The 1,106,506-nt window shown below is 38.7% G+C and overlaps 8 protein-coding genes and 10 long non-coding RNA genes across 52 annotated transcripts; 7 read left to right on the top strand and 11 right to left on the bottom strand.

The window, feature by feature from the left end:
• Positions 1-9,276: 9,276 nt before the first annotated feature.
• On the bottom strand, positions 9,277-13,428 carry MNX1 (motor neuron and pancreas homeobox 1). Its single transcript, XM_086868617.1, has 3 exons — positions 12,746-13,428; positions 10,616-10,776; positions 9,277-10,524 (listed from the first exon to the last, which is right to left on the bottom strand). Exons 1-3 carry the CDS (start codon positions 13,347-13,349, stop codon positions 10,189-10,191), a joined length of 1,101 nt encoding a protein of 366 aa, XP_086724743.1. The 5' UTR covers positions 13,350-13,428; the 3' UTR covers positions 9,277-10,188.
• Positions 13,429-55,380: 41,952 nt separating this feature from the next.
• UBE3C (ubiquitin protein ligase E3C) lies at positions 55,381-127,076 on the top strand. Of its 2 annotated transcripts, XR_002862259.2 has the most exons (24): positions 55,381-55,716; positions 66,034-66,087; positions 68,834-68,908; positions 69,556-69,702; positions 70,353-70,468; positions 71,925-72,082; positions 74,092-74,245; positions 75,036-75,256; positions 75,538-75,692; positions 77,558-77,745; positions 84,787-84,873; positions 85,484-85,641; positions 86,192-86,424; positions 90,131-90,235; positions 91,058-91,145; positions 94,450-94,547; positions 97,774-97,906; positions 98,659-98,906; positions 110,616-110,828; positions 118,061-118,249; positions 118,347-118,413; positions 119,271-119,401; positions 119,858-119,985; positions 122,505-125,294. XR_002862259.2 is itself a non-coding variant. In XM_023921917.2 (23 exons), the coding sequence occupies exons 1-23, from the start codon at positions 55,651-55,653 to the stop codon at positions 122,673-122,675; spliced, it is 3,255 nt and encodes a 1,084-aa protein (XP_023777685.1). In that variant the 5' UTR covers positions 55,381-55,650; the 3' UTR covers positions 122,676-127,076. The 2 variants fall into 2 exon arrangements, 1 of the variants encoding a protein (XP_023777685.1); XM_023921917.2 differs by lacking the exon at positions 119,858-119,985 and having other exon boundaries at positions 122,505-127,076.
• On the bottom strand, positions 62,585-62,981 carry LOC111925468 (uncharacterized). Its single transcript, XR_002862262.2, has 2 exons — positions 62,890-62,981; positions 62,585-62,768 (listed from the first exon to the last, which is right to left on the bottom strand). It is a non-coding gene; the product is annotated as an uncharacterized LOC111925468 (long non-coding RNA).
• Positions 97,967-106,752, bottom strand: LOC147655990 (uncharacterized). Its single transcript, XR_015279716.1, has 2 exons — positions 104,301-106,752; positions 97,967-101,994 (listed from the first exon to the last, which is right to left on the bottom strand). It is a non-coding gene; the product is annotated as an uncharacterized LOC147655990 (long non-coding RNA).
• LOC147655989 (uncharacterized) lies at positions 126,229-134,023 on the bottom strand. The gene is made up of 3 exons (XR_015279713.1): positions 133,745-134,023; positions 133,288-133,385; positions 126,229-131,570 (listed from the first exon to the last, which is right to left on the bottom strand). It is a non-coding gene; the product is annotated as an uncharacterized LOC147655989 (long non-coding RNA).
• Positions 134,016-192,659, top strand: DNAJB6 (DnaJ heat shock protein family (Hsp40) member B6). 14 transcript variants are annotated; one of them, XM_086865170.1, is made up of 12 exons: positions 135,288-135,432; positions 138,084-138,292; positions 138,570-138,610; positions 143,138-143,246; positions 143,954-144,063; positions 146,745-146,804; positions 147,158-147,268; positions 158,951-159,085; positions 159,903-160,047; positions 161,484-161,554; positions 182,974-183,180; positions 191,048-192,659. In XM_086865170.1, the coding sequence occupies exons 4-12, from the start codon at positions 143,182-143,184 to the stop codon at positions 191,128-191,130; spliced, it is 987 nt and encodes a 328-aa protein (XP_086721296.1). In that variant the 5' UTR covers positions 135,288-135,432; positions 138,084-138,292; positions 138,570-138,610; positions 143,138-143,181; the 3' UTR covers positions 191,131-192,659. The 14 variants fall into 14 exon arrangements, with proteins under 14 accessions (XP_086721270.1, XP_086721246.1, XP_086721332.1 ...); XM_086865120.1 differs by lacking the exons at positions 135,288-135,432; positions 138,084-138,292; positions 138,570-138,610 and adding exons at positions 134,070-134,279; positions 190,315-190,400; XM_086865206.1 differs by lacking the exons at positions 135,288-135,432; positions 138,084-138,292; positions 138,570-138,610 and adding exons at positions 134,070-134,279; positions 184,610-184,649.
• On the bottom strand, positions 134,626-135,200 carry LOC111925465 (uncharacterized). Its single transcript, XR_002862257.2, has 2 exons — positions 134,922-135,200; positions 134,626-134,839 (listed from the first exon to the last, which is right to left on the bottom strand). It is a non-coding gene; the product is annotated as an uncharacterized LOC111925465 (long non-coding RNA).
• On the bottom strand, positions 176,157-179,230 carry LOC111925466 (uncharacterized). The gene is made up of 2 exons (XR_002862258.2): positions 179,161-179,230; positions 176,157-176,337 (listed from the first exon to the last, which is right to left on the bottom strand). It is a non-coding gene; the product is annotated as an uncharacterized LOC111925466 (long non-coding RNA).
• Positions 192,660-204,231: 11,572 nt separating the features above from the next.
• On the bottom strand, positions 204,232-206,997 carry LOC147655988 (uncharacterized). Its single transcript, XR_015279715.1, has 2 exons — positions 206,872-206,997; positions 204,232-206,480 (listed from the first exon to the last, which is right to left on the bottom strand). It is a non-coding gene; the product is annotated as an uncharacterized LOC147655988 (long non-coding RNA).
• Positions 206,998-232,452: 25,455 nt separating this feature from the next.
• Positions 232,453-280,056, top strand: LOC111925461 (uncharacterized). 4 transcript variants are annotated; one of them, XR_015279669.1, is made up of 6 exons: positions 232,466-232,745; positions 248,459-248,636; positions 253,852-253,929; positions 254,308-254,408; positions 254,928-255,123; positions 278,305-280,056. It is a non-coding gene; the product is annotated as an uncharacterized LOC111925461 (long non-coding RNA). The 4 variants fall into 4 exon arrangements; XR_015279668.1 differs by lacking the exon at positions 248,459-248,636 and having other exon boundaries at positions 232,453-232,745; XR_002862255.2 differs by lacking the exon at positions 278,305-280,056 and having other exon boundaries at positions 254,928-258,182.
• Positions 280,057-282,324: 2,268 nt separating this feature from the next.
• PTPRN2 (protein tyrosine phosphatase receptor type N2) lies at positions 282,325-917,853 on the bottom strand. 2 transcript variants are annotated; one of them, XM_086865041.1, is made up of 23 exons: positions 917,592-917,853; positions 851,582-851,632; positions 757,608-757,721; positions 696,335-696,452; positions 691,400-691,562; positions 678,101-678,575; positions 671,529-671,783; positions 670,177-670,217; positions 668,304-668,677; positions 649,295-649,381; positions 633,657-633,736; positions 520,040-520,104; positions 388,219-388,431; positions 367,710-367,904; positions 344,266-344,413; positions 336,769-336,842; positions 328,555-328,632; positions 316,684-316,803; positions 315,362-315,528; positions 309,655-309,708; positions 307,583-307,647; positions 291,624-291,697; positions 282,325-287,030 (listed from the first exon to the last, which is right to left on the bottom strand). In XM_086865041.1, exons 1-23 carry the CDS (start codon positions 917,710-917,712, stop codon positions 286,959-286,961), a joined length of 3,204 nt encoding a protein of 1,067 aa, XP_086721167.1. In that variant the 5' UTR covers positions 917,713-917,853; the 3' UTR covers positions 282,325-286,958. The 2 variants fall into 2 exon arrangements, with proteins under 2 accessions (XP_086721167.1, XP_086721176.1); XM_086865050.1 differs by lacking the exons at positions 757,608-757,721; positions 851,582-851,632; positions 917,592-917,853 and adding an exon at positions 696,798-696,953.
• On the top strand, positions 427,439-454,672 carry LOC147655987 (uncharacterized). Of its 13 annotated transcripts, none has more exons than XR_015279618.1 (4): positions 427,439-431,300; positions 432,544-432,603; positions 444,725-444,892; positions 453,205-454,672. XR_015279618.1 is itself a non-coding variant. In XM_086864933.1 (3 exons), exons 1-3 carry the CDS (start codon positions 431,009-431,011, stop codon positions 444,727-444,729), a joined length of 357 nt encoding a protein of 118 aa, XP_086721059.1. In that variant the 5' UTR covers positions 427,439-431,008; the 3' UTR covers positions 444,730-448,019. The 13 variants fall into 13 exon arrangements, 2 of the variants coding, with proteins under 2 accessions (XP_086721059.1, XP_086721050.1); XR_015279609.1 differs by lacking the exon at positions 453,205-454,672 and adding an exon at positions 445,040-448,019; XR_015279617.1 differs by lacking the exon at positions 453,205-454,672 and adding an exon at positions 445,037-448,019.
• On the top strand, positions 733,962-736,235 carry LOC147655986 (uncharacterized). Its single transcript, XR_015279670.1, has 2 exons — positions 733,962-734,227; positions 735,418-736,235. It is a non-coding gene; the product is annotated as an uncharacterized LOC147655986 (long non-coding RNA).
• Positions 917,854-933,812: 15,959 nt separating the features above from the next.
• Positions 933,813-976,980, bottom strand: NCAPG2 (non-SMC condensin II complex subunit G2). Of its 2 annotated transcripts, none has more exons than XM_023921908.2 (28): positions 976,594-976,980; positions 975,777-975,868; positions 972,405-972,596; positions 971,293-971,407; positions 970,673-970,830; positions 969,858-969,992; positions 964,073-964,167; positions 963,156-963,225; positions 962,392-962,478; positions 960,119-960,214; positions 955,727-955,852; positions 954,680-954,859; positions 953,570-953,722; positions 951,728-951,950; positions 950,324-950,454; positions 949,683-949,856; positions 947,362-947,432; positions 946,960-947,113; positions 946,617-946,790; positions 946,013-946,123; positions 945,762-945,905; positions 944,887-944,986; positions 944,423-944,607; positions 943,499-943,642; positions 941,558-941,661; positions 938,322-938,419; positions 937,997-938,102; positions 933,813-934,145 (listed from the first exon to the last, which is right to left on the bottom strand). In XM_023921908.2, exons 2-28 carry the CDS (start codon positions 975,849-975,851, stop codon positions 934,094-934,096), a joined length of 3,453 nt encoding a protein of 1,150 aa, XP_023777676.2. In that variant the 5' UTR covers positions 975,852-975,868; positions 976,594-976,980; the 3' UTR covers positions 933,813-934,093. The 2 variants fall into 2 exon arrangements, with proteins under 2 accessions (XP_023777676.2, XP_023777675.2); XM_023921907.2 differs by having other exon boundaries at positions 975,777-975,871; positions 976,594-976,948.
• On the top strand, positions 976,901-980,370 carry LOC147655985 (uncharacterized). The gene is made up of 2 exons (XR_015279666.1): positions 976,901-977,109; positions 977,540-980,370. It is a non-coding gene; the product is annotated as an uncharacterized LOC147655985 (long non-coding RNA).
• On the bottom strand, positions 977,798-986,209 carry LOC111925456 (uncharacterized). The gene is made up of 6 exons (XR_015279665.1): positions 985,605-986,209; positions 984,458-984,672; positions 983,521-983,608; positions 982,953-983,098; positions 980,726-980,888; positions 977,798-978,857 (listed from the first exon to the last, which is right to left on the bottom strand). It is a non-coding gene; the product is annotated as an uncharacterized LOC111925456 (long non-coding RNA).
• A 957-nt stretch (positions 986,210-987,166) lies between these two features.
• Positions 987,167-1,070,176, bottom strand: ESYT2 (extended synaptotagmin 2). Of its 3 annotated transcripts, XM_086864999.1 has the most exons (24): positions 1,067,893-1,070,176; positions 1,037,554-1,037,595; positions 1,036,830-1,036,964; positions 1,035,108-1,035,184; positions 1,029,317-1,029,389; positions 1,028,357-1,028,446; positions 1,017,133-1,017,188; positions 1,012,238-1,012,358; positions 1,011,442-1,011,618; positions 1,010,932-1,011,014; positions 1,009,629-1,009,677; positions 1,008,897-1,008,986; positions 1,008,280-1,008,375; positions 1,005,352-1,005,453; positions 1,000,723-1,000,785; positions 998,756-998,830; positions 998,017-998,103; positions 997,132-997,281; positions 995,742-996,130; positions 993,521-993,619; positions 992,848-992,979; positions 991,417-991,522; positions 990,439-990,488; positions 987,167-990,318 (listed from the first exon to the last, which is right to left on the bottom strand). In XM_086864999.1, exons 1-24 carry the CDS (start codon positions 1,068,244-1,068,246, stop codon positions 990,273-990,275), a joined length of 2,742 nt encoding a protein of 913 aa, XP_086721125.1. In that variant the 5' UTR covers positions 1,068,247-1,070,176; the 3' UTR covers positions 987,167-990,272. The 3 variants fall into 3 exon arrangements, with proteins under 3 accessions (XP_086721125.1, XP_086721133.1, XP_086721142.1); XM_086865007.1 differs by lacking the exon at positions 1,005,352-1,005,453; XM_086865016.1 differs by lacking the exons at positions 1,000,723-1,000,785; positions 1,005,352-1,005,453.
• A 925-nt stretch (positions 1,070,177-1,071,101) lies between these two features.
• DYNC2I1 (dynein 2 intermediate chain 1) lies at positions 1,071,102-1,101,358 on the top strand. 2 transcript variants are annotated; one of them, XR_015279664.1, is made up of 24 exons: positions 1,071,102-1,075,293; positions 1,077,796-1,077,849; positions 1,078,674-1,079,094; positions 1,079,615-1,079,667; positions 1,080,253-1,080,579; positions 1,081,877-1,081,935; positions 1,083,713-1,083,770; positions 1,085,292-1,085,369; positions 1,086,534-1,086,729; positions 1,088,358-1,088,460; positions 1,090,580-1,090,709; positions 1,091,255-1,091,366; positions 1,091,745-1,091,839; positions 1,092,163-1,092,289; positions 1,093,160-1,093,332; positions 1,093,892-1,094,054; positions 1,095,543-1,095,656; positions 1,096,722-1,096,783; positions 1,097,829-1,098,306; positions 1,099,080-1,099,140; positions 1,099,397-1,099,493; positions 1,099,756-1,099,887; positions 1,100,181-1,100,404; positions 1,100,916-1,101,358. XR_015279664.1 is itself a non-coding variant. In XM_086864981.1 (24 exons), the coding sequence occupies exons 1-24, from the start codon at positions 1,075,024-1,075,026 to the stop codon at positions 1,101,085-1,101,087; spliced, it is 3,333 nt and encodes a 1,110-aa protein (XP_086721107.1). In that variant the 5' UTR covers positions 1,071,102-1,075,023; the 3' UTR covers positions 1,101,088-1,101,358. The 2 variants fall into 2 exon arrangements, 1 of the variants encoding a protein (XP_086721107.1); XM_086864981.1 differs by having other exon boundaries at positions 1,097,829-1,097,880.
• Positions 1,101,359-1,106,506: the final 5,148 nt, after the last annotated feature.

The raw sequence follows: 1,106,506 nt of genomic DNA, 5'->3' as shown, positions 1-1,106,506 counted from the left end.
TGGAGTTGTTTATTCTCACCTTTCCTCTGAGAGGACAGGGCAAACTTTAGAGAAAAAGGTGACCTGGGAGCAGAGAGACCTGCTTTCAAAATCCTGGGTTACACTACCAAACAACAGAAGATATTATCCAAAGAACAAAGCAAGATGCTTTTTTTCAGTCTGTTTCATACCACTGTCAAACACTGGCAGCTTTTAAATGTACAAACCTTAAAAATTAATTGTGATAAAATTAATTACAATATTTTCTGGAATTCATGCCAATTAACAAAGTATGGGCAGCAGCAGAATTGATGCTGTTTTGCTGTTTACAAAAGTCACAACTTTAGGGGGTGTGTGTAAGCATCTCCCTTTACAACCAACCATGCCAAACCTTCTACTTAAAGTTTGGAGTATGGACTCAGGAGAAAATCTGTGCAAGACCCTAGAAATAGCTGCTGTGGAGCACATGAGACTCTGTGAGTAAAAATTGTTCCCCCTACACTGCAGCAGCCACTTATTAATTGCCCTTTTTGCAGGAGTTTAGGTAGACCCAGCATGTCAGCATGGTGGTTTAATAACACACAAATGGAAACACATTGCTCTAGCAGGGAGGTTGAGGCAACTTGGCTGCTGCAGATAAATTTTGAATCATCTTCCTTAGCCCAAAGGTGCCAGGCTGCCTGTCCCTGCCTGCTGTGAGGGCTTTGCTGCCGTGGCAGCATTGCCAAGTGTTTTATGGGTGTGAGCATTCACTTGCTGCAGCTGCCTGAGGTGGTGCAATGCAGGTGTTGCTGTGCAATTAGAGGAGATGGTTTTAACCTTACAGTCAGGAATTACTATTGTGTCCCCACACACACACACACACTGAGACTTGCATTAATAATTATTTCTCCCAGAGAGCTCATATGTTTTTTTCAGAATTAGTCTTGTCACAGCCATTTTCTTCATTTCTGAAGAAAACAGATTTTACTTGCCTGTGATTTTACATTCAGCAGGCTTATGTATAAACATCATTTCGCAAAGAAAAAACACTTTTCAAGGAAAGCAGCAAAAATACACTGCCAGCCCAGAGTGCTATAGTCATGTCAACAATGGGTTTTGTGTGATTCTGCACAAGTCCCATCCTCTCACTGTGATTCAGTGAGGGAATAACTGTCCAACAGAAATTTGACAATTCCAAGATAAATGTGAATTCCTGAGTCTTGGATCTTGTCATATTTAACAACTTTTTCCATGGTCCTACTGGCCAGACTGCCACAGCTCAAGAAGGGTGGAAGGACTGGCAGACTCTGCTGTTGATGTACATAAGCATCTGCAAGCTGTTCCTTCAGTGGTCATTACATTCCAAGGATCTAAAGCATGTGTGAAAAGGAAAGCAGAGAGGATTTTGTACTTATTCATATGTGTGTTTATATTAAAATATATATGCATAATGTATTTTATAGGTATTCTACATGTATGATTCCAGTGTCTATAAACATAATATACAATATATAAATTTTTTCATGTATCATACTTCTAACCCTGGAGAAAAAACACTAGTCCCAGCAAAGCTGGCCCTTCCAGAGCCTCTCCTCTTTCTAGCAGGGCTGTAAGGTCTCTAAGAGCAGCAAGACCAAATGCTGGCAGTTGCCTTCCTGCAGGACTACACACTAAGCACTGCCTGCCAGCAGAGGCTGCTGAGGAAGTTACACCTGGCTAGGACACATTTTGCTTTGTCTGCCACGGAATAAGTGTTCAATAACATACACAAAATACAGCCCCTGGAGATTTCTTCCTGTTGAGTATTAGTCTGGCAGCCCATGTCAAGCCCCTGTGAGAAATGGTCCCTGATCTTCCAGTAACGGAGATGCCACTTAAAATGTCCCAAACTCTTCCATCCAGCAGGTTTGGGAGAGTCGCTACTTAACGAGAAGAAAAGGGTTTTGGACTGGTAAAAATACAATATGCTGGAAAGCCAAGCAGCAACGGTTGTAACACTAATCCTTACTCCCACCAGACCAATTGGGAAACACCGTGTGATTTGCTTTAGATGCATTTAACAAAAAGCCGGATGTTTGATTTTTTAGCTGTGTAGCAGAAAATTTCAGTTCCCCTTTTAAACAGCACGATCCACTCATAGCTATTATGGCAGCTTCAATTTTTGTTTTTCTTTTAAGCTGGACAGCAATGTTTTAAACTTTCTCTGTTTTCTGTATCAAAATTAACAGGGCAGTGAAGTCTGGTTTTTAGCTTTGGCCGGAGTGTTACACTGATAAATCATACACAAGTCCTTTTGGCAGGGTTTTAACACGACACCTGAACGAGCCAAGTATCTGCAGGGCTTTTTTTCACTTGACATTTTTCCATTGTCCTGCACGCCGGGGATGAGGGGCTGATGTCAGTCGTGCTGCGAAGGCGCAGTCGCAGCGGGGCTGCCCTGCCTGGTGCTAGCAAAGGTGTGCAACCCAATACTGTGCTCAGAGCACATCTGGGATCGTTTATTTCCCATTGTTCTGCGGGTGAACTTTGCACATGAAAAGTTACAGCCCAGCAGCAGCCGGTGCACGATGGTGATTTCAGCTTAATAAATACGTGAGTGGCAACTCTAATACTCTAATTTTTGTTGCGCTGATCATAATTGCAGCTTTGTGCCCAGCTACATCCCGTGTGTGTGAGTCAATATGCAATTTTTTCCTGCAGTTGATAAAGCAATTTTGTTTTCAGAGACAATTTGCTCCATAGGGTCACTTTTAAAAGGCTGACTGTATGTTTTACCCAAGACTTTTTGGGTTGGACTGATTTCTTGGTAGAGATACGGCTCTTTTACTACATGACACTTTTGGTAATTTCATCTCCTGGAGGAACTTTCCTTCACTCTCCAGTAAAGCATAGTTTAGCATGAGGTTTGCAGGCATGGACATCACAGCTGCCTGTACAAAACAGCTGTGCTATCCCCAAATTCTGGTGTGACCTGCAGCCTTGCTTTAAAGCTAATTACAGTAGCCTTCCCCAAATTTGGATGCATGCACGATTCCAAACTGAATACCACGTGGTTTCCCTAATAACACTTTAAGGAAATTAATGAGCATCTATCAAGGATAAGCTTAGGAAGAGCAAGCTGGCACCAAAAATTCCTTAAAACTTGTGTCCTAGGACAAAACTGTTAACACACCAAAACATTGTGTGAACTGAGTGGAATTCATTTCAAAGTGAATTAAAAATGACTGAATTGTGTGACTAAAATGAGAGGTACAGAGCAAAATTAAAACAGAGACCATTTTTGAATTGTTACTTATTAGTCTTTTATCAGTTACAGTGAAATGTTTCATTTTCATAAGTGACAGATTTCCAAGTGTTACACATTTTTCATTAAAAACTCCATTATGGACCTTTTATGGTTCAGATGATAAGAGTACCCTCAAATCTCTCCTGGGTGCACAGGCCCTCATGGCTCTGGTGTGGAATAGCAGGGAATACTGTTGGAGGCACTGAAGTTTGCTGGGGAGCAGACATTGGTCACAGCCAGGGACAGAACAGTATGTTTTGTAACAAAGAGATAATAAGCCAAGATATGCTTGGTATCACTTTGAGGAAAAATAAGTCACCTTGATTGCATTTTCTAAGCTTGCATCTTCAAAAATTATCTTTCCTCCTCAGCCAAAGCCTTATATTATGAGTGGATTTTTTTTCCTTACTGTGTAGTTCAAATCACCTTTAAAATACTGGCTAGATGGTATTTACTTTGCAGATTTCCCTACCTAAATGGTTTGAAACTGTGTGTTGGTCCCTTGAGAATATTTATTATGCCAGGGATTATGCAGGTACTGTGTGTCAGGGATGGGGAAGCAGTGCAGAAAGGCAGGGACAGCACCTGAGAATCCTGAACTGTTCCTGTGATGATAAAAGCTGTGGAGGGAGGCTCTCAGGAGCTCTTCACCAGCACTTCAGAGCTTGAGCAGAAGGCAATAGATTGGCTCAAAAGCTGTTGTGAGTTTTGAATCAGCTCAAATCTCTTATGTCTAGTCTGAAACCTGTGTGAGAATCAGATCTGCAGAGACCTGGACCCATCCATGCTTCTGGGGTTCCCGGTTCTTGGGAATCCTCACACCAGGTTTGTCAGTTTAAGGAGCCTTCAGACTGCTAAGAACTGGAGAAACAAACCTTTGTTCTGGCCAGGTTTTTGACACACTCAGGGAAGCCAACACTTTCCCTGAAATGGCCTCCTCCAGGGAGGATCCAGGGCTCCCCAAGGCTGATGTGGAGCTGTCAGAGGCACAGGAGTAACAGGTTTTGCAGAAGAGCACATTTATGACTTTTCAACATTATCCCATTTTCATTTGCTACCAAAATCGACCCTCAAATCTAACCTGTAGGTGCAATTATCAGTCCTAGAGATGAAGATCTGGAGGAATAAAGGAGTGTGGGGTTCAGGTATCTTGCCATCATATTGCTGATGATAGAGATTTCTTCCTCCCACCCAAAGCCAGAGGAACCCAGGAGGTTTTGGGTCACTGCAGGAGTGGCACACTTCAGAGGCACAGACAGGGCATCTCACCTCTGCTAAAACTTCCACCATGGGCTTTTCACCACCCAAAACCTGAGTTACACTGAGTGGAATCTGATCACAGGCTGAAGAGTGAAAATGTGGATTAAATTCACAGGTTTTATTAAACAAACCACACAATTATCTGTCATTTCATCTCCTCCACAGTCATTGATTGAGGTTTCCAAGACACACAAAAAGGCAAAAGAAAGTGTGAAGACCAGCCATTTTATGAGGTGGAAGCTCAAGAAATGAGAAGTAGCTTGCACACGTTGTCTGAGCAAGTTACCTGCAGAATAGAGCTGAGTGCCTTGATGCTCTGAACAGGAATGGAGGGGCAGCAGATCACTGCCTCACATCACCCAAATCTGCTTCTCCCAGCACCCCCAGCTCACCCTCACAATACCATGTGAAGTGCTGTTAAACAAGTTAAAAATCCTCAGGCTGTGGTGAACTAGGCTCTTCAGAAAAGCTGGGGCGGGGCAAGAGCATGGGAGGAATGGAGGGAGTGAAGAGATCCCTGAAGGAGGGTGAGAGCTGCAGCAGAAGCTGGGAGGGGAGAAGGAGACAGCACAGGCAGCGGGAACCACTGGCTGATGCTGCTGAAGTGTCATCTTAATTATCCCTGGCAAAAGAACAGTGATTAACATCGATGACTGTGGACAACCTTTATGTAATTACTCATTAACATTTCTAAAATTGCACCTAGCAGCTACAGCAATACATGCTTTATAGATTTATCATTTTCAAGTCCAGAAAGAATCATTAGATGGTCTAGGCAGGCCCCAGCACACTGCCAGCCACTATTACACTGCAGAAATCAGCACCGGAGGTGGCTCGGCAGCTTCTGCTTGGCTTCCACGTCCTTTCCAGAAAGGCCATCCAGGGATACCAAGCAATGGACAATCTGCCCCATCCTTTGAGGTGTTCTAAATTGAGATCACTCCCCTGCCCCTGCCTTACATCAAAATCCTCCCTGGCTGCTCTTTTTTTTTATTATTATTTATGGAAATTGTACCCACAGCCAAGCAGGGCTGGATGGGGACAGGAATTCTCCGTCCCCATCTCCTCTGTGCGGGAAGAGAGGAGGCAGCTGAATCAGGAACTTCTGCATTGTGCATCCATACTCCCTCTTCAGACAAGAGTCCCACCTGCCAAAAGGTACCATTGGCCAAGAATATTAACAGAAATCCTATGAATAATAATTTAAAACTGCGGATTAATTAGAGGAAATTGTGATCTGCTTGCAAATATCCTGCAGGTAGTAAAATGGAGCTAAGCCTTGCAGCTACAAAACTCATTGCAAGCCACTGCCTCTGCTGAGTTTTACTAGAGGAAAACAGCATGTTCTTTACTCATTTTAGAGACCAGTCCCAGTTAGACTTACTCAGCAAAATGTGGGTTTTTTCCAAAAGGAAGTGGAAAACAGATTTTATATTAGCTTTCAATCAGTCAGAGAAAAAACACTCTGATTTCCTACATTTCCTATTGTTGCAGGTGATCCCATTTCCATGCAGGCACTTCCATTTCCACCTAGGACTTGGTTAAATTTAAGTTCTTCTATCCTCTGAGTAAGGAGAAGACAGTAAATATCTCCTGATCCACTGCCCTTGTAGAGAACTGTTTGGAAGAGACATTTACACTACCCTCAAGGCAAGAAAAATGAAGCAAAAGGTCCAAGAAAAGACAAAACCATCTCTTCTTAATGTGGAACAACCTCAATCCACGGTTGCTGATCCTGGTTGCATGAGTATTGGTGAAAAATAAAAAATCTGTGTCACAGTTGCTGCGTGGTTCTCGGAGTAATGTGCAGCTGGTATTTAACTCTGGCCAGACCAGACCTGACCATTTTTGAGGGGCAGAAAGATTGTAATTTGGTCACTACACAACACCCAAGGGAGACTAAGGACCTTGTGGGCTTCATCCCTTCCATTATTTGTCCTGTGTGTTGTTCCTGAGGTTCAAACAGCCGACCAAGAAGCTCCCTGCACATGACAGGAGCAATGCATGGCTCAGGAATTAATAAATTCTGTTCCTGCTTTCACAGATGAAGCACGGTGTGGTTATCTCAGCACCCAGAGCGCTCAAGGAGACGTTTGGGAAGGGAAGAAGGGCATCTACACTAAGATTCACTGTCCTGGGGCATCTCTGCCGTCAGCTGGGAAGCCTTAGTGTAGCTCCCTGGCAGAGGAACCAGAGCTGTGACAGGAACCAGGCTGGAAGCATCCACGGGGGCGAGCTGGCTGCTGGCACCCACACAGGAGCAGCAGACACAGTGTCAGCCCTCCCACGCGTGTCCAGCCCCACTGGGAAGGGAAGGAGTGTGGGAGGAGGAGGAAGAACCGTGTGACGGGTCCTACTGAGAGCTAGAGAAATCACTGAGAAACAGAACATTAATTGCTTAGTTTTGGATGTGTGTAAGAGTTTGCACTCCTGAAATAATCAACAGTCTTTCTGCTAGTGGAGTATTTCATTCGCAGCAGTTGCACGGAGAGTTTGAGGGAGATTATATATTTATGGTTTCCCATTTGAAAGACTTTTAGCAGGTTTACCTCAAACATATGGATCCTGTTTTGGTTCTTTTGTTTTAGCACTTAATGCTTGTGAAATTGCCAGTTAATGACATTCATGCCTAAACCATGTTGCTTTTTAAAGTAAAATGTCTACCAAAGGTCCGTGTTCATACTTACCACTTCTCAAGTACAGCAATGAAAATTTTAAGAGGTTTGTTACCTACTGCGTCTGGGGAGGGAACAGACCGAATAATGAAATTACAAACAGGGGTTTAGATTAAAGCGCTGCCTGTGCTGGGTCTTGAGGCAGCTCAACCCCACCAAAACCAGCGGGGCACCCCGGGACTGGGTGTTGGAAACGGGTGCAGGGAGGCCCCACACTGGCAGGAAGGTTGGTGTGGGGGGAGGTGGCTGGGGGAACAAAGCTCCTGGGGCAGGGTGAGGGGTTCCGGGGGATGAGGCTGGATGCGGGGCTCAGCCAGAGAGCGCGGTCCCTGGCCGGGCTGGCTTGTGGATGATAACGGGGCCCCTTCGGTAGCTCCGGGCCGGGTGCCCCCGGCAGAGGCTTCCCCGGCCGGGGCGCTCCGGGAGCGCGGGGAGCGGCACGCGTTACCGGCTCCGCTCATCACCCCCGCCTTTGACTGCCCTGCACGTGGGGACGAGCCTCCGCACTTCAAAAGAGCGTGGGAAATCCTGATTAAAAGGCTTTTCTCCCCCGTTGTGACCGACGCCTTCTTTGAAGCTTTTCCAAGCGACAGCGCAAACGCACCCAGCGCCAAAGGACCGTATCTATATTTTAAGTGACTTTAATTTCTCTTCCCCCCTCTTGCTCTCTTTCCCCCTCCTCTCCTTTCAGTTTTGGAAACACCTGGTAAGTTGTAAAATGATTTACGAAGTGAAAGTGTTAAATGAGGCCACCAGCTGTAAGACTGACAGAGCTTTATGAGTTTTATTAGGTGTCCTATTATGGAAAATAAACTTTAATCCGTCCATAAAAACAGAATCTGAAAAACATATTTGCCCTTGTAGTCTGGAACACTGAAGGTATTCTTGTGAGACGCTGGGCTTTAAAGAGATTAATTTTATTGAGACAGACACAATACACCGGTAGGACTTTGATACCGAGTCCGTGAATAGCTGCCTGTACCCGCAAGGCTGGTTTTCGTGGGGCTGAGACGAGTTTGGACACACACCTCTTGGGCATACAGGATATTTCTGGCACGGTGGATCACGTCTGCCAGCTTAATTAGTGGGTGTTTAAGTGAAAATTGATGACTGAGGGAGGATCTTTATTGTTGGGGGTGAGGGGTGATCTCAGGTAGTATTATTATTATTATTATTATTATTATTATTATTATTATTATTATTACTGTTGTTTTTGTTGGTGTTGTTATATACACTATGCATTATATTTAATTCATTGATCATTTTTTTGAGATAAGGTGTTGTCCGGACTGGTACAGTTCAGGTGTTTTAAGGTAGAAGCAAGAGGTAAATCCTGCTGCCAGTAACTCGGTCGTGCCGCCGGGATTAGGGCGGAGGAGCCACCGTGGCCCTACGCGGGTCTTGCCCGCTCCTGCCCGGCCGTTCACCCACCAAGATGCAGCCTTAGCCAGAGGTGTGAAAAGCCACAGCGATACCAATGCCTTTATTTTCCTATCGCCTTGAAGTCTCTACAGCCTGTGGCCGAAAGAAAATCGTTTACAGATTTAAACCAGAGTGCCCGACGCGATCGTTTCCGTGCAAGGGGGCAGGTATCGGTCGAGCCCAAATGGAGATTATCCCAATCAAGTGTTTTGCCATACGGGATCTGTTCAGATTTATGATTAATCGTGATTTTTGGCGTGTTGCCCCGTGGCACTGGTGAGCTGGTAACTATCCGCGTTATGCCTGGATGCCACCTCCAGCCGACCCACCTGAGCTCTCCGTGAAGGATAACACTTTTCCTTCATGAATCTCATCCCATAATCTCATGCATCCTCCAGCCTGTGTTTCACGGGGCGGATTTTTACAGAAGCAGTTAAGAGGGGCCACTCTGTGACCTCACAGAACACGTTAACGCGACTTTGTAGAAAACACCTTTATTAAAATTATTATGATTTTATTTTTAAAGTGCAAGGGCGTGGGAAAGCTCTGTATTTCAGAGCTCCTCATTCTCATCCTCCGGAGCTAGGAGGGGGAGCGCTGGGATGCGGGAGCGTCATTCACGAGCAGGGATGAATTACCAGACGTGGCCCCGAGCTGGTGGGGATGAGCCAGTGATTATATTTAAATTCGCTATAATTGATTTGGGGAAGAGCTGCCGTGACAGCGATTAATTGATCTGCAAATTTATTGGCGAGATAAATCGCGCAGTTATCGAAAACGCCGCGCTCCACCGGCGGGGTGGGGAGGGGGGAGGGCAGGGGAGCGCCTCGCTCCTTTGGAAGTCGAGCCACCCCTGGAAAGCGGCGCTACCCCCTCCTTTCCCTCGGGAGGGAATGGCCCCGGCCAGGCCCTGAGCTCCTAAAACATCTCACAGCGGGGATCGCCGCCGCCTCCCCGAAAGCCGCCTGGCACCGGCAGCTCTGTTGCTGGGGGCAGCTTCGCCCCTGCACTGAGACGCTCCTCTCAATATCGGATATTACACGGCAGTTGTGGCACTGGGCTAAATTCGGGTTAGGAAGCGGTGCCCCCTCCCTCCCGAGCGCAGCGAGCATCCTCCCCCTCACACAGCGCTCATACACCTCCAGTAAAAAACGCCGTTTATTTTCCCTCCCCATCGCACGGGTGGGAGGACCTGGGGAATAATTTAGCATGCATAAGTAGAGGTAATTTTTTTTTTTTTTTATAAATACGATATACAAAAATAAAGACAGTATTGAGATTTCCAGCAGTTTTAACGTTCATGACATAAACAGATTTCCCGATATATAGGAAGAACAAAACATCTCCAATACTCAGCAAAAGGAACGCGCTCCCAGGGGGCAGGGATGGGGGGTGGGGTAGCTCAAGTTTTGTCTGGTTTTCAGTCAGTAATAACACTGTATTCACGATAAATCCTCTTCCCCGCCCGGCATGCGGAGGATCCTCTTCTGCATCCCTCTCCAAGCAGGGAGAAATCAGAACAAGGGGGAGCGGCGGGACACCCCCGCGGCGGGACGGCTGGAGGGGGCTGGACGTGCGGGGGGCTCACTGGGGCTGTGCCGGGGCTCCGTGCCGGCCCCGGGGCTGCGTGTCCTCCTCGTCCGCCTCGGAACAGTCGGAGGAGTGATACGGGCAGCACCTCCCGGCCGCCGCCGCCTCCTCTTCCTCCTCCTCCTCCTCTTCGTCGTCCTCAGGTTCGCTGTCGGGCAGCTCCCGCATCCTCCTCCCGGCGCTCTTCTCTGGGGCGGGCAGCAGCAGATCCTCATCCCCCTTGTCCTCGCCGCCGCCCCCCTTCTGCTTCTCGGCCTCCTGCGCCGCCTGCTCCTTCGCCTTCTTGCTGCGCTTCCACTTCATGCGCCGGTTCTGGAACCAGATCTTCACCTGGGGGAGACGGGACACGAACACATCCCCTCATCACCGCCCGCCGGGGCAGCCGAGCCCGCCCAGCCCGAGCGGGGCCGGGGACACTCACCTGTGTCTCGGTCAGCATGAGCGACGTGGCCACCTCGAAGCGCTTGGGCCGGGAGAGGTACTTGTTGAGCTTGAACTGGTGCTCCAGCTCCAGCAGCTGCTGGCTGGTGAAGGCCGTGCGGGGCCGGCGGCACTTCCCCAGGAGGTTGGACTGAGCCTGGGCTGGGAAAGGAGAAGGGGGAGCGCGGAGGTGAGCGCGGGGCCGCGCGTCCTCCGGGAGGGCGCTGGGAAGCAGGAAAGGAGGCAGGAAAGGTTCTGAGCCTGAGACTGAGGCAAGGCTGGACCATTATCCGCCTCCAGGCCCTCTGACTCCGGGCTTTCTCGGCTTCCGCAGTGTCAGGGGATCTCCCAAAGGGACCAAAAATTTAAAAAAAAAAAAAAAAAAAAAAGGAATTAAATGAAATCTTTTAAATAAAGGAAAATATATCTCTTGATTTCCCAAGAGCCTAACAAACGCGAGACAATAAACCGAAGCCAGGGATCGCGGCGAAGGAGCACGGGGCTCTCCGGGGAGCGGCAATTTGCTCTATTTAATGTTTTAGTTAAAGCTGCCGCACTCCCTGCCCGCCCATACCCGTTTAATTAGCAGGATTGCAGGCGGGCAGGAACCAGGACCAGCACCGAGACTGGGGCCCGCTCCGAGCCCGGCGGGCACCGGCTGCCCCTCGGAGCGTAAATCAGCAGCGGGGACTAGAAAACTGTCCTGGAAACGGGAAAAAATAGAAAGAGAGGAGAAAAAAAAAAAAGAGCGCATTTTCAGCGTTAAAAAAATAACTACAACTAAGGGTTTATTAGAGAGGGGAAACAAAACATCAAAACAACAACAAAAAAAGATTCAGCCACGAAAAGGCAGGAACTGAACCTCTTCAAAGGCCCTGACTCCCCTGGGCATCCGAGCGGGCAGCTCTACTGCCCATTTCTCAGAGTATTTAGATGCTTTGGCTTATTTGGTTTAGAAAAATAAAAGAATCTGGGAAAAGGCGGCTCCTGCTCCCCGGCCGCTGATGGAGACCGCTCGCTAAAGCGGCAGAAAGAAAAGGACAGTGTCCACTCCCGGCCGAAGCGCCCGGGAGATTTTCGCACCGCGGTGTGATTTTCCAAGACTAGTTTTACTCGGTTATTTATTCCCCTCTGCCCCTTGTTTGAGAGGCAGGGTTCTGACAGCTCTCCTAATTATTTTTTCTTCTTGAATGTTCCAGTCTAAACAACCCCAATTCGAGAGAAAACAATAGACTTTTTTGTCTGCGAATATGTGTGCAGGGTAGGAGAAGGGGGGGGAGGAAAAAAAAAAATCGCAATTCTTTTCTGGCATGATTTTCGTAAAACTACACCTCCGGTATTGTTAAATCGGCCATTCCCACCGAGAGCTCACACCTCCGAAAATGATCTTTGCTTGAACCAGATGCACACAAGTTCCCCACTGCTGCAAGGCCTAGAGCTCAGCACCGCGCTTTGCTGGGGCTCCTGATTCCATCCAGCACTCCCAGCCTCTTCTGCGCCCAAACCTAAACCCTTCCCACTGCACTTCTTTCCTATTCCTTATCTCCAGGGAACACAGAACCCCAAGCCTTTGGCCGAACCCGGATCCTCCCTACATCCCTTTGCCTAGGAGGCCTGAGGTCGTTACTACGCACTCATTTCCGATAAAGGAATAAAATTAAGAACTGTGAGTAAGTGATGAGACCTGCCACCTGGCTTTTGGGAGGTTACATCAAAACTGGGATTTTGGGCACACCATAAGGACTCCTGCTCCTACCAACCCCCACCTCCCCTCCCCGGCGGTTTTTACCCTCCGCGAACGGCGAGAAAGGGGAGTTGCAAAGGCAGGGAGCAATTTGTCACCTTCCCGTTTAACCTGCCGTGAGAGGCCAGGCCGGCCGGGGCCCCGCAAGGGCAGGGAATGGCGATGTGACCGCACACCCCCGTTTCCCATTGCGGAGCGCTATTTCTTCCTTATAACATTTTTTTTTTTTTTAAAAAAAAAAGCGTCTCTTCCACTTTAAGCCTGCAGCTTGTTTAGGCGGGGGCAGGAGTGGGCTTCTACCCCCTTGGAAGGAGGCAGCTCCCGGTAGGCCTGTGCAGTCGACCCGGGATGGACGCGGCTGCGGTGCGGAGGGAGGCAAATACTCACAGTTAAAGTCGGGCATCTTGGGCAGGATCATGCCAGCAGTGGAGGCCCGCAGCCACTGGTCCAGCTGGAAGGTGCCGGCGCTGAGCTTGATGGGGTCGGCGGCAGGGTGGGAGGGGTGCGCTCCCTGCACCTGCGAGTAGGGGTAGGAGAGCGCCGGGTGCTGCCCGCCCAGCGCCGAGTACCCGTACACCGGGTGCCCGTAGAGAGCCGCCTGCGCCGGCATGCCCGGCCCGCCGGGCGCCGCGGGGTGCAGTCCCAGGGCCATGCCGGCCGCCGAGGCGTGGTGGTGCGGGTGGGAGCCCGTGCTCGCCCCGGGCAGGAAGCCGGGCTTGGGCACCAGGGCGCAGTGCGCGGCCAGGAGGCGCGGCGGAGAGGGGCTGTCGGTGCGCAGGCAGTCGGCGGGGCCGCCGGAGGGGTGCTCGGAGGAGGATGAAGAGGACGAGGAAGAGGAGGACGAGGAGGGCGGGCTGCCGCTCCCGCTGCTGCTACTACCGCTGCCGCCCAGCGAGGTGACCAGGGCCAGCGGCGCGCTCTGCCCCGCCGCCGCCTTGGGGGGGTCGACAGCCAGCAGCGCGTCGATGCGGAAATTTTTGGATTTTTCCATGGGAGCGCCGGCGGGAGGCGGCTGGGGACCGTGCGGCTGCCCCGGGCCGGCCGCGTCTCCCGGCGGCGGCGGCGGGCGGCACTGTGGCCGCGCTCCGCGGCGCGCCCCTTCAAGGGCGCAGGCGGCTCCCATTGGCCCCGCGCCGCTCCGGCCTCGCTCGCCATTGGCCGAGCCGCCCACCCGTCACCGCCGAGAGCCCGCCCCCTCACACACCCCGCGCTGCGGGCGGCGGCACCGGGGAACAGCCCGGGACCCCCGCGGGGCACACAGCCCGGGGGACACAGCCCGGGACACAGCCCGGGACACACAGCCCGGGACTCCCGCGGGGGACACAGCCCGGGACACCCGCGGGGGACACAGCCCGGGGGACACAGCCCGGGAGACACAGCCCGGGACCCCCGCGGGGGACACAGCCCGGGACACACAGCCCGGGACACACAGCCCGGGACACACAGCCCGGGACACCCGCGGGGGACACAGCCCGGGGGACACAGCCCGGGACACACAGCCCGGGACCCCCGCGGGGGACACAGCCCGGGACACCCGCGGGGGACACAGCCCGGGGGACACAGCCCGGGGGACACAGCCCGGGACCCCCGCGGGGGACACAGCCCGGGACACAGCCCGGGCCAGCCGCGGGGACACAGCCCGGGCCAGCCGCGGGGACACAGCCCGGGACACAGCCCGGGCCAGCCGCGGGGCACACAGCCCGGGCCAGCCGCGGGGCACCGGCTGCTCCCCGCGGAAAGAGCTTTCCCAGCCACGGCAGTGCGCGCCTGTCCGCCGCTCGCGCTGGCTCCGCCGTGTGTCCATTGACAATTTTCCACTATTCCCGCACCAGGCAGATATTTGCCGTAAACGCGCCGCCGGCCGCTTTTTAACGAGTCGGAAAGAATAAACACCTGCGGGTCAGGGAGTCACCCTGCCACCAAATCCCGGGTCTGTCAACAGCCTTATTACACCTGCTTATCTAAGGCAAACAGCCTCGGACAGAAAAGGGAAAGAGCGGGGCGAGGGGTCTCTCCTCACCAGGGTCCCGTTTCCCGGGGGGGCCCCGGCCGTGTGAAGGAAAGGTCAGGCTGCGGCACGAAGCGCTGCCAAGCCAAACACCTTCTCCTTTCAGAAGTTCTTCCCGGTGGAGAAGGGTCCGGGCTGCGGGACATGCCCAAATCGCTGCTCCATCGCCGTGAGCCCCCCGTGCTCCTGGGGCGGCGGGGCCACCACAACAAGGGTACGCTGTCCTTCCTGGGCCCTGGCCCTGGGGTGAAAAAGCATTACAAAAAGGTAAAAGCATTGAAAAGAGGAGAGGAAAAGGGAAAAGAAAGGGAAAAAATGGAGAAGAGAAACGGAGTCCAACACAACCAACAAAATATCTGACAATTTTGGCCCTGTCTCCATGTGCGGGAGGCCCGGAGCCCATCTGCGGGGTGTGCACAGGTACAGACAGCGCATCCTTTGCTCGGTGCCCTCGGACTCCCCTTTTTCCCCTGCACATTTTTGCCCACCTTGACCTCACTAGAGCCTCCGGGCACACTCGCACAGCAGACACACAGACACGAGCAGGACAGACGTGTGGACACAATTCCAGCAGGCGCACGGACCTGTGCCCAGGCCCGGCACACGCACAGCAGAGCCACACGCACACCCAGGACCCGCACGGGCACCGGAGAGCGGAGGCTCCCAAACGCCGCGGGGGCCGGGGACGAGCCTTGGAGCCGCACAAGACCGCAATCCCGGGATGAAGAGGGGGACACCGAGTCGCAGGATCGTTTTAATGAGCCGCTTGGGTTTTGTCGGGGCTCTGAGGGGCTGGGGAGACCCCAGGGAATGGACCAGGGATCACGGCGGCCGCCCCGGGCATTCCCCACGTCTCCCATTGACACACGGGCAGTCCCAGAGCGGCCAGTGTCTGTCCCTGTGACAGATTCTGGAGAAGGGTAGTGGACCCGCACCCACCTCCTTCCCTGCGCCCCAGCCCAGCCAGGGATGAGGGCCACCCCCTTCCAAGGCGTGGTGTCCAGCCCGCTGGCCACGGGGACGCGGCTGTCGCCGGCCGGGCGCCCCGGGCAGAGCCGGTGCCGGTTCCCCGTGCCCGGGCCGGCCGTGGCGGGGCTGTGCGGGCCCGCGGCGGCTGCGGAACGTCCCGCACGCAGGAACACTGCTTCGGTACAGCGTGCGGCCCCTTCCCGGGGCAGCTTTGGGGACGAGGGACCGCGCTGCAGGGGAAACTCTCCGGTGTCAGCAGGGAGCCACGGGAGCAGGGCTGCAGGCACCGGTGGGGACGCGTGTCCGCTGCCGGAGGGATGCTCGGCCGGATGGGGGGGGACGAGGACCGGGGGACCTTGCGACCATCACCGCCCCAGGGGCGGGCTCAGGCCGGCCGCCCCGTCTGGACACGCCGCACCTTCGGGCCAGGTGTCGCATCTTTTGGCTGATGGATATTTAGTGCTTGGAGAAGGATATCGATTCTCAGATTTATTTTTTTTTTTTTTTTGAAAACGAGTACATTTTTTAAAACCTTCCTTTCCTTTTCCTTTTCCCTTTCCTTTTCCCTTTCCTTTCCCCTTTCCTTTCCCCTTTCCTTTCCCCTTTCCTTTTCCCTTTCCTTTCCCCTTTCCTCTTTCCTTTCCTTTCCCCTCTTTATTGTTTTTTTTTTTTTCCTTTTTTGTTACAATTTTTAAAGCCTTTTTTTCCTTCCCCCGCACCGTTCCGTTCCGTGTTTGTCCCCACAGGTGCCGCAGGGCATCCGGGCCTGCTGAACTCCCCTCGGCTCCCGCACCTGTGTTGATCCAGTATATTGCCCGGGAGCCAACAATGCGCGGTTATCTCGGCGGAGATAGCGCAAGGAGCGCGCTCCCCCGACACCTCCGGGTGGTCCCTTTCAGCAGAGCCCCCTCTGCCCCGGCCGTGGGCAAACAGATGCCTATCTCGCCTTTTGAAAAGCCGGGGCGGTGCACCGGGGTAAATCCCGGTGGGAACAGCGGAGCGCCCGGAGCCCTGCGATGGGGGTGTCTCTCGTTTTTCTGAATTAACTCCCCCAAAGCCTTACAAACCGCAGGCGCGGGGCCAGCGTTATTGCCAAAAACACATATTACACTGAGACATTCTGTAAATGAGATAATGATACATAAACCTCCCTGATAAATGTGACATCCTCGGGATGTCTCCTCTAAATTAGCCGCTTGCATTGACTGCTAATAATGGTGAGTTTATGAAAGCAATTTCAGTGCAAAAAGCACAGGGTCTTCTCGGTCTAATCAGCTGCCTCTCCTAATGGATGAGGGGGTCAGGCGGAGAATTATTGACACTCTGCTGCCCTTAACCTGTTTCCCAATAAAGCTGATTAGTTTTTGTCAATTCATCAGCTAACCACTCTCACCGGGACTGCATCAAAGCCTTATTTGCTCAGGGGAAATCAACAAGTCACAGATCAGATCCATTATGGAGCGGCCCCGGCTGCCGGCGGCTCCCCTGGGCCGTTCTGGGGGGAAAATGAGCCCCTCCGGGTGCTTGGGCTGGGACGAACACCCTCAGACACTTGGAAAATGCCTTTGCGTTATCAAACTATTTACTTTCGCCCGGTAAAGTAGTTTGGCTTGTCGGGAGGGCTCTGGGCAGGTCCCAAAGGCGATTGGGTCTCCACCAGCACCGTGCCCCTCTCGGGGATTTGGGGGGCGGCCGCCTCCCCCCGTCCCTCCCGGGGAAAGAGCGTTCCCATACACTCCAAAATCTCCGAGCTGCAGAGAGAGGCCGGTTCTGTCAAAAGCCTGCCTTCACCTCAGACCCCACATGCGGACAAGAATCTGGCCATGCCTTAGGAGGCTGGGATAGTTTTTCTAGATGTTTTTTGGTTTTTTCCTTTTTTAATTCCCTACAAGCCATTTTTCCAAAGTTTTGTCTGGATTGCATTAGACTTGCTCTTCAGATAATGTCAACCAAAAATGTTAAATTTATTCCTGCTACCGCCACAATTCCCGCATAGGTCGCGATTTGTCTGGAATAGCGGACTCTGGACAGTTTTTATTCGTTCACGAGAAAACAACAAAAAGCCCACCCAGTGTGCGCTGCCCCTTTAAGCCCGACCGACAGCCTCTCAGTCCACCCCCCTTCAATTTAATTTCATTAAAACAGAGCATGAATATTTCTATTAAACCTAAAATGAAATATGAAGCCATTTAGACTCTGCCTGCACCAATCACCCAGATTTATGACTTTTATTCATCACATCAAGAGCTGGGAAAAATGAATTTTCTTCACCCAGGAAGGAAATAAAAACCCTGCCTTGGTCATTTCCAGAAAGCTGTTAATTTGCCCGTGTGGTAATTACTTTCACAATTAACTAAAATACAAATCAACCTGACAAATCGGGTTAGTTTATATATTAATTAGCCAGTTTAAATTTATTCATTATAAAAAGACAATTTAAGAGGACCTCGGGTGTCTGTTTTATCGCAATAAATTATTGTTAGGAAATAGGGGGGGGGTGCTAATAAAACATCACCGCGTTGGAGGGCACCGCGCGGAGCTTCCGCGGGCCGGAGCGCGGCTCTGCGCGGGGGCGGAGGGAGAGGGGCCGGGGCCGTGCCCCGCCTCCAGCCGCGCTGATTTAACACTCCGTCGATAGGATCATTCGATGCCTTTTAGCTTGTGATCTTTATAAATGTCCCGCTATTAAATTAGAAAATGATTCTCTCCTCGTTTAATTGTATTCTTTCGTTTCTTATTTCCAATTAATTAGTCCTATCGACGTTGCAATATTTTAAGTGACTGGAGTCCGTTTACAGTTTAAAATATATGGGTCAGCGCGTGCAATTTTAGACTAGGCAGAACTATATAATGTGGGTTTTAACTACTCTTCTCTCATACGTCTTGAACATCTGGCTGAATGCATCACTGGGAACCACCGCGCGCATTTTCCGCGCTGGGGACCGGCTGCCCCGCGCTTCTTTCCGCGCTCCGCTCGTGGCCGCGGTGGCTGCGCTCAGCGCCGCTCTGGAAATCGCTTGCGCTGCTCCTTCCGCCGCCGCTGCGGACAAACCGGGCTGTTTGGGGCAAAAGCTGGGGCTTTGCTTTGTTTTGCTTCGTTTTCCGGTGCAGTTCAGGGGAGTGCACGGCGCTTTTGGGGCTCCCCCCGTCCTCCCTTCCCCTGGCAGCCCCGGCAGTGCCGGCAGCTGAGGGGATGTGCAGGGACACCTCCCTCCCCTGCCACCTGTCCGTGCAGGAGCCTGGGCTGGGAGCTAAAGAGGGAATTAAACATATATCAAATATATGTAATGGGGTATTACATAACCAGCCCTCTCCTGGCTGGGGGGATCTGCAGTGCCCTCCGCCAAGCACTGCCGAGGGGTGGGCTGGGGATGGAGGGGGATGTGTGTCCTTCCTGTGGCAGAAGCAGCTGGGGGGGGGCGATGTTCTTTCACCTTCTCCTCTTCCCTGCGTAGGAAAGACCCCTAAGAGCTGCCCCAAAACACAGGTTGGGTGATTTTGTTCAATTTCTTTCCAAGGTCATCCTACCCCTGGCGCAGGCCCCCTCCCTGAGCAGCCACAGACTCTATGCAGCCCCACATCCATCAGCTGGGTTGGCTCTGTCCCCATGCTGTGAGAACTGGGGGGACCCCACGAGCCCACAGGGGCACCTGAGCATAAACAAGGCCAATGGAGCAGCCCCCCAGGAGCAGGAAGGGTGCAGGGAGTGGGCTGCCAGAAGCACTGCATGGGCTGTGACAATGTGGGATTGTGGAGGACACGATTTGTCTCCTGCTCCCCTGCCCCCCTGGGGCTCCCCCTTAGTGCACGTGGACATGAACATCCCTGGTCTCCTACTGCTACATCCCTCAGCTGATACCTCCTCCCTGGTCCAGCCCATCCCATCCTACCCTCCAACACCTGAGGGCTCAGGGGACACCTTAGTGTCTCAGACACCTTGTCTGCACACAGTTATTGGGACATCCTGGGGCTTTCCAGTGCTCCTTCACTGATTTGTGCTTAAACACCATCACAGAGAAGTTCCCTCCCACCCATATCTGAGGTGATGCCAGACCTCTTCAGATAGCTTGGGCAAAGAAAACTGGGCACAGAGTCACTCCTGCAGCAGGCAGAGTTGTACTTTGGTGTCACTGGTGTCACTGGACTCTCCAAACAGGAACGTGCCAGGGTCCATGGGTGGTGGAGGCTGCCTTGAGCTTCCATATTTAGGTGGTTCCTGCCTCCATCTCCACCCCTGCCTCCATGGGACCCTCTCTCCAGCCAGGCAAAGCTTCTTGTAATTATTTTAGAGAAAGTATTTTAGAGAAATTATTTGGAGAAATAAGAGATCAATGTGGATGGAGAGTGGGACACCTGCCACCTCTTCAGGATACACACAAAAACCTCTCTTCACCTTCAGGCTGTTCAGCTCTGGGACTGTTTGGCCTCCAGTGTGCACGTCAGAGGAACAACATAGATACCAGGAAGGATAAAAGATGAATCATAAGGGCAGATTGTTAATGTGACAAATACTATTGTTCCCTGTCCAGGGCTCCAAGGTCCCTCCCATCCATGGTGGGCTCAAAAAAGCACCTAATGTGGTAAAAGCTAAATGTGACCTGCTCTCACTATCGATTGTATCAGATGCCATTGTAGTAACATCAATCACAGCAAGATCCTCCTGCGATTTAGGAGATTGTGATATGTGATTCCATAAGACTCTCATTGTGATTTAGCATTGATTAATGCCCGTTCATAAAATGATATAAAACTTACTTCTCTTCCATTGTGGAGCCCTAAACTGCATTCCAGCCAATAATTCAAAACCTTGTTAACGTAACTGCTAATTTCAGAGGGTGATGGGGATGGTTATGGTGTACATGGGCTTGTGCTGAGGGGTCTGCAGTGGGGGCAGGAAGAGGTTACAGGAATTATTTCCTAAGCAGAAAATTGCTGTCCGATTTAAATTATTTTAGGTGTTACATGGTCATTCTGTTGTGCCTCCAGAACACATCAGAGATCCTGAGGATTTAATCTGCACTTTGAAATGCCTGGCTCTGAATGCTCAAAGAATTAAATTATTTTGATGATAAACCCCACAGTGTTTTTACCTGTGGCTTCTTGATTTCTGCATAGAATTTGGCCATCTTCCACTCCCAGTGAACTGGCTGCTCTGAAGATATTCATAGATACAGTTTGCTTTCACTGTATTTTCTGGAGGTAGGAGGCTCTGCTTGGCACAGGGCCTAGTACAAAATAGCTCATGCTTTTTATTTCCTTTTCTCTTTTTTAGGACACATACCAGGGATTGCAATGTGCATGCATAATGGTATGTGAGCCAGGAATCACGGTCTTGCAAAAAAAAAAATCAAATCAGTGGAGTGGAGACTGAATCACTAGCAAAATGTTTAGAGAATTAAAAAAAAAAGGCTGAAAATTGACATCTGGATGAAAAACAGCATGTAATAGGAAGCTGAACATTTGGTGTTTAATATAAATAATTTAGTTACAGATAATAGACAATAGAAAGTTCACAGGATTACTTGATGGGAAATATATTGATAATACAATCTTTCTTTGCACAATGTATGCAATGATTGCAGTTTTGGTTTAATAATAAATGTAACTTTGAAGAATCATTTGATTCAAACCTCTGCTTTTCTAATGGCATTCAGAATTATTAATATCTGTCTAGCCAGCTAAAGAGGTTTTTAAAAGAGTATGCTGGGTGTTCTGCAATAAGAGTAGCCATCTGCCCTTTATTAAAACTCCATTAACCTTTACATTAAAATACATTTAAAATGCAGACACACTGAAAATATCAAACACAAATAAAATAGATAAATCTAAGTGGTTTCTTTGCTTAAGTGGCTTATTTGTGCAGAACCTAGCAACTTATTGTGGCACCTAAAATTTTCTGGGGACAGATAACAACCTAGAATAAATTTTCCCATGTTAAGGGTAGGAAATAATTACGAGGAGATCATGAAATTAATAACATCTCTGATGAAATTTTCTAGAACATGATCTTGTTTATGGAAGGCTAGAAAATCGTTTAAAGTTCATATTATTAACTTCAGAATAAAACGTTTAATTTTAGGAGCAGAATTAAATTGCTTTGCTTATGCAGCTGATTACAGTGGAGCTATTTTTGTGGTGGAATGCAAACAAAATTATTGAAAATTTTCTGAAAATATTCATATAGTCAATATAAAATCCAACAGTGCTCATGTAGATGCTGCTGCATTGTTCATTGAGCCTCATATTGGTGACTCTCTAAAGTGTGAGAGCGATGCTGTATTTTCCCTGCCTGAATTATTGTTACCATTAGCAGAGCTGCTGACTTTGTCTGTAAATAAATATGCCTAAAATACCCTTTCTAAGACCTGTTTTCACTTGCTTCCGTTTTCACGTATTTGATCAACGTGGACTGAAATTCCTGAATATCTGAAATACTGCCTGCGATTTATTTATTTTTTTCTTTCCTAGCAAAAATGGCTCGGCCATTTCAAAGACCCAGGTTAAGAAATAATCCCGCTGTTTCGGCCGGTTTAAAGTCTTCCCGGTGAGGGTGTTTGCACATCCTCTGAGCCCTGATTTACAGCCCCGGCTGGCCGGGATCAGGCACGGGGCACAGCTCCTGTCACTGATCCCACAAACCCAGCCTTTGTCCAAATCATAAAACTTTCCGAAGCGGCTCCTCCGTGAGCTGCTCATCCTGCTCAGCCGCATTTCCCGGGGGCCGCCTTCGCTCCTGGCCGGGCTCTGGGCAGGATTTCCCTCCCTGGGGCAGGTTTTCCTGCCTCCCGTGGGCTGCAGCAGGGGAATTCCCGAGGGAATGAGGGGCCAGCGAGGGAAGGAGCCGGGGGCGGCCGGAGCCCGCTGGGAGATGCTCCCGAGCACTGCGGGCACCGCACCTGCAGGGCTGGAAGGGAAATTCCGAGCTGGGGGTGCTGGGGGAAGCTGGGGGGACACCAGGGACAGAGATGCTGGAGCTGGGGAAGGGACAGGGTGGTGGGAGGTGAGGAGGGACAGGGAGGGGTGGCGAGGCAGCGAGAGGCAGTGCCTGTGGAACTGGCAAAGGGGCTGTCTGCGAGAGGGAGAGGTCAGCGGTGGTCAGCGGTGGTCAGTGATGCACAGCGATGGTCAGTGATGCTCAGTGATGGTCAGTGGTGCACAGTGATGGTCAGTGATGGTCGGCAGTGATCAGTGATGGTCAGTGATGCTCAGTGATGCTCAGTGGTGCACAGTGTGCTCAGTGATGGTCGGCAGTGATCAGTGATGGTCAGTGATGCTCAGTGGTACTCAGTGATGCTCAGTGATGCTCAGTGGTGCTCAGTGATGGTCAGTGGTGCTCAGTGATGCTCAGTGGTGCTCAGTGATGGTCAGTGATGGTCAGTGATGCTCAGTGGTGCTCAGTGGTGCTCAGTGATGCTCAGTGATGGTCAGTGATGCTCAGTGGTACTCAGTGGTGCTCAGTGATGGTCAGTGATGGTCAGTGATGCTCAGTGGTGCTCAGTGGTGCTCAGTGATGCTCAGTGATGCTCAGTGATGCTCAGTGGTACTCAGTGGTGCTCAGTGATGGTCAGTGATGGTCAGTGATGCTCAGTGGTGCTCAGTGGTGCTCAGTGATGCTCAGTGATGCTCAGTGGTGCACAGTGATGGTTGGCAGTGATCAGTGATGGTCAGTGATGCTCAGTGGTGCTCAGTGATGGTCAGTGATGCTCAGTGGTGCTCAGTGATGCTCAGTGATGGTCAGTGATGCTCAGTGATGGTCAGTGATGCTCAGTGATGGTCAGTGGTGCTCAGTGATGCTCAGTGGTGCCCAGTGATGGTCAGTGATGCTCAGTGATGCTCAGTGGTACTCAGTGATGCTCAGTGGTGCTCAGTGATGGTCAGTGCTCTGTGCAATCAGCTGTCACTGTGCTCAGCAGCTGCTCACAGAGGAGTGAATTCCTGACAGTGCTGGGATTAAATAACCTCATTTTCACTGCAGAACCAACTTTGAAAAAATTTAATGTGGCAAACCATTTCAACCCACACTGCAAGAAAATGTTTCTACTTGCTTGACAGAGTATTCTCAGAGCTCTGTTTTCTCAGAAAGCTGTACAACACTTGCAGTTTATTTTTATTCAGAACAAACATAAATGTCAAAATTATAGAGTTTCCCAAGAACCACAAGTGCTGCTTCCTTTAAGGCTCTGGTCTCAGTGACCACTGGGTATCAGATGGTACAATTTAAGTTCAGATCCCAGTAATTCCCTTCTGATGACAAAACAAATGAGGAATTAAATAATATATATTCTATGGACTATTCTGCTAATTTCTTAATGGTATTTCCAACAGCAGAATCTACATCTCTGTAGACTGAAGGATCATCTCGGAAAAGAATGCTCAGCTTTCAAACATGTTTGTAGTTTTCTTAGCTGGGTTTATATATGGTCTTTATATTGACAGTAGTTTTTGATTAATATTGTGTATAACATTCCTTAATGCATCAGTTGAATTAATTATGCAGAAACATTTGGCCACCTGGACGTACTATTGATGAAATGACATTTTATTGACAAAATGACAATTTAATACTGAGCTCTCCTAAAGCTCTCTGCTGAATAGGCTGTTTCAGCAAGTAGAAGAGGGGCTGTGGGCAACTTAGAAAATCCTTTAGTTTCTCCCAGAGTTTCTCAGTAGGCTGTGGGTACCTCAGGATTGAGACTGGAAGTTAATACTGGGCTGCTTTGTGTCCTCAAGTCCAGGGTGGATGGGGCTCTGGGCAGCCTGATCTGGTGGGTGGAATCCTTGCCAATGGCAGAGGGCTGGAACTGGGTGATCTTTGAGGTCCCTTCCAACCCAAGCCATCCTGTGATTCTCTGATTCCATGACTCTGACAATGGATAATACACAGAGGAGTGGTTTCATCCACAGCTTCTGCTGGCTGAGATCAATGTAGTTTTCAAAAACATAGCTGTGGGCCATGGCTCCAACACCTCCTTTTGGCAGGAGCTCTGCTCTGGCTTTGGACAGTTCAAATTATATTGGTAAATGAGTGGAACTGAGGCCAGGTGACAAACATGGGTATTGAAGAGAAAAAAGAGCTGCCTCCACCTGCATGGCTTACAAAGAGCCCAGGTTTGCTGCCCTATCCACAAGTGAGAGAAGAGTGCTCAAAACTTCACCTTCTCACCACTCTGTGGACGGTATCCTCTTGCTTTGTGGTCTCAAATAAGCTTTTGTTTAGCTTTTCCCATCTCTTTGAATCCCAGAATGTAAAAATCAAGCAGCACTTCAAAATGATAAACTGTGATTTTCCAAGTGACTTTGGCACAGAAGTCCTATGAAATTGCTGAGGTCTTCCATCATTTAGGCAACCTTAAAAAAAAAACCTATATTCTTTATCGAGGCCTTAGTTTAACTTTCTTAAAAAATTGGAGTGTAGAGGTGGTCCTGATGATGGAGAATAATATTGACTTTCTGTAGCTGATAGCAGAGATGTGAGTGGGCTGGGAGTTTTCCAACCAGATGTTTTTCTTTTGGAAAATGCTGATTTATTAAAACTGAAACTTTTCATGGGAACATATCAGTACTGATTAAATTTTGTTGAGAGAGATTTCTAGGGCCTGAGCCAGAATCTCTGACTGTAACAAAAAATGAAATCCTTGAATGAGGAGTGGCCAGCAGGTCAGGGCAGCCATCTGGAGCCTGTCTGGGTCAGGTAGAGGAGCTGAAGGGCTGTAAGTCTCTCACATAACTGACAAAGCCCTTGAGCTATTCCTTACTCCAAGAATCACCTACTGGTTTTTCATAAAGCAAATTTAAAAACCTCTCCAGCTTGTTGCTATATGGAACAGGAAGAGTATTTCTTGCCTAGGTTGTTGTGAGGATTAAACATTTGCAGTTTCTTTGAAGATCTGATCTATCAAATTATTGGTATTGCATTATTAATACTAATTTAGAGAGGAAAATGCATTGCAGGGTACAATGATCAGGAACACTTTGAAGAGGATGGGTGAACGTCAAGTCCAAAGACTTAATCCTCTGGAAGCAAATTACTGGTAACTGCATTATGGTGAGTTAATATCAGTAAATGTTATTAGAGTGAGGATTTGTTCCCATGTCAAAATGATGTTAATACAATATTAGTGATGCAGGTCTTTGGTGTCAACATAAGGATATCAAATGCAAGTGGAGGAAAATTGTATTGGATTGTGGAGATGATGGCAAATCAATGACACAGAAAATCTATGGAGAGCAGTTCCCAGTGACACAAGAAAGCAGTGTCTGCATAAATCAGTGCAGGCCAATGGACACTGAAAGGAAATTTCCATGCAAGATTAAGTGGATATAGTTATCATGTCAGGACTACATGAAATAAGTGCTGCAAAATGAGGATGATACTGTGATACTGGCATTTAGACCAACCAATGTAAACAGAAATTGCTCTCATGAAAAGAAACCAACAAGGCTCCCCCAGTACAAACTCTGAGAGCAGCAGGAGCAGCTACTGGGCTCCATCAGGCCTGGGAGCTCCTGAGGTGAATCAATCCCTGTATCATTTGGTGCTGGGCAAACACAGACCTGCACAACCCCTCCTGGCCCAGAAAGCTGCCACAGATGGGGACAGCAGATATCTGTAAGGGGGACATGGCAAGGAGAGTCCAAATGACAACATGGGAGCAGCAGCCTCTGCTTTGCTGCAGAGGAGAGAGGTAAAGGATGAGGAGGGTGATGCTCTGAGGACTCATGGGGTCAATGAGAAGAAGGGGAGAGGGCTGGAGAACTGGAGTGGGAGCTGATACTGATGGGAAGGAAAAGGTGATGTTGGAGTCACCCATCACTTTTTCTAACTAGGTGTGTGTCTAAGAAGGTAACCAATATGTTTAAGGGAGATGAGTTGATATGTCCCATCACCTTACCTCCTTGCAGTGTGAAATTTAGGGAATATTCTTGACTGTGTCCTGATCCACCTGTCCATCCAACACTGCAGCCAGCTGAGTAGCTCTGTCACATGTCCACATAGTCCAGCCTTAAGCCCAGAAGGGCATCACAAAATGTGGAACTGGATGACAGAACCCACAAATATTTGTGAGGCAGCTCTCACTCAGCACAGGTACTGCAGGCACCTACCCTGGGAAGGGCAGGAATAGACCCTGCTCCAAATATTGCCCTTGTGTAAACACCTCCTCAACGTGCAGGCTCAGCCCAGCCCATGCATGGTCCCATCTCCCAGCAGGTTCCCTGTGTATCTTGGATTCAAGGAGTTCTCTGCTTTGGGTGGAAGTGAGTCTGCATTTCCTACATTTAGTGCACATTTACTGTACATTTACTGTACATTTATTGCACATTTATTGCACATTTCTTTAGTTGAGGCCCAGTGAACCCAGGTCTCAGGGAATTCAGTGGGAATTTTGCCACCAGTTTGACACCGAATAGGACCAGGCCCTGTGTCTGCAGAGCAGTGTAAGTGTCCTAATGTGCTTAAAGTGTTTATAAAATTACTTAAATCAGGCACATATTTCAGCCCAGCCCATTAGCCTTTCACATGTGTTTGTGCAGAGCACAGTGCCCAGGCAGGCTGGCGGCTTGTAAAAGTTAAATCAGCATAAATATCACAGCCTCCACAAGGCCTGTTCATGTGGCAACTCACAGCATGATTAACAAAATGCAGGGAAAGAAAATATTGACATTTTATAAATCTGTATCTCCTTAATGCTGCATGAAAAGTGATATCTGTGATACTAATGGGCACCTAATTAATGTTATTACAATACTTACAGCTCACTGAGAAGCTGATGAGAGAGACTGTAAAAGAGATAAGATTAAAAGAGAGAAGAGTAGTAGTAATTTCAGCGACATTTCTGGCAGCAAGCTCTGCTGCAGCTCTTGCTTCAACTCCTGCTGCAGCCACTGCTGGCATTTATGGCTTTGTAGCTCCTTGCAAGGGTTTTGGGTGGTAAAGGGGAGCAGAGGATGCTGAGCAAGTGGCTTGGGTTGCAATGCAAGATGTAACCAAAAGTATGTATTCCATTACCATCTGTTAAAACCTGGTGGGGCAGTTTTCTTTGTCTCTTCCATGGCCCATCCCTCATAACTGGGGGATCTCTTCTGTTAATGGGCCAGCTGTTAAAACCAAGTGGGGCAGTGTTCTTTATCTCTTCCACCACCCAGCCTCCCTCCAGGGGAATATCTTCTTTTAAGGGGCCATTGAGTTTCACTGCAGGACTGATAAAATTCCTTCGAGATGCTCCCCCCAGGAGGAGGAGTCAAGCATTCCTACTTGGATATAATCTGAGACCTGGAACATCGAAGGCAGCCTTTCTCCACTGGGTTCCCAGAGGAGGGACCAGATCCATCTACACCACTGGACCTTCAGAGGAAAACTACACCCTTCCACAGGATCACTGCTCCAACAGAACCACATCTGTCACTCCAGCAGGACTGCAGCCACCATTTAATGGGACTACTACCAACACCCTGCCCAACAGTGTCAGGTTGTATTCTGACTCTGTCAGTGTTTGGGTTTTTTGTACTAATGTATTTTTATTTTAATTTTCCTGGTAAAGAACTGTCTCTTATTCCCATATCTTTGCCTGAGAGCCCCTTGATTTCAAGATTATAATAATTTGGCAGGGGTGGGGGGTTGGGTTTTTCCATATCAAGGGAGGTTCCTGCCTTCCTTAGCTGACACCTGTCTTTTCAAACCAAGACAGCAAGAAAAGTCAGATTTGGGAATGAATCGGAGAGATTTTGTTGCCAGTGACATTAGTGGCTGCTGCTCAAACCTGCCTTGACAAAGCAGAGGCAAATGGAGAGGAACTCAATGACAACAACTGTGGCAGGAGTGATACAGGGAAATGCTCAAGGAGGAAAATGCAGAGTCCCTTCCTGGCATGGTCTCTTGCAAATGTGAGGTTCACCAGGTTTGTGGGGTCCAGTTAAGTTTCTGTTTTGTTGTCTAGTTAAGTTTCATAGCTGGCTCCCTAGACCTTGCCACCAATCAGCAAATTTGGCTCAATCACAGTGGTGACTAACAAGTATTGGCTTAACCTCATGCTGATCTGGGTGAGGAACTGCTGAGAAGCATTTGAAGGAGCATCCCTGTAACTTGGAACTGTGTTACTCCCTGCCATCCTCAGGGGCTGAGCAGGTGTATCTTGGTGGGCCAGGAAGGCTCCAGCTGTGTCAGCCTGGCCTCCAGGCAGGCAGGGAGGAGCTGGACCTGGCACACACCATCCACAGTGGGAATACTGGGGCCTTACCAACATCACAGGACATTGTGGTGGGGTGAACAGGAAACTCTTGGAAAACATTGAAAGCCATCCTTGGGCTAAAGCACTGGCAGTGGCCAGAAAATGAAAGCTCAGGATGATGCTTTTCTCTAACAGAGCTGCAGGATTTGTAGTGACATTTATTTGTCTCTGGGACATACAGACTTGCATTCTTTTCTTCTGCTGTTTGAAGGATACAAATATTTCCTGGAAGTGTAGCAGGTACATGGATATTGACTGTATTCCAAAGAGGTTCCTCCAGCCTGTGGAGATGTGGGGCACTGGTTGAAATGCTGACCTTGCTGGAAAGCTCTGTCCTCCTGCGGCGAGGCTCTCACGTTGCATTTTCCTGCCTGCACACACCAGCCAGTGTGCCAGTGTCAAAAAGGACTCTGCCAGGCTATTGCAGGGGAATACAAATAACACACAGCAATGCCAGAACTGCATTGTGTCATTAAAGGCAAATCCTCAAGTGAAATTACTGTGGGTACACCAGGAATTCTTAGGACGTAAGGCCTGATGTGTGATTTGCAGATACCTGCAGACACTAATCCTCCACTGCTTGCTTGTCTACAGCCCCAGGGGTGTTGATTTTGCTTCCACCACATTTGAGCAATTAGTTTTAGTGGCTAGGACATCATTTGTATGTTGAATAGCCCAAACTCTTTAATACAAGACTGTTTGCCCCCAGAGAGGTTTAGAATTTTCCTAAAAGATGGCAAAGAGCCACTATGCTATCTTGAGTCACAGTCTAGTTCCAGAACAATCAACTCTAAGTTGTTTAAGAAGGCTGGGTACATTAAAGTGGCTGTAAATCAGCATAATGAAAACAACAGTACATACAGAAATTCATTACATATCTGATATGCTGGGGTGTTATTTTTTTATTTGGTTCATTTTGCTTTATGATTGTTTTGCAGCATAAAATTCAGCCAATGGATGTGAAGTTACAAACTGCTTCCATTTCTCTCACAGTAAACAGAAAGCATCTTAAAAATAAATAAATAAAATAAACATATAAATGTTTTATTATAATAAAGTTTCTTGAGGCCAAGAGTTCAATAAGGAGAATTTATAAACATATCATTTCAGATCTTGGAAGGATTTCAACATAATTTGCTTGTGGTATGGTAAGTGAGGTGAAATCCATCTACAAGTCTCTCTGGAGTAATAAATATATGGAAGTGTCTTTTTATATTTGCTATGAATTTACTGTAGCACAAAGATGCTCTAGACTATCCAAATCAAATATGCATGACTTTTGGGCAAGGAAGAAATTCTTGATGCACTCTACTCTTATGTAAGTTAAATTCTATTTCTCCACCAAACACAAACCTTATTCTCTCTTAACCATTTTGACTCCAGTGGTGCTACTCAGAGGGTAAGGTTTTGAAGAATCAGGCCCCAGGGCCCCAGCTTTCAGCAATATATTTGAATATGTTTTCATCTAAGCTGACAGTGTAAATAAATTATAATAATTGAGACTTCATTTTATGTCCATTTGCAAATGAACATAGATTTTTCAATTTATCTAAGTAATTAACCTTTATCAGCACTGCTGGCTGCAATGCAATGATGATTTTATACACAAATAGACACAGGTGATTATCTGGGGGTATTTTGGGCTTGGTAACCAAGCTGCTTTTGAGCGAATTCTCTGTTGTGCAGGTGGGTATGGCTGAAGAGTCACCTGCTGCAAAACTCCCCATCACTGTCAGCAGCTGCCTCTGCAGGACAGTGAGAGATGGGGTTGCTGAAGGGAGCAGCTCTCCTAGAGCAGGACAGTTTTTCATTCAGTGGCACTGCTAAGATTTTCACCTTTGCTGCCATTCACCACTGGAATTGAATGAACCTATTTATCTAAACACAGGCCTTTTAAACCTTGCACAGACAATAGGAAAAAAAAAAAAAGAAAAAAGGATGGCCATTCAAGGCATCTGGTAGAGTTTTATTTAGGAGAGCTGTTAGTCAGTAGATGTTACATATCCCTTGTCCCATTCCAACAGAAATACTGTCTTCTGTCCAAATATCTGTCCTTAGGCTCATTTCCTAGGCCCTCATTGTCCACTCCAAACAAATTTCCTCGCTTGGGACAGACAGCCAATGCCTCTCCAGTCTCTGCTATGTCTCTTTCCATACCGCCCATATGAAAAAAAGGAGTCAAGAAATGTAGTAGTTACCAAGGCCAGACCTTTTCTTAAGCCTGTAGTCAGAACTTTTGTAGGTGGCTCTTAGGAAGGGGATCTGCTTGCAGACATTTGGCTGGGAGCAAAACAAGCCCCACTTTCCATCTGCAGTTTTGCAATGATCTGGAGGCCTACCCAGGAGTTCAGATATTTTGAGTTTGAAAAGGTTATTGATTAGTTGCCTGTATGGTTTTTCAGATTAAACAAAACCATCTGTTCTGAATTAAAAAAAAAAAAAAAAAAAGCTTGAAAAAAGTTTAAATAATATTTAAGATTAATCTTTTTATACATTCAGAACCCTCCAGTACCAATACTGAACGATAGGGTAAACAATTACATAGCATCAAATAAACATATTTCTGTGACTTACACTTTCATTGAATGAAACCAAAGTCTTACAAATAAACCTTCTACACCAGATATACACTAAAGTTGGAACTGAAGGTGATTCAAATTCTGATCATGGATTGGGCTGTATAAGGAAGGTCATTCTCCTTCATGAGCAGCCTGTAAGGCATGAAGGGATATATCCAGAAGCAGGAGGGGCTTAAAGTCTAATGCAGAAAAATATTTTTTAGTATATCTGGCTAACAAAAGTTCAGTCAGAGATTACATAGATATTTTTGATCACACCCTGGGGCCTGAATCAAGGGCTTTTCAAGGTTTTTGACATCCTATTTTCTAAGATCTGAGAGCAGTTCCAGGCTGAAATGCTGAAAATCTGCTATGTAATATAATTGATTTTAAAATGAACTATGAGTTATTTTGGCCAATCCAAGGGAGAGAAAATGTCCCTTCTGTCCTCCTGGCTTACAAATCATAAGCTAGATAATAAAATACAGGTCATGACAGAATTGCTTTTCCCTCTGTTTTGGAAATGAATGACTTTAAAACATTGGCAATCTCCTCTTGCCTACAAACTCCCAAACCCATGTTTAAGCACATTAGGTTCTTTCCATTGTGTGAGGCAAGGTAAGCATTTAAATGTTTTGGGTTTTGGCAAGCAGGGAAAAAGAATCATCAAAGCCTACTATTATTAAACTCTTGAGAAAGCAAGCAACACAGTCAGCAAAAAGTTGCAGTGAAAAGGAGCCACTCCTCAAGAAGAGAAGCCGTGGCAGGAGAGGATCATTGAACTTACTCTGGGACCACAGGGATCAGGATGGTGGCTCTGTGCCAAACCTTTAAAAGATGAAGAAGATCTGGTGTCCTTCAGACCTGATGTTATCAGGCCCAGAAATGGAAAGGGTGGAAGGAAAAAGAAGAAAAAGTACTGAAAGTATACATGAAAGAAGAAAACTGCAAAAGCTTTGAAATCAAATCCCTGGAGAAGGCTGGTTGCACAGCCCTGTTTACCAAGTTAAAAGGATGAAGTGAAAAAGCTCCAGTTTGGAGTGATTAATGGTGGAAGTTGCTGCTGTCAGTGAGGAAGAGGAACCAGAGTACCTTTTTCTGGATCTCCAGTCTCAATAACCTAAACTTTTAATTTGCTTTTCAGGGACAGGATGGTGTGTGGTTTGTTTCTGTGGAGGAACTGTGTTTTCTGCCCTTGTTCTGAGTCACCACATGATGGCCAACTCTTGCTGGTGGGATACTTCATTTTCTTTACCAAAATTGGCATTTCCTGTGAATCATTACATTTGTCCTGCTCAAAGTTTCACCTTGCCTATCTATCAGCCATGTGGTACATGTCAGAGAGAGTAAATACTCCATGAAAAATTGCTTTATGATTTGTGAACATGAGCTGAAACTGCTGACCTAACTACGCAGTGACAGCTCCCAGGTAATTTCTGAATGATCTTGCAAAAGAGTAAAACAGAAAATTAAATTTATTTAGCAAGAGACTGCCTACAAATTCTAATTTCTCCTGTGCTGAAATACCCTCTTTAAGCACAGTGGATGTTTCCTGTGACTGTGGCAGGCAAATCTCATGGCTGCTCTTTATCCTGCTTGCCTTATCAGCGAATCAGCAGCAACTTCATGATTTGAAGTGACTTGAATTAACTTTCCTATGTTTCAATGGGTTTGGATGGAATCCCATGAACTTAACACGCCTGATGGTCCTCATGCTACCTCACTTGACATTGCAATTGCTTTACCAGTGATTTATGTGCAGCAGTTGCTTCACATATAAGCATCATGTCTTCTCCACAGCCCTTGTTAACCAAACCTGGCAGATGCCAGCACTTGCTTGGGTGAGAGACCTGGACCCTTTCCCCATGTGGCAGGTGAGTCCTGAAATCAATCTTTTATGTTCCTTTTTCTGGCCAAAAATTCCAACCAGAAGTGAGGAAACTTTTTCTTCTAAACTGATGTGTTTCTGCCAAATAATTTGCTAACTGGAAAGGATTTCATTGAAAAATTCCTGTTCGGTTCTGGTGCATCCTCACACGGAACTCAGCAAGAATTGGGGCATGCACAGACCCAAACCAGAAGGTTAAAAACTGGTGCAGTCCCAATGAATATAATCAATTCCCTTATATATTATATCAATTTAGCTAAATAGTTAAATTCAGTTAACTGAGTATAGCTTAATTAGAGCCACTGAGCAAAAGCAGCAACATAACCTGTGCAAGAGGCAGGGGTTGTTCTTTTGTTCTGCTCACGTTGCCTGGGGTAAAGCAGCCCTTTAGTCTTCCTGACAGTGTTAGAAATTAATATAAAGTGAAGACATATGGATTCATTCTCCTCCCAACTATTGTCAAGCAACCTGGGAGCAATTCCACTAAATTCAGTTGTTATGGTCTAAAGGTCAAAAGCTCAGGATTTTTATAAAATTTCGTCTGACAAAGAAAGTATTTCTTTTGTTTCTGGCTGCTTCTGATTTGCTGGGTTGTCTCTGTGGTGCCTACTCCAGTATTAGTGAATGGGTTTCTTTCTAGACATTTTCTCCATAAATTTCAGAATATTCTTATTGGTTTATGTTTTTAATGTGAGCTGAATGTCTGGTAGCTGGAAAAAAAGTCTCTGCTGTACAAGAATGGTGAACAATTGCAGTGGGAACATAAAATAGCCAGCTTGTGATTAAGGAAGTACCCTTGTTCAACACTGGGAAATAACTGACTCTCACTGAGTTTTAATAAAAATCAGTCAGTCAAAAATGGTGACATCTGCATGTGATCAGTGACTCCCATATCCCTGATGTAGTCAAGTCCATGACCTTTCTCTAGTGAGGAAATGGGGGTAACCATTGGACTTGGAAGTGTATTTGTGGATCTTAAAAGTTATGGAGAGGAGTGGTCACTGCTGCTTCTGAAGAGAAGTTATCCAAACGCTCCTGTGTGAAGGATTTATTCAAAGCCCATTGAGTTGGACTGGGAATGTTTCTGTAGACTTCCCTGGACTTGGCCCAGAGCTCAGAGCAGGCAGGATGTGCCCTTCCTTGGGCTCTGTTTCTGAAGTGCCCACACATGGAGACTTCTTGGCACAGAACTGGAATGGGCCTTTCCAAATGTCTCCTGAGCCTCTGGCTTACTGCAGGCCCTGTGCTCACCACGGGCACTCTTACACAGCTGCTTTCTGCTGGCTTTGGGGAGCAAGTGGGAGAGGTGGAGGAGAGACTCAGTGAATGTTCCTGGTGTGAGCACCAGCCTTTGCTCTGCGTTGCTTCACCTGGAGATTCCCTTGCCTGCTGTTATAGCTGTGTATGAACGGGGACACTGCCTCCATGCTGCTTCCCCTGTCCTGCTGAGGTTCTCAGAGGATTTCTGGAAAAGCTGTTGACCTTCAACAGCCAGGAAGGCTGCAAGGAAATGCTTGCACTGGCCAAGGCTTATTCTTTATTCAAAACTGAGCCCAGGACTCCCTGCAGGGGAGAGAGCAAGCTTGCTTGATTCCTAGGTGTTGGTCTGGCCATTTAGCTAGGATGAGTAAAAAATGTTACACCCACCTGGCCAGCATCTACCCTAGGCTTGATTCTGTGAGAATTCAGTAAAGACTGTTACTAAGTCCAAGCACAGGTGGATAGAAATATCTCTTAATGCTCTCAGACCTGGTCTTTACTTTAGGATATGATACAGCTGTACTCCTGGGGACATCGTTCTGTGGGGTCTGGTTCAGTCCTGACATTAGATGCCAAAAAATGAAACCCATGAGGCTTGCCCTCACCCTTCACACCACCTGTGTGATTTAGAGAAGTCAGGTGAACCTTGTTTCAACCTTGTTCTTGGGTTTTAAGTGGTTGTTTCATTTAGGACATTTGACTAAAAGCCCTTTTCATGGAACTAGCTTCTGCAGGAAAGATGCCAGCAATTAATGAAAGATGATAAAATAATAAAAGAAGTAATACATTAACTATATTATCCTTGCACATTTGGGCAGTCTTTTTCATTATATCCTCTTTATGGACATCCTCCAGCAACAATTGAAGAGCTTCTTTATTGCTGTTCTGTGACTGTTTTGGTTTCTAGACGTTAACAAGTTATTTAAATGCAAAAATTCTCTCTTGCTCATCCATTTCTTACTGGCAGATTTGATTCAAATAACAAAAAACCCCTGCAATATGTTGCCTTTATTCAATTTCTCTGTGTGTAGGGATACTCATCAAAAGAAATTTGGATCTTTCTTATGTTCCCCTCTTCCTACAAACACAGAGAGATTCTAATAATCCTCATATACAGGTGTATACTCTTCTGGTTGAGCAGCACAGTACTGTGCTACTCCCAATGTTTTGATTACTGAGACAGGATTTTCTGAGCAGGGAAACCAGAGTGAGCCCACCATCCCACAGGACAATGATTTCTTGGTACCTTGGAAACTGCAACCTCTGTCCCTCCTGGGCTATGTTATCTGGCATCACACTGGCAGTTATGGGCAGGTTCCTCTCACACAAATTCCCAGGCCCACTAACTCCTTTGGTGCTAATTCTTCTAACACCAACACAAACACTAGTTTGGAGGCACCATTCAAAGCTTGACTCTGCTTTTGTACACAGCAGAAATAACTCTTCAGGCAGTTCTGACTGCTGCCATCAAAGCAGGGCATCTGGTGGGACTGGCGGGTTTCGGAGCCCAGATTTAACAGGCAGGCTGGATTACTTAGAAACAAGAAAGGTAGGTATGGTCAAGCCCAATGAGAAAACTGAAAGGGGATTGCCTGGTACATTATTCATTCATTCCATTTTCCCCAAATGACTTCTGATAGCTGCTTAAGAAAGGCAACAGCTGAACCAGGTCTGGGAGGAGAAGATTCCTCTGCTGCCTACTAACCACAGCCCTCTTTGCTGCAGAGTATGTTTATGGCCTACACAAAAATCAAATGCTGCATCTGATTTTTCATTCTGCAATTACTCTGTGGCTACAGAGGCTGTTGAAAACTCCCAATGTTCTCAATGTTATTTTTATTTATTTTATTTAACCTATTATTACTCACCTGCACTTCTTCCAAAGGACTTGTTTTTCCAGATGCATACATGTATTTTTAAATTCTCACTATCAAACGGTAGTTTGCCATCCTGGAAAAAGAATGTAAATGAATTGTCAATTCTTTATGTTGAGTAATTGATGAATTGGCACATTTATCTCTAAATCAGCAGCAATAAATTCTATCATTCTTAATCTTGATCTAAAAGTACTAAACCACTTCTAATTGCCACTGTTGCTGCTGTAAAATGATAGATTAAACTGCATTCATATCATAATCTTTGTTGCTTCTGAAATGTGTAATTGAAGTCACACCAGTGACTCAGTGCCAAGAAAGGAAAGGACCTTGTTTTTGCTTTCTCTCAGGAATTATTTGGGTGGGAAAACCTGATATTTTCCCCTGTCAGTACTGGACACTGGGCTCTGAATTTAATTATTGTTGCAGTGCTATTTATTGTCTGTGTTGAGTCCCAACATGCTGGGTGTTTCACAAACCCAAGACAAGACAGTTCTAAGACCAAGAGTTGAAAGAGAATATGGAGAAGTAGTTAAGCACAAAGTCATGATGAAGCACCACAAAAAATACCAGTTACAGAGTATGAGAACTTTTGCAAAGTTTTCACCAGACATCAAAGCAAATGGGAGTTGTGAGGAGACATTTAATTTTATTTTGCAATTTATGCAATTATTTTCTAGTAATTCAACATCACAAACACCCTGGAAGTCAGCTTTAGCCTGACTTTTGGAAACATTCCTAGGAAAAGGGATAGAGCCCAAAATCCCACCATTATGGTGAATCATAAATCCTGGGGGCCACTGGCAGCTGGGATTCATGAACAGTTGAGTGGCCCAAGGATTAGGAAGCCCGTGTCCAGGTTTCCTTTGTTCTCATGCTTTCTCCATGCTGAACACAGCTCAGCCTGACTGGCTAATCCAGCCCTCTTGTACTGTCATCATGTACAAAAGTGGTACTTTAACCTTGTGAAAAACACAGTTTTCTGACAAAGAAGCAGAGCAGACCATCAGGATCCAGGCAGGCCTTCTTTGAAGCTGGGGAAACTGGGGATATTTTCTGACAGACAAAATATCTCCACCCTTCCTGTGTGAGTTATGTCAACTGCTGAGAGGCTTGAGTGGCAGCTTCAAGTTGTAAAAACCTAAAAAAAAAAACAACCAAAAAAACCCCAAAACCCTAAAAAGAAGTAAAAATAATAAAGGACCCAAATCCTACTGGATTAAGCTGAGGCCCAACTTCTAAACTTTTGGGAACTAAATCGGTATAAAACCCATCTAACAAAGTTACAATGCTTTCCATCCCAGGTTCTTGGATTCTTGTTCTGGTTTATTCATTATCAGCCCAAGTTCTGTAGCTGCAGCTTTATTATCATTCTAATTCCACATATAGTTTGCAGGTGAAAAAAGTTTTGAAACTGTACCAGATGTGATCTGAAAGAAACAGAAAAAAAGAAGCCCAGACCACCATAATTCTCTAACCATGAATTTAAATTTTGTATACTTCAGCTTCCTTACTGCATTTGACCGTGTTACATTTTAAGGGGCTCTATTGCCTCAAATAGAGAGTCTCCAAACCCGAGAAGCCTTGTTGTATCACAAAATTGATTAAATGAATCTGAAACAACTAGAAAAACACCAAACTTATCAAGACCCAGCATGAGCAACATGAGCATTCCTTTTGCCTCCTTATTCCAGCTTCCAATAACCCCAATAATACAACACAGGTAGCAGCTGAGTTCTGTAGGATTTTGGGGACAGGCACTGGCAAGGCAGAATGAAATAGGGAGAGGAAGGCCACGGTTCTTAGCATGGGTTTCTCTCAGCAAATGCCCAAAAGTGTGGATTAGCCATAGGTGTTTTTAAATACAGGGGAGTGAGAATACAGGGGTTGGGGACATGAAGAACAAGGGAATTCTCATCTTATGAACAGCTGAGGTCTGACAGGACAGAACACCTCCTCCCCATGCTGGGAAAAACCCCACATTTTGCTGCTTCATGGCGTGGCTACTGAGTGGAACACAAGTGCACTGGTGCAGTGTAATTCTGCTCCTGGGAGTCAGGACCAGAGTGCCACAGGGCTGTGGGTGAATTCACTGTGTGTGACATTCACTGGCGGCTTTTGATGATTTTGAATCAGTGAAGAATACAGTTAACACTTTTAATAATTATTTTAGGTTTGGGGGCTTTTCTTAGGAAAGAGTTTTGGGGGGTTTCTCCTGTGCCATCCTTGGTTAATTTGCTGGGAATTTCCCAGCTATAGCACTAGGAAATGGTGGGCAGTGACTGAGTGAATGGGGCAATGAGCTCGAGAGGAAATAGGGCTGTGAAGCCAGCCAATTTAATCTCCTCCATGTAAAATCTTGTAGATGAGAAGGAAACTCCAGCTGATTGCCATCTTTCATCAGACATTTCTGTCATTTGAAGTTTCCTCTATAAGGATTAGAAAGCATAAAAGTATGGAGTATTAATCACAACTAATTTGATTGTTAAAATGACCTCTATAATTTTTTTAGGGTTTTCTCTGCTTTAAGAACACCCAGTTATTCCATCTTGTGCTCTAAAAGCAACATGAAAATTACTCTTAAGAACAGCTAAAGAGCACTGAGAAAATTTGTCTTGTTTCTTAAATAAAAGGTTCCTTTTACTTCATTATTGCCTTAAATTAGCAGAGATCGTTGGTCATATCTGTTTTTCCTAGATGGGGCTGGGTAATTTGGAAGGTGTGTGCTGTGATTTCTCTGATCACAGGTACCAGGGTGGGATTAATCTGTCTCTGAGAGAGAGAGAGTTGATGTCTTATATACCAAACACCCGCAACTGCAATGAAACAACTGTGGAAAGCAAACCCACCAAGAGTCCCTGGAGCCATCTGACAGATCATCTCCACAGCTTCCAGCCTCCTGCCTCTGCTGCTGATGTCCTGACTCACCAGCTGCAAGGCACCACGGATTGCTGACCCAGCCAGGAGCTGGCTGAAGTAGTCTGAAAAAAGAAACAATAGCATACGCTACAAAAATTATTTGTGAAGCCCAGACTGCATAAATGCATCAGATTTCCTTCTTGCCATGAAAAAGCAAAGAAAACAAAGAAAGCTACAAGTTGAGTTTAAAAGAGAAAATGTCAGGAAATCTTTGTGTAAAGGGATAATTCCTGGCACTTACTGAGACTGTTCCATCCCATTTCCTCTTTTATTTCTCCATGGGTGCCAGGTAATGCATGGTGTAATGCTTACATCCACAGAGTGATTTGTACAATAGTCAGATATCAAATACAGCTAAAATAGCTTACATAGAAGAAGCCACAATGGGAATATATGAATTTTTGGCACCAGCCCCTCTGCCCCATGGAGTGATTGTTCATGGGAAAGAGTGGGATTGCTGGTGGATTTCCTTGGGTTTATTTAAATGGTGTCAAGTCCATTTCTCATGGTGCTTTTGCCTTCAAACCTGTGGCAGAGCATCTTCACCATGGCCTTGGAGATGCTGTATGAAGTTGCTGTATTGAAGTAGCAATGATGGGTTCAAATTCCTGTGGGAGGATCCTCCCCATGGAAATGGAGGAAGATGTTCCTCTGAGTCACTCAGAAAGATCTTTTAAAAGACTTTGCATGGCTGAAAAATTCTAACAAAATTCATAAAGTGTTGAGAACTTCTGATTGCTAGAAAACAATCATCCTTGGTTGATTGGAATTTCAAGTTTTCTCTAGAGCCATGGGAGCAGTAATTTTGAAACCTGGGAATCACACAGAACCACTCACTCTGGGACAGGGCAAGGAGACAGAAAAAGGGCAAGTCTGGGGCTCAGACTGCAGTGGTGGGGCTGCAGCAGAGGGGCTTCTTTGGCCAAGAGTTTAAAACTCAGTGGAATGCTGAATCATTCAACTGGCAAAGCTGAAGTTACTCCTCTGATAAAATCTGTTATTTCTGCTGTTCTCTGTTTAGTTTGTCCTGGAAGAACAGAGTTCATAGCTTATTCTTCACAAGTAATGAATATAAAACCAATTGTATGAAACAGTATTTGCCATAAAAAAAAAACCCAAAAAACAACTTTATTGCAAACTAATTTTGAAAGTAATTTTTAGCAGATACATTTTTGGAAGACTGAGATATATGGCAAGATCTGAAATGTGAAACTGTGGTGACTCTACGAAAGCCAAAATTTACACATTAGTAAACCTTAAAATAGTCCTTGTCCTAGACTTTAGAATAATCTACAAATGGATCATTTTTCAACCTACAGACTTCAGAAACTACCTTTTGACAGATCCAAAAAAGAATTTTATTTGCCAATAAAATTTTCCAAAGGAGTTGTTTTAAAAATGGTTAGAACATACTGTAATGGCTGTATCTAAAATTTTCATCTAATGGTTTTGGTTTCCTATGACTAAGAATTTGGGACAGAGAGATCTTATTATTCATGTATTAGAAAACACTTTCATTCCTATTTTAAAAACAAATGTCCATATAAACCCAAGTGCTGGGCTGCCTTTTAAATATTTGTCACCAAATCCATTAATCCTCCAAACCATGAGTCCATTTGTGATTAGATTAATCTGTCACATTAGACAGCATCCTTTCTAAAATACTAATCACTGGAACATTAAGTGACAACACCCACATGATGACTGCAGATTGCAGAGTCAAGGCCCAAAAAGATATTAGTGAATGAACTTTCAATCCTTCTCCAAATTTATAAGATTTTTATATTGCCAAAAATTAAAATTAGCATACTGCCATGGCCATGAACATAATTAAAAAGGAACAATAAATCCATAGAATTAAGAGATGCTACATGAGCAGATTCACACAACCAGAATGTACCTTCAGTCTTCGTTTTGCTACAATCCAGTGGCCAGATTCACAGCAGTAAATCTCTAAAATCTTTTCATATGGATCCTTCAGTACAGGGCAAACATGACCAAACCCTCATATTTTTGAAAATATTTTTTATAGACAGAATCATCTAATAATAAAAAGAAAAATAATGAAACCCCCAGAAGAAAATTTTTATTTTTTTATATTATGCAAGCTGCTAGACAAATGCATTTGTAAATTTTCAGCAAAATTACTGTAGTCAACTGCAGCTTTCTGTAGCACAAAAATAACTAAATTCCTGTTTTAAGGGCATATCTCAAATCATCTGTCAATGGAGAAACATCTTGGTGGTTTCACATTAAATGCTACCCCCAAAAATCCACTTGTAATCTTGTCATAAAAATCAATTGTACAAGACAAATAATATGAAAAGTCTTCAAATTTTTTTTAGCACTGTCAAGGAATTAACTGTAAAGGAATGAAATTTGAATAGCTAAATGAATTAATTCAGTTTTAATGTTAAATATTGAAGATGAACATTGTACTTCTTTTGGATGATGAAATGTTGCATAATTTGCCAGCTATGGTCTGATACTAGGAGGGGTCAATGCTCATAATGGCGATGAATTAATTTTATTTTAGCACTGTCATCACTACAGAGGCAACAGAGTTTATTTTCCTGTAGGTTTTGTTTTTAGTTAGCTTAGCTTGAGACAAATGTTCCAATTGTGTCCATACTGTTCTGCATTTATTCATTTGTCCAGCAAGGACAAGTTTTATACTTGTAAAGGTTGATCTGTTGAGCAGCTTCATAGTGAACATGGAAGTGCTTTTCCTTTTGGATTCCTAGAGGATTTGTAGCTAGGCCCTGGCTGAACAGGGCTGGTCTGGGCTCACATTACCTTGTGACCGTGTAAGTATTGAGCGTGGGTTACTTCGGCCTCTTCACCCCAGTAGCCTATCAACTTGGGTTCAAGACATTATCACTCTAAATTAAAAGTTTCTGAGTATGGATTTGACTATGACTAGAAACTACATTTCAATGGTGATGTCACCTAGCTTTCCTCTAAACACCAGTCATCTGTATATTTTCTTTTAATTCTAAAAGTATTTTGTTATTCCATTGCCCAGACACCAATAATCAGAGCTTTTTTTAAGCTTTATTTTCATTGAAAAACAATGAAACACCAATTTCAGGAAGCCTCTAGATGATCTACCACCATCAAAATAACTTGAATTCTTGACATTTCTCCCTCTTGCCTTGTTTTTCCTTAACTGTCACCTTGTATGTTTTTACAGCCATATTTTTTGTTTCCATATTGCAGCATTTGATCCTGCACATTGTAGCAGTGCTGGTCATTGGTGAGCATCACCCTATGCTACAGTGATCTCCTCATCATATTTTATTATCAAATGCCAGGTAAAATAGATTATCTAGGCATTGTAGTCAGGAGACTTTGTAGGCAAGGTTAATGCAAGTACAGCAATAAGTGCTCTTTGAATATAATTATACTTTCTTTGTATTCACTCAGATATTTTCTTTTCCTAGAGACCAGGGTTATGCTGTGGAATATGTTACTCTCCATCAGGCTTTGTTATTTGAGTTCTTGAGATAAATGTTCTTAAAATCAAAATACAATCTACAGAAGATGTCAGGTCTTGGAAAATTGTTGCCAGAGACACTTTATTTAGTAAATTAGCAATCAGCAGTGACACATTGCTGTAGGGTATCAAGTACAGCATAAAACTACTCTGCAAAACTGTGATTGAGTAGGAACAGTCTGAAACTGTTCCTAAGTAAAAACTAAGTAAAGAGTTTTTCTTGAGTTCAAAAGTTAAACATACCCATAAAATTTGGTTCCCTTGTCAGTTTTGCATACTAGATAGCTGGTGTACAGTGCAGGGCCAACAAATGCATATCAAAGGCTGTATAATTTTCTGCATCCCAGGATGTTTTGTCTGCTTCTGTGGCTCCTGATGGCAGGAGATTTACCTAGGAATTATGTCAGTTTGGTGTAGAGTCAGGAAGAAAAATCATCATGGACGTTTCTAAAAATAACTTAATTATAGCTAACAACTAGCTGATATTCAAAATCTCATTATCTCTATAGTCAGGCAAGTAAATATCTGAAGATTATCTGTGGTGCAGTACCTGGTGACTCCCAACCATGTTAAACACATCATGTCATTGCAACTTAAGAATAAATAAAGTGGAGGCAGGGGATTTAGCTGGCTGCCAAATAAATAGCATACTCACCTGAAAATTATTAACACCAGTTCTAAGCAATGAAGAGATCAGATGCACGGGCCAGTCTCCTTTTGAAACAAATTCATGATCTTCTATTCACTGAAAGTTAACTTTTAAATATACTTTTTCCAGGAAGCCTTCCAAAGGCAATCTATCCTGGAAACAAACCCAATTTAAAGAAGCTTCACAAACAAATGAAAATAGCAAAAGCAGTACAGTAATTGACAGCACTTAACCTGTATATTTTTACTTTTTTTTTTTTTTTTTTTCTTTCCCTCTTGTTTAGGCTTTATGGAATTTTGGATGGTGAGGAAAAAAATCAAGATCAAGTCTGACATAATCTGACTGCTTTGCAACATTACATTTTCCTTAAGATTACTGTAATCAGAGTCCAATGAAGAAAAACTTCAGTCAAGCAGAAATTGTCTAAACTGAGGGGTCACCAGAGATGTTCTTTAGTGCCTGTCCAGCCTGGAGCTTGTCTTGCACATTTTTTCTTTTAATGACCGTGACACACATATCAGGAATTTGCCAAAAGTAAAAAGTTGAGAGACACTGTTGATGCTGAAAGGAATCTGAATATTCAGATTCAGGACAAAGTAAGTACTGACTAACCAAAAGCGCTGGAAGCAAAAACTGGCTCCAAATTTCATTGTGCAAAAGTGTCCTGCTTTAGGGGAGCCATCAGAGGGACTTTTGCTGTAAATTGAACTCACCAGCTGAGAATGTCTGAGGAAAAGGAAACCAGGATGTATCAGTGAATACCAGGACTATTAGGAGACAACAATATTGTGCAGAAATGAGAAAAGTGAATGGAAATGCATTCACAGAAGTACTTCAAAGAGCACAAGAAAAGTTTTAATTTGACAAGGGAGATCTGCTCTGCAACTTGTCACCCAGCCCTGGCCAGATATCCTGACAAAAAGTGTGAAGAAGGGTTAATGAGGTGATTCTGGGAGTGGGGAGATGATCTTATAAGACACAGTGGTTCCTAGAGGTGGCCTGAATGAGCCCAGTTTTGACCACCTGTCAAACTGATCCTGCTCCCTAAATCAGGAGAAAACTCTTTGTATTTTCTGCTGGGTTATTTTATTGATTTAATTACCAACATTGAATGGCCAGACAAGAGCTAGAACCAGTTGTGCTGGAAATATGCACATGGACAGGAGAGAAGAGGAGGAGGAGGAGGAGGAGGAGGAGGAGGAGGAGGAGGAGGAGGAGGAGGAAATCAGGCATCATCCCTCCCAATGGCAAGAAGCTGATGGATTGACTCAGCCTGTTTCTGGAAACCTCACCTAACTCAGCAGAACAGGGCTTGCTCAGCCTAGAAAAACTTGACAGGGCAGAAAGGAGATTTTGTCTACCAACTTTCAACCAGATAAGACAGAAGCCAGTGCTATTGCAAGAATAAATGGACATAAACTGGCCATGAACAGAGCTGGGCTGCAAGAAGAACAGTGGTTTTAGGCTCCATGGCAGCCAGATTCTGCAGTTTCTAATGGGATTAGTCAGGCAAATGGGAAAGGCATAAACACTGAGGGACACCCAATAAACACTTAAGTGAAAAACTTAGAACAGAGAGCATTTCTTTTTCACCCACAGAGCATTTATAAGCATGTAGCAGCAGGATTCTGATGTTGGAGGATGGTACAGAGGCCATAAAGATAAATGGCCTCAAACAGGGAATGGCCAAACTCCTGAAGGAGAAACACATCAGTCTCTGTTTCCAACAGTCTAAGTATTCCTAGGATGGAGCTCCATAAATTTGTGGAAAGGATTATATGTAAGGAATGTGTGGTAGCACGGGGCCAGAGTGCATGATGCAGGATGCCTTTTCATGTCCTAGATCCAAAGTGTATGGATCACTGCAGAGGCAGATGAACCAAATTCCATGTTCTGTGTTCCACAAAAGACCAAATAAGCATTCTTATCTGGCCAAAATATTTCCTTGCTTAAGACTAGGGTATCAGATAGTGTAAAACAAACACAGCTTGTAGGCAGGTTTTCCATTTCTCAGTTAAAAACATTTCACTTTTATTCTCCACCATCCATCACTTTGCTATTATTGATTTAAAATTCTGTAAAGACTAATTGGTAAGCACAGAACATTGAACTGATGGAAGTGAGTATTTAATACAAAATCCAGTTTTGTAGATCTTATATCCATTATTTGATTCAAGTAATTTAATTTTAATATTGCAGGTCTGTGTTCCAGAGATGCATAATACACAAGATCTAGCAAATGGTTGTACCTCTGTTACAGAGTTCCAAAAAATACTATATTGCTAAGCCAAAATATTCAAAAATTGTGAATCAGATTCCAATAATCAGGACACATCCTTAAAAAGATATTTCAAAAGGAATCAAGAAAATTCTGACTACATTGAAGTCAATGACAAACCTTTTGTAGAGTCAATGACAAAATCCATATAGGATTAGTTTTAACTGCCTTTTGTTTTTTATGAGCCTTCAGGACTAACCTACTTGCCATTTCCAGTCTCTGTAATCAAAAAATTAATTTTCTTCTTTAACTGACTGATGGAGTTTTCCCATAGTCTAATCAGTCCAGGAGTTGAGGCAATAAGAAGAGGACGAGTTATCATAAGGTTTGTGCTCTAATTGTCTCCAGTCAATTGGAGAACAAATTTTTCTTTTAAACTCATCCTGCAGGAAAAGGGTAGTGTCTCACAGGGTGATTTGATTAATTGGACAGGAGTGCTCTGGAATTAAAGGCTGTGAGTATGGCCCAGACAACCCTGAGAAGGTGGGGGGACCAAGCTAGGAGGAAGAGTGTGGTGCAGATCCCAGCTGAGCTGTCCTCACCATTGTGCCTCAGGGGAGAGGTGGGTGGCAACAGTGATGTCTGCTTTTGAGACTGTCCACCTCCTTCCTTGCTGCTGCCACCTTTTCTGCCCTGCAGAGGCAGGAGCTGCTGGTCCTGTTTTGCAGATGGCACAGGCAGGGGTGCAGTGGGAGAGGAGCTGTCAGATTGTGACTTCATCTGTGCCTGGTGTCACCCCTGCCTGCTGGGCTGCATGTGGGACGGAGGAAAGCAGAGGATTACCCTTGGAAAATGTTTAATTTCAGGCCACTTATGTTCAGTTCAAGCTTGACACCTCAAACAATGGCAGCAGATGATGCAATTTACAGAAGATGGATTTATCTTCTGTTGATGTTCACTGACTTTATCTTTTAGACTTGACTGGCTTCATTCCTGGGAGCTGCTTCATACAGGAATGGTGATAATGGAGGAGTGAAAACCTCTCTTGAGGCTGGAAAAACCCATGGAAAATAGCTGGAAATATCTGCTTGGAAGATAAGAGCTTAGCCTAAGAAGGGAAAAAACCCCACCAAATCTGCAAGAAACAGGAATGACAGGAGGGGGGCCAAGAGGGACAGAAATGTTTTAAACTAAAAATAAACCTCAGTTCTGAAACTTAAATATATAAAGCTGTCTATTAAAAAATAGTACCAGATTACATCTCTACAGTGCCAAATAATTAATAACGTTTAATAATAATCCTTTTAACAATCCTAATAAATTTGTATTTCATCAAAATCTTGCTGTATGTCATTGTTTCAAGCAAGGACTGTGAGTTCTTAAGGGAGACCAGCACCTGGGTTAAAATGTACACTGCTGACATCTTTCCCAGGTACATCAATTATAATTAAAGTGTAATAAGAATGCCAGGATGGACTTCTCAGGCACTTTCATGCAGGAGCCCTAGCATTTAAAATTAAATCCATTAATTGTAACTACTGTACGTTTGTGATCTCTCAGATAGCGTACAAACTAATTCATTGCTTTTGCAGACATGCCAGTCTTTGTTAATTAAGGTTTGTGATTTATTTAATTTGAGCAGGAATGTATCAGAGTGCCCCAAACTGGACTGATAAAAGTTCATTAGTTCGTACTGTTTAAGACAATTTGGAATCTGATAATGAAAAATGTTTCTAGGCGCCTGACAAAAATTGATTAGCAAAGTGGGCTCTAATTGTTTAAAGGAAAGCTCCATATTTTCTTCAACCCACCCTTCTGAAAGTTCATATGTTAAGAAGCTCTTCTCACTGTGAAGTGGCTCTGAAATACATTTGAAGATAAAAGGCTGATTTAAAATTATTGTTGGCATTGCTTAGGGGAGGAGGGAGCCACTGTGCTGTCATCATCTGGAAGGCTTCATTTCTTTCTTCTCTTTCCATACACAGCAGCCAACACCACAGACTCTCAGTGTGAGTCAAATATTAACAAAACTGTTCCTCCAAAAAAGTATTAAGATAGGAGTTTCTCTGCTTTCAAATGTGAAAGAGAGCTGAAGAGTGTGGGACTGATATGACCAAGTTGTGGCTTAGAGGAGACACCCCTTTGTCATCAGAAAGAACTCAGCAATAGAACAATAATCCTGACCACAGACAGGTGAGTCTCATTGTGAGGATGGCACTGGAAGAGTCACAACTGATCCCAAAAGGAGCCCAGAACAACCAGATGAGATGCAAACAACCACACCATAGCCATTAGTTTGGTGAACTTAGTCACAGTGAGAGAAGAGCTGGGGCTGGAAGGGACCTGTGGACAAAGCAGGACAACAGATAGCTCAGCACACTGTGCAGTATAGGTTTGAATGTCCCTAAGCATGGATGTTTCACAAGGTATCTCTCTGGATCCCATCCAGAATGTTTCACCACCAGCAGCATGAAAAGTTTCTTCCTAGTATCTAGCTGAAAATAATCTAAATTCCCTCATTGTTGTGACCTTGCAACTTGTGTCCTCAAGATGATTTTGGTTCCACCTTCACCATACACTCCAATTAGATGGTAATAAAAATGCAGAGAGGTCTTTCCTTCAGCTTCTGATCTCAAGGCTGAACAAACCAAATCCTTTCAGCCTCTCTTTGTATCATACAGTCCAGTCCCTCATTGAGTTGTCAGTCCTCTGATGATTTCCTCCAGTATTTCAAAATCTTTCTTGCCCTGAGGAGTCCAGGTTAGTGAAAGCACTTGGCATTTAAACTACATCCCCTGAATCCTGTGGCACCTTCATCTCTTCCTAATGGCACTTTGAAAATCCAAATTTACCGGAAGAGATCAAAAGAAAAATGTCATTTCTGTGTCTTTTTCTAGAGTAGATGTTAACTACAGTCCTTAGAATTGGCAAAATGAGAATTATTCAGCAGTGTCTGACACTTTTCTCAACATCCTTCTGTGACACTAATAATAATCCTGAATAATTTTATTGCTCATTTGTCATTTAGGTCTTAAAATGTTTAGAAGTGCCTAAGCATCATTGCTCCTACTTTAAAGATAAAGGATAAACTTTTTCTTTATTGTTTTATTTTCCTTATTTCTTTATTTTCTTTACTGGCTTGTTTTCAGTTGCATGGAAAGTGAACTGACTCCAGCTAACTTCAGCCTTGCACATGGCAAGTACCCAGCCTCATAATGAACTTTATCAGCACATCAGTCAATCAGCACATCCAGCAACCTGAACCCTGTATAAGGGAGGAGTTTAGAAGAGGAAGGAAGTGACTGTCTGTGTGGAGACGTCTAGATGAAGAGGTTAGACCAGATGCCTAATATTTAGACAGCTAAAATTAGATTACACTGAGGTCATGTATAAAGAAATATAGGAGTTGGTAAGAGTAAAATTCAGGAACTTTATTCTAAGGCAGCATAAACCATCTTTACTCCTACTGAATTCTGTGTACCCTTGCTCATTTTTATCAATGGCAAACCTAAATGAATGGATCTGAGCCATGCAAAATCTAAAATTAGAGAAGAACCTATACAGCTCATATAGGATTAAGCTAAAACACCCATGCAGAAAATTAATCTGAATAACTTGAATGATACACATATGTAAATCAGAACAATTTTTCAGGATCTCACAGCTAGCTGTAGTAAATTCTCCAGAGTAATTTTAAATATCAGAATACTATTGTGTTTGGGGTTTTGTTTGTTTGTTTGTTTGTTCCATTTTTTTGGGTTTTTTTCTTTCTTGTAATTATTTTCTGCCAGATCATAATTTGTGTCCCTTAAATACCTTTTGAACAAGTCTTCAGAATATGAATTTACTGGCTGCTTTTAATTTCAAGCTGCTTCCAGATGAAGACCACTTCTACCTCATAAGAACTGGTTAGGGAAAATCTTTTAGGAAAATTTTTAGGAAAATTTCTGAGTGGACATGGTACTGACAGGTGTTTTAATTTTTTTTAACTGTTACAGGAGCCCAGGCCTTGTGCAACAAATAACCCATCTGTGTATTCATACTTAATGAACAAAGGTTGGGGTGTACTGGGATCTTCTTCAGACATTCAAGACTGTTAACATTTGTAATTATGAGTAATTTCTTATGAAGGACCTCTTTGAAGTATTTTGTGTATTCCTGCATGAAAACAGATCCATAAATCCTTGTATCAATACATGCACATGTACGAATGCGTGTGTGTATCTGCTTTTCTGGATCTCAGGGAAGCTCAGGTGACCTAATTTAAAGAAATAATCTGGTCTGGTTTTTCTCAAACCACATGAAAGATTTGACTTCGACAAGGTTCTTGTTTACACGGGCACCAAGGGAGGGTGAAAATACTCAAACCAATTTAAATAGGAAATTAAATGGAACATGTTTTAACAACAGCTAGATGTGTACTCACCCATAGCACACATGTTTCTCTCAAGATAAAATCAACATGTTGGAATTGCTTGGAATGCCAATTTTTATAGTGCTTATGTTTAGGGAAAGCTTCCAGGTGTATCAAAGGTGAGCCAAAGATAGTAAGGTAAATATGAAGTTATGTTTGTGTTCACTTGAGGGTAATTATTCTTTAAAATTGGACTTTCAATGATATGTAAGAATCCTGAATGTTGCATTCCTATTAAAATAAATAGTTCAGTTTTAGGCAGACTTGAAAAAGATGATCCTAATCTTTACTATTTAGCTGAACATCTTTGCAGCAATAGTATTCAAATTAAATTTGTTTATATTTTTAAATCCCAGAAAAGGAAATAGGATTTATGGTTAACTAACATTTGCCAAATAACATAATAATGTCTCACAACTATAGCTCTAAAACTATAATGTGCCCTTACCCCCAGTGCTCCTCAGAAGACTGGATTCTGAAAATAAATGATCTTGCTCCATCAAAAGATGTGAGAGAAATGTAGGCACCTCTGGGGTGGAATTTTGTTATGTAAATGTTATAAACAATCTGAGACCATAGGCTAATAACATTTTTCATTTTAGAAACTGTGAACATAAGGTTCCTCATCTCTTCAGCTCAACATGCCTTTAGAGGAATAAGGTGTCAATACTGAGAAAGGTAGCACTTGTTTGACTTTTTTACATCCTTAAGAGTAGAGACAGCAGGCAACAAATAGATATTTGTAAATTTCTAACTGAAACCCCCAAAATCTCACTGAACCAAGCCAAGAAAACATGGAATGGCAGCCCAAGACTGGAATCCAAATGCATCACTGTAGTTTGCTGATGTGATTAGCTTTGTAGTACAGGATGGAGCCTGTCCATTTTTCAAAACTGGGCCAAAGCCTTGAACAGTTGTTTTGGTAATGTAGATGAGCCTTCAGGTCTTAATAGTTCCTACAATTACTGCTGAATCTGGCCTTGGCTCAGGAATAAACTCCTTGTATTGAAAAGATTTACTATCCTAACTATATCTGTATCTCAATTTAATGAAAATGTTAAGGATAATTTGATGGTTTCTTGCCAGTGTAATTTTAAATAAAATGTCTTCATTCCTTGGCAGTGTCTATTGGCATTCAGGTTTAACTAAAGGAAGTGCTTAAGTGAAGTGCTTTTTACATTACAGTCTTGCCAGTATCTTCTCTGATAGAGTAGATTTAATTTTCAGTGTTTTACCCTGAGTAAATAAATTAAAAAAAAAAAATTACCTCCCACTGTCATTCCATATCGTAGCAAACCTTACTAAAAGCATTACTAAAAATCAAATATTGGCCTATCACAGCATTTGGACTAATCTCAAGCCTCATCTCCTGTAAATTAAAGCATTTCTAACTTATTTACTGTTCATTTTTATGCACTCCTGTAAAAAAAAATCTTTCTGTACCTTGGGAAATAGTGTAGCACATAATGAGGCGCTGTCAGTACATCTTAGATTTTCATCTGAGTTCAGCAAGTCAGCAAAAAAGTTTAGGACACCTTATTATAATTGCATAGGGAATGGAAAGTAATGGTAAGGTGCTGACAATTTGGCCATCATACCCTACAGAACTTAGCAATTGCCAAATGCAATCTTGATTGTTTACCCTGTTTAAATCAGGAATGTGTGTACAGAATGAGGCCCAAAGGACAATGCATCAGAACTTAAATTGTTTGGGGATAGTCTGAGAATAGAAAAAAGATTGTAGATATAAAACTGTGTTCATTAAAAGGGTAAAACATGTGTAATATTTATTTTCCTTCTAAAATTTAAGTGCCATTGATTTGTTTTAGTATGTAGAAAGAGCATTTACAAAAATAAAAGAAATCTCCCTGACAGAGACAGACTGTACTGATACTTACATTAAGGTACCAGGAGCTCATAATTTTAAAAGTTCATAAGTCACCTCAGTAATGTTATCCTTGGCACCCAACACAACAACTCAAGATCTTTGTCACTGTTGGGAAGGAACGATTTTTCTTGCTATTATTGCTACCCACCAAATCTTCATTCCTCTTTTTTTTCTGCTCAACAAGAGACATTCAGAAGTGTCAGCAGGAGACTTCTAGAAGATGGCTTTGCTCTGAGCCACTCACAGTGAAAAAGGAGAATCTTACAACAGCCATATGGGCACCACAGATTTTTCCTGTCCCTAGGTAGGTACCTAGAAGCAGGCCCTGGAGACACTCTATAGATAAGTTTCTCTGTAATGTGGTCACACTTTACCCATGTTTTCTACAACTGTGACTGTCTTTGTGTTGCTGTTTTAATTTCTGTGGTGTGCATTTACAAGAAAAAAATGGTATTTGCACACACTTGGGAAACTTGATTTCAGGGAGTGAAGAAAATACTGAAGGATGTTAAAGATGTCATTAAAAGATGACATATTTTAAATAGACTGTGTCTGATAAACAACTGGACCAAGCCACCTGTACCTGGGACCAGTGTGTACACATGTGTGCAGAGGCAGTCACAGGGCACAGAACTGTGACTAGGAGAACACAAAGTCTTGTGGAATGTGCAATAAAGAGATGAGAGGGAAAGATTGGAGCAGGTGAGGCGGGTGGGTTAATACAGCACACACACAAGAGCAGTACTCCTATATCCTTGAGTATGTGTTTGTCAGGGCCCTGTATTGACCTGAACAGCTTCATCTGGGGCCTGCACTCACCCCACTGCTCATCGGTCCATCCAAGCTCAGGTGTACCTGTCTCCAGCCCTTCCTCCTGGAGGAACTGTGGACCTACACCACTTTCTGGCCTCTCAGGACTTGCCCACTCACCCTGCCTGGGGCTGTCAGTGAATCCTGTGTAACCACTGCCAGGCTCTGCCCTCTCTCTCTGGATCCTGTGGAATTATGTTCTGACCTGGGAGGGCATGGCCTATGCTGGGGTCACGCTGGGGGCATCCACTTTGCTTCTTTCATGGAACAACCTGTTCTTGCTGCTCCCTGAGAATATTAAACCAGTCATGGCCTTGAGGGCAAATCACAGAATCACAGGATGGCTTTTGTGTTGGAAGGGACCTTAAAGATCATCCAGTTCCAATCTGCCTGCCATGGATAGGGACACCTCCCACTAGACCAGGTTGCTTGGAGCCCCATCCAGACTGTATTTGAACACTTCCAGGGACAGGGCATCTGCAACTTCTCTGGGTAACCTGTGCCAGTGCTCATCACCCTCACAGCAAAAATTTCCTTCTAATATCTAATCAGTACCTACTATTTTTGGTTGTCCTGTCACTACATTCCATTGTAAAAATTTTCCTTCCAACTTTCTTGTAGGCTCCCTTCAGGTACTGGAACACAAGGAGGTCACTTCAAAGCCTTCTCTTCTCCAGGCTGAACAACCCCAGTTTTTCCAACCTTTCCTCATAGGAGAGGTGCTCCATCCCTCTAATCATCTTGGTGGCCTCCTCTGGACTCAATCCAGCATGTTAATGTCCTTCCTGTGCTGAGAATGCCAGAAATCATCAAGACTTCTCAGATGCTCAAAAGCTGGGCCTGTGTAATTTACCAACCACTTCTGCAGAAGGTAATGGCCAGGGTCAGAAGAAGACCTTGTGTCCTTCTGACACTGAAGCTGGAACGTGTCAAATGTGTATCAGTGAAAACCCTACTTCAAAGAAACTCTGCTCTCTGTAGTTTCATGTTTCTTTGGCTTCTTACATGAGGAGGGATTGAATCACTAAGTTGTCTTTGCTACTGATAAAGATGGCACAAACTCATGACCTAACAGACTGATTCTGTGCTAATCAAAATTGATTAACTGCTAGGGCCACCTAGACTCGTCCTTTTTTGTAGGAGACTTACAAAGTTTATCAAATTGGAAAGAATCTTGTCATGTTTGGAAAAAAAACTTACTATGTACTTCAATACAGAGTGGTGGGATATTTCATCAGCAATGCAATGTGTTGAAACTATGAACAAACATTTGAGTGGTATTTCACAATACCCTAAACCCCATCTGCATTTGTAAACAGTATTTAAGGCAGCCAGGCTTGCTTACACTGAGACAATGTTATCTGGGGAAATCCCAGGTTGATGCTTACTCTTGCCAAGCACGCATTCCCATACAAAAAGTCTGAAATTTTAAAATCTAGGCTCTTCTGAATCATCCAAATCCAATAAAATCTGAATAAATATTTCATTTGCCAATCAACTTACAGTTACAGCAGTTAAAGAGCATTGTGCTCTTGGTATGAACAACCGCAAAGCGCATACATCCTCTCCTGACATGGGTGCTTGCCATTTGTTTGTTGTAATATGCTGATGTGAGAATTCATGAGCTAGAGCTTGTGAAATCAGATTTCCACTGAAGGGAATGAAAGCTGGATTTGGCCACTTATATTTATTTACCACCTTGAGCTTCAGATCGAGTAACTGCTTTTTGTTACTGCTGTTGCCACTTTTGTATTTGGAGGAATGCAGTCACTGTTGAAAAAATGAAGAATGGGCTAAGAAATGTAAAGCAACTTCAGGTGTAGTTTCACCATCCAGATCTGGTGCTTTTACATTACAGCCTTTTTCCACTCCTCATCAGCTGAGGTCCCATTGCTGAGCAAACTTCTGTCATGGATTTTTGGGTGTATTTTCATGTATGTATTGTCAGGACTAGACAGAAGCCTGTATTGGTGTGTTCAGTATCCAGTCTTCACCCTGATCATGAAGTCTCTGCAATGGGGCCATGTCCATCACATGCCCATCTCTTCCTGGAGAAGAGGAGGCTCGGGGAGGACCTCATCCCTCTCCCTACAACTCCCTGAAAGGAAGCTGTGGCCAGGAAGGGTTGGGTACCTACTCTTAACACAGGACGACAGGAACTGGCCTCAACTTACACCAGGGGATGTTCAGCTTGGACAATAGGATTTTTTCACAAAAAAGGGTGATTAAACATTGGAACGGGCTGCCTAGGGAGGTGGAATCACCGTCCCTAGAGTTGTTTAAGAACTAGATGTGGCACTTGATGGAGGTGTTTGGTCAAAAATTCGACTCTATGATCTCGGGGGGGCTTTTTCAACCTTATTTACTCTGTGATATGTTTTTGCTACTAAAAGTAAAAATTACATATATATATACACACATATTCACATATATACATATATACATATATACACACACACACACACACACACATATATATATATATTTACATGCGTGTGTGTGTGTGCAACAAACGTGTTCCCATAGCCAAAAGACGCTGAGGGGGGCAGCCCTATGCCAAAGCCCGGCTGCACCCTCAGCTCGGTTCTCGCCCCCAGCGCAGCCGGGGCAGGATGCGGCACCACAGCGCAGTCCAGCCCCAGCCGCCCCTGCCCACCCGCAGGCAGCTCCCGTGGAGCCCGAATCAGGGAAGTTTCCCGTGGAACACCGGCAGCCGAGACAGCCCGCCCAGCCGGCCGGGCCAGCCGGGCCAGCCGGCGCCGCTGAGGGCCGGCGCGGGCCGGGGGCGGGGCGGCGGGCGCGGCCGTGTGTCGGGAGCGCGCCCGGCGGGCGGCGGGCGGCCGCCATCTTCTCTGCGCGGCCGGCGCGAGCGCTCCCTCTGCCCCCTCCTCCGCTCCCTCCTCCTCCTTCTCCCTCCTCCCACTACGCTCCGCCGTGGCCGCCGGTCAGGAAGAGGGCGACCGGGACAGCGAAGGCCGCGGGGAAGGCGGGGGACGGGGGAGCAGCCCCGCGGGGGCGGGCGGGCCGCGGGGCGCCAGCCCGGGGGGTTCGTGCGGCCCCTCCGCTCGCCCTGCCGGCCGGCCGGGCCCCGCTCCCCATGGGATAAGCTGTAAACATGTTCAGCTTTGAAGGGGATTTCAAAACAAGGCCCAAGGTGTCCCTCGGAGGAGCGAGCAGGAAGGTAAGGAGCGGCGCCCACCCGTATCTGTGTCGGTTCCGCCGTCCCCCGCCCTGTTATCGGTGCTTTTACCGTCGGGCCTTCAGAAATGGGAGCAGCGATGACTAAGGTTTAATCGAGGGGAAAAACCCTCCCCTCCTGATGATGTGTTTATCTCTGATCTCCGTGCCTCTCTGTTATTATTTTTTGTATAATCAGGCCACACAATCCCAGGCTTGTAGTGTAGTAAGAATTGTGGGAAGCGAGGAAATGTCTCCTTGGCTCGTCCCCCGGCAGGCAATCGATCGATCCCGGTGCCGTGGCCGGTGGCACCTCCCGAGCAGTCGCTCTCCAGGTCTTCCCTAGGGAGAGGACTCGGGAGACCTTCTGTCGTTTCCCTCCAGAGGGAATGTCTGGCGTGGACCTGCCTCGCCGGAGGGATGTGGGACACACACAGCCTCAGACAGCCCGAATTTCTGGGGGAGGCTTATCCACGTGAGCCGGGGCTGCCGGGTTGGTCTCTGTCAAGTTTAGGTTCAGTCAATTTGTCGTGCGCAGGGTGAGTAGCAGTTAACTGTCAGCTGTATCAGACTATTTGATCTTCTTGTGTTTATTGATGGGAAAGAAGCAGAACGATTTATTCAGATCTTGCTGATTTAACGTGGTAAGAAATGTTTAGTTCGAGCACTGAAGGGCACAGGACTTTGGAAGAATGACAGAAAGGACAAAGTGTTTTTAGAAGCAGCCTGATCTGTAGGGGTCACTTTAATTCACTGTGAAAATACTGTGTCTCCCCGTTGTCATTGGAGATAACTGTGTGGGAAGCTGATGAGTGTTTCCATTAGTGTTTTTGAATTTTAATGGGGTAAAAAGTGTTTAAGTTTTTATTACTGTGCACTAAAAGCAAGTTTGATTCTTGGAAACCTTTAAGGTTTGGCAGTACAATGAGGAAGTGAGCAAAAATACTGCAGTATGTGATACTAAAATCACAGTGAAGTTTGCATTTGGGCATATTGACTTAATCTGAAGAGGTTACTTACAGAACTGTATTTAGATTATGCAGCTTTTCCTGTGATTCACCTTCAGTTTATCTTAAGACATTTCTTTTCATTAGGCCATGTAAAGTGGCATTACATGAGTCAAAATGCCATAAATACTCCCCAGCTTAAGTAGGAGTTGGCAGAACATGCCCTGGTCCTCAGCTGTACACTTCAGCTACTTTGCAACTTTTGACCCTGACTTGCTCATAGTGTTTCTTGCTGAACATGTTGCCTCCTAAGGAAGTAAACAACTGTCATACCATCTTATTTTACACTTAACAATTCATGAAAATGTATCAGAATTATGTCTATTTTAATTATATGGGACAAATTTATTAATGTTATGCAGGCATAAATTTCCAAGGGCAAATATTAGCATGTAAAGGACTGGAAGCTGAAATTGATGCATAACCTTCACTCTGTGCAGTAGAGGTTGTGGCTCATGATGAGATTGATGCTGACTGGTGCACAGATTTTGTGATTTTACATTAGATCACTGAAGTGCTTGTGCTGCATCAGTGCAAATCAGTTACACGCAGCTTTGGGCATCAGGGTTACATAGACATCCTAGAGTGTCCTTGAAATAGCTGCTTGTTTTCAGAAGCTGTGTACAGTACTAATGAAAGAATTTATTTAAACAGTAGTAAAAACTACTAAATGCGGTTTACCTGAATTTCTGTGAAGACATACTACAACAGAGATTGCTGTGGCAAGTGTTTAAGTGGGTTCCATGTGATGCCTTAAGATTTTAGCTCTTATATTTTTTCAAATCCTATACAGCATTAGTGCATAGCTCTAAACCCCATATAACTGTCTTTACATTTTGGTTAGACAGAATAATCCCTCTGGGCCTGTTATTGAAGGACACCCTAGAGCCTCAGGCCCTGAAAAGTATAAACAAAAGTGATTTCCATGGGGGTAACAAACTAGGGGGAACATGACTTTATTACTTGAAGCTGTAATTGGAGGATTAACGCCTAATATGTAAATAGACCAAACTTATATCTGTCTGAAAAACTCATGACCATCATCCATTTTGGGTGTAGCCCCCTGGGGAGGCTTCATCTGCCCTTAATGTACCTGAAGGCCCTTCAGTAAATAGATCTGCTGTTGTCTTTTAACTTTGTCTGGTTTCTGTTTCTAATTCTGTAAGCCTGAATTAGGCATCACGTGAGTTTCTCATTATTTCACATCATAGGCTCCTTGGGGTCATGTTTCTCATATGTATTGGCTTCATTTTTACAGAAAGCTGAATTATAAATTATTTTCTTTCAGCTTTTGGTACATATACAAAAAACCCTCATTTTTTTGACAGATGCCTTTGCCCTCTCAAAAGGTGTATAATTTTAGAAAGATCCAACACTGTACCTCTGCTATGCTTTCGGTAGCTAGCTGGATACTTAGTGCTGCCTATTGTGATTCCTTTGGTAGAAGGCACATGGTAGAAGGCACAGAAACACTGGGGCCATGCAGGCTGCTTAAGAATAACTGTACCCAGTTTGGGGAAATATCCCAAATGTGGTTGCACCACTGCAGAGCAATGACAACCCCCCCTGTTCAGACATGGGGACGCTTGTTTGAGGAGCCAGTCAGTGCTAAAGATGCCAGTGGAGTCTGATGTGAGTATAACTACACCAAAATAGTGATCAGCAACACTATTAAAAGTGTGGTTTTGCTGATGGAGCTGCAGGTGCAAACAGTAAGTGTGTCGGTCACGGTTCACATGTATTGACACCTGTCTGGCACTGCCATGTAGTGTTCCCTTAGGCCTCACAAGGGACTGACTTCAGTAAGTTCTATCAGTGGAAGCACAATGATAGAAGTAAAATTGGGTACTTGCATAATTGTGACAGGCACTGAATCTAGTGTGCCTTCTCATCACTAGCTTGTATAGCATTTTTGAATTACAAAGACAGCTTTGGGTCTGTTTTTGCACTGTTGGCATTTTATATTCGTGTGTTGTGGTCTGAATTGTGTATGCTCTTGAAAGGCACTTCAGTCCACCCATATCAAGCACCACTTGTTTTTGTTCTAGTCACAGGCTGCAAATTAATGTTCTCAAAATTACTATCTCAGTGAGTAATCCTTTCAGAATATTACTGTAGCATTATGATAATACATTGTACAAAAGTGTGAAATTGTCAGTGGTATTGTCAAGGCTTGGGCTTTTTCTTCCATACCTACTTTCAAGAATCTGCTGATTCATCTGGACTGTTGGCCCTGTGTTTTAGGTTGTAGATACAGAATTTTATTTACACTGTGACAAGCTAATTTTAGAGGAGTTTATTTATTTATTTTTATTTTTGGGGTAGTTTATTGTCATGTTTAAAACATGGTTCTTTGCTTTATGAGACTCTTCAAAAGAAATTTTCAAATTTAGTTTAATTGTAACTGGCAAACCAGTTACAATTACAATACAATATTTTTGTGCTTCCTAAGTAAAGTACCCTCCAAAAATGGATGCTGTTATTGGAGTTCAATACGGGAATGTCTTGAGTTACTCATGGACATTTAGTACAGTAATTGTTGACTGGAAGGCTGTGGCTGCAGAGTCTGTGGTGTGTTAGGCAGGAAATGCAGAGCTGTGGATGGCTTGGGGTGTAGCTCAGATTGGCCTCACAACCCAACTGTGCAAGGGACTGGAGCAGATGGTCCCTTCACCTGGCTGCTTCCCAGCCCATCCCCTATGTCCCGTGCAGTGAACATATTTCTGCTAGGTGGAGTATCACCACGCCTTCTGGGGACAGCTGGCAGCTTTCACTGATTGTAGCATGACATTCAACACAGCACAAAATTGGTTGAGCTGCATCAGACTGATTTGGGACAGTCAAGCCTAGTGTTACTTCATTAATTTCAGTAGTATTAAAAAAAATCTGAGGTAGCAATGCTTTACTACATCCATGTAGGGGATCCCCAGGCCAGTGCTGAGATGTATAAGGGGCTCCACATTGTGGGGCTCCACATTGTTGATCATGTTGTAAAACATATAAATGACCTTGGAAGTCTAACAGGAAAAATGGGTGAAAGAATGTTAAGTCAAATGTATAGTATCATTTGAGCTATTTAAACTATGCTTTTACAAATCCTAAGACTGTTTGAAATATTTTTAAATTATAATGTATTATGAGATGATTTTAAAAACCCTCTCCTTTTTCAGAATTTATAATACAGATGAATTAGCACTGTCATGAAAGTGAAAACAATTGAGTTTGGGGTTCTTTTTGATCTTTGGCTTTTTTGTGGAAGACGTAGAAGCTTAATGAGCTAATGAGCAAATATTGATGACTCCAACTGTATTTTAAAAAGTCTCAGTAATTTCTTTTAATATGGACATTTTTACTAATCAGAGATCTTCAATTTACAAAGTTTTTTATATTTTAATTTAGTAGTTACTGATTTGCTTTCTTAAATTAATAGCGTAACATTAAATATTAGATTCTTGTTTATATTTTCCCCTGCTTTCAGCTGAACTGCAGAGGTAGAACTCCAGAAGCACTTTGTTTGCTCTTTGTTGTCTGTGTTCTGCACATGAAATAACTTCTTGTGGAACTGAAATTATAATTTTACAAACATTAGGCTGTAAAATTGCCAGTGTATTGAGAGATCTACCATGTTTGGATTAGTTGTTGTGGTAGATACCTGTAGGGTGTAAGTATTGATTGGACAGTTAAAAAACAGTTTTGTTTATCTCTTACTGTTTGATTGATTGATTGAGGAAAATAGTTAATAATTCTAGGAAGGAAAAATTTTTAATTTATTATAACTTATTTGACCCTACACCATGCCATAAATGAAGTTAAATGATGCTAAGGATTTATAGCATGGGAATTCTAGATTGGAATTACAAATTGAGTGTTTATTTTTGAATGGTAGAAAAGAATTGCAGTGCTTTGCTCCCTAAGAGCTTTGTTCCATCGCATGGGCACGCACGTAGCTCTGTGTGCAGGTACATACTCATTCTGAGTCAGCCAAAATCTTGCAGTGTCACAGCATAAGTCTTGAAATACTCTCAGAATTTCAGATCTGTGGCATGCAAGTATGGGCAGACCATCATGTTGTAAAATAATGACTGCCTGTCAGTAGGAAACTGCACAGTTAGTGCATCCTTTATTCCTAGGCATTTTTTTCTCTCTGTAACATTTGAAATTCTCATTTGAAAGCAAACTACAACAGATGGAGTTGTAGTTAGCTGACAGCAGTGATTACGCTGTTGTTTTCAGTTACATGCTATTTTTTTACATTCAAAACAAAAAGTTTCTGCTTTTATAAATACATTATCCCTCCTTGTTCCTGAGAAAATGATGAGTCACAGAATGGTTGGGGCTGGAAGGGACCTTAAAGATTACCCAGTCCAAACCACCCTGTCAGGGGCAGGGACACCTTCCACTAGAAATGCTCACTGACAGCTCTGTGTACAATATTCATCTTAAAAATCTTGACAGGGACAAACTGAGCATAAATGTAAAAGCAACTTTCTCGTATTTCAGTTGGCCTCTAGAGCCTCCAGTCAAATTCTGTTTCCACCCTGTGTGGTTTTGTGGGTACCAAGATAGAAGAGGTTCCAGATCCTCCCTACATCCCACGGTAGATTTCAGCTAAAATGCCGAGGTGTTTTCTAGTAAGCATTGTGACATTGACTTCAGCAAGGCCAGGCTTTGCCAGGTCAAATGCCTCCTCCTGGGCAAAGATCAAACTCCCTTCTTCTGCAAGATTGTCTGCTCTACATATAAACATAGCTCTGATTATTTACATCATTATTAAGAAGAATCACAAACTGGTTAAAAGCAAAATATTTCATGCTGCTGAACATACTCAGACATGTTCAATGGAATTTAAATTATTGCGGTTCATTTCAAGACACTGTAAGCCTTTTAAAATGCAAATGTCTTTTACTATTCAGATTTAAAAAAAAAAAACCAATTAGAGTTCATCTTGTCTAAAATAATTTCAGGAAATAGAAGCATTGTTGAGAAGGTGGGGGTTATCTCCCAGTGGCCACATTTGTTCTGTAAAAATAAATGTTAGAAAATTTTCCATTTATTTGCTGGAGTTACTGAATACTTCATTGAAAGGAATTTTATTCCATTAATTGCTTAGGTCACTTCATTTGTTTTGGGAATTTGGGTACTGATTTTTATGTGGTTCAAGTTAAATTCAGCTGTAAAGTTGTGTTCCTCATTTTAAGGGAAGAAAAAAGATTCAGGTTCCTGGAATTTGTAGATGAAGACCATGCAAGTTTTTATAATTGTCTCCAAAAACTAAAAGATGAAGTGTTTATTTGTTTTTTAAAGAAAATTTCATAAAAAGTCATGCATTGTTCTTTGCATGATCTCTTGTAATGTGAAATTCAAAACATTCTCAGCTACTAACCAAAATAAACCCTATTAATTTATAAAGAAGCATCAAACATGAATGAATTATTTTTTTTGCTTCACTGTGTTATTATTAATTTTTTTAAATATCAGTGTTTAGCTAGTACCTGAAAATAATTATTCAGTTTCATCTTTGCATCTGGGCATATTTAGATTTTAAATTTATTTGCTATATGGTAGCTTGATTAACATAGCTGTCCAGGAATGTTCAATTTCATATTATAAGAGACATAAAATATTAAGATGTTGAAAAGGATTTGATTATATACATTTTGTTTTTCTGAATCTGGATTTCGAGCCAAGAGGGCTGAAAGTTTATTTCTTTCAAGACAAAGTGTTCAAATGCAGAAGGAAAAGAATAATAGTTTCTGTATTTGTGTACCTTATTCAGTCTTTGTCTAGGATATGTGAAAGCTAGGAGTTGTGCAAATATACTTTTGCAACCACAGGGTGAATATCAGCAAAACAAGGATAAGAAAACAACTTTAATTCAAATTTATTTTTTTTTTTCATTATGGATTGAACTGCTGTTTTTGAAGCACTGACATTGACATCGTTTCACTGTCAGATGTGGCTGATCTCAGCTGCTGCCTTGTGGCAGTTCTGCCACCAGAACTTTGCTGTGCTGAATAGCGCAATACACGGAAGTGTACATTATCCCCATCTGCAAATTTACATTTCACATGTTACTCAAAATTTCTTTGGTGGCACTCACACGTTTCCCTCTCTGGGTACTGTCTTCTATCTGCTTCCCTATTTGCACCTCTTTCTTGCTTCTGACTTACACTTTGAGTCATCATCTGTAATGTCACACTGTATCGCTGTCACATAGGCTTTCTCTGCTTTCTTGTTTCTTTTGCCGTGCCTCGCAGAAAACTTCTCAAATTGGGTTTTCATGGTGCTGCAGCTCACATGCTAGAGCAGAAGGTCGGCTGTCTTTTCTCTGTTGGAGAAAGCATCAGGCGGGATAAGGACTGCCACATGTCTCCCACATTGTATGAATAAACACATGGAAGGTCTGTTCCTGTTCTGTACTTGGGAGGGCAAGCCCTGAAGGAAGGAAGACCACATCATAAAAAGTCAGGACTATGATTCAGGGAATGGCTTTTCACTCTTTTTAAGGTAGGGGTGGCAGAGTCAGGAGAAGCTCATGCTTTGTTCCCCTTACCTTGTCTGCCTGCCTACCTTGAAAGGAAGACTCAGCACCTGATGTGTGTGTGCCTGTCTGGCAGGTGGAGAAAGACTGTGGCATGAGCAGCACAGGATCAAGGAAGGTGGGGAATAGGAGTGAGCCTGGTGTGATTTTTGGGAGTTCCATCTCCTACTGTGGGGAGCCCTACCTGTTGGCAGCAGGAGAGGTGCTGGAGCTGCTGCTGTTGCTGGCAGCAGTCAGGAGACTCTGGGTGGGAGTTGTCAAACGTGCGTTGTCATTCACAACCAACCACAGAAAAACAGCTACTGAGTCTGGCTCCTTTTCACAGTGCTGGTTGTCACAGGCCGGTTCAGGGAGGGTTTCAGAGGTGACTGCAGTTACCACTCTTTAAGAATTTATTTTGATAGCATGCCCTTTGTATTGGAAGATTATTTCATGGTTTTTTCATCTCTTTCCTACTGCAGGTTTGTTTTCTTTTGCACATGCATGGTTACTTTTTAATTTATGCAGAGACATTGTATTCCAGCTTGCTTTAGTAACTCTTTAAGGGGTTATATTTTTCTTGAATTTAATTTAAATGTGTTCTTCAGTCATAGTTATGCTCTGTATCGTAACTGTGTATATCTTGTGAACATGAGTAACAGTATTATTTTACACATAATAATTAGCTAAAGGTGGGATATGCATACCTGAATATTTTATTGTCTTAGGACAGTTCTTCTATTTAATTTAATTTATACTTTAACAAGTTGGTGTTTTTCTTTACAAGTACTCAAAGCAAGTATGTGGCTGACTAAAAGCTTTTGTTAGTTTCAGAGTGGATTGGATGAAAGACTGATTGCTACAAAGAGACTCAGTTCTTCATTAGTGAAAAGCTGGTGATACACTAAGGATATGCTGCCCTGTTACATCTCCCTCCCTCTTCAAATGATTTGAAATTGTTTCTGTTAAACCCTCTGGACAGTTATTTTCCTTTATCTACTAATAATTTGTATTTTATGTCTTTGCTTGTGTTTTTTCATACCATTCACTATTCACACGTAGCAGTTTATTTTCCCTTACCTGTATTTTGTTCTGCTTTTTCTTCCAATTCTCTCTGAAGTGTAAGGACAAATTACAAAATGTTGTTTCTAAGCAGAAATGCACTTTACATGGTGCTGTCTGCGGAATGATCACTTCTAAACTGGGACATTTCGCCAGCTTCTTTCAGGTATCATCTCTTGAAAAATTCCTGAAACTTTAAGCCATTTGTTGGTTATTAATTTAGTACCTTGTTTTGTCTTTGTGTGTGCCTTTCTGTACTGCTTGAGTGGAGATACATCATCCTTGTGTATGGACTCCCTTACGTTTGTTTGTACTGTGTTTAACATGTGGAACAAACCCTGTCTTTAGAGGGCAATAGCTGTAGTTAGTGGTGTCCTTGGCCATAAATACTGTCTTTAGAGGAAAGATGGTTAACCTTCTTGTGGGAATTTTTTTTCTTTTTCACTCTCTTGGTGGTCTGTGTTAGAGTATTTTCCATCATAAAGAAACAAAGAGAATCATGATTTTGCTTCCTCTTTATCATCAAAAAAGAAATTCAAAAGAGTTTTGCTATAATTTTTTTGTATCTGCTGATAGACATTGAAAGTATTTGAGTGCAGTTATTTCAGTTGTAGTTGAATATTTATAAACTTTTGTTTGCCAACTTCAAATTGATTTTTCTGTATTAAAATACAGTACATTTTCAGCTTAAGTGTTTTTTAATTTCTTAGCTTCTAATAGGGCTATAGGGGCATACAGAGAAAAACGACGTTGTCATATGTGTCATGGTGTCAAAAATTGAAAATAGTTTCCTTAAATCTGCTGTGTGTTTTTGACTGGATTTGGGAAGGTGCCAGGGTGCTTTCATCTCCTGTTGCCTGCAGTGGAAACTGAATACTGTGCATCAAAATTGAATTATTTTGTATATTTCCTTGGAAATTACCCAGAACCATCCAGTAAGAGACTCTTGCAGATAAAGCTTTGATTATATGTTGTAATCTATGATCACTCATATAAGCTTGTGGTTTAAAAGCTAAAGCAGGTTTTTTTTTGTTGTTGTTGTAATAATACTGGGTCTTGAGGCCTCATAAATAGTTCAGTGTTCTTGTCTTGGTGAGATCACTGTCCTGAAAGTTTTGATGCATAGCCTTAATTAGGGTAAAGAGTTCAAAATTTTAAAAGAAAAAAATCCTGCCGTTTATGCTGTGTTTCTCTTGACATCTTTTCTAGACAAGCTTTGAGAAAAATGATAAGTAAATATTAGAGCTTCATGCTTTTCTGCAAGCTAGACAAAAGTGTGGGGCTTTGGAAGAGGATGTGATTGCTCTGAATGTGCCACAGCTTGCTGTGTGCACCTGGGCCAGGGATTTATGTACCTTCCAGGCAAGGAAAACACTCAGACCTCTGGTATGATCTGGTGGGACTGGGACCTTACTGTGCACCAGCTCTGCCATTTGTGAATGGGTGATGTTTGCAGGCATGCTGAGAACACAAACATGGACAGGGATCAGTACAGTTTGCTGCTCTTTGCTGGTCCCTTTTCTTAAGGACATAACTTCCCTCCATCACTGTTCTTTTGGGAGGGCTGCATGTCATGTGTTTGTGAGTTGAGAAAATGATTAACACCGACTTTTCTCTGTGATTTACGTGTTACGAATTTTGAGCAATCCCTGAAGTCTGCATTAAAAATCCTGAACACTGTTGAAGCACGTTTGAATGAAAATGCAGTAGTGTCTTTATTTGTGTCTTATAGGAAGAAAAGGCTTCTCTCCTTCATCGTACTCAGGAAGAAAGGAGAAAACGAGAGGTAAAGTAACCTGTAAGCGTTTGCCTGCCCACTGGATTTTTCTTTGGTGTTACACTTACAGTGCAAAGTACTTCTGCTGCAGTCGTACTTAGTTCAGCAATGTTTTCTTTCAGTTTGCAAGTTCTGCGTAGTCTTAAAGTGTGCTTTACTTGGCAAAACAATTTGAGTGCTTTAAGATGTTGCTTAGAAGTGCTTTTCATCTCAAAAGAAGATAAGCATACACTGGGTATAAGTGTATAAGTAGTGGATAAGCAAAGGGAAATTTTCCTTCTATTTTGGTGTTTATTTGATCTAGTCTTTGTTGAGAAAAGATAAGGATTCAGCTAATAAATTGCAAATTTTACCTTCTCCATAATCTACTAAGGGCTGGTCTCAGCAAACTTGCTTCTGTTCCTGCTTCTGCTATGGTTTCTTGGCTGACCTTTAGTACTTCACTTCCCCAGTGTGTGCCTCAGTTCTGTGAAGGTAAAAATCAGAACAGTGATTCTTGAATGCTTTGAGAAGCTGATGTGTGAGGCTTTAAGCAGCCTTAATACTGATTTGTAATGGAAGCTTATTGCTCTGGAGAATTCAGTCTGGAATAATGCAAAGGAGGAATAGGCACTGAAATGAAGAACCCAAAATTTAGTAGTATGGAATTTGAGTCCATGTTAATTTTGTCATTTTCCCCCCACCACTCCCATATAAATTGAAAAAAATTTAGTGTTAAATACTGATTAAAAAATATAACTATGCAGGTTTCATGCTCACAAAGAAAACAGCTCTTTGGCCCTTAAAGATATGTTTGACCCATGCTAGATTAAGCACAAGTTCTGCAGTGGCTCCTCAGTTTTAGTGGACTGCTTTCTTTTCTCTCCAACTTGGGTGTGCAGTTATGAACTTAGTCCAAGTATGAATGTACCAGGATTTCACCTGTTTATTTAGAATTCTATGTTATGAATCAGCTTTATCATCAACAAGTCCTTAACAACATATGTAAAAGTTCTTCGTTGTGGTCCATAAACCCATTCATTTGCCTGTCTCTCTCCTTGGCAATGCTGATGCAGAGCCATACCCTCATCTCAGTGGAGGTACACATGCGCACTCAGTGATTTGCTGTGGCATGGAGCACATTTTTCCCAAATGAATGACTCCTCTGAGAATAAAATCAGCTATGGCTTTTTAAAACTGCCTGTAGCAGAATCTTGGCAGTGACCTCAGACTTCAAACCTTTGCAATTAGGAGTCTCTAATAGACAGTTATGTGTTCTGAGATAAAATCAGTACCTAGATAGAAGGAAACGTTATCTGTGTTTTAGTTGAGCCTTACATTATGGTTATGGAGAGACACCACCTCTCTGAAACTCTCTTCTGATTGCACTTTTACTGTCAAAACTTTGGAGAGAGAAATACCCTTTGGCTTATCAAAATTTTGATTTTGACCCATGATTTAGAGGCAGTCTGAGTCTTCAGGAATCTGCTTATTCAGATAAGTTGCTTTAAGAACCCAGGCTTTCCAAGAAAAATAAATTAGGCCTTGGGTAGCAATTTTGTCTGGTGTTCTCTCTGGTCAGTTCAGGTTGTGCTTTTAAGTTGAATGTGTCTTTATAGGACAATAAATTGGAAATCGAGGTTTTGGGACTTGGAAGTTTATGTGAACTCTCCAAAAGTATTTTAATTAAATTTATGAAAACATTTTGGTGTTTTGTTTTGCCTGGTGACCCTCAGAATTACAGGTTCAATATAGTTTAAGGATTGATTTGGTTAAAATATCTCTTTTTAAAGCTGGTTTCTTAATCCTTGTACTTTTCCTTTAACCAGAAGTTGAAACCAGCTTTGTAGCTCTATGTTCATGAACAGCTCTTTATTTGCCCTCTTTTATTCCCTAACAAACCATATGGACATTGTTAGAAATATAATTACAGTAGCGATTTCCCATAGATACTTATTGTAATGGGATATGCTTAGGGTGTTGGCAGGGAACCCTCCAAGAACTCTTTCCACAGCATCTCAAGCTGGCTTTCAGTTCCTCCAAGCCATTGTAAAGGGGTGATTTTTGCTACTCTTTCCACCTACTAAGGAAGATGTCATAGAAGGATTCACTAAATATGTCTGGTTTGGAAAAGAGATTAAGAATTTTTATTAATTTCTATATTTTGCTCCTGGGCACAATGACCTTTAAGCCTCATTATCCTTTTGACAGAGGTACTGTCTCCAAATAACTGATTTTTTTTGATGGTTTTCCCCACATCTAATATATATTATAAAATAATAAAAATAATATTAATTTTATTTAATATCTAATATTAATATGAATTAATATGAATTAATTACCATGATAATGCTTTTATATTATTTGAATGAAAACAAATAAGTGGGTTGTCAGTGTTTGCTGCTCTATGCAGAAAGAGGAATGGTGTCACTGAATTTGATGAATCCTTCAATATTTTTTAACATAGTATTAAGACTTTGTCTAATGAAATGCATTAACAATAAAGTGATGCAAAGTAAAAAAATATTTAATTGATTTCTGTAGTATTACAGATTATTTTGCAATGTTTAATGGTAAATTTGCATTTAAAAACATAAAAAGCATTCTCACTGATTTATGTGTATCGGGTACAAACATTAAAATAATGTATTTTACTAATCATTACTGCATAATTTTCATTAAAAGGCCATATTGAATACAAATATATTTGATAAAATGGTAGAAATGAGAGTCAGTTCTGTGGTGTTGATTTCAGTTTTCTTACTTTGTTTTACAGGAAGAAAGGCGGAGGCTGAAAAATGCAATAATAATCCAGTCATTTGTAAGAGGGTACAGAGACAGAAAACATCAAGTCAGTACCTGGTTATTTAATTAGAAAGATGCTAAATAATTTTGCTGAAAATTAGACTTTCTAGTAATAAATAATTTCATTGAAAAATCATTTTGAGTATTTGAGAAAGTGGAAGTTCCTTTTTCCCTCCTGACATTTTCATTTCAAACTCAATATTTTAGTAAACAGATGTATATTCTGCAAAGCATGGATGTGACTGGACCTGAGTGGGATCCTGCAATTTTTTTTAGCTGATAAATTGGATAAAAAACATTAGGTATTAAGGCCTTTCACACACCATTGGAGCTTTTAATTTTTTTTGCAGTATGGCTAAGGTGGTAGTTTGAGTCAAAAAGTTGTTCTAAGTTGGTGTTGGAGAGATTTTTCTAAGAAAGAGTTTTGTTTAAGTTTGTTAATTTGAGTAAACTAGACTAAAATGTTTGATGTGATAATGCTTGATAAGCAACAGATTTGTTGCAACTGTACTTTCTGAGTTACAGAATGGAGTTATGGCTTCAACTATGATATGTGTATATTTTGATCTCTTAACAAATGTGTTGTATCTGTTTTACTACTTTGCAATCTCACTGGATGGGAGGCTGAAATTTTGCATCTCCGTTTTAAATCATAACCATTGCTGATACACTGATGCGTGTTTTGTTTTTAAGTACTCTATCCAAAGAAGTGAATTTGATCGCTGTGCTAATTTGGCCCAGTCTGGAGGAACCTTTTCCACTGCTAATGGAGCAAATTTGACTCTTTTAGTTCGTCAATTACTCTTTTTCTATAGGCAGAATGAGGATTCAAAGCGTTTGGTGAGTACTGTTACATACTTTGGTCATAGTCCTTGCATTTCTTGCACTTCTAAAGTAGTCTTTCACTTGAAAGTGCAATTTTCACTGCACTCTGTTGATTTTCATTTAGTCACAATAACTTAAAATTAGATTTTACAACACATAGTATGTGAAATGAAGTCTTGAAAAAATCCTATGTGTGTTATTCACAGTAAGTTTTAAAAAATAATATACTTCTATTAGGATTTTAATTTTTAGATAGTCTTTCTGCTTAGCCCCATGGTCATTCCCAGGGTGTTAGGGTGATATTTTTTTCCTCACTGTTCAATATTGCTGGCATATCAATTGCAAAGTCACTGCCAGCTTCTCTAATGTATAAGTATGTTTCATAGTGGCTGTTAATAATGGACATGAAAGAATTATGGCTGTTTGAAAACAAAAAAAACAGGTGTTGTAATGCAGTCTTGTCTTTGAAAGTTTAGTACTAGTGGTCATGGAGTTAATAATGAGTAACAATTTTTTTTTCTCAACTGAGCATGATTCAGTCTGAGCTTGTGTTTTTTAAGTCCTCCAAAGGTATCCACAACAGCATTGAAATATTACTGTCTGAATTGCCATAGATAATAGAACTTGTCATTATAAACTGTGAACTTGTGCATATCTTGTTGCAGGTATGGATGTGTCAAAATTTAATTAAACAGAGTTCTCAGTTTGTTAAGCAATTGGATGGTCCAGACAGACTTACTTGCTTATTCCAAATAAAAAGACTGTTGGGGCTGTGTTGCAGGTAATTTCTTTCTTTCTGTGTGCTACTATGTAAAAAGTGTTCAGAAACTATGCTGGGCACTTGTTTGTTTCTTTTTGCAGCAAGTGAAATACTAAGTGCACATTAATTTTATGTGGAGGACTGTTTATATTAAGTATCTGTTGGCCATGGTATAGGATACCTGTTCTTTTGCAGAGCAAATCAAATGTTCTTAGGCTCTGTTGACTTTCAAGTTCAGCATGTTCTTAAGGGATTCTCTCCTAGGATAGGCCTGAGTACGTTCTTAACTGTTTTTGTATGGTGATAACATTGGCAATATTTGTGGAAACCAGGTTTTTGTGGGAACTGATAGTGTTTAGGTATTATTGTCTGAAGTAGACTAATGTTCCAAGGATATGCTTTGGATAGATGTTATTTTAAAACTAATATCATTTAATATGCCTTTCCTCGCTATTTTGAGCTGAGGGCATATTAAGCAGTTATATTATTGGCTTTAGAATTAAATTTATTATTTGTAGTGGGAGGATCACAGGAAGGTAAATCTGTTAAGGTGACTTGAATATCTGGCAGCTATTATTATTATTATTATTATTATTATTATTATTATTATTATTATTATTATTATTATTAAATGTATTTGTTCTTATCAATAATAGGGACTAATTACACTCTGCAGAGCTTTAAAATACTTGATTTTTAGAAAATTGTTTCATTCAAGTCACTGAAGCTTGTGTTGTTATAAGTGTGTAAACTTGCATGTAGGATAAACAGTGACATGAGATACTAAAGAAGATTTGGGTGTGGGCTTTAATGTCCATGTGCAATGGGACACAGCTGTGGTGTACAATGGAATTGTACATTTTCACTACAGTGGAAACTGTGTTTGTAATTGCAGCTCTTAATATGGGTGGGGAAGAAAGCACATTGTTAGGGCAGGTTAGGCCATACACATCTCACACTAAAAAATACATTGAATTCTAAACAGGCTCTTAATCATCAGAATTTCTGTGCTTACTGGTAGCTGTTACATAAGTAACTTGTTAAAAGGGTGGGAATGGTTGTAATTTTAATATTTCAGTCTGTAATCAAAGGTGTATTGTGTGAGTTATGCACATGATGTTCCCTAGCACCTGTTCCCAGCCTGTGTTGCTCTGGGGCTTTCATGGCTTCACTTGTAATATAGTGGTACATGTTGGTAAAACATGTATTACTCTTTGCTTCTCTTCCAGTTTATGCAGTAAACCTCCAAATTTTCGGATTACTCAGAGCAAGAATTTAGTAGGATTTAAAGGTAGAATGCCATATTTGTAGATACTCTTAAAATCAGGAGTTATTATTGTAAAGATGCCATCAAAAAGATGTAGCTAAACCACTGACAGCATCTGGAAACCATGTAGATAGATATAAGTTACTTTAAGGTGAATGTGTGGTGAAATACGAGAAATATCTTGTTAAATAATTGTAATTTCATTTATAGGCTACTGCAGAATTGCAATGATGACAGTCTGAATGTTGCACTTCCTATGAGAATGCTTGAGGTATTTTCATCTGAGAATACGTATTTGCCTGTTTTACAAGATGTCAGCTATGTGACATCATTAATTGAACAAATTTTGCACTACATGGTTCAAAAAGGTGAGTAGCTAGAACCAGAAGTTCTGGGAAAAAATCGAAAATTGAGCACCTGAAGCCCATATTGTTTAATCAAATTTTGTCTTTACCACAGACATGATGAATAAAGTGCTGCATTCACTGACCTATACATTAGGTGGATATTGTCCTTGTAATGAGGTCATGGCTTGAGAAATTACTGCTTGATTTCTTTGGAAATTCTGTTTATAAATTGAATATTCTACTAAGTTATTTATACAGACCTGTAACACAGATTTTGAGAGTAGGTGGATATTGCCGAACAAAAGCTTTATTCCAGTACCTGTATAACACTCTCACATGGACACACATGCTGTGGCAGATTTAAGCTGCAGTTGTGTAGAAGCTGGCCATTGTGTTGCAGTTCTGTTCTCTGTAAATGTTAATATTTGTTATTATTCTAGATTGGCATTACTTTTTCATCCTTAGCAGAGATGTGACCTGGCTTTTATTTCTCTCCTACCATCATCAGCAAAACTGCTTGCTAAACTGCAGTCAGTTTGCACACCTGTGCAAACATACCAAAAGTTAATGAATTGGATAGCTGGTACCAAAATGATGTTTAGTTGCAAAGAAACTTTATTATTCTGGAAATGTCCAAAATAAATTATTTTGCCTTTTTGATATGGTGGCTTGAATTTTCAAAAATTGTGGATCATGAGGAAAGACAAAAACATTTTGAAATAAATCTCTTGGGTCCAGCCTCTTTGGTATAAAATGCAGAAAGAGCATCTTCCAATCATTGGTTATTGGAATATGTCTATATAATATTTAAAGTACATTCAGTGGACTTGACTACCTAATCCTGTTACTAAGGACTGTATGTTGAAGTCACTGTGAGAAAAAAAATTACTGTTTTTGTAGCACATTTATTTTACTTGCCTTGGCATAACAAAAACTGTATATTTATCTCATTGATTTTTATATAATAAATATGTCTTCCAAAATGCATGTTTTTGTTCTTTTAGTATAATAATCTGTCTTCACAAGTGATATATAAAAGTTTGAGTTTATAGAATCATATATGTTTTACTAAAATTTACCTTTCTGATTACTTATAATGAGAACAAAAAGAAATGGTTTTGTGCAAATGCAAACGTTCTGTCTTCTAATTATTTTTGATGCTTGACTTGTAAAGAATCTGTTACCAGTTTTCATTATTGTATGTTTTTGGATGTAATTTGCCTTCCATGTGTTTCTGGTCAGCATTGCTGAGTTATTCCTTTATGGGGACTTCTACTGTGACAAGTTAGGTGGTCCCTGAGAAGGGTTCTTAGACTGGACTCTCAATGTTGTGACACCATTTATGTGTTTACAGTGTTCCTGTAATTGTGGAACTTGTGTCTTAGTTTGGGAGTTCATTGAGCATGAAGGAAGTTGGTTTAAGAAGAATGAAATCACGTGGTTTCGTTTGTACTTCAGTGAGACAAAAATAAATTACTCCCTATGCATGTCTTTATGGCATGGGTGATAAAGCATTTTATTATTGTCTGAGAGAACCCTGTTCTGGAATTAGTGAATGTATTCTTCAGCCTGCTAAGTAAGGCAAGGTGGTCACAGAATTGGGACATTCTGCCAGCAGACTTCTTGCCTGTATGATGCAGTTGTGTTTTGGAGTAGAGTGGAAAATTGTTCATTTCTGGAAGAGTGGAAGGACAGCATGACTAGAGTCACTTAAAGGAGAAAGAGAACATTTTTTTCATAAATCATTATTTTAAAATCGAATTATTCACTTCATCAGCAAGAGTTGATTGATCTTTGAAAACTGACTCTGAATATGGTTATTTGTGAATGATTTTATAATTTGGTGTTTCCAAAGAGATTGCTCATATAGCCTGTTACGTGAATATGAATGTGATTTGGACAATTGTAAAATGTCTTCCTAAGCTTCATATAGTGAATTATAAAGTATTTCTCAACTTAATTTGTCTTATTTTATATTGGAAAGAAGAAAAATAATGCTGTGTTTAAAAATTACTTTTTTTCACTTGCAGGCTACTACAAGTCGCTTTATTTGTTAATTAACAATAAGCTTCCCTCGAGTATTGAGTATTCTGATGTTTCTCGTGTCCCTATTGCAAAAATACTTCTGGAGAATGTTCTGAAGCCATTGCACTTTACATATAGCTCCTGTCCAGAAGGTGCAAGGTAAATAAAGATAATATTAAACATTTGTGTACTCATTTGCTATAGTCAGAGGTGCAGTTTGTTGTTGTCTGGTGTCCAGCCATTCTTTCAGTGCAGTTTGTTGATTCATTTGTACAGTAATTATTTATTGGTAACATTGTGCATCACTGAAACAACGTAGTTTCAGGTGTGTTTAAGAAAAGGCAATAAAATGCTGAATGCTGCAATAAACAGAGCACAGAGAATAGCAAGTATCACAGTACATAGGAATGAGGGTGTGGAAAAGGTAGATGAGAGCAGAGATGCAGCTAAGGGTAGATGAAAAGAATTTTAGAGTTCAAAAGAACTTTGTGACAGATGGGCTGAGGTTTATGGAGAGAAATTACTAAGGTAGCTTACAAGCAGAAAGAGTCAGGTATGTAGACAGAGGGAACATAAATTCAGGTTGTATCACATGCAGTAGTGTGTTTTGTTAGAGTAGGATTTTGTGTAAAAGGGGTTTTTCAAATGTAGTTTTTTTTCAATATTATAAAAGTATTTAACTTCAGAATAGTTTTCTTTAGTTCAATAATTCAATAGTTAATGAAGAGTTTAAAGGATAAAATTGCATCTATGATCATCAGGAGGAGGATTTAGTGTAAGGAGTTAATTTTTGAAAAATCTGATGTAACAGGATGGAATTAATGGAGAACATTTTTGCAGTCCTCTTGATGGATGTGTTCATACTTGCAAAATGATCTATTGTTCCATTGGTATAATTGTAGGAAATTTTGCCTGTATTTTCTATAGCAACAATATTTCTTCCTTTCAGGCAGCAGATTTTTGCAGCCTTCACAGAGGAGTTTCTGGCAGCACCTTTTACAGATCAGATATTCCATTTCATCATTCCAGCGCTTGCTGATGTGCAGACCATTTTCCCTTATGAACTCTTTCTGAATGCACTATTATTAGCAGAAAGTGGATGTTCAAGAGGAAGTGATCAAGCCCCATGGCTCTTCTACTTTGTGTTAACAGTTGGAGAAACATATTTGGGTGAGCAAGCTGGGTGGGCAGTTCATAGTTTTTTTCATATTGGAATTAATATGTTACATATTTTCCCAACATGTCTCACTTCCAAGTAAAAAGGACAGTCTGTGGATAAAAGTGTTGGAGAGATCTGTTCTGTTACCTATTATTACCTTTTCATTATAAAAATGCCCTATTTTGATAAGATTTGGCATAACTTGTTTTGGTCAGGTATTTCTAGTAAAATATTTTTTATAGCACAGTGTCATCTCACTGATGCTCTTTTGTTTCAATGTGTGGTGTTCTAGGATCCCTTTCAGAGGAAGGACTTCTTGTGTATTTGAGGGTACTCCAAACTTTTCTCTCTCAGCTGCCTGTGTCTGCTGCTGGTACAAATTGTCAAGATGCAAACAGTGATTCTGAAGATGAAGATGAAGAGATCAGTAAAATGACAACTACACTGGTAAGCAGTGCAGAATTCCTGTGAATGGATTTGTAGTGCAGCAGCAGCAACAGCAGATAGGAAAAAACATGATCACTCTGAAGTCCACTATTTTTCCATAGGTGTAGAAGGAACCCTGTTTGCTTCTTAAAGATTGATGACTGTACACTGAAAGCAAATGGAACTGATTATTTACATTAAAGCAAACTCCTTACTATAATAATAGACCCTAAATTACAGATAGCATGTCTGTGGAAGTACAAAGCTTTTATTTTAAAAAAGGCTTAAAATTGCATTTTCACATTTGTATTTTACAGAGATTTTCTTACTCTCTATTCTGTAGGTCCATGATGATGCTGAGATATCATGAAATACACTGATACTTCAGTTTAGTATTTTAATTACTTTTTCTTATGGAAAAAACTACAAGTTCAACTAAAGTCTTTATCCCGTAGAATAGGTCTGTATATACCCATTAACTCAAAAGCCCTCAAAGGGAAACACCTGCTTTCTGTAATAATAGACAGAGACACTGTTATAAATGGAATTTCTTCACTATAGTTTAAACTTAGAATAAATCTGTGCTGACTTTAGCCTCCTACTACTCATATCAAGGCTTTGACTAACCAAAGTTGGACAGATGTAAATTCAGTAGTTTCTTAGTGGCCTTTACAATCTTTCAGAGGACACGGCCAATCAAAGGCTGACTTAGTGTGCATGCTTTCCTTCTAGAAAATTGGTGAGAAATTTTTACTATGTTTAAAGTTCATTAAAAAAGAACTTAGGAAGAGCTATGTTGCCAGGGAGTACCTGCAGCACTTTACTTGAGTTTTTTTAGATGCTGTATGTTACTGTCACACCAAAATCTTTACCAGTGTAGTATGAATAAAATACTTTAATTTGCCAGGTACACACACTGTGTGCAGTGTAAATGTTGGCAGACTCTACTTGTGGCTTACAGATTGGTGATGCTTAAAGAGGTGATTAGGTAAAAACAGAGCAGTAATTTCTGTTCAGAGATAACTTACACTAATCCATAAATCAGAAAAAAAAACCTGCTCTGAGAAGGCTTTATATAAATTTTTATATTTATATAATAAAGGCTGAGGAGACTTTATATAAATACTATTTATTGCAATATAGTTTTTTGTGTGTTTTTCCTGTGATTTTTTTGTATATATTCTATATTTTCATGCATGCCTGTCTTAGGAAAAAAAAATAGAAAGTGAGTGGGTGGGGAACCCCTCTTTCTTAAAAATTTATAACTGGTTAACTTATGTCCTTCAGTGAGCCTGACTGCTTTGCTCAGCTGGGAGCAAGATAATGATAGGAAATTAGGAAAAGCAAAGGTTGAGGTGGACTGGGTTGTATGCCAAGAGAAAGCATTCATCTTCACACACTGCTGGTACTACCCAGACATGTACTGACCACCCTGAGCTTTGTCATCATTTGTTAACCCAAGAATTATGAATGTGAAAATACTCCTTGTAAAGAAATTTAGAGTCAAAATCCGTTTCTGGGTTTCATGTCCAATGCTGACTCATGTCAGTGGAGAAGAGATGATTGTTCACATGTTTCATGCCAGTAAATGATTTTGCCTCATTGTATGCAAGTGTTGCAGAGCATACTTATAGTAAAGGCACTGTTTTCACGGGCCTCAGTGAAGGATGGATACCAAAGCACAACAGTTAACCTTCTTGGGGCTTTAAGTTGGCTCTTGGGTCTGATATTTTTAAGACCCGGATGTAGATATGTGCTTTTGTTTCATTTATTGTACAAGAAAACTTCATTCTACTTAAATTTGAAAGTTGTTTGGGTTTTTTTAATAGAAAAGGAGATATCATTAAAAAGAATTAAAAGTAAACTTTCCTTTGATGTGTTTGTAGGGTGATGGGAGAATATCAGTCCAGTACATAACTGAGGAGTGCCTGAAGAAACTGGACACAAAGCAGCAGACAAATACTCTGCTGAACATGGTTTGGAGAGATTCAGCCAGTGAAGAGGTCTTTACCCTGATGGCATCCATCTGCCACACACTAATGGTACAACACCGAATGATGGTGCCAAAAGTCAGGCAAGTAGAAATAATGGTCATCTTGAGCTGTAGTACATACATCTAAAATTAGTTTTCTTAGATAGACTTGTTTTAAATTCCTTGTGGAGTTTTTTCTGTGTTTTCTTTTACAACAAGCTGAAGTAAATTAGGATTTTGGAATTTAAACAGTAATTCCAGGTAAACCGAAGAGTAAGTTCTTTGTTTCTTACTTTTCTTACTGGTCACTGTGCCCTCTCAAGATTCTTGGAAGCCTTTTATTTGTTCTCTTGCTCAGAGGCAATGTTGAGTATCATTCTAGTAGAAATTTGACTACCTTGTTTTAAAACATTCAGTGCTATGAATTACCCAGTCTCTCTGACTAGCTGAGCACTGAAACCAACTTGCTCACACCCTTCTTTAGTATATGGCAGAATCTCTTGCTATGAATTAAAATAATTCCTAGCTATTGGTAATCACTATTGCTTGGGGAGGGTTTGGCACCCGAGATGAAAATAAAGGACGTGTTCATTTGTGCAGTATTCTTGTACAAAGATTGCAAACCACAAATGTTGGAACAACAGGAGAAGATTCTTGACCTTTTTATTATCAAACTGAGACCCATAAGTATTAACACTGTTCTGGTGCAAGTAGTTTTGAGTACCTATGTCATTGCTGGTAGTAAAGTAAGTATTTAGGGAATGTTGTAAACATAATTCAAACTGCATTGTAAACAGCAATACAGAAAACTAATTAGGTGCTATCTTAGCCCAGTGGTGTTTATAGCTGCTAGAGGAAGTAAGATGTCAGTGAAACTGTGATTGCTCGATTAGGGTAATTAGTTCTTTGTAGACTAATTGCATTAGAGCAGGATGTGAGACCTGAAGATCATAGCAGCAGTTGAATTAGTGTGCCAGCTTTATTGTTGCAAGTAGTACATTGCCTTGGATAGTAATTACTGAGCTGAAATGCATCACTGCTTTGACTGGAGGCTTGCTGGTGAACTGAGTGGAAAAGGGTGTCTAATGAATAAAGAAGTCACCGAACTTTAATTGTATGAGTATGGCATCTATTTCCTCTGAGAAGCTGTGTTGGGTCTTTGCAGTTATTTGTGATAACAAGCTATTTACACATTGGATAAATTCAGTAGTTATGAAAGTCCTGCTCAGTATCTTCTAGTAGAAAATAAATGACAATTTGTAACCTTTGAACAGCTGAATTTTCGAAGTAGGTTGTAGATAGCAAGATTTCTGCAATACCAGTGCATTTACTCCCATGGTCAAAATGAACTTAATTTACACAGATATTTGGTAAATCAAAATAGGCATTTAATTACTGGTTCTGACTTAGAAGTCAGCTGTAAGTGCTGGTTTTGCCAGGGATCATCATTTTAGCAGATGTCAATCTTTTGTCCTATTTTCAGTGCATTTTAGACGTGGCCTAGCTTACCAAGTGGCTATTCTAAACATAATTTTTGACTGTTTTTTGAAAGACAGATAATGATTATTTGTGGAATTTAAAAAGATAGTTAAAAGACTTTTTGTCATTAAGCTTCATTTTTCTTATTTGTCTGGTGATTTTTTTTAATGCCCATATTTTATCAAATTTAATTATAGTCTTTTGAAAGAAGCTACACTTGCTTTGAAACTTTTACATTACTTAATATCCAGAGTGAAGTGTATCTACTAATAAAACTATGTAGAAATATATTTTATTTTTAATAATTTCAAATTATTTTTAATATATTCTAAGAGCTTAGTAGTGCTCTTTTATTTCATGTTTGAAGTCATACTGGATCAAATGGCTTAAAATAGGAGTTGTTAAAAAGACTTAGTTTATTTAACAGCATATACATCTGTAATATAAAATAATGATAAAAACATAGGAGCTTCAAGTCTGAAAAATGGGATGATAAATAGAGTAATAATTGAAAATAATTTTTCAATAATAAAACTGGACTAAGATCAACACAGGCTTTAGAAGGGAGCAAATGACAAATATCTCAGTATTGTTTTAATAGTTCTGTGGGTTTTTTTTACCTTCTTAGACAAAGATGAGATTTTCAGAATATAGACTTGTGTCACTCTGTTAAAGCTGAATGCTTTTTTTTTTTCTTGAGGTTTCTCAGTATTTGTATAATTTGACTGATAAAGGTGATATTGTGTGATATTAGGAACATTGGTGGTCTTGAGTCAGCTTGGAATTTTCCTTAGATTTGCAACAGAGACCAAGACTGGAAGAAGATACCCACAAGTATAATGTAGTTTTGAAAGGAGCAAGCCTGTAAAGTTACTTTCTGATGCTCTAGACAGGGTGGTGAGATCCAGAGTTGCATAACTGAAAAAAAACATTGCTTTGGGTTAATTATTAGGAAATTTGGTGGACACTGAATAATTCAGGGAATATGCAGTCCAGCTGAATTAAAGAAGGTCACAATACAAGAGAAACCTGACTGTAGCCTGTGTGCAGTAACCTGGATTGGAGGTGTAAAATAAATCCTGATTGTAAAGAGCCATTGGGAGTTCTGCTTGTTTTTAAAAAGGATGGGGCTTTAATCTTTTTACTGTGAACTTGATACATATTACGGAAAACAGTTAGTAAAAAAAAAATCCAAGGAGAAAACTTTTGTCTTGGACTGTAATTCTCATAGAAACTTGCAAGACTTCTTTCATCAAAACTATACTTCAAATAAATAGTAAGTTCTGTTTCTGTAAAATATTTTTGACTTCATCTTCGTTACAAATATTAGACTTCATCCTTGTTACAGCTGAGTATTAAATAGTGATGAGAGCTGTACTGATACTGAGCGTCGGTCACTGTCAGCTGCCTGATCAGTGCCCCCGGGTCTGCTTGCCTTGGGTTAACAGTTTCCTAGTCACTGTTCATCACTACTGCTTCCTTACTGTAGCATTGCTCATCTTAGCCTGTGGTTCAGAATTGTTTGGCAAATGCCACTCTGGTGTGATCTGAGCAGTCTGTCTTCATATGTGTGCTGAGATACCCAGGCCTTACATGGGGCTGGTAGGGTCATTCTTTAGGCAGCGTTCTGACACTGCTGTGTTTTGCTTAAAGCCAAAAATCATTGTATATGCAGTTTTAACCTTCTTTTTTTAAACTTTGCTCTACATTCTTGGTCCAATACAAAAAGAGATAGAGGCATAAAGCAGCCTAAAGGGCAAGCCAGTTCATTTAGCAGTGGCTGTGCTGCTGTCTCATACCTGTGACACCTCACAGTTCTGCAGTGACAGAATCTGCAGCCCCAGCAGCAGTGACCTGTCGCAGGCTGTGTGAGCTCCTCTCATTCTGCTGTATTCTCTTCATTAACTTAAATGGTCTCAGTGGGAAACAGGGCCCAATTTATGACCTAGACTGAAAATCTTGCCTTTAACTAATTAACTTGTAGTGGTGCCTCAGCTAAATTAAGCTTAATGGGTCATTTAATCTGTCCCATTGCACAGGAGGAATTTGACACTTTTTTTAAACCAGAGGTGCCCAAAATGCTGTTCTGGCAAGTACACATAAATCATATGGCCTTTGTGGACAATTAGATACCTAGAGAGAGAAACAAGGTTCTAAATAAATGATCGTTATGTACTTTTGGGAGCAGATAATTTAATTTGGTATGATTAAAACTGATACTTAACAGGAATCACCAAAGTGAATTTAACTCTATCACAGCCTGAGGCAGTGTGTGTTTTTCCACTTGAAAGTAGAAGAGAAATAGTTTTTTTTCTGAAACGATCATGCTAAATCTTAATATTGGGCTTTATAGAAAATCTATTAATGAATCCATTACGTAAAACATGTATAATGATTTCATAATAAAGAAATTGGTGGCATTCAGTGAGATTTTCAAGAAAATGCAAAACCTCCCGGTTGCAATGAGGAATTTAAACTGCTTGGCTTGTTTTTAAAATAATGCAAATATTGAAAATGAAGAGTTAGATTTTGCAAGCTTAGATAAAAATCAAAAGGTCTGTAACCTTTTTTATTTCTAGTGCTGTTTTTTTTTTTGTTTTTTTGTGGGTGATTTAGTTTTTTGTTTGTTTCTTTTTTCCTTTAAAGGAAAAAGTGGTCAAGACTGTATGAACACTCAAGCTTTATATTAGCTGATCTCTAAACTTTGTGGGTTCATAAGGCTTTTTCCCTAGGATATATAAGCCATCCCTATACTCTTCTGCAGTTTATCAGGAATTCTTTTACTCTATCATTTTAATGTAGCTCTACCTGGAAAGGCTGTTTTTAAGCACATGAACATCTTTTCTCTGCCAAGGAAAGAAGACAGATTTTGACCTATTTTGATTCTCCAGAGTTTTTTTACTTTTTTTTTTTCTTTTTTTTTTGTCACAGTCTTTTTTTTCTGTCAATGTGAAACCAAAAATTTTGAAACTTTATTACAGCAATTTTGTGTTGATACAACTTTTCAAAGCCATCCTTGCATTTTGGCAAGGAGGTGGTTTGTTTTTTTTTTGGTATTTTTTGGTTACAGTTGTCATTTTCAATGTGGAAAGCCAATTTCTGTACTTGGAGTGGGAAGGTAGCAGTTTTTTTCTGCCATCTTTACTTTTGCAGTGGATTAAATTTCAGGTGAATCTAGTGATACAAATATCTTTTAACACATGGCCCAATTCACCATTCTATGTTCAGTTTGCAGTTCTGTGTTTGTGTTCCAGTCACAGTGCGGAAACTTTAGAATGGAAGCTTTAGAACTGATGAATCAACTTACTTCATATTTACAGTTATTTCATACTAATGAAACAGGCTTTAGGTACCATCTCCTACCAAATGTGCATTTTTGTACTTAACCAGATTTTCAGGAAAGGGAAATGTGAAAGTTGAATGCATTCAGTATTTCTGGAACTGAGCCATGAAACAGAGCAGTTGCTGCAATTGACTGCTTGAATCACAGATACGGAATAAAAATGTCTAAAACTCAGGCAAAGGTTATTATTATAAGCTCTTAAGGTTTGTCCTTTTTTCCCCTTCATTACTGCTGAATATTGCTAGACTGAAAAAATGAATTACATTATGATAGGTTCATTGTCCATAATGTTTGTTCATTTCTGCTCAAACTGTTACATAATTTTCAGGGATGATTGTGAAATTAACAAGTTTTTACTTGGAAGCTGCATGAGACCTGAAGGCAAGGTGCCAAATTACTTTTCGTTTCAAATATGAAACTGAAAACTGAAGGTCACTGAGGAAGTTTCTCATTTCAGAAACCAAGACATCTCAGTTATCGTTCAGATACTTCAACATTAAAATACAAATCCTTATTCTAAATTAGCTAGGATGAGACTGTCCTTACATTTTAATGCATAATTTTCACCAAATGTCACAATAATGTGACTTTAGAAAGGAATAGAATTCTCATGTATCAAATTCAGGTTGAATTTTTTCAAAAAACCACATAATTAAAGTAGAATATAACAGCAGAGCTTATCTAAAACTGGCATTAGCTGCAGTTGCTGAAAATTTGATTCGGACTTGGTAATGTCCCCAACGTGCAATTTCTTTGAAACAGGTGAAACTCCCATCTCTTTTTAAAGGTGCTGATGATCTATGCATTTTAAAATTCAAAGAGGCACGCTGCAAACTCAAGGTTGCTTGTTTCATTTCCCATTTTTCTGCATGGCCTTACTCTATTTTCAAAAGTCCCTGTACCTGTACAAAGGGTCCTTTGTGCTTAGTGAGGAGTTCTGCCCACCTCGTGCTACTTTATCCTGGCACAGATCCTTGTCTGTGCAGCTGGTTCTGCTGGGTGCAGGTGAACTGGGAGCCCGAGGAAGGGACCAGCTGTGGGGTCAGGATTGAGACTGTGCTTGTGGGAAGGCAGCAGGAGGAGCAGCCAGCGAGCCAGGGGTGTGTGGCACTGTGCCCTGGTTTGTGAGAGGGTGTGTAGGTGTTCTTGTGTGGGTGTTACACCATTCTCCAATGTTTTTAAGTCTTTATTGATACTTCACTTTTTATCCTTAATGAAATGTGTGCTTCTTTTCCTTTTGCCATCTGGCAAATTTTAATTTCCATGTGGTCCACAATAAATTGTTTTCTGCTCCCTGCTCACACTTCCCAGCCTCCTGTCTCTTGTATGCCTGGTCACAGAGAATTTTGATGCTGCAAAACTCTTGACCACTGAGAGATGTTGTGTGTTTTACTTACTTCCTAATAGCAATTAGGAGACCTAGGAAGGTAGCATCTCGAAAAATTAACTGAATACTGTTCTTTGATACCTGAAAAATGACTGCTTGGTCATTTGAAAATCCAGTTTGGTTCCTAGAACACATTATTTCAAATGATTTTATCTTACATGTTGTTTCCTGCAGTGGGAAGAAAATACACTAGGGGTGACTTAGTTTCAGCAAGCTTTTTCTTTCTCATTTCTATAAAAAGTTTATCATACTGTAATCATGTCTGAAATAATGTGGTTAAGGTCAGTTCTTTATATAACTAACTGGTGAAATTATATATTTATTTTTAATAAAAATTAATAATTAATATTAATTAATAAATTAAAAATTTCAAACAATAAACAATTTTCATTCTACATATGGGTTCATTTATGTGTAGCTGTTCTGACATTGTTCCATTTATGTTTGATTTCTCTCTGCCAAGCTGAGTATACCAGTAAAATTGTTAGTAATTCTAACATTAATGAAGGTATTTTAATCTGCCTTTTGCAAAAAAATTTCTGTGTTTCTTACTGTCAGAAGAACGGCAGAAGTGACTTGTTTACTAGTTTGGTGTAATTAAAATAAAAAAAATCTCAGATCATTAATTCAGTGTTACATTATTTCTATTAATATCTGTTGAATTATTTGAACAACTGGAAATGTGGGTTTATATTGTATTATTTGTTGTTGATTTAATGAAAATTGTTGTTTTTGGTATAAGGTTTTGTGTGGCTGGTTTTCAGCTTTTGGGGCTTTCACCAGATTTAATCAGAGTAAGGCCTGTCATCATGAAAATGTAAATTTAAGTTGTTAATTTCTGAGAGATGCTTGACAGAAAAGTTCTTATAGGAACATTGTGTTTTGTGAATACAGTATTTTGGAAGACACAACTTAATTGAACTTCTTCTTCCAGGCTTCTTTATAGTTTAGCCTTTAATGCCAGATTCCTGAGGCATCTTTGGTATTTGATATCTTCAATGACTACACGAATGATTACAGGGTATGTATTGTACTATTTCTGGAACTGATTTTTTGTTAAAATAGAGCATATCTAGTGAAAAGGTGATTGCTAGTGATTACTTATCTCCTGTGATTTCATAAAACTGAGCAAAATCTTGGGAATAGTACAGACAAATACTTCTTCTTTTAAATGAGTTGAACATTTTGTAGTTCTTGGAGTGATTACAAAGACTGAAGCCCCAGGTCATTCATCCCAAGTGTGTGAGTTTTATCTGACACGCTCTGACTACTTCAGAAAGAGATGGTGGCAGAACCACTTTCCTGGGAGCTGAGGTACTGGACCTACAGATGTGTTCAGTGCTGACATGCAGAGAATTATTCTTTTTGCTTTGTGTCTCCAAAGTATCTGCAGTCTGTATTAGTTAATGCCTAAGTTTATTTGTCATGGAGACACTGAGGTACCAGTGACAAGAACTTGTGAAAAGTAACCTTATTTTCCAAGAATTGTAAATAATAGTTATTTAACTGAAAACACCCTTGTTATATTGCTGTTGGAGCTACTACCACATTATTTTACTAGAATGCTGAAGGTAGAACTTTCTTAAAGTATTTTATTAACCCTCTCTTTTACACTGCATTTGTGTTTTAAGGTCTATGGTGCCACTCCTTCAAGTGATTTCAAGAGGCTCTCCAATGTCGTTAGAGGACTCTAGCCGAATTATCCCTCTCTTCTACCTTTTCAGTTCTTTGTTTAGTCACTCACTTATTTCTATTCATGATAATGAATTCTTTGGTGACCCAATAGAAGGTGAGTTTTGAACATTATGGCAGTGCTTTGTAAAATGTTTTTGTGTGAGTCTGGAGAGTTCCCTGGGCAATGATTTGCGGACATCTGGGAGGAAGGATCTTCTGGGCTGGCTTGCTGATGGTCCCCTGAGCACTCAGCTGTCAACTGGCTCTTTTATGGTGATTGCACTTAGGAAAAAGAGGGAAAAATTAATGGTCTGCACCTTGGGAATCCTAGCTTTACACAGGGTCTGATATGGAAGTTCTTAATCATGATAATTTTAATCAGTTAGTGAAGAAAGTGAACTTCTTCTGTACTGAACCTGTAGTTTAACGTATAAATTTAACATAGCAGGAATCACAAAAGAGATCAAGGGGATATAGTAATTAAAATAATTATGACTACAAACAATCTGAAGATTTGATCTCCTTTCTAAATGTTTATTCATTCTCTTTTTGGGTGATGTTTCTTTTCTCTACCTTTAGATTGTGTGTGTGAATATTAAAGTTTAATTAAACAAGTGGGGTTTTTAAAAGTCATTTAAGGAAACTTAAGCTTGTGTTTCATGTAGTTGTAGGTCAAAGACAATCATCAATGATGCCTTTTACACTAGAAGAGCTTGTAATACTCTCCCGCTGCCTTCGAGATGCGTGTCTAGGAATCATAAAGTTGGCTTACCCAGAAACAAAACCAGAAGTTCGTGAGGAATATATTGCAGCCTTTAGAAGTGTTGGAGTTACAAAAAACACAGAAATGCAGCAATGTATACAGACAGAACAGAAAAGGTGGATTCAGTTATTCAAGGTAAATTGTGTCAATTTTCAGAATGTAGCTGAATAAAATCTTCATGATTCTGCTGAAGATACAAAATTGGATATTTTTTCTCTAATTTTATTGCTGTTGCAACAAGAAATGTGGATTTGGGAAGATTGCTGTTTGGCATATGTGCTAAACTTCAAGTAACAAATTATTTTTTTTCCTTCTGTCAACTCTTAATTTTCTTCTTGTCTGTTCATGAAACAGTTACTGTGTAAAATACAGGGTTTGACTCAGACTCCCATTCAGCAAGGTGCTTAAGCATGTAGTCATAATTTTGTATAGGTGTGAAATTCTAACAAAATCTAATGATTACTCAGGTACTTCTGTATTAGAAGTATTACTAGTCTGTAGAGACTTCACTGTATTGGTACCATGCTGTATTAGTTTTGTCGGTGTTCTAAAACCTTTTGGTGTCCCCTCATTTTGGGTTTGCTGGAATACTAAAGGGAAGGTGACTCTAGCTTAGCAAATGTGAATTTAATGTATATTCTTTCTGGATCTCTACCAGTGTGTTTCTGCTGGTTTCATCCTAGCTAAGACATGCATTAAGAAAAGCTGAAAATGTTGGTGGGAAAAAAAAAGCCCTAATATAACCGTTGCTGAAAAAAAGGAGTGCTTGACTTGTCATGAAAATTCTGCAGCAAACACATCTAGTCAGCTAAAATTGCTCATTAAAGAAGTGGGAGCAGAAGAAATGCATTTTCCAAATTGAATGCTAGATTTACAGTCTGTTTAATACTGGCGACCTCTCGCACACTAATGTTCAGTTCGAGTCATCAGCTGTCCCTTTAGGTCTTTTATCACTGCTTTTGTCAAGCTATCTATTTAATTGAAAGAAGTTAATTGAATGAAAATGATCAACTAAGCTTGTATTAATATTGCTAATGGAACTTTCTTCTTGGCCATGTTTGGAGAAAGATGTCATGCTAGACTTTAGGAAAGGCCCATTAAGGCTTGCACTTAACCTGATGGGCTAATTAAGGAATGCTTATTCATTCTACAAGTCTAAGGTAGCCTCTACCCAGCCTATTCTGCCTGATTTTACAACACATTTCACTTACGAGCATAAGCATTAATAGCAGGGAGAGTAACTGATAATGTTTTGATTGCATTGAATACAGTCCTAATGCACCACTGAATTTGTAATTTGCACAGATTTATCTAATGTATGTTTGCAAAATATAATTTAATTCCTTGTCTTTAAATTGCCAAATAAACTTTTGATTTAAAGGTCACTGATGAAACCCCCAATATATCTTCTTTTCTGAGAAAGATGTCAGATTGAGGGTATTTTTATGCATGCGGTTCATATCATGCCTCCTTCTTTTCACTTGCTTTAGTTCATTATGCTTAATCAATCTTCGTGTAAATTGGTGGATTTCAGGTGAATTTGATTATATTTTGCTGCCATTCAGAAAGCTGTAAATTCCTGAGTTACTTTGTCCCACTTTGGCTGTCAGAAATTATACTTGTAGTGGAACTGTCAAAACTGGGTGTACTCTTCCTATGTTCACGAGCCAGGGTTGTCTTCCATCATCTGAATTGGAAATAAAAGTCATGGGGGTATCTGGAAGGCTCCAGTTCTACCCAAAAAATACTACCAAAGCTTCCCTTGTTTACTTCTTCAGAAGAATGTTTGTTGTTACAGATAAAAATTGAACGTGGCTAAAGTTAATGTCATTGAGAAAACTGTTCATAGCACTGAGTCTTTCCTGAGGGCAGCAGCAAAATTGCTTCCTGCCAGTAAGCAGGCAGCAGTACCTTCTTCCAAATCAGTAAAACAAAGCTAAAGTAGTTAGTTATAAATTCAAGTAGAAAATGCTTTTTCTTTCTTTTGCACTATATCAAATATATCTATCAAATATATAGGATTGATCTTTGCTAAAGCTTTTGCAAGCTGCTGGCCAAAAAAGGGCACATGCCTTCCTTATCAGTTGTGCTTTTAATTTCTTTTTCCTTTTTTCTTTTAACTCCTCACTTCTTTAGCTTATTTTCCATGTCTCTGGTGTTTAGTGAAATATGTATGTGTATATATGAAGTGAATGAAATCTATATATATATGTAGACACATGCACATATATATGTGTAAATACAGGCTTTGCTTCTGCAAGGTAATGGTAAATCTGGAAACAGGCTACTGACAATGATGTGCATATTTGCTAACAGCTTGGAGGTCTTTGGTAAGATTTACATGTGCAGATGTCTTCATTCACCAGAATCACCCATTTTTGGCTTCGTAGAGTGATGAGTAGTGTCAGCTGTTACAGATTCCATAGAAAATCTTAAGTTATGAGTACATGAAAATGGATTTAGTTGAACAAAAGAATTATTTCACCAATATTAAGCTAATCCTGTGAAATCAAGTTTCTAATTTTGTTGAGTTTTAATTTTAAATGCTGCTTGCACTGGACACTTTATTGGAAGGAAATCTCCATTTTAATGTTTTTTATTGTAGTGCATCTTCTCTTTCAATGGAATACATACTTAGGAAAATTTTTACAAAGAATTGCTGGGTGGCAGCTGAGTTAGAGTTCTCAGTACCCATACATTCTGCAGGAGAAACTTCAATCTCACCTACTCTGATTCAGCTTCCTTTAGGGTTTCTTTTAGCTGCTTGCAAAATATTGTATTTTACGTGGTCTTCATGTGAATAGTCTTTTCTGACCTTACTTTCCTCTTTAAAAATGTTTGCCTCACTTACAGTGGTAATGAGACCAGAGAGCTTCAGTGACTCATGTAACCTACACTGAATTTTATAAGGGAAAGGTGATGAAAATTCCCATGTAATCAGACAGTTCCTTTAATAGCATTCTTTGTTCTGTCTTGAATAAAGACATTACCTTAAAAACTGGATGTTAAAAGCTCTTTTGTGTAGCATCTAGACACAGAATCCTTTAGAAGACCCATTAAACTTTGTTACTCTTGACACCTGTCTATTAAGACTGTCTTTTAGCAAGATTATTTCAGAAAAGCTCTGTGTACATTTTTTTCTTATTCATTTTTCAAGTGCCCTACTTTAAAGTTGCCAAACAGATGGCTGTTCATTGTAGCAGTGATAATGTCTTTTTAGCTTAGTAATTTACTATTCTATTGATTGCACTTAATTATGTTTTATGTAGTGGTGAGCGAACTTCTGCTTGAGGTGGAGAACTTGCTAGCTTGGTTTCTCTACTTTTATTTTTTTTTTCTGGGTTGGAGGAAGCTGCCAGGAAAAACACTAAAATCACAAAGATACCCTAATGACCATGATAACAATTTTTCTCAGCCTCTCAGTTTTGCTAGGAAGATAAAAGAACATTATATACATACATAATATACATTGTATGTATACTTGGTTAGGTGTTATTTTTTTTAAATAAGTAGTTTAATGTTGATAATGATTTGTTTGGGCTTCCCTGAACTGGCATGCAGCACTTTAGGTGTGCAGTGCTGCTAAATCCTATGTAGTCCCAGTTTCTAAATTTTGGAGTGAGACTTTAATAAGCCAGTTTTTTTGATGTCTTGCAAGTGAACCATGATTACTTAATTTCTCTCTAAGGTATTTAAATCTAACAGCAAGTTTTTGTGAGTTAAAAATAAGTGGCAATTTTATAATTTACTGATTTTTTTAAAAGAGCTTTTGCTTTGTGAATTATGTAATTTCATGCACAGTGCTAAATGTATATTAAATGTCTATGTTTTTGACACCTAGGTCATCACAAACTTAGTGAAAATGTTGAAATCTAGGGATACAAGGAGAAATTTCTGTCCACCAAATCACTGGCTCTCAGAACAAGAAAACATTAAAGCAGATAAGGTAAGGGTCATATCCTTTTCCACAAAGCCTTACAGGTGACAAATCATCAGTGGTGAGGTGTTTGATTCCTGACAGTATTAGTGATGTTGATGTTGCACAGATTGTATGGTTTGAAACATACAATGTTTGAAAGGAATAGTGTTGCTTTTCTCTGATGTAAGAGTCTTGCATCTGTTAAGAAACTTGTATGTTAAACCATGTCTCCAATCCATAAAGGGGAACTTGCCCTACAGTGCAAGAGTGTAAATCACTTGCATTTATAGCAGAGGAGAATTGGAAATCTGGTAGCATTTAGTTGCATCTTCTCATAATAAAAATGCTGAATGAAGGAATAGCTCTGTAGTGGGGAAATTTCTCTTCTGAAAATTTGGCAGCATTTTCTGTACTTACCTCACCTAGAAATTACTTTTTTTTTTTTCTAGAAGCTTTTAAAAAAAATGACATTGATCCCAAAAAGTGTGTATGTGTGTGCAAAAGAAAAAGCTAATACCTGCTGTGGATTAGATTCCTTTGAATCGTGACACATCCTCAATACAAAATAAACAGAATATTTGAAATCTCAAAATTCAAAGTCAGCTTCTTTAGTGTCCTAAATATCAGCACTGAATGTAACATTGTGAGGTATTTTTAAATGATCTGTGGGATTTATATTGTTGTTAGTTGTGCAGTTTGCCTGTAAGGCACAGGGAGGGATCAGCAGAAATGAAGATGTTAAGGTGTTCAGACAAACTCCTGCACGTACTCCATATACTTAGCATGCAGTAGTAAATTGTAATGTGTAATTAGGTCCTGTTTAACTGTGAAATCCTGTTAATTTGTGAGGTCACACAGCTGTATGTGCCATCAGCCAGACACGTCTGGAGAGTCAGGAGGATGGGGAGAATAGGACCGCTGCAATCTACTTTGGATGGTAAGACACTGTCTATGCAATTTCAGCATTGCTAAGTCAAAATAAGACTTAGCCTTATGCAAAGAAATCTGTCTTTCCTAGAACTCAGTTTTGTAGTGAAGTCTTGGCAGCCAAAAGCAAGACAATCTTTCATAGTTTTGGTTAAGATATTTTAAAAAATTGTGTACTTTTATGCATGTGTGTATATATCTTTAGAATATTTAATGTTATTAATTTAATAATTGCTTTGCCCAAGCTTCTGCTGGCATTGATAAGGGAAAGGATGAGGTGAAGAAATTATGTGTTTTTAAAATAATGTATTAATATGTATAAACGACAGTTGCACAAAATAGAAAATTAATATGGTTGCAGAAGATGTAAAACATAGAGATTTTGCTTTTACTGTATACTATAAAGAAACATTTTCATTATGTATTAAACTGTAGCAAACAGGCTTTGCACAGTAAATATTGATTCCCATTTATAAATATTGTCTCTAATTAGATAAGGCAGAAACTTAAACCTCTGAATTACTCAAAATATCAGAATTGTATGGAACTTGCAGAGATAGATTAGAGAATGGGACAAACTCAGCAATCAGGGTAAATTTACACTAGATTTGTTGTGCCAATATGCTTTCTCATGTAGACAGTCTGTTTTTGCCAGCTTTTCATACCTTTTCAGCTTTGCTATTCTAGAATTTTACCTCTCTGTGATCAGGTAAAATAATCATTAAATCACTGGCACTTGTGAAATATTAAGAACTAATTAAAAATGGGGCCTTTAAGTGGCAGAATGATTCATCTACAAGGGTCCTTACTTTCTTTCAAGATGATGCAATCTGCTTGAGTTAGTTTAGCCAGATACAGTAGATCATGGAGCGACTCTAGCCTTTGAATGCTGCTGCAGAGTTGTACAGAATTAAGAGCTTTGTCCAGGGTTGAAACCTAAAGACTTCTAGTGATAATTTTTATTTGAGTGTCTATGATGGTGAAAGTTCATTTTGATTACCTTATTAGTGTAGTTGCCAGATAATAACTAGTTGGCACAGTTTAAGTGCTGCTGAGAATTTTTAATTACATATTTTTTCAGTTTAGTTTCTTTCTTTGGAAATCACCTCTTCTTCACATCAGCAATCCTTGTTTCTTCCACTCACCTACCTACATGACTCTCCACAGCTGTTCATACTGTCTGGATATCCTCCACTGTCAAACCTATTCCACATTTATCACATTCTCCTGGTGTCCTTGCCCTCATACCTACAGTACCTTGAGCTCTCTACTGGGTTTTCCTTCCCCAGATGTCCCCAGTTCCCTCCATTTTGTGCCTCCCGTGGTGTAGGCAGTTGGGGGATGAGGAATGCCTGTGCTGTGCTGGTGTGAGCAGCTGTGTGCCCTCCTTTTCCTGGCTGGCTTCAGGTCAGCTGGCACACTGAGCACTGCTCTCCTGGCTGTGCCTGTATTCAGGGCCCTAAAAGACTTTCTCCTCTCTGGCCCATTGAAAATTTTCTGGACTTGGTATTTTTGAATCTCCTCTGTCAAAGTTGAAGTTCAGCTGATGAACTCAAGAGGTGTGTTGGAAGCAAGATGGTGAGGGGAGGTGACAGTGTGTTCTTGTAAAGCTCGTTTTCATATGAAATCAGGCTGAAAAGAAAGTGCAGTCAACATGAATGTGTGAAAACAAGCAGGTAACCTTGTGCACATGACTTGTTTAATCCCTCTTGACTCCATATGGGTTAAAGCCAATTAGCATGAAAGTACTGCTGAATCACATATGGTCATGTTTATTTGTGCTTTTTCATTTACTTAAATGGCAGACTTGTGAGTTCTAAATGCCCTCTGTATTGATGACTCCATCCCATATTTCTCTTTAAAGAAAGAAGCTGTGATGGAGAAATGCAGATAAAATTGACTAATTGACTGAAATAATTGAACTGTCGAAGTCATGTAGTAGTTTACCTTTGCTGTACATGCACTTTTCATTTAAAATGCTTTTAACTGTTAGCTTAATAGGCTTCATACATTGACTTTAATTAAAAATGTTTACTAAGTAAACTAAAGGTAATCACAAATAAGCATTTTATCAGGAATTCCAAAGGCTTGCGATGTTGAAACGTGCCCCCAATGAATATATATCAAGAATAGGGATGTTTAGGGTCATATCCTATTAAATTGGTGCTTAAAATATCCCTCCTTAAAGTGCTTTGTGAATTTATAAAACAAACAAAAAAGAACATTGAAGTGGTCAGTCCATTTGCAGAAGGGCAGCAAGATGCTTGTCACCATGGCTAGAAGCCAAAGAAAAAAATCTTGAAACTGTCATCAAACAATTCCAGAGAGGGTATGATCGAAGCATTTACTCATTTTGTAATACATTCTATGAGTAGTCCAGATTCTGGAGTCTTTTTTTCAGAGAGGTGGTTATTAAACATGAAAATTAAACAGCCAAGGAACTGTGGGTGGTGTTTCTTCTGTAGACTGAAGCCAGGTGGACCTTGGCCACAGTTACTTGTCAGTGAGCAATACTGACTGCACTTAGTTAATTTACAGTCAGATATGTGCTCACCAGCTGAGTTTCCTCCCATGAAGTTGGAGCAGGATTGTCTTTTCTACTGTGCATCACCAGAAGTTGAGTTGTTTCCTAAAAATGCCCTCTGTGGGTTCAAATGAGCTGCACAGTAGTTTGGGAACTGCATGAATGAGCCTCTCAGCTGTGGCTTCTTGAATTCTTCTCCAAGATTTTTGTCTTAAGTACATTATACAGGTTCTTGGTGATGTTTTCTGCAGTGATTGGGATTTAATGTGGTTACTGTGACATTGCTATTACTGAAAATACTGAAATTTTATCATTGAAATAAATATTATCTTTCTGTTGGTTTCCTTAGATTATTTTAATTCTTAAGGTTTTTACCTAAAACAACTTGATTGAAGGTAGATGACATAGTAGGAAGCACAATAACTGTAAACTATTTTGAGCATGGGAGTAGGAATATTGTATATTCCTGCAATGAAAATTCTAAATCATCACAGTTAGGAATTGTCTTCTATCATACATTTTTTCTTAATTCCTAAGCTAAAATGTCAATAAAAAGTATTTTTTTCTAAATAAAATACAGGTATGGAAGTATGTGTTTTTATCTGCATTTTGTTGTCGTGTGTAGCAACTGATGTTTAAAGAAAGGTAAGGCTTTGAGTGAATATGCAGTAAATAAACTATTTTAATGTATGTATTTCTGTACAAAGTAGATTGAGTCACTTGATGCAAAATAAATTGTTTAAAAAAATGTTCTTTCCAAAATTTTTAAAATTATTATTTCTATTTTAAGTGGGTTTGGAACCAGCACCTCTTTCTGTATCTGAAGAACGACAACTTGCAATTCTGACAGAGCTACCTTTTGTAGTTCCTTTTGAAGAAAGAGTAAAGGTACCTAATTTCTAATTTAATATGCAATTGGTTTTTTTAGCTTTTTGTTTTGAGTAAGAAGAGCACTTAGTGAAGTAGAAATTGGGTTGATTCCCTACAGAAGGATATGGCAGTCTGCACTGTTTTTCTTCAGCACTCATGCTACAACTGAACATTTGAAGTTAATGACTTCTCCCTTACTTACTTATGTTGCCTTTAATAATATTTGCATTATAATCAGAAACATTTATTCCAAGACAGATGAGAGCAGTTTGCAGTCCCTGCTCAGAGATGGTTCTGCATGATTGCACCCTCTTGTGGTGGCACAGCACCGGCCAGTTGTGTGTCTGTACCAGAGTGCAGGGTCACAGCTGGAGACTTGGGAGCAGCGAGTGGGCTTGCCCCAGATGAGATAATGGATCTCCATTTTGGGAAATTAACATCTAGAGATTAAGTTCCTGCATTCATAGCTGAGTAGCTGAAGTTTAATAGAGTGTATAGTTTAAAACTTGCAAGATTCCTGTACTTGACTGATTGAATTTGCTTTTAAATGCTTTTGAGATTTTATAAATGTAATTGTTAGCTCTATTACCTATTTCAGTTTTCATCATGAGTATTATTAAAGATTTTTTTCTGTTAAGCACTTTTAAACTGTTTTAGTTTTCAACAGTATCAATTATTTAAAAACTGGTCCCTAAATTGTCTTGGAAATGCTACATTTCAAGACACTGTCAAGGGAATGAAGAGTAATTCTATAGGGAAAGTCAGTCTTTATTTGTCGAAACAGATAGAGGCAGCTTTGGTAGATAATGTGTGGGTTTTTTCTCAACCTTCTGTGAAACAGTTGTTCTAACAAAACATCTTACTGCTGAATGGCAATCCGACACTAGGATTACAGGGAAATGATAGGAACTGACCTCAAGCAGGGATCTCTGTGTCATGGCTTAGTCACTGCCTTCCAACTTACGGACTTCTTAAAGCTGTGTTGAGATGCATACATGTTATGTTTTTGGAATTTATAAAGCCTTTTTTTGTGCAATTGGAATTCATAGAACCTTGTGTGCTTTTATCACAAAAACTGAAGTAACAATGTCTTGAGAGCTCTGAGATAAAGATGAAGCTATAACTGAACCTCTGTAGTTCAAAGCGGAGATCCTGTTACACTGTGTTTTGGAATAAGTGTGTATGGTCCTGTCTGTACAATAGTGTGAGCCAGCATTCCTTTGGAGTCTCCCACTGCCTCTACAGAACAAGTTGCAATAACTTGCATACAACCATAATAAGTTGTGGTTTTTTTCCCCTTTTGGTCAGTTGCTGTCTATTTCTCTGTAATTTAATATGGTAAGATCAATGCTGCTTGTGTGTATGGGTTGTTCCATATGCCCTTTCATTTTCTGAGGTCCTCATGCTATATTTACCTTGACTTACCAGATAACAGATACTCCTACAAGCAATTGCAGAGTCGAGTTCCATGGCAGGCTCTTCAGCTTTCTGGCCACAGGGAGTGTTTTCCCCTTCAGCCTTAAGGCACATTGGGGTGCACCTTTCAGTCTGTGGGAGATAATGAATCCAATTTGTAGCAAGTGCCTTAGTTCTCACCTCCTTAGGCCGTATTTTAGTCAGCTTGCCTATGGTGATGCTACTTCCCATGGTGTGTGCTTCAGTCAGTTCAAATCAGTTGCTTGTTTTTGTGTCTGTCTGAAGTTGTTGCAAATGATTCAGTTGTGTATCAGAGTTCTCATTTCCAGGACTAACATATCCATGAACATTGGGTTCTGTAGGGAGTCAGTACCAAAAATAGTTTTGCTGTGAGATGTAATACCAGGTGATGTTTTGCATCTAGAGTTGGGTAACAATAATTAATAAACTGTATCTAGTCCTGCTTCAGGAAGGAGAGTGGTGCTGAGCATACTCTCATGCTCTGTACATAAAGAAAGGTACCTGTGGCTACATGTCTTGATGCTACAAAACTGCAGAAAAATTTAGGCCAGAAGGGACCTCTGGTGGTACTCATTCCTCACACATGAATAACTTCAGACTCAGGTCAGCATGCACAAGGACTTGTCCAGATGAGTTTTGTCTATCTCCAGAAACGGAGATTTCTCAAAGTCTCATATAACCTTTTCCAATACCTAATCACTTCTCCTACGAACTTTTCTCTTTATGTCCATCCCTTGTTTCTCTTTCTGCAGTTTAGGACTATTTTCTCTTGTTCTCCTGCTGTGTACCTTAGGAAAGATTCCTGCTTTGTCTGTACTGTAATCTTCCTGGCTGGAAAGCACCTTCTCCACTAGCAACAGTTGCCCATAAAAACAGTAGATTTGAGACCTTACTCTGCCTTTGTTTGGTGTGGTCAGATTTCCTGTTTCATGGTAAATTTGTTGCTTTTAAAAATCGCTGCAGACTCTTATTTAATCTTCTTCATTATAAAATGGCCTGACATATAACTGGAAATTATATCCCTTGGAAAATGTACTAGACTATTTATTGAATGATGCCAAGAGAGCATATAGTAAACATACACTCCCTGGATAGAGGGAATATTATTATACATTGGGCAACCCCCTCCCATGCCACATCTTGGCATAGAAGCACAGTTAGCTACAGTTACCCTTCAGGGGAACAGATTCCTGTTGGGAAGATTTGAAATTGGACAGTGTTAAGCCCAATTTGTACTTCACCTGGCATAATTGCTTTGAATTTTTATGATGTTCTGGTTCTTTTTTTAATATGGCAGTAATATCCATGATTTTAGCCTGAATTATTTTTTCACTGCTTATGGAAGGGGAACTAGTACCTATTTTCTTATTACTGAGAATGTTCCTCAGCATTTCAAACAGCAACAAAAAATTATTTACCGGTATTGAGAATAACTTCTGTGTGTGTAAAATACTCATGGGACTTTTTTCCTTTGTTTTTGAATACTTTGCATTTCAGAGCTCTGAAAGTTAGGGAGAGGAAACTGGAAGCACTGGCACAATGTCTGCAGATGTGCCTCTTTATGTAGAGAGAACTGAGGATGGTATCTTAGCACAGAAAAGTTCTTCGCATTTCTGTCCCCCTCCTTCCCTTCCAGGGGTCTCGGCTCTGTATTAAGTTTCTGCAGCTCAATGAGAGAGAAGACAAATCACTTGAAAGTGAGTGCCAGAGGCAGCTCAGAGGACAGTAACAGTAGTGAATAACCATCTGATGTTGAATATTTAGATCTGCACAATTATGTGATTGCTCTTTTCACTCATTTTAACAGATTTTTCAAAGACTGATCTATGCTGATAAACAAGAAGTTCAAGGAGATGGGCCATTTTTGGATGGAATTAATGTCACTATCAGAAGAAATTATATTTATGAAGATGCTTATGATAAGCTTTCTCCTGAGAATGGTAGGTTTACAGTTATCAGCTTGTTATAACACTTCATTGTTCTTACCACGTAGTTCTATATTTGTTTATTTGACTGGTATGCTATAGGTGTATCAGCTCTGAGATGTGAAAGTTCTTAAAAGTTAAATTTCCTTGTTTTTTACAGAAGTAATTCTCACCCATATTCTTTATGATTATTACAGCCTAAATAATCTCTTTACAACCTATTTTTATGGTGCTTTTATTCCCATTTGCTTATCCACATAATTTTAATTTGTATATTTTTCTATGTAATTCATTAGATATTATCTGCTTTGGTAATCTTTGCCAACAAATACATATGGACTGAACAGGATTTTCTAGGTACAGTGTGTCTGATAATAGTGCAGGGCTCTGTTTAATGATGGGATGTAGTACTATGAATTTTACTACATTGAATTAAATCACATGTTCGTGTGAATCTTAAAATATTTTATATAAATAAAATTTTCAAGTTATTCCTGAGTTTCTTTTAAATATTTTGTAGGATTTTTTTCTTCCCCTACCTATGGTCTTATCCCCTTCTGTTTTTTACAAGTCTTAAAACAAGACTTTTTCTACCAAGTGAGTGTTTCACAAACTGAATATTCCAAAATTCAAGCCAGCAGTAGGAGTTCTGCTGCTATTTACTAGGTCAGTTTTTATTCTAGCATATATAGTTTGTGTGTAGTTACATGTGTTTTTATGCATACAGAACTGAGGCAGACAATTGCATTTGTCTCGTTTCTCTGCAGAACCTGACCTAAAAAAGCGCATTCGTGTTCACTTGCTTAATGCACACGGCCTTGATGAAGCTGGTATTGATGGTGGTGGAATTTTCAGAGAATTCCTGAATGAACTCCTCAAATCAGGATTTAACCCCAATCAGGGTTTTTTTAAGACCACCAATGAGGGACTGCTTTACCCTAACCCTGCTGCACAGATGCTCGTTGGAGACTCATACGCCCGACATTACTACTTCCTTGGAAGAATGCTTGGAAAGGTAAAATCAGTGTTCTGTAATACAAAGCTAAAGCAGTAATGAAATTACTCAGTGATGTTTTTTTCTGATTAGGAGGAGTGGATGGGAAAAACAAAATATTTTCCCAGACTTGAGAGATAGTAACTTTCAGATGTTGGGTATGAACATTACTACTAAATTTCTGGTTGATTTTAATAAATTATATGCTTGGGAAGTCCAGGAAATTTGTGTTATCCTGACTGCCAGTTGAGCAAAGTTTGCATATGTTTGCTTCTGTGTGCATCCTCATGCTTAAGGTTAAGTTGATTGAAATCACCAGCTCTACTCTGCATGTAGTGATTTTCAACCTGGAGCTTTTAGGAATATGACTGCAGTTGCATTTCCCTCATTTGGAATACAAGAAATGAATGTTTTAAACAGTTGTATGAGGTATGCAATTCTTGGTAGCATTTAAAATTTGCCATCGGCATTTGCCATATTTAAGAGCCACATGCAAATTACTTTTCACAAATTCTGTTTGGTGTTTTGTAGATTTTGCATATTTCTTGAGTTTTAGTGCTTGATAATTTGGTGATATGAATGTTCAAAGGCTAATAGATGCTTGTTGAGCTAGATGAAAAATGAAGGGCGAGGAGCAAGGAGAGAAACCATTACAAACATTAATTACATTCAATTTTCTTTTATGGTCAGGTTTAATACTGAGGCTATTTCATTCTAAGCACTTGAAATAATTTTTATAAAGCTAATAATTGTGAAACAAAATTTGGAATACAGATTCCATTTCAGAAAAAAAAAAAAAAGTATTAACTGCTACTTAGCTGTCTAATACTGAAAGTATTGAAAATATAAAAAGTCACATTTAACTGCCTGAAGTATTTTGGAGACTAAAATCCTGCTGCTGCCTTGCAGTGAGGTTTGATGTGCAGTTGGATGTCTCTGTAGTGTAGCTGGAAGCAGTTTCAAGGGATGTTGTTGGCAAACAGTGAATTGTTGAAACAGTGCTGTGCTTGGGAGTTGCCAGTCAACTGATATAAATAAAGCTGCCTCTTTGTAAGCAAATTCCTTGCTCATGCACCCTAGCTACTGCCATATCCAAACTTCTTAAATAATGGAAATTAAGAAATTGGCCATTTCAATAAATAACCTTTGAGTGATGTTTCCACTCCTGTTGGGAGATGGATTCACTACTAATACAATAGTTGGTAATTATGTCTGATACTACATATTCAAGCTTCATTTTCTTTCTGCATGTATAGGTTTTTGGAGTGGGATAGCAAATAGTTGTGGTATTGTTAAGGAAGTACCTTCACCACAAAAATGTTTTGTGTATATCTAGGAAGGAGGCAGGGTTCAGCTGTCACGAGAAGTTTGAAACATTATTTTAAAAAAAAGATTGTAATTTTGAGTCTTCAGTTTCCTCTGTCAAAACAACACATTGCCTTCTGTAATTGAATTTCAGATATTAGCATAGAGACAGAAGTTGCAAAATGTGTTTTATCTCACAGAGTACTACAAGTAAAGTTGTTTGTCTTTTTAAAATCAGAGAATCTATTATTTAACATTTTGAAAGCATAAATTGTTTTTGTATTTGCAGTATGTTTAGATAAGGTAAGAATTGACAGTGCTACTTAATAATTACCCTTGCCCAGGTGCACAGACACCTTTTTAGTAGTGTATTTAGAGACTTGATGAATTAAACAGAAAGATAAGGCACGACCACACTATTCAAAACCTGCCAGCATTGTGATCTTGGTTAGGTTATTGAATTCCCACTCATCTGTTTTCAAAAATGTGTCCATTTTATGCTTTGCACAGGGCTATTTGAGAGTAATAGTGAGTTATTAAAAGCCCCTTTGCAAACAAAATAGATATAATGCAAAGGAAGTAATTTGGCATCTGCAGCAATTTCTTATTTGTGGAAACCAGTAGGTAAAGAGTGCTGCCACCGAAAACTCTCACGTAAGAAGCTTTGATGTTATCAGAAAACAAATACATTAAAATATAATAATTTATAGAAATTCTCTGTCTCTTAGTAACCACTTCATACTGGTATCCAAATGCATTTAACTTTCAGCACCACAAAGTTACACCTAATTCAATTTTTCTTCTCATTGGGAAGTTTCTAACAGCTTGGCATCTTCTTTGTTAATTAGTCAGTTCAGAAGCAGAAACATCTGAAAATTTAAAACATATCTTGAAAAATGGCACATCAGAAAATATAAATCATTTTAATGCTGAATAAATTACTGACTTTTGCGTGTATTTTTCTAGTTAATGAAGAAATTTAAATCTGTGTACAAAATGCATAGCTTGTTCATGCAGCTTTTGTAGTCACTGGATGAGCAAAAGGTCTTGTAGAAATAATACCGTGTGATCATGTAATTGCATATATTGTCTGAAATCATCCTTAAAATAAAAAAAAACAACCAGAAATGAGTTTGCTTAAACAGCAGCTACTCAAACACTTCCAAAGTTTACATTTCTCAACTGTCAGTGACTTTACTCTGAAATGTAAATATTACCTTAGCACTGGTGCCTTTTAAGCATTTTCCTTTCTTTTCCTTACAAGTTAAAGCTCAGCTTGCTGTGCACACCTTTGGTGAGAGTCTCCTGCTGCCAGAGGGGTTAGGAACTTGAACCTCTCAGTGGTGCCTGCTGGAAGCACAGCTGGGACCCTCTGAGTCCCAGGCTTTGCTTGAGGGCCAAGGCTGTCCTGGGCTGTCAGGAATGCTCAGGCAGAGCTGCTCTAGCCCCAAATCCTCTCTGGAAAGTGAAGTTTTCTTGTCCCAAGTGGTGTCCAGAAGGGTGGATAGTCCAGATGATGTGATCCTTTTGCTCTCCTGGTAGTTTTGGGCTGTGGGTAGGCTTCTGGTTCCACTTCCTTTCTACATGCATTAGTTGTTGTTCTGGCTGCACCAAAAATCTCCCCACGTGCAGACTCTGCTGCTGCAGGTTTGGCAGTGTAGTGGGATTTGCTCAGGAGAACACAAAAGGTGCTTTTTTTGTCAGGCTGTCAAGAAACAACAAAGCAAGGAAATTTGGAAGCAACACCTGAGAATATTAAATGAGGGTTTTCTCCATGATGATTCTTGAGTGGTGTGCTGCAAACCTGAAAAGAGGGAAACACCAGTTAACCATCCAGCTGAAACAGTGCTTGGTAGAACAGTGATGGAGAATTAAAATTTGGATTTCACCATGTTCTGACCTAAACTCAGTCTAATATGCACCATATTTCTCCATTTCCAGTTTACATTTGCATTTATTCAATGATGTTACTGTGACAGATGTTATGGAAAAGGACATTATTTGCATTTGGAATTCTTTGACATCAAGCTGCTAATTCTTAGGAAAATTTACTTAAATTTCATGAAGTATCAGCATTAGATAAAGAATATGGCAGGAAATCCATAGATAGACTAGTATGATAATTTTTATGGTTTCCTCTTCTTCCCTTTTGACATAAACCTGCTAGTTCTTGCATTTATTTTGTTTTGCAGTGACTGTTTTTGCATGTTAAACAGACTGACTCTGACAGTAGAGATTTTTGTATAATACACTCAGTGTCTTTGAATTTACTGAATTCTACCACCTCTTATTCCAGAATATTAAATACCAGTTGTGAGTCACACATTCATGTTGCTGAAGAACATCTATTTTTGAAATATAATATTAAGCCCCCTTTTCTAAGCAATAGAACCTGCAGTCCTTGGAAGACACTAAGGTTTTCTGAAAAGATTTAGATTTATTTTGCCAAGACCCAGCTTCTGTCATAAATGATTGGGAAAGCAATATGGAGAACAAAATGACTTTTGAGTTGTTTTGAATTGAGTCCTTTGTGGAATCAAGTGAAGAAGTTTCATAGACGAGGCAGGAAGGATTGAGAAAAACTAACATTATAATAATAACTAGCGTTATTTTGATGGTGGATACAATCTAGGTTTGGTTCTTTGACCATTAATTTTAATGGTATATAGGAGGTCAGTAATTTACATGGACTTGTGGATATTATATTGATGAAAGTCAGAGTTCATTTTCCTATGAGTTTTTGTAGTTTACTAATTTAAGATCTAACAGACTGTTCTTTGCACATATCTAAATGTTATTAAATATATATAATTGGAAAAAAAGAGTTATAAAAAAGTCCTTGGTTAAAATGAAGGTTTAGAAGAGCAATAGTAGATCAAATACAGATTTTATAAGTGTGGGATCTAGTTATTGATTATTTTTCTCTGTATTAGAGAGTGTGCCTTATGGTTACTGATTGTAACTTTGAATAGTATGCCTTTCTGGAAGGTACAATTCTAAGATGAGCAGTGTCTGTAGAATCCCTTCTGCAGAAAAACTAAAGTAGTTCTTAATCATTCTCAGGCTTTATCTGAGTATTGAACCAGGGGAGTCTATTCACAGCAAGATCTGCATTAAGTCCTAAACTCTTAAATTATAGATAAGCTGCACATATGGAGTCAAAACATTGAAGGAAACGTTCCTAATAACATATTTGAGTGCTGTTTGTGCACCAAAAGCTTGTGGAAAGAAAATAAAGCAAGAAAACTGCGCAATGAGAACTGAGTTTCACATACTTGATTATTTGGTGGGATGGTGTGTCAAGCACTGCACTGCCACTCTGACTGTTGGAGGGTGGGGTTTTTTCCTTCTGATTTTTAGACTGCCCTTTCCCTTTTCTTATTGTTCACTTAATTAGACCCACTTTGGCTTGGTTTAAATCAGTATATGCTTAATTGGTTTGTGCTGCAGCCACAGTTGATACTAGTAGTACCTGGAATGGTAGGTATGGGATTGGTGATACTGATACAAAGAGGAGGTAATTGGTATAAACTCTTTGTTTTATTAATTTCAGTTACCTCACACATGATTTTGTAGATTCAGCATTTTGCTTAAAAGCAAATTAGCTGATGATCATTTGTCTTAGGAAGTCCTGAATCATCTGATATGGAATCAAAACAGGAATTGACCGTAGAAAGTGAGTGGCATGGTCCTTTAATAATAAACTTACAGTGTGGAAACACAATCCTGGGAGAGCAGAATTGATACCTTATGGAAGTTATTTCATGATTTATGAATGCAGATGTAAACTAATCAGAATTTATTTTCTGACACAGATCTTCAGCTTGACAATTCCTTTGTGTACTGCTGCATTTAACAAAACCAATTATCTTTTGATTACAAATAGCAGTGTTAGTAGTAACCTTGTAAATATATGTCTAGTGCTAAAAGACTACTGAAATGTGGTATTTTAACTCTAAATCTTGAGGGAGGAAAAGTGTTTATTGATGGATTGTGATATTTATTGGGTCATAATGTATTTAAATTTTCTTTAATGCATATGTTAGTGATTGTTTACCGTGATAAAGTGCATAGAGGTCTCTGCAAGGAGTTCTGCATGGAAAGAATTACCTCATGTCAGTGGTCACTTCTCAATTAAAAGTTCCATTAGCAGATGATTCCTGCTTCTGGTTTGTGTACTGATTGCATTTTATTGCCTCTAAATCAGGTTCCTAGACAGGGAATAAATAAACAGTTAGAGTGTGTGGTAATGGTATCCTGATCTTTTTTCACAGTTAGGAACACCTACGTCCATTTCAATCAGTTAGGTCTGGAATATTTACTGAAATTCTTAAATTGGTTTGAGCTTTAAAAATTGCTAGTTTCACTGCTATTAAAATACAGATCTATCTTAGAAGCAAATCCAGGGGTTAGGTATGTAGTATTAAGTGTTTCACTATGTAAGAAGATTAAACTTAAGTAAGGAGGAGATGTTTTTCTTCTACCTTCAATTCTTCCTAAGTTACATTTAAATTTGAGACAAGAAAAATCTATTATGCCTTTGGTGGAACTTTAGTAATGAGTGATAACTATCACTTATCCAGTGCATCCACAGATATCTGTAGTGCTTTCCTCTCTCATCCCTCAAAACCCCCCAAATGACATCGATAGCAATTTATATCCTAATTATGACATAAGTTACAGAGGTAGCTGTTCCTATTAAATGAGAAAGTATCAAGCTGATGAAATGGTAGTTTTCTGCATGTGCTGGCATTTCTGAAGCACTCTGTTTTGGTAATAAATGTTAATGTAATTAAAGACATCCTAAATTCCTAGAATAAAAATACTAGCATGACCTTTCATTTTTAAATTAAAAATTAACTCAAGGTTATTAAAGAGGATATTGATATTATTGATGATACTGATATTATTGATATGATCCAGTGAAGTAGTTGGGAATGGATCCTTACATTTTCCTGGTCCTGTGCTCATGAGTTAGGAGTTTGGTCTGTGCTGCCACACCCCTGTCATCCATTTCAGAGATTTGCACCAACTGCAGCACCTGAGTCTTGCAACACCAAATCTCTGAAACTTCTATGAACTTGTACTTACTGGCCTTCAAATTCCCATTGAGTGGGAAATGTGAAGTAAAACCAATTTACAAGAGGCATTTTCTATAAAATTAATAAAAATAATTCTAAAATCTGATGATATTCACACTGTTGCAAGGGCTGTTAAAGCTTGGAGAAGCCAAATTACAGGCAACAAGCTGTGGAATTTTGGACTCCTGTTCTTTTAAAAGACAGAAAAAAGGCAAGCTATTTTCACAGTAATATAGGGAAGATAATGCACCAGATTTTCCATTACTATGGTGATACATATGCATCTAGACATCTGCTATTGCTCAGAGGCTTGGGAACAGTGACTTAGAGCTCCCAGGTAACAGGACACATTGCATTGAGACACACACCTAGGAGAAATGGTTGTTTTACCAAAATGGTTTTAGAAACAATGTAATTTGGGGTTTGTTCACTTTAAAGCACATTATTAAGTATATATTAAGAAATTATTTCATCTAGAGATTGCTGAATGTTAGCTCTAAAAATTCTTCAAAAATATGAGTACATGTTCATTTTAATTTAACTTAAATTTTTAGTTTAATCTTTTTCATTAGGGTTGAAAAAACTCTGCTGCCCCCAAAGGCTTTGTGAGTGTGATGAGATATTTCTAGGATATAAATAATAAGGTAGAAGGAAGTTCTAATGGTTTTGCTATTTTTCGATCATTTTTATTAATGGTTCTGTTACAGCTTTGAAGATCTATTGCACTCTGTAAGTGCTAAGTATTATTTAATAGTAACTGTTTAAAATTACGGAAATAGAAAGGGTTATGGTCTTGGAGGCTGATTATGGAAATAACTGAATTTAAGTCTGGTCATTTATTGCCTTATCCCAAAAGCAGTGCATCTTTCTAGGGATATGACTTTAGCATTGTTTTGCTTTAAAATACAGATCTGGGTTGTGAAGGATTAATGGAAATTAGAAGCACTGACAGATTGTTTTTCTTAAGGGAGATTTTAGTTTAAATAATAAATGAGAGAATTAGTTGTAGACCTGAAAGTGTAAGTAAAGGCTCTAAAGCTGCCTTACAAGGGAGGGAAGTTTAATTAGTTCATCTATTAATTTGTTTACGCATTTTGGACCTCATTCAGCACATTGTGGTGCTGTTGTAACCTCTGCTGTGTATAGCTAGTCTGGCTGAAATGACTCTAATACTTACATTTTGTCCAGATTTAAAACATGGTGTGAAATCTTTTCTTTCTGAAGAGCAGTTTCCTAAATCTTGGGGTCATACCTGAACAATACCTTGTGTGACTACATAGTATTTAAATGATACCTTGGTAATTACCATCTCTTATCCCTGTCAGGCTTATTCTTATTTTGTTGAAAGAAGAAAAGTCCTCATTGTCCACAGAACTGTCATCCTTCTCTTTTTGACACTATGTAGAGCTGTCCTTCAGCCCAGATCTTTCTTCCATAATACATTACAGATACTAATTGCATGCCTGTATTCTGAAGGGTGCTTGCCTTAAAGAACTGTTTCTTGTTCCTCCACATCACAGATGTGTAGTGAGTGCATTCAGTATATTTGTGTCTGAGCATCATACTTGTCATCCCTTCAAATGCCCACACTGTGATCTGTGTCACCAGACTGAGTAAAGGCCAGTCCCTGTAGCAGTCAATTACTGTGGAACTATACTGTAATCACAGGTAGCTGAGATTGTTTAAAAGAGGAACAACAGACTTCAGACAGTGTGTGAAGTGAAAACTTATTAACCACAGTAGGCTTTCTGTTACTTTGGTGGTTTTTAATATTCTGGTGTATTCTGCAGGCATTCACACAAAGGGGGAGACAGGTGGGTGAAGTTATTTTTACTGAATGCTACCTTTTCTGAAGTGAAATAATTGCTCCTGGCCTATTAACCAGAAAAAAAACCACCCCACCTTATTTTAACCATCTCTTCAGATTTGTTACTAAAATATAACTTTTTTTTTGTTTAGTCATTTCAGAAACTTGTGAAAGAGTGAGAGTACTTGAAGTTGGAGAAGATACTAGTTTTAAAATAAACATTGGTTAAGCTTGCTGGCTTTGGTCTCCTGAAGCAGTATATGAACAGAAAGCTCTGATTTAGCCAAACAGAAGTAGACATCTCTGTCCAAGAGCAAGCCAGTTTCTCCCATCAGTGTTGTTGCTGATTTGCTGTGAGAGGAAGGAAGAGGACAAGTTGTGTGTGGAGAGCACGACCATATATTGTATTAAAGGATCATATAAGTATACTCTAATGATGCAGCTTCACGCTGCACTGATTAATCTGGCAGCTGCTTTCCTCTGGTAGAGGTGGTCACCATTCCCTTGCCTATTGCTGACGCTGGGCTCCTGCCTCCTTGATGCTGATGTTGCAGAAAGCCAGTTCAGAGAGTTCAGACAGGCAAAAACCCAAGCTTAAAATAGGGTAACTTAGAGTTCCCCAAGGCAGTTCAGTGTGGAAAAAGAAGGAAGGAGAGAAGTCTCCCTCTTGGCAATTAGATTAACTTTAGTAAGAAAAGTCCCCATCAGGGTGGGCTTCCATGGGCAGCTGGCAGCTCCAAGGTTGTGCTCCTAGTGAAACAAATGATCCTGCAGTTCTCACCCCGTTTCAGCCATGGCTGTGAGCTGGATCTTACTCTAATTTAAAAGAAGCTTCAGTGTCCATACTGTGGCCACCAACACCCACCCACCCTGCAAACCCCAAATCCCAACAGCCCAAACAAAGCATAGCACAAATAATGTGCAATTATGAACCTTATTCAGGTTGTAAGGACCTCTGCTGTACAACTGCTCTGCTTGCAGACAAACTCAGGGGAATCAGCAGCTGATTGGTTTCAATGCCTTGGCAGGAATGTGTGGAAATTACATTTTTTAGCAACAACAGGTAGTTTGGTCAGTGTATGCTGACTGAGAAACAGAAAGGTTAGATGGAATCCAGAAAATAAAGTTACAGTTTATTTACTCATATTGTACACAGCATTTCTCAGCATCTCTGCCTGGTGCTGGGGCTGTAATGGTGGCATTCACCTCTTTGAAACAAAACCAGAGTTCATCATGACTTTATTCACCATAGTTTTAGTGCATTTTTTATTAAACTTTATTAGGATAGCTTGACTTTCAAACTAATTAAAATACTACTGTTTGTCTTCTTTCCAAAAATACTTTATTTTGAATATTGCAATCACTTAGCTAATAGAAGGAGTAATTAAAGTTATTCTCAAGTTGCACAATTTAGTTTATTTAAAAATGCTTTATATAGTTTTTAGATGAAGTTATAAATGTTCACTTTGGAACTACCTTAAGATTAATAGTGATGCATTTGAAATGCATTATTTTTTTATTGATTCTTAATGTAGTAAATTACTGAAGTTATTTGGCAGCAAACAGAAATAGCCAGTGATGTTGTTCACATTTATTTTCCTGATAGCATCACAATTTGCATTAATTGCATTGCAGCTGCACTCACTTATATTAAAAAGCTTCTACCATAATTAATCCTTTTTATTTCAAATCATTTTGGCACAATTTCTAGCAATAAACACTCATAAAAGACAGACACTTGAAAAATAGCATACAAGTTTCTTCAATATACCTATTGCTGTTTTTTCCTGACAAGGAATTATTGATAGGCTTCTAGGATCAAGTGTTGCAAGTGGTGAAGACTTAAGACCAGTTTGAAAAATGCTAAGTGGATTATTTTGCATAAAAAATAGACAGGTTTTGAATTTGTGTAATTAACCTGTGTTTAGAAAATACCTTGATTTATGTCTACATTTGTATTTCAGTTGCATACATTATGGAAATTTAATTTATAATCCATTTAGCTGATGTGATCATAGTTTTTAGTGCTATCATTTATTAGTCCTTGTATATTAAATGCTCTAAAGGCTTAAACCTGCCTTGTGTAAAAAATTACACCTCTGCATTTACATTTTATGAGTCATAGATGGAATTCCATTTTAAATTCGGGTAGCTTTGATATATTTAAGGAATTACAATAGCTTTATTGTTACTAATGCAGGAACAGCAAACAGTGACCTTACACATTGCAAATTAATGATTTATCCCTCTAGTTTGCTTTTAAAGTCAACTATACAAATGAGGATTTTGACTTCTACACCTTGAATAAATCATATGGCTCTAAATATAAAGCCCCCTTTGGCTTTGAACTCGTTATTCTCAGGTTTTTTTGCAAGGTCTAACTCACCTCATAGAAAAACGTTCTTTCAAAAGTTTAAGGAATTGCGTATATTTTTCTTAAAGTCTTTGTTGGAATATCATTGAATGATTAGAGCTACATCTATTTGTCTTTTTTCAGTTTTGGATTTTTTTACCCTCAGTGGGATTCCTTCTCTAAGCTTGCAGCAGATTATGGAGGAATTAAGCAACACTGCTCTTGGGGAGTTAAAAGGGAGCAAACAATGATGTTACAATGATGTTATGTTGGTTATGCTGCCTTTTCTGATCAGCCTGACAGTGATATTAATGTTCTGTAAAGATTCAAAAAGTTGGTACTGACTTAATAAAAAATATTGCAAAGATAACTGTGCATTTCATGGAAATGTGCTCATACAGTAGATGAACCTAGAATGGTGTTGCTAAAGTTTGAAAATTCTTGAGGATAATTTGAAGTTGCAGTCAAAATACATCTTTTGTGAGTGCTGCAAATGTAGGTCAGGTATGTGTTTGGTTCAGTAATTTTTTGACATCTGTAGCAGTGTCAAGCATAGAAAGGATTGGACCTGTGATACAGTCTGAGCTGCTAAACTCTTGGCTTGGAAATGAAGATGTTTTGATTAGAGCAGTAGAATTCACCAAAAATGGGACTCAGCAATGAGTCTGTATAATATGCACAAGATAGTTTTTATTAGTTTTAAATGTACTGGATTTACAGAATTATTTTTAAGGGGATGAGGGGGGTGACAGTTCTACATGTAGTGATTGATATGAATGGAATAATACTGATTGTGGTGGTGCTAATGGAAGTAGAGATGTAACTTTCTTGTAAGACATTCTTGATGTAGTTGCATTGTCCTTTAGCAAACATTGCTTTTCCTGAAAATCTGCAATTTGTATAAGAAGAGTAATGACAGATAAGCAATGACCTGATTTTAAATTGCATCATAATTAATTTGTGATATGTGAGACCTTGATATTTCACAACAATATTCATATTTCAAATTTCAGATGAATATTCTTAAATTTATGCAGCATCTGAGCTATTTCAATGCCAGAAGAACCTACTCAGGCACCAGATTAACACAGAATTACTCAAGATGAGAAGTAGACAATAACCTTCTGAATTCCTTCATGTACAACAATAAAATCTGATGTGCTTTTAATTGCTTTGTTTTTCAGGCTCTTTATGAAAATATGCTGGTGGAGCTGCCATTTGCTAGTTTTTTCCTCTCAAAATTACTAGGGACAAGTGCTGATGTCGACATTCATCATTTAGCTTCACTAGACCCAGAAATGTACAAAAATTTGCTTTTTCTCAAGAGTTATGAAGGAGATGTGGAAGAACTTGGACTAAACTTCACTGTGGTAAATAATGACCTTGGGGAAGCGCAGGTAAGAATGGCTTTGATTTTTTTTTTTCTTTTATCTATGACAGAGGAATCTTTACTGTCCTTACTAATTAACTTTTTAATTTAAATGTGATACGAAATAACTGTTAAAGGTGCTGTGAGGCATGAGTTTGAATGCTGACTCAATATTTGGAGTAGAGAATAACTGTGTACTTAAAAAAACATTTTGATGATTAATTAAAGGTAAACTGCAGTGATTATTTTCTAACAGTTATACATATAAAGTTCTATTGCCTGAGAATGTTTCTTGAACAAAAATGTCACTTCCTCAATTGCACATGTAATATTAAAAGTAAGAAGCAAAATTTAGATTATATGTAAACTACAGAAGTACTGCCTGGTTTTAAATTGCAGTTAGCTGTTTTAGAGGTTTTAAATAATAATAACAACAACAACAACAACAACAATAATAATAATAATAATAATAATAATAATGATGATGTTAGTAAAGACCCTTTTATTGTGAGATAAGCATTGTCTCCCTTACCTGTAATTTTCTAAGGAAGAGAGCTTGAAGTTTGACCAACCTTAATTTATTATTTTTTTTTAATCCTTGCCCTTTTTTTTAAGGGTTGAGATACCAGATTAGTCAAAGGTGATAAATGGTGTTCAGTGCTTCTGAAAAGTAGTTACTTAAGTCCTTAAATCTAAATTTTTAACACAGTTGCACCATGTAATTTGATTACAGCTTTTATTTGCTCAGTGTACTAGTACTACCATAGTAGAAAATAAATGTCACTAGAGCTCTAAAAGCCTGCCTTAGGATGCTAATGCAGGTTACCTCCTAGGTTACCTCCTAGGTAAAGTCTTCTGTTATGCTTCCTTTTTCATTTTTGAGAATTTAAAATTGAGGATTTCAAATTTACACTTGATTATGGCATATCATTGGATGAGAAAAGTAGACCTGACCACACTGTGATGAGCAGCAGCATCTGGAATTCAGCTTCCTCTCGTGAGGAAGAAACAGAGATTCCAGAAGGGGGTGAGCAGCACTCTGGGGTTTGCTGCTCAGGGAAATGTGCACATCTCCAGCACAGTAGCACCACTGAGATGCAGTAACTTGGCCTGGAAATTCGTAGCTTGAATTCTCTACTGCTGTTTAAGTCATAACAAGTTTGCTGGCCAAGACTTCTGCTTGAACAGTGTCAGGCTTGGATTTTATCTTACTCTTCTGTATCAATTTCCTGCCATTTTGGAAGATTCTAAAATTTGGATTGCATTAAATTTTAAAACAGTACCTTCAGATTTGGGGTTCCTAAAGCATACTAAAGGGGAGAGGCAACTGATGTAAGTAGTGTTGAATATTAAACATGTACCATATGTCATTTTCCTCCCTGGACTACACTCCCAGTATGAAAATATCTGACCTGCACTCTCTAGAAAATAACTCAAACACTTGAGATAAAGATGTGATCCAGAGGTACCCAAAAGCACATTCTTAGAGTGCCTGCTCAGGTACCGTGTGCTCTGCGTGGCTGGTGCTGAACTGGGGTCTGTAGCAGCCAGAGGTTGGGTTCTGGGGGGCAAACCACACCAAATGGCAGTTTCCAGTATTACCAGTTATTTACCAATTATCAATAATCCAGTATTACCTGGGATTTTTAACAATGGGAGGAAAGTCTGAATTCTAAAACTGTTTATTTAACTCTGCTTAAAGTAATAGCTTTGTTGGTCACAGCTAACACAAATCCAGTTTAATATCTAACTAAAATGAGGGCTATAGCTGCTGTTTTCAAGACTTCTGATTTGTAGTTGTTTGGCATAACTTCAGAAGGAAGTTTTAATATATTAGTGAGTTACTGAGTGACTAGATGAAATGTAAGTTAAAATAAATATTCTGATGCTGATTTGCTGTTTTTATACTTGAAAAGAGAACATTTAACCATGAGGTATCGTCCATCTTTTTATGAGGCTCAGTACATGTTAGTGTAGTTCAACAGAATCCTTTGGTTCTTGTCACTGTCTTCTGCCTTTCAATGCAGCAAGTGTCTTTTTATACTTCATTTCATTACTTTAGTAAACCTCATATGGATAAAGACATTTTGTCTGCTATTTGACTTGTAACCATTGCATACTAATTGACTGTGCCAAGGTAAGGCTAATTCACTTTGGGAAAAGAGCTTAATTTGCACTCTTTATGTTGAATGTACATTATATGTAGTTTTCAGCTAAACAGCCACTTTAGTGTTTAATGAATTAGTGCCTAATAAATGCATCATAAATCTATCATTGTAAATAGCTGTCCTCATGACAGTGTCCATCCACCAATTGTGGCACAAAAGCATTATCTGCAATGAAAGACACATTCAAAAGGGGCTCTATTGCCTCTGTCAGTAGTAGAAGGTAGAAATTCTATTATCAGTGTATTGATTCCAATCCTGTAATGTGCTTTTAGACCCCATTAAACTATTGTCAAAGTGCATTCACCAGAAGTTGAAAAAGGTACTTAATAATTTGCACATTAGACCTGCTAATTAGGGGAGCTATGCCATCAACATATCTTCCAACCCCAAATAGCTTTTGATAAAGATCTATCTAATGCAGTGATACCAGCCTGCATTTCAGCTCTTGGGTCTCCTGCAGAAAATGGTGGCAAAGTTTCAGAGGAGGTCAGCCTGTGGTTACAGGTCTGTATATTGATTTAATTTTTCCTTCTGTCTTGTAGATGAGATGGTTATGAAAAGTCTGTAAGAATAAGGTTAGCAAATTCAAGAAAATACTTTCTCAGACCTTCTTCCCTCCCCTTTTCCTGTGAGGAAGGAGAGTTTTGTAGCTGTCCAGGGCAAGAGGGAGATGCAAATACTCATTACTCTTCCTTCAGAAATGTGGGATGCTGTACTCCAGAAACTCTGTTTGAGAGTATCAGTGTCAAACACTGATACTTGAGAGTACGTGGATCACAAGTTGACTGTGACCAGAAGATTCCATAAATAAAATTTTAAAGCACAAATCCACAGATGAGCTTTTTAAACAGGTGTAAATGCCATTGCTATCACTGAAAATAGGCTGACTCACCAAAGGGGAGTTCTTTGCCTTTAAATTTCTTTGGGGGAATATTTTGAAGTCTTAAGAAGAGTTTTGAAGGTTTCGGTCTTGACAACCTCTTTACTAGGATATAGTAGCCTAGATGGATGACTTTAGAGGTTTTTTAGCAGCAAAGTAATTAAGCTGAGGCTGAGCCTTCTCAGGCAGACTCATAATACTTACAGAAAATGCATTCTTAAACATTCATATGCAATCTGATACCTGGAATTCCTGCATGAACATCTAGAAAGCAAATGACAGGGCAAGGAAAAAAAAAACTTCATTGACTTCTTTTCAAAATGAGGAAAAACTGTAGGGGTGATGTGAACAAGAGTGATCAGAAGCCAAGAGAAAAGATAAAAGATTCTTATCCTCTAGGAGTTCTTGAATATCTATAAAAGCTTTATGAAATTGCACTGGAGGTTCTGTGATTTGGAAGAGATACAAGTCTCATGTCTTCATACGGGACTTTTCTGGCCCCTTTTGGTATTTCCCTTCATTTTGAAGATGCACTTTGTGAGTAGGGAATCCAGTTTGTCTGAATGATCTGAATACTTACATAAATGATATCTATGGTTTTATTGCCTTTAGTACATGTGATTTTGATTACAAACCAAGTTAAAATGCTTTTTGTTTGTTTGAACTTAGATGTACAGGATAGAGACAGATGACACAGGGCTGCAGTTTCCTGTGGGGCCCGTCCCGGGTAACCTGGGTTATTGTCTTGCCCCATCTAGTGGCCAAAACTGGATGGATGAAAAATGAAGCTGATAAAGCATTTAAGATCTATTAAGTTGTGCTATGGCCGTTTTGGAAAGGAACTCTTCAACAATCATTCCTAACTCTTAGAATTAAGTGGGAATTCTACAATAATTCCTTTAATGCCATGAAAATACTGAGCGCATCTACCTTTACTTTAGTACTATGCTTACCAAATGTTACTGTTTTCTGTTTTACATCCTTCTTAGCCTTTTTGGAATAATGTATTTATTATTTGTGTTCTGTTATCCCTTTTGTTTTGGTCTTGGATGATACTTTGACACAAGAGTGGTAAAATTAACCTCACACTGAGTTCAGTCTCTGGAAAACCTCAGGAAATGCACTTAACTGAGTGCTGTACTTGTACCTGTGGCAGTGCAGGGCTCTTGGGACAAAGGGGAGCTAAAGAAATGTTGCTGGATCAGAAATCAAGATTTGCTACTTAAATATATATATATATATATATAAAAGGAATAATAGGATTTAAAAAAACAAACAAACCAACAAACCAAAAAACTTTGTCCTGTTTTCTAAAAATAGGAGTCAGAAAGAGTGTGACATCTTTTTTCACTTTGTTTTGCTGGAATAACTTTATGGGGAGAGAACAGCTTTTTTTTAATAGAATGAATACAGGTTTCCTGAAATCCCTAGAACATTGTGGAGCCAGTGCTTTTACAATGCAAATGTAAATTAATCTGTGTCCTGATTTCTGTTTGCTGGCTTGTAGGGAAGTTCTGACATTTTACTTCACCTAGTGCTGGAATGAATCTTAAAATACAGGAGTTTTCTAGAATGCCCTACCAGTAGTTCCCTTTGGCTGTTTTAGGAAGGAGGTCAGTTCAAGTATCTTTTAGTGTAAATACTAAGCTCAGAGAAACTGTTGTATGTACATGGAGTGATATCTATTAGTGTATTGTTGGTGACCATATTCTTAAGAGATGCTTGATGAGTTAGGTGATACAAATGTCCTTTAATGTACTTTAATGTGGCGTAATTCAGTGTGTCCATACCTCAGAGAGAGGGATTGTATTAAATGGTGTCAAAAACCCAAGGGATTCTGCAGTTCTGCAAAACAAGTGGAGAAGGTTTGTAAGTGGGCAGATAGTGAAGCATTAGTAATATTGAGGTCACAACACTGATCTCTTCATGTGGAACACCACTGGTTGCTCTGATCTTGTACAGCTAAAGAGGACAAGAATTTAAGAAATAACAGCTTTCTGGCCTTGTTAGGCTTTGTGGAAGGTATTTTATAAGAGGAAGTTAGAAAAACTTTCTTTAGTTCTGTGTAAAAGTCTCTGGAAGATTAATGAAGTTGCTGCCCATAAGTAATACATCATGGATATATTTGAGGAGAAAGGAAAGAGCCTGTTAAGCTCTTCAACACTGAAATAGGGACAATGGGTGTGAACAAACTTTACCCAATTGCCATTGGATTTGAAATGAAAATGAGAATGTTTCTTATAATAATTGGATTAATCTGATGATTAACTTTCCAGTGTCAGTAGTAAAATTACTACAGTGGGATGAACATAGCTCAGCAGTGCAGGGGCCCCTTCCCATCAGCTGTTTCCACTATGTTATGGAACATGTCCCACATTTCTATTAATATTCCATGTGGACTTTACCAGTAAAAATACCCTCACCCTCAGGCAGCCGGTGGCCCCAGGCACTGGCTGTACTCTCTGGAAAGGGTCCTTGGCTGTTTCCCATGCCAGGCTCTGCTGTGGGTGGATCCCAGAGAGAACCCTCCTGGGTCTTGTGTTCTTGTTGAAGGGAGCAAGATAATGTGTACAGGGTGTGAAATGTGTCACCTACACTGGCACCTTCCTTTTGCTTGATTCTTGCAGGAGTAGGGTTTAAGCATAATCAGTACCTGCATACAGACATGGTGGATTATTGATGAGTTTTTTTTCCTGTAGGCTCTAACAAAAGCCAGAAGCTTGCAGCTGAAGGATTAAAGTGGGAAGTAAGACATATTTTTAACACCTATTGTAATTCAGGTTGTGGTAGCTTATCAGAGAAAGTGGTAGATACTCCATCACAGGATTGCATGTCTCTAAAAATGTGCTTTAATTCATCTGTGGATTTATGGAGTTAAATCCAGGAATCTCTAGACAGAATCCTCTGACCTGTGTTATCTGGGAGGTCAGAATTCAGAGATCATAATGGTTTCTTTTGCCTTAAAGACCTATGAATCAAGAAAAAAATCTGAATGCTCAAAAGCACTGTGAATTTTTAATCAAACCATTTTGCACATTTTGCTTAGTAAAAGAACAGCTCACATTATTAGATTATTAGTGTGTTAGAAGAAAAGCTATTCATGTGTTTAATTCTCTGTGCTCTAAAGATGTCAACATTACCACATACTGAAGTGCACAGTTGGTTTAAATGCAGAAATTGCTGACTGTCAGAGTGTATAAAAAAAAGAAACCGTTTTTGGAAGAGTTCAGAAGGTGACAGTATCTCAGCTTTTCAGTTTTTTTAATTCTTCTCTTAAGTAGTCTAATAATACCTTCCAATTGGGCTGCTGCTTAACAAAATTAACCTCATGTAGTAAAGAATAGAATGTGTGAAGGCCTATAGTGTTCTAATAAGAGCTATCTTTGAACCTGGTTTATATCTTAATGCAACTACAGTATCATTAGTTTGGGGGGGTTTTCTTTTAAAATTCTGCCATACTGAGGTACCTTGGTGTGCTTGAAGTAAAAAAGTTGAGCTTTGCAGTAGAAAAACAACACTTGGTACATTCAATTAAAGTAATAAAACCAACAAACAAATCAAGCCTAAGTATGTATAACAGTACATTTTCCACAGGATGAATTGTGAATGCTAAGCATTCTGCAAATCAGGCTTGTGTCAGACTTCGTGTTTTGACTCAGGGGACATTGCTTTTACCATCAAGTGACCCTGCAGAATTCACCAGCAGCAGTTAGGGAAGAACCCAGCCAGTCAAGCACAGCTTCCCTAATCTATCTGCAAGGAGAGTGTTCTTTTGTGAGCACTGTGGTATTACAGGCTACTCTCCCTTCTGGGGCACTTAGTGAAGCTGGGGCAGGCTTGCCAAGGAGGGTATTTTCACCTCGGTTCTTGTCTGACTCGCATTGGTGAATTTGGTGTTAGAGACAGCTCCTATGGAAGAGCTCTGACTGTGCTTAATCTGCTTTCTGGTGATAAACCGTGGGGCTGTGTGATGGAGCTGCACTGGCAGCTGGAGGTCTGGGTGCACAGAATGTGCTCTTACACATAACCAGAAAAATCACCTACCTTTTAACTCCTCATAATCTTCTGTCTTCCTTTGAGGTGAATATTCCTGAGTGTATTCTAGTCAACTTCAAACGGATACATCACTTACTAGAACGTTTTGCAGCCCCATTTCACGGTTAGAGCACAGAAGTGCAGTTTGCCAGGTGATGAGAATGGCTGTGTTTGTAGGTGGTTGAGCTGAAGCCAGGTGGAAAGGACATTCCCGTCACCAGCGCCAACCGGATCGCGTACATCCATCTGGTGGCAGACTACAGGCTGAACAAACAGATCCGGCAGCACTGCCTGGCTTTCCGTCAGGGGCTGGCCAACGTGGTGAACCTCGAGTGGCTTCGAATGTTTGATCAGCAGGAAATACAGGTACTTCTGCTTACAGCTGCACAAAACAATTGCTCTAAACAGAGATCATTGCTGATTTCTGCCTCTAACCTAACGGTCTAATTTCCTTTGCCGTTAGGTTTTGACTTCTGGTGCACAAGTTCCTATTAGTTTGGATGATCTTAAATCTTTCACAAACTATTCAGGTAAGCGTATTTTGCTTAAGTAAAAAAATCTATTATGGCTGACTTGGGAATAACTGAACTTGCTTTTTAACCTGCCTTTTAAGAAAAAGTTGCAAGGTCATTCTTGTTACCTTTGGCCAAATTTGGTGGATGTGCCTGAATTTCAGGAAATTGGCTAAAATTTGAACCCAGTTTTATAAATTGTGGGAAATGAAGATTTTTTATTAAGTTCTGCAGTTTATTTTATTCACATGCTTAACTGCAAGTTTATAGCCAGGTAATTCAAGGGTGTTTCTTTTCTAAATTAGTCACTGACAGATTGTTCTGAAAATAAGTCTGCAAATGACTTTGGAATAGTAGTTTCTACTACCCCATTTAGATATTTACCATTTCTCAGATAGTCTGAATAGAGAGATCGTATATTTTCCTTGTGAAAAACACAAGGAATCTTCCTTCATTTGTCCCCTGCATTCATCCTGAATATAATTAAAAAGTAGCTACCAAATCATCAGTTCACGTCTGGGCTTACCTCAGGATAAGCAGATTCATTCAGTAACATCCTGGGTCTTGCACACTCTTGGAGCGAAAAGCAATAATCTGAAGTTACTGTCTAAATGCTAAACTAAAAAAAAATTAATTTTAAGTAGGATTCAGTGAAGAAAACTGCATTTAAGAAGCTGAGGGGTATAGTAGCCATAGGTAAGCAATGAAACTGAAATTGCAATGATGACAGATCTGTAGGCATTGGAAGTTAGCAATACAAGCCTGCTGGTTACATTATTTTCCCCAAACCTTCAAGATTGATGCTAGATTTTTCTGAAGAATTTATATCTTACATAAAACTATTCTAGCTGTAAATCATTTAAATCTCATTGTAGGTGGCTACACCGCAGACCATCCTGTAATTAAAATATTTTGGAGGGTTGTAGAAAGCTTCACTGATGAAGAGAAACGCAAACTACTCAAATTTGTAACGAGCTGCTCTCGACCTCCTCTTCTAGGGTTTAAGGTATGTCCTCTGACTTCCTGGCAAGCTTTTTGAAATGCTGCAGATGTTGGTACGAGTTTTTCTTGTCTAGGAATCTACAGTCTGGGGGTACTTGTCCATGACTACAGAAACAGCTTCAATGTTTGCATTTGCATGTATAATAAGTACAGTTTTAAAATATGTAATGAAGTGTTCTGTTGCTTTCTATTTTAACTGCGAAATTTGATAAGCCTGCAGATCACTGATTAGAGCAGTTGCTGTATGTGATGGAAGGTCCTTGCTGCCATTTCATGTTGTGCAGAGGCAGAGTTGCTACCAGTTTCAAGCAGCAAGTTAAGTTACACCTAGTGCCTCCTAAGTCACGCAAAAGAGAATTTAGGATATAAAGGCAGTTACAAAGTTTTATTGTCTTAAATTAACTACTTGAACCAGGACATGTATTTTTTTTTCTTCTAATTCTTGTTTATCTGCTTATAGCTCACAGCTCATTACACTTAGCAGCAAAATATTTAGCTGCAGTCTCCAGATTGCTATTTACAAGGATGCTTAAGTATGAAGAAAAATCTGCTGTACTGCTGATAAAACTAAAGAGAGGCCGAGGCAAGGTGAAGACATTTTGAAACTAAATTCTGGGGTTGTTCTACCCATAAATTACAGTGGACTGCAAAATTTTGGCTAAAAACCAGCCATCACATCATTTCCTCTAAAATATGGGAACATTCAGTGCTGTGTGGTGGTGTTACCATGTGGATGGGCAACATCCTCCATCTTCAATATCTGTAATCTATAGCTCAGCTACGCTCCTTTTATAGACATGTAGGATTGGAACTGGCACTTTCAGTTGGTAATTGGTCTGACTGTTCCATGTGTCAACTTCAGGATGAAATGAGTCATGTCTTAGACTCACCAAAAAATGCTAACCAGATCCCCTTTAACAGTAAAGAGTGTCCACAGATCTAGATATGGAGACAATGGAACATGGCTGTTGAATCACATGAATCCTCGTATTTGTTGATTGATTTATGTGATTTCTTATTAAAAGTCTGCAGGCTTTTCTCCTAAGCCCCCCCAAGTCCATGCAAATATCACTGTACAGTACTCTAGCAATGAATAGGATTTTACAGAACAGCAGGAAAAGCGACTGGAAAACTCCAGCATGAGACCAAGATAGAACAGTGCACATCAGTCACATGAGGGAGAATTGGGAAACAGCTGGGGAAACCAAGTAAGCAGAAGTTCCCATTTGTTGTCATCCTCTTTAATTACAAAGGGAGAGGAAGAAATGCAGATGTAGGTACCCAGCTTTGAGGTAGCCAGTGTGACATTTGAAGAGATGGAGGAAGTGAATCAAAAGTCTAAAAATATTAGGGCTGACAGTGACACACTCGAAAGAACCTAAATGTGGAAAGCTGCAGTTTGTGTGTTCACCTGGGACATGGGCCACAAACTGCCTATAACATATGTGGCTAGGAAAAAAATGAAAGCAAATTAGTCACCCAATTTTCAGCATGAAAGCAGAAGTTAAAAGGTGAGTTCACTGTACAAGGGGCTTGCATGCTCAGCCACACACTGCAGTGTTGGCAGAGGAAAGCAGCTGAAAGGGCATTAGAGCCGCTCCGCTGAGCAGGGACCTCAGCAGTACCACAGGGTGGCTGCAGCAGGACCTGTTAACAGGGATTCTCCAAACCAGGGGCTTGCCAGGAAGTGTCTGCCAGAAAAGGCAGTGGGTGACTGGTATTGTCATCAGGAATGGCTTGGTAGCCCATGACAGTGCATTGTTCAGAGCTTTCAAGGTGCAGAGTGTGAAGCCACAGGAGTGCTGAGTATTACCAGCCAAGTATGCATGAGAAAGTGTTTATATTGATGGGAGACGTGAACGCAAACCATCTTCAAAAATTGTTTGCACTTTGTGCGTGTGCTGAATTTTTCTAGGAGAAACCAAATTTCTGGTTCTCACTCTGAAATTATCTGTTTATGCATTATACTGTGGGACCAGCATGTATTCTTCAAGTTGTTGCATGATGATTTAAGATTAGGAAATATCTTGACAGTATCTTATAGATAACATAGTCTAGCTTTGCATCATTTAAAAAATTTAAACTTTGATTGCCAGAGTCAGGTTCAGAATAACATTTACTAAAGCTAATTAAAGTTTAATAAGTTTAATAAATGTAATTGTTACAGACAAAAAAAAAAAATCATTAAATAGTGGTTGAAAATTGTTAAGTTCCAATCAGGTCACATAATAAATTGATGATACTTTTCCCTTCCAAACTATTGCAGTTTCCCGCTGTACAGTATTTAATTATGCAACAAATGGTGCCCTTGGCATGACATTTCAATTTAGAACTCAATTTTCCCATTTTTAAAGCTAGAGATGGGGAATTCAATTAGCATTTTGAAAGGAACACTAAAAATGCAACATTTTAGCTATGAAATACTTTTAAGGCCTCCATTTGAACAATAATTTAGCTTAGAATCTCATTGACCTTCTGCTTTTGGAGCTGGAATTTTTTTCCAGTTTCTAAAATCAAACTTTTTTACCTTAGGCAAGCATTTGATAAAATGAATACTGTCTTGCCAGCCAAAGCAGTGCTTTGGAGGTAACAAATATATTTTTCACTAAACTACTTCTTGGAAGAAGATAAATGGGTATTACTAAAACAATTAAATATTACATACAAAATGTCTTTAAAGTGTGTTCTTCAGATCAGTAGTTAACATATCAGAAAAATAATCAGGGTTTGACAAGTTTATATCATTACAGACTCAATATGCACATTGATTATGCTTTTAAAGCAATTTACAATGTAGCATTGTAAATTTGTACCACAGACTGTATGAACAATAACAAGTCATTGTATTTTCCTTAGAATCACATAAATTGCTTTGTGTATTCCAAATTAGTGGATCTTGTTGGGAGGAGGCAGAGGGAATCACTGCACAATTCAAGAGTGGTTTTGGTGCTATGAGGAGTGAAAGAAATGCCATTTGATGTCATTGTGACAGGGTTTCATCTAGTGATTTTCTTCATGGAAATGTGTGACAGCTGCTGAAGGGTAGGTTTGGCTTGTATACCATTCTTTGATATGTGGTTGTTTTTTGTTTTGGTTGCATCTTCCAGGAGTTGTATCCTGCATTTTGCATTCACAATGGAGGATCTGATTTAGACAGGCTGCCTACTGCCAGTACCTGCATGAACTTGCTGAAGCTTCCTGAGTTTTATGACGAGAACCTGATGCGAAGCAAGCTCCTCTATGCCATTGAATGTGCTGCTGGATTTGAACTCAGCTGAGTCCAACTGATGCTTATTTGGATGATCTGCAGAAGAATGAACCAGTGCCTACTCTATAAGCAGCACCCATACCCAAGCAGTTTTAAGGGATTCTATCTACATTTTTGCAGCTCTTGTGTCTTACCAAATGCCCTCAAATAGGTTTCATTTCTAAACACGGTTTCTTAGTTAGCATCCATTACTGAATATTGCATTGACACTGCTTTATGACTCAAAACAATGAATGCTGTGTGCAGCGTGGCTGATTTCTGTGTTTATGTGAAGAAAGAGCACATTTAAAGAGCAGTGACATCTCAGTGAAATTAACCAAAGATGAAGCTTTGGCTTTGTGCTGTTCAAACATAAATAATTTTGCAAACTGGCAATAAAGTTGTGTACTGTGCGGTGCATTGGGATGAGACAGGGCTAACATCCTGTAATTAATCTTTTAGAAAGAAGGCAAGCAGATGTTTGCAGATATGCCATAACTGAGAGGATGAAAATGCTCATTACTGACAACCTAACATATTAACTTACATTGCAGAGTTGTTTACAAATCTTAAAGAGATGGGCAATCACCAACCCCATGAAGTTCAACCAGGGCAAGTGCTGAATTCTGCACCTGGGACAGGGCAGCCCTGGCTGTGTGGACAGACTGGGGAATGACAAACTGTAGAGCAGCTCCACAGAAAGGAATCTGGAGGGTCCTGGTTGATGGCAAGTTGATGAGCCCTGGCATCCAGAAGGGCCAGGTGTGTCCTGGGGGCATCAGGGACAGCGTCGCTAGTCAGGCAAGGGAACACTTGTATGGAAGGATTGTCCTGCCTCACCTTGAGTCCTGGGGGCAGTTTTGGGTGCCACAAGGTAAAGACATTGAGCCATTAGAGAGCATCCAGAAGAGGCCACAAGGACGGTGAAGGGCCTGGAGGGGAAGCCATGTGAGGAGTGGCTGAGGGCACTTGGTCTCTTCAGCCTGGAGGAGACTGAGGGGAGACCTCAGTGCAGTTACAACTCCTCGTGAGGGGGAGAGGAGAGACAGGCGCTGATCTCTGCTCTTTGGTGAGCTGGGTCGAGACCTGAGGAAACAGGATGGGACTGGATTGGGGAAGATTCAGGTTGGGTATCACAAAATGGTTTCTCACACAGAGAGTGGTTGGGCTCTGGAACAGGTTCCCCAGGTCAGTGGTCACAGCCCCAAGTCTGCCAGAGTTCAAGCATTTGAAGAATGTTCTCAGACACTTGTGACTCTTGGGGTGTCCTGTGCAGGACCAGGAGTTGGACTGGATGATCCTGATTGACCCCTTCCTCAGCACTGTCCATGATTCTATTATAGTTGTTGCAGAATTGATTTTGTTTCACACTACCTTCCCTCAAGATGGTAGGCACTGAGATAGATAAAATTGGTGTAATATTCCATTTGTGCTTTCTGAAACACTTTGAAGAAAATGGATTTGCATTATTTTAAGTTCAATCTTTGCTGCATCATTATCACTTGGATACTGTTCTGAATGGATGTGACTTTCCAGGTTTTTTCTGTCCTGCTTCTGTCTTTTGTGCCTGTACAGGTTTGTTGATTGGTTGGTTGGTTTTAAATGAATCAGTCTCCTATTGCATACACAGTACATACAGAAACCACCACTTTGGAAAAATATACATGTAATAATTATTAAAGTTATTTGAACCAAAGTTATCAGGCTTTATCTTTTATATTTGAAGCCTGTGGTGTTCACATTCCTTTTCTCTGTCATTTCTTTCCATCTTAAATGCCGTATCTGTGCTGTAGACACTAATGAAATTAACTTTTTTTTGTGATTAAACAGCTTTTATATACATTTCCCTGCAGTATTTCTGCTGAGAAAAGTAAGTGGGAATATGCTGCTTAATATAATTTGATATCTGGGGAAAAAATTGCTCTTGTATGGAAGGAGCTGATCCTCTAGTAGTAGGCACATCGTAGGGTTTCATATGCAAACTCTAGCCTAGAGTTTAAAAAAGGAATTATAGTTCAGACTGTAAGATTCATCAGTCCATCCCTCTGAACTTTACTTTTATATTTTAAATTATCAGAAAATACAATCAAATTTGTATTCATCTCTTATGCAAAAAAATACTTTGCTGTTACTGGAAACTCTGCTGGATTTCCTATTTAATAAGCAGTTACCAGCAATATCCTTTTAAATGTGGGGAAACGGAGTGGTTTTAAGATGTTTACTAGTAATCATATAAAAATGTATAATTTCCTAATTTGGGTAATAAACGAAGTGTTAAAATACTATTTGTAGTCTTGATGTACAGAAATAAAATGATTGGTTTTCTTTTTGGTTTTGCTTTAGGCTTTTTATTTATGTTAAATGTTACATACTTAACCTATTCTTTATCCCAAATTCTTTTCTTGTATATTTTTCTACATAAATTATGAAACTTGTAAAGAAGTTGAAAAAGAGATCAGTAATAGTGAAACTGCCTCCTCCTAATTGCAAAACCTGAACACTTCTTTTAGATAGCATTATTTATTTTAGAACCTAATGCTTTAAATATTTTGAAATTATTTTTCAATTCCATTATTTTGCTACATTGGGTAGTGTTGTATTTGTATTTTGTAAAATTAAATTAAATTTTTATATTAAATATTTGTATTTTGAAGATTGTGTTGGAGTCATGCCAAGTACTGGTGACTGGTAACGTCCACTTTGTACTTCAGAAAAGGAGCCAGTGCCCACTATTGCTGTCTGTGGCCAGGGAAGCAGCGGGTGCCACAGAGAGGGTAGGCTGGGGGAAATGTGACTTGCACAGAGCTGTAATTGCAGGCATCACAGAACTGCAGAAACCTTCAGGAGAGAACTTGAGTTTGCTGAAAGTACTCTGATGTTTTATTTCTTCCATCTGCAGCGCTTGGTGATGTTTGTGTATCCTGTACATGAAGTGTGATGCTGGCACAGGCAGGGCATCAGAGCAGCTGTAGCCCAAATTTCACTGTGCTCAGGCTGGAGGTCGGTGCAGCTTCACCACCTTCAGAATCCAGGCTGGAGTGAGAGGAGAGTGGGGCTTCCCTTTGGCAACCAGTGCTTCCAACTCTGCCAGCTGTGTTCAGAGAGGCAGGATTAAGCACGAGTACCTGCTCAATAATATTTCAAGGCACAGGAGATAAAGGTGTGAGAGGTGATAGTCATGTCCTAAGAAGCGAGGGGTCAAAAAGATCTCTCATAGCACTTAAGTAGCAAGAATTGTTTCTATATGAAGCTGGATTTTCTGGATTATAAAAGAAAAGTGAACTGTCCCCCAGTGGTGTCGGTCCCAGAGTTTAGGTAGGCAGGGGCAGGAGCACTCTGCATGCAAGCAACCTGAAATATTGTTGTAGATTTTATCATCAGATTTATAGCCGTAATAGTTATGAGTTCAGGGTTAGTTTCTGTAAAAGATAACCCTTCCTTAAATAAGTTTCTGTACTACAGTGTTCTTCCTCCTAGTTCAGTATTTGCTTTTTGAAAAAGCAAGTGATTTCTGATTGGTTTTTGTTTTCAAGTAAGCTTGGGTTTGTAATTTTGTAACCTGTTCTACAAACATTTTTGTCAAGGTCTGTGTGATGGAAGAGTTCACAAATTTTTCATCTCTACAAAGTTCAAAGGCGTTAAAAGTGGAATAAAGAAATAAAGTTAGCACTTGGTCTCTTTATTTCAATTAGAGTTGAATGGGGGTTCAGTCCTATTAGGTGGATAAAAGAAAATAAAGCACAGCAAACCAAACCAGGAGTTTACTTAATCTCTGTTGTCTTCCATCATGGTCTTGAAAGCCAGACTTGTATATAAGTGTCACAAAACTGATTTCTAGGGAACATTAATATATCTTCAAAAGAGGAAAGATTTTCCTCCCAGTTTAATGCCTAAACACTGAGCTAACAAAGTTTGATTTGAATAAAATATCTTCAGGTATTTTTTGGGGGAGGTGCTCCATAAAAATAATAAAAAATGGGCTTCCTGATGCTATTAGAAGCAATGTTGACTTTTTCTTTTTTTTTGTATCACTTGAATAATAGAGCACAAATGTCCTCATTTTATTCTATAAAGGGGTTTGGAATTCAGAGAAAACACTTTAAATTCAATGAGTTCATACATTTCAATTTTGACCAAAACCTGCTAATTAAATACCAGTAAGCACATATTCTTACCACCACTGAAAAATAGTTGTGCACAAAAGAAGTGAAAAAAGAGCAATGTTCGTTGGACCTGTAATATTTGCTTATATACATTAATCTGTGTTAATAATGGTTTGTGATGTAAATGCTTGTTACTTTTTTTTTCCATCATGCTTTTGCCTGTCACTGAAGGAGAGAAGAAATTAACATGTTCTGTAAAACTGATTAGGATATCTATATTTTTATTGACTTCTGCTTTTGTGAATAAAATAATATGAGTTTTCTTGAAACTCTGCAGAAACACTCTTTCATTTTTGCAGCAAATTGGGCATTCTCTTGTTGAAAACTCATAGTACTGAACAGGTTCTAAAAGATTCTGGTATTACCTGCTTGTTGGTCTTGAAGTCGTTGGGACTGGCCACCCATGGCAGTGATGGAGTCACCATTCACAAAGGGATTTAAAATTCCAGGAGGTGTGTCACAGGGATTTGGTTCAGTGGTGGGATTGGCAGTGCTGGGTTAATGGCTCGACTCAATCATCACTGAGGTCTTTTCCAGCCCAAACATTCCTGTAGTTCTTCTGCTTAAGGATGGTTATACCTTCAGCTTTTGAGCTGTGATTTCCCACTCTGCCAGGGAAGCGGCAGCTCTGAGGTTTACCTTTGTTTCAGGGTGTCTTTCAAAGAATGCACTTGCTCTGCTTTTTAAAGACTTCTATAGAATCTTTGGAAAGAATAAAACTCCATGAATAGAAGTCTGAGAAGCTCTAATTCATAGTGAAGGATGCCACTCTGTCAGCAAACACAAAAATTTCTCTTTCAGCTGCTTCTGGAATTCTGGCATATGTGGGCCCCTTTGAAGGTGCAATTTAGTTTTTATCTGCTTTGATAATTAGACTTACCTGCTTCTCTTTGCCTATTTATTATTTTCATTGCTAAATACAGTTTTAGTTCTACTTTAATATTTATAAAGTTAGTATTGTGCGCATTTATTTTTGAATGCTTAGAAATCAATATATAAACTTCAGTTTACCTACTACTAAAAATGCAATAAACACAAAACTACAGAAAACTCCTCTGGTAGGGCATTTCCTAATTTGTAACATTAATAAAAACACAAATGTTCATGTATCTGACCTGTTTTTCCATGTGTATCTGGTAGTCTGGAAAGGACATTCAGTTTCTCTTGTGTGTAGAGAGACAAAACAAGGCAAAAAGTGATCATGAAGTTACACAAGTTGAATCCATTACAGAGAACACAGAATGGGTGAAGTCGGGAGGAAAGTCTGGAGATTACCCACCCCCAACTCCCTGCTCAAAGCAGGGTCACCTTCAGCAGGTTGTGCAAGACCTTCACCTGTGGAGTTCTGAATGTCTTCATGGATGGAGAATCCACAGTTTCTCTGGGCAACTTGCTTCCAGTGTTAATTAACTTCATAAAACCTTTTAAATCAGATTTAAACACATTTCTTGTATTCCAGTTTGTGCCCATTGCCTCTTGTCCTGTGGGGCATCTGATAGGGAATCTGAGCCTTCTGCAGGCTGAACAACATCAGCTCTCAGCCTCATATGACACAGCATCCAAAACCTTAACCATCTTTCTCTCTGCCTTGCTTGTTAGTGAAACCAGCAGCATCTTCAGAATAACTTTTGTGGACTTTGATGTCTTTGATGGGGTCTGAGTTAAGTGACAGTAAATCTCTTCCTTGTCACATTTCTGTGGTTGTTAATCAGTGGCACTTAACAGGTAGGGTTGGATTCAAGATTTTGTGGCTTTGCTTTTTGAATTTCCAGTGCTGCTTTGACTTTCCAAAGATTTTGCAAATCTCTTACCAATGCAAAATAGCAGACTTGGTAAAAACTGAGCTCTGAATTATTTTCACGATTTTTTATAGATAGGATGCTAAACTTTGATATGAAAACCATAGGACTAATGTTAAATCACATAAATATATATTTGCTTCTGTCACCAACAATATCAAATACCCAAGTCCAAGCTCTTGTGCAAAATCCTATATTTTGACTGTCTTCTGAAGGTGGAGTAGCCCAGAATTCAGCAAAGCACATCAGACAGTCAAACAGGAGAAACATGGGAATTCTGACTGGCAAAAAATGGGACAAAAAGACAGGCGCAGATGTCCTGCAGCTTGATTTCACACTGTCAAGGGATAAGCTCTTGTGTGATGCTTAAATCATTGCTACATTTATTGCCAGAATAGGTGCACTCCAGTCTGGGACTAAGCTTCCCTGTCCACAGCTCTGCAGAATCATACATTCTATTTGCAAAGTTGGTTCATGTATTTATAGGAGCAGCATGCTCGAATTTCCTACTATATTTAACATCATTCTTTTCTGCATTCCCAGAGCAGCTGTTTGTTCATTCTGTGTAACATTTAACTGAAAAGTAGTTTTACATGATTTCTATTTTATTCTTTGTTGATAGTTACACATAGTTCTTGATTGCTGAAGAAAGAAACAGGCATTCACCAGATGGTGTTATTTCAGATCCTCCTGCTACTGCTGCTTGCCCAAATGTTAGACCTGGGAAAAGCGTCTCTCCTCAGTTGCTATGTAGTTTTGCTGTATGTTGTCAAACAAACCTTCTGAAGGAATTGTTTCCTCCTAGCCGTTGTATCTTTACTTAAGAATAATTATTTTCATTACAGCTCTGTTCTTTTTTTCCCTCTTCACTTTCAGACAAACAGCAGCAGAGCTCAAAGTTCTGCAGAGATATTTTAGGTATAATTATCTGGTATATCTATCTGGCTATTGATGAAAAATTACATAGAATTAACTAATACTTGGCGTTTTTGCATGGACAAAAAAGCATATCCCTGATCAAGTTAATGAACATAAATGCTGATCAAGCTGTCTTTGCAAAGAATAAGCACTTGGCATAAGCTGTGAGATCATCTGACTGCCCCAAATAGTTCCTGGGTTGTTGTGTGCAGACCCCAAATAATCAGCAGAATACATCTGATATTTCAGGAGGAATTAGCGAAAACATCAACTATGCTGAAGTGGTTTAACCACTTTCAAATGCATCCACTTAGCTCAGGCTTCTGCACACAGAGGAGTCCAGATAAACTTGCAGTCTCTAGATTACCTAATACACACTGTACTGATGAAAGCTGAGGTTGTGCTCGGCAGGAAAACACTGGAGAATGCAAGTGAAAATGGGTAATTTTGTGCTTTGAATGCTTCTACTGAAAGTTTTAAACTCTAGGTGTATTGCCCGTATTTCAAGTCTAATTGTTTCTGATAAGCTATCAGCAAAAAGTTAATGCTTATATTTAATTAAGTGGCACTTTCCAGAATTACTTTGCCAGCAGTACTATAATTAGATGACGTGAGAATACTTTGATACATACGCTCATATTCTTTGTTAACACCAAAAATAGAATCTGTAAATCTGTAAATAGAAAAACTGGATGCATTAAGCAGCAGGGCAGAGCAGCAGGCTGGGAAGGCTACAGCCATTACCACCTCAGAAGGACTAATATTAATGTCTCTCTAATGCAGCATTTTTAAGTGTTTCTTGTGTTCTGATGGGCTTTATATAATTGACCTCCATAAATCATAAAAGATGGTTTAAAAAAAGAATCTGGGAACTATGTGAATTGCTAATACCTCCTGGAATGCTGCCACATTATTTCCATCATTAGGTTATAGCTACCAGTTAGACCTGAATTCATCTCACTTAACTTCAGGCATCTGTGAGGTGGCTGCCGAGGTGCTTGGGGAGAAAAGGGAGCCCCGGGACAGAGCTCTGGCAGGCTGTTCCTTCTTTATTGAAACACATCTCCAAAGAGGGTGGAATGAACTGTGCCCTGCAGGTGCCCTCTCCTGCTCTTTCTCTTCACAGTCAATGGGCTCAAACTGGATGTCTGAGACAGCTGAAGTTAGGTGAAGTGACAGACCTCTCCCTCTTGTTCCAGGAGGAGAGTTGAAAATTCTTAAACAATTAAGATTCTTTGATTGCAGCATTTATTCTGACTCAATGATTCAGCACTTGGATATCAGCCTGGATCTCTGATACCAGCTTTAACAGACCCACCAGACCTTCTTTTGTTATTGGAATGTTGATGCTCTGCCAGCAACATCAGATTTAATGCCCCTTAACACAGTACTCCAGGCTTCTGCTACAAGCAGCAAGCCATAAAAACATAGGACACTTCATACTTTTGCAAATACCTTTGAAGGTTTTCTGAATCTATAAGCTTTTCAGTTTTATTAGTCCTATAAATAGATGTAATTAGAAATGTTCATGAGGCCAGTTATGTAATCCTTTTGGATTTCAGTAAAACTTTCGATACTGTCTCTCCCAGGACCCTTCTGGACAAAATGTCCAGCACACAGCTGGACAAACATACCATGGGATGGGCGACCAGCTGGCTTACGGTCAGCACAAAGGTTTCCAGTGGATGGGGTTACACAGGCTGGGGTCCTGTCACTAGTGGGGTTACACAGGGCCCCAGCCTCAGCCCTGTGCTCAACATCCTCATAATGACTTGGATGCAGGACTGGAAGGGACACTAAGTATGTTTGCCAAGGACACTAACGTGGGAGGAGTTGCTGACTCCTTTGAGGGAAGAGATGCTCTGGAGACACACAGACAAATCAGGGGGCTGGCCAATCACCAACCATGTGAAGTTCAACCAGGGCAAGTGCTGGATTCTGCATGGGACAGGGCAATCCTGAATGTATGTGCTTCAGTATCCCCTGCAGTACCTCTTCTGGTGGACTTAGCCACATGCTATTTTAATTGAAATCACCTGCTTTTCCCTGTAACAGAGAAAAAAAAATTAAATATCATGTGCACAACATAAGCAAACCTCTAAAAAGTAAATAATTCATGTTATTGTTCAGTGTTAGAGATAATCTGAGCTATCAAAGATCCTAAGTTAAGAAAAAAAAATAGGTGCCCTAATAAATATTTGTAATTGGTGGCTCTGTAAACTGCCTGTTCTGCAAACTCTTGGGAAATATCTTCATATCTTCTTCAAAGACAAGCATAAACAAATATATATAAAAAAATAAATATATATATAAAATAATTACACAGTCCTCATCTATGACTTTGTTAGGAAACATTTATTTGCATTCTTAGTATTTTGCTGTAAAAAATGCCAAACTGCCCTGCCCTCAGCTATGAGCAGGCACTTCACCTTCTCATACCTTCCTTTCTCCAAATGCAAAATTGGTCTCTAAGCCTTCCCAAATATTATTCCTATATCTGAAAGATGCTAAAGCAGGCTATGCTGTGTAGAGTCAGAACAGTGTTAGAAAATCTCCGGGCAGATTAATGTAATGGTAACAATTGTGTTAAAGAAGCCATGGTCCTGGTTGCATTGATGCAGGCAGTGTTTTGATTCCAAGCCTCTAGATCTACATGGAATCGTGCTTCTTTGCCATGTTCTGTTTGCTTGGATAAACAGAAAGTTTTATGGTTGGCATCCATCATACCTTAATTGTAAATATAAGATCTGCTCTTTAAATTATTAAACCAAAGAGACTGCCTTGAGCAACTTCAGTCTTGCTTACTGCAGCTCAGGTTTTAGGACTCTTCACACTTTTTTCTCCCCTGGAATCAGTTATGAAAGGTTGGGGAAAAACCTTTCTTTCCACATCAATAAATGTTTAAAGGATTAAATCAAAATTTTATATGGTCTCCTCTCACACCACACAGTACTGACCTGCCTTTGCATTTACCAGGCTGCGAAGCCTCTGAGGTCTGAACCTCACCCATTAGGAAGAGCCAGTCCAACCTACTAATCCTTTGAGTTTTTTTCTTTCCTAGTGGATCAACAACTTGGACTTAACAGCTTCTTGCTGATGAGAAGCTAATAATGGAGTGAGGCATCTCTTTGCTCTAATTTTGAAGAAATGTTTCCACAACCACAACTTAGCATCAATAATCAACAATATTTCTTTTGAAGCTTGCGTTTCCCCAAAGCACCAAGCCTATACTTAGGGTTGTCCTACTACTTGTCCTGCTGATTTGTTTTAGGTTTTCCTCTGCCTTATTTCAAGCTGGCTTTTGTCTTTTTAAACTGACCCCACTCCCACACAAACACTTCCTAAATAATGAGTAGCCTTTTAATTGACTTTATTTGGGAAGCGTAAGTTTTAGACATGGAAACTCTCTAACTTCACTTTGGTGATCTAGAAATTAATGCCTCCACTTTTTAAATAAGGGGCAAGAAATATAATTTTACAGCAATTTAAAGCATGATAAAGTCCATATTTTAAAAACAGAATAATAACTTTGCTGCCCTATACTTTGTTCTCAGCCATGGCACTCAGGAAAGCATATACTCGAATATAACACAAAGGATACCCTAATGCATTCACCCAGTGCAGGGCTCTGTCGAGGTGCCACATGCAGGGAGAGGAATCTGACCTCAAAGGAACTGTATGCCAGTTACAGTTTTTGAGACTACAAATTAAATACACATGGGGGAAAGTATTTTGTCATCTCACCTCTAGCCACCTAACTCACCTATTCAAAGAGTGTTTCTTAAAATTATTTGTTGTTTTTTCACCTTTTCCTACAGCACCACGCCCAGGCATCACTTTTTGCATTTTTCTTCACAGAACCTAGAACATGTCCGGTCAGAAGGGATCACAGTGGGTCATCTGGTCCAACCTCCCTGCTCAAGCAGGGTCATCCCAGAGCACGTGGCACACGATTGCATCCAGATGCTTCTGGAATATCTCCAGTGAGGGAGACTCCACAGCTCCTCTGGGCAATCTGTTCCAGTGCATGGTCACTGCATAGTAAAGTTCTTTCTTATGTTCAGGTGGAACTTCTGTGCCTCAGCTTCCCCCGATTGCCTGGTGTTGCTGGGCACCACCGAGCAGAGCCTGGTGCATCCTCTTGCCACCCCCAGTTTTTGACAGTAAAGATACAAAAGAGGAAGAAATTTTATCATCTCACTTCTACCAGCCAAACTCACCTATTCAAAGAACGTTTTTCAACATCATTCTTTTTCCTTCTCCTTTCCCCTTAGCTGCACACCTGGGCAGCTGCTTCACAAAATCACGTTGTCAGGTTGGAAAAAACCTCTAAGAGTCCAACCTAGGACTGAACACCATCATGCCCACTAGACATCGTGTGATTCTACGGAGCAGGGAGCAGACATCGCTCGTTGGAAACGTGCGGCTGCAGAAACACACACCGGCCCCGCGCCGCCCGCAGCCACCTCCCCTCACGAGGCCCCGCCCCACGAGGTCCCGCCCCCTCACGGAGCCCCGCCCCATCCTCGGCCCCGCCCCCGCCCCGGCGCAGCGCCTCCAGCCGCCCGCAGGGGGCGCCCTCCGCTCACACGGGACACCCGGCGAGGCCGTTCGAGAAACTTCCGGAAGCGGCGGGGCGGAAGTGACGGCGCGCGCTGGCGGCGCTTCCTGTTTGCGGCCGCTGCCGTTTGTCCCGGCGGGAGCCGCGGGAGGGGACGGGCGCGAGCGGCGGCCGCGCTGAGGAGCCACCGGCGGGTGAGTGCGGGGCAGGCGGGCCCGGGGCCGGCTGGCCGGGGCCGTGCGGGAGGTAGGGACAGCGGGGAACGGGCGTTTGGCCGGGCCGCGGTGCTCGGCAGCGGCGTCCCTAGTACCGGGGCCTCGCGGCGCGGCCGGCGCAGGCCCCGCAGTGCTGGAATGGCCCCGGCTGCTGTGGCGGCTCTGCCTGGCCTTGGCGGGGCTCGCGGATCGCAGGGAGTTCGGGGAGGGGGCGGCTGTCCAAGGCTCCCTCCGGGACTCGGAGCGGGACAAATCCCGGGACCTTCGGTCCCTGCTCCCACCGCCGCTTGTTTGCCGCAAGGGAGAAAAAAAAAAACCAAACCAATCCGAATTTCCATTTCTTGCTCACAGTGGTGTCAGTTTCCAATAGGTGAGGGCGAGCCTTGCTTCATTAAACAGGCCTTGTCCTTAAAGCGCTTTTCGTCGCAGGATACTGCCTTGGCGGCTTGTGGGCATTACCGTGCCCTCCTTTTTTCCGTTCTCTACAGCTCCGTGAAAGGAGGCTGTAATGAGACGCGGGTTGGACTCTTTTGCCGTGCCTGCAGTGAGAACCAGAGGAAGTGGCCTTAAGATGAGACGGGAAATTCAGATTAGATAATGTAAAAAATATTTCACATTTACGATGGTCAGGCGTTGGAATAGGTCGCCGAGGGAGATGGTGGAGTCACCAGTTTAAGGAGGTGTTTAAGGAGCGCCTGGATGTGGCGCTGGGTGTTGTGGTTTAGTGGTCAGGGGACACAGTGGCGGTGTTGGGGGAGGATGGTTGGACTGGATGATCTCAGAGGCATTTTCCACCCTTGATCCTAAGCCGAACGCTGTTTTTCTCCCCCGATGGAAGCGGTTTAGTTACGTTCTGCTCGGTGTTTGTTACTCGCGGTAGGGTCGGGGGAGGTTTGTTGTGGGTGAGGTCGGCAGAGGTCGGTGTTTTGAACTCGCTGTTGCCAGGTTCCGGGCTGAGTTGAAAACTGACGCTGCCAGGTAAGGAACATTGTTTGTCGTCGGTATTTGCTGCTCTTCAGAGGGGGCAGCGGGCTGGGTTTCCGATCCGCGTTCCTGTTTGTACCAACACTTCTTGTTGTGTTGCTGTCGGAGCTGAAAACATGTGCTACAGCGTTCAGCCATGTTAACAGAGGTGTTAGAAATGATTCAAAATACTGAACAAATCTGGTTTAAATTGTGATAATGATAAATTGCTACTTTTTTAGACACGGTAACATAAAAGTTAATTTTATGACCGTGTTAATGTGCAGGTGGTCAGGCTTGTGACGTTGTGTAGTCAATTGATCAAACCCAAGAGTTTTTCGGGTATAAAGTGTTAAAAAGTGGTTAGAACAAGGTGTTGACACAAAGGGAACAACTGGGATGAAGCAAGGCTGTGTCTCTCCAGTCGTACAGCAGAGGTTGCAGTCACTGCTGCCTGCTGACCTTAATTTCTGTTTACTCTTTGGAGATCCTTGTACTCCAGTTAGGGATTTTATGTTCAGCTGGTGATCAAGAGCCTGGTAGTTAAAATACCATTTAGTTTGATGGATTATGTTGTCAAAGAAGATTTGTTTGGACCAATGCGTAAATGTATTTACAGATCTTGTCTCTCTGATTACTTTTTTTTTTTTTTTTAATTGCACGCAACCAAAATTTTAACTATTGCACAGCGCTGGTCTAACTTTGTGTACTCCCCTTGGCTCCTGTGCTGACTTCTCAGCAGAGAATAAGAGTGTGTTGAAAATGGAAGTTAAATTAGTATTAAATTTTCTTAAATAATCTACTGGATAAGAAATTTAAATTGCTACTTTTATTGGCAGCACTGTTTAGGCTGCAATACTACTAATAATGTCTTTATCTGTAAACTGTAAAGTGTTCCCCTTGTTCTCCATCAGACTTGTCTTTTTACTCCTTATGCTTTCAGACTACAGCAGATCCTACCCAGACAGCTTCTCTCTCTGGTGTTTTCTTTGTCCTTCCCAGATCCATGCAGTTGGCTGATTTATCGTGGCTGGGCTTGGGCAGAAGGCGTGCAGGGATTTAGTTTTGTGTAACACTGAAGTTATAGTTAGAGGGCTAATACGTTTTGCTACTGATTTTTTTTAAATAGATAAATACATGTCTTTACCGATTGTATTCTTTCTTTTATCCATTAGAAGTTTCGGAGTGTATGTGGGGAGAGGGAACGACTTAGGTTAAATCATCATCTTTTGTAGGAGTTCCTAACAGTACACGGGCTGTCCTGAGGAAATAAATAGCAGAGTTTTGGTTTGTTCTGCATCTGTGCCGAGCTCATTGGCGCTGTGAGGTCTGTGAGCCGAGCTTGTGTGGGACGAGGCCGCCGATTGTCGCCAGTCCAGAGGCGTCGCGGTCGCGGCCTGGAATCGATGGAAATGTCAGCGCGGGTTGAGCGCCGGGCGCAGCCGGCCGTGTGAGCCGGAGCCGCGCTCTGCCGCCGGCTGTGGAGGACGTGCAGCCCGGCCGAGCCAGTGCGCTGCACTCGCGGCCTTCCAGGGGCACATCCACTGCTTCTTCACCGTGGGCTGATGCTCTGAAGGGAAATCGTTGCAGTAATTTTCAACTTAGCTGTGTGAGGTTTATGTTTAAGCACTGTGCTCCTTAAGTAGGAAGTGCTCCATTTCTCTAATAGTATTTGTAAAGAACCTTGTCGCTTGTGTCCTGGAAACATTTTCTGCCAAAGCTTTTCCTTTGTCTTACTCAAGTGATGGAAGGATTAGTGAGAAATTAATTAGCTGTGTCAAAACTTGCTGGATCTTGCGTATGAGGATTGTTTCTTTCAAGATAGATTAAAAATAAAACTATAGTTGAGGGTATTAGTTGGTTTAAATTATATTTTCTTTTGAATGGATGTTAGATTTTCCTTAATTTAGAATTAATGAACTCATTCTGCTTTATTTATTTAACTGCTGGGGAAGAAATAATTCATGCATATGCATTTCACTCCTACAGTTACTAGTAGTAGGTTTTATGTTTTCTGTTTGTTCTGAATAGAAATCCGACTGATATGAGTGAGGACTCAGTACTTAACAAGAATCTTAAAGGCCATATAATAAGTCTGAAGCCACTCATAGCTACATTGCAGCCAGTTTTTATTAAAACATTAATTTTTCTGATTAGAATTTTTTTCTGTCTTAAAATGTAGTCTGAATCTGTGACAGCCTGCCAACACTCTGAGAAAGAACTTGCTCTTTGCTTTAATGAAGATTTTTTTTTCCCCCCCTAATTCAAGCTATCATGACTCCAAAAACACTTCAGGGGTAATGTGTAGAAACTTTAAACTGTTTTCTTTTCCTTAAAGGATCATCTGATTATATGCAATTATTTGCCTAAAACTTTCTGGGCCTTATCTTTCAGTTGAGGCATTCACTGTTTTTAATTTCTTAATCATACACAGATCATACTTTTTTAAAAATAAGACACGAATTTTACTTTGAACAAAATAGCCTTTTATGGTTAGTTTTAGGAGAGTGACAGTGTTCCAGATATTTGTGACACTATTCCAAATTTGGACACCTGAGTTGTCGTGTTTTGGAAAAATGCTCCTTTGCTTTAAGGAAAGATCATGAATAAGTCCCCCTTTATCAGAGATCAGATGGATAAGCTGGAGAGTCTCAACCAAGGGAGTGCGGGTGCCCTGTTGAGTGATGAGCATCCTCCTCTCCTGTTTTCTGTTAGCCAGTTTACATTTCTTTCACGGATGAAGATTTTGGATTTCTTCTATTAGCATTTTTGGTTGGTTCACTATTTTTTTAATAGTTTCTTACTTGTTGCCCTCTACAGGCTCTCCACGTGCCAGGCAGTAATACAGACCAAGTCCTATAATTTGTGCCAGTGTTGTGTCTTGCTGCCCTTGGGGAGGAGAGCAGTGGACAGGGTTCTTTGTGATTTGCTGCCCTCAGGGGTGAGGGTGTCCTGTACAGGTGTCTCTTGTTTGGCTGTGCTGGAGTTTTGTTGTTCTGGCTTTTCTGCAAGGGAACATGAACTGCAAGGTAAAGCAGTCACCCCAGCTGCCTTCTCCCTGTATGAGCTGGTATAATAATAACAACTGTATCCAAATACACTCTGCTGTCTGACATACAAGCAGGATGTTTGCTGTAAACACAAGATTAAACTAAGCTTTTTGGAATGTTCATTTTATTAAATTCATCTCCTGGGGATGCTGAGGGAGTACTAAAATAATGAGCATAAACACGGCTATTTAAGTACATTTTATTAATTTTAATTATATGGTAAATTGACATTTTTCCATGAAACAATAAATTTCAGGAGCCTGTGAAGTTAAACTGTGACAGATTTTCTAAGCTTAGGTAAGTAAAAGCTAAAAGTATTGAAGTTGTTAATATGCTTTAGTCTGCACTGCACTGTGCATGTATAAGCAGGAGGAACAAATTAATGCTGGTGCCTTGTTTAAATGTATTTGTCAGGTTTATTAATCTTAAAACTTACACAGGTTTTCTTGCTCTGTGTTCCTGCACTCATAAGTAACTTTATTTGCTCCTTAGCATTCTTAGTCTTAGAATTTTTTTTGTAAACTGTGGGAATTTTTATGTTAGCACAGTGGGTTTTTGTGAGTTCAGTCAAAGTGAACTGAGATTCAGAGCAGGGTGTTTGTTCCTCCAGAGTTGCCAGCAGATGCAATCCTTTAGGTAAGTCCATGGAAGGCAGGCAGCTGCTAGGATCTGCGTGGCTGTGGGACTTGCAGAGGATGTTTATGACTGCCTGCTCTGTGAACTGCATGAATCAGGAGTTTGGAACTCCATCCGCTCTCCAGGTGACTGCTGTAGTCACTGAGCTCAAGCTGTTGTGGCATCTTTGAGGGCTCTCTGTGCTGCCCATTGCTTCATGGCCAGAAATAGATAACTTTTTCTGACTAAGCTGACTGCAAAGGTCGCATGCCCCTTGCTGTCTGAATTCCCTCCTGGCTGCTCTAAAGAATTTCTTGTTTGGATGCTTTCCTCCGTTCTGTATTTAGTTAGGAGTGCTGCTCTGTCATCCCTGCTGGTTGTTTGTCTGATTACTTGCTTTTCTCTGTCATCTGTTCTTATAAAAGTTTAGAGCTCTCTACATGTGTTTTCAGTAATACTTCTCATGCTTTTTTTGTAGCTGAGGACTGTGCTGTAAAGAGAGTTTTTGAGTCAGGTTTTGGGTAACTGGCCGAGTGCTGGGCTGAGCTGTGCAAGGAGGGCCTGAGCTTGGTCATGTGGCCCTTGTCACTGGCCTTGAGTTCAGGGCCACTGCTCCATAACCCAGAACACAGCTGCCTTCTCCTGTGATGACTGAGAAATCTATAAACTATGGAAACCTTTCATATAAACATTTGCCTGTTTGGTTTTCATGCCCCAAAGAAGGAGTTGGAGTAGCTGATAGCACACTGTAAACAGTGCAGTTCCCAGCTCAAGGAACTATGGATTTTTGCAAGCAGACAAGGCCATGAAACATCTCCTTTCAGCTGTTTTTGGTTTTTTTTTTTGCTTCTTTTCTTCTGAGATTGTGTAGATTTTCTGTGGATGGAGGGAGGACGTCAGCCAATGTGGGCTAGATTCTTCATGGCTTTAGAAAAAACTCGAAGTGCCTAATTAATGAGCCTTGCTTGTATATTTGGAGACAAATTGTTTTGACAGATTGGTTGTTCGGAGAAGATTTTTGTCATGTCATTTTGGTTAGGACAGTTGAGTGGTTTCTTGAAGGGAGGTATATGGTTTGCATCTTTGAAACATCTAGGCATTTTTACCATGCATCTTCCTACTAGCCTTAAAACTACTGATTTATTTGCTTTTAATTTGTCATCTTCTATTTTCTAAGTCAGTGGTTATCCATATTCTGCTTTATTATAAGCTGATGGTGGCTGTTTTCTTGAGTGAATATTTTAAATAATTCCGTCCTGAAAAGACTGCAGATTGAGGTCTTTTTTGTGAGTATTGTTGGATTTTTTGGGGGGAAGGGGTTTTGTGGATATGTGGTGGATATGTGTGGTGTTTTTTTGGTCAGTCTTACTGGCTGTTGAGGGGCTAAATATTAGCTGAAACTTTTTCTTACACTGGACAAGAAAAGTTGCAGATGATTTTTTTTTTTCTTGTAAATATTTTTAAAACCTTTTTACATACCAAAAAAGTTCCTATGATAACTAAAATTTCAGCAATACAATTTATGTTTTATGATAACTAGCAGATAGAAATAACAGTATATTAGAGATGAATTCTTGCTGTCACCTGACTATGGCGATACTTTGATTAGGAGAAGGAGAATATTAAGAATTTTTTTTCTTTAGATAGTTTCTGGCTTGTTTTAATTCCAGACTTTAAACTACTGGCAAGTAAAAACTGAACAAAAGCACTTACTAAAGACAGAATATGCAATCCCCAGACTTTTCTTTGAAACAAATAATTTCTGTCTTGAAGGAGTTGCTTTTTAGGGTCAGAGTCGTCTGTTAAGAGGTGGTCGTGTTGCTTCAGCTCTGTTTTTTTGTCCCAACTTCAGGCTTCTGTCATCTAGGATATATGGTGTTTGTATTGTGTTTAAACTTAATAGCTCTGCAGCATTGCTTTTAAACAAGCAAGAAAGTTTATAAAAACATACTTTGTTGAAATCAATATGACTACCTGTGTGCACAAAGTTCTCTAGGAAAAAAGTGACTTATTTTTTACATCTTAATTGCTTTTCCTACATGCTTTTTCTAATTAGAATCTTGATTTTTTAATTTTCCCTCTAAGATAGGTACCAGAATTGAGAGGAGAGCTAATGAAAGTCTTGTATGTAAGAAGAGGAGAATATGGAAAGAACACTTAGTGTTATGCTGTACGCTCCTGTCCTGCTCTTGCTGTTTGCTTACTAGTTTTAGGCTGATACCTCTTGTTAGAAGGGACTATGACCTCCAGCCTTAAGCTTTACTCATACTGGATTCCTGCTTTCTGATTTCTTTTTGTAAACAGTACCTTCCATATATTCTATTGCTCATAAGGGTGGCTATGGGATTTGATAACATACTTAACCCATACTGACTTTGCTCCTCACATCTGTGTTCACAGAGCCGTTCTAATTGTTGTGTGGGAAACAGCAAAACTAGAGAGGGCATCTGATAGCAAATATCCTGGGATATTTTTGGTAATCTGTATGTGTACATACTGAACCCTGCCATTAGTGTATTATTACTGGCATTCTTAATGTTAATTTTGATCCACATCTCCCAGCTTCCTTTGGTGTTGGTCACAGTATTAACTATACCCTTACGGTTTTTTTGATGTACAGATTTCTTCAAAGGGCTATTTACTTGCTACAGTTTAATTTTGTGTTTGTGGGACTGTGTGGTTAAGTAGATTGCTAAAACCACCCAAGTTTTAAACACGTGGGTCCTCCAATACGTTTGCTTCTGTATGTAGTTTGGAGGGGGAAGGAAGCATGCCAGGGTATCACTTAAACTGGTTTTGCCATTTGAGGAAATGTATGTATGTAACCACAATCCATAATTAAAGTTAATTAAGCTTTAACCTACAGCAAGAACATATTTTGAAGATGTACCAATTTATTTTAAAAGGAAGTCTTTTTTTCAATGTTTATATCCCAGGATGTTGAAAGATACATGCAGAAGTACAATAAATTAATTTCAGAATATTTAACTAGGCTACATCATACTTGGTTCTTCCCGCATTTATGGGAAAGAAAAGGAAACTGAGACTTTGCCTAGGCTAAAATGAAAAACACTGAATGACTTGAGGGGGGGCAGGATATTTCAATGAATTTTTGTTCTTGCTGCATGAGATAAGAATATGTGACTAATACATTGCTGTATTGTTATGTTCTGAGTGTATTTAGGTGACTTTCCCTGCAACAAGTTGATAAGTACTGGAAAAAGTCACTTGTTGAAAAGTTTCCTTGTTCATTAAACTTGAAACAAACCAGCAGTGGTAGGATGGAAAGGAGGTTGGAAATTTTGCCAGAGTGGAGACTTTTTACAGTAGTGGAGGGAAAGGCAGCATTGCATGAAGACACAAAACATTTCTTGAAACTTTTTAGAAAGGTACTTTCATCTTAGTGGTCATTTAGTTCGAGTAGGGGGTCAGTGTAACTGTACCTTGTAATTATTCTCTAATGTTGACAAGAAATGGTCAGTATTCAAATTGCTTTTTCAACTTCTAGGTTTCCCAGGACTCTTTCATACTAACAAACACTAGGTGCCTCTGCACTTGAGTTGGTTGGTTACCTTGCAGTTGGAGCTAGCTTGCCTAGTTATGTTCTTCTCTTGGTAAACATAAAGGAGGCAAATGGTATTCAGTAGCTTTGGCAACATGCACATTTTTTGTCAAAGTCTGAGTGCAAAAAAGGTTTATTGGACTCAGTAAGGTTGAGTTTTAAATTTGCAAGACTTGCACATGCGTTGCTTTTCTGAAGGGAGCATCTCAGTGTAAGTAACGTACTGAAGAACAGATGTGAAAGATGGGTCCCTTTGTTTATGCCCATTTGTGCTTAAGATGTGACAGGCTATAGATAACAGGTGAACTTTTGCATTGAGTTACTAGTATCTACATCAAAACTGATCCAGATACACTTATTAAAATACTGATTGAATTTAGCTTATCAGTATAATCTGTTTCAGGAACTGCTGTACATCTATGTGTTTGTGTACTGTGTTTCAGTGGGATTAAAGAACATACAAATCTGAATTAAAGTAATTGTTTGATCTCTTGACATAAAGTGGTTTTATTTTTTTGGGGTTTGGAACATTTGAACTTTGTCTTTCTTTGATCAGGTTTGGTATAAGGCAATACCAGGCTGTTACTTGACTTTTATGAAGTAACAATAGCTGGACAAGCTTCATTTACAAGTTGTTGCTGTTGCAGGACTTGAAAGACTTGGCTGCTGTTACCAAGACAACTCCTGAAACATGGTGGATTACTATGAAGTTCTGGGAGTGCAGAAACATGCCTCAGCAGAGGATATCAAAAAAGCGTGAGTGTCACTGGTGTAGATGTTACGGATTTTAAGGGACAGATATAATTACATGGTTTCTGGATTCACACTTTGTTCCCACGTTCTTTTGCAAATTCCTGCATGCTACTTTATCAACTCAAATGGTTGAACTGTGATCTTGGATGACTGCAAAACACCTCAACCTAAATGCAGGCTTAGCTTTCCCCCTCTAAGTAAGAAGTGATGAACACTTTGCCTAAAATGTTTCATTTGAGGATAGGAATTGTGTGCAGGTGTAGCTGTCAAGGCATTGATGTGTTAGGATGTCACAGTCAGTGTATTCTTGGAGCTTTATCAACTTCTGGCATACCAGATCGTTCTTGATACTTCCCTTGGTTGGTTGTAGTACTGAATAATTGTAGAGCTCTATGGAGAAGCCCACAGCAGAGATATTTTGGAATGTTGTGCTTAGGTCTTGCTGATGTTCATCATCAGAAATGCACAGGAGTAAGTAAATTCAGAGTAAATAAAGAACCCCAAACCTACTTTCTAATTTAAAACACGAGTAGGTTCTTGGTGTACCTGCAGGATCTGTTGATCCTGACATCTAGATGCAAGATACAAAGCATCAGGAATTTCTTACTTCAATCCCTGACAACCTGTTGAACCTGACAATATTGTGTTTATCTGTATAGCATATCCCATTATTTCAGAGTAAAATACCCTTTTTATTTCCTTCTATTCAGGTACCGTAAATTGGCACTAAAGTGGCACCCCGATAAAAATCCAGACAATAAAGATGAGGCGGAACGGCAATTTAAGCAAGTAGCTGAGGCCTATGAAGTCTTATCAGATGGTAGGTATTTTAAAAGGACTCTTGAACTGCCTGCATCTGTTCTGGGGATCAGAGTGAAAACGTTGATCAATGGTGCTTTGAAGGGATATTGTAATTTTGGTTCACCATCCAATTTGACTACTTCTTTTCAAAAGAAAGCTGCAAGCTTCTTTCTCTAAGACAGAAAAATCAGAAATTTTGAAACAAAATTTCAGGATTTCCCTAGATATGTAACCAAACTACTAGAATCTGAAAATCAGTGTCTGCCAAAAATTTCTGTAGAAATTTCTGTGATTCCCAAGATAAAATTAATCTTAGCAGGTGTGGCCAGTGTTACGATCAGTATAGGGGTATTGTGTTTATGCTTTAAAGTCAGGCTGGACCAGCTCTGAAGTATCCACCGTTGGGCCTATAGCTTCTAGTTTTTGTTACAGTCAACTACTCGTGACAAAGCCCAAGCATACTGTAAACCTTGCTGAAAATTTGAATTGCCTTTGAGCGAGTTCTGTAAATTCAGTCAGCTGTGACACTAAAGATAGTGTTTATTTTGAATTATTCTGAAAGAGGTGTTTAACCTGACCCATGCAGTGTAGGAATGCATTTTACAGTTCACCCATGTCTTCTTGCTTGAAGAGTATCATTAACTTTTGCCAATGTTCTGACAAAAGCAGCCTGAATCATAACAAAGCGATTTAAGCTACTTTGATTATTTTCCTCTGTAATTGACTGCAGCTGTCTATATGCTATTTCTGAAGTGTCCTTGATTTCACCTGAGACAGTGAGCATGGGAAAGCTATATTTAAAGCACTAGCAGCATCTAGATTACCTCTCAGAGTTCAGCCTGATTTAGTGAGCTGCAGTCCTGTACACTGTGTTTCTTTGCTTGGTTTTGATACTTAATTGACAGGGGAGAAAAGGAACTTAATTTATCATTAGTTCATTGTAATGCTTACCTTCTAGAGTACTTTATCCTTCTTAAGCTAATTTTTTTGAGCAGGATAAAAATAGGATACTGGTCTGGTTGTTATATGGATCTCTAAGTTCTTTGGAAACAGTACACGGCTAGAATTTTAGAATATCTTCTAAAAGGGCTGCCAGGTTCTAGGTCTAGGCCAAATACTAAGTTACTAGTGTCTTAACAGTTGTTTGTGCAGCAGGGATACCAGAATCATGAGCCCAGTGGTTAAGAGGCAGTCAAATATTCTGCAAACTTAATGAAATTTTCTGACACCATTACAGGCTTGAATGGTGACAGATTTTTGGCAGAAAAGTAGTTTTGTAAGGGATTACATAAGCAAAGAACACTGAAATTGGGTGATCATTGAACACACTTCCCGTGTGGGAAACCTTGTGATTTCAAAAATGGGACATTTTTCTAGATGAATTTTGGTTTTTGTGAGCCTGCAAGGCATCTTTGCTGTTTCCTGCCCATGACAGTTTATCTGCTTTCTTGCTTCTTCATAATTTGATGAGTAGGTTAACTCCTTTCTTTAAAAACTGGTTTCTAGAAAGTCAGTACAGATAATGTATCAATCTTGGGGGATTTGTCCACTTGTGAACCTATTGCAAGCTCCTATTATTTGAGATGATAACTATTATATGAAATTTTACTTCCTGTTATTCAGAAGTATTTTAATTTCCAGCATCTCTTTGATGTAACTGCATGTTTTTTTCAGTGATAATCTTTAAATTTTAAAAACATCTTTCACTGAAGAGATTCCATGGGAAAAGCATGATAATATTAAGAGACTAAAATCAATAACCTGATTGGTTTTTGACTAATACTTCCACACCTTTTGCACCTTTGCAAGCAAAGTGAGCTGTCTATCTGCCTCTTCAAGGTCTTCAGGTTCCTTTCAGTACTGAAGTGCCATCTGATCTTGTGCAGTAATGTAGACTTCATTTTTCTCTGCTTTCTCATGAATACTGTAAGGCTGGTCTGCAGTGAAATTAGCAGTCATTCCATGCCTTCTAAAATAATAGAGAGCAAGCAGTTTGAGTCACATCCTTCCGTGGCATTTTGGAGCATCACTTCATTCTCCATTATTAAGTTAGAAGAAGAGATTATAATTAATTTTAGGGGTTTTGCAGTTATTCATGTAAACACTAGTCTTCTGTTCTCATAACTCTCCCACAATGGGCTTGGTTTTGTGCAATAAAAGGAAAAGAGGCAATGGCCAAGGTTTGCAAGTGGGATAGAAGGAAGGGAATGCTTGAGCAGTGGAACTGTTCTCTGGAGAGCCTGTCGAACCTTGCCTCAGAAGTTGATGCGATTGCAGCTTTATTCAGGCAAGATGTGACCAGCTCCACAATTAGGCTTGTGTGGAGGAGCAGGTTGAAGTCCAGAGGTCTTTCACAGCCTTAAAGCTTTTCATGGTAACTGTCCAAAGAAGAAAACTGCCATATTCTTCCTAAAGGCAAACTTTGATGTGAAATTTGTCCTTAAACCGAACTTTTTCTCACACATCAGGACCAGACCGTGTACAACTTAATGGTAGTGTTTTAAGTTCAGTAACTGTCCTTTCTGAACTAAACTGCTTTGGCAGTCCTTGTTAAAGATGTTCAGCAGTTACGTGCCAGAACTTCCTGAAACTAGCTTCGAGAAGATGATTAACTGAGAATACCTTTCAGAATACTGAAATTATTTTTTCACCAAACCAGCAAACTTGTTTACTTAAATAATGTACAACTTTTCCTTTCAGCTAAAAAACGTGACATCTATGACAGATATGGAAAAGAAGGCCTAATAAATGGAGGTGGAGGTATGTTGACAACCAGCAGTTCTTTGCCTTCTCTGTTTTCTGTAGCTTTCTTTTCAAGACAGGACTCTGGAAATGCTTGTACTAAGGCCTAAAATTCAGTCTTTTGAAAATTGAGATCACAATTTTTTTACAGTTCTTCTAGTTATTACAAAAAGTTACTGTTATCTGAAAACAGAGAAACTGATTTAAAAAGTAGTGAAGTAATGTGTGTATTTAGGTTGAATGATATCTGAAAGAGAAATTTTGAAAATAATTTAAATTTTTAGATGATTCAAATACCTTATAGGCCTAAACTTTCTTATTAGTAAGAATATGTGAAGGTAACCAAAATTTAACGTTTTGTTTTGTTTTAGGTGGAAATCATCACGATAATCCATTTGATTTTGGATTTACATTCCGCAACCCAGATGATGTCTTCAGGGAGTTTTTTGGCGGACGGGACCCCTTTTCATTTGACTTCTTTGGTAAGTGATCCCCTGGTTTCTAGTTCTGTGTATCCAAAGTTTGGTTAAAACTTTACTTGTACAAAACAAACATAGCTAGTGTACTTGTATTAGAATTAGTTCTGAAAATGAGGCAAACAACTGGTATTTTGCATGATATTTGAAATCTTTGTTTCATACCTGCTTCTTGATTAGTTTTATAGTACAGAACAGAGATGGCTTGCCAATTCATGTTTTGTTGGAAGGCCTGGTTTGCCAAACCATCAAATGATATCTTCAGTGTCTCTAAGTAGAAGTAATGTTCAACAGAAAAAATACATACTAGAATTTCCTCTTGAGAATTTGAGCAGGCTAACTAAGTCCGTTTGATTTCTCTTTTTTGATCTGTAAATAAATTAAAAAATAAAACTTTGAGAGCTTCTGAATGGGACAGCTTAACTGTAACTGTTAACACCATAACTCTCAGTGTGAACTTGCATGTGAACTTATATCCTAGAAGGACTGATTTTCTTCTATCAGAATAGGAGCAGTTGCATACGTAATCTAAACATTCTCCCAAATTCATGTCACTTGTTTGCTTGGGCTGTAGAGCTCATAGAGATTCAGATAAAATAGTTCTTGAGGCCCGAATTCTTCATGTATGAAGCATTCATTAAAGGAAGCAATATGTGATAAAAAAATTGTCAAAGTAATATTTTTACCCTCATGCTGAAGGTCTTCTGGCTTGTGACATTGCTTGCTCTAGTGAAGGTCTTTTCAGGGGTGCTGGGATTCTTATGCAATCTCTCTGTGTACGTTCAACTCAGCAAAATGCTGGCCTATAAAGCAGAACAGATCCTGTGTTCAGTATTTACTGTGAAAAGGTTTCATACTGAAAGCTGCAAGAAATGTACTTGAAAAAGCAAGCTTCCTTTCTGTTCAGTATGTAGATATAGATTTATCTCTGTAATAATGTTTGTAAATGTTTTAATATTTTTAAAAGTAATTTATTATCTTTGGCAACATTATGGGGTAATTCAGCTCAGCTTTTAATTATATCTTTATATATAATCGTTTGCTATTTCAGGATCATCAGCTGTTAGATGACTAATGAAGGATTAGAAAAGAGGTTGAAGGGCTAGAGGTTGAATGCAGTAGAATGCTAGTTGGTGAATTAGATAAGTAGCTAGAGGAAAAGTCTGGTAGAAGATAGGCAGCTGAACTGGGCAATTTTATCTAGTGTGAAATCAGCTGAAAGTAGGAAAGGGAAGATTGGAGGAAGCATCTAGCAAAATACTGATGAGTGAAATGGGTGGGTATGGATGCTGAAAGCATGCAGGGAACACAGAGCCTGTGTGAAACTAAGTCACACAAGGTTCTCACTCTGGCCTGAGAAAGCATTAGAAGGAATCCAGACAGTCCTTAGAGAAGGACAACGACTTTTGCAGGTGTTGTTTGGATCCTTGTTGTTTACTTGCAAGAAACAGTCAAAGGGTGTAGTTCCTATTTGTCCAATAATAGTGATGTGTTGGTTTAATGACCAATGAGAGTTTTAATTCTCTGAACTGTCTATAAAAGAAGATCTGGAATAATAAAACTTGCTCTCTTGGGCAACCCAGCTAAGAGAGTGTGTGTCGTACTTTGCCGTTCCTAATAGAGTGCGACGGGTGGGCTCTGAACTGGGTAGATGCAACTTCTTCACTGTATGCAGTAAAATAAGAATCTTAGGAAGTACTAGAAAAAAATTTCAGTTCAGATGAGTGATCTCAGTACTTGTTGGGACACATCTGGAGTACTGGGTCCACTTCTGGGCTCCACAGTAAAAGAAACAGAGCTACTGGACAGAGTCCAGTGAAAGGCCACTAAGATAATTAATTATAAGAGCTTCTCTCACATGAAGAACAGGTTGAGAGATTTGCTGGAATTGTTCAGTATAGATAAAGTTCAGGGTAGGAGTCTCATCAGTGCGTTGGGAAGGGAGAGGAGAGATCAGAGGCAATGACCACAAATGGAAGCACAGGAGTCTGCCTGATCATAAGGTAGCACAGCTGTACTGTGAGGGCAACAGTGCTGGAGAAGGTTGTCGAGAGAGGTTGTGGAATCTCCATGTTTAGAGATAGCCAGAAGGCATCTGGAGTGGTTCTGGAAGTCCCACTCCAGTTGATCCTGTTTGAGCAGGGGATTGGACCGGATGAACTCTAGAGATCCCTGTCAAACTCAGTTGTTTTATGATTGTGTGATAGAAAACCTGGAAAAATCTGAGCAAGATGTTGAGTAGGAAGCTAGTGTGAAGATGGGAGAGAGCGTTAAGTTCTTTTGTTTATCTTTGATTGAAAATCTATTAAACAAAATAGTTGGTTCTCAATCAAATATCTTTATCACAAATTGTATACTTGAAATGTTCTAGCTGCTAGTGGGAGACTGACATTGACTCTGTTTGATTTTGATTGTACTTACTTCATCAATACTGGGAGCAGACTTAACTTGCTGTCTCTGAAAATGTCAGTATTCATGATTAACCTTAAAGCCACAAAGTTTAGTTCTGCTGTTAAATAAATGATAGTCTTAAAGAAAACTGAGGCCCTGCCCTTTGGGTTCCTTAGAAGTAAGGTTGCACAGTGCACAGAGCTATCCAGCTTATCAAATGGAGGTACCACTGCTGCCAGTGTTTCCATGGGATACTGCAGCTGCCATAGCCCCTCCTGTAGAGGCAGTGATCCATCTTGCCTTGGGGCACCAGTGGACTTAACAACATACCTCTGCACTAATGACCTAGAGAGACATTCTCCCTCTGCTTAACACCCAGTTTTGTTTATTTACTCAAAAGCAGATTATCTACTTCATGCACTGATTGCTGCCTTTGTCAGCTTGAAGTTAAGAGTATTGAGCACAGGCTCTACTTCTTCCCAAGGTTCTGGCAGTGTCAGCAGTGTTACGTGCATGCCAGTTAATGAAAACTAATAGTTCCTATGCTGCCTCTCTACTTTGTGGATAGTTGCAGTGTCAGTGACCAGAGGCCTAAAACCTGCAGTTAAGCTTTGGATTTGAGCACAAGTTCTTGAGTTTTTTCTAGTCAGAAGGTTTCAGAGTAAACACTTTTTTTTTTTTTCTGTTTTTCTTTAAGATGTTTAAGACATTCTTTCATGGGTAATTGTGACTCCAAACTATTTTTTTTCACAAATTCCTGTAAAAAGTATTTGAATTGATCTTTGCTCATACATGAATATTTCAAGATAGTACAACATAAAAATACATGTGCTTTCAGCTGAATGTAATGCATTTTATCATTCCTAAAGCGGGCAGTAGAATTGCGTGTATAGCATGCACATTTCTGTTGCAGCCCTTGTAGGTTCTGCTATGTTGAAACACTAGTGGAACAGTTCTGTCCTGAATAATAAGAGAATTTATCTTCTAAAATGGCAGTGTTTTCAACTTGTTGCTGAGTTTTCTGTGGAACTAGTAACTTCTTAAGGAGCTACTCAAGTTGTAATTGATATTTTAAGCCAACTAAGGACTGAGGTCATGTTTTCTAAAAATGTGCGCTGGTAGAATCAAAGATGAAATTGAATAAATACTTTAAAACATTGGTACTTTTTATACAGTTTGAAGTGGCACGTAGTGAAGCCCACAGAATGCAGGTGGGACTCTATACCCTGATTGTCATTGAGTATGTGAAGAGCAGCATTCATATGCATAATTCCTGTAAATTTATGGATGTGAAGAATTTTTGAAATTGTGCTATGAATTGAGTCTGTTCAACTCTACTGAGCTATACTGCACTGCTCTTGCAGTTACAGAAAGTTTTCTTTATAAACAGAGGCATCTTAATTCATCCGTAGAAAAGAGGAGAATGTATTAAGACTTCTGTGGCTGTTTTAAAATGATGAGTGCTTTCAGACTTCAAATGAAAATCTGTAATACTGTTGGAAACAGCTCTGAGCACTTCCAAATGGAGCAGAGTTAATGTTATGTGCTGTGTGTTGCACTGGAGACAGTCACAGTTTCTTTTCACTGTTTTTTTAAGGAAAATTCTTTGTAAAACTAGGGGTGCATGAAGGCAAGTACTTTTTAGAACTTGATCTGATATTATGACAAATGCTTGACTCTTACTCTGGGATTTGTGAGCTTGCTTTTTGTTAAATGCATGGTTACAGCAGAGTGTATATTCCTGGTGAGCTCTCCTAGGGGTAGGTTTTAGCCTCTAACATACAGATGAATGGTGATCCTTGTGACAGGAAGAGAAGCTGGTGCTTCCTATGCAGCACTACAGTTTGCATTGCAAAGTACTGCCTTGTTAAAGCAGTGTCTGGTGATCTGGTGTTCAGCCTGTCCCATGGCTCTCTGACCATTCTTTGACATTGGAACTCACTGTTTACTCTTAATGTAGGCATTGGTTTCTGTCCTGGGTTGATTGATACATGTCAGTATACTTAAACTTTCATACTTCAGCTATATCCTACTCCATTTATATGTAGTGCTTGCCTTGATTTGGTTTGAGTTCCTTGTTGTGTTTTATTTGTATTTTACTTGTAAACTTTTCAAGAACCTCTTCTGTACTTTAACGGGAGGGAAGGATCCCAGTGTTACCACTGGTAATGGAGGTGTGTTGATTAAAGACTGCTGTTTCACACTGAGGAACAGAAATTGATGTGCTTTGGTGTCGGCTGGGCTGTGTTTCTGGGCTGTTAAAGAATTTATTTGGTTTTGGTTTAGAGGCTTTTCAGATTTTCACTTCAAGAGTGGGTTTTATGTTGGAAGGTAGTGAGGAGTTACTCTGAAAGATGGAGTTGGTGTAACAAGATCATAACATTACCCAACAGAAACTCTTTAAGGAGTTAATTGTTTGGTTTTTTTTCTAGACTTGACTTCATGCACACTTCAAACCATGTCAGCTCTCTCTAGATGTATCAATGATGCTCAAGTAACTTGTGTATGGGCTAGGAAATGCAACTCAGGGCCTACAGCAAACCAATATCCTCCTGCAGCAGTATCTAAAAGCTTGACAGGATGATTTAGGGCATTTCACAATGCTTCCAGTGCCTGTGTGTGTAGTTTAATGAATCCCACACGGAACCAGGCTTTTCTCCCTGGTAGAATGTGTTACTAATGTGACACGATAAATTGCTCCTGGTGGATGCCCCCTCTAGACTTTGGTGTCCCGAGAGACATCTCTTTGTGGGATCTCTTTAAACAATGGTTATCGTCTTGACAGTTTTGCTGTGGTTCCTAAACATTCTATTTTTCTCAGTGTACATTTGGAGATGGTAATGTATAAATGTCTTAAATGTTTCTTTACACCGTGAAGTAGAATTCATGATGTACTTTCACCTAATGCATATAAACCCATAGGGATTCTGTGGAGTTTTCCTTTGAGAATTCTGGTTACCTTGTTTATGTGATACTTCAAAATCAATACTTTTGGAAATGAAAGGTACAATGAAACTTAACATCTTTTTACAGTTAGTTAGATACAAATATTTGTCACAGAGAATGTCAGCTAGCTAGTTACCTTGTAGGTAGTTTGGTTCCATCAAAGGTTAGAATTACTTCAGATTGACTACTGTAATATTGATTACATAAAAAGAAGCAGGACTGTTCTGGAAAAGTCCAGTGAGTTACTTTTAGTATCCAGGCAAGAGTCTTAACCTGACAAGGGAGGGGAAATTTTATGTGCAGTGATCGTTGCAAACTCTACATGATACATATTTTAGGATGTTTTTCAGGAATGGGACAGCTTCATCAAACTGTTTGTCTCAAGGATAGAAAGTTGTCTTGCTGTTGCAAAAGATTCACATAAGAATCAGATCATGGTTTTAATTCACATACTGTCCCATTTCTGATAATTGGTTGTTTAAATGTTCTAATGCAAAATGCATTTGTTAGTAAAATAGGTTATTAAAACTAATAATGGAGGTGGCTTTCAGTTAAAGTTGTCTTAAACAGCAGTGCTTTTTTTGATAATTATTCTTTTTGTTGACGTAAATTTGCTGCTTTTGGTCCAATTTATGAAGTGCTCACAGATTTGTGTGTGCATTCATTGCTTTGGTATGAATGTGCAGTTTTATTTCATAACCATCAGTCTTAGATCATAATTATCCACTGAATGATCCAAATCTCCCTATGAATTTTTCAGAAATAACTTGATAGGTTGAGGAGGGTTTTTGAAACACGGGAATTGTCTTACCCAGACAGCATTATCAGAGAGGAGAAGGTAGTGCTGTGGCTCCTTGGCCAAACTAATAAGAATCCCTGCTGAAGGAAGGAGGCCTTGCTTCAAATTCACATGTCTATCTTAAAAATTTAATCATTTTCTAATGTCCCATTAGATAGACTGAGAAACTTTTTGATAGCATACCAGCAAAAGTTTGTCTTGGGAATACCAGTCTAATTGAGGATGTTAGTCCCCAAGACAATGTTTTGATTTGGTTTTCTTGGACAGGTAGCTGGTTAAATTGGTCAGAGCAAAAATGCTGAACATTGCCTAAGGAGTGCAGGTCATATAGAGGTAATGAAAATTTCCTCCATTTTTAAGGTGTGCCTGAACATTTGAGCATTCATTTGATAAGTATGAAATGCTGATTACTGTACTCCAACATCTCTGTAATTACCATATAGATGTCATGCAAAGGTGATGTTTTAGGTCTCCTTTCCTAGAAAATAACAAATCCCAAGATCTCTGCTGTGTATCATTAGAAGGACTTCCAAATGCTTCTTCTGGTAATTTATTAAATGAGTGGGGCAAACAGATCTTTTTGATGTATAATTTATGAAAGTGAGCAATTACAAAGACCGTGCTGTAACATTAGGCTGGTGAGGCAACAGTGCTTTCCACACCATCTTAGTGTCTCCCCTCAGTAAGGGGCATCATCAGTGTGCTTACTTTCTAAGGAAGAAAATATTTACATGGAAAAGTGCTTACAGGTTTCTGTGGCCCCTCCAGTTCTGACAGTATGTTTTTTTAGTGCCTGAATGCTCTCCAGAGCTGTAGCATGAGGTTCTGTGTGTGTTTACTGCAAAAACATCTACTTTTTTCAGACAAGAATACAAGGTATAAAACACCTACTCGAAGAATTCTGTTGTATTGTAGGTATTGTATCTGTAGCCCTTTGCATAAACGCATTATTCAGACCTACATTTGAGACTCTCTTCTGGCAGGACGTATAAAGTCATTACAGGATGCTTTTGATATAAAGAGAGGATGGGACAGGCAGCCCTTGCTTACTGCAGCAATGCTTGATGCCATTGTGTTTGGCTGTGCCCTTCCATGGTGGCTGCACAGTGTCCTTTATCCTTTCTCCCTAATCCTGTGTTGCAGGGAGTGCCACCCTCCTGCATCTGCAATAGGAGCACTTGGCTCAGGTGCTGTGTTTTGACAGAGGCAGTAGTGAGGCTCTGGTGGCAGAACATAAAGGAAAGAAGGTCCACTGATTGGGGAGATGGTTCAGTGAGTGGGGCCTGAGCAGTGGCCCTACTGGGGCAGGGTAATTCCCTTTGCACACTGTCCCAAAAAGATTACCAACATCTGATTGTGACAGTACATGCACTGGAGAGCATTTGCTGACAGCTCACCTTTTATCTCAACACCTTTGATTCGTGGAGGTGAATGATGGCACTGCAGTGGAATGTGGTCAGCAATAGCATCCCTTTGTGACTGAAAGAATCTTCCTGACCTGCCTTTGTCCCTTGGGCACTTCTGCTCCTGCCTGCCTTGTAGCCAGCACAGTTGCTTTTATAGCCAGACTGTGAACTCTAGCAAAGAATTGATGTGGCTGAACTTGCTGTCATCTGGAGTTGCTCTTTTCAGCATTTCAGTTCCTGATCGAGTTCCCCAAGCAACAGCCAGGATACAGGGGTCTTGGTAGAGGTGACTGCCATCAGAAAGATAGCATAGTGACTGCCATAGGAAATGTGATGCTTGTAGTTTATCATGTATTGTAATTTCAGCTAATGTCTTAGATTGCTATAATGAATTTTGAGTTTTAACTGCATTGTGGTCTGCTTCAAATTGTAGGGTTTGCCTCCTTTCCTCCCTTCCCCTGTTGTACGGTGCTTTCCTGCCCATGTTTTTCCCGAAACACCAGTTGTTCCAGTGCTGAAAGAGATTATTAGCTCATGGTGCAACAGAAAGTAACAACTCAGTGTTTTCTTTTGGATCAGTGAATTAGTGCAACTTGTTTGGTTCCATGATCACAAGGCAGGAAAGGAAAACAATCACATCTTTTAAGCAGTATTCTGCCATGAGCTGAAAGGGAAAAAATCCTGTTTCTGTGTTACAGCTGGGGGCTCCTCAGAGTGGAGAGATCATGACCTGCCTTATTTTGAGCTGCAGTGAGATATTTATTACAGTAGTTGTTATTTGACCTGTTTAGAGGTGAAATTCTTTTCCTGTGGTTACAGAAAAGCAAGATAATACTCCATGGTTTGCAGGTAGCAGGTTTAATGTTTAACCCAGAGGAACAAGATAGTTGTTGCACTTGAATTAGCAATGATTTTTCTAAAGAAAGTAAATTTTCCTGGAAACATTACCTCCAATACAATTACTTCCAGACAGGTTTGTTAGTATACAATCTTTTGTATTGCTGGGGGTTTTCTGTTCCAATCTCTACATTAACTTTTTGGCTTCTAGATCTTCAGTCTTCCTACCTAGTAATGGCAAGAGGCCTGAAGTCCTTCATTTTGCCTGGTGTTTTGGTAATGGGCTACCATGAGTTCTTTGCTTAAGCATTTGCCTTTTTCCAAAATGTTTTCTGTCATCTGCTGTTGTTGATAGATAAGAAGTCTTTCTCACTGGCATTCTGTATTAGAAGTGTACTTCAACATTTTTATTGAAACTGAATCTAATACTCTGTCCTCCCATAAGCTTCTGGTAATACCTAGATTATTATATGCTGAATTTATCTCCAACAAGTAGTTAATAATACTCTTTAAGTATCACTGGTTTAGCATTTTGATTTTGTGAATCTTGGAAGTTATATTTATGTATTTATTTTCACCTTTTTAGATTAGAAACGGCTTTTTTTTTTTTTTTGTATTTTTATTTTCTTTTTGCTGCTTAGGATTCTTAATCTTACATGCTGCTCACAAAATGGACTGGAATTAACAAAATGACTGTAATAAGAGGAGTAATTAAGAAAAAACTCCAACACCTTGCATTTGAACTGTTTGGAAAAGGCCTTTTTTGTGCAAAGGTTATCAGGGATGCAAAGGTTCTGCTAAAATAGACGTACAGGGCTGAAATGTTATTATTTTGCTGATTAATCATCCTGACTTAGGAAGTAAAAACATAAACAGGGTCTGAGTAGCTGTGAGGTTGTATTAATGTGTATTTGTTGCTAGAAACAGCAAATGATAGTGCAGCAGCCTTCTGCTGCTTTCTCTCAATGTGTTTGATACTTTTTTTCTTCTGCCTGCTGTACTTGGCTGTCAAAATCATAAAGGAATAGTTTCTCTGACAAGTCCTGCCCCTTCTCCTGTCTCGGCATAATCCATCTTGCTGAGCATTCTGCAGTGCACTGCGCAAGAGTGGTTGGTCTGTCTCACTTGAGCGAATTACAGGAGGAGCACTGGAGGATGTTCCCAGGGCTGCTGACAGCAGTCACCTGACGTTTGAACACGTGCTGATACCAAGTGCTGACATCTTCCTTTGCTGTGCGGGCTGATAAGGCATGGCCAAGTCTTGGTTAGGCTTTGGTGTGGCAGTAATCCACTGAGAAGCTGGGTTGATATCAGGGATCTTTAGGAGAGTCCGTGATCTTCCCTTAAATAACTTTGTTTCTGCAGCTGTTGTGCCGGGGAGGAGAGATTCACTTGCAGAATAGGCTGATACACGGTGGGAGATTAAAAACTCAGAGCTTATATGACAGCTTGTTTTGTTTTTATTCCAACTCCAGGTAACGAGAAAATTTGGATTATAAATAGAAAGCTTAACAGTGGGAGTAATATACTATAGATCGCTTGTACACGTGAATGAGTGACCTTCATAACTAACCTATGAGTCATTCCTGTGAGAATAAATTGGACTACAAAACAATTAACTGCAGTGGTTGTGCTTGCTGGTTGATATGCTCGACTGACAAAACTGGCCTTTTTAAAAAATGGACATAGTGCTTGTTTTGGAAATTATAATAATTCCCATATTTCCACGCTCAAGTGTTGGTTAACTTCTATAAAGGTACTAACAGGTCATCTTTAAATTGGGAAAAACTTGCTTTACTTGGGAAAAAAATAGGTTACAAAAAGTGTCTGAGGCAGGAAAAAATCTTGCTTGCCAGTGCATTTAGGATAAAGGTTTGGTCCTGTGTTGTTTTAATAACTATGGATGTTAGGAGAGGGGTAGGGGTATTTTTTAGCAGCTGCCCTTGTTCAACATAAATACATTGTGACATTTCACATTTAAGTAATTGCACATAAACCAGATGGTAACTTATATATTTTTATTACCATATTGATTGCTTAATGATGCTTAATTCATATTGCATTAACTTGGTATAAATTGGATAAATTACTTATCATAAATCAGCTTGGATTTTTGTGGAGGTACCAGAAGTGCATTCCGATACAAATACTGCATTTCTGATCTTCTCTTTGTCAGTTGTAGTTCTGAACAGTCAGGCAGTCACAAGTCTCTCCTTGCTTTCATCCCTGTATTGCTGCTATCACCAGGTTCTGCATTTTTCTTTAAAAGCTTATTCTGAGCTTTCAGTACTGAGTCTCTGTGTGCAAGACTTGGTGAAGTCATTTGTGTTCTCAATAACACTCATTCTGGGAGAATTGCGATTGATGAAGAGAGTGGTTGTAGTTCCTAAACTTTTCTGGTTTTAATCCAAGTATTATGTTTATTGACTTTCTGGTTTATGATTGCAGATTTTTTTCTGTTGTTCTTTGTCTCAAGAGAATTAGAAAAAAGCAGTTTTCTGATAATTCTAGTAAATAAAGACTGCTTGTATAGGTGCTGGTGTTGTACCCCGTGGCCCGACACCTCCCCCATCTTATTTGTCCTTTTTGGAAAGAGACTATTGTCTTCCTGGTGGGATGGAACAATAGCTGTTCTGAATGACATAACAGTGGAACTTGAATTTGAAATAACATTTTATCCATGACCCCCTTTCTCTGTTTTTGCCCTCTTCCTCCTGCTTGGTACAGACTGAATGTCTCTCTGGGACACTGTGTGTAAACCTCCATACTTTGCTGCTAAATGTGCATCAGAATACGTGTTTGGAGTATCTAATGTGTCAGGTGCTAAATTAAACACTTGGAACACTTTAGGATTATGAGTCATCAATCCCTGGCTGCTGTTTTTAGATTTCAATAATTAATACAACCGATCTGGAAATTACTTTTCAGATCATGGTGATCCACAATAAATCTTGAATAAAAATAAGCTGGAAAGTTCAGGTACCTGTATATTGCATTATAAATAATGCAGTATTTTCCATCAGGTTTACTAGTTTTTAATGCTAAACAGATAAAATAAGGAAATCAACTATTTTTTATATATAAAATTACTTTTAGGTCCAGAAGCAAGCAGAATTTAGACCAGAAGGAGCATAGGAATTACCTTTGGGGGAGTCTTAGTTCAGTAGCCTCAAATATTTTAAAGGAAGAATCTTACCTGTTAAAGAAAAACGTTTTGTTTGGTTTTTTTTTAAGTAAAGAATCCCTAATGATCAAATACAGAATCACTCAGTAATATTAACCACTTAAATGTTGTCTTCTGTTTTGTAGAAGACCCTTTTGAGGACTTCTTTGGAGGCAGGCGGGGTCCAAGGGGAAGCAGAAACAGAGGCGGCGGAGGATCATTTTTCTCTGCCTTTGGTGGATTCCCTGCTTTTGGAAGTGGTTTCTCTCCATTTGATGCAGGTAAATATAAAAACATTTAAGAAAGAATATAGTGTGAGCTCACAAAGTATTGCAATATAATAACCTATAATAATTCTCCATTCAGGCAATTCTATGACTGATTTTCTTTTTTCCCTTTTTTTTTTTTTTTTTTTTTTTTTGAATTAAACTGTTCTCTCTAAGGTGTAAATGTAAATAAAGCCATAGTTAGAGTATTTGGTATTTCATTTCGTTTTCCAATTTCATTTGGTATATGAACTGAAAGTTCTAAGAAATAGAGCTTTCTGTTTTCTTTATTTTGGTGCTACAGTTTCTTTATGGCTTTGTTTTCAGGAGTGTGATGGCTTTTATTACAGGTCCTGAAAAACATGTGCCTAAACTCCATGGTACTACTTAGTTTGAGTGCTGGGAATCTGGATATTGGTTGGGAAGTTACTGACACAGGACTTGTTCTGCCAGCTCGGGGCATCCCAACGTCTGCACTAAAGCTGATGATCAGAGTCATTAGAGATGCTGGCTTTCCCCTGAGTGCAGAGGGTGGATAAAGGTTGAATGCCTTTTCAGGGGAGGAGTTGACAGATGGTTTTTTGGGCAGTGCTGTGCATTTGGAACTTGAACTGTGGGTCCATATGAGAGAAATGGATGGGGCTGGAGCTGTGGTTTTATTCTCATAAATAATGTTAATAATAACAGTGTAATAACTCATAAATAGTGTTAGTGCCATCTAGTCACTGATGCTGTGTGAAGCTGAGGGCTTCCTTAAAAGTAGGATGTAGTCTGAGTGGATCCCACAGTCATGTAAAATTACATTTTATTCAAATGCTTTCTTTTTCAATAGGTTTTACTTCATTTGGCTCACTGGGACATGGAGGCCTTACTTCATCATTCTCCTCTACGTCATTTGGTGGCAGTGGGATGGGAAACTTCAAATCAGTATCAACCTCAACTAAAATAGTTAATGGCAGAAAAATTACTACAAAGAGGTAAGTGATACAAATGTTTATATGAAACCATATTTATATTCATATAAATATAGTGTATCTTTACACACACACAGTGACGTGTTCTTGTTTTTTTTAACTTTTGTTACTACATTCATCATATTATTTGGATTCCTCTGAATGCTTGAAAACATTTTGAAATATTTTATTGGGTTCTCTGTCTCTTATTGGCATTGTTGAATTACTTAGTGTTGGAGCTCTTTCAGGCTTCAGAGCCTGCTGTGTAGTGCTGCACATTTTACTATGACTACTTGACTACTGTCTGCCCAGTCAGCTTGAGCTTCTGGAAGGAAAGTGTGCTTGGTGTCTACTGATTGTGAAGCTTTTAGCTGGGAATTGGGAAGAATTTTAGTTTTCCAGACATGAAAGAATTTTCCCTAGCATCTGCTTAGTGTACTTTCCTAGGCAGTGTTTGAGTGAAGTAATTTTTTTCTGTCTGTTAAGTGAAATAAGCAACTGAAGCCTGCTTTGGAGAAAAATGTGCCTGTTTGTTGGAAAGTGAATTTTCAAGTCCTGTGCACAATGTACTTTCTCTCCATTTCATGCTTGTGATGGGGAAATCATTGCATTTGGGAAACCCAAGTCTTAGTGAGTTATAGAATAACCTACATGGAATATTATAATCGATATAGGAGTACTGAACAAGTAGTTCAGTGTAATTTCATTACTTAATAAAAAAATTATGGAAAAGCAAGGGAGGATGAATTTTTGTTTGTTAACTTCTGTCCCATACCTTTAAGTGCAAGGTTCTTCTGTGAACTTCTGTGCTGGAGAGCTCCTATCATCTTGACCATTTAAAAACAGCCTCTGGATCACATGCTGGTGTGGTCATGTTATTTTTCTGTGAGTGTATTCCAGAAAAATCTGAAAACTCAAAAGCTCTTTAACAATCTCTCTTTCAGTCAAGGATACTTGAATTTTATAACATACATGCTGGTCATAACATTCGTGTATAGTTGGCCTACAAATCACTTGATCCAATCAAATTGAAAGTGGATTAAAGACTGTCTTGTGTGCAAAATTGTGATTAGTTCTGCAATATCATACATTTAACAAATGGCTAGGGACTAAATGCACTGACAAGATTGTGCAGTTGATCTGTCAGAGCATTTAGGCCTAGATAAAAGTGTGTAGTGTGAGCACAACTGTGACAATGTATGAGATGGCAGCTGTAACTGTGAACTCTACATCCTGGAGGATTCCAACTTCCAGAAGGCAATTTTCCTGACTAAGCAGTGGGAAAATGCAGATGGTTACTGGTGACAGCTCCGGCACTGGTAGATACCAAAGCTTGCCAAGTACAGTTGCATTAAGCAGGTGGTGCTCCCTTACAGTTTGTTATCTAAACCCAGGGCTTGATGTGTGTTTCAAACTGTCAGCAGCGCTCTAAAATGGCTCATGGTGTTTTTGTCCTGCAGAATTTTTGAGAATGGACAAGAGAGAGTAGAAGTTGAAGAAGATGGCCAGTTAAGGTCGCTAACAATAAATGGTAAGGAGCAGCTGCTACGCTTGGATAACAAGTAATTCAACGCACGCATTTAACAGAAATTTTAAGCTATAACAGCCACCATTTGAGGATTGACAGGAACATTTTTTGAAGATTTCAAACGAATTCAACTTTCTGTATATCCGTATTCAATCTTAAGTAGTGTAAGTAGCTCACAGAAGCTCATATTTGTCATAGACTTTTGAGTTAATTGTTGGGACCACATCAATTGGACCATTTTTTTGTCCTTAAAATTGTTGTAAACTTCTGTATGCACTTTTCTTTTCTTATCTGTGATCAAGGTGAACCATGATCCTTCAGTAGTGCTAGGGCAAGATGTACACTAACACTAGCATGAATCTTGCTTTTTCCAATTTGAAATGTGAGCCAATTAGTAGTTCAAGTCTGCTGTGAAGTTAACAGTTCCAGGATAACCTTTTTAATAATTTCAACTTTTATTTTATTTTATTTTTTTTTTTTTAATGTTTAGTAGTGAACAATGTTAATACATTTCTGGTAATGCATTTCTGGTTTAAATAAATTAAGGATGTTTTCTAGTTGTGCATGAATGCAGACAACTTTAGTAAGTTTTGACAAATGTTTAAATGTGTAATGTAAGCAAAAGGTAAACAAAAGTGAAGCCAGTGAGCTGAGTCTTTTGTCATTTGCTAAAAAAAAAAAAAATTCAAAATGAATAAATGCTGATGTTTGTGGTGCATTCTTTCATGAATGGCATTTGTAACCTTCCTGTGTCTGTGTGTGATTTGGGCAACTTGGGAAAACGGTGCTTTTTTTTTTTTTTCTCCTTACCATCTTTTTCTTCAATCTTAAGGATGAGGGCCTTTTTTCTTCACAGATGTTTTCTTCAGTGTGACTGAAAACATGGTTTTTAATTTCATTTCTAAACCTGTATTCAAAGCACCTATTTTTAAGAAGCATTCAGAGGCTGACTCTCTAACTCCATCTTTTGCCCTAATACGTAATTATCTTAGGTCTAGCCCTAAAGCATCTCTATTTTAAAAAAGCTTTCTGAAGTTGTTCTGAGATTTGCTTCAAAAAATAATCTGTAGTAAATATAAATATACATTTGATAAATTTATTTAACATTTAATAATTACAAAAATGCTTTGAAAATTATGAGATTTTTTTTCTGTTTTGAAAACAAATAGTAATTGTTTTGAAGATTTGGACACAATCATTAGGATTATGATATCTCCCTCTTATTTTTAGTCCTTAACCAAAAATCAAAAGATGGATTAATGCCCTTTGTTAAATTAATGGAGTGAAGTAAAGTGTTTATTTTTAGCTAAGACCAGATTTTCAAAGTTTAGTGAAAGATGATTTGGTTTTGATGTGAGAAAGCATGCAGATAACCAATGGTGTATGATAACACCTGCCAGGTTCTGGATAGTTCCATGCAGAGATCATGGATGTGCAGTTTTCGTCTGTGCACCAGCTTTGAACATCTGGCCTTCACAAAACTTCAGGGTGGCTTAGTGTTTTTTTTTAAAAAAAAAAAAAAAAAAAGCAAAAAAAAAAAAAAAGCATGGTGTTTTCAAATGATCACATAATGCCTTCCTGCTGAACACCATCTGCTTTGTACTAACAAATGTGTTGATTATTAAATACATTGAAAAGATATGCTCTTGTTTTTCATGCAGGAGAAGCATTTCAATTTAAGCCAAAACAAGCTAACAAACTGCTACAACAGAATTTGTATTTGCAGTAAAGTTAGTATATTGTACTTTTGTCCCTCTACCATTAATGCTAATTTGATAGAACTGAAAAAAATAACATGTAGAAGAAAAAATAAATATGTACTTTGGTTTTGGGACTAAGCAGTTATATACCTTTTCAAGTTCTTTGCAGAGTTCCTGTCACTTCAGTGTTGTGTTTTTGATGTAGAAGCACAAACTTAGTTTAGAACTAAACAGTGTTTTCTTGTTAATGCTGTTTTTTCCCTCCCCATGTATGTTACTTCTTGATCCAGATAACTAAACGTGAAATTTATTTCAAAATTTGGCTTTGTTGTGATGTCTTGAGTTATTAAAAATGTTAATTTATATTTATAGGATGCAGTGTGCTCCTTTAAATTATGTAAATTGTAAAAAATGCTTTAAAATTGATTAACCAAGTCAAATAAAATTAGGACAATCTGGAGTTGAGTTTGAATGCCTTCCTCTGGATACCCATAGGCTTTATATTAAAGTGCCAAACTTCGCCTTCTAGTTTTATTCCAAGTCATCTTCTTTAGCATTTAAATTATCTTTCTCAGGTTAAGAACACAATTAGGGTGGCAAATCTGTACCCACATGTTTATCTTCTTACCTAGGAAAAGTGTGGTCCTTCTCACAGTGTTATGCACAAACAGGTCACACCAGGGTTCTACAGTGAAATTTTTTTAACATTGAATGTGCTCAAGATCCAGTTTTTTGGATAGTCTCTCTTCTGCCTTCAGGTCCCCAAAGCTGCTTTGGAGCTGGCCAAAATGCAGCATTACAATGGCAGTGCTGCATTTCCTTGGTAGGAAAGCAAAACAAGGAATGAGTCAGCAGAAGGCAGAATTTGGCAGTAGATTCCTGCAGGAGTGAGATACCCACACACCAGCATTTCCATAGACTGGTGGTTAAACTGGATATGTGGTCTTGGTCCAAATACATCATTAGACCAGCAATTCCAGTTCCAGGTTCAAAAAATAATTCCAGCTCCAGGTTCCTGTCATCATTCACTTGACCTAAACCTAACAGTCTCCATCTCTTTCAGTGTGGTTTTTGAAATAACATCACAGTCAACATTTTTTTTTTTTTGATGCAACTTCTTGCATCCAGCTCCTTTTCTTAAAACACAAAATAAATCCACACTCCATGTTATATTCAGAATTTCTTCTGATTAATTTAGTTATTTTCTCCTTAAAACCTACTTGCTAGGTTGCTTTTAAAAAAAATTCATGTTGTTCCTTTCTAATAGATAATTTGCATGGATGTACGAGACCTGTTTATTGGAAGTGATAGGTCATCAAGGGCAGCACATTTACTTAAACTTCAGTTTTGGCTAAAATAGTAACAGAAATAAATAATAAATAATAACAGAAAACATTCTTGATAGCAAGTGCTAGATACAAATGTACAGTGGGATGAGGCAGCTTTCAAAACCAGGTTCTATTGGATTAAAAGTGCCATCTTTTCATACAGGAGGGATTAATTTTGTATGTTTAGGGACACCATCCCATTTAAATTAAGCTTCCTGGAAAAACAGCAGTTTGGAAAAACCAAGATGGAGTTTTTGAAGCTGCTAAGTCATTTACTCTTTCATGCTCTGCTTCAAAGTTCATTGGTGGATACAAGAACTTTGGAATGCTTTCTCCTGGTGCAGCCTCTTTCGGGTCCCTTGTGCATGGCAGTAATTCCAGTACAGCACACTAACCCCAGTTTCTCTGTAGATTGCATGGCACCTACCCCTTCCACTTGGCTTTACTGAAGGAGTTTGGAATTTTGTGTTAGAATGCTTCACATTGTAAAATGGCTGCACTCCTGCAGTGCTCAGCTATCACAGTACCTTCTCTGCTGAGAATCAGAGGGGTTGATTTGTGGTGTAGGTGGCAAAGCTGCTCTGCAGAGAATGTGTACGTAGCATTTGTAAGGTGGATCCTGTATCAACTTGTGATTAATTGATGAGCTGAGTTAGAATGCTGAGAACAAGATTGTAAAAGATTTAAAAACCCATCATCTCTAAGCCCAGAGGGTTTGTATCTCTTCTCAGTGTTTGTGTTTGGTTATCCTGTTTCCTTGACTCCTTCAGTGTTTTGGCATTAGGTGTTACTGGAGGTGTGTCTTTTGTATTTAGCTGTGCTGTGTTTCAGACCATCTGTGGGATGGTCCAGTGATAAAGTTAGATTATTTTTTTTATTTTTGGAAATGTGAGTTCCTGAATATGCTTCTGTTCTGAGAAGTGAGCTTAATACCTCCTTTGCCTAAGTTTAATCTGTGATTGTAACAGGATAGTGCTTCTGAAGATGGTTGTGTTGCAGAATGAATGCTACAGCTGTTTGATGCTTGTGGTAAGAGAACCTTTGAAAAGGGTTCAGTTCTTAAAATACTTGTTAACCTTTTTGTGGAAGTGTTTCTTAGTATTTTTGGAAAATCTGTCTCTTTGGTTATGATTTTTGGATGTTCTGGTATTTAGGCTTATTTTTAAGTCTTGGTATTCTCATGGGCTAGTGGCAACATGGACATCAGTAATCTGCCAGTCAGCAGTAACCAAGAGTTGGAACTTTGCTTTTTCAACATAAGAAAGCTTGTTTGCATTATCTGCTCCCTCGGGGCTTGTTTACTTTAGGATTGAATTGTGATCACAGACTTGTTTTGCCTAGTACTCAACATAGACAGTTTGGGTTTTCTTGTTATTATTTGTCAAGTGGTTGTTGTTGGTACAGAACTTCTTATCTTCCACCTAAATGCTGAAATGGTCCTTACATTGCACTAGGGATGGAATGAAGAATGTTGACTTTGTAAGTGTTACCCGTTGTACCTTTGAATTTATAATGCTGATAGGTTTCCTACTTGGTTTTGAAAAAAATACCTTGGCTAGAGTTGGTTGTTGAGTGAAGTGCGCTGCTGAAAGGTTAGAGCTGAGCTCTGCTGTATAGGTCATACATTCACAAAATAATAAACTTCATGTTTGAGATGCTGCTATCAGATTAAAAAAACCCAAAAGAATTAAAATTCTGTGATGATCAGAGCCATAACCCTGAACCTCTGCAAACTGTGCTGATTTAAACTCATGGAAACTTGTCTGAAAACTCTGTTCTGGCAGACTCAGCGCTGCATTAGGTGTTATCTCACTTACAACAGCTGGTAGAAAGTTAATCAAAACCCCACATGAGTACTCTACGCTCTGTCATGCTGCTGTGGCCAAAAGATACACAGGAGTTTGGAGGTGATAGTGCCCAGGCCTGAAAGCTGGGCTCTCCTGGTGTGAGGTAGTTGCACTGATGGCCTGACTGCTAATTACCTTTTAAATAAGGGATGTGAAGGACTTTCAGATGTTATCAGCTTCAAAATGTTGTGGTGGGAATTAAAGTATGTTTAATTGAGAAGATTAGTAAAACATTTTACCAGAAGGACACTGTTAAATAGAATTCTCTTTCATTTCTCTGGCTTGTACAATAAAGTTAACTGCAGCTAGGTAATTTTTGAACCTGACTTAAAACTGACAGTCAAGAAAATATATTTCTAGAGGCTTCTGGTAATTACTTTTAAAATTTAGCTTTGGCCTATAGCTTATCCTTACCTCTGAATCCCAGATGAGGACTCTTCTCTCTCTTCAATGCAACCAACTTCAAGTGAATTTCATAAAAATAGGCAAAGCAAAAGGCTGTAGCTGCCAGTTTACCAGAAGTGAAAGTAAAGCTGAATCTGTTCATTCACCTGCATGTTAGGGAGAGATTAAATTGTAACACCTAGTTTGTAAAAGCTCATGTGAGGTTGCTGGCCTGTTACATGATGAAACAGATAACATGGTACATTGAGAACCCTTCAGTTCCTCCTTTTTTTGACTGTTAAAAGTCAAATTTGAAATTTCCTGTGTTGTTTCTTACTTGTAAATTTATTTGAGTTACTAGAATGAGAGAGGAATACAGCCTGGGTGACTGGTCATAGAATTCATATTGTGGAACACACATTCTTGGTGGCCAGAAAGGAGAATTACTCAGCTGTGTCTGTAACAGTTGCTTGAAGGTGTTACTAAACCAGCTGAAAACGCAAAGAAATAGCTCTGGAATCTTCTGTCTTGGTTCCAGTCACAAGTTCAATTGAATTGTGGTGCAGGAGGGGAGTTTACCTCCCAATAATAAAAAAATTCATCAGGCTTCAGAGGCTTAGAGACATCTGAGAGAAGCAACCCCATCCATCTTTGGGTTTCCCTTCAGAAATATGTGCCAAGTCTGTTTTAATATTTGTAACTGATAAATAGAGTAAGATTAACTTGCTTATTTATCACACATTTGCATAACTGTCACCATAGCCACCTCTGGCAAAGTTTTCTCCTAGACATGTAGTTGGAGGCTGCCTTTTACTCTTTACAGGAATATTTTTCATCCTGTTGTGATACTGGTCATACTGAGCAACAGAAATATTGTGCTTTGCTTTTGTGAGAGAGCATTCTGCAGTATCAGTCCCTGTCATTCTCCTTCCAGGGAGAGCTAGACTGTGGATGTTCTAAAATTGTTTTGAACTTCTCTGTGAAAGTATTTTTGGAGGAAAATGGAGAAAACTCACATGGCCAAGGCTCGGCCTTTCCTGCAGAGTTTCTTAGCCAGAGGACTAGGCCTTCTGTCACCAGAAAACTTGGCCAGGCTTTCTGTAATAACACTGCCTCTCATCAGAAGGCACTTTGGTGCTTTGAGTTGTTTGGACATCTCCTGTTAAGTAGTCTCTCGGACACCCCTGAGAATTACTTTGCTCATCTCATTTCTTACTGCTGGGTGCCTATGGAAATACGGTCAGGTCCTTATCACCAAATGTACTGCACTTTGATAATGAAAGGGCATTATTCATCTGTTCTACACAAAGTGGGAGCTGGGTGTCCAGGAGAGCAGTAGAGAGCTAGAAATTCACTTAGAGCTATTTTGGGTGTATCAGGTACTGTGTGCAAGCAGGAGCAGCATTCACAAACCTCCTGCCCTCAGTTTTTGACTGAGCTCCTGAGTAATTGCAAAGAAGTAGATTTTTCTCTTGGGGACATTCACCTTGAGAGTTAGGACAACCATCAAAATGTTTCTTTCGTTAAACACCTCTGTGCTACTTCTGTCTTTTCTGGAATTGGATGGTTTATCCCTGAGAAGAACAGCAAATCTTAAGGTCCCTGAAACCAGTAAGGGAGAAGCAGGAAAACAATGCAGCTTGTTTTGTGCTGTTGACATAAATTTCAAGGACTTTTCTCCTCATTTGGCTTTTGCCTTTCTCATCAGGAAAACACGATCACAAGTTACCACAGTGAATGCAGAAGTGGTGGGTGTTGGTCTGTGTCTCCTCCTCCAGTGAACCCTGCCTGTTCTCTGCTGCCCAGGCTCAGGGCTGCTCTGGAGGCTGTTCCCCTGCCAGCACAAGCAAGGGAGGTGCTTCTGCAGCCTGAGGATGGTGTGCCAAATTCCACTTTGATTCTAAAAAAATGTGTACACCAGTTAGAAAAAACTGTGCATATCAAAGGTTGCCTTGTTAGGAAGAAGAGTATAAATATTTGTATCAGGCTAGACAAATTCAAATGAGAAGATAAACATACATTTTTAACACATGGATGATTAAACGTTGGAAGAAGTTGCCAAGAGCAGTAGTTTCTCTGGCTTTCAGTGTCTTAAAGACCAGCTTTCTGAAAAATACCTCCTAGTGAGAAGGGAGTGCTTGGGCTTTACAGGGAAGTAGTGGGAGCTCTGGGAGCCTGGGGTGCTGGGCGAGATGCACCATAGAGCACAGTGTTCCTTCCAGCCCTCCTCCATGATCTGCATCTTGGCTTCTTCCCTCCTGATGTGTTGACATTAATGCACAGGTCATGTTCCCTTACTGTGGTTTTGAGACTGGGGGATGCTTTTGTGATGTGGGGGCCGCTTTGCCTCTCAGGAGGTGCTGAGGAAGCAGGGCAGCTGGGAAGAGAGGAGTCAACACCACCTGCATCTGGGGCAGCCTGATGACTATTGCCCTAAAGCATCCAGTCTGGGATGTGTAGGTGCCAAGAGTGGACTTCATGTGGGAGAAGACATTCTGGATCTGTTCAGGTAAGTTGCTTTATTGTAATGAATGAATTGGATGTTAAGTGAGAAGGAAGATGATGATGATCCAGGGCAAGGTCCATGATGACTGTGCCAGGGAATTTGCAATACAGTGAGCCCTTGTGTATGTCCTGTCTTCTCACCAACTGCTGACTGCACACCTTGAGGCAGCCTAATTCCAACTCCTGATTTGAAGATTAGGAGGTCTCTTGTTAATCAGTGTAATGATACAGCAAAGATCCACATTTCAGAGTAACCTTTTCTTTTACTTGAATGTGGGCAATGTTTTGATGATAAGAAGTTCTTTATTTTTAGTGTGCATTAAATCTCATGGCTAGCAGTATGTGTGTTTTGAATTTTAAGTGACTGGTGAAAAGAGCTGGCTTTTTGTTAATGGAATCACCTTTGGTAGTGTGCTAAATGCCTAAGACTGCTTTATGTCAGATAAATAGTTCTACAGAATAGCCAGGGAAGTATCCTGCAGGGCTTATATGTGTGAAAAACCTCTTTGTGGATGCTTTTTGGGTTTTGTATATACCCAGAGCTGTGTTTGTTAGGTTTATGTCTAAGAGAAACTTAAGGAAAGACAACTTGCTAGAATTATAACTTGGCAGCATTTGGATCATATAAGCAACAAACATAGTTTGTAACAAAACTAAAATGTAAGCTATTGTGTGGTAAAATCCTGGTATCCCTTAAGGTTCTTCCAGATTTTCTGGGACAGGTATCCTGGTTGAAGAGTGCTGAGCTCCAGAACATTGGTTTTCAATGGATAAATGAACCATATTTTGTGATCTAAGTATTTAGCCCTGAAAATAGCCTTTGTGCAGTCTCCTTTTTGAGCAAGTAATAAAAACTGTAAAGCTTTTTCCAGACACCAGCAAGGACAGAACCAGCTATAGTGACACAAGGAATCTTGTTAATGGAAAAGCAAACAAGTGTACGTGCTGTACTGCTCTGCCCTTCTCTGGCCTAAAAGGAGGCTTGGACAGAAATATTTCTGTAGTTTGCAAAGTGTGTAGCCAGTGTGCACCTTGAATGTTCATTAGCAGTAAACAGCTTCAAAACTAATTGTTTTTAAATGTACCAGAACTGGAAGTTGTCAAAGCAAATTAATTTTATGTATATTTTCCAAGGACCTTCAAAGACTTGAGTTGCATTCTGTGTGTAACCTATTTCAGAGGTGGAAAATGTAGTTCTGATTGCTGCACTATTCAAGTCCTCTGTTACATCACTGACAGAGTCACTGCCAGGTGTTCATAGACATTCATAAATGCCGTTTTCTTTTGAGAAGCAACTAAAAAATGACAACTAGATGATTGGTTTTACCACTGTTAAGTAAAAAGAAAATGGTGTGTGCTTTACTGTGTATTTTCATATTTTAGAGGTGTTACATATCAATGTCAGCTACTACTATATAGTATCTAAATTGCAGGATCTATTGCAAGGGGGGGGCTGTATAAATAATTTTGAAAATACTTTCAAAACATGGCTGTTGCCCTACTTTTGATCTATATTGAAAGGATTAGCCTGAAAGAATTGGAAGAAAGCCATATTGGTTAAAGGTTAAAAGAAAGTAGAATAATTTGTCCTGGAGCTTTCTCATAGCAGTTTCGTAGCCGTTAATAATTTATTTATTAATAGCTATAACTGTCTTGAAAATGTCATAGAACAGAAAGTGACTTTTAAGTGGCTTCTAATGCAGTGACTAATTGAGAAGATGCTTCTTGTAATCACTGCTAAAGACAAGAAGCTCAGCTTAGGGAAATAAAACATTTTTCTGAGAAGACACAGGTGTTTAAACTTCCCTGCTCTTCTTGATGAACCAAATTGAGAACCTAAGATTAATTGATTACTCTTACGTGGTTTCCACTCTTCCCTCTCCTCTAGCACTTGCTCTGAGATCACATGTGCTTTTGCCCTCAAAATGTTTATAGGAGATGGTGACTACATCCCTGGTAACCCTTTTTGTGGAATAAATCACAAAGCCAAGTGCATGCTCATGCTGCTCTGTTGCAGGGGAGGTGCTTGTTGCCCTGCACAGAATAGTTTCCAGTAGTGGAAAGTTCTTTTATGAGAGCTGTTTGTGGGGGGGAATTTTGCTTTGTGCCTCCCAGCTCCCTCTGAAACCAAAAGCTTGCCCTTAGTTCACGCTGGCCTCTAGACTGAGCTCACTGTTGTTTTCTGGGTGTGGTGGCAAAATTACCCAAATTGTCAGTGTCTCTGGTGTTGAGTTTGGGCCTGTAAGTGGCACAGAGCCAAACTGGCAACTTGCAGTGCAGCTTTCATGTAGGTTAGATGATAGATTGTTAACAGAGGTCAAAGCCTCTTGGGTTTTCTATTTTCGTGACAATTTTGGCTAACCTTTCCTTAAAATACAGGTCCTCCAGATTTTCAGTTGAAACTGGGGTAGAAGTGGACACTCAGGTCCTAGCTGAACTATTGATTGCTGTTACAACAGTGTGGTTTTATTTATTAATTTATCTTCTCTATTGAATTAAGTGCTTTGAAGGCTTTTGCAAGCAGATTCCATCTCCTGGAAGGGAATATTGCTGCCCTTTTGGCTCCAATTCTGTTTCCAGTCCACTATTCAGTCTTGACTAAGCAAATTTCTCCTTAGAAAAACAGTTCATGATTCTTTTATTTAATATTTTTAAATATTACTGTAAAAGGAGATTGTTTCTGTAGAGATATGAGGCTGTATCCAATACCAGCAGTTTAAGCAAGGTCAGAATTTTAATTGGAAAATGATGAAATGTTTTCAAATGTGCAAAGTCTGGGACTATTTCTGTCAGTCACTGACTTGCATGATAACAAGTGTTGGGTGAACATCAGCCTTACCTGTTGTGCATCTGTTCCAAGTTTCCTTTCTCTGTCACAGTGCTGACCTCAGGACATTTCCAACCTGCAAAAGGAGCCACACTGGTTCACAAGGCTGAAGAGAAATTCTTTCATGTAAATGAAATTTGACACCTTCATACTTTGTAAAACTCCTGCCAAATGTTTCTGAGAGGATTCTGAGTTTGCTGGTATTCAAGGAGGAGGTGGAGTAGCTCTGCTGGATGCTGCACTTTGGGCTTCCAATACAAAATTGTACTTAAACAGCTCAAACCACAGCAGTTTTGATACTTGTTTTTACAGTTTTTCAAATATTTCTACCATGATATAGTGAGCCCACTGACAAATAGTCACTTAAACATTCTATCATAAAGCTTTCACTGCCATTAAGGAATTACAGGAGATGAGGGTACATCTTTATCCTGGGTGATTTTGAGCAGAAGCTGGTTATGGCAACTTCAGGTATCAAGCTGTTGTTCAGCTGTGCAGTTTTGGTGGGTGCAGCTCTCCCCAGGTCATATCCACCTCTCCAACAAGAGCCAGTGGGCACTCCAGTGTGTGTTCTACCCTTCTGGAATGTGGAGTGCTCCACCTTCACTGCCTTTATGGTAGTCCTTAAGTACCCCTTTTTTTGCTTATTGTGGTTGGAAATGGTTGTTACTGTCCTTGGTGCTTCATCCCGTGGATCTCAAAGGTGTGGGAGAAGAGGAGAAGGTGGGATGGTGCCACTGCAGCAACACAGGATGGGAGCAGCCCTTGCTCCAGGCATGGGCAACCCTGGGGTGGCCTTTCTGGGAGATACACAGCCTTCCTGGGTGCCCCAAAAGTTACTAATGTCGCCCTTCAAACTCATCTTTCCAAAACTCACAAAGCTCTCTTGGTAAAATCTTGCCTGCTCCCAGTGGATCTCTGCAGAAGGAGCGTATAAACGATACTGCTTCCAGGCACAAAAGAGAATTGTAAGTATTGTTAGTGTTGGGTGGTAGTCATGTTCCTGGTTTGGTGTTTGGGGTTTTTTCAATTGAGAAAATCTTTTTTTCTGTGCTCTCTATTGGCTGTTCGGGTCAGAAGTTCAGTTTGAGAAGCATACATGGAACAATTAATTTTTGTCTACTTAAGTACATGCATGTACATGTGTGTATAGATTTGTATTTATAAGCATTGTTATTGATAGGATTTGAAAAATTAGTTGTATTTCTAAAGTGTGGTGGGTTTTAAGGCATAGATCTTGACTGTGGGTGGGAAAGGAAGAATGTTTGAAAACTTAGAGAGTTTTGTGATGGATTGGAGATGCCAAACAACAAAAGGTGGTGCAGCTTGGGAGTCATGTATCCTCTAAGGTAAATTTACAGGTTTCATAATTAAATATAGTATTTAGCCAAAATTACCATGAAATGTCAACTTGAAACACTGTGTTCTTAAATTCAGGCTTGTCATTTTTGGGTCAGAAATTGAACAGCAGCTAACAACTTAATGTTCCTGTTGTTGGGAAGATGTCAGAAACGGGACTGCGTTTTGTAGTGAAGGTTCATGAAACACTTTGAAACCTACTGAGCTGTCAGAAGGGATGTCCTGTTATTGTGAGCATGTGATGTTTTCAGGGTCATTTAAAAGATTATGGTCTCTGAAGCTCTGTAAATCAGGGATGTGTGCTCACACTGGAAGATGGGATTTGCTTGCTGTAGTCCTAGTATTACAGGAATAGATGGATGAAGAATAAATTGCATGTTGCAGGGGGATAATTGGAGACAGCAGGTATCTCTTCTTATTTTTTGTAATTAATACATGGAACCCTTAGTGTCAGAGCCATAGTGGCATATTTAAGCCTTAGGGTAGAGAGGAGAATATTTTTCAAATGATTAACCTGAAAAGATGAGACCTTGCAAACTGAGTGTGGACAGTGCAATATGAAATGTGGAGCTTGCACTTACTGTCTCATGTCTGTGATATTTCAAGAGCACTAATAGCCATTTGATGAAAGTATAAACTCTGTGATTTTGTGCTTTTGCCAAATTACTATGGAAGTGTTGACAAAACAGCTGGGGAAGTCATTCATCACATTTTTCTGAAGTCACACATGAGATTCTTTTTAAATTTAACTGCATGACTTCTTCTTGATGTATCTTCTTTTCTTTTAGGGTGATCTGGGTTTGCTGTGCATTAAGGCTTTGAAGACTGGTTTAAAGCTGATAATCAATGGAAAAATGTGTCACACAGCTGTACAATATGCAAATTAGGGTTTACTCAGAACTGTTCTGGAGATGATCCTTTAGTGGGGGCTACTAATGGGAACAGAAGATCTTGATACTTTGACTCATTTAAGAGTTATAACGATCTGTTGCAAAAGTAGAAGAGCACTTTCCCTCTGCTTGTGCTGTTTGAAGAGCTTTTTAATTAGAAACCAATTTTCCTTGACCTGGTGGTGGTAATTCCTAGAAGGGCTGAAGACAAGAAGCAAAGTTTTGTCTTTGGAGGCAGTGAAGGAGCTGGAGAAGAAGTGTGGGAGGTGTGAAGGTCCATGGGGCTCTGCTTGGGCAGAGGAAACACTGGTGGGGAGGCACCTTGTGTCTGGGCACACTGTGGAGGACCTGGCAGGGCTGCAAGTAGTTGCACTGTGGAATTTTTTTTTTCTTTGTTTTCCTCTAGTAGTGAGTATTAAGTTTCATTATAAGGACTGGTTCCTTTTTTTTAATTTTTTTTTTATTTCTCAGTAGGATTTTGGTTTGCCCTTCAAATACAATTTCAAAGTGAAACTTGGGCTGTGAGGCTTCCTTGTGGTAGAGATGAAACCCACAGGGATTTCTGTCTGAGGTTGAAATATAGCTGAGATGGAAAACCCCTCTTTGTTTCAGGACAATTTGAGTTGGAAGGGACCCTAAAGATCAGCCAGTTCTGACCCCCTGCCATGGGCAGGAACACCTTCCACTATCTCAGGTTGCTCAGAGCCCTGTCCAAGCTTGAACACTTCAGGGACAGGACAGCCACAGCTTCTCTGGGCAGCCAGTGCTAGGGCCTCACCACCCCCACAGTAAAGATTTCTAAATATCTAATCTTAACCCGCTCCCTTTCAATGGTTTAAAGCCATTCCCATTTGTCTTGTCACTATCTGCTCTTGTAAGCATCAAACCAAATCAAATAATTTGATGTCAGTGATACAATTCCTGGAGGAAGAGGAGCCGTTTTAGAGGCAGGGACAGTGCAGTGTTCCAAGCTCCATCTCAGTTACTTGTGTGAGGTGTGTTGGAGAGAGAAGCCCCAGGAGTAGGAGCCCCTGGTACAGGTTGTGAAAGGGGTCTGGTCACTTCATTGTAGTGCTGTTCAATGAGACTTGCAGGAAACTGGGGTAGACCTCTGACATGACCCTGGAAAGTGTAGAAAATACTATGTTTTAAGTAATCTTGATTTCTTTTTAAAAATCAGGTCCATTAGGTCAAGCTCCAAGCTTGAAATCTTGCTAATTTGTATTTATATACATCAAGCTGTGAAGCTCATCCCTCATTCTTTGCTTCCTTTCAAAATTCATGCAGAAATGAATAAAAGGCCCCTGCTTGATAAAGTCTTTTAAAATTAATAAAATTCCCTTTGAGCTGCAGCATGCAAATTGGGTCATCTCTCTGCTTGCTTGAAACATGAGGATTCATGTTACCTCCTGCCATTTGTATCCCAGATCTTTAAGATGAGAGCAACTGGCATTATCCAAATGGATGCCCTGGTGTGCTTTAACAGAAGGAAAATAGCTGCAGAAACCTGGATGTGCTGAGCCTGTGCCTTCTGTCTTGCTTCAGAAACAATCTAGGACCGATTCATTGGGCTTTAAAAGGTTCTGATGAAGTTTTTCAGGGAGGAGGTAACTCCAGACTCTCCCAGCAGCTCCTTCTCTTTAAGCCAGGCTCCAGAGCTCGATCTGGTCCAACAGGAGTGGCTGTAGCCATTGATCCCTGATAGCCACCATGGGGAACAGCGTGATCACATTTCCTTTCAAAGCAGCCACGTCGTGGTTGATGTGTGCTGAAAAATCACTTTATTTTACCAGTTTGTTGCAGATTGGGGAATCTTTGTGGTAAAATGTTGCCTTGAGTAGTTTGTGATGTGCTGGGAATGCAGGATTCTTGTTGGTACACGCTGAGCTGAATGCAGGATATAATGGGGTTCTTGGGTGTGGATGGGGGTGGAAGGTAAAATCCACCTAAAAAGAAAAAAGGAAAATCAAAAGTTTGAACTTTCTAAGGGAGCTACTGGAGGGCAGGGAGGGTGAGCAAACCCAGCGTGGGGCCTTCCCTGCTCTGGTCTGTGCCGCAGGGGTACAGCTGGGCAGGAACAGTGTGAGCTGGCACTGGAGCAGATGAAAATGAGGGCAAAAATAAAAGGAGCAAGTCCATTGCCAACTTTTAAAGCCAGAAGGGCAGAGGGTTGCTCTGTGCACTGAGCAGAAAGCATTGAGCCCTGCCCTTTCCTGGACACTGGACTGCTGCAGCCAGGCCTCTCCTGCGACAGAAATAGCACTCCATCAGTCTGCCCCTTTTCCCAAATCCCACACCCTTGTTTTTTCCATCACTTCCCAGGACTTTGCCACCTCCCCTGCCGTCTTCTGCCACTTCTGGATTTTTCTTCCCCCCTTGCAGGAAATGCCTGGCTTTCATGGCAGGCGAGATAGCTGGTCCTGGCCTGGGAAAGGCCAGCCCAAATCCCCTAATTATAAACTTATTATGTGTTTTTGGGTTGAAGTAGGGAGACATTACCCATTATTCAAGTGCAGTGCCATCGGTGCTGAGAGAGCTGAGCTGTTAGAGCCAGTGCAGGGTGTGAGATAGGGAGAGGAGGGGGTGGGACACTGGGAGCAGTGCAGGGCATGGATTGGGAGCTGCTGGCACCTTCATTTTCTACCCAGCTGAGCACTCTAGGGACCACTTTGGATAAATATTTCCTTGAATCTTGCAGGACAAGAGTCTCAGACAAACACCCTGAACCACCTTGTGTTCTCTGCAACCCTGAGTGCATTTGCTCTGGAAGGAAAATGATTGCCAATAATTGGTGAAAGTCACTGATCTATGGGAGCTGACTCAAAACCTCATTGTTTGTCCTGTGCTTTGGCTGATAAATCTCACTGTTAAAATAAACTCCCTTTACAGTTTACAAAAGCGATGGTGCAGATGGGGCAGCTGCTCCAGCATTCCCCGGATAGTTTTGGAGTGATTTCAGGCTCTTTCAGCTTTCAAAACTATGTGAGGATTTTAAAATGGCTGCTTTTTCTTGTAAGCATCACATCAAATAGCAAGAGAAGGAATTTTAAGGGTTGTCACTGTCAAACTCAGAGACGTTTTCCAAAGAGGGCTTGATGCAAATTTTGGTTTCTATCAAGTCTGATAAACCCAAGTGAGCACAGGCTGAAAGAGGATTTTATAACTCCTGCTAAGCGTCACAGTGTTAGTGTATCCTGGCATTTAGAAACAAGTTTAAGAACAATTAATCAGAAGAGCTTGCTCAACATAGCCTCTAGTCATGGTGAGGGAGTATTTTCTTGGCTGAGCATGTTGTCTACAGTTTCAGAAGAGGTGAGGGGTGTGTGTGCACACGTGGTTTTGGAAAATACCCTGGGCTGGGTGTTTTATAATGAGCATCCGTCATTTCCAGCAGGAATTAAAAGAAAGTGATGATTTGGCAACTTTCTGAAAACAACTTTCAAGGTGTGGCCCCCAAATTAGACCATTTGTGTTTTTTAGTAGAGTCACTTGGTCTCCTGCTGTCTTCTCTGTGCTGTCATACATTAGATATGAAGCTTTCATGAGAAGAAACAAAAGATCCAGTTAAACTCCAGGATTTTTTCAGCCCAGGGTAATTCAGGCCTGTAGACAGATCTGTTAGATGAGCTTTCAGATTGAACTGGTTCCTGTAAAACATAAAGTTTCTCAGCAACTGTTGGACTTCAGTCCAGGAAGAACCCTGGTAGCTTCTGTCAAGGTAAATATTAATATGGGAGCTGCTGTAACAATGGAAAAGTTTATTGGTAGAAAAATCTTATCAACAGGTTACAATGACCATAGTGTAATTGACTTCAGATAAATGTCTTTAAATGGGGATTTTTTTCTTTCTCTTTTGATTGCTCCTTCCGTTGCAGTTCAGCTCTCTGCAGCAGCAGCGGATATAGTTGAGTCATCAGAAACTCCAGTGTCCTCTGTAAGCCCAGGGTAAATTCCAAACCCTTGGAACAGGAAGGGTTGAAAAATTCAAGAAAAGTTCTCCCCGTCCCACTCTGCTTTCTGCACTGTCTGTGATGTCAGTGTGCATCAGGAACCACTCAGGTGAACCTGAGACTTCCAGCTGAAGCAGCAATATGATGCCTTGCTCTGAGTTTACACTGGCCCTTAGTGTCTTGGAGTACTAGAAAGACACTTTGCAGGCCATCCTTCAAGGAAGATTTGAATGGAGGAAGTTTCCTGCAAGCCATCTGTGAATGACTGGGTGGCAGGAGCTTAGCTCGGAGCTGTTGTGTCATTAGATACAGCCGGATGTCCCTCACCAGGTGCATCTCCTGATGCTGCTCACGGGACCAGGGGCTCTCTGGTGTTTGTGGCCTCAGGGATGTGTTCCTTTGGACTGAGCAAACTGGTGCACCTGCTTTTTACTTCATAGTACAGGGGAAAGCCCCGATTCTAGGTGTATTTCTTTGGTGAGGTGTGTAAGAACAGCAGTAGGGCTGCCGTGCGGGAAGTGAGCTGGTAAATGCAAATGAACAGCTCCATCTCCTCAGGATGTTTACCCTGGTTTGTTCTGCATAGTTCTGTCATTGCTGTCTTACCATTAATTACTGCCAGTTCCTGCTAGGATTTCAGTTCAATTCCTGGACATACATGGAAATTACTTCAATGTAACACTAAATAATAAAATATTTAATAATAATTTAATTTAATAATATATAATATTATATATATAATTTAATAATAATAATAATCTAAATAATAATGGTAGCCCGTGCAGCACTGCTTTTGGTGTGAAGTGCTCCAAGACTTACCTGTCCCAGCTCACCTGGCATGTCTCTGCCGCTGTTTTTAATCCAGTGTGTTATCTTCATTTTCCAGGATGACGCACAGACCCTTTGGTGTAGCTGGTGGCTCCCCTTAGCCCCCACCTGGTCCAAGTGTGGACAGCCGTGCAGAATGGCTGTGTGACCGCCCAAGCCCGGGCTGGCAGCGGCTGTTCGGCCAGGACAGCTCGCCACAGCCAATATTGCCCTCTGCTGGTTTACTCCAGCTCCAAGGAGCCCCGTTTCCCACTGCCAGGCAGCACCACTTTGCTAGAAATTGTTTCCCAGCCCTTCTTGCTTGGAGCAGAAGGCAGCTTTTAGCACTGACACAGCTTTTCAGAATGCTACAGCTCATGTTTGGTTTTTTCTTCCCTGGGAGCTGCTGATCATTTTGGAGAACCTGGTGCACCAGAAAACCAAACCTTAATTATTGTTTTTAAATGTTACGGGTAATACCAAATCTGTAATTTTCAGAACTAACCTTTAGAAATATAACTTCTCCAAACTGGTTTTGCAATTGAAAGAACTGCTAGGTTTTTAATTATTATTTGCATTAGTAGAATAAGTTCTTTTGCATAACACCATAACCTGGATGCTGATTCCAGCTGCCCTCGATAATTTCCCCCTTCCCTGCCCCAGCTGGGGTGGCTGCACGATGAGCTGGCTGCAGGCCCCGAGCTGGGTTAAAAATAAGCTGGCAAAAGGAATTATTTTTAGCTGGGGTCAGTCCCTGCTTGGGGTCATGGCGTGGCTGCCCAGGCTCTCGCATGGGTGTGCTGGCGTGGGGGCACAGGGGATGGCAAGAAGGAGGTGTTGGGGGAACTGAGGGCTGTTTAAAGCCAGAGCACTCCTGGAAGGTGCTCCTTGGGTGGATATTCAGAAAACTCAGGTATTCCACACCCAGCCCCCACCCCCAATACCAGCTGTCTTCCTGAAAGCCATTTCTAGGACAAACTTCACTGCTGACAGAGCTCTAGCAGAATTTAAGCACTTTTTGGTGGTGATGTCCTTTGTGGCTAACTTGTCCCAGAGTAAATTCTATTCAAGTTTTGTATTTGCAGTGGGATTGTCTGGCTCAAATGTTTCAATTATGTAGAACAGGAGAGAATAACTAACACAAATCACAGTTTAGTTTTGCTGTGCCAGGTGTGCTAAAGGTGGAGGATCAGAGGAAGATCTGACAGCTCATGCCATGCATAGCACTGGGGTTGATTCAGTGTTTAAATCACAGCTGACATGATATTAGATCATTTAACTAATTTCTGGTGCCATCCTGCTTTCCCACAACTCATAAAGGGGGAAAAGTTTGGGAAAATTTTGTGGTCTACTTGTTGAACTAAAATTTGCCTTTGCTTTGGGGATATGGAAGACTGAAGGATTCTTACATGATCAAGATGGATCTCATCCTTCCACATACTTGTAGAGAGCTAATAAGAAGGATGGAGACAGACCTTTTAGTAGGGCCTGTAGTGACAGACAAGGTGTAGTGGTTTTAAACTGAAGGAGGGTTGACTTAGATACAAAGATGAAATATTTACAATGGGGGTGGTGAAACTCTGGCACAGGTTGTCCAGGGAGTTGGTTGGTGTCTCATCCCTGGAAACGTTCAAGGTCAGGTTGGCTGGAGCCCTGAGACATCCTCATCTAGTGGAAGATGTCCCTGCTTATTACAGAAGGGTTGGACCAGCTGAGCTTTAAAGGTTCCTTCCAGCTGAAGTGTTCTATGATTCCAAAGGTGTGCTGGTTCCCTGAGCCCAGTACTGAGGAGCTGCGCGAGTGTGCCTGCTTGGGGTATCTCTGTGGTGCACAAACACACCCTGAGTGGCCTCAAGACTGGCCCCAGCATATTTCCCATTCCTGTGTCTGTTTGCAAATATAAATTTTAAAAATGCATTAAACAAAACTTCGCACATGAAAAAGAAATCCATGCACTTTGTGTTTCCGTGGGAGAGGAGGGCTCTCCTATTTCTGGTGCACTGTAATTTGTTAGGAAGTGAACTCTCCTGACTAGTTTTCGTATGTGCAGCTGTTGTAAATAGGTTCCATGTGCCTTGGCATTTTATAGGCTTACCTTCACAGACCTGGTATCATCAGCCTGAAACCTGCTTCAGTGCTGTTTGTATTGTGTATAGAATCCTGTAGCCTCTTAAGGGTAATGATGACAGTTCTTCATCTGTCATTCCCTGAGCTTTTCCTTGCCCTCTGCCTCTTGTAGCTGAAGTCCTGGTGCTGTCCTGGAAGCCCTCTCCTACTGCAGGAGAGCCATGCACCCAGGGTTTTACACTGGCATGATGCAGAGACTAAATGCAAAAATCCTTGTCTCTCGTGTTTTTGTGGCATTTGCTTGTTCCTTTGGAAGTGTGGGGGACTCCAGGTTACAAAAGCAGGAGCGCTGAGGTGGGGATGGGAATTTAACCACTCGGGAAGGAGCATCCTCTGCTAACACCCAAGCACAGCCTGTCGGATGCTCGGGCAGACAACACGAGGCACATCCTGGAGTCCTCCTCTGCTGCAGGGCCTCTGCTGCCTCACTGCACTGTGAAATGACTTTTTAAACATACCTTGCCTCCTTTTCCTCATGCCCTCAGAAGCATCTCCCCGTGTACAAGGTAAAGACAATGCAGCCCGTTGCGTTTGGAAGCGGCGGTGTGGCGCACACACAAAGTGGGTATTCCTGCTCTGTCCCGTGTTGCGTACGTGGTGCCTTTTTCATCTTCAAAGCATTTTCCAGCCATGAACTAAGAGCACACGCCAGAGCTGAGAGCACACACCCCTCCCTGAGCAGCTGATGCTGGGCACATCCCAGGAAAAACTTCCAGAATATGACACACCACTTTTGATGAAAATAAAATGATGCCATATTTCATCAGCTCTATTAGATGTACTTAAGTAATTGAACTAATGAAACTTTAAGAAGCCTTTAAGAGACAAATGTGGTACACACCTTTGTTCCCAGTCTTTCCCCCCTACCCCCCTTATTTTCCTTGTTGAACATTTTTTGTTGACTTTTTGGGATCTGTTTGTTTTTCAGTGTGTGATTTTGCTGAGTTTTGTGTGTGTTATGGTAGTGATTTCTCTGCTTTGCAGCAGTGGTACTATTACAGTTTCTGCAGCAAAGGAAAGTGTTCTCTGCAAAACAGCATGAGTATGATGGGAGTACCTCATCTTTCATACCGGTTTTTGCAAACACTGGGTTTTATTTCCATTGTGTTCATTGGCCTGTGCTGTGTGTGCTTGCCTTGCCTCTGGCATGTGTTTACCTCTCACAGTTTCAACATGATTTCTTGTCTTCATGTGTTCCTTCACACATTTCTACCATCCTTCCAGCTGTGATGGCCAACATCCAGCCCCTCTGAACCCATGTTGGCTTAATTCTTGTCCCACCACCCCTGTAGCCAGCTTGGGCTTATCTCTCCTTTCCCTTTACCTTTTCCTTGAGCGGGACAGTCCAGGTGAGGTGGGATGTGATGACATGCTCTGCACAGGACAGAAATCCTGCCCAGGGCCATGTGCTCAGCTCCCTCATCCTGCCTTTTGGAAAAAAGGGAACAATGGCCCCCGACTCATGATATCTGGTGGACTTTTTTGGGTGGTTTCAGTGTAGTGACTGGCCACTGATGGAGCTTTCTGCTCCAGACACTCCTCAACCTGCATATACACAGGATTGTCTGTGACCAACCACAGCCAAGACATTAGTATTGTGACCCCTAACATCCAGCCCATTTCTGAGGCTTTTTTTCCAGGCTGAATTTATGCATTCTGGGTTAAGCTTACTTTTCTTGCGTTTTTTGCTTTTTGCAGGGGAGGCAGATGAAGAAGCGTTTGCCGAGGAGTGCAGACGGAGAGGACAACACGCGCTGCCCTCCCAGCCGACCACCCTTCGCCTGCTGAAGTCTCACAAGCCTGCCAGCTGCCCCCGCTTTGCCAGCCATTACAATAGTGATGAGGTGGAAGAACAAGATAAAAGCCGGGTTACGAGCAGCTTCGAGGCCCCTTTTTATTTATCAGGTGTGCACAAGCGTGTTGGTGAGAAACATGCAGAGAAGGACCCATCACATAGTCAAAAGCCAAACCCAAAAAGCCAAGCAAGCAGTTGGTGCTGTGTGTTGACTTAATGTTAGTTCCCTGGTAGATAATAAATAGCAGCTTGTTTGCCTTCATCCTGCTTTAGCTCTGATCTTCCATTTAGCCTAGATTCACTAACGCCCTGGGATATTTAAGGATCCATGGCAAACACTGTTGTGCTACTGAAGTGTTGTTTGTTGTTAAAAGTGAAGGCATTTTAGAGGTTAACTCATCACAAGACTTTGCACATTCATTTACTTAAATTGTGCTTGGCTTCATTGTCCAAGGAGAAGTTCAGCAAGTTGATAACTATTTCTGGAAGCTGCAATTTTAGGCAACTAAATCCTAATAGAGGAGGCTGAGAACGTTCAGGCTAACGTAGCAACGTGGCAATTGTTCGGGTTATTTTTGGAAGTAATTAGTCCTTTGATATATTCCCAGTCTGTAATTTTTTGGCAATGTAGTCCAGAGGCTATCTTGGACAACGAAGTCCTCATAACTACTTGGTTTAATTGGAACCTGTGGTCAGAGATCATCCAGGACTGTGAGGACAGGTTTTTCTGATACATGAAGGATGCCTTTCTACTTGGATGCCCCAACCAAGGGCCCTTGTCAGTAGTGTGAAATCAGGTGAAGTGCTGGGAGGTGTGAGTTTATGAGGCTTCTCAGGGTAAACACAGCACATGAAAAATACTCACTGTATCCCAAAACAGGCGCCCATGCACTCCCAGTGCTGCACCAAATTCCACTGTGTTTATGAGCCTTTAAACCTAACCCTGTCTTTTGTATGGAAGACCTAAAGGTATTATGATGGATTACAGATTGAAAAAATTAGATTATTGTCTTCCTGATAAATTGCTGGAAGCTTTGTGTGTTTAAAGATGGCCAAGCTGAATCTTCTGTTTTAGAAAAAAAAAATAAAAAAAAAAATAATAAGTTACAGAGGCCTGAATGTAACCTTTGGGCTGATGTCATGTGAAGCCTCCCATGCAAGGGTTACAGGTATGGTCTCCTGTGCCTGTGGCTGGCAAAACAAAACATTGTCTCTGCCTTTGGACACACAAGGGTTTCTGCAATTGCAGTATTTTGCAATGGATTCCAAGGAGCAGCTGAGTTTGACACACACCGTGCAATTTTGGAGCAATTTTTAAGACTGCTTAGGACTTTTTGCTGTGAATTTATTTATGCTCCAAGACGCACAAGTTTGCAATTAAAATTAATTTCCAGAAGTATTAGTGCAATCACAAAATGCTCTCTTCTAGCAGTAGATTGTGAGTTGCCAAAAAAGACTCAGGGTGAAAATTTGATTGCAGTTAGACTAAGATTTCACTGTTGCTTTAAATATTTTGCCTGCTGTTCCTCTGATGGACAGGGCTGCTGAAGGACTGGTCGAGTCAGTCATAAAAACCTATGTGAGTGTCTTAATCCCTTCCTGGGGAGTTTGTGCACGAGGCCTGGCCAGTAATGCCATTCCCCTTCATGGGTGTTCACCTCTGCTGACTGCCTTGCCCAGCAAGCAGCTTCACCAGCACAGCTCTGTAATTACTGAGACCACTTTACTCACTCGGCTTCTCATCGATCGCTGCCGTGCGTACACGGGCCGGCGTTGGGAGAGAACAGCATCATTTCTGCCTTGCTCCAAAGGCCTCTTAATTCTCTGGGAAATAGCTAAGTTCAATGGCCTCAAACCAGGTGCAGTTCCACCTTGAATCAGATGTTTTTGCCATCACCAGCGTGGGTGAGAAAGGGTCCCCCTTGACAGCAGTACCATGCAGCAGTTTTAGATATCCCAGCTGGAGCATCTCAAGCAAACCCTCAGTCATTAATGATTCACCTGCAGTGATGTGGTGTCCTTTTCCCAGCTCTGCAAATGTTTGAATTTTGATTTTTAAGTCCATAGGAAATTTAAATGAAGGAGGAGGAGATAGGTTTCAACTTGACTATGTGGTGGGAGTCCCTCTGGAAGTGGCATCTTTCTGGTGTCCAAGAGGAAAGGCTGGCCAACTCCTTTAGATTGGCAATATCCAGAGGAGAGATGAATCCTCTTCTTAGTCAGGATTGCCAGTTATCACAGTGGGTATTTAACAAAAAAATGAGAGTTTAATTTAATTCTCCATCTACCATTGACACTTTGTGTTTTAGTGGAAATTGCTCTGGAAACTGTTCAAGGTTTCATAATGGCCTTTTAGAATAAAACTTCACCTCTTGTGCTCTGAAATTGCTGCATATCTCAAACAGTTCTCTAGCTCCAAACAAGGAATTTTTGAAATAAGAACTCAGATACTGCCAGTGATGTGCTCCCTGATAGTGTGATACACGGCTGACTGGTGGGATCTGAGCTGTGTCAAAGTGCTGTTAATGCCAGCAGAGAGCTGGGCATGGCAGCTGTTAATGCCAGAGGTAGTGGTAACTGCTCCTTAAAAACTACTGCTTTGGATTTGAAAGTTTTGACCTTTATCCAGCAAGAATGATTGAAATGTTTAATTGTTAAAATAGTGAAAAAATATACAAATTTCATTATTTGGAAGATAATATTGCAAGGTTTGCTCTTCCTTTTCAAAGAAATAGCTTTCATTAACCTATAACTTACAACAAAAATAATTAATTTTTTGCTGCATTTTCATCTGCTGGCATCTGTTTGCATCCAAGAGGAAACCATTCTAAAAGAACTAGTTTAACTAATCTTGATCCTTTCCTGGCATGGATTCCTCTGCTGGAAAATTGAGCTGTTTGTACTTAATTTCATCTTTAATTCAGTCTCTGTTCTTTTTACCAACATGCAGTTTCCTGAATTACACTTTACTAACTAGTAACAGTGATGTGCTTTGTTATCCAAACTAATTACTTTATAATTCCATTATAAACTTCCTTTTTGGGCATGTTATGAAAAGAGAAAGGAAAGCAAAGCCACTGTTTTTTGTGGAAATCTAATACGTGAGGAATGCTGGAGGTGATGAATGATGGAGTTCTCCCTCCCTTTGCTCCACATCCCCTGGCTGTAACTGTGCAAGTGGGATGTACCTGTGTGGGGCAGGGGCTGGGAAGGCTGGCTGGTGGATTTGGAGACTGGCTGGTTGCCCCCAGGCTCAGCCCAGAGCTGCCTTCACGCACGGTGTTCTGGCTGCTGGTACAAAATCATCCTGTTACCCATCAAAGACAGCTGGGCTGTGTGTGGAAGGGCTTTCATGGCTGCATAGCCTTGCAAGCTTTTGCTTGCCATTTGGGAGTAAAATCTTGGAAATCTATTCAGTGCTGGTGTTACTCTAATTAGCAGGAGGCAAACAGCTGCTATCTGGCTTGGTATGTTCTTGGTATGCTAGGCAGAACTGGTAAAGGAAACGGCATGGTGAGCAAGCGTGAAGGAGGGCCCCTGCAAGTTGCTAAAGCTTTTCAGTCCCCTAAAACATCAAAGTTGGGATTACATCACTGGGCTGGCCAGTGAAACTGGAGAACTCACCCCTTAGATTCAACAGTGTGGATAATTGAACAGTGGAACAGCATACCTAGACAGGGTGGGATGTTTTGTCACCCCAGTCTTGACTAAAGGCTCCCAGTCCATGATGCTCCATGGCACAGGCAGGAGCTGTGGATGAAGAGAGGGAAGTAGGTCAGGTTGTGCTGTGTGCAGAGCAGTGGCTGGGGGAGGGGATGTGAAAGTGTAAAGTTGTAATTGCAAATTGAGTCACCCATGAAATTATACTGAAGCTGTGATCTGGGGTGAATTTTTACAATGGCATATGTGAGTGTGGTCAGTCTAAAATAACAGAGGGTGGCTGCAACTTGGAAATAAGCCAGCTGTCTTTGAAACACCAGTTTATTGTTTTGACTAGAGAGATGTTTCTAAGAGCAGAAAATTAGAAAGAGCACTGAAGAACCCAGCTTGAAAGTGCCTCACTGCCCTTTTAAAGCTTTGTGAATGTTGGGGCCATGGCTTTGAAGGAAGGCCACAATTTTAGCAAAAAGTTGGTAGATCTTGGAGAATATTTTCTCTCAGACTTGTGAAGAAATGTGAATCCCTCCTACCCCCAACCTCAATGTTTCACTCTGAAAGTGGAGGGAGGCTCCTTCAAAGTCTTCACCTTAGCAGATCTTGTATAAAAATCAGGCTGTGGCCTTTATTGCTCACTGATGTGGGTCAAGCAGCAGCAATGCTGTGTGTTAATTGTCAGCTGTGCCTGGACACTTGTTTCCTCCTGCTGACTCCTACGCTTCCCTGTGCCAGCAGAAGGAAGCTGGAGCAGACCCGTGGCCGCTCTCTGCATCCTGGTAGAGCGGGCAGGAGACAGGCAGGGCAGGAAAAAGCAGGATACCAGAAATGTGTTGGGTAGGAGTGTCTTCCCAAGGGACACTTGTGCCTTTGGATCGGCCGCCTGATGTGCACACCCCCCTCGCAGCTGCCACCCAAGAATGTGATGAGTTTCACGGTCAGTGACTGAACAAACTCGTGACTTTGCCAAGTGCAGATGGCAGGGAAGTAGAAAGCCAGAAGGAAAGTCAATCTGGGACGCAGCAGAGAAGCTTCCCAGTTTGTTTGGGTCCTTGCTGAGTGATGGTTGAAGGAGCTGCACCTAAGTGTTTCTGGAAGTTGTTTCCAGCCTTCAGCAGCTTTATGAAAGCTGGAATAGCTTCTGTGCTCCCTAGAAGTAGAAAAGAAGGGGATGAAATGGAAAGAGTGGATTAGCTGATGCTGTTTGTTTTAGACAAGAATTATCCTAGTAGTAAAGCAGGTGTAATTCCAAATGGTGTGGATTCTTGCTTCACCCATCTCTGCTCCTGGCAGCTGACAAAAGCAAGAAATACCAACTTAGGGAGATTTCTATCTGCATTTGAGTGGATCTGTTTTCCAAACGTCACAGCTTGGGGAAGCTCTTGGCAACCTGTTCTCCCTCTGCCCCGTGAGGCATTTCTAGAGTTTGGGTGGCTAAAGATTGCTGCTAAGGGTGGAAATTTGAACAGCCTTCTCCAAGGCCAGCACTGTTTGGCTGAAGCCAGTTCAGCCTGGCGCTTGCCATGGGAAGTTTCTGTGGATACTTTGGGATGCTGGCAACTCACCAGGACATGGGCTCACTGCAGTGATCAGTCATGGGGCTGCTGCTTTCTAATTCAGATTTTGTTGTCTCATGACTTTGAGGCTAGTCTTGTAACCAAGGCAGCTAAATATGCTTTTAATTAGTGCTGGTTGAAGTATTTGAGTGAAATATGCACCGAAGGGTTACATCTTCAGTGTGCAATTCTTATTTATGTCAGGAGCTGCTTCACTTGTTTGGATCACGTTTTTGGCTGTTATCACCCAGCATAGCATCGCTGGAGCAACAGACTGGCAAAGTTTGACCTATCCTTTCTTCTTAGGTGGGGGTAGAAAAGGAAATGGCAGACAGTGAAATTATTTATCACAGCAGGCTCAAAACAGAAAAGACCTGGCAGTTTTCTCTTGAGGAATACTCTGTGTTTGTGTGTTATCTCCTACTTTGGGCAATCTCTTTCTGTGTGTCAGTGATAATGCTTGAAAGATTTCCACTTTTCAGCCTTATCATTCCAGAGGCTGGTAGGAGACCATGTTGTCAAATGCCTAAATATCTTCATACCACAATATTTTAACATTTGAGTTGTTTCATTTATAACACAATAGATTATGTGGTATTCACTTCCAGTCATAATTTATATTGACTCAGTTTTTTTAAGAAATAGTTGCTAGAATTGCTTTCAAAATCTCAAAAATTTGAATAAAATGGACTATTGCAAAAAAAAAAAAAAAATTAGATATAAAATAGCAGCATCAGATGCTATCATGCCTGGATGTGGAAACTTTTTAGACATGCTGACACTGCTTTAAGAATGAAAAATTAAAAAAAAATTATGAAGTTAATAACTGCTAGGGTTTAATGATCCTTTCCCAAATATCTGTGTTATTGTTTCAGAGTTCTTACATGAGCTGGTTCAGATCAGCTGATATGATGATGTTTTTCCCTCCAGTAAAGGGAGGAATTCTTTGAATAACACCCCCCAGATGACTGATTCTCAGGAGTCAGCATGTCTCTTCCACCTCCATTGACCTCTGTGGGAAAGCAGGGAGATGCTTGAGCCCTTCAGAGATGGGTGCCTTACTCAGTGAATTGAATGCAAAAGGATCCTATTTTTGGTGATGTACAGGGCTGACGTGGAAGGAAACTTCCTGGATGGAGTTCTTAGTGAGGAGATGTTCACACAGTGACTCCAGGGACAGGAGTGTAGCTCAGGGGGTGACAGAGTGCAGGGAAAACCCAGCATCATCTGCAATTCTGCTAAACACTGCCAGTTTTTCTCTTCCTTAAACAAGAAAACTGGTTTCCACTCTAACTTCGTGCAGGCTGATCGCTCATGGCAGAATTTCTAAATAAATATCCTGCCTCTTGACTCAGATGATTGCAAAAGATGAAGTCATGCTGTGGGTACAGCACAGGAGCTCGAGTGATAACCTAGAACAGTTTCCTGTTGCTACAAGTGAGTGTATTTCCTCTAAGCTTTTGATAATGTCTCAAATGGTTTAAGCTGAAAGACTTAGCTCGTGGTTCTCCCCAAGTCTTAGACTGAAGAACTTCAGCTCTGCTGTGGGCACATGTCTAACTGTGCTTGGGAGGAGCTCTGGTGAGGAGCAAACTGCAGCCACAGTGTGGCTTTGTGCTCCCCTGGCCTCCCACCACTTCCTTTTCCCATCTTAATTTTGCTATTGATAAACTGATGGAGAACCAGGTGCACTGGTGAAACTGCTTCCTTGGGGTCATCTCTGCCTGCCCACTGACAGAGCAGAGGAAAAAAAGAGATTTCCATCCAGGCAGAGCTGTGCCTTTCCAGGGCCATTCCTCTGATGCCAGCCCTGCCTCTCAGCTGGATTCAGGGGCTGCTCCACTCTGTGCTGGGCCCGGTCACTGGACTGTGCTGATTTCCAGAGACAGAGCACCACTGAGCTGAAAGATCCTTCCAGCTGTCTCAAAACATCACAGGATGATTGTCTGAGGGAAATGTTTACTGGCTTTCAGTTTAGATTTATGGGTGCACCTGGGTAGATGTGGTGTTTCACACAGTTCACTGCCCGTGCAGGCTGCCAGCAAGTTGGATTTTACTGCAGGTTTGGAGGAAAAGGTGTGATGCCGAGCAAGAACTGCTTTTCACACATCTCCATGGGGGTAATAAACCATTGGAATGATGATCACGTGGCTGGAAGCTTGTGCCTACTGAACTTGTAGCAAATAATTGTTGCTTGAACTCAATGCTTTCATGCACCATTGGGGCTGCAGTTGAATATAACCTGTGGTGCATAGTTAAGCATGAGCAGGCTGATGACCAGCTTATAAAATATATATTGGTAAACATTGAGCACCTTCTTATTTACTCAGGATTCTTGGCATTCCCTAGTCTTAAAATGGAAATGCAAATATCGTGGTAACTCTGACTACCGTGAGCAGGAAATGCCAGTACTTAAATTGCTCCTGCTGCATAAGTCTTATTTATTGCTTCCTTTTTGAAAATTATTCTGGTTTTGCATGTGCTCTAATTTTGAAGCTTTTCCTGAATGGCTTTGAAGGATTTTGAAAGTTCTCCAGATCTTTTCAAACTTCAAAGTTTGGTAGTATTTTCTTTCTATCCTATGTAAGGGATATAGTAGAATTGGGGATATAGTGAAAATGGCAATTAAAAAAAACAAACAAACAACACATTAGGAAGCCAGACCTTTCTTTAATATTCTTTAAACCATTCAGAGAACAAGTGCTTTTGCTAGAGAGAAAAGTCCATAAATGCTGTGAAAAGTGTTTTACAAGCCATGTTTCCTCAGGATACAAAGAAGGCAGCAAGAGGAGGAAGCAGAAGCAGAGAGAGGAGCTGAAGAAGAAGAAGTCAACCAAAGCGAGTTACTAAAATGGACTTCTCTGCTATGGCAATACCTTTATAATAATGACAACTTCATGTTACCTTCAAGCACACCTCTTTTGTGTATATTTTTTGATTGTTCACACTGCTACCAAGGAAGTGACTCATGTTTAAAACTGTACTAAAATTGCACTATGTTATTCCTTTTAGTTTCACGGAATGGCTTTCTTGCCCGTTCAGGTTAGGGAATTCAGACAAGGCTGGTTGTGGTTAGAAGTGTGTTGTTTGAAGATTGGAAAGCGTTACAGAATTTCTTACCTCTTCCTTCCCTGGGACTAAGACAACGCTAGTTTAGTATTTGTTATGTGTCCTGTAGGATATAAAAGGCAAATGCCTGCTTGTTTGGTCACTGGCATCAACATCAGGCCTGTTGAAAGCAGAGTCCTGTTCACTCATGCCATTGGGAGTGGGACTGAGACATGAGCTCTTTTAGGGTAATTTATGCAAGATTAATAAGTGACTTTTATGGTTGGGTTTTTTGGGTTTTTTTTCCCCCCAGGCTGGGCAGTTCTGCCCCTGCTTTTATAATGTTCCCTCATATTAAGTTGTATCATGAAGTTATATCCTCTGATTTTAAGAAATGTAGTGTAATGATGGTCTCCTGTAAGCACTCCTACTGATTTCTCTAGGCTTAGTTGACTCCTGATGAATCATTTAGTGAAATCATTCCTTATTTTAAAAGTTTATTTTCAGAACCTAGAGACAAATCATCCAAGTGCTACTTTAAAACTGCTCTTTGTTTCTTCTGAGTAGGTTTTAGATAACAAACATTTTTTCAGCATCCATTTTAGATTTCATCAACTTGTTTCTGCAAAAAACTTATACCTTTATGTATGAAAGCATTTGACATCGGTTTTCTTGCAGGACTAATTTTTTTTAGCTTGAAAAGATGTCTTGTCTAAAATAAATACACATTTCCTGGCAAGATGACTTCCTTGCTTCCCATACTTGTCTCATGTGCATGACACATTGCTTCTCTTAACCTTTTAGTGTGTACAGAGCCCCTCTGTTGCCTTAAGCATTTACCTGCATGTTTCTTGTCAGTGTGTTGTCTCCTTTTTTTAACCTCCAGGTAGGAGTTAGCAGCTTATGGTTTTGTTTTGTTTCTTTTGTCTTCTTCTTGCCAATATGTTGTTGATGTAACAGCCTTAAACCTGGCAATATTGAAAGTCCACAGTTCCTGGAGAAGCTCACTCATCCTAACGTTTCAAAGATGTAGGAATGCACATAATTGTGTAAGAGAGGAGCTAAACAGAAAAAGCCAAGTCTGCATTCTAGCATGGTTTGATATAACAAATCCTGGTGTCTCTGGTATCTGAATGGTTTAGCTTCAATTCCCCAATGTAACCCTCTGCAGGCACCACATAACATGCAATAACCATTTCTGAACTCTCTTAGGGTCTGTAAATTACGGTTAAGATCAAATAAGGACCGAGTACCGGTTTTCTGTCACTTAAGTACCACTTTTTTTTTGTGGAGTGTTACTAATATTTAAAAATAAAGAAAATCTTCCTTTATACTTTGTCCTCTTGCACTGTACTGTAGACTGGCATTTGTTTTTTGTGGTTCATTTCCATTAAAGTTCAGCCTGTAAGCGCAGGGGGGAGAGTCCTCATTCACACAGCGCTCACAAGCATTCCAGGTAATTCCTTTTGTTAAATCCATCAGCAAGTCAATACAGTCCCTGTGTCAAATGGCTGATACTGGAAAATGAGGGTTCTTTCTGGCTGGAAACATCACTGTGATGAGAGTATACTTCAAGCAGAGCTTGCACATTTGCCACACAAGGAATATTCATCCTGGATAATGCAAAACATTGAACTGCATCCTGGTGAGGCTGCTCTCCATACTCTAGGAGAAATGCCCCCCATCCATATGTTAGTTCAAAGCTCTTGCACTGCTCAGTACTTGCTGGGGACATGGTGCAGGCTTTGGAAAAGCAGCAGAGGTGGAGGAAGGGAGAGGTGACACCAGCACAGGGCTGTCCCTGTGCTGTGAGCAGCCCCACATAATGGGACAGAGTGGCTCCAGGTCAGGAATGTGCCTTGAAGAGTTAGAGCAGACAGGGATTTGGTACATAAATATCTCCTTGACTCAATCCCTGTGTTAGGCTGGATGGAGGCGGGTAGAGCATTAACTAGGAGACCTGCAGGCAGGCCCTAAATTAGTGAGGAAAAGCCTGTTTCAACAAAGGCATCCCTGTCCCACTGGAAGGGTGCTGCTGTGCTTGCAGGTGGCCTCCTACACCCAGCACCTTCCACTGGGAGAAACTCCTGGGAAACAGAGTCCCCAGAGGAGGGAACCACGGGCGTCACCTCTCCCACAGCTACCTAGAATCTGTCCAAGCTTGCCCAGAAATTAAAGAGATGTGGGCCCATGGCCACTGAGCCTAATTCCTTCTTTCTCAGCCTAATTATTTCTGGATTTTAGCTGAAGGGGAACTGCTCAAGCATAGCGTGGCTGTAGCACTGTGTTCATGGGGCTGTGCTGCTTCCAGGACAGCCTGGAGCTGGTGCTGTGTCTGCAGGAGCAGGCACATGGTTCTGTATCCCAGTGCATCCATCTGACACAGGTGAAGGCTGCCTGATGATGTGGGTACTTAAATATGTGTTGGGGTAGGAAAAAATGCAGGTGGGTGTGAGACACCACAACTGATAACAGATGATGCTGGCCCAAGGGTTGCTGTGAATAAATGTATTGTGAAAGTTGGGAAATGATTCCTGCCCATCCCACAATACTCCTGTGGAAGAGCTGAGAACAGAAACAGAGCTAGTTTAAATATGGGGCCTGGTGTGATGTATAAAATGTACTGCAAAGTTATTCTTTATGGAGAAGATACCTGGGCTCCAAGACCTGAAATGTATCCAATAAGAAAATAAATTTACTAGGGTAGATAACAGTGGAGTGTCAGGATAGTTAGAGATACTGAAAGGTATCCCTTAAAAAGATAAACTGAAAAAACCCCAATTTTTAGAGAGGACACAATTGCAAACAAACACAATGCTGACAGATAAATGTTCCTGCTCCTTGGAAGCTGCCACTATGAAAATAGTTTAAATTCAGTTGTTTTTCCACACCTTTGAGAGATGTGCACTGTCTACTCTTTGAACCAAGATTTTGTAAGACTTTTATTTGAAATAAATTATCTCATCGTGTGTAGGTGTCAGAACGATATAAAAGTATTTTTCAAGTTTTTCCCAATCTCTGCTCCATGCTGGTGCCACCTTCATGAGCAGCTTGCAGACCTGTACATCCTGCTCCTAACAAAGCTCTGTTTCCTTCTATCAGCTTGGCTGCCTTTACAGAGACTTCCCTTTTCCCCAAATGTCAAACTATCTCATGAGCCTTTGTATGTATTTCTCGAAATAACACACTGAAAAGATGATGAGTCAATATCTAAAAAATGCACAGTAATAGTCAGGTAAGCACTAAGCTGCTTGTTTCCCCAGCCACATCTGAAATGTGTGATTCGTACCCACTTACTCTTCAGGAATGTTCCTCATCATGTGCCACCAAACTGGTGCCTATCAAGTGGTGGGATTAGCTTGTTACTATATCAAATGTCATTGTTTTATTCTACATGTAAAGAATTCTATTAATTCCCATTTTTTCCCTTTTGTTTTGTGTGCTAGTTGCACAGGATTCCCTGGATGCACAGGTTAGTGCTTGCTGCATTTCAGATCCTGCTTATCTTGTGCAGTTCTGCTCTTTTTTGTCCAAGCTGAGCTCACATTTTAGGGTTCTCTCACATTTCCTTGCCCAGGGAGCACCTAGATGCCCTGTAACCCACACATTGATGGGAGGGTGGGGGTGGCATATTAGCCCATGATTAGCTATATTTAATTATCTTCTTTCCAAGTGGGAAGTTGATCTTAAGAGACTTTTTATCACTCTTTGCAGAACTTTTCTCATTGCTACCTGTTGCACTAAAAACTCTAGGCAAGGCAATTTTCCTCCCCTCTGGTGAGAATTAAAAGAGGGCACTTACAGCCACATACAGATCTCAGTAAATATTCATGTTTGGAACTATGGTCGATTCACCTGCCCTGTGTCAGCACACTTTGTCTCTTCTTAAGATCTTCTAGCCAAAAAGGATTAGGTGGGGTGTTAGGAAGCATCAGATCTGTTATGTACCTTGGTGCCCTCTTAGCCACCAGCTGTTAACTCCTGACAGCAGGAGAAACACAAAGTGGCTGAGCTGACGTGAGATGATGACATTTCCAAGCATGGGATAAGTTACCTCGCTGCTCTCATCATGACAAGAGACTGACCATGTCATTTGGCATATCTTGAACTACAGTTTCGAGTATCCCAGACTTGAGATAGACAAGATCCTGCCTCTTGCTGAAGGCCTCATGCTGTCACTGAGAAACCAGCCCAAAAAGTAAGATGTGAGTATGAGAGGGAGATTAAAACACTTGCACTGATAATGAGTCTGAATGCTTTGATTTCAGGGAAACGCCTCAATATCTGCCTGGAAGCGATCATGGATTTTCTAGGATGTCTTCAAGGAGGGAATGGGACCTCACTGTGCTGGCTGGATGTCTGATTGCATCTCTTCAATGCCTGTTTCCATTGGCACACACATGCACCTTTCTACTGAAATAGCAGTTGTCATTTTTTCCATCCCTTGCTTGGGAAGTGCTCATCCTTTGGTCAATGCTGAGGAATTTGCCTGTTCTTTAGGCTGCTGGTGGTTGGAATTTAATGAAGTCTTATATGGCAGGTGTTATTTTTACATTATTTCAGTGTTTGCAGCTAGAAAAATTTCCTTTAACTTAAAAAACAAAGCTTACTTTTAGGCTTTTGAGATGAAAGCTGAGATGGCAAAATCGTGGATCGCACCAAAGCTTTTATGCACATACCTTACATGTAATGGGGTTAAACCTACAAAATATGTGTTTCTACCTTTTTTTTGAGTTCAGATGTGTGGCATTTTTGGACTGTTTAATATGTTTAGATGAGCAGTGCTATTGCTATTGCTACCTCAGACCAGGAGGCTCTTTGCAGCCTCTGTAACAGGCTGCACACTCAGAGCCAAGGAAGGGAAGGAGCACTGAGGAGAGGTTTTGGAGCACTAAAAAAAAACACTTCCCACGGTACCTGGAAGGGACATTCACCACAGGTGGTTGACTTGATCCTGGCAGCAGGGACAAGCTAGAACCTGCCATACTGGTGGAGCTGTGACAACATGGGTTTGAGCGCTGCGGGATGCGAGGGGAGCAGGTACCGCGCTGGAGCCTTCCCTGGGCTGTGAGTCATGCTTTGTACCCATGAAAAGGATTTGTCAGCTGCCTGGCCCACTGTCCTGTCTTTGATAGTGACTAATGGTGGCTGCCTAGGGGAAAGCACACGAACAGGCTAAACGTGTTGTACCTCACCAAAATGTTTTCCCAGCCGTGGCACTTTAGGGGTCAGAGGCTCCTGGATCCAGAAATGGCCTTTTTGTTACCCAGTATTTTTTTCCCCATTGACTTGTTAACCTAGAAAGCTTCTCAATACTCATTGTCCTATGACAAGGCATTCCTCATGTGACTCCACTGGGTAATGAGATAGGTGCTGTGTTTTAAAACTGTCTCCTACATCTTCCTTTGCTCCCTCCCCTCCTCCATCCCAGCATGGGAAGAGATGCTGCCCACCACGTCCTCACTCACCTTTTCCATGGCACTCATGATTTGACACATCTCACTCATGCCAGCCTTTGGTTAACTCTTCTATGGCTCAAGAGGTTCAGCACATTGAGCCATTCCTTGCAGAAAGCCTTCCCTACCTTGGATCACCCTCTCAGAATGGGGAAAGATGGTTAAATAGTGTCTCAGCTCCATGAATTGTGCTGACCATCTGGACAAGCATGAGTAGCAGGTTATCAGCTTGCTAATACTCCACTGACAGAAAGAGAAGTGGGCCATGCACAGGCTGGAGTGCAGGGAGGGCAGACCTGGGGCCCGGCTCTGCTGTCCTCAGTCTCACCAGGCTCTCAGAGGCTCTGGGGTGCGAACACATGAGCTCATGGCAGTGATGGTATCTCCAGAGCGTGGTCCCACGCACCTTCCCTCCCCCTCAGCTGCAATCACGTCATGGGACATTCCTTGGCAGCATTTGGGATGTGCTCCTCCTGACTCAGGCTCGGCTCCTGCCGCCACTCATTGCTCCTCCAAGCCTTCGCTGTCCGTGCCTCTGCCCAGCCTGGGGGTCTGTGGCCACTGCCAGGCCCTGCTGCCACAGAAAGCTGGCACTGGCTGAAGGATCAGCCAGGGAGGTGGGCCCAGTAACCTCGGGAAGGCACCGTGCTCCTGGTGTGACACATCCCTGCAGGCAGCGCTGGGAGCCCTGGGCGGTGTCACCCCACGTGTCCCCGATTTCTGCAGCACTGCCCGTGGCACTGCAACAGCTTTTCCACTGCCAGCCCCTTCTTGTCCAATATGCAGAAGGTAGTATTTCCCATCTGTAGCAATCTGGGCTGTGAGTTTCCCTGTTCCTGTCAGCATCTTTTGTGCAGGGACAGCTGCATGCCAGTGTTCACTTACTGGGTTTTTGGGTCATCCACGTCATCTGGGAAATCTTAAATGTCTGAGGAAATAGTTACGAGGAAACGTCAGCGATGGGAACATCCAGAGAGATGGGAGGGTGCAGGACAGCAAACTGATAGTTAAAGTGCAGAGGCAAAACCAGCTCACTGATCTGAGCCCCCAAAAGGTTGTGCCAGGACCTGTCAAAGCCCAGAACGTGTCTGGCTCTGCAGTTCTGGGTCAGGTCCAGTTTCACTGTAAATGTGATTTTGCCCAATATGTTTTTGCCCTGAGTGCAGACAGACTCAGGTGCTGGGTGACCCCTGCATGCTCTGCTTCTGCTCCAGCAGACAGCCCTGCTGGGGTGTACAGGGAGGAGGTGTTTGGGTGCACCTGAGCCTCTATTTTCTCAGCCAGACTCAGGTTTGGTGGTGGCATTTTCTTTAATCAAAAAACTTCCCTTAGAACCACAGATTTTTCTATCATGATTTCTTAGGAAAATATTATTCAGTTCATGTAATGCAAGTCTGAGGTTGCATTATGTGGATGTGATAGAACACGATGGTAATGAGTCACCTCATATCATGTTTTATTGTGATGTGTCAGCTGAGAAAGGTAGAGAGCTAGGTGTTTCCACCAGCCCAATTATGAAATAACCACTGGTTGCAGGAATTAGTAAGTTTTTCCTGGGTTAGTTAGCAGATAGGTTTTGTTTTTTTAATGTGTTTTTTTAAGCTGCTAACAATGAGCTGCCTCAGAATCTATTTTCCACCCATAAAAGTCTTTGGTCTCTTGCTAGAAAGGGCTCAGAAAATCCTGTCATCAGGATGAGACTGTCTCTCTTGGCAGAGGGGAAAGGTTCTGAGATGGCCTTTATTTTAGAACTACCTTCTGCTGGCATTGACAAGAAGGGGGTGATGATGCCATCACCTGTTGCTGCTGAGAAGTGAGACTACAAAGGTATTATGTGGAAATCCAGGAGGTTACAGAACAGGACCTGTTCTTCTGAGTTTAATCCAGAGAGTGACAGACACCTGCACGCAGGCAGAGGTGTTCAAAGTAGGCTTTGTATTTCTGTCCCTGCTGGCTGTGCTCTTGGTGGTCATTCACAAGAACAAAGGACATTTCTTCAGGACATTGCAGAAGTCTGAGTGTGAAATCATGCCTGTGGGATGTGGGTGATGGAAGTGGTGGAAACCAATAGTTCTCGGTTCCTCTCCACCACTGGTCTGGTGAGACCTTCAGCCAGGTGTTTTGCTTCCACCCGAAATGCCTAGGCTGCAAGCAGCCTCTCAGCTGGGCAGTCAGGAAGTATCTGGTCATAGTGGAGAAGTATTTATTTTTGTAGAAGTTCAGGTAAATGTCAAGAATAAGGATGTGTATATTCAGCTTTTCTTGTTGTGCTATTTGTTTTGACTACTAGTGGACTCAGTGTAGTCTCCAGCCCCCTATTCAGGGGACAGGTTTGGGGCAAGCATAGGTGTCTTCTCTCCCACAGCCCTGTGCCTTCTCCTGACCACAGCTCTTCTGCAGACCCCCTCCCTTCAGCTCTGCATCTTTTTGCAAAAGGTCAATTCAGTGAAATGCTCTGGGGCTTTTGCTGTGACAACAAACAGAGGCCAGGGCAGGACCTTTCCCTTCATTTTTGTACTTTGAACTCCCCTTCTAAAGTGTTGGTCTCACACCATTAACCCCTTACAGCCCTAGTTTGAGGAGAAGGTTTCCTAGTGGGGTCATAAATGCTTCAGAGGAGGCATACAGGGAGGGAAGCTGAATAATGGAAATGTTAACAGACCTTTCATTACACACCCAATACATTATTACTTAATTTCTTTGCTTTTGGCTCCTGTTTTTATATTTTTTTTTTTCTCCCTGATCAATAGCATTCATTCTACTCAGTGAACAGTTTTGCTACTGTTTTTATGGCATGAAAATTACTGTTGCTTTGACTGGCTCCTATTACCAGGTGACACTGCTTGGCAGAAAACAATGAATCTTCCCATTATTTGGAAAATAAATGTGATTTATGGGAGCAGCAATTGATAGTGGTCTGTGTTTTGCCATCAGCCTGCTTGCTTTCCTGAAATAAGGCTTTTACCTTTGGAGCGTGAAGGCTGTTTGTCTAGTGCTGCAGAGCAATTATATATATATATATATTTAACCTCAGCTTTCATGAAATTTTTTAAAAAATATGATAAGGAAAACATCTGTTGTTGTTTTAAGGGTTGGGTGCCTGTGCAGGAAGCAGAGGCACCAAACCTGTGTGTAGGTGTGTAGGTGTGAAGATAAGCAGGCTGGCAGGGAAGGACGTGTTGTGGATGCTGGAGATGGTGGAAGGAGGAGGACAAAGGGGAAAGCTGACCTGAGCACCTGCTGTTGCTTCCTTTCTCTCATGGTAAAGATGATGGCCAGCACTGAGGATTTATTATTAAAATCCTATAATACTGATAACAAAAAATGGATGAATGTAACTGCAGGGAAGGAGAACCTCTTCCCTTAAGAGCTGTGCAACACATTACCCAGGAATGTCTGGGGAGATCTGTAAGGCTGTTTTTGTTTTTTCTTTCATTCTTGCCCTTTTCAGCAATCTTTGCTGCCAGCTGGTTGGCCTTGGCTGTCCTGGGCCAGCTCTCCCCCAGCCAGAACAGAAGGGGGCCCTCTCCTTGTTAATTCTGAAAATGTCTTGTTCTTCTTGTAGGACAAATAAATAAGGGTCTCACCTATTTGGGAACACATTTTTTACCTTTCATAGGGCAAATGAACTAAGAAATCCCCTGCATCACTTTGGAGTTTTCTTAAAATTAAAAATAGCCATGGTGTCATGGGTTGACCCTGGCTGGATGCCAGGCACCCACCAAAGCCATTCTGTCAATTCCTTCCACAACTGGACAGTAGAAAATATAAGGAAGGGCTCATGAGTTGAGATAAGGACAGGGAGAGATCACACAGAGATTAACAGCCAGGCAAAACAGGCTTGACTTGAGGATGTTAATTGAATTTACCAATCAGAGCGGGATAATGAGAAGTAAAAACAAATCTTAAAAACACCTGCCCCTCTCCCTCCCTTAAAGTCCCTCCTCCTGCTCCTTCTCCCTGGGCTCTCTCTTCCCCCTGCCAGCTCTCAGGAGATGGACAATGTGGGTTACAGTCACTTCATCCACATTGTTTCTGCTGCTGCTTAGGGAGAGAGGTCCTTCCCTTGCTCTTGTGTGAGGTCTGTCCCAAGGGAGAAGGTTTTCCATGAAATGCTCCAGCTCTTGGGTCCCTCTTCCATGGGGTCCCCCACAAGGTCACGAGTCCTACCAGGAAGCCACTCCAGCGTGGGCTCCTCTCTGCACAGGTTGTCAGGTCCCTGCCAGGGGCCTGCTCCAGCACTTCCATGGCTTCACAGCCTTCTTTTCAGGCATGGGTCTCCTCCTCAACCTCTGCACCCCGTGAATTCCATGGGCTGCAGGGGCACAGCAGCCTCACCCTGGTGTCACCATGGGCTGCAAAGGAACCCCAGCTGTGGTGCCTGCCGCACCTCCTGCCCCTCCTTCTCCACCAACTTGGTGTCTGCAGAGTTGTTGTCCTTACATATTCTCACCCCACTCTTCTCTGCCCGCAGTTACATCTGCCCAATAACTTTTTTTTCCCCTTCTAAGAAAATATGTCATCCCAGAGGCATTATTGTCATTCCTAACTGGCCCAGCCTTTTCCAGTGCCACGTCTGTCCTGGAGCCATCTGGCATTGGCTCTGCTGGACACAGAGGAAGCTTCCAGCAGCTTCTTACAGAAACCCTCCCTCTAGGGTGGGAATTTTCACCTTATAGGAATCAACAAATCAGAACACAACTTCTGTTCTACAATGCACTGCATAAGGGGCCACATTTTTTTGCAAAATTACTCATAAAAAAGCTCCACATCCAAAGAGTTTCATCTGCATGTTTGCACAGGAGAGGCTGAACACTGAACCCATTACCACTGCACAAAGGAGCAAAGACACAGGGACCAAATTATTCCCCTATACAGAACTGAGCTACACAGAAAAACAGTTAATCAAAATATTTTCATTAAGGTATTTTGACAAAGATGAATGTTCCCAGAGGAAGCAGGTACATCAGACAGGAAGAGTTTGACCATTAATTTTAACAAGTCAATTTTCTGTCAGGTAAAGTTGTATTTTGGATTGGTTTTACTACTCCTTCCTGCCTACCTGCTTGCTCTGCTTTGGGATCAATTTCTGCTCAAGCTGAAGTGAATACCTTAAAGCTGTTTCTTTCTTCACAGAAATAAATATTCAAGCATACACATCCACATGTAGATGGACCTTAAGCATCATTGGGATGTTTTTACCTACTTTCATTAGGCCAAGAAGGTGGATACTGTCCTAGTATCTAGGAAGCTGAAGCAAACTGGAATTGTCTATCAATCCTAAAGCAATAGAATCAGCAGTTTTCTGAATATCTTTGAGCAGAGCCTTTATTTTTCAGGGTTCTGAGTTTATGTTCAGTTAGTGCTAAACACTGGCAAGATCTAAGACTGATTTGGGATTCCACAGTGAAACTCCTTTGTTTTATGGTCAAGAGGAGAATATTATGAAAATCTGATCTACTACATTACATGGGACCAGATTATTTCACTTAATGATTCCTGCATTGAAGTTATGATCTCATGGCAAGTCCAGAGTGTATTTCAAAGAGAAACACTCATCCACAATTGGAATACTTGTCTCTTTTAAGCATCATCCCATACAGAAGGCACTTCAGTTTGCCCTGTTCCTCAAACAGCAGCTTCTTCTACACAACTGTCAGACACAAACAGTATCTGTCTGGCTGCAGGGGCTTTGCACAGGTAGGAGCATCTCTGGCCAGGACTAAACACGGGGTTTGTCCTGAGTTAGCTACAAGGAATGGGTTTTAGTGGGGGAAATAGCATAAATACAGCTTCCAGGGTAGCTGTAATTACACAGACTTTGATAAATATAATTACACTGTTGTTAAGGGGATTTTGGTGTATTTTATTTCTTCCACTTGCAAGAGCTGGATAAGAGATAGAGAGCTGTCAAAGGGAGTGCACAGTTTTGTTTCCTTATCTGAAATTAGAGCCCCAGGACACAGCTGTATTCTTGCACTTTGAAGATTAATTTAAAATAAATACCATGCTTTTTATATCAGACCCTTCCCTTCTGTCTGGGATTTCTGTCACATGGATGCATTTCCTGCAGGTGCAGCTTTTCCCACTTTGCTGCCCCTTTTTGGAGGGGATGTATGTGTGTGTGTATTTGTGTGCTCACCTGGTGCAGGACTCAGCACTGTGTGTTTTAGCACTGCATTTCTAGTGATAAATACCTTTACTGGAATAATGACACGTGAACTTAAAGGCGTGTTCAACATTAATTATACCAACACAGATTCTGGAATTATTTAAGGCTTCTTGTATGTAACATAAAGTATTGTTATGTGCATCATTACGTTGAATCTCACTCTTAAAGGTATTTTATTTTGATCAGAAAACAGAGAAGCCAAATAACAGAAGTACCATGTTGCAACCTCAGAATCCAGTCATAATCTGGTGACATTATCAGGATGTGTCCTCTATAAAAGATCCCCAAAAGGTCTTCCTATTTAAATTAAACCTTGTGGAGTGCACAATGCTTTTCCAAATGGAGCTAACCATTGCTTAATTCAGTCCTGGCAGCTGCTGTGTTATTTGCACTAATATATGCTGATATTCAGTGAATTAAATCTTGATGCAGCCCTTCCAAGTGCAGTGGGGAAGAAATCCCATCAAGGCACTTTACCCTAAAGCAGCCTTCACTGCTGATTTGTATCGCTCCAAACGTGGAGCACTTTGCTGTGATGAGTGAACTCCAATACCCACAGTAAACCCCAAATCCTGACACCATTTATGAGCCTATAAGGAGCTTTGCTCCACAAAGCTTAACGTACTCCAGTCAGGTTCCTGACTTCATAAATAAAGCAGAGGTCTGCCTTCCCCCTGGGAAGAGATTTCTGTGTTCCTGACTCTTGTCAAACAGAAACCAATACTGAAACAGTTTTTTTGGCATCAGCCAAGTGCTTTCTGCTTTGTAAGCTACTACCTCAACCTTGTTTTTGATACAGCTGAATTTCCCAACATATTGGCCTGATTTATCAGCTTAGTAAAAAAAAAACAGTATCTGTTTCTTTAGAGTCTTTCTGGTTTTCTGCAATTCCTGAGCATTTGGGGTTGCTGAACATATTACTCTGGAAAAAGCTTTTTTTTTTTTTTTTTTCCTGGAGCAATTTGCCCTTATAGACATGAAAACAAAAGCTTCAAATTTGCTCGAGTGAGGCAGAAAGTGACTTGATGTGTGATGTGCAGCCACTTTACAAACTCTGTCCTTAACAAGGTGGGGTTCAGGGTTAAGAGACCAGGACTCAGAGGATTTTCATGCAGCTCCTGACTCTGCCCCTGATCTCTTGAGCCAATCTTAGAGTGGTTACCAGTCAGCCTCTCTGTTCCTCCTATTTATCTCTTGCACTTCATTCAGTGCATTTAGCTAATTAAGTTTTCAGGAAACCAAAAATGCTTCACAAGGCAAACAGACAGGGAAACAATGTGGAATAATACAGAATAAACAGCCTTGTTTCAGCTTATAAAGATGAAATTAAACCCTACAGGGTATTTTTCCTTAGAGCCAGCACTGAGACAGCACATTTCTCCCTGTCCCTGAAATCTAGAAATACCGAAGATGGAGATGGGTGAGGTCTGCTAAGTGCCCTGCTCCACCCTGAGCCTGTGGCTCTCCTTGCATCCCCTCTCATTCTGAGTAATTGTATTTGCAGTGCAAGTATTTGTACAACCAGTCACATCCGAGGGCTTTCCCAGAGATAAGGGGCTCTATTCCACTTCCATCCACAGCTATCTGCAATATAATGTAATTAATTTATCTCTTGTTTGTCAAGAGAAAACAAAACTGAACAGCTGAAATGGTATTTGGAGGAGCAGCACATTCCTGCCCTTTGGCATAATTCAGCCTGTAACCCTTTGTCCAGCTGCTCCTGTGCTGGGATGTCCACCACTCTGGGATGTGACATGGAGCAGCACAATGGGAAAATATCATCTTGATTCACAGGAAAACTTCAGCACATCCATTACCTATAAAGTTATTAAACTCCTTCAGTTACTTATCTTCTTTATTTGTGACCTGTCCTTTTGTAGGCACACACATTCTGGGGGCATGGGTTAGTGCAGAGGCAAAGTACCCAGTTGTCTTCTGTCACTCCCTCAGCTCTGCCCCAGCACACTGGAAGTCCCACTGGAGTGGAACAGACCCTGGGACTGTTCTTTCTGAAGGGTTTAAATACATTTTCCTGCTTGTTAGACAAATGTAATGGAACTCTAACTATCCAAGCCAACTAGTGTGGTAAAAAGATGTGTAAAATCTCAAGAATCCAGAGCAAAAGGCGGAATCTTTAAAAAGACCCTCAAAGCAGCTATCTTTAATGGAATTAGATATCTTAGCTAAATAAATAAGAGGCTATTGCTTGTAAAAAGCCCTCAAAACCACAGTGATTTCCCTTGAGGTAAAATCAGTAGAGCAAAAGAAGGGAAAAAAAAAGGACTAAAAAAATCCCTCACCATAAACCCCAAAGGGACTTGTCAGCTCTACAGCAGAAATTGGAGAGACTACTCAAGCAAGAAGAGGATTAGGCTATCTCCTATCAAAGCACCCAGGGACTGGATTTTTACAGCAACTTAAATAGAAAGTGGTGGACTTTTGGGTTTGGATTTTTTTATCATTTCCAGCTGTGGCAAAGACTGGAAGAAAAGATTTACACAGTATTACCCCTAAAGTGATGTCTTTCCAGCAGGACCAGTGCCTGTGTCCTCTTTCTAGGTCCATCAACTTTAACCATTTTAAAAGTGCTTTGCTTTGTGCAGTGACCAAAGGCAGTGTGAAACATTTACACCTTTGGGTAAATCTCTGAGGAGCCACGTCCCACGCTGCTGAACACGAGAGTGAGCTGGCCTGGCCGTGAGAAGGACAGGACACAGTTGGTGATGAAGGGTCCTGGATGCTGCCTGCTGCAGGAGAGCTGGAGGCAGCCACGAATCCTTCCTCCTAATCCTCTCTGACCTCGGCTCCTGATCCCAGACACATCAGCATTCAGCTATTTGAATATGCTCAGGCTTCCAAAAATACCAGGCATGGCCCAAGCAGACCCCTCTAGCACGGATCTGCCTGGAGAACGTGGTCCAAGCTTGTTTGCTCTGTGCAGGAGCCCCACGCTCACCCCCTGTGCCCTCCCTGCCCCACAGGACAGCCTCACTGCATTTACAAGTAGCAAAATTGGGCAAATTATCACCTCAGTGTGAAGAGATTATTCCTTATTAAAGCTCAACACTTTTTCACTAAGCCCTCAAGCTGGAGACCGTGCCTCTGCTCATGTGTGTCCTTGAGCCCAAGCGGAGGGAGAGCATTGGTTACATTGCTGCTGTGGAGCCCTGCTCTGCCCTGGCACAACTCCCCTCCTTACTCTGGTCCTCTCCTTTACAAGGTGCTTCCTAGGACCATCTCCTCTAGGCTCAGCCCAGCTCCAGCCCTCTCTTCTTCATTTCTGCAGCTTCTCAGGTTGGGCTGGTGGCAGCTTCCAGGGACACAGAGAAGCTGGTACATCCCTTGTCTTTATTGTTGTATGGCTTCTGCTGTGATCTGATTGTAAACTGTGCCAGGGCTGCATAACTGAGCATCTTCACCTGCCCATCCTCAGACCTGTGTGTTCAGTGACCAGTCCTTCACCATCCCTCTGTGGTTCAGTCCTGCTCCCATCATCTGCTTTATATCTTTAACCAGTTTTCCCCCTAAAGAGAGAACAGATAGGGTATTAATTTGTAGTCTACTTCTGGGATTTCAACTTGCTCTTCTAAAAGTTATTAATTCCAGGACAAACACAATTTTCTCTCTCTTTTTCAGCCTCAGATTCTGGTGCTGTCGAGGTAATGTGTCTCTGTCTGTCTAGCCTTATATAACTGTCTCCTTTTCTCTTTCTTTCTTTGCTTTTTTTTTTTTTTTAAATTTTCTTTGCCGCTTTATCAACAGCTGGAGAAAAAACTGTTATCTCTTTCCTACGGGCAGGGCACGAAAGAGATAAAAAAGCAATTCCAAAGCCAAAGCTCGAAGTCTACCTGCCTAGCCTTCAGCCACCAACCCTCCTTGGCTAAATCTGACAGTGTCCTAAGCCTGGGGCCTCACCAGGTTCTCCCTGGAGATTTCCTTCAACACACCCCTACACATTCTGCATTGAGAGACACAGAGCACCAGGTGTGTGCAGCAACCTGTGCTCCTGCTGGGGGTCACCACTGAGGTGCTCTGTGCCCATTCTCACCTTCAGAGCCGCCCTGAAAAGGCCACACACCTGAAGGTGGTCTCAGTTTATGCTCTGGGGATGAAACCTCCTGCTGGGGTGGAGTAGCTGCAAGTTCACCTCCCTCAGCAGCCTGAAGGCTCCAACAGCATTATCTGCTGCCCACAAGGCTCTGCAGCTGTAGGGAAAAGAGCAGTTGGGCATATCTCAAACAGCAATTCCAGGATTTCATAAACGTGGGACAGCTTGACCTTAACATCTGGCATCAGTGGAGTCCTCTCCATAGGAGAGCTTCATATGGAAGTGGGGTTTATAGCCCCTTCCCCTGTACCACTTTGTGAGGGCAGTTTACCTTATCTCAACGCCATTCCTTAAGGTGTTTGACTTGCAACAGTGCTCTTTTAAGGAATTGGAGAGCTCAAGTTTTGCTCATAAATCTAAGTAACTCATCCAAGTTAAAATAGGAATTTATTCTAAAGCCATCAATCCAATTTGAATTTACATCACTTCTTTTTAACCTCAAGACTTCTAAAAACAATTGCCTCAGTATATGAATATTATGTTATCAAATAATTCTCAAGGATGCTATTGGTCTAGATAGGGCTGTATCAAGGCAAACTGTACCAAAGAATTCACTGCTCATTGCTCAATGTGTGATTAAAATGGATTCCATATCTTTATAAGTTTACATGTTTAGCTCCAGGCATTTTATTATGACTGGCACTAAGGATAACCTTCCAAAATAAACATATGTGTATTGTTCCATATTGTTAGTAAAGTGATTCTAATCCCTACTGCTCCTAATTTTCCTGTTTTAAAAATCCTTCTAACTGGGATTTTGCAGACTAGTACTGTCATCCTTGAATTATTTCAGATAAATAATTTTGATGGCAGGGAAATATTTTACTCACTCTCTGGAAAACCCATTCATATTTTAAAATCTTAGAAGGAAACCAGAAATTTGCCAGTTCCCAACTGTCATTTGCTCATTATAGCCTACTTTTGGAGTGTTTCCAGAAGCTCTCATCAGTCTGCTCGTGATGTATATGTGGCTCTGTCAGCATCACGTAGGGCTGGGGACAAGAAATAGAGAAAAAAAGGATGGCTGCTGATTCCACTACAGAAATGCTCTTTGACCTTGACCTCTGCCTGGAAACCACAATATTGTTAATTCAAGTCTCATGTTGTCTAATCTGTGTAGGTTTTATTACTAAATAGAGTTTACAGATTTCACAAACTTAGAATGAAATCACGCTGTTAGCAGGACACCCCCAAAGTCTGTCTGCCAGGGTTCCCATGGGAGCTACTTACTGTTTCCACGGCCTTGGAACCTTCCTACTGACCCAGCACAGCAGCAGAGCTAATATTAGAAAGCCCTAAATTCACTTTTAGTGTAGAATAATTGTACTTAAAACCAATAACCTGAATACCAATTGAATTAATTTGGCAAAACATGTGTCCTTGGAGTAGCACAGATACCATTATTTTGTGTGTGTGTGTGTGTGTGTGACAGCACAGATCCTTGCTTAGGAAGATTTATCTGATATAATGACATAGCTGCATTTAGATTGTGTGAAGCAGTACGTGTCATAAACTGCTTGAACACTCGTTAAACCTGATGAATGAAATAACCCTCCTGGGCTGGAGAGAGATGTTGCTGTTATAGATTATGATACATCATATATCACATCTGGTTGTTATTGTTCTGCCCAGGTTATTTCATGTATAAAAGGGATAGCACCAGCAGGAATAAGTCCTGCTTATTTTGGAAGAAACACATGCTCTGCAAACAGGAGACAGAGGAAAAAACTTAGAAATTGGGAAATATGCTGGGAATCTCTCTGACAGAGGAAATGCAGGAGGACTTGGCTATATGGAGAAAGCCTGAAAAATATTATTATAGATCTGCTATTATATTGTGAGTTGGTTTTATCCTGAAGTACACCAACTCATATTCTGATTTTAATTCCTTTCATTCTGAGTGCTCAGCCTCTGGAAATGTTGCCACAGGGGCTGCTTATCCCTTGCTTGGGTCTCTCAGGCTGGAGTCTGGTACTCGATGCTGCTGATATGTGTCTCTTCTTCTGTCCCCAGGGTGCACTAGACCGGGGCCCACATCTGCATTTCAGTGTCTCTCTAAACTGTCTAAGTCTTGGGAAAAGGTAAATCCTCCTAAAATTGCAGGCCAAGCACTGTTCTCTTTGTGTAATCTGTAAAAACTCATTTTTTTATTAACTGGTAGCACAGTTCTTCCAGTTCTCAGGTTTACACTTTTGGTTGGCTGTGTATCTGTTGGCAGGCAGGGAGCAGCTTCTTTCAGCTGGAGCCAATTCCTGATGGAGTCAACGGGTTCTGAGCCAGGCCAGCTGCCCTTGGCTGTGAACTGTAAAATAAATATTTCTCTTAAACACAGAGCATCTTGACTATTCCAAGAATGTCTCAAAAGCCGATCTAAGCTATGTCAGCTCTTCTTCATATGCAAAGGGGAAAAATCCCTTCAGAACTGAGGCATGGGAAGTATGTAACACTGAGATGTGTCATTGTCTAAACTCTGGGCAGGGTGGGATGTTAGGGAAGGTTTCCAGGGAACCAGAAAAACTTTCACAAACTTACTGGCTGACATCCATGGCAAATGTCATTCCAGATATGGCAGAGAATTAAGCAGCTCTAAAGCAAAGTAAAAGCACATCCAAAAAAAAAAAATCATAAAATTTATATATTAATGTTAAAAGCTAAAATATCAAGTGCTATAAAAGTTAGTGAGTGTAAGGAAGAGACTTACAATATCTGGTAGTAATTAATTGAGTAATTTTTGTGGTTATGATTAAAAATAAGTTTTTAGATGCATTCAAATGTATGAATTATTTCCTGGCTTTCAGAGGGACCAGTTTTTAAGTTGCATGCAGTGTGCTTCGCTAAACTGTGTTCAAAACTTCTCTCACCTGGCCAGTGATGGGTCATGCTGTGATGTGAAAACAATGTCTCTAGCTTAAAGTGTCTGTTTTAAATCTAATAAATAGATAAACAAAGCAAGCAAACAAATGAAAGCTGCCTTTCAAAGAAGTCTACCTCGGACTCAAAAGCTTCTCACTCACGCTACATAAAATTTTAGAACTAAACATTTTCACTTATTGATTCTTCTGTTTTACATCCATTTGCTCCTTCATAACCTCTCTTTATAGTCCTCTCTGGGGCATCACTGGTTTTGATGCCAGTACCCTCTCAATGCTGACAACATCTGGATTACTGGGTTCCTTGGGTGGAAAGCACCGTAGATAGCTGTGTCCTTGGAGCTACTGCCTAAGCACCCACAGCAGACAGTGGAGCTCTGGTCTGGGCAATCCACTGACCCACAGGAATATTGGAGATCATCCTGAAGTTCTGACCTGCCTTTGGCCACATGATTGCCCCTCTGGGCTCCAGAGCTCACACTGCCAGTGACTGTAACAGGGCCCTACACACAGCCACCCTGGCAGATCCCTTGGATTCTGTGTCCTAAGCAGGATCTGAATCTTACATTTGCTGTCCAGACTAAAGACCCTGGCACATCTTTGTGATTGGTCAGTTGCTTTTTGTTCAGTTTTTAATCTTTCCTCACCATGTTTCCTTTCCACATCCCTTCCTAATCATGGCAGGTGCTAAGGCTGTTCTGCCTGTCACTCAGGCTCCCAGCCCAGCCATTGTATGAGCTGGGATTTGGCTGAGCTGTGATTACTGAAATCTCAATGCTTCTTCATTTCTGACTTCTCTAGCAGCCAACCCTTCCCAAACCTCTCCTCCAGGCACCACATTTTCACACTTAGATCCTTGCAGGTTTCTTTCTGTTAGCCTTGAGAAATTCAATCCTACCCTGCTCCTACCCACAGGCTACAAAAGGTCATTCTCCAGCCTGGGCTGCTTCTCACCTTTCTTTTTCCACAACGACACCTTTTTCTCAGACACTGAACATCAGCCTCTTGCCTTGGCTCTCTGGGCACAGCCTGGCTAGCTCCTGACCTGCCTCAGCCTCCACTGCCTGCCAAGGCACTTCTCCCTGCCAGGGTGCCTTCATTCCTGCTTCACTTTTCCAACAAGAACATGGATACTTTCTTCCATAGGCCCTGAGGCTTGGGAGAGACATCTTGCAAACAGCCACAAAATGACATCACTACCTGCCTTCAGAGCTCTTATTTTAATTATACTTTGCCATAAGGCTTAAGGAAAAAAACACCACTTTTGACATAGTACATTATATAAATATTTTATTATACAGAATAAATGTAGTTGTTCATGATTTCTTTTGTTTCCTGTAGATTTTTGATTATAACCTCCTTGGGGTATGAACTGCATTCAGGAGTTTGTTATCAGAGAAAACCAAGGTACACCATTAGGATAACTTAAGGGGGGGAATAACTTTTTCATTCAACAGGACAGGCCTAAATTTCCTCTTAGTTGGATACTTTGAGCTCCCTTTGGACCCGTGAATGTTGATAACAGTTTGCCTCATTCATTGGGTTTTTTTTCTAGGGTCACAGAGCATGGGGTTAGCTTTGGGAGATGTGAGAACACCTTATTTCACTCAGCCTTATTTCAGCATAAAATCCCAGCTGCTTCTTCAACGCTGCACTTTTTGGAGAAGCCACTGGAGGGAAACCTCCACTACAAAACCAAACCCAGCTGCAGCCTGCTCCAGCTCTTCCAGCCTCGTCCCTCCTGCTCCCTCTCGGATGGAAGACTCCAAACAAGGTTGTTATTTTTCCGGTTGCAGATTACTTGTGGTTTAAAAGCAAAGAACTTACATGGTATATAGTTATTAGTTCTATAGACGCAGGAGTAAAACAAAGAAAGAAAGGAAAAATATTTCTGTCACTTTGGACCAGCGCTAAAGCAAACAACTTTAACAATGGGGAAACAATGTTGGAATTCCTGCTCTGGCAAAGCCCTGCTTGCAAAAACCTGTGCTGACACAAAAAAAAGAATCCAAGACTGAGTGGAGAACAGCCATAGCTTGAGTCTGCAGCCACCAGACACATGTAGGCAACCAAATAATCTCTGATGGCCAGGCTGCTCCTCCTGCCGCTGCAGGTTTTGTGAGTGAAAGCCACAGCAAAAGTGAAATTGTCTCATACTGGGTCCCTGGAAGCTGCAGAATTTCACTTTTCTGCACCAGGTCTACTCCTGCTATTGCAATCACAGTTTCTCTAATCTAAGTGAAGTAGTATTTATGGCTATCTGCTACTTTTCCAGAAAAAGTAATAGTCACCGAGAAAGTGGCAATCTGGGGAAAATATGCCAAATGTGTCTAAAACATATCTCTGTGCAAACATGATTCTATTTTTGTCTGAAACAGAAGGCAGGAAGCATTTATGTTCCTGAGTACCTAAATTTATCTGAAAAGAATATTTATTAAAGTCACCTTAGAAACAGAAATTTGGAAGTATTAGACTTATTCTAGTTGTTGCAATTACTATTTCCTCCACAGCAGGATCTGTTATATTACAAATAATGAACAGTTCAAGATCTGTTATAATCTTATTCTAGAAATTTTTGCTCTTTAATTGGAAAAACCCCAACTTTTTTGACATGAAAAACTTCTCTTCCATGTCCCTGCTTTAATTCACTGATCAAAAAGAGGAAAAAAATCTTGAAATGTTTACTTGGAAGCAAAGATATAAGGAAGAAGTTTGCATGTGCAGTGCACGATTTTTGGGCAGTATCCAGGAGTGTTTTTCAGATTTAAAAATGCTATTTTTTTCTGATTGATAAGCAAGGTCCATGACTGACTGTACACAGAACAAAGAATGTGCTCAGCCTGGTGGCCCAGTGGTCACTCTAAATTGTGTCATCAGTTGTCACAGCTGCTGCTTGCAAAGCCATTTTAAAAATGACCCCATTGCTGGCTTGCAAAGACCATTTTTGTAGGCTGACTTCTTTAACCACAGCATCCCTCAGCTGACCCAGCCATGAGCTGCAGCCCACGCTCTGGCCATGCTCAGAACATTCCCTCTGGTTTTCCAAGGGGATTACACACCCCCACGTTCCTGCCTGATTGCCTCACACTGACCACAGCTCCACAGCTCCACAGCTGGAACCAATGAGCTCCATTCTGGAACTATCCATAAAGAAGCATCCTACAAATGCCAAACTCTGAATCAGCTGGTTCTGTGTGCTAAAAACCAACTTAAACCATGAAACATGTTAAGTACAAAGCAGTCTCTGCCCTCATCCTTACTTTGTGCAGCTTTTCACACCAGCTCCTCAGTGCAGTGGCTACTCCAGAGTTTCATCATTTCCAGTATGGATGTCACAAATGTCCTGTCGTGGAAGCTTCACCTTTTCTCACTGGATGTATTTTCTAGAAGCGACAATGTAATCCTGTATGCACAGGTTATATTTATCACAGCTGGCTTAGACAGCGACAGAATTAATTAGGAAGTGTCTCAAATGTCAGATCATTAAATGAAATTGTAAAAAGGTAAATTGTAGTCTTCAGCAAGCAGAGATCTCAGAAAATGATCCTTGAAACAAATTGCAGTTGCCGTAAAATATTAATTTCTTCTTTATAATAGGGACAGTGTATATGGTTCCACATAAACACTATAACTTTCTAATTTGATGTGAAGGTCAGTATAGAGGTCATGATGAAGAATTTCTTTTAGTCTCTGAGGAATAACTAAACACCGAACAAATATTTAATTTGCATTTTACATTACTATTGAATAGACTTTTCTTCTTCAAAAAATCCCTGTAGAGCTTATTTCAGTTCCTGTCAAAAATTTACAGGATTAAAATGGAAAAAAACAAGATATACAACAGCTAACAGTTGACAAATTCTTCGTTTTTTTACTATTTTAATAACAAAAAAAGAGAATGTAATAGTCAAAAATGGGAAAATGCATCATATTTCTCTCTTTTTATACTAACATGCAAAATTTTCTAGCCTGAAATCAATATTTAGACTCAGTAGTAATACATTTTAAATGGAGAAACTCTTATAATATAGTTTTAAAATCATGGATGTAAGGTCCGTTATTTAATGCACTCTTTGATTCCCGGGACTAATAGGAGATTTCTGTATCAGGATGCCAATTCTCACCCACATTGCTAAAGGTAGCAAATTAAGACAGAAAACAGCATGTGGGGAACAACACATTATTTTCCTCCCTTTTCCCTCTTCCCAAGTCAATCTGTTTGGACTGTGTCAGCTGTGGTGTCAGAGCAGTGTGTTATGAAAAGGGATGCTTTGAAGGGGCAGCCTGTATTATATTAAATTTTAACATAGCTCCTGTAAAGCAGAGGTCTGAAATATGGCAGAATTTATTAAAGGGTCTTGTTTCTTCTTAAGATTGCCCCCATATCCACAGCTTCTGTGTGGGCACCCATCTGCCTGGCCTCACTGTGTTAAAATCTGTGGTGCTCACACCTCCCACACTGATAACTGATTAGAGGGTCTTGAGATTGGCCAACCTCACGGGAGCCCTTCCCTGGAATTTCAACTCAGTTGTATGGTTGCAGGGTTGGTCTCTACCCCCTCTCCTCTGCAGAACAGTTTGGACAACCTGTTCCTGAACTTAGTGAGTGCTTGGAAAGTGATGCCGCTTAAGTGGAAGGCCTCCAGTATCTTTTCCCTATAAAACATTTTTGACAGCAGTGTTGCTGATCCCTCTACAGTCCCAGAAGAGTTTGGAAGAAGGGAGTTCTCAGCAGAAAAGTGAACATAGATACCTGTATTGCTGTCCCTGTCTCCTCTGCACAGTGATGGAGAGGGGAGCTCTTTTCCATCTGTTTTCCCAGCCCCAAATTCAGTAAGCGAGAGGTGAGGATGGCCTGGAGCACAGATGTGCCTCTCCACATCACTGCCTGGGACTGTGCTGGAGATGGCAAGGGACAAAAGCAGTCACACTTGCAGATATGAACCTGGATAACTTTGAAATTCAGGTTTCAATGCTTCCCTTGTGACTCATCTTTGTTAAACTGCATCAGCAGATGAACATTCTGGAGCAAGTCCAGAGGAGGGTGATGAAGATGATCAGAGGGCTGCAACACCTCTCTCATAGACACAGGCTGAGATAGCTGGGGTTGTTCAGTCTGGAGAAAAGAAGGCTCCAGGGAGTCCTCAGGGCACCTTCCATTTTCTAAAAGAGCTACAGGACAGCTGTAGAGACTGCTGACATGGACATGAAGTGATAGGACAAGGGGCAAGAGGTTCAAACTAAGAGAGCAGGTTAAAAAGAGGTATTAGGAAGAAATTCTTTACTGTGATGGTGATGAGGCACTGGCACAGGTTTCCCAGGAAAGCTGTGGATTCCCCATCTCTGGAAGTATTTGAAGCTGAGTTGTATGTGCCTCTGAGCACCCTGGTCTGAGTGGAAGGTGGCCCAGCCCATGGCAAGGACTTCAGAATTTGGTGGTCTTTTAGCATCCCCTCCAACTCAAACCACTCTGTGCTCCTGTGATATTGGTACCCACAGACATGAATGGCAGGTTCACCTAAGCTATGACACATCCACAACCTGCTGTAACAGACAAAGTGTTCCCACCTAGAACTTGGCAATTCTCCACTGCACCACCAGACTCACAGAGCTCAGTGAGGCTGGCAGAACACGGCAGCCAAAATGTCTGCATCCCTAAAGGAACCCAAAAGTGACTGACCATCAGTCTCTAATCCTCCACCAGTCCTGCAGAATTTCCTTCATTCAATCTTCCTTGTGTCCTTACCTGGTATCACATGGATTCCTTTATGCATGCTCCTCCTATTGAAAGCACAAGCCTTGGTCATCTGTTGGGAGGGCACAGTGAATGTTACATGAGTAAGTTCCTGGATTTTGTTTTCATTGTGAATTGTTAAAGTTGCCTCTGGAGGACTTAAATGTCTTTTCTGATGCCTCTGACCTCATTTTTGTCCTCTGAGGACATTCAAAAGTACAGGTCATGTTGCATAGGATGTAGGAAGCTTAATGCACAAATCACAGACCTGTTTCACTCATAAAGAAATAATAGGAGATTTTGTTGTCTCTTAAATAAATCTTTTGATTAGCAGGAGGATGATGGGCATTTTTTAAAAGGAGATAGCCATAATAATAAAAGGGTCTGTTTGCTTTTTGTTTCATATTATACAATGGTTTTCCTGAAAGAGATATCAATTATATTTGTATAAGAACATTTTTTCCTCACTGGTTTTAGTCCTGTGTGTTGCACTGATTAAGGGGAATTGATCTTTGCTGCCACAAGGAAATGGGAAAACAAACATGAGCTCAGTGGTTGTATAAGATGTGCTCGAGGGCCATACTTTGAGCCAAGAGGAACACTTTGTGGCTTAGACCACGCAGACAAGTCTATCAAATGTACAACGTGTCATATACAGATTTCTGTTTAGTGGACCTTTCTGTCCCAGCCTCCACATTTATCACTGTCTCCCTGACAGGAGCTCTGCCCTGTTATCCTGACTTGTATGTCATTTATCAGTGTTAAGTACAACAAAAGAGTATCTCTTTAAACCCCCTTTACCCTTTCACATGCTTCTACCCTTGAATAATGATATCTGTCTCTGCAGCCACAAATATTCCATTTCACCCTTTCCTTTGTATTACATTAGTTGCTCAAAAAATGATTAAAATGACATTAGTGCACTGTAAAATGAAAATTATTATATTATTGTTGGAGTCATGTGTAAGAGAAGAGATAAAAGCATTTGGGTGCTTTTGCCCCCTTTTTAGGCCTGTCAAGGCAAAAGAATTTTGTATATATATGTATATACATAAAACCCCCATCCACAAAGTCAAAATTTGCAATGCCACTTCAGCCCAAATCACGTAGCCCCAAGGCCAAAGCTGAATTTTCAGATGTGGATATGAATACTCTGTCCAAAGGAAAAAACATAAATTATGACATAAACACAGACATTAAAATAACATTAACAGTCTTTGAACATACTTTCACATATGACTGTTGCATTTATTTTATTCAAGAACAAAGACGAAGGAGATGAAAATGGGCCACAGAAACCTTACAAAGGCTACACAAGAAGTGTAGCAACACTGAAAACAGTTGCTAGAAGAGATGTTTTCAAGCAGCATTTGATAGCCATGCCTGCTGCCATGTTTTATAACAGACTGCTTTTATAGGAAGTTGGTAACATGCTGGGAATCATAAGCTTCACAAAATTTATGTTTAGCTACTGCCTTGCTAGACATTTTATAGAGATGTGTTAGCAACTCTCTATTACAGGTATGGTTCAGGCTCAGGTTATTAATTACAGCTTGGAGATTCAATTTATAATCAATAAAAAACCCAAATGAATTGCCAGTTTGAAACTTTACTTCTCATTTTCTTGTGTGTACATACGCATAAATCATCCAGTTCTCACACCTCCTGCTCTATTTCCCAGGCTTATTTCCCAGTTCTCTTTCTGAAAGGCAGAAAACACCTCATCCTTCATGTTTTTCCCAGCCTCCTCATGCTCCTGCACTGGTTGGATGTGCTCCCTGGCACTCCTCATCACTGTGCTGGATCCTTTCAGACACCACTTACAGGACACTGGGACCTGCAGTCTCGGGCACAGCAGTGAAGGAATATCTGCAGGGGGAGAGAGCACTGCATGGCAGCTCCTGCAAAGTGATGGCATGGGAAAGGATGAAAGGATCCCTCTTGCTACCCCAGATCCGGATCCTGAGACAAACATCATTTGTGTAACACATGGCAAAGCCTCTGTGACAAAGAGGGGTAAGTTGCTGATGCTGAAGGAATTCCCAGGAAAGAATCATTGGATAAAAAACAGGTCACCCACTCCTGAAGCTGGTTCAACACCTGAAATACAAGGATACATGGAAATATGGGAGAAATTTTGAAGGGAGGGTGTCTCCAGGAGCTCTTCATTCTCAGGTCTGGTAGCTGAAAAGGCTCTTGGGGTGTCTAGGAGCTGGAGGTTTATTGCTATCCCTGAGCAGATTTGTCTTTTGTAGTTGTATCCTTGTGACCATTTGCTTTCAATGCAGTAATTAAGAGCCTGGACCTATATCCTGCTAATTTCCTTCTCTTGTTTTGCTATTGAGTTTACTTGATCCCTTACGTACCCTGGTCTTAAATACACTTAGCTGAAAATCACTACATTTCTACTGTGTAGAGAAGGCAGGTTCTGGGCCAGGTTTTCAGCTGAGGGGAGAAAAAACCCCAATAGGTTTACAAAAAGGACCCTATAATGGTGTTTGCAGCAGTTGTGTGCTGGCATGGCAGACTCTGGATTCTGCTTCTCATTGATGAGATCTGTGAGGAAGACTCTCACAGAGTCTGCCAACTGGCACAATACATTTTCCAACTGGCAAGCAAGTCCCAACACCTGACTGACCCAGGAGCAGCTCTGGAGAGGCAGCCTGAACCTCCTTTCTCTGGCTGCTCTGCGAAGACACCAAAAGATCCATCCTGGTGTGACCATCACATGTGTGCAATGCTTCAGATGAGCTCCTCTCAGACAAAACCTTACTCAAAACCACTATGGTAGCAGTTTTCTAAAAATGGGATAAACTGACCTAAGAGCCACTTCCCAGTAGATTCAGTGCCTACTCCTTTCTCTTTCCCCTGTCGCTGCTCTCTGTTACACACTCTTGTCATTAACCAAGTGGTAGGTATGTGGCTCTCTGAATGCCTCTGCAAATAGATGCAGCTCATTCACTCAGAAAAACCCCATTTTTTGTTCTTTGGTTACCAAAAAGTGCAGGAGACTGGAATGACAGGCAGCAGTAGACCATGAAAAGGGACCAAGAATAATAGAGAGTGCACAGGAGATAGTGGGAACAGTGTCTGAGTGTAGGAAAATGGCACAAGACTCATGTCTGTTTTTAGGGCAGGAGTGAGTCATTAGACCAGCCCAGAAGATCATGACTTTTACCTTGATACATCCTTAGCTCTCCTAGGAATTTCACTCCTGGTACAGCTGAAGGCAGCCTTCTCACAACTAGGGCTGGTGGCTCACGGCTGCCACACAATCAGCTCCTGACCTTTCAGTCATTGCCAATGATGAGCTCCCATCTTATGGGAGCTATTTTCTGAGTATTAGTTCCAAATGTATCAGTTCATATTTTGCACCTTGAATGAATTTTACTGTTTCCATTATTTCAGTCTGAAGCACCATGCAACCCCTCCTTGTACCACGTATCAGTTCTTCTCTGTTGGGAACACCTCCCAGCTTTGTGCCATCAACACACACTATCAAATGACATTTGTATCAACTCCGTGTTTGCATTTAGGATATGTTTTCAACAAACCACATGCTACTTCACATACCCTGATGGAGCATGGCTTAACCCCATGTTGTCACTTAGTGAAGCCTTTGATGCTAACACCCTCCTGGCAAGATTGTTATAACTCCCACTGAAATCACATGGGGTCTTGGCAGGGATGAGAGTGCGTCAGGCCACTGAGCAGAACAGGCTGGAAAGTTTAGGACCAATAAGTGTAAGTTGTGAAGAAAACAGTTTGAATATGCCAGTGTTTTTTTAGAGTAAATTTTGAAGCTTTTTATTGATCGATACAATGGAACACACCCCCCCGCCCCTCCACACACACACCCTGTGTTTAAACAAAATTACAGTGAATTGCTCAAAGGCAAAACAAAATTCTCTGCTCAGCTGTTTGGCTCACATTCATCTCCCTTTACTCCTATAGAAGTGACATTTTAATTAACTGTGTCAGGTGGATGTGTAACATCTCTGCTGAAAAGCCTGTATCTGCTCAGCTGTGTGTCATAGTTTCTATACCACCAAGATCTACTAGAGGTCATGCTTTTGTGGCAGGAGTATCCAAATTCTAAACAAATACTTCCTAATACATAATCTGTCTAAGCTTTTCTTCTACTTGAACAAATGTATGGAAAGTAGTGATTTACATACACAATTTTTTCTAAAAGCAAGCAAAAAAAATTCTATAGCAGGATCAAAAACCAGTTCTTTGTGGGTAATAAACAGTTTTGCATGGGACTGGCTGGTTAAATGGTAGTGATTTTGTTCCTCGAGTGAGTGCTTTTAGCTATGAATACCTAAGTGTGCAAATGTAAACCGCTGCTTCTGCAAATATATGTGCAGCTCTGGGGTTCACTTTCTGTGAATGTTAATGGACACAGAATTCAATCACATGAATATTCAAAGAAAGTGAACACAAAAGCAGCACAAGGGTGGTTGAAGCAAACAGATGTAAAAATGTTAGCCCAGAATCATGGTTTCCCCCCCACTGCCAGTGTGAGTGCCTTCAACTTTGAGAGCTTTACAGTATTGACCAGATTCTGAATTTTTCAGGTAAATATAATGCTGTACAAGCCATGACACTCCACAGAGTCTTGTGAGGAACATATTGGTTGTGTCAGGAAGTCTGATTTGGATCTGAAGCTTTCCTAGTCAACTGTCAGCTTAAACCTACATGGGAACTCTGTGGTGAAGGAAATGATGACAAGGATATGGTCAAAGAAGAGGATCAGTAGCTTTATGAGAATCCCTTGTCAACCAGGAGTGAGGGAGATGATGTTTGTAAAATTCTGTGAAAGGGAAGGGATGAAGGTGAGCAATATTTTTATTATTTTTACAAAATAACAATGTATGGTGGGGTTTAGATTGAAAGTGTGTGATTTTAACATCAGCGAACAGGAGGAAGAAAGAAAGGAGGAACGTAAATCTATATATACACTTATACATGTACTCGAACATATATTAACAATCTATCACCTTTAGATGTGCCCACTTAGCTGCAGCTGTGAGTGGGAACCTCTGAAAGAGTCACTGAGGCAGGAGTGGGCATACAAATAGAGTAAAACTCCAGGTGGCTGGAGTGCTGCATTTTGTTATTCAGGAACTTTCCTGATGCATTTTAATTTTACCCATAAAGAAATCACACACGGACGCAATCTACAGGGAAAGAACATTGGAGGTTATGAACGAAACCAGTTAAAATTAAAGAGAGGCAATTCAGACCTTTGCAAAAGAGAATGGCATTTTCCCAAGCACACCATAAGCACACAGTCAGTGGGAGCTCACCACGCATCAGTAATGTGAGTAAATGGCAACTCCTCTGGGGAAACTGAGGAGAAACTGAGGCACGTAAGTGACTGACTGGAACCCTGATTCTGCAAAGCACTTAAATATATGCTTCAAACACAGGCAGTCCTCACTGATGGCAAATGCTGTTTTCCTGAACTTGATAAAACTTCAGCTCACATCCCTTTTCCTTAAGAGAAGGATGATGTGATGTCTGTGCTTAGAATCATTTTATGGTTAGAAGTATGCATCAGTTTAGTTTGGTGAGAAAAAAGCTACACATATGGCTGAAGGCCAGAGCAGGAGAAGGTCAGAGCTGGGCTTGAGACAGAAATATTGAGAACACCAGGCACAACCATCACTGGGTTTTGATGGCAGTAGGAAGTGAGGAAGAGCGAGAACTGAAACTGGAGGTGACAGATGAAATACAAAAGTATGCAGGAAGCCTCAGGAAGATGCACTGTTGAATCTGTGTTGCTGTTTCAATGGAAATTAAATGTAGTGTGCTTACTTACCATGCAGAGTACACAGGAACCAGCCTGGAGGTTCCTAGATAGCCTTGTACTGCACCATCAGAAGTGAGGAATAGTGAGAAAGGCTCATCTCCCTTCATTCACTTTCCAAGATGGGAAACACTTGGCAGGGCAGAAATCAGCACATTTCTTTTCAGTATATTTCCTTTAAATCCTCTCCTTAAAAACTAAGACAAACTTGCTCAGTGACTCATGCAAGCTCTATGCTCAGAATCTTCATTTCTTTGTGACACCTTCATTTCTGCCACATAGCAACTTGTTTCTTTAATAGCTACAGAGGAATATGGATTATATTAATTTATTTAGTTAATAGGAAGGGTTTGGATTATGTAGTCAATCTAGTAGGTCTTGAAGACTGTTACAGCAGCTTAACAGCTGATGACAGACCCTCAATAATCAAATCTAAATTAATTTTCAAGGAAATTAAATACTACCTTTCATGATACTATCTTATTGCCACCATGTCAACTGCTATTTTATTGATATTCCTCCAGAAAAATGAAATCTGTTAAAAATTTGCATTTCAGTTTACATTATTTATCAGAATTTTAGTTTAGACTTTATAAATGTCTCATAATGACAATAACTGCAGCTCCCAGCGCAGTTGCATGAAGACCTACCAAAACTGTAACACACAGCATCACTTATTCTCTGTGGTTCCAACTCCCTCTCTACTCCACCCGGTGTCAGCACCTGCCTCTTCTGGAAATGACACCAAATGATTTAGAGATGGTATAAACATGACTGAAATCAATTTAATCAAAATGATTGTGCACACTGAAATATAGGGAGATCCTCTGTGGTAACTTCTGGAAAATTGTGGGAAAGGCTGGTGCTGCCTGAGTGCTTTTCCTTTTTTGTTCAATGAGACAATCTGGTGAAAAAGCAGAATTTGAGTAGGTTGCAACTCCCCTAACTGGAGTCATTTAGGAAGCAGGCACATAGTCTACACCAGCCACGTGGGGTCCCTCTACATTCAGTGGAGAGACACCTTCATCCCTCTTAATGTGGCCTCTCAGAGCTTATGCTGAGGGGCCACTGTGATTTTGGACAATCCTTTCTCGGGAAGACTTAATTTTCTTGGCTGGGGTTTGCCAAAAATGCTGCCTTAAAAGAAAAAAATCTCTTTGAGTGTATTTTTCACAAAAGCCCATGGTCTTTGAAAATTTTCTGATCCTTCACTTTGAACAGTATCCAAACTGAAATAAAACCTAAACAATATCTAGTTGCTGGATTTCTTTTTCCATATTCCAATACTCTCTGCCTTCTCTCCATTTTTCTCTTTATTTTTCTTTGATTTTCCAATGGAAGGAAAATAGAACAGAAAACACAGGGAGTGTGAGGATGATTAAGTCTATTTAACTAATCTGTTAAAGGCTTTCTAAACATACAGCCAGAGATCTGCTCAGGACTCTCAGGGCAAGTATGGCTTCACCGTAAGATATTCTCTGCAGAGCTGTATGGGATTAAGTGAGCAGGGTTACCTCTTCACTTTCTTCTGAGCAGCAATCTGCTCTCCACACTCTCAAGGCTGCTCAGAGTTGAAGGGACATGAGAGAATTTACAGTAGTGGCTCATTTCTGCCAGGTCTGTGCCCTGGTAGCAGATAGCTCCTCCTTCCATCAAGGAAGCTCAAAGCAGGCAGAGTGCTGCAAGTCAAACAGAGCAGCCTGGTTGATTATTCTGCAAATATTTTGCTTTTTCAAATTTGCTTGCATACCAAAATATGGGTTTAGCTGATAAAAGCCAACAGCTCCATCAGAGGCCATTACAATCTATCAGGTAAATACTTGGTAATTTCAAAATTAGTCCATGGACTACAATACATTCAAATCATCTTCATAATCTCTCTTGTGAAAAAGGCCCACCGTTATAAGAATTACCTAAACATGGATTTACCAGACAGATAGCTTGCTATGTAAATGACTTGTGTTTGGATAGGTAGAATGCATATCAAAGTGCATGCTCAAATGAGAGACCATATTGACTCTCTCTGAGTTGTTATGGTCTATTAGATAAATATTATCTTGGTTCAGGATAGTGTTAGTTTTCTATATGCACAGTTTCCTGATAAGCCATATGGACTCTCAGATAAAATTGTGCCTTCAGATTTCAAAAGTGATATGGCTGAATAGCTGTAATGAGTATGAGGAGACTCCTGTTAACCAATTAATCAGAATGTGTCACTGAATGCCTCCTCCCTGTTTTGTGTTAGGATGTGTTACAATATACCCACACAGCAAACATGCACTGTCCCGTGGTATTTTGGCAAAAAACACATGCCAGGGGCATGTCAGCCAATCCCTGTATGAGAATGGTGGTTATATTAGTATCTCTGCATTTCTGTGATTCCAGTTATCTTTTTATTATTTTTCTTCCTGTTCATACAAATGAACACAGACTTAAAACCACTGCTCATCAATATTAACAGAAAGAATTTTAATGGTGTCAAAGACATAGATTTCCATCACACATTGCTTTTTCTCAATAATAATGTACTAAACACATTTTTCATCATCAGTGGCAAAAACTCAGTGGATTTACATTTCATCTACATGGATTGTGAGCTCCGGGGATGTCTGCATAACCTGTAAAGTGTTCACATGAACTAAACAAGCCTGGGACACAAACCAAGACAAAAACCATTTGCTGAAGCCCAGTCCAAGCTTTGTAGGTGAAACTGCAAGCAACTTCTCCCTCCTTAATAAACATGGGGATTTGTCCAGTGCATTTGTACACTACACTGACGTGGAAATTTATGTGGTGAATTCTAGTTTATTCCAAGTGAATGTGTTTCTTAGAGCTGGCTGGTTTTTTTTCCTTCTGGCTACACCTTACAAGAGATCTCTTGCTACCACATAAAAAGCTGTGACTTCAAGAGGACAAAAAAGGAGATTATTTCTGGATAAATCAAATTTTGTTCAGCTTTTCCTCATCATTATGGAGTAAATTTTCTCCTGAAGAGTAACACAAAGATGTGCCTATACAGCATGGTTCAGCATTATGCAGAGATAACCGAGGCAACCTTAGGGTATCACAGGCCTTATAAATCACTCCTGGTATGCTTTCCCATAACTTTGCCTCAGACTGGGCAGCACACCAATGCATAAGTCCCTGGTAAAAAGTTTTTTAAAAAGATGTTAAATGGTCTCCCAGCAGAAGCCGGACATGGCTCCACATGGCTGCTGTGCTGGATGCTCCCAGATGGCTGCAGAGGGTGAGTCTCACTTTGGGAAAGGGATGGTCCAGATACAGGCAAGGCCATGAGAACCACGACATTATTCCTCACAAATGGGCTAAGTACTTTTGGTTTAGACCACTGCTTATTTTATCTGCAGACCTCAGAAGCTGAGGCAGCAGACAGCATATTATAAAAGTAATTTTAACAGGTGAGAAATGTAACTTCATTTGGTCCTCTGTTCCATGACTTCCTTGTTATCTTAATATTATTTAAAAGTAGCTCTGCTTTGAATGGCTAAATTCATTCTCTGAAACATGCTGCTGAAATGTAAACATCATACAACTTTGATTTCCTCTGAATAGAGAACACATGCTGTTCCTGCAAAGAACATACGAGATTGCCACACTTTTAGAAATCAAATGTTAATTATGACTGGGGATTGGAGGACACAATACCATTATTGTCCTAAAACACAGTTGGAGGACATTGTGGCCAAATATAATTTCCAAACCTCTACAAAAATTGTATTTTGCAGGTCTGTTTGGACTCTTGTATTTTATTAGGAGAGAAGTACTTCCAGCCTCTAGTCCTGGCAGAGGATGCTGTGGCTGCAGGCACTGTCTAATGCTCTTGCCTACCTTTGCAAAGAGGACATCAGCATCTTGCCTGTGCTCATGTTCACAGCCATCCTCCCATGAAGGAGTGTTAAGATTTTCCACTTTAAACAGCTTTACTGCGCTGTAAATGTGCTGTTGAATCTTTCATAGGCCAAGTTACACAATGATGTTCTTCCTTCTGTGTACATTAGTTTGTATGTCAAACTTCCAATGTGAAAATAACACCACTGTAAGCCTGAAGCATAAAGAGGTGTCAAAAGAAAACCAACTGCAATCAGTTGCTTTATCTTCCCAATAAACTGACCACAGGCAAATGAAGATGTGGCCTGGGTTTCCACTAAAACATGTAACTTACTAAACCAAAAGCTGCACACTTTGTAGAAGTTTTGGATTCCCTTTGCTTTTCCAGTTTTTAATAGTTTATGCAGCTCATTTTAACAATCAAAGAAAAAAAGTGGGAAAGAGCTGAGCATTGACAGTATTTCAAAATTTTGTTTCTGCACCCTGTGCTTCAGTGCACCTTTGTCACTGCCAGACACTGTGGCCAGCCCTTCTGAAGGTAGCTCTCCCTTCCATTCTCTAAGGAACGCTGCTCTCAGGAGATTTCCAGTTCAGCCCAGGCTCTGCTCAAAAGGCTCAGATAGGCTTGAATAAACATCTGACGCTCTCAAGGAAGAAAATGTAAACTTCCCTCCCCTCCCACCCATGCTGGGATTCTTTTGAGGTTCTTTTCTACTATTTGTCTTTATTTATCAAGCAAAGAAAATACGTTTGACCCTATATAAGAACAGAAGATTTTCACACTTGAAGAAGTTTTCAGCTATAATGGGAACAAGTAAAGAATTCAAATTTTTGAATAGATATAAAGTTTGTGGGAAGGAAGTTTTAAAGTTTTTTCTATAGTTGGAAGAGTAAAAAGAATAAATAAGCCCCCAGGTACACAGCACATGATGAGCCCCATCGCCAGCTCCGGGTGACAACTGCGCTTGTAATTATATTGCAGGTTTTGTGGAAAAAGTGCAGAACTGTGTAGCTTGATCAGCCAGGATTTCATGTTTTTATTTTATCAGAGCACTGCTATTTTCAGTGAATTTTAATGTGTGCCATCAAACCCCAAAAGTAACTTAAGCAGATGTCGGTTTTCTTTTTTATTAAATGCATACTTTTTCTCTTGCCTTTTTCACTGAACACTTCATGTCCTCCTCCAAATTGTTCTAGGTTCAGCCTCCAAGAGAGTAGTGAGGGAAAATCAGGCCATTTAAAAATAAAATAGATTACTTCTGCACAGCTTTCTTTAATCAAAACCATTATAACTGAAGGCTCAGAGCCTTGATTACACCTCTTCAGAGGGCACCCCTTGATTTTTGCACGACATTCCTGATTATTTTATTTACTTATTTATTTATTTATCAGCTTTTACTTTCGACATTGATTTCTAGGTCACCGAGTTGAGGCTTTTTTATGCTTTAAATGGACTTGCTTGTTTCTCAGTGGCAGATTATTTTTCTTACAGGGACTGTGAAGTAAACATGCCTCTTTTTCAGAAGACGACAGAAATTCCCGTGATCACATATTCCTGGAGTTCTTTCTCTTTTGCCTTCTCCTAGCCCCTGTGGTGAGCAAGATTGGACCAAGAGTCATTCCTCCCGACCTCTCCCGAGCCCCTACAGAGCTAAGGGCCAAAAGGTCATTTTCTCAGGTTCCCTCTGGAGGGAGAATCCAAAGGTCATTCCCTCCCCAACTAACCCCAAGTGCATCTGAGAGACATTTAAAACTCCTTTGAAGAGGGAGGGGAGAGACCGAATCCACGTGCTTTACCTACTGCCCCTCAACAGCCAGGAGATGTGAACCAGGGCTGTGCATGAAATGTTTATCATACAATCCCAGATTGTTTAGGTTGGAAAAGACCTTTACACCATCAAGTCCAACCACTGGCCCAGCACTCCCGAGTCCACCACTAAACCATGTCCTTAAGTGCCACATCTACATGTCTTATAAATATCTACAGGTATAATGATTCCACCACATCCCTGGGCAGCCTGTGCCAATGCTTGATAACCTTTTCATTGAAGAAACTTTTTCTTAATATTCAATCTAAACCTCTCCTGGCATAACTTGAGGCCATTTCCTCTTGTCCTACCAATTTTTACTCGGGAGGAGAGACCAGCCCCCATCTGGACACAACCCCTCCTATTGTAGAGAGCTATAAGGCCCCACTTTCCTTCAGGCTGAACACCCCCAGCTGCCTCTCATGGGACCTCAGGATCTTGATGCTCAAACCTACCCAGGCCTGGCCTTGGGTTCAAAGTCAGGCACTATGAACTTCCGCATGGATGGGCAGAGATTGATCACACAGCTGTGTCATGGGCCTAACCACTTCTGCTTCCTTTCCCCCAAATCAGCCTTTTCCTTTTCACAGTCCCCAGAATCCTTCTTGTCCTCCTAGATCTGGGTTTCACTTGTAATTAACCAGATGCCATTGGGGAGTTCTGTTAAACAGCTCTGAACATCCTGATGTTCCTGGTTCTTGGGAATGGGGCCACAGGGAACATTTTATGAGTCCCCTTAGGAAACAACCCCTGAGAGACTCCCACAACCTCACCCAGAGCTCCTGCTGCTGCTGCCTGCTGCCCTGTCATCCGTGAAACCCTGTGGACCAGTTTTGGATTTCCCAAGACAGAATAAATAGTTAAGGCTAGCTCCTCTACACTTCCTCCTCATCCCTTTCAAGGAAAAAGTCTCTTCACTGCTTGCTCTTTGAATGATGAAGTAAAAGCAAGCAATTTCTCATCGTTAAGTTCTTTGAGCTGCCTTAGGAAGGAAGGAAGAGAAGAGCAACACTTATTTCACAAGGTCCCCTGCAGAAGGGGGGCACCAAGGGTCACTTCCTCTCAATCTGTCCCCTCCGAAGGAGAGCAGTCAGGCTGTGTCAATGCCATGGTCCCTTTGTGGCGGGTAGGCAGCCGGAGGTCATCCTGTGCCCCAGCCCCGCTCTCGCTGGGACGCACACACGCTGCTGAGCCCTGGCTTTCTCTCCCACATGGGGGGCAGGGGAGATTAGTTCTTTTTTCCTCTCTCTGCTTTGTGTAGAGGGAACTCACAAGTCACTACCTGGGCCCCTTTCTGGAAAGAGACAATAGCAAAAGGGCAGTCCTTAGGTTTTTTTTTTTCCTGGGGATTTTCCAGGCTGCTGGGACACAGTAGAATTAGCTGAGCAAAGCTTTAAAATCCAAATAAAAGTGAAGTGCTGAAGTACAGGTTTTGAGCCACTTGGAGGTTTTGGTGACATTCTCAGTGCAGTTGGAAATCCACAGCAAATCCACTGACCTCTCCCTACACATCAGTCTGAAATTTGGAGAAAACACTGAGCTTCCATGAAGTACTTTAAGAAACCAAGGATCATGTGAAATACACTGGAAAATTCAGATTCTGTGTCACCAGACAGGAAACAATAAATAAAATTACCTATCCTGCTTGTTGTTTGGGGTTTGAATTGTTGCATGTGGCTCCTTTGGAGCCTGATCTCAATCTTTTGAAATAACTCAGGTATTCTGGCTGAATGGACTTTGGGTCAGGCCATGATTGGGCTTCTGTCCTTACATTAGTCTCTGGGCAGGTCTTTAAGGAGCTAATGTGGAATTCAGAGTCAAGAGCTACCTTTTCATAGATGTCTTCTGCTCTTTCAAGTCTCTGGATCAAATTTTGTTCAGATAGGGGCTTGCAATTCCCACTGAACTCAATGAGAAAGATTTTCTGCTTCCAAAGCAGACCCCAGAGAAATAAACATTGTTTAACTGCTTACTTTGGAACAAGAATTTGGACCTAAGATGTAACTGGTAAATATTTTTACCTTGTTAAGGTATCCTACAATTTCAGCCCTCACTATTTTAAATGACACAAGCAGCGAACTACTGAAAAGAGATGTGCAGACTCTATGTACTCCTAAGACAAGAGTAGAGAAAATAATTATCCGTTTGCTAGGCAGAGAAACTAATTCAGCAACATGAGTTAACACATGCCCAGAACCTCCATGTGAACTCATTGGCAAGATTCAAAACTCCTTTTGAAACTCCAAGAACATTTACAGGAGAAGAAATTGTAGTCAAGGCTTCCTTCCTGCCTTCCTGCCTTCTTTCCTGCCTGCCTGCCTGCCTGCCTTCCTTCCTGCCTGCCTTCCTGCCTGCCTTCCTTCCTGCCTGCCTTCCTGCCTGCCTTCCTGCCTTCCTGCCTGCCTTCCTGCCTGCCTTCCTGCCTTCCTTCCTTCCTGCCTGCCTTCCTGCCTGCCTTCCTGCCTGCTTTCCTGCCTGCTTTCCTGCCTGCCTTCCTGCCTGCCTTCCTTCCTGCCTTCCTTCCTGCCTGCTTTCCTGCCTGCTTTCCTGCCTGCCTTCCTGCCTTCCTGCCTTCCTGCCTTCCTCTCTTAAGGCACCCCAGCCTTGGTACTGCCGTCTGCACATCAAAGTCTGCACTGAAATAAATTAGGACTTTCTCTTCCAGCTCCTTAGATTACACAGAGTTTCTATAGGATCAGTAGCACTTAAACATGGAACAACACAGTTTTTATGGCCTAGGTGAAATATATCTCTCTCTGATGCTGCAAGGTGTGAGCAGTATATGGTTACAAAATGCTTCCAGATCCCTGTCTAAGTGTGCAATATTGCTGCTCTACAGCACATCACCATTGTGAAGCTCAGGACTGATGTTGTTCATGAGTGCATCAGAAAATCCCCTTACAAATTCAGATTTTAGCCTTTGCACATGAAGTGACAGATTATTCCACACACTGTGTTGCAGTGACACAGCTGGGGGTCCTCTGCCAGCACTGAGCCTTCCTCCTCACACACAGAGTCATTCAAGGATGTGAGGGGGACAGGGTCCTCTCTCCTGCACAGACTCACTTGACTCATTCAAGCGTGAGTTCCTATTTCCACCTGTGCCTGTGGATCCATGTCTTTGCCTTGAAGCATTCCACACTTCAAATGGAGCCACACAGCGCTGTTTGTTAAGAATACAAGAAATTTCACTCACTGCAGTATCCTTTCCTCCCCTCCCTCCTGAAATGCAAATACAAATCCACTTAAAAAGAGGGGATCTTTTGACTTCTAACAGAAACTTTTATCCACATAAGAGGATAAAAAATTCATTAGCTTAAGTTGTGTGATTGTAACAGCTCATTAGAGCACTGTGCCTTTCACAATGAGCATGCCTCCAGTCCTACGTGGAATCTGTCAAAGTTAAGGATAAAGGTATGGGACAACTTCACCATCTTGGAAGAAAATTTCTGATTTTTAACTATGCAGACCACAGGGTTCATGAAATGATTTTAATTAACAGTCACAGGCCTGATGTTCAAATCTTCATTTGTGTCTAATTGCAAGCAAAATATGAAATTGCTAAATTGATCATTCTTGACAAGAGGAAAGAATTATGGTTGTTAATTATGTTTTCAGACTATTTGTTGTTGCAGTTTTTTAAGGTAAAATAAATATTTTGATCTCAAGTTTGTCTGCTGCAAAATACAGTTGTGAAAATCCTAACACAGCTTCTCTTCAAACAAGGGGGAAGCTGCCACTTCTGAACAGAAAACATAGTAATTAGTCATACTAATTTGTTGAAAGAAAGGAAAGATAAAGAAGAGTTCTCAGCCATTTATCAGATCAAAAAAGTTAGTGATACAGTATTTTTTAATCTGCGGAATCTCAGAAAGCATGGCCTTGAAAAGATAGGTAGTTTGCAACATTTTATAAAATATATGAGGGGAGATTGGAATGTATTTTTCAATCTTCCCCTGGCAGCCTTCAAGGCTTTATTCAATTTATGCATCATCTCTTGAAGTTCAATACGGGGCACTGGGTCCCAAAATGTACTTTGAAGCATCCATAGCAAATCTTCTGATCTCTGCTCTCACCATCTGAGCAATATATGCATTTGAGTGGAATTTGGGATCACCTTTCAGGTTGAGGGGTGAAGCGCTTACTTAGATAACCCACAGTATCTCAGCTTCAATTGCAATGTTCAGGTTTGGATAAATGATTGCTTTTCATTTTCCCTCGAGATAAAAGATACAGTTTTATACTAGGATTTACAGACCTTTGTACCCACATAGACATCAAGTATTTCTTTTAAAATGTATGTTAAATACAAATATTTCAAAAGCAACTATTTCCTTATGCCATTCTGAGAAAAATGATACACCTTTACAGAACACGATGGTTGCAGTAAACTACCATTGTGTGCCTTTAGTAATCAACGAGCTTTTCTGCCTTCACTGCTCTTATTTAATCTAAACCAAGCTCAATCCTTTTCCTCACCCTCAAAGAAGGAAAATTACACATTTTTGTGTGTGTAGCAGTACTACAACAAGAGTTAACAAAACTCCACAATGCAATTGCATGTGGTGAGGCTCAACGCTTTCAGCACTTTTTTGTTTCCAGGTACAGCTTCTACTACAGCAAATTTTTGGGTTCTTTCCGCCACTATTCTGTCACTTGCATTTTTGTTCTGTGTCACCCGAGAGCAATGACTGTGTCGTGTGATAAGACAAGCCACGGGCTTGGAAGGGCAAAGCCACAACACAATGATTATTGCTGGAGGGTGCAGTGGAGGGAAGAATAATATGATTTTTAAGATGATTCTCTGAAAGTGATGTGTCATTTGTGGAGTAGTACAGCATGCTCTCAAGGAGCATTTCTGCCTCATGAAGACCAAATAAAAAAAATTCTGTTTTCCCTAATTACACAGCGATTTGCACTTAAGACCGTTAGCCTAAAAAAAAAAAAAAAAAAAGGGAGAGATTTACAGAGGTTTTGTGCTAGGTGCATTCACGGCGTTTTCCCTCTGAAAAATCCTCAAGGTGAAGGTGCTTTAGAATACATTATAAAAAAATTCCTAAAAACAAACAAGCAGATAAATAATACGCTTGCTACTGCTGAAAGCCCTCAAGTTTCTCTCAGTTTTACAGAACACTCAGAGCTGAGGATTGTACGGACACGCGTCCCGAACCACGCAATTCCCTCAGAACCCGCCCCGCCGCCGCCACCCGCCCTCCTCCTTTGTGTCCCGCCTCCTGATTGGCCCGGTTGTGGCTGTAAGGCGCGCGCGGATTGGTCGGGCGGCGCGCGCTGTTGCCATGGCTCTGTTGCTAGGGAGGCTCTGCCGTCTCCAGGCCCTGCAGGAAACATGTAATGAATTATGGATGCTTGCTTTGCTCAAAGAGGGCCTGATCTGTAATGCAGATGAGCTGCCAGGCCAACCCCCCCCACCTGCCCCACCCCCCTTTTCTTCTAGGTTCTTAAAAAAAAAAGTTTAAAAAAAAAAAATCGGGGAGGGGGGGAAAAAAAAATCAGTTTTAAATCAGAATCTGCCGTTTGCGCGTCCCCCACCGCAACAGAGGCTCCCGAAGCCGATGGCAATTCTCATGCAAAGGCAGGGCCAGAGGTCAGTATCTATTATTTGTTCAGGAAAAGCTTGTAGGATTTTTCACTGAACTCTGTGACCTGCTGGGGTATTATTTTTTCCCCCCTCTTTGGTTCGGAGACAAAATAGGATACAAACACCAGAAGTGGTATTTTCTAACAGTTGGAGAGGAAATTGTCCCCTCGGTGCGTGAGGAACGCAGCAGCCAGGCTGGCTTTTCTTGCCTCCTAAAAGATATCTTTGCCCAGACGTGACCCAAGACCTTCCGTCGGCGTGGTTGATGTGGCTCAGGCCTCAAAAATGGTGCCAGAAGCCTTTGGCTGTAGAGGTGTTCCCTGCGAGTGCCACAGCTGTAACATGTCTGCTTCACTTTTCTGCAAAACTGGATCTTGTTACCCACAGAGCGCTCTCCAGCTGGAGCCCCCCACCCCAGCCTGCTTGAACAAAGCCTCTGGTGCTTCATACCTGAATACACAGGTTGCTACAATTCATTTAATTCCCCTTATCTTCTTCGAATAAGAAGTACAGCGGATGTTATGCTACATAAATGATAATAATTTCCTATACCTGATGAATACTGGCGTCAGAGAAGACACCTCTCTTGTGCTCATGCATTTTTGTCTTGGTTGGGGTGTTTCTTCAAACTAGTGAGAAATTGTTTCAATCCTTTCTGTGTCAAGCCTCCATGGACAAATGTAACTTGAAAAATTCTTAATTTTTATAATATATATATATATATAAATATATATTATAATATATATATATATAATTATTATTATATATATAATAAAAAAAATAATCAACCTGATCCTTGTTTTGAATCAGATGGTGTAATTTTGGTCAGACTCAGCTGAGAGTGGGCACCCTTAGCTGTCGAAATATTGACCTCAGCAGAGAGGTCCCCTTGTACCTTGAAGATTCATCACTGATGTGAGAGATGAGATAGCCCTGCTCCTCCTCAGAGCCCTGTTTTTCAGAGAATTCCACACTAAACAATTTACTCAGCCAGGAAATTACTGAGCAATTAGATTAATTTCTACATATTTTTATTGTGGAATTTTATACCTTTTTCACCTCAGATCCCAATGGATTCATGGTGGTTCTTCTAGGAGAAGGAAATACTTGAGTAAGAGCTCTGAGATGAAGATGAAAGTTATCTGACCCTCCTGTTATTCAGAATAGAATGATGTCTTGTTTCTTGGATTGTTAAACAAAATGTTCTGTTGTGTAAAAACCAATGAGCACTTAAAAAATAAGAAAGTCTGTGAAACACTACATAAAGGAGAAGAAAACACTTATGGTTAGCTCTAGCAATCAGACAGTCCATAAGAGCTTCAGCTGCAATGGTCCTTATGTTTTATTATTTTCTATTATTAAAATGTTTTCTATTGAAGAAAATGATTAAGGCAAAATTTTAGTGTCTATCCCACCCTTTTTTGAAAGAGCTATTGTCAAATTCCATTAAAATAAAAATCCAGGCTATAGAATTAGAGAACCCACAGTGCTTAAAGCTGAGAAATGTCTGAGATATGTTTAGCTGAAAATGCAGTATTAAATTTTGTATATATGATTTTTTTTTTTCTTGTGGCATGGCAGTGGTTCCCTGTGACATACATTAAAACAAAAGATATGTTAGCAGTTTGCACTTGCAGGAAGCGTAGGTCATGTTTTTGTGAACCAAATAATTGTAGCTTACTCTTTTCATTTATTGATCTTCATTTTTTATACAATAATTTATGTCCAAGGCATTGGAAGATGATTATTCCCACACCTATACAAATAGATGCTGCATATACCATGAGATTTGGGATAACTAATAGTCAGCAGAGAGGCAGCAAACGACTTCTTAAGCACATAAGCAATTTAAACAAATCCATATTTCAAGTGCTTTAGCATCTCTCCCATGCTTTCTACTGAGGAATCACGAGAAATTCAACCACCAGCAGCCAAGCTCTTTCTGTAAGTCTGCTGTCATGTTGTGGAAAGCTCTTGTAATGATGTCTGCAGCAGAGCATGTGCCTTCATGCATTGGTCCAAACTTCACCAAAATAGTGCTTGAACCTTCAGGGCAGAAGACCTCAACTCCAGCAAGCCTTGCATCTTCCCCAGGACATTTTATAGGCTGCTCCTCAGGAGGAACCTTGCTGAGTTCTCCTGATTAAGATTTTATAATTCCCTTTGCTGTGTTTGTGTGCTGAGGGGTGAAGGAGGGGCTGGAGGCCTTTGGGGTATGGACCTAACAACCTGACTAAAATGGATACAATAAATACTGGACAATAGTTCAAGTGTGAGAAGGTCTGGAGTCACCAACAGGGAGAAAAATGATGCAGGAAGCTTTCACAAAAGAAGCAGCTCTTAAGGAAAGAGCTGAATGAAGAAAGGGAACATTTTGGTGCATGATGAGTGAGAGGTTGGTGTGTGGCCAGGGTGAAGCAGGAGGGAATCTTCAGAAAGCAGGAGTAGTGAAGAGAAACAAAGGAAAAATAGTAAACTGTATTTTTTTTCTTCATTTCTGCAGCATCTGATTGGAAAAAAAAAATTAAATCTATTTCCATGGAAAATAACAAATTTACATTTCCCCCAAAATTTTTAATGTTATTGTTTCAGTGGAAGTTTCTTTCTTTTAGAAACAAAGGGCTTCTTTCAATTTACTTTAAAAAATGCAAACTTTCTAATGCTCCTTTTCTATTAGGACTGTACAAACAAAAAAGCTTTGCATTTTTAACAATAATAGTTTTAAAACAGTGCTTTAGCACAAACATATTCTTCACGAAGATCCTTTTTTCTGAAGTAATTTCAACCAGTTTATGCTATCAGTAATCTTTATAGAGTTTACATTAATCCACAAACATTGTATAGTGTGATGAAGTTGATGAGAATCAACAAAGGATAAAGTAGAGTATTGCAGCCCAGATAAAGAAACCCTCTGTTTAATGCCAGCTGCTCAGGAAATGTCAAAAGTAAAGTGAGCTTCAGGTCAAGGGCACTGGGAACAGTCTGTTAGCAAACCCTAAGACAGGCAGCTCTTGTTATTAGTATGAACAAGGATATGGTGAGTTCTTTTTAATCTATCCCCAGGCCTCCTTCTGGCTTCCCAGACATGAATTCATCCCATTTGGGCTCACCTCTGTGGCATTGCTGGGAGTTTTTCAAAACATACCCTCTTTGCTCTCTCTAATGTTCTCCATCAGGTTCGCTAAAGGCCAGGATTTCAGTGAAAATCCTGCTCCTAGGAGACCTGTGGGCTCATTGCCAGACCTTGAAAGGGAACAAAATTGTGGGCAACTGCTCTTTTTTTTCACTTGTCTTGACAGCAAGGATTTTCTTCACCCCCTGTTTTTTTGCCATGTACCTGTGAGTGCACCTTGTTTATCACCACTTAAGGGAGTTTTATCTCCTAATACAACACTAAGTTGACAGGTGGAACATCTGAGGAAAAAGGACCAAAGTGTGGGAAGGGTAATAACTGGATGAACCTCTCTATTGGTAGCCCCTTCATGGAGGATGAGGCACTCTTTCATGTGACTAGGAAGCAGAGGGGCTGGTTTGAGAGAATGAACATTGTATATGCTGATACTGCTTGACAAAATGTCCCCAGCAAAGTATTGACAACCACTCTGGAATGAACAGCAAAGCAGCTTGGCTCTGTGAATTCAGAGCCATAACAGATACTTTGCTGTAGATGTCCCATGGATGTGCACCAAAAATATGAGGAATTTTGCAATGATTGTTCAGAATTGTGCAGGTTAACAGCACAGAATGATTTTTTTCCCTGATGATGTTTTTTGATCTCTTCAAATTTTCAGGGATCCCTTAAAATGCATGTTTAGTTCTTGAATGCCGTGTTTTGGACCAGAGGAAAAATCCTAGTACAAAACTTTCTAATGTATTTTATAACATGCAAACTGTCAGCATGCTGTGGGATATGACTTGTGCATCTTTATGATACAGCACTAGGTGAAAAACTTCTTCAGTACAAAGTATGTAAGCTCAGCCAGAGCATTAGTCAAATTGATGAGGCCTACTCATTTAGAAATTGTCATAATATGCAAATATGTTCTCACATTTTATTGTTTGAATAGTGGATATTGGGAGATATAGATTGGGAAGAAATAGATGAGTGACTCAGAGGCTGCTGGTGCCATAAAACTTTATGATTATTAGAGCCAGACAGTCTTTCAGATTTGGTTCTGTTTGCAGAGTAATTGTCCTGTGAGAAAGAACAGCCAATATGATGCAATCTACTACGGATCCAAACCTTTGTCTCCACAGTGACAGCATTTATTTCATCATATGTTAGATATTTAGAGAGGAGGAATTTACAGCAGATCTAGTGAGTCCAGATTTATTGGAGATAAACATTTTTTGGCACATAATTTGCTTGATCTATTTAGTTCTATCTTCCTTAGATTGTCCATGTTCCAGATGTAGGTGTGTTGGGATCACAAGGCCAAAATGAATATTCTGTCAGTGTGCTGTGGTGATACAGGCTCTCTAGGAAACTCACTTTATATCTGCTTCAAAAGATCTCTGTACATAGCAGCCAGGGTATCAGGCCCAGCCAGTAAGGGTTTATGAAATACAGGCCTTGCTTGATCAAGCTCCTCCTATGGCAAGGTGACCTAAGTGGGTGAGGGAAAGACTGTAGATGTTTACCTGGATTCTTGTAAAGCCTTTGACACCATTTCCCATAGCATCCTTCTCCAGAAAGTGGCTGCTCGTGGCTTGAATATGTGCTCTGTTTACTGGATAAAAACTGGCAGAGAGTGGTGGGGAGTGAAGTTACATCCAGCTGTGACTGGTCACAAGTGTGTTCCCCAGGGCTCAGTAGTGGGATCAATTCTGCTTAATGTCTTTACCAGTGATCTAGGTGAGGGGATTAAGTGTGCCCTCGGTCAATTTGCAGGTGACACCAAGTTGGGTGGAAGTGCTGATCTGCTGGAGGGCAGGAAGGGTCTGCAGAGAGATCTGGACAGGCTGGACTGATGGACCAAGGCCAGTGGTCTCAGGTTCAACAAGCCAAGTGCTGGGTCCTGCAGTTGGGTCATAACTGCAGGGAGTGCTGCAGGCTGGGGCAGAGTGGCTGGAAAGTGGCCCTGCAGGAAGGGACCTGGGGGTGCTGGTCAACAGCACCTGAACGTGAGCCAGGTGTGCCCAGGTGGCCAAGAAAGCCAAAGGCATCCTGGCCTGTGTCACAAATGGTGTGGCCAGCAGGACCAGGGCAGTGATTGTCCCCCTGTACTGGGCACTGGTGAGGCTGCACTTCTAATCCTGGATTCTGTTTTGGGCCCCTCACTACAAGAGAGACATTGAGGTGTTGGAGAGTGTCCCAAGAAGGGCAACAAAGCTGGTGAAGGGTCAGAAGCACAAATATTATAAGTAGTTGCTGAGGGAACTGAAGTTGTTTAGCCTGGATAAAAGGAAGTTCAGGGAAGACCTTATCTCTCTCTACAACTGCCTGAAAGAAGGGTGTAACCATGTGGGGTTCAGTCTCTCCTCCCAAAGAATAAGCAACAGGACAAGAGGGCTCGGTCTCAACTTGCACCAGGGGAGGTTATTAAGAAAAATGTTTTCTCCCCAGGGGCTGTCAAGCACTGGGACAGGCTGCCCAGGGAAGTGGTGGAATCAATACCCCTAGAGGTATTTTAAATATATATAGATGTGGCCCTTAAGGACTAACCAGTCTTAAGGGTGGACTTGGCAGTGCTGGGTTAAGGGCTGGACTCAATGATCTTAAAGGTCTTTTCTAACCTGAACGATTCTGTGAAACATCTCAGCCCTGCTACTCTGCTGTCTGCCACACAATCCTCCTTCACACAAAACTTGTTCACAAACCTGGAAAGAGCCTTTTTCTGAAGGAGCCAGCAACAGTTACTCCAAAGCAACTGGTTACTAGCCTCCCCACTCTTTGAGCAGCAGCTGTTGGTAGGATCACAGCAAGTGTAGCCACAGAATGTGCTTTAACAGCAGCTTGGTAGCTGCTTCAGCTTTCCAAGACAGCTGGCAGCTGAGTTGTGAAGCTGCAGCCAGCCGGCAGTGAGATGTCTAATACATGTCCAGAAATCACTGTGTATTTGCCATGATTACCATAGTGATACATCCCACTGTTTTGTCCATGCTCTGTGATCAAATAGAATCAGTCAAAAGGTTGCCATTTATCCAAAACTGACATAAAACAGTGAGATAAGAGGAGTAACAGCACTTTGGATGTGGATACCACATGCCATAATTCTACTAGATTGCAAATAACTTCTGTTATGTATAGCCTGGGAAGAAAAGGTACCATGATGGATAGGTTCCTTCTGGAGAAAGGACTATGGTACCAGAATTACGGATGTTTCATAGGGAATAAGTGCCTGTGTTGCAGAGATGTTGATATGGTAACAGGTTTTGTGAATAAAAGCTGCATAGATAATTGGAGCATAATAGTTAAAGCATGACTCAGCTTATTTGCAAGCAAAAGCTCCAATTTACCTTCATCAGTCCCTGTGAAATGCAGTGGGCTGCTGCATTGTGCATTATTTGAACTTTTCAAGCAGGCCTGGAGCTCATAGCTACTGACACAGGTGGCAGGTTTGAATAGTCCTGTGCATACACAGGAATTTTGTTGGTATTGGTATCAAAAGGCCTGTGATAAGGGAGAACAACATTGATCCTTGATTCCTTAAGAGTAATTTATTCTAAGATAGGAAAGAGCCATAAGATCCTCCAGTTTGATCTCCTGTATAATATCGTCAATTCGATTTCAGTTGATATGAAAATATTTTCATGGTTTAAATGATGGTTTAGTTAGATTAAAGGATTTAAGTCTTCAGGGGTAGCAGTTGCATGCCACAGGCATAACACAGAAAGAACAAGCTGTAGTGATGATGGAGAATTTATTAAATGGGACATGCCTAATAGATCACAATTAGCAAAAGTAGTGGTTTCTCCCATCTTTTAACTAATTTTTTTTTTTTTCCAGTTTGACCTGGGAAATTCTTTCCAACATTTAATCAATATGTTTCTGTGCATTTAAGCCAAAAATACATATATAGTATCTAGGAACATTTGTCTCTGTCTGGTTAGAAGCCAGATCTTTGGTGCCTTTTTGTCAGTTATGGCAAGTCTGTGAGTTTGAAAACAAACCCCAACCCTCAAACAGTCAAATAAATAAAAAAATTCCAATCTCCAAGTGCCCAGTCATCTCCATCTGGCCAGTTGAGCCTGAGAGGGAGAGGGGATGCCCAGACTTGCTCTGAGGATTTTAGGAAGGTGTGTAGTATTGCCTTGCAACCACCAGCCAGTAGAGAGACCCTCACCTTTATTGACAATCTTTTAGTGTTTAATTACCCTGTCTGCTGGAAAGTTACATCTTGTTTCAAGGTTGAATTTGTCTAACTTCCAGCCATTCAATCTTGTTCAAGCTTTTGTCAACAAGATTGAAAGCCCTTTATTAGGTATCTTTTCCACCAGGGAATGCCTATGTAAACTGATAGAGTCATTGTATAACTTACCTGATGTTCTGCCTCTAAAAATCCCTTCCCAACTCTTGCTTTCCCCACATCTTTCTGCCAGAGATTTCTTCATTCTATATGCTGGATGGTGAGAAATCAACACTGTCTTTTAATAAGAGATGAGGAAAGTCAAAGAAATTATCTAAGAAAGAAAGAAAGAGAAGAGGTTCAAAAGGAATTTCTTGGAAGAGGCATTTTCTCTTGATTTCAACTAATTTCTGCAGTACTGATAAGCAGTGCCATGTCCTAGGGCATAAACCAGCCAGCCTCCAGTGGTGGGGTCAGCTCATATCAGCAAAGCTGTTGGTCTTTATAGCATTTGACTATGTAAAAAGTGCTTTACAAAGAAGCACATGGATATTAAGGAGCACTGGCTATAAAGCAGGGATAACCTGTAGCATCCTGTGTGGTGCTCTGCAGAGTCATGGTTGCAGAAAACTCCAACCACTTAATTTAGCAAGTCATGTTATACAGGAAGGAACAGTTACAATTTCACTGCCAATTTGCTGTCAGTAAGTTGTTTGTCACCCTATCTCTCCAGTTATTAATTTATATAATCACTTACCTTTCATATTATGAAAACATTAAGAGAGACCTGCCACTGTAGAACATCACTAGATTAGGACAAAAATGTAATGCAGTCCCCATAACATCAAAATGTTGATCTGTAATATTAGCTATTTATACTGTAATATTAGCTGTTTATAGTTGACCAGGTCAAAGCATTTTGTGTAAAAGGAGAGAGGAGTTCAAAATAAGAAGGTGAATACAGCTCTTCCCCAAGGAGGAGTCATGATCAGAATTCAACCTTTGCTGGTGGTGTAGTTTTTGTGTGTACCCTTGGTGTGTATGCTCTGCAGCAGCACTTTATTTCAAACATCTTCATTTTTCCTCTCAGGATGAAGCAAATGTTTTAAATTACAGCTATAGCATGGAAGAGAGAATTCAACTGAAGCACAAATATGAGTCATGAAAGTGTTTGTGCCTTATTTTCAGGGTAATCACTAAACACCTGCTAAATTACATTTTAAAAAATTACCCAGTATTTCACAGTGGGTTTTATCCTCTTGTTTATTATTTTCTCTCTTAAGCCCCACTCTCAATCCTTGATCTGCATGGAAAGATTGTCTCATCCATGCAGTGCTCCCAAAACTCAGCAGAGCTCTGAATGTACTGATGTTCTGCCCATGCAGGGCTGATTATAGGACAAGGACTGAGGTTTGTGCTACAGGGAAAGACCTTGGGGCCTTTAGGCAGAGTTCTGACACAGCCCTGGGTGCACAACACAGCATGAGAGTGGAAATCATTACCCAGAAAAAAAACATGGATTTTTTTGAAAGCTAGAGAAGCAGAAATAAAAAAATAAAAGTGACTCATCCACGTTGATTCTGTCTAAACTTTACTTTCTCACATGTTGCTGTTTTATTGTGTTAGCAACTTTAGTGCTGTGAAAGTGCCTTGTGGAGGAGAAGAATGTTGTACACGGGCACTCTCCCCCCTGAGATGTGTAGCATATACTTGGTTACTGAGCCTCCTGGGAACATGGTGGAGGGCACATGCTCAGTTGTCTGTTTCACTTTTTATGTTTTCTTTAGTTGTTTTTCAGTCTGGCACTGAGTGGGCAGACAAGACTCTTGAACAATCTGTAATTACATCGTGTCACAGTTGATGAGGTTACAAAGGAGTAAATATCTAGTTGGTTTTAGAGAGGATATTTTTAACAATACTCACTCTACATCTAATAGAGTGCATCTGTGTCCTCTGTGGGCACTTTGCCTTAGATAATATAAAAGGAGAGCAATGGGGAAAAGAGCAGCATAATTATATCTGCATAGTCTTCAGCAGAATCAGTTTCTGCAAATACACACTTGACATTTCAACTATTTCATACCAGTGTCGCTCCTATTGATGCCAGTGGCATCTCTGCCCTTGAATAGGAATAGGGTTGAATTCTGACTGTTGAATCTCTTATGACAAGAGAGGTGGAAGTTTCCCAGCATGACCTGATTGCCATAGGGAAAGAGAAAAGTTTTATTAGACCATCATGTCAGTAATTCTTGACCTGGGGTCGTGACTGTGTCTTGAGAACTCTCCCTTCTTTTGGGTCACAAGGAGACACCAGAAATCCAATATATTTTTCTGTTGTAACATGGGTCACAGCACAGAACAGAATAAAATAGTTCCATCAGCCTGCCTCTGCTGGATTGTTACCTGCTGTGTTTTCACTTCTGCTAGCCAAATGTTGGCATCTCAGTGATAGAGAGCAGCCTGCTCCAGACAGTATCACATGTCTAAAGTCACATCATGAAATCATATTGCATTTATACCACTCAGACCTGAGGGAAAAAAACCTTTCCCTCAGAGAGTCAAGGGCCACTTTCACTTTATAATGGCAATGTAGAAAGATTTGTTTAAAAGGCTCATATACTGATGCTTGAGGTTCTTTGTTGAAACAGTTACTAGACATACTCTTGGTCATATTTATTAATTATTTGTGTTCCAGCAGCACCTACTAATGCACATATCTGGTCTAAACATACAGAGTGACATTGCTTGAAAGCCCGTCATTTCCAGCTTTCAGGGCAGGTGTGGGAACAACCAGGCTGACTTCCATGAAACAGCATCAGCTCACTTCAGCTGTTGCTGTGCCTTTGCAACCTGAGGATGTGACTCAGGCTATTGGGAACATCCCCTGCCTCTCAGCTTCAACATTCAAGGTTTTGCAAGTAGATTGACCTTGAGCAATGACAGACTTCTCTCTGCAAATTATGATGAAATTGCAGAACTCTCCTCTATAGAGGGATATTATCCCCTGGTTTATAGGTCAGGAAAAATAACCTTTAGGAAAATAAGATAAAATTGAGAAAAAGCAATAGTACACTTAGTTTGCTAAAACTGGGACTTAAGTGCAGACCTATTTTCTAGAGTCACTTGCTGAATTTTTGAAGAGATTACTAATAATTTGTTTTTGTTTTCCTTGCCTTGCTCTGTCTCTCCAGCATCTGACAATAGCACCACCTATGCAGTACAGCAGAAATGCTCAAGAAATCAGGGGAGTGGTAAGGTGATCTGCCTCTTGAGCGGCCTGCTAAGAACCATCTTCTGAATGAGAAAATTCAGATGCAGTGTAGGAGAAATCCATCAGAGCTTGCTTGCTTTTTCCCTCTTTCCACTAGCCAGAGGAGACCAAAGCAATCTCTATCCCCTGGGCCTGTTGTCCTATGGAGGGATTATCCCTTCCTCCAGCATGAAGGGTTATTTGTGTCTTCTTTTCATCTACCATTTACTCTATTTTCCTTGTCTTGAAGTTTTCTCCTCTCTTATTTAAAGTGTTGCTCTTTTTTTGGCAGTAAGGAGTGCAGGACACAACAGAGCCAGAGCCAGGCCTGCCTTCATCTAAAGGGCAGAAAGAAGAGTCCTTTTCCTTCTGGCTTTAATATACTTTGTGAGATCTCTGCCTAATCCTCACCGTTCTCTTTATCTCCCTCTGCTCCTCCTTTGGCTGCCCACTCAAACACTCCTCTTGCTACTCTTCCCCCTCCTTGTGATGTAAAACCTCAACATCCAAGTAATGAATGCCGTCTCACCTCTTTCTCTTCACTCATATGCCTGCAAGGTGAATGCATGCCCTCACAATGGAAGGAGGAGATAAGAAATTCCCCATGGAAATATCACAGATACTTAAAATAATTTGGAGCAAAAATCCCTGCAGGTTTATTGAAACCACCCCCCTCGACACACAGAGATTTATTTATCTGCTTTACTGCATTTTGCTTACGTCAAGAGCTGGATTGCTCCTGTACAGCCCCCTCGCCAGGCAGATAATTGCTACATATTCTTTTGTACTGCTGCCACCACCTCCACCATCGGGCGTTTTCCCAAACAATTGCCTGTGCAGCCTCGGAGCAATCCATCTCCCTGCCGACACTGGCATAGCAGTGCTTTGGTATTAGGGGTCTCCCTGGAGCAGGTGAGAGTCTTGCCTCTTTTCTTGAAAATCAAATGAAGTAAGTGTGGTGCATGTCTCCTTCCTTTTCCAGATAATTAGCAAAGATGTTAAATAAAGCCAGGGTAGCTCTCTGACAGCTCCAGCCTCTCCTCGATGGTATCTTGTTGGCCGTCACTTCCATGCAGACATCCGACCTGATGTAGTGTCATTTATCTTTACCTTTTGTTTACAGCCACTCAGCCAGTTGTCACTCTGTGTGACAGTGCCTGTATTCAAGCCAATATGAATTTATTTTTCAAGGAAGACTTTCTGAGAGCAAAGCTTATGCCTCACTAAGGATCCAACTAAACTGCATTTCTGGCAAGACCTTTTCCTTCACCGTCATCCATTATATTCATGATTAAACAAATGATAGTGTAACCTGGCCTTTTTTTTTTGTTATTTCCTGCTCAGGGTTTCTTCCATGTGCTGATACTTATCTTTTCAGCTGAATAGTCATTAAATTCTATTGCTATGCACTTTAGTAATAACAATTTTTATGCATTTTTGATTTCCTTCACCTGTCTCCAGCTCCTCAAGACTGGTTTCCTTCTGAGCTTCCTGGACTGTCAGAGCATGGGACTGTCAGACTCCATTGGCTGTAGGCAGCTGGAGACCCCAGGAGTGCCAGGACTAACCATGGTCCCATGTTTTGTCCTAGGAGAAGGGCACCTGACAAATGTGCTGTCAGCGTGTGCAAGGCAGGGCATAAACAGCTTTTTGTATGTTGTTGTAGTCACAGCAGTGGGTCTTGGTTTTGGGTTTCTTCTTTTTTGTCCCTTCCCTTTTCCCTGGCACCCTGAAGGTGAGAGGAGAAGAGCTGGATGCAGGGGCAGCATCCCAGGGCAAGCTGAGCCACATCTCTTTAGTGTGGCAGTGTGTAGGTAGCAGCCTCTTTGCCAGGGCCTTGGACAGAGGCAGGAGGATGCACTCACTCGCTGGGTTTCCTGCACTGTTTCCTTCTGGACAAAGGCAAAGCTGGATGGAGACAAAGTGCAGGGGTTTGTTTTCTATGGTGCATACCAGAAGCAGGTTCAGCAAAAGAGTTTGCAACACTGTGGACAAGTAATGACTCTCTCTTTTTACTCTTAATGTATGCATTGCCAAAGTAAATATTTCATTTTCCAGTACTAATGCAGCTCAAGAATCAAGAACATGTGTATTCCCTTCCCTGATGTCTCTTACCCCAACAGCACACAGTATGTAATTGCACAAAAAAGGCTGGGGCACTAAGGGGATACCTTAAACACCTTCCAGTCTGTCTACAACTTCAAAACTAGGAACCATATACTGAGCCCAAATACACAACTGGACTAACTATTTCATGCAAAACTTCTGGTGAACCAAGAAGTTTCCATGATACTAAATATTTACTTGTAAAAAAATGTTATCTCACTGTGAATTTTGCTTTCTAATTTCATAGGAAGTATGCTTCATTGTAATATTATCAGGGTGGTATAGCTGGGTTTTTTTAATTGGAAAGTACATTTTAGCTAGAAATTACATGAAAATTTATTCCAAAAAAGTTCTAAATTCTTAACATCAGATGAAAAATAAAATATTTTGGTATATGATGCATTTTTGTTTTACCTGATATAATGATTTTAAAATATTTTTCTGTTTGCAGATAAGTAACAAAGTAGTTTGAAATGAGACAGTCATTTCAATGTAATTTTTTCAGAGCCACTAGTGAGATAAAAAATCCATTCTCTGTAAAGCTTAGAGTAGAGAGATCTGAGTCATGAAAGTTATGTTGAAAGCATCTTCTGATCTTTAGATGGTAGATGCTGGCACATAGATATAGTGTGTGTATATATAGATATAGATTATATATGTGTATATATACACACATATATATTTAGATATGTATGTGTGTTTATATATGCACCTATATGAAAGCATGAGCGTGTGATTATAAACAAGGGCATTGTGCCACAGGGGTTTTCCCGCAGATGTAGTGGTTGCATATAGCTCATGGAGAGGTGTGCCGTGAGCATTATTTGGGATATTATTTCTTTACAGCTTTGGACCCAGGCCAAGACTTAAGCACACCGTTATATTTCAGTATATCGATACTTGCACTGAGCTTTGCATGAAAGTTTTCCTTAAGTCTTTCCCAAAAATCTCCCATGAATACAGTGTGGGTTTTTGTTACTAACCCTTTTAATAGTCCCCCAAATCCCTCATTGTTTTCTCTTTTGGAAGCCATCCTAATGTAATACATGTGTGTGCTGGCAGTGGTATATAAGATGCTGAGGGCAGTAGTTACACAGCTCTTGGGGAAGGTGTTCTTGCTGCCATCCTGGCAATATCAGGATAGGTAAATTCAGTTCCAAGCCTTCTATGGTAGGCATGGATCCATCAACCTGGCCCTGATCCTTCACCCTGATGCCGTGTCTCAGTTTTGCCTGCCTTCTGAGTCAGGTTGAGCTGCCTTTGCCTTTATCTATGGGCAGAGTGTATTGAGCAAGAGGTGCAGCAGGAGCAGCACAACCTGCTCAGCGATGCTGAACGTGAGCGCTCCATTGGGGCGCAGGTGCCGCCTCATGCTGTAGGTGAAAGGAAAGCCAGGGAAAACAAGCAGATCAGCCTTTGGCTGCACAGAGCTGCAGATCAGATCCCCAGTGCCCTGCTCCCCGCTGATGGACAGCAGCGTGTTGTGGAGGCAGTGTAGCATAGCTTGTTTAATGCTGCATTATGGTAATGAATACCGGGGAGCCATTAACACAGGAATCTCAGATTTCAAATATAACAAACCACACACTTCAATGTTTTCTAGCAGTGTGTTCTTTGGAACAGTAAACACATGATTTTTTTATCAACTTTCTTCCCGAAGCAAATTTTCCCAGCTATGTACCTCTTTAATCAACCAATACACAAATATATTTATTTGTTTTTAATAACATTTGTTAATATTTGCCAGAAACGTAACAGCACTCTTATTTTTACCCATGGCATGTTCTTTATCTATTTAATGTTATACAACCTTTCTAAAGCCAAATTAAGCAATAACATTAGCATCAATCCATTGAATTCAGGTGCTATTAAAATAAAGTAGATGTTTTCAAACACTAGAATGAATGGAAAAATATTGCCTTGATTGTCAGATTGCATTTCTTTCCCGTTGAAGCTAAGTGGGTTGAATTAAGTGATTAATTAACTATGCATCTGCACAATTAGGTGGACATTTTTATTTTGTTTAACTTACATATTTATTCCCAACTTGGGAAAAAAGAGCTGTAACAAGACAAAGGGAAAGCATTCCCCATAGCACTACTGTAGTGTGTGTTTTACTATCATTTCCATTGAAGTGCTGTTAATTACTTGGGTTTATAACTCAGGCATAAAAATTTTCACAATGGTGAAATTTCTCAGAGAAGATTTTGCTGAGTTTTATTAACTGTTGGTTTTAGATTAGAAAAGCTGAAACAACATCCAACAACAATAACCACCTTTGTTGCAGGTGCTCAGTCTCTCCTTGTGAACTGACTTGGTCCAGGCTGGCATTGGGGTACCATTTCCAAAACAATCTCTGGAGCTGTTGCCTGGACCTTTGCCTGTGGTTTGCATGAGGGCAAGGCAGGTGCTGCTTTGCAGCTGAAGAACTACCCAGATGCCCAAGCCAGTCTGGAGCAAAAGCAGCAACCACAGTTTCTGCAGTTCCCCTTCCAAAGTGCATGTGGAGGTTCATAAACCCCCAGCAAACATTCAGAAAAAGGGCACCCAAGGCTTCTCCACTCAGAATGAAACTCTTCCTATCCTTTACACTGCTTACCCAAAACTGCATCTGGCTGCAGCATTGTTTCCTCTTGCATTGGAAAACCAGCAGTGCTTTTTAGTGCTGCCATTATCCAAAACTCCTTTCCAAGATGCTTTTTATCTTGGTTCTTGCCAGAATCCTGGTCACTGGATGGTACAAATGCTGTAAATGGACTAATGTGGGCCCAGCAAGCGCTGGGACTGCTGCTTTGAGCTGAGCTTTTGAAAATAATGAGCTGGGTTGTCAGAGCCCTTGGTCAGCAAGGCGAGAGAATGAGAACCCTGCTGCTCCCCTGCTCAGTTTGCAACTCCAGCTGCCCGCAGTGGCAACTATTCAACTGAAATTCCCTCCAGTGAGAAAGGTCTTTGGCAAGATGGAAATGTTGGGATTTTTTTTCCCCTCCCCTGTAATTTTTGTGGGTTTTTTGGCATCCGAGTCTTTGTGTCTTCATACAAAAGTTCTTTTCTTTTTATTTTTTCCTTTATTTTAGGCTGACATTTTGATTCTGCCTTAATTAAACCACTTTGGAAGCAGCATGACTCTGTTTTGGAATGAGTTGAAGTGGTACAAGTTTTGTGCAGAGGCATCTCTGTTTCATAGTGACTACATCCCTTCTGACAGTCCTCCCACAGCTAGCCCACCTTGCCTTGCTTCAGGCCTGCATCAGGGTAGGTGTTTTTTACCTGCATGAATCCTACCGCTCCACAAGCATCCTGACCAGATGTCACAGGGCACTTTGCATGCTGAGAGAAAACTGCTTTTGCTCCTTTGCTTTTCTGCTTTCCTGACAGCCCTCTTGCTCTTTTTCCCCTCTTCCATTCAATTACTGACCCAGTGTGTAATGCCCCAGGATTTCTCAGGGCTTTTTCCTCTCCCAGAAAAAGAGCATGCCCAGTCCTCACTAAATCTGTTCTTTGCTGTGACCTGTGTCTGGTGCAGAGAATGCAGGAGGAAAGCACTTGTGGGGACAAGGGCCAGCACCCTACTGCATCCGAGGACATGTATGGCTGTACTGTGATACTAAGATTCTTTCTTGCTATTCCCTCCACCTAAAGTTGTGCACATGATTTTGCAAAGTTTTAAATAGTAATAAGTAGTGGTCGTTAAAAAATAAGAGATTCTTTTTTCTGCTGTTGCCCTTCAAACCCACCCTCCTCCTGCCCTGTTCATATGGTGCTCCTACAGCTTTATATTTTAAACAGCTTTGTTTTGTTCCAAGTGTCTAATTTTGCAGGAATTGGTCAAATATCCCACCTCTCCCTCATGGCCATGTGCTTTATCTTTCTCTGTCTTGCCTCTTCATAAAGCACTGTAGACGTTCAAGTATCAATATTTTGTTTACCAAGTTAAAAAAACCCAAAACACTGGATCAGAAAAGCCATGAGTGAACAGGTTTTTTAACTGTATTTATAGTAGAGGAGGTAAATTGCCAAAATTAAACCATGACAACATGACAAAAACCCATGGAGATGATAAGGCAGAAATTCCTAGACATCCTCTCTTGTAACTCCACTTCCAAGCCTATGAACTCATTCCCACCAGCTTGGGATGTGTTTCTGACTGGAAAGCACCTTCATAAGGAATTGCTGGTTATTTTTAGTAAAATCTTTGGAAATTTTAACATTTCAGATTCAAATCTGTTATTATTAAGTCTAGTTATTTGAAGGTGCACCTTTATGATCAAAACCACAAGGGAGAGTATTTAAAGAAAGAAAATTAGTGCTCAGTTTTAGGGCTGGGTGATGGAATGATGGACAGTTCTTCATGGGGCTGTGTTGATTCAGTGTTTCCTTCATACCCCAACAGGCTGTTCTGACCACCAGCCTGGTACATGAGCATTGCACCATTTTCCAGGTTTAGAGAGCCTTTTAAAGCAATATCTATTTCTGTTTTGCAGCCCAACATTTCAAGAAAGCATCCACTTACAGAAAAGAAATCCGTGGAGGTTAAGAAATAATTACAAATCAGCTATTAGAATTACAAATATTTTTTTCCCATGTTGTTGCTTAATGGATTGAAAATTGACCCCACTTGGACAAATTAAATGAAATGTGAGAAGAAGACTTTTGGGTAATGATTAGTTGATCCCTGTGTCTTGGAAGTCCGGTAGGTCACTGTTAGAAAATTCATAGCACCCCTAAAGCCAAACAAGCAAATACTGGATTCACAGGATGTCTTCCTAGGGCCTGCACAGCAACTTTAAAAAAAATCCAGTTGAACAATAAGCATTAAAATGGTCTTAAACTGGCATTAAAAATATCACTGAATGTGTTTAATAAAAACCTTCTATCAAATGCATTCTTTTAGGAGTGGGACAGAACTACATAAGGACATGCCAGGCAGAACTAGGTAATTTCTGGAAATCTGGCTCTGTGATCCCTCTCTTGAAAGAGAGACAACAGAAGCAGTTTAATTCCAGGAAAAGAAGCAGATCAAATGTTTCTCCTTTGAGCAAGCAAAGAGAAGAGGCAAACTGTGATCATTCCCAGTTCTGCCTGGGCTGCAGGGCAGCTCGAAGCTGTCTCCTGTGCAGGGCAGGCAGTGGAATTACAGCCAGCATAGTCCAGTGGGGTACTCACTGCCCTACCAGCTATGTTTAGTGGTGGGTATTTTCAGCAGCAGGATTTTGTCTTGTAATCTACGTCACACAGCACCTGACTGGCAGATGTCTGGATACACAGGGAAGCTGGGAGGAATCTGTAGCTGAGAGTGCTGGAGTTTTTTTGGATGTGACTATTTTGATCATATTGTCTTTATTCCAAAAGTAATTTCTAACTACACCCACAGTTCTGGGTGAGTAAAAAGCCAGACCTCATATAAAAACAATCAATTCATTAAAGTTGTTGAAATGGCAAGATCTTTAAAAATCTGTCAGTTCATTAATATATAATAAACCTACTCCAGCTTGCCCTGAAATAATTTAGTAGATAAGATCTCATTTTGCTGAAAAATGAGTTTTAGAACATTCAGGGTATTTTTTTTTAAATATCTTGTTTTCATTTACAATTGCTTGTAACTGTTTATATCCATTTAATGACTAAAAAAGCATGTCCACAATCTGTCCCTGGCTGAATTCCTCTGAATAGTTCACTCCTTCAGAGCAGTATTGGCTTAGTGTGTTGGTTCAGTGACCAGCGTGATTTTTGCATCAATGTAACACAGGAGAGGGCTTACATTACTGCTGCCACAAAATGTAATCAACTGCCTAGCATACTTGTCTGAAGAATTATTAAAGCATAGAATGCAAAGTGGCAGAAATAGAAGTATAATTCAAGTAAAATCATCAAAGGATGCAATAACCGAGTTAGAAAATGCAGTGACAGATCTAATTAACGAACTAAATTACAATTCAGTCCAAAAATAATTGTCATTAGAAGTAAAATCACATTTCTGTCTGAAGCGTCTCAGCATGTTTGCCATAGTGATTGCTAAAACTAGAAAGAAACCCACTCTCATTATTTTTTTAATGCAATTATTACACACAAAAATCAGTCATGAAATCGAAAATGCCAGTTTAGTAAACGATTCTCAGCTAAGAGCCTTCCCTCTCACACCACAAGGTACAGATTCAGGCTGGGGCTGCTGGCTTACAGCACTTTGTTTTTGTGCTCATGTTGGAGACAACATTATTTTTGGACTGACTCCTTCCTCCCAAAGACCTCTTTGTATTCTGACTTAAAACAAAAGACCATTTAATTTTAATATTGACCTAATTGCACATCGGAATCTGTTGGAAGCTGTCTGAAAAACAAAAATACTAATAGGACATGTGCCAGTTGCAGTTTAAGTTGGGCTGCTTTTAATATGAGCTGAAGAGCTTTTGTATTAAGCTCTAACAATGGCTAATACAGCTGCTGAGCTGATTACTTAAGCAACTTCTGGATATATTCACACATCAAATTTGAATTCCAAGTATTTTGCATACTGTTTCCACCTATATAATTGTCTGCTGGCCCTTATCATTATTTATTATGCAAAACTGATTTTTTTTTTGAAGCGTGAAGAATGAAGTGCTTTAGTATGCAAACAGTTAAAACTCTCATGTGGATTCCGATTTCGTATGTGTTGATAAATTCACTTATGATGACTGACAGTGTGAGATTTTTTTGGGTCATATCGGTCACTCTTTCCATGACACTGATGAAAATGATAAACTAAATGCCAGAAGTGTCCCTGGCGCATCATAGGATGAAATGTGTAAAATGTCAGTGTCTAGCCTGTGTCTATTAATAACTAAATATGATTGTGTGTAATGAGCAGAGATTTTCATGTTGATTGAAGTATGATTTCTTTTGATCTTCCAGATGTTGCTGCTTAGAAATTCATATTGCTCTTTTGCTGCTAAATGCATAATGACCTTTTAAAACCTTTTAACTGTTAAAACCCCTATTATTTTCAACAACATCGTCAAGTTTCCATCTTTTTTTAATGTTGATTGGAAGTTTCACTTCCCATTCTCACCTTCCCTGTTTGCTTGCTCTGGTCTCCTCTTCCTCTCCCTTTTTTATACCCTCATTTTCCTCTAATACAATTCTCTAGCAAAGCTCCTGACATCACACAGACTCCTGTGGTCAGAGGGGCAGTCAGCATAAGAGGGCAGGACCCTGTTGCCACTTGTGTCACTTCTACCCCCTAAATATCCCAGGCTGTTACCCAGCATTGCTGGAAAATTTGTCCTGAGCAACCATTTCAGGCAAACACCCAGGTCACCTCGCTTCGAGGTAGAAAAGGAACAAAGGCAGGTGTCAGAAATGAAGAATCGTGTAGCTGACGTTGATAGTGGAGTGATCTGCTCTGAAGAAAGGAATTGTGGAGCATTGTAAGCTTTCTGCATGAATAATGCATTTGTGTCGCTCATTTTTGGGCTTAGTCACACCCTGCCTTCCACATTTGGCCCCTTTATGGTTGCACCTGTGCATGAATGGTGACTGCCTGAGAGCCTGCAAGAATAAAACGAGTCCCTGAGTAAAGGCAGCAGCAGTAGCAGCAGCAGCAGCGTAAACATCTCTTCATTATTCAGCTTTTGTGCCAATCCCACATTGGCAGAAGGCTGTCTCTGGCCTGTGTGACTCAGCCATGTGAATGCAGGAGCTGCTTCCGCACCCTGAAGGTGTTTCAAGCGCTTGACTGATTCGGTCAGCAAGGAAAGGAATCTTTACTCCCTGCACTTCTGGCAATATGGGTTTAGGATGCTTCAAGAGCTCTGAAGGGGCTTCAGAGTGCCCAGGTTTCCTCCTCATCACTGCACCACTGCAGCACTGTTCACACCAAAAGGGCCTTGGGACACTACCCAGTCCAAACTCCCATTTCAAGCACTGGCTTGAGACCTATTTCACCCAACCCATTTCAAGTATTTAGGAAGGGTCTGGAAGGAGAGCTGCACCTGGCTTGTTATGTTTGGAATGGTGTATGCTTAATGGGTCAAGGGCCAAATCCTCTTTATTGTCTCATTCCGAGTAAATGCGGTGTCTTTGAGCAGGGCTCCAATAAATTAGCATGAGGATGAATTTACCTGAAACAGTTTGACCAATTCAATGTAAAAGGACTGTTCTATCGAAATACTTCCAAACCCTCCTTTGGGCCCACTGCCATCCAGCTTAGGAGTTGTTTCAGCTCTTCTCATCACCTGGATGCTGGCACAGGGCCATGCCTCAGGTGTTTTGTGCTCTCTGAAATGAGGAGATGGCTCATGGATCTGTTTAAGCTGTTGGTAACAGCAGGAAAATGTACCACTTCTGCTTGAGCAGTACATAGGTGAAAAAGACTAGAAAGAAAAGTAAAGCATCTAGCAAAAGAAATCCCATTTCACCAAGTTTTTTACACCTAGATCTGCTTCTGGAAATATTCAACATTAAAAACAAATTATTTTAATTTTAATTGTAGATTCTGTGGCAAATATGATACACAGAGCCAAAGAAGATCCTATACCCTTGAAGGCCCAGACCAAATCTACCATGACAGGTAAAGAGTGTCTGTACCAGATGATTATTTAGTGATTGAAAATGCTGTCTGTCATATGGCATCTTTGCAATGTCCTTGTGAAAATAGATGCATTTTTACTGGTGTCCCTGTGGTTTTGTTTGTCCCTAATGCAATGGTGACAGTCCCGGGGCCCTATTGCTCTCAGCTACCTCTGGTTCCTGTGCAATGTACTGTGTCCTTCATTATATATTCTGGTCCCATCTGGTCTGACAAGCCTTCTCCATCCTCAGAAGCGATTACAAATAATAATGATGACAAAACCCAGAGAATTTTTGCTTTATTTTGAAAATGATTGTTTTGTGTTGCATGGTGGTGCTTCCTGCCTCTCTCTGGGGTCGCCTGGCAACCATTTGCTAGCCTCCTGCCATCAGATCCCTATCGAGCAAGGGCATCTGGAAGCTCATTTGGGATGAGAACTGCTCCCTTTCACCATCCCTGCTGGCCTTCTGTGGGCAGAGGTGAGGTTACTGTGCATGCAGTGGATTCATGACCATCACTCTGATAGAGGCTGTTTAAGCATATTGTAGCAGTTTCATTTGTGTGTTGCCAAAATATTAAAAGAAAAGCTGGTGATAATACAGTATCAACCACCAACACTGCATAATTAAGCATGCATTATTTGCAGTTGATGTTTGTCTGTTTAATAGAATTAAGGATAATTAAGAGGAAGCACTGAGGAGATATCTCTGCACAATATAGCAATCTACCAAAGCAAGTGAAACAGGGAAAGCAATGTCTCTGAACAGGATTGCTTACCCCATGTGGTGTTTGCTCCTTTGTTTCTTCAATGGGTCACTTATTATATATCAAAATTACATATTTGTATATGTGCATGCATATATACGTGGGTTAAGTGCAAAAGTGACAGATCATGGCTAGGGCACATTAGGATTTTATAAGGCTGTGCTCAAATTTTGCGAGTAGAGGCATTTGGTACATAGGGCTAAGATGGACACAACCCAACTTTCTCTCATCAGGCATCATTTCCTTTCGTTTTCTTCGAGATGCCCTGTGACTGTTCCTGTCTGATCACATTCCCCACTCTCCTCACCCTGAAGCTAACATCTCTGCACTGGCTGGAGTAAGCCCAAAGGTTGTTAAACTCTGGTTTGGCTACTGGGTTTTGCTACAGGAATGAAAGTGGAAGAATGCCTTGTGCTGATCCACACCTTGGTAAGAGCACCTTCTTCTGACATCCCACCTTGGGGTTAAGCCTCCTCCCCTGGCTGTGGTGCTACAGATATAAATCACCTTTCTGTAGCTGGATAACCCTTTACTTTAAGGGTCTTTTCCTTTAACTGAAAGCAGTAGGGACAGTGGAGAGACTGTGGCTAAAGATGTATTTACTTGAAACATCCAGAGCTCTGAATATATCACCAGCATGGGCCAGAATGGCCTGGGGAACATCTGTGCTTCATCTGTGCTCAACAAAGACAAATACTTCTCACTGGGTGCTTTGTTCTTATATAAGTTTCCATATCAGTAGAAATAATTCAATGTATCTTGGTAATTCTGTTAAGGCAGGCTCACCAGTTCCCCCACTTCGGATTCAATAGTAATTACGTTGATATTACCTGCAGGTATCTTTGTAAGATAATGCTGTTAATGTCACTGCTCCAGAAGCTTTATCAATACATTAATTGGTACAGGAAAGTTGACAGCCTGCCCTTACAAGTGCTTGGCTTTGAGCAGCCTGAAACTAAAATGATTATTTGAAATTATTTTCATTTTTGAGGATAGTGCTCTGCAGAGGGACAGCAAGAAGCAGCATCCTTAAATGGCACCCAGGTTTGATGAATGGAAAAATAATGCAATCACTATTTTTGTTTGTTCCTGTAGTGAAGGCACATCCAAGGGCTTTGGTGAGGATTAGGGTCTCTGTGCTCAGTAACATGTTACAAACATTTTGCAATCAAATATGGATTCCTGTATAAGAAAATGAAACTATTCCCTTTCAGAAAAATTGAATTCCTTTCCCAAGAGGTCGATAAGCACCCTTAGACAGCAGTGGTTGAGAAGCAGCTGCCATGGTGTGGAGCAGAGCTTTCTGATGAGGATCCTATACCTCTGAAAGGCTGCAGCAAGTTAAGTCCCAGCATTAACAGAGAGCTTTGGGGGAAAAATGTCCTACAAGATAGAAACTTACATCTCTGTCTTCATTCCTCCAATGCTGCATTTGCAGACAGGCAGAGTTGGTGGTTCCCTGTGGCTGGCAGACTGCCTTGCTTGGGCAAGGCACGTGGCAAAGCTCTCCCCAGTCCCTGTTCCCAGTCCCTATTGTGTCTGGCCAGTCTCTATCATGCAGATGCTGGCAGATACTGTTTGAGACAATGACTACTAATCTCTTTCTTCCTCCTCAGCAACAATGAAAGAAGCAAGTCTAGTTCTCCTTCCCAGGCTTATGCCTTCCCCCACTCACCTGATCCAGCATCTCCTGTTCCCACTCACAAAGTTTTCCGGTAGATAGCTCAGGGACAACTTAAAAAAGCAATCTTCCCCCACACTAGTGTCTCCCAGCCTTTTTAAGTCTTCCTCTTTATATTTTTTTTTGGTTTTGCAGAATTGAATTTTACCTGTAGTAAGGATCAGCCTTGAGCTGACTTTGCACTCTTAAGCTCTGCTGAGAGCTGATCCTGAATTGCAGATTTTGCCTGGATTTTGCAGAGTTCTCTGAGGTCGAGACCTCCTGACACTGCACAAAAAAGCCCTGATGAGGTACCACAAAGGGGTAATGAACACTACTGCCTGGAAAGGTGGTAGAGGCCCCATCCCTGGAAACAGGGATGTTGATGGGGCTCTGAGCAAACTGATTTAGTGGGAGATATCCTTTCTCATTCCAAGGGAGTTGGACTAGATGAACTTTAAAGGTCCCTTCTAATCCAAACTATTCTATGATTCTATGAATCTATGAAAGTGGCCTGAATCCAGCTGGTCTAGTTTCATGTATGGTTAAAATTTTAAGGGCCTGGGCAGAAGGAAAAAGAGACGGATGCAGCTACCTAAATCTTTTTGGCAGTCAATGCAAAGGTGTAAGCAATGATAAAGAATTCCAGAGGTTGTCTTCCTTATTTGTGATGTGTGAGGAAAGAAGAGAGGACTCACTGGAAATGTTAGTTGTCTTCACGCCTTTGAAATCTGCTTCATCTGCCCTTTCCATAAAGGCAGGATTTTAGTACTGAATGGTGCCATTTGTTGTGCTCTGAATTATGTGGCAGCAGTTAGAGCACTAATTTAAGATGGGGATTATCTAGCTCTTAGCTTTCCTCTGATGCAGGAAGAAATGTTCTCCCATTTCCCAGATCTCCAGCCCTGATTTGCCGTATCCTGGTTGATAGCAATCACCAACTCTTCTTCCCAAGCCAAACCAGGGTACAGCCTGTGGAAGAGACAGCAAGCAGGAGGGAACCATGCGTGATCAGTCATCAGGCATGCACAAGTTTTGCTATAGCTTTCTCCTAGGTTTTATCCAGTCACACTGAACTCCACCAGATCTGCCCCAACATGGTGCAGCCACAACAACAATAGGGAAATGTCTGCTCCACCCTGGTGGTATCAGGGGTCCTGGCTCATATGGAAGCTGAGAGAGGGTGCAGGTGCCTCTTGTTTTATGCTTGGGTTGCTTTAGGATCAGTAGCCTCAACCATGCTGCCTGCACCAGCACTGCAGCAAAGAGTGTGGGCAAAACTAAGCCTGTGTGGATTTAGCTGTCATCATCCAAATGTGAAACTGTTGAAAAGGAGCAGTTTTGACAAACTGGACCAGTGTCTGATATTTGTAAACCAGCATGTGTCTGTGTTCATATTTATTTGCACCATTCTTCAATGCTCTAGTTCTTAGATTGGTGTGAGGATAGTTCCTTGGAAATTAATAACTGTTAGAGCTTTGTGGCTCAGTGAGTTGTTTACTTCCTTACATCATTAATACTATCCTTGTAGGGAGGAGGAGTGTTGAAAATAATAAACACTCTTTCCTTCATTAACATGCTGAAGGCTGTGGAAGCAAAGGCAAGACATGACTGCTAGTTACTGTGGGGCCTCAAAATACACCAGCCTCAAAGCTGGTGCTTCAGTCCATGCTCAGGTCTCCTCTTCTTGCTGTAATAAAGAAATGATATAATCACACAAGCCCAAGTTTCTATCTTTTCTGGCATATTGATTGTTCTGCTGTTCACCTGTCTATCTGTATATGTATTGTATGTACATCACTTAGAAAACATGCTGGATTTTACACATTGCGTGTGGGTATTATTCACTACAGGAATTCACCCTGAGCAGTGGTCCTTGGTGGGGTGCCGGTTCAGTAGGTGGCACTATTTCCTCTGGATTTAGGACCAAATCTGAATCCCAGCACCATGTGTGGGAACCTTAAGGCCCAGTTTGAGTCAGTTATCAGGGCTGGTTGCTTCTGCAGGACATGAAGCAGCATTTCTGGTTATGGGTGAGAGGGGAACTGGCTTTGGCACTGTAGTCAAAATTAATTTCTGTAGTTTCATTCTGATTCTATAAATCTCTTTTGCACATTCAGATGGGTATTGCAATTTTTTTTACTCTACAGTCTAAAACTGCTGTCTGCTATTGAATATGTTGTAGTAACTCTCTTAAACTAGTTATTTACTAGCTATCCCAGAAATGGCTGCATTCTTACAGTGGAAAATAAATGTCCCTATACATTCCTCCCCTCATAATGTTGAATCTTAATTAATTGCAGCTTATAAAGTGCTTTCAGATCCCCAGAGGGAAAAAAAATTGTATGGAAGTGTAAAGCATTGTTAATTGTTATTTTAGCACTTTAAAAGCATGAACCTGGCCCTGAAAACCAGCCAGAAAATAATACACTAATTCCAAATTCTGCATGAGAAAACTCAAGGCCACCAGGGAATTTGAAAGGTTCCTAATTAGGCAGAACTCACAGAGCAGACAAAAACTGGAAGACAAAGGTTAAACAAAAGAGGCAAGAATATATTTCATAGGAATCCAAAACACAAGTAGAGAAACGCAGTGACGGACAGATAGTTGGTGTGGACCCGAGGCCAGGTGCAGATGCACCCGGGGAGATGCCTGCACATTAGCATACATCACTCTGCTAAATGTGCTGGGCAAACCCAGGCCTGAGGTAACTCCAGCAACTTCCTTGGAGTGACACCAGGGATTTGCTTGGCCCCTTTTGTTTTGCTGATATCACAAGAGTGGAGACTGGGAATTAGACTGACATTGATAACTGCCTGCCATGCAGTCAGGGGAGAGGATGATCATTTGTGTGCTGTTGGCTCTGCCCTGTAGGGTTTTTTGATTTTGTGGTTTTTCCACCCATATTATTATCCTTACTATTTTTAGAAAATTCTGTAGAGAAAGAACAAGTTGTTAAAAATACTAATTTAAAATAAAAAAAGTGAGTAAAAGCCTTGGGGCCGGATTTACAAGGACAGATCAGGATGCTAACAGCCATTTTATGCTCTAAGTCTAAATATAATTTTTTTAACTGTCACTTCCTCCCTTTAATTAAATTTATTAAGATTGGAAATGTTTAATTCCCTGAATACAAAAGTTTCCACCGGTAAGTTTTGCCAGGTGTCATGGCGCTAGGCTCACACAGATAGAATTTCACCTGCAATTTGATGACATCTGTTTCACTGAAAAATTTTCACTCTTTCCCAGAGTAGCAGATGCTGAACCTATCCTTTCATTCCATATCCCTGCATCTTCTCACAAAACACAGTCAAACACTCCTTCCTGCTACACACACAAACCCCAGTTCTTTTGAGTGTCCCTGGGACAAAATCCCTGCTTTGTGTGTTTTGGGACAGAAACTCACATCCAGATCTCCCCTCTTTATGGAAACTTTCTGCCAGTGGGGTGCTGACTGAGATAGGATGTGGCAGTCTCGGTCAATCCCATAAATTATTCTCAATGTAATAGAAGCCCTTTCCTTTGCATTTGCAATTTAGTATGTACAGATTAAGGCATCCAGCCCTGCCTCTCCTCCAGTGCAGGTATGGATCCAGCCCTCAAGGCTGCAGAATCAACCCTTTATAGCTTCTTGTTCCCTGTGCCTTAATGAATATGTATGTTTTTATTGCAGCATGGAATAGCTCAGGTCCCATGAGCACAGCAAGCAGGGAAATGTTTGATTTGTGAGCCTGAGATAGGGAGCAGCAGTAGTTGAAATTCAGGTGCCACAGGGATTTCTGTACAGGAGGAGAGTGACGGTATCTATATAATTTAGGTACCAAGGAGGTCTGGAAGAGGGCTGGTTTGGAAGTTAGCACATAGACCTGCAGTTAGACACCTCCAGCACCCCAGTAAATCAAGTTCCAGAGGCTTCAGCACAGTATGCAATCCATATTCACATATTTTCATTATTCAGAAAGGTTTTTACCTTGCCTGGAAATTAAGCACAAAGGGCACAATTCTGGATGTCGCATGGACATAACCCTTGGCAACTATCACTGAAGTTGATCAGTAAAACAGTGTTTCACTTTTGCCTCTTTGAGAATGAGATTTGTTCCATCCCTAACCAGATAGTTGTCATCAGACTGATCTGATGCCTAAGAAAGTGTCTGCGTAAGAAAGTGTCTCTTATTTTACCATTGCCACAGCATTTCCTCTTTAGACATTCACTGCATATCTGAAGGCTCCACAGTTTACACAAAAAATTAAGAGCTACTCTTTCCTTGCTAGTCTTTTACTGATGTTGCCTGTGCCCAGGATGCAAAAGTCAGTGTTCATTTTCGATCCCTGGAAGTGTTTCAGGCCATGTTGGATGAAGCTCTGGGTGACCAGGTCTAGTGAAAGGTGTCCCAGCCCACAGCAGGGATTTGGAATTAGATGTTATTTAAGGTCCTTTCCAACCCAGAACATACTTTGATTCTGTAATGAGGCTATGATTTTCTTGACATAAGATATGGTGTAAGATGTAAGTGTAGTACCCTGAAGAGAATGCCACAAATCATCAGCATCTCTTCTTGGACTGATCTTTGCTTAGTACATGCACGTTTTTAAGGCTAAATATTCTCAAGAAAAGGTTAAGACCAGAGTCGGTTTTCATTTGTTTTCCCCCAGTCAGTCACAGCCCATGTACTTAGAATAAGTTTTTGTGAAGCAGCTCAGCCTTCAGTTCACAGTCTGCAAAAATGATATGTCCTCCCATACAGATCCTGTGGTCTAACTGCTTCCCTCGCATTTACACTGAACTTTGGACCTTGTAGCAACCAGTCTGTATCACTACGGAGAAGGAAACATTAACATACAGGAAGAAAAGCAGAAATGGATGTTTAGTGTCCTAGCTGAGCCAATATGAGGAGCATGGTGGGCCAGCACTGCCAGCAGCAGGGGGATGTGCAGGGACAGGGGCCAGAGCAGTGAACTGTGAGCTTCCCCTCTCTGCCTGTAGAAAAATCCCCCTTAGAGGTGAAAAAGTGTCATTCCTCTGTAAGATCTACCCCACAAGCCTTCCAGCACAGCTCCCTATCTAGTATGCATGCAACAAACTAGACCCAAATGCTTTAATTAGAGAATGCTACCATTACACACACCACACAGCAATCTGAGAGGGGACTGGGAGAGAGGACCTAAGAAGTGATGCTAGCTGTGACAGGAGAAAATGGATTGTTTTTCTTCTGTGTTTCAGCCTAATTATTGTACTGAGATTCTGTCTTCACTGGTGTCTTAGAGCTTTAGGGCTCAGTGTTGAAAGCAGAATAAGTGCCAGTAGCCAGGGAATGGAGTACTTGGTGCAGAACAAAAACATCTTCATGAAGGCAGTGACCTGCAGGACTCTAATTAGCTCTGGTAGCAGCAGGGCCCAGCTGTGATGCTGAACATAGATCTGAAGCTTGAAGAGACTGGCCAGCCACAAGCAGGCTCCATAGCTGTGCCAGAAGAGAAGGGAACAGAGGAAAATTCTGCCACAGTGACATGAAAGAATGCTCAGAAGGTGTCTTGGGCTCCTGTGCCAGCTGGCTGCATGACTGCAGAGCCTGCATATAAAGACCACTTTCTGGGAAATGGAAAGACATCTATGTTTAATATTAGAGCTTGTGACTCATTTTCTCTATTTGCTACCCCAACTGCATAACCAAACAGAGTCTCCAATCTTCCTTCCTATGACCTTCAATCATCTGTTGGAAAGACACGTCACTCAGATGAAATGGAGAGAATTTATTCAGAAATTTCACTAACTGAGATGAAACAACCTCTCTGCTGCATTTGTCCATCTTTCCTTGAAGACCAAAGATGAGGTAGGTCACACAAAAGGCAGATTTTTCCATCAGTCTGACCTCACAGCACAGTCTCCATATTTTGTTGAATGCAGGAAGCTGATAACCTTATCCTTGTCATGTTTTCATGGATCTGTGCTTCTTTCATCATATTCCTCCAGGCAATTCCATATCTATTTTGTAGTTAACCTCATAGTTTTGATTTGCATAGCAGGTTGCCTATTCCTTTGCTTTTGCACATTTCTTTTGTTTAAGAAAGAATCCCATCCTAATCCCTTGAATTTGCCCATGATTCCAACATTAATCCCTCAAAAGAAAAAAAAAAAAAGGTGCAAAATATACATAATCTCTCAGAACCCAGAGAAAAGAGTATCCCAAAGAACATCAGTGTTAAATGCTGTTGTTTACCCATGCACTCCAAATGCGTTAATAGGTTAGAAAATGGAGATGAGTCTAGGTTAAACAGACAGCTTTGTCACTTTGCAGATGACAGGCCTTTAGACTTACAAGATATATAAGCCAATTCAAGCATGGCTTTACCACTCAACATACTCCTCCTTATGTTCTTACAAAAGCTTATGCAATTGTGTATTGATGTAAAAGGCACTTTCCTGCCTGTGATTATTTATGCAATCAGTAAGAAAAAAATCATGATGAACCAGACTCTGCAGGTCAGCCTCTGATCATTCTAATTTGAATGTTGGATGAAGAAAAAATGTCACAGGCAGCCAGTATCCTGGAAAAGAGAAGATCTGTAGGGTCACTGACAGGAGACTGGCAGTGAGTTGTCACAGTAGATTTAGCTGGTTATTTGCTGCCTTTCTGTGAATCATCTGGTCTTTTGCTCCTTGATCAAAGGCTTAGGCTACCCTGCATGCAAGACAGATGCCTCATTTGTGGGTACCAACAGGAGTCATGTCTAAGATGAATATTGAACTGCTCAGATCTGTTAAAACTGAGAAACTTCTGGGCACAGCTGAAAATACAACATGAATTGCCTCAGGAACACTGGTGTTCAAGACTGTGATGCCTGCAGATTTTTAGATGCCCCTTGATTTTTTGAAGAAATGGGGAGAAATCAGTGTTTTGATGTCTGGCTGATAGCTGGCAGTGAACAGAGTTCTGGGCTCTCATGAAATCCCATCTATGCTTTTGTGTCTGGTTTGGGCTCCAGCTGAAGAAGGATAGGAAGAAACTGCAGGAAGTGTAATGGAGGATTACCAAAATGGCACGAGGCTGGGAGCTCATGGCTCACAAGAAGAGGCCAAGGGATTTGAGTCTGTCCTCCCTTTCTGGAGACAAGGCTAAGGGACAAACTTGTAACTGAAAGGACCTGGATGGGCAGCTACAATGACAGAAGTCACAAACCCTTCTTGGTAGTGCCAGGCACTTTATAGTGCCTTCTTATGAAGTGCTAAAGACATAGAAAACCACAAAATGAGATTTGGGATTTCAGCCTGACCATTAACAAAAGATTTCAGTAGCAGAAGAGCTCATCAGAAATGTTTTTCAACCTCCATGTTTTGAACTTTGCACATCTCAGCAACAAAAACCACAGGCCTGGTCCCTTGTGGGTGATGAGTAGAATGATGGAGACTAGAGATCTCCAGATGTCCATTGCAATCAGCATTTCTGTGATTCTGTGATTTAAAGGATTTTTAGCATATTTTGTAGCTGAAATGCAGTTCCAGACTTCTCAAGTGAGACTAAGTCAGAGCAGGAGACTAGAACACAAAGAACTGAGAGCAAAAGTTTTGCTCTAAAAACCAATGCACCAGAAAATTGAAAGAATTTTATCCATATGCTATTGTAAGCTGAAGAGCTGCGTGTTTGCCATTACATTGAATGGGCTGACTGAGTTTCTCATCACAGTGTGAAGAGTTAGGGTAACTTCAGAAGGAGCCTGCTGGAAGGAAACTCTGCTTGCTGGAGTGGTGAAAAGCTGCCTCTCAGCTGACAGCAGAACAAAGTCTTTTTATAAAGCTCCAAAATTATTCTCACAGAGACCAAATAGCGAGTGTGTGCATGGGGCCCCTTCTATCTCTTGGCAGTGGTTGTGCTCTGGATTAAAATATTGGGGAGAGGGAAGGAAATGCCTTGGGGAGAGAAGTCCACATTAATTTTACTGTTACTGTGTTTTGGAGCAAGCAATACTGAAGTCTTAGGCTTGCAGATGTGGTGATAGCTCCCAATTTAGTCTGCAACAAAGAAGTCTGCTGTCCACACACACACACACACACACACACACACATCTACATCTTTCAAATACCCTCTAGCATCAGTCAACTCATACTTCCTATGTGATTAACACATTCCTGTTGAGTGGGAAATAGTAGCACTTCCAGTTTTTGCTGTACTCCAAGTCTTTGACCGTCTGGGCTGGCAGCTGCACAAGGAGCACAGAGTGCACTCCATGTCACCTAATCCCATGTGTCAAACTGAAGAAGGAAATTGCAGCTATGGCAGGCACACAGCGGTGTGCATGAGTATGAAACCTAAAAAAGAAATAAACTTGTAGATCTCTGTGGATCTATTTAAATACAATATTTTATTCCATTCTGTGTAGCTTTTTATACAGTTCTCGTCACCATAGCAACAGAGGTCCAGCTCTTCAAATGGTATTTAGGTATCCTTCAGCACCCAAATCTGTCAGCTGGGTGCTATTGCAGTCACAGAAAGATTATTAAGCTTCCACACACTGTTGTGTTTATTCAGAGTTCCTGGATACAGATGCTGCCCATAGCTGAGAATATGCTAAATGTTCCCACATAAGCTGAAACAGGACTTAAAGATCTCCAGATGCATAATTTTCCTACTTCACTATCCAGTATTTTTGAAAACCTGGGAAGATGGTTAAATGAGCTGTGGTTCACCCAGTGGACAACCTAGGGACACATATGGTCCTATATTTTTACCTCTGCCAGTCTTGCCACCCTGGCAGCCCCCTGCAGCTTGAACTGATGTGAGTCATTTGATACAGAGAAATACGACTCTTCTCCCACATTCTTCTCTAACCCTACTGCCAGCTCCCCCTGTCTGAATGAACATGCTCAAGCAAAAAAATTTCCTCTGCAGAACACCTTCCCCTCAGGGGGATGGTTTGAATTTTGCCTCAAATGAAGCAAAACCAGGGAACTGAGCTGGAGTTTCCTGCAGCGCAAGATTAACAATCATCTGTCATGGTTTGGTTCCATTATCTTTTTGTAAAGGGAGATATGTACGCACAGGGATTTTTAAAATATACATATTTCTGTGCATATAAATTGTGTCCCTCTTTGTGCTCTTCTACTTGGATGAATAGTGTGGGTATACTTAGCAACATTGCACAGATTTTGCATGCATAAATATTGTTGTGTACATTTTTTATTCTCCCTCTCTAAATAGCTCGATATATGTGGAATGCAGTGAGGTTTATGTCCAGGCAGTGTGCAAGGCTGTGTGTGGATGTGCCCTGTGTGATGGGGGAAGGGGATCTCCTTGACACAATACTTATTAGTATCATCAATCACTAGGGATGTCATTTCCAAATTCCCTTTTCCTTACCTAATTTGCTAAACCTAATTCTTTATCACACTACAAAACCCAGCATGAGAGATGGAAGTGATAATAAGAGATGGCTTGCTCTACTGTACAGAGGCAATGTCAGCCTGGCACCTTCTAGAGGGATTTCCCATTTTCTCTCTCTTTCCATGTAGGGTGCTCTGTATCTGCTCAGCCCAGAGTAATTAGAAGCTCATTGTGTCCCTATTTTACTGTGGCTTTATTTACTTCTGGCTCCTCAGTGAGCTCTTCAGTTGCTGGAGTCCCTAAGTCAAGCATTTTGCTTGATTTGTCTGCTGGTGCTTTCTTGGCTTATTTGCTGATGCATCCAGCTCAGGACACCTCCAAAATGGACTTCATTAATCTCAACAACCTAAGGCTATATATTTTTTTTCCAAGTCTGGCACTAAATTAGCCAAAGACCTTTATCAAAAACTTGCCTTATTGAATTTGCCAGTCCTGTCCTACTTGTGCAAATAATTGCATGCCTGTAAAACTTGGAGAGAGGAAAACAGCACGCCATGTGTGGAATCTAAACTACTGACTCAGAACTCCTATCCTTGACATGGACAGTGCCAGGATCTCATCCTATATGGGCTGTCACTTCCATTCCATATGCAAGTCCTCTTCCTGTCAGTGAATTTAACTCACCAGGAATCATTGATTTCCCTGGGTTTGTTCACAGGACTGTCCTACACGTGGACTCCTAATGGAATTAATGGATCTGCATCCTGCCCACATAGATTTTCACACTGGATTTGGGCTCAATTATTCATGGACGTGACTTTGTTTCAGCAGACCTTAAAAATACACAGTGTCTTCTCTCAGTTGTTATAGAGAGGATGCCAGAGAAAGAGAACAGAAACATATGAAAACTGTAATAATAAGGCAGGTCAGAAGCCTTAGGAGGAGATGACCTTCAAAATTTCAAGCACATTAAGGAAAAAAACAAAGCCAAACAAGCTCTGTTTTTCATGAAACAGGGAAGGTGCATCCAGTGTGTAAAGCTTTTAACACCAGCATAAAGAATCAGTGAAGCCTGACTCTTACATTTGATGAGAAACGAGTAAGACTCAGAATACAAAGTTGTCACCAATTAGCAGCATCTCTGCTAAAAGTGTGAATATTTTTAGAAAATTGAAAGGATTTGAGATTTATTTTTAAAGAAGAGGTTTTAATCAGATAAAGAGATGGGTATTATGAGAGATGCTTTACAAAAATCCTTTGGGAATCTGGTTGCTTGCCAGGAGGAATGGTGCTTAACTAATTTTTTCTTTTTTTTTTTCATTTTGAACATCTGTAATTTCCCAAGTGACAACACAGTCCCTCTAGCTAGACCATTGGGACTCCCTTTCAGATGTTGTCATGATGACATCAGTCTTGGTGGGAGCATAGGAAATAACACTGCGGATCAAGGCACGCCATGCTGAAGATGCACCAAAACCAGAGTGTTTACACAAGTCCAGCACAACTGACCACACTGGGAAGGTTCCTACTCAAAAGATGAAAATTCACCAACTCAGGCTGAGAGCAATCAGGATTTGCTAGAAAACTGGGAGAGAATGTTTTTGACACAGAAGCTGCAATGACAGGAGATGTGCAATGAAAGGTCTGCTTTGATACCTGGATTTGTGGTGCTGCCCCTCAATTACCCTGAGTGCCACCCCAGGCAGTCAGGCACAGAAAGCTTTGTTACTTGAATGCCCCAGGGACAGCAGCAAGAATTCCAACATGAACTCTGCTATTTGCCCAGAGGTTCTGAGACCCCCAAAACTGCTATTTCTTTGCATAGGAGGTACCTGTTTGCTCAGCTTCCTCACTGAAAGCCATGCTCAAACAGCAACAGCTGAAAAAAAAAAAGGCTTAAACAAGGTATTTGATATTGCAAAGGCTTTTCTGAGCAGGGAGCACTTACCCAGTGCTCAGTACTCTGTTCTTGGTTAGCTTTTAGGCAGCTCTGTAAAATTTATTCTCCAAGGAAAATATAAAATCTTTAAAGGCTAGAAAATTTCAGTATTTCTTTGTAAGAAGCATCTAATAGAAGAAAAATCTCTGCTTGCTGCAGCCCAGATATTTATGGTAAATGTGCTCTGATCTTGTGATTTCACACCAAAAGGGATTCATACCACTGCCAAATGTCCAAGGAAAGGCACCATAAAACTCCTTGTGTCTCATTGAATACCCATAAACAAATCTACCAGATTAACTCTTCCCTTCTAGAGCTGTAAGTACCTAATGGAAATGCCTTTTAGCACAGGGAGGCTACAAGGAATGCAGCAAAACTTTTGCACTGAAACTTCAAGTTGCTTTTCAATGACTGTTTGCCTTCCCAGATCCAGAATACAACTCTTCCCTACAGTAAATGCTCCAATATTCATGTTGTCTGAGGAGTATGGGCATTATTTTAGCTTTTTGTGGAAGGGCTAAGGAGTAAAATTTTAAATAAATTTTAAGTGTAAAATTATATGTGATTAAACACAGATAGTAAACTTCAATTCTTGCATATTTCCTGAAGGCTGGGAGAAGTTTTTTTTCCACATAAAATCTGCTACGAGAAAACATTTAAAAACATTTCACTAAGTAATGTGGCCTTTTCTGCCAGAGGCAGAGGAACAAGCCCCATACAGATGATGAATTTGAGAGCTATTTGTCTTAGCTAGACCATAACAACCAACTGCAAAGATGGGTAAAGCTCTTACCCCCAGTGTCTGGGTTTCCACTCCTCCAGGGCAGGTGGAATTTAGCCAGTTCTCTGGGTTTTTTTCAATCTGTAGAATATTAAAGATGCCAAATTGTTGCAAAGATACAACTTTCTTGCATACTTTGAAACTAAACAATATTATACTCCATGGCATAGAAATTTTTGGCAGTTAAATATCTTATTATTCACATTTGGCCTTCATCAATCACTGTAGTCCTGTAAAACCATTTAATACTGTGCATGCTAAATTTTCTCAACAAGTCTGGAAGATTTGTTGTATTTAGATCAATACCACAGCCGTTTGGTTGGTCTGTACTAAGAAAAATATTATTTTTGCAAATCCACCAAGTCATGTACTGAGGTGCCATTCAAGCTAGGAAGGTTATAAAGGCAGTTGTCCCAATCTTCCTGCTCCTCAAAGGGCTGTGCAATAATTTTGGCCCAGGAGCCAGCTGCAGGCTTATTTTAAAATATCAGCAACTTTCACCTTGGTAAGGTTTAGTGAAACTCATTGTTTTTAATTTGCAGCTTTGAGAAGTGTAACCATCTATGTTTTATAGATTTTTCTTTTCCTGTGAGGAAACTCATCAACTTTGATGTCTGTAACTATTGATTCTCTGCATTAAGGGATTGGTAAAACAGATTAACCACAATAGCATGTTAATTAAGACCATGTTTCAGCTTTCCAAAATTACTCTCTTTTTGCAGAAAGCTGATGAATTGACTGGCATTAGAGACCTTGTAGCCCAAGGAGCTAGAAGGTACAGATCACAGGGGAAATCATGCACATACCCAAGAGATGGTTTGGAGAGAGTGCAATCCCATTTTCACAATGTCCTGTTTGGTTCTGCTGTATCCAAATCTTTGGTGATGCTAACAGCATACTCTGCATATGCAGAGCCTGTCAGATCTTGAGCCAGGTTGAGACAGGATTTGTGATGCATGAAAATTCCAGGATGAGGGGTCAAGACTAGAAACAAGACCTTGTCCCACAGAAAGATGTTCTGACACACAAAGCCAGTCTATCAGCCCAGGAACCTCTTCAGGTTTTCTGTATTACCTTCAACTAAAGCAATATTTTGCCTCCTTCCATCATTAACTTTCATGTCTCTTGTGCAGTTAGGCTTTAATCTTTGGAGCAGAGCTTGTGCTGGCTTTGTGCCTGGTCCACAGGGTGCTTAACCTGAGCTGGGACATCATGGTAAATACCTGGGTAAATACCAGTTTTCAACTGAAAGGAAAATCCAAATGCCTTTGTGTTGTGTTCTCCCACCTTGGTCCTCTCAGAGCCCTGCTCTGGAGATTGGATCCTCTGCCTGCCTTTCACCCCAGCTTTGCTCTGCCTTTTCTAAGCCCCAGTTTCTGACTGCACTCTAACCAGTTGTTTTTTCAGAGGCTTCAAACTGCAGGGCCAGCCCAGCTTGCATTAGTGTCAGAGAAGTATCTCTTGGCAGTTCACAAAAGAAAAAAATGTGAAGTTGAGTATCATTTAATGCAAAATGTGCCAGGGTGCCTATGCTGTACTTCTCTGAGAAGCCTGAGGCTCCAGCTCCAGCTACCTGAAGAAGCTGATAAAAGCTGCTGTCATCCAGTGATTCAATTCATGTGTCTACAGTGGCTCTGGCCCTGCTCTGTGTGGACAACTCACAACACACAGGAACTTTTTCTTTTATTTTGCCTTAGTCTTCACTGGCAATCTCACTTCCCAGACCTCCCAAGTGGACCATAAGACAGGAACTGGGGGAGCAAAGTCCCTCCCACTGTGCTAGGAGATCATGAGATCACATGAATGTACATGTGTCTATGGAATCTGATGAGATGCATCCCAGAGTCCTGAGGGATTTGGGTGATGTAGTTGCCAAGCCACTCTCTGTGATATTTGAAAAGTCATGGCAGTCAGGTGAAGTCCCAGAAAAAGGGAAACATTGTACCCATCTTAAAAAAGAGTAGAAAGGAGGACCTGGGAATTCCCAACCTGTCAGCCTTATCTCTTTGCCTGGGGAGTTCATGGAACAGATCCTCCTAGCAGATGTGCTAAGGCACATGGGAGACAGGGAGGTGATTTGACATAACCAGCACGGCTTTGGCAAGGGCAAGTCCTGCCTGATCAATCTAGTGGCCTTCGATGGTGGGGTGACTCCATCAGTGGGCAAGGGAAGGGCTGCAGATGTCATTTATTTGGACTTCCATAAAGCTTTTGGCATTGTTCCCCAAAACATCCTTTTCTCTAACATGGAGAGATATGCACTTAATGGGTGGACTTTTGGGTGGATGAGGAATTGCCTGGAAGTTTACACCCACAGAGTGGCGGTCAACAGCTCAGTGTCCAAACAGAGATCAGTAACAAGTGGGGCCTGTACTGTTATCTGAAGTCTTCACCCATGACACAGACAGTGAGACTGAATGCACCCTCAGCACGTTTACAGATGGCACCACTTGTTACCTGTTACTTATTACAAGCTGGAGAAGTGGCCCATGGGAACTTTGCAGTGTTGAACAAAGGCAAGTGTAAAGTGCTGCACCTGGGTCAGGGCAACCCCCAGCATCAGTCTGGCTTGGGGGATGAAGGGATTGAGATCAGCTTTGCCCAGACGGACCTGGGGGTGATGGTGGAAGAAAAGCTGGACATGACACAGCAGTGCACACTTGCAGCCCAGCTGGGCTAGAGCTGCATCAAAAGCAGTGTGGCCAGCAGGTGAAAGAATATGATTCTGGCCCTGTACTCTGCTCTCGTGAGACCCTACCTAGAGTGCTGTACCCAGTTCGGGGTTCCCCAGCCTTGGACAGACATGGGCCTGTGGAGTGAGTCCAGAGGAGACCACAAAATTATCAGAGGGCTGGAGCACCTCTTCCACAAAGACAGGCTGAGAGAGCTGGGGCTGTTCAGCCTGGAGAAAAGAAAGCTTCAGGAAGACTTTAGAGCTCCTTTCAGTACCTAAAGGGACGTATAAGATGAGGACAGAGGTTTATCAGGGTCTGCAGTGACAGGACAAGAGGTAATGATTTTAAAAAATAAGGGTAGATTTAGACTCAATAGAAGGAAGAATTTTTTTATGGTAAGTGTGGAGAAACACTGTCACAGGTTGCTCAGAGATGTGGTAGATGCCCCATGCCTGGAAACATTAAAGGTCAGGTTGTACAGGCTTTCAGAGCAACCTGATCTAGATGAAGTTATCCCTGCTTATTGCAGTGGGGATGGGCTTTTAAAGGCTCTTTCCAATTCAGATTGTCCGACAGGTCAGTGATTCTGATGCAGGCTGGTAGTTAGTGTTGCTATTCATTCAAGTTTCATTTGCATTGAAGTGTTAGTCCTGCAAATGCCTAGTGCTCTTCTGAAGTATTCAGTCAGAAAAAATGATGAGAGTTTGCTTTTTATGAAATGATGTGGATTGCTTTTTTAGCTATTCTGTCTGGGAGCAATAAAAATTGAATCAATGTCCAAGGGGTGTCTCTGGTGGTAGATCAGGCTGGTCTGATCCACTGCCAGAAAGAGACAGTACCATGTGGACAGAGTCACCTCCAGCAGCAAAATCCCCTCTCCATTTCTTTCCCACCCTCATTACCTAGTGCAAGGATATCCAGCAGACTCTTACCCCTCTTAACATCATGCATGATGGAATACCTTTTGTCAAAAAAAAATAAAATTACTGTTAGCACAGCACTTCAAGGTCATGTACCTTGCTGTATCCAGTTAATTTCATTTTCATTTGAGTGTGTAAAAAAATTGAGGAACGTGAGCTATACAGCTTTTGAATATTGTTTAAAAATACACCTTTCCTGGGTAGATGGGAGTATGCTAAATGTGTGTATCTTTTAGAAGAAGCCTCAGTTTTATTATTGCTATGATTTCCCACTTTCACCATTTTCTGGAAGGAAGAGGGTTATTTTGTTCAGAGATTATTTTAGCTGGTTCTATCCATTTTTCTTCCCCCCTCCCCAGGAAGCTTTCTTTTAATAACAGTTGTTATTTCTTTGCAACTGCTGGGAAGAGAAGTCCAATAAACCCCTCCTTGGATTCCTTCCAGAAATTAAAAGAAAAAAAATCTCAGCTGTCATTCAGGCCTGCCTTTCCATTAATTCTATTTCAATGTATTCTGTGTGACCGTGTGCCTGCCTTTGCAACAGCAAGGAATCTCAGTGGGACGGAGCAGCTTAATCGATCAGCAATCCTGGTCACCCAGAAAGAGTGTTAATTGGCCTCGGTACTTGAAGCATGTGACACTGCCTGACCTAATCATCAGAACTGGAGTAGTCAATAAATTAGAGGAGAAATGCAGATGGATAAAATAAAGACCCAGCTCTATCCAACACGCCGTGAACGTTGGTCCTGAATAGAGCTATATGGAAAAGCCAAGTCAAGCATTTTCTGGATAAGGCCCAGGGGAGCTAAGAGCAAGAATAATTTCATGTTTTCAGAGTTTCACCTTTTAGTCTTCCATCACGTACACTTGATATGTCTCAGCAATTTGTCTGAAAGCTCCTAACTGAACCTGTGAAAATTATTCATTCTCCCACTCTAATCACCAGCAGTGTAGCTTGCCTCTCTCCTGAGCTCCCTGGGGATGGATTGAGGCTGGCCAAGCCAATGTGACCTGGTCAGGGGTTTGGCAGGGACATGCCCAGGCTCACCTCCCTCTGAGAGAGGAGCAGTGTTCCCACAAAATTTGATGTCTGGGTTAAATACTACAGGTGAGATCTCGGCTCCCTCTGCCACCATGAGAGCAGGTTTGCTTTGCCACAGGGTCCAGCATTTAACTATTGATGAGAAAACTTCAGGCTGCTAATTTAGAGCCATGAAGAAGCTGGTGTGAACACCTCCCACAGAACAGTGAAGGAGAGTGGATTGCCCTCAGAGACAAGGCAACCCGCTGTCTGGGCAGTGTCCTGTCAGCCTTTTAAAAAGTGCTCCCTTCCCTGTGCTGCAGGCAGAGGACTTTGCTTCCTGGAGCCAGCAGGGGTGATTTTCCAAGAGCTGGCTGCAAAGGAAGTAGCATATGCAAGCCCAGCCAGTTCCAGTAAACATGGACAGGACTGAAGCATGTGGAGTCTAGGCCTTCTGGTGGGACAGAAGGGTCCAGAGTCCCAAAGCTGCTCTCTTATGTGGAATGGCTGTGTAGGGATAGGACCCTAAACACCCTTTCTGTGGGACTAGGCAGTGCCAGGATTGGATGTAGAATAACAAAGCTCTTCATCCTGCCTGCTCCAAAAGCAGTGAATACTGTAGTGAAACCCAAACCTTCTCTTAAATGTTTAGCAAAAGAAGGAAATGAATATAAATGCCCAGTAAATGCATCTGCCAGGCAAGGAATTAAAGAGAGAATGGTGTAAGGTGTATCACTGTGCTGGTTTTGTCTGGGATAATTTTCTTCACAGTTCCTACTATGAGGCTGTGTTTTGGATTTGTGCTAAAACCAGTTTTGATAATGTAGAGATGTTTTTGTCATTGCTGAGCGGGGCCAAACACAGAGCCAGGGCCTTTTCTGCTTCTCATACCATCCTGCCAGCAAAGGTGGCTGGGGGTGCACAAGATATTGGAAGGAAATACAGGCAGGACAGCTGACCCCAGCTGGGCTAAAGGCTATCCCACACCATATGGCATCATGCTCAGTGTATAGAGCAGAGGGAAGATGGAGGGAGTGGAGAACATTTGGAGTGATAATGTTTTTCTTCCTGTGTGTGGTGGAGCCCTGCTTCCCTGGGAATGGCTGAACACCTGCCTGCCCAAGGGAAGTAGTAAATTCTTTGATTTGCTTTGCACGTGTGTGGCTTTTGCTTTACCAGTTAAAATGTCTTTATCTCAACCCATGGCTTTTCCAGCTTTTACCCTTCTATCAAATTTTCAGTTTCGTACCAGTTAGAACCACCTTGTGTTGCTGGAATCACTGGAGGGGACTGGGGGGGGAGGTACTGCTGCCAGCCAGGTGTGGGGATGCCAGCAGATCCAGAATAACTCCCATATCCCTGTAGAGCCAATGTGATAGCAGAGGGTTGGATGTCTCCTACACCAAAAATTATAGACGTCCAACCATGAGTAATTGAACATGTGCCTGGTAGGAGTGCTGTGATGCTATTTTATCCAGCACAAATGTCTGGAGGGACATTTATCCATCTGTTGGCTGTCCACATAGCTGTGCTGTTATTTATTCTCTTTTTTTTTTTTTTTTTTTTTTCTGCTGTTTATTTACATCTAGATCTGTGAGAGAGATATATCTCTCTAAAACAGCTCCAGAAATAGTTGCACAGATAAACATCTGTTGCAAGGTATGGTCTAGGGGGAGAAAATACTGTGTTAGCAGAGAAACCAACACAAAATTGCAGTCAAAAGTCAAAGGCACAGTCCTATTGGTTGCAACTGGTCAACAGAATGCATTTTCAAAAATAAACCAAGCTTAGAAAAAAATATCAGAGAGAAAGTTAGCAAGGCACTACAAACTCATTTAGTTGCCCTTCATGTGCCAGAAGATGTTCAGAGACAGCAGAGCTTCTGATGTTAAGTCAAATATGAAAGAAAGGTAAACTAGATTATTGTAACCTGGCAGACATGAAGGAACTTAAGGAATGGGAGCAAAAAAATCTCCAGACCAACCAGGTGAAAAGTGAAAACCTGTTCTGTCCCCTCTGTCCACAGCTTACTTTTTCCCAGAGCCAACAAAAAGAATCTGTACCATATCCCTTACCTGCTGGCCTTTCAGTGGGGGAGACAGTATTTTAAAATAAAAACAATAAAGCTTGCCATTTGTATTTTAATAAGGCAATATTTCTCCTTATCAGATTACCAGGCCTTTCATGATTCACCTCTGAGCCCTTTTCTTGGCTAATGAATTTATGCCCCTCTCTCGGGGAAGAAGAACTTGTCATTCACAAAAGGATGCCATTATCAGCATATCTCTTGCTGAGGTGATGCAGAGAAAGAAATCCCTGTTCATCTTCCTTGGTGCTGGTCTCTTCTTCTTCCTGTGTTTGGTGCTGTAAGAGGGCAGACCACTGTTTAGCTCCAACCCTGTTCTGCTCAAGGATCTCAGAGCCTTTGAGGTCAGGAGACAGCACAGTATGCAGTGGAATACCTCACACTTTGTCCCTTCTCAGACCAGGAGCTGCCTATTCTGTTACTGCACAAAAGCTCCTTCATTGACTCAACTTGGCACAAATTGAATGGAGTACACTCCCCTATCCTTCACCAAAAGGTTGAATAAGAGTGAAATTTTGGCTGAAGCATGGTGAAAAGAAGGCTGGACTATGGGCCAGGAGATGATTCTGCATCTCTGGAATGGAGAAGGTGCTAACCTATATGGCAAAATCCCCCAGATGGCTTCAAACTTTGCTGAAGATAGTTTGCCTTCCATCCCCATCTATTCCTGAGCCACTTCACACCATGCCTAGGCAGCTTCTCTGCTCTGGTTCAAGATCCCAGAGCTGCTGCCTACCACCTTTACTCTCTTTGTGGATAACTGGTGAATTAAATGTGAAGATGGCTGAAGAGCAAACCTGTGTCACAGTACAAGGGGAAGACATAAGTGCTGAAACACCATCTGGTATTGGTTTTATAGTCTCTGGATAAAAAAGAAAAAACAAATGTCTTTTTTTCCCCTAACTTTGAAGTGCCAGCTATTCATAATCCTCACACAAATCTGGCCTATGCAGGGGCAATCCCCACTCTCAGCTCTGTGCTGCAGTCCTGGCACACCAGTGAGGATTTGTGGGAGCTGGGTCCAGCAGCTGCCTGTTGGCAGTGAAACGTTCCCATAAGAGATGCAGAGTCTGTGATCAGAGCCTTGAACATGCTGGGGAGGGGAAACTTTCAGGGGAGACCTAAAGCCCATGGCCAGGTGGGAGTCCTTCCACATTTTATGATGCTTTCCTTCTGCAAGGGAGGCTATTTCTGTAATGTCCTGCCTGCCTAATGCCCAGCCTGTGTTTCCTCTGGGAATAGTATTTTTCTGCTCTTAGCCCACAGATAATTCTGGGCTAAGTAATTTACCACTGTTTCTTTCTCTCTGCTGATTTGGAAGAAAGCTGAAAGGATTATCTGGGACTACTACTTAATTTTTAGCTGTTTGGATTAGAGGAAGCAAATCCTACCTTCTATACCTACATTACTTACTGAAGAGTAGGGGAGCAGATGGTATGGGGAGAGGAAAGTGTGTAATAAGTAAATACTTATTAGAGGATTTAGAAAAATATCTGTTAGTGGTACACAATGCTCTCACCTCTTGTCTCCTGGAAGGTCTAACCTGCCAGTGCATTATCCTGACCCTGGATATGGGCAGAAGTTTATCAAGTTTATCCTTATGTTTCCTTTCCTTCTTGCCCAACCCTCTATATCTCACTGTGCATTAAAGGGGAACTCAGACAAGTAATTAAATTACTTTTCCCTGACTTAAAATACTTAATAATATTAAATGAGGTTTCACGGAAGCCAAATGTAAAAGCTATAATGGCATTTTCAGCCAGCATTAAATTGTTAATTAATTGACATACATTAGAAATAGTGTAACTCATGCAGCTTCAGCCATCTATTCTGAAGAAACATTTAAAACGGGATGGTCTCAGTGACTCACACTGGTAAGATACAGCTACAGGAGTCTGCTTGAGGAGGGGGGACCAGCACTGGTTATGTATGGCAGGGCTGCTTGTGTCTGCCATTTACATAAGTCTTGCTTTTACAGGAATTCACCAGAGAAAATTGAAAAAGCTTTTTCAAGCCAGCATTCTGAAAAAAACAAAAAAAATAATTTTGTGGACATTTATGTGGTTCTGTGCATGTTAGATGTTGTGCTGGTAACCTACAGAAAAGCAAGTTAGATGCAGAAAAAGAAGATCTGTGAAGATCTTCCAGGATAAATACCTACAACACTGACAAAAAAACCACATTCTCTTTTCTTTTACTGAGAAGAACAAAATTATTGGAGACTGGGACTTGCTCATCAGCAAGATGACTGCTCTGGCAGATCACTACAGAGATGTCCATCCGTTCCATTCCTTGGTGAATGTGATGATACAGGAACCTCTGCTATAAGCTCTCTCCTGCAGAGCAAGCACCCACATCTTTCCTGCAAGATTCTATTCTTGTGCCTCACATCCTCCTATCAGAGGGGGACCAGCCTACAAATACATCCATCTCCATTTGGCCACTTGGCCATGGAGGATAAAGGAGGTGGAAGTTGAGCAGGGCAGGAATTTGGCACAACTGAGACTCCAACAAGGGTCTGGTTCAGCAAACAGAGCCATAACAAAATCTTCCAGAACAAAATACATGGATGTCTACGAGCCAGTAGTCCATCAAGAAACGTTTTATTTCACAAGTCATCTCAGCTCATCCTGTTGCTATAGTGTCTTTATTCTCTGAACTGCAGAGAAAAAAATAAAGAAGGTAATTTAACATAAAAAACACAATCAAAATGTTTCTTCAAAAATCTCAGCATTTAGTGCTGTAACTGTAAGGAAAGCCAAATCCTACCTAACTACTTAGGAACACAGTTTGGTTTGGTTGCCTGTCTTGAGGGTCTTTGCAATGGAAATATATGGCATGGGTAGAAAGGTAATTAATTTCAGATGAATCCTAACAGATCCTAGCTTGTTACTTCAGCTTCTATATTAGCATATTTAAATGAAATATAATGAAAATACTGTGTCTTAGAATGAAGAGTAGAACAGATGATAAAGTCAATGGTAAAGACCTTCTCTTTCACAAAGAACACCTCACTGAGTCAGGTCACTTACCAAGCTCCTTCAACCATGCACAGCTAGACACTCCAGATGTTAAATGAATCTCCCTTTTCATAAAGCAAAGTGTATTTCCATTTATGGAAATGTCTAAATAATCAAAAGGTTTTTCTGGAAAAAGTGGAAGTTTGTTTTTCCCCTTCAGCCACTTACCAGAGCTCTGGCTTCCTTTCAGCCTCGGCAGTGCTTTTCTCAGGATCACAAAGCTGTGGGTCCACTTTGGCCTCTGCTCAACAGCTCAGGTGGAGCATCAGGAACACCTCAAGAACTGCTCTTGCTGAGGCTCTCTGTTGTAATATCCACCTTCAGGAACCAACATTTCTAACTTGGACAACTGAAACTTGCTGGAAAACGGAGCAGACTTCCTGTGTGAAGGAAATGGATGCCACATATAGAAACAAAAGTTACTGGAACACTGCTGTACACTAGGTTTTATTTTAAGTGAACTCATGCTTTTGGCCAGTTTTCCCTTTTTTGCCCTCTTGTACTGGAAAGCAACAGTGCCCCTGATCCCACACAATGCTGTCACTGGCTGTGAGGTACACAAAGCCTTTTAGTGCTACCCAGCACAAGGGCTGCTCTCCAGCTGTGCCCTGCTGTGCTCATTGCAGCACCTCATGCCTGGGCTTGGCACACACTCAAGTAATGCTGCTGAAGTCACAGCCCTGCCTTGAATCCAGCTCTGACAACAAAATGAGGGTTTTCAGAAGCTGCTGCCTCTTTTGGAGTGGTGAGTTATCTGGGAAGCTGCTGTCCTCTCAAATTCCCTCCCATACCTTCAGTTTTGGTAGAAGATAAGAGTCCAACTACTGGACATGGGATGTGGGATTCAGATTCCTGTACGTAGGCATCCAACATCATTTGAGGCACTTAGGAGATTTAAGCCACCAGCACAGGGCTGGCAAACAAACCACAAACCTCAGACTCCACTGTTTGGCTGGAGTGCTGCAGGCTGGGCAGTGGACCCACAGCATCTGCAGTGACATCAACCACTCACCAGCAAGCACCAAATCCTGCCCAGAGGGTGGGATTCAGCTCATGGATTATGAATTTATCTATAAATCCTTCCATGTGTGCTACTTTCCTGAGTGTGCTCCACAATGACAACCTTGGTGGTGGAACCTAGAGAGGGATTTGTCTGCACACGGCTTCCAATCAGCATCAAGGGAAATTTCAACAAGATCTTCAAAAGGTATTTTTGACAAAGAAGACCCAGAGGAGTCTGCATCTCTGGAGATACTCAAAATGTGCCTGGGAATGACTCTGAGCTATGTGCTCCAAGTGCTGAGTGGGGGTCACACTAGTTGAGCTCCACAGCTCCGTTTTTAACCCATGCCATAGCTCTCCACTGACTCCGAAAGGATACCAAAGCTATTTTATTGTGTCCTACTCTATAAACTACATCCACACCCCTGTGTCTAGATCCTGCATAACTGATGGTGTAAAGAGGGAGAAGCAACAAGGGTTTTTCAGGGGAAAGTTGTGTTGCAAATGCTCCTAAGAGACTTTGAAGGAATCACTGCGTTTGATGATGTATGTGATTATTTTGCATTTGCCTTTCCTGAAAACATTTGGCAAAAGCTGTCTCATGAAAGGTTCTTACAGAAACTGTGGCCATTGCATTAGGGGGAAGTTTTTTGCTAGTTAATGAAAGATTGAAAGTTAAGAAGAAAGGGACAATTTTTGTAGTGCTGGTGATTCCCTACTTTAAACAATAGGAAAAAGGAGGAGGTGATACTGAGGTGGCAGAGTGTGAATGACACAGTATTACCTACCCTTATAAAAACAAAAGTAGCTGTGAAGTGTCATGGAGCGACCTTTTTTGCTACTGCAGGACTGTAAGGATGGCAGATGACACCACTGGTGATAAAGTAATTCATATGAAACACACCTTAACAATAAAGATATAAAGATGACCTGAAGAAAAGCATTTGGTATTGCTGCAAGTAAATGTCTGTGAGCAGAACCTCAGTGGTCAGCAGTGGAGAAGGGCAACAAAATGTTAGACATTCCAAAGAAGAGAAAAATATTTAAAATATCTGAAAACATCACTGTGACACTGGACCACAGCCTGGGCCCTGTGTACCTTGGAATGTAATACAAACAGAATTGGACAAGTTAAGGAGAAGGGGAGCAAAGGTGATCAAAGGCACAGGACAGCTTCTGTAAGAGGGGACATGAGTCATCCTTGTGCAACAGGAGAAACTAAGAAGGAATAGGAAAAGGATGCCTATAAATTCAAGGTTTATAAAATCAGAAATCACTTCCCTTTTTTTCACAAGTGATCCAATGAACCCAGTTTTGAGGGAACAGGCTTACAATATAGAAAGGAAATTCTTTTGTACTTAGCACATAGTAAAATTTTGATGTTCCCTTTTTAAGGGTATGGGGTGAATAAGATGAATCACCTCATGGTGAAGTGGAAGCCAAACCAGGTAATTCCCACTCTAAAAATGCTCTGTTTTCCTTTATTGACCACAAAGGAAGCTTATGATGAACCATCACAAGCGGTGGTTTGTAGAAGTCCATGAAAAGCTGCTGAGAAGCTGGTTAAGCTGAATCCCACCTGTACTATATGCTGTAAATGATGGGAGCAACACAGTCCTCTATCTTTGAGTAGTGTGACCAAAGCCACTGCAGGAAAAATCTGGGGCAGGGCAGGACATCAGCCAAATAGCCCAAACCTTACTAAGTCTTAATTCCACATTGAATCTATCATCTGTATTGCTGATTTACCTGCATGTGGGGGTTTTAAATGGTGCACTCTCAAGGGGAGAAATTAATTTTTGACCTAAGAAAAACTTCCCCAAGGACTCAGTTGTTTCAAGCACACTGTGCTTTAAAGTTCCTATGTGTAGGCCAAGACTAAACCCAGCCTACTTGCTACCCCTCCCTGTGGGTGTGCAGTTCTTTGCTCAGCATCCAAAACAGGAATACCAGTCCCATCAGCACTTGTTTTACAGCTTTGTGCACCTGTGCAGTGTGAGGCCAGAGCAGCACTGCCTGTGTGAATGAATGAATGAATGAATGAATGAATGAATGAATGAATGATGCACAACTGATGGCTCTGGGTCCACCTAGAAGATCCACAATGCTCCAGTACTTATACAGTTAAACACATTTCTCCTTTTGTTCTCCATCTGATTTTACCAGAGTTTTCAGAAAGCTGTCTTGGAGATGAAAGACCTCCTAAATTACACCAACAGGAAAATAGCTGTAATGGTGCATATATTTTGCTTCCAAGATGAAAGTCACCTTCTTACACTGAGAAAGGCAGAGATACTAAAACATGCAACTACATAAACAAGGTTAAAGAATGTAAAATTTGATTCTTCTGATGGGAAGGAAGCGAGCTGGACCAGGATCACTTTACATTTCTGTTTACATTTTTCTAGTGATTTCCAGGTAAGTGGCATACATATTTTAAGTCTTCTTCAAAACACTAGTAAAATTTTAACACATTGCACAGGGCCATGAAAACTGCTACGCCAGGACTACCTAAACCCAGACTGCTCTGACAGCTAACAGGAGGTATTTCATGGGAAGATATAAACCCTTATAAAATGGACAGTGCTTATGGGAAAATGACCTACTATGCCCCAGGTAAAAGACCCTTTATTGAATGCCGTGTTTGTGTGGTAATCTTATACTTTATTCCTCTTATTTAATATAAGTGAGAAGTTTGCATTACCTGTTCAAATGCTTCTATGAACTTCTACTGTTTTAAATCCTTGGCCATTTTGGTAATGGTCTAATCCACCAGCCTTTCCTTCCCAAAAACATTTTCCTGCCTTTAATTTTCCTGAAAGCAGGTAGTATTTAATCTGTTAACTTGTACACTCTATGACACGGGCTCTAGGTGATTTTTTTCCACTTCCTGGCAGTACAAGGAAGGTCCCTGTAATTTAGGGATTCTTTTGCCTGCTTCACTTTTGGCCTGAACATAGGAACCCACCTCAATCAAAATCCTGTAAGGTGCAGTATTACAGGCCACACACCTGAGCCAGAGCTGGCTGAAATCTCTTTTCAGAGCAGATGAAATGTGCATATCCAAGCCATCAGCAGGGCACTTGTGCTGCTCCCTGAGCCTCCTGTTCCCACCTCGGATTGTCAGACCCCATCCCCCCAGCAAGACCCACCCCCCCAAAATAAAAGCAAAGCACCAGCTGTTAATGCTGTATTCACAATACCATACTCCACAGACAACGTGACTTTATTCACAAATATGATTTTTACAGAGGTAGAACAAAATACTTTGTATAATCTTTTTTTTTTTTTAACTATATACATATAAAGAATAGAATAGAATGACGAGAAAGAAAAGGTTGTAAACAAAACAATATTATGCCATCAAATACAGTACAAACAGCATGCATGAACAGCTTCAAATGAAATCTTGCTGGTGTAACTTTATTTTTTTTTCTCATGTGGTAAATGAAGAGCAGTAAAGAGTCATGCTCTAATTGGATTGAGTATGCCACAGCTCTGCAATTTTGTTTTAATTATTTTTTTTCTTTCTTTTACAATAAACCAACAGGATCACTTTCTTTTCACTGTGGTGGGGAATGCTTTTGTAATGCCCAATGTAATATTAACAGAAAAATATAATAATCAAATCTACAAAGTGTACTCTCATTTAAAAAGCAAAACCATAGAAACTGTACAGTTTTAAAAAGCGAATTATCGCAAATGCTTCTTAAGAGAATTTTCTAAAGAAAGAATAAAATATGCAGAATAAAAATGAGGAGAGCTATTGTTCTGTAACAAAGCTAATCAAATACTTGTTTTCTGTTCCAATAAACAGTTTTTTTAATTAATGACTATTCTGGAAACTATGAAGTGGGCCAGGTTTTATTAATGTTCCACTTGACTAATAAAGCATGAACTCCTTACAGGTACTATAGCTGTCATTCCCCTGGGAATGGATGGGGATTGGTTCTGCATGCATGCTGGAGACAGGGACAAGGTTTAGTCATGGGTGTAGATTCTAAAAATATTTTGAAATGTGTTAAACATTTAGTAGCTTATATAAAAATAATCTGGCTTGTTTTGCTACTGGATTGGGACTTAGATTTGTGATTTTCTGCTGAAATTCATTCCTGGCCAAGGACTTCCACTGGGATGGGTGTTACCTGGGCTGCAGCAGGTCCCACAGCTGTGGCCAACAGCAATGGTTACAGCTCACACCTGAACACCTGAAGCCAACAGTAAACCCCACACTGTTGTTCAGCCTTGTGCCTTAGGCTGAACCTTGAGCATCTGGGATTTGGGGAATTCAGACTTAGTATGGGGAATGGTGCTGTCCTGCCTCTCCATTCCTCTAAGTCCCAGCCCATGACATGGGAAGGGCAAAGGCTGGAGAGAGCAACTGTGCTTTTATTCTTGCAACATATCAACTCTGGTGACAACCACCTTTCTGTCCCTCCTGTCTGGACACACTGACTGCATCAGCAGGGGTCTGATCAGGTCCCTGCCCTGCTCAGGGACAGCAGCTGTGTGCTGCCTGTGGGAAAACAGGGATTTCTGCCTCTGACCAGTGAGGAGCAGTGGGGTTAAACTGCCTTCCTGCAGGTTGCCCCCTAAAATGTCATTTAAAGATTCAACCACACAAACAAAACCCATACACACCGTTTGTCTTTGTCAAGAATGTGAGCGTGTCCAATATTAAACACATGCTGTTTGTGGCCAAGAGTCATGCACCAGCCCCAGCTTCAATCACAATGAGTTTACTAAAGATCAGCAGAAAATTGAACAGAGAAGGATGGGTCTCATTGACTTTGAACTCTCAGGTGATCCCTGCTTCTGGCAGAAGCTCAACTCAACCTGACAGTGACATGGGGTGCATCCCATGTCCAGTGCAAGTGACTGGGGGTTGGCCTGAATAACATCCTTCACCAGACCACAAAGATTAAATTAACTTCAGTGAAAAGAAATACCTGCCCTGTATGGCAAATCCATCTCTGTGGCTTCATCCATGGCTTTGGCATCTTCCTGGGAAATGGATAGTCAGACCCCTTTAGATTGCCCTGGTGCAACTGAAACCTGCATTTCACTAATTGACCCTGCAGCAGATTATCACCCCCAGAAGCATGGTATTTATTGAGAGGTGTGAACAGTGTGCTGTGCACAGATGAAGTATTCTGTGTGGTTGTTTACAGTCAACAGAATAAGCCTTGCACCTCTTTGTGGAAGAACTGTACAAAACATGGCTGAAATAACAAGATTGTCAATGATGGTCAGTGGGAGATACTCTAAACCTCTGAGTAAGACTGCATCTTTCTGCTGTGTAAACTGCTGTACAAGGATGAATAAAACAATACATTCCTGCCCCATTAGCCTTGGGGAAGATTAATGCCCTCTAATCTATGCTAAATAAACTCTGAAGCATGAAGTCCCACACTCAGCTGCTTGTGAATTAATAGGGATCACCCTGAAATTGCTATTATGAAATGCAAATATTTGCAAAAGAACAATTAAGAAATATTCCTGAAGTGCAACGAAAGGCTCGTCAGTCATGTTTGTGGTATGCACAGGGACAGTCAGGAGGCAAACACTAATGAATCCCAGGGCAGAAATCTGTGGCAAAACCCCATTAGCCCATTGGAGTGGGTGATGGCACAGCATCTCACACTGGGAAATCATTCCACCCAGTAATCAGAGGGCTTGGCTTAGGATGCCCCAGTTTTGATTCTTTGGACAGTTTGTTTGCATACAACTACCTGTATTTTCAGAAAGCTGCAGTACGTGGCTCACAGTAAATCTACTTCAAACACTTGCTGATACAGCTCAAACTGATCTCATCTGCCCTGATCTGCAATTTTGTGTTAGCTAAAGTAATAAAAGAATCCTGTTAAACCTAAATTATCAAATGAAAAAGGCAATTTTCTCATTTATACTCCATTAGTTTTTTTAGTTATTGCTAGGAAAGCTCTAAAATGCTTAGGCCATAAAATAAACATGTGGCTTAATGTACAGTATGTGTACTTAAGAGGATGATGGCATCTGCAGTAACTGCTCTGCACTGCTATAGTAATGGGATGCACAAATTTTGCAACAGCATATATCAAGTAAAGCATACAAAAATGTATGGCAAAAAGTAACAAGCATTCTGCTTTTTCTTTTTTTTTTTCCTTTTTTTTTAGTAACTCTTTAGTTGCTAAAAAGAAGAAATCACCAATATCCACACCTACAACACAAAATTGCAACATGGTTGATTTTGATTGATGCTCATCACCTCTGTGCCAGCAAAACTGTGTGATACTGTTGTTTTTAACATTTCATTGATTAGAAGTTTATAAAAGCTCCCGCTCCCAAATTAAATTCAATGATATATTTTCTATTGTTGAAGTCAAACAATTAGCCTAATATGGTTTCAAGCACACAACACTCGTAAGATTTTGGGAAAAAAGCATCCCCGATTCTCAAGTCACAGAGATGTAGGATAGCATATGAAAAAGCATCCAAATATTCACTTTTGAAAATGAAATTAATAGCCTACATCACTTAGGTACCTTCAGTATTTATACTCTCAGGCCCTTCATTCAAACATATCAGAGTACTTTCTATTAATAATGTAAATTCCTTTAGAAGAGTACCACAACTAAACCTGTGAAATCACAGAAGCAAGATTGCATATCCAAACCATTTACAGACATATTTTAGTATCACTTTGCAACAGTAGGCATTAGGCTTTTGAGAACACATGAATCTCTGAAATTCAATCTTTGTGCTGCTTTACCCCTTCATGCTCAGTTCAAATAGGTGTCCTGCAGAACAAGAAGTGAGCAGAGCCTCTGCAGAGAGCTGCAACAAATGCCTGGATCAGACAAACTCAATGAGAGTCATAAAATGCAGATTGAAGATTTCTTCTTCAGCCAGGCTTTTACAGAAATACACTTTCCTGGCTAAAAAGGATGGCACAGTGGAGCTTTACAGAGGGAAATGCAAAGATATAAAGGGGAGAATCCCATTTTCTTCCTCAGTAATCCCATAAAACCAACAATCTCTTTTCATAACAGCTCTGGACAATTACCTGATTGTTGACAGGACCTTTCCCATCACCTGAGGAGAGCCATGCTCTCCTTTTCTGTGCTGTCAGTGCCAGATACATGGTCAGAGTTGTACTCATTATCCCTTTAATTCCCATTAATGTGACCAACATGTTTTCTCCCCAGTTGCAACAACCATGCAAGCCTCTTTTACTCATAGTTCAGATTTTCTTCCTCTCATGGCACAAAGCTGAAAAGTAAACAACAGTTAAGAAAACATTTGCTTGCCAAAGCCTGGCATGAGAAGGTGCAAGCTCTCCTTGCCAGAGCCTGGACCTGTGTTTGCTCACACCCCCAGCACCATTTCATGCTCGAGCTTGGCACAGTATGGGATCAATCACCATCCTCTTCAGGCCCTCACTCTTATTCAGCCTTTGAGAAGTTACAAAATATAACAGAACACTGTTTTCTGAGACGATATTGACTGCACTAATTACCCACAATATTGTATATTTGCTATTAAGAACATGGATGTGTGCTTTCAAAGAGTGACATTCAGGGCTTCAAGGATGTGGGAGGAATTAGATGTGTTGTTTTGTCACTTAATCCGAGGCTTTGATGTACTTTAAAAATTCTGTTTAAAACCCCAAAAAACAGAATACATATTTTAACTGTTGAACTTTTACCAGCTAAAGGAGTTTGCAAGGACCCTATCACTATGTGGTTACAACAGAAGATACACAGTTAAGGTCAGGTCACGGTTTCCAAGAACATTCACAGGGACTGAGGATGAGGAGAACGAGGGATGGATTCTGCGGGAACCTTCGGGAGTCTGAGCTGCTCACTGGGGAAGGGCCTTGAGTATTGCGTTCACTTCCTCTGCCACCGCTGTCAAAGCAAACTCAAACTGCTCCTGCAGAGAGAACAAACACACACCCTGAATAATAAAACAAAACACTTTCCAGAAAGCCTAGTGCTCTATTCTGCTGCTGAACGTCCTCAAGACATTGTTAAAAATATGAATATGCAGGATTAACTGTATACTGCAATGGAAAGGAACAAAATGTTCTGGGATTATTGATGTCATATAACATGTTAGACAGCATCTCAAAGCCAGAGTCATTTTAATGGAGAAAAATGTTAGTAGCAGAGCCCAAGCTATCGGGACACGATGATATATTGCCATTGCATGGTCAGAAGGGTTTGGGAGTCACTGATCACCAGCCATTTCCCTCTGACACAGAAATGGGAACATTACTGAAATATGAAGTAAGTGAGATGCTGTAAAGCAGAGACTTTGGCTTTTCTCAGGACTGTTTCTAGTTGAAAGAATCTGAAATAAATATCTCCTCCCCTGATATCTATTATACAGAACAATATCTGCTTTTTGGCTTACCTGTCACTGATCTTTTCAAGCCTCTCTCTTTAATGTCCTTCCCACACTCACAAATTACTCAATTTTGTTAAGACCACTCCTATATAAGAAATATTTGAGACAGCTTTTCTCTGCTATTAATTTACTGTAACCTCAGCACCAAAATGATTTACAAGCTTCTGTGCTGGGTTGGCAGAGGTGTGAAGGACACAGTCATGAACTCTAAGAGTAACCCTAGCACACTCCTGAACTGTGTAGTCCTACAGAAGGACAAAGCAGTTTTAAAGTTAACCTCAAGGTTAACAGGTGCTATATTTTCCAAGCAAGAAATTTTTTTCTCCGTAATTTAGCTTACTGAAACAACTGACAGGGTGATTTGGAGTTTGAGACTTTTCAGTGAGAAGTTTTCTCAAAATGCAGGCAAATCAAAGACCAGGTAAGAACTGTGGAAAAACTCCCGGATTTTCTGGAAGTACTCCAGAGGTTTAAGGCAGCTGGGTTCAAGAGCTGCTGAGGAATTGACTCTAAGGATGCAGGTTTGAGATGATCACTGCTGGGATACTGTCTGTGTCTCCCATTAGGAAACTGGTGGTCTGTACCTCCAGCCCCTCAGCTGGTGCTGCCAGGGATGCTGTGGGATGGTTACAGAACACAAACACCCCCAAAACCAGTAACATTAATTTTCCACAGTGTTTCATTTAACCACAGAAATGTACAGGAAGGATGAAAGAACAAACTACAGATGTACAGCTCATAGTTCAGAAAGGCAGCTGACTCTTAATTCCTGCAATCCAGTGCCAGTCTTCTCTGCCTTGCTTTACCCGACTGCAGTCAGCTCCCATGTGGAGATGCTTCAGAGAAGCAATGGTGGGAACTGTGCCAGGGCAGAAAAAGCAGAACAAAACTCAGAATAATTTCTCAGCGACACTGCCATTCAAGAATTTTGCTGTCTGCTTGGTGCTGTCAAAGTGGCATCCATGTACACTTGCTGGACTGCAGCCAACAGCTTTTAATCAGACATCAATTCACCCTAAAGAGTAGGACTCATCCCTAGTAGGCACTGAACATGGTGTGCATGACTGCCTAAGGCTCCCTGCACTGTCTAAGGTCTCTGCAATTAAAGGAAACACTGGGAATGCTGGGGGCCATCCAGGAGCATCAGTTGTATTTTAACTGGAGCACAATGAGTGTGTGAGAGAAGCTGGAGAGCAGCTGGGTCAGAGAGGGCATATATGGGACATGCTGGGGCAGAACCAAACTGGGTGCTTGTACCAGTTCAAAAAGCCTGAGGAAGAGTGTCTGCTTCTCCCTGGGACTGAGCAACAGGAGGTGTGACCTTAATAACTGAGGCAAAACAATTTACAGAGCATAATCTGCACAGCCAGAGCTCAAAACTGACTGCAGTAAAGGGGATGGGAGAGCAGACACAAGATGTGTGGGGACATGGCCTGTCAGGGATGGTGCAGCTGAGCTCTTCCCCCTCCATCCTTCTGCATAACACACCCAGGTGAAAGGCAGGGAGATCAGATCCACTGATGTGCATCACCACCCTCTCAGGAAAAGCCCCCCCACACCTTCCACACTTCTCCATGAGGACAACTGAAAAGTTAGAGCAAATTAATGTCAGTAATTTTTAAAGGAGCTTGGTTTGTTGTTTTGTACCGCTACAGTGCCATTCACATATTCTATTTGCAGATGCAAGGCTGCCTAGAGATGAATTTTAACATCTAGCTTTGCCTAGAAAACAGAGCTGGTCAGACATTCTCTGTTGTCAGTTTATCTATAATGCAGAGGTGACAAGAATATACTTAATAAAAAAATAACCATTGCTATGTTTCATTAAGTCTACAGATAAAAATTCCCTGGAAAACAAAGTGAGTTTATCTAGGATATATAACACAGTAAGGAATCTATCTACTATTATAGATTGTGAGAGGATATAGGAGACAGGAAAAAAAAGGAAATATATATTTTTCCCATCACAGAGAATATACTTCCTCCTTCATTACTTTTTCTTCTCACATGTGACATATCAATTCTATTTTATGATTCCCCTGCAAAAAAAAATCCAACAAACCCACAAACCGCGATTACACTTCTCAGAAATGCAGAATGTCGTTATGATAATTTCATTACAATTTATTATATACAGTGCTTTTGAATTAAAGATCTCTTCCAGAAGACAAAATGCTGCAAACAAATCTTTCCCGTGCCTCTTGGAAAGGTGGAGCGCTGCCTGCTGGAAACACAATAACATTGCTGAAGGAAGTTGGTGTTTATTTTGCCTAGGGATATTCTGTAATTGGCATTTCTAACCTGACTTTTAATCCATCGTTTTAAATTACTTCAAGAGTCTAATATTCCTCATTTGTATTCAGTTGGGAAAGCACAAGGGTTTGTTTAAATCCATCAGATAAATTCTCTGGGGATCGTGCATTGCTAGCATATAACCAGATATTTATAATTTGCAAGACATTAGCTTGAATAAGTGAATTGGGTGGTTTTGAGAAAATGACAATGATGGAAGAAGGAGCAAGAGGAGAGATAAGCAACATCCTGAGAAAATTTTTCATCCTGGATGAAAACACAGGATACATTTGTTTTCTGGAGCTCTTCCAGACAAATGTTTAGAGGGAAAAAACATGTCTTGAGGGAGATTTTCATGGAACTCAGGTAACTATTGCTGAGCTAAGTAGGAGAAGTTGTTCACATAACCTCATTCTTTGGTTCTGGAGTGATGTTTTATCCTTCTGTTGAAGGCAACAAGCCATAATTTCTCTGCCCTGAAAAGGAAACTGGAATCTGAGCTCTATGTTGCCACAGAGCTGCTTTTTGAATGCATTCTCAGAGTAGTCCAAAATTTGCATCTTACCTCAGAGTAAATACAAATGACATTGGATACTGTGTGCTATTTGCCTTTTTTTTCTCAGTCTGAATAATCAAAGCAGAAGAAAGACTTGTGCAATTTTCTGTCTTCCTTGCAGATAAAGATTAATTTTGACTAGCTCATCTTTATTTTTCATGCTCTTACTTAATTTGTAAATAATAATTAACACTCCCCAAGCTGTTCTTCAGCAGTATTTTCCCCTAGTATTAATGGGAAATAGCATGATTGAGAAGAGATTCAGGAAAAAATTATGAACCTATGATTCCTGCAACACACATTTATTTCACCTTTTCCCCTCAGCAATTTCAACTCCTTAAACACTGCAGAATTTCCTATCAGTTCCAGCCTGGCCAAGACACAGTGCTGTCACACTGCTCTTGGTACTCAGTTTGGAATTATAACTATCTTTTGTTATTTTATAAGGCCATAAACAGATTTATTTCACTCCATACCATGAAAGAGTTTCTTTATTGTCATATTTGCAGCTCTTAACTTGCAGCACATATCCCAGAATATCATTCTATACATCACTGGAACTGTTAATAACAGAAAGTTTAATTTCTAATTTAAGGGACTAGAATTACACCATCAGCTACTATGTTTAGAAGTTTTACATTGTGGAAAAATGTCAAAACTATTACAACTGACAGGAATTTGAGAGTATGGCATTCATCTCACCAAAGTATAAGAATATAGTTACCATTTTACATCCATAAAGGCTGTAGGCATGATAATTTCCATTCAAAGATACTAAAAATTACTTGATTCCCTGCAAAATTTTATTTTCTTTAATTCAAAACTTTTGGGGTCTTTTTTCCAGGAAAAAAGTATCAAATGCAGCAGTTACATTCTCTTTAATGAGTAGAAGCTTTAAAAAAAATATTACATGCACAGTTCAGCACAGATACTCTAAGAAAATAATCCATAGTTCAGGATGAAAGCAAGAACATTTTTTCAAATGCACATTTTCTTTAGCAGGCTATAGATTGTTGTCTTGACTGCCCTTCATATATGGTAATCAAGATAGATGTTGGAGATGTTACAAGAAAGAACAGTAAACACCAAAGAAAGTAACCTAGATAAATCTTCAGCATAAATAAACCTCAGTTGGTAGGGAGCCAAACAGAGTAATCAGCAAGCGACCTGCGTTAAATTAGGTCATACCCTCTCTCTTCTGTCATGAAAACAACTACTGTGAAAGACCTTTAATGTATTTAAAATCCCAGTGGATTTATTGACAGTACCTTTGTCTGGACCATGCCTGGTCTCTGGTCCCTCAAGTGCTCCAGGGTAGCAGCAATATCAATCTCTTTAGCACCTGCAACAAACCACAAATTGGGCTGAGTTCAGAGCACAAGATAATCCATGCTGCATCTGTCAATCTCTTGCTATCGGGTTCCCTTTGGGCTAACAGTCCAATTGAAAATTATTACATCCATCTCTCAGCAGACTAGGCAGGCAGCTGCAATTTTTGTCTTCATATAGAAAAATAAGAGGTTGGGGCACCTTTTACTAACATTAATTCAAGAGAAGCCAGAGAAAAACAAATTCTTAAAAATGTCTCTGCACCTAGAGCAGAATATATTCTGTGGAACCTGAGTGTATGTCACAGCAATGCCACTGAGCATCCCATTGTCACCCCTAAGAGTGTGCACTGAATTAAGGGCCTGAACCACACAGAGATTAATGCTGGAAAAACAAGATTTAGGTGACCTTTTGTCACCTGCAGCTGACATCCATAAAGCCTGTCTGTGGCTTCCTGGTTCAGAACCTGTCAGATCACCTTGCTGTGTGGTCACAGTTTCACCTGGCCAGTCTATGGCATTTTCTTTAGGTTCTTCTCCAGGTGTCTGGACATGGCTGCCCTGTAGCTGTCAGCAGCACCAGGGCACGAGAAACAGGCACAGACAGCCTGACTGGTGTGGGACTTGCTCCCTGCCCCATGCACACAGAGGAACTTTCTTTCAGCATATGAACTATGGAGATCAAAATGAGCCCTTGAGCCTCTTCCCTTTCTTATAATCCACAAAGACTAGAGCACTGAAGGGGACAGGGAGATGCTGATTTCCTCCTCAATTTCCTCCAGTGACTGCTATTTCAAGACTACCTTCTTAATTTTCCTTAACTGCCTAATCTGATGTTTTATGAAGGGATTGAGAAGGAATTGGGATTTTGGTCCTGCAGAATTTGGCTTTCTTGTACCTGCTCCCTTCTGCACCTTGCGGGAACATCTCACGGTACCAAAGCACCAGGCAGATGGGCAGAGGGTCATCCTAATGCAAGTGTAACTTCCCCATCTCTGCTCCACTATGTCCTACTGCCCTGGCTGGCTGTTCATTCTCCTAGGGCTGATGTGGGCCCATAACTACAGGAACTTGGAAACCTGTTGACCTACAGTCTCTCCTCCTTTGTCCATTCACTTTTGTCACTGGATGGTTTATCAAGGGCAGGGATTTGCCACAATTCTGGAATCTTCTCCATTTTAAGGGATACTCAGTGGTGTGCTATCAAGATTTGTCAACTGCTTCCCATGGCCTGGTCCTACAAATTTCCTGGGTCACCCTCTGCCAATCTGGGACTTCCTTCTGGAGGCATGTAAATATCCCCAAATATTCACGGGGGTCTCAGTGGCCAACCTGTGGGCCCTGGACCTAGAGCATTGCTGCTGCAGTGTAACATGTCTAGAACACATACTTGCTGAGTTCCCAGAACAGGATTTGGAGAATTGGACCCAACACTTACCACTCTTCCTACAACTCTTATAATTTAAGGGCTTATCTACCTGTAGTTGGGTTCATATCAATGCAAACATCACACAAACATCATTTACCCAATTCAACTTTATAGCCCAGCATGATCTTTTAAAAAATTCAGAAAAGCAGTGAATAGTGAATGATTTCATTTGGTTTCCTTGATAAAATATATGAAATTACATTTAAAAATAACATCAACTCTACAAGAATAATTGATTTGGAATATATTCTTCAACTGTATCATAAAAAAAAAATGGAATTAATTCATTCAGTAAATATAATAGCAACAACTTAGAAATGGTATCTGACAGACAGTTTTGCTAATTACCATGGGTTGGGACATTGCATGCCCTTTGCTCCCCACTACTCCCCAGGATTTACAGGGATGAGCTTTGAAAAAAAATAGAATGTTTTATTTTAAAATTAAAACCCCCCAAATCTTCTTACAACAGAGCAAAGCAATACTTACATATGCTGTAAAGTCTGATAACAGTGACAGTAATTATACCTTAAATCTGTTGCAGGTTTTGCAGTGGCAATTCATCTGGAAAGCTTCACTAAAGGAACCCTCATCACAAACCCTAACACTGGAGTAACACAGTAGCTCTCTTCAGTGTTTACTCTCACACATACATGTGCAATTAGGTGGGATTTTCCTGTTCCACCACAGCTATGGATGGAAGCAGAGTACTGCAGAGTACTGCAGCCTCACTTGTAGCCTTGTTTGATTACCAGGAAATAAAACATTCCAGTAGCATCTTGGTTCAAAGTTAAGAGGAATTCTCCTTTCAGAAATTGAGATATGAAAAATATTTAAGACACTGTCATCCATGGACAAGGTTAACCACAGTTCTGAGCTTCCCATGTGTACCCTGCAAGGGTGAACCCAGAGATCCTCCCACTGCAGCTGGCACGCTCAGGTACTCATGACTGTAAACATGTATGGCCCCCCCACCACTGAGGAATGATCTTTATTTATAGAGAAAATACTCTACCCACAGGACAAAAAGAGAAAAGGCTTATGACAAGACATAGATACACTCTTCAATGGCCAGACAGGCTTCTGAGTTTACTTTGAAAGAGTTAATTCCTCCATTTCTGTGATGCAGATTGCAGGCATTTACTAGTGAACCGACGTCTGCTTTTTTATCATCATTAAGGGAATGACATGACTAATAGTATGAACAACACTTGATTAAAAAATCCTGATTTAGCAAAACACAAAAGCATATTCATGCTCTGGAATGTAAGAACAGTCCTAGTGGGCTGTTGTGTTTAATGGGAAGCTCGTTCTGAAATGTTTTGTCAGTAAAATCCCTAAAACACCAGTTTTACTGACTACTGTCCCCAGTCCATGGGTTGTGATCAGCAGGTCACCCAAAAGCATTTGTAATATCCTCAGCCATAGGTAATTTTAAGGAAAAGCAGAGCAAATCAAGGGTCTTGTTGAGATGCCATTAGGTTAGAGACGATCCAAAGCAGGCACACGGATTGGTTTGCTACACCATTTTTATCACCTCTGAATGCCTTGGATACTATGGTGATGGGAAATACGTAAGTGCCTGGAGAGACTGATCAATGAAACTTAGTGCTGCAAAGGCAGGACACTGTTTCAGAATAAAAACATCTCAGAACAAGAAAATTCACAGGACAGGAGATGAAATCAATGGCATAGGAAAAAGCCAGCATGAGTTATTCTCTCTCTACATGAGTAAGCCTCTCTTCCTCCTCTGCATCTCCATGTTCTGCATCTATTCCCTTTTTGTGACTAAAACAAATGTGTTTAAATATATATTGTTAGTCCTCTATTAAACCTCATTTTGTGATGAGGGCTTTTTTCTATTCAAGCTTAGGATACTCTGCTGCTGGATTATGTAAATTCAGCTCACTACCACTGGCATGTGCAATAGTCTGTAAAAAGTTTTCTGGTGACAGACACAGACAAAGAAAGAGATTTTCAAGGCACAAAGGGAGGTCTGAACCCAACCTGCCTTCACAGGTGAGAAGAGCTCAGTGTTTAAGTGCAGCATGAACTTTCAACTCTCTTTGGAATTATTTTGCTGAAATCTGACACAAATTCAACACTTTCTGTGCCATGCTGAGGCTTTCCCTTTAATCTGGGAGTATGACAATATGGCATTACATTCTATAGTACTCAATAACAATTTATTTATGCTTTTGAGCCATTTCAAACATACAGCATATGCTACATGACTTTGGGAGAGAGGATATTGCATCTAAGGACATTAGGGTCAAGCCATGCTCTTACTGAGATGGCCGCAAAATATCCACACACTGCTAAGGCATTTGAAACACTGCTTATCTGGGAAGCCCACACACAAACTAAATTTGATGCAGTGGTTTAGAGCAAAAGCTGGAAGAGCTTGATCCACTGATTCCAAGGATATCCAATTATTGGAAGTGTTTTGCTTAGGCTTCTAAACTATTAAGTCTGGTAATAGATGCAGATGTCAATTTATTGTCATACAACAAGTAATCTACAGGAAGGGTTAAAAATACTAGGCTGGAGTAAGATCTGGAAAAGAAAACAAAATATTTCAAAAAGGCAGCATTTTCTATCTTTTATTTCTATCTTTTCTTCCCAAAAGGGTCATAACTAGGGGGAGTGTAACACCACTTCTTCACTTCCCACCAATCTGTCTGCTACTGGTTTCAGAAGCTAAAGAGAGGGATAAAAGAAGAAGAATTTAAACAATAAAGAACTGCTTTTTCACCTTTTGACTGTATTTTACTCTGCAGGGAATAAATATGGCTTGTATTTGTGACAGGCTTTTTCACAATGAATTTCACTGCTTGTTTTAAATGAACATACAAATGTAACTTAGTGTGAGACTGAGCTAATACTGTACCATCAGTATTGTGAAAAATGGCTGTGCAATGTGCTATTTTTTTTTAACAGAACATACACTTGCAGTAATTCACCGTGAGCCAGATACTGCCAGCCTTCCCCTGCCCCTAGCAGCTCAGTGAGCTGGCTGAGTAAATACCTCTGAAAGCACTTCCACACCAGTGCAAGCCAGATTTTAACTTCAGTAATTAACTATCATCTTCCTAAAGGCTTGAAGCATTCACAGTGAGTGCACAACAACTCACATCAGGAACATTAACTGGATAAACTAAAGGAAAACAAGAGAAGATGCAAGCTGAATGATATTTTGCCCCCAAGGAGAGAAGCGGTTTCTGAAGTTTAGGGTCACATCCTTTGCAACCCTCTCTCTCCCTGCAGGCATGAATGCTGGATGCACGCTGGCACTTAACAGCTGGTGCTCCTGATTAGCAGATCTCAAGGGGTTAAAGTGTTTGCCCTTAGACAGTTGTGTAAGTGGAGTATCCAGCATGTCATAAAAACATGGGTAAATTCCCCTTTTCTCCTGCAATAAATAACAACCCAGCCTAATTCTGCTGCAATAGGCTCCATGAGGTGACCAGCAGCTCACAATATTTAAAATCACCATTAATTACCTAATGTTACTTTTATGACTATAATAATGAAAGCTTCCCTCTTTTCTCATTCCCCTAGACATGGCAGGGGTCCTATTTTGCTAAGCACAAGACACATGAGAAATACTCCGTGGAGGATGGTCCCTTCCACATTGTAGCAGTACTGCTGTCACTATGATGGCACAGAAATATGACAATGTTTGTCAAGAGGAGTAAAATCTTTAAATGTATCAGCTGGGAAGAAAAAATGAAGGCATATAATTAAAAAGTTTTTTTCAGGTTCAGCAAACTACAGAGTTTGCGCATCAGAAAATGTACTGGCTTTATTTTTTTCCAGTTACAAGAACAATCAGCATTTGTTACATAAATGCATGAGAAGTTTTAGCTTAATTAAGGTAATCTTTGAGATTTTTATGTAATAGACTTGAACATACACTGAAAGCAAAGTCAAATGCTCTATTTTATTCAGTACTAATGAAAAGTGCAGTGTAGATTCTGTGAGACTGATAGAATTTTATATTAAAGCTCTGTCTTAAAAGGAATATTTTAGATTCTAGATGCTCTGAATTTTCTGTGTATTTATAAAAATAAAATGATGCTTAAATACTTCATCAAAGCAGTTATTTGTGGGGGGTTTCTTTTTAAATAATCCAAGCTGAAGAGTTTTCTTTGTGAATGTTTCACAAATACATTTTGCTCATAAATATTAAATTAAAAAGGATTTTTCTAGTTGGGAAAAACTTCCAGATCTACTGGCATATATTCTCAAAAAATATGATTATAACTCTGCAGAATGGCTATAAATTTGTTACTGTGACTCCTAAAGGATGGCTTGGTCATTAGGGGCTATGTTTAGATAGATTTCAGCTCTCTTCCAGACTGAGACTTTGACTTCCTGCACCACTTGGACTAAATCATTAAATTCACCCTGTGTTTCACACCATCATTTATAAAATGAACCATTTTTTTTCCTATCTAATGAGTTGTTATGAAAGCAAATCCATTAATGATTATAAGGTACTTGGACACTAGAGGGGTGAAGACCTAGATAGAGCCTCTTACTTTTTTTTCCAATACCCTTTGCACCTTTCTCAGCCCTCTTTCTGTTCTCCTTGATCATAAAGTGATCACAATACTGAATATACGAGGTAGGAGTTATGCTGAGCAGTTATAAAGGGGGGGCTCTTAGCACCTCTACCATTTCTCCTTAAGGAAATTATGATGATCAGTGTGGGAATAAGCATTCATCCCAACAGAAAAAAATTGAGTACTAAGGGCAATACAGAAATGACCTGTCAAATGTCTTTCTTTTTGTAGCAGAAAGTATTCAGCTTCATTCTAGTCAGATATTACCTGCCTAATGCATCTTTTTATATTTATTATATTGTATAGATTTTGAATTAGGCCTTGAAGGGCAAATGGACTTGTTAGCTATGATTAAAAACTGGCTTGTTAAAATCTTGAAGGAACAGTGCCTACTACAGTTCTTTATGCTGTTGTTGCTAGAAGCTGAAAAAGAACCAATTAGTGTTTGCAGCCTTTAGCCTCGGATCCTGCACGGCTCAGTATTCCCAGGCAGCCGGGAGTGCTGTGGAAGATACACTTGTAATAATGTGAAACAGCAAAAATACACTTGAGAAGGAAAATAAGGGCAAACAATACAGTGCCAGTGAGGACACTAAGCTGTCTCATCACAGTGTGCCTGTGTTTAGGAAGAATGCAAGTGTTTGTCATGTTTGGGTGATGGCTGCATGACTCATGTCTAAAAGCGGTGCGTCATGGTCAAAGCAAACTCGCGCGCAGCGGCTTTGTGCTGCCTTTCTTCCCTCCCCACCTGAAGCCTGACAAAGAGGCTTTCTTTGCTACTGGATTTTCTGGGCCTTTTCTGCATTCAGCTTTGCCACAGGAAGGGGATAGTGAACTGTGGAGACAAAGGGACAGACAGTAAATAGATCCAGGTCTGTCAGGAGCCTAATACACAAACATACCCATCTACACTTCTGTCTGCCACAGTGTATAGAGACAGAAGTGGCCTCTCTGGTGAGTTAAGAGGGTAAATCAGCACTCATGGACTATTACACTGTCACAGCCACTCTGTTTCCAATGTCTAATGTAGCTGGACATAGCACAGATATGCTGTAGATTTGCAAATCTCCTAAAGTCCTACATGCCTCCAGCTTCCCACTGACAGCTTCTAAAGGAAGGCTCATGTAGCTGCCCCAGCAAGTGTTTGCCCCATTGAGTACTTAATGTTGCAGCAAAACATTTAATCACACCATATGAGGGGCAAACTCAATCTGATTAAAGAGAAAAGGGTCATAACTAGGGGGAGTGTAACACCACTTCTTCACTGACCATTAGTTTTAATAGCAAACCGGTAATATTTACTAACTAGCTTAGTCTCAAAGGCCCAACCTCATCTCATCTACTCCAGCCATCCTTGAAGTTCGAATTGGAGTTAGTCATCTCTTCTCTCAACAGCTAAGAGAGAGAGGGGAAGCTCTGATGGGCAATTCATTTGCCTGAGAATTATCCTCCAGAGGTGCTTATCGTTCTCCTTGATGACTGAGGAGACCCAGACAACTAGGTTAGGTGAGGTGCTTAACACTAGATGTTTTATGTGCCTAAAGTTAGCTGGAATGAACCTGGGCTGAAAAGAGCTGAGTTTCTGCTCTTCATTTCTGAGCTCACAAGTGCTAGAATATGCTAAAGCTTATGGTGTTTGAGATCTGTGCTCCCCTATTTCCCTTACCTCCACATTTGGTGATTTTGAGGGAACTGACAGAAGAAAGACAACATGGAACCACCATGAAAAGATAAACCAGCAGTACAGTGTAGTGAAGGCCATGGAAGTGAAAAATGTGTCCTAAGAGTAACTGCTGCATGTATAGCACTCTGCTGCAAAAAAAAAAAAACAAGAGCATTTTCTTCCTTCAACTTGCATTGACTAAGTGGCCACTAAATAAAAAACACTTGCAAGTATTAGAGATAAAAAAGGGGCCTGACCATCAGCTAGAAACTACAAAATTAAAAGCAATTTTCATTTGTAGTTATCCAGATGCCTGCTGCTGTAGCTCTGCTCTTGGCCAGGAGGATCATTTGATGCTTTTCATGGAAAGAGAAAAGTGTCAGCAAAATCCTAGTGAGGGGTACACTTTTAAAGATAACAAAAAAGATTAATGTATTCAGGTTGGCATTTTCATGATATTCACTCTTTGAGCTGAACAAAATCTGTGTGCATGTGTGTGTAGTCAGGGATGGATCCAGCCTATGCCTGAGTCAGTGAATTGTCTGTAATTTCAGACAATTAGGTGCTTCTATGCACCTAACAGTAACCCAAATTAAAATTTCATTACTTTTATTAAAAAGAAAACCAAACAAAAACAACTTCAACAAAAGTACCCAATGGGCAAAGCAAGCCTGTAAATGGAGAAGGGAGTGCTTAAAGTAATAAAAGTGAAGTAATTAAAATTATTGTGACAGTCATGCACACAAAGAGTGTACATTACATATATGCATTACATAATGTGTTACTGTTTACACATTTTGTATTAATACTTGAAGACTGCATGTAATAAATGTACAAATGTGATATGGCTTTGTCAGTACACAATGCAAAGGAAGCTGACACTGAAGATGGAAGACCTAGGCACAGTCTAATATTTTAAAAAATGATACAGGAAAATAATGCTTCTAAAGTTTTACACTGATTTTAACAGCCTTGCAGGGATAGAAATTCACTGCTGACATGTCAGTTTTTAAGTTAATATCCTTTGTCAATTCAGAAAAAAAACATGCAGAAACCACTCACTGTAACTGAATGCAAATGGATGCTAATTTGAGGACCAATCCTTCCTCACTTCCAGTGTGTGAGAATTGTCACATTGCACTCTGTACATGATAGGAATTGTTTCTCTTTTACAATTAGATTTCCTCCACCCTGCCCACAAGTTAAAAGTAAAATGAATATGCCTAAATTACTACAGAAAAATTGCTAAAGAAATGGATGTTAATGAGCTTTATCCCATATGGGGTAAAATATCCCATAATCACTTATTGTCACTGTAGAAAATACCAGTGCACACATCTAAATTCAACTTACATGTTGAATTTAGACACGCACAGCACATACAGAGCAAGTATTGTGGATGTGCTGTTACTTCCTGCTAATAGATGTTTTCCAGGATCAGCTCCCATGGAGTTTTACACGATTTGATTCTTTTAGTAAGTATCTCTTCCAGAAACTCTTGGTACATTACCTGAAATGAAGTTGATCTCCATGTGACGAATCAAACATGAACAAAGTTAAGATGCTTATTGCAAAAATGACATTTATGAAAACATGTCTCACTTGGCCTTAAAAAAAATCTTGCAGTCCCCTTTGGAAAATATGCATTTTCTTTCCAGGAGACACAGAAGTAGCTCGCCTACATAAATCTATTAAATTGTAAGAACTACATTTTACATTACTTTCATTTTACGTTGCACGTAGGTGGCAAAGCTCTCACGAGACAGTACATGGAGTGACCTGAATAAAAGATGCAACTGTTATGGATTCATTCTTTAAACTCTTTTAAACAGAGTTTATCCTTAGAAGTGACTAAACTGGTCCAGCTATAGAAACTGTGGAATAACTACACTTCAGGTACCAAATTGTACCCTTTACAGCCAGAAGACCACCACTGGTCAATTGAACATTTCTCTGCTGCATGAGATTAGCTACCAGAAAAGAAATGGTTTTACCCTCTATATATAAATTTCTTTTTCCAAACACGTGCCCAGCTGCCTTCAAAGCAGTAGCACAGTACTTCTGTGACCTAGCTTTTTCACTTTTCCATATCCTAACCTACCCATTTGTGGGAAAAAAAGCCACACAAAATCCTTATCTGCTTGTCTCCTCCTTAGTTTCAGTCAATGACCTCTTGTTTTCAAATTAGTCACTATCTCAAGCTGCTTACTGACATCAATACATTTCTTTCAGGGTCTTCCAGTGCTCTATGGGGACCCCCCTTCGTGTTTCCTCTCCCAAGGAACAGCCATGTCTGATCAGTCTTTCTTCACAATTCATTTGCCCCTAACCCTGGATAATTAGGATTGCTTTCTACCATACTTTCCTACTCCCAGATTGTTTCCAATAAAATCCCCAGAATAGCAAACAACTCAAGAAATATGGCTCTTTTAGGGTAATCCCTGAGCACTAAATTAAAAAAAAAAGAAAAAAAAAAAGAGCTAAAGAAATTGTATCAATAACATGTTTAATTTCTGCTTGAAATCTTTATATTCTGTAAAGGAAACCACCTGAAAATGCAGAACATACAACATAGAGTGGGAAACATCAACCAAGAACACCTTCCCCATGGTCACTAATTCATTTCAGAACAGAAGCTTGTAGAACATGCTACATTTTTATCTTTTATGAAGTACTAATTGATGACTCCATGAAGGCAATAACATGCAAAAAGCTTTAAAGCATCATATATCCAAATGTGTTTTTTGAAGGAAATAAACACTGTTTTAAACAGCTTTTTCTAAATAGTAAGAGTTTGCTGAGCATCTCAGGCTGGATTGTGAAAAACTGTCCTACACATTCCCCATACACTTGTGCATGTAGCTGGGGGCCCAGCTCTCATTGTGATTAATTATCTGCAGGGAAAGGCTGCAAGAACGAGCACTATTTGCCTAATTGTGTTTCCAGGGTAACTCATTACATAAAAGTTACAATACATAAATGCAGCTCATTCGAAAAAGCGGCCTTATAACATACGATACATTTACATGGACACGAGCACCTTCCTTTGGAAACTGCAATAGCAGCATTTCAGATTTACATGGTTGGCACTACTGCTGCTGAGAACTGAGGCTGTCTTGTGGACAGCACAACAGTAAACAATGCAAACCCTAATTTTTTGGCTCTATTTTTTTCCTGTGTTCCTAGAGATAATAATCTGCCTCACCCAAATCTCAAAGACCAGCCATGTAATTAATTCAAACTTAGAATTCAAAACAAATTATATTTTTAAGTCCTGAATTTTTCTGCTGCGATTTTTTTTCCAGAATACCACCTATTTCTAATCCCACTTTTTGACCCTCTAACCATTAACTACCTTAAAAAAAGCCAGAAAAAATAAATCTCCCATTTACACTATACATTTTATCAACCCTTATATGAAATGTAGTATGTTAAATTTCGTTTTCATGGGAGAAGCTTGATCCTGGGCTGAGGAAATATTCCCTCATTCACCAAAAGCATGTCAGAAATAGTCAGCTCTAGACTTGTATCGGCACAACAGAACAATAGAATTTTCTCAGACTTTGCATAAGGACTCAAAAATAAGCAGATTGAATCCATTTTAACACGAGTATGGGCAAGCATTTCCTTTCATAAAATCCTTTCAGAGAGGAGCTAACCCCACAACTTCATTATGATTGTTAAATCCAAACAGCAGATAAGCAAAACCTCAGCAAGGGTTCAGATTAGCCCAAATCATTTGATCATGATGAGTCAGAAGGCGAATTAAGGAATCTTTTGTTTTGCCTTAAAATGTCACGGTATAAACTGCATCTGCTCAGGAGCTGACTCACAAGACCCTCAGACAATAGGGTAGCAGGGGCAAGGAAAGGACTTGGGGAGATAACCTCCATAGCCAGCCCCAGCCAGAGTGTGTGTGCTCATCAATTATAATCCAAGCTTTTGAATGCAAGAGAATAAACCGTTGGTTCAGCTTTGCTAAATCGAATCTTTTTTGCCGGGTTTTAGAATTTGGAAATCAATACTTTAAAAGGATTTTAAAATTCATATTCGCCTTCCCTTTGACTCATCTCGTTTCAGCTAGTTCAAACACAAGAAAATGGATGGTCAGCAAACCCTAAGCAGCTGCTGGCTGGATGAATATCTAAAAATCAAACTATTATCTACACTATCCAAGCCTCTCAGTTCAGAAAAATTAAAGTGGGAAGACTCTCATAATCTCATCTTTTTTTTTCTTCTTTTTTTTTTTTTTTTTTTTCGGTGCCAGAAACACTCAATAAAAATGTCTTGCAATATATCACACTTTTAGTCACTACAATAAGCCTGCGGGAAAGAGATGAAATGAGAAAATTCTCAACTTTTCTCTAGATCACAAAAAAACCCCAACCTGATCAGCTCAGCATTAGTGTGAGTTTGGAGTGAAGAAGAAATATCAAGTAGACTAAATCTAAATCATCTTATCTTCCCTAGTAACAAAGGATAAAACTTGTAAATACATCAAGAATGCTGAAATTCTTAGCAGAAATCAGCCTCAGAGAAACAGTCCCTATCAAAAAATCCAGCAAGCATTGTTATCTACAAAAACAATCCATTATCATTTTCTGTATTTATTTAAATCATGAAAATGCACATGGGCTGAACTAAATCACTTTTCAGCTTCTAAATCAAAACTAAAGCTTGTCCAAAGATGGCTGTCACAGAAATGAGAGGTGATTTGGTAACTGTCTTAAAACTCTAGCACCCATATACAAATAGTCATCATAATTAAATAGGTGTCATAGTTGAAACATGTTAAATAGTATTTAAATATGTTACTGTAAGGCCAGATTCAACACTGTTTCATTTTTCCTATTGCCTTGATGGGTACAGGATCAGGGTCTCTGCATATCACAGAATCACAGAACACCAGGTTGGAATGGGACCTCAGCTGGTCCAAACTTTTTAGGCAACAGCATATGAAGCTAGGAAGAAAAAAAAATAGTAATAACTGCACAATAAATAACAATGAAACAAAAGGATATGCTTTGCATTGAAAGCTCCTGCTGACATGACACAGGAATGACAGCACTAGATAGACACTGCTGCTCTCTGACTATTCCAGTATCTCAGATTATTTAATGTGGATCTTAGGAATAAGTGCACAGATGCAGTCATTGAATTTATGGCACTGAGGACAGTGAAATTCATTAAGAACCTGTCCCAACAGCAAATCTGTCCCAGTGCCCCTGTGAGATTCTGCACATCCTTCCACCAGCTCAATTCACCCCCCAAATACACCACAGGAGAATTTCTGCCCTTGGTAATAACTTTTACTGTCCTCCAAGTGCCCTGAGCTGAGACGCTTTGCTTCTTTAAATTTTCATTCTTTAAAATTCACTTCCTCAAAGGGGTTGGGGCCATCAAACTGATGTGGCAGATGTCAAACACAAAATTCTCCCCAACTTCATTTCTTTTTCCCTGCTTGAGGTTTTAGGAACAGGTCCCCTGTTGGTGGTTTTCAGCATCTAAAATAATACGAGGGCTGGAAACAGCAAGGTAGAAGATATGAATTTATAACGTGTTTAATAGACTAAGTGTTAGCACTAATTCAATGAGCAGTAGAAGGAATTGTAAATGACAAAGGCATTTACAGTTAACTGTCTAAGAGAATGCAGGGAAGTAAATCATTACATGAAAAAGGAGCTCCTTTGCCCAACCTATTAAAGACCCCACTAAAGAGCCAAGGCATTTATTGATTGCTTTCTACTTTCCCACTGCTGAAACTAAGTACTCCTCTATTTACTTTGATTTAAAAATGCATTATTGTCTACTTTCTAATAAACCAGACCATGGAACAAGAAACTCAAATTATTCTAAGTTTATTCTTAAAAGTCCATGGTGGTGTTTTTTTTTTTTTTTTTTGGTTGGGTTTTTTTTTTTTTGCTTTTTTTTTTTTTTTTTGAAAGACTGAAGACCTTAATCCTTAAAAGCCTTTTTGAAAGAAGGGTTCCTCGATGCTGGCCCTGCAGCTGGGCCCAGATTGAAAGTGCACTTACATTTTTATGTTCAGTGCTGAAGGACTCTGAAGTTAGCCCTCGCACTGCGCATAAAAGCTTTGGAAAGGGCATTCTTTGCCACTCGTGCAATTCATTCTCTAAGAAAAGGAAATGGAAAGAAAGATTTCATGTCCAGGGCTTCAGGCCTTTGATCATTTGATGAACATTGGATCCTCAACCTGGGCCTCCAGCTTCTCAGGCCAGACAAAGAGGGCCCCGGCCGCACAGGCTGGGCCGCGGCTCCCGCCCGAACAAAACCTTTGGCGGCCGCACAGTGTGACAGCCTGGGAAAGGCCCACCTCAGCAGGGCTGAGATGCCCGCTCTGCCCTTTGATCTTTCATTTAAACTCCAGCCAAAGCACCAGGTCAGGGGATTTCGCGTCGCACACCCCCACGGGCAGAGGGGAGCAGGTCAAGAACAAAATGGGGGTGACCGATCTCCAAAAAGCCCTGTGACGCCTTTCTCTGGCCAGTTTCACATGACTTGTCTGGCATTGTGAAGCGCTAAGCCCACACTTAAAATGGAATTTGACATTACATGGTACAATGGAGTCAATAAATGGCATTCTTCAGTGCTTTTACAACAAAGTCAACCCTCCCTTAAGTGGCTGAAAGCCCCGAGCTAGAAAATACTCCTCATTTACTTCTATATGCCAATAAATTGCACATACTTTAAAACCAGTTTTCATTATGGCTTCTCACTGCTGATGGCCGAAATGAGTGAACAAACACTTAACAAAGGTCTACGTTAATTTTACTATGTACCATTGCTTCTATTTTTAAAGTCTAGGTTGTCATGTGGCAAGTAACAAGCATTGGAAATATCTCCATATTCCTTCACAGAGCAAAAACCTATTTTCCAACGAGCATGAAAAACTAATCTCATCCCACTTAAAAATTTATTTTCAGTACAGCGCAAAGGAGAAGGCAAACATACAACTTCTTTTAGCATCAGTGGCAAGTTCCACATGATGCTTGCGGGCAGAAAATTCAGTCCATGTTTGATGAGACATGTTAACAGAATCTGGAGGGGAAAAAAAAAAAAAGCTAAAATCTTCTTTCTAACGGGACCGGATGCCACCATGTCCCAGAGGACTGGAATATTCAGGATGCAGCAGCAGATGACTGCAAAGCATGGAGAGTATTTTTAAACTACATATAAAAATATGTCTGTGTTAGAAGATATTAAACGAAAAATGTAAAGTGATTAGAATTCAAAGAACTGAATATTGTTTCTCTCTATAAATGAGTACGTTTTTACACCTAATCCTTTCTCATTAAATACACGTGTGCATAATGCCAGATGTGGCTTAAGAACTCAGGTTAAGAATCAATGAAGGCAAATTTATTTTTGTTTATTTGGTCAGATTTACATGCTCACTCTCACCCTCCTTATTAAAAATCAGTATTAAAATTTTTTTCAGTTCTAACAGATTATTTCAGAGCATCTCAAGTACTTCCCACCATGAACAATTTTACCAATCAAGAAAAAAAAACACGAATGGTCCCAATCTCTAGAGAATCTATAGAATGCTCATTTTAACAAGCAAGTTTATGTTCAGCTGACGGGTTATTTCCCACTTCATAAAATTACATACCACAGATGAGACTTTTAAGAAACAGAAAAGTTAAATACATTGTTCAATATCCAAAAGATAGTGCTAGAATTGGAAATTGAGATTTATTTTCTCAATTATTATTTATATATATATTATTTATAGTCCTCTGTCCTGTCCACTACAGCCTTTTTCCTTGTAAGAAACAAATCTGTGGCAGACATGAGGCCCTGTCTGGCACCACCACTTCGACACACATTGGTGGCAATGGGCAGCTCCAAAAAGGAAAATAATCACATCTGACTGTTGTGGTGGGGTAAGTGACAGGGGACTGGGCAACAGCCATGACACAGCCCAGGCCCTAAATGAGGGTTGTACAGCCCCAAGGCATCTCTTGAAAAAACTGAAATAACTATTTTAAATGATAAATTTAAAAATTCAAATACTTCTCAACAGCACAAACACACCTCTCATTCACAAAGCATTTGCGTTAGGTATGAAAATAAAACTACAGAACATTCAGGAAAGAGTACAATTTGCCTCTAATTTATTCTCAGATTTTCTGTGAATATTGCTCCCCCACTGTTGTCATGGCAACACAAGCACATTTTTCAGTACTGAGGAAGTAACAAGCCTTTCAATTCTCACCTTTGGCCATTTTATTGAGAACCATGTCAATTAGAATGTAGGTTCCACTTCTTCCCGCACCATCACTGCCAACAGAAAAGGGAAAAGAAAAAATAAAACCTATCAATGTGCATCTAGACTCAACATGAAGATACCTGCCCTTAATGTCATAGTGTCACACATGGTGGGAGAGGAGAGAATGAGGGGTTAAAGGAGGGTACTGAGAGGGTAGAGAAAGCTTACACTGAATAAACACAAGCTGGTTGTGGAAGATTAACTACTACCCTGCATGGATAACAGGGCTTTGTTTTGATTTTTTAAGCCAAGTTGTATTTATGCAAGAAAAACATTTTAAACAATAGTGGAAAACCCTAAACCTGAATACCATTTCTATTCAAGAAGTGTACAGATAGTGACCTTACACTCACTTATATATGAGATGAAAAACTCCCAGTAAGTTTGACAAGAACATTATCCAGAACAGTAAAAAATGCTGCACATTGTATTTGAAAGCAGTGGTCAGAGGGAACGCATAAATCTGCTCAAGAACAAATATTTGATTACTGAGGGACTGCAGTCTTCACTATATATGAGTGGTTTATTTTTTCTCTGTACTTTTCCCTTTAGTTCTTCCCTAGTAGCAATGGCCAGAAAGAAATATTATCTTGTAATTCCTAAGAAATAGCCTTAAATTTTGTGTATCAATAGCCCTTCCTCAGAGATGTGAGACCCAAGCCTCGGGAGGGGGAAAGCTCCCTAATCTGAATGCAGCTTGTGTCCCTTTCAGAGAGCAACGTGTAATTGCCAGCGTGATGCTCTTTTAGAGCTGCTGTTAGCAAACATAATTAAGACTTTAAGTAAAAGCTTTTTTTCTTTCACTCCCCAAAATTTTTACAAAGGTGCATGTGTGACCCATTAGGCTGGTATGTAGTTTTATTAATTAGGCCATTATTTTTATTGATAGCTCAATTTGTGTACAAGAATTAACGAAAGAAAAAAATAATAGAACAGCATGAAGCACGTTATTGCATTCTTTTTACGGGCAGACTATGAAACTTAATTTCTGTAGACAGAGATTTTTTTTCTTTCAGTTACTAGATCACTGTTTAGAGAAAAGGAGCTAGTGGTAATAATTTTTTTTTCTCTGTCTATGAAGGGAACAAAGACACAATCTTATTAGTTAAGCTGAATAATGAGAGACAAGACAGCAATCAGGCCCAATGAAAACAAAAACTGCTGAGCTCATGGTAGATATTTCCATCCATCACAGTAAGGAAAGAGAGAGCAACTTGAAGGCTGTTCATTGTGCATCAAATAGTTCTTTTCTCATGTTTCCCGAAGGCAATGCCCACAAGCCCCCTCTGGAGCATTCAGCTCCTTGCATCCTCACTCGGCTGAGCCACATGTGAGAAACACGTCCCCTCCCTCCTCACTCCCATCCAAAGTGAAGTGCCACATGGCAAACAACCTGCCTCTTAGCAGGGCTGTTTCTCTGTCTTTATTATCTACAAGGATATTTTTGGTAAATAAGAGAACCTCCAATGGCAAAACTCAACATTAATGTTATTATGGCAAACTTTTCCAATGAACTGCCCGACAGCTTTCGTGTGCATCTATCACATTGTCAGGCCTAAAAATACTCTGTGCTTAAAAAATCGCTCAGTCTTTGGGCAGGTTTCCACTCCCTGACATTGCCCTCTTACCCTGATCACTAAAAACAAGCAAAGAAGAAATAAAACATAATTGAGTGTTAATAAAATTAAGCAGACTAAATTAGGAGGGCATGCAAAGAACATCTCTAATTTTGAAGGAGATGTATGAAATTGAAGTGCTACTTATACTAGAAAGCAAGGCCATACATTGTTAAGTCATGGCTCAACATCTAAAAAAATCATATGGAAGGATAATTTTATGATGAAAACAGATCCTGAGTATTAAATAGTATTAACACTCAGCTGAATTATACTTAAAACTTTTAGCCTACCTTACTGTAGTGATTCATGTAAAGCTTTAATTTGCCCACTTCGCTTATATCTATGTTAAATTCTTACACATACAGATGTCTCTAAAGCTATTTTAGAAATTGTACTTGCCTGCAATGAACAACTACTGGACAAGAGCGACCCCTGTAGCACTTGTTTACTTTTCTGAAATAAAACAGACACAAAAAATTAATTAAGCATATTATATAATGTTTCTTTAGCCAACTATTAAAAATAAGCAATAAGAAAATGCATATATTGATGTCTTTAAAGAAATACTCAGGTTGATAGTTTCCTAATATAACAAGCTGTTAGACAGATAATCTTGTTTAAAGTTTGATTCTGGTTTGGTGCCTGAGAAATCCCAGAAAACATTCCATTATTACTGTTGTCTGGGCAAAACAAATGAGCAATTTTCTCAAATGGTTCATGTCTTAGCTCCAAAACTAAGATTATCTTGAGATCCCTTGATTTTGAGGCCAACTTTGAGTTCATAAGCTTGCTCAAAGAAATATCAAGGGACATCAAACTGAATACAAAATTAAAAAAGGCGATTCCACTACACTTTGTACAACGTGTGCTGATCTGTAACACCACTTCTTCCCATAAAGGCAAATGCCAAATCTCCTCAAACACTTCTTAAAAATCCTAAAATATAATCTTATTGTAGTAAAGATAACTAAACCCATCAGTAAGCTTTGGTTCTATTGCAAAAGTGTTATATATTTAATGTTTACACATTGTTGTCTTTGACAGCTTCCTGGTTAAACATTCTCAGTGGCAAGAGAATATATGTGAAATCAATCAATAAATGTGAATATATGTGAAAGCAATCAATAAAAGTACAGCCACAGAACAGGTCAGCTGATATGTAAACTCAATGAAGGAATTAACTAGTGCTGAAGCAAACCAAGATACTCAGTCTAAGAATAGAGCCTACAAAATTGGTTTAAATCTATTTAAATTGCCTTACAAAAACCAAAATCCCAAGCCCTCTCTTTTGCTCTAGGATGTATTTTGCATGTCAAGTACGTTACAGGCCAAAAACCTATAAAATATGCACACATATGTTAACAAGGCAAGATGAATAAAGGCTAAAATGGGAAAGCATTGCTTCAAGAAATCAGAACCTTTCATTCAAATTATTTGATGAGATGGTTGAGTTTACTGGAGCTAGGTCTCCTATGAAATAATTTCATAGGGCAGCTTCCAAGGGGTGCTCTAATAGTCCCCTAGCTCAGTGTAAATGCTACACAGGATCCTGATTAACTAAACTAAAGGGAGCTGCTGAAATTTGACAACAGTGGTGTGATGTTATTATGAATTTTAAAGCATAACTAACCTACTGAATCATTTAGTTCTTGGCTGTTCATCTATTCACTAACATCTGTGCTGTGAAAACATGCACATATCTTTAAACACTGCTTATAGTATAGCCTGAAGATGCCTAAACTTCTGACAGGGTGTTGGGATACCTGGAACTCAACCCAAATGGGCTATGGAGGTACTGGTGATATCCCATGAAACCATGTTTTTACATTCTTCTTTTTGTTACTGAAGATTCTAACCAAACCTGAGAATAATATTAAGTTCTTGTAGGGTTTTCCTTTAAACATTTGAATTCAAGGACTTTTCACAATTCTTACTCTCTTGCTTACTTGTGTAAATCATACTTGCAGAAACATTCTGTCTCTATTTACAATTCCCTGGATGTAAGTAATTAATGCAGTAGAACAATGTTCTTATTAGATGAGTGATAATTCATTGAGTAGCACGTGACTTCAGAAGTTAAATGGACCATTTATATGTCCATAAATATATCTTTTTGCAGGCAGTATCAAACAAAACTTCAATGATTTGGGCTACAGCAGAGTTTTCACATGAATGAACCATTCAATTCCTGATGGTCATATCTTGAGGATCAGCTCCTTCTATATGATATAAAGCCTGGTCTGGCAGGGGTTTTTTTGTGTGTTTTTTTCTTGTTTTTTTCTTTTTTTTTTCTTTTTTTAATTGTACAGTTATATTTGGAATGTCTGTACCAACATGTGATACAGTCAGCCTGCATTCCCCAACTTGCAGCTGGTCACTCTCCCCCCACCCCCATCATGTGCATTAGTAAAGAGTTGTTTTTTCCATTTCAAGTATTAAGTAAAAGCTAATCACTACAGAGGGGTATTTACCGTTTCTCTTTCTGCTTGTGTGGTTCCTTTGTTCCTTGCGTGGCACCACTAATATGATATTTGCATGTTGTGACTAGCCATCTACCAAAGTCCTAATATAATTCCAATGACAAACTCCATCTAAATCTATCAGACCTCTCAGTAAATCAGACAGCCAGAGACACATGTTAGGGAAAGACACCTTATGTTTGTCAGTTTTATTCAAACATTTTCATTATCACACATTTCAGAAAACACATTAAAACAAAGGGTTTCAATCCAGCTGGTTCATAGCTTTGTCTATATATAGCTCATGAAAATATTTAGAAGTGCAATAACATCTCATTTCATTCTTAGTTCTGGCTAATGAGAGTGAGCTGAAAATTCATCAGTAAGCAAAGTTCTTGAATGTTGAAGAAAATATATATTATATATATATATACATATACAGGAAGAATTAACTTAGAAAGAATGATTAGTAATACAAACCAACCCTTGGCTCATTGAGTGAAAAAGAAATCATCATGCAAACCATCAGCAAGCAAAGGTCAGAGGTCGTTAGAGGCTCAGAAAAGGGGTTTCCCACATTGTCCCTGCAGCAGAGTCACAGTTTCCAATGATCACTTTTGTGACTATGCAACTGGGCTCATATTACTAGCTGCAACATCACAAAAATGACACTGGCAACCGCTAATTAGCTGGCAAAATAAGAATTTGTCCATTTTTAAAGTGAGCAGTGTTAGTAAATGCCATTGCACACAGCGAGAAGTGATAGCATAATAGATATATATTTTAAGCAAAGCCCTCACATGTGATGCTAATTATCTTTTAGCTTAGCAGTCCCTCTTTAAAGTGTAAATGTGCTCCCTCTGGGCTCAAGAAATATTTAATGACACATATCAGTGCATGACTAACAAGCTAGTCCAGAGCAATAATGATTGGTCTATTGTTCAAAATGAAATTAGGACTCCAGAAGCATTTAAAACTGACCAGTGGTTTCCGTAGTAGCCTCACCTCTCAGGGACTGTCTTTAGTACAGATTTGTAAAGTATATAGAATAATCTCTTTTTGGCAATTTATTCCTACATTATGAAAGTATGATAGATTATTCAGCAAGGTTTAATGTATGTGCTAGATGCAAAATCATCTAAATCACTGTCTGATACAGAATAAGAGAAATGTAAGCTTTCAAAGAGACTTGCAAAATTTACTTCAATAAAAATGTTTAAGTCCATATTTCCGCAGACTCTGGGCAAGGTAATTTTGGGAATCCAATTTTTCTTGGTGATGAGTTATAAAAAATAGAGGGTTGGTTATGTATATGCTTAATTTCATATATGTATGTGAATATATAAATATACACACATATCCATATATATATATACAAACACACTGAATGCACATAAAAACATAGATAAGATTAAAAGAAATGAGAGCAGCCCCTTCCTAGCACTACCCTACTTAGAGTATGGTAGCACTGTCAGACATTTTTCTGGGGGCTTTATGACTCAGCTGTCGTAATCCAGCACAGCTTGTACTTTAAATAGAAAGCTTCAGGTGCAAAACATGTATTGTATAAATGAATTCCAAATACATTATTTTAGCAATAGTGCATTAGTTTTTTTGTCATTAAGAAAGAACAAAAAAAACCCAAAACCTGAAGATCAGATGACCAAGAAAACTGAGATTCATAGACCAGCTATTGTGCATGCCAAAATTCCTTTTCAGGAGGAATTTTACTATGCATTCAGCACTATGAGTTCATTGTACAAAATCCGCACGTAGCAAATGATTACAGTACCCTACACTGGACTGTGAATACATGTGAAATGAACACTCAGAATTCAATTAAATCTTAACAGGTTCATTCCCATACTGGCTTAAAATACAAAGAATGGCAGCTCTGCTACTTTTCTCATCTAGTTATCATTTTTCTTTTTCAAAGTATTGCACAACACTTCTTCAACACGGCTATTTAACCCTTACACAATGTCGCTCTAAGAAGCGCTTTCCTGGCGATGTGAACTGTGACTTACTGTAGATCTAATCCTGCAGCTCACGCAGGGACCTCAATCCTTACTGAAACAAGTCAGAGGCGAGGTGCTCTGAACTTCAGAAGCCCTGGCTGTACAGGCTCATTTATGCTCTAGTTAGAATTGCTAGCAGATTTCCCACTAACTTTGAAAAGAGCAAAGCCGGACGCTGCACTGGCTCTGTGCTGCAGCCTCACACAGCTTAATGGAACCGAGTCACAATTCTCACTACAGAAATGCGCTACAGGCAACTTCCTCGGTACCACAAGCAAAGGGAAATCAACCTATAAAAAATCATATTAAAGTTGAACCCAGGAAAGAAAACCTTGAAAATTCAATTACAATTTCAGCTCCATCCTATGGCTGTGCTTCCTTGCTCCACTACTGCTTTTGTGTTGTGACTCTGTAGTGTATCCTTACATCCTCACCTAGCCATAGCTCCAGGTGACTCAGAGCAGCTGCACTCCATTACCTGACCTGCACCGTGTGAGATATCTCTCTGCCTTGAAAAGCCTTGTATTACGTACAAGAGTACTGAGTGGATGAAGGGTGGCATTTAGTCCTACATTTTTAAGGGTAAAATTTTGCCAACAGACAACGGCGCACCCAGCTCCTGTTGGCTGTGTGCCAGCTCCTCCCCTCAGGTGCAGATGCACAACTTTGACTGGCATCAGTCCGAGCTCCCAGCACTCCTTGAAAGAAACAAGTTTGGACCTTTTGAGCACTGAGCCCCTCATAATCACTTTGGGGGGTTGTAGATAATATTGTAGAGCAGAGAGAACAGCACGCGATCCCACAGGCCGCTGGCGGATTGAGCACCAACTCCCCAAACCTCCTGGAGATTCTTTTCATTAGTCGTAAGCGCATCGCTGTGGATTAGCTGGTACACGCTAACACCTACACGTGATGCACTGGGCACGGTTTGCAATCAAATGAAGATTATTTCGCTCCAGTATTTATCATGCATGGCTTTAATTTTCAAATTAAAATTTAGATAGGCACAGCAAACATTAGAGAAGATGGTAAGGACTTTCACAGCTTTTGCCTTTCTATGTTTGTATTTTAAAGCCATACTGACTTTTTTTGAAGTTCCAAAGGGTACGCTTTGTCAACATTTTCATCTGCTTTCTCAAGCTTCCACCTTCTGCAGCCAAAGGTCTGCAGACCTCGCTGTTGGATCCTTATGAGCAAATGGTCCCATGGGAATGATGCTATCGTCATATGACTCCATTGTGATTCTTTTTTTCAAGCATGCTCACACTTCCTAATTTACTTGTGAGAGTCCTGATATAAGGATCTTGGGGGAGCCACACAAAAAGCCTGGAAGTTGCAGAATGGATAAATACTTGAAAAACAAAGAAATACAGAAGCACTGAGATTATACAAACGGAGGAAAAGTATTGATCTCTAAATGGGAAATGAATATGTCTTAAACCAGGGCAACATCTCTGTGTGAGGCAACCCTAAACATCAACCTACTGAAGATATTTCTCTTAGTTTAGCATTGTGGCATCACAGGCTGAGGATCCTCCTTTCAACTCAAAAATCATTAAAGGACAAAAAAAGCACTAGGTTCCTCAGACCCATACAGTGTTAAAAGAAGTGCCATACTTTGTGCTTTACCTGCGGAAATCCAGAAGCGATCTGGTGGAAGCAGGAACCCTCTGATCGTTCCAGCTGAGGAAGTGGAACTGTGTCACCGTGCGGGTCTCGTTTGTCTGCAGGTTCTTCAGGTAGAAGCTCCTCACGAGGAAATCCTCACACCAGATGTGCTCAGAGACAAGATTTACCTACACCCACAGGAAAGAACAAACGGAAATCAGCAATTTTGGCTGCAAGTCACATCTTCAGGATTGCAGGTGTAAGATTTCTGGCATGAAGGAGTTGCATGAAAATTTTATTTTTATTAGCAAATTGGCCAGTAATGGGGGAGGGGGGGGGGAAATTGATGTAGCAATCAATGTAGCTGTCAAAGGGGTTAGCTGCCATTGGTATTGCATTGAAAACATAAGAAAAATCTTGACAATTTTAATGCAAAAGGCAAATTCACTGAATTTAATCTTTATAACATTATGTGAATACAAAAGATATTTTGTATTGAAAATGTGTTAGACTGGCAGTTTCTTTCTTTTCAGAAATGTCCACAAATGCATTGCCCAGGATACTCTCAGAGGTCTTAAAAATCTGAGTTGAATTCACATGAGAAGCGATAATTCAGTTTCTTTTGCTATAAAGAAAAATACGCATTAAAAAATGCAGCTTATTTGTAGAGCTCATCTTTTCAGAAAATGACTTTATTCCCATTTTAGTTTAAATAACAGGATTTCTTCATGATTTCTCCACATTTCTTCATATTTGGCATTGTGGTATTATTTTCTTCCTCTACACAGCTGGACCACTGGAAAAATATGACAGTTGTTGTCAATGCTGCATTGCAACACAACTCGTGATATGATATTTTGGGCTAGAAATGCAAAGCAGAAAATAAAAATATATATTTGTTGTTGTGACTGAGGCAAGAGATAAAAATAGATAGGATTAATTACTACAGCAATATAGAGGTTTTTCTACAAAGATTTACATATGGCTATCCTAAGGCAAAATTCACTTGTTCTAAAAATGCTATTTTCCAATAAAATATAAATACATGCTTTCATGGACCAACCACTTGCAAAACCATTCAAGATGCAAAAATTATTGTCCTTTTTAATATTGCAATATTTCACTCATTATTTACTGTATTTTATTCGGTGGAAACCACCTTGCTGTTAAAACTGAGCTCCAATTTTTTTGCAAACGCGAAACTACCCGAAGGCGCGCCAAGCGTATTTCAGAGTCCGCAGCTCGACCTCCAGGTTAGATCGTCTCCAGCATCATTCTGCCCCGTAAGGAATCAGCCCCTGCACTTACTGTCACGTTTGCAACCAGATATTTTGTGCAGGTACCTCGTAGATGTGGTAGAGGTTTGACCCTTCGTCTGGCCAATAGTGGTAGCACTGTTTGACTCCGTTTTCCACGAGGGGTGTCAGCATGACAATAACGACACAGCCGTTCTCCCAGACCATCTGCAGACAAAGAAAGACACCGTGGCCACATTGTGACTGCCTAATTACTGCGTGACATGTATAATTACTGCACTCAGACACACAATCAAAATTTATTCCATTCACAGGAAATTTATTTCATTTTCATTAGACACTTTTACTCTGCAGCTGCTTTCAAATCCCTGAATAAACTGGCACCATATTTTGCAGGCGTCCATGAAATATTAAAGAATTTCCTGTGATTTCAATTCAGGTCATCCACAAAATCTCTCCTTGTTCCTGGTATCATGTTCAACTGCTTTTCTGTCAAACTTTTAGATCCACTAAAGGAACACTGAATGGTGCTTGCAGAACACTCATCTATTTAAGAATTGATATTTAACACTGAAGCTGCACACACCTACTAAAGTCACATGTACTGAAACCTGTTTATTTTCTCAACCCCATATCTTTTTTTGGTTTGCCAAGTAGTGAAAGCCACTAAAGTGCTGCATTGCTGAAACAATCATAAAAGTTGCACCTGAACAACAGTAATGAAGAAATGGCAGAAAAAATTCAAAGCAAATCTGTTTTTTCCAGGAACAGTTTGGATGGGGAAATCATTCCTTCAAATGCACATTTATAAAAGATTTCTTACAAGTGTGCATTACTTTCTTCTTCCTTCTTCCTTTCCCTCCAGCTTTCCTTTGTTTTCTTTCTTCCTTTTTCCTTTTTTGTCCATTTTCTTTTTCTTTCCTTTCTCTTTCCCTTTTTTCTACTTTATTTTTCATTATTTTTTTTCTCTTCTTTCCTCCTTCCTGTTTTCTGTTATGTTTTCTCCTTTTCTCCCCACCCCTTTTTTTTTTTTCCTGGAGGTAGAATGAAAGTCCAACTTGAGCTGCAGACAGTGCACTCACAGAGGTACAGCAGAAACAGAGGAAAACAGAGTGTCTTTGCTGTCAGCATGATCACTTAATAATTTAGACCAGCCACAGAGTAAGATACAAGAATCAAGCACATCCTCAACTAAAGGATTTGTGGCTGTCTCTCACAACAGCAAACAAGCAGAGATGCTCTGGTCTGGCATATCTCTGTTCTAAACGCAGCCCATGACTGAACAAAAAGGCTCCTATGAATTAATACCAAGCAGCATAATCACTAAAAACTGTTATTATTATGCTGTACATTGATGTTATATTTGCATACAACTTTCATTGTCTTTTTGCTAGCATATAAAATTACTAAATGAAGAGTAAACTGCTCTTTTTGTGAAGGGTTATGTTTATTTCACAGAAATATTTATAAGCAACTGTATTGACATGTAAATTTTGTCAACAAAAAAGGCCTTTGTCTAAACTGTGCAAAGATGAGATGATACATTCAATTCAAGGATTATTTTTTTTAATTACATATCAAATAAAAAGGTTTCCCATTCATGGATAATGATGTTGTCTTCTCTTTTAAGAATAGCTTGCATATAGAGAAAAAAATAACGTTTTTCTTCCCTTTTTTCATTTTGCAACATAATTAAAACTACTTTTAAAACCAGCTTAGAATTATTTAGAGAAATGAATCTAGGGTTTAAACAAAATAGAGTTATTTATCATTTTGAAAAGAAGTGGGTTAAAAAAATTACAGTGGAATTTAAGAATAATCTTTTTTTTTTTTCTTTTAACCCCTTCAAAATGTTTTTTTAAATAAAAATGTCTGCAATTTCCTCATAAAACCTCATAATGCCACAAAACCACTTAAACATACTTTAAAATTATAGATGCTTTACAGACAGATATATATTTATAATTTGTATCTCTTCTATACTGTGTTTCAGGCCACAGCTGGAAACCTTCTTTATATGTAAAGAAGATGATACAGATTTCATTCATTCTAAAGTAGTTTCACCTTTTTCAGCCAGCAATCAGACTAAGATAAGAATTCAAAACATGCATCTTACTTTAAAACTAGCCCCACTAAATCAGTACTTTCATCACATAACAATTTAATGTGCCTCTAGAAGGTATAGAAGCTCATTGAAGCCATTACGAAAATGAGGAGAAACACAGTTTTTATGAGTGTAATAAAAATACAATGATCTAGACCATAAACTAATCATCGAGCACTCTGCTTGTGCCACCCAAGTGTAACATTATAAAAGCCCACTCATTTAGAGAGGAATCCTTACAGTTTGGCAACCCTGTTCATTGGTTCAAAGACAGAGCATTTCATTAGAGAGGGGCTGTCTGCATCTCTGAAGATTTCATTAAGCATAAATCCAAATGAAAGTTAATTTAAACAAACAATTTTAAAGTTACTCTGGGGTATAATATTTCTTTTAGGTCATTGTGTGAAAAGTAGAAGTCAAATCTACTAAATCAAGAAGGCAATACAATCTAGTGCCTTCATTCGTGTTACAAGCAACTGCCTCTGCATCTCCTGTGCTTACCATTGAGATGGGATTTCCACTAAGGCTCACAGCCTGTGACTGGAGGACTACAACATTGTTTCCTTGCTATTTTAAATATTAGAACATCAGGCTGGGTATCTACTACCCTATATTTCCAAATAACTTAGAAGCAGGATGAGTCAAAGGCAGCTCACAGAGTTTTGCACGTCATCTGTTCATCTCCCCACCTTTAAGCAATTGATGGGTTTTTCAGAAGCTGCATCTCCCAGCACTTCACACTTGGCTGTGCTCAGTGTCCAGACATACCCACAAACTAGATAGTGGCCCCAAGAATGTGTCTTGGTAAAGAAAGAACAGGTAAGCCCAGACCTGGTCTGCACAATCCCAGCACAGACTCTGGAGAAGCACCTGTGGTTACCAAAGAGATTTTTCAGCTGGCTTGGAGAATGAAGAAAAGTTCAATTGTAAATATGCAGTAATTCACATATATCTGAACTTTGTATGTTGGTACAGTGTAATAGAAGAATAAAGGGAATAATCAGGTCCTCAAGGCAGAGGCTTTACTTTTTATGTAGAACCCAGCAAAATTAAGCCTTAGACTCCAAGTGTCTATAAAAACTAAATACATTTATATAAATACATCATATAATACACACATGTATATATTTGCAATATATAAAACTAAATTTCTTTAAATCACCTAGCAGAGGCAGGCTCATGTAATTGTAATTGTAACTGCAATTCAAGGCAATACTTTCAGTAAAGAAATGTTGAATGGATTCCTGTGAATGGGAGCGATAAAACCTGAGTTCTGTACAGGAGCTGACTGCAGAGCCTGCAGTGTATTCTTTGCTGAAAAGAGAGGACACTGCATGGTTTTGTGTGACACATCCACCTTCAGCCTGTAGGCCTAGAGAGTAACATGTTAATGATCTTTAATGAGATTCTGCTGTATGCATCATTCTCAGAACACTTCTTGGACAAGAACAACACCATCCTGTTCCATTTGTGGCAAATTAAAGGCTGAATCCTGCAACCCAAAGATGAGCAGAGCATCTCAGATCCTCAGAATTCCCTGTTTATGAAACCCATCAAGTGTAGAGACCTCCTGCTGTGGTTACCCAGCATTGCCAGCCTCATATAAAGGTCTCCCACACTGGGATAAATTATATTTAGTAAGAATTACTTGAAAAGGAGCACAGAATTGGTTTTCCATGTAGTGAGAAAAACAAAGTCACAAATAGCAGAACCAGTGTTACAACACTGCCATAAATCTGATAAAACATCAGTTTTTGATAGCTTCTACTTTCAAATGTCCTTGTTTACTAGCTTGTAAATAAAATGGTTAACATGAACCCCCTTTTCTTTTTCAGGCACTTCATCACTTTGAAGTTTCTTTTTATAATAAATGATTCTCCACAAACTCCTTTTTCAGCCATTTCTGTCATTTTCATGATGGGGAAATGACAAGATAGGAGCTCTGTCCAGACACTGTTTATTTAATGGAGACTAGTGGAGAAGTTTCTAAAATGCAATGATCTAAAAGTAGAAAATAGATGGGATAATCAGTTAAATGCAGCCAGTTCACTAAATATAACATGTTAATCACACCAGCTGCTCTCTGGGAGAGACCTCCAGCAAACTACAGAATTTTCCTTTACAGTCTTTTTGACTTCCCATACAACTGGTATAACTGGTAAATGCAAAGACTTGGAAAAGCAGATGAATCAGCAAAGAAAACCCAAATAATTTCTAAGGATAAACAAAACTCAATACGAGTAAACATGACTCCTAAAAAAACAACAAATCAAGGTGCTAACCCTTGCAGCATCAGATAACATTAATACCATTACATATTGTGAAAATAATTAACTGTGATGTCTTTCAAGCTGTTAAAAAAAAAAGGGATCTTTTAACTGAAGGAAAAATTGGGTTGAATTTAGACTTTTGTTACCAAATAGAACTTCACAATGCATGCCAGCCAAAAAAATCATACAAACTTTTTTTTTTTTTGCAAAATATTTTGTTTGTAAATAACATAATTTTAATATGAAATGGGTCAAATCTGGCAAGGTCAGAATTGCCATTTGCAAAATCATAACTGTGCCTGGCAGTTCAGCAAACCTGTAGGTTGAAAGATTAATGGTCAACAATCTGTATTTCATTTAAAAAGTATCTGACTGCAGCTGGAAAAATGTCTTCAGAGAGGACCACATATAAATACATCTATGTCGTATTATGTCCCCTGCTGTTGCAGCAACACTTGTTTGGAAGTCTTTGGGAAAGGCAAATTCAAGATGACTGTATGCATTGCAATAATTTCTCTGCCTGCTTTCTCACAGAGACATAAACTGCTCTTATTCTTCTCAGTAGACTCCTAACTCAAGCCTTATTATTAAATAATTTAAATATGAGCTCTGTCTAGAGTTGTACTGCTGACAAAACCACATTAAGGAGTAAAAGTCCACCAAAATCATCAGAAATTAACTTTTCCTTTAGTACTGAAAATACTGAAAATTTGGAAACTAAACAATGAAGGGATACAAATTTCTAAGTACCTTCTCCAACCTGAGCCATAATTAGAAGGGAGCATGGTAAAAGCAGACTCCTTCACTGAACGCCTCTGGAATTTTTAATGCTGTATTTATTTCTCGTGGCTTGACAAGTTACTAGAGCTCTAGAGGCTACTGTTCTGTGCCTATGTCTCCCTTGCTGTTTTTCCTTTATTAAATTAAAATATGCATATTTTACACATTGAATTGCTTTCTGTTGCTTTTCATCTGCTCTTCTTTCTGAAGGTGAGAACTGATTAGACATGCAGGAAGTCCCATTCCAGGCAAAGAAAATAAAACTTGGGAATCACAACTGCTTGAAAGCACTGTGTGTACACAGAACAAAACGCAGAAGAATAATTTAGTCTGTAAATGAATTTCAGCATTCACAAAACGTGCTGAACTGGGAGCACAGAAACCAGCATTTAGAGCAGAAAACAAGGCCTTGGTAGAGTTGTTCCTACTCAGCCCATGGGCTTGGAACACTGATTTTGCTGGAAGACTCATTCAGCTATGGGGACATGGTCCCCTGCTACTGGGATTTGCCCTTGGAGACTACTGTTGACTAATCCTTTTTACAGAGGAAACAGTCAACTGACAGTACTTTGTATTTCTTTTGTTGAATTCCAGAACTGGAAGAGAGAAGCAAGTGTTGCTGATTAGACATGCAAAGATTTATTATGTCCTCAAGACTGTGATTCAGGAATCAGTTCTTAATATGCCATTGTGATCTGGGAGGAAACCAACAGTCAATTTTTTTTACTGATGCTGATAACTTACTCCTGAACAGGGGTAGAGAAAAGTAGAAATAGATTTAGATTAAGAAATGCCGGACTGGGGCAATGAAAAGCAAATGGCAGCTGAACTCTCTGGCTCATATTAGGGACTTTACTCTTGGGACCCTTTCTGCATTTAAGTCTTGCAATAAAAGTAAAAAATAATCAGGGGAACAGAGGTGAAGTTTCCCCAATCACTACAGCCACAAACCTCCACTCCAGTGTGGTCTCTGTTTGTCAGCAAGAGACGGGCAGCATTAACAAGGAGGCTGAAGAGCATTTCCAGTTTCAAGACTATTTCATGTACTGACAAGTAGTGGAGGAAAGATGGGGTAAGGAACAGCACAGGTGTGATTCAGAATGTGTGGGATGATGAAGCTTTTCCTCGCTTCCTAGAGGAGCATCCCAACCACAGAGGGGCAGCACTTGGAGTCTGACACCTGTCTGACCTGGTGCTGCTCCTGAGTGGTGTCTGCTCTGCCCTCCTGCCAGACTAAGGCATTGGGGGAATCTCTTTAGCCTCAGCTATGGATCAGTTTAGGCAAAACCCATGGAGTTTTCTGGTCTAAACTATGAGTGTGCCCACTATGCGTGTGGACTGTATTTAACTTACTGTTACAGGTGCACTGTACCTCACTCAGCATTTGCAAAATGAGGAAAATCATATTTCTCTACTCCTTCCTCAGAATTTCTATAATGTTCAGATAATGATTAATTATGTTCTTCATGGAGGGAGGATATTACAGGAGCACAACAAATGCTTACAAAAGTACATATATCACATATTACTTCATTTTCTAAGGCAACTAAAGCATGGCAGGAAGTGCTTGTTCCCTCCCCCTATTTCACTTAATGTGGTAAAATAAAAAAGAACCATGAAAATAAAATTTCCCTCCAAAAAGAAGGAGGGGAAAGAAGGGTAAACATGGCTAGATTCATGAAAGGAAGACATGATACAGGGTATTTTCTAGAGGGAAAATTTATGGCCTCCTACAGAAATCTCTATTTGGAGATGATGAATCTTAGCAGATATGCAATTTATAAAACCAGCATAAATAAGAACAATTTTTCAGTGAAAGGACAGTTGGTTCTAAGTATCCCAACTCTTAGAAATAGTTTCTTGCATATTATCATCCCTTGCTACTTAGAATACTGCAAGTTAAGACATGTACTTCATGTCAAATATTTTGTGGAATTACAACCCAGCACATACTGAAAATAATAAAATTTTATGCCTCCAGAATTATTCACAACATGGAACTCCTGCTGCGAAAACTTGTTATAGATCAGAAATGTTCTACATCCTCTTTCTTTTGAATTATGTTCAAAGAGATGTTGAATTTTAATAGCGCTATGTGAAAGAGCTGAGTGAAATCTCACTGAAGCTGCTGGACAAAATCATCACCTTTCATTCAAGATAAATGTAAGAAACAAGCAAACTCTTTTATGAAGTCTGATAACTGAAATTACAGAAGTTATCATCAAAAACAAGAGAAACATAAAGCATATGGACCCGTGAGTTTCTCTAGAAACTGATATGCTTAATGCAGAGAGAGAGCATTAATCAAGGCAAGATGATTAATCCCGATAAGCAGCATAAATGTGTAAAAGGAATAAAGAAATAACCAGCACAGCTTGACAAACTAGCATTGTGATCCTGGTAGAAGAAAAGCTGAAAGAGAGGTTGGGGGTAAAACACTGGGTGAATGAGGTTTGGAAAAAATAAGTTACTGACTGTTATTTGATTCTGTCTTTGTTCAAGGAAATAAAACTCTGTTCTTTCTTTGTAAATAAAATAGGACTCCATCAAAGCAAAACCCTGTCCTGAGGATGAATTTTCTTTCCAACTGAGAGAAAACAACCCACAAACCTGACAAATTGTTTAACCACTCAGGTAAAAATGGATTAATACCATGTGAGGACAGTCAACCAGTTTTCGAGAAAGAGAATCGTGAGGTGGAATTCCCACTGAACAAAAATAGAATCAATGAAGGATGTATTTCTCAGAAACAGTAATTGGTAAAAAGAGATGAAAACAAGACCAGATAAAATTAAAAGAAGACAAATCAGCTGGAGGCTTTTCAAAATTAATTAAAGTAGTGGCTGGAAGATTTCCAGAGTGGTCCAAGAGATGACAAGTGGGTAGAGATGAAATCTCTGCTTGAGCCGCAAACACAGAGCATCCAGACAGATTAGGAAGCCCTGTGGCAAAACAGATCAATGAGATGACTGACAACACAACTCCTGCAGGCTAGAAAGTTTTCAAAGAAATAGGTAAGCCAGGAAAGTTGGAATGAACTTGGCACTTGCTGACTTAGAGAAGCTATGCCAAGAATTGAAGGAGCTGGAGAAGTAAAGTGGAGGGACACAGATAAGCATGGAGGTTTTTTGCCATTTGAAAAGTCAGTGTAAGACTATTGCCTTTTTTATCATTATTTTTATTATAACATATACAAACACCATTTGCAAATGACCAATATCCAGGCATTTGGACCATCTCCAGCTCAAACACTGTGCCTTTCAAAGAAAAAAACTTCCATCAAGTTCCAGTCTTCTTGGGAACCTAAATTAATAGAAAGTTTTACAGAAAATTCTGAGACTAATGGCCAACTCTAGTGGCTGAAGTTAAATGGCACTGAAGAATGATACCTGCTCTTCTCCACCCTACCAAAAAGACACAGAAGTGGTCACTAGTGAGATCAGTGGAACTTGTGCCTCTTCAATCCCATAGTGGTACCAGGCTTGGATCTGCTCACCTGTAACTAAAAATGCTAAACTACATGAGCCTGGACCAAGCACCACCAGTGTTGTGTGAAAAAGCTCTGCCTAGTTTGAGAAAGCAAAGGCACTGAGCTAACTCTGATCTTTGTTTGGATCTGGGCAACTCAAATACAGTAAATGTGAATTTGATTGCTAAGTGTCTAATAGCACTTGCACTAAAATTCTGGGCACTGGATCAATGTAACAGGTTTTAGAGGGGCCTGCCAGTAAAACTAGAAAAGAAGATTGCCCAAAACTAAATTATCTGTTTGGTAAAACCTACAAAGTACTGTGACATTCCACAAATCCATTCATAGCAGGCCAGACTGCTTGCTACTGTAGAGGTAGTCACTGATTGGTGGGAGAATATAATGAAAGTTTAAGTTAAAGCTAGTTTAGAAACTATATCTGAAATGAGAGTATGACATGTAGACAGTCAGCACAGATCAGAAGCAGTTTGGATTTTGTTGTGGGTATCAGCTGTGTTATAAATGCCAAGAAAAGTGCTTTACACTTTCAAGTAAAACAAATGCTCTGTAGACAAGAGTTTTCTAGGAGTCAACTTGAAATACCCACAGGAGTGGAAACAATTACAACAGGTTCTTGCTGGGGCAACCTCTCAGCCAAGACACAACAATGTGGCTGATGCCCACTGTGCACCCTGGCTCTTGGGAATCTCAGCAGCTAAATCTCTGCAAAAACAAGCAATACATCCAGTAAATATTGCCATGGAAGGTGATGCCAAGCTCCAAGAGCTTCTGTTGGACTTGCTAAAGCATGACGTTGTGCATTTAGACAAGGAACAGCAGAACAGTCCCAGATCTCTCTGGAGTCAGTCAGAGAGACTGACTATCAGTCAGATAGCTGCTGTCTTCTCACTATCAGTCAGAAAACTGCTTCACTGAGCTCAAAGCAGGGAAAACAGCAATGCAACTCTGCAACTGCTGGCATTGAGTGGAGGAGGGAGAGGGAGGAGAACCACAGAGAAGATGTATCAGGAATGAATAACTGAATCTTTAAACAATCCCTGGTGGCAGCATCATTTTTGGTAGCACCAAAAACTACAGAAAACTGCATCCAAGTAAATATTAACTGACTGTGCCCTGACAGGAGCTAAGACTATTTTCCACAGCAAGTTCAAGTTTCCCATGCTTTACATCAAAATAGGTACTATTATGTGAAAAATAGAAATAAACTTTTCTCCTACAACTGGCCATGAACTGCAACATGTTCAAGCCATGGCTTTTGTACACTGGGTCTCCTTCATTTCAGTGGTTGTGGATGCAGTGCTCTGCAAAGAGCTCATCTCTCTTGGCCTGTTTATTACATCTGGTTGATACCCTGGGCTGTGTAACAGGTTTGGGACAAGAACCGGCACATTGAAATGTGATCTGCAGGAAGTTTAAGAAAAATGGGTAATAGATCAAAACAGGACAGCAGCATAGGTAGATTGTTATGTTGAAGTGACAGATATCATCAAAATAAATGTCATAAAACACCTTTTCTATGGAACCTAACAGAAGAAACCGTAAAAGAGCATCACATCAGAAATGCACACAGCCACACCCAAACCAAAGCAGAACCACATCTCCCAAACAGTTTCTGAGGAGACATTTACAGCAAATCTGGTGGGGAGCTGGAGTGAACTTCCACTGATTACTGGAAGAGAAATAGCAAAAAGAGAAGAAGGAGAGTGAAGACTCTTCCACACAAAATAGCATGAGGAAAGAAAGAGATCTTTTAAGTATGAAGTAGAATGAAGATGGTGCCAGAACAAAGAAACAAAAGTGTAGTCTCTGTGACCATGCAAACAGGTTGCCTTACTTTTCAAACTGGCGTGGCAGAAGAACAAAAGATACCTATCATACTATGTATACTATCACACATATAGATTCTGACTTCTGCAATGCTTACTCAAAGTGAGCTTTTTAAACGCCTTATTTAAAAATGAGAACATAGATTTTTTCAACACGAAAAGGGGCATTTACAGATCAAAGTATACACAAAGTAGATGTACAAATATGAAAAAATAAACAATTAAAAACCTGGACCACAGAAATCATAAAATATCTTTCAAGAATAGCTAGCATACTATTTGATTTTGCATGTGTAACTTAACAAATGCATTTTCAAGTATCATGCCTGTTAGAAGGAATCCATGTGCCAAGCAAAAAAGATCAGTCTTCTCAATTCTAGCTAATTACCAAACAGTGAAGACAAAAATCAAAGTTACTTGAAAATTTAAGCCAGACCAAAAGCTCACCTGACTTCAAGCAGAAAACACTTGCTCTGCCCCTCTAGAAAACAGCCCCAAAATATCTTGGACTGAGCACTTCAATATCCACGCACCCAAAATTCAACAACTTTCTTGAAAATGTCCTGATTTCTCATCAGAAAAATTGTGACATGAAGAGTGTTCATTAGGGATCAGTTAATACTTTCTAATGGTAGGTCAAGTGATGCAGATGAAGAGATGATTTCAACTGATGCAAGCTCCTAAAATACAGTGACATTTCTGAAACTGTCACACAGACATTCTCTTCAGAACAAAAACTTCTAAATTCATAATGCAAAACAAAAAATAAAAGCATATGTTCATGTTGATAATAAGCCCCAGTTGGCCTCCTCCCCAGGCAGCTTCTGTAAACTTTCAGACACAGTTCTGCACTTCCAAAGGAATATCTAACACTCATATCTATCACACCACCACACACATCTCCCTGGCAATGTGTGTTGGTCCAAATCTGCACCAGCACTGAAACACCTGCATGCAAAGTAAGCTCCTAATTAGGCATCAATAACTACTCCATTTAGACCCAAATCCTGCAAAAAATTCTGCCCCTACTTAAATTTATGCATCTGGGTCCTAACTGCCTAGTAGTTAGGAAATGCATAAGGATTTAAGAATAGTGGAGAACTGGGACATGTGTGGAATAGATTTCAATGGAAAATGAATGGCACTCAGTCTTAGGTCCTTTCTGATCTGGAGAATGACAGTGAATTCTGGATACACTCTTCAAGCCCTCTGAAAATCACTGAATCTTTGGCAGTAATTTAATTACAGAGACCAGGCACTAAAACATGAATACTTTGCCCTAAGGTTTTCAGCATAATTTTCAGATAAACTATTTCTTAGCAGGGCTTGTCTTATACATAAATGGCTTGAATATCCATGTACTGGATTTTAAAAATATGTTTGAATTTAGGTTATTCCACCTAGAGTCACTCAAGCACAACATACTTTTACACCAGCACAGGAAAACTTGTAACATAAATGCAGTTTTTAAAGAGATGTTTAACTTACCTGCCAGAAGTCAGCAACAGTAGCAGGGAGAGGGCCCTGGGTGGCAATATATGCAGGGTTTCGGGGGTCATGGTCCATCTGGAATAAGGAAGAAGAACACAGACTAGATTTATTTAAAGGAAATCCCTTGCAGTGTTAGAGACAGAAGGTATATGAGGGCAGAACAAGGGACTTCCTAAAGGACTGTCATGTCCCTCCATCCTCTATTGGCAAGCAAAGTGTTTTATTTCTATTTGTAAGCTCAGAGGAGAAGCTTTCCTCCAAAAGACTGATGACACCAGATGAGTATCAGCACATGTGATGAGCAGTGTCCCATGTCCTCAATATGCAGAGTAAAATCATTTATGGATCATTTATGGTGGCTGACAAAGGCATTTGAGATCAGTACTCGTGGTTTCATAGCAACCTAGGAGCCTTTTGAAACATTTTTCTACACTGAATGTTAAGAATGCTCCACACATCTAAATATGTTCTCCATTTCCACCATGCCAGTCAAGGGCACATGTAACTAAAAAACAGCAAAAATGGGGAACAAATTCAGTTTCTGGCTTTTTCTGGTTAGCTGATTTATCTAAATGCATGGATTTGGCATCAATGGAGGAAGTTCTGCTTAAAGACCTTAATGATTACGTTTAATTCAAGGAGCAGAAAATTCACTGAGCAGAAAAAATAAAGAATCTAAGAAACAAAGCCATCAGGAGTAAATAGGATTAGCAAGTTACAATGAATGTTTTCTAACTGATGGGTGGTTTTCTTGGTTCTAAATCTTAGGACCCATTCTGCTGAAAAAGAAGATCTCCTGATAGGATTAGAAAACAAACAAACTCATTCTAACCCTGAACTGGGCAGGACAAAACTTTGAACATAAAGAAAAGAGACCCATTTCAGCTCTGAGATGTGCGGGTGTGACTCGGTGACACCGAAGTCGGGGAGAGTTAACTTATACCCATGTAGCTGAAGGCAGAATTTGTCTCAATACACAGTTCTGTTCTATAAGTAAAGATCTGAATAAGAATGAATGTGAGTCACATTTGCATTAACAGGCATCTCCTGAATTTATTCATAGCCTATCAAAATTTTCAGTGACGGTACATGTCAGCGTAAAAGAAGGCACCTCATAATTATGTGCAACATAAAAGAGGGAAGAACCATAAAAGAACAGATGTAAGTTATTCTAACGGAACAACAATATGATGAATGTTGCAAAAAGGAAGAGAACACTTTTATGTTTCTAATTTTCTGATGTATAATTAAGCTGGACTTCATATTAAAATTCTCCATGACAACACAACACAGGTAAAAGTCACTGAATCCATTTAGATTAAAGCTTACTTCTGATTCACCACCCATAGTTACAAAAAACCTTGACCACAATGTCTATAATACCATCATTTTATTCCAAGTTTCACTGGGATGCTTCTCATCAGCAAATAAATCTTCCCAACAAACAATTGCTCACAACAAATTTCAACTTTGCTTTCTTTGCCTTTTGACAAAAGCAGTTCTGATAGCAGGACATTTACCACTGTGGTATTTTGAGACCCAAGAAAAATAGCTTTCTACTGAAATCAGTATTAACAAAAAAGCCCTTAGGAAACATTTTAAAATAGGCATCTTTTTTTTTTTTTTTTTTTTCTTTGTTTTGTTTTGGAAGATACTGAAATAAACACAATTGAAAACAACAGCAAATGTGATCAAGCAAAGTCAAACTTTTTATTCTCCATTACAGTTGAAATGATTTGTTGTTGTTTTGTTTTGAGTCCCAAAGATCTACAGGATTTAAACTTGTGGTGAAATGGTTCCCTATGCCAGAACTAAAAATCTTAGAAAAATTGACCCACAAGGAGGATGTGCTACTCCCAGTGGAAATTGTGTGCTGCATCCACTCTAAAATGACATCACTTCTCCAATCACTCCTTCAGGCTAGAGCTTGGCTTGGAAATGTAACCAATAGAAAATACATCAAACTTTATAAAAAATATAATTTACTCTGTATTCTTCCTAAACGATTTTTTTTTTTTTTTTATGTAGACATGGCAGAAAACAAAGGCAGAAGAAATCAAGGATGATGCAAATAGTGCTGTCATGGAGGAAATACGTCTCAACATTCAGCTGATAAATCAGGAATAGGCCAATCTTGGCATTTCAGCATTAATCAACTTCTGTCACAAAGGTGCTTGCTGGAACGTGGCAAACATTGCAATAAGCACAGAATAGGAAAGTATATCAGCAGTTTAACAATAATTCAAAAGACAATTACAATTATTACATTCCAAGCACATTGTGTTGCACAAAAAACAATTATGAGCAGAAACTCTTCTTGCTTGGAGCAAATAGAAAATGGCAGAAAATGCTATCACACTATTAAATGATCTTTAACTGAACAAAAATAAGAGCAAAGTTTAAACTAATTAAATGAAATTCCTGGTTTCATCACTTTTGTATTAAATGCACTGTTTAAAAGACCACGTATTTCAAGAAAAGTGTGAAAAATCCCGTCTGGTCACATTCAATTTAATGTGAGTAGGTGATAGCAAGGGACAGTTCTTGAATGTTTTTGCTTTGTTCTTTTTTATTCTCTCAAGGTCACCAAGAACACCAAGGGCATCTTAATCTATCAAAGTTAACAGAAGTTTGAATAAAGAAATAAAGTCAGTAATGGGTTTTAAACTAACTAATCAAGGATCAAGTAAAAGGTTTTTTTTTTAATGTCAGTAGTCATTACCTTCTTTCAAGGATCCCTCAGATTTCTCACTTCATGAAAATAAAATAGAAAATGTGTTCTCCAGAGAAGAATGGAGAACTCCAGACTCCATACAATCAAGTATTAAAACAAAAATTGTTTGCTAACATTTTACATCAGAACAACCTTCAGAAATCACCTTAATAGTAATTGTTCAAAAAGAACTTGTTTTTTCCCTCTATTTCCCCATTAAAGCACCAAGTTCACAAGGCTTACATCAGAATGGGATCAAACCATTGTTGGAAAGAAAAACCTACAATTATTACAACTGTTCTGCTATGGAATTCTCATTTTCTGCTGCAGTACAGCAAAAGCACGTCTGGTGATAATGTTTCAATCTATTTTTCCATGATTTTATATTAGGGGTCAAGGATTACTGTAACTGGCCATGCAATTGATTGTACTGATTTCCATCACTAACAGAATCAAAAGCAAATGAAAAGAAAAAGGAGGAACACTGAGATTTCTTCTCAGAAAAGAAAAACTAGAGAAAACTTTAGTGGCACAATTTGTGTTTTCCTACAGGGCTTTGTAGTATAAGCTGACTTACAGTACCTTAAAGTAGGAAAATATGTGAACAACATTATCATAATTGGTTGAATCTTGTTAATACCAGACCAGGATTACACCTTTGCATTACTAAAGAATAAAAGCTGGTTCTTCCTTCAAGAGTTCTATTATCCAGCTGCCTTATTCTAAGACCTGGTGAGGATTCCCTGAAGAATGCTGAATTTTGTTGAGTTTTTGATAGAGATTGTGCTGCTGCATGATTTCACTGATAATGCTGATGAAATACAGAAAAATCAATACATTGTGGGAGTAAATCCTTGAGAGTGGTACATGTAGATTCTTGTTAAGCAGTCTTGTAAATTGCAAACTGAAGTAGAAGTGTCAATAAGCATCAATGACCATTTTGAAATTTAAAGTAAAAGATAGTACTGATTAATTCCTTCCCTTTTTCTTCCCTTTCAGCTTGTCAGATCTTTACTTTCTGCAGAGAAAGATGCTGGGTGAGATGTGGTCTCAGTCACACCATGTTTACCTTCTAAATCATCTGAGTCTATCTGAAATATTCCTGAATCATGAGATAAGAATGAAATCCAGTGTAAACCAAATATGACAGGAAGGAAGTTGAAATCTGATTAACACGTTAAAAATTCTTATGGATTCAAGCTTCTGTGTGGTTTCCAGACTTAATGTGTTTACAGCACCAAGAAAACCTACTTCCATGCATATATTTATTACATAAAGTATAGACAGACTCTAAAAAAGGAAGTGTGTTTGTTTTTGCAGAAGAAAGCATATCCAGCAAATGCAGATGAACTTTGTAATCATTCATCTCAGCATTAAAATTAAAAAGGTAGACTAGTCCTCATCTTCGTGTTTGAATTAAAATTTAAAACAATTTTTTAAATCCTTCCTCTTAAGCCCCTAATGGAAAGAAAGAAGCAAATCTGGTTGCCTGTGCCATTATGAATTTCAGTCTATTCTTGCTGATGAAATTTGTATGCTGTATTTGAACAAACTGTCATGCTAATGACATTCCTCAGTCTGGTGTCTTCAATAATAAGCAAACTGAGTTTTTAAATGTAGTTGATGGGATTTTTTCTCTCTCAGACATCCTATGAGGAAAACCAGAATTTCCCATTTACTTTCATGACCTCTGATTTAAAAGCAAAGATTGCACATTATTTACTACTGGATGATTTTCCTGAAATTTAATGAGGACTAAGTACAAATATGACAGAAGTAATTATCACAGTTTTATTCTGCACAGTCAGGGTCTCCTTGTGCTGTAATTGCAAGCCTTTCATTCAGCTGCCAATACCAGAGTTATTATCATAGTACTTTATGTTATTTCAGAGAGGAGGGAAACAGATTTCTACCTCACTTTTACCCTGCAAATTTATCCTAAGGACTCATTTTGCCTGGCCTCATGCTACAGTGAAATAAAAGACATATGGGGAAGAATTTGGACTAAATCTTTCCTGATTCTCTTCACCCATTCCCAGCTGCAGTGAGGCCACCAATATAACCCCAGTTTTCACATCCTACTGTGAGGTATTGAGGTATTGAGGGGGAGCAGCATTTTTTAAAAGGAAGAAACATGTGGGCAGGTGGCCAGCTCATTGTCTAGCACGGGGATTTTTTTACGGTGTGCTGCTGAACTCATTTAGACTTCAGTGAAGGTTGAGTGAGCCCCAGCTGGAGACTGGACCACTGACCCAGAAGCTGGAGATACCCAGCAACATGTACAGGACTGGCAGCCTCCTTCTCTGAAACTTAATTACTTTATTTTACACTCTTCCTGCACCAGACAGCTCCCACACACGGGGAGGAAAAAGCCTCTTCCAGTCAGCTCATCCCATCCTGATCCTGCACTTTCAATGGCCATCTCACAACAGTGCTCACTCCTCACCCAGGCACTGCAAGGAACAAATGCACCAGGAGCATCACTGTATTGACAGGATAATTACTGAGGTTACTTGAGTTGAAACAGTCTGAAGGAAAGAAATGGTAGGATTTTTGCAAGAGTGAGTGAAAGCAGTTGTACTGATACTCCACATCCACTGTGTGCTTACACGGACACTGACTACATGTGTGCCTGCTACCAGAAAAGATCTCAAGTAAACAGCAGCAGAAATAGCACATATGTCCAACTTAGGCTTCACTCACTGTATAAACACAGTAAATATTGCAGAATCAAGTGCCCAATTCAACATTGCAGTAGGCATTTGAAGTGGGGAGAACAGAGACTGAATATCTCTGCCACTTCTGTATTTGACCTCATTATATGAAAACTACACTAGATTAACAAATATGTTTACACTAATCTGAGAATATTTAATTTGGCTCGAAATTCAGTAGTTTGCCAGGAATCTTTCCAGACCATGGGCTTGCAAAGCAGGGATTTCCTCCTATCAGCTCCCACTGGATCACCTTCAGGAAACAAATTTTGATCTATTGCTTTCAAAATAGCAAAATAGCTACTGGCTCAGTGGAGCAAACTCTTGCAACTGGAGCACCTCTTTCCTTGGAATAGCAGATCTACACAAATGTAGCTGTGGCACTTCTCTCCTCACAGCAGGGTCTCTATACTACCATGAAAAGAGGAACTTAAAACTTTTTCTTGGAAGTTTTTCTTGGCTATGCAAGTTATTGGGCACTTGTCCTGATCTAACGGAACCCTTGTGAACCCACTTATTTCTGGGCATAGAAGTATTTCTGTAAGAGATACAAAGACAGCCATAAGGATTTGTGGTTCATCAGTGTGATTTGTGTAGTGAACAGAACTCTTGAATCTGGGAAAACTACAAAAAAGAAGTATGTTCTAACCCTGCAGAAGGACCCTTACTAAGAGCTGGATGGAAAAGCAAGATTACAACTCTTTGTAAAAACAGGAGTTAAAGCTGTGGGAGGAGGGACCCAGTGCTTGCATGAGCTTTGGGCACCCTGATAAAGCAAACCTCTTCCCAGTTTTGTCAATGGAATATTTTAGTCCTGTTTCTTCACCTCCAAGACTACTTAATCTAATACTTTACTCTTCAGTGCAATTAAAGAAATAGTTAAACTATAATCCAAAACTACAATTGCAACAGACATACACACACATGCAAGATTTTACCCCCTTCTCCAGCCAAATTTACATACTAAACCTAGTTAGGCTGTGTCTACACAGACTTTTGGGCAGGTTGCAGAAGCCCAGTTTTTCAGGAAAAACCCAGCATTTGTACTGCTGTCAACACTGAACCCAACTTAGCACTGTCTACAGAGGCTGTAATTCCACTTTGATGCCATGTTGTTGCCATGTGAATTACAACCAAGCTCTTAACAAGAATACAATATCACACTTCCAGTTATCACCTCCCACTCCTGTCCTTCCCACAAAACCTCTCAGTTTCTACTATCAGATGAAGGCTTGACCAAACATAACTCACCAGCTGGGTCCTGGAGACACAAACAGAGCACTGAAGCCCTGGAGCTGGACCTCTGTGCATGATTTTACAGGCAGGATGCATATTCTTTGGAACATGACTTACTGTGATCCCCTGATCCTGGTGCCAGGTAGAGCTTGGTCTAGTCAGAGACATACCTAAAAGCAATCTAAAAACTTCAATCTGTGCCTATCTACCCTCATCCTCTGAAATGGAAACTGGCAATTCCTCAATATGCAGGTGCTTTGGTTTCTCCTCTACCCTAAGCCAAAGACAAAAATATCCCAAAGGAGTTTTTTGTCTTCTGTGTGTTTTTTAACTCTTTGAATAAAGCACTTTCATGTGTTGAAGGAAATGAAGCTTTGAACTCTGCTGAAACAAAGATCAGGGAACTATTTCTATGTAGCTATAATTGGGATTTTTTAAGGAAAAAAGGTATTGTCAACAACACTGGAAGGAAGAAGCCTGTAATTTCATGCTGTTGCAAATTGTCAGCTGCCTAGCCCACACAAAGTCATTTAACTGGGGGAGTGATACTCCCCAGGAAAATGAGCCAGTAATGGCAAATACAGCCCACTGCAGTAAGATCGTAAGATCTTATTCTTCATCCTAAATTCTTTCTCACAGTTGCACTATAGTAACTTTTTGGTGCCTAATTAATGTGAATAAAAACTGTGTGAAAGAGTGACTACAATCCCAGCAATCCCACAGAGGTGATGGACACAGTGCCTTTTTCCCCCTTCACATGGACATCCCGGCACTTCCACTGAGATGCTATGACAGGGCAATGCCACTGGCATTATTGTACCTGTTCACTGCCAGAAAATAGAGACCTTTTCTCCCTATCACCTCTCATTGACAAGAAAAGGATTCATGTTCAGCTCACACAGTCATGGGAAATGGCAGCTGGGCCACACTGGAGTATCTGGACACAAAAATTGGACGGACCTACTCTGCGGTTGGAATAAATGCACAGGGGCTAGGGGATCCTGTTCCTGCTTTCAAAACAGCAAGTGCAGAGAAGAACCAGGAGAGCTACAGAACCACCATGCTGTGCATCACTAGGTCAACAGAAGAAGAAAGGTAAGAGGAAATGTCACTTCCTAATGCAGAAGAAGCTCAGAAGTCAGTGGAGCTCAGCTCTCCACGCCTACACAAAACATTCCTCCTACTGTAGATACTAGGACAATGCAAAAAAGAGCAAGCTATTTTTACCTTTTAGGAGAATGAAAAGCTCCACTAAAGCAAAGCACTGAATTTTATAATCTGTAAATTAATAATATCTAGTATCAAATACAGAAAAAACTGACAGTACTACAAGATAGAACAAGGGTTATCTAGTGACTTTTTCTTAGTAAATAAACTTCAAGGGTATTGCATGCATATACATTTCTTTTCAATTTGAAAGGACAACCAGCATTGTGAGGTGCTCACAACCTGAGATTAGCAGTGAGTGCCTGGAGTGAGTCTATTTTGACATCAAGGAATGGCAAGGATCAGCTACTTGGAATACTTCTCATAGGTTACCATACTTACAATTGGACTGGCATTGATGTAGTCTGAATTGTCATGGCTACTTTCACCTTTCAGACATATCCTGGAATGGTCATCTGCAAAGGAGAAAACAAGAGAAGAAAGTTTCTATACCAGTATTCTACACACTTTATGTTAGACAATTCAAAGTCAGATTAATGTGCTTTTCAAGAGAGGTAAATATCAGAAAGGATATTTCCTTCTGATGCCCAACCTAGCCATAGGGTTGATACAGCCACAGCATCACAGCCTGACTCAGGAATGAAGCAGTGGGATATTCCAGAGGCACAGTAACACAAAGCCTGTCTTCATGAGATGCACTGTGATGTGCTACAACCACTCATAGGAAAAAAGAGAATCTCTTCTCTTCAGGGAGTTTAAGATCTAAACTAGACAAACCACCGAGGACCTCCAGTATTATAGAAAACATTCCTGTGCTTGCAGGGTTATGGAAGAGGGAAGGTGATGGGACTTTGTCCACCTGGCTTCTTGAAATATGAACAGCAGGATGGAAGTACAGCTGAGAGCTAGACAGTAAGTTATGGGGAGACACTATGGCTTGGAGATGATCATGGGAGAGAGAAAATGCCAACAAAGTACAACTGGAGCACACACAGACATCTTACACTGCTGTTACTACAGCTACGTCAGATACCAGTAAAGAAAACAGCAGTTCTGGACATAGGAGACTTTCTCATGTTGCTTGCCCATCATCAAGATTATCTTATCACTTTTTAACTTGAAATTTTACCAGTGCTTGCTCAGTTGTACTTAAAGCTGGCACACCCCAAACTCTAGTCCTTTTTTAAAAAATAGTATTTCTACATCAGAACATGCATAATGTATGGATTTTATTTGTCTATACTCAGGCAGAGACAATGCAGATGTCTGCATCTCTTCCAATCATCCAGACTCACTTTCTGTTATGAGAAATGTTTCTATGTGATGAATAATTTCATCCTGATTTAGCTGTTGCAAACAGGCCAAATTGTGTGCAAGAAATGCCATTTCTTTCCACTGACTAAAGAAAGAAAGCCCAGACCACACTCAGATAATTTGAGAGGTGTCTAAGTCTACATATGAATCTCAAACAACTTGTACCTGATTTATAACCAGCAAATTTTTACTTCTCAGGAAACCTACCCTGCACAGTCTATGGTAGAAAGAGGTTGTGGAGCTGCCCTTTCTGTAACTCCCTACAACTGAACACAGATAACTGATGTTTTTAGAGGACTGAGGATCTTCCCACTGATTTTTCAAACAGAAAAAATAAGAATACATTGTCTAGTGGCCTGTGACACCACTCAACCAGGATTCCCAGTTAGCTGCTAAGAACCAATCATTATTTTAATATTGAGGAATAATAAATGAATTACCAAACATTATACCTAACAGGACCTAACAGGAAGGCAGAGACAGAGAGCTTGGGCTCTGCTTAGTTTTATTAAACAGTAATGCCATGGCAGTTCAATAGATGAGCAAGACAAAGGAATGTTTGTAACAGTGCTGTTGACAGCCACTCAATCTCACCCAAAAGTGTCAGCAATCTTCTCCTGGAATAAGATTAGTGATGAACAAGTCATGCCAAATAACTGAAAATACATTCTTTACTATTCACATAAAGTTACTTTCCCTGCTAAGGTTTGAGGATGAAGAAGTCAAGGAAGGGAACATGTTCATGAACATTATTCATTTCCACCCCACTTCGGTGCCACTTCGGCACCACTGCACAAAAAAATCCAAAACATAAATAGGAACTTTTGACATCTGAGATTTTGGGCTACCCAATGTGTTTTACAGGAGGCTTTGAAAGGAGCATTGTCATAGAGTGCTTGAAGAATTACAGCTCTGAAACCTTCTGGCTTTGCAGAAGATACACAGATTACATTCAGTAAATGTGGTCTCTCACATACCTTAAGCTAAGCAAGCACTCAGGATAAGCCCTGTTCATTGAATAGCAAAAGTGTTTGAACTAATCACCAAAGGAAACGTGTGAAATGTTTTTAAATGGATGAAGGAGAGAGAGCAGACAGTGATTCATCAGTATTTAGCCAACAGATGTCAGGGTGACTCTCCAGTAAGAGTCAGGTGTGAGATCAGTAACTTCAGGATCTTTTTTTTAAAAACATAGTGTTTTATCCAGAGTCTCTGATTTAGTGTGCCATGCCATCACCTTACTGTCTTGGAGGGTTTATCAGAGGTGAGACATGTTAAGGCTTTGGTATTGAAAAGGTGTTGAGACTTTGTATTTGCTATTAGAAAAAAGACATGTACAAAGAAGGTTGTGCATGTTTTTTCTGCATATATCAAGAGTTTGCACCCATGTGTGCTTCAGTTGCAGCATCAAACATTCATATTGACAATGAACAGATTGTGCTTGTCTATGCCTGTTATCACCTCAAAGCTTCTAGGAACTAGCATAATAGCTCTTCTGAAACAGGCAGGGAAGAAGGAAAAAAACCCAAAGAATACCATGGACTCAGATAGTTGTGTTAACAATGAGCAACTATGGAGAAAATGCCAAATGTACAGCACCTTTTTTGTTGTTTTTTTTTTGCAAACTGCATAGGGATTATGTGAGAAGCAAGAGAAGCAGGAAATACAAGTAAGGGAGGAATGCTGGAAAATGAAGATACATAAAATCAATCTGAAAAATAAGAAAGAAAGATGAATGAAGAAATAGGAGAGGAGAGGGGTGGTAATAAGGAAGTGAGAGAAAAGACAAATGCTGTTACTAGCTACTGCAATCTGGCCAAGCTAAAACTTGTCATATTTTAAGTATCTGCAATAAGTATTAAGTATCAATTTTAAGTATCTGCAATAGCTGCTGCTGAATGCTGAGCTGCTTTGCATTTGCTATTGCTCCAGTCAAGCCACAGCTGAAAGAAAAGCAAAATGTATAGATGGATACATGTGGCAGAGAGAGAAGAAGGTTAATATAAGAAGGTTAATATTAACTCTGGAGAAACACAGGCGATGCTGCATTTTATATACATGTAAAATATAAATTATAAAATACAGAAGATAAAGCATGATATATAAGCATGATATAAGCAAACTCACATGAGTTTGCAGTATTTAAATCCCAATTTATAGACTGAAAAAAATGTGTTTTGGTGTCTGCACATAGATATCTTTATGAGAAGTGGTTAATGGAGCTTGATTTGGGTGGCCAAACGTGAACATGGACTGTTTGAGAAACTGTAGGATAGATGAGACATTGCACAAGGAAAATGGGCAGCACACAAGACCCCAAGTCTTTTACTCTATTAGACCAGCATCTGAAGCTCATGCAGGATGCACAGTGGCACCCTAAAGCTATTCATTTCACTATAAACCAAATAGCAGCTGGGGCCATTGCACAGCTCTCCTGATGTCGCTGCAGTGACCGGCTCCTCGCTGGCTCCATCGGGGGCTTTGACACCTGGCTCGTACCGAGGCTGCTACATGGAGACTCAAACTCAGGCATCCTGACACCCAATCTCACAGACTCATGCCCAGAAAACTTGGTTTCAATGCCCCAGTGTAGGTTTCTACTGATGTTTGAGAATCCTGAGGACACTTGGGCTAGCAGGCAGGAGGGCCACAAGTCTCTCACAGAGCTGGTGTTATACCTACTAGTTCTGCCTGGGTACCTTGAGTTGGATTCCTGTGCTTAAAGGACTTAGGGGAGCATAAAATGTCATTACTATCTGAAGTATTAAACAGTGACCAGTACTACAGTAGTGTGTCATCTCAATCTTTTACTTCTCTCACAGTGGCCCTGCAACTTAATGAAGATTATTTTTGTTGTTAGATGGAGACTGAAAGCTTGTAACAGTAAGACTTACATTTTCCCTCTGTCTTTTGTTTCCTTTTAATTAGATACTTCTGAAAGAACAGAATCAACAAACATAAGGTTGAAAACAAGGAATATGGGTAAATTTGGGTTGTCTGAATAAGGAAAATCTGACAGCAATCAACCTGGCACATTCTGCCTGGATCATCATTTTCTTCCTTCTAGATTTAGACTGATTTTTTTTTTTTATACAAAACCCTACACAGGCCTCCACTGAATTAAGAAAGTGAAGAACTACTGAGGAATGGAAGTGGTGCAGCCTGAAAACTATAAAGAATCATAATCTGATGATTATTGTTTTACCTATAGATGATCTGCAGGAAATGGAACTTTCCTTTGCTCTGAAATGCTCAAGTTTGTTCATTTCAGAGCACTATTTGCACATGCATTTGTAACATGGAAAATGCACACAACCCTCTGCTCAGGTGCTCCCATCTTTGGTACACAACCCCAGGCTCTGCTCTAAAGGCAAACAAGCCTCAGACCTGGGTGCATGTTCTGCCCCTAAATGCTTTGCTCTCCTTTAGAGGAAAGGCAAAGCAGAGAGGTTGCTTAAATATATACCACAACCCATGGACATGGCTGTAGTGGACAGTTCTTGATAGATGTTCACTGCATAAAGTTGTTTGCCAAATGTTTAAAATACCTGTATATCTTCATGGTGTACATAAATAAAAACATACAGTGTTGACTCTGTTGAGATGGGTTTATTTTTCAGAGATGCAAAAAGAGAAAAAAATTTGGAAACCTTTTCTTGAGCTGCTCATGTATTCATAAACAAAACAGGCATCATTAAATCATAGCACTAAAAATAAACACCATGTGCCCTAAATTATAGCAATCTGCTTCTTGATTGGATAAAAGGTCACAGTTTTGTTAATCTAGAAGGTCCAGGTAACTTGAATTGTTAGCATTTTTTAAACTAGTAATTAGTTAAGTGCAGTGTCAAGGTGTTCTGCTATCAAGTACTTTAACAGCTGTATAGAACGGAAAATAGAAAAGTTAGGTACAAGAGTAAGCTATGATAAAACTGTGATAACCATTAAATCAGTTACATAATCAGTAAAAATAATATTGTGTTACTTCAAGACAGGTTCAGAAAGAAAAACAGAAAGCAAATACAACATGATATTAAAGCTTCTTTGAAGCGTTTCTAAGAGGAAATCTTCCACATGAATTGGCAATCTTGTTCTACCTTGTCAAGGTGATTATGAATATGAAAGGGGTAAGGAAACACTAACAAGCCATTACTCTGTGAGAATACACTGAATGTAACATAACAACTCTAGAATATCAAAAGCATATCAGGTTTGCTTTTTCATACATTATGAAGAAATCTGTGGCTCTTTTGCTATAGTTTTAATGTCTAACAAAGTTTAAAAAAATGTGGGCGAGCTGGGCCTTCTCATCTCAGGCTAATCTTAAGAGTCTAAAATAACCACCACCTTATCAAAATTTAATATTGTTTAAACTCTATGCCATATTTTCTACCCGTCAACAAAGCAGTAACTAGTTTAAACATATATAATATGACAGCTGTTTACCAGTGCACAGCAACTTCAGTAAGTGAAGACAGGTAATTTTGTGCAATTCAGTCAAAAAGGAAAATTCCCAGTGCACTAATATTTGTAATAGAAGTTTCCACATTGAAAAAACAAAGAAAATGTGTTATTTTACCCTTTTAAATGTATTAAAATACTTTTAGCTAAAACTTCAGATAAACTGCAGTCACCCTATCCATGTCCAGATACCTCCACTTCACCAAATCACCCTCAGGCAGTGATGATTCACTCTAGATCCAGATATAGGAAAAGCAGGCATAACAACATTCCATGGAATGGCAGAGAAACAAAGGCTGGTCAGTGGTGGCTGATACATCCACATGGTACAGTTTGATGAAAAGAGACAGATCACCTGTCACCATCCCTGAGTGTATTTAAAAGACATGTACATGTGGTATTCAGAGATGTGCTTTAGTGCTGACTTGATGACTGAACATGATGATCTTAGAGGTCTTTCCCAACCCAAATGTTTCTATGATACTCAAGCTAAAAATCTCTGTTCTTTAGCACTGTCACTGCCATGATACTTCTGGATTCAGAGGTATACAAGTCTCGTCTGAAGGTTATAGCTCATTATATCACAAAGACACAGTTTCTGCATCAGTCAAATAGCCAGCACCAAATTCTGGCAACATCTGTAGCTCCCATGCTGTCTCTGTGGCAGCAACCAAAACTAGCTTAATTTATGAGCATGAACTTGAAGTATCTTAAGATGGTCTGACTCTAAGTCCATATTGATAGAACACTTTAAGCAGGAAGATTAACTTGGATCAATACATATTTTCATGGAAAATTTTCACTGTCTATCATGCCAGTTAAGTGCTGATTTTTTTCATGATGTAAAAGGGCACAGAAGGTTTGCATTACTTTAGACTTTAGAACTTCTCAACAAGCCTTATCCCAAAACACATGGAAGTCAGCAAACTGCTGCTGTTTCCCCAAAAGGCTTTTGACCAGCACCTTATTTACTCAGGACAGTTAATACTGCCAAGTTGCTGTAATCCTCTCCTGAGTAGAAAAGTATTGCAGAAAGAGCCAATACATAAACAAAAGAGACAAACCCTGCTGAAGAAAATATGCAGGGACTGATAGGCTCAGTTAAATTATCATGTCCTTCCAAAGAATCTTCCCTCTAAATCTGGCTATGACATTTACTTAACGTGTTACCTGTCATTTCTGAATTTCTAAAAGAGGAATACTACTTACTCAAGACTCTCTTAGGGAAAATTAATGTTTTCAGGGCACTTTAAAAATTAAACCAGCTATATATGTTTGCCAAGATATCCAGCTGGATTGTGGGCACACTGATTGAGAGAATTTTGGTTGCTGTGGACTGTGCATATATTCTCAGTTTCATTTTTGTTTCATTGGTTGCTTAATGAAATATGTGTCCATACACTACCGATGTAATCTATGAGATATATATATATGTTTGCATAGGAGAAATATGTTACTTTTATTTCAAGCTCAAAAGGTGGCTGCTTACAGGAAAGAGCAGATTGTAGGAATATAAACATCAGTTCCTTTTTTTAATCACTATTTTTATTTCTGTCTGTTTAGAGCAGCCTTGTAGAGAAAAGCCAGTTTGCAAACTTATTCACTGAAGCCTAAAGGGGCTCCTTCAGTACAGCTGAGTATCTGATAAACAGATCATCTAGCTCTGCCTATAGCAGAGTAATATACAGTAATGCCTTCTGGTAGTACTGCTGGATGGACAAGAGACCAACTCGTCTTGGTCAGAAGAAAAAGAGATTCCTCTTGAATAGCTACAGATGCCACTCTAGCACAGACAGTATACTCCAGCACTGAAAATCACTCTGGTATGGAATTCTGTGAGACAGCACAGCTGCAGCAGCAGTGTTATGTGGCACAGTTGTGCATTCTTGTAACAGATCCAGGACTTATGAGGAGATAAAAAGGGTCTGATAAGAGAACAGGACATGCACCCAGCCCACAGCTGTAGCCACAACTTTCCAGTACACATAGAAACCACTCCACATCATTTACCTGCCTTCTGCAGCTTTCACAGCACTGTGCAAAGGATATTGGGGAATGTATCAAGAACTTAAAATGCCATGAGCCAAAGGGAAGTGTACATACATGGTACTACAGCCCGCGAGCGGTTCTTCTGCACATTTTCCTCCTGCTGCGCTACGGTGCTGTCGTTGGGCTCAGCCTGGTAAGCACACAGAGCTTCCCACTCCTTCTCCAGACGATTCTTGTTCTTCAGGTGATCTTCCATGTAGGACTGGAATGAAAGGAATACTGCATTAAGCATTGACTTAGCTAGGCTGAAAGTTAACCTAAAAGGATGTTTCTCAAAGCATGGGAATCCTGAGCTTTGGGGAAAAAAGAGGCTCAGTTTAAAGGTTCATTTATTTACTTAAGACAGTTGATTTCAAGCTTATTTGTGCTAGAAAAAATGAGAATGACAAAATGTAACAGTGCTAACAGAGAGGAAATCCATGAAACATCCAGTCACTGAGCTTTAGGAGGAAATTATTTCTTCTTCAGTACCTAGAAAACATAAGCCCAAATGTCTCTTTCATCAGGCAATGGAAAAGAAACAAAATCCCATTGACAAAAATTGCTACAAACAACAACTTCTGTCAAAACAGGATTTTACAACAAAGTTCAAGCACATATGCACCTCACAACAGTGATAGGAAGGTTGAAAATAATTAAAAGATTGCCAGGCTGAACTGTTGTGGCTCAAGCACTGGGTCGTCAGAAAACCATCTTGCAGATGAACTGGCACAGAGAGAGCCTTGAACTGAGGAGGTCCTGTTAATTAATATTAATACATGTTGCATTTTATTCAGTTAGCAGTATTGGGAAAAACATCACCAAAGAAAACCACCTGTGGCAGGAATGATGTGCCATCAAAGTGTACCGGTGCTGGTCTTAAGCTTTTGCAGATCTCCCAAGGCTAGACCTCCTGTCCAGCAGTGGATAGGAACTCAGTTCCAATTTGAGAAAAGTGAACTAAAACCCTTTTCCTTTACCCCATGGATCAGAAAATATTCCAAGTATGTGAGGGGAGGAGAGCAGAAAGGAGATAGGGCAGGGAAACTCAGAAATCTTCCCCCGCCTTTAACATGAAAATTAAGAAAGTGATCACCTTGTGTAAGCCTGCTTACAGAGGCTCATTACCTTGCCATCTTCTCTTAAAACAAGCAAGAGAGTCGTCTCACATTACACCCTGTTCATATTTGTAAATTAAACTCCATACTGCCTTTACTTGGTAGGTTGAAATTACCATTCCTAAACAGATTTAAAAAGGACAGACTGTTCAGGAGACAGGCTCAGGGCTGGGGTCCATAGCAGAGCTTCTGGCCTGAATCAATCACAGTGGTTATTGCTGGAACCTTCACGAATACAGCCCAGTCTGTAGCAACCTTGTCTAGAAAAAGCTCCCAGAAAGGATTCACTGTAAAGTATAAAAAGCACTTTGGTTTGCTTAGAAAACCTTTTCCATAGACAATCTCTGTGATGTCGAATTTTTCCTCCCAAATGTGCTTTAAAGAAGAAAGGCTCTCATGCCCTCTCAACAGGTTTAACAGAAGGTGTAAAAAGCTTGCAGCTTGTCCTCTGCCAAACAGGAGCTCTGCAAAGCTGTTGTGCCACTGTGCTTCCCACCTGGCTGGCAGGGCAGGGCAGGGCAGGATACAGCTCCCTCTTGCAGCTTGAATAATTTTTTGATGACAAAAGAGCCCCTGACACGCCTTTGTTTGGCACAGGGTTTGTTGGGCACCTGTGTCTTTACACAAGGTTTGTAAATCAAACCTGGTACTGAAAAACCAATTCAAGAAGTGACGCTTCCAGAACGGATGTCTTTAAGGACACAGAAAGATATTGCATTAGAAGAAAGGTTTCTAAAGGAGGTAAAAAATAGTGGTGGCCTAGATACAATCAAAACACCCACTGTGTGATTGCTTCTTTTCTATAATGAAGGAAAAAGCACTGCAGTGGACGGAGCTGTGACCTGACAGCCCTGAAGCTGGGAGAGCGGTGTGGACCCACCGTGTGTCGGGGTGTGGGTCAGGTAACATGTTCCCAGCATCAGCTTGCAAGTTAACAGGAGGAAACCATCCCCTAATAATTTGTTTGTCCTTGTCAAAAGGCTGTTGCTACCGGGAAAAGGAGGGAGGCTAAAGATCCTGTTCTTTTCTCCTAGCAAATCTGTGTCTGGATATGTATACTGAAATCATAGGGGAAAAAAGAAAAGATCCCTCCAGAGCAGAGACTTGCTGGTATATAAGAATTTTTATGAGGCAAAGTGAAAAAATAGCAAAATCTTACAATAAGACAGAGCCAAGACTGCTGGCTTCAGAGCAGCTGTTGAGCATGCAGCAGAGATCAGGCAGTCAAGGACCAGTCTGTAGCATCTTCCCATTTTAAACTACAGTTTTATAATTGGTAATAAATGATTCATTTTGACATGCCCGTCACCAATGTCCCACAGCCTTCAGGGACATTTTATGCAGATATACAGATCTGCCAACAACAAATCTCTCCAAAATACTGGTAGGTCCCCAAAGCTGTAGGAAAAGGGCCATGAACATTTGATTCATAAGGCAGGACTGAAGGTAGTTAGGAGCTTGCTGTTGAATCTAACTTGTCTCTTTGATGATTTCAAGGATTGTATTTTAAAAAGAAATTTAATTTCCTCTTTAAATCATCAAATCTGACACAGTTAAGATAAAGTTTACAGCTAAGGTAAATTGACTGCTTTTATTACACATTAACTTTTAAATAATTCAATGCTTTTAGAAAGTTTTAGTTTTACCTTAATTTTTCAGGTAATCTTGAGTGTAAAGATACATGAATTTTCAAATGAAAACACACAGAAATCTTAACTTTTACCAAACATTTTTTGTGTGGTTTCAATTCCTCCATCACATGGATCAGATTCACAAGGCACTTTCTGACAGACCTTGAAGAGGTGTTCTACTATTTGAATGGACCCATGGAAGGCTCTGCCCAATATTAACATCTGATTTACACAAATTTTTAAAAGCTACTGAGAAGGAAGCTTGCTTTAAAACATTCAGGAGCCAGACAATTCCCTCAGAGTTAAGTAATCTTTCATTTACAGTCCTTCAGAGCCTCTACGCTCATCCCCACTTTGCTAAACAGAAGCTTAGCGATTTTGAAACACTCTCCTGGGAGCTGCTGGATGTACATTAAATTGAGTGGAACTTCTGATATTTTAGAGATTGTATGTCTACTCAAATCCACTCCTTAATTAGGATGTTTTGATGAGACATTCTGCAGTGTTTGCCTGGTACAAAAGAAATTCATTACCAACATGTCAAACACGCACATGATTGTCCTTGTCCCAGAGCAGCAGGTAAAATAAATAGAGGTTGTCACCACTGTTATTGCAATGCTCCTCAAGCCTGCTGAAAAAAAGCAGAGGTCTAGCCTCACCAATATGTGCACAACAAGGCAAGTCCTGTAATCCCAAGTATATGCTATTATTTAAACAAACATCATCTGCTTGCACAGGTCTTCTGATGCACCTTAAATTCCATTACCCTTAATTTTCCATCCACAGGGCCTAACCTGTGAGGACAACTGGTAGCCCAGTCCACACTTTCTCTTGTTCAGACAAAAGAGATGCTCTTGCTACCAAACATGCTGTGGGATAAGGAGGATGTGCTGACGTTATGTGGACAGAGTGGATGCAGTACAAAATCTACTATTACTGCGTGAGACATGCCAGTTTTAAGGCAAAAGGGGAGCTTTCAGCCAGAGAGTAAAAGCTGTCCCAGGGACAATGGATGGGCTAAAGAGACACTGCCAGTGGCACATATTAGGACATATTCCATGTGTCTGAACACAGGTGCAAACACAGAGCACAGTGGCCTGGCTTGGCTTTGGTAGAACATGGCTTTGTTAGAGCTTCCTGTGTGCTCAGTCGATGTTGTAATAGGGTGTAAAACTCTTTGGTTTTCTTTTTTTTTTTTTTTTTTCTTTACTCTTTTATCAAGAAGGGTGTCCAATGCATCCTCTGTGACTAAATAAGTCTAAATTCTAATTGACTGGTCAGTCTTTAAATTATAGAATCACAGAATCATTTAGGCTGGAAAAGCCTCTCAGATTATCAAGCCCAACAGGTAACCTAGCACTGCCAAGTTTACCACAAAGCCATGTTCCTCAATACCACATCTATATGTCTTTTAAATGCCTCCAGAGATTGTGGTGACCCTACCACTGCCCTGGGCAGCCTGTTCCAGTGCTTTACAGCCCTTTTGGTGAATAAATTTTCCCTAATATCCAATCTAAACCTCCCCTGGCACAACTTGAGGCCATTTCCTCCTCCTATCACTTGTTACTTGGGTGAAGAGACACAATACTTTCTTCAGAGACAGTATGGTTGGCATCTGTCACGATACTTGTTTTAAAAATACCTATTTTATTAGCTGATGTTCAGTTGCCACGATTATTTTTGACACCACACTTCCAATACAGTGCTTGAATACAAACCCTTTCATGACTGAGGACGCATCTTTCAGTGAAAATAATGTGCAGCTCTCAAATTGACAGACCTTGACAGGTCTAATCAAATTTCAAATGCCAACTGTAGATGGGGATGTGAAATTATCTTAATCCTTGTGAATGGTGACTGCTCAAACCCACACTTCACCCAACAGTGTGGGAGCCGCTGCTTTCAAACTCCTTCTGCTCCTTCCAGAGATGCAGAGGCAGTGCTGTCATGCTTCCCAGGGTTCCACAGAAGGAATGTATAGAGGACAGAATTTGTCTTAGCTATTACATAGCAAATTGTGCAGTAAAAGACTATACTTAAAAAAAAATAAAATTGTTTTGTATTCTCGTCAGTTAATTTAAATAATGAGTTTTTTTGCCTTTGTTCCTTGTTAACTTATGGGTTGCATTGTCCTGGCCCAGGACGCCTCAGAATTCTTACTACTCTGTTTGAACTTCTTTGTGTTCTTTAGTACACACTGCATTGACTACATGTAACAAGAATACTTTTCTGCATAAATCCAATTTGCTTTCAACACCACATATGGTTTTGTCCTTCAATTTTCTGGCTTAATACCTTATCATTAGTGGCTTCACAGTAAATTTCTCTGTTCCCACTCATATTACTCACAGTGCTATAGAATTCAGAGACAGAAACAGCCTATCTGATTACTTGCTTCCAGATCTTCAAATAATGTAATTTCTTGTACTTCACTAGAATCTTTCTAATGTTTGGCTGCTCTGTATCTAAAGCAGAAGCCTAAAGCACAGTTCATTACTACTTTTTGGGACTCAAACTGTTCGGAACTATACATTGTATATCTGGAAATATACAAATATTTTCAATAAGGAACACTAGTTCTCATATGAGATGCTTTTTTCATAAGGATGTCAACAATATTGCTTTTCTATTTCAAACTTAATTTGCTACTCATTTTCACCACCACCATTTATTTCAGCTTTAGTCTGCTTGCCCAGAATACTGCTGTTCTTCATAATTTCTACTTTTATATATTCCAGTGTCTTCACACATCATGAATTAATGGATCTATGCAAATTATAGATATGTCTTCTTGTGACTCTTTTCTTCAAAGACAATTTATTTGTTGCATGAATTTTCAGGTTTAACATTTTCAAACTTTTGAATTACTTCTCTATCATCAAGTCTGTGCAGAACTTTAGACTGTGATGAAAGTCATTGTCACTTTTGCTCATTTCCACATCATTATTTAAAAAGTTAAAAATAACTGGATCTAAGAGCAATTCCTGTACTCTGCCAGACACTCCTAGACACATCTTTCGATCATTACTTTTTGTATATCAATCATTCAATCCACATAATTGTCCTCTAAAAAATTGGCATTAATTTTTCAATTAACTATTCATGAGACAGTGTCACGACTTTATTAAAATCTGTATGTATTACATCCGTTGTTTTCACTTCATCTACTGGGTTTTGTAGTTTTACTTAAATAAAAAGCAATCAGGTTTGTCCAGGCAAGATTTGCTCTTTATAAAATTATGCATATTCTTACTCATTGTTCAGCTATGCAATGGAAAGGGTGAAGGAGATTAGCAAATACACAAAGGAAAGACTCCAGCCTTCCCCATCCTCTTAAATGACACCCTTACATTTATTTTCCTTTTATGCCCTTGAAAAAATCTCCCTCTAGATAATCAGCAACTCCTTTTTTAATATGTACTCCATTATCTTCTAGGGCTGGAGTCTGGACTTGGGGAATAGCAACAGAAAGGTTCATTTCTCTTCTCTTTTCCTGCTCCCCACTCCTCTTTTACAAAATGATTACTTCTTTTATTTTGGTGCACCCAAACTCGTCCAGAGCTGATCAAATAAAGCCCCCTGAGATCAGTGTCACTATTACAACTCTGAACCATGTGCAGATCCTGCAGAGCACCACAATGTTTTTTCCACGCTTTTTAAGCATTCCTCACTTTCCAGCACGGTTTCATAGTAACACTGAAGTTACTTTGGGGTCTTGCAGAAGATCAGTCTTCCTCCCTGAGCTGCCCTGGTGTCCTTGCACAGATAAAATGCTGGGAGCTCATCACAGAGAAACTTTCAGTGGGGCTGAAACATTGCAGCAAAACCGAACTATGCCCATGCTTTCCTACTTTTTTTCCTAGCAAAGTAGACCTTAAATAAATAGAGGATGCACTATTTCAACCAATTTCAGTCTTTCCATCAACCAACATGTTAAGAAAATCGGTTTTTTCCAATAGTTAGTTGTTCCATGGAAATCCCACAGTTGTTTTTGGTGCTCTAATCCAACCAACCCCCAATAATGCAGAGCCTGTAACTGGTACCAAGATCAGCTCCATCTCTGAAGCGTCAATCCACATCAGCTTTAGTCTAAAATATCAAGTTTTCGATATTAACTGCAAAGAAGTATGACTTTATTGGGTTAGCTATATTTGGCACATATAGACATATAAAAGGAAAAATTCTGTTGTGGCAGCTCATTGTCAGTATCTCACAGAATTTGTATCTGGAAGAAATATCTGGCTGTAAAGTCTCACATGTTTTTAATCTCAGGGAGTGTTCTGTATCCACTGTTCTGCTGGAACCAGGATTTCATCACCTGATTAGTCAGTCATTTCAGCCTGAAGGCTCCTTTCTCTTTTCTAACTTGTTCTGTGCCATCCCAGACCTGCTGCTTACAGTAACCACAAATGAAAAAATATGGGAAATAAAAATTAAGGAACTTGTGTTTTCTCTTTGCAAAAAGACACTGAGAAACTACTTTTCCTCCTCCATTTTCAGCCATATTACTACATGATGTGTTTTGATCTTATAGATCTTGTATTTCTCAGGACATGATTACACCAGTGAAAAAAACAGTTTTGAAGTTTTTCAGTTATGTACTGAAAAATACTATGGAGCTCTACTTGTAATTTGGCATGAAACACTACTAATATCATACATAATGTGGAAGGTGATGAAGGAAAACCTAAAAAAAAAGCCAGAGGGAGGTAATTCACTGACAAAGCAACTATTCAGTGTGGTTGAGAATAATATCCCTAGATTACTTCAAATAGGTTGTATTATTCAGAAATAATTTAACTTCCATGGTGATGCCAGCCAACAATAAAAATGACATTCCATAGTTTCAGTTTCATATTTTTAGATGTAAAGCTCATTGTGGACACCTAAGCATGCACACAGAGAGCAGTTGTGCTTTCAGCATGCCATCTCAAGTAATGTTAAATTATTTCCCCTGGTTTGCTAGAGAAGTGCCTTTGCACAAGCAGTGTAAGGAATTATCTACCAGTGTGCAGCTCTGGTGAGAATGGCTGTAATTCACAAGCATATTGGATGGCAGCCTATGTTCTGTTTGCCTAAATTAATGTACCCTTGATGCAGCTACATCACCACCTCTCCCTCAATGCTCTGATAATAGAGTTTTGTAACTTGTAAAAGGATTACTTCAATCCAATCAGCAGGTGCTGGGATCAATGTGTGTCACACAAACACTTGCTAATCCCTTTTCTTACAGCTCCCAGCTGCCAAAGGTGTTCAATGAAATCCCAGTGAAATGGATGGATACAACCTGGTCTGGACTGACACAGGTTGTCACCTCTGGAGGAAATCTTGGAAAATGCATGTGCTGCTAAGCATTGCTTCTGCTGGACTGGTGGAGGCAGGTATACTTTTAAAAAGAAAAGCAGCTAAGAAGTTAAACATTAAATAAATGGAATGCTTAATTATGAAATATTTACTCTACCTGGCTCTCTAAATATAGCAGAAGATAAAGAAATTCACTCTACAAGGAATCCCTTCTTAAGGAATATCAGCTACTTAATGGTGTCTTCTAGGTCTTAAAATACAACCACCCTCATCTCCTCCTCCTTACCCCCTTTCTTGAAATCTAAATTATGCCTATGAAGTTTCACCCCTGCAATTACTTTGCTTTAAATAAACCTCGACAAAAAAGAGAAGCTGATTGCCATAAAAGGAATATAATTTGCTCCCTTACAATCCCTGTATTTGTAGAGCTCCTTCTTGTCCAACTGTCTCAAAGTGCTCACATTACTTCTGCAGGGGAGGGAAGTATCACTGCTGCTTCACAGATGGGAAATGAAAGGGCAGAAACATTGAAATGAATTGCCCAGGGTCACAGAATATGCTCCTAAACCACTAATTTTTGCAGGAATATTCTTGACAGCTGTTTTTTACCCCATGATCATGTTTACAGACATGGTTAAAAGTCAGGACACCTTAATGGATCCATATCTGATAACATTTTTGTAATTACAAGTATATTACAAATGTTCTGACCGTGATGGAATTAGTACAGATTTGGGTTGGGGATTTTTATAAATACATGGTTTAAGTGTCTGGTGAGTAGATAATTCATGCACATACTGAATGCTGTTTACACAAAGACATGCCAAGGTAAATAATACATATGTAAAAGATGAATTATCCAGAAGCAGTTTCTAAAATTTCTGTACTTCTTATAGTAGATTTCACTACAAAAGTCTTAAATAATAAATAGTCTTCACAAAAAGGAACAATATTACTTCAAAAAATTAAGGTCTAAACCTCTTAGCCATAGACTGCTATTTCACAGGATGGGATATGTTGTGACACTTCTTAAAACTAAAAATAAATCCAAAACAAGAAAAAACTCAGCCCAAACCTCCCTATTAAAGACAGCTCTGCAGTACAGGAACTGGCGCCAAGGAGAGTGTCAGCTGAATTCATCAACTGAGACATTCTGGGAAGCATTTCTGGTAGCTTTGTTAAAATGTAAAAGCACAAGCATGTAAAAACTAGCTGAAAAACTGAACAAAAATATACAAATCAAGTCCTTTGACTCTTTGTGATAAATATTGACACCCAACACTATTCTCAGAGAAAACTGCTATTTTCTTCTTACACATTAAATCAATTTTTCAGATGATCCCTTCTCACTTCATTTTTTTACTAATGTTTTAACACCATACTACAATCCAAGACATATTTGTGATTCATTTATACGTCTGTTGTGTGTCTGAAATGAAAACTTTAAAAATATATTACTGCACATTAATTACCTGGCTGAAAACATAAAACCAAATTCCCTGGCTTCTTCTCGTAGCCCTGCTAACTCAATTAAGCATCTAAATTTGGGTTCCCTGTTGGGTACTGCATTTTCAAATTTAAATTTTAATGAATTACAGTCTGTGTTTCTTTTCAGAGCACTTGTATAGTCATCTTCCTTTACTACATATAAAAAAATTACCAAGAGATAAATAAGGAATTCTGAAAATGTCACATTTAAAAATAATCCTCTCTTCAAGCGTGGTCAAGTTCTACAGAGATAATGACACCAGTAAAACCCAGGCAACCATGACCAAGTATATCCAAGTGATACAGAAGATGATGTGATTTATAGATAGTCTGGAAACATATCACTATGTTAGACACTGGCCTTCTTGAGGGCAGAAAGGAAAAAATTACTTTTACAGACATAATACCCCTGGCTAAAGCAAAAGGATAAGTACTTACTGCTACTCTTAAACTCGTGAATAAAAGCCAAAAGTGCTTCTCCAGGAATAAATAATAACTCATAAAGGAAAACCCCTCTGCTTTTCAGTGTGGGTTTGGGGTTCTTTTTGGGTGGTGGGGCAAGGTAAGATACTGAACTGATAGAGTTTCTACCTAAACACACACAGAGGTTGTAGAAAATTGAGAACAAGCAATATGAAATCCAATAAGTCTTTCAATTCATGCTGTACCCACAGCCAGAAGCAGGCTATGCATAGAAACACAAGTGACCATTAGGTTACTGCAAGAAAAATCAGGGAAAGAACAGACTGGATAATCAGCCTTTTCCTTAGAAATCTCCTGTAACAGCAAATGGACACTTCAAACTCCACCAACATCTTCAACAATCACATCCTTGCACTCAGGACCATTCTGGAACCATGTCCACTACCGAGGAAGTTCCATGTTTGCACACAGAGAAGCAACACAATTATTGAGCTAGCAATCTCATGGATGCAGAGCAAACTCAGTGCAATAGTAAAAACAAACAGTTTGACTACAAAAGACAGCTCAGAAAGCAGGCTGAATGAAATACTGATTTTTTAATGGTTGGACTTGATATTGGAGGTCTCTTCCTCCAATAAATGACTACCCTAAATGACTTTATGATTTCATGACAGTAAGAAATGAAGAAACTTTTTTCACAGAAGCCCTTTCAGGACTTAAGAGACAACTGTGGGAGAAGACACTTCTGCCCTACCCCTTCCATGTCACACTCACAGCCATGCTGAAACAACATGCAGTAGGAGAATAAGCAATGCTGGCTGTGAGAAAGATGCAGCTGGCATCTACCCAGCTCCCAAATCTGGAGGAAGTGCCCCATTTTTCAGGTAACCTTTTATCCACGCACCATGGGATTTTCAACTGACGCTGGCCTAGCTCAGTGATTCTCTAATATTTTTCTCATGAAAGCATTCAAAAGGGATTGTGAAGTGATGGTAGAAAAGCTTTAGAAGTGCATAAGCTGAAGACATCCTGCCTACTCCTGGGATTCTTGGGTTTCCATGGAAGCCAGTAAAGGATAACACTTTAAAGAAGTTTGAGGAACACTGGTCTAATCCACGGATGAAAATATTTGAAGTGACAGAGGGCAGAATAAGAACAAGGAAAAAACAATGTGAAAGAGGACAGAAGAAGAAGCCAAGAACAGACTGTAGAGGTCAACAAAGAAGTGAAATGATGAAAGAAGACACTATACTGCAAAGGAAAAAAGTCAGAAAAACAAAAACCAGAACACAGCTGAATGCTATGGGAAGAAACAAATTTTGGTTATAGCTGGTAACTCTCAACATTTCCTTGCATGCTGTTTCTTTTCCTTGGAACCCTTCCCTTCAACTGCTGAACAAGGAGAATACATTGAGGGAGTGACATTAGTAGGTTTGAGTAGACAGTAAAAGTACAGCTGACTGTTAAACAGAGAGAAAAAGAACCTAAAATTTGGTGCATGTGCATGATTGCTAAGGATTTAGCAGATTGGGCATATACACTTGAAGAAAACTGTTATCAATTCAGAAGAGACTCAAAAAATGTGTGGAAGGCATCCATTTCCAACATAGAGTTATTTACTATAGACTGCACATCCTCAGTTTGGTTTTCACAAGCTTTTTCAATATGTATTTAATATCTTTCAGTCAGCTCTCCAAATATGGAATACTTCTTAGATAATGAGGTGAAAACTAAACTCATAGAATGACATCTGACAAACCCAAGTCCAGAATTCCTTTATACTTTCATGTCATAAAAAAAACGTAATAAGTGACAAAAAGGGGCAAAAATAATATCCTTTGATACAATCCTTTTTCTGTTAAAGCAAATATGGTGAGCTGTGAGAGCACAGCACTGGGACACCAGGGAATGGGGGTCTACTCCTGGCTCTGTTTCCAACCTTAAGGCTTGTCTTGGTCAAGATGTTTCCCTGTCTGTGCCTGAGTTTCCTGGACTAAAAAGACAGGATAATGACATTGCCCTTTAAATAGAGCTTTGAATCTACTGATGGAAAGTAGTATATAAGCACTGGCTTATTACTATTTTGGTTACTGAAGTGAATTGAAAGGATCCTGGTGACTTTAATCAAAATTTCTTTTATCAGGCCCCAGAATCCTACCTGAAAGACAAAGTTTCTCAAAATTCAGTTATGAGGACACACATATGGTAAGCCAAAGGCTGGTGGATACCCTCAGATACCAGAGAGTTTTCTTGACTACAACAGAACTTCAAATGACACAGAAGCCATTAATGGACTTCCAGAAGAAATAGTGTATTAGGCACCATTAGTACATTTACTACAGCAAAGAGACACTATCATGATGTTTTCAATCAAACTGGTCCAATGCAAACAAAGATAACAAAAGGTGAAAGGAGGCAATGAAGAATGAAGAAAGCACTTTTCTCAGGCAGGTGTGTGACACACACACCCACCCTTGAGAAGCAGCAGGACGCCCCTCTGCTGTGAGCCAGCACTGCCCTGGGCATCTTAGGTTGCTGTGGTTAATAAACCCAACCCTTCCAGGTGCCTTCCCCTGCAGCAGATAAAGCAGTAGATAAATAGCTGCAGCAGAAATAGTCCTGCATTTAGAAAAGCTTTGGGTTTGGATTCTGCATTAGCTTCATCCTTGAAGAAGTCCATCTTTTAAGCCCACCCCAGCCTACCACACTGTCATGGTGACTGTCTCTTACTGCCATGGTCTACACAGTTTGTATTGATTCTTACAGGTTAAGAAGCACCCTCGATGCCTTTGACCCAACACATAATTACAATACATACAAAACATGATTTTAAGATGAAAGTGGTTCTCTGGGTATCATTACTGTATGCTATTTACCAATTGCTATGCTTGAGCTAAAAAGCTCCTTTGGTATTGTCTGATGAATGAAGTGAATGTACACTTAAGGACACTTCCTGCTGCAGTACTCCCTCTGCAAGACTGTTCCAAGGAACACTGTAGGACCACAGATAAAATGTTCTGTAACCTGCAGTTTTTGGGGTGTGCCCAGTGAAGTTCCACATGCTCCACACAGAGGTGAAGCTTGGAGTAATCTCATGGAAGAGCAGGTATATGAGGGTTTGTTGTGTTGATGGTACTTCTACACACAGTCCATCTATTCATGCAAATAATGTCTTAAAGCATTTAAATGATCTCTATCTGTTCTACTGGCAAAATATATCACTGGCAAAGACATGTGACATCTTTTCCATTAGCTTTTTTCTGTAATGTGACACAAGCAGATAAAAAGGGTTCTTTAACATACATCTCCAGTACTGATGTGGCTAAGATCACCGCAAATTAAATTTTATAAATTATCACTGCTGTGCTTTTCACCATTTATGTCACTATATATTCACTATTTCCTCATCCCAAGGAGCACAAACAGCCTTGTCAGCTTCATTTGTGCACTGCTGAAAGAGACAAAAATTGCAAATATTGCAAGGAAAAGTTTTAAAATTTAAAACACTAAATGGTTTTTGGTTAACACAGAAAAGTTGTATATATTGTATCTCTGCTCCCAAATATTTATCTATACCTGCAGAGGATACCACTGCTGTTCATGGTATTTGTACACAACCATGAGTGTGGGCATAAAGCACCCACCACTGAAGAGTCATCTCAAAGCACATGATACTAAAAAAAATACACAAACCCTGAAAATATACCAGTATTTAAAGGTATAAGAAGGCCTAAATAAACATGAAGTAACACTGTGTCATAAATATATCACCAAGATCTAGGGCCTGATTTTGACTGGGCTCCCACCTGCTAATCACTCGTCTGCAGACGCAGCCGTGGGTGCAATTTCAGCTCCCAGATTTTCCTGCTGTAGCTTTTTTCCCCTTGTTATCTCAGTAGACATCTCCACTTTGGTGAGATGGATATTGAACTACCGTCCTGCTACACATTCTAGGAATATGCACACAGCAAGCAGCACGGCATCAGCTCACACATGAACAGCCTTAGCTCCCATAAAATATTCATTCATTTAAAAAATATTTGCACCCTGCTGTCAAACTTAGACAAATTCATACTGAGCCTCAGAAAATAGCTGTTTTAATGGTAAATGATGTTCCAGAAACCTCTTTCAGGCTAAACACTCTCGTCAAAATTATTTTAATAAGAAAGATTAACAATTTCAACATTAGCTGCTAATCCCCTTTCATTTGAAACTGTGCTGATAAAATTCTTTGCTTGTCATTCAAATAGTAAGTAATAATTATAGATTTGGGGCCTCCATCTCTTGCTTCATTAATAGTAAATTGCATGGAAGTCTGAAGCATAAAGTCAGCTTTGATACATCTCAAAATGCAATTTCCATAGCTTTCCTTAGCTATGTACAATTAATTACAGAGTTAATAAGAGGAATATGTTAATGAAAGGGAAATTATTCACTCAGACCACCTGGTCTTATCAAATTTCTTTAATATGTTTCCTTCTTTCTGTGAATTTGCATGACAGCAAGAACACAAATCATGGTGTGCATTGCTAGTCTTTCAGTTTTTTTATTTGTATTTATATTTTTATATTTTATTTTATTTATAAGCTTCAGTCCACTTAAATTAAATACAGAAAGAATGAAAGAAGTAGTCAGTAGTAAATAACTGACTGCATTTGTTTTCTCAAGTTCCGTACCTTTATAATTCTAAAATAAAATCGCTTAAACAGCTTTATAATTACCAGACTCTCTTCAATGCTGAAGTACAAATATAATGCATCCAAAAAGGAGACATTGTCATCTACTATTTTCTTTAAAGAAATGTGCTGCATATGCACATATTTAATAAAAGATGTACAGAAACGTGCTTCAATTCACTGCAGCCTGACAGCTACTAGAGCTTAGTTTCTATGTGCAGAAGGGTTTTTGGATGTTCACAGGAATATTTTAGTTGGTACAAAAAGCCCAGTCAGAAGGTGGCAAACCTTCACATAAATCATAAAAATAACACAGTTGTGATACACAGAGAAATATTTTATAAAGATGGGTCAAATCCAGAAACCAACCATCTTCAACAAACCATGATGGATTTACTACTGACCAGACAGAGGACAAAAACATTTTAGGACCTGGACACCAGCCCTCATAATCATTCCAGAAAGAAAAAAGCCAGAGAATAATTCCTAGAGCAATGGCAGGTTGTGCTTGGAGGAGGTGATGCTTGTGAGCAGTTTATCACCCCTCCCTTCTATTCTTAGTTCAATGCAAAGGCCCAACATACAGCCAGCAACAAGAGGCAACTCATAATTCTCCCTTGCTATGAATAGGGTTTTCTTGACCAGCTTGGCAACCTAAAGCAGCATTAGCTCATGAGTTTAGGAGAAGAGGAGAAGGGAGACATGACAGCATTGAGGGAGAGCTGCCAACTAGAAAAAAAGATATTACTCTGGTCTGAAACAAAAGGACAGTTACATAAAGGAGACAAACTCAGTAAAATTATATCATTTATAAAGACATACTGGGGTAGGGATGTAATATTTAAGGGTGGAATACTTTGCATGGCTTTGACCAAAAAGTAAAACAGTCCTCTATTACTGAAGAACAAATACTATGTCATCCACTTCCAAGCAAACTTCAGATTATTTTAATGTTTATCTCCTTATTTAAAAAATCTTTCCACAGCTGCGTCGTGGGTGCATATGCAAAATTTGATCATCACAGGAGCATTCTGTCTGTGTCCTACACATCAAATTTTCCAAATACCACCCAAATTCTGTTACCTTACTCAGAAAACACTGACAAATTATGGTCTAATCCCAGAAGAAGTTTACAGAAAGCAAAGTGTAAGTTTTTTTAATCTTGCCCTGAAGATGAGCATAACCAGACTTTGTTGAATCAGTGGAGGGACTAAACTGTCTTCATTACAAATAACCAGGCCACGTTCAATAATTTTTGCTGGCATGGCCCACAGAAAGGGCTCTCCAAAATACTGATGGGAGCTGTCCCGGGCATCCTAAACTGCAGCTGGCACAGAAGTGCAAAAACATAGTGCACTCTATGTTTTTTATGTCTTACTGTATTTTATTATGTTTTACTATGTTGAGTATGTCTTACTATGTTTTATTATGTACTTCTATGTTTTACTTATGTCTCTTTGGAAGTATCATGAAGCAAGTCCCTGTTTCACCCTGAACTCTTACACATTTTGAGAAGGTCTGAAGCTGTAGTCCCATTTAGCACACATCATTTGATTTTAGCAGTGCACCCTGTCTATCAACCCATGTGACTGATTTTTTTACCCCATAGTGAGTCAAAACTCACCACTTTCTCATATCTGAACTCTTCCACCAGCTCAGAAATACTCTGTAATATATATTATCATCTTGGGTCTCCTGCCTGAGAAGTCTTCCTGAATCACCCTCTTTCTAGTATTCTTCTAAACATATTCTTCTTCTTCCCACCTGTTAGATCCAAAATATGATTGACTGCTGTATCTGCTACAATGAGTTATCAAGGATTTAATGCATGATGTGAGCGTGCACAATAGGAAAAATACAGCAAGAGCACCTCATCACTGAGGGTGCATTTGGAGCCAAAAGACAAGACCTTCCAGATAAATGTTTGTCTCCAGGAGACTCCACGGTTCATGAGACTCAGAAGCAGCTGAGTATTCAGTAACATTTCTTGTCTGAAGTATCAGAACTCAGCCATTTTTCATTACATCCCCATCTACTGCTACTTGCTACAGCTGATACTTGTCTTGCCTGGACATTACCTGGATGTCCTCTAGAAATACAAGAAAGCTGGGTGGAACAGAAAAAAGTCCAGATAGCCACTGAGATTTGTTTCAGCCAAGAAAATGATTCTTTCTTTTCACTTGGTTCACACAGTTGCATAACCTCGTTTTGTGTCACGTATTTCTCCCAATGTAACACTTTTAAAATTAGTACTTCAGAATATTAAGAGAAATGTTTTCTTCGTCTTTCTACTAAAAGCCTTAGGGAATGATGTAACTTGGATAAAAGTGTTCAACCAAAGCAGCTTAAACAAAGCTGGAATAAACACTTTACAGTCAAATGACAGGGCAAGATGTAGTCACAGAAATTTGGTGAGTTATTTCCAATCATGAATACATTAGAGGATAACAACTGGCATGGAAGAATTTAGGAAAAAAAAAGATTTTTAAATCAATTTCATACCATGTTCAAGAGGAATGTTTTTCTCGATTTAATACTGACTGCAATTGTCATTATTTCCTAAGGGCCATTCACCAAAATTAATATAGAAAATGGGGGGCAACTTATTATGAAACAAATAAAAATGGAAGAATCAAAGAGTAATATGTTCATGAATATTTTTTCTGAGTCTTATTGATGTAATCTATGTAGTACATTCTTCCATTTATTAGATTTATGGCTCTATTAGTAGAGCTGTTTCCATATGCCATGAGATTTTTTTTCACTTTTCTTCGCGCTTTTCTTTGCTCCTGTATCTGAAGTCCCAGCTTTAAACAAACACAGGCAAATGTTTCAAAACAACTTAAACATTTCGGGAGGGGAAAAAAAAAGGTAAAATGAAGGGATAAACACTATTTCATCAGCAGAGGATCTTTGAGGAGGCAGCCAGCTCTGCTTCTCCCTAAAAGCATGACAACTCAGGGAGAGATGGGTAAAGATTTTCCCATCCACAGTGTTTATGTCTTTTTGGGATATTGGCTATCCTGTCACTGAGTAATGCAATATACAACAGCCCTTTCCCTTGTGACTCCTCCTGTCCAAGTGCTCATGATGAAATGGCCTTTAGGGCCAAAGCTTTCTTGGGACTTAATTTTGTGAGACTGCTAAAACTATTTATACTGGCACAGCTGAAAGATAAGATGGGATTTAGATCCACTTAGCACATGTGTAAGGAGTTTATGCTTTTAGCTAAACTTTGCAACTGACTTTTTTCCCTTCCCATATGAGGGAGGATTTTTTTTCTTCATTTTCTCAGTTGCAAGCTTTTTTTAAACAAGGTATTTATATTCTTGAGATGCGTGAGGAGGTATTAATGCTGGTAGAAGGAGATGATGGGAAAAGGAAAAAAAAAAAATTAAAACCCATTTAATACTCAAACAAATGACTGGGACAAAGAGCTTGCTTTCCATACCTGCACTGCTCACCTTTGTCCCTGCCAGCATTAATCACCTCTGCAGCATCTGTGTCCCCAGGCAGCGCACTGCACTCATGCTCTGCATGCTGCTTCGCTCAGGAGATGTTTAGAGTGTATATAGATTAAGGTCAAGGTGGAAAGTACACCTGCTTCTAGCTCAGTGCTATTTGTCCTTACATGCTGGAGCTTCTCTCTTCATTTAGAGAAGTGTGTTTAGATGCCTTTTGCTCCCAATTTTATTGCAGATTTAGGGATAATGTGAAGGAATTTCAGCAAGATGTAGTACAGGATCTAGCAAATACCTTTTATTGTTGCTATGTGCCTTCAGTCACTCAGTTCTACACTCTTCCATATTCAGTTAAAAAAAAATCTATATCTGCTACTCCATAGAGCTCATTTCAAAAAGAATTTATTTCAAAAAACGAGAGTGAGGGGGAAATTGCTAAGAAACCTTCAAAAAGTTGCTATTCATAGAGTACAGGATAACAATATTATCAAAAAACCCCAGGTTCAGTCTTGGAAACTATTCCCACCTTGTCTCCCTTCCCAGTCCTACAGCAGTGCTGCCAGTGATTCAGCACCAAAACTGAAGTGGATGCAAAATTCAGCACCTGGGGATTGTCTGTTTTAGCAGCACCAGGCCCCCACCCCAGGCCCCCAGCTAAGGTTGTGTCACCTTGTGGGACACAACCTGACCCAGGACTTTGGCAGAAAGTTCTCATATGAGGCCATCCTTCACTTTTCTGGGGTGAATGTGCTGGTTTTACAGGCATATTGCCAAAGACAAGGGGATTAAGCAGACTTACATCTCCTAGATAAAAGGCCATAGATTTCAGGCTGTAGCTCATCTGCTCCCACCAACTCATTCAGCCCAAGTATGAAACTTTATTCTCTTTCTGAAAAGAACACCATCACAAACAATCACATATTGTTATTATTTCCAATACATGAAGCATTTTCATACCCTCTGGGAGAAGATTTCTCAGATTTCAGCTTCCAAAAAATACTGAAAAAGACCTTTTGTAAATTCACACTTTCTGAAATTCTAATTGATGTATAATGCTCCAAACTTTGCACATCTGTCTTTACAAGGAAAAAACCTGCAAAACACAGAAAATCCTGCGAAACACAGAAAATCACTTCTGCTCCTGCAAATTCCCTCTTTTATATGGTATTCAGATAACAACCTGATAATGCTATCATCAAAAGCATACATTCCCTTCTTGCAGTACTGTTCTTCATTTAAAACCCCATAAAAGATTATAATTATTCTAACCAAAAAGCATGGTAATACGTGAAGCAGGTGTAGGATCCAATCCACCTTGGTGCTGAACTTGTGCTACAGCACAAACAAAAGAGACTCCTTCATGTAAGCTGCAAACATCAACCGGATTGTGCAGGCACAAAGGAGGCATCTCAAGACAAATCTGCTCTCTGCCCAATTCTCTGGAGACCTTCATAGCCACCTACTCACTTCATCAACCAGAGGGGGAATTTATGGACTCAAGTCAACACCAACACTTCATTAAGTGCCTAAAATATAGGAGCCCAAGTTAGGGAGACTAAATTTCTCTTGATCACTTTTAAACCGTCTCTGGTTTTCTTGCTGGACTGCAAACTGTTTTCCTTTCTTAGAACTTCTCTTATCAGCTGAAATATAGACATTCACATGAGAATAAAGGGGGTGGAAATTTAAGTTCTATTCTTTCCCTTGTTGTATTCTTTCCCTTCTGAATGGTGTTTTCTTGCTAAACCAGTGGTGACCAAAACGAGGGCACACATCCTGAGTTGTTGCTTATGCTGAAACCAGCCAGTCAGGGCCACAAACATGACTGCATTAAACATGCTCCTCTAATTACACTTTCCAAAGTGCTTGGATTTTTTAAAAAGACAGAATCAAAATGTGCCATATGCGCCACCCTCCTGTTAGAAATGTGATGAAAAAGACAGTGAAAAGGAAAAAAAAAAGAGCTCTGAATGTTGTTATCGCTGTCCTTCTGGGCCTCCTGAGCCCTCCCTGCTTCCTCCTGCCAACAGCTCAAACCACCTCCCAATGCTGTCAGCAGTGCAGAGGCATTGCCTTTGCTGCACAGGGAAGTGGCAGAAATGCAGGATTTTCCCCTTTGAAGGCTGGTTTCAGTCTGAGGAGGCTGCCCCACACCCCCAGGGTTTGGAAGATTCCTGGTTTCTGCACACCTTGAGCACTATAAACCATGGGCTAACAAGTGGAAAGTCCTCCAAGAAAACAGTACCTGTGGCCAACTCAAGTTCCAACAAACCCTAAGCTGAGGTGACTTAGATATGACAGCAGCTATGACTGATAGCATTTTCCAGCAAATTAAACAGCTTTACAGAAATATTTCTGACCAGCACTACCTCTGAATAAGATTACATGGAGTAATTCAGCAGTCACACACTTCTAAGCTATTTTCATTAAAGTTTTATTCTGTTTATGGATCAAAAAAATTATTTCCTGCTGCCACTTTACACAGTAATCCATTGTTTTATTTTCTCTAGGGAGATCCTGGCACCTATGAGCAATAAGGACTGAGGAGCCTTAGCTCAGCTAACTACCCCTTCACTGCACATTGTGGAGCTCAAAAACACATTTACAGACCTGTAAGTGCATTTACCCTAAAAAACAGAGGGTATTTGCCATTCTTACTAGGCCCCTTGCTAATATTTCTCATTGCTTTTTTGGGCACTGAGATATTTTTCACAGAAAATATCTACAAAATTTAAAAGGTAAGAGGATTGTGGGAAAGGGAAATGAGAAGAACTGAAAAATGTCTTGTATTGAATGGTATAAAAGTTGCAAAGTGTTTCCTCACTCTCCTCCACTTATATCTGTGAGGCAAAGTGAGGAAGAGTTCACCTCTGGTGAGCTGCTTCTGTTGCTGAGGTCCAACAAGCCACAGCATCCCCAGAAAGAGAGAAATTCAGGTAAATAAGGCATTGCAGAGATGTGCATTTAGTGTTGAGCAGAACATAAACTGGGTCAGCTCTCTGGTTTCATTGTGACCCTACAGTGACACAAAACATGATCAAGCCAAATCATCTGCTTCTGTGCTGTAGCTGAGAGATGCTGATCTTTCCATGTAAACCTAACCCAGCTTCGCCTTTGGCAAATCTTGTATTTATGGTTTAACTGCTTCCTTAAGTAAACATCCCCCTGCCTGCCTGACCCTCCTATTAGACTTGCCCTGATAGCAAAGCTAAATGCATCCTTTCGATGCTAATACATATTTTCTTCCTAACTATATCATCTGAGTCCATTAAGAACAATTTTTCCCCATCCTGTATGCCACAGCACATAGGCAGACTGCCCTGAATCACTGATTTTTGTTTGTTCAGGCTAGACTTAACAAATTAACTGTTTTTACTCTCTCTCTGTGGCTCTGTGTGGCTTGTGACTCTCAAAACACTACGGCATTTCTTTACCCTTCTTTGAACCCTCACCATCTAAGATATAACATCTGCTGTTAGATAGTTAACACATGTATGAGTTCATCCAGGGTTAAACAGGATTGACTGGATTGTGGACACTGAACACTGTAACAGTGATCTTGACCAATCTGACTATTTTTTAAAGTTTATTTATTGCCATATGAAGACAACACTTTCTTGCAATTTTGAAGAAATTTGCAGAGCCAGAATAAGTGGTTCCAATATGCAACTTTCTCTCCTTAAAGCATGATTTTGAGATGAATTTTTCACATTTCCCAATAATATTACTGAAAACAATTTTGCTCTATTTGAAGTAGTTGAAACTGATTGCAAATGTTAAATGCATATTTCCATCTACATAGGAAATTTTGCTTTTATGTCCATACAAATATATTGCCTCAGAACTTTCTGAACCTTGCCTCAGAATTTGTATTTATTTTGAGGTTGGGCAACTGGAAATGTTTGGGGTTCCCCCATCCTCCTCCCCAGCCCCCAAGTATTTTATTTAACTACTAAAGGAAATCGAGTTAATTTTAATTATGTTTAGGCAAAAGTGGAACAGTCAAAACTATAATCAATGGTTTTCTGTCATGGGAACAACCCTTCCAAACTGCACTTGTCTACCAGATATTAACATAATAATTAATTAATTACTTTTGGGAGGGGGATGGCAGAGATGTATTTACACGGGATGAGATACTCTGAGGAAGTATCTGGTTTAAAATCCTGCCCTGCTTTTGCTCAGTTTTATAGCTGACCTGATCAAGGCTGAAGGAGATCAGTAACCTGGCTGAGGTCAAATTAGTTTTTTGGGTTTTGCCTGACTTCATTTTTTTCTCCGTTATGTAAGGTTGGCTTGTAAGAACTTGAAAAATACCTCAGAAGGCAGTACTTTCAAATATAAGCCCAGAAAAATATAGAAGTTTAAAAATTATAACCCAAAAGTATGACATGATGGAGAGAAGTTCCCAAAAGCATGGCAAACTATCAATTAGAAAGGATGCTTACTTCAGGTAAAAGCAGAAGTCAAATATATAAAGCAAAATAACCCAACTTTTGGTCAAGTTCTTTACCACCACCTAACTTCTACTCAGCAAATGTCAATGCACTCCTGAGAGAAAGTAAATATTTAAAAAAAGATGAAAATAAAGCACAAAAATTAGAGGATTACTCTACAGCTCTCCCAACAGGACAGAAACAGACTCCACCAGTCCCAACCACTGGACTCTGACTCTTACACATGAAACTCTTCATGTGTCCATCCTTTGATACTGGCCTCAAGCTGTGCTTGGAAGTAAGCCAAGATTTCCAGCATAGACTCCATCAATAGAATATATTTGGATCATTTCAAACATGAGAAATACAGCTTGGAAGAAATTCATCCAAGGACAAAAAAAAACATCCAGGCAAGACTGAAAATTCAGATCTCTTTTTTTTTTTTTTTAAGGGTGACAGAAACAAATTGCTCTATATCACTAATCTTCTGTTGCCTTCTCAGCTTAGATACCTCCACATGTTGGAGACACATGACAAAAAGCAGTGAGCTGATCAGAAATTTGGCAGATTTCTTCAGCTGTCCAAGAACATAAATTAATAAATAATTAATTTATTTAATATATTAAATTACTATTAAATATTAAGTAATTAATGAATTTAATAAATTAAACATAAATTAATAGGACAAGAAGACACCACAAGGATTTTTTTCTTAAAAGCAAGCATGCAAACAATTCATATGTCCAAGATAAAAGAATGTTCCCAAGAGAAGAAAAACAAAGATATAATGAAAAATAAATGGAAATAAAAATGCCTTTAGTTTTAATTGTACAAAGTTAAGATTACTAATGAAGCTCAGGAATATTTTCAACCTGTGAGAAGTATTCTTCCCTGTCTTTTAGAGCTACCTCTTTCCAAAAGCTGAGCAGGTGCCTAAAATTCTGTCACAGTTTGTGGTGCCACGAAGACGAGGGTGCCTTACCAGGATCATGTGACCGGTGGAGATGTCCATGTTGGACTGGACGGGCTCCTCACACCAGGACGAGGTGCTGCTCCGGGCTGAGGGGCTGGGGATGGGCCCATCGCTGAACTGAGAGGAAACGCTGTTGATTCGAGACGAGTGCAGGGGCTCGGGCCGATCTGAGGTTTTCACTGCCATGCGCTGCCGGCATAGCTCCTGGAGCAACAGAGAGAGGAGGAAACAACCTACGGTTAAGAGTAATTACAGGATAGAGTCTACTAAAGACATGTGATTTACAATATGTTTCCAGGGCTGGAAGTGTTTTCCCCCTCACTGCAGTAATTTTTGGGCGGCTGTCTGTTCTGTTAAGCGCAGCTACAAAGGGATGCTCAATGAAATTACTACATGATGACTACCCTAACCTTTCAAAGGTGCAATTATGACTGCGTGCACGTCTCCATATAGATAACCAAAAATCTTATTTTGGAGCTTCACTCCTCTAACGGATGTATTTTTTTTTTTTTTCTCTCCCTAATATCGCCCCACATTCTGCAAAGCCACTTTTGAACCACACAACCTCCTGAAATTAATGGCATTGCACAGGAGTAATTGAGAGCACTGCTTGGCCCTGGATATGCAAACTCAGCAAGCTCAAGGCAACTGAATTGATGTGCTCTCCAGTGTAAATCCTAGTTGATAGATGCCTCATTTCTCTTCATTAAAATAGCAAACTCGCAACACTTCCTCCCTGATGTGGGGCAGAGAGGATGAAGAATGACATTAACGAAGAATAAAAGCAGAAATCTGTCATTGTATTGTTTAAGCAGCTTTGGCGAAGAAAGAAAATTCAAGCTATCACACACACTAATGCAAGTCATGTTGAAACACCAAAATAGATAGCACTGGGAATACGTATTTTCAGTTGCTCTCATGCATAGAATTCATGAACATATACAGAATTCTGGTTAGGTAACAGAAAATCCTGCTGGTAAAACCAACTTCTGATAGTATAAAATTCTGTTTCTAACAGGATGAGCAGACCCACAGTTACAATGTCATGTTGTAATGCTGTTAGAATCAGCTGTGGTGGTGAGATCACAGACACTGTAATAAAATGATGATTTTTTTAACATATGACTATTGTCCATGAGAGGTCCTTGGCTGCCTGTGGCACGCAGCGACACTGACCCGTCTGTAGGATGTGGCCACACTGCACACGTGGTGTGGGTACACATTTGTCTCAGATTACTCATTCTGCACAGGCGAGTACTAAGAGCACAATCTCTTGCCTCAGGCTAACAAAATAATACAGGCTGAAAAATTCATACCATTGGAATGCCATAGCTTCTGTATTCTTATTCATTGACAATTTAGTTGCAGCCCAAATGGCCATCAGTAGGATGATCTGAAAACCATTATTCATGAACTGCAATAAAATCTTTTCAGACAGGAGTTTGAAATATAACTTAAGATTATGTTTGGGGTTTTTTTAACCTTGCTAACTTTAGGACACTGATGGGGGATCCTAATCCATGCATCAGCAAGCATTCAAACAAACTCCCTGAAACCACCATACTGAGTTCTCCTGTTATCACCCCATGACAGTGATTACAGGTCCTTCAAATTCTCTTTTCTCCCAAAACTTCTGTCTTGTCATTAGAGATCCTTATGTGGACTCTTACTATTTGATGGTGTTTGATACAGCATGCGTGTGTGTGTGTGTGTAAGTATGCACACACGAATTTAGATATACTGAGATCAAATTAATATCATTTATAAATGCTGTATTTCAGTTCTGTTACAAAAATTCAGTTAACAGAAGCTTGGGAAGCAGAGAATACTACATTGTGTCAGTAGTTGGAATAACTGCATAGAAGACTGTCTCGTGTGAAACTGCTACTCCATCACAGCATTTTTGTATCTTTATTAATTTTGTCTAGACCATGAAAGAGTTTTTCTAATTTTTATCAAAGGTAGGGGTTTTCCACACTATAGTAGTATGTATTCTGTCACTTGGTACCTCTGTAACTTCCTACTAACTTTAACATGAAAAATATTAGAAAACTAAATTAAACTTCAAAAATACATTGAATTGAGTCACAGATATCAGTGTTAGATAGGTCAATTAAACTATCAGTATTAAACACGACTTTTTAATAAAGGAAAATATGTCATTGTATCTCTTATTTTGAAATATAGGAACAAAGAAAAAAAGCTTTTTTTCTTCTCTGGAGGATCACACACTTCATAAGAAAAGATAGCAATAGTCCACAACACTATTACTAACCTCAGAATGACCTTGCAGTAGTGTAATTTCAAATCCCTGCTTTTAGCAGATTTTGGGAAAAGTAAAACAGAGCGGAAACTTTTTAGACAGAAAAATAAATCTACAGAAAACCGAAAAGCTGCTCAGATGTTTAGATATCAGACATTCCCTCTGGGAATGGTTTATTGGACTAAGCAAAAGTATAATAAGTAAAGGTATAAAAATAAGAGGTCTATCACATAACTGCTAGAAGGATGTGGCTTCTGGCTAGCATGCCATGTGGCGTTGATATGAATTTATTATATTCTAATAGACATCCTGCCACTTGACTCACCCCAACTCTGTGCTAACAATAGCATTTGTACTCAAACAGGATCTTTGTTTTTAAGTTGATCTGTTCCTGCTGTTCATATCCTGCCTCAAGTCATAATCCTCTGCTTTTACAAGTGGTTGCTGTGGAAAGGATTATAGACCTCTGCTAACAAAAAAGAATTGAGATCAAGTGATCTCTAAGAAATTAATGTACCATTTTTGCATGAATTATAATGACAAAGGAAACAATATTATAGACAACTGGTTCTGGAACAGATTAACCTCTAACCAAAAAGATATTTTTGGATATAAAGTATTTAATACATTACTAAGAAATGTTGCTTTAACAGTAAGTTTAACATGTTCATGGTCCTTGTGGAAGAAGGTGAAGTTGAGAATCATAATGAATTTAAATATTTTTTTTAAAAATGTACCTGATTTCAAATATTAAAATATTTATTTCCTGACATATATAGAACCAAAACAATTATTCCCAGAACTGCTGTAGCTGTCAAATACCTCAAACAAAGCAACCATGTCACTGCACTCTGCCGTAAAAAATGTTTAATGTAAACAGGAAGGTCAAATCATAGCTAAAGCAAAAACACCACTAAATTTCTTGATTGGGGTTTTAAATCTCCATGACAATGGGTCTTCCCCTGCCTGTAAACAGAAGTTTTTGGTTTGAATTTATTTCCAGATCAGTCTGACAGCCCTCAACAGCTCTTCCTTCCCCCTCTTCCAGCCAGCCCAGCCCCAGCTGAGGAACCTGTCCCATCCCCCCCCCCACACACATCAGCCACCCCAGGAAGGACAGCTACAGCTTCTGCTTCTCCAAAGCCACCTCTCTGCAGCCCAACCACTGCAGCTCCCACTTGGGTTTCTAGCCTGGCACTGCAGGGATAACACATTCAAGGCCACCACATATAAAAGCTTTGAAGCATGGGGCATTTTGGGGAGCTATCTGGGTTCTTCCAGGACATACGGATAAGGGACGTCCAGCTCAAAGCAGGGAAATGTCTTTATGAGGAATTTATGAGATGGGTCATTAATGTTCCATTCCTATGAAAGGCATTGGGAATAGGGGAGTCTCAGAGTGGGGTGTTTCACACCATCCCATAGCATTTACTGAGCTGGCATCTCTTTCCAAATGCACAAAGCCCTAGATGGTTCAGGCTGTCACAAATACAGTATCTGTTACCTGTGCACTTCTCTGCATGCTCAGGTATGCTCTTCCTTCCTCTCCAAAATCTTCACTCTCACAAGCATTTTGTAAATCAGCCATTTACCAAACCACAACTAGAATTCAAACTTGACTAACATGTCAAAGCTTCAAACTGTGAGAATGATATGAACTGTATTTCTGTATTGTCTCAGCCATTAAAAATATTTTCTAAGAATGAATTCAATTTACTGCTGCATTTCTATATTTAGCAGAGTGGCTGAGGCTATTTCTGCCATGCTGCGACTCAGTAATGTCTAGCCATTGTTTGTGTATAGTTTGAGTGCCATTCTTCATTTAAAAACATCATTTACACCTAAAAAAGCAACCATAATGCATACAGTGAAAGATGAAGAAACGATCCTCCTGACCTTCAGGCTATGATCTAATGGATGGGTTGGACATAAACATTTATTTAAAAGGTAATTTGAAGTTTATGACATTATTTCCCATCACATGGGAATTGCTATCATACTGAGGCACTTACTCTGGTTTTTATTTCCCAACATTTATTATCAAACTTATATGGTGGTCACATGCAGTATATAATGGAGAAGTAATATCGCCGTATGACAAAAACTGCCATAACCAAGACAAATATTCTGTAAATAATGTTGAGTTAAATGAGTTCAAAGCACTGCACCATGATCATCTGCAGTGAGCTTTTTATTTGAAACACAATTGATAACCTTAAACAAACCATAAACAGTATTCTTGGAAACCCCCCAGTCCTCTTCACAATGAGGTTCTAAAATGTCCCTAATACTTGGCTGTCCACACAGGGACAGGAAGAAGCATGAAGTGCAACTATTTCCTCAGGTACAACAAACAGATTTTTGAATTCATACATTCCACTTGTGAATGAACCACTCTGCAGCATAAATGTAGCTTAGCCACATTTAAAGAAGGGCATTACGAGACTTTGTTGCACCTCCTGGACAAAACTGGGAGCTGGTATAGCCACCATGTTTTGTTAGGTGGGTCTCTGAACCTGAAGAGGTAAGAAACTCTCCTCTCAAACAAGGAGGCACCAAGTCTGCTCAGAAATGGAGCCCACAGGTACCTGTCCAGGCTGCTCTGGAGATGTGACTCGCTTACCAGCAGGAGTGTTAGGCCACATCACCAGCCAGTGACAGGAGCTGCATCCTCTGCCATGTGGCTTTGTGTCACAGAAGGACAAGACAGCAAAAGAGAACTCAGATAAATTTTAATCTGTCATCTGCTGGAAAATCCACTTAAGGAAACTGGAAAATCCATCGAGCCACACAGTTTACTGAAATGTTTGGTTTTAGAAAGGAGTATGTGTATATGCCCTGGTAAAGATTATGGGTGTAGGTAAGTGTAGAACTGAAACCAGATATAACTGAGGATAACAGGCAATACTGAATCTTTTCCCTTGCTTTATTTGCAAAAATGGAATTTCAGAACCTCAGGGTGACACAGTACAGGCAGGAGAGCTGACTGGAGCATCCCAGTTAAGACATGGCCAATGTTCACCTCAGATTTGTAAAAATTAAAAGACAAGCCATTCCACCTCAAAGCTGCCTCCAGAGAGGATGTTCAAATACTTAATGCACATTCTCTAAGCAATACCTTCAGGTATTCCAAGTCCAGACAGTGACCACAGCACATGAATCATTCTCTTCTAGCTCGTACCAGATGTATGATAAATCTTCAGTCCACAGCAAATGAAAATAACTTTGTATCTAAAACACTGCTCTTCTTCCCCAGCCACTGTCACCTCAGATCTGACCAACAGGAGATCTGGGATGTGAGGAAAATGTCAACTTTTCAGTTTATTTAGAAAAAGAAATATAATTTCATTATTATATATAAATGAAAATAACCTATTTTGCAACTGATGCCAAAATTTACACAAAACCAAAAATTAAGTCCAGGAAATAGGACTAACATTTCCATGCTTTAAAGAATATTTTGTTAAGCAAATTAAAATGGAAATCATTTGAGTTAGTCCAGAAACAAGTGTGGCACAATTATTCTAGAATTAGAAAAATATAAGAGAGAATAAAGCTTTCCATGGATAACTATTAAGAAAATGCAGAGGCACTAAACAAAGAAATTACTGTTTATTAAAAGTGATAGCTGAGTGTACACCAAGCCCTTCCAACCTGACCTGCCTAATATTCTATCAATCAAGAAACAAATCTGCCTAAGCAGGCATGATCACAAGAACACTGTGTTAATTTTATACGTGAAATGAACAGAAATTTTAAATTAAAATGCTGACACTTAATTCTAAATGATTCAAGACTACACCTTTTAATAAAATTTATAATGAAGATTAAAAATATATATAATCTATATGCTAGCTTTGGAGGAATAAGACCTTTAAAATGCCTTTTTTTTTTTTCCCCCTCAGCTTTAATACATTTAATTTAACAGTAGTCTCATTCTCCTTTTCAGGAGGTATCTTTCACAGGATGAGCAAAGGTCTGCACATACAGCCTGGATTTCACTGTTCTGGGATGGATGCAGCCATAAGACAATGAGATTCAAAAAAGGAAAAAATAAGATAAGCTCTTTTTTTAAAATAAATGAATCTACAACTATAAACATCATTATTCTCTAACTAAATTTGCTTAGTGTTACTACAGGGTGAAGCTAAAGTCATTTGGCTGCCTTTGTTTTGCTTTTGCATACTTGATAAGCTTGCAGGTGCTATAAATTTAACTTTAACTTATTTACTGTATTTGTAGCTTTGGGGATAATTACAGCTTTATTACCATTTATTTTTGAGTTATTGAAATATACTTTCAAGCTTTAGCTTAATTTTAGCATACTTTTTGTCCAGGAATAAAAGAGCTGTTTACATACGTGGAATATTTACATTTATATTTTCTATTCTTGTCAGAAAAGGCAACTATATCTGATATCTGTGTCCCTTCAGAAAAGGGACAAAGGGATATATTGGAAAAATGTTTGAGAGTAATATTTTGAAAGACACAGCATCAAACATGTCATTACACATCCATACTCTGGACAATTCGTTTTTATCTAGACTTGTATGTGATAGATCTTGGGAGGAACAGAAATAAAAAAAAAAAAAGAGAGAAAAAAAGAAGAAAGTAAAATATATTTCTTTGATTGTCAATGCAGCCTTCATGTGTCCAGTTCAGTTCACTATCTGCCCTCTGTACCACACTCTGAATATAACTCTGAACCTTGAGAAGGGGTGGGGGCTTGCTTTGCTTGATTTTTCAATGATCTAAAACCCAGGGATGCTGTTTCTTTTTGAAAGCATCACAGCCAAACACAGGCTTGAGAATCGTTCTTCTAACAAGACCTCAATTTTGATTTAGGCCTGTGAAATTTAAAATTTCAATTATTTTTGCATTGTGTATGTTTCCTAGTGATGAATCAGAATTATGTAATTATGTGTACAAAGAACGTCAAGGCCAGTCAGAAAGGGAAAGACAAAGAAAACATGGCTAACTTTAAATGGAAAATTACTTTCCTTTTTTTCTTAAATTTCTTTGTTTTATTCCCTCTCTTTAAATTCAAACATTTGCACAGTCTTCTCCTACCAAATCAAATGAAAAGCCACCATGGTCTTGTACACATCTCCAGGTGTCCAGCAGACATGAAAATTTCTTGCTTGCACAGAACCAAAGGTGCTGTCTATGCAATACAGCTTGAGAAAGTATTTTTACTTTAACTATTTCAGCAACCTCTCATCAATGATGAAGCAACCTGAATAGTCCAGAAGCTCCTGAAGGAAGCAGGTTATCTCCTACATAGCTCACATTGCCAAGGAAGACACAACAGCATAGGTCTAATGATATTTCTCTGAAACAATGAAAATATTGCCCTGCAAATATCAGTGATATCTGAAGACCATGTTTAGGTTATTCAGCTGGGGAATGTTTTCCTACACAAAAATACAAAAGACCATTGACTGGGACTACATTAGAATGGCAGTTTAGAGCCTTTATTTCTAAAAGTTTTGTGAAACAGATGCTGGACTAAACAGGACTGCAGCACCCTGGTCTTCACAAACAGGAGATACACAAAGAAAGGTCACAATTCTTTAGACTGATTTGAAAGAGTATCTTCCCTGCATGATGATAACATGCTGCCTTCCCTAAGAATTTAAAGGGACTACCTGGATGACTCCAAGGAAATCAGTGTCTGTTTCAAATAGGACATATCTGCAAACTGTGTACCTGAAGTCACCTGATATCCACTGGTGTAAAAACACCCAGTTTTTTTTTCCTGAGGTTGTTCCTGACAATGTCAGAGTTTAACACTGGCCTTGCAGTTCAGACAAGTGCAATTCTGGTAGTGATGTCAATCTTTATCAGATTGACCTACCTGCCATGAAAAAAAAAAAAAAAAAAAAAAAAAAGGTTTCAACCAATGCTGGTTTCTAAAGTGCATTTCCACATTTCTGCTGTGCCTGCATGTAATATTTTACAAGTATATGAAAATATGACAAGTATGAAGCTGGAAGAGGAAAGATTTCTTAAAGGAGTAACCAGAGAGATAAAAAAAATAACATGTAAAACAAACTTCACCTTTGCCATGTTTTGCTCCTCTTAACTAAGTCTAATACATGCTCATGAGGGCACAGCTGCTCCTCAATATGAATTGCCACAGAAGATTCACCACTGGCACAGCGAGAACCACACAGCACAGTATGGGTTACAAATAAACCATAGCAACAATTGAATTAACCTGAAAGGCCCTGCAGAACCACATGGTGTATTTTGACTTTGTCTAACCAACCCAAAGCCTGACCAGCTTCCAGCCAGTGCTCTTAAAGATAACTGCCACAAATGTTTCCTTTTTCACTCCCAGCGTTTATAGTTGCCTGGGGCCCAAAGTAGGCAAAAAATGCAGTCCCAAGACAGCTGTAGTTTCTCAGGAAAGCTATACATTAAGGCTGTGTAGTCTACTATTTTATTGCCCTGCAGGACTGAAAACTGGAGATCATTTCTGCGAGAAATAAGAATTCCCAGCAGCCAGCAGGACTCAGCGTGCACTTCCAGCCTGGAGAGAAACAAAATAGCCACTAGTTTATGTCTAAAAATGTTATTTTATCCCACTGTAAAGATTAGTATTGCTTCTCCCTAAGTCTGTGTAACTGCACTAATGGTAACAGAGTTTCTAAAAGCAGTCAGAGAAATGGGAAAAGTCCTAAAAACATCAAATACTTTTTTTTTTCTCCACAAAAGGCAGCTATACACCAGAGGTGATGCAAGGATAAAGGAAGTATTTACCAAAGATGGCCATCAGTGACAAACTTTTTTTTATATCATCTATCATGACAGTCAAAATTGCCAGTCATTACCCCCTCCTGATCTGAAAACTAAACGCACTGCTTTTTACCCATTCTCCACTGAAAAAAATATAAAATTCCTCTTCAGCTCTGCTAGGAAGAACAAATGCAAATTTAGTGCACAAGTGTTAAAAAAGGATCTATAAAGAACAAAGCTGCTAAGTCACAATAGGTTATTAAGAGCCAAATCTTTGGTAATACAGAGAAACCCTACTAAATGATGGAAAAAATAGTATGTACGAGTTTCCTCGTGTCTCTGAGTACAGATGTTCTTTCTATCACATCACAAAAGCCTTCAAGGATTAAAAAATGGTCAATATTTCTACACTTTCACTGTATTGGTGTCATTGGAGATACTGGAAAAACTAATGGGGATTTAATACTTGGTACTGGTGGTCAGAGATACAGAGACATCATATTTTGGAGAAGATAGCAACAACAGCAAAAATGCACAATTTCTCTTGGGTTCTCTCATGTCTCTCTGTACAGCTGTGCTCTCAGCTGGATCAGGGTTGTGCCTTGAGAGTGCCTGGCCAGAAGAGAGCTGCAGCCCTCTCTGCTCTCCCTGACCTGTCCCATGGCACCAGTTCCACTAAATACCCTGCAGCAGCAGCAAGGGATAAATGTGTGTGTCTGCATTCAAAGAACAGGACTTCCCTGGCCATTACTCAGCTTCCTGCATTTTCTTTTCCCAACCCATACAAGCACAGAGGGTCACTACTCTGCCTTGGGCCTCTCCACCAAGCACCGGTCTGTCTGCAAGATGCACCATGAGAACAGCACAGGACAAGTTCAAAGTAGGCCTATTTCTTATATGCTCACACTTCATATTTAGATTATTTTAAGACCTGGGGCATGAAGCTACAGGCATCTGCAGAAACATTATTAGCTGTTTTATCACAGAATATTTTTCCTCATGTAGCTCCTTTGGTTTTTGTGATTCCTGTTAACAACTTGTGCATCAACAACATTTTGCAGGAAGTGTTGCTTGTTGCAGTTGTATTCTGCTGACAGCTTTTCTTCTATTAGTCTTTTATTTTACATACTTAATATAACTGAAAATCTTTGTCCTGGTGTTTGGCCAAAGTTTTACTCTTTCTTCAGTTTCTCATTTTATGTACCTCTTTTTCTTCTTTTCTATACTACTACTTGTTACTGTTTTAGAAGAAATGTCTGTCTTTTCAATCTCTCTTCATATGAATTTTCCATGCCCTTAATCATTCTTGTCACATTTTCCTTGCTCCCTCCATTTCTGTGTTGTCCCTTTAGCAATGGAGTGACCAGCACTCACAGAAGCCTTGAGCATTGATTTATACTTAATTAACTTCTAAAGCCCTCAAAGAAGCAAACAAAATTCTTAGTTAACAATGCCTGCAGAGCAATTGGGTTGACCCAGACCTCCAAAAAGAAGCTGAAATTTGGAACAGCTTGCTAGGCAACCTTTATGTATGTTATAGCTTCACACCCAAGTGCTTTCCAGTGAGGTTAACTAGGAACTACAGCTCTTAATTTTGTTCTTGAGGGTGACAATAAACAGAATTTACATGCTCAAATTCCCATGTTATTATACAGTACAGAGGGAGATGTATGACATAATTTCCCTATGTAAGATAAATTTCTATGTGTACATTGTTTTGCTCCCAAAAATACATTCAGCTCCATCACATTTCTCCTGCTATCTGATGTAAATAGCCAGCCACTGGCACCTTGTGCTGTGAGCCACTGCAGCAAAACCTCTTCCAGCAAATCACACCATTTCACTCCACTCAAGGCATTTTTCTCTCCCAGAATGAACTCCAGTTGAGAAGCTGAAAAAAGATAATCCAAGTTTCTTTTCCCCACACTGTCAGAAAGGCACCAACATAGTGAATTTTACCTTTGCATCTTTCCCTTGTTCTTTTCTTAGTAGTTAGTGGGAAAGATCAGTATGTCTCCAACATGTGAATGCTCTCCCCAATACACTTCTGAAGACCAGGGGGATGTTGAGACCAGCAGTAGCAGAAAATAAATGAGTGGTGTTGGTCCTTGGGGCTGTAGTGCAGCCCACATCAAACCAGGCACCTCTGCTGCTGTCAGTATGACCAAGGATACGCCTTCCAACCTGCATGGAGTGCACATGGCCCCCCAAGTCAGGCAGCACTTGACAAGGGGAAAAGAGTGATTTTAATCAGCCAAGCTAAGCATATAATCCCAGTACCAAAAGTGAGTTTTATCAGGATAATGTTGAGCTGTTCTCACTTTGGAGAGCAAGATCAGCCGTTTCTGAGATCTCTTGAGAGGCTGCCAGAACGTGGTTCTGCAAAACAACAGCCGTCCTATGTAAAAGGAAAAACCTGGAATCATCAGGAAGCCTGGAACTATGTCAGCTAGAGAGGAAAACAGAAAAAAAAAAACTGCACTGAAATTCAACCGGGTTTTATCAATATGAAAGATTAAAAATTAAAAAAAACCTATTGCCCTGGTCAAAATCTGTGCTTGTTCAGGATGCAGTCATCCCAAACAACCATCAATAAAACACCACTCATTTGTCTTTAGCAAAAAGTACAGAAACGGGTCAACAAAGCTAGGGAAAACCTCATGGATTTTCTCATCTGGATAAGCCACTTACACTAAATTTGATTTTCTCCTATTCAATAGCTATTCTCTCTAACCCTCCAAATTAATTTTGTTTCTTTGAAGGATTTAAGTTTTAGGAACATCCTTTTATAGTCTCCCTTCTTCAGTCTTGGTTTGGTTGTTTGCTGAGAATACAAGTGATGAAAACTGAGAGCCTGAACTGGAATGGGAAGAGCTGCAGTAATGCCCCAATTGAATTCAGGTCCAGGGACAGACACTGATTCTATCAGACCTTAGAACACATCACAGAAAAAAACACAGAACAAAGAAGTCAGGTGAACTCAGTCCTTTATCATGCCTTGCTGATGTGCATTAAATCACTCAGATTATCTTTTACAGTTCTTTAAACTGCTAGAAAGAATTTAGATCTCTGTTGTGCATGAAATTAAAGAGAAAGAAAATATCTTGGATAGAAGGCGCCCATCCCTGGAGCAAAAGCTTTTATTCTGTTGAGAGAAATGAAATTTGGCCTCTTGTCCAGCCAACACAAATCACACCCTCAATGTCTGACTTGTAGCTCAGCACACAGGCCTTGCATGGATCTCCTTGCCCTCACATGTCACACACACTCATGAGGCTGTTTGGGATGACACCTCTCACTTGTGCCCTTAAGAAGACTGGAGCAGCAATGGCCCCAGGAAAGCTCCAGCCTGCTCTACCCAAACTTATCTTATAGCTTATATCACAATAGAACAAGTAAAACTATCAGTCTGCTCTGAATATCCCACTTGGCAACTTCCCTACAAGAGTCCCTACAGGGCTACAGGCAGAGGAAAGTCGAGGATTTGAGACTCACTTTTGTTCATGTGTCCCACAAAGCCGCCAAGTCCGTATGGGCTCGCCAGGGTAAAACCTCAGGTGGCTGTGGTCAGCCTCAAACCCTTCCCAGAGGTGAAGCACAAGCACACAGTGCAGGAGGGACAAGGAGCCTTGGAGGCAAGATGTTGCTGTTTTGGGCAGGACACAGACCTGCTCTGCCCACCTGGCCAAGCATGGCGCAGCCTCCCTGCACGTGTGGAGGAGAAAGGAAGTGACACATTCCCCGCTCCTCTTCCACTGCCCACCCTGTGAGACTGGTGTGCAGGAGGAACAGATGTACCAAGAAGAAAGCAGTAGGAAGAATGTTTTTATATACCTTACAGGCTTCAGAGAATAAACTGCAACCTGCTCCTGCTCACAGGCAACATGGTCCTACAAGAAATGACAAACATCATCTACCACAGTTCTTTATGTACACAAAATTATTTCTACTCCCTTTCAGAGGCCCTGGTATAAGATTTATCCTGCAAAAAAAAATCCCAAAACTTTCCAGTTAAAAACTTAATATTTTTTTCTTCTAGTGCAGCACTCTGGAGGAATATGAAAGGATCAGCAAGCCAGATTGCAGTGTTAGCTGCTGAGCATTCAGAGAATATACAATAGAAAAATGTGTCAAATCTGAAACATGATAACAGAGCTACTGCAAAAGAAAAAGGAAAATCCTAAAACTGAAAAAAGGGTAGAAGTGTGTAGGAAAGACAGGCCTGATTATCCTCTACATTACACAGGGGTGGAAAAAAAAGCCACTGAAGACAGTATAGTTATTCCAGAAAGAGATTGGGACACTTGAGATGATGTACAGCCTGGGACTGCAAATCAAATACTCTCCAGCCCATTAGGCAAGGCTGTGGTTATCTTTGGCTTCTTTATAATGTACAGGCACTGGGACATAATCAATTTACCAGGGGGAGACAATCCATTGTACTTATCCAGAACCAGCCCACGCTCAGCTGGCAAACAGCCTGTGGCACTAGAGGGATGGGTGAAAGGAGCTCTGAATCAGGAGCAGAATGCTCAGGAGCCAGGCCCTCAGGAGCAGGAGCCTGGACTTTGGTGGTCCAGGACAGGGAGTTAGGGCAGATAAAGCAACAAGATTTCTCACCCTCTAAAACCAGGTGGCTGCAGCCAAATTATTAATAAAAACTGCCTGTTGAATAAATTTATTTATTTTTCTTTGTGCTTATTCTGCTAAGAAACTGGAGAAAGTTGGGTGGCCCGACCTGAAATAGTGCCAGGACCATTCGAAATATTTACCAGTTTAATTTACCAGGCAAGATGCAGCCTGCGAGTCCAGAGCACCTCCAGCACATTTTCTAAGAAATGCCTGTTTGGGTAAGGACTCTGGATTTCCCAGTAATTAAAAAATGAGTCACTAAATTAATTTTACCTCCTACTATTTTTACTTAGCATTTTCTTACATCCTAGATACACAGAAATTACACTGCGGGATGCTTGGGGCATGTCTGTCCTTGTTTCACTAAACACCAAGCTCAAACATCGTACTTTTGAAAAATAAACAACATTGGCTAAGAGGAGAGGGTCAGCAAAACCAGCACAATCACTCTGCCACTTTGAACTAGTCCTACCCAGAAAAAAGGACAACTACTTGAAAAAAATAGTCTTTTAATGAAAATATAGACCTGCATGGCATCTTCTCATCCAAGCACTCCAGGACTTGCATATATGTTCATTTTCCTTCCACACCTGCAAAAAACCTTTCTCTCACCTGCCCGCTCTAATGTAAGGAGTATTTCACTCCTAGGTGTTGCTGCATTGCCACTGCTGCAGCAGCCCAGGGTCTGGGCTGTGAAGGTGAAATGTTCTTTAGTAAGGGCGAGTCCATCTCTCCAGCACTGAGCAATTCACAGACATTATTAATGTAGATGGGAAAAGGCTGGGGGAGAGCCATCAGTACCAAGCCCAGTAAGTCCCTTTCCTGTGGTTCCCCCAGGGCTGCCCCTCAGCTGGGCTGTGTGTGCTGGAGCAGAGGGGAAGAGCAGGGACAGGAGGTGACAGGAGAGCCCTGCTCATTGACACACACACCACAAGCTCAAATAAAGACTTCCAGAAGTGCACTCTGAAATCTCTGCCATCAAGCTCCAGCTCTTAAATGGGCATTTCTCATTGAGCAGTATTTTGAAGTTGATTTTAAATGCTGTATTAGCAAATACACCCCTATTTATTTGTATCCTGATTTATTGTCCAGGCAAGTTTGATAAATTTCTGCTGATTTATAAATTCATACAGTATTTTGTAATGCTATTTTAAACACTGTTACCATTTAACTAAATTTCATGGCTACCACAGGAAGCAAGGTTAGGGAAAAACAGGGTCCACTGCACCACAGGAATTGTGGCTAGCTCTGAACACAAATCAGATAAAAAATTGACTAAAAGTTAAATCCAGATTTGTACACATCGTGTTTTGCTTCATTCTGCTTTGGCCATCCACTGTCTGACTTCAATGAAGTGTTTGAACATAAGGCAAACTCTTCTTCTAATTACCTTGAAACACTCCTCCCTTCTTCTCCTCTCCCAGAATTGCTATGTGTGACTAATGTGAATTCTGTGTAGTCACACATATTTTGTACACTGTGAAAACTGTCTCACCTTCAAGTACAGTGGTTTATGTAACTACTGTACGTACAAAGTATCTGCAGGTTCCTGAGAATTTATTCTGAGACAAAATGCTAATCAAAGAGAGACAAGATTGTTCACATAATACACAAAAAGCAGACATAAACGGACAAGAACAACTCTTCTAATTCATATACCATGCCTTGTATGCTTTATCACAAACAATTACAGTTTGTCCTGTAGCTTTACATAGTCACGAGATAATTTCTTTTTGCCTCTTTAAATAAGGACACGGAAAAAGAAAAGATTAAAAATGCATTATGCCCTTTGTTTTCCCAGAAGAGAACACAAGCGAGCCCTTCACAGTGTTCTGCCTTAAGGCAAAATTTTCATCTATCCAAAATCCTTACAAAATATATTCCTTCTGAAATGTTTACTAAATACTCATGCACTGAATAACCTCATCCTCAGTGATATCATTGTGTTTTAGTGTATGAGGGTCCTTGAAAATTAAGTTTTATAAAGACAGAAGGTAATACTTTATGATATGGATTATCCCCAATTTACCAGCTTTCCTTAGTACTAAGCGTGATGTTAATTGGAATATTACTGAGAACTTGATGAATAAGAACAGCAAAATTTTCCTCCCCGCCCCCCAGTTCCTGTTTTACTTTGTCCATGAAATTACAGTTTCTAAGGAGTTGATATACACTATTACCATACCATTAAGGTTTAATATTATAATAACAAGTTGGCTTTTGAATTTCAGTCTAGAGTGTAAAATATTAAGCCATATTAGAAGTAATGAGTTATCTGTATTTAAACACACAAACCATGCATGATGGTTAAGTAGAGGGTTTGTCTCCAGCAGATTCTTTCAGTTGGAGCCTTTTAAAATATTTGCAGCAAAATATTTATTGTAATTGTTGCAAATAGTGTGTTCTTAACATCTCCAATAAAAAATACCAGCGGGATCAAATCTGCAAGAGCACGGAGAAGTTCTTAGGGGCTTTGAATCCAGCAGGATCATGTAATTAATAAGACTGTATTTGACAAAGAAATATATAATTTATACATAATACAATACATGTAATAATGTAGAATTTAACATATAATTTACAATTATATGCCTGCCAAATCAAGTTAATTGGACAAGTTTTTAAAACAGCTGATGATGTAATACATCTGCATGTAACCTTGAATACTTCAGGCAGTTTAAGAAAGAGCTTCATTGTAAACTGTTTGGTCTTTTCTTCCTTACTTTTTAAAGGGAGTCCTTTTGGCTGACATGAAGGAAAATTAAAAAGAATGTTATTGACATAAAATATTAAAAGGCGAGCTTGCTGAAGCCAGCTTCAGAGCATTTTAACTTTTGCCTTTTAATTCTATTATGGGCAAGGTTTCGCTGAGCAGTGTCAGTGATGCAGAAGACCATGCTCACAGGAAAGTTCTGCAGTGCAAAGTATAAAATATGCTGCTGATTTAACATGCACACCCCAGCGTTCCCTGCACGGGTCAAAAGCCAGGGTTCAGCTGGACTCACAAATACATCACCCCAAATCAAACAGAGCATCCCTAAATCGTAGCAGTCACTACCACACACTCATTACATTAATAAATTGCTCGCTAATGGGAGCAGTGACAAGTAAGATGTGCACTTAGTGGCCCTGTTTGCTGCCTGCTCCTGATGCCTGAATGCCCGTTTTTCCCTGGGTTACGTTCTAAAGTCTTCAAAGTGCATGAAGAAAATCTGCTCAGTGCTGTGAAATAAATCAAAGAGTGTCTGCTGAAAATTCCTAAAACGCTTCTGCCCTAATCTCCTGGACCAGAGAGTGGGCTTGCAGAATGCTAAACTTGCTTTTCAAAGAAGATCAAAGCAACGGCAGCAACAATTAAAAACAGGGGTGCAGGTGCGCGCATGCGCGGGGGCTCCGCGGAGGCACCAAGAGCCTCTTTTTAGTCATCCCTGAATGCTAACACTGACTTATCTAATCATTACACGTGTGGTTTGAAAGGACAGGAGATGTGCTTGTGAGAGACACAAAAACTGCCCGCCTTTATGTACAAAACGTAACATTTTACAAGCCACACTATTTCCATTAATTTTGAATAGCTCCTCAGCTACTGTCTAATTAAACCACCCTGGAATTTTGTTGTTTAGTGATTCAAAGATAACTGAAGTTGCAATTGTGTATCTATCCTTCCTCCTGTTACTTAGTCTTTCAATAGGGTTTCCCTGCTTCAACACTTGGAGGGCCAGCTGCTTGCCTTAGCCAGCACCTGAATAACCAGGTTTGGCAGCTTATCAGGAGCACTGCAGTGATTTAATTTGCCTGCTTCAACTTTTATACAGTACTGGCTGTCCTGCCCAAGACAGGTCCCTTCTTCACGCAGTTACACAAGAAATACTTGTGTTAGTAGCTAAGTGTAAGGAGTGCTCGTGCCTGAGGGAGGGTGATGCTGCATGACAAGTGCTACGCCTCCAGCACTGGGGGAGACTTAGCAGCCAACCTGCTGTTTCCCTGGTAATATGGTTTGTCCATTTTCCCCTTCTCAAGGTGGCTTTTCACTGCACAAACCAGAAAGGGAAGAAAAAAAAAAAACAAGCCCCCCCAAAAAATAGCCATGGGAAAAAACTCTTCGAAGTTCACAGGATGAGTAAGGAAGGAGTAAAACCCTGAATGAACTCTCTTGGCTGAACTGGGTTAGGATGAAAAATGCTTCTGCTAAATGCTAAAAATTTAGGTCAGTCTTGTTTATGTGAAGATATAAACCACTGACATTTGGAGAAGCATGTGAATCAAAGTGATATTTCTGTGTTTTCTCTGAATCATATTGGGCCACAAGGCCCTTTTATACCGACCAATTTCTCCCCGTTCAAATAAAAAAAAATAAATTTGAATTGTCATGTAAGCTGTAAGCAGCAACATGAGTACTGTGCTTTAAAGCCTAGTGGCAGCAGCCCCTGAAATATTCCATATTTTTCAAAAACATTGAGTTAACTGAGCGGATACTTGGGAAACATATAACAGAGGAGAACCAAGTAGGTACAGCTTTGAAAGCTGCCTGCTTCTTTCCTTCCCTCATACTAATACAGGTTGAATTATTTCCCTACAAGAGAAGATGAGGGAAAAGATAGTGTATGCCTTTCTGGGACCTAATTGATGTTATCCAAAGCACACATCACACCAGATATCCATTACATTTAACACAGCTCAACATAAGGCGATTCTGACAAAGCGAATAGGCTCAATCCTATTTCTCTCCAAATCCATGTGAATGGTTTATTATATACAGACCCAGCCTCAGTGATTCATTTTGATAAAATGCTACTTAGCAGCATCAGAACTGCCTGAGCATTTTGTCTGCCTATACTAGGGCTTCCTACTGCTGCCATTGAAACAAATGGCAGAATTCCCATTTACTTCCATGGGAGGAGAGCCAAGCTCTTAGAAACCTTTGTTTTTAAGGAAAAACGTTTTTCCTCCCACTCATGACTACAGTTCTCCTGAAAACCCAATGGAACTGTTTAAGAAGTCAGGTGGTTAGGACTAGGCCCAGAGGTCAGGAACAAAGAGTATTAATACAGTCTTGCAATTGAAAAACTGAGCAGCAACCTTGAAGCATTGTTGTTGTTGTTTTTAAAACAGAAAATGTCATTCTCAGATCTAAATATGAATATTTAAAAATATATATAAATCTGTGAAGAAAAAAGGAAGCACACATTTCATTCAGTGTCTGCATTACAGATTCTTATTAAACAAACCGAGCTCATTATAAAATCAATATCAACCACTACACTCCCAGGAGAAATGGCAAAAAAGGTCACTCCAAGAAATTCAAACAATTTTCCTGCTGGAAGGGCACGATTTTAATTACAGATACTATTAATTAGGGCTGTCAGTAGGAAGATTGTCCTGTTAATTATCACAAATTCAGTTTCAAGTGTAGTTTTGGAACCTGGAGGGCTTTTCAAAAAAATTAAGAATTCCTGTATTCACAATTAATGGAAGAAAAAAAGCCTACCTACTGCTTCTGTGCTTTAAATAAGCCAACAGCAAGTCACCTATTAAAATCAAACAAAAATATTTATGGCCACAGTCTCACTGGCCAACAAAACTGATAAACTGCTGTTTTGTTCACACTTTATCCCAGAGAACACTCTTTTTTTTTTTTTGTTTACAGGAAATGCTCTTGCTCTCACCCTGTCTTGTTTTGGAAGTCATTAAATACAAAGATGTAATTTAATGATTTTTTTTTAAAGTAAACATTTTTTTTAAGTAAAACCAAAACCATTCCTGAAGACACTAATTGTTACAGAAACATTAATATTTAACATTCTGTACTTAATTCTCTCTAGACCCAGCCTGTGGAGGTATACTTAATACATTACATCTTTAACATCTAAGAGGTACAGACAGACCCAAACTTTGTGAGGAAATATGAGTTTATTCCCATATAACTCTCAGCTGCCAATTTGAATCTATCTCAGCTCCAGGATACAGAAAGGCCAGAATGTCTGATCCTAAGCAGGACAAGAAAGTAAAATAAAACTTGACAGAAAAGTGCCATTAGTGAGGCCCTATGGGTGCACAACAGACAGAGATACTACAGAGACAGTGTTTACACATTTTCAGATTCTTTTTCCTGGTCACACTCCAAATATTTCTGGATAGCAGACCACGGCTGTCTGGTATATGACCATAACACATGCACTACCACACCAATAGCACACCAAGAAATAAGTGCCATATGATCTAAAACAAACTTCAGGAAGATGCAGTGTCTCTCCACCCAACACTTTTGAAACTGAAAGAAAAAGCTTGAGGTTTCTGATTTATTTCTGGGAAGCTGAGTGCAGTCCTCCAGCATTTCTGGATACACATCTGCTATCATTGTTCTCCTAGAACCAGTCCTGGTTTACCTCCCATCTATCAGCATTAGATTTCATTTTATCTGAATAATGGCACAAGATGGCAACAGATCGGGTCAAAGGCTCTTTTCATATCAGACCCCGAAGAAGTCGATTACTCAAAAAGAGAGACATCTTCAGATAACCGTGCAATCCATTCCTCATAAATGTTAAAGATTTTTCGTTATTAATAGTGGCAGGGGTGACAGATTATGGATATTAATGTTATTTTTCTGAGAATTTCAATGGCGAGGGCTGCTTTTTTTCTTTTTCTTTTTTTTTTTTAATGTTTCTAATTAAGCACGAATTTACTGCAGCTACCAGAATAGCCAAGATTAATAGCCAGTAGTAAAAAGCTGCTACACCGAATCCTCGGGACTATGAATGGAACGGGGGCGGGGGGAAAGCGTCGGAAACAAACCCACCCCCGCGGCTCCCAAGGCGAGCAGGGTCCCCCCGGGGGCTGCCGGGCAGCGGGGCCGGAGGAGGAGGAGAGCTCGGTCCTTACCTGGTAAGCAGCGGGCGCATCGGAGCCGGCGTCAGCCCCCAGGGCAGAGAGCTTCTCCTTCAGGCGGTGGTGGGCGCGGTGGCGGAGGCAGTAGGCGACCCCCGACGCCGCCAGGACCCCGGCGATGCAGGCGAGGGAGAGGAGGGTGAGGAGGAGGAATTTCGCGGACTCTGCCTCTTCCCCGCGCTGTGCGAGCGGCGGGACGTTGCTTTTCTGCAGGGGAGGAGAGAGAGGCAGCGCCTGAGTTGCGCGGTCACGGAGCAGCGCGGAGGGGGGATCCCGTCGGGGGGAACACCCGGCAGCCCTAACTTTCGGCCGGGGAGGGAGGCGAGCCGAGGGGCACGGACGGGACCGCCGCCTCCCCTCCCCTCCGCGGCTCGCCCGTAACCACCGAGAGGCGGAGGCGCTGGAGGCGCGCAGGCACCGCGGAGCGCCCCGCACCCCCCGCGCACCGCTGCGAGGGAAAATCCGCTATGGTTTTTTTTCTTAGTGAAAAATAAAACACAGGAGAAAAAAAAAGAGAAAAAAAAAGTAGGTGGCGATCCTTCCTTTTGTCTGTTGTAGAGGGAAGCGGCTTAAAAAAAAAAACCCCGATAGTTCCAAACTCCTTCAGATTACTATTATTTTTGTAGCAATAGGAGAGAATCCTTCTAGTGCATTTCACTCGTCTCCATGAGCTAAAAAGTTGTACAATAATTTCCCATCATTAGCTTCATTATAAGCTATATTAGCAACAATTAAAAACGCAACATGAAAATGAAAAGACCAGGCGCGCAAATTGCAGCAAGACTCATTTGGCCTGCATTCCCCCTTTCACAATTACCAGGGAAATGAATTGAAAAGCACGCCCCTGCCTCAGTCCTGGTTGCTACAAGACGAGAACAATTAGCAAACTCCTTTCCACCACCTAATTTCGCGTGGTAACAAAATGGATTTTTCCCCATGAATGCCTAGCCGGCCTATTCATTATCTCTCCTCTATTAGTAATTTTCTGCTCCGTATTCAGCTAGCCAGCTCTTAATTTCCTCCTGTCTTGCAGTGTACACAGTGGCTCTTATGTCAGGCCCGGTCCATTTTTATCTTGTAATCATAAAGGCCACCAAAGCAATTATCGCTGGTCTTGACTGTAAAAGCTTGTCATTAATTAGCCTCCTTGCCTTCAGTGCTGAGGATTAGCCGGGGCTGAGGCTGAGTTAATGGAAATGCAGGTTCAGTCAAACTCCCGGATTTTCTTGCCTGGATGCGCCGTGCGGAGGAGGCTCAGCCGGTCCGTGCGCCCGGCGGGGGCGGGCACGGGGCTCGCCGCGGCCACCGGCCATGTGCCGCCCGCGCCCGCGCAGCCACCGCCGCGCCCGCCGCCTCCCCTCCCCTGCACGCCAGCCGGCCCCTCCTCCAAATCCCAACAGCCACCAGGAGGAGGGGGCTGCACCCCCACCCCACCCCGCCCCGGCCGCGGGGGGCTCCGGGGCCGCCTACTCGCCCCCGCCCCCGCGGCCCCAGCCGGGCACCTGCCCCGGGGGCAGCGCGCCCTCGGCCCGCAGCGGCCGGGGGACACCGGGAGGGGCAGCACCGACGGCAGCCGCCGCGGCCCCGGGGGGGGTAAAGGGCTGCTGCGCTCTGCCATTAGCATCTCCCTGAAAGGCCCCGTCCCCCCCGGGGCCAAGGGTCGCAATCTGCATCTCAATAGGCGGCTCCCGCCCAAGTGCCGGCGCCCCCTCCCCGAGCGCTGCGCCCCGGGACCTTAATCCTCCTCGCCGCGGTGTTTGTCCCCGCATCAGCCAGGCAGGGACGAGCCCCCTCCCCCAGAGTCCCCCGCGGGCCGGCCCCGCTCGTCGGGCGGCTCGGGCCGGCCCGGCCCCGGCTGGGCTCAGGGGCAGCGACGGGAAGAAGGAGGCTGGCGGGCAGTTTCGGACACTGCTCCTGAGCCTTTCTTCTCTGCTATCTCTACCACGGTTTTAAACGATTTTCTTTCTGCGGATGCCGTGTGACAGAGCCGCACCGAGCACACGGGGAAAGGGCTATGCGAGAGAAACGATGACAATGATAAGAGCAAAGTGCTGTCAAAAGCTCCGAGTAAACACGCAGAAGAGAAAAGGCGGCAGGCTCTTTCTCCCACTGGAGTTAGAGCGATTTCTGATGTTGCTTCCAAGTTGGCCAGGCAGTTTTCCTCGCAAAGCCGGGGCTGCCGTCCCCGGAGCTGGGTGCCCTCGACAAAAGAATTGTTCGAAGAGCCCCCGCTACGCATTCTCAGCGTACAGCCGCGCTCGGGAGCCTGAAACACGGGGCAGGGTTAGAAACCTTCCGTGGGGCGCTCGGCATTGCTTACACCTCGGCAAGCGTCTGCCCTGGGGGAGTCAGCGGAGCCTTGTGGCAGGCTTCGGGCAGGCCAGGGCTTGCAAAGCCCCTGCACGTCCAGGGGGAGCGGTGCCCACGCCTGGCCCGGCCCCCGTGGCCCGGGAGGAGATGGAGGCCCCGCGGCCGGAGGGCAGGGCCGGGGGCACGGCCGCTCCTCGCTGCCCGCCGGCGCCTGCCGCGTCCGAGCAGCCGAAGGGGAAGGGAGAGGAGCTCTCCGCCGGCCCTCGTCCCACTCCTTTCCTCCCTCCCGCCCCACGGGGAGCAGCTCCAGAGTCGCGGCCGTCGGAAGACTCCGCTCTCCCCTCCCTGCCTGCGGGGGGCTGGTGCTTCGGACCACCTCGGCCAGCCCCCACGCCGGCCCGGGAAACACCGCGGGACGAGCCGCTGATGCTCCTTGTGCCGTCCCGCAGGAGCCGCCGGGTGCGGCCGACGGCAAAGTCCCATCGCCCGGCTCCGGCTCCAGCTCCAGCTCCGCATCAGCGGCATCCCCGGGCCCCGGGCCGGGAACAGCCGCAACCGCAAAGGGCAGCCCGGCCCGGTCCCCCCGGTACTTCCCATCGGGACAGAGCCCCCACTGTACCCGCGGAGGTTGGAGGAACCCGCTGCCCTTTCATCCTGCTCGATGCCTGACCAAACATCGCATTATGAAACGGGTAAAAATTAATCCGACGTGTTAGTTACCAGCTCCCTCCCCCCGCCCACCTCTCTCCCCCAGCCGCCCCCGCTGCCTCCAGCCAGGAGCACAGATTTCCCCACCTCGCCTAACCCCCTGATTCTTCCCTGCAATAAGGCCCCAGCCTGAAACGGAGCCCAGGGTTAATTAGAGGCGTCCTGTCAGCCTTGACTTGAAATTGAAAGAAAAGTGTTTAAATATTTATGAATTTGACATTTACAGTCGGATGTCTTTTAAAGCAGAACACCTCTCCCTGTGCTGGTTGGGGCTGCCATGGTGCATGTGCCATGGTGCGTGTGCCTGGGGTGGAAGGGGAACAATAGCTGTTGCATAACAAGAAAAACAAATTACCTCCCCACCCAAGGCTTAACAAATAAATAGACCACATAAATTACACGCAATTAAATATTAAACTCAGCTCCATGTAACTATGCATTTTTTAAACTTCACGTAACAGAATATATTGACATTCCTCTGAATGATTTTCTCCTTTGAAAAGTGGGGAATATCAATTAAGTCCCAATGAAGGAAAAACAACTAATTCCTAAATGAATGGCTTAGAAAGTGAATCTGAATGAAGAGGCTTTGGAGGTGTTCATCCAGTCTTGCTTTGAAACAGTCTGACCTAGCTTAAATGCTAGAAGGCAAAGAACAACAGTACACCTAACACACACAGTGTTTACTTGAAGTACACTCTTTCTGTGAGAGTCTGTGGGTTTTTTAAGAAAGAAAATGCTTAGGGTCTGATCTCATGTAGGCTTTCCTGGTCCCTCGACAGAACACATTTTATATACACCCAAAAGTGAGTCATTAACTCGAGCAGCCATAACACTGGAGTCACAAATCACTGTTCTAATCAAAGAGCAGCATCCCGTTCCGCGGTGTCATCCCATGATGCAGCAGAACAGTCGACATTTCAAACGAATTCCAGGCAAATGTCAGTAAATATTTAATGTACGCTTTCATGTAAATAAGTTCTCACACCTATGCTGGAAGTGTGGGAGAAAGTCTTTGTAAGAGCAGAGGAGCTCCCCATGCAGTGATGTAGAAGCTCACCATCCAGATGCCTCAGCAGAATTACACTTCATTATTTACTTTAGGACACAGGGCATGATTCTGGTCCTTGCAAAACTCTAACTGAAGTTGAGGTTTTGTTTTGCTTCATAAATTTAAAAAGATTTAAACCCCAATTTGCCGGTTACTGCACCTGACCACTCTTACAGTTAGCAATGGAAAAATCACTACAATTAATTTTTAAACAACTCAACATTTTAATTTTTTCAATTTTTGCATGCTTCAATTTTTACATTTATATTACACAGTTCTGTTTCTGAACAATAATAAAAAATTAAGATTTCTTAGTAAATATGGGCAAAAAGAGGAACTTCAGAGTATGATTTGTTTCAAAATATTAGAACGTTAAGAAACTCAAGAGGTGCTATTTTTAATTTAGAATTCACTATAGAATCTAATAAATGAGAGAAGTGAGGCGGAAATAATCATGTATTAATTCTGTGCATTACAAAATCTTTTCAGAAGCTATTATCAGAGCAAGAGGCATTGTGGTTTGGATTCAGGGTGGGAGAAATCCTTTGTGCAACTGAAAGCTATTGTTCCTCAGTGCAGATGAAATTGTACTTGCAAATATGCCATTCAAGGAGGGAAAAAAGTACCTAGGCAGAAAAAAAGAATTCTACAAGAAAATCATTAGTCTTAAAAATAAAGTTCACTAAAATAAGTTTTGGTTCATTGTTTGTTTGTTTTCTAAGGAATATCCTGTGTTAAGAGTTGCAGCCACTGACATTACAAGAAAATATATGTGTATTATTTCCTTATATAGAAAGCATGAAGAAAGGGATGTGTGTGGGTGTGTATATATATAATATGTGTGTGTGTGTTCATATATATATATATATATATATATACATATACATATACACACATCCGTGATTGTCTGCTCATTTATATAAATCTAAACTTAAATTCACTTCTAGTAATTTTCCTCTCCCAGAGGTTATCTGAGACATAGGTTGATACACTCTGCTGTTTAAGTTTTGATAGGTTACTAGAAAACCAGAGAAACACTTTACGTCAGGAGGAGCCTGGCTACCATAAGCTGTCCCCAGGAAAGCTACAGAGAAGATTTTTTAACTTTTCATAAAGTAAGAAAACAAAACAGAAGGGAAAGCAGCATCTCCCTCAGTTTTGGTTGATGTGTCTCCTCCCATGCTGTGCTCCCAGTCAGGGTAGGCTAGGGCAGCAGGGCCTGGGGATGTTCACCTTTTGTGCATGTAACACTCCTTGTGTTCAGCACTGCACTCCCAAGCTGTTTGGTCCAGGCTACTTGTCGGTGTTTTAAGGTACTATCTTTAGATTTACTGAGAGATTTCTGGGGCCTCTACCTTCTGCCTCCCTGTTCACACCCCCTCCTTCTCTCCCCGGAAAGCTCACCTGATGCCAGGATCACTTTCAGCAAATGTCAGTCCATCACCTGAAAAGAGGTCAATTTAATGCTTTTACTCGGGAGGATGAAATCGGATGGGAAGGTACTTTTTGCTTCTTTAAGGGGTCGGAAAGATTAGACAAATCGACAAACACAAAAGGCAGATGGATTTCTGGGAACTGCAGCTTATTCAAATCACTGAGAAAGGTCACTGCAAAAGCCACAGATCTATTCATCTGTGGGGGTACAATGATCTTTCCACAACCTTCAACACCACAAAGCACTCTGGAGCATCTCTATACCTTTTAGTAGGATTAATACCATGAACAATGACTGAATACAATCAAGAATTCACTGAGTTCAAAGATCCCTTGATCAATGGTAGATATTTTCTTCTGGCATCCTAAAGGCAAACAGAAGTGAAGTTTCTGGTTAGAGTTACAAGAAATTAGAGCTATTAATCTGAATCCCACTACAAGGTGATGCTGAAATGCCAGAATGGCCAAGCAATCCCGAAGAAGTTTGTGGCATGGAAGTAATAAGGTTGTGAAAGAGGGAATTCAATGAGCCTCAAGATTTTCATGAGGATCTGGGCATGTTTTTAAGTCAGCAGTTAGATAAAGAGTAAGGCACAAAAGCCTACAGCATCGCTGAGACAGTATAGGGATGACACACAACTCAGGAAACCGGACAGCCACATCCATGCCTGTGGAAGAGGGAGGTGAGTTGGAGATGGAGGAGCGTGGCCCATCCTGTCCGAAGCCGCACAGTGCACCTCTGAGGTGGCAGCAACAAGAGGAGGGCGCGGAGACGGTGAAGAAACCACGGTGAAGAAACTTCGATCCCCGTCTCTAAGGGCTCGGGGGCAGTTAGGGCAAAGCATCGGAGTGGGTGCACCAGGAAGCAGCCCAGGCTTTGTTAGTCAGAGTAAAACCGTGAAAGAGAGGGACTCGGCAGGTCTAAGTCAAAGTGTCAGAGCCCGAGCCAAGCGGACGGTCAGCGATAGCCTAGCTTAATCAAGTATCTTCAGCTAGCAAGAGAAACACGAGCCGCAACGCCAGCGCTGATCTAATGCTGATGCTGAAGGCACATAATTCAGGGATTAGATAAGGCGCCCTTACAGCCGAGTGCCAGCAAGCGAGCCGGCTCTCGGTAACGCTGGCAAACGCCGGCGGATCCGTCTCACAGGGAGCCGGGCCGGGCCCCGCGGCCGTCCCCGCCCGGGGCCGGGGCTCGGCGGCCGCACGCCCGCACCCACCGCGGGCTCCCGTCCCCGGGCCCCGCACCGGGAACACGTCCTCGCCCCGCCGGGCCCGCTGCCCGCTCCGCCCCGCGCCTGTTGGACGGCTCCGCGCCGGGGCATCCCCGGGGCTGCCCGCGGCCGGGGGCGCGCAGGCGAAGCGACCCCTCCGTCCGCCCGCGCTGCTCCGCGGAGACCCGGCCCGGCCCCGAGCGGCGACAGCGGCTGCCCCATGCCCCATGCCGGCCGCCCCCGCACCCCACGCCGCGCACAAGGCTCTCCCGAGTCCCGGCCGGGCCGCCTCGAGAGACGCGGGCGCTCCCCCCACCCCGTCCTCCGCCGCATGTACCTGCTGCCGGCGTGCCGGGACGGGCCCCTCTCTGCGAGGGCTCGGCGCACCTCGGCGGGCTCCAGCAATCTTCCTCCGATGCCAAAACTTCCCCCACTCCCCCCTCCCGCCCCTCCTCAGCGCAGACAAAGGCGGCGGCCAGCACAGTCGCCCCTCGCAGCCCGCAGCCGCCTCCCGGCGCGGTGCGGCGGGGGCAGGCGGCGGCCCCGGCGGCCCGGTGGTCCCCGCGGGGCGCGGGCGGAGGATGCCGGCGCGCCCCGGCGCTGCCCTCCTTATATCGGGTTGCTCGCAGCCCCTGCCGGCTGCCGCACATGGCCCATCCACCGGTTGCTATAGCGATGCCTCCCCTCCACATGTTGCTGGCAGCAATTGGCTAAGGAGGTCTGGGCTGTGCAGAAACCCTTCGCCGGAGTGCGGCGATGAATGGACACGGGCTGTGTCACTCATTTGGAGAAGCTGTTTGGGGTTTCTGTTGTGGATGTGTGCATTTTTTTTTTTGTTTTTTTTTTTTGTTGTTGTTTGTTTGTTTGTTTTTCTTTTGGTTGATTTTTTACGCGCACCCTCCCCCGTTTTTTTTTTTCTTTTTCTTTTTCTTTTTCTTTTTCTTTTCCTTTTTTTTTTCCTTGGTCTCTCTTGCAAGATGGAAGTGGAGGGTAGAACAATGAGAGAAAGCCAAAAATACAATCAAACAAGGATATCAAGGAAAAGCTACAAGTCATTTGCATTCACAACATGGCAAAGGAGCCCACAACGCTTCCTCCTAAAAGACTTTCCTCCTTAAAAAAAAATATCCACACATTGCTAAGCAAAGGAGATCCAAACTTTCTCCTCTCTCGTCCTCGTTGTCCAAATGACACACGAAATTAGGAATGAGAAGTGTGCTCCGATCAGCCCCGGGACAGTAACGGAGTCCGGTTCCATAAATCGCGGCGGGCGCTGCTCAGGGCCGTGCCCGGCGCTCCCGGTCAAAGCCACGCTCCCGCGGAGGTGCCCGGGCACCACCGACCCTTCCAACGAAACCGACCCCGCAGTCTTCCCCATCTCCCTCAAATTCCCGCCTGCCGCCGACACACACGCTGGGCCCCCCTCCCCATCCCCCCCAGCACCGACCCACGAAGTGCCCCGGCTGCGGGAGCGGGACAGGAGCGGGCGGGGAGCGGCAGCGGGGGCCGGTCCCCTCGGTCTCCCTTCCCCCGCCGATGAACAGCCCTCCCGCTTCCCTGTCCCCATTGTTTCCCGCTGTCACCGCGTCTGGGGATGGCAGGCAGGGCAGAGCCGGCTCTCCGCTGTCCGTGGAGGCGGGCAGTCCTTTCCCTTTCCCTTTCCCTTTCCCTTTCCCTTTCCCTTTCCCTTTCCCTTTCCCTTTCCCTTTCCCTTTCCCTTTCCCTTTCCCTTTCCCTTTCCCTTTCCCTTTCCCTTTCCCTTTCCCTTTCCCTTTCCCTTTCCCTTTCCCTTCCCCTTCCCCTTTCCCCTTTCCCCTTTCCCCTTCCCCTTCTCCTCCCCAGCCGTCCCGCCCCCACGCCGCCGCGGCCGCTGTGCCCCGGCCTGCCCCGGCCCGAGCGGCGGCGGCTGCTCCCGGGCAGAGCTGTCCTGAGCCGGGCAGGGCTGTCCTGAGCCGGGCAGAGCTGTCCTGAGCCGGGCAGGGCTGTCCTGAGCCGGGCAGAGCTGTCCTGAGCCGGGCAGAGCTGTCCTGAGCCGGGCAGAGCTGTCCTGAGCCGGGCAGAGCTGTCCTGAGCCGGGCAGAGCTGTCCTGAGCTGCCCCAGCTGCCCTCGGCAGGGACCCCCGGCCCCGGAGGGAACGGCGCTGGGACGGTGCGGAGGCGGGACGGGACGGGACGGATGGGATGGACAGGCCAGAACAGGCCAGGCCGCCCTTTCCCCACACTCCTGCTGTCCCCCAGCCGTCTGGGGCTCGGCCACTGCCGCCTGCCGAGCCCCGACGGGCTTTGCCTTCCCGGCTGGAGCGGCCCTGGCTCCCCGCGGCTGTCCCGGGGACGCCGCAGCAGCGCCGTGTAGCAATTCCCTTTCCTCCTTTTCCCTTTCCTCCTTTTCCCTCTCCTCCTTTTCCTCTCGACGGTATTCGTCCTTCCAGAGCCCCTCGGCAGCCGGCACCTGGGTAAGGGACATGCACCTGTGCGGGGAGCCGAGGGAGGCCTGAATTCCCAGAGCATCCCCGCTCCGCCCCCGGGTGACACTTCACTTAAACTCGCAGGACAACACCGAAATGTCATCACCATCCCCTGTACAGTGTTGTTCTGCCGTGCCCAGAAAGTGCAGAGTGATTTTGCCATGGGCTCACCCCCGCTAACATCACACCCACACTCAGACTTCCCATTCCAGGGCGAGGAAGATGCTCTTTACATCACCACGGTTTCTGAAAAGAAGGTTTGCAGACAGGAGAGGTGCCCCTCACCTGGCTTCTGCTCATGCCAAATCCTTCACGTTCCCACAATGTAACACAAATTTGGCTTCTCCAAACATTTCCTCAGCCACGTTTGTAGTGCTTGGTCTGAAAGCATTGCTTTGTCAGTCTGTCAGCCTGAGAGGACCCTCTCCACCTGATATTCTCCTGCCCACGGAAGAGCCAGAGCATACATAATTTGCTCACTAACCTGCATTGCTTAAGTTGAAAGATAAATGAACCCGCCAAGTGATTTCATTAAAAGTACACGTGTGTTTGCATATTGATCCTTCTAATGAACTGTCTGAAACTAATAAATACTTCCATGAGATTTGTAGTTTGTATTTAGTATTTAAAAATATATTCATTAACATTTCCTGGGAAAATATTGTATCTTTTCAGAACTCTCAGGTGCTGAATGGGTTGAACATGAATTTGACTGGCCAAGTGTCAAGAGAGAGCAAAATATTAGTTAAAGCACTTTTTTTTTTTAACAGTGAGATTTTGAGAAATTTGTGGTGAAATATTTTAAAAAAACTTTTCATGTTTATATGATTTTCATTACTTTTACCCCATTCTAAATATGACTTTTTGAAGCAATGACAGATACTTGTGAAGGTTATGTCACAGAGAGAAATTATTTAAACATAGATTGTTTAACATGTTATTCATTAAAAATGTAGAAGGTGTTGAGAGAAGAAATAATTTTCAATTTTCACTAATTTTAAATTTAAAATCTGTTTTTAAGTATCTATAGAACTGTTCTCATATCTGTGAATTGACTTACTGATAAATTTTCTCATATGATTTAATTCATTAAAATGGGAAAACAAACCCTGTCATCAGCAGCATTTCATTATAAAATTGCTAGAAAGTTTCATGTCTTTTTCTCAGGAAAAAAAGTTGACATTGAAAGTATAAATGACTTTGAGACAGTTTCTTTGAGTTTAGCGCATCTAAAAATACCGGTATTTTGAAGATTCACATTAACATTCATCCAAATTCAAGAGCTGTATTTGAACTATGCTTAAACTTAAAATATTCTAAATCTTGCAATTTCAGTGAGAATGATGCTGAAATGTATTTCCATTTTGCACAGAACAAAACTCTTGTCTGAGAACCACCAATGTTTGTCAAGACTCCCTAAAAATCTGTTCTTCACAATTGGGCACTGAAAGCCACACTGACCATTTTGCCTTGATTTCTGACTACAGATCTGTCTGCACTTCTAAGTTTAGCCACTTCTTTCTGCAAATGCATGCACAATGTACAGCATGAAATAGATTTTCATTCTTTTAAACCATGCATGATAAAGCTAAAACACCATTTAATCTCATTTGTTGTTTTAAGTTATCCTTTGGAGCCTTGTTCATTAAATACGGAGCCAAATATGTTGTAAAGGATTTTCCATAGATTTTCTGTTCATGTGGATCTTGAAATCAAAGTTGAATTTTCTTTACTCTGATGAACAAAACATCTTTTCCAAATATTAACTTCCTATACCACATGCATTTAAAGCACTTTTTATTAAGAAAGAGGAAGAACTCCCATGTCTTGAAAACATCACAACTTTCTTATAGATAAAACCAACACCTAGGACCATAATTTAAAAGTAGAGTTAACAGAATTTTAATGACTAGACTCAATTGCATTTTATGTCTTATCTTCTCATGCTCATCTGTGCAGATCAACAACAGACACATTCTACTTCCAAATAAATTCTAGAGCTCTTAGCTTTATTAAGAAAATTATTTCATTCTGGCTAAGATTTGAATCTAATTAATCTGTCTTGCAATTTAAAAATGATAACTAAATTCAAGCTGCATACTATTCTTCAGAGACAGCTTAAAATATTAATTAAGTAAAGAGTGCATTTTCCATTTATTTTAATTACATTAATACAGTTTCAATAAATAAAATAGTTCTATGCTTCATCAAAACAAACTTGGATGCAAATTTTCCTATTGATTAGTTCTCTGTTCACATTGGCCCTCTTGAATGTTTATTTTTAAATAGGAAAGAGATGCAGAAATGTTTGGGGGTTTCCATTAGCGAAGTGAGGCCCAACAGTCTGAAAAAGTGAGTTCAGTCTTCCAGGAGGCTGATGTAGCCCTGTAAAAGTGGCATTTTGATAATGTATTGCTTATAAAGGTAATCAGTGAGATAAAACTGGATGCATTTATAGACATTTTTAAACAAATGAAGATTTTACTTTATTACATTTTCCCAGGTAACTTAAAAAACCCCAAAGCTGTTAGATCTCTCTGATCTACTTGCCTGTGATGCTTACTGATCCACAGACAAAATATTGTAAGACCAGTGGATAAATTGCATTTTTAATATTCAGTTTAATTAAAGCTGACGTGTTTTAGATTTGCAGATGCACCTCTTTCTTGAGATAAAGCACAGGACGAGGCAGAAGAGTCTTGTTAGTAGCTATGTCAAAAATTAAAAAGTGTCATTCTACCTAGTTCAGTAATAATTCCAGCCTTCAAATACTTGAGCAGCAGCATCAGCTAAAGGAAAAACTAAATATTGAAGATGAAGTTTCAAAATACCTTAGCAGTTACATCAGGTGTTTTGAAACTTGTCCTTTATACAGAACATTTCGAGTGTCTTTGTAGGGCCCAATCCTGCCCCCTTCATTCTAAGAAATCAAGTATAAATCAACAGAACCAATCAGAATAGCACCTGGAACACAGTAGTGAATGTTTTCAGAGTGAGGCTTTATGTAAATCAGTATTTCACCAAAAAAAAAAAAATAAAAAAAAAATTGCACTACTGCAGCCTTAATTCATTGTGATTAGATTGATATTCACAGAATATATATAAAAATATTAATCTAAGTTTTAACATGAGACTAAATACTATTATTATGATAGCCTGGTTAAGAAGCTTTTATAAAAATGCCAACTTAAAACATGTTTAATGGCAAAACATGATAAGAAATGCATGATTTTACACTGTGATCTTGTTATAACAAAATGTGGCTATCATTGAAATGCTGGAGTCCTTTTATGCATCAGTACTCTATGTGCCCAGAAATCAGAGAACTGTGAGGTATCTGTTTTCTCTACTGTAACATCAGCAGATTAGTTTGTTAAAGTGCTATTTTAATATCATAATGGAAAGGCTATTTGTTTCTTCTTCCCTGAGATGAAAACAAACTAGTACAGTTTAACTATGAAAAAGTATCTTCAGAATAGTAGCTAGTTCTGCAAATCTGAAGGAGATCTGAAATCAAGATGTGTTTTTTCCTGCCTTTGACACAGATATTGCTCTTTCTATCTTATCTCCTAATGCTGGTAGCCTCAGGACAAGCATAGATTACGTTAGAAAATTGTCCTTCATTATATTGATTGAAATTCGCTTCCAACCTACCTCCATCTGATGTTAGAACATTTTTATTAGCTTTAAATTGTTTGCATTATAAATTTGAATTAATAGAATGCTTTTATAAATATTTTGAAGTTCTGAAGCAGACGGTTTACAAAGTTTTTATGTGCTTCATACAGACCCACTGAGTTTCTTTTGGCCCCAACCTTCCATTTCTGACTGCAGAGAGCAACCATCTCCGTGGAATATTCAGCAATGCCTTCCATGAAAATGGATGGAGACACCATTTAAACTGGTATACAAAGTTTTGAGAAAAGTCAGAATTGCAAAGCACTGTCTGGCCAGCTGAAGTTCATGTACTGGTAGAACTCCATTTTAGATTTCTAGCTGCTGCTACCATTGGTTTAGGGTCCCTGACAAAAGCTTTGATTTTATGTTGTAACACGCAGAAATGGTGGAACTCTGAGCAGCATTGGAAATATCACCAGAATACTGCTCCTGGAGCTGGGCTTCAACGGGTAGTTTGGCAAAGATGGCAGACACCCAGTAAAATCCTAAATGTACTTTCACTGTATCTAATAAAGACACCACCTCCACTCACACCCCACTTCTCTATTTTAGAAAGCAATTTACCAGGGTTTTCCTCTTTTTCTCCTCCCACTGAAGAAATGACAAAATGTCCCTTCTTCGTTGGAAGCAGGCCCTTAGCCAATAAAGCAAGTGGGCACTATGTCTGTGGCATTTGTAATATAACGAGAATCCTGAAAATATTAACACTTACCAAAAAGAGAAGGAAGATCCTGACACTTATAGGAAGAAGGATGGAGACTGCATAACTTTCAGAAAGTCCCTTTCTTTTCTGAGTCATACAAGCATTTGAGAACATTGAAAAATTTCACCTTTTCTGGCTACAGAGAAAAGGAAGGTGACTGCATCAGTTTATGCAGCCCCAAGCTATGAAACCTAGATAAGAAATCATGTGTGATAGCATGAATGTGTCACATAGTCATTTTAAAAATACGTGCTTTAAATATGTAGCTTCAGATTACATGTGAAATCAGAAGGGTTGTTGAAAAAGCACCTATCCTATGTTTTCCGCTTAATGAGGCACACACACACTCCCAGCAGAGTTTTTCAATTGATTTCAAAACTGAGTTCAAATTCAAAATTCCAGTTAAACCAGTAAGACTTTAGGGCCACTGCTTTACTGACACAGGTATGTCAATCCCCAGTAGATGTAGGTATGGTCCCTGAGCTTTTACCTGGACTCAGACACTTGGTGCTTGAAGTGATTATCATGAAGTCTCCTTTGTTTTAAGTGGAGGAAGAAGAACAATGGTGTGATTTATATGAACAGAAGCTTTCATCCTCAGCTGTGATCTTACAAGTGACACCAAGAGCTACATCACTGTATTCCCATAACTTTGTCAGTTTCTGAAGGGCAAAGAGTGGACGGGTCATGTCAAAGCTTGAGAAGACGTGCACTGACAGGCCTCTCATGAAAAGCTAATTGCAGAGTAAAAGCCAGAGTTTCTGACAAGATATTCTGTTTATCACTTTATTTTTGTGATTTGCTCAGCCCTTTGAAAGAAAGACCTTCTTACCTCGTCTGTCTTTTAATCACTCTGTGTATGATAACTTTGTACAAAAAGTTTTTCAATAAATCTTAAAGATTTCTGTTAATTCAATAACAAAGTCTAAATTGTCAGTAATACTTATGATGCAGCCCTTTCAGACATGGAGCTCAGGAAAATTTAGGAGTTTACCATTCAAAACTATGTATAGAATTTAGTTTTCCACAGTGAATTAGACAGTCTCCAATACAGCTGCTCCTAAGCTTTATGTATTACATTTCCTTGTAAAATCAAGGAAATTAATGGGGAATAGTTCTTATGGAAAATTTTCATCTGGAAGTCCTTCCAGCCTCCCTCTGGTCCTGTCCTCAGAGCTCCCAAAGGCACTATGGAGATCTCAGGATAGATTTTAAATATACCCTGGGAAGAGCCACAGGCTTGGTGCCTGGATCAGTTGTTTGGTGCATGGAAGTGTAACTCTCCCAGAGGCACCTCAGAGGCCAGGAAATACTGCCAAGATCAAAGCTTGCACCTTTTCCTTCCACCTAGCCCTGCTTGTAGGAAAAAAACCCCACTAGGGTCTGACTTCCCAGGTAAAAGGAAACTGTGCAATACTGAAAGTATTGCACTCTTTTAAAATATACATGTACAGGAAGTTTTAAGAGTTGTAGCTTAATTATTAATTAATAAAGTTAATAAAAAAAATTCTGCTGTTCAGCTCTTCAAGGAAATTGAGAAGGTGCTTTTGAGGAAAGAATGTGTGAAGATACCCTGTAAGGCCTTCATGTTCCTATGTCATTATCTCTAATTCACTTAAATAGTTTAAATAGTTTTGTTTCTCTAGTTTGTAAAGCTTTGGGACTGATTCACTAAGCTTCACTGGCACTAATGGGGATTTGTTTGCTGTAACCCCACTATCTATGTTCCCCAAAACATGCTTGTGTCTTTCAACGTGACCTCTTGCCTCCAAAGCCCCAAGTTAAGCCCATGAACCACAGAAAGTTCTTTAGGCCCCCAGCTGAGGGTTTAAGTGAGGTGCAACCACAACCTTGGTCTCTTGCTGGTCTGAAAGGGCTTGTAAGAAATACAATTTCTTTTCTTTTATGTTCAATATTTTAGTTACTCTACTGTTGATCACAATTAAAAATCAAATGAAAAAATATCATCCCCTTAGAAAAGTTACCATAGAAACAACACCAGAGAATTCCCTTTAAAAATGTCAAGATTTCCCTCACATTTAAATACAGACTCCCAGGCATTACTCATGCCCCATTAAAAATTGCAACACATCCAATGAGTCATTAGTTTAAAAATACATCTACAAACATACACTCTTTTAGGATAGAGATGTTTTTGTCTCAATAAATGTATATCATGACATGACCCAACTTTTGATTTAACTTCTTCTACCTTACATCCCCAGAGAAAACTTGAACACTGTCGTCTCTTGTTCAAACACCTCATTGAGGAAGGAAAGAACAAAAATGAAGAGTGACAAAACACACAGAATGTAAGCAATACCAGCAAAAGCTACTTGGAAAGGAAGAATAACTTTGAAAACATATTTACATGGTAGTAGACAAGATGAATGGAAAGAAAATTGTCTGAAATGAGACAGAGTGCAGACATTCTCAACACACAGAGAGAATTTTAATGTTGTATCTTAAAGTAAGAAAATTTTAAATTGAAAAATGTCCTAATTTAATGTAATCCAGGACATAGTATTGGGCTTTATAACTTAGTTTTCATTTCTTTGTAGCAATCTGTAGCATAACATTAACCTCATGTATGATACTGCTCCATCCTCCTTCCATGGCACAGCTGGCAAACTCTGACATATTCTGGGAGAGCAGAAGAAGGTCCTTCTGCATTAGACACTTTGATCATATGGAAGGAGAAGAAAATAAGCTGTAGTCAAAGTGGAAGGTGCTTCACAAGTAATAATAATGTAAATCTAAAGAAAATTCAGAGCTGGTCACAAAGAAAGCTGATAAATAGTTTATTCATAAACTCTTGCATATTTAGAGGAGATAATAATATAAAGGCATTGTGCCTTCCCTTTGCATTACTGGGTCTGCTGTAGATAAACAGCATGGCTGAATGGAACCAGATTAATGATAATAATGACAGTTTTCTCATTTTCTTTGTAGTAGAGCCAACCTGAAAATGAGGAAAAACAACAAAATTGAACTATTTTTTTTGTTCTTCAGGCTCTTAGAAAAATGTTTAGTTTCTTTCATTTTCTTAATGCAAGGAATCTTAGGAATTTACTTCTGAATTTTTAGTGGTAAAAGTGCTCTTATTTTTGCTTAGCCTTATTTCCCCTTTTTTTTTTTTTTTCCCTCTGTTTTTTTCTCCCTTACTAAAAGAGAGAGAAAAAAAATTAGAGGACAGATGTAAGGAAAACAAACCAAGTTAAAAAAAGCACCAAAATTTTTATTTTTCTTTCTTTCAGTATTTAGTTTCCACTGAGCACTTAGATTTGCTAAAAATGATGCAAACATTTTCCATATTAAAGAGAATTTTCAAATACATTATTTTATTGGTGTTTTTGGTTGTATTTTTTTTTTACACAGAAGCACAACATGGGGAGGGTTGGAAGGGACCAATAGAGGTCATTTAGTCCAAACTCCTGCTCAGGCAGGTTGTGCTAGAGTATATTACTTAGGATTATGTTCAGACAGCTTTTAAATATCTCTGCAGAAGGAGAATCTACAATCTCTCTGGGCAACCTCTTTCAGTGCTCAATCACCCTCACAGTAAAGTTCTTCCTCACATTCAGGGGGAACTTGCCACTACCCATTTGTTAATTTATATAGTCATCATACTCTGATTGTTAAAATACAGTTTTAGCTTTTCTGCTGTCAGAACTTGGTTTCGTGTTCCCGCTTCAACTGTATGACATGGAAACAGAGAATGAATCCAAGGAATTAACTGAGATGATGTGAAGGTGAGGAGCAATATTTTATCAGGACAATGTATGTAGAAGACACCATCAGAGGAACATATTCTGGAAGTGACCCCACTTTTGAAATTAACTTAAAGACTTTAATTATAAATTTCCTGCCATTCAAATAGATAAATGTAGTATTTTCATCCTACAACCAGGAAGAGCAGTGCATAGTACAGCTGTAACTGAGGTATCGTTGATTTAATTTATTACTATTTCTAGAATGAAAGGTTTGAAAATATTTAGATATCATTGGTTTGCTTGGATATAATTTTTCACCAGCACCAGTCTCATGAAGGGTTATATTCTGAGTTTTACCCCAAATTATAGCCCAGCCACGCTGATAACAGGCTTTGCTCATTAGGCATTAGCAAGAAGAAGAAATTTGCCACTGCCAGCATGGACTGAAGGGAAAGGTTTAGTTATGAAACACAAGCATATTGTGGCAAGTTTTCAGCTGGGAGCTGATTTCAAATCTTGGTAATTATGCTTCTATTCAGTGCCACAGAAGGAGTTTCACATAGCAATAGATCTGTTTGTTTCAAAACACAGCTCAACATTGTCTGGATCAGCAAAACACATTTTTTGGTTTATAGACTCAGTGCCATAACATTGTGGGGTGCCTATGAGAGCTGGACTTCGTGTCTGGATATCAAAGGTAGGTGATTAGCGTGTTGAAGCTGCCCTGGCAGAGAGCTCCCCACTGACCACACACCTGAGCATAGGCTATTTTTACATGAAGTGTGAAATTTGCTAAAGGGAGGTGCTAGTTTCTTCAGTAGCCCTCCTCACCTTGTTTCTTCAGCAGGATGTATTTAATTTCTCCATTGTGAGAATTTCTCTGTGTTTACCTCATCATTCAACTGCCTTTAGATAGGAACAAATATGAAACGGGACTAACTCAAAGCTTCAGCCCTGAAGCCCCTTTTGCACGGTCCTGTACCTCTGCCATGTATGAGTAACAAACCTTGCCCTAAAACCATGACAAAAATCTCTATGCCACTTCTGTCTCCTCTCTGAGAGACAAATCTCTGGAGCTGTAACAGTTTACACTGGGGAAGGTCTGTCCTCATCTATTTTTATTCACACGTATGAATCACACTTCCATGCACCACAGCTAGAAATAAAACCATAGTCCACCTCAAAGCTTTAAATTACTTAGGGCTTAATTAAGAGGATGATTGAACAGATATGAAATTTAAGATGCAGTCAAGTGGGCAAATTAATGTAGACACAAGCTCATGTGTCTGCTGTATACCTCAATCCGGTAGTTTCACACAGAACAAATTTCCTACCCTTTTTTCCCCCTAGACATAACACAGTGTAACAACCATGATTACCATTATATGACAATTACACAATTTTGAAATTGCAGGGTTTGGAAACATGACTATCATATGTATGACAAAGAAAAATTATATCTTTCTGCATCAGTTTATTTCATCCATGAATGAGTGTTGGATCTTGGCCCACTCCAGTTGTTTTGTGACACTGCAATTTTCAACCAACTGCAGGTAAGCAGGTCCTTGAGGATTCTCTTGCATCAGAGGCAGAAGAGTGGCTGTGTATTGATTCCTCCCAGCCTTTATAGAAAAGCCATTCCTTCAAGATAGGAATATGACATGAATGCATTAAAACAAGAACATCAGGCTTCTTTGTAGAGATCCCCCTTTCCACTTTGTCCCTCAAAATGGGAAATGTCTCAGGAAGAAGACCAAAACTCTGAGGCTTCTGAGGCTTCTGAGTAACAGCTTTGGCAGAACCAAAGTCCTACCAAGGAAACTGGTTAATATGCTGAATTTTAGCCCAGCTCTGCATTTATTGCAAGTAACCAATTGTGGTTACTAAGTGCAGTGGGGAAATTTCTTGTTAAAGACCCCAATTGTAACAGAGTCCTATTGAAAGAAGTGCCAGATGAAATGGTTGAGATGAGAAGTCATTCTCAAGCTCATAGGATTCATGGATAAGACAGGAGTCTTATCCATGAATCCTATGAATCCTGCGTACTCTTCAGGAGTTTGAGCATTCATCCACATGGAAACAAGAGGTAGAATTAGCTTTGCAAATGATTTCTTATCCCAACCATTTCATCTGGCACTTCTTTCAATAGGACTCCTTGTTACAATTGGGTTCCTTAACAAGAAATTTCCCCACTGCACTTAGTAACCACAATTGGTTACTTGCAATAAATACAGAGCTGGGCTAAAATTCAGCATATTAACCAGTTTCCTTGGTAGGACTTTGGTTCTGCCAAAGCTTTTACTCAGAATCCCAGGTTAGTTCAGCTGATGGAGCAGTAGAGGGGAGATGTTTCGAAACAATCTTTGACTCTTTGCCCTATCAGACAAGTTCTAATAGAATATCAGACCAGTTTCTAATTTCTCTTGGCAGTTCCCATTCTGTCTCACCACTTAACATCTTTGAAACAACCTCTCCATACCACTTTAGATTTTAAAAGGCAATTAATCTGCCTGAAGGAAAATGAGCAGAAAACCTAACAAACAGATCATCAAGGTCATTATTTATTTTTAAGCTGCTATCTTTCTGTGAGTTTCCTACAGAGCCCTTTTGCTTTCTGTTGTGAGAACAGAATTTAAGGAGAAGCCTATGGATCCAAGACCATGAAGGCTTTTTTGCCTTATACCCTATTACAGCATCGAATTAAGAGATCCAAAAGTTAGGCTTTAGTCCTGGTTTTGTGTCTAACTAATGATGTGCTAAGGAGGAGAAGAGAATTTCTGAAGAGTATATTAGCAAAATACAGTTTTATTACAATTTGTTAACACATTTATCAAAATGGATGTTAAACAAAATAAACACTAGGTTTGGCCAGAGAGCTGGATCTCATTGTAACCAAGAGCTATAAAACAAGAATGTTATAAATTGCTTCCCAGTAGCTGAGAAGAGGAATAAATCCAAAGGGCTTTTTAAAGGAGATGAAGTCAGACAACTGTACTATCTCACAGTTACAGTGTATGGTTTAGAGCTACAATTACAAATAATAATTTTCAAGGGTGTACTCCCTGAAGGGTGAATACAGGCTGAGCTACTGCATCTCAGGTTCATGCTGAGGACACCTGGACTGCCAGTGTTGGTCCATCAGCTCTGTGGCTGCATCAGCAGGTCACTGCTAGTTGCAGGGCTGCAGAGCGATGCTGCATTCCTTCCTTCCCACTCCCTGATGGAGTTTCCTTGTGGGAGGGCTCCTTGGGCACTGGAGCTGTGCCCTTTCTCAGGAGAGAGAGAAGGTTGCTGGGAGCAGATGTGATGCTGCTCAGAGGGAAGGGAGTCATGACTTCCAGGAACTCGCACGCCCGAGATCGACACAGTGCTGAGCAGAGTCTACAGCTCCATCCCCATCCTGCTCCCAGCACATCAAGGCATTTAGAGCAGAGAAGCAAAGGATCACCTCAGAACCATCCTCTGTGCCTCCAAAAGCTGCTCTCAGCCCATGCTCAGACCCAGCAGTGATTTTTGTCACATGCTGAGACTCATGCATGGGAAAACTGTGTAAGGGTGGGGTGGGGAGAACTCGTGCCTTAAGCCTTAAGCACATCTTAGATCCCACACTCAGAGATGAGTGCTGGAGCCCATCACCAGCTCTGAGCAGAAACACTGCCTGGCCATCACGGGGCAAACTGGCCAGCCAGGCTCACTTGCAGAGACCTGATGTGGATAACACAAATAATTGCAGATGCAGTTTAAAAAGTTGATATTGTCTTATAAATGCACAGATTCTGACTGGATGCTGTGCTCTGGACTGCTGCAGACAAGCTTTCCCAAAGGCACTGGGCTGCCCTCACCAGGCACTGACTGCATGTGACCGCTGAAGAAATCAAACACAAATGCTGCAAGATCTTTATGATCACACAGAGGTGTGTATAACTGAAGGAGAGACAAGTGAGGGCAGCTGGACTAGTTTTGGATGTAGGCTCCTAAATCCTGCACTGAATTCAGCTCCAGATTTCAGGGGCAGCAGCTGCATTATGCATTTTCCTCAGAGTGTCAGCTCTCAAGCTTCTCAGAGTAGGGACATTCATCACCTACTGTACTACTGGATTATTTATCATTGAGAAAAATCAAGGACTTTTAGTTATACATTAATTTAAAATATTAATATCAATCTATTTGTCACTATAACTTTCTAAATAGTTATGAAATATGTGTAGTGCAACAGATTTTACTTAGAGGAACACCAAGCCATTCCTTAATATCTCTTCTGCTGGAATTCAGCTTTAAACCCTGTGACTAAGATGTGCTATGTTTTTAACACCTCTCCAGCGGCTTGCTGCTTCACTTTATTAAAAAGGATCCCAGCAGAGAATTTTTTCTTGCTGTAGATCACTTTTGCCCCTTGCAGTAGAAAATGTGTGCTCACACTAATTTCTGTATAACAGATTATTATTATTTTATTGTGATGATCAGACCTGAACAACTTGTCCTGGCAGAATGATTTATGTGCCTCATTTCAGTAAGAATAGGCTTCCATTTGATTTTAAGGAAAATACAGGTTTCTGGTTTTTTTAACAACTGAAATTAAAGAAGAGTACAGAGACCTCTGGAAAAATAAAAGATGCAAACATTTTATTTATTTTCTTACATGTGTCTAATAATATTGTCAGCATAAAAACAACAGGTTTATTTTAAAGCCTTGAGGATGATATCATAGGCTTTTATTGGTAGGTATAGGCTAAAGCTGATAGCTGGGGGGATTTAGGCAGATGGTGGGGAGCTGTGGATTTTATGGGCTGATTTGGACACTAGCAGGAGAAATCAAGATGCCTGCCTGGGGTCAGGACAAGGCACCTTCGTAGAGAGTCCTGTTCATCCTCTTGTGGCCTGGCCACACAAGGCAAATCATACTGGCGTAAAACCATCACAACAGCTGGACCAATAAATCCACGGATGGGGTTGGTACCAGTGCACCTACTCCAGATGAGGGGGAAAATCAATACCTTCCTTAACTACAGGGTTTATCAGCCTTTTCTGAATCCTCCAAGGTGCTCATCCCCAAATTAAAATATTTAATTTCATACATTATCCTCTCCTTTTCAAGCTAGAGTATTTTGTTGGCACACAGTGGGTCAGATGGAGATGAAGGGATGAATGGGAAGAGGACAGGCTTATTTCCATCTTCAGATTCAAGCCAGATCTCATCAGAGCAGCATAAAAAGCCCTACAGAGCTAGCAATAACAGCAAAGTGTTTTGTTCTACAGATTTCCATATGTTTTTGGACCTTGGGAAGGTAAAGCGATAAGTGGGCATTGAGTTTCTAGTTTTCTTCCCATGTCTGCCCATGACACTTGGTATAATCTTTTTCAAGTTATTACATTTATCAGTTGCTCAGTTTTCTTATTTGTAAAATGGACATGGCAGAACTTCAATCCCTCACAAGGCTGTTGAAGAGTTCAATTCATTAAAATTTATAAGATGCATTCAAGTTTTTAGCCAAAAGTTACCGTATAAATTGTGAAGATTGTAACATCTGTTTCCCTGCACAGCTGAATACAAACCAGAAGGAAAAAAACCCCACACATACAGGTTTCCTTGTGCTACCATAGTAATTTTCTACAATTTTCTTTGTGACCCAAGCAGAAAAGTTATAGGTGAGTATTTGAAAGTGGCACATCCTTTTTGAAGAAAGTGTAACTCCCCTCTGGGATTACCAAAAGAGAGCTGGCTCTGGACTGTGTGGATTTCTAGCAAACAGGAGTAACATGAACTCACTGAATGCAGGGTCAGATCTCCAAGCTTACTGAAAGACTTTGGTAGAATACTACTAACAAAAATTTGAAAATAAGACCAGGCACAGAAAAATTAAAATAAAATAAAATTGAGAGAGATGTCTGAGTATTTTCCAAGCATTTTTACCCTGGATAAACAATAAGCAAGAGGGACACAATGCAGTCAATTTAAATATCACAGCTGATAGACAGATGTTCAGTTAGATTCCTGCAACAAATGCCACAAAGTAGGAGTAAACAAAGGTGTATTCATGAAATATACCAAAACACTAAGGGACAAAAAAAATTTTTTTTTTTTTGGTGGGGTTGTTTGTTTTGTGTCTGAGGATTCTAAGAGTTCTTCAGGATGGCTGAATGTATCACTGTATCACTGCAGTGCTAACACTGCAATTTCATAAACTTCCTCTGATCTTAAAGTATGTCATGGATATGCAAAGTCAACTCCACCCATAAGACGAAAAATTTAAAGTTTAATGAGATGGCTGCTAAGGGATAGTTAGTTTCATTAAAAAATGACAAAAAGAACCTTCTCTTTCAATGCAGTCTTGGAGAGAAATAAAAAAAGTGAAGAGATAATAATTGCTTGGCAAACCCCAAATATAAGAATATCTGAACAATGGATTTGTTACCTGCAGGTGGGTCAGAGGGGTGAACTGCTTGGTCTAGCTAGGAAAGCCTGGTATCTACTGACTCTTACATTCCAGTACCATGACAAAAAAACCCAGCCCCAAAACAGAGTTGACATCAGATACAGTGAGTAGAAAATTTAAGTTGGGATCAGAATTCTCAGGCTCTATTTCAAGCTCCTGACTTCTCCTGGGAATGCAATTTAACCTCCCAATGAAAGATTTTTCATAAGCACACAAGGGATTCAGAAGTGCAATTCTCATTAATTTTTATTAGTGGAACCCTCGTGGAACTTGTGGAACCCTCACCCCTTGGGTACTTTGAAAATCTCCCTCCCTGTGTTGTTTAGTTGACTCTGCTGTTAAATAGGGATAATAATTACAACTGCTCAACCTGTTTAAATAATACCGTTTTAATATCACTATTATTTTCATAGGTTATACTCAGCACTGAAATAAATGCATTATAATAAATAATGCAGAACTTTAACATCTGTTCTGGTTAGTAAATAATTCACAAGTCAATAATTAATTTTCGAGCTGTTCATTTATAATTCATAAATATTTTCCAAATATTCAGAGTCGGAAAATTTTTATCCGAACAATTATATGAAGTTTTCCTTCTAATTATTACATACTCACAATTTGTGTCATTTAGTTGGGCATTTAATTAACACAGTATTATGTTCCTTATCCTGACTGAATGAGTAAAATTTTTCAAAGGTTGGAAAGAAAGTCACTGTCAACACTGAATCATGAATATTCACTTTGCATGTGACTTTTCAGTGCCCACAAAAGCTCACAATGCTTTGAGGGCTCACCAGCATTTTCATGAACAGAATGATTTATGGAGTCATCTTGGTGCAGTTACCCTTGTAATGTACACTTGTACTATGAGACTTCATCAGCCAACTCTCCTACTTCCCAGTTGTTCCATTAGCCAGTTCTCCAGTTTACTCCCAGAGCTTACCTACTTCAGCTATTTAATATCTGTATGATAATTTGGAGCTGAAGAATTAAAATGTAGGTGGGATTTTTTTTTTAACAGAAACAGTTTTTGCAGGATAAAAACCCCCTTTAAAACATTAATTTAATAATTCCCCAAGAATTTAAATGCCTTTTACAGACTGACACATTAGGAAATGGGACAACAGTATCGGTGGCACATCAGACTATGACTGTTTTAATAACAAAAAAAAAAGAACCCAAAGCTTAATCACTGCTTTTTATTCTGCAAAACAGGCAGCACTAAATATTGCAGATAACCATTACCGTCAGTGTGCATTTGCAATGGAGCTTAGAAGAAAAAGACCTGAAAAACTGAGATTATCCAACCTGAAACACCTTTCCTGGCTGGTTAAATTGGGAAACAAGTTTCTGTAGGCTACTTGGGCTATGGAAAATAATGAGTCTGCCCTGGCTGTGGGCTAAAGTGTTTTGAGGACACATACCTTATTCTTTCTTCAGAGGCTCCACACAAGGCCAGAGCAGCTTTGCTCTTTGATCACTTCATGACAAATTGAGCCCTTAACTGCTGCCTGAAGAAGGTCTTGTTGTTTCAAAAGCAGAACAAATAAATATTCACTTGTTATTTTCCCCTTGAAAGGGATCTCTGCATTTACCAAATGGTCCTGATTAGGCTGCTGAAATATTCTAGAATCAAAATTGGCAGTTTTTGTCTGGTTCTCCAGAGGGTGCAAACCATCAAACTATTTTACATCTGGATTTAAATGCTTGTTCAGAATAACATTCTGCATGCAGCTCGTGCCTGTGTGGGTGCATGGATAAAGGTACAGGGGTTAAAAATGTGTCTGGAAGACAGGCTCAGGGCACAGCCTTCTGTCTGCAGCACCAGCGGCTGCACTTCTTTCACTAATTAGACCTTGATCAGATTAATCATGGATGCAGTCCCACTGAATGCAATGGGACTACTGCTGGGGACAAAAGTAAAAAGCAAGTTTAAGTGCTGCAGGTGGTTAGATCATCAATAACCGGAGCCAGAACCTTTCATATACAGCAACTCAAGTAGGGAGAAGCTATCTTCTACCCAGCATTTCCATACCTATTACTTCACCAGAACCATTAGGATTGTTATACAGTGAATATCCCTGAAACAGCAAAGTATCATTATAATGGATTTTTTGTTAAGAGTTCATAGCATCCATAAGCCTATTCACACGGCAATGTGCAGCCACAAAGCTTTGAAGAGTGAGGTTTAGAGAGTGGAAAAGTAGCACAAAGGTAATTCAATAAGATGTTGGTCTCACAAACAGTATCAAAAGACTAACTTTTACATAGATGGTGACATTTACTTTTAAAGCTAAGAAGATTTTTTCTTATTCATATTATTTTCATTAAGGAGTTGTTATTCACTTGTTATGGATTTTTTCCCACTTGGGCCAAGATGAATGAGACAGAAAGCCATGTATTTAAAACATTAATATAATGGCCTGATACCCTGTAAATAAAGCTTTGTTGATTATCCATTTGCTTTAAGTGTCCCTTTTGTTAAGCCACCAGTTTTTAGGTCATCTCTGCCTTTTAATCCAAAGTAGCTGTAACAGGTACTGGTCCTTGAACATAGGCATCACCTACAGGTGTAGGAAGCAGATGGCAGATGTGTTCATTTTACTCTGCCAGGAGGATCTTTGCAACTTTTAAAAGGGATTTGGTGACACACAGGATAGGGTCTACATTTTCATCCATGCTAGAATAGATTTTGAAAGAAAAAACAATACTCATGGAGATGCCACTATAAAGGCTGTCAAAGGCACTGCCTCAGTTTCCCACCTTATCTTGTTTTAGCCATATGTATACTTGTTTAGCAATGGACACATATGGATCAGGGACGTGGAGTTCCTCTCCTGTGAGGAAAGCCTGAGAGAGTTGGGTTTTTTAGTCTGGAGAATAGAAAGCTCTGGGGAGATTTTACTGTGGTCTTTTAGTACTTGAAGGGGACATTTTAAAAAAGATGAAAAAAGGTTCTAATAATAGGAAAAGGGCCTTTAAATTTTTAAAATTTCTTAAATTTTAATTTTTTAAACATTTTTAACATTTTTAAAAAAAATTCATTTTTAAACGATTTTTTTAAATTAAAGAGTAGATTTAGATACAATATAAAAAAGAAATTCTTTATGATGAGGTTGGTGAGACACTGCAGTGGTTGCCCAGAGAAGCTGTGGATGCCCCATGGCTGGAAATGTTCAAGGCCAGGTTGGATGGGGCTTTGAGAAACCTGGTCTAGTGGAAGGCACTATGTAATCTTTAAAGGTGCCTCCCAAATCAGTCCATGAATATATGATTTTATGATGTTGGCCCCTTCTAGTCCAACAATAATTTAATTTCTCCACGTACAATGCAACAACTTCATCAGGACAGCTCGAAGGAAAGCATCTGAGAACATGCTGGTGAGTTACAACAGCTTCCAGGAGGTCAGACATATTTCTCAAAGCATGGAAATTGAGTCTAGTTGTCCTATGTCCTTGGCGATCTACAGGTCAGAAGATAAGGCATTGTCCATGGACAATGTCTCCAACTACTATTGTTTTCTTTTTATTGAAATCTGTCAGGTGGATAAAAATCTACAAGTAGAATAAGCACCAAGGTTTTAATTCCCATTTGATCTCCTGATGTTTTGTGTTTCCTTAAATATATGTGACTTAATCCTCTTTGGCTTCCTTAGGCAGTTCCTGGTCAGTTTTATGATTCATCTACTGTATCTGCAAACCCTACACACTGAATGAGTACCCTGCATGGTGAATTTCACACATATAAGCTTGGTTAATAAACTAGTTGTCATTGCTGAGAGATTTTTTAACTAATAACACATAGAAGAAAGTTACTTTCAGAAATGGTGCCTATGAATTGTGTTGCCATTATTCTGACCATATTGGTGAGAAATTAATTCTGCACTGTATCTAAAGAAATACTCTAAGTCACAAAGAGATCATTTACTCCAGCACCTAAAGTATCAGGATTTTTGTGAACAATTGATAGATCCTGAAAATAGGCAAACTTTGACAGAGAAGCCTATTTCAGGCAAAAGTATAGGCAGGCTGATTGGGAGTGAAGGAATCCATGACAGTTTTCCCAACCTTTTCCTCTTGATTCTCAAATAATGTGTGATTTGAAGTCAGAGCAAGTCAGTATCTCATTATGTGCTGGGCCCTCCTCTCACATGTCACATCAGCATGCAGATTCCCAAAGTGCTGATTCTCAAAGGTGCACCAGACTTGTCCAAGCTGTTCTGAGCATCAAGATGCATTTTATATAACATGATATTAGAAATAACTTTACCCAAAATGTCAAGTTTATCCTAAGCATATTTGATGACAAGAGTTCCTAATAAATTGCAAGACTAGAGAAGCCTAAAGAAAAGGAAGCTTTGTAAGTCCTTTGTTGCAAAGGGACTAGGTTTTTAATTTTTTTTTTTTTTTCCTGAAGTTATGACAATTTGCCTTTGGATGAATTTCTTGGCAAATACTATAGCCCAGTGTCAGAAGGGGAGGAGAAATAGAGTGACTGTACAATACTTTCTATTATATGCATCACACACTGCTTTTGGTTCAGTAGACATAAACAGCTTTAAATTTCAAGGCTAATTCAAATTGGATTTTAGAAACACATAGTCTAAAAATATTTGCACCAAACTAAGGGATTATACTCTTATCTTATCCTTAGAAAAGCTTTTGAAAAATATATGGTATCTCAGATTTTAAATTGGGTCTTCAAAACCCTCTTGTCTGTAGCTGTGTCATCTGCTTGGTTGCCTATTGTCAAAAGGTAAAATGTTGTATAGAGAAAAGGATTTGCATAAATTGCTATCACCTGCTGGCCATCCAGGTTAATGAAAGGCAGGGGGAAAAATAAGGCAGGAAGCCTTTGAGCCTAATCTTTCTTGACTGTTTCTGTGCCAAACCAGATGAGCAAAATATTACTGTGGTGTTCTTAACTTGCATTTACAACCTGGACCTGGCCTTTTCTATTGCTATCACTGAAATCTTTACCTCCACCTACTGAAATCAGTTATCAGAGGGTGGAGGAACCTTTTGATTGCACAGATGCTTTTAGCCTTATGTTCCCCACAGGCACCAGAAAAGATGTAGTACAGGAAACTGTGGGAACAAGCTGCACCAAGAGAAAATTCCCCTTAGTGGCTTGAGCAGAGCATACACAGCAATTGAACAGCCAGGCCAGAAACAACATGAACAAAAAGCACATTAGGAAAATACTTGTACTCCTAAATTAATGGAACACTTGGTAAAAGGGAAACCTATAGCACCCTTCAGCTACCCTAAGGGTTAATGAAAGAGATGGCAAAACCAAACTCTTTTCAGCAGTGCTAGATGACATATCAGGACAGTGGTCACCAGTTATGGCCTGGGAGATTAGGATAGCCCAAAAGAGGCTGTGGAATTTCCACCCTTGGTGTTTTCAAGACTTAGGAGGACCAAACCAGGATAGACCTGAGAATGCATTGACAGTGGCTGCAGTTTGAACTGGAGTTTGGCCTGGTTTGGACTGCTCGTGTCTCTTCCAGTCACCATTTCTGTGACCCCAAATAATGTTAAATGAAAGTTAACATGGTGAATATAACTATTTACACAAAAGATAATAAAAGACATAGCTATTGTGAAAGCAGTAATTTTGTTCTGAGGGATAAAGAATAGTTCTGACAAATTACTACAGCATAAGGAATTTTTCCAGTCATGTCAAATGAATTGGTTTTTATAGTGTCTGTTCTTTCCTGTTTAGACAATTCTCAGGAAAGTACCATTAATATTCATGGGGATTCTGTATTTACATCAGAAGAGCAGAAAACAAAATGATAAGCAACACTCACCTACAGGTGAGTCTCATTTCAAAAGGAGTCTCCACACTGAACTCTATTATCTAACATAGTTTGCCACATAGGACTTTCCAAAGTATACTCTTTTGTGTAGCAGAAGAAAAGGAAAGTTGGCTTATTGCTGAGGGTTTTTAAACAGTTGCTGAGATTGGCCAAAACACAACCTGGAAATCTGAGGCAAAAAGTAACTGCACACATGTCAGGCTATTCTGGTTTATGTGCTATAACAAATACATTACTGCATATATTAAAACACATTTAACCAAGAATGATTATAGTAGTGAAGCCCTGGATTATGCTCTGTAAAATGATCTATAAATGAAAAAGGTGCTTGAGGTGCATCTGCATTATTGTTTATGGGCAGATCAGCTGTGCTTGGTTTGTCTCAGCTGCACCCAGCTCACTGCTCAGGCTGTGCAATGCAATATTTGGATTTCTTTCAGGGAAATCTCTGATTGATCTACAGGGGACTTACACCTGGCTGTATGAATGAGCACAAAAAGCAGTGCAAGGGATGCCCACAGAAGGTTAATCCATTCTCAGAAGTTGCTAAGTAACAGTACCTGGAGCTCAGCATCACCCATTACTTGACAGCTCATCCCAAAGACTTGTACATGCATTTTTTTGGCTGAAAACCACTATTTCTTGGTAGTCTGTTTGAGCAGTATAGATTGAGGGGGAAAAGAGAAAGCCCTCAGTTGATTTACACCAGCAGAGAATCTGATTTGTCTCAGAATTGTGAAGTTTGAATTAACATCTCTGTAAAAACTCCCTAGTCATGAGAAAACGCAGTGGCTTCTGGACGAGTATATGCTAATACACCAAATGTTACTCACTCTGGCTACAATAGCACTGTCTCTTTAGAATGCAGAAAAATTCATTAGAAGGCAGGTGAAGTAAATTTGATTTTGTGAAGCCATCATGTGAGTGCAGTATTACATACAGAATGGAGAACACTTATGTTTTGCATATCCTAAGTACATAATTCCTCTTTGCTGGAGGTTCTTTTCTGTCTGCCAGGGATTTTTCCTCCACCTTTCTAAAGAAATAATCAATCAAGTCCCCTCCCAGCACACAGGTAAATAAACATGTACCAGCAACTGGATTAAGGTCAAAAACATAACCGATGTTCTGTAAATACCCAAGATTAAAAAATGTATTTTTTATTATTTCTGTTAGAAATCTCTCCAATATTTGAATCTTGTGACATTTGAACAATAATAATCTTTTGGCTCTCAGTGACATGTGCATTTTTGTCAGCAAATACTGTAATACATGGCTTTCAGATTCAAAATAAAGTTTTAGCAAGCCTTTATGTAAATTAAGAACAAGACCAAAGCCAAAGGATCTACATTTGGTTCACAGTTGCCATTCTAATATTAGTGAGTAATGATGTACGAAATAGAATATTAGCTAAAGCTTATTTGATGTAAACAAAATGGCTATTTCAAAAGCATGTAAAAACAGTATAAAATACATCAATTCATGTAAAAACATATTGAACATGCAATTCCATGTAGTGAAAAACATATTTTACATGACTTTGGCAGACAGCGTGTGTGTAACTGAAATAAAAATCAATATAATTTATTGTATAACTTAGACATGGCTTTATCCTCTTCTACTCAAATTAATATATGGGTTAGCAATTTATATGCCAAGTCTCAGTTCTCAGGGATTAGAAACAGCTGAGATATACTGCAACACTGAGGTTTATGATGTGAAAATGCTGACAGACTCAAATAAAACGGCACTGCTGCTACGTCAGCTTGGAAACCTGATCCATGAACTATTGCTGGTTGGGTGTAAATGTCTGAATCCCCAGCTTCAGTCTAAAGGGTTCATGTTTTCCCAGAGGGTGTTGCCTAGCCTATATCTCTTTGTTTACAATGCTCTTCAAAGTGACATTGTACAGTAAGTGAGCTTCAAATCGGCTACTTGTGGAAATATGCTGTAGTGGATCACCAGCACAAGGCTTGCATGACAGCTGAGCCTGCTTAACACCTTAAAGAAGGGATTAACAGATGTATTTTCTCAAGCACTGTGAGTGAGCCTCCTTCCCTCTCCTAACCTTCTGTCTCTGGGTTTGCAGCACTGTGGTCCCTGAGCTGCTCTGATACACCAGTACCCAGCACACCTGGTTACTGCAACCAGCTTTCCAATTCAAAAGCATCCCAATGGAAAAGTACACTCTTTCAGAGTATGTATTTTTGCTGTGGCCTTACCCTGGAGCTGAAATGCCTAGATTATGCAGAAGCTCACAGCTAGACCTCAGGCTAATCCCCCTCTGGATGAGGGGATGTTGTGGCTTTCCCTCTGTAAAGCTTTTTGTCAAAGTTATTTTACAGTGCAGCATGTCCCTCTCTCCGAGGAGCTCTTCTCATGAGCCCTGGCCATCCTGGGCAGTTATAAGGGAAAACTCAGCCTCAGTCACTGCATTTGATCCCCACAGAGATCATTATGTTTTACTGGTTCCTCAGGACATGGCTAAACAGGGCTCATAATGCCTTGGGAGTATGAAGATGCATTTTTCTTTCAAGGCATATCTCCGCTCTGCTTTCTACAATACTTCTCTAAAGTACAAAAAAAGTAGGAAAATAAAAACAAAAGAGCAGGAAGTAGACTCCGAATGCTGTACTAAGCATGAAAATCCCCAAGGTGTGAGGTAATTGCAGCACCTAGCTGTCATGGTAACAGGCACCACTGCAATTAATACAATTTAAAGTGCACTATATGTGGAAGATGGTAGGAACAATCTCCACGAGCTTGTTTGTTTATAGCTACTGCAGCCTTCCCACTTCCCCTATCTGAAAACTTTCCTGATGCATCTTGGCCATCAGATTTCCTTCAGGGATTTCAAACCTTTGTGCAGAGGCTGCTGGCTGTTCACAAACAGAATGACATCAAATTTCCCTGCCCTGAAAAATAACACCAAACACTTATAATTTGGAGAACGGAGCCTTAGGTTTTCCGTAATGTGCGCTCTTGAATACCAGGAACCAATCTAATACTGCACAAACCTCCTTCCAGCGCTTGGCTCGGCAGCCATCACATCAGCATGGCTCTCTAGCCAATGTCATGCTGCCCTGGAACTGCAAAAATCAATGAAGGTTAAAATCACACACATGAAGGCATTGTGTTGATCTGCACTGCCATTAATTTAAACCATTTGGGGAGGCTAAAAAAGCAACCCAATTATTTTCTATTTGCAATTCTAGTGTAGGGCTAATACACAGAGCAATACCTAGTATATAAGGAAATGTAAACCTGTCAGTTTGCTGCTAAGTGACCCAGCTTATACAGATGTAATTAGAAAGTTATTAAACCAGAGTCCCTTTAGCCATGGCTTCAGCTGAACAGCTCTGCTACTAATACTATCCATTAAATTGCATCCATTTATAGCTGGAGCACTATCACTTCTTAATAGCACTACTCCTAACAATCAGCCAGCATATGCTGCTTTAAGCATTAATCTTTGCATGCCATTGACTACTATAAACACAAATATATGTTAAACTTAAAAGAACTGCAGTAGCACCACCCTTGCAGGTTATGTTTAGGAGGTACTCCCTCTCTTTGAGGTGTGCAGTTGCTAAGAGCCAGACCTGATCTCTCCTGGTCAGAGCAGAAGAGGTCAGGGGGGCTACATCGTGACCCTGGTTGTGGAAGCTCACCTGGGGTGATGGCCCCCCCTGAGCACAGGACTATGCTGTGTCACCTGCAAGTGATCTTGCCAACCTGGTGGCACTGAGGACTTTCTGTGATGCCTCCACACCTCCTTTAAAGAGTCTGTGACCAAGATAAGGCAAAGTTTAACAGAAATCAGAGACATAAACCTTACATCAAGGTGCATGGGGAGAATTTTTTGGGGGGGAGAATTTTTTGAGTATTTTTGCCCCATTCCCATCCTTTCCAAGAACAGCCCATGAGATCACAGAGGAACCTGATTCCAAGTACTAGTTAATCTTGGGGATTTGTGGCATGTAATCAGATATCAGGTTTCCTGTGCCTAGTCCTTGAGAAAGGTTGAATCCATCCCCAGGAAAGATGTTCTCATTCCACTGAGCCCTCTGGACATTTCTGACATCCACACCTCTACACAGGTCTGTACAAGAGTTCATTAGATTCACAGAAAAAAAATCTTCAAAATAGGTTCAATTGGAATGCAAATAAAGGCCTGTGGCAAGACGACAAATTTCCTCTTTTTGAGTTGACCTTTTCTATTTCCATCCATACTGACTGATCTGCATTAGCATAAGATACAATATAATTTCAGCTGCAGCACTTTTTGAAATCAGGTATTTTCTAAACTCCTTGCTCTATCAGTGGGAAGGTACATTTACTAGAGATTGAATCTAGAAGCATCCAGGCTTCTGAGGTTGTACTGCGTGAAATAGTTTAATTAGGTAATGGTACATCAGTATTTTTAGGAGAACTTTAATTTATTACATGGAAGTGATCATAAAAGTTGAATGAGTTCTGAAAATAACTTGTTCTTTTCTGAGACTATTCAAAAACCTCATCTTTATTTTTAGATTTAAAATCTGTCTTAATTTTAAACTGTATAGATACAGTGTACTTAGAACATATATAATTAGAAAGGAGAAGTCTAGATTGCTCTAGATCAGGAGCAGTAAAATTTTCCTTAAGCCTGGTAGAGGCACTGAGTGTTGTTTAGCGTTGGAGAGAAAATATTTCTTTATCATAAAATCACTTGCTTCTCAAATTCTTTCAGGTATAATCTTCTGTCTGCTGGGTCCACTGGATCTAACCTCAGTTCTATAGATATCAATTATTATTATTATATTCTTATTTTATAAGAATAAACTAAATAACAGAAATGGAGGAATTCCCACTCTTTAATAGTCTCTATGTAGTCTTTTCTCTCCATCTTCTCTTCTGCATAGGATGTGATATTGAACTCTAAGCCCAAAGGATACATCAAGGACTGAGAGTCCCACACTTCCCACGCATCTGTGGGGACTTTCACTTCCCTGGAGACTGCAGGAGCTGTGTTTCTGATCATGTAGCTTTCTACATGGATTCCACCTGAAAGCTTCCTCATTTTGAACGAGGCATCTTTAAAATGAAAGTGTTCAGCTCCTATACTCCAAAAGTATGAAACACTAAAGGGCAAAGAGAGACCCTGTGTTTCAAGCATTTCTAAGAAAGACCATGAGTTCCAGCAGGTAAGGCTACCTGGCATTAGACGCAGAAGATCTCAGAAGTACCAAATCAAAGAAGTTATGCAGTGCTAAAATACTAATAAGTGCACAGGAACCAAAGGTTTTGAAGTACTAAGAAGTATATGTGAACTTCTCCATCAGAAACATGTGTGTACTGAAAATATTAAAGTGGAAAGAATCAGTACAAACCTCAGCATACTGGAGTAGGCTGTCTTTAACAGTGGAGAGGAACAATTCTTAATCACAGGTGAGCAATCTTAATTGCCCTGATCTTTGAAATAGCAGAAAGCTACAGCACAGAGCACAATATGGCATGATTTCAGATAAGCTGCATAAAATTCTTGCACTGTTGACTCACCAGTACATGCTCTAGATGAGGCAGGTATTACAAAAGAAAAATTTACCTGGAGAAAAGTCTCTTTTTCAATTTCTATTTGTTGAGCAGCGATTGTATCAGCACAGAAGATTCCTCATTATAGCAGTTGACTACATATATCTGTATGTTTTACAAGTAAAGGACAGAAAGGGTCCTATCCAAAGAGAACTCCTGAGCCTGCATATTACCCCATTATAATCCATATAACCAGGTCTGACCCGGTGTGGCAGCTTGCTGATATATTGCAGTAACAACTACACATACACATTGTAATACAGTTCAGGCTATTACCAATAAAAGTCAGTTATTTGGCCTCTGACATTTATACAAGCCATGAATATCCAGAAATAAGAAAGCTAGATCCTGCTTTCCTACTTCTTGTCTTCCTAATGATGCAGTTTTTTTCAAACTTGTTAACAACCCAGTGTCCAAGAGCTGTTCAGTTCTATGCAGTCATTGTGCACATTTCCATTTGCCTAAATAAATGCAAAATTTTCACTGAAGCTCCTTAACAACGATTTTTCCCTCTGTGCTTTTGACACCTCAGTTATACTCTCTCTACATTCTAAAATGAAAAATCTTGGATGCTCTGACAAATAGTCCAGTTTTGATGTTTGTATTGTGACGTGCTTTCCTCCCAGAAATAATTTATAGTATAAAGCAAAAGCTGGTAGATCAGACCAAAATTCTTTTTTTCATATAATTAGCTTAACCATTTCAAAATAAAAAATAAATACGAAACAAAAACACATTTTCATATATTTTGCAAAGTAGAAACACAAGTCTTTTTAAAAAACCCTCTAATGTCCTTTATACCAGACACACTTGGACATATTCTATTTTACATTGACTTCAGCCAATGCAACTGTCTTCTAACAGGAATCTATGAAAAAATTAAATACTTCCATTCAGCTTTGGCACAGGAGCTCCTAGATGCACTTGCATGGTTTATTACCATTACTAAAACATCTTAAGTCACTTGGTTCAGATAAAACCTGTGCAAATGGAGAGAAGCCTCATGCCATACTTAAACTGTCCAATCTCAGCAGTCTGATCTCAGCACCAAAACTCACTCAAATGTGCCTGATTTCTGATTTAAGGAGCTGGTGGGATCACACAACTCATCTAACTTTAGACATGGGGTAATGAACACTTGGAGAATTATGCCTATTTTAACACTTAAATACAAGCCTTACTGCCCAACCTGATTGCCACAGTTACAAATGTGGGCTTGTAGCTGTAAATCCCACTGACCAGGCCTGAAAAAGACACAACCCTAAAATCAAAACTGCACTCATGATCAATGGGGACTTGACTTAGACTAAAGACTGTGTGTAGGGACAATGAACAACAGCCCAGTGGGGTAGTTGTATAGCCTGGTCAGCTGGGGCTGACCCATCTTTCCAGATGGCCACTCTACCAAGCTAGGTAAGGTAAGAGTCACCCAAGCTCAATCTAAAGACAAACACAAAACCAGTATCTATGTGACAATGACCCTAAGAATTGTGTCCTCCTTTAAAACCTGAAAAGGCTTTGACTGTCAGCTTCAGACCCTAACACGTTTTTCTGCAATGCCAGCGTTTGGTCCCAGGCCCCCTCCTATCTTGCTGGTATCTGAGCTACTTACCTTACATCACACTCCTGCCTTGCCCTTGTCTTTCAGGACTTCTCCATATCTGGATCTTGTTTGTCAAAATTTGTCTTTCACTCTGATTCAGCTGAGTTTAACCAACAGGCAGGACCACCTGTTGCCCCAGTCAACACAAACTGAATCAGACAACAGCTTGATTTCCACCAAGTTTGAGAATCCTGACTACTGTAAACTTATAATAAAACACTTGTTGAGACTGGGAGAATCTACACTCTGCTCAGTGGCATTTTTCTGTTAATTGAATGTAACATGAAAAATTTTGAGAATGGCACATCTACTCTCCTCCACAATTTCAAGGCAAATGTTGGAGGTGAGTTGAAGGGAGAAAAAAAAATGTATTAAAGGCTATTAAGCACAAAGATACCATTTCTGATGCAGGAAGTCCCTGGACCACAAATCACCAGAAGATGGGAAAATACATCAGCAAAGTGTCACTGGCCCTATTCCATCCTGCTGTTGCCTGCATTTGGACACAGACTTCCATGGTCCAAGAAAGATGTTTTTATGTGGTCAGGTAGCCAGGGGGAAATCATCATCAATATAATCAATTGCATTTTTTGCTGGAGTGGGGTTGGAGTAGGTGTGGGGGAAGAAATCGGGAGGACTGAAGGTGGGAGTCCTTCCATCTGCTTCATAAAAAAACTGCTTCAGGTACCTGGCCTGAATGCCAAAGAACTGATCGATGGCACCAGTAGACATCTTCCAGAACAGCACTATCCCTGCATGAGTGTCTCCCCACAAAGTTTAAGGTAATGCCTTTCCAGATGACTGCCTCCTAGCCAGAGAGAAGATGGTGGTGGTGCTAAGTGTGAGTAACACCGAGCACTCTGTCAGAGGGAAGGCAACAGGGGATCTAGGGAGTCCACCAAATTAACTGAAGGGGGGAGAAAAGGGGACAAATTGGAACAGCACCCCCATCCCTGCCAACAGAATACATGTCCTTTGTTAGAGGCACCACAGAGCGAAGTCCCAGGCAGAGAGGGAAAGCTGAACTTTTAAGGCCTCTGTTAGCAGAGAAGAACTGAAAGAACTGACCTGGGCCATGAGTTTAGATGACAGATGCCCCCAGAGAGTGAAGCCTCCTGATATAGCTTAAATGCAGGGTATATATCCTTACTGTCAGGAGATGTCACTTGAAGCCTCTCTAACAGGGGGTGCAGAATTAAATAACACATGGAAACTTGCTAAAAGGCTAAAGAAGATCACTCCATTTCTGAACAACCTGAAAATTACAGGGCCAGACTGTGCACTGACAGAGCAGTGGAGCCTGTTTCGGCTTTTCACAAAGAAGGACAGGAGCAGTCAGCTTTTGAGCTGGAGTAGCACAAACCCTGAGCCCTAATACTGTTGTTTCAGAAAGCAGATGTGTTTCTTTCATGCCCTGAACGTGCTTGCTCCTCATCTCAGATCCTAAATGCCGAGGAAAGGAGGGTGCCACCAGGCCCAGACACATGGGCAGGAGCTGCCTGAGGCAGGTGTGGAGACACCGCAGCGCGGGCGGCTGACACGTACCATAGCCTGGAGCTGCCTGGGGATAACCTGAGCATCTGGCAAGTCTATCTGCTGCAATGTTCTACACCATTTGTCCAAGATATTCTTTTCTCTCCCTCTGTGCGACTCTGTGCAGTGACCTGGTGGACCCCCAGGAAGAGTCCAGCTCCAATGCAATTAGCACGAACATCAGCAAACGTCTCCCTGCTGCACAACTCCATACAGCCAGGGCACAGCTTGAACATGTTTATTCTGTGCAAACCTTATGAAGAATTTGCATTAGAAAACAGAGACAAATAGAAATTTTGGCTTTCACTGCTGTTTTTAAAGGAAGTGCCACCCAAAGAGCTATTTACCTATTATTTAGATTCTGTTGTTGATAGTGCTGGCTTTGCAATATGAATTTTTAAAATTTATTTAAAGCAATATTAGGAAAAACATTTTACACCATGTAATTATATTAATAAAGAAATTTGTTTGATGTTAAATATTTATTCTTCTCTCCCTGTAATCATACTTTTCATGCCTCACACATTTAAAATTAAAAAATGCAATTTCAAATGTCTTCAACCTAGTTTTCTAATTGTTTGTCAATCACAATCTATTAAAACATTTAGGTTCCAAGTGGAGGGTTTGAGTTTTGGTGTTTTTGTTTCCTGGTGTTTCGTTTGTTTTTTTTTTTTTAGTGGTCTGTTTCACTTTGGTTGGCACAGTGAAGAAAGTAATTTGGGTCTAGCATGTAGAATTTAACTAAGCTTTATTTATTTTATTGTCAAAAGTAATAATAGGGAGTAATTTAAGTACTTTGAAGATGTGCATTTAGTGGTCTTTGAAGCATAATCCCATTAAGATTAATAATGAATTACATCTGAGAAAGACTATGTCCCTTAATGCTAATGTATTTTGCAAGGTGGATAAATCACTCAATTTAACAGCAAAGACAAATGTGCTGAGGAGCTGTAGTTGCACTGGTTTATTTGATGCTGGGAGGGTCTAATTTTGTTTGTTTGTTTTGTTTTGTTTTTGTGTAGTAGTGGCTCCTGATCATTGAAAGCAATGAGGTGCATCAGGCTCAGCATCACTGGCCGGGCAAGGGAGGAGATTGTCCTGATCTTCTCTGGGCTGGGGCAGCCTCACCTCCAGTCCTGGGGGCAGTTTGGGCACCTCATCATTAGATGGATATAAAGGTGTTCAAGATCACCCAAAGGAGAGCCATGAAGATGCTGAAGGGTCTATAGGGGAAGCCATGTGAGGAGTAGCCAAGATGTAGCTTGTTCAGCCTGAAGAAGAGGGGACTGAGGGGACACCTCACTGCAGTCTTCAGCTTCCTCATGAGAAGTAGAGGTGGAGGGGCACTGATCTCTTCTCTGTGATGAACAGTAACAGAACCTGAGGAATGACCTGAAATTGTGTCAGGGGAGATTTAGGTCAGATACTAGGAAAAAGTTTTTCACCCAGAGGTTGGTTGGGCACTGGAACAGGCTCCCCAGGGAAGTGGTCACAGCACCAAGGCTGACAGAGCTCAAGGAGCATTTGGAAAATGCTCTCAGGCACAGAGTATGACTCTGGGGTTGTCCTGTGTAGGGCCAGGAGTTGGACAGGATGATCCTTATTGGTCCTTTGTGACTTTGTGATTTGTATAAAGCCATTCCCAGAGATGACCAGCCCCCTTGAATAATCACCATCCACATCCCATGACTGCACACCTCACTGGAAGAGTTTCACCATTACCAAAGATTTCCCAGCAGGTCATGGTCATGGTGTGCACAGAAAGCCTGAAGCAGCCAAGATGGGCTGAAGAGCTAAATGATGAAGAGAAAGTAGCAGCCCTAGTTCTAATTTGGCTCAATAAACTGTGCTCCTAAGCAACCCATGGGGTCTTTCACAGACACCAGTACTCAGGATACCAACTTCAAACTTCACTCAGAGGTGCTGCAGTAGCCCAGAGGAGAGAGATTCTGCATCTTTGACAGGAATGCCAGCATGTTTTGTGATGTGCAGTAGCTATGAAGTAAAACGTAGATCAGTGTTCAGTGTGATCTGTCTCTTGTAAGAGCAAGAGGAATGCACCCAAGGACTGACACAGAGATTGCAAAGGAAAGCCCTAAGTTATGGCTCACACTACCCTGAGGAAGAAGCCATTTCCCATGGGCATCCTTTCAGGTCTTTGTAGCAGAGACCTGGTGGGACAGCTCTCTGTTGCTACTCAGGGAGGATAAACATCACTGGCAGGACACCAGGCAGTAGCTCCTCCTGTGCCCTGGCCTTACATTTGTGTCAGTCAGCTAAGTGTTCATCCTGTTTAATTTATAAGAACTAAAGAGATCACATTACGCACTGGTACAACCACAAAATCAGTGCTGCTTTGCCCAGCAAATATATATGTCGCTTCTGATTACAATTGGTTCAAGGGGGCAACAAACCTCACAGTATGTGCAGCCTTCAAAGCACCTATTAAAAATACACTTTTATGTTGTAATTGCTTACTAAAAAAGATGCATCGATTTCTTTCCCTCACATCTGAGAAGCAATTGCATAGACCTATTCAGAAGAATGCACATAATATACTTGAAAAACTAAGCGTGAAAAATCAGTTTAGATTTCACTGAGTGTGAATTTGGGGAGAAAAATTATCCCTCCACCATCTCACTACTAATGCAGTAGGGTTTATTTTTGAATGAAGGCAATATGAGCTTAAATTAAATGTCAAATATAATTTAACATTAAAGCATGAAGTGGCTGAGCATGTGCGTGTCAAAGCTAGCAGCTCTTCTGAGTGGTTAATTGCTATCTACAAAATAATAACCTATAAAAAGATCTCTCATTTTCAGTAGTGAGGCTTAAATTTACTGTACTGGAATAATTCTAACAAAATAGAGCTTAGAAGCCTTTATAGTCACCCATGCCACATGAAGACACACAATGACAAATAAAAACATCTGCAATCTGGCTGCCTACTTCTCCGGGAGATGTCTAGACTCCTTTTATAATCAGCAATGAGAAATAGACACTTCTAGGCTGTAGTTCATCTTGTCCTAAACTAGATATCTAAAACAGGCCAGAAGAATCACATCTGAAAAATGCCCATTTCTCTCCACTGACTGTAAAGGGAGCCAGCAGTGATTAATTCAGAGGTAGAAAGCTTCAAGGCAATGTGTAGTTTTGATTATTTTCTGCCAACATGATCAACAGACCAATTCTGCAATTACATTTTTTTTTTTACTGACATCTGATAGGTAATTATTATTAGTGTTAGAAAGTGACTATTTAATGCAATATGCTGCCCACTTTAGAAAGTAGTGAAATCCTTGCCAAAAGAAACTGAGACTTTAGCTTTGGGGCAGAACTCCAGAGAGACATCACAGCAGCCAAAAAAAGCTAAAACCGAGCAAAACAGTCCCAAGGGACTTAACCTTCCATGCAGTTGCTTAATTCTAACTACACAAAGAGTCCCATGGGGCAGACATAGACAACTTTTTAAATGAATTGTTGGTTACCAGAGGGCAGAGTTCTCTGTGCTGTAGTACAGTGGACTGGCTGGAAACCACCAGTAAACTAGCTGAATACTACTTGAAGGAAGGGGCAGTTCCAATAGGGGAGAAAAAACAGAGTACAGCACAAGTTTTTTACACTGGTACATTTCTTTCTCGAGGTTAAGTTATGAACTAAGTTTCCTTTATTTATTTATTTATTTATTGTTTGGTGGTATTCCTAAATATGTAGAAGTAAATAATACAAAAAATTTGAATCAAATGCATTTGGAAAAGCTAAACAAAATCCTGATGTATGAAGTTAACAGCAAAGCTGTTACTGACTTTAATTTATTCACAACTTCAATCCTTCAGTGTTTAGAACAATTAAAAATCTAAGATTTTTTCCAGAATATGAAATAACAATATGCCATTATAATACTTCCATGCAACTATATCTGCAAGAAGAAGAAGGAAGAAATTTGAGATAAGGAAAACAATAAATGATTTTTATAAAGGCATTATCACTTCTGTCAATGAATATGAAAATAATAAACTGTGATTTTCGTCATGATTTCTTGTTTGCTTCCAAAGGGTTATATCCACCAATACAGAAGTTTTGATATAAAAGCTGATAAGGGTCATGCAAATTACATGATGGAGAGTGTTGGGAAGTTAAATTAACAAAGAAATCTGAGCACCAAATACACCTTAAATAGCAAGAATTAGTATATAATCATAAAACATCAAGTTAGGCTCCTAAATGCTAGATATAATAAGGAGTGAATAATATGGATGAAAAAAATGGAGGATAAGGAGGAATTACAGGGGAAAAAGTACACAATTCCTGTCCAAAACTTCCTAGTGAAACAGGTGCCTCTAAGAGCTACTGCACTGCCTTTTTACTTTGTGATTAAAAACTTTGAAACCGAAGCAAGGCCTAAGTCTCATTGAAAATTAGCGTGTTTGCTCTCCCGTGTCCAAAGTCAGCACAGACAGTGGGCAGGAGCCCAACACGGGACAAGGCCAAGCTCGTGCCCTTGTGCCATGGCCACACTCCGCACAGCCATTGCCAAATGTGCAAATCTGAGGGAGGCTTTTACACAGTGGCACAAGCCTGGGGCACGGTGCTGACATCCTCCACTGCTGCCAGCCTGGCCATAGCTCGCCATCCCTTCGGGCGGTCAGGTGCCAGCCATGAGCTCCTCCTGCCCGCTGGCTCTGAGCTCGGGGCCTCCATGGTGGCAGCGGCCTCTCGGCACTGTCAGGGCAGCCTGAGTCGCCCACCTGCAGCAGCAGGAGCACAGGCCTTGGTCTGCCAAAGCAGCAGGGCCTGTGTACGGCTGGGGAGGCACAGCAGCCATGGGGGTGAGCCCTCATCCCTGTGATCTCTGGCCCATAAAGACACTGAGGCCCAGAGCATTATTTCTAGCCCTGGCACAGTGTGCACGGGACACTCCTCCTCTGCTGCCATCCCTCCCTCTGACACACCATGAGCAAGCACTGGGTTATTTCACGCCCCCAGCTAAGGTCTAAGTTGGTGTGGGCCTGTAAGGGAAGCCGTTTGAAGAATGGCCTGAAGGAGACTGAAGGGAGACCTCACTGCAGTTCTAACTTCCTTGTGAGGGGAAGAGGAGGGACAAACACTGATCTCTGTGGTGGCCAGTGACAGGACACAAGCCTGAAGTTGTGTCAGGAGAGGCTCAGGTTGGATATTAGAAAAAAGCTCTAGAACCAGAGAGTGGTTGGAACAGGCTCCCCAGGGCAGTGGTCACAACACCAAGGCTGACAGAGCTCAAGGAACCTCTGGACACTGCTCCTGGGCACATGGTGTGACTCTTGGGGATGGTTCTGTGCAGGGCCAGGAGTTGCACTTGATGGTTCTTGTGAGTCCCTTCTAACTCAGTTTATTCTGTCATTCTTTGTATTCATGATTTTCAGTTTGATGACTGCTAGGAGCTGATGTGGCTCCTCCTCCACATGTAGCTTGTGTTAAGCTGTTTATAACCCCAGTGACTTTCTTGTTCTGTGACTTCTGCCAACCCTCTGCTGATGGGCTCACAAAAGGACAAGGGAATATCTGCTGTGGTAATAGGCACAGGTCCACACCACAGGAAGCAGAAGGCTGTGATAATTATATCTTCCTCATTTTAGAGGTATCCTGTATTTTGATACCTTTTGCCACGCCAAGACAGGAAAAAAACAAAGAAAGACTGTCACTTTACTGGGTATAAAAAACACCAACTCAGTTTACTGAAAAAGATAGTGAAACATCTTTTATGTTTCACTTTTATGAAGTGAAATCTTTATGTTATGGGGATGCTTTACTCTGTGGAGTGACTTGCATTGAACTTGCATTTCAAGAGAGACAAGAATGTACCTGCGCAGTAACTCAATGATTCCATGGTGAGAACAGAAAGTGGGTCAGAAGAAAAGGTCTGTGTGGAAACAATGGCAGTAAAGCTTGGGCAGGACAAATGTTACTTAACCTGGCACAAGGTCTGCTGACAGCAGTTCAGCCAGAAATATTATCTATTTAACTGTTAGTAGTTAGGAACTGGTGCAGTGTGATGTAATCACTGATTTATATCATCTGGTTGCTCCTTTTTAGGTTTGGCTCTCAGGCTTCTCTACAGACCTAGAAATCTCTGTACCTGTTACCTGAAGTCTGGTAAGCTACTCCCATGACGTGCCATGATGCTTCATTAACATAATTTATCAGCAACTGTCTTCTGTATACCTGAGGTCATAATGAATGTTTAAAAATAAGAATACTTTGCCTGGCAAGAGAGGATCTGAATAACTTACAGTTCATCATATTAAAATCTACCTGCAGTATTTGTGGTATGGTCTCCTAGTCTTCCACAAGTTAAACTCCTTCATAAATAATTAAGAACTTTAAAACCTCAAGATTTGCCAATTTAACAGAAAAGATATGTTGTAGCAGATGCACTTCAGCACATTTTGCAGAGGTGGTTTAGATGTTACTTCTCTCAGTTATTTTTCCCATCTTTCTGCCAAAGCTACTGCCCCTAGACAGAAGGACAAACAGAAACCTGGGCCCATATCTCAGACAGCCCCTTCAAACTGCTAAGATATCAGTCTGCAAAGGGACGTTCTTGACATACAGGTGCTCGGTCTTTTTCTGATGACCTTGACATCGGGCAGAGTTGAAATAAATATCATCATCAAAAGCCTTAATAACAAAACATAGAACCCCAAAAATTTATAAAAACTACCTCAGTTTTCTCTCCCACTTGTTCTCAATGAATTCAAGTCACAGCCTCGTATCTCTACAACTGTCCTGTCTCTGCTAGCTGCTAATTTTAGCCAGGGTACTCCATTATAGGGCAAGATGAAAAGCAAGTTATGAAAGGATGTGAGGCATAGCTTTCCTAAACCTTTTATATTTTTAAGTTCCGCACTCAGCTCCCAAATACCTTTTCTAGTTCTCTCACGATTCTAGCATACAGAATGGAAACACAAAGTACCAAACAGATGCAGCTATTTGTAAGAAAAAGCCAAAACCTTGTGTCCTCTCTCAATGATCTCTGACTTTCAGAATCTTGCCTTAACATTCATCAAATATTCCCTTTGTCTGCTGTCATCCCTCTTAAATACATAAAGAGCTCATTCATGAATGTATAAACTTTTGTCAGTCTCTAAAGTAAATGGAGTTTTCTTTTAAAATGCTTTAAATCAAACTCACTCAGTGCATGGTGCTCTGTACTGTTATCCTCCTTTCTTCAGAGACTGTGTCTGCTTTTGATCCTTTATTCCTGACTTCTACCTAGCACTGATTTCTCTGTCAATTTGGGAGCTGTGCCCTGTGTTAATGTTTAGGCAGAGTATTTTGATGTTTTTCCTGTCTAACTTTTAAAAAAATTCTCTCTTAAAACTGGTGCTGATAAAGGTTAAAGATACTCGAGGATAATGTAATTGAGACTTTTGTTCTCCCCCCATCAGCACTCCATCTTATGAATAAATAGTCAAATAAATGTTGAAGAAACAGAGATTCCTTTTGAGATGCATCAAGCTCTGCACCTGCACAGATAATAAACTTTGGTTCATCCCACTACAGTATTAGGGCCCAAACTCACAAAGGACCAAAGGTCACAGTCCAGGAAAAAGTTTATCTTCAGGAAGCATTACTCAGTTTCTAAATTTCCTACTTGAACCTACTGCATGCTGAAGGAAATATGATCTTGCCTTGCTAAACCATTGCTGTCATACTGTGCAAGTAGACCACCACTTCAAATTCAGGAGTTAGGCGATCTCTTCCCAAAAATCATTCAATAGTCTTTGGACACTGCTTCATGTAATACCTTTCTCTAATGGTTAAATCATCTTTATTCTTTTAGTGAGAAGACCAGCAACAGAGCAGCAGATAATGAATCAACTTTAAGACAGAACATAGCTGAAAGAGCAAAGAAATCTTTTTGCGGTGTATGTGTGTATATATACACACATTTATTTTTGTATAAACTTTTGTATTATATCTCACTTGCAGAGATAGCGACATCTCTGCTAAGAAGCAGCAGAGAACTCTGAGATAGAGTAATTGGAAACGTGTCCTTCTGCAGCTCCTATTCACTGCTGGTGTTCAGCAATAAAAAGAGAATTGCAACCATGAATCACAAACACTACTGTGCTGTCTTAATACTGCCTTTCAAGAACTGAAAAGACAAATACCACTTAGTCAAGGAGAAACCCTCATATATCTGATACACCTCCAAATGCTCTGTGATTAATCTTTTTTCTTAAAACCAAACAAAACAAAACAAACAGTGATTGAACAAAAAAATCCCACATCCGACAATCTAGATTTCTAAAGCTTTGATGGAATGAGGCCACTGGTGAGCAACAGTAGAACTTTACATAGGAAAAAAACCCCAAACACTTTAATAAAGCTATGAAAAGAGCTATTCTTTTAGGTAGTTTTGGAGTAAATAAAACAACACTTACTCCTTTAAGTGATTTGTTTGCATTAAATGATTCATTTGCATTTATTTGTCTAATCCCAGAGAGGTTATTGTGCTGCAGCATACTCACACATTCAATTGGGCTATTCTTTAAAGCCAAGTGGTGTGGCTTCTAAAGTGGGAGTGTGGATGCTGGATTGCAGCAAAGTTGGAATCCACTACATAAATTAAAAGAGTTGGCTATTCTATATTGTCCGTATCATGCTTGCTTGTTGAAAGAATATCAACCTTTCAGCAGTGGGAAGAGGGTGGCCTGAGGAGCAGGAGGGATTCCTGAGGCACTGTGTGGCCTTTGGGAATCCCTTTAAGATGTGCTTGCAAAAGCTCTGGTGGCTGCCTCTATTCTCACTGCGAGTGCTTTTTGAACAGCTTCCATAAGCCTTTTCAGGATTATGGTCTCATAGTGCTTAACTGGAAGGCAATAAGAGTTTGTAGTGCAGATCCTCCCACAATGCCATGAACAGCCCTAATGCTTCAAGGTAGGATGGGAAGGTTTTGGTTAGGCTGGCTGCCACTGCCATTTTTGTCTACACTCTCTTGCTGCTTCTCTTGCCGTATCACCAGCCTTCATCTGGATCAGGGAGTGAACCAAGAGACTATAAAGAGCATGAAGTCAGCAGATTTTTGTTCATTTAGCATCCTGGACTGGTTCACCATGGTTGATCGTGGGTTTGATGTAAGAAAGAAATAGAATTCAGATAGCTGGCATAGGTCAGAAGGAATTTTTTACAATGATTTAACTAAATTCTTAAAGCACACTGTCAGTCTATCTATCTATCTATCTATCTATCTATCTATCTATCTATCTATCTATCTATCTATCTATGTATCTATCCTCCCCCATGTGCCAGGATTTAGAAGCTGTGGTTGAAAGAGACACTTACGTAAGTGCTAATGCAATCTGAATAAATGGTGGCATTTAGGCAGGGGCAATGTGGGGGTGAGATAACCATTACATAATGTAATTGGAGATTTAGCCACCAAAGCTTTACATTTGAAGTGGGACAAACTGGATGTCCCAGAAACCAGCAGTTAAACAAACAATGAATTTGTAAACCCATTCAGAATTTGTAAAAAGTATTGTTGTTTTATTACTGTTATTTATCTTGATCGCGTTTGTTCTGCTTAGAAGAAATAAAACACAGGCGCTCTTTGCCTTAATTGCTGGGCCTATTCTTTAGTAAACAATAAAAAGTGATTAGAGATGTTTTTTGGCATGCACAGTCCAAAACCACCTAGTGAGAGTTCAAAGAACAAAGCAAATGCTTATTGAAAGAAATTACTCAGCTAACTAAACTTGTATATCTTTGAGTCAGACATTTTTTCGGCATCTTTACCCCATTTATCAATGCACAATTACTGTCACTATTGTGTTGTGTCATTAGGCGTAAGGTTACAAGTGCCAGTCGGAATAAAAAAATTGCAGTAATGTTGGCATAATTTTTCATTATCATCTTCATTAACCACAGCTAGTGGGAGTAAGAGTTTATCCTTGCTGTTGTCATTGTCATGACAACGCTTCCAAAGCTTGTCTGCCGAGAGTTCACCAGATACAAAAAACTGAATGTCCTCATTATTCCACTTCTCACACTCTCACCCATGCCAAGGGTGATCTGAGATGCACAGGGCCCTTGATTTATCCCCTGTGATTTCTCTTGACAGCCTGGTATGGTGTCTCAGCTTAAGGCAATCGGTCTGATTTCACAGTTTAATTACTGCTAATCTGAAGGAGCGTGGCCAATGCTAATGAGCCAGCAGCAATCAAAGCAGTTATGGCTAAACTCACCCTGTTTCATTCTTTTTTTTTTTTTTTTTTTTTTATTATTAAAACACCCCTGTCCTGAAATAAGCAAGTACTTTCTCTTTTCCTGCACAACTGCAGTGAAAGAACAGATGAGCTTCATGTACAATTTGGTGTTATTTCAGAAGCAGACCATAAGATTCCTTTATATTTTGCCCTTAAACCTCTGCTTAATGTTAGTTTCCAAAGAGCTTTGAGTCAAGAAAAGGATCAATAATTAGAAAAGACTCATTAGCGGATCACTAGCTCATCTGCAGAACATTTATACTGGCACACTAGGGCCAAATTTTGGATGGAGGTCTCCTTGATTTTTGCAGCTGGGCATCACTAAATTATGCAGCAAATAAAAATATCTATAATAGCACTGCAAAAGAGAACCTAGAATTCCCAGAAAGGGTTTTATTGTAATTAATTACAAAACAGGATAAAAATCTACCCTGCAAAATGACCTGCACCTTCAGGTGACACCATCTGATAGCAGCAACTTGCACATATTTTTTTTTTCTTGAGCTTCTCTCCTATTGCTGAAATAGATGAAGAAAAGCATGGAAAAAATCTTCAGAACTGATTTTTTTTAATCATGACAGTCAAATACCTGGAATAACTATAGGAAAATATACGGGATATATAGGAAAAACAATGGGGTGGGCCTTGCATCTGCTTTTTCGTACATCCTACAGCTGTGTTATAAATTTCTTCAGAAATTTTCCTTGTTCTTTTTTTTTTTTCCCTCAGTAGAACTTCAGTTTAAAATACTTACCAATCTTCACTGTGATGATTTGATTAACATACAAAACCTTTCACTCTTTAATGATTCTCCAAACAGGAAGTCACTTACTAGAAACAAGAGCACCCACACCAGTGTAAATCCAGGCTACTTCAGCCACCTTCATACAGATAGTCCATGTTTGCTCTGGTGAGCCATATGTAGCTCATTTGAATGGAACCCTTGCTCTTTGGAATTAAGAAGAAAAGCTGTGTTTCAGTACTATTGTATGTGCTATATAAACAGAAGGTTAGGCAATATTTTGCTTATTAAATTACATGGGAGGAAGATGTATAGAGAAATCTTCCATAAAGAAAAGGGTTTAGAGCGAATTTTGAAGAATGTGAACTGCCTGTCTCGTGCTTGTTTCAAGCTTATCTGCCATTACTTCAAATTTGGTGTTGCTCAGTTAACCTGAAGGAAAATAGGTTTTTCATGATTTTATGCTGTCTAGGAATACGTGACCATTGCATAAAATCACATCTTCCTTGCAGAAAAAGGTGTTTCATAAAACAGTAAATATTAGGATGCATGATTTGCTTTTTACAGCATCATCATTTAAATGTATAATATAGCAGGACAGTGGCCTTTGTGAGATTAAGTCTATTATAAATCATTTAATCTCATCCATTCATTAAAAAGCTGTTCCATCAATGATTGTTTCACACTTGCAATATTGTATTAAAAAATACAAAAGTCCAGATTGTAATGCTACAAAGATCTGTTATTTTGCACTACTAAAAAAATTATATAACTTCTTTTTTCATTTTCTTTTTTTTTTTTTTTTTACTCTCAGTAGAAGGAAAATAATGCTATGGGTACTCACAAAATATGGCTATTTCCATAAGATATATGAGAGAAAGAGAGTGTCACAGGAGGGGAACATCAGTCTAATAATATTTTGTACTTCATCATAGCACTGTCAGAAGATGCCAATGGAGACTCTAAGTCATTTTAAAGAACCACTTCATTTACAGGGAAGGAGTTCACTCCTAATTAAGTTGGAAAGCCTCCAGGGCTTTCTCCAGCCTTTGCAATTCTGATTTCCTTGGAGAACTCTTGGTAAATCTAAGAGATCCAGAGATTTCAGTGTGATTAAGACCCTATTGACACAGACATTAAAATGGCAGTAGCCAAACTATGCCATAAACCTTAGACAAAAAAACCCCACCCTGTCGACAACAGCTCAGGTAAACTGAACTAGAAGTCTGTTGGAATGACAATAATACAGCAAAGTTATGAGGAACAAATAGTAAAAAGGAAAAGAAGGAAAAAATTCTCGGTCCAAATCACTTGTCTCTCCTAGTACAGCTCCTCCTTGATACTCATCTGTCTTAGATGGCTGAGGAACTGAGAAACCTTGATGTAAAGTAAAAAAAAAAAAAAAGGAAAAGAAAATGGAAAAAGAAAAAAGAAACTAAAACGCAAGGAGCAAAATTCAAACTGTGTATGAAAGAGTTATAATTCTCTTATCTTCTCACTTAGAATGGTTCTATATGGCAAGAATTTAATCAGGTACCACCAAACTGATGTTGTATAGCTACACAAAAGATCTCAAGCCCTGTAAATAAAACTAACATTTCCATATAAGGCTAAATTCCCTGGTTTGGTTCATTGAGAAACTCTCCAAATCTATCAGTACAACAGGCAGAAGAGAAGAAAGGTGGCACAGTAATAATAATAACAATAATAATAATAATTTACAACTCTGAGATGAGAATCAAATAACCTGATTTCCACTTACACCCCTATTACCTCATTCTGAACTAAACTGTTCATGTCTAACATAGTAGTGGACTCTCCATTTATACCCAGTCTGACACAGAAGGCAAGGAAATATGCATTCTTATTTGTAGTTTGTCCTTTTTTATTGAATATCCTTCAGAAGGTCTAGGTTGATAAGAAGTTGTCAGTCAAGAATAAGTAGCAAACACAGGGACTTGGGCAAAATTGAGGCCTTGTAAATTTGGGTCAAAGAGAGCAAGCTGCACTGAAAAGAAGTAATTTTATGTCATTCTGAATAATGGAAAGTACCACAGCCATTGAATTATCCTTCTCTTCCCATAAATGGGAATTACTAGCAGAAGTGGAAAGGCTTTTTGTTACAAAAGTGATAGAAGCATCAAGTTAGAGATGTCATTAACAAATGTAGGGTATTTTAGTGAAGTGTGGTGTGATGGACCCTGTGACAAAGGAAACAAAATGATAAGAAAAGACTTCAAAAACACGATGCAGGGACACATTAATCACATGGAGGCAATGAAAACCAAAGAACAGACTGTCAAGAAATCTCAGTTGATTTCCTTCCGGATGTGCTGAATTAGGAGGTCATCTGTTTTAGTCAGCTGTGGACTGGCATCCTGGTACTTTCCCCCAAATAGGAACTGCTCAGATGATAATATACCATAGAGGCTAGACCCAGAGCTGCTGAGTCTGCACTTCTTGCACAGTTAGAACTACTCAGTTTTGAAGTTACAATAAAGCAACTGCCTTCTATTATTCTAAAATAATGTTACTGCTGAGGTTTTTTCATTGCAAGACAGGAGTGAGACTGCAGTATCAGGTCACTGCTGTGGTAAAGAAGGGATCTGAGTAATCACACAGAAGAGTCAGGAGAGGGGGCATTTGAAGTGAACACAAAGGGAGGAAACAAAAATGAATAAAATTGGAGTGATCTTCAAACAGAAACAAACGTCAGAGGCAAAGCAAAATAAAAGAAAGCAAACTTGGTTTGTTTAGCCACCAAGACTAATTCCCCTTCCTGTTAGAAAAGACCTTCATAGATCAAAGTATTAGAGCACTCTGAATTTCACTTGGGCTACCAGTGATATCCTGATTAGATTTGTATTTAAAGAGAATTCTCATACATTTCAATTATCAGAATCATTGGAGCCAAGTGCTCTTTCAAGTTAGACCTAAATTATCCATTCTCTAACAAAAAGTGAAAAGGCATACAATATTGATACCAAACATTGCTCTGCAGAGCCATATATACTTTCAGCAGTCATGAGCATAAAGAGAAGTGTTCTGTATTCATACAGTTCCACTGGCAAACATAACATTTGCTACAGCAAACAAAAGCAAGCTCATTCTTGGCTTTTAATTTTTTTTTAATATCCAAAGGCTAGGCTTTCATCCTAGTCTTCAAAATTGTTCTTTGGAATAATTCCTCCTGTGTGCCCAAAATGATAAAAGAAAATTAAGATACTACAAAAGGTACTGATTTTCATGTATTTGGGGTAGGCGCCTTCTGAAAACAAGAGCCCTTGATGGTGTGCCATTTGGGGGGGTGAAACCAGAGGCACCCCAAAACAGGGGTCTCTTTAAATAGTGATGTATGATCTAGGGAGCTGCACATTTCTATATTCCTAGCAGTAAACAGGAATCTAATATCTATTGATACAGCCCTGAAAGACGAACATATTCAATGCTACTGACAAACACCGTGATATCACCCAAACACAACAAAGAGAAATGAACTGTATCTCTATAACAGGTCTGGGCATCAATGGGAATTGTAGCTGTTACTTAAATGCACATGGACATATATTAGGTGAGAAAACTCATTTTTCACTTAAAACTCATCAGATTATGAATTTTGTAAAATATGTGCTATTCTGTTTTAACACCTACATTTTGACTCTAGGATTTTAAATTCATGAAGACATTTTTGTTTTTTTGCAAGGTGGTTTCATATTGTCTCAACCATTGTTCAGTATACCCTAGGGGTCATGCTGTTACTATGTCTTATGCTGTCAAATTATGAAAAGCATGCAGGAAAATAGGGAGAATTAATTAACACAGTTTTTCAGCAAATAATCTTCCAGATTATACCATCCTCCTACTTTCCAGAATCCTACTACTTAAAGATGATTCTGAATCACAATGCAGCAAGAAACATTTTATCAGTGCTTGATGCTATCATGGACCTTTGCCTGCTTTGTGGCTTCTCCCATCCTCCCTGCTCTGCTGCTGAAAGCAGCCTCTTTGCACTCAGTGTTTTCTCACAAATCCCTTCCAAAGTATCTGCACAAGATCCTCCTTCTACTCCCAGACACTTTCCTTATTACAGCAATTTTCTCTAAAGGATAATGCTGTCTACCTCATCTGCAAGGCACAGTAGAAAGTAAAGATGCTTAAGAATGTCACAGTCATCCAAGATAGATCCTTCTCACATATCTCCTGCTCAGTGTCATTTATAAGTTCCAGTTCCTGTGTGGGACCATGTGCAGTTTCCTGGGACAGAGATCAGCTATTTCCCCATCTCACAAGATATATCTTTGAAACCCTAATAATAATGATGCACTATAATAACAATTAAATTCCAAAGACTGCTTGCAACTTTTCTCTTATCCTGATGAACTTACAAGTGAAACAAATCTACAATATATTTCTAACATCACACCACCAACATATCTGAATTATGGTTTTCTCTTGTTTGATAGTTTAAATAATTTTAGAAAAATGTTAGGTGAAATGTTAGATGCACACCTGCTGTTTTCACTGAATACTTTGTCTGGAAGGAAGGAAAACCCTACCCACAATTAACAGTTATCTTGAACAGAAAAATAAACAGAAATTGTAATATGAATTTACCAGTCAGGTTCAGGTCTTATTTCAAGTAGGTAGAATATCTGGGCTGGAAAATTTAGATGTAATTCATAGGTGCAGTGTGTCCTTTTGGGATGTTATAGGGTGTAACTGTCCATTACCCAGTTCTACCTCACCAGGTGACATTCCAGAGTCAGAACCTCACTTTGCTTCTCATCAGTGAGAAGGAAAAACATCAAAGGACCTTCCATCGCTATAGAGAAATGAGGTCATCATCATTATCAGTGATAACAGCTCTAAATGGATGTACAAAACTTTTGCAGAGTTGGAAATGTGGCACAAAGAAGCTCAGATGCAAACTGTTTTGTATTATCCAAAGCCTCTGTGCACAGCATATTTCATTTTTAACCCTTCTGCACCAAACAGCAGCTCTTTAAAAGGATGCCAGCAGCCTCCCTGCCATTTTTGTGGCAATATTTAGTATTCACAGAGTCACGTTTCGAGGTGTCAGTAGCTGCAGCTGTCCTTATTTGTGTGGTCCCAAAAATAAGGTTTGAATAAGACTTCTACTTATATGGCCTGGTGAGTCTGTCAGCCTGCAGCCCCAACATTTAGCAGATGGCCATGTTTAGCCAGTGAGCCACGGGAATGACAAAGAGCAGGAACCCTCTCTCCTTACACCATTCAGAAGGCACTGAAGCACAATGCTGTGTAGGGGCTCCAGGGTATTTATACATATAAAGGGGGGGAAAAAAAAAATCATTCTTAATTCTAAACTGTTTAATCACTTGAAATCAGTTGAAATGATGAGCTAAGTCAGTACCTGCCCCTACTATTTAGTTGTCTCACATGACAGCCAGTGTCAACCTCTACAATAATCCCTGTAGGACAGAAAGAAAACCAAACACACACCTTCCATTTCAAATTATTTTTAGTAAGTTGTATAAGTCATCTTTGTCAATATAACCCAGAGGATAATGAAAGCCTTCAGAAAAGCTAACTCAGGTTACTCTTTCCATCACACCATTAAGCATGTCTAGAATTCTTTAAGTCATGCTCTGTAATATTTTTTAAAATGTAGAGCTTTGAGCCCATATTCCTCAAATAAGAAGAAATATGATTTTTCTTATATACACTATTTGCAAACTGGAAAAAGAAAAAATGTGCATGAGCAATCTTTAGGCTCCCTGTTTGGGAGTATTTTGTATATTCATTTGATTCAGTACATAGCAAGAGATGCAATACATATATTTAGAACTAGCTTAATTGCTACCAAGGAATTATTTTTGTATTACTTTTGTATTTGCTCTTTCCCAGCTATGCCAAAACAACAGCAGTGGATGGCAACAGGCAATTTCATAAACATTTTATACTTGATGTATAAAATACTATGTATTAATGTTCTCTACTTGTTTCCTTTAAAATCTTCTTTAGCAGAAAAAGAGGCAATATCATCCTAGCTGGACATCAAGTAACTCATAAGTGCAATGAAGGCAGTCTGCTTCTGTCTTGTTTTAGACCATCTTCTGACTCAGACAATCTCATCTTGTTGGTTTACACTTAATTTGCCTCATTAACTTTTCAAGCATAAAAAGATGATAACTTCTTTGCTGCATAAATAGAGACTCTGGGTGTAACAAAACACTCCCCACAGACAAAAAAACCCCAAACCATCTCTTTGTTAAGATGCTTTTAGTCTGTCTTTGCCTGTGAAAACCACAAAAAAAAAAAAAAAATCCAGACCACACTGTAAGGAAATTTCTCATTTCTCCTTTGACTTAGGCCAAAGGCACTTGGGCTACTGAACAAGTAAATGGTCCCTCACTGATAACCAATTTTAGAGTTTTACCCCTTTGTGGTTGTTCCTTGAGCCAGTCTAACTGCTACTTAGCTCTAGCCCGAGGATATTCCTGTTCCTGCCTCCAAGTCCTCTTCCAAGAATCCCCAACTTAACATAAAGAAAACAAGGGAGTGTGATGGACAAAAAAGAAAACTAAAAAAAAAAGAAAAAAAAAGAGTCCAAAACAGCTGTCTGGGAAGCCAGAAAGATGGGGAGAGGGAGAACAAGTTTTGTTTTCTTGAGGTTTAGCAGCAGCGCACACACTGAAAGCAGAGTGGGATGGGAACTTCTTCCCTTCAGAAAGATGGAAAATATGGAAAAGTAATAACAATAACAATTTACAGGCTTGAGCCTCAGTGCTCCATTCTCATGGAAGTAAGCATGTAAAATATCCAGACAGTTGTAGATAGATGAAAAAAAGGATTTTTTTACTAATCTGTCCTTATTTAGCCCAAAGATGCCAGATTATATTCCCCTAACATAAACTTCCAGTTTCTGTCAGTTAAGGTTTCGTGTTTTCCTGAGCTGGAAGCTGTAACCAAAACATTGTATTTATTAAACTTTGCTGCATATTTCTGTCTTGAATTTGTCCAATCTTTTCTTAAATCTCTTTAAACATGTGGTATCCAAAGTGTCCTGTATCAATGAAATCCTCAATTTATTTTGCATTAGGAATTAAAAGCGTTTTCCTGCTCCCTAGCAATTTCATGGTGCCCCTGCTTCTTATTCTGTGGTAGCAGGGGATGATCAACTCCTTCCTGTATTCTCTATATCATTTATAATTTTGTACATCCCTTTACATCTTTGCTGTTCACACCATTATGCACATCATGAGACTCCTTTTTTCCACAGGATGAAGAGATTTGGTGCATTCACCTGTACAGATACTGCTCAATTCCCTGTTCAGGCTGGCACCTTCTCTGCAGCTCTTCCAGTTCCATCACATCCAGCTGGAGACAGGGTAACAAAAGCTGCACATAGCTTATGAAGCACAGGAACATCACAAGTGAGAGCTGGAAGGTATTTTCTTTGTTCTATTCCTTTTCTGGTAACTCCTTTTTGTCCGATGAAGTTGCATTTTTACAAGCTTCTGGGCTGTGTGCCAGCATGATGTGAGATGACTTGATGTTTTTAGTGTTATTCTTCTAAACTCTGACTTCTCAGCAGTCATGTGTCCTGTGGGATAACTTCCTGGGAAAGAAACGAATTGGCCACGACTGAAGTGTCACTGCTACCTGTGTACCAGCCACCTCTGCTACAGATATCATCTCAAAGCAAGTGTTTCTGCTCTGGAAAGGTCCCTGTGGGAGAAGGCAGGTCCACACCATGGCTGAGCAGCTGCATTAGACACCACAGTATTCTAATGTAATTAGAAAACAGCTGGGAAGGAACAGTCAATTGTTTTTTGGCAGTCACGGCCAATTTTACACCAATGCAAATGATGAATCAAATCCTGCAAGTTTACAATATCTGCTGAGAGCATAATGGCAGAAGCCATGCTAATGATTTTAAATCTTGTTTATGCCATTTTTGGCTGATGGAGTAGTCCCCTGTCCCCAAGAAGGCTCCAGTGTGAAGGATTTCCCACACACTGCACCTTAACACCTACTGGGCAGGAGAGAGGAGAGCCTATCAGTAGGGTATGGAAATCAGACGGCCACCTTTCAACCACAGACTAAACATAGTGTGTTCTTCCTTTCTGGAGCAAAACCTGTGCTGTTGAGCTGTGCATTACCCAGCCTCAGGAAATAAACATAAAATTTTCAAGAGAGAACAACACAAAGTACCCCAGACTGCTTCTCCCTGACTATCCAGCCCACTCCACCCACTATATAGTAATGCATCAGAAATAGTCATGTAGAATGTTATTCCTTTAAACATGTTCCTCATACCAGCTCTTTCAACAAATATTTAGTTATCTTAAGGCTATCAAATACAGCCTGTAAAATATCATCTGCTCCTAAAATGTGTGCAACTTTACTCTCTCAATGATGATGATCATCTCTCGCTGAGGCCCCCAGGTGATCTTTAGAAAGTATGTGTCAGCTAGGGTTGAAAATGCTTCATAGGAGGATAACTGCTGAAAACATATTTTTGTGTTTGTAGCAGTTTCTGTTAACATGAACAAATGGAATCCACTTAGCAATGTTTGCATAAGTGCAAACTTTTAGATAAAGATGTTAGAAACAACATTTCAAAATGGCCCTTCGCCCTTCTTCTTCTGGCCCAAAAATAGCTGCATGAAAGTCTTGAGACAGCAGTACTTTTGGCCAGATAGTCAATAAGTTTAATAGAATTAGCATGGGACAGAAATGCCATCCAAAAATGGATTCATGTTTAATCTGGTAATCTGATCCCATATGGCACTTTAGAGAGTGGGACGAATTAGTGTTTGCTGCTTAAAGAAATTACCCAGAAAATGACTGCTGAAGACAGACCAAATAGTACCTCATCAGCATTCAGTGTGAAAAAGGCAAACAACACAGGAACAAGAGAAGTTAAAAGGTGAGCCAGCAAAGAAAGCCAAAATTTGGTCCCTCATGGCTGGGAAAGGGATAACAATCAGATGATAAAGGCAATCTCACAAAGTACTGGATATAAATAAAGAGGAATTAGAATATATTGCACAGGAGGATAGAAGATAGTTTTAAAACCAAAGTTAACAATAAGGCAAACTCCATCCTTAAATGCCCATTCACCTCTGCAGTTCTGAGGTGTTAAGAATGCACCATTTTGCATTTTTGTCCCATAGCTATTCCTAATCATCCTAATAAGGGAAGCAAAGGTCTGGGGCACAAGGATCATAACAACACTTCACTGTGCTTTACACCACAGTTTCAGGACACATTACTGGGAGGCAAAACAGGCCAATGTGGCTCTTTCTGCCTTCGTCCATCAGTCCTGCAGATGTTTGTCTCTGTGACCTTGTGGTGAACTGCACCGAGAAACTGAATTTACAGTTAATCCTGTTGAAGAACTACAAGAAAGGACTGGTATAGTTTTAATATAGCTAAGGTCAACCAGTTCATCTATTGCCCTGCAAAAAGCAGCAATGGCACAACTGAGGAGCCACCCCTGGAGTGAACAGTTGGAGCTAAATGGAATAAACAGATGGAGCTGAAGAGGAGAAAAGCGGGAACAGCTCATGCTGCCTTTGATGCCAAGAGCGACGTCCGCAGAAACACAGCCTCAGAGCTCCCAGTTTGTGCTGTCTCTGGATGTGTGTTAATATCTGCATAAACACAGTAAATACAGCCTTTGTGCTAAAAAAGAATTGTAATGGCCAGAGAATAAAAATAGCTGAGGGATGAAATGTGATGAACATCCAAAACACTTCCGATTCGGGCAGGCAGAACAATAATGCCATGATGCCTTTTCTGTTCTTCGTCTGTCAGGAGGCTCAGCTAGCCTGACCTGCCCCATGTTGGCAAACCTCCTTTCATGACATTGACCTTTCACTTGGCACATCCCCAAAAATCCTACAAGATATGAGGAGCCCTTCTCTTTTACTGAAATTATGGAAACTGAAAGGCACCAAAACAATGGCTAGTGAGGTTGCAGATAAACCAGTGCATGGTTTGTGGCTTGCAAATGTATTTGGTGTTTCTGTAACTTGACACAGACATGTAGCATAGGTTAAAAACCAAAGAAAAGCTGGTTTTGCCCTTCACACCTCTCTGGAAAAGAAAGCATTTAGCAGAACAAAACGGCTGTTGTAAAATGAAATAAGATGTGACTGTTCGCATATGGGGATTACACAAAATACAACCCTAAAGAATTATTTTGTTGCTTACTTCTGGGGCAAGAATACAGGATTTATCTGTAAAACCAGCTCAGACCAGGGCAGTGCAGTGGCTAATGAAACCCATGCCAATATATGTCCAAATCCTTTCCTTTGTGTCACTAGTTCAAGCACACCAATTTGTGACAGAGCTCTGAAATGAAAAATCACAGCCCAGTGCACAGAGATAATATAGACAATAACTAAGCTTTTGCTGCGTGCTTATGCACACATGCAACACCCAGCATTCAGCTCAGGCAGAGCTTGGCTGGCTCACCAAAACCAAAAGCCCTGAGATAAAGAGTCCAAATTGAGGGGAGAAAAAAAAAAAAAAAATCTCTTAGGTGCAAATTATAAATACAAAAACTCACAATATTTTTCAACTTTCATCCTGTGGTTCTGAACAGGCACAGACTCTGGGTTCTGCACCAATGTCCAGTGGGAGGATTAGCGCTATGGTATTATATCCTTAATGGATACAATTTTCTATTTTTATATACATTCTCTCTTTAGATAATATTTTATTTATATATTTTCTATATTTTCTCTTTATTTTATAAAAATAATTTGCATAATAAAACTTTTTTGTTTCGTTTAGGTGGAAGTTGAGGCAGAGGGAGGACAATATCCTTTTCTCTCTAAAAAAATTACAAATTCTTGAGTGGGATTCCCTAAAATTAAATATGTGTCCATAGCAACTTAAGTGTCCTCACTTAATCACCTGGGTTTTCACAACCCATGGCTAGTCTGGGTGTCAGGAGCAGCAGCTATCAGCCCTGCACATTTTAAAAACTTCTTTGACAAATGAAAAAAAACCCTACCACATTTATGAGACCAGTATTTACTCACCAAGGGGGTAAATCAATACAGGTGTCTGTGCGTGTTCAGCCTTGCCTGCCCTTTCATACAATTTTCTATCTGTGAGATGCAAAGCTGCAACAGACTCTTGGGGTCCCTTTCACTAAGGACTGGCCAGTTCTGGCAGTTCCCCCACTCTCATGCCACACCAGACACATTTTACATGATTTTATGTGGCAGAAAGGTTACATTTTGCCAGGCTGGATAGAGCCAGGTTAGAGGCCTTCCCTAATTAAAAGCACCCAGGGCCATCTTCAAGTCTGTATTTGATTTCCCTTCTTCTATTTCCCCTTTCCCTCCTCTAAGTGCTTTGTTTAACTCTTTGCAGAAAAATAACAATAGGTGAACTGAGCTGACACAAAAGCAATTTCCCTACACTCACATTCTTTGTGCTCAGTTCAGCCAAGATTTCCTTATTTCACCCAAGAGAAAGGCAAAGAACACGTTCCTAAACCCAGCATTTTATTTGCCCAGCAGTCTATTGGATTGTGCCACTATTAGAACATGCAGTTCACTAACAGCACAGTGGTCACTTTCCATCAGCTTTTGCAATAAAGTGTTTATTGACAGGTCAGAAAGGAAACATGGCAGATTGAATAAACCAGAGCAACTGCAACCATAATCCTTTGCTAAACATATCCCAGAAGTGTCCTTCACATTCTGCAGTGTGATTAAGTTAAAAGTGTCAATAAATTATAGTTTTTATTTCAGGATTTGGCTAAGTTAAGGATGATATCCTGCCTTTTTGACTGCAGTATTATTTTTTTATGGTCTTTAGATTGTGTCCCTTGTTTGTATTCTTTCCAGTTCAGAAGTTCAAGTTCCAATGACTTTCTGAGTGTCAAATAGAAATATCACCACTTTACATCCCTGAAAGGAATCACATTTAGAAATCAAAAGGTTAAACTCTATTATCTGGAAAGACCAAGTTCCCCTTGTATCTCTGCAAGCTGACTGCTTTTATGCATGTTCAGATTATTACTTAATATGAAAAGCACAGGCTAGAAATGGGACAGGAGATGTGAAAGACATTTCATGAAAAAAAGTTGGAATTAATGGATGGGTCTCATCAATCTCATCTTGTATTTGTGATGAAGACAGTGCAAACTGAATATACACCTTTAATAAGAAAGAGAATGTCAAAAATATGACAGTTATAAATTCAAGGTCAACTGCATCTTTCAAAGAGTTTTCTTAAGCAGTTGTGATGGATTCCCAAATTACTGAAAGTTTTGCATAAAACAGCTTGATAATATAGTGATATTACCACATGTTTCACAGCATAAGAATGTCAAGTTTTTCAGCACATACATCTGAAGGAGATTATGGAATCTTGCCTTCATTCTCGATAGCCATGTTAGTGAAGCCATGAAGGGGTTCCCAGAAACAGGAATGCTAAATTTTGCCAAGCAATGGCCATAATTTTCTTCTTTTGACTATTTATAAACAACAATTTAGTCTAAGCCAAAGCCCACAGATCTCTTGACAATTTTACCAATGACTTTCAGAGAAAACAAATAATGTCCTTTTCATCTCAGAGGCTGTGTAAGCATCCCACACCTTCATACACTGGTGAAGTTCAGTAGTTTTCAGGCTACAGTATATAGTGACTATTTAACAATTTAGAGCAAACCTACACAACTCTTTAAGAGCAAATGTGAAGTCTACTCCAAAACAGCATTTCCAGGGTTATTTTAGGTGGGTAAAATGTAATCACTTTCACAGTTTAACAGCATATGTTTTGCCTTCAATCTCTATATAGTCCCCCTGAGAGCATAACCTTACATAACTTTTTTTAAAAAATTATTATTATTTTAAAGATAATCCCTGAGAAAGCTTTACCTTGCTCTCCCACAGCTCTCTCAGTGAATCCCAAACTCTCTAAAATCCACGTAAAGTCTCCAGCTTTCAGGAATGACACAGCAGTTCAGAACAGGTTTCCCAGAAAAGACAGCACCTTCACGCTCCTGGCATTAAGCACTGCTCTTTGCTTCATTTCCTGTGACTTCTTCCCAGTTTCATCTTCCTCCCCAAATCACCCATCATTATCTACACTGCTAACACTTCAGCTCATTAGTTGCAGTAGTGGGCAACCTAGTTGTATTTTTCTCCTTCCACTGGTTTTCCACTATTCTCTGCCCATCCAAGTATGTTTGTTCATTTCCAGCTCTTCTACAGGAGCTCGTTCATGCCAAATCAGAGGACAGATGTTAGGTACCAGAGCAGACAGACACACAGATGTATTTATATGTGGGATTCCTCCCACTCTCCTTTATGAGAAATGATTTTTTTTCCCCAGCATATATTGGGAACTAAACCAGGAAAAGCAAAAAAAAAAACCCCAAAAAACCCCAAATATTAACTCTGCAGAATCACTAGAACATTTACATTTGTAAATGTAAATTACTAGAGCATTTACACTTGCACTGTGGCTCACACTGGCATGAGTTATAAAACAGCACATCCAAGAACTGCAGCATGTGTCATGGTCTTATTTCTAGCCATAGACTCCAAATTTTAAATTTAGTCTGAAGGACAATTTCAGTGGGCAACCCATCTCCTGCTTGAAGGAGCACAACTTTTGGTGCAGTCTCTTTTCAGGGGACCTGATCCTTTGCTGCCTTGCCTCGATATCGATACTTTTGCACAAAAGGAATAATGTGCTACCCTTCCTGCTGTAGCACTCACTCCACTCTCCTCTCCTGCTGAGCAGGTGAAAATGAACAAAGAAGCTGCAAGGTTGCAGCAGTATAAATCCTTACACTTGCATTTCCAAATAATTTCTACCACAAATATGGCATTTAAAAGTCCTAGCAGAGAAGAGGTTATTTTTAAAGACAGAGAAATTAAAATTTTCTGTCAACATTTGAAAAATTCAAAGGGTCCTGTGTAATTTTAATACTATTTTACATTTGATGAAATTCTGAAAATAATAGTTACACCTTTGAAAAAATGCAATATTATTAGTTTTATTAAAGTTTTTCAAATGTTTCCTTTCTTGGAAATATATTTTAGAGTTTTAATAGAAGGAATAAATAAAGTACCCTTTCCTACTTTGACTTCTCTCTTGAATGAATTTGATCCTCATTTCAACCATTGTGTCCCCTTTGCTTCTCCTCGGAGCTCCTGAATGAGCTCTGAAGTGATCATGGGAAGGGGCTCGCCAGGTAATGGCAGCCAGAGGCAGCAGGGGGGGCTCACACATAGGGTTACTTTGCCTGCCTTGCATATTTTCATTTTCACTCTTTACTGATGGTAATGGCAGAAGACAGAATATCCATAGCAGTATTAAACTTTGGAACCTAAATTTTCTGATAATTTTCCTTGGAATTTCTGTACATGAATGCTTTTGATGATAATTTATATCTATTTCTTGCATCGAGACATTCATCAGTAAATCTCAAAGCACTTTAGAAAGGAGATCAATGTCATTATCATCATTTTGAAATTAGCTTACCAAGAGATTATTATTTCTGGTACAACGTGATTGCTGTATAAAAGCAGTATGAGTGCAATGGCATTTGCCTTTGTGCCATAATCTTAACACTGCTATCTAAAGATTTCTTCAGCCAAATCAGAATAAGACTGCCTTAGTCTTTTCTTCTATCTTGAAAAACTACCCCTCACAAAAGCAACAAAGGAAGGATTGAAAGAAACATGAGTTTTTTGACTAAAGTAAGAAATACAAGTTAACATTACTATATATTTTACTTAAATCCAGATGTATAATTCCAAACAGACTGACAGACATCAAAAAGAACCACGTTCACTAAAGGAAAGCTTTGCTGCTTGAAGGCTTGCTGAGCCCTGTCCTACACAGAAAGGGCTTCACTGATATATTGTGGAAAAACTGGCCCAGTCTTGAATAACACTGTGCTTTCTCTCTCTAAACACAGAAAAAACAGAGGCCTTCAGAGAATTTCATGGTAAAATGCCATCTAGAAAATTGTTTGCTGTTTGCCATTCTGCTGCAATGCATCCATAACAGGGCTTAAATGTAACCCTGGCAGTGCAATCCAAACTCAGGCAAGCCCCAAAAACTCCTTGCAAGAGAGGGAAGAGGAAACAAAAACAAATAATTAACAGCAGCTAAAGGATCTCAGAGCAGTATGTCCTTTTATGAACACCCTTAGTACAGCACAGATCTACACTGAATTTTTGCATATTGTTTTTGTAATAAGTGCATGAGAAAAAATGTTAGTTAAAGAGAAACCTGTAATGGTTAGTCAGAAATCATAATTTTTGCACTGCCCAAAGAAAAAATGTGGACAAGTGTGTGTTTTGAAATGAAGAAATATGTATTGTAAATAAAAATGAAAGGTGTGGGGTTTAATAACTTGACTGTTTCTACCATTCAGGCATCAGCCTCAAAACAAAAAGCATGCAAAGCAAGAGAAATTTCTGTAACTTTTTCAATATTCTTCATTAGACTCCACCATTCACAGCCCCCAGAGTGAACTGCATCATCAAATCAATTGCACCAAAGCCTCCTCTGATTTATGAAAGGCCTCACCATGGAGTTTTCATATAGCAGTTATTTAAGTACTGGAAAGTCTTACCTATAGATCCTCAAGTAATTACACACTGAGAAAGCTCACGCCGAGCAGACTTTCAGCAAAGGGAGGCCACTGTAGGAACAAAAGCCTTTTTACAGCTGAAATCAGGCATGTATTACAGGTTTGTGTTTTTATAGGGCTGCATTAAGGGCTGAGCTCCAAGACTAGCACAAAATGAGAGCAAAGGGACTTTTCCGGTGATAAATCTGAAGAGATATAAAGGCATTTTCAGGACCATCACTATGATAAAATCCAGGTACAGGTTTTTCCTTTTCAACTCTCTGTTTGAATAATTTGGTGACCTGTAACGGCACACATACATACACATATAATAGGTGCTAAAAACATCACTTTCTACAGTTCAATCTGGATTTTTATTTTTAATGTTCTCATCACCTTTATTTCCCATCCTCCACCAGCACAGTCAAGAAGAAGTTTCTGCTTGCAGGAGTAGGAAATGCTGCACTCCTTCTTATGGGATTTGGGCAATGAACTTCCAGGGGAGCCTCCACACTCATGGACCACTGTGTCATAATGGTCTGGATAAAAAGAATGCTCATTCCTTTTCTCTGAAACATGTCCTTCAAACACAGCAGAAATGGAACTTTACCCACTCTGCAACAGAGTATAATCAGCAAAAGCAGCATCTTCCTCTTCACCAATGGAAACTATTTTTTCCCCTTTCCTTCCCCCTGTCCAAAGACTCTCTAAAAAATGAATTGGGTAAGTGAATCAGCCCTCACCCCTTCAGAGAATGTAAAAATACCATGTTTATATGCTTTATCCCCTTTTAAATCATTCATACAGTTTATAAGCATTGACACATGTTTATGCTCATTTAGGAGGATGGGCAAACAGAAATTTGCAGGATCTTTGCGCCAAACTCAAACAAACATAACCCCTCTGGTCAGCTTCCATCAGTTCAGATGGCTGCTGTACATTCACTGATATTTTTGAAAAATTGCTGTATATTGTGACTCCCAAAGAAACCTACACCTCCTCAACAGCAACACCTAAATTGATATATTCTGCTTCAGCAAAGTTAGCTGAAAAATAGTTACACATCATCAAGTTATATAGAAATATATTTTATATAAATTAAATCTCTACCAAAATGCAAATGTAATTTTAATACAGAAGAGCGAGCTACTGCATCTCTGATGCACCTCATGGGGGCAACTCATGTGAGTACAGTCACAAGGCATTATGAAGGCACTGGTTTATTTCTTACCTCTGATGCTTATATACAGTGATATATTAATAAAGTTACAATTTCATTGCTATCCCAGGACCTACAGCTACTTATAGGTGTCTTATTGTTTACAATTATTCCGAGTAATTAAATATCACAAAGGTGTATCTTTGATTAAAACCTACCAAAACAAAGCCCCTCAGCTGCTGCATCCTAACCATTATCAAATAAAATCTTAACCAAGGCCCCATTTGTTTAGAAAGCACGTACTAGTGTGCTACGGAGAGATTGGGAGGAAGATGAGGTACTCAACAGAAAAAAAGTAAAAATATCTAAAACTGCCTGCAGGTGGGCTTAATAAGACATCCTTGAGTTTTAGCCTGCATCAAGGCTAAGAACTGGCATGCAGCCAGCCTGATCTGCTAACTAGCAGAATACTTTTATTTTAAAATATATTATTTAATAAAACTCAATTTTGAATGAGATTTTTTTAGTCAAAAGTTTGAGAATACCAGAATGAATATTGCTATCCTGAACAAACCCCCTTCTTACATACTGAAAAGGGCAGGTATTTTAAAATGGCAAAATACATGAATTTGCAATGTACTTGTGCTTACACAGACCACTGTCTTCTCCTGGGTCACCTAGCAGATGCTCTGAATGTTTATGAACATATTGTCCTTTGGAAGCTGAAACCTCATGTAGTCTTAAGATAGGATTTTCAAAAGATTGAATCCCTAACTCCATTTAGGATCTTTCCCATCAGCCCTAATCCTAGCTGCTTGATGGGGCTTTTCCCTGGATACCCTATCTTTACTATTTTTAAAATATAAAGGCAGCAGAGCTGAGGTTTGGGCTCACCTAATAGAACTCAGAATAAAAATACTGCATATGATCACCAAGATTTTGCTCTCAAAGGTGACTGATATTTCTGATTTGTCATTGATCAATGTGCAGTTTATCTTGGGGAAATAAGAATGACACAGTATTTTCCAACAGGTGTGACTCACTCATTGCTTTCTCCCAGTGAACTTTCAGTGGCAAAATCATCATCAGCTTTGGCACTGGGTGTACTGGCTTTCCTACAGCTGCTGTTCCTGCAGTGTTAATGACTTGTGCTTGTGTTGGATCACACTGAATGGCTGTGCCACAAGGCTCTCTGAGTCCCGAGGGATGCTGTAGCTCTCCAGCAGCACATCTATTACCTGATGTCAGACAGCACTGTCTCCAAGAGCAGCAGCATCCATCAGCTGCCACGAGCAAGGGGAAAAAGCAGCTGTTTCCAAATCTTTTTTAAATTATGTGCAATACACTCCAGCGAACCTCCCTTCCTCTCCCCTGAGATATATTATAAATATTATGAATTTGTATTATTAATACTGTATGAGTGTTGGAATATTTACTGTAAGTGTGGGGCCTTAACATTTGTACAACTCAAGTGTGTCTAGGGAATCTCTCACTTAGCGCTGATATGCAACTGCTTCTAGATAAGTGTAAATATCACAGGACAAGACTGCACAACAGTTTAAGACAGAAAGTAAAAAAAATGTCATATTATCCTACGGGGCTGATGCTGGAAAGTGTGCAGCTGTATGACAGGCAGCCAAGGGTGAATTTTGACAGGGTATTAGGCAGCCAGTGTAGCAAAAGTGTAATAAGATCGTTAACGAACAAGAGATCAATAGCCTTTTAATTTCTCCACCTGAAATACTGTAAAATGCTCTCTCTAACACGAGGTTTTTCAGGGAAGGATGTCAACTACTCACTAATCAAAGCTACTTTCTGCAGCAGTGCTGCGCCTCACAAACCGCCCTTTAAGAAAGTGTTCCTGATTTACTTGCGAATCAAATTGCTCTCACAGTCCAATGTGGGATCGCTGTAATAGGAGAAAGCAACAAGGGAGGACACCTACTGATACATTACTTTTCTATTTTATTAGCAGGAACCGTGTTAAAGCCAATTAAATTTCATAGAACTGAGATCAGTTGTGCTCTTCTGAAAATTCCTGTGAAGGTTTAAAGCTAAAATGAAGAGTCTCCCACAGAAACCGTTAATTATAATTGTTCTTAATAAAGAGGGAGCACAAATGCATCCAGAATCTGAAACTAGTGCTGCTGATTTGGCAGGTCTGCTAAAAAAGTTTTGTCTGTAAAGTCTGTTCTCAAAACTGACTTTAATAGTCCAGTAACATCAAAGCTGCTCATCTCAAGCAAGACTATTTTCTGATTTTCAGTGCACATAAATGTACGACATTTTTAGTTAACTAGAAATTTCTGTCAGAACTTGGTATTTCATATTTCCAGCTACCAGGACCAGGGAATGGCCATTGAAATGTATTTTTCTCTTTTTGATGCAAAGCACACACTGTTCTGCTGGATCGTTCATAATTGTGAAACAGGTATATTCTCAATTGCTTGTAGTTTAAAGTGTTGAAGAAAACTTCAACCTAGAAGAGAGAAAATTTAACCTAAATTCCTTAATATATAGTTAATTCTTTTGGAAATAACAACCTTTTTGGTTTTATTTATAATTAAAAACCCTCTGTTGTAAAATTTCCCCCCTCGCCCCCTCCCAAAACGAAAAATTTCATTTTCCAATTTTTTGAATGGCATTCCTGAGAAAATGTGATCAGGTGTTGCTCCAGGAAAGAGTAGCCATCCTTGTCAAGCTGCAAATGTTTCATGGCTGACTCAAAATAATGATCAGGAGAAGGAAAAGCCAGACTACCCCAGTACATTATCACCAAGTTGCCTGCAGTCTCAACAGCTGCAAAATTTTTTTCTGACCTCAGCAATCTCCAGATTTTCAGCTTTTGGGAGCTGCCACCCACCTTCTCACAGATGCCAAGTCATCACTTCACACAAACTCTCCTATAGTTTCAAAAATCAGTCAAAAAACCCCTCTCACTTTAAAAATCGCTCAGGAATTTGTTTCTATCACCATCACAGTCTCCTTCTCTTCCCCTGTTTATTTCCCGGTTTGTTCTGATACTTTTTGATTACTGAGCATATTTCTGCTCTGTGGCACAAGTTCTATAGCCTTAAACTGGAGTTTTTCAACCCAAACCTAATTGCCACATCAGCGTTCTCTTTGGATTTCAGACACTTAGAGCTACTCCACTCTGCTTTGTCTTGGCTTCCCATCTTTTCCCTCAGCAGACTTTTTTCTTTTTTCATTTATATATATATATATAAATGTATGTATGTATGTATATATATATATATATATGTATGTATTTGTATGTATTTGTTTATATATATATGTACTTATATACACATAGAAAATAAATATAAAATAAATAGATATCTTAAATAGCCTGATTTATTTTCTTATGAATAGAACATTCATACCATTAGTAGAGTTCAGAACAAGATTATTCTGATGCAACTCCCAATTCAAACATGTGAGTGGTGGTGAGCAGAGGAGTAGTGTCCCCTTTCTGCTCTGTCATAATCTTCTTTCCCCTACACAAAGAGCTCACACTGTAGCATTCTGAATGTACCATGTAGTGGTATGAGCTCTCCAGCTGCCACCTTCTGGAAGAACACATGCAACAAACTGCTTGAAAATTGGTTTCTATTTATTCATGCATTTGGCACTTTAAAGCCATGATACATAATTTAATACAAAAATATAAAATCAATACTGATTTAGTTCCAACTATAAAGCAAGTTGAGCACAGATCAATTTTCATAACATGCCTATAATCATTTAACCACCAACTGATGCCTGATGAAAAAATTGGAGAAGCATTTTCTGGTTGCTGACTTATGGAAATAGATGAATTCTGTGAGATAAGGATTCTGCATTCAGTAAAAGAAAGCCTTCACCCTACAACCCTTTTCCTCCCCAACCCTGCTCCATTATGGTCACTGTACAAGAAGTTCTAGATTAGGACTTCACAAAGAACGATTATACTCCAGTATGTCACACAGGATTAGCAGTTTTCAGTCCCAGAAGCTTTCACAAAGCTGTGGACCTGAAGTTACATAATCCCAAAAAGGCTGGATTAGGTGGGCCATACAAACTTTACCTTTTAGAGCCACCAATGCTATGGCAGGGACAATACGGGTCAGCCTCCACCAGCACTGCCAAGACTTGGTGACTCTAAGCCTTGCACTGTTAAGTATGAATCAATAAAATGGAGACAACTGGGCTGCTTTCTGGGCAAAGGGACCCATTTTCAAGGGGTTCTCAGTTCTTGTAAAAGAAATAATCTGAGCACTAACAGAAATGCATTCTATTACACTGGAGAAAGCCTCATGAGATGTTAAGTTCAGAGTCAGCTCCAGTAGGGACCACCTTGTTCTCAAACACATCATCAACCTCTCACTTGCTGTATCTGCTGCTGTTAAAACAGAGTCCTGGGCTTCTGTGCCATCCCTGAGCCTTTTTGGGCTGGAGCCTCCCTCCAGCTGACCTGGGAAATGGAACCAGAATCAAATCCACACAGGAATATGTGAAGGAAGCTGCCCAGTGGTAGCTCATCACCTCTTGCTGCAAAAGACAGATGGTTGCATCTCTGAGCTAGGCGACTTAGACTTAAAATTAACCCTTGAAGGTGAGTGACTGTGATGGATGCCTGGGCAGTCAGAGCCTTGTGAGGAAAGGGACCACCTGTTCACCAAGATGAGCAGAGACAGCAAAAGGTCCCAGTTCTTCAAGACTGATTTCTATGGCAGCACAAAATACTAACCCCCAGTGCAGTAACTACTCATCATGTAGTGAAAAGAGCAATGGTGAGACTGAGATTTTTGGAATGGGTGACTTTCAGGGCCTTACTGGGTCAACCCAGCCCTGACAGCTCCAGATAGATCATTTAACCACCAACTGATGCCTGATAAAACAATTGGAGAAGCATTTTCTGGTTGCTGACTTATGGAAGTCAGCAGTCTATAGACTCAGTGTCCTTGCAGCAGGCACGTCTCCTCCTCTTCCCAAGCATCTCTCCTTCTCTACCCTCACAGTAGACCTCTGTTTGCAGTTCCTGACCCCTGCTTCACCTGCAGTCCCTGACACCTGAGATCTGGTGTCTTGATTTCTGCTAGTGGAAAAGAAAACAGGCTTTTTGGAGAGATCAGAGCCAAGATGAAGACCTCCAACTTGTCATTCATCTTTTTAGTAAAGCATACAACACAACACAGATAGCCTACAATCAAATAAACCAGCTAATTACACCTTTGCCAGAGTGAGACAAATTTCAGATCCTTTCTTCAGCACCATTTCATTTTGAGCTAATATAATAAAGGATTAGTTGCTAGAGGAGTGGCTATTCAGTTTTGGGTAAACTTGGATAAGTGACAGCTAACTGAAGTCTACAGCTGCCTCAGGCATTATGATATACAATTAATCAGATATCCTGATAAAGAGTGATCCATTTCAGACCAAACTGACAAGCTCAGATCAGGGAAAGGCAAGATTTTGCATAAGCAAGGTCTTTGCTGGAAGCCAGCATTCCTCCATGAAGAGATGTAAGCTGTGTGGAATGGAGCAGCCACGATCCTCTTCTCCCACTGTTTCCTAAAGCTTTAAGTGTGACTCCTTATACTTTAACTAAAAAATTGGCAAAGCTCCCAATACCCCCAAATCCATTATATTATCTTTCCCTAGTAAACTGTGTTCTGATTTACTTTGGGGTCAGAAACACGATCAAAAGTAGCAATCATTTCCCTATTGCATTTTTTTTTATTTTGATCTTATTTCAGATTAAAAAGAGGAACACCTTTTTAAACCAAGAATTTCAATAAAGACATGTCACTGCTGCAGCGATATCTAATGACATAGATATTTCTTTACATAGAATTGTATTTAGAGGTGACAAATTATTATCTCAGTAACGCATAACTGTCCTAAAGAGGCAGCTCAGCAAATTATTTTGTTAGTGCTGACAATTTACAAGTTCCTCATATTAACACATGAAGTTGTGTGGGATTGTGTGAAAGCATTTTTAGGATCTATTCTGCTTATCTGCATAATAAAACTCACTTTTATACATTTCATGTCATCTAAAAGATGTCAAAGTCCCTCACAACTTAAACTAATATTCCAGCTAGAGAGACAAAGACTAATTCCTCACTGAAAGTCAGCATTGGTTTAACAACACACACCACTAAATAGGAAATCATCTTGTTGTCTCATACCTGCATCTGCAAAATGTAAGAAACCACTAATGAATGAAGAAAAGGTGAGTTTGTTAGAGTGCAAGGGAAGGAGTTAAGTAAGTGTGTTGAAAATATGAAATAAATTGAGACATCAGCACCAGGAAAAATAAAACACTTCAGTCACTGATAACTTACCAGAATTTACACCCTCTTCTAAGAGTCATATTTTTCCAACTTTGATGGAAAAGAGATGAAACTTCAACCTTTTGTGGGATTTATTCTCCCACTGATACTGGGGTATCCCAATCTAAGCCTGTAATAAGTTGCACTTGGAGGAAGGGAGGCAGCCCTACAAACCTTCCCAAAGTGGAGACAGAGCAGGTGAATTGAAGGAAAGCCTTGGCCAGCAGATGGATATGAGTTATTTTTTTCTTTCAAAGATCAAAATGGGAATTGATCTTTCCAGGGTTTACAAACAAAAGACAATAAGACCTAGATTTGTATCTGAGACCTTGTTCCTCATGGTATGCAGGATACATGTCCCAGACCCAGAGCTTTCAGTTCAAGCCTTGCTCATTCCATTTTTTTGGAGTAATTACTGAACTACGTAGTTTTTTTTCTCTAAATTTGAACAGACCTGCAGTTTTTTTCAAGAGTGCATTTAGAATGTGAGGGGCTTTTTTAACAGAAGCATCAGTTTCCCAGAGGGTGACCATTTGCTACAGCAAGCTAGATAATTCTCTATAACACTTGCATATTTTAAACATTTTCATCCTTAAATAGTTATTTAGAGATACGTTTTGTTCTTTATTAATTTTTCAATTGCATTCAACAATATTAAAATCAGGGTTTTTTTCAATGTTTCTTGCCCTTTTGCAAAATACACATTTTGGACAAGAAAGAAAAAGAAAACTTTTAAAACTTTGTTTTAAATGCATTAAATCCACACCAGTCATATGGAGGGCATTTGATTAGTGCCATAATCATTCTCAGAATGTCTGTATTTCACTTAAAGTGCACCACACAGAATTTCAACATTTAAATGCAGAGCAAATATTGTCATATAATTTCATTTCCTGAGCTTCAGCGTGACATTTTTCACCTCTAAATAATACAAATGAATCCAGGAACAATCTGCTTATAAATAAGCATGAACCTCTGGAAGCTCTGAATGATGAGCTACCACAACAGGCAGTGGATGTGTTTTCATTCATAACACTAGGGGCCTGACCCAGACCCTTGATGAGTATTGTAATTCCCTGTGTACACAAAACAAAACAGAAAAAGAGTTAGCGACTGGAATCAAGTTTTGTGTCATAGGTTGTCTTAGGAGATGGCATTTTTCAGTTCCTTCTCTTTTTGGGTGTTCAAGCCATACCTCTCTCTCCTTGTTCCTTTCATCTCCCTCTTGAATTGTATTTCAGAATCAGAAATGTTTTGCTCAGTCTATTTGAAAAAGAGTTGTGTCTTACAGCTAAAGTTGCCTCCCACAGCTACAAATCCACATTTGACCTTCACACTGCATTTCAGTACAGCACTGCTTCATTTTTCACACATAATCTGATTTCATTATACAGGTCAGAATTACTCATAATGAAAAGTTGAACTAATAACAAGGGGCACAATTGATGCCTCTTGTCTCCTCATTAAAGCACAAGAATTTAGTTTATAATAAATGGAACCATAACCAAATATACATGCATAGGTATCACCAGATATTTATGCTTTTTGTATTTTTTTTCTTTGTATTCTTATTTTTTGAATAGAAAGTAATCAAGTTGGTTTATTTAGTTTTATTTAGATTGGAAATACTTCCATTTATCTGTTTGGGTAAGATGTTCTGCTCACAATACAAGAGCAGCAGCACATTTTTTAATGCACAGCTCTGCATGAAAACAGAACACAAATCCCCAGCTCTCCACCCACTGTGCAGTGGAATCTGTGGGTGACAAAGTGCAGTCAGAAAAGCACATTTTCAGCCTGTAACAAAACAAATGTTATGATGGAGAAGAGAGGAAAAAAGGAAGCAATTTTTAGAAAGGGTTTAAACCATCATTTACCCTAGCGGGAGGATGTGACTGACTTGCCACTTTAAGGCTTTATTGATTAATAAGATTTGAGGATACAGCATAGTAAGAAAAGTTTTCTTCCTTTTTTAAAATAAGAATAACTTCAAAAGATGGTACACAGCTATTCAAAGTTTCTCATATTTGCTTTGGGATTGAAATGAAGCCTTTGAGCATCAGGAATCCATTCCAGAGGGAATGAACTATGTATTTTGATTTTTAGACTTCCTATTGTACTTTTAACACATCTTTTGGCAACAATTCAAGTTGTTATTAGTTTAAGTTGGAATGACTTGCTTATCTGTGGTTGAACAGACCAAAGCCAAGGAGCCAGTGTTCCTATATGTTACCGTGGAAAATGGGATGCTTACTGTTTTGAAAATACAAAACAAGGCTCCAGACCTGCAGTTGACTCCAAGCCTGGAGCCAGCACACATTGCAGCCAGTCCCATGATCAGAGGCTACATATTATTTAAAAGCTATGGGTTTTTATTAACCTGAAAAGAAAAAATAATTGTAAATGTAAATTGTAAATGTAAATGTAAATTGTAAATGTAAATTGTAAATGTAAATTGTAAATTATTTTCACATGAAACCCTGATCTTTACTGGATCTAGTCAGTGCACATCTTTGTCTGAGAGAAGGCTTGACTAGCAAATCTAAGACCTCAGTCTCTAACAAATAGCTCTCAAAGGAAAAAAATAAATTAATAGATATAGAAGAAAAATGTGTCATTTAATTCTATACCAGTTGAAGAAACAAGTGGTTTCACAAATGGATTTAAGAAAAGCAAATTCTAATGTGACTGCCATTGCCCAAGCTAAGCTAGAGACTTGCCCTGATGGAAAGCTGAAGCCAGAGAAATCTAAGACTAAAAGAGTTTTCATTTCTTCCAGCTATATTCTGCTTCACTTATTATTTCTTTTATGTCATGTACTAGAAAGGACTCCCTTTTTTCCCCCACAACACTTTCATTAAAAGAGAAATAAAAAAAACCCAACCCAACAACAGTAATTCAAAGCTCAGGCAAAAAATAAAGGATGCCAGATATCAAGAATGAAAGATTTTTTTTTCCTTCTTTCCCTCTTAAAATGTCTTGGTTAAGAGTTCAAAGCCATTTTTCTCCTTATAGGCTAAGCTGGAATAAAATGCCATGCCCAAGATTTGAAGTACAATTTTGAAAGTACATGTAGAATTCTAACTGTCAACAGCAGGAGATACTGCATACCTAAGAAAAATATCATTTTTCTTCAGAGTCACTAGCCTTTGCAATTTTCATTCTTTAAAGAATGTGGATCGGAATTTAAACCACAAAAACTAAGCTGCATTTTCCACCCACTTAATTTAAAGACAGTGACCTAGACCTATTGTTTTCAGCAAGGATGCAGCCACAAGCAGCTGCATCCTTGTCATGTGGTCACAAGCAGGCCAGTAACAGAGCTGGGAAGTGAATGAAATCCTGTGCCCCAAAATAGAGAACTGCACTTATCAGGCAGGACAACATTCCCATTTGTAAGCAGAACCTTGAGATGCTTCTAGTGTTGCATAAGAAACGGAGAGCCACCAACATACCTTAGAAATTTGAAGACTCTCCCTACACTGAAATGAAAACTGAAGAAATAACAAAAAAACTGTCAAAGAATAACTACTGACATGCAGAATTTTCTTTGAGTTAAACTGAGATGGCACAAACCCGTTGTGATGGCTGTCTCTCTGCTATATCATTTCACTTACCAAACCTGATCCCTCTGTATAGAAGTTGATATTTTCTCTTCGATATTTAAAATAGTCCAGCCTCTTACCAAGGGTCTACACCAATTTTTAAATCATAATACAAGTGCCACAAGAAAGGGTCACATTCTAAATGCAAGAATCTCTTAAGTAAAGATCTGTGGTACTAAGGTACTAAGATTTGCTGCACTATGGACTTTACAAGGGCCATTATTTGTAAAAGCCCCCTATGGCCAGCATTCAAATTTCAGCTATTGATCAGTATTGAGTCCTTGGGGAAACATAATAAACAGCAGAGTTAAATAGAGGTTTTTAAGAGCCTGGGATTTGGGTTATGCCCTAATTATGAAGTTTGAATTTGTTTCTGTGTCTGGCTGTGAAAACAAAGCCCCATGCAGGCTATACTATTACAATCCCCACCAGCAGCAGAATGAGCAATCTGCAGATTTGCTGTGACTCTGTGAGTGTTGCATCACTTCATAAAGATGCCTGTCATTTCTCAAAAGATACAAGAGCATCCTACAAGAAACCTCCACCACTCTGATTCAGATTTTTTCTCCTGTGGAATTTACTAAAGCCTAATGTATTGCTGTATACAGACATACTTTGGGGGACTACATTCAAGAATGGTTACTGTTTGCATCCCCAACTTGGGGGTCAGTGATTCAAAGCCATTTATAGATTCAACTGTTTGTACTGTAAATTCTGGTGAGCAGCCCAGTTTGAAGGACTGCTTTTAAAGATTTTCATAACCTTTTTCATTTGTGGGGTTTGTTTTACTCCTTTGGATATTTTGGCTGTTGTGCTATTAGCTTTCTGTTAACACATGAAGTAAATTTCTGTTGTGCATTAAAGCAACCAAATTTGGCTATTTGAATGCTAAAATGACCAGCAGTTTCTGTTTATTTCATAGCTGATTAGAAATCTGCCTTTTGCACCAAAGCAGTATTTACAGGGTATTCATGTAGCAGACACACAGTGTAATCTTCTTTCTCTGCAGCTGACAGCACACAGAGATGTTCAATGTAAAACTCAATGATGTACAAAGAATTTGACTGCTATGAGATAACTGGTCCTTTTCTTAACCCTCTCCTGATGGATTATGGGAGGCAGACAAAATAGGGATCTGCTACCAGGCTGATAAGTCATTTCTGTTCTCTAAAATAGGAAAGCAGGGCCATATTAAAGGTGAAACCATTTATAAATATAGTCCTGTGGAGAAGGAGATGGACAAAAAGGTTGTATGTGATGTTTGAGTACCTATCAAAAGAAGCAGGAACACAAAAACTGAACAGATCAAAATATGCCTGTTTGCATATGCCTATTAATTCTGAGACAAACTTTTGAAGAATACTAGCCAGTATATTCCAGCCTGAGTAGCAGAACTGGGCTAAGTTCACAGCAAAGCACTTAAATCAATCACTTGATTTTCAGAGGATATTTGAAACTCAAATACAAAAATATAATTGCCTACCTTTAGGCACAAAATAATGAAGCTGCTGACAAAATTACTAACTCTCAGCAGCCATGAGTTCAAGGAAGCTCATACATTCAAACATTCATACACAGGTAATAATTATTTTTCCTCCCCCACCATGTTTCTATACAATGTCATATGTGATCCAAACTTTCAAAAAAGAATAATATTGTCTTAGGCACATCCATGCCTGACACTTAGCAAATCTGATGGAAAAGTTCAGTGTAACTGGCTATTGCCTCTGATCTTAATCCTTCTTTTGGTGGAGGTTGTCACACTAATATAGATTTTCTCCTTTAGATGAATTTGTAGGACTGGCATGTGTTCATCTCTCTAGGACTTAAGAGTGTTAATGAGATGGTATCTTCCCAGAAGGCTTTATATATGTATTTACAGTCATGTATACAAGCACAGGTACATGGGAAAGTTCTAATATATTTTATAAGATTTTTACCTTGAAATTATTCTTACTGAAAAGCATTTAATCCTCTGAAGAAGCAATTGTGATGTTTATTTCAACACAATAAACCAATGATGTAATAGGAAGTTGATTTGGGGGGCTTTTTTTGGAGGTCCACCTCTAGCATTTATTGCCAGTTTTTCATTAATCTCTTTTCTATAGTTTTACAGAGAATGGAGATTCTGAAAGTGCCATAACAACTACAAAAAAAATAGGGCAGGCCCTGTTTCTAAGTGAAAATGTAATAAAATTATTTATCAACAAAATATTTTTATAAGAATACTTTAAAAATAGTTATGTGGGTATGTATTGTGATTCTGCATTTCTCTTATCTTCAGTTAAACAGTTAATCTCCTTACTGCTCTGTCCAGGATGGTAGCATTGAGAGAGACCTTGAAAATCTTATTTTTCAATGTAAATCCTATTAAAAGAATGTGGAAAAAATTCTCTGTCTTGAATTTTTGTTGAAGCCTGTTCTGACAAAACCTTTATATTTTAGATCTAACACTTTTTCTTAGGTGCTCTGATTAAAAAGGACAAACTTCCTCTACACATTTTCTTCTCCACAGGAGCCAGGGTTTGTTTTGGTTTCAAACTTCACTTGAAGCATCAGACATCAAACCTTTGCCCTAGAAATTACAGGCTGCACAGACAGTTTCTGAAGGACGTGCAGGAATTTTATTTGCATGCTTTTTCTGTTTCTAGTACTTTGCCTTTACTACAACTGAAATAACCACTGTGCAGAGAATGTGTAAGCCTAAATAAAGGGAGCTGGAGTGATTAAGATATGAGGTGATATTTATTGGATATTTAAAGCCATTTAGTTTAGTAATTAAAATAATTCTGGTGACAGCCACCCCAAATTCCTTTTTAAGATGCTTTAGGTAATGCCTTTCAATTCTGATTTCTGACATCTGTAAGATAACTTGCGTGAGAGTGGGAAGAGACAATTTCTGTGAGCTGGATCATGGGGTAAAAAATTCCATAAAACTCTTCCCTCTGCCTTCTCTCAGGAAGGATAGTCCTCATGGGCTGACTCTTCTGTTGGAGAGACAAGAAGTCAGTTTTGGATGTTACTTGGTGCCAGGTAGGCTCTTACAGGCAGCAGATTTGGGAGCCACTCATGTCTTCTGCTGCCCACACTGACTGACATGCTACACACGCAGAAGAAATGTTTTAAATATAAAGATTACAGAGACAAGTACTCAAAAATTAGGAAACACCAAAATCCATCTAGCTCATAAATATGTATTTTGCTCCTGCCGCTAATTACACGATCACAGACCCCTTTTGCACAAAGTCCTCAGCTGGTGCTCTCTCAATGAGCAACTGCTGAGTATTTTATCTTTACTATGTAGTTTTTGCACTAAGCCTTGGGGAAAAAGTGAGAGAAGGTAACCTGCATTAGCCATGAAGTCAGCATACTTGAAATGACTGGTGTGGAGTAACTGAGCATGCTTTTGGTGTGCTCAGTTGTGGTAACTCTTCTGTAACCCAATTCTTCTGTACCCAGTTAATTGCATTCTTGGAAAGTATCAGCTGGGCCCAAAAGGGGTCTCCTGGGACTGATGCTGGGCCCCATGCTGTTCAACATCTTCCTAAGTAAACTGGCTGATGGGATTGAGAGCACAAATTTTGCTGGTGCTGCAAGCCCAGGTGGGGAGATGAACATGGCAGAAGTGTGATCCACCTTACAGTGGGTGGAGAGGGCTGGGAGAGTGGGAGAGAGAGAACAACGTGAAATTTAACAAAGGCAAGTGCTAAGTCTTGCACTTGGGGTGTCACTAAAGGACACAAAATGAATCACATGAATGTCTCTCAGTGTTAGAACAGGAAAAGGCCACTTTATTCTCTGACTGCAGTATTTATAGATTCTCGACAATGACCAGGGATTAGACCATCAAGTTACCACCTTCCCAAGAACACTGGTCATGCGAAACATCCATCAAAAGACGTTTCTTAGAAGGCATGTGATAAACAACCCATGTTTGTAGAACTTCCATGGGAAAGTAACTAAAACTATGAAAACACTGTCAGAAGGCCTTCAGTCTCAGGGTGACATTGGGGTGACATAACCAATGAGCTCAGCACACGCCAGGTTCTGGGGCTGAGGAGCAGCCTTGCTGAAGGGGCTAGAGATCCTGGTGGGTCACACTCCAACCAGGAGCCAGCATGGCACCTCTAGAGTAACAAAGGTAAAGCAGATCCTGAGCTGTATCCACAGGGCAATACCAACAGAGAGACAAGATCTGTGATCACCCACTCTGCTCAGCCTGGAGCACAGCCCAGCTCTGGTCACCACAACTCAAGAAAGACACAGATAGACTGGAGGCAGCCCACAGGAGAGCCACAAAGGTGATCAAAAGGCTGGAGAGCCTGCCCTACATGGAAAGATTTAAGGAGATAGTTCTTTTGTCCCTGCAGAGGAGTAGGCTCAGGGAGGTACCTTGTCGCAGTATTCCAGCACTTAGGGGGCAAAAATAAAGAGGATGGAGTCTTTCTCTTCACAAGGGGCCACATGAGGAAGACAAATGGCAATGGGTAAAAGTTTCAGGGGGAAAGGTTTCATGTCAATATAAGAAAGAAATTGTTTACAATAAGAACAATCATTAACTGGAACAGCCTCCCCAGGGACATGGAGGAGTCTCCATCGCCAGAGGTTCTCAATACTGGTTGGACAGGGGGCCAGATAATCTCATCTGGGTTCCCTTTCCCATAGAAGGATAGACCAGATGATCTTTTGAGGTCCCTTCCAATCTGGGCATTTTAGGTAATTGCAATGGCAGACAGTGTTGCCATCCATTTCTTCCTAATAAATGTCTTGAATATTTTGGTTTTATTTATTCCCTAGAATTAAATCCAAATGATAAAATAAAAACAGAGACCTACCTAGAGGCAGGTAAATTAAATTAATTTGGGGGAAAAAGAGCAATTAATGAATCTATTTTAATCTGAAATGCTAAGACTTTTCCAATGAAAACATGTTGCTGCTGTTCAATGTTCAATGAACACAGAAAGGAGTTTTTATGGGGAGAGGTAATTGTATAAAAATAATTTAAAAGCAAAAGATAAAATTAAAACAGCTTCAAACTAGTAAATACAGATAGTTTTTGGAGACTTAAAGCTGTCTTTATGAATACAAAAGAGTTATCTGTATGTAATTGAGATTATTACTGCTGAACTATGCATAACATAGTGAGTACAACAATGCTTCACTGGCCTGGTTAGTTGTGTTGAAATACTACTCCCATTAAAGTTGTTAAAAAGTTACAGGTTTCACTTCAGCATTGCTGAATTTCTAAAGAAAATTTAGGAGTAAGGTGACTCACATGGTGTTCAGGCTTGATTTGCAGTGAAGATGCCATTAGTGAAACAGAAGATAGAGCCCTAAATTGCTTTAACTCTTTCCAGTACTTGATTCTTCACTACATGACACACAAACCAGCAGTACTGAGCTGGAAACAGTCCTTTTTGCCTGGTGAAAAATTAAGGGGTTTCAAAAACCAAATTGTATTCATTAACTCAAACACAATAATCCACATTTTGCCCTACAGCAATTTTTAATAAATTATTCAAATCACAGTAAACTCTTCATTTAAATAAGGTACAATGATTCATTGCTGTTTTGGAAATCTTTAAGTTCTAGATTAGACTTATTTTAAAATTTCAGAAAAAATATTCATGGAGTTATGAAAACATACCCAGGTGTGCATCTCAAAATTCTAAAGCTTATTTTTCTAAAAAAAAAAGCTTGAATTCAAATAATTCTTTGAAATTATCTTCCATTAGAAAACTTTAAAAAACATTCCTTAAAACAATTTAAAAGGAAAATGTTTGACTAGTCCTGTGAAGTGTACCACACATGGCACATAATCCTAAGTATTAATTCTACCTTTTTTTACTAAGCTTGGAAAGTAAAATTCTGACTGTTTTATTACTGCATTTATTTTATTTTTTATTAACATTTTATTTGGGTAAAACATACAGAAATGCCTGGCTGGGGCTTCAGGTCACCTCCCAACACTCCAGGCTGTCGTGCACTTGTTGCACAGTAAACATCAACATCCACGTCCTTCCTGGCAAACTGGAAGTCACATGAAGAACACCTGATTGTGCATCACTCCAACAAAAATCTTAGATATCAGCAGAAGCACTCCTTGCAATAAGATCTGGTGCTTTTCTAATCTGCCTAATTCCTAATGAGCCTTCCCAGTGCTCAATTCTCAGCTTCCTCAGGACTTGTGGTAAAATTAAATTGAACAGATCATAAAGAAAATTTCTGTCGGTCACACCACTGAAGAGGTAAGATCTTCATTCTGCATGTAGCTCTGTTACAGTCCAAGGGAAGCACAAGGAAATATATCCAATTTGGGAAACACTGTTGAAATGCAGAGAAGTTGTTCTCCCAGCATGAATAAATTTTAGCAGATTTTGGCTAATCTGAGTTTTCATTAATAAGGGTTAGCAGATTTAGGGTGTATTGTAACTCACAAGTTTAGACATTGCACTATTTATTGCCAGTCTCCTTCTTATTTTTAATTGCAATGCTAGAGTTAAGGTAATGAACAAGAGCATTTGCATACCAAGGACAATGATGGGGACTTCCCTTGTTGCTGTGCCCCTGCAGCCTCCAGCACCAACCACCCAGAGAATGCCACCTCCCTCTCACACACAAACACTTCACAACCTGTTGATATTCAACAGAGGAATTAGAGCAGACCATTTCCATTTGCAGCTGTAAATCGGAGCTAGGGAAGCAATTAGAAGTGCCCTAAAGTCTGATTTAGTTAAGACCATAGGAATTACCCAAGAGCCAAAAAAATCTTGACTAGCACAGATCTATACCAGCAGAGCCCTCCAGCAAGCGTGGATTCATCACTGCCTTCAGCAGGAGGACTTGCAAACACTGTGTGCAATGTCACATATAGATGATTGCTTTTGTTTGCAAACAATCCTGTGTGCAAGATCTGAACTGTGCCAGCACACACATATCCCCCAAAATACAACAGAAATAAGTGTACTGTAGCATTGCAGCTTTGGATGCAGTCTCAGCTTAATTAATAACCAACCCTTACACTTTGGAGGGCCACCTCTCAGCGCTGTCACGCATTTCCTTCAGCACGCTTGCTTGCTTTTGGAGAAATAGCTGCAAGATTGACAAGTGCATGAAACAAAATTACCCCCCTCAACCCAGAAAGAAGGTGTCCTCTCAAGGTCATGCTCAGACAAATGGCATGAGCTGTGTGCTAAATCTCCAGCAATTTACCTGGGCTCGGGGTAAACAGAATCCTTCAGTATCCTGTGAAGCTCTAATGCCAACTCCTCCTCCTTTTCCTCCTCTGTCTCCCATATCAAATTCATTGTGAAGTTTCAAGGGGGAAAAGTACTCACAAAGGTTATTCTAAAGCTCAAATCTAAATGCATTTTTAAACACTGCTGAACTCACTGCAGATGCCACACACCAGACAAAGAGCTGCAGAAGGCCCACAATAATGCGCTAATTCCTTTCCTAGAAGAAAGGCAGAAGACTTCAATCAATCTCGAAATTAACTTTGCATTTAAAAATGTAACAGCCTCTGCACTGCATAGAGTGTCAATTCTTTTATCATGATTACTTGTTATGTGTCAAACCATTTAGTCTCACCTCCTATTGTGCTGTGATTGAGTTCATGACAGCAAACATACTGGCCATAAAAACAATGGAAGCTTGAATGCTGTCTGAAATATTTGTTTCATCGAAGCTGAATAATCAAATGCACATTATGATTTTTTGTCAACAACTTTAATTTAGTTCTGTTTAATTGATTGCCTATGCCTTACCCATTTTTTTCTCCATAAAGGAGGCCTGTAGGACAAACAAGAAGCAAGAGAGCTAGCTCAAGCTCATATTCTGTAAATAAAGAAATCACTGAGAGCATTTTTATATATTTGTTTCACAAATCCTCCTCTTTTCTTCTAGTATCCCTTTTGTTCACTTAAAGCTTCTGTATCCAGCTGGTGGCTTCAAACTTTGTGACCTGGATGCCTAGAACATTTTTGGTGAGCTACAAACCATTACTTGGGTGGCTTGTAACATCTATAAACTTGTTTCTCTTAGACAGATTTTGGTGATCCGAAGTCCAAAAATGTCTGGACTTGCTGGAGCTTACTACTCAGTCAGTGTGCAGGATGTGTGGGATGGGAAAATGTCCCCCTCAAAGGGGCTGGTGTAAAAATGGAGACAACACTCCCTGTATCTGCTAATGAGCACTGATGAGCCTGGTAGAGAGGATGTCAAAGCCTGAAGGTCACTGTGCTGCCTGGGGACAGAGCTTGTGAGCATCTCAGTGCTTCTGACATCTGCTGTAGGACTGTCCCAGTCTCCCTCCGCACCTTTGTGGGTGCAGAAGGTGGAAGAGCACGTAACAGACAGAGAGGAAAGTTTGTAAGTGAAGAGGGAAATACATCTTCCAGTACACTCAACCATGTTATTGGTCTGATAGTTACTATTAGCCACAGTAGACATGGGATCTTATGAACTAAGGTTATCTTGGACTTATTTGTTTGTTCTACTCTTTTAAACCATTTCTTTTTAAGATACGGAAAGCTCTGAAATTTGTATTGCAACCTTTTAATGAAATCCCTTTACTTGAACTCTTGTGTGAAAATCATTGAAGTTTTGATTTCTCAAACAGCATACTTTTTATCAAATTCCAGTTTGAGAAAAAAATGTTTTATTCCTTCTTTGAAGTTAGGTGCAAATCTTACCTTCCCTGTTTATTACAAAGACATTTTCACCTAGAAAACAAAAGTTATATTTTAGCCTTTTGGTGCCAGTGTGAATATTTGAATACAATCCCACAACTAGATGAAGAAATATGTCAAGGTGAATATGTATAGTGACAAAAAAAAAAAAAAAGGAGAATGGGCTGTTTTGGCTGTGGTTAAAAGCAGAAAACAGGGGGCAACACAATGATGGAAGACATGCATTGTTATTCACTGTAATTTTGCAGATCATTTTCTCTGCTTCACAACCTTTAAGTGCTAGTCCACTTTTTAACCTGCTCCATAGATCTGAGAGCACTGCAGATCTGCCCACAATACTACTTTATTAACTGCAGATAATGAGGTATGCAGCACTTCAAATAACAATACATCAGTCAGCAGAACATGGAGCCAAATGCCTGGCTTGGTTTGGCTTGCTGTTTACCTTCACACCAGCAATTATTATGGCTTGAGGCTGAGGATGGAAAAATATGAGAGATGGTATCATTTATCTTCCTTCTTACTTTTTTTTTTTTTTTTTTTTTCCCAAAGAAAACCTTTGTAAGAAAGAAAGGTAATGTCATTTTAAAATTTAATTCATGTTTCTTATTTATCCTTTATTGTGAGTACATTTTTGTCCTACAGGCAAAGCCAGGTAAGTCAACCACTGTCAGGGACAATCAAAGAACTTTGGTTCTTCTGCCCACTTTAACCATAGCACAGCACTGACCATCCAGGCTCAGAAGGGGAAAACTCAGAATGAAAACTTCCTGCTGAGGTGAAGGTTGGAGGACACTATTTCCACTCTGACCAGATTTGTTCCTCACATCTCAGCAGCAAAGGCTTCATCCTCTCTCTCCATCCCTCTGCCACACTTGGCCTGTCCCCTGGACGCTGGATTAGCAAAATTAAATTTTATTTAAAAAAAAAAAACTTAAAAAATTTTGACTAACTTTGTTTTCTATGTATTAACCTCTGAAGGACAGGATGGAAGGAACTAGACCATCTAATTTTCCCAGTTAGACAATCAGTGGGAGAGTAAAAAGTGAGAAATGTTGGAAAGATGAGTTTAAGAATAGAGAGCAACCACATTGAACATTTTTCTACCTTGAGAAACTGTAATGAAAAAAATATTTTCATGTGTTTACTGGTCCATTTTTGAAAATAGGCATTAAATTAAATCAAAACTGTCCCCACTCATACTGCCCCGAACTGAAATATACAACAAACATTCCAAAAATAAAGTATCACTTGTATATGGATATTTCTAAGGTCTTAGAAACAATGTAAAAAAATAATTGTCCTTCAGATCATGCCATATTCCTCATGAAAACTGAGAATATGCTCAGCAAAAAGAAAAAGGCAATTAGTATTTATTTTTGTGCCATTAATGTTTTCTGTCCATCTACATTTATAAATATTTTAAACCAAATTCAGAAATTACATAAGTGAGGGGATTATTTTAATACATTCACAATTTAGTTACAAGACACCTTAAATTACCTCACTGAAGAAAACTATTTCCCATTTTTAAAAGGGAAAATTAACAAAACCCATCATACATCACCATCCACATTTTCTCTCTTACTCACAAAACCCATGATTAGAGAGAAAAGAATCCTCTGTTTTGCTATGATTTTCCATTCAGAAACCATGGCATAATCTGGACTGTGTTTGCTTTATAAGCATATATTGATGAGTGAAAATGGTTCCAAGACTGGGACTGTTTCAGGGGAAAAACCGAGGATAAGCTGGAAATGCTCATTATATTATTGGGATTAGTTACAGAACCAGAGAGCTGTTTACCCAAAGTAAGACATGCTGATATTCCTCCCCAGAGGGGCTGGAAAGGGGCAGTGGATCCCTGTAGGTGATGTGGGATGCTGCTGTCATCCTCACATGGCAGTACCAATGTCTGAGTCACTGATCACAGGTCTTTCAACACCCTGGATGCAAAATCCCACAATTAGAAGGTCAGAACCTCCCTCTTAAGGAAGTTTCAGTTCCTAATTCTGCAAATCTGGTCTCAGAGGTCAGACATGTACAATGTAGTTACCCACCACGCAAGAGTGCTGGCATTCCCTCCTTACTTCTGTTGCAGCCATGTCTTGATGTCATGAAACACTTCAATAAACGAATTCCCAATGTCAAAAACAGATCAGTTACAAAAATGTGGTTCAAAAGCCCAACCTAATGTGCTAGGTTGTCAGTGCTTCTACAAGTAGCACACTTTATAAACCTGTCTGAGAGGCCAGAGCTATCTGTTTGCCAATATCTTCGTATTAATCTAATATTTATCCAGTGGTCACTAGCTGAGATTGACAGTTTTGTGACAGAGGTAGTAGTAGTTTCAGATTCCAAATCAATTTAAATAGCAACCACAGAAAGATTGTCTGGAAATGATATAAGGAATGGTTTGTAGCATCAAGGTTTGAGGCTAAAAAATGTTACTTTCTGCCTGTATTGAAATGGAAAAATCTTGTATTGATATGGAAAACTCCTCTTGAGCACCTAAAAGCAGCTAGGGAGTGAACAATAACTACAGATTGCAAACACCAAGATCAATGGCAAATGAAACCTATGGTAAAAAAGGACAGTTACAGTCTCCTTTAGAGGAACACTGAGCTTGGCCTAATTTCCATTGAATTGGCTATTGTGTTTTGAATTCAGACTAGGGAATTGCAGCTGTCTTTTTTGCCCTTCCAACCTGCTCTGTTTTGGTTCCACAGCTGGAGCTCAAAACCAGAGATGGACCTCCTGGCTCAGAAGGGTGCTGCAGAGCAAGCAGTGAGACAGCCAGACACCTCCCTGACACTAGCAATCCTTCCTAGCCATGAACTGGCAAAATGAGGTCTCTTTCCAAAAGGATGGGAAGTCAAGGAGATTCAAAGACTTTTTGTGATTAAATATGTGGAAAACTAATTTTGCATAGAGCTTTGTCCCAGTTCAGGGACTTCAGGACTATGAGATTTGAGGGCAAGGTATTTCCAAATGTGTGTATAAACTTAAGAATTTAAACAGTTATCTGATTTTCAGTTTCTAGATAGCTGCAATTCTCATTCACTAATCATTGCTGGCTAACTGTTGCCATTTACTGAAGTCATTTAAATTAAAACAAGTGAATTTGCCTAAGTGTTTGCCTAAACACTTAGCAAAATTTGGACTCACAAACTTATGTTCACAGTAAGGAGTATTCATTGTGTGTTAATAATGATAAAAGGAAGGGCTAAAACATGCTTTCCTCCTATAAATGCATTATTGTGCTGTGCTGCATCAAACCAGTTGTTGGTGACATTTCCAATAAGCTGCTGCAAAACTCAAACTAATTATGGAGACAGAAAATACTGACTGAGAAAAAGGAGAGGTAAGAAAGACAACACCAAGGTAAACTTCTCACAAAATATATATTTTGCATCATCAAGACCTTTCTTGAAAAGCTCCATCTTTGCTCTTTATATACATAGAAAATTAGCATATCATTTGATAATGACCTATCAAAACCTATGCTTTGATTACAAGCAGCTGCTTTTGATTACAATCAATGAATCACTAATTTGTGCTCAACCACATAGCAGTTGGACTCCATCTATTATTCATTCTTGAAGTGGGGATCCTATTTAGAACTGGATTCCAAATTTGACTAGAGCTTTTTACCCTCTTGGCTATTAATAATTTTGTTTTGAAGTTAGGTCTCTAAGGTTTCATGATGGCCTCTTTTGTTATGATTAAACTCTGAAATAATATTCTCAGCTGTTACCCAGATCTATACACCTTTCTCCTGGACTGTATGTGTAGAATCGCCTTATTTAAGTTTTCTGACAATCACATGATACTCCTTTGATTTACAAAATCTTTCCAGTATAGACTGAGCCATATTCACAAGGGACTGATATGACATTTATTGTCAGTCATTGTATGACATGAGATCTGTAGATCTCTGAATTTCTTTACAATGAATGTATTTATATAGATATATATATGACATGATGAAAAGATATACAAATGTCATGTGACTTCTCAGTTTGAGGTATTTAGCCTGAAGTCATGGGATATAATCCACTTTTGTCATTATATTCTGTGTGCATAAGCAACCACATTCTTCAGATAATTCCAAACCTTTCAGGCTCCCAGATGTGATGTTCAACAACTTTGATTGTATTACTACTAGTTCAAGATAAGAATGTCTTTTTCTTAGATTACCAATGATATTGTTTATAAAAATGTGTGAATGATTTCTACTATGGAAAAAAAAACCTCTCTGGTCTGAGCTCCTTCCAGAGTAAAACTGTCTGGCCCACAAATCTGTGTGATTCCATCAACCAACACAGTGACACCTCATTTGATAAATGAACAATGATTAGACTCAAAATGAAACTAAAGTTCAATGTGTGCTGGTTTTCTATCAACCCCAAAATAAAAAAAAAATCACCATCAAGCAAGTCAATTAATTTACAAGCCCAGAATGTCAAAAAATGCCCTGTCATTCTGTTTGGGTGATGGGACTGATAGATGGATGCCTGCAATTTAAAAGGTTCTATTCTAAAAACTGTTAAACACGTTCAATCTATGCAGAAACACTCCAGAAAGCAGCTGATACCTCAGAGCCTGAGTACTGTCCTTAGTGTAAACCTGAAGAAGGCAGCTCAGGATCGGGGCTGAGCCTTGCAGAGCATCACCAGTGCTTGGTGGGGTGAACACAACCTTGCTCCCTTGTCATGGGCTCTCTTACTCCTCAGACCCCTTATGAAATGTGGCAGAAACTGTGACCCTAAAGTGCAGCTGAAAACCAGTTCCAAGTACCCTGGGATGATTTCCCAAACTGTAAACATGCGGAAAGAAAATATTAATATCTTGCTTATAGTGGAGGAGTACGAAGAAACAAAATCAGTTTTTACGAGACTTAGAAAACATCATTCTTTCTTAGATTTACTCCTAAATTGCACTCTACTTCTGTGTGTGAGATTAACCACCCACGAGAAAAAGCTGAGTGAAAGTGAGATACCTTTTCAGTTCAAAATGATGGGCAGGAGTAGTTGCAAGTATGAAGTGGCACCCACAAAACCAAAGATGCAATTTAAAAATCACACCTCGAGCTTGACAAACACAGGCTCCCAGGGACCCCAGTGTAGCCCATGTCTCTAATGAGTGCTTCCTGCTCCTCCAACTTCTGCCCATTGACTTCAATATGAATCATGTCTCATGATTTTTTAAATAACCAACAGAATGCTGTAATCTGTAACTCTTACACATGTTAATAAGTACTTAATCATCTCAACAGGATCTGGATGCACATTGGGACTGCTCCTGAGAATAAATTACTTCCCATTGAACATAAGGACTCAGGCCCATTTTTATTTACACATTGTATGTGAGATTCACAAAAAGCCTGTGAAAATTCAGCCTGAGGTCTCGTTTTAAGAATTGCTGGGAGCTGAGTGCCTCTGAATAGCTGGCATGTAGCACCAAACAGCTGACAATCAGTCAATCCATGAGACAAATTTTGCCCTCAGATGTAGGTTGCTTCCACTGAAGTCAGCAAGTTACACATACTTCACCAGGGAATTTGATCATAAAATAGCTGCTAAAGCAGACTGGCATTTTAGAGTTCATTTTTAAGCAAGGTGGTTCATTAGAAAAGTTGCCATGTAACTAAATGTTTAACCACAACCACATAGATTTGAAATGTCAGGGAGGAATAAATCTTTGCAAGCCTTTTTGCTTCCCAGGGAAAGCTACATAACTCACTAGCCCTTTTACAAACCAACAAAGTAACAAACAAACAAAAAAAAATGTTTAAAAAAACCAAAAGGAAAAAAAAAGTCTGCCTGCTCTGTGAAGGAGAATGGCTGAGTGGAGCCACACAGCAACTCACCTACAATGGCCAGGAGCTTGAAACAACACAAACTCATATTTCCATTAACTGGTAGACTGAAATCTTTACAACAGAGTTGTTTCCATTACGACTCAACATCATCATACACTCTAATTACTGTTAAAATGCAGTTTATCGTGTCTGAAATCCTTCAATTTATAAACACATCCAGAGCCCAAGGCACAGGTAGGAACACAGTGGCAGCACACACTGAGATGATTATCAGCAAAACAAATGTAGGATGGAAAAAATCCTCATCAAAGTGACGGAGTTTTGGTGCTCAATGCCCTCTATGCTGGACCAGACCCCAGGCAAAAATCACAGTCTCTGCTTTGTTAGATATCCCCTAGAGAGTAAATTTGATCCTCTGTGGCTCATTGCACAGATCTAGGCTGGGGAATCAAGTTAATGACATCTTTGTGTTGAACACAAAATGCTCTTCTAAATGTGTTCTGGTTTAGCTGAATTTGCTTGAATGCAAGTGAAAACCAACTTGAGACCATGTAAAACTGAACTCAGGGATTCTTGAGTGGCTCAGGCTGTTTCAAACATATAAAATATATAAAATCATGGTGTGACTATAAAAGTACTTTCCTATGGAGACAAAATCTAAGGTGAACAACATTTTCATTGATGTGAGAGAAGCACTATGAATTATCATGATTTGCTATAGACTATACATAAATATAGACAGATAATGCTAGAAAATATATATATATATATATAATAATTCTGTATACTCAGTAGTATATATATATATATGCTCAATGTTAGAAAATTGGTAACCCCATCAGACAACCAGGACCAAGCGAATTCATTTGGAACCAGGTTCCACATTTCTGGTTTACAGGGGCACTAAAGAGCTCTGGTAGTTTGCAGTGTGGGGTTCTGCTATCAAAACGTGCTACCACATGATGCAATACAGAAAACACTTTTGTAGAAGAAATGCACTTCATTATTAGGATTTTGGATTATGGTGAATCATACTCTAAATTTCTAGAAGCCTGTTGTTGGTGAGATGTGGCTGTCTCTAGAAATTTCTTTTTGTTCCTTTAAAATTCAGTTTCTTTAAATGAAAGGCAGATACAGAAATATCTACACACAATATTCATGTCCTCTTTCACTCAAAGTTAATTTTTTTCTCCTAGTTTTCATGAGCATAAGCAAAGAACTTAAGACAGTGAAGAAATAACAAAATCATGTAATTAAAAATTCAGTAATTGCTAAGTTTTTTGAGTGCTCCTTTAGAACATGAGTGGGGTATATTTTAATGCAACTATTAATGAAAGAAGTCCTATAAGTTGGATGACTATGATATGCAGTGCTGAAAGACAGGTATTTTCCAGCAGTAGCAATTATCTTGCATGAGATTTAAAAAACAGCAGTGAAACATATGTGACTTGACTTTCACATGAGAGGTAATTGCACCTTCTCTAAAGTTCATTGTGATTCCTGGTGTTCTGGTGCTTTCCCCTGAAAATTGACTTCATCAAACTAATGATATGAAAGTCAGAACCTTTTATTTAATAGCTTTCCATTAACTATCATTTTGTCATCTTAGTATAATCTTTGGTAACATGTCTGACCAATTTGCCATGGGAATAAGAAATTGTGAATTGGGAGAGGCTACCGAGAGGAGCAGATAAGTTTCAGAACCTACAGGTATCTCCATAAGATATTCCCCAGTCTGCTCTATGCCAACAGACTTCATCCCTTTTTTCCCCCTTACATCTTTACTTCTATTTAGAGTTTCCTTCTGAAACTAAGATCTAGGGGTAAACCAAGATGTGTGTATCATCACATATTTCATAAGAATGAAGAAAGGACAGGATAAATGCTGTGTACGACAAACAGCATAAAAGCACAAAGCAATATAGCAGGTACCTTAAAAAACCAGAATTATTCCCAGAAAAGCACTTTCCTGCACCTTAATGAACATCAGTCTTTCTGCTGTCCTGCAGCCCAGAGCTGGCTGGTTTTCCTGGTGCTGTATTTCTGGAGGCTTCTGAAGGAGATGCAGTGCCATAGCACAACTGTGACACAATTCTGATTTAAAAAACTCCAAAACTATTGTTCCCTGACATCCAGCTGGATTGGACTGATTGTGAGTGAGAAGGATATAAATTAAAGATGAATCTTTAAATATTAAACCTGAAAAGATCTGAAAAGCTGGGCAGCAGGTATCATCAAAATGGACAGACATAAACTCTTCAGGGGTACCATTCCCAGGGGTGGCATGCTGCTCTTCCTACTGATTTGCATGTCTAGGAGCACTTTAAGAACATGATTAAGAGTTCTTGCTAGAACTGTCAGTATTCACTGCCTACTGCCCAGGGAGCAAAGTTAGTGTAGCTGCATGGGCAAAATCCTGGTTGTGACCTTGATTTTCCAAAGTTTAAACCTGCAAAGAAACCCAGTCACCATTTTGTTTCACCTTTCTGGAAGCATCAGTGAGAGACAGCCTTTCAAATTCAGCTATGGTAAAAGTTTAATTAGCATAATGTCAGCATTTAATCTTGCCTTTCCTTGAAAAAATAAGATGCACCAACTAGGAATCTTGAATAACCTGATAGATTTTTTTTTTTTTTTATTAAAATCAGCTTGTATTCTGATGCTTGAATTGGTCTGAGAACTATCTCCCTTTTATTATAATTTTCTTTAACTGAAGGAAAGGAGAAGCAGAAGGCACAGGGTTTAAGAGAAAAACAAACAGCGGAGACTAAACTTAGGTCTGTGTATTCTGCCTGTGATGCCAAAACAAGCTATCAGATTACTGCATAAAGGGAGCTAAAGGCATGACCTATACATTTATTTTTGCTCATGGTTTTCACTGTTCTGTTGGTTTTTATTACAAGACTTAATTAAAATTAATAGCAAGTCAGACTGGCTTCAGATTGTTTGGAAACACTACAGAACAATTGGATTGTATCTCCACCTACTGTTAGTACTCAGTTTGAGAGGGGTGTAACTATGGCATTTTAATGCACAGGCACAAATGCTGCTCTGGGATACAAGCCGGGCACATAATGAGCAGGAAAACAGCAGACTGAAATAATGGAGAAAGTTGAGTTTTGGCTAAACCCCATATTTTATTATTACTGTAAAAGGGATGCAACTGGGAGCTTTGAGCTTCTTCTGTATACGGTTTCCTTTCTTGTGTCAAAATCAGGTGCATTCATGCAAAAGGAGCAAACAGCCTTTCTTCTTATTTCCATACATTACTTTGGAGATTTTCTCCTTCTTTGTATCTGTGGCAAAGTTTCTTGTGAAGCCAGGGCTCACAGAAGCACCAGCATGCTTTGAAGTGCATAGTTTAAATACACTTCAGAAAAGGTTTCTCAGAAGCAACCTTGTATTTTACATTAATGAAAAACTTTCCTCTGAGATTCTGCATATTTCCCTGCAGATGCTGCCTAAGAATGTGTAGACTACATCTTGCCATCCCTAAATATCCTTCTTTTCCCCTTAGGTTAAAGTAGCCCATGGGCATTTGGTAATTTCACTTCAGCAACAGCCTCCTAGATACCATTCTGCCAAGGGCTTTTCCCAGCTCTGAATTAAGCATTTTGGGGTAAGAAATAGGTCAGACTGAAGGGTTCACAGTTACTACATCACTGGATCTGCCCAGCCTGGCCAGTAGAAGATGGATATGACTTCAGCCTGCCTCATGCAGGCACAGAGGCACTTAGCTACATTGAGGGCTCAGGTAGCAAAAGCCATCCTTCAGGTAAGCAAAGGAGGTCTGGTCTTGTCTAAGGGAAAGATGCCCCTTTTCATCCAGTAGCTCACTATTTAAAGCATCTGACCATATGATGTGGGCCTTGATCAAACATCTCCCCCCCCATCCCAGGGATCCCTCCTGCCAGACAGCTGGAGCCACCAGAGCTGGTGTGTCCCATGGAAGCTCCTCTTGGTCCATTCTGATGGAACTCTTCCACTTTGTATGGATCAAGTAAATATTCCTTGGGCCAGAGAGTAGTGAGCATTCCACTCAGCTCAGTAGTTAGTCCCTAGTCAGACCCTAGGGACACAGTCCCATCTGTGCCCACCACAGAAATGTTTTCTGTGATGGATTTCCCAAAACAGACATGTTCAGGTCAATGCACACCCATGGGGGCCAAGCACGTGGGTCAAGTCCTGTAATGGGGAGGGGAATCTGGGCTCTTCATCCTGGATCTGGGGTGCAGGTTGAATCTATTTGTATGCCCAAGGAATAAGGTTTTTTTTTAGATTTACCTGCTGCTCTCACTTGGACCAAAGAATCCTGAGAAGCTTTTTTTTTAATTACTGGGCTAAGTTTGAAAAATAAAGCACTCAGTGTCAAGAAAAGCCAGGATTATGGTTGCCTCTTTAACTCCATTTTACCCTCTATAAGTATTTTGAAATTGTGCTTTATAAGGACTCCTCTTTGCTCAGGGAACAGTATTTTTTGTGCCTATATTTGCATTTAGCCTTATTTACCCCATGTTACAGAATACCCTCTGTGATGACAGATGTCAGCTCTAAGGATAGATTAGTAATTTTCAATAATTTAATTTCATTCTTTGGTACTCATCTTCCCCGTATACAAACACCACGTAATTTTAATGAATTTCATATCCTGCTAGGACATGTGGGTATTATTCCCTCTGTACAAAGTGGATTTGAAGCACAGAGATATTTATGTCAAAAGGTACTCATTAATTTTGGGAACAGTTTGAGCAGTCTCTATATTTTTTAAGTATTTCATATATTCACATACACTCTTCAGTTCATACATTCGTTGTGTGAGTGCTCACCAAACCCATGGGTCAAGCCCTGCATGGAAGGTCTTGTACATCTAGAAAATGAGAAAGAATTGGCAAAACTGGTGTAAGAAAATCACCTACTGTCATAAAAGTCTCTCTAGTAAAAACAAAATTAATTTTGCTGTTTTAACCAAGAGACTATCCTATCTCATTCACTCTATACTTGCCTTACTTAACACAGGAGGTGGGGGACTCTTAATCATTTGCTTTACTGTGAAGTCCTAGTTCACTGCCAGACCTGACTCTTCCTGCATATGAATGAAGCATGATTCTGTAATTAAACATGCTACCTTAATATACATGGAAAAATGAGACAAATTAAGGATGTACAAAAAAATGTAAGTCAGGCATTAAATTTGAAGGCTTAACTTTGCATTTTTTTTAAAGAAAGTATTATTTTTAGAATAAAGAATTATATTCACAAGATTTTGATTATGAGAGAAAAGTACTCTCCCCTTTGTAGTTTAAATCTTTGCCTTCATACTGACTCCAATATAGCTTGTCACTTGACTTAATATCCATCATCCAGACCTATGTCATTTAGGCTACTGGAATAAAGTACAGAATCAAAGAATCATGGAGTCCTTTAGGTTGGAAAATACTTCTCAGATCATTCAGTCCAGCACTGCCAAATCCAATACTAAAACATGTCCCTGAGCTCCACTTCTACACGTCTTTTAAATACCTCCAGAGATGGTGAGTCCAGCATTTCCCTGAAAGAGAGTCACTCTGTTGTCACTGGTTCCACATCTCTCTGCTGATGCAGGGAGTCTCTCATACAAAAACCAGTGACTTCAGAACACACTGTGAAGGAAGGAAGGAACTCTATGTAATGTTTTTCAAATCTGGGCCTGTCTTTTTCCCAGACCCTTGGTTCTTTGCCTACCCAGTCCCAGTGTGAAAGTTTCTCTCCATGGCTGCCTTGGTTGTATCTGCAGACCAAAGTGTGCATTACCCCTGGTGGACTTGGTACATTTCTTGTTACAAGATGTCATCCCTGACACCTTTCCAAAGTCTCCTTGACTGCTGTGGCCTGTGGAATTGCTGATGCAGCAGGGAGATTAAGGTGCCCTCTATTTAACCAGGTCTGTTACAGAAACTTCCTTGATTTATTTAGAAAAGACCTCTTCTATTTCTCACCCTGATCACGCAGTTTATAACAAACTCTCTGGATCATGGTCCACAAGCTCTCAACATAATTTTTGTCTACCTTGACCAATGATGGGAAGTATTGTCTGGTGAATTCAGATGCTAAAATGCCAAAAACTTCTTCAGGGCATGTGCAAACCATAGATACACACAGATTTATAACTGTTTTGGAAAGGGTTTCCGGGATTTCCATAAAAAAAGGGCTAAAGATAAGTCCTTGTAACATGGCTTCCCCTACCCATCAGCATCAAAAAAACGTGAAAGGGATGAACCACTGGGACAGTTAAAAGAAAAAAAGCACCATAACTTTTCCATACTGGCTTAGGTTCAGTTTTCAATTTCAGAAATGACCGAGTTGTTTTTGTTGTAATTTGTTGTAATTTTCCTAAGAAAATTCAGCCAGAGGCAGAGAGTACATTACGTATTTTCAAATTACTAAAGTTTGCAGCTGAAATTTCTAATAAGAAGTGCCAAGAAACTTTAATGGTTGGTAATGTTGTCCAAGGTATAAGCTATTAAAAAAAAAAAAACTAAGAAAGAAATTTCAATATGCTTGTATGTGGCATCTTTTCACCACATCCTGAAAGTTGCCATGAATAGAGACAGTCTGTACCTCCATCAAAAGTGCCTTTTATCTTCCAGAGGAAACACACAGCATACAAATGTATCCTCTGTTCTGCTTCCAAAAGCAGAAAAACTTAAAAAACAGATTTAAAAAAAAAAAAAAAAAAGAAAAGAAAAAAAAGAGCAAATACTCAATAGAATTTCTCAGTTTTGAGCTCATGTGCTGCACTGTTGCAGATTCAAGTGAATTCATTTAGCAAGGGCAGTTGTCGTAATTAAGCTCTCAGGACTGGTGGGGACAGCCAGCTTAAAGGAAGACTAGAGCTTGTGTAAACACCAACTGTAGCTCTGTCAGTCCCAAAGTTAAAAAGAAAACTTCATTAATTTTTTGAGGCCCTCATATCAGCCTGGTCTTTAGTATAAATATGATAATAGATTTAGGATTGTGATTCAAAATGGGTGCATACCTTGCTTTGTTATTTACTGGTTATGCTTTCTGGGTTATCTCTTTTAAATTAAGTCTGTGATTAACTTTGATGTGTCTATCAACACTAGATCATAGGCTTACTCATCCAGTACTGCTAGGAAGCTGAAATATTTTAATGACAATCTAGAAATGAGAAAAGCATTAAAGAAAAAAAATTACTAAAGCTCCAAGAAGGTAACATTGCATTAAAGCCTACTTCTGAGTTGTACTTCCATGTACAAGTCAAACACGCATTCAAAGAGAGATGAACTTTTAAACTTTAGTATTGCTACAGAATCTGTCAGTTATTGACTGTCATTGGTATCATGAAAAAAAATGTGAATCGAATGACTAATAGTCCAAAAATTTGATCTTTGCAACAATATTACCAGATCACTACAGAATCAGTTGATTATGAAGGTACAACCCAACTGTCACATCACTTACATTTGCAGGTATTATCCAAGCAAGAGTCTATAACTTTAAATAATTTTTGCGAGAAAGTCAAACAAGTTGAATGGATCTACTGAAGTGTCTTGGAACATGTATTCCTGATTGACTGCAGCAAAACATGAACTGTCCTCACCAAGAGTTATTTTATAGTCCCAGGAGTCAGTTTTATCTGCATAGCACTTTAAAAGAAAGCTGAAAAAGCTAATGACAGTAGGAAAATGTATTTTGTGTCTCAAAAGTGATGTAAAGATTATTATATTATTATATAATTATTATTTAACAGGGTTTGTTTTTGTTTTTGTTTTTTTTTTTAATTTCTAGTACATCTTTAAATTTGAGCATTTGGTACGCCCCAACGTGCAAGTCAGGACTTCCTCCTCCTGCAGCCTGCTGCTCCAAAGCTGATTCAGAGTTATGTGCTGGAGCCAGGAGCCTGTAGGAAATGCAAGTCCTTAAGAAAATTAGCCTTGTTCTTAGGAAAAAAGTTCTGACTTAAAAGAGCCCCTCCCCTGATATTGTAATTTTAAATGTGTATGCGATATCTCCTTTTATGTTTTCCATTGATTGTGCTGATAGCATAAGATAAAGAAGAATGTTGTGTTATTGCAAACAGCTATAATTTTGATGTATATAATTCATTTTTAATAAGGACAACTTATTAAAATTTCCCCATATATTTCCCCTTAGAAATGTATTTAAAAGAGCCTGCAATAAACTACATTCTACAAAGCAAGGCTATTTATAGGCAAAAAACTGAAACCCAAGTATGCTGGTTTCAAAGAAATTGCTTAAGGAGGTGCATACTAAAAAGCTGAGCTTGTTTGTGCACAAAAGCTCAAACAAAGATTTTTACTGGTAATTCAGAAACTTGGTGTGCATGTAGGTGGGCTAAAAAATAGCAAGTATACAGTATTTCCATATCAAACAAATTTTGGTATCAAAGATTGCTTCTGCAAAATGTAAAAAAGCAACAACTTTCCCTATAAATAGATATCCTGTCTTCAGAAACAAGTTTTCAGGATTATTTTACTGGAAAAGGAGGTAGGGGACAAAGGATCTCAAATTAGGTGTCTAGCTAGAGCAGCTTAGTGTGGCATTTCAGTCCTGCCCCTTTGAAAGCTGCCCCTGTGTTTTCCAAATCAGAATCCCTCTGCCTTCCTCTCCAGAGTACCTGATGAGAACTGTATTACTCCTGTTCACAGCTTCCACAGAGGATGTAGAATACAGTGCTTTATGCCATGCATGCCCTTCTACTCCCACTGATATCATCAATAAACTCTCTTTACTGACACTTGAACAATCAGGGGGTTTAGATTTGGATGTTAACACAGAGAGAAATCAGGTGTTGCTGTACATCTATCTGCCTTTATGTCCATGCACCCCCCTGCTCCTCAGCACTGGTTAGGATTTCATCTTCTGATGAGTGAGAAAAATGGAGGAAATCCTTTGAGGAAAACCAGCCCTTTTCAGCAAATCCATGCAGCCTGGGCTGGGATGACTTCCTCGGTGGTCCAAGGAAGAGAGAAAAGAAAGAAGCAAAGAGAGAAGGAAAAATGCTCCAAGAGCAAGGAAGGTGTCTCTTTTACCCCTTCTCAGGATTGAAGAAATGAGAAATGTCATACTGGCAATCTGGTTCTGACATCCCCCTTGTAAGAACTGTATAATACACTCCAGGACTGCCTGCTCTCTGTGTCCTGTTTCTAATGCCTGGACTTGGCCCCCTGCATGCCGTGCTTGTATGCAATAATGGACAGGAGCTCAGTATGTGATACGCAGGGACAGCCAGCAAAAGTACATCAAGTTCCTTGGAAGGAAGAGAAATGGATGAAACACCCATTGTGGCCTTCAGCATCCATTTAAACTGGGATGATATCAAGAATAAGAGAATAATAGAAATTTAAGAGTGAATGAATGATGATTCATATGGGTTAAACTTGACTTCTAAATAATACATACTTGACATATCTGGTCTGTAGCCTGCTGTGCATTTTTACGTTGTGTTTTCAGAAATAAGAGGATTTTTTTAGGTTGATCAGAGGCAGCTGTACTTTTTGAAATGGCTTATACTGTATCTGTACTTCACACTACACTAATGGACTTCTCTGATGCAGCAATCCTAATCCATTTGGGCTGCTATGGATGGCTACATTTCTGTAAACTGGAGATAGTTTTGTTCCCAATTTAAACATGGATTTGAATGAACATTAGTGATGGGCAAAATGAAATTCTGGAGCTACAGTTCAGTTCAAAAAGGACTGACATCCTCGTTTATCCAAACTTCCTGGCTTTACACAACGCGCAAATGACCTCAGGAAGAGCAAAGCCTCTCGTGACACTTTCAGCACTTCATGTATTCAGTGAAAACTAAACCCACAGATGAAGGAAGTGCAAGAGGATGAAAAGAGATAATTCAAATTACTATTTTGTTAAAGTTTTGTTGGACTATACTAGTCTGCCCAAATTGGAATTGTTACTGGTTCATTTATTGATACTTCTATTAAAAGGTGAAGTCTGGAGGTTACCAGAAAGTGTGCTGACAGTATTTTCATGTTGCTTGGCTGTACTTTCTAGTTTCAAGGGTGTGCTATTTTGCTCTGAAAGCACCTTCTCAGATATACCAACAAAACTTCTGAAACTCATTCTCTGAGGGCAATAAGTAATTTTCTCAGCACTAAACACTTTCAGCACAGCACTATTACAACAGAATTATACAATATTCTGAGTTGGAAGGGATGCACGAAGATCATTGAATCCAACCCCTGGCCCAGCACAGGATACCCCAAGAGTCACACCATGTGCCTGAGAGCATTGCCCTAGTGCTCTTTGAGCTCTGGCTGGCTGGTGCTGTGACCACTACCCTGGGCAGCCTGTTCAGTCCCAAACAACCTCTGGGGGTAGGAACTTTTCCTAATGTCCAACATAAACCTCCCCTCACACAACTTCAAGCTGCTCCCTCAGGTCCTGTCACTGTCACCACAGAGAAGAGACCAGGGCCTGCCCCTCCTCTTCCCCTCACAAGGAGTTGTACTTGCAATACACATAACAATAAAATAGTATAGGACTATATAAATATACAATATTAAATATATAAATATATTATATTTATTGTATTGATTGTTTTTTTAATTGGGTTTTGGTAGTTTTACAAGTTTTATTTGGAGAGGGTCCATGATACCCAGGAACTTATCTCCATGCAGTGCTGTAAATTTTTAAGAGGGATCAGCATTTGATCCTATAAGACTTGATTTGAACATTGACATGCTATAAATAAAGTAGATCTATTGACTTCTAAACTTCTTTATCTAGGAATGGAGGCAAGAGTTCTTCTCTGAGAAGAACTCTTCTGCCAGAAGAGAAGGAAGGTTAGCCTGTAGGCACTGTCTTCCTATAGAGAAAGCATGTATAAGTCATGGGCTCAGCCTTCAGACAGACAAATGATGGTTTGGACACTTGTGGACAGAGGAAACAGAATAGAATTAAAAATAAAAAAGAATTTCTAAGCGTCCTTTGGGAAAAATGTTAAATGTGATTTTTGTTTTCAAGAGAATTCTTTTTGCCTTGTCACCAATAAAAACTTTATACAAGAACAAACCTAAATGATGGCTTTTTTCCCCCTCTGCCTTTACTCCAAATCTCAAAATTTTTCTTGCTTCAAAAGCAGCAGCCAAGTATCTTTTATCAAAGACAAAGAACCAGAAATCCCTATGATTCTAATTCTTGTTTTTCAAGTTAGGTACAACATTTGGTCTTATCTCACTGCCTTCCTGTGTGTATCACTTTTTATGAATGGCTAAAAGCAGAAGTGTGCAATTCAAAAAAACCCCAGCAATTAGAAGGAAATATTTATGATTTGATTATTGAGTTAGACACAGCTTGGAAAGCAGACATGTGGAAAAAATACACATTTAACTTTTTGGGTTATGGAAAATATTTCAAACAATTTATATTGGTTATTAAATAGAAAACATGAGCATAATAGACAGATTTATGCCTAAAAATATTTCTAAAGACATGAGAGATAACTGCAGCTAGTTAGTGAAGTATTGAAGGTACTGTCAGTTGTAACTAAGGTGATTGCAACCTCTGGACACAACTCTGTTCCTGACCTTGTAAGGCAACAATCAGTGCCCCAGAGTCCTCTGTTCTCTGGCCTGGCAGAGTTGGCTGCTGCCTTCCATATTACACAAGGCAAAGTGGGACCAAATGAAATAGATTTAATTGATCTCTTAGAAAGAAAAACATGACAGAAAAATAAAGGTTAATCATAAAATCTGATTATTTTCCTAAAATTAATTTAAAAATTCCATTTTTTATAGAGCTTGAGGTGCCCTTACTCATTATTACAGGAACACCTTCAGTTTTGCACATTTCTCAGTGCTGACTTGCTGCCCACAGGGTGCTTGTAGAACAGCATATGGTGCACTCCAGACAATTTTTCCCCCTACTAGAGAACCACAGTACAGCTTTGTCAAGCAAGCATTTTAAGGCTCAACAGAAAAGCTGGGAGTTTATTTTCTGTGTTGGTCCAATTAGAGTTTCCCTGCAACTCCCAACGTCTTTCTATTCTCTCACCTGCCATAGCTGTCAGGAATTTGGAAGTGCGTACTCATTTAAATCGATACCAGATTGCCTTAAAACCACTCACACAATATGCTCTAGACTGTATTATTCTCTTCAAGAAGGTCTATGAGTCAGTTCCCTGTTTCCTTTACATAAGGGCCTTTCTCAATTAAATTCCTTTTAGGCATCTTCTCCGGTGTTAATTATTAAATGAAATTGGTTTTACACTACAAAGTTGATGAAGAGCATGCATACGAATCCCACACTAATATTTGATAAACCAAGCACACAAGTACATACACAGAAAAAAACACATATCAAGATGAACATTTGTCCATGTATGTGCAATATGGAAAGTAAAACCCATTTTTAGTGTCTGGTTTTGTATTTCTGTGGTTTATGCAATATTCTCATCTATAAATCCCCTAAAGCACCTCCAGGATCTTCACCTAATGTATATAGGCATTAGCATAGTGCCACTGCAGCTGATTGGAGTCCTGTTTGCTGAAAGTCAAATGTGTATTGAGTCAAAAAGTTGAGACTTCTCAGCATCTCAAGGATGCAGGCTACAAAATAATTGGGATGCAGTTAAACTGGGATTTGGAAATTCAGCTCTATTCAAACTTGTAGTCCCACTGATCAATTTTTTTTCCCTGAGTCTTAGAGAGCCTCGTGCCTGTGTATCTGATTTATGATGCATGGGAGGCTACTTTTAAAAATATATACACAGACCCAGAGAACTCTATAGAAGAAATTAGACTAATATAATCGAAGACCAGCTGGCAATACATGTTGGGCAAAAAAGGAAGATGTGACAACTTCAGCTAAACCAACAGACAGAATCACTTGATTTGGTCTCTGCACATCTTTAAAATCATGCTCTGTGAACATTGTTATGACAGGGAAAAACAAGATTTTTTTCCCTGTAAAATTAAATGTCACTCTTGATAGCATAATATCTGAAACATCATCCTTCCAAGTCCATAGCAATACTTTACACAGAAAATTAAACTCTCTCTCTGTTTATTGAGTGGATAATGCTGTCTTTCGAATGTGTGAGAACCCCTGCTAGGTGAGAAATTAAAAAAGAAGCACTATAAAGTCTAATGGTATGTATGAAATACAAAAAAGAGAGAAAAAGGTAACTTAATTGGTAATCAGAAGAAATCATAAAACTAATCATGCAATTAATGTCTTAAAAAGCCAGCATATGAGGTGTGTATAATTACCAGAAAACAATGCAGTGATGGTTTCAAGGATTAATGAATTAATGATTGTTGGGGGGAGGAGGATTTGATCTGCAATTTTAGATGTTAGCGTTAAATCCATGCTTAAACTATTACTTTACTTTGTTTACAGGAAATACCCTCACCATACACATAGAAAATTTATCTCTGAAATGAGTATTTTTTCAATATTACATTGGAAACATTTTCCTTGATAAAGATGCAGATGTGTTCCCTTTTCCTTGATACAGCTCCCTATCCTCCCCTCTTGTTCATGAAAATTGAGGACTCTTGGCAAGGAGAAGAGTTTGGGCAGCACATACATCAAAATGACACAAAGCCTAGAGAAATTCACCAATTGCAGGTGCCAGAATAAATTAAAAAATATCTTGACATATATAAATATTTTAATTTTCTCTTTAAAATGTAAAGTGCTACACCACATATTATCAATTGTCCTTTGTTTTGTACACACATTAAAAATAAATTTGTGTTCTGGTGCTGATTGCTAATTTACTGATGATCTTATATATCAAGATGTTAATTTGTTGATAAAATGAGGTGATAGAAAATTACAAATGATTTAAGACTGCTGTACATCAAAACATAAGCATGCCTTTGATTTAGTTGCCAACTACAAAGATTATAAACCATGGTACGTAAACATTGGTCTTTGTTCCTTTTTTTTTTCCCTGTCATGTGGTTCAAACGTGTGCATCTGCTGCCAGACGTGATAGCAATGCATGACGGATGGAGGGATGGATGAAAGGATTCCTTCATCCATCCATGACAACAGAGTCCCAGAATTCAAAAACCTTCAGGGAAGGGCTGTGAGGATGGTCCAGAGAAGAGGATGCTGGCTTAGGACTGAGATCTGGGATACCAAGTGCATCCCCAGGGCCAATAGCCCATCCCTGACTTGACCCCACCATCTGTACTTGAAGGATACATGTTAATTTCCTACCTTAATGAACTTTTATAAAAGTTAATCCCTTCAGGGTAGATGGATGCTAAGACAAGAGCAGAAAGATGAGTAGTACAGAGAGGTTTAAAAATTGCATGGCTAGTAAGGTAGAGTTTTTTAAACTAAAAAATGGGTGAATCCTTGTAAAATGCTACAAATGTGAGCCCTTTCTGTGAGAAGTTTGGCAGAGGCTGGGTTCACACAATGTCTGTGGTGCTCCAGGACTGACCTACTCATGGGGTAGTTCATGTCTCAGCACAACTCCTCTCATCACCTCCAGATAATGTTCTCAGTTGGGGAAAGGAGGAAAGGAAAGAAAAAGAACAAGAAAGAAAAAACCAAAAAAGATTCAGAAATGAGACTGAGAAGATATCAAACAAATTCTCAAGTCTGTTGCTGTCTTTCCACATGGGTTATGGACACTCACAGTTCATTTCTACGTTCCAGCTCCCAGCTGTAGCAGTGGTTGTGATACTTGGCTGCACCTCAGAGGGATTCCATCACTCCTCCTTTAATGGCTGAAGAAGTCACTCAGTGGCAGTGATGGGGCTTTGAGACAGGTAGAATAAATATCACAGGTGAAAACTGTGTTTGCACATACAGTGTCTGTGTGTTGGAGGACTGAGGTGTGGCTGGGCAACAACAGCCACTTCAGATCTAACATCACTCACATCTCATAATCTCTTGAGTCCCTAAATCCAGACTGACCCAGCCACTGCTTGATGCAGCCTCACTCTCATGTGTCTGCAGGAAGGCATCAGATGGAATAGAATCATCACTTCTAGGTGTCAAAGCCCCAGGGCTGTCAGCTGCCCCAGAGCATCAGAATTTTTTTCAAAAGAAGTGTGATTTTGTTTTTAGTGCATTTTTTTCCTTCAGTGAGTTTGGGACTGGTTTTACTGCAAGCTAGAGAGTCTTACAGTAGTTTTGGTATTTCTAGATCACTGATTTTCTATTTTGCTGTTGCTGAAGCTCTGTTACCCCCTGTGTGAGACACTGACTGCCCTGTCATCCCAGTGAAGTTAGTGGCACAAGGCAGCTGGGAGGGCTGGACAGGATCATGTTTTGGTTTGGCAGAGTGATGACTTCACTAAACCTCACTACTGAGGGCAAACATATGCCTTTGTCTGATTTTGCATAGAGCTGGACTTTTGCTGTTCTTTGAAATCACAGTTTGTGTTGTGTAAGTAAGATGTATTGTTGCTCTTTCTCCTATAATACAGAGGAGATATTTGGAGACAAAAAGACGTAGTCTAAATCATCAGTTTTCTCTTTTCTTGCATTCTGCAAGATAAGCCTTGTCTTTTCTATTTTTGCACCAATAATATAAACACTGGTCTACAATAATAGGATCTTATCAACAAGAGAAACTATTATTTTCTTAATAGCTAAAGAATACCTGAGATGCGGATTTCTGAGTCTTTAAGAACATAGGAGTGATCTAACCAAGTTAGACCAAAAATGCACATATTGAACACTCCTCTTGCAGCAACAGCCACAGGTGGGTGCTCGGAGAAGAGTAAGAACAGGTGGAGAAGGAAGTTAGGACACTTGCACTCAACATGTGATGATTCTCTCCCAGTCTCCACTCTGTAACATGGTGGGATTTAATTGGAGGTTTCAGGATCTTGGGCTGTTCTTTGTATAGCACCTGATCTGAAACATGGTCTGACATCCCTGATATGAGAGAGCCTCTATAGAGGAGAGGAGAGGAGACTCGAGGAGAGGAGAGGAGAGGAGAGGAGAGGAGAGGAGAGGAGAGGAGAGGAGAGGAGAGGAGAGGAGAGGAGAGGAGAGGAGAGGAGAGGAGACTCGAGGAGAGGAGAGGAGAGGAGACTCGAGGAGAGGAGAGGAGAGGAGAGGAGAGGAGAGGAGAGGAGAGGAGAGGAGACTCGAGGAGACTCGAGGAGAGGAGAGGAGAGGAGACTCGAGGAGAGGAGAGGAGAGGAGAGGAGAGGAGAGGAGAGGAGAGGAGAGGAGAGGAGAGGAGAGGAGAGGAGAGGAGAGGAGAGGAGAGGAGAGGAGAGGAGAGGAGAGGAGAGGAGAGGAGAGGAGAGGAGAGGAGAGGAGAGGAGAGGAGAGGAGAGGAGAGGACGGCACTGGACGGGACAGGACAGGACAGGACGGGACAGGACAGGACAGGACGGGACAGGACAGGACAGGAGAGAGGAGAGGAGAGGAAGGGTATTCCTGAAACTCACACTGTGGAAGCATCCCATTTAAATTGTCCTCATGTTTTGGAATCTCTTGACTAGTCAGAGCCATCCCCACTCTTTCCAAGCTTAAGATGCTAAGAGATTTAAATCAAGTTTTAATGCATTTGCCTTTATCTCGCCTAATAAAATGTCCAGGAAGATCTGAACTTTTTACTGATGGAAATTTGGTTGCTATGCTTTATCAAGGGGAGCTTGGATTCAATATTTAAGCCCCAAGCATAATTTTGCATTTCCTCGAGATGAGAAAGCAGGGCAAGGAAAAGCTGAACCAACAAATCAATGGCTCCTGGAGTTCTGCTGTCTGTCTCCTTATCCATATCCTTCAATGTGACACAAAGATATTCAAGAAATTTGACTGAGTTCTGCTTTGTTCTGGCAATCCATAAAGTCAACAAAAATTAATTCCCTAATCTTGATGAATTTCCCTTGACAAATATCCAACATCAGGAAAATTCTACTTATAGTACTGAAAGAAAATTTCTCAGTACAAGCCATTTCTAGGAATCAAAGCCACTAACAACATTCAGAAATAGTCAGATTGATTAATTTTCCTTTTCATAAAAGTTACTAAAGTCTCAAAATTTCTAACTGCATATTTTATAATCAGAAATGTTAGCACTTCATCTTGATGTAACAAAAAAAAATCAGATCAATTTCAGTGAACTCATTCTTAAAAGTTAAAAATGAAAATATATGTTTTGATTAATATGACTAGGTAATGCATGAGTTAGAAAAATAGATTACTGGAATTTCTACCCTAAACCCACAGTTTACTTTATAAAAAATTTATGCTGTAAAGTTCCAAAAATAAAGCCTCATTTCCAAAATTTCCTGGCATTTTGGATCTCATCTGATTTAAACTGTAGCTTTGAGTACTCACTAGTTTGAAAATCAAATGACAGTGACACATGCTAAACACTGAATCCTGAATCCAAATAATTCAAAATTAAAAAGTACTTTTGAAACTCGAGTATGAGCCTTGATAAGAAGTGAAATAAAGTTTTCAGCACAGTGCAGCAGAAGAATTTATGAGTCTTCTAACTAGAAATATTCAATCATGTCCACAAGACTGCTCTTACCCCCCAGCCATGATCTGCTTTAGTTTATGCTAATTTCTTTCACCCAAGCTGTTCCGTAAACCCATCTTTCCTGATTGTTTTTTTTTTTTTTACAAAGCAATTCAGCATTATTTAATCTTACATGACACTCAGACAGTGACTTAATAATTAATATGCCAAGTAAAGCAGGTAAACTAAATCACCTCTTAAATTAAGAAACCAGATCCTTTCTATTAGAGCATAAACATAATTTAAAACATTGGTCTTAATAACTCATGCACTATTAAGGAAAGAGCAGGTGGCTTAGCGTTGCTAATGCTGAATTGATATTACAGAAAAATATGAGAATCTTAGGTTCGTGTATTATGTACTTCAGTTGCTTTCTAGCTGTACCATCAGCATTTAAATCATGAAATTAGATTCCTATTCATGAGACACACTCTTCTGAATTTTAACATGCATATTATAATTATTTTTAGAAATTAAGGGATAATGTTTATTCCCAGTGGATACTATTTTTTTTTTAAATTTTATTATTAAAATAGCATGTTTTTAAACATCAACTACCAAACTGCAGGAAGCAGGGCAGGTATCTCCCTGATAATCAGTATTCAGACATGCTCTTTCCATTAGCAGGTTGGGTGAGAACAGAGGCTGAGCTGGAGTCAGTGTACACTGAGTGCCCCAGCATTAGAAGTTCAGCAAGGGTCACTGATGGGACTGCAGGCAGTTTTGTTTAGCTCTGTTTTGCAATGGCCATTTAAAGTCCATATTAAGTTGGGTGGGGTTTTTTGGGTTTTGTTTTGTTTTGTTTTTCCTCAGAGACCTGCACCATAAAGCTCCTGTGCACAGTTTACAGCTCCTCAGCATCCCTTCCAGGCAGAAACAGAGAACTTTGTCTCCTGCCTGCTCCCCAGACCAGAATTCACCCTGAGTTTCTGCAAAGTAACATCGTACATCCTACACTGAGAGCCAGTAGATCCACTGTGATACATTCAAGGAGTTGAAAACAGGGACACACTGTCTCCTGCTGCACAAAATGTGCCAATTTTGCAGTGGTTTTTTGAACTTTGATGGTGAAGATATAGCATTTAAAAACATACTGCAGAGCAAGGCTGAAAGCAGATGCCTAATAGAATCCACTGTCACATCTTCATAAATTATGAAGGTAAATTTGTCACAATGGCCACTTACTCATAGAACTTTCCGGATTACCCCTTGTATATTTTGAACCTTTGGATATTCATTCATTTTCCCCCCAGTCAAAGAAAACCTTGGTTAAAATAGTGGTAGTATTTGCATCTAGACCTCTTTTTCACATTGGGCACATTGGGCTAAATGATGGATTTAGTTGCACAACAACAGAATGAAAATATCAGGGAAAATAAATGCCACGGGAGGAAAAATCTTTACACTTTGACCTGAAAAACAAGATTATTCATTTAGATAAATGTAGTTAAAAATGCCTTAATGTAAGATCTGCAAAGACCCTGTAAGAAATAAACCCCAGACCTGAATGCAAACTCAATCATCTTTTATGTTAACAGAAATACCAGTTCAGGCCAAGGTTTACTCTTTTGGATTAAAAAATAAGAAGAAAGAAAAAGTAAAGATCTCTCCAAGCAAGGATGTGCCCAGTAGGAATTCTCTAGTTGATAAGTTAATGGTATGGTCCAGGGCTGTCTTCTGACTTGTCCTCACCTGTGCCAAGATGATGTAGTTTTACCGCTGTAAGAGTTTCATTAAATGTCCTTGTTGATACTGAGGGTTGACAGAAATTGTTATGAATTTAACACTAGGATAGAGGCAGAGTTAGTGATCTCACAGATAATTTAACTTGTGACAAGTCCTTTCACAGTGAATACAATTTTCAAAAGATGACCACAAAGAGTTCATGAGTGCATATGAAGCATAGGTGTCAGGGGCAGGTGCTGCTCACACCTGCCAGACAAGCATTTGTGTCAGAGCACACAACACAGACTTCAGATAAACCACTTGTTATTTAGATGACATTTGTATCTAGAATGGTTCAGGTTTTGAATATATAGGCTCTATTCTTAAAATTATTCACTTAGGTGCTGTAAAACAGGGATGTAAAAGAAGGGAACGAAACCTGCTGTTACCCAATGCCAATGGATGCAGAGGCGCTCCGTTCAAAGCTTTTGTTGAGTGTGAAATGTGGCAATAAAAGAGGATCAAACATGCAATAAAATACTCTTCTGGGAGCTTAAAAACCCTTAGTGCAGTCAGTGTTAAATAATATGCTCACATCAAATTGAAAAACAATGTGACCAGTGCCAGAAGAAGCGTGCATGTGACGTTGTCAACTAACAAGAGTGCTCCTCCAGCACACAGCCCAGGGCTGTGTGCACTCTCCTGAGGAAGACAGGGAGGCTCCATTCAAAATGTCATTAGTAACTCCAAATCTGCCTGCTAGGATTTGAACACCACTTGTGTGAAAAGAATAACCAAGGATATCTGAACATGAGAGACAGGAGTCTTTGGTCCCAATTTTGGTCTTATTAGATTAATTTAACAAATAATTTCCTATATCTTCATGCTGCTTCTTGAAAGCTGCTTTTGATGAAACCAGAAGCAAAACACCTCCCTGTACTTTCAAGCAGGGCTCACATTCAACACAGTCAGTTAAAAAGCTAATGAGGCAGGGATGTAGCAACAGCTTCTTTCACTAGACTGATCAACCACTTTACAAATGAACATGGTGCTACTTTAAGAGACCCAAACAGGCTGAAATGGTCCTTCAATCAATCTCAAGCTATATTTGCCCCTGAAAACACAAAGAAAGAGATGAATGATTTAAAGTTGCTGTGGAGCTGACTGAGAGAAAGAGCCAGACACATGAAAAATGCTATTTTTGTAGAGAATGGCAGCTGCCAGTGTAGCACCTCTTTGTGGTCTGGGGCTGCTGCTTAACAAATGACAGCACAAATCCTGCTGCAATCCTTTAGGAAAACTTCTGCGAGACAAAACACCCTGTATACATGCAGTGATAACCACACATTAGAGAATGAAGCATAAATGGATTGTATGGCAAAAGCCATCTGTTGTACCTGCAGTTTATATTCAGTACTATATGATAAAATATCTCCAAAGTCTCATAAATCATTGTGATATTCTAACCCAACCTCTATGATCTCTATTCAAAAAAACACAGCAGCTGTCTTTAAAAGGGTCCTTCCCAACAGTAACAAAATTGGACCCTACTAATGAGATCAAAGCTTAAAATTACTGGATACTAGATGATTGCTCTGTTGCAATTAATAAAATTCAACCCTTGAACCCCCATAAAACACTTCAAATTTTATTAAGCTATAAAAGGATTGGGCTTTAGCTTACACTAACATGTCAATAGGAAATTGGATCATGTGATGCAGATATATGTAGTTCGTGGAATAGGATTTAGAACGGGAGTATAAAATTTATAATAAACTTATATTTTTGTCTTCAGTTCACAGTAGAAATAAATTTATTGTGTACATTTATCTCTTCGTGAATTCTCATAGATCTTAAAATCATTAATAGCAGATTTAAGTCCCATTAAAAGAGACAAACAGAACAAAGCTCTTTCTTTCCTGTGCTTATAAAAATAATTTGCACAGGTCTGTGAGTTACCAACTGCAACTTGTTGAAGCTTTAAAAAAGCTCTGAACCTGAAACAAGTTATATGAAACCTGGTCTGTGATTTTAAGACTAACAAAGGCTATGTGGTAGGTGTTTGAAACTCCGACTTAGGTTGTATGCAAAGAGTCCACACCAACAAAATCGCAGGGGGATCCCTGGCAATGCCATGGGCAGCTACACCACTGCTTTCAAAGGGACAGCTCTTCTTAGCAGGGCATTGGCAAGCAAGGCTGTGTTCTTCCTTTTGGGATAGCTGCCAAGTGGTGTTTATGACATGGAATTAGACCAAGGAAGTGAACCCAAGCACTATAGGAAAGCTCCTTAATTTTCTTTGTCTTTTCCTTGTATGCAGGAACAGATGTGTGGAGTGGATGTTCTACTATCAGTGCTTTATCTTCCATTTTAATGATTCCAATGTGTTTGTTTCAGACCTAATCAAAGCATTTCCTCCATTTTTTTCTCAGCACTTTCAATCACAACTGCTGTTGTCCTGAGCTCCTTCAGAGCTGGAAGCAGGAAGAGGGGAATAAGCTCTATCATGGATTGTGTCCAGAACACAATCAAGTCAATTCTAAAAGTTTCTCTATGACCAAACAAGACTGCAAAGCCCCTGGTGATACAGACAAGGAAAACAGCTGTGGGGAACTTTGTCTGTCAAGGTAGTTCAACCAGCCAGTCCACAAGGTATAGAGAAAGCCACGCCATTCCTTACCCTGCACAGGCCTGGCAGGACAGGGAAAGAAGGTTCTATGTGATTATAGGTGATTGCCACCCCAAAAACATCTGTGGCAGATACATTTATTACATGCATCACATTTGATGCATGGATTTGAGCAGGTGATCGAAGACAAAGAGAACTCATCATTATTTATCATGTGCCAGATGGCAGGAATGCCAGAACCAGGATGGTTCTCCTAGGGACATACCATTATCACCATCAGTCAGCAAAAGACTAAGAGGATAGAAAACAAACCCTTGGAAAAGGCATGGGACTGGATTGCACAAACAAGTTATTGCACAAAATAGTTAGTAGCATCCAAAGGATGGTATTTTCTTACAGCTAAAGTGGTAATTCCTGCCTCTTTCTTCTGCCTTCAAAAATTTGTCCTCATTTTCTAATGCTGGAGCTCAAAGTTCCAGTACAGAAAGGAAATCTGATACAGTGTTGGCAACCACCCTGTTTTGAGCAGGAGATGAGACAAGATGGATCCATGGTCCCCTCAGACAATGTTTCCAAGACTTTGTTTTTGCTTCTCCAGATGCTTGTAGAAGCAAACAGGCTTTGAAATATGACAGCAATATGAGGAAACTTGACCATAAAAACAGAAACAACCTTCCAGTCAGCATAGATGGGCGTGACAGTCATGGTCATTTGGGCCACAGGATGAATAAGGCACAGCTGGCAGTTCATCTCTGTCCCTCTTTGGAGCTATGGACTTCATACAGAACTGAATGATGGCTGGCTCACCTGGCCAGTACAAACCTGTGCTTTTCCTGCTAATCTAGAGAATGCACAGTTCCAAATTTCATAAATGCATCATACAGAAAAGAGGGAGGATTTAGAGGATTTTTAGATATTAAATGAAAAACATGTTCAGCGATAACTGATCTTGGAAAAAAAAAAAGAAAAAAAAAGAAAAAAAAGAGAAAAAGATAGAATGGCATGGTTTTAATAGAAAGTTATAAGGTTTAAAAAAAGGGTTAAAAAGTACCCCAAAGAAAAATACCATGTGAAGGGTTGTATCCAAACACTCAAGCACTGTTGAAGGCTTGAGCTAAGTGTGTGGCAGTCAAGTCCTACTTACACCATGTTGTAATATCTGAAATAGTGGGTCATGAACGCGCCCCATGATGCTGCTGCACCTGAAAGATCTTTTCTCTTGCCCAGTCCTAGTATGACATGGGAGATGCAAACAGTCAGTTCATCATGCAATTCGCAGGTAAAATTTAAATTATAAAAAGTCTCAGAAAATTGCACAGATGTCTTTTTGACACTTCATAATTTTCCCTTGGTAATGTACTTCAGTTGTAACAATCATCTGAAAGACATAAAATATGATGGGGAAGGTGGAGGAAAGGAAACACTTATTGCTAACTCTATACTGGAGAGATAAGCACCAGTCATAATCTGACCTGATATTAATTTCTGTATGAGAAGGGGTTTTCAGAAGAAATCAAATGCTAAATACTTCTATGTAATTGTAAAGAAAGTAACCTGTGAAGTCATGGGCTATTAACTAATCACTATACTTCAACTAACAGCAGCGTACAGTTGCTAGGTAACCCCTGATAAGATGTGTGCATTGGCTGGCTGAGAATTGCTGGAGAAAAGTGATTCCCTCTGCCAGCACCACCACCACCCAAACCATCACTGAGTCAAACTGATTACAAAGGAGTTTCTGTTTGGACTGATTTTATAGGAGATAAATGGTGGCTATATTGTGTTTAGACAGACGAAATCTGCGTGCTGGTTGAAAAAATCTGAAAAAATGCAATCAATGAAGTGCATTTGTTGCTTTTTCAATGGGTTCATTTACCTTTGACATCATAATGCCGCATGCTGCAATCCAGCTGATTTATTTTTATATATTGCATTATATTTCATAAGATGTAAAGAGACAGATGACTGGAAGCTGACTCTGAAAATCAATGAGGAACAGATACCTACTGGCATATATGAACAGTTCTTCCCTTCTACAATTTTTTAATACTCTTTACTCTCTATTTCACACTATCACATTTATGTGTTTGATAGAAACCTGAAATTCGATTCCATTTGTGCATTTTTTTTCTTTATTTTCATTCACCAAGTTAATATTAAATAAAAATGAATGCTAAGTCAATTCAGTAAACAGCTTTTGAGGAAATATTATACTGGCCTACTCTGAATAGAATAGAAATGAAAACAAGTCTAAAATCAAAACAGAGAAGACATCTCCAATACCAAGAACTAGATGGAAACTACTGGCAGAAAGGAATAGTTTTAATTTTTTCTATCCAACTGCTTAGCATTCAATGTAGTATCCATAAACTGCAAACTACCTTGGCAAACAGATTTGATGACTCCTAACAATGACCTGTAATGCTTTCCTTGCCCTGGAAAATAATACACTCTCAAGTAAATTATTTAAAAGCAATAAAGATAAATTCAAAGGTATTTAATTCTTTTAAACTTCTGAATTTTACGGTGTGGGAGAGTTGTCTCCCTCTTCTGGATAATCCAGACAACCTGAGGGAACTACAGCTGCTTAAACACAAGAAGCCTCAGGTTTGCAGTGAGCACTAAAAAGAGTCAGCTGCTCTCATAGAGACATTTTCTTCATGGTAAGATCTCCTTACCAACCCCTAGGAAGGGGTGAGGAAGCACTGGAAAGAAAGAACAAAAATAAGAAATGACAACATTATTATCTTTTTCTTCTGAGTTAGCTTTGAGATTCGTGGACCCACAAGGGGTTTCCACATTACCAGAAGAGAACCACAGCTGTTTGCCTACACTTCGAGTGGCATCACTATATTTGAATCCCCATCACATATCTCCTGTGCTGGCATCAGCCAGGGCTCTTTCCATGGCATACATTGCTCACAGCTTGATGCAACAAACTGCCCGACAACTATATTGAGAAACAGCTTGTTTGGTTTTTCTAATTTGGAAAACAAAGGCACACTGCAAGCTGTGCTGACTGGGAAGTCATACATCTTTAACACAAAGTAAAAAGGAAAAGAAAAGAAGGAAATATCCTTTAGATACTGCAAATGCCTTCCTCTTCCCTTGCAAAGTGCCCTGTCAGCACGGCCGACCCCATACCACTTCTCAACATCAGCCAAAAAAGAATGAACTCTTTATTCTCTGTGTTCAAAAGTTAGTATTAGAGAACTCGCCTGTAAAGAGAGGGTTTCAGGCTACTAGAAAAGACTCTTGATCAGCTATGAAAGTAATGCAGACTACAGACTATTATTCACTGCTTAGGCCAGCAGTTGTCAGAGGGTTGCCCTGGAAGGTAAATCCCCCACTGGGCCATCAATGCATGGGCTACACGAGGTGTAGGACAGAACTACAGAGCTCTCATATAGACTCTTAGAAATGCACAGTGGTTGGAGACCTGCTGGACTTTGAGATCTGACTACTCAAGCTCAGTGTGCTCACACACTCTGTGGGCACAGCCTCAGTGCTCTGTCAAAGATGGCCACAAATGGTTGAAGATAATCAGGAATACCCAGGACAGGCTTATCTGACTGGCATGGATGGTGAACATGATTTGTACCATTTGCATCTTCAGCCAACACTGAAGACTGTGATATCCTAGTTTACCTAGTTATTTATATGAAAGAATCATCTTGACACCTTAGGTGTAACAGAGACCTATTCAGTGCTAGCTTTTAAACTAAATTCCATTTAACTATGCAGCCCCAGCTTTTGGCTTTCCCTCTAATCAGCGATGGGAAATAAAAGGCAATTCCAATCATAGCTGGACTCTGCTGATTATAGAGCTCAGCTGACTACACTCCTATCACAGATGATTCAGTTAAGTGTCTGTACAACTAAGTTTGGGGTGGATAATGTCTATCTAATGTTTTCTAATCAGTGGGCTCATATCTCACTGGAGGGTAAGGGTGCAGGAAACTGTGAGCCAGTCTTTCAAAGCCTTGGGAAAAGCCAGAGCCAGTCTTAAGGACTGAGATCCTGGAAACCACAGATCTGCCATTTCCCACTCCTCCAGTGCCCCATGAAACAAGAGCTGAAGTAAAGTTTCTGTAGATCAGCAGGATTGCACCCAAGAAATAATTTGCATGTAGCATTTACCTTCTCAGGAAATGATCCAGCAAACCCCTGAGCATCTGCTAATCTGTCAGGTATTTAGCATGAGGGAATTCAGCCCCCTGGTTCCCTGTACCTGCTACATCGCCTTAATTAATAATAAGCATATTAGAGATCTGGCAAAAAGCAAGGAAGAGACCTTGCCCTGAAAGCTGTACATCTTGCATGGGCTGGACAGGAGTACTGAATTCAAACCCTGCAAATAAGCCATTTTACTACAGAGGAATTCTGTGGTTCCTGTTCTCCTGAGCCAAAAAAGTCACAGTTGACACAATTTTTCATTCTGCTCTCCTGACTTGTGGTCTGATGTCAGATTTTTTAGACTATGTTTTAAATTAAAGGCAGGCACCAATACAATATATTGTTGTGACATATAGATATATTAAAGGTGGCTTCCTTCTTCTGTTTCTTTGGGTTATTTGCATTCTTAATCAGAGACAGAATTTGGCTGAGAATCTGGGAGTCCCCAGGATGAAGCAGAAAATTTCAGCAGAAATTGCTCAAAATGCATCTAGTTGCCATATTTTGTTTATTTCCTGAGATTCAATTACGAAAATTGCCAGTCTGCAACTCCAAATTGCATGACAACTGTTGAACTTACTGTCTCACAAGGATAATCACCCCAGAGCACAACAACACACGCCTTGCTCCACTACCATCAATTAATATTAGCTACCAGTAATTAGAAAGGGCAGAATAAACTCCACACTTCCTTTACTCCCTGACTGGTATAATGAGGATGTCATTCTATTGTCTCCTGGGTGGGATCTTTTGGCACCTCTTTTGTTACCGTTTTTTCCAAGGCACATTGGGTACAAATATGGATTCACTTCACAAAATGTCTCAGTGCCCTCACCAGTCTGTTCATCCTTGTCAAATCAGGATTTCACACATTGTTTTCTCCACATTCCCTAATCTTAGCAAAAGTTTCATTTCCCCAGCCCATTGCCACCGGCTATTAGTCTGGCACAAAACTCGAGCTCAAAATGAAAAAGATAAAACAGAGAAAAGACAGCAGACACAACCACTATTGCTCTGTTTTGTCTTGTCACACCTAACAAAATGTGGTTAATAGCACTGTTGTGTTATTGGTGAGCCAGAGGGACAACCAGGTGTGTCTTGTCATGCCCTGTGAACACTCCTGAAATATCCTGGATCTGCCCATTAGTGTTTCCAAAGTTCAACATGTCAATAGACAGAGGAACATTTCATTGTCTAATGGATAAAAACCAGCAATAGCAACATGGTATTAGCTGCTGTGGATGTTACTGACCAACAGGGTCACAAACCACAACTGTATCTACTCCAAGCTTTGACTGTTGAAACCAAAATAGTAAAGTATTAAAATGGCAATTTAAAAATTCACACATTAATAATGTTTTATTTTAATATTATGGCATCCTGATACGATCTAATCTATCTGAGAGACTTTTGGCATTTTTGCCTACTTGGTACCAGTGAAGTAGAGAAATTGAACACGTTTAGAAAGGAGATACAATTATTTTTATTTTATATATTTATTATATGTTTAAAGATGTAATGAAACACCATCACTATGATAAAAAAATTATCTGCAGATTCTGGCTTATCTGGGTGTAAAATTCTCTTCTCTGGTTTAGAAAAGAATGACTTTCCTTTTAGCATTCAAATTTGCATGCCAATATACTTTGCATATAATTTACATAGCATACAGTACCACAACCACTTTGCCTCTTATTGTACAATCCAAGATCAGCTCCTAGCATTTCATAGCTAGGATTATTAAAACATTTTGTTAAGTCAAGTCTGAAGATAAGCTTCCATCCTGATGCTTCTGGAATTGCACACTAATGGGCAGGAAAGGTGAGTTTCTGGTTCCAACACTTGATGGGACTTTGGGTCCTAAAAATTTCTCAGGGGCTTGTTTTTAAATCTGGGTAATTTCATTTAATATCTTTATAGCTTGTATACTTAATTTTAAAATGAGAAAGGTGATAATTTTTATTCCCTTTCTTTCATAATCTTGTCTTTTTCAGTGATTATCTTAATCACTCAAAGACACGGCTTTCCTGTCACTTTATGTGTGGGCAGGTACCCAGTGAGATCCTAATCCTGTCTAGAAAGCATTACTTTAATGCTCCTGTTAATCAAAACTGCTCAGCCTTTTTTCAATTAAATGATTTATGCAAAGAAATATCAATTTGCTACAGAATTATTTTTTTTCAATAGGTCCACATAAGTTTTATGGAAACTTGGAATAGGGAATCTGTTTTTATGTCAAAAGCATGATTTTTTGTTAATGTTCAGTTGACAGAAAGCTTTACCACCATTTATAGTTTAGTGTCAGAGCACTCCTAAGGGAAACCAAAGTCCAAGCCTTCACCCATCTGACTCTTAACAAGAATCTTGATATAAACCAGGAGCTATGTTGAACAAATACCTGTCCCAGGATCTCATAAACTATCTGAAATATTGAAATAGCTGGAAAAAGAGAAACAATTCCAGAAAGCTAATGCTCAGTGTAGCTAATGAGGTTCAGCCCACAGAGGAGAGCCATGCAGAAAGTCAGGGTGTCCCTCCTTCTGCATGAGGGCCTACACCTTCCCTCAAATTTGGGTCTCTGCTGTGTTTCTGTCATGAAAAATATTCATCCAAATGGGAAAGCAGTAATGCTCCACAATATCAACAAGCTCTGCAGCACACAGAACTGTCTCCTGCTGAGCGCTGCCAGGTGTGCATGTGGTACTTCTGTGGGGAAAATCAGAGTGCACATCCTGCAGATGCCTGTGATACTTCAGTAGTGTGCAGTAGCAGCTCCCTGCATGAAGGAGACTGGAAATGGGACCCAGGACCACAGCTGAGGTCCATGAAGCACCTGAAGTCTCTCTCTTACCTGTGGTAAGAACCTGAAGCTATTACTTAATACACGGCCACCTTAAAAAGTTCAAACTGGCTGCAGAGTACTCACACGATGCTGGATATATTGCTTACAGGTAGCACAACATTGCTTATCTCCAGATACTGCTTTGAGATGTACTATGGCTTAATATATAGGTGCCCTAAATATTTAAGATGAGGCTGGATGGGGCTTTCAGCCACCTGGTCTAGTGGAAGGTGTCCCTGTCCACAGCAGGAGGGTTGGAACTGGATTATCTTGAAGGTTCCTTCCAACGCAAACTATTCTATGATTCTGTGATTCTATGATTGATGCTTGTCTAATCATCTCACTAATTAAGACAAACTCAAATCAGCATTTCAGTAGAAGCTACTAAAACTGATTTGGTCATTTTTTCCTATATAACCATCTATTTTAGCCAAGATTGCTTATTATATATGACGGATTAGCAATTTTCTCCATGAAGAAACAATTGTGAATTATGCAAAAATTAATAGTAAAACTTGTAAGATGGTGAAGTGAATAAAGAAGAACTTGGTTTAAATGGTGCTGCCTAACCTCAATCCAAGCTGCTGCTGTTCTGCTGCAGAAACTGATGAACTTCAGAGTCAATTTAGTGTCTTAGGAAAAGGCAAAGAGAAAAGAGGTTCTCTAAGAACCACTCTGATCAAATGGGAAAGAGTTAAGAGGAGTCATTTATACTCCCAGTGTCCCAGTGTGCATCTTGCTGGAGCAGGTAGCACTAGAAAAATGGACTACTCCTTCTTTTTGGAACAAGTAATGGAATTTCCCAGAAAATATCTAAAGTACCTTACATTATCTGGCACCTGCACACCAGACACCTGTACAGCTGAACACCCATCTGCTATATATGCTACATGCATTTCCTTTCTCTTTTTTAAGCTTGGCAAAGGAGTTGGTTAGGAAGATAAAGTCCCTGAAAAACATTTTGGACAAAGATGCCAGCACAGATTGTACAGTTAAAGATATCAGGCCTGCCAATACATGCACACCACACTCTGCAGGCTGCTTACACTTGCCTCACAACAATTTATTGCAGAAATTAGTGGAAACAAGCCATTTCTCCATAACCCTATTTAGTATATATTTCATAAAGAATGGGTGCAATCCCCAGGACAAGCAATATTTGTCTATTCTAGCTAGTCAATACTCTAACTATTCTTTTTTCTTGGTCAGTAGGAATTATACTTTTTTTTAGAGCAGGCTCTGCCTATCTTTCTGCTCTCTCCTGCTACAGGCAATATAGCTGAATGTTGCTGATATATTTTTTGCCCAGTTCCAAATCTAAAAAAATATGCTTTTTGTATGGAAATTTCTCCAGGAATTCAATAAAATCAGTGAAGGCATTTTGAGTTTAAAGAGGACTGAGTGACACATTGCTGGTGTGTCCACAAACATCAGGAGCTGAATGGAACTGTCCAGGGTCCAGTAGCACCCACAGGTCAGTCAGGTAAATGCCAGAAAACACAAGACATTTCTACAAAAGGATGTCCTTTATACACTCACATACATATTTGTGTGTAGGTGTATATATGTATATATATATGGGGTTATTTGTAGGATTAGGATCTTAATGATGTGTCTAATCTTTTAAAGAAGGCCATAAAACCCCTGAGAAGAATAATGAAGAACAAGATACTGTGTGCAACTACTTACAACAACAATAATATTAATATGAATACTAATTCTACTACTAATAATGATAATAAAATAGTAATAATAGTAACAGTAATAATATTAGGTAGTAGAGTATTTCAAGGCAAACTCTTAGGACGAACCAGATTTTCATAGTAGTAAAGACAAAAAGAAGTATGAAGAAATATTTTAAACTGAGTATTTTAACATCCAAGTATATTAGTTGTACAAATTGACTGATATAGAAATCATACTAGTCTCACTTGTGGATAAATTATAATACATTTTTTTCACATGACTTGTTTTTTTTTTAATATGTTGTCCAGTCAGAGACTGCCTGACTTCCGTTCAGCACACAAAATACAAGTTAGCTCTTCAGGCTGTGCATGTGCACACACAGATACAGAGATACACACACAAAATCCTAAAGCAGCAAACTGCACTTATCTTCTTCCCATTTTTCTATCATAAATATTTCATTAAGTTTCATGCAGAGTGTCTTCTGATTTATGGTAATTGTCAACAAAAGCAAAAAATGCCGACAATTTTAACCCTGCAGTACTGAGGATTTAACTGGGATAAAATTAAAATGTTTAGGGGGGAAAAAACCCCCATAATACCCTAAGCCACTGGGAACTTGACCCTTGAGATGTTGTCAATTTTTTATTTTATTTTATTGTGTTTGTTGTCTGTAGAGGCAGATGCCAGCAGCAACATCTGATGTACCGGACACCTCCAGTGTTATCCCAGCATGCTCATGGCCTGGAGGACTTGGAGTAAGACTAATTTCCATATCAAACCCAATTTAGATGAAACATCTTGGTTAAAAAAAAAAAAAAAAAAGCAAAAAAAAAGCCAGCGCATCAATAGCCCCTTGATTAGATTTTCATCTCCTGAGCAGACAAATATGAATATTTATTACCATGAATACAGATTTCCCTCTTTCCATTGCTCTGATCTTGAATATTACCCACTGCTAATTTTTATGAAAATTTGGGCAACATAATGTTTTCACATAAACTGACAGTTCTTGAGATAATCCCGTTATTGTTTGGTGGGAAATGACAGTTTCCGCTTATTCATGTGTTAACGAGGGATTAAATATTGTTTTTCATCACCATAATCTAAGATGGACTGGAAATTAAAATTCAAACATTGTGCATTAGCAGAGCTTTGAGGACCAGAATTTGTTTGCATTCACTTAGTAGAGATCTGTAAATTAACAGTTTAACAATCAAGTGAAATCCATATCATAAAACCAGCATTGACATTTGTAAAATGAAGTCATTACTCTACCTCCTAAAGGTAAAGAACCAGACAGACAAATAGTTTGCAAAATGACATCCCTTTGTGAGAGCAGAGTGCACAGTGAGCTGCTGTCAGCCGCAGTGGTCCCCGGGCATTAATGGACTAGGTCACTTTTCCGTGGCACAGACTCATGTCCCTTTGCCTTGTCACAGGTGCTGATACTCACACTCTCAATATGCTCAGATCACATTGAAAAATCCCTCCCTGACAGATCTCTCCACAGCACTAAAAGCAGTCACACTGACCCTGGAGCTGTTTCCAGGCATGTGCTGCGCTCACGGACTCCCCCCGTCTCGGTGTGCAGTGCAGAGACACAAACAATTCTTCACTGAAATGGGTGTTCTGCTGGAGCTGCACTGTATCTACCACTTCTCTCCTTATCTATCTTATATACAGGATATATCTGATGTATCTCCTTATGTATCAGTTATCTCCTCCATGCTTGTGCCTAATGCCCAGCAATGCAAATCAAGGATACCTACATGTTCCAAAGTGAGCACAGAGACCTGCTGGGGACATTCTGCAGTTCAGGAGCCACTTCATTGTTGTTTCTACAGAAACTTTGAGTTAATTAAGCATACTTAATTCCATGAAGTATGCTTACATTCTTATAACAAAAACCCCCAACATTTCTCTTTGTACCAGTCAAAGTGCACGAGAACTAAAACTGTGCTTAGTCAAAGCAAATCCAACATTTTTCATAACTACATCTTAAAACTTATCTCAGTAGGATAAATTTGCTGATGAATACAAAAAAGAAACAAAACGAAGCTCCAACAAACTAACTTAATAGGAATCATCACATTCAAATTTATAAAATTGTTAAAAGTTTTCTGACAAAAATTTGCTCTAATACATATAACAGATAAAGCTTTGCATTCTGAAGGAGTTTGAAGTGATGGACACTAGAGCCGTGTTGCCTTTGAGGGTGGAAACTTAGTGATGTACAAGTGTTGGGAAGGTAGAATTAGAAAGAAATTATAAATATGACTTTGTAGCCAGAAAGGCTAAGGAAGAAATACAAATGATAGCACGGTTTGAATAATTCAAAGAAACCAACCGGGCTGGTATGCCAGAACACATTCTTTCCTGCAATAAAACCAAGCTGAGACCCCTCATCCCAGCCTTATAAGGAAAGGTCTGAAGGACCCTGAGATAACTAAAAATATGCAAAAATAGCGATTTCTATAGGTTGTACACAAATGTTACTATATTAGTATACTTAGAAAGATTGGTTAGTTAAGGAATAGAATATTCAAAGGTATAGGTTATATAAGTAGTGGTATAGAAGAGCTCGGTCTCTTTTTTTTTCTCTCGCTCTTTTTTCTCTCTCTTTTTTTTCTGTCTCTCTTGCCCTCTCTCTTGCCCTCTCTTGCTCTCTCTCTCTACCTCTCTACCCCACGCCCTGAAATAAACTTCTAACACTTAACTCGATTATAGAGGTCTTTGCCGTGTCTCTGACTGTCCCCAGAAAGCGTCTCCTACATACAAGTGCAAAACAGTTCTGACAAGGATGAATAAGAATGTGCTATCAGGCCTCCCCAGAAAGCGAAGATCTTAAGTTTTACTTAAGTACTTAAAGCTTAGTACTAAAAAACCTTTAATAAATGACACAATTCTTTTAACCCACAGCTGACGTTTTAATTCTATTATTCTTTAACTTTAACATGCCTTTACACCCGTGCCCCAAAGGTGACCACACAGAAACAGCCTGCTGTGAATTGTCCCTGGCCAGGATCTTGCTTAGATGGAGAAGCAAACAGCCTGAAGAATCCTAACTGGCACAGGACACAATGTGAGTGACAGACAAATGTGGGACCATGACAGGCTCTGGGTCCTGTTCCTGTTCATTTTACCAGCTCTGATGCAGCTATAGGGCCCCTGATGTCAAGGATTCCTACAGGAAGTTTGGATGTCTCACGGTTTGGATCCTAGAACCAGACCCTTATTCTCCTATGCTTACAGACCCAGAGCAGAGGTCCTGACAGGGACTTATATGGGAACATTTCTTGCTCAGGGTCTGCTAGAGAGAGGGCTGAGTGACTGGGATCTGCCACTTCTTCCTCTCCTTCAATAGTTAAATATGTGTTTGAGATTCCTTGAAATCCACGTGTTCCTGCCAGCATCAAGCTCCTATTTGTGGAGATGGAAGAATCTCCTTCTTTACAATTTCTGACCCTCTCTATCCCTCAAACTTCAGGCAGTTTAGGAGAATTTAAGCTGCAGCTTCCCCAGCTGACCCATTACATCACCCAAGATTTTGTTTTCCTTTGAGTCATAATAACCTGGCTGCTGGTAGAAGGAGGTTGCTGAATTTCATGAATCAGTACAATATCTAGTACAAACAACCATGTTCTCCTATTTAAAGATTCTTTATTAATATATTAAATGCTGGCTGCCAAATCACAGTTAAGGTGAATAATAACATTGATTCTTAAAGAGAATTACCCTGCAGTTTGCTCTATGTAGCCGGTGCTAGTATCTAAATCTCTTTTCTCTGAGGATTTATGATGGTTTGTAAGGGAAATTCTGCTTTAAAAACAATGGCATGAAACGGCCTAAACAGAAGATAAATCCTTAAAACAAACACATGCTACTTTTTAACCAGCACAATGTTAAAAAAGACAAAAAGGAACAACACTGGTAGGATGCATAAGTTCCTGAAGCCACAAGCAAACCGTATCTTGTTTCATTTTACATGATACTGAATAAAAATTGAATTGCTGTAGTTGCCATGGCAACTGCCACATCACTTGGCACTTCTGCTCCTTTAAATCACACAGTGCTACTGTAAAGGAATTCATGAACCAATGTGACACTTGAATCCTTGTGCTTTATATACTGTTTCAGGAGGAAAACATAAATCAATATAGACTGATAGTTGTCTCTGAAAATCAAGTTTGTTGTATTTTTCTTTACATTATAATCTCCTCATTTCCTTGTCGTTTTCTTTAAAAATTTGTAAAGAAGATGGAGGGCGTTGTCACAATCAGAGCACAAGAAAAGAAATTACTACTGACACATGATTTCCAAACTGAAGCTGTGACCTGTCATTCAGATGTCAAAATACCTCTGCTATGCAATATTCAAATCAAATACAGGGGATAAACATTGGAACTTTGCCCCTCCACAACCAGAGACGGTGTGATATGTGACAGAAGACAGTCTCAGGAGCATCCAGGCATCTCTTTAACTCCAAACTTAGCAGCAGCTTAAAAGGAATGTCTAACTATATACTTAAAGCTAAGCATATTCTAAATGTTTGTAGATTTGGGGCCATGACTTACATTGCCTTAGTATGCTCTGTATATAACATGCAGTAGCAGAAGATAGTTGACAAAATAATGTGGTAAAATGATGCACGTATTTCTGCTGCATATTTTTTGTTTTTAAACATTTAACACATTTATTAACACTCTGGATGCAATTTGTTTGAAAAGCAGCCCTCTAGTGGGCTATGTACTGTAATGAATAGTTAATAATAGCATTAAGATTATCTCTAAATATTAGCTAGAATGCATTTTTCAAAAGCATACAAGGTCTTAAATAAATGAGCCAGAAGAGAGAAATTTAATGTTCTGTTTTGCTTTATTTCTCAAATTTCTTAAAGTGTTACTTCTAAATGCAACTGTGTGACTAAGTTCTGATCAGCATAACTTTACTATTCATGGGGACTTACAAACTGTAATAGTGAGTTATTATTCACGGTTAGTAAAATTTCACATAAGTAGTATATTACTACTAGAATTCTATGTAAAATACAATCTACTAATTTTTAAAGGTTACACAGCTTTAGAATCTGTAATTTGTGTGTGTGGAATAAGGCAAGTCTTTCTCATTATGCCTTCACTAAGAATATTTCAAGGACTGTACACCTAAAAGTTTTTTATTTAATGTTATTGCTCTTATTTCTCTATATAGACTTAGAGTTGCATGCCTTAAGGCAGAGAACCTGATCCATGCCTTGCCCACAACGTGTGTGGCTCCAAACACTGCCCCTCTTGGAAATCTGTTTGGCTGCTCATCAACACAGCCACAGCTATCAGCAAAAGCCAACAGCAAGAGCTGTCTGTGGGAACTCCAGTCTCACATAACAGGGAAAAATAAACTTGTTGGTCTCTGAGCCATTGGGTTTGCAAGTAAAAATGCTGAAGGCAGGCACAGGGCAAAAGCCCTCCCTGGTGTCCCCTGGTCTAAAAATGCTTGCCCAGGAATGCAGAGGTGTTTGCCCTCACATGTGCCTGTGCCTGGCTTCAGCCCAATTAGTTCTGGTAAAAGAAGGGTGGGGCTCAGTGGGAGTTGAAAAATGTAGCTGTGTCTTGGGCTAAAACTTGAGTATTTGTATATGCACAGCTCCTAAACCATGGTCAGTCTCAGACCCACCTCATCTAAATGATCCTGGGTAAAGCATCTCTTCCAATCCTGGGTACCCCTGGGCAGTACCTGCTCCAGGTCAGGAGCGTTTGGCTTGCCAAAATTAATCCAGAGAGAGCTGGAGGAGATCCCAGCCTAATTTGGTCTTTACAAGCCAAAAGGTAGCACTTAGCATTTTACCTAGTAGTCAAAATCAGAAAGAAGGTTTACACCTTATTCTTCAACAATTGAAAAGGAATTGTCAAGTTCTGCACTAACATTTTTTATGGATTTCCAATGCAATATCATTCTAGGTAAAATCTGGATATATAGACGTGACTAAATCTGGCAATATTAAGGAAGATAAGAAGCTAGAAACCTGACTGCTGCCTCAGAAGCTTGCACATGACTGGAAAGTCTGTCTTATCACGTCCTCTGGCTTCACTGGAATTTTTAAACGCAGATTTCTTTATTGTAGTAGTATCACTTTCTGCAACATCAACATAATTCTACACCTATCAAAATATCTATAAATGAGACTATCCTGAAACATGTCAAAATATCACTGCTCTATTTTAGAACATCTAGAGGTATGGTGAAGCACTCATTTTGCATATATTTTGGGTTATTTCCATTTGCTTTAGAAAACTGTTCTAATTTTTATGTCTGCCATATGAGAGCCATGATTCAAATCCTACAGATGAAGTTATGATTCCAATGATTAGTTTCTTCTTGTGCATTCTTACTGAGAAATTGAAAAAAGTAATTTAATATAACTTATTCTGAAGTGGGTGCTGTTTTCTCAGTTCAAGACATCAACAGTGCCATTTCCTTGGTTTCTTTCAGGCCTTATTCATTGATTATTCAAATCACAGACTCTTATACCCCAAAACCTGATTACATTTTCTTGAGCCACTGGAGAGCCTGACTTGATATTCTGAAACCATGGTTGAAAAACAAATTTCAGCCAAAAGCTGAATAAACATTTATCCATGTCACAGTAATTCTGGTCACAGCCAACCTGAGCATGGAATTGAACTTAAAAATACTGTGCTCCTACAATAATTTACCAGTGCTTATGTGAAGAGATAGAAGTAGTTAAGTTCCTAAAAGATGCTGATGGATACCTGACATGGTGATCCCTGTGCAGGGCTGTGGCTCGTGGTGTCTGCTGAGCTCCCTGGGGCTGCAGAGGAACTCCTGGGTACAAGCCCAGTTGGAATAATGTTGGTGTGGGCCTGAGGCTTCTGCTGCTGCTGATTCCTGAACTTGAGAAGGGTCAGGTGGAGCTGTGCAGCTGCTAAGGAGCCTTTCCCTCTATGTGAGACAAAATATTGTCCCCAAGATCTCGCAGGAGTGCTCAGCCATGCAAAGCAACAAGTTCTACTCAAGTAGTGGTTCACATCAAGTTGGGGCAGAGGAGAACACAGTTATGGGTCCTGCTTAAATGCTATTTAGCTCTTCAGTCTTTTTATCAGTGTCTTTCATGGTCTTAGGCAAATAGACATCTAAACATCACAACACATGCATTCATACCCTCATGGACACTCAGCTATAGGAAGTCCTTGAACAGCTGAAGATGACCTCAGGACTTCAGAGATTTATTTCATGTATAGGAGATCAAAATAAAATATCTCAAAGCTTCTTTGTTTCTGAATAAACAAGAAGGTGTGAAGCGCTCGTGATAGATTTGTGTGGCACAAACATGCATGACAATGAGACCAACAAATCTCTCATGGATACTGTAGAGGAGTTCTACAGGTTTTTTAGTTTTAGTTTTTTGCAGCTCCTGCTATAGGTGCTGGAAAACTGCAAATAAAAAAGAAACATCTTGGCAAATGTAATTCCAGAGATAGGCAGTCATACAGCAATGCACAGATCCTCAAGATTACAACCTCAGCACTGGTTTTCTCTACAGCAGAGTTATTCTGGTTTTCTGGTATAACAGCCTTCCTGCAAACAAGATAAGTGTCAAAATAATTCTCATTTTAACAGTGATACACATCATATCAAACTCTAACCTAACTCTCTGGATCTCTATACTGTTGAATATTCTGCTACAAATGTTTGATGTTGAGGTGGATGTACTGTGGAAATACCAGTAAAGTCTGTTCTATAATGGCCTGAAAGAAGCTCTGCTTGCCCACAGTCCAGACAAGGCTTTTCACTTTATCACCCACACCTTCCCATGAAATGTACAGAACTTTTAAGCCAACATCCTGAAACATGAGCAGCTTCTGAAGTTGCAGTTTAGGGACTAATTTTTAATCCTGCTAAAGCAGAGCCTACCCTAAACTGACACAATGCAGCTAACTCAGGCCTAGCTGAAACAATCAGAAGCTGTGGAAATCTTTCACATGACATAAAGATGATGAACTGCATTGCAGCTGTGGTAGAGTCCAGACCCATGTTGTTAATGACTACATAGCACATGTTTATGCAGTGACGTGAAAGAAATTCATCAGCCCTCCCTGGACTTGACCAAATGGCTCAGTAAGCTTGGTGTGAATTTTATAATCTGTTGTTGCTTTTGAAATGTTTTTCTTGAGATAGGGGAAAGAGAGAGATTGAGGAGCTTTGAGAAGCATTCCCCATCTCCACAGAGGAAGACACTGTTTCCCTCTAGCACAGCCAAGGAAGTGACTAGTAAGTCACTAGTGTCCACACATTCCTTACTGTGACACAAATCCTATTATCATAGATTGACATCTAAAACAAATTCCATTGTCCAGAGCCACACATGAATTACTGCTGAGCTTAGGAGAGTCCCTGTGTTTGTTTGGACAGCAGCTCCATTTGCCTCTACCTTCTGGGCTATATTTCTCTCGAGGTATTTCAGATACGAAAATTGCCTTGCAAAATCAATCCTTTTTATTTTACAGGCCTGCATGTGAAGATTATATATCCATTAACTTTGTCATGCATCTCACCTGCTGTCCAAACAAAAAGGCCATTTCTCATTCTCTATTAAAGTTTTTCTAAGTACTTTTGATTAGAACATCTTGACTTTGATTTACTGTCACCATTATATATAATTCCATTCCTAATTCCAGTGTGAAGTAAAAGGAATTCAACAAGAAGCTCCTTCATTATCTTTAAATACATACTTTCTATTATTTCAATAATAATTATTCATCAGGGTGAATAAAACACAAACTGCAAAACTGGATTACCATAGTTAAATTTAACCTGAAATCACCTGAATCTTATACTGTATCAACAGAGAAACAGCTTGGCTACAGCATTCCTTTTTTTTGTTTATGTGAGACCACAGAAACGCATTCCTTATGTACACTATCATGTCTGATAAGACTTAGAAAGGGGAATATGCACAGCTGGGAGAATTCACATCAAATAAAATACATAAGCAACTGAATAAGTGTTCTTCCATCCCCTTACTTGGTCCAAACCACTTGGATCTTTCTCTGCTGATCACCCTCTTTTTGATATAACCTGGGATATATTTAGGCCAAAATGTCTGCTTCGCTTGGGTTAACCAGTTTTCACTTTTTGACTTTTAATAACAAATATTTGGTAGAGTGTAAAGCACAAAATTCCTTCGAAGTCTTCATTAATCCAATCAGTGGTATTTTTAAAAGAGGTTATGACAGCCTAAATATATGGAAGGTGAGTTCTACAGTGACTTTTTCTAAACCAAACACAAGAACCAGGCTGGTGAGGTCTCTGGCCTAAGAACCCTTCATTTTTTCCCACTCTGTTAGCTGGTCTTAGAATTCAGGAAGTCCTTAAGGTTATAGCTGCAGCACATCCTTAGACTACCATGGTTACAGTAACTCTATTGCTACAATGGGGATTAATGATACATTTAGCAGGTGAAAACTTCCTGCATTCCAACAATCCAAAAGGGAATTTTTTCTCCATTGACTACATATAATACAAAAACTGATTTAACAGAAAGCATCTGAAGTGGACCTTCATTCTCCAGCTGATTTCACAGCAGACTGGAATCCATTCAATGACTGGAATTGAACAAAATACATGGAGGTATTTCATTAGCATGGGTGAGTCCCCTTGGGTAAAATGATATTGAGTCTGGCTTCCAGAGCCTGCACCCCAATCCTGGCTCTCCTGTTATTTAACAGAAACCAGGGGCTGCAGACAGCACAAGCACAGACTTCAGCCTGGCCCGAAGTCAGGACACAGCCTGAGGTGCACATCATGCCCCAGGATGGACTTCCCAGTTTCTAAGGTTATGCACTCATAAGAAACATTCCTAGATAAATCAATTAAGGAGAAATACTGGCTTTCATCTTCTGATGATTTCACCTATCTTTGTTTCCATGTTCTAATTCTTTGAGCTTTGGCCCTAAGCATCACATCAGGTCTCAGTGTTATTTCCTCTTCAGGACCAAGTCTTTCAGTAACATGAATGAAGTTGCACAGTGAACCTCACAAATCTTGTCAAGTTAAGTTCTTAGGCATGAACTGATAAAAATCAGAAATATAAACCCCAAAAATCAATAAAGAAAGAAAACAACCTATTCCTTCAGTATATTAGAAGCTAGTAATTCATTATTTTTAATACATAGAATAATGCAATCATGAGGAAAAGGCATTTGCCTTGCCCTGTGAGCATTCACCACTAGCAAAATTACTTAAATGAAAAGGAAAAAAAAGAGATAACTGTGTACACAAAATTAGCACGAGAATTAGCAATCAACTGTAGTTCATACAAGGTTCTTAGCAGATAACATCATGTTTATTAATAAATGATGAACTGCTTAGTGGAGTTTTTGCTTAGTGATATCACTATAATAACAGACACATGTTTTATTTATGTTTCAAGTTACATCCAAAATAAGCGAGACATTCAGATGTCAGATTTTCTCTAATATCTAAAGATTCTTTATCCCAAATTTAAACTTTCACTGATCTAGATGAGATAGCACTCCATCAAAACTAAGGGAAATAATATGATGACTTCAGTTGCTGTGCTCATCTTTGGGGATATTTTTTCTGTGATACAACAAAGCAAAAACTGCATTTCTTAAAGCTGGCTGCACTTTTCTCATAAGGATGATACTTTTTTTTCTCTGTGGGATACAGTGCTATTTGTGCAGCAGATTGTATTTTGACAGATGCAACTGTATCATAAAAAGGCCCTTAGCACTATGAGACTCGTAGCTCACAAATGTTCATGAGCTCCAGAGTTTCTTAAAAATATCCCAATAAGTAAAATATTTTTGAGAATGTAAAATGCTTGAGAGCCACTTACCTCCCCCACACCAGTCTGCAGAATTTTGAGTCCAGTTGTTTTTTCAAGCTTCTCTTTGTTTATGGCTATAAGGAAAAATTAAGATTGAGAGAGTTAAAGGAAAGCTGGAATATGTATGATTTTACAGCATATCCCACCAACCTTCTTTCCTTCATCAATATATTCATGACAGTTCCTACCTATTCCATCTATGGAATACCATTCCCTGAGAGCAACTCTGCTAGTCAGTTTTTTGAATGCATATTTATGCTATTAATTGTTCATTATTATGAGAAAAAGGACACCAAGCTAATTCTATTTTACACAATATTACAAACATTTAGCACAGATACACAATTTGTTTGGAAAGTTCTTTTCTGAGGATACTTCTCACTTCCTTGCATTGAAGAGCAGAGCATTGAAGACTATGAGAACAGCACTGTCATAGTGTAGGACTTTTCACAACAAATACAGACTCATATCTCACAGGTAAAATAAAGAGTTTATTTCACACCACCAGGATGCAATGCACTTTTTTTTTTTAAATTTAGTTTTTTCTCTTTATCAGCATCTATATCAGTAAAAGCATTAAAAACTAAAGTAAAGCAACCCAGCATAAAACAGTTAAATAAAGGTAATAATCACTAAGACTACAATTATACTTGCAACCCAAGCATCTCAGGGCATGAGTGTGAGCACTGTTGTACAATTGCCCATTCTCTTAAACCTGCCATGTGATATGATTTTGGCCCTGTGACTGTTAGAAGCCTCAACAAAACAGTGCAGAAACAAAATTCTGGGAACAGCACAAGGATGAGATTATTCCTAGCTGGGTGTTTGGGTAATGCCATCCCATTCTGGATGGGAAGATTTTAACCTTCTAGATTCAAACTTTGTCAGTTGGACTCGCGGCCAAAACCCTGATTTATTTATGAGGAGCAATGAAGCCTTGCAGCCTTGTTAACCTCTCCTTCCTTTAGCTGCCTGCAATCCAAGTGAGTCATCTGGGTTCTCTCTACTGTCTTTGAAAAGGGATGCACATTTACAGTGGTGAGTCATCCCACAGATCTTACACATATCTGCAGGCACCTACCTCTTTTCTTTGATTATGGACAAAATTTGATAGATGCGGCTTCTCAATTTTGATTGCCTAAAGCAAATCTTCCAATCAGAAAGGCCAAGAAGTGCTAGGACATAGTACACACTGTAAATTTACATGGAAATACTTAAAGGAATTAACATATTTTTCTTCATTTGTGATAAATTGTCTTTAATTGTTGCCATTTGGAACATTCAAAACAGCTCAGATTGCAGCAAGCATTTCTTGAAGCAAGATTATTGTGAACTGATACTTTATTGAGTTTGTCCAAAGTGCAACACAGATGACTCACATTTATTCCAGAGGTAAGTTGGATCATTACCCTCCACCTCAACACTTATAGAAAGATTTTTACAACAGTTTTTACATGCAAAGACTCAAGAAATTACACCTCTAGCAATTCTAACACAGAAAAATTTTCTGACTGCCTTTCGCAAAGGGTGAATATTGCCCTCAATTTAAACAAAGATGAAAGCTCTGTCTTTTATTTAAAGACACTTTCATTTTTGCATCTTTTTAATATGCCACTGATGAAGCAGAGGGGAACATGGAGTCCCAAGGTAAGAAAGCATAAATGCATGTTTTGCTGAATGGAAACCTAAACCCTGCATGAAATACTCACATACTTAACACTCGTACCATGCTATACACATTCACAAATGTATTTATTCCACCCAGAGCCAAAGGGACCATGTGAAGGAGAGTTGACTAAAAAATGCGATTTGAGACCATGTTTTGCAGTGTTGTGTATTTTGTGCAGGATGAATTTCCAAAAAAACCAGTAAATCTTTGCAAAGATATGCCATACTACCACACTGACCACCTCACACCCAGAAAACATATTAAAGGCAGATTTCTACCAAGTGCAAAGATGTAGGAGATTTATAAAATGAGAAAGTTCCACAGCCTCCTTCAAAGAAACTGAATGGTCCAACAAATGATTTTTTGGCAGATTAGGATAAAGGAAACCGCACAGCAGAGTGGCTGTAAAATAAATGGCTATAAGTAAACAACAAAGCTCAAATCCCACTGTGTAATTTCTTACCACATGAACAGTTAATAGAAAATATTGGGTCTGCTGAATCGCTGAATTTTATAATTACTATTACAGATTTGACCTCCTTTTCATAGGTTTCCTGCAGACATTAATTATTGAAGCTTTGATATTAAAAAACAACAACAAAAAAGGTTTATTTAATACCCCTGCTTCCCCCCTTGATATTGGCTGAAACACAAAGGACAGGTCTGACAGCCATGCTAACACAAACCCTGCCAAAATTAGGAGGCATGAAGGCACGAGGTGTTATTGATTAAATCATAACCGGAAAATGGTCGAGCCCAGGCTCTGTCAGACTGTGGAGAGACACAGCCAACAGTCACAACAGCGTGCTCACTCCAGGCCTGTGCAGGAGAGAATTTTTGCTAACCTTGAACTCCACAAGCTGCCCAGGAAGGTCAAGAAATTCTGTCAAAAATGGTGCTGTAGCTGAAGCAGCGACTACATATCAAGCAGCTGCTTCAAGCTGTGGAATGGTGACTACAACCATTTAACCTTTTCTATGCAGAGTTATAATGGAGAATTTAAAACAAGAATACACAGTCAATATAATTAGATGGAAGAAGTGGGAAATGTATTCAAATATTAAGAAAAAGCTACTAATTCTCTGAAAGTTTGCCCAAATTTTTGAAAATATTTTAGGGTACTAAGGGCTAGATTTTATTCAAATACCAGTATACAGCAGCTGATGCTTCAGCTGAAAATTTTATGAAAGTGGAAATTATAATTCTGGGTAACACGGTATATTGCACATTTCATCAACGTTATTTTTTTATGGTTGCAGTTTAAAGTCCTATAATACTAATGGAGAACTGACAAACTCATCACCAAAGAGGCATAATAAGAACAGCTATTCAAAAAAAAGAAATAAAAAGAAAAGAAAATGAAAAAGAAAAAATACCCTGACAAAATCCCCCTCAAACCAGTTAGCAACATATAAATCCATTTTTTAATCTTCCATTGAAACAAAAACGGCTTCCAAACACACAGAAAGGGAGGCCTTTAAATTAAATTCACTAGATGAAGGATATGCAAATTACCTGAAGAAGCGGAGCCCTATAATGTTCTGAAAATTCTGCAATAGCCTATTTAATTAGTATTTTAATTTATCAGAATAATTCTTTGCACTTGACAATTTATGCAGTATTCCATATAATTAAGCACGTAGCTACAGTAGAATAATTTTGCCTACTCTCTGTATACCAGTTATTTTAACCTGAAAGAATCTGTGGAAGTCTCTTCTGTGATCTAAATTACAATGGGGACAACTTAATGGCTTTGCTCTATTAGAGAGCATGATGAGGGTGTTACTGAGTGTTTAAGGGTAGGGATTGTCACCACTCAGTCTTCACTAACCTGAGGGAGGTCTGATGTGTTTTCTGAGGGCAAACGTTTATTTCCTTTAGCAAAGTTACCTGTCAGTGGCACAGTCAGGAATTGGAGTGTGTAGGTTTGGCAGGTTTAACCTCAGAGTCCACCAGTTATTAGAAGGAGCAAGTTATGGAGGGCTCTGAGCTGAGCCCCAGCCTCATTACTGCACTTCTGGAAAAAGGTTTTCTATCAAGCAGGCTGCCAAGCACAGCTGCACCCTCCAGCTGGCTCATGGGAGCACACGCTGGCACCAGGGAGGGAAAGGGAACCAGGGAAAGGGGTTCAGCAGGAAGCCTCCCATTTGTCTCCCAGGCTGTTGCAGGATTTACCTACCCCAAAGAAGAACTACCCTTAAATATGAAAAATGTTTTTGGGAAGATGCCATCGCTCACCAGGAAAACTTGATTTTTGGTGTCTGACTTTGCGTGTGTTGTGTTTAATTGAATGTAGGAAAGAAGGTACTTAGGGACATATGATTCCCTCTGTTACCTGCCCATTTTAAAATTAGCAAATTCATGCTCTAGACTTGCTAACTATATTGACTGGACTTCCAGTCAATAAATTGAGGGCAACTAATTCAGATTTACTGATTCTGAATTGAATGAATACTGATTTGGCTGTCAGATGAGTCCTACAACCACTGTTTTCTTCCCATCGACTTGTTGCAAGGCTCCTTTAAAAGAGCCACATTTAGAAGAATTTCATTTATTTTCCTCTCTGAAAAAAGGAAAGAAAAAAGGAGGACAAAAATTCCAGAGAGATGGTGCTTATTATAGCTTTTCGCTTTTTAACAAGAATCTCTAAGAGAAACAAATGTTACATTTATTTACATCAACTTAGATTTTTCTTTCTCCTCCCCTACAAGGAACCCTTGAATATTTGGAAAGTTCTTCATAGCAGGGTTCAGAGAATGTGCCTTTGTCTTTGGCAGGGCCACACACTGTGCCACGCATATGTACAGCACATCAAAAAGCATAACATGGAATATTCAAAATGCATCAGCTCAGGACAAGAATGACCATCTCAAGTGGCCAGATAAAGTGAGAAAAAGAGTGCTTGTACTAAATTTTAAATTTTTAAATTTTTAAATTTTACAATTAGTGAAGAACAAGTACACAAGCTGCAGGCTCACTCAATAAAACAAAACAAAAGGTATTTTGTCCTCCAATCTTTACAGAGTGATGGCACGAGATAGCTGCTTCATGTGTAATTTCTATTTAACAGGCAGCCAGGCCTGGAATGGAAATGGTTGCAGAAAAGTCAAAGCTGCATCACTGTGCTAGGAACAGCCTGCTAAATACTATGTCATATTCAATTTTCAAGTCATTTTTCAAGTGATTTTAATTAGATATTGTTTCAATCTCATGTGCATTAATTTAATTTCTGATATCAACATTTCAGCTTTCAATCTGTTCAGATGCAGTACCTTGCTGCCTGGAGTAATTTAAAATATTGTTTGCATCTCCAGCAATTTTGAGAGCACACATCCTTTACAACCTGCTCTAGCCAATAAAACCTACAGATGAAAATTCAGACCATGCTCACCACTCCCTGTGCACCTTTGCGTTCTCACAGATTTTGGTATGAGGCAGCTAAATCTCCATGCTCACAATCAAGGAATTTTCCACCTCTGTTTGTCTTTAATTCTGTACAAAAAATACACACAGAGGAAAAGGGAAATAGCAACTCTGCATGTTTCCCTAAGTGGGAAATTGGGCCATACTTGAATAACTGTCAAGAGCTGTATATTTTTTAAACTTATCCACTGAAACAATGTCACTTTTCCCATTCTAAACCACCTACATCTTACACCCCATGTCCAGGTAATATTCAATGATAGAGCAGCAATGATTTTATACAGCAGGACCTCAGATACCTGTGTCTTTGCATAGATTAGGTATATATTTTAAATACATTCTTTCTGCATGACTGCTTGTATTGACTTATTTCCACTTCTTCAATAAATAACTGTTCAATTGTATTTCTTCCTTTAACCTTCCTTTAATATGAGGCACACTGCTATTCTAAAATCTGATATTTAAATTGTAGTAAAGGCATTTGGGATGTATGAAATGACATTTTTTTATTTCTCTGGAGCTTTTTTGCTTCATGATGGGATCCATCTCTACAAATTTTGCTGTCTCAACTAAGAAATCTATCAAATTTCCTGCATTGCCAAGAGAAGTAAATAGATATCACCAGAGGTTTACTTATCCCATACTGAGATAGGTATGGTTTATTTATGATATATTTATAAATATATGCCTGGAAAGGCCTTCTGCATCAACCAATCCTATTTTTTTTTTCCACAGGCATTCCCTTGTAAGAAACACATGTACACAAGCTCCAGAATACTTAAGCAGTGAAACATTTCAATAGACAATGCCATGGCTGCAGAGAGAGATTTTTGTGATGTGGTATGAGGATGATTCTGTTTCTGAAGTATGAACAAACCCAGTTTATATGAATTAGAGCTGTAGGAATGAAAAACCTTTATCTATCCTAAATACTTCTTTTTGGCAGAGCTTCAAGAACCCGTTATCAAAAATATTCTCTTAAACAATATAAGCAGATTGGTGTCCATCAAAAGAAGAGTTTTGAGGAATAACAAAAATAACCATGCTCTGGATATGTATATTTTGTTATATGTTGTATATATGCATATGTGTGTATATGTATGTATATATGTATATGTATATAGATGTATATATATGTTGTTATACATTATATATGCTTTAGAAACACAAAATATATTTCAATGAATGCTTAACAGTGACAATTTTTAACACTATTGACCATTTTAACAGTGACAATTCAATGCTGCACGTTACTTGACAGAGTGCAGTGCATGTATGTGTAACAACTCGCTTGCATACTTAAAACACTTATCCATTATTTATAGCAAAAGTTGTACCAATTCAGCCAGTGTTAGCAGAAATTGAAAAAAAAAGAAGTGTCATTCCATTTTTCACATCAAAATTTGTTCACTTAAATATTCCTTGACAAGTTTCAGCTCTGAACAGAAAATTCAGATGAAACAAATTGTAGGATGTTGAGCTGAAACTGGAGCAGAGCAGTTCCAGGTAGACCAAAGTGCTGTGACTGCCAGTGCAGTGCTTCTCTGCAGAGTTAGTTCTGGATGATTGCTAACGTGTAGATCAACTATTAATTGTCCTTTTTAAAGCCCCCCCTTAGCTTAATGTCAAAGTTCACCATCATTTAAACCAACCTTAACATTTAAAAACCAGAAAGCAAGATTCATGGTCCCAGGTGGGCAAGAAAGACCACCTGGACCTTTCTTAGCACTCCCCATGAAGAGCACTTTTGGCCTCCTCACCTTCACTGCACCATGAAAAGCAACAGTCCATAAGACAAGCTTAAGGCTACATCTTTTTTCCTTTTAAACAGACAAGGTTTTGGAATAGCAGTATAAAAGAACGGTTTTCTGCCTTGTTTTATTTATAGTCAAGAATTCAACAGATTGCTTTAATTTTCTTGGGCTGAAAATACTATTAAAAAAACAACAACAACAAGCAGAGAATAGCAATAACTCAGCTTTTCAAGAGTATCTAATATTCTAGTTTTGTATCTGCTTTTCCCTTCTCTTTGAATAGTCTCTTCTTTCATATAACTCATTTTGATCTCTCAGGATATCCATTGCATCTCCTCTTTGTGATTAATTATTTTTAAATAAGCAGAAAGAACCACTGAAGTAATCCAGAGGTTGACAATTATGGTTGTAGCTTTTTAGAAAATCAGGAAACCCTGTTATCTGGAACTTAACTGACCTTCTGTGGTTTCTTTAGAATACATGATGTGTTACTGGGGAAAAGGAAAGGACTAAACCATCTGTACAGAACTCTACAAGATACTTTTTCTAGACTTTCTATTATTTTTGAACACAAAAGAAACAGACTCAGGAAAACAAATCCAAGAATAGTTGTTGCACTTTTAAAGAAGCAATCCACTCCTCCCTAGGGTATCCCTGGAAAGTACACCAACCCTATTTCATATTATTATAATACATAATATTTGAAAATACTTTATTAGCATCTAATTATTAATCCTCATCTTTTTTATGCTCTACTTTTTTTAGCATTCTCCCATTTGCACTGTTTTGAGTCAGCCTGAAACAGTAAGAAATGTATGAATTATTCTTACACTTATTTAAAATCTGTCAAAATCTTTGGATGGACACTGTGGTGTATTTGCACTGGTTTATGAAAAATTTAACAGACACTACCACTAATTCTCAGCATGCCAAATGTTATTTTTAATAAATACACATTCAAGAACTGTCATTTTTTTCCCAGTCATTTCCTCAGTTAATAAAACAGCACCCTGTAGGTTCATTTCTTTAATGATCCAAAACACAACTTTGAGACACATTATTTGTTATTCATCTACGACTACACTTAATGTCATCCTCGTGGCACAAATGTAACAAGACTGAGTCACAAAAACATTAGCAATATTTCAACTGACTGGCTCACTAAATCATGAATAGCACAGCTAATGCACAAGGTCATTCACTAACAAAATCTATTTGCTGTGCCTCAGAATAAAATGAAAATATTTATTACCAAGGATGCCACTAGTAACAAGAGTCACAATAAAGCTTTCAGATGAGAGTGAATAGGGACGATGTTAACTTGCCCATTGTTTCTCAGAACAGTTTTTCATAATTCTGCTCACATGAAAATTCTGGAGGCTACTGCATTACTTTTAAAAGGAATTCTTGAAAATCAGAAAGAATGGAAGAACCCTTATTTCTTGAAGAATATAAACTTTAACCATTTAATAAAAACACATTTTTATCCTCAGATGGGTGAAGTGCAAAATGAGGAAGATAAATGTTTGCCTACAGAGATAACTCTGTCCTAAATGCATTTACAGGATTTGAATGTGCCTGTGTCTGCAGGTATGCACATTTGATGGGAATGAGGAGAAGGATTTAACAGGAAAAATCTGAGTGTGTGAAGGATGGCTTCTTAGCAGTACTCAAAATATGATGATTATTACAACCTCACCTATAATGCTTTTCACAACCAGAATCACTGGGCCAAAGGCACTGTGCAAACATGCTGCTAAAAGGTGGATCCTGTGCAAAAGAGCTTCTATCTACCAATCGAGTAAAGACAGTAATTGGTGGCAGAGGGGTAGAGAAAACAAGGAATGGATATCAGACAAGAGAACAGCAGAATGCCAAAGCTGCCTCCATTCACACAACATTCTCTTATTTTTTGGCATGGGAAGTGATGTGTTCAGCTAAGCCTTATAAATCCTTTAAAAGCTGCAGCACTTTCACTGTTTCACTGTTAGGGGGACAAGAGACTTATTGGCAGGGTTTAAAATAAGGAGAAATGGCAGAAAAGGACACCCTGATCAGCTCTCCTAGAAGTGCTGGAAGCAAAGGCAAAGCTCTCCCATTCTGTAAATGGTGATGGAGAGGTCTCTCCTTTGCAGTAGGTTTAACCCAGTGTTCATTGGAATGAGTTTCTGCTGGCACCATCCCTCCCCGAGCAATGCTATGGGAACATTTTTTAGGACATCCCTTTGAAGCTCAGAAAAGGCTACCTGGGCTGTGCCACACCCCATGGTGCCAGCTCCATCTGAGCAGGTTATAAATCCGATTATAAACCTCTCGTTGGGAAAAATGCTGTTCTGTGTCCCAGATCTCTGTGTGCTTTGTGTGAGAATCCTACATCCCAAAAGAAGAACATTTTGTCATGCTGTGTTTTTAAAAAGAAATCATAAGCAACTGCAGAAATATTCAAACTAAAGATGGGTGAATTGACAGTGAGAGGCTGTGGACTAATGCTGTGAATCAGGAGTCTGCCCTGCTGATCAAACTGTTCACTGTCCATCAAAACAAGAGCTACACCCCCTTATGAGTAGCCCCTTATCCTTTGTATTTTCAAAATGTGCATCATTAGCAAAAAAATCTGCTATTTAAACTAATTGAGTCTACTTGGTAAATTTTGACTGACGTGGTTTAGAGTGACCACAGGAGCAGCTCCACCAGCAGACACACAACAGCAGTAACCTCTCCCAAGGGTATGATAACCTCTTTCATTGGCACTGATACATTCAAAAGGAGACATTGGCCCACAGCCTTTATAAGACTGTCAGACTTGTATGGATTATGCAATTTAACACATAGGAATCATTACTGCATACAATTTTCGAGAAATGTAAATGAAATGCCTATCTGCTTTATGCATACGTGGGCACAGGTCACTATTAGAGTGCCAGCAATTTCAAGCAATTTCTGCAAGCTATTTTCGGAAAAAAATTAGCACAATAGCATTCTTATGGGGTGAAAATCTATAGGAGAGTTAAAAGCTCAGTGAAACCTTTTCTGACTTCTGTCTGACTGCTGTGTTTGTCAGGCAGACACTGTCCTACCCAAGACAGGCTGTAAAGTACCCCTAAGACTGAATAAAGCCATGCTTTTACCTCCCTGACACTGTAGCCATAGCATAGGTTTGTTTCCAGGGTTTCCTCTTCATGGAAATACATGGAAACTAGCCTTAAAATAAGTATTTGCTACTGAAAAAGAAAGGTGGCTATTGCAAGAACAGTACAGATAATTACTTCCTCAGGAAATAATTTTGTGGGAAAGTTGTTTGCATATTTCCTGATCCTCTTCCTTTTGTAGACTGCTGTATCCATGACTCATTTCTAAAGGAGAGCATGCAGTTGTGAAGGTATTTTAAAATTATTTTATATAACTATTGATATAGATATCTATATACCTGTATATCTATATTACACACCAGAGCCCAGTACTTTATAAATACCTTCAATAATCTACACATATACACATAACATGAATGTCTTAATATAAGATGCATATATATAGCTTATTCCACACTCTACTGTTCAAAAAGGAATACAGAGCTGTAGTATAAACATAAATTAAGTATGAGGTATACATCTCCACCCATCAAGATTAATGTATATTATTATCCCTTGACCCCTTCTTAATGTTCCATTTTACCATGTTTCTAAAATATTTATACCATACAGGGTGTTAAATTATAGCAATTAAGACCATAGTATGGTTTTATTAATATTTCATCAAGAATGTTTCATAATTTGAATTTCCTTGGTGCCCTTCTATTGCTTTGCTGAACACTGGGAATGAAGGGCATTTCTGTCTTGTTCTTCATCTTTGCAGAACTTTACCAGCATTTTGCTTCATTTAGCCAGATGCAGAGCTTTGCAGCTACTGCCTTTTTACCTGGTGACTGATTCATGTAACAGGTTCAGGTTTGTTATAGCCAGTTCTGTGTCTCCAACAAAATAAACACATCAGCAAACCAGATATGGTCCAGAGAAGGGCCAGTAAGGGAATGGAACATGAATGCAAGGAGAGGCTGAGACACATGGTTTGTTCAGCTTGGGGAAGAGAAGTCTAAATGGTAATTCAATTGATACTGCCCACTGCTTGGGAAGATTATAAAAAAGATGTGGCCAGAATTTTGAAAAGACTCATACCAAAAGGACTTGAGGCAAATTACTACAAAGGAAATTATAGAGAGAGGCACTTCACAGAGCCTCATCCTCTCTGAGAAAGACATAATTCACATACACACACAATGTCTCCATCCATTTGAAATGCAGCCATGATACCCCAAAAGCAGTTGGGGGTCGAAGCAAAGACTCCAGGAACTGACTTCCTTGATACAGAAGTAGGTAGGTGATCTTTCAAGGAAGAGGGATAACAAATTAATGGGTAGAAACTCAACATGGAAAGAAAGGGAAAACTCTCCTAACCACAGGCTGAGTCACCCAGACTAAAACAAAAAAAGTAACATTTTAGAGTGGTGTTTTCCTATGATTCTGAAAGTGTAATTTCAAACACAAAAGTAATTTTGGATGTTCTCCTAAAAAAACCCACAAACCAGTATTTTTTCTCCATTCATATGTTTTTTACGAATTTTATACAGTCTAGAATATAACATGGTAGTAATACTAACATAGAGTGATAAAATTGACCTAGAAAAATTCCAAGTGAGAGAATAGAAGACTTAAAATGACAGTTGTAAAATATTTCATTAATTTTAAAATACCGAGAATGGTTTTTACTAAGTACAGACTACAGCATCTTATTTTTGTTTTCTAAATGATTAAAGTGCTTTTCTGTACTGGAATTATGTCACAAAATACTTTAATATATGAATTTTTTCATTCAGTACTCACAGCCTGTTTTGAAACTAATTGAATGTTAAAGTTTTTTGTATTTCTACTGGGGGTAAAAAAAAAAAGAAAAAAAAAAGAAAAAAAAGAAAAAAGAAAGAAAAAAAGAAAAAAAGCAGAATTATGTGTATTACAAGAATCAGTTTTGATTGATAAGAGGTACAAAAAAATTCTTATCCCATAAAATCTGCTGAACAGACAAAGTTGACAAATTATCAGGAGGAACAAGTACCTCCAGGGTTATGCTGAAAGGACTTGGTTGTTGTGGGAATTCATATAAATGGGGGCCCCAGCAAAAGAGCAGTTCTCTATATTACATTGTCACATCACAGGAAGGCTTGATGCTCCTTCAGGTAACATTGTGCCAGATATAAAGAACGAGCAATTTCAAGCAATTAGCTGCACCAAAGGTTGAATGAGAAGCTGAATGTCCTGCTGCCTTACAAGTGGGGATAAGAAAGAGACAGGAGGGTTGTTTTCCAGGTGTAGGATGGGTGAGGAGAAAAAGGCAAGATAATTTACAGATTGCTCCATCTCTTTTTAATGGCTAAGTTAATTACGTGTTCTTTAATTTTGTATCTGGATAATTCCTTGGGTCAAGTTAGAAACACAAATCCTATAAAAACTCATCTTTAATGGATAAAAACACCGAGGTCCTGTAAATACAGATAAATGTAGGATGGAATTATAGGTAAGGTGTATGTGTTTTGTGTGCATGATATATGGTGCTGCAATAGGACTTGCATATATTTGAATATTCATTAGATCTTCAATATCGTGTGAAACAAAATGCAATAAAGGAAGAAAGAGAAACAGAGATAACAGGGAGAAGATGCATCTCTTTCATTTCCCTAATTTCACAGTGTATAATGATCTACCCATCTATTTTCTTATTTAAAAATATCAACAAGATGTTTGGTATTATAAATTACATTAAATAATAGACATTAATAATGCATTATACTCTTGAATCAATTACAATCTTTAAATTAAATCCAAATATATTAATACTTAAATAATAATTAATATAAAATTAACTTTTAAATATAGCACTGTATTTCTCGGTGGGAATTATATTAGGAGTGTAGAATACTTTAGGACATAAGCCTATCTAAATCAAATTACAGGCACTTCTGACAATTCATTAAAAGGAATTAGAATATACCATCTATTAGATAATTGCAACATATAATTCCATTATTATATAGATCACAGTATGGCATCTACCTCATTCTTTTAAACTGCCACACTATTACTTGTGCAATTTTACTGTGTACTGTACCACACTTTAAAATTATTTCAACAGCAGTAGTGCTAAAGGAAAACAGCAATTTTATAAAGCCTAATACATCTGAAGGGGAAAACACTCAGAGTATCTAAATAAGTTTTCTATGCACATTTTGAACTCCACTTGTTCAAAGTGAAGCGTTGCCTTTGGTGTGGAACATGAAGTACTTGGGAGAGAAGAGCAGAGCGGCATCAAAGGAGGCCCCACCATCTGATGCCACAGAATGCATGTATTGATTTCATATTTTGAAAGGCTTCCTTTACCTCAAATACTTTGCAGACCCAATGAAAGTCTGAACAGACCCCAATGAATTTAAATCCTGCTCTAACTAAAATGTAGTATTTGAGAAGGACATACAAGTTATTCTATTATTAGGCTTGTTGTCAGCAGGCATGGTAGTAATTCAGAAACAAATAAATGACACACTGGGCTTTTGGACCAGAGAGACTACAAAATCTCCAAATATTACTTTTACTTGTATTTACAATTGTCAGTAGACTGTGAAGAAGCTACTTCAAAGTGTCTTTTATGAGGTAGGCATTTTAACAAGAATTAAGTTAAAATACTTAAATAGCCTATTTTTCCAACCAGTTAATATTATACAATGTGTTTTCAGCCTTCAACAAGTCACAAAGCAATTAAAGTGACTTTTGGATTTCACTTTGGCATTATGTCTTTTTCACACTTGAAGCTTTTAATTTTATACACTGTTTAGTTTAATTATTAATTAATATCGATTTTTAAAAGGACCATGATTATTTTTTCACTTGTAGCAGAATCAGGAGATTGTTGTCATGTTCAAAATGCAAATTCCATTTTAAACCTGGGTGCTAGATAATACCACATGTGAAAATGCTCCCAGTAGGGGAGGGAGCATTGCACACACGATAAACAATTTTTTTTTTGAGAATCAGCAAAAGTGGTTCTAAAGTGAAAGTAAAGAAGTGAAAACAAAATAAGTTGGTAACTTTTACTTCAAATTATTAGATTTTGTTTCAAATTTGTTTTAAAATACCTGTTTCTAATGAACACAATTCTTCCCACTGCTCATGTAATCAGCATCTGACCCACAGTCAAGTTCCCTGGCACAGTCTAGAGCAGATACTTGAGGGAACATAAGATGTTGCTAATAAAAGTTGCAGCTGGTACTCCTCTCACAGAAATTGCTACTCTAGAGCAGAATCTGTGTTTGTGTCTGGGCTGCCAAGGTGGAACGCTGCATCTTGGCATGCTCTGCCCTCCTTGGGCCTGGCAGTGACAAGGGACAGCTGGACACATGCCCCAGTCTGCTGAGCTGCCATGGCAATGATAGCCCTTGGCAAAATGAACAAGTAGGAGCCATACATAACATTTCCCATTCTGCAGCTAAAGCTATCAGAGCATGTCTGCCTCAGTTCCGTAGCTGAAGCCATCCCTGTGCATCCCTGCATCTCAACACAGCCCAATTAATCTCACTTTATTAAAAATTCAGCTCTGAAAAAAGCATATTTTCCCTACTGAGCTTGCATTTTTTTTCCTGTTTTGCAGTTTTGCTTGAGCATTCATGAACTAGGCACAGTGTTGGTAACTTGGTTGATGATACTAAAGGTGTCTGAACATTTTTTTGGTTATAGTCATAGTAGAAAACAGTCAGAGTATAAAATATAAAAATACACATTCATACAAAATTCTTTCATGCCCTTTCAAGTTGTCTCCAATATCTTGATCTTATGGCTTTGCCAGACTTAATTTGAAGAGCAGTTTTCTGTGCTTAACTCTTAGGTCATAATTCAGAAGTTCACCCAGGGCTCCAACTTGGAGTGAGCTTGTAACCACCTCCCAGTTTCACTGCCATGCTCCATAGAGGTGCTGTCGAGGGAGAACCACTTGAATCAAGCACGTTGATTTTATAGGGTCACACTTTCATGGGCAGTTGGTTCGATGCCCTCAAAATATCACTGCTGTGCATCAATTTCAGCTAGACATAAAAGTCATATCAAGCTGCTTCTGCTTTGTGATTGAAAAGAGATTGCATAATATAGACACATCCCCTTTATACAGTAATACCTGCATCAGTAAAAGTCTTTGTCTTCCATATAAGACAGGGAAGTTGTGAAAGGGTGAGATAAAAGTGATTTGTGTAAGTCACCAAGGAGCCCACTGCCAAAAACAGAACCCCTCAATTGTTGGGGGGAACTGATGAAAACTCTCACTTAAGACCCTGGGAAAAATCCCTGTAGTCATGGAGAGCAAAATATTACCCACACTGCCCCCTGAATACTTGTATGTAAATGTTGCTAGAAAGTTCTATAGTTTCTATGTTGTTATTGGTTAGCATTTGGTGCATATTTTACATATTCCTAATCCCTGGTTCTTTTTGGTTCCTTCTTCTCAAACTCTGCCCTCAGCCTACCTTATATAAATTACTTTCTATGCTGGACCCTGGCATTTTTGGTGCACCCTATACTGTTGTTTGGTTTATGTGTTTTTTGTTTTGGTATTAAAGATTTTTACTTTTTTTGGGTCACTGTATTGTGCCTGTCCCTCATTTATTCATCGCCCTCTTGAGAACCTCTCGCAGAGGATCCCAAGATAGCATCCAGCCAGATCATCCAGGCCTGGAGTGCTACACTCAGTGTCCTCTCAGCTGGGAAAAAATATCATATTTCTAAAAATACTCATAGTTTAACATGTCCACTCCAAAATGGAACCTGTAATCAAACATTACCAAGAGTGCAGGATAAAAATAAATAAGTGAAAGTAAAATAAAAGTATTGAGCTAAAGAAATCAGATGGGCTAAATATTTTCTCTTTTTACCCTCAGCTTTTCTCCAAAGAAAGGCAAAGAAATTTTCTGTGGGAAAAAGAAAAACTACCTTTGGGAAAACAGCAGCAATCAGTGCACTATAAAACAACAGATTAAGTGAAAGATTCTTTATTATAAATACATCTAACAATTCATTGTACTTGATACTTTGGCCCATTTAAAAATGAGCTGATAAAGCAACATTATTTCTTAGACTGATAACCAGCTTATTGGATTTCAGAGAGGTCAGAGGCTTCCTTGTTTATTTAGCTGAAATAGTCTTTTAGCTCTCTGATCTCCTCAGTCTGTCGTTATTATTAGTCTTCCCTGAGTTCTGCTTTTCAAATACCTTGTCTCCAGCTCACTTTGCATTTCCTATTCAGCAATTTAACCCTACAGACAGTTTATAAAACAAGATAAAAATCCATAAATTAGGCGTCCATGGGTGCCTGTGCCCTATATCTTTGTCAAGGATGATCACAATCAAACGCTTGTTTCTCGAGACAGCCTGTCAGCGAGCACAATTACAGGTTTTCAACTTGCCCTGCCATAGCACAAGGCAGGAGACTTGTGTAGCAAGGGAAATAGCTTCATATCATTCTTCACCTGTCTCTTTTCTGTTTCTTTCCGTATTTCTACTTATTTTCTTTACAGGTTGTCATTAATACTTTTTTGAGGAACTAAGACTTTATTAACCGTGAAATATTATTTATTTATATTCCTATATGGGAACAGTTATTTCAGAGACAGTGTAAAAATGGAGGTTTTAACCCAGGGAGTTTTGCAGCTCTGCCATGTCACCACAACAGCACGGGGAAGCCAATGAGAGGCACAGGTCCAAGGTACCACAGCTAACTGTGAGCATCACCCCCAGTAGTGCAAACTCTTTGAAACACTGACATACTCAGGATTCTTTATTTCTACAGCTGAAGGGAAAGTCCTCACACCATTGTGTAGAGCAGAAATTTTGCCATGGACCTCACTGAAATCCTAATTGTGTAGGAGTGGTTTTGTGTTTGTTTGTTTTTTTTTTTTACTGTTAAGGAAGATATGCTAAGGACTGAGAATGTGACTTACAGTCCTGACCCTAGGAGAGTAGGAACAGGGTATTCAGAAACATCTTTCCTGTGAGTAGTGGCAATTTTTGGATTAATGCTGTGGACTCATCATCTGAAACAGCACCTATTATAACAAACTCCAAACAAACAAACTCCAAATTATGCTCTGTTAAGCAAGGAAAGATGATAATTATGTATTAAAAGCCTGTACACCTGTCACTGTTTTGGAAGTCCCTGGTTTAGTGCCCCCATTGGAACTGTGCTGCCAGTTGTTTGCTTCCCCCTTCCCTTCACTCTGCCCCTTGCAGTGGGATGGAGAGGAGAATTGGAGGCACAAAAGGTAAAGATCATGGGTTGAGTAAGGACAATTTACTGGAAACAGCAATGACATAAGAAAAAACCAAAACACTAACAGCAACAATGCTAATAAAAAAAGTTGGGACAGTGTGTGGGGGTGGGTGTGGGTGGGTGTGGGTGTCCTAGCCAGAACCAGGAAAACACCACAGGTCATTATGATAGAGTTTAGTGTCAGGGGGGAAAATGTTTAGATTTCTGAGAGAAATGGATACATACTTAAAGCTTCACCCTGAAACAAGCCTTAGTATATTGCTGTAAGGAAAAATAGGATGATGCTGTATCAGTTTAGTGTCTTTTCCTCTTAAATTCCTCTAGGAACCATGATATATTCGGAAATTCTGCCATGGTCTGAGGGCTTCCCTATGCCTCAGAGCCTCCTCCAGGATGGTTCTGTCTTGGAGCTCTACCAGGAGTACCCACATCACATCATACTTTGCTCCTATCCCAAATGTATCTGTCCCATCACCCTCACCCTAATTTGGTCCCTGGGGAAACCAGGCTCGAAAGTCTCCCATCAGAGCCACTGTGCCAAGGTACATGTGTGTATTTAAGACACCTTAAGTTCTTTCTCTGCATGCAGCAAAGAACTCAATATTGCAGTAAGACTCCACTTTAATTTTCTATTTCTTTCCAAAAGGAAGCAGATCTATTATCCCAAATACGGGCAAGCATCTAGACAGCCAGGCAGGGCACTGACACAGTGGTACATCTCAGACAGGAATTCCAATGCTGTCTCCTGACTGTCACATTTTCTGCTCTTCTAGCAAATATTACCACAAATGTTATTCCACTCATAACAGGCCTCCAGGCAGATTACAAACAATTAATTAGTTCCCTTTGATACCAACAATTCAGGCAGTTTTTCACCTTTGTACTAATACACTCATTCAGACAGAAATGTCGGAACTTAAATTCACGGAAGCTACAGGAGATTACATCAAAAGTCTTGTTTAGGTCAAAGTAGATAACAGCCACTCTTTTCTGGTTATCCACAGAGCTTGTCATTTCCTTGCAGAAAGCAATGAGGTTGGTCAGACATGGTTAGCCCATGATTAACTCATGCTATCTAGTCCCAGTCATCATCCTGTCCTTCATGTACCCAGTAATAGCTTCCAAGAAAGCACAAGCCATAATTTTCTCAGGGTTCAAAGTGAAGCTGACCAGTCTCTGATTCCTGGAGTGTTCCTTCTTGCTTTTTCTGAAGATGTGTGCAACACTGGTTTTTCTGCAGCCTTAAACCACAGTTTTCACAATTTTCAAAGAATATAGAATATAGAATGACATCAACTACATTTCTGAGCATCATTGTATGCATCTGTCTTGACCCATGGACTTTTCTGTGTCAAGATTTGGTAAGAGCTCTTTGACTCAGCTGTCTTCTATTATTTCAGATTGCAGTTTCTCCCCTTAAAAACTGCATATATTGGCTTGGGAGACCTTATATATGCTCCAGGTCACAAAGATGATACTGAGCAGTTCTGCCTGTTCTGCATTTGCCTGTTTGTACCGCCTGCCCCATTCAAAGCTGGTCCTTGCTTTCTTTTTTTTTAAAATTTCTGTTACTTCTAATGCAGTGGTAGAAACTCTCCTTGTTAGCATGTCCTTCCTCTATACACCCTTTTTTGCACTGGAACTGAGTCCTTACTTCCCAAGCCAGTTTCCTGGTACATCTCATTTTCCACAGTTCCAGGAAACATTATTCTTGAGCTTTCTGTCTTAGATACCTGCAAGCTTTCCTGAGCTGATTTTTATTTTTGAGTTCCCTTTCACAAGATTTTTACCAGTGTCCTGAAAAGCCAAAGCCTGACATCCTGAATTCTAGGGCCGGGTACATATTTTCCTCATTCCCCTCAGTCTTGAACTCCCTTTTTAATAGGTCACTAATTAGCAAAAGTTTAATACAATTATATATGTTGAGTGCAGAAACATGATTTATCACATTCTTTATGAATTTTCACTTTTACTTTTTAATTAAAATTGAGTTTGGACTGGATTCAGAGAATCCTGTGCCTAGGAAGGATCATGAGGTTTAGGCATCAGGTTCCCTATGTAACTTACTTATGTTATACAGGGGTTGTAACAGGTACTCCTGCTGCCTCATCACCCTGCTTGTGAACATATTCCTTAACACTGACTGCACACCCTCTTTGGTTCAATGTTCAATGTTTGGGCTCATTCATTGCAGTAGTCCACACCTTGGCACCATGTGGTGTCATTTACAGTTTCTGCAAGATATTTGCCTTTAAATCATACAAGCTGCACAGCTATAAATTAATTAGATGTGAGGCAGAAGAGGATCAAATCATTGAAACATAAGGCTATCACAACTGGTGGTGTCTATATTTCAGAAAGTCTATTTTTTCCTGGTGAGGCTGAATCCATACAGAATTTCTCACTGTTTAACTGCTTTTGTGATTTTACTTCTTGCCTTTCTAAAGAACTTTAAACAAATTTCTGTAGCTCACCATAGCTGGGGTATCATGGATGTTATTCTCCCTAACTTAAAGTTATCCCTTGTGAGGATTTTAAGATTTTTAAGCTCAGCATCATCTAAATTACTTCAGGCAAATAACCCAAAGAAAGCAAAGCAAACAACGTCTGGGGTCTCAGAGCTCTTGTGGTCATACAGCATTGTATCATCTCACAGCATTTCAAAGTCTTCAAACAAGTATTCAGTCCAACTGAAAAATCACCTGGTTTTCAGGAACCAAAGCTCTAGGGTTTTTCATCTCAACTCTTTAAATCCTTAATCTTAAAGGCTTTAGATTTGGCAACTCCTTCTCTTTTGATGGATCTTATTACTAGAACATGCAGGGTCAGAATCTGAGATGACTTTTTCTCATTTTGAATAAGTCCATCTGCTTATTTATTTATTCCTTTTTTTTGTATTCTGAGGACATCAAGGAACTGCTGAAGTGTTAGTCCTTTGGTCTTTCATTACATGAAGCTTGCCAAGATGTCATTAAAGCATTTGAAATAAATAAATGTATCATTACAGTTATCAGCATGTGACCCTTGCTGCTCTAGCAGTTCCTATATTCCTGTAGCCTTTTCATCAGATAGGAATAAATACTTGGAGAACTCTTGTATAAGGAGCTGCTCAAAAAAGACAGATAAATGCCCTTTAAGACAAGCTAAGCAATTTAATTTTTTTTTTTTTTTAGTTAAAGAATTAAAATCTGTAAAATAAACGGTTTGGAATTCCAATCTCCAATATGTAAAGAACTGAAGAAGGAAAATATATGGACCCTTCCCTATGGATCAAGCAGGAATTGTTCCATGTTGATCTCCTGCTTTGACTTTATAAACACCAATCCCCTTCAGAACTTCCCTCCAACAGTGCTCCTGACTGATGGATCTGTTCCTAACTGGATAAGCCAGAAGGGGAAGAAGCAAAAGGCACAACTTCAAGCTGCAAATGCAGGACCGTGAGGTTGGTTTGGGAAAGGAGAACCTTTGCTAGTGATCTGAAAGATACAAGTATGAAGAGAAATTATCCAAAGATTTCTATAGAGATTTCTATACAGTCTTGGTGTGGAATTCAGATAAGAAGCATTAAGTTCAAGCAAAAAACTAATTCCTAAAGGTGAGATCTATCAGTCTGTGGACCAGTCTCCTACTAAAACTAGTGAGAGCAGAATGGTTTGAGTTACATCATTCAAATCAGGCTTCACATGGTATCACATTTACACTGTCAACAGAAAGCATTTCCATGAAAAAATTACTGCTATATATGTGTGTCAAGCACTCTACATTTAGAAAAGCAAAAGACAATATTCACTTTTTTACTTGTTCTATGTTTCTTGTTATTATTTTCTTACTATTTGGAACACTTGTATTGCTTTTTGTATGTTTATTTGTTTTGTTTTCTTTTTATGCAAGCGGCAAACAGAAGAATAGGAAAATGTAGAGTGTTCATAATGTGGAGTTTCAGAGGTGGTTTTTTCATCCTTCAGAGAGTAAAGATCAGAATGAAATTGTCTTCAGCAATTTGAATGTTTTATTTTTCCTGAATGGAAGAACACCTGAAGTGCTGAGGTGTAATTTGGTGCAGAATATGCACTATTACATTGCCAGGAATATATTTCTCAATAGAAATATATTCTATTTTCCTCTTATGGCAGATAGAAGGACACTAATGACAACAGAAATTACACATCTGCCATAGGAAACTGATGATGGTTTTTGCCCTGATATGGCCATTTTGCTACACTGGTATTTCAAACACTCCATATCTTACTAACCACAGGACTTTTGATAAACACGATTTTTACTCACCAAAAATATACACATATGGAAACACAGACATTTAACACTGTTGTATACCAATGCCTAGACTTTAGTAGCATAATTCCTAAGGGAAAAATGCCTATGTGTATATATAAAAACACATTTAACATAAAACTGGATTAAAGATCAACAGGCCCTTCAAAGCACGTATCTGTTTGAGCAGGGATGTATCATTCCCAGTATACAGCCCTGGACAGCTGAGACCTTTGGTGAACCAGAAGTGTTCCAGAGACAAAAAAACCAAGTGTACCTCAGCTCCCTCTGCCAGCCTGGCTCCCAGTGGCTGCCCAAGGGCCCCAGCGGCACTTTGGTGGTACCTGGTAGCCCAGATGATGTCTCACAGCAAATCTGGCAGCAGAGATACATGAGGTATCTTTTAACATGCTACATTTTGTAGCCAAACCACTTAACCTGGCGCTTTGCCTGGGCTAATCAGTCCTGCAGAAAAGATGGGCAAACCAGTTCAGTAACACCATAATGCAGCCAGCCTGCTCCTTGAACCTGAGCTGGCTGTGAAATGCTATCTTAGGCTTCTGTTCAGGGTGCAGCAATCATAGGATATTACTTAGTGATGTATCCAAAGTTGTCAGCCCACAGATGAGGGGGCAAATGAAATGAGCTAATGAGAATGCACAAAAGGAATTAAAAAAACTAATTTTCTGTTGTGTTCAGTCTCTCAAAAATATAATTCTCTTTCAGTAGGTACCGCTTGACAGGACAACCCTCTTTTCAAGTCCTAGGGTTATATGAAGGCCAAGTAGGGAAAGAAGTTCTATGAATATGTATCATGGTCGTGTAAATTACTTATCTCAGAAAATCACTAGAACTATTTCAAAAATATCCATAGGTCACATATTTTCAGGTACACAAATCTTGCATTAGCACCATTGCTAGTTCTTCTTGGCTTATAATGCGGCATTTTTTCAAATTCACACTGAAAGCTGGCCAGCAAATGGAGAAAAAATATTGTAGAAATTGAATACAAATCAGAAATGTCTTTTAGCTAATTCACTTTCTACCAATGGAATTTCATTGTACTATAAGAGGATAGGCTGGACATAAATGATTTTGAATTCACAATGACATCAATGATGAGCACAAAACAGAAAAGATATCACTTTAAAGTTAAAAAACACAGTTAGTACTGCAAATATTAACTCTAGTTCTAAAATCACAGAAGGGAAGAGGCACTAAAAGTTTATTTCTAAGACATATACTTACCTTTATAAAATGAAAGCATCCTATATGATACTGCTGAGAGAGAAACATGGAATTGGAGATGGCTGTAAATGGTAAAGCTTTCCTGCTCCAATCTTATGCTAAATTATTCTGGCAATTCTTTTCTTTCCTTCTGCATTTGCCATAATAACTACTCCTTAAAAAAAAAAAAAATGCTGGAACTTGTAAGATTCTTTGGTTTAACTTCATGTTTGATTCATAGTCATAGAAAATATACACTAAGAATGGTGGGTCGCTCAGCAATTTGTAAGAACAAGGTGATTCACCACATGACAAAATAATTATTTCTTATTGTTTCTGTAACTTTTCTTTTAAAAATCCTTTTTCTCTTTCTCTGATTCTGCTGCATTTCTTCTGTATTTTTCTTTCTCTTCCTGCATTTCTCAGCCTCCTTTGGACTGAATTCTTTTGGTATCTTCCCTCGTGGGGACCTCCGCTTATCTTAGTTCTCTAGGTTTGAAGAAAAATCCCATCTTGTTTCTTGTGTTTCTTAGAAGGTCATCACAAAACTTGGAAGGTCTCTCCAGACTGGCTGTACAAGCTTAATTTTTTGCAATCTGGTACATTTCTTTCTTCTGATGGTACAACAAGGCCTTGTGGCTCACTTTGTGTCTGGTGCACAAAATGGCCCCAAACAACGCTGCTCTTTTATCTTTATACTTATTTTCACCCAATTAACAATAGACACATATATTATTTTTCTTAATGACCCAATAACCCATCACCTGTGTGCAGCACTGCGGAATTTTCTGACCAATCACTTACTATTACCCAAAAATCTCAAGGAGAACATGAAGAAGAAAGAAGAAGGACAAGAGACAACACCCTAAATCCTCCATCTTGTCTTCTGTTCTCTAAACTAACTTTTTCACCCAATGACTTAAGAAAACTCTCTAATCTACACACTTACACTTTTAGCTTTTCTATCTGACTTTAACAGTTGTTTTCGTGTATCACCATGAAAACATGCTCATGAATTTCATGTTAGATAAAATTCAGTGTTTTTCTGGATCTTAGAACTAAGTATCAGAAACAAGGGCACACACTCTGTATCTCAGACTCAAACAGTTTCTGCTGGTATCTGTTCATTATTTTAAAAATCCAACTACTCTGCTAATTTGTCCACATTTTTAGTTGTGTGGATGAAACATATCTTTCATGGATCATCCAAACCTTCCTAAATGCTTCCATGCTTTTCCTTCTGGTACTTCAACTCAAAATGCAACAAATTGCTAGGAGCAGTATTTAATCTGCTCATAGTCTTTAATTTGCTTCAAAGAATGTTCTTCTATTAGAAGATAAATGCTATAACCCTCTAAAGGCTTCCCCAAAAACAAGGCTTTATACCTCAAACAATATGGTTTCATATTTCCCTTACTAGCACTAGCATGCATGCACACTTATGAGTACCAATGTGTTGTGCTCACCAAACTCAGAAGAAAATGGAAATGTCAAGAAATCTTTGGCACATCAGATATTAGGGCTTTTCATGGATCACATTTGACTCAAGCTTTTGCATGAGTTATGCTTGGCACTACCCTGGCCCTGAGCAGGGGAAGTGTGGAGGGGCAGAAGGGGAAACCTCGCAGTGATCAAAGCAAGCACATTTATGTCCTGATTTCAAGTCTCCTGATAAAGAGTGGGGCATAAAAAGACCACATGTGAAAACTGGCCCTAACTAATAATTATGGCTGACATTTTAAATTCAGTTGTTTTCTATTGTTTCATTCCTTTCTTAGAGAAAAGATACTGCCACCAGCATTGATTTCTACTGCACTCAGCTCCAACGTCCTCTTGTACCAAGTTATGCAAAGACCAAAAAAAAATTTCTAACTTTAAAATCTGGATCATGGATTCACAATAGACCACAGTTCAAAAGATGGATGTTAAAGCTCACACTTTATCATCTGTATAAAGACTTATGTAGATGTGGAAGGAAAAGCTCTGAAATATCCTGGATACCTATCACAAAAGAAAACAAACAGAGGTATCTACCTCTCTTTACAGACTACAAGGGTATATAAAGTGACTAACTCCAACTTACATGTCTAACTTTTGATGTGTAGATTAGGGCAGAAAAATGTGCTCCATACTGTGAAAGAAAAAAGTGACTTAGAAGAATGGAGCAGAGTACAATCAAATATATGCATCATTATTTTTTATTACTATATGAGAAGAATTGTAAACACCATCTATATTCATCTCTCTGCAGCCTGCCCACTGTTAAGTGATTTATGTTGACACGAATTATGAGACAAGATTTGTAAAAGAAGGCAACAGCTTTAATTCAATAGATCATATAGTTGTGGTTTTTGCAGGTACAAGAGTGGGCCCAAGAAAAGTATTTTCATCATTAGAATCCTTCCTCCTCTCACATCCCTAAGGATCAGAATTGTAGGAATATTACCACACAGAAAAGATGTATGATGACAGAAAATAATTTGAAGAACAAAATACTGGCTAATGGGTTAGTTCTAGGAGACCCAAGTCATGGGTTAGCTAAGGAAAAGAGTTATTTTTATAAAAAAAAAGAAAATTATAAAATCAGAGTCATTAAAAAATAACAGGTCAGGATAAACACTGATTATACAACCTTGTGAGAATGATTTGCATTCTAGCACATGCACACAGTAAATTAGAGATTGGGGTGCTATCAAACACAAACTCCTAAGAGGAATCATTGTATTTGCTGGTTCTCATCAAGTATTCAATCAGTGCAGAGCTCAACCAAGCCAAGTCCTGACACAAAAATATATTGTTAGTCCATTACCGAAACAGCTCAAGTGAAGGTTGACCTTCTGGGAGTTGCACTTCCAGTCATCATGGCAATCTCAGCTGGAATCAGAGTTAACCAGACAAATCATAACATCCACTCTGAATAGTCATGCACCACTTCCTTATCTCTGCAATCAACGGAGAAATCCCTTCTGTATGCCTTCCCATGGGACACGGGAAAAACCTGCACTTCTGCATGCCCTTGTAACAACCTGCATTTATTAGAACTGCAGAGTCCAATAAGCTTCAGTGCAGAAGAAAAAGCCAATAAAAATACTGATTAAAGTGAAAGAACTGGATTTGCCAGTAAAGCACACAGGAGAACCAGCACTCCAGTCCTTGTGTGCTGATTGCCACATGTCTGATAGAATTGTGCTTCATCATTGGCTTCTTTATTGTAAAACCATAAGAAAGGATAAGAGAAAACAGCTGAGACTTTGGTAAGAAATCTAATATGTAAGAAGAATTGGAGCACAAAATCAAAAACAGTAACATTCAGAGAAAACTCTCTGAACCTGCTTTAAAGGGGAAGGTACTGGGTTGTGGGGTTTTTGGCTCCCACTGTAAACTCAAAAGAAGAGGATACATTTATCTGCTTTAAAACAGAAGGATGCTTTTGAAAAATGGAGATAATAAAAAGATCCTTCAGCATTTCCTGGAGAAGGAGTGTATTAGGTTTGCATGGTCTACCAGGTTTTGGCAGAGGGGGCTTCAGGGGTGGCATCTTCAGAATCTTCAGGAAGCTTCCTACATGTCCAGCAGTCAATCCCAGCCAGCTCCAGGATAGACACACCACCGGAAAAGGCTGGACCAATCAGAAATTGTGCTAATACCTCTGTGCTAACATATTTGAAAGGGAAAAAATTAATTATTGTGCAGGAATAATTGCAGCCAGAGAAGACCAGAATGAGAACAAATGAGCAGAACAATTCTGCAGATACCAAGGTCACTGGAGAAGGACGGGCAGGAGGTGCTCCAGGTACCAGAGCTGAGGTTCCTCTGAAGCCTGTGGTGCAGACCATGGCGAGGCAGCTGTGCCCCTGCAGTCCACAGAGGTCCCTAGGGGTGCAGAGATGCACCTGCAGCCCATGGAGGAGACCATGGAGAGGAGGCTGTGACCCTGTGGGAAGCCTGTGCTGAAGCAGGGACTTGGCAGGGACCTGCAGACCAATGGAAAGAGGAGCCCATGCTGTTTTAATGGTCGGACTTGTGACCCTGTGGGGGACCCATGCCAGAACAGACTGTGCCTGAAGAACTGCACCCCATGGAAGAATGACCCATGTTGGAGCAGTTCCTGGAAAACTGTCACCTGTGGGAGAAACCCCACACTGCAGCAGCAGCAGAAACAACTTGTGATGAACTAAGTGTAACCCCCATTCCCCATCTCCTGAGGGCTGGTGGGGGGAATGGAGAACCCAGGCAGGAGGGAGGGGTGGGGAGAAGGTGTTTTTAAGGTGTATTTTACTTCTCATTATTGTGCTCTGACTTTTTTAGAAATAAATGAAATTAATATCCCCAAGCTGAGTCTGTTTTGCCTGTGATGGTACATGGTGAATGGCCTCTCCCAGCCCTTATCTCAATCCATGAACCACCCTGTGTTGTATTATCTGTCCCCTGTCCAGCTGCAGAGGGGAGTGATAAAGCAGCTTTGGTCAGTGGCTGGAACCTGGAAGAGCAGATCAGTGATGGTGTGGGAATCTCTTACAGGGACCAGAAGCAGCAGTGGTGGCTGTGCTCTGCTGGCTGTTGGTGGCCCATGGGACACCTCCATCACCAACACCTGGCTGCCATGTACTGCTGTTCAGTGACTTGCACTAGTGTGCTGAGGAACAGCACTTTCTGCACTCTCCAGTGGGTTATACAATTTTATGCTTCATCCCCCTACCTCACATCCCAGGGTTGACATCCCCCAGAGAACACAGAAGCAGATAAATGTGAAAAAAGTTACTGTAGGAGGTTTGGGAGAAGAGTTTTTTCCACTAGTGTCAAGTTAAAAGAGGTTCCAGGTGAGAGGAAACCAGCTGCGGCTGCCAGGATAAAAAGGCAGCTATTTGAACCTAATTTGATATTTTAATTCCAGCAGCCTAAAAAGCTTTCAGTTAACTAAAGGCCAAGTGATTCTCAGCAGAAGAAAATTAAAAAAAAAAACTGTACAGAGAGAAGGACGCTTTTTAGTCCCTCTAAAGTGAAATGCTGTGAACCATACAATTCCAATTTCAACCTCCCACTTAAGTATTCATGTGGATATCCTTTGCACTGCAGTGGGAGTAAAGGCACTCCCAAAGTCACAGTAATATAGCTCTTTTTCATGGCAATGTACTTCAAAGGAATAGGTTTACAGATCTACTTACAGGTGCTTAGGATCGATTTAAAAATGGGTGAGGCATCAAGGCTCATGTGACCTCACAGATTAAACATGATATGTAATTTCTACAATAACTTGCAAAACCTTCCCATGGATGCTCCCATCCCCATAAATCTTGGGGTTAGCTAACCAAAGAGTGAATAGGAACTTCTGTTTGCAAGGGTCTCTGTAGCATATTCAATCATCAGGGGACTGTAAAGTCTTTTACAAAACCATTATAACAACAATGCAAAACAAGAAGAGAATATGGAAACCTGAACTGAGGAAGCACTGTTTTTCGGTTTTTTGGTTTTTTTGGTTTTTTTGTATGCAATCAGATCTATTAAAAATATATATTTGTGATCTAAGAGAATGAGGTTGGGAAAGATGGGTATAATAGGAAAGAAAGGTTCAGAATTACAAACTTTGTTGTGTTATGTTCTATAGTTTATGACATTACTTCTCACAGGCAAGTAGAAGGTAAAAATGTTTACACAATCTAGAATTTAAAATTACTTCAAATATTTAACAGTATGAAAAGTACTACCCTGTAACTTTATTAGTACTCTTGAAACATGTCTTTAGGCATGTAAAGAAGGAGGACATGGATCAGACAAGAGGAATTCACCAAAATTAAAACATGCCTGAACAACCTCACTGCCTCCTGCAATAAAATATATGGATTTGTATATGTGCAAAGACCTGTTTCTTACTTTTAAGTACAGCATTACCAATAAAGTGAACACACTTGGAAATAATAGGTATCTTCAAATTGTTGGGTGTGATTTACCTTATCAAGATTTCAGCATCTGTGAGATATTATAGCAAGAAGCTCTGCTTCATGGCACCCATATGGCAATCCAAAACTCTAATATATGTCACCAGTATGATGCTATTGCACAAAAGTACATTTCATTCTGAAACACAAAAACCTGTTTATATTTTTCCTTTCATGAACACTAATACTAAGGAACTCTGATGGCTGGACTGGATGATCCTGAAGGTCTCTTTCAAAACAGATGATTCTATGATTCAATGGTTCTATGAATGTGAGTGGCTCTACTCTCCACTTAAGGCAGGCCCTCCTTTTCCCTGGCCTGTGCAAAACTTTAGGTGTTACCACTCTCAAAAATGTAATTTTGGATTGTATGAAACATATTATTCAATCTTTTACAGCCTTCAAAGATTTTCATTTCATCCTAGACAAGGTATTAGTCATATATATGAGCCTATTGTGTTGGTCACCTCTTGGCTTGGCTGTTTTATTTCCTGGGTCTGAAATGGAACATGAACATACGACACTGCTCTTTGAGAATTAGAAAATTATTCAACCACACATCAGCTTATATGATATTATTTTAAATACACAGTATTTATTAGTAATTGAAAGAATATAATGAAATCACCAAGAAATGCTGATTATTTTGCACTGTGAGGGTGAAGCAAAGCACCCACCATTTAAAAACCTTGTCTCCTGCAGAACAACACGGTGCAGGAGCCCCAACAGAAACGCAAATGTTTAATTTACATAAATCTAATTTAAAACATAACACTGTAAATGTTATTCTTTTTTTAGAGATATACGAGATAACACAAATTAAGAAAAACAATTTTTATTCTACATTTGTCAAAATTTGTCACTATTATTGTAGCACATGCTGACCTTGCAAAGACTGAAAACTGTGAAGAGTTGCTTTGCTGAAGTAAGAAGAGCTAAAATATTCTGAAAATTAACTGAATGGAAGGTAAAAAAACTAGTCTTAAACCATCAGCATGAGAATACACTCTTTCTGATGGTAAGGAAAATAAAATTTAAATGAACAAATAACTCTGACTTCCTGTCACTATTAATGAAATTTCATTTACCTTTTCTATTTAGCAGCTATCAGTCTTCATATATCAAATTTAATTTTGCACAGTTATACATTATTTTTCAGTTGTATCAAGAAATTAACCTCATGGATTGTAAAGCCAGATGGGACCACTATGAGCATCTAATCTGACCTCATAAACCAAAGAACATTTTTCTTGATTAAGTTCAAGCTGAGTGTGTGTGTGTGTGTGCGCATATACATATATACGCATCTTTTTTAAATTTAACAACTCAAGTCCTAATCTAAACCCAAGTCTGCTTAAACCACTGGATTATGGATAAAACCCTTAAGACTGACACTTCCAAAAAATAAAAATGGTTTCCTTTTCTCTTTTTTTGGTTATTTGATCGCCAGATTGGAAAGATGATGTCACTTGCCTTTTAGCATTCAGCAAATGTATTTCAGTGTGGGAAAATAATCAACGTTTTAAAATTAAAATTCATCGTTACCTTTTACTTACAGCACCTGAATAATTGTTAAAAACAACTAATTACCTGCATACCAGAAAGCACATTTAATTAGCTGCTCATAAACAGAATACATTTCGAAAGCCCTCCAGGGGTATAGGTGCAGAAATTCCATTAACCAAAGTTGTGCGTGAATTCGAGCACTTGGAAAATATACTCTGGAGACCGCTTTAATGCATATTAGCTTTTCCTCTTCAAAGTACTTTCCCCTCTTCCATGTGTGCATGAATGAGAAGTTCTGTCCACCTACAGGGGTATGGGGTTTTATGAATGAAGGAAGAGTGGGGCTTTTGCCTTTTGTAAACTAGGGAAACACTGATGTCCAGGGTCTTTTCTTTTACAGACTCGTTGAAAAGTTATGGAAATCACATCAACAGAAAATGGGAAATTTATATGCAAGAAATGAGTTTCATTCAGACAGGGCCAGAGTTGGCAGTCACTGGGTTGTCTGGCTTTGCCAGGCAGCTCTGTCATGAATCAGGAGTCATTCAGAACCTTCTCTTCCTGTTTTGCTACAGTATTAAGACAATAGCAGGGTAGTGGAAAAACACACCACCCCCCTCTTGCCCAACAATGTTAGGGCTGCTGGGAGACACGCACAGACACAGACACACACCCCTGCACTGTCTCTCACATGCATTCACTCCATCCAATTTTCTCTTCTCTCCAGCCCGAAATGAAGCTGCAGCCAACTTATTGAAGCAAACAAATGCATGGTCTCTTTCTCTCTTAAACAGAAAAAGTTTTCTGGGTTCCCTCTTGAAGTAATGTCAATCCTTGTCTAACTTATTTCTTTACTGCAGAAACTGTCACCTTCAAAATTAATGGTCCTTTTCAGAGAAGAGTGCCTATCGTGAAGCATTGATCTGATAGAGCTGGCAACACTTTTCCCAAGAACCATCCTCCATCAGGAAACACTTTTTCATTGAAATTGAAAGTTTTACATGAACATGTTGATTTTTATAGCATTTGACAGAAAAATTTTAATGCTTCAAATGAAACTGGAACATTGAGCTTTCTTACTTGTTTTTGTTGTGATGGTACAGTCTTGTTCTATTTCTATTTGCACTTGTTTTAGAAATTAATTTCTAAATAATGCAATATTGTTTCCTATAATTCAATATTATATTCTAATGCTCTGAGATTGCCATGCTGAACTGTTCTGACACTGCTGAAATGGAAGTTTTACTAACAGTTATAGGGATGTCTAGAAATATGTTTACTTCAAAGTTTCTTCTTGGTTTTTCAGTTGCAGTGGTTTTATTCAGTGTTAAAATATTGATATTTCACTGAAGAAGGAATTTATTTTTTGATCAAATGTCTAATAACTATGTAAGTAGGTAAGTGCAAGACAGTTTTATACATAGTGGGGTTTTTTTTCCCCTCTCATGGCACAGGAAGTTCAACATCTTCAGAAATATATACAACAAAAAGAAAACTTTCACATACACATGCTCCAGTATAAATTACCTGAAGGCTACACTCATTATTGGTTTTCTTGCTAAAAGAAGGATTTTGAAGTGAATTTTCTTGTACTGATTGTAGCAAATTGTTTAAAGCTATAGTACATTTATTTGCATTTGTGTTTGTGTCTCTGTAGAGGTATTCATACTCATCCAAACACTTATTGTTAGGAGTTTTCATTATACATTTATTTACTTTAGTTAATATTTACCTCACAGTTTTATACATCATATAGTAACTTGTGAACTGTGATGATTTAGGAAAAAAATTGGGCAAATCCCATGTAGAAAGTGTTGTGGTTTGACTCCCTAAATGGTATTTCAGAAGCTGAAGCTGAATTTCTTCCAGTATTATTGATCTGCTGGAGCCAAAGCAGCTGCACCTACAGGATCACGTAGGTAATTTGTCTCTTGTGATTTCTGCATTAATACACAATTTTATGGTAGTTTTAGACACTGCTTATATTGCAATAACGGTGTCAAATAGCCTAATCATAACATGATTGATTCCCAGGTCAGAAGAGGTGAAAAAGATGTCGAGTAGGCAAGATGATGAAGGGATGAGACCTCACCATGTGCCTGGAAATACTAAATCCCTCAGCAGACTCCTGTTTTATCCTAGGTAGCGAATGGTGATAACATTTGGAGAAAGCAACGCATTTAATGCACGATTTTGCTAAGTTTCAGACACCCACTGATCGAGCTGTGGCCCAGTCTCTCAGTTGGTACAATGTAAACAGAGACAGCTCTGTCACCTCCTTTACTCTGCCTTTGAAACATTAAGCTCTACACATATGAAGCCAAACCTTCCCATCCTTCAGAGGAGAGATTTTTTTTACTGCTTTATTGTGCCAAAATTCATGTTCCTTATCCTTAGAAATAAAAATTTTGAAAAAAAATAAAGGAAAGAAATGAAAAAAAGAAAATAGAGAGGATGGGTCAGCCCAAACATGTCTCTGTCCATGAATTTAAAAAGTCATCTTTCTATCACAATCTAGATAGAGCTGGTGAGCACTCACAGTCTCTAAACTGAGTAGAAATTTAATTTGAAAAGCTTTACTATCTCTTTTGCATAAAAGACAAAATACAGTAGAATACACAAAAAATGTTTCTTGACATTTTTGAGCATATATAGTAAGGAATAATGAGGTTTTCTTTTATAGCAAACAAGGAGTTCCTTATGAATACCTTCATGGTATTTCCATCATTTCCACAGTATTTCAGAATTAAGTGACTGTAAAGTATCAGAATTTTTAGCATCAGCTGAGAGACAGTACATTTCACATCTGCATTAAGACACATGGATTAAATAAAAAGGTGTTTCATCGTTGTAAGAAAGCCTATGGTAAAACAGCAAGGCTTTTCTTGCCTGAGGCTACAAAAGCTACTAGTTTAACTCAATGGTCACAGCACTCCCTGGAGAAACAAAAAGCCTTAATTCTATTGCTGGCAGTAACTTCCCCTTTGTTAGTGGCACATGTACAAAATTATTTTTAAGATAACACCACATGTATTAAACACTCACTCCAAGATGACTTATAAAAACAATGTTCCATATGTGCAAATGAGATTTTGGCAAGCACAAAATTATATGCAGAAATTACATTTGGGCATGGAAAAGGCTCTTTTCACTAACCCAGATAGATATTTAATTTCTATGGGATAAATTGCATGCTACCTATTCACTAACATAATTTTCCTGCTGATGATTGACATTTAGATATCAAAGAGGAAAAAAGATAGCATAACATTAGATTGCACATCTCGGAGGAGTAAAAGGTATTCATTAGACTAGGTATGCCAGCAAATGGCATGCTAAAGTCTTGACAAAAATCATGTCAAAAGTCATGTCAATCTTTTTTTTTTGCTACTTCAAAAGCACATCTGTCTGCAGATGACAATCACTCATTCTGGCACCTGAACTATAACAAATAATATCCACACTCGAAAAAATGAAAGCTGGAATCAGTGTGCGATACCCGACATTGCTGACCGGTATTCAAGGACATGAAAATGCAAATAGGGAGGGCTTGCTATTCCCACGGGGAAGGTGTGCAGCTGAGGGGCAGTGTGGAAAGAAGGAAACCATGGCAAAGGAACTCAGGCCTTCACGGGCTGTTTAAATCCCCAGAAGGGGTGTGATGCACAAACAGCAGCAGAGCCCTGGAGCAGGGGGCAATTGGCACACTCTCCTCCACAGGGCATCTTTCAGCCTGCTCAGAAATTGTGTATCCTGGCTCCAGAGAGAACCCCAGCCAGTGCCTGGAGCTGAAAAGAAGATGGTGTCTCTGATGAAATACAATATTTGTGTAAGGGTTAAATCAGAGGGGAAAATGAGGAATAATTTTTTCGACATTTTGCAAGGATGGAAAAAAAAAAAAAAAATCAGACTGCTCCCAATGGGAGAAAGCCAGGACCTGCACTGAGAAAATTAAGAGAGCTGCATTGCAGAGCAACTGGACAAAAATGACTTTCTCCCACCAGACAAAACTATTCGGAGGAGATGCACTATATTTGAGAATGTGTACCCTGCATTTGTGTCTAGTTTTTTGCTTGAAAGTTTTCCCTTGAAAAGAATAAAGCTAACAATATAACAATAGCAAAATAAGGGAAGGAGGAAGATTTGCATTATCTGTGTTCATTAACCTAAACTATAATGCTTCCCTAAAATATTAAATACCTTTCTATGATTAGAAATACATTGTGAAAGGCTAAAGAAATAGATGGCGGATTTTTTTAAAGAATATTTCTCTACGAGACAATGAGAAAAGCAACACAGCTCCTTTAATCCTGTAATCTCTCTGGTAGCAATCAGCTTGGGGTACATTTCAGTTTGTTCACTTGTCATCTACATTAAGAGTCCTTCAATGAGCTTTTCTTTTAAAGTAAATACAGAATGACACATTTATAATTAGATCTCCCTGACCATTCCTTTCTAGGTTTGAAGGATATGAGATGTGGACATGTCATGCAGACCCTGCTCCTGATCATTGTGCTAAGGAGCTTAGACTTTCACTGTTGATTAGTGAATTGTAAAACAACCAACAAAATACACCGTGGGTGCTGTTGGTTCAGATATTGTAGCCTCAGTTATTCCCTGCATTCAGGAACAGTCAGACACTCAAGAAATGTTTTGAACCACACTGAAAAATAAAAGGAGTTCAAACCATTCCTGAATTTCAAGTAAAGATTATTCGATCGTTTAAGAACATAAGCCCCTGTGAACACAGCAGCAAGTAAACCCCCTGCTTCTGCTGAGCCTAAGAGCAACAAATATGTTTTAAAATTATTAAGAACACAGTACAGTATTATAGGTTAGTGTTTGTAATTCCTCTTGATATTCAAATAATTTCTTAAATTTCATGGCCATTCAAAATGTCCATAACATTATTTCTTACTAAGGGATAAAATTTGATTGTCTTGTTTGTTCCCTCTAGTTCAGATTTGTTTTTAATCATTCATGTCTTTGGTATCTATGAGAAAATTTTTCAACAAATGTATTGTATAATTTTCTTTCTAGGAATAGCCTAATGAAACTGAATTTTCATTAGCTTTTCAAAATTAGAACCGTGTTCCAATATAGGGATCTTTGTTTTCCTGCTTTCTATCTTAATATATATATATATGATAAGGAGTGGGTTTTTTTACAGCCTAAGAAGAGACAGAGATAATTACCCCACATATGTTTCTTGGTTGTATGTATTCGCTGATTAGAGGAAAGTACAAGAATCACTCCTCAGTACTTCAGCTGTGCAACACTAACTTTACTAAGGGAAGACAACTTTGGGGATTTAGTGAATCAGCAGTGTTCTTGAGCTTTCTGATTTTTAACATGGCTATTCAGCACTAATGTGGACCTCCTGGGGGCCCAACTCTTTCACTTTCATCATGATTATAATGTTAAAACAGACAATATTTGCCACTGTTCTGATCTCCCTCACTGCACAAGGAAAACAGAGATAACTTACACCTTTTTCTTTACAAAGTAAAGTTTTCTATCCCAATTTTCTACACTTAATAATAAAATCTCCCTTGTCTGTTTTATTTTGTTCTGCCATGTTTACTTCATCACGTTTTTACATTAAGTGAATTGCTGTACCAAATCCCCACTATCACCCAGCATTTAAACATCTATGTCCCATTTTTGACTCAAACTGACTATTTACTAGCTCTTGTCCATCAAACCTCTTTTTAAACAATAATAATCTTGCAAATTCTAAGAATCCTAATCCTTCCATTCTTGTAACTATGGCTACTCCAACAATACTAAATAAAACATGGCCAATGGTTCAACTTTAACCTTGAGACACTACTTATCTCCTTCACACTTGGCCATGGGCCTTCTTTTTGGCCATTGCACTACCCTGTGACCATAAGACATAACTATTTAATATTTGTAAGGCAGGTTTTGAGATATCTGGAAAAAGGACTGTGTTGTAGCTCACCAGAGCTTTAGCTGAAATATCTTGGTTGGCACCAATTCTCTCTCACAACAACTAGACCCTGGAAAGAATTATTACACCATCATTATGGAGATTAGAAGTCATCTAATGTTTGGGATTCTGAGAATGCTGCTGTCAAGTCACTAGTTACAACACATATTGTCAACTATTCTTAATCTAGCATTATGCTGCAAAATTAATTCTCAAGCAAGTAAATTTTACCACAATGAAATATTTTACTTCTAGTTCACAAGAAGCAAGAGAAAATTGTTCATTGTTTTGTGTAGTATTGATTTCCTTGGGCATTATAAGTACACAGTTCCTCAATACAGGAGGATTTCTTCTAAGATGTGGATATAAATATGGATTTGGAAGCTTGATTTCAGACACTTATCTTTACAATAGGAAGACTAAAATTCTTGGAAGATTATGAAAGTAAAAATAAAAGTAAGAACCATTGTCAAGAAAGTTGTAAGGGATATAACATGACATAGAGAAAATAATACAATCAGATAAACAGGAAAGACAAGATCAAGAATTATAATTATCGAATGGAACAAAGGAAGTCAGTAGAGATACTTAAAGATAAGAGTGAAATGGTCAAATCACAAGCTACAGAAATAAACCTAACAGATACACTTGATAAACACTGGAGTTGTGGAGTTCGGTCTGAGAGCAGATGCAAAGAGAAAATGATTTAGAATTAGCCAAACTTCTGCACAGCCTATGGATTTAAAAAAGAACAAAGGAATATAAAGGAAAATGACCCAACCGAAGTCTATGGGGAAGATGTTGTCATTAGCAGAATGCCTTAGATACCTACACACATCAACTTCCTGGAAGTTACAGGCCATCATCCAAGAGAAGAGGTTCAATACATTTTAATTTTGCTGTTCAGTTTTTAATTCAACTCTGGGGTACAATCTAAATCGATTGTAAATCTAAATTCCATAAATGAAATACAATAACTGAGCCAGAAGATTTCCATAAAATACTGAGGAGTTATTCCATGGGAAAAGTATATGTAGTAGTTCAAGTGAAATCTAAGATTGCACCACTTGTCAGCAGGACACAGTCTGATTACACTAGTCAAGGCTCTGTGTTAGCAGATCTGATAGTTCTTTCCAAACCAAAGCAGTAATTGACATTAAAATACAAGAATCAGGAAACAGAAAATGAAAGAGTTCAGTGACAATATGGCATGTAAAAAAGCAGCTATTTTCTATTCAATATCTTATTACTAGTAAAAACAGTAATAAATTTCAAAGGACACTGATTTCCTGAATTAATGGAATTACAGATGAGAAAACATTGGATTTTATTTTACCTTCATAGCATTTAATATGAGATCAGAACATCTCATACTGTTAGAGCTCCATTGATTTCAATTAATTTAACTTTCTGGCTAACTATAAATCAGAGACCAGAATCAGGACCAATTATCCTCAATGAGCACAAGTATTGCAAGAAGCCAGCAAAACTCTCAGGACTACTTGTAAGGAAAGAGCTTTCAATCTAGGGAATATTTAATGTGTCTCAGTGGAAGTCACCAAGCAGTCATGTAATCTTTGCACGCATTTTCATAAGACCATGTACTAGAAAAAAAATAAAAACACCTTAATTGAGCTAATTTAGAAATGTTCTCTCTGATCAATGTATTGATTTAGTTATAATTTGATTCTTAGCCTGGTGATCATCTTTATGTAGCTCTGTAAGTGTATTGTGAATCTGAAATGGACACAAATACGTAATGAAATCCATTAACTAATAAAACAATGATCAGCAAATTCATGAGAAATGGTGCAGATTTTTAAGATGAATGGCTGGTTTTACACAAACACTGCATAATCTGTTGCTAGAGTATTATCTTGTTTAATAATGAGACAATGGTGGTGGTGTAAAGGACATGAATTTGATATTTATCACTACTTTTGGAGGAAAATACAGTAGCAGGGGATTCCTGCCAAAGCCAAAATGAGAGCTGAATTTGTTCTTTCTACTGAACTCTAAGCACTCACCAAAATTTCTAACTCTATTTCTAAATATACATTCTCTCTTCACTGGACCTTTCATCAAAAAAAATGTTGCTTTGAAGCATTGATTCTATATTTTGACCCACTCACAATTGATTACACATGTAAATCTGGTTCAAAATCTTAAAGCCTGGTCTTCTGCGCAGGACTTCATCTTTGTAAGATGTGCCACAGAAATCTTGTTCTTAGAATGACTAAAGTTATTCAATTGATATTTAAAGAATGAAAACTAATGAATACCCTGTAGATACATTCTCATCTCTTACATAACTGCAATTCAAATCCCTCACAGTCTCTGGAATGAATCCAATTCAAATTAGATAATGTTGCTGTCCTGATTTAAATTAGATGATATTGCTGTCCTGCTGTCCTGATCAGTGTCCCTGATTTATTTCTGCATGGTGGACAATCAAATGATGTCCTGAGAACATCACAGTGACTGCAGATCTAATACTAGTTCTTTCTTCTCTTGGGAACACTGAAAAAAAATTTACAAAAACCAATTTTCTGTGACACACCAAAAGCAGAAATCCTTTTTTTTTTTTTTTTTTTTTAGTAAACTTTGTATTTATTGTAATAAACAGTGGGATTCACTATAATTAGAGAATTTAATTTGAACTTCCTGCACTGTGTTCCAAAATCTTAATTCAACTTGAGGTGGAGGCAAATATTTTCATTTGGCCTCATCTTTTAAGCGTTTATTATTTCCTTGCTGGCATGTGTTAGCCTATTGTCAGTTAGAATCTCCATGTTTTTACATTTATAAAGAAAAGTTAAACAATTCAACCAAACCCATAACTTTTTTATTTTTTTTTTCTAGGGACAAAAGTGGCAGCTTTCTCATTACATATCAATTTACAGCTCAAAATCAGGAAGAGATCAATGCAAACCATCTGCACCTTGCAAGTTTTAGCATATCTCCTTTTCGTCACTCTGAGTAAAACAGAGGAAGTTATGCGGAGCATGTGGTCTGCTTTCACAAATAATTTCTATGGAAAACAGCAGTCAGACAGTAATACAGGCCCAAGGTGACCTCATTACTGAAATTTGTTCTAGTTGTCATTAGACATATCACACTGTGTCACTCAAATCGGGAAAGGAATAAGAGATACTGACACGCAGCACCAGTGATTAGAGATGAAAAATACTGTTATGCCATAAGAATCCCTTGGTGGAAAAGAAATATGTACAGTGTTTAAGATTCATTCACCCCCCCTGATATGTCACTACTACCTTCATGGCTTTATTCTTTTTCTACTTGTTAGTTCTCCTTCACAAGGGACAACACCTTTTCTTGAAGGATATTTCAAAGGCCAATGTTCACTGGTTGACAACCTTGCATAAATTTTGCTGAATTTTTGGTAATGACTCCCTCATGTTGTGTGTGGATATTTGCTGAAGATGCAGCAGGACAATTGGGCAGCTCCTTTTGGTGTGCATCAGTGCAGACACTTGTCCCTGCCCAACTGCAGTCATGGTCTCATTCCTCACAGTTACAAGTTGTGGTTACACCAAGCCACGTTTTGCCATGATCCTCTGTAAATTGATAAGCCACAAGGAATGACACCAGTGAAGATGATATCTCCCTGGCCAGAAGCCAAGTATGGTTGGCAAAGGCCCTACTGCTCCTACAAAATTCTGATTTCCATCTTTCCCACCTGGTGACCAAAGATCTTGGTCAGTCTGGCTTTTGGGCCCTCCTGCCCAAAGGATGCACTTCCACCTTGGATAAATATTCTACTGCTGTGAGTCCCCATAGGGACAACATCCCTTGGGAGTTTCAGGACACACCTCCTGAAGCACAGTAGTTTGATGAGATTAATGCTACATGCTAAAGCTTAGTCAATCAGAGGAAAAAGAATAAAATTTTCACCTCAGTTACTCAAACATAAAGCTCAGTTTTGAAAATTTGATCTTCCATGCCCCAAATATATATTTAATTGTTTTGTATCATGTATTCCCATTTATGTCCTGCTAAATTCTTAATTTCTTTCTGATGCACTTTGCACTTTGTTAAATCTATAGTGAAGAATGCTGAGGCCGAGTCACCTATTTCCTTGCAGAAATTAAAATATTTGCCTCTTTATTTTCTCTTGAAAATATTTTTTTTGTCATTCAGACATCTACCTCAGGTGCATGTTTTCTTCAAACAAATGTATTTATGGTTAACCCCTTCTATCTGAAGTCTAACATTTTAATTACTGTTTAATCACAGCTGTTCAATCACTTAGAACTGAAGTTTAAATCACTGCCTTCAGGAGGATCACAAATAAAGTTTTTAGTCAAATATACATAAAATATCTCTTAAGCTTATCATATTGTAGAATTTCCTTTTCACTAAAATTCCTTTCAGTGCTAATAGTACTTAATGCAGAGTGTGAAAATATGTAATTGCATTCAATCACAATGTTGATATGTTAATTTTTTTCTCAAGATATATACTTTTTACCCATATACTTTCAGATTGTTGCCTACTACATTTATTAGTAATTTTTGGAATAGTGGCAGTCCTATTCTACTATTAACTTTACTGGTAAAATAAATAGGACAATCTAAAAATAAGAAGTCCAGCCCATGACAGCTCATCATCCATTATAAACCAGCCTCAGCACATCTGTGGGTAAATTGTCTCTTGTGAACTGTTCTACAGCTGTTAGAGTTCATGTTGTTCCCTTATAAACCAGAAATAGGAATTTTTATTACCTCTGGCCGTAATTTAAATTACATGAGCCCAACTCCATGATGTAGATTAGTGTACTGTCATGCAGTTCAGCTTTTATTTTGGCACACTACAATGCAGCTCACACATGAACTCTACCATCAGTGGACATGTGATAGGAACAGAAAGGATAAACACACACACAGTATTAAAAATGCTAGAACAAAACCTTGGATCTATAAAGAATTATTACTGTACTTGCACTGATTCTCATAGGTTATATTCTTGGCAGCTTTACATCACCAGTGAATGGTTTGAGCACTTTGCTCGTACTCGACAAACACTCTAAAGGTCAATGCTGTCACCCTTTCACTAAACATCACCAAAAATAGCTGTGTAGCTGTTCCAGGAGCTCTTACTTTATTTATTAAATAAAATTTGAGCTATAGGGTTTTTTCTAGGCCTTACATTGCAAAAAAAAGAAACTAGTTTTTTTAACAATGATTAAAAGTTAGTATTTTTGAGTAATCTGTCCAAATAAGAATTGTATTCCACTACAATATTTTTAAAAATAAATTTACTTTTCAAATTTAAAATATACCACATTAGGACTAAGCATTGCTTTGCTTGTCATAAAAAATGTCACATACTCGCCCTCCTCCCTACATATATTATTTTAACTAGAAAAAGGGATATTTTAGGGAGAGAAGAGGTTGCAAAATAAATAAAAATTTACACACCCAATAATACAGTTAGAAGAGGGGAAAAAAAAGAAAATAATCACATAAATTCCAGCAAGAAGCTGAAGCTGTCCCTGACTAGATTTAAGCAGAAACTTGTATTCTCCCAGTAAGTGGCAAGCAGAAATATTAATTTGGCACATTATACTTAATTATAATCAGAATTTTTCTCTAACAAGTCATATTCTTTACATTCTTCTGTTAAGTCCTGTACTTTGATATACCTTACAGTAAGCTGCAGTTTATAAATTGCCATGAATGTTACTCAAAGTTTGTTCCAGCAACTTCCTTTAGAAAGTCATAAACATTATGGCTAATTAACAGCCTAATAGAATGCTGAGAATGAAGGTCTTGCTTCTCTGTGCACTTCTGGGCTTGACTATAATAGGTAAGAAATTTCCAGGGCTATAAACAACATGACATCTAAGCAACACTCAAAATTTACTTCTGGTTTTTCATCTCAAATAAAAATAATAATTATCATTAGGTTTCTGATTAATTTTCATAAATCATCATGGCTTGAATAAAGAGTTACTCAAACCCAAGACTTGAATTAAGGATTTTTGCATGTGTCCTCTTTGATTCCATTCATTTTGTCATTGTAGGAAACTAAATTGTAGGAAACTAGTCTCTAAATAAGTAATTAATCTTTCATTTTGATTGCAGCACAAAATGCATCAGACAATCATGATATCATATCAAAGAGCTCTGATGGTTAAAATGTGGACCTATATTCAGAAGCTCTCAGGAGTCTCCCTTCCTGCCATGCCCCAGATGGAACCACATAACCTTGAGCTAACATGTCAGTATCTCTACCTGCAGGAAGCATTTCCATCCTTAGTCTCTTGACACTGAAAGCTCAAGAAAAGAGGTGGAGGTGACATCAAGCCTGGGTTTGAATAGAGCTCTGGACAGCCCAGCATACTACTGATTTTATTAATCATTCCTTACTCTCAGCCTCGCTATAAATAGTGGATTAATTTGAAAACTTAGTCCATGAGAAATGTTTCCCAGTTTTTTAATCTTTCAAGATGTGACATACAAGAGAAATAAGCTGTGATTACTTTTGGGACTGAATAAACAGCAATATAGCTCCAACCAATCAAAGGAATTCTTCCAAGGTTTGAAAATAAAATGCTGTTTTTAACTTTAGTTTGGGGGCTTTTGTTGGGCTTGTTTGTCTCTTTTTTTCCCCACAAAGAGAAACACAACTAGCTGTTCCAGATGTGAGCTTCCTCAATACTTGTTTATTAAGTGTGAGGCCTTGCTCCAGCAATTAAAACCTCTGGGACCGTATGCAAACCAGAACATTTGCATTTGGCCTTGAGCAATAAACCTCCTGCACAACAGCGTGCTCCCCACAGTTCTGAACATGCTGACAGACTAAAATAACTAAACCACCAGAGAACCAAGGACTAGAACCTGCAATAATCCAATGGGAAGGGTTACAGGCTTTATAAATAATAACATGGTGAACTAGCACTAAGTCTGTGAATGAATCAGGCTTGAGGTGACCATTACTGCAAAGTTGGAAAGGTTTTGCCATGGATACCAGCCAGCCAAAGGCAGAATATTTAAAACAGGGGGAGACTCATTATTTTAAAGCTGATGAATGTGATTTCTGTGATTGACCTTTCAGGGCCAGATTTTGATCTTGAGGGAATAGGCTGGGTGTTATCAACTGCGTGGGCTCATGGAGATCTAATGATAACATGCCCTCGTGACCTGTCTGGCCAGCTGCTGTCCCTAGTCTTGTACTTTATAGTCTCTTGATATTAAAATACAATTAAACACCTTAAGAAATAATTTTAATAATTTCTAAACAAAATAGCTTGCATCACCCTTTGCAGAATCATAGCATTATTATTCATTTAAATACAAATAAAAAATTAACTTTGAATATGCAGTTATTCTAACTTTTATTTGTTTACACGTTAGAAAAATTGCTCTTTTTTCTTTTCCATTTTGCAATCTGTGGACCTCAAAGGGATAAACTCTGCTCCTAGATAAGATTAATTTTATTCCTGAAAAATCAAGCAGAACATCATCTTCATCTTTTCACAGCATCTTCAAAATAGGACTTGAGTGGACACAAGTGCTGGGGGCTGTGCCAGCAGCTTATTCTCTTATATCCATGTAAAATATGTCTCTGGGGGACAGAATTAATTTTTATGCAAAACATTCATTTTTCTCATGGTTTACCAAGAATTTTATAGTATAAGGTGAAATTTTAAAAAAGAAAAAAAAAAGAGAAAAAAAAAAAAGGAAAAATCTTATTGGACCAGAATAAATCCTTAAAAGAGGTTTGAAGCTATGATATTTCTTAAAGTTTACAATGAATTTTTGCTAATTTTCTAAAAATTATCTAACTGGACTACAAACAAAGAAATGGACGTCAAAAGCACAGCAGAAATCAAGATAAATGTGGCTTTAATCCCTGAGCATAAATCAGGAGAAACTCTGTTTAAAAAAGCCAGCAAAGTTATTAAGAGTTATTAGAAAATGTAAAATAAATCCTCTTTGCGGGTGAGCTGCAGCTGCAGTAGTCAAATGGAGAAACCCGAGTAAATTTGATGGAAAATGTACAATACACAAACAAGCCATAGCTTCTTTTGTGATCTGACATGCACTAATAGCTAACAAATGAGAGGCTCTTTCAAATGAGCTGGTCCTGCATAGCTGAATTATGATAGGCAAATGGGATAGGAATGAATTAAAGAGCAATGCTCCCTGTCACAATATGCCTTTGCAAAAGCTACTTCCCTTCAGAAGTTATCGGCACCTGCCAAAGCCATGGGGGTTATCCTTCCAGGATATTGCAGGAGAGGAAATTTTGGCTCCTGACCAAGAAGACAGAAACTGAAAAATGTCCTAACAAATGAAGTGAGAAAGCTAAGCAAAAATTCTTTAGGAAAGTAATAGATTTATCCCTGCCCAAGCCTGACTCCTCATTGACATTTAGGCTTTGCACTGCAGCATTAGAACTGCTCACAGAGAACTAAAGAAAATGGCAAACAAATCTGAGCCCAACAGGGTATGCTTCATCACCCAGCCATGACTTACTGAAAAACAGCAAATGCATGGAGAAATTTGGCCCACCAGTATACTCTGTCCCACTGTCAAAACTTGTCAATGTACGTGTCACATGGCCCTGAAAGCCAGGAGCCAAAGCCCAGAAGGAAACCCTGTGCCGTGGAGCGTACAGGCTTGCAGTGTACCAGTCCAGATTGCACCTGGAACTGCTGCCTTGAGTTGAACAAAATACCCTGACCCAGCCTGGAACATGTGTCCAAGGAATAGCTCTGATTTGCTGGTCAGGAAATAGAGATCTTGGCTCCCTTTGGCAAGAATAATAGTGGGAATCCCCACCTGGTTGCCCAGTTCCATTTATACTCCTCTACATTCTAACCTTCTGAAGGTCCTGAATAACCTCAAAGCTCTTCAGCTCCATTCAGTGCTCTTCCTAGTGTCCAAACATGGGTATTACTTGTAATGTCTTTGTACCCCCTCTCTCTTCACCAGCTCTTTTAATTTGCTAACAAATAAAAACACACAGCCACAGAAAAATAATCTGTTCTGAAGTGTGTGATGGCAAAAAAACAGTGAATAAGGGTCAGAACATGTGCAGGACAAAGGGACAAACATATACAAAAAGAGAGAGAGTCTAGACATACAAGAATTGATGGCTGTGCTCTGTAAATATACATCAAGGTCCTCCCTAGACATGTATTTGATGGTAGAGATTTCGTACTTTATGGGTTTTTTTGTGAAAATAAGGTGAACTTTGTTTTTACTCTAGTGATTGATTCTCATAAAAGTTAAGTAGCCATCTATGAATAATGTTTACTTTAAGACCTCAGGCACTAGTTGTCTCTACTATAAAGATGAAGATATAAATTCTGATCATCTAAGCTCAAGGTCGGTATTATTCGTCACAGTAGAAATTCTGTTTTACTATTTCTTTTCAAAATCTTGGAAATAATTACTGGAGACACCTTTAAAATTCAAGTATTCAAGAGATGGGAAATGCCAGATTAAAACTGCTCATGGAACACATTTTGGACCTCTTGAATATATCTGCCATGAAACCATCTTCTATTATGTGATTACAGACTACTTTTGCACGGCCATAGCTGCAGCGCATTTTGTGTGCACTGTGCATGGTATTCTGAGAAATGGTATTTGGGGAATGAATCAGGTTTATCTAGTGAATGAAGCTTTCATTTCTCTCTGCCTCATTTGTTTCAGGAACTGGAAGGTATATAATGAACCAGCAAGGGACTACAGAACGAGAAAATAAGATTTAATGGTTAAGGCAGCTGCCACCGAAGAAGTGAATTCCATTTCTGGATCTGCCACAGAGCTCCTATGTGATGTTGGACAAATTACTTCACATTTCCCAGAGATGACCATTAATTTGATGTTCCTTGTTTTCTGGTCTCTATACAAGGCAACTGAGCTGAGCTATTGAACACTTATAGCTGCAACTGATGTAGATTAAAACTGTATTCACATACACATAAAGATTGATCAAAATTATAGAGACTATGAAAGAAATGTTATTTAGAAATTACCTGATAAATTGTCAACTATTTTCCTCTGCCACCTATAGGGATAACAAACCCATGAATGGCCAGAGTATTATGCAGGTATTTTCATTACTGTGTATGAAGCATTCAGGTATGATAGCTGTGAGAACAATGAAGCAACCAATAATTTTATATTCAGTGCAGGTTTTGAATGATGTGATGGTTAGGAAAGCCCTGGGGCCACATCCTACATGAAGAGGGTGGAAAGAAACACAAGCTAACTGCTGAAGAAGCAGGGTCATACGGAAACAAAAGGTATTAATTTTTAGAGTATGTCAGAGTTCCTGCACTCCAAGTTCAGTTTCACAAGAGCAACCTTAGGCCTGGTAGCACAGTTTCTGCATGGACTTGATTTTGTTCTTTTCATGTAGATACAGAGTTGTTGTAGAATATCTATTATAGATTTTTTGTAAGAGAATAATCCAGTCACCTTCCCCTCTCCCATTTCTAACCTAGGCCACAGACGAATGGCAGACTGAATTGAAATCCATATCTCAAAGAGGTGTAGAAGAGGTAACAAATGTGATAAAGATTGATGCCTTGGATTTGGGAATGAACTTCAGATCAACACAGCTTGAAATGAACATGCAGATGGATGTGATGCCACTGTCTGAAAAGGCTGCATTCAAGCTCAGAAACAGGCCTGAGTACAAAAATGAGATGTTCCTGCAGGGAGAGAACAACCACTTGTTCTGGACAGGACCCTTTCATTCTTCATCTGTACAGGACCCGTTGTCTCAGCCCTTTCATTCAGGAAATGCACTCAGGCTGAGCAGCAATGCCTGAGGCCACCAGTGGACATTCCCTGCTCAGCTCATGACACAAAAGATGCTAAACCTTAACTGGTCCCTGGGAGAAGGGCAGGCTGAGGTGTGCCATGGAGCTTGGCCTTTACCTCACTGCTCATCTGAGCTGGGCAACTCCACCACTGTGTCTGCCCAGCCTGGGACAGGACATGTGGCCAGGTGACCCTGAGGTGTGACCTGGCTGACTTTTGAACATGCACTAATGCTGTACTTGTACAGACTGAAAACACAAGGAGACTTGTTCTTTCTTATTAATACAAAAGGATTCTGCTGGAGGAAGAAAGGAACTGGAGATACTTTGGCAATTCACTAAAACTTGGAGTTATGATAAGGAAATCACAGTGCAGGGAAGTCCTATCTTGTTACCACCTTCCCTATTATATGAAAGGCATGAAAGAAATGAATATTGTGACAGGGTCATGACTTTGCTTATAAAACCTGCATATTAAGTGGTGGAAAAGATTACTGCCAAATGCCTTGCTTTACTGTTCACCCTCTCTTGCAGTCTCCTATTTTCTGATACCTGCTATAGCTGACACTCACTCGCCAAAATATATTACAGGCCACATGGAAGATCATATATCAGCAAATAATGGAATCAAGTTAAAATGCAAGTTTCCTATAATGAGCTGAGCCAGCCCATTTCAGAATTATGTTCAGGTGTTACACTGGGAGAGAAGATAGGCTTTAAGGTACATTTTAAATTTGATTGCCTGCGAGAAAGAAAATATGCAACTTCAAAATTTCACAACAACATGCCTGCTTTTTAAAGCTTAAAGCAGTTTCATTCATGAGGTTTATAATTTGTCAAAGTATTTTCACTAGATTTGCATGCAAATTATGAAATACAAAACCAATTTAGTACAGCAAAGAAAATGATTTCAATCACTAAGGGAAATAAAAGTAACTTTTACTTAGAGCATGAGAAGAAAAGAAAAGCAAACAAGAGATTAAAAGTATCGTCTCTTGATGAATTCTATTGTTTGGCCTAGAGAAGATTAGCCAGAAGACTAAAAAACATTTAAGAATTTATTCATAAATATTACCAACCCTAAATCCACATTCTGAATAAATTAAACATTCCTAATCTTTCATATCTTCATTCGAAGCTTTCCTGGTCAGAGCAGAAAAGAAGTATGACATGGACCTTAAGACAAAGCAGGGGTGAAATTTCCCCTTTCCAAACTCCAGATGACATAAATTTTCGTGGACTCATTGAAGTCATTTCAGTTCTTGTAGTTTCCACTGTGTTAAGATTCAGCTCCACATTATTTACCCCTATAAAGTAGTTTATGGATTCTTATTTTGGATCTCACCAAACCAATAGATACAAGTTTAAAAAGAAGAGAGTAAACATAGCCATGATACTCATAGATAATCAGGAAGACATTACATACAGAAATTCAATATTGAGGGGGAAAAATAGTGTTTGTCAGATCTATATCTGGTCACCTGCAGATTAGGTGCACCTTAATTAAGTCAATTAAGCCCTTTGGTGTTCATGCCTCAATTAGAATAGATTTTCAATGCCAAGGCTGCATACTAAGGTGATCAGTGTAACATACAACTGAAATCCTTCACCCAAGTATCTCAACTGGTACCTTATTGATATCACAAAGAAAACAGAATTCCCACTTTAAAAGGAGATCTTAGAATCACAGACTATCCTGAGTTGGAACCACAAAGATCATCGAGTCCAGGACACCCCAAAAACCACAAAATGTGCCTGAAAGCACTGTCCAAATGCTTCTTGAACTCTTGTCAGGCTTGGTGCTGTGAGCACTCCCTGGGCAGCCTGCTCAGTGGCCAGCTACCCTCTCGGTGTTGCCAGTGTACAAACACCTACATGAGAACACTGAGCACAGCAGAACCCAGTGAGGGAACTGAACAGCAACTAGGCACCTCCTACCTTAGAGCCCTAGTGAGGTATTTTGGAAACAAATATTTTTAGATATTCAATAGGATCTTTCCTGAAGGAACTACATAGTTAAAAATACTTTGATACATAAAGACTTAAAAGAGCCTTGAGTCTCATTGACATTTGAGTATCAGGAAATCAGAAGTACATGGGCTATTTTTGCTAATTTGGCTGATCACCTTGCAAGCAATGAATGATCCATGAGCAAGAGGTACAGTTCCTTCAAGGATTCACAGTAGCTATTTTTCAACTGACAGAGTCAGATCCAGACAAATAGATTTCTTTGATTCTTGATATTCTTTCATCCAAGAAAAATTATCTGAAGATAGAACAAACCAATTTCAAACTCCTGGAAAGAGCATAAACATATTCAGATATAAATTTCTAATATCTGGGTTGTTTTTTTTTTTTTTCTTTCAATAGACCAAAAAGGCTTTCCTTTATTAAATCCTTTTTCATTTTCTATTACCTGTCTATGACTACAGTCCCCAGTGAGCATTATGGTTACATTCTGGTATCTTGTAGGAATATAGAAAACCTCAAGATTTCTCTGCACAATACTCTCAGGATTCTTCCTGATGCACCTGATACAGTAGAAAAGGAATGATGCTAATAATGATGATGATGATGATGATGATGATGATGATGATGATGATGATGATGGTTTGGCAAACATCTTAAGAAACACAAGATCACAACAAGTAAATATTAAGAAAATGAGAAAATTAAAAGAAGTAGAGGGAAGTCTGAGAAAATGATACAATTACATAAGGCAGTAAATGCAGAGCAAGAGCAGTTTGAACGCAAATGAATAATTTTGTATGGATCCAACACAAATATAGTGAAGCAAAAAACATTGTATTCTACCCCAAGATGCTTTGGGTGACCAAGAGTAGGGTGTGATGCAGGAAAGACTCACATCCCTGAGCTGAACTTATTCTGAAAAGGAGAGCATTTCCATACAACTCCAGAGAGCCACTGGAGTGTGCACAGGTGTTTACATGGCACATAAATGTGGCACATTACTGCAGAACCCTGATCTCTGTGCACTACTGCAAGGTGAGCTGGTTCCACAGGAACTACTTACTCTTGGGGAGTAAGGAGGGGAAATTATGCTTTCCTCATAGGTGAGAAGGCAGAAGAACCTCACACCTACTGCTGACCGATTTTACCAACAGCAGGATGAAGAACATTTGGGAAGCTTCCATTCCAGTCAACAAGGTAGGAGGTGGTATTTGCAGTAATTAAATATAACATTCCAGATTATGCACATCAGTCTTAAGAAAGACATATTGTGACCCACTCCTTCAGGCAGCACCTTGTGAAATGATGCAGAGCTACTTGCAGATACAGCAAACCATCACCCCACCTCAGGAAAGCAACTGATTTTTGTTTCACCAAAGCAATTTCCTTAAGATATGCTTCCTAGAATAGTGCTAACATCTGATAAATGTCTGGAGTTATAAATATAAAGTCCTGATGTGCAAGTGCTCAAGCTCCTTAACACAAACTCTCACACTGTTTTGCATCCACGTGAAGAGAAAACACTGCATTGAGGACATTTGACTTCATTTGATAAAGTCATAATATTCACCAGTTCACAAGGATAACTTCATATCTAGGGTGGGAAACTCCTAAAATTGTTTCAGAAAACAGCTATCACACATTCAGGCTACAACTCTGATCTAAAAAACTGGGGATAGGAGCAACCTGCACTACCGACTTTGAAGTCTACACCAAGCCTCTGTATAACTCTGCTTTCCAGGAGTAGAGTGGGGACAATTTTGTTCTTGTTTGTTTGTCTGCCAACTTCTTGTTTTTCTTTTCTAGTTAAGATACAAAAGCTCCTGAATTCAAGGACTATCATCATCATCTCATATACCTGCAGCTCTCAGCCCCATCATGCTGCAGCCTTGGACTGCTGGAATACAAAAGCAGTATTTTGTATTGAAGTGGAGGGGTAGACAGCATCACGAGGATCTCAATATGCATATAGTCCTACAACATGAGCAAGCAGTGTTATTTCATGCATGAATTAAGCCTGCATGACAATAAGGAAGTTCAGTTCTTCACTACTTTTAATACTAATGCTGATAGTGTGAAATGACAGCAGTTCTCCTTTTTCATGTGAAGTTTACATTGGAATGTTTAGCAGCAATTCATAATGTGATCTTTGGTGTGGATGTATTGAAATATTTCTAAATGCTCGTTATTGCAAAGTGGAATTGAAGGGAGAATTTTTTATTGAGTGATTTGCAGTAACTTTTGTGTACTTTCATTGTTAATATTCAACCAAAATGTTTACAAATAGGGCTATACTTCCCTGAGATGTATTAGGCCAAGCCTTTTAGTTAAAGTGGTAAAATATTAGGAAAAAAATAGCAATTCCTACTATGGAACTTTAATATAAGTGCAAAGTGATTTAATTTTCAATTTATCTTAAATGTGAAGTAACTTCTAGAACTGCAAAAATTAACACCAAAGTGAGCAGTTTACTTCCCTCTAAGTAGAAACTGAAAATAGATTTATTCAGATAAGGAGGTGCTGAAGTGGGACTTGAGTGGTATAACTTTAAAAAAATCAAAAAATGTTGCCAAAAATAACAGCTAACACTCCCTGAAGTCAATGCCTCAGAAAAATACTAATTAAGTATAATACCATTGATGGAAGTGTCATTTTTCATACAAGAAATAAAATCTTCAGCTCATTGTGTAGACATGAATGACCCTGGGTATTTTTTGCTAATGCTGGAGACCTTGGCCCCTGAATTTGTGCTGAACTAATTTGATTTAATTGCATTCTTCACACCTACTTCCTCCCTCAAACTTCTAAACTATTCTGGAGTGCTACCTTTTTTTTCCAAATACCTGTTGCCCTCCACTCAAGGAATTTTTGAAATTCTCAGCCTGTATTTCTGGGTTTGATTAAGTGTATTTCCTTTATTTTCTGGGTGGGAAGGTTTCTTTTGAAACAAGTTTTTTAAAAAAGCTTTTAAGGAAAAAACTGTGAGACTATCAAACTCAATACAAACAGAGGAGTCTCATAACACAATATGTGTGCAAGATTTTTAATTCAAGGATTTGTTTAACATTCTCCTTTTGTGTTGGCTGTTTCTTAAAAAGTAAACGGTACCATCTGTATAGACCATCTGAACTGAACTGACCCTGAACAGGAACATGAACAGAATGAACCCATAGATAATCCACAGCACTTTGTTAAACTCAAGGATAGCCATTTTACTTCCAGAAAATACAGGCAGGCAATTATTACCTGAAAATTTTAATGAAAAAGAAATGTGGAGAATTATTTTAATTTTGCAAACATTACTTTCCACAGGAGTTTGTTCTGTAGCATAGTTTTCAGCAGTTCTAAATTATAAAGAAATGAGTCATCAGGGCTGGTTCTGAAACCAGCATCTGTTTTCCTGCTCCTGTCAAAACCGTTTACCTTATTTATGTGAAGTTTGGCTTCTACATGAGCAGAGCCTCTGATACAGGGTATCAGTACATGCCTGTGAGAATTGTGTGTGCTGCTCAGCATCTCTGGTGAGCTGCCCATCCAGTCCCACATATGCTGCTGCTTCCACATATGCTACCAACAGCAGCAAATAACAATCAAAGAGTGGCAGATGAAGAATAATTATGTTTAAGGAACAAGGCAAGAGACTGAAGAAAATCCAAACACGTCGGGATGTCCTTGAGGAGATATTGGCTTCCCAGTCTTGCTTTTGTGCCTACTTGGTCCTCAACAGCTCCATCCCCACCTACCCTCTTCCAGCATCCTGCCTTTGGGCACTGGCCCCAGCAGTGCTGGAGACACGATGGGAATCACTGGTATGACTCGACATCCTAATTTGCTCCAAGAGCTCAGCTGCTGCTGCAAGACCAGCCCGTACACTTCTGGAGCTTGTCTCCCCCGCAGGGAAGTCAGGATAACTCGATTTGCTGCTGTCAAGGAAAGGGGTGCCAAGCCAAGAGATCTGCTTCTGCTGAGCCCTTGGCACTGAAATCAAGCCTGTGGTTCTGTCATGCCCTTTTTGTTGCTTGGATTCATGAGGAACTGCTTCCTCTCCCTGCACAGCTAAACTGTACCACTGTGGGAGGCTTGAACTGTGTTTTTAAACAGGCTCCCTGCTGTTCTGTGTCACATTCTTTCTTCTTCTCTTTCCACAGCAATTTCATATATATTACATTCTAAAACAGAGGGCAAACTCCAGAAACGAGCATCCTGCACACAATTTTCCAACGTTCATGGCCAATTTGCTGCATTCGGCTGTGAATTTCATGACAAGGAATTCAGAAACTATTAATATTGCATTTGATCCTTCCTCCTTTTTCTCTTGTACCCACTGATGCTTGTGCATTCACAGTATGTGAAACAAAGAGGGGGGGATCTTCAAAAATCTTCCTACTTACTCATTTTTACATAAATTAGATTAACCCTGACTTCTTGAAAATGCTGACTTCAAGAAAAAAAAATACAATTTGAGGATATAACTGATAGCACTACAATGGAAACACGAATTAATGTATTTAGTCATGTCCAGGGATTGATCTAATGAAGAATTCAGATTATTTATGTTACATTCCCATTTTTACTTTTCAGTCATTTGGGTAATGTAAAATAAATGATGTGTTATATTAGCTTCTTGGTTTGCACTGAGTATTACCATGTATTTTCTTACAAGGAAGTGTTCTGAAAGAAGCACTAATGATAATCATTAAAGGTAGGAAAAACATTAAATTCAAAGGAATCTCTCTGTCTTTAAGTCTCTTTCTTTGCCAAATGCACACATACCTTTATATATATATAAAAATAAGAGGCAGTGAAATAAAGAATGTTTTTGAATTCATTTTAAGAAAAATGTCAAATGCAGAGATGCATCACTATCCTTTCCTAGATATCAAAACTATTTTCAACAGAAGGGTCTCTGCTCAGCCAAAAATATAGTCTGTTTCCATACTGCAGATTAAGTCTGCAAAATCTCAGAGAAAAGAAGGGGAAAAAAAAATCAGTTTTCATGGCTATGTACCAATTTCTACAGGATGAAAGATGAAAGCATTTTTGGATGAATCAGTCGGTATCTTTTAATTAGGAGAAGCATTTCCAAAAGTGTCTGGTTGTCTCTAGGAACACAAGTCTCGGTCACTGACTTCAATTTTGCTACAAAAATTATACTATGACTTAGTGACATCTTTCACAAAAATGGATCGATTTTTCTTTCATAAAAAATGCAAGAAAACCTGACTTTCAAGTCATTTGGCCTTTTATTATAATATATTACATCCCATGCACTGTCTTGATGACATTTACTGTTTCCTATGCAGGATCCCACAGTATGTATGAGTCGTCCGAAGTTCAAAGAGGGCAATCATTAAAATTTGACATTTATGTCAATGTGTGCACAGGGAGTTTACCTTTTCATTAGTGCATATATATATTTTATTTTTTTTTTTCTGTTGGAAAAAGCTGATTATGAAGTCATGAAAGACTTGAAGTGATTTTGTGTGATCCCAGTTGAGACTAATGGGTAATTCTTTATGATCGCAACTGAGATTACTGGGCAAAGGAATTGATTAAAGATAGGATTTTTTGTTGTTATTTGCTGAGTTGTCAGGAGGTGTTGAGTCATGCTGTGAGAAGTTCGAGTGCTGAATCTTCTGCTGTCACATTCAGAAATGTCATGTTATATTACACAGCATGCTGAACTAAGTTAAAAAAATTCTTTGTATATCATATGGTCGTTTGGTAAACAAAACCTATCAGCTTCACAAATCTGGTTCTCCATCAAATTGTATCTTATTTTTCATGCCTGATAGGCTCAGATTTTTTAGCAGACAAGTCCCAACATTTGTCCTTCTCCAGATGAACAAACTGATTTAAATACTGTAAGGATATGACTGTAGACAGCCAAATTGTAATAGCTCTTTCTTTTGGTGCAGAAGTGTTTATCAAACTCCTCCTGGTAAAAAATTTCATCTGCTGCATATTTTCCTTGTTTAACCAGGATACAGCAGTCCAGAAAACTTCTGCCTCTCAACTCATCCAAAATTCTTCCTGAGAAGACCAAAATATGATGTGATAGCCAGAATCATCTTACAGACTCGAGGGAGTTTTAGATCTGGTCATGGCATGAAGTCAACATCAAGAGGAATGAATTAATTTTTGTGCTGAGTTTTAATATTAACCAGTCTAGCTGTGTTGCAGTGAAGCCAAAATCCCATGCAGGTAGGTCTTGACTGGCATACAGCTGTGGTCCCAAACACCTGGGAGAGAAAAGGCAAGCCACTCTGAGAAATAAAACTGCCTCTGAAAAAAAAGCATCGTGACCACTTCCCCTCCAAAGCCCAGCCTGAAGGAGGCCAAAGACAGATGATGACAAGACCATCAACATTCCACTTAAAAACTCTTCCTGAAGGGTTCCAGAAGGAAGTGGCAATGAGACTATCACCCAGCAATACCAAGCCAAAATTCTGGCTTTAGCTCTGATTTGATCCCATTATGATCCTGTTGTTCTTCAATCCTGTGATTAAAAGACAGCTAGACTTGCTGGGCCTTTAGGAGAAGTTAATTATCTCTACACTCAGTGGAGGCAGTGAGCATTAAACTTGTGGCATTTTCTCAGCACTGCAGGTACCACCAGCTATCTCATGTTCTGTTAAAAGCAAGACAATGCAAGAAGGGGCCACATATTTATGACAGTCAGAGGTTTTATGAGTAGGACAGTCAGAGGTCTCAGTGCTTGTTCTTCAGGAGCTTGCATTTAGTAGCTCCTTTTCAGGCTCTTTGAGGTCAAATTTTCATTAGAAAAGTGGACCTAAATATCTTTTCAGACAGCATGAGAAGGAAAAGCCTACTCAGATCAAGATAAAGAGGAAATTCCTACCTTTTAAATTTAAAAAAAAATAGATTTTGTACCCATTACAGCTGTACAAGTGTCTTCTAGATCTCCATTCTGAACTTATATCTCTGCTAATAATTTGGATGCTCAGTTAAAACAAAAAAAAAGGGCTTTTTTTCCCCTCTTCATTTTTATTGACCTAATTCACCTCAGGAATGAGAGGCCCTTGATAAGACTATTTCATTCCACAATGCAATGTCATTAAGGTATAATTTGGGCCAGCCCATCACATAGGCTTATTTGTTTTTCCATCTGTCTCTTTAGAAATATACATCATGTTAGTTGACTTCTATTGCATCTGTGTTGAAGTTAATATTCCAGAAGTGCTGTTAAACAGTATTTATACATAATTATTTCTGTAAATATTTTAAAAGCTTCCCAAAATGGGGAGGAGTTTTAAAAGGTTTGTAGCTTCAGGTAAAGGTTTTGCTTTGTTCAGCTTTCCACTGCCCTTTTTACTAACTGCAGCTTCTAATGCGCTGCTGACAGCCACCTTTCAGATTTCTGTAGGTCTTGTAAAGACAATTACTGAATTTACCCAATGAGCCAGACTAGGAACATCCTAATAGGTGTGTGAAAGGCTAACAAGCTGGAAGCCTTTGAGGTGGTGTCACTGTCTCACATCCCTTGATGTCAGTGAGTTGATAAAACTGTTACTAGTTCAAGAAGGCACGCACCCATGGTTTCTCCTTTCAGTTATTCCCTTCAACCAAGGCTAGATAGTTAAGGTTTTGTATCTCAGATGTGGTAAGTGGGCTGAAATGCCAGAATTCACTCCTTAGGAACTTCAAGGAACAAACAAGGGAGTTTGTGTTACAAGGAGGACTGAGCTGTTAACAGGGGAAGAAACTCTCTCATTTCCAGCTCACCTGTTTATTATTATTTTTAATAAAGGAGATGCCATCTTTAGCTCTCTTTACCCATAACCTGAGCAGGATGTTGATGAAAAGATAGGGCTTCTTTAAAGATTATATTTTCTTGGAACCACCAAGCACGATGCAGCTGTTACTCTGTCACATATGGTCTGACCAAATTCAGCTGTGAGCAGAGATATCCCACTCCTTGTTCAGTCCAGGAAACTGCTCAAGCCTGGGGAAAAAGTTCAGGATTTAACTTCTCAGAGCTGTCAGCCTCCTAGCACTGAGTGGAGTCAGCCATTCTCAATTCCCACCAAGCTGAACCATACCTAGGCTGAACAGGATGATGTCAGTGATAGGCAGCACTGGGTGTGAGCCCAAACAGCAGAACTCACCCAGCGCTACCATTAGTAATCATTACAGCAGTAACAATAAACTCACCAACTTTTATGTTCATAAAACCGTGAGTGTACCCATTATCACAGAAGAAATAATGCAGTAATGAATATCACCATCACTACAAGCCATTAAGAGTTCAGGAGAACACAGCACTACAGTGTAGTAATCTAGGACAGCATGTAGAGATTAAACAGTTGAGTCTGAAAGTATCATTTGCATACAGGCTGCCTACTGAAATTGAGTGTAAACAAAGATACCGGTCCTGATATCTGTATAGAAAACCACTTGCACTGTGCAAAGGCCTGGGTTCAGCCACATGCAGAGCAAAGAGTGCCACCTACAGAACTGCTGGGAACAGTCACTTCAATGTATTAGGTCCCCTTTCCATTTGCAGACCATCTACGATGACGTTTAGTTACATGTCTGGTGAGATTAAGTCCAAGCTGCAGTGCTCTCAGAGTCAATAAATTAACTGGAAAGTGAAGCAACATAAGAACAAAGCTGCTAAACAAAAGAGATGTTTGAAAAATTTGCTAATACTGCAGCTATAAGAAATCATCTTGCCAGCACAGGACAAGCCTGCTTTCAATGTACACTTCCCACGTGTTTGACATCCTAATACAGCTCATTTAATACTTGCACAGAATCCACAATGCACAAGAAAACTCCGAAGTGCTACTGCTGCCATTTTACTTTCATAAGGGTGCCCTCGATGAAAAGAAGCACAGAAGTTAAAATCTGTGCATTTCTTCCTACTTTGCCTCCATCAGCCAAAGTCCAGGAATGTGCTGCTCGCTGGGGTTAAAGGGATGGCAGCTTTTTTGGTAACTAGGGGCTAGTTGGCAGCTCAGAAACAGATGGCAGCTTAAATAGTCTCAGCTGGAAGGAATTTTTGCTTCGGCCTTGTCCACCTCCCTTTAGAGTAACACGGGACCATATTGTGACAGGAAGATTTTAGGCAGTGGTCAAAAAGTACAACAGACATTCTTTATCCACATGCAAATATTTCCCTATCCAGCCTATAAACTGCTGTCATGCATTTAATGATGACCATCCAGTTGACTATAATAATATGGCTGGACTCTGAACTACCATTTCCATTAAGAAATATACTTATTCTGGGAGTGTTAATACCCAGGTATTATATCTACAGTTACAAATTAAAGGAGGCTGCTGTGGCAGTGGAGAAATTAAAAAAACATTTATTTTCCTTTTGCACCTGATATTTGTGAAAAGTTTTAAAACCCTTGGGTTTTGTGTGTCAGATGGCTTGCATATCCTGAAAAATCAGACTTTTTGGGGCTGAACCTGGTCAGTCTGCTCAGCTCCTGTGCATCTGCCAAGGTTTGAGCCAATAACATATTGCAAGAGCCAGTGCAGTAATTACACAATCTGATCTCTGCATGCTACCAAAACAAACTCATAGCTAATGATGGCAGTGCTACCATCATTTAGCAGGTTGAAGAAGTGTGCCATATTTAATGCTTCCTCATGAGATTGCCCTCAATCTGAAAGAGATTTAAGACACTTACTTAGAAATGCACAGCTTCTCCTTTTCCTCTTTCCCAACAGCTCCTGGTCACATTGGGTCTCTCTGCTCTATCCCTCAAATAAACAGAAAAGCTGCTTTCACAGCTCATCTCCAGATACGAAATTACTTTCACGGTGGCTGAGTGCTCTCTGCTATCCAAATTTCTCACAAAAAACATTGCTTTCATTTTCTAGTGCTACTGAGCTGAACAAAGATAAAAGAAGTCAAATAAAGATTATTGATTTATTGTTATTTCTCGTCCTTTCTCCTCCTTAGGAGCATCACTGTGTATTTTATACCAACATATGCAGCAGCAATGCCACAAACGAGTCAGCTTTGTGACTCTTTGCAAGCCTGAGTTATCAGCAGCCACCTGTGCCATACGCTGTACTGAGGAATTAGTGATTTGGAAAATTATCAAATCCATACTATCAAATCAGGGGAAAGATCTCTTGTTTGCAATTACTCCCTCAGAGCTTGCTGCTGCTCCTTCCTGCATTTCATAAAATTTAGGTAGTGGAACTACAGCACTGGACCTTTACAGTGACAGTTCACTGGGCTTTGTAAGTATATTCTCAATGCCAGAAAAAATGATAGAATTATTACTAGAAGGTAATTATATTGATTTTTTTTTTTTTTCCTCTCAGGTTGAAGGTAGGTTGTATAACTGGGAAGTTACAGTTAAATTCCCATTCCTACCATGCATACAGACCAAAAGCAAGGGAAGTTTGAAATTCAGTGTAGCAGAAGCTAATACCCTCTGCTATGGCAATAACTACAAAATAGCAGCTTTCTCACATCTCCTGTAAATGTATCATGAGGCAACTTCTCCAGAACCAGAGCAGACGTGAGGCCTTACAGATGCCTTTTCAAAAGAGTCATTAACATGGATCCATGAAATATCCTATGAATGGCAGAAAAATTAGTCCCAGTCCCCAGTTCAATTTTTTTCCCCTTTTCTTTTTAGATCCAGAACCAACCAAACAGACAAAAAAATGGCAGAAAATTATCTCATAGCAACAAAACTTTGATAGAACCCTAACCAGTAAAAGGCACCAGCCATAGTTTGTGAATGCAGAATACCTATCAACATCTTGGAAACAACTGGATGCACTTGCTTTCAGAACAAGAGTTTACATTACTGTAACTAAGTACACAACTTATCCTGCAGGATGTCTTTTATGACAGATTGGGGATAGAAACAGGCTTACACAGTTCCCTGGTTAGGACAGACACCTCAGGCTGTGGTAAAACATGACCTTTATAGATATCTAGCAAAAAAACATTTAAGAAACAGATATAACATCATGACCTTTTTAGATACATAGCATAAAACATCTAAGGGAAAGTCCTGCCCCTCTTCCCTTCTGCCACTGAAGCCATGGACACAGCAGGAGCTGCCCATGGGCCGCTGGTGGCACACGGAGCTGCAGCTTTTGCTGAATCCTGAGCTGGCAGTAACGGTGACACTGATTTCACTCAACTTTGCCACCTACGTGCCTGTTATTTTGGCTCTCCCTGCAGTTGCTGGAGGGCAGGCAGGCAGCTCCAGAAGTGGGGTTTAAAATAAATGTCTCATGTAGAATACAGGAATTCTAAAACACACTTTATGAATTCTTCTTTGGGGACACTTCCATTGCTTTGACTACAAAGGGACGACTAATTACTAATGAGAGTTCACTTAGATGAATGGCACCTCAAGGGATGACACACATGCTCTGGGGTGACAAAGGACTGCTTCTGTGTCTCCAGCACACAGAAAAGATCACATTTTAGTGGAATTAGTGCAGGATACAGGATTTCCTCTACCAAACAGAAGCCAAGGCTTAACACTGTTGCGCTGCACTTTTGCTTCTTAATGGAAAATAATCTTGTAAAACTGGAATTGCTTCTCTGACAGACTTTAGTTCCTCTCACATGAAAATAAACCAACATAAAAAGCAAAGAGTTGTTTTCATTAAGACTGAGTAATTAAAGATGTATCACTGCTAAGGACAGTGTTTTGCTGCTCCTATGGTCCTACCACAGTCAATCCCATTCCAGACAGTCTGTAGGGTACTTTTGGCAAAACAATGCCATGTTAGTAAACTTTCAAAGGAGAAGTTTTGGAGGAATGATAGCCCAAAGGCTAGTCAGAACTGGAGAAACAGAAATTAAATAAAATCTCCAGGAAGGAACCAATTACATTGAGGAAATCAGGAAGAAAAGAATATTTTTGTAATAGGAAGATTCAAGATGCCAGTTAAGTTAGGTGGAAGTTAATTAAACTGGAACAAAATTGTAAAGCACTAATGGAAGTCAAGAGCCACAGCCAACACTCGAAAAGAGAAAAATCTGAGTCCAAAACTATCTTACAGTGAAAACCAAATAAGAGATCCTCAGAGGACACTGGAATGGGGAGAATGAGAACAATTTGCTGAAGACTATCACAGGTTAATGAAGCAGTTAAGGAAGAGAAAGGTCCATCTGAGAAGGCAAATGATCCTTTGCCTCAGTGAAACAGGAGACCCTTGCTCCTTTCCACCAATTAAGAATAAATTCTATCAAAAGAGAGGTGCCAGGAATTCTGGAACAAATATCAAGCTTCTGAAAAAGCATCTAAAAGTCATCTGAAGTGTATAAAATACACTCTCTGTGCTTCTCTGACGTGTGCAGCACAGTGCAGCTGTATTTAAAATCAGTGCAGAGAGAGAGAATCACTCCAGGGGATTACTGACCAGTGAATGTAAATGGAAGCTCAAATCAGAAAAACAATACACTTGGAAGATGATGATAATAAAGGGGCTAATCAGAGCTGGTTTTCTGAAGAAACATTGTATCTTTTCTCAGCACTATATCTCTATGTGTTATTTTTCTAGAAAAGCCATCTTAAATGCCCCCAAACCACAGTTTCCACTCCCCTCACATGTATTGTAATGTCCCTACCAACAATTCTGCCACTGTAATTGTTGGAGAAACTCAATTAGATTACAATTACAATAGATATCCTTAAAAACAATATTTATATTTAATAACAGATTGTATAGCCCAGCTCCCTTAATGTTTACTGTGTAGGAAGCAGCAATAGGGGCACAACAGAAAAAAACAAGATCTTCAAGAAGAAAACATGTCTTAGACTTACAATCTTAGAAACCTTGTGATATGTTGAAAAACTAATGAAGAAAGAAAAAATCTTTTGACAAACCTTATTTGGATTGCCAAAATTATTTTTCAAGATCTGTTACAATAGATGAGTATAGGTAAGAAGCTAGAAAGTAAAAAGGAAAATGCTGCCCCAGAGAAAAAATGACCAGAGGAGAAAAACCCCAAAAGATATGATTAAATGATGCGCTTTTATCATGGTGAAAGGCTAATGACAGGGCATCTCGTGGTTACTTTCTAGGTCACTGGCTATTTAATAGATTCATTAATAATCTAGGAAGGGATGGTGTGTATATAAGCAGAAAAACAGGCACAATGTAATTTTTCAGGTTATCAAGGCAGAGAGGACTGAGAAGTGAGTTCACAGCTTTGCCAGAATGTAGGTTTGACTTTTTTTGAAAATTTTGTTTTAATTTTAAGTTATTCCAGCTAATACAGTATTAAAACCATAGGCCATATATAATACAATAGTTTTATCATCACTTTATTCTTTATGAGTTAGATGTTATTTTTATTTTACCAGGTAAGTCCACAAGTTACACATTTTTTCCTTCCTGTTCTCGTTTTTTTTCTTTTAGAAAATCTCCCAGGAAATAATGTGGAGTTTAGCAGTAAGACTACTAAAATATCAAGAAACCCCAGAAATCAAGTTTAATCCAATAATGTAAATTCATCAATACCTAGCCTAGATTTATTTTTTATATACCAATACTCCTCCTCTGGCCTATCCTTCTCTCAGTGGAAGGGAAATATATAAATATATATATTCAAAATTAATCTTTTGTCTTTCAAAAAATAAAGTAAGAAGTAATAATCCCATTTTTAATTAAACACAAAAATGAAGCTTAAATGCCTAATATCACCTAGAAGTTGATTTTTCAAAGAAACATTTACAAAAAATTGTTTTTAATGTACAAGATTTGAGAGATTTGCCATCATTCCATTCTGTGCAAATGCACAGGTGCTAAAGTATACCTAATTTCTTTGTCCCTCACAGCCCTAAAAGGAGAAAAATTGTCAAGGTCTTGAAATCTGCACAGCAGCCGTACCCTGTATACAAGTGTGGAATCATAAGACTGCTTCTTAAGGTCAATGCAGCTTATGGTAATGAATATGGAAAGGTTACTATTGTTGTCTTTTGTTGATTTCTCCTCAAAAAATGCAAAGAACAAAAAGGTCACTAAGCAATGTTTCTAAGCTACTTTGGAATTTACTAATCTATCACTGAGGAAAATAAAAAAAAAGGGTTAATAAAATATACTCTAGACACAGAAAAGCAGATTAGAAGTGGCATTTAACTGTGAAACCGTCTTTAGACAGAGAAAAAATAACCTCAAAATCAGGAAGGAAAGCTACTTTCAGACTTTGATCACTAAATAAATATTTACAAACTGAATAAAGCTTTTCAAAGTACAAGGCTGGAGCACCATAAGACGTCATTGAGGAATACATCTGTGACAGCAGAGCTGACATCTATCACTGTAATGAGTGCTAGATGCAACAGTTCTATGAAAACTGTACTTGTCCAGACCAGTGACAGAAATTACTGTGATGGAGTTTTGCAGCCAAGCCTATACTGGAAGTGATTGAAAAAGCAAACAGGGTGACAGTGCAATGGTGAGAAGAGACCCCAGCATGGTGTACTGAATTACCAAATTGTGAGATATCCAGGGGGGATCCAATCCTGCATTTTCGAGCTTGGATAGTGAAGTGTTTGAATTAGGGGAGCTTAGAGATGAGAGGAGAATCCCTGTCAAAGGCAGTCTGGATTGGCAAAGGGATAAGGGAACCAGGACTCTGCAAAATGTGTCCAAAGGCACTGCTCAGTCTTGGGTCCAGGCTGGGGAAACTTAGATGTAACACAAATTTAAAACATATCTCTGTCCTCTGACATGCTTTGATTCTAAACAAATTATAAATGGGTTTTGAGTCATTATTTGGTTGCCACCAGTGTCTCCAAGTGGAGGGTTTTCAAGTCAGATCCACTGTGGAAACCCCTGGTGATGAGTAGGAGCTGTAGGGTCAGAAGATTACCTGAGAAAGGGATAAACTTGTAATTTGATCTCAATACACAGAGCTAGGGATAGAGAACCAGAAGGGTACTCTGAGATGTACATCTGAAACAGCATGAAAAAAAGGTAATTTTTTTTTAAGATAAATTAGTAAGAAATTAATGGCGTTTCTTTATGGATATTCCAATATATCTGTCAACAGGATACACACATCATAGATTCTGAATTATTACACATATTTGTATTTCTGTGTTTTTTTCATGTTGTGTGGCCCTTTAGCTCGGCAGTAACTTGTCTATAGTGTTTGTGCAGTGTGATGACAGAGTGGAAGAAGCAGCATAATCTTGACATTTTGGCATTACTCTTCATCTATCTTGCCTTTTGTGGAGGTTACTATATTATTTAAAATGCCAAATGCTCAGAACAATATAGATAAGCCAAATTCTATGAATTTTAATGGGAATATTTTATACTTTAAATTCAAAATAGGCTTCTTGTTTGAGAGGAGGATCAGCTTTGAAGATAAATGTGCAAACAGTGACATCGCCACATTGAGCTGTTTGGTAGAGTAAGTTTTGAATGAACAAGAACATGTAAGAAGTATTTTCATGAAACAGCCCTTTCACTGATAGGGGATAGGTTAATCTGTTGTAGAAATTTTGAAGTCACAAAGCAATGGATGCTCCCTATGTAAGGGATGGAGATGCTGGACTTATGTGATCGTTTGTTCGTACTTTAATAAAAACAGAGATTACAGAATTAAGGGACATAATTACGCACGTTGCAGAGGAAAGAGGCACAACTAATTTATCCATTTTCTGTTACAGAGAATGACATCTTTAACAAAAGGAAATTCAAATAGAGTTTTGAAATGGTAGGGCCATTTTCTCATGCTGAGCATATTCTTTTGTGTGGGTGCTTACATAGGCAAAGGTTTGAGTCTGAATTTACTTCTCAAGACAATTTTACATTGAAACCACACGTGATGTTATGTCCAGATGGAATGCAGAGAGAAAAGAATTTCAGATTTCATCTGCATTTTCATTTCAGCATATATGTCAAATGCTTTGCCTTCTTTAAATAAAGGTCAGGAAAACACAAAGCTTTTCTTTTTATCCTAACAGATTCTATAAAACAAGGAAGATGTGGGTGGAATGATTTGGAAACTAGTTCTTTTTGAAATTCTCTACTGCAGTCAATTCAGGACTAGCATCCTGAAAAGACAGTTTAACTGCTGGAAAGTCAAGCACACAATTAAGAATGAGATTTTGGAGAAAATTAGCACTGCATATCATTAAATAGTATCCAAAAATAGGGGAATTATTTACTTAATAATTCACAAGGCATTGTTTTTTGGCAAAATAAAAGGTATTTTAAAAAAATTGGGTGAATCTTTTTCACCCAAATATTTCAGGCAAATATGTAAGAACACAGCTGAAAGTCAGACAGATTCTGAAGACAGATTCTCTTCAGTTTAACTTCATCTCTCTGAAATGACAAGAGGTCATCTCACTTTTCCCTGAACCAGGTTGGTACCTGTGGTGGTGGTTACTCTGAGGGTGGTGTAATGATTGGCTAACTCAGCCTTGCATGGAAAGGCAGAACCCCCAGGCATTAGCTGGACAAAACCAGGAAAGCTCTGCATAACTGATGATGGGAATGACTCAGAAGTGATTCACTACCACAGCAGATATCAAAGTAACAAGGAATGAACAAACTACTCCAGTATTCCTGAATGTTACAATGTCTTTCCACTCACTGTGGGTAAAAAAAAATTTGGAAAAAAATGTTATTTTGGGTCTTCTCTGGAAAAAAACAACAAAACCCCACACTGTATAAAATATAGAAAAAGACCTAATCCTCTTTTACAGATTATTTTTTTTCTGTCTCTATAGATAAACTAGATTGAAAGCTTATTTTAAAAGGTTTAACTAATGAAATTTGTAGAAATAATTATCACCAGCCAAAGTGAATAACAAACAGATTACTCAATTTCAGTGATAGCCAACATAAACAAAAAAAACTGTTCAAATGAGAACCAATTGCCAGAACAGACTATTCAGGTGGACTAGAAACAGACTTTTTCTTTCCCCTCCCAGATACTAGGGAGTTCTATAAAAAACCTGAACTACTGGAAGAGTGAAATCAATCGTGTCAACAAGTACATGCTCAAGAATAAGAATACATGACAATTTGACACAAATTCTTTCACAGAAAAAATGTATTTTTTACATTGGATATTAAAAAAGGAAAAAAAGAACTTTTTTTTTGAATTTTGAAAAATGGCACTTTTTTTCTCAGCAGCCTGAAAACTGAAAATGCTTGGAATGCTTTGTAAAAGTGGCCTTAATAAAATATTTTATATTAAATGAGTTAATTACTTTTTCATTCTGATCAAAATTATCAATTTTCTATAAAAACATAAGACCAGAACTTTGAGTGCATCTTGATGCATGTATCCTTATATTTGAAAAATGGTTCAACTGTGGTCTGTTCAATTAATAGCAGCAGAAATATTTACAGCAATAGAGACATGGTACACAAATATTTTAGAATCAGATATATAGGAAAGATTTTTTTTACTGAAACATAGTATGCCCATTTGCAAACTGTAAAAAGCACTAGTTCTCACATATATCCTTTTCTCATTCAGGGGACAAAACTTAGCTTTCCATTTCTGCTCCCTTATCGCTTTTAAAGTGCAAATACATTTTCTGTAACCATGCTTTTCAAGCAGAAAACAGCCAATGGATTGTTTTTTTAAAAGGGAGCTTTTTCAGAGCCAACCCTAACTAAAAGAAATGGGACAATTTAGAACTTTGTCCTTCTGCACTGAAAATTTTCAATTGACTTCACTAGCACTGGGATTGGGGCTCTAAAGGAGATGTAGAAATTAGCTTTGAACAGCTTATAAGTACGTAGCCCTAACTGCACTCCTTACTGAGATACAAAGCTGATCATTAATAACTTGGTAATTTAGGGGAAAAAAATCAGGGTTCTCAAGCACCTTTCAGAAGCAGACTGGAGGACTGCATTCAAGGAATAATGACAGAAATTAAAGAATAAAATTGCAACCATCTTTCTGCCACTTAAAAAAAAAAAAAGAAAAAAAAAAAAGAAAATCAATTTCTGGATAAGCCCAGGGACTTGGATGCTCTTCATAAAGCAAAACAGAAAGCATTGTCATTATTTTTTTAAACATATATGAAGATAAATGCCTTAACCAGTGAAAGAGAAACACATGGTGATTTGAAGATTTTTGGTTTTGTGAACATAAGTCAGCTCTTGTAAAGAAATTCAGCAAAACTTCAAAGAAATAAAAAAAACCCAAACCAGTCTAGCATTTACTTTATATATTTTTCTATCTCATCAAGAGAAGAATCAAACTCCTGCATGAAAGTACCAGTTTTGTTCCAATAGCATATAGCAGGTTCCTTCCTGGAGCCCTTGCACAGACAAACAGCTCGGAATTGCCTCCACGGCTAAGTTAGCTCACGGCTCTGCTCGACTGGAGCAGCTGCAGCCAACGGCTTAAATCAAATTCATAAAATGCAGGGACTGATATTTTCAAAAGAAAATAACAGCTAATATAGATGAAAATAAAAGAAGGCTTGATATTAATCTCCAAGTTATTTAATTTTTAAAGATCAAAGCTTGGAATGGGGAGAGGGTCAAGCCTAGAAATGAAGCAATCTGAGGACAAGAAAATTCGATGCCACACTCAACAACCAAATTTTGGCAAAGAAGACTAGGAGGGGAATAACCAGGAGGGATAGAAACCTCCTTTCTGAAAACATTTTAAAAGAAATTCTCTGCATTAGCTCAGTTTGAAGAACTGACATAAGCGACTGCAGCTCAGTTAAAGAAATGGCTGATATCCTAGCACAGAGACTGGTTTTATACCTTTTTCCCAAGAAGATGGTGTTGTAGCCCCATGGGAGAGGTGCAGCAGGAGACCAGTGACTGCAGTACCATAGGTTTAGGCTGGTGTTGCTTGGTGAGATCTGCAGATGTCAAGACCTCACCATCAGGAAGGTTTGCAGGTCTGTGCTTTCACTGTCCTAAGCTCTGACAGTAATAACAAAAGGACAGAGGAGATCACAATAGCAGAGGTATAGCCCCAATATGCTAATTATCTTATTTCTTCATTAATGACCAAGATCAAAACTTTGGAATCAAAGATTTTAAAGTAAGGAAATCAAACTTCAAACTTCTTGGTAGGCAAAATAATTCAGATAGTTCTCTCATTTAATAACAGTTATCTTTGAGCCTTTTTAATATTTTTTCTTTTGCTTCTAGTTCTTTCCTTCATTCTTTTTGGTGGTCTTCACCATTCACACTCATTGAATGTAGGTGGATGTAGGTAGCTTAGTCACTTCTGAATTTTTAATATTTCTTGCCTGTTTTCATCTACTACGTCCCTTAATTTACCTTTTTATTCCTGTCTTAAATCCTCAGATGGATCTCTCTCCCTTTGGAGCCTCCATCTGCCCCTTGGGAAGGTGGGCCTGCAGACCACTCAGAGGGAAGGAGGACAAGCATGGCAATAGATTTATTATCTCTTCTTGTCTGGGCAAAAAGCAAAAACCTCAAGGGCTGGCAGTAGCCCAGGGCAGCAGCCAGCCCATCTTGTGTATCTCCAGCTTTCCCACAAGCTCCACGCTGTGCATCCCCCATGTCCAGGAGGCAGGAGGTGCACAACCTTGACACATTTACCTCAAAGTGGAGGATTTTTACTCGGTTAATGCTTAAGTCCCAAAGGTCAAAATTATACCTGGTGGAGGTTGAGATGAACAATGTGCACAAGGCCGAGGTGTCATTTGGTCTCAGGATTTGAAAACAAACCCACAATCCTTCTCTGTATGACAACTCCTGCATTAATTGGCTATCATACGGCACCCATGCATGCAGTGCTGGTAATTAAGGCAGAGACAACACCCCCAGATTTAAAGAAAGATTGCTTGGTTAATTAGGATGCAATTTGTTTTTGTATGCTTCTAGAAATTGCTCCAATGATAAGTTTGTGTACTAATATTGCAAAATTAAAAACTGTCAGCAAAGCCGCTATAATTAATGTCTCTGACTTAAAGGCATAACTTGAATTTTGAGAATCACCTTTTCTAATAGTAGGAGGAAAAATATTTCTTAGGTTTAAAAGATTGAGTTTAAATCTGTTTGTTTATCAGGAAGATGAATATCACATTTCCACCTATTCTCCCAGGATAACACATTCTATTAAATCCATCTTTTTTTTAAAAACTTTTTATTTAGAATCACTGCTATTTTGAAGTAACCCATTATTAGAGACAGAAAAGTGACAAATTCCCTCAGCTCAGCAATACAAGAATTTCTGGCTTAAAGACCTCACACTAAAAACTTTACATCCTGTATCTGACACAAGGTATCTGCTACTAAAGCTATGTATCTAGGCACTGCAAATTGTCATTTTTGGGGCAATGCATAGCAGGGAACAACAATAAAGAAGGGGAAAAAAACCCCCAACCCACCTGACAACACAATAAGCTACAATAATAGAGTTTAGGATGTAATCACTTAGCTGCTGTCTCTGACCACAGTGGTAGAATACTACTTTCCAGCTGAGTTTAGGCTCTGAAGGTCATTAGAGATGTGTACCAATAAACATACACTCTGCTATCAGATTAGCAGACAAAACAGTTTCCATGGCAACCCCTGGACCAGAGAGCTTGCCTGCATTCAGCATTCATTTAAAATATTTTTTTTTCCTCCCTCAGTCTCCTCGGAGTCAGTCCTGTGAAACACAAGTGCTTGCAAGCTCTCTAATCTGCGGCTGCCTTTGAAAACCCATCCAACGGGTGTTGAAGCTGAGCCAATTAACAGGACGAGAATTGGGTGAATTGCAGAGAATCTGGCAAGGCTGTGTTTACCAATTAGGGTTTTTTTTATGATGCAAATGTTGCACACCATGCAGCAGGAATAAAAGCCAGCTATGCTGAATATGAAACTGTTAATTGCATTTTTCAGAGACACGGCTACAAGGTGAAAGTAATCATACAAATGATAACTGGGTTTTACCACCTACAGTGCTGTGGTATTGCACTTGCACTAATCTGTATTAAAATAGCCCATAAATTTTTACGGCAAAAGAAAAAGCAGGCCTTAGTATACCCTCCTGAATTTTGGGGGAGATAAGGAATCAGGGAAATTAGATATAGGTAACAAGGAAAGCAAACAAATTATTGCTAACAAACAAAACAGTTTGGTTTTTTTTTAAAGAAAATATGCATTTGTTACAAAACAAAGAGAAGTATAATCTAATCAGCTCAAATGAAAATCCTCCTGGTAAAAGAGACTGGTAAGGATGCTGAGGAATAGGAAGTTTTCTAAGGAAATAAGTCCAATGGAAAATTTGGGATGAGGATGAAAAATGCTTGAATCAAAAGTTCTAATGAAAAATGTATAGAGTATATTTATGGAAAGTTTTATTAGATACTTTATAAATAGCAGGATAGTCCAATATGTAAGACCTTCTATTGCTGACAGGATTTGGAAATACTCTAGTCTGAATAGACTTATGAAGAGGACATCATGTTTAATTGGTCCAAGTTTAAAAACAATAATTCAGTATAGGAAAGGGCAGGCAAATGAATTTTTTCATCTAGACTTCCCCATGAATTAAACCTTATTTCTCCAAGGGTAGAATTCATCCCAGTTATGGGAGCCCTCAATGTGGAATACTTAGAAAAAGTAGTTCAATTAAATCCCTCCATAAAATTTTTGATGATACAGCAGTACCTGGAAACTGAAATTTGATTTTATCCTCAGGGATTTCCCAGTATTGAAAAATAAACACAACAAATTTTCTTCCATTTTCTCCTCTAAATTAGATGATGAAGTTTTATCATTAGATAAAATTATGAGATTACATTTCTGATCTGCACCTGATGAATATTTAGACAGAAAATCTTGCCATTAATAACACTAAACCACAAACACTGCTACTACCATCACCTCATCCAGTTGGAAGTACAAGGTACTTTGAGCATAGTTGGCTAATTTTTTCCTGTGACAAATTAAATCAAACAGTGATGAGAAATAAAACAAGGTCCTAATGACATCTGAATAAGTATGTTCAGTGGTCTTCAGGTAGGATAAAAACCACAATAATTTTGGGATCCAGATTCCCACAATGCTCTAAAAATTTAATCAGTTCTTCACTGAATCCTTATGAGAAAAATAAAAATAATTATGATCTTTCTCATTACTTAGATAATTTCTGTCAGTCACACAGAGTTAGAGAGACAAAACCTCCTGCCATCAATTAGTTTGTCATAAAATTATCTCTATGCCTGTATCTTTGTTTTTTAGAAGACAAAGCATGCAGCCCAGCAAACATTTGGAGAGCACAAATATTTGCTAAACTAATGTATTTTGTGGTCAGCAATCATGTGTACATGACACTTAGATGGAGAAGAAAAGCATCAGACAGAGAGGGTTTTCAAATGTTGCATTTGAAGAAGAGGATCAAAGTAAACGCTGCAACGAATAACCACAACTAGAGTAATACACTAGACAACTTCAATTGAAAGTGGCATGGCTTAAAGTAAGATAATAGGGTTGAATAATGCAAATGACATATCCCATGTGGGTTTGCACAAGAGATCCTAAAACCACAGAAAATTAGGAAAAAGGCATTGAAGAGCAGATTCTTGAAGAGATTTTCCTAAAAGAATAGAGAAAATGAGGACAGCTGGGAACCTTGAATGCACAGCAGGATGAGGGGCAAGGGAGTGATTTGCTCTGTAATAAGAACTGAGGGAAACAGTGACAATTGTAGAAAGTGCACGAAGAAAACTAGCCAGGAATGAATGGCCCATGTGTTTCTGAACTGCTCTGGCAATCAATCATCTGTTTTCCAGCAACAGACAAAATAGAAATTTGAATCGCATCTGCAGCCAGGGTGTGCTTAGCCCACATCAGCCCAGCATTAAGACAGCAAGAGAAACTCTGTCAGACATGATAAAATGGTTATTAGAAGGGACGAGTTTTCATGAGCTCCAGAAGACAGATGGGTCATGTCAGAAACGAACTGCATCTAAATGACATGCTTCTCTCCATTCCTTTGTGTATTTATTTACCTGAGCTTCTCATGTTCGTGGTTGATTCACAGGATGCTAAAGACATCCAGTACCACTGGCATACACACATCTGATTGCTGAACATCTGAGTTCTCTTCAGAAGTTTCTTCTAACCAGGAATTTACCACAGGTCTGTTCACTTCCACTGGCCATAATGTTAAATGACACAGATTTGTAAAATTTGTTTTGCAAGAATTTAGCAGCTATTCATATGTGGCCAGAAATCATTTTGATTTCAATTGTTGCAATGTATAAATTCAAAGACCTCGGATTTTGGGATTAAAGTGAAAAGAGAAAAAATAAAGTAATTGAGATAATGATCAAAGGATAACAAAACACAATTGCTACTGAAGATTATAAAGTGCTGAAAAATCTGACTGATTATCTCTGCAAACAAGCTATCAGATTGCTGGAAATTGTTGGAAGCGTGGAGGCTATTAGGAAAAAAAAGATAGCTTTGCAATGAATGACAAAATTAGGATCTGCCTTGTATCCCTGAAGATGTAGATAGATGAGCAACAAATCTTCTGATTCCTGAGAAAGAAACATTACTTTAAATTACTGCATGAACAGCAGTTCAGTATCACAGTATAAGGAAACTCATCATTTTTGAATAAATCTACCTGGCCACAGTAGGCAACTGCGAGGGTTAGGAGCACAGAGCAAATATTTCAAGTTATAGTTTTACAGTTATAAGTGAGATGCAGGACAATTCCCAAGCCTTAGTTGACCAGTTGTGAATACTTTACATGCTCAAGTTAATAAACTCAAGGAAAAAATTTAGGACACAAGATCTCAGAGATTAAAACTGGAATATTTTTTTTAAGGCATAACTTTTGTTTCATTTTTTGGGTTTTTTTTCATTTTTGCAAATAGTAAAATTCTGCTTTAAACATTTTTAATCCTGCCTTTTAAAGCTGTAATGTAGAAATAAACAGTTGCCACCACATTCAAAATACATGTGCTCAAAAAAATATTCTCTTCCTTGAAGTCTCTTTGATATTATAAAGAAAATAGAGGAGGGAAAGGGTGAGAATGAAACATGAAAGTCACTAAAATGGTAACTGGACAAGGTTTTGTCATACTGTTTCTTACCCTTGAACACACTTGGCTTATCCACCTGTCTGGGGATATACTGCCCCTAGTTCTTGCTATGAGTTAGTGGGGCTTCTTATAGAAAGGATTCAAAAGCAGAAAATAATTCACATTAGTGACCTAAATTAGGAAGAGATGTTCATCCTCCTAAAGAAGTCTGAGAAAGGTGTGGCTACAATAACATCTCTGACATGGATAAATCAAATAACAGTAACATTTTCTATTGCTGGAACTCATACTTCATGTTGCTCCAGGATTGAATCAACAAATCCCATCATAATGAAGTAGGTATATACACAACAGGTACACATTCTGAGTATCCTGGAAATCTGATTTTTTTATTATTTTCTTCTCAATATTGCTACTTTTAAGATGTGATATCACAGATGACAATCTTTACTATGTGAACGGGGAACTTCTCCAAGTTGGTATCATATAGAGATGTTTTCTCCCTCCCAGGCACCATGGTGACTGCAGCACTAAAAATAAACACTGTCTAAAGAGAGATGAATGAAAATCTGAGCATGGCATCCTGCAAGCCACAGCCAATAAATCCAACTTATAGTTGGATTAAAATTATGTGGAAAAAATACTCACTGTCATTTTTTAAGAAGCATTTGATATGCAAGTGTCACAGAGCTGGAGCCACAGCAGCATGAGTCAGGAGTGTCCTACCTGTCCTTCTACCAACTGGGACAGTTTCAACTTCTACAGACTTCTACACACAGCTGACATAATTGTGCTTGACTCAAGTCCAAGTGCTGTGGTAGCCTTAGGGGTTGTAGTGTGCTAAGGTTATTGTGCCAAGGTTTAGCACAATATAATCATGATAAACTGGTAACTAAAACACCTGGACACACTGCTGGCCCAAGGTGAACCCCATTGCTGTGACACAGCTGCTTCTCCTGAATTCTGATTGGCTTGAAAAATGTGAATTTTCTGAATTACAGTGTTATGTCCAGTATGTGTTAGAGTAATTGATCTGATTAGATAACTCCAAACAACTACTGGATGTTAATTTGGAAAGAAAAGGTGAAGACTGCATAGCTTGAGAAACATTTTAATCAGGAAGTATTTGGATCTTTAATCTGACTCATGTTATTTTGTGTTTACTACTTATTTCTTTAAAAAGTTCTCATAATCCTAATGTGGAAAGGTTCTTCCTCTGGGGATCACTGTAACTCCAGAGAGTGTAAAATCAAAGTCCATGATGTCTAAATAGTATCATTTACAATAAAAACCAGTAAAGTATTTCTTAGATTTACAAGATAATCTTCTATACCAAAGTAAGGTAATAGAGGAAAATAAAGCCCTAGTTTATCCTTGTAAGGTTTCCACAATTAGAATTTACCACATTTACCCCCAATGGAGATTACCTTTATTTCCTCATAAAATAGAAAAAAAAAATCCCTTCTGGGTTGAAAGTAAATGAAAAGAAGGGATGCAAGACATCCTTCAGTCTGTGTTCCTAGACCTGGGTTAACATTCTGCCTTTCATTCCTCCAAATGATAAGGCTGCCATGTCTAAAGCAATCCAGTGTGCACGATACCTGAATACATGACCAAGACATCAAGAGTCTGAAAGGCAGAAACTTTTCAGAGTGTCATTATTTCCCATCCTAGGCAGACAAAACTCTATACAAAGTGATGCAGTGCTGACTTGCAGTTTTGGTGTGATTGAAGGGAGAGGGACAGCCAGCTCAGACATCCCTGTGAATGTGGAGATTTAGGAGCAAACCAACTCTGAGCAGGAGAGGACAAACCAAACCCAACCAGAGGGTCACTACAGGGATCTCCCAGCACATGTGACAAGCCTGGTGATTTGGTTGTGTGGGCTCACTTTGAACAAATGAATTCATTGAGTTGAGATCATCAGGTGAGATGAGAAAGACAAAAAATAAGGCTTTACAATCAGGAGCATAGGTAAATTCAGTAATCAAGTTGGGAATATATTTGTTCAGGTGTTGGTATTGAAGATTTAAATTTGCATTGAACAGCTTTGAGCTAATTTCAGAGTATATAGATACTTTAATCTATTTTATCATAGATCCAGTTAAAATACATTGGTTAAATATAATTGTGGCTATTGAACCTGCAGATAACTTAGAAAACATCATGGAACACCTTTTAGACTCAGAAAAATGCATGACATATAAATAGAGAAATTTTAGTGCAGATTTCTCTAATTATCAATCTATAATGTTAATTATACAAATAAACAATACTTCTTCATTTTAGTCTTCCCAAAGCTACCAATGAAAAGAATGGAAATGCACAATGTTTAAACAGCAAACTGAAAACAGACATAGAAACTAAAAAGAAAGTCAAAAGGGCAAAATATTCCCTTTGACCACTTTCTTTCCTTTTTCTAATTCTTTTAAAAGTATCTTCTAAAATAACAGCAGAGTGCACAGTTGCTAGAGTGGTTGTTCAAAAGTTGCAAAAGTATTTTCCAGCAATGATCATGAGGTTTTGGAAGTAAAAACAAGGAGATGTACAGTACATTTCATGTATTGATTGACCTTTGTATATGACAGACAAGTACCTTCACTTTGTGAGCACAAATTACAAGAAGAAAGTTTAAGGCAACATTTCTGCCTATGTACTCACAGACCTCAATTTTCTTTTCAAGACTATAATAAAGTCCAACCTGCAGTTCCACTACCCTAGTGCAAGCACAAATTGGCTGAAGTTTGAAGTTTCCTAGGGCTTCCCAGATTTTGGGAAGAAATGCATACTGACAAAGGTGTTATCACCTCCCACGTGTTCCACTATATCCCAGCCTGGGTAAAAGTGGGGATCACAGCCTTCTTCAGAGAAATAAGAGCAGAAGAAAATTGTATGTTCCCAGGGCACTGGAGCTGCATGTTGGCTGTGGCCAAGGTTGACAGATGAAACTCGCCCTCCTCACGACATAGAAGAGGATACTTTCTGAATAGGCAGGGCAGGTTTTTTGAAATCTGGATCACAGGAAACAAGTTGTTCTAATTCACAAGTTTGTAGCTGGAACATGAGGTTATATACAAAACACATCCTCCAAAAGTAGAGAAATATCATAGGATCAGAGGCTCAAAGGATGGTTCAGTTGGAAGGGCCTTAAAGACCAACTAGTTCCATTTAGTGCCATGGGCAGGGAAACCTCCAGCTACTCCAGGCTGCCCAAAGCCTCATCCAGCCTGGCTTTGAACACTTCCAGAGATGGAGCATCCATAACTTCTCTGGGCAACCTGTGCCAGCATCTCACCACTCAAAATAGCTGTGTGGTTCTTTAAGGTACTTTGAGATTTAATATCTACTTGTTCAACCATACCAGGATGTCTTAAAAAGCAGGAAGCAGACCTATTTCACCTCTTACAAAGCTTCTACCCAGGAACATTTTTCCCCAGTAATATAACTATTGTATTTTGCAAGAAGGAATATTTTCAGGCTCATTCTGTCCCCCATACATTTTTATCACTGGCTGAAATAAGCATAACAACATATCAGTTAGGAAATCTTCACCAATCCTTGAATTTCAGACAGAGCTAATATTATTATTGCAGCATTTTGTAAGACATGTTGCTAGTCATTACATTTTATTTCCCTGTTTTCATTTTTAGTACTGCATACAATAATTCAAATTTCCTCATATTTCCAGGAATGCAGTTAGGTATAGAAATGGATCTGTAGCTATATTTTTAATGATTGGCTCAAAACCAAACTGTTTCTTTAGATATGGACATTTCCTCAATATATTTCTAAAAAGGGGAGGGAGGGGGAAAAAAAAACAAGCCAAAGCCTGGGACTAAAATAATTCCAGAGATGAAATCCACTTATTTCTAGAAGGGACGAAGTATGTTGTGAAAAAATTTTATATAGTAACAAAGGTAAAGACCAGAAAGAAATGTAAATAAATAGAGAAGCATATATTACCAAAGTCAAGCTTTCTGGATTAGTGAAACAGAAACCCCCTACGGATCCAGAACAAAAATTTCCTTTCAGTTTATTTTCTGTTGTATAGGTTACTTTTCCATTTCAGTGACTTCTGTAACAGAGGCAATTGGTTGTTATTGACCATTTGTATGGGGTTTCATTGGCACTAGCATTTTGAGGGAAAAAGTGCCTTTCCAAAAGATCCTATGTTGCTTTAAAGCATGTAACAGTTTCAGTATGCCAAATGCAGGTCGTGCTGTGAGCCATCACAGCAGTACACAGATATTGATTTAGATAGAGACTAGAGAGCTGGGGAAGATAGAAAGGGCACAGTGTGCTTTCTGATGCGTATGCATTATTTAGCTTTCATAGTTTCATCTGAAGTTAGTGCCTATTTAGATAAAATTATAGAATCGGTATCACTGCGTTCAATACAGGTACATCAAATTACCTCTGAACCAAAGAGATACAGATGATATGGCTTATTTCTCCTTCGAGCTACTACAAAAATGGCTTTTAGTGATGATCCATTTTTTTTTTCAGCTTGAAAATATACCTGGAAAAAGTACCATGTTGTGACAAACAAAGAAAAATAGCATCTTACTTGCTTGGTTGCCAGAGTGGTGCACTAGAGAAATCTATCATGCAGATTCCACTGATTCTAATACCTGTAAATGTCAAATGATTGACTTGAGACAACTAATTGGGAAATTCTCCAATATTGAAACGTTAATTTTTACAGAGCAAGGAAGACAAAGGCAAAAGAAGAATGCAAGGAAGATGTATTTCAGTAACAAATGTAGAAAATAAGGGAGAGGTCACAAGATCATAACATTTTCATTAATAGCTTGGAATAAAGTCCCAGTGTTTTATTTTTATTTTTACTTCCATACTCTCCTAATATGTATAAACTGTGACAAAAAAAAAAGAGTAGACTCATATCACCATAAATCATAATCATTGGGGGGCCAGATCTTGTACTTGAAAACGAAATTACAATAATTTGTGTAACATTTTCCACATGCAGAAATAACCATGAGAAAAATCTGAGACCCACATATGCCACCGAGAAATATTTTAAGTAGAATTTGCTGTTCAGAGTTTCATATTTTGCAATTCTTTCCAAACTTGTGTACTATAACAGGGCCATGTGGAAATGACTGACAAATTCTAGTTTCAGAAGATGGCCTTTATCCTTATATTCATCAGTTCATTCTGATCCTGACCTACCAGCCCTTTGCACAGGAACATCCCTAATTAGCAGTATTATTATCAAAAGGATTATTGTGTGAATAAGCACTTGCAGACCAAACTGAAACATGCACAGGCTCTGATAACAAGCAGACAAGTAAATATATTCACACAGAAAGACTTATTTGACTTTACAGTGCAGAAACATCAACTTCCAGTCAAACACACACAAGCAGAGGATTCTTACACAGGAACCTCTGAGAGCTGAAACCTAACAGCAATGAGCCACTTTCAAATAAACAAATTACATGTTTTCTGTTGTATTTTTCTAGCAAAACATTAGATATTTAGTTGATTTTAAAAATTAGCTTATGCTTCACTTGACAAGTAAGTCCTTTTTTTTTAAGGAAAAACAACCCAACTACACCTATCAAGCATCATCACCAACTGCATTGCACATACATATTTAGTATGTTAAAAACCCCAACACAGTAATTCCACCAAAAATGTATATAATGGCAGGTGATTTTTTCACTAACAATGATTTATTTGTAAACATGATAACAATAGGAATTACTATGATTTTCTGAATACAAAAAACCCCAATTACAATGGCATAAGAACAAACCTAATTTAATTAAAAAAAAAAGTTTCCAATTATAATTAATATTGGTGATTTTATTTCATAATGTAGATGATACCTCAAGAACATGATATTGTTCTGGGCACATGTGAAGTTTAATATTTATATATTATATAAATATATTCTATGTATAATATATTTATATTTAAAGTTACTATGCTATATTTACTTGAGGTGGTTCTGACACAGAAGAGCACAAATACACAGAAAGATTACATACAAAGAATGATGCTATAGTGGTTTCTTTTCTATTTTCCATTGCTTAATTTAAAAATTCCTTGAAGATCTGGTAAATTCATGAACTGATATCGAGCAAAATTTCAAAATGGTATTTAAAATATCAAATGGGCTGTATTTTATTATTTAAATGTGGATTAAATCCCATTTTGTCTAAAAGGATACCACCAAACAAATCTCCTGTGTGTTACACACAAATAACCACACATTGGATCTTAGCAAAAAACTTATTGGGAGAATATTTCTGATAGCAAGCCAAAGTCCTGAAAGTAGTGCTCTAAATAAAAACTAAGGAGATGGACAAGTCAGGAGTGGAGAATACTCATTCTGTCTTTAGACCTTGGAGAAAGAACTACAAGGCACAGTTCAGCAGTATCATAATTTGGGGCCCAAATTATGATGGGTCCTGCTGGTCTTTTCTGCACAATTTCCTGTTGAAAACATCACAAGGACAGCTGCTTTCACAGGATTTTTCATGGAGTCTCAGGAGATCTTCTTGTTATGTTACCACAATACTTTGAATGACAGTCAGACAGCAAAAACAACAAGAACAAGATCCAAAGAGAGGAAAGAGTGAGGATTGGGACTGTAAAGAGGTAGGAAAGTATAAAGAAAGATAAGGAAAAATGGATTATGAAAAGGGAAGGATCATAAAGTTTCAGCAAAGAAAGGGAGTTGGGGAACTAGAAAACTAGACAAAACTTTAAGTGAAAAGGTTTACAGTAAAGAAGATTTTAGGAAAAGAGGAAGGAAGGAAGGGAGGAAGGGAGGAAGGAAGGAAGGCAGGCAGGAAGGCAGGAAGGCAGGAAGGCAGGAAGGCAGGCAGGAAGGCAGGCAGGCAGGAAGGCAGGCAGGCAGGAAGGCAGGCAGGCAGGAAGGCAGGCAGGCAGGAAGGAAGGCAGGAAGGAAGGCAGGAAGGCAGGAAGGCAGGCAGGCAGGAAGGCAGGCAGGCAGGCAGGCAGGAAGGCAGGCAGGAAGGCAGGCAGGCAGGCAGGCAGGAAGGCAGGAAGGCAGGAAGGCAGGCAGGAAGGCAGGCAGGAAGGCAGGAAGGAAGGCAGGAAGGCAGGAAGGCAGGCAGGAAGGCAGGCAGGAAGGCAGGCAGGAAGGCAGGAAGGAAGGCAGGAAGGCAGGAAGGCAGGAAGGCAGGCAGGAAGGCAGGCAGGAAGGCAGGAAGGAAGGCAGGAAGGCAGGAAGGCAGGAAGGCAGGAAGGCAGGCAGGCAGGCAGGAAGGCAGGAAGGCAGGAAGGAAGGCAGGAAGGCAGGAAGGCAGGAAGGAAGGCAGGAAGGAAGGCAGGAAGGCAGGAAGGCAGGCAGGCAGGCAGGAAGGCAGGCAGGAAGGCAGGCAGGAAGGCAGGAAGGCAGGAAGGCAGGCAGGAAGGCAGGCAGGCAGGAAGGAAGGCAGGAAGGCAGGAAGGCAGGAAGGCAGGAAGGCAGGAAGGCAGGAAGGCAGGAAGGAAGGAAGGAAGGAAGGAAGGAAGGAAGGAAGGAAGGAAGGAAGGAAGGAAGGAAGGAAGGAAGGAAGGAAGGAAGGAAGGAAGGAAGGAAGGAAGGAATAGAAACGTGATAACTTCACTAAAACCTTTCAAGAGCAGGTAGGACTAATAAGAGCTTGATTGACACAAGTCTAGTGAACAATGATTGATTTCTCTGTATTCACACGTTATATTTTGGGTATGTGTTTCTTCCCTCCTTTGCAATAATGTTGACATCAAGCTAAAAATCACTCTCTACATGCACATACAGACACAGAAAGTTGAGATACAAAAGTTGGGGTTTTTTTCACAACTAAAAATATTCATATTATATAAATTATGCCCATGGGAGCCTGTTTCTCCAATGAGAATTTAAATTTAAATTTTCTCTTCCTTTCCAGGCACTGGGGACTCTGCCATTTACGTGTGCAGTGACCATAATGGTGGATATTCAGATAGGAGAGGGAAGAGATGAGTCATGGTTTGAAAAGAGGACTTAAAAAGGAATTAAGGGTAGCAGCAATCATTGCGTGCTTTAAGCCTGAACTGAGGGCCAGGGATGTCAAAAGGAATGCTTTCATTAGCTTCAATGCCCTCTGACTCCAGTTCTTTTACATTCTAGAGGGCAGGAAGGATTATGTTTTGGGAGGATGAGAGATTGAAATCATACACAGGCATTAAAAATGCCTCTTCTCTGCCTTAAGTGTGGCACAGTAACAATTGTGTGATGAGGGCTGAAATAAAACTGGCAGCTCATAGTCATGAGAGCACAACCACATTCATATCACTACCAGAGTTGAAAACCATTATTATGTTTTTCCTCAAGTTACCTCACTACTTGTTTCCCCTATTCTTTTCATTTTTTTGGGATTAAGCACAGAGAAAAAAATATTAAAATGATGAGTATTGTGATATTTCTATAAAACAAACACTCCATGTAGACTCTTACAGTTAAGTAATGTTAACTACAAGGCAATATTTTGATTCATTGGCAAAATTACATTTCCCCAATATTACATTCTTCCTTTTTCCCTCAATATTGCAGAAGAAATATATGATTTCAATAGATAAAATTTCTCAAGTCTCCACTGGAAAAAAAAACTTAATAAGATGCAAAATGTTATACTTCTAGTCTGCCTTTCTTCTGTTTCTCCCCATGTTCAAATTCCCAGAATACATGTGAAAAAAAATTAATAACAGCATGAACAAAATAGTATGACTACAAGTATGCAGATGTGTAATTTTCACACTTTTTTTCCTCATGGTTTTCTAAAATTAGCTTTCTAAAGGAAAAAAAGGAGATGCATTATAACATCTAAATCTCTCCTTTCCATCTTAAAATATTAAAATATTGCTAGTACATGAACTGAGAAGGTTATGTCTATTTTTACTTTAGAGAACATAGATAAAAGGCAAGCAAAGCTTTTTTTTTTTTTTTTCTGGACTGCTTCACATGCACATACACCCCTTTCCAGTGTTGTTTTAATCTCAACTGGAGGTGACTACTCATTTGTAAAAGAAAAGAGGTTAAGAGGCACTAAATAAAGATGACAGATAGCTTCATAAAATAATTTAAATTACTCTGAAAAAGGACTGGGTAGAAAACAAAGATGACGCTGTTTACAGTAACAATATTTAAAATGTATTAATTAAACCCAGAGCAGAACTACAAAAGGGAGAGGTGCTTTGAAGATGGAAAGCTCTGAATGCCACAGAAAGCTTTGAAGTTTCTCAGTTTCCTTTGTTTCTCACTCATAATACATGAGGACACTCTGCAGTAGCTAAGCTTTAACTTTCAAGGGACCTTTTTCTGTTTGTTCCACCATTAATGAGAAAAAAAAAAGAATCATACCCTGCTCTTGCTATCCGTTTTTAGAATTCATGGCAGAGCAATCCACTGCTGCCATGAGAGTTTCTGGTTCTTGTTTGGGAAGGCTGATTTAATCTGCTGAAGGTTACACTGCCTCAGTTGTGCCAAATCTGTGCCAGGCTTTAGCACAAATTAATCAAAGCAGTCACTTAGTGCAACTCCCGTTACACGGTGGAGGAAAAGGCAGCACAGCCACAGTTTCAAACCTGCTCTTAAAACTGAATCTAAAAGTTTTAGTTTCATATTCTACTACTTGATTTTCTCTCTGCTCCTCTCCAAAATGTTTTCTCTGACAGCTATTTTAGCAGAAAGTTAATGGTAGTCAATGGTAGGACATATTTTCTACTGCTACCTTATTCATGAATGGGGATATACAAAAGGAAGAGTTTGAGGAGTTTTTCACTTGGTGTTCCTGGAAGCTGTCCTTGAGTCCAATATTTGAATATACTGAATCGAAAGGATAATTCACACACATCTGTAGGTTTCTTGACCTTCCAAGAAGAAAAAAATAACTTAATTTCTTGCTCATGGTTCCTGAAGCAACAGAGGTGGTTTCCCCTCCCCTCCTCCATCACACTTTACAGATCTAGGTACAGCAGTTCCACTATGTATATTACATGCATTATCTCCTGAGATAACACCATCACTTTGTCATGCAAACATGCAAATCACCCCTTCTAGTTGCCATGGTTTTAAAGTGAAACACTGGCATCCTTTTATCATAGCCCAGCATAGCTTACTTTATTAAAAAAGGCAGCAAGGCAGCATCTACAGGCCCAGCCTGCATTACACCAGAGGAATTCAGAAAGCTCTAACCCACCTACTATTTAGAGGACTAAATCCTAGGTATATTTTTTTAAATTCCTCTAGAACTTCTGATGCTGCATCTGGGCCCTGTTAATTAAAACATTTTTACATAAACTGGCTCACATTGCCTCTAATTTAAAACTAAATGAAAGGAATGAACGTCAGGTTCCCAGCCACAACACAATACCACTGGGAATGTGCAGCCCTCCAATTTTAGCACTCAGAAAATACTGCATTAATGTGGTCAGAGCAGATTTATGTTAAAACGGAAATTAAAAACAAAGTTTTGCAAGTCTAGTCATTGATTGCTTTAACAAAGGCTTAGGAATGAAAAGGTGAAGTCCAAGGAGGGCCAGTACAAAATTCTGTGTCACCCTGCTTGAGGTTCTCCTGTAACCCCCATGTTTGAGCCAGAAACAGAGGTTCACTGCTCTAACTTGTGCCAGCCCTGTATGAATGGTTGGAGATAGGTGAATACATCTGTTGGAAACAACATGAAGACCCCAAATTTTCCTGTATAAAATTACCCAACAGCTGCTAAAAGTTTTGAGTGTGTGTCAGCAAAAAACATGTACATAATAAGAAAGCAACTGCTGTTTTATGTCTCAACAAACTGCATTTCACTGCTGAACAACTCATTATTGATTAATTAGATTAACTCATTAATCTAACTTGTGGTGTGTTTATGAGAAGGTTAAATTTCCAAAGACTTCTGTTAGAGAATGGAGAGAGAGAACCTCCTACAAAGGGTGAGTCAGAGCTGCATCTCTTAACTTAGATGCTCTGAATTGTCCTCTGGGGAATCTTCCCTCAGTCTGAGATCTGTATAAGGTGATTGTGCTTCTAATTTAGCCCTATGAACTGTTTGGCTTGAATTATGGGGTCATCAACACCTTCCCAAAAGCTCACTAATACCTGTCTGAACTGGAGCCAACACACAGAATCAGCCAACAGAGAAATAAAATATGAAGGCCATTTTCAGACAAGAAACTCCTGCTTGTGGTAAGCTTCAAGAATGAAACCTGAGAGCCCTGGTTGTCTTCTTCTCAGGATAAGGGAGCCTGGACTTGACTCTCTGCATTAGTGAGCATGGAGGAGCTGGTGTTACATGGACGTGAGTGTGGAGGGATGATGCCGTGCTCCTGCTGCCTGTCCCAGAGCAATGTTTTCTACAGGTGTGTGCCTCAGGTATAGGAGTTGTTGTTTGTTTGTTTTTCACCCAAGATAAAAAAAAAAAATACCAGCCAGGTGAAAGTCAATAAACCCCAAATGTTCTACATTTAAAACCAGAAAGTAAACAAAGATTTAAAGTATTTGCTACACAAGAATTCTCACTGTTATCATCTCTCCTCAAAATTAATATTTATTGCACTTAATTAAACTCTTTTACATCCATGGATACTCCAAGCCTGAATACTAAATATTATTAATTACTATGGCTAGTACACTGACTCGTGCAAACACAAGTAACACACCTCTAGAGTCTAGAAAGGCAGTCAGTTTTCATGATGGGAAGTCCCAAGATACGAGCTCTGGCACTCCAGATTTTATGGAAGTTTCCTGTGTGTTTGTGACTTCTTTCAGGAACTTAAAATGCTTAACTTAAAATTGTAACTTCACCCCACCTTGAAGTCTCTGTAGCTTATCTAAAGTAGTTCTAAGGTAACCATTCCACTGCCTGTGTCACCCTCATGTCAGTGCCACAGAATGGTTGTTGCTGTTTTATTTTGTGATTTTTTGAGAAATGCAATCTCTTTGTTCACTACTAAGACCAGAGAGCATAGTCCAGAAGTGAGTATTCAACCAATTATTTCAGGACAAACCATTTGCTTCCACCACAAGAAGGCCTCCAGTGGTCTTTTCTGTACTTTTAAAATTAGGAATTAAAATAGGAAAGATACTAGAAAAAAATGTTTTTCCACCCATACTCTCTCCTTCACAGGTAGCTATATGCTTCAAACATATCTTGACACTTTTAAAACAACCTATAGCAAGTGCTGTTCTTAACAAAATCTATAACATAACATAATCTGTATTTCAGGAAGTCATAAATCTATTACAAATATAATAATTATTATTTTTAAATAAAATTGCAGCAATTAATATTCATGGCTATGAAATCACAGAACCCCAGCTACAACCTGAGGCTTTTTATTACTACCTTTGACTAGTATCCAGTTGCTTTCAGTTGTCATCTCTCATCTGTAAATACTTTGATTGATAGTCAGATTAAACCAAATACTTCATGGGGCCCAAAAGAAATTCTGATTTATGGAGGCTGGGCCTGGTACACTCGGGAAGCCTCATCATACTTTTAGAGAAGAGTTAATGAATTTTTCACACCCAGGAAACACACATGTAAAACCCATACATCCAAATACTAATTTATTCTACTTTTACTTTGACATATGATACTTTCGCTGGGGAAAAAAAAGAAAAAAAAAAAAAAAAAAGAAGGTAGCATATGATTTGTCTTAAGTAGGAAAAGCAGCATAATTTTAATGCCTATTTTCGTATTAAGTCTCCTAAAACAAATGTTCTGGCCCATCTGCCAGCATAAACTGAAAGGCTCCAAAGTCCCTTCCTCTCCATTTCTCACTGCTATTTATCCTCCTGTGTGTTTTCTGCACCTACTCTTTCTCTGCAAATTGTGTTGGTCCGATGATTCTGAAATATGTAACTGCCTCGTGGCTACTTTGTTTGAAGTAGCTTTGACATTCACATTTCTGTAACATCTTAGTCTTTGAAATCAATAGAGGAAAAAATATCCTAAAGGAGACTTTATTACCATCGCTACTTCATTGATTTCAGATAAATTCAAGTAGAAATAAATCTGGACCAAGCATCCAACACAGCATTATTCTGTTAGGAGCACTTAAGAATGTACTAATTAGTCTCAATTGTTTTTGTGAATTGTAAGTTGTTATATGATATCAAGCTGCAAATACAAACATCCCTTAAACACAGAGACCGAAATGCAATAATACAGCACTAGAAAGGCAGAAGCAGGAAGAATACAGTAAGTCTGCCACCTGATAAAACACCTGATGTCATAAATAATTTGCTTAAAGCCCCATCCCCAACAGTGACTAATCCTAAATACTGAGAAAGGTCTATGCAGAAATGGGGCCTAGTAGAAAGAATTTCAAGAACAGTGCTGCAAAAAAAGTCAGGAAATTTCTAAGTCAGAGGTGATGTTTTGCCTTTTAGCAATTAATGTCTTTTTCTTACACTAGCTTGTGCATCAGGGATTTTTAGTCAACATAAACTTTAGTGTTAAAAAAAATCTTTGGCAAGGTTTTTGATTGCTTAATAATGCACTGTTTGCAATGCCCCTTCTTTCTGCTTGTTGACAGCTTGGTTTCACACAGTTATCAATGAGGACACTGTATATACAATGTTAGGACTGTTTACTATATAAAACAAAACAAAATTGATGGTCCTTGGTTTCTGTTCTGAAGACAGAAGAAATATTCAAACCCTACACAATGACTCCATGGCAGTCACAATTTCACAGGCCTCTAGCATATCTTTCCATCAGTCATATCACTTTTAGCAGGCTCCTATTCTATTAAATCTTTCCCTGCACACCAGATGTTCCATACCTTTGATCTTCCTTGTCACGCCTCTCTATATCTTTGCCCATAATAATATACTTTTTGGAGGGGAGTGGAATAGAGCTTCATGCATTTAGGAACTCAGGCACAGCATGATTTTGTATGATCTGTTCTCTTTTTTTCTCGCTTTCCTTCCCTAACAACGAATTTCCTTTTGTTGCTGCTATTGAGTACTGAACTGGTATTTTTATAGAACTATACATTAAAAGCAGAAATATCATTCCCAAGTACTTATAGTTAGCTCACTGTCCATCTCTGTATATGCACAGTTAGAACAGAGGGTTTTTTCACCCCTAAGTGTCCTATAACATTTATCAAAATTGAATTTCATTGGCTAATTTATTGCCCAGTCACTCATATATCCTTCAATGTTAAACAGTCAGCCCTTGTCTTGAATATCTTGAATATCTCAACATCTCCACAAATTATTCTTTCCTTTTCACATATCACTTATGAATCTGTTGAAGAGCACAAACCTCTGTGGAATTCAGCCAGCAACACCTCTGCATTGTGAAAATGGAACATTTATTCTTACCCTCATCTGCTTCTTTTTACTATTTATCCATGTGAAGACCTCCCTATTACCCCTGAGCAACTTAGCCTCTTTGTTGAGAGATACTGCTGAAAGCCTCTGGAATTCCATGGGACCCATTATCAATGGTATCTGCCTCTAAACACGTAATTGTAACTGAATTCAAAACCCTGAAGCTATGAGGAAGGATTTTTCTTTTTAAAAGTTGATCCATTCCTAATGTGCCACACACACCCATGTGCCCACTGATTTAGCATTTGGAATAATTTGTAATTTATAAAAATACAGATATTTGGTTCAGTGATTTGTCATTTCTGTCAATCTCCTCTGTGACCTTTTCTAAAAACTATTGTTATATTTACTGTGTTCCAGTCTATAACGATGAGGCTTCCTCATGTCACCTACTGACTCAGATATTTCATTTTGGAGAGTTTGAATTATTTTGAGCAATTATAATGTGGCAATGGTGACCTATTATTCTCAATTTTGTCTATTTGTTCCATAGATTCAATTTCAGACATTGTCTGAGGAGTTTCCCATAAAGAAAGATTAGTTCCTAAAAGCCTTGATAAAAACTTATATAGTGAGCATAGACTTATCAAATTAACTTTTTTTTGTTGTTTTTGCATTTATGGGGTCCTTTTGTTAGAGCTACTTTTCAAAACCTTTGATCCTATGGCATCTGTGAAAGGCTTCCTGTTCCCAGTGAGTTTGAAAATTATTTAATATTGGTTTCTAATAATCTGCAAGTTGCTTGTTTGATCTTTTTTTGCCTACTTTACCACATTTTAATACTTCATTTGTTATTACCATCCTCTGTAATTTTTCTCTTCATCACACCTCAGATTTCTTGACATATCTTCAAGTAACTTGCATTTTCATTCTGTTTTACCATTCTGTTGTCTGGATTTCAGTCTTCTTAAAGTATTTTTACTATTTATAATTTACTCATAAGAATTTTGCTGGAGTTCCTAATATGATGTCTTTGAATAATCTCCATAGAACTGGAACTCATCTAATATTTTTCACAGCTCCTTATGTATATTTTTAGCTGCATTAATACATATATATTATTTCCATTTAATGGGCTTTCTGTTTCTGAAATTAGGCACAGGAACAGCAGACTTTTTTTTTTTTTTTTTTTTTCCATTTGCTGGCATGCTGAATCTGAGTAAAACACGGTTTCTCTTATAGACCAGTTCATTGAGAGAAACATTATTAATCAAATCTTTCACCAGTACTCAGGACCAAGTTGAATTGCTCATGGATTCCCTGACTACCTACTTCCATCAAACAGTCATTAATGGGGTCAAAACCCACAGATTTGGCAATTACTCCAGGCAGGACAGAGCATTTATAATCTCATTCAGCATGTCACTGTATCCATTGTAATTCTATCATATACCCCCTACTATCTTTCTTATTTTATTGCTTGTTTATGTATTTTGAATTTTTATTTCTATTCTGTTTTCTATATTAATTTTCATATGTAGAATGGCATTTCAGTCATAACTCACTTACATGGCTTTTCATAATGTGCTAATCTGATTTGATTATGAGCTTCCTTTAATGCAAAAACTTGAAACTAGAACTCAAAAAAAAAAAAACAAACCCTCAACAAGGGTTGTGGTGTCCTTTGCACATTTGTTATCCTAGAGTCTTAGAATCATAGAATTCTTTTCACCAGATCAGGCTGCTCAGGGCCCCGTCCAGCTTGGTCTGGAACACTTCCAGAAAAGGGGCATCCACAACTCCTCTGAGCAACCTGTGCCAGTATCTCATCAACCACACAATAAAGAATTGTTCCCCGATGTTTAATCCAAATCTGCCCTCTCTCAGTTTAAAACCCTTGTTCTATCACTATCTGTTTGTATGGAAAGTTCCTCTCCCTCATTTTTATTAACTTCCTTAAGGTACTGAAGGGCTGCAATGATGTGTCCCCAAAACCTTCTCTTCTCCAGGCTGAACGACCCCAGCTCTCTCAATCCCTCTCCCTAGGAGAGGTGCTCCAGCCCTCTGACCATGCCAATGATCAGTGCCAATTATCTAGACACAATCCACCAATAGAAACACATAAAATACTATTTACAGTTCAAAAAACTATAGCATGACACATAGAGATTTTAATAAGATTGCAGTCAGGCAACAAATATGCAGAAACTGAAGCAGGGGTGTTGAATACAAAGAAGTCTGAGCAATTTTGTGCTATTACCACGCTGTGGAAATCTCAGTGAGATCCAAACGGTAAAATATATTTTCCATACATTATACACGTATACACAATGTGCAATTTTCCATAACTTGAGCATCCTCACTTTTCAAGGGAAAAAAAGTGAACACATGTTCTGGCTTTACCTATGTTCAAGCAGATCTAGACTGTTCACTGCAAAATACTAAATTGTGTAGCAAACCTTCCCTGCACTTTGTGGCATACAGAGGAAACGCTTACTTTCCTGCCACCTAAGAAGGCTGACACATCGACTGCTGTGAGAAAAGAAATGTAACTATTTACTAACCTTACTCCTAGATGGTGAGGAATAGGAAATAACAGCCAGTTACTGGTGGATATTAAGCATCTGGGAAAACAGAGATGGGTTTTTCATCACCCCATGTTACAGTTTCTGCTTCAGAACTCCTCTCCTCTGTGAACTGCACAGCTCTTCGCAAACCTTATTAAGGCTCAGAAAACCTTCTGTGTTAGGCCTTCTGTTATTTTTCCCACTCAAAAGAAGATATAGGGACTTTTCTAAGGCCACACTAATGACACTGGTTAAATTAAAGGTGTTTGTGACAAACTTTTTGAGTTTAGTATGTGGAAGACTGTGACAACCACCAGACATTTACTGTCTTCTCAGCTTCTCTGAATGCAAAGGGACCTATTGTGAACAAAATAATAGAGTCTAAAGAAAAATCCACACCAGCTTAACTAGGTAACTTTAAAAATACTTCATCTTAATGATTTAAGCCAATTACTTCTTTATTTTTTATTTCAAATAGTCTTTTACTTCTTTATTTTATATTTTAAATAGTCTTTTACTTTCCTGACACATGTATTGGTAAAGAGTAAATTAAGGTAACAACAAAAAAATTAAAATTATATGTATTCATCATAGCATATTAGTGTTATTAACAGAAAACACTGGAATTCTCCAAACCAAAAAAGCACAAATGTACCAACCCTCTTCCTCCTTCTATGTTAGTAAGATACAAGAAAAAGTTCTTACTAACACTCCTCTAACTATAATTAGGGTCATTAATACAAAGGCTACATATGTATTCACCTGAGATGTTTATATATTAAAGTCTGATCCAACATATGCATAAATAAATTACTCACAATATGAATGTGAGACTGAATGTGGGAGGAACTATAAGTATATTCAAATATTTGGTACTTAGGACGCCCCACAGTAAATAAAAACATTTCTTTCTCCAGGAGTCTCTACATATTGTTATGCTCCATCATCACTGAGAGGTACAAAAGCAGTAAACACAATAATCAGATTTCTGAGTTCTTTCCTATTCCACTTTAACAGCCCCAGCCCCCAGGCCAGTGTCTGGCTGGGCACCTCTGGAGCCAGTACTGCTCACAGCAAGGACAGAAAAGATGTTTTCTCTTTCTCTTTTCCCCCTGTAAATGCCAAGTAGTCTGCTCTCCAGAGTCAATGTCAAGGCTGGGAAACTGTAGTTTTCAGTCTCCTCAGGGTGGGATATCTGTGGACTCTTGAGGAACCCAGTTCTTGGAGAAGAATCATTATGTTTTCTTCCTTCTTATTCTCAGTAAGAGCTCTGTTCCCAGGATTCTCCTGGAAATTCCTAATTTTCAACTCTATCCAGGTAGCTAAACTCTACTGAGGTAAGAAAAATGAGACAGCCTATTTATCAATTTTCCCCCACTGGCCAGAGGTGGTGGCTTCCAGCTCATTATTTAAAAGTTTTGCATAATTTTCACTGCTTCCCCACTCTTGGACTAAATTCAGGTAAAATGCTTCCTTTTCCTCCCAAGGTAAATCTCTCAATCTGGAGATCCTGTGGCCTTACCTATATCTGTAATTGTCTGTTTCTTGTGCAGTCAAATCTAAGTTAAATATTAGAAACTAAGATTATTTTCAGTAAAAGCCAGAAATGAGTAGCTGAATCAGCTTGGGAATCTAATCCTGCTAAATTTATTTTTATGTTGTGTTATGCCAGAAATTATGTAGGCATAGTGATCCACAAGAGAGAAATAAGAATGAATCCAATGTGATCACCAAAGAATAGATCCAGGGGTACATTTAAAAAAAAAATTAAATAAATATTATCAGTTTTAAAACTTTAATTACCAGGGAAATTCAGGTACATGAAGAGAAGAGGAATGGGAAAGCCTTATAGGCTCATACATGTGGAGATGTAGTAGTGGTTTACATTGGCATTGCTTTTGCTTGAAAGTGAACCACTGGCACGTGAAAAAAGCCAGGGCTGCTTATAAAAATATATATTTTTTAAAAACTATATTCACAATGCTTGAGCAAATCCCTAGGGCAGACAGAGCTGAAGTCTAAATGTCAGTGCTCTTTTGGAGACAAGATCAACCTCTAACCTTATCAGAACACAAATTATGTCAGTGAACAACATCCAAAACCTGCAGAGGCATTTGAGAGATTTTTGGCATTCTAATTTATGGATTTCAGTTGCTGTTTTCCAACTTTCAGGCTGCTCAGAAAAAGACAGTTTTTTCTTTTGTTCATTTTTTTTTTTTTTAATTGGTTACAAAAGTCCTGGAGATCTATCACTTTTATCCTTGTGCATTTTGATGATGCATAATACTGATTAGGAAGTGTCTCAGCTGGTAATAAGTTCCCTTCATAATTTTTTTTTTCAAATGCTGTTTTTATGCAGTTCATACAGGAATCCAATTAGCATATCATTTTGACTGATTAAATATGCCTCATGTAAATTTACATGTCAAAATACATACTGTACTTAAACAAACAGTCAAGGATGCCAGTCTTCTGTAAACAGCTTTGCATTCATAAGCTAACTCAGGAACACAAAAGCTTATATTTAAATTCTCAATGACTACCTGAATAGAGTGAAAGGAAGATAGAAAGGTAATGTTACTCATGCATGAAGTGAGAGAATGAATATAGACATTTGTTTCTCTTTGTCTCTGAAGAAAACTATTGACAAGAGATTCCCCATCTGCATATGAGGCTGTCACGTCAGATTAGCTCATCAGGTAATGGAAATTTGGCCTCTGATCCAGAAAAGGTCCCTATGCACTAAGAATCAAGACTGTTTCAAAGAGATTGTATTATCTTAGACAGCAGGATTAAATTAATATGGGAATGACTTCTACTGGAGGAAATTTTTTGTTAAACATGTGCTAATGTTTATTATGCAGAGTATCCACTTCTCATAAATGATCTTTCTTGATATTTATTCATTACTTGTTGACCTTCCTTGCAACTGAAAAACAAACAAGTAAGTGGACCCCCTCCGAAGCATGGAGCCAAGACCTCTAAAGATGCATTCATGCTAGCACAGATTATGAAAAAGTAGAAGAAACTACACTGTTGTCAGGTAGATGGTCCCCTAAAAGTGGAAAAATTCTTGGGGTCTATCAATAAGGACTGGGCTCACAAGTGGATGTTGTAGCTTTTCTCCTTAACCAGCAAAGAGAAGAATCCAATTGCAATTATTTATTTCCAATGAATAGTTCACTAATTTACATTAAATATACAACAAAAAGGAAGGACTTGGAGATGGCTGATCAAACTACCACAGTGCAGTGCTCCCTTTGCTCTCCTGCACTCCAGGTCAGTGAATGTTCAATTATTCCATGCAAAACATAACAGCTTCTGGAGGAAAGGCTGAAAAGCTCCTCCCTGGACTTGCATGTGGTTAAAGGTATAGGTTCAAACTGGCTAAGGCACAGGATAACAGTGAATTCATATATTCATCCTGACCAAGTGAATTTCTGATAACAGACTGAGACTTCATCCATAGAAATGAATCAGGAAGAACTGATTATACAGATTTGCACGGTGGTTTGTAGTACAGGCCAGAGGGAATCAACACACCAGGAAGAGTGTCAAGTAGTTGTACAGCAGAAGTCTGTGTATATGACTAGATATATTCAGCAAACAATTAGAGTTGAAGTCCAGCGTTTTCAATGGAAATCAGATTTCCACTGAGCATGGCAGGAAAAAACAGCCACCTTATCCCTGACTTTAATGTCTCACATGTAAACAAAATGTGGTTAATTTGATCCATATAATCTCCTTCGGATTTCACACAAACCAAAAGAGGGAAGGGAAGAACAAAACGTAGCAAAGAGATATTTTCTGCACAGAAATGGTGTGTCTCTACCAAAGATAATCTATCCAATTGCATGTGCTTATTACTCCATCTTATGTGCACTGTAGCACGGAGAGGTGAACTACATAAATCACTTGAGAGTCTGAAATACAAAAATGTAATTGAGAGGCATTTCAAAATAAATGTAGGATGTTGAAATAGTGAAATAATAGAAATATCTGGACAATGAAATGACATATTGATATTGAAATTCCAAAAAGCACGGGTCTCATACAGTATAAAATAACTGATAAGTGCCTGTGGTTGCTATTGATACCACATACTGTTTCTGTTACTTAATTTAATATATATTAGAAAGTTTAAATAGATTTCTCCATTTTCCAGTATCTAAAATCAGCATTTAGAATGTTTCTTTGATAGATTTAATATTGACAGAATTAAATTCAGTTTATTTTTTAACCCAAATCTAAATAAATGTTTTTAAGAGGTTTCAATCTACATCACAAGCTTCAGTCTATATTTATAGGAATCTGAATTGAGAATGTACTAAGTTGAAAACAGGAATTTGTTGTTTAGCTCAAACTGCTGTCTAAGGGACAACATTATAACATTAATCATAATAAGTGATGCAAAGTTTTCAAATACTATGGCAAGATGAAAACTTTTCTTTTACTAGATTCAAATCAACTACCTATCCATTTATTTTATGTTTCCCAGGATCGTGGTCCAGATGCTTAATAAAAGTACAAACCATTACCGGAAAACAACAGGAAAAAAAAAAACATCCAAAGAAAACTTTTTGCTTCTTTTACCTTTCTAAAATTTAAGGATATCTCCTTATGAAACTTTATCACTATTTAGCATCATCTATTATCAATGTTTTAATTATTGACAGCTGTAAATGAGTTCTTATTTAGATAATTATTTTCATTCCTTAAACCTTGGTTATGACTTGCAATCTGAATTGTGTCTCTCTCAGTTTGTGCAGAAAAGATAAGGATGATCTACACTTTGTAAACACAGCCAGATTTTTAGGTACTTATAACTAAGAAACATTGAAGTGCCAGGGCATCAAATTGAGAGGAAGGTAGGGGTGAATTCAGTTCTCAAATTAAGACATCTAAAACCAAGTGTCTGCAGAGGCATGCTGACATATCAGTTGGTTGCATAAGCTCCCTATGTAGTTAATAAAGGGCAGAAAAATGGTGGAATGTATCAGTAAATGTCCTTAACTAAAAGACTTTTTCCTTTTGTTTAAGAGAAAAAATCTTCTATTACCCATATATGCTGTGAAAAATAAGTATAAACAGCCAATTTTCTAGAGGTGTTTCCTCTTTCACAGCATTATGCAATTGCATATCACGTGGATAAAAATGTCATTTCAGTTTATCTACAATCATGATTTACCTTAGTGTATGTGAAAGACAATTTCAAAAAAAAAAACAAACAACAAAACCAGCTTCATTGGAAAAAAAAAATCTTTCACATGTTAATAAAGCTGTATAAGTTGTATAAGTTTTAACTCTCAGTGCCATAAGAGTCAGACTGTGTACTTTTCAGAGAATGTATAAATTTTTCAGCTGGTGACTTTCAGACTCCATTTGCCTGTAATAGGGATATGATTCAGTCACAGTTCAACCAACAATGCACGTAATATTGTCTCTATTAAAGCTGAGAAAAATCACAATAAAATACTGAAAAACTGAAAATCAGATTGAGTAAAAGTGAAAAATATCACATCTGTGATTTAGTGGCATATGGCTTTTTTCTTATTTTTAAAGGAAATGACATTTAAAGCTGCTAATTAAGATATGTCCAAAATGGCATTCCTTGAAATTTTCATTCACAACACAACTAAAATTGAAATTATTCTTAAAATAATGTAAAAGATTGTTTAATAACACAGTAGATATTTTAGGAAGTGGTACAAATAAAAAGATGCTACATACTCGATGAGGCTAATGGTCTAAGTTTAACAGCTGATAGAATCACATTCACCAGAAATCTTTGTTCTCTTCAAAGTAGAAAGAACATCACTTTCCCTCCCTCTCCAAATTTAATGTTGTTGTGTTTGGAGTTTTTTTTAACAAAGCACAAACCAGAAGGTCTCACAGAAGGTGTGCTAACCTCCAAATGTCTCCCTAACAGAGGCTGAGCTAGACACACTCCTCCAACAGGTTTGTAATGATGTAACAATAGTTTTCCTTGGCAGCCTGCTTTGTGCCCAAATTTTCTTCAATATCCAGGAAAGGGGATAGACAAACCAAAGTTTCTCATAAAATAAACAAACACCATGGGAATGCTATGATGTGATGATGAGCAGAGACACAGTCTAGTTATAATCCCTGAAGGGATCTCCTTGCCTCTATTGCTACTAATATTGTCAAGAAATAACAAAATAAGGATTTTTTTTGTCTTTTAAAATCACAAGAGCCTTTGCCAAGAATCAGGAGCAAGTTGGGAGGAGAATTTTAGAACATATGCACTTTGGATTTCAAGTTTCAATGTTGTACTTTGCTGTTCTTGTCAGCAATTGAGACAGAGATTTGCCTGTATGTATGCAGTTTGTGCAGCAAACAGAATTATTTATCTATATTAAATAATTTTGTAGAATCAGATGCTCCTAGAAGAACACTCAGAGATGCTCCAGGCCACAATAATGCAGAGCACTTCTGCAGAGGTGGAAGGAAAACAGGCTGGGGGAGAAAGGTAAGAGTAATTGACAGTTTATATCAAAACCAAGGTAGCCTTTAAAAAAAATCAATTTAATTATCAGTTGCAACCTACCAGAAAACATTTTTTCAAAAAGGCCTGTTGTTCCCATGCACTGATGTGCAAACTGATGACATTACTTCCATCACAAACTTCACTTGCCAAAAAATGGCAGCCTGCTTGGAGAGGAGTCAAAGGCAACAACTGCTGCAGAACTGAAACTGCTATTTCTGTAGTCATTTCTGTAAGAGGGTTATTAAATGCACTACTTAATTTTTTTAAAGTGAATGGAGTTTGCTCTTTGCAGAAGCTAGATGTGCACTGAAGTAGAATAAACAGTTGAAAATTACTTTTAAAACCTACCAGCAACAAAATATTACCCTTTGCCCTTTTCCCCCACTTATTTATTCTGTTGACTAAACACAGCAGCACATGCCCTTTGAGGTGACCCAGGCACCCAAGATATCAGTATGGGGTGGCCAGAGGTGACTGAGGGCCATGAGAAAACACCACTTTTCTGAAACAGCTTCTGGCAGCCAAAGCATTGCTCAGTGCTCGAACTGCTACCAGATCACACTGGGTTTAGTGAGGTACAACTTGTCCTCTTTGCATAAGAGAAGGTGGAAATACCTCGCTCCAAAACATGCTGCCCTTCCCTTAGTAAAAGATTTCCACAGCCATGTTAATTCTGAAATGTGCTCAAAGGGTGCTTGAAAGAGATCTGAGGGATTTGATTTCACTGGGAGATGTTGTTTAGTCTGAAATCTAAGCAAGACTCCTGTTGTAGTTAATGGAGAATAACAGGATTCTCAGGGGGATGATATATACTTGACCTGTCTTAGACACCAATCATAAGTGTGATAGACATGTATGAGATAGATGAGATAGAGGAGTTCCAGATGAGACAGACACCTCTCATGGGATGAAATGTATTACCCTCTGGAAGCACTTATTACACTGCACTGATTGTAGTGGGAGCCAAGGTTGACTGGCTCGTACTTAAAGCAGCTAAAACAAAAGACACCTGAGTTAGAGGAGATGAAATCCACTCTTACATTTAAATTTGATTACAAAGAATTGAGTTAGCTGACACAATACTGACCATGACTGATTGGGTCCGTGCTCAGAAGGACAAGTCCAACTCAACACTGAGCTGCAAGGTAGCCACTGTAATTAGCTGGCACGATGTTAACTCACTTGTTTTTTCCAAGGCATTCAGACAACTCATTTTTAACATGAGCAGAATCATTTACCAGCCAAAGGATGGAGTCTCAGAAATATGGGACAGTTAAGAATACTTGAGGTATTTATGGGAAAAAAAATTACAATTCTATTCTAAAGACTTCAAAATAGCCAATGGCAATGAAGAGAAAATATTAATTTCCATTTTAAAAAAGGAAACTACATATGTTCTAATGAATCTATGAATGAATTAGTTTGACAAAAAAATTGGAATTCTGCATTGCTCAACTGAAAGCTTTTTTTAAAAAGCAGAAGTGTATGAATGAAAAAGTCAACACATTCTGCCAATGTAAACCAACAATATTTGAAAGTGTTTTCTTTAAAATAAAATGTGAAATTAGACTGTATACTGTCATAAGTTGAGTGAAGCTATCTTGATTTCAACCACCAAAATTATGTTGCCATAAGGACAGACAAAGGAGTTTATGCATGTATTGAAACTTTTAAATTCCAGTACCATTTACACATATGAAGATATTTATGTAAAATAACAGGCATATAATTATAAAGAGAAACAAGTGACAGCAATAATGCATGAATGGTATTTTATGTTTTGCTAAAGATGACTAATGAACTGAATTTCTATGGAAATATGGTGTGCCTGACATTCTCATACCTACCCAATGAGTTCATAATGATTACTGCTATTACAATGAATACAAAATTAATGAATAATAAATTAAATCCTTACACCAAATTGATATTAGGAGCCTCTTTAAGTCATTTTTGTAACAGTCAAGTCACAATCCATAATAGCCTTCTGAGAATAACAAGTTACGGATTTAATTACAGATAAAAAGAAATATCTTCTATTAAAATGTGGGAAATTATGCCCTAAAAAAATTAAAAATGGAGCAGATTTTGGAAAGTAAAGAATGTTCATAAAATAAAATAATAATATTAATGAAAAAGGAAATTAGAATGTCATGTTTTCACTTGTAATGTTTTCAAAAGAAATATGCCGGGTTAGGATAAAAGATGAACTAGCCAAGCCTGCTTATAAAAATTTGACAGGTTTATGACATATAAATTTAAAGGAACTCTCTAATTTCTAGATACAAAAATCCTGTCAGAAGAATTTAGCTAACAATCAAAATAAGTGTTATGTCTAAATTTGGTAATCATCACTCAGAATTCATCAGAAATCTGAAACACTGAAGGGAATTTTTGTTCTATAATCTTTCCAGAAATCTTCTGGAGAAAAGATAATGGTCAGCTCCACAGATATATAGCATTTTGAATGTTTTAAGACTCTTGGAAATAAAAGATGGAAGATATTTTAAGGGGACGCAACCTTCCTCTGTGTCTCACCACATTTAGTGTTAGAGGTTCTGTATGTCAATATTTCATTACTCTGGAATCTTTCAGAATTAAAAATAACTGTTTTACCATAAATAATAAACATTTTGATTTATTGTGATAAATACCAGCATCTAAAAAGTGATTCTGAAATAGTCACTGCTTGGGCTCCCTGGCACACTGCTGGAGACCTGTGACTTCCACCTCCCTTGGCACAAGGACAGAACTCATCTGCACATTTTGGAACATGTTCAAGAACTCTTTAAGATCTCCACAAATAGAAGATGCACTCAAGTGCATTTCTATCTGGTACAACAGTTCCTGAACAGAATGGTGAAGAATGGAAATTAGCCCTATAACTGAAGTTTCAGACATGAAAAAAAGAATTCAAAAAGAATTGTGTGTTTCAGCACAGAGAAAGACACAGTACATTTAAAATCTGTAAAAAGTGATTTTGCCCTGGAGTTGGTTTCTATATGAATGGCTGTATCTGTTCCTTTAGCCATGCATCATATCTCCAGCAGTGCTCAGAAGGAAAAGTATGGAAATCAAATACAACTGGTTTCACCTTTTTCAAAAAATATGAAAATTGACTTCTAGGAATTCTCTCTTTAATGTGATAAAGGTGTCAAAAGAATGAAGAGTATCTTCAAATATAAAGGGTATAAATGTACTATCTAACTTTAGCATGTGTAAGCATCAACACATATACCACATATACACTTATATACACTTATACCACATAAGTACCTGGGTGAGGGTAGAGCTTGACCAGCAAAAGATTTCAGATTCCTGAAGGTATCTACCCCAAACTCAGTTTTACCACTTATGATACCATTGTTCATTAAATCAGTAATAGTGGCTTCATAAACATGTGTGTATTGCAAGTATTTATCCAGAATAGGGACCAGGAGCACAAAGGATGCTCATCAGTGGCACCAGTGATATACTAAAAGGCATTATTGGATGCACACTAAAAGCCACACTGAAGCCTGTTCCTAGGCATACCAGAACTTGAAGGTGTCCATGTGATAGCAAAAACAAGCTGTGGATTGCCTGCTGCGTTACTGACCATGATTCTGTCATGATAGCTTCCATTTCTGCTTTTTCTCAGTGAAGAAATCTGAGATGTAAACATCTTTTGGAATGAGGATTCTTAGATGCTTACTGCCTTCTGTCTAAAGCAAAGATTTATTTAACTGTATGGCAATATTCCACAAAGTTTGTTTAAAACTCTTAAGGGCAAGTTATAATTCATTTTGGTACATACGCCTCTACACATAAATATCTGCCAACTGTAACATTTATGGTTGTTTGCTGCATAACAGATATCAGTATATAATGGATATCAGTTTAACAGTTTAACCAAATTAGAGCTCTTAAACTCTCTGATGCTCCTTACCTACACCTAACACAGCAAGAAACCAATATAAAGTGAGAGATAGATGCACTTATTCATACTGGCAAAGAGTATCAGAGAAGCAGGAGCAATAAGTAGAAAAATATGTAATAAATATCCAAACACTGCCTCATCACCACTTTAATAACCAGAGAAGAGAATCAGCTTCCTTGTCCATACTGTCACTTAGGCAAACATCTACCCATACCTGTTTCTCTAGCCTTACCACATCTCCCTTTCACCTTCCAGCTCTTTTTTGTCCCCACTGCTGATTTCAGATATTTAGTTAATCTATGACAGCTTTGCTGCCAGTAGGAAAAAGAGCCTTAGATAGAATGAGAGGAAAAGGGGCCAAACAAAAAAGAAGAATTACAGGAGGACTGAGAAAACCATTGCACGTATTTGGATCCATCCATGTTTACATCAGAAAACCTGAGAGGGGAATCTGCTTCTTCAACATAAAGTTAAAAAGATACCAACAAATAATAGTCGTTAACATATTTTACTGAACCTTATCGGAAGCAGAGTATTGGCAGCTGCCAAGTGAAAACAGCTGACTTGCCTAAAATGTGATCTAACTTTGAAAACATTAAGTTGCAACATAAAATAACAGGTTCTATAGCAGGTGGATTTCTCAATTTGAAACACAATAAAAAATTATGTTAAAATAATCTTAATTTAATATAAAATAATTTAATAACCTCTCTGACATCTCAGTTCTCAAGTGGTAATCATTCCTGTTTGAATGTGCCAATCCATTTTACAGCCAAGGGTAGTAACTACACCCAGTGTGGTTGATTGTAGCTGCACATTTCCCATTAATGTTAATGTGAGTTTCACAGCTATATTGCTGCACATGGGTGCAGGATATAGCCTCAAGTCGTTAAATGAATGTAGAAAATGAATACATAGTGATTCCCATGAAGAGGAAAAATGCCAAGGAAAGAAATGTCAGAAAGAATAATATAATACACAAAATCCATTCAGAGAAGGAAGGATGGGAATGGAAAAAAATGAAGCATTTTCTGATCTATTCCCAAAATCAGTTGTATTGTGGATTTCCTGCAATGATATAAGAGTTGAAAAAGGCTGAACCATCCACTATAAAAGCTCAGTAATGAATCCAGAAGAATAAAGAAATCCTTTTCTCGATTAAAGTCTGTTTCAGATCAACCTACTGTTCTTTAGACCTAGATTTAAAGATTTATCTCCTTTTGTTCTGGACTATATGTAAAGTCAGAAATTGTCAGAGGAGTATTTTCCTCAGTGCTGCAGCCCCATGGCTCTTGATTGGTAACACTTCAATGTGTGGGAGAGCTGATCAAGGTTCAAAACTACTCAGCAAAAGCCCAGTATGTTTTGACTGCTACCAATGAAGTTCTACTCCAGCTCCAACTGCAACCACTGAAATATTGCAACCTTCTCTCATTAGGTTTAGGTCTAAGATTTGGCCATCAAATCCTGGCCTCCGTTTTGGCAGTCAACCAGTCCCAAACCATTACTTTTTGATGATCTGCATTCTTTCTCCATGTGCAGTAGGAACTTCATTGTCAGCAAATACCTATATTGGGTATTTTAGTTCAAGGAAAAAATTCTGTGGGAACGAGCACTTAATTGTATGTGAAATCACTGCAGACCTGAGGGGCTGTCTGGAGTTTAGAAGCACAGCTGAACACCTTGAACTCCTCTGAAACATTCCCTGCTTCTGTCTTATATGCATAGATAAATAGATAGATAGATAGATAAATAGATAGATAGATAGATAGATAGATAGATAGATAGATAGATAGATAGATAGATATACATAGACACTTTCAGTAACACAAAGAACACCATGATATGTGAGAAAAATAATTTTTAGTTTTGTCAGATACAGACATGAATATAACACAAGGAAAATATAACCAGCATTATAAAACAAATTGTACATATTATAAAAATCTTCATTGTTTTCCTAATTGCATAATACAATTATTTGTTTGGGGTTTTTTTCTTCCTTATTTTCTCGTATCTTGCTATCTTTAGCAGTTTAAAAGCCCTCTCGATTAAACAAATCCATTCAGAGTAGTGCTGGATGAAGTGAAAATGCATGCCAACAAGAAAAAGAGGAATATTTTGCATGCATTGAATTTTTGTATTTGAAATTTCCAGCAATTTTTTATTTTATTTCCAGCATATTTATTAAATACAGTAAGTGCATTTCTTTCCTTTCCTCTCCTCCCCGCTTTTTTTTATTAATATTTTTCAATGTAAATTAAAAATATTATCATTATTTATCTATGTGTACATGTATAGTGAAATACACACATACATAATAAAAATGTCTTATGAATATAAATATAAATATAAATATAAATATAAATATAAATATAAATATAAATATAAATATAAATATAAATATAAATATAAATATAAATATAAATATAAATATAAATATAAATAATACCACACATTCACATATATGCATACAAATATACATTTACTCTGTACCACGGATTTCCCATAGTTCTCCAATTTCATATTGGATGTTTACTCCTAAGCACCCATTTAGTTAATTTTTGTGAACTATGATAAATGAAATTACTCTGTAGTATCAGTTCACTTATGCTCAGTGCAAATCTACAGTGAAAACTGGTTTCCACAACTTCTAATTACAAAACATTAGCTACCTGAGACTTCTCCAGCTGAGCAGATTAGCATAGATCTTCTCTGCTGACAGCTTTGACCTTCACTCCAGCAAACACTTGTCAAAATGCCAAAAGTAATTACCTGGCTGTTTAGGAAGGAGTAATGGGGTGTAGCTACCTACCTTTTCTTGTTACTGATCTAAAATGTCTATAAAACTTTGCCAAGAGGCACCCTCTGGATTTTGGCATATACATTTTTTTCTCATCTGTCTTTTTTTTTTGTCTTTTTAATCTGGTTTTTTGGTTTTTTTGGTTTTTTTGTTTTTTTCCAACAGACTATCAATATTTGCTCTATGATCTCCTGCCAGCCAATCCCATCACAATTCTGGGGAACAGTCTAAATAACCTACTAGATGGATCTTGCAACAAAAAACATTTCATGACTGCTGTCATCCTGATTTTGTTGCACTGATACGATCAGGAAAAAATATATTTAAAAGCAGCAGAAGCAATGCAGGGACAAATGATCATAATTATCCTATGGTGATGGTACTGTCTATCCTCCAAATTAACTTATACATTATAGCTTAATTTTTTTCATAAAAAGCCTTTTACTGTTCATATTTCAGATTTACAATTAAGAAAACTGAGCTGCACAGAATTTACAGATATTATTTGAAAAAATTATGGCTAGATTAAATCTAGAGATGTCTTTTGACTTCAGCCAACATAAAGTCATACGGTTTCTCTTAATCCGGAAGATTCAAATTTATGTAAAATATCTTTTACACATAACAAAGGGATTTAATGTTTTCCTGAGAACTAGGCAATGCTAGAAAGATTTAAGTATTTGCAGATTATTACAATGGTAAATAATCTCTAAATCCTGCAAACGACTTTCGGCAGACAATGGAAAACATCATCCCCAACTAAGAACAAGACCAAACGTGCTAAGTCCAACTCGATCTTATCTTGCGTGTCAGAATGGATATGTGGAGCTCAGAAAAACTCAGGGGGAGAAAAAACCCAACCTTCTTTGGCCAAAGATGGCCCAGAGAACAAACAATTCATGCAAGTCAAGTCTCCTGCCTTGTAGTTCCAACATCCCTAACCACAGTGCACCGGGCAGGAGCAGCAGCTGCTGAAGTAGCCTTCCATCCATAAAAGACTGCTTAAAACGAAGGCAACGTTAACACACAGATCTGAACACTGCTGACAAGTGTGCCCTTGTGAGCACTGCCAAAAAACTTCTCTTATCTTCAAATACTCTCCCAAAGCTCTCAAATAATTCCTAGTCCCACTATCAAGAGCTCATTACTTCCCCTCTCAGATACATCCCTCCACGAGCTATCAGCAGTAGAAGGTCATGCAAGTGCCTATTTTCAAGACAGATGATACGTGAATCCCCTGGACCTTCTAACTAAGCCTTTTTCAGCCAGAAACCCCCCACCTGCCCTTTCATCCAGGGTCACATTTGTGCCTCCTTCCCAAGATGTCAACCTGTAAATCGTGTTCTCCCGAGAGAACAAATTGTTCCCAGGTTCAGGGCAGCTGTCCTTACACACTGTTACCAAAACACCACACTTCTGGAGAAGGGCCTTTTCATGTTATTACTTTTCTCCAGGTAAAAGGGACAACAGGCTGATTCTAAGATGAGTATATTGATTTTCTGGTTTTTCTCTTGTGCTTTAAATAACAACTATTTTTCATAGACTCCTGAAGTAGCAGTGCTCTCACTCACAATTTTTATTCTTTGGTTGATATGGAAGCTATCAGCTGACATCACAAGACTGCTAATCATCCAATTTCATATATTAAAAATAGGATATTTAGTTACATCAGATAAAGACTATTTTCCTGTTTGTATCAACTAAAATAGAACACTATTTGTTCCACATTATCCCTGTTCCACATGGTGCCTAGTGTTTATTTGCATGCACAGTTTAAAATCATTAGGTTAATCTTCTTCCACATATTGAGAAGTTTTAATCAATCTGTCTAATAGGTGGGAAAAAAGGTACTGACTGTTCTTTCCAAAATAAAGATGAGGTTAAAATGCTATCTGGCCTAAATCAGGGTTTCTTCAATTCCCTTCCTTATGCTTACCTAGAAAGTTACATAATCATCAAAAAACATCACATAGCCAAACTCTTCTTTATATAAAAGCTGCCTGCTATATGCTTGCATTACCAGATTTCTTCTAACTGTTGCATTCCTAAACAATTTGTTTTAATATATTTGGGATCTGCTGGAAACAGTGATAGCTTCTTAACTGTACAGCACAAAAATACATAAAACTTTATTAAAGGACTATAACATTTAGAGGTGTCTGGAATTGTAATTATTATTGCTGGGTATGTCATAAAGCATATACATTTCAATTTTCCTGGAAAATGTGCTGCTTCTTATAAAAATGTGAAACAGAAGAAATTTGGCTAAATAATATGGTGAAATACAACATTAAGCAATTGTCCTGGGTTTGGGAATTTCTGCTTGCTTTAAGCCAGAAATAAAATTAGTGCTCAAATATTTTCGTCTGGGAACTTTTTGATGCTATGCCCACATCAGGACCCCCTGTACTGCTGCTATACAAAAAATAAAAGTGTTTTGTTTCAGTAACACGTTTTCAGTGCCATGGATTTTACAGCAGCTATTTGTTGATTTGCACCAACTAAAAACCATCCTACACATAAAATACACAGTTTCAAAAATCTGTGCAAGGAAATCTTTAGCGAAGTTAAATGGAAAAAGACTTTCCACTTCCATAGTCAAAAATTTATTGGGAGATTTCTTTGGCTTAAAAGAAAACCACTTTTCACCCCAACTACAAGGCAGTATGATCCTGGATTATTAGCTCTGTAGATGTGAAGAAGCCAACTGCAGGAATTTGGTTATTTAATGGTGTCACACATGGTAATTACCAACATTTAAATTTTTGTATTTTCACTTGATCTTAAATTAATTTTGAATTTTTAAAGAGCTTTAAATATGTTAGCAAAAGACAATGTAAAAAAGGAGACTTATGTAGAAGAAATCAGTATTTGCACCAGAAGATTTTAAGAAACCTATCAATAGAAAAACAAATATTTTTGAGTATGTTACCAAGAAGCAATTACAGGAAGAAGTTTTCCTAAAGTGTTCAAAATTCTACCATTCTGACTTCCACCAATCTCCCCAGATTTACATGCAAGATCTATGATGGCAGCTCTATCATCAACAACGTCTCAGTGATTCTGTAGATATTAGTAATGATTTTTCTCTCAAACTTTTAGCCACCTATGAAAAATGTCACTTCATATAATATATCTTTTCTCTTTGAATGTAGAGGCAACCTAGGCAACTATTTTTGAATAAATGCCTAACATTTAGACAGCTGCAACCAATTTAGATGAATTCTACCCTCGCTACTAAAACACATTTAGATATATTACCAGAGGGCTCTTTAAAATATTCAGCTTTAAAATCTCTATTAACCTCTAAACCACAACATAAATTACTTAAATAGAAGACTTATTTTGACCAGTCTCCATAGGCCTGCTTACAGATGTCAGAAAAAACCCCTCCTAACAGAAAGACACGAGTTTCAATCTAAGCTTCAATTCTGCTATTTCCATTGAACCTTTGGTATAACTGTGTCATTCAGGTACTAAATATTGTATTCCACAATATTCTAATATCTATTCTACACCAATAGTGGGGTTCTCTTTATTTTCATTTAATTGACTGTTTTCTATGAATGGGTGTAAATAAGAGGCATGAGAATGCAATGGCATAAACTATAATTGCTTTAAAATAAAGACTATTAACTACATTATGTTACTGAATACTTTTTGTTTTCTTCCCCAGGTCTACGAAATTATTAAGTAGTTTAACAATTCCCAATATTTAAGCAACTGGATTTATGGGTTTATGCCAGAATAGATGACATCACTTTATAAATTGAACAGAAGGAAGTTCTGCAGTTTTCTATTAAAAGAGAAAGTGGTTTCAAAGACAAAAAATATTTCTCCCTAAAATTAGATACTTCACCGTTATTCCTAGAGGAGAGGAGTGTATGTTAAAATGAATTCCATCCTTACTAATCACAGCAAAGAATACCATAATTAGAAGTCCATGGAGAAGAGTTATAACCACAGGTACTTGTTCTTCAAGATTGAGACACATTTTCTGAATGGTAGCACTTCTCACTTGTTCTATTTCTCAACAGAAGAACGAGGTGGGAAAGAAATGCCATCTTGAAAACTCATTAATCATTGTATCAGACATTTGGTACTGCAGGAGACAGTTCAGTTTCTGAATAATCTTTAAAACCATAATGACATCCTCTATTCAGCAACAGAAGGATTTGAGGAAAATAATTCAAATAGTTTTGATGGTACAGCAGGTGAAAGGAAATTGATCCACTATAGAGAGCTCAGGAGGTGAAAAAGGACAATATGAACTAAGGAGGCTTCAGTAGAAGAAACCAGGATTTGCACCAAAAGACTTAAGAGTCAAATCTTTATGTTTCACATTATAGACTGAAGAATTGCAATCCTACTTAAACCAGGGACATGGCAAGTGAAATCAGATCTACCTCACAGCCTCCTGGCTACATTGTTCAAATTTTCTGACACAGAAGCTGTCAATTCTCTTCAAAGATGAACTTCAAATTATTCACAGACACACTCTTTGTTACCATCTCAGAGTGCAAGATATCCAATGCACAGTCTACAAAAATCTAGATAAAGGGAAGGAAATCATCTGAAGACTTTAAACTTCTGTTTACTTCATCACAGCTGAATTATGATCTGACAGTGACTGACCAATGAATATTTTCAAAACAACCATCACTGCTCACAGTTGTGGGGTAGAAAAAGGAACCAAGACACTCTGCCAGCATGGACATGCTGGTGCCTGAAGCAACAGCCTTCATCTTGCTGTGACTTCTCTCAAGACTTCCAAAGCTCACACCAAAAGTCAACAAGAAAACCATGGCTGGCTATAATGATTTTGCTTTTTGAAATTGAAGTTTCCTCCTTTTGATGACACAGAATTCCTATCTCCTGCCTTGACAGTCACCATTAAAAACAAGGTGGATGTTATTAGCAAACCAGCACAAAAAAAAATTGTCAAATTTCATGATGCCAAGAGAAGCAGTACACTGGAGGCAGAATAAGGCATAAATACTTTCTTCATCAGCTGGATCCAGGCTCATGAAAAACTTGGCCATTTAGTTATCCTAATTAAGAGCTATGACATCCTGGACCACTCCAAACCAATAAGACACTAGCAGCTGAAAACACTACACAGCATAAGTTAACCCTAAGGCGTTTGAAGTATATGTTTCATTCAAAACTGCATTCAAAAGGATGGTGTTTTGTCTGTTCAGAGCTGCCAACTTCAACGAAAATATTCATGTTCAGTGTCAAAAAGTTCTACTGCATTTTTTTTTTGTTATGGATATTTCAGCTCAACTGTGATATGACCAAAGTTTGTAAATGCTAAATCTCAAAATCTGTAAGACCACAGATTTAATCATTTGCAGTCATTTAAATCTGCTGAGAAATTCTATATGGTTTTTTTATCTATTCCAATAACTTTGAGGCACTGTTTTTATTTAAATTAGCTAGTTATATTGCATAAGACAGTCAAATTTGAATAACAATATATTATTTTTGCATTTTTGTATTTCAACAGAATTAATTTTGTGATGTTTTATTTTCAGAATTAAATCGCTCATAGAGAAATGATTTTTAGACAAGAAGTTTGTATGACTCAAAAACTTACTCTCTAAGTCATAATAATACTCCCTTTCAGACCATGTGCAGAGTGATAATGTGAATTTCATCAACAGGGCAACAGGAAAGTAAAAAAAAGCCACAACAACAACAACAAGCTAACCCCAAAACCATCCAAACCAATGGTTTAATTAAAAGTTACAGAAATTAAGGAAAAAAACCAACAAACTGAAAACTTCTCTTTATGTCCCTACATACACATTAAATAAATCAAAATTTCTGACTTTCCTTACTCGTGTGTATCACAAGATATCTGAGGCTCACAAGACCTGTTAATTCCCCAATATCTGGTTATACACTGCCTTTTGTTGTGCTGTTTATCCCTGTCACTACCATGCCTATACCATGCACACAGCCCTTTGCTTTTCAGTCTTCACCTAAACACCTAAAATGTTGCACTTCAATACAAGAAGAACTGTAAGGATGACTGTAATGCTAAAAGGCATCTCAGCAGTGCTGAGTGCCTGTGCCCAAAACCTCTCTCCTACATCTCTTCATGTTTTCAGTATGACCATTACAAGCATCTGATGCCAAAATTTGTTTGGAAACTTCAGAAGTTTCCACTTTTCTAACTATCACTGTCCTTGCCTAAAAGGATTCTGGACTACATATAAAGAAATTTCTTTCCTCATTTCTATACCAAATACATTAAAATTTTATATAGAGTTATCTTACTGATAATTGCTCTCTCCTAGGTTTCTCTTGATTTTTAACTGAAGAAAAAAGAAATACACATTTGTTTGTCTAAATATTGTTGTGCCAACTGTAATTACTCCTAGAGCAGGTCACCTATGTCTTGAGAAAGTTTATTTCTTCAAAACATTGAGATGAAATTACACTGCACCACTGAACCTGACTTATTAAGCAGAAATAAGCCAGAGGACAGCTTCTTGAGGAAAGATGTATTCTATCATTTGAATGTCAAAGTGTGTGAAGCTGACAAAATCTTGGGTGTCCAGCTCTAGAACAAATAAAGGTATTGTTAATGTGAGAAAGCAAGCTATTCACAATTTTAAATTACTCTGTTGTCAGCTTCTCCATATAATTATGTAGCCTGAGAAACTGAAAAAAAAAACCCAACCAAAAGTAATCAAAACATTTACTCAGAATTGGAACCGCAAATTGCTGGAGAAAAACAGTTTCATCAGCAAGAATGTCTCTAAAGGATTTTAGAGAGCTTTTTTTGCTTCAAAATATTTTGCTTCAGGTTGTGTGTGCACCAAGAAGAATGAACCTCAAACTCCAAGACAACAGAGGAAACTGTTTTTATTATCATACTTCTTTATCTCTGGTTTTTACTGGATATTTTAAGTCATTCACCTCCTTGAATAGTTGTTAAATGGCCCCATGCCTTCTCTAACATGAACATTTTTCAAACTCCACAGAGGAGGATGGAAAACTTTATATATAGTTCCCTATATTTAAACCTTAAATAGTGCAAGGAAAATATGAAGCGTATCCATTTTGGTTATAAAAATATATGCTACATGAATAATAAGACTGAACTGCTTCACAGAAACTGTTCCTGTGGCTATCAGTGAGACTTGCACATACATAACACCTGCACAAATAGATTCCTTTTTGCAAATCTGAATCATTTACATTCCTATAGTTATTATGGCATCTGATTAGCTCAATTTCCAAATGATTTTCATTTCTAAGGATGTGACAGATTGTGAAATTCTTCTGTCCATTTGGTCTATCCATTTTCTGTAAACAAGGTCTGCTTTCTCAGCTCCTGGAGGAATGTCAAGTTACCTAATAGCAGAACACCATGGAATTATGCATTTACCTGTGCCTACCTTGGAAGTATGCACTGATTTATTCTCCTTTGGCTTCCCTTGGTTAATTAAATACTTGGAATACTTTTCTTCAAGACACGGTTGACTTTAAAAATTTATAATTACAACTAGAGCCTGAAAAAACTTCTTATGTAAGTATATATTGCTGTTGATTTTTTAAGAGAATTTATTTTTGGCTTAGAGATCTGGATGTAAGAAGTTTGCTTAAAATAAATGAACTGATTAGTAAGTACATGAACAAGCACTGAAACTTCATGAGTTAGAAAGGAAAAATAAGATACTTTAAAAATTGAAAACATTTAAAAATTGAAAACATTTGATGGATGGATAGAATTGTGAGCTCTTTTTCTTTCTTTCTTTTTTTTTTTTAAGGACAAACACGAGGTTATTCATGACAATACTATGGCCACACTGAAATACCAAGAGAAGTTTATGTAAGACTCCTATAAACCTCTTTCTGCAGCCATCAAAACCTGAAACTTTTAATTCACTAAGCAAGCAAGTTAGAAAATGCCTGGGATATTAATGTACTAAAGAGCAGATAAAATTACTGCATAAAATAGGAATTTAGATTGGTGAATCTGCAGAAATTCATAGAATAATAGAACATTAGGGCTGGAAAAGACCTCCATGACCATGAAGTCCAACTTTAACCAAATACCACCATGCCCACTGAACCATATCCCAAAGTGCCATGTCTGTTTGGTTTTGAATACTTCCAGGGATGGTGACTCCAATACTTCCCTGGACACTCTGTTCCAGGGCTTAACCACCCCTTTTTTCCACATTTTTCCTAATATCAAACCAAAACCTCCTCTGGCACAGCTTGAGGCCATTTCCCCTTTTTCTGTCATTTGTCTTAGAGAAGAGACTGACCTTCACCTGACTGCATCCTCCTTTCAGGTCGTTGTAGGGAGTGACAAAACCTTCCCTAAGCCTCCTTTTTTTCCAGGGGTAAGACCTCCAGCTCTCCCAGCCACTCCTCACAGGGTTTATGTTCCAGATCCTTCACCACTTGGTTGCCCTTTCTCTGGGGTGGCATTATTTTTGTCCCCAGAACCTCCCTACTTTGTCAGCAGCATTCAAGTTAAAGTTGAAAACAACTACTTTGATTCCAGCAGTAAAAAAAAACAGACTGTTACACCTTGAGTTTTGCTGAAATAAACAAGTCACAGCATTTTTACTTTTCAGAGTAGCTTGTTAGGAACAGGCCAAGACACATCAGGAATTTCCTGGATTTGACAATGTTTCCACAGTCTTGTTAAATTTCAGTGGATGCCAATTCCATTAATTTCCTTATATGTAAATTTTTGAACACATGTAAGCCTCATTATTCACAACTGTAAAAAATAAAAACTGCATTCAGATTTTTTTAAACCTGCCTTTTGCCAGTTTCATCTCTTCTTGCATTGCAAAACCAATTATACAGTCCTGTCCACATTCACTGTGCAACTCTAGAGCTGACAGACATTTCTTACAATATACATTTTTTTTTCCAAAATAAAGTTCCTTTCTTACTGCACCACTTGTTATATGCAAGATGTTCCATACTTACAGTCATGCCTTCTGCCTTTCCCTGAATCTTTCCATTTCAGCCAGAATTTCAAATCTCTGAGATATGAAAAGCAGTACTATATGTGGTATTTAAATACAGACAAAGGACATATTTATGAAAGAACAAATGATATTATTCTATTTTCTATTCCTTTCCAAATAATTCTTAAAACCACTTTCCTCGTTCAACAGGTAATGGAGACAGAACTGTCATTTTCATCAAACCACTTATTACTACACTAACTACATTACTATGTAGACCTTGTATTCAAAGCTATTTTTTCTCCATATGAAATTTTTTACAGTAATTTACAGTGAAATTCATCTGCCATTTTGAGTCAATTCACTGAGCTTTATACATTTCTAAGATCAACTTTCACCTTTAATACTGTGAATAATTCAGTATTAGCAGGATTTCTTACCTTCCTGCTCACTCTTTTCTAATTCACTTATAACTATGTTGAATATAACAGTCCCAGCACAGATCCTTCCACCTTTTATTTTCACTATCTTAGCCTTTTAGAAAACTAATACTTTATTCCTAATCTCTGTTTCTTGCCTCCTAACCAATTAGTTATTCACCATTTTTCTGTTCCACATTCCACATTTTGAGAAACTATTTTGGGAACTTCTGGGAAGACCTTGTCAAAAGCCTCTGGAAATTCAGGCAGGCTCTACCAACATCATCATATTTGTTGATCCTTTCAGAGAGATTCAACATATTTACAAGACAGGGGAAGTCACTGTTATAAAAGCCATATTAATTTGTCCCAGGAAAAGAATCATACCCATTCATGAGTCACAAAATTCAGTATTTATAGTCATTTTTGAGTTCTGACAGTACACATCTAGGGCTTTTTGACATGATAAACCCTTGCTACTCTTTAATCACCAGTTAACAAGACCCTTCTGCATGCAAAGGGTTCTGCAAAGGAAAGTTCTGGCATAGGAGCCACCCCAGTCCCTTCTGTCACTGAATTCATCCATGGCGAAAGCAAAAGGAGAACTTAATGAACACTGGGGACCCCAATCCTTATTTACATGAACTTTTCTTGTTTCTGTTTTCAAGTAATATTGCAACATGTTCATTTCTGATTTTTAAAGCCTATCAATTGAGGAATTTGGAGGCAAATCAGTTATCAATTCAGATACCTTGCAGAAATCATTTCTTGCAGTCAACAACTCCGTAATACAGGTAATAGCCAAGCTAAAAAGGAGTCATTAGAACAGTGGTACTTATTCAAAAGCAGCTGAATTCTAGAAATACAACCTTTACTTCCAAGATCAACTTGTCATTGAAACTGTTTAAACAGCACACCAACAAAGGCATATTTCTACTATTTTTTTCCTCCAGAAATTAAGGCTAAGGTATAATAACATTTTTGTTCCCTGAAAAAAACTATCAGAAAAGTGAAAGTATTACATCCTCTTTTACAAATTACTAATGTGGTTTTTTGAGCTTTTGACAACACTTAAGAGTTTTTCACCATGCTGGAACTTAACTATAAGCCTCTATTTAATTTTCTTGACAAACAAGGAAATTTCAAACCGTTTTAATGGACTCAAAGATGCTAAACTTCAATTTATCATGTGCCACTCACCTCTCAACTGTCTCTCCCTTTAAATGTCTTCCTCTGGGGAAACAGGATGTGTCTGTGCTGTCTGCAGTGGCACTGACTGCTAAACGAAGGTGGGTGGTCACAGTTTGGGAAAGGAGGACAGGGACTTACCTGCTTCTTTGGCAACATCTGCAGTTGAAATATTTTGGAGGTTTGAGTGCACTCGGAAGGTCACAGCTGGTCCCAGCACGCTGAAAGAGATTATTAAAAAAATGTAAGATTCATAATCAAGAGACATGGCATAATATTCCTTATCAAAATAGGCTTTTAAAGAGAACCTATTAAGACACCATTTAGCCCTCTTCCTTTTGCTTCATTAGCTACATTTGCATACATTTTTATACCTCTTGTGGTTTCCTGTGTGTATTTTGTGCCCGTCTGAAAGAATTTCAATGACATTAACTAAACTTCAGAACACTCCTGTAAATAATATTCTTATTATGAAGATGGCAAAATGGAGACACTGAAATTGCTATTCACTCAAGTACAGCATAGATCATCACTGGAATTCAGCATCCAGAGAAGATTACATGTATTTTCACATTTCATATTCCTAATATCAACATAACTTCAGTTCCTCTTGTCACAACTGCAAATCAGAGGGACAACAGAGAAATTCAAAATATTTATCTTAATCATATTCTGCAAGAATATGTGTGGAGAAGAGATTCTGGACATATCTGATCCAATAGGTGGTTTTGACCAGAAAAATGCCACGAAGTATTTATAATTTAACAACAGAGGTGATCACCTCTTGGGACAATTTCTGAGGGGAAATTATTTGACTCCGTGGAGACCTTTCTGCATGTAGCCTGATGGACCTTTATGGAACTAAAATGTATAAGACATTTACAGAGGAAAGTACTGATTAACCAGATGTAGAGTGGCATTGTACTCAGAGTGCCACCAAAAAATATCATTGGACAATTTTAAGGAAAAATAAATCTGTATTAGTAATGTTGCATTAATTGTCCATCCATCCCAATAAACACCTTACATGTACATCTGATGAAAGGAAAGAAGAAATTTCAGGCATGATGTCCTTCAAACTATGCTTAAATACTTCTTTAAAATCATGTAAGAAAAATACACATAAAAATACAGTGAATGTATTTTATTTAAAATCATGCAAGAAAAATACACATAAAAATACCGTGAATGTATTTTTGAAGAAAAATCTCTGGGGAACAGGAGACTATCTAAATTATAATGTAAGAATTTACAGAAAAGAAGAGTGAAGGGTCTCAAGAAAAACAAAAATTGGCACTATTTTATAGACATTTACTTACATAATATGTATTATGCAAGTTCCTAGGGTTGTTTTAACTCATAATATCAGTGAAAAGAATTACATTTATACTACAATGAAAAACCCTGCTCAAAAGGTGAAGTGCATGGGCTGGAACTGTACATGTAACAGCTTTTGACATCCTATGGCTGTGGCTTAGGGGAGAATAAAATCAGAAGAACTGCTGGATAAAAGAAATAACTTGAAAAATATTTTCTTGCAGGGCTTGAAACGAAGTATTTAGTTATTCTTTTAGTAAAATGTTCACCTCTTACAATCACAGAATGGAGAGCACTTAATGAAGTGTGCTTAATTGAATCACATATATCCTAGACAGAAATACCTTTAAACTTTTTCCATTTCAGGCAGAAAAAACCTTTTCTTAACTATAAGACTTTGCTTTGAGGTCACAAAGGGAATCAGAGTAAGAATAAGGATAAGGAATATCCTTTCATCTTTTACTAGCAAAGCATGCACTGCACACATTTTATTCTGGAGTTAACAGGGACTGCCATTAATCAATCATTTTTCTCAAAGTACTCTTAGGAGGAGGGGAGAAAAAGAATACAGATTTTACTGTTAAAGGACACTCTAAAAGCCTGGTCACTGATGGTCAAGAAACACTTTAAATAATGCCAGGCAATTGTAAAACATTTTTCAATATCATATTAATGTAATAGATTAAAATAATCAATGATTGCAAAGTACTTTTTATTTGAGATAACTGTTTAACAAAAATCCAGACTATTTTGCCACTAACCCTGAGATAATCAACCATAAAATGCATCTGTTTCAGGATACCAAACACTAACTAATCTTGCACTGTCCTTCTTTCTGTGTTGCAAACATAAGAGAAATGCTGATTCCTCTTCAGCTGCTCAGATAGTTACAGTGCCATTAGCAGTCTGCTTTAAATAATAGCAGCACCACCCCAGTACACAGCTCTTGCATGACCAAGATAGCAGGGAAAGAAAAACTAATTTCAGATATTCCCCCCAAATCTTTACGCATAGGCCATTATAGCTGAGAACGTAGAACCAACACAAAATTTCAGCTACAATGTAATTGCACTTCAGCTCTATCCACAAAGACAGAAAGTTCCCTGCCCTCCTTCCCTTACCTGAATATTTTACTTTTATCTCTCAGCTGCTCCCCACTTCCTCCCACTTCTCCTGCCTTGCCCCACTCCTTGCAGCCCTGCACTTCCTGGCATCAGTAAAATCATATAGATTGAAACTGGATCATTTCAGTGACCCAGCCCAGGCAGTGAGAGACAGGGATTTCCAAGGAGTGAAGCCTGTCAGCAACCATCCCACTATTCTCTACTGACTCCACCTGGAGAACCCAGGAACACGAGAAGATCCAAGTCATGCCCATATCAGTGTTGCCACAAGTACTGTCATTTCTCATCACTGCTCAGGGAAACAAGAACAAAAAAAAAGACGAGGGAAAAAAATTCCTTGTGCCAGTGGGATGATACTGAGTTAAGACCATCCTCTTGCAGGAACAAATAAATCTCAGAATCATTTAAAACACCCACTCATATGTTACTCTGTGGGACACTGTATTCCTCTACTGTAGCAATTGAATTCTTGTATGTAAGAAATTACCTGAGCACCACATCAGCATGGCTTCACTAGGAATACTTGCAAAATACAGAAAATAAAACAGCTTTGTCACAACATTTTGCACATTGGCATTCTGTTTATTTAAAAGCAAACAAAAGACATTGAGATTACTTGGTCAAAATTGCATTTCTACTTGATGTTTTGGGAACTGACTGCTTCAGAAGCTCATAAAATGAGATTTTTCTCATGGGGGGCTTCTGGCAAAAGCACTCAATAAATAAACATTTCAATAACAAAAGATGCCCTTTAGGGAATTCCTCACTGTTCATTATGTCTTGGATGAGAACATTTAAACAAAACCATTAATTATTTGACTGCAAAATATTTTTAAAAGACTTTTTAACAAGAGGTTGACCAGCCTGAAAAAAGGTTCCAAGATGTATAAAATGCACCCCTGATAGGAACTTTAAGTTGAGTAGATGAGACTTTCCTGTGTCAGACCCTCTGAAACCTGCCTAACACTTATTGCAATGTCTTCAAACTGCTCTAAATACAGAGGCTCACCGAAGTGCACACATTTATTTATAAGCTGCTGAACTGCAAGCAAACCATTCCCACAGACAAGAGAGGTGCTGGAGGAGCAGAGGCATCACTGCTGCCTGGTACCTTACCCCAGGCAGCACTCACCAGCTGGGCAGGAGAAAACAGTCACACGGAAACCACACTGTCCAGGCTGAAACCTCACCCACATCTGACATCTGCTGCAACTGAGGTTAAAAATGTTAGATGGTATTTTTTGTCTATCCCTACCCTGAGCTGCCCCCCTGTAAAAATGTAGTAATTTTTTTCTGACACAAATGAATTTATACTCACTTAAGTAAGTGAAGATTGTGAATTTTAGAAGGACTCTGGACTATACAATGTAATTGCACTTACCACTTTTTTCTTATACTTTACAATTTTTATTGAATAAAGGTAAGCAGTTCTTGCTTCAAGGCTAATAAATAGTGACTTACCCCCACACAAAATGTAATGTCTGTTGCAATGACCTGCTAAATTTATTATTCAAACTTTACCAATTAATTTCCCCCCCCGTTGGCTGTCACAACTTTTGCCTTTTTATTTTTTTTTTTACTTACAACAATGTTGCCTTCAGTCATAATAAGGGGTTATTTTACAAAGACATTCAAAGCATATTGCACATTGTCACCCTTATGTGCTGTTGTCTTTTATTCTGTTTACTAGAGATGAAATAATTACAGTGTTTATACCAAAATGACTTGAAGGTTGATTGCTGATTTAATAATATCCCCTCCCCTTGGGTTTATATTTCCCATCTGAAGGTGGGAGGGTGCACAATACACACAGAAAAAAAGAATATTCTTTGTGTAAAATACAAGTATTTCCTTTTGTTAATTGTTTTACGACTAACAGCATTCTTATATTTTCCCTGTCAACAAATGAATGATCTGGATAAACAGAGCTGGAGCGTGATCAATATGGCAAGGTCCATATCACTTTCAAGCCGTAGGTTATAATTATATTTATGAATGACAGGATTTAAATCTCCATAAATTATGTACCAAGCTTTTCATGCCTGCTCCTCTCCCTCGTGTGCGTGTACTTCAGCATTACAGTATCACACCACATGTTCTCTGAGAGATGCAGTCACAGTCTATCATACCCCCTAGTGGAAAAGGATTTGAGAAACAAGTGCCAACATGGGTCTGTGTACTCCTGAAGATGAGACATAGAGCTGATGCCAGATGGAAACGATCTGAGGTGGCATCTCATTTTTAAGATCCAGGCAGAGTGCAATTTCTCAAGACTGGGGGAAGATGAGGAGATCAGAATTGGCTATTTCCAACATGAAACATTCTCTTAATGACCCTATTTTATAAAACAGGGCTTGCCTTAATAAAGCTTAGATTTGAAATTAAAGTCACTACTTGTCTATATGTTCATTTCAAAATCCTTTAATCTCTGGAGGTTAAGAAAAGCAATTAGCAACGCTCCAGAGGACTGTGCAAAGCAAATTTTATAGCAGTGAAGGTAATTGTCTCAGGAAACGTTTGGTGGCCTTGAACTAATGACTTGCAATGTGTACACATTTCTATGCTTTCTGTGTTTAGGAATTTGAAGCTTATGTCCATTGTTTATACTGCACTGAAGCCTCCTTTTCACATTCTCAATTTTGGAAAAAACACGATGCTCTTGCTGCTGTAACTGTTTTATATATTATATTTAGAGGTATATAAACATACTTATGTCAAATCAAATCAATGGGGAAAAGCACATAATTAGCAGAAGCATTTTTATACTACAGTATGTTTCTACAGCATGATTTATAGAGAAAAGCAAAGGCAAAAAATCGTAGCTGGACACTGACACATAATACATTAATGGATTAAGAAGTGTACACTGGCTAGTTTGTTCTCCTTCTGACACTCAGAGTACCTGTAAATCAGTTTACTACTTGATTCAAGTTTGACCAACATTTTTGACCAGAACTGCTGACCAGAATTTATTTTGTGAATCATTGCATCTTACTGTATTTACTTTACACAAGCAGGTACCTGACTGAGATTCAAAGATTCGGGAAAGCTTGAAAAGGATGTGCTGTGCTGACCCACTACAAAATAACATCCCTGAACTGTTGAGTAGAGAATTATTGATCATCACTCAGACTTAATACTAAAAAGGCACGCATCTCTCACTTTTTAATATCTTTACTGTTCAATGATTTGCTTCACTTTGCACCTGGACTGCAGAAATATCAATGTGAAGCTGTATGTATTCTCACATTCCTATTGACAGGTATGTATGCACAGCCAGTGATCAATTAAAAAATCTTTTTCTTTTTTAGCAAAATGAGTTTTTCGAGCCCTTCTCAGGAAACTCTCAACATGCTCCCTAAAGTGCAGAATGATGCAGTGTTCCAGAATACCCTGCAACACAGCAAGTAATATATTATCTATTAATATTTATATCCTTCATATACATTAAGCATGAACAGTTTACACCATTCTCTGAAGTGTTCCTACACTAAACACAGCATGGAGAGAGAAAGTTAAGGAGTTGCTGTACTGGCATTACACCTGGTGACACCTGGTGACACGGACAGTGACCAGGTGCTAAAGATGGAAAAGCAAAATCCTTGCTAAGGGAGACACTAATTGCAGTGCCCACCAGGTAGTGGCTGAGTTCCTCTCACTGCTTGAATTTCATTAGAGGGGTTTTCACCAGGCAGCTGGGAGGGATAACAGGTAGACCACAAATATTAGAAAGACTGACAGTTTCAGAGCAATCACATCTTGCAAATGTAGCTACATAGAAACAAAACTTTGGTCTGGATTTGATGGTTGCAGCCCAGATTTACTTCTGCTAGTTACATTCTTCATAAACCAGGTAAGACCTTGTGGTGCCCTCTTCTCTCCCCCTGTCACAATAAGTGCTGAGGAGTGACTGCACAGAGCAGCATTTCAGGGGCACAGAAGAGGTTGCAAGGTGTTCAAATAATGAAATGCCTGACACACTACCATCATTAGAATAATTTCCAGACTGAAGTCACAGAAAAGGGACGACTGGTCCAGGAAGGGATACTTTCCAATAACAGCAGTCCATGGCTGGTGGGTCTCTGATACCGATACTAAAAGATGGAGCTTTAATTATTTTACATTAATCATTAATTTTGTATTAATCATTTAATCTATATGCATCAAAATTGCGCTAAGTACACTGATCCTAATTTACATTGCAAAAGATGATGAAAGAGTATTTTAAAGATTTTACAACTTACTTCATCTGAGGTGAAGATTATTTTGCTAAGCCTACAATTTAAATGATTTTAAAAAGAGACAACGCTTAATTTAGAGATTGATGCTACACTCAGTTTGCCCTATTTTTATTCTTCACAAAATGCAACTTTTGATGATTACTCAATATCTATGAATAATTTGCAGAGTTTTAAAATAATTTTTCTATTAATCTGTCACAAGCCATGAAACTTGACATTTTCACCACACTGAGTACATGAAAGTTGCCAGCTTTGCCTGCCATGCAAATAAGGTTCTTAATTACAGTATTTAAAAGAACAAACCATACAAGCGCTATAATTTCTTATGGTAAAAAAAAAAGGGTTTGGACCCTGTGAGGGGGGGCAAAATGGTCTCAAAAAGCTTCTTAAATGTACAGTGATTTTTCTTCCACTCCCCAAGGATTAAGCTAAAGGATAAAATTTATGTCATTAAAAAAAGAAAAAAAAAAAAAAGCATTCTATTAATATTTCCATTCTCCTTCTTCATACTTTTATATCTACAAAGAGCAGACATTTTTAATTTTCACCCAGTAAGCCTTCAATGGATTTTACTGGCTTCAGCCCTCCTCACCCACTACACACCTGTGTTGTTAATGGAACTGGTATAAAATTTGTCTGCTGGGATGACACTCACCTTTTGCTCTGCTTGCACAAGTGACTTTTAATCCTTAATGAGGAGCATGACTCACATGTTAGGGTTGTTACAGAGGTCCAGGTTCGGAAAGCTCAGAGCTTTGATAGGATCCATGTAGGACACAAGTTTCTTGCATCAGTATTAGGCAGCACAACCAAAGACAAAAGAACCCCAAACTTTGCTGCAGTCTTAGTTCAAAAGGCTACCAAATTCTGAGTGCTGCAAGCACAGCCCTCCTGCTTGTCCTCAGAAGGATCTGTTGGTTTCTCCTTTAGCTCTGAGAACACCAATAAGAAGATTTGTTCTTGAGGCTCCCCTGCCAGCTCTGAGGTCGAGATATTTCCTTGGCAAATTTCACTACAAGTGGAATTTATTGGTCTTTTTCAGTTGTACCTACAGATGTATATTTGCTCTGTCTCTATGGCTCTTAAGGAATACAAACCCTTCCACAGGCAAGTTATAATTCAACTTATTGGCCTGTTTATGCAATATTTACTGGCTAGGCAGTAACAAAAATGCTAAAGAATTGCTTATCCTTTTTGGCTGGGTCAGCAGGCATGTAATACTCATGAAATCCAACCATCCAAGTCACAAAATGGGAGAAGAAAATGTGTGTTTGTACTTCTAGGAGAATCAGGTAGCCAAGGGCAAAAGGATCAAGACAGACATACACATAAAATAATTTTTATATTTCTTCTAAGAGGTTATTCTTTCAAACAAATCCCTAGATGAAAACTTAATTTTTTTTTCATTTCTAATATTAGTAATTCTATTTGTGGATGAAGTTTTAGTTCAAGAGTGAGAATCACTGTTCTCTGTTTCTATTCTCATATCTGTCATCAAGTCCTGGACCATTTTAGGGAAAATGAAGCAAACTGTCTTGGGTTTCAATCTACCCATCTGTAGAATGGAAATTATTACCTGAAAACAGTATGTAAAGTGTTAAACAAATTAAATACCATTGTATTTATGCACACACTCAATGACTTCCTTGAAAGAAAGGAGTATATCCTACCTACCCTATAATGTTATGAACTTTGGTTTTATTAAAAATGGAATATGATGGCATTCTCAGTCACACAGAGAGATAAGTAGTAGAGAAATATGAAGTTAAAAAAAGATAGACTTCAGAAGTTCACATATCTGTAAAAACCTTCTCTTGAGAAAGGACCCAGAAGTTCATGGAAATGTACCAATAATAGTGGATTCATTCTGCTTTTGATTATGAAGGTGCAAATCCTCTGTTTTAATGAGATGAAATGTTGTAATGGAAAGCCTAGAACCATATATATTATTTGCAAAAATCTCCTTAGATTTTATGGTCTTTCTCTTTTGTAACCTAGAATTCATAAAATGCTGCAGGCCAAAATCCTTCCTGTTATTTTAATGATTTTTTATATTTTTTTCTAGCAGGAAAGTTACAGTGGAAAAGGCAAAATTATCTTGGCTATATGCACATTCATTTAAGAAAAGAACACAAATGTATTGTACCTCAGGGGGAAAAGCCAAAAGACTAATGCAATGCTAAAGTTGTGGAATCACTCATTTTTAAATAAAGAAATGTATAGCTTAAATTTTTACCATTTTTTTTTCCTTATCATCATTCTTCTAAAAAGTGATGAATCTTTATATTATAAATTAGTTGTCAAATGAGACAATATGTACCAGAAAACACAATGTAAATTCTTATAAATGCCTGCATGCAATGAGTTACAGCAATACATTTTTCACATAATTTGTTTCCCAGACTCATTAAATCTGTGGGAAAAGTCAAGTTTGAATCAAAGCAGTTCCATTATTTCTGAGTTATGCTTTTATAACACTTTAAATATGATTATGTCAAATAACCACAGTTATTTGTTTGCTATTCAAAGTCAGAGAGCGGATGACAAATACTGCTCAACTTTCTTGAAAGGTCTATCTTTTTATTGAGACTAAGCATGGTACAGTTCAAATTGAAATACAAATCTTGCTTAATTTCTAGACAACAAATAGGGTGGGAATTAAAAAACCAAAATCTACTTCTAGTTAATATTACAGCATCTTAAAGAGAGCAGGATGAGTTATAGAACATTCCTTTCAGTAAATTTAAATTACATAGACAGCAGAATCCAGAATCTGCCAATCTGGGGAAAAAACTTTGCAAGAATATTAATCCACACATGTTCAACATAAAACACAAGAAAAGATTAATCACACCAAATCAAGGAATCAATGGAATCATGGAGAATCTGCACAATGGAGGGAACTTTTCAAATACAAACCTAACAAGACCCTGTGCTACCTGTCATACCACTGCTCAGTGGTTAAATAATCCTCCCTCACACTATCCATCCTGCCTCTCGATAATTTCTCGAGTTGTTTACATTTAGAGCATACATACTCCACATGTCATAACCCATCAGCACAAAGGAGTGAAAATGCCAAGTACTGTTCCAGTGCTTAGGTTCTGGATGACTGAGTATGATTAACTGGTCAATTGACTGTTTTAGGTGTTATAAAAATAACACGGCAAACAATGAGCAAAACCTACAGCGCACGATTAGGACACTACGGGCAACGCGCGTTTGTAATGGGTGAGGCTGGGAGATCCGCTCACCACTCTGCCTGCCCAACACTTCCAATTTCAAAGTGTTTTAAGCGTCTCCAAACTTTCACCACTCGGTTTGATTTTCAGATATCCTCCTCAGTTCAAGTTCTTTTCACTGGGATGGTTGGCTGGCTTTTCAAATTGTATTTATTCCAGCCCAACAGTTCCAGCTCTTCCTAAGAGCAGGGATAATGACAGGCAGGGTTTGGTTTGGTTGTGTAAGGCCTGTTCTTTGAAAAGGAAGTGCAAAATGTCTCTAACTCCAGTACTTGCAAACAAGAGATTTGTAGTATAAAAAGAACGTGCTTGTAACTGTGCTCATGATAAGCCTTCCAAATTCAAGTTTTTGTTAAAATCACTGTTTACACAAAACTATTATAAAAACATGATTAACGGTATGGCCATGCTACTGTACAACAGGAAAAATCAATCTTACTTCAAATACAGAAATGCAGCCTGTCTTTTAAAAGTTTTTTTTCAGTAGGATCCTTAAAATTCAAAGATGAATGATGGTCAAATAGTAGAGAAGACCAATAGTTTCAATGTTTTGGGGCCTTAATTTCAATTTTATCAGACTTCAGCAAGTAAGTAGCAAATGAAGTATAGAATAACAAAGATTTAAAGGCCCTACTGTTACTTTAAATTCTGATGGAATCAATCACAGTTCATTTGAGGAAAAATAATTTCAGGAATTAATTTATTTAAAGGCCAAATACCAATGTCTGAATGGAGAGCTGACTTCTGGGACTACTGAATGCTCAGGAAATTGAATGCTCAGCAGACTGAAGCCAATGGGATCTCTGTCTCAGTCAGTAAAGTTCATTTCAGAAAAGGCTGAGTAAGTATCCACTGAGACACTGGACACCTCATGGCAGTAAATGCTTTGACACTAATCTTTTCATGCATTACTCCAGCTCTGGATGGTCCTAATAAAATCCCATATCTCATATGAGTTAAATATATCAATTCGTGTTTGCCAAGCATTTTGATAGTATAGTGAAGAGCACTATAGGAAAAAAACCCACAAACTAAAACAGAAGGAAATGGGGTTTCTGACCTCAAAGCAGAATTTGAATAAAGTGCAATAAATAAAACCTGAAGTCACACATTGAACAATGAAAATAAAATGGAAAATTGAAGAGCTACTCATTAACTGAGGATTTCTTTTCTGCTCATGAAATAAAACAGTTGGCTGTAGAAAAATACATAGATGTGATTCAATATTTCAGAAGTCCATCATAATTAGTGTTATTCAAAAGATTGGTCACCGGAACAAAACGAAATAAAAAAATGGATGGAGTTCAGCCCAAAGTCAATGTTTTGTTTATCTTTATCACCTAAATAAAAGCATTTTCCTTATAAGTCAAGCTTAGTTAAATTTTGAAACTAGTTATTACTTTGAATTTATATATTTTCTTTTCAAAATGTCAAATCACATATCTGTGTCTGCTAGAAAATTTGAAAGGTATTTCAGCTGAAGTCTTCATATGATTTCCTTGTATACCTTCAGTTAACCTGAATTTTTCATTTTTCATATGATAAACTATTTAAGTAAACACTGAATTCACCTGTAGTTCCAGTGTGGTCGGGAGCACTGTGAGGGTGAAAGCTGAACAACCAGCCTGAATCCTGGATTTTGGAGATTTAGGCTCCGAAAGATGAGGGATTTGGTCTTTTAACTTAGCTCTGGATGGACAATATGGATACATAAATTCATGGTAGGGGAATAATGGTTAAATGAAATGTCTTTGCAATCCAGGACATTGTATTAGATAATCAGAATCAGCCTTTTCAACTTAAAAAAATCTATTTATATTAGCATTTCAAATTTAGCCTAAGTGTCCTGTTCACTCTCAACATTATATATATAGATTATATGGTCATATAGTGAATTGTTACACTTCAAAACAACAGCAGCAGATTGAGATTAATGTAATTTCATGGAATGAATATAGAGTGCTCTGCTAGAGGTTTTCTGCTGAAAAATTATACATGAAAATGGAAATGCTGGTCAAGTTAGCACATCTCCTGAAAGTTCAGTTCTTAGAGTAGCGAGCTTTGGTATATTACATGGCAAAAATGAGGAAACTGCCATTAAGATAAAAGAGTGGAGGAAGCTAAAGCAGAACAAAATGGGGAAAAAAGAGATACCTAGAGCAAAAGATCCTCAATGGCAATTGGGAAAATCATATCAGTCTAGAGAGAATGTAATATTCAGCTGAAAATCTCACTCTTAACTGGAGGCTGAGAATGATAGAAGGCCTGAAAAACTACCAAATCAGAATAATCTGTTTTCTTTCCATACCAAGGTGTTTACCTAAGGTCAGAGCTGAAACTTCCCCTTTACTATGTTGGCATACCCCAAATGTGAGAACATTAAATACAAATTCAAAAATTTGTATTCTCATCAGAAACCAGTTTATGCTCTAATCAATGACTTTGACTATTAATTATGTGTCCATTCCATGTCTTTCAGAGTTGAGTTTAGAGATTTTGGTATTTTTATTTTATTATATTTGGATGTTTGTTTATAAAGTCTCATGTTGTGAATAACTCAATTACATGAAGAAGGCCAGTGCTGGAGATTGCAAAGTCATATTTTTTTAAAGAAAATAGATACAAACTAAACATTAGTACATATCTGACTTCAATCCCTGATACCAGTCCAACAATCAATCACCAGGGGCATTGGACACCCATAATTAGATTATAAAATCATAACTATAGTAATTTTACGTCTGCTTGCATAATTACATCAGCATGCTAATATTCTTTTAATGGTCTCTAATGATGTAATAAGAAATAATGGAATTTATTTGACAGCTACATAACCATTAACAAAACATATTAAGCATAACTATTACTTCCATAAAGATCCAGGCTGTATCCAAAAGTGACAACTAACATGCTGGATCTTTTTTTAACATTGAAATATTTCTAATTCTGAATTCCCTCAATCTATTCCCACTCATCTGCTTCACAGAGTGAGCAAAGTTTATGTCAATGCATATTTGACAACAAATCGGCTGTAGAAATGGACTGGATGCTGTGGAAGCCAAGCCTGGGGATATCCTGTGAACTGAAGCCTATCAGTTAAAGTTGGCAGGACTGTGAAAGACAGAAGATAAAATAAGCTGATTACTACCAAGCATCAAGCACCAACAATCAAGAGCTAACACAGGGTGTTGGTAGGAATCCATGGCAAAAGCAATTGTCCACTTAAGTAACTCCAAAGCACATCAAAAAACTAAAAATATAGGGAAGAATGAAAAATATTTGCAGACAAAACAAACTAAAGGCAGTAATTTATTAGTGAAGCAGTTCCTTTCATTTTCTTTTGTTTATTTTTTTTTCAGAGAAAAGGACATTAAACTGGTAACTGAAAATTTAAAGAACTTTAAAAGAACTCACCACTTACCCTCTCTACTCAGTTCTTCCACTATTGCTATTTCACGTGATGATTTTGTCTATACTCTTAAATTAACCCCATGATTCTTATTAACATGTCATTACTCTGAAATCTTTGTCATAATCTAAAAAATCCAAGTCTACACTGCTACTTTCTAACCATGGGGAATTCTTGGAGGGAAAAGAGTATTGAGAATTCCAGACCAAGCAAATATTCAGGTCAGAGTTAAAGTAGGCTAGCATGACAAATGCTCACCCTTTCTATAACTCCTCTTTCTCCAGGCTGACTGATATTTTTTTCTACATAACTTCCCCATTTTTACAAAAAATTGAATCTTTAAGAAAAGGATACTTTTAGCTGCCAGTGAAATAAAATAAATCACCCATGATGCCTTAGCCCATGTAAGAAGCATATTTCCTGAGAAATATTTCCTGAGAAATATTTCCTGATATGTCCATGGTGACTATGACATGATATCAGGTTTTTCCTGAAACCCCTCTCCATGAGACCACTGAGGAGCTAACCAGGGTATTCAAATTCTTACTGTTTTCCACTGACAGTGGTGCAATATCAAGAAAACAAATCCAAAAGGTGTTAACACTTTTTGGCAAGGCCTTTGTCTAAAACTTCTACCACTGCTTTATCTACTGGTCAGCTCCACCTTCCCTTAAGTACTTTATGGGTTTAACCTGAGCCATCTCATTCTCCTGAAAAAAGATTTATTATGGATGAATTCTTCACTGGTTTGATATTTAGGATAACCCTTCACAGATTTATAGATTTTTAAACAGTCAAAGACTGATAAAAACATTGTACACATAGTAAGAATGCTCAGTCCTGTTTGGCCTTCCTGTAATTCACACTACATTTTAAGGCACTGACCATACAATTTTTTTCAATACAGTCATGTGACTGCATATTAATAGATGCAAAATAAGCAGCTAATTCTGCAGTTTAAAAGAAAGGTCCATCACAACTGGCTAAACCACTGGAAGAATATTTTTCATTACAGAACAAATCAACTGCAATGTGTTGTGATTTATCAAATGATAAAAAATAACCAAAAGGCTTTATACTAACAATAAGAAAGGTAGGTGAAAGTGCTCTTGTACTGTAAATGAACGAAGTTAACGAAGATGAACCCACTGATTCCAGCAGAGAAATTGTTTCATGGGATTTCTCCTTTAAATGTGCAGTAGACTTTCTCTGCTAGTGTTCAGTCAAGGGTTCAAATTCTCTTTACAAGATAGTAGAATATATATATATATATTCAATTAAAAAACTCAGTATTCATAAAAATATTTTATGAAATACAATTAAAAGACATTAATCAAAACAAAATATGGGAATATTTTCCTTCTCAATAATTAACGCCAATATGCCAGGTATTTTCCAGGTTTCTGAAAAGAGGAGTCCATCTTTCCATACAAATACAGTATTAGAAGGTGTACAATTTTTTTTAATTTTATTTTACAATCAAGAATAAGCACTTCCACATGAAAGAACATGATCAGGATCACGTTCCAGATGAAACATGATCAGAATATGATAAAAACAGAGTATTAAACAATGAATTCCATTCTGTAAATGAGGATCAAACAGTAGCTGATGGCAGCACAGGTGAAGCTAAGAAAGATGCTGCACTTCAGTAACCCAACTCATGGGCCAAGGCAAGCAGTCCCAAACCTTCTGAAACACAGGCAGGAGCAGGGTGCTACCCAGACATCAGCTATTTCCTGTGTGCCCAAGATGTGACTTCTTTTCTCAAAACCCTCCCATAGCTGACCTTTCTTTTCAATTACCTTTGCATCAAACTACTTCTGTTTTGTACAGAGGATGAAGTTTTTGTGAAGAACATGTTTCTTCCAAAATGCCTTCAGAAAATCTTCAATCTAAAACACTTTACTGGACATGGCAGATCATAACCTCCTAGTTCATGAGACTAACATGCAGAGCATTGATCAGTATGAATCATAGGAGGAAAACCAGTGTTCAGCAGAGCTGAACTCCCTGTGACTTGTTAAATAAATAGCTGACCAAAAAGCATGACCTGGTGTGCCATGTACCAGACTCAAAGACAGACACCCAAGTTTTTTCCATCTCTGATGTCATTTTTCCCCCTGGTAATGCTGGGTATAATGACCCTTCAGAGGGTTCTCCTTACCTAGAAATTGTTAAATAAAGTTGGCAATATTTGTAGAGCATTTGAAACAGATTCTTTTTCCCTATGAATGCAGAAAAAAATTCATCCTTTATAATTTTCTCAAAATAATTTGTTCCCATCTCTAAGGAATGTTACAAAGATCATTAATATTCTTTTTTCCATCTTGCCCACTCTCCTTAATTTTGACAGTAAAGAGCAGATACTTCCTTGTAAGACAAACTATTCAAAAATAACGAGGTATCCAATACAATAAAAAAGGAGAAAATCCCATGTACATACTTGACATCATCGAAGACACTCATCTGCAGCTTCAGGAGATCTGCCACTTCCTTTATTAACTCCAAGCCCTTTTCCACACTCAGGGGGCTGTTGAAAGGGAGCAAGAAAACAGAGCATTAAAAAAATGGAACTCATCAATACTTGAGAGGCTAAAGGTCCCAAAAGAGTTATCACCTTGGCCTCTTTGAGTCTGAAAGCCACCACTAACTGTATTCCTGTCACATAGTAATCGTGATATCAAGGGAATTGGGATCAGGTGCTTCTTCAGGCATGATGAATCACCTGAATTTTCCAGCAATAAGACAAACAATAAGGTGCAAATGGAATTGTTAGGAAGTGTAATGGGCCCATGATGCAGCAACCAGTTCATCTCAGTCCTCAATAAAAAATGTAATAAAGTAAAAGGACAGAAAGAAAGAAAAGGATTGACGAGACAAGGAGGGAAACAAACAATGAAAGTCAAATTTGAGGCTCGGTATCAAATGGACAAGTGAAAAGCATATTTTTAAATTCATTAGATTTTAAAATGAATCTTTACCCAGTGAAAGGATACAAAATTATTATTTGGATTTGAAAGTAAACAATAGAGCAAGACACACAGTCCAGAGGACACTGATTAGATACATAGGATTTAGCTTGGTGTGTGCATATGCTGCTGACAGAGCCCCCTTTAAATCTTTTTAACCTTTGTCAATGCCACATTTACATTTTTTAATTTGGAAAACAGGTTGCAATCAAGCCTAACATAAGATGACTGCTATCATTTTAAAAAGCACTTACCTAGATGTAAAATTTATATTTGCAAAATTTTGGGGTTATTAGAGTTGATACAGCTCTAAAGATGTATTAAGAACATTCCATCCCTAATATAGTGATCATACCTTGCTTAGTTGTTGTTCAGTACTGTGGAACCAAATAAAAAAATATTAAGAAAGAAGAAGGAAATGTATTAAAAAGTATTAAAAAGGTGCGGAAATTATATAACAGTGAAAATAACAGAGACAACATCCTCTGTCAAAATTGTGATCATAGATTTAGTCTCAACATTGTTAAAGCCCCAAAGACGATAAAATTATACCTTACAAGCTTATCAAACTTATGCCATGGTAATGCAGAAACAACTTTGCTGAGATTAACCCACAGGAAAAAACATCGTGTCTTTTTTTCCTTCAAGGATTTATAGTAAGTAGAAGAAGGTGTCAAAAAAGGCTTGTAGTATTAGACACAATCTTTTCAACTGGACTAAGGGAAAACAATTTTTTTCAAAGCTTTTTTCAAAGGTCACTATTTCTACCTCAGAGCTGAATTTTTTAAAATTAATTTTACATTATGGTGATTCATTGCCACTGTTTTATTTATTATCTGCAATTAAGACCAGGAGTTTCTGTTTTGGTTGTTTTTTGTTGCTGTTGTTGTTTTGGGGTTTGTTTTTGGGGTTCTTTTTCCACTGGTTACTGCATGCACTGCCCTAAGGGCACCTCTATTTAAATAATGGGATATCTCACATGGATCTTGGTTAGGATGAAATTGTTCAGCCTCCCTTCATGCTACTAGCCCAAAATGCTCAAGAGACCTCCTGTCACACAACCAGAGGTAGCCCCTCAAGGCACCAGATAAATATAGAGTTTTTCTAGATATCTAAGACAGAAATGCTTTCCTGTGAAAGTAACAAAAGAATCTGATTGATTGTGTAAGGAAAAAAATGTACTATAGATTATTCATAAATCTGTTATATTTCAAGGACTGACAGTGGATAGAAACGTGATTATTCCCATCACTGTGAAAGCAGATTGTCATAGTTACTCTGGGGTTTATGTGTTAATTAAATCTTTTCTCCCAAAGAGGTTGGCTTAAATTTTACGGAAATGATTGGTGTCAGCAAGTGGGCTTTTACTGTAATAGCAAGTCTGATGAAGGCAAAGGCTGCTGTGTACATTGGAGCTGCCTTTTAACCAAGGGGGCCTCCCACTCCTGGCTTACCCCTCCCTATCCCCTGAAAAGCATCCCCCAGCCTCAAAAACAAGATATGCTGCAACAAGCCAATGCAGCAGCAGTAAGTGGGGGGTGTAATAAGAGCATTTGAATGCTACAAACCAGTAATAATGCTGGAGGGGAAATGGGTGAGAAAATGGTACAGGAAGGTTGCATTGTTTTGCAAGCCTGAGCATCCAAGAGAAGTCTTTGTAACTCTCATGCAATATCAAACTCAAAGTTTCACAAAATCAAATGCAATTTGATAGGCTAAAAAATTATCATTCCTAATAGCACAGGAAAGCTGCAGGATGAGTATTCTATGGTACCAATACTATTACTGATCCCACAGTCATATTTAAGGATTCCCATTAAGAATGGTTACAATCACAATATTTTCCAATGCAATTTTTCCAACTTCCCAACATTGATACAATCTAGTACTGTTTATTACAATTCTATGACAGCTGTCTTGTAGGACAGTAGAATATTCAAAACCTTTCTCTAAAAACACCAGACCGTGATTTTCCACAGTCAATTGATGCTTTTGTTTAGTGTTTCATTTTGCTGAGTGTTGCATGGTTTGTATGGTGATTGCCTTTAACTTTGTTTCCATGGAGAGAATCACACCATTTCCACCAGCACAGTGCTTAGCAAACTGACCTACCTTGCAGCAGCACTGTTCACCCACATCACTCACCTGATTTCAGGCTTTTACAAGAAGGAAGAAGACAATCTTTCAAATATCACCTGTTCTCCTGCCTGTGGCCCTCCTACACACCCCCAGGCTCAATACTTGTAGAAGATATGACATTTGTGATCTTTCATGTCCTATGCTTAGTTTTCAGCCTGCTTGATTCAGTTTCCATATTAGGGAGTGGGGATTTTCTTAGAAATATGTTTCATCTACTGATTGTGAGAGTTCACCAACTACAGAATTAATTCAATGAGAAGTGTTAGACAAACCAAGAAAGAAAGACAAAAAAAGAAGTGTTCAGATAAGGAACAAATAGTGAGACACTCCAGACTGAAGATGTAACAGTAGAAAGAAGACTATTTAGACAAGCCTGACAATTGAACAATTTTATCAAGGCCAAAGACTTTGAGAATAATTATGGTAGGGTTCACACTGCTTTGTCTGAACTGATGGTCACTGCAGTTCCCATGGGGGAGCTGGGAACTCCTTTGGTGCTGGGCCTTGCTGGCACTCCAAGCTGTACAGCACAGAGTGAGTCCCTGGGCTGTGGCCCCTCACATTCCAGGATCAAGACAGGTCCAACTCATATGCATTTTCTTCCAGGAGTCTGTGAGAAGGCATTTCAGTGCTCCAGTAACAGTGAACCCTTAAAAGAGAAATCACAATTTGCATAGGCCTCAGAGATACAAAGCATGAGCTGGAAAAAAAAGCAGAAAAAGAACCTCTCATGGATGCTATTTATGTGTTCCAAGTTCTCTTGAGGCTGGCTAATCCTTTCTATGTTCAAGAAAACTAATGGTTTCTGCAGTGCCTTTAATACCCTGCTTGATGGCCATCAGAACAGGCTCCCCAAGTCACAGCACTCTGGGCAGAGCTCAAGAAATGTTTGGACAATATTCTTTGGTACATGGTGTGATTTCTGGGGTTCCTGTGCAGGGGCAGGAATTGGACTTCAGTGATCCTCACGGGTCCCTTCCCTCTTAGTGAAGATTCTATGATTCTACTATTTGATTTTATCACTACTTTTTTTGATTGCCTTGAAGGTTTCTGATCACTTTTGGTCTACATTTTGGCCTTAGGAAGAGTCAACTGCTGGATGGCAGGGCACCTTTTTGCAAATAATATAGATGTTTCCAGATGAGATCAGTGCTTACTTTGGGTTTCCTATCTTTGCTCTCATTCCATTTGCTGTAGATTTCTCTTTTGCATCTTCTTTCAAGGTAACTATAATAATAGCAGCTAAAAGAAAATGTGATACATATCACTGTTTAAAATTATTCTTTTGAGGCCCTTTTTAGGTTTCCATCTCAAGTTCTCTTGGAAGATGAAAAGAGAGTCACAAAGTATATAAAATTCATGTATAATGTACTTCCTTCCATTACTTTATCTTCTAATACCATCTCTATCTGTGAGTGCTACCCTAATTATTATTTTTTTAGTTGACAGATTCAGACCCTACTGAACCAGTAGCAGAACTGTCTCACTCAGGTGCCAATCTCTATCTCATTGGTAGATTATACTTTGACACGCTAATGACAATGAATAAATAAGTGGGGAATGAAATATAAATATTTCCTTTGGGCTTTATAAAGATAGATAGATTGATAGATATATCTTTAAAGTCTTTCAGAGTGTCATCTGAAAAATATTTCACTACTGCTTTTGTTTGATCTCAGTTTTCAGGGCATGGCTGTTGTACAGTTATACCTCCTGGAGAATATGGTTTATATCTCTGCTAAAAATAGCCAATATTATATGTTAGTTCTGCATTATCTCTTCAGATGAAATGACTCCCCATCTCAGTTCAAGACTCTGATTTAACGCCATGACATAGCCATGAAAACTTGCATCCTCTTTAATCATGTCAAAAATAAATCTACTTGGTTGACCCAAAATAATCCTGAGCCAATCAGCTCCCTATAACTACATCAGGAGTTTTGTCTAACACACACAGATACACACAAAAAAAACCCAACCAAAAACAAAAACCCAAAACCCACAAACAAACAACCAAGTTTAAAAAAGGCAGGATCTAAGCTATAAAGCCATTTTATTTACAGATGAATCTGAAATGAAAGCACAGGAAAAAAATCTCTTAACTTTAATATGAGCTGCTGACCACTTCTGAAAATTAGTGCAATCCATTTAAATGCTCAGGAGTGGATTTGGAAGCCCAACTTTATGTAATTGTCAAAGTGTTTCCACACAATGTACTGGACATGGAATAGAAGAAAATTAGATTGTCTGGTGAAAACAAGATTTTGTGTCTTCCAGTGTCTAGGTCCCTCCCAGTGAGGAAGCTGAAAACAGAAATATTTTATGGAACAATCCATTTACAGAGGTAATTTAAATAATAGAACACTGAATGATAATCTTCCTCTACTATTGACTATTAAGATTTAACTTTTCAATTTACAAGAAAAATGCAATGATGAGAAGTAATTTTTAAAATCTGCTCCAAGGAAGTTGGCAGAATTTAGAACAATCCCATTAAGTGAGTTTCTCCTTAGTTCCTGCTACAAAATGTATAGTAATGCTAGCCATAATTTTTTTTTTTCATCTGTCTATAAAATCCCACTGTCTCCAGTGGTTTTATGCATAAATTAGAGAATACCTGTAGCTAAACAAATAATTAATAAGGAACAGATTATGTCTTCATCTGGGAGATGTCTATCAAGTTACACTGGTCAAGACATCTTCCTGACCTGCAATCCCACTGTCCATAAAATGAAGGCAATTACACCAACTTTCCTTGTCAGGTACCTGGTATTGTTATATAAAAGACAATAATCTTATTATCCAACTTGCATCCATTCTGGCTCTAAGAATAAAGACCAGCACTATTGGCTCTATATACCACTCCCTACCATATATGGAGGAGATGTAGTAGCAAATACTATGCAACCTGAAAATTAACTTTAAAAGCTTCTCTCATTCCCCTATCAAAAATTTTCTTCCAGTATTTCTTACCACAGGTGCTCCTACTAGTTTTAGAGCACATCCTGATGATTTTAGAGCATATCTGGAGCACCCTCATCCCAGTGAAGTTAACTTCTGTCTCACTGGTGAATTGGAAGTATTGTTAAAGGCCTGCTGTGGGCAAATAGAGTAGGAGACCAGAGTCTTATGAACCAGACTTGCTTCATGAATGGCCAGTTAGACCACTTTAAAAGTGAAGAGTAGTGCTGAATATTGGATGCTAATCTCAAGACCAGTTCAGCTTCACACTCCAATCTGAACAATGTTACAAATGGATTCCACGTTTTCAAGAAATTCCCAAGATTAACTACAGATTTGATGAGTGAGAACAAACATTTTGAATAATGGCCTATTTTTGACCTGGACCTAATGATTTATGCATTCAAGGCTCAAAGTTTCCTCTCTGGTTAAAGAACAAAAAGGAAACATGTAAATGAAGGCACAGGAGGAGTTCTGTGGGGAGCAACACTGGCAGCATGGCCAGCTCTGCATGCTGAGCTAAATGGAGCTCAAACTCTAATATGAACCAGTGGGCAATGTCAAAGGGAACAAGAGGAAAAACAGAAGTAAACAATGATGAAAACTATATGTTCTGTATTTCCCAACATGCCTGTCAAAACAATTGCAAAAATTGAACCATTTTGGTAGCAAAGAATCTGATGCAGTTATGCAGATGGCTTTATTGCTGGTGTTTGCCAAGCCTGCTCTCAGCCCAAGGAGAACAACACGTAGTTCAGTGTTATGCTGAGGTTATGTCAGTCTCACAAGCACTTTCTCTCACTTGCTTTCCCTCCTCCCAATTGCCAAGTGCCTTTGGAAACCCACTCACTGAACTCTGAAATGCACCCTTAGTGCCGTCATTTAAATTATGTATTGTCTTTACCAGACTGTACCTAGTGCCCTTCCAGTACTCTGTTTAGCAATTGTAATGCAGCACTGTAATGGACATCCAGTCAGCCCTGTCAGATTAATTCAATTGAATCATTTTCTGCAAAAATGAAGAATAATATACAGTACAGAAATGGGCCTGACATTGGGAATTGCACTCTTTAAACCTAAATGTCAGTCTAATCCCCAGTAAAATTTCAAGTAAGGTAGGGTTCAATCCACCTAAAATTCGCTTAGATGAGAACACAGGCAATGATGGCCAGTTTGCCCATTTTCAAGAGTGATGAGCACTACAATAAAATTGCAAGGCATTTCTCTTCAGACTGAAAGTTGCCTGAATGCTTAACTACAGTGTCCTCCCAGCAGTATCAGTATTTTCTGGGCAGGTAAATGTCACTCACACCCAGCCTCTTTTGCTGTCCAAACTCGAGCACAGTGGCAGGGACATGCCATTCATCTCCCCTGGAGAATTTTTTAAAGTTTGGCTACACTTGAGCTCAGCTTGAATAGTATTTAATACAAATCTAAATCAGGGAATGAAGCAGAGCTCAAAACTAGCATCTAGGACTTTTGGGGAGGAGACGTTTCATTCAGACTTAAGCTGATTTTAAAGTCACTTTCAGTGCACACATGCTCAAAAAACTAAGTTTGAATCAGCAGTCTTCCTTACTCCAGAGCGCTTCAAGTTAAGAGTCAGACTCTCTTCTGCGCATTATTTATCTTTCTTTTTTGCTTTTAGGCCTAAAGATGAACCACTGGGCCAACAAGAGGATGACGGACTGTGTGATCTCTCATTTCTGGTACACAGAACACTCTTCCAGCATGTGGGAGTTAAAACTGCTCAGACCAACTTCACTAAGGTCTCTTCCATCTCCTGCTTCACTTTCCAAGCCCCACAGTAATAAGCAGAAGACAGACAGAAGATCCCAGACACAGTGCCTGTCAGCAGAGCAGCACTAGACACACTGGATCCCCAAACATCCTACTTGTTTGGCATGTCTCAGTGAAACAGGGAGATATTTTGCAGTCTGGGCTGTCTTCTGGAGTCTTCAAAGGTCCCTTCTAATCAGTGGAGGAAAGAAGATGTCTAACCTCCCTGTGTGGGTATGTCTTCACCTGTCTCTCAAGAAGCTCAGTGATGTGAAATGAAGTGGATGACATCCTTGGGGAATATGTGCAGCATCCAGCAGTTTGGTACCTAAATGAGGCAGTCTGACTTTCACTCTAAATTCTGAAATAACCACATTTCAGCTTTACACCTAGAAATGTGCCTTAAAGGGAAAAGATATTAAACACATGGGTAACAAGACACATACACAAAGCTCTTGAAAACAGAAGCTGAACGGATGAAATCTATTGAAGAATTTAATTTCAGTAATCAGCTTTTATTAAACAATGGGAGCTACACATAGATTATGCCCTGCAGGCCAAAGTGTTGGGTTAGAATTGTAAGATTTTTTTCTCATTTGGTTCTTTATCCCACAGATTCGCATGCTAGCAAAAAAAAAATTGTCTACCAGAACTGTCTACCTGCCTGGATGGGCTCACCAAAGATCCATGGCTTCTTGTGGTAGTACTTTACTGTAGGAGCTAATCTGAGTTTTGATCTGAAAAACATAATTTTGTTGATCCTTCCTACCACTATATTTATTTTGAGTGTTTACATAAGATTTTTTAATAGTCATTCTCTAAGTGGACACAAATAGGAACTTTCATACTGAAGATTTTTTTTAGTACTGGTCTGAAAACTGAAAGTAATTTTTTTCCCTCTAGACCTTTTAAATACTGAATTTTAAGAAAAAAGAATTCCAGAGTTTAAAATAATTATTTAAGGAAGTTCCACCTGGCCATTTCTCAGTAGTATCTTTGTTTTGATTGACATTAAATCAGCTTCCTGTCACTGACAGAGCAACAGTCTATAACACTATCACTTTCTTAATATGCAGCACAGTCTCCTTAGTACTGAAGATAAAAAGCAAAACCTAAAAAAAGGAAAATCAAAGTTCAGAAATATGAGTCTGGGATACCATATGGACTGCATTAGAGAGTCAAATAAGGAGTCTGTCTTTAGGATGAATAACATTGAGGACTAGTTTTCTCTGGCTGCTAACACTATTTGGCAGCAGTATGGACATTGACTGGTGCAGGCAAAATCCCTGCTGGTGGGAAGCTGGGAGGAGCAGCCTGGCCAGCTCCAGCCAAGCTGCCATCCTTCTTCCATGCCTGAAAAAGAGCAGGAATGTCTGTCACGGGCTGAGGCTGAGTGACGAGACTCTGAGGTGTATGGAGATGTTTCAGAGCTTCTGTAAAATGATTTACAGATGTGCTAGCAACTGTCTATTTTCTTATTACTTGCTCTAATGAATACAAAATATTAAATCCAGTAGAAGAAGGCTGTTGGAACAGTTGACTTTAGCATTTTTAACCACCCACCTTCATGGGCCAGCATCAGGCTTGATTTCTTTCCCATGCTATATCTCCCCTCAGTGCCCCGCTTGGCAAGGAGAAGCAGAAGAGCAGGAATGCCAGGACTTGGGCACTGCCTCTCCATGGGCAAAGGGCTGGTGCACAACAGGCTTGAGCACCTTGCCTGATAAAAGCAGTCAAGGGAAAAGGATAAAGAGCAGGAAAGTAATTACCAGTTCCTGCTGCTGGGATGAAGAAGGAGTGAGAAGCACCATGCTGAAGGAAGCATGTTCCCAGCAGTGCATGCTAACCCCAGACCTTGAGTCAGTTCTCAGCAGCAGCCACCAGCACAAGACTGGAGGTTTTTTCAGACCACCTAGGACATGCTACTGCCTGATTTTCTAAAACTAGCGCTAAATACAGGATAGCCCAAAAGTAAATGCCAAGAAATAAAGTCCAAGATAATTCTGGAAAAATTCTGAGGGAGGGCAAGAGAAGTGGTCAGCTGGGATCTGCCTCTGTAAGGACCACCTAAGGATCCATCTATCCTGGGAAAAACTGCTTTGACCAAAAAAAAAAAAAATCAGGTGTTTTTTTTTGTGGGTTTGTTTTTTGTTTTTTTGACTTGGGCACTGTTGTGTTTATACCACCAATAATCAGGAAAGAAAGATGAAAAGACATTAAAAAAGTTATTTGGTAACAGTATTCAAAAAGTAGTATTTCCTCAGTTCCCTGAGGGAAAACTTAAACAGTGAAAAGGTGTCTGTGAAATTGCCATTATTCAGGCACTTGCCCAAAACCCAGTCAAAAAGTATCAAAACACAGATAATCTATCCCAGCAGTACTAGGAACACCAGACCAAATAAATGAGAATATTATACATGAAAAAATCAGTCTAACTGAATAATTCTTTGACTCCAGAGGTCAGGAATGGTGCCACGTTTTCCTTACATGATCCTCATGAAACACCTCATGAGCCTTGTGTTTAAAAATAATATCAGCCAAGCACTTTCCATATGTCACATGTGCACTGCAGCCTAGGCCAAGAACAGATATCAGAAGTGAATTCCTCTTGCCTTCTACCCTGCAGCAAGTGTATTCTTTATGAAAATAAATAAGATTGGTTATAATTCTACAAACAATCAGCTAATGTGATTATGTATCTGCTTAACAATTAGAAAAATTTCTCTTTTGAAAGGAATCTTCTCCTGAACTCTTGACCTCAGTGATACGTATTAGACTAGTTTTCGTTAGAAATGTTGGGAAATGGGCCACTGCCTTCAGGATTTGCATGTTTTCTTTTAAATTTTCAAGTCTGAAGATATTTTCTACCATATGAAGAGCAGGATTCATGTACATAGATATAGAAATCTTTTTTTTCAAATTTTCCACAGCCTCAGAGCACAGACTATGAGGAGTTTAAAGAATACCTTTGGGTTCCCCCCCCCCCTCCAAAGTATTATTTTTGTTAATGTCTATTATTCTGTCACACTTATTCCAGCTGAATTTCATCTACCATTGTACTCCTTAATCCCTCAATGTATTTAAATCCATCTGGAATTTTTCTAAATCCTCCATAGTTCTTCCTAACAGAGACAATTTGCCGATGGGGTACCACTAATCTCTGTACATGCTGAGGAGCAGCAGTTCATGACAAATCTTTCTCTTCTATCTCATAACCAGCTCTTAATCCGCAGTGACACCCTGCCCCTTGCTCTGTGACTCACTCTCCTTAAAGTCAGTATGAAGAGCATCCCATTTATCTCCTGTTGATTTGAAGGGTAGGTACAACTTGTGGTTTTGCTGTGACAGCAGCTTTTCTCCCAGGAGAGTCTGATGTATCTCAGCAGAAGGTGCTGCAGACCTGAGGGTCTTCCATGTGTGGTGCTGCCACAAAGGAGAACAGAGGGTCCCTAGCACTGCCTCTGGGAGGCCCAGACTCAGTGGCCCTCAGATATAAATAGCCAGGACTTAAATTGTGTAGCTTAAAAATAGTAGAGAATCATCAATGCAGCCTCAGAGTCTGTGATCACAGCACTTCTCCATCTCAGGGAAGCTGTAAACAACAGTAGGGAAACTTTTATTTTAAGGACATAGTTTAATTGTTTTGGATTTCCTTATTTTATATATTTTTTTTCTCCTTCATTCTTTTTTTTTCTGCTAAGATTAGTAAATATTTTAACATGCAACATGATGAGAAACTCAGCTACTGATGTATGAAATAGATTGATGTGAAACTACTTGTGTGCAAATTTCAGTAGTAACTGAGGCATGGGAGATCTGCTGATGGTACTGAAACAAATATACAATACAGATATAGCTTTACCTAGGTTCCACTAGAGATTTTCACTCCCCCTCTTCCCACTGACTCCTGCCTCCTGGGAATTGGCTTCATGGCACTTTTTAGCACAGCAACTGCACTGTTCTCTGATGTTAAAGGTCATTTACCAAGCCTGGCTCATGTAGCTGCTACTGCCAACATCTGAGCCACACGCCTCACAATCCAAAGGAGAGATGTCACATTTGCCTGAGGAGGGAATAAATGGAGAAGGGAAAAAGATTCCTGCCCCAAGGATGGAGGGAGTGCTCCTGCCACCTCAGGTAGCACACAGCCTATCAGAAAAGACAGGGCAACACAGACTCTGACATTCTCATCAGGTTAGCAACCACCAGCATAAAGATATCGAATCCAGCCTTCTCCAACTCCTACTCCCCTTTTTCCAGACACAAGGGAAGTCTCAGCCATCATAAGAACAATGCATATTATCCATAAAATGGAGAAGAAATGGAGGGGTTCACTGCAGGTCATAGAGGAGGTAAGTGCCACGGCAAGGACGACACTGGGAGCATTTTTACCAAACACCAGATTTATAGTGTTGCTCTTTCTGAGCCTACCAAGCCTAAAGAAAACATTTAGAGACTGAAATTGTATTTATTTCTCTTGTCTGGAAGTGCCCCTGAGAGTAACTCATCTGATAATCTATAATTAAAGTCCTGGGCACTGATGCTTTAAGTCCACGGTGTTAGGACAGCCTGCCCTGTCTGAGTTTTTTTCCCATGCTTCAGTGTAACTTCACACATCTTGAAGCATCCAGTAAAGACTGGGAAGGGATGCACTTCGTGGATTTATTTTAGTTTGAACACGGTCTGTGTCTTACATTAAGTCAAATAATGATTAATTTTTTAAATGGTTCACATTTATCCAGAATTCATGAGACCAACCAAACAACTTTGAAGCACAGGGCTATTCATTGGATTGTTTGAGAGCTGTCTGACTTCACAGCACTGTTACTGTAATCATTTTAAGGACACTGCAATTTTATTGCATTGGACTACACTTTCGTTTTTTCATGCTTGTTTCCTCAAAGGCTTTATTAGCCATAAAACCTTTTTAAGCTTACTTCTGTTTTGACAGCTCAGCAAATTCCCACTTTCTGTAATTTTTTCCCTCTTTTTCCACCATCAGTAAGTGTGAATCTAAACCTCTTAATACAGACAGATTCAAGTCTAGACCAATTTGTAACACAAATGACACTTGCTAAAAATCAATGGCAGTGGTTGGGCTATGAAGGTCAGAGGAGATAACAGCATCCTGGAAACAGGAGAGTGAGAGAGAAGTTGAGAAGGATCAAGTCTCTGGAGTTATAATCAAAGTGTGACACTGTGCCAGCCTGTGCTTGCATTACTTCAAACATTCAGTACCTCCAGCTGTGTTAATAGTAACAAATTCATACAGATGCTTTGTCGCCTGCAGAAGCACAGAAATAATGGCAATAATCTGTGCCATGATTGTGTTGCCCTCCCTTCTGAGGCTGAAATGGACCCCACCAAAGTACTCCCTAATGCATTTTAAGCTGAATGCTGGAAACAGCTACAGGGTTCAGTTGTCATGCACCCTGAATCTCTAATACAAAAAACCCTTGAAAATGCAAACCTGTTCTTTCATATCAAATTACTTCTTCATACAAGTAATTAGTAAATGAGATTGAGGACAAATGATGATACACATTTTAATGCACTTGTGACTTCTCGTTCTTTCCCTTTCTTCATATCTTCCTTCAAGGCAGCATAAAACCCAGACCAATTTATAATGCAAAATGACAAAGAATATCCAATGATACAGTGTTGAAAAAAAGGAGTTGAAGAAACACAAATACTAGTTCATAAAGGGACTAAAGCACCTCCCCTATGAAGACAGGCTGAGGAGGTTGGGGTTGTTCAGCCTGGAGAATGGAAGGCTGTGTAGGGACCTGAAGGGGGCCTACAGGGAAATCAGAGGGGGCTCTTCATCAGGAACTGTAGTGACAGGACAAGAGGGAATGGCCCCAAACTGAAAGAGAATAGGTTTAGGTTAGATGTTAGGAGGAGATTCTTTACTGAGACCCTGGCACAGGGTGCCCAGAGAGCTCTGTTCAAATTTATTCACTGATTTTCTACTTGGGAAATTACCTCATTCTCATTTTTAATAGTTAAGCATTTATATTTTGTACACATAATGTGAGCTAAGAAATTTAAAAAAAAATAAGGCATGAAAATTAAATGATGGCATTTTTACATCTGAGCTTCCCAGGACTGGGCAGAACAGCACTGATGAAAAAGTACTGTCAGATAATAGACTGTGCTATGATTCAGTATGCTGCATTCCCAGGAATCCTGATCTTTGGCTTTCTTGTTCTCACTCATTTCAAAAGTTTAAAATTCATTACTGTTTCATAATGACCTGAATGGTAATTACCCAAAAAGCATTGTGATATCCTAGAAGAACTGGCCGTATGTTATTGTGAGACACTACAGCATCTCAGGGTTTTAATGACTCCCACTGTTTATAAACCAAAGCACAGCCCCCAGCCCCATCCTTAGTTTGGGCATATTTAATGTGCAGTTCTATAGCCTGGAGTCAGCAGAATGACCTGAACCTGCTCACTGAGGGTTTGTGGAGCACCTGAACCAGCTGTCATTCCAAAGACCTGCCATGTAAGACCCAAACTCAGGATGCTAAGGCAGCACAGAGGAACAGAAAGAGGAATGAGAGCATCTGGGGATGTCTGGTCTGGGAAGCTAGGCCATGCCTGTTCAGCAAAGTGGAGTAATACAGATCTGAGGGAGTCCTTGTGGTGCTACTGGGGACTCCAGGCACACTCCCAAAACTGCCCATTACATCAGGATCAGAGTGAATCCTTGCTATTACTGTCATCAGTGCAGCAGATTGGCTGCTCACCAACATCAATTAGAAAATTTTCCTTCTGTCTTCCCCTAGAGGTAAAAATCCAGAGCTGATCCCCCCAAAAATGAGAGGAAAACATCTGGGAAAGCAAAGATCTTGGAGAGGGGAGGGATGGACACCGGGAAGGACTTTTGTGATCTACATCAGCAGGTGAGAATCACATTCTGTCACAATATGTTTCAATAGATTTTGAAAACACAAAAGCTAAGGGCCTCTGAAACAGAACAGATTATCATATTATCTCTGCACATATAACAGATAATAAAAATATACAAAGCTGAACATGCACATTTTAAAAAAAAATAGGCAGTATTTACTGCTCTCTGTGTCAAAGCCACATTAACTACTGCTTTTCTGTTATTTTTTTGTGGATGAATAGGAAGCATGAAGTATCATTTTCCTGTGGGAATATATACTATCCAAATTGAGTCAGTGAAGCAGTAATATTCCCATGATCCCAGAGATCAGGGATATGATCTCTATCACTTTCTAAGAATCACAAGAAAAGTGAAGAATTATAGATGGAAAGAAGATTTTATGTCTAGAAAATTCTAGGGACCATAAATAATTATGCACGAAGAGCTGGCAACAGAAAATTCTAGAATTATGTTTCTCTACGAGTTCTGGTGCTGAGACACAAAGACCAAATTGTGCCTACTGGATAATTTCACAGGAAAGGATTTTCCATGTGTATTATTCAGACAGGGGGTCAAGCTATGTTGTCAGAAACAAAACCTTTGGCTTTAAAATCAATGATGGACATTTATGGAGCTTATTTTTACAAGGGAAGAGTTATACAAGGGAAATAAAAAACAGAGATAAAAATTTTACATTTAACTTTTTTTCTAATGTCAGCAATGCCATACTTTGGTCATATTAACTGGCTTCAGTAGCAACAGATTTTCTGGATGTGTGTTTATAATTTCTCTTAGTTTTTAAAGCTGGTTGTAGAAATTAAGTAAGGAATATGCACAAATCTCTTTCCCTTGATAAAGCGCACTTTTAAGTAGAATAATGGTTTCAAAAAGGACAGTGAGATATACAGAGAAGGTCAAATCGGTGTTTCTTTTTGAATATATGTATTAAAATACAAGAACACACTGTTATTATTTTCTTAAAAGAGCTGCAAAGCCTCATGGAATATAAATGTTTAGCTTCTAAGAAACATCAAGATCTTCTAGTAACTGAGAATGATAAAACCGATCAAGCCGGTTTCATTGCTGTAGATATTGTGATTAATTTTTCCTATTTATTTCAAATTTAATTTTTAAATGCAATTAAAGTGTTTCCACCTGGTAGGGGAAAAAATAATTAAGATCATAAAAATACAATTCTTTAATGACCTGCCTAGGAAAAACTTGAGGAATAAACCAAGACTTCTGCACAACCCAGCTTCAGGGTCCTAACCCAAATGCCATCCTGAGGAAAGCAATCATTACATGCAAAGCAGTATCATTTATCACATTTGTAAAGGTGGAGAAATACTATCAAGCATTTGCAATTAACCCAACCCTTCAGCACGTTAAATGGGTCAGACTAATCATATCCCACAGCAATTTTACACTATGAACACAAGACCCATTTTTTTCCCAGCACCTGAACAGAATAGCAGCTACCTCCAGTGAAATGCAGAGCCATGCATGCAGGATCCAACCTGATTAACACGTTGTGAACAGATTTACAGCCTATACAATTTTACATAGACAGTCTGGAATTGAGAGCTAACATATGACAAAACATGAACTATCCTGGAAATGCGTAATACAACAATGCCAGAAGTTGGCTCACAAGCTAAGAGAGCTGCCATGAGCTGTCTGTGATGTAGTATTTGTATGAATAATTTCAAGTACAAGCCTTCTGATAAATCACAAAACAGGACAGGTTGCTCTGCATTCGGTGTCCAAGCATGGCTTCAGACTAGTTTGACTTGATTTTGAAGCTTGAAAGACTGCAATAAGCAGTGGAAAGAGAGGAACTTTCAAACTAGGATTTTTCTTAGTGTGTTTAAGTCCAACTACTCAATCCATATTTGAGATATTGTATGCCAGCTTGGCTATTTAAACTGCTGAGCAGGCAGCAGCTCACATTTAGATTTACTGGAGGTGGTAAGAACTACATGTTCTGGAAAGTCAGGCTTTGGGTTTCCTCATGAGACACAGGAGACTAAACACTGTGTAAATGTTTTGATTGTAGGATCTAGGCCCTCATTTTACAGCAAATACTGCCAAACAAATGGGAGAATTGGCATGCTTTTAAACAAAAAAAAAGTTTCCCAAATGTGAAAAACTAGAATTTCAGAAAATAGAAAGAGTCCAAAGGCAAGACTTCTCTGATAAGAGAGCTCACACTGATGTATCCCAACTACAACAGAGGCTCTTTATAACTATGGCAAAAGTAGACTGCAAATGAAAATAACATCCCATAGATCATTTTTAAAAAATAAGATTACTTTAGAATTTTAGAGTTAAAATTAATAAAACACTTCAAAGCAATTACACTGAGAAATAAAAAATCTTACATAAATGTTCCAGTGGTAGAATAGCAATTTTTTGAAAGAGAAGAGAGTAAACAAAGTAAATCACCAATTTGATTGGTTTCCCAGAATAATAAAATACTGAAGCAGCACAGTAGAGGATTTGCTAGACAATTTTCTACACTGAAAGTGTCAATTCATTCCAAAGCTTAGCACTGATGGATAATATGGATTGGTATGGATTGCAGCACTGCAACCATCTGAAAGGTCACTTGACAAACACAGCAGGAGTAACCTACTGTTCTTGCCATTGACAATCAGACTGCCATTTTGACAAGTCTTTAAAGTATCAAAAATCTTTACTTCAGGTATTCGATGGAAATGTTTATCTTTGGTTTGTGGCATGATTAAATGCTGGCATCTTCTCAGCATTTCATGGAGTTCACTGCAGCAGTGCTAATACCTCCTTGGATCCTATTTGCAAAACCTCAGAAGCTGATAGGGAATAGGTCTCCCCATAAATGTCAGCTATGAGCTATGAGTCTGCACTGAGCAGAATCATAGGATCATAGAATCATTTAGGTTGGAAAAGACCCCTAAGATCGTTGAGTCCCACTGTTAACCCACTGCCAAGTCCATCACTAAATTGTGTCCCAAAGTGACACATGTACATGCCTTTTAAATATCTCCAGGGATTGTGACTTCCCAGGGCAGCCTGTTTCAAAGCCTGAGAACCCTCTCTGTGAAGTTTTTCCTAATATACAATTTGAACATCCCCTTGTGCAAGCTGAGGCTTTTCTCTCTACAGTCTTCCTGCCCTCCAGAAGATGAACACTCCTTCCTAACTTGGTTTCTACCTGAAAACTGACTGAGGACACACTTGACTCCTTCATCCAGATCATCAGCAAAGATATTAAACAGAACTGGCTTCAGTACCAAGTACTGGGGTATACCACTTATGACTGGCCAGAGTTACAACCATGGATGTAATTCCATCCCCCAACACTCTCTACCTCTGGCCATCCAGCCAATTAAATACCATTAAAAATTGTAAAGAAGGTAGATTATATTTGTATATATGGACTCCTCTAGAACCAATAATCTTTGGACAAATTACCTTCTTCATTGAATACTTACAGACATAATTCAGGGAAAAACCATCATTGGGAGACTAGCTAGGAAGAAAACCGATTAAGATGATACTGTGAAGAATGTCCATGTTGTGAACACTGAAATTCAGAATGTCTCCCATTTCACAGAGTTCTGACAGTTCTAAACTTTACCATTTATGAGCCAAATAAGTCTGGACAGTCAAAGAAGATTGTGTCATTAAGATACTCTTTGGAATAAAGGAGTCTTCCAGACTGATATGAGTTAAAAGAGCTGGGGGATGTAGGGAAGTAGTTCTGAGCTGGGGAAAAACTGTCTTCTTCACATAGCATTCCTAGGCAGGAACAAAGAAGTGCAGTTAAAGGGTATTCCACCATTTTCTGGTCTCTTTCTAATGTGCAGCCACATGCATTTCAATGCAACACACTATAGTAAAAACAAGAATCCTCCACAATCCTATTGCCTTCAATCCTAGTAATAAGTTTTTAGACAGACAAAAGAATCAACACATGCTAAAGAAATTTCTGCCTCAGTTTCTCTGTGATGCTGGGCAGTGATTTGTAAGCTCATCCTAGAATTTCCCAATTTCTCACAGGAGTCAGGATTGCTAATCAAATATAACATAGTTCTACAAAGGGGAAAAAGATGTAGAAGTGCCTACATGGTTCTAAAATCCCAAATGCTGTAATGAACTGTGTATTATTAGGGGGCTAAAGTTACCTTTTTGAAAGTATAGTATTAAATGTCAAATTCATTAGTGGCATGACCTGAAATCATTAGGTCTTTCTATCTAAACTAGCTGCATATGTGATGTTTGGATTCCTATAAGTGTTATTTTCAGATCAAAATGAAATCACAGAGAAAATACTGCACTTTATTATTGTATGTCGTTTTTTTGAAAGAATGACTCAGGCATTGATATTTAGACTACTTTCAAGTCAAATATTTAAAGCTCACATCCTAACCATAAGCACACTTACTGACATATTGGAAGGTCACTAGAACATGAGAAGATAGAGAGAGGTGTAAGCAAAAGACCTACAAATTTAATGTCTTCCGTAAGGGAGGAAAGGCAACTGTAAGAAAACGGAACTGTTTGCTTGTATTTTCATCAAAGTACTGAACAGGTTCCAAACAGTTTCAGATTTATTAAAAATCAGGCCTGTGGCATTTTCCTCTTGTACATTCATATTTCATTAGGTGCAATGACTTTATCTTTTCCCCAGTTAAAAATGCCATTCAAATTGGCTGTTGTACTTACTCTTTCACTGTCACAATATAGCCATAGTCTTTCTCCTCAGAAGACTTCACTTCAAGTTGTAAGCCTTGTCCTGTGCTTTTCTGAGGTTTTTCATAGGAATTTCCTTCCTGCATTAAAGCATTCTTAATCCAGTAGCTGGTCTGGCTCGGGTCTTTGGAGTCAGATTCACTGTTCTTTGCAGTTGTCAGCTCCCTTGAGAAAGTCTCACTTTTTACATTTTCCACACCAGCATTTGTTTCTTCTGAGGACAGCGGATCAGTTTCTTCAGATTTCTTAGTTTCTGTCTTTGTAGGTTCTTCAGGAAAAAGGTCTTTATGCATATTTTCAGCTAATGCATTCTCATTCAAGAATCTAATTAGTTTTGCAGTGTTCTCCTGTATTAAAAGAATAATATTATTTTTAAAACTAAACACAGGAAGGTTATACTCACCAAATCTGGATATAATTTTTCAAGCTCTTATTGATATGGTAGAGTCTACTCATACAACTGTTGCATGATCATTTTCTTAACTTCTATAAACTGCTAGACTATGTTAAGAACATGCTGTTTATTCAGTAACAATAATAGAGCACTAAATTATGCCACTATATTTTCCCAGTTGTTTCCGTGTGTCTGTGTGTCTAATATTGATGAAAATTAAAGCTTGTTATCATGTAAGTTAATGAAAAGGAGAAAAAAAAAATGTCCATCAATATGCCTGTGTTGGGCCTGGAAACTTTTGTCCCTCTTGGGTCTCACAAGTTATAACAGTGGAAAAGGAACAGATATTGTATGACCAATTCTGTTTCCCTCCTTCATCTCTAGCATTGGTGACAATTGTATGTGAGTGATCCAACAAGCTAAACATAAGATCACAGAAAACCAAAATCTGTCTAATAAATCAACAATAAGCAAATGAGCCAAAGTCAAAACAGGTGCTTGAAAAAGTTCATTAGCTAGTTTCATTACATAACTTTATTGCAGCCAAGCATTTGGGAGGAAATGATGGCTAATGGGCACTTTGTGCTCTGTGTCACAATAAATTCTATTCAAACATTCCCTATGCAAACTGTCACAAGGAAATTTATACATGGGATCCTCTGTAAGTCTGTTGTGACTGCAGTACTTCATTCCTTAAAGATTTTCCTGTGGGTGTTCAAAGCTCCTGCTACACTGTCCATGTGTGCTTTCCTTGCTGAAGAGATTTTATTGTGAACACAAGAGGATTTGCCCCTTTATGAGTCTTGTAGTATTAGCTTTTGATAGAGTACATAGTAGGAAAAGTTTGACACAGTTTTTAAAATATTCCTTTGACATTTTTCTGCTCCATGAAACTGAGAAAAAGATGAATATACCTCAAAAATGGCTAAATATTGGACAGCAGACCATAGGATATGATTCAAAGCTCAGGAGGAAAATTGTAAAAGTAGTCTGGATTAAAATGATAATTTTGATGTTACTAGCTAAGGTACAAAATGTAATGCCTAGAGCTTTTGAAATTCCTCTGATGTTCCCCAGAACTATGAGCCAAAGGACAAGGGGGAAAGAATTCTCAAAAGCTCAAAATTTACTGATTTGAGGAAAAGCTTGAATTTGTTTGAACATTGTGAATCTATTATTAATTCTGTCTATTTAAAAATTAGAGAAAGGGTAAAAAACAGACTTGATTTTACTTTTTGAACATCAAAACTGATTTTGGTTAAGGTTTCAATAAATGCTCATTTAATATTTAAATGCATCAACAACAACGTGTCTATGTGTGACATTGAATCACAGCCACACAAAACATAGAACAAGATATTATATTTCAGAAGTGTGAGTTTGTCTTTCACTGCACAGAAACCTGATATTCTGAGATGGAACACTTGTTTTGTTTAAACACTGGTACTCTACCTCTTTTTGAGTTCTCACGCTGGCTTCATGCATTCCATTGTCTGTAGGAGATGAAAAGCACAAATATATAGTTATGAAGGGCAAATATCATATACAAAACACAGACTTCTCATAGGCTGCTTTTTAGCAGTGGCCTTTTTATGTAATTTAAACATTGAGACATCAAAGCTGAAAGGGCAGAGTAAGGAGCAGTGTATAATTTGTTATTGTTATTCTAACCCCACTTTGATAGCAAATTAATGCAAGATCAATAGACAGAGTACTTCAAGAGCCAATGTAATAGTGTTATTTTGCTAACTAAGTGTCAAATCATCATATCAGTTTACCAATATCTGAGAAAAAAAAACAGAATAAAATGGCTCTCGCTTGCAGCATGGGCATTTACAGTAATAGGAAAGGAAACAGATTTTCTTCGTACATATTTTAGTTCAAGAAAATGACATATTTCAATAGATATGATTCACCAAAATAATGTTACAGTTTAGCTACAGTGATAAAATTCAGTCACATCCTTAACCTCAGTCAAGCAACACTGTCTTTTTTGCTTTATGAACTGAATGTCACTCATCTTTCTCAGCATGATTCAAGATAAATCCTCAAGTTTGACGCTTTTAATCGACAACAAAATCTGGTAATCAGAATTACCAGAATATCCCTAACTAGTAAGGATTTCAGTATATCACCATGAAAACAGATAGTTAAAAACATTTTTTATGACTTACAGTATACATTCATGTTGTACTAGATAATATAATATTCCTAAAATAGAAAATGGATGAACAGTAACTTATTTTCCACTGTGGTATTCACTCATTAATGACATTTACTGTGGCTCCTGAATCTGCATCACCAGGAAAGTATGTGTGCAGACAGAAACAAATAACCTTAGATGAAAAGGGAAGGAGCAGGTTTGTACCTGTACTTGTCACAGATTTTCTTCTGCAAGTAACTGTGGCATGTTAAAAAATTATCTGTAAAAAATATTTTTTCTCTGCGTATTTTGAAATACATCTTGTAATAAAGTAATTTCCCTTATCATTTTGCTTAAACATCTCATTTTCAAGAATAGAAAATTAGACCACACAGCAATTCTTATTTCAATATAATTGGGTTTATCTTGTTTGTGAAGCTTGAACATCAAGTGTTCATAAACAGATTTTCTTTTGGTAAATTAAGAACATGCTGTAAAAAGAAAACAACAATCTAAAAATTCCACATCTTTTTGGGAAATACAGAAGCTTTCCCTCCCATCTTCTTTAAAGCTAATTTTTAGAATTCTAGCATTAAGGTGAAGCAATAGAGGAAAATTATGGTAGCTGTCTTTTGCTGTACTTAACTTTTAAAATTAATACCTGGTATATTAACACTGTTTTCCATTAATCCAGTCTGAAGCTCTGCCCTTCCTTGAGCATCTCCTTTGTTCATTTGTGCTTCTGTTTTGTCTTCTTTAGTTTTTCCAGCATTTCTTTCTGTTTCTTCCTGAATGTCAACATTTTGAATTGCAGTGGCGATAGTATCAGCGATTTCATCCAGTTCTGTTGAGCTGAGATTCTCCACATTCACTTGGTGTTTCTCTAGGTCCTTCAATACATTTTTAATGAGTGCCTCTGGATCACAAAACAACATAAGCACATGATTTAGCTGCGTGCACATGAAACACATGTGCTTATATCTTTAATTTTTCCTAAAAGATAGCTTTCTTTCCATGAAGTGTATCTGCTTTTTAAAGGGAGGCACACTCATTCATGCTGCATTCCTTACAGAAAGCACAGTATTCTTAATGGATGTTAAAGTTTATGATGAGGTGAATATGTGCCAGGACAGGGGTATATATGCTATTAGATAACCCAGCAAGTTCTTCTAGACAGAGGGCATGAAATTATCACTTTTTTTTTACCAGAAGCACATCCTTTCCTAGTCTAAATTGACTCAAAATACTGAAGACAAGTAGCCTAACTTTTAAAGTAGCCTAACTTTTTTTTAGCTGAAGAACAGTACAAACAACATTACTGTTTCCTAGAGATCAGTTTTCTTTGGTGATTTGCTTTCACAAGCAGCTATACAGAGTCCTGGGAAAAAATGAGAGTCAGATATTTTGTCTTTCAATCAAAAAGCTCCTCATTGATTAGAAGGGGATATAAATCTATGTCCATTATATATATATGGATATGTAAAGGACAAAATTTCTAAATTGTATTAATTTCTTTTGGAACATATATAATTTTAAATATATATTTACAGATATATATGATACAGATAGATATACACAATATAGATAGATACATATATATTTAAATATAGATATAAACTTATAGATATAGAACTTGTTTTGGTTTGCCAGCTATGAATGTTTTACCAGTCACATTGAGAAATAAACAACAAAACAAAATAGCAAAACACCTTTGATGTGATAAAAGTTTTGAAGATAAGGAAATTCAAGGACAATGGATATTAAAGGTGAGTCAGAAGATGGACCATAACAACTCCCCAGGAAAGGCACTTTTCTGACTGCATATATTGAATCTCTACTTCTTTGTCAGTCTGTAGAACTCTGTAAAACTCAGCATTATGTCTCTTGGAGTGTAAGACACTAAATGTGGTGTTTACTGTAGCACACTAAAACCATTTCCAATCATGCCTCTGTTCTGCTTATTCATTTTTATAAGAAATTTAACATAATTATACATATGCATGCAAGAAAGAAAACTCTTTCACATCGTATTGTGTAGGAAGAGGATAATAAGGACTGCTTTTAAATCTCTATTGAATGTATGAATTTACATATGAGCAGTCTGAAGACCTCATCCAACCTCTTTTCTCAACACTAACACTGCCCAGATTAAGCCCAGTAGTTGGACATGTTCATCATCTGTGAGCAAGGCTTTTGGACCATGCTGTCAGCTTTCAGGCTCACATAAAAGTGAATTTAAAAGTAGGAAAAAAGGGGAAAACAATGCCATAAGAAGGGCTAAAAATAAGGATTTTTCTTTTTCCTCACAACAAAAGAGGAAGAAGTACATAGAGACTAGGAAATAAATAAAACTAGTTAACAGACTTCTGCTTCAGGGAAGAGGCAGTGGAACATCTGTGATTTTGCAGGGAAACAAGCATCAAAGATTATTTTTCATTGGGAATAAGAGGCCAAGACCTTGGACACGTCTGTCCTTTCTTGGATCCCTCAGTTTTAACTGAAGAGCTCACCATCAGCATCTCATCATCAGCCTCCTAATTCCATCTCAAGGAAAAGACTAATTTCTCCTGACTTGACCAAAATTCACAGACCAAAATAATGCCATTTTCCCTTAACTAATTAGTCCATAAAAAGCAAAAGAACTTAAACAGTTTAAATGTGAGTCAGTTTAAATGGTTTACTGTGAGTCTGAGAGGATGTTGACACATGGGGAAGGTGGTTCTTTTATTTTCCAGGTAAAAAGGAAACATCTTTCCAACAATCCACTATGATGTTATTACAAAATTCTACTAATTCAATTATAAAATTCAGTAATAAAAAATACAAGCTAATCTTGCAAAATGTGAATTTTTGAAATTTCCTTTAAAAAACCACAGTTTTAAGTACACTTAATTGTGATTATCAATAAAAATAGGTTATATCTGTGATGTCACTTCAAACTGACAGCCAACAAAGAGTTTGGTACCATACTGGAATAGCAGAGTGCTTTGTACAGGAAAGCAAGTGCTCAGAAATGTGAATCAAAGATGTAAACTCAATCTGTGCCAAACTCCCCGGGCCAAGATATGTGGAGGCAGCAAAATTAATACTGAAGTTTGATGGAAGCTTAGCAACACTTCAGAGAATACTTTGAAAAGTTTCCTTTCATTTTATGGTATCCATTCCCTGTTATGAATTTAATAATATAGTAAAAGCATGGTGACCAAATGTTTTTGTTTAGGAAGGTAATTTGCAAGAGCAAATTAATCCAAACTGCAACAAAACTTTTTGATGCACATGATCAACCTGAGTTCAAGGCACATTTTCAAGAAGCAGAAGAGCTACCTGACAGAGAGGTGAGAGGATGTGCCATATAGCAGAAATGCAGAAAACTAAACTAGAGGAAGAAAATGTTACTGTTGCATTGCCACAGGAGCCTTGTGTCTGCTTAGGTATCATTTCTGATCTTATCTTTTATAGAACTATTGGACAATATCTTGACAGGAAAGCCTAAATTATTGAAGCAGAGCTAATAAAGTCAGCAATGGAAAGACAGAATATATGTCAGATCCAAATCAAAACTAAAACTTTACAAATAAAACATCATTTGAAGACAAATCTTAAAAGAGAATTATATTTCAGGACATATATAATTAAAAGAGTTATATTAATGCAACACAACTAGATTTTTGTTTATTTCATTTGATTCTCAGCCAGCTGTCAAGACCAACTACTGAGTTCCTCAACAACATGTAGGCAATGTAGTCTTGTCATTTCCATTCCATTTTTTCCAAACTAACTTTTTCTCTTTACCTATATTCTTAGCCCAGTCTTATCTCTCCAGTCCATCTTCAGACTAATCTTTAATATCCACTGTCAACAAAACAGGAGTCTTAATCTCAAACAAATGGGAACAGGGGAACAGGACAAGGAAAAACAGGAAAAAGGAATGGCCACAGACCCTATTCCAGATAATACTGACAGGCTCACTGCAGGTTCTTCTGTTTCACTAGAACCTCAACATTATATAGAGGAGCCTCCTGCTCCTCTAATACTGGCATTCCTGGCCTGCTCATTGCCACCAGGGCACAGTTCATCAAACAGACTCCTAAATACTGCATTGATGTGAGTAAAACTTTGGCATTATATCTACTTTTACTGAACAACTACAAAGTAACTTAAAATGTCAAGGACCAAAGGCAATAACCAAAGGTGGTAAGGTAAGTATGAGGAACGTCATGTTTTTAGTACCCCAGGAGTGACAGTCACCAAGGTGTCTGTAACAGCCTGGTAAAAGGCAGGTCTACATAAAAAGTGTTGCTAACTTCACATGGCTACTGATACGATATTAATCCTTGTCCATGGTAAATATGGATATTTACACATCTTGTTATGGCACTTGTCCATGTTTGCAATAATTTGTAAATTACTGGATAACACTGATAAACAGACAAATATCACTGCATCTGTTTACAAACACCTTTGGGTAATATGATGAATTTATTAAAGTCAGAAAATATTCTTGGAGATAAACCAAAAAGCAGATGGATACTGCAATGGCACAGCACTTAAGCAGCACATGTACTTGAACATACATTTACCTGTGCACAGCTTTTATAGTCTCCCATGGACTCCCTACTAAGTAGACTCAGCAATGCTCAGTCATGTTTCACAGGGCTTGTACTGCAAACCAGATTTCTCCCTTAGCTCCAGCTTTCCAACTGATGAATGTAAACTGCCTTTTATAGTTACCCTGGAACCATAATGGCAGAAAAGGCATATATGTCCTAGAAGACGTAATTTTTAATATAAGCTCCACCAGTAGAATTCTCTAGGAGGCAACAATAGCACCTTATCCAGGGAAGGCAGTTTTTTATTTTACGGAATATAAATGATGCCTCATACTCTGCTGGCACAAGATCCAAAGCCAGCTTGCCTGAAAACCACATGGTATGGGAGCAGTAACTTTGTTAGAAATTCCACAGAGTGGTCTGTCTTCTTCAACTCCATCACCCTACTGACCACCTGTTAGCTGATTCAGCAGCTGAACACCACATGCAATGGTGGTCCCAGCTTTGTCAGAAAGAGGATGTATATAAATTTTTTTTTTCCATAAACATGGAAATTTGCTATTTTTTTAAGACATATGAATTACTAATTCTGTGACCTTTTCAAAGGAACAGAGAGACGTATTCTGTAATATTTAACACACAAAAAATCAGTAGACTAGAACAAGCCACATCAAACTGAGCCAAATTCTAAATACGGCTGGTGCAGAGGAGAGATTAACAATTCCAGTGTTGCACAGTGACTACAAAGGCAGTACCCACGCACATCATGCTACTCCTAGAGGTAACAACTTCCAAATCTGATAGAAAAATAACTCCACATTTCCTTCTTTTGTATTTGTCCCTCAGGGTGCCTTTTTAGCAAATTTACCTGCCACTGTTTTGCAGCAATTCTCAGTACTAATCTGCTGAGTACCTTCTGGATTGTTCTCCCAGTCCAGTGCCTTTGTCTAATCCTCTATCAGATGGATCAGAGACTTGAGCACCCCATGCCTTCCAGTTTTTTTACAGTTCTGTCGTTCACAGAGTGCAAGAGAAAAACAACCCACAAGCCTTCAACAATCCATAAGCACAAGAGAGATTGGAGAAAGGTTAAAAGCAGAAAGAGGTTGTGTGGTCAGCCTGGGAAATCTGAACCTAAACCACTTTCATTCCAATGGACAAGATTTTAAGCAATGAATATGTTGGGGTTTGTCCTCACCACTTTCTTGTGAGATTATTAAGTGGCTCAAAAATACAAAGGAAACAACATTATTTCCTACTCAAACAATTCATAATGCCTTGTCTATGCAACATTTAAAAGCAAATGCAATAGCACAAGTTCCTGCAGGGCATATTATGTATGAGAAGTCAAAGTAGTACAACCCAATGAATTGTGAAACATGTTATTCCCTGTAAGTGTTAAGCATTTTTTTCCCAGTTGGCTCCTACCAGGAAAGGTGAAGTGGAACAGCTGGAGGATAATGAAACCAGCATGTGCCTAGTTTGTTTTGAGTCTAGCAACAAAATTGTCTAACCTGTGCAAGAGTCTTACAGTGCCACCTGGATTTGATTTTACATTATAGTTCATTCCTTGAAACCTATTATCTCTGGGCACCATACCAAGAATGCTTTCACTCCTGAGCATCCTTTAGACTGCAAGCATTATCCTTCCTCTGCTGAAACTCTGACATTACTGTCTGTTTGTGTGTGTTCTTGCTTTGGAGGATATTTACAAAAAAAACAACAAAACAAATCAAACAACACTACACTTTATGGATGATAAAAAGGAGCCTCTTACATATCACCAAAATCCATTGGGATAGTGGTGACTGCAGTGTAACAGATACAAGTGCTTGATAATGGCTGGGGATCAACTCTTTCATTTTCCAGGCATCTAAACCACTGGAATAACATTGACAGATTAGTTTAAAGAAACAAGAAAATGAATCAGAGTTATAAAGTCTACATGATCTCCAAGACTCATCTTACAAAGCAGCGCTTTAAGTGTATCACAGCATGGGGATGTTACCCTCCATTTTCATTCAAATATTTGTTGAACTACCACATTCAGAATAAAATGCAATCCAATCATTGTTAAACAGCATTATAAAAAAAAAAAAAAATTAAAATCCAGGAAATGGGTTCTCTGTTACAGAATGTCCAGATGCAACCCCACTTTCTTGTGCACCTGTCCATGGAACTGACAGACTCTTCCCTTCTCTGTGTTCTGCAGCAGAATTCATCCAACAGTTAATTTCTGTGCTTAACTTTGAATTTTACCCGTGATCCTTGAATTTCTAGTTAAATGAAGAGATGTGGAACAAAACCAGGCATTTCTGCATTATCTATATATATAGTGTGGGATGACTGCATAAAAACAGATTTGGTAGTGAAGATATACCCATAATTATGCGTTGTTTGTAAAATGCTTTGAAAATATAATAAATTACATAAATGCTATGTCTTACTAAATGCCATATATTTCTGCACACATATGGAAGGTGGGCTGAAGAAGGTGGGTAGATGTTTGCAGGGAAAGAGTAGCTGGAATGGTGAACATTATTACTGTGTTATGGCAGATATAAATATGCCAATACTAGGAGATATATTAAATGTCTAATTTTATTTTCTTTTTCTCAAAAATGCTCAGTGAGCAAAAGGGAAACTTCAGGTAAGCAAAAAAAAAAGTAAATATCAGCTTTACCATCCACAATGCTCAGAGGGTCCTTAGGATCATCCTGGGAAGGAGATTTATGACCCAGCATCTCAGGGGTTGGCCTCAGCACTCCAGGCACAGGCCTCGGCTGGAACAGCTTCCTCGTTTTGAAATCTTCCACTTTTCCTTTGGCTAAAGTTCCATCAAAAGGACTGACTTGTGTAGAGTACAGTCTCTCAGCATAAACCTGGGACCCTTTAGTCCTGCTGTGAGGGCTTTTCTCGCTGCTCTGTGCAGACAGGTTCTGGGTGATGTAGGAGTGCAGTGAGGCCATCAGGCTCTTCTGGCTGAGCCCTGTTCCCGACTCCGGCGAGAGCTGGGCTGGCTGCAGCTGGCTGAGCGTCCTCCCACGGGCATCCTCAGGGAATTCCTGGAGGGATTTGGATGCATGGGCCAAAGGAGGTGATAGCTCTTTGAGGTTCTGCCTCATGTAGTACCTCATAGGGTCATTGTAGATGTAGCTCTAGAGAGAGCAGAAGATGGATAAAAGGGGTCAGAATTGCTTGGTAATTATTGTTGTGCCAGGACCTGAGGCATAACCCTTAGTGTTCACCAGGAAAACAATAATTGGAACCAGTCATGCAAATGTAAACTGAAAACCTCAAACTGCTAAGTGTGCTTCAAAGAGGCACTACTACATAAGCAAAGATACAGTTTATCAAATTATTAAAAAGGAAGAGAAAGAGATTAGAGAGAGAATAACACAAGTCACTGTCAACTATGTGTGCACCATTTGTATTCAGTTAGACAAAGGAAATTTAGTAAATCCATTTTGCCTTTGGTTTTTACTTAACCTGTAAGAATAACTGTTTTTCAGATTACTTACCAAAAATTAGCATGTCAATTTAAAAATGTAATTTTTAAAGGAACACCAAGTAAAGCAATTTTTTGCATACATTAAATACTTTGTTCTATATTAAATGAAATATTTTTTCCACTAAATTAAATCTCTAATAAATATATCATCTGACACTGTGAAATGAAAGTATAAATAAAGTTTAAATTGTTTTTTAATTAAACTATTATTTTCAGGAAAAACACCACAGCAAATTAAACAACAATGTTAAAAACATGTCAATCAAGCTCAGACCACATTTTTACTAAAAAAATTCTGGGAATATAAAGTGGAAAGGTGGGCTTGCAGTACAGTTTTCTATTTGCAGTTTCTATTTCCATGGACACACCAGATGGACATTCTTTTTACTATGTTTTAATCCTAGAGACATTTTTGCTTTGATCACAACCTGAAGGCAGGCCTTTTCATTTTTTTAGCAAACCAGTTCCATCCCCCTAAATAATTTCAAAAATCATTTTCCCTCAGTTCTTGCTAAATACTACTTTGAACTGAGAGGTTTACTTATATCCAGAAACATTCCAATTATATTCTTTGTTTATAATTCCCTCAGGACACCTTGCTGAAGTTACATCCCATACTCTATGTGTGTTGTGGGATGGGTCCTGCTTCTCAGCTGCGCTTTCTTGGTTAAACTGTCACACAAACAACATCACAATGTGGCAGCCTTAGGACAGGGACTATTTCAGCTCTCACTGCTATAAATTATAGTGAATCACTGGTGTCCCTGTGCACTGATGACACAATGATTTAGGACAGATGGAGCTGCAAAAGCTACAGAGCGAGTGACGAGGCTGCACACTCCGGAGGAGAGCAATTAGAAGGATACAGACAGAAAAATCATTATTTATGTATTTGCTAATGTACTTTGTAAAAACAAAATAAGTAAGATTGATATACTCCTCCAGAGACGAAGAATTACTTTTAGATATCATATTGTCAGTTTCTGGACAATAATTTTGCTCTCCATATGAACAATTTTATTTATTTTGATGATAGCCAGTGTATTTTACAGTACATATTAATATATTTTACAATACATATTCAAACCTTCTTCTCAAGAGGGTTTTCTTCTCCTTAAGAAATTATTTAATAGGTTCATTCCTATTTTATTACAGAGACAAAAGGCACTTTGGCCACTTTGGCTTGTGACCTACCAATGCAAGGCTTTGGATTTCTGCAGTTGGTCTTTAACATAGAAATAAATGCGCTTTGTGAAATCCAAGAAATTGGGCTGCAGTGAAGCAGTGTCAAAAAGCACAGAGCTAGAGATCAAGCAGCTTTGTGTATGAAATATTTCAGTGTCCCCTGGGAACTGTATCAAACAGCAGCAGTGCAGCTCTGGTTCAGTGCTCCAGCTGCAGGGTAGGCATTGCTCTGATCAGCTCCAAGGGGGAGCCAGTTGTCAAAATGCAAGTTGAACGCTGCTCACATGCTTAATAGCAAAGCCTAAATGTGAAAAACTTACAGTCAGATGCATTTATCTCCCTCTTTAAATGGGTCTTTGCCTGGGGTAATTAACTCTCTAATGATACTCACTCCAGAGTGAGGAGGAACTGCAGAGGGTGACACAAAACAGCCCAGGACACCACGAGCAGTTCACTGACAATTCACATAAGCTGCCATCTGCCTTCCCCACTCCTGTTCTCTCTGCCTTGCAGCCTTCCAGAACCCCTCCTGGGATCAAGGGAAGGAAGAACAGGGAGCTGAGAAAGGGAGAAACGCAACAGGGGGAAAAGAACATTCCCCATTCAGCCATTGAAAGATAAGAAATCTCTCAATCCAACTTGGTAACTGCACCCTAATTTGGATCTATGTCCCATATCCACCTCTCTCTTTTGCTTCTTAAGCTTCACTAGTAAGTGTCAGAGGGAAAGAAACTGCTGGATACTCTCAAACCATGTGAAATAGTAGGGTTAGGAGATGTGGGCTGGCTTTTGACAAGTTTATTTAACAAGTCCAAGTACCCTTTAGCATTAATAGATCAGTGATTTTCTTTTCTTGCAGACAACGAGCACATCAACAAAGAAAAGACCACCAACCCACCGAGTGATCATACACAAACTGGATATGTGTGTGCCAGGCCTGGGCTCAGAGCTGCACCTCTGTCAGGAAGGGGCAGCCTCTCAGCAGCTTGACAGGTCACACTTCGGGCAGTAAGGGATGAAATATTAAAAGTTCTAATTAAAGCAGAGCACTGACAGCTCAGCTGTCTTCACTGAGATAGCAGCCCTTCTGATGTAGTTTACTCTGGCTTTAATTAAAGGGGTCTCACAGCTGTATGGCAATCCTCCACTTCCAGGAGAAAAAAAATCCTCTTCCTTGCTGCTCCCATCTCAAACAAAACACTAGAAGTATATGTGCCACCTGACATTTGCAAGATGAAATCCAAGTAAAACTGAAGCACAGATAAATACAATCCTAAACTATGCGTTTGCTTAAGTGGTATGGGGAAAAAGAAATCTAATTTTACAGAATTTTGTCCTTATTTTATAGGACAAAAATATCAGTAATATGTAATTTAGAATCCAGAGACCATTTACATCCCAAGTTATTAATAACAATTGCAGAGCACTGTGGTTATTTTATTTGAAGTGGGTTTTGCAAAACCCACTCCTGAACACGTACATTGCTAGTTTGATTAATGTCAAAGTTAAATGGCATAGACCATGGTTAGTGAAAATAATGTAAATTCCCTTATTGGTGCCTTTGGAGAATCTTCTAATATTAGGGAGAAGCAGAGGGAAACACGGAGCTAGAAATTTTTGAAAGAAAATACATTTCTGGATTGATTACACAGGACTCATATGAAGTGCCAGTAATAGAACAAAAAAAACCCACACCAAACAAACATTGAGTGAAATGTGCAAAAATAAAGAATGCACTAGTTACCATATAGATGGTTTATACTGAGTAGGGTTGAAATACAAGCCCCTGTTACTATCAGGAACATTTCCTTTTTTAATAGGTAAAATATTGTTCAATTATCTCATGTCACTGATACAAAGCCTTTGAAAAGTTGCCAAATGAATTGCCAAAGCCCTCAATTTAAAAAAAAAAATCTTATTTCTCCATCTGCACAGGATTTCCCTCTCCTTCACCACCTTTCAGATACGCTATCTCAATAATTCACACATTCAAAAAAAACACACTAACTAAATTTTCTGAAGATGGAATTGTTAGAGCAATGTCTTGTATGGTTTAGGTGTTTTCTGCGTGAAAATTCACAGAAGGGCACATTAAATTACACTGCAGACACACTATGCAAAAGTCTATGGACTGCATGTTTTATTAAAAATAAAAGCAAATTAGAAGAGGAGTGCAGGATTAGATACATAAAATACAATACTGTTCAATTTATCCACAGAAGGGTAAATTGACTTGAATGTTTTGCCCACGTGCAGAAAGAATGGAATCAAATGTAAATACTTCCTTTCTTGCACATACATTTGCTAAATCTTGAAGGCATATAGAGCTAACAAAAATCCCTTAGAAATGCATAAAGAAGGAATCTTCTGCCCTCAATTTCATATGTTTTTCTGTTTGATGCATTTGCAGATATTAACCCATTTGCTACAACCTAAATTTGGTTGAAGCATGATTCCACCTACAACTCTTAATTTATTGTGCCTATTTGAGATATTGACATCATGATCTCTGAAATTAGAAGATAAAACCACAACACTGGAAGGCCCATCTTATGCATGGTGGGATAAAATAACATTTTCCAAAGACTACCAGAAATGAAGTTACCTCATACCTTAACTCACTGTGTGAAGTGAAAGAAGTTGAGCTTTTTGTACCAGACAGTCTAGGTATTCTGTGATTCACACAGACCTGCCTCATGCAAACTCACTACATGGGAGACACATGTACTCATGTGAATGCCCAAAATAAACACCAGCACAAGTGGCACTGCCTGATTGCTGAATCAAAAGGTAGACTGTGAATTTGTACCATTTGATTTACCTTTAAATTGATAAAAATCCACCCAGCAATGAAACCTGAGGGCCAAACAGGTGGCATGGAGTGGATGACAGCATGAAAGTCCCTAGGATGGGGCTGAGCAGCCAGCACAGCTCTGTTCTCAGAGCATCACAGCTAAAGTAGCAAGTCCTAGGACAACAAAGCCTTAATTCTGTCAGCTGGGGAGCTGCTGTGCCCACACAGTGCTGTCCTGCAGGATATCTCAGCAGGCTTCCAGCCAGGTTCAAGTGGAAAGGGAGGAACTCCCTCAACAAGCTCTGCGTGCTGTAGATATGACCTTACATACTCTGCACCAAATTCAGTGTTAGCTTTAGCTGAAAATAAAACTACAGCCAATGAAAGCTTTCATTGTCTGAGTAGTAATAAAGCAAAAGCCTTTTCTACCAGCTGCTAATAACCCTTTCACTAACTATAATGAGATTATACCATGCAACAAACCCCAAGAACTTGGAAAACTAATCCAGAAACTGGAAAAGAGGCCAAACCAGTGTTTCCTGCAGTGATGGGACAGCATCAGGCCATGGCCTTTCACAGGTTTAAGATTCACAGGTTCAAGGCAACCAGCAACATTACACTTATCTCACCTGACCTACTATTTCATTAATAATTTTCTGTAACTATCTTCTATTTTCTTTCTGAAAAATACAGTAGCTTTGAAACCATTTAAGAACTACATCAGATAAGGTGGCAGAGATTGCTAATTAACATCCTGCAGTTTGGACTGTCAAAAACTTGGTCAAGCAAAAGGAGCTTTCAGAGCCTGCTTTGATTGAAACTACTCATGACTTTATTTCCTAATCCTTTTAGTGAAATCACAGTGAAGCAGGACTGTCCAGGTTCTGACTCTACAGCATTCAATAATCTCTACTGCTGTAATTTCAGTTGATTTCAGAAATTTGGCTTCCACTCTTAAGAAAAACAAGCTTCAAAAATGAAAGAAAAAAAAAAGAAAGAAAAAAAAAAAAAAGGACAATACACTGGCTTCTTTCATGTATAAGTTGCTATTTAATAAAATCACTTTTACGACTTAGATTTTCCCAGCCATTCTTAATCTCCTTTGGAATGATCATATCCACTTACCTACCCTTCAACTATCTACAACAGATTCTCCTACATGGATAAGATTTATTGTCAGTTGATGTAACTTGCTGTCTTTAGTTTTCGTAACTACTGCATTTTCTCTTTCCTTCTGATACATCTCTATCCTATGGGTCAAAGCATTTCGTTTGGTATAGAAGGAGTTCTCGGTGATCTTTCCTCAGCATTCATGACTGCCTCATCATAAACAAAGAATATCAGTTTTACACACTGGGATACATGATAACCTGGCTTGTCTCCACAAGGAATAAAACATATGGAGAAAAGTGAAGGGTGGGGGACCCCCAGTAACCTGATCCATGGCAAGGGGCCCCTGCCCTGGCTCCATCCAGGGCCATCACAGTGAGCAATCAGCCATCGTGTCCAGGAGTGCCACTCACCGGACAGTTGATAGAGAAATCTCTCTGGATCACCCTGCAGACTGAAAGGGGTTAATGTCTGCAGGGCTGTGGGACTCCTTAAGAGCTGCAGGACTCTTTATGGGTGCCAGCTTGTCATTGTCCAAGGCATACCATGGGATGTTTAGAAAAAAGGAATAGTCTGGAATGGTAGCATGTAAGCAGGGTGACCAATACACCTGTCTGACCATGTCTTGTGTCTATCCTGTCTTCTCAACAAACTCAATTTCTAGCAATTCTCCTGGGTGGCAAGTTCTGTTCTGTACTTTGTGTCCTGTGGAGCTTCCTGGCAGTACCTGCTCCACTTGGCCACTGCCTGGACATAGGGACACAAGACTTGGGGCATCTTTACCTCTGCCAGGCCACTGCATCCAGGGGCTCCTTGACACCACCAGCAGAAACCAAAGAGTGACAGTCAGCCCACAGTGGTGATAGCAATCGTACAGCCTGGTGATCAGTGCTGATAGATCTACCAGGGTGTACCAGCTTCCCTTGCCTGAGAACATTTTGCTCATATGCCTATAAGTCTGTTACTCAAGGTTTCAGTGAATGATGTTTAAACACATTTTCTGTAGGCATATGCTGGTATATTGAGCTATCTCATTATCTAAAGATGATTTTCATAGAAACATGATGATCTTCATCTGCCAAAAGTTGAGCACATTAACACCAATTCAGTATATTTATAACTCCATCACATGAATCTAGAAAATACTTTTATCCTAAGAAGTGCAAGTGAATGGAGATCTGCAGGATTGATGACCACAACATTGCTTTAAAACCCTATTGAAAGCAACCTTCCATTTGCTGGACAGCAGCTTGAGGTCAGCTGAGGTCTTTTCCCCTATTAAAAATAAATTATTGTTCCACTGTCCTGAAATGTCTACACCAACATGCCCACATGGAAGTAGATAAAGTTTAAATTTCTGTGAGCTCTACCCTCTCATTTGATAAGTATAATGGAAAAATAAAAATGGACTGCACTTTAAAATTTGTATCAGCTCCATCATCTTCTATTTACTGACTGCAATGTACTAAAGTACCAGGAGTAAATATTTGCAAGACAAGCAGCAAATTTGCAGGAAAAATTACAGAAACAAACTCCAAACACATGGTATTTGGAAAAAAAATAGCTCATTTTGAAGGAAAGGGGCTGAAAAAGAACTAAATCTTATTATCCAGTCAGTATTCGAGATTTTAAAAATATCAGTCTATGTTTCATCTGGGAATTACTAGAAATTAATTAACTGCCCTTTTAAATAAGACTCCAGACTTGACAGAGATCATTTATAATAACATTTCAATGGCACTTGTATCTTCTAATAATTGAAAAAATAATTAATCCTTACAAGATACCTGTGTGATAAGGGAAATGATGATTTCTATGTTAGATGTTGAAACTCTATCATTATATCCTGCATAAACTGATGGGTTGTAGGTAAAAGTATGGTTTGGATCAAGGATTTGAGCATGATACTAGCACTAGAATGCTCCATTAGTGAATTACTAGTTCAAAAGATAAATCACAAGTCACATTATATCGCTAAAGGACATGAAATGATTCACACTGCTACCTTCAGTGTTAGAACAAAAACCTGGGACTTTATTTTCTGACTCCAGTATTTATAGATTCTTGACAATGACCAGGGATTGGATAATTAAGTCAACACCTTCCCAAGCACACTGGCAAAGCAAAACATCCATCAAAAAAACGTTTCTCAGAAGGAATGTGATAAACAACTCGTGTTTACCGGACTCTCATGGGAAAGCAACCAAAACTTTGAAAACATTACCAGAAGGTTTAATTTTCAGGACAACACATTAGATGACCAGGCTGTGTATTTATGCCACACACAACATGATTGCAGTTTTACTAGGTTTTGTAGCCATGAGTCTATTAGACCTTTATGTGTGTGAGTACCAGTCCTTCCATAAAAAATTGCAACCTACATCAGATTCGTACAGAAAGGCCAAAAGGATGGGAATTACAATGTCTCATTTTATATACTTGTATTAAAACAGATGGATCACAACTTGAAAACTCTCTTTTTCCCTCCATTGATCATTGAAGCAATACAGACATCTTTATATGGTCAAATGATTTCTGCTTATGGGGATTTGTTAGTTGGATTTCGGAGTTGTTTTGGTTTGGTTTTGGATTTTGTGGGGTTTTTCATTGCTTAGTTTGGGGTGTTTCGTGTATGTGTGTTAGCTGGCTTTTCTTAGGAGGATTTAATGTTTTTATTTTTCTATAAAGAGCAATGAAGAGGAGAATGCTCTGAAAGATGAAATATTTTTCTGGGACCTGAAGCTTAGCTTTTAGTCTACACTTTACCAAAAAATTATTGCATGACCTCAGAAAATCTGTCTAAACTGTCTGTGAAGTAAGGGGGTTAGTTCTTCCCTACCTTGTAAGGGGTTTAGGTAAACAAATGCACAGATGCTTAGGAAGTGTTCAGATATCATTTCAGAGGAATGCCAATAGAGAGGCAGTTCTGTAGCTTCAAGGAAGCATTCCTTTATAAATTATTTCAGAAATATTTTTATGAAAGTGTTCATGTACAGCTGGATTACATTTTCTTATGCATAGTCCCTTATATATGAAATATTAAATTTTATCTTTATATAAATAGAGTTTAAATGTATACACAGCACAAAGTTTTTTGACTTTTTGTCAGAATTCTCATAAACTTCATTCAGTCCTGTGTTTAAATCAGTGTTAGATAAATCAGTGTGCTGTCATTTTTTTGAATTAAAGTTCTAGGTTAAAATTTGCAATGACTAAGTAATTTCTTATAGTTAATCACAGTAATTATTATTTGCAGATAAGCTCAGGGTATATCTTTGAGCATTCATGTACTCAGATTTTCTAAAATAAATAATAATCCTTTATTATTTTAATATTTGCTTCAAAATAATTATCATACATCTTAGTTATTTTGGTGATCAATTACAAAGATTCAAGCAATTGATTTTTTTTAGGCCAGAAAATATATGAATTTTTATTTTATATGATTTTTACTTGCAGGTTCTCCCCTTTCTGAATCACTGCACTGCTGAGCCACAACACTCTAGCACTAACCAGTCACTTTACCTGCTTCCTTTCCCCATCATGATTTTGAAAAGACTTTTAACTTTATTAGCCCCTTCATTGATGTAAAGATTCTGTGGGGTTTTTCCCCAGAAATATTTGCTTCAAAATTTATAAGAATACCTAAGATGTGGAGATTTCTGTAATCACAATATCTACACAAGAAGTCTACCACAAAAACAAATTTACCTAAAACACAAAGAAACAGTAACAACATAAAATTCATGAAATTCCCTAATGTATCTGACATAATTTTCTCTTTTCCCCCATCCTGCCCACGAGGGCCTGAATGGCACATTGGCAAAGACCTCAGCAGGAGGTAAAGCCAACTCTATCCAAAGCCCTCACAGGGCAAGTCAGGGAGAAGGAGAAGAATCAATTCCATGAATCATCAAGCCACAAAACCCAAACCATAGAACAGGGATTCCTGCAACAAGAAATACAGCCACAGCACAAGTGTGATGGCAACTTCCTTATTCCTACAGCCTGACCAGCAGGAAGTACATTTGAGTCAGGTTTCAAATAAGTTCTCTTTCTGTCATGATTAAAAAATTTTCTTGGTCAGATGAAAGCAGCACAATTGAAATCTCCCGTAACTATTCAAATACAGGCACACAGACCAGCAGCAAAGCCAGCAAGTTCTCCTTTACAGCCTCTGAGCTGAGCTTTAGTAAGTTTTGGTAAGACCAGCTACATGCTATCTTCCACATTCAACAAAACCCTGAGCCTCAGTTTCTGTAGGAATGTAAACTGTTCAGTGGGTTTTTCAGGGGTTTGGGTGTTATGATATTAGAGGGGTTTGCTCCAGCTGGAGGGGAGAAGGGCAGGGCTATTTTTGATTTGAAGCCTCTGCATTTCTTACCTCTGTAGCTATTTGTGGCTATTTGTTATTTTCTATACTGCATCCAGGTTTGGTAGAAAGGAATCATGAAAACTGATAACTCAGGATTTTGTGAATCATAAAACTTCCATAAAGCCCAAGTGTGTGTGCGTGGAAGACCAAGAAAACCAAACACAAAATCCCACTAGCTAATGCTTAAGTAACAAATGCCACCAAGTGCCCATTTCCTGAACAACTCTTTTCAGCTAACTAAAATGAAATGTTCTTTACAACTGTAACCCTTAGGAAATAGACCCACCAAACTTCTGATTTGCTGCTATTTATTCCCTGGCAGAATCATTATCAGCTGTCTAGATTACAGCCTACAGTAGATACTGCCTAAATACTGAGAAATAATTCTAAGTTAGTGATTCAAAATTCAAAAATTACCCAAAGAAGTGCTTGCAGTAAGTGGTAGACACCAGAGAAATTTTGGTCAATCACAAATAACCAGTTTGCTGGTGTTATTTCTGTCTCTATTGTATCAAGCCTCAAGTTGACAGTTGTTTGAACAAGGGAAAAGGAGTTACCTGCTTTAAGTTTTGTGATGTTTTATTTTACAAATTTCTGCATAACTGTATGAGTGGTATCTATTCCGTAATTTTGAAGCTCTGTAGTTTTTTTTTCTGATAAGACAACTGGAAGACAGTAGGGCAAGTGAAGACTTAAAGTTTGTAAAATACATTAATGTTAAGATACCAAATAACAAGTTCAGAGTATAAGTATTTTAAAACCTCTTATCTTCCTTTGTTTTACATTTGGCCAGAGACCACTGATGTCAGACTTGAAACCTGAATCCACACAGGAAGTCTGTCAAGAAGCACTAAATTTCTGCAAGATTCAGCCACACTTCACAGCACGTAAAGCATCAAAGCAACCAGAGCAGCGTTACATCTCTGACTCCCCAACAGCAGGAATAAAGTGACAGAGGTAAATATATACTTGAAAGAAAATTATTTTAAAGAAGGACAAAGCCCAAAAGCTGCAGCTCTAAGTCGGGTAAAGTACCTCTGGCTTGTGCTTATTTTAATCAGAAAAGGACAAGAAAGTTTAAAAGATCTTCCTACAATTATTTAATGTGGGTTTGTAATTTATTTCTATATTAAATACAAAAATAAGGTACCAATATTTTGTTGAAGCTTGCAATTAAAGTAAGGTAGCTATCTCCAATTTCAAGAAGTACAAGCATAACAGAGGTAGCTCATTCAGTTACTTTCCAACTTCTCTTTTCAAATTGTTAAATTTTATGAGTTTTATTCTGCTTCTTGGAGCAGCAAAAGTGCTGGCTTCGTTCTTGTTTAAATGCTATTTCACTAATAAAACAATGAATCAAGACAAAAATACCATGTCCCTCTTGCTTTTTCAAGAGCAGTTGCATTTTATTTGCTGAGGATAGGGAAACATCTTCAAGATCATCTAAAATTCATGGCTGATCACTAGCTTTAAAATAATTTTCCTTTTCTGCCTTTTTAATTCTAAATTATAGGTAACACATCTGACTCAATGTCTGTTGTTTCAAGATGCTCCTTAGTAAACAGAAGTGTACAGTTTGCTCCTATATGTGCTTCATTTCCAGATTTTCTCCTCTTTATCCCACTCCCCCAGGCTTCAGAGTACCCATCTCCATGGCAACACTCGATAAGGTTGGTGGGTGGTGTTATCACAGCAGGCTTCCCCACAGAAGGTCTCAGCCATATGGATTATTTATGAACTTGCATGACAACACCAGCCCCACTGAATTACTTCTTGAGCAAGTTTTTGTTGAAAGCTGGTGATTCAAATCAGAGCATCCTCACTGCAGCAGAGAGTGGAGCAAAAGCACCATCAAGGTGGTCCCTGATTCCTCCTCAGAGCTGCCTTACCTCTGCCTGAAAGCTCCTCTTGCCTCAGATGAGCACCTGATGACATGTGCCATAAATCATAAATGCTGTATGTGAGTCAGTTAGAAACTGGGAAGTTGTGAAGTTGTGCTTCTGACAACAATAACAACTTGACTAAATGGTTGCTGCAACTGGTGCCGACACCAGGAGTTGTTGTTGCAGATACCACAGCGGCTTGGTGTCTCTGAGTGAGTCCCTGAACTGAACCAAAGCAGTTTGGCTTTGATACTGAAGTCTCTTCACCAGATACTTTTCCTAAAACTTCAGTATATTTTTTAGCAAATTTTGCATTTATACTGTATGCATTGAAATAACACAGACAATTTCTTGTAAAGAATTGCTGTAATAGCAGCCTAATTCTTTATAATCAAAGAGTGAACATCTTCTCAGCAAAAGATACAGGGCCAAAAGGGCCTGTTGTATGAAAACTCTTCATCCAATAATTTTAATAAATTTATCAAGTTGCATCTTGGAGTGAGACAGATTTTCTCTAGGAAGGAAGTGGAAAAATTATTTAATTTTCAAATAGACATGTTTGTGGCTTTTGACATAGTCAACACTCAAGATTTAATAGTTGTGATTTATCTTCCCAGCTATCTGTACATTTATAATGTATACATATGAACCCTAACTGGTCACAGTTGGCTTTCCTTATGATCAATAAGAAGTAGGACATATTGAGGCACAATTTATCAGACCCATTATTAAAATCTGCTAAAGATTATGTGAACTGTACCCTAACCAGCATAAACACCAGGAAGAATTCACATGGTAGTTCAGCCAGGTTTTTGGAGAAGAGTAGTTCAGATGCAGTTTCAGATCAGCCAGTCAAGATGTTACCAGTTTTATCCCACTTCCTTCTTCATCACATGCAATCCATCCCTAATTAGGGTAAAATGCTCCAGATTTAATGAGCTGAAGCATTTACAAAGCTGAAGGTGATTAATTTTAAGAAAACTTAGTACATTTATGATAATCAATTGGAGGAGGCAGTAAAAACAATGTCTGGTCTTCAGACAGAGGGGAAATTTCAAAGATGAGAACTCAGAGAAAAAGGAAGCCAAAATCACAAAATGTAATAACCACATTAAAAATACTACCTTGACAGAAGCTTTGTCACTTGTCTTCCTTGGATACAAATTTTTAGATGCAGACTGGGAGAGAATTCTGAGATATTTAAGGTATTGCTGAAGAGACTTGGCCAAGTTCACATCATTTTCTACATCATAATTTCTTTCATTATCTTCATTCTGTCCCAAAGTCCTGCACAGCAAAAGGAAGGGAAAGAAGGTTACCAGCCTGTCCAATGGACAAAGTGGCCAACTAAAAAGGTACTGCAAGCTGCTGTCGTTCAATACATTACAAAAAGTCACTCAAAAGCTTAGCAACCACAAAACTATAGAAAAATCAATTTTTCAGCAAAAACAGTCAAAAAATCTTGCAATATTAACAATTTATTTCATGAATCAAAGTTAACGATTCTAAAGTAAATCAAGTAAAATGCCACATCAAGGCAAAGCCATATTCAAAAGAAAATTCTTGTAAAAAGAAAATGCACATGATTAAATTGCACCCCAAAGAAATATGAGATTGTTCTAAGATTTAAAAAACTTGCTGGATGACGATGATATTCAATATCCATTTGGCCCTGCACCAATGTAAAGAATAGAAGAAAGACTACTGCATATGCAGAAATAGTGGAGCAAGTAAACTCCAGTGAAAGGCTTGAAAAGGGAATAATGAGATGGAACAAGTATCTCTTCTGATCTTCTCATGTGCCTGGGATTCACAGGATAGTGGTGTTTCCTGAGTGGTTTAGACAGATTTTGGTGACATTTGCAAAGAAAAGCTAGAAATGTGATTAAACGATGGCAGTGTGGAGGTGTTTATATGGGATTCAGAGTGCTGTGTGCAATGAATCTGAATTATTACCAGCTGTCCTCATCCATCTCAACAGCACGTAAATGGTGATGATAATTTAAATGTCAGCATCGGTAACTATTTCATTCCTTGTGCAAGAAAGCAGAAAGTTCCCAGCCCTCTTCCTTCCCTGTGAGCGAAGCTGTTTGAGGGAAATCACCTTTTGGTGTCACCATTTCCTACTCACATGCCCACACACTTCTCTACTGAAGAATTCCAGGTGGAAGAGCTTTACAGCTCAGTGAATGAATTTGACTTTCAACACCTCTGTGCCACTGTAAATAAAATTTTATTCTACCAGCCCACATCTTGGCATGAAAGTAGAGGCACAGCCTGAGAAAGCACCATTATATCATTTTCCAAACCTGGGGTTTTATTATATTACTTTAATCAAAAATTAAGAGACTTCCTTCCACGCTCACAGTTGTACCAAATTTGTGGCCCTACTAATTCAGTACTAATAGATGTAATTAATAAACTAATTTACTGTGGTGGCATTGCAACCAACAGTGCTCACAGGTTTGCTCACTTTGAAACACCAGAAAAATCCTCCATTTCTCCCCAGTGTCTAACAGCAGGTTCCCACCAGGGACACAAACTGTAGGAAAAAGAAGGGTTACTGCAGAGAGAACTACAGCAAACCTGATATCATTTACCATCCGTCTTGCTCCCTACCCATGCTGTTTGTGTTTTTCTCTTATTCCAGAGCTCTAAAATCTGCCTTCTGATGGAATGTGGGCATGCAGGTAATATTATCCACCTTCTTTTCAGCTTAAAGCCAGACCAAAACTATTCTGCAGTTTTAGGGAAACCTGGGCGCTGTGCTTTCTGCTCCAATAGAGATGAACTAATCCAAACAGGCTTTCTTCGTAGGAAGGATCCCAGTTACCAACACTCATCTTTCATTCATTGATTAATTCCAACACCTATCTTCTGCTTTCTTCACTAATTTCTAAAGGAAGGGAAAATAAAAAATAAACAGACCGAATTCTGCCCCAAGGATTTCCACTGGAGCTAACAGAAACTGGATGTACAAAGGACAGTATTTAGGTTGGCTTTTCAAACCATTATTTTCAATATATAGTCAGTTTCACTGGTGGTGGAAGAAAAATCTGGGATCCAAGATTTCTCATTTTTCATATGGAGACAATAATTGCAGTCATATTTACATTCCACATTAGATGTAATATTTCATGCTATAAACATTTAAACAATTAAAATGAAAAAGGCTACAAAGATTTAGGTTTCATTTGATGACAGCTTTAATAAGATACTATGAATACATCTGAAAGATTTTAAAAAGTTTTTGTAGCTCACCACTATATCACCTCGTTAACTCAGGAATGAAAATGACCAATTATTGCAACTAAATTAAAATATTTCTTTTAAATATGACAAAGTCATACTGATAAATGGATGAAAGACAAATATATAAAAGAACTTGGTGAGTAGGAGAAATGACTGTCAAATGAGTTCTTTTTGTGCACTTATTTGGAAGTTTTAATTTGCTCTGAGAAATGACTTTGCATACAATGAACTTAAGAGTATAAAGACAATACCACATATAATTATTTATCTACAGAAATAATTATGTATTTCCTACAAAATCTAGCATTTCAGAAGCTTTTTTGTGGATTTATCTAAACCACTGCACCTCTACTATTTCTGGAATGTTCCCAATTAATAGATACCACAAATTTTAGAATAAATATCTCCTTTTTAAATGCTGAGAGTATCTTATTACTGAATTAATGATGGTTTTATTATAGAAATAATACTATATCCCATTTCATACATTGAAGTTTGCTGGAAACGTTTGTGGTGTTGCCTAATTGCACCAATGAACACAACTGACATTTATTTCCTTTGTGCAGAATGGACTTTTTTCCTTTATCTTGAGTCCTCTTTCAAGAGAGGTTTTTTTGAAATTTAATAAGGACCCAGGAAATACCACGTACACTCCAGTTAGCCAAAAAAGAAAGAACTTTCATCTTGAAATCAAACTCCCAGTTTCAGCATTTTTTTTTTTGAGATGAAATCCATGTCTTCTGTTTCATCAGATTTCTTATGCACTAATTTAGCCTAAGTCAATTTACCTTTCAAGTGTCTGAGTCTATTTTCCTGCTCTCACCAGCTCTGTGGGGATTAATGACTCATTAGTATGACTTCATATTGTCTTATTACACACGTTACCCTTAATAAAAGGTCTTCCTGACATAATGTTTCTTTGATAATTAGATACCTACTCTAAGTTGCTTTTTAAATTATTTAATTATTATCTGATAAGATTTTAGCAAGCACACTGAGGACACTGAACATATAACACACTTGATCAGAATCTACAAGACACCAGATTTCCTACTGTTCTCTGACCTAGAAAACACATTGCAAATGGACAACCAAAAAAATCAATTAATGCTTTAAACTGTTGGCACATAAGATAATGCTTTCAGAAGCACAGCTTGGTGACTGCAGAAAATCTATCCACAATAGGAACTGCTTTACGTGAACACATTTGAAATTCTGATGTTCCTGAAGTATCAATGTATAAAATGTTGTAATGTAGAAAATAGTTTTTTTCTAACACCTAGTTATAGTTAAAAATGTAAAACGTCTCAAACTTGTTAAAAACAAGAACTCCTAAAATTGAGCATTTGTTTTCAATCTAAATCTTAAATAATTTCTTATGTCTTCTTATATTTTTTATTTTTATATAACTACGAATCTGCACAATATGACCTTGATCTGGTGGAAATTTTGCCTATTTTCTCTTACTCTCATGAATAAAAATTTTAGGTATTCCCTTTAAAAAAAACATCCCCAGAAGATATTGAAGATCATTTCTGATACCATCTACTGAGAGTAATCCATTCAATACTGACATTTTGTGTATCTAAGCAGTGAAAACATGTTTATGGATTCAACCACATGTTGTTATCACCTTTATGGGAATCTTTAGATCACTATCTTCTTTAGAAGTTAAGTTTCTACCTTACTGCACTTCTGAAATGGTGCCATAGTTTTAAAAATGCTTTTGAATCAGCAATCACGTGAAATACAGTCAAAGTCTCTGAATTAAATAAAAAAAAAAAAGAGGCAAACACAGTTGAAAACACTGGGAAGTATCAATTTCACAGCATTTTATTTCCAGAACAAAACAATTTAGAAAATAAATTATTCTGCAGTATATGCAAACCACATACTGCAGTACATGAAGATCTGAATACTAACATTCAGTATTTTGCCCATCAAGGCTCAAAGCTCAAATTTATCCCACTATGATGAAAGTTGTTTTAACAAAAAGCCCTTTCTTTTAATTTCACTACTTTTGAGAATGCATTTCTTATAATCATGTAAGAGAAATCAAAATTTGTCATTTTTAATTGTTCCTAAAATTTCATTCTGGGTTTGTGTAGTTAGGTTGCACTTAAAAGCCTGTAGGACAGTACATCCCAGGTAAAAGAGTCTCTTCATATGTGTAACTGTATATGAAGATGATATAATTGCAGGTTCTACAATCATATAACTCCACAGAATTACTGATGTGTCTCTTGCAACCAATTTCTGCAGTCAGCCCTCAATACCTTTCAAGCCATGTCCCAGCATTATTTTCTGTCATGGGAACTTGCTGGAACCTCTCCTTCCTGAACAAATTTTGCAGCTACCACTAGGAATCTATGTACTTCAAATCAACTATAGGTATGTTTCAGAAGATTTTGATTTTGAAAATATTATTAGTCCCTCAGAATGCCATTCAATGCTTAGACCAGAATAAAATATCTCCTGTAGCTGAGCTATTGTAAGTTTGTCTTTTTAAGCCAGTCATAGGGTTGGCTGAACTGACACTGACAGTGCATAAGCTGAATGAAAGGCCTGATGTTTTGAATTCTGACACCTTAATTAAAAATAGAAAGTGTATTTCCTTAACTTGATGATAAACAGAACAAGGTCCAGGGTTTCAATTCATTGTGTCCCCTGAACACTGGTGGATACCTTTATCATATAGATAGTAGCTTTTGTGATTTTTTTTTTTAAATTCTGCTTCTGGGCCAACCTCTTTCTGACCATTTGCAAACCTTTCCAAAACCCAAGCAAAAACATTGCAGAAGACTCACCTTCCTGTGTCAGATCTTTCAGATGCAAATACATCAGGGCGTCTGCTGTAGATTTTGTGAATGGTTGAGAGTTCCTGACCAATAACATGTTGTGTGTAATCATCTCGCCAGGTAAAACCTGATAAATAATGAAACAAACAAACAAAAACAGAATTAAAAAGATTCACTATTTAATAACTTGGAAGTCTGGCAAAAATGTATTTTAAATAAACATCATTAAGAGAAAAAAAAAAAAAAAAGAAGAAGGCTCACTCAGTTGGAACCTGAGTGAACTAGAGATTCTTCTGTATTAAATTCTGTTAATGAAATTTTGCTAATGAAAACCTCTTTGCAATGGAAGGCAGGCAGTAAATCACACAACGACATTTTGAAATCCTTTGGTCTTAGCAGAATCTCAGGTAGTTTAAAACAGTTTTAATAGATAAAAAAGGGTTATTTTGGACAGCTATGGAAATTATCCCACTTTATCCCACTAGCTGGAGTCTGTGGAAAGGTTGCTTCATTTCCTCCCCATTGCCAGCACACTGCCCTCTCTCTGTTTTCCCCATAAAACATTAAGGTTTAGAACACTGAGGAGCTAGAACTGCAATTAAAACACACGTGGAGGTCAATTTAAGTTAAATTTAAATGTTGTGACAAAGAACTTTTCAACAAGGGGGGAGCACAACTATGTAGGCAATTTACAGTGATTACTCGTTAAGCACATGCACTTCCAATCTCATGGTAATTATACTTGACATAATGACATAATCCCAAACATAACTGTTACCTGATTTGTAGATTTTTTACATTTTACAATAACACTTCAGATCATAGAATTTGCCGATGCAATTATCTGTAAATATCTAATAACTGAATATCACACAACTGAAGAGAATCTCTGCTGCTATGCCCTGTGCAGCCAAACACCACAGATCTCTCAATGAATATTGGTACAAGTTCCAGATATGGTTATCCTGATAGTACCTTCCTGTAAAAAACACCTACAGAAAAATCCTCTCTAGCACCAGATGCAGGCAGTCAGACCTCGTTGCTAGAACCAGGAAGGGAAGTTGCTGGAACTTGGAAAGAAGATTTCTGGTTCAGTCCCTATTTTATGTAAAATTATAAACTTCATCACCATCTGGAATCAACATGAGATTTTTTGGTGTAGGCAGACCCTTAGGGTAAAGATAAAGCATCCTCAGCCTCAGAGGAACTATGCCCCTTCACTACCTGGATGGGTGCTTTATCCATGGCTCTTGAGATTTTTCCACTGTATTGAAGGGGATTTATTTCTCTGTTTACTAAATCCTAGAATTAAAAAAAGAAGCCTAAATAGGACATTTCTCTGTTCTGCCAAAGGAGAGAATTCTGAGCATGCAGAAGTAAAAATTACATGAATATTTATCAAATTTTCATCCTAGAGAGGAGACAAGTAAGTTCAGTATCCATTTAGGCAGGGCTAGGAATCACAAAAGCTATGCTGTGGTCTTGATTTAGACAAGATTTAGAGGGGCGGAAAAAAGAAAGGCTCCATTTGGGCAAGATTTAGGTGAAATGCATCCCAATTTTTTTTTTTTTTCAATAGTTAAAATAATAATAAAAAAAATCTGAACCAATATAAGTATGCATGAAGGCTTTAACAAACAAAAAAAAACCTTTCTAATATTCCACTTCTGATCCTTCCTTCTCCTTTGTTAAACAAAAATGTTACTCAAGTTTATTGAAGAAACACTTCACCTGAAGCCATATTAGATGTTAATGGCTACAGTAAATGACTCCAGACACTTGGGAGGGGAAATAATATCTGTCTCTATGTAATCTGGTTTTATTTCTGATTCATCCTTTTCAAATGCAAATATCACCTTTTCAAAGATGCCATGTAAGAAGATGGATTCAAATAGTTTCAAAAATCTAAATCTAAGGCTGCTCAGAGCATGTTTTTATGTGAACACACGAAAGTGAGTCACCATGCACCTATGATTACTTTGATGTAGTGCAATTAAAATGATTTTTAAAACAGAGTTGAGATCTATTCCATACCTATTTATTTATATATATATGTATGTATATGTGTTCAACTTCTCTGTTGTTTAGCACTACAAATTTCTGTTTGTTTTAAAATCTCATGAAGGAGAAAAAAACGAAGGTAACTTTCAATTTTAGGCGAATGTACAATGTAAAAAGTTCAGCTAAAATACGTATATAGTAAAATCATTAGCATAACCTTAAAACTACTAACTTACAAACTATGAGTCCAAAATTAACACAGTTGCATTCTCTACCTCTAGGCCAGTACCAACCCTATTGAAGGCTAAAGAATACACAATAACATAAACTTTGAAGAAAAATACTTTGGATGATTCTGAAGAGCTCTTTTCAAATTAAAGAGTTTATCCATGGTACCTGCATACAGATGAGAAATTGATCTCTGAGTCCTGAGTAATACAGACTTTTGTGCCTACAAACCCCAATGTTTTCTGTAAAAGAGCATATGGAACCATTGTGACGCCTGTTCTCACTGGTTGAGATTGTCTGTTACCTTCAGTGTGTTTTTTTTCTCCTGCCTCACTATTTTAACACCTTTTCCTAATGCATTTCAAACCAGTAAAGATGCACTATCATCCTTAATGCTGTAAAAAATGTAACTGTGGCACTAAAAAAGAGTAAACAGATGAAAGAAAAACAGACTACTTGTTACAAAGCTAGAAAGAACTACATTTAAGGGAATATACCTTCTCAGCTCTGTCTCTAGCACTCCTAACTCACTTCAGTGTTAGAACAAGACAAGGATGAAAACCACAAACTTTAACTAATTCAAAAATCCCCTTGTCAGTAATTTAATATTGCTGTCTCTTATGCAACGATCTCAGGAGCTGCAGCTTGCCTAAAGTTAACCTCATGCCAATCATTTTCCAGCATTGTTTCAGTTTCAAAAAAATATCTCCCACACACTGAGCTGAATAAAACAGCACATTCAAGAGCCATAATGGCACACTGACAGCTGCAATCAAAATGAAGGTTGAGAAGGCGCGTATGACGCCGTATCGCCATTTCCTGTTCCCTTTGTCCGTGCCGTCACACCTCGCACCAGCCCCGGCCTCGCCACCCAATTATTACGATTTATCTCCAGTGGCTGAGCAGGATCACAGCTCTTGTGCACCCATTACTTCCATGTCACTGACGGGGAGCGGCGCCCAGGCCCTGATTAACCATGCCCCCCGCGGCTGCAAGGCCCAGGCCCTGCTCTCCCAGCCCAAATTCCCACAGAGGGACAATGGCAAGGGAAGAGAAGGAGCCTGGCGGACACTGAAATGACGCAAACACCGTGACAACAGCAGCAGCAGACACAAAACTGCTCTCAAGTTGAAGGTTATTGATAGTACTGAGACCCCAAAAAAACAGCCATTGGTACAAGTTTTCTGTACAGAAGTATGTTGTTTAATTCTTTAGTGTTTAGAAGTACAATGTTTAATTTTTTTTCTTAAATTTAATTGGAACTCCATAACCTAAATGTATGTGAAAAGGGAATGCCAGTATAAAGACAGTGAAGACAAGAAATGAATACCTTCATCAAACACAACTGGAAGGTCAAATCTAATGGAGGTCATCTGGATATGACAGTCTTTCATATCATAAAGTGTCTCCCCACGTCTTTCATTTCCACATCACAGTTTATTATTATTATTACCCACAACCACAAAATTAATAAAATTGTTTATGTCTCCATTATATTCAATACTTAGCAATGGCTATGTCGACAGAGAGTACTCTTCTAAGAATTATTAGTTGAAATCAAATCAAAAGCAAGCAGTTTAAATAGTGAAGAAGGCAGTTTCATCATTCACAGTGGTGAAGATGTTAGCTTGTCTACAAAATTTAAACAAAAATGCTTTTCAAATTCAACATAAAATGTCACAACTTACTTATTCCCTTTGCTGCTATAGCAATTTCAGAGAATTACTGAAAAATACTCAAAATTCAAATATGTATTTCCTTCTAGATGATCAATTTTTTTAAGCAATTGCATTCTTTTGTGTGGTCTTGACTCTGTTTTTCATCTTACAGAAACTTGATGTCTCTCCAAATACACCTGACCGCATCTTTAATTCATGTAAATTATAACAGCAGCTTTTGAAAACAATTATCTGCTACTTCTCTGCCTAAACTTATTCTAGTTCAGATTTACTCATAGAAATTAATTTCCCTCCCTCCAAAGGTCTAAGCAATTCCGAGTCACAATTCTGGTGTGAATCAGAAGAGCTCAGTGTAAGTCCTTTTAAGAAACAACAGTTCTCACTGCCCAGAGATTACATTTGGCTGTGTAAATCTTCCTGCTGTTGTTCCTGACCCTCTTCCTGACCAGCATGGCTGAGGCTGAAGAGGGCTCTGCAGGCAAGTCCAGCAGAACCTTTGTCTGACTCTTCCAACTCTTGTGCCAATCAAAGTCTAAAATTACTAGTTCTGCATCAATATATTATCAACAAAATTATTTTTACATACCACATTCATTGAAAATGACAGGAGATTATTCTAAATTTGCAGAAACCTATATAATAAAACTTGATCCTTCTTTGTCAGGTCAGGAAAATCCCCTTTATAAAGCCCCAAAACCCTCAGAATTATTCAAAATTAAAGCCAGGATAGGTACTATTTTTGAGTGGTGTCAGTATTTTTTTCTCCAGTTTTTGGTAATGTTAGGTATTTTGTCCTGATATGGTAGATTAAAAACACTATTTTTTCTCTGAGCTACCTTCAACTGCTACTTCATTTCAGCCAGGAAAGTCTCAGCTGTAGAGCTCAGAGACTTTCATCCCCCATGCCATGTGTTTCAAATTGTTAATGCCTACTTTAGCTGTCAGAACGTCTGCAGAATTGGGAATGATTTGCTTTCTTCCCTATTTTCACAACAGACAGGTCAATGTAACGTATAGACATGCCTTTCTGCAGGCTGCCTTCCCACATTCTCCAGAGGAGCCGCACTTGTTCTCATTCCAGACCTCCCTTTTCAGAGCTCAAGGACGTACCAAATAATGTTCACGTATTTCAGCTCTGGCTAAGTCAAAATTGCAGCTTTAATGCTGAGGTTGCTGTGTACAACAAAATTTAGTCTTTCAATTGCTATTTCTGTATTTCCTACCTAAGACTGCAGCCAAAAGATAAAATCCTGGTGTTTTCTCTTAAAATGAAACTTAATCCAAAAGCAATTTTGCAATACAATTTGAAATGACAAGTTAATGGCAAAAATAGAGACAGAGAAGTTAAACCCAGCTCTTAAACCATAACCTTTTAATTTCCCCATTTCTTTGTACTGGAATATTAATTTTTAGTGAAAATTTTGACTTAGACCTTTTCTATAAAATTTGAAGCAAGTCTGCCAAAACACACTGTATTACACTTCCAGAAAAACTTTAATTGGGTTTTTTTGCCCTGGTCTAACTTTTTGTTTGCCTTCGAGATGACAAGATGACAAGAAAATCTGATTCAGAATTTATTTGAAGAAATGACTGAGGGTTATAAGCAGTCACCACCACTCTTGTCCAGTCCATTTCAGCTGGTGGTCATCCTCTCCTGAAGGCCCTCTGGAGCTTTTTTCTTTCATTCCTTTTTTCACTGCCAGGTACCAGGTTTGCATTGATGACTTTGTTGCCAGGTACCAGGTTTGCATTGATGACTTTGTTGCCTTCTTTTGGAGTTTCTAGTGAGACCTTTCTAATATGGAAGAATTTCATTTGCTGCATGCAGCAGCAATTCACTCACAGGCAAAGAGCTTCTGTTTTATTGAACAGATGAAAGGGCTGCCTAAGGATTAAGGCTTCAATTTTTCATATATTGTTTTATTATACATAAAAGTGATAATCTCCATAGAATTAAATTACAACCATGATCTGCTTACAGTCCTGATTTTAATTTACTCTAAGTAACTATCCCAGAAGGTAGAGGGAAGGCTTTTCTCTTCAGTTTTTGAAATTTTTCTATTATTTGAAAAAGCCAAATGAGTGCTTCATTTGCCAAGGAGATTATAAAATACTCTCACAGGACTCAGTATGTAATGTTTCCTTACCTTTCTTTCAGCTCTTGCAGAGAGCTACAAATAATTGGGTTTCTACAAGAGAAAGTTTCTAAGTGCTACATAAGACTTTTCTGCCACCGGATCTGATAATAATAAAAGAATAATATGATAATGCAAAATATATCTGCAGACTTCCACACAGAGCAGGTTACTTTCCAAAGACTACAGCAGAATGGATACATGATTCCCAAATCCTTGAGATGAATCCCATGCTATTCACCATGTCATATAAACCTTCCCACAAACTGTTCACCCTCAACCCAAAAGCATATCACTCTATTCACAGAAATGCTTTTTTAGGAAGCATTTAGCAATGTCTTGCATCATTACAACTTCATATTGATGTTCAACTTTAATTTAACTCATGGCCAATCCCATCTTTAACTTGAATATCTTTCTGCCCTGTCTAGGCTGTGACATATTTATTAAAAACAACTCTAACCCATGGTGAGTAAAGGTGCACCTCCTAGTCCTCCATTTCCTTCTGTCCCTGGACTGTGCACAGATATTTCCTCTGTGCTGTCAGCACAAGGAGTTTTCATGAACATGAGGAAATATTCACATGCACTCTAAACAGTCTAAAATAAAGATGAGCTACTTTGCTTGTTTCACCGAGCTTTGAACCCAAACGCAGTAGCTTGCAATCACACCAAAGATGCATGTAACTATTCCAAATTTAACCCAAAAAGCTCTGATGTTAGTTCCACATTGCAAAACAGCTCTTTAATACATTAATCCTCTGACATCTTCTTTTAGAATAAGAAGTGATGATCTTTTTTTCCTGTCAAATTTACTTGAATTCTTCTGTTCCTTTCTCTTTCCTTTTCTATCTTATTATTCCCTTCCAAGCTACCTTACACCACTCTTCACTTTCATTCAAACTCAAAGTTTCTCTCAAACACAGGATCTCTGTAAGTATGCAGAAATTGGTTGTAATGCTAGACTGTAAAATTCTAAGAATGGAGATTTTGTCCAGATAGTAGTTATCAATGCATTTTAAAAATCAGCAGGTTTTCCTTGTCATTTTATTTTATCCAGTTCATTTCATGCTATCTCTAGGAAGACAGCCTTATTTCACAAAAAATATAGTTCCTGGGAAAGGACTTCTGACGTGTCTTCAGTCTGGGAATTAAAACATCACCTGTAACAAGGTAGAATTGGTTGAAAATGTGGCAATTTAATGGCAATTAAATCAGTACAGAAAATTAAGTGGATACATTTTCGCAAATTCATCTCAGACCTACAGTTCTTCGTGTATTTTTAAAAGCTTACGAACAGGACTGTTCTTTCAGCTCCACATAGTGGATTTCACCCCCGTTTTATGTAACTGTTGGACTCTCAGTGATGTTTGTGAAAGATCAATTTTCGGCTGTCAGAGCAGAGCTCTCAGCTGCACGTGCAGAGCCAGTACCCAGGGGTGCCACCCTGGGCTGCACAGAGGGGGCTGCAGCTGCAAGGGCACCTCCACTTTTGGTTCTGTCCTGGGGTGACTTTATGATACTGGTATCCCCAATCGTCTGGTTTATGTTATATATTAAGTTCTGCACCTTTAAGACTGGCTTTGAGAGCAAGAGAGGGGGAAGAAGAAGCACGCAGTGTGTTAAGGAAAAACATCACTCCTACACACCCCGCTCCTGGACTGTGGTGTCTGCAGCACGGACAGACAGCGGGACAGAGCTTCTCTCTGGCTTTTAGTTAGTTTTAGCTAGCTGAGGCAGAGGAGTTCCCTGGACCTTTGTTTTTTTCTTTTCCCTCCTTTTTTTTTCTCTTGGATCTGTGCAAGCCTGCTCTGGACTGAACACCCAGCCAAACCCCGGGAGCTCAGGCCTGTGGCCCACCGGGGCCTGGGCCTCGGCACTTTTCCAGCGCCGGAGGGACTGATAAGAACCTGAGCGAGCCGAGCTACACCACATGAAAAGGACTTTTCTTCCTAGACTTACCATCCCATCAAACAGCGAGAGGTTTCATTATTTAATATTATTCAATTTCTGTTAAATAAACAGCTTTTTCCACTTCTCTCCAAGAAATTTTTTTTTTTTTTAGGTTTTTTTTTCCCTTTCCCGGACCAGGGGTGGGGAGGGGGCATTTCCCTGAGGAAATCCCCATTTGGAGTTTTCCTCCCTAATTTGCCCTAAACTAAGACAGGTTCTGAACAAAATTCCCTCTCACCAAAGTACAGCAATGCACCAGCAGCGTGGAGGGAGGGTTAAAATGAGCCACAGCAAGGCTCTTCCAGGACACTCCCAGTCTATCCCATGAGGAAATTCGATATTCCTGACACACTTGCCCTAGGAAGGGCCTTAGGTCTACTGCTCATCTCACTCTGTGCTGCATTACTACAAATACAAGTCAAAGTAGGTAAAAGGTAATTTGTTTATTCTAAAGGATTGGAAGAAACTCTACACACAGTTTGTGCAGAACCATATCTTTCATTTTTCACTTTTAAGCCATTTCTCTGAGACTGTAAATTCCTCCTGGGAGAGGCCATATATTGCATGCATTTGCAGAATCTCTTTCTACAGCAATAACAATAACAATAATTGTTATTGTTGCTATTATTATTAATAAAAGCCCAGCGGTTGCAGAAGAGAGGGTTCCCTTAGGAACCTTGTGAGGATCTTGGTGGCTGAAAGCTCAGAGTTTTCCAGGGAACTGCATTAGCCAAGTCAGTTTGCCTGCAGCAAAGATGAACAATCTGCAGGTCATGCTGTTCCCCCAAAATCTGATTAGAGCTCAGGTTTCATTTCTAATTCACCCAGCGCAGAGAAAATACACACACGGAATTTGTGCAACCCTGAAAGTCATTTTCAGCTGCAGAAGTATTTGAATTATCATCTTTTTTATTTTCTTGTGCACAAACAATTTTTGGGTATTGACCCTACAACCAATTGCAATGGAGGGTGCAATTACTGTGCACTGAATGACAGATAAGTTTTTAATTAAAGCCTTTTTAGTCTTTACATCTCAGGGCTCTGATTTACAACTCAATTCCGATTAAAAAATTACTGTACCACTTTCATGAGGGAATCTCTGACTGACATGATTTCCAACATGGTGTTCATTTTCCCTCCCTTGTTTCATGCAGTTAATACCCCAGTAAGCTTTAATAACATTTTTAGACAATTCATATAGTGCTGATTCATGGATTCACACTGATTCTTTGTCAGCTGCACACACTATTGTTTCTTTACCGCTTCTGGGGTTGAGTTCTCTGAACACTTAAAATATGATAAAGCTTTGACTCAGTTTTACCACAGTATACCACAATGCTACTAAAAAAGGTTTTTTTGAATCTCTAAATTAATTTTTGAAAAAGACTGTCAATTAATTAAAATATTTCCACTAGAAAAGCTGGAGCAAGTTCATTAGATATGAACTTAAAACCCCTAAAATCTGAGTCTTTATGAGAACAGTTTCTGTTGACATCTACTCATAACACATCATTCAAAAAAACTTAATCAGTTCTTTGCTCTTAACTCTAAAGAGCAGCTAGGTTTAAATGTAATTTACTGGAAACTGGCCTTAACAAAATGCTTCCAAAAAAGAAACAATGACATAACACAAAAATAAAACATACAGAGGGGACATAAAATTCCTGTCTGTCCTGGGAGAAATTTTATCTTTGTGATTTCTATGCTCAGCTAAAATCCAACTATTCGAAAATAAAAGCTTCATTAATTTCATGCCACTAAGGTCTAACACTGATTGCACAGACCTGCTACTCCCATTGTGCTCACTGTGAACACAGAGAACTTTCTCTGGGCACAAACCAGGGTTTGAGGTGTAGCCTGGACCTGTAGGCTGAGCCACAGAGAAGGAGCCCCAGGAAGGGGAACCAGAACCACTCATGGTTCTCTTGGATCTGCCCTTCCACTTGTAATGCAACACCAGCCCCATGGCTCATTTCTCTATCTGTATTACAGATAAAACACAATTTCAGGGGTTAAAGTTGCACTGCATTTCACGAGACATTTGAAAATTGTAGAACTGGGTTAGCATAAACAAGGAACAGTGGCAAAACCAGAATTCACCAGGAGCTACTACAGTGTGGCATGAACTAAGGGGCAGGTACTTGGATTTCTTCCTAACTTCAGTGTATTTTTACTATTTAAGGACTAGTAACTAATATCAAGGAATTTAATATATTTTCAAAAACACCATGTATCCTAGAAATTTGTTCATCAGCAGCTCTGAATGCTGTGAAAAGCAGCAAACCTGCTTTAAAGCAACACTGAAGTGAAGCAGCAATGATGTTAGAGCATTACAAAATCACTGGTGGTGCAGCTCTCATGTCTCACTGTTAGTATTGTTACAGATGTTAAGTCTTCTGATCAGTGGCTCCCAGCTTTAAGAAATAATGATATATTTCTAGATAATCGACTGCTACCTATTACCATACTTTTGATGTGGTGGAACACTCATGTGCCTTATTTTCCACGTCCTCAGGGTATCCTGGTTAAATGTCACATGCATTTTTCTCCCATGTTAAGAAAACAAAACCTGCATATTAATTCTTTTTAAGAGAGGCATAAAACGCAATAAAAAAGGAACATTGATTATTCTATTCATCTATAAACTACTCCATAGACATATAAATAATACTGGAAAATGTAATGTAGCTTTAATTAACAGCAGTGCTCCCCCCATGTTTTATCAGTCTTGATAGATGAAACCTGCAGCAATCAATCTGATTGCTCTGAGAGCAGTTTAAGCTAATTCACAACAAAAGACAAAGTTAAAAAGCCAGAATACCGCACATTTTTTTACAAGTACTTTGTTCTTTAAATTAAGATCTGTGTCACTGACCAGGTTTCTCAGCAGAGAAATTATAAACAACTCTTTCTGTAAATATAACCAAGAGCTGAGGTGTCCAAGAGTTCTATACAATCCTCCATGTATCAGTTCCAAATATCAGAATAAAATGACAAAGAACTGCCCTCTTCTGACTCCAGAGTGCTTGTGGTTCAGTTGTCCAAACCTGTAGCTCAGTAAAGCAATCTACCTACAAATTGTTTGCTATGTTGGCCCCAAAAGGCACAAATCTTTGAAAGGAAAGAGCAATGAATGAATTTCACACAGTTAGCAGTTTCAAACAGAAAAAAATACTTCATCTAGAGAAAAAATTAGTTTATTTTACACTTCAGGACTATTTGTTGAAAGGAGGAAACTAGGATTAACTTGTTTTATTTACTATGACAAAAGAGAAACACTCTTTGCAGCATTGCAAATTCAATGATTTATTGCTAATTTGCTATTCCTACTCACCATTCATTTCTGTGTCTATATATAAAAATAAACTGTATTTATAGATTTTTCTTTACATGCATTATATGACATTAAAGAAAATATTTCCTTCTCTCAATTATTTCCCAGCCAAATGCCAAAGGTTCAAACACATAAACTGAACATGTCTGTCTTGACAGCCAGGTAAGACTGAGCTTTTGTACTTTACATTTTATTTATCAGTGGGTCAGGTTTGGTTCATTTTGCTCTATGCACTATCAAGCTATGCCATTAAATCTATGACATTTTTAGAAGCCAAATATATCCAATGTTGCGCAGAAAGATAATTTTTGATCAACACATTTGCTTGTACACTAGAATTGCTCAGGATTTCCAAGATTACAGCAAAGATGTTCTTATTCAGATTGATGTCAGAGCAAAGACAATTAAGTCATTTTCACATCTATTCTGGATTTAGTAAAAAAAAATCTTTTTAGCTAACTGTGATGTTTATATACTTTGTGGATGTAATGTTTTGGTTTTTTGGGTGGGGTTTTTTTTTTTTGTGAACCCCATTACAACTGAAGCTAAATAAGAGTTGCAACCACACCAGATTACAACTGGGCAGACACCACCACTGCAAGGCTTGATGCACTCCCCAGGTGTCCCTGCTCCTGAGCACCTCTCCTGCACACTCAGATGTCATCTGGGATTCTCCCACCAGTACCTGGCACAGAAGCAGCATTTATTTCCCATGGCTCTCCTAGAGACTGAGTAGGTTATGCTGTGTGGATAAACATGCTCCAAAAAACCTTTATTTCCATCAGTACAGAAGTCTAGCTGGAAGTGTTGACCAGAACAGGTCCTGCCCCAGTTTTGGTGTAGCCTTGGATTGGTGTGGGGCTTTGCCAGAAGTGGTTGAATGAATATCCAAGGAAACATTCCTGAATACTTGTAAGTTTTGTACTGAAAAAAGCTCAGCTAGACCCTTTCCCACTCTCCCCACATTATGGCCTTACACTCATAACAGTAATAGGAATCAGAAAGTCATTTTTTTATTATCCATGTTATCATTCACATTAATGCCATATCAACAGATCTGGTAGTCCAAATCATGACTGTAATGGCTGTAAATCCTGTTTACAGTACAAGCTGTTACTGTTTTTAGTGCAAGCTCCTCAAACAGCCTTGAAGAATGCAAAGCATTTTCCATAAAACAGAAGTCAGGTGCAGGAAAGAACAGCCTCTAGTCAGGTGTTTAGGATTCAGTTATCCCTAGTTATTATACAAATCACTCTCATGTATAGAGCCTGGATCTATCCTTTCTCTCCTACTATACTTTGCATCATTTTTGTTGGCCAGGGAAAGTTTCCCTGACATAGTTTTGACAATCCCACAATTAATTTGTCTTCATTTCACTGTGTCCTTAATAACACTATGTAGGCAACAGATTTCAAGTCTTTCCAAGTGGAATGAAGCAGAAATGAGCTCACATCCCTAATAAATTGTTTATTGAATATTTATTTTTACTTGGATGACACAGCGCTTGCGAATCTGCTGGTGGTAAAGCCCATGCTTACATGCTCCAGCACAACATTTATTGAAGCAGATATTCTTGCCAAATCTATATTGCATTTATAAATCTTCAAAACAAGCCCTGGTAAATGTCACTTCTTCTTAAATGCTTGGCAGAATCAATGACAAGTGATGCTGCCTTTGCCCTTGAAGGATTCGTGTGTTTGGATCCGAGTCCAAATTCTAAAAACCTGTTCAGAAACACACACAGCATCAACGCACATGCAATGCACCAGAGGCACTGAGGAAGGAAAGGAGAAGTTACTCTAAATGCAAAAGCTCAATACAAACAGGAAAGCTTGTCTATGGATTTTTAAGAATTTCATTGTAAGCTCTGTGAAATACACTACTTAAAGCCCATTACCGTCTTTCCATGCTGCATTGGAATAGTTTGCAGTGGTCATCCATACACTACCCAAAAGCAATCAGCTCATTTTGATGTGGGTTTAGTACCTCATTAGACACTTCTCAAAATAAGTATATATAAACTAAAAATCAAAATATAGACTTAAAATATCTAAAAAATTCTAAAAAAATGTAGAAACTATCCTGGCATTACATCAGGCAATGTTATTTGCTGCATATTTGTGTTTCCTAAGTATGTATCCTTCATTTTCTAAAAAATAATTCTGATTTTTTTTTTTTAAACAGTATCTCCAACTTCCGAGAGAAACAAAATGCAAAAACTGAGCAATACAGCACAAAAATGTTCTGTGTCCTCTAACTTCTTGCATGCTGCAAGTGAATTGTGGAACAGTCTGCTCAGTGTCAGTGGGATGCCCATCTCCAAAGAGTGGAGCTGCTCTGTTAGCAGCACAGTCCAGATTTGCTGTCATGCCTGACATGGCACAACCCAAATGCTTTTCCATGGAAAGCACTGCAGCATCCTCGTTTTCCATCTGGTTTTGTAACAGCAATGGTTTAAAAGGGTATGGGGAAGTCTAGTCAGGGCTCTGAATTATACAGCAAGTAGTACTCTTCAAGAGCATGTCAGCTGGCTTAGGCTAATGACATGTTTCTGTGACAGAGCTGCAACTATATCATCTTTTTGCCCACAGTGGATTTCTCAGACTTAGGGGAATTTCCCTGAGGAGAAATGCTGTCAGCACTAGGGAAAGAAAGAGACCAGACAAAAAGAATCCATGGAGATCCAGCAGAGAAAAGTCTCTCACCTTTGGAGTTACAATCCCCACAGCACCTTATACCCTCCAGCCACACAGAGTCTCCTTCCCTTCATAGGAATCTTTCCTTCTGGGGAGAAACTGGATATGTGATTCTTCTGACTTGACCCACAGCTATCTTCAGGGCACCTCCCTCACTACCAGCACCTCTTTTCTTTCTAGCAAAACCTACATTTGTTTCACTCCCAAATGGTGCTGAATGTGTTAATTAAACAGAAAGTTATTGGCAGAGCCTGTCACAGAAATGACACTGCAATGATAGATGAGATCTTGGGGCAATATTAATTGATAAAATACAAATTGAAATGAAAAAAAAAAAAAAAAAGATTGATTCAAATCAGGACTTTCTGCTTATTGGTAGAAGTCATCAGAGTTAAAAAAAATAGTCTCCATCTTTTGGCGGCTGTCAGGCTGCTAATTGCTTCAGAATGCAAAACTGTCTTTGAAACAGGAGTAGTTCAACTGGAAACAAAAACCCATAGCCTAGATGGTGATGATGAGCAAAAATGACTTCTCCAGCACACACTTAGGAAAATGAAGGACAAAAATATTATGAGATACTTTGCTACTTCATATTTCCAAGTTAAACAAAGAATATTCCACTCCATCCCCCCTCAAAAAAGGATAAATAACCTTTCAGCAATTTTACCTTATTCAGTAACATCCCTGGGGATGGTTATGTTGTTGTAGGTATGAGAAGGTTTCTTGGGCTACATGAGACTTTAGAAAATATCATTGTTACATAAATGCATTGTTTTATTCTAAATAAAAGATAAACCCATTGCTTTTACAGTTTTGATTTGTGTTTGATGTCTGCACACAGTGATTTGTAAGGCTTATAAAAAATGGTTAGGCACATACAAATGCTTTTTCTCTACTTCCTCTATGCTTTGTTAAATAGTTGTCTTAATGCAACAACAACAAGATATTTTGGATCTTAACAGGAGAGATGGATTACATGGCAGACACTAAATATTGGCAAAAGTATCACACATTGTACAAGGTTCTCAAACGTGTAATGCAAAGAGTCTTTCATTTCATCCACCAACCCTGAAGATACCTCAACTGATAAAAAGAAATATTCCAGCTCCCTGTTTGAAAATTACTGAAAGCCAGGTGTCAAGATGTTGGAAAGCTGCCTTTTCATCAGCTCTCTTTGGCTATGTGACAGTGAAGTGAGAACCTGTTGGAAGAAGGAAATGATTCTCTCTAAGCTCCTTCCCAGCCTGTGGCGTTGACTCCATACAACTGTAACTGACAGCCTTGATTTGGAATAATTTGGGGAAATAGTTAATATTAAGTAATGAAATAAGGGGTTAGAATAAAGCATGAGGGAAGAAACACTACCTGTTCATGCTGTGGATTGCAATGAAATCTAAATCTGATACAGTACAATCTAGATGATACTATTTCCTATTACATAAGAATGTGTTTACTCATCTCATATTCTTCACAGTGCTCTCTGTATATCCCTAAAAAATGTTTAGGGTTGTATGACAGTCATGAAGTGTGACAGGTTCGTAATCTGCAAAACAACTGAAAAATTATATTTTTTACAGAGGCAATCCCACATTTGCCTGCTGCCTGATTTAGAGTTTCCATCTGGGCAGTTGGCAGCCATTCCCTACAGTTCAGGCTACCTCAAAACACAGCACAGAAGCTTTGGGCAAACTCTGAGTTAGATACTCAGTCAAGGAAGATTATTCTCCCTAAAATCACTTCCATTTTCAGACATTTTAATCAAATTAACATCAGTTTCACTTTGATTATTCCAAAACAGAAAAGTAGAAAACCACTTGGAAGCTGAAATCATCCTCATTGGAAGTTTGCTGTGTCCTAAATATCTAGATACAATTTGAAATAGACAGGTTTTTTCCATTCATTTCTCCTCTATCCTTTCTTCATCTAGAAACAGATTTTATTAGGAGAGCTGAAAAAAAATGAAACCAAGAAACCTGTGTAATGAAAAGCCTTTATTTCCAGAACCATTATTTCATTAGCAGCATTCTCTGAACATCACTATTCTCTGATTACACACACAAAAATGGAACTGTGCTTGCCTTCTCCTCTTCCTGCTTCTGTCACCATGTTGTTAATTCCAACTGCGAAGCCACTGACCCTTGAAATTATTTTCACATGCCTGGAAAACCTATGTGGCTTTTCCTTACCTTCATGGTTCTAAAATTGTTCGTTCAAAATGTAGTGTGCCCCCTAGAAAATACTAATTTGCACAGACAAATTAACAAATATCAAAACTTGGAGTTTGTTTTAGCCTTAGAGACCTAAAACCCCTAATGATGGAATTCTGAGTTCAGCTTGCATTATTCCTCACTAGAAACATAAAACCAGATTCAGCACATGTAACACTGCTGCAGCTTAAGCACAGCAAGATACACCCTGAACTTGCAAATCCCTTCCTCTTATTTGTACAAGCCAGGCTATGAAAACAGACACCTCTAATGAATTCACTGAGAAATCCTCAGTAGAAGTAGCAATGGCAGACTTAGAGCTATAATATTTAAAGCAACTACAAAATTGTGCTTTCATCAGGGAAGGAACAAAAGCTTTGTTAGTTTTGAAGCTTACATTTATATTCAGCATAATAATTCAATGTATCATTGCCTGCCACTATTAGGACACAGAGGTCAAATATGGCAAGTAAAAAAAAGATTACATTCACAAGCTATACAAAAGAGAAAATAGGCTCAAATTGTATGAAGTGCAGTGACATTATTTAAATGTCTTTGTTAATCAGGGTCCTGACATAAGAGATGGTGCTGAGAAGAATTTGCTCTTCAGACTCTTCTCAGCATGGGTCAAATCTGCTTAATATTCCAAACGCTGAGTCTAGCTGAACTGCGTTACCCCTTTATGATCTCTCATCTATTTTTTTTTCTCCTTTGAATTCAAGATGCACTGGTATTTTCAGTTTTCATCACTGCTAAAGGGCAGGCAAGTTATAGTATAAACAGTGAAGTTCCTTTCATGCCTTGTTTATAATGATTTATACATTATATAGCTGTTAGACCTGCAGAAATTTTTGTAGAAATTCAGAACACACACACACACACACAAAAAGGAAGTTTGGGAATGTTTACCTTCAACATTATGCTCTTTTTTTTCAGTTGCTCGATGAGAGACAAAGAATAGGACTATCTGCTGATTCACACATGAGAAAATAAGAGTAATCTAGTTTCCATCCTATAGAGCCACAAGAGTGTGAAGCCCATGCAAAGCAAAGACCAGTGGGGCCTGAAGAGCATTTAAGGTACAGATGCTGCTGTTCACTTATCTACAGCAACATCCCACTTGAAGTACACCCATGTGGGCTATGAAGGACATTTCAGGTGGTCAATTACCACCCTTACATGGAATAACAGAAAATAAATAAAAAGACCAAAGTCAAGCAAGTGGTACATGATAGGCAGAAAATTGGTCCCCCCCATTCACCAGCTCTGTTTGTGGGGAGCAAAAACAGATTCCTTAAAATAAAAGTCAGCTCTGGTCCTCCTGTTGGCCCCATACTGAAGAGGATGTGCTTTGCAATCACAGGAACAAGACCTTGTGTTCTTCAATCACTCTGGTAGCTCCCCCAGCCATCCACAAGCTTTATCCCTGCCAGCTGCTTTTCCATCACCCAGGCTTGCTACCTGGGGGCTTTGGAGGCTTTTTTTCCTTTCCCTGCCAAAATACTCAATCCATAAAAGACTTTCTCCCATTTCAGACAAGACATACAGCGCACTGAGGGGACATGAAAGAGCAGCTGGCCAGTTTATTTTGATTTATTGGAAACATTATGGGATTGCCCAAAGGCCTTGGTCAGAGTCCAGTTGTGCTCAGAGCTGTTCCAGCCTGTCTGCAGCAGGGCAAAGCAGGAAGATAGATGAGGTTGCTCGAGACAAGAGGAGATCCAGCCCACCAAGGACAACTCTTTTCACAGTGGGGATTTAGGAAGGGCATACTACTATAAAGACCAACTGCACAGTTGTTGAAGATTTTGATAGCCTGACCTAAGTGCAAGATTTGAGAAAGTGCAATGATACAAATCAGACTGTCTGATATGACCCTTTCAGGCATTCAGCTAAATGAACTAGGTTTTCACACTACTGACCAACATTTGTTAAAAGCTGGTTTCCAAAATGTTCCTGTTCAAAATCAAAACCAATTCAATGCTAACTACTCACTTCCCAGAATGCCATATCCTGTATTTGCATTTAATGGTTATTTTTTAAATTGCAGAGAGAGTGGAGAGTGCCACTTCAGCTTTGAGACAAGCTTCACCAAACCAGTTTAGGTCACAAGGGTCTCCATCCATGATGCAGAAAGATGGTGGCATATTCATCAGGTGGCTTCAGTTAGACAACAGAATATTTTCTGTGTTTTCAATAGGTTTAAAATATAGTTCATTATTTCTTGTCTGTGGCTCTGATCTCTGCTGCAGACATCAGCCCCAGTGAGAGCTTAGGGTTTATAATTCGAGCTTTGCAAGTTAGAAGGAGACACCAGAAGTGTTGGAAAGGCTGAATATGTTTTGTTACCTTCTTCCATGACCAACAGAGATGGAAGCAGCCAGGTGCTGTAGCTGACACTTCTGGGAAGAAGAGTGCCCAACAAAGTCTATATACAAGATAATATAAATGCACTGTGTTTTACTGGAGATCAGATACTTGCACTTCATTTGTTTGAAAAGCGCTCAGAAGAACAAAGTAAAATATAAAGAATAGATCACAAGGAGAAAAAAGAGATAACAGGAGGAAGGATTTTGAAAGAGGGAAAAGAGGTTTAAACATAATTCTATCTCTCCTTACAATTTTCTTCATGGTGCTTTTAGCTTTCTCAGGACCAGCTTCAGATGGGGAGTATTTAAGTATCAAAAAAGAACTCTTCCCTTCAGAGAACCAGTTTCACTAAATGTAATGTTGACAGGCACTGTACAGCTACGGTGTGTATTTGGGAAGACATAATAAATATGATCTGAAAAGGTCACATCTCACACAGGCACCTTTGACGACTCATGCAGACTCTCAAAATACAGCTCAGAAGTAGATACAGTAACACATTCCTTCCCTCCAGCGTTCACATTAAGTAGGGTTTCAAAGCCACTTAAATTTCCTATTAAAAATCTCAATTCAGGAATATACCTCACTTTGATTTAACACATTCCTAGAAAGGCAGCTGTGCTCGTATATTCCATGCAGCAGTCCAAGTTCAATATGGAATTATTTCTTTTCATAAGAAAAAATTAAAATTACCATTTTCAAATGAATAAACAAACAGGCAGCAATATATTTATGACATCTTACCCCTTCTTGCTCACAGCCGTCTGCCATTAAATATTTAAGAGATCAATGACACTTCAAATTACAGAAAAACAATAAAAGACTGCAGTGATTTTTAAAAAAAAAAAATCCGATTTAATTTCTCCTCTTTTTTCAGTTAGTTCTTGGGATTGAAGGGGTTAATTTATTCCCTGAGACAGAAGACCTTAGATAAGCTTGCTGGTTATGTAGGCATGTCTGGGTTGCTAGGAGTTTAAACTATCAGCTTGCAAATGGAGCTATTTCAGATCCCAGGTGATCCAAAGAATAGGTCTCCTCCTGCACTAAACGATGCAGGGATTATGTGGAGAAAAAATTGTATGTGATCCTGCAATCAGACAATACACTGTAACATGTAAACAGAAATATGCTGAATTAAGGCAGTGTAGAAAATGCCAGAATTACATTTGTCTACCTTCTGAACGCTTGATTTGCAGTCTCAGGAGGTTTTTGTAATATTATTTTTAAGATTCACAACTATTGTGTATGACTCACACAAAATATGATACAGTACTGGGTAATAATGATACCTCTGGTGTGTAGCTCCTGCTTGTTAACTGTCCTGGTATTTTTCTTATTTGGGCATTGATATTCCTGTGGTTAATAATATAATATCTTCTGTATATCAGCTCACTCATGCATATGACCACTTGATTGCCTCACAGACACTGTTTAACCTAATTATCATGAACACTGATGTCTCAAGAATTTTCTGTGCCTCCAAGATCTGCACTGTGGCAAACAGGCATTACTCTCTAAGCAATTTCTGAGCTTGGTCACAACACAGTAAACCTGTGCCACTTGGCTAAGCCAGATGCATCCTTGATAAACACTGCTGAACCACTGCCAGCAATGTTCTGTGCCCTATGATATAGTCTGCATTAAAGCAAAGGCTAAAATGTCTATAGAATAAGAACAGCAGGAGCTTTGGGGGGAAAGGGAATTGATGCTGTGGGGGTTTTCTAATAATTTCTACAAGCACAAGAAACACCACAAACTACTTTGTAAATGGAGGGGAGGAAAAAATGTAAGTTTGAGTTAAGCTAACAATGAAAGTAATCAGAACCTGACACACAGTATATAAAATATGTGCAAACACATAGTTGACTTTAATTTATTGGTGCTAAAGCTCCCACTGAATTAAGCAGGAGTTCAGGGTGCTAAGCACCCCTGTAAATCAGAAGCTCCATGCACGTGCAATTGCAGTCCCAGGCTGCCTGTTCAACAGGAAATCACTTTTATCTTCACAGCAACTCAAGGAGAGAAGCCCATGACCAGAATGCTTTTCTTATCTTCTGAATCTGTGACTCTGTGTAAACTATTTCTACAGGAAATAAATCTGTAAAGGTGGCATCAATTATTTCAGTTTCAATTAAGGTGTTGAATGGCAGGAGATGCCATGTGTAACAGAAATGACTAATTTGAAAAGGGAATAATGTACATTTTTTAGATAAAACTGAAGTAATTTTTTAAAAAAAAATAATTTACCCAGGATATTTATTCTCTTTTCAACAAAGGAGATGACAGTATTCACATATGATAAAAATCTTCTTTCTTCCTCTTCTAGACAAAGGTAGAGACACAAGGCTGGTTTTCATATTCAGGCCCATCACTTATTAGTTTTGCTACATTCCTAGCTCTTCCCAAAAGCCCCAGCTTTCTCCTTTTCCTTAAAAATCAATATAAAAATCCTTAATATGTGATTCTGAACTGAGAAATTACACAGAGATTGACAATATATGTGTGCTTGTCCAAGTGTTTAGTTCACCAGAAATTAATAGCTTGTGTTAAATTATGCTAAAACATCTTCATGATTGCCTATGTGATACATGATTGTTGGGTTTCACATGAAGCAAAACAACAAACTACCTGATTTGAAATGTTTTGGGTTAATACAAGAGTTTGAAGGAAAAAAAAAAAAAGATGGAAAAATTAATTTGCAGGAATTACACAGGAACTGATCCAGTTTCCACTGAACACAACAGAACTACTCCGTGTGCTATATGCACTCCATTTACTCACCTCCCAGAATCATCAGCAAATTGCTTCAGAATGCAGGGCACTCTGCAAATGAGTAATTGAAGTGACGGTGCTGCTCATAACACAGTGTCCTACATTTATATAGCACCTGCCACCCCCAAGGATGCTGGAATATCCAGACCCCCTGCATAAGGAGTAAAAGTCACACAAACAGGGCTGTCCAGTTATGCCCCAAGCACTGACTTTGGTCCAGGATAGCAGACCATTTCTCTCAAAAACCTGTATGAAATTTTCCACTCAGACAAAAAGGGAATCTCTCTGATCTCTCAAGACATGAAAGAGCAGCCCACATCTAACTTCATACAACTCAGATTCCTCTCATGCCCAAGTCTTTTTCCTGCCTATATTTCTCTGCTTTAACTTTTCTTTCCCTCCAGTCAACTGTGAACATATATATGAAGATTAGATTTTTGGGAAGCACCTTCAACTCGATTCACTTCAGCTGAATCTTCAAATGCTCAGCCTCTTTGACTATCAGGCCATAAATAAGAGAGAAGTAAATATCTGTACCCTGCAAACTCTCCCCTTCTCTCTTTGTGACAGTGCTGCTCATGGCTCCCCCAGGGACTGATTTATCCACATGACTGGTATTTTAAATTCAACAATATGCAATTTATTTCATACTGCTCAAAGATAACAAATACTCAGTTTTAAATTACTGAATCATTCATCTAACTTAGTATGCCTGAAAAATATAATTTTTATGGAAAGTAATAAATTGTAATTGCAAGTAATAAAAACGTAAGAGAATGCCTGGACCTGCCACAGAGAAAATACTGCATTCTGTAAGTGAATGTTTTTAATTAATGATGGTTTCTAATTGTAACACATTATTTACAGAATTAACATGTTTTTTATCTCTCTGCTAACCCAAATTTTAAAGTTATTTGAGCTGAGAATGATAATACTCATTTCTCTGAGTCCAGCCTCCCAGAAGCAGCAGGAAGCAGTGAGAGGCTCTGGCTGCTGGAGTCACTGCACAGAGCAAGTGGGCACGTAACTGGCTGCTGGGACGTATGCAAAGGTCCACATTCAGACCTTGAACTGTGAGGTGATGTAGGAACTCCCAAACACCACACAATAAGTTCATGTGTCTATTAAAGTGTCAGCTGAAATTACAGCAGTGCAATCCAGCTCAGTATCCTGCAGGTGCTGCAGTGACCATTGCGCCCAGTTCGGCCGGATGAAGCTGCAGCATGGGACACGTGCTGGAGCACATTGTAAGGACATGGGCTCCTTTCTAGGACAATAAAACCCTTTCCAGACTCTCCCAAGGGGTCTCATTCGAAGGCCATATCGTGCTTAAGAGACCAGAAAAGCTCCAGTTGTATGGAGTAAGCTGCTCACACTGGTTATAGCCACACTGCTTGTATAAACAAGAAAGTATCATATTTATCAATGCTGCTAGTCTGGTATTATGATTTATTACTGCAAGTTCAAAATTAGAGCCTATATGTCTCAAAATTTACTTGTGGTGATATTCTGTCAATGTAGAATAATTCTTTGCACTGTTTATTTCCCAAGTTTGGCAATAATGATACTGCCTCATTAAAAGAAAAAAAACCAAACATCTTGGCTCTCGTTTTTCATGAAGTATTATTCTGTGATTAAGACTACTTTTGTTTTCTGTTTATTTGTTTCTACTTTCCCATTTGAATTCATCTGGATTCAGCTTCCAGCCTACTTCAGCCAAATCTTGTCTTTCTCTACTAGATTATAGAGGTAACCAATATTTTGAACACTTTAAGGCCCTTCTGAAGTGTAAACAAATGGTTTCTTTCCTTGAGAAGAGCAGAACAGATGGAGCTCTAAATTCCTCACTACAAGCATTCTCTCAAACTATTTTTCTTTCCCATTTTTTTTAACTTCTTCAATTTGTCAACATAATTTAAACAAATGTGGACACAAAATTGAAAAAGATATTCCAGTAGTTGCCTAACATGACATATATAGACGAAATCGCTTCCCTCTCCCTAAATCACTGCTTTAATCTGTGTATCCATGATCCATATGAGCCTTCTCTGTCTTAGCTCTCAAAGAAAGCCCCAGTGAGCTGCTGGCCGGGTTTGACACCTTTCTCAACAGAACAGATATCCTCATTGCAACTGCCAGCCTCCATTCTCCTTATATTTTTGCTTTTTGAATGGCCCAAGTTGGCAAGAATTCTAAATTCTATGGTAGAATTCTCAATTACTATTCACCATTCCAATAGTCTATTAGTCATCTGGAAATTTCTTTACTGGCAGCTAGAATATGTATATCTCCTATTTATTGACAAAATTGTGGATGAAAATTGAGCCAGCATCTAACCCCAAGGAATTTCACTAAAACAATCCTACTTAGGTCTCATTATTATTTTGGGAGGGGAAACCATCATTCTAGCCAAATAAAGAGTAAAAAACCTAAAAAATACTTTAAAAATATGCAAAGCAAATCTTTTCAAGGCATAGTGAATGACAAGCTTAATTATGTAGAAATAGGAAGGCTGTGTATGAAACTACCATTTGTGAATCAAAAACTGTCCTTAAAATCAGGATGTTTTTCAGAAAAAATCTTGTGTTTTCCACAAGTCATTGTGCATAAGAAAACAAAATAATTTTGTAAAAATAAAAAAAAAAAATAAAAAAAATGAACATGTTTATACTCATTTGGACTACAATGGCAAGAATAAACAAAAAAATTTCAATAACTGCAATACAGTATGGTAAGCATAGTAGATAGAAATGCTCCATAATACTGACATTTTTTCAACATGGGCTCTGTCAAGGATATAAATTCTTTCTGCCTGTCTCTGGGGTCCCCAGGCCCAAAAGAGAATAAGATTAACTTTCATAACAGACTTTTTATTTTGAGGAGGGGAGAAAGACAGAGGGAAAAATGCTGTGTCACTGTGACAGAGGAAGTCTGAAAACAGATAAGAGTTCATAAAAGAAAAAAAAATAAATATAGTTACCATTTTTCAGATTACTAGAACTGCAAGATTCAGGAAAGCACTGAAACATGAAGCCCATTCATTCCTCTGAACAAATGCAATTTATAGCAATACTAAAATAATTCTTGGAGAGAAAAGCTTCTAAGGGGTATTCATGTTACCCTCCTGACTCCTCCTATATTCCTCCTCCTTTGCTCTCTGCTAACCTGGAGAGGTGGCCAAAGCAGCACATCTATGGGTGAAATTTGTAATATAATCAGTAAGATGCCACAAAGCTGAATATTTGATGCTGACTTATTATTCCCATTGTACCCAACCTCTGCAGGTTGAGTCTCCCTCCCCCCAGCCTGCTCTCTTCCCTCTCTTCCCCCTCCAGAGGCACAAACAATTTTAGCTCAAAAGCTGCATTACCTCTCATTTTATGAAATTTCTGCAAGGAATAACCTTTAACCCATACTTTGCCTCCTCCCCTTCCCTGCCAAAAGCTTTATTCACTCAATCCTTTTTCAACCTCAATTACTTCCCATTTAACAAATGGTTGGTGTAGCAGTGAAGCACTACAGTAAGAACAAAGGTTGGTGCTCCATTGCAATCTCTTCAGGGTAGAATTAAAGGCAAATTCTCTATCAGAGAAAGCCACCTCTCCTCGATTTTTCTGTCACCACATTATTATTATACAGCTTGTCTCTGAAAAGAAGGCTCTCAGGGTGTCATGAACTCTCAGAGAATTTCTAGTCTACAATGCCTTTCAGTAAAAAAGAGAATGCTCCAGAGAGAAAATAACCTTTGTGTAAGGAAAGGTTTGTTCTGCAATATTGTCTGAGCACTGGCTTTACAGGGGAAGAAATGAGTCTTTGCATTTGCATTGCCAGAGCGTAGGAACTGGTCCCAAAGAATATGAGCTGTGCTGCTCTCTCCCCTCTGTCCGAGGGATGGGGAGGCTTGAGCAGCTTTAGGCAGCACAGGCAACCCCTCCTATTCATACATGGCCACAGCAGAACACAAACAGCTGAATTCAGAAAACAGCAATCCTTTTCACTTCAAACGGTATTCTTTAATTACACAGAAAATGCCCTGTCACATCTCTTTCCTGATCTCATTTGAAGGATAAGGAATGAATATATTCCTATTGCTTGTCCCTCATTCCTAAATTATTCTCCTATTTCCACCCTGATTTTAAATACTTCAAATGGAGGCAAAAATTCATGCCTTTTGCAAGCATGTCTACAGCAGCAGCTTACATCAACAGGACAGCAGCATCTTCATGGAGACAAATTAGTGATACTCCCAAAGAATCCTAAGGGGTCTTGTCTAGAAAAAAATAAGGACAGCTTATGGCAAGTATCATTCATACAAATACAAATATACACAGCACAGAGAGACGTGAGAGATATTCTTTAAAAAATGGAGGAAATTAGGAGACAGACTCCAAGCTGTGCAAATTGTTAAATGCCCTTTAAAATAAAATGAACTCTAGTAATTAATTTCAGCTAAAGAACTGCCCCTAAGAAACAAAATGCACCTCTTAACCTGCTCATATCCACTTTCCTGAGTTATTTTAGTTATTCAAAAATTTAGTTATTATTTTTAGTTCATATAAATTTATGTATTTCAGTCGTCATTTTAAAGAATTTTGTGTTCCTATTTTGTTTTAAAGTGAAAAGTTTTCTTCAGCCAAATAATAACAAGAATGTTGAAAGGTAAAATGAGGGTTAAATGGTTAATAGAGTAAATAACTTATAAATACATAGAAAAAAGTTAAGAGGAAAAGAAAATTAAATTTTGTAGTATTCTGACTCAGGTTGAAGCTCAACAAGAAGTGTGATCAAAACGTATCCTCCCTTGAGAGTTACAGATTACTGAAGACAGTGGCACTTCATATGCTTTTCTTAATACTGTTTACAAATTACATCCTTCTGGGAGTTGAAGAAAAAAAAAAATTACTTCAAAGGCATGCAAGTGGGTTATTAGCTAAAGTTAATGGCCACCATTCCCACATATCTGAAAGATTATTTTTCCCCCAAAAGAAAAATAAACCAAAGAAAAAATGTATCATGCTTGATGTTCTGCAAACATTTTAATAATACATAAGTCTGAGTTAGAAAGGAAAACAACTCAAAACCAAATCAATAAAGTCGGGAAAACTAAAAAAATTTCAATTTAGCCTCCGGTTACTCTATGTCAGTGTTTACTGCATGTCGTACAGTCTGCTTCACATACCTGCATGCCTAGGATATTCTTAGTGCTGTAAATCCTTTAGATGTATCCCAAATGCTAAGATAACGCTATTTAAATCTCTGGAATAATAAACAATTAAAAAAACCCCACTACTGCTGTCATTCAGTGATACTTTAAAAATAGCACAGCTAAGCAGGTGGTGAGTAGTGATTACTGCGCTAGCTGTCACCGACTGACTGCAGATTGTGCACACAGCACATCTATACCAAGATATCCAGTTATTTCTGTTACTCATCTTCTCCCTTCCTACTCATCAACTTTACCTAAATGTGTTTTTCAGCTGTAACATGCTGAGTTTTAAACAGTAGCCTCCTCAAGGCAGGGATTATCACGCTAAACTTGGCTGCTACCCCTAGAACAGGTCTTAGACTGTAAACTAAACTTTCAGCCTGTGACATTGGTAATCACTCTGTGGCATCTTTAGAAACAGATTGACCCTTAAGGGTAAATACAGAAGTAAAGAGTTAAGCATTTTAGTTTCTGAAGACTTTTTGACAGTCATAAGTGCTGAAAAAAAAGGAAACTGGATTTGGTATGCAGTGAAAGGAGCAACCTGCAAAACCTGTTTAAAATTTTAGGTTAATCATTTGTTAAATTACCATGTATTTTTTAAATTAAATCAAGTTTGAGTAGGATGAAAGATGAAGATAGACATAAATTAAGTATGCTGCAGTTACCTGCAGCATTTACAGTTCATTTCCAGAATATTTTGGGTCTTGTACTCTGTGGCTCTTTTTTATAAATGGTTAGTACACTTGCCCATCTCATCATGACAGTACTTCTCCACTATGATGCAGGAGAAATCATAAAAGGCTTTTAAACAGAAAGAAAAAAGAAAAAAAAAAAAAGAAAGAAAAAAAAAAAAAAAGGTTTTCAAAACCATTGTCAAAATGAGGGTCCAGAAATCAATTTGTAATTATCTGCCAACACATATCTAAAGGCTTTTCTGTGATAGGGGTGGTAATACATTGGGCTGTAATGTGAATTATTTCAAAGAATAAAAGACTGATTGTCTTCATGACCTATATAGCTTTTAGTGAGCTTTAAAACAAAATTACATTTTATACTTCTCATGAATGGTTTTCTCCCTCCTCTTTCTCCCTTTAAAAATGCAGGGGTTTAGTCCCATCTAGTAGGCTTTCAGCTTTAAATAGGACTTGGTTTCTTCCAGTGTTGATATATTTCACTGAAAGTGAAGGCTCTGGATTTGCAAAAAGAGCTGAAGCTTCCCCTGTACAAAGGCAATCCTTTCCTGTGTTTTAAAAGCAAATTAGAAACCATATTATCATGTTATTTTTACACAGATACTCAATGCTAATAATCATTTTTCTTTCCTAGAAAACTTTTAGCATAAAAGTATGATAAAATAAATATCTCACAAGGTGCAAAACCATCAGGAAATAGCTCCTCTTAGGTAAAGTAAGAAAGTCAAATGAACATGAGGGGAAAAGTACAGGGCTGAGTGTTTGCAACAAATTGAAGAAAAAGACAAAGTGCAACATTTTTAGAGCGCAAGGGCCCTATTCAGATCGCAGTCCTTAATCAGCTCTGCTCCTGGGCCTGCTGTCAGCAGGGTAATTCCAGCTGTAAGAGACTCCAGGCCTGGCTTTGGATCAGCAGCACTCAACATGCAGCGCAGCCCTGCAGATCCCAACCCCTGAGAGATTCTGCATGCGCCACCAGTTGCAACCTCTTATGCAAAGTTGCCTCTGCATGGTTTTACTTGTGCCTATTGCTGGCTTGGGAACTGCTTGCCAGGAAATTTCCATGGTAGTTTCAGTGAATCATTATATTAAGCATATCAAACATCTTATATAATGCATTTTGTAGAGGGTACATTTCTATTAAATCATTTAAATTTTGGAAAGAATATTTGGTTTTCTTCCGTTGGCTTATCCAGAGATGCAAAAATTTTATTATTAACTAAGAGTATCAGAAAATTTTTTGAATCTTGGGAAATACGAGCTCCCTGGGATGAATACCTACATCCCACTCTTATTAACAATAAGCAAGATTCCTAACTCAAGTACCTGTTGTTGTGTATGTTGGGATTCCTTTGTACTAACAGCTAGGTTCTATTTTCAAAATGTGATTAATTTATTTACCAACCTATGATACTTAAAACTGCGCCAAAATTCATAATTATGGACTTTTAACAACTGTTCCTAACAAAATTAAAAATAAATCCATTGCCTGTTTGGTTATTTTTGTCTGCTAACTGACCAACATTGTATAGTAACTACCAGAAAACATTACAGAATCTTCTCTGCTTTGACTTCAGGCTAGGACCTCAGAGAAGGAATTCTTTCCTATACATACATAGTTTTAATCTTTAGAAAAAGAGTTCCTAATTAAGGTGAGATCTTGTCATTATTATATCTACTGATTTTTCCTGAGGGGATTTTTCTTAATGTCATTCCTGTTCCATTTTGTAATTCCTTCCTGCTTGTAACACAGCACATAATTTGTGCATTGACCCTGTATGTTCACACCCTGCCTCGAATTTTAAGGCCATATTCAGAGGCCCTGCATGAGGCCTTTTAAATAATAAATAAAAACTACAGTGCCAAGGCATCCCTGCCAACTTTTCTGCAATTGGCAGGCACTGCTCATTTAATAACTTTACTTTTCTCTAGAGAGTAAACCTGTCCCCATAAGCCATATGTCTTTTTCTAACATTTTTTTTCACTTGAACCTGAATTCTAAAGGGAGAGTAAAGTACATAATGTTACACCAACTTGCTGATATAGTTTCTAATGATACAAGCAAGGTTATCCAATCTTTTTTCAAGATCCAAATAGTTTCTATTGGGTTAAAAAGGTGGAAAGAAAGCAAGGAGGAAATTAAAACTGCTTGGTTCCTTCTTATTTCCTACCCCAGTAAATTAATGTTGGGTTAAAAACATAATAAAAACATAGATTGGGCAGTTCATTTAATCTGATGCAAAACTACCCAAGAGATTTTGACCAATTCTCTTCTGGGTATGACTCTTTGGGAAAGGTTGTCTCCTGAACATGAATAGGGACAGCTCAGAGGCTTTTCTAAGCTATGCCACATAGAAGGAAAGATGTATATAATCAGCTGGCACAAACATAAGGACACAGAATTACCTTCAGCACTTTATCCCTCTCTCTGTTGTTCAATCTGACCATGGCATCTGGTCTTTGAACCAGGCAAATGTGGCTGAAGAGAAGAGACAAGTCCACAAAACTTCTCAAGAAAACTTTGGAAACATAGAAGGAAAACTCAGTGCACTGTTAATCAACTCTTATCTTTTAGGGGGAAAAAATGCAAATGTAACATCATTAAAAAAATGAAAACTTTTAATGAAAACAAGAATTACTCATACTGTTCCACAGAGGATAAAAGATCTCTCTTTGGATTCCACTCTAATCTAGTTTCAGGGTAATTGTTAAAATGTTTGAAATATCTTATCTCTCCCTCCTCCCTGTTTATATTCTTGACTTCTTTAACATACGGATTGCTTTTAATTTGGTGGTTGGGATGGCAGTTCTGTACGAGGCTCTCATTTAAATTCCAGTTAAATGAGCATTTCTCAAGAAATAACCTTCTGTTCCTTTTTCTTTCCAACGCCTTCAGCCCAAAATGCCCACCCCAGTTCTCATGTCAAAGGAAATGTTATTGACTTCTCCTCATCCCATCTTGCAGGTTCTTTCCCACAGATGTGCAAGGCAGTGGGTGCTGTTCTCAGACCCCAACCCTCTGCTCATGGCATGATTCTGGTCAGAAGAGACATCTGGCTCCAAATCATGGTGTTAGATCCTGGTTTACTTCTCCATTTCCCTGATTTTCAATGACATTTCTGCGCTAAGTAGCTCCGATTTTCTCTTGATAAGAAGTGCTTATCCTGCAGAGTGACTCGTATGGCCTTTATGCAATTGTCAAGAATGTACACAGTAAACTGCATATACGATAAGGATTTGTCACTATGAAATCTACTGCATAGTATTGTTCATTTCAGTTACTTTCCTGAAGTTCTCACCCTCTGTGCCTTTCAAGAGTCCTGTATTTTTGCATTATTTTTCTGACTGCCTTCAACCAGAGATCAGGGGAACTGAAACTTTTGTGTCCCAGTGAGAGACAAGTGAAAGTTTCTCAACTTATCAACAATTTCCTGTAAGCAGTCACCCCAGTGCAGAGGAGAAACAATAAGGGCACTGTAAACTACTTGAAAACATTCGTTCTTTTCTCTGGCTGTATCTATCTCGGTAGGAAATGATCCCAACAATACAGAACAGAAAAATGTGTTAGGTCTGAAATTCATCTTGTAGTTTGGGGTCAAAGCCTTTTTGACTTCCTTTTCCTTCAACGAGATGCTGGGCAGCATGTGGCAGCTCAGCATGCTTGTCACTAACTTCTCACCTCCAGCTCTCCAGTTCGTAGTAAGATCAGAGCTGAGGAACACCAAGGAAAATTCTATCACATGGATCCTGGAGCACGACCCGATGTTCATGCCCTCTGTATACAAAAATCCTTCTGGGTGATGCCACTTTGTTCAGCTTCTCTTCCCTTCTTTCAGACCCTGAAGTATTGATTGGTAAAATGGCTACAAAGAAGTTCATTCAGAAATGAAATTTTGAATGACAACAGAAGAAAACTGCTGATAATCACAAGAGAAGCTGTAATAATTACCAACATTTGACTGGACTCAAGTATGTTGCAACACTTGAGGAACCCACTGATTCCAGGGTGATTGCAAAAAGGTAAACTATCCAACCTCTGCTGCACACTCACAGTACAAAGCAATCTACATTACTCACAGAAATTATAAACTCACAGTGATTCAACCCACTATAATACTAATTTTTTCTACTGAACAATTTAAAAACAGTGTTTCTGTCTATGTCCCATTTGAAGATAACAATATTTTTCCTCCTGTGTTTTCATTAATATCGACCCAAACCCAGTCTCCTCGTAACTTGGACTCTCTCAGCAATCCAGCCTGGCTCTCCACGGCACTGAAGTCACCATTAGCACACAGCAACAGCTGAGAGGAGTTACAAGATCCGAGGTCAGGCTGTGCTAAGATGATTCCCAGAATCCTTAGAAAGGAGAAAACAGCAAACACCTTCACTCAAGTGTCCTCTCACTTTTAGCCTTCATCACCTCTCCCTTCTGCACTAAAACAGGTGTCTTTATGTATGTATCATTGCCGGCATCACCTAATGATTATTTAAAGCTTTATACTCTTCCCAACAATCCTAATAATATGTTTTGACAACTTGAATTTCATGATAATTTCCTTTGAGGAATCAAAAGAACATCCTATCATTAGCTGGGAACGTAACCTTTCAGAACTAAAATCCAGGATTGCCATCAATCTTGGGGTTTTTTTATGAAACATCTGACTGAGATCTCAAATAAGGACTAATAGGAGAGACACTGCTGTTCACTGAACAAGTGTTGGTGACCTCCTCAGTGTGTCTGACAGCACCACTGAGTATCTGGGTTTTTGGAACATCACTATCATGATGCCTACAAGTTTTTATAGATTCAGTCAGTGAGGGAGAAACAAATCTCTCATTATGTATTTGTACCACGTTTGACACAAGGGGGTCCCATCTTCATGCTAAAATGAACACTATTTACATCAGCAGCTAAACCACTAAGAGAAAAGGGGCTACTGCTTCCTTCATCGTCTAGTAAACATTTTTTTGCAAAGTTATGATTATCTTATCTTCTCCATCTCAATAGGAAAATTGATCAGACTGGTAAGAATCACTGCAAAACAACAGCTGATTTTTCAATTCTTTTCATTTTAAGTATCTTAGATTATGAAACGACACTCTGGAATCACTGTTGCTTCAATGGGGATTGTGAAATCTTTTTACTGGTGAAAAATATCACCATAAGATCACAGACTGGTTTGGTCTGGAAGGGACCTTAAACATCATCTAGTTCCAATCCGCTGCTGTAAGCAGGGCACCTTCTACTAGACCAGGTTACTCAAAGCCCCATCCAACCTGACTTTGAACACTGCCAGAGATGAGGATAAAGTGCTAAATTGCAGGGATATATCTGAAAATTTTCACAGGAAGACATTCCTCCTGCTAATCGACAGCTGAGAGGAGCCACAGTGGTTCACAGCACCAACATTACTGCTGTCAGATACTGCCAAGTAAGAGTAACTCAGATTATGCAAATAGCCCAGGGACATGGCCCACACTCAGGTCACTGAAAATTTAACTGCACTGCATCAAATTTACCAGAAAATCACAAGGGCAATCACCAGATGATCACTGGCCATTACTAGAGCATGATCATTCTTTCTAATGACATCCTCAAGCCATACAGGATGTTATCTGTTTTGGTCAATTGCCAGACAAAATAGTTTAACCAATATTAATGCAATTTAGAGTTTAATGCTCCCTCACCCAAATGCTTTCCCTCTCCACTCCAACAATCAACAATCTCTTCTTTCCATCTCATTTGAAGCAGTGATTTTCTATCAGGGAGGTATATGTACCTGGGATGATTCCTCAGCTGTGTTGGAGGATATTTCAGCTTTATGTCTGTAAGATGCCTAATGAGACAATTCCACGTACTGAGAAAAAATGTTGGAAAAGCAAAGCACAGAGATTTATTGTAGTGCTGTTGGGTTTGAACAGGTAACAGGGACTAAAGGAAGCATGATTTGAATGTTGTATTATCTTAGACGTTTACAAAGACAGAGGTTCTGTTTAGAAAACATTCTGGAAAATACCTCACAGGAACCTGCTTTCCTACCCTTTCACCTAGAAAGAAAAGCTGTACAAGAAGTCCTGGGAGCTACAACCTGTCAGCTGAAAGACAGGAAATCCTGGCAATTCTTCAGTTCACAGGAGCTGAAACTCCCAGGACTTCCAAGTAGATGGTGCTTCTCAAGCCTCTGGGAGTTCTAAAATAATGAGTTATATGCAATTTATTTCAGAATTATCAAAGATTCCCCCCAAGCATCAATCCATATCCCCCAAGACAATGTCTTTGAGATGTGAGGATTTCTTACAGATGAAAATTTCCAATATTTGATTAGTTCTACTCTAAATCCATTGTCCTGCAATTTGCTCTGGCTCAATACTGCTACAATAACATTCCTGATTTCATTTATTCCAAGTTAGGATTAAAAAGTGGCACATTTTTTCCACATTACTCAAAATTTAAGAAAACAGACAAAATAATGCAATTATAACTTCCTTTCCAGTGCATCTCACTGTAAATGCACAGGTTACTTAAATATGACAGTTGCACAACCTTAAATATGAGAGTTACACAATCCATTGGAGTGAAAATACTTTTAAAGACGATTTAAACCATGACCAACGTAAAGCTTAAACCTCTATCAGAGTCTCACATTTCTCTGAATTTCTTCTCATCCTTCCCATAGCTGTCAAAAATTTGTATCATTTTAACAAGACAGCAGGAAACAGAACCACATACACTTATTTTTTCTTGGATAATAATTTCTATTCTGAGCTTTAACCCTATCCCCATTTCACAGAATGTCAACTCTTTTTGGAATAGTTTTTTCTAGGTTTAGGGTTCTAAGATTACTCCTTTTTCTTTCTTAAAAATAATTTCAGTACCCTAATTGGCATTTCAAGAGAAAGCCAAAATCCCACTATTCCTTTTATATGCATACTTGGCTCTTTGGAATGGCACTAAAAATGAAAGAACGAGGTCTGAAAATAGAAAATAAGCCAAAAAATGATTCATCATGCTATCTTGTACTGAAAGCAATTTGGTTTTAGATTTGATCTTGCTAGTAATTCTTTGGGAAAAAAAAAACTGGCATTGAGCAGTTCTTTCATCTAACAATGCATCATCTTGCAGAAAAGTCTGTGGAATGTTTCAAAGAACTTGTTTAGATATATTTACTTTACTGCCATGTCCAAGAGAGAAGAGAGTGTTTTTCCCTGACACAGATTTCTATAATTCAGTTTAAGACACAGAGGCTCCCTCCTGAAAAATGACAAGCAGTTTCTGCTAGAAGTTGATGTTCTCTGCTCAGACTGGAGCTATCCTGTGCCTTTCAGAAACAAAGTCTTGTTCAGTCCCAGTCACTTTAATCACTCATAACTTTCCAGGTAAGGAAATAAATGTCTAGTTCTGAATTAAGACTGTAAAATAGTAAAATTTTATACGTGTTCATGCAGTTAAAAACACTGTTATTCAAGCATACGAACATGATTTCTATGCTGGCAGTGCCTGATTGAATGAGTGTGATGTTTTACAGCTAATGTAATGTTGTGGTCCTTCCCCTCCCCTTTCTTTTCTGCTTAATCAATAGCCACCAGTGGTGGTCATGCTGGCTGCATCTGGCTTGAGCTGGACTCTGGGAAGACAGGAAAAACCAAAATAGCTGAAGGCCAAACATCTTACTTGACAGCTGAGGGCCAGTTGAGCACACGCCAGCTGAAATACATCCGGAATGAGAATATGACTATAAATCAATCATCTTATTCCACAAACAGGGACAGCCCAGGGCCCACTGAGCTCTGCACAGCAGTGGCCTTCATGCCAGGATTTGCCCTTGAGTAGGGACACCTCTCAAGGCTACACATCAAAACTGAGAGAACGCTTATCACACCAGGTACTCAGTAAGTAAATTGGAAATAAGAGAGATGAGACTTTGGAGTCTTAGCTAAGTGATATAAAGGATTAATGTGTGCATATAATCCTTTAGAATAAACTGTTAACTGAGCCTGGGTCTAAGTCTTGAACCCCCCTCAGAAAGGAGTTTAGGACACAAGGGGGTCCTTTACAAGCCTCATTACTCAATGGTAGGGTCTCCCTGGCAGATTTGTCTGACCCTGTCCTCTATGCAGTAAATGATCAAGTGTGCTTTGCCATTGAATCCTGTTAAACCACTGTAGCACTTACTATTTAAATATTACATTGCATATTTAAATACATTTACTATTTAAAAGTTACTACTTTAGCTTTGTTAAATCACTGGTTTATATCAATGAACATTATGCTACTTCTCCTACAAATGAAGTGTGTCACTGCACTCATGACAACGTTTATTTTTCACTCTTTTTGTGAGGCAAATCATTTTTCCCCCAATATATATTTTTTCCTTAAAATGTATTTAGAAATAACTGTGGAGAAATAATGTATATTGTACAATCATTTATCTGAGACTACTTTGACAAAATTCCCTTGTGTCCCTTAAGGCAGATTAGATGAACTGCCATTTAGTGGTACCGATGATGGATGCAGTAAACAGCTTTAGGCCTGGGAATATAATCTATGACTCCTAAAGAATGTTAGAGTAGCAAGGAGCTCATTTGCAGCATTTAGACAGCACTAACTATCAGTCTATGCCATGTAAATGGGAGGGAAAAGGTTGTGTTTTGGGATACAGAATGCTCTGTGAAAAGTAAAAGGGCTGTGACTCTAATCACAGCCTCTCCCTGGTGAGCTCTTCTGAACCACCATGGGCAGTGCAAAGGCTTGGATCAATTAGATAGCAATAACATTATAATCCTTGGAGACATAGGCAGAAGAACACTTATCACTGGAAGAACTTATTTTTCATCACTCTTAAAAAAAACAACAAGCAAAAACTCATTTTTATGTTTTTCTCTCAGTTTAATTTCTCCTAAGTCTACTAGGCAAAACTCCAGCTTGTGCAAAGGGTGATACAGGATTAATTTCCCCCTCATTTCCCATTTAAAAGGCATCCATGGGGAAGCACCCAATGATAACCCAATTCTTTATAGCTGGAATGGCAAAAAAAGTTTTTTTAGAGGACATTTAAACCTTGAATTATCTACTCACTAGAGATGGAAGAAGAGGATTGTGTTCTTCTGCCAAAGCACTGATTCACTAACTTTGAAAACAGTGAATTCAACTGTTCATCATTCAGTCCTGGGATTGTTCATGTGCTGCCTTCTCTACCAAAACCAGCTGCAGACTTAGGGAGGGAGATTTTTGTAAATCGGACAGTGCACAGGGAACTGGATGACAAATTTTAAAGCCTACAAAACAGCTACTAAATAAAAGGCATATAAATCTCTTGTGTGTAGACACAATATCACACTAAACAAACAAACAAAAATTCTCAGAGAAGTACCAGACAAAATATACATATGGTGCATTTGAAGACACTGGTCTGGGTTCTTTGTACACAGACTAAATTTTACCACAAGTGGTTAGATTCCTGTGGTATATTAGCAATAAACTCAAAATATTTCCTCTGTGAAAAGAGAAGAAAACCAGCAAACTGGATAAAGCTTGCACTGTAAGGTACTTTAGAAGAGAAGTCAATACATGTAGGCCTTTTATAGAAATCTGTTTAAGCAGTAATACTCAACCCACTACTTCTAATGATTGACACTATGAAATCACTAGAAGTAAGCAAAGCTTCAGTAAATAAAAAAATCATGGCAAGAAGAAATCTGATACCCTGCAAAGTCAGATAGAAATTTAAGGTAAGGACTTAGCATTTATAACACCAAGAGAATCTAAAATTGACCATAAATAGAGTATCTACTCAATAAATGCACTACCATGACGTGATACTTAAGTTGGCACTGTCAAAACTATAATGTATACAAAACAAAGCCCTGCAGATGTTGGCAGGGCTAATTAACCCAGGAATAACAATATGCTAACACAGTTATACTGAGTCCCATCCAATCCCACATATTGTCAGTGGCTAACCAGAATGCAAAGACATAAAAGTACACTCTACTTCTCTAACAAAAACAAAAACATCTTGGATGTTTTAGCTAATTATTTTAACATTAGAATTTCTACCTGGATTCACTCACAAGAAGTAGCTGAGCATGTTGAAAGATGAAGCTGGTGACCTGCTAATAAAAATAGTGCCTCTCTGTGGCAGTAAAGGGGAGGAATATCAGGAATGAGATGGAAGTGAGTAGAGACTTCATTTAGAGTGTTCTGAGCTCATCCCATCAACCTTGCAGCCCTATTGCAATCACAGTGAGATTTCATACAGCTGCCTGCTGCTTCTCACCTGGCTCTTCCAAATCTTCTGCAGGTGAGCCTAATTAAAACTAAACTGAGGTTTAGTATTGAAAGGGATCAGGCGCTCTGCAGCTCTCATTTTATCATATTTCCCTTTCCTAGTTAAAAGCTGAGTATGGCAATCTCTTTCCTTTACATATCTCTGTCTTCATTCTGCCAGTACCAGACTTGGACTTGTTGCTTCTCAAAGAACAAAACCTTTCCTAGAACTGCAACAGGATTTTGTTGCAAAAGCAACCAATGGGGCCTTGGGAAGAAGATTTGTTCATTAACTGCACTAACAATTATAACTTCTTTGTAGATCTCCACGATTGCTTCTCTGTCTGCAGTAGCCAGGTTAGTGCCCTTGATGCCAAATCCCTGGACCCCAACTAAAACCAGCGGCTTGTATAATGCAGGCATCGATTCTTAGACAAGACAGGTTTTGTTCTCTGTTTGATATTTGGTTTCTGTAACACAATATTAAAAGACTTTAAAAGCAAAGTCCATGTTGGGAGTGTTCTGTAACAACCATGGCAATAGTATTAATTTTATTTCTATACTTTTTTCTAACAATTGTTCTATGTTTAAAATAAAATGCACAGTTGCATTTAAAAATTTTACAGACATGGTTTTCCACCTATTTTTTCCATACAGGAACTTTAAGACTTTAGCATGGATAGGTTTCTTTCAGAGCAGCATAATGTTCTTTACCACTTCCCTTTGGCAATGACAGGTCATTTTAAATGCTTGCCCATCCCTGCCTAGATCTGATGCTCTTGACACCAGACACACACATTTTAACAGAATTTCTAAAAGGGCTGTTTGAAAGACAGGGTAACCTGACAGTAAAAAAAAAAAAAAAAAAAAAAAATGTTACTAAAAATCTTTCACAGTACTTTTCACATGAAAATCTGTTGTGTAGTCACATTGAAGCTATGCATCCTGTTAGAGATTCAGTAAAAATGAAAAACAGAAGACGGGGAAAAAAAAGAAAAATCACTTTAGGGGGGAAGTTTACAGAAGCCTAGAGGATAATATAACATTTACCAAAGAAAGCAATCACTTTCTTTGTTATTGAATATGCTATTGTACATAAAATAGTTTTCAGTGAAAATATTTTGAAATAACAAATATGTGATTTGGTTTCACTTTATATATATTTTAGCAAAAATGAAAGGAGTAAAGCAATTTCTATGGATAATGTGGGAATGAAAAATAAGCTGTTAGCTGGACCTTCAAAATACTACTAAATCAAACAGTATTAAGCATAAAATAATTTTCATTACTGTTACTAACAACTTTTAGTATGAAAGCACTGGAAAATTATAAATCTTTTTTTTTCAGCTGAGATTAATATGTTGCCCTCTGAGGGCTGGAATACAGTGCCTGTCTGATAGCATAAAACAAACCTGAACAGCTGATAAGGGCTACAATTAAATAAATATAATGGATTTTATATGGGTGTGGGAGGAATTCAGTAAAGAAAATTGTCCAAATTAAGTTTGTGTCAGTCACTGATACTTATGTGCTGTTTCTTGAAAAAGGTGCCTATCATCTTTAAAATCCAGAGAGGATCAAGGCATTGTACTCTGCAGTGGCATCTGTGTCTGAAGCAGAACACTCCTCTTTAGAGCCATGCTGGATTATCAGTTTAATGTTCAATAGACTCAGAAAGAAGAAAAAGGAACAGCAGCAGGACGACTGCTTTGTATATCATCTTCAGTTTATCACTGGTGGTCTCCATTCAAGAGCTGACTAAACTCAGCTTCAATAATTCACTCTTGCATTTGATTGGTCTGACTTACTCAGAATTATATCAAAACTCCAACCCACGAGAACAATTATATTTCCTTTTCCAAACTGAAAAAAATAATAACCAGAGCCATTGAATCTCTTCCTATCAGTACAGATGATTTTTAATATTCCATACCATTTGGGGATTTCTCCTTTCCCCCCTTTATGAAATCATGACACTTTTTGGTTTTGACATATTGCTCAATACCTAACGAGAATCTCACTAGAAAATAAATCCATAGTTGTTTTCATGACAGCAAATTACATGCCATAGTGTGACATTTAAATGTTGAATTTTAATAGCTTGTCAGCAGAAGTGAAATGCATTTTAAAAAATTAATATGTGAGAGAACAATGTGTCTGTCTATAAAATAATTCTGTTCATAGTAGACATGAATGGTAAATACAGTGTCAAATGCATTCTGCTTCTCAAAGAACATCTTCATTTAGTGAGAAAGAAGCTATATGAATAGGGGTTAAACTCGCCTCTCCTGCTGCTGCAGTGATACAGGTTGGGAAACTCCTACCAATATTCCATTTCCAGGAGTCTCCACATGCAGGATAATTTTAGCAGAGGCAGTAAGTGGTGAACTGGGCAGCTCTGGCAAGGGAGGGCTGTCCCTCTCAGTTGTGACTGCCACTGGTTGCCTCTCTTTTTCCTTGGACTGTAAATAGTGACAATGCTGATTTTCAGAGAGTAAATTCAAGAAATGAACGGCCAAAAGTATTCTAACCACATTTAGTCACATGCAAGCACTTCCTCCTTGCTATTTATTTTAAACATTTCCATCAATAAATTTTTTCACTTGCTACCAATAAACACTTGTTATGGAAAATGTTGATATTTAACTTAAAAACAGCAGAAGAATTCCATTTTCATCCTGCATTTACAATTATATACATTTTGATTCCATTTCAGTTCTCTTGCTTACATAAAAGGTCCTTTAGAATCTTTGGATTATTTAATAATGGTCTATAAAGGAGCTGTGACAGGTGGCATGGCCATCTTCACAGTTTAGTATATACCCTGAAATTAAGGGAAATCTGACAACATTGTGAAAAATCAGCTATTTGATAACGTGTGGGAATCTGAGAAAACAAAGTTAACTGCTGAAAAATGGAAATTTTTATACATTGGACAAAATAACCCATAGCTATACTTTGCTGGGAACAAATGTAATTACTACTTTTAGGGGAAAATAAATGGAAAGCTTCACTGTGCACAACTATGAGCACAGAAGCACAGGAAGGCTGTTACTAGTCCTAAAATATTGAAACATCTGAATGCCCCTACTAAAATACTTTGAGCAGTGCTGGCCTGCTTATCCAAAACCAAACAAGAAACAGATTCTACACCAGACAATAAGAATGTCTAATGAAACAGAAAAAAGCTGAAGCCTTTGTTCCTTAAGGTTCATATCCCACCTCCACAGAAATACCAACTCCCTCCAAGACAGGAGGATCTCTGCTGCTTTCTCCTGCAATTCTGTCCTATTCTCCTTAAGTCACCACAGGTCCTACACCAGAATCTGTACTTCTCACCTTTATTTACCGTTCTCATTCTTCTAAAATGTTCTGTCTTTCAGGTGGTCCTCTGCATCTCGTGGCTGGTTTCAAAATATCTGTATCACCCAGCCAAACACATCAAGGAAACCCCCTGTAGGGGTGTTCACTTAAGAGCTCTCCTTGAGCCAGCCACCAAATGTATACACTGAAGGTATTTCAGACCTTGGTTTTTTGTCAAAATTCAAAACTTAATGAATGACTGAGCTAAACAAATGCAATGGGCAGGCAGTGGTCATCCTTGAAATGCTGTGTTAAACCAAACAGCAAAGTCAGATCAGGTAAATAAATGAGAGGAACTCATTTCTACCTGACTCGATGAATCTGGTAGGGGACTAAGGTAGGGTATTTGTTGGACTAAATACAAAGGTATTCAAAGTCCTATCAAACAGGAACAAAGACTTCCTTTGTACAATAGGAGACACATGCCTTGAAGCACTTCCTCAGTTACCACAGGAGGGGGAAATGCCCAAATTACAGAATCTATAGAATCTCCAAAGTCTCTTCACATATCTTGTCCTGGCACTGTCAGAAATGAGATACAGGCTTAGATAAAACAAGAAATGGGAGTTTTCCCACCTCCCTGGATAAGCAAAGTATACAGATTTAGGTGAATCAGTGCATTTATCTGATGAATTTGCAATTTGCATTTTTATTCCATGTACAGAATTCCACATACACAAAGTTGCTTTTTTTTCCCCTAACACTTAAACAGAGACATTCCTTCTTCCCCAGGAAGGTTCATATGACTTCTGCCAGACTGTCAATATTAGAGGCTAAAACCTCACCCACAAAACAATCAGCGCAGGGGAAACAGCAAAGTGTAGTTCCTCCAATGCCTTGACAGTATGTCCCCACCTAGGGGTACATCACTTCAACTCCCGTGCCTGTTGCCCTTCTTTATTTATTTTAGAAGAAAGGCTGACTTGTCAGAAACTTAGGGCTGTTTTTTATCAAGTATCTCAGCTACTACAGTAATCATATTATGCCTTTCTCTAAAGTGTACCTCACTCAAAGAGATCTAAACTTCCTTCACACTGCCCAAATTATATGACAATATAATGGAAATACAGATTACCAGCAGTAAATCTAAGCATGTCAACCCAGAAATAAAAGAGTTGCATTCATACCTAGCATCACCCTAACATATTTGTTCTTTTGATAGCTGTTGACACTCACACTTTATGATGATAACTTCTTTTGAGTTAGTTTCAAGGTGTATTTTTAAAGGAGACAAGGACCAATCTGTTTCATTCTTTAACTTTTATCTTTCCTATTTGTGGGTAATACTGAAGTTTTGTAGTTGGACTGTATAACCCTGTCTCCCTTCAGGTCTACAGGCATCATTTGCACTGCTCCCATTGAAAAGCCAGATAAAAAAAAAAAAAGGTGGCACTAAAATCATATCCATTGCATGGCAGTGAAATTAAATGGCTTTAATCAGTCAAGCTTCTTTAGAACAGATGAAATGAGATTTAAATTAGATTTAGGATTTGCAATTAAAAATATTTTGGTCTGTCAATCAAGCCTCAGCCAATTAGTTAGCAACATATATATTTTAATTCAAGAAAACATGTGCAAACATGTTTCAAAATCAGGCAAATCAAAACTCTCTATACTGCCAGTTTTCTAACTGAAAAGAGTACTTTCAAAATCATCCTGAATATCTGTACACTGAATTTTCAGAAATACTCAGGCTGGAGACCATGCTACACAAGTCACAATGTACATGGGCCCCTGGAAAAGCCTGGAATTTTAAGAGTACAACTATTGAGCAGGACTGTTGAAAGAAACATTGGCTAATTAAGCAGCAGTGATCTGACAGAAATGTCTTCACTATGGCTTCAGCCTCCAACGTTTCAAGAGCGTCACATGGAATGGTAACATAAATACAGGCAGCTCCACAGCAAGGATGAAGGGTTGTCAATACAGTGACATTAGCATGCACTTTTGATTTTCTCCAACTAAACACTTAGTTTAATAAATTGAAACCATTTTACTGCTCTAAGTGGTAATATCAAGATATCGGATGAAGGGAATCCATAACAGAATGATAATGAGGCTTCAGTATTGAATTTCCACCATTAAAATCCCCAGATAAGTTCTCAGTTTTCTGGACTTTTGATGGAAGGAAAAATCAGTCAGAAACTCCAGGTATAACCTACTGATTTCCTATCACCAATCACTTGGAAAGTACAGAAGTGATTGAACTGAGAAAAATGCCTTTGTACGTAGCAGACTTGAGGTATTTAATATTCTTGCCTAAAGCTGTACGTTCAAATCTTGACAGAATGAATTGGGCATGCAAGGACATAGGCATGTCCTCACTCCTACAGGGCTCCTGCCATAGCAAAATTACTCTCCATATGCCAACCCACCTTGTTCCAGAATTTCCATGTGCTGCACTGATGCTCTTTAGGGTCTGGCTGTTGTCTCTGAAGTTGTAGGTTCTCCACACTCTGCCTGTACTGACCCTATTCTGTAGCAAACAACACAAAGTCTGCCAGAGGAGCTTCTAACATTCAGCAGAGTTTGGTTAAAAGAATTAAAATTCTATTATTTGTAATGTATTAGTTTAATTTTTCACTCGCCACTTTTGATTAAAAAAAAAAATCTGCCTAATTGAAACCAAAAAACTCTGCTATGCTTTTCACAATTGTGTTCGCCACAGGAATCAAAGACCTATAAAGATATAGATGCTAAATAAGTAATTATAACCTTATCCTTCAAGATGAAAAGGACTACAAAAAAGCTGTTCTTAGGACCAATCCAACCTCAATTTAAATCAGTAAGCCTGAAACCTGTACTACCTTCTTGAACTCAGAGTGCTTACATTTGATGGCAGGCAGCGTTTTGTATTATTTTTTCTACTGTTTTTCCTACATTGTTTTTTAAACAGTCTTTCCTTCACTCTTTCTTTTTATATTGAACACAGAAAAGACTATTTTTTTCATGCAGGAGAAGAAAATACCCTTACTCTAACAATCAATATAATTATCCCGTTATCCTACACTTTGGTATTTACATTCCTCTCCAGAATTAATTCAAGTAACCTTTGTTGCCGCATCAACAGCTCTTACATCAAAGGGGAAGAAAGAGACCTTACTTATTTATTTTCAAATCAGATCTGTGTTCCCCAGTGGTGAAACTGAAGAACAGAGTAAGTTCTTCATCACATTTTGGAAGGTGCTTTGACCCCCATGTTATTGCCAGTGCTGTGAGTGTCAGTGCACAGGTGACAGAAATAGCAGCAATATCTTTTTTATTGATACTGTATTCACTTTATCCCCCAATGTTAAATTTACAGCTCTCCCTAGAGAACTGATATCACATTCACATCCCCAGCATTCCAGCTGTATGAGGACCCCTCTAGAGCCAATATCAATCACACCATATGTTGGCCTGAAAAGCAGATAGTGCAGACAGGTCAACTTACCCTCTGACCTGGAGAATTAGAGTTTAATTACGAACACAGGCTCCACCTCCTTTGTTTTCAATTGTGTGACAGCACAAAAGAGGATATAAATATTCAGAAATGATCACTTTTACCTACACTGCTTTCCCCTCAGCCACCCTCCCCCCCACAATTCTTCTGATACTGATTCTTTTAGCAGTTCAGAGAGATTTTAGTTCTGTCCTGAAGCTGTATCTCCTCTAGCTTTTGATCCAGCAGCAGTGCCCATCTCCCAGAAAGCACTAGGTCACTTGTAAATGCCTTTTTAAAGTCAATTCTGTTTTATAATGCCCAAGGCAAACAGCTATCAAAGCAGCTTTCTGTACCTCTGTCCCATTATGCTAAAATCAGCTTGGTGAGAATGGAAGGCTTAGACTTCTCATAATCTCAGCAAGCACACAGAAAAAAAAGATGAACTCAAAGAACACTAAAGGGTTCAGATCCCTGTGTCATTACTGATTTCCTGTAAAATGTCAGCTAATCACCAAGGTCTGTGACCAAAAACATATTTAAGCATCTTATGTAGGTAGGAGACTTGCTACTGAAATCAATGGAAATATAAATATTTACATATCTCTGTGAACCTGACCCTTTAGTCTCCATGTCCCATCTGTGAAATGAGGATAACATTAATTCTTTATCTACCAGAGACAGAGAACCCAAATACTGAAAATTAAAAGGTGCTCAGATTTTACTGTAGTTAAAAATAAAAAAAAAACAAAAACATAATAAACAAACAAACAACAAACATCTTAAGTGGGCAAAAGCCTTAAAATTGGGGAAGAATGAGGATAAATACATTCAATGATATGTTAGTCTTCAGTGCAAACTTTCTAAATACAAAGGAAAGATTCTAACTTCACTCGTGCTTTTATCTTACTGCTGCTTTTCTGGAATGTGCTGCCCTGATTCCCCCGCAGAGGCTGGCAGTATATGATACAGCAGATGCTGAACCTTTTAAGTCTTTGACAGTTAAGGTTTTTTTCATAAATTGTAACATTAAGCCCAAACACTGCTTCATGTTTATGCTGCCTCATTTAGATGAACCTGCTTCTTCAACAGGAACACAGAAGCAAAATAGTCAGACTAATTCAGTTCTGCATTATTTGCCTGGCAACATGTTTTTATGAGATCCTGGAATGTTTTTGACATCTCTGAGAATAAGGGAGAGAGACCCTTAACAGTCTAACTCAGCACTGTGTCTCCTGTCCACATGTGCCTGCTCTGCTGTGGACAGCATCAAATGAATTGATGCCACCTTCTCTATCACTTCTCCCAGCAGAAGGGAGGCAGAACACACACCCAGCAAGTCTTGATCATATGTGGGCTCTTCAAAAATTCATTGGACGCAAAAAAATGATGAAAAGACTGAGAAGAGCACTTGTTACCAATTTATGCTTATTACAGCTTTAGAGAGAGTTAGTGGGCAACCAAGAAAGTATCTTAAAGAGGCATCTTGTCAGAATAATCCCCCTTAGCAATGACCACACAGAGAATTTAAGTAAGGGAGATACAGTTAGCCCAGATCCTGCTAAACCATTTTGGGACAGCATCAGGAGTATGCTGGCACACTTCTTCTGGAAGGTTCAAAACACTGCTTTTCTGTTAGTGTAATGCTTAAAAAAAATTTGTCTTAAGCATCAGCCTTGTCACTGATTTCATAAAGAAAGAGAAAAATATAGAAAAAAAAAAAATCCCATTTTTTTGGAATAGTAAAAAATACATTTTTTTTCCTAGAATAATGACAATTCACTATAGAACATTAAAAATTAAGCTCAATCCCAGAGATATCAATGGGAAATGGGGCCAACAGCAGTATTTCAATGCAGCCAGAATTTGATACTAATTAACAGCAATGTAAAAATTAAAGGGTAAATGGACCTATTAGATTATCTACTAAGTATACTGTTCATAAACAGCTTTTCTAACACTCAAATGATGTATCATATGGCACAGTCACTCTGAATCCCAAAGCTGTCCATCTTTAGAGGCTGCAGAGTTTCTTAGTGAAAAATAAGCCAAGACACAGATTTCAAGGCAGATGGAATGCAGCTTCCAGGAACTTAGTTAGAAAAAGATTAAGGGGCAAATAATTGGGTCCTTTCCACAGCTGGATCACAGTTAATCTTGGGCTGCCAAAAAAGGATTTGGAATGGGTCCACAGCAGATTTGGTTTTGCTCTTAACTTTCTGTACTTTTCCACATCATCATCATCATTTCAGTGAAATCAGTTCATCTCTTTCCCTGCCCAATCCAGAAGGTGCTGGTGTTTTCCTTTTCCATTGAAAGCACAAACATATGATGTATGAAAAATTCATAATGAGAATCAGTGCTGATAGGATCCAGAAGATACAGTGGATATAGCTATGTGATATCCCAAAAAGTGATGCTGGGACAGTGGCCCAGTGCTCTATTACTGTGAAAACCTAAATCAAGTCTCCTATGAAACATGCTCCTACTGTGCACATCGCCACTTACAAACCTTCCAGAAACCAGTCAGATTCATTTATTAAGAAAATCAATCTTTACTCCTGATAGGCATAAAAATTTAGGATAAAAACATTAGGATAAAAATGCTAGATCTACGTTCCATTTATGTCATACTGCAGTGATTACAATTAAGGAGAAAGTGTCCTCTAGTGTACAAGGTGGAGGACTAGCTCTCCCTGGGCTCTGGCACCAGTGCAGTTTGTCCTTGGAAATGCAGAACTTTTTCCAGCTGTGACTCTACTTTAGAATAATTTAAGCTCCTTTGAGGGATTCCAAGAGGTTGTTCACAATGAACTTTGGAAGCCCTGGCTAAAAGAGGAAACTATTAACAATTTTAGAAGTTATTTTAATGAAAAGCAGAACAGCCATCCCAAAAATGTGCTGCAATTTTCTTGAGAGGACTCAAGAATCAATACAAATAATAATGATTTTTTGCTTAAGGAAAGGAAGTATTCGAAAAAAAATTACAAATACTCAGAGACTAAATTTCAGAGACTATCACTGCTCTTTAAAGCAATTTTAAGGGAAACCTGTGCTGACAAGATGTAATTATTGCTTATCTTTCCTCCTATTTCATCACATCATGGCTTCTTTGCCATAACAGCAAATTTTAGTTGCTTCTATGTATTGCAAGTAGTTTTTCCTTAGTAAAACACAAGAACTGTGAAATCTCTAAAAAATCTGAGTTTCAGAAGTGATGCAAGGGAAAAGCTTATTCTATACTTGCTCTGTGTCTTACTCTTCTTCACTCTACCCCGAAGTATCTCCTACCAATCACTGTCAGAGGAGGATGTTCAGCTGGATGAATCACCTGAGTGAGCTAACACTGCACTTCATCATTTACCAGCCTGGAGCAATGGGTTTTTACACTTATCCAGACTTGTTAACTGGCTAAACCAGACAGTTGCTTCTAGACTTTTTATTTCAGTCTGCAGAAATATGTTAGCAGCCTAATGGCTTAACAGGGAAGGGCAGGACAAATGTAAATATTTGTTTATATGTTTACAAAACCCTAACAGTGTTTTGTTGCCATGGGGTAATGTCAGTGAAAGCTTTCTTCAGACTCATCTGCAACCAAAAAAAGCCAGCTACATAATAGGACTGTGCTTTTTTGCATCTTCCAGGTATCATCTGACATCTTTCACCAGCTTTGCCAAGACAAAAACAAGTTGGATTCTGTTCTGAACCCCATAGGGAAGCCAAACAGAAATGAGTCACTCGAGGAACTCAAAGATTCCCTTTGAAGAACCCTACTGCAGGTCAAGTTCACAATGCTCAGTATTAGAAACACTAAATGCAATGCTGGACAACGGAAGGAAATGGCCAAAGGTTCAAAGACTGCTCATCTTTAACTTGTAAACAATGCAAATAGATACAGAGGTTAATAAAAATGATTACTGAGTTTGAGAACATAATTTTCACAGTCTTAAAACTATGACTTGCAAGCTAATTCCTGGCAGAAAGAGTCACGTAACCTTAACTGGTGTTGTGAGTCCAATCCTGATGGATGAGCTGATGTAGCTCTCTCACTGTGCATGGCCCAGCTACAGCAAACCCACTGATAAAACCAAGCATCCTCCCAACACACAGCAGCCTACAAATGTACATGCACTCTGCAATGATTGACTTTTTATTGCCTAACTAACTCAATAAAACAAAGCTGAGCAATTCTGCTGCCTGGAAATGAAGGATGTACTGTAATTTGATCTAAAGTTCCTTAAATCTCATATTTATAGGAGCTGCAGAAGGCATTTCACGAGTTGTAAAGAATGTAAATATCACTTGTGAAACAACAGACCATGCTTAATATGAGAACTAAATCTAAAAATACAGAACTTAAATCCATTAATCAGCACTGTAGCAAAGCAGGTAAGGAGACTGATTGTTGATTATTCTCTATATATCTGTGATTCAACCCCAGATGAGTAATTTTTCTCTCAAAAATAGACACAGACACCTGATGAATCCTCCACAAATTGAAAGAGCACATGTAAAATATAAAATTCATTATTCAGAGTATACAGTAACACAGCAAGCACCACCAGGAAGGGAATGCTAAGTCCACACTACAATTCATAAGAGTGATGATAGCCTCAGGATATTTTTTTTCTCCATCTCAGAACTGGTGACACTACTCTCAGGGCTCCTGCATTTTGTTTAAATTCTGCTTTGTGGGATTCAAAGTCCTGCAGTGACAAAATCAATCCACATGCTCCACCTGCTGCTCGCTCTTCATTGCACCACTGAAGTTGTAGCATCTGTGCAGAGTGATGGATGTTTTGGAAACTCCTATAAAAGGTTATAAAATCTCTGACTCGAATGAAAGGATTCATCGGGTTTCTGATATCATACCTGATTTTCATACCTGGAATTACCTCTAAAAGCATCTTACCTGTACAATTTACATAAGTACATTTCACAGGACACAGAGTCAGCTAACCAGACAGTAGATACATTTGGGAAATTATTTATGCTGGAGAAAATTTTGAAAGATAAATTATTTTTTTTTAAAAAACTGCAAAAATTGATAAATTAATACCTGTGAAAAATAAATAAAGAGAAACCATTGCACTTCTACCTTGTTCTTGATGCAAACAGTGTCTATGCCACTAGACATTGGAAGCATAATAGCAAAAAGCCATATTTTCTCAATAATATGCTGGTTTCCAGAAAAAAAACATTGTTATACTTCTTCAGGAAGTTACATATTAAAAGAAGAGCTTGTTGGCCTATTGCTCAGCCAGGAAGGAAACCAAGAGACTCTTAATTCTGGTCCTTCAGTCTCTCAAGCCCTAGGTGGTCATGCCACTGCAAAATGCAGTTGGGAACAGGCAGTTCACCCAACCCTTCCAATGCCCTAGCAAAAATCCTCCAGAAAATAAGGACTTTTTTTTCAGGCATATTTTGATTCTGGCCTCCTTGGCTTGAACATCAGAGTATTTTTCTCCTATTTTTCTTGAACTCTTGAAAAAGAAAAATTAAAATAAAGAGGAACATCTTAAAATACTCCTATATGACAAAAGTAGAAAATCAATGTAATTTCCTTCTTAGCATCACCCACCCTCAGCTGCACCTTGCTCAGTGAAACAGCAGGGAGGTGAAAGTGTCAGAAATGGCAGGTTTTGTTATAAAAATTGATGCTTTCCGTAGCTTTAGCAAAGAATGATTAACATAGAAGCAGGTGCTGTATTTTTCAATTAATGAAACAGTACTAAATAAAGACATTCCAGACCTACTTCCTTTTTAAGAGGGAAAATACTGCAGTTTGACTTTTCAACAGATCTTCTACAGCATTTTTGTGAAAATTATAAAGATAAAATAGCTTTTTCTCCCCATGAAAAACAGTATTACACAACATAGTCACTAAAATATGAAAGACATGCAAGCAGGTATATCTTGTCTCTAGCTCATAAAAAAAGCTGTGAAGTACAAAAATAAGTGAAATTATAAGACCACAAGAATGTTCTCAAGGCTAAAAGCAGAATTTCTTCCGGTGAAGATGAGTTCATACCATCAGTTGTCAGGCAAGGACATGTACCATGATCTGTCCAACTGAAGTTCAAGAAAAAACAGGATCTATTCTAGCATAAGTTGAACAAAGTTCATGCCAAAATAACACAGCAGGATTAGAAATTGCCTGAGCCCCTGCTATTCAACAAAGGTCAGAATCTGAGTGCTGATTAGTTTATGCTGCTACATGGGTAACTGATGAGTGCCAGAGGATTCCAGAAAAATAACTAAAATGTTGCAAGAACAAGGGCCAGAGCAACCTGCAGCAAAGTTAATTTTTTATTTTTTTTCAGTGACCCTGGAATGGGGAATTTGAAATTGCTTGTCAGGTTCTGCTCAGTCTGAATGGGATTACTGAAGCTGTACCCAGAAGCTACTTATCCTGATAGTACAAGGGAATTCCTCTAAACACCTCTCCACAGGGCCTGGAATATGGCTGAACTTAAATACTGCACTCAGTGAGAGACAAAGGACAAAATTTATGTGACTAAATGAAAGACAGAGGTAATCAGCCAGGGACTCCCCAGTCAGGGGACAGCTAAAGAAATATTTTTAGTGAAATCAAAGATATGATTAATTTCATCCTACAATTTCTGAATTTACACCCTTTTAGACACCCTAAAAGAGTCTGTTTCTCTACTGTTTATAAAGAGCCCCAGGAGAGAGAGGCTGCAGAGCCTGTGTGTGTGAGCTGGGGCCATCCATCCCAGGGGAGTTCATAGTGTGGGTTCAGCAGCTGCAGAGTCAAACAGAAAAAGGAGGCAAAGTGCTTCAAAAATCATCTTGGAAGTCACTGTCATTAAGAATGGGGTGAGTTGTGCCAGGGATGTGAAGGGAGGAGTGGGATGGGGAGAGGTAGAAGATTTAACAGTAAATTTACAACCCCTTAGCTATTTATATTGAGTCAAGCTGGCCCTCATAGAGCAAATGTAAGTCTGCTTTCAAGAGAGTTGCTAAGAGCAATTGAAAAAACATCTCCATCTATTTAACATCTGCTGGAATTACTAGAATGTGGATCACCTGTCTACACGTTGAGCAAGGTGGCATAAGGAAGAAGATCTGCTTCCTTAACTGGAAACAGCAGGCTTCGTGCTACAGCTTTCTGTGACACCGAGCTGCTGGCCTCAAAATAAGACATGAATGTCATGTCTTGCCAAAGTTCAAAGGAAGACAATTAGTCACAAAGAATCTGGGATGAGGTGAAGGATTACAGAACAAAAATAAAGACCAGGCCAACTGAGAGAAAGGCAATGTCATGTTCAAGAAATAAAAAAGAGATATCTGCACATTTCATTCAGTCACCATAACCTGGGGAGAAAAATAGAGTGGATTTTACAAACTATGAACCACCAGCCTTAGAACCAATGTTTTTATGTTGACATATTTTTATATATTAATTTTCACACTGAAGGAATGTCTTTAAGACACCCCAGAAAAATGCCAGTAGTGCTTTACTGTCAATGGTAGGCTGAGCCTTCAAATAAATTTTTTTAGTATAATGCAGGAAAGAAATCTGTTGTTTCCTAAAGGAGATGAACGCAGTAGTAAAGATAAAACAATAAAAATTATTCAGAAATATTTCAGCAGAACAGGTAAGTGACCAATTTAATCTAAAATCTTATCAAAATATGAAGTGGGATTGCTTATATACTAAGTGCTGAAGTTGAGCACTTAATTAGACTGTCAGATCTGAGAGGACCAGAAGCAGATTAAACTTTGGATACTTATACACAGTGATCAGACACTGCAGAGCAAAGGAAATATTAGATGATCATAATTAATCTAAGTTTTAATTAAAATTTAAAAGCAGACAGGTTTTGCACTGCCCACAAGGGAGAAAAAGTAGAGTTACGACAAGATGGGTTCAAGAATATTTTCTCATTTCTGAATTGAATTTGGTATCTGCATTTTCTAAGGTTATTCTTAGCGAAAAGAAAATTTTCTCAGTTTAAGTAACTACCACTGAGGACCACATTCCATTTTCATTCATTTACTGTGGAATTACCTCACAGGTTAATAAGATGGGTATTAAGAAGTCTTCTGTGTTGACGAACATTTTAATTTTAAACTTAAATTTAGTGTCTTGATTTCTGAGCATTTCCTGTACTCTGCTCAAGTCTGCAGGCAATGTCAGAGCAAAGTTCACTTTGATGGAAGAAAAGGGAGGAATATTCTAGCATTGTCTCTCCACATATATGCAAAAATGCTAATGCCCAGTCTTGCAGCTTTCAGTGAAGATTACTGATGATGTCAGAGCCATCATAACACAAAACATAAAATAATGTACTTTCCTTCCCATGTAGGGCTGATTGACTTATTTATTATGATTTAATTAGGTGAAGAGTTTAACCCTTCTTCGTATTAGAAATTGTTTGAAATGAATTCCTAACTTCTTTAAAAGTATTTACTACCCATAAATATTTTATGGAGGGTTAAGGTGAATGATTTTTAACTTAATGAATTTTTTAATCTCTATTTCTTTTTCTAGAAAAGAGCAGCCAGGCCTAAGTCACATAGAACTGACTTTACCAAATACTTCCACTGCATGATGATACTCATTACAGTTAGGATATATAGAGAGCTTTTTCTGAAACGAGGATAAACATAATCAGTCTATCAGGTTAGAAATTTTTGGGTGATGAGTATCAAATACATTTGAAGACTCTAAATATTATCATTTAAAGAGAGATTGTCCAAACCTTTAGAACTTGCCTTTTACACTTAATTTGCAGTTCAATTTGATCCTTTAGATCAAATGAGATGTCTGGAATTTGGACAGTTATAAAGAGAAAAGGTATGTGAGTGAACAAAACAACTGACCTTTTGACCACATAGAATTTTGAATTAAGTTTCACACTATTTTGCAGTGTTGGCTGGTGTTAAATCCTCCCAACATCTTGAATGTGACTATGAGCTGGATGCCTGCTAAAACTTAATAACTATGAAAGCAATGAATAACTCAATGTTTAACACTATAATGAACGTCAGTATCATTATCAGAACATAACACAGTTCAGTTAGAATATACCTGGAAATACTTGAAACTCATCAGCAATTAGAAAAAGCTGAGCTGGAATGCTGAAGTCTTTTCATTTTATTACTCTCTCTACTGAGGAAGGGATGAAGGGACATCTAAAGACTCAACACAGCTTTCTAGGAATGTATCAAAGAACTGGAGGATGCTCAGGCAGGAATTTTAGCTCTTCAAAAGAGACACACAAAAATAAAAGGAACAAAAAAGTTAAGTTTCTGAAACATCACAGACTCAGGAGTCTTACACTTTCTCTCCCAGTCAGAGGTTTTGCATTGTTAAGTAGCTCACAGATAAAGTAAGGAAAAGAAAATCAATTATCTTACCATGTTAAGAAATGTGAGAACACAGCATGTGAGGAAAACCTCACAAACCTCAAAGTGGGGTAAAGAACAAAATGTAGTTTAAAAGCTATATGCATGATCTATGCTCAGTCAAGCAGGAAGAACATTCAATGCCTTCCTAAAAGACTGGAAATTATTTAGCTATAAATGTAGTGCAGGTCTATGCAATGTTTAATTAGAAACCAGAAAACAACAGGAATAAAGACTAAAAATGGGGGTAAACTCCTTTTTAGCCATTTAAAGGCTGGGAGAAGATGTAAAAGAAAAACTGAGCAATGGAATACTGGAGGGATACTACGATTTTAGTATCATGAACTGCTTTGTCTGTCCATGTATAGGCAAAACAAAACACAAAGGGAATCTTAAAATGTAGTGAGTATATGCTAAGAATCAGCATGAAGAAAAGCAAAAGTAAAATTTAAAAAGAAATTTAACCTTACTCAGCCTTTTCAGGAAACTGCTATGTTTGTCAGAAGCACTCTGCCACGGCCATGAGGTAAAGAAAGAAAACACCTTAAGTGGAAAATAAAAAGCCATCAACAAATTTTAGCTGTATATATATATATATTTCCTTTTTTTACAGAGAAGGGAAAAAGAACTTTTGTGGGAATTTACACTTGTTACTAAAACAAAGTAAAGCTTCAATCTTATCATGATTGCGTGAGGGACAAAATCTACCCACTGAGGTTTTGTATTAATAAATTAAATAATGATTTTGAGAAAAAAGCCTAAAAGTTTCAGAATTTAGAGTACCTATTAAAAAACTAAAACAATATGTCAAACACTGGGCGTCACTAAGAGTTGATATCTTAAAAGAACATGAGGCCATGTAGAGAGAGATCAGAACTGTAGATAAGGATATGCAATGAATATAGAAATAGAAAAGGAAAATATTCCCTGGTAATAAACAAGTCAAGAAGAAAGCACTGGTAGTGCAATGATAAAAAAACAGGCTTATGTTGAATATGGAAATAGGCTATAATTACAGATTAATGGTACAAAATGGCATAATTAGTCTGGATATGCTATATTGTTATTCACAGTTTCCAAAAGTGGTGTTATTAGAGAATATAGCAGCTAAAGAAGTAATCTCATGCTTGAATTGAGACTTTCTGACATTCCAAGTGTGGGAACAACTGATAATGAACTGCAATTTGATTGATGCATTTCCAAGTGTGTTTTAAAAACAAATATTATGCACCTATTTCACTTCAAGCCTGGTGTTTGCCCAGCCCAGTGGTCCTGTGGAAAGGGTTAATTCTTTGAAATTACCTAAGAGGGTAGTAATGAAGTTCAGAGCTGCCCGTGTCATCATTAATAGGGGAGCACATTCATGAACATCCCTAATACAAAGACTTTCAGCAGTCAAGCTGCTGCTCAGTCCAGTGCTGAGAACTAAGCAGAGGATGCCTGTTGAGCTCAGGGAAATCCAAAAGGAAAAATAAGGGGCATCTGCAGCTTCTTCCACAGAAGGAAGAAACAAAGACAGTCCTCAGTTTCCAAAGATCAGAAAGAGAACAAATTGCAGAAGAGCCAGCACTGACATGGAAAAGACAAGACATGAATGCAAAGGTTAAAATCCATAAGGCGCCACACAGATCCTCTGAACAAAATAAGCAAGGCAGGAATTAATCAGCAGCCTTAGGTATTTGCAGTATATTATCACGGATTTCTAATTTCCTTTGGAAGAAGAGCTGCAAAGTTACAAAACTTCAAATGATGCAAAATCAAAAAGCTGTACACAATGGTGTGGATGCAGATAAAACACTGTATACATTGCAAAAAGCTTTCCTCTGTACTTTTTCATATCTTTCCCAGGATAATGGAATTTGTTTCACTCCCATAATAATTTTTGTGATTTTGTAATTCCAAATCATCATAAATACCAATTCCCTGAAAAAACATTTTTTACAAATATATGGTATCAGAAGAGTCAGTGCCATGTCAGATTATGTCTGGTACACAGAGCAGCCATACAAAGAACCAAACAGAAAAAATAAGTAAAATGTCTATTTTTTGGTGCTGTGTGCAACACATGGGTGTTCCAAACAGCATCTGCTGCTCTATAAATAAATCATTTTGCTTTGTCTGAAACTCATTCTTTTCTGGACTTCCATTTTTGTCTTTGAAGACCGAAAAATGTCAGTGGTGCTTCAGCAAAGGAGAAGAAGGCAGGAATTTTTTGCAACCTTTTCAGCACATTTTTGTCCATTGAGGCAAAAAGTTAAGGCAGCGTGACAGCGATACCGGAGAAGGTAAATATGTCCAGTCCCAGCTGAGTTCCTCTGGTGCTGCTCATCATGGGACTTATGCTTCAATTCCTGGCTTCAGCAGCCATCTAGAAGAAGAATTTGCTCCGTAGACAGATGTCTGGAGGAGGCTGATGCCCAGGAAATTAGATGTAAGCACACTGCTCTCTGCCAAAGAAGAGTTTGCCTTCATTTATATCAATATTTCAGTTTAAAGAAAAACCTGCTTTCTCCTATCTCTCAGGGTTTCAGCTTTCTGTATTCCTCCATAATGATGTGATAATCACCTCACAAATATGTGCAAGAACTGCATTATTCCTTTTAAGTTTATTTCAAAACTGAGCTTATAAAGGCTTACTTTCAACTCTTACCTTTCTTGAGTAAAAAAATTTTACTTTTTCTTGAAAAATAGTCCTGACTGAAAGAAATATTTAGCAACCCTTTTGTAATTCACAACCTATATGTGACAAGTCACATTCATTTCAATTTTCAAGTTAACTGATTGTAAATCATTTCAGTTTTTTAAACCAGTTTGCTGTAATAGTATAAAATTATTTCTAGCAAAGTTATATTAATCACTTTACACTTAACTGGTTAGAATTAATTTAAGACAGATGACAATTTTTTTCCTCCTGTCAAGTGCTTCCTGGGTTGCAAAGAAAGCAAATAAGAGGGGAAAAAGTACTATTTTTTTCAAGTAGTCTGTAAATACATTGACTATTTCCACAGCGCATGAATCTCTCCAGAATTTCTTGTTGACTTAAGTTACATAATTTAAAAGCACATCCTACTCTTTTTGGTTCTCTTAATATTACTGTTGATATCTGAATATCTTAAGCAGGACTTTCTTCATAACAGAGTAAAATAAATTGCTTTCTTTGGAACTATAGTTTTGAACAAGGTGTTATTGCAAAAATTAAGTAGCAGCAAGTATGCTGAGGAATTATTTAGGAATGACTCAAGCTCACATAAAAATAATTTGAAAAAAAAATAACTGATCTGTTTTTCAGTCACTCTGAACACTTTTTGAAGAAAAGTGAAAATAGAGGTAATTCAGTTACATTTTGAGTGAAACAGAAAACAGAAGCTGAAATACTGATTATTAGTCTAACTGTGTATTTGTTTCTAATACACAGCAACCTGTCAAGCTGTGCTAGAAGCGGTGTCCACAGAGGATGGAGCAAACACAAAAACACAACTTCCAGCTCAGGAGAACCACATGACACCAAGGACATAGCGCTTAGAAGGTCTGAACACTGCAAAATACCTCTCTGGGATTAGACTCTTAATACATTCTTTTCACCAAACATGCAGTGCCCTCTGTCATGTCACAATCCCAAGTCAGATGGGCATTTTTTGTGACGCTGAGCAAATCCTCTTGTCCTGATGTTTTTAAGGAAGTGTGTCCTTCAGCCTCCACCTCTGAGCTCCATCAGGGAATGCTCATTGCTGTGGTAGCTGAACATTCACTGAGTTAATACCACATTACCATGGCACTATTTCTAAACACTGGTACGATCTCTAATCCCATGAAAAACACATAAATGCCTCTCAGAGCATGCAAGTTGAAAAATACTACAGTTCTCATTTATTATTGCTTATGGAGGTATTTTAAGTACTATTTATGCTTCATGCTTGGCTCTCCTATCTCATCTTTCATGGCTCTGATTTACCGGTCAATAATCAATGTGGAACTGTTTCCACAACCTTGGTAAAATCTTATTCTAGTGAATACTTTGCCTTTAAAATATAAATGTGACTACTGTAGGGACAAGAAGAAAACAACAAAAAAAATAATAATAAATGTAGTGCACTAAAATGAAAAAAAATAGGAAGAAGTATTTTCTGCATTTTAGCTCAAACCAGGAAATGCACACATTTTATCATTCTTGTATACTCCAAAAAGTATCTTCTTCCAAGTTGGACAAGAGGATGCAGAAGACCAACCACAGGGATAAGTATCTCCCTTTCCTTTAGGCACTACTCATTCACCCCTCTATGCTGCTACTTTCTTCACTTCCCTTTTCAAATGATTCAGGCCCATCTACATGGCATCCTTTGGACTGTCCTGTTTATCATACAATGAAAAATGCTTCAATTCCTCATAAATTATTATGAATCATAATACAAAATACCATCAGCTTCAGAAAGTGATTTGTCATGTTTCAGCAACAGTGAGAAGGGTTTTTCCCATATAGAGAGTCCCATTTATAAACACTGAACATTCAGAAAATCTTCATGAGGGCTTGACTGACTCAAGGACAGTGTGAGTGAAAATGACATGAGCAAGGGTATTTGAATGCTAACAGATCATTTCTTTGTAGGGAACTATCTAATATTCCAAAGCATTCATTTCTATCATCAATCTACCCAGTAGATAGTATAGACAAAGATAGACTCAATGTGTAAAGAAGACATAAAAACTGTATCATTATGAAATCTCAATTCAATTTTAGTCAAAGTCCTTTATTAAACAGATTATCATCAGGTGTGTCACTCATCTAAGCCTGTGTCTTATTCTTCCCCATTGTAGTAAATATTTCGAGTTGGCAGAGTCAAATTCTCTTTGCTATTCACATCACATTGTCCTTTGCTTTACACATCTCACCACACACTCTTCCATTTGGGCCATGATTCAAACATAGGCACCACTTACTTACAAGCAATCAGCAAAGAGGAATGAAAAAGAATGTACATTTTACAAGGTTTTCTATTTATTTTTATTTTCTTTTAAAATCATATGGAAATAGATGTCAACAGACTATTGTCAGGGTTGGGGAGGGAAAGGAAGATCTTAGTAATTCTGCAAGAATAAATAAGGAAGGAAACTAAATAGAAAAACCAAGTCACATTAGATAATTAAATAAATAAGAACCTAGAAAACCACTCAAGTTAATTACCCTCAGAATATCTCATCCTTAACTGTATATACATCTAATAAAAATAGAAAGTGTTCAACACAGGCATTACTACAATTTTTACTAATCATGAGACCTACTGTACAGTCTTTTAAGGGAACATTGTCCTGCTGATTACAGAAAAGTAGAGAATAGATGCTGTCCCCTATCTTTTCCAGGGAAGGTGGAACCAAGCTGAGCTAGACAAAAGTGTTTCGGAGATGACACTAATGGGGTTTCACACAAATAGAGGAAATAAGGCCTCTGAAAAAATTAAGCCCTTATTGGTGGTTGCGCGGTCTTGACAATGTTTTGTCTACCTCTACTGCAGAAATGGTTATCCCATTTTGCACACCATGTGCAGGAGAACAGCGTTAACTGTGTGAGTGACCATCACAGGCAGAAAACATGACCTGAGGCTGGATGTTTTACATCTGATGGCACCAATAAGCAGCACAGCGTTGTCTGAACAACCTTACGTCAGTAACCCATCAATTTGATAGCACTGATTCTACTTCTTCCATATTTCTGTCCCCACTAAACAAAATTTGCAAGATACTAAGAGTAAAAAGAAAAAGTGATTTTATCACATCAATGATTTGAGCAAGAACTTTCCAGCATTCTCACATGTTTCATAGATATACTTAAGATTCCCTTCACTGGGATACCGAGATAACAAAAACAGCTTGCAGAAGTTTTGTATCAGTTTGAATACAGACACTTGTGTATGCACCTCTCAATGATACAAGTAAAGCAGATAGAAGTCCTTTATTTCCACCATGGTTTCAATCTGTGTTTTCCTTGCCATTTTCTTGCTATAAAAAGGCATGAGACAAGGCCAAATTTCAGTGTTCAAGTTTCCTTAAAAGCATACATGATTTCCGGCAACAAAAAAAGTGAAATCCAGGGAGGTGGGTTGTGGATAACAAGGGTCCTAGGAAGGGTTGTTTTATTGATCAGAGGAGCACTTAGAAGGGGAGGCCACATCAATACCATTCCATTCCTAACCAAAATGTTATGGTAAGCAGGGAGATGGAGGCAGGTGAGCATCCTCTGAAACAGCCTGGGGTATCCCATCCCTTTCTGAATGTTCTCTTCACAAGGACATCAGTCTCTGCAGGTCTTTATCTCTGACATCCTCATAGGAGAAGCTTTACATAGGACACCTGACACACATTCAGGCAATGTAAATAACTGCTGCCTGTCCATGTGTGCGTGATCACTTCAGGTATTAATTTAGGTGACTTAATGAGAAGATTGTGTCTGCTCCTCCTTCTTCACTATATTCAAACAGAGCCCAGACACAAGTTTTTTCACCCATACAGTGTTGCCTGGAGAACAGAGTATTTTCATAACTTTGCTTGCATTACTTAGCCTTTAGAAAATGACAAGTGAAGGAGCCACAAGTACTATTCACATGTAACTGTTAATCAGGCAGGAGCTACTACAATCAAGTGTTACTGAGTTTGTCTCATTTGGATGGGCTTCTGGACAGCAAATAAATCCCTGGAAAATTTTTAAATGCTCTAAATGAGTGTTGTCCAAACTACAAGTCCAGTCTCTAAGCAGAGTCCCAAACTTCTGCGAAACAATTTTTTTCTCACAATTGAATTAGCATCATGCTAATACAATGTTACTACTTTGTCATTGAGATTGTGACTGGAAAATATTTAGGTACAAGCATCCACACAGATGATGCAAGTGCAGAGTTAAAACATTCCAACAATATTCTTGGAACAATTTGGATTACCAAAACATCTTGGTCCAGTGATTGTCTACAAGAGATATTTATTTCATGTATTAGTATCTGAAAGGTTTGTTCACCTTACTGGCTTTCACTTTATTCAAGTTTTGATTTGTTAGTTCAAGTTATGCCATTCAAAAGCTAGAAAATCCTTTCTGGCTTTGCAAAGAGCAGAGAGATTAACATTGGAAAGGTGAACAAAAATTAAAAGAAACAGACCAGCTGCAGCTGGTAATGAAATCAGAGCAGTTTTATTTATCTGAATTCATTAGAAAGTTCAGAACTGTTTCCAGCTAACTGGAAGTTTTGTGTTTTCTGCCCATGCACCCTAAAATATGCTATGGTACAAAAGGCAAACTCTTTTTCTTTCCTGCTGATTTATTTATGTGACACCAGAATTCATAGATGCTAACATTTTCTAGTACAGTGTCAGTCACAGACATGTGCTACACAGGGAGGGAACACCTCTCTTGGAATTGCATCCCCAGGTCCTCCTGGCAGATTCAGTGAATCCAAAGGCTTTTTACTTTTCTAAAGTCTGCACCAGCAAGGCTGAATCACAAATGTGTTCAAAAACTTCTGGAGACATCACCTCAGAGGGAGCGCAAATAATTGTAATGCCCAGTGCATCCAACCCCACCCTAGATTTTGTCTGTACCTCTGTGTGAGAGCTGCTCCAGGATGATCCTCAGGTGCTGCAGAACAGGGGCTGAAATGTCATATTTATAGATGTCTACTACTGGCACTCTCTGACATCTCCCAAATATTCCATCTGCAGGAAAGAGAAAAAGAGAAAAGGAAAAATACACATTTCGTTTTCTGAGAGGAAGAATGGCGTGATGAGATGCGCATTTCCAATGTATCCTAATTATATACTGAAGGAACCTTTCAAAAGACACTTTAAAAAAGTTATCAAAGGACCACTGAAGTCATGAGACAGAATATTTTCTATCAAAATAAATAAATACTGGAAAGAATATTAGATTGAGGAATATCCTATTGTATGAGATAGGCATACAGTTTATTTTATAAAGTATTTTCAGACTTCTGCTTCCCAAATCTTTAGATGTAAGACTTCTTTACTGAAAATTCAGTGAGAGAAAACCTTAATGTCCAATGCCTACTATGTTGTGGATTAAAAGTGCAGCATCCAGAAATATAAATATTAATTTGCAGAAACTATGTGGATTTGCTGAAACATTTTTAATGCAGGAGCTGTGTGTTAGGCATTGGTAAATGAGAACTGAATCCATAATGGCTAGTAAAGGCTCATTTCAAGAAGTACTCTCTAATGAATGCAATAAAAGAAAGCTCCTCACAGAACAATGAGATATTAATGTGGCCTAATTTATTTAACTCCATTCCATTTGTCTGAAATGACAGACTCTTCTCATCAATGTCTTTTCAAATCACACCTTCTAATTAATTTAGCTTCTTATTAGTCTTTATTTAGAGAATTGTTCATTTCGAGGCAAGCTTCCTGTGTATGTGTGGGAGGAATAGGGAGTTCAAACATTCAAATTACCTTTCTCCCTTTCATACAAAAGCCTAATTCAGAGTCTAGGTGCTTCACATACAATCTGACCATCTGCAATTCTGGGTCCCAGAGAAAGAAAGTGGTTTCATTTATTGTTCAAAATAGTTCTCTTCTATATAGTGATCCAAAGGAAGCAATTTAAATGCAACAAGTTTAATTAGCAAAATATTCTGCTGCAATCCTAGTTTTAACACAGTAATTACTTCTGCTCTGATACTACATCTATGCTCCAAAAGGAGAACTACATCAGATGAGCAGAAAATAAGGGCAAGCATTAATTTGCAAATGTCCATTACTTTCTGTGCTACTTCACAGAGCTAAAAGACTACAAACGGGAACTACTGGCCCAGCTGTTCACTAAACACAAATAATGGCATAAAAGAAAATAAACCAAACCAGGATGCAGAAAAAGGGCATTATTAGCCCTCACTATTAAACACAAATACCTCATTGAAATTAGCCAACTTTTTCTTTCTTCGCCTTTCCAATCCTCCTGTCACTTACAACTGCCAAATTAAGTTAATTCAAATTAAAACCCTACATCTGAATCTAATTTTGCTATTGGAAACTAGGTTTAATTTAGAAACCACATAGACAGATATGGTTTGGTTTTCTGACATGTAATGTGAAAAGAGCCTAAGAGCAGACTAAAATATTCATCTCTGTTTAAAAACCTGCTGCAGTTGAAAATAAGCAAAGTATATAAATATCAGTCAACTTGTAAATGGATGGATAACAGGAATAAGGTTTTGATTCAGAAAGGAACAGAAGAACATTTCAGTGTTTAGGAACAAGATTATTCAAAATGAAACATAACCCGAAACAGCCAGTTCTATTTTGGAATACCACCATTACTGGCTACAAAGAATTAGGACAAAATCCATGTTTACATAAACAACTAATACTCCACACACTTTTTAGAGATAATGTACCTTAAAAATAATTCTAACCTTATTTTAGAATACACTAAAGCATACACAATCAGTAAAAATGAAAGATTTTTGTGTTAAATATCACTTAAGGATATCTCTGTGGATTCAAAATCTAATTCACTCACAAACTCTAAAAGAGACCAAACCATTTTCCTAAACTCAGAGTTTTCAGAAACCTTCAGCCTATTTCCTTTGAATAGAACAAAACCCATTTAAATTCTAAAATTGACAATTAGCACATGAGCCTGAGCTGTATTATACAATCTACCCAAAAACACTGGGACTGCATAGGGAGAAACTGCAAGTTACTTTGGCTTTTGTACTTGAAATATGGGCATAATAAGCTTTGGAGGGGCTGCAACCACAAATAGCACTCGGCTCTGCTAAATGCAGCACGAGGAGAGTGGAGAGAGCAGAATGCCCCAAGGAGTGGTTGGCAAATACCAGCTCTAAAATACAGAGGATCTTTGTGCTGGGGATTACAGTTGGACTGGAGTCGTGCAAATAATACATTTCATAGTTCAGCTGCTTTTTCTAAAAAGTAGGAATTTTCCCAGATTTTTCTGTTTGCTTGGTGCTTTCTTCTTTTTTGGTTGGGGCTGGTTTGTTTGGTTTTGGGTGTGTTTTGGCTTTTTAATTATTTTTTTTTTCAATTAATAAGGTTTCTATGGCAAGATATAAGACCTAAAAAATTAAATTGAAGTTGGGCATTCCATTTTCAGGGTGCTTTTTAATAAACTTGTTTTCAATTACAGAGATTGCAGGGGGAGAAAAGGCAAGGGAGAGATGTTTTACCAAGAAAAAATGTCAAAAGTACCCCTCTTTTACTTTCAAGAAAGCTAAATGGCAGATATGGGGTCAGAAATGGCTTAGGTCCAGCACAAAGCTCATTTTTACTTAAAAATTAAATTAAATTAAATTACAGCTAATATTTAAAATGTCCAGCTTAGTCTGCCATGAACTATCCCAGTCACTGTGGTATTTACAGCAAGTCAGTACATGGTGCATCTTTCTGGATTCTGATGTGCACCCAGCTGGCCTCAAAGAGTGAGAGAAACGCCCAAAGCTGGGCATACAGCAAAAACAAAAAGTGGAGAAGCTCCCAGATTGGACAGTAGATGTACTGGGGCAGAGGAAGTTCCAAGAGTGAGTGATGCTTTAATAACACCATGCTCTATGCTCTATGGCTGCTGAGAGTGCTCATACTGAACTTCCATTAAAATTGTGTTTGGAGAGGGAACGTAACACGCAAAGGACATCTGACACAAGCCCACAATGAAAGAAGGTTGAGACTGATCAACAGGGATATATGTTTGCTATTAAGGTGTTATCATTGGCTGTAGGTAAAAAGTAGAAATTTCCATAATAATATCTTAAAAAATTAGACCTGGAAAAACCCACATTAATAGCATGCTCATGTTGGCTTTTAGAGACATGCTAGATTTGTTGTAAAGAGACTAAACGAGAAGAATCATACACCAAGGTAACAGTGAAATGCTTCTTTATCCATTTGGCTCTTTTGCAGATAGGTTTAATATTTGAGAAGAAACACACAAATTGTTACAAGCTTTTATTTAAAGTCTTGAATTTTGACAAATATTTATGAACTAAAGAGTTAGATGCTAAGATTAAAAGACAGAAACTCAGGTGTCCAATAAAATCTCAAAGAGTGTCAGATGTCTTTTATTAAAGACAACACCCTGGAGCATAGTATATGTATTTACACTGAATATTTATCAACTTCTAGTGAAAAAAATTACAACTAATAGATTAAACCATGAGCAAGTCAAAACACAAGTTCTAGAAGGCTGATTGTTGACAGAGGTTTAAAAGAAAATGGAAAACATCCATAATTATTCATTATTATTGCCCATTTGTCATGAATTAGTGCATATTTATGACCTCCATTACCTACTGAGGAAGTACCACATTACATTAATGATTGACATCCAGGTACTGAATTATGTAAAAGGAGACCACAGAAACCTATAGTTTGAAACAGTTTTGAAGAGTTGATTGCACCAGTTTGTTCACTTTGTAAAGAAGACAGGCATCAAGTGCTTAAGAGGTTCTAAAAAATCTTTGGAAAGTTACGCTGAGTGACAGCCTTCACCTTGAAGGCAACACTATTTGTGGGCAGCTGATTAATGAAGTTCATTTTGGGCAGTCTTTCTGCAAAAAAATAAAAATAAAAATAAAAATAAAAATCTGTGTATATAAAAAAGCAGCTGTCATTGGCAATAGAAACATATCCTATCCTGGAACCACTAAGTATTGCTTGTCTGGTGATGGAAACCAAGACATGGCACAGTGTTGAATAATACCAGCAAAAAAAAAGAATGAGTTCCTGTTGGGTGTCTTTTGCTGCTGAGCAAAGTCATGAAGACTGGTAGAGTTACTGGAGTTGGTCTGCAGGCAGCTGAAAGCTTGATATATGTAAATTAAAAGATTGTGCTGTGCAGTAATTAATTATTTAGTCTGCATGCAGTGAAATGTTCACACGGCACTGACAAGTGACCTTTGCAAGGGAGCCTTCGAGGAGATGCTTTGAAGCACCTGGTTCTTCTGCTCTTCAAAATCCTGCAGCAGCCAGAAAGGAGCAGCTCTCCAGTGTCAGTATTCACATACATGGGCCAACCAACACTTCAGCTTCCTTGCACTAATTACTAATTTACTTTAATTTGTTAGCAAATTAAAGTAAAGCTTTGTATAAAACTCAAGTTTTGCCCCATACTGCAGTCATTGTAGTTTTTTCCTGTGTTATGTAAAAAAGAAAGTCCACAGACCCAGTGGTGTGTCAAATGGCAACTTCTGCCACCTTGGCTCACATCATTTGTGCTCTTGCAGTTAACAAGAGAACTACTATAATGTTTTCAATGGGCATCATTCTCCAGCAACTTAACCTTCTGTAAGAAAAAAAATCCTTTCTTCTCTCTGGGCATCACTTCACACTGCTTCCCCTGGCTAGTTGTTTAAGGTGCTGTAAGGTCCAGGACTAATAAAAAGGTCATTGTTGTAACCCACAGTTAGAGCCTGAATTTCCTACTGGAGAAATTAAATCCTTTTCCAACAGGAAGCATAATATTTGCATCTCAAAAGTCTCAAGACACTGAACTTCAAGGTCACAGATGGCAAATGTTTTGGAAGTATGAAGGAGATTGTTACAGTATTTTCCTCTTCTCTCCCTGCTGTTTTCCATAGTATGAAGCTTGTTTTCAAAACTTAAAAAGAAAAAAAAATAAATGTTACTGCTCCTTGAAGAGGATGTTAAGTTGTATGCCTTATTTCAAAAGATGTATTCTACAAATCCACATTCAACATTTACAAGTAAGGCCTTCAGCAAACAACATACTTTTAATATTCCATCTATTAAAAAAAGATTTTTTTTTTCCCTAATTTATATCTCTACTTTTATATTCACTTTGCGAGTAAGGTAGGGATAATACAGATAGAGCAGCAGTGGCTTCTACAGCGTCATTTCTCATACAATGTTGTGAAAACGTGAGTCCAGTGCTTCCATCAGCAAATCCTGCAGGGGCTGAGCAGAAAAGCTGTTTGCAATTGGGGGGAGCTGCACTGCAGCCCTGCAGCTCCGCAGAGAGCGCCCTTCTGAGGGGCAACCTCCCCCTGCTCGACTTTTAAAACCTCTTTGTCACTTCACTTTGCTCATCTCTGTAGTCCTTGGTTGTTTTCCTCAGTGGTCCTTGGTTATTCCCTTTCGGAGCAGTAATAGTGGCATCTAGTGGACAGGGATCAGTCCTGGAGCACACGCTGCTCTCCTCCTGAATTCACTGCTTCCAGATCCATTTGTCTTCATCCCAACAGAGAACTCAGCAGCTCCAGCCACCCTCAACCCACACTGTCCTTCCCTGTCCTAATGGCTGACAGGCAGGTGCAAGACTTTATTTAAAATTAAATATTTTTAATTTTATTTAAATAAATAAATAGGCAGCTGTTTAAAATTAAGAGATACGATTTTAAAATTAAAGGCTACAATATTTGTTTCTATAAGTAAAGCATTATAAAGGAAAGCACATTGAGACTGTTTAACAAGAGTATGTGGTGTTTGCTACTTAGCAATAATTTGCTACTGTGTGAGGCACAAAACATTATGCAATAAAAGTAAATCCTCAACTTCAAGTAAAACACCCCATATTTTTGTAGATCTATTTTTTAAATATAATAGAAATACAATAAAATGCAAAAAAACAATGAAGTAGGACACTCTAAACATTATTTTTTTTTTTTATCCAACAAAAAAAGTGCCATGCAGTGGATAACTAGAGAGTCCAGTAAATCCACTCTTCCTCAGCTACTGAATAAACTGCTGCCTGGAAGGCAAAGGTAACTTTTAAAAAATTCTGCTGCAATCCAGGTCACCTAACAGTCCTATAAAAGATCTCTAACAAGATTTCATGCCTCTTCTCACCTCTCTGGACTCAGATATTGAAGGACACAAAAGGTGGATAGCTGGTCTATTTTGAAAAATTCCCCGCACCTAAAAGCCCTGAATATTTTTGCTGTTTGAGAGACTTGGGTAGGATGTTAGTGATTATGAAAGTGCTCATATTAAAAGATAAAAGCTAACATTAACAGCAGCATTAGTTAGCTGTTGTGCAAATATTGTGATAGGGCTGGGATTTGCAAAGCTCCAAATCATGAATAGTTCCTCTGGGCATTACAGTCCCCTTGTCTCAAGGAGTAATTCTGACTGCAAGTACTGGAGGACCCCGTGCTTCCTTAAAAAAAGGAAAAAAAGAAGATACAATCTTCAACAGAAGAAAAATATAATTTCAGTAACTATTTCTGTGCTAACCTGCTAATTTAAGTGGGGGATTGTACAGTCCTAAAGCACTATGCACACTTAGATGATTTTTTTTTTTTAAAGTTACAACAGAAATATGTCAATTGTAGAGAAAGTAACTAAAAAATCCTCAGTACAGCAAAAGGAGGGAAGGAAAGGCCTGTGAAAAACTGAGTTCCAGACTGACAAAGCAAGAGGAGAACAGGCATGAAGGAAGTACTGCTTCAAAAAAGTACTGCTTTCAAAAAGCTCCTAAGTTATTCAGCTAAGAGAATGAGAGGTCCAGATTTCAAATCACTTTATGCGATTCAGAGCGCAGAAATGAAGCTCAGCCTTAACAGGTCATACTTAGCCCTTGCAAACATCGAAATAATGGCCATGCCTTGGGAGGAGAGGGCAGGAGGGACTTTAAGGAAAGGAAAAAGTAGATATGAAATGAAAGCAAGTCTTAAAATTTTGCTGCTAGAGCTAACATTCAAGTTGAATAATGCTTCAATAACTTGGTACTTCTTAGAGAACCAAACTTGAACTTGCTTAGGTAACAATGTGGCATGAAAGTTATGGGTTTGGCTCTGTGATGAGGATAATAAAGGATCAGAAAACAGTGACTGAATCAACATCTTCCACATCCAGATAGCCACTACAGTCTCTAAGCCACAGGAACCATCTGCCTCTAATTTTGATCAGAGGTAAATCTAGAAAACCTTTGAGGATAAAAGCCCAAGAACTTCTAATTGTAATGTGTTGAGATGCCTTTCCTAAGCAAAACTATGCCTACAGTATTAGCTGTGATGCTTCTAAGAAAAAAGAGCTTGCAATCAAAATCCTCTGAGCAGCAATTCCCTTTCTGGTCAATACTGGCAATAAACAGAAAAGAGAGGAAAGATTTAAACATATAAATCCTCCTCCAAGAGGATAAATACTTTAAATTCAAATATAAATCAAGTATTAGCAGGCTTACAATAAAACGATCTCATCCCTTAACATGTTTAGCCACTGGACTGCAAGATTAACATGCAAGTTTACCAGACATTGTTATCTCAGTACTGAGAAATCTAAGCCATGTGCCCTTGCCTGCTTAGAAAAAAGCCTTTTTTCTCCTTGGAAAAAAGGACAGAATACTGCATCAAATTCTGACCATGTCATTATAGGAAAGATATGAATAAACTAGAGAAGTTCAGAGAAAAATGAAAGAAAGGAGGCAGTCACATAGAGCCTTAAGCATTGAACTACCTGATTCTTTATAAGAAACACTAAACGTTTATGCAACCTGGTTGATTAATTATTTATGACATTATCGGGAGAAATGGAGTGAAAAGACAAAAATGAACATTCTGAATCAGAACAAGTTTCAAGCAGGGAGAAACTATTCTGGAGCTGTTCAGCTCCCTCCTGGAAGAGTAATGGAGCTCCTATTGCTTGCACTGTTTAAAATAAAGCCAGAGCAACAAGGAATGGTGAAATGTGAACAAAAATTCTTTTTTTTTTTCACAATATGCATTTATGAACAGAGGCTACTGGAGGGACTAAGATTTTATTTATGGAATCAATGAGATGCAAATATACTAATGCTTATTTATGTACACTAATTTTCCAAGTATCACTGAGATGTACTTCAGTCACTTCAAGGATCCCCATTACATTTTCGCTTGGTGCCAAGAACCACTTTGGTGCTGGCAATGTCTTCACTGTGTGATCAGACTGTAGCTGCTCTTGCATCTGTATTCCCAAGGCAAAAATAACTCTGCAAGGAAACATGTTCAGCAAAATGCATCTCTGCATTAATTTTAATTCTGTATTAAAAACAAAGTATTGAAAGTTTTAACTTATCCTAAGTGCCAGGAGCTTATGTTTTAAGAATTAGTTACTATGTGTTTGCAGGAGACTCTGTTCTAGTGAAAACATGACTAATGACCGTTCCATTCATATTCACCAGCTGCAGTGTCTAATAGAGCAAACTGGGTTTATTTCTGTCCTTTGCCAAACTAGAAGCTTTCTAGATCTTTGCAGGACAGTATTTATTGAGACAGCAGACGGCTTTTGTAAGAGCTGAGTTACTGAATTTATTCCTAAATGGAACTGACTTCAGACGTGCATGGAATTACAGTGATAAAGATCTCCATCTTGTTTCCTAGCTATGAAATATTAAAAAAATATGGAAAATTATGTTGTGTGAACCTGAAAACATCAGCAGAAAAGTTAAATGCAATCCTGTAGGGAGGGTGGGGGAAGGGAAATCCTTATATACAGGGATAACGTCAGAGTGCTGCACCTGTGGCCTGATTAAAACTGTTTGGAGCTATCTCAGAAATCTCTATGCCTTTCTCAAGTCTGAACTACGCCTACAGAAACCACAGCACATCAAGTTGCCTCTGGCAGCTTAGGCTTGGGCACTGGAACAGCCAAGCACCTCACTCAAACTTTGACATCAGGATGCCAACAGTTTCAACAGAACAGTTTGAAGAGCATGAAAAATCTGACAGTTTTCAAGTAAACTGTGCTTTGAAATAGCTAAATATGATGCTACATACCTCGGATCACCTATCAGAAGCTGCGTTCAGAAAAGTTATTTCTGTTACAACTAATTAGAGGTCCTGACACAGCTTTCCCCCAACTGTGAGACATATCCAGAGCACTGCCCGCAGCTTTGCTAATGGCAAAAGGTGAAAGGCAGCACATGTTACAGTCCTCCTTGTCTGATTCAAACCCCAGTGCTCAGCCTGAGACAATGTGAGGGCAAAAGCACAAAGAAGGTTTGGGGATATATGAACATAATGGCAATAATTTGGAACAAGGAGGTGACATCATTCAGCATGCAGCACTGGTAAATCAGTGTGGGAATGCAGAGCTACGGAGTCCAAATCTGAAGATGAATGATAAATTTTGGAAAGGGCACTGAGAGAAGCAAAGGAGATTATTTATGGGCTGGAAAAAGCCCTATGGTGAAATGCCTTTTCCAGCACAGAAGTCTTCAACACAGCAGAGATCTTTTGTCTTAAGTAAGCCTGCAGACAGATGGAACTATATGGGAACAGGGATCAGGAACAGGGCTGGGAGCAGTTTCAGAAGTGTTTATTCTCCTCAGTTTTGTGTGCTACTATTCAAAACAACTTTTAAGACCACCATTATCTGAAATTATGATAAGAAGGGGTGTGAAAAGCAGGACTTCTTTAGCTTTTGCAGTGGGTACAGAGACCCCTCAATATAGGTGATATGTGCAATCCCAAATTGCTTCCTATTTTACTCACAGAACACATACAACTCATATAAAATACTTAGCATTTATGCATACTTATAAGTTGTAATGGGCTTTTTAATATACTGTATACAATTAAAACCCATTATTTAAATGGACTTTGGGGGCTGAATTTAAAATGCTCACACCCTTAGAATATCTTGCAATTGGAGTGGTTAAGTACAGAAGTTGTACACTCAGCACATATACTTAAAAGATAGAATAAATAGAAATAATTTTGAACAAAATATTCATGCTATAAAAGGACAAAAGAAACATTCATCAAAGATACAAAATAAAAATATTGAAAACCAGGACTTTAGAATCACCAAAATAAACCACTTATATGATATTTTGCTAATGAGCATCAAACTGTATCTTTCTAAATATCTTCCTGATACTATATTGCTTATGAGGTGCCAGATTCTTGACTGGAGTAACAAAACCACACAGAAAATATTAACTCTGTTGTTGCTTCCTCCATTCCAGCAGAATGCTCTTCCAGCAGAAGCCATCACTGTTTTTTAGTATGTTTTGATAGATCTAACAGAAAGGGGTTGCAACCCTTCATGAAGGAAAATGTGTCTCCCCAAAATCTACTATTCTGAAGCCTCTACTGCATTATTGAAAACAATCACACCCATTTAAATAATACTGCTGAACTTAGGACATTTTTATTTATTAGATGGATAACTATTCACCCAGATCTCTGCACACAGATGACTTTTCTTTAGCATGTCAACTCGGAGTTTCACTCTTTTGCCAGTGCTTTGTCATTCCCCACTTCCCCAACAACAAGCCCAGCCTATGCTCCTCTTCTGGCCAACTGAGAGGTTTGCAAAGGGCCAGCAGATCCAGGGTGGTGGTGTGGACATGACCAGAGACCTCCCCAAGGTCAAACACAAACAGAGCTGCAGACTCACTTATGAAAGCAAAGAGATAAGCTGGTATTTTTAAAATGGGAAAGGAAACAGTAATACAAATTTGGAGGAAGGAAAGTTAACAGCTTCTCTCCCTAGTCATATTTCAGCTCTAATTTTCCAGTCAGCAACAATGCTTCTGTCATGAAAAGCAATGTGGATATACTGAAACCAGAAATACTTCCAAGCCATGTACAGAAAGAAGACTTAGATGTAGCCAGATGTTTTTTGTTTAATATACAATGGCATTTTCTCCTAAAGACATCAACCAAAATACTCAATTTTTATTTTTTAATCCAACTTCTGCATGTCTGGTAGTTGCAGTAATTTTACTTTGTAGCTCATGTGTTCTTTCAATGTCACTGAGAACAGCAGCCAGAGACAACTGTTATGAATATCTGCTACTATCTTCAGTGTTTATCAACATTCAGTGCAGCAACAGGACATCCCATTTCTCTCACATCTGGAGCACCACCCTCAAATAAAAATGTTCATCCCCAAGTCAAGGAACTACAGCCTGTAAAACAACCTGCAAAATTTTAATAAATTCAAGATCTTAACGTCAGCACCCGAAGTGTTTTGCACAAATTTCATTTGCCGCAAAGTTCATATTCTGCCTAAACCACTGACTGCTGTCATATTTGGTGCAACTTGTTATGGGTGGAAAGATAAGCAGCAGGGCAGCAAAAAGAGGAGGTTTATCTCTGGCAGCTAATCTCCTCAATCAACAGCACTCAGCTCTGCTTAACAGCCGTTGCCAAGGAACGGGGACCAGCTTTTCTTATCGGCTTCATAATGTTTCATTGACTATTCAGACTAGAATAGAAAGCTGTGACACTCAGGGTTATAAGCAGCACAAAATGAAAATGGCATATTATGTGGTATGAAGAAGAGAAGTCTTTTAGCCCTCATCTTATCTGGACAGTGACTGTTACTCGCAAAAAAAAAAAAAAATCATCTATAATTTTCTGCTCTGCTTATTTTAATATCACAAAACAAACAGAAAAATATACTTACATAAATAAGATTACTTTTTTAACATTGTTGTCAGGTCCTCAGCAATGCACTGACATCACTGATACCTCTTATACAGAAAGACAAGGGTTGTGTAGATCCCCTCTTACATTACTGAAAAGCAAGTGTTGGCTGCTTATTCTAAAGCTATTGCAGCAGCTTCAATGCTTTGAGGGACTTCTTCTCATAGGAACAGGGATGTTCCTCAAACCTTGATAACCATGACCAGAATAAGAAAATCCATGCACAACCAACAACATTTCTTTTATAGTATCACTGCTCTTCTCTCCTCTCTTCATCTCTGCACAGATTTTGATTTTCAGGCTGAATATTGATACTCTTCATATACTTGAGTAGGAATAAAAAGCCCTTATTGCATCTCTTCTGATTATGAATATCATGAATTTTTAGTATAATAAGCTTTCCTGAGAATCTGGCTACTGAAATTTAAATCTGGGGCCATCCAGATTCACAATGAATTGTAACTGTCATTGTATTTGCATCTTATAATCAGCATATACAGAATTATATCATTATCCACCACAGGAAAAAGTGGTAAATAAGTAAAAGAAGGTGCTTAGACACTTCACTGCAGCAGAATAAATCACTTAATGAAGTACGTCCAAAATTATAAAATAAACACGCTTATCTTTTTTCTATCGTAATTAATGAACCATCCTCAAGGCTACATATCCAGTGGGCTATGAGCCCTCATACTTATAAATGTCCAGAAACTGAAAGGAATATCCTGGAACAAATTGTAGACTCATGGAATTCTCTGCTTTTCACAAAAAGTTTCAGGATGGACTTAAGAGAAATATTCATAATCATTTAAGGCTGCAAGTACTTCTGAAGGATGTCCAGTTACCCTGTCTCTTTCTGTACAAGCTCCAGTGCATCCAGTTTCTATTAAAGATATGCCTAAATTTCCATTTATTCCAAGCCTCCCAGGGGCTACTGGGAACATTTTTATGCTTAAGCATAACTACTTGCTTAAGCAATTGTCTTTACTGAAGCCTCAGACTAGCATGGCTCTCTTACTTTTCCACAGTTTTGGGAAAAAATGCAAAAAATTACAAGCATTTGTAAAATCTTCTAGGATCATACCACATGCCTCAGGAAATGTTAAAACTTTGCTGTAACACAGAGCCTGTGGGATGAAGGTGTTCTGAGGTAGAAACACACTTTTTTTAGCACTGAAGCTTCCGCTGCAAATGGGATTTCAAAGTACCGGCTGTGCTTGGGTTGAAGTGTTTTGTGTGGTTATGGTACAGTGGGATAGGACTCTGGGCTCTTACATTCAGGCTGGGATAGATGAATTCATTTCACAAAGGTGCAATTGTTGTCCTTTCAGTGACAAATAACTTCAGAAATATTTTCCCAAAGCTCACTGTACTAGTAAATCTGCAGTTTTAACTAGACAATGTCCTTCGATAATCTGGTACAGGCTTATCGACTTCTTTACTTCATTACCTTCCATTTTTTACTATTAATGAGAACAGAAAATGTTCAAATAAGAGAAAGTATTCCTTATAATAAAAAACAAAGGCAGTGTTTCTTTTCATAGTAAATGGCCCAATTTTTATGAAGTCTTTTTAAGTCTGACACATTTTGCCAAACCTTGCATACGGGATTGGAAAAGTAATTTAGGGGTGTATTTGTGACAGATTTACTCCAAAGATACCAAAGAGGCACATGCTGTAGGTGATTTGGCTAAATTAAAATCTAAGTCAATAAATTAAAGAGATACATGCCTTGATATGAATAAAAGCATGAGGTTGAGATGACTGGATTAACCATAAAAAAAGAACAAACTCAAAAAAAATTAATGGATTCAGCCTTAGCTGAGGTGCTTCTCCCAGTTTGCATCCAGTTTAGCTTTTCAGCTAGTGAACATTAAGAGGAGGTGTTACACCTATTTTGACTTGCTTGACTAAAATCATAAAGTAACACAAGATTAAAGTAGAGAGGTACTGGGTTTTCTTCTATCAGTCAAATAAGTAAAATCATAAAGTTGAATATATAGCTTTATCATTAACTGAATATATTTGAAATTATTACTATATAAATAATTTGGGTTTATCTATGGGGCTTTTTTTGGTGTGAAAACACCAAAATATGTTTCCAAATAATTACTTTTTCTTCACAACAATTCCATGATGATATATAAACCATAGAAAAAAACCCCACGTTGTTAATTTTGGTTCTTCAGACTTCTGCTTTTTGCATTGAAGTAGGGAGTGACCGTGAGGATCCTAGTTATGGAGGGCTGACAAGTTTCATTGGAAACAAATGATGGTGCAGACTGAAAGAAGTTCTGAAGATATGTTCAGAAGACTGAAAGGTATCTTTCATCTCTTCAGCTCAGGATCAAATGCAGCCTGAGAGTGGAGAGGCCTCCAGCCATGAACACAGTGCCATACAAAAGCTCTGCAGGTGATTGCAAGACTCAAGTTTCAAGTCCCACCAAGAAGGAGTCCCATCTTGGGGCCAAGCACTGTCAAATAAGGATGGATACATCCTGAAGTTGCTTTAAAAATATTACTACCAGAATAACAATTAATTCTGTGGCAATTCATAAAGAGTATCATATCTCAACAATCCATTTAGATTTCTTTCAATAATGTGTAATTGTTCCCTTACTCCTGTGCCACATCAGTAGTGACATTCCATCTGAATGTTCACATCAGGCTCCCTAAGGGCCAGGTCTTAAAAGCTGAGCACAGACACTTAAGGAGCAAAGGAATAAAAAATATCAGATAAGCACAGACATGGAGATTCACAACTCTGTGTGTGCATAACATCAGTCACACAGGCTGTGTCACAGGCAAGTAAATACTAACTGCAAACACAGATATGGGAAGTGTTTCCGTATTATACCCATGAAGATGGGTAGACCAAAACCAGGGCAGAGGCTACTGCTATTGTTTTCACTTCTATCTGTTAGAGATTCTGTTCCAAAACTGTAATTTTAAAATCCCTGTTGTGTTCTTTTTGTTCATTAGTGGTTTTGGTATCTGAAGTAAGAAAAAGGGGGAAGGAATTGGCTATATAGAAACTAATAGTACTAAACAGAGAGTGGAATAAAAATTTTGCAAAATAATTTGGGAAAAAACTTCATCTCAAGTGTAAAATATTATACTCAAACCCAACAGTAATTAGAGAGATAAAGTTTTCACACAGGTCCATCATTAGACATCATTCAAGCAGAAGCATTAGAATTACCCTGTTTTTACCCACAGGCAACAGCTTATGTTAAGCTGCCTCCCTACATTTAAGGAATTGATTCTAACAGCACTCTGGGTTTGTGTTTCTTTTTCTTTTTTCTTTTTTTTTTTATGTGTAAGAAGGCTTCAGAATAATTTCTACAAAACCAACATGGATCATCTTTAATTACTGCATTGCAACCATGGCTATTTAAAAACCCAGTCTCAGCAAAGTAGATGACAAACATTAATGAGCAGTAATGCACACATGGTATTGTAAATGAAAGGATAATGAAAGCAATTTATTTGAAAATTAAAATATGATTAAGAATGGCAGTCTGTTCTAGGACCCAGATGCCAACAGAAAGCAACCAATGTGCAAGCAGACTGTCATTAATTTGGGAATCATACGAAATTGCTTTCATTGCTTTGACGGTTTTTAATATAAAGTATCTTAACTAATAGGCAACACATATACCCTGGAAGCTACAAGACCTATGGAGATTTTTAGAAGAAATTAAGAACAGCACAGGGAAAGTCTCCAAGAGGAGACTCTCCAAAAGAGAAAGAGAGAGGAATACACTTGGAAGTAATTTCCAATTTTAGGAAGGATGAATTACACTCTGCTAAAGTGCCTCTCTACATTGGCTGTGGAGAGCCTGTCAGTTCTTAGCTCACACTCAGCAGAGTGCCTGAAGTGAGGTCAGGTGAATCTGGAGCAGATGCCCAAAGCAGGTGCTCACATTAGCACCTAAACAGGAACAGGATGGGGTAAGCCCATAAAGCAGGTGCAGTGACTTAGCTAAATGCATGCAGAGGAGGTCTAGAAGCAATTTGACCACAATACTTGGCTCCTTCACATTTGTTAAAAATCCTTTCTGAGACATATATGTTCAGGATCTAAATTGGTTCCATCTGCATGGTGTGGAAAGCTGGTTCAAGTGTCTGTCTCTTCAAGGACCTCTGAACTTTTCTCCAAATCTGAGTATAAAATACCATGAAAACATGAATTATTATTGTGTATTAAACTGAAAATGCTCCTTTCTTTTTTGAAGTATGTGTCTACCCCAAGTTGACACAGACACAACAGCAAACCAAACTCAGAAGATTCCCATTAAGTTGTCATGTATACTCATATTTAAGCATTTGAGTTTGAAAATTTCAACTAAAATAACTTCCTCTGAGACAATATTTCAGATGGGCTTGAGCGCCGTGACCAAGTACTAGACTGTATGTCTCCAAGACCTACAAATATATCAGGATGCATGGAAAAATTCATTCAGAATGGTTTCTCTTTTTAAAAAAGTCTGATTAAAGACAATTTGGAGCTCTGCTGAAAAATGCCAAAGGACTGCTCCATCTTGAGGAGGCCACTGGTTTTGTTACAGATACAGCTAGTCAGGTATGAAACATTTATCAGTCCAATTTCAGAAATTAAACACATCTCTTTGGATAGCTGTTCTCAGAAAGCTCAAGCTCTGCAAAGACACACCTTCTGTTACAAAAATCCACTTCATAAATGTATTAACCTGGACCTAACACAGCACAACCAGTTGCTCAAAACAAACAATTATACCTGGACTGCTGTGTGCGGTTCTGGGCCCCACAACTTGAGAAGGATGTGAAGGTCCTTGAATGCATCCAAAGGAGGGAAATGGAGCTGAAAGGTGAAAGGGCTGGAAGGTGTCTCTCATGAGGAGCAGGGAAGGGCTTTGGGTCACCAAAAAGGGTGCCAGGGAGGGTTAGAATAGACATTAGGAAGTATTTCTTTGCTGAGACAGTGGCCAAGCACGGAAACAGGCTCCCTAGAGAGATGGTTGATGATCCAGACCTGTCAGTGCTTAAGGGGCATTTGGACAATGCCCTTAACAACATGGGTTTTACTTCTGATCAGCCCTCAAGTGGTCAGAGAGTTGGACTGGATAATCCTTGTAGGTAACTTCCAACTGAAATATCCTATTCTAATGTCCACAGCAGAACAGAATACGCTGCTACTATGAACAGCATTTTGTCATGTATCTACTGAAATGCTTGTACAGTGTTCACAAGATAGGTAGACTATGGAAGATCAAGGTAATCAGTCAATAGCTTCTTTCATTATCCTCTTTCTTGAGTAAGATTATATTTTATGTACATAAATCATTTATTCCCCTAACAAAAGACACAACAGAAAAAAACAAATTTCATCAATATGACTTCCAAGAAATGCTATTTTCCACTCTCTCTAAGGTATGAGGAGAACTTATGCGCAGTAACACAAATCCTCCTATAAAGGATGTAGACTATAGAACACTGCATCAGACATATTCCATCCATTTTTGGCCTGGATATTACATAATATATTTATTACAACTGCAGAAGTAAATATTTAATTAGCTAAAACAAAACTGGCAAGATTTTAGAGGTAAGTGCTGTACCCCAGCTGAGCTGCATTGGTATCTTCTCACCACTAATAGCACACAAAAGACAAAGAAAACAGTTTTATCTGCAGAACTCCTTGTGTTAACAAAAGACTACTCCCTGGCCAGAATAGATTTTCCCCCACACCTCTTTTCTTCTTCTTTCTTTACTATTGCATTGCCTTAGATATTACTAAATTTTACAAAGATTCCTAGAATTTTCAGCTTCTAATTATTTCTTTTCTGTCAGTCAAGCCAATCACTCATATCTTCTTAAAAACTGCTTCGATCTCTGTTCGAACAATGCCACTTTTGGGTAGGTGACAAGGGCTAATCATCAATGAAAAAATATAAATAGGACCAATGGCTGCTTAAAACTATATTTTAATCCTTAGGAAATCCACTGGGATATTAACAAAAGATGGTTTTGTCTGCAAAAAGGCATTAACATAGCCATTTATAAAACTAATAGGAAAGCGAGCAGTGCTCCAGTAATAATGAAAGTACACTGCAGAATAACATTATGGAAATAGGATACCAAATTGAAGAATTGACCTTGGGGCCCTGGCTTATCCTGGATGAAGATGACTTGTGAAATGAAAATTTGGCTGTAATTTGCTCTAGCTTTCCCTAAAAGGTTGAAGGCATTTCTATTTCAAATGAATGACTGTTAATTTCCTAGCATTAAGCAGAATATTCTTAAATATAGTTATTCAAGGGTTTTGTAATATATTTTCTAGTCTTATTCTTAGAAAACTTGAACTGGTTTTTTGTGATTCCTACCATAGTCCATTTCTAACAGTTAATTTTTAAATCACTTTAGGGAGAAATGTCTGCTACAGCTGAATCAGTTGGATGCACTAAGTATCAAATGTTTATTCTTAACAGGATACATTGGTCTGAGTATTTGATACTATAAGTGAACATGAAATACAGAACATGAAGATATTCCTTCAAATAATCATATCACTTTCAAATAATGGCAAAAAATTATAATCTCTTATAGAAGACAACAACAGCTAAAAATAATGATCTTGATAGCTTTGTTTAACACGAGACATTAAATTTTGGACACCACATTTCAGGGAATGAAAAAATGTCACAATATGATGTCTGAAGCCAGGAATGAAATAATTTGAAACAAAGCAGAAGTTACAGGAGGACAATACTATATGCAAAGTCAAAAATTTGCATAAAGTATTGTTTGTAAAGGTACCAGGTATATATCAAATACCACCAAGAATCTCAAAGGAGAGGAACATGTACTGTAAGATCCACAAATCTTAAAGCATGCCTTTTACATCAGTAGTTTTAATTACTGGTATCATTGTAGTGCCTAGCATCCTCAATAATTGTTCAGGGAACCTGTTTAAAATACAAATATGCAACAACAAAAAAACACCATCTCTATATATTGACATATAACTGTATGTTATATGTCTCTATATATATAGACATACAACATACATTTATAACATAAATATGTAATTTACATATTTCATATCCATATAAAATAAAATAAAATAACAATCTAAAATACCCTCCCCCAAGGAGTATTTATGGCATTCAGCCACAGATACATGAGGTAAGAGCTTGGCAACACCAGGCAGAATGGCAAGTAATATTAAACACAGTTCAGTTCCCAGAACATACTTTGTATGCTCCATGGAGGAGAATTTCAAGAGGGAATCTGAAGGACATCTTTAAGTCAGCTCATGAATGGTTATAAACAGCATCTGTCAAACATGGTGGGTATGAGGGAGAAGGGCAAAGGTGCTTATTTGAAAATGAATACAAAGAAGACAAATCATGAAGTAAATGGTAAAACAGAAAAAGGAATTAAAACCTGTTGTACTTATTTTTAAAAATAAACCTAATACATTCAGAGTCTGTATTCAATACAAGAAAAAAATCTCCAATTACATGTCTAACCACAAATAAACTAAATTTATTAGTATTTTACCAAATCTCAAAAAAACACCCAGATTTATCAAATCAGCAACCTCTTATGAGATCTTGCTATTCAGTATTATTTTCATTTGCTCACTAAAGTGGAATCAAGCATAAACAGTGAAAATCTTTCAGAAAGCCATGATTTCTAAGACAACAGCATTCAGTATCAGAGAGCTTACCAAACTCTCTTAAAAAACATAGATTTTCTTGTTTTCTTCCACAGTAGACTAATATTTGGTCAACTGCTTTACACCAAAGCTGACTGGATAGTTCATGGGCTGCAGCATTTCAAGGCACACCTGTAGGAGTCAGTGCACCTCTGGTTGGCTTTGACTGCAGGTGGATCACTCTGTGCTGCTCAGATGCACAGCCACACAGCAGGTCACAGTCATTTCTGTAGCTCCTATGGCCATGTGTTTTTAGGAAGACAGCATAAGCAGCAGGGGATATTGATCCTCCCCAGAATGTTTTCCTTGAAACATATAAGCATTCTCACAAGTACCTGACACAATTAACAGGTGCCATTTTGTGTAACAGGCAGCATAGCAACTAAGTTTAAATCCAAGCATAGGATAAGAAAAATGAAAGGAATTTCCTCTGTGTTGCATATAACACGTTTCCTCTGATATAAACATACTAAGCTTTGCATTCTCACTGTTTTGTTCAAAGTTCCTATCTGGAAGGTGGCTCCAGAGCCAAAATCTTGGAAGAATCCTCTAAGTCTGGCTCTGAACCTACTCATGAGTCATTAGTTCTCATGCTAATGCTGGCCTTAAACAGACCTTTTATCTCCCTGGTCTTTTATCAACCATGTACTGACAGATATCAGCTACATCATCCTGCATCATCTGCCTATCTGGTATCGTCTCTCAAGGTGTAAGGTGCAAGGCTAACAAGGATGCCCTCCTCTAGTTTCCTCATTGATTAGAGAATTCACTCTCTAACCTTATCATCAGCCTTTGTTTTCCCATCCTCCAGCTTCAACTAAACTTTCTTCAATATATTTAAAAGAAAACGTCCATATGTGTATTACAGGCGATGTTTTGTTAATGTTATGCACATTGCTACTTGTTTCTCTCTTCCTCCCTGTCCCAGATAGATACATTCTAAAATTGTTCACGGTCTTTCATAGTAACACTGTAAGTAAATGAAAATTGCATGCAAGCCCCTTTCCTCCACCATTTCCAACTGGGAATGTTCTAATAATAGTCAAATTTTTAGTCCCTTGCTGTATCAACTTTCATTCTGTACTTTTCATATGATTTTATCATTCTACTTCTCACAGGTGCTCATTCTTTTCATTGTAATATTCTTTTTTTATCAAGAAAGAAGCACTGTTTCCAGACAGTACTGTCTTAGTATTTGCTCTAAAGTCAACAGTAAGAATATAAAGAGAGATCTTTTATAAAATCAATTATTCAGAAATTCTTTTACAAAGCTCAGTCCAAGTACTTCTCTCATTAATACTTCCCATTGACATTCTATTAAGACATTGTATTCACTTTACAAATCCTTCAATAGACTTTGTACTCTGAAATTTAAAGGAAAGTTTCTTATACAGACCAACCAATGCTCTACAACTTCCAATCAATGCCATTTCCTCCATTTCCATTCTAGAAACTTAGTTCTCCTCCAAAAATAAGAGGACAAATCAAACCAAAGCAAATCAAAGCTTTTCAGGTCATTGGTATGATTCATCTTGGGTAGATTTATATTATTGTCTTCCCCTTTAGCTCAGATGCCATTCCCCAGCATGTGTTTGCCCACCTCAAGTATAAGCACTACTAACTCTGCTCCACCTGTGCTGCAGTGTTCACAACACCTGCTGCCAGAACCACCATTCTGGAATGTGGAATGGAGAGTATACAGCATCGACATCCTGAAATGGGTTTTCCTTTACTTGGAGTAATATCTGGTTTTGCCAGCATTTAATCATCTCAGTTAATGTCAATCTTGTAAAAATAAAAGGTAAATCATTAATAGAGCCATAGCGTTGTCTCCTTTGAAAACCTTCATTGGCATGAAAGCAGTCCAGCTGGCAAATCTGTTGCTGTCTTATGACCTGGAATATTAACTGGTGATTGTAGGATTTGCAGCTTTGGAGATCTCCTGTCCACTTACAAGGCCTCGTTTGGAATAACTGCTTCCAGATATTTTATTGACATGTGGTCCACACAACTTCAGCCATTAACTGGACAAGAGAAAATATATATAATAGTATATAAATCTTTATTCAGATAATTCATTTCTTGACTAGCATTTAGAGGATTAAACAGGAAAGCAATAAGAGAGAAGAATCAGAAGAGGTCTGATATGCTACCAATGGTGTCTTTCAGCAGATTTCACATGCTAAAAGAGAAGCCTAATACATAGATGCCCTGAGGAGATTTTGTGCTTCAAACACAGGCTCTTTCTTACTCAACGAGCAAAAACCTCTCAGTCTTTTCCAAAATACAGCAGCTGAGCTGATGTTAAGAGGAGCTCACAGCTCTGCACACTCACAACATCTCCTTTCCAATACTTGCACATCTGTTAGTTTTTCAGGAAGCCACAACAGCAAAGAATACTACAATAGTGAACATGATTTTCAAGCCTCTCCTATATGGCTGCACTTAGCAATATGTTAATAATTTCTTTAGAGAACAGACATAACTATTAAAAAACAAGAGCATGTTTGTAGAGAGCTATAAATACAGGTATTTCTTTTATCAGTTTATGTAATTTACTACCAGATAATGGTATTGTGTCAAAGAGTTCTTGAAGAAACACTTCAGTTTTGATTCATGAAACTACAGAACATGCAAATTCCTAAATAGGATTAAAGTATATGAAGTCAATCTATCATGTTTCATGATGAAGACCAGCAATGTCGTTAGGAAGAAATTTCTGCACTGAAATTAGCATGTGGACTGACAATTGTATTTGTTGAACCTCAAAGTGCTCCCATTTTATTCTATCAGGAGGAGAATTGTTAAAGATAAAAGAATACATCCATTTTTTGCTGGCTTGCAAGTTCAAAGATAACAAACAAATAAAGAAAAAATCCTGCAGTTTGTTAATAGCTTGAGATATAGAATATTTCCTTTCTACTTCAATGTAATAGCATTTTTATTACTAGACTTAAGCTGGAAGTCTAACTAAAACAAAAAAAAAAAAAAAAGAAAAACAGAACTGACAAAAATAAATGACACAAAAAGCTCTCACTCTCTTCAGTGTTCAGAAAAGTGAATTAACATATTTATTGAATTACATTGGCAATGAAGACAGCAATATATTGAAATTCATTGATTTTTTTTTTCTTGACTTAAAAGCAACACAGATGCTTATTACAAAACAGCGGTTCCTCTTCTCATTTTTATCAACCCTTTTTTAACAGCCACTGACATTGACAGTTTCAAGCTTAATTGTACATTCAGCATGTACTGTTAATGACATTAGATAAATGGATCACATCAGAATGCAGTATCGTCAAAAGAGACCACGTGCCAATCTTACAAATTTAAAATCAAACAAGCTACTCTGTAGACCCTGACTCTTCAAGTTGTTTATCAACTGAGTACTAGAGAATATTTTGAATGTCATTATACATCAAAAGATGAAAGATGTGCCTACCACAACCCATGTTCCATTTGTACAATGAAATTTAATTACATGTTATAACTATGCTGTCTTAGAACTACGGTAATTAAAGGGGTACAGTACATTGGTGTTTTATTCATTGTAAGCCCTTATTTTCAGAGGGCTTAACTCAGCCATGCAAATTTACTCCCTTATCAAAGGGAGGAGTCTGTCACAAACACAGCAACACTTGCTGCAACTATGCTAAAACAGAGTTGAAACTTATTTGCAACATCATTCGGGATGTTGTGAGAATGAGCCTGAAAAATCTTTTCCACTGCAATGTCTTAAGTCCTCAGAATAATACCTGTTTAAAATACCAGTTTGTGCTGAGATGAAAGTTTGGTTTGTAGACATGTCTAATCAAATCTCTGAGAAAAATACACTCAGCCTTATGCAAAATGTTTCTGCGAGCCCATTATAAGCACAAGCAGTGAGCTTCCCAACCACTCTGGACGCAAAAAAATCTATGTCCTTAAGCAGCAGGATGTTTGGATAAAATTTTCACCTGTATAGGCAGTTGCAAATTGCAATCCTCTGCATCCACATGGGCATCCGAGCAAGACGGGGTGGCTGAGTGGAGGCAGCTTAATTGGCTGGCCGTGCTCCACAGGAGCAGTGGAGACTGCCTTGGAGAGGTGCCGAATTAACACATCTCACAGATTTCCCAGTCCTCATTCACTGCTCTATAAAACCAGCCCTGCCACCACAAGTCTCCCAGACACCCCAGATTATGCAGGCTGCCACCATGTACGTGCGGTAGCACGGAATATCCGGATCTGTCTTCCATGGTGTGTGTAGATCCACCAGGAAATAAGCACCGTGCTTCCTCCCCAGACAAACACACTGTTCCTGGTCTCATTTCTTGGGTCTTCAGAGAAATTGAAACAAGTTCATAATATCAATTCCCCAAGAAGTATTCAAGACTCAGGTTACCTTCATTAGCCAAATCTAATATTTCACCTGTTCATTATGCAAGGATACATGAAACATGTGGGTGAGAAGTTTTCAGGAAACTAATCTCACTAGATTTATTGCTTCCACTCAAGTTATGTAGTGTAAGGTGTGTGGCATTTCTTTGTGTATGTTGGGAAAATGCTCCTTTCTCCAAAATATAGAAGCACAAAGCATCAATAAAAATCCTTTTATCCTCAATCCACTGAAGGAGGCATATGATTTCCAATAAGCAGTCATCCAGTGTAGCAAAATCCTGTGACAACCAACAAAAGGGGCAATTTAAGGATGGAACATTGCCTTGCTTCTGCAGATCTAAGACTTATTTTAAGCTTTTTTTTGTGTGCGATCAAATCAGCATCAACCCAATTATGCCTAAGGTCTATCTTCTTGTTAGATGGCAGGGTCAGTCACAAATGAGCAGCCTCTTGCAATTTTCCATCAAATCAGCTCTGTAATTTGAGAGCTAATGCAGACATCTCATGAAAACAAATCATCAGAGAGTGTCGGTTCTCCCCCTCCTTTCCAAAATGAAGCGTTTGGAGGGATTTGGGTTTTTCTTTAAAAGCCAATCCTCATCTCTGTGAAAGCCAATACAATCTATAGTAAACAAAAGTCAGTAGTCATTTTTAGACTTCCATGAATATTTCAAACCTCTGTGCATCTTTTCTCCCAAAGCTTTCTCACTTTGTTCACTAAAAAACAGACTATCAACTTTAAGTAAAAAATACACCCTGGAAGTAAAGGTATTTTGCAAGAAATAAGACATTTCCATGAAACTGCAAAATGCAAATCTGCTGTCATAAACTTACTTGCTGAGAACCGAAAAGCATTTAAATAAAAACAGAAAAAAACCCCTTTATGTAAAGTACCCTCATAATTCATAAATATCGAAAATCTACAGAAAACCTTGGTTATTTCTAATGAGGGGAGAACACTGTGCATAATGAACTACAGACAAAGTCAAACTTGAGCTGTTCCAGTCACCCAACCTCTGACTTCTTTCTGACAAACTAAGGCAATGACTCGGTACATCTAAACTGCCAAGGTAAACAGCAGGATGATAAGGAAGATCTCTAAATTATTCAAAGTAGTTCCTGGGCTTCAAAAGACTCTTTCACTTTGTTCCTTTATATATCTACAGCTATTTAAGCTTGCCTCTGGCTCTGACACAGACAGCATTGTGCCTGTGATGTTGAAAGAGAGGAGCGATTCTGTAAGTTTGGGCAGACACGTCTCCACCAGAGTGCAGGAAGAACGAGACGGCCACTCTGGCAGGCACTGGGATACAAGGATTGTGACTAAAGAAGTAGTTCCCTTTTATTTCCAGTTTCCCGCACACTGTAGCACTTCTATGTGTGCCAGACAGAGCTTGACAATCTCTAAGGATCAAAAATTAAGGTGGGATGATAGAATTGTTTAGGTTGGAAAAAAACCTCTAAGATCATTAAGCCCATCCAGTAACCCAGCACTGCCAAGCCCAAAGCATGAGCAGTGCTGCCCACAGGGCAAAAATCTCTGCCCTGGTCCTGCTGGCCACACCATTTCTGACACAGGCCAGGATGCCTTTGGCTTTCTTGGCCACCTGGGCACACCTGGCTCATGTTGAGGTGCTGTTGACCAGCAACCCCAGGTCCCTTCCTGCAGGGCCACTTTCCAGCCACTCTGCCCCAGCCTGCAGCACTGCCTGGGGTTGTTGTGATTCAAGTGCAGGGCCCAGAACTTCAGTTTGTTGAACTTCATACAATTGTCCTCAGTCCATCATTCCAGCCTGTCCAGATCCCTCTGCAGTACCTTCCTCCCTCCAGAAGATAACACATCCACTTGACAGGGCATCATTTGCAAACTGACTGAGGGCATACTCAATCCCCTTGTCCAGATCACTGATACTGATAAGTAAGCAGTACTGACCTGGGGCACACACTTGTGACCGGCCACCAGCTGGATGGAGCTCCATTCCCCACCACTCTCTTTCCCCAGCCATCCAGCCAGCTTTTTATTAGCAAAGAGTACACCCAGTACAGAGCAGCCAGTTCCTGCGGAATGCTGTGGGAAACTGTCAAAGGCTTTACTAAGGTTTGGTAGACACACCCAGAGCCTTTCCCTCATCCACACTAAATGGGTCACACTGTGATGGAAGGAGATCAGGTTGGTCAAGCAGCACCTGCCTTTCACTGTGAGGTGCCCCGCCCAGAGAGGCAAAGATTTCATTTCGAATAAGCATTGTTAAAGTGAGAGGCGTGGCTTTAAAGCCCAGGAAGAGTGAATTCCAACTCTCTGTCTCAGGGCCCTGTGAGTTGCCCCACCTCGTGGGTCCAGGGTTTTCGGATTGGGTTTGAGCCCCTGAGGTTTCTCCCTTGCTATGTTCCTATTAGACCCCAACCTTAAACTTCACCCTGGTTCGGTCCCATAAAACCCACCACCCTGCCTCTGTTCTGGGCTCTCTGTCTCTAAGCTGAGTCTGTTTCTGTGCTGAATAAATGGTTTCCTGAGCAGAAGCTCATTTTGTTGAAGTCCCATACCAGTCACCAGTAACTGTAGCCTCCCTGGACGTGATCCTGCAGGCCCGGAAAGCAACATTTCACAAACTCATGAGCTGCTTTCCCCTTCTCCCAAAGGTCATAAACTCTCCTTTTTTTTCTTTCCTGAGTTCCAGTAAAAACTTCCTGTTCAGCCAGGCTGGTCTTCCTTACACCAGCAAAGATCATCTTATGGCACACTGGGACGGTGCACTTCTGCAGCTTTAGGATTTCCTTCCTGGACGCCTTTGCATTTCAAGACAATCTTCCAAGAAACACTTTCAGCTCCTTTCACAAACAGGACCAAGTCTGCCCTCTGGAAGTACAAAAGGCAGCCATTCTGCTGACCCCCTCCTTACTCTTCTGAGAATCAAAAACTAATCAATGCTATTAACATGTTCTTTAACTGCTTAATAGAATATAGACAGCACTTCCAAAGTGGGGCTTCTAAGGAGGGGAAAAAAAAAAGATATCAGAGTCAACATCCTGCCCTAATTCACATGTCTACTGCTGGTAGAGCTCACAAGTGTTATGCTGCTTTTTTGTGCTTCTCTAATGTCAGCAGCCCCATTCTTAACAGCAGAACAATAGGCTGACACTGAGCTTAGGCAGGTTTCTAGCACGTTGCCTCTTGGATAAAGATATCTTTTTATTCTCATATCTGCAGAAAAGGAAATATCCTTCTAAGTCCTGCCAGCTGCTGGCAAAAGGCTCCAGAGCATACAGCCTTTCATACAGGCTCCCGCTGAAGTCAATGGGATCACTCACATGAATGCAAAGTTGCTAAACCAGGCACTCCAGAGGAATTGAAAAGCCATCTGCTAATTAACTTAAAAATCTATTTTCATGAGATATTGAATATACTTTATGCACTTCTCTGTGTGCTACTCAGATTTAGATCCCAAAATGCAGAAAAGGACCAGGACCTGAAAACTGACAGTCAGGGTGAGGACTGGGGCCTCATACCAAGAAAGAAAAATGTTAACGCAGAAGCTCATAAAAACTTTATTCACTAGCTAACCACTCACAATGCAATGCCACCAGTATAATAAGCCAATGCCACTAGTTTAATAAGAAGCTTCCAATTTGACCCTAAATTCATTATGTGCACAGTATTGCTGACACAGGTATAGCAAAAGTGGAACAGCAGCACTGTGGAGAATTTTGATGCCATTGCCCTTGGAAAGATCTTGGAAAATCAGTCATGACTCAAGGTCAAATCACAAGTACAGTTAAGCAAAGGATATGATGCCTTGCATAGCAACAGATACACTCCCCTCAGCTACCATCTATTCCAAATTTCCATATCTACAAAACAAAAATGCAAGGGGCAACAAGAAAAAGAAAAAAACCCTCCCCCAGCCCCCTGGAGAATAAGCATTTTATTTTCTTCCAGTTAGAGCCTTTTAAAGCTGTTTTTCAACAGTGGTCTGGCTCTGTCTCTGCTTCCACTAGCAGTAACATCAGTGAGCTAAGACTTATAAGAAGTGAAGGTTGCTTTCTCAGATAAAAGGGATTTTCTAATGCCTGGCCTTCTGGATGTTTCTTATGTAGTTTTTTGGCATTCAGAAATACTGTCTGGTTATTTCTATTCCAGAAATCTTTTATACTTTAGCAAAGATACTGCCATGTTCCATACACTCACTGGATCCTGTATGCTCTCCCTATAATTCTATGATATATTCATAATAAAAATATTTCTCTGCAAGCGTTGTAAGCAGGATTAACCTTTCCAACACATCTGCCACAGTAAAGTTCACATGTGATACCTTGGGCACTTATTAACGTGATACGGTATTGTCTGTACAAACACACATTATCTATTGCATAATAGCATTGCTAGAAATACTACGTACCTTTACCATAATGCAAGCTAACACTCAAATGACACCAGTTTTGGAAATACCAGTTCAGCATCAGCAGCTACTGGCTATATGTAAAAAATCAAAAACTTTCAAAAATAAGCTTCTTGGTGGGTGTCTGCTAAGCTGGACACTGCAGATATCTACCATCCAAAGGAGATTTTGATGACAGATGTCAGACCTCCATGTTGTTTATTTTTAAACATAGATTTGAGGCTCTTCTGAATATTTTAAAGATTCTGAGTCTGTGACTGTAACAATACAGTAACTAAGTATTTACCATTAACTTCTAGTAACTTTAATGATTAGTGAATTCTTTAGTAATATTTTACAACATACATTTTTCCGAGTTTCAGATGTTACACATAGGTTAGCATCATCCATTTGGGATGATCTTTCCGTCTGCATCTCAGAATTACTCAGTAGCAGCCAAAAGAGGACAAATCACCCAAGTGAAGATGTAGCTGTGGTGCAATTTCCATCATGACTTTATTCATGTGAAAGAGGGGTAAGAGGAGAAAGAAAAAGCAACAGGAGCTGATAAAGCCTTTACAGCCAGGGCTGTGCCTGTGCCTGCATTAAAAGTCATGTCTCTATTTCTAGTGCCCTGGATTAAAGCAGATACTGTCTGACTTGCCATTTATTTATTCACACTGGGTTTCAATCTACCGGGTGCAGCAGGAGCACAGTATTGGAGGGTTATTTAATGTGGGAGCTAACAAGGCTTCCAGGGGAAAAAAAAAAAAGTTTTCTATTCAGTAACTAAATCAGTAAGAAGTGTACTTAAAATTACCCCAAACACACTTCTTTCTCTTGGGTATTTCCTTTCCATGTCAGACATCCAACTTTTCTTCTTACACCCTAAATCTTTGAATCAGATTGTGCTGATAAAATCCTGCAATTCTGCAAAGGCCGTTTAAAACCAGCAAAGCATCACAGAGATTCCCTCTTGCAGGGGCTGAACCAAGGCTTTCAATGAGGCCCTGACTAATTCCAAATTGGCGGGCAGCAAACCGTAACTAAGGGCTGACAATAAGGAATATTGCTACGTAGGGCAGGAAATGCCAAGGTCCTGCCACAAAATCCATTTATTGTACACCTCGCACAGCAAGAGCTGAACCTCAGGAAGACACTGACTTTGACTGCATACTGCAAACCACCAAGTAATTACCACCAAAACAACCTATGCATTTCATTACACAAATGTATGAGTCCTTAGCACACAAAGATTTAGAATGAGAAATTATCTGTATTGTCCAAATGACAAAGGTGCAGGACTGAGGCCTTTTGATATTATGCTTGAAATGGGGAGAAATAGTCTCATGAAAATTCAAAGTTCTCGCCTAATGAAATGCAGAGTAAATTATTCTTCTCTTGCGTGTTCTTTTTCTATCTTCTAGGAAGACGATGAGAAAAAAATCTCTAAATATAATAGTCATATATGGGATCTAGAATGTACTTAAGTTATAGGGTAAGGAAATCCAAAATAGCTGCAATTAAATGCACTACAAAAATATATTTTCAGTTATTCTGAAAGCATCTCATAGAAAATTTGCAAAGATATGCACTTTGTAGGCTATAACGACAAGTGAAAGAAAAATAACATTAATCTAGGAAAAAACCCTAACCCTGCCATTGTCAGAGCCATGATACAACTGTAATTTGAGCAGGTTAGGATGAAGATATAATACAAAGAAAAGCACTAATATTATTTGCTTTTTCTCAGATCCTTTTTACTTCTTAGTGGCTTATGCCACTACAGTTGCAATATCAGTTATTTTCCAATCTTCTGCAAATAGAGAAGGGGGAAGGGGAAATAAAACATCTCTTATTCACTCATGTTTGGATTTTCAGTACTTTTTTCCCTTGATAGCTTCTCCTTTGAGCAGCAGCAGTGTCAATTCCCCAAGGGCAGAATTCAGGTCTTGGAAATATGTACACAGCATACAAATCTTCCCTAATGCTCTTTCTAATAGTTTGTTAAACTCTGAGAAATGTTATCTGTGGAAATTCATATATGCATTTCATAAGCCCAAAGCCAGGTACTGATGCCATCTGCATTGAGCTCTAACAACCATTTATTCACTTTATAGAAAATGCTCATAGTTTATACAAATAACTAAGTTTGAATGGCTCCTGCCAAGATGAATACAACATCTATCAACACAGAGACCTCTGTGCAGTCTCCAGGAACTGTCTTCCAAGTCCACATGGAAGTGTTCACAAGCTATAACTTCGTGAAATGTTTCAGAAATTACTGGGCAGGCCTGACTTCAAACTTTCAGCTTTCTACCAAGCTGAAGAAATCCCTTTTAGTACAGCTATCCCCCAGCCTGCCTCGAGCCTGAATCTATTCCCAGTGTCACTGAAGGGCAGTTCTGCTTCCATAAACTCTGAAGCTCAATCATTTTGCCTATTAGGATAAAAGGTTGTGATGAATTTATGGTGTGGGGTATCAGAAAAGAGTAGTCACCACAGTCACAGTGGTCAAGAAACACCCAAAACCAGAAAGAACTTCTAAGTACTCCTGATAACAGATTAATCTGCTGATGCACAAGAAATAGATTATTGAGGTCATGAAATTTAACACAGCAGACTTTTACAGAGTGCATGCCAATGTTACACTGTCGGGAGTGAAGATAATTTACTGGGTACACTGCTATTATATCAAGTCTGAAGGTCTGCTGTAACAAAAGCACACTGCTGACAAGAATTTCACCTGCATGTATTGTTCTCAATTTTCAAAATCACCCACAGATAGCTACCATGAGCAAAAATGCAAACATTAAGCAAAATGACAGCATCTACGTAGGTTCAATTCCAGCTTACCTCTGAGTAATATTTCAATTCTAAACATTTTGTTCTATAAAACTGTCTCAACGACCATCCCAAGTCCTGAATATCTATTTTTTTTTCTCCACATGTACTTCTAACAAGCATTGAACTCTGCTTCTTCTTTTAAATCTTGCCCTTCTAGTTTATTAGTTTAGTATGAAATCACAGCCTACAGATGAGCAACATGAGTCTTTTATCAACCAAATGTTATTCTGGTATTTTCTGAGACAGGTTTTACAAAACTGAAACATTGTATTGAAATTATTTAATGGGTATCATTTATCACTAGCAATGAATTTGGAATTTCCATAGTCTCATCCTTTACAAGTCATTAGCTAGAGATAGCACCACATACACGTCAATGCCTTTAGCTTTGCTCACCTACAGGAACAGTCCTTATGAACTATCTCTAAAAGCATTTTCTTACTGTAGAGTGGAATTCATTTTCAAGGCACTCATTTAGAGCCAGGACTGACAAATTTAATAAAGCAGTTCTCCATACAATGCTTTCTCAGAGAGATCTCTGAATACTACCTCCCTGAAGAAACAAAGTTCACAGCATGAATTAGTGTTACGTAGCTGAAACACAAAGCACAATGCCACTAACAGCAGCAAAAGTTCAAAATAGCCATTAATGCTGTAATTGTAAGCCTGGTTATCTGCAAATAGCATATATGCTCAGAGAGCGAATGCTTTTTGGATGCCTTCCTCATTCTTTGGCCTATAACTAATATACTTTTAAATTTTATTAATGTATGATATGCAAACTAGATACAGAGATAGATACCATGGGTGTGGAGTACAATAACTCATGTGATAAAAGTACAAAGTCTATCACCAGTTACTATAAATACCTATAGGATTTTTTTTTTTTTTTAATTGGCCACTTTCAGACAAAGTGTAGACAGTGGTTGCCTGAGCTACAGCTTAGACTCACGTGGCAGAAAGGATTATGGCCATAAGCAAAGACTGAGCAGAATAGTATGTTCCCAGATCTGCTTTCCAATTCAAAGAGGCATTTGAACTTTCCACGGAAGTTTGGTTGAAGCCCAAGATAACAAATGCTGAGACACTATAAAAGATTATACTGTTGATTAAAGATCAAAACTTATAAACAAAAATAAAGACTACAGTTATTTTATACTGGGTTTATGAAAATAGCCACACATCCCATAACAACAGGATCAGTTGAGGAACAAAGCCCAAATTGTCGACAAAATATGCTAGCCTGAGCTATCATGCTAAAAAACACATCATCTAAACTGATGTGCTAAATAAAGCAGGCATTCCCTATATACTTTCTAGATATATTATCTTTCCTTACCTCCATTTTACATACAGTGCTGTCACAAGAAAAAATTGCCTAAGTCACATGGTTTAAACGAAATCAGAGTTGAAGTGTTTTATTGATTTATTAATGGGACGTAATTAACTGGCAATCAGCGAGCTATATATTCAGGATCGATACCAACAAAAGAACAGACAAACCACAATACCAGGCACTTAACAAATGATAGCAAATGTTCACAATTTTCTAAACAGACTTCTACTACTAGACCTCCAAAATTTGCAATGCCCACAGCTCATTCATAGTTCCCTGCACACACACAGCTTACTCACAGGCAGTGTACAAGGAAATCCCTCTTTTGGGGTACAGATTCCTATTTACAGGCACCTCCTTCAGGAGATGTGGGGGCTCCAGCTTAGCACAAATCTGTCCTTTCTTCAGCTGCATAATTTGCAGGCAGGAAGCAGAACCTCCCAGAGCCAGGTGGGAATGCCCAAGGTATGTCCCAGCAGTGCCTGGCAGCCTCCAGCAGGGAGGAAGCACAACCCAGGACAGCACAGGCTGTGACGGTGGTGGGGCAGCAGGCAGCACTGCAAACACCATTTTGATGCTGCTCTCTTCCCACTTCTGTCTCCCTGCTGCAGCAGGTTTTCGTGCTTCTTTTACACTTCTTTCAAGCTACCCCTCTTGTTTGTTTGTTTTGAAGCTCCCAAAAGTCTCTAGGTAACTCCCTAGTTACCATTTCAACCAGCTAATATTCCTGTTAAGCAAACTTTGTTTATTTTAATTTTTGCTTTAGTACTACCAGGTTCTGGGAAAACATCCTCTAAAGCAGTTTTGGGTGTTCCATTGACACTAGTTGTTTACTCTTGCATTCCTCTTTGCAGTTCTGCTGGCCATGTTACTAAGAGAAGGAGCTATGTTGGTCCTGTGTTACCAAGAGGTGGTTATAATTATAAAACTATTTTTGCTGGGCATAGGACAAGATGTAATAAATGAGACAGAGTTTAATGGTTAAGTTCAGCCAGACTGCAGCAACGCTTATGGCTAGACTCGTTAGCCCTCAAAAACTAAGAAATAAGAATTAATATGAGAGCAGCCCTGAGGAGAAGGCTGTGGGTGGATGAGAAGCTCAACGTGACCTGGCAATATGCACTCACAGCCCAGAAAGCCAAATGTGTGCTGGGCTTCATCAACAGCAGTGTGGACAGCAGAGAAAGGGATTCTGCCTCTCTGCTCTGGTTTCATGAGACCCCACCCCCAGTGCCAGGTCCGGCTCTAGGGCCTCCAACATAAAACCATGGAACTGCTGGAGCGAGTCCAGAGGCCACAAAGGTGATCAGAGGGTTGGAGCACCTCTCCTTTGGAGACAGTAGTTCTGTCCCAGCCCAGGGGCTGGGATTTTTGTGTCTGGAGACCAGAAAGTTCTGGGGAAACCTTTTAACACTTTCCAGTATGTTAAGTGGGCTTAGAGGAAAGCTGGAGAGGGACATTTTGCAAGGGCATGTAGTGAAAGGAAAATGGCTTCAAACTGGTAGAGGGCAGGTTTAGATTAGATGTTAGAAAAAAATTCTTTATTGTGAGGGTGGTGAGGCACTAGAACAGGTTACCCAGAGGAGCTGTGGATGCCCCAGCCCTGGCAGTCTTCAAGGCCAGGGTGGATGGGGCTTGGAAGATGATGCTCCAGGTCTCTTCCATCCTATTATATGATTTCATTAATTCTAATCACATTCTAAGTGATGCTTTTGTGGAAATCCCCTCTCATGTAATGTACCCATAACCCTCAAAGATCAAAAAAAAATTGTTTGTATATGCTCAGTGTTGACAGTTTCAGCCTTATACTCCCCAGTCCCCATTTCCCAGTTGGTGACAGATCACTTTTCCCTGTTGAGTAAACTAATTAATCATGTTGAAAAATGTAAATAGTAGTGTAGTGATTGATATTGCACCATGTGACAGTTAAATAATAATTATGGACTTAGCACAAGGTTTGGATAGGCTGTGAAGCTTACACAGGCTGATGAAAATAAAAAGATAGCTATGAAATACAGAATAGGTACTATTTATTGAGCACAGAGAGATACCCTCAGATGATTAAATTCAAACAGCTGCTTAAATGTGGACTTGCATAAACAGAGGTCTGGTACCATGCATGAGTACTTCTGGGGACTTGGTCCACTGATTCTCAGTCTCTTCCAAGTATGAAGCCACAGGACAGAGAACTGCAACTCTCCCACTTATGCCCAAAATAAGTCAATTCAGAATGTTAGATAATAAATATCACTTGTGACATCATCCTAAAGGGTAAGAAGCGATTTATATTTATATGAATAGACATGGAGGACAAATATGACCTATGGGAATATGTTAAATGTCTTCATGTGAAAACTAGAACTCTAATATTAACAGAAAAATTGTCTCTCTGAAAGATATCTTCTTGCATGCCAACCAATATAAATAAACACATCTGCTAACATTTGTGTTGAGTAACTATATTCACACACCTGATCATCTTTCAAAAGGGCAAATGCCTTGGTTTCATCAACAATATACAAAAACTTGAAAGAAAAAAAAATTACATTTAAGATTATAGATCTACTATACTGGTTTGGAAGCCAGCAATATAAAAATTCAATTTCTGAAATTCTGTGTGGTTTTGAAACAAAGAAATATCATTGTTGTTACCTATTTAAATAGACTTTGCGGCTTTATTCATGTTGGCAGGGAAATAGCTTCAGACCATGGCGTATGCCTGGTAAGTAAACATCTCTGAGGAAAGAAAGCAGGTCACCAGTGCATAAAGTAGATTTGGGAACTGTTTAACTACGTTTCTTCTCGATATTCATTACAGCAAAGCACCCAGGGCATCTGTTTGACTTTACATTGTTCATTGCAATTTCCTCTCCTGAGAGCTTTGGACCTTGACAACTGAAGCCACAGCACCAGCCCTCAAACCAAAGTCCCTCACAAAAGAGCAGTGTCCACATTCGATGTGACTGTGGGATCCCAGTGACTCTCACAATACTCAGTCCTGAAATGGGACTGGGTTTTGGTCCTGGCACTCAGCAGTCACAGCAGCACAGCGCACAGAAAGCTCTTTGATAAACTGACTTATGGTGAGTTTAATAAAAAAATAGTTCTGCTCATCCCAAAATATATTGTGTGACATGACTGACTTTCATGACATTGTATATGAGTTTGACATAGAATAATTTTGGTAATTCTAAATTTTGTACTTTCATCAACAGAGTATTCCGTTGTATTTTTTTCTTTTCTCTATTTTGATTTGTTTTTGAAATGAGTTTGACCTTAATTATCAGAATGAAGCTCTGGTAATTGGGTGATCTCTCTAATGAATAATAATTCTCCTAAATTCAAAGCCTTCCTAATGAAAGGCATGGTAGCTAGGAAAAAATGTCAGTATTGAAACTCAACAGAAACAAATCAAAACACTACTGGAACTCTTTTTCTCCTGTATATTCTTCATCTCACCCAGGAAGGACTTATTATATTGCCAGTGAATGAACCGCTTCACTTTCCACCAGACAGTGTCGGGCATTTGTTCATTTCCAAGAATTAAATAATTTCATAACTAGAAAACAAAAAAGTGCACAGGATTTTGTAATTGCTCTTTTTCCCCAATGAACAGAGAGGGCAAGAAGAATGAATAGTAAGAGTAATAGAACAAAAAATTAAAGATTAAGAAATGGTATACACAGATAATGTAAAATGAATATGCACAAAAGAAATTAAATATTTCCAACAAGAAGCAGCACATGCTAGCACACACAGCATGACTAGCTGGAAACAGGCCAACTCAGGAGTCTCAAAAAGGGAGGAAAATATAGGTTTCAGTGAACTGAAAACTTTACTAAGGTAGGAAAGAAAATTAAAGTGTAAGAGAAAAGCTCTGAGAGTAAGTTTTGTACTTTGACCCTGGCTTTTCTTGCCTATGAAGTTACATCCTGCTTTTGACTTTTACTTAGTAAACTGATATCATAGTACTGAGATTTTATTCCCCAACACATACCTGAAAATAACCCTGTATTTTCTGCAGTCATAGATATGAATGGTTACCTGAATTAATTCCCCTGATGCCTTCTGCCTATTCTTTAAATTGCTTTTTGGAGAGTGTATCCAGACTGGGGGCTTCTAAGCTATTAATGGTTTCATGGAGCAGCTGGAATGGCTCATCTTATGTTTCTTCAGGCACTCAGGGCATTCAAAATGGGGAAGGCAACCCCATGCAGCCTGTTACTGGAAGCCTGTAACTTCCACAGAGGAAGACAGAGGAAATGTGAGAACTGGGCAGGCTATGCTCCTAAAACTCTAAAACTGTATTAAGATTCAGGATGAAAATCAGGATGCTGTAACTCATTCCTCTATAAACATAATTAAATATTCAGGAAAAATTCTATTTTTTTGAAAACAAATACAGCTGTACAGCCATGGAATTCCACCATTAAGTATTCACTAAGAATTTAGCACATTCCTAAATACTGTTTCTGAATATTTAATAGATTTCCAGTATTTTACTCCCATTCTCCTCTATCTCAAATAAAATACTACACTCAGCTAACTTTATTTATTTCACATAATGTCATAAAAAGACTCTAATTTAAAGACAGAAGCACAAAATCTACTTTCTTTCTTGCAAAATTTGAATTTGCCATTACAACTTAAATTCAAGCAGGGACATATCTTCAGGCAGATATGAAGGCATCAGCAGTAGAACAACACAGTATTTGAATCATAAATGGAATTTTTTGACTGTTGGCATTAGAAGGACTTTGGCACAAAAGCACTATATTTTATATTCAAAAAGCAGTAATTAATTCCACACAAAGCCAACAGCTCACTAGTGATACAGTTTTCTCTACATTTTCTTCAAAATCTTCATGGTAAGAAAATAAGCTTGTTTCACTCAGTAGCTGCAAACATTTCTACCCAACTACGCAGTGTTAGTCAAACTGACAACAACTGACTCAAGTATGGCCAGAAATTTGTGACACCTGCTATTCACAGAAGAGAAAAAAACCCAAACCAACAAACCACTCATCATGTCTGCCTGGGATGCTTTATTTCCAAACATGTCTAAGCTTTACAGGTAAAAGAATCTCCAGAGGGAGAAAAAGAAGCATGAAATAAAACTCCCAAGTTTGCATATTTATTGTGAATATATTAAATACCATTTGTATAAAGAAGGATTCTTGTTGAAATTTTACTAGCCAAACTGCTAAAGATTTTCTCTCCTGCCTTTCATTTTTCATGTGTTGTACAAGGAGCAAAGTTTGGCATGGCAAAGGTACCCTTGTGATCTACACATATAGAAGCTATAGGAAAAATATTGACTTTAAAAGAACTGGCTGCAGCAGAATACTAGTGAATTCACTGCCAAGATAATGTCAAACCTAACTTGTATTAAAAGTGCCTACAGCTTTTGGTCTAAATTTCAGACATGTAAGTTCATTAGAAAATGATTTATAATGCTTTCCTCATACCTTGTCAGTTCAATTAATTCCTTGCCTGAAAAATGGATAACACCAGACTGTGGAACTTTTTAAATTGTTTAAGATATTAAATAACGTGGCAGGTCACAAACTTGAGTTGACTTATGAGACTTTCCTTCATCCCACCATTAGATCACCCTTCTGGCTATGTATTTTATTAAATTATCTGTTTTTATATCTATATAATATATACATTATTTATGAAATTATTCCTGTAGATCAAATCAATATACAACACTGAAATGTTCCTGCAAGAATCTGTGCTAGTTTTCTTCCAGTTCTTTAGCTGAGGCTTAAGACTAAATACTAAAGTTACTGAGGATCTGAAAGACTGACTTGGATTATCATTTGGAATTTCATTACTAAAAATATTGAAAGTGCCACTGACTGACATAAAGAACATGCTTTCTCCATATGATTACTCTTTTGGGTTTACTACCTATTTACAAACATTTCCTGTGTAAAAATACAATTAATCATTAACTAAGCTCAAAAACCAAAGGGTAAGAGCCAAAAGATGTGGTTAATTGGTTTTTTCTTAGCTTTCTGAAGTTTTGTTACCATGTCCAGAACGGAACACAATGACAATATTTAGCAAGATGTAAGTTCTGGTAAACTGCTTCCCCCTTCAGCTGGCTGGGATATCAACATTCCATGAATTTGACACATTTTCTTTGAGTCTGCTCTAAAAGAAAAAGGCAAAAGTGAAAGGGGAAAAGACAAAGGCTACAGAAAGGGAGATCAAATTATAATAATTCCAACTCCCAGATTTGTATGTGATCTTTTAAGCAGAGCTTTCATTCTAGGGCTAACCTCAGAGCTACATCTAATTCAGTCTTAGCTTTATCCATGTATCCACAATGCACATCCACATTCAGCTCATAACCACTGCAGCCCCAGCTGCCCAATATGAAAAGGATTCCATTTACTATCCCAAGACTACTGGCACCAGCTACATAACTCAGCTGCTGCAAATCTTCATCTTCTTCACTACAATTCCAATTTTCCCCGTCAATTCAGTTAACTACTTCCACCTTAAAATTTTCTAGGAACTGTGTTTCTCTGAGTTGAATTTTAGCTTTTCACTGAGAATTATGATCTTTTGGAGAGATGGATATTAGCACAAGCATCCCTTTGGGAGGAGGCTGCTCTAGGGCTGGGCACAAGGAGCACATGGCAGTAACACACTCATTCCCTCTCTGGGTATGGAATAGTGTGTCTTGCTGAGAATAACCCATGGGGCTTTGCTGGATTTGACCTGTAGAGGAACAGCCTGAAAGTTTTGGAGAATGACCACAAATTCCCAGTGTCTGCAGTGGATTGAGAACTTTCATGCAATCAGAGGGATCCATAAATATTTTTATGAGGAGCCTGTCACTGCTTCTTGGTGACAGAATTACAGATAAGCACAATCATGCCACCCATCATCATTTACAATAATTTGGTTTTATATTTTTATCTATAACTTGCTTACCTCATATTTCTACAGCTCAGTAGATCCTTGTTTAAGTAAACAATTGTTTGCATGGCTTTCTGCTGCATTAATTTATTCTCTCAATCCAGTGATGCACTCCCAGTTACTATCCTCACTGAGCTTCTCAAGGAAACCCATCACCAAACCTTTCATCACCTGGTGGGTTACCAAAACTATTTGCAACATAACATTTCTGCTGAGGTGCTGGAAGATACACAGGGGACAGACTCACTATATGTTGTGTGCTGCAATCTAATCCATTTACCAGCCCTGAGAACACTGGCCTGCATCACCCCAACAACATTAAATGTTAAACTTTAAAAGCCTTCCAATTCAATATAGAGGTTTTCAGACTTGGACAACGAACGTGCTGGGGCACACAGTGAATGCAGGTCCGTATTAACCTTGCAATGCTGTTGCAGTGATACCATGGATCAATTAGGTTGCTTTTATTTAAAAAGCAAATGTGTTTGTTCCATAGCAAAGGTGTCAGTAAAGCCATAGTCTTCAGTCCTGTATTCTGCTTAGAAATAGAAATAATTGTAAGTTTGTTTTGTTTCTGTTAAAAGTCAAGCCATCAACAACATTTGAAACAGCCAAAACGCTATGACAAAAATGTCTGAAGTCTTTGAAACAGATCAAAAGTACAGTGATTTGTTTGATCTAATTTGCTTTAAAAGTGAATATTGAAATATTTAACATGCTTAGCTCTCACATAAGAAAATTACTGTGCTGTTTCACTCTTTCCTCTCCCTTTAGCTTTTTTTTTCCTGTAAAAACATTATTTCCAGATCTAAATATGGTAATCAACAGGAAGAAACAAAATTAGAATTGCACAGCTATATTCCATTCCACAGTGCCTGAATTCACTTAACCTCATGATCAAGATGTACAGTACATCTCACTATTTGCTCTCATGTTTGTATGAAATTAATATTCTAGCTAGGTGTACTCAGTCTGTGACTGAATTCACAAATGATGTTATCAACAATTAAATAAATAAATCATGTTTCATACTAAGACATTATGGCTATTTTTTAGATGAAAATTATCCTTGAAAACAGACATGAAACATAATCAAATAGAGCAAGAAAAGAATGAAAGAAAATCTCAGAAGGGTTTAAGTATTTGAGATAAAAGACTTATAAAGCAACTTTGCATGTAGGGGGAAAAAAACCCACTTGAATAAGAATTGAGAGAAATATTGAACAGGAGCAATACTTTTGTGCTTCAGAGTCTCTTTCTTCCTTTCAGTGATCCCAGTGAAACCAGTAAGAATTTATACAAATATGCATTGGAAGAGCAACAACAAAATATGCAATAAACGTAACAGGAGAAACCCAAAGATTGCAAGTATGCTCACTATGTGATAAGGTATCTCATTAAAGACTATCATTTAAACTGGTGTTTTATAAGATTCTGTTAACAGTAAAGCAAGAATTACAATGAGAACATCGAATCAATTTTTCTTACCAATAGGTAAACATTTTCATAAACCACCAAAGAAATCCTACCATACATTTTTCAGACTAGATATTGTAGCACTACTATACTATTTTCTTTTAAAAGCTTTGGCAAGTAAGCATCTTCAGTACTTGCATCTCAGCCACGGAATATGCAGTCACAGGGAGACTCCATTTTACTTCTAAAAATTTGGTTTATAAAATTCTTCTCAGTCACTAGTGGGGTTTGGCAGGGCTCCATTTTATAGAGTCAGTGCTCCTCAACATCTTCATGAAGAATTTGGATGCAGAACTTGAAGGTATATATAAAAAAAATCAGCCCTGCATCTCAGACACTGCCATATTAAGGCACTTTCACAATCTTTTCTCACATAATACCCAAGTTCAACACAAGACCAGTTTCTGCTCAGTGCGTGTGCAGTAGGTGATATTTTTTACAGATGTCAAAAAAGTCCCTCGGTTCTCTTAGGGCTGGGACCAGAAGCAATGTCATTTCTGCACTGGTGAGAGACAAAGACTCAACTGGCCCAGCAAAATCAGCACTTCAGTGGAAATGACAAGTGTTATGATATTGTCCATGAATTAGATTCAGAGCCTGGCAAAGATATGGAAAACTATTGCCTTCCTCCCTACCCTTCTGAAATAATTTTGCTGGCATTACTCTCAGAGTCAATTATCCAAGTGGGAATCACAGGACAGCTTGCTGGGAAGCTGAGAACTCAAAGCCTGGACAATGCCCAGCACCTAAGCTGGTGCCCTGCCGGTGCTGTTCCCTGTTTAGGAAGAGTCTGGCCTTAGGGCAGAGCAGCATTCCAACACCAAATGTTTCCCTTTGTCTGAATAAAGCTTTAGAAATTAATTCACAAAGCAAATATCTGGGGATTACTTGGGTCATCCCATCTCTCAGGGCACTTCATTCTACATGGGACTAGTTTTAAATATTTTAGAAAAACGTTCTAGTAACAGCAGAAAAAAATACAAAATCCAAGTTGAAGCTAAATCATCCTCGACAATCAGCCTTTTGAACAGAAGCACAAATTAATCCAATAATCAATAGGCACCAGAGCAGGTATTTTTCTACAAGTCTCTGGCAGAAGAGTTATGGAGAACAGGAGGACTCTACAGGACTAAAAGCTGGGAACAATGATGAAAGACAGGCTGCACTCAGACTAAGTCATCAACAATGCCTTTCAACTTGGCACAAGAAAAATTAGTGGAAATTTTCTAATTGGCTAAACCACATCTGCCTAACATTTTGACAGAATTAAAAAGAAATCTGTTGCTGCCACTGTGGCATGTTAACAGAGACCAGATAGCCTGCATGATTGTAAGACAGTCATTTTTATATATGGTTCTATGAGAAGTAGCATTTTTATAAGTCTAAAACTCTAAGATCTTGAATGACACAGCTCTTTCCTGAGTGAATTATAAGCAATGTCTCCACTGATTTATTTCACCAGGATGCTCCTAGTGAGCTGGGATGACAGAATAGTATCCCACAGATATAAATAAATATTCCTGCATACACAAACAAATAAACACAACAAAACAAAACTCCAAACAAACAAAACAAAACAGAGGGGAAAAAAAAAAAAAAAAAGGAAAAATTCTTTCTGGACCCTTATTTGCCCCTTCAAACACTTATTTACTCAGTGCAATGCAACATCATGTCAGAACCAAGTTCAGCCAAACCAGTACATTTATACAGCATCATGCAGGGATATTTAGCTGAGGTCTCAGAGAGAATATAACCTCGTTAGAGCAACATTGTGCATGGGCTAATTAGGCCTGCCTCTCAAGCAAAGCTAATTATTCCCAGTACAGCACCATACTGATACCACTCTGCTGCTTCTGGGTTCTGGAGCTCGATTTTTCAGCAGTAGCTCAGGGATCTACACTCCACACTGTATTCAAAATGATAAACAAAATCATGAGAAATGGATGTATCCTTCTGAGATAGCAGCTTGATGCACTGCACTGTCTCAATTCATCTATCAAGGACATCAAAATGAAGGATTAACATGTTTGTGCACCAAGATCTTCACTTATGTAAGAAATTCCAGCCCTAGACCAACAATAGTAGCACAGAGAAAAGTTGGGAGCAAATATCCCAAGACATGAGTCAGGAGTGGGTACAATCATCTCATTAGGCACATGTCACACTCAGTAGGCCTTAAAAAGCAAACAATAGCAAGGCTAGAGAGAAGCTCCAAACTTCTGTTTTCCTTGGAAGACCAGCTTTGAGTAAAAGCTAGTGCAAAACAAAAGGTTTCTTTTTCTGCTGGCAAGGCTGGCCTCAAAACTTTACCAATGCAAGCAGAGCTCCTGTGGTGTGTCAAGCATCAAGCACAGGTAACCGAGGAACCCCAGAACATCTCACCACAAATTTCAAGGCTTAGGAGAGTTTGCCTTTGCTGCTTCAGATGCCAAAGCTGAGAGCAAATCTGTGTCAGCATGAGACCTCACAGAGCCCAAACTAAAAAAATGAGAGCTGGGACCAGAGCCAGCTGCCCTGGGAACACAGGTCCCAAGTCTGGATGCAGCTGCAGATGGGACTTTGTGCACCAGGTGGATTTAACAGAGAACAGAGTGATCTGCACCAAACAGGGAAAAAGGGACCATCTGACACACTGGATAAAAGGAAATTCCAGGCTTTTTCATAAAATACACATAGAAGAGTCAGCACAGTTTTTGTGCATAAGTTGGGTTTTGTATTTATTCAGTGGAGAAGTTTCCTTTGTACCTTAATTCAGCTATCTTCTAACAAAAAAAAAAAAAAAAAATCTTTGAAATCAAAAGGCAAGGTGAGGTCTGTCACATCACCACAGAACTGCACACATGTTGTTTTCACACATTTCTATGAAGCAGGCTCAGGAACAAGAATGAAGACTTAAACTCCTCCAGGAGTTGAGCTTTGCATTGCTGACACACACTTCTGTGATAAGACTGAATTGCCAAAAGCCTTCTCTCAAAGAAGCTTTTTTGTTCAGTTCTTGCATTTGTTGTGATACCAGGTAGCAGCAAATCTAGTGTTCAAAAGAAGCTCTAACAGGAAACGTGAAATAATAGAAATGTGATGCCAGTATCAAGATTTGAAAGTACAAGATCTTCTAATGAAAATTAAAAATAAAAAAAAATTAAAAAAAAAAAAAAGAGGGAAAAAAATAAACAAATCTGAAAATCTAGTTTGGTCTCTAGCATTCCAATAGAATTAAACAATCAGTTTTGATGAGGGCAGCACAGGGACAAGGCAGAAAGGCACCATCAATTTAAAGTCAATTTACCTTTGTGGTTATTGGGCTGTAAATGAACACCTCTAATAGCATAAGCAAAGAATTCATTTGGGATTTTTACTTAATACCTGTTTTTTATAAAATACAGTAGGCAGAAATTCAAAATCTTGGCAATATATAACAAAATAAGTCACAGAATATCTGGATTAATTTGATCCCACCCCCTCCTTCTATTCTACCTGTTCATTTTAAATCTTTTTTTTATCTTTTTTTTTTTTGTTTCACCCATGAATGGAAGACCATGCATCACATTGCCCACATCTCTCGTGGCACAATTTAGCCCCCTACCAATGCCCAACACAGCATTTCAACTTCAGGAGAAGAGTGGAAAATGCCATTAAACCACCAGTAGGAATTGGACTATTGCAAATTAACACAGAGGAATGAAAGAAAGATCATAAACCCTCTGACATTAGGAATCACTGATTTAAAGAACAAAAAGAGGGGAAAAGTTGTTCAAAAATAATTAAATCACAAAGAACACTTTAAAATCCCAGCCTACAGAAAGATAAATATTGATAACAACAGAACATTTAATTTTTAACGTGCGTATCCATTCTCCACCACATTTTCAGCAATGTTGACATCTATTCTGTATCAGCTGACAAGATGCAAAGGCTTAGTAACTCAAACCTTATCCCATCCAACCTCTGCACTTATATCCTGTTTAACATGCTAGTGCCTGATTGTTCCTGATAGAAAGATATCTTATAGCTTGCTAGAGCTGGTGATGTGCCAAGTACTCTGTGACACAGTGACAAATTACCTTCTCTATTCCTGACAAAATACTCCCTCTGCTGTACAATGCACACTGTTACATAAAGCATAATGCACAGCTATACATATTTAAACTATGAGCAGGTCATGGCTAGAGATAGGATTCATAAACCAGAGAAACAATTTAATCTTCCAGAATCATCCTGCTGAAAATAGAAATAACATTTGTATAAACAGAAATGGAAATTTATTTGTGGCTTAGCAAACAAACAGGATTAACATACAGTTTAAACTATATGGATGTCTGGGCCCTAAATACCCCAAAGTTACTTAATTTTGTAGTGAATGACAGAAAACAAAAGGTCAGATGTCCTGTTAAGATGTACATAAGCCAAAATACAAATATTTAATATAAGGAATGCAGAATGAAGGAATTAATTCAGCCACAATTTTGTTTTGCTTTCCTTGTATTTTACTGCTTTTATTATACATCCAGAATTTGCCTTGATTCAAAACTGCTCTGTGCCTACAGTTTCATTGTGCTTCTATATGAGAGTAAGGTGGCCAACAAGAGTGGAAAGCTTAGCAATTCTTATGGGCTGGAACAAACCTTTTGAGATAAATTTTCCAATCAGAAATGATGTGGCATAGAAGACTTGGAAAACCCAAGGCTTTCAGGACACCTCACCTGGATTGAGCTGAATCAGCCATGTCAAGGGCACCCCAATGAAGACTTTTTTTTGTCATGTAAAGACCAGGCTACAGAACTCCTGGAGTGGCATCCACATGCCATCCATGTCATGGAGTCTCTGTGCAAAAAAAGCATGGAATGACCTCTCCAAGTTTATATCACAAATCTGTTTCAATGCTTAAATATTTAAATCTCTCCTCTTCCTAGAGCTGAACATTTCTAGGACAGCACCACAGTATGTACATAGCCACAGAATAAAACATTACCCATAAACAGAGGTATAATTTTTAGCTTTTAAATAAGTTAAAATTAGTTTTTAAGGGCAGAGATTAGGGGTTTTTTGCATTCAGATAGTCCATTCATCTCTTTCAATTTATAATAATAGTGCCTGACACAAACACTTTCTCTCTGCTCCAGGCTCTACCACTCATACAATTTTAACTCCTAGAAAGGTATTTAAGAAAACAGTAATTGGGGAACAAAATTATCTACGTCTCATGTTTACATTATGTATGTTTTCAGCTTATTCCACAGAGGTGTTAATAAATTTAACTTCTGAGGTCTATCTTAAGGCAGGTTGCCATTAAAAATTCAAATTTTTATATTTCATTAAGACAGATAAATAAATGGTTAAAGAAATTAACCATTCCAGAGTAGAAAAATTAATACACTGCAAGAAAAAGAATACTGGCTTATCTGGGAATATAAAACAACAAAAAAAATTCTTTCCAGAGATTCCATTAAAAGGATTCTTTTTAAAGTAAAAGCTGAAGAGAAAATATTTTAAGCATATTAACTTGAACTCAATTGTATGAGGTTTTCTTTTTAAATTTAACATTAATAATTAATATATTAACTCCTTTTTGTTTCAGAAATGCATCAACTACATAGAATTATCCAAAGAGCTGTAGTCAGAAGAAATTCACATTTATCCCACTGGAAGCACAGTAATCATTTTCTCATGAACGAGAAACAATTGCAGCTAGCTGCAGTGTGTGCTAAATTGCATATACAAGGGGGAAAAAAAATCTATATGGTTGATAAGTTTGAGTACTTGTGTCACACATATATATATATATACATAAACATATACACCAGGAAAAACAACTCCACTCAAAAGAAGGACCCAGGTTCATTACAGTATCACTCTACAGTCCATGTCTAAGCAAGGACAGGCCCTTTGCAGTGTATCAGGATTGCCACGGGATGGCAGAAAGAACACCTGATAATTCCCTGCTTTTGTCAATTCCCAAGATGCTGCTGAAAACCTATAAGCAGCTGAATCCTCAGCTCTGCACTGCAGAACAAGCACCCATTCCATGCAGGGTCTCACCCGCAGACGCTCAACACAACAGTGTGCAAAGCCTGAAACACTGGGAAAATTATGAGTGGTTTTAGTGCTACTCATTTCCATTTTATAATCACTTCACAGCTACAAAAACCTAGTTGCAGTTGATATCTTGTTAGGAAAGAGGAATCAGTTGACTTTTCAAACATTATCAGTGGATTGGTGTCAAGTCTTGCAGCAAAATTGCCCTGTGCTGCACCTCTGAGCACACAGTCCCACAGATGGAAAACTCTGTCAGGGAAATCTTCAGGCCTCCTGTTCAAGGGATGTGTTGTGTGTACACAACACAAAGGAAAAGCAGGATGCTATGGAGAACAAACCATAGCTGAGTGCTTCTTGCCCTCAGGCAGAAATCCATCTCAGGAGGTATTTATTTTTCCTTTTCAAGCAGTTTTCTACCACTAACAGGTATTTAAGAGATGTAGAGCAGCTTGGAGACAGTCTCTTGATAAGAGCCTGAATGAAGGGGGCCCTAAAAGAAGAGCTGGCTTGCATGGGACATCATTGCTCCCATAGTTTGTTCGTTCTCCCTGCGCTCACACGATTAGCAGCAGCCTGGGGATGAGCAGATGTGGCTCTTTACTTACAGCACTGGGATAAGGAGCCTCCAGGATGCTGCAGTGTCTCAATCCACAGCAACATGATGCTCTAAGTTTGGGGGAAAAAACTGTGGGAAACTTCTAAAGTTCAGAAAAAGGAACCACAACTTTGTTTGTTTAAGCAGGGATTATTGGATCATACTTTTATCTTTCCAGTGTAGCAAGCCAAGGAGAGAAAATTTTCATCACAGATCCCATGGGAGATTTTAGACAGTTTTTCCCCCTTAGAAAGGAATATTACAAGATTTCATCTCAGTGTTTTTGATCCTCACTGAAATTATAAAAGGATTTTTTTTTAGGATGGATAAAGTGTTTTGTAACAAACACAACAGCTGAGACTCAATTCTTTCTTGCTGCATCAAGTAATAGCCTGAATTTCATTTAATTTCTATCTCTTCCCCTTGTTCTCTACCTACAAAGTCGAAGACTTTTCACATTTAAATTGCTGTCTTTTACCTTCTGAAAGAAAAAGACAAGGAAGTAACTGATATTGCAGACAAGATCTCTGCTTTGGCTGAGAAGAAAACTGCTGCTTGCTGAAAGAAATTACTATATCCTCAGAATACTGATAAGAACAAAAAATAGTTTTTTCCTAGGTTTTGGACATGGATTCAGCAATTTCAGTCAAATGAACAATTCTTGCATTTTAGCTAAATCAAAGGAATGAAAGTGCTGTTTCTACTACTGAACTGGAGAAAAATGTTAACCATAGCTCCAGTCCAATCCTTCCTGCAGCATTTGGAGTATAACACATTTCCAGTTGTTTTACAACTGACTTGTTAGATATGTTCAGCTGGTTCTAAAATTCTTTTTCTCCAGCAGAAAATCCATTTCTGGATTTAAGCAAGTGGAATTAATGAAAGCCTCTAGAGCAGCTTTTATTTTTCCAGAGTCTACTTGTTTCCTCTTGCTTCTTCCTGAGAAAGTACTGCACTCTGCTGTCTGCTTTAATAGGGCACCAACTTAACCAATGTGATGCAACCCAGCAGTGGTCTGAAATTAATTCCAGTGTCATCCATCCCCTCCCCTGACATCTGAAGATGACACCTCGTGGCAGGTTTTCCTTCAGCAATGTCTTTTAAGAGTGATACATTATTGCAATTTCCTTCCATTTTCTGGGACTGCCAGCTTAACAGCAAGCCTGGGGACTTTTTGGGTTTGTTGATACTTCTGAGGATGACAGATATACACTTTTAACACTTATGGTAATATCAGACACTGTGGTAGGAAAGTACCCGATTTTGATCTGTTCTGCAATTCTGTCTAGAACTGTGGCTTCATTTTAGGCTGCACTATTGGCAAAGCCACTGATTTTTTTATCATTGCAAGCCCTAGTTTTGTTATCTAACTAGGCTTGAAACTTGCTATGTTTGGTTAAACAAATGTATCCTGGATTCCAGCTGGCCCTCTGGGATCTGCAGCTGCACAGTGATATGCGGACCTTTTAGGGTACAGCCATTTCTAGAACATGAACCATGTAGGATATTCATTTCTCCCTCTTTTTATTTTTTTTTCAATAAAAGACAGTGAATTTCACTTAACATTTCCAAATTATTTTTTTTTTTATTTGCTAGGTCAGAGAAGTACACAAATGGGCACTGCAAATTGCTTTTTCCTTCTTTCCTTCAGCAAACCTTTGAAATTGCACAGATTGTCCTAAAAGCAGAAGTTTAAACACTATCTCTGGAAACAACATCTTTGCTAACTGCTTTTTAACCATGTTTTATTCATAATTCAGTGAGGGTTTAGATTTGCATTTGAGCAGTCTCACATGCTTCATAATGGTTTCACAATCAAAATGTCTTGCTTTTCTGTTACCTGCCATTGATTGTTTCAAGGGGGTTTAATTTATTTAGTGACTACGAAGACAGCCCATAACATTAAATAAGTTTTCATGTTCAGCCCCACATAAATTTGTGCTAAAAATAAACATGAAAGAAAAAGCATCGCAACAGTACATCATACACTGGTGCAGCTCTGTTAAAATAATAACTGTATCGTGAGCATGGATGAATCAAGAACAATTGTAACACCTCTCCACTGAGTGTGTCACATACACTTTCTTTTTCCCCCCATACATGAATCAAGACTAATTTAGTCCTTACATCATGACAGGTGGGGAAAAATACCACTTGGAAGTGAATTTCCAAATATCACTTTGAGTTTCATTTCAGAAAGATAGATGGTAGATATTTCAGCAAGGTTCTGCTTAACTCACTCTGTCAAGAGACCAGGACTGTTGTAAAGAAGCACAAGGCAAATCAATTCTGATAACTGAAAAATACCCAACACCTTCCTGTTCCCATCAACTTTCAAAAGTCTTGCTCTAGCATTCCATCTGTATGAGATGTTGAAAACTTTTCTAAGCATTTTCTGTGATGTTCGCACTTTTCAGAACATAACTCACTTCAGCCTATAAATTAAAGATAATGCTCAGCACCTTTACCACCAAAAGCTAGTAGATACAAATCTGCTGGATTCTTACATTTGAGGCCTCATTATGGGTCCCTCCTGACCCACAAAGCTCTGAAATATCCTAATTTAACAATCTAACAACAAACATGAGATAACCTTTGCATTTCCTCATTCAACTTCTCACACAAGAAAATATCCCAGAAGACAAGCTAAGCCTAAAGCTAGAAGCATGTCTAAAACAGTAAAATAGACCCATCTTAATGAAATTTGAATCTGCATTTGAATTTTCACTTTTCATTTTAAAATTTTTGAAGACAATTTCATGGAGCAAGCTGGAAGAGGTATTCCAAAACCACAGTATTTAATATCAAATTCTCTATACCTCATACTTCAATTATCTCTAAATAAGAACTTTACAAGAAAAATATTGGTATTGATCTCACATAAATCTACAAAAAAATGATCTTTCAGTATTAAATCCAACAGTCTGCTGCAAAGTTCTTCACATCAGTTGTCTTTTCAATGACCAGCAATGGGTTTCAGAATAAAGATCCTTCAAAGATTATTGGGATCACATTATTTTAAGCAAGCCAATTACTATATATGGGTTTATCTACTGTTTACTCATTACAGTAAATACTGTTGCATTTACCCTCACTGTTCACAATTTTATACCCATTTTCCTAACTACAGTGGTTGAAAGAGTAATCATGGTAATGGAAATTTTGACTTCAGAACACAAGATGGCAGCCTCCAAAAGGGAATAGGAAATCATCCCAAATCATTTCAAATAATTATGGGAGCCACTGCAAGACTTGTGGCTGCAAGAGTTCAAGCTTTATCATTTCCTTCATATGCATTCATCACTGAAATCATTAATAAAATCCAGGAAGTAAATATGAAGCTAATATATATTCATTAGGAGAAATGCATATTAAAAGTAGCTTATGGGAAATATTTTGCACATTCCCATCTATGACTCCTCAAAAGGCTTTGCCTCCAAAGGCAAAAAATGCATATTAGTATTCCATAAGCAAAACTGACAGGTAAAATTTACTAATATGTGTAAGATCATCCAAGAATGACTCCCAGATTTGCCATGTAAAAAGCTAATTCAATAAATGCTTCTTCCCATAAACAGTCCAATTTTATACGTGTATGACTATATCACGATTTACAGGGAACCAGCTAAAAGCCAGATTTCAGTTACAAAGCTGGATAAAACTAATCCCCAATAAACTTCATTGACATTGCTGATTAGCTCTGACTATGCTAAGTATGCTATAAAGTAGCACAGTTTACTTTCCTCTTTAAACCATATGCAAAATATTTGTATGCAAACTCCATGGATGGATTTCATCTTCTGTAACTTCTACCTACAGAAGTCAGGCAAGTTCTTACAGATCCTCATGTACCAGAGAAGAAGATTAAATTACAGGTGTTATAAGGAAACCTGGGGGAAAGAGAACCTAAAAAGATATTTTTTTTTTTTATCTTTTTAACCTCCATCCAGCTTATTTGCACAGTTCTAGCTCAGTCACAGGTTGTATATATAATCCCACAACTAAGTACAACTATTAATGCTGTTCCATTTGAATTCATATCACAGTAATAATAATGACTTAATTATGTCCTGATAAGTCAAAATATCTATAAAATACATGTATGACTAAGTCATAGCAAAATTATATTATAAAAACTACTCAGCTGTTTTTCATGTCCTGAAGCAATGTATATTCCAAAACTAACAAACTTTTACAGCAGAAAATTAATCACCCTAATGGCTAATTAATAAAGACTAGGCACTTTCCACATCAAACACAAGTGCCACTTTCCCATTCTTTTCTAACCAAAGCTTTTACTCTCTCCTTTCTTTCCAGATGAAAAATCCTTTCCTTCAAAATTAAGCACTAAATCCTCATCCAAAGACACCTATTGCCATCCACTGCCTGAAGGAGAAAACTAGAGTTGTTTAGACTAAATACCTAAGCCTCTAAGTTGCTAAAATTATGTGAAATTAATCCCATATTCAAAGGTGAAGCATCCAACTGGATAGGTCCTGTGGTGGCAATACAGAATACCAATGTCAGTGACCAGAAAATTAGATTTACTGTACTTAAGACATCAGTTTAGAATACACAAGGAAGCAATCAGAACAACAGGAACCCTACAAGAACCACTTTATCTGGAAGATTTCTATACTTCCCCCACAAGCCATGTGACACCGCAAATGAATCGCAATGTGAAAGACCCAAGCAACAGAAAACTTTCTCATGAAGTTTAAGGACAATTTAAGCTGGAGGCTGAGATACAAGAGGAGTGTGTAGGCAGGCAAACCCTTTGCAAGAGCAAGGCCTGCCGGATGCTGCAGTGAGGCTCGTCACTAATGTGACAGATGGCAGAGCACAGCACACACTCCTGTTCTGGCACACTGCAGGCACTGCCTATCATTCTGCCGCACCTGTGTCTTTCTCTACTCAAAGATTAAAGTCCTGGGAAGCCGAACATATTTTGCTTCCATTTTTTGTCTCTTCCACACAGCTCCTCTGGCTCCCGATTCTCCAAGGTCTCCACCCAGACCAGCTGGCAGCTCAGAAAAAATAGGATGTACATTCAGACCTCGTGAGAGCAGACAGCCCATCACCCACCTCCAGGCAGATGCAAAAATTCCTAATCCATTCCTATAGATGATGTCTCACCAGGAATCTACTTACATACTCACTGTCTCGAGCTTTGGGCACTTACCGTGGTGCCTCCTCTTTGATATCCCGTGATGTAGCTTGAACTACAAGGTTTTGTTCTCACCATGTTTCTTCCTTATCAGGCTTAGTTTCTCTTTCATATCACTGATTCCTTCACTGGTATTTCTTCACATCATTTCTGCATTGCTCAAGCAGATCCCTTCCAGCACCTAAACCGCACTGCTCCAGAATAAGCCTCCCAAAAGTGCTGACTGAAGTGGAAGTATTATTTCCCATACATTCATCATAACATTCCCTGTTAAACATACCTTTGGGATGCTTAATATTACTGCAAAAATATGAGAGGACTGACTCCAGCACAGCTGGCAATACATTTTACATCCCAGAGTGTTTATTCCTTCTTAGTTTTGCCCCTTCCTTTGGGCTATTTCTCCAAATATTTTCTACGTCATTTTTGATTTCAAGTGTCTCCTTTCACATACTGGCAGGCCCACCCAGCAGATTCCATATGCACATTCTGAGATGTATCGTGCAAATCATTATAAAATGTTGAAAAGCACCAGGTAAGCATCTCCAACCAAGCTGAAGTTGCTGGTCAGTGACTGCCCCCGAGAGGACATTTGCTCAAGTCACAGAGTGAAAGGACTCAGTGTCAGCAAAACCAGGGGATCCTGCTGCCTGTGGGATCTCCAAAAGTAGCAGGTCCCCTCCCAGAGGGGTTTTGCTGTACCAGGTCAGTGATGCATGCACCAGGTTAAGGACTTCCACACAGACAATATCGGTATCTTTTGGAGAATCCAAATCTCAAAAACCTCAAACTCATGATTTAAATATGTTTACTGTGTATGCTTAGCCCAGTCAATGGATAAAATTAAGTCATGAAATCCTTTGGGTTTTTTTTTTTTGACAAAACCATCTTATCTGTTTGTTACTATCCTACATTTCTCTTTTTTTTTTTTTTTTTAACAGGTAGAGACTAAGAAGCAGACAGATAAAATATACATAATTTAGCTTTTTCCCAGAAATTAAGGTCATTTTTTTCTGAAGCCTTTCTGTGACTTCTCAAAAATTGCTGCTCTAAGACTGTATTGAATAAATTTCACTGCAAAGCACCTGGAAAATAAGGTGAGGCAATCTCAAATTATCTCACTTAAACAATTTCTGGCTTTTGCTGCTACCCAGTTCAGCAGTGTTGTTACTCCTCCTTTGCTTGCATCAACTATGCAGAGCTAATCTTTTTTGCAGACATAGTATTGAAGGAGGGAGAGCAAACCATTTTTGTCTTCACAATAAACTTCCATTTTTATCTCTAAACTGGGTGGCAAAACAGCTTTACATTAGTCCGTGACGCAATGTATGAGGTAAGAAGTAATAAATATTCTCATTTGATCTCATTTTTTCTCAACTATTCACAATTTTCTTGCATTGAAAGGCTTTGTTTGTTTGTTTAGCTTTGCTTTTATTCCTAATGAGAAAAAAATATACCATTAAATGGGTTGGGAAAAAAAAGCTAGAAAAGCTCTAGGTGATCTGCCAGAATCTCAGGTCCCTGCTACTGCAGAGGCTACATGGGCTGTTCACAACAGAAGATAAAGGTTAAAAGTGAAATCAGATTTATGTACAAACCTGCACAAAGAAAACAGGCAGAAACAGAAGCTGAAGAGAGTGTTGTGGGAAGCAGCTCAGCTCTGATTGTGGGAAACAATCAATAACCCTGAGAAGGAGGAATACTGCTGAAAAATATAGCAGTAACAACAACAACAAAGCACCTCAGGAACTGAGGAGTGCAGCAGTAACTGTCAATAATAACTTGGTTTTCAAAGCACCTCTGCATTTGCTCAGTTTTAGATGGTATTGTCAGCAGTGATTAAAAAATGCTGACAATATATCATCATGGTTAAAAAAACATCCAAACAAACAAAATAGTCTTCACCTCTTCTGCCCTCCTTTTCTACAAAATGGTCATATAATAGTTTATATATTTCAGGGTTTGGAGAACACTGTCAACATCACTGCTTTTCTGTCCAGGAAACTCCTTTGATTTCATACTAAATGTATTTGAGACAAAACAAATGATTGCATGGGGTTTCTACAAGAAAATTCACATTTCAAGCACAATCTTTGGCACAAAGACTTTGCAAAATGGAAGGAGGAAGGTGCATTTACAGCACTGTTTTATTTCACCAGACATATGTTTTTGCAGCAAATCTCTTCTTCACCCTCACTGAACACACTTTGGTTTCCATAGAGGAGTGCACACATTTATCTTTTTCCTGGAATTAAGCACTAGTGGTTTTCAAGTCCTGGCACTGGACCAGAGGTCCTCCAAGGGAAAGCACCTCCTGAGATCTGTGCAAGCCTGGATGTCAGGTTTGCAAATCAAGTGTTTTGCTTGGTAGGTCTGCTCCAATTGCACCACATTATGTGCAAACATAAACACAGCCAGAATCTAGCTGAGAAACATTTTGTATTCCTCCAAAATCTATAATCACATTTACACAGTCTCTCTCTTTCCTTTGCAAGAAAACATTCTGTCATACCAAATGTTCCCACATTATTGATATTTACTCATTCTGTGAGTTTTGTTCTCTCCAGAATGGTAAAGTTCCTTGCTAATTAGGATCTCCTCATACCAAATACTTTCTTCCTTAGATTCAATCACACTTTCTGTCTCCCTCTTGTGGGAGAAGGACTGAGGGTATATAGGAGAGTGCAGGACAATATTTGAATCCAATGCCCCTTTTCACACTGGTTTGAGTGCAGTAATCCTGTTTGCTCACATTTCAGCACAGGAGCTATCAGTAGTGTGAGCACCAAGCTGTAACACACACACAGCTCTGTCCCACACCAGGGCCCCAGGCTAAGGTCAAGGCACAGGTAGGATAAATGGAGAACAACCCAGCACGACTGTGACAAACACACTGTTTCCACAACAGCCACTCCAGCCTGCACAGACGTATCCTCAGGGGTTGTGGCATGGACCAGATGGCTTTCCATTCACATTTCCTGCTGTTCTCATCACATGGCAATCCTTAAAAGGATTCATTGCCGGGTAACAAATGCACCTATTTTCCTGAATAAACTCCCAAACAAACATGTTTTAATATTCCTGCTAAACACAGCCCTACATTACAAATGTAAAGCTTTGTTCTTTGCAAAGAAAAAGAGAGCAAGAGGTGAAAGTGAGATTAACAAGGTATTAGAGAGATGCTAAGAGATTTCCTTCCTTCAGTGCAAACCTTGGATGACAACAGGGATGGAACTACTCTTGACCTACTTTTGTCAGAAAATAAGAATGGAATTCTGTCACGTACTTTGCTGTACAGAGATGAGGTGCTGGAACAAACATGTAGGATAAGAAGCAATAAGGCATAAGCTGGGTAACATCATCATCAGAACCAGGATTCAAAAAGACAATTATGCTTGAGGTGTCACAGGCAGGCATGACAGGGTGAGAGAGACAGCAGGTGATATTTTGACTTTGCTGAAATCAGTAGGATTTATGCATCAAATTCAAAGTGTTGATGTGCTTCAGCATTTCCACAGAGTAAATCTCATGAACTAAAATGTATCATTTGCTATTTTTATGACAGATCACCAACCCAACTTAGTATGGGAGACTTAAATACTTTGTATTACAAAGCTTCAGTGCAAGTATTCAAAAGCTTATTTTGCAAATAAATTGAGGTCAAACCCCTACAAACCATAAAATGTTGTACATGCTAAAACCTGAATATCATAGCATCTCCTATGTCATACATACGCCTTGTAAAGTGGATTACAAATATTTTCAGATATTACACACCTGCTCTAAAAATGTCAGATCTTGCTGACACTAGGAAAAGCACAAGAAGAGTTATGGGAGCAATATGCCACAGATGAAAATCCTCCAATGAGTACATTTTGATTAATGCTGCTGCTGCTGCATTCACTAATGAATGACAGGCAAGGTCACAAGTAATTTCAGTAGTCCTGTATACTACAACAAGTGTATTAAGCAAGCCCCATACCTTCCAGGAGCTTTTCCCTGAGATTTACTAAAATACTTCAGAAACTATAGATACTGTTGTATCTATAAAGCTGTGGAATTTAGCTGTGGATATTTGGTTATATAAATTCATAAGAAATCATACCTCATATTTTCATATGAAAGATCAAGAAATCTTAAAAGTCTCAAAGTTATTAAACTCATTTTTCTTTCTACAGTACATTGCCTTACTTGCAAAATCTTAAGAGCTAAAATGAAATGTTCAGCTTTAAACCAGTGAAGCAAAATTCTGAGGACAGGGACTACCTGGCAAAGCTGGACCATTATGTTACTTCGCCTGCTGAGACAGGCTTAATTAAAATGTGTCTGCAAAAACTCTCTACTAGTCTTTATTTGAGAAGTAAATTATAAAACACCAGAAATCCATTAGTTACTTGTACCTTCCTGCCACTCAGAGAAGCCCCACTTACACAAGACTTAACTCTGGATATTAGGTGAGATGAGCAGTGAGGAGTTTTTAGTTTTATCTGCATTTCACAATGTTAAATCCCCATAAGGGAAATACCAATTTCATACTGTAGCTTTAGCAAGTCCACAACAGCATGGTTAACTATTTGAACTCCCTACACATTCTTCACTCCCATGCTAAAATTCACCTCAATTCATTAACAGCTGAGAATAATTTCTGTCACATCAGCTCTGAACCACTCCAGCTTGTTTGTAACAGATGTTATTACCAGCTAAAGAAGAGCTCTACCTCCAAACTGCCCTCTCCCTGCAGTCAGCATGAAACACACAATGAATAAATATTCTCTCTTCGGCCAACAGTTTTATTTACCACTATTCTAAGCAGCTTAAGAAAGCTAAAAGTTGCTTACTTTTCAGACATATTCAATGCCACCTGATTTTATTGGGGTCTATATCAGCTGCAACTCTTGCTTTTAATCTCAACCACTTCTATTTGCATAGCTAAACAGAAACAGACTGCTGCAGAGGAGGAAAGGAGGAAATAATGCATTTTATGCATTTAATACCTGGCCATCTGGTACCTCAGAAATGTGTTCAACTTCAAAACAGCAAGAAAATAAAATGAGGGAGCCAAAAGAGGCTTTGATAAAGCAAAAATGCATGTATTTATATAAACGGCAGTTGGCAGCTGATGCAGAGGATACATAGATAAATCCAATTGCTAATGCACAAGGATTGTATGAATAGAAATGCCATAGGTAAGCAGTAGCAATGGAAATTAGAACAAACACTCTATCCATGCCATCTCTATCTATCTGATTTGGGGTTTTTTTCCAATTTTTTTCTTCTATTTGTCACTGGAAGAGGGGCAAGAAAACAGAAATGTGTTTCCCTTCACCTAGGGAAGAAAATACAAGAAATGCAGTAATGTTTAGCAGCTTCAGCATCGTCAACATTTGGAGGAGGTCTCAGGAGAAACAGAGAGAGTAGGTGAAATTTCTCATTAGCGAGACTACATGACTGTGGTACTGAAGAGAGGGAGTCATTCTGCTTTGACCAAAAGCCAAAAGTCAGGTACAGATAAATGGGTTTATCTGTTGAGAAAGGTGGTGACAGCATCACAGAAAGAACTCAGATTGGAGAAGGCCCTTTACAGCTTTCAATAAACCCCTGAACTTCTCTGAAGCTCTTTTTTCCCCCTGAAGGATGCATGGGAGAAAAATGCACCAAGCTGCGTTTGATACGAAGCCACAAGTTCCATCATAGCTGCAAGGGAGCTATAATTATCCAATTTCCCTATATTAATGACTTTTACATACAAATGGCTTTGAATTTTTTTCAGCTGTCATCTGCACTAGTCAACAATTGAAGTTCTTTGATTCTTGCCACACACAAAAAAGCCAGTAACAGCTGTCAAAATGGCAGAAACAGAGTGGTGCTACTATACCTGGTTGGGGCAGAAATTTTTAAGTAGTACAGGGTGATTCTGGAGATAAAGATGAAATCTGTACAATATCTAGATTAGTTACTAGTTGTAATAAAAGAATACTATGTTATATGAGTTCATCCAGATTAGGAAGCTGTTTGATACTTACAATTTTTATCAGACATGCCAAAATATTTTGCTATTCTCAAACTCAAGCCCTGTAACATTTCAAGTTGAGAATCTCAGTCTTTACTGTCAAATAAGTTCATACCTGACTCAGCTGTTCAGAAATTGTGTGGAAAACTAAAATACTCAGAGGAAGGCAAACATCAGCATACAACCTTTTCTACCACAAAAAAAATCATTGAAAGACATTGCTTTAGTGTTTAACCCTTTAGGTTCATTGCAGATGATAAAACTTGACTAGATACAATGAAAATACACAGCCTTCAAGTAACACCACTAGATTGCAAAGCACTTTTGCCAATTCTGAACGCAAAACAAAGCTAAATCAACATTCTCCTTGCAGTTTGTTTGCACTTTGTAGGCATACACAATTCTCTAGGCAGGTATTTGTATGCATACATACACTACCAAACAGAATTTTATAGGTTTCTAATGCTTTATAATCAACTACACCAAAAAAAGGGAAAAAAGTCAAGAACACTAAGTACGAAGTAAGAGAACTACCAAATGCTCGCTGGAAGCAGAATGCAGCAGGACACTTTGGGCTGGTTATTTATATAAAAGCATGTGACAGCAATAGAGAAATACACTTAGCAGCTTGTTCTGGCAGAAAATAAGGGCTTTTCAAGACCTGTCAAAGGAGCTATGGGTGCAAAAAATGGCAAAATGGCAAAGGTCCTGATTTCTTCCTAAGAGAAATCCAGTGAAACCTGGATTCTGGAAAGTCTAATTTCCATTGTGCCTATAATTGTGCCTAGAGATGTGGCAGGTAGATAAATCACAAGGTCTTCAAAATAAACCACTCTAGAAGCCAAATTAGTAAGTAGTAATATAAAAATAGCAATACAATGGCACAAAAGTCAAAAAGTGTAGCATATGACATAAAGGAACATATAAAAAGGACATGCTACAAAGACACAGAAATAGTATGGAAACACTCATGAAACAGATGGCCCAATCCTTCCCAGTTTCTCTTTCTGTGGTTGCTAAATCACCTAGACTTCCCTCAGAAGATAGTCCATCATGTATAACAGTAGTGAAAAGTGACAAGGGGTAATGGTTCTAAACTAAAGGAGGGTAGATTTAGACTAGGTGTAAGAGAGAATTTTTTACAGTGAAGGTGGTGAAACACTGGCACATTTCCCAGAGTGGTGGTTGATGCCCAACCCCTGGAAAAATTCAGGATCAGGTTGGATGGGGCTCTGAGCAATCTGATCTGTTTGTTGAGGATGTCCCTGCTCATTGCATGGGGGTTGGACAAGATGTTTTAAAGGTCTCTTCCAACCCAAACCATTACATGATGAAAATTATCCATGTAGACTTTTTCCGGGTACAAAAAAAATAGAAAAAGATTAAAAAAAAAATTCTGCGGTTGGTTCATAAATAATAACCATCATAGTTATATCACAGGAAAAATACATGGATTGTTTGTAAATGATTAGGCAATGCATGTATTTCTCTGGGACCTTTTTTATTAAAATATGTGCATTGAAAATAAGAATTGCATATTACTCAGGAAAATTACAAATAGATGACCATGAGAAAACACTCAAACTGCTTCACTTTCATCTTTTATTAGAGAACTGTGATCAGGTAATTAATCACTATGCACTAAGAAAAAGATGAAAACAAAAGCTAAAATGAAGTAAGTGAGCATATAACCATATTCTACATTTTCAAATCACAGGCCTGATGAAATTAATTTTCTGAAAGCGCACAGAAGGAAATTTAGAGCACTTAAGAAGACTTATGAGAAAGAAATTTAACTCAAGGAGGCTGGGAAAATCAAATCAAAATACTTCGCTTCAGAATGAGAGAAAATTGAAAGTTTTGGGAAATATGAACTATTTGGTTTAAGCTGAAGTCTCAGAAAAACACTGGAGCAAATAAAAGCACCCAGAAGATAGGACATGTTACTTAAGTATTGTCAACATGAATTTTTAAATAACAGATTTCTGAATCAAGTTGATTTTTTTCCATGACAGATAAGAGCCCTTGTGTAAAAGGAACAAGTCAGTAGATGTCTTATTTTCACCTTAGCAAGGCTTTTGGTACCATCTCACATAATACTCTCATTAGCAAGTCTCAATGAACCCTCTAAAATTGGTAAAACTATTTTGAAAAACATGTTTAGACCTAGCAATGGATAAATGTCAAAAGAGGATGGCAGAAAAGGCAGTACCAAGGAAGACTGTGAGGTGAGTCTGCCCTGGGTCTAGTAGTACTTTTTGAGTAATTTCATGTAATCATTTAGATTTAGAACCTAGTGAATGTTTATCAAGTGTGATGTTTCTCTGTACACAACACAGGGCCTGCAGCTTCTTTCAAGCTCCTAGGAAACAAGATTAGGATCAAAATAATCTTTTCAAATTGGAAAAATGGCATAATAAAAAGGACATGATTCAGCAGGGAGAAATTTGAGAACTTATTCATGTACCTAGGAAGACAATCAGCTGTACAAGATACAGAACAGTCATCTTGAATCTTCCTTTGAAATGAGAAATTTCATGATGAGAAATTCAGGAATTCTGATGGACTACCAACATGAGACTTCATTATCACACCTTTACAAAGAATAAAGTTTAGTGAAATACTACTTGTCTTTTCTTAAAAGAGACATTGTTACGAGTCTTTCTGTATTTATATTTTCAAAATATTTAGAAATCCTTGGATGGAAAATAAAACACAAGTTTATAATAATTCTATACATTTTTTGTCAAAGACTTTTTATTTTCTTCCACAACATAAAAATATCAGGTTCATGTGAGGCAGAGAATCATATAATTATGTAAAACTATCAGTCAGAGATGAATCATCACCAAAACAAGGTCTGACAATCTCTTTTCACAAGTAGTTGGAGGAGTAGCTAGTAGCCATCTGGAAGCAGCAATTTCAGATGCTCACTTGATAACTCAAATCAAGTACAAGACTTACTTTCCCACCTTTGGAGCAGCAATGCCATCCTCCATATTACCAACAGAGCACGAGCACACTTCCTTATAAGAAATGTTTCCAGCTGGATAGCTGTAGCTTTAAAAATCTGAGCAAAACTCAAGCAAAGATTTAAATAACCCTCCTCATAATAAATGAAGCAAAGTGGATCCCTCCTGTTGTTACAATTATCATGCTTATAAATATGTATCTATAGCTTCCATGAAATGTCCCTTACCTGTTTTCTCTACAGTGAATTTTTATTCTGTAAATGAATGTAAATGTTAATGACAATAACAATTTTCAGATACCTGTGAATTAGCAGTTTGGTTTTTATGTAGACCAAGGGGAATGGCAAAAGTGGAAAAACTAGTCCTCCTCCTATCTTTAATTTCTACAGCCAGTGTACCTTCCAGCTGCCTCTCTATAAGATCACAACTCCCAGGATTCTTTAAGAGAGAAAGGTTTCTGCAGAGAAAATACTTAGTCCTGGGCATGAAAGATGACAAAATCTTTATAAATTTGCTAAATTTTTTATCACACAAAAATAACAAATGCAAGCTTACATCTAGAATTTCAAAAATTCTTTTCGATTATTTAATGATCACACATCTACACATCATCTCTAAACCTGTTCTAATTTCTGGTCTTTGCTGAGTTTTAATCCCACACACAGATATATTAGTACACACACAGAGCAACCTGAAGCAAAGGCAAATGATAGATGAGCTGTGGGGCCGTATTGATTCCCTCTGCTGTAGTGCAAGTCAGGAGTGAAGTACAGCATCCTTATTAGAGATGCTGCCCATTAACTTTTCCTTGCTCTACAAGTCCTTAATTATAACATATTAGCAATGTATGCCTGAGTGAGCACTGCTCTAATTTGAAACTGAAACAATGCTTGCATCCCACCGTGAGCAATATTAATTAACATCTTTCTTCTGTTTTCCCTGAACTCTCCTCCTGACATTTCCAGGTAAAGTTAAATAAAAATGTATGTCAATATGTAAAAGCTGGCTATTGGCAAATGCATCATGCACTTGAAGTACTGCATGTTGAACGCCAATTAAAATAGTTTCCCTTTGGAAACTGAGTGTGTTTATCCATAATATATCATGTTATGGTCTTTGTTAATAACCATGATCATAGCAGGCAGTCTTTGCACATTTGACAAGTTGATAATATCACAAAACTATATGTGCTTGCTTAAGTAAGCTCATAAGTAAGGTAAGAACTCATCTGTCCATTTAAGGATATATCAGCTAAGTCAAAAATAGAAACACATAATTACAAAATTGCAAATTGAGGTGGTCCATTACTGTTCTGATGACAACCAGATTATGCAAAGTCTGACTGAGATGAAAAATTCAAATTATGTCAAATTAAATGTTTTCTAGAATTGCCTCATATTTGAGAGAATTTATCAGTTGGCCTTGAAGTTTTTTGTTCTTTTTTTATGAATTTTCTTTTCTTTCAGCTACCTGAATAAAAGATATCAAAAATGTAAAAACATCATACTGAACCACCTTCTAAAAATAGTTTTTCCATCAGAAGTATTATATTCTTATGTAGCATATAAATTATACAAGCATATCAATCAGCAGTAGCAGCCACTTCTAGGTTCTTTCTTTTCTGCTGTCTGAAAACCAAGCCAGTAGGTTGTTCTAATGGAGCACCCTTCTATAAAGAACAGGTTCTTTTTAATGTAATTATCTAGTTAAAAATACAGGGGGAGTGTCAGAAAATAGGTTCTGATCACCTTTAACAAGAGAAACTCAATTTGTAATTTAACTGCCCCCAGTGTAACTTAATATAACTTGGCAATACATTTTCAATTAACATGTAAGTACATTAAACTCATGTAAAATTCAAAGAGCAAGAAACTGAATTAATACATAAATACAGTTTAAGATGTGGAAGACATTCCCATGACGTGTAGAAACAGAGCCTTGTGTGTCACCTGCTATTGAGCACATACTCAATTCCTTACTATGATTTAATAAACTAACAGATTTCCCTCATTTCTTGTGTAAGATATCAGCAAAAGGAGGCAAATGTATTACAGCCAGTAACACACACTGGCTTGTCACTCCCAGCTGCAGGGTGCCACACAACCAGCTCCCAGTTCCAGCGCTGGCTGAGATGACACCACCACCAAACTGCAGGTGGTCAATGTCCACTGCTCTCCCATTACCAGGTGAATATCACAGCAGACTTCTTACACCCAGCCTCTGAAGGGGCAAAGGGATATGCAAGCCCTGAGATACAAGAGCTGGTCCTATCTTATCCAGGCACGATCCCAGCTTTTGAGACTTCACCTGTCCTCTCAAATCAAGTCCCAGCTGGAAGACTGTGGTTTTGTGTCCAGTGGCTTCAAAGAAGCCACATCCTCAGGTGCTTTACAAGCCAAACAATTATCAACTACAGCAAATGAAAGAAGAAATTCAATGTCTAAATATTGACTGGAGGTAATGTTTTAAAAACATGAGGTGGCAGAGGTTCCTGAGCAGACCCTGGTACAATATCAGCCAAGTTTTAATGGAACAGTTCCAGCAAGAGCTCGGGTTTTTCTCATTGTGAGGGCTGTTTCTGCTTTACTTTTCTGTTTCAGAGGCAAGAGAATTCTTGTGTTTATGTGGCAGAGAAGCAGATTCTCTAGAAGACAAGTGGCAGAGCTCACTTTTCTTCTGCTTGGACTTCACTCAGAAAATTTGCAGGACTTCTAGGGGAGTGGCTAGAAGGATTTGGACCTTCATGTAACACAGTTTCTTAGGTGTTTTCTGACTGCTGGAGGATGACCATTGCTAATTTACAAAAAAAAACCCCTAAAACTAAAGTCATACTTTAAAATGCAAAACCTCATCCACTTAAATCAGTAAAACAAGAACTTAACAGAGTCCGACATTCTATTAATTAGTGGTGGCAGGACAAAGGCAAATGCTTTATTAAGTAGTATCCTTTGAACCACAGCAACAGTACTTGTTATAAATAAATAATACTTTATAGGCATTGAAAAAGGGTGTGAGAATGTAGTTGAAGGAAGGAAAAGATTGAAAGCAAACAGAAACTTTGGTACTATAGTGTTGTGGTAAACTTCAGTGGAGAGTTACAACAGCAAGTTCTACAGATAATGGTGCAGTATTTAAGGTTAAATCCAACCACCTTCAAAATATAAAATGACTCAGGCTAGTCAGAAATATCAAACAGCTTTCCACAAAACACTTCAGTGTTTGCACAACAAATTTTCAACAAACCCACTTAGAAGTAGGTGCAATTCCCACAATACTGATGTCCATGTATTTAGCATAAAGCTCAATGATTCATAAACAAAATTGCTACTAGGTGTACTAATTGCTGCCCTTTAACTCAAACTAAGAAAATACTTTTGAATCAGATTTAAACATTTACCAAAACCCAAATCAGTCTGCTCTGCAATCCCAAATTAAGGTACTGCTCTACTCAGGAATTTCAGCATGTACCAAACACAGATCCTTGCACCGTCCTCAAATGTACCCAGACTTACCTTAAAAATCACCTGGGAATGAGTCAAACATCAAACTCATTGTGTTTTGTCACTAAAAAGAGCAATATATTTATTTTCCAGCTTTACATAGTTATGTAAAGAATATCATCCACTGCACTGTATGTGAGGCAGGACAAAAAACAGCAGGAAAAAATCTATTATGTTAAATTTATTAATTAATTATTAATTATGTTAAAACATAAAATGCACTACAAAAGGTATTTATCACCTCAGTATAAAAGCCCAGAACCACAGTCCAAGCCATTCATTCTTACACAGATTATTTACTTTTTTAATTATTCTAACCTGCATTCAATACAAAAAGCAGTATTATGAATCAGACAAATCACTTTATTTACAATATTCTCATTATACATCTGAAATCATGCCCTCCAGTCCAAATCTGTGATATAAAAGCAAACCTTTTGAAGGACTGAAGAATGCTTAACATCAAAAATACCACAGTGACTTGCAGTGTACCAGCAATGCCCAAGCCAGTCACATCCCATAGGCGTGCTCAGAAAAAGGCATTAAATTCCTTTTCTGTATCTTGTCAGGGCAGGAATCCCAGCATCCCCCAGTGGGCATAACCAGACAATTAAAACCACAACATACATTTTTACACAAATGCAGCACCTCATTTACCTGAAGACTATGAGTGCTGTGTGCCAGTGCAAACCCCCAGTATGAAATCACAGGGAGCCAAAGTGTAACTGAAAATCCATCCCACGGCCAGAAAAGATCAGCAAAGCCCTGTATTTTTCTGCTTTGAAAAAATATGATCCCCACTACCATCATTCTTGGTGGCAAACAGGAACTGCCTCTGAACATGCCAGGAGCCCAGTTCACCGAGTGTGCTGAGAGCACCAACTGCATCTGGGTCCTCCAAATGCAGGAGGGAGGGCATTCTCAGCATCTTTCTTAAAAGCAGCTCTTGGCTAGTAGGAACTGTGAGGAAGTTACACTTAGGCAATTCTTTTTCTTTTTAGTTTTTTTATAAATGTATTTTCACACATATATAGAGAGAGAGTACTGACTAGCGCTAGTACTCAGGAAATAAGAAATTTCTGTTCTTCATTCTGAAGGTAGTTCACTCTTTGATCTGCCATATCACAGGATGGTCCCAGGCCATTAGGTTTTAAGAGGGATTGGGACAACTGTCATTTTTGCTGAAGCCATGTCAGTGAATAGAAAAGCTGCACAGAGCCAGAAAGGGAGCAAAAGGAAAAGTATGACTCTGCACCCTAATAGGACATTCAGCTGGAGAGAATGCAATTATAATTTCCAGCTTCTTCCCCCAGGATTGTTAATGTATTGTACACTGAGTAGCTATTCAGTGAAAATTTGACATAATCTTGGGAATGGGCCTCAATCACAGCATTACCACAAGGGTACAATCCTGTTCCCTTGTCTTCTTTTTCTAGCTCCGAAAATCTCCTCTTTTCTATACAATGGCTTTAGCGAAAGGCAAAGTCTGTCTTCGCTCCGTGCAGCCTGCAGCTTAGTAATTATTGTGCTGCCCCCAGGAGTTAATAAGATCTTAGGCTGTACTTGTGGGTGTTCCTGCTGACACTTTTTAAACTGCTGGCATGTCTAATAACCCATGGTTCCAGAGGGGAAGGGTACAAGGTAACAGCACCCAGTGCCAGCAAAGGTCTCTCCTCCCTGTTTGCTTGTGGTGTCAGACTCCCTGGCCGAGGTTACACTGTGTTTTGCTGTTCACTTGCCCAACAACTTCACCTAATTCGAGCAAGTTTCCTTCCCAGGGGGTAGGTTTTCCATTTCCCTTTCAGACAATCAAAGGAAGGAGACTGGAGTTGTCCTGGGGAGTGCTGACTGCATCAGGTACCTCCTAGCTGCCAGATCTTTTGTTTTGCCTGCCAGTACCAGGAACTGGCCATTATCCAAGACAGCAAGGATGGGATTCACAAGGTTAAAAACAGGTCTCAATGACAGACCCAGCCATCCTAGCCACTGTGTTTGCAGAACTGCAGTCAAAAGAACAATTTATCTTCTCTTACTGAAAAGATCTAAAGCATGTTAGATCAGCCATCACCTAAAAGCTGTTTGTTTTACTCTCAACTATATGGCAACACCTGGGCAACCAGCTCAGAGGCTAACATCCAAACTGCAAATATCTAAGGTTAAGGCTGATTAATCCCCCTCTACATGTATGTTTCTCTGACTTCATCCTTTCTCCTCTGTATGCTGACACGAACGCACTGACCACGATCCTTCTTTGGGGCAATGCAGAAAAACCGGTCCCTGAAATACACCGGGTTATTTTGGGTAGATTCCACCTTCAGTAAGCACTGCATCAAATCTTATAAACTTAGAGGTTCTCTTCTAATATCTCACTCCCTACTCAGCTCTCACTAATTTAAATAGAAAATTGAAGTAGCTCTCATCTTCAGAAAGTCCTAGTACTCATCACAAATTTGCAGTTCAACCATGAACTTGAATCTCTGTGTTGTACCCAAAAGAAAAAAGAGCACAGTTCACCCATTAGATCTAATGAAAAATTTCAAAAACCCATTGCTAGTTTTGCAAAGGAAATTAAACATACATACCTACTTTTTTAACTGTTAAAGATGTTTTTGAAACTGGAATGTCAGATTGTAACTTGCCTATACCATCAATGTTCTGGAACAAAATTCTCATCAGTGGAAATTTCTTTTCGACAAAGCATAATTGAATGGACTAGGCTAGGAGTGGCTATCATACATAACCCAGACTTTTTAGAATGGAAAGCTGAAATAAACCCATAAATTATTCTGAGACAAAATTTATGCAGGAAAGATTAATTAGAAAACCTGACTAGAATGCATTCAAAAGTGAGATACCAGACTTGGCCAAGATAAGTGTTCACTCCAAAGAAAGCAGTGAGCAGAGGAATACTTTAGAAAGTGACCCAGGACTGAAATCTCCTAGTCTTTCCCAAATCTCCTCTGCTCAGGGTATTTTCATTAAAATCCTCCCCCATGCTCGTTATTGTGAAGTGCAGCCCTGCTGTCAGTGGCAAGGTTATGATGAACACAAGAGCTCTGCTCTAGGAATTGGGTTAGATTGGAGGTGGTCAGATCTGATTAGGGCCAAAATTACAGTGGTGGCTCAAACTCCATAACAAGCCATGTCACCCACAGTAGTATGCAGTTCAGAAACAGGCCAGAAACAGTGCAGAGCATCATTTGTCTTGTTCCAAAATTATATTCCAAATGTCCTTTAGTGCAGTTACAGAAACCTTTATTCCTGAATTGCAGTCTGTGTGCTCCTATGCAGTGATATAGCAAGTGACCCAAACTGCTCCTTTGCTTTGTGAAAACTGAACAGCCAGAGTTCAGGCCAGAGATGACTTGGCCATTTAAACCGAACTGCTCATGCCTCTCAGACTCCAGTTTCACTCCTCTCTTCTTATCAACTGCCCAAAATTGCAGAACATACACATTCAACTCAAATACATTTAAAAATAAAGAAAAAAGACAAGCCAATGAGGGTTATTTGAAGATAAATGATAAATAATCTATTTACCTAATCTGTCTTTACCCACCAATTCATATTGAGACTCTTCTTTCTTTGAAGAGATATTAATGTGTGGTAACTGCTGAGCATTAAAATACTATCATACAACAGTCATGCAATCCCACAATATTTTTTTTAAAAATTAATGAACTGAATTTTATGTATTCTATTGTTTTGTCTAGCTTAAAATCATTTCAGCTACACTTGTCTGTCTCCATTTCAATTTTTGACAGCAATTTAATATGCTAGCATGGCAGTTTTATGCAGCATTCTCATAGTGGCCTTACCATTAGATTTGATTAAAGTTAAAGCCAAACCCCAAGTCTCCAAATTACTCTCTCTTCTCATGAATTATGTCTAACCTTTTTTTGCCATAATGCCAGAGTAAAACCTGTATCAAGCTCTTTTCCCCTGTGTCCATTACTGAGGACCTGCCTGGGATACTGTCTTCACCTGCTTTGCAGTGGCCTTTTCTTTCCACATTGAGAAGCACCTTTTTCCATTTGGGTCAAACAGCCATCATCAAAAACCCATTCTGACCATTACCTGAGTCATTCACAATTATTTGGTTTTAAGAAAATCATTGTATATTTTTTCCCTAATCATTTTCTAAACAGAATAAAGCTGAATCCTACGTTAAAATCCAGTTCCTTACTACTCTGACATTGGTCAACTCTAGCTCAGGACAAGGCCAAACCAATCAAGCCAATATTCCTACTTTTTTCCTAGCTCCTACTTCAAAATATTTTTGTAGTGTAATTTAAAAAACAGGTATCTATCTGTTAAATGAACTTATATCATGGTTAGATTTTTTTCTCCCAATAGTTATACTGGGTTCATGTCCCTAAAACTCTTTGGGAATTTTTATTCCCTTAATATTAATAATAGTGACATTACAGGTGAGTTTTCTTTACTTCACAAAAGATCCTGGAAGGCAAGAGAGAGCACAAAATATGAAAAGATAACTACATTCTGCATAACTAGAAAAATACATTTACCTTCATGAACAGGTTGAAATAATTGCTATTTTATGTTCATTTAATTAACATATTTAGAAGTATTGAAGAAGTAGAATTTAAGAAAAATCAACGAAAGCTGCATAGACCCACATTCTGGCTTAAACAACTGTATTCTCAAAGTATATTAGATTATTACTGCTTAGTTTTTCTTATACTTTCCACATCCTCAGAATCCCTGCCTGTCTCCTTTTGTTTCCTATGTCCATTGGAAGGAGGCAAGGAAGCTCCTTTTCCTTCCACCTGTGTTGTATTTACCGCATGACTGGATTCCCCTGCTACTGGAGCTGTACAAACAGTAAAAACACAGAAGCGTGCAAGATGTGACTATGCTGATTATTCATTTATATAAACACATACTATCCCTGCAAATTCACACGTTTACAATTGCTTACTATTGAATTGTTTTAAAAACCAAACAACAAACCACAGAACCCCAAGTCCATCTCTGTGTTCACTACAAGCTCTGTTGCAATTACAGATCTAGTTAGCTTCCTAATTTGCTTTCTGAGAACTTAGACTACTACTTAAATTTAGATGCCAATTTCATTGCAGATGTTCAGCTTGCTGCTTGGTTAAAGGATGTGCAGTTACATTCTGTAGATTTGTTCTTAACTGTCAGCTCTATTATCAATAAAGCAGAACTAAGTTCTGGCTCAGTGTCATCCCTGCCTTCCTGAGTTATGCATGAACCTGAGTTTTTGTCTGTTTGGGAAGAAAAACAGCTGCAATATGGGAGCTTAATTTATTGAAAATGAAAAAAAATTAGGAAGTTAAGAAGTTGTTTTTTTTTAATTTGACCTTCTATAAAAAATAAAAATTTATTCCTTTCTATATAAACTTTGTGTTTATACACGTATTTGTTGAGGAATTTTTAGGTGTTTGGGTTGGGTTTTTTTGCTTGCAACACCTGGTCATTCAATATGCAAACCTTGCTAAATTTAATTATGATTCTGTACACCTGCACTTCTTTCTGTTGCCAGAAGGCATCCCTCCCTGAAAATTAAAAATGTAAAATAAAGGAGAGAAAAAGCTGACCCTTCATTTCAGAAGGTTTGTGCTTTGGCATGGCTGTCCCTTGCATTACCAGCAAGATTTTTTCATTTATTAAATTATTACAGGTTTTATTTCAGAAAAACTCAAGTAATTCCAAAGAAGATTAATGATAGCCAGCTTGTAATATTTGTAAAGATTTCATTTTTGGCACTATAATGAAGCAATCCAGAGCCTACAAAACGTATCAGGAGTAAAAGGCATTGCACAGGTGGCACTTCCCACACTAGGACACCTGGATTTTGGGTTTTTCATTATATCATTGTACTAGGGCTTAACAACCTGTAACATGAAGACTACTGCTTTATAGGAAAGTGATCTGTTGAGTCCTGTCCAACCTTTAGAGGACAGAAACAACTTCCCCTACATATGACATTTAACAATCCCAGCTAGAGTTCTGGGTAGCAGTGAGATCAGCAAATGCCTGGACAGAGACTGATTTATTTTTTTCATACCCAAAATCAGCTGAATCCAGCCCTAATTAGCCTGAATCCTCTCTGAAATACTTTCCCAAAACTTTCTTCAAAATTCAAATGAAACCATAAAATCCAGTTTAAAACTATATATTTACCTACTCCAATACTACTGAAATTGAAGCTTGGCCAAAGTTTCAGGCCCATTTCATTGCCCAAACTCTGACCCACAGGAGTTCCAATTATGCACTAGACTTATACCTTTACAAGCCTTACTCACTGCAAGATAAAAGTAGCCAGCTAAGTGCATCCTCCTACACCACACACCTTACAGTGAGTCAAGCACACCAAAATGGTTATGTAATTTAATTACACCCGTGGATAATCTCTTTAAAAGCGTGTTGAATTTTTAGAAGTTTGAAGCCACGTAAAGCCTTCAAAGAAATGCCATGAGTCCAACACTCATTGCATGGACACACATTGGTTCTGTCTTCTGCTAGGACCAGGCTGATCTGTGAGGTGAAGCATTTCAAAAGAATTTCAGTAATCTCCCATTTTGCGTACTTAACTCAAATTTAAGCAACAAGAACAAAATCTATTTCTAGCAAATATTAAACCTCCATATATTATCAAAGCAGAGAAAGTTTAATCCAGTACCTTATTTGTAAACAAAAAAAGCAACTCTTGCATAGAAGTTCGAGTTTATTTTTATGTAGTTATCCAGTTTATTTTTTTATTTTTTTTTAGAAAAAAGCTCCTCTTTTGGGGAATCACTAGATTTTTTTAATTGTACAACTATTTATTCCCTAATGATATCATTAAAAGGACATATTTACTCTGTGAAGAATGCAGTCCAGCTAAAATATTTTATTATTACAGACAATGGTGAGCTTTTCCACATTCCCAACTGTGTTTTAGGTTGCTGACTCAAACACATTTAATAAAAGATAGTAAAGACTTGATTTATTGCTCAAGTCTCTCTTAATTACCTCCTCTGAAAAAAACCCAAAAAAACCCAAGCAACAAAAACAACAGAATTAATTTTATTTTGACCTTCTCTTCATTTATATTTTTAGCTTCTAATGTGGAAAAATTGATCATTTCAAACACCACACTTGCCATAGCAGCGCATCAACCACAACACAGACAAGTTCATTAAACTCCATTATGTCAAATGAGGTTACAGAATAGTAGGAGCAGAGGCCATGGCTCAGACCTCTGCAGTGAGAGCCAAAATGAAATGCCCACAAAGCACGGAAAACTAATTCTGGCTCTGGAGCTGAGATAATAAGGAAGCTGTTTGGCCTCACAGGTAAGGAAAAATTGCAGGCAGTGTTCCCTGCTCCCCAAACAGCCTTTTGTGGATGCCTCCCTCACATAACTGTGCAGGCATGGTCCTTATCCACCAGGCAAGCATACTGAATCCCAAAGGGCCCAAAAACCAGAGAAGGGTCTGACCCAATGAGACCACCAGGTGCTCAAGGCTGGGGAGGAAGATGAGACAGGAATCACCCCAGGAATTCACCCCAGTGGTAAATTGCAGCCTAAAATTCACCTCTGAGGAGAGCTGCTTATGTCAAGTACAACACAATGACAACATGAATCTGCACAGGATCCAGTTTCGAGATCTGTATGGTCACCTTAATTTTGCTACAAAACAAATTAAAACAAAAGTTTTTGTGTGCTGCTAATATAATTTGGTGTGCTTACTTTACAAAGGTAAATAGAAAATCTAAAGGAAGGTCTGAAATTAATGAATGTAGCACAGTATTCACAGAATTCTGGCAAAGTGCTTAATTTTGTGAAATTTCTTTCACAGAAGACTTTCCCCCTCAGACTGCACTGTGCATTGTTTCCTCAGCTCATTTTTTGTGCTGTTTACTGAGTAAAATGGACAGGGAATTAATCATTTACATGCTTATATCAAAATTGTTACTCTAACTTTTCTGTTGAGAAAAAACCACAAAACATAAATGAACATCTGAATTTGTCACAAAAGTATCTACATGTTTGGCACAATTAATTTTCTCATTTTAAATTGAGATGAATGGTTTCAGGTGGATTGATCCGAGATATTTTTCTCATTTAAGGTATTTACCAGACTTCATAAAGATACGTTATACATGCTAAAAGTACAACCTCCTCACTTCTGCTCTACAGTTTTCTTCTTCATATGCAATACAATAATCCCATGAAAGAGAATTTGGAAGGTGGAAACAACCCCTGGGAGACATTTACATGTAGTTCAAGCGTCTTACTAACAGAGCAAGCACTGCAAATTACAGCATTTACTATATAGATGGTAATATGACTGCCGTAGCTCTTCGAAGTATCTCTCAGAAACACAACACTGCACCTAAAGATTCTATGTCCTATGTCAAACACTGAAAAAAAAAAATAAAACTCATATAGGTTACACTCCTTAAGCCAGTCCTTTGTATCTATGTGTCATGAAACAGTATTTTATCCCTCTAAAACTATTTCCTCACTCATAACTTTTTCCCCATTCATCTCGATGTAGCTGTAGAGGGTGTGAACTGATTTCTTGCTGAATAAAACTTTTGTGAATTCAAAAGCAGTATTTCCTTGTGGATTTCCACTATAGCATCCAAGACTGAGTGCAAGATTCAGCCATAAATGAACACATATAAGCAGGGGTTGCAATTCCAATAGCATTAGCAGTAAATATTCTCCCATGTGGTTTGAGTGAGGTCTCTAATGGCTATGACACACTCTCCATTTCTACTGATTTATATGACACATACTTGGTATAACTTTGTGCTGATACACACCTGAACAAGTTTTTGATAAACACATATTGGCACTGCAGAAACCTGTCCCATTACACACTTGTGCTAGTATGAATTAAACTACTCATTTCTGTATTCTGTGCTTTCCTACCACCTGACTGCTACTTAGAGAGCTGCATTTTGATCTCTAGCATCACTGCCAGCAAAAAACACCAACTTGAATCCTCACCTCAAAACCTGAAAACACAGTTACCACATCAGGGCATCTAGAAGAACAAAGCTTCCCCACTGAAACCCCTGGATTTCACAAACACAGCTAAATGAAAGCAAAAGGAAAGTCATGGTAAAAAAGGACAAGCCCAAAATGACCCACTACCCTTTTGAATCCACTCCTCCTTTGGCACCTGTGACTGATGGGGTGTTAATTGACAGCCTCCTCACACCATTACAAATCAGTCAGAGCTCACTGTCAGTTTTCCAACTCTTTTGGCAAGTTCCTTGCCTGTAAGCTGGTGCCTTCTGCAGGATTTGCTGCTCCTGAGGAAAGGTGCTGCACAGCCACGATGCCTGGGCTGCTCTCCAGTCAGCTCATCCAGAGATGCTCACAGTGAGCTCATCACGCCCAAGCCTCTCAGCCCAAGGTTTACTTTTCAGTCTCGTTGCCTTTCTCTGGCACAGGTTCAAAATGTTTTCCATACCATCTGCTCATCTATGATATAAGCAGGGTCAGCAAAATGTTACATCAAAGTAATTTACACCTATCGATGCTGAATTACCAATAAGTAACACATCAGTATTAAGATGAAGCCTTCCTAAGGTGGACAAGCCTTTCTGAGAGGCTCCACTTGCTGCACATGTAACTGCCAAACACACACAATAAAAAGATTTACCAGGTACCATTTGCTCCAGCTACCTTTGAACACTTAAAGGCCAGTTATGCTGCTCTTACGCTGTAACAATCTCAGTTTTAAGAACTCAGCTCTGCAGCCTTTTAATAGGTTGTTTTTCTATGAAAATCAAAACCAAAAGCCAAACAAATTCATGAAAAATGACCAAACCCCACCCCTTCCCTCCTCCCCCCAACCAACAGCAGTCATCAAGTCTTTCTTAAATAACTGGACCAAGATGGGTTGTGGGGAGAGGTGGCTGGTTTGTTGTGGTTTTAAACCGGAGCTTCAAAATTCCCTCTCCTTGTGCAATTTCAGGATTTACCAAAATGGCCCAGACTATGAATTCTGCCATTGAGTCAGCCCCACCCATGACACCCTCCAATGACATTCACAGAGCATATTTGGATCCTGAGCTGTGGCTCCTGTGTTCTCCAGTCTTGCACTTGCTTCTGAGGGATGTCTGCCTCAGCAGGGTACCAGAGAGAGAGGCTGATGAGGAGCCAAGAGACGGAGCTGCATTAATGCAGAAACTAAAAGGTCAGTACTCAAGGAGGGACTAATGAAAGGAGAGAACAGTTCATTCTGGGGGAGAACATACTGTTTGCTATTTTAAATTTCATGTGAAGAATTTTCTCTTAAAATAAATTATTGGAGTTTTTTTCAAGACAACAGTACTGCTACACAAATTCCTTTTCAGTAAAAGTAGTCCTCTTATAATGAAAAACTATGAAATAAAGCCCCACTAAATAATTGTAATGCAAAACATCACTTTTTTTCATAATCATTCATCATTTTTTATCAATGTTTTGCTGAAATATTTCATTTCCCCTCTACTACTACCCAGAAAAATATTAAAACCTGTAAAATTATTGATGAATTTCAGCAGTTTTATTTGCAACTATTTCTCATAAATAAACAGCAAATAAAACATACCATTTTGATCATATAAGGCTTTATTCTGCCTATTACTGACCGAGGATGAGCAGCTACTTAAAATAGTTTGTTCATATCCATAACACCTTGAAAAGTGCTGACAGACCCTTAGCAACAACAGACCCCCTAAACACCTCTCATATAAATTCATCTGTTTAATAAGCATGTTCTCTAATAAGCAGGTCAGAGAACTGCAAAGCAAACAGGGCAGCTCTGCTGCTGCTACTGCTCCCCAGACAATACTCTCATCTCTTACAAGACAACCATTATACTATATACACCATTATTAGCAAATAAGTCATTTTAGATGTACATTTTCTGGATACTGAACACTGATGTATTTTCTCCTTTAGAAATCAATTAGTTTGTTAAAGCCATACTCTTGGACGTGAACACTGCATCTCCCTGGACGCTCTGAAAACAGGTCCTTTATTCTGCATTATTATTACAGCAGAATAAACCTCTGTATGCACTGGAGAGGAAAAGAAGAGCCTGAACTCTCCCCCAAAAGGTACAAAAATATTGACTGGTTATCGACAAGGTAAAGTTATGGTCCAAATTATGTTCCCAAAGTACCTTCAGCAAAAGTCTTTTTGATGGTTTTCAGTTTGGTGCTGGAAAAAGAATATACATGAAAAATACCCCCTCTGCTCTGTTCTGAACATGGCTACAACAGCCTCGTGGTGTGGGCACATTTCCAGCCACAGGAGGATTTCCCAAAGCCACATCACCAGCCTGGCAGGGATCACCTGCAGCTGGGAGATGCCTCCCACCAGCAGCACAGCAACAGGCACAATCCAGAGGAGCTTCACTAGCCAGTTCCATGCCTCCATGACCCCCAACACAAATCCTGGCCCACCTGGCAATCATACTCCCATAGCCAGAGATGGGCTGCAAATCTGGGTCTTTGTTGGGTCAGGAGAGGAAAAGGACATTCCCCAGAGCAAAAATGGGATTTGTGCATTTGCTCATGGATTTTCTGATCATCTGGATCATCATGGGGTATAGAACTGTGTGAAAGGCAGGACACACTCTTAAAAGCTGGGTTTAAATCCCAGCATCACCTTAGCTCTGTGCTCAGGGGTTTCTGAGGTCAGCACACTCCACAACACCAGACCTTTGGCTGGCACAAATATCACATGTGAGCTACATATGGACACATTAACCTGCCTCTGGTCAAGCAGAAGACACAACCCAGCTTAATAATCAATCTTATTCCACCTTTTTTCAATGAAATCCAAAGACTGAAAGCTTGGGGTATTCATAGGATGAAAGAAAGAGGCACACACCAATAGCCAGACAGGTTTTAATAAGGTGTGTCAAGCCCAACAGGCAGCCCTCTTCATCCTAATGCCCTCTGGACTGCACAGCCCACACAGGACACGACCCTTGCAGGGTACAAGGTAAAAAGGTGACCCCACATCCTGCCTGCCAGCATCAGTCACAGACACTGAGATGGACAATCCAGCCACAACAGTCAGGGAACAGGAAAAAACAAGTGCTGCTGTCACATTAGCAATGTTTCTGACCAGAGAAGGGGGAAAATAAAAGGCAGAGACTCGTAAGAACAGTCAGGCTGCCTGCTTTTGCTCATAAAGATGGCAGGGAGGATGAGGAAGCACCATCTGGAGGTTGGAGAGAGCAGCCAGGAGTCTCAAACAAAGGTTAGAAGGGGCATCCTGGCCACAACAACACAAATAAGATGGATTTGAAAGACTCAAAATCCAAATCTGCCGAGGCCATGCCCAAGACCACAATATCTTGCCCAGGTAACAACAACTTTTAAATATGAATTTTCAAAACCTGTAGTAACTATATCATGCATGGACAACACAAACATAACAGTAACTTCTCTTTTGTGTAGTCAGAAAACATCTCAATAGCAACTTTCTTTGACTTCTTGCACATCATATTTGTCCATTTTTATTTTACTTACAAGTACATATAAACATGATTGTAATAGCAGTAGCATGACACACACAAAAATAAAAATCACATTTCAACAAGTTATTTCTAAGACATTAGAAAACATAATTTTTTTCTGATGTACCAGTGGCCTTACACCTTACAAAAAGATCCCAAATACTTTTGAACAAACAATAAAGTATCAGTCACTGCTGCTTATTCAGCCTTATAGCTGATGCTGACTCATTCTAAACAGCAAAGATTTTCAGAGTTGCAAGTGTCCACACAAATACTGTAAAACTTGGCCAGTTTTTAATTGCCTAAGTACTGGTGATTTTGTTCTTTCTTTTGTTATCTGCCAGGTCTATGAAATTCTCTGAATATTCTGCAGGTATGAAATTCTTTGCTACCTCTACTGCCTATTATGAAAACCACACCTGAATACATCAGATTTCCACATTCCATTATGTCATTACTCCTTGCTATTGCACACCAATTTCACCAATTCACTTCCATTCTCTACCAACTAATTTTAATGGGAAAGGTACATGGTTGAATATATGACAGATTAGCCAGCATTTCTAGCTCTCTCAGGCTAATCTTAAGCATTAAAATTTCTTTGGACTTCCTTTTTGTCACACATAATGTCGCTACATCTACTAATACAATTATGTCACAGGAACAAAAAGAGAACACACATCAAGTATTAGAAATTCAGTACTAAAAGATACTTTTGAAGCCATATTATTGTTATTCAAGCTCACCTTAAAGCAGGAGATTATATTTATTTAGAAATCAAGACATTCTTAAGAGACTAAAATTTGTTAGGGTAGTGAATTCATCTTTGCAACTTTCTTTCTTACGAGTTCTACATTGTCTGCCACTGAAATAATGATGGACACGCCAAGAAGGCCATTAGGTAGTTCTGGAGTAGAACTTGGCATCTGGCTGTATCCATTCATCCAGAATTTCCCACAATATCAATGGAGCTGCCACTGTGGCACCCATCCACCACTCCACATTGGCACCAACCCCTGACAGAATACATTGCTGCTTAAGTAATGGGGTTTTTTCTGCAGACTCACAGGTTATGTTGCTCCATTTATGCTTCTCTTTGCAGTAATTTCTGTCCTGACATTGTGGGGCTCGAGCCTCTCCTGCTACCAGCTGTACCCTACTTGCACCCTTCAGCCCAACCTAGCAACCTAACAAGGGCATGGGGCTAATGGCATTGAGAGATTGCCCAATTCATCCACTTGAACCATGCTGGTTAGGGCGAGGCAAGGAGAGCAGACTAAACCTGTCTGAACAAGAGTAATGGCTGACAGAAACAGAAAATGAACCTGCTGTGCCTGCTACTGCCTTTACCCAGCACTGGTGACAAACAGACCCCAAACTGCCCACAAACCTGGTGAAAGTCATTTAAATACAAGCAACCACCTCAGCTCATCATATAATTTTTCCTTTGCTGACTGACTAGGAAAACAAACGAGCTAAAAAACCAAACTGACCTCCCACAACACCTGCAGGACAAGAGGGATATCCATACAAATGCTGGATGTTACATCCTTTTCTGACATGTTCTTGTGTAAGCTCTCACTTTAGACAAAATTTTAATTTGCTATTTTTTCATACTTCTTACTCTCTCAGAATAAGACTTCAAAAGGATACAAAAATATTCAGGAAAAGAAACTTTCTTCTCCTTATGCATCTATTTTGGATTATTTTCCAGTCTTCTGGTTCATAAGCTCATTCCCTTCTCCCAAGACTTTTGACTCTTTCCTTACAGAAGCACTCTTAAACTAAATGAGCAATCAGTGGCTCATGGAATAAAATTAGGAACCAACTCCATAAATTATTTTTCCCCAGTGCCTTGTACTTTTCCCCTGTAAAATGCAAGTTTCCAATTATAAAAGTAAACATCCTTGTAAAAAGATGAAAATAAAATACTTGGTATATTTTAAAATTATAATAAATTATGGATTGATTCAAACATAAAATAAGAGTTGGGTTATTAGGTTCCAATTTTTTACAGTTTTTTTCTTGAAAACTGCTGGTGAGGCATAGTTGTACAAACATTATTTATCTTTCAGGTCCATATAAGATTTTAGAAATGCCTAAACTACTTATATACCCTGACACTTGATTCAGAAGTCAAGACCTAATATAGCAAGATGTGTGGAGGGCTCCTTTGAACTTAAAGAACAAATATCTGAAATTAATATTAGTTTGGGTTAACAATTAACTCCACAGATTTGGGGATGGAAGCTGTGTATAAGGGAGTGCCAATGGAAACAGTGTCCAGTGCTTCCCTGTAGAGATCTGGTAGGCTAAACAGTTTCTGTGCTTTTGACCCACCTGGCTGCTGCAGAAGTCAGCAGGTAAATTTATCTGAGAACCCAACAGAAACAGCTTCTTTATGCCAGTCTTGATGTATAAAAAATAAGTTACTTACACTGGTTTCACCCCCACTCCACCATCAGGTTTTCTCCATAGGTGCCCTGTGTCACCTTTCCATGCTTTTTCCTCACCCAACTCTGAGGATCCTTTCAGTGCTTCAGAGTTCCTCAGCTATGGAGGCAAAACTAAATTTCACTGCTGGTGACACCCTGGGAAGGAAGGATGACGATGTACATGGGAAGGAGGCTTGGAGGAAAACAAGGTTCCCCCAGCCTTTTATGACCTTCGGGATTCTCTCATCTCTCCTTCTATCCTGTGCATGCCTCCAGGCGCCCTCCACAATCCTAAATAACCCTTTTTCCCCTATTCAGGATCTTTTCAGTATCCCCACACATGATTTGCAAAATAAATTGTCTTCTCTTCCCTCAAGTAGCAAGTGCTGCTCACAGAAGGATCCCAGGCTCTGGCAAGGAGAAAAGGTGCCAGGTCACACTGCTCTGATAAGGCAAGGACAGCATGGTCAGATGCAGAACAACGCTGAGCTGAGCTCTGGGGGACAGAGCTCACTGTGACCCAGGCGAAAGAGCAAACCACAGCTTCTGCTGCCCCTGTCCCCAGTGCCAATCTGCTACAGGGACAACTGAAGTCAGAACACCTCATCCCCTTCTCAGCCTTGAGAGAATGAGCTGCATTCCTCAGTTGAATCTAAAGTTGATTCAGATATTGTCAACAGCAAAAGATGAAATTATGAGTTGTTTAAGTCTCACTCGGATTCTTTTTCACCTTCCGTGAAAACAGCCACTAATCAATATTTTCAGAGTTACTTCAAGTGCATCAGTGTGAGATGGGGGAGAGTCAGCTCTGGGCACACAAAGCTCAGACCTGTGCACAGCACGGCCCCAGCCCTGCCAGACAGCACGGCTCACGGGCACAGGCAGTAAACAAGTAGAAATAAATCAGTCTGTTCCCCCATAAAATTACTGCCACTTGAACTGCACTATCTCACACACCGATACTGTAGATAATTCGGTTTCATCTTGATTATGACCTGTATTAACACCCAAAGTAATAAAATCTTTCACATTCTCATTTTACTGAAGCCAAAGGACAAACCTTCTGCAGTGACATATGGCTCTGCTCCTCTGCAAGTATGTTAGACTGCTTACAAAATCTCCTTGTCTAGCAAAGGATAATGCTTTTTAAAATAAATTACCTGCATTAATTTTTATTTTCCACCAAGAAAACCTCACATATCATCATAATCGTCTATCTACACAGATATATGAGTTTCTCACATTGTTTGCACTTTTTTTTTTCCTTTAATGGGGTGATTTTGGAGTATGTCATTGATTATATAGCTGTAACATGCAATTTTTTCCAGCACAAGAGGCAGCTTGGGGCTCACAGACTGCAGAGCAATTCCTGCATAGTTCAAACAACATAAAGAACAGTCTAGGGGACACAAATTGAGATGAGACTAAGTTCTGCAGAACTTTGAAAACAAGAGGTATTTCATAACTGATTACCTAAGTACAACTTTCAACCTCAGGGAATTTGGTATTACATATATTACATACATTTTTTTAAATCCAAATGCTTTCTCTGTAGTGTGTGTATTGATACACTGTTGCATAAATTTGGGGATCCTCAGTTTGATTAAAGCCTTTCCTGCCCTTTCTCTGGCTGCACATTGCCTCCCCATGCCCTGCAAGATGACCAGCTGCCATGGGGGCAGAGCAGAGATTATTCTAGATCACTGTTCCAGGAGCAAGAACTGACACTTCCACCTCTGTGAGGCAGAGACAAAAAAACATGGTCCCCAATGTCTTGCAGGAGATCTCTATAAATGGCTCCTTACAAGATTTCTTTGTGGAAAGGGATCAGATTTTATTTTGGTGTGATGAGAAAGTATTTCTTTGCTTGAAGAGGCAGGTTCAGATTAGAAAAAAATTAGGCAAGAAAATGTGAGAATAAAACTATTTATGCCTCCACTTACTTCTCATCTAAAAACTAAACTTCTGAAAATAGCCAATTTAAGGTGAAGAAAATTCTGTTTATTCACTGTTTTTAATAAAACATCTTCTACCTGTGCCAACGACTTTTAAATAGCAAACAGAATGTGAACTGCCTGACATACAGGAGCGGATTTTGTTTAGCAAATGCTTAATGTCATTGTCATGGCTCCTAAGAAAGCAGCTTGCAGTGGCACTGAAATTTGCAATTACTGCAGCTTAATTAACAAATTCTCATTTCCCTTTTACATCTACTGTGGAGATTTTCAAGTTTAGAAAAGGGAGATATTTATTCCTGTACTACTGTACATGAATGAAATGCATGATGAAAACCCTTTAACCCTGGAATTTTGAACTGTCATTTCCTTTGGTCTGTGATGAACTAATGAAGTCATTCTCCCCATAAGGGAGAAATCGTAAGTTATTATTTGAGCCAGCTGATCTGCATAATTTGTGGGAATCTTGTCTAAACAAAGCAGGAAGGAACCACAACATTAACTTCCCAAGCCATTGCAGCCCTGTGAAACCATGTCATGTTTAAATGCAGCCAGAATTTAAGCACCAAACAGCTGCCTTTCACTGCCCCCCCAGAAAGATGGTGGGAGGGGAAGAGAACCAGTAGGGTAAAAGCAAGAAAACTCCTGGGTTTAGATAAGAACATCTAAATAATTGAAACAATAATAAGAATAAATTGTAATGAAAAGAAAAATAACAAAATCAAGAGAATTAAACACAAGAAAGATAAATTATACAAATGGAAACACTCTCTCACCACCAACCAACTGATGTCCAGCTAGCCCCTGAGCAGCAGCTCCCAGGTTATGACCCTTTGGGGTGTGGGACATGCCTGTGGCCAGCTGGGCCAGCCCCACCAGCTGGGTCCCAGGCTCCAGAGGTCTCCCAGACTCTGTTTCCCCCCCGACTCCTCCACGTGGGGTTGTATGAGGAGCAGGACAGTCCTTGACACCGTGCAAGCCCTGCTCACCAGCACTGAGAACATCCCTGAATTACCAACACTGATTCCAGCACAAACCCAAACTAGCCCCATACCAGCTACTGTGATGAAACTGAACTCTAGCCCAGCCCAAGACAACACAGGATGGCCTCTTCAGAAGTCAAGAATAAGTTAATGTGTGGGCAAAGAGATGCCTGGGGACAGAAAAAGAATTATCTCTGTTAGTTTGATTCTTTCCACAGATTTTTGAGATAAAATAGCATTTTTGAAGCGCCAGATTTCTTGCCTTCTAAAATGTGCCATTAACCTCTATGCCAGTTGTAACATTTTCAATTACCATACCAACAAAATACATTGAGACAAGTAAATCTTTTTTGGCTTCATATGTGAAGGGTAATGTTTCACAGAACAAGAAAATTTTAATCAAATGACCTTATTCCTGGGAAGGGAACAACCAAAATTTTGGGGCTAGTATAAATCTCTTCAGATATTTGAAATAAAGCCCAGAGAGAAGGCCTGACTTCTAATTGGGAATGCAGTAGATCCAGAGACACGAAATGGACACTATCTGCCTGATTACCTTTTTTAGTGAACATGGATTTATAATTTGTACTGCAACATTAAGTACATCCATCAACCCTTTGCCACTGAGCAAAACACTGTTGAAAGAGGGATCCTTTTTTGCCCAAACTTCTTTTAGAGCTCTCCATTTCTTCAGTTATAATAATTTCTGCCTCAAGTGTTTGGGTGGGAGAGCTCTAACTGGAGGAGCAGGAAGACAATGGAGAAATCTTAGTATTAGAAGACTTCAAACATTTGTAACAAAAACACTGTGGAAGTTTGACATCTAAAGTTAGATTTACCATAACAAAATTGAAATAAATAAAAAAAAAGAATTTGAGGCATGGAATAGGACTGGTATTTCTTAACTGTATATTGATCCATTTTTGTCCAACTATTATTCCCAGAAATTCTTAACTACGGAAAAAATAAGTGAAGAAGTTTAAAAGTCAAATATTTCAAAAGAAGTCATTCACCAAACACATCAATCAAAATTATAGGTAAAAACTGAGAGGAATCTTTTCTAACAGGTACTGTCAGTGAGAGAACAGTTTGTTCCATTCAATTACTCAGCATAAGCCATCACCAAAATTCCACTAATATGAAGGCAAGCTGTCAGCCAAGTAGGAAGTCTTAATTATTGTAGAAATCTAGTAAATCTACATATCTCTAACTTGTGAAGTGAAACAACATCCTAGAAAGAGAGATTAAATCAGAAGATTAACAGGAGACTATTATAATTTGGAAAGGTTTGGGGTTGTTTTAAATCACAGTAAACAAGGAGCAGTCAAGTTTACTACTTAAAGCTGGAAAATTAATTAAAATTTAAAAACAAAACACTACCATCTTGAAAACCACTCCTCCTCCAAAGAAAACAAATTGATTTAATTTTGGAAATACAGAAGCCATTTAAACTGCTTTCACTGTGACTGGGTATTGCAGATTGCTTTCTTTAAGTGCTCAATAAACTATGAAACTATTAGCAGTCTTGCCATCCAAAAATCCATTCATAAAATTGTCCCCCAATACCTTTCCTATCTTAACCTCAAAGAAATAGAGATGCAGCAGCATGTGCTGCTCGACCATAATGTGGAGTAAAGAGAGAGGAATACAGGACAAAAATCTGAAGGAAAACTATTTCAGTACATTTCAACTCCCCTCAATTTATTTTCCCCCATCAGTACATTATAGTTTCTGGTTGGGTAATACACCTCTTTCCCATCTACTATAGAATTTATGATAGAGAAAATATCAATTTCAGCTCAATAACAGATAGAGAGAACCAAAAATAGATATTTTTGCCTTTGAAAAATCACACAGTGTGCAGCTGTTCACAGTCATACCTGCCCTGCTACTTCCAGGAAAAAAACTAAAATGATACAACCTCATCTCTGGAAAACTCAGTAAGATTATGGAGCTGAAAGTCTAAGTATAATCATAAGAGAGTTAACATTAAATAGAATAAATTAGGTACACATTTTAAACCTTATGATAATATTGCAAATTCATTACTAAGACAAATGTTTACTGCACTACATCAAAAGCATTTTCCATTGCACCTTGAAGAGTTACAAGTCCAAACATTAAGTGTTGTATTCCCTTTTTCGGCCTCAACATCCACTGTTGTTAACAGCCTTAAATCACACGGCACTGGAGGAACACCCTGACAAATAGCTACCAAATATTCTAAACTTATGCAAAGCAGCAGCCAAAGCTATTTCAGTAAATTCAAATTACAATAAAGAGTTTAGGACCATAAAATGTGTTTATTGTTCTGTCTACCTCTAGAGCAACTTTTGTTGCTGTTGCCATAGGGTTGGAGGGAATGAAGGAAAACTGCTTAAATTAAAGGCTTGGAATGTTATATAATGCAGGATGACTTTTCATTAACAGGTTAATCAACCTGTTAATCAACAGCACCATAATTAGTTCACTTTCAGGTTGTTCTTGTTTATTAAATGAGGACATATAACAATAAAAGCCTCTCACAGTTCTTTATAACAAAGCATTTGTTCTAAGCACTAAAACAAAGAGAGGATGTATTTACTTGTTCACTTTGGAAGAATCAATCAAATCAAGTAGTAGGTATACAACCTGGGGAAAAAAAATCTACATTCTTTATATAAAAATATTTTTAAAAAAGCAAATGTTGAACTTCTTTAATGCATCTAGTCAAAACAATCATGGTAATTAAAAGCTATTTTTGTATATTATATATTTATGGTTTTCATGTGCATATAAACTTGCATCTCCTTTAGAAAATTATAAAGTAATACCTTCCTCCTTGGCTTCTCACTTGACAAAATGGATGTCAATAATTACTGCATATATTTTCCACACACAAGCTATTTCATGCAGACTTATCACTTCTGCTCTGGTGCAGCAGATACACTTTCAGGTGAACCATGTCATAAGATCTTCTTCTATTTCTCCTATTGTCTTGTCTCTGAGAAGTTAATTAGCCAGGACCCCAACACCCTCCCCTTGAAAACCATAAATATTTTTTTCCTATTATATTTACTGTCTAAAGGCAGATTGAGAGTCAAAAGACTGTTAGTGCTTGTCAAATGCTATGAAGTCAAAAACAAAATGATGTTCACTAAATGATTATTGTAATGCAACAGCAGTCAGGTGATGCACAGTTTGTGTAGCAAACAGGGGAAAGGATTTTAAAAGAATATTTGAAGAAAAAAAGACAGAAAAGCAGGAAAAAAAATACATGGCATCTTCTGCACAGAAAAACTTGTAACTTGTGAAAAACTTGTGAAAATTCATGCAAAAGAATGTTATTCAGAATATACTTAAGAAATCTACAGCTTTGCCTCCTACACACTCAAGAAAATGCAGAGTGAATAGTCAAGTCATTCATTAATGTCCTTGCAAAATTGGTACATTTTGAAAATATATTTGATTCATGACCTCATGTCTTAAGCTGAGGTACTATTAGACAGGATTACTGGAGTTTTCAAAAAGAAAGACACAAGCAACATGAATATTTTAAGAAACACAATTTTCCCAAGCAGGGGATGGGTTCAAAGTTTTCTAGTTTGTCTTCTTTTAAACATTCCCTCAGTTAATTACCAAAGTACCACAGTAATTAATCTGATTGACCCAACTAACCACTGCTACACTGAGACGATAGTCACTGATATTTAGGGAGACAAAGGCAAACACCAGTTTCCCTTCTGACAGGGAATAGTGAAAGCCAAAATAAGCAAGCAGTTAAGTGACTCATTTTTCGAATTACACATTTTTAACCAATTGAAATGCTAAGTAGAAGATATCCTTTAACACCAGGAGAAAAGTTCCTATCTCACTCAAATCTGGGGCTGCCCAATAATCGCATTATGGTTGTGTAGCCATCACTGCCAACTCTCTCTTCTCTTTTTACAATTTTTATTACAACCTTTTGTTCATAAAAAAAAATTATGCTTTTTCTTTGTTCGTGGTGTTTTGGTTTGGTTTTTTTCTTAATAAAGGTGAACAGTTAAAGCAAAAACTGCCTATTATTCAATTTTTTCAAAAGATGTAACCCAAACACCTTAATCATCATGAAGTGAACCACACTCGTGAATGTCCCTTGACACAAGAAGAGGACAAACTATGATGGATTTAGAGCAGAGGCACACTGCTGCAGTGTCACTCCAAAGCAGGATTCATTTGCTTTCCACCTCATTGCCAGAACATTATCCCTTGGTGTTCTCTTCTTCTCTCCAGACCACACTGTCCTTTTCAGGCTCTCGTGTTTCATCATTCATCAGGCTCAAACCTTACTGAGACTCCCTAATGCCTTTATCAGAGGCTGTACTTTTCCATGGCCTCTCAAATGTTAATTTTTGTTTTAGTGTAATACAATAGTGAAATAGGGAACGTCTCTGAATGTGTCCAGTGAATGTGCTGCTATGTAGCTTACCCAAAAGGAGTTAACAAAAAGGTCCATCACACACTGATGCATGACAAAGATAATAAAAACAGTACCTCTAATACACAAACATATCTTCATGGAACATTTAGCATGCTAGTATAACATGCAGGCTCAGAGTTACCTTAAATTGTATATATAATGCCTAGTACATGTCCAAAAAATAGCAGAAAAGTAAGATTTGGTTGGATATTTTTAATTAGCACATCTCATAATGCTGAAGACTTCACATCACCTCAAATATTTCAGGGAGAAATACAGACTCAAAAAAAAAGAAAAGGCAACTCCAAAAATTTCAGAATTTTAATCCTACTTAATATCAGATCATTACCTGTATTTTAGAGATTCAACCACTATATCATCACAAATGCACAATTTTGAATAGAGAGATACTGGATAACTATAGTTATTCTCCAGGGATATCATACCTTCCACCACACAAACCCACATCCCCCCAACCTGCTGGTAGAGAGGTGGACTCTTGTAATCAAAATTCTTGAATCAAACAGAAAAGTGCCCCCAAAATCACTCAAAACCATACTGGTTAATGCATTTTCTTCCAATGCTTGCCCTGGTTCTGTGAAAGCCAAGAAAATACATTACCACAAGTTACAACACTAAGAACTGAAGCTTCCTTGTGACAGCACAGCAGAGTTCTTGCCTGAGCTCTGAGCAAAATCAGGTCTGTCCACATGAAATAGCACTGTGCAGCACTCAGCAGCTGCAAAACTTATTTACTAGCACAGGACATGGGAATATAGAGGATTACCTATGGCTGGTGGGAGATTTACGGCTGCCTCTCATGCCAGGTGCTGAACAGCACACTGCCAGAGAAGTCTGAGTGATGCTTTTCAGCCCTGCAGGAGCTGCACCTTGAAATTCCCCACAAAAAAGTTTTTATTGACAGCTGGGGCAGTAGATAACCACACTTGCACTATCATGCCAAACATCTTTTCCTAGGAGGAAATTTCACCTTTGATCACTACCCCAGTTCTAATACCAGTTGTGCTGAGCATTTCTATCATCCCACCATCACACAGGTATCTGTTTTAACACCACACTGAGACAAACACTAGACAAAAAGACGCAGTTTGGAGGATAGATGGGGCTATTTTCAATGAGGAAAAAAATCCCACCACACCGTTTCAAAATAAAGGAGATGAAGTCATCACTGCACTGACATTTTAACCTCAAGACTTAAAACGTTAATTTTTTACCTCCAATAGCCCAAATAACTCAGGGGAAGTGAGAGCTAACACACAGAACACAGGCTAATGGCAAATTGGAGTCTTCCTCTCAGACCAACTGCATTTCATGTAGTTGCTCCCATTACACAACTGTCACATAACCTAATAAAGAACAAGTGTGGGGAACAAAAAAATTGAGCCAACTTCAATCCTGGAGGGTTTTTTCACAGACATGTTTCAATAGGTGTGTGCATTTCCTTAAAAATTATAAAATATTCCTAATAGCTGAGACACCATCCTCATATCCCCAGACTCTCAGGAATGTTTAGGTGCTAACTCACCCTTGATTTCAGTTCAATGAAGCGTGTAAATACTTCTAAAGATGTGGATCTTCAGAATACCACTATACAATGGCAGATTTTAAGTTTTGTTCCTTTTTGAGTACCACATAAGATTGTGACTTCTGACATTACTTATTCAAAGCATATTTTAAAAAATTAAGTATCAGACAAGAATGTCCCATTATTTCTTTGAACTGGTAAGGAAGAACCACTGGAAGTAAATCCTAATATTTAAATAATTGGTCAGGTTTTTAATGCAAACATCTACCCACTCTCATTTGCTTCAGAATTCAGGTAAGAAATTACATCAAGTGGTATTTGAACTTCAGTTATTTGTGAAGAATCCCCACATCCTTGAAAAGTACAGAAATGCTCTACAAACAGTACAGCAAGTGCATACAGAGCTACTTGGCATTTCTCCTCAGAAGTCTGAATTTAGTTATAACAAGCACTGATGCTCACTGAAAGAGCTCAGAAAGCTTAGGCCCAGATTTATAGTGTCATTTGACAAAAATTCAATAGCTTTTGGAGAGCAGTGCCTTGCAAACGCAGATGTTGCTGCAGACATCTGTTAGCTAAACAATACCGAGGTGCATCTCCCTCTGCAATCCCACCCTACCAGGCAATGGTCTGGAAAACCTCAAAGCATAACACATTAAGTTCAAGAAACCATTTCAGGGATCCTGACTTCTCTCCCTTATCATCTGTAGCACATGTTTACTGTTCATGGCTCATCACCAGCACACGCAATCACTTATATTCCAAATGTTCGAGGAGCTCTGTAGCCGAGGAAGGAAACGCGTTAATATTCTGAACTAGCTGCAGAGACCCGGCCTTGGAAAGGTTCATGACTTTGTACTGCAATGCCTGGGTGCCTCTGACACACCGTGCTAACCTAAGTCCCTCCTAACCAGTGCAGCTTGCATACATAAAGCAGTATTGATTCAGCTGTGCAGTGCTGTTTGCCCAGCCTTTCAGAAGCACAGCTTCTTCAAACACTGCTGCAGACATCCGACCGTGTCTTCCGAGGAGAAGGTTGGTGTTTGTCATCCAGGCTTGACTTAATGATGCACTCTGCGCCCACAACTGCATTTAATTAACTTTTCTTGGTTGGCCTCACAGAGTTGTTTTCTACTATCTGATCTTGTCTGCATGAACCCCATTATGATTTCATGCAGGAAGAAGACTTGCAGCCACAGCCTCTTTCATAAATAAAATTGCCCTGATTTGTAAAGGATCTGTTGATAGGAGCAAAGATATCATGGTATCCATACCCGCATAAAAAACACCACAAAGCTGCTTTCTGAAGCAAAATACCTGCAGAGTAAAGCTAAAGGAAAGAATGCCAACCTTCTAAATGAGCAGTTCAAACAGTTTAATGAAGAGAGGAAAGAGGCCAGCAAGGGATGGTTATTTTGAAACAAACACTTTTATCTGTACCCAATGGTGTCTTTCCCAGCGGCACTGCTAGAATTCAATAGCATGATTTCATGAGAAAGAGTAAGAACTTGCCTTTGTTTTGCTGTTTTCAGGAGCCAGATTGTTTAAACCTTCCAACAAGGAAGATATACAAGCTGATGTTTTACATGAACTGCTTTATCTATCACTTAAAATGCAAAATAAAACATGACATATTCCTACTTATCCAGCTGTACTAAATTTAGTATATAAATACAAGGACTGTTCAAGGGTAAGCAAAGGATTTCTGTCTCAGAGATCCTCTAAGAATTCCTTCTTGATGCTTTTTTCTTTCCTTTTCATACAAACACATTCTAGGCAGAACTGTTAAGGCAAAATTACACACGTGGGCAAACTCTTTTGCTTTAACTTTTAACCCAGACAGCAAAATGTATGTGAGGATGTGAAAGCCCCTCTTTACCCACCCAGCTGTGTCACTACACACACCATCACTGCAAATACTATTCATCATATTATTATTTTCCTTCTATATATCTTCTTTAATTAAGATGTTATTTCCTTCCTGTTATATCTGTAACAGCTTCTCAGCATTTATTGGCGAGGGGGGCAAGCATTTCCAAGATTACAGTATGCCAGGCTACTTTCTATCAGAGTCTGCAGCTCACAGGCATATTCACTTTTCCCATCAAGTCTTTTTAGCTGCAGGCTTTCGAGCTTCGAGCCGTTTTAGACGGGTGAAAATGCCAGTTCCTCCAAGCCTAAGAAAGAAGCCATGATGTACCAGAAGATAAATAAATGACATCTAAGTCACTTTACCTCTCAAAGTTCTGGCTTTGCAGAGGAAGAGTCCAGGAAAATTAACTCAGTCTTTTTGCCTGGCTTATGCTTATGCCATTAAAATCAACATAAAACAATATGTTCTTTTTTAACCACTTGATGAGTCAGTGCAGCTCAGACAGCTGATAAAAGGTTTGTGGAAATAAATTAATATTGCATGAATGCTGCTGGAGCTATCAAACAAACATAAGCAAGAACCCATCACTCAAGCCAAAAGAGACCTTTATACGATGATGGAAAGTGGCAGAAAAGTCAACAATCATTATTGCAGCAGGTCCTTTGCCCTGCAAAAATGGCATGTGACCTAAACAGATGCAAGCAGTGCTTATCTCAGATCTTACAACTCTATTACATTGCTTTTAACAATACAAAACCCATTCTTTTAACACCATTTTTTACTTCATGGAAAGGAAAATTTATCTAAATATTTCAGTCAAAAATCTCTCTTCAGAAGAAATGAAAAAGGAAGAAGAGTAGGGTTGGGGTTTTTTTAAGCTATGAAATAGCTCAGTTATTGGTGTTTTGGTTATGCTTTTACAAGTCTGATGCATGAAATGCACTTGAAATCTACAGCTGATGACAGATATGAGGCAGCAAATATTGTGACTTATGTTTTCAGCAGGCAAACCTAGTTTTATTTCTGAAAATGTGGTCAGTTTAGTTGCCTCTGCTGGAGGCAGAGAAAAAGATCAAAATTATCAACCTTCCTGCAGGAGTCAGAAGCAGATATGCAGATCACAAATGCATCAAAGATGCTATGGAAAAACAGCTGCTGTTTCTTACCCACTTTCACACTGTACTTCAGAAATGCCCACTTGTGTGACAAGAAAGGAGCCAAACCTTTTTACAGCCTTGAAATACACAAAGTAATTTCTGCTTCTGAGCACAGTGACCTCCACTAACTTCAGTTCCTGAGCTCTCAACCCAGGAAAGCGCTCACATTTTAATATATCAGAATTTCTGAAAAATTTCAGAGATACAAGTGAATCAGCAGCAGTTTGGGCAGGAAAAATGTGAACGATTGCTCAGAAGCAAGAGGCTCCCTTCCCTTCTGCTACATATAAAAAAAGTAAATTCTGATAGTTTCTTAGTACTTCAGTGTATGATCTTCCAATGATCCTGTTTATTTTCTCAATAATGCTTTCTCTTCACTTGCATCAAGGACAGCACTTAAAACACACTCTAGACAACATTTGCCCAGTGCAACAAAAATGAATGAAAAATTTTGCATTTACCTTAAACACATTATCAGAATCCCTGCAAGTACTTTTGTAAAACAAGATCAGGCATTGGGAAATATTATTGATCAACTGTCTTATTCATTACTGATGTTTCTTTAAGTTATGCCTAAATACAAGTACATCTACAGAAAAGGTCTAGTCAAACTCAAAGATACAGCTTCCATAATTTAATTTTGCATGCTAATGAGTGTTACATGGAGATTTTACAAACTGCATCTTAATTTAAGAAAACAGGTAGAGCAAGAAGTTAGGAAGTTATAGAAACAGCAAAGTCTTCAATAGAGAGACCCCTTAAAGTACAGAAATTACTACCATTTGTTGCCTAAATTCCCCATTATGCCACATACAACAGTTGCCTATGGTTCAATCTGATTAAACCTGCTTGCACTGGGGAAGACTCCAGCCTAGGCACTGGAAAATATTGATAGCAAAATTCACCCTGTAGAAATCTGTCACTGCCCTTCTTGGTGTCAATCATGGGAATTGTCAATACAGAATTCTTACAAATTTGTATTTGTCTGATGTTAAACAGTACTGGAAATTTAATCTCATTTCATCTTAAATGTTCATCAGATAAACTTTATTAATATCTTAATTTATTAATAGACACAAATTATTGTTTCTGTGTTTGATGGAACACAAAACTTATCCTTTACAATATGAAGTCACAAACAAAAAATTTCATATAAAATACTTAATTTAAAAAATTACCCCCTCCTTATTATAGATCTACATATTGTTGTATATTTCCATGTCAAAAAACACTATTAAAACTACTCCCTGCCTCCTTTCATCACGCACACACATATTTTCTAACAGCTATTGTTTCAAGGATCTCTCTCAAAACATCCTCTGTCCTTCAGTGGGAATTAAATTATTTCATATAGCACATTTACAATCTTCAACTATTATTAGAAAACATCTTTCCTACTACTCCATTAGCTTCATTCATATATTGTGTTGGCTTTTCTGACTTGCTGAAAATAAATTAGGCTGGACAGCAGAAGAAAGCTCTTTCTGCATATTTCAAGTAAAATCACAAAAAAAAGGAAGCAATATAATCAACAACTGCAGTGTTCCTTTGAGATCTTTATTATTATAAAAAACAACAATCTTTTGAAGAAGAGGAGACAGATAATTACTCAACATCATCCTCTAAAAAGAGGAACAAACTGAAGGTAACAAAACAGTTATTTTCACCCATATTAGGACAAATTAAATGTTAGCATATTTCAGTGTGCTTAATTAAATTAAAATCTATTTCACATAAAAGCAAATGGTTTTTCTCAGGGTTAAGAGAATATTTGTTTATTTTTAAATCTATTATATTTTTTCTAACTGCTGACCAGAACACTCATACTTTTCCCCTCCTTCTTACTCACATATGTATTTGGTTTATTGAATCAAACATATAGGAATTACAGAGTGGAGGACAGACCAATCAGCAAACAAAACATGGAAGACTTACCATTTACACAGACTTCAAAAGATTTGCAAAGGTCATCCTCAAACAGGCAGCCTGAAAACACAAAAGAAAGGTAAAAATTAATACAGGTTTCAAGCTGTGGATAATTAGTGCATATTGAAGACCTATTAAATGCTCTGTAAGAGTCTGACATTTGGTTGGCCTTGGGAGTTCAAACTGGGCAGTAGAGAAAGTCCAGAACAGCTCTGATTAGACAGCACATCCTACTAAGTGGCTATGTCCAGAATAACCTTTGATGTTTTTCCTCCCGTCATTCCTCTACTGAAGGCTCAGTTTTTCCATGCTCTCCCATTTAGTAATTTGAGGGACTTCATGTTCTCTTAATTTTGAGTAGATTATTACACCACAGCACAGGAATGTTTCAATACACTACAGGGATATACACCAAGAAACCAAGAGCATCCTGACAGTATTGTCACTGCGATGAGACACGCCTATAAATCAACTTATAAATTACTCAGATTAAGCTTGGATTTAGTAACTGCAACCACAGACCATGCCTAAGACTTCAGGAGTGCTACCTCCTTGAAGAAAGGCTTCCAAATCAAGCATCCCTACCAACACCCTGATACCTCAAAGACAGCTGTCAAATTGGTATTGGTCCATGAAAAATATTCTTGGATTTTTTCCATTTAAAATAGGAATTTTGTTCCCAAAGTTGCTGCTTGTTGAGCCCCTGCTGAACAAGCTCCACTCTTCACCCTAGAAACCTCATCCAGGCTGGCAATCCCAGCTCTTTCACTTGTACACATCTTCATGGATAAAGCATTCTATTCCCTCATCACCAAACTGTTCTGCTCCCTTGGTGTCACCCAAGCAGGTATTGACACAACAGTGACTATTGCCTTTATCCTCAATCAAAATGAGTCCCTGCTGATATTTGTGAGGGCAGCAGGGAAGTGGGCAAGATGTGTCTCAGCTCTGGCCACTCCACACTGGGGCACAGTAACAAGGATCAGGTTCAAAAGCATTGTGAAATATCCTGCTACTGTAAAGGGCTCACTCACTTTGTTAACCCAGCCAGTAGTTTCTTTATTTTCTGACAAAGTTAAAGAGCTAGGACTGGACAAAATCTGAGGAATAAAGCTGTATGTTGGACAAAAACATTGCCCTTAAGAACACATTTTCACAATTAAGCCTTTTAATTTTCCTGGGAAATACCTTCCTTATAAATGGACACACAGAGATATTAAACAATATTTAACTTTTCTACACTTTGCATCAAGAAACCAGCCAGGAGCTACACCAGATCCAAACAAATGAGCAAATCCTCTCTCCCCAGGCATGCCTGTCTCCATGAAAGCACAGAGTAAAGCACCTCCATTCACCAGGGAATCCAGTGGATTATGCAAGAGGTCCTTATAGAAAGAAATGAAAGGCTCAAGATCATCTGACCATGAATTACCTGGCTCCTAATCCTGCTAAAAGAAAAGTTTTGGTGAGATAAAGTGACTTAGGAATTTCTGCAAAGCCTTTCAGCAGATAACTGCACTAGCACATCATTAAGCCTGAACTAACATGCTGGATTTAGTAGCACATGCTAGGTCTGAGCTAGGCAGGCCCAACAATGTGAATTCAAGACATGTTGGAGAACCAACAGAGTCCTTCACATCCATCCCACAACTGCCTGCAAAGATCACATACACATAACCTTATGCAGATTTACAATATCCACATGCCTTAAGCAGATTTACAATATGCACACAAATAAAAGAGAATTCAACAGAATTCAATGACTGGGTAGGACAAGACCACCAAGATCACTGAGTCCAACCCAGCCCTCACACCTCACCTAGACCATGGCACCGAGTGCCACATCCAGTCTTCTTTTAAACACATCCAGGGATGGTGACTCCAGCACCTCCCCAGGCAGACCATTACAGTACTATTCCAGCTCTCCCATCCTTTTACCCATGCCCCAATAATCTGTGGATATGTATTTGGTACCCTTTGAAAGGGAAGTTTCAGACCAGGAAAGCTTTTCACACAGAGTATGGCAGAATGGCATGTGCCTACACAGTGCACAAACTGTGGTTTGTAACATATTCTTGATATGTGGATGATTTTGCTCCAGACAAGTCTGCTGCAAGAACCATCTGACCTGAAACAGTCTCTGGAAACTCACTGAAGATACCTGACTGCAGCCCTGCTATTGACCCAGCCAAGCAAGAGGATGCCTAAACTTTACATTGACTCTTAAACATCAGACAAGAATGATGACAGGCAGTGACCAAAACACATCCACACAGAGCTCACAGCACAAGAGTCTAATTAAAAGAATAACAATGATCAATTTAGAAAGGCATTCTTGCAGAAAAAAAATAATAAAGACTTCAAGCCCCAATATAAACAAGATATGGAAAGGTATGTTTCAGTGTTCCTGTTTCCAGAAATCTGAAGTTATCCCTTCTAAAAACAGGCCTTATGGCTAGGAAAAATCAGAGTTCCTTTTTTTGCTGAGATATTACAAAAGAATTAAACCAGAAACCTGAAATATCTGTTTCAGGCAAAAATGCTGCTGAATTTCTCCTTTGATGGAGGGAAGACAGGCAGTTTCGTAGTTACCTCCTATCCTGCAGTGCTGTGGATCCAAAAGATGTCAGATGAGAAGTTTCAGCCAGGAATATTTCTAGTGGAATGGCATGTTAAAACAGTGACTGGTTCACCTAGACTCTAGTGATTTTGAAGCACCTGGGAGCTGGAATTACAACCACCTGCTGGTCTGTAGCCACCTGCCAGAGGCAGGACATCCTATAATATACTGATATTCTCAGAAGCAGAGAAACACAGATACCAAAGGAACAAAATGAGCCTGCTTAGGTACAAAGAAATCAACAGTCAAGCTAACTCTATACAGACCTCTGATTTTGCTTTATTAACTAATATATTTTCCATGAAAAGCCCAAAAGAAAACTGGCATTATCAAGATTAGTTTCACTTCTAATAACTGTTGTTTATTCGATGCAGCAAGGAATCTGATGCAATTAGACTTGTAAACCCATGTCTTGGAGAGCAAATTAATAAAGTCAATGCATAGTAAACTATATCCATGTGGGATTATTCTGAAATAGACAAGGACCTCCAAAATGCCTTGAAAAATATTTTGTTTCAAGTTATTTATTGCTAGAGTTGATTGTTATGCATATTTTACCCAACCAGTCAATATGCTAATTTAGTTACTAATTTATCTCCTGCTATTTTCTGGCATCATATTTCATTCTAAATATCATCTACCTACCATTAGTAATGGTGGTAATAAGTCAACTCTGAAGAGTGAAGTGGTATCATCTCCAAAATATATTTAATTTATATATTCAGTTCATGCCTTATGGGAACAAAATTATATTGCATTTTCTGTCAAAAAAATCTCCCTACCACAAGTAATCTTCCAGTACACATAAACTGTTGATACAATACTTTCAAAACCTAAAGCCCCAATCTCACTTCACACAGCAGCCCTGAAATAACAAAGTCTCCATATAATTATCCAGCAAACCTTGCCTCACTAAATGCAGAATTTAAAGTTTTCTTACCTAACTTGCACTCAAATTGAGCTCTTTACTAATACTTGCATGGTCTCCACATGTCAGTAGTGACAAAACAGTGCAATATATTGTATATAATGTATGTTACAGTACATGTACATGGTGCACTATTAAATAGCTATAAAAAGAGATTCCATAGGGCCTTGCAAATTCTTCTGCCTCCCTTTCCTCCCCCTCTATATTTCCAGTGCTGTTTCTCAGAAAGGTGCCAAAATGTAATCACAAAATACTGCTGCAAGTACAGGTCCTAAAAGTTTAAATTTCTTTTTTTCAACTTATTCTTGTCATACTACACTAATAAAACTATTTCCTTCTCTTCATCATACAACAGTTCTGCTTTCCTAAAGTAAAATCAGGAAAGTTTAAATTGCACAGGAACATACTGTTTGTTTCAACTTATAAGAGGAGCCTCTGAAGTCAGACTGACAGTCAAGGCAGCAGATTATATCACTTGAACTTCATCTAGAAAAAAACTGTAAAAATTCACTTATCAGGAAAATATATTTTACAAATTTGAGATTGGCTGATGTTTCAAATAGATTATATTATGTTTATTTCTCTGTCTTTTGCCCCTGTTAACCAACTCATGATGATCCTAAACTAAACATCTCTTCAAAAATGCCATAAATCCTGTAAGCATTTTTCTAAGTTTAAATTAAAAAGTAGGTCATAGACCCTGTTTATCAAAAATTGTCTTATTATCATCAAAACAAAAAACCAAACAACAGGCAAGAACAGCTACATTTCTTCAGAAACTGGGAAAATACAAACCTTTTAAATCTTTTGTATTGTTGAGGGTTCCCTACCTTTTCTTTTCACTCTCTTACTACAACATTCATGGAAGAACTTGATATCTCCTCACATCTGCAGACCTTAACAACCCTTCCCCATCACAACATTTTAGCCAGTATATGTTCCCTTCATCAAAACATGCCAACAATCTTTAACATTTTAATAGTCCAGAATGAAAGTGCACCCCACATTTACCTGTTTTTATTTCACATTTGGCTGCAGGATAAGCTCAGGAGACCTTGAAGGGTGAGCTCATGACTGCTGGTGAGGGTAAGAAACAAGGGAACACCTGGCCAGGTCAATTCTTCCTTGGGTCTTTAGCCCCAGCTGTGGAGGACTCTTAATAGTGAATCACATGTTTATTCTCCTATGGTAGGATTAATAAATATGGTCCAATAACTACATTTTAGAAGCACCCAACTCACACAGCTGGGATAGCTTTAACTGAAAAAACCAAGATGATGCCCAACAATAATGAATGATAATCTGAACGACTGATGGAGAAGTCATCTGTTTGAGAGAGAAATATTCTGCTCACTAATAGAGGTGAGAGATAAATTTGCTCAGTCTGCTAAAGCTGTGATCTATTCAACACATCCTCATCTGCCTGCCATACATGTGTGCTTAACAAGTTTAGAATTACCTAAAATTGCAAGAATGTCTGGGGAAAATGTACTTTAAGCTGATTACAGACTTTAAGCAAAGTTCATCTCATTTTCCCAAACCCTGAGGTTACATAGGTATGTGCACATGCAATGTAAGTATATACATATTACTCAAAACTTATCAATTGGCTGTGAAAAATCAATTGATCAACTGCCTTCCTGACTTTAGTTTTATTTTGACATTCACTTTGATAAAAAAAACTGGATATTCCCTTTCAAATTTTTCATTCTCATCCCCTTTCTCCCTTCCTCTTTTTTTCTTTTCCAAACTGGTCCATTCTCTTCCTCAGAATTTTTTTTAACTCCTACTCTCCAAGAAAGCATTGTTCCCCCACCAGAATGTCCCTTCCAGCCCCTCCCAGACACGCACCCGCCGTTCATTCCCAGGCACTGCCCTTCCCACACCGCATCCTCTGCTCTCTCCTGCAGGTGAGCGGCTCTCACTCATCGCTATGGATTGCTGCCAATGTCTCCCACTCCACTCCATCCATGTCCACTCCACTCCCCTTCCACACATTCAGCCATTCCTCATTTCCTCCCTGCTGGGTGTGACCGGCACAGAGAGAGACAGGAGGTAAAAGCAGGGTGCAGTTTGCTCTCTCGTGCTGCCTCAATGCAGAGCTCTTCAGTTCTTCTAACAGAAGAATATCTTCAGGTACATTCTGGTTTGTCTTCGCCAGGTTCTCAGGATATCCAGAATGTTCTACACTGAAAAAGGTATTTTATCAAGCCTTCAGAACCTGTGGTGGTTTATCAACAACTGCTTGGATAATAGCGAAGTGATGAAAGAACAGTAAATCAGCATGGTCAAGAATAATATTAAAGTAGCACATAATATGAAAGGGGGTCGTTCTCCCAAGAGGAAAAGTGAGAAAAACATATGACAGCATAAAATGTACTGAGCTTTGATCTTCTTTCTTTACTCCACCTTTTATGTTTTTTGAATGTAATATGTGCCTGCTGATTTTGAAATACAGCAAACTCTTGAGAGAAGAGTTTTTTCCTTTATTTTTTAATTATGTGCATGTACAAAGCTTCATACAAAGGAGCACTCATCCCTGGTGAAGAATCCAGGCTTTACTCTAATCCAAATTAACAGTCATAAAGGTGACAAAAGAAATCCCTGCAGTGGTTAACTGCAGAACTGTGCAATCTTTTACATGAAAAGTTTCCAATGTAAGGAAAGGTTTCCCATAAGTGTTACCATATGGTGCTAACACTTCCTCATCTCAGATTTACCCTTTCTTTCAATCATTTTTCATACACACTGATTTGTATACTGAAATATGACTCTAGCCAGAATAACTCATCACAGAATAGAGTTTTCATTCATTTAGGGGAAATTTCAGTACTGAACTTACAGCCAAGATTTGCCCCTGAAGCCTCAATGACATTACATAGCAGTACTTCAGTTACCTTCTTTATATCACTCACCATTCAACACGTATGGATTGGTCCATGAAATAGCATAGCACAGGAATGCTGTGGTGTATATTATTATTTTTCACTATGTAAATCTGTAGTTTTTCCTTTCTGCATTTAGGGAAAAAATAGATCTTTTCCTTTGCATGTAAGTAGTCTGAGTTTAGTTCACCACTAAAGAAAAGAATTGCTTTGTGGTGAGAATACTATTAGCTTATCTGATTACTAATGCCATGATTGCAATGATATAGGGCTTTTCTTCTGGGGAGCACTGAGAAAAGGTCACTACTAAGAATAATTGAAGATGTGAGCAGTAATAACAGGTCATGAAGAGAAGAGACACTGAAAGTCCATCATGAAGAAAGCTTTACAACAGCATTTGCATTTGCCCAGGGCTCAGAAAGTGGCTCATATGCTATTTGATGTGCCGTTTTGTCATTTTTTCACAGTAAACATTAAAAGAACTTGCATTATCTCCTCAAAAATTACAATTCTCTCACTGCTACATTGTCTAACTCTGTTTCTTTAGCAAGACCATCATTCACTGAAAGGAAAATGGGGAGCACAGATATAATCTGCCAAACAAGTAGCTCCACTAATATTTAGTTATACTGAACACTAACATGCTCTGTATTTATATTTAAAAAATAGGAGATGAATCCATTATTGGAGAATAAATAGAAGATAATTTTAAAACATTAAAAATATTACCTCTCAGGATCACGACTGAAATCTTTTACCTTTAATTGTGGCAGAAGGGGTCAAATGTGATTTACTCAAGTGACAGCCCCAAACAAAATATTTTTGTCATTTTGGTGTCTCACATTGGGAAAAAAACCAGCATCTTTACAATATAAAATGTAGGATTTGTTCCTTCAAAATCACAAATTGTTCATTGGAGTACTCACAAACTGTAGACAAAATGTCATGGAGGTCAGAGCAGGCCTTCAGTAACTGCCATTCAATACCATCTGGTCACCAGTTGCTAAAATCAAATTCCTTACTGGGCACAAACTGACATCACCCAACGCCCACTAAAATCCCAACTACAACTAAGCAAAACTTTCTCTTGTGCCTGGCAGAGATTTTGAAGGCTGAACACCTTTGAGTCTACTTCACTCTTTAAATACATCAGCAAGCAGCCTGATTTTTTTACCTGCCATGGCCTGTTCAATATCTTTGCCCACAAAATCTGTTGTCAGCAAAACCTTCTGGTATTATCCATAGCCAAAAGATATAATATTGAAGCATTGAAGTATGCCATTAACAGCAATGCCTTCCTCAGTATCACTGCACATGAGCCAGCAAAGCATTGCACTGCAGAGGCCTCTGTGATATTTATTCCATGAAAGAACTGCTGCCATCATTATATCTGTCAACCTCATTTCGCCCATCACTAACTGCCAGTCTATTCCAGCATACTTGTTTTACAAAATTGCAGTACAGGAGTGAATTCTAAATCCTAATTATAACATAATTCTAGGTGTCTTCCACAGTGAGGGTTAAGACAAGCTGGGTCATAGAAATAATGAACCATTAGCTAGAGGAAACAGGAACTCTGTCTGGAAGTTATGTGTTTTGGAAGATAACTCTTCTAGGTAAAATATCCAAATCACTTACATGGTTAAGAAACTTATGTCCTATTCTCTGAAACTACTCAGTCTTCAAGAGCTGGATTCAGTGACAGAGAGGGTTTTTTTAAATGGTTCTTTAAAGTTTTGCCTCGTGTTTTGAGAAAACTCCCATTATTTCCATAATCAAAGGAAGGAAAAGAGACATGTTTATCATTTCCCTCTAACAAGTACCAAAATGTTCTTTTCATTATTTGGCAGACATTCTTAATGAGTATCTCCTTGGTGCTTAAAAACATAACTGGAATTTACAGCAATTCTTATCCACTTATATTGCCTCTAAAACTAAGCAATTACCCAATATTTAGGTGTAATACTCCTCTCACAGCAATATCTTAAGCAGACTTCAAAGGCAGAAACCATTTTTGCAGAGGTTTTATTGCTATTATTGGCTTTTCTGTTCTGCTTTACTTAGAAAGCACTACAGCATCTTTCAGCCAATGATGCCTGTACCAAGAACTGCAGTATGACCAAGTGCCTGTCATATAGGGTCCCCTCTGTTTTCCCTCCTCAGACTTTTTAAAAAATCCCTCTCCGTTCTGCTTCATCTCTACTTCACAGTTAATTTTAGCTGAATAAATTGTCACGTGGACTTGGCAAAAACAATTTGGAAGGAAAAAAGAAACATATAACTCTGAGAAACCTGAAGTGCAAAGGGCTAGTTCAGTTCATTTATTGCAAAGAAGTAATTCTAATCTGGACAACAGCACCCATGGGTGTGGGAGCTACACTTACAGAAGAGCTCCAAAAAGGAATGCAGGACCCAAACACTGGGCTAAATCTGTCTATTTCTCTGTATCCATATGGAGGTCTGATGGATGTAAACGGTAAAAATTTCTCTTTGGAAAAACAGCTTCCTGCTTTTATCATGCACTTCTGATTCACATTATAATGTTAAATTAGAGTGTTGAAATGACCTGTGTTCATCTAATGGAAGAGACACTATTATATACACTTGGTAATTTCTTTAATAAAGAGTTTAAACAGTCCAGAGTAATCCACATTAATTATTCATGTACTGGAGAAACATAATGAAAGTCAATGAAGAAAGTCATAGTCTCTTGGAGTTCTTGAGGGAAAAATAATAACATTAGGTAAAATTCAATGGACTGTGACATAAAGATTTATCTCTACAATTTACCCTGGGAATTTGAATTGCGAATGAAGCCACAGCATCCTCCAGGATGGGACAGAGTTATGAGAAACAGGTCACACAAGGATATTGGTAGCACATCAAACTTAACAGTTCTTACTAAGATGCCCAAAACTTTTCCCCTTCCACAGGAAAAAAAATAAATCAAAGAGTCGCAAAAATGTTTATCTACTCAATATTTTCTAAAAGCTATCAAGAACTCAGCTGCCCCTATCAATACAAATTATCTCTTGACAAACAATCCATGTGCAGCACCTTGTGGCTTTGTTCAAGTCCTTATGGGCTGTAGTGTTTGCACCTATATGGGCATCACGATGAGAAGGGACAGAATTAGGACAATGCTTTGCTATTGCTGATAAAGAATTAAATCTATTCTGTATTGATTCAAAACTCATTTAAGACAGATATTTAAATTTATCACAGAGTAAAATGATCTGCTTCTACTTACTTTTGTAAAATTACATCTGTTTGAAAGAACGAGAGTGAATGGTTCTGATTTTGACCAGTAATTGAGCTCTAATTACTCCTGACTCACCCTGATGTTTCTGAGGCTGGCAGTAGAGCCAGCTGTCCTAGAATACATCCTGCTGTTGTGTCTGTGAAGCAGCTCTTCCTACTCTGTGAGACCAGTGAGATGTTTTTTTTCCCTAGGCTAGTTGTTGAGAGGCAGCCACAATAATGACACACATCGGAGATGTAGTTAAGAAAAAGCCTAATGATTAAAGCAATTTGGGGAGGAAGCCAAGAAAATTAGAGATGATTCTGAAACATGACAAATACTGTGCGTGCTGAGTAGCACCAGAATTCATCTTCTGTTTCCTTCCTAAAAAGTCCACATAAGACTATTTTTCTCAGTCTGGAAAAGAATTAAAAGATCATTAGAAGATTAAACCTCTCAGATTCTAGTTCATCTGCTACACCGCTTTAAACACCAATGAGAAACTGCACTTAAGAAAATTTATTTAAGAAGGAAAAAAGACCTGAAGGCTGGATGCTGTCAGGAGTTTATACAGGTGCTTTTCCCCATTAAGGGTAGACAAAAGCCTTTGCTACACTGTAGCCATAGAGACACCAGCTCTCATTAACTTAGCCTCCAACGCCTGTTGATTTTGATGGAGCTGGAATATCTGAGCAAGGAATTAGGGTCCAAATGCCCATTTTTTTCTGTGTAAGTTTTTTGTCTTTGCTGGTTTTCCTTTTTAACTTTATTTCCCTGTTACAGACTCTTCTGTGCTCATTCCCTATTCTCTCCTGGATATTCTTTGCTACTGAGAGCTCCCAGGTAGGAGGCACATAATGGAAAAGAGAAAGGAATGAGGATTTTCACATCACTATTCACTAATCAAGAACTTCCTCCAGGCTTCCTCCACTGCTCCACCAAACTGCTCTGAACTCCAGAGCTGGTTCTATCTGCTGAATCAAGCCTCTCCCTGGAGATTAGCCTTGAGCATACACAATGAAAAAAGAATGAGACCTATTAATTCATAAAGGAATTACCAACATTTACTTCAGAGGGGATTTTTTTGTTTTGTTTTGTTTTGTTTTTCCAGTATGGAAATACAGAGAATCAAAGAGGTTGAGGAAACTTAGAAAATTGGAAATAGTAAAAGGTACAAATTCAGAAGAAAATACTGGAGGGAGAACAGAGGTAATAGTGAACACTTCACTGCAACACCTGAAGAACAAAAATGTACAAGAGGAAATGGGAGGAAATAAGAGGGTCTGAGAAAGAAAGAGCAGGAGAATAACCTCCACAGAAATGTCTGTAATGCATGATGTGTTAAAAGTGATAAAAAGTCCAAGGTAAAGAGATAAGCCAGTGGCAGAGATAAGAACAGCCCTGCATTTCCCTGCTAGAATCTTACTTTACAGGATGCTGTCTTGGGATTTCTGAGAATTTAGAAGAAGGGGACTCTCATTTCTTGGAGGCATCCTGAGAACAGAAGTTGTTTTACAATAATCCCATTGATAGTTTTGCAAGTTGATTGCAAATATTCATTAATTAAAGGCTGGATTTTATTTTTTTCCTCCAAAAAATGCTTGATGTTAATATTTCATGAAGTTCCACACATGAGTTTTCAGTCTGCAGTTGACCAGCATTTGCATAATTCTGTGAGACATGATATTCAGCAAGGTTTAGAATCAGTCTGGCACCTCATATGGGAGCCCTCTTAAAAATTCTTAAATTATTCTAATGAACCAGTATTATTCAAAAAAAATATTTTTTTCCTTCAGGATTTGAACTTCAGCCAAAACATTAAAACATAATTTTTAAAACTATACTTGGAGACTTTCTACTTGATGAATATATTACAAATCTAATTTTGTGTTGTTTCTGAATCCAATACCCTGCAGAAAGCAAGGAATGATGTGTATGCAATGCTTTCTACATCAATGCAGTATTTACAAAAAATCTTAATTATAACGCCATAAAAAAAAGCAACAAATAAATCAACCTAAAAATCCAAAGTTTTGTGACCTTTATTCTTTATTCCACAGCCTATATATCATGCAGCAGAAGTAAAGGCACAAGAATATTAAAATTTTGCCCAGATGAGTAAATTAATTATTTTTTTTACTGTGCAACCTCATTTGAAGTATTCTTTCAAGCCAACATGGGACTTTGACAGGAATGCCTGAAAGATCTGAAATTGTTTAATTAATGGTATGTCAAAAAAGCAAAATGTGATCTGTTATTAAACACTAATCTGTACAAGGAAGCAATACTCAGCTACTTCATTTAGCTTTGTTCAAAATAAAACTTAACTACCAGATTCACATCAAACACTGTCCTGTTTTGAGAAGGTGGCTTCAGTTTCCTGCAGGCAGCTGGACCAGAACAAGAATCTCTGTATCTACAGTTCTCTTCTGTAACTTCCTGGAACATTTTTACAGAGGGGTTAAATGGGGGGAAAATGCTGCTCATGGATTATGAGCATATTGTTATTCTGCTATTGAAAAACATTCACTGGCAGACTCTTGGCTAAAATTTGGTTCAGGAGAGACTTGGGATTTTTACAGCTAAGACATTTTGGCTATCAATTCAACTTGCCTTTAGTATTCATGTGATGGCGGAACAACAAAATCAAAAAAACCTTTTGTGCCATTTCTTGAGTAAATGCCATAATAATTTTTAGCAATTTTACATAACTAAAAACATTAAGTTAACATGTAGGTTCAATGAAAAAACATTCCTCAAGTGGCCCAAATCTGCTGGAGTCTTACATCAGAGTAAACCACCTATTCAACTCCCCAATTTAAACAAAATATGAGGACAGGGAGCAACTGTGAGGAAGGGGGAGACAGCTGCTCATGGCTGATGGTATGTGGACATTGCTGCATCCTCCCTACCTCTCAGAAAATCCTCACTTTCCTTACACTCAGCAGCTGTGCCCATTGACATCTGATGATGTAATAACACACAATTTATGTAATTCTGGGTTAAAGGTAGAACACATATAAAAGCTAATTACTGCTCAGTTAGTGCTGCTTTTAGTTGTAATGCTTTAATTCCATAATGGATATGAAAGTGTCCACAAGTTTTCAAATGACAGCAGGGTACTGGAGCCTTTAATCATTCCAGATCTTCCAAGCCTTTAGCTGCACTGTAGGTAAAACCTTCTCTAAGGATGCAATTCCCTTGTCATTTTTTGACAATGCTATGACTTTTTCTAACCCTTTCTCTATCTCCAGCTCATTTGCCTAAGCCCAGACCCTACAGTTACCAATAATGTCCTTATGGGCAGGACAGTAACCTTAGGCCATGGATACATGGATACATGGACACCAGCCCCTACTTTCCCAGATGTGTGAACACCTTTATCGCTACTACTGATAGTCTAAGGTAGAACTACAGAATGCTACAGCCAACCTTAGAAAAGATTACCCAGCCTTTTGTCCTCTTACAATCCACATAACTCACTTCACAACATTTGCATTCCCACATGGATAACTGATTCTTTACCCTGAAGAAGTTAAAAAGAAACATTAAAAAAGCTACTGAAATATGTCACACAGAAAAACTTACGAGTTCATTACTTCATAGAAGCTTTTTTAATACAATTTTTACTAAAATATCCTAAGAGATTTAGGGTGACTCACAAATGCCTAAAAATATGGAAGCTATTTTCCTCATGTGTTCTTTTTTCCTTTATGATGAAGGGAAGCTAAAAGTACTGTGCTTTTGTTTCTTGTTATTTTTTGCTTGGTTTCTCCTTTCCCTTTCTGTGAGAATAATAAAGTACATTATGTTTTCACTTGCAAAGCTCCTGAGTGTGCAGTGCCTGCCCCAGCAGGAGGCAAGGCACACAAAAGCACGAACCACACAGCTGCAATTACAGATCAAAGAGGATTGCTAATCTCAATAACTGCTGCACCTCAGTTCTCCCACCTTCAGTCAGTGCCAAGCACTCTGCAAAACTCACTATCAGTGTTTGTCTTTGCAAACTACAAGTATATATATATATCTCTTATACCTGCATGGATACAAATATATTAAACATGTCTATATGATACAAGTATTAAAAACATATTCATTATTACTGTAATTGTTAGTATTGTAATAAAATGGGGTTGAAATTTGTTGCCAAAACATTGTCTTCTACTGCCATCTGAGATACCACAGACTAAGGTACCCACACAGCACTGAGAGATAGATTTAGTCCTTCCTGGAGCATCAGGGACATCAGGCAGATTACCCACAGCATCTGAAACAACTCAAGGTGCTCTTTCTCAGGCAATTGAACCCAGACTTCTTTTCTAAAATAATCTAAGTGAACCATGCCATAAAATTATTATTTTTTTCAACAGATTTTGCAGGTTTCTCTTAGCGATCTTAAAAATAAGTATCAACTGTCTAAGTACTATGGTTACCTGAGATGAGACCTCTCTGCTGTGTTCCTTAAAATGTCAGAAAACCAAAAGTCTACCTCTTCAAAACTGGTAATTTTTTCAAGATTCAATCATTTGAACACCTTTGAAAAATACAGATTCAGACTATATTAGGACTCAAAAGGAAGAAAGAACTAAAAAAAGGAGGCCCTGTACATTTGATTGAACTACTTTGTGAGGTTTCAAGGTTTGCTGAGTGTCTCTGCCTGGTACTAGTTCTGTCAGCATTGTAACCTTGGCTTGCCTGCCCCTCTGTGCCTCGTTTCCCACTGTTGCAGGTGGTCATTTTTCCACAATACAGAGTGGAGCAGTCACCAAGGGAGTATCTTGTTCCTGGTATAGGCACTGACAGGCCTTCGCTGATTTTTGAAATAAGAAGTTTGGATCCTAAATGTTCAGGACAGGAACAGGAATTAAAGCAGTCTTGGAAAATGATTCTGCTGCATTATAGAAGAGATGCTTTTCCTCAACTAAATTAGGAATATAAAAGTGAATTAACCTTTCTTTCTACTTGAAAAAGGAAAAATATGCTTCCCCTTCCCTATATTTTGTCCTAGTCACACAGAATGCCTTCTGTTATTAAATGAGCAACTCTGTGAATCAGAAATAACTCCAGGATGGAAAGTACACAGTTTATCCTGTAAGTATGCTGGTGGAGATGGGGGCCTAGGACAAGAGAGAGTAGCCCCACACAGGCTTTTAAAGGAGAAGGTAGAAAACAGCTAAATAACTTTGCATTATATTTTTAGGATCCATTCCTAAAAATACTTGACATTATCTGCATATTGTTGGATATTTTTACAAAAAAATAAATCTAAAATATGAAGATTTTCCATGGAGACCTAAGGCTCAGAGATGCAGTCACCATGCCAGGTCACTGGAACATACTGAAAGACAAGTTTGCGTGATAAAAACAAAACTAATGAATTTATTTTTAAATACAAGTATTTCATAATGAATATTCAGCAGGACAGCTGCAGCCTAAAAATCATCCTGGATACAGACAAGACATTTCAAATAATCATTGCACACATGAAAAAATCCAGAACATTTCTCAAGTTTACCTCTAGCTTAGGCATTTGGGATTATACATTTTTGTTATGTGTGATATCTATACCTAAACAGTATTTAAAGGCAGTTTAGAAAAATAAAAAATAACACATTAGGAAGCAGTAAGATTCTTGATTCCAGAAAAAATCATCTGCCACATAAAAATGATCATCTGTGGAAGAAAGGTGATGATTTATAAACCTTAGCTAGGGGGTTTTTCTCCTGTCAACTCAATGAGACGGTAAAATCTCATTCTATACTTGTGCAGTCAATATTAGAACCAAAATTATTTTAATGATGTTTACCCTACCTATGCTGGCCTCTTAAAGAACAGGAGAACAAAGGAAATCAGCATTTCAGTCTTTCTTGAATCACCACTTAGTCATTGTAAAATCATGGGGTAATAAACCAACCTGTGGAGAAGGTTGTCATCAAGCACACAAACACACAAATACACACAGAAAGAAAAGTAATTAAACTGTGAAATTCAAGCAGGATAGCACCCACCATGCTCAAATCAGGATGGATGGCTTCATAATTGTGTATGACAAGGCACTGATCTTCAATATTTCTCCCATCTATAAAGTTGTTTTAACCATACATAGAGCAACGGAATTCAGTCACCATAAAATTAATGTCAAAATTCTGCTTGTTGCAACTGGCACCAAGAATGTTATTTTGCAGATTTATACTGCTGATCAGAACATGAAATTTCCTTGCTGGCCACACTGAATAGGTATGAATAACAACATATTTTTAGATCATCATCTATGCTGGTAGCAATCAGGCTTAAAAAATGACAAAGGTCTCATTAATAGAAAATTTCCAGATATTTCTCCTTTAAATATATAAACTTGGATATCACTTATTGAATTATTCATTCTGCACTTTCTGTGCAACACAGAAAGCTGGCATGAAACTGGGGATGCTAGTTATCTAAAGCCATCTGAGTTCAGAAGGTTAATTTTCATTTCGACAAGTGAGAGATTCATTCTCTATTTCTGTGCCCCACTGCATCTGAATCCCTGAATGATCCCTACAGAAAAAGTGTAAAGGAGCAAAACTGTAAGGCTATTTCAAGTCTATTTCAAGTACTGTAGGAGTTTGACAGTATTTCATTTTTCAACATATGCTAAAACACCGTGGGATGACTTTTAGCTTCTGCAGCTTCATGCAGATAAATATGGCTAGATAAGATCTGGATGTTTCCTGCAGTCAGAGAGATGTAAGCACAGCACCAGCAGGCTCCTTTCTGCAGCGAGGTCCTAATTGAGAACAGCCACGCAGGAGCCCTCCATAACCAGTCACAGCAGCTGGAACCCAAGCACAAAGAAACAGAGACCACATCCAAGCTCATTTGCCCTGTTCACAAAGAAAGGCTACACAGGAGCTGAATTGTACTTTACTACAGCAGGTTAGTTCACTTGGGGCCAATACCTCAAACACTGAAGGATGACTAATTTATGATGACTAACTGAAGAGGTCTCATTTTTAAAGAAATCGTTCAAAGCCAGAAAAAATAATGAGAAAGGGAAAAAAAAAAATCCTGTTATGTGACCCAGTTCAAGCTTAACTCTGTATATGCTATTCCTGCACAGTGGACTTTTTGGTCACATTTTATTTCCTGTTCTCCTGTTCTGTTGGAGGCAGTGCTGTCAACCATTTCCAGCTGAGACCTTTTCAATTCTGATACTCCAAGGGCTCTTTTATATCTCCTCAGCTCAGCAGAAGGAAACAGAGGCAACAGAAGATAAAATGTTTTTCTTCCCCTTTTATGACTGTTGCCATTCAGTCAACTGAGGTGGCACTGATGGCACAATAAAACCACCAGTGTGGAACTTAACGGGTCCCACAGTAGCGTGCAAATTTTAAGAACATCAGGCTGGCCATTTGCAACAGGGGAGTTCTGCCTGGACCTGGATTCTGGCTATGAAAGTGGCCATCAACAGATGTTCAGGGAGAGAGCATTAGAAAACTGTTCCAGTGAGAGGCAAGACACTGTTTAAAAACCTAGAGTTAGAGGCTGTTTTGGACTGTGGTGTCTGAAAAGTATCAATTCCCCTCCAGGGCTCATTTACTCTTTTGGTTTCCATGAGACTCTTCAAAGCCCTGGTGACAGGCAGGTAAATAAATATTATCTGCTTTTAACAGGCAGGAGAAAATGTGTTATATAATGTGTGCCAGATGTTGTGAAAACTAAGCAATTAACAGTCCTAGCAGTGGTCTATGTGCCACTTGTGTATCTCATTCTGCCTTAAAGATCTTACAGTCTAGACAGATGGCATAAAATACTCCAGCAGAACAGAAAAGTGTCTAGCCTGACACTTGGAAAAGTTTTGGGTTGTTTTTTCTTTGTGTTTTTTTGTCTGTTTGTTGTTGGTTTAGGGTTTTTTTTTTTAAACCAGAGTACTGACTACTTTTTCCTTCTATTTTAATGCATTTGGACTTCTGGTTCCCATCTGATAAAACCCTATTAGATCAAAATGCTTCCTTGTTTTTCTTTTACTTTCTTTACTTTTTACATTCCCTTTCCACCATAAAATAGTCAGACAGTTTTTTTAAACCATGAGCAGAAGATGAACTATTTTACAGACCAGAAAGCATGGCAATCTTCACTACAGTCCAATTACTTCATCAGTAAAGTGAATATATTATTTTCTGATTCTTCAGTCACAAGTAAGTTCTATGGCATAAAAGAGCCAAATAGTAGGATTTTGGCTAGGCTAGAAATCAGGTTTCAGTGTATTTAACTTTCTAACTTTGAACAGCAATTTTTACTTTCAGTTAATTCACAGGCAGACTTCTGGGAACTAAATGTCAAGGAGATTTAGGTGGGGTAGAGTATTTTGTGCTCAAACAGGAAAGTAATGCAAACATGTATAGGTTATATCCAACAAGCAGCATTTTTCATGCTAATGTTATTTTCTTACTTAATGCACAAGCAATATTTTCAAGCTGAGTATGTTAAAAAAAAAAATCACAAATTTTTACTTTTCTTTGAATGATTGCAAAATTTCTGGCTTTCCCTTTCCAGTGGGCAAACACAACATACTTCTAATTTAAGTACTTGAAAGAACTTGCCATGGTTTTTCCAACCAGATGAATCTTCTTGAAATAACAAAACTTTTAGTTTAAGCTCTAGAGATGAAACTTCTGCAAATGTATTAGCATGTGATATAAGAGATCAAGAACACACCTTTTATACTCCCCACATAACCTGTGTCATCAACTCTCCCATAAAAGTGCTCACTTTTTTCCTGCATTGCTTCACAAGTTTTAGGTGAGTAGAATCTTTTTAATACACCTGAGGATTAATTAATACTGCCAGTATAGTATAATTTCTCATGTTTATAAAGCATAACTCCTAGTGTTTATAATTGTGCACTACAGGTCTATCACTTTGTGGAAAGACAATTTATCCTACCATAGGACACAGAGCACCCAACTGCAGCAGTACTGATGAAAAATATCAAGGGGTATGAGAGCTGCCTGAAGTTGCTTTCCATGTGACAATTAATAACAACCATAATTAATTTCATTGCAAGAATAATTACAACTTACGTATGGATTTAAAAAAAAGTATCTGAATGTTTATTTCCAGATAAACAATAAAATAATGACTGTCATCTTCATTGAACCTGTTTGCTATATAGATTTCAAAATTTCAACTTCAAGCAAAACTTATTATATTCAGGCAAACAAGGAAGCAAGACTCCCACTTTGAAAAGGCATAAAAGTTATTTGTCACATGCTCTTCAGAACACTCTCAACAGCCTCCCTCAGCAGAAGCCTCTCACCCATGACAAAAAAATAACTCTAGATAACATTTAAACTGATTAACATGCTTGTGCCTTCTGTTTCACTCAAAAGAATTTTCCATTCTGCAGAGGATGACTTAAAAAAATTATACATCAGTTCCTTCATTTTGTGAGCAATAGTGGTCATTCTGTCACCTGATTAGAATCACATTTGAGAACCCTGGATAAAAGGCATAACATTTTATTATCAGCAAACGTCCCCTGCTGGAACTCCACCTATTTTTAGCCACTTGTGCTATTAATCAGCAGCATGGATCCCCACCAGGGTAACAAGCCCAAGCTCCTGACACTCGCCAAACAAGAAATGGAACAGAAAGCACAGCGTGAGCAAACTGAAGGTGACAGCCATAATACAAGACACAAAACAGACTGTGAGAGAACCCTGCTTTACAGAACGAGCAGGATTCAAACCCTTCAAGTTTACCTTTCCTGTAATAACTGTGCACAATTGACCAGAGGCCAAAGCAGAAAGATTTATACAAAATTAGCGAATCCAAAAAGAGTAGTCTGGAGGAGTGCTAAATTAAAGCAGAAGTATTATTCAGTGCTTTGGGAGAAAGGATAAGCACCCAGAAATTTGCAACCAAGAATCCAACTGACAGTCTGCAAGAAGCCTACGTATTTCATCAGGTTTTTATGATTTTTAAGAAATGCTTAAAGAGTTACTTTGCTTTTACTTCTTGGTGAATGAAAAAAATACTCAGAACTCATTTTACTATCAGGTAAAAAACTTCATTGAAGATCTTGTCTCTATCTTGCAGCTGTATGACCTCCAGACTTTCCTTCACACTGGATGCATTTGATGGCACACATCATCTGTGCAAACTGAGATAAATACACAACAGAAAAACGGAAGATTTTTACCTGAACTCTTATTTGTAGTAATTATTTTCTTCATTAATACATAATCAAAATGCAAGCAAATTTGTATTGGTATTTCTTGCACCTTATAATTTTCCTCATGAACTAAAACAAAAATTAAGAGATTTTCATTGCCTCATACAGTTTTCTCCTAACTAGTCCTCATAGTCAATATACTGCTTGAATGAGACAAAGCCACATGCTAAGAATAGCAGAAACAGAACACCGAGGATGATAAATAATACACACAGTATGAGCACAAGTCAGGAGGAGTTCTACCATTGGCTTCTGTCTTAAACTGAATTTACACTATACATTTTCCAGTCATCCTGATGTGAAAGGAGACTTTTGAAATAAAAAATTGCAGTGTAAACTTCTTTGTCAACAACATGTTTAAAGCTCATCTTGATTTAATTAAGCCATATAATTTTCTAATATGCAAGAAGTTAGGTACCATAGATTCAACTACTTTTTCATGTCAAGAGGAAAAATTACTATATAAATAAATAAAGACATAAGTTCTCTGCTCTGCCAGAGAAAGAAATGCTTAATGAATCCAAGGCTATTTAAAATATTTACACTCTATGTAAAACTTCACCTGTCACCCTAGCAAGTTCTTAAAATTGCCAGGTTGCAATGCATCTGGCTGCACGCATCTTTTCCTCTAGAAAAAAGGATGTAGGGACACATTCACCATGTGTCATTTAACACCATCATAATTTGTTAGGAATATCCTTATGGGTTCTTTGATGCTAGACTGTGTACTGGAATTCTGATAAATTACCCCAACTTGTGCACTTTGTTAGCATGTAGGTGTACTGTTCCCAAATCCCAAGTTGGGCAGTAATATCTGCATTTGATTATAACAGTTTTTATCCATAAGAAGGAAGGTCAACACGTCACCTGAAAGGCTTTCTGTGTCCATGGCTACTGTACTACTGAGCACCAGCCTGGGACAGCCAGAGAGGTAAATTGCACAGAACTATCAGCAGTGCAGGTAACTGCAGTAGCTCCAGTTCTCCTACTGTTCTCACAGCCTGGCAGAAGTCAGCACAGGACCAAAGACCAGATGGCTAATCCCAAAATCCAGAAAAGATGAAGGAAGTATTGTGAAAAACATATCATAATTTCCAGTAGTGTAGAAATTCCAATACAGAGAAGGACACAGTAACTAACAGTGAGTCCCTTCCTAGTATGTCTCAGAGAATATATATATATATATATATATATATATATATATATATATATATATATATATATTAATTATACATCAGCATTTCTGTAAATTTAATTTCCAGGTACTCATTAAGCCAAATTTCTAGAAGAGTGGTAGATGTGACCATGTAATCTTAAAGTCTTACTGAAGAGATGCTGAGAGAGAGATCTGTGAGTAAATGGTCTTAAAGCACATAATTAAAAAAGTATCCCGGAGTATGTGTCAAAGGAAGCAATTTAAAAATAGGTGTTTTCCATCCTTAAGTGCCAAAGGCTGCCAGAAGAGACCTGGTCCATATCACAAAGGAGGCTAATGTTGTCCTGAGCTACATTTGAGGAGTGTTGCCAGTGATTCCAGGGGTGATTCATCCCCTCTACTCAGCACTGGTGAGACCACAGCCAGACACCTGCACATGGATGTATGGGAGAGAGCCCAAGGAATGGTCACAAGGATTAAGGAACTGGAAAATCTCTCCTGTGAGGAAAACTGAGACAGCTGAGACAGCCTGGATAAGGCTTGGGGGAGATCTTATGCATAAACATCTGAAGGGAGAGTGTAAAGATGCAGCCAGGCTCTGCTCAGTGGTTCCCAGTGATGGGACCAGAGGCAAAGGGGACAAAGTGAAACACAGGAGGTTCCCTCTGAACATCAGGAAAGTTTCAGCATGACGTGGCCCATAGAGATTGGGGCATCTCCTCTGTCAGAGATACTCAAAACTGAGATACTGGACACAATCCTGGGCTGGAGGAGACCCTGCCTGAGCCTCTGGACAGGTTGGACAGGAGGACCTCCAGAGCTCCCTGCCAGCCTCAACCTTACTGTGAAGAAAAGGCTAAGTCACAAGTTATGCTGAACTCAAAGAACATCACTTTACTTCTGAGTGCCCACACAGAGTGTGGGTGTTTAACAAATGTGGCACAACAAATCCTCTTTAAATTCACACTTTTAATAATTCAGGTTATCTTGTTTATGTACGCACATGCAGAAAAAATCCCTAAGCAGCAATATTTTCATATATGGGGGATGTGTTTTCGTTACTTTTTTTTTTAAGGAAAAGAAATCAAATTATCTGCAACTGCTGCAGATCCTGTGCATCAGCAGCTGAAGAGGCCCTTACCACTTAACCTGTAGCACTATAGCCTTTGGTAAGAGGAGTAGAAGATTGAGAGCCTGGCACTGCTTCAAGCTGACCTTGAGCTGGAAATTAATTTTTAAGAATCCCTTCTTTCCCCTCATTCTGCTTTAACGAATTTCAGCCTTTCCATCTTCAAGGATTGTTATAGCAAATCTGGTGTGCAGTTAGACTAGGGTGGTTCATTGTATTCTTCCATATTGGAGATAAAAGTGCAAAGAACACTTTCTGAACGAAAGACCTGTCTAAAAGTTTAATTAGATTTCTAACTACATCAGGTTAATTATTCCACAAATTGGGGGACCAGAGCAATTCTGTACTTCTATTTTAAAAATACCAAATAGTGCATGATTTTATGCATTTCTTAAAGAGAGTTTCTACCTGAAGGTATAAGCTACAGGAACTTAACAGAAGCAAAATGAAAGCTATGTGCCAGCTAATGCAAGAGAACATCAGCATAGACTTTAATCAAGTAAATGTTGCAATGAGACTAAAACAAAATCACAATAAATATTCCTTATTTGCTAATCTATTTTATTTTAAATGTCGATAAAATACCCTCATTATTTATAAATAGAAACATAATTTTCCAGCTGAAAGCATTTCTTCAGCTTTTCTTTATATCAATTAATATAAATTTTCCTAAATTTCAGTAATGAGAAGGCAGATGTACATAACGAAAAGCCTGTCACTATTTCAATTCTAAGACTTCTCAAGGAGAAGGGACATCACACTTAGGGGGATTCCAAGTTGTCAGCAGTGCCTTCTTTTCACAGCTAGGTCCTTGCCAAGCCATTTAAAGGCAAGCTTGGTATTTTGCACATCACTAACACCCACCCATCCTTCACATTTCCCTCCACTACTGCCCTTTTGTATTATACATCAAAGCACAGACCGCTTAAGTAGCATGATGGAAAAAAAAAAAAGAGACACTAATGTTGCTTACATTCCATCACACTGTTACTCCTTGCTTTTACTTGTCATTCCCTTTGAATCCCCTATTGATGTGACACATTGAGACGTGGATATACTACAGATGCAGCATGATTCATCAGGAGTATATGGCTCCACTTGCAGCACAAAAACGTTTTTAGGAGATACCCAAGTTCATTAACTCCGTGTTTCTTGCTTGGAGGCCACTTTAACAATTGTTTTCTTTCTCAGGCCACTTTGCCTGCATCTCTGCTCAGCAGTCAAGGACTGTGTTCTTAAAGATCTGTGGGCAGTAATGCAGAAGTAATGTGTGTTGGATTGTTCCTTTCATTCTGCCTTCAAGCACTCCGAGTTTGAAGGGACCCACAAAGATCACAGAAGTCCAGTTCCTGGCCCTGCACAGGACGGCCCCACAAATTACACTGTGTGAGCAAATTACACAATGTGAGAGCATTGTCCAAATAACTGAAAATAACCTAGGTGGGAAAAACTGGAACAACCTAACCAGGATAAAGCAGTAACAAGAGATAAAGGACAGAGGGCAAAATAAAACAATCCTAACAGTATGAGACAATAACAATATGTAATTAAAGATTTTAAAAACACATTGTTGGCAGAAAATGTTCAGAGACAATGAAAATTGTGACTAGATCTGATGATCTCCTGAACTCCTGACACCTGACAAGTTAATTGAGTCATTTGTGCCCCTTTACCAGCTCCAGCTACTTTCATTTTCTAAGAAAAAATACCTGTCCTGGATCAAATCTTTCTATGACACAAGAACATAGTATCTCCTTGATGATGAGTAGCCTTGAGGAGCTTATATGAGCTCTGTCTGAGGAAGAAAGAGGACATAATTATCTGCAGAGCTAGAGAGAACTAAAAAAACACTGGAAGATAACTTCATGAGCATTTAATACTGGCATAGAGTGGCATGATCACAGCCCTGACTGTTCATTCCTGCCTCTTTCACCTCTGGCTAGTTTTAGCTAGGTTTAGTTCTCCCAGCCTGCAGAGGACAGGGCAGGACGAGGACAGCAAAGGAGCAGAAGTGATTTCCAACTCAGAGGGCAGATCCATCAGGCAGTTTTCTGGCATCAGGGGAACTTTGTGCTACCCTAAAATGTGCATGAAACTACATTGTTAATACTTATGTGTTGCCAGAACTGAAGAGTACTATTTTTTTCTGTTATCCATTTCCTATAAAACCTTAGTACTCAGATGTACTATTCCAAGTACTTGACTGCAGGTTGTAGCCAAACTAAAACTGAAGCCCAGCTGCATTCCTGGAAAATTACCATCTCTACTGAAAGCCCTGTGCCTTCCTGCTGCTTTGCATTTTCATTACTCTCTGTAGTTTTCTCAAGTTTGCTACTGCATATAAAGAATATAGGCTTAATGTTAAAGCAAACATACATTACTCTGTAAAGTTGTGTGAATTCTGCTGTTTCAAATAACTGAGGACAAATCTGACTTCCAGTTCCTTTTAAAAGTTTGCCTAACACCCTCTGCAAGCTCTGAAGCTCAAGCAGTAACTTGTCGAAAGTTTCAAGATTGAAAACTTTTTGAGAGATAAAAATCTTTTAAGTTACACTACACAGGCAAAATTCACAGCTATCCAAGGAGGCTCTGGGACAAACAAGAAGATGGAGAGAGACTTCTTATAAGGACATGTAGTGGCAAGACAAGGGGGAATGATTTCAAACTGAAAGGGCAGGTTTAGATTAGGTATTACAAAGAAATTCTGTAGTGTGGGGATGATGAGATACAGGATCAGGTTGCCCAAAGGAGCTGTGGCTGCCTCACCCCTGGAAGTGTTCGAGGTCAGGCTGGATGAGGCTTTGAGCAAACTGGACAAGTTAAAGATGTTCCTCCCCATGGCAGGGAGGTTGGAACTACACGATCCTTAATGTCCCCTCCAATACAAACCATTCCACGACTCTAGGACAATAACTAGTGCTGCCAACCCATCAGATGTAATTGCCAGCAATGAAATATTACATAACATTACACAATTTCAGTTTCCAACAATAAGCTTCCACTGTTCAAAATTATGGAAGAAATCTGTAAAACGTGATTTAGATTAAATTACAAAATTGATTCTGATTTAGGAAGCATCTCATAATATTTCCAATTTTTGCAATATTGAGTCTGTATTATTTGCAATCCTATTTAAATATTTTAAGATGTTACCTCATTTCACTTCCATATTTATTAGAATGAAATTTCTAAATTCCTAACATATCAGGGCATGTCTATCCCATTTCTGTTTGAAATTTATTATTAAAAATTACTTCATGAAAAAATAGGTTATAATGTAAAGAACGTATCTGAATGGCATTCTAAAATGTAAAAACTAAAAGTTGTATGAGGAATGGAAAAAGTAACTGGACCTTGAGTAACTGCAGCAACATAAAAAGAATTCAAGATTAGAGGGACAAGCATTGAATGAAATGGAATGACAGAATTAATTACAGCTTAGGCCTCAGTTTTTACTAAAATGCTAAATCAAATTTTAAAATTGTCCCACAATTTCTGTCAAAATAAAATACACTTACAATTCTAGAAACCTAAGTAAACAAGTGAGAGTGGCAGTACTAGCACATTTATAAACCTCAAAAATTCCAGGGTGCAGACAAGAAATTACTTTTTGTCCCCTCTGATTCACCTCAGTAAGAGTCTGGAGCAGTTTGCTTTAAAAGCTGTTCAGTAACTAAATGTGACAGTCCCAAACTGCAGGATGAATGATAGCTGCTTCTTGCAGGAGGTCAGTGATTTAACTCATCCCTGTATTTCCATTAAATTCAACAACTAAATATCGCACATCCACGGGACAGATCTAAAGGAAAGAGAAACGTGTCACCTGGTTTGAGATATACCCAAACAGAAGACAGAGATGGCTTAAAACTGTGATTCTGAAAGATACTAAATAGCACTGTGTCATAATACCTTTAGTAAGTGATGATACAAGACACAGAAATTATGTTCAGAGAATGAAGAATACATTTTTTCCTGGGATGCATGTAAATATTTAAAGTTAGGGAAAATACACAGTAATTTATTGGTGATTGTCAGAGGAACAGAGAAGGAAATTCTATCACCAGTAAATCATTACTCTTTCTGCAAGAAGTAATCAGTTATTCCACACTACTACATCTCAGCTGCTCTTACTTGTCACTGTGATGAATCTCCACTTTGAAAAAAGTTTCTAAGTACAAAATTTATAATACTTTGTAATCAGCGCAGTTTATTCTTAAGTTCTCATGCAGAGTTACAATTGTAGCTCGGTGGAAAAAAATATAATTGGCCAAATTCTATCCTGACATACTTTATGCAGAATGCAAATCAAAGTAGTCACTCAGGCCCTGTGATGATGAAAGGGAACAGTGCAAACCAGGAAACTGAATCCTTTGGGATGGAACAGGTAAGGAGGACTGAGAGTGTCTGGTATCATCCAGAGCTCCAAATGAGAGCTGAGAAATCCCAGATCACCTCACTTCAGAAGCAACTGGTATATATCATCTTAGTTAAAACCTCTGTTTTCAAAGCTGGCAGCTCTGCTCCAGGCTATACACAAAAATGAGCTACTTGGGGAAAAGAAAACAAAAAAAACCCACATTAATTAAACCTAACATACTGTCAAGAAAAAAGAAGTAAAATATCCTGGAAAAGCAATCAAAAAAAAAAAAGAATTTACATTTTTTGTCTAAAACTTTTCTAGATTTTTGTACCTTTTAAAGTAGAAAAATAAAATTATAATCAAGTTTTTCTTTGATATTAATGAAAAATTATTATTCATATGAATAAATCTAATCATAAGCATGACAAAACAAAAAAATTATCATCTTGAAAGGAAAATTTCCCTTCAAGATGACAGCATTTCTTTACACTTAGAACCCTAGTTTTTTATGTTTAAACTTTTGCCAAAGCTATATTCCTACTCCCATTCAAAAGCCTCATAGATTATATAAGCCTTTTTTACCTGAACCACTTTGTCTGTCTCAGGCTTTTCCAACCTACAGCTACTCAAATAGCTAATTCTACTCAAATAGCTAATTCTACTCAAATAGCACACACCTACTGTTTACTACTTTTTGCAGTTGTCAGCAAATTTGGAGATTTAGAACCACATTGGTTCAGGACAGAGCATTATCTCATTAATTTATAATTTAATTTTTCTTAGTATGTCCCTTTCATCACTCTTTAGTTACCATTAGTATCTATCATGAAAAACTGATCTTTTGTTATTACTATAATGCAGTAATTAAAAAACAAAACAAAAACCATTGACTAACATGATCAATTTGTATAAATGGTCTTAAAAAGTCTTCCTAGTGTTGAAATGAGTTTAAATTTTCCACTTGTCTTGATGCCTATGAAATTGGATTTGGGTAAAACTGCCCTCCAAACTCGAGCAGTTAATCAATGTTCTCTGCCCCACAGCACTATTTATTTTAGAGCTGATTTACTTAAACATTATAAACAAGGTAATAAAGAAGCTTCAGTGTGGGAGTTTTCATGGGAATCACATCTGTTTCATATTGATTTAGAAAACCTTTGTTACCCTTAATTTATTCCCCTCAGAAAAAGCAGCATTAAAAAATATTTCTCAATATTACCAAAGTCCAAAAGGTAGAATTACCTTTATTGTGAAAAATTGCTTTTATTAACAAACTTCTTATGAAGTGTATTTGACATCAGTGCAAACTAAGATTAGAATTACAAAATTTAGGATATAAATGGTATTTGCCAACATAGTGTTTAGATGAACAGAAATTCACCTCTCCTTTTAGAATTATTATTATTAGACAACAAAATCTTAGACTTAGGCTGCAAGGTTCCAAAAAAGTATGTTATGGTCAAATAAGTAAATCCAGTAAAAACAGTGAAAGAATTCAGCTTGTTGTCCAGCTGGAGGAGGGAGTGTGTAAAATAGAAGGATTAAAAATTCCTAAGTAGCATGGAAAACACAAACATGAAGAACTAAATTCACCATCCTGTCAACACACAAGAACAGTTTTTTAAAGAGGACTCACAAAATTCTAGAAATGAGTAAGCAAGAATGTGATATAATTTTTGATCTAGCACTTTCTGAGATGAAAATTTCTGAAGGCTGGAAAAGCAAACTAGAGAATTGTGAGTATCTGCTTGGCCTAGTCTTTTGTACTCTTTTAGGTAAATGCTATAGGCCACCAATGCTACAGGTAAATGTTAAAAGCAAAAGAGAATGTATGGGCTGTGTGGACCCTGAGTGTGGCCTAGAACTGCTCTTATCAGGTTCACTGGTAAGTACTGATGTTCCACAGTTAAAAATAGGACCAAGGTTAAACCAAAGAAAATATAAGCCAAAAATAGACATAGGAGTTCCATGGGATATTCTGGTTCCAAGTTCTATTTCTATAAAGCATATGGATATAGATAATAAGCTGGCTACAGATCTTGTAATGAAGGGATTTATATTTTAATTAGAAGAAAGAGTCAATAGGGTGACCACGGTATGCTGGAGATCATTCTAAGCATTTGCTTAAAATGCAAATGCTGCAGAAGTTTCTCGTGATGAATTTGACCAAAAAAAAAGGCATATTCTCACAAAGTATGGAGCAGCTGTGATGGGTGACCAGCAGACAAGTAGTCACAAAAGTCCACAGCTATCCAGCTTACTCCAAGTGAACTCCCTACATCTGATCAGTTGAAAATGCCTCTGGCCTTGACAGATCATATTGACTATAACGGGAGCTTGGTTAACTAATTCATTATAGCCATCTACGCAGACACATCTAAACATGGCTGTCATAATCTGAAGCTGAAACCAGCCACACTTAATTCAAATGTGCCTTGACTATTCACATTTAAATAATGCATATTATGATGCTTTTATGATTTTATTATCTTCCAGCCAGGCTTGAATTGCTGACCCCATTTAGCTTTCCAGTTAAATAGCTGTTTGATGATTTGCCAAAACCAAAATCATGTGTACAGATTGTTCTTCACTGAATTGATTGATTTAGGATTTATTTTCAAGATCACGTCTGCCCCATTTGCAGATGTTCTGTTCTCCTTAATAAGGAGAAGAAAACTGACAAGACTTGTTAGAAAATTCATATCACTTCTCTTCTGTTATTCCTGTCTGCAGCTTGTCTGAAAACTTGTTGTTTCTATCCTTTCTTTTTTTTTGTGACAGAACCAATAAATCCTACACTTCATCACTTCATCCAATTTTTTATTTTCAGATAGGATTTTCAAAGAGACCTAAGGGATTCTCATGTCTTATTAGAAGTCCCTGGGAACTGGGCTTTTAACTTTTTGAAACTTCTTATCTTGCTCCCGTAAGCTTTCCCATTCGGCAGCCCTGAGTCAAAACAGACAGCAGGTAATCACTAACATGAAGCAAGGTTTAAAGGATGGGTTTTAAATCAAGGAGCTGCTTACCTGACCACAACCAAAGCTGATGCCTGTGTAATCTTGCTATCAAGTCTTATGATTCCTCTATATATAACTTCAAATGTCATGATAAATCTGGGATGCTGCTACCTGTCCTTTCAGGCTGCTCCTAAAAATAAATAAAATGGTCCAGCAACAATTCTCTGACCCTGGTATTTATTACACAGCATGGCTCACATGCATTTGGCTGACTTCTCTCACTCTATCTCTTCTTCCTCCAAAATAAAACAGCTGCATGCTACCTCCCTGGATCCTTGGCCCATAATGTATTCCCAGACTGCCTGGGCATTATCTGCAAATGTGCTTATTTAACACTCCAAAACGCACCACGGACATAACCATGCTGGCAGTTCAGGAGTCTGGATGATCTTATACCTGTGATCAGGCCCAAAGTGTGTCTATGATTAATTTATCAACAAAGACATAACCTCATGCTCCTAGTGGATGATGCACTTTGGGTGACAGTTGGATTCTTTTTGCCTGAAACTGTAAGGAAAAGTGGACTTCTCGATGGATGCATTTCACGGAAGACCTTTTTACTTTTTATAAAGCAATTATATTCTTCCCTGGGGAAGTAGCTTTCTCTGTCCTTTCTTAGCCTGAAGACATAATGACATTCTCTGAGAAAGGAGTAATCACTCAAAAATTACTTAGTCGTCTCTTCCGTGTGGCGGGCTCTCTCTGCCAAGGGTTGGCTGTGTGAGTTCCATAAAACAGCCTTAAGAAACCTTTTAAAAAATATATTTTGAGAGATGTCTCTTTCATTCACCAGCACAGTGTAAGTGTTAAAGTTAAAAGGTGAAGGCTTCCAGTCTCAACACGGAAGTTTAACCAAAACTTTGAGACAGGTGACAAATCCAGATGAGAGTTTAGAATGCTGCTCTTCTCAGCCCCCAATTACTGATGTGTATTTCCACTCTTAAGAATCCCATTTCTATCAGGTGCTTAACTTCCTGTTCCTTGTTTGGAAAACTCTGTTGCTTAAACCTAAATCGGTTAGCCAAACAATTTATATTCATGTCTGGCACAGGTGGTCCTAACAGTGACCAGATTCTTTGGATCTGAACATCAACATTTCTGCTGTTTTTTCATTACTAATCTAGACATCACTTTCCACTTTTCCTGTGCTATTCTCATTCTCAGACCCTTCTTATTTCTCTGGTTTCAATTCTCTCATTTTGAAACCATCAATCGTTCCTTAAATAACATGCTGTGTTATCCCACATTCTTCCTTTCCCCTCTTCCTTCTGCAACTTTCTTGGGGGAAAGGTGTTGCTCATCTCAGGTCTGTTATCTGTCTCACCAATCTCACTTATTATATTATTTTTTTATCCTTCACTCAATCTTCTTCTAGATATCCAAATCACATATTTTATATGTGAGTTATTCCTTATGCAAACCACCTGTGTTGTCCTCAGGGTTCTGAGTTGTCTCCCCTCCTAGAAGCAGCTCCAGGCCAGTTCACTGCTTTCAGCTGTTATGGGAAAAAAAGCTGGAACTGGGGATGCCCCACTCCATCTCTTGGGAGCTGCTGTCTAGCTGAGACTGTGTCCCCTGGTCTGAACTGCACTGCAGCTCTGTTGCCACCATTATCAGTGCCTTTGCATGCCCTCCATTGATCTGGACCCTGACCCAGAACTTCAGATTTATTATCTCAGCCTGATCTCAGGCCTTCTTCATCACCACGGGCTTGCTGTGGCCCAGACTCTCAGCTAAACCTGGTGGAGTCATCAGTGTGCCCTGCTTGCCTTGCTCAGGTGGTGGGACAGTCTCCTGTCCGTGAGGCTCCTGCCTGTGCCAGCCACGTTCCCACCCTCAGCTGCCGGCTCCCTTTCCTTCTGGGAGCAGACTGCCTCTGCTGTTCCCTGGCACATTCTTGCTGGGTCATTTTTCATTCAGGCTTTTACTTCTGCTGAAACAGCACTTGGCTTCTACTGTGTGAGAGATAAATACTTTCAAAAAGCTCTTGCTTCTTTCATTTTTCTTAATTTGAATTCTTTATTTAGACATTGTACATTGATGATAGAAGGTTTGGTTTTACTCTTTTAGCAATCCTTCAGGAAATAGGGATATTATAATCTTTTTCCTTTATTAACAGGCACCTCCCCCGAGTCTAACAATTTTCTTTTTAGCACTTTCTTGTGCTTTCCTTCTTTCACATGCCTTTTGTAAAGTGGCTTTCCTCTTCAAAGTTACAGCTTCTATTCTTAAATCAAAAACATACCTTTCTAGTCTTTCTATACTATCTTTACTACTACTTCCTTGCTTACTGGTATTGACTCCCTGGAGAGAAATAGTTGAAGACAAACATAATCTAAGAAATATGTTTAGAACTATTTAAGAGGTACTTTGTGTACACCTACACTCGTATAATTCAAATGTGAAGATGTATTATAAGATCTGGCCTTGCTAGGAAGTGTTCAGTTATTTAATATTGTTACAGATATTTTCTGTCTCTTGGTTTTTACTATTTTTTCATATTTTTACCATTATTATTCTATTTCAACAACTTCTATTCCCTTTAATATCCATGCAAAAGACTGTATGTTCACCAACTTACTTTGTTGCAAAAGCTATTTCATTGTCACACTCTCCTATTGTTCTTATCTGATTTTTTAATTTAAAAAAAATGAAACACATCACAGAATCATAGAGTCACAGAACAGATTGGGTTGGAAGGGACTTTAAAGATCATCTATTTCCAATCCCCCTGCCATTGGGAGGGACACCTTGCACTAGACCAGGTTGCTCAAAGCCCCATCTAATCTGACTTTGAAAACTTCCTGAGATGGGACATCCACAGCTTCTCTGGGAAACCTGCCAGTGCCTCACCACCCTCACAGTAAGGAATTTCTTCCTTGTATCTAAACTAAACCTGACTTCCTTCATCTTAAGGTGATTCCCCCTTGTATCATCCCATACTCTTGAAAAAGTCCTTCTCCAGCTCTCTAGTAGCCCCTTTAGGTACTGGAAGGTGCTATAAAATCACCCCAGAGCCTTCTCCAGGCTGAACAGCCCCAACCCCCTCAGCCTGTCTTCACAGCAGAGGTGCTCCAGCCCTCTGAGCATCTTTGTGGCCTCTGGACTCACACCCACAGGTACCTCTTACGATGGGGGCCCCAGAGCTGGAGGAAATATTCCAGGTGGGGTCTCAGCAGAGCAGAGCAGAGCAGAGCAGAGCAGAGCAGAGCAGAGGGGCAGAATCCCCTCCCTCAGCTGCTGCCCACAGTGCTGGTGATGCAGCCCAGGATACGGTTGTCAATCAGGTACAAGCATCTTGTTGTTTACTCCACCTGAAAGCCTGAATGGTTCTCTAAAGCCTCTCCTGCTCTTTCATGTCCAGGAACACATTATTCTCCTTCATAAATTTACTATGGAGCATGCAGGAGACTTATGCAAAACATGAGACTAAATTAGAAAGTACATGTGATTTTAGTTTTTTTTAAACTAGTTCTTTGTTTCTCAACATAAAGGTTGCATAAAAAAAGACTGTGGTAATTGGGCCCTTGGAATACATCTTTATTAAGAACATTTACTGTCAATGATTCAATCTTTTTATGAAAGAATTTATATCGTCATGATCTGCATTTATGTAAAACCCTTTACTCTGAGTCATTCAGCTGATGGCTACTTTCCAAAATGCTGAAATTACTCACCACAAATCTACTGCAGTGACAGAAATGTAAGTTTTGAATAATGGATTTAAGAAGCTTATATTACATTTTGGCTCATAAACTGTATTACCATAAAAGAGATATTAAATATATGTGCACAGTACAGCAAGCTCCCAAAACTCATGAATAGGGTGGCAAATGACATGAGAAATTTAAGGTTTTGAGTTTCAGAAGTCAGTTGGGATCCAGTTTAGAAGAAGTTAGTCTTAGGATCACAGAAACCAAATCTTTAATACCAGAAATATTATTACATTCAAAGGGGATTTTATTTGAAGCTTTCATCTACTTTGCAGAGCAAATTTGAGGTTTTCTTGATAAGCAAACCTAACAGGAGATGGAGTACCTTCTTTCCATTTTCTACCTTATTCTGATATTTCAGCCTTCTATGTTCTGCAAATTAAATACAGACCAAAGGAAGGCAAAGGAAGATAACCCTTAATAAAACCCAACAGGTTTCCTCAACTTCCTGAGCTCCAAGCAGGATATATATATATATTGTTTCCTGAGTACAGGAAAGGAAGAAGGAACTGGGAGAAATTTTTACAGACCAGCAGTAAAATGTTGAGGGTCTCATGTGCAGGAGCAGCCCTGGGGGAGTGCAACGCTTTTATTGTTGGGTTACTGTTAATGTTCTTCTATTGCTTTTGGTGTTCAGAATGCAGCTGGGCATTAGTAGGCAGCACTCTTAAATTTACTTAACTCTGTCAATAATTCACAGCAAAGCACAGAGAGATGTTCATCATAGGAATTAGTGGCCTCACCACAATGATGAATCAGCCTCTCAAATGTTTTAATATGGGAGAATTGTACTAACATTGGGGTGGGTGGGGGCTGGGGGGAATCAGAAAGTGGAAAACAAAATAAGTAACTTTTCCCCAAGGGTGAAGAAAACTATAAAACCTATTTGCAAAATATTAATCCTTTTAATAAGTCTTAAATAAGTAGCCATGGGCCTCACCTGCAAATCATATGGTGACAATCATGAAGAGAATCATGGCTCAGGCTGGCAACTTCACAGCATTTTATTGTATTAGTATAATGGTAAATGCATGTTTCTGGCAACATAAGTGGTGAAATATATTCTGAACCAGAGCAGTACTGCCAATCTGACCAGTATAATTAGTATTATGTCCTATTTTCATTGTGCTTTTTGTCTTTGGGCAGTAAGAAAAATAGAAACTTATTCTAATGCTAGACTCATCATTCTAGAATGAGATCTAAATATCCTAGATGTATTGGGAGGAATAGTGCCTTCTGCCTATATTGGGGTTTTTTGGACACATTGGTGAAGTTTTCATTGAAACAGTCCTTTTCAAGCCACATATGCCAATAACAATAAGAAGACATCTGGAATGCCATTAGTCTTAGTCAAAGATTATAATAAAATCAGGAAAAAAACTTATAAGAATGTTGTAAAAAAGGGGGTTGGCAGTTCTTCATTTTAAAAAGTAATTTCTATCATTTCAAGTTGTGAATAATCTCTCACTATACACTGAAGAACCTGTCTACACTGCAGAAAGAAGACAAATATAAACTCATTACTCTTTTCTGGCCTTTGGAGGACTTATGCATTTGAGAAGTTTTTTAATATAAGCTTACAAGCACTGTCATAAATTATTCAGAGTTTGATTTTATATTGGATTTGTTCCACAATGCAGTGATCAATCTGGGCTACTTTCAGAAATGAGAACGGCTGTTTCCGTGAAATACAGAAGTTAATTAATCCTGTTTTAATTGTCTATAGTGTGTCACTGTGGGTCAGACAATGGGTCAGACATTTGGTTTATTAGTGAAGACTCCGACCATTGTGTTTTGCCACATAGTCAAGAATTAGTTTCTCAGTTCACTTCTAGTTTTTCATTTAATGAGATACAGAAAAGACCTTTCATGTGTATTGGTGGTTCTATAACCCTACTGGCTTGCAGGTTTTGCACAGGATTTCATCATTAGCAGATAATTATCATTAACACTTTCTGCCATGTTGCTCTTCTGTTCTCACTGCAGTCAGAGAAAGGCAATTTATTGGCACCTACTTCACTTCCACAACTTTTGATTTTAATATCAAAAACTTTGCCGATTTTCAGTGGGTTAGGAATAGTCTATTTTGCTCAGGAGATAGCTTGCCTACAAAGCAGTATGGCCAAAGAAAATAAATTACTGAGCCTTCCAGCTAAGAATAGATGGCATCTCAGGTATCTGAAGGAAATGTGTCAGTAATACATTACTACTAAAATAAGAAAAACCCTTTTCACGAGGCAACACATAGGCAAAAATATTCCTTATCAATTTTGGTGAGATGTAACAACATATATCAACATTTCTCTTTTTGAATACATGTAGATTTTCCTGTATGTTTTCCAATATTGTCATACTCTTAGTATTTTTAGTATATTACTATCAATCTTTCAATTTTCCCTCTATCCTCACACTTCTCTTCTTACTATTGGTGATCTGGGCTTGCCCTCTCTCATGATTTTCTCATTGATCCTTTGAAAATTTGCTTTACTTAACATTGATTTTAACATTCAGCGGTCATATAGAATAGAATAGAATATTTCAATTAGTAGGGACCAACAAAAATCATCTAGTCCAACTGAATGACACACAGAAAGTTGCCAGTTAACCTTCAAAAATCTCAGAATACAGAGATTAAATCACAGTCAGTATCCACATTAACAAGTGCAAGTAAAAACTTCTTTTTTCCTTCACTGTAAATTAAACTTTTAATGGAAATAAAGCAACATAAGAGAACCATATTAATTTCTTCTTTTGTTCTTTTCAGGAACAAATGCAGCCCATCTGAATGAGGAAGCTGCATGTCTGAATGGGTATGACATGGAAGTGGCTGGATTTAGAAGCTGGTATAGATTCCTTCATCCCTTCAAATAACCTGTACCTGACGGTGGTGCCAAAATCCTGAACAGAAAAACAGATGTAATATAATCGAAACAACAGAATGAAAGCATGAAGAAAGCAAGCAAAAATCTTCTTAAAAATAATAAAGGGATATGATGAAAATTCCTCTGGGAAAGTAGTTAAGGTATTTCTGTGCTTGTACCAGAATAATCCTCATGCACAATTTTTTTTGTGAAGATCTTGGAATTTACCATGTAGCATTTATTGATTTTGAACCTCTGTAAGGTAAAGGGATTTTGTAAAGCTTTGTTCACTGAAGTGTATTGCAACTAATTTAAATGGGATAGAAATATATCCCAGAGATTTCTACAGCAGCTGGGTAAAACCAAATGAAATTTTAAACCAGTCCAGTTTTGCTGGGGAGATGAGGCTCATTTTATCCATGTTGAACCATGTATAAGTTAGATCACCAGTATATGATCTCTGTGTGGTACAGAAGCACTTCAGAGAAATATTCATCAATAGAAGCAGCAACAAAGTTGTGTTTATGAGCTGTCTTCCATCCAGCATTCACACATAATCATTTTGCACAAATCATCTCCATGACTTGTGCAACTTTCCAGCATATAAAGCTATGAATCTTATCTTTTACTCCAAGTCTCTAAGCATTCCAGGCTGCCTGGAAAAGGTATGGGATTCCCAAGATTTTCATATGAGTTTTGCTGTTGTTTGTTTTTTGAAGTGGAAAATTACTGACAAAACCTCCAGCCACTTGCACTCGATAATGGATACAACATTTACCTGCCTTATCCTCAAATCCTGTTTACCTTGAACTATAAGAAAAATGCTGACTAAGCTGGGGATATGTCTATGGTACATTTCTCTTTTAGGTACATTTTTAATTGATTTTTATACAGCCATATATACATACATTCAAACATACCTAACATCTTCCACCTGATTTTAAAGATACAGATGTGGGGCAATCATCTCATGTCTTATTCCCTCAGAAGTCAGACCCTCTCAGAAAAAAAGAACCTCTCAGAAGAAGGCTGCTGTACTTCTATCAGGTGCTCTGGCCTTTTGCTCAAGTCCTGGTATGTAAGATAAGCTTTTCATTAATGCTCCAGTTTTCCAGAAAGCTTCCTTATGCTCCTGAGCCAACAGGACTCTGGTCTTCTGCCTTGGATTTCATCCAAAGTATTAACAATGATTACCGAAGTTTGTTTAATACCTCAGTAAATAAATGAGTTTTACGTTCTACCTCCCATGGCTGTCTGCCATTGCCTGTGTTCCCAGACACTGCTGCAGCAATGGGCCAGCAGTAGGATTTAGCTGCTACCTTGGAAGAAATGGATCTGTGAATATCTCTTCAGAAAAACAGTTCATCAAGGTGTCCTCACTTGCATGGTAGTCTTAACACTGGTTTTACTCCAGTGTTTCTCTTTGAACTCTCTATTTCCAGAGCAAAATTAGATTATATTAATTCTAATAAGTTATTTTATTATCCTCTGTGCTCTTACTAAGCCATATATTAACTCCATGAGTTAATATAAATTAACTTATAAACAGCATTTTTTCATATTAGCAGTAGTCAGTAAGAAAGACAAACTGTTTTGGATTCCAAAGGAGAACCACAGGATGATTTATTCACATTGATTAAATTAAACTCTGAATCTTGACTATCTTTTATAATTAACTATGTGATATATCCAGACTGATCTATTGGGCTGTTTTTACTGAATTCATTTTTTTCACTTGTATACATTTTAGATCAAACTCAGCATGTACATTTTAAGTGATCAGGCAAGCCAAATGGCTCTTCATAGTTTAGCTTTTCTTTTTCATTTTAAATTGTGTGTTTCTTCCCAGTTGCTATGTGATGTTTGAAAACCATTTCATTAAAATGCACACTTTTCTCATGCAACTGCTGCTTCATATTTGAGTGGACATATTTGAAGGGCTTTTTCAGCTGAACAGTGCTGTGCTTCCAAAGCAAAGAAGCTAGAAATGGTTTCCAGCTTGGAATCACAGACACGTCACGTATGTCAATGTTGATTTTTCAACTCACTGCTAATAAAGCCTGAAATGAAAAAAACATGTAAAGATAAGAGATGGAAAAACTTACATCTGTGGAAAAATAAACCTTTTCTATCTGCCCAGCCAGATCTGCATCTTCATTACTACTTCATCCATGAGAAGAGACATTAAATCATAAACTGGCTCTAGTAAGATGCTTAGCACTTTCTGTCCCAAGATAAATGTAATTTCCCATTAATTTTAGAAAGGGTGGGAATTGTGAAAGTACTAAGATCTAGTTGGATGAGGAGAAATAGAGAAGGCTGAAGCAGAGCCAGTAGTCTTGCTACTTTTAATATAATCACTAAAGACATATTTTTCATTAAAATCCCCAATAAGGATGGACATTTAACTCTCTTACATTCCTTAGAGAACCAGTCCAATCTTACTGTTCTCCTAATCCATTTTACAGGTAATAAAAGAAGACTGACAAATCCCGCATTACAGAGATTATAAACAGTCAGTCTGCTACATATTTACTATGGAATAGCAACAAAGACAGTTGCTGAGATCATTCAACATCTGCCAACTAGTTAAAACTAAATCACAGGAGATTTTCTGGGCATTTTAGCCTTTCAAGTGGGAATGTAAATTCTGTGCAAAGAAGTCTGTCTCACATTGCTTTTGTATTAGGTCTCACACCTCAACAAGCTGTATTTTGCACTTTTTTTCTATTCTTAAAAGAAAAAATTAACACATAAAGCTGCATCAAAATCCATCTAAAGATTTCCTTCCTTAAGCAAAAGAGGATGGATAGTCCAAACTGCCAGTTTTGGCTTTCTACATTTTATCAGTGTCCCTCACTTCAAGATGAAAGGAAATATTTGAATTAAGAATGTGTTTTCTGTAGGATGAGGAAGGCAGAGGAAAGCACATGGTACACAGCCACTTACAATTTTATACAAATCAAAACAATTGACAAGTACACACTGCCTGAACAAAGATATGCAGCAGAAATAAAGCATAGCCTGTTTTTGACATTTATAACAAACACTTTCAGATGGTCAGAAACACCATGTTCAGTCCTCAGCCAGTAAGGTGTTTCTGGCTACATCTGTCATCTCTTACAAAGCACTGATTCAGACTGCCACATATTAAACTCTTTCAGTATACGTTCATGAATCAGTCAACCTGATATAACTGCTCCAGCCAGGCTCTGTACATCTATTTGTCTCCTTCATATGTGCCTCCTTCTGAGCTGCTTACCCTTGGAAAATTGACATCTGTTCAAGTCAGGGATGGTAAATCACTATTAACATTGCAGCTAAGTGCAGCATGAGTGTGGATTTTTAGGAGCAGTAAAATCTTGCTTGGAAGCTAAAAGAGCTCTATTTATTGGGGGAAAATGTATATACTACTTTCATACAATTCAATTCTTGCTCTATATTATATCTATTATAAACCAAATACACTTACTTAGTCTTGGACAGCACACTCAAACTGGTATGTCCACACTACCAGCTCATCAAAGAATTGCATGCATCTGCAGAAGGCGGAATTTGTTCTGTAAGGCCACCTAAAATAACCCTTTATTGAGTTACTCCCTTTATCATAAAAAGCTCATAAAAAGAAAAAACAAAAACAAAAACAAAGACTGAGACGTTTACTATTCCAGCCTGTAAAATAACTAGATACAGCGTTTTCATCTATGTATAAAAATCTCATTCTGCTTTTTTCTTACTGTCCTAGACATCAACCAGTGGAGCTCAATGTCTCTTCTAATCTTCTCTTTCTTCATCGTGTTCTGCAGGTAAGTTCCTCCTCATTATATAAACTCAACAACTGTCTGTGAAAAATTGTATTTGACAGCTCGTTCCAATCTGTGCCTCTAGGACTGTGTAAAGCAGCAATTCTCGAACTTTTTGGAAATGCAGCCCTCCTTTGGTAGCCTGTCTTGGGTATGATAGCTCCCCTCCTTGACAGCTACTTAGGTTTAACCTAATATGCAGAGTGATCCAGGAGTGCCAGGGTTCATAATTGTTAGCAGAGGACAGGATCCTCCAGGACTGAAGGGTGGGAAGAGGCTGTAATTACTAGCTATAGCTCTTTTTCCATTTCCCATGGAGTTGTTAACTATCAGCAATTAAAAATAGGTACTGCTACTACTGTGAAGAAATGGAAATACCATTTCTAGTAATGATAGCTGATTGTAGTTCCCTTTCCTGGAAAAAAATTAGCTTCTCCTGTCTTACCTTAGTGGTACACCCATGCTATACTCCTAGAATCTCATCACAGTGCTGCATGGCAGAATTACTGCCTGTATGAAAAACAAGAGTTTATTCCTCAATTTAAAAGTAAAAAAAATTTAAAAAACAAACCAACAATCTCCACCTTGTTTTTAAATGCTAGATCTAGTGAATTGTTTCACTGAAGATTGATCCACCAAAGATAATACTTTAAGACAATTGCAGCTCCATGAGACCAGCTCTAGTTCAGTAATTTCAGAACGCTGCAAACAGTCCTGATGGAAAAAATCACAATGTTGTTGGTGTTTACTGCTATGTTGCACCTTAGTAATGAGGTCTGTCAAAAAAAGTGAGGATTTTGAAAAAAATATGTCCTTGCAGCCTCGTTGAGACAAAAGACCTGCACCCCAGTTTCCACTGACAACCCAAACCACCAGCAGTTCCACTGGTTAACACCTGGTTCATGCAGACCATGGGAACAAATTCAAGAGGGCCAGCTCAGCTTTGAGTATCTTTAGACCTCAGAATGAAACAGACCAGCTGAAGAGTCTGGTGAGAGAAACAGAAAGGACCATCTTTACTATCTTTACTACTTCGGAAATTATGCCTAAAGCCTCTTGATAGTCCAGCTCTCTTCATTTCTTTTCGTTCTTACTTGTATAATGTTTGCAATTTTTTATAAAAGTGCATCTAACAAAGCATCTTTAAAAATCAAGCAATTTGATTTCAGGATGACATAAATTTGTCACAATTCAGTCCCCAAAACTTTATGCTCTTCTGGCCAGGCTGCCTTTTACTTTTCACCTAAAGCAATTTTATATCTCAAATTTATGGATTCTACTCTAACAGTGTCCCACCCTCACATCTTACTTTGGATCTCCAGTGATCTCATGTTCTAAATAAAATTATAGGACTTGCAATGATGTTAAGTCACTCAAATTATGACTACCAGAAGCAGAAATGTCTCCTCTAGAAGTAAGTGGCACCTCTGTCAAGGACATGGGCTTTCACCACAGGTAGTTGCACCACAAAGGTCATTCTATTCTGGAAGTAGGTGAGCTTATCTTGTAAGAATTTACAAGATTTAATTCACTAGTGTTAATTAAACCAATAGATATGGAAAGTTTTCAAATATCCACAATTATATACATAAAACTACCCATATGTGCTTAAAAATTCAGGTTTTCCATAATTCATTTTTTTAAAAATTCCCCTTTTCTCTCTTTTCTTACACCAAACTGCCCTCCACGATGTTTTTAGCCTTCATTGGGTGAGCTGTGAGAGTGTGCTGTGTCACAGCAAAAATGTCAGTAAAACTACCCCATGATTCTGAAAGGAAATCTCCCAACTCCTGAATCATCTCACTCCTACCAAGGCAATTCCCTCACTTTCAAGTAACTCTCAGATCCAGACTCAGTACACTCTGCCAGGAAATCTGGCTTTGTAAGCCTGCGTAGCACCAAGTACGCCGAGACATGAGATAGTTTCTAAAACATAAGACCCTCTAAAAGGCATGCAATCATTCCTAAATATTGCTATTTCTAATGTTGCTAGGAAAAATTAATAAAATAAACATTATGAAATAAACTAAATAATCAGTCTTAAATAATCAGCAACTACTCTTGTCTGACCAAGAGTAGCAGAGGTAGGTCAGTGTTTGGGTGACACAGGGCCATCACCAAGAGCTGACCTCCATGTCACCAGCCACACAACAGCATTCTCCACAGCTCCAGTCACGCACAAGCAGATATCAGCAACAGCCCTCCTTAGTGATTACTGAATATATTCTTTCTTTGCTGCCTGTGCTGTCCAAACATTTTCTGGCTCTCTTTTGTTTCCTGTCATTTGGCAGCTGTGACACTTTTGCACCATGAGCTCACCCCAGCTGAAGCTGCCCATACATTAAGACTGGGTCTATAAGGACACGCCTTTCTTAGGACAATGTGCTAGCACAGCACACTATTTGGAAGCACCTCCTAACTATGACACTTATCTCTTAATAATTTTGAAAGGACAGAAATATTTCAGTAGCTTCATTACGTCAACAGCTATAACATAAAAAATTTTAACAGCTAGAAAAAATATGTGCAAGAATATGGAATGAAGGAAACCTCTGCTGCTTCAAAAATAGCTGTTCCTGTCTTACTTTTTACCAGATACCTGCTGTATCATTTGGCATATGAAAATCATACTATTATTTTTTCACAGTGAAAGCCAGCAATTTATCTCCTTATTGACATTTTAAGTTACACAAATTTCTACACCATAAAATGGAAGCAAAATACAGTGAAATTGTTTTATCCAGTTTTATTATCCAAGCCACAATTGCTCCTGCTCTCAACAAAAAGTTTGAGTTTAGTGCTATTGGAAAGTGTGTAATCTATTTTTAAAAAACACAACATGATCTGAGTGTCAATCAGACCATACCTCCTAATGATTCACATTCTGTTTATCTCTACAGTACCTATGTTTTCAAGGAAAATGTTTTTAATAACACACTTCATTTTTTTTTCTACGTATGCTTTTGTTGTTACATATAAGATTCTGCTTCAGACAAGCTAAGGGCAGGTGATTCTTTCATGCTTCTGTGGTCATGGCCACTTTTTTTTTTTACTATTACCATATTGCCTACCAGTTATTTTTCATATAATTTGTATGAAACTTAAAGCCAACTGCAGAGGTGAGTCACTAGGAGTAATTTTTTAAAATAAGAAAATTTTATTGTCTAATCATAAAAAAAATCAGAGGACAAAGTATGGTCTGAAAAATTTTCTGTTCATTTCTGAAAGATGTCTGTCAGCCTCTTCTTGGTTCCTAAAATCTCTGCAGCAGTTGCAGAATATGAGTAGACAGAAGCTCTGATATATTTCTCCCCATGCAATAGGGGGAACACCTGCTGCCTCCCTTTTCTTTGATGTTGAGTTTGGCAGTGAGTAAGAAGACTAAAGCTCTACATGAGCCAGTGATACAGTGTCCACTGGGGCATGATCCTGTACTGACCTGAAGTCACAGGACTCATTCTCTCTTTCTTCCGTGAGAAACACTGCAGAAAAAGCTGAAGAAGGCATAGAAAGCTGCACTGCAGCAAAATACCAGGCCAAAACCAATAACGATCCCTTTTCCATCAAAAGAATAAAAATTCATACAGTGCTTTGGGGTCAAAGGCTATTATTGCTATATTTTAAATTCAGATTACTCAGATTTTTCTTTGTGCAACCTCCTTCCCAGTTACCATAAAATCAGCTGGGATAATTTGGATTATCTGACCTCAAACACTGCAGGGGAAACTTAACAGACAAGTACAGAAGATTCCAGAGGTAGCTCTGATGCTTTGTAATGCAGGTGGTGGATTGCAACCAGGACTCTCTCAAGAAGAATTTGGTGTGGAGGTGTCTCTAATGAAATGAGTATCTAAGGACAGTTAGTAGCAGTGAGCACTGCTTGAACCAGAACATGAAAGGATGAGAACTCCAGGCTTGATTTGATGTTAATAATATATACATGTACATACACACACATATATGGAAAATTGCCACGTGTTGAGGATTGCACTATCCCAAAATGTATCAGCTTAGACTGAGCACTACCAGTGACAAGTGATAGGAGGCTACAAGGTGCTGCTTATTCATTCTGATTTGCAATATAAAACAACTATATGCCCTCATTTTAATACTATCTTGATAGTAAATAACTTAGACTATTTTTTCTGGTTGAAAATCCACCAGAAATGCCACTACATTACTAAGACAGAACAACAGTAAAATACTTAGTAACCTAATAAAGTTCTAGTGGTGCTGGAAAACCACTGTTCTCAAGGGCAAAGCTGTCCTTGGAAAAATGAACTCTTCTCCAAGATTTGCTGAGATGAAAAGCAAGAACTAAGAAAATGTCTTACAGCAGTTTATTTATGAAATAATTTCTCTGGTTTACTACTCAGGGATTTGATTTTGTTCCTTGAGTACTTCAGTGTTTCACATGCAAGTTTCCAATATCAATTTTAAAATAGTACAAAAAGTAAAAAAAAAATCCACTTAGCTTTCATTATTATATATAAGGACCTCCAACCTTTCCTTCTGCACTTGGTACAAAAATAATAAGAAACATTCAGCTATGTTTTCTTATAGGACTACAAGCTATAAATGACAAAAGTATGAATACAAAATTACCATCCACACCAACTTCTACATTCAACCCATTACAAAATACTTTCAATAAAACAACATTTTGTAATCAAATGAGATTTTAACTTGATAAACATTTTTGTCTTTGTATGCAGGTAAGACTGGCAAAATTTTCTTAGATCTTATTATTTAGCATAATCAAAAATTTCTTTTTTTAATAATAAAACCACCATAAAATCATTTTACTCTAGAATTAATAGGTACCACCATTCAAAATGTGTAAACAGTAGAGAAACAGTGAGGAAGAAAAAAATCCGTACAGAATAATTTCACAGTAATGCACTGTGTCATATGAGAGTGATTGATAGATTTCAAGGTCAGAAAAGACTATAGTGAGCACATTCTACATTGAAAACATCAGAGAATGTCATCAGGTGGTCACTGCAATTAGTCCACAATTTCTGTTTGAATAAAAGTATTGCATTGTATGCTCCATTTGAATAGTTTGAATGGCTTATCATCCCAGTGATTAAAAAACCCTCATCTTTTAGCAATAATTGATTCAGTTTCAGGTTAAATTTTTCACCACTTATTAAGACTTTTTTCTTGATGTTTATGAAAATGATGTTTATATAAAAAAATTTAATAATTTTTTTTTTCCTTTACTAGAACTACAAAGCTGCCAAGTAAACTCCCCAAACTCTCCTCAGTCCAAATCTCCATGTTTCAAAACCAATGTTTTGCATAAGTACGAAAAGATTTTATTACATTGGGTACTATAAATATGTTTTGGGTCATAGAATCACAGAATAATTGAACGGTTTGGGTGGGAAGGAACCATCATCCAGTTTCAACCTCCCTGCTGTGGGCAGGGACGCCTTCCCTTAAATCAGGTTGCTCAAAGCCCAATCCACCTTGGCCTTGAACACTTCCAGGGATGGAACAACTTGTCTGGACAGCCTGATCTTTGTCTCAGCATCCTGATAGCAAGTACTTTTTCCTAATATCTAATCCCAACCTACTCTTCTTTATCTTAAGGCCATTCCCCCTTCTGCTGTCACTACACAACTTTGTAAAAAGCCCCTCTCAGCTTCCTTATAGGCCCTGCTTCAGGTACTGGAAGGCTGCTATAAAGTCACCCTAAAGCTGAACACTCCCAACTTTCTCAGCCTTTCCTCATAGGAGAGCTGTTCTAGCCCTCTGATGGTCTTTCTGGTTCTCTGGGCTCCCTCTAACAGTTCCATGTCCTTCTTATTTTGGGGACCCCAAAGCTGGATGCAGCACTTCAGGTGGGGTCTCACCAGAGTGGAGAAGAAAGACAGAATCCCCTCCTTCCCCTGCTGCCCTTGGGGCTCTGGATGCAGCCCAGGATGTGTTGGGATTTCTGGGCTGTGAGTGCCATGGCTGGGTCATCTCCAGCCTCTCACCCACCAGCACCCCCAAGTTCTTCTGGGCAGGGCTGCTCTCAATCTGCTCATCCCACAACCTGTGCTGATAACAGGAGTTAACCTGATCCACATGCAGCATCTTGCACTTGATCTCATGACATTCCCAAGGGCCACTTCTCAAGCTTTTCCAGGTCCCTCTGGATGGATCCCATCCCTTGGGCACATCAAACACACCACTCATCTTGGTGCCATCTGTAAACATGCTGAGGGTGCTTTCAGTCTCACTGTGTCATTGATGAAGACATCAAATAACGCTGGCCCCAGTACAGGCTCCTGAAGGCACCACTTGTTACTGATCCCCATCAGGATCTCAACCACTGACCACTGCCCTCTGGATGCAACCATCCAATTCACTGTGGACAGCCCACACATCATTGGAGAGAGAAATCCTTCTCTCTCCAGTTTAGAGGAAAGGGTATTGTGAGGGACTGTGTCAAAGGCTTGATGGAAGTCCAAATAAATGACATCTGCAGCCCTTCCCTTGCCCACTGATGGAGTCACCCCACCATCGAAGGCCACTAGATTGATCAGGCAGGACTTGCCCTTGCCAAAGCCGTGCTGGTTATGTTAAATCACCTCCCTGTCTCCCATGTGCCTTAGCACATCTGCTAGGAGGATCTGTTCCATGAACTTCCCAGGCAAAGAGATAAGGCTGACAGGTTGGGAATTCCCAGGGTCCTCCTTTCTACTCTTTTTTAAGATGGGTAGAATGTTTCCCTTTTTCTGGGACTTCACCTGAGTGCCATGACTTTTCAAATATCACAGAGAGTGGCTTGGAAACTACATCACCCAAATCCCTCAGGACTCTGGGATGCAACTCATCACATCCCATCAACTTAAGTATATTCAGATTCCTTGGGTGGTCATGAATTTGGTCTTAACCTACAGTGGGAAGTAGTTTGTTTCCCCAGTCATAATCAATAATAAGTATAATTTCAATAAAAACGCAAGTAATATTAGCAGCAAATTGTTTACTTACTACAGATGAGAGTAATATCCAAATACCTCAAGAAAGAAAAAGTACTTTCATTTTAATTTACCTAAGCCATCAACTGACTCAACAACCCACAAACTGACTCATTCAGATATAGGTTTTCTCCAGATCTCTCAATCGTTTTGCATAAAATGTTAACTTTAGAAAAGGTAAGTTTTCTCAAATGTCAATATAATTATTGCCATCTTCAAACGTGAGCTCCATGGTATTTTTATAAAGAACTTTTTGTCATTATGTGTTTTTGGATTGCTGTCATATCCAGTGCACTGACATGTGCAATTGACATGACTAATATGTAACTTTTTGAAGGTTTCTCTCTATTGCTTGCTCTCTTTCTGTGTGAATTTCTCTGTTTTGCCTACTCAGTTCCAGTGGTATCCTTACAAACAGGGGTCTAGGCTTTGAGCTTGATCTGCAGGAAACCAGTGTTCAAAACAGAATCCAACTCATCTCTGCCTGTGTTGCTGAATTCACCCAGTGCCTTTTTCTGGATTAGCAATCCTTTATTAAATAATGGTAACTTTAAACCACAGTGTATTATCCTACTGAAATCCAGATAAGAAGCAGTGAAAGGATGTAAAATTCATCTTTGATCATCATCTACCAGCATGAGACGTGGTACTATAGCCAGCTGGACATGAAGGACAGGAATTCTTAGAGACAATATGGTGTGAGATCATCATGGATATAACAACAATTCTTGAACTTCAAACAGATTCAATTCAATTTTTTAACCTTCAAGAAAAGGAATACCTGTGTAAAACTAAGTATTCCCTCCAGAAAACCGTAGTTTCTCTGCAGAAATTTTTCACTTTTTCAAAATGTACCACTCTGAGCATATCTCATGTGGTAAGTTCTTATTTGGAAAATAAAATCAAAACATCCAAGGGTTGCTTCTGCAGCTGGCAATGGTATTGCACATGTTTCTCTTATGTAATGAATGGGGACACTAAATATAACAGTTGGTGATACAGTATAATCTCCTACCTATGTATTTTAAGAAAAAGCTTAGGATCATGAAGTACAAAGAGAAGGACACTTCCTCATTAGCTATTCAATATGGCTCGAGATTAGAAAGAAAATCACCTTGTAGAAACTTGCTTTCCATAAATAAAAAGCTTTGTATACAGAAATCAAGCTCTGCAGAAATCTTGATTACAGAAAAATATGTTAATAAGTACTACAAAACGTAAGTTCAAGGGAAGTGTGAATCTAATGGTTTTATATCACTGTGTTCATTTAGGAATTTTTAAAATTAGTAAATTAAATATCTCATTTACATTGCACCAAGATCAGAACTGTCACCACAGTTTGCTACTTGGTATGCAAGTATTATCCACATCTTCGACTCATAAAAAACAGAGAAATGTCATGATTTGCCTAATGTCACATAGCAGGAAACAGGAATCAAATCCCGTTGTATGGCCACTTGACATTCAAAGCCCTTCATAATCTGCTTCCTAATATTTCTCTCTTCTCCCATCACCCCCACCTCTCCAGTCAAGCAACTTGAGTCCTCCAACTCATTTTACTCTTGTTTGCTGTTGCCTTCCTGTTCATACATTTGGAGTTCCCTTTCTGAACCAAGTTACAGCTTGTTCTCTATTTATTAATGCTCATCTTGAAACCCAGTCCCTCAGGATTGTCATGGGCCAGCACAGATGTCCCTGTGTGTGACCAGTTCTCAATCCTTCCTTACCCATATCCATGGGTTTTCAGCCCAAAGTGACTTCAATATTGCTCTTTCTTCAATGAGTTAAATATTTTTCTTCCTACTACACTACAGAAAAGAATTCACTGTCAAATTAACCTAATGTAACCAGAATACTGTTAACCATCTTTACACTACTATTTATTTATGCAACCTCAAAATACTTGCATTAATTATACATCCTACCTAATTTATCAACCCATTCAGGCTGGAAGTTCACCTTTTCCAAGAGGTTTAAAATTTCCAACATGTTAGGTGGCAACATAAAATAAATAAGCACTATATAGTTCACTATAGGTATTTTTAAAAATGCAGTACTTCTATATACAAAGCAGTCCATATCAGATTAAAGACAGGTTTGTTTTCTAATAAGCACAGATTAAAGAAAAATCCCTAAAATGTATCTCTAAACTTTTTATTGTAATCCAAAATAAGTTAGCACTGGGGAAAAAAAAAAATCTATGCTGAATATGAGCAAAGTATGATAAAATAAATAATCATCAAAAATTATGAAACTTGTTATACGGTAGCAGAAGAAGGAAGGAATGTATTTACAGCCAAGTGTGTCTATGCTGGTATATTTGCATGATTATATACCATGGCCAAAAATTTTTTGAGCTTAGAAACAAAAGAATTTAACTGCATCTTTTCAGTTTGTAGCGATTTCTTACTGCTTATTATAGTTTCATTGCTTATTTCAAACTAAGACCTTTTTACAAACAAGAAGATTACTTTTAAAAAAAGTCAAAATAATGGACTTTTCAAAAATATCATTTAATCCCAAATCCTAAGATATTCCATTACTGTAGAGCCAAAATGTGCTTCAAGAGAAGGAAGACAATGCTATCCTTCTACATATTTCCTATTACTGTAGTTCTCTTAGTTTAAAAAACTTCTACATGGTATGCTTTTACGTGTAACAAAGGCACCACTTAAGATTATAAATCTTAGCACTACAAAGAGGAATTGGAAACTGCCCCATTTGAAGCTAAGATGCAGATCTGAAGTCTAAAAAGTTCATGGATATATCTCAGAAAGTTTGGATGGGAGCTCCTACTCCCCTGCATCTCTCTAATACAGCCTTTGCTCACACTTTGCTGCAGTTGAAGGAAATTTAGTCAGTTTGCCAAATGTTCCTGGAGTACCACTCATCTCCTCCTGACGCACACACGTAAAATAGGTCAGATCAAATATGTCCCATGAGTACTTCTTCCCCTTCAGTGACTATAAATGGGACAAATGGCTGACTCAGCTGCAGAAATCTGAAGACGAATCCCACACCACACAACTAACAATCCAGCAAGTTTTCTCAAAAAAAAAAAAATAAAAGTTGAAATCAAAAGTTGAAATGAATCTCATAAAAAGCAATTTAAGAAAAAAAAAACAAAACAGACTTTTAAATATCAAATCTAACACAGTCTTATTTCTGAGAGAGTACTAAATTGCTAGAGGTGAAAAGGAATTTGGTACATGTTGCTATTTCCCATGAGGTTTGTCAATAGGTGTAGATTCCAGTCTGTCTAGGATTAGAAATTAATTGAAAAATTGTGCAGAACCCATTTTGCTGTAATTCTCACTGGAGGACAGATATCTACACATTTTGTGATATTTTGTAAAAGCTAAAGCTTTTGAAGGCACATAAAATCACACATTTTTTTTTTAGTAAAATCAACATATTCTTTGAAAAAAGTTGAGAAACAGGATTTCTTTTCCTGGTATTAAAAAAAACAGACCAGGTGGCAGACAACTCAAGAAGGAGAAGTAGAAAAAAAAAAAAAAAAAAAAAAAAAGCCATAAAGCCCACCATTTTCATGAATATTTCACTCACATTATGCTCTTGTTTAAGAAAAATGAAAACATTGCCTTATTTTGGGTTGTTTGGGTGTTTAACAAAAACAATTGACTTCTCTGAACATTTTGATCCTTATATAAACTAAAGTTGATGAAGACTGTCAACAGATCTTCCAAAGAAAAATGTAGTTTTCAGAAAATGGAGGTTCTACAAGATACTTCTAATTAAACAAGTAATAGAATCAAAATATTTAATTTGGGGTAAATTTGACACTACAATACATCTGAGCCAGAATGAATGGGGGGACTTTAGATAAAAGAAAGAAGTTGGACAGGACTCTGAGCAACCTGATATGGTTAAAGATGTCCCTGCTCATTGCAGGGGGATTGAAGCAGGTGACATTTAAAAGGTCTCTTTCAACCCAAACCATTCTGTGATTCTATTCTGATTTTGTGACTTTTGGGTATTTCAAATGGCCCTTCCAGAGCTTGGCCTCTTGGATCAGGTAACAGGGAAGCCTGGCCCAGTGACAGGGTTGGGTCATCCTGCCCATCATGGACACACGAGATTGGAAGATACAAATTCCAGGATGAGGACTGGCAAATCCTTCACTCTGCACTTGGGCTGACAAATCTGGCAGTTTGGGCTGAAAAAGTTCAGTGTTAACATAAAACCCCCAAATTTTTAAATATTTCAGTATTTTGCCTTCTGCAAAAATAATATTTTTAAGTGGTTTATTCCATTATTACATTTTAATGTACTATTTTATCTTTGCCCTGAGATGGAGCAAAAACAAATGTTACAATATGAGAAGCTCCCATAAAGAAAAAATTCCACATGTTGAGCAGATAAAATTAGAACCTCTTCAAGGAATACTCTCTTCTGCACTTAAGGAATGAAAACAAAAAAGCACAAAAACTATACAGGCAAGAACATCCCAAAACACGATATATTTCCTTGTTCTGTTGGGTCCTGTAAAACATAACTTCAGTATCTGTACTACACTTAAGATTTACAATCTAATGATCACACAAAACCAGTGGCTCAAGAAGTTAAATACAGCAGCTCTATGCAGCCATACTGCTCTAGGGAGCCATTTGGGATCCCTTTGTCTTCAAGCAAAACTTCACAATCATTGCCCAAATAATCTATATACAACAGCCAGAGATTAGAGAAACTGCCATTTTCTGTCACTTCAGTAATTTTTGAGGAAGAGTTAAATGTTTCCTTCATTATTTTAATTTTAAAGAAAGTGATAAACACATTCCTACAGGCTTGTTTTAGGACAAACCTGTTCTGATGGTTGGAAGACTCAAAGAGCTGTTCTGTTTTAAACTGCATATCCAAATAACTAAAAGTGGTATTAAAAGGAGCAAAGCAGTCTAACTTTTTTTAAAATCTTTCACCTTCCTCCTTTAAAGAAGCCTTGAAAAGTTATGCTTCTTTAAACTCTGTGACTTCCAGGTTACAAAATAGTAACAGATCTTCTCGAATCTGAACTGCCTTTCTTGTTAGTATTATCATCCTTGGTTTGTTTGTCTCCACACTTATTTTTTAAGACTTTGTTCATTTGTGAAAGTAAGCCATGGAAATGAAAAAAAATGGCTCAGCTGTGGTTATAATATCCACCAATTTGATATAAGACCATGATAAATCAGCACACTTACTGTACCTCTTTCTACTTTATTCAATTACCTATATTCTGAGTGCCCTATTGAGCTATTTTCTCTTAAAATTCAGCATGCTTGCAATTTGATCTTCCCTCTCATGCAGATGTCATGCACAAAGATGCACTTTTATTATTTCACACCCAAGAACTAAAAAAAATAATTGTTCTGTTCCTTCCCACCACCCAGAGCACAGAAATCAGCTGAAGGCCACACTGAAATCCCACTTGCACTTGCTTACTCCAAAGTCCATGTTTCCACCAGCTGAGTACAGAACTGCCATAGTCTGAAAGCAGAGGCAGAAGGATGCAGGGGAGGCCTGGCTTAGCTGGGTAGAATGACCCAGCCCAGCAGCCCATAATATTCTGTGTGTTCTTCCTTGATTTGTAACATTCACACCTTCTTATCTGGACTGAAATATGCAATATGCAAATACACAGCTTTTTCTCTCACCAGCTAGCTACATACTTTCCATGGCTACAGGAACCCAGTGGGAGCACTTCAATACAGAGACTTCTGGCCAGAACACAGTCATAAAAAACTCATTTAACTACAGTATTTTCTGCCCACACTTAGCACTGCATTAGCAGCTCAGCAGCAAAAATCCATGGAATTTTGTTTCTCATTAAATATTTCTTATTCAGGGCCTGATGAGCAAATATTAGCATAATTTTTGATTCATGACTACTGTGAATACATCTATTTCTTTTTCTTCTAAGGAAAGTTTCTGAATACCTGCACCTACAATTTTTGTCCACAGGAGAACTGTTCTATCATTCTCCAGAACACGCTCAGCACTGCAGCCTCCTGCCCCATCAGTCTGTAGGGGAACACAAGCATTATTCATTAACCAAGCTAATTGTGCTTACTCAGTTTGCTCTGGTCAAAAGGGGCAAGCCATACAAAGAATCAAATCAAATGAAACCGAAATCATTCTCTAACAGAAACCAGTAGCATTTGCTGAGGGAAAGAAGGAAGAATGGGGCAATAGATCATAACACTCACATTGCTGTGACCTTCCCAGCTGCCAGCCATCCATCACTGTGGAATATCCTCAGATCTGCCAGGCCTCATATCAGCCTGGAGAGCTGATCCACCAACAGTGTCCAGCAGCAGATCCATGAAAAAACAGGAATCATCACTTTATTAATATCTTAAAGCCTCATATAATGGAATGGCAACATATTACTGTAGGTAAGATTATTTTCTTAAAATCACAATCTGAAGTCATATTTTTTGTCTTTGCACCACTTGACTATTTTTTGCTCATTCATCCAACAAATACCATATGTGACTTTGAAAAAACTTCATACTGTGAAATCTGGAAGATACAGCCAAGAAGGACACTAAAGCTTTTTGTCAAATCTGAAAAATACTACTTTTCTGTTGCTACAGTAACATCTTCCTAACAAGTCCTTTAAATTTAAACACTGTCTTAAGAGAGTTCTAGGTCAAGTCAAAAAGCACAGTCAAGCTCTTCAGAGGAATCCAGTTCATATTCAGCATGCGTAAGGATGGAACAGAAAAGGTGAACTGAAGTTTTTATCTATTTCCATAATGACTTCTCACTTGCTGTGGTCTGTCCTACTTTCTTTCCCCTTAGCCACCCAGTAGTCTCTCTTGTGAGGAGAGAATTCTCAATGGTCTCTAAGGAAAATTCCCTAATAATTCTTTATCCTAGAGCAACTTATCATCTTCATTAAAAAAAAAAAAAAGAAAGAAAAGCTTACATTTGCAAAAAGACATATTTGCAGAAATAAGTTTTCACCTCCTGAGATGAAACCAAGAATAAAAAGCTATTTCCAATTTGTCACATATGGAGAATAACTACACACAGATAATATATGAACTGAGAAATTGCAGAGTGAATACAAAATTCATTCATGAGGCACCTGGGGATTCTGACGGGAATTTATATTTGTTTTTTTCTGAAACTATGCAATTATCTCACTGGTCTGTAAGGTAAGGTCCAGAGCTCAAGTCATTCTTCTGGGGAAGCATTGGCAATATGCATACTGAGGATCATCTTTGGAAAAGGAGTAATAACCTTTTTCACTTTTCATGCAGTTGTAAGCCATCAGTTAGTGGATTTTTGGCACCAATCTGGTTTCAGAGAAATATTCAGTTCATTTGCATCTTCCCAAATGTAGGTTTTACAGTCCTTCCTAGATGTCAGCAGACACCTACTCACTGGAGAAGAATGAAAACCAAACCTAGCTCATCTAGATTTGTGCCATATCAAATTTTAAAAACTAAGTGAATAACACAAAGTATTTTTATTGCACGAGGCACTCCAAACAGCAGATTCAAGGCAATTTTAGGAATTTCTATCTACTCTCATTTTAGAAACCCTGCTCTAACTATCTTACTTGGAAATGCAATGAATTCTTTGAGTAGCCTTGAATATGTACGCAAGTGACAGCACCATGAAGTTTGAATTACAAGTTTTTCTAGTGTGTAAAATTATCATCAGAGTGCTCAATTACCAACTAAATGAGTGAAATGAAGGTCCAGAGTCTACAAAATTTCAAAGAATAATCAAAACTGCTGTGACCTATATTTTTCCATGCTGAAAGCATGAAGGGTGAACCCTCACGTTTACTAAGTGACAACAGCATTTTCTTATAGTTGGGTACATGCTTAACTCTTTGCATTGGTAATCAGTGCCAAAATTAAACAGACAGACTTAATGACAACTTTCAGGTAATAAACTATTACAGAAATAGCTCTCCTTTGATTTATTAAGTGAAAAAAATATCATCATAATACCTGACACACATTATTCACAAATGAAACATGACTAAAACTAAATTATGAATAAATATAATATAAAATACTGTGGAATGAAGAAGCAGTACGAAACTACTAAAATTAATCTATTTTCAACAGAGCTGCCAGTTCAACTTTTACTTACAAAGACTAGAAAAAAGAGCCGTTGCATACTGACTCCAACAGATAATATTAGAGTACTCTGACTCCCAGCTTAATAATGTGTGCTCAGGAAGAGTTGTATTGGCAGTCTATAAATGGTTGAGGGGATTCTTTTTTTGGTTTTTAGTTTTTGTTTCTTGTTTTTGCTCAAACTGGTGTTTAGTTGACATCTGTTCAACCGGGAAGGGCTTTCCGAAAGTTCCATGGCAAAGACAAAGCTGGTCAAACAGAGTTCTGTTAGCACAGCTGAGAGGAGCTGAAGGGCTGGAAGGGGGTAGAAACCCCAGGTATGAATGAGACTTCTCCCAAGAGAAACCACAGCAGAAAGGTAGGTCCTTCATGTAAAGTCAGTATGCATTTTGGGGGATGAGACTTGACCAAAAATAATCTGTCTCTAGGAAATGTAATTAAGCATTCTGATAATTACTTTACTTGAGGATAATTACTTTCCTTTTAAGGAAAACATAGGACTTCTGAGCCAAGTATATCTTCCAGACTGCAACAGAGCCAATAGAAAACTGACTCAAAAGAAAATGTTCAAATATTTATTTGGTAATGCTTTTTCTTAAATAGAGCTAAACATATTCTATAAAATCAGGCAAACCCTGTTTAAATATTTGGTGTCTTAAATCCCTGTAAATCCAGGAACCAGTGGCATCAAAAGGAACTGAACCTGCAACCCCTGTAATTTACACCAAACATAGAAACAAATTCAGGAAAACTGGTGAAGCTACTCATTAAAGGTTGTATTTTATACACCTCTCTTGATAGCCAAGTCTCCTCATGCAGGGATGAACTTTAATCTGAAAGCAAGTTGATCTTATTCTAATTCAGATGGACAAAAAGAAAGACACTGAACAACAAGAGTGTTAGGTGGCCAAACATATGTGACATAAGTTCAGATTCATGCAGTTTCATGAAGATTTAGGTGAAGTTCATCCCCTTTAATGCACTACTATTTAATTTAGTCTCTCTGGCATGAGCCTCCCTAAACTGCAAGTTAAGAGAAAGAAGCACAATCCCACTCCTTTTACAACCTGCATAGCCACCCCATCAGTAGGTAGCTGATCCTTTCAGTGCTGTTCCCTACCTGCTAAACTGTGAAAACAGTTCCATAATCTGAAGAGGATAACATATTGTTCTAGAATTCTCCCAAGTAATTCTTCAATTAAGAAAGTTTGACAACTGGGTGTGATCAGTTCCTTCATTCAAGCTGAATCAGATCCTCCATCAAAGCAGTGTATTCCACTTTCTGAAACAGCAGCCATTTGACAGCTGTTTATTCTCAAGCCTGTGCGTTGTGTCCATTTCCTCCTCCCTGCTCAGTTATTTACTTTCAGATTACAAACTCGTTAGAGCAGGTGTTACGCAGAGAAACAAAAGCAAATTGAGAGAAAATAACCCGCCCTCATCCCTAGATCTTTGTTGAGCAGCAGAAAACCCAGCACATATAGTACTAAAACAACCTTCCCATTCTGCTCTTCAAATGCCACTTGATTATAGCATAATAAATTTTATATTGTCTGAAAGTGTGAATGATTGCTTCCAAAGAACACGATTGTTTTATTTTTCTGCAGCTCTTACAATGGAAATTCACCAGATAGCATCAGTTAACTTTGGGTTTTCCTTCAAAATTTCAGTTTCCATTCTTGTCACTTTTTTATAGCTGCTTTTTGTCCTTGGAATTTATCCCCTGCATCTAACATATGTCAGTAAACTGTATTTACCAGGTGACCTAGTTAACTAAAATAAATTTCCAGGTAGGTAGTACTAACAAAAATATTTCAACAACTTTAAAATTGAGGTAAGACAAATTTGCAGAACCAGACTCCAGTTTTCAAGAGGGAAAAAAAAAAGGAGCAAAATAAAATAAACACAGCCGAACAGATACCTTTTAAATATAGACCAAGTAAAAATCAAAATTTAATGAATACTCTGCTCTGGAAAATATTTGGGAATTGGAGTTAGGTCTGTCGATTGTGTTGCTACCTCCAAGGTGACCTACCTAAATACTTGCTGATATTTAGCTTGGTATCTTTTTTTCATTAATATTCAGCTATGTCCAAACAGTCATGACAGATGACTAATTCCCAAATTTCCTTTAGGGCATTAAAGTAAGAATTGGGATAGTCACCAGTGAGCACAGCCATCTCCTACAAATGGAAGGAGTTGCCCAATCCACAGATTGATGCCATGGAAGTAAGAGCCAGTGTTTAGCTGAGAACCTGGGCTGGGAGGCGTGGCCAGGTGTCAGAAGAGGCTTGGTGGAAGATTTTGCTAGTCTGAGTAAGGCATTGACTGACTACATACTGAGACTACTGAGCTTTGATGAAATCTAGAACAGGAAGGAAGATTTCATGAGTAATAGCTCATGGAAAGTATTTGATAGTTAATATCTATCACATCAGATATCAAATAAAGCTGAAATGTGAATATTTTTATATAAAATATTCCACACTACAAATTAAAATTATAACAATCATTTTTCCAAGAAAAATAAACAATACATACATTCTCAAAAAAAAATAGAATAAACATTCACATTATTTGGTGGTGATTTATCCACATTAATAAAGGCCTATAATCTTTGATGCTATTTTTTTAATTCAGTGCTAAAGTGCAAATACAATGTAATGTCTGACTTATAAATCTACTCTTTAAGAGAGGCCAGATTAATAGGAGACTATGTTTTACACAGACACAAATATCATGTCTTTGAGACCTTAAGAGAAACAGCAGCATAAACTAATCCTACCCCCAAAATCCATCTCCCTGTTGCCATGTCATGGACACCAGCACTAATAAGAGTACTGGTTTTATTGCTTGTGAGTAAGGCTGTGGTTTAGGTCCATTTATTTTTATTTTTTTTTATCCAAACCAATACCCTTTACAAAAGCAAGATCAACAGTCACTGTCAGGAATAGCATAACATTTTGTTACTTCCATTCTGTACTGCAAAGCTGCAGGCTGGTAGTAGTTGAAGAAAACAGACAATTACTTAACACACATACTCTTCCTCGGGCCTGAAGATGAGGTATGACCTTCCAGGTAAAGCTGTTGCCTGAAACAACTGCTCTGAGTTTAACTGAATTTTATTAATCAACTGAAAAAGTTCTAGAGAAAAGACAACAGCTCTTGGTGCACAGCAGAATAGTAAGAAGAGAAGAGGCTATAATATCTTTACCCCTTTTAGGGGAGCAACAGACAGGTAATTATCTCCTGCAGATGTGAGCAGATTTCTGTTCACCAGAAATTCAAAACACCTCATTCACCTCATCCACAACTGATTTTCATAAGGTATTTGGGAGAATATGTTGAGGCTCAAACTTGACAGATCAAATATTAACTAGGGAAGAGGGAGTAAAAAAGGGAGGGTTCCATGTATCTGGATATTTCCTGAGTTTTGTTGGACTTTTTAAGTTCATTGCAATACACACTGTGTGTTTGGTCCCCGCTGCATTGTCTTCTATGAGGACATCTGGAAGTGACATTTTGGGAGGCAAATCTATCTCTGCACATTATCTTGTGCTTGCTGGCTGTGACTTCAAGCTTATGTAACCATCATTGCATGCTGCTAAGCTATGACTGAAAGACGAGACCTGACACCCACTACAACCAGCTGTACTTCCCATAAAACTTCTAGTTACTCATTTTACATGTAAAAACAGTTTGTTTAATCAATGTGTTACTTGGAGAAAAATAGGTAGGCATTGTAAGCGCTAACTCTCCATCTAGAGACACTGCGTATCAACAAACTATGTTTGGTATTTAAATATCATTTGCTGAGACAAACTATAGGGAAAAAAAACACAGTAAGATGCAGTAATTTACTAACTTAATTCTCAAGAAATTCCTTCTCTAAAGGAATAAAATCTATAAAGTTAAGTTCCTCTAGTCTTTTCAAAAGTAAAACTCTAACTGTTGGATGAGTACAGCTGTTCTGAATGGCAAACTCTTACTGAGAATGCAGTAATGTGCTGGCACTGTGCAATGGTTGATATATAGAATACAGAATACAGAGGTTGATGAATAGATGAATAGAACCCTTTTACCACGTCACAAATAAAGGCCTTAAAACTCACATAAGAAAGCTCATTAATGTATGTACACATTAACATCCATTCCCTTCATGCTTTCACTTCACTGTCCATAACTCATGTCTCCATGCTCCCCTTCCTTCAGCTCTCCAATACCAAACTCCCCTGCCTCTGTCTTGCCTGCAGATCCCCTGCACATTTGCCTGTCTTTTCTCTTTGCCTGCTCATTCTGTTATGCCCATTTCTCCTCTGTCTCATTTAGAGGTCACCTTCACTTGTTTGCAATTACCAGAGGCTAATTTTCTCAGAGGAAATTTCTTTCAAGTATTACGAATATCCATCAGACACCTTACTTCAGTCCCTTATGTGACAAACCTGTTTGTCTACTCACAGAACCTCCCTAAACAGCTCACTGGCAATACATATAGATCTCAGAAAGGTTTTGAAGAAATGTAGCTGGTGATCTCAAGCAACCTATCTTCAGTTTAAGCTACTTCATTAGTCTCACCTAGTGAGGAAAGACAGGTGAATCACTCTCCAAATATGTTTAACTCTCCCCAAGATTAACCTGAACATCTGGTTTTTGAAGAGCTGAAGTGCAGTACCTACCAGGCAGATATTTACAGATACTTGCCCTAGCCTGGGAAATGTATTAAGATAATAGTAAGTGTCAAGCAATAGCTGCAGTCAGGGAGACATTTCTCTGACCTGTGTTAGATATGTACAGTTGGGTAAAATTAATTGAAATTTATAAACTAGAAACAGGTTAAAAGGAGCCTAGAGTGATTAGCTCAATTAATTACATTTAGTTAGATGATTCCCAAACCTTACATTAAGAGATATAAATCCTTTCTATTCCCAGAGCAGTTTCTCATAGTGTATATGCATTTCTTGACTCCATTTTTTTGTCACAGCTTTGGCCTGAAAGCATGAGTTAATAGTTTTATTTTGCAAATCCCTTATCCTTCTAGTCACCTTTATTTTCTCATGCCTCAAACTGATCCACTGAACATCTCAGGTTTGCTGCTGCAATTGACTGTTTCTTCCAACAGAAAAAGTAATTCCATTTAATCTTAAATTTATATCTTTTCAGATCATATATAATTCACTGATCTCCATTTCCAATATCCTGTTCTAAAGATTTAATTTCTCATTCCGTCCTTTAAATATCCACATCCCAACATGACCCTCTCTATTCTTTGACTTCTCTTCTGCTTGCTTCCTTTCTTCATCTGCATCTTCACCTGCTTCGTCCTCATTTGCAAATACAAAACTGTTTGACCAACAACAATATTACTCACTGCCTTCCTAGATTAATTAATAATGACCATGCTGAGCCAAATCAAATACCCATCCAGCTCAGCACTCCTGTGATGGAAGCTAGAAGTGAACTTTGCCTCTTGGAGACTTTTCATCCTCTACCAAAGTTATGACCAAAACCAAATCAATCTTTCCTCCAGTTACTGAATTTCTTTCCAAATCTGCTTGTAAGAAGCAGCACAAGTTTTAGCAAGAGAGTAGATACACTGATTTTGTACAAATAACTGCAGACATTTTAGCTAAATTTTAGGCTACATTGTCAGTGGGATGAGACCAAAAGCTGGAATATACACTGCCTTTTGACTTGCACAAGTCCTCTTATGGATTTGGATACATATGAATGATGGCAACCACCTACATCTGAGCTCATGTTCTTATGCTCTCTTTCCAGGCAGTGGAAATCTGTCTGACACAGGGGACCTCAGCTGCTGCTTCTCAATGAGCTCAGCAACCCCAGGGACTGCAGCTGCAGTTTCCTCTCCACGGCAGTCTCACCACAGTGCTATAACCCACACTGTTGACATCACAGAGTACACAGGTCACTGCCTGTCATCAGCAGAGTGTCAACATGACCTGCCCTGGGCTGTCTTAGAGGACCTGCCCAAATGTTCCGGGATCTAACCACCAGGAGAAATGCAATTCCCTCTCAGCAGGCTGACTGGCGTCATGGCACTATGACGGTGTGGTGCAGTTTAGAAGTGTTGGGGCACACCCAGGTAGAAAGCAGAGATAAGCTTATCTTGCCAAAAACTTCTCTGTTTTCTCTCAGTCAGTGGGACAAACAAGAACACAAAAAAACTCCCAAGACATCCCATCTTATGAACAACCTTAAGAGCACCCTGCAACTGCTTCCTTTGACTGATAGAGAAATAATTCACTTCCTGTCCACGTGCAACTTTGAACACAAACAAGTTATAGTAAAAAAAATAGCTATTGTAGAACAGTCATGGAATGATGGATTAATAATATTAATGCATGTTCTTATCTGTAATTCAGTGGAACTGACAGATAGACATGCCTTGATATCAATCTACCTTAAAGCTGCTTTTTAACGTAACTGATAACTTAAGAAATATTTCTAGGATATGCAAAAATATTTTTGATGAAGGGAAAAATCCAGTTTCCTACACTGAATCCTTCACATTCTGAGCACACAGCCTTGTCTTAATTAAATTATTTTGCTGTTATTTTTATTTTCTAATTTTATATCATAAATTACACTCCACCATCAATAATCACATCAAATAAAGATGTTATTAAAAAACCGGAGTGCCTATGAGAAGTTCCAAATTAACGGAGCTGGTAAGTCAGGCAATTTTTTCTGTACTGAACAGATGGTAACACTCTAATTCTCCTACTTTCTCAGCCAGTCTGCTACAAGCCTCAAACCAGAACTTTGATCCAAATGCTACTGAAGTCAATGGGAAGGTTGACATTGACTTCAGTGAGCTTCAGCTCAATTGCTGCAAGAAGCAAAACTTCTGTCCTCATGGATCTTCAAAGCAGTTAACAATGATGGCTGAGAACAACAGCTATGGGAGTTTTAAGGTAACATCTATCCAATAAGAACTAAACCAAGACACACTTCTTCACTATTCCCCATGAAACCTCCATAGACAAATGCTCTCTGTCACTGCCTCCTTCAGCAATTGTTCAAATCACTGAATGAAATGCAAAATATCTAAATAAATATTTTTTTCACCTGTCCTACTCTTTATTTAACTCTCTTGCAATTTAAGACTCAACACTGGAGAGATGCCTTTCACCAATAGGAACTGAAGTCCCTGCTCTTGCAGTTTCTTAATTCTGATCAACTTTAGCTACTTGGAACTCCTAACCCACCTCTCAAATATTTTTTCAGTGGTTAAATATGCACACAGTACTTTGTGAAAGTACTAAACTTAACATGCAACATTTTTTAAGTCTTTGAATAAAATTTTTATCCTCAATTACATTTAAATCCTAGAGAAATGTAAAACACTGTATGTGTCAGGAACTCACAGCTAAAGGTTTAGCAGTAAATTTCATATTTATAAGCTGAAATTGACTTGTCTTTTTGTTAGCAAGTTAAAAACTAAATTCACACTCATTTGACAGACAAATATTCTGCCTGTGATTACTTCAATACAACTCTGAAGGAGCTTTTACACAGTGTATGGAACAAATTTATGTTGAGTGTGGAACAAATGTTTCTGGAAATCTCCACAGCATATCAATGTACTCATTTAAGAGGAAAATGCATACTGAAAAATGGGATTGCACACAGCACAAAAGATCAAATTATATTGCAAAATTATATTCACTGAAGGTTATAAGCATCATTTTACACATTAGAGGTCAATGTGATGGCGCTGCAGCAAGCACATTTACTCTTTTCTGAAACATATGAGTACAACTTCTGCTATAAAATACCAGTGTTTTAGTACTAATGAAAGAACTTGATTAAGAATGTTCACAGCTTACTTTGTTATCAAGTTCTCTATCTTACCCTGCCTACCTAAAATGAAAATAAAGTACCACTGCAACTTTCTGAATCAATGAGTCTACTTTAAAAACTGTACAATAAAAATATTTTAGTAGTTGGAGCTGCAGTTATAATTGAAGCTTCCTCTTAGTGTTACAACCATCAAGACAAGAATGGAATAACCCAGACCTTTAGAACTGAGCAAACATGATCAGAATGTATTTTTCCACAGATGATTACTTTGTAAAACACTTAAAAACAAGTTCCATAATCTTAACTTCTAAATGTGTCTTATAAATGAATAAATATTTCTTTAGAATATTAAACTCCCAACCCCATTGTTTCATTAAGGACTAATGAATACTACTATGCACCCAGTCTTTTTTTTTTTTTTTTTTTTTTGTGGAAAAGATAAAAATCTCTCTCCTGACCTAGACCTAGGCAAGAAAAAGAGAGGGGGGGAAAAATGTACTTATATTTATTTGTTCACATTTAAAATGCTACTATAAATCATCACAGAATGATGAATGATGAAAGGTAAATGTCAAGAAATGGAAGAGTATGTGCTTCTGTTGGTAATTGCACCTTAACAAAACACCTCCCCACAGGAACAATCAACAAAATTTCATCAATTATAGAGGCAGAAACAGAAGTTAAAATCTTGTATCTTTGTTAACTCCAACTTCAAATCTTCTAATTTCTTTAACAAGTCTGTAAAAGATGTTATGCTGCAAAAGAAAGGTCAACACTTAAAGATGCTCACTATACTGGACAAAAGTTGACCATCAAAAAGTGGGAAGGAATTAAATTGGATTAATCCATCCCTTGAAATGGTAAAGGTCATGAACTTCTTCTTCTGAAACAACTTTTAGGAAGAGTTCCTGAAATAATGGAGGAAAACAAAAATAATAAAAATATGTTTCTATAATTACTTTGCTTTTAAGGCAGTTTTCAGCACACATTCTAGAGCTCTCATAATGCATCTGTCTTCAATTTTCAATTAAAGAAGATGAGACTGTCCACAAGAAGAAACCAAATTAGTATCTTTCACATATAACCACAAATAACCCCAAAACTCTGATATCTTGTACAATTACTGTTATGTCTCCTGATTGTGTCTAAAAATTGGACTCCAAAATTGAACAGAATCTACAATAATAAATACTTTGAACTCAAGATTAATGAGATCTGAAACACTGGTCAATAAAAGAAATAAAGGTATTCTAATGGAAGAGACAGCTAAAACTGCTTCACTTCAAGTAATGCAAACATTTTTCTGCATCTTGTCAAACACAATCAATCTCTTCCCATCTTTCACAGAGATCCATGAGATAACAGTGAGGTCCCTATCCCAGCAAGAAGTAGGGAGGCTCAGCTTGTTTTGCTGCCTTTGAAATGCCTCCAAATTATACCTCCAGACCAGTGGATTCACTGTGAAAATCAAGGCTGCTCTTCCCCCAGTCCTTTCCACTCAAGGACAGCCTTAACTGGCAGGCAGAAATCCTTGCCGAGGCAGGAGCACAGGGAAGCTGGAGGGAAGTAACAAACACACACATTGCTTTTGTGTTTCAGCTACAACAAACTGAAAAAATACTCTGTGACCCAAACTGATTTGCAGGTTGTGTTTAGGGAGAGAGAATCAAAATCTGACTATTTCGAAAGCACAGTGCAGGCTATTGCATTATTAAAGGTAAAAATTACAGCTATTACTTGCAATATTTTTATGCAAGCTTTCTATTCAGCAGATTAGGAGAAACAGACTATATCTATAGCAACCAGGAGAGAGGAAGGATGGATAAATCCAGTCCAAACCATTTCTCCTTAAAACCTTGCATCACTACCTTCACTATAGCAAGCACAATAGCTCATTTTTATTGCCACTTGACAGAAGCCTCATTAAAAACACGGTCAGCTGATTTTAATTCCTTCTTAATAAACAGAATGTACATGAGTAAAACAGCAGCAATATCCCTCTGGAAGGCTTCCTTTGTTTCTTAAAGGAATTTAATTTTTTTGTCTTAGAAAAAGATTTCTTAGGGATAGTTTGTTTACCTTTCACTCTGATCTCCATAACTGCCCTAGGTAGATATTAAAATGGGAAAAAATACAAAATTCTCCTGTTCATTACCTTCTTGACTTAAAGTGAGCTTTGGGAAGATAGTGTAAGTGAAATGAGATTGACTCTATTAAGAGATAGGAGTAATAATACACAGTTCAGGTGAGCACACAGTGCTGAGTGTCTCAGTGCAAGGAAAGGACTGCCAGGGAGAGTGTCACAAGAGAATTGCATCGATTTGAAACATACAGAGTTTGTTTGTTTGCAGGATCCCTTCATGCCGTTGCGGGTCACTTCACAGGTGGGGATGTTTAGTGCAGACAGTACCTTCTAAATGGAGAAGGGGTCGGTGGAGAATATCTCAAGAGAAAGCAGCTGTTCAATGCTGCACTGGGCAGCACTGGGGATTTTCTGAAAGCTCTGAAAGAGCCTTAACCCGGAGGCAGTGCTGACTTCCACCTCCAGCAGCATGAGTTGGAGGGGGGACTCCACCACAGGCTGGACCTGGGGGATCGTGGCCCGGAGATTTCCTGTCTCCTTCAAGAATAAGGGCAGTTCAGTGGGCTGAATACAACAAACCGGGAAAAGGCTTGTGGAGGCTGGAAGCATTTTCGTGGACTCGCCACTGGCGCACCTCGGTTCCAGGGGCCTCGTGAGCCCTGGCGGAAGTTTTCAGCATGCGGGGCCAGCGGGGGAGAGCGGCCCCGCAGAGGTGCCCTCAGAGACGGGACACAGCGCTGGGGCAGGGGCTGCGGGCGGAGCGGGGGCAGGAGGTGAGAGGGACCGGGAGAGGGTTGTGAAAGACCGGAGGACGGGGACAGGCAGCGGGAGGCGGTGCTGAGGCACCGGCTGACGGGGCCGCTTATCCGGAGCCGGCGGTGAGGGACCTGCGAACGGAGCTCCGGAGCCGGAGCCGGCGGTGAGGCACCGGCGGACGGGGCCGCTTATCCGGAGCCGGTGGAGAGGGACGGGCGGCCGGGCTCCTCAGCGTCCGCCGTGCGGGCGCGGCCGCCGGGGCCCTGCCGAGCTGCCTGCGGGGAAGCTCCGGCAGCAGCGCGGGGAGCGATCCCCGCCAGCCCCGCGCCTCCCGCCCCTCGCCCCACTCACCGATCCGCGCCTCGGCGGCGGCCCCCGCGGAGGGCGGCTGGATGCGCGGGGCGGCGGCGAGCACCGGCGGCGGCAGCAGCAGCAGCAGCAGCGGGAGGACGGAGCCGAGCGCGCCCATCATGCCTGGCCCATCGCACGCCCCGCTCCCCTGCCCGCCGTCGCCAGCCCTCACTCCATGCCGCCCGCCCGCCCTGTGCCTCCCGCGGCCGCTCCCCGGCTCCGGCAGCCGCAGCAGATTCAACACCCAGGACAGCGACCGGCGCCGCCCGCCCCCGGCCCCGCCCCGGCCCGCCCGGCAGCCGTGAGGGGGGAGCGCTCCCCGCCGCCCGCTCCGCCCCGCCGGGACCCGGGGAAGCGAAGCGGCTCCCCCGGGCAAGGGCAGCAAGGCTGGGGCTGCCCCGGCCCGTGACCCGCACCGGCCCTGGCGGAGGCCGGGATCTTCGCCGCCTCCTCCGGCAGCCCCCGTAAAGATGGCTGGGCATGGGAGGGGAGTTAATGTGCTTGTTTCACACACCTGTACGGGGAAACAATGGAGCCGTACAGGGGCAATGGCCATAAACTGGAACGCAAGAAGTTTTACGTTAACAAGATGGAGAACTTCTTTATGTTGAGGGTGTCGGAGCACTGGAACAAGCTGCCCACGGAGGTCATGGAGTCTCCCTCTCTGCCTCTCTGGAGACATTCCAAATCCCCCAGGACATGTGCCTGTGTTACCTGTGACCCTGCTTTGGCAGGGAGGTTGGACAAGGTAATCTCCAGATGTCCCTTCCAACTCTAGAAATTCTGGGATACTGTGAAACCAGTTCGCCCTATCAAAGTTTTGTCCTGAAACATGTGCCAGCTGAGTGGACCCGCCCTGTGGTCTCCTCAGCAGCTGTTTGTGTTTGAGTGCTTCCTCCACAGAAAATTACTGACTATTCCAAAGGATTTAATGAGCCTTCAGGTAGACACCTCTGAGTTTGCCTGGGAGACATCCACATATGTGACATACTTCATTCTCCCCATCCTGTTCCATGCAAGTGGGAGCATCAGTCCAGGCTGCCAGGAGGGATCAGGAGTTTCAAGCTCATGGAGTCCCTCCTGGTTCACAGGCTCTCCTTTTCACACAAATTCACTGTAGCAACACTCAGCCTTTAATGCAGCAGTCAAAGCCACCAAGGTGACACAGCACAGGTGTCATGTCTCCATACAGGGGGATGTGCTTTTGGCCAGGGCAGCCAGCTCCATGCCACAAAAAATGATGCTGGTCACAGCCCCCTCTGTCACCCAAACATCTACTTTATTCCTCCCTGAAGTTCCAGGTTCCCACAACCTTCTTCATACTTCAGGTAAACAGCTCTACATGCTTCATCACTGGCTTTAACCAGACTGAGACACACTCGAGATTTTTAAAAAGAGTAAAAATTGTAGTACATGGAGTGGCTATGCCATACAGCAGAAAAGCAAATAACATAGAAATCCATAGATCAGACTAACCCTGGAAGAGCAGAGGTCTTCCTCCTTGCACACTTCCAAGACTTGGAGCAGAGGGGCTGGGTGGGAGCTCATGGGGAGAACGAGGGGTACTTACAGACAGCTGCAAAACACACCTATCCTCCCAGTTTTGCTCTGAGGAAAAAGCATGAACCTCTGTGCTGGGAAAAAAAATATAATTGCTTCTAGAACTGGTGCAAAATCACTTCCTTTGTGGTTAAGGTTTGTGAGTCAAATGCAAAAAAGAGCAAAACTTCATTCAGAAAACAGAAATATTTAAAAATATGTATTGATACTGGATGGTCTTTTTGACCATTTCTGCTCTCGAGGTCTGTTACATGACTGTTTATGTCTTGCAGGAGAGTGGTTTCACTAAGCCAAAAGGTCCCTTTACCTCAGAAAAATCAATTTTGACGACATTGAGAGAAATTTGAGCACTAAAAGGGGAGAAACAAAAAAGGAGGGAAAAGCATTCTGTGGAAAGGACAAGATGAGAAATGAAAGTGCTGAAACATAAATTAGTATATTCTCATGGGTTATGCAAACCATCTGGCTTTAAAAGCTAGTAGTGGGAACAAGGAAAAAGGTCATCAGAATTAGCACAGAACTGCAAAACAACTGAAGGTAAGAAAGCAGCAAATGGCAGGCACAGCGAGAGAACAAGTTGTATGTCAAAATACAAAATAGCAGTGATATTACTGGTAGTCAGTGCAGCTCTGCAAGGAATGATTTGCATAGTTCCTGTGAATTTATGATCAAATACTATGCAGATTTTAAAAGGAAATTAAAATTCTCATAGCCACTCTGTGCAGAGGATTAGCAAAATAAGGACATTTGTTCAAAAGCACTTGAAGCAATGTGAAAAATCAGGACAAGAAAGGGCATTCATCGAGGACAGGAAGAAATCCTTGAATATACAAATACAGTAAAGACAGGAGTCAGGTGTCAAGGAAAGAGTAAAGAGTCAATCAGTAGGTGAATTAGGCATTTGGAGATAACTCAAGTAGCAATTCTCAGGACTGGGAAGTGCAAGGCGTTCCCTGCCTGGATGTATTTTACAGTTTTGTATTAGGCTTCACCTAACAAAGATACACAGATCTATCTTAAAGCCCCAGGAGCAGGCAGATTGGAGTAATGTGTATTAGGTATAATGAATTTTGTTAATGAAGTGTAAAAACTGCAAGGCTTGAGTCTGTGTGCAAATTAGATGAAAAACAGTATCACAGTGTAAGTAGCATGTCACATGCAGCTTCCTTGCTGGTTCACAGTCTTTTTATCAAGACAATTATAAGTGCCAAGGTTTTCAATATTTCATATAATAAATTAAGCATCCATGTTCAGGTCTACCAACCTTGTGGGGTTGTTTTGATTGTGGTTTTTCTTACCATGTTTTCAGTAAGTTTCTGAACGGTGGAAAAAGAAATCCTGAAGTGTGCAAGTCACTTGTGAAAATTCCTAGAAACACTATAGAAATGACTCCATTCCTGAAGTCAGGGACGCTGTGGGGCTCAAACAGAACTGTAGGACTTGATAGTTTTGAAAAAAACAGTATCAGCAAATTATTTCTGTAAGGGCATATTTAAATCTTTTTGGTAAGGGATTCTAAAGATATTGAATGGTGGCTGAGAGGGTAGAATATCAGGTCTCCCTTGCTAATGTGTCTGGAGGTGAGTGTGACACTTCATGAAATAATGACATTGGAAATCACAGAACTGAAGAATTCAGCCCAGTGAATAACACATTGAGGTTTAGCATGTCCTTAATTGCTGGAGTTAAGTCTTTTTATCATGCCCATTTAGATGTGAAAAACATGCTAGGCAAAGTAAAAGGAGAGCTGGATAATCTATATGATTTTATGCATGTGAAAGATTTACATCCTTATCCATGGCAACCACAGCTGAACAGGAGTTTTTCAAGGGAACATTTTTCTGTTTGAAAATGCTGTGTTGTCTGACTAAGGTTTTTCATGAGAAATATACATGTTTTAATCAAAAAACCACTAGTATAAAGGCTAGAAAAAAGGATACAGAAGGGGACAGAAATGATCTCAGGATGGGTAACTAGCCTAGTAGCCAGGACACCTGTGTGGCCTGGTATTTTAAAGGTTCAAATTTTTGCTCTAGTTGATTCAAATACATGAACTAACCACTGGATATTTAGGTCAGCCTCCCTCAATTTCACTGGCCCATTCAAGATTATACTAAAAGCAAATGGACCTGCTAGAAAAGACCTTGTAGGTAGTAGTTTAGCATGGGAGAGGCAAGAAGATCATTATTGGATTTATTTTGTTGATTTATTACTGTTTAGAATGAAATATTAGGAGTAGTGAATTAATCAGCTGGTAATTAAGTTAATGGTAAAATTTTTTAGAGATGTAACAAGAACAAAAAGGGCCAAAATTGCACAAACCAGACACTGACTGGGTGTAAAAAAGAAACACAGGATTCAGTTAAAGTAGAACATTGCCAGAGAATAAATTAGGCATAAAGATACACAAAAGGAAAATACTCTTAATACTTACCAATTTGTAAATACTTGTGATATGAATAAAATGTTGTAAACAGAATTTAAATGATACAGGACAGTTAGAGAATAAGTATCAGAACTTAGAACACAAAGGTAACATCTGAGTTTTACTGTGTACTTAGTTACTGAGGTCATGCCTGAAAGCCTCTGCAGGTCTGTTTATAAGCATAGGTACACCTATGTAATTGTAGAAATTGTATATTTTTACTGGATAGAAGTGCGTATTTCATCTAAGGATCACAGAGCTATTTGTCAGTTTATCCAAGTATGAAGAAGAGCCTGAACAAAAGGTCAGTTCCAGCTATGCTAAATACACTCTACCTGCACAGACAAACAAGCCCTTAGAGAAAAAAGAAGCATTAAAATTAGCTTCTTCGTTTTCTTTCTTTCTCTCATCTCCCTGTCCCCTACACTCCCCCCTGCCCAAATCAAGACTTCTGAGCACGTTAATTGAAGATCATTTGTTCTGCTAATGGGCCTAAAGTCCACAGGGAACAATACCTACCAGGCAGTTTATCTCAGATCCAGTAACCCAGATATCTTGGCAGAGCTTTAAGATGTATTGGGGGGTTAAGGGTGAAAAAAAAGAGAAAGAGAGACTTTGTGCTATATCCGTGCCCAGAAAAGACAGAATTTATACTGTTTTATTATTCCCATTTTATGGCTTGAGAGGATGTAGGTAAAATATTCAAAATCTGTAGATATATCTACAGACACTGGAGGAGATTTTGAAGGCTCTGATGCGCGTGTAACATTCACCATACCTTTCTGAGGGCAGAAAGAGCTGCTTGAGCAGCAGTGAGCCTACTGCACCTTGAGTGTGATTTGAGGACTTTCACAAGACTGTGAAAAATGAGGCCACAGAAACCATCTCTAGAGCTGTATCTTGGGGTGCCATGGTTACAAGAGGAGCAGCACCAGTTGCCACTTTGCAGGTTGTTGGTGTGAGCAATCATAAACTCTGCTCTGGCAGTGACATGTACTGGACACTTCAGAGTGATCTTGCACGGACACTCAAACAGCAACTGCAGAACTGTTCACATGTTCATATCCTGGCATATTTTAGTTACATTTATTCACTATTGTTGATGGAAAGTTTAAAGTCAGAAGATTTATATTCAAATTATGTCAGGGGAGTATTGCAACTGTATTGCAAAAGCTGTAATCCCCCCTGGTATTAAAATTATCAGGAACATTTAATAGAAATCTTGTACTATGCACTTGACCAGTAGCTTCTTTTACTCCTGTGTGTTGAAAAAGTACAGGTGTGGTAATATAGCTTTGTGTATTTGATCCTTTCAGTAAAAGAAAATGTATAACTGATTCCATGTACACATTTTTTAAAATATAAATTTAAACAGTATTTTAAAGTAATTAAGAAGGAGGGACTTTACTCTACAATTGTTAAAAACAATAACTATTATATATTATATTATGTTATATATATATTATATTATACTAAATATAAACAATAGTTATAAACAAAAAGCCATCCAGTGCTTCAGACAATAAGTTTAAAGCATGAGAAGCTCTACAGAAGCCTGGATTACTGAGACCTAAAGTCATACCACTCTCTCCACAGCAGTACAAATACTCACCTCCATTTGGTGGTTGTATTCTGAATTCAGGGACAAAGGAATAGAAAATTCCTAAAGGGAAAAGTCTTTAACTAGTGTGAAAATGTACAGTCCAAGGTCACATCAGCAGTGATTGTGGTCTTCCTTTTTCAATTGTTGAATAATTCATAGTGTAACTAAAAGTACTTGAAAGGATTTTAGCATTTGATACAGAAATTACCCATTTTCAGTACTTTTCATTTAATGTCTATAAAACTAGCAGAGCCTTAGAATTTTTTAATTAATTCATACTGAATACAGTTTAGCATGAAAATAAGTATTTGCAGGGTCTAGAAGATATCAGATTGCTTGATGGAAGATAGTGGTATGATTGACTTTATGAATATCATGGCAATTCTGTTATATCTAAGAACCATGTTGTCTGGCTGTTCTCAGCTGTTTTAAAGATTTTTTTCTTGTTTCCAAAATTGTATTAGAAAATGTCTTTGCTCTGGTGCACACTTAAAGTTTTACTCTAGATATTTCAGTATCACTGAGGAACAGGAATTCAATAGAGAGCCAGAAGGAAAAATCCTAGAGAACTGTACAAGTGCACAACTGATGAAGTTTAAAAAGGAGAAAGAAAAAAAAAAAAAAGTAGGTTGATTTTAGTTATGACTGCTAAGATGTGAGCCAGTCTTTTATTCCCTGTGCTATAACTGAATGATAATGTTTTTTATGTGTTTCTGGAAAGGAGCCTAAAGTGGAATGTTCAAAGCCTAAGAGATGAAATGCAGCTAGAGAAAATTACCAGTGAGAATAGCAGGAGATGTGACTCACATTAACTGAAGACCTAAACATCTTTGTATATGAGTGCTCAGGGCTGACTTCCAAGGCTGTAAGAAGCCTTGGTACCAGACCAGCCACTTCGGTGTGCATGTGTGAGGAAAATTTGCATAATTTCTCCTGCTGGTTTGCTTGGGATGCTGGAGAGAGCAGCTTCTGTTAATGCAGGCATTTGCAGGTCTGGATGGAACCCAAATTCATTTAAGACTCATCTGAAATTCTAGCTGACTTGTTCAAATACCACTTATAGTGATACCTACAGGAAACAGGTTGCTGAAGCTGTGTTTGGTCCGAAGCTGTTGGAAGAGAAGGCAAAGGTGGAATGTGCGGATGTTCAGAACCTGTGAAGAATAGACCCCTGTGTCTCAAGGGAGGGCTACAGTAACTCATGAATCCAACTCTGAGGCCATTCTGACATCTTTATATCTGGTGTCAAGCTATAAAAGGGAATTTGGGCTTCCCTGGGAGAGGGATGGCCTCTGTGAGAACAAGCCCAGGTGAGGTGCTCTAGAGCTGGTCCCTTTTGACTGAGAAAGACTGTATTTCCTGCTAATACCCACTGTCACCTCAGTTCAACACAGGCTGAATGGTGACTTGCCTGTTTTGTAGTCACTGAAGACAGATTTCAAAATGAAACAACATGAATTTCTGCTGATTTTCATGGCATTTAGAGGCCTCAGCACAGCTGAAAAACTTGCTGTCTGAGCACACCACGATGGGATAGCCAAGTGAAAGGATTAGACAATTGTAATGTTTTTTGATAATAGGTTCTTGTTCTTCAAAACCGTCTTGAAACCCTTAGGTGAGCAATGAATAATTAGATTTGGTTACCATTGATCAAAATTGATTTGAAATGTCAGTAGGGAGACAATTTTTTAAACTAATTAGGTTCTTTTAATGGGAGGGAGTTCAAAAGCAGTTTAAAAATTCTGTTTTCATCCAGCTTTGCTAATCTGTAAGACTTGATACTTGGTGAATGGATTTTACAACGAGTAACTAATCCCCTGGGATACCCACTCCTCTTGTGCTCAATTAAAGAATGAATGAGATTACTGCACTTTGTCATTCTGAAAGAATTGGCCTGCAGTTGATTGAAGCTGCTGGGGAGGCTCTGGTTATGTGTCCCTCACCTGCTGTACCCAACTCAGAACCCGCAGCCTGGTTCCAGTGCTGAGCACCCGCAGCTGGAGATGGATGCCTTGAGGCAACAAGTGTTATAATCTGACAAACATGGGAAAAAATCCATGACATTTTTTACCTTAGTGTCACTGTGCATTTTTAAGATGGTGATAAGTAAACCTACAGGGAACTGGAAAGAGACATGAATCACTGTGAAATTCTGGGACTGCAGTGAGTAGTGCCATAGTAACGCCACTGCAGAAGGAGCTGGGTACGAACAGCAGGCAGCAGGCTCAGTGTGGAGCTGTGTGCTGAACCATGAGGGGATAAAAGCACTGACCATTTGCTGTGTCATCAACAGCAAGGGGTCTGCATGATCATAGAGAAGATACAGGGAACACTTTGTGTAGAATGAGTGACTTCTCTTAATGTGATTGAGGATATGTCATTTGACACACAGTCATAGGAGAGATTAAAGCTGTGCACATCTTCATTTTAGTATCACTTGACTTTAGAGTGCCTGACTTTTCAGCTCTAATAGCACTCTTAAACCATGTCTTTATGTGTTTCAAAGAATCATAGAATCTTTAAGATTGGAAAAGACCTCCAAGATCATTTACTCCAACCATTAACCCAGCAACGCTGTGTTCACCACAAAACCATATCCCCAAGTGACACATCCGCAGATCTATTGAACGCTTTCAGGGATGGTGATTTCATCCCTTCCCTGGGCAGCCTATTCTAATGCTTGACCACCCCTTCAGTGAAGAAATTGATCCTAGTATCTAAACCTTACCTGGCACAGCTTGAGGCCATCCCTCTTATCCTGAAAACATACAGGGAGGATCTGGTTTCACAAAGCACAAAGTGCAGATTCTTGCATGTTTTAGCCCCTTGCTGTGCTGGTGAGAGGAAGTGTGGGACAGCAAACTGTCAAGAAGTCACCTGTGCTCGTCTCCATTATTTTCTCCAGCATCTCTCTCTCTCTTTGGCTGCTTGTTACTGGAGACAATCTGCCTTGGGGGAAAGCTCATCCTCTCTGTTCTATCCAGGAAACATTGTCCTGCATACTGTAAAACACAGAAGCAAATCTGGTGGTTGCCCAGAGGTTAGAACATCTGCTATAGCTGCTGTGTGTCCATAAGCTTAGAGTATCCTTGAGGATGTTTTCCTCCTGGTACACTGTAAAGGAAATGTAAAATTGACCAATATGTTTGATTGCAACTCAGAATGGAGCAGGAACAACTGAGCTTACATCACTTTCACTGCAGTTTTCTAACAATGCTTATTGACATGGGTTATTTTGGATAGCTAAAAATGAACAAAAAATAAATAAGCACATAATTTCCAGTTTAAAAAATTAGAAAGTCTTACTGAAAGCATTCTGATAACTCAGAGTACAAGACTGCTTGCACCATTGCCTATGATGTGTTTCTTTTAAAGGAAGGTCACTTTTTGAGGGTATGCTGTGATAAGAAAAAAAAAAAAAAAAAAGATAGGGAAAGTTCATGGTAATGACAGCTAGAGAGAGGAACATTGTTTGGACTACACTGAAATTACATTATGTGTCTCTGCAAATACAAGATTATGTTGAGAACAATTATGGGTTTTGGAGAAAGTGTTAAAAGTTGAATAATAGGAAAGACAATGATCTTTTTCTGTTCTGAATCACTCCTCTAAAAGTCTTCCTATCACTCCCTGTTGTAGTTCAGAGTGTTCCAAAGAAGCATCAAAAGCCAAACAAAAACACCTACTTTGCTTCTCAAGGGAATCTTCCTCCTAGGCTGGGCATCTCCCATGAACTTTTCTTCACAGCTTCTACTGTGCATAACAAAGAGGTACACAAACAGATGAACAAGGTTGTTGCTCTGAGGTGTGTGATGGACACTTAATATTCAATCATTTAATCTCCTAGATTGCGAATGAAGAAAGGAAAATCATGGTGAAAAATGGTAAAGGAACAAAATTCTATTGGCAAGAATTACATTAAACACAATTAGAAAAAATAGCAAGAAAAAAATAAACTTTTAACAGGCATTTTCTTTCATTAGCAGATTAATAAATTTAGAGATAGAAGAGCTGTCCTAAACTGGAACTACAACAGCAAGCTTGAGAGCCGAGAGGATGAAGATGGTCTTGACAAATAGATTTAAGAAAAAAAAACTACTTGCTTCCTTCTTGCTATAGTTAAAAAACAAACAAACAAAACCCTCCCATCCAACCAAAAAAAATGCTTCCATGTATTTTTTTCCACGAAGTCAATTTATTTCCAGAGTCAAAAGCATCACACCTGTTCAGATGTGCTAATTGCCCAGGAGAGTGTCTCATCAGATAGCACAGAGTGCTTTCTAATATTAGATCACATTGAAACAGGCCTGCTTTTAAGCATTCAATCAATGCATCATGATCCACTGATAAATTAAAAACTGCAGGCTAGGTTCCCTGATCTCTATGTGCTACTCAGGCAGTTTAAGGCTCTGTGATCTCAAAGGGAAGATAAGAATCCCCCAGAGGCTGGCTAACCTGTGACGGATGGCTTAGGAGCCAAAGTTTGCTGTCAATTCCAGTGTAGATCAAATCAGGGAACCAGGAGGCTGTAATCAGATCCCTTGATCTCTTTCTTGCATCAAACAGTTCTCAATTTCATTGCAGATAGACTGGGTTTATATCCTTTTTGAGCCCTAGCATAACATTAACTTTTAAAATTCTGACAATAGGAAACACAAAAGAAAAAAAAAACTGATCTGGAAGACGGTAAACCCACCTTTAAGTTCTTTCATTTAAAAATCAGATTCTTGGGACATGGAGTGCAGACGTCCATCTCAGACATTTTTGCTACTGTCCTTGAGTTTGAATATAGATTGTTGAGGTCATTGCACATTTCCCAGCAGCTCCTGTACACAAGGCAAACTCATTTGCTGTGTCCAGTGACCAGCTCAGGCACTGGCAAAAAAGTGTTTTACACATTGTGGGGGGACAGACCCATGAAAACCACTGTCCTGCAGACCAAGAGAGCAGCCCCTGAAAGGCAAACTGGGGATAGAAGAGAAAGGTAACAATTTTTGTAAGGAAGGACAATCCCCTTTAATAAAGGACCACTTTTAAATACAGAACAAGCCTTAGAATTTCTCTTTGTGCAGAATTGAGAAAATACTGAGAGTAAAAGTCCTTTATCCTGTGTATTGGAGGATTGGAGGATCCACAGAAGATGGTGTAAGAAAGGAGAGTTTTTGGCGGTGTGATCAGTAAAAAGAGCCTATCCAGTCAAAGGAGCTTTTCCCTCAGTGCAGGACAGTCAAACTGTCCTTAAATAGGCAGAACCAGAGCAGGAAGTAGGGTAACTTTGGGTTTTGTTTTTTGTTTTGTTTTGCTTTGGTTCTTTTTCTAAGTACTGTCCTAGAGTGGCCTAATTGGATTTGTAGGCTTTTACAGATGCTGTATTTTTCCTTTAGAGGGTGTTCTGAGAAAATAAAGTTGCAAACACCTATTTTTAATAATCATGGCAAGATTTCAGAAAGGTCTGTGCACAGACCTGAATTTTTCACTAAGAAGCTTGTTGCTCAGGTACCGTTTTAGGCAGTGGGTAAGGATGTCAATAGTAGGAAACAAAAAAAAAAAAAAAAAGCCAAATCAATATTCTTTATTTAGATGGAAGCTGAGCTAACACAAAGTTTATCTAATTTAATAATAATTTAAGTTTAATAATTACCCCAAAAGGCAGGAAGCACACACCATTGCACATTGCAAAGAAAGGAATTAAAGGAAGCTGGGCTGGCTCTATCCTCTGTGTCCTTTGATGCATGGGGTCACACAGGATTCACCTGCCTCTCCAGCAAGAACTGCTAAACTGTACCTGCTAAAAATGTAAGGCTTAATAGCAGAGCATCTGCTACTGCAGTATAATAAAAATGTATTGACCCAAGACAAGGATTTATTGTAGGTGTAGTAAAATGGGTAAGGAACCAACTGAATGGAAGAGGGAACTAGATTAGGATGAAAAGTAGTTATTAATGATGTTTTGGAACAGCATCTTATTTGATATTTTCATTAATGACAGCACAAAAAATAAGCATAAACTAATGAAGTTTGAACATATATTTGAAATTGGGACAAATTGACAGAATATGAAACGAAATACCAGAATTTTACATAGGGAGAAACTAGTAAAGTGACATCTTAAGTAATGTAAGCACCATGAAATAAACAATTGTCAAGTCATGTGTTTGAGAACCAAGTTGTTTTGCTAAGAAAAAGTGGTCCTCTGGTTAAAAAGAATGACACAAGAGAAAAAGACTGGTAACAGTTTCTGTGTACTAGAGTCATGAGCAGTAACAAAATAAAATTAACAGAACTCCTACTGCCACACTTTTCAAAGAGTGGTGACAGATACAATAGAGAATGAAATTTCCTCAGTGCTACAGCATATCATTTCTACAACTTTGCTACAACCATGATGCAGAACTGGAGAGAGTGGAAGGTGATTAGAGAAGACCCAGAACACATCTATGCTGAACACTCCAGCCAAGTGAAAAACCCCCAGAGACTGCAGAGTAAATGAAAGACAAAGCTACAGCACTGCTGGAAGCCTGGAGCTGTGCCTCAGGTCATGCTCAGACAAGCAGCCACACAGAGTCCAGAACCAAGAATTCATATCCAGAGCAGATTAGGCAAGACCTGTGTCTATCTGCAAGGGTTTAATGAACCTGAAGAACTGCTGGCCTCCCGTGGAAAGTTCTGCAGCTGTTCCTGAAAGCTGCCCTTGGCCAGCTGCTTGGGAAGGTGCCAGTAGTAAGCCATGCTCTTCTCTTGGACATGAGCAGCTGTCACAACAGGGGCTCCTGGCACAGGCATGCCTGGACTCTGCAATGGTCTTGGTTTGCAACACACTGGAGCAGATCACCAAAGAATATGCAAAGTTCTGTGTCCCCAGTTCATCAGTTCACACTGCTGTTCATGTGTGTCATGATTTCACATCACAGCCATTATCAGGAGTGTCCTTCACTAAGCATCTTTCAAGTAAGGTAAAAGATTTTGTCAAAATTAGTCTGATTGCCCTCAAAGTCAGAAGACCTCAGAACACTTGAGAGCAGCAGCACATGGGAGTTTAAATATAAAGTGAGTTGCAGCTCTCACTGAGTAAACAACAGGTACAAGGTGTTTTTTTTAACTTCCCTGGCTATTCTGAAGGTTTGTATGCTTGGATTTTATATCTCAACATTTATTTGCTAAGGAAGAAGCTTGAGAATTTTTGTTTTTTCTTTAGCTCACAAGTTGAAGCTGTGATAGGTGGCAGATCCATCCAGACAACAAAGTAAATGAACATTGGCATTACAAACATTGATTACTGAAAGTAAAGTTATTGCTTTCTCCAGTCTCATTGTTCCTGAATGCATATTCACAAAGGGAAGAGCTCCAGACATGGCACTCACAGGTACAACTGTGACCAGAAAGTTTCTTCTGCAGGCAGCACCTGCCAGTGCCAGTTGCCCAAAGGAGTGCCATAGACTGGTGTTTTCTTGCTCATTTTTCCAGCAATTTTATTAATCAAAATCAGGTTCAACTTCTTCAAAAAGCTGAATGGATCTCAAAGGGCCTGTCTCAAGACTAAGGGAAGTTTTCAAACATACCAAAAGAACAACACCTCTTCCCCAACAGCACTTTTGATTAATAAGATGAAGCAAATCTGTTTTACAGGTTTACAAAAGATAACAGCAAGAAATGTCCTATTTATTTGGATCTTTCAAACATAAGGAAAATGTAGATTTAAATCTTTGCAAGAATAAAGTTTGGAATGAGAACAGCAAATGAAACATAGAACTCCTTCGATATTCTTGTGAAATTTGCCACAAAGGCCTAAGGAGAAAGCCCTGACAGACCTTGGCTCAAGGAATCCCAACACCATTATTTGTGTTGCAGAAAGACAACATTTTTTCATGGCAGAGCAGTTTAGTAGAGCCACACTAGAAATTGAGCTGAAATATGTTCACCAGCTGCAGGGCTAACAGAAAATTATTTCAACCCTCTTAAGAACCACTTGAGTACCAACCACCAGGAAGACAAAGGTTTTTCTTTAAATTTTTTACCTTTCCTAGCAGTATCACCTCTGAGCTCTTCAAAGGAAATCCACATATTTCTGATGTTGATGGAATGACCTTTATTTCCTTCAGGCATAGGGCTATTGCATCTGTACCATGAACTCCATGAAAAAAGCAAAATTATATACTGAAGAAAAACAAGGCAGTAAATTTGGATTCTTTTCTAATCTAATGATATGAGCAAATACTGAGAGACTGAGAAGCAGAAAAAAGAAACTTATTTACATATTCATTGAGTAATTTGTATAATCAGAAGATTTAAAAGGTCATTACCGGAACACCTGCCTGTTAACAGATGTAGAAGAATGCAGGCCAAAGAACACAGTTTTTATAAAGATGTTGAGAGATAAACAGTTGGCAGATCTGCAGCTACCTGCTGGGGCAGCATTAGTTCCTTTGGTCAGGCCACTGCTGTGGATGAGGTAAACCTGGAATCTATGAATCCATGCACACACTGTCTATCCTTTTGCAAAGCTTGCAGGTTGTTTATTAAGAACTGCATTGCTTTCAAATATCAACATTCCAGCTAAAAACAGCTTTTATCTAGTAGGGAAGTTTTATGTACCGAGGGCAACTATGGCTCTGATGTTTGCACTGACAGCAGATATTGAGAAAAACCTTAGTCTCTTACCACAGAAAGAAAACCAGCAGCGTAGATGCCTGTTTAGACAGATGGGAGGTACAGCTTTGCACGAATCTTAATCAAGAGTGAAGAGTCCATCTCAATTTGGCCAAATTGGTTAACTCTAGTGTCAGTGCCACTCAAGCAGCATTGGAGACTCAATAGCCATTTGCACAGGCCCACCCTGAGAATCACTTCACTTAACTGTAGACAACCAAGTGCTACTTGTCCAGGTCTCCAGGTCTAAGCTGGAGGATGCGACTTTGGTCTGTGGCTGAATAGTTTTTTTGAGATTTCTATCAAATCTCCTAAACCAGACAAAACTAAAGCATCAGGAGGTGTGGTTCTAGCTGAGAGAAATTCCTTCACAGTAGCTGGCATAGGGCTGTGGTTTGGATGTATGCTGATAACACAAGGATGTTTCAGCTACTGCTGAGCAGGGCTTGCACAACATCATGGCCTCTCTGTGTCTCACCCCACCCCTAAGGAGGCTGGGAGTGCATCAGGAGTATGGAGGGGACCCCAAGTGACCAAAGGGATGTCATACCACATGGCACCATGCTCAGCAATAAACTGGGGAGAGGTTGTGAGGAGGACACTGCCTAGGGACTGGCTGGGTGGTTTTATTTCCCTCTCTTTTTATCTCTTTTCCTCACAATTAGAAAAATTTTCCTAATTATTCAACTGTTTCTTTTTGATTTGTACCCTTTCAGTCCTGCCCCCATGTCTGAAGGGGAGGAGGCACTGAGGTGGTGCCTGGCTGCTGGCTGGGCTTGAACCACCCCATGAGCTCAGACAGGTAATTTACAGGTATTGCCATTAAGGCAAAATAACATTGTGCAATCAGCATTCTTTAAACAGATGGGAGGTACAGCTTTGCACAAATCTTAATCAAGAATGAAGAGTCTGTTTTAGTCTTCGGAGAGCATGAAGAAAATTAAATAAGTGGCTTAGATGCCTGCATTATCTGCATCATTAGTACTAACTTATCAAAATAGCCAAATTTTTTAAAAATAGCTAAATATAAAATAATTTATATATTACTTAAATATGTATTTAATAGTTAAGACACTTTCCCCTAGTGTAGTGCGTACTGAATCACCTGAATATTCAAATCATGAGGAAGTTCAGGGAGAATCTGATCCAATCCCCAGCTCAGCAGGGTTAAGTCCAAAGCTGTGATACCATGGAAGGTCAGAGTCCTCCTTGTCAGCCAAGTTCTGCACATCTCCAAGGATGGGTGTTCCACAGATTTTCTGAGTAACCTCTTCCAGTTCAAATTCACTCTCATAACGATTGTTTTTCATGTCCAACAGGAAACTCTTGCTCAAGTTGTTTCTGTAGGCTCATATTCTCCTCCATTCATCTCTGGGGAATGTCTGTCCTTTATCCTCCTTCAGGCAGCTGCAGGCAGCAAGAAGGTGCCCTCATGCAGGTGCCTGCATGAATGGTGTAGGATTTGTCCATCAGGTCCAGGTCTTTGCTGAACAGCAGGAGATGCTCCTCGGTGTCAGCTGTGGCTCCCAGCTGCTGTCATCTGCCATCAATCCAAGGCTGCTGCTCACCCTGTCACCAATCAGCCCTGGCAGCAGGGCCTGCCCTCAGCAGTGCCACAGCCACAGCTGCCAGTGTGGCAATCTCACCCCTCAGCAGATTTTTATTCCACTCTGATGGTCCAGCCAGTTTCCCACTCATCTTCCAAGTCTACCCCTCCATCCCATCTCCCTCCAGTTTGGCTCTAAGGATACAAGACTGTGTAAAAGTCTTCACCAAGGATAGGAAACAGGACATTCTGTGCTCTCTCTTCTTCTACAAAAGGGAAGGAAATCAGATTGATAAGGCAGAGTTTGCCCTTGGTAAAGCCATGATGGCTATTCCAAATCACCATTTTGACCCTCACATATCTTCAAGTAAGACTCATTTCCACAATCCTTAGAAATATGGTCTAGTTCTCCCAGGGACTGAGTGACCTCAGTCTCAAGAGTATCTATGATACAATTTTATTTGTTTTACAAAAACAAAGATACAAAAATACTGTTTTTACACTCCCCCCAAGAAGACATTTTTATACAGAATAATAACTTTGCAGCTGTTGAAAAATCTATACTATTACATAATTTCTTTTATACATTTTTATACATTTTGCTTGCTTTAAATGTACAGAATAACAGAAAACAATCTTAAACAATTCACAAGTTTACAATACAAGTTTTTTAAAAAGCAATACATCTTCCTTCAATTTTCATGACAAAAGCTTCTGCGTGCTCAAGGATTCAAAAACTCATCCAAAATTTTCAGAGATGATTCATACAGGAATCTGAAATGCCATAAAACAATGCATAACAGAATTAGAAATGCTAAATGCCAAATCAATCTTCAACTATTTGATTCTCAGAGGACAGCTACTACATGATTTCTTTGACCAGTTAGTCCATATTAGTTTAGTAAAATGCCTTTACAAATTACTTTTGAAATAGCTGGATCCTTTTTCTTTCAACTTTTCCATATTTTATGCTGATCAGCTCTGTCTCTAGAATAACCAGCAGCAAACCAGTTTAAATTACTGTGTCAATTCAAGCACATTTTCTAATATTTCATCATCTAGTTAAAAAACCCACTCGTTTTCTGCACAGCATTGTTACTCTTTTGTTCAAACAAAACAGTGAAATCCTTTACAGGTACTTCATTCTAAGATCACTTTTCATTCTTTTACTTTCTTCATTTCTCCCTCTCTTCAGTCTTTATTGTTCTCACCCATGGCAACTTTTTTCCCAGCCTGAGCTTTCTATCTTATCCTTATTAGCAGCTGCCTCATCCAGCTGCCCTCACACTCCTTTTTAGTCCGGCTCTGACTCTAATCACACACCCCTCTCTACAGTGCCACAGCCTTTAAACCAGAATGAAACTCCAGTGTCCAAGCAAGGTAGTGCTACAAGGTACTGCAGAATGTGGATAATTAGTTAAGTTCTGTGTGTTTAGGTGCAATGCTGCTTTGTATAAATTTTATTTTGTTACAGTTTAAGGCTAAAAAAAACCAATGGATTTTTAATGTGGGACCATTGGCACAATGGCCGAAAGGCATCAATTGGGATAACTGTGCTCTTCCCAAACAGACAAGCTGAAGTCAGTTTTACCAAGTACCTTTCTAGGGAATTTAAAGATGGGAGGCAGAGAAATCATACCCAGAGTTATAAACCAAAACAATTCAAGAGCCATAATTTACACATGCAATGAAGAGTGCAATGAAGAATTTGGAAGCTAGCTAAATAATAATACTAAAGAAATATCTTTCAGCACAGCCATTAGCTAAATTTAAATTCTAATACTCATATATCAAAATGTAAATAAAGTAAATACACAGTATTAAGTAAGAGTTATTATCCTATAGCACATTAGGTTTTACAGAACGTTAGACATTTTTCTTTAGCCTCCAAATGACTGCATTGACAGCTTTATCTGCATTTTTTGTGTTAGGCATAAGTATTTGCATTTTATAAACCAAATTAATGTACGTGCCATTACTTTTCAGGAAATTCTCTCAATATACAGTATGTTGTCCAGAATTTTTAAATGCGCTGAACAGCATTTTAAAAATGCAGACCCACAGGACCATCTGAAACCACTAACTCAGCTGAAAAGGGAAGACTAAATTGCACTGAAAAGTTTTGCTTCTGAATTAGTGCGACAATTCCTTGTATAAGGCAGCACCTTAATTACTACACCAGACAGCATTTTTTACTTTTTTCTTTCATTGCTAATATGTAAGAGATTACTCCTAAGTCTGAAGTTAAGATGCTGGCACAGAATACCAGTTCTCTTGGGAAATTAAAGAATGTCACCATTTCCTGGTATACCTGGATATTGAATAAAATAATCCCTCAAGGAGTTATTAGGAGATAATGCATTCAGAAGCAAAAAACAGTAATATTATTAAGAATGAGTTAAAACCCAGTAATGTATTTTAGCAAGCAGCAGCACAGTAGTGTGTGTTAGAGGTCTGTCATCATATTAATGACCAGAGATATAGCTTGCAGCATACCATAACTAAAATTTGGTAAGTTGAGTAGGATGATAAAATAGTTTACAAACAATAGGGCACGCTTCAGACCATGTATAATCACATTTTAGCTGTACATTAGCACACAAGCAGCAAAGCACTACAAATGGCACATCAGAAGCCACCAGAGGCCCAGCCTAGTCTGACGTTCTGTCTTAGCTGTGAGACTGCAAGCACACTTTAATTCATCATGTAAAACCTAATCACTGCAGAACTTCCTCCAAACCTCTTTCCAGCATCAATTATTTTACCTTTCTGGAGCGGAAAAACACCCAACATAACTGTACAAATATGAATCCCCCCCAAATTCTGCAAAGCTGTGATAGCTTCTGAATTTCATTATAATTCTGATTCACAGAAAAATTCCCATTCCCATTATCATATTCATATCCCTAACCCTTGAATTTTGTCTGCAACTGTCTCCTGGACTGGTATTATACAAAGGTAGCCACTCATATATCATGAAATTAAAACACTGTGTAGCATCTTATACTCTTCATCTGCCCCAACATACAAGTTGATTTGTCCCAGTTCACTGGGCAGAGACGATCATATAGATTCATAAAGCAATTATCTGTGTTCTCACTGAAATTTATAGTCAGTAGTGCTCTCAAGTGGCAGCAATTATTCACTTTAATGTGCCAATTTATTTAATCATGTTAAGATTCACTTTAAATTCACAGCTTTTTCTACTGTCTTGATTAGAAGTGCAAACTGAAACACAATGCCCTGCTGCTCTCCCTCTTTTCCAGATTATTATTATTATTATTACTATTATTATTATTAAAAATATTCTAGTAGGATACTTGGAAACCCATCGTAAAATAATTTAATGGGGAAAAGAATGGGGTTTTGTTTATTTATGTTTGATTCTGTTTCTAAGCTAGGTCCTGACCAAAGGCCTTTTTGTTCACAACCAAGCAATTCTCCAGCTTTCCTGCAGGCCTCTTTCAGGTAGGAAGACTCTGGACGGGTCCCCAGAGCACCATCCTCTGGATGGAGGCACAGCTCAGCCACCAATGTCTATGTCAAGTCACTAAAATGCCAGAGAACAACGTGCCTTAGGTCAGGGATCCATGAGAAGAGCACACTGGGGAAGTGTGCTCAGGCTGGGAGAGCCGTGCAAGAAACTTGAGTAAATGAAGCTCCTATACAATGAGGTTCCTATACAATGGGCTTTTTGGCTTGTTTGGGTCTTTGGTTTGTTTTGTTTTTTTAATTTTAAAGTCTGTCTACTCTACAGCCATTGTTTGACTGAATAGTAAGGATCACTAGTTTGAAGAATGAAAGACTGCAAGGGCCTCTGCAAGTTCAGGCCTCTGTGGTGCATTGCAAACTTTCTCAGTAACTTTGGATTAATGTCCATAACCCCAGCGTGATTTCTTCACATTCTGTATTTGTGCTTATAATGGCTTCTTTGCACACTTTTTGATTCCATGGGCTATTCAATAACTAGGCTGAAATCAGATGTTCCCAAATTTTAAGACTTAAGTGAGACACTAAAGGCTAAAGCAATCATCATGATTCTCTAGACAGGGCTGAGATAACTGATTACAAATACAATGCAGTCAATCACTTTCAAAATTTTTTTCAAAAAAGATATACCAGATATGACATTTGAAATCCCCCCACAAAAAAAAGCAAAATAAAATCACCTGTGGAAAGGTCTCAAAGTCATTGTTATACTCAGGTAAATATTTCCTGCCAGCATAGGTTTGGATTCATATATCCAATGCCAAAGTGTGGGAGAAAAATCTTCTAGTAATAAGAAATAGTAACTGGACTATTTGTTTTGTTCTACCCCTGCTGCAAACAGACCTGGACTTCAGAAGTGAATCCTGCAATATACAGGATCAAGTGATAACACATTCAAATTAAATGAAAAAAGCCTGAAGCTAAATATGTAAAGATTGCAATCACAGCAGATATAAGGGCAGGAAATTTAATACTGTGCAGGGCTCAATACCTCCCACTTCCCCCCCCTCAGTGTTTTAAACCTTGCAGTCAATCGCTCAGAATGTTCTAACAGTGTTATGTAAGTACAGAACAGAACCAATTATTGCAGAGAGGGGATAGGAGAGCTCAGTGCTCCTTTCCCACTGTACACCCACCTTTCAGCACTGCTGAATTCTCCTGTGGCAGCATCCTTGCATACTATCAATTTCCTTTGAATGGCAGGTGCAATATCCTTTAGAAGTGAAGTTTTGTGCTTACCACCTATTTGAAACGAGTTGAAATGTTGGACAACAATAATAATTTTTCAAGAAAACAACCCCATCGTTCCATATTTTCATAGACTAACTTTAACCATGAAAGATTGCTTAATGGAAGATTAGATATGAAATTGGATTTTCACTGTCCTGGATTAACTACTGTGTGTTTCAATGTAGTACATAAAAAGAAAGATGGAAAAAGGACAAAAATGTTTTAACTGACCTTTAATTATATTCACAATGCAGACAGTAGCTGTTAGACTAAAAATTCCTTCAATTCCTTCAGAGAGAATGTACTCCATTAATTCATTTAAAATTGACCTAAGGCAAAAAATAAAGAAAAAATGTGTTATAAACCATATTTCAAAATAGAACTGAACAGAACATATTTGTAATTATGCTACCCTGCCACCACAGCTTCAAAGATATCATGCAGGACAAAGCAGTGTGATTGAGTAACTGAAAACTATGTGTCTCTGGAACTGAGAATATCAAAGCATGGTAAATTGCTTGGGAAGAAAATAAGAAAGTCTGCAAACAGAAAAACTGGCTGTTAAGAAAATTGAAGAGCTTGTGGTATATTTTAGGAAAGTTGATCCATGAAAAAAACAGTGGTTCTACTGGAACTTAATTCACAGAATTTGTACTGAAATTTCTAACTCAAATTTCTACAGTAGTTAGAAAAAATATATTCTATAGCTCCACTGGTTTGCTAGTACCTACTCAGAGTTAACATTTTGACCTTAAATGTGTTTCTCATTAATATTAAAATAGATGATCTTCCAATTACAACCCAGTGAAGATCATTTTTAACTAAACAATGTCCTGAAACACTTCCAAGCAACATTTTAGTTACTGAAACTAAATAACTGAATAACAGGACCATGACAGCAGCTCCTTGTAAAATACTAACCCAATATGTATCTTAAGAGATTTTTTCACCTCTAGCATGAGATGAAAGTATTACCAGCAAACTCTAGTGATGTTTTGGGATATATGTCAAGGTAAGAGAAATGAAATGAGAGTCACAGATGAGGTCTAACAACCAGACTGAACTGCACTAGGGAATAAGTCAATACCACAGGATGCAAACAGTAACTGGTCATTAGTGTTTGTGGCAAAAATCCCAAATTTAACTCAGAAGCAATTCTCAAAACCAGAGCAAAATAAAAGAACAAGGCAGATAAAACAGGAGATGGAAGAAATCCTGGTATCCTCAGAGCACATAGCTAAATGTTCTGTGATCAACTAAAGGGGAAACTGAGAGCAGCAATTTTACATTAGAGTAACTTTCCCTAACATATTTCAAAATACCTTTAGCAATATTATTATCTGTTATGAAAACAGAACATCATACATTGCCAGTTCTGACTTCAATTGTTCTTCAGGCTTTTATTGTGCTAAGATATCAAAATGAAATATGCAGTTAAGAACCAATTCAGTAAAAACCTTCTGCAGAAATTCAAATATTGCTTCTAAGAGCTGAGAAAGATGAAAAATCTTTAGCTTCAGAAATAAGCATTATGAAGTTGCTCAGGCATAGCATCAGTTTCATTGTATCATTGTGGACTAACATGACCAAGCATTGATTCCATTTCACCTTGGCCTTAAATTGCTAAGGGACACTACTGGGATCAGAGTCCTGACTTCGTTGTTAGCATTGTTTGGGTCACTAAGCACACTCTTAACCCCCATGAAGGAACACTGGAATTTCATTAACCTGTAACAAGACTCACTGCAGCTGCCTTTCCCCACCTCCCTCCAAAAAAAGGTCATATGAGCCTGCAGGCAAAGAAAATAGAACGGAACAATAAGCTATTTAAAAATACCTATAAGGTTCAGAGGTAAATTCAAAAACTAGTTATTCAACATTTATTTTAATTCAAAAATTAAAATTTCATTGACAACATAAAAACCATTCTATATTAGCAAAAACCTTGAAAAAATTAATATACAACATTAACTGACTTCAAAATTACAGCCATTGAACTGCTTGAAAGAGGGGGAAGGTCTGAAATAGTCTTTATACAGATAGTTTCCTACTAAAATGGAGAATACTCACACAATTGGACAGGCATTGCTAAGCTTCCCACTATTATCACTGCTATGGGGATTGAAATTCAGTGCTAGAGGCTGACTGGTTAGCACTGAAAATAAAACAGATTCTGCAGAACTCAGAGCAAGATGACTGTGAGCTCACAGAGAAGACACATCAGATTTTGTAAAGTCAAAGGTGTTCAGGTTGACATAAAGATTTCTGAAACACCAAATTATTTGCTACTGGATTCTGATTATAGCCTATCACTACAGATTTGTGAAAGAGCCTTAAAAGCAGTCTCAATTCTGAAGCACCAGTTGAACCAGATGGAAATTATCTCCAAATCTTTGCTCCAAAAAGATAAATTATAGAAGATACATTTTTTCCCAAGTACTCAGAAACAATTTGGATCAAACTTGCAGTTTTTTTTTCCACCAAGAATGGACAAGATTCACCTTGATTACTACAAGAAAAAGTTTCAGAAGAATTATCTGATTTTCTGCATCTCTTTTGAAAAGAGATATGTAAAATAATTGTTTCACTAGAAGAGAAGACCTTGATGGAGAGCTGCTGCCTCAAGCAAGTGCAAGATTTGGATTAGTAGGACTATTGCTAGAGTCTCTGGAGTCTTTTGCTTTGCAAGTTCAGCTAGAATTAGAGAAGGACTGAGAAGAAAAAAGACACATCGTGACAGGAGAGACAGGGATATTCAATGCCTGTCAGATGTGGAAGCTAAGAAGAGGAATTAGTTGTGGTAAGTCAGGGAGAGCAATAGGACTTCTAAGCCCCTTTATAATTTAAAACAAGTCTAGTGTGTACAGTCATGTAAAGAAAAATTGAGTATGAACAAACCATGCAAAATGAAATTTAGTTGTGATACTTTTAAAAGATATTCAGAGCCCTCACTAAATATAGCAAATACCCTCCCCCTCAGTTTAAATCTTAAAAAATAAATAACACAAGCCCACTTTTGGAGGCTTTTAGCACTCAGATACTTTCTATTTTGAATGCTGTGACTTTAATACAGCCATAGGTATCTCGTTGCAGATGTTCAACTAAAGGATTAATTCTATTTCTGGCAAATATTTTATCTCATCTTAATACCTCTGTGTTGAGGAGACTCAGCTTTATAAGTATTATAATGAAAGAAGCAAGCCAAGATGTATCATTAAAAAACTCATCATGATTAACAGTCTTGTAAATAAGAAGAACTCTTGGTTAAAAAAATGGACTCAACCCCAGCAATCAATATCTACAGGCAGTATGTCAAGAAAAGGAGATTATTAAATAGTCCAAATAAATTTAGAAAGAAACTAGTTCCTCAAAGTTTATTTGAATTCAGAAATTAAAATTTTATTGACAACATATAAACTGTTCTATATTACCAAAAGCCTAGGAAAAATTAATATAGAAACATTTACCTGACAACATTAACTGACTTCAAAATTATAGCCATTAAACTGCTTGAAAGAGGGGGAAGGTCTGAAATAGTCTTTGGCATAGTCAAGTCTTCTTCACTGGAAGCCTTAAACAGAATAAAAAGTCAACAACCATTATAGCTCAAGAAAGATATGCATGCAGAATATTGTATTTCAATAATTACACTAACCAGGACCTATCCTTAAATAATTTAAACATTCACAAGTATCCTTTGAATAGCTTTAATCCAACTCTCTTGTGTCCAAATAAACAAAACTAATTTAAATAAGAATGACTGAAACTAAACCACATAAACAGTAATTGTAACAAGGCAAATATTCTCTGCAGTTACTTTCACCGGAAATTTCATTTAACTACACCCTTTATAAAGCCTATTAAACACAAATGAGTCCCCTCTGTGGGTCCAAGTTGAAGTGTGCATCCATGATTTCTAATGTAACTTCAAAGACAGTGATTTTCTGGATACCTGCTCTTTTTGGTATAAAGTTCTGGATAGTATGACAAGTATTTAGTTACAACTGAATTTTGATTTACAACAACCTGGGGGCAGGGAAAACACCAGCTCAGATGGTGTTTATTCCAGAATGTCTGGAATAAACAATCTATGAGTATGAACCTCCAGTATATTCAAGCCCAGTAATGTTTCCTCTGCATCATCTGTAAAGAGCACCTGTCACCCTACAGTCTCTCAGCTGATACATCAATATCTGCAGGCAAACAGCTGGTACTCCTTCAGTGCCTGCTGGAACAGACCCTTGGAAGCTGCTCTGTGTACTTTCTGGCAACTGTTTCTTGCTCAGTTTCTGACACATCCAGAACCCACAGCAAAAGTACAGCCTCTACTAAAGAGCCTCAGCTCTTCCTTTTTAGTTCTCAAAGCTTCCAATCTCACTAATCATATTTGCTCCTAACACTATCTGCATTAGAAAAATGGGATGGGAACACTGCCCTTCTCCTTCAAGGACAATTGTGGTTCCTTGGACTTTCAGAACATGAAATAACCTCTGTCCGACTTTCTTTTCAATATCAGAGATTATTTCTTTACTTTCCAAAGCAACACAGATCAGATATTTGGAAATCCTCTGCACCAAAAACCAAAGGAACCCAAAAAAGAGATGCAGCACATGAAATGTCTCTGTATGGAAGCAGAGAATGCCAAGCAGGACATCAGCCTGCTTTGAAAGAGAACTACAGAACCTTATGGGACCATTCCAAGAATATGGAATGGGAATCTGTCACACATCAGTTCACTTCCCAAGTTCCCTAATCTGGGTGAGACGAAGTGAGGTAAGTTTAGAACAAGCCCCTGTTCTCTGTCTTTCCCTGAGCTCTAATTGCTGAACACACACTGTATGGTGTGGCATAAGCCTTTGATCAGTTTGGGTCCACAGTCTTGGCTGTGTCGCCTCTCAGCCTCACACACACAGCCTTTTTTTCAGAGTGAAGGTGAAGGAACCAGGAGACATGAACACTCTGCAAGCACTGCTCAGCAACAGCCAAAACAAACTGGTGTGTCCTCAACAGTGCCTTGGCCACAAATGCCAACCACAGCAGCACAGGAACTCCAGGGAGGAAAACTGACTCCTGCCGAGCCAGTCCCACTACAAAAGCACAGAGGGAATATTCCAGAACCCACGTTGTTAATTTCCAACACTGCCTAACTGCTAAGTTCTCCTGTCATATGCAGATACTGCAATAGGTACCCAGACAAGTCTGCTCCTACACAACTGCAGTCAGAAATCTGAGCAATAAACTCTAATATGAAATTAGAGCAAATTAAATTTCCTGTTTATTCCATGCCAACACACACAAAAATCCTCATCTGCAATACAAAGACCAATTTTCTGAATAAAGCTCTTTTGCTCCAACATAACACATAAAAATTGAAAAGTGTTAAATAGAAAAATCAGGATTAACTTTACCTTCTGTAGCACACAATTTATCTCTGCTACTATTGAAGCCAAGAGAGTGGAGAGTACACCCTGGTGAACTGCTGGGAACAAGGAATGCCAGCACTGCAGTGAATGGATGAATTCTCCAAGAGGCATCTGAATAGAGTGAATCAACTAAAACCAGAAAGAAAAACACATATTTCTTTTCATATTGCTTGAGTATAATTGAAATATACCAGCAAGTCTCTGTGAAGTGCAGACCACACCTTGAAATCTTTGAGGTATCCTAGTCACTTGGGATCAGAGGGGGAATCAGCAACAACTGGGAACTCTACTCAGATATTTGAGAGAAATTAACAAGGCAGTGCTTCTTACAAAAAAGAACTGAATGTTTTTTGAGTCCTGAAAAGGAGATTGTCAGATTTCCCAGAATGATCCACCCATTTCACTACTACACATTTAGTATCTGCTTTAAAATATAAGAAGTCAACTTTTCCGTTAAGATGTGAGATTTTCAAGAATTTTAGAACATCATACATATTTTAAAGTTGGTATCATTCTGGCAAAAAGAAATAAATAATGAAGAAAATTTCTCCTCCCTCCAAGATCATAACATATATTAAAAAATCCTTTGCTCTGGATTGAGGAAGTTCATCTAATTGCAGACAAGATTAGACAACCTAGAAGTACCAGCAAGGTCCAGGATCATTGGAACAGAAGGAATTTGTTCTGCAATTTACAAGTTCTGCTGTCATGATGAGACCAAAATCGAAAAAAAAAAAAAATGGTAACAAGAAAACTTAGAGAATTCAACTGAAAATTTAATCACATGTCTACCCAAACAGTAAGTCATAGTGAGGTAACAACCACAAAGTGCCTAAGTATACCCCTTTGCATAAAAATTATGGATTCATCTAGACATTAGCAATTACATAGCAATTTGAACTGTGATACCTGAATCCCTTCTTCCTGTTCTTTCTTAAGTCTATGTGCCACACATTCTAAAATTTTCTGAAAGACGTTCTGTAGAGTGTGGAAAAGGTTTGTCACTTCCTCTGTCTCAGTATTCTGATTTAAAGAAGCTTCAATAATTTCTTTTAGCGTACACAGCAACACTGGAGCACAAAAGCCACCTCTCTCTAGAGAAAAATAGCACAATATGAAAGCTGTGATACTCATCAGGTACAAGCTTAGAATGAAACTCAGATACAACACACAGTGATAGCTTACAAGTGTAGACAATACATTTAGTTTCTGAGAACCCTTAGCTGAAATTTTCATACAGTCCAATTAATATTTTAAGTATGAATCCAGTGTTCCCTCCAACCCTTAAAAGTTAGGGATTAACTAACTTGCCAATACAAGAAAAGTCAGCTAAGTATAAATGCAGTTGTTGCTATTAGTACAAAATAGGGTACCTGTTTGCATAATCAGAAGAGTCATTTCTAAAAGGTGTACTTGAAACGTGACATTTCCCAGGCCCACCATTATGACATCTTTACACACTGTCAGGTAGGCCTAGAAGAGAGGTGCAAAATTATAGGAAACCCAAACTTTATGTAAAGTAACCATTCAACAAAACTCAAACATAGTAAAACCACTCTTAGCCAAGATGCCCTGAGAGCTGGTGTAACTAACTGCAGTTACTCAGTTCACACCTGCTGACAAGCACAAATTCCAAGCAGTCCTCCTAATGTTTCCATTGCCCTTTCCCAACAGCACATGATTTCTCAAAAGGCAGTAAATCCTCTCTTTTTTACTCAGGCTCAGATCAAAGGCACTGATACTTATCATGTACTGAGGCAAAATATGACGTCTTACCTGCCTTTAATAGCAAAACTGAAACCAGACAAAAAGCAGACAAAAAGAGCTTTTCCCTACAGACACAGAGCTGTTACATGCTAAAGAGATTATTATGAGACAGACATAGACAGATTGAGAATTTTTAATCAGTCTGTGTATATGTGAACTGAGTTGTTCAAGGACACTGACTGGGACCAAAGTTAGCCAAATCTTTCCTTTCACCATAATCTGGTAAAAGCTCAGTGCTAAAAACCACCTTGGGTTAAATGAAATGTCAGAGGAATGCAACAGAAAACAATTCAGAACTAGCTAAAACGTCACCCACATTACATCATCAAATGCTTTCTTTGAAGGACAAATCAAGATCAGGGGTAAGGGACACTGTAAATGATGACACAAGTGCCAGTGCAGTTTGTCTGCATACAAATTGCTACACCTACACCTTTTCAAACTGAAGGCAGCTTGATTTATATTATAAGAATCTTCTAACCTGGATAATTAATTCAGAAACATCACTGTGTTTTGAAATGCCATTCTCTTGATCACTTGCTAGTATAAAAGGTACAACTTGACTTTCTATCCAAGCGCCTGTCTCCTTCAGAAGTGAAAGGTAATCTTCTCCTTCTTCAGAAAACTGTAAAAAAACAATGGGAAGTTTACCAATTGTGTCTCCAGTTGTTTTTGAATTTTCTTATACTGTCAACTGTAACTCCAGCTTATTCTGGAAAGCTATATGCATACCTTGTGCTGAAGATGAATACTCAATCTGCAAAAGAGACTGAAGGCTCTTAGGCTGGTTGCTTGATTCCAGACACCAGAATCTGTTCCTTTCAGAATTGAGCCAAGAACCCGCTGAAATATCAAGGTTTACATTTATATTTTTCAGAAAATCTTTTCAAATGTTTCTTTCCTCAACAGCTTTAAACAAAAGGTAAAAAAAAAACCCCAAACCCATAAAAACAGCAAAGCACCAAGACCAAAAAAGCAACAAGCATACTTTAATATTTCCATTTTGCAGTGCCATAATTTATTTTCAGACTGTTCCTTATCTGCATATTCTGAAAGTCAGGTGCCTTAAAAAAACTCAACATTAGATCACAAAAATTTTGAGATATCTAAAACTGAGAAGCTGGTTAAAATCTGCCATCTATAAACAATTCTGAACTACTATACTTCTGTTTAGAGTATTTGTCGGAAGTACAAATAAAAAGGAAAATCTTTTTACAAAGGGAGAGGGGATCATGAATCTCATTTATTTGTTCTTGATGCCTTTAGTTTGACTCAGGCAATATATGATGTTAAGTTCTGATTTTATAAGCACTGTTTTTGATAAGGAGAAAATTACCTTTGCAGCACCAAGAATTTTCAAAAGGTTCTTCAGTTTCTTTTTAGGAACAGAAAGGAGGCAACCACGATTGACAGGATGAGTCAATAAATACTCAATGTAGTCAATTGCTAAGTCTGGCTTTGATTCTTGTGTTACGTGGATACGTACTCGACGCTCAGATGTTTTAGTATTCTGAATAGGAAGGAAGCACAAAACCAGTACAAGTCTTAGTATCTGACTTTAGAACTGATTTCAAAGCAGAATAATATAGCATTAAAAAGTCTTATTCTATTTTAAAAAAGTATGATGCCTTAAAGAAGTCTGGCAATTCCTATACTCCCTGTCATATGCATATGCAGACCTTTGTTGGGGTGAGTGAGTCAGACAGCCAATCGCAGGCAAGTTCCATAATGTGCCCCACTTGACCCCAGCGGCACAGGCAGTCAATCAGGATAGAATATTTGCCTTGGTTAGCTCCACTGTCAATATTTCTGAGTCTGGAAACCACGCCACAGCTTAAAAGAAAACAGACAAAGAGATACATTATCTTTACACCCTTAAGTGCAGAAAACAATTAGTATAATACAAACAAAGGATTCACCAACAACTTAGACTTGAACATCACTAATTTTACTGACTTATCACAGTTTTTAGGGTCTTAATTTATCCAAATAGGCATTTAATATATCAGACTGTGAAAAATGAACAAATACAGCCAACAAGAAATTTCTTGTCATTTGCATTTTGGATTTCCAAACAGTACCTGAATGTAGGAATAGCAGCAGGGGGCAGAAAGGATGCCAGAATAACCAATGGAGTCATGCACCGCTCATCCTAGGATAAAAGAATTACACCACATGATGTAAATGGAAGGTACATACATGCAAGCAAAACTAAAGAGAGTACTGAGAAAGTACGATTACATTTTCTTAGATTAAAGATTTCCCTTTTTCACTACAAATGGAGCTGAAAGAAACTCAAATCAATATTAGCTTGCAATCTGAAATGTCTAATTCTTGGTTTTGGAGGTCAATTGTTGTATCCTTCAGCTTTCTGACAAACTGCCAGAATAACTACCATGAATAATCAGTCATGGATCCATTAAGGTAATACTCATTGCAAAAGAAACAGCAGCTCTACCTAACTTTTTTTCCCAGTGTGACTAAGATTGAATTGCACAACCATGACACCATCTAACTCCTCTCAAGTAACCAATGCCTTAAAAGAATATTCATTCACACCACAAACTTATTAAAAAGACTCTAAAGGAAAAGGTTCTTATATAAATAACAGTAGTAATGTTTAATGCACTATTATTCATTACAACATGAAATAATGCATGGTCTGGGCCACAACATCATCTCACTCGGGTTATACAGAAACCAATCTATGTTAAGAACTCTTCAAAAATAGTTTCTCTCTATGTCCAAGCTTCATGGAAACAGCCAAATGAAATTATCACCTACTTGGCCATTCCAAAATATAAAATCGTTTTTAGAGCTCATATTTTTAAAAGAACTTTTAAAATATATTTGTAGCTTTTTCAGGAAAGAGACAGGCTGCTTCAGTATGTTTGTAGCCTTTTAGGAACTAAGCCCCTTGATGACAGGTCCTTTTACATCCAAGCTGCTTACTCACTATAAGAATATCAAAGTCAAAGAGGTTGTTTGCTAAAGCTGGATATCTTGTCTGTTCACCAGGCCCTTTCAGAAAGGATGTTACATCCTCAACCCAAAAAGATTTGGAATGTCTTTGACAACTTCCAAATGCTTTCAGGGTAAAGAGCACTCACATATCTGTGCTGCAGAATAATATGCTGCAATGAGCTGCTTTTCACTCCCTGATTATCTAAAGCAAAGTTGCAGTGGAACAGCCACCATATTTCAGGATACTTCAACATAAAAGCCATCAACTGAGAAAAAGATATCCAGTATGTAATCCTTCCAAATTCACTCTGGGTGCAGCAGCCACTACTGGCGACTCTTAGGATGGCACCCTCCTCAAGAATAACACTAAAAAAAACTACAGCAAGGAGACTGACAATTTGAAAATTACTTATTTTAATTAACTGCCTATATCAAACCAAGGCAATAAATAAATGCATCAACAGATCATTAGAGAGTATTCAAATTAGCAGAAACCTCAGAATCACAGAATGGTTTCGGTTGGAAGGGACAAAGAGATCTTGTTCCAACCACCCTGCCATGGGCAGGGACACCTTCCACTTAGCCAGGTTGTTCCAAGCCCCATCCAAGCTGGCCTTGAATACTGCCAGGGATGGGGTATCCACAGCTTCTCTGGACAACCTGTGCCAGTGTCTCACCACTTTCACAGTAAAGAATTTCTTCCTAGTATTTCATCTAAACCTACTTTCTCATAGTTTGGATCCATTGCCCCTTGTCCTGTCACTACACTCCCTTGAAAAAAGTCCCTCTCTGTCTTTCTTGCAGGCTCCCTTCAGGCACTGGAAGGTGGCAGTTTAGTTCACTACAAAGCCTTTTCTTTTCCAGGCTTAACAATCCAAATTCTTTTAGCCTTTCCATTTAGGAGAGGTGCTCCATCCCTCTCATCTTGGTGGCTTCCTTTGGACTCACTCCAGCAGGTCAGAAGGACATATTTGGCTTTCTGGGCTGTGAGTGTACGCTGCCAGCCCATATGCAGTGAAAAAAGAGCCTCAGCTGCTTCAGTTGCAGCTGAATCATGAGTGGTGCTGCTGGAAGAGTCTGGGGGACAGTGGGTAGAAAAATATGTGGATTCCAATGTACAATGAGTATTTATTCTGCAATGGCACATTTGTGTTTACTGTTTTCCAAAAGTTCTAAAGCATTCAAAAGAATAAAACCCTAGGAAAACCTTACAAGGAGAGCAATTTATTGCATAAGTATTTCTGAGCTGACTATTTATATAATGGTTCATCAGTCAGACACTGAAGTTGGAGAATAGTTTCTACCAATTTGTGCTGTTTATAGTTTATAGCAACAATAAAAAAGAATATTTAATGCCATAAAAATAGATAAAACATAAAACATGAAAGCATCTGAAGAAAATACTGAGAAAATACAGGAAAATCTAGGCTTTCTTTACCCGAAATACTTTAAAATATTCAGGAAGTACAGAAGCAAACTTCCTGATAGCATAATCTTTGGCATCTTCATTGTGATCTAGTGCTTTGTGGATACTTCTCCAGAGTATTACAGTGATCTCCAACAAGCTTGCCATGCTGGCCACGTCGTTTACTGACAACACATTATCCAAAACCTGAAATACAAACACTCAGATGATATTACCCATTATGTTTTCAAATAGAAATTTAAATCAAAATAAGGCTTAAAAGACACTGAAAATCCTTCTAGTCCCTTTACAAAAGACATTTTGGTTGTCATAGAATAGGAACTCCACAATTCAGTCTTAATCTCTCTAACTTCACATATCTTGTAATGGTAATTTTTAAAGTAATTTAACTGCAAAACCAACCAATTTGTAATCAGCACTAGAATTAGGCAACTAATAATTTAAAATATGCTTCATATTCCTTCTATCTTATTCCAGCTACTTGACAAAATTTCTGCTGCTGCAGGACATGAAAATCCAGTAACAGTGGTTCCACCCTTCCAATTCCAGAGATGCCCAAGGGCCTTCCTTTAGACTTTCTGTCACATCCTGTGTGACATTAAGCAGCACTGAAAACAAGTTACCAGAATTTTGCATAAAATGTACTATCTTACACTGCTGTTCTCCCTTTCACTTCCATGTTCTTCATCATCACCATCATCATCCCCACTATCATGAAGACTCTCCTTCATTGCTTTCTGGATGCAGGCATTCAAGCAGCGCCGAATAGTGAGCATCAATTTAGCTACATTTAAAATGAATAAGAATAGACATTCGATATATAATGAATGTTAGTAATAAATGCTTCTAATTAGAATTATAAATAATAATATTTTAATAATAAAGAATTATTGCTTAATAATAATTAATAATAAATAATTATAAATAATAGTTATTTTCATACTGTAAAGACAGTATGAAAAGTAGCCAACAGAATCAGAAAAAGCTAGGAAAAAATGGAGAAATTTCCTTGTAAAGAAAATGAAAAAAATGTGAACATGTTTTATATCCTCAAGTATGAAGAAGAAATGACAACATTATCACCAGGGTCTTTAATTTTATTGTTAAAACAGTATAATAAAAAAATAACCACCACCTCATCAAAATCAGATTCAGAGGAAGCTCCCACAACTCCTAAATTTAATCTGGCATAGGTGTTAACCCAATGACCCACGTTCTAGAACACATTCCCTTCTAGGTCAATTCCCATTCTTTGGAAAAGATGTCATAGCCCAATCATTGTACTCCTGAATGAGAAGCTCAGCTCTAGAAGACGTGAAAGGGTTATGCCCACTCTGATAGAAGTACAAGCTGATTTCATAACCTTATCAAGATGATCAGCTGAGAGGCAATGGTTTGGGCATTTCACCCAAGTCACTCCATGCTCATTACTTGGGTTTTATCAGAACTCCTCTGGAACAAAATTTTCCTGATTTTACTTGGTTCAATAGGACTTTCCTAAAAAGCAGTGACATTCTGGGCAGTACATGCCCTCTTCACTGAAACTTTCTGAAGCTTTCTGAAAGAAGACTTTTTAGATTTTCCCAAAGCAACTTGAAAATATTGATCCATAAATCCCAGATAACCAGATTATCAGATGTAAACATTTTTTCAGTTTCTATATAATCTTTCATGTGAAGATCTCAAATCACTTAAGGCACCAGGTACTTGCTACCCTTTTTCTACATAAGAAATAGGTATCAGCTGAGATAGCTGTAAGGTCTGTGTGGGGAGAAGGGGGAACAGAAGGAACTGGTGCCACCATGGGGTGGGGTGTACAGCACAGCATCAAAAAGCAGAGATGAAAATCTTTGATCTCCTCACTGTTGAAAAAGCTGATGACTTCACCTGCTGTGCTTATTGCTGGTGTCAAGAATTTCAAAAACTACAAACTAATATTATGCTAATCCCCCAAAAATCCAGCAACAATGTACCATTGTTACAGAAATAATAAGAAGAATGCATTTACATGGCATGATATCAGTAATTCCAAAAGCTCACAATGTTTTGTACTTTACCTATATTGGTGGGGCCAGTAAATTCATAAGCATACTGATAGAACTTCCTGGCTGCTGCTGGGTTCATCTGGATCAGAGTGACACAGCGCTCACACCACACCTCCTCAGGCTGGGTAGTGGGGAAGAAGGAGTTCAGCAGGAGGTTCACAATGCGCCGGGACACCGGCCTCGAATCAACTTCAAGGCGGGACAGGAGATGCTCCATGGGACAGATATTCCAGAACTTTGTAAAGTGAGAAAAAGATATTCAAAGGAGTTAAATAAAAATGGAGAAAAAAAACATCACCTTCAGTAAGTGATTTCCATGTCAACAGTCTATACAAATGTAAGGAACATTAACTTGGAAAACATGAGAATTTTAATTTTTTTTTATTTTTACACCAACATGTACTAGAGATCAAATTCTGCTGCAATAATGGTATTTGCTGTGCTGATGTTTTAAATCTTCTGGTATCTCTGACTCACTGGAAAAACTGTGGTTCAAGCAATTCCAGTTTAATACACCTGCAATACTAATGCAACTCCATAGATACAGGAAGAACTATTTACTTTACGAGGATATCACCGTAAAATACAATTATCTGTCACTATGTGCCATGTTTCATATTCTCCTCACAGGAAGAAGTAGGACCAAATTATTTACAAGTATTGTGTACACCTTAAAAACCTGTATGGATCAACAGTCTTTCCAAAACCATCCCAAACCCCATACTACTAAATATTGAATGCATCCCACTCTTAGTAGAGCTCCAGTTTATTTGTAACACAGAAATCAAAGGCTATGAAATTCAGATGGACTACACAGCTCTTATGCCAGTGGTAACACTACATTTACAATTTTTTTTGAGATGATTCTGAATTGATTATGTTGGACAATTTTGAATTAAAAAACAAAGTATTTTTCAACGCCAAGGAACCTATTTTACTATTGAGTAGAAATATTTGAAGCAGCTAATTACCCTTTGAATTTGAACCATGGATGTCCCTATTAGAACTGTCATAAAAATTAAGGTTAAGGTGAACCCAGGACTTATCAGGGATATACATTACGGTTTCTAAATCAAAAGAAGTTATTGAAAAACATCTAACACTTACTAGGATCTTATTTTTCTTTATGTAAACCTGATCTATTCTTCCCCTAAAAAATCCCTGACATTGAGAATTAACTTTTTTCTCTGTCTTTAATGGCAGCAAACTCAGAATAATTCACAAACCAAGTGATCTCATCCATTCCTTCTATGGCTTTCTCTCTGCACCCTTCACCATCTTCAGAGCTCTCCTCTGGAAGCTTTGTAATAGTTTTATATCTTTATTAGTCTTAGGAAGAGACAAAACCAGTTAAATGAAAATATAAAACTGAAATTAAGAAACTATTAACATTAGAGAGTGGAATAAGAGCTCAAAGATGCTACAAGACCTGTAGCTGGACAGTATCACCCTAAATAAGAGTCCACAGCAGAACACAAAATACATTAAACATCACTATGACACCAAAATCCCAAAGGATGTGCCCACAAATTAGGAACAGACATGATAAAAATATAAGAATCAAAGCAAAAAAGCTAAGGGTTAAGGTGTTGGGCATTTAGAAGAGTTGGGCAGCTGAGGGAAGTGTGGCTGTAACCCACTGCTCTCCCCTGCCCATCCAACAGAGAGAACAAAGGGCCCACAGAGCACTCAGGGTGCCACAAATATTTAGAGTATAACCAGAGCAAAGCAGGTTACTTCTTTCTTTTTTTAGGAACACTGCAGAAGTCTCAAAATGTACTTTTTTTCTTTTTTTTTTTAACATAAATTCCTTGATTTTGTCTCCTTGTTATTTATTGAGTGCCATTATCCTACCTTAGCAGCCTTGGTAGCCTTCACTTTGAGCAGCATTTCCACAAAAGCCACTCGCACTTTCTCAGAATTGTCATGAAGACTGTGTTTGGTTGCAGGCAGGAGTTGTTCCAGGAGTGGGTGACTTAGTTTGTTGTCCAAAATTATTGGTAGGCACTAAAATTAAAAAAACAAATCCTGAAAGAGTACAGCTGAAAAATCTGTAGCTAAAAATTGTTTAACTAGACCATGACACTTCTCATGTCAAATAAAGCAGGGGCAGACATTGTGCATGCTTGGTTTTTTGTAATATTTTTTGGTAAAAACTGCTGTGATTACTTCAAATTTACAGTGAACTGTGTTTGGTGAACTCACCTCAGCTGAATCAGCATCAGACCTACACTAAGACCATGGTCTTGTCCTCTATCTGAGGACACTCAGCTTTCTAAAATAAGCTGATTTCAAATTAAAAATATATTTCTTTGTTCCAATTCATTTTAAATCAGCACTTTCTACTTATCCAAGATAGCTCCTCCATGAAGCAGTAGTGGAGAAAGTGAGGATTAACAGGACAACAGCTTCAATTTAAGTCTCAACTGACACAGAATCTTCAAGTGAAAATGCTGCTTAGGGAGTTCATTTTTCTGTCCAAGCTATCAATTATTTCTCACATGCCAGAAAGATGTAGATGAACTATTTCTAACATAGTGAGCAGTACATGGGAGGAGCATCAGCAGACAGACTGTGGAATTATATCCATCCAAACCTCAGACACACAAAGTGGGGTACAAAATCCTAATTGTGCATGCCTTGGGATGCATTAAAGCCAGTGATGTAAGAACATATATTTTCAAGTCTAAGCATCATTTCTAATAGCTAAAAAAAATAAGTGATCAGGTTCAAACAGCATGCATACAACTGAAACTGAAGAACCTTAGAGTCAGAAAGCAAATCAGTTACTATTTTATAAGACATGTGGCTTTTAAGAAATGTGCAAAATCTCCATGCATTAGGAATTCTATTGCCTAATACATTTCGAAAAACAAGTAATTTCCTTGATTTAAAGTAGCCTATACTAGAAACCTATACATCAAGTAAAATAGAAAAATGACAATCATGATAAAAAACATTTACTTTAAAAACAGAGCATCGAACATCAGCAGATGTTACATCACATGACAGCTCTCCAGTTATCTTTTTTAAAAGATCAGCAAGAATTGTTGGAGGAATCATCTCCCAGTATTTGGATACGATCTGAGTAACTCCAAGTATCCCTGTAGAGCGGACAATTGGATGAGGATCTTCTAAGAGACTCTAAAACAAACAGAAGAATAATACTGTGAGCATATGGATTATTGTAGCTCTACTGCTGTTTGACCTGAGCCTACCATAAACAAAATGCATTCAATTACCTTTTAATTATGAAAATTGTTATACAATAAAAGAACCGTAATTTTAATAGACCTTCAAGGCACTTTACTGTGAAGAAAACAAGGAAATTTAAATCAGAAGCAAAGTTAATGCCAAAGTTTTTGGCCAATTTTTTTATTGGACTTTTTTTTAAAATAAAAAAAGTCTGACACTTGTGACTTAATTAAGAATATTTGGACTTCTATTTCTATGAGTCTACATTGATCACTGTTCCTATGGAACAACATAAAAACTTTGAAATTCATTCCATTATCTGATGTTTACTCAGGAATCCCCAAACATTTTCTTAAGAAAAATACTACATTCATTTTCACCCATCTGGACTGGTAAGGAGATTTTTAGGTTCTCTCCATTATACTTAATTTAAGAGGTAGTTAGTAATACAGCACTGAACTTTCATTGAGTACTTCCATAGTAACTGTGAAGCTCTCCGCCCCAGTCCCAGGTTAAGCAAGGACCAAGATCATTATTCATGCATTTAATCTTTCAAAGGCATGTCTCATTCACAGATCAATGAATAACAAACCAAAATATTTCCTTTTTAGAATTTAAAGTGGTGTATAGCATCTGCAGAAAGCACAGTATTGAAATTTAAAATATTAGTTAACTCTGTATTTTCTGGACCACAGACCTCTACTTCCTTACAATAAACCAGAAATTCAATAAATTTTAATTGCATCAGCAATTTTTTTTATTAGTTAGCTCTGATAAAAGTTTCATTTTTAACATTTCAGTTTTATTAAAACTTACAAAAAGTTCTTCAAACTGTTTCTGAATTTCACTGTCCATCTCTTCAGCAGTAAAACTGGGATCACGAATAGGGAAAGCATCGACAAACAAAAATGCTGCATTTGCTCGAACTTCTGAGTTTCTGGCCTGTTACAATGGAGGAAAAGATATTTTTTCCATAAGGACCAATTGTTAATATCCAAAGGTGTCAAAATGTTTGGAGAACAGTATTTGACAGGATACAAGTGTTTTTAATTAAGTGGATGGAAGAGATGAATTTAGAAATGGACAGAAGAACTTAAAGTCACATGAGTTTTAATGTTTTATCTTATATTTCTGGCCCATTCAATAAAACCTGAGTTATTATCACAATCAGCTTACAAAGCATATCAGCTTCAATGACCCTGAGGAAATCACAGTCAGAGCCCTTCTGCTTTCTGTAATGCTGAATAAATTAAAAGCAGTTGGGATTTCTCTTGGTGACCTAAAAGCTCCTCCTCAGGACAGAAGACTCTTAAATTCAATCAGACTGGATTAATGAACTTGCTTGTCAAGAGACAGGTGATTTAATTGAAAGCTCAAGCTTATTTCTTCAAGAAAATAGTAAATAGTAAAATTTAGTAACTAGGTACCAGAAAGCTTGGAAAGTAACTTATCCAGCAAAAACATACTCAGTTCTGCATCTCTGCACATAAGTATTAGGACCGTGTTCTGAGCTCCAGGCAGCTCATGAAAAACCTGTGGGAAGCCTCACAACATTTTACCGTATTTAACAATTTTCAGTGCACTCCACCATATATTTTAGTGGTTGTAGATCCACAAATGCAGAAAAGGAAAAAGGTGCATATTTAGCCACTCATTCAGTGACAGATAATTGATCCTGTGGACTCTTAAAGGACAGAAAAAGAGAGCAGGCAATGAAACCATGAAAAAATTCAAGGCATCTCAAGGACAAAGCTGAAATCTAACCACCAAACTGCATTTTATTTATCAAAGATAGCAGTGATTAAGTAGCCTGTAGTGATAAAGAGCCGCTGATGACTTCTGTTGGAAAGAGAAGGAAGAATTTTGTCCATATTTTTGGGTCCAATAAAAAATATAAAATCTCTCAATATAACAAGCAACATAGGCATAATTTTAGCAGCAAGACAAGAGAGTTTAGGGAAATTCTTGACTATTCTAATAATCTAATTTTCTTCTTTCCTTGTCATAAAGCACATTGAGATCAAAGGCAGGGAAAAGAAACATGGCAATAACCATGTAATGTTTAGACTTAAATAAACTAATGACAAATAAAACCAGAAAAACACAAAAGAAATGAGTAACAATTACTTCATTGACAAACTGTTTCGGGTTTCTCTTCTTGATCAATCCTGATATGGTGGAGTAGAACCATAATATTCCAAATTCTTCAAGTCAACACAATCACTAGGAATTCTAAATTGAATACTACAAAAGCAAATAAAGCACATACATACATTCTTTAATTAGGGACTTGTATTGTCCTTTATTTATTATGGATAATGCAAACAATTTAAAGGTGAAAAGACTGTAATTCTTAATGATCCTAAAAAGCTGTAGAAAATCCTTTAACTCTGAACTTTCTATATTTAACACATAACAAGATAATATGTGAATTCAGGGTGAAATAGCTCTTCTGCACTAACATTGCATGTGAAAATTTATTAAAATGTGTTTTTGTGCAATAACCTAGACCTTGTCTACCACAGCCATTGCAGAAAGTTAATTTCCATAAACTTTTAAAGTGCATTACACTGAATTCCATCAAGCTCACTTTTAATTCTGAACTGAGTACCCACAGTTCAAATTACTGCCTTTAATTAACTGGAATTTATCCCAAATGTATTTGCATACTCAGGCTTGTACAATGTCTTCACAGAGGCAGAACCTAAGACTTTAAATTCATGGCCTTTTTTAATCCAAACTGACTTTTCCATGCCAGAGCCTGCAGTTATTTAAATGACGAATATTTCTTTACCATTATGCTTGTACAATTCTTAGGAACTTTCAGAACCTTTTCAAACAATATTTTAATTTTTTTCTTCAGTTAATTTTCATAGCTTTCTTTTACATTTTATCTGGTCTTACAGGTTCTGAAATTCACTTCCAATTATTTAAAACACTACTTCCCCAGGACATGTTAGTTTAAATGCATGGGATGTTAAAAAAAAAATTTAAAAAGACAACCAAATACTTCAAAGGAGTCACTTCCTTCAATGGCTTGAATTCCTGGAGGAGTGGTTCTTGACTTTTTCAGCTTGATAAGAAATAGCTTAATCACTACTTACCTCACACTAAATATCCTTATTTTTATATCTAAATATCTTCTCATACTAACAACCAATCACTGCACATCTTTTTTATGTTTGCATGACACTTGTTTTTCATAACAAGAACATGAAAAAAAGATGAAGCAGTTACATATGGGCTTATATTAAAAACGTAGTTACATAAAGTAACATAAAATATGTGTTGGTAAAAGCCCCAACAGAAGCTTGTTCAATCTTGTGCTTGCCAAACAAGCAACTGAAGAAAAACAGAGAACTGAATTACAAATGTGCATTCTCAGTTTAAAGATTTCAGAAATTAAATCAAGTAGTATCAGCATCAACAATTCTGGAATTCATTGTATTCTTACAATTGAAATATTTTTGTTTTCTGTATGAAGGAGGAATAAACAGGCCTTGTGTATCCTTTCTTTTTCATAACCAGTGCTCTAGAACAGAATTTGTTCTGCACTATATTAAATTAGGGATTTGGCTAAAATAGGAGCATCAAACTGGTTATCTAAAATTAAACTGACATTACAAGCTTTGGAGTAGAATCCATAACATTAAGAACAGTTATAAACTTCCCTTCTTAGTTCTGTATTTTAAACTACTGGTGTTTCTGACTCACAGCAACAGCCAAATACTTCATGCAGTACTGTATGGTTTGTTCTAGCAATGGAACCATTAGTGAAAATTATGAATAGCATCTGTTAAATCATTTCTTGAATCAGGAATTCTCCTGCTGTCTTGCTGCAAATCAACCATTAACCCTTTTTTCCCACATGACACACCTTCAGTTACATTTCTCCAAATAATTGTATGCAGATTTCATAAGGTTTTGGAGGAAGATTCATGACAGAATCTTCCTCCAAAAAGTAGTCTAGTCTTACATTTGAGTCCTAAGCTTTGGAAAGTGACTATGACCCTCCACTGACAGGCAGCACCTCCCTTAAGAATGGAATACTGTATTTTGTTAACTTACCAAAAAACAGTTAAAACCCCTATTATTTTTAGAGACAGAAATGTAGAAATTAAAGGAAGCCATGCTTTGTACCTATCATTCTCTGGCACTAGTATATAAATGTTTCATCCAGAAGATTCATTGTTTATATTAATTCTAAAAGGATGGGATCTAACCTTTAATGTAAGACCAAACAAGATACTGGGCTAGCAAGGATTCTGTTCATATTCCCTCCTCTACCACAGGGTTCTGTTGAAACCAAACAAGCTCTCAACTCCTTCCTGTAACTCATAAAATCCACTGTAAACAACTTTGGAAGTTAATAGTAAATAATTTCAACTTTGAGAATTACAAACACTTTTCTCATGTCTAGAGAAGATGCTTATGACCAACCAGTAAATAAAATTGTGAATGCTTATGTAAACTTGGCTGTATGTGAACACCCTCACAAACAGGGATTTCATAACTTCAGACAAAATAAAAGCTGTCACCAAACAATGAAGCTTAGCTCCTCTTAATCACAGAGTGTAACTGAGCAGACAAACTGCAGTGGGTCACCTTTAGTCCATGCATGTAATCCACAGAAGGACATCCACACACCATGAAAGAACTACAAGTAAGAAATTTCATTCTGAGTGCTCATGAGTGTACCATGAATGTCTGTCCATACAATCCAACTAGAATAAAAGTTTCCTAAATGAATACTCTAATAAATTCATTGTGCTGTATTCTGAGGCTGGAAATTAATCAACAGGTGACACTAAACCATCCTCTGAACATTTCTGGCTTTGATCAATATTTTTGATCAATAAAACACTGATAATTCCCTAGAGATCTTGGGAAAGATAGCACAAGATTACACAAAATTTTCAGGCTGAGAGGATGAGAATACCAGCTGCAATCCTGGAAAGCACTCATGTACCTGTAAACAAAAGTGAATTTTACAAATAAATTATATTAACAAACCAGAATATTATTGTACATGCTATGCCTAATTACAACTTGCAAAGGTACTCAGCTACATCTGTGATGTTAAACACTCATTTTGGTTTTTGTGGCCATTTAATTTTAAAAGCAAATAATAAAAACAGAAGACATGGAAAGGACCCAAAACTTAATAGTTGGAGAAAGACAGTTGTATTTTCTGAAAAGGGTAATTACCTTCAGTGCTCTCCAGAGGATGGGCTGATACAATCTATAAAGCATCTCTTCGACTCCTTGACGAACTTTACTTTGTTTATGAAAATAACTCAGCATCTAAGGAAAAACAAATAAAACAGGTCCCAAAGCCATCTTAACATTCTACATTCAGGAAGTGGTAGGGGGGTGCATTACTCATAATTACTTAATTACTCATAATTAAGTAAGACCAGAGATATCATACTATGGATATGAGAAAACCAAACATTTTAGTTGACCCTCTATCTTATTAGAAAGTCTCAATAATAGTAAAATTAAAACCATCTAATAAATATAATATTTTATAACTTTATAGAGTCAGTAAGTTTATATAAAGATCTACAACTAAGAAAAAATATGGCTAGAGAATTTCACAGCAACACCTCCTTTTTGTTACTGTAAAAAATTATTTTTAAAGTAACTGGCAGAAATACTTAGAAACCATGAAATTAAAAACTACAGATAAAGAAGCCTTTTCTCTGTTAAGAACAAAGCAACTTATCTGGTAAGTGGAGTTATCCAAATACACATGCACAAACCTAATACATTTTTTATGCATTGATGAAAAGCAACTATCAGCACTCCTTGGGACTCAAAACTGTGCTTAATTAGCTAAAAATTCTGTTATTTTTGTATGTGAATCATGCAGAAAAGGAAGAGAAAGTGGAAGACCAGAGCAGAATATGTGAAAGGACATCATGAAACTTGATATGAAGAATTCCTCCACTTGAAACACTGAGCAGTTTCAGCTGTGTTCTAAGGTTGGTAATTAATCAAAAAATGAGACAAGATCATCCTCTGAACATTTCTGGCCTTGATCAATACAGCACTGATAATTCCCTGAAGATCTTGGAAACGGAATACAAGATTACACAAAATTTGAAAAGAAGCTGACCCTCTAGTGGTCAGTTCAAATTTATTCCAAGACCTACTCCAATTGCAGCCCAAAGACATATTTATTCACTGTCCTCTTTCAAGATCATAAGCCTCAGAGTCTGAAAAACATGAAATGTCCTGTCAAAAGCCTGTTCCATCGATCAGGAATCACACAACAAGGAAATTCTATAGCTATGAGAAAACAAAACAGAACAAACCCCCTAAAAAACCAACCCCAGGAAACACAAACCAAAACAAACAAAAAATCCACTGTAGTATTGTACACTGGTATGTTGAGCTGTATATTGCACAGTACACACTCTAGAGTCTGGGTATTTGGAGGAAAGCATGGGAGGGGAAAGGGCATTGATCAAATACAAATATTTTTAAAAAGCCTTGTGCAGTTCTCATTCTGCCTCAAATGTTCTGCTCATGACTTAATGCCACAGACAGACAACTAGAATCAAAGCTTGTCCCTATGAACATACATAAATCCCATCACATATAATAAAATGACAAAAGCCAAGTTTCATTTCAGACCCGTCTACTAAGTTTGCCTCAAGAAGGTTATGATTCTTCGTCTCTGTGATCATCTATGGAAAGGTAAATTCTATAGGTAAATAAAGCTTAGACAACAGACAGCAAAAATTATTTATGGCACTCTGGAAAATCCCCTTCTATTTCTACTATTGAGCAGCAAAGACAAATCTAGTGCAAAACTATAAACAGGTCCCTCCTAAAATTATTTCTAGCACTGTTTCTCAGAATATGCTATTTTTTAAGCATTTGTGGTGGGTTGGCCCTAGTCACCAGCTAAGCACACACACTCTTTGCTCAATGGGGAAGAAGAAGATTTGAAAGTTCATGGGTCAAGATAGGGACAGTTTAATAAATGAAACAAAGAGGACTAAAATAATCCCCAAGAGAGTAATGCAAATGAAACCACTCACCACCTGCCACAAGCAGACCAATACTCAGCCAGGCTCCCAGCAGTGGCTGCCTCCTCAGACCCCACTTTCTCTCAATTTGCTGAGGGAATGATGGTTGTATGGCATGCAATATCCTTCTGGTCAGTTTGGGTCAGCTGTCTCTGCTGCTCTGACCTCCCAAGCTCTTGCTCATGCCCGGCCCACTCCCAAGGGAAAACATGGGGAGGAGAAAGGCTTGAGACCACACAGGCACTGCTCAGCAGCAGCCAGAACATTGCTGTGCCACCAGCATACCCCAAACACAACCCCATACAGGCTGCTATAAAGCAAAGTATTTCCATTCCAGCCACACCTGGTATTGTACTTTAGTATGAAATGGAAATTTTCCACTTCATAGCAATTGGTTTCATTTTGATGCTACAGTTAATGTCATGCTTTCCTGGAACTTACCTCTCTAACTTTAGAATGAACAGAAGAACTTCTGGGAAGATGAATTCCATGATGCATGAAATCCTGAATGCAGTTATATTCAAGTACCTACAGTAAAAACACAAACATGCTCCTGTTAATACAATAAAACAATAAGTACTGTAGCTGTGCAGCAACTATATTTTTCCCTAAAACAAGCAACTGAAAATACTATCTGCTATTATTTCTTACTTGGCTTCTGCTTGGCCCAAATTTTTCCATTCTGGGGGCCTCAGTATGCCTCAACTAATTTTCAAAATTTCAGAATATACAATTAATCCAATTGTCAGAAGATAAAAGCAGGGTAAATAAGAATATTTTAGTATCCGAAATTTTGTTCTAGCATTGTTGTGATCTGTAATTATGCCATTAATAATTTCCATGGAAATCCACAAAAACTAGATAACTACTTGAGCTATCAACTATACAGACTTGCACATACTGAATAAAAGCTTCAGTAATTCAGCTAACGGATATGTTTATGAAAAACATTGTGTATATGGATATTTGTGTGAAGCAATACTTCAGCAACAGAATTAAAGGTGTTTAACTGCAGCCAAGCTGATCTCAGTGGGAAAACATTCAAAGCATGACATATAGTTACTTGACAATGCTGAAGAGGCTCTTTCCTTAGGGAAATAATTCTTTAAGGCTTCTTAATGGAACCTCTCTGAGGTGGAAAGTCATGAGTCTTTCCTACCTTGAAATTCAAAACTATCCAAATGAAATTTCAAGCACAGTGTTACCTCTATGAATTCTCTTGACACCTTCTTCCAAGCCCTGAAGTAAACTTCTGAAATGTATTCCATTAAGGATCTGTATTAACATATAGGAAACACTGTCAAGAAAGCATAACATATCTATGTACAGTTCATAAAGACGAAACATGAAGTTTTGTATAAAAACCAATATGGATCTTAATTCTGTGCATCAAATTGGTTTTTAGAAGAAGAAATTCTCTTTTCAAGTCTATACCCTTAAGTACCATATTAACTCTTAATGAATCTAAGCACTATTACATGATACTTGAAAAACCTCTCATGGTGGGAGAGACAAAACATTCAGGGATACTTTACCAATTATGTAATGAAGAATGCCTTAAATTCTTTACAGACATGTACAGGAATACCGTATTCTACCTGAAAGCATTAGAAAGCCTCTGATTTTAATATATAGAATTACTTCTGCAACATTTCACTGAATAATCAAAGAAAAAAAATCTCCATAATTTTCATCCATCAGCTAAGTTCTCAGACTATGATTTACCCTGTAAGTCACTTCTTATTAGAATGTCTTATATAGAAACCTAGAAAATAAAATTAGAGATTGTTTGTAGGAAAAAATAGAAATACCTCACAAAAAGGAGAAATGGACCTGCAACCCTCACACAAGCACTGCAAATAATGCAGTCCAGTTTTTATCAAAGTCATTTGCTTTAGCTAATGGCAAATAAACATTTACTACTCCTATAACTGTACACCCAGGCATGTCAGAGCTACTGTTAAATGAAGTTTCTGAAACAACATAGCAGTTCTCTTCAGAAGACTTGTGGGTTTCTGAATACTGATATATTTTTTTTCAATATACAATATATTTTTAGAGTGAGACAAACAAGATTTTAGACAAGCTCTTACTAATTAAGTACTTTAACTGGGATGCCTACCTTGGAAAGAACTGTAATTGATTTTTAACGGTTCCATGTATCATTTTAATGAAGTTTACATTCCAGCTGAACAAAAAACTCAAGAGTCTTCTTCCCTGTGGGGAGGGGAAAAGAGGAAAAAACAAAGGGAACTCAAAGTTCAGAAGAATAGCCAATTTAAAAGCTATCTCAAAAATCAGTAAAGGAAATTATACCTTTAATTTTAAATGCATGAAATGAAAAATAGTGAAATGGAAAAACTATTCAAGATTCTTAATTATTTAACAGAATTCAAGCACTGCTTTTATTCATACTGTATATAAAACACAGGACAAATGAACACATGGATCACATATCTGCATTCTCTCTTTCAATGTCCTTTCTGCTTTGGTGTGCCTTCAAGCTGCATTCCAGAACGATAACAGACTGTGCAATCAGCACCCACATCAAGGCTGGATCACTGAGCTCTGCCAAGTGCAATATCATCCCGGGATTACACCGGAATAATGGTGAAGGCATAAATAAAACACCACAACAACTCCAGCAGCACTGGACACAGAAGCATTTCTAACATGGTCACAAAGAACAGCTGGGCCACTGAGGAAATTAAATGTTCTGATCAGCAAATTCCTTTCCTCTTGCCACATGAAAGGTAATATTGCAAACCTACTGGAGCTGTTTTCATTCATGAAAACAGAAACTATTCTTCCCAAATTAGTTTTCTTCCATTTTAACAAGTCAGGAACAATGATGACAAATCTGATGAGCAATAGAATTTTGCAATAAAAGGCAGTGGAAGGCTGTGGATGAAGGAAATAAACAAATGCATTTCCAGTATTAGCAAGATCTGCCCAAGGAATTGGAGCCTTATACAATATCTGTATAGGCAGCCACACTCTGACTTAGCTTACAGATGAAGGTAAGACTTCAAAATGTCTGATCACACATAAGGGTGAGTCAGCCAGTTGTAAGGGTCCTTTGTATCTGTCAGCTTTCTAGCCAAAAATAAATTAGGAATATTAATGAAGGAAGTGCAATAGTAAAGAGCACATTTGCAGAAGTGCAAAGGGGTCACTGAACAAACAGCAGAGGTTCAGAGGTACTTCCACTGAGAGCTGGACCAAAAGTTGTGTTCACATCTGAGACCAAACAGAGAAAATAGAATGCCAGTCACACTTGGAGTGGTAATATCACAGAGTAGGGGTGGGAGATGGAAGCACATAGTGAGAAACTGCCCTGTAGTGCAATTGATAGCTGAAATGCCTTTGGGTAAAGGAGCAACTCAGTAGCTCATAAAAATCAAGACCTAAAGGCTAAATACAATATCAAGATTCTTGTCTACCGGTCTGATGGAATCCTTCCTGTTGTCAATGACAGTTGTCCCTATCTCCAACTTTGGTGGCCTAATATAAATATAGTCTAGTCCCACTTGGCATGTCACACATCAATATCCTTGACAAAACAAAAGATCAAGGGAGTTTCAACCTACAGTTCTTTCCTCAACAGAGCAAGGATGAGGACAAATTCAAGCTCATCTCATCTTCTACAACCTCAGCAGCAAGACAGATTATGAAAAGAAAAAAAATAGCTTTCAACCATTTCTTTTTAGCCTTAGGTTTCAAAAGATTGAGCCTGCTCCTGAATATTATGGTAAGTGTCTCTAAATTAATCTGCTGCTTGTGATTGATGGATCTGAAATAATTACTGGTATCAACATTCTCATTATTGTGAGAGGTAACCTGGTGATAGGTGAATAAGACTGTGAACTTGTCATCTTTGGGATTAATGCAGTATCAGAGTGTTGGGTGTCTGGTACTGTTGTGCTTGTGGACACAGAGCACCTGACTTTGTTCCATACACACAGAGAAGGTTAGCAAGGAAAGAGTACAACAGACCCACCTCTAAAACATAATAGCATGCTCTCCAGGCTCTGCAGCTGTTTGACTGGAAACCACATATGAACAAGAATGTTTTCCTAAATCACAGAGATATAAATTCAGAGGATTACTCCACTAATGCAGCCTGATAATAAGCCTTCGAGAAATATTACTGTGTTGAATAGCACAGCCTGAGAAGGCAGAAACACTGAACTCCCTGATCTTGCAATGAGGTATAAATGTGCACTTCTCTATTGGTTTAATCTGATTTAGAACTGATACACTGCATTCCTGACCTTTCCCTTCCTTCAGTCTTGCAAGTGATGAACCATTCCAGACAGTTAATCTGTTTTAAAAATAATCTTACTAGAAGAAAAGAGCTACCTCCTTCAATCAACCCATGATATTGCTGCTTGAACATTACATTGTGGAAAGGAAGAGGAACGCTAGCCCATGGCAACACAGGATCACTGCAACCTGGAGTCATAGCAGCTTAAGCTGCTATGGTGCTGCGCTCTGAGACACGTACTCTATAAAAACTAGGATTACTCTTCTTAGGAACTGTAGGACAAGTCTGCAGGCATTAAAGGGAGCATTAGGCCTGATACACAAAAGCTCAGTTTCATCTCAAAGCAATTCATACACCATGTTGATATCTGGTATTACTACGAGCATTTTAGAAGCAATATCAGATGCAAAAAAAATGTCCAGCAGAGATACTGGAGGAGCATTGGTTGGTTTCTTGATGCTACAGGAAATCTATCACTAGTGAAATGAGCCAGGAAGGGAAATTAGAGAGCACACAAGAAGTGTATTATCAGTGCAACTGAACTCCCACAGCACACAAACCCCAAACAAAAGGACTTGCAACTGAAGTACAATGGCTTCATAGCAACAGGAAAATGCTTTGAACACTTTGAATCTCCTTTCTGCAGGGCTAGGAAAACCCAAATTCGTTACCATTCTGGGTAAGTACTGCAAGTTCATGTAGTGAAGTTGGATTTCTGCTCACAAACTGAGACATGTGAATTTGGATGTTTAAGTCTCTGAAACGTTAATTGTTTGAACAGTGATTCATGCGATCAGTTGTTCAGTTACTCTTTTATGGAGCTGAATTGCTCTGTTGACTCTGCTGACAAGGGTTAATATAGCACAACCTAAACACAGCAATTTTACATGCCCAAATGGTTTTCCAGAAAGCAGAGATCTATGTATTATGTGCCAGCCCCACGTGGATGTCTGAGGCAACTCAGGTCATTAAATGTAGCATGGGTCATTCACTTAAGCAATCAAATCCTTCCCAGGACTTGTACTGATTATGCTCCTTCACAGATGTCTAAATTAATTTCAGACAATTTAACTGAGCCCTGTCCTGGGATCTTTCCAGAATGGGTTATGGTTCTCCTTTTATTTTGAACAGTTATCCTCCAAGATGTAAAGTGATTTGTGTATTGGGCTGCCATGGCAAGGTTTTGGTAGTGGAGGCCTGCAGAGGGGTTTCTGTGAGAAGCTGCCAGAAGCTTTCCCCATGTCGATAGAGCCAATGCCAGCAGGCTCCAAGGCAGACCCACCACTGACCAAGGCTGAGCCCTCAGGCTACAGCCAGGAGCTGCTGCTTTCCAGCCAGAGAGTGAAGAATCCAGAATTAAGCATTGAAACCACTAATGATCAGATGACAGAGCAGAGTGCAGTTAGATGCTCCCTGTAGCTACCTAGAAAGAGACAGACCTATGAAAATGCAAAAGTGATGAAGTATCAAGAACCAGAAATCCCTGGGAGAGCAAAGAGAAAAATCTTGGGCAGAGAAACAAATGTGCAAAGTGTGGCCAAATTTGCACATTCTCATGGAGCAAAGTGGATGAGTTCTAATATGCCAGGAAAAATGTTCATTACCAAGTCTGATTACCACTGCTTTTTTCCCCCTCATATTAAAAAAAACAACAAAACCTCAATTTTTATACTGAAGGTTTCATTCCATGATTCACGGTGCAAACTTCCTTTAGAAAAGCTGTGTAGTATTAACACATTATACTAAAAGTCTCACACAACACAGAAGAAAAAAAGAACTACAAAAACTAGTTTCTGAAGCCTAGATAGCAGTTGTATTTTACATATATAATTACCAATTATTTGCTGTGCCTATATGAAGATGAAATATTAAAACAATACAGAGGATTCAAATATAACAGAAAAACAAAAACATATAGAATCAAATATAGCTAATACATATTACTTACTGTGACAAAGAACACACACAAGTACACACTTTTTCCAGATGACAAAAAATGGCTTAAAACACCAAGGACACAAAATTAATTGTAAACTCTGTCAATAAAGTCTTGCCTGTCTTTCCTCTTTCCACCCACATTTTCTCTTTTTCCATTCCTACCTCTCATATTGCCTTAGTACACCATAATTTTAGTCAAAACTAAGATAGCTTAAAATATGATATGTAAGTAGCAAAAACCCCACTAACTTTGTGGCAGGTATCCAAAGCATGCTCTATATCAAGCATTTCACCTAACTCCTTTGCTATCTCCATTTTTAAAATGCCATATCCTTATACTGCCACAATCATGCAGCAATCTCAGGACTTATTTTATGACAAAAGTTCATATATCCCACAGTAATAGGAATATATATATTTTACAGATGCAAGTAGGAGTTAGAATTTCAGAGTGTGTTAGGCTGCAAATGCAAAACGTAACCAAAAGTATGTATGCTATTACCATTGGTTAAAACCAGGTGTGGCAGTGTTCTTTATCTCTTCCAAGATTCATCCTCCCTCCAGGGGGATATCTTCTATTAATTGAGTCCCACTGAATGACTGATAAAATTACATCATCCCACTGAGAGATGCTCCACCAAGGCGGAGGAGCCAAGCACTCCTAGCTAGAGAAAATCTGAGACTTAGAACACCATAGTCAACCTTTTCCCACTAAATTCCCAAAAGAAAACCAGACCATTCTACATCACCACTAGACCTTCAGGAAAAAAAACTACATCCTTCCATAGGATCACTGCTTCAACAGAACCAAGACTGTCACTCCAGGAAAACTACAACCACCATCAGACTGCTACCAGCACCCTGACCAACCAGTGTCAAGTTATATTATAACTCTATGAGTGCTTTTTTACTACTGCATTTTATTTTAATTTTCCTATTAAGTTATAGGGTTTCTTTATTTATATATACTAACAAAACTCTCTTATTCCTACTCCCATATCTTTGCCTAAAAACCCTTTAATTTCAAAATTTTAATAATTCAGAAAGAGTTTACATTTTCCATATCAAGAAAGGCTCCTGCCTTCCTTAGCAGACACCTGTCTTTTCAAACACAGAGATGAAGTCGGGTGGTCCGGTCACCTAACCAGAAAAAAGGTTTGGACACCACTATTCTGGTGCACAGGCACAACCTAAAAACAACAAAACAGCAACTGCTCACTGAGAGAAATGTATGTAGTTAAATAAAGTAATTCTCATTTTTCTGTAAAGTTGGGTACTTTTTATGCTACTTTTAAAACAGAATATGGCAACACAATCTTCTGGATGGAGTCATTTAGCAGGAAAATTATTTTGCTACAGTTACTTGTTTTCAATAAAAGAAAAACTGCTATAAAAGAAAAGAATTACACCAGGGAATGATTTTAAGTATTGAGGGAAATGCACTGGAAGCAAAGCACTTGATTCTCATTGCCTCACAATAAAAGAACTGGACTGAAGATTTAGACATAAACTTTCACACTTTAGTCTGGAATAGAAACAAGTTTTCCAAATGAAACAGAGTATCAACCATTTCTAGCCTGGAGTCAGAGCTGATTTGTCTCATGTTGCTACCAACTATACAGTAAAAGAGACAAACTGCAAAACTATGAAAAGTAGCCAAAGCTCACTGGCACAAAACCAAGTAAGATAAAAGCTGGCTTACCTCTTCTTTCTTAATGTGTTTTACACTCATAAAACACTGAAGCAACAAGTCTTTGACTTCATTACTCTCATCGGAATCATAATCAAAACAAAGTAATGCCTGATGTAGATTCCATACACGAACTATATCTGCACCCTAACAGGAAACAAGAAGCCCACATTAGAGTGGAGTAAGCATAGCTTTAATGCAAAGCAGCATTGAAAGGATTTTAAATAATGAACCTGAAATGCATTGCTATGGATTGTGAAATTATGAGCATTCATTTCATCACAATACTGGGAAAAAATATATGCAACTGCAGAAATTCTAACTTCCAAAAAATGAAGACATGCTCAAGTACAGAACAAAAGTTGCCATTCCATGCAAAATATGTTAAAAACACATCATTCCACTTTTTAAACTTCATACAATGCATGCAGTTAACAGGGAAAAACAGAGGAAAGAAATAAGGATACATCCATCGGGATAGTGCAAAAGATATGTATCACAATACTCCAAGTAACTCACACATTTTGTAAAACGAAAGAAAAATTATTTGTAAAAAGATAAAGAGCAAGAGAAGATGATTTCCAAAAAAGCTGTCTCTATGCTTAGCTGAATATTAACTAAAATCTGAGTTAAAGGAAAGAGTTAATTAGAATAAAAGCCTTGGTCATTGGACTGGACAAAAGATAAAAAGGAATGCAAAAAAAACCCAAAACCGTTCACTTGTGAAACTGATGCTAATAATCTTTTAAATTTGTTCTAGAGAAGGCAGTGTTTTATTTCTTGAAATATTCAATAATAACCTGAAAGTCAATATAGCCTCAGCATACCGTAGCAGCTTTATTCAGGCTTTTTCTCAGCAGAATGATAAACAGAGTCTTCCCCAGCTGCTCCTTCCCTTCTAGTCCCTTCTCCCACCACATTTGACACATGCATTGGATAGTGTCACGTAGGATTTTTTCAGATGCAGGTAATGGAGGAAGAATACCTACAAGAATAATGAAATGATTATTTACTGCAATGAACTAAGTCATTCCTGTAAAACAGCAGTCTGTTTGCACACTAACTACACCTCACAGTGTCAGCTAGCTCCTGCCACATTTACACACCCTCATGGCTTATGTTCACTTGGCAACTCTAAGGTTTGGCCCAAGTTTTTGGATCAGTGACAATGGAATATTGAGTTTCCCTTAAAAGTAATATAAGTCAAAGGATAATTGAAGCTATCTTCCACTGGATGAACAGCTGGGAGAAAGAAAACTATATTCCAACTTCTAAATTGTGCAGCTAATTTTTAGGTAAATACTCCCTTAATTTTGTCTCATAGATATGAGATCAAACCAGTACCAACTTTTCTCCTGTGAATTTTGTTTCATAGGCCAGCTGGATTTCAGTCAGATCAAATAGCCACTAATATGCCGCACTCTGTACGGTACAGAGAAGTACTCACCGTTTAGTATAAAAACGCATTCTACAAGAGCTTTGTAGTTCGTATTTTCATCCACTGCAGGTATGGAAGCAGTAACAACAGCTACCACTCCTTGGATCACTGCTACAGTTTGTTTCTGAAAGAAAGCAATGCTGTGGAAACACTTCTGCAGTTTGTTTTGAACTCAGAAATTAATTCAAACAAGAAATAAACCTTAGCAACAGCGAGCAAAGCTGAATTGTTATTATGCTTCCATTTTGAAGAAGGCACATATTGGCACCCAAAACCTATCAAATAAGATTTTTAAAGTACATATTTTCAAAATGTTTGAAAAGGGCTTTCAGCTCCAGCTAGTAGATAACTTTGTGACTGTATATGTGCATCCATTCCTGCACTAAAGTCCTCATCTGCAACAAACCCACTCAAACACATATCCATCTCAGAGCTGACAAGCCCCTAACCAGCAGGGTCTTGTGTAACTCAGAGATCTGTACATCTGGTGACTTTCACTCTAAGTGTGTGATTCTACAGGTCTCTGAATGGATGACTAATTTTTCTAGAAGCCTCTAGGTTTCTCTAATGATTTTCCCACTGCATTTCTTTTCTTCCCCTAAAATTAAATAACCTTTTCCAAATATTCTCAAGGCTACATAGACTACAACACAGAAGGCAATATATAAGGGTCTGAGTCAGAAAAAATCTATATATTCTAAATTTGTGGAAGGTGCAGTCAAATATAGATTTCATGATCTTAATTAAATAAAATGATATCACAAATCAGGTAGTGAATTTCTTATACTATATTCCAGCTACTTAAAATTAACATCTGCAATATTAACATCTGTTTATTGAAATAAGACATAGAAAAAGCCCATTCAACTCTATCAAGAAAACTAAGTCAAATCTTTGATAATTAAAATTATCAGCAGATCTAGTCTATTACAGTATAGAATCATAAGTTCAGCTTAACTGAGGCATAAATTAAGTCATTTAAAAAATGAGCAGGAAGGTGATATTTGGAGCTGATCTTATTTGATAACCCTTGCATGTTTTCAGATGTTATGGCAATATTCCATTTTATGTCCCAAAAAACATGAAACACTCGTCATATTTTCAATTTACAAGATTCTTACCATTTCTGGAACTATCTCAACTTCCATGTCATCATCACCTTTATCATCTCCACTCCCGTACCATGTTTCCACAGGGTTCTCCATCAGGCTCTCTGTCAATAGCTGTGTCAGTCTCTGCCATAGCACTTCTTTTTGCTTTCTTGGAAATTCTTGAAGTAGCTCATTCAAGTCAAAATGATCAAGTGTATTTTTCTATAAATGGTCAGAAGATGCCACAGAATTCTGCATCAGCGAAGTGGCTTATACTTCATCATCATATTTTCTACATTTAATGTGAGTTTTTACATTAATGATTAACTTATATTCCTCTGCAGTTATAGAGATAAAATACCTTCTAGAAGTTCTATTTTTTAAAAATAGCATAGGGAATTCCTGCTATTTAAGTCTATCATGAAGCAAGAGCGCTGCCTTTAAGACAGTCTTTAGCCCTTGATAGCAATGAAGACAATTCCATACCCTTAGCTAAGAAACTCAAAAATGCACAGAATTTAAGTCCCTGATTATATCTTTACTTTCTTATATATTGATTGATGATGGCTGTTGAAAGAAAATCCTTAGCCAAGGACTGGAAACATAATGCTCAGAAGAACCATAGGTTCAGCACTAATTTGGGATATGATCTGCACACATCAGAGCTCTGCACACTGCAGTGGTTTAAAGCCCCACATCAAACCCAGCTCCCGAGCTGACCCCACACCTCCTGCTGAAGCCCTGCTGACAGGAAAGCCACCATCAGTCTCCAGTAGAGACTGCACCACAAGGCTGATCTGAACTATTTCCTAGTAAGAACTTTTCTAGAAGAATTTACCTCAGAGGCACAAGGAGTCTGTTAGCATCAAAGAAGGATAGGCATCCTGCTAGGAAAAGGAATATGCAGAGAGAAGATGAGAAGAAAAACCAGGCATAACCAAGAGAAAGAACAGATAATTTCTGAGACGTAATTTGTAATACTGAAGTGAAGACTTAGTGGCTCAAAACCACTTCAGAGGAAAGAGAATGTCCATGATCTTGAAATAAACATATTTTCACTCTGCAGATACACTGCAAGGCATCAAAAAGAAAAAAGTTGAAGGTAAAACCAGAAAGGAATGAAAGAAGTGGCAATAAGTATTAGAAAGTTCCCAGAAGGGTATGAGAAGAAAGATCCTGTTACATATTTATAAGAGAACTTCTATTCTATTCTACAACTGAGAACAAATACAATAAACCAACGGCCTTACAGGGAGTTCTGCAGCCCTGTGCTTCAAACAAACCCAAAAGACAGGATATTAAGATTGTACCGTTTTGAACAGAAAGAATGAATTCATAATAAGACCAGAGCTTTTAAATTTTTCTTCAGGATGATATGAGATAGAATTATTCCAAAATCTATGAAGGGAAAGGATGACAGTGAATGACAATCATATCTGTGATTCCTATTTTTCTGTCTAAGAAATTATGTATTTTCTTGAATTGGAATGGGATTTAGTGGAAAAAAATATCAGCACCTCTTGAAGATCTCAATGAATAGCATTACAATATGATGTTTTTAAAATATTACAAAGGAAAAAATGAAAAGCCCATGAGAAACCTTGAAGGAAAATTAGCTAAGCCCTGGAATTTTAGAAAGCACTGATCAATCTAAACATTGAGAGTGCAGAAAAGAAAAAATTCAAGGAGGAAGTAAAATGGGGGTTGGGGCATGTGTAGAAATCAGACTTGGAAAGAAGCAGTGATGCTAAAAACAGAACTTTCGAGAGAATTTAAAAGGCAAATTCTAAGGCTAGAGCACCAACTAAGTAGCAAATATAATGCTTTTATGACGATTTATTTAACTACAGCCTCCTCCACAAAAACAGCCAAGAATTTTTCAAGGGAGATCCAAAAAAGAGGATTCTCATACTAAGACAAGACGTGGTCACACATCCTCCATCGCAGAAGGTTTCAAGAGGAAATTAATAAAATAACTCAAGTCTCTTGGACAGTCAAAAAGTCATGTGGATATTCATATTCCCTTACACTACAACAGCATGAAGACAATTTTTTTCAATATACTCATTGCAGCTGGTGACATAAAGTTTCCAGAGATATTGGCAACAGCTAAAAACTGTTGCAAGAGAAATCCTGTGAATTTGTGATGAAAAATAAAAGGTTGAAAACCCTCCCTATTTTTAATCCAAATTGCCCATGGCAGATTAAAATAAATTACTGAATACAGATGGCAGAATCAACACAACCAAATCAATTGAAAAGGAAACACTGCAAGTGAAAACTCAAGTGAATAGTTTTTCGCTGAAGTGTTTAGATTTAGGGAAAAATAGGAAGAAGACTTAAAGCAGAGGCAATCTGGTAATAAAGTTGTCATATATAACTACAGACAGGTACACAAATGAAAGAAATAGCAAATTTCTTGGGGAAAGATTCAAGGATGTTTGGAAGACAAACTTTGTAAGCTTATTATATAGAACATGACTGTGGGTTTCATAGTTGCTACATTAAATCAGTTCATGCCTCTGTGTGCATAGAGGTCAACTGATCCACTTTATCCTGATACAGGTACTACTAGGAAAATACCCATTAGAAAGCTTAAGAAACTAACTTGACAATACCATTTACGGCAGCAAGCAAAAAGATACTTAGAAGAACTCAGGTATATCTTAATAGACAGATTGAAGCTGAGTGGAAAACAACTCAATGCAAATTATTATTTCTCATTATTATGCAATATATACACATTGTGAAAAAGAAATTTTAATAGCAGATTTCAGGGGATTTGTTTTGTTGTTCCTCCTTGTTCTCTCCGCACTTCATTTAGGGAAAGTAACCTACCCCTTCTCTAAAGCATTCAGAGACAGAAAGAACAATTCAAGTAAAATCAAACAATGACCAAAGAACAAGTGGACAGCCAAAACTATCAAATGAATTAACAAATACTAGTGAAACACAATTCTGCTACATTTGTATATTAACTCACATTCATTATATACCAGTAAACTCTTTGATAGATTGAAATTTAAAAATGTAATACTTCAGCAACATTAAATTATTAATTTTTTTTAATTACCACAGTAATTTATTTTTTAAAAACAGTATGTGGAACAATCACATATAAAAATATTATAAATGTAATAAAATATTATAAGAATAAATAAATTATTAATTAAATAAATATATAATATATATTATATTATTATAAAGATTCATATTTCAGATTCCACAGCTTTTTCAGCCTATGTTCCTTCAAGTGCCATTTGAACTTATTTTCAATAGTAATTATTCCCACACATCTGCAAGTACCAGACAAATAGTTTCTGTCCCTTTGTCACATGATTTCTGCACCTGTAACAGACTTATGACTCCAGAATTGAAGTATGTATACACTGGCTCACTTACAGGATTCTGAGTGTAACGCAGGAAGTCTTCAATTGACTCTTTAGACACAACCTGCAAAAATGCTTTGCGTTTCATCCTGGAATTGGCCTTCCCTACTTTATAAACAAAGCATAAAATTAGAGAAGGTACTGTATATCAAAACAAGATCATTTGGTCTCAGTTGTAGTCATATATCAGTTATATACATAGCATTTATATATATGTATGTCATATATTACAGTAGTTATACACGTATTACATAGGTAAAGTAGTTTTCCCCTCCAACATATTTTAGTTATCTGAATCAGCATTTAGATTCACAACATCACTAGGCTGCAGGGCTTGCTTTCTTTTTAGGGTTTTTTTGTTGTTGTTGTTTTGTTTTTGGGTTTTTTGTTTGGGTTTCTGTATGGTTTGGTTTTTTTTAAGTAAATAAGTCTTAGAATAAATTTTTAATGGATATTTTGATTTTAAGAAACACAATGGATTCTCCATCACACACCCACTATTTAAGCAGGTCATCATTCCCAGCAGTATTTATTTGTATCAGAAGCACAGAGGGGTAGTAAAATGGTCTCTTTTCTCGACTGTCAAGTGAAAACCATAGGAAATGGGGAAAGGCCACCAAGAGCCTTATTTGCTCACGTAAACATTCCCTCCATCCTAGGTGTCTCCTGACGTGCTTTTCCAGTTGGGAAAGTGACTTACATATTTAGAGTGGGTGAAGCCACACCACAGAGCAGGGCAAGGGCCGCTCCTGGGCCCCGCCCCGAGTCACCCGGGGGCTCCCGCCAGGCCCCCGCAGAGGAGGCAGCGGGAAGCCGGACGAGCCGCTTACCTCGGGCTCCCTCAGAGCGGCCGAACCCTCATGGACCCGCGGAATACGATTCCAACACCGCGGCGCCACCCCACCGGAGCGGAACGAAGCCGGCGGACACGCGCGTTGAAGATCGCACGGCAGCACCGCCGGAGGAGACACCGGCCCCAGGAGCCGCTCGGAGGCGACACCCGTGGACAGCCCGGGACACCCCCAGCCCGCTCCCTCCCTCACCCGCCACTTTTCAAATCCTCCCGCGCCTGACGTTGAGCGCGCGCCGCGGAACTCCCGCCTCGTCTCGCGAGAGCTCGGCCACCGCCCCCGCCCCTTCCCGCGCGCGGCACGGCTGAGGGCGGGGTGGGAAAAAGGCGGTGCTGGGTAACGCAGCCGGGTTCGGGTTTAAAACTCAGGGAACCGGAGACAGCTAGGCTCGAAAAAGCTTCCCAGGTCATCGAGTCCAACCTATGACCGAACATCACCAGGTCAACGAGACCATGGCACTGAGTGTCACGTCCAGTCTTTCCTAAACACCTCCAGGTACCGTGACTCCACCACCTCCCTGGGCAGCCCATTTCAGTCACCTTTTCGGTGAAGAAATTTCTCCTGATCGAACCTCCTCTGGTGCAGCTTGAGGCTGTTCTGGCGCAGCTTGTCCTGTTGTCCTGGCTACCTGGGAGAAGAACCCGACTCCCAGCTCGCTACACGCTCCTTTCAGGGAGCCGTAGAGAGCGATAAGGTCCCTTCTGAGCCTCCTCTTTTCGAGGCTGACCACCTCCCCCCCCCCCGGTTCCCCAGCCGGTCCCTGTAGGATTTGTGCCCCATCCCCTTTTCCGGCCCCATCGCTAAGCACCGCCTGTGCCCGCAGCACCCGGCCCAGCCCCGGCAGCGCTCCGAGGGCAGCGGGGCTGCTCGGCTCCCGGCAGCTTCGGAGCTGAAAGGCTCCTTCCTCCGCTGCTTTCTGACACAGGCTGGCTGGACACATGGCTTGTCCCGGGGGAACATCCCATCAGTTACCGAGAAGCAGCTGCCGTGGTTCAAACCTACCGCCCCGTTCACTGTTCCCTTTCTTTACCTACCTGCACTGTCAGTGTTTCCAAATGGGGGTAAGATAAGACACGCTCAGTTAAATTCATGTTCATGCTTAAGAAACAGTGTTCCTTCTTCCATGGATCTCAAGTAACGTGGACTAAATGCTTTTATAAAAACATCACTGTGAAAAACTAACTTGACTCTTTAAAATTTTTTAAAGTTTAATAAGGGATAAAAGGGACAAAATCCAGCGCTAGGGTGCTTGGCTATCTGCCAAAAGCTCACCCTAAGCTTAAAACAGTATTTTTTATATCCTGTTACTTTACAGGGGTGACACGCATATTTATAAGAGCTTACACATATTCAAACATTCCTTTGAGTTTAGATGTTCTTTTGCTTAGTTTTAACTTTTGACTTGTCTTCATGCCGTCTTGTAGATTAAATTTATATGTTTTATTTCTTCTTGTGGTTCTGTCCTGTTGTTTTTACACTCTGATAATGAGGAGTTAGTAAATTTGGTTCTGGTTTTTGTCATTGTTCTCACTCAGTCTACAAATGTGACAAACTACTTAATTATCTTACACTAGTCTCTGAGTTAGTTACATAAAAGCATTTTAACATCACATAGTCCATTTTAATATTACGCCACGGCCTAAGACATAATACATTTATCAAATTACTATTTATAGAAGCTATATGGTGCATATATAAACTCATATATTATACTATCCTAAAAAGCAGTTAAAAGAAAATATAAATTGTACCATATCAACATCTTTGTGGTTAATAATAATATGCCAAAGCTAATACATAAATGGAAAGCCAATACTATATTGCCGTTTATAACATCATGCATTTGATTTCACTGGTGGCTTTTTTCTCCAATAATGTTATTGATGCTCTTGCTGACAGCTGTGCTTTTACTCACAGTCCTGGTGAACAATATGAGTACTTTGCACTCTTCATCCAAAGCAATCAAGAGTTAAACAGCCTGTATGCCTGAAGGTGTAGGAGACTATGTAAGGCAGATGATAAGAGTTTGGATAACTAAGGATTTTTTTTTATTATATCAAGAAATTGTGTCTTCTGTTTCTTCTTTGCAGTGTTTGGAAATAGAGTCAGATCTTGAATTCTGTAATATTCCTCATTCCATTTGTTTGAGCTCTTCTGCAAACCAAAACCAGTAAAAATGTCTTGTTAAGGGCTTAATTTATGTCTTTCCCTTTGGCATTTTCAGTAGCATTTCTCAGTGTTGCCTGTTCAGAAGAGAGAGGTGCATAACTGAAGTAATTTACTTTCAGTCTGTAGAAGCAGTACAGCATGTGATGGTTTACTGTGCAGACAAATAGAAAACCAACTATAATTTCTATAGAAATTTTCACATCTGGTTAGACTTTTCAGGATTGTAATTTTAAAAAATATGATGTAATTCAGATTTTATTTAGTATTAAATGTAAAAATTCACTCCTTTAAAAGTAGCATTTACATCTTCTGCTGTTTTATTTTTTAATATATAACCTTCCCTAATAGCCCTGCCTTTCACAGTTTCAGTTTATATTAAAAATTAAGATCTTTTCATTTTCTGCCACATTTATTTGATGTAAGAATCCAGCTTGTTTCAGATGCTGTATACCTGACTATTTCCCAAGTTCAACTAAGTGCAAGGAGCCTGTGAAACAGTTTGCTTGGAGTAAGTTGCATGAGCAATCAGCATACCTGCAGAATTGTAAAAACAAATGAAGAAGTATACCACCTGACATTTATACATTATGTTAATGTATATTATATATACATATAATATATGTCTGCCTATATTAAATTTTCTGCATATATTAAAAATCTTTGCCATTTTAGATCCAAACTGATGGATTTATTTATCATGACTCAGGTAGACTGAATATTTCATTAATACCTTGATTAGTCTTTAATTAGATGCTACATTAGTCACCTGGTTACTGTTTATTTAGTTAGGCACATATCCATTTAGCAAACAAACTAAAACATATTTCAGCTTTTAATTTCTGTTGCATAGCAATCACAGAATGATTTTTTTTCATAGTATTGAAACTAGAAGTTGATACAGATAACGACAAGCTGAATAACACCAAGTGATTCATTTTAAAGGACCACATAGAGAAACAAGAGAGGCAGAATAATTTTCTCTAGGTTTTTTCAAGAACTGAGCATAAACTGCAAGCCAGTAATAAACCTACAGCTCTATTTTCAGTTTCTCTAATATTCTTCCTTTCAAGAGGACCAAATTACATGCCTCTCTTTGACATATCTGTTCATCTGTTCAAAATAATCTATACCCTGTGATAATAATCTAATATTTATTATCATTTTCCTGTCAAGTTACGGTAAAAATGAAAAATGGGCCTTTTGCACATGGTTGCTGAGCAACAGCAAATAAAGATTTGCTTTTGTGCTACTGATTCATGAACCAGTCTTTATTCTTGTTGGTGGCCTGCATTAGAGATCTCGGTTACAGATGGCTCACACCAGAATATTGTTGTTTGGGCTACAGCAGGCATTCCATTTCAACCTCTAAGAGTCAACAATATAAATAAAAAATAAACAAGTAGCTCCCTGAATGTCAGATGCTTTCTTGACAATATTTTCTTATATTTACAATGTTATTTTGTAGATAATAGTTTCTTATGAGATTATTTCACTCATTATTTACTACCATGTTGCAGTTGTAACTTCTATTTCTTTTTCTTTGAATATGTAATAAAATTTGTTATAGTTAATACAGTATGAACAAAATCTGCTCATCCTCTGAGGCAGGCTGTTAATAATTTACATGCATGCATTTCCCTTGATTTTTTTTTTGATCTTCACATACTTTGATAAATAATCCGAACAGCATGGGAGAGAGATGAAGTTTCACACTATTCCACTTCTCCAGATCTCCCCTTGCCTGAAGGTAATCCTGCCAATCATGCCATCCTTTATTCAGAGGCAACTGTCACTTCTCAATGCTGGTGTGATTAGACCGTGAAAAGGCTTATTTCCCTTAAATTATTAATATTAACATGAATCAATTTTAGAGTTTAAGAGATTAAGTAGGAAAAAAAAAAATCACTGCAGAAGCAAAAAAAAATTATCCTTGTTAACTCACACAAAAATAAGGAAATAAAATGCGCAAAGGGAATGCAAAAGCTGTTCGGGAGAGCCACTCCCTGGAGTCGCTGCCGACGGTACCGAAGTCCTGAAGTGCCGCCCGGCGGGAGCTCCCCGCTACTGCCGGGGTCTGCAGGGATCCACACCCTGCTCAATTTAAGCTGGGAAAACACAGTAAATTAATTTTCTTTGCTTTGTTATGACAAAATACTTAGTTATTATATCATGAAGAGGGCTGGAGCACCTCTCCCATGGAGACAGGGTGAGAGAGCAGAGGGTGTTCAGCCTGGAGCACAGAAGGCTCTGGAGAAACTTTAGAGCATCTGGCAGTGCCTAAAGGGTTTACAAGTGAGGAGAGGGAATTTTTGTAAGAGCATGGAGAGATAGGACAAGGAGAATGGTTTTAAACTGACAGAGGGCAGTTTTAGATTAAATACTGAGAAGAAATTCTTTATTGTGAGGGTGGTGAGACGCTGACAGAGACAGTTTGGAGAAGCTGTGGATGTCCCATCCCTGGAAGTGTGCAAGGCAAGGTTGGCTGGGGCTTTGAGCAGCCTGGTCTAATGGAAGGTGCCCCTGCACGTGGCAGGGGTATTGGAAATAGATGATGTTTAGAGTCTCTTCCAACTCAAACCGTTCCGTGGGCCTATAATTATTATTTGCTGTATTATTATGCCCTTACTGTTATCACTTGCTTATAAGCAGTGTTGCAAGTCATTATAATTTTTCTTTGCTCACTATTAGTACCATGAAAATGGAAAGATTTCTGAAATGTTATAAGATGCTCACAAAAAGAAATTACAATGGCAGTATTTGCATAGCTGAATCCATCCCACTGTAAAAAAAGGGAGTGTAATTTTTCATTACAACTAAAGCAAACATTTTCTAGTATAAAGTCACTGTCATCTCCCAGAATGTTATGTATCATTGAGTAAATTTATAATACTAGTTTGTCAGTTAATTTCAGATATAAAACACTCCAATTACAAATGCCATGTCTGTATTACTTTAACCCCATTAAATTACATTCTGATAGAGATTTACTGCTCTTATAAGTGTCCTATCTCCTTGCAGCTCTCATTCTATTTTAGTCTTTAAGAGAAAAAATGCTTCTAAGGTATGAAATCACTGTTATTAATAATTTTAGAAGTGCTCTTAGAGATTTCATTGTGATAGACATGCATCATTTATATATGACACCATCTCTCTTCCATCTGTCTAGTACAAAATATTAAAATACTGTACAAATATCAGAATGGACATGATTTGCTCATCCATATTAGTTTATACATCTATAAACAAACACACAACAAACTACTTTGCATTGCTTGGACATTATCCCAGCATTCATTTGTCTCTCACATCTGTGCTCCTTTTTCAGCAAGGGTGTTCCCCATGTCCCTGATCCAGACTAGGAGCCTGACCAAAGCTCATTGGGGTTTTTTACAGACTGCATGTCCTGCTGCCTTCATGCAAAACTGACAGCAGTGCAGTATCAGCCTGAGGGGAAATGGGGAGTCAGACACCTGTGAGGGCTTCCATATCCACTAAGTTTAGACATACTTGCCATTTATTCCTGTTCTGGGCATCAAACAGTTTTATCATCACAAGACCTGTGTTTTAGCAAACTTTCTGATCATGTCCTTAAACAAAGGAAAATTGATTCTTACCTTAATTTTTCTAGTGGAATTTTATCTGTCTTCCCTTTATCCCTGTGTTTATTGTTCTGCTCCATGATGGATTTCATTGTTAGCTATCCCGAGTTTCTAGCCACATACTTGAATCAACAATAAATACTTTAAGCATAGGGATGTTTCAGATGTGCTGGTTAAGGCCGTTTTCTATGTCCTAAACTGTAATTTCACTTCTGCCTGTTTCTGATTAATTTCAACTTTTTTGCACTTAGTCTCATTAAAGTTGTGTCAGCAACTCAAGGGAGTTCTAGAATCAAATCTAATTTGGTATCTAAGGCATGAAACACCTATGTATGGTAAATTGCAGACAGAAGCATGCAGAATTTCTGGTGAACTGAGAACCTTAATATTCCAGAAGTTCAATGTTTCCTGACATCATGGACCATTTTTTTAATTTCCCTGTGCCCCATGACTAAATATCTCTACAAAACCATTTTTGCAAACGGAATCCCCCATTATGAAACTAAATTCTTTTAGGATCTCTGGTGCCTCAGAGAAAAGGGGAAGAGCAGAGCATGGTGAGGACCATACCTGTTGTTCACCGCTTTTGAGCCAGGGTGACTTGAGGCTGGACTCCCAAACATGCCTCTCATCCAGACCACTTCCTTATTGTACCAGAAACGAAGTGCACAGGCAGCAGCAAAAAAGGATTCTGAGAATAGGGTCTGCACTACCATCTAGTGGAATATAACAGTACCTTCAGAAATAAACATTGAGCACTAATGACTCTACACAGAAAAACTTTAATGTCTCAAAGTGCAAAACAAGATATGCAAAACTAAGTATTTTTATTTAAAAAAATAGAAATTGGTAATTTTTTATGTTTCAAATAATCTTGAAAATGAACTTGAAAATGAACTTGAAAAAACATACTGAATAAAAAATATGGCATAGAAGAAAGTTGCCTAAAACGAAGATTGAAATTTGTCAGAAAGCTAATCTTAGTCTTTTAAACTTTAGATTCCAACTTATTTTACATGATTTTTTTTAATGATTTACCAAATAAAACAAAGAACCAGCAGTGCTACCAATGCCATTCATGAGTCATGAATGTCCATTTCCATTAACCGACTTTTACCCTTTATTTCATTGTCATCACCTGGATAAATGGCAAGTCTAGTGACAATCCAAATCCTTTGTTTGGATGCTGTTGTCAGTTCATGAGATGTATCCAGTGGGACTCTGAGCTGAAAGTTACAACAGAACAGCCATTCAGCAGCTATCATAGTTACTTGAGCTCAGAGAATTTCATGATTCATGCAAAACTAGATAAACTTTCCTATAAATTGGAGGTGGAAAACATTGCAACACAGTAACTGCAACTTAATCCAAGAGACAGCAACAACAATCATGCAAAATACATCAGGGGTTTCAGCCCATCAATATTTGTTCCATAGGAAGTCTGCATGAAACTGTCTTGCAAAACATTCTCTATTATTAATCGTTGTGACATGCTTACTAAGCTCTAGTTGTCAGGCTCTCAGAATTTGTAGAATAACCCACCAGCTTTCAAATTCAACTAGAATAAAAGATAAAAAAAACTTGTTTGAAATTTCATGCTGGAAACAACCTCTCTTAAATGCACCCTTTTTGGGTTTAGGGATCTTGTCCCAGATATTTGCCTTCATTCAGTACCTACAATTACCATTTTGCTAGAATTATCTATGTTACAACTCACGTTCTGTGCACATGTTAATGTTTAATGTTTAATTCCTATCAAATTTTTGCGGACTCAGCAAAGCTTGCAGCTTCCAGCTGTGTGACTCCTTGTTTCTGCCCAGCTGGAGTAGCTACATGTCCATCCCTGAGAGCTTGGGCTCAGGAAGAAAAATGCCCAGGAAGACCTACAGCACAGGCCAGAAGCACACAGAGCTCCAGCACATTTCCTGAGCTTACCTTAATGTTTAAAAAAATATACTTCAGAGCCATAGAATTGAGGCTGGAAGAGACCTCACCAACACCAGCAACACCTGCAGAAAGGAGCTACTTTGCTTAAATAATTAATAAATAAAATTGATCATAAATTAGTTCCTTACCACACAGCTGGGTGCAGGGACATCACAACTTGTGTCATTTCTTGCACAGAGGTGCTTGGTGCCCAGCTCTGAGGGTTGGGTTACCAGGTCCTGCAGGAATGGCCCACGTGTCTCCAGGCCACAAACCACCCCAGGCTGGAACCAGCCCTTCCAGTGCCTGGGTGAAAGGCTGGAATCTTGCCTTGCTTTGGGCTTGGACATGTTTCTGTGTGGATCTTAAAGGGAAGAATGATCATTATTAGGCCTTAATTCCCTTGCTATAAAGTTTACAGCTACTGAGGACTCAAAGATTAACATGAAAGACAGGTTGGCTTCATTTTAGTGGTGTCTGCGAAAACAGAGATGCAGGACCTTACTCAAATTGGATTCCACTGCAGATGACTGGCAAGCAATATTCCCTGCAGTCAGAGAGAACAGAGAGTATCACCTCTATCCCATGAATACAAATTAGAGAACTTGCCTCCCAGCTGCCATCTACTCTGGCAGCTAAATTTACTGTGTAACACTGAAAGAAATACAAGTGGATTTTTGCATTTCTCATAAAACATATTTCAGAAGGTGCCTGAGAATACTGTTGAGAGCCTGACTTCCTTAGAAACCAGTAGGAAAGCACACAACAGTTGGACTGTTTAGAATATACAAAACCACCATTTGGGATTAAATAACCTGACTGCTTCAGCAGCCAGCTACAACCACAGATGGGTCCAGGATAATCTGCAGTTTTGGTTCTTTCTACTAAAGGTACCATCCAACATTCAGAGTTTCTTTGGGGGAGAATATAAACAATTAAACTGATTAAAAGAGGTACTTAATAGGAAACAAATTTTGTATTCAGCTCTTAGCTGAGAAAATACTGAAAATAGCCACATTGATAACTTTATCAAAAAACACTGCTCCTGGGTGGAGACTGGATGAACTAAAAGCCCAAACCAGTTTAAACAGTATAGCAAATACAAAGAATCCTAGGCTGGGGTGAGCCCATCAAATCAATACCAAATTAAAAGCCATCTGCAGGAATGTCTTGCAGAGTTATTTTTGCTTATACTAAGATCTGTGAATACACAGGCAGTGCTGATCCAGGTACCACCTGTCTTGCAGGACCAAACGGAAGGTTTGATCTTGACCCAAGTCAGGAAAATGCTGACACCTGATCACTGCCAGGGAGCGTGCAATCCAGAACCACCTTGCCATGGGGAAAATGTGGAGACAGCCATGCTTGGCTTCAGGTGCCTTCCCACTGATTAGCAGATGCTTTTTATTCTACTAAAAAAGGGATGCATCTCCTCTAAGGAAAAGAAACCTCAAACCAAAATGGAACATAATTTTGTAGTTAGTAACATCAAAGATTATCCAGTGGGGCCCATTCTAATGGGACAGTGACTGGTTGATGAAGTTTTGCAGCTTTTATTTATGGCTGATGAAAACTGACTGAATATTATGAATTCAGACAAGATGTAGCTGTTTATGGGAAGAGGTATAATTAATTGCAGAATTATAACTAATTATAAATTAATATTTAATGCAAAGAGCAGGATGTCTAAGACAGTTTCTCTGGTGATGCGGAGCCGGATTTTTCCCCAGCCAGCTCCCGGCACCGAGCCAAGAGAGGGCTGCTCCTGGAAAGCAGAGCAGCTTAGGGCTGATGCTCTACAGCAGTGGCTGTCCAGCGTCGAGGGCAGGAGCAAGGACGAAGGAGAGGTCTTCCCTGTGGTTTCCAAAAGGGATTTATTCTCTTGAAGGTTCCAGGGAAGAGGAGCAAGGGGAGTGTACAAATAATAAACCAATAGGGAAGACTTAGGGGAGGAGCACAAGGCGGGGTTACATAATACACAAACCAATGGGGAACACCAGGGGAGGAGAGTGGGGCACATGGGCCAATGGGGGCTCAGAGGAATAGGGGAATTCCAAAGGGGGCGGTCCAGCCGGGGGTTGGCACAAGGGAGGATTGACAGCTTAATGGGAGGGGGAACAGGGAACATTCGGGAACAAGGGGCAGGTATCAGGGTGGATTGGCAACTGGGGTAGGAGGGCACGATTGGGACCAACGTATTAACATGGGGAGGGGTACAACTTAAAAATAATGTAATTGAATCAAATATAATGAACAACAATGCACTGCAACACTCTGGAATGGATAGAGGATCCAACACCCCTTTTCTAATTTATGCAGTACATCATTATATTTTCCATCAATATTTGCCTTACCAAGCAAAAGAAAAAATAGGAAAGAATGCTGCAGGTAGAAATCTGCTGATTCTAAATCTAAGGCAATTAAATACAGGTCTAGGTCCTCTTAAAAGTGTAATTATTGGCAATTAATTAATAAGGGCTAGAATTATGACAATTTGTGTGTGCAATTGATCAATTTAAGTGAAAAAATTATATAAGAAAAAATATTTAAGAAATTTAAGAGAAAAAAAAATTAGACACTGAATTTGAACAAAGGACCTACTAATTCTTATGTGTGGATCTGTTCTAGAGTAACAAGCACAGAAATCCCCATAAAGTATCCTGCACTTCTCACTCCACTTTCTCTCATGCAAGATCTGAAAATCTGCCTACAGACATTATAGCAAGGCTCCCTGGGTTACAAAAGTCTGGATACAGAACTATTTTAAAGATTTACTTCATTGAATTATCAGTTAGAACAGGGATATGTAAGAGAGGAGAAGAGGTGTGTGTGTGTGTAGAGGGAAGCAACACACTGACTTCCATATGAACCATTTATTGAATAAATACATGCATCATAATGTAGAATTACATGAGCAAAAAAAGGCAATCTGTACAAAATTGATTACCCTTTGTTCTCATTTTAACTCTCACCATTTGCTGCAGCTCTGATAAAGGATTCAAGACAGAAAATTAAAACTCTTTTAGTCCACCTCCAAGTGATATGCATGCTGATTTGAGTTCGAGTTATACCACTGCTATAATTAAGAAAGCTGGTTTTCTTGTCAGTGAAGCAGAGTAATTCTAAAAACAGTTTCAATAGTACAGAACATGTGTTGGTACATACAGGTAACAAAGCTTATTTTTAACCATTTCTTAAACATCTTAGTATGTTCATATTTTAAGGCACAGAATAAACAAGAACTACATGAAAAGCTGTCAGTTGATATTGAATAAATGACTTGATAATGAGGTGCAATTTGTGCCCAAAGGCAAAATTGTCCTTCCTACTTCCATATAAATGGAACAACTGGAATTTGGTAATACAAAAGTTGCATCTACTATCCAAAGAATCGATCTCATCTAGGCACTCACAGTCTGATCCAAATTCATTCAGGAGAATGTTTCTGAAGATCTGGCATCCAGAACTGTTTATAGACTATGGGAATTCTAGTTGCTGAATTGCAATGACAGTTCGATCTCTTTATTTCAGATTCCTAAATGGAAAATGGGATCTCTAAGAACCAATCCCTAATTTTAGGTAGTGAGCTAACCTGCCCTATATTCTTTATTTGATTACTCACTTTGTGCTATCCTTTCACATTTGCCTGAACAGGGCATTATTTTCCCCCTTGAAACTTTAAAAGACAGAATTCTTTTTTGTTCAAGTGCAGTTTTCTGTCCCCAGACTGCACTTAAGACTTGAAACACTGAATCAGTTTAACACACTATTTGTTTGCTGCAGATCAAACTGTGCAGTCACTGGCCGTGATGTAGAGCAAAAATCCTTCCACCTCAGACTGAACCAAGGCAAAAGATAATTATGTTGAACGGCTACTCTTAGACCTCATTTATTCAGATTAGCATTTCATTTCTGCATTTTCATTGCATTAAGAACAATTCTCTGTCTTTCCGTTCTTAACATCTTAATGGAGAATTAGCAAAGAAAGTATGTATTTCATAATATATTTTATATGGATAGATGAGTGAATATACAGCTACTCATACATTCCAATATACAGTGAAGCCTTCAAATGGAAATGTTTTCTTACAAAGAATCTCTTATTTCCCAGCCCAGTACGAGCAGTTACAGTACAATTTACAATGCACAACTGTTTGATTAAATTGTCTTGTATAAAACGTGGCAATGAGAAGGCCATCACTGTATAGAGGTGTATGGTGCAGGTCACACATATCCATAACAGATGGTCAAGTTAAATTGAATTGAGACAAACTTAAATTTTTAGACTTGAAAAAGACAAAAAGCTACATCTATGGTAGGCACTTTGGTACATCTAGTAATGTAGACAAATTCTACACCTAGAGTTAAGGTTCTGTCAGTTGTCTTACAATAAAGCTAATTTCAGGAGCTTATCATTCTACTTTAGAATTCTTTCTTGGCTGAGACATCATTCTAGAATCTTATCTAAATAATATACTTTGTCTAATTGCATACTTCTCCAAGGATGAGGACACTGGCTCTGCAAAAGCTAAGCTGTTTGGATTCTTAATGCACAATTTTCTAACAGTCTGAAAAAAACTGACCAGAAAAAGAAAAATCAATTCTGAATATAAAAAAAAATTCCCATAATTCATAAAATTAGAGTTAGGAGCTCAGCTGTTGGGGCTGATACTCTCCCTTCAGATCCTGCCTGCTTGGATCAGTTTGTGCTAATGGTGTCCCTGCTGCCTCCTGCCCAGCCCACGGCAATGCTTCAGGACAAGGACAGCATTGCTCAGAAACCTGCGTGGACAGCTGAAGTACATTTTGTTCATGCCCCAAACATACTAAGTAGCAATGAAGCAACTGTCAAAGACAGCCAGTTTCATTTCAGTTTCCCACTTTTTTTACCTACTGGTGTTCATTTGAGGATTACAGAAGGTATCGCATAACATACTATTTTAGCACAGTACTGTATAATAAAAATAACATATGTCTTGTACATATGCCTACTATATGAACTTAACTTGAAAGCTGATTTGTCTACTTATAAATCAGTGAAACATCATGGTAAGGACAGTTTAAAGTGGTTAGATATCTTCTGTATAATACAGAAAAATCCATGTCCTCATACCTTCAAAAGGTCACATGTCTAGTACTCCAGAGTACAGGAATAAATAACAAAATCCAACTGAACCTGTATAATAAAACTGTACTGTTTGTAATGTTTACTCCATTAAATGAAAACTCAGATGTAGAAACTGTGATTTGTGGACATCATCCTCTATTTATACAATATTTATATAACTCTCATTTTTATTTATAATATTCTATAGCATGATTTCCCAATAATACATTTATATATAAATATTAAAATGTCAATGTTTTATACATTTTAAGCTAGCCCCACTGGGCCAGAAACACAATAAAGTAAAAATGTTTTTCTGCAGTTTCTTTTTGTAGAGTATCACAAAATGATTAAGACCATTGTGCTGCAAAGACAAAAGAGATTGATCTGAAGAAATTAACATGCATTTAGAAGAAAATATCTGTATCCTTTATCTAATTTTGTTCTGAATTCAAACCAGCATGAAAGAATTATAAAAAAATAGTATATATTTACATGGTACAGTATACCTTGGTGAGATATAAAACAAGGCAGGAAAACAGCAGAACATGTTCTTTCCACTTTCTAATAGGTACAGTTGTCATAAAGATCAATTAAACACAAAAGGTTACTTTACTGTACTATTGCACATTACAGTAATACACAGAACTGTTTAGCAAAATAAAATACAAAGTTTAACAATGAGGAAGGCTAGGACCACATAAAATGAATAAGTGTTATAAAATTATTGGGGATGTGTCTAAGAACTACATCAGTAAAGCTATAAAAATAATATTGGTACATCTTTGAAAACAACGCGTTAAAAATATATAAAGGTTGGCAAAATTATGAGTGAGGAATTCCTGGTGTCCATGGGCCTAACTTGCACCCTGTGGCCTTGTACCATCTTCTGTCAAATCATACCTGAAAAAGAAAAATCCAAAGGGTTGGCTTTTAACATTTAGCATGTGTTATTAAAACTATTTTAACACAGTAATTGTTAGTGTGGAGTACTATTGTTAATAAAGGAAATGTTATACTTACCACTGGGTCCAGCCTTTAGCAAGTTCTTCAGATGCCAGAGGTATTAGTAACTGTGGAAAGTTAAATTATCAATCAATGCACTGTGTGTGCCTTTCATTCTAGTTCTATTAAAGATCAAATCTGATAATCCTGTAGTGTAAGTAATCCTTACAATGTAAGCAATGGCATTGGTAAATGATGTATTTTACATCCTTGTCATCACAGCTCTCTGCTATCTGCCTAAAGTTTCAAGTTGCTGTTTTTGACCTTAAAATCCACACCCTTCAGTGGTACAGTCCCCAAAACAAGTCACAGCATGGCAGGGGCAATCAGAGATGCATTCCTACTAAACAGCCTTCCGTATGAACAGGAAAATTGAGGACACTGTTCACCATGAACTGACCATGATTCTGTATCTCTCATCCTCTTCACAGAGCTCAAATATGGCAATCTGAAAGGGTGCAGAAAGTTACTATTCCTTTTCCATGCTCCAAATCATGTGTGTAGCAAGTCAGATGACTTTATGTGTACCCATAGAACACTGAAGTTACAAACAACACAGCTGGTGTTGGCACTGGGAATGTCTCCAGTAGCAGCTCTTTTTCATAGATTTTACAAACTGGGAATTTAACTACTTGTGTGGTTCCCTAAGTACTTGTTTGTCTTCCCAGTTTTGTCTGAACATTTTCTGAAATATTGCCTGGTTTCTACTGGTTCTTTCCTTTCTCTGAGAGCATCATTAGTAAGTCTGACAAGCACATTCCTTCTGTTACTGTGAACTTGCCACTCTCAAGAAGAGATTACTGCCTCATCTTTCTAAGTCTGGCTCTGCAGTTTTTCCCTTTGCTTACTGAAGCCTGACATCTAAAGCACCTATAATTTTTGAAAGCTTCATACCTGAATCAAGTGCTTCAATCAACACTAACTCATATGTCAAGAGGATTGTTGTTTTATATAATAACAAGCTGTATTAACAAAATTTGCTTATTGTCAACTTACTTTTCCAAGCAGCCCTTTATCTTTGGACAAGAATCCACCACTGTTCTTCACTGCTACATCTAGTGTTCTTCTCTGTACTTCAGGCAGGGAAACACTGAAATCAAACCTGACAGACAGAGATACTTTAGAGGGAATTCTGTACCAGAGGCACAAGATCAGTTCCTATAGCTAAACAGCCACTCAAACCAAAATGAAACCATCTCCCGCCCTAAATTAAAAATTGAGGTCTGAGACAAATCCCAATGTTTTGCCTAAGATTTTTCAAGAAAACTGAGATCAATTTCAACATCAAATGTTTGCAACTTCTGTTACCTTTGGCATCTAGAGGCCACTGGTAAAACAAAACAAACACATGAACAAGACAAAAGGAGGCAAAGGTCAAGCAATGACTAGAAAAAAGAGAATGTGGAATCCTACTGTACCAACAGCTCAGTATTAGTATTTTCCAAAAGGGAAAGATTGGTCACTCTTACCAATCATTGGTACTTGATAACCAGAGCTCCTTTTCTTTCCTGCCTGGCTAAAGAAAACTATCAAAGATAGCTCTTTGCTAGAGCTGAAACTTAGACAAAGTCAGGACAAGGTTATACCACAACCTACATCTATTTCTCACTACTGTTCCAAAACAGCTTTATTGCTTTGCAATACATTTTCCTTGGAAAGGCATGGTGAAATAAATCTATTACCTGGAATGAACAGGAGCGAGCTGCACTACCAAGAAAATCTGCTGGAGCCTTTAACTAATGATTTACAGATTTGCCTTGGACAGAAGGGACTGAAGTGGTGTTTTCCCTGAGTTCATTTGCTGTCTGTAGAGAAAGGTCTTTATTGAAAAGTGATGGGTGGGAAAGCAAGGGGCAGAACATGTGAGGGAAACTATTATCAAAAAGATGAGTGCAAGGATAAGGATTTTTATGCAATATAATACTGCACAAGCTGGTACGACTTCCAACATATGGGCCAGGATATCATCTACAAAGAAATTTCCTGACTCCCTGGATGCTGAGTGCCATTGAGTGCCTGAGCAATATGACCATGCACAGGCACTGGCTGGCAGCATAAGCCAGGCACTCAGCCAGCCAAACTTTCTGGCAGGAAGGGAGATCAGCAGCACTGGCCAGCTAAAGGCACTTGTGTTCTCACCACCTGCCAGGAGACTGAATCCTGCAGCTGAGCTACCAGCACAAGGGGCATGGAACTGGTGTAGGAAGGCAGGAAAGACAGAAGTGGCTGCTAACAGCAAAAAGGGCTGTAGTGACAACAGGGAATAGAAGGATGGAAGAGCTATTACAGCAGAAGAGAAAGGTATGATCAAGAATAATGGTGACAACCAGGAACTTCAACAGCTCACCCTTCAAGAAGCACAGAAATCTTGATTTAACAGCTTTGTAATTACATAATAAAAACTAGTATGCGTAGTTTAGAACCTACATTTGATCAAACACTGGATTTAATGTCTTCTTTGATACATGTGTTTTTCTTCTTCCTGATCGTCTCTTATCAGGCAATAAATACATTCGCACATAGGGATCAGACCCTTCTTCAGAAAATGCTATTAGGTTTCTGTGAAAGTGAAAAACAAGGAAAAGCACTTAGAAAATCAAGGAGACCTTGCTGAATGTGTCTACACTACCACACTACCATCACTTAATTTAGTATATGAAGTAGTTCCCCTGCACAAAATATGATGTGGAATGATTTGTATAGGATCAGATGACCAGTAAGCAGAGAGCAGAGGTGGGAATGCAATGTTTCCTAAATTCCAATTTGAAGTTTAGGTATGGCTTTTTAGAAATAGTGTGTTTTGGTCATTCTGTAAAAAATTCAGCCTCTTAGACACAGCTTTCAGATACTGCTGATAAAAATCTAAATGTTGTTTTTATTTGAAATCTGACAGAGGCATAATAGACAAATATAAAATCACAGCAGAATCTTCCAGAAAGTTTTTACTGATTCTGAACACAGCTCTGTATATTTTTGTATTTATGCATATGTTGTTTTAAAAATAACAAAGATTAACCAATCCACTTAAGAGTTAAGTCAGGATACAACAAACTTTATAAAGAAATATGCCCAGATATGAAATTAGATATTGTACGCTCACCTGCAGGAATGCACCACCACAATCAGTTTGTTTCTTTGTGAACTGTGACGAATTGTTAGCTGAATCTGTCCTAATGGAGACTGCCCCAGAGTTGTTCCACTGCAGGAAAAAGCAGAACATTATTTAGTTTCTTTTTAAAATGCACATTAGAAGTAAGATTTAACTGAGCCATTTTCCCAGAAATCATGTATTATCCATTTAACTTCTCTAGACCAATGTGAAAGAAGAAAGCGCATGTAAGCATGCGAGCATATCCTCATCAGCTTCTCGTACTTCAGTTCCTTGGCCAACAACTCTGCTCTCCAAAACAGGTCATGTATTCTTGTCAGTTTAGAGGTCAGCTGCTCCTTTGTACTTCAAAAACCATTATGAGTAATGAAAATAAAGATCAAAGCAGCATCTAGGAAATTGGAAAGAATAATCGTGCTAACTGCAATGAAAATCTCAGCCATGGGCCACTCTTACCTAAGGCCAGAAGCCAATTAGAAGACCAGCTCCTTATTTTCTAAATTCTCTTATCATAGAAATACAGATATTCTTGGGATTAAAATAGTGATAATTTAAATCCACTTGCTGTTGTAAAAGCTCAAATCACAGTATAAACAACCATTTTACTTTTCTATAGCTTATGTCACCATGAAGGTAAGATTAGAATAAATTTGCACTTACAGGTCATGTTTAAATAAAAAGCAAGCACCATGCTTAAGAATTTGTGTTTTACAGAATGGCCAACACGTGCAGTTCCCTCATCTCCATGAAACGCTCATTTTAGTTTGAAATGACTACAAGTATTTTCCATATCACACAGAACAGTATGTGCCATATTTGCCATTTCTCAGCCACCTGAAGGATATCTTCAAGGGAGAAGAGTGCCTGTTTTGTGAATATCTACTACAAAGTGATTGCTCCATTAAAATTCCCAAGTCATTCACTTGAAAAAAATAGAATGAAGACTTAATTTCAGTATTTTCTTAGTTAAAATATTAAAAAAAAAATAATCAGAGCACCTAAAAACATGTGATCTGCAATAAAGGACCTCACTACCTGTAGCTTTACCTCTTACCAAATAACAAAGTATGACATTTGTATATTACATGAGGAGCAGTATTTCAATCCTTATCACAATTAAACTCTAATTCAGTTTTGGACCAGGAAAGAGACTGACAAAGTCAAGAACAGTTAGCATGTGACTATGAAGATAAATGGGGATCTGGAGCACATAAGCAAGTGGTGTATTTGTACAAATTGAAGAGAGAGCCAACAGCAAACTCAATTTCAGCCCTTCCACTACTTAAAACAGATATTTTAGAGAAGACCAAGTCAGACTCCTCACAGCTGTACACAGTAAAATAACAAGAGGCTAGAGTGAAGCTGCAGCAAGATAAATTTCAATAGAAATATGAAGGAACATTTTTTAACAGAGGAGTGGTTAAGCACTGGAGTTGCTGAACAGGTTTATGGCATCTCTATCCTTGGAGATGAGCAAAATTTGTTTGGACAAGGCCCAAGAAACCTGATCTAACATTGAAGAAGGATTTGCTTTGTGCAGAGGGATGACCAACCAGAGATTCTATCCATACTCTGTGACTCAGTTGATTCTATGAACTCTGACAGAAAAAAAGATTAATTGGTTCAATCCCTTGGAAATAAAAAAATAAAATCTACTTAGATTCACAGAGAAGCTTCATGAAGAGGGAATGAGTAGTTTCCAGTCTCCTATTCAGAGAATGATGGCTGCTCAGCTGTCTGTAAGTGGTAAGTATAGCTGCCCACTGAGACAAGTTAAAAAAATTTCAAGAATTTAAGAAAGCATGGCTGCAGCAATCTTCAGTGACTGCACAGTAACTGACTACCCATTTTACATCCTTTATAGTCAAATATCCCTCTGAGTTATTTAAAAAGAGCAACTATTTTCAGCTTAATTTGCTTAATTAATGCTAGTAATTCAGGATTCAGTGGTGAAACAGGCATGAACTGTTTCACTGCCATGAAACTACAAAGTGCAGCTATGAAACAAAGTGGGACTTTATCTTCCAGACAATCACAATGGTAAAGAACTTCTAATTGCAGCTTCTGTCTGCGATACCAGGAAGAAGCAGAAAATCCCAGTGACTGAACAGTAAAAAAAATTTCTGAAATGTGGACTAAGCACTCCTGCTTTGGTGACATCCTTTGTAAATCAGGTGAGATGTGCTGCAAAAGCAAGCAGAGAAGGCCGTACTTCTCAAGCTGCCGGAGCCTCTGGCGCAGCTCCTGCGTGGCAATGGGCAGGGAGATGTCCGAGGCGATGCTGGGCGTGGGCTCCTTCACCGAGAGGTGGCTGGGGGAGTAGGAGAAGTTGGAGGCGTGAAGACTGGAGGAACTGCGGCTGAGATCTGTTGGCCACTGCGGGCTGGCATTGGGAGGCTGACTTTTATCAGATGTATCAGTCTTTTTATCACTGTCAGTCACTGGGGATGCTGGAACAGGCTTGTTTGGATCAGATGCTGGCGAGACAGGAACCTGAGGCTTAAAAGATGATTTTCTTGCATCTTTGGAAAATGACGGCCTTTTTATTTGGGCTGAGTGTTGATGATCTGGAGATCTTGCCTGCTTTTCAAGGGAAAGGACCTAGATACAGGAAAATACACATAACATTACTATTTTGCAGTATAAGAAACAGGAACCAATTTGCTTCTACAAGAGTACTGGTTGGTCACAAGTTGTAAATTTAAGACATGAAAGCAGAACCAAAAACATTCACCCTTACAATATGAAATGCTTTCCATGACAAAACACCTCCTTCAAGGCAACCACCACCTTCTTCATGGCAACTGCAGTAACTATAAAACAATGTGAAATTCTCCATTCATTAAGAATTATTCCCTTCCCATATTCTAAGCACTTCTGGTGTAAGTGCTATTTACTTTGCAGCTTTAGCCATCTGGAAAGATAGTCTGTAATTTTTTCTTCTACATCACAATTTTTTCTCATTAATTGCCCTTACTTTCTCTTTTATAGGTTGCTTTCCTTTATTAATGACACATAAGCAACAAAGTGCTTTAGAAAGAAAAAAATAAAGTTTGACAGTGTTTGAAAAGATATATGGTACCTTATTAAACCAAGCAATTTAGACGTGGAAAAAAGACAAACCAGTTTTCAGGTGTGCAGGTTTTGTTTTCAAATCTCCAGTATGCTTGAAAGCTGATTTGAATTTTCCAGTACTATGCAGGTCCTTCCTTTCTTTATACACTTTATTTTTTACAACCATCAAAACCTCAGTTCCATTTCTATATAGAGGCTGTTTCACTGATCTGTAGCCCATTGGGTTCAGAAAGAGATTTGAAGGACTTCAGATTCCAAACATGATTTCCAAACCTAAAATCACAGGGGACCTTGGTTTTAATTAGTGCAGGTGACTATTGTTTCATTTTGAGCACTGTACAATTTTCAAATGGAATGTATTTAAATTAGAAGCTATCTCTGTGTACTGATAGCTCTGCACAACCAAGGACACTTGGCAGGTGACATCAAAAGAAATGTACTGTCTTCTTCAAAAGCTGGCAGACCAGGAGTCACCACAGTCCTAAATGTGCCTTCAGGTATTTACAATGGGAAAGGTTTTAGAGTACCCTGAGTGCGATCTTCATGTTTATAGTGCTGTTGGGACCAGAGTTGCTCAGGTGGAACCGCTGATGCATAGTTAAATCTTCACTCTCTAGCAACTGGCTTAGAGGCAGCTTGAGGTTTCCCAAGGAACACTGGTGCTGTTCATCCCTCACCTGAAGAAACACAGAAATTAAGTTGCTTTGTATCATATGCTTTGTAAGAATTCAAAGAAGGAAGTTACAATTTTATTTAAAAACAAAAAATACAAACAATATTAAAAGTAGTTTGTTCTTAAACCAAGTTTCCCTGATTTTAAGATTACATTGAAGGAGGTAAAAACAAATATACTCAACGCCTCGTTTCTTCAACCTTACCTACTACAGCAAAAGACAGAAAAGTAATCATGACATCTACATCTATCAGACCCTTGATCAAAGTAACTACATGGTTTTCAAACTGTGTGAAAATGAATCCCCACAGCTATCAGAGGAAGAGTGACTAAGACAGTCTCCATTTACACTTCAGTCTCTTAGATCTTTGTAAAGGACATGTCAACAGTGTAAAGGGATACAGTATTGGGATAGAGTGAATACTTCCTTGGTATGAGAGAGGAAAAATTCCTAATTCAAAACTGGTAATACCAAATTACCTTTTGTATTTTTTTTTTTTTAAACTAGAAAAGACAACCATTAACTGTGTTATTCATATGAGATTCTGGTAGTCTTTCTTCCTTTTAGTAGTAAATGGAAATAAACATTTCATTGCCTGGTCTAAAAAAGTACTGTAAGTATCATTTTAATGGTGTTCACATTATACTCAGTCTCATTTCATAAATGCCTTTAATGTGTGAATGTTACTACTGCAACATCTTAGAAAAGAAAGGCATGTAAAGAGAGTGAGACACATACCTCAACTTCAAGATCTTGTCTTTTGGGATTGTGTACAAAGAAGGTAAAGTTTTCCTCCCATACTGGTTCATTGGTCTTGTATCTAATCTGAAGAAAAAAGAAAGTACACAAATTATAAAACAGTTTGTCTAATAGAGGTGGTGTCAAGAGATGAGCACATTTTTCATTTTGGCGTTTCATTTGGTGTGTGCAGAGAAGGGCACCAAGGCTCAGGAAGGGTCTAGAAAACAAGTCTGATGAGGAACAGCTGAGGGAGCTGGGATTGTTTAGTCTCAAGGGGGGAACTTACTGCTCTCTACAACTCTCTGACAGGAAGCTGCCTGACAGGAGGCTGCAGCCAGGTAGGGCTTGGCCTCTTCTCCCAGGCAACAAGTGACAGGACAAGAGGACACAGTCTTAAACTGCACCAGGGCAAGTTTCGGCCAGACATTAGAAAAAAAACTCTTGACAGAAATAGTGATTGGGCACTGTAATGGGCTGCCCAGGGAGATGATGGAGTCACCATTCCTGGAGGTGTTTAAGCAAAGACTGGATGTGGCACTTGGTGCCATTGTTCAGTTGATAGGGTGGTTTTACATCATAGGTTATAATCCTTAGCTGCTTGTTGCCAATTTCAGTTCTGGTGGCAACTTAGTAGTGAGCGTATATGCTCTGTGGTTTGTTAGCCAAATGCCAAGGTCACAGACCTACCAAATATGTGAAGACAGCACAGCACCAAGTCTAAAGAGCTGGAACTTACCTTACTTTCTTGTGCCTTGTGTCCAACTGACAGCAAAACAAGTGGGTTGGGATTGCTGTTTATTTTCTTTCCTGACTGGTAAAGAAAAAATGAAAACTTTGCCTTCAGAATAAAGCAGAAACTCTCCCCTCTGAAACTTAATGTTTGCATCTTAAAAATACAAATCATATGCATTCTACTACATGCTTCTCTATTATTCTCAGTATTTTATTCAGCTGGCTGGAATGGCAGACTGGCGAGTAGCTGGTGAACACGTCAACACGAAAGCATCCAACTACCTGAATATGCTGAAGCAAAATGCTACTAATAAGCAGGAGTTTTAGACTCATTTCCATTTTCTTTAAATGAAACTGGTAAGATGCAAATTCTTATCTTTTAATGAGCATTACAATCCCCAAAGCTAATGAAGCATAGTTAAAACTGCAAAATGAGTATTGCATGCAGATGGGAGATATGAAGAAAGCCCAGACTCAGTGCTGTAGAACTATTAAATTGGATGTGGTATCCAACACTGATGTTCCCTACTTTTCAGTCTGGGGAGAAAGAATGCACTATAATGTATGTGAGGGATATTTCTATAGTTTACCAAATACTCTTTATTAGAGAATCAACCATCTGCCATATCTGAGCCTTGCTCACCAGCTGTATAGCATTACATCAAACTGTGAAAACAAACATCAGTTTAGAAACAAATTATATATGCAAAGGAACATTCCAACGATACGTCTTTCACGAATTTCAATTTAATCTAACAAAAACTCAATTCAGAAAGAAAATTTAGACATGAAAGTTAATCATCTCAAGCAGGTGTTAATGCAGTTTAAAAAGCCTAGAAAATGTAGGATACATGGTTACTTTGAGTTCTATCCTGTAGAAAAATCAGGTATATCAACAGAAAGTTAGTTAAAATTTTCTTAATGCATGTAAGGTCACAATTACAACCAAGTGATTAAAATATTTTATATTTTTAAATTAAGAAAGTGCATAATTTAGATATATTTTTTTGATCTGAATTTACATTCTGGACATCATACTTCCACTAATAATTCTCAACTGTAATGTAATATGTTGCTTAGAACCATACTTTCCTTTAGAAATAAAGCTGTTAAGAAAGCACTCCTTTCTTGGATGAATGCTGCCTTTTTTTTTTTTATGATTTCTACGATTTAGCACTCAAATAAAAGCAAATACAAAAGTTCACAGAACAGAAGGAAAGCCACATTACACTGCTACTGATGGTGTTTTAAAATGGTAGGTGGCATTATCTGCATTTTTTCTTGGACCACAAAATGGTACCTGAAACTTTCTTCATAAAATGATGAAACTACAGGAGTTGACAAAAAGACCCTGTCACTTATGATGGTATGTAAATAGGAATAATTCTAATTCAAATTAAGCAGGTAGCAATGTGCACACACATATAATGCACCTCTAACAGCAGGTCCTGACAGACTCGTTGACAGCCTGTTAAAGTCTGTCTATTGTTTAAGCTCCTCCAGCTAAGCACGTGGCTTAGCCCTTTCCAAGTTTGCCTACCAAGAAGCTGGCCTAAATTTCTCTAGCAGTCATATAAAAGATGTAAAACCTTCTAAAAACATCTAGCACGAACAAGATTATTCCAAACCAATCATTCAGATTTGAGTGATAAGGTATCAGTATGTAAAAGATGTCTTAGCTTTCATGTCAGCTTCATTCTTTAGTTACTACTACAAATTAGATCTCATCACTCTTCCCCACTTAAGCAGCCTGTACTCCACTAATCTGACCTAGAGTTCAAATTACCACAGATCACAGTATTTTAACAACATCTTGACACCAGCTTCTTGAAATCAAATTCAAGTAAAACAGAATTACACTATGTATCTGGCCATAGAAATCCCATCCAGTGTTGGAAGTGGAGTGTTGCAGGCATTCGTGCATTTCCAATTACTTTTGTGACCTTAAATGGACAACTATATTAATGTTACCTTTAGGGCTTTCTGAACAGCAGCCTTCTTCAAGCCATCAGGGTTAAATTCTAATGGATTATTCTTTTAATTCAGGAGAGAATGAACATAGGAAGGGTTAATAAGACATGCAATGAAGCAATTTCACTAGGTTAATTAATTATGACACTACAACATAGGACAAAGCGGGGGGTGGGGGGAGAGGAACAACCAAAAAAAACCCAAAACAAAACAAAACAAAATAAAACCAAACAAAAAAACCCAACAACAAAAAACCCAACATCTTTGAAACAAAACAATGAAGGACGGCCACAACAACAAAAAAGTCTGACAAAACTTTTTTTTCCTCTTCTCCTATGGATATTTTTATTCTGCTTTAAAACTAATATACCAAATTTAAGTCTGTTTGCATTTCTCTGATCATGTTTTTTTTAACCTAATAAAGATAATTTATTAAATATTTTTATTTAATGCCTGATGCCCTATAAACTGCCTTCTGAATGAACCTTTTTAGAATTTGGTTGAGCATATTTTCACAACGCAGAAGCTTCTCTGATGGTAAGTGAAGTAATTATCCAAAGGAATCCTTTTATGGGAGAAATTGCAACATCTAATTGATAGGGATTTATATCATTATAAAAGTCAAAGTTCTTTAAGCCTCTTCAGAAAAATGATGCAAACACTGCATGCTAACTAGAATGAAGGTCAGCTACTTTACTCACTTGCATAAAGACACTCAAATACACTAAAAATAGGAATTTAAAGTTGTTTAGCAGGACAAAACCTCTGACTGCTTTCCATTAAATATGGAAATTCTAGAGTTGTATTTTAAGATTAATATATTGTTCTTTAAGTGACACAACGTCTGGGAAAATCTGCATTCAATTCATAAGAAATAATTTCAGGAAGTAAGATTTGTAAATAAAACAGACTTCAAGTTAATGTACTTTTAGCTGGCTTTTTTCTTTGGGGATACATTTTTGTTTCATGGGAGAATTCTGTTTTAGAAGAGGTAAATTGTGGCAATAAAAAAATTTTGCAGTGACCATTTAAAATATTCTGGTTTATGAACAGGAACTGATACTAATGCTTTGCCAAAAGAAATGCCTTTCTGGAATTAAAATCTAAGTGACTAAAATTTGAAGAGATTTAACCTTTATGCAGAAATATTATTTTGCAGCTTCTTTTGGGACGTCATATACTCCAGTTGGCCAAAATATTCCAAAGATTCCTGGCATCTTGCTTGAAAATTTCTATTTCAGAATGAACATACAATATCTAGCACAAAATATCAGAATATTTTGAGTTGGAAGCAACCCACAAGGAACATCAAGTCCAACTCTTAAACCTGAGTTTACAAAACAAGAAACTTATTTGAGAACCAGAAATAAGGCTTGACTACTTTTGTGGGGTATTTTTCTTGAACATTATCTTTCTTAAAATCAAGGAATTGTCCACAGTTATTTATCTGACACATTAGGAAGTTAGTATTGTACTTACAGAACTTCAAAGATGGAGACTGCACACTATGCCGAGCTGAAACTAATTGAAACTAACTATCCCTCATTGAAACTAATGTTTAACTGCTTTTCATTAGGAAATCTTTAAATGCTCAACAGGTATCTTCTTTGAGTTTAAGCACTGTTCCCTGTTTTCTGACAAAGATAAAAGTGTCACTTTGCTTGCAGCAGCTGTGGATTCCCCATCCCTGGAGATGTTCAAGACCAGGCTGAATGAGGCTTTGGAGTAACCTGATCTAGTGCAAGGTGTCCCTGCCCAGGGCAGAGGGGCTGGAAGGAGATCATCTTTAAGGTCCTTTCCAACCCAAACCTTCCTGTGGTTCTATGAGTGATTTCCTAAGGCTGAGCTCCTTTTCTCTGCTAGCCATGGTTACTGTCAATCTCATCATCAGTGCTGTGCTCCAGCCATTAAATTGCTACAGCCAGGATCAGGGCCTTGGTAACAGCTACGCAGAACAAAAGGATTAGGCCGTACATCTCACAGGCTGCATTCCTCTTTTCTGCATGGAGTACAGTGTTTTCTCTCATAACAATATGACACAGCATGACTACAAATCTCTTTCTGTAGAAAGATCTCTTCTTAAACCTCTTTCTTTCTATTTCCATCCCACATTTATAAGGATGCAATGACTGTCCTCTACAGAGAAGTACCTGGTTTTGTTAGGTGGCATCCACAGCTCACTAAAATAATTTTGAATCTTAATCTTGCCACTCAACTTACTGGACTATTTTCCTTCCCATTTGTGCCTGCACATTCAATACAAATCTTTCCCCTCCTATATTATTATTTCAAAGATTTTTAGAAGTCAAAACCAAACCTATGTGATCATACATAACGACAGGCAACCACTGACTCCTGGATATTGAACATATCTCAATTCCTCTGGAATCAAAGCAAGGATAGGCCAAGAGGGACATCAGCTGGGGCAAATATGTTTAAGCCAGGCTTCAGGTTTCAAGGGAAGAAGCTGCACGTCCATGAAGATGGTGGCTGAAAGGCTGGGAAGAAGGAGACGCAGAGGAGAGAAGGGGGCGTCCAATATTAAAAGGGAAGATCTTGCTTTGGGTGACAAAATAGTCTTGGTATGGTTTTGAGTGTCTCTGCAGTTACAGGAAAAGAGGACGGGTTATCCAATAAATATACTGATAATGACACAGTGGAATTCTCTAACAGCCAGTGACATTTGCAGTAAATCCTAATAACAAACTCACAAATTATATAAGTAACAAACTAGTTTGTTATTCAGCCAGCTCCTGATTCAATATGCTTTGGTGTATTACTCATTACTTCTTTTGACTCACTAAGTGCTGCTTGGGGCATCTCTGAGTGCATCCTCACCCGATAAGCAGAAGATAGTCATTACTTGTAAGAGCTAATTTTAAATATGGATAATTTCTGTATTATAGAGACACCAAAATTGTTATGAACTATTGATTATCAGAAAACTAGAGTTACCTTTGGAAATTAAACTACCACTATTCTTACACCTTAACTTCAGCTAAATCAGATTTAGATGGGTACACTGCTATCACAAATCTAGATTTACAGCAGTCAATAAACTATCTAGAAAGGAACAGAGAGCACTCAGGATTTTCCTCTCCCCATAGGAAGTGAGGTCCCTTTTTAACACTTCCCCAGGAACTCATGTCAGATGTTAGTTAGACACTGAGCTTGCAGGTGTGAATGTTTGTATAACAGACCATGTTTAAGGATGCCCTGGGAACAAGTGCAGTTCTAGGGCTGCTGAAGCTGGTTTTATCCCTGGGCTACCACAGACCTCTCCTCTCTCCTAGCCTCCAGCCACAACCGTCCTCCTCTTGCTTGCAGCATGATCAGCATCCAGGAAACTGCAGAGCCAGGCAGTTCAGAGAGCTGCAGAAGGGAATCCAGACCTGGCTTTCTTAGAATGGGTGCTGTCCCACTCTGGCTCACAAATCAATTCAGGGATTTGGGAAGCTCTGTTCAATTTCTAAACATTCTACAGTTGTTCTATATAGACAACCTGTCCTAATGCAAAGACCCTAAGATCCATAAAAAATATCAGTGCTATACCCTTAATCCAGCATTTCAATGTATTTTTTTAATAAAAATTACTTTAAAGACATATCTGGTAAAAGAAACAGCAACTCCTTAATAGTTTTAACAAAAAGATGATGGAACCATAGGTTATAAATTGCCTTTTTTTATTCATTAATTTTTAACCAGATTTTAGAATGGTTATAATTTTTAAATACTTTAATCTATACAGAGAAACTAACAGAAAGGGCTTTTCTGGGCTTTGGAAAAGTGTTTTAAAATTAAGGATAATGCTGTAGCCAGCCAGTAAGAAATTTATCTGCACAATCTCCAAAGCCAAACCCACCTCCCTCTGGCAAAACAATTCTTATTCTGAACGGATTGTCTGTCTCTTTGAAGATACCAGTGTTGTACTATGAGATTTAAGTGTAAGATACTCAGAGGCTCATCAGCTTTTAATAATTTTGTAACATTGAATTCAAGCAAAAAATATTATTTGGTGGTTCACCCTAGCCTGGATTCTCCCGACTACAGACTAATTTGAAAAAAAGAAAAGGAGCTTGGGAATTTGCAAAACAAGTAGCATCATGAAGTGAGATAGAATTTACAAGGGAATTTATAGTTTGGGAAGCACAAAGAACTGCACCCATTTTTAAAGCAATTTGAACCAACGTGGTGAGGTTGCAAGTTCTTATAAACATTGAGTGTGTCACCTTTTAAATAAACTATGGGGATGTTGGTTGCAATATTTATTATTTTAATTTCTTTGCAATAAAACCCAACAATTAACCAGCACACAGTGTGCTAGTATAGTATGCATTTTATTTTTCAATGAATCAGCAATTTAAGTTAAATGTAAAGAGCTTTTACAACAAACTTATCTTGGGTTTTTATCATAAGAGGTTAATTACTTACCCAATGATATGCTGATCAATGAAATTTAAGTAGCCTTTAAAATGCAATAAAAATAGCACAGAAACAATGCACACTTGTTGAAACCATGCAGGAAGACAAATTGCATGCTCTCATTCCACTAGAGTGAGTGGCTTTAGTAGCACTAATCCACACTCTGGCAGAGAAAAGGTACAATACAAACAATACCAGAGAACTCACAAATAGTGCTCTATAGAGTGAGGTAGTGTTTTCACAAAAGACTAGTCCCGATGCTCTCCTCTCTTTTAAGTATCCACACCCAAAGTTTCCCTCGTAGATACTCTTAGGAAGATGGAAATGGAAGGAGAAAGCAGAGTGATGGGATTGTGGCAGAATGAATGCATAAGCAGCTTTACTACACAGAAAAGTTAAGGAAAATAGTCAAAGGATTCCAGAGAAACAGCAGGTAACAAAAAGCAAGTATTTGTCATTACTAATAGTTTCATCCATTAAATGACTTTCTCTAGCACAGCAAGGTGGAATGCTTTTTGAATTTTATTTTTTATTAATTATTAAAATATATTAACCCACTTTCCAGGCTCACTATTGGTAGTTCAGATTCATATGACAGATCCAAATAATGTTTACTAACTTAGGGACTAGCCTTCTACACAATTTCTATTTATTTTCCGGGTAAATCATCCCAGTGTGCCAGAAACTCACAACTATGATGCACCTGTGCAGAAGAAAGGCCTATGCTGGGGTAACTCAACACTGTAACTCGAACAAAACAAGGCTGATGGCATGAACTAAAATGTACCAGTGATAAGCATTGACTTAAGACAATTTTCAAGGTAATAGAAAGTAATTATTCATGTAGAAAACATCTCACTGTAACAGAAAGTTGTTCAAAAAACCCTTCAAATTATTAATAAGGGTCAGTGTAATTTTAACCCTTCATTCTCTTTGAATTCTCTCTTCTCCATAAATACAAGCAATCCAAGAAATTAATTTGTTATTGCTCTACACAACCCCTACCACTGAACTTGAGCAAAACATGAGAAACCAGCAAATTTCATGTTTAGTCTTGTAAATGTTGCTGCATATTAGAATCCTGTAGCCATTAAAAAGCTATATTTACTCCAATTAACTGCAGTTCACATAGAAGCTCCATGACATTTGTCCTTCTAGAATATACAGGAACCTTTTCAGTTCTGCATAAAAAAAATACATCCCATGGTATTTCCCCCCTATTTGACATAACTGTGAAGCCTTTTGGTCTCTGGTTTTCGAAAAATTGCAACTGTCCCATGTAAATTTCTACCAAATTCTTTACAACACTAGGAAGAAAATTACTTGAAGTTAAATAATGAGTCATTTGTTGCAACTGCATTTCTGGGCTGGTAGAGGAAGAAAAAAGTAAGAGGATTAAACAAGTCCCACAATATGAACATCATTCTCAACCCACCCAGACAATTCTTGTACTGTAGACAGAATATCAGATGCAGCAACAGGAAATTCAGGATGCTGTTCACAAATTTCCTAGCTAGTCAACTTCATACAAAGAATTCCCCCTTTCTGTGCCCTAGAGTTTAGAGAACTACTGATTAAATGCACTGAAACTAAAATACTGTCTGCAAAAATAAGTAGAACTCAAGATTTGCAATCTAATCTTTCCAAGGAGGGAAACAACGTTAGAGAATGTTTGTTTAAAATAAAAAAAAATAATTTATGACAAAGCCTCAGAGCATTTGATGGAGAATGTAACAGAGAATTAGACCTGTTACATTAGAATTAGAGAAGAGACTGGAACTGGTACATGAGAGAACTTTACACCATTTATTTTAAATAAGAAGCTTTAGTGTATTTTACCAAACATATTAAACTTGTAGCTGTTTCAGTAAAATTCAGTAGTTGAACAAGGAGATACATCAATTGGTTCAATTGAATCTTGTACATGAAAGAGATGGCAGAGACTTTCTCTTGCAGTACTCTGAACCTGATGTTAAGCACACCATAATTCAATTCTCTTGCTACCACTTACTCTGTACTGTAGTAATTCTTTTTTTTTATCTGCTAAGTTACAGATTTTGCCTGAATTCCATATACAGTGAGGTTAATGTGAGAATCTATTCCAAATGAGTATTTTTAGATTTTAAAAAAGCCTAGAAATACTACTTCCAAACGCTGCTCTATACACCCTTGAACATGAAATCACAAGTCAGTCATGTAAAATGTTTGGGCTACTAAGGTCTCCTTTGTTATCGCTCTGATTTAGCTTAATCTTAACTTAAATTTCAGCAGACAAATCTGCAAAATCCATGCAAAAAAATCCAAAGTTTGAAAACTTTTTTTTTGTCTGATTAATAAAAATAATTATTATTTATAATTATTTATAATTAATAAAAATATTTAATATTTTAATATAACTTCCAGAACCTCTCATCTAATACCAATGCTGAAAACCAGCAAAACTCAGTTAAGCTTCACATGCCTCTCCATGGTAGGGTTAACTTCATTACTGCTACAAATTACAACCAGAAAGAGTACTTTACTAACCTGAAATAAACTCAAATCAAGTTATTTCACAGTCCCATCGGATAAATCCATAGACTGAGAGAACATGATTTATTTCTATGTTTTGCACAAGCAAATAAACCACCCTGCAAAAAACAATCTGATAGAAACCTCGTGCAAGTATTCTGGCACTGTAACATCAACTGCACAGTATTAATTCCATGACGAGGACTTTGGTACCTTCAAACCTCCAGCAATGCCCTAAGCCAAAGCAAGAAAGTTTACCTGATCTCATGGAAGTGAGTTTTTTTCCCCAGTTAGTTCCTTAAAATTCCTCATGCTAATCCCATACAATTTATAGAAAACATTGTGTAATAAAAACATGCAGCCTTTCAAGTCCAGGAAAGGAGCATTCTTTGAAAAAAAACCACACTGATTAAAGAGTAATGTATTATTAAATATATAGCTATAATACTATATAATAATGCTACTAAAAAAGTGGACCTTACATTACACTTGAAAGGAGAGGAATTACAGAGAAGATGGCACAATGCATGTTAGTAAAGCAGTGTGTCACACTACCAAGCAAGACATGCTGGGAGTACCAAAGAGACTCTGTGACAAAAGGGTATCCATGAGAATGTAACTTACAGGCAGATTTCTTGCTGAGTCCAAATACAGTATAAGCAATGCAGATGAAAGCCCATCATTAGCTTGGTCTTTATCAGCTCTAATGCTTGTTAAAACCTAAAACAAAACCACACCGTAAGTCTTTCTGGAAACCAAGTATTACTATTTCTGTCCCATTTCTGAAAAATAAAACATACCAAAAAACCATCTCCCAAAATGCAAACATTCACAAATTCACAGCATGAAGCATAAAAAGTAAGTTTTCAAGGCTCATACAGACATTTCAAAACTATTTGCATGGAAATTTGCAGCCCATTTCCTACTTTTTTTTTTAGATTGAACAGATTGTTATATCATATCCAGCTTTATTTCCCAGACTAATGAAATGTTAGCAGATATTCTCAAAAAGTAACATTAAGAGAAAAGAAGAAACCACAAAAGCATTTGAAAATCTCATTTAAACCATTGACACTTATGACTGAGATTTCTAAAGACAGCTTGGAATAAAGTTACAAGTTTCTCCAAATTCAGAGTAGCTAGAGAACTGGTTATATTCTTAACAAATAAACAGAAAAGTCACAACAAAAGCATCCCAAAACAATTAAGATAAGAATGAAAGTAATGTGTTCCTTTAATACCTTGTCTAGATTGTCAGCAGTTGGCATCAATGTGAGCCACTCCAGTTTTAAATGCAACTTTCCTTTGGAAACTTCATCCAAAGTAAACCACTGAAAATGAAACAAAGTAATGTGAAATAATCTGGCAAACAAATATATGATTGCAATTGGTTCTTCAGGACCTTTAGGAAGCTCTAAAGGCTCCTAAGAATCTCTCAGAGCTGAAGTCCACATAATCTGAAAAGATCTGATCCATTAAAATATTATATTTTACATAAAGTATTAAAATACAGGATGATAAAACCACCCAGACAAACCTCTATGTTATATGATAAAAGCATCTTTACCAAAAAAATTCTTTAAGTTCTGTAAAGATGTTCTGGGAAAACAAACCCTGCACAATGTTCCAATAAAATCTCTCTTACATATAGGACAAAAATTAGTCTGCCCAGCAATTAACAATTCACTTGCAAAAAACCCTTCTCACCAAATATCTAAGTTACTATTTTTTGCATTTGCATAGGAGTTACTTTAAAACCCCAAGACCAACAAAGAATGTCATTGTTTTTCAGATGTTACCAGTTTAGATATCTCTTAAACCACTGACTGTACTGATCATCAGGGCATCTATTTCTACAGCATTAAGGTTATTCTTGCACATACACAAACTATGCCCAGGAAAAAATAATGCAAGAACAACAGCATGTACAACATATGGACCTTTTAAAACTAAAATTTACTGAACTTGCTTACCTCATCTAGAAGACGCTCCTTTTCAACTTCAATTAAATCAATCATCAAACTAGGAAAATGGAGAAAAAGAAGTAGTATTTTAGCCAAGAAACAAAAGATCTAGTACAGAACTCAAGCACCACCACCCTGTGCTTGCTGAGCATCCACTGAGATCAAAAGAGCAGAGTACTATTCTTTTAGCACCTAAGAAAAGAAGTAGGGAATGAAATGGCTGAGCCAGGGTGAGTGCAGGCTAACAGAAAAATGCCTACACTAGAGCCCATTGTGTAGTAACTGGCACAGTATAATTCACATATATATGACCCAACTCTCAAGACAGAGAGCACATCCAAACTACCCACTGGAAACAGTGCCTATACATAAGCTATGACCAAATTCATACTTTGGCTGTGTCTGAGAGAGCTCTAGTTCACACAACCTAAAAATGTAGCAGGGAATGAACATGCTAAAAATTAAACAAAGCAGACAACTGCATGCCGGTGCATGAACATTTGTTTGGCTTTTTATTTCATTAGTACTGATGTACATATTATGTCACTTCCTCCCACCATCACTGCAGTGCAAGATTAGGGAAGTGCAAAGAAAAAGAAGCCTTTGTACACTACCTACTTCTTTATTTTAATAAGAAGTAGGTACTGTTGCTCCTGTTAAGAGAGAAGGAGCTGGAAGGGTAAGGGCGCTCTACTCTGTACAGAAAGCAACAAAGGGAAGTTCCAAAACTCTGCAAGAAATAAAGGTGACAAATTACTGGAGAAAGAAACTGGCTAAAACCTTGAAATGTTTATGAGTAAACACCTATGGTCTATGGAATAAAAGAGTGGAGTAAAAAGAATGTTTGCAAAAGCAGTACAGCAAAATTTTTTCTTTAATCAAATAGTTAAGATCAGCTCTTAAGAGAAAGATTAACTTGAGACAGTCATTTAGAAGCTATGAAGATGAAGAAGATACAGAGTTATAAAACTATATTAACTTTGCCTGAAGAAATAATTAAGACTTAATGCTAGCTCACAAACATTAAAAAATCTAGGGCACAATTATTCTGGGTACCCACAATACTTACCTGTTTGTTTTTCAAAAAAAATGTAAACATATAGATGTGTATATACACACCCAAGCATATTTTCATATAAATGTTTTTACACACATGAAGTAGTTAGGGAATTAATTACTACCAAGATAATCAATTTATATGTACAACTAGATAACAGAACAACTCAAATAAAATAAAAAAAAAGAACTGAAGAAAAATTACAATATTTAATCTCTTTCCAATACCTACAAACATATTCTCCAAAATATTTACCTTCCCAGGAAGTCATCTTTATCTGGATCTTCATCAAAGAGCTCAATCTCTAGCTCCTGCCCTGGATGTTCATACACTAAGGCCTGCAAGTTCAGTGAGAGGGCATTATCAGTAAAACTGACCAGCTTGGTTAAATGGCATAATAACAGTAAAACACTGAGCTGAAGTACCTATAATAAAATACATCAGTGAGAAAATGCTCTTAAAAATTGCAATTTAATGAGTAGAGCAATTTTAAGAGGTTCTCAGATAAAATTTGTCAGTGCTGGCTCTAAAAGCCCACACTGCTTTTTCAGAATTACTGATGTAAGTCTAGACCAAAAAAAAAAAAGAAAAAAACATTTAAGGGAAAATTTCTGTTTTGTTACAGAACTTGGGTTTTCTAGAGGGAGACATCAAGAAGCTCCTTAAAGGACAGCCTCAAAATAACCTCTTTAACAAAAGAAAGAGGGTATGTCTTCTTTTGTTTTTTCTATAAAGAACATACAAGGTAGTTTTTATCAGCCATACCTCATAAACTTCATTCCATTTTGGATTGAGATTTTCTTTGATGACCTTGCTTTGGAAAATTTGGTTGCCCACACGGATGATTCCATAAGGATCTGACTTTCCTTTGACAATCCCTTTTAGGTAAGTATCCTTCCCCTCCAGGTCCTGAGCTTCAATAAAATGTATCCTTAGAACACCCTGAAAAAGGAAAAGATGAGTTTGTATAGTAACCTGAAAGCTTCCATGTCATCACAATTTACACAAAAGATGTTTTATAATTTCCACTGTCATTTCCTTAATATGAAACTTATTTTGGACATACTGTAAATAGAATACATCAGTGATGATCCACACACTCAACAGACCTAGCACTCAAGAGACTCCCAAAAAGAAAAACTCTCATCAACCATCAGAAACATGCCAGTTACACCAAGAAATACCAGGTTTCTGGAAGTGAGTAGCAAAAAATAGCAACAACTGTTTAGTGAAGCACACTAACAGTAATTTTCCATGATAAAATAAAACACATGCTACTTTATTTTTAATCTATACACTAATCTAGTAATTTTAAAAGTAATATGCTTAAGATTCCAACAAAACAGAGTAAATAAATAAATAAATCTTTCTTGGTGGTCTTTTGAAACATTAACTTCATAGAAATTGTTTAAAAATTAAATCAGTTATTATCAGTGATTGAATTCACAGCAACTTGTAGCAGTGCAGTAACTGTATTTTAAAATTCATACAGATTGTCTCCAACAGTTACTACAGAAGAAACTAAATGCCCAATTATTACTGTTAACAGAAATTTGCTTACCTTTGGTATAGGAAACCGCAACTGAGCGATCTGCACTTCACTGACAAGGGGGACTGTAATTCTATTTGGAAGGACCAAGTAATTGGATATTATATCCAATATTATTGTATCTGATAAGCCACTGTTGGAGAAAAGAATCCTCAGTTACTTCAAAAAAGTATTCCTTCCAAAAGTATTGGTTTTGCTGCGTAACAACACAAATGGAGGAAATATTTGCCTTTCTGGGGGAGCAGAAGACTCCTGGTTTGTAAACTTAAAAGAAAGGATTTTTACCCAAACGGCCACCAGGTGGAAGCAGCTGACACCGAACAGCAGAAACCGCAGGGATGAATATAAAGTTCCCATTTCCCTGCCACCACCAAATTTCTCCCTCAGCCTTGCCTTTTAAAACCAGCCTCGGTAAAGGGCTATTGCATAAATTCTCTTGCCTGTAATGCACATAACCAAGCAGATGGTAACTGTTTATTTACTTTTGCATTTCAATAATGATTCATTTGTCCGTGGAAGTTTGGCTACCCGTTCCTGTATTGTTATGAAACCAACTGTCCTCTTGAGCTGGGAGGACCATCACTTAAACCACAGACACAGAGAACACAAGCTCATGGCTGAGTAAAATGTAGCCTAGGGAAGCAAAACAGGTTTTGTTCAGTGAAAAGGGAGTGGCAGTGCAACCACACTGGTAATGATTCACATAAAACCCAACCCCACACCCCTCCACAAACACAAAGAGAACGATTTCCTAAGCTACAAGGTCACCTGGCTCAGGTCTGAACTGACAACAAATCATTGTCAGACCAACAGCACTGGTTACACACTGCTACACAGGCAGAGCACAGAACACAAGTACCCAGGATGTCTCAGGAGGATGTACAGAGGTTCAGAGAGGTAATTACAATACTTGAAATACTCTGAACTGCAGAGGTGCATTCTCACTAAAGCTGGTGGAGCTGCAATTTCTCCTCCTCAATATACTCCATGATTCCCTTTTTACAGTCATCGTGAAATCAAGATGTAGATAACATTTGATTACTTTGAACATTTTTTGAATGAAGCACCTGTGTGTAAGGACCTTGTGAAGTTTTTCTAAGACTGAATCTGAAGCTGGGAGTAGCTCTGACTCAGGAGCTAGCATATAAAAACACAAAAGCTGCAGTGAAACGTGGTATGTGCTACAGCTTCATTTGGAAAGAAACTGCAGTGGTGAGCAATTAACATTATGCTAGAGATGGGCAACAGAACAAACCCATTACATCAAACCCAAACATCATTAAATACAATCTTGCCCATTAGAAATGCACACTGATTTTCACAATAGAGATTTGCAACCTGCATCCCCTTGGCTGCCCACTTCCACTGTAAATCCAGATAATTGCAATACCTGATGGAACACGGCTTACTTTTTAATGGTACTCAGAACAAGAAGAACAGAAGGAGCTCAAGGCTGCATTAAAATCAATGAACAGATCTCTGCATGCCTCTGGTTAGAGAGAAGAAACAGTGGATACTGCTCAGAGAGAAAAAAGTTTCCTCTCCGCTTCCCTAATTCACATCTGCCCTAAAGAGTCTTCCTTCCCCTCCTCTTCAGGCAGAGCTTATGCAATCATATTTAGATATTTTCATTCTACATGAACCCTAGAAATTCAGTTTCAGTAATTCTAAAGACAAATACTACAAGACAATCATGTTATCTGAAGAGCAGCTTCATTTAGCCATCATTTTAACACACTGCTTTTCAATCTTTAAAGTTTCATTTTGCCAAACATCTAGCTTTCAATTTACGTATGCTAAACTCTTTGAAATGAGCCAAGAAAATAGAATTCATTATTTTTTTAAGAGCTGACAAAAAATTGAAGATAAACATCTCAACCAGTCTTAGCATTAAAAGCAAAAGAAAAACCAAACCCAGGCTGAGGTGATGGCAATTACACAGGCAACAATCACACTTTTCAAAATACAAGTCTAATGAAAAAACTCTATAGTATAGAGATCAGGTAAGCTTTTTTATTCCTGCTTTTTTTTAGTGTCCCTACTTGGCAAGAAGATGCTCAGTCCCTTAAGAACAGATGACTAATGGAGAAAACCAACTGACCTAGGCTGCAGAAAGCAAAGAAGCAGTGCAAGGAAAGCAATGGTACCAGAGCTGCCTTGAAAGAAAGGCTGCTGTGCTCTGCTCTACTCAACTCTGATTTCCTTAAGATCACAGACTTTGGGATCACAGGCATAAATAAACCTGCCTAGACTAGGTAGGTTTATTTCAGTTCATAAGGTTCAGATACTGACTAATGTTCAAATAGAGCTACAGCAAATCTCCTTAAATAAGAGAAAGAAACACAGCCCAAGCACTGGGAGGACTCACAATCCTTTATGCCAGAACCAAACCCCAACTCTGATTCCAAACTTCAGTCTCACAATTTTATCCCAACATTACTACTTGAATTTCACTAAAACACCTGAGAAAAATGAGGCAGCATTAATGAAGTTTCACCAAGTTTTACACAGAGAAACTGGACTCCTAGAAGGTAGCAGATACCCTAACTTTAAATATAGGGAGCTGAAAAAGAATACTGAGGATTGCATGTAACTAACTAATGAATTAAATGAATTCTAAAACAACACAATGTTTTCAAGCTGTTTAAACCTCATCTAGTATGAGCCAGCTGGGATGCTCTCAAATGCAAAGTATTCTCCATGAATACAAGGCAAAAATGACAATCTTTTGCATTTTTTGTTATCTAAAGTAAGTGGTCTTATCTATGGAAAACAGAGACAAAACACTGCAAGCAACAGAGAAAGATGCCTTAATATAAACCCTTATGTTGAGGCATCATTAAAAAGCAGCTCACTAAGATCATAGAACTTTAGTCAATGGTTCAATGTACAACTATTTTTTCAGTTCAAAAAAATGAAAGAAGTGTGCAATGCTGCATATCTGTCTTCAAAAGCTCAAGTTCATTGCAGAAAAGTAATTGTTACTTGCCTACTCTTTTGTATTACTCTCTTCTTAGTTCTACTTAATTTTTCTAGATTTTTATCAGTTGTCTTTTTTCCCTGCACTGTCTTTATTCATACTGCAGAGACAGAAGACATTTCTGACTGCACAGTGTTTCCACTGTACCTCAAGCAACCCCAACATCTTCCTATCATCCACATCCCCTACTGAAAGCACTTGAGTCTCCTCACAGCCTGGCTCCTCCTCACATGGAAATTTTAATTCCACTTCTCTGCAAGCTATACTAATGATGGAATATGAATTATTTGTGTGTCCTTCTCCTTGTGAAGTCATATAGGAAAAGCAGTGAAAATTGTTAACAGCTGACAGGGAAGCTTCCAGCAGCGAATGCTGAAATTCAATTAGTAGAAGAAATTTGCAAACAGAGTGCAAATAAGCAGTTTAGTGTGCAGCCAACAGCCCTAGGACTAAAAAGGTACCTGTGGTGGCAGCAATCTCTTGTCCATCATTGTTTATAACAACTACAATATGTCAAGTTGTCAGACCAAAATACACAACTTATCTATACAGGTAAGAAAAACAAATACAGCACTAAAGAAACCTCTTGGCAAGGCAGAGCATGAGTCACCTCAGTTACAGTTACTATAGAAACTATACCACGTCTAGATGGCACTGGTTTGTGCATATGTGGCCAAGTTTGGTTGCTCTGGAAACCATAAACTTGAGATATTTAGTGAGACTTTGTTTACATCTGAGGTTTTGTGTTTGCAGTCAGGCAAATATGTAGCAGGATGTGAGTCTCAGGAGTCTAGTAAAGTTAAGTACTAAATGTAAATTCAGTCATGTTATATCAAAAGAGCGAATTATTGCTCAGGAATAATGGAAGCCATTTTCTCTCACTAATCAAGAAAACCTCTTTCCTCAGAGACTTCAAACATGTGCAATTCTTGCAGCCATTAACCTACTTAATGTAAGTTCTAATTTCAAACTGTTCAGCTGGGATTCCATGCAATAGCTTCACGTGTCGAAGGAAAGCAAAACCCACTTCAGTCATGCAAGTGATTACTAAGGGATTAATTTAATACCTAAATTCAAACTGATTTTGAAACAGTGAAAAATAAGTCTGGAGTCAGCCAACTCTTCAGAGTATGGGATCTAATAAAAGGAGCAGTCACAAAATCCAAGTGCGTATCAGATCCACCATTATCTCGTTTGCCATTGTCTCCCTATTAAAAAGCCCCTGGGAAACTATTAAAACCTGATAAATATGAATATATTCATGGACTTAACTTTATCAGGTTTGTAATGATTCAAAGCAGCCTGATTTGCACCTCTATAGTTGCTTCTTAATTTGGGATTTTATCATGTGGTATTAGGAAAAGCTCAAAATAAGCTAGGCTATTTTATAGCTATAGACAGTCCGTATTTTTGCTACTCCAGTTGATCTTCACATAATAAACTGAAAGCTTTAAAAGTAAGCACTTGAAGATACTAGAAATTTATTTTAATTTGAATAGTCCTAAGATATTTGTAACTACCTTTACAAAAGCAAATAGGGATGGATTGGCATACAAAGCCAAGAACCAAGATGTCATGAACCCACTGGCACGAAAGGAAAGCTCTGTGTCTGTCTGCTGTGCAAGCAAATGGCAGATAGGAAATTCACAAGATTCTGGAAATCTGGAAAGGCTGAGAACACTGAAAGAAGTACATTATAAATTGTATTTTCATAGGATTTTTAAGAAGACCTACTATATATACTTTCAGCATAACTTTGACTTGTGGTGAAATCACTCCCTTCTGCAAATTGAGCAATTTCATTTAACTCTACATTAAGAGAGAACTGCTCAGAGTCATCTAACCTAGAAACTATTCAGCTGGTCTTGAGATTTTCTGGGCTTTACTGGGGTGCAGATATATCAAACACTGCTTTAGGTATACTCACTTCAGTCCTGGAACATCCAGAAGATTGGTCAGTCCAGTCCAGTTAATTTCCAAAAGCTGTGAATTACAGAGAAGGAGGGAGGGGGAAAAAAAAAAAAAGAAAAAAAAAAAAAAGAAAAGCAGCTTAGAATTCATAATACTGAGGAAATAAACACAACTATCATAGATTCTGATCAGTTGAGAATTAACCAGTTTCCAGGATTTTCTTAATCAAACACAATCCTCTTCCATTCTTAAGAACTTTTAGACGCATTTTTTAAAAGTTGTAAAAATTTTCACCATTCTCTTATCCACACTTCCACCATTCATATAAATGCACAGTCCCCCAATATACACAGATACACAGGATCTACTTTGTACAACCCATACAGAATAATGAAATGTGGTCCTATTTTCTGGAGAAGTATTTCTGGGGTGACCATAAACCTGTTATAGATGAACAGTCATTAACATGAATTTGCAAATTATAATAAACTGACAAAGAACCCCACGTGAGACCAGGAAAATAAGAGAAGACATCATAACCAACAGAAAGAATTAAGAATTTGGATTAAGAAGATGGAAGGAAGATGTGGTAACAACTTGCAAACATAAGAGGCTGTTTTCAAGGCACAAGCTTATTCTATCACTGTGAAAGAAGAAAGATATCAACAGGATTAAGTATCAAAGTGAAAAAATCCTTAGAAATAATTAAAAGGGATAACTCATTGCTAGTTCATGCATACTTTCTTCATTGAAAATCTTTGCAGAATATTATGCTGTATAAAGGTACCCATTCTGTTTCAGGACTGCTGGTATTAAAAACTAACATTCTTTTTTGATCTTATAATATTTGAATTCCAGACAACAAAACCAACACACCTGAGTTCCATCAGTTCTCTCTTCATTGAATGATTTCTATTAACTTCACAGAAGTTAATAGGATATTTAAGCAACAAACAAATCTAAATCCACCCAGTCACCATCATGTTTCCAAATCAAACTCACTCAATCTAAGTATAACTGCATGAGAAAAGGATTTTGATATTCCTCAGTTAAGCAACTAATTGTGGTGGTTTAGCTAAACTAAAACAAAAAAACAAATCTCTACAAGAACAAATTTTGTATATTTTCACAGACAGGAATCATTACCCTCCCTTCACTTTCTTTTTTAAAAAGAGCACATATCATTTTTTTATAAACGATCTATTAACAGTTTAATTAATGATTTCCTTTGTGAATACTTCCAGTGAAGTTAACACATAAGAGACTTACTCATAGAAGGAGAATTGTCACTCATTACTTTTGTAATGGTGGCAAATATTTCAACAATGTTACCTATGAACAATATTACCAGGCCTACCTGTAAAAAACAATTAATCATGAAAAAAGAAAATCTTTATTCTTTCAATGGAAAAAATAAGATGCAATAACCAGATATTCCAGAACAAAAGGCAACTCATGTCATGCGACACACTGCAAGAATCTGCAAGAGCTAGCACCATGCCCTTGCCACAAACACGGCTCAGGCTATCCTGGGCATCATTATGATGATGAAGGGACTGGAGCATGATGTCATGAGAGATGCCCAGTACCTTCATTATCTTTGTGGCACTTCACTGGACTTATTCCAGCATGCCTCTGTCTTGGTTGTACTGGGGAACCCCACACTGCAATCCAGATATGCCTCACCAGTGCTGTGGAGAAAGGAAAAATCTCCCTCAACCAGATGGCAACACTTCTCCTAATGCAGCCCCGGATGCTGTTTGCCACCTTTGCCATAACTGCATATTTATGCATATTTACTCTTCCCCTTCCTGTCCAACTGAACAGCCTGTATCTTCTTCAGCAAAGCTGCATTTCAGCCAGTCAGCCCCCAGCCTGTCCTGGGAGACAGGGTTACTCTCTTCTAGGCACAAGAATTTACATTTCCATTTGCTGAACTTCATGAGATTCCTGTTGGCACATTTCTCCAGCTTGTCAAGGTCCCTCTAAATAGCAGTACAACTATCAGGTGTATCAAGAACTCCTTCCATTTTTAAGCAAGCAAACTTGCTGAGAGCACACCCTGTGCCACCATCCAGGACAGCCATGGATTTGTGCTGGCCCTGGGGAAAACCACTACTGACTGTCCTCCAGCTAAACTTCATGTTGCTGACAACAACTCACTGAGCCTGAAGAGTTCAGCCACTTCTCAACCAAGCTGTCCATTTATCTACTCTGTACTTAGCAGTTTACCTATGAGGATATTGCAGAAGAGCATCAAAAGCTTTAGTGAAGTCAAGAAAAGCTGTATCCATAATTCTTCCCTCATCCACCAAGCCAGCCTTCTAATCACAAAGTTCACAGTCTTGGTTAACCACGATTTCCTGTTCATTACTCCCTCCTGGCTACTCCCAATCACTGTCTTGTCTCTTCAACCTTACCAGCAGGACTGAGATCACCACTTGAGCCCCTGTGCCCCTGAGTTGCTTCCAGGGCCATGCTGGAGTCACATTTCATGCTTTCCAGATCTCCCCTGGAAGTGGTGTTGATCCCCACACAGAAGAGCAGCAGTGGTAATAGTCTGAGGGCCAGACAAGCTTTAACAGTTGACAACATGCCAAGGGGTCCAGGCAAGCACAAACCTCATGAGAAAACAGGTAAGGATGGCACATGGGGCCAGGAATCTCTCAGTAGTGACCACTTCCCCCTTTATCCTGGTGCTTCAGTGCAGTTCAGGCCCCACTGGCTTGAACACTCCCAGGCCCTCCTCTGCTACACTGGCCCCAAATCTGTTCCACAACTGCAAATCTGTAGATGGGGTAGGATTCATCTTCCTTGTGGCAGAAAATTTGCATCTTTCCCCATCATGGAATAACTGCACCCGGTAGTTTCTCGAGAAAGTCAGACATCCTGTTTCAGATGTCTCCCTCTCTACAGAGAGCCACGCTATGTGGGGGAAACTAAACTCAGACTAAGCCATCTACTGATCATATACATTTGTTATGCATGAAACCAGACTGTAAGAGTCTAGAGGGAAAATATTCTTCAGTAGTTCTACAGAGATTGTTGCCTCTCTTTACTGATTCCTTCTTTAGATGAAAGCACAAAGCCATCACTGGCTGCAGGACCATTTTGTATTCAATGTATTTTTTTAAAATACCTCAATTACAACTAGTTTTGCCCACTTTCTATTAGAGTACTAGCAGGATTATTTTATTGAGAAAAGGTTCATGTTTGTCTATTTATGGAATACTACCAAGGCGAAATGGCAGTAATACCTTTCAGAAGAGAATAAATTCTTGGCTACAATCCACACTGTATACTGAACAATATTTTCTTCTTTTTTTTTTTTTTTTTTTTTTTTTTATGAGGTGCTGTCATTTTTTTCCCTACATGATTATCTATTTAAAGCTATGAGGTTTTTAATTTCCAAATGTAAAAAACCCCTTGTTGAAAACTATTTGTTATAAAATGGGTTCCTTCACATTGGTATGTAAGCTTTAGTTGTACAGTTCTACAAAAACAAACTATGAGCTAGAACACAAAACATTTACATTCAGGAAAACTAAGATAATTTCAGTATATTCTTCTCTGAAAATTAATAGTGCAAATTACTAGTACTCAAATCTCTTTCTCATCTTAAATCTGGAAAAAATATAGTTAAATAAATAATTGAACCAGGATGTAAAGACCAATTTATTGTAAATAATTTCAGTTTTATACTACTTCCTCAATCATGAAAACCCACAGATGTTTAAGTAACATAGCAAACAAGTAGCTTGGTAGTAGCTGGTAAGACTAACCACAATTTGAGTATTCAGAGTAATTCTCTTGCTCTGATCACAAGTTTTGACCATACATCATGAGACACTTTAAAAATCTATGCAGTCTACCAAGCTTCTAGAAGAAGTAATTTTATGCTGTTTTAAGACAAAGAATCCAGTCTATTATGAGTTGTTTATTCTTTATTCATAGGCAAAATAGAAGCAAGTGTACACCATAAACATCCCCCAAAATGGTCCCTATCCAGCAGGTATTCACACCTGCATCCTGTATTTAACAGTTTTACATTATGATGTTTTCAGATTAAATGGCAAATGAGAAGATATTTGCATTTCCTCTTGTTTTCATATTTTGTTCAGTGTATTGCATACAGCAGTTAACACAGCAAAGTCCTGCACTGTCTCCTAAACAGACTTCACTGAATAAATGCATTGAGCAACACAATGGATGTTGAAATTCAACATTGAGAAACATCTCTTGCACTGTACAGAAACATTTATCACAGTGGTTTCTGTATTAACTGCCACAGCCCAAAAGAATACCAAGAACAACCTAAGAGATGCCACTGAGAAGTGACACTTCCCATTGATGTGACTAAAAAGCATTTTGGAAGGTTGCAACACAGCACATGAAACACAGACAGGGACTATGGTACAACCTCACTGTCAATATTTTGATTCTTACACACATCTGCTAAAAAACAAGGCTACCTATTCATGCCATCAACAGTCCTTACAGCATGAAGCATGGAAAAACAACTACACCAAAAACCTGAGATTTGTGCTACTAAGAGCCGTCATTTAGACAAGAAATGCACTTAGTACATATAATATCAGAAATTCTCTTTATCCACTTAATGTACAGGAATAAAGACCAATTTCAGAAATGTTAAAGACAAATCCTCATCCATTTGAAGCAGAAGCTCAGAAATTAAAAAACATTATGACAGCTAAGCACTTCACAGGACTATTAGAAAAGCTTTGCAAATAAATCTTAAGCCAATAAATGTTTTGGAAGGAATCTGAGCCTTCAAACTCTGGGCATATTCAAGCTCTCATTGTTCAGGCTTTGAAGGTAAGTTCCCCTCACAGATAAAGTTTGTTGCATTTGCTCACCACAGAGCTTTGTTTCCTGTTCTACCAGGAGCACCCAGCAGTAACACATACTCTGATTTCAGTCTACAGGTATTAGGGAGAAATTTTGTTTTCTCCTCTTTTTTTTTTTGTTTTCTCCTCTTATGTTTTTTTTAGTGTTCTATCTCCCCCTGCCATCACCTCATCCTTCCTTGGTATTTCAAGTCTGCACTTGGTTTCCAAACATCATCAGATCAGCAACAGATACACTGTTTGCAACTTAAGAAGAGTTTTCCAAAAGACAACTTGTAAAAAAAAAAAATCCTTATATCTGCAAAAGCATAGAAATAACACTGACAGCAGAAACACACACAGCAGAGTGAGAAGAAAGGAGGCAAAGAATGTCTTCATAAGCAGGAGGGAGCCCCCCAGCCACAGTCCAGTCAAACAACAGTTTCATTCTATGTTTTGGGCGCTACCATGGAGAAGAACTGGACCCCCCGAAGTGTGGTTCTGACAGAAGTTACAGCAATGCTGCCATCGTAACTAGCTGAAGAGTTCTATGGAAAAAAAGGGAGCAAAGGACTGCCAGCTGATAAATCTTCTATGAAGCACCGAATCTAAAAACTTTCCATATTTAAAAAATAGCTTAATATCATTTCCTCCTCTGTCACCACTTTAAGCAATGCATAATTCTCTTAGTCTAGCTAAATTCAAAGAATGCCAGCTGGTTCTCTGCAGCAGAACTAACAGGGCGCTGGAAAAACTGTGTGCAGGATTTGTCACTAAATGAAATTCTGCCAGAAGCCAGAAACGATGGTGTCTTTCCACAACACGCTGCAACTGAGAGAGGTGATGTGCCTTGCAGACTCTACCAAGCAGCTCCCTGGACAAAGGCAGGATTCCAGACACCAGTTACACTTTCCAATGAAGTAGCCTGTGTTGTTACTCAAACCTCTTACAATCGTTCCTCTGCTCAGAAAAGTGAAAACAAATTTTGTTTTCCTGAAATCTCCCTGAAAACCAAGAAATTCACATCTTAACAAAGCTCTGTACTGAGGACTAATGCAACACATACATTGGAAGAGGTTAAAAAAAAATAAATTAGAAAATAAACCCATTCAGCCAAAAAGAGAAGACAGACTATAATGTGCATCTCTATACACATTGGGTGTTCTCAAGACTAGAAACCCTTACAAAGCGAAAAATACATACTGGAATGCAGAATATACAGGGCCATAAATAAAGTTCACAGAAGTACAAAAAGCAGCCTCTAAACACTGTCAACCTTGTAGTTTGTTTTGGCTGCCATAAGCAATACTAATTATCAGAAGAGAAGCCACAGAGTATTTTAAAATGCTGATTAACAACTTCCTGCTAAACAAGTTATGGAAGTGTTAGACATTTGTAGGAAAACTTAAGATCTACTACAGGCCACGAGGATACAATTCCATGGGATAAGGTGTGATTCCTCTCAGGAATGTATTACAAGGAGGGGACTAACTTGCCCTCTACTGTTACTTGTGAATGGCCATATAGAAACATGGTACAATTTGTTTGTTAGTAGAGCAAAGCCCATCACCACCCACAGTACTGAAGTGCTGGCATTGTTGTAATAATTTAATATGTAACATTATCCAGTGTATGTCCCAGGAAATACATAATAAACGGAACCTCCCAAACAATACTACAGAGAGTAGGTGCTGTAGTATTCCCACTGGTTGCTATAGGAAACACAGCATATCTCTGCACAGAAATGGTGTTTAAAAGCTTCTCAGTTGTAACTCTCTGAAGACTTAGATGAGACAACTGCTAGAGAGGTGAGATGTATACTTGAGAGAGCAGAAGACACAGCAGGCAGCAAGTGAGCTGAAGTGACCAGAAGAAGGATCACAGCTGACTTTGCACAAATCCAATGCACCTGCTGCTCTCCATAGTGTCAGCTACTCACAACTTCATTCATGCCAATTCTCTCCACCTTCTCTACTCCTTCCTACCCTTCTACCAGCCTGCATTTTGGTTCACACCCTCACACCAGTCTTCACACTCTCCTGACTTTAGTGAGCTGGCTCAGGCAAGTAAAATACATCTGAAGGACAGGAACCTGGGCACTTCTTATGGTGCTTAATATCCTGCCAGCTCACGTCCCTTAGCCAGCTTCCTCCAGCAGCAGAAGTTTCAACACTGGTGGTGACAACATTGAATAGGAGGGCACAGGGAGAAAAGAATAAGGTACTGTGGAAACATCAACTGTGATCACCCTTAAAACATCCCATAAGCTATCAAAATCTAAAATCACTGAGGAAAAATGTAAGTTATAGCAAATTATAAGTATGCTAAGTAGCAGTGCAAATCATTCACTTCATAAGCAAAAAGACCAATTCTCAACAAATATTATTCTAACAGTAACTGTGCATCAGCATTTATCCAGGTGTTCCACAAATCTGACAGGCCCATATTTTCTAAAAGCATTCTTTACATTCTACATAACCACTGTTTATTTCCAGCCATTTCACTGGAACTCATTATGGCTGTAAGCATTCCTTTTTAAGCCTAATTTTCATCAGGACTTATAATTTTGAAAGCCCCATCCAGCCAGTTTTACCAAGGCAGACAATATTAAATGAAATTAAACCTATATAAAAATTAATCAAAACTACAGGACAGAACTAATCTGTAAAGTGAGTAGAAGGAGAGTAGTACTCAAGTCAGCAAGTGGAAAGCAAAACTGTGAATCTGAAAATGAGAGCTTTGGAAGAGCTGCCCATTTTTCCTGGAAGACATCCTGTTTTTTCCAGCCATTGTTCTTTTTAGAACAATAGCATTTTTATGTGTTTGTCTTATTGGGAGGGTTTTGGCTTTTATTAAGAGAGAAAGGCTGGGTTAGAACACACCCTCAATTCTGAGTGTGCCACTAAACAAGCTTTTGAAAATTACCCATTTACAGTACAACTATAAGCCATATAAACTTCTATAACTGAACCATAAATCAAAATAACTATGCACTGATTTGTGCTAAAAGTAAAATGATAACTAAATCTTTGAGAACAAACTATCTGGTAAATATACATAATATTATTATAGTGAGAAATATGCAAAGAATGTCACAAATCTTGACTGTTAATCCAGTGCTACCATCTCCCTAAGCATGGACACTCAGATTTAAAAGACTACTTCAAACATTAGAATGCACATTATTTCCCTCTGTTGAAATGTCCTACATATTTGGACTTAGGAGCTGATGAAAATTTTAGAACCTTCTTGACAATAACAACAACAAAATACAGTATACAGAAAGTTTCATAAGATGTAAGAACTCTTGAAAGATCAAAAACTTTATGTATTACTCAGAAATATGAGACTGGTAAACTCATAGACCATGTTGCCTTATATAGTCATTAAGTCCAGCAAACAGATGATACAGAGCAAGAGGAATTGTTGCCAGTTACTTTAGACTGGAAAATATGAGAACAAAATCTAATGCCAGCTGCCAGCTAATTCCTCTTCTCTTCTAACAAAAATATTTAAGAAACGCTTTCTTTGGCTGCAGCCACTTGCTCTCTAGTAAGAGAAAAGAATTTGGTTCTTGCTATAATAAGCATTATTTTACATTTTTCCGCAGAAGATAGAAAAATAAACACTGAGAAAACACACTGTGGTGGGGAGAGAAGTCTGCTTAGAAAAAGCTGAACAGCCATGGATAACTGTCAAAGACATGGGCTAGCCTGGATTATTTTTTGAACCATTCACTCTTAGGTTTGCTCAGACCTTGACCACTACCTTAATTTTTAAATGAAAGGAGAGTGAAAAATACTTTTAACATTTTTGTAACAATACTTTTGGGGAGGGCTTGACTTTTTAGTCCAAGCTGATACTCCACTCTACTTCCCATCCTTTTTTGTCCCACTAATAAAGTGTCAGGGGGTAGGACAAAAGACAAAATTACTACAGACAAAGTATTACCCAAAGTTCAGAAACTGACCCCAAATGAGAGGTGTTTCACTCAGTATGTTTTCAGTTTCTTCTCTCAGGTGCAAATTGTCCTAGTTAAGCACTTTGCAGATGCATCACACTTAGAAAAGAGTGGGTACAGGTACCAGAGTTAAAATCTACGGGAGAAGGTTCTGGGAGTACCAGAAGTGGAAGGTTTGGATACCTCCTACCAGAGCAGGATGCTGGGAAGCAGAGCAGGGGCCAAGAACTAACTGCTTCTAAGGATTCCTGCTGCTGATCTCCCCTCCCTACCACTGCCAGCTTTCCTTCCTCTCCCCCAGAAGGCACCAAACAGAAGCATCTGCAGGAGGTACCCCAGGGCAGCAATCCAGACATACTGGGTTAGGTCATGGCTCCAGCACAGAGTGTGTCAGGATTGTGTCTGCAGAGGACTGTGCAAAACAGAACTGAGGGAGACAACACAAACCACATCTAGACAATGGAGAAATGTTATTCCTGTAGGAAAAAAAAAGACAATGCCTCCATCCACACAGCTACACTTTTCTCCCTACTCCTCTAAACCAGAATGTTTGCATTTAACTTGTTTATTGAGCTAGGGCTGGAATGAGCTAGGGACTGTAGTGAGTATGGAAATTGTTTAGGAAAGGATTAAATAGCAAAACGATATCAGAGAGTATGCTAACAATTACACAGTGCAAACCAGCACAAGACAGCATTCAATCCTTCTCAGGGCCATGCTTACTTTGTTAGGATAAACATGAAGATTAACAGTTGTCCTGCACTCACTGCTCAACCAGAGATTAAAAATTAGGTGAAACTTAAGGAGACATCTCCTAATGTTTAGGCTCATTTCAAAGAAATCCAGATTTGGTTCATCCCAATGTACTTCCTCAACTATTTCCAAATAAGAGCAATGATGTTTTACCAGTTTTGCATGAACTAATTCACTTTTACAAAAACACTGACTAACTTGGGCACAAAAAATTTCCAAATTCTTGCCTATTTTACTAAGATTTAAGTCTCCACTCCTCTACCCAAGCACACATGGTTTCTCTAGACAGATGAAACAAGCCACGTAAATCACACAAGTGACAGAAGTTTATTCTAGGCCATAACATAAACACCTAAAACCAAACCTATCTTTTCAACATGGTAGCAAAAATTTATTGTGGGACATTTGCTCAAAAGAACTGCATCACAGGAATGTGATTTCTTTGAAGAAAGTAACAACATACCTCCTTAAAGCTGTTGAAGAATTCACTCTTATTCCCCAAGCCTAGATCAACTTTTCAGAGTTTCAAACTGCTGATGAAACCAAGATGATCAATTTGAGATGTTTCAAAGTGTCTAACCCCATATGCTTGTAATTTGTGACCTGCCAGTCTGAAACTGTTAGACCTTGACATAGTAAGTTTTAATGTTTAATAAGAACATATTCAAGGAATGCGCTTCCAATGGAAAATATACTTTCAAGTAAGAGATGGAAACAATTAATTTCTTTAAAGATCTGTGGAGCATAAGAATTCCCACTTTGTTCACATTTTCTGTTAAGCTCTTATGGATACTTACTAAAAGCTGTACCAAACTTCAAATTGCTGAAACTGCCTCACACACACATACACATCAAAGAATTTTCCACCAGCCAAGTGCAACAGGTATTATGTTATCATTTATGCTTTTATAAGAAAACATATGTTGAAGTGCCATGCTTAAAACTGAAAGCATTTGAGGGGCTGTACTCTTGTTTACACATGCCAGTTTGTCTGTATCATTTTCGTAGCAGCAAGACCTTGTTGGCTCACCTTTGTTTCACTATTATTACTGCCCAAACATGCACTTTGGCCTAGCACATTTTCCAGCTGAATTCTGTGACCTTCTCTCTGCTTTCCACTTTTGCTACTATCATGATCATTTTGAATACCTATTCCATCTCCCTATGTGCTTCACTCACTCTCACATTTGGGTCACTGGTAAATGTAATGAGAATTGCCCACTTACTATGCAGGACAAAAACTTCACAGTAGGTGGGTAATTCCCCACTCTAATTTATATTGTGCTAACACCGGCATTGATTTTCTTCACAATCTTGCACAGATTTTGTGAAATTTTAGGTTAGACCACACTTACCTAGAGAATATCATGAGAACAGCAACAAAAGCTTTTTTTACAACCTATCTAGATGGTTTCTATTGATCTTTCCTTACCCAAATGACTTGTAAGAAAAGTTTGACAGCTCTGACAAAACACACTTCCAAATTCCAAGGTAATTATTATCCATCTTGGTTCCTGCTAGCATTCATAAAATTTTTCAGTCCTTATCTGTCAAAGTTCAACCAAACAGCAGTGACTTCCCAAATTCTTTCCTGTTGCTGCTTAATTCTTGCTCCATCATTTCCTAACTACCGTCATCAGCACTCTACAAAAAGTGGAAAGGGAGATAAAAGTGCTTACAGGTTTCCTAAGGAAAAAAAGGGATAGTGCTCCAATTAGGGGCATGTCTCCAATTAGTGGTTCCAGGATAACCCTCATAGTGCCATGGATCTGTGAAAGGGGAAGAAAAGAAGACAATGAAATTGACTTCAGTCAAGTTTTAAATAAAATTTATTTGCTGGCAATGCTCACACTTCTAATTCATTAAATTGTTTCTTATGGAATTATTTTATATATATATACATATATATATATATAAATTATTTCTTTATGTGTCATCCAAACCCAAAAAAATTCATATGAGCACTTAATAGTTGTGCTTAAAATTTCATTACATTCATCTATATCATGCAGTGTCATGTTGGTGGTAATTTCTTAAAAGTGTGAAGTAGATTATTTCTACAGCTTCATATAAACAAATATATACAAAGCACAGTGGAATCCACAGGTACTGGAGCTAAAATCAGGTAAATCCTTACTGGTGTATCAAGACACACCTGCAAAAGAGCCAATTCTGCTCCTTAGGAAGAGAACTGTTATCAGAAAGTTAAGGAAATCTCAGAAACAGTATCAGAAGGCAAGGCTACTAATAGTAACTGAATCTAAACCAGGAATTCTATCTGATGCTTGCATATTACATGAAATAAAATTTTAAGCTCTGTGGTGCCTTTATAAACTGACACATCACTTGGACACATGACATCACATCAGCTTGATGTGAAATTATCTCCATCTTTTCCTATAGTAAATGTTATATATTTGTTCTACATTCTTAATTCAACGTTCCTAATTCTACGTTCTTAATTCTTAAAGGATTTTTTTTTTGTTAAGTCACATTACTGAAATTCTAATGCAGTATCAATACTATTCAAATGAGAAAAATTAGTAAGCTATACAATTACCGATGCTTTCTTATAGATTATTGCATCAGAAAACAGTGATTTAGTGATACGAAAATCAAAAGAAAAAACTGAATTTCACCTGTATACTTTTCACACCAGCTCTGCAGAAGTATCTCTTGATCTCCAAATCAATTTCACAGTTTCCAACAAAACTAAACCAAAAAAGAAGGTATAGATTTCACTTTTATGGACTAAACTGCAATAAACTGTTAGCTCTCTCTTGCATTGTCATGACAACGTATTTTTCTCTTAGTATATGCACAAAAAATACAAGTTGAAATATTAGAACATAAAACAGTATCAGTTTACTAGAACATCCCCTTCAAAACATTATCACTGTCATCAAAATCACTCAAATTAATACCTAGGTTTGCTACCATTTCCAGAAGGATGCATAACAGGAATCAAGCAAGAGGCCCTACTTTTGGGAAATAATGGACACAGAATTCACACTCCATTTCAGGAAAGCTCTCCACAGATCTCATTGGTTGTAAATGTACCCAAATCCACTCTCATCTAACATAATCATGAGAGGCACTAGACAGAGATGGTGGTTATGCTAAAAATGAAACTTGTCTGAAATATTCATAGACTCACAAAGCCAGTGGTATTTAGAATTTCAATAAGCACGGCATGCTGAGCTTAATGATCTTCTAAGTATATTTTAAGCCAAAAACAGTTGAGCCCTTTCTGAAAGGAGAGAAGGCAGGAAGCAAACTAGGGAACATACAAAAACTATGCAAATTTTTCCCTGAACAGTTCTTGCATCCCATTTTTGGGGATACAAGGTCAAGTGATTGAAATTTTCCAGATGCTGCCCTGTATTTCAGATTTGTTGAAGATGGTAAATTTATTTTTCCCATGCTACAATGCTACAAGATTATTCACACACAAATTGGGCTTAGAGTTTTAGCTGCTTTCCCTGAAGCTTCATGCAGGTCAAGCATGTACCAGCAGAGCTGAGCAACCTTTTTTTCCCCAAGAGCTGGAAAATGTCTCTCTGCTGTGAGACATTGGTTCTGAAAACAAACAAATTTTTACACTCAACAAGGAATTCAGGAAGGAAGCTTGAGACTCTGATTTAGCATGGAATTGATCAATGAGTCTACAGAATGAGAGCTAAAAGCAAAACCCAACAGGCTGAATACCATGCTCCAGGTAGGGAGAGACGAGCTAGATGAGGACACTGGCTAAGAAGATAAGAGGCTGTTAACAAAAGGACAAATGAAATCTGAAGAGCTTTCTGAACAGACTGCCCAGGTAAAGAAAATGGAAGAAGGAACCAAGGGGTATAGAGAGGAGACAGATTAAAGCCAGACACTGCTGAAAGGAGAGAGAAATTGTTTCCTCTGCAGGGCATCCTGTTCCAGATTCTGCAGCAGAGCCCAGCTTTCTGCACATTAATTCCTCAGACCTGGCTTGTACAGTGAAACACTGTTAGCTGTGTTCGGGAGTATGAAACAATCTTATTACAAAAATGTTTGGGGAATTGTGAACAAAATGGAATTGCTCTCTTCATCAGCCATTCCAGGCTCAAGTCAATATAAAATAAATTATAGTAAGAGTAGAACAGTAGGATTGCTGTTCCCTCCCCCCAGAGCCTGATGGACACAAAGTACTACCAAAAGAAAAAAAAGGTGAGAGCTGCATTCCACATATCCATTATCCAAAATCATCTATATGCTCCTCTGCTCTGTGTGTAGAGGTGCTGTCTTTGGGATTTCAACAAATGCAAATTTTATGAATCCCTTAAGCAGAAATAAACAATAGTACCAAGACTTTCCCGTAAACATCCATCACTGGAATTTATTTTTGAATATTTAAATGATAACACTATACAGAATCTTTATTGTTCAATGGCCAGCCTGGGGAACTGGAAGACAACAACATGATGGGGTCTATGTCAAAGGAAGGTGACAGTTGCTTTCCTTGGAAAGAATGCAGTGTGACTGTAGTTTAAAAATAGGTATGTAACTTTTAATATACAATTTAAAACTATGTAATTTCTATTTTTAACCTAACTATATATAGAGATAGTAGAGATATATAAATACACTCCCACATATATATATATATATAAAATTGCATAACAACATGACACAGAGAAGCAAGGTCAATTAAAACCTGCAACTGAAACCTCAATCTCAGCACTCTGCAGCATCAGAACTATTTGTGTTATGAGAGACTGGGAAGCAATACGCTTGTTTGAAAATCCATAACAACATGATGACAAACTGAAGTAAAAATAGCAACAAACTGCATTTGAGGGGACTAAGTCAACAACATTTAACTTTATAATAAAGCTAAGTATGTTTTTGTTTCCTAAGATATTTGGCTGGATTCATTAACAGTCAATGCCTACACAGTTGCACTGTAATATACCATACAACTTGAAAGCTCATTTAGTAAGCAAATTCTATACATTCAGATCATAATATCCCAGAAATATTAATGATCCCTTTAAGGTACAGAACACTGAGACAGATTACAGTTTAATGAGGACACTCTTGAAAGAATATTAACAGCAGCTGTACTGAATCAAAAGAGAAGTGCAATGTGGTCATTGTAGCCCATGGAAGATACCCAGAAGAAAAAGAAGAAAAAATAAAAAGGTTACAGCAAAAATATTTCCTACATTACTGTGATATGTAGTTCTGTACACCAGACTATCTTTTTTGTTTTTGGAAAATCTTCAGGCCCTGTTTTTACATCTGACTTCTGCCAGTAAAATGTAATGAGTCTCTCCATTCAAGTATTCCATGTTTGAAAAAAATCACCCATGTGTTTCAATCTGCAGCCTAAAGATCTTTCAGTGCATCAATTTTTTTGTGTCATGAGAAGCTGAAAAACTCAGGCTATTAACAACTACTTCTTCAATCTCTCAATCTTTTTTGCTTTCTTTGCTACAGTTCTTGTTTAAATTGACTGAGTTTATCTTGTTTTCTGATAATCCATAACCTTTACCCAAGTATTTACAACATTCACATACTTTAGCAAATATTTCTTTTTATTAAAAGTTTATTTAGATTTTATCTTCATTTGCTCAAGTGGTTGGAATTTTTCTCTTGCCCGTATTTGTCATTAAGAAAAAGACTTTTAAACTGTAATGAGTTTTGATAATTTTTTAACAAACTCCACAGTAAGAGAAAGGCAAAGCATTCCCTTCACAAATATGGTCCTCAAACTGAACCTTGAAATACATCCTCCAGTGAGTGCTTTGTGGATTAGCTATTCAAGCTACTTAAGGGGGAAGTTCTTAATTGGATCCTGAGTGATGCACAAAACTTGTTCCAAAGAATTCTGAAAAATATTCTGAAGCAATGATCATTATGCACTCAATATCCTCACAGAAACAATAGAAACTAAACCAAAGAACACTCCTTTTGAAGTTAAATTTAAAAGCAGGCCAAAAAAACCCCCACAAAACTCTCAAGGATGATGCAAAAAAATACTCTTAAGAGTTTTTGAGACACATTGAAATTACTTAAATGCACTATGCAAGGTCTGAAGTAAATGCACACTCCCCACCACAAACAGCCGACAGTAGAAAGGGCTAGAAGATACAATAGTGAAACTGCAGGATTAAAGAGGATTCTTAAAAGAATTAATGTATTTTAAATTGAAAAAAAATATATAAATAGAATCTTTCCTTCCTTCCCTCACCACACACCCCACAGGGCTTGGCTTCCTACAACTATTCTTATGAATGTTTAGAGAGGTTGTTTGGGAGGTCCTTCTCAACTGTGTTTAGAGAATGAAGGGTTTATAGAAAACTCCTAACTTAGAAATAAATTAAAATTATAATAAACTGATTTAACTGGAGATTAAAATCTACACGGATAAATATTCCAAAGGATGGACTTTTCTCCAGCAGCAAGACTGTTCTTTATAATCTTGCAAAACTGCAATATAAGACAGAATTTAGGGTTGGTATATGTATTTTAACTCTGTATCTAAATGTACCAAGAGATGCTTATTCTTCCTGTTACAACTGAGACAATCCCAGTGATAAGACTCTCAGAGGATATATAAATCAAACTACATCAAACCGTAACAACTGGTACAGGGGGCCAGGAGGGCTCTCTGTCTTAAACTTGCATATTAAAAGCCTTTGAAAAAGAGCCCTTTCCGAATGAGGTGCCAAGGACAAATCTTAAATATGAAACAGGATGTCCTTTGATGATGGTTTTGTCTAAGCCTCAATTCCTAGAAGCTGTGATAGTCACTCCAGAGCTCTTGTTTCCGTTTTCTTCCTGGAAGTCTGTGCCACTGGCAGTAAGGATATGCTGTTGGGCTCAACAGGCACCCAGTTCACCCAGCACTATCATTGTTATTGAAACCACTTCAAGGAATTTAATTTCAGCCTTTTAGACTGGATTCTATTGCAGCTGTCTACCACTTCTCTAGGTAGGTTGCAAGGTAACACAATGAGACATATGGGTAAAGATTTCCTTCAGGTCTATGTAAAAGGACATTATTCCTGAAGTTTTTGTACAAACCTACTGGCCTTTTTACTTTTATCTGCTTCAGGAGGATGAGAGGAAATTTAAAAAAATAAATAAATACTTGATTTACTCCGTCTTCCTATGAATAGTTCTGCCTAAAAGGGAAGAATGGTCTTGGAACAGAAGCAGCTTCTCAAAAATCATTTCTATGGACTGTTTGGTCAGACAAGATTATTTTCCTGAGGGCTTACCTCTGAAGAAGTGAGGCTGCTCTTCCAGATGCTCTCAAAAGTGGCAACAAAGAGAAAACTGAGTGGAATTGCTCCATTAGGGCTAACAAATTCATCCAGTGAAATAAGCTCTCAAGAGTCAATCCTGCTGTATTTTGTCCAGCAACACAAACACCTGATTTGGACAGCTGTCTTTTTCCCACAGAAATAAAGTTATTCAATTCAATAAAGACTGGGCTCTGCTCACAGCTGTAGCCCCCACCTGCTCTGGAACTCAGGGCAGCCTTTTCTCTTATCACTCTGATGCCTGCCCAGTTCTGCCAAAGCAGCAAAGGCTTCAGCATAGCTGAGCTTTAGACAAATAATTCAAATTTAAGAATAGCCATGTTCAAATTCTGGAAGTGCCTCTGAAGCTGAGATGCCTGATGAGCCTCCTGGCTGCTGCCAGGGAAGCAGTGAGGAACACAAAAGGCTGCTCTTTACCGGACTGTCAATGACTGACAAATTTGGCCTTTCCATAACCCACAAACAGGCAAAAGTAGCCATGGTAAAACAGACCTGTGATGGTCAATTATAAAAACATTGCTGGGTTCACAGACTGAACTTACAAAAAACTCTGCAGCTGTAGATTGTGTTGAGAATGACTTGGATAAATGTAGGGTAGACCAACTGAGAAACCTATATAAAAGGGGCCATGATGAAACGGCAAAGAAACCTGAAGCAATGGAGCACAATCATTCCGAGATTTTGTAATACACAGATTTACTCAGGTAAAGTAAATCCAAATTCTTCAGTAACTATCAATATTTTTTTCTAATACTATGTTTATAAAGAAGAAATCTAAGTAACTGAGAAAAGTAAAAAACTCAGAAAATCTTACATCTTATATTTCAGACTACATTTAACAGCAAAGTACTAATACATTAAGGAAAAAAAGTCAAAGATAGTGCTTTATCTTTGGAAAGTATTTTCTTTTTAACAAACTTGACTTTAAAGATGAAACCACACAGAGTTGATACTCCATTTCCCTCAGATAAATGCTATTTACAGCATGCAGTTTCTTCCATACACAGGCAAAACTCACAACATTTGCATAATGAAACAATTCTCCTTTCAGATCAACTTAACTGCCAAATCAAACAATGTGTAGATTATAAAGCATGGAACCCCCTTGTAACATAGTAATAAAGTTTACCTGATCTGAAGATCTAAAATGATCTGCCTTTTGTCCACATTCTCAGTGTACACTTTTACACCATTTATCCTCAGAGGCTGGAAAAATAAAGCAAGTAAAAGTTGGATTCTTCTACAGAAGTATATTAAACTCTTAACTTTGAAATAAAGGTGAACATAGGCATATTCACGCCTGAAGCAAAGAACCTACTATAAACATTAAAAGGTGTGAAGTAAGGCTAAAAATTTAGTTCAAATTCTTATTTCAGAGGTAAAAATTAACTTACTGGGATCCAATTAACCACAATCCTTTCAGCAGTTACCCTGGGTATAGACCACTCAACTTCAAGATTTACAAAATATTTAATAACTAAGTTTTCCCTCTCCCCTGCATTAACATCTGATTTCTCTGTAGATATGTATGTCTATTACTCCCAAAGCATTCCTTTCTGTGTAACTACAACAACAAGCTAAATTTAGTTCACAAAAGGACAAGCGCCTGAAGTGGAATTTAGTGAGAATAGATAGAAAAAAATTCTGTAATTCCCATAAAGAGTTGTGTTGAGGATGACTAACAATTTGACTCTTGAGTTTTTCCTTTCTTGAAAAATGTTCATATTTCTATTTGCACAATTTTGATAATTTATGTGAAACCAAAATCTTACTGCTGTGTTGGGGCTGTGCAGCTCAACCAACTCAATCAAGGCTGCAATATAAAGTAAGATTAGCAGTTTGTCATGTCCAAGGTTTCTCAATCCAACTGCAGAACCATACAGAGGTCTGGGAGCTAATGTAAATCCTACTTAAAATTAGTATAGCTTAAAAGAATGCAACAGTCTGTAATACAAATATATCTAGGGCAGGACGGAGGCCCTGTGTAAAAGGACTTACAATTTTAAAGAAATAACCCAACACACAAAAGGTGCAGTAAAGCATAATGAACTGTAACCTACGTGAAATAGAGTCACAAAGAGAGGAAAAACAATTCCCCTCTATTATACCTGAAAATTAATTTCAGGTTTCCTAACATTTGAGGGTGAGTGGGGGTGCTGATTTTGAAATCCTTACTTGAAATTCCATTTATGACAAGCAATAGAAACACGAAAGACAACTTCAAACAAAAGCTGTTAAACTACATCTCAAAGCAGTAAAGTTCTGGTTAATGCAGGGAAGATTAAGAAGTACTGAACTTGCTGCAAGTAGAGGGAGTCATTCTCAGCTTGCACTGGTCAAACAGGCTCTCCTGAAGGCATGAGACCCCTTCTTTCATGGGATGGAACAGCAGACAAATATCTGTATGCCCCTTGATACTGTGTTATGTGCAGTCCTTAAAAAGCCAAGCCAGTAGCCTTGACATTGACTCCACACATAACATGATTAGAAGTGCATCTATTACAAGAAAACTGCACTTGGATCCTTCTGGAAAAAAGGATAATGGCCCCTGCTCACTTAACAAAAAGCATTGCATGAATAGCAAAGTCACATGGCTGTGACCTCTTCATGTGACCAGGCTACACCGAGTTGTCTCCAAATTCTCTCCAACTTTCTGAAGCACAGACCTCAGGAAATGCAATAAAGCCTCTGCTAAAAAGCCCACACATTTTTATTTTAATGCTACAACAGAAATCAGAATCAGGCTTATGACCAGGTGTCACAGAGAAATATTTCTGTGTAGATTTGAACTGGCTACATGAAAATGTTATGTAAAACAGGGTCTCTCAAAAAAACTTCACCAGACACTGACCTGATGACCAATATCAATCTTTGTAAAACTGAAGGTGCTGAGGTGGTTGTTTGCGCCTCTTACTGCTGGTTCTATGGTTTCTCGGAAGAGTTTCTCAATGAATTGACAAATAAAAGGCCACATCTGTTTTACAGTCTAAGGAGAAAAAAAAAAATCTACATGGAAGTACAGTTCTTAAATACATGAATAAGTTATAAATGTAAAAAAATCAGAACTTCACCGCATCTGAATTTTCTATCTGAAAAATCTAAATTGCTTTTTTCTTACTATTTTCCAATTAACTCATGTTCTTCTATGGTCTTTGAATGAAAGATATTTTTTAAAAAGTAAGCTACATAGATTTATATCTTAGATTATCACACACACAAATCAAAACTGAAAATTTCATTTATTTTTAGATTGTAGGTCAGGAACCTACAGTAACTGGAAAGTATCCCAGACAAGTAGAAAATTAAAGATTGTGTTTACAGCTGCTATGACTTCCACACAATTATAGCTGTCATTACTCTAATGCCACTTTAAATCATTCATAAAACTCATAATTTCAGTACCATGAACCTAAATTTAATCATTCTTGTGACTAACTGGATCAACAACCAGAGACTTCCAGTGCATAAAGCAAAAAGTTAAAACTACTCTGTTCTCAGATTCTTGCCTCCCCTTTCATTTTAATCTCAGCTTTCCATCCTGCCCCTTCCCATTTGGGAGCAATGCTTCTTCTTACCTTGTTGAGCCATTCTGCTCTCTCTGTATCTGGAAAATGCACCTAAAAAACCAAAACAAACAGAAACAAAATTAATACAAATACAAAACACTTTTTAGTTAATTGTGTCCAGTCATTTATAGTACCAGAAAGCTTAGGAATTGCCCTAGACAGAGGACAACATACTGAGCAGTTAACACCCTTGACAAGAGAATTAAAATATAAACTCATTTCCGAACTATATAAATATATGCTTGGACTTGTTTCTAATAGTAGCATCTGGAATAAAGTATTGCTGTAACACCATAGCAAACTAAAAAACAAGCACAGCCAACACAGCTTGTGTCAACCACTATTAACACGACACACACGACTGCCAGAGTCCCAACTGCACTTCTACTTCCTTTCACGGCCATTCATGCCAAATATTTTTTAATGTCAATAAATCATGGCTATAAGTATTTAATCAGTGAAGTTGAAGTTCAGGAATATGGATTTAAGTTCAGCCAAAAGCCCTTTGAAAGACATTTCTAGTAATTTCTTTTCTGCAGAAACCAGTCAGAGACAGCATGACAATTTATACATGGGCTAGAAAATACCCATAGCAATAGGAAAACATCAATTAAATGCTGGAAGAACAGACACAATTTTCTAGACATAGAAGGAAAGCACAGTTAGTAGCTTTTCCTTTTACAAACACACACACAGAAAAACCCCAACCAAACTTCACCACCAAATAAAAATAAAGCCCTGAAGAAGCATAGCTAACAAGAATTTCTTTAGAAACTCTGTAGAACAAGATGCAGATCACACTTCCCAAACACAAAGAGCCTTTGAACACACTAAAAAACCGTGACCTACATATAGTGACTTTCGTGAAGCAATGTCTCTACTTAACCGAATTGCAAAGTCTTAATCTCTTCATAGCATAACAGATTGTACTACTGGCTTCAACAGCAGTTATTTTTATTATGCATATCCCAGATGTGAAGAGTCAGTGAAAGACCTATTCTTTAAACTGTATTTTCAACAAGATGAATTTGAAAGCAAGTCCCATTAATGACTTTTTTCAGTTTTTATTCACTTCTTGCCTTAACAACCAGCACTAACATGATCCTCATATACTCAATCTACCTTCAGAGCAGTCCTTAATTTCATCTAAATTTCACCCAAATTTTTGCTATATAGTTTTTGCTATGCTGCCCCCCAGCAGTATAATCAATAGCGTCACAATTATTTCTCCAGTCTGCTTCTTTTTCAACAACCCCAGGTCAATAACAAAGGAAAAAACCCACGTTTCTACAGATTCATGAAGAATTACAAATGCTGCTGTCTTCCACTGTGAAGAAAGGCTCTCAGCATCTTTTTCAAGTACATCGAATATCTCTCAAAAGCATTACAAATGGTGCAAAAATGTCCAGTGATGTGTTTGACTGTGAGAAAAAACATTCAACCTCGTTTATTTTACTAAATGAGTTAAAAAAAGTTCTAATAGCAGATAGAACGATTTGGGAGCCATGTTATTTTATTCAGAATTAATTTCCTAGAAAATTATGGTGGGTAGAATGTCAGAACTCTGTACTTAGAGGGTTGGGGGCGTGTCTGCCTTTTGAAAGCAAAAAATACTTAATTTTTTTTTTTTTTTTACTTTTACAACAAAAGCAGTTAAAATTATGTACATTAACTTATAGCTGAACAGAGCTTACACTCAGTTTTTGTCTTGCAGGGTCCTCAAGTTGCTCCCAATGGTCAAAAAGTTAAAGGAACAGAAAGAATGAACACTTAACCTCAACACTAATAAATAACATTTTGATCTTTCCTTTAAAATATTTGCCTTCTGAATCTGCTAAGAGAAAAAGTGCCAATTCTAAGTAATGACCTGTGCATGATGTTGGATCAACATGTTTCATTCTGATTTGCTTAGGAGAGCAATCAGTGATGCTCAGTTTCCCAGGATGAGAGCTGCAGAGATGTTTCACACAGGGGAACCAACATAATCCGAGAGGAGATGGTCAGAAACCTGCTGCACTGTTTAGACAAGCACAAGTCTCTGTGGCTGGAAGGGATCCACCCAATGGTACTGGGGCAGCTGGCAGAAGTGATTGCAGAGTCTCTTCCCCACCAATTACCAGCTGTCCTGACTAACTGGGGAGGTCCCAGGTGACTGGAGGTCAGCAAATGTAACCCCATCCACAAGGGCCTGGGGAACAACAGGCCTGTCACTCTGACTTTGGTGCCAGAAAAGGTCATGGAGCTGATCCTGTTATGACAGCGTGACCTACTTAGTGGACGAGGGAAAGGCTGTCGATGTGTTGACCTGGACTTTACTGAAGCCTTTGATACATTTTCCCACAGCATTCTCCTCCAGAAACTGGCCACTCATGGTTTGGACTGGTGTATAATTAGCTGGATAAAAACCTGGCTGGATGGCCAGGCCCGGAGAGTGGTGGGGAATGGAGCTACATCCATGGTTTTAACACTGGCCAGTCGCAAGTGTATGCCCCAGGGCTCAGCGCTGGGGACACTCCTGTTTACTTACCATTGTTATCAGTGATCTGTGTGAAGGGATTGACAGCACCCTCAGCCAATTTGCAGGTGACACCAAGCTGGGTGGGAGTCTTGATCTGCTGGAGGGCAGGAAGGGTCTGCAGAGGGATCTGGACAGGCTGGACTGATGGACCAAGGCCAGTGGTCTCAGGTTCAACAAGCCAAGTGCTGGGTCCTTCAGTTGGGTCATAACTGCAGGGAGTGCTGCAGGCTGGGGCAGAGTGGCTGGAAAGTGGCCCTGCAGGAAGGGACCTGGGGGTGCTGGTCAACAGCACCTGAACATGAGCCAGGTGTGCCCAGCTGGCCAAGAAAGCCAAAGGCATCCTGGCCTGTGTCACAAATGGTGTGGCCAGCAGAACCAGGGCAGTGATTGTCCCCCTGTACTGGGCACTGGTGAGGCTGCACCTGGAATCCTGAGGCCAATTCTGGGCCACTCAATACAAGAATAACATTGAAGTGCTGGAGAGTGTCCCGAGAAGGGCAGTGGACCTGGAAAAGGGTCTGGAGCACAAGTCTTAGCTAGAGCAATTGATGGAGCTCAGGCTACTTAGTCTGGAGGAAAGGAAACTCAGGGAAGACCTTATTGCTCCCTACAATTACCTGAAAGGAGGTTGTAGCCAGCTGAGAGTCTCTCTCTTCTCCCATGTGAAAAAGAGAGAATATAAGAGGAAATAGCCTCAAGTCGCACCAGGGAGGTTTAGAATGGATATAAGAAATTTTTTTTCATGGAAAAGAATTAAGCATTGGAACAGGCTGCCTAAGGAAGTGGTATAGTCACCAGTGCTGGATGTATTAAAAAAAAAACTTGCAGCTGTGGCATTTAGAGACATAGTTCAGTGGTAGATCTGGCAGTGTCTGATTAATAGTTAGGCCTGATAATCTTAGAAGTCTTTTCCTAAATTCTATGATTCTACAGCTGTTGCAATGAACAGCAACAAAATAAAAGAAACAGAAATAGCAAATTAAACACACAGATGAGGAAAGGAAAAGAAAATTCACAGAAATACCAAAAGCAAACCTGTCTGCCGTGAGTAATGCAAGATATAACAGTTGTCATGTTCACAATTCATTTTTAGTCTTCTGTACAAGTATCCAGTTGACATTCAACAGAAGAGACATACTAGACTTGAGAGAGGCTTCCCACTCTAAATATAACCTCAGCCCAGATGAAATTCACCTTCCTCCAAAGGGTGATACAACTTCCCAGATTGAGAGTACAAACTTCTGAAGGCACAGGCCACATCCCCTACACCATGCACAAAGCTGACATCCAGTACACCTCTGTGGAATGAGGAAAAGAGCAAGCATCTCTCTTGCACCTATCAAGCACTCCTCATATCCAGTCCTAAGATAAGTTGGGAAACAAACAAGAGGCCACAGATACTCAAATCTCATATATGCTAATTTATTAATTTTTGATTTTATCTGCTGTACAGTCTTTATTAACACCTTATTTAACAGGACATGACTCTTAATTTTTCCAAAGATTTAATAATTACTTGTCCTTTAGTGCGTCACACCTATCATGCTCCTACAGTTACACGAGTTGGCATTAAGCCAGCTCCTCAATACGTAAGCCTAGTTTACTCCCACATTTGCATGAGACAATATGCAACAAATAATATAACAACTTCCATTCCTGTTTCTCACCCCTTTTCCATTCTTGCTTTTCTGACTGCTCACTACAATATAATTCAGTTTGGTGCCTATTCTGACACTCAAAAGAGCAGAGAACCTTACATTTTCAAGACTGAAATTTTCAGTCAAGCCAACTTTGAATCAAAAACTGGGCTTTGCTTAATCTTTCAATGCTCCAAACCCAGCTTGTCAGAACACAAAGAATAAAATATTTATCCATCTACTAATCCCATATATTTTTACTCTGCTATATGAGACTACAATACTAGTGGCAAAATTATGTTTTGGTTTAAGAGCTTTTGACTTCAAATACAATCTTATGCATAGACAACAGGAGAAAGCCTGAGGGATAGAAGCTGGTACGCTGGATCAGTCAGGACTGACACAAGAATACTGAAGCAACTGCACAAACATTTTTATGGCCAGAAGCAAGAATCAGACTAACTGATGTGCAATATCTGTTAATTCTTGTATAAAAATCTACTGACAAGCACGACAGAAAGAGACAGAAGTCAAGATTTCAGTTAAGACAGCTAACGACTACAAGTGTTTTCCTCTTGGCTTCTGTTAGTAAATTGCTCATGTAGGTTTGGCAAGTAGTGTCATTTCAACCACTTGGTATAGTAATTTATTATTCAAAGTATAACAAGAGAGAACTGTTGAAAGAAATGCCCTAATGTTGACTATGTTCAACAACAAAAACAACATAATATTACATGTTCCAGGAAAGTTCTGTTATTAAACATTATCTTGCAAAATACTTGCAAGTGCTCAAAAGATGCATTTCTGCACATTAAAAAGACACTATTTGGCTCTCTCACACAACTACATGTGCCTAGCTCTAAACAACTTTTGTATTTACTTTCTATTTCTGATCCTGCACTTTCAAAAACTCACTTCAGAACACAGTATTTTTTGTAACAATCAATAAGATACCAATAAGAGCCCAAGGAATGCAGTTCCTTGTTCTGCCCCGGAAGACAATAAAAAAAAAAAGGAGACAAAAGAAAACCACTTATAATAACAGTAACAACAGTAGAAATGTTTCTTACCCACAATTATTTTATTTTTCAAACTCTCTGCATACTCTCTTCTATTAGCTACATTGACTCAGTTTTCCGGCCAGACTATCATCTGCATCTTTCCAAGGAAACAAGGTTAGACACAGAATAATAACTATTACACTGAAATGCCACGGACTGAGGATTGGTGGGAAATTTTGAAAAGTCAAATAGCAATCAGCAAATAACATGAAATGATGTTCAAAGTGCAAATAATAACATTAATGTCTTAAATATAGTTCTTCATTCAGATAAAGGAAGTTTCACTTATCTACGTAAGTGTCACTAAAAGCAAGCATTGACAAGAAATTCAGAAGTAAAGACATGACAACATCCTTCTGTAAGAAATGTTGAATTGCTCTCAACACAAGTCACAGGTACCAATAATCTACTTTAAAATATAAATTGCATAATAGCTGTTACTATTTAATGTTCCCCTCTTTGTAAATTTTTCCTTTAAAAATTATCTTTGAAAGCTTTCTCCATCCTTAATGATATATATCAAACAGTCCTTGTTAAATTTAACATTTATTTGATGATTATGGTTAACACATAGATCCTAAGTATTATCTACATAACTCAAAACCAAGCACCTACACTGAAAGTACAAAACCACAGGTATTGTCCAGAGCATTCCAAAAACTGAAAACTAAATTTGGTACAAACCAACCACCTTCTCATTATGTATTACAATAATAATAATAATCTCATTGTATATTACAATAATGGAATAAAAGAAAGCAAAAAAATATTATATTAAAAGGCAGAAAAAAAACCCCAAAAAACAAAACAACAACAAATAAAAAGCCCCAAACAAAACTCCCCAAAATTTTGGGTTTCTTCAATTTTACACTCAAAGATTAAAGGTAAGAATTCAAATACTTTCAGGCACATGGTGTGATTCTTGGGGTGTCCTGCATAGAGCCAGAAGTTGGACTCAACAATCCAGATGAGTTACTTCCAGTCAAGAATATTCTACATTAAGAATAATGTATTATCACAGCTATGTTTAATAGATATTTATCTGAGTCAGCATTACTTAATTTATGCTTAGTTCCTTCCATTTGCACTGATTATTTGTTGCTCCAGATTTAAATCTTAAAAAAACTATACCAGTCATATTACAGTCACATAATATAATCAAGTTTCTTGATACAGTTACAATGCAGCAAAGTATTATTGAGCAGTTGTCCAGCTATTTCATAAATATCTCTTCTGTTAGATACTGACCCTTTCTGCTTATTTTGGAAAGCTAAAATTACATATAAAAATTCTCCTCTCTATCAAAAGTACGTTTGTCTAATTTAAATGTAAAAATGTGTAAGGGTATCACAGTAACTTTTCATAGTCTCCTCATGCATAATCAGTGGATAGGGACACCATACCACAGAAGGAAATTCAGGACAGAAGCCCAAATTAGCTGCTCTAAAACCCTCTGAATGTACAGCATAAGCAGTTATTTAACCATTAAGCCTAAATCCAGTGGTGTGGCAAAAACCCAAAACACACTAAAATTAAATTATCCTTTGAATTATAGCTGACAGTTTGTCTAAATTCACTGCACTTGTAACTCAAAAAGGCCACAGAAAGCTACTAAAAGAAGAAGCCCAGCATGGATAGAATAAATCGTGTCATACAGTGATATTCAAGCTCAATTTAACAGCTATTCACTCCAGTGTTTTCCAGTTGGTAAAGCAGGCTGGCCTAAGGACATTTTAGGTAAAACAGAGCTGAGCAGGGCTAATAGCTTAATCCCATGTATTCCAGCCAGCAATCCCCTCTCACTCTGAAGCAACAAGGAGCAGCAATATTTGTTCCTTTCCACAGAGGAACTGACCCAGAGTCTTCTGCTACTTGACACAACCTGAAGGGGCTTCTCCTCAAAGGCAGACTGAAGGGATGACCACTCCTTTCTGATAGGAGCCGAAGAAGGGGGGCTGTGAGCGAAAGCAGAGCAGCCAGGCTCTGTCACTTCAGTTATTCAGCTCCAGGGCTAACTGAGCAATTCTCCTAACTTGTATCAGTACCAGATGTACCCTGGCTCTCTCCTCTTCTAAATAACAAGGAAATCCCACAAAATACTTACTGTTGCAGAACTCCAAGATTTGGTATTTATGAAAGAAAAGGTTAAATGCTAATAGTGAGGGTTCCTTAAAAATCCTGCAGGCCCTTATTACTAAACTAACAGTCAACTGCTATTTCCATAACTTTTGGTAGTTGATTCAGTTTCTGTTTAGCATGCCTTGGGATGGATTTTGTGCTTCCAGTTTTAAATATATTAAAATTACTAGCCTTTGCACAGTGAAATTCATGCTCAGGACTACAGATGCAGTGTGTTTGCAGTATGAGAATTAAGTCAGGACTCTTGAAACTGTTTCCCTGAGAATCATTACAGATGAGCTGAATGTTCCATATCTTTCAACAGAAATATCTGGAAGGTTCAGAAGCAGACAGAATATAGAATACTGGTTTTGTCAAACACACTATTTATGTCCATGGGGTACTTCACTAAATAATACTTAGAAATACCCACATAAACCAGTATAAACTAACCTAAAAGTGTTACAAAATAAGAAGAACAGTTATTTAACAATAATTGCCCATAAATAAACAAACTAAAAAATGTTTTACAAAAATCAAACATCAGAGAATTAAGGGTAGGGGAAAAATAAAAATACCCCTCTCCAGACAGAGAGTACACATACACAGAGTAAAATACAGTGATAAAAAGGAGGTGGGGAAGGGCCCTAGAATTTTTGCCATGTCTCTATGATCATGACAAAACCTCAAAGTAAAACGGAAATATTGGAGAAAGTGGAAACATACTTAAATGAAAGAAACAGTTGTACTACCAAGCAAGGTTAAGGACTGTATTTATTTATAAACTGGAACATAAGTCATTTAAGTGCTTGGACAACACACTGGAAAACAAAATAAACCTTTATGAAAGAAGCAATTACATGCCCTTTGAGTCAGATTTGCACCTATAAGACAAGAGTGGCTTTAGAAACACATACTTGGTACCCCACCAAATGTTCCCAAAACACTACCAGCACAAACACTGTCAGCCCACGTGAGCTGCCTCTATCAGTTCAAGTCCTGTGAGGTGCCACAGCAAATTACAGACAGCTGCTCAGCACGAGTTTTCCAGGGTGATCTCTGTATTCCCCACTATCTTGAGCTATCTGCTTTAGTCACTGTGAGCATGAGGGTGAAAAATAATTTATTCAACACAGCAATTAAAGACAAAACAAGTTGGTGCTTGGAGAAATTGAAACAAACAGCTTTTCAACACCTCCAGGGTTCAATGCTAGCACAGGAAAGCTACTACAATGGAATTCATACACTTCAAGTAATAAACCTGACATTCTTTATAAGCTATAGAAAGTTTAATTTCCTTGCAACCTTCTGTTACCTCTGTTCCTCTTCCCCTTCTAGGTGGTCTAAAGAAAAGCCTAACATACAGAGTAGCTCAAACCTGGAATAAACAGCAGTTCACATACACAGGACATTTCAGCATCCTGATATTGCCAGAAGGACATTATCTCCTAATATATATTCATAATATATCAGGATTCATATCATAGTGATATCTGGAGACAAGCAAAACAACTAGCAGCACACAGACTTTGTCTTGTAAAGTCAGGCTAAACTAGCATAAACCAGACCTTCCTAAAATACTGCCAAGAGCCACCACTGCCCATACACACATCTTCTGAACCTCACTATAGCCCAAACTCCACAGAGGGATGCCACATCCAACCTTCCTGCTGTACTTAAAGCATACCATTCATTCAAACTCTAAAATGCCTTTTTTACATTTTACCAATAACCATAAATGTTATTATTATATTATAATCATATATATAATGATTATATGTCATAACATCATATATTATTATATATGTTATAAATCTGTATTTCTCATTTAAGTAATACAAACATGTTACTTTGCTAAAATTATTTTTTTTCGAAATATATTATATATCAAATACATATACAGGACTGTAATTGAGAGAGCTGCCCTCTGTTTTCTTCTCATTGAAGAATTCATTGGAACAGCATTTAAGAAATTAACAATCCTTCCATTTTTGTTAATAGTCCTGCCACCCAAAAGTTAAGGATGCTGAGCCATTTCACAGCACAGCAGTTTCATTTTTTCATGCACATCTTTCACTTCAGCATCCATTAAATATGCTTCACTCACAGTAGCAGCGTGACTTGTCAAAATCTGCATTACTTTTCAGCAATTTAACTCACCAATACCAAAACTAGATAAAATTTGCCTAAGTGCTGCTATTTTTGCAGAGATGGAGCAAGCATGCCACAATAGAAAGTTACCCAGAGACCTCCCACTTAGCAGCAGCTTGCTATAACAAAATCCTCCGGGATAGGCATTATAAGCAGCTGCTCTGGAAAAATGACAGAACAGTAGGCTGCTAGTAAGGATGCTGGGAAATGCTGCTTCTAGCCTGACACTCAGCCTCTGCAGCCCCAAATGGAGGAAAGAGGTTCAGCCTAGAAATTAAAAACCAATCATCATTAACTTCCAGAAGTATCCTGGCTTAATCACCAGACGAACAACATGAAACAAAAATTTCTTTCTTTACCAGTAAAGGTTAGAGTTTCTTTCCAAATATGTGGAATTACATTGGCATGGTTTCCTCTGGTATCTGGGTGCAGAATCAACAGCACAGGATGTCTGCCAGAGGAAGCCACATGGGTATGCCTTGCTCAGCTGTTACCTCCTTCTGCACAGAAAGCTTCAAGTTTTTAGTCCACTACCACAGGTTCATCATCTAGCACAGCCTAATTTCAGATCTTCAAGTATGCATATATTAGTAATATATATCATAACTCAGGCTTCAATATAGAGATGACATCAAGTCTGTAGCCACAGTGATTTATTTTCACTGCAATTTAGCATCTTATAGTTTTTTCCTGAATTGCCACGTTCACATTTATTTTTCACTTTCCATCTCAAAAAAGGACAAAGGCACCTTTTCACTGCTTAGTTTGGAGTGAGACAGGACAGTAAAAATAATGATAAAGAAGTAAGAGGAATAGGGGGGGCATTAGGTTGCAGGAACCTTTTAATGGTTTCTACTTCTAAGGGACTGACATCCAGAACCTCTGAGTGATATCCTAAAGACTGATATCTTGACACGTTTTCACATATAACACACCTGTTGAGCACATCTTAAAGTGAGGAAACATAAGAATTTAGGTTTAACATTTTGACTGTTTACTATCCACATTTACAACAGTGTTTTTATATACCACTTCCTCAGAAGACCAGAACCCAACATGAACTCTTAGGACAACAAGATGCCCTCTTCCAATCTCACCTCTACAGGCATTTACAGCAGTAACAATTGCAGTTTATAAATGCTGATGTCCATCTGAGGGCCAGAATACACACCATTTAAAAAAAAATAAAAATTAGCATATTAGCATAAGACTCTATAGAAACAAAATATCAGAAACTGGATTTATACTGACCAAAGTCTTGCTCTCACACCATGTTACAGAGAAGTAGTCCATTCAAGGTTTACAAAATGAAACACTTAAGAACAGCCTGCAATAGCACATCTCCAAATTCCCATGAACATTGCAATTACTGAAAGCAAAGACACAGATTTTAAATGCTTAAACTGCTAAAAGACATAAGATGAACTATAGTTCTCAGGACCAACCAAATTTTACCACTTAAAAAATCCTGCACAGTACTTTTTTGACATTATTGACTTTATCCTTTAACTCCCAGGAGTAATTTAATTTCTTCTCCTTCTACAAATAAAGGCTCAATACCTTGAAATTCCAGCTTTTGGCTTTTAAAGTAAAATTATAACAGCATTAGCATGATATTTTCAATTTGTCACAATTCAAAAACATTACCTCTTTCATATTTTCATGTCTCTATAACAAATTCCTTTTCAGTTCCCTTGAGAATCCAGGCATGTTCCCACCCCACTGCATGCCAGAGTGTCTTACTCTCTTGACAGTCAACAGAAGACAAATTTTCCTCTCTGGACTGCTAAACATTAGCTTTCAAAACAGCTTATACAACCAGTGTCACAGCACAACTTACTATCCTTTGAACTGTCTACAGCTGTGAAAAGAAGTGCTGGGCTCTGCACCAAATTGTCAGCCGTCCTTGTTGCTGGTATCTACAATAAAACATTGAATGTTTCTTTGCCTTTTACTCTACTGACCCGCTGCCCGCTTCCCTATGCCCGCAGTCAGTCTGATCCACTGAGACCGAGCTTCCTGCAGCAGGGAGAGCTCACTCCTTCAGCACCCACTAGATTACACAGTTCATCTTGCTAAGCAAACTATGCAGGTATTCTGTGAGGCCTAAAATGGCATCAGCTTTCAGAAAAGGCAAGTGTTAAGAAGAAATGATCACCTTCTGCAAGACTCCTCTTCCTCAGTCAGATTAAATCTTCTCAGGCAAATTAAATCTTCTTCCCTGTCTTTAGCCTGCAACATCTCCGTGCACTGAAGCCCAACCTTCTATTCTTTTGTATGTAATCTAGTATTCACAATACATTTGAAATAAATCTATGTGTATGACAAGTATCATTCACTTTGTATTGGCTGGGTATGAGCAAACTGCAAATTTGTATTTGAAAATACAAAAAAAGCAAAATGGAGAACTGGGATTTTTATTTTTTTGGTGGTATCCAAAAAAATGCAGTATCACGACATAAAAGTTCAAGCTAGGTTAACCTGCATCCTAAGAAGTCAAACAAGTCTGTAGAGTACTCTCAGTAGTTAAAACTTAATGCCTGTTTTGACTGACTCTGACTCAACACTAGCAAAGGTGTTTAGCTTCTACATACTGCACTGCATCCAGTACTACCCAGCCAGAGCTTATTCTTAATATTAAAACATTTTTGAAATATAATCAGAAATCATGAAAGATATGACAGGCATTTTAAAATTTCCCTTTCATCTCTAGTTGAAACACTAGAAACTCGCTATGTAAAATCCAGAGAATATAAAGAATGTAGACCAACAGTCTGGGAGTTTTGTGGAACCTGTAAATAATCAGTGATTAGCCCTCTCTGAAACTATAAAGCTCTGCTGACAAAATAACAGAAACCAGAGCATTCTAATAAAGTGAAAGCAAAAAAGGGCCCAATGTTTAAATCGGGTCTCAAGTTAATGCAGTGACAAATGGTGGGGAGGAAAGCCCCAGTTAACCTGGCAGTATCAGGTATCAGATGACAAGCTTACATGTGTAACTCCTTCTGGGTCTTTCCTTCAAGTATTTAACCAAATTCTTATACCAGGTTCATATACAAAGCTATGTATTTCTAATAATTAGGTAGCCACTAAAATTTTTAAGGTATGTAAGACTTGTTCTCTCTTCTCTCTAGAACAATTCTGTCCCCCTCAATGGGCTGTTTATCAGCAACGAATACAGAATAGTGTGATTTGTTAGAAAAACACACAGAAAGTACGTCATACATGTCACTGGCAACATGTAACATAGAAACTTCTGCACTAAGCAAGATCAAAGATCCAGCTAACACAGCAATCAGAAGTGATGTCTAAGGAAAAATCAGAAAAGTTTGTTTGGTGGTGAAGTTGTACTTCCCTGAATGCTCTCTCAACTTCTGCAAAGGATGGCTGTAACCCTTAGCAGCTGTTGGCATCTTCCAGCACCCCTTCTATCGTGAGGCATGCTCAGCCCCTACTAAAGAAAAGCAAAAAAAAAACCCACAAGCAATTCCATTTCATGAATACTCTTCAGGTAAGTTTACTTAAAAATGATGCTCTGGAGTTTTAGTGAAGCCTTTAACCTCATATAGGATCATACTGAAAATGCAAAACCAACAAAATACGTAATTGGAAAATACTCTGACCACTGAATTGCAATCCCCTACAACTGCAGGGCTCATTATCCTATTTTTGTTTACGAACTCCACCTTAAAACCATGGAGTTTGCTACTGTTCCTCAGTACAGAGCAGGAAGGGCAGCTCTGGTGTGTTTTGGTAGGCTGGGTTGCTAAGGAAAGACACTGAAAGCACTACGTGCTAAATCAAGTTTCTAAACTTAGGAATGCTACATCTTATGTTTGAGCTACAAGGTGGAATCCAAACCCAGACTGCCTCCCCAGCTAAATTAACTATTATCCTCATCCTTAAATATCAGTCTTACTTACTATTTTGACTTCTCTCTAAAGTATAAAAGATACTTTAGAGGGGAAAAAGTCCTCAAAAATGTTAGAAGATAATGTTCAACAAACGAAAATCCCCACCCAGTAATATCACTTTGTTTTCAAACAGAAAAACTATTTTCATTATTTATTGAAAAGATTTTACAAACACGTAAAAACATTTTTAAATTTGCACCCACAGCTTTTAGTTCTTGTACTCACACAAATCACATTTGGACAGCCCATCTTCCAGCTGGAGTATCTATCCCATGACTGAGCTTAGCACCTCTTATCCAAGAAGCTATTTTAGAAAAAGCAGGGTAAGTGTACTTAAATCAAACCTGCAGAAGAACAGGCTGCTACTGAAACTGCATCCTCTGAGGAAAATTCATGTGCTTATGTTACTGGGTTGGCACATCCAGCATCTGCACAGTGCAGCATCCAGCAAGTTGCAAATCTCCTGGGCTTGCAGTGTCTCTCTAAAACTGTACTATAATTTTCATCAGAAAGTGAATTTAATACCAAAATACACCATCCACAGCACTAGGAGATTTCTGTTCATCCACAAACTGATTGACACTGTCTGGCAGTCACATCACAGTCTGCAGTATATTGAAGTCCACACAAAGAAAAAGGGAAGATGAAGCCCCTCAAGTAGAAGTGCAGCAAATGAGTAAATGAGCACTCAAGGCTGTCCTGTTCCTTTTTTTCAACAACATATTATTACATGTTTTAATATTTTAGTTAAAAAACACCTATCTGACAATCCTATTTGACACTTTGATTTGTGTACACAGCAACATTTGTTCAGTCACTTGTCCCACCACGCAAGTTTTTACAATTCAACAAAGCCAACGCAAAAGAAATGCTAATAATATATAGGAAATTTGGAGTTTAAAACCAACATTTCATCTTTTGGGGGAAAAAAAGAAAAATAGTGATGAGGTTTCAAGTTGTTGATGTCTTTTAAGATATCAGTAGTAAATACAAAAATACAAAACTTAAACAGAAAGCAAAAGTCCAGTCAGTTTGCAGCGCTCCCCTTCACCCTACCAAAATTCCTCCAGGCCCTGCTTCCAGGAAACATCTCCTAAGATTCCATCTTCCTACAGACACAGACACTTTCTCTCATGTCACCACTGCAAACCATCACTGACACAGTCTTTTGAAATTGCTGTCTTGCAATGCTCTGCATCAAAACATCCTTAAGACTCTGTTAAAAAGTTTTTCCATCTTAAAAAAGTAAGCAAAGAAAGTGATCATAAATTCTAAAAAAATGTAAATCCTCTTTCTAAATTAAGCTCTTTTTAAAACAATACTGGAAACTAAAGAATCTGCTTTGTCCTGTGTTTTGCTAAGTTTAACATTTGGCCATATATGCCCTAAATGATACTCCATTTCAATTTCTCTGCTTCTAATCTAAGTTCACTTATTTTATTTGTGTATGTTTGGAGAGGAGTTCCTGTGTTTTTTTGAGAGAATATACTCTCGTTTTCACAGAAGCAGTTATAAAGTCAGGCCTTCAGCAAAAGCACAGACTGTGGACAAACTACTATCTGGAGTCTACAAAGATTTTCAATAATGCCATCAGTTCACCTCTAGAATGGCCAATCAAGTGTGCAGTGCTGACCTGAATGACATAACCTTGCTTCCCTACACAGCCATTGCTTATGCTCAGCACCACTTGCATGAAGATGTTTTACCCACACCTGAAACCAGCCCTTGCATAAAGGCAGCTTCTGCCCTTCAAACAAACAATGGGTAACAAGTAGCTGAGTGATGCAGATTCAATAGCTTCTTGGCCTTGGAAGAGGAACCTTCCAGTGTTAGAATTGTTGGGTGTTTGACAGACAGGATGGAGAGGTAACGAGAGTGAAAAAATAGGAGTTGGATACATTACCCTCTTATAAATTCAACAGAGAACTGTCACCTCTCCTATTCTTGATTATCATCAATGCTGAAGATAACCCAAGCATTCGGGGATCTCTTGAATATTCTTTACTCCTAATTCAACTATTACAAACACACTATGTTCTTTCACTTTGCCATTTAGCAGCAAAAATAGCCATGATAAATCAATATAATTTTAATTAATGATAGCAGTAGGCAGTGTCACATTATAGAGATGCAGCCTACAATTAATCATAATATTACACATGGAAGAGTCTTTTAAGACTGAGATTAAAAGACTGAGCTTAACTGATACGTAAGCTCATCATTTCTGCATTTTAAGCATCTACTGTCCCACTCTGTGTATTTGTACAGTCCATAGCTGGAACTGTGATAATCAGATCATATCCACTAGATCTTCATTGCAGTTTATGACAAAGGAAAGATGAAAAAAACTTTTTACATCTCAGCAACTCCTTTTACCTACACACGGTTTCACAGCAATTTCAAGGATTTCCAGTTTTTAAGATTCAAATAGTGTAAATCAGTAGACAATTGCAACTGATTCATTACTTTTCAATAATTCTCAGAATTTTGTCTTTTATATGGTCAAGAATAAACAAGTCTCTCTACACCTGCTTTATCATCAATAAAAGAGAAATAAAGGCCTCTGGAGAGATCTATCTGACAGCTTGAAATTTTTCTTAAGATCAAATACAGTCCTCTGGAGATGTGTATACTGACCAAAAAGATAAACTCCAACTAATTGGCACCTATATGTTTAAATTTAAGTTCAGCAGATTCTATCTCTGAGAGGAAACCAAGCACCTACTGCCTAAAAGCCAACTTAGTAATAATTCTGTAAATGAAAAGAAATCTCTGTCAATTTTAAGATAACTGCCTGAATTGCCAACAACCACCGAGTAAGTCAGTTGTCAAAAATATAGCTCTAAGAAATCTTGCCCATGGCAATGCAAATTTATTTGACTGCTCCTAAGCAGAGCCTTCCTTAAGCTGAATTTCTCTTGGAGAGGTTAATCTTTGTGCCCATGCAGGGAATAGTATATGCAGCCAAGTCACTGTCAGTTCTGAAACTCTCAGCAGATTTTACAACAGATGCTAGTAATTTTTTTAGAAGTTCTACCACAGAATATTTACTACATGTATTAATTAAAATCTAACAGCTGTGGCCCAAATTATTCCTTGATAAATTTAAGCATGTAAAAAGTAGCAGTGTAGTTACAACCTCCTTACTGTAGGTTCTTCTTATACAGAGAAAAGGGACCTCCTATAAAGAGTTCTGTTCATCCCTTCCCTTTCACCAGAGGCAGGTGCCAGGGAGAGACCTTTCTCTGGAATGAAGTGCCCAAGTCTGGTATCTAAATTTCAGTTTGCTACAGGAAATGTGACTGTGTGTGCTAACTGGCAACAGATTCTCTTACAGGTTTTACTGTTGTGCAGGCCTGAATACCAGCCCAGTACAGCTACTAGATCATTTTCATCAGCCTTAGATCTGTACTCAACTTTTAATCACATGTAATAACTTTCTTGCAAAAGACATCACTTGAGTTAGAAGAATGCAGAGATGACAGTTAAAATGAAATCAACCCCCTTGAGTAAAATGCCACAGTTATTTTCAGAAATCTGCATAAATAGCAGCTAATTTGCAACTATATCTTCCCAGCTCAAAAAAGTATTTTCAAGAATTTTATAAAGTCTTTTCCATGTACAACGAGGCCCTGAGAAGAAAAAAAACCCAAGTATTTTAATTCTTTTCAACATCAAGGGATGCTGAAGTCAAGTCCACTGCCCTTGTTGCTGTATATGATTTGCCTTATCTGATACAGTCCTGACTGCTCAACATATTTGAGACATCATTAGGATATCAATGCTAAGCTGCCAAACATCACTTTTTAAAAATACATTAAAGATATCTCTTAACTGAACAGTTTAAGATTGCATTGGGGGTGTATGACAAGGTTTTGGGAGCAGGTGAAAGATTAGGGCCACAGAGGTGGCTTCTGAGGGAAGTTGCCAGAATCTCTCCCTATAGTTATTTTCCTATTTCCCTCCCAAGAGAGCCAATGCCAGCCAGCTCCAAGATGGACCAGCAGCCAGCTGCTGCTGGACAAGGCTGAGCCCAGCAGCAATGGTGACAGCACCCCTGTAATAATGTACTTCAGAAGACAGAGGAAAAGAAGTTACTATTGCACAGAAGTAATTCTGCCCAGGGAAGAGTGAAAACGTGAGAGAAACAACTCTGCAGACACCAAGGTCAGTGAAGAAGGAGGGGAAGAGGTGCTCCAGGTGCCAGAGCTGAGATTCCCCTGCAGTCCATGGAGGAGGAGGTAGTGAATCAGGAAGAAAGTGAAGATCAGGAGAGAAGTAGTTGTAGGGGGAAGGTGTTTCTAAATATTTGTTTTACTTTTCATTATCCTACTCTGATCTGACTTGTAAAAATCTCAGTTGATTTCTCCAGTTTGAGTCTGTTCTGCCCATGTTGGTAACTGATGAGTGATGTCTCTTCCTGTCCTTATCTCAACCCTCAAAGTTTTCCATTGCATTTTTCTCCCTGTCCAGCTGAGGAGGGGAGTGATAGAACAGCTTTGGTGGGCATTTGGCATCCAGCCAGGGTCAAACCACAACAATTGAAATTAAGTTGTAAACTATGGTGGGGGAAAAAAAGGGTTTTAATGTATTTATTTCATTTGTCATAAGCTCATATTGTTAGTTGCTTTTAAAATAGCGACATCTCAAATCCCTTGCCACTGACTAATGTGATTGAAGAGTTTTTTCTATTTTACTTACTCAGTGGGAGATCACAATGTAAGAGCCTTATTTATATATTGTCTTCTCCACTGGAACATCACAGACAGGAATGTTATTTCCATGTGGCTGACAATGCAAACAACCACAGTAGCAGAAAGCAGAGCTGGAGTTCGTAACTTTGCTGGAAAAGAAAACTAGGACAAATGAAAACTCTCAAGACAACTGTGGTTGACATAAAGAAAAAACATTTCCCCAAGCGCTGCAAATCTCCAGCAAGAAAGTAAATGACCTTGTAAGTTCTTACATGTTAAAACTAAACTAGAATCTTGTGTGTTACATGGGAAACAAGAATCAGAACTTTACAGCAAAGGAATTCCAGAGTGATTTGTCAGAGCTTAAAACCCATTAATTTTAGGAACACTGATGAACTAATCTTCTCTCTCTGGCAAGTGGATACATTCTACTGCTCTCCAATAAATTTAACCTACAGTTAATCAGCTTGCTCCCTGAGGACAGAGATGGGAATCAAGCTTATTTCAGTCAAGGATAAATGCTTTAAAGCTGCAATCACTTCCATCCCTTTAGCAGGGTTCACTTCAAGCACCAATAACCCCACTTCATACACTAAAAAAGTTGTACAAAATATCTGCTAAACAGTCTACATCCCAAATATCAAACTCACTCAGTGAATGAAACTTAGGTGTTTCCCACCAGAGCCAGTACAGACTGTCTTCCAGTATCCCTTCTAATTTTCCTATTGCCCATTTCCCTTGGTAAATGTTTTAACATCATCTAAAATTGCCCATTAGCCCTCAATGGTCCTGTCTGCACTTACTCCCAAACAAGAACTGCCACCTACAGTTGCCTGCCACTCCTACATCGTATCCAGAACACCACTGTGCATACCCTTTCCCCAAACCCAACAGAGGTTCAAGCACTTTGTCAGACTTATTGTCATGGTGTTAGTACAGCAGACATCCTTACTGGCTGTGCCAGAAAACCAAAGAATTCAGTATGAAGGCAGCAGGCTGACCAGTAACAACTTGTGTGCACTGAAAGCAAATCACTGAACACTGAAATATTGTTTAAAAGAACGTTTTTGTAATTCCTCACCACTCAAATAGCAAAATTAAAGTACAAATTCTTATATGAAAACTTTATTTGTAAACTGAGCAACTTCCAAATCAGATCTACTGTCAGGTTGTCACTATGGTTCTGTGTAAATGGATTACCTTAATGCACTAACAAGAAAAAATTTCATTAGGGCTTTTGTTGTTCCACAAATCAAAAGTAACAAAATTAACAGATTGGTAACATTTTGGTTATTCACTTGAACACACAAAAGATGGGACACATAGGAAAGAAATGTCAACTATAATTGCAAAACTTTCAAAACACAAAGGACTGGAAAAACAATTGTTTGGCAAGTACATTTGGTTATTATATGTCTATGTTAGGACCCGAAAACAGCAGGCATATATATGCACTTTTTAAAAAGCTTTACACATAGCCAAATTTAGCAGAAAAGTATTTCCCATTATAAACACTTGCACAAACATGACAGAAATATGTGACTTTATCAAATGAACATGGACAGTTTAGGCATATTCACATCAACACTGTACTCATACCTAGCACAACCTTAAGAGAAAAAAGAAACCCAAACACTTTCAATAGTCCAAATATCTTCCCTATAATATAAATCAATATAAAGATTAGCATGAACAAATAGAGAACAAGAAATTATTACAATTTCATCTAATACATCAATCTCTATTGAATATTCTTTTAACACATACAAGTCAAATGACTGAACACTGGTTTTCTGCTCCCCCCATGAAACACTCTCTTATCATTTCCTGGCTGCCATTTGATATTTAACTGGCAGAGGGTGGGTGGGTGGAAAAGCGTTCTTTTTCTAGTTCAAGTATTTTAGGAGAAAGTCATTGAGTGAGGAACACCGCATTTTAAGATACAAATTTAGACTGCATCATAAAATTTATTACTAGACTAAGGCAACTTCCTAGCCACACACAAGAGAGAATTTAGCATTCTACTTCAACAATTAGCAAGATGAATCAATAGCCTGGGGGAGGAGGGAAGACTTGCCTCAAAACAAACTACAATTTTTCAAAATTCTGGACCAGCAAGATTACTGCATCAGGAAATGCTACCAAATGAAGAGAAAACATTTCCTTATTTGAAGTATCATTACATTCATTACATTAACAGTCAGCTTGAAACATACAGAGAGTTCAAATGTGCTAAATACCAGTAAGTCCCGAGAGTTTGCCCTCTTAAGTCGCCACAAAAACTCACAGCTCAGAACGTCTTCTAATACTCTTCCCTGCAGAAAAAAATCAAACCACAGGAGTCGAGCTTTTGGATATAAAGCTGTAAAATTATTCACTAGTCTACTGCACTCCTTTCCCAAGTGTCAATCAATGTGAAACCACCACATCCACAGAGTACAGTATATGAAGAAAGGTATCTAAAAGGGCACAGACACAGGGTTTTTTTCTATCAAGCTATGAAGATCTGAAATAAGGCATGAAGAACCACACAGTACAAAGAAGCAATAACAATGCTTAAATGTAAAGGAAACTCTGAGTTCCCTGATCTGTTAAGTTCCATTTCACTTCTCCCCCACGATGTTTTCCTCCATACAAGTAATTTGTTTTTATTAAGCTGTTTTTAAAAAGATCACCTACAAACTTTGAAAGCAGAATTGTGAATCATAACACTGCGTAATTAATTCAAATCAGAGCAATCAAGGTTTTACAGCTACCTTCATGCTTCAGCATATCCTGAATTAACTTTTAAAATGAAACAGGAACACACTGCATTCTTAGACATTCACCTTCCCACTTAGGACTGACCAGACAGTGCATTGTAAATACGTTTAATTTTACATTCTGTGTAGCATCTTTCAAAATTTTCTCAGAGGAAACTATTTCAGTCTGCTTGGATAATTCACTGAGCCAGTATCTAACTAAAGGAATGGAAACAAAGGTTATGAAAACAATAGTGTAGTCTATACCAGACTCAACTGAAGTTTCCACATAAACAGATGCCAAAAGTTATGCAATTTACAATGCAAATATAAATCTCTCAGGTAAAAGTGCTGCAACTGAACTAATGTAAACTCGACTCATGCTGCTATACGATAAGGACAGCCAAATGACAATGCAATTCTTGTCAGTCATATGACAGTTATTTTCAGCCAAGTAAAACTAGTTTCGTGTTTCTACTATAGTAACAACTTGATGGTACATAAATCCAAACTGCTTCCGTTGAAAACCGTTAGTCCCGTCTCAGATTTTCACCTCTTAAGGAGAGTTTTGTAGTCACATCAGGGTGTAGCAGACAAAACTTTGTACAATGACTCATTATATGGGAACGTTGGTCTTACAAAGGTTATTTATGTAACAGGAGTTCCATATGAAAAATAGTGTGCTTTAACATTTGCTGCACAGAACTTTTAATACTATCTATTTCGCTGACAGGTATCCAAATGATTTAAAAGGTGCCACTACCTCTCTAAAGACAGCCTCTTTGAAATTTTTTTTTCTTGCTAGTACACTTCATATTTAAGCAAATACTTGTATTTTATGCAGAAAAGATTTCTTACCATTTGTAAGCCATAACTCAAGACTGAAAGCTAATTTAAATGACAGCTTAAAACAAAAAGGAAAATGATTGAATAATTCAAGTAAGAAGAGACTTCTGGAGCTCATCCAATCCAACCATGCACTAAAAACATGGTCAACTTTTAAGCTTAATCAAAATACTGAGAGTTTATATGCCTGATGATTAGATATGTTAACTTATCTGTTAAAATGTTATAAACGAAGTTAGATATGCAAATTGACATTATAAATAGCTCCCATTCAAACTTTGCTTCCCCACAAAGATACCTCAGCAGCATTATTTGCTATCTGTTTTCTAAGAACAGCCTCTTTGTGCAGGCAAATGCTCCATCTCACTTTAAACCTGAGCACAGGCTTCCGCCACCTCCCTTTTGTAGGCGCTGGCACTTGTGTGGTCTCACAGTAAACTCATGAAACTCATCCAGCTGAACATCCAACTTGGCAGAAAACTCACAATTAGCTGGCCAAGTAAATTCTAATGTTGGCACAAGGTGGCACTGAGAAAGTGCAGTTGGATGCAGAACACCCTTTTTGTCAGGAGTGCACATTTACTTCATTTTGGAACTGCAGAATCAAGCCCTTCACTAACCCCCCTGATCCTCTCTGCCACAAGCATGAACGCAGGAACGCAGTGCAGAGCTTACAAATAAAATTTAAATTATCCTAAATAAGGACCAAGTAGAAAGAAGCTTTAAAATTCCCACTGCTGCTCTAATTTTTAACTGTATCACAGGAAGCACACAGAGAGAACAAACCAACCAACCAAAACCCGTGCCATTTAAAATGAAAGGAAATTAAAACTCCATCAATGTAACGAAGACTAAAAGACATGAAACTTGGTAAAGCTGTTGGGAACAAAACACTAGAAGTAGGCTGGGGATGGGTATCAAATGATGTGCAAGAAGGCTTAGGAATACCTCTTTTCCTCCCTCTTCCGGGCACCCTATTAATGGGATTCAGGAAGAGATGGGACACAGCTTCTTACGTGAACCCTGACATAAGGATGGAAATTAAAAGGCCTTTATAAAGGAACAAGGGATCAAAAAGTATCTTGAAAAGCTGAGGTAAATGGAACAGACTTCCCAAGGCTAGTGTGCTCATTTAAAACAGGCCCCTAAAGCCAGGAAATGATTCCTAATTCTTGAACCTTGCTTTTGTAATGAGGTCCTTACAAAGCAAGTTAAATCTGAATTAATTCTAGTCAATGGAGTAGAAGCCTACTACCAGATACATCCCTAGCTGATGGAGTTTGTACAACCCCTCTTTCCACTCTTGATGATCCATTATTGCCAGCTAAGAAATAGAGAGAACGTGGCTTAGGCCAGAAGAAAACCCAACAAATTTAAGTTAGTTATTTCCAAAAAATAAATAAACATCTTTAATTACACTATTATCTTTTCCTACCCACCCCAACAGAACTTTGAGAGGTCAAGACCTTCTCAAAAAAAGTTAAGACTAAGGAATGAAAGTTTAGATCCTCCTTTTTTTTATTTTCTTCCCTAGAAAACAAGAAAAGCATTTAGCATATGGCAGATGGAACCAAAGAAGGGTCCTGGATCAGTTCATACTATCTTGGACAACTACAAAGTCTGTCAAACAGACAAAAATCTGGCAACTGGGTTTCACCATTTTACACACTTTCAGCAAATTCTTGGTTTAATTCCTCCCTCTTGTATCAAACATTTTCTTTCTCAACTTCACAGAACTCTTCCCTCACTCAACTGAAAAAAGTCTTACCCAGAATCAAAGTGCCATACAATCTAAAAGCTATACAAACGATAAAGTGTCAGACTTCTCTAAACAGTTCAGCGTCAGAATTTACTGAATTCAGTTGTTTCAAATAATAATATGTTACTCTTATCAAAACCCCTTACTATTACCAAAACAGTTTCCTCAATGTTATTCACATTTATTTCTACGTTGAACAAACCAACTCTGTATATATATCTCCTTTATTTTCAATGAGTGTTGAAACAGCAGCCACAGATAAGAATTTAATTTTTTTTTTCTTTGAAGTGGCACAGTATTTACCCTGAATGTGCAAAAGCAGCCCTACACATGCTACATTTGAAATTCTGCTGACCTTTCAAGCTTGGTACATAACCCTTAGAAGCTGGACACTGCTAGGCCACAGGAAAGCTCCAAAGCTGCTGGTGTGGTGTCCACTCTCCACTTCCTTAGGAAAGGGTAGTATCAGACTTAATGATATACTTATATAGTATACATGTGTATACTATATAAGTGTATGTATATAAGTGTATATATATGTATATGTGTATACATATATATACACACACACATATATATATATACACACACTTAAGAGTCCAAGAGTAGAGAAAAGCAAAGACAAAGACAAGATACCACAGGTCAAACAACTCTGTATCTAAACTAGCAATGTCTCATATCAAATCTATTATTCCTGTAGTATGTCCAGATTAATATTCTTTTACCGATTTCCTTTTATCTATATAACAGAACATACCGTATCAGCAATATAGATTAATTCATAATCATTAACTTTTGTTTTCAAAATCTTATATATAGTTATAAGACTCTGACAAACTCATTTCAGTCACTACAGAGGATATTTAGAAATTAGCATTCTTTTGAAACTTGCTATTATTTGAAGTTTAAAAAAAAAACCAAACCAACAGATTCAGTATGGGTATATGGCCAGCAAAGCTCAAAAGAATTTATGCCAAAGACAATTTCAGCAACTAGAGAAACAGTGATTAATTGATAAATGGGAGATAAAATAATTTGGTTTCTATTAAAATTTAAGTTAAAGAATTTTATCTTACCAGAAACAACATGCCACCTCTTCTTTCATTTTGAAGAAAAAGAACAGGACACCAAAGAATTGTTTTGAACACATTGAATGTATAAAACAGGCTTTCATTACTATAAACTGCAATGAAAATGTTTTGACAATAATCCTGAGTCAACTTTATTTCCCCAAAAGCTCTAATGTTAAAAAATAAATAAATAAAAAAAATCTTAGATTGCATACTCCACCACACTATGATATGCCAATCTCAAAAAGCAGTTGTAATTTGAAGTGAGAAGAATCTTGTACAAGAGGCAGAATGGGTTGACTGTTATCCTAGATTTCTTTTTCTTCCACAAAACCTCAGCCTCTACAGATTTTTCTGACTCCTTCATTTTCAAATATGGTTAAAGATGGGCGCTCCTTATACGCAAAGGCACTTAGGCATGGAAATAACACTAACAGACTAAAAGGTAAAACCAAAAAATACCAAACAAGCAAACAAAAAAAACACTTGAGACCTGTACCCATCTTTCATAGTTATTCACACAAACTACATATTTAAAGAATATTTACAGTAGTCCCAAAATTCAGTAGTAATTTTTATGGAATAATAATTTGTTAGATGAAAAAATAACATATTATACATACATATTTAGAAAGCCTGTGTCACTTACATAGAGTTCAAGAGGTGTACTAATACTTGCAGGCTGCTGTTTTTCTTCAGTAGTTTGATATGTTCATAAACATGAATTTAACATGTGGGTTTCTACCAAAAATATTTTGAAATGGGATCCTTATGTATGAATCATATAGTGAGGCTCACCACATGACTACCTGAGAAAAGGTGTTTTGGGACACCAAATCACTCAGCACTCAAATCACTATCATCTCAGCACAGGTTTAACACACTCAACTTGAAAACTGAGAAACAAGGAGACAGGATCTATTGTCCAATATCTTTTTTTTTTTTTCCCCTTTGGTTCTCCATTCCCAAACCCATCATTTAGATTTCTCCTAACTATGGGGTACTCTTAAGATGTCACTCAGATTACCTAAATTTCAGGAAGTAATACTGAACCAGATAAACTTCTTCCTTTAAGGAAAAAGCCCAACCACAAAAACACACACAACCCACAATACACGTATGTGCATATTCCTATACTATGAATCAGCACAGAACACAGTTTAAAATGAAAAATAATCAGGCAGAAGGAGGACACAGAGTTCAGTTGTTAAGTACTCACAAGTTACTACTGTATTCGTACTCACACCTCTTCACCCTTTCCCGATGCAGGCTGGCAGCCCAGAGCAATGGGCACCTGCAGTACTGTCCACCCAAACTGATTAGACCCTGCTTAACACTAAGTTACTGTACATGAGAGTAATTTTTCCTATAAATCACCCCCTGGTAAATTCCATCTAATATGCTCAACTAAGTTGGAGAATGGATTAGAAGTCTCAGTGTCTTCAAATTTCATATGCTGTAGAAAAACCCTCCTACAGTTCCTACAGCTGCAGCAATAACAGCAGTAACCAAAGGTATAACGAGAAGAGGAACATCTTTTTCTTCTAGAGCAAATAGCACACATTGTATTGCTAAAGTCTACCTGTTCATCAAATTTACTGAGTACATAACATCCCCCAGCAGGGATTCTTTAGAGACTCCTGTCCTGAACCATCTAAGATCTAGTTAGCAAGTTTGATTCTGTATCAGCAAGAAATCCACACAAGAGCATAAACACCTTATTCTTCTCTGCAAATGTCACTCAGTACAGGTGTGATCCTGCAGTTAGATCTACTGAACCACTTCCACAAACACTGGCTCTGCCTTTCCAATATCAGTAAAAACCAAAGACTTTGTTACTCTAACCATATAACTGGACATTAACTCCTTTCTCTACGTGTAGCAGTGGTATAGTAGCTCAGTGGTGTCACACAAAACTCACAATCTGCAAAAAACTTCACACATATTCCCATGAGAAACAAGACCTATCAGATTTCTTTACAATTGTACCCCAAATAAGTTTGATTAAAAAGGTTATGACACCTATTTAGATTTAGGCAGGCTTTTTCCTTTTTCTTAAGTAGATGAGAAAATAAAACAAGAAAAAAACCTAAAAACAACAACATAAAATCACTTCAAATTAGAACAGAAACTTAAGCAAGTGTGTAGGACCCAAAATGGAACAGCAGACTTGCAATTAAAGTTCTAGCACATCACTACTTTCACTACAATCACACACAGCATTTCAATTTCTGTATAATACATACTTAGGATTACAAAATATGGTCCAAATCTGTTTTCAGAATCAATTCTTTAAAAATGCTAAAATTTGCTCCTATTTTGGTCACCTGCTGATTGTTGACAAGACTGCACGCAGGTACAGTTCCTGGTACCAGGCCAAATTTACATTTAATCTAGGGAAAACAAATTCAGCATGGCTTTTTATCTGTATATTGAAGAAAACAGGAACCAAAGTTTCACTAATCCAAAAGCATGTTGAACATGATATGTTGGCATGTTATGAAAGTGGCACTAGGCAACAGGAACCACTGCTAAAATGGAAAAATTAGATTAACTTTTTGGCTGATCTGAGAGAACAAAGTAAATTTGCTATACTCCTTAGATTATTAAATTCCACTACCGCTTTTAAAATAAAAGACAACATGATACCTGACCTTTAAAACCTTAAGAGTCCTGTTGTCCTACCTTTGCTCCTCTGTGTAGTAGTACTTAAATTGCCACTTTCCTTATATACACATTTGTGTCTAAATGACATTCATTGCAGTATAAAATACATCTGGTGCATAAAAATGCTGCAACTAAAGGGGAAATATCTTTCTTTAAAGACCTTTTCATGTCTTAAAATGTCTTTAAATAAAGACAATTTTGATCTCCAGTTCTTTCTCATTGTAAGTTCTGCTGCATAGTTCTGAATTATTTGGAAAAACACCCACCTCTGCTCCCTCCTACCCTATATAATCCATGACACCTTTCAAACATGCAACAGAGCAATAACTACATGTTAGCAAGTCTATGAGTACAGATCTTGGTTTTTTAAGACAGTAAACGCAGTATTTTTCACTGTATATTTATTTGTAGTTAATTCTGTGTTGACATTTTAAGTAACCTAACTTGTATTCACGTTGAATTAACTCATTTTACATGCACAGTACAGAATATTCCTGACATATAACCACCTGCTCGTGGAAGAAGTAAATCTAACTTAGGAAACTAAAAATTAACATTACAAACTCTATCCAGTGTGGTGGCACAACAGCATCATTTTCAAACTGCAACTGAGCATACTGCCAACAGAAAAACATTTTCCTGAAATAATCACTTTCTTAAAAATAAATAACGTAATGCAGTATTACTGAGTACTTAATCTGAACCACCAAAGCAGCAAACAATACCCAGGTGTGTGGGGAAAGAGAATCATACTTAACACACAAAGCTAAAGCTCTTCTCCAATCAAGGGCCCAGGAAGATACCACACATCAAATAAATCTTTGATATACCACATAATTTTAGTTGAAAAATGGCTTATTACACTTCAGTATCAGTCCCAGAAGAGTACAAAGTTTCCTATATTTAAAATACAGCATTGTCCTATTCAAGCAACTTAAATTTTATTTCCATAATTAGAAACCAACAGAAAATACTTCAGTTTGGAGTTCACACTGAGATGTATAAAGCTGATCCCTATTAGACATGTCAGGTCCCATCCAGTAGCTGTTATTTCAAATATGACCGAAATCTCCAGGAAAATACACATAATGCAGAAGGAAGAACAGCAGCAGTTTTTCAAGACACATTAAGGTAGCAGCATAAGACTCATAAGTCTTAAGGACTATGACAGCAGACACTGAAAACCACTGTTGAGTTAAGCAGACCTTCAGTTTTCAGATGTCTTCTGTTTTCTAGATTACATTTATTCTGGAAGCTACTGTTATTTTTAAGAAGGATGTTTCCAGAACACAGCAAATACATCAGCCGAAAGAAAAGAACCAAGACCTTTAAAATTTAAGAACATGGATAAAGAGGGAGGAAAAAATAAAAACAAAAAAAAATCTACAGAAAGAAAATTCTACATCCATTTGCCAACAGTTGTGTGAGAGGGTCACACTTTTGGGAAACCCTGCATATTGATCAGTTGCTTTCTCACGACAACTTAGGATATATTCAGTTCCTTGCAGCCAGCACTCAATTTTTTTTGCCTCTGACTTCAATCACAAGGCCCCTTTCTAAATCTTTAGGTATTTGGACAACTCCACATAGAAATTAATTGACATTTTATCAAATGTAACAAATTGCGACTTAAAATAAAACTTACACACAGTACTAAGCTTGAATACCTACCGCTTAGTCATCAGCAGATTGTTACTATATACAAACCTCCACTACAAATCTGGCTTCAATTAATTAATTTTAAATGCATCGTCAGAACATTTCCATTATAATGCTGCATGATTACAGGAAAAAATCAAAAACAACACACAGGTAATGCAAGAGCTATTAACTACATTATTTGAGACTCACATCTCTGCTTCAAGAGGTAAAAACATTTAATCTCTCCTGCACACTGTACTCATTTTTATCATGATCTTCTACCAGAACTTTGGCAAAAGATATGATGAAAGACGAGTAAAAGACTCCAGTCTCACACCTACCCACTCTATTCTCTCCTTTAACTTCCTTGGTAGAGCTAGAACAGGTCACATCAGGTATTGCAATCTGATCACATGAAAACAGCTACTTGGACTCATCATATCAATACTGCTGGATGCACAGTCACTGCAGAGCCCCCAGGAGAGATGTGAGTGACTATAGGTCAAGAGCAGAGAGTAGTCAATAAAGGAATTGCACGTAAAGAATCAGCAGAAACTCTCAAGACTTCGGGTATGGTCACTAAGAGAGCAGCAAGCTCTGCACAGCGCATCACAGGAGCAGAGCAGGGCACAGGGAGGCCTGGATGCACACTGGCACTGGCAGCTGGCAGCCGCATCAAAAACATCATTAATCCTCCCAAGGAGAAATTGCAAACAAAACGTATTCAACTTTGAAGCTGGATTTAAGCTTAAAAAAAATTTAAAAAAAATAAAATTAACATTAGTACTGAAGATTTAGTAGAAAGACTAAAACTTTCAAAGAAGATTCGGAGAAAGCCTTTTGAAAAACCCACCATATCAATGCACAAATAAAGCCACCACAGCCCCTGTACCTTGACCCCTGTCACAGCCCCAAAACCACTCAGAAACACCGCCTCATTTCTGGTTCATCCCCCATTTGGTAACACTCTCCTGAAAGACCTAACCGCATTAAGAACCCGATTCTATTTCCCTCTCATCTCAACTTTGTAAGGAACGGCCCATGCCGCGACATCCGCGTTCTGCTGAGAGACTGCGCTAGAGCCAAGCCGCGCGTGCCACTGGCACCTGAGGGGAAAGAAACCCAAACCCCGCAGTAAAGTTTATTTCTGCGAGGGGAACCCCGGCCACGGCAGGCTCAGGCTGTCACCGCCGTCAGCGCCGCGGGCAGCGGGGACACGGAGAGGCCACCCCGGCGGAGTGAGAACGGGAGGGAAGGGACACGCTGCCCGTCCGCTGCCGCCGCTGCACCGTCTCGGAAGAGGCTGGCTAACCGGGACAAGCAGCCACGGGGCGCGGGAGATGCAACGTCCTCACCCCTCCCGCCAGGCCGGCTCTGGGGCTCCGGCCTCCGGCCTGTGGCACAGCCCCGCGGGCCGGGGCGGGGGGCACCGCGGCGGGGCTGGGTGTCACGCAGGTCCCGGAGAGGTAACAGGCCCCGGCCCGCCGGGCGCGGGTGCTCGCGGCAGCGCCGGAGGGTGTTGGCCACTCACCCACGCAGGCAGATCCGCGGAGGAGACGCTGAGCCGCACCGCCTCCTCCTCGTCCTCCAGGAAGGCGAGCGCCCGGCCCAGGCGGGAGCTCTTGCCGCCGCGGTGCCTGCGGATCCAGAAGAGCCCGCACAGGGCGATGAGCACCCAGCTGAAGCTCAGCCCCAGGTAGCCCAGCACATACACGGGGAAGATCAGCACGAAGCTCCTCGCAAACTGCGACACCAATCCCGTCACGTCCACGCTCAGCAGCGGTGGAGGCGACTCCGACACAGGGTCCGCAGCCGCCGCATTCTCCGCGGCGGGATCCGCGGCGGACCCTGCGCCGGGGGGCTGCTTGGCGGCTGCCCCGCTCATGCTACCGCAGCGGCGGCTTCTACTGCTGCTGCCGCTCCTCTCGCTGCTCCTCCTCCTGGGGCGCTGGCTGCGAGCGGACAGGGGGCAGGGCGGCGGCGGCGCCTCCTCGCATCCCGCGCCCGGCCCCGCTCACCGCGCTCCGGCACCACCCGCCGCCGCTTCCGGGCTCGGCCGGCCCAGCTCCGAGCGCCGCTGCCGCCGGGAGGAGGCGGCTCGGCCCCGGCCGCCGCTATTGGCGCCCGCCCGCCGCACGAACGCCTCTGCTCGCCGCCGCCCCCGCCCCGGGCAGCCTCTTCCCCTCCCCTCCGCCGCTCGCTCATCCGTCCCTCGCAGGCCTGCCCGGGAAGCGCGGGTTCGCGCTGTGCCGGACCCGTGTCCCCTCCGGGCCACGGCCATCGCTGCGCGGCCTCAGGGAATGCGGGAAGAGGAGCGCGGCTCTGAGGGCACCGCCGGGAAAGAGGCTCTCGGTGGGTGGCAGGAGCAGGACGAGCGTGCCAAGGCGTGTGTGCGCTTCCTCATGGGCAAACCACACCGTCTCCCATTCTCTTCAGTCACGTACGAGGCTGAATGGTTTCTACCTGTTACGCCCTCCGATAATAACCTTCGTGTCTCGTTTTGTTCCCTGTTGATGGGTGTTATTAAAGGAGAGACTGATCAGTGCCTCAGAGAAGCCCGACGCTGGTCACTCAGCGCCTTAGTTACAACAGGTGTTTCCTGAAGCTTTACTCACACATCCTCACATAAAGCTGCCTCCTCTGCCATGTTGTTAACACACACGAGTGCCGAGGGTGGCACCTTGGGATTTGTTAAACCCAAAAAGCCGATTTTATAACAGACTTGTGTCCTGTATCCCTTTAACACCTGGTTCCCACACCATTCCTCCTATCATTCTTTACCTTTTCAAGTAACTTCAGTATACTCAGTTTCTTAAGAGGCAGCTGGTGCTTGTCCTTAGTTGTGAACTAATCAGTTTGCTAGAACACACTCGCAGATTAAACTCTGCACTCACCAGGAGTTTGGTTTTGGTGTTGATTTTTATTATTATTTTTGACGTTTTATTCTGTTTCTTTGTTTTGTTTTTGTTTGTTTGTTTTGTGGTTATTTTTGTTGGGGTTTTTGTTTGTTTTATTTTTGCTTTAAATAGCTAACCTTTCATTTAGAGGGAATGAAGAATCCCTTTTCCTTTCCTCAGATGTGAGATTTCACAAAATGTGTAGGACTTTGAAACTCAGTATTTCCACACAGTGAAGAGGGGAGAATGACTATCCGATAGGCTGAAAAGTTATGAAAACATACACAAATGGTCAAATAGGAAAGCTGTATAAGTTTTATTTTATTAGGAAGTGAAAGTAACCTCATCTCAATCATCCAGAGAAAGGGAAAGTCAAAAAGGCAATGGCATCAAAGGAAAAGTTGTTTCCTTAGTGTGGCACAGCAAAATTGGAAAAGGAATCAATATTTTGACATCCCAGTGTGGTGTTCTGTTTTCTCATCTTTCCAAAATCCCTCCATGCCTGCCATCAGACTCAATGGACCACTCTAAGCTAAAACAATTTCTGGCCATAGACTCCTGCTCATCTTTACTTCCTCTTTACCACTGATACTGTATGTTCCCCATCTGTGTATTTTAGATTCAGAACAACCAGATGATACAAAAAGATGTAATAAAATCAGTGATTTACAACTAGGTGCTAATCCAAGATTTGAAATTATAATTTACTTTGGGTCTTCTAGGGAACCCAAAACACCTACAGGCCATAACCATGAAGGAACTGAAGAGCACCATAAGATGCTAGGAAAGCTTGTGACCTTGAACTCAAGGTATCAAGTATGATGCTGTGACCCCTTTGGACACCAATGAAATAAACTACAGTAAATCTGAGTGACTTTTTGCATTTATTTAATTCCTCTCCTAATTACTTATTCTGCTTATAGTGTGACTTTAATGTCATTCATTCCTGAGTTTCAGTGTAACACCTAGTACAAGTGGCCAAATTGTATGTTGGCTCCCTCCATTACAACCAACACTGTTAATACTCTCTCATATTTTCCAGTCTTTTGTTCTCAGCCTTGGAGTCCATTGTCCATTTTATTTCCCTAGCTGGCCTCAGAGTTCAGAGAATTCTGAATCAGAATTCAAGTGTACCAGAAATTAAAATGAAAATTCAAAATGAGAGAAGAAAAAGTGTTTGAATTAATGTGATATTTGGCAAGTAACACTACCATAAGCTACATATTATTCTACTCTCATGTATGTCTATCATGTATTTTGAAAATGAGCTGGATATAGAATTTAGAGGACTACCCCATACAGTCAAATTTAATACAATGGAGAAACACAACAGAAAATAAAAATTAATCTTGTAGGAGCATTTAGGATGACAAATGTAATATCATTGTAGACCAGCAGCCTAGCACTGATCCTGTGCAGTGATTAATTAATTGATGTCAAAGTTTGACTAATCAGAACTAAAAGTGGGTGATTATGTGCCAATCAAATAGGAAAGCAGAAATAAGATCTTGTAGCATGAATTTGATAACATTTATCTGTAACATCAAGAGGAAGTTCTGATAAAGAGGTTACCACTGACTTCTAAGAACTTTTGTAGATAACTGAGTTGGGCCCACACAAAATTCTGATGTAGAAACTGGGTGGTATGAAATTAGCATAGCCATTATTGTAATAGAGAAAAAAGAGTCATGTTAAAATCAAGATATAAAGTCGGCTGCTAGGAGATAAATTAGGATTAGTTACTCCATGATAAAATTTTTAATAAAATGTTCTAGATAAACAATAGTTATTTGTTTACTCTAATCTTTTGTTGCAGATAAAGAGTTTCATAAATTGCTCAAGAATTTTGGAAGTGTTAATTTATATATTTCCTGATCCTATATTTTAATATTTAAAAAGGTAGTCATTTGTGCATCAGGATCTCCTGAAGATAATCACTTACAGCCCAGAGATTGCTCTGGCTTCTCCTTAAGTATCCAATAATCAATTGTATTAACTACACAGCTGATTATATATATTTAATTTAGATAACATTTATTCTTTTCACATCCTGCTTTTTTTAGGCCTGTTGTATTATTAGAATTTTAATTAATACTTTTTGTTTTCCAACATTCCTTTATACCCATTCTTAGCCATATGTGTTTGCTTCACCTTTTTGCTCTTTCACATGCCATACCTTTCATTGCAAAGTAGTATTATCCTAAGTTTACCTCTATATTGCTTCACCATCAGTTTGCCATGATGGTTTTTTTTCCAGTAAGTACCAGCTCTACTCTCCAAAATAACTTCCCAAAAGATCTTGTTTGTACATCACTTTTGACAATGTGAAAAATTGGGAAAATTCAGTTTATGTAGTAAAAAAGAAAACCAAAGTTTTCCCAACTTCTTTGGATTTCACACAAGAAAACGTGTTTTGGGAGTAATTTTAATTGTTATTTCATGACCATTTTCAGTAACAGTTTATTTCCCTGAAGGACAATATGTGGTATTACATCTTATTTTACCCAACAGTGTTATTTCAGTCTTATGGTTGTCTCTAGACTTTTTAGGTATTGAAGAGAATTTTTATTGAATAGAAATCTGAGAATTTTTGCTGAGGAACTTTATCCTTAAAAAAGTTTGAATTATTAATGAAAATATAATTTACATGAAATTTTATCCTAGTAGATTCTCATGTTGGAATACTCTCTACTTCTGTGCTTGATTTTATGCAGCTGTCTCAACCTGCTCCAGATTATCTAGTGTAGACCTCAAATATTTTTGCCTGCTTCAAATTATCTAATATATAACACAAGGAAGAGTCAAAAGACTATAACATACCTGAGCTTCTGTTTGGAGAAAAACTATGTACGTCTGATCCCTGCTATCACCCAGGCTGGCTTCAGTTTCACTGAATGCATAAATTGTACTCTCATGACAAGAGCCTCAAATATTTATTGCTCCTGAAGACAGAAATACTTTCCACTAAAATGTGTTTCTTAACAAGTCTTCACAATAATTATGGTCTCCTTTTTTCCCCTCATTGGATTCTTACAAGTTCAAAACTAAAGACACAAATATAACTGCAGAGATACACATTTTTGCTGTTTTGATTTATGAACCTGGAGGACTAACAGAAGCATTTTTACACTTTGCAGGAGGTCATTTATGTACATCTGCTGATAGTAATATTCAAATTTTGTTCTCATCTTCAAAAGGCCTCAGCAAAAAGTGAATTTTAAAAAGGGGGGGGGAAGACCCTACAAAGACTAGATCCTAACAAGTTCCTTTCTTCATAAAAAAACCAAAACAAAACAAAAAAAAGGGTTTTTTTCTTAATAATAGAAGAGTTTTGTTTTTTTTTATTTTTAAACCTGGTGGAAAGTGCCATTTTGTCCTGTTTTCCCTCTGAGGGGTAATATTTCCAGTAACTTTTTGGTATAATACTCTGATGTGTCATTCCACAGAGGTGAAGAAAAATGCAATATTACTCCACAGGCTTAGAGGAACAACATCAGAAGATAAAACAAAGAAACAAAAAAAGTTTATTACTATAGAATATAAAAAGCTGTGCTATTTTATTTTCCTATTTTTCAGATAACAGTGCAGGTGGAGAAGGAGATACAAGGCAGACAACAAAAAAACCTGTAGATGCTAAAATTGTAATAAAATTCTCAGGGCTACCAAACCCTTTGTTTACAACAATTTTCTTGGAAAGAAAATCTAGGGCACCCTTTTATGCTGGCTTTACACAACAGATGTGTGTCACTTTATTGCTCTGTTCACTTGAGTCTAGCCCACATTTTATGAAAGCAGTCAAACCACTCGTGTATTCATTTTGCCCACCACATTGGTGACACATTGTAGTTTATTTTAATACATGGTGGATACATTTAAGCACTCACAAATTTTAGCATTGTTATTCCAAAAGTGCTATTCTACTGTGTAATCTCATGTAGCCATTAAACTTCAGTTTGATTTCTGGGCTGTGAGTGCCATGGATGGGTCATGTCCAGCCTCTCACCCACCAGCACCCCCAAGTTCTTCTGGGCAGGGCTGCTCTCAATCTGCTCATCCACAGCCTCTGTTGAAATTTGGGGGTTCCCCCAAACCAGGTGCTTATAGATTATTATTGTTCTGCCAAAACTAGATAAATAATGCATAAAAGGCTTATAAATATTTTAGTATCCATAGATGTTTATATTTAGTGGATGTAATTTAGCTCTTAAAAGTCATACTTACATTTAATGGTGTGTTTGGACTTTTTTGTTGTTGTTGGGTTTTGAGTGTGTGTTTTGTTTGTGTGTTTCATTTTTTTCCAATAAAAGATGGGGGTTTTCTGCTCATAATTGCATGCTAGATTTACTTTTCTGCTACATGAGAAAGGAAAATATTTCACAGTTTGGACAAGTGAAAACTTTTACAGCATTTTTAATTTATTCTAGAAATATGAATACACGACAAGATATCAGGTTTGTATGCATTTGTCAAATGACTATTTAAGGCCAAGTATAAAGGGATAAATTTTAGCACTTTGAAGTCAGCCACAAACTCCCATTGAACTATGGTAAGAATGTTTCTCATATGCAAAAGCCCTTCTTCCTTTGCTTTTTCCCCCCCCTCTGTCAGTAGTCAGTTTTCTACAACCATCAACTTAAAAGTAACAGTTACATATTAACTTTTTTTTACACTCTGAAAATCGGGAACAAAGTTAAAAGAACCCAGAGGAATTTTCACTTGGTCTTTTAAACTGCACGTGTAAACGGGTTGTAAATATTTGCTGTGAAATGGCACACACCTTTCCTGCAGGCAACCATCGAGCTCACTCCAGGTGTGTTTGGTGAGCTGCCACTTGCGCTTTGTTGCAGAAATCAGTTCTGGTACATGTCACTGGGGGAAGATTATTAGCATTTAAATTTATTTACACAAGTGTTCTTCATACCTGCCTCTACCCAGCATCTGGATAAGAGGCAGATTAAGCATAGCACCCTTTTACAGTTTTTTTGCCCTGCAGTAGTTGCGCACAACTTTATTAAAAGTGAGCCAGCCACGATGAAGGATGGTTTCATGATACAGTTCACCTAGAATAGGTCGGTGCTGCAGAGGAGAACAACAGGGCTTTAGGGCTTTGAGGGTGCCCCGTTCCCAAGTCACAGGGTCTGAGTCCTCACCTGCAGAAACCCAGCTGGGCACCAACTCAGAATCACAGAATGGGTCAGGCTGGAAGGGAGCACAGTGGGTCATCTGGTCTTTCCATCACAGTTCATTAATTTACCGATTTTCAGCAAAGAGGTGATTGATGTACTACAGTTATTGAAATTACAGTATGACCAGTGGGGCGTCTGCTACAACCTCCCTGCTCAAGCAGCGTCATCCCAGAGCACACGGCACTGGGTTGTATCCAGATGGTTCTGGAATATCATCAGGGGCAGACTCCACAACCTCTCTGGACAAACTGTTCCAGTGCGTGGTGATCTGTGCAGTAAAGAAGTTCATGTTCATGTGGAAATTTCTGTGCTTCAGTCTCTGCCCAATGTCTCTCGTCCTGTTTGCTCAGCATCACCAAGCAGAGCCTGGTCCATGCTCTTGGAACCCTCCCATAGGTAACTATACACATTAACGAGGTCCCCTGTCACTTGTCTCTTCTTGAGGCCGAACAGAACCAGCTTCCTCCCTTTTCTCAAAGCAGAGATGCTCCTTCTTCTTCGTTGCCTTCCGCTGGAGCCGCTCCAGGAGCTCCATGTCTCTCTTGTACTGAAGAGCACAGAAGTGGACACAAACTCCAGATGTCCCTCAGTAGGGCTGACGAGTGGAGCAGGACCACCTCCGTGACCCGCTGGCAGCTGCTGCACCCCGGGCCTCCCTCGTCCGCGTCCCTCCGGACGCCCGGAGCGGGAGCCCCTTCCCGCGGCCCTGCCGCCCCGCAGGCGGCGCCGGCGCATCCATCGCTCGGCGAGCGGCTGCTGGCCCTGGTTGCCGGGGCGGGCCCGCGCGCAGCGCCCGATCCCGGCCCGCGGCGGCGGACGCGGCCTCCCGGCCCCATGGAGGGGGACAAGGTGAGGGGCAGCGGCCGGGAGAGCGGGGCAGGGGCGGGCCGCAGCGCCAGGGTCTCGCCTGCTGCCCCCGAGAACCCCCGCGGCTCTGCTGGGGCCGGCCGGGTCGCTTTGTTTTGTCGGCACGGCGGTGAATCCCCCCCCGCAGGAGCCGTAGCGAGGAAATCCTTATCCCGCTGGGAATGCCAACCGCACATCCCCCTGCAGAAGGGGGTGGCTGCTTACGGAAATACCCGTTGTTCAACGTTCTAGATAAAAGTGTGTTTAATAATTGATGCTTCTGTAGCCGCTAATTGTTCGAGCTCCCGAATTCTTCGGGAAAACACGTAACTTTCGCATTAAGGTGTTAAATTATTGAACGTTTGTAAAGCTCCGGAATAAAGGAAACAAAACCACGTGCGCTAACATCAATTACTGTGTGACATTTTCACTTGAAAAAGTAGAAGTGCCAATGCAGTGAGCTAGTGGGTTGCGATGGAAAAGTTAAACTTTGATATAAAATATTTCAGGTGTGTCGCTGTAAGAGTGCCAAAGAGCCAGAGGCAGTGGCAGGAACAACCACACTGAGTGAGAACCCTCCTGCTGCTTCTATCAGTCGTCCTCTCACCTATTTGAGGGCTTTCAAATTGCCAATTTATACTGGAAATAAGAAAGATAAATGTTTACATGCAAAAAATAAAGTAGTTTAGCTTAAAAATTAAAGTCAGAATTTTGTCTTACTGTTCTTCTGTTTCTTGTTCTTTGGAATCACATTTAACTGAATTCTTAAATTAGTTAAAAAGTCTTATCTTTCTAGTTGTGAAAGAAGAAACCCCTGTTGATCTCGTTCAAAGTTTATCAAAAGCAACGAGGTTTCTTTTTCTACTGACTGTTTTTTCTTTAGATTAAAGGACAGATTCTTAGCTGGTAAAAACGTTAATGGCACTTTTTGAGTTCAGTACATCTGTGACATTTCATGTGAGCTGAATGCTCTCAGGTGGATGAATTAAGACTCCAATGTCATTTAAGTAACTAAACTTAATCTGGATTTAAATGAGTATATAAGTACTTCTAAATTAGAAGACAGGTGAGAAAGTTCAATAAATCCTTTGAAAGATTGTTTAAAACATTATTGTGTGGATATTTACTTACAGAGGGACAGAGGTCTCAACCCTTTATAAAATATCTCCTTTTCCCTGTTTGTTTATTATACTTCTGCAAAAGCAGAGATTTAAGTGGAAAATCACCATACACAAAAGCAACAGTTATTGGTTGTGGTTGGGAGGTGAAAACTGCAGACCCCAGAAAACTGACATATGTATATTATTGGGTGCCAGAGAACCACCTCTGAATGTTTGCTGTGTGCTTTTTGCCTCAGCTTTGAAATAAATCTGAAGCTGCCTTTGCTGATGTTGTCTGTTGGCTGTGCTGACTTTATGCTATTAAAATAATTCTTTCTTTGCTGATATGTACCTAAATATTGTCTAAAACCAGAACATGATTTTAAATAGGTTACTGTTTGAGAGTATAATACAGCATTCTTTCTTCCCATCCATATCCTTCCTTCCAGGTTACATTCACAAAAGTTCTGTTGAGTTTCTTAGGCTTTGTTAAAGGTTGACTTAAGAAAACTGTCAGCTTTGTTTTCACTTTCTCATCCGACTCTCTGCAATAGTGAATATTTGTGGTTTTTGCCTTTTTTAAGTATCAGAAGGAAAAAAAACAACAATTTGTTTGTTACAAATACTGCCTTCTTGGGACTTCTCATTGACTTTAGAAGTTTACCAGTCCACTACAGCTTTCTATAAAATCCAAGTTTGAAAAGCAAGGTTTTTTAAATGTGGAATAATTTGAAAAATATATATACTGTTAAAATACTGCCTCCATATAATGAATTAACAAAAAAAAAAAAAAAATGGGCACCATTTGTTTATTTTCTTCTACCAGTGCAGCTCATCATTACAATATTTATCAATGATTATTTTCAGTAGCTTTTGCCAAGTCTAAATTTGATAATAAGGATAGCCTGATCATGTCACTTTGGATATGGTCATCATCCTTCAATGAACTAGTTAAAATTTTCAATAGATTGAAATTCCTCATTTGTGTCCTCAAACAATATGATTTTATTTAGGCTTTTTGACAGCAGTCAAGCAGCCAAGAGCAGGAGCTCTCCAAATGCAGATAGAAGAAATATAACCTATTTTACTAGGGAGCACTCTAGTGAAACAATCGTGTACTTTGATTAGTTTCATTAACATTTTTACCTTCAGTTCTACTTACAAATATTTCATATGCAGTTAACTTACACATATAGTCTGAGCTTCAGGCTTCTTCCACGTCCAGTCAGGTGAGATTTACTGTAAATAGATACTAGAGCTAAATCAAATTAGTGTTTGCATGATCCTTTCAGTGATATTTGCCATGTGTACCTTGATCCTTTCCTTAGAAATATGATTAATTGTTAAATGATTTACTTCTCTATGCAAATTAGTCACTCAGTCTTTTCTGCACTTTCTGTTCTAGAAAAGAACCAAAGAAGATACTTGGAAAGCAGAAGAACTTAGGAAACATCTAAAGGTGGATTTATTTCATTTCTGCTAGTCTTGATGTTAAGCTGCCTTTCAGGACTAGAATTTATTGAAGAGTTCACTCTGTTCTACAAGCCACTCTGCCTTGTGGAACCTGCAGTAGCTTTTTAACACTTCCTGGTGCACCAGACACTTTAAATCTGCATCACTGAATATAAATGATACAGGGCTTTAATGTGTAGCTGCTGAGTTCCTTGTCACAACTGACTGTTCTGGAATCTCTCCAGTCCAAGGTTACCCAGAGGCCAGCCCCACTCAGCTCTTCCTGGCTACATGAATCATATAATACCCTACAAATTTCTGTATTAGGTAAATGGGAATAATGCATTTTTACAGTAATCACACAGCAGTCAATGGGGTATGAATTGCTGGTCACCCAAATCCAAGTGACAGCTCTGCTTTATATTTATTATTCACTTTCCTAAAATGTATATTATCTATTGTATTTATTATCATCATCTATCATGTTCGTCTTGTGTTTTTAAACTGGTTGATTACATTATCCCCTAATCAAATAGTCATTCAGGCTGCAGTCAGTTACATCATTGATATTTATATTTGGTTTGTGCTGTATTTTTTAAAAGCTGTTTTCCAATATGTGTTATTATTATTCCATTTATTAGGTTTTTTTTCAATAAGCACAGACATAATGTTAGTATTTACAAAGTAAGCCCAGAACTAAATCAGCATTTTAATATTGTTTGGGAAATTAAACATACATTTAGTAATTCAGCAATTTTTTTTTTCACATGAATATGCTCTTATCAAAATAGATTGCTGAATTATAATGATAGATTTTCTATTTTATTTCAGGCATCACTACCAGATAGTAAAAATGAAGACCAAAAACACAGAGAGAAGAAACTGCAGAGAGAGAGGACTGTTTATGACATAGACCCTAACAGACGTGAACTCAGAGGCAGAGAGAAGAGCAAGGAAAGAACAAGAGAGAGAGAAAGGTTTAAATCCAGTGAAAGGAACAGGGATAAACGGAGAGAAAGGGAACAGGAACACCAGAGAGAAGACCGAGAGAGACACAAAGATAAGGTTCAAGAGTCATATTTGGAGGAGAGACATGGTATACTAAAACATAAAGACAGGGAGACTGGTAGAGAACGAGACAAAAAGCACAAGACATATGAGATAAAGCAAACAGATCCACAAAATTACCTGGAATCATTTGAAGGAAGAGATACAGAACATCACAGAAGAAGAGAAATCAGGCATCGTTTGGGTAAGTAATTTTGGGCTGCTGTTGTACTTGGAAATATTTGATATTTAGATAGGAATACTCTGAAACCATATCCCATCTGTGCAGAGAGGATGAAACAGGCAGGTGTGAGTACCTACTGGCATGTGTATTTTATGGAATGTTTTGGTAACCTAGTTTTATTTTGATGCTTTAAAAAAAATGATGCTTGTTTCTCTTCCTCTGAAGAGAGGATGGATGTCACTAGTTTTGCTGGTCAGTGCCTGGACACTCTCTACTGAGTGATGACCCATTCACTTGCAGGGTGATTGCTGAAATCAGTAGCATGTGTCATTACTTTTACCATTACACATGATTAGAGGGATTCATTAGGAGAGAAGAAGCAATAACCAGCTTTGGAGAGAGAATTTCAACAGAATTCCTGTTCAGAAAGCTCTTACATTAGAGAAAACACATTGCTAAAATACTATTTTCTACATGCTAATTATGTACAGAATTTGTATATTGTAAAATCTGTTCCCTAATTTATACATCTGTGTTCTAGAGGAGGAGAAAGCAAGAACTGAAGAGCGAGAAAGAAGACATAAAGCACAGAAGGTAAAGGAAGTTAGTGAAGTGTTTCCATAACAGAATAAGGTAGAATTGTAGAATAATGAAGAAGCTGGATCAGACTGTTTCCAAAGAAATCCGGGAGATACATAGATAGTAAGGTGATTACAAGTGTACAAAACACAAACAAAATATATCTCAGGTACCTGATATTTTTTTCTTTTTTTTTTAAGCAAACATGAAATCAAATTTTCATAGCAAACAGTGCTTCATTTTTCAAATCAAAAGTTTCCATTTTGCTATTTATGCCTCTATGACAAAGGTAATTGATGAGTGTATGTCCTACTTTAGACCACCTAGTGGATAAGAATTAATTTTTTGTGTGAAGAACATATAATTCAAAGATTTTTCTTTAGCAAAGTGTGCAGTGTCCAAGAAGAAACACCAAAATCTTAAGTGCAGTCATAATTTGAAACTTGTTATTATAGGAAATAAAAAAAAAAATGTATGGAAATCCATGTGACAGAATGATTAAGTTCTTACAATGAAATCATTTTAATAGTCAAATATGAATAGATTTGTGAAGATTGAACAGTCTTGGAGAACTTTTTAATATTATTTTCCCCTTTGCAGGATAATGATTTAAGAAAGAAAATTGAGAAAGTTTTAGCCTACAAAGTTGAAGAAGGTGAACGTGTACACAAGTTAGAGAAACATCAAGAGCTGGATAAAGAGATAGAAAGAAAACACAGAGAAAAAAAAGAACATTCTGTTGGGACAGAAAAAGAGAGGCTTTCTAAAGAGAAAAGTCATAAACGTTATGGAAAGGGAGAGGAAGAAAAACATAAATCGAAGAGATCCAAAGAAAAGTCTTCCCATGGAGACAGAGAGGGGCCAGCAGCAGAAGCTAATGAGAGAGTAAAAAGTAGAGAAAATGAAAGAAAGAAATATGATATAAAGGTAGGTTTTGGTAAAACATTACCTTATCACTTTCTTTAATTATTAGTGTATTGTTAATAGGGGAATGATAAAAATGCTAGGATTTTCAGTCAACATTTTCTGACATTTGAGGGTAAGGTGGTAGATGAAAACACTACATCTGTATTTAAGTATGCTAATTCAGAATTGATTCCTTCCATAAAATTTAAACAAAAAGCCCTGCCTATATGTTAGAAATGTCTTTTATTAATAAAATTCTTTCTTGCTATGATTTTGAAATTTTTGCGAACACTTTGGAGTGGAGATGTCATAAGGCTTGAGGTCCATTAAAGTTTATTGGCTGCCTTTGTAGCAAAAAGTGTGATTTAGTAGAAACTAATTTTGTGTTGTCTATGAAGGGAGAACAGCTATCCAGCTCATAAGTAGGCATGTGAATAAAGACCCTTTATATTTGTGGGGTTTGCCTGTACTTCTGAAGCCATAGAATATCTTTTATGTTTGTAATATAGAACATGAGGTTATATCCTAGAGACTTAATCAATAATTTGTCATTTTTTTCCTGATTTTTCTAAGTATTTATTCAACAAAACTGAGAGAAGGAATCTCTAGGAATTTGTAACTCTTAAATAAATTTTATGAGACATACAACACTTGAGATGGTATAGGATAGTTTCTTCTGCTGCCTAAAGACAAGATGTACAAGCTTCTAAAATAGAAGTTGAGAAATATATTTTCTAGTGACAATATGAGTAATTTTCAGTGTAGGGGCTCTCCATGAACAATTCTTGTAACTGACTGTCTGCAGCAGACAACAAAAGTCTATCAGGGACTTGCTCAATGTTTGACTTCTTGGAAATTTGCTCAGGTAGCTGTTACACAACACACGCACTGATGCTTCTGTCCCAGAGTTATATTTTGATTTCTGTTTCTGAATAGAGACAAAGACCTTTATCTTAAACAGCCTATTGAATAAATTTCCAAACTTAAGAAAAGCCTTCAAAATACAGAATTTAAGATTCAAGTCCCTCTTCTGGGGATTAAAAGTGCCTGAGACTGTTCTCTGTCCCTGTGTCCAGTTTGTGTGAATTGTAGTACATGCTGTTAAAGTCTCATGTTTTGGAACAGGCTTGCTGCAGCCTCACAAGGCCAGCTTTTCAGAGCGTCTTACAAGCAATGACTGAAATAAAATATAGTCTGTAACTGAAACAATTCATTAGGAACCTTTTTTACCATTTGATGAGAGTTCAGCTAATACAGGTTGATATACATATTCCTTCCCAGCATTTCTGACTCATGAGTGTTGTGCCTTCTTTCACAGAACAATGAATACAAAAAGGAGGACAAGATTCAAGAAGAAATGAGACATCAGCTAATAAGGTCAGTTCAGGGATTTAAAATAATTATAGACTAAATGGTGTCTACTAAGATTCAGTCATCACCAAACCAATAAGCATAAATTCTTAATCTCACATATCTGGGGATAATATTTTTCTTTTTTTTTTTTCTTAGGCCCAATAGTACATAAATTACAAAAAAAATCTATTGCCTCTAAGATGAATCAGATTAAAATGTATGTATTTGTATTCCTTTAATTATTTTTCTTCATCCGGGTAGCAAGAGATACTCTTCAGTCCTTGTAAACTGCATATATATTAATCTGGGCACTTAGTTTTGGAGACAAAAATGCTGTATTTTACCACCTGGAAATTCACTATGTAGTCATGTGGACCTATGTAAGGTTCATGATGAACTACATAGGGCTCTATTATGTTGTTTAGTTTAATTTGACTATCAATACTCAGTTCCTGTCCTAGATGGTATCTAAAACATTTTATTTATATATATAGCAAGTTTGCAGTTGAATATGAAAGGAAAAGTTCCAGATACCCTCAGCAGGATCAGTTAAATTTCAGGATTATATTTTTAAGTTTTATTACTAGCAAATATAAATCTGAGAGAAGTTTCCTGTATATTTTAATACTTCGAATTCCATAATTCATAAGCCTTGTGACATTCTTGAAGAACTTTGTGAAGTGTAATTCTCTGGGTACATTGTTGGCTGCAATTCTGACTCTTAAACCCTAGTTTAGCTTCCTGGCTGAATACGAGTCTGGGTTGTTTGCTTCTGGGGACACTGGCAGTGAAGTCACTGCCAGTGTTGGCTGAGTATTACTAATGTTAAGCGTGGGACAGACCACTTTGGCTGAAGTGAATTTGTGGAAGTGTATTCCTGTTGAAATATTTCAGAATACACGTTGGGATGCTACCTGGCAGCAGCACTCAGCTGTGTCAGCAGTGCTGAATATTCAGGCAATGTTTTGAGGCTGTTGCTGCTGGGGTTGTGGCTGAGTCATTGTTTGTGCATAGCTGGGAAAGAAGAGTTTAGCCATTCCTGAATGGCAGGGAAGGCAGCATGGTTTAGAGAGATGTCCTGAAGGCCTGCTTCAGTTTCAAGCACTGTTAATGTTGAACCCACTCCAATTTGTTATGACAAACTTTAATTTTAAAAAATTATAATTTTGTTGCCTTTTCCTATGTCTGTCAATCCCAACAGTAGTATATACAAATACTCACACAAGAAGTAAAAATACTCTCTTCTTGAAGTCTGATACTTTCTACTTATTCTCAACTTATTAAATAATCAAATACATTACTGAGTAGCAAAGCTTTTTGTTGATTTGCTCCTGCTCTCTGACCCTGATTGTATTGTCCTCACAAATAAGACTCCTGAATGAAAAACCTGGTTTGAAATCTGTCTTTGATTTATAGCTTTAGAGTATATTGTACCAAACTGATCTTGATCTCTGATTTGCTGAAAATATTAATACAAATAATAAATGTGCGGGGTTATGAAATTTTTTTCCTTACTACTTTGTCTTGTCTTTTTATGCGATTATAGGTGTTAAATTTGGACAAAGTTTCTGAATTATTTCCTGGTTTATCAATTGGTTATTTAATTATCCTTTTGTATCAACAGAAATATATAAAAATACTTGTAGAAATATTTCAGTTAATTGGAAATTTCCAACTGTTTTTCCTTTTCAGGGAAAAGCCTTTTTTTTTACTAAAACAAACAAAATCCCCAGAAAACAAAACAAACAGAGTTGTTTTCTTATGAGTTAACCAATACATTAATTGTTCTCTTTTTGAATAGGACTGCAAAAGATAAAGGAAAACTCATCGAAAAAGAGGAGATGGACACAAGACAAGAGGTAAAACTAAGGAAAAGGAAATGATTTTTATATTTTGAAATTATTTATTTTAATATTTTCAAATGAACAGGTGCAGACAGAACCAAATTTTCAGCAAGTCTGAAGCTCTATAGATTTGGGTTTATTTGGAGCAGTCTGTGCAGATACAGCCTAACTCTACCATAACAATTTTAAAAAGTTTCATGATATTTTCAACTAATTGATTCAGCTTGTCTTTAAGTGTGAATTTCTGTGGTGAGGACCTAAATTTCATTTTTAGTTTGTGGAGAGAAATGGGCAGAGTTCAGTACTCTTATACTTGGACTCCTTTTCCATTATCTTCTCTGTGTTCATTGGCAATAGGAGGCAGCCCAGGAGGGAGAAATTCCACTTAATTCCTACCTGACTCAACAAGGAGACTTAAATTCCAGAGATTTGCATTTTATGCTGTTGATTTTTTTTGTATATTTATTGCTTCAAATGCCACAGCCTTCCAGGTATTCCAGCATGATTTCCTAATCCTGCTTTGTATTGGTAATATATAGATTTTCTCTATAAATTCTTTAAAGTAGGAACCCAGGCAACTGCTGACGAGTGGAGGTTTTTAGTGTGTAAAAACCATATATGTACCAGGTGCATCTGTGTTATTAATGAAGCTCTGTGGGCATTTCTGAGATGATCATAGGTAATAAAAACTACAAAGTAGCCTAATAGCTAATAAAGACTCACCTTTGTTGAGTGTGTTACCAAAGGTGTCTGACTAAATGGAATTAGGATTTTTTTTTTTTAAATTATATGAATTCTAGATACTGCTGAGTCCCCGCAACCTTGCAGAAAGAAGAAATCAGAGAAATTTCTCACAACCTAAGTTATACTGGGGGATTCAGTCTGTTAATGAAACAGTGCAAATGTTGAAACCAGGAAAGCTGCCATAAATAAATGTCATTATTTTAATCAAGTTAATAATCTAGAGAAAGGAAATGTATTTGGAAGTTACTGCAGGGATACTGTGAATCTTATTCCATGTAAATAAAGTAGAGGATTCAATACCAGCAAAATTATTTACATATAAAAATTATCTTATTCTCCTGTTATATCCATGTCTCTGCTTTCCTGGTTTCAACATTTGCACTGTTTTATTAAAGGATTGAGTCCCTCAGTATAACATAGGCGTAGGGATACTTTTGTCTAGTCTTCAAAAGAGTAGGGCAATTGTATTTTGTTGTTAGCACCAGCAATGAAATTGTAGGCAATGCACCAGTTTTTATGTTTTTTCCAATAAAAATACTGGTAAAAACCAGTTGGTCTTCCCAAGATAAGTTTGAGTTCTGTTTTTCTTCTTGTACTATTAGTTTAATTCAGCAATTTTCACGTGATAATACAATTTTATTTACCTGTATAAGCTATAAGCTTTATGTTTGCTTGAAAATGTAGAAATCTCTGAGAACAGCAACTATTAATTTATTGTATGGTAAGATTTGGCAGATAAGAGATTTTATTTTGTAAGATTATTTAATGGTTTCATTCATTTTTCTTTTTTAGGAAATGAAAGATACAAACATCTCTAATCCAGACACAGGACTTGAGGATTTTTCACCAAATTATGAAAATGACTTTGAAGTAAGTAAAAGCATACAGTTGTCTGTCTGAAGTAATTCTTAAGTATCAAAATAGAGAATAACTTTGTTCACAGAAATAAACAGGTTTTTAGTTATTTTTTAGGTGACAGTGACCTTAATTTGGCTAACAGTAGATAGTGAGTAATTAAAATGTTAAGTATAAAGTCTCTGCTATGTATTTAGTTAGTTTTCATCAGAGGTTGGAAACCAACTTCTGGTTTTTTAGTTGAAGTGTTTACAAAATGTTTTCTCTGCCTTTTTGGATTTCAATTATTTAAATTACTTTCTGTGAAGAATGCTGAATTTTTAAAATAATCAGAGCTGACAACTTTAGGTAAAAAATGAAAAAAAGCCAGTTCCTTTATCACTGAAAAAATATCATAGGAAAAAGGTATTGATACATAACATTCACTTCACTAATTTGTTTAATTGAATTCCCTGTTTTTAGGGGAATTCTCTTTTGTTTACTTTAAAGTTATTAAGCTACAAGAGTGTGTGGGATGTGCTTTCATGGTGAGCTGAACTAGAATCATCTTTGTTCAGTGAGGGTAGAACTCCTATCATGTCAGGAGTGATGATTTACACTGTTGAGCTGGTCACTTTGCCCTTTGCCATTCAGTGAAGAGAAATAAGCACATTTAAGACTTGTTCATATCATATGTGTTAGGTGATTATTTTAGCATGACATGAATTGTCTTAGTTAAAGGAATTAATCAAAGGGTGACCCTTAGGCATAGACAGGGAGTGTGGCAGTTTAGTAAATTTGAGTCTGCCATTAAAGGACAGCTTGAATTAAAACTGTCAAAAAAACAACTTCATACATCCCTGAAGCATTTATGCCACTGAACACTGTTATTTTATTTCTTTAAAGATCACATAATTCACCTAAACATAGAGTATCTACTTTAGGATATTAAATAAAAAGACTATTTTGGGCACTGTAGAACAACACTGATATTATCTTCTCTAGATTAAAATTACTGCACAATCAAGAGCTGCCATTTTCTTTCCATCAGTTATTTTAGAGTGCCTTTCAGTCAGAGGATTTGTAGCCATCTGTATGAGGTTTCTATTTTGACACCATTTTATAATTTCTGTGAAATATTGAAAAATACATCTAATAGTCTGCGTTTACTAAGTATGGAAAGTTCTGTTACTTTCAAAGGACTATGAAGATGATTTTGAAGATGATGAAGACAAAAGTGGTGAAGCAGGAGATGCAGAAGAAAACCTAAGAGAGGTTCCATTTTCCAGAACTTCAGAAATTGAAGAAATTCAAAGAGCAATTACTGCAGAAAATGATAGGATTTTTACTCCATTGCCAAAGAAACTGGAAAATAAAAAAAAGGAACCAGTCATGGGTATGTGACTAGTACCAGCCCTTTTTTTATTAAATGTATGAGTAACACATACAACTTACAAGTCAGCTGGCCACTTTTTCTAAAAGTCTGCCTAAAGACCAAAATCTGGTCCTCTGGATGAATCATGTAGATTTGTGGTAAGCACTGTAACGTCCACATTGCTAAATGATTCATAGGCATTACTAATCATTTAAATTGTGAAATATAAAAAGTACAGACTGACATTTAATATGTCTTATTTTGGGTAAAAGGAGCATATGAGAGTCTGGATTTTGAAAACTTAAAGAGTTGGAACAGTCTGCTGGAACAGTCTGGGGCTTCCGCTGGCATTAAATTCACCTTTTTCTTTTAAGCGAAGTTGAAGCAACTGTTTTGGAGGGAAGGCAAGAAAAATATCAATACTACTCAAATATATAGCACTTTATCACTTTTAAATGCAAGCTCTTTCTGAAATGTCTGGCATTCAATTGATCTCACACCTGTGAGTGCCAGAGCTGCTTATTTAAGTACAGTTGTGGTTCTCCTTTGCAGTCCGTACTGAAGTGAACAACCACATAGAATCATTGTGTAATAGAATATTTAATAGCTTTTTAGTCTGGTTCAAAGTTAGTGCAGTCATGGAAGAATAGCATGGAGTTTCTGTAAGTCTTTACAGTATCTATTAAAGGTCTTTTCCAGCCTAGAAAAGCTGGAATACTGTCAATTCTGAAATTCCAGCTGATTCTGTCAATACATTTTCAGTTAATGGTCATTGCAGCCAGAACCAGCATACTATTATGTGAATTTCTTTTTGCAGAAGATTTATGCAATTATTATTTTTCTAATGAAAAGTACAGAATCAATAAAGATTTTTAAATTTCAGAATTGTGAAGCACTTGGTGATTCATTCTTAATTACACAACATTCTTTTTTTGATGAACTTTTGATTTCGTTTACTTAAAATGGTGGCTGATCAGTCTGGCGATTATTTTTATAAGTTTAAAAGCATTTTACTAGTATTGCCTAAAAAGGTGGTCATCCTTTGAGGAAGTGAAAGCACCATTAGTCCTGACTGGAAGTTGGATCTTAAGGTCAATTAAATAAAACCTAGCCAGGAAAGATAGATGTGACATCAGTTGTTGTAGTTGGTCTGTTAACTGTGGCTTTTCAAGGAACAGTTTTCAATGTTTGCTTTATTCATTTAAGGACATTAGTTAAGACTGTGTTGATGAGGTTCTCCTCTACCTGTGTTCTTACTCAGAGGTGTAGTGTGGACGTGGTGAAGTCTGTGTGACTTTAATGCAATTTTTAGAATTTATCACAGTGTGTTTTACTGTGCACAGAGGAACAAGGCACCGGCTGATAGCAAGAGAAAGAAAGAGACATTTTCTGCATCAATCTTCTAAAGTAAAAATTGCAATAGTCAGCAATTTTGAATTGATTTATAAAGAGCCATTGCAAAGGCCATATGCTGGCCCATTACTGATGTTAAACTTACTGCTCTGAAAATGGTGATAGAGCACTTTGTGTAATGAGCATGAGGAACTTTTAGTAGCTGTTTTGTAACAAATCTGCTGTTTTTTAGACTTACTGCTTAACATTTTCATGCTCTTTGAAGAATGGTAACACTGTGTTTTACAATATCACAGAAAGGCAAGATTCTTCTGTCAGAAGCTCTTTTTGTGGAATATTCATGGATTTCCAAATGGCAAACCAAAGACAAAGCAGCCGAAGTATGGCCAGTAAGCAGAAGTAAGTGTATTTTAAATAATCCTCACAAAATGGCAGCTCGCTATGTGAGATATTTGAACTATGTGAACTTTATAAACTTGAGGCTTATGGAATCAAATATTTTATTAACTAGCAGTAATTAGTTCTTAAGTACATATAATTTACAGGTATTGCTACATGTCATTTTATACGAGAAATGTATCTATATATCAGTTATTTTATTTTATTCAGAACATTTTATACAGAACATGTTGCCAGGATTGTAATTTCTTTGTGTAATGCATCAGTCGTTTAATTAGATGTAGACTTAAAGTACTGAAAAGCAAGCCTTTCAGCTACCATCAAGTCCCTGCAGAGCTCTAACTTCTTAAAATAATCAAGAATATATCTTGCATATAGTTGCCAAAGTAGCATATTCCCTTTCAGGGATAACATCAATTGCTGTAAAAACATATTATTACCAATCTAAAATTGATCTAGATTTGCGATACCGAAGATGTCTTTGTATTCTAAAGAAACAAATTGATGCCTGCTTTTTGTGGAACTTTCCAGGAGCTCCAGATTTGTCTGAAGCACTATATATATATTTCCAGTTTTCTGTTACAATGTTTGGATGCATAAAGCAAGATTATTAAATGCTATTGTTAATACCAGATTCCACTGTTTCATGACTGCACATCAGTGGCTAATTTTCACATAAGGATATTTTATTGTCTAAGTTATTTAATTCACATTGCCTAAAATTATATTCTCAAATTTTACACAAGTTCATTATCTAGGCTTCCTCTCTAGACTGTGGAGACATTAAGAAACTCACAAAGGCATCTCTGGAGAATTGCCTTCTGGAATGTTTGTCAGCCTCTGCTGATTATGTACCATGACTGATTATGACTATAACTCTGTGTGCATGCTAATAGCATACACAGCCTGTGAAGATAATGAGCATTTTCATGGGTAAAGGAAGGGGTTGTGGAATTTAATGCTGTGATAATACATTACTACCAGTAAATAGACTGAAAGCATCCCATAAATAAATTGTGGCACTTGGGAGTTGTAAATTATAAATACTTATTAATTTATTTTAGGAATCTGTCTGCATTTATCATTAAGATGCGTAACTAGTTAGCAACGTTCATATGTTTGAGTTAAATCTCAGCATTCTATACCCATGTTTGTGAGGAGGTGATGTATTAGGAAGTTAAAGTAAAATGTGGGTAAGAGTATGCAATAGATGTCATAAAGTAGCAAAAAGATGTGAGAATTGTACTGAAGAATAAAGAAAATTTACTTTGAAATATTTATGAAATTCTAGCTCTTGTTGCTCTAGTCTTTTTTCAAATATCATCTAGCCTCAGCAAAAAGCTGTAACTAAAATATGCATCTGCAAGAGTTTTTAGATATGGAATGGCTATAGATCCATAATTTTATCTGGTTTGTATTTATGTATCACATTTAAGTACATTAAAAAAATCCTGCAAGAGCAAGAGAGAGAAAGGGAGACTGCAAAAGTTATCTAATTGTCAAAGATTTTACTACAGCAAGAGCCTGGAATTGACTTGTAAGCAGACATCTTTGTGAATTCAAGCAGTTCATGTCTCAACAGCCTTATGGCATTAAAGCAGATAGACAGTTGTGTGAATTGTGGCTAAGACTGTCAGTCTTTTTCTGCATATGTGTAACAAAGCTAGGACATCATAGAAAATCTTTATAAAGCACATACACATATGAGTGATGTGAGTTAATAAAATGAGTTCAGGAGAATTAGCCACTGTCCTAACTATAGAAGAAATAGACATTCATCTGTTACCTCACAGAACAGCTTTGGAATACTTAGTCAGGTTGATCTGGTGAGCTTTTGATAGTTTAGCTTTAGTAATAAACCATATTAAGTTTGCCATTTACAATAAGTATTGCATTTTCAAATATGATTATTACCTCAATGTAACATTAAATGAAAACTCTTAAAAATAGTCTATCTATTTCTATTGATACATTTTTATCTGCCAATTAATTTTGGTTCAATTTAAATCCCCACAGATTAATGAATTGTTAGATACAAAATCAGGTTGTCTTTCTTTAGGAATATCAAACATTTTGTCTTAACCATTTTTGTGTTTCTCTCTTGTAACTCATCCTGAAGAAAACGGAGTTCAGAACTTCTTCCACTAATTGACCTGGATTTCTCAGTTAGTTTTTCATTGCTGGATTTGCCCCCTGTCAATGAGTACGACATGTATATCAGGAATTTTGGTAAAATGGACACCAAGCAGGTGTGTAACATTGCATAGTAATATTTCAATCCTCAAAGGCCTGATTTTCCTTCTGGAAAATAATTTTCCTTGAAAAATAAGGTTGCTAAAGCTACCAGGACATAAAGTAGTAAATTAATCGTATTCATCTCTAAGTCTCAATTACTATAAAGCAATGATCTTGAAACTTTTGGCCAGACATGCCATTTCATTTCTGTATTAGAAGAGGACTCTCTCATTTTCCTTTCCCATTTTCTAAAGGGCTTTTTTGCCTGTCTGTGGCTCAGTGTCCCCAGATATGCTGGGTTTGGTGTTCGCACATCATGGAAGATATTCTGTATTTTTGCAATATTATTTATTTAGCACTCTGGTGTGAAATGTGGTAAAATGTGCGTGCATGAAATAGTGACACTGTGTCAGTATGCTCAAGTCTGAATTCACAGACAGAAGAGGTTGAGCTATAAATTTCAATTTTAAAATTAGTAAGTTCTGTTCAGTTATGTGCTGTCATTCTTAGCTGTGTCACCCCATATATTGATAATTTTATCAATTTTATTCTACTTTAGGCATATGTTCAGTGTAATGAGGACAATCTTGATAGAGACGTTCAGACTGAGGAAGTTGAGACACTGGAGAAATGGACACAGCATCCAGGAGAAAGTGCTCTTGTATCTGGAGGTGAAGAACACTTTAATCTTATTCACTCACGGATGAGTTCATGTCATGTAAACTTTCTCTTCGGTGTCCATTACTTGTGTGAGTCTATGGAGTGGCAGGCTGCATTGATAGCAAGCTGATACAGGCACTCTGAATCCACATGTGGAAGATATGAAAAATAAGTGGCAGAAATAATTTTTCCTTCTGGCTTGATGTTTCTGTTGGCAGCAAAAATGAGTCTCCAACAGATCTTGTTCTTCAGCACTGTTATTTCTGCTGATGATAAGTTGATTCCTGCCACTCTTCTCTTGCTTAAAAATTAAATTGTCCTTGCACTTTTCTTAACTGATTCCCTTTTAAAGCCTCAAGTTTGGTATTTTGTTTTTCTGTTTCTCATAGGTCCCATAAACAGCCAGGATACATCAGTGGATGGAGCTCTGACGCCTAAAATAGATTCACAAAAATTAGCAAATTTTCTCCGGTCAGCTTGCCAGGTACATGAGATCCTTAATATCCTTTATGAGCTGTGTGTTTAAGTATACAGTGGGATAGATCACTTACAGTTCTTGTTCTGACTAATTTAAATAAATTACTTAAATAATACTTGTTATCAAAGAGAATAATCTCTCTGCAAAGGAATGGAACCAGAGCTGTGCAACTTCTCTGTCTGTAAAGCTGTATTTACAAAGTTACAAAATTAACAAGACAGTTGATAAAGTTTTATGAAATTAATCCACATAACTTTAGAAAGCTACAAATAGCAAGCTGGAAGATAAGATGACCCTTTTGTTTCTATAAATGTAATTATGTTTGAAAGGTGATTGCTGTTTTGCTAGAGGAAGATCAAGTTGCAACACAACCCAGGAAACTAAGATCTCGACAAACCAGTCTGTCTATTAGTGATAGCTGTTTCCAGTTAAATACTAACCAGCCATTCCTCCATGGTAAGGGAACTTTATTCTACACTTTTTAGTGTACAGAGTGATCTCTTCTTTCTTATGCAAAATGCCATGTTCTTTGTCATTACTGTGCAAACAGCACATATCAGGATACACAGATGATGTAAACCCCACTTTCCTTTTAATTGCACTAATCTTGCTGGAGCTTTGTGCAGATTGGTTTCACATAGGGAACATCAGAGCATCTTACAAGAAATAGATTCTATCCCTACCAGATAAAAAGTCAGCAGTTAACATGATATGTGTAATGTCTTGTCCCTGTTGTTGAAGGGCCATCCCAAGGGGTGTAATTCTGTTTGGGATCTTATATTGACAGTAGAGCTCAAGTTACAAATAGGTGAGGTTATTCAACAGGGACACTGTAGCCTGATGTATTTGAAAAGTATATCTTCTCCATATAGACAGTAGCTGTTAGATGAAAAGTGAAAAACACAGCATCTGTAATTAAGTTAGGAAGGCCTGTTATAACACAGAACCCTATGTCATCTGCCATGAACACATGAGATTAAACCAAAAAAGCCTGGCCTGTGCTGTTTCCTGTTTGAGACTCAGTTTAATTTTCAGTATATGTACTGGCATCAGATCAGATTGGCTTGCTTATGCCCAGAATAATTATCCTATTAATTTCCTGAGTCTCTTCCTATTTGCTTTCTACTTCTAGTATTTAGAACTCCTTCTCTAGTCCCTCCTTTTTTGTTTTATAGCTTCAAAAGCAACACAGTGTTAATAGAAATATTCTTCATAATTGCATCTTAGTTTATTTGTTGCTATAGCAGCTGAATATGCTTTTTCATCTGCAGTGAATTTGCTTTTTCATTTATTGCTTTTCTTTCTTGGCTTTTTTTAATGGTTTAGGCCGAAAAATACCCTGCTTGTATGTCTCTCAAGTGCAGAGGCAGACATTACTTTCTGTCCATGGATTACCTGAAAAGGCAGGTGTTGGTTTGCTGAGCAGAAAGAGCCTTATATGTGTTTGGAACATCTGGCAGCCCTCCAGTCCTCAGAAAGTTTTAATATGTGATTCAGAGGTATGTTTTAAAAACATTGTATATTTGTCCACCAATTACAAGACTTTATTTAAAGATTTTATATTTACTTGGGGTCCTTTTTTATGTCTTGCTGCAAAATATGCCATCTTCTGTCTTCTGAGAAACGTATTTGAACCTAGTGAACAAAGACTATTCTCATTCTGTTCTGTGCTCTAGAACCAGATTGTAGTGATGGTCATGGTGTTTTGTTGGTTGTTTTGATTGTTTAATTTTCACTGTATTTCATGGTTGAAGAGTAGTGGAAGTAACACATCTGGTTCAGATGTTGTTAGGACTTCTCTCTACTCATCATTCCCATACAGCTGAGTCACCTCTTTCAGCTTTGTGACGGTTGATCCAGATTACACAATGATTGTTTTGAAAAGGGAAGGCCTACTGAAGGTCTTGTATCCTACTACCATTTTAAAGTAGATTTTCCTTCTGCCATAAACACATGTAATCCCTATTTTCTGGGTTTCCATGCTCACAAACCTATTTCAGGCTCATCAAACAATTCATCTTTATCATATTGTCCTTGCATGTTTTTACTGTTTTACAGGTAGTATGTTGCTGCCTTAGTCCCAGTAAAGCAACATTAGTTTTTGCTGGAACAGTAGATGGTTCACTGTTGGTGTGGGATCTTCGAGAAGACTCAAGAATGCACCCTTGTATGATGATCACTGAAACCGAGTGGACATTTAGAGTACCCACATTTTCCACGGGTGAGCATCTGTGCCTCCTGGTCAGTCACTGTGCACAGTGGAATTGTAACCTGAGTCTTGATGTTTCTGTAATGTTTGTGCAAGATATCCTAGAGTGAAGAATAACATATAGCAATAGTTATGTAAATAATTTTATTAGGAGTGTAGGTTTAGTTTAGTTATTAGGAAGACATTTTTTCCTGTGGGAGTGGTGAGGCACTGGCACAGCTTGCCCATGGAAGTTGTGGCTGCCCCATCCCTGGAAGTGTTGTAGGCCAGGCTGGATGGGGCTCTGAGCAACCTGGTCCAGCAGAAGCTGTCCCTGCCCACAGCTGGGGGTTGGAACAAGGTGATCTTTATCCCTTCAGTCCAAATCATGCTAGGATTTTCTGATGTAATTCTGGCTGTGGTACTATTATTTTTCTGAAACACCCCACTACACACATTCACCAAATCCTCTTTTCTTCACAAGTGTTTCTAATTGCAGCAGCCATGTAAAAGTAGTTGGCTGTAGATTGTTACCACTGAAGATTAATAGATCACGCCGACACAGGTTGAGGTGTGGTGCAAGAAAGAGCAGAGTTTATTTTTCCTCCCAGGATTTATAGGCTTCTGACCACGGCCAGGGATTGGATGGTCAGGATAACACTTTCTCACTGCACTGGCCACGAGAAATGCCCATCACAAGACGTGTAACAGAAAGAATGTACACATATCTATGTTTACAGTTACTGTCCTGGGAAAGTCTTTAGAAAACTATGTTAGCAAGCTCAGAAGCTGAGTTTTCAGGGTGACAGTAGATAGACTTTTTAGTTTTTTTAGTAGGTCAAAGATGCTTGGTATTGTGTTGCACACTGGTAGTCAAATGGATGTGTACAGTTTCATGTGGTTGCTTATGTAAGCAGGCAGGTTTAATGCTGGATACTTAGGAAGATTTAATGCCTTCAGTCTTAAAAGAGATTGAGTTCAGTGCACAGGGCAAGTCCAGGAATCATGAGTGTCTGACAAGAACACATACTGAAATTAGTCTAAACACACATTTGCCTTAAAATGTTATTAAATGGTAAATACATATTTTCTTGTGGTGAATACTTTGTTTCAGGATTTTTCAGGATACTTTCTACTAAGAGTAATTTTTTTCAATTCTGTCTTCTTTTATAGCAGACAGTGATTTATTTTTACCCCTGTTGTTTATGGAGCTTGAAATAATTCTTTCCATGCTAACCTGAAATGGCAGATTTTAATGAAACGTCTGGTACAGTGGAATAAATCAGTCATTTGGAAAATGAGAAGCGAATAGAAATATTGAAACATTGATTTATCTAGTAGTATTTTGTTAATTTAGCAAATGGTTTGCAGTACTGTATTTGATACTTGTGCAAAGGACATTCATTATTTGCAATTCTTTCTTTGTATCATCATTCTCCCATAAGCTGAAAAGTGATTAAGATTTTGTTGTTGCTTTTTGTGGAAAGTACTATGTTTAACTTTCATGATCCTTATTTACAGATGGCATTCTCAACTCAGTAAACCACACCTCTCCTATACTGGCAGTGGAACCTGTCTCAACTTCTCTCAACAGTGACCACAGTTATGGGCTCTCAAGCCTCTCTTACCAGGAGGGTATGTAAACTGCTCTTCTAAGCATCGGTACATCTGAGTCTTTCTTTAGGTATCTAGTGAAACAAATATCATAGCCAAAATCCAGTTTATAATTCCAGTCTGCCTCTTTAGTTGTTTGTAGTATCAATTGCATGCAACATTCATATTTGTTTTCTGCTCTCATTTTTATGTAATGTTCATTCAGTGCAGCTTCATATCAGATGTGGTTGTGTGCTTGCTATCATGTCTGCTTTCTAGACCATATTTCTATGATAAAACAAGTTATCACTCAAAAACTGCCTTTGGAAGACTCTTTGTGCTTTTCTAATGTCCAAAAAAAAATACCTGAGTCAGTGGAGCAATTTGCTTATATCTGAAAGCACTTAAAATATGTGGCTCTAATTGGTGTTTTTTCTGTGCCTTTTTCTGTTCTTTTAATGACCAACCTTTGCAAAGAAACTCTAATCCTCACTTCCTCAAATTCTCAGACAGTGTGCTAGGGAAGACATTATCACTTCCATTGCAGATTTGTACTTTGAAATCCATAGTGGTTTGAAGAAATGTGCTGCCTATTGCAGGTTTTACAAGATTCCATCTGTTACACTTTATGTCCCCTTCCAAAGTCCATGCAGAATCCAGACATTTTTAAAAAAGATGCAGACTGAGATCATTTGCCTTTCTGGTAGGACAAGCTGCATATACTGGAATAGACAGAAATATAGAACAGACTGTTTAAGTTGGGAGGGAACTGCAAGGATCATCCAGTCCAACTGCCTGATCAATTTGGGGCTGACCGACTTAAAACATGTTAAACACTGTACAAATGCCTCCTCAACACTGACAGGCCTGGGGCATTGACCACCTCCCTAGGAAGCCTGTTCCAATATTTGACCACCCTGTCAGTAAAGAAAGTTTCATGCCTTTTTTTTTCTTTGGTAGAATTAGGACACTTGCCCTTTATATTCAGCTGAGAAGATTGTAGAAGTTTCAGGGCATGTATTAGTGTAGGAAATGTTTCAAATTCTTCAGTATTGTTCAGGAGGAAGGTCAGTGTATGAATATAAATTGTTGCCTTTCCTTCTATAGAAATGTCGAGCTCTCCATTTCAGATAGCTTCAATGGATGAAAATGGAATCCTCAACATGTGGGTGAGTATGTATGAAAAGAGAGAGTATAATGTGTAATAAAATATTTCAAATACAACAACCCAAATTCAGAATTTCTAATGAGAATTGCCTCCCTGAAAAGTACAGCAACTCTTACCATTCTGTTGGAATTCTCCTTGAAAGTTTTGATCTGACTCCCTTATGTTATCTTTAGGCAAAAGTATTAACAGGTACATGAATTCATATAAAGAGACAATCGTTTTACTTCATAAAAATATGTTCACATATTTCCAGTAGTTAATTAATAGTCCTCAGTTATCTCTCACCCACCTACTTTATTTTAAAATCACAGTGATGTCAGAGATGATACTGAATGTAAGGGAGAAATTAAATTTCTAATTTATGTAAAGCAAATGCTAAAGAGAGAAAAAGTAAAAATCAGAAGGTAAGATTTCCTTGCCTAAAATATGATAGTCAGGAAAGCACCAGGTCTGCTGCTGTTAATTACTGTCCTGAAAACTCTTCTGTCACATGTTTTCAGTGGTTTTTCACCTGATGCAGCCTTGGCCCAGCTGCTGAACCTGTGGATAATAAGGCATAAAAGAATTTCACCTCTGTGTCAGTAATGAAGTTTAATTAAAAAATTAAAGCCTTAACTTCAGTTACTTTAGTAACTTGCGTAGCAACAGATTCAGGCCAATTGTTCTACCCTTTTTATTTAATGTACAGTTCATGTATAGTTAATTTTATTCATGTATAGGAAAGCACTGGAAATGTATTACAATTTCTTGTTTGGGGTGGGATTTTTTGTGACTGGCCAAACAACAAGATACCAACTAGCAATTAAGTGTAGAATGTAGCTTTCCATATTCTGCTTTCCATCAGGGAAGATCCAGCAGGCATGTGAAGCTATTTTTAGAATTGCAGACATTGATAGGGAATAGGGAATCTACCTGTAACCATTGTAATGTTAGACCTGCCTCTCCAAACTGTCCTTTACATTATTACTTACTATTACAACTTGTTAAAAAACTTGGAAGTCTGGTAAATTTTGATTGTTTATTAATGTTAAATATTGACTTTTCAGGTAGTTGTTGAATTGCGAAAAGTGGATCTAGCTGGTTCACAAACTGACTTAGGTGAGTATTGTACATTAGAGGTAGAATAAAATGCTCCAATTTTGAGACTATGAAGTTAAAAGAGAGAGGAAGAGTCAGTGATGCCAAGAAGTAATTTAGAAGAAGGCAAAAGTACTGAGGAAAAGGTCAGTCCAGAGTAGTTCATAGCTGATGTTTGGGGTTATTGGTTAGGTATGAGAATCGTTTTCACTGCTATCTAAATCTCATCTGCTAGTTTTGTATTGGTAATTGCCACTAGACAGACACATTTCTTACAACGTCACAGTAGTTTTTTGTGTTGTCAACAGCTTTTTTTTTTTCAAAGAATGTGTGATTCTATATATTTGGTCCTCCTCTTTGTACCTTAGTTTTAACCAAACCTGATATAGTGCTTCTGTTGTTGCCTGTGTCTCCATTTTGAGAATTGTCCTGAAAGCTTTTTTTTAGGTAAGATACGTAATTTAGTGTGAGAAATTTTTTCTGTGAAAACACTGAAGAACCAATTCCATTCAGCCATTTATGAGTTATGTAAATGGAGAAAATTGCATTCTTTGTTCTTTAAACAAATTTACACTTACATGCTTACCTAATTGGAAAAGGCTGCGACAAAAATCCTTTTACATTTGAAAATACATAAATAAACAATGAAGTAATCCCAGCAAACTAGAATTTTTAAGATCATGTGCAATGCAATGTCAGGCTATATTAAGCTGCTAAAGCTGGGTATTATGTCTGTGGAGAGGTGCATCTTAAAGCTGTGGTCATATGTTGACACATTTTTAATGCAACCACTAGTAAAATTTTTTCCTCTTCAAAAAGTTATTGTCCTTGAAGGATTTGAAGTATTTATGTTGTTCTCTGCTAACAAGCAACATACACCAACTTTATGGATGCATTATTGCACTATCTCATCACTATAATTAATTGTCAAAGATCCAAGTAACATAAATGTGTATTTGAACCACTTCTAGAATTGGGTCTTACAGAGTGCTGAAAAACAAACATGTAACTATGTTTCTATTTTTGTCAAAGATTGTAACTTCAGACTTGAATTCTGAAGCAAATAGCTCTAAATTATATAAGATTCTTGCATGTCAAAGGCTGTAAGGTAATTATGAATTATCCTTTTATTTATTAATTTACTATTTAATTTGTTGATTGCACTTTTTTTAATGCAAAGTTCTTCAATCGGTTCAAATAATAATATTTTATAATTTTAGGTTTAGTTCCTGGAGGGAAAGTGAAGTTAGTACATAGCTCTACTATGGAATTGAATAACAGGTAAGAAAACTGGGGCATTTCAATTTTACATATGTTATCTCACAAAGCTAATTTTTCTTATACCTTTCTGATTTGCTGTTCCCTAAGACATATTTAACATTATTTTCTGTTTGTGTTGGTTTGTTTTTTTTAATACACATTTCTTCCTATATCTAGTCATTGATATTTTAGATCAGAGTTTCTGTATGTACTTGCACAGCTTAAGGAGACAATTTCCTGTGTTAATGTCATCTTTTGCCTTTGCCATTTTCCTCAGCCTTTTCCCAAAGGATATTAGCCAGAGAATGCCACAGACACTGACTATTAAATTTCTGTCTTCTAATACCAATCACTTCATTGTTGGAACAAACATTGTGAGTATCATGCTGAAATTCATCTTGTTGTTAGTTTTTTGGTTTGGAAACTGTCTCATTTAGTTGGAATTTGACCAGTAGACTATATATAAAATTTAGAATTTGTGCCTATATTATTAAAATCTTTTAGCTAATAACATTTGTTAGGTAGTAAGGATCTTTTAAAGTATCATTTCATTAATTATTTAACTTTTTCCTGTAATACCAGTAATGCAACTTTTGTTTCATTTTGTTTAATTAATTTTCTTTATATTGTTCATAGGGTCTGGTAGGCCATGGTACAAGACATGATTTAAAAGTTGTTCCAAAGCTATTCAGGCCCCAGGAGAGCAGACTGAGATCAATAAGCATCACTGCAATTGATTTCTTCCCTTTTGGAAAGCCACTGTTTTTGGTATGAAAACATTTTAATAAAAGCTTGATTTTTTAATTATTTGCTGAGGCAGTATTTCTACTTTGATGTATTTAATTAGATGTGACAGTTGATTTACCTCACTAATTCAAATCTGCCATGAAGGGTGACAAAAAATCATAGAATAATAGGATCATTTAGGTTGGAAAAGACCCCCCAAGATCATCAAGTACAACCCTTAACTCACCACTGCCAAGTCCACCAGTAAGCCACTTTTTATATCTTGCTTAGTTTGTTTTGTTCCAGAATGTATTTTCTTTTCATCTGTGGTGTAGGTTGGTTGTTCAGATGGAAGTATTAGATTACATCAGATGACATCAGAGTATCCCCTCATGCAGTGGAATGGCAGCACAAAGGGCCAGCCAATTATTGCCCTGCAGTGGGCTTTGACAAGACCTGCTGTGTTCTTTGTCCTGGATGCATCATCCAATATTTACATTTGGGATCTTCTGGAAAATGATTTGTTGCCTGTGGCAAAGCAGACTATGCCATTGGAGAAGTAAGTGCTCTCTTCTTTACAAAATATTAATATTATTGCATGGGTTTTTTTGCTTGACTTTAAATGCTCATTAGAATTTGCTTTTCTAACTTTATTTTGTGAACTACCTAAGGTGAGGAGACAAACTACAGCGAGCTAAATTTTGACTGTCTTCCCTAGGCTGAAGTTAGCCTTTCTGAATATCCCTCTAACTAAAAGTTTTCCTTGGTTCCTTGTAAACTGTAGTAACACACTGCCAGTTTTTGGAGAAAATATTACAATTTTTAAATTTATTACACTGTACTGGAAAATACTATCAAACATTGTTCGTTTTTACAAGCTTGAAATAATTTACAACCATGATTAGAAATTGATGATGAAATGCATGGGGGAAGAATTGCATGTTATATACATGAAATGGTTGCAACTGGTGAAAAGCTAAAGAACATGCTGGGACTTGAGCAGAAAAGAAGAATAATTTCTATTTATTTTGCCTCAATTGAAAAACACTCCCCTGTTCTTTTGATTTCAGGGTTGTAACTATGACTCTGCTGGGAGAGCCAGAAAAAGCAAATGGATTGTTAGGCATCGTGCTGGCCAAGGAATCTGGACAGATAGACATTCAGTATGTAAAGAAGAAGTGGGCATTACCTCAGCCTGAGGAATCTGACAAACTGTATTCTATTTTATTGCAGTCTTTTTAGAAACAGGGTTGTACAATTTATTGTGCAAAATGTGTAGTTTATTTTTTACTTCAATTAAAAAAATTGTAATGTAATTTGTATATTATTTGTATATATTTTAAAGACTATCACTACATTATTTCAACAAACAATATATTTTATGATAAAAATGACAGAATCAAATTTACCATTATTGTACTCAAAAATATGTTGGCTGTGTTTCATTACTGAAAGTATTTTACATGTACATATACTTCTAAAAAATACCAAAAATACATTCCTATAAATTGCACTGCTGTTTTTCATTATTTCACTCTGAAAGAAATCAACAATTATTTGGCAAACATAAAGTTGTGTTTCTGTTACAATCCAAATGTGAGGAGATTTCCACCTCTGGGCCTCTCAAACATTAATGCTTTGGAAAACTTTCTTGTGTCTACCTGAAGACCATATGCAAACATACATGCAAAAAATACACATTACATCACACTTATCTATCTTCTGATTTTGACCCTGAAACTGTGCAAAAGGAATACCTGACTAACTCAGGTTCTGGGATGTACACTCCCTGTTTGGATTGAACTACGTGAACAATATGCCTGGGGGATTTACTGAAATTCTAAATCCATTGGGATTTCTGATGTAAAACAGAAAATACTTACCTGTTTAATTCTGCAAATATTTTCCAAAGCTCTTGTAGAGAGAAAGAGGACAGCTGTCTAAAATATGATACTAATTTTTGTACACCATTGGTAGGGGTGGAACCAAGATGAAGCACTGAAAATGTCTTTTGTAATTTAAGAAAACCTGGCTGAAAGAGCGTAAGTAAAAAGTTGATTAAACAAGCTCAGATTTGGTGAAAAAAAAGGACAATTAAGAGACAATATATTCAGTATTTAGTGAACATATATATTTAAGGTATATGCCTTCTCCTTCTAAAATAGATTGAAATATTTCTAAGTTTAAATTAATTAATTGCAAATGTTTTTCTATGTAAATTTTTATTTACGTTGCAAAAACTCGAAGTGGCCACATGATGGTGCCAAGTTACAGCAGTAAAATATGAGTTATGAAAACAACATCCACCACTTTGGCAGTGAGTCTGTTGTTGTCCATTGCACAAATCCAGAAAGCCCAAAAAACTGCTGGAGAAATTAATATTTCAGAGACCATTTTTGCAGACTTTCTTTTTAATGGCCATAAAGACAAGTGACCCTTCTTATCTTCATTGCTGACAATAATATACATTACAAGTTAAAAAAGAATAACTTTAGTATACAGACGAAGAAAGGGCAGGTAGTTTTTCCAGTAAGGTATCAGAGTGACTCTACTGACACCCATCATAAAAAAAAAAATCCAAATCTCTCACTCTTTCTATCCCAAAGTGAGAGACACATACTCCACTACTCCTTCCTGCCAGACCAATCTTTGAAAGAAATCCAATATAATTTCATCACTTTCAGGACTTCCCACCCTGAATTTTCTTTACTGTACTCAATTCTGTACATGGAACCTGTAAGCAAAGGGTTGGGATTTTTCTGCCTTGTGCTGTGTGCAGGGGTGGTGGGCTTTTTCAATATGCAAAAGAAAAAAATAGTGTCAGGCTTTGCACAGAAGTACTTGGTGCTGCTTTTGAGCAGCTGTTGTTAGGTTTGCTTGAATTCAAACGTCCAAATATTTATTATCTTATGCTTGTACTGCCTGGAGAGTCAGTTCCTGCACTGGGCCTGTGCTTCTTGCCTAAAGGATTTTTCTCTCTTGAACTGGAAACTAATGTAAGAATATCAGTAATAATAAGAGTATCCTGGGCTGACAGTTGCTGTATAAGAATGTGAGGAAAAAGAATTTTGCACTTATTTGCATGCTCTCAATGGTAGATGCAGATCATTAGAGTACAGGCCTTGCAGTTGGACATTTTGATAGAACTGTTTTGGAGCATGTATCAGCAAAGTGGGAAGTATTGGGAGGCCACAGTACAAGGAAAGCAATTGCATGCATAAGGATTTTAGAAATTGTTTCAAACAAAACATCTAATTTTCAATCAGCTACTTGTAATGATTGTCAAGTTATATAAGATACTGGATTTTATTCATAAGAAGGCAACATGATTAATTAGAACTGATACTCTTATGAAAGAAAATAGTTCACTATTTTCATATCAATATAATTTTTACTCGTACCTCTGGTATGAGTTCAGAGGCGCACGCATTCTATTCAGTGTTCTTTATGTAGGATATAAACATTGCTATCACAAAACATCTCAACCAGACCCAGTAAACATATTTCTTCCCACCTGTGGGCAATTTTGGAATACATATTCATAGCAGTATGAAATGTAGTTGAAATTAACTGATCCACAAAATAGAGACCATTCAAATGATATAAAAGTTCACCTACGTTAACAACTTCTATGAAATATGATTACCTGCTCTTAAACTAACAAATCCTGGCAGCAAGGCTGATAAATTTTAAATTTGCAAAAGGCCAGAAAGTTTTGGATAAACTTCTGCTTTTATTTTCCACTTTGTGAACATGCTTTGAAAGCCTTTTCTATTTGCAACATAAATATTAATGCTATTTTCATTCAATTTTGTCATCTCACAGATGGGAAAAATCAAGTTTTCAGTAGCTGAATAGAAAGTTAACCAAGGAACAGAATTCTTGAATCAGATGGCTCATTTCTTACAACTGTTTAGAAATGCTTCTCTTAACCTGTCAGCCTATATTTTCAGCTTGGGAGAGCAGGAATAGAATGACTCTTCTTTAGTCTGAGAACATTTCTTTTTAGTGGTACTGAAGATGACCATCCTACCCAATGCAATTTTGCCTTAATCAAGTATAGCTGTCATTTAATTAAGTAATATTGAAGGATACAGATGCTTTGTAGCCTCCAAAGGGAGGGAATATTCCACAACCCGGAATATTTTTACCAGAACAGATTTAAATTGTAAAAGTAGAAGTTCTGAGGAGTTGGAAAGTCTATCTAGGTCTGTTCTAGGTGTAGAAATTGGCAGGACTAAAGCAAATACTGAGGTGTCATTAAATTGTAGAGACTGTAGGCCCATATAGAATTCACTTAGGATGTAACCAGAGTGTGGCCATCAGTCATGAAATGTAAACCAGGAAAAGCTGTGGAGAAACCAGGACAGGGAAATGGCTAATGAGCCATGTTTTCATTATTAACTTGTAATATATTCTATTTACAGACAATTGCTTGTTTGTTGGTGTTTCTGAGCCACCTCAGCTGTGAGGAGGGAGGCAGACAAGAGTCAAATTGTTTGATAGCATTGATGGGCTTGATTTTGAGCACAAGGAAATCTGCTTTTTTACTTCATATTGGTTACTGATGTAGTGTCAAATACAGACTCAAAAACACTAACATTTGCAGATACTTAGAAACATCTGTATTTTTCATGGATGTGGTTTAAACATTTTAACACTGTGCCACTAGACTGATGGAATTTTAGCCCAAAATTATTTATATCCTATTATAAATTAAAGCAGCCTAAGGGCTCTGTTTCCCAGTTTTACACTGATGCAACCCAATTGCAATGATACCCTATTAGAAGCAGGAGTAAAGCCATACAGTAATAGCCTATACTACCCATTGACATTTAAAACATGATTATTTTTCACCTTCAGTTGAACCCTTGCTTCCCTTGGATTCATTAAATTTTATGATAAATTTGCTGCCCTTTTTCTCCAGGATGTCAAGTGGGTTTTACTTTCAGGAGTCTGAAATAAAACAGCTCCTCTGGAAACTAATCACATGCACAGGTCAGACAATCTGTTGTTGCTGAATAGGTTCAATACAGTAAATAAAAAGCAGGTAGACTATATTATTGGTCTTTTTAGTCAGGCCTTGAAGTGCTACAGTGTTTTTAAGAGGTCTTTCTTAGCCAAAAGCTCTGCTCCACCAGCTGATAGTTTCACTGCTGTTCCTCTTTTATATTGTCTGTCTTGTGACCAGACAAAACCATTCAACTCGTCCACCCCACAATTGTTGCACATCAGGGATTTCATAACTTTCCTCTAACCCCAACTGCAATGCTTTCTCTCTCTGTTACAGAAAAAAGAGAGGCATAACACAGCAATTCATTAGGCACATCTTTTAAAAGCCACATTTTTAATCTGCTTGGTACTTCTTGGGAGAGAGAAGGTGAGAAGGTGAGCTGGGAAAATAAGTGTTGTTTAGGGAGACAGAGGAATTCTTCCAGAGGCTTAGAGAACAATCCAGAAGTCCACAATCAGACAGTTGCTATAATTTTTAAACAGCAGAGTCAAACAGTGAACCATTATAGTGAGTTACCTGAAGTTGTGCTTTACCCTGACTGCATTCAGAACTCCAGATTTCTAATGCCATATCTTGAGGACAAAGATTTAAGAGAAAAATCTAATATCTAGAATGACTTCTATCAATCATTTGGGAGTCAAGTTCTATTGCACTGTTGAAATAAGTGACCAAGAAAAGTCTTTGTCTCACAGAGCCTATATGAGGTAGGGTGGAAAAGGTGGTTTTTTTTGATTGCTCCGTTTATTTGCAATGGTGATGATACTCTTAATGCCCCTGCAGTTGAGCCAAAGGACAGGATTATTTATACCAGAAAAGTAGGATAAAGGAAAAAATGGATGTGAAACTGCCCTTCTAACCTTCACTTAGAAAATGAACAATTACTTAGGTTACTTTAGATATCCAGCTGTTTTTTACGTTATCAGAAAAAGGGCCTCATTTAAAGATTTAGTCACCCAAAATAGTGAAATTCACATTGAGTAGAAGGAAATTCCTTCATTGGTGCTGTGGAATGCAGAACATAGGTTAGACACTACATGACTGTAGATTCCCTAAATTCCTTGAAGCTTTTGCTTCACTTGCTCAAAATTTAGCATTTTGGCAGTTCTGTAAAGTCGATTCATTAAGCAAATTCATTACTAATTATGTGGGTGTTGCATGGGGTCCAATCAAAAACTACCTATCCACAATCTTCAAAGACATTCAGTGTAGTTTGCATTTGTTTAAGTTCTAATTTCCATTCTTTTTATCTTACAAAGATAAGGATTTCACAATATACTGCATTCCTTCATATCATTGCATCCATATCTTTATAACCAAAAAACTCAATTTCTTTAATGTCATCACTGATCTCTGAAGTTTAAGATCTTTCTGAAAAATCTATCCATACATTAAAATAGCTGTATTATATAAGTATATATAATATATACAAAATATATATATAAATATATATATACTTATATAAATATATATTCATCTATAATTATACAAACTATACAATTTTAATATTTTAAAATATTTTATTAATTAATAATAAATTGTATAAATTGATTAAATTATATAAATAGACAACAGGTTGATCTTACCCCACCCACAGGGGCCAACAGCAAATGCTGAAGGAAAAAGAGTAATAGGGGAAGCAAGAGGAAC

The sequence above is a fragment of the Cyanistes caeruleus genome, chromosome 1 (genome assembly GCF_971803275.1).
Source record: "Cyanistes caeruleus chromosome 1, bCyaCae1.hap1.1, whole genome shotgun sequence".
Lineage (NCBI taxonomy): Eukaryota > Metazoa > Chordata > Aves > Passeriformes > Paridae > Cyanistes > Cyanistes caeruleus.
Note: the sequence above shows the minus strand (reverse complement) of the source record. Positions and strands in the feature narration are given on the sequence as shown.

What these genes read in the sequence shown, in the direction of transcription:
- MNX1 (XM_086868617.1), bottom strand. Translation starts at nt 13,349, where the DNA reads ATGGAAAAATCCAAAAATTTCCGCATCGACGCGCTGCTGGCTGTCGAC. An exon ending in CAAGATGCCCGACTTTAACT is followed by an intron (nt 10,777 to 12,745) that starts GTGAGTATTTGC and finishes CTCCTTTCCCAG; the next exon opens with CCCAGGCTCAGTCCAACCTC. An exon ending in TCATGCTGACCGAGACACAG is followed by an intron (nt 10,525 to 10,615) that starts GTGAGTGTCCCC and finishes CGTCTCCCCCAG; the next exon opens with GTGAAGATCTGGTTCCAGAA.
- UBE3C (XM_023921917.2), top strand. Translation starts at nt 55,651, where the DNA reads ATGTTCAGCTTTGAAGGGGATTTCAAAACAAGGCCCAAGGTGTCCCTC. An exon ending in GTAAAATGACAACTACACTG is followed by an intron (nt 75,693 to 77,557) that starts GTAAGCAGTGCA and finishes ATGTGTTTGTAG; the next exon opens with GGTGATGGGAGAATATCAGT. An exon ending in ATGATGGTGCCAAAAGTCAG is followed by an intron (nt 77,746 to 84,786) that starts GCAAGTAGAAAT and finishes TTCTTCTTCCAG; the next exon opens with GCTTCTTTATAGTTTAGCCT.
- DNAJB6 (XM_086865120.1), top strand. Translation starts at nt 143,182, where the DNA reads ATGGTGGATTACTATGAAGTTCTGGGAGTGCAGAAACATGCCTCAGCA. An exon ending in GCAGAGGATATCAAAAAAGC is followed by an intron (nt 143,247 to 143,953) that starts GTGAGTGTCACT and finishes CCTTCTATTCAG; the next exon opens with GTACCGTAAATTGGCACTAA. An exon ending in TTTCACACATCTCCATGGGG is followed by an intron (nt 190,401 to 191,047) that starts GTAATAAACCAT and finishes ATGTTTCCTCAG; the next exon opens with GATACAAAGAAGGCAGCAAG.
- LOC147655987 (XM_086864924.1), top strand. Translation starts at nt 431,009, where the DNA reads ATGTGCAAATCTGAGGGAGGCTTTTACACAGTGGCACAAGCCTGGGGC. An exon ending in GAGGCACAGCAGCCATGGGG is followed by an intron (nt 431,301 to 432,543) that starts GTGAGCCCTCAT and finishes GCTCCTTTTTAG; the next exon opens with GTTTGGCTCTCAGGCTTCTC. An exon ending in TACCTGTTACCTGAAGTCTG is followed by an intron (nt 432,604 to 434,293) that starts GTAAGCTACTCC and finishes TTATTCTTTTAG; the next exon opens with TGAGAAGACCAGCAACAGAG.
- PTPRN2 (XM_086865041.1), bottom strand. Translation starts at nt 917,712, where the DNA reads ATGATGGGCGCGCTCGGCTCCGTCCTCCCGCTGCTGCTGCTGCTGCTG. An exon ending in TATATTGTGACAGTGAAAGA is followed by an intron (nt 649,382 to 668,303) that starts GTAAGTACAACA and finishes CCCTTTCAACAG; the next exon opens with CCCCCTGAGTGTGGAAAAGG. An exon ending in CTGTTGCTGACTTCTGGCAG is followed by an intron (nt 316,804 to 328,554) that starts GTAAGTTAAACA and finishes CTTTGTCTGCAG; the next exon opens with ATGGTCTGGGAGAACGGCTG.
- NCAPG2 (XM_023921908.2), bottom strand. Translation starts at nt 975,851, where the DNA reads ATGAAACGCAAAGCATTTTTGCAGGTTGTGTCTAAAGAGTCAATTGAA. An exon ending in GTGAAAGGGAGAACAGCAGT is followed by an intron (nt 949,857 to 950,323) that starts GTAAGATAGTAC and finishes TTTGTATTTCAG; the next exon opens with GTTTTGGATAATGTGTTGTC. An exon ending in GTATTCATCTTCAGCACAAG is followed by an intron (nt 945,906 to 946,012) that starts GTATGCATATAG and finishes GTTTTTTTACAG; the next exon opens with TTTTCTGAAGAAGGAGAAGA.
- ESYT2 (XM_086864999.1), bottom strand. Translation starts at nt 1,068,246, where the DNA reads ATGAGCGGGGCAGCCGCCAAGCAGCCCCCCGGCGCAGGGTCCGCCGCG. An exon ending in CTGGTGTGAAAAGTATACAG is followed by an intron (nt 1,028,447 to 1,029,316) that starts GTGAAATTCAGT and finishes CCCCTTTCACAG; the next exon opens with ATCCATGGCACTATGAGGGT. An exon ending in ACTCAGCAAGAAATCTGCCT is followed by an intron (nt 1,005,454 to 1,008,279) that starts GTAAGTTACATT and finishes CATCTTCCTAAG; the next exon opens with AGTATCTACGAGGGAAACTT.
- DYNC2I1 (XM_086864981.1), top strand. Translation starts at nt 1,075,024, where the DNA reads ATGTCCCTCAGTAGGGCTGACGAGTGGAGCAGGACCACCTCCGTGACC. An exon ending in AACTTAGGAAACATCTAAAG is followed by an intron (nt 1,077,850 to 1,078,673) that starts GTGGATTTATTT and finishes ATTTTATTTCAG; the next exon opens with GCATCACTACCAGATAGTAA. An exon ending in AAGCCTCTCTTACCAGGAGG is followed by an intron (nt 1,095,657 to 1,096,721) that starts GTATGTAAACTG and finishes TTCCTTCTATAG; the next exon opens with AAATGTCGAGCTCTCCATTT.